A 1,153,433-nucleotide genomic window follows, 5' to 3' on the forward strand; every position below is an offset into this window, starting at 1 on the left:
CTTGGTCAACTGAGTAGAAGATGGATAAGTCACTAAGATATGCAAAAGAGATGGAGAAAAGGAAGTTTAGCTGGGGACAAGGGTGCTGCTTTGTGCCTACTGGCAGTCAGAAACTTGTAAAATTAATTAGTAAAATGTTTATAAAGGAGTTAGCCTTTCTAACCATAAAACCACGACCCTCAGGCCTGGGAGAGACTTCAGGGAGAATCCAGGCCAATATCTTCATGTCATCTGTGCAAGGCCTTGGGAGGGGAGCACATTTCCACCCACAGAGAGGAGCCAGGTTGTGGAGGGAATCGTCTGAACCAGGGTTCTAGAAAGTTTATCCTAACAGTGGTGTGCTGGATGGACTCAGGAAAAAGGCTGAAGAAAGGGACCTGAGGAAAAAGGGAATTTGAGGCTGCAACAAGAATGACGTTTTCTTTTAAGCTTTGAGAGTCAGACAAACCAGAGACCCAGTCCCTAACTGTATGGCCTTCAGCTGGTCAAATTACCACGTATTGTAAATAGAGAGACCTGAACATCTATCCCGGGGCTAAGACTGCATCTCAGTGCCTGGTGCACAGTGGGTACTTCATAAACATTTGTTTCTTTGTGTCTTCCTCAAACTCTGCCTTCCAATGACCTTCTTACTGCAACTGCAACATCAACTTCATTTTCCCAACTCTTTTTTTTGGGGGGGGTGGGGGGACAGAGTCTTGCTCCCTTGCCAGGCTAGAGTACTGTGGTGCGATCTTGGCTCACTGTAACCTCCAACTCCCCAGTTCAAGCGATTCTCCTGCCTCGGCCTCCCAAGTAGCTGGGATTACAGGCATCCGCCACCACGCCCGGCTAATTTTTGTATTTTTAGTAGAGATGAGATTTCACCATGTTGGTCAGGATGGTCTCGAACTCCTGACCTCATGATCCACCTACCTTGGCCTCCCAAAGTGCTGGGATTACAGGTGTGAGCCACCGTGCAGGCCTTTTTTTTTTTTTTTTTTTAGACAGAGTCTCACTCTGTTGCACAGGCTGGAGTACAGTGGCGCAATCTCAGCTCACTGCAACCTCTGCCTCCCCGGTTCAAGCGATTCTCCCACTTCAGCCTCCTGGGTAGCTGGGACTACAGGTGCACACCACCACGACCAGCTAATTTACGTATTTTTTTTTAGTAGAGCAGGCACACACAACCATGCCCAGCTAATTTATGCATTTTTTTTAGTAGAGATGGGATTTCACCATATTGGCCAGGCTGGTGTCGAACTCTTGACCACCTGCCTCGGCCTCCCAAAGTGCTGGGATTACAGGCGTGAGCCACCGTGCCCGGCCCCATTTCCCCAACTCTTTAAACCCACCCAGTTCAATTCCCAGTTCAGCTACTCAGAACTCTTCCTAACTCCTTTACTTTCCTCCATGGGGCTGGGTCCATCCACAAAGTATATGAATATAAGTGGCTGAGGATGGGGACTTGATTGTCTCACTGGACGTTTTGGCCCGACGTGTAGAAGCCTGTAAGGTTCTGCTTCCCATCCCATTTTTAAGAGAATACACTTGCTCAGATCTGTTAGAAAGACTCCTCTCATGTATTAATTATGCCCCCACTAATTACACAGAAGGGTTCTAGCAGCATTATTGAAAGGGACGGGCACAGAGCAACCAAGGAAAGGAGTGCTGAGCCCCACTGTTGTCTCACGCTTGAGTCCTGTCTGCATTTCGGAAAAGACTTTGACAGCTTTTGTCTTCATGCTGTACACACAAAGCGCGGAATTTTACAGCCCCTGATCTGATGGTGGGCTAGCTGGAGCTGCATGTGTGATGGGGCTGGAGGTGAAGGGGAATAAAAGAGGAACCTTTATACTCCCTAATCCTAGAACTCCCTCAGTGACACGATGCACCATCTATTTAATAACAGGCTTCAAAAAGAGCAAGGGAAATGAACACTCCCATACTCAATGCCCACTTCCCATTTCAGAAACATTAAAATGCAGAACAGGAAGGTATATGTGAAAATTGAGGAAATGTGGTATCTGTTTTGCAAGCACAAAAGGAACGGGAAAGCTAGAGGGTATGGAGGCCCAGAGACTGGGCCCAAACCAAGCTCCCATTCTGCCTGCTTCCCTCTCTTAGGAGTCCCCTCCGTCTGAACTCAGCAGCCCCTTGCACCTCAGAGACCCAGAGCCATCCAGGGACAATCCACCCGCCCCACCTCATGGTATTGGCAACTGCTGCTCCTTCCCTCAGGCAGAGGCAATGGTTCCCATCTGCAGCCCTGGATGAGATACTCCTTGGGAAGAGTAAATCTGTAAAAACTATATGTGGCCCGAAAATATGTGGTGTTTATTTACAGGGCGGTGCTGGTGAATAGCTCGTTTATCCTGAGAAAAGAATGGGCCAACTGAGTGGCTTCAGGGTTTTAGAAACAACCTAGTGGAATCTTTTAATATGATTAATAATATTTTTAATAATCTAAATAGCGCATGTTGGTTATAGAAAAGTCAGAAAAATCAAAATTAAAAACTCATACATAAATCTGTGCTTGTCACAAAGGCACCTGTACAAGGATGTTCATTGCAATATTCTTTGAGATAGCAAATAAACAGAAATTACTTAAAAGCCCAACAATGTGGAAAGGGTTAAGTAAATTAAAGTATACTCTTGCAGCACAGAAAGAGTTAACAATAAAGTATCATGAGGCCGGGCGCAGTGGCTCACGCCTGTAATCCCAACACTTTGGGAGGCCGAGGTGGGCGGATCACGAGGTCAGGAGATCGAGACCATCCTGGCTAACATTGTGAAACCCCGTCTCTACTAAAAATGCAAAACATTAGCCGGGCGTGGCATCGGGAGCCTGTAGTCTCAGCTACTCCGGAGGCTGAGACATGAGAATGGCGTGAACCCGGGGGGCGGAGCTTGCAGTAAGCCAACATGGCGCCACTGCACTGCAGACTGGATGACTGAGTGAGACTCCGTCTCAAAAAAAAAAAAAAAATCATGAAAAACACAGACACAGGAACAGACATGGTATGATTCCATGAATAAAAAATTACTTTTTGTTTTTTTTTTTTTGAGAGGGAGTCTCCCTCTGTTGTCCAGGCTGGAGTGCAGTGGCACAATCTCGGCTCACTGCAACCTCCGCCTCCCAGGCTCAAGCCATTCTCCTGCCTCAGCCTCCCAAGTAGCTGGGATTACAGGCACCCGCCACCACGCCTGGCTAATTTTTGTATTTTTAGTAGAGACTAGGTTTCACCATGTTGGCCAGGCTGGTCTTGAACTCCTAACCTCAGGTGATCCACCTGCCTTGGCCTCCCAAAGTGTTGGGATTACAGGTGTGAGCCACCTTACCCAGCCAAAAAATTACTTTTAAAGTTTGCATTTACAACCATAGAAAAGGGTCTGCAAAGAAATATACTAAATTGCTGTGTGTTGCCTCCAAGGAGGGAGTTGAGAGAGGGAAGTGGGGTAGCACCCTTTGTTTTAGCTTATATAGATCTGAATTCTTTGAAATTTTTGACGAGTATCACTTTTCAAACTTAGCATAAGGAAAATGCAGAAATCCACATTAGCATTAAATAAATAAAAGCCACTTACAAGACTAACTCCTGAAAATAAGCCTAGTTGAAGTGTACCCTTCCCCGTTTCATAATGCAAATACGATTGTATTCATAGCTTACATTTGTTTCTAAATAACATATTGTGCACATCTTTCCAAGTCAATAAGCAAACATTATGTTTTCAAGGACTACTTCCAATTTTATTGTATGGATACACTATATTTATTTAAAGAATCTCTTGTTGGTAGACATTTAGATTGTTTTTGGTTTTGTTTTTGTTTTCAAACAAAAATGATGCTGTGGTGAACATTCTTATTGCTAGATTTTTGCATGTAAAGATTTTGGGTGAAAGGGTATATGCATTATAAGATTCTTAATAAATATTGTCAAATTGCTCTCTAGAGAGGTTGACTGCCCCTTATCTACAAAACTCTGAAAACTAAAAATGCTTTCCTAAGTTTAGTATCTAAACTCACGTGATAGCAAACCCTGACCTGAATAAACACGAGGCTATTTACAGTCTTTGTTTATCCCACTTAATTTGAATATTTGTACATTTCACTGCAGACATATAAATGTATTTGATCATGAGGTATTGCCCTCGTTTCTGCAGGGAGTGTTACATAATATACAACTTACACATCACATTGCTTTTCTAAAATCTGAAAAATTCTAAATTCCAAGGGGCAAAACCTGTCAACAGGAGCATGACACTGATGCCTAGACCCATGGCCTGTAAGCTGCCCCAGGTATGCGGAGGCTGATGGCTATGTCTGTCTCATAGAGGCAGCCTTTGAAGCAGAGGCCAGCCTCTGGCTGCTATGTGTAGATCTCCCTCTTCAGCCCAGCCCCTGAGCATGTCACTGAATCTCCCACCGGCTGGGCCAAAGCATTGAGAACACAATCGTGGGGGCTGCCATCAGAGATGCTTCTCAGTGAGTGTGGCTTTGGCCTATGGGAGAGATATCTGAATCCTGATAAAACCTCTCTCTCAGACCCTAGAAGAACAATTGCAGCCACTTGTGGATAACAGCAGCCAAAAAAAAGAGTCTTGATGCAGAGTCTTCAAGAGGGTATCTGAGATCACCCATGTCCTCAAACAAACAGTGCTTCAGTTGAGGTATCTGAATGCCCAAGACCAATTAAGCAGGGAAGTGGGTCAAAGAGATTCACAGCTAATATTTCTACACATAGTACATCTCAGTGGCTCCTAATGTGAGTTACTGTTTGGTTTTGAATATCAATAAATTATTTAAATTCTTCTTATATTATTATTTTGAGACAGAGTCTTGCTTTGTCACTCAGGCTGGAGTGCAGTGGCGCCATCTCGGCTCACTGTAACCTCCGCCTCCCAGGTTCAAGCTACTTTCCTGCCTCAGCCTCCCAAGTAGCTGGGACTATAGGCATGTGCCACCACGCCGGGCTAATTTTTGTATTTTTAGTAGAGATGGGTTTTCGCCATGTTAGCCAGACTGGTCTGAACTCCTGACCTCAGGTGATCCAGCCGCCTCAGCCTCCCAAAGTGATGGGATTACAGGCATGGGCCATGGCGCCCAGCCTGAATTTTCTGTACCTAACTTTTCTCATCTGTAGAGCAGGAATTATTATTAAGGTCAAAAGTGATCATACATGTAAAATAAATCACATAAAATAATGCTTGGTATCTGGTAAGTACTTAATAAATGTATGCTATTATTGTTGTTTTTGTTTTATTATTATTTGGGGTGGTTACTTATATCAGATGAAAAATAGGTCTTTAATCATGAGCCTGGATAGTTTATTATAGAAAATAGTAGGGAAAAGAACAATAAAGAATTGTCATTGTCAAGGCTCAAGCTCTAATTGCTAGACCAAAGGGAATCTGTAATTTTTTTCTGGTTAAAAAATGTAAGAAGATATAGTGTAAGAACGTAAGAAGATATAAAAGAAGAGGTGAAGTCTCAAGACAACAAAAAAAGGAACACACAACAACTAGGGGGAGTGCAGGGAAACTCTCTAGAATATGGGTGGCTGGGCAGGTGAGCCCTTGACCTGCAGAGGCAGCCCTGCCTGCAGCTCTCAGGGTGTGCAGGGAAAAGGGGAACTGGCAGTATAAAACAAGCCATTAGAGGGCAAGCTGCTGAGAAAAGGGGGTCCAGGTCAGGCAAGGCAGGTCCATCCTTTTGTTTGTCACTGCCATTGGTGAGATGAGCAGATTAAAAAAAAAAAAAAAAAAAAGTTTGAAAAAAGAATTCCTCTCCAGAATTGTAAACATTAAAGGCATTTTTTAAGAACTCCAAAAACTGAAAAGGATTAAAAGAAGGCAGGGATTTAAGACATCTCTATTTTGAGCTAGAATAGTGTCCAGCACATGAAGTGTGTTTCCAAGAGAATATGTAGGCGGTGTGTGTCTGTCTGTGTGTAGGGTCAGGAGGGGTGGGAGGGGGTGGGCAGTGGGGAGTTAGAATAGATTCAGTGCCCAGGGCATTAACGAAGTGTCACTAGTCACCATAATTTTTGTCTCTCCATGGCCAACCCTGAGCTCCACCCAGAATTTGCCTATGTTGGGAAGGCCAGGCAGAAAGGCAGAGGTGTCCCCCACTTCAGAGAGAAGCAGTCAGACTGGAATAGCAAGGTGGGGAAGGGAAGAGGGGGCAGTAGTGAGTATGGACCAGGAGGGATGCAAGGGCTGTCCAATCGACAAGCACCCACTTGATCAGTTTCAGCTGTTCACTCTCCACTCCCAGTAGCTGGTCTGGGCACTGTGCAGACATCCTTGCCATCCATCCACGTTCCACAAAGTGGGCAGAGAAGACCCGTCGGAGGCCCACTTACCATTTTTAAGAGCTGCAGGACTTGACTTCTTGCTTCACAAATGCCAGTTATGCCTACTCTGGGTAAAATAGGTTAAAAAACATAATACTACAAGGAGGGGGCACAAATTCTGAAAAGTACCAAAAGTGACTTCAAGTCACCAATTTTAGGGAATAAAAGACCTCTTGGAGTTAATAGCATATCATCAGAGTTGTCAAGAACTATTTCAGGATAAAAAATCCCTTCAGGAACTTTCTTAGGGATAAGTCCAAGCTGGAATTCAAAAGTAATATGGTAAAAGGAAAGGAGACACACAACATGACTACTTATTTTCTGTGAGTACATGTGTACGTATGTGTACATGCATACATAAATATCAAAGAGCTAGGGGGAGCAGAGTGAGTATTTGCTGAACATTACTCCAGTCTGATTTACACAACACAAAGAGAAAAAGAACTGGGACCAACTATACCGAAAATATCAATAATGGAATTTTGTGCATGGTGCAACTGTAAGGAATCATTTTCTCTTCTGAACGATTCTCTAGTTTTGAAATTTTCAGGGCTTATGGTTTTGGTTTTGGTTTCTAAAGGATATGTTAGGTCTCAATGTCCTGCCTCTTAGGAGGCTTCTTGACTCTCCCTGTGCCCACTTTGTCCCTACCCACCTCACGTGAGGGTACATACGAGGAGACATAACAGTTAATCCCTAAAAAAGTCCTGCTTCACCTTTCTCCCACTCTGCTCACAAGACAAAACCGAATTTTTCCATGGTAACCTGCAGCCTCCTCTGTTAGACACAGCAGCTTAACAGAAACAACTTCCAAACAGCAGCTTCTAAGTGGCAGCTTCACGGCCTTCTCCTCTTCATATATAAGACTTGAGGAAAAAAGGCTGAGAAGAGCACACCAAATTGTTAGCTATGGTCATCTGGGTGGTGACAGCAAACGTAGTTGTTCTCATTTTTCTTTATACTCTTGTTATAATCTGAATTTTAAAAATAATAACATTTGCTAGTTATATAGCCATATAAAAATAAACGATTTTTTTTTTTAAGGGAGAAAAAAGTTAAACTTCATTGCCTCTCTATGCCCTCAGGTTAGCATTCAATTTCTGAATGGCTTACAAGGCTTCCCAAGATCTTGGGTCTATTTAGTGATGTTTTAAATATTTGGTTGAGATATATGCACCTGCTGTTTTTCTTAGTTAAAATGGTCAGTTATTGGCAAGTTTATATGGCTGAGCCTACCGAGGACTTCATCCTCACCCATGTGCTACTCCTTTGACCTGGAAAACATTTTCTCACCACCCCAGCTTTTCTCTACCTCCCACCCATTCCTTCCTTCTTCACTTCTTCCCTTTCTTTAAGTCGTCCAGTCTCTGTGCCATGTCTTCCAAGCAGCCTTAACTGACCCCTCAATACTGGATTAGAGACCCCTCCTATGGGCTTTCCAAACATTCTATCCATTCACTCATTCATTCACTTAACAAATAATTATTAAACAAGAAGTGCATGCCAGCATTAATCTAGGCAATAGAGACACGGTAATGAAAAGGGCAAAGTCATCTAACCTCTAGGTATAACATAATTTGTTTGGGGTTTTATTTCTATTTATTTATTTATTTTATTTTTTGTTTTAGAGCCAGGATCTTGCCATGTTGCCCAGGCTAGTCTTGAACTCCCAGCCTCAAGTAATCCTCCCACCTCACTCTCCCAAAGTGCTGGGATTATAGGTGTGAGCCACCATGCCTGGCCTGGGTTCTTATTTCTAATTTCCTCTGCTAAACTGTGAATTCCTATAGGTCAAGCTCCATGTCTCACACACCGTTAAACAGTCACAACTCAACGTACCCAGCACACAGTATTCACATGCTCATTGAATAAAAAATAAATGGGCCGGGCGCGGTGGCTCACGCCTATAATCCCAACACTTTGGGAGTCTGAGGCAGGCGGATCACCTGAGGTCGGGAGTTCAAGACCAGCCTGACCAACATGGAGAAATCCCATCTCTACTAAAAAATAGAAAATTAGCCAGGCCTGGTGGTGCACAGCTGTAATTCCAGCTATTCGGGAGGCTGAGGCAGGAGAATCACTTGAACCTGGGAGGCGGAGTTTGCAGTGAGCCGAGATCCTGCCATTGCACTCCAGCCTGAGCAACAAGAGCGAAACTCCATCTCAGATAAATAAACAAACAAACACACAAATAAATAAATAAATGCCTCCATTTCATCAAAGTATTATCTAACTTATTTTTCTTCTGTTACTTTTTTTTTTTTTTTTTTTTTTTTTTTGAGGTTATTGCTCACAATTTATCTTCTAACAGAAGGGAACAGCTGATAAAAGAAGCCCTCCTTTGTTCTACATTTCCTGCCCAGGTCGCTCAAGTTCTGTTTGCTTTGACTGCCTCTGGAGTGCTTGCTGGGTGAGGTCAGGGAAGGGAAGGAGAAAACCCGCCCGCCTGTAGCTGGAGTCACAGGAAACCAACTGCAAGGTTCCCGCTGTGTAAGGGGGTTGGGGGGATGGGCAGAGCAGCAGGATGAGTGATCAGCCTGGACAAACCTCAATCTGAGAAGAAATGTATATTTAAAGACTATACTCAGCCTCAGGACCTGCCCAGAAAAAACAGCCTACATATATATAGAGAGAGAGAGAGAGAGTCAGGTCACACAATTCTACCACTGGACAGAGGAGAAAACCAAGAAACGAAGCAGAGTCAGCACTTGCCAAGATAAAAGAGCCAAGTAACAGCATAACTGAACCTCAAACCCTAGCTTGCTACCCCAGAGTCCTTGCTTTTTCCTAGAGAGGCAGAGCTGGGAAAGTCTACAACCCATGACTGTTGGCTTCCACTCAACTTTGGGTGATTAATCCACCCACATTATTTACTGAGCACCTATTATGTTCTAGCACCTGTCTGGGTAGGCGGTAGTGGGGGAGACAATTCCCACACTTGAAAAATCCCCAGAATGAGAGTGATATGATTTGTGGCATCCATAAAGTTGTGCAACTCACCTGAGTGAATCAGAGTCTAAAGCACTGGAAGCCTCTGTGGGAGGAAGTGGCCTCTTCAGCCTGCCCCTCCCAGAGGCACAGGCTCTGCTCCTGAAGTCCTGCCTCTTGAGATGGAAGCTTTTACTTGTCCTAAGCAGGCAGGAGTCCTGAGAACCAGGCCATTACAAGAAGGAAAGGAAATACTCCTTGACTGAACACCTATGATGAGCTAGGCCCTGTACTAAAACCTATACACTACGTGCTTTGATCCTCAAAACCATTTTCTACAATTAAGAGACTGAGGCTTCAAAGAGAGGATTGTGAGAACTGATTTCTAGGGCATCTGCTGCAAAGCGCCCTCAACCCTGTATTGCTTACTTATATTCGGGGATCCGAAACCACACTTTCCACAGCAACTGGTCAATGAACACTTATAGTTTGTCCATATTGGACAGCACAGATTTTACAGAATATTTCCATCATCACAGACAGGTTCTATTAAACAACACTGAACTAAACCATGAGAGTTGGTAGCTCATAAAAGCACTTTCCACCACCCTGTATTTTTAATCCACCTTCCACTCTCACTTTCTCCAAAAGTGGCCATGCAGTAGGGGATGTTGTAGGTGCTCAAAAAATATTTCCTGAATGGATAAGAAAGATGTGGTCCGAAGATAAGAAGGAGGTGGAAGGAAGCAGAGTTGGAAGTGGGCCTGATTTATTCAAGAAATGTTCAGTAGCTGATTGAGAGCTTGGGCAGACCAAGAAGTCCTTTCTCTGATGTCACCGAACCCCACCCATGAAAACACAGAAATGAATGGTGACATAATTTATGGGAGCAATAAAAGTCATACCTACCCATTACCTCTTCAAATGACTCATGTCTGTATGTGTTCACAGTGAACGTTTTAAACAGACCAGAACAGTGGTTAGTGCCCATGAGGACAAGTGTCTTTTTAAAATAAATTTTTTTGGCCTACTCAAGTCAGAACTTGAGAACTTGGATTCCGGAGTTCCTGTAACCCATTTCCTTTATGGTTCAAGTGGGAAAACTGAGGCCCCTTCCCAGTGACTGGCCCACGGTCACACAGCCAGTTGGAAGCAGTATTGTTCTCCAGCCCACTTGCCACCTAGAATACAGACTAGGATGAGAGCAGATGATCTTTGTCAGAGTGGATGGACCAAGAAATGGGAAGCTTGGGTGCCCAGAGAGCCAAGGGTGAGATCAAGATAATGAGGAAACCAGGAACAAAATAAAACAATAGGTTGGGAACAACCTCAAAGCAATAGAGTCAACCAGGGGTACATTAAGAAGGGGGAAGATACTGTGGTCTGAATATTTGTGTCCTTCCAATATTTATATGTTGAAACCTAATGACCAAGGTAATGGTATTAGGAAGTGGGGCCTTTGGGAGGTGGTTAGTTCACAAGGACAGAGCCTTCAGGAATGAGATCAGTGCCTTTATGAAAGAGGCCTCAGAAAGCTAGCTAGCCTCTTCCACCATGTGAGAACACAACAAAAAGCCACCACCTATGAACCAGCAAGCAGGCCCTCATCAGACACCAAATTTGCCAGCACCTTGATCTTGGGCTTCCCAGCCTCCAGAACTGTGAAGAACAGCTTTTTGTTGTTTGTAAGTCACCTGGTTTATGGTATTTTGTTATAGCAGCCCAAATACACTCAGACAAAAGACAATTAGAAAAAAAAAGTCTAGTCTGGCAGCAAGAGTTGGCAAGGATGATGACAATGAGCACTCCTGTACACTACTGGTGGGACTGTGCATTGGTAGGACCCTCAGAGGGCAATTTAGCTGGTAGAATTCAAAATGTGCGTCGCTGTGACCCAGCAATCCCATTACTTCTTAGGAGAAATGCTTGCACACTTGTACACAGAGACGTGTACAGGGCTATTCATTGCAGCTTTGCCTGTGATCACGAGAAACTAAAAACAACTCAAGTGTCCAGTCATGGGGATGGATACATAAAATACATTATACCCACAAAATGGAATACTATGATGTAATGCAACAGAGTGTAAAGGATCCATCTAGGGCCACCACAGTACATAACTTTCTATGAATTAAAATAAGATGATCCCCTCTGGGTGAACCAGTTCCAGAAAGGCATCCTTTCCTCCAGGCTAATCTAGTGGAGATGGGCAGAGTTCCAGGCTTCCTCATACCCTCCTGGCTGTGCGACCAGACCAGTGCCTCTGAGTCCAGTCCCACCAACCTGAATGACCACGTCAAATGGAAAAACAAGTTGTGGAACAGTATGTAAAGTCTTTAATACATTTAAGTACATATTCTTTATGTTTTCTCTAAGGATAGCAATTCATAACATGCATGTTAATGAGTAGGAAAAGAACTGGAGGAATACACATCTTCCCTGCAATAGGTGTTACCTCTGGGGATGCCAGTGGGTAACAACTGTTGGTCAAAGAGGCCTTTAACTTGATCAGATGTGTTTTGATTTAACTTCTCACAAGAAGAATGTACTTTCCTATAATTTGTATGATTAAAGTTAAATTTTAAACTAAAAACTAAAGAATGGAAAGGTGGGCTTTGGGGACAGAAGGAGAAATTTATGCCATCCTAGGTGACACCCACCATCACTGCCACCACTGCCAGCACCAGATTTAAAGGCATGCTGCTACATGGGCCAAAATTTCACACAAGTCCATTCTGACCTCAATTCTGGGATGAGGTGGAGTGGAAAGTGACAGGGACCTCAGATTAGATGAACAAACCTTTTAGAAATCAGAGAGAAGAAGGCTTGCTGAGACCATATCTCTTCTAGGCACATCTGCTGGCAACCTTGATGACTTTAGCCCCAAGAATCCCAGCTTTGTCCCCAAGGCTGGAAAACAACAGAGAAAATAGGAAGAAGGGGATAGAGCCTCCCCACATCCATTTACTCCTGGAAAGCACTTGCAAGGAGCACCTCTATGCCCAATAGAAAGTGCTGAAAAAGTCAACACACCAACTGAAGCAAGATCAAAGGAAGCACCCAGTGACTTTTGGGGGCTTTATCACAGTGAATAGAGGGTGAGGGAAGTCGACTAGTCTTGAAATTGTCTTTTAATGGTTTGATTTCACGGTCCTCTTGTTACTTAAGTACCATTCATCTTCCTCCAAATCTCCACCAGGAGTTTCATATGGCTTGGCAGCTCAATTTCCTCTCAGCCCACTGGATAAGACAAAAGGTCCACCGGTCACTTATCTAGGGAAAGCACATTGTGAGCCATTAGGGTCTCAGCATCCCTCTCTTTTCAAGATATACAGCCCCCACGAGAATGGATTTATATCTCAAAACACTTGCTACTCTTGTCATCTTCATTCAGAAGCAACCCTTGTATTGATTGTTCATGCTTTGGATACTGTTTAATTATCTGTCAGAACAATTGGCCACTTAGTCAAGAAGATTTCACTGAATGACAATGATGTTTGACTTGAATGTGTAACTCCAAAGGAACAATAGTCCTATATCTATTTCCCCATTTCCTGCACATATCTTCTTTCCTTTTGTTTAGACCACCCACTGTCATGCCCACCCACCACAGCCATAATGTGCCGCCAGGGGGCATTTCTCTGTTGTACACTCTCTCCCAGGGTTCTCAGTAGCACGTCCCAAGGCCTACTCCACATGGAGAGAGGTTGGCTCCCATGGCAGGGGTGCTATTTCTCTTCCAATGACTCAAAGACAATAAAACTGGAATAAAAGGGCAGCATACAGAATGTTTAAAAAAAAAAAAAAAAAAAAAAAAAACCAAACTAAAAGATTAAATCAGCATCTAGAAACTACACCTGTGGAAGGAAGAAACTCTGGCTCCAGACTGATCCTCCATATGCCCATCAGCATAATCTTGCTATTATTAAACACCATGTATAGACATATCTCACAATGGACTGCAGGCTGGCCAATAGCTTTAGCTCTTGATTCAATCTCTCCATCTCCCCTCACTTGCCTGATACAGTCGAGCCCTCTGTCTTTGTTCATGTTGCTGCTGTTTTTTGGACCATGTCTGTCTTAGATGCTTCTCCCCAAAGTAGACATGAGTCAAGGATTCCAGATGCAATTGTTTGGGAGGTGATCTCAGGAAACACTGCTAGGGAAGTGGGGAGGTAAGATGTGGAAAGGAAGGGAAAAGGAGGAAGTCAGTAAAGAATGTGTTATCAAGCATGTAATGACTATGGGAGAGCAAGGCCCAAGCTCCTTGGAGACCTCAGAATTCACCTCTAAGTTGTTCCACTTGAGGGGCAAAGAAATCAGGGCATTTATCCTCCAACTCCTACCCACCATTGACTGAGGGCTCCTCCCAGGACTTTACCTCTTCAGCCCTTGCTGCCTGCCCAGCTCACTTTAGAAAGCAAACCTCAGGCTGACAGTCATATGTGCATGCAGTAGGCAGCTGTGAAATGTCCTGGATGGTGAGCCCAACAGATATGGGCAGTAACTCCACAGTAACTGCTGCAACTCTTCATTTCCTTTTTGCTTTGACAAACTCTTGTTTATCTTTTAAGATCCATGTGAAATTCAACCTCCTCTGAGATGTCACCTCCTTCCACACTCCCTCCCCACAAGGAAGAATTAATAGCTTCCTCCTCCAAGCTCTATTAACACTATGCTCACACTTCAATTAAACCAGCAGCTATGTTTTGTTCCACTTTGTTTGACTGTTCTTCTTCCCAAACAAATTGCACAATGAGTATGGAGACCAAGTCTAAGCCATCTAGGTATTTTAGCACATTCACCCAGCCTTCTAATTTGTATTAATGGAACATCTACTCTTTGATAAACATTGTTCCAGGTACTGAGGATACAGAAGTAAAAAATATATATACACACTAAGTCCCTGCTTTTTTTATTTTAACAGTTGTGTGTGTGTGTCTGTGTGTGTGTAGATGACAAATAAAAACAAATGAGTGTAAGTTGTGAGTGGTAAAAAATACAATGAAGAAAAATAGAGTCCGGTATGGAATAGTAACTAAGTATGAGTGGTTTAATCTTTTACATGGGATGCCAGGGGAAGACCTCTCTGATGAAACTGCATTAGAATGTAGATGTTGGATAAAATGAAGGGGTGATCCATAAGAATATTTAAGGGAAGAGAAATCTGGGCAAAAAGAATCATATGTGCAAAGGCCCTGTGTTGAAAGCATGAGGGTGTGCTCTGAAAATAGTAGGAAACACATAGCCCATGCCAAGCTCATGGCTGATTTAATCATGCATTGACTGTAAGATTCACCCACAAGTCCCTTATTTGGCTAAGCTGTCTCTCATCCTATGCACTTCTCTATCATTGCACTTACATATGATACTATAATTAAACGTGCAAAGATATAGGGACTGTGTCTTCTGATCCTTTTTGTGTCCCTGGTGCCAAACTCAGTACCTGTTCTGTTGTAGGTGCTCAAAAATTGTTCCTTAAACTTAAGCCCTTATTATTCCCCATATAAAACTTGGCAAAATAGAGATCAAGTCACAGAAAGGGTCCATTTGAAGTGCACACACATGCTACAGAGCATCTCTGCTTGCAAATTAAGATGAACACAGATGCTGGAAAATAGCTTCAGAATTCTTAAAGGCAGTGGCCATTCTTGGCTGAAACTAGGACTCTTTTGAGAGTTACAGCCCTAAAACGTGTAGCCCTTTCTTTCAGGGGCATTGAATTGTCTCTGGTGGCTGAACACATTTTACAGTCTGATCAGAGTGGATTTTGTGTGCTAAGAACAAGGATGTATTACAACTTTCATGAATGAACACAGCCTGCAGTCCTCCAGAAACCCCCAATGTTCAGTCTCTTCCTAGAGCAGAGGGAGTAGCTGCTCAGAACTGACTCAGAGGTGGGCCTGAGTGATTGTGTTTTAAGGTGGTAACAGATGACAGCCTGTTCCAGAAAAAAATGTCATGAGCCTTCACATTAGTAAGGACGTTTAGGGTTGCAAGGACAATAGTGTTTTGTCTATCCAGCACGCTCTGCCCTTCCTTTAGGAAATTATATCTTTCCTACTCCAAACATATGATTGGAGGGAGGGAAGAGCTGGCAATCACAGCTCCCTTGGTTACAGCATCAGTGGTCCCATGAGGTAAGTAGTCTTACTATCCCCATTTTATGAGGGAATAACCTGAGGTTCAGCAAGATGAAGTTTCTGCCCAAATTCACTAAGCTAGAAAGTAATAGGGCCAGTGGCCAAACCCGGTTCTTTGTGATTCCAAGGTTCCTGCACTTCATTGGAAATGATAGGAAACAGGGCAGCAATAGGGCAGAGGGTATACGGACAGGAACTGGAAGCTGACATCAAGGCAACATGGTGCTAGTAAGCTCAGGCCCCAGAGCTCAGGCCAGAGTCAAGGTAAAGGATCTGAGCATGTCCATACTGAAACTAGATTTAGTAACCAGCTAAAGAACAGGATTCAGAAATCCAAGTGGACTTTCAATGGTTAAAATTTCTCATAAAGACACTACCCTGGGGTCGGAGGTTAAGGTGTTATAAAGGCAAAGAGCAGTTCCAGCAAGGTCGGGAACATTTGGAGAGAGATGGGAATGCATTCTCCTTTCCCAAGAAACCAGGAGTCAGAGCATGTCCCAAGTCTGCAGAGACTTGCTTTGCATCTGGGAGGCGACTGGGGGCAATCCACAGGGCCCCATTTAAAGAGAATCTTCACATGCCAATTCTAACAGGCTCACCCTGGAAGTACTACCAATTTAAAGTCACCCTTGACCTATAATTTGAATAGCTTCAGAGAGCAGCCAAACCAGGGGGTATTGCCAAGCCTATCAGTGATGACCCTGTATCAACATAGAATCTCAAGGGGCAGAAGGCAGAGTGGGGCCTCTCAGAGGCAGGGCCCTGTATTGGTCAGGAATCATCCAATTGTAAGTGACAGACTCAATTCAAGCTAGCTTCGGCAAAAGAGGCAAATTTTACCATACGAGAACCACATCACAGGCAGGCAAGGTCACCTAGAACGAGGGACTCAACAGCAGCTCATTATCCCTTCTCTTCTCATGTCCTTGCTTTCTGCTAAGAGGCCTCATTTCCTTTCTTTTTTTTTTTTTTTTTTTTTTTTTTTTGAGACGGAGTCTCGCTGTGTCACCCAGGCTGGAGTGCAGTGAGGCGATCTCGGCTCACTGCAAGCTCCGCCTCCCGGGTTTACGCCATTCTCCTGCCTCAGCCTCCGAGTAGCTGGGACTACAGGCGCCCGCCACCACGCCCGGCTAGTTTTTTGTATTTTTTTTTAGTAGAGACGGGGTTTCACCGTGTTAGCCAGGATGGTCTCGATCTCCTGACTTCGTGATCCACCCGCCTCGGCCTCCCAAAGTACTGGGATTACAGGCTTGAGCCACCGCGCCCGGCCCTCATTTCCTTTCTTGAAGCTGAAATCATGTTTCCCAGAAGCTCTGGAAACATATTCTCTCAACTTTGTCATCCGGGAAAGAAAGCTCCAATTAGATATATCTCAGAAAAGGCCCTGATTTGCCCATTTCAAGACCAGTCACTGTTGCCAGGGAGGGAGGCACTATGATTGGTCCCATCAGGTCAAGGATGTGGGGCATCAGGAATGGTAGCCTTTACTGGAACTTCATAGAGCTGTAGGTGTCAGGTGGAGGGCGGGCAGTTCCCCAAAGAGAATGGGAGGATAGCAAGGACATGACTCCACAGGAACTGCTGAGACCTGGTCAGCTACACCAGTACTATCTACTTCAGCTCCAGGACATTTTGCCCTCCTCAGTCCAACCCCATTCCTCCCTGGTGAGAACAAAGGGAGGGAAGGGAGTCCTCAGCCTATTCATTGCAAGAAATAAAGCAGTTAGAGAGTCTGGGCTCTTTCCTAGGTGAATGGGAAAAGGGAGATGGTCTTTGCTATGGAGAAAAGGAACAGAAACAAGACTAATACTTAGTGTTTATTGGGCTCTCATCCTGAAACTCTACATGGAGCAGCTCTAATCCACACAGCAATGTCAATAGTAGTGTCCCATCTTGCAGAGGTGGAAAAAGAGGTTGAGTTCACAAAAGTCATTGCCATGGATCACACAGGGAATAAATGGGGAAAGCTGGTGAATTGAGCCTGCGTTTTCACATTGGTGGCACTTCAGCGGTGAGGGTACTTCTTCCAGCCTACAGAGTCTCTCTCCAATAACATTTGCACACTGGCCTGAAGTAAGGCACATGCCCTGAGGGTGAACATCTTATTTGGCATTTTTCAGGCTTCTCCTCCTACCCACCTGTAGATAACTGTGTAGACTGCCATAGTCTGTCTGACACCCAAACCCATCAGGAGAAATGACCTGAGCCATTGACTAATGAAATCTTCCATCATGACTTTTGGTATAGAGGTGGCAAAACACTTTACAAATCATTGTAACAGGATGTTGACCAGGCCCTACATGAAGATGAAGTAGTGCCAATAATCCCCACATTCTAAAAAGATGACAGGGCTTATTAAGAGGCAGCAGAAATGATCACTCTATAATCGATCACCAGCCCCACCCCTGGACAATACTTAAAGGAAAGCACTGGGAGAAAAAAGGAAGTGGAAATCAGTGGAGAGAGCTACGTGGCTTTATGAGGAGTACAGGGTCTCTGGAGAAAATAAATCTCTTGCCTCCCCACAAAGGATGGAAAGAGAGGGGTGCTTTCTTCTCTTCACTCCAATGGGGAACAGGGTCAGGAAAGTAACATGTAAAGATTGGGGATGTCAACAAGAAGACTTCATCGCTCTCCTAGGTTCTCTAATGCTGGCAACAGGTGGAGAGAAACATGTTCAGAGAATGCTTGGGAGAATGTGTAAATGTCTCCTGAAGGTGAGGAGCACATGTGAACAGCCTCATCTTGCCTGGGGTAGGAAGCTTAGAAGAGACTCAGATGAAGAGTGCCTGGTGAAAAGAAGAAGGGGCACCTCCACCCCAGAAGAAGGAGTGTGAAGGTTAGGAGAGGGAGCAGGAACCACCATTCCCTAAACCAACAGAGGAGATGCTCCTTCAGAAAGGACAGCAGGGACCTGAACTTCTGGTCTGGTTGATAAGAGAAGGGCCACCCCTGAAGAGTCTTCAGCAATGGAAATGGAATGAAACTGAGCACTATCCCCAAGGAAACCACATCCACTGTCTACACAGAGACAGCCACATCAGAAAAGACCTCAAGCTTCAGATAGCACCAGGTTAAACCAGAGAGAAATCAAGGCCACTGAACCACATGAGAGTCATGTAAGTTGACCCCTGCTTCTCATCTCTCTCTACTTCCCCAGTGTAGGCAAACTAGAGACAGAAGAGGGAGGAAGAAGAAGGGACAGGGAAGCGCAGGCTCTCCCTTCATCCAGTCCTTTGAGCCACAAGTCTAGACAGCAATAGCAACGAATAAGCCATGACATTGCTTAGAGGATTGGTGTTTTTACCAGGACCTGCCTGTGTTTAATCATCAGAAGTGGCCAGAAAGTTATAGAATCTGTCAAGATAATGTAAAGGTTGAGAAAGGCAGACACCACAGTGCACAGCAATGAGTGGGAAAAAAAGTCTCATGTTGGTATCTCTATTGCACTGAGTATTTCCAATGAGTCACTTACCGTTTGGATTCTCTCAATTGACCTATTTTCCCTAATCCTCTTGAGCCATTCAGAGTTCATTTTTATGTGTCCTTTTACGGATGAGAAACAAGACCAGAGCCTTCCTTCTCTTTGCTTTGCCTGTATCTTCTTGACTCATTATTTTGCAAAGCAGACAGGCTTTCTCTGGGTGGCTGAAAACAAGGCCACCACCCTCTCTAACTTCAAATTCTTCCTGATCCATCCCCCAGGTGCAGGGCCCGTCTCCAACTCCAGCTGAAAAAAAAAATCTCTCAGGGAAAGATTTGATTGGCCTTGCTTGAGTCACATTCCCCCACCAAGGGGTCAGTCTCATGACTGGCACACAGCCCCTTACCATGTGTTTGGAGTTAGGACAAAAGAGGTGCAATGCCCCCAGAACAACGGTGGGCAGCGCTAGAACAGACAAAATACTACAGATGGCCCACATGATACTAACATGCATTTTAAGCACAGTTTTCATTCTGCTGACATCTTGGAATTCTTGTTTATCTACATGGTTTTAAAAGACAGTTTAAATCATGTAGGTCTTATAAAAGCTTCTTTTAACAGAATCAAGTGATGATGAAAGAGAATAAAAGTGATTGATTACAGTTTCCATATTTTAGGTTTCTCTTCCCTAAAAGTTATAAAGGCCCTTTTATAAAAAAAACCTCTCTTTGGCCATCCTTTTTTTTCCCCTCGGGCAACAAAAAGATTAAAAAGTCATGTGGCTAGTGTCTACTGTTTGGACAGCACAGATTATAGTGCATTTCTCTCATTCCAGAAATTTCTGTTGGACGGCACCGATGTGGATGCTTAACAGAGGCCAAAAGCACAAGCAGAATGAGCCAAGAACACGTCGGCGATCAGACGGCGATCAGAGCAATGCATGTACAGAACAAGGAAGGAGCAAACGCCAGAGGGCAAGGTGAGTCAGCAGAGACCAGGGTTCCTAGGGGAATGGCTGGGGGACAAATGTGGTTCCAGGGTTGGGGATGACACCTTAGTTCTCACTGTGCTGGCTCCTTCTCTTCATGCGGGAACCAAAGCCCTTACTGCTAGTTACTAGAAGAGCCCAAGCCAGTGTCAAAACTAGCACTTGTGGACTGGGCACAGTAGCTCATCCCTATAATTCCAGCACTTTGGGTGGCCAAGGCGGGAGGATTGCTTGAGGACAGGCATTCAAGACCAGCTTGGGCAACACAGGGAGACATTGTCTCCCTGTGTCTCCTGCTTACTAGAAGGAAGGTCAGTGGAAGGAGGTAAGCAGGTACAGCTGCCTGGAGTGTGGCACATAGCATAAGGGCAAGAATAGATTTGTTCCGCGCAAGAATAGATTCCTTGCCCAGGGAGAGACCTGACATTTTGGGGTCCAGACTTGTCAGGAATGAAGCAGAAATAAAGAAAACAAAGTAACTTAAGCTATCCTTTCTGGAAAATCTTAACCTCTTTTTCTCTCTAATCCTTCTGATCAAAATGAAGCCAAGAAAATAAAGGTCTAGAAGGAGTTGGGTGGAACATCCAGCCCAGAATATTCCTTTTTATAGATGTACCAGAATTCAAACATTCCCCCATGTGAGGCACTTTTAGGATGTCCTAGTTATCTTTGCTTACCTAGTCCCTGACAGTGTCTGGCACAGAGTTGGTGTTCAGAAAATGTTGTTGAATAAATTAATTAATCCCCTTTCAGTTATATAAGGAAACAGTAGTTGCCCAGGAAAACATTCATCTATTAAATGTGGGTATGAAGGGAATAATGGATATTAAGGTATATCATTTAGGGCAGTGGCTGCTACAACACATCACAAGTGCTGGTTTGGTTTTACTTTTAGAGACAGTCTCTCTCTGTCGGCCAGGATGGAAAGCAGTGACATCATAATTCACTGTACCTTGTACTCCTGGGCTCAAGTGATACTCCCTCAACCTCCTGAGTAGCTAAAACTAGAGGGGCACACCACCATGCTTGGCTCAATTTTTTTTTTTTTTTTTTTTTTTTTAGAGAGACAATGTGTCCCTATGTTGCCCAGGCTGGTCTTGAACTCCTGGCCTTGAGCAATCTCCCTGTCTTAGCCTCTCAAAGCGCTGAAATTACAGGGATGAGCTGCTGTGCCCAGCCCACAAGTACTGGTTCTGACACTGGCTTGGGCTCTTCCAGTAACTAGCTGTATTCCTTGTGCCTCAGTTTCCTTATCTGTGAAATGGGGGTATTGCATTTGATGTGCTCCATGGCCCTGTCCAGCTCTCAAATTCTCTGCAGAGTGACACCTGACCACTCCTTCTTTGACCTAGAACGCAGGCTTTCCCCGCACCCCCACCAAAAGCGTATTAAAGAGATTTCTGCTGTCTTTTTGGTGGGGATAAAGGAGTTTACTAAGGGGGGACAGGTATTAACCCTTCCCCCATCAAATGTGAGTTTGGGAGTGTCCCCAGTCCGTCTGGCGCCATCTTACCTGCGCTTTAAATTGTAAAACTATTCATGATTATGTACCTGTCTGTCTGAGACCACAGGGCTGGGGAGAAATCCTCCCTAACCTCAGCAGAAAGCTGGAAGCCAGCTTGTGTGATTGATTTCTGAAAGCAGAGAGAAGAATGTGCAGCTCTGAGAAGAGGTTAATGCAGGAGATCATAAAATTGCAGACAAGAAATTTAAATTAAAAAAAAATTAAAAGGCCAAGGAAACAGGCACCTTCAGGCAGGTAAGCCAAAAAAAAAAAAAAGATAGGAAATAACATGTAAAACTACCTACAGACTCTGTACTTTATGCATTTCTCACTACTTATGTGCCTCTGGTTTGAGAAAAACAAAGCTAGTGAGTTCAATATCATTATCTTTACTTTACAGAGAGAAAACTGGCCAGGAGAAGTTCTCTGATTAATTTCCGTTACTGAGAGCCTATTAAGTGCCAGGCATAAGTTACACAGCAGTGCATGTGATGGACATGAAACTTACAGCTCACTGACAGTTGTCAGATATTGAAAAACTGATTAGCCAAAATAACTATTTAATCATAATGATGTGATATATAAAAGGAAAAGTCTAGGGTACTCACTGGGATGCAGACAAGTAACAGGTGCAACTATGTAACTTGTCGGAGGGGTCAGAGAAGGGCTCTGAGGAAGTAAGCAGGAATCTGAAGGATGGGTGGGAGGTCCCCAGGTGAGGGTGGAGACAGAGTGTGAACACTGTGCATCAGGCAATCTGCTAAAAATCCCCGTGTTAACTGGAGGTCAAATTGTTGCCATTATCTATTTCTCCCTTTTCTCCTGTGGTTCCAGGCCCAGAAAGCACGGCTAGTTACTGGCAGAGCTCAAACCAGTATCAGCACCAGTGCTTGTGATGCGGTGCTGCAGTGGCCGCTGCCTTAAATGATACATCTTAACGTCCGTCATCCCCTTCGTGCCCACGATTAATAGATAAATGTTCTCCTGGGCAACTACTGTTTCCTTATATAACTGAAAGGGGATTAATTAATTTATTCAACAACATTTTCTGAATACCAACTCTGTGCCAGACACTGTCAGGGACTAGGTAAGCAAAGATAACTAGGACATCCTAAAAGTGCCTCACATGGGGGAATGTTTGAATTCTGGTACATCTATAAAAAGGAATATTCTGGACTGGATGTTCCACCCAACTCCTTCCAGACCTTTATTTTCTTGGCTTCATCCTGATCGAAAAATTTATAAAGAGAGAGAGGAAAAGAAAAAAAATCAACAACCAGTATTGGTCCCAGCCAAATGGAGATCCACAGTCAATGGCCTCAGGAAAATCCTCCACCCACAGCCCCAGCTGTGCTGGGGCCACTGTTACTGCCCTTGTAGAATCTGGGTTTTCTTCCTAGCCCTTAGTTGATTTGCAATTATACATTTATTTTTGTGATTGTTAGATTAATGCCTGTCTTCTGCATTAAGCACAAGGTACGGGAGAGAAGGGACCAGTCCTGCTTTTGGTCTCCACTGCATCCTCAGCACCTAGTCCAGGACTAGGACAGAGAATAGGCCCAATAACCGTTTGTTGAGTGAGTATATGAATGAAGGTGACAAGTGAGAGAAATCTCATAACTGAAGAAAAACAGAGAAATAGTTAATAACAAGAACAACTTGACCACCAGTTAGTACAGGGATTCTTAGTATATTTCCTGACACATGGTGTTTGCGCTCTTAAGTGGCAGTTATTATTTAAGATAATTTTAAATAACCTGAAACTAGAAAAATAGCTGAAGCTTTCCTTCTAACCCTGTAATGATTATCCCTGTTTTGGGGTGACAGAAATGACGCAACTTGCCTATAGCCACAGCACTGGAACTCTCAGCCTGATGCATGTCCTAATAACCGTTATACCTTGACAAGAGTCACATAGTCAAAGAAGAGCCTGCCTTCTTCCTCCCTTTCTCCACAGCATCCCACCTATCATGAGCTCTTATCACCAAACTTTGAAAATCTCTGTAACACCTTCTCAGTTTTTTGTCTGTACCACCTAGACAATCACTTGCTTAATATTTTTCTTTAAACCAACCCAATGGGTTACTTTGAAAAGTTCAATAGAAAAAACACTATCGCTTTTTCTTAAATATTGGAGAACTGCAGTAAACACGATGAAAACAAAAACACCTTGACTAAATTCAGATATTAATGTTTGAGAAAGGATCTTGGCCTGAGAGCTGCTCTCTGCGTTAAATCAGAAGACATACTAAAGGAACTTCTTTACACAGAAGGAAAGGCTCTGAGATGGAAGGAAGGAAGTACAGGAGGAAAAGCAGCACATCTAAAAGGGTAAATATAAAAATTGTTCCCTGTTGAAAGCAAAGAATAACAATAATTTGTGTGTGTGTGTGTGTGTGTATAAAATAGATGACCACAGGACCAAAAGGGCAAGAGCAGAATAAATACATTTAAATTGTAAGGGTCTTGCATTGTTCAGGTTGTAATAAAAGTACTAATTGGAAGTAGACTGCAATAAGTTAAGGATGTATTTTATAATTTCTAGGGTACACAACCACTAGAATGATAGCACAATGCACAACAGAAATACTAACGCAAAAGTTAAAGTGGGCAGGGAAAAAAGGAATTAGCAAAGATGTGTTAATAAGGTCAAAAAGAAAAGATGCCAGTACAAACCCAAGACTTCAGTAGGTCTGAATGAAGCTTGGAAAGAAAATAAACTTCGTGCTTTTGATTCAATATTTTCTAATGCTGCACCCGTGACCCATCTGAAATTCACCTCCTCTTACCCTCAGTAAGTGGATACAGGCTTTGAAGCCTGGTTCACCCAGTGGGTATGGTGAGGAGGCCATTCATTATTAGGACTGGTGCTTGGAATCAAATGTTCACATCCTCCTCACTTTTCTCATGGGACAAATGTCACAGCAGAATTGGACTCTGCATAAGGAACCAGATACCACTTCTAACCAGAGGCCTTCCTTCAAACCAGTGGTCATCACTGGGGATGATTTGTCCACCTAGGGGCATTTGACAATGTCTGGAGACATTTTTGGTTGTCATAACTTGGGGGAGGGGGTCCGCTACTGGCATCTAGATGCCAGGGATACTGCTTAACATCCTACAATATGCAGGACAGCCCCAAACAACAAAGAAGTATGTGGCCCCAAATGCCAATAGTGCCAAGGATGAGAAACTCTGCTTTAGGGCATAACTAATCACAACACCAAACCGAAGTCTTGATTGGAAGCTAAGGGGAAGAGAGTTGGCAACATGAATGCACCTGTCCTGAATTCCCTACTGGTAGAAAAATGTTCAGCCCCACTTTCCTGCACTGGAATCAGATGCTTCATTAACACTGAGACTCTTCTTAGAGAATGTGGTGACATTCTAGAACACAGAAAAAGCCATGGTTTCACAAAGCTAAGATCCTGGAAATTAGGTAAAGGCTTCTTCTGACATCAAACTCCAGAGATAGAACATTGTGGGAAGAGAATAATACAATGGAGAGATGCTGTTTTGACATGACACGTACACAAGGCTTATGTTGAGTAAATGAGCAGCCTCCTTAAATATAGAAGAGCCCATGGTCAATCTTGTGTGCCTCAAGCCGTTTCTCAGGGAGGCCTGAGTCACTTTGCCCATCTTACTTTACTTGGTTGTACAAAACACAGCCTGGTGTATTTCTCTCTTTTCTTAGCATCTGTGTATCTCACCAGGCACAGTTGTCACCCTTGCTTCCTCTTTTGCCACAGTGGAGGCTCCTGGAGCCAATGTGCTTTCTCCATAGTAGCGCCAAGCCTCAGGGCATGTTGCCCTCTTGTCTCCTGCTGACAACTGGGGCTCTGCAGAGACTCAGAGGCAAGAAAGCAATGCTCCCTGGAGGCCTCCTGCTCTCTTGAAGGCATCCCCAGGGATTCAGGACAGGCAAAGATTTCTCTCAAGGGCAAAGACTTTACTGCACTCCAGGCTTTCCTCCCACATGATGGTGCCACGTGCAGGGGAGGGGAAGAAGGAGAGAGTGGGGCAGCCATACGCAAGGCCTGGGAAGCAGGAAGGGAGGGCTAACACTCCTCTAAGAACACTAGTCTCCCCAGCTTCTGGCACTGCACAGAATCTCCCTATGGATTCTTCTTGAAGTTCTCCAAAAGCATCAGCTCTTGGAGGTGCAGCCTAGACCCCCAAGAATCCCCAGGATGGGTAGCGCACATCCATGCTGGGATCTGATTTGTTACTCAGATGAGTTAATGTCAAAGCTGTTTCTGTGTTCATGGTAAATTTTCTTTCCCTGGGTGGCCCATCTACAGCTGGTGCTAACCACCATGGTGCAGACCTCATCTACATCCAACTGTTCACCAAACTCAGTCAATTCTATTCAAATTTCACTTATTTCCCTTCTCATCATTTCTCCCTCTTCATCTCTGTTGCCCTGTCTTGGTCTAGGAGGGTCATCTCTTACGCAAATGACTAATGAGTCTCTCTCACCTTCTGCCTTCTGTCTTTATTGCCCTATACAGACACCAGTAGAGGAGTATATACCCTCTTCCCTTGTGATTTTTCAGAAATATAATTCTGATCATCCTCCTGCTTAAAACCTTTGGAATACTTACCCTGACTTCCAGAAACTTCAAATTCCTTAGGGCTGGGCAGAAGTTCCTATTGGAATCCAGCCCTTCCTTTTCTCTTGAGCTCATCTCCGGCCAGTCAAACCCCCAGGGAGAGTGGTGGTAATTATATGAGTCAATCATAGACAGAAAGCAAAACCTTCTGGCCCTATGGCTTTGTTCATTTTAAAGGCCATCCAGGCTGAGGCAGCCATTCACACCAGGGAGGCCAGTCTGAGTTGAAAGCATGGCTCCTGACTCTGAGGGACAATAGCATCTGCTGCTGGCCCCAAACCCTAGTTTATACCCTCTGCACTCCTCAAGAGTCCATCTTTCAGGATTCTAGCCCCCTGTCAGGCTTATTTCTATCTCCTCCAGCCACATCTGAGTAATGGGGTAATGTCTGACATTCCCTGAGCTCCTACTGCACATTCCAGACACTGTGCTAAGCCCTTCACCTGTCCTGTCTTGTTTAACCTTCACAGCAACCATACGAGGCAGTATAATTATTGTGCCCATTTTGCAGATGACCAAACTGAGACCCAGAGGTCAAGTAACTTGAAGATCACACAGCCAGGAAACGGCAGAGTTGGGATTTCTAATCACAGGCATATCCTAATGTATTGGTCATACATTTCCCAGGTTGAGATGGGGGTACTGAAGCCGCTTCAAAGTTTGGAATGGGGAGGGCACTTTACAGCATGTTACTTATTCTTCTGTGTATATTTTCAGCACATGTTAGCAGCTACCAGTTTGCTATCTCTTTTGAAAAGATACTTTTGCCTTCTTTGAGGACTTCTCATACTGTTTAATAGAAAGGATTCAGAAGTGTCTTAGTGGTAAATTGCAACTTGCCCTACCATTCCTGTAAGAGTCCTGGAAAGCTTGGCCGGATTTGGGGAGAAAGAAGGAAACTCTACTTGTTCACCCTCATCTCAGAGGATGCAGGCAGGGACTCTCAGTTCAGAAAGTGACCTTCCAAAGGCCCAGAAAGGACTGAGTTGCATTGTGAGTTTAAAACAATTGCTAGGGCTCCCCTGGAGACTGGAGGGGGAGTTCTAGCATCTCAGAGACAGTAACTTAGTTATGTGTGCTCTGTTTCCCCTCCAATGTGAAGAAAGCTTCAACACCTCCTACAGAAGAGGGGCCGTGAGACCACAGCCCAAAGGAGCCTGGACAGGGAGGGTCTCAGCCGGGGTTGCATAAGAGGAGTGGCATTACACTTAAAGACCTCAACTTGGGAACACAGAGGAGCTTTCCCAGAGGCAGCTGAATGCTTAAAAAGCGAATCTCTCGGGCTGCCCTGCTTGTCTCTGCAGCTGTTCTTCATCTATTTTGTTTGGGTTTAAAGGTCAGTGAAAATGCACAGCACAGGGTTATTTAGGACCTTCCTCAGAGGACGCGGATGCCTTTTTCAGTGGCCACACGGAATTCAACATGTGTTACTCTCCCCTCCTTTTGCAATATGGGGGAGCTGTGTCTGAGGACTGGCGCTGTCAGGAGGTGAACCTGGCTGGTGGGGGACTGAACTGCATTCCTGGCATTCAGGAGAATACCTCTCCCTCAAGATTTATGGGCTTCGTTTTATGTTTAAATGGTTTCTGTCAAAATTCCAAGAGGCTTTAGTGACTCATGGGAAGCAAGGAAAGGGGAAGAATACTCCAGGTCGTAGAAACAGCACCGACAAAGGCTGTTGATAAGTGAACACACACTTGTGCAGCGAATGTTTACTGAGCATCTACCACACATCTTTGACTGATTGCCAGATAAAAGGGTTTGGGGCCACAGAACTCTGACAGACTCTCTTAAGGCTGTTGCAATCCCTGGCCTCTCAGGGGGAGTAAAGGCCTTCTGTCATTTCTTCCAACCGGGATTGGAGAGCAGCATCTTAGAGGAGCCCAGTTCATACCAACCCCTTCCCAACCAGCAGAGGAGCTTCAGAAAATGGAGCTCAGAAGCCGATCCAAGATGGAAATACAGAGACAAGGAACTGCTCTTTGCTCTTTTTTTAATTCTAAATCTGTCATGCCCTTGAGTCCCTGGCAGAGTCACACCCCATCTAGACATGATTTGGGCCGTGCTGGTGTCTGCACAAACTCACCCCTCTGAGACCAAGGCATGCTCCCCACAGGCCACCTAGAGCCTCTTGCAAAACACCAGGAAGCCCATCTTGTCTGCCGCAGCCTCTTAGCCCATTTTTACCATCTACACTCCAGCCTCTCCTTTGAAATAAATGTATTCAATGCGAAGGTACAAAATGGATGAAACTGTTGCTTTTAAATGCTGATTTCATGCCCCTCCCAAAGGCACTCTTTTGTTCTGTTTAATTTTTACATCAGATTGGTGATAAACTCTAGGGTGGATTCATCAAAGGAAACTGATCATTACCAACTAGTACATTTTATTTTGTTCATTATTTTGTTAACATCTGATTCTGAAAAATACTCTTTATAAATGGGCTGGAAGTTGGCATAAAAATTATTAGCAATAACAAGATGTTTTTGCATAGAAATGGGTTTCTTACCTGCCAGCTGCAGTTAAGTATGTGGGACTTGCTTTGTGGCAGCCAGCAATATCCAGCAAGCTCCATTCCACCTGCCTCCAGGTTAAAAAAAAAAGAAAAAAAAGTTGTGTTAGAACCCAAGAGTGGGGCTGTGTTTTCCTCTGCAGAAAGGTACCCATCTTGTTCCAGCTGGGATTCCTGGTGGGTGGAAAATAGATTACCAGGAAAGTGGAGTCAGAGAGTGAGCCTAGAATAGCACTAAAAAGGGCATCAAGGGGTCGGTGTCCTAAGGATTGGTTGGAGTGAAACACTGGGAGATCCCATAATTGCTAAGAATAGCAGAAAGTATGTGCCCCGGTTGATTCACTCCACATTCATGAACGTGCACAGTCCTCAGTAGAATTCAATGTGTATAAGCAGTGGGTATTGGTTATTTCTGGATGCCGCCCAACATCTTCCCATCTTTGGGGAAGTTCCATGGTTTATGATGCATCCCCATGGTAGAAGCTGGAATCGCTCCTGCCCATCCACTCTTGCTGCTAAGATAAAGGCAGGGGACTTAGGATCTACTGATCTGATATACTCACTTGAGGCTTTGACTGGGAAACTAACACCATGAAGTTGGTGCCACAGGGAATTCATTCTGCTGAACATAGCAGCAGATTATTCTAAGAAGCATCCAAGCCCTAGACTCAGGGGAATAAACACAATATTTGTGCCCAGGGGTGTATTCCTGGAAGCAGATCTGTGATGAAATCTGGCCACTGTTCTTGGTCACTACGCTTTCATGTGTGTACCTCTGGCCTTCTCAGAGATTCTGTGAATTATCTAATATTCTTGAACAAATTCCTTTTCCACTTAAACTGCCTAGAATGAGTTCCTGAGGTTTGCAACTGGGAACCCAGACTGTGATCATAGCTTTATGTAAGCTGCAAGTGACAGAAGCCCAAAGGAAATTTGGTGAGTTTTGTAAGCAAAAAAATCCAGTAGGAGTATTCGTGGTTTCAGGTATGGTTAAATCCAGGGGCCAGGATTGGCTATATAATTTGCAGGCCCCAATACAAAATGTAAGTGTTGGGTACCTTTTCAAAAATCATTACGAATTTCAAGATAACAATATAAAAGCATTAAACCAAGTACAGGGCCCTTCTAAGTTCAGACCCTTATGTGACTGCACATGTTGCATGCCCATAAATCTAGCCCTGCTGGGGGCTCAAGCAAAGTCACCAAGACTTCACTGTCTTTCTCTCTCTACCTCTTGGCTCTGCTTTTTTCCTGTGTTGACTTCATTCCCAATCAAGTTTTCTCCATATGGTGTTCCCAAGCAGCTCCAAGCTTTAAGTGCAACAGAAAGAGTGGGGGCCCCTTTCCTATAATTTCCAAAAAATAATCCCAGAAGTTGGTCTTATTGGTCAAGCCTGGACCACATACCTCTCACAGAAGGTAGAGTCATCCCCACTGGAGCCATGTAACTTTAGAGTAGAGGAGGGGTAACGCAGTGAACTGTACTAGCAAAAAGCAGAATAGATGGTGGGCAGGCAAAAGCAACAGAGGTGACCACTGTACAAGGTACACCTGCTCTTAAGATGCTTATAAATTAATAGGAAATATGATCTCATAAGAAAATGTAACAGAGAGAGTTAACGTTTATTAACATGTGTTCCACTCATTTCCGGTCTCCCTTCAATTAGGTTAGGACCTGTGCAAGTTCTGGATTGCAAATCAACATAGTTAAGAACTAGTGCCTCTCCTCCATCTTTCTCCTTCTTGTAGGCTACATGTTCCAGAAGCATAGTTAAAAGATAGGGGAAGGTGCTCAATAGGCATTGCATTGTATGTAAACAAGAAATAAATCCTTTTGTAATAAACCATTGACATTTCTGACTTTGATTATTATGGCAGCAAAGCATAATTTATTTTAATATAGTACAGTTGAGAAGACAGAAAATAAGACTTTCTTGACTCTTTGTGCCCTCTAACTCTATGTGCTTGCAGCCTAAAGGAGAACCATGGGTTGTTATGTTCAGAAAATGTCTTATGGTAGACGACACTGAACCAAGGTCCTGAAATATAGGTAGTATTTGAATAAACAGGGAATAGGGTCATCCTAAGTAGAGATTTGCATGAATAAGTGGTACCCCATGAGCCCCAACCCTTATGATGTTACCCTAAGTTTGATTCTTTCATTGATTTAACATGTTGTAAACTGCAGGTTTATCCATGTCTCCACTGGGATGTCCAGGGGCAGGAAAATGTGTGCAGATAACCTCTCCATGCTATTAACCGTCTAGTACATTACTCCAAAGAGTATAGCCTTCAGCTGGACTGGGAAAAAGTAAGATATAGCCAAAAGTGCACTTCCATCTCAGGTCTATGAGGTAGCATCCCCCAAAGGCCAGTCCCAGATGTTGACTGTCATAAAGAGTTTGGAAATCAATTCAGCTCTTTCTTCTGCATATTGGCGTATAAAGGGCTTTGAGAATCTTACAGCTAAGTAACCTAGTTAACTTGGTCCATGTGTTTTCCATTTGACCATCGTACCTATTTTTCCCATAACATCGTCAAGGGATGGTCATAGACACTGCTGCACTGTTGCTACACCATTTTATACACCTGACCTATCTGTTACACAAAGTGTGTGTTGTAAATTTTATAATGAACGTTATAAAATGGCTACGAGTGATAAGTTCCTGGAGTTCAGACCTATTAGTCACTACAAAGCCAGAAAGACAGTTATAGTTAATACTCAGCTAATCTCCTGTTCACAGTGAGCTCAGTCTCAAAGAAGAGAGATACAGTTTTGTTGTAGTCAAAACTCAGCTAATTTCCTGGTCATAGTGAACTCAATCTCAAAGAAAGAGAAGGAAAGAGGAGAGGAGGAGATCTGTGCGTCCATTTGGAATGCTCTTTGCTGCAAGTAGCAGGAACAATAAGAAAAAGACTAACTTATCTTAAACAAATAAAAAACATTTCTTCTCCCATAATAAATCTCAGGGGCAGTGCTTCTGAATTTCCCTTGATCTCCCCCTTGTTGCCATAATACAGCTGCCCAGGTTCCAGACCTCACGTTTGTGTTCAAGGCAGGAGAAAGGGGCAAAGGCATGATACCGACTTTCTCGGTCCCTTTAATCAAGAAAGTAAAAGCTTTTTCGGCTGTCCCCAGCAAATAGTTTCTTCCATCTCACTGGTCCCTGCCACAGCTGAAGGGCAGCTGGAAAAGTGAGTTTGGCCCATCTCAGAGTAGGTGAGGGAGGGAGGAAGGAATCCATCTAAGGTTAGTCAGCAGTGTCTGCCTCATTCTGCTTCCAAGTGTAACCAGAAAGACTCAAAATCTGCACCTTGATATTTTCTTATTTCTGTATGTTAAGATGTAGCTGATACTGCCTTTGTTTTATCTTATTGAAGTGAAACAAACATGGAGAAAAGTACATATATTATAATGTATAGCTTGCTGAATTTTCACAAGGTAAACACACCCGTGAAACAGCACCCAGTTTAAGAAACAGGACATTCCAAGCTCCAAACTTCCCCAGAAGGCCCCTCACATACTCCTCTAGGAGGCAGCCACCTTTATTACTTTCATAGCATAGAGCAGTTTCATCCTTTGTTCACTCTGCAGTTTTGAGTGATAGAGGTTTGGCAACTTCTATTGTGTTTTAGGTGTGTTTTATATCAGTATGGCAATTTTAGATGGTAGATGTTAAAAGGACATGTGTGAAATGTGAGAAATATTGTGGGCTAGATCCTAAAACACCAAATGATCTGCCTGGTCAGTACCATTGCAAATGAGAAATAATTCATCTGTACATTCACATTTGTACTAACCATGTGCCCCCAGGTGTTGGGGAAAACCATTAACTATTGTTAAACAAATAAATCCCTGATGCCACTCATCCTGGAGAGCATTACACAGTTGCCCATGCAAGAAGCAGCTCAACTGCAAATCAACTTCTACCTGTACCTCTATGAGGGGCTCGCAGTAGGAACTGTCATTTATTTTCCGCATCCTGAAATCTTTCTCCATCGGTAGTGTCTCAGACCTCTCATTGTTTCTGTTTTTCCTGCTCTAGAAAGTAATTGTCCCTCTGTATAAAGGGCCCTCGGAATCCCCAAAGTGAATTTTATTCAAGCTATGTATACTATATTTTATTTCAGAGAGAACATATGTTCTAAATTTGGTAAATCAATGAAACTTCAACCAGTTGAAAACTGATGATCATATAAATCACTGACAACCATGTACATTTTTTTAAGTAGAAGAAAACTATAGTAACTATGTACTTATTGGGTGCTTTTTATGTGTTAGATGCTGGATTAAGTGTATTATATTTATTATTTCATTTAATTCTCACAACTACTCAATGAGGTAGAGGCTTTCCTCATCTTACAGATGAGGAAGGAGAGGTTCAGAGAGGTTTGTGAATTGCCCAAGTTCTCACAGCTAATGAGTGTTGAAGGGCAAACCAAAACCTAAGCTGTCTGACTTAGGAAGGCACACTGACATGCTCAGCTGGTAAGAAACCTTACACTGGCTCTGACCATGCAAAGGCCATGAAGTACAAGAGGATATTTTCTGAAGCCAAAACAGTTAGGGTCTCCTAGGGCAGTGGCAGACTCGGGTGAAAAGAGTGAGAGGCCAGGAGGATGCTCAGGGGCCTTACCTGGGGCCCAGCTTAGAGTTCAAGTAAGAGTAAATCTTCCTTGAAACCCACACTTTCACACCCGTGCATACAGCAGACTGAATGGGGGAGGGACGGGGCGGAGTCACTTTCCTTGGGCCGGTAGGACTCAGCCGGAGTCTCCTACCCCTACTCTGGTCAAAGCTGCCCTGGAGCCACAAGCCCAGCCTGAGGAGCTGGGTTTCATAAAGGCCTTTAAGGAAATACAGGAAAAATGACAAATCCTAGCTGATCCCTTACCTGCCCAAGCATTCCAGTGCTCCAGAGAGAAAGGCCTGTCCAGATCCCCACAGCCAGCTGAGATGCACAGACCAGCTGTCCAGGCAGGAATCCTGATCACACTCAACACACTGATTGGCCAGATATGTTGAGTGTGGTCTTAGGTCGAGTTCTCTAAAAGCAGACTCTGAGATAAAGATTGGTGTTCAGATGATTTATAAAGGAAGTGCTACCAGGAAGATCTGTAAGGAAACAGGGGAGGCAAGACAGGAAAGGAGAAGCAGCCAAGCAAGGCTGTGGTCAGAGTCTCTTGCGGGGTGACTTCAGCCTGATCCTACAGGGAGCTCTGGAGTATGAGTTACGCCTCAGGGTTGTCTGGACCTGAGACAAGGGAGATGGCATTTCATCTCTCCCCATCTGCACGCCTTGGTCATCGACTAAGGACCACTCTGCATGTGGGTGGGCACATAATTTCCAGGCACTGCTAGCTCTTCGTGCATGTGGACAAAGTGGGTTCCAGTAGACCAAGGATAATCTTCTAAAAAAGAACTGAGGACCAGGCATGATGGCGCACATCTCTAGCTCCTCTAGTCTAGTCCCAGGCTGAGGCAGGAACATTACTTGAGTCTAGGAGTTTGAGGTCATGTAATGCATTCATTTCAAAACAGGGAATCTAATTTTTAGATGTGCAACAGATAGGCTAACACTAATTTTTTAAAGTTAGGTAAATAGAACCTCAGAAATACCTGTTATTGAGTAGCCACCGTATTCCAGCCTGGACAACAGAGCGAGATCTCATCTCTAATAATTAATTAATTAAAAGAGACTGAAATCAAAGAATGCACACACTGGCTTATGGAGGTGAACACCAAAGTGGGGAAGGGGTCACAGAATGGTACGGGTGATCTAAGATGTAGGCAGGACACACCCTGCATTCAGCTGCAGCATCCCTCAGAAAATGCTGAAGTATGATGTTCCACTGGGAATGTTCACATGTGATCACTCTAGCCAGTAAATCAGGAAGCACCTGGTGATGGGGAGGTAGTGACGATAAGATAATATGTATTTCTGAGGTTCTATTTACCTAACTTTTAAAAATTAGTGTTAGCCTATCTGTTGCACATCTAAAAATTAGATTCCCTGTTTTGAAATGAATGCATTACATAATAGTGTTTATAAGAACTGTATGAGCTTCTGAGTCTGTCACAGGAACAAACTTTGCACAAATTCTGCTCATATCTTTTGACACTTGTACTTAGTCACAGGTGGCCATGTACTGCTCTTGAGAGATGCATATCCCTCAGATTCATTAAGGATTGGATCCTAGAAAAATAGGATTAATTGTTAACAATAAAATATATGAATAAATTTCATAACAGCTTTATTGAGGTATAATTCACATACCATATAATTTCCCCACTTAAAGTGTACAATTCAATGGTTTTTAATATATTCACAAAGTTTTGCAATGATTCCCACAATCAATTTTACAATATTTCCATCACTCCAAAAAGAAACCTCATACCCACTGACAGTCATTCCTCATTTTCCCCTAAATCCCCAGCCCAAAGCAAAAAGTAGATAGGGCTGGGAGACAATCCCTCTTGCTCCTCATTTCTGGAACCATCCAGAAAGCCTTATGGAAAAGAACAGCTCTGGAAAGTCCCCCATTCTTCACATTTGCTTGACAGAGTCACAACTTTGGAGTGCCTTTGTGATTGCCAGGCTCAGTGACTGGCAAATCAAGAGAAAGAAAGAAAAGGAAAGCCTGTGTCAATTCAATACAGCCGAGCTAATGAATCTGGTCCCTTGTCCCAGACTAAGAGAAATGTGAGCATTTGCATGCCCTGCTATGTGGAGAGCAGCAGCCGCCTCTGGCACATGAGGCAGGGGTGTGGCCTGGTTTCTTCCTGAACACCAAGGGGATGATATCAGGCCACTCCGTCCAGAGGGCTTGATCCCCAAATTCAGACTCAGGGGAAACAGGGCACTCCTTACACAGGAAGCTGGCAGTGCTGGGCGGTACTGGTTGAACCAAGTTACAAATTTCCGTAAAAGCCTCCTTACCTTTTGGGAGAAGAAAAACGAAAGGAGCACCCAAGCCTATTAGAAAATCCTTTGGAAATATAAATTGACAATACCACTAAGGGGTTTATACGTGACCAAACATTTTTCATCTTTCCAACTGAGGAAAGAAGTCCAGAAAAAGTTCCCCATGAGACTCAAGGTTATTAAGTCAATTTAATGTAATAACCTATGCAGAATTTTGCTGTATAAATATCTTCGCTAGAGTGTAGCACCACTGGGTTGGATGCATTAGGTAAATACTTATTTGAAGACCTTTTCCACTGAAATATAAGAATAAGGCAGTGAAAAGAATACGTATTCTGAACATCACATCGGCCCCATTAGGAGGGCTCTGTGATCACATTATTATGTGCTTTGTCTTCAGAGACTTCCCCGTCTTTTTCACCCATAAGCAGAAAAAGTCCTCTCCATGCTCATTATCAGGCTTGCGGAGCCCATTCTCTCTGATGTGCCTCCCTCCCTCACTTTGGAGCTCCACTTCCTTGAGATCTGTCATTGTCACCTTTATTATAATGGTCCTTACAATCCCACAGCTAGTGACACCCAGGGGAGGAGTATTCTGATGAGGAAGGTGGGGGTGCCCGAGAGATGTCTGCGATGGAAGTTTCCACAGAGGCTACACTGAAAACTTGCAGAGAGAATGGAGAACTGACAGGGATATGGGCATTAGGCCACCCAGTTTTACTCCTCTGGTCTCATGCAAGAAAAAGTAAGGCCTTTGAAAGTATTTGGAAAAGTCGAACTTACAGTTTATTCCATTTGCAAAAGGCAGGAATATTTTCTTCCCAGGTAATGCAAGCAGAGGCTGGTGCACACAGAGGCAGTTGAGTAAACAGGTAGAGGTAGCAAGCTTTCTTTCTTTTCTTTCTTTCTTTCTTTTTCTTTTTTTTTTTTTGGAGACAGAATTTTGTTCTTGTTGCCCAGGCTGGAGTGCAATGGTGCGATCTAGGCTCACTGCAACCTCCGCCTCCCGGCTTCAAGCAATTCTCCTGCCTCAGCCCCCAGAGTAGCTGGGATTACAGGCATGCACCACCACGCCCAACTAATTTTGTATTTTTAGTAGAGACAGGGTTTCACCACGTTGGTCAGGCTGTTCTCGAACTCCTGACCTCAGGTGATCAACCCATCTCAGCCTCCCAAAGTGCTGGGATTACAGGTGTAAGCATGCTTTCTTTCTATCACATGTGGGCAAAAGGAGCTTAAAACACCCATGCAAGGAAAGAATTATGGCTGGTTTATTTGTCTCATGTTCAGTAGGGCCTCTGAGTCAATGATAAGACAGTATCAAGCAGGACAATAGAATATGATGGGCTTCTTTCCTTCTTTCTAAGAAGAAACTATGTGTCTGTGAATGCTACTCAACTAGAAAAAAAGTCAAAGATCAGTGAGTATGATTCACCCATATTTGGGGGTAGAATCCGCCCGAGATAGCATTAAAAGGTATCAGAGGCACAAAAACAGTATTTTTAAAAACCACATCTAAGGGATGGCCAAACAGGCAGCAATAAATCAGAAAAGGTTTAATCCTTTCAGTTTGTCTGCTTTGGCCAAAACGACTGAATTTAATCAAGTTCATGCGCACATGTGATTTGTGCAACAGTTTATGATACTCTAGAGATGAATAAAAGTCATGGTTGTCTATCTATCTATCATCTATTTGTATTTTCTATCATCTATCTAAATATCTATTGGTATTTTTTCTCACTAAGAGTAAACAACTATCAATTTAAACTGTACATAGCAGTGTGATAAGTTGCAAAAGCCAGATTTTAAAAACCATTAGGGCCCTCTCAATCTTTTTCATTGGTTTTTGGGCTTGCATTAAAAACATGCTGGCTGGACATGGTGGCTCATGCTTGAAATTCCAGCATTTTGGGAGGCCATGGCAAAATAATTGCTTAAGCCTAGGAGTTCAAGACCAGCCTGGGCAACATGGCAAGATCCTGCCTCTACAAAAAATAAAATAAATAAATAAACAGGCGTGGTGGCATGCTCCTGTGGTCCCAGCTGCTTGGGAGATTGAGGCAGGAGGATTGCTTGAGCCCAGGAGGTCAAGCTATGTTTGTGCCACTGCACTCCAGCCTGGGCAACGGAGCAACACTCTGTCTCAGAAGAAAAAAGAAGCAACAGCAGCTGCAACTGCAATTTTAGGAGAGATTGGATCCAATACCGTATGAAAATGGCACACAAATTGCCCTGCCATTTTGTGCAGAATGAAAGAAAAAATGAAGAGCTATGGGAAAGGAAGAAAACGTACACTTTCAGGAAAGATAAGATAAAGACTCACAAAATAAAAAGATACCGAAGAGGCTATTCCAGATAGAGAGATGCTATAGCAGGAAATCCTTCTGCTAATAAGGGTAGTAAAGGCCAGGTCAAGAGGAAAGCCAAGAGACTCATAATCATTTACAAGAGGAAATAGATTCAGGCAGTGAAATACAACATCTTGCTCAAAGTATTCCAAGGGCAGTCTTCACAGTAGTGGGTGATTCTGGGAGAGATTATAGAGCAAAAGAAAAAGAAAATCACAATGAAGATAAAAGCTGGTGACCATCTTCTAAGATAAGTTTCAAATAGATTAAAGATATAAATGTAAAAATAAAAATTAAGTGTTATTAGAAAATATGGAATTATTCTTCTGAAACTTGGAATAAGAAAAGCATTTCTAACTATAACTCAAAATACAGAAGACACAAAAGAAAAGATTGATTAATTTGCCTAGGTAAAAATAAAATCTCCTGAAAAGCAAAAAGAAAAAAGGAGAAAAAGGATGAGGAAGAGGAAGAGAAGAAAGAAGAGGAGGAGGAGATCAAAAAAACCCCATAAAAACGCCATAAACAAAAACAAACAACAAACTGAAAAAATATTTGTATCACAAAGACTGAATCTTCCTACTATAGAGATTTTGTAGAAATTGAAGAGATCAGTAGGCAAAATATATACCCATCAGTTTACAGAAATAGAAAGAACAATATTCAGATGCATGAAAATATGCTCAACCTCATCCAAAAGAGAAATGCACAAATTACACTGAGATGTCATCTATAAAATTCCAAAAGTTTGATGACAAACTAATTAGACTAGGTTCTCCCAAGTATTTTAATCTAAATAGTTAATATGGGAGATGATTTTAGGAAACCCCAGCAGGGAAGTGAGGAGGGGAGAGAGAGAGAGGAGTCCAGAAGGATGTGTTATCAGGATGTGTTACATTTAACACTATGGAGACCTGGAGCTCAGATGGGGAACTCTGGGATACAGTGTAGAACACACTTTAGTGTTACCCTCTCTAGGAATGAGAAAGCAGGGGTCTTTAGTCTTTATCCATCTACTCCCCTATCATTGCTTGATGGCTGCTTGTGGAAAATTAACTCTCAGGCTCTTCTGCCCTATCCCCACACTCACATACAGGTCAAACCTGCTTCCTAAAGCCACAAAAATAAACAAAATGCCCTGGGACAGAGGGTTGCAGCTGTAATACAGAGATGACTTGTCTAGAGGGTGTGGGTGGGGCATAGCCATATCTTCCACACACCCTCCAGTGATGAAACTGCCAGAGAATAGGCATTCTCATACGTTGCTGGTGAGAATGGAAATTGTTACAGAACTGATGATCACTGGGAGTGCCTATTAGATATTGGCAATTTGACAATGTCATACTGATTCTTCCCTCTTGGTGCATGTATTTTTTGACTCAGCAGTCCCACTTCTGGGAATTGATCCTACAGCTAAGATTTGCACATGTAGCAAATGACACATGTGCAAAATCATTATGCAGCATTGTTTGTAATGACAAATGCTTAGAAACAATCTAATGTCCATCAATCGGGAGAGGCTAAATAAATTAAGGTACCAAGGAATGCTATGCAGTTATAAAAACAATGAGGCAGCACTCTGAATACTGATGTGGCAAGATTTCCAAGATATGGTAAGTGACGAAAATGAAGTGCAAGAAAATTATACTATCTTTCATATTTTAAAAAGAGAGGGAAAGTAATACAAATTCATATTTTCATAGAGAAGTGGACAGGATACAGAAGAAATTAATAATGGCATTAATGTAAGAGTGGTGGTGGTGGTGGGAAGTGGTGGACAGGGTGAAATTATATATAGAAATATATATTTCTGAATAAATACCTGGAGGATTTTCCAAAGCAAGGACCAGGTTGCCACTTCATGGAGCTGGTGCCTTACGGTCTTTCCACAAACCCATATCTGAGTGTAAAAACAGAACGTTGAGCACGTAGAGTGGTTTAGAAATTATTTTAATAATAAAATGGATGTTCTATAAGAACGTGATATTCAGTTCTCCTGAAGACCATGGAAATTTTTATTTCTAGTGGCTGGAGATGGATATTATAGCTAAATAAAATAATTTTACTACAAAACATATATGTTACAAAAAGAAAAAGGGGAAGGCTATATAACCCAATCAAGCTGAGCTAATGAATCTGGCCTGGTATACCAGTCCAAGAGAGATACACACACAGACACACACACACACGTGAATGCATTATTTAATTTGAAAATTAAATTTAGAAATACTGATGGATATCTGGTGGCATGGCATTATGGGCACTTTTTCACTCTATCACATACATTTTTATTTATTGGAATGCTTTACATGACGCATGTATTACTTTGAAATCTGGAAAAATAGTAGAGGTATAATGACTAAATACAAACTAGGGAGACAGACAATAGTAGAAAATAAAACAGAAGGTTTATCAAACCAGGTGTTGAGTTGCAAGGAATAGAAATGACTCTGACTAATTAAAGCAGAAAAGAAATTGATTGGAAGGATATTGGATAGTTCAAAGAATCACCAGAAAGGGTAGAAGCAATGGGCTTGAAATGCAAGCAGCAACCCAATGGGGCTAGGGAGCAATAACGACAGAACCATCTTATGAGTTACCATTGTACCCACTTGCCCTGGTTGCCTCTGAATCCTTTAGGGGAACAGGATGTCAGACCAGAAGTGTCAACTGAGGCACCAAAATACAATGGTTTTAGATGTCGGAATGAAATGTAAGGTAGATTACCAGGCAGAAAGGTCAAAGCAAATGACCCGGAACTGGGAACAGTGAGCACATTAAAGGCATGTGAGACTAAGATTGGGGAACAATCCTTGAAGAGAAACTTAGAAGGACTTAGTGGAGTCCCACCATGCTCAAGGGAGAGGGAGTCAGAAGGTTTTGTAGGGGAGCTGCTGATGAACCCATAAAAATGCACACCTTTAGACACTGGCTGGACCCAAAGAGCAAAAGCCAGTTTATGACCGTAACCAGTCTGTTTAGAAATGTTGCATTCCTCTTACCTTTCCACATGGCCCCAACCCCAAAGGGAATCAAAATTGCTGCCAGCCGGTGGGGAGGAGGTGATGGTGAGAGGAAGAAGACAGCTCACCCCTCTTCACAGCCCTAGCTGGCAGAGGGAGAATTTTTACCGTTGACTAAAGATAAAAGTGTGGATTAATATACTGGGACTGTGTTTTGCAACTCAGTAACCATAGAACTTATTTGTGACAAAATAAGGGAAAGTCACTCAGAAACACTCTCATGAAGGAGGCTTAAGGGAGTGGACAAAAATAAAGTTGCTTTCAAGGTTACCCATCACAATTTCAGTAAAGTGACAGCCACATAGAAACCGAATATTATTGATGCAGTCACTGAAATAATTAAAGCTGCCTCAGCTTCTTTATGTCACCTGTACCAAAGTCCCAAACAGAACCACCTGATTGGGGGAGGGGGGACTTCATGCTCCAGCTACCATGGCTCATGTGGCCCACAATACTCTACCTGGGGAACTCCCCAAGCTTAGGAAAAGGGTTCAGGTGAGCAGGCAAAAACTGATCCATGTGCACTATAATGCGAGGCTTCGCGTTCACTTCTGATGGGTACTGTACTCTGCTAAATGCAGGGCACAGGGGTGTATGGGAGACAGAAGAGAGGACTTCAAGAAGGGTAACACAGACCCTGCTCTCAATGAAGCAGCATTTCCCTACACTCCAACATAAAAGTATTTCACTTTTATCTAGAACTGTAGAGCTCAAACAACTCTTTCATGTCTATTTCATTTGCTCTTGAACACAATGCAGTGAGATAACTCTCCAGTGGCACATGGGGTGACAGGCACATAGTTGGTATTCAGTAAATATTTGTTGAATGAACGAACAAGTAAAGGAATGAATGGGCGAGGAATAATTAAATCCAGTGAAGTACATGCTTTACAGTTGGTCAGCAGAGTTCAGTACTGTCCAGCGGAACTTACAGTGATATTATTTGTCTGTGCTGTGCAACATAGTAGCTGCATATGGCTACTGAGTGCTCAAAATGTGGAGTTTAATTTAATTTAATTTATATTTTAATAGCTACATGTGGCTAATGGCTATTGAACTGAACAGTACAGGTCCAGAGTTCAAATCCCAGCTCTGTGTTTATTTAGCTTATAACTTGAGCAAACTTTGTAATTTCTCTAAGTCTCAGTTTTCAAAATGTAAAACGGGGAAAAGAATGTTTCCCTACCTCACTAGTTGTGATGGTTAAAAGAGGCCTTATATATGAAGAGTGAAGTTCACTGGGTCATGAAGGGCAAAGCTCTTACCTGGTGGTAGGTCACTAAATGGAAGCCACCAATGGGATTATTGTGACTCACTAGCACTGCTGTTACTACTACTACAGCAGTGACGCCAAGATGCAGAGAGAAGCTAAAGAGCCTGTTCAGATCACACGGCTAATGCACATCAGAACGGGATTTGCATCTTCTGTATTCATTAAAGCAGTGGGTTTCTAACTATCAAGTTAAACAAGGCTCCAAGACCCCATTACAATCCCTAAGCAGTGTTCATGCACTGAAAAATGAGTCTTCCACATTTGTTTGCAAATAGTATTCAAATTCAGATGCCACTGAAATTAATAAAACATATATTTGTTTAAAATCAACACTGAATTTGTAGCTTTTTGTCATTATATAGATTCTCAACAAACAGCTGTTAAAAGTACAACCATTATTGAGGTCCTTAGAATCCTCCGACATTGAAAAGGCATACTTCCCTCTCTGTTAATTACTCCTTGTTAAAATAGTGTGTGTGTATGTGTATATCAAGAGAAAATGGTGATGCAAGAAACTCCACGAACCTGTATATACTTTAGGAACACGTGCTAGAAAAATGAATGGCAGTTTTTACCAAAGGGAGTTTATTGAAAGTCAGTTAATAGGAAAGATCAAGGTGTAATTCCCTAAAGGATTCTTCAATAATCAGTAACTATAATAAATCAAGCTCTGGGTTTAGTTTTTTAAAAATGAATTGCACAAATTTGGAATAGGTAAAATAATGCTTTAAAGCTAATTATGGGAAAGATTTGAGAGTTTTAGAACAGTGGTCCTGAATGGTGTGACTATAACCTAGAAGGCACACGAGGATCCACTGAAATGAGGAAATAATGACTATAACCACTATATTTATTTTTTATTTTAAAAAAAGAAATCAAGCTTCACTGATATTTAATATATGTAATTGGCATCTGTACATATATATAATTTTAGTAAATATGTGTCTGGGGGTGCACATACAAAATTATTTTACTAAGAAGACAGTACAATTAAAAATCTTTAGAAATGCTTGTGTCAGAAGATAAGCAGCTCATAACCTGCAGTATGATGTGATTATTTAAAACAAGACAAAATTTGAATTATCTCTGTTCTATTAGTTAGCTTTCCTATGTAACAAACCACCCCAAAACAAATTGGCTTACAACAACTACCCTTTTTTAAATCATTCAGAATCGGCACAATGTCACTTGTACTGACAATCCACGAATAAGGGTTCTGAAAGGTAAGTCATATGAGGAAGGGTTGAAAGAACTGGGATAGGTTTGTATGAAAAGAGAACATTAATTTTAAAGAAAAAGGAATATGTGTGTTAGACATGTACTATCTTTATTTCTTACAGCTTAGTTTCTAATACAATTTATAGTGGACAGAAAAATATCTTGAATGGACAACCCCTTGAAGCAACAGAAATTAAAGTACATTTTTCTTTTCCCAAAATGATTTTATAATTAAAGAACTATATGATTTCAGCGAGTTCCATTTGGTAGAATGACACTGTCAGCTGACATGAAAATTACTAGAAATTCCCAGTGGAGATGTATATATTTCATACTTGTCCACTTTCCTCATTTTTATCAAGGAATTGGCTATTTCTGCCCCTTCTTTTTAAAAGAAAATCACTATGACCTTTGCTTCTTTTTCTTTTTCCCCCTAACTCAAATTCTACAATTGTCAATTCAAAACATAAACAGATTTGAAAACAGATTATGAAGAAAAAGCTTTAGTACAAACAAAAGAAAGATGGAGTAAAATGCATGTCCATCGCTGCATGAGAAATGGTGTGACAAACATGCGGTACCTCTCCACAGAGAATGGTAGTGACTAAGAGCTTTGCCTGTCCAACTAAAAAGAGGATGTGAAATAAAATATATTTTAAAGAAAATCCACGTAAATGCAGTGTCCCTTCTGGGTATAGCTGGAACAGTGTTCTGTTTGAATACTTTTATACCTTCGCTTAGAACTAAAATTCCTCCAAAGTTATACCAAAATGCTGTTAAAATATATGCATTGTATAAGCAACAACTGTATTATAAGATTTAGCATTACATTTTAAGATCATCTAATATAATAAAATTTAACAACCAATAACTTTTAAAATTTGGCCATGATAAAATTTATTTCTTTTGCTTTTTAACAAACAAAAAATTAAGACTGCAATACAAACAAAAATGTCATTTCTTTGGGCAGCATTATTAGGAGAAAAATCAGAAATCACTACATCCTTACCCTAAGAATTTTTTAGACAAGTAGTTAAAAAAAAAAAATTCAATCTGTATGTTCTTCTACTTTTCTAGGTCCAAAGTTATTTTTTGCTGAATGGTACAAAATAGAAAATGGACATTTGCTTCTGGCACTGTGACCTTCTCTAGGCCCTGCCCATGTTACTCTGATACAACATATTTCTGGCACACACTTGTGATACAACCAGCAACCACTCTCCTTAAACACTCAACTTGACAGCAGGTGAAAGGGAAGAGAAAATTTTCTTTTGCATCAATAAAGAGTGCTACACTATAAACACACTTTCTTCTTTGATAAGATAGATGATTTTAAAAAATTATTAATTCAGTTAGGTAATTGCTCAACACTTATTTTTTTCCAGCTATACACATGGAAACATGTAATTTTTGTTCTGAAACCAACGAAGCTCATAAATATTATAAACTACTTATATTTTTAAAAATGAAATCTATAGCTTATCCATATGTTTTCCAACTAAGACACAGTATAAAACCTCTATGTTTTAAAATGCCATGGTCTCCATATATACCCACACATACATATACACATCGATGTAACTCCACACTTACCTATTGATGACTTAACCTTTTAGCATGGATTGGTGAGGGGCAGGGGGAAAAGAACTGGGGAGAATTTTTTTTCAATAGGTATATTTACTAAACAGGACATTTTACTCAGTATTTTGTTTTAGTGTGTGGGGGGAATCATAATTGTATTTAGACTTTATATGGCAAGGGTTACTCAGTTCACAGCAGAAGCACCTGCAGCAAATTAATTTGTTGTAGCACATTAATTATCTCATAGCTTCTACTTAGGCTGCAGCTGTTGCTATTATGTTAATAATATTTTTTATTACCACTGTATACAACAGGTTATGGCAATAATAGAAATATCTTTCTCTCTCTTTTTTTGGCTTCTCCCCCCTCCCGTTGTTTCCATTTTTCTATGTCAGAAGGGGAGAATGAAAGAAATTTAGGCAAATTAAGCCCCAAAGCGCACTATAATTTTCTATTTCTGAACTGATTTGTAAGAGAATGGGTAACTGAAATTAGCAAAGAATCACCCCACACAAAGATGGCGCGTGCAGAATTTGTGAAAGCGAAAAAGAAGACGAAGGAGAAGCAAAGAGGGACGGAATACTGCAGTGCTAGGGTGGTGAGTGTTTGGATGGGGGCGGGGAAAATGCTGCAGTTTTCATGAAATAATAAGGTGGGGGAAAAAAAGGCATACAAAGAGTAGGTTTTTCATTGTTTGTAAAATATAAACACAGATGAATTCTGTCTTTGGTTTGTTCATGCTTTTCACTCTGCACAGCAGGGATGTTCTTAAGAAGTTGCCCTCTGCGAAATTTCACTAAATGGGAACCGTGGACCCTGCATGATGGGATTATAATCACACCAGCCACTCCTTTTACATAATTTTTTGTTTAAGATCCAGTAAGACTCCCTGTTTTTAATACATATAAAGCAATAGACATGTATATGTCGATAAACTGAGGGTTTGCGTCCCTATTGCCTAGTGCAAGCTAAAACAAAAAACCGGTGATATCACATCTACAAATCTCAATGGATTCAAAAACAATATGAAAATTTTTAGCTGACAAGAACATGTCTGCTGCCTGCAGTCCCTGCAATAGCTCACCATGTTGCCTACTAACCAAAAGATCAAAAATTATCGATTTCATGGCGCTGCGAGGTCTGGAAAGAAAAGCTACTTTAAAATTTGCATTGTTTAAGAAATGACTTAAAAGAAAAGAATCATTTTTTTCTGAACACGTTGGAAGGTGAAAATGGCTTGTTTTAATCTTATCCATGATTTACTATAATTCTATTATTTTCAGCAGCTGGAGTCCAGAAATGATTTTTTTCGATGAATTTAGGATTTTGCCGCAGTATACATCTGCAGTCCCAGAATCCTCCGGTAAGTTAATCCTTCTTGCGATGGGAAACGCCTTTAACCTCCTTGTGAATGAAATATCTGCAACCATTTTGAAATTTTTAATAGTGGGTGTGTGTGTGTGTGCACGTGCGTGTGTTGCGGGTGTGTGTCTCCAAAGCATGATTTCTTAGAAATGCAGCGGTACTTGTGTGAGTTCTTAGAAACATTGAGAAACATATATACCTTTATGTTCTTTGAATATCATGGATGATGACTCCATTGCTTCTCCTTCATACTTTGTATGGTAGCCATTAAAATGTACTTCCTTAGTATGGGAAACCAATGAAGGCCTCGAGAACACATAACTTCAAGCATGTAGGGTGTTCCTGACATAACTGAAGTGACCAGGCCATAGCAACCACCATGGCCATTGCCTCCCGCCACCTTCACCGCCCCTCCCTCGCTCTGCAGTATACATCAGCTGCAAGCTTTCCACAGTGGCTTTCCGCCGAACTTGCCCAGTGGGTTCCTAGATTACTTCTGTGTGCGAGAATAGCCAACCATGTAGTCTGACAAGAGGTATTTACAACTACTTAGCCTGTTCAGCTGGAAAGAAATCAAAAGATAACACCAAACCCCGAGATGATGTATTACAAATCAAAAGTCCCAATCCATAAATAGCCCACTTGATGAACTGCTAAATGAAAAGCTGATCCTGATTGTTGTCCAGTGTTTTTACATTGTCCTAAGAAATATTTTTAACAAGCCTTCTTGGAGAGTTGGGATTGTTTTTAAATGCATGGAATATTATTCTTACCTTTCTGCTGGAAGAGGAGCCTTCCGAGGGGATTCGGATGTAGAGTCCAAGGGAGACCACACCCTAGTTTCACAGCTTGTTTTCTACCGTTTCTGCTTCTTTTTAAATAGGGTTAACAGATACAATTTTACATTAATTTAAGAGCCTTAATCACATGGAGCCAGTCATCCATTTCCCTCTCTCTAAGGGAAGCTCATTGTCCTAGGTGCTCAATAAATGTTTAATTAATGGATTTGATAGAGTTAAGTAAAAGTGAACGAACCTTCTTTACAATGCTGGCATATTTCTGTGATTTATATTTCTGTCTGAAGTGTGAAATAATCTGGGCTTTTTTTTTTTCTCTTAAAGGTAATCAAAAGCCTCTGTTTTAGGGAAGGGATGCCTTACATTCAGGTTCGATCTACCACTGCTTTATATGCCAGTGGCCTGATAGCGTGAAAAGAAATACCTTCTCTTTTAAACTAGCTGGAGACACTTTTGATTTCTAAGAACACAGCCTAAAAATTAGAACAACTTGTCTGTCGCCATTTTATAAAATTAATTTATGTCAAACCCAGGGTGACTGGCTCTAGAAGGAAAAGGCATAAAACAGATAACCAACTGTTTTTATGAAATGTATTGTCCAAAGTCAATTTAAAAAAATTATTTTACAAAATTACTTATTTTACCACACTCAGGTATTTTGATAATGTATTTTTCTTTGATTTAATGATAGTGTTTGTCTTCATTACATAGAAGTTATTCATCTCCTATTTTTGATGAGACAACTAGAACAATTTCTGCTTTATGAAACATGCAAATAAAAATTAGGAGCTATGTTAAATTTAACTTGCTTTAATGCTAGTCAACCAGTAATTCTTCAGTACACTTAATATGATGGGAAAAACAGCAAGCTGCGCTGTTGCAAATTTTACATTTTCTTTAATAATATGTATTTGTTTATGGTGCCAATTGGGATTAAAAATCATAATTCTAAATTTAAAGTATTTAAATTATAGAAAAATGATTCCATTATTTTGATAATGGAACAGAGAAATACAAATACAGAAATGTTTTTATCCTTTAGATCTTCTAATGGTGCAGATATTTCTTAACCAATTTCAAGAGTGCCTTATTCAACAACAAAAAAGCTGCACATAGAAAAAGCAAACATGTTTAAAAAAAAAAAGGCCCTGTAAAAGTGGTTAATTTGTCGTCTGATTTTTAATATATGACTTTAATCAACTGCATATTCCTTAATTCTCCAAATGACCATTAAAATTAGGAATCAGTACCTAAAAACGCCATTTATACTTTTGAGTTTGTATTAGAAACATGGCTTTGATGAAATGCCTTTTTCGGTTCCTTTTTTTTTTTGAATTGTGACCACAACCAATAGCTATACTTAATTCTACAGAATTAGTAGGAAAGATACAAATGAGAAGGTCTTTCTAGACAATGGATCTCATTGAACATCATCTTACTGTGTACACTTTTTCCACTGCAGTGGCCCACATGTGCTATGGTGACAGACAGCAGTTGGCATTACCACTTACATAGTAAAATATCTTTAAGACAAAAATAAGTTATTTAAAGAATATGCTGGCCCTGAAACATGAGCTATGCTTAAACTACACATCCCACCTCCATGAGTGAATGAATAAATGGGTTTTCTGCCTGCATCTATGTATTAAGACCTATTGTTTGCTTGTATTAATTGTAGTCCTGGGATAAAAGCATAGAGGTAACTTTCACTGTTGCTTTTTGTACTCTCTCCAATGTTTTGGAGGAAAAATAAGCACAAACAATAGGCTAGAGAAAGTGAATCGATCATAATTGTTGCAGCTTTGACAAGCGTCTATTTTGCTGGATTACAATGGGAAACATTTTTCAGTTTATTGAAATGAATTACAAAATGCTTTTAAATAGAAAATTAGTTTAAAAAATTAGAGGCTGCCTAATCGATAGCTTTCTCTATAAACATACTTGTATTTCTCAAATAAGTAATACCGTAAAAATCTTTTTCTTCAAAGAAAAATCCCCACAAATAAATCTATTGATACCTAGTGACAAGTGGAACCAGATAAAAATGGAATCTATAAGAATTAACCTAATTGACAGCGCTCTGGAGCTAATCCATTTCCATTAGTTATTTGTTCACAGTAGGTACTCATAAGGACTTGTTGAATTGAGGGCTTGGCGCCCATTCTACGAAGAGTTTACAGCCTTCGTGAGTGGGGATAGAAGGCGGCTCGGCCCGCTTATTCAGGTTGAAATTTAAGCTGAACAGCCTGCTGAGAGGTGGGATCCACCATTCGGGCAGTGGGGGGCTTTGGGGGTGCTGTGAGACTGGTCTGCGACCCAGGTCCAGCAGCGAGTGTGCGGCACAGACCGCAAGGTCGGCGAAGCCCCCTAACCCGCGCCCGGTCAGAGAGCCCGCAGGCCGGCGACCGGGCAGCGGCGGCACCCGGCAGCGCCCAAAGCCGGGCGGGCGCTGACCCCGAGCCCCTACCGCCGCCCTGGCCCCGAACTTCCGCCCTCCCAGGACCTGTCCCGTCCACCCCGTGCGGTCCCCGAAGACTAGGGCCGAGGTGCCACCTTCCGCAGGCCGCGGGAAAGGCGCGCAGAGTCCTGCAGCTGCTCTCCCGGTTCGGGAAACGCGGGGGGCGGGGGTGACGGGCTTGGGACAGGGGAGGATACCGGGGCCACGTTCCCCAACCCAGGCCGCGGGGGCCCGGCCTCCCCGACGCAGACCACGGCGCCCTCAAGAGTTGCCCTCAGGTCCCGCGCTGCGGGCAACCGCCAGCCGTCACCGCGGGGAGCGTCCGTAGCGTGCCCCAGCACCCCGCCCCGGCCCGGGGCGCTCAGACGGCGGCTGACTGCTGGGCGGCGCGGGGACTACTTTCCACCGCCCTGTCGCGCCCCGCCCCTTGTCCTCGCGCGGCGGAACGCTCCGCGCTCCGCGCTGCGTCGGCGGCGGCAGGATACGGCAGCTTTTGGGCGACTTATAAGAGCTCCTTGTGCGGCGCCATTTTAAGCCTCTTGGTCTGTGGCAGCCGTGTTGGCCCGGCCCCGAGAGCGGAGAGCGAGGGGAGGCGGAGACGGAGGAAGGTCCGAGGAGCAGCTTCAGTCCTCGCCGAGCCGCCACCGCAGGTCGAGGACGGTCGGACTCCCGCGACGGGAGGAGCCTGTTCCCCTGAGGTGCTTGGGCGCTCCTTTCCTTATCCTTCCGGGGCTGCTCCAGCTTCCTCTCGGAGCCAAACTTCGTCGTAGGCGCGCGGTCCGGGCGGCGGGCTGGGAGCCGGGCTGGGCGCAGCCGGGAGGCCTGGGGTTGGGAGTGGGGGGCTCAGGTAGGGGACGGTGGGGGCGGGCCGCGCCCGGGGCGCGGAGGGTGGCGGCCGGGCCCGGGTTCCGGTCGTGCTGCCTCTCGGGGGCCCCGGGGGCATCGCTTGCGGGGAGGGGGTGCCGCGGGGGCGCGTCCAGGAGCCCGGATGGCCGGCGGGGTGGGGGTGGGGGTCTGTGGTTTCCGTCCGGGGCTCTGGCCTTGGCCGAGTTTCGGGGAGGGACCCTGTGCCTTGGGATGCGCCGGGGCCGGGGTGGGGGGCGGGGTGGGGACGGGGGGCTCCGCCTTCTCAGCTCCTGCGGCGAGTTGGGGTTCGGGCGCTGAGGCAGGGACGCCACCCTAGGTCCCATCAGTCCTGGGGATCGGACCAGTGGACTTTCTCTTAAGATTTCTTCTTTCGTTCTTAAGAATAGAAGTGTTATTATTTTTTTTAATACCCTAGCTATGTGAGTTTGAATCGAAGCAACTTGAAACGTTAGAGTAACTAAACTCTTAGTGCAGCCGGTGCGATGCGTCAGTAGGGTGTGCACATGAAAAATCCATGTCTTGCACCTATATTTTAGTGTACTGTGCAGGTGAGTGAAAACAGTGGATAATGTACTGAGAGTCTTATGGATTTATGGTAGTGGGCATGAGACCCTGGTGAAATAAGAGGGTGGAGGAAGGCGAAGGTGATGGCTTACTGTTTTTTACCAAGTGAACTGCAGGATTCAGCCTCTGACTCAGAACGCTTCGAGAATTTTGTTCGTAGAAATAATTTAAATTTATTCAAAATTTAGTTTGATGGCAGCTAAAATTGGGTTTTAGAGGATGTTGTTTTTTCAGCGGAGTGAATTTTCCCTTCGCTCCAAAACTGGCCAAATGGAATTCAAGCACTGCAACTTCTTTGAGTGTTTTGTCTGGAGAGAGGACTTTGAACCGAGACTTTTCGAAGTTAAGTTCCTATAGCCTGCTTCTGAATCTGCCAAGCTTGAAAGCTTTGGCAGTTGGGTGTAGTTGTTGCCTTACGTTCTCTTCCCTTTTGGAGGGAGCATTGTCTCATACTTTGTATCTTCCAGACATCTGTGGTCTTCCCCCGTCCCCGGCCCCCCACCCCTCGAGTTTGTGAGTGGTGAATGAAGAGAGACTAGGCTGCTGGTATGCAGAGGTCGGCAAAAGGAAATCGAGGAGTGGTTTTAGTGAAATGGGAGCTTTGTATCTTGAATAATGGTGGCTTAGGCTAGACATCAACTTAAAGAGACGGCAGCATTTCCTTTCATAAAGTCTAGGCTAATGTTTTTCAGATCGCTAAGTTGTAGTTTGTCTGGAATTTAGGTAGCCATTTCAGTATTTGTCACATGGTGAACGAACATTCAGTACCTTCAGATGTCTTCGTATTGACTTGTATTCATCCTAAGAAATATTAAATATAGCCTCAAGTGTTATTTATGTTGTACCGCTGGTTTATCTCCTGCTTAAATTATTAACATACATTTCTACTTTGGAGGCTTTTCGTTTGAACTGAGGCTGTGCGACATTTATTTTACTTTTATATTTAGATCTTTGAAAATCTCTAATTAAAAAAAAAGTACCCTTCAGGGTTTGAGGATGTGCTTTCACACCAGACAAAATGTGGCTAATTTGCGCCCAATATTCATTACTTTGACCTAACCTTTGTTCTGAAGGCCATGTACAAGGACAAGGCCCTGAGATTATTGCAACAGTAACTTGAAAAACTTTCAGAAGTCTATTCTGTAGGATTAAAGGAATACTGAGACTATTCAAGTTTGAAGTCCTGGGGGTGGGGAAAAGTAAAAACCTGTGCTAGAAAGCTTAGTATAGCATGTAACTTTAGAGTCCTGTGGAGTCCTGAGTCTCCCACAGACCAGAACAGTCATTTAAAAGTTTTCGGGAAAAACCGACTTAAAAAAAAAAAAAAAAGGTGGCTAATAAAAAAATGAAGCATTTAACAGTGTTCAGGTTTCAGAGTATTGAAGAGGGTTTTTTTTAAACTGTTATCTGATTATTTCCTTTACTAACATGATATAGAAAAGTGTATTTCCAATATTAAAATTTATCAGACTGAGCTTACTGTTCCCGTTGATGACTGGAATAAAAATTGGCATAAGTGAAGGTCTGTATGCTTGTTTTCATAACACCACCACCAAGATAGAAAACGAGGAGACAAGTTTCTTCAAGGGTATTTTGAAATGTGTTAGCAAAACTCTTGCAGATACTCTTTTTTGTTATAGGATGAGGTGGGGAGAGGCGCATGCTAAGTATTGTTGAAACTAGGGATGTAGAGAATTAAAAGTTTGATATAATTATTTTGTAGTTATAAGTAGCAGTGAAATGAAATCTCCTGCAGTAGACTATGTAAGTATATTTAGCCAAATGAAACTTCAGTGTTATTAAAATGAAATAATACATCTGTCCTGTTATAAGATTATTTTTATTTCTCTTGTGGTTTCCTAGTTGCTGATAATCAATAATTGTAGATGAGTAGGTGGTAAGTTTTAAGTTTGTACTTTGAGCTTAGTCGGAAGCATGCTTGACTGCCAACCCAGGACACAAAGGATGAAGGCTTTTAGAACTGGACAAACTTCTAACAAAAGGTATTTGCAACTCTTTTGTAGTGTGTCATGTTGATTTGTGACATTGTTTTTGAAAATACTGTGTTGACTTAGTTTTGTTGTAGCCCTCTTTTTATTGAAACTGTGGTATCTATTGTTGAAACTGCTTGAGAACATTTTTATACCGTAAAAGTGAATAGTAAACATAGCCCAGGAGCTGCTTCTGGTTTGTCCATCGTATGTAGCCATTGCCTCCTTGTACCCTCATTGAGAAGATACTGATTTGCAGATTCAGTTGTCCTTCTTTAACAGACTATGTAATATTGCAGTTGTGATTGTGATAGGTAAGTGGGCCAATCGGTTAAAATAAATACATACTTCTCAGGTTTCACAAAAGGAATATAATATGATTTGTGTTGACTGAAATGAGTAGGAGTTAACTCCTATAGTTTTTCATCACTTAAACTCGGGGAAAGTTCTTTATTTCCTCTGTTTACTTAAGAATGCTGCTTTTGTGTTTCATGCAAGACTGAGCTTGACTCAGTTTGAAACCTAGGCTCATCTGTTGAGGCCTGAACCCTGCTGTCCTTGAGGTATGCATATAATTTGCTTTCTCCCTAAGGAAAAAGAAGCTCTTGAAAGATAAAGTCAATCACATTAGGAACCCGTTTTTAGGGTTTAGCCACTTTTTTTTTTTTTTTTTTTTTTTAACTTAGAGGCATCTCTTCTGTTAAGAGACATTCCCCAGTCTCAAAGTTTCCCTCAACTTTGTGAGTAGTGTTGGAGCATGTTTTCATTGCATGCTTGGGTCATGTTGAGTGCCCTCCAGTGGATATAGTATAATGCTTGTGATTTTTTTTTTTTTTTTAATTCCAAACAAGTTTATGTGGAATATATTTATGAATAGTTCTGATGAGGGAGAATCACCTAAGAAACCTTTGATTTTTGAAATCATATTACTGCTAATTAAAATACAGGCTTGAGAAAATGTCTTCTCAGCCAATATTTGCAGTAAAAAAGTTGGGAGGTTTTTTGAGGTCACTTTGAATAGGCAGTTCTGCTTAAATATATCGTAATGATAAACCAGAATCTCATTATAGTACTTTAGGAAGTAAAAGATCATGATGTTTAGCTATATTGATGAATTACAGCAACTGAAATTCTCAGAAAAAAATAATGAAGATGTGAATTGTCAGTTTATCTAAAATCAGTCACAGAGTAAAACATAAGTGCTCAACTTGATTATATTAGGAAATAGAAATGAAGGCAATTGAGCCAGTGTATGTGACCTAAAATATAATGCCCTTAGTTACCATAGGGTTGGTTTCATTTGTACGTAGTGGTGGGCCATGTTGAATTGTAAGTGTTTTGCCCTTTGAATTTTTTCTTAAAGAGCTTTCTCTAGGCTCCTATGTTAAAGTTCATGGTTTTTCTGTTAGTAATATTATTCTCTGAAAATCCATGTTTCAAATCAATCTAATTAGCAACAGGAATGAAGCTTATTCTAAATTGGCTTTTGGAAGTTACACGGTCAGCATATGGAAATATTTCAGGGTTTAGATTAAAAAAAAATTTTTTTTCAGAATATGTTGCTGGAATGAAAATGTTAACATAGGGAGGGAAAATGACAGTTATCAATGATTGCTTTACTTTGCCTATGGAATTCAGTGTCATTTTGTGGAAACTGGTATATGTTTTTTTTTTTTTTTTTACTACTTAAGAAATGTATTATTGCTATATTTAGGGTTTTTTTTAAGGCAAGAATGCTTCAAGTGCTTTATGTGAATGATTATTTCAGGGTGGATTAAATATTCCTCCGTCAGGGACAATACTTGTAAATTAGTGATTTCCAAGTTGGTGCTTAGTATTTCCAACATTTACTGTCTGTAAGCTTCTGTTCTGATTTTTCAAGAGTTTTCTAAGAAAATGAGAGTAGGCTTCAAAGGTCTTTGAAAAATTATGTACATACAACTTACTGAAAAAAATGGCTACTGGGGACTTAATTTTTCTCCTGAAATGGGTTACTTGCCTTCATTAATGTAGCATACTACAATTTGATGTTCAAGATACGTTACTAAGAATAAGATCGTTTTCACAAGCCTTATATAGGATTGGTCTTACTACATTATAGTGGGAATGGCTACTCAAATGTCTCCAGGGCCAGTTAGGTATTGGGTAAATGGGACCATGTGGACTATTACAAATTGAAGTGCACATGAAGCAGCCAGTCATAAGCAGCTCCAGCCATTGTGTGGGAATACAGTTTATGTTGCCAGATCATCTGATTTCTTTCCCCTAAGTGGGAAATCCAGATAAATGTACATCTCTTGATTTTCAAGTGTCAGTGAACAAAATTCATATTTTAAGATGCTGTATTCAGCACAAATTAAATACACTTATTTGCTGAATACTGCCTGTTTGTCCCTCTGCGGTAGTCCCGTTTGAAGTACAATGTTTTCATGATGATGATTCTGTGAAATAACTGGTTCTGTGAATGTACATAATTGAGCAGATAACATTGTTAAATTATTAGGTTTGTATTTATTTGGGCACTTGGGAAATGCCTTGTGTGACTTGATTATAGATTAGGAACTTAAAAGCAGGATTCATATTATTGACTTATTTTTGAAAACTGGGAAACCAACATTTTTAAAGTTAGGAGTTAAGATGGCCAGGTTCAAGGAAAAGGGGGAGAAGTAACTTTCTCATTACTCGGCCATCTTAAATAGAGTTCTTTAAGTGTATTTTTAAGAGGTCTCAAAACTTAACGTGAAGGCACTTAAAATGCTGGACAAATTCTGTGTATACAACTCACATCAGCCCTAAATTTTACTGATCTTTAAATCATGTCCTTTTTACCAGAAGTTTGCATTTCTAAGCTAAATTATTACTGTTAGACTACATCCAAAACTTAAAAAACAGTTTAGGTAATTAAAAATTAATTGAATATGTTTTACTTAAATTAATGCCTTATGGCTTTTTGGTCAGTTTATGTAGGCAGTTAAATCGATTTTGGTTAAATCTTTTGCTACTAACAAGGTATTTCCAGAATTTGAGAAGTGGGGTAGCCGGGCGCGGTGACTCACGCCTGTAATCGCAGCAGTTTGGGTGGCTAGGGAGGGTGGATCACCTGAGGTCAGAAGCCCGAGATCAGCCTGGCCGACGTGGTGAAACCCTGTGTCTACTGAAAATACAAAAATTAGCAGGTCATGGTGGCAGGTGCCTGTGATCCCAGCTACTTGGAAGGCTGAAGCATGAGAATTGCTTGAACCGGGGAAGCAGAGGTTGCAGTGAGATGAGATCACACCACTGCACTCCAGCCGGGTCAACAGAGCGAGACTCTGTCTCAAGAAAGAAAAGTGGGGTGTTTAGTCTTCAAACTCCGTGTTTAAGTGACTGGACTGAAAATGTAAATCATAGGCCGGCGTTGGTTTAGAAAGTATCTGAAAATAATGCTATAGTCTGCAATTATTTTTATTACGATATGATGGTGTAAAATACAAGCAGATCAGTGGACCTTTTATGAAACATTAATCCTAGAGGCGTCTCACCCCTGGTCTATCCCACAATCTCCATGAGACTCTTCGTAGAACCACTGTAAAGTTTCTTTTGTAATATCCCAGAAGTTTCCTACCTCTGGTATCTTTTGAGCTTGTTCAAAATGCTTCTCCCCCTCCCCCGCCCTATGATGGTTTGAAGAGTGTGAACATCTGAATGATGCTGGGGTGAAACTGCTTCATAACACTTCCATTTTCTCCCCTATTTATTTCCATCTTTTAATTTTTTCACTAATATCCCCACGGTTTTACCGTGTTTTAGTAATTCACATATTGCTGGACTAATTCTTTTTAACTGACTTGTAACAGATATGTTAAACCGTTTAAAACTTGGGGGGTATTTTTAACCTACTTTAATTTCAAGTTAGTGTACATGGCATATAAACCTTATGATTAATGCTGGTAGCTGAGTTGGAAGCCAAAGATGTACAAAAAATCTGAAGGGTTTGGTTTAGTTTGATAAACCTCTCTTACAGCGTTTTGTAATAGTAGCAATATATATATGTGCATATATATAGCATACCTTATTGGACGTCCATATAAAAATGTGTAAGAAGTTAAATTTACTGCAGAATGTCTTGGGAGTGCAATTTGAAGATGATCTTAAGTGGTGATAGTAATTTGCTACACTGAGGGATAGTTGTTGCAAACTGCTCCCAATTTTCCTTTACTGTGAAGTAAACGAAACAGCTGTAATAGGGATTACTTACTGTACTCTCTCTTTCTTTTTTAAGTATAATTAAGTGGTTTTGGGGTAAGGGTGTAGGGAGTGAGTGTCTTTGAAGTTTGGCATACACTAGATGAATGCCACATGTATAAGGGAGGAACAACGGATTCTTGGAAATATTTTTCAATCCAAGTAACTTTGGAGGCTTCCAAGTGGAGTTCAATTCCCCTGTGTAGGAAAGTGCTGAGGTAGACCCTTAAATTCCTTTCTGAGCCGTTGAATGTCCTCAAACTTCGCTTATACTTTATAGTTCCTTTAGATACAAAAGTTACAAACTAAATTCTATTTAGGAAACATAATACGCTGACATAGCGCTTTAAATAGATTATGAATTTAGTGTATCAATTTGCTGGCATTTTGCTGAATTTTGTTGTTTAGTTTTCAAGCCCAAGTATTTTGTTACTTTGTATATTGTAGTTGTCCTGCATTGATCACTGTTTCCTGCTTTAATTGTGCTGTCATTTTTCCTGGTTCCTGATTCAGAGTGCCAACCATTCTGTTCCCCATAGAATAAGAAATAAGAGGCTAGAAAGTTTAGAGATGAGATATCTAGGAATGCCTGAAGATCAAGGGTCACCCTTGAGGCAGAGTAATTATGGTTAAAATGGTATTGCTGATAAGTGGATGCTGGGAAATATTAAAATTTGATTTTTTAGAAGAATACTTATTTCTCATGCTTGAAGAGCGCCCTTACTATATGCTAAAGGGCCTCAGGTTTTTCCTTATTGCCATTATGCTGCAGATTCTATTACGTTTGTCTGGAAAGATCTAAGACAGAAGGGCCGTTTAATACCTTCCCTTTTCTCCTCAACTTCCCCTGTCTTCCCCATCAGGAGCTAAATAGGAACCCCTTCACCTTGTTACCATCAAACTTCATCAATGGTCTGTCTTTACAATGAAGGAAGTAGTACTGCATACTGGTCAGAGGCCAATCCTGAGGCATGCCTTTTCAAGGACTTGTTACTTTAGTTACACTGGCCCTTCTGTGTTAACTCTTATCCCCCAGACTCTAATCCTGTTGCTTTTTTTGGTCCCCATCTCCCACCTTTCATCATCTGAAATCCATTCATTTTAACTTCTGGAATTCAGTCGTTAGAAAATCCTTTATATTCTCAATCTGTTGTGAATGTTCGTTTCTTATTTCAGCTGTAACCTAGCCTTCTCTGCAAGAATGCTACTTCCCTTACAGCTCTCTCAAGTGATGATTTTTTCCCTTCTTGCACACCTTGTAACACTGAACTAAGGGGTGTGTGGACTAAATGTCTGCTTTTTTCCCTCATTGTCACTTCTTGACCTTTCTTTTCCAAAACTTCAAGCTTTGACTTTCATGTGATCAAATTATACCACCCATTGCCCGTCTTTATTTCAAGCACCTGCAGACCGTGCTGGGTCATTCACATCCTTCCTTGATCACTTTATTAGCTCTTGGCTCATTGTTACTCTCTCTCATTTCTGTCATAATTCTTGATGACATCACTATCCATGTAGAGCAATACTGGTAAAGATGTGGTCTCGTAACTGTTACCTGTATGAATTAAGATAAGGAGTTATGCCAGAATGTAAGTCACCTGTGTCACTAAGTTTACTGTTTAGTTTAGCTTACTTTTTTTTGTAGCAAGATTTTGATGAAGGAAGCAGTATGTTGATTTACAGTCTGGTACAAACTTTGATATAGAAGATGCTTCCAATATCCTGGTCTCTTAGTTCCTTGATTTCTTCTCCTCCAGTAATCTTACTTTCTATCCTAAGTCAACTACACATTCCCATTGTCATATTCTAGACTACTCTGTCTTTTATCAGTAACTGTGCTCTCTTCCCCCAATCTCATTTCAGGCATCTCACTTTCTAATTCCTCTAGTAAATATGTCAACTCCAACAGCCCATCAGTCCCATTGGGACCTACAGTTTATCTATCCAAGCTTTTCCCTGTTCCTCACCCTCACTTCTATACAGCTGAAGTTTCATACTGAATTATAATCACTTTCTTGTATACACGTTCAACAGTCTTGTCCCTCCCTGGCTTCATGCCCAGTGGTCTCTTGTATCTATGACCATGTCTTTTACCTTCTCCTCTGTCACTGGAAGAACTGTAGCCTTCCAATATAAGGCCACCCAGTTCATTTGCACACCAGATTCCATCCCCTCTTGCTCTCAAGAATATTACTGTAGCATCTCTCGTTTCTTGTATCAGTGGTTTTTTCTACCCTACTGGCTCTTTCCATGAGCAAACATGCTATTATCCCATTATAAAAAAAATTTTTTTTTCTCTCCATCTCTCCTTTTACTCTCCACCTCAGTCTCTGTTTCTCTTTCCAGCAAAATCACCTTGAAAAATTGCTTTATGCACTCCCTTTTTCTTTTGAACCCCTACCAGTGACCACCACGTTATAAATTTGTAGTTGTCATCTCACTTAATCTGTTAGTATTTGGCACCGTTGCTGCAGTTGCTTGAAATGCCTTTTCATTGGTTTCCAGGCCACCATGTCTGTTAGCAGGTTTTCAGACCTCTTATTTCACTGGCATTTCCGTCTTTGTTTTTTCTGGTATCTTTCTGATCTCTGTTGGAGTGGCTGAAGGTTTAGTCCTTGAATCTCTCCTTTTTTGTTGTGCATATTTACTCCAGTCTCATAGCTTTATACAGATGGTATTTACATCTGTTGCTAATGATTTACAAATTGATATCCTTAAACTGATATCCAGCTACTTTTTGGTCAGCATTTTGGATGTCTAGGAAGCGTCTCAAACTTAGTATGTCTAAAACTGACCTCCCGGTTTTCCCCAAAGCTGCAGTCTTTTCTGAAATGCAATTCTGTCTTTCCAGTTACCTAGCTTAAAACCTTGCAGTTCTTGACTCATCTTTCTCTCATACCCCATATCTAAATTCTCTCTGCAAACCTTGTCTGTTCTCCCTTCAAAATAAAGTCATATGTCATTTTATGATGGGGCTACATTCTGAGAAATGCGTCATTAGGAGATAATCATGGTTGTGTGAACATCAGAGTATACATAGACAAACCTAGATGGTATAGCCTACTCACATCTAGGCTATATGGTGTGGCCAATTACTGTAATGAATACTTTAGGTAATTGTAACATAAAGGTAAGTATTTTTATGTAAACATATCGAAACATAGAAAAAAGTACAGTAAAAATATGGTATCAAAAATAAAAAATGGTACACCTGTATAAGGCGTTTATGATGAATGGAGCTTGCAGGACTAGACATTGGTCTGGGTGAGTCAGCAAGTGACGAGTGAGGGAATGTGAAAGAGCTAGGACATTACTGTACACTACTGTAGACTTTATAAACACTGTACACTTGGGCTATACTACATTTTTTTAAAGATTTTAAAAGACTTTTTTCAATAATAAACCTTAAATTACTGTCACTTTTTTACTGTGTGAATTCTTAATTTTTTAAACGTTTTGACTCTTGTAATAACACTTAGCTTAAAACACAATTGTACAACTGTACAAAAAATTTTCTTTATATCTTTATAAACTTTTTTCTATTTTTAAAAATTTTTACCTTTTAGCTTTTTTGTTAAAAAACTCAGACATGAACACATTAGCCTAGACCTACAGAGGATCGGGATCATCAGTATCACTGTATTTCACCTCTACATCTTGGCCTTCTGGAATGTCTTCAGAGGCAGTAAACATAAATGGTACTGCCACCTCCCATGATAACAGTGCCTTCTGGAATACCTCTTGAAGGACCAACCTGTGGCTGTTTTATAGTTAACTTTTTTTTTTTTTTTTTAAAGAAGTAACAGAAGGAATGCACTCTAAAATAATGATAAAAAGTATAGTAAGTACATAAACCTGTAACAGTCATTATCATTATCAAGTCTTGCATACTGGACATAACTGTATATGCTATACTTTTTTTTTTTTTTTTTTTTTTGAGATGGCATCTCACTCTGTCACCCAGGCTGGAGTACAGTGGCGCTATCATAGCGCACTGTAACCTCAGACTCCTGGGCTCAAGTAATCTTCCTACCTCAGCCTCCTGGGTAGCTGGGACTACACCAGGCACCCCACCATGCCTGGCTAGTTAAAAAAAATTTTTTTTGTAGAGACAGGGTCTCACTCTGTTGCCAGGGCTGGCCTTGAATTCCTGGCATCAAGTAATCCTCCCACTTTGGCCTCCCAAAGTGCTAGGATTATAGGCATGAGCCACCATGTCTGGCCCACTGTACTTTTATACAACTGAAGCACAGTAAACCTACTGTGGGTTCGTTTACACCAGCGTCACCACAAACACCATGAGTAGAGCATTGTGCTGCAATATTATGATAGCTACAATATCACTAGGTGATAGGAATTTTTCAGCTCCATTATAATCTTATGAGACCACTGTTGTATGTGCAGTTCATCATCAACTGAAATGTCCTTATGAGATGCATGTCTGCATATCAGAAATCTTAATCATTTTTCACTGAAGCCATGTCATGCCATGCCATCTTTTGCCTATATTATTATTATTCAGCTTTTATTTTAGATTCAGGGTGTACATATGCAGGTTTGTTACAAGGGTATGTTGTATGATGCTGAAGTTTGGGGTACGGTTGAACCAGTCACCCAGGTAGTGAGCATAGTACTCAATAGATAACTTTCTACCATTACTCCTCCATCCCTCCCTGTTTTTGTCCCTGTCTATTGTATCTTTATGTCCGTGTGTACCAAATGTTTAGCTCACTCTTGTAAGTGAGAACATGTGGCATTTGATTTTCTGTTCCTGTGTTAATTTGCTTACAATAGTCTCCAGTTGCATCCACATTGCTACAAAGGACATGATTTTGTTCTTTTTTACAGGCTGCATCATATTCCATGGTGTATAGGTACTACATTTTTCTTTATCCAGTCTACCGTTCATGGGCATTTGGGTTGATTCTCTCTTTGCTATTATGAATGGCTTTTGCCTATATCATTGGAAAGGCCTTCTAACTGGTGTCCCTGCTTACACCTTTTTCTCCCTTAAATGTGTTTTCGACGTGGTCACCAGAGTAACCCTTTTTATAACGATAAACCATGTAACATTTTTGTTCAGAAACTTCTAGGGGCTTACCATTTCATTCAGTAAAAGCTCAAGCTCCTGTATACTCACATCCTTCATCACCTATTACTTTTCTCCTCTCACTCTTCAGCCTTTTTGTTTTTCTTCAAACTGATGAAGCCTTCGTGGCTGATGTCAGATATTTTATCCATTGAGATCTTCCTTGTTGACTCAGTTGCACTTGGTCATATTATTTTCATTTATTTGGTATATCTAATCATAGTCTGAAAGTTTGTCTACTTATTTTTCCCCCTTTGAGGGTCCTTGCCCTGTTTTTATATCCCTGATAGCTGGACAGTATCTGGAACTTACAGGTGTTCAGTAAAGTTTTGTTGAATAAATATTCTGGAATCACCCAACCGTTTTTTTTCCCTCCAGTTATTTTTCTTCTCCCTTTCACTGCCTGAAAGATGTCCTTTGTATATGGTTCCACTTATCACTGTCATCCCAGTTTGTGATATACTGTTCTAATATATTATTATTAATACATTTCCAATGAACTTGCTCTTGCTGTGAGTTCACCACTGGACCTACATGTTGGCCGATCAAATGGATACTTTATAATTTTAGTCTTGATGGACTTCTGCATTTGGCACATTTCTTACCTCTAGCACAGCACTGTCCAGTAATCCACACTTCCTGGGACAGTAGAAATGTTCAGTGTCTGTGCTGTTGAGTTGGTAGCAACTAGCTACATGTGCCTGTTAAACACTTGAAATGTGGCTGTGTGGCTAGTGGCTATTGTATTGGAGAGTGGAGTTTTAGAAACTGCTGTTTTTCTTACATGGCACTAGATTTAGTATTACAATCTAATTGTGCAAGCCCGATAGGTAGGAGTCATCTTTATTCCTCTTAATTTTTCTCATCTACTATATGCAGTTCATCACATCAACAGAACCTGCTGTTTTTACCTCCTAAATATTTCTTTAGTCTAACTACTTCTTGTCCCTAGTGCCACCACCATCTATCAGCTGGAATATTGCTATAGCTGCCTTGCAGGTTTCCCTTCTTTCCTGTTCCCTTCTAGTTTTTTGAATTACAGTTAGCATGAGCTTTTAAAAACTCAAATAAGATTGCATTATTCACCTGCTTAAAACCTTTCATGACTTTCAGTGTCACATAGAATAGAAAACACTTTTCTTACCAAAGGCTAGAGAGCTGTATGTGATCTGGCTATTTTTAATGTTTCATTGCACTCACCTTTTCCTTTATAATCAAACTACTCTGATCTCAAGGGTTCTTGAAAGATGATCATGTTCTTTAATGACTTTGGGTTTTTGCTTGTTATATTCTATTTCTAGAATGTTTCTTCCCTGTTCCTTACATGCTGGCTCTTTTGCATCCTTCTTCAGGTCTCAGCTTACATGTTACCTTCAAGAAGCCTTTGACCACGCTAAGTGGGACCTTCCTTCCACTTCTGCTGTGTAATCCCATTCCCTTCTCCCACTTGTTAATTAGTTACATGCTTTTTTGTAATTGTTTATTTGGTTGTCTGTCTCCCTCCAAAGAATGCAGGGACCATGTCTGCATTCTGCAGTAATCACTACTGCACACCCAGAATCTATTACAGATCCTGGCATATAGCTGATGCATAAATATTTGTTGAATGAAAGGCTATACATTGTATGTATGCTATTGGTAATGCTATGACCTGAAACTAAAAGGAGTTGTAGGAAAGATTTCTTATGGAACAAAAATATCCCTTTTGATTAATATCACAATCTCGTAAATTGAGAAAACAAAAAAATATATACCAGTGGAGCACTCATGTATAGTTTGAGGTTATGACTCATTTATTGGTGTATTTTTGGACTCACAATAGAACAAAGATTAGGGAATATTCCTTAAAGCTCTGTATTGAAATAATGGAAAGCAGTCACATTTTGATAATAGAAGCTTCCTAGCTTACTCTTTCTGCAGTCTTCTTTTCCTATAAGAGAGCCTCATAATTATGAGGCTTATTACTAGAGTAAGGCAGTCAAAGGCAGCAAAATGTCTTTCTGTTTTAAAGAATAACATAAACTTGACATGTATGGTGGGGGACAGAAGGTTTCAAAAGTTTAAGAATCTGTGTTGTGTTAACGAATAGATGCTTCTCAAGCAGCTTATGCTAGGGTTACTCTGTTTAGTCAGGGTTTTTTCTTCTTTAACTTGGGTTCATTTCCTAATGTCACACATGAAGTTTGGATCATATGGTTTGACTTTAGCTATAGTCCTTAGCTATGGGGAGCAGCATCAGTGACCTGTGACACATAAATTAAAAATACAATGCCAGGGCCCTTCCCCAGCCCCTCTGATAGAGAACCTCTTGGTCATCTGTATTTTTAGATGTTTCAGGTTAGTCTGATTAACACCCTTGGTTAAGAACCATTGGGAGGATCTGGTTGCGAGTTTAAGGGGACCTTCAAACCTGTAGGTCTTTATAGTTTCAAAAAAAAAAAAAAAGATTTTAAAAATCATGCAAATGTTGTGGCTGAATTCTGGTTTAGCACATACTGCTTTTAATGGCCTGAAATGTTTTTCCCAAATAAATTGTCTTGTTATAGCTTTCATGTGTGATTTGGTCCAGTTTCTTGTTTTTGAAGATACTTATGGGGAAAAAAACTTTGTAATTTCTCTTAGTAACATATTAACCCACTTAAAACCCTTTCTGTTATAGGTCTTCACATTTAGGCTTAATGTGCTTAATTAAAATGTAAAAACACATCTGCCTTTGTTCTCTGTGAAAGTATTTAATAAATAAATGAGGGATTGGCAAAGTACTGCCCGCCATCTGTTTTTATATGGCCTACGACCTAAGAATTGTTTTTAGATTGCTTAAAAAAAAAAAAACCCAAAAGGATAATATTTTGTGCCGTGAAAATTACATGAAATTCAAATTTCAGTTTCTGTGAATGAAGTTTTAATGGAACACAGCCATCCATGCTCATAAGTGTGCATATTATCTGGCTGTTTTCACTGCAATAGCAGAGTTGAGTAGTTGTGACAAAGAGTTTATGGCCCACAAAACCTAAAATACTTACTTCCTGATGCTTTACAGAAAAAGTTTCCTGAGTGTTGTTCTGGCTATACATTATTCATAAATGAATCTTTCGTGGTTCTGAAGGCATTTAAGAAATCTCTTAGGTTATAAATTGGCCTGGTGCGGTGGCTCACATCTGTAATCCCAGCACTTTGGGAGGCCGAGGCGGGTGGATCACGAGGTCAGGAGTTCAAGATCAGCCTGGCCAAGATGGTGAAACCCCATCTCTACTAAAAATACACAAAAAAAATTAGCTGGGTGTGGTGGTGGTGGGCCTACAATCCCAGCTACTCGGGAGGTTGAGGCAGAGAATTGCTTAAACCCGCGAGGTGGAGGATGCAGTGAGGCAAGATCGCGCCACCGCGCTCCAGCCTGAGCGACAGAGTGAAACTCCATCTCAAAAAAAGAAAAAAAAAAGAAAAAGCTCTTAGGTTATAAATAAGTGTTGTAAGCTCTCCAAGCCTCCATATTACATTTTGTGTGTTCTTCTGTTCACTTTTTGAGCATTTTATTTTTTATTAGCACATTCCATTCATTAAGTATTTAAGAGCTTAATATATGCCAAAGCACTTTAGAAACAGTGAGAAACTGTTTCTAAATGTACAGTCTCAGCCCTCACAGCGTTCACTTCATTGGGCTCTTTAAAATTTCTTTTTTTAAAAGGTCAACGTGCTGGTATAGTAAGGAAGGGAAAGTCTTACAACAAGTGGAGTAGAGGAAGGTTATCATTATGGGATATAATTTGGAGGTCATTGAGTACCTGCCATTAATTCTGCCTGTAGTCTGAATGTAGAGATCAACATCTAGAAACTTTTTTGAAATAAAATCTTCAATTTCTTTGGCATATCTAGTACTGTCTAGCTAGGCATATAGTCAAAGTTTGGTGTATATTTCAAATATTAACAGTTTTTTTGGGGCTGTAGTCACTGTTGAAAGGATATAGTTCTTTACTATTACATGTGATATCTGTATATAAAATTGGCTAATCCCTGTCTTTCATTTATCTGCAACACTGACTGTTACCAGTTGTCTCTAACTTTGGTATGGGGGTGGCAATATGATGAGATTGAAAGGGTACATGACTGAGCCACAGGCAGACCTGGATTTGAATTTTAACTGAACGGTTTATTAGCTAGTCTTACATAAATACTGCTAAGCAGTTTTCTTGTGATAATTTGAGGAATGATGTCTTCTTTATGAGATTCAATGAGATAACATATTAGGCTCAGAACTGAAGTTGCTAGGAATTTAATTATGCTACCTTGTTAAGTATGTCAAAGGCAGAATTCAGTGTTTAGCTGATATCACAAGGCAGTAAGTATCCTAAAATTATGCTGTAAAAGATATAAAGATGCTGTAAGTGACTCAGAAACCTGGTGACTTTGTAATGCAGTTAATTCTTAGAATACTGCCACTTTAACAGAATAGGAGCTAGGAATGGACAAATATTTATTAAATTACTAAAATAGAAAATTTATTGATACATGTAAAGTGACATTTGCTTAAATATGGAAAAATTTGCAGTACTATTTCCTTGCTTTAGAAAACATTGGTTATCACTTTTTTTATTTTTAGCAATTTGTTTTTGCCTTGAGGCAAGATGGTTGACTGAGTAGTTGCCACATTTCTTTTTGTACAAAGTCCATTTCATAGGCCACCTAGCTTTTATGCTTAGAAAATTTCCTTAACGTTATATTTAAGTATTTGGCTAACCTATATAGGGTTCAATTATACAGGCTAACCTTCTCGGACAAATATTTCTAATAATTAATATATTTGGTTCTGCAAAGGTATACAATCATATATGTAAAAAAGATGCCTTGCATACTTGATATATGTTACTTTTTTTTAGTGTATACCTTTTTCATTCTCTTTAATGACTGTATGGTATTCCACCACCCCCGTCCCCTCACTTGGACAACTGCAGTAACCTAAATGGTCTTTCTACTTTGCTGTTGCCCCTTAACTATCTTTTTTCCCCTTTATAGCTGCTGGAGTCAATTTTAGAAAGTCTAAATCATACATCACATTGCTTCACTGGCTTCCCAGTACACTTTGGATTTTATTTTACATCCTTACTGATCTGATTCTCATCTCTGTCTCTTCATGGTTCCCTGCCTTCTAGTTACACTGGTGACCTTTCGATACCTTTACCACATTAAGCTCATTCCTTCCTTTTCACTTGTTCTCTGCCTGGAGTGTTCTGCCCCATCTTTACATGGCCAGCTGCTGCTCCTCTGATGAAATGTCTCTTCCTCACAGGCCTTCCCTGACCACCCACTAGAGTAGCATACCTTCTACCTTATAAACTTGTTTATTAGCATTTCTCACTCTAAATTTTTTTTTTAATTGCTTAACTCCCTAACAGTAGAATATAAGCTTCACTGTATTTATGACCTTGACTCTCTTATTACTGTAATACCAGTAACATAAAGGGTGTTTAAAATTTGTTCAGTGGGTGAATATATATTCCATTTAATTGATAAATTATTATTTATTCCATCTCCTGTGGATGGACATTTGAATAATTTCATCTTTTTCTCTATGAATGCTTCACTTGGCATGCTTCTGACAGTATTGCCACAGAATACATTTCTGTTACAGAAGTTGAATTTTTAAGTCAAAGGGTAGTTACACTTATGTTTAATGGATAGTGCCAGCTTACTATCAAAAGTTTCTGCTAGTTTCACCATATCCTTATTAGCAGTAGATACTAATCAATCTTTTCAATCTTTGCCAATCTGAGAAGCAAAAAGTAAATGGGTTTAAATATCCTTTGTATATATTCATTGCTCACTTTATGTTTTTCCTTTGCAATGTTGTTTCTTGCTCTTTCCCTGCAGTATAATTCTTTCTTCTTTTTGACTTGTTCCCAGTTTTTCGTGTACTGTGGATATTAGCCTTTATGTTACACATGTTCTAGTATGTCATTTTTTGAATTACTTCAAACGTGGTGATTTGTTGCTCAAATTTTAAAAACTACATACACACACAAATTATCTCATGTTTCCCTTTTTGGTTTCAGTTTCAACTCATGCTTAATCAGTTCATCGATTGGGCATGGTTTTAGTCTTAATATATACCCATATTTTATCTCATTGTTCTATTTTTTACATGTAAATATTTGGTGAATATAGGTTTAATTTTAATGTAAAATAAGGATGAAAAAATGATAGTTGGAATTACAAGCCCATTTCTCCTAATACTTTTAATCAAGTAATCCACTAATTGAAATATTACCTTCTTCATTTATGAAATTGCCACATTATATCTGGGTGTTTTTCTGCCTACTACAGTCTCTTACCCATTTATTTCCTAATAATACAATACTTGAAATTGCTGTGGTTGTTGATTTATAATGTTATCTTAGTGATAACATTTATAAATGTGATGTAACTGGTTCCTTCTTATAGTTCTTCTTAAATCAAGAACAAGACATATCTTCCCATTTACTGTTGTATGTATCTCATTTTACTGTTATGAATGAAATCTCTGTCCTATTTGTGTATAGGAAAATAGTTTTAGTATGTAATTGTGGCCACTTTTATTAAAAATTCAGTTCAACTAAGAGTTGTTTTCTGTTCAGCCTTATCAGACTATAAAATCCACATAAAAGGGGTATAAAAATGTCTCAGGACACTGGGCTCAGATGATTCTCCCACCTCAGCCTCCCAAGTAGCTGGGACTACAAGGGCATGTGCCACCACACCCAGCCATTTTTAAAATAAGTTTTAAAAATACAATTAGTATTTTTAGTAGAGACAGGGTTTCACCATGTTGCCCAGGCTGGTCTTGAACTCCTGGACTCAAGCAATCCACCCGCCTTGGCCTCCCAAAGTGTTGAGATTACAGGTGTGAGCCACCACACCTGGCCGAATTGCAGCCGTCTTTAATACTTTTTTCCATCCTGTTCCCTTTGCTGCTCCCAGGCCTGCTGTATTGATAGCCCACTATAAAGAAGCTAGTGTATATTCTTTGCATACTTTTACTTCATAAACTATATGAAGCATTGTTTTGTTTTTTAACTTAATTGGTATAAAATTATATTTTGGAAATTCAGTATGTTCTGTGAAAATTACTTAGAAAATGTGCCTGTGAGGTAAAGCCTATTCAGGATGTATCTTAAAGGAGATAGCTGTGCTTTAACATATTAGTCTTTTTGGCTACTTATGTTAATGTAAGTTGGAGAAAAACAATCTGCTTTCTGTGATAATTTGTTCTTGGAGATGGAGTGAAAGATTGTTTTAAAACATTGTCTTTTTTTTCCTCCCTGGAGTACCAGTACTATTTATTTTAGGATGTTACCGATCAAAGATGCTGTGTGGAGTTACTCATTGGTGACACTAACAATAAATCACACCTGCAAAGGATGTTACCATAATCTAATGATTTTAAACAGGAAAATTATATTCTAAGACATCCAGTTGGCCTAAATGTGCTATATCAATGACTATTCAAGGGGCTTTTTATGTATAATATATACAAGTACTTCACAAAAATATAAAAGGATGGCAGTGACATCAAAAATCTGGCAAGCCAAAAGGCTACATTATACGTAGCAAATAAATAAGCATATAACTTATCGGAATTTAAAACCTTGTGGGATGGGTGGGTGATGGTATATATGTTAGATGTGTGAACGTATCTATTAAAAGTTGTGTCAGATAACAGCTGATGCTGACAAGCCCTTGGTAAGATGGCAGCATGTTCAGTACGTTCTGTGAAAATTATGTCAGTTTATGATCTGTCAGTATTTTGGAGCTATGCATGAAAGGACTTAAAATTCTTACCCTTTAACTCAGTAATACTATTTCTAGAACTTCTGGTGATATAGGAAATTAAGAGAATTATTTATATGCAAGGTGTTTATTGCGGCATTGTTGGAATAATGACAAAATAGGGAAGAACAAGCTAAGAATGGAGGAGGTAGCTTATAGTATAGACATACAATACAATCCAGATGATAATATTTTATAATAGTCTTCACAAGGGATTTTATATTTTTAAAAATACGTAGCAGTGAGTTTAATATCATTCCAAATATACCAAAATGTCATCATTTACTGTGTGGTGGAGTCATGATGGAGATGATAAATATAAATACTAATTTATACTAGGCATATATTACTTTATGGCTGAGGAAGGAAGACAGTTGTGAAGAAAAGAAGATCTCATTCTGGAAACATACTAATTTTTCCCAGCTATAAAGAGATTCCATTTCTGTTTTTTTTCCATTTACCTTGTTTCCTACCTGAGAAGATTCCATACTTCTAATAGCCATTTGTGTACCTATTTAAAGACAGTACCAAAGGCATACATTTTAGTGTTTGGAGGACGAAGGGTCGTTTGATGTTTCATGCTTATTGACCATTCTAGGATGACAAGACACCTCGAGAACACACACATACAGGCACACACACACACCCCAAAGAAAGCTGTGAAAGAAGAAAGCAGAAAGGAACCTGGAGTGGGTTGTAACTTAAAATGTTAGTGTTGCGTGAAATGTGCTAAAACAGGAAGAGTTGAGGAAACTGCATACATTTTCTAGATGGCAAAGTATTACTGGTGACAGTTAATGAAAATGCATATGCATGTGTTTTTAGATTTGCAGATTTTACTATGAACTTTTAAAAAATCCCTGAAGAGATATCAAAAGTTTATCTTGCTTATGAAATAAAGTAGCACTTTCTAACTTTAAAACAGGGAATAATTCTTTGGATCTTGATTATTGGAAAAGTGAACTATGAATTGCTAGTATAAAACTGTGATTTTAAAATATATCTGCTTTATATTTTTATGTAGCAGATTTACCCGTAGTTAATAATACTCAAACTTCCTGAAAACTAAGGTAATTAAGATAATTCTGTCCTGATGGGAAAATGAAAAATAACTTTAGTGTGAAATCTATTGTATATTATTTGTGGCAAGACTTCTCCCCTTGACTTTGACTGGAGACATTTATAGGGTTAAAATCAGAAATAGCATGGTGAATTTTGAAGTATCCTTTATAAAGTTTGTAGTTGGAAAGAGTATTATGTTCATATTGCCAAAAAAAGATGCATGGATGCATTAGACTGGATGGAAGATACATGAGAAGTTGGCCAGCTCCCCCTTTGTCAAAACATCACTTGGTGGTGATAAAGCTGTCAGAAAACACAGCATTCTAATGTAGTCTGTAGTTTAATGATAACCTGTGTCTTGAAACATTTAGTGTAGTACTTATACAAACCTAGATGGCATAGTGTACTGCATGCCTAGCCTATATGGTATAGCCTGTTGCTCCTAGGTGTAAAGCTGTATAGCATGTTACTGTAGGCAGTTGAAACAGTGGTATTTGTGTATCCTTTTTTTTTTTTTTTTCTTTCTTCTTTTAAGAGACAGGGTCTTACTCTGTTGCCCAGGCTGGATGCGGTGGTGTGATCATAGCTCACTATAACCTTGAACTCTGATCCTCCTTGCCTCAGCCTCCCCAGTGGCTAGGACTATAGGCACATACTACCACACCTGGCTAATTTTTTAAATTTTTTTGTAGAGATGGAATTTTGCTGTGCTGTCCAGGCTGGTCTTGGAACTCTTGTGCTACAGCAATCCACCCGCCTCCCGGAGTGTTAGAATTACAAGCCGCTTCTCCTGGCTTGTTTACCTAAACATAGAAAAGATCCAGTAAAAATACAGAATTATAATCTTATGGGGCCACTGTAGCGTATGTAGTCCATCTTGACTGAAATGTCATTATGCAGTGCATGATTGTACTTCATAATTTTTAAGCACTCCTCCCTCTTGATTGGTATTTAGTGGATTTTGTCATTTTTGTTTCTTCATAATTCTTTCTGAAATGCTTACTAGTTGGACCTTTGATCTCCTGAATTGATCGTGATTTCTTCTTTTGTATTTTTTGTCTTTGTCATTTATTTGTACTCTAGGAAGTTTTCTCAGTTTTAGTTTCTATTCAACTTTTTGTTTTTATTTTTTCTCTCCAGTCTTTTATGGAGATACTAAATTGAAGTGTTCTGTTTCTCTTTCCACCCTACCCCTAGTTTTAAATTTTATCTCAGTTTCTATGGAGTCAGTTTTTTTGTTGCTTTAAAAAAAATGTTCCTGAAGTGATTGGTAAGTTTTGGCTAATTGGGAGCACTAGAATTGGGCCCTTAATGGTTGGCAGGGTGTGGTGGAGGAGAGCCAGCCCTTAGCCCGTAAGGCTCAGGCCAGAAACAGAAAGAGGAAGGCTTACCTTTTCCTTTCTGGAGCAGTGTTCTGCCCTAGTTCTTGCTGGGCAGTCTATTTGATTTCTTTAGTGATTAATGCTCAGTTTTTTGGCATATTTGGATCTGCCTCCAGAGCAGGTACAAGGTGAGTGAGTCTATGCTGTTACCTAATTAGATCCCCATTTCTATCCTTCGTTTTTACTTCTCTAACTGCCGATAGATTTTTACCCTCCTTCACCTCATAGGGTTGCGGTGAAGAGCAAGATGAATTTTTATTTATGTTGCATAAATTTTAAAAGCTAAAAAATATATATGTAATGTTGGGAAGTCCTAGTGTACAAATGGCTATTGTAAATTTGGAACATGAACATGCTTTTTTCCATTATAAAAATGAAATCGTTATAAATTGCGGTAAAGTTACTAGGTCAGCCCATACAGAGTTTACCCAGTAATATGCGTAAATGTTTTGCCTTTGCATCAACAACAAAGAAAAACAGTACTATAAAAAAGATGTTCCTGGAAGCCGGATGTATCAAAGCACTTCTTAAATAGCTATATAGTCTATAGACATGACCAGTTGGTTTCTGAGTCTGTTGACATTGGCCAAAGGAGAAGCTCAGTGTAGAACATGTTTTGAGTCTCCTTTTGCAGAAATACGTGGAGGCTGGAGTGGGGAACCAATTTTTCAGAAAGGTGGTGAAGTAGTTAAATAGCCACTCTTTTAAAGACAGTCAAAAGGTAGAAACTAAGGCCAGGCATTGGCTCACATCTGAGATAGGAAAATCACTTGAACCTGGAAGGCGGAGGTTGCAGTGAGCTGAGAGTGCACCTCTGCACTCCAGCCTGGTTTGGCAATAGACCGAAACTCTTGTCTCAAAAAAAAGAAAACATAGTTCACACTTAAATATTTAATCCATATTTTTCCATACCCAATATGTTATTTATAGTTCCAGATGAACTTGTTTGGGACAGATTTTGTAATAAAGGAAATTTTGTTATTAGAAATACCTAGAGGCCATGAACTGTTCAAATTTGCAGGTAGTTCCCTGTGTGATGCAGTGTTTTTTTCTGAATATTGCACAATAAAGGCAAAATACAGACATAAATGAGATGCTAAGATTTGTATATATTAATTTTTAAAATATTGATCAAAATAATATGTATCCATATTGATATTTGTATTTATAATAAATCATTGCTATAAATTTGAACTTAGAAAAATTTTACTAATGAAGGTGCTTTTTGTGTTGCAAACTTTCATTTGAAAAGTAATTTTTCTTTGTACTAAAAAATCTAAAATTCACTATTCTAGTCACCAAAATTTGCTCTATGAAAAATAATTTTTGATGGCACTGTATTATATCAGAAAACAACTAACTTGTTAATGAAAATGTGGAGTTTTTAAAATCCCACTGTACCTCTGTTATCCAAAGGGGATCTGTGAATTTTTCCGTGAAAGGTTAAAAACACGAGAGACCTTTTGGAATTCAGAGAGCAGCTGATTTTTGAATAGTGTTTTCCCCTCCCTGGCTTTTATTATTACAACTCTTTGCTTTCTCATCACCATCCTGATTATCTGTAATTTATATTTCTACTATTAATAAAAAGATGTATTTGGTAAGGAGGAGTTTTCACTGAAGTTCAGCAGTGATGGAGCTGTGGTTGAGGTGTCTGGAGGAGACCATGAGGTCTTGTGTTTCACCAAATAACCTGGTAAAAGAGTATATGGGGTTTTTTTTGTGGGTGTAATAGTGACATTTAACAGATATCCCAGTGACTTAGGAGTATTAATCAAGCTAAATTTAAATCCTAATGACTTTTGATTAACTTTTTTTAGGGTATTTGAAGTATACCATACAACTGTTTTGAAAATCCAGCGTGGACAATGGCTACTCAAGGTTTGTGTCATAAATCTTTAGTTACTGAATTGGGGCTCTGCTTCGTTGCCATTAAGCCAGTCTGGCTGAGATTCCCCTGCTTTCCTCTCTCCCTGCTTACTTGTCAGGCTACCTTTTGCTCCATTTTCTGCTCACTCCTCCTAATGGCTTGGTGAAATAGCAAACAAGCCACCAGCAGGAATCTAGTCTGGATGACTGCTTCTGGAGCCTGGATGCAGTACCATTCTTCCACTGATTCAGTGAGTAACTGTTAGGTGGTCCCCTAAGGGATTAGGTATTTCATCACTGAGCTAACCCTGGCTATCATTCTGCTTTTCTTGGCTGTCTTTCAGATTTGACTTTATTTCTAAAAATATTTCAATGGGTCATATCACAGATTCTTTTTTTTTTTTTAATTAAAGTAACATTTCCAATCTACTAATGCTAATACTATTTCATATTTATAGCTGATTTGATGGAGTTGGACATGGCCATGGAACCAGACAGAAAAGCGGCTGTTAGTCACTGGCAGCAACAGTCTTACCTGGACTCTGGAATCCATTCTGGTGCCACTACCACAGCTCCTTCTCTGAGTGGTAAAGGCAATCCTGAGGAAGAGGATGTGGATACCTCCCAAGTCCTGTATGAGTGGGAACAGGGATTTTCTCAGTCCTTCACTCAAGAACAAGTAGCTGGTAAGAGTATTTTTCATTGCCTTACTGAAAGTCAGAATGCAGTTTTGAGAACTAAAAAGTTAGTATATAATAGTTGAAATAAAATGTTGTGGTGAAGAAAAGGGAGTAATAGCAATGCCACTTTTACCATTTAGGATAGCAAATACTTAGGTAAATGCTGAACTGTGGATAGTGAGTGTTGATTAACCTTTTCCAGATATTGATGGACAGTATGCAATGACTCGAGCTCAGAGGGTACGAGCTGCTATGTTCCCTGAGACATTAGATGAGGGCATGCAGATCCCATCTACACAGTTTGATGCTGCTCATCCCACTAATGTCCAGCGTTTGGCTGAACCATCACAGATGCTGAAACATGCAGTTGTAAACTTGATTAACTATCAAGATGATGCAGAACTTGCCACACGTGCAATCCCTGAACTGACAAAACTGCTAAATGATGAGGACCAGGTGAGCAATGACATGGCTAGCTTTTTAGTCTGCTTTGAAGTAAATGCTCAAGGGGAGTAGGTTCAGAATGTCTACCCACTACCAGGACTTGAAAACTAATGATGTTTCTGATTCTTGTATTATAGGTGGTGGTTAATAAGGCTGCAGTTATGGTCCATCAGCTTTCTAAAAAGGAAGCTTCCAGACACGCTATCATGCGTTCTCCTCAGATGGTGTCTGCTATTGTACGTACCATGCAGAATACAAATGATGTAGAAACAGCTCGTTGTACCGCTGGGACCTTGCATAACCTTTCCCATCATCGGGAGGGCTTGTTGGCCATCTTTAAGTCTGGAGGCATTCCTGCCCTGGTGAAAATGCTTGGGTAAGAAAACATTGTCAGAATGCTTGAAGCTAAAAAGTAGAAGAGTATAGTCACAATAGTTCTGATGAGGCTTTTTTCTTCTTCCCAGTTCACCAGTGGATTCTGTGTTGTTTTATGCCATTACAACTCTCCACAACCTTTTATTACATCAAGAAGGAGCTAAAATGGCAGTGCGTTTAGCTGGCGGGCTACAGAAAATGGTTGCCTTGCTCAACAAAACAAACGTTAAATTCTTGGCTATTACGACAGACTGCCTTCAAATTTTAGCATATGGCAACCAAGAAAGCAAGGTAAGAGAATTCTTCTTTATGTGGTTTTCATGGAGCATCGGACACTTCCAGTGTCATGTCATTCCATGCAGTGTTCCTAACCTTTTTGGCACCAGGGATCAGTTTCGTGGAAAACAGTTTTTCCATGAATGGGTTGTGGGAATGGTTTCTGGATGACACTGTTCCACCTCAGATAGTCAGGCATTAGATTCTCATAGGGAGCGTGCAGCCTAGATCCCTCGCATGTGCAGTCCACACTAGGGTTTCCGCTCCTATGAGGTTCTCATGCTGCAGTTGATCTGACAGGAGGTAGAGCTCAAGCCAGGTAATGCTCGCTCACCTGCCACTTACCTCCTGCTGTGCAGCCCAGTTCATTTCTGTTCTTTTAAATTTTTGAGTTTCCATATGTAAAGCACTATGCAAAGTAATAGGGATATCATAGGCAAGCTTCTCTTCACACTTTTGTAATTAGGTGGGATGTAGATGTTGGGAATAATAACCTAATATTTAATTCATGTAGTGGGAAGAAGTGGGGGCTATGAGAGCACATTACACAAGTGAAACAGACTCTTTATGAGGGTTCAAGGAGGTACCTCTTGGAGGAAGTGATAGTTGAGTTCAGTGTTCAAGGATGAGAAGGGATTCACTAGGTGAAGGTTAGGTGAGAAACAGCATCTTTGAAACGAAGGAAGGAGATGGAAAGTTTTGGGAATTTAAGAAATACTAACAGTAAAGAGGAAGAAAGGTTTGAGGTGAGGCTATTGAGATAGACTCAGCAGATCTCATAGGGCTTTGTACAGCATGTTTAAAAGCACAATGGGAAATTTCAGCAGAAGCATGAAATGATGAAATTTGTTTTTAGAAAATTGGGGCAGTGTTGAAAGGGAAGATACACAGGGGATGAAAGGACAAGAGTGAATGATCATTTTATGGTATCTCTTTTTAAGGTGGATATAATTAGGAAAATTAAAGGGCCAAGTGATAAGGAGTTTTAAGTGCCAGTTCTGGTTCAAATTTTCAGTGAATCAGTTTTGATATAACTTTCATCTTAGGGCATTAATCTTGCCTGCCAACATGGTTTCTAAATTTTTTTCTTCTGCTATGATCAGTATGGGAAGAAGGAAATTGGGCCAAAACTGATACATTCTTGGGAGGACTGGGATGTCTGAATTTGAGTGGAATGCTTTAAAAGGACAAGTTGGATAGGGCCCCAGTATGGGGGTCAGAGTGATGGGGTCCAGGGATACATTTAGGTCCAATGACAAGCTGGCTGAAATTCTTGTATAATAAAATATGTTGGTAATATGGCTCTTCTCAGACATGTGATCAAGATTCCATGACTAACAAGATATGTATATATCTTTCTAGCTGATCATACTGGCTAGTGGTGGACCCCAAGCTTTAGTAAATATAATGAGGACCTATACTTATGAGAAACTACTGTGGACCACAAGCAGAGTGCTGAAGGTGCTATCCGTCTGCTCTAGTAATAAGCCAGCTATTGTAGAAGCTGGTAAGTATATGTATCTATTCTGAGTCTTGTGTACAGCATCTGCAGTTCTAATTAGATTACTTTTCTTAGGAAAAGGTGGTAGAACTTTAACGACTGAAAATAGATGGTCCTATTCAATTTGCAGCCAAGATTACATTCAAGTACCTGTCATCTGGATTGTAGCTAAATATTTAAGGCTAGTTTAGATAGAGTTCTTATTATCCATCAATGATGGCATATATTTTGCTTAATAAAATTTGTTTGTAATTTCAGTTTTGAGTAAACCTAAGATTTGCTAACAGACCTGTGAATTTATAGGAGAAATGACAAATTCTAATACAGTACAGTTTTATGTAATAAAGTGATTGCTTTATTAGTAGATGCTCATGAGCAGTGTTTTTTGTTTTGTTTTAACTTTTAGGTACAGGGTAATGTGCAGGCTTGTTATATAGGTAAATTGCATGTCACAGGGGTTTGGTGTGCAGATTATTTTGTCACTCAGGCAGTAAGTATTGTACTCAATAGGTACTTTTTCAGTTCTTTACCTCCCACCCTTAAGTAGGCCCCAGTGTCTGTTGTTCCCTTCTTTATGCCCAGGGGTACTCAGTGTTTACCTCCCACTTATAAGTGAGAACATGTGGTATTTGGTCTTCTGTTCCTGTGTTAGTTTGCTTAGGATAATGGCCTCCAGCTCCATCCGTGTTGCTGTGGAAGACATCTTGGTCTTTTTTTTATGGCTGCATAGTATTCCATAGTATATATGTACCACATTTTCTTTATCCAGTCTACCATTGATGGGCATTTAGGTTAATTCCGTATCTTTGCTATTGTGAATAATGCTGCAGTGAACATATGCGTGCATGTGTCTTTATGGTAGAAGATTTCTTTTTCTTTGGGCATATACCTAATAATAGGATTGCTGGGTTGAATGGTAATTGTATCTTGAGTTTTTTGAGAAATCACCAAATTGCTTTCCACAATGGCTGAACTAATTTACTTTCCCACCAGCAGGGTATAAGCATTCTCTTTTCTAAGCAACCTCACCAGCATCTGTCATTTTTTTACTTTTTATTAGTAGCCATTCTGACTGGTGTGAGACGGTATCTCATTGTGGTTTTGATTTGCATTTCTCTAATGATCAGTGATGTTGAGCTTTTCTTCATATGATTCTTGGCCACTTGTAGGTCTTCTTTTGAAAAGTGTTCATGTCCTTTGCCCACTTTTAATGGAGTTGTTTGTTTTTTGCTTGTTAATTTAAGTTTATTGTAAAGTCTGGATATTAGACTTTTGTCAGATGCATAGTTTGCCAATACTTTCTCCCATTCTGTAGGTTGTCTGTTTACTCTGTTGATTTCTTTTGCTGTGCAGAAGCTCTTTATACTGTCCCATTTGTCAGTTTTTGTTTTTGTTGCAGTTTCTCTTGGCATCTTCGTCATGAAATCTTTGACAGGTCTTATGTCCTGAATGGTATTTCTTAGGTTATCTTGGCAGAGTTTTTACAGTTTTAAGTTTTATATTTAAGTCTTTAATCCATTTTGAGTTGATTTTTATACATCATGTAAGGATGGGGTGCAGTTTCGATCTTGGATGTGGCTAGCGAGTTATCTCAGCACCATTTATTGAATAGGGAGTCATTTCCCCATTGCTTGTTTTTGTTGACTTCTTAGGTGTGCAGCCTTATTTGTGAGCTCACTATTCTGTTCTATTGGTCGGTGTGTCTGTTTTTATACCAGTACCATGCTGTGACTGTAACCTTGTATTAACAGTATAGCTTGAAGTTAGGTAAAGTGATTCCTCCAGTTTTGTTCTTATTGCCTAGGATTGCCTTGGCTATTCAGGCTCTTTTTTGGGTTCATGTGAATTTTTAAATATATATATATTTTTAATTCTGTGAAGAATGCCATTGGTAGTTTGATAGGAATAGCACTGAATCTGTGAATTGCTTTGGGCAGTATGGCCATTTTAACAATATTGATTCTTCCTATCCATGAAATAGAATGTCTTTTCATTTGTTGGTGTCATCTCTGATTTCTTTGAGCAGAGTTTTGTAATTCTTATTGTAGAGATCTTTCACCTCCCTGGTTAGCTGTATTCCTAGGTATTTTATTCTTTTTGTGGCTTTTGTAAATGGGATTGCAATCTTGATTTGGCTTGTAGCTTGGATGTTGTTAGTGTACAGAAATGTTTCTGACTTCTGTACATTGATTTTTATATCCTGAAACTTTGCTGAAGTTTATTGGATCAAGGAGCTTTTGGGCAGAAATTATGGGGTTTTCTAGGTATAGAATCATATTGTTTGCAAACAGACTTCCTATTTGTATGCATTTTCTTTCTCTTGCCTGATTATGACCAGTGTTTTGCCCTGATATTCTGTATTCTCAGTGAATAGATATCATCTAAGTATGAGAAACAATTTTTTTCTATTCTGAGTATTTTTAAGGAGGCAACTTGTATGTGGTACTTTGTATCTTGTGTATGTTGGCAATTGGGGAAAAGAATAGATGGTTTGTACTAGGGCCTCTTGGAGTGTGTGTGTGTCATGAAAATACTCTTTAGCTACCTAGCATTTTTTCTCCTTTCAGTAACCCGCCTAACAACATTTACCCGGAATTTCAAAGCAAGCTTCAAATCAGTATTGAAAGAGGGAAAAATATAAAGGCATTTAATGGAAGGAAGTGTTGGGAGTAAAGTATAGGGCTGGCAACACTTATTTTTCCCACTTATTGAGAGTAATTTTACCTGGGATTTTATGAGAGAGAAAGACATTATGATTGCTCCAGGTAACTGCTGGCAGTGGAGCCATAGGCTTGGGGATAGACAAATGTGGCTGAGTTCATACAGAATGAGGGGATGTAAATTCTGTCAGCTGTTCCAGCAGTAACCTGTAATGTAGGCTAAAAATACAGATTTTGAGATTTATTTAGTCAGAATCCCTGGAGTGTTAATTTTTATATCAAGATCTCATAGTGTTTATTTGAAGTGACAGGGAGGTCTGTAGATAGCTGGACTTGTATGGGACCGGAAGCCTAGGAATTTTTTCTTCCAGGTTATTCTTATATTCATTTGTTTATTCTGAACATAGCATCTAATGTATTTTAAGAAATGGAATAGGCACATGGTATACATTGGGTAACACAACAGTGCTTGTTTTTATAGTCTTGTGAAGGTGACAAAAGTATTTAAAAATATGTGATCATAAATTAGAATGAGTGTTATGGGAGAAGTGAACAGCAAATAGTGATAAGAATTAATGGGGAGGGGAATTGTCTAATTAGATGAGAGGGAAAGGGTCTCCTTGAAAAGGGGATAAGTGGGACTGCAGGATGAGAAGGAACCTTTCTCTTGTCTGTATGAGAAGTGAGGGTTAAATGTTTTCCAGGTAGAGAAAAGGAACACCATGTGCTGTGTCTTTAGAACCAGGGGTATCCAGTCTTTTGGCTCCCCTGGGCCACATTGGAAGAAGAGTAATTGTCTTGGACTACACACCAAATACACTAATGATAGCTGATGAGCTAAAACAAACAAACAAAAAATTGCAAAAGAATCTCATAATGTTTTAAGAAAGTTTACGAATTTGTGTTGGGCTACATTCAGAGCTGTCCTGGGCCACGTGGCCCATGGGCTGCAGGTTGGACAAGCTTGCCTTAGAAGGAAAGAGATTGTGGAGATCCAGGTGCTGAAGAGAAGGTCTGTGTAAACAGAACTTAGTAAGTAATGAGGTGGATGGCCTGGTATGAGGTTGAGGTTAGGTAAGCAGAGCCATAACATGCAGGACTTTCTAGGTTCCTATAAGATGTTTACTACTCATGGAGTTTATTCATGCTTTATTCCAGCTTTGGAGCCATAGATACAGAATACTTGGTCAGTTTGGAAGGCTAGGTGGGATCCAAATTCTAAACGGTTTCTCGGGGTTATACTAAAGTATTGTCTGCTATCTTAAAAGGATGCCGAGACACTTTTGATGGTTGTTGATCAATAGCAAAGCATCACAGTGGTGTGTTTAAAATATTAATAATAGCATTGTTTAGATTAACAGTTTGAATGACCAAAAGGTAGAAGACCAGACTGCTGAGATGTTATAGGCTTTTAGGAATCAAATAGTTTGGTTTTAGAACTAAATAGCTAAGGGCAAATGTCTGAGATGTCTGAAAGAATCACAGAATGTAATAATATAGGAGCTAAGGGAGCAACCAAAAATGGTTTGTGGAGGGGACAGTATTGGTACCATGAAGATAAATGGAACCCTCAGAAGGCATCCTTAATTTTTGAACATAATAATTTAAGAAGCTGACTTAGGCCGGGCGTGGTGGCTCACGCCTGTAATCCCAGCACTTTGGGAGGCTGAGGCAGGTGGATCACCAGGTCAGCAGATCGAGGCATCCTGGCTAACACGGTGAAACCTCGTCTCTACTAAAAATACAAAAAATTAGCCATTTAGCCAGGCATGGTGGTGGGCGCCTGTAGTCCCAGCTACTGGGGAGGCTGAGGCAGGAGAAGGAGAATGGCATGAACCCGGGAGGCGGAGCTTGCAGTGAGCCAAGATCGCGCCACTGCACTCCAGCCTAAGCGACACCATCTCAAAAAAAAAAAAAACAAAAAACGAAGCTGACTTAAAGTGACTAAAAGGTCAGTAGGTAGCTGGAAATGTAAGGTACTAGAGAATGCAAGAGAGACAGGCTAGAGATTTGGAAGTTTCCCTTTTAGTATATAGGGGTAAGGGCAGCAGGGAACGGGAGATAGAGATGCCACAGAGTCATCTGCATGGGACTTTTTTTACCCTAGAACTGCTGAAACAGAATGTGTGTGTTTTAAAGTCTCTGTAGGCCATTCTGATGGACATCTGGGGTTAAAATCCATTCTCAGAGTTAATAGTTATGTAAAGGGAGGGAATGAAGTCTTAATGAGGGGAAAGAAGGTAGTCATTTCACAAATACTGAGCATCCTGAGTATCAATCTTATGCAGATCCTTCTATTAGTAGCTGGAGCTACTATGAAAAAGGAACCCAATAGAGGTGATCTTTGTCTTGTAGGGAAAGTGGACTAACTTATACTATGAAGGAGAAGTGCAGGGTACCGTAAGAATTACAGCAAATAGACTTCATCTGAGGAAATAAAACAGACCTAAAAGATGAAGGAGACAAGGAAAAGTATCTCTTACTGCATTTAGAAGTGGTTTAAGTTGAAGATGGAGGGGTGAAGTTAATCTAGTATGTGGGCATTGGGTTTCCATTTATACTCCTTTGCCAGAGTAAATGTCCCCCATTTAAGGGTCCTAAAGGATTGGAAGGTCGTGAACCTTGGAACACATGTATTGCAGTCAGTGAACTGTATAAAGTCCCTGGCAGTAAAGTGTTTTCATGCCGACTTTCTGGATTGTTCTTACCCCAGAAATTTACCTAGCTTCTTTAGGTCTTTAGTCAGATGTCACCTTCACAGTGAGGTGACCTAATTACTTAAAATTGCAGCCCCACTCCATTGTTTTTCTCCATAGCCCTTTAATATCATCTGACCTACTGTATGGTTTTAGTTTATTGTATATTTGTTGTCTGCCTCTTCCAACTAGATCATAAGTTCTGAGGGTAGGAACTTTTGAATATTTTTGCTCACTGGTCTATCTCCAGCTCAGAACAGGACCTGATAGTGAATAAATATTTTTGAAATGATTGAATGGATGAAAAGAAATTAATAAGAATATTACCGCTGGGCGTGGTGGCTCTCATGCCTGTAATCTCAGCGCTTTGGGAGGCCAAGGCAGGCGGATCACAAGGTCAGGTGATCGAGACCATCCTGGCTAACATGGTGAAACCCTGTCTCTACTAAAAAATATAAAAAATTAGCCGGGTGCCTGTAGTCCCAGTTGCTCGGGAGGCTGAGGCAGGAGAATGGCATGAACCCGGGAGGCAGAGGTTGCAGGGAGCCGAGATTGTGCCACTGCACTCCAGCCTGGGCGACAGAGCGAGACTCCGTCTCAAAAAAAAATATATTACCTAAGGGGGATAGTGGAGATAACAAAGACTTCTTCGGCTTAGGAAAGGAACAGTAGCTATTTGACAATTTGTCACTAGTGATGTGAACTGGCAAAACGAGGGAAACTGAGCAACATTCTAGAAAATGAGAGGAAAACAAATACTTAGGTAAAAGGAAGTAAACTCTGGAAATAAAGAAGGACACCTTCTAAGACTAGAAAATATATTTAGGATTGATAGCAACTTCTAGCTAATGACTAGGGTCTTACATCCTTTTTAATTTTCTAGGTGGAATGCAAGCTTTAGGACTTCACCTGACAGATCCAAGTCAACGTCTTGTTCAGAACTGTCTTTGGACTCTCAGGAATCTTTCAGATGCTGCAACTAAACAGGTAAATTCTGAGTAAATTGACGCCATGGGAATAGAGTCAAGATGAGTATGTGCTTGTACTGACCATTTGTTTTTATCTTCATAGGAAGGGATGGAAGGTCTCCTTGGGACTCTTGTTCAGCTTCTGGGTTCAGATGATATAAATGTGGTCACCTGTGCAGCTGGAATTCTTTCTAACCTCACTTGCAATAATTATAAGAATAAGATGATGGTCTGCCAAGTGGGTGGTATAGAGGCTCTTGTGCGTACTGTCCTTCGGGCTGGTGACAGGGAAGACATCACTGAGCCTGCCATCTGTGCTCTTCGTCATCTGACCAGCCGACACCAAGAAGCAGAGATGGCCCAGAATGCAGTTCGCCTTCACTATGGACTACCAGTTGTGGTTAAGCTCTTACACCCACCATCCCACTGGCCTCTGATAAAGGTAAATTGTCAAAGTAGAATTTACCTTTGTTGCAGAATTGAAAATGAAGCATCTCTAGCCGTTGGATGGCTAAGCATAGTGATCAATAAATAGGAATTGTATTCGTTAGTAAGTAGGAAGTATGGCTGCGATAGGGGTAGGATTCTGAAATGTTTGTGTAGTCAGAACTACTTTTAGTTGTTCCCAATAGATTTATTGTGGTGGGAATTTTAGGCTAAGAAAATGATTGTGTTGAGTTGTATGCCAATTCTTCCTTCTGTTTTTCAGGCTACTGTTGGATTGATTCGAAATCTTGCCCTTTGTCCAGCAAATCATGCACCTTTGCGTGAGCAGGGTGCCATTCCACGACTAGTTCAGTTGCTTGTTCGTGCACATCAGGATACCCAGCGCCGTACGTCCATGGGTGGGACACAGCAGCAATTTGTGGTGGGTAAATTCTTATAGTGATACCTGGCTGTCTAAAAGGAATGCATAGATCCAAAGATCTGAACTTCTTTGGTCATTTGTTCTCCCCGTCCCTTTTCCTGAAGAGCTGATGACAAAATATGACTGCAGAGAAGATAAGGCATAGTGTGGCCCCAGTGATATTTCCTTGGACACGTCCTTCACATGGTCAGTCTTACAAAGGTTGGGTTAGGCATTTCATGTAGTGTTCTCATTTAATTTACACAAAGGCCCACTTAGGAAGAGGTAGAGTCATAATTTGAGACCAAATCTGTGTAATTTCAGAGCTTCTTACCCTTGCCTCATCATAAATTTTGACAATAAATATTTAGCAGTCCATTTTATTATCTTTTCTGTGAGTTAAACTTTTTTCATGGACCTAAGAATATAGTATAGACATACTTCAAAAATAAGTAGTAGCATTTCTGTACTCTTAACCACAATAGTCTCAACCTGAAGCTTTGATACAAAGTTTGAGTCTTAAAAGTAGCTTCATTAAAAGTATAGTCTGAAGATACTTCTGATTTCTCAGACTTTAAGACCTTATTTAATTAGGTTAGTTTAGAAAACAAAGATGGAGCCTACCAGAACAGATTTTAGGAATCTCATTTTGCTGGTTGCTTTGTGTATGTACTCATACTGGGGCTTTGGCTTGCTTCATTTATTACTGTTGGTATTGGCCCATCTCCATGAGGTGACTTAATAGAATGTTGAGGGAATCTTTTATTTTAAATCTCTTTTCTAGGAAAAAAGGAGTTTTTGTATCCTTGCAAGAATCAAATTATTTATAAAAGCTGCTAAATGTAGCAGAATCATAACCCCTTTTAAAACTCAAATCCAGAAACAGGAGAAACAGATGGTACTTAAATATTGCAAAAGCTAACTTCTCCTATACATGAGACTGTCAGCTGAATAGTCTTGGAAGAGTGAGGAGTGGATTTTTCTGCTGGCAACTCAGTTAGTTTTAGCAGTTGGTGCTAAAACTTGGCAAAGTTTTCACCAAATACATGGAAGATGTACAAAAATAGAGGGGGCATGTAAAGGAAAAACGTTGACATAGTCTGAGCATTACTTTCTCATCTTCTCTTTTTATATACCTTTTACTCAGAATGATTGGTGCCCTTACTGTAGGAAAGTTGTCTTCGGGATTCAGTGCTATGTGGAAGCTCTGTTGCACTGTGTATGGGGAAGGGGTGCTGCCTTGAATTAGTGCTGCCAGGAGGCCTCTTTTCAGTGACATTCAAGTTAATGGAATCCTCCTTCATTCCCAAACGAATTGCAAGTTATGGGGAACTTCGGGTATATAATGTAAATAATTATAGTCTAATAATTATTCCTCAGAATGCAAAGCCTTTCAAGTTCAGAAACTTTACAGAGGAGAATGCCCTATTTGTTAACCATGTTTCTTTTGGCAGGAGGGGGTCCGCATGGAAGAAATAGTTGAAGGTTGTACTGGAGCCCTTCACATCCTAGCTCGGGATGTTCACAACCGAATTGTAATCAGAGGACTAAATACCATTCCATTGTTTGTGCAGGTATGTTGTTTTTAAGTGTTCTAGGTTTTATGTCCCTAAAATTTCCAGATTGTAATGACTAATAAAATTTCAGAAAATTAGGGACCATAATAGGGGCACCAATATTTAATTTTATGAAAATTCCCTTCAGTTTTTTGGTCAGTAGGAGAAATATTGAGACTCGAGAAGAGGGAGGAGATTTCACATTTCACTTTTACGGGTGCCTAGTTTTAGAGGGGAGAGCTGACCTGGGCTGCCAGAGGCGGGACATAGGCCCCCAACCAATTCTGGATTTTCCAAATCTTAGGTCAGTTAGAGTTGCCTCTGAAGAAAGGGTTTATAGCTAAAAAGTATTCTGGAAATCCAATGCTCTAGGGTATTAAACACCCTAGGACATAAAATTCAGAGAATATTATTTACTACAGTGTGAATGCCTCTTGCACTCTGAATTCGGAATGTTTGCACCACAGTGGGGGGCTTGTCATGTTTTAGCTTTAGATTTAATTAGGTTTTGTTTGTGTTTTCTCCCTAGCTGCTTTATTCTCCCATTGAAAACATCCAAAGAGTAGCTGCAGGGGTCCTCTGTGAACTTGCTCAGGACAAGGAAGCTGCAGAAGCGATTGAAGCTGAGGGAGCCACAGCTCCTCTGACAGAGTTACTTCACTCTAGGAATGAAGGTGTGGGTAAGTAAAAAGGAACCAAAGCCTTTAGCAGATGTGTACATTGAAGTCTCAGTTTTTCCTCAAGGGCCTTTTTTTCCTTGTCTCTTAGCGACGTATGCAGCTGCTGTTTTGTTCCGAATGTCTGAGGACAAGCCACAAGATTACAAGAAACGGCTTTCAGTTGAGCTGACCAGCTCTCTCTTCAGAACGGAGCCAATGGCTTGGAATGAGGTAGGGAAATGTGAGCAGTTATTTATCTGGTAGTTTCCTAGAGTGGATAAGGCAGCTTGTTCTTCTCTCAAAACACTTAGTATACATTCATTTGCATTGATGTTTCCCTGGCTTGAGTATTTCTTCTTTATGCTGTCCAGCAACTGCCCTAAGGAAGAACTATAACACAAACTTTAAAGCGCCTGTTCAGAATCATTACAAATAAGTTGTGCTATTTAAAATTATAATTCATAAGGGAGAAAGATGAAAAATGTTACCAGATTAAAGATGATTTTTCAAAAGGATGTAAGGAAAGAGGCAGTGTTAAACACTGTTAGAGGACAGTTTGTCAGTAGTTTTTACTAAACTTTAATAAAACTTTTCTATTTGACTTTCTGCTATGAATTTGTCTTCAGTATTTGTCCTCAGTACAGGTGTCCTTTGAAACATTGTTTCTAATAAAACTAGAACCACCCTGGAAGTTTATTTTATCCACTCTGTAGTGATCACTGATGGTACACAGTCATAACAGTGGATTATATTTGTTGAGCGAATGGAAAGAGAGATTATTAGGTTTAAAACGATGCAGCTCTTGAGGCCAGGAGTTCAAGATCAGCCTGGGCAACATAGTGAAACCCCATCTCTACAAAAAAATTTAAAAATTAGCTGGGCATGGGGATGGATGCCTATAGTCCTAGCTACTGGGGAGGCTGGGACAGGAGGATTGCTTGAACCCAGGAGTTAACAGACTGCACTCAGCAACAGAGCCAGACTCCAACTCAAAAAAAAATAAATAAATAAAGGAGAGCAAATTACCAGTGAGTGGTGTGTTACTTGGGTTTTTAATAGGCATCTTATTAACATGTTCCAACTTGAGCCCTTAACTTTCTCCACCTACCCCCTTCCACAAACCTGTTTTGACTGTCTTCTCTGTCTTGATGTCAGCTTTGTCTGTCCAGCTGCTCAGGCTAAAACTTTTCTTTCATACAACACATCCTGTCAGCAGCTCCTGTTTGGGGGTAGGCATTTTGCCTGTTTTTTTTTTTTAACTGCTATATCTCTAGCACGTAGAACAGTGCCTGGCAGCACATAGTTGGTGCTTAATATGTATTTGTTGAAAGATCAAGTCAGTGAGTATTTTTAATGTGAGGTGCAAAGAGAAAAAAAATGTATCTTTGAGGGGTGGAGTTTTGAAGAACTTCCATTTTCTAAGTATTTGTGTAATGTTGGAGTTACTTGTTTCCTTTGTAATCTGAAAGTATGCTTTAAAAAAATTAGTGTACTTTTAAGTTGAGAATTTTCATTTTGCTTTTTATTCTTTCTTGCCTTGTGCCTGTTTATCTAGACTGCGGATCTTGGACTTGATATTGGTGCCCAGGGAGAACCCCTTGGATATCGCCAGGATGGTATGCGTCTCATATTTCTCGATTAACTCCAGATCAAGCTAAAGTTCTAAAACTTGATCAGAAGAGCTGGTTTGCTCATCTGGGAAACTAGTGTTGGCAGAAAAGTAATGGCTTCAATTAAAAGCAGTTCTTAAATTCCAGTCAGCAACAGTATCTTTAACGGAGCACAGGGAATTCAGAGCCACACAATGAATAGCAGTAGGATTACACCACCAACAAATACATGCTACTACTAGGCCTCTGCAGTGTAGGATGTTACCGTTTACCTGGCTTTTTATTCTCTTTTTGGCCAGAGGACTCATAATACCTTTTGTCTACAAGCTACCCAAGGAAGACAGGAAAACTCCTGTCTCTAGGCTCAGATCTGGGGTGGGTTTTTACATAGTTGCATTATCAGGGTTTTCTTGAAAAGCGAATTCACATCTGGGTAATGAACATAGAGGATGGGGTAGACCAGTAACAATTACAACTGTCTTACATTTATAACCTCATCTGCTTCTACCTAATTATGAAACCACTAAAGCGCAGATTCTTACTGTGACAAATAACATGTCAACCCTAAGATAAAATATGTTGAGGTTTCATTGAAATAGTGCCTTAACTTTCCTTAGTACTTTTGTTGGTGTCACTTGGACTTTTTGTCAAGATAGATTACACCTGCCAGACCTCATTATTGTCTTAATCCTCCTTCCCATGAGTTCTCATTGCCTAGGTGGTCACACAGTAGATTCCTGCTTCTCCTTCTTGGGAACCCCAAGTCTGACAGGGGTAAATGCAGTGTGTTCAGGGTTACACTAATGATGTGACTAGGCCCTGCTGGTGTGCCTCTCTGATGGAAACAGACGTTATTTGTGTAGTCTCATGGGTGGTCTGGCACTGAGTAATTACTTGGCTAAAGAAAGCTAGAAGTTGAAGAGGCTAGAAAGCATTGTTTTCTGACAAGTTTGCTGCTGAACTTTGGATGCCCTAACCTCAGTGTTAATGTCTATGTCTGTTTCTCTCCTGTCTCTTTTGCCTTCCTTCTTGCCTATTTTGTTCATACCCTGACTCTTCTAGATCCTAGCTATCGTTCTTTTCACTCTGGTGGATATGGCCAGGATGCCTTGGGTATGGACCCCATGATGGAACATGAGATGGGTGGCCACCACCCTGGTGCTGACTATCCAGTTGATGGGCTGCCAGATCTGGGACATGCCCAGGACCTCATGGATGGGCTGCCTCCAGGTGATAGCAATCAGCTGGCCTGGTTTGATACTGACCTGTAAATCATCCTTTAGGTAAGAAGTTTTAAAAAGCCAGTTTGGGTAAAATACTTTTACTCTGCCTACAGAATTTCAGAAAGACTTGGTTGGTAGGGTGGGAGTGATTTAGGCTATTTGTAAATCTGCCACAAAAACAGGTATATACTTTGAAAGGAGATGTCTTGGAACATCGGAATGTTCTCAGATTTCTGGTTGTTATGTGATCATGTGTGGAAGTTATTAACTTTAATGTTTTTTGCCACAGCTTTTGCAACTTAATACTCAAATGAGTAACATTTGCTGTTTTAAACATTAATAGCAGCCTTTCTCTCTTTATACAGCTGTATTGTCTGAACTTGCATTGTGATTGGCCTGTAGAGTTGCTGAGAGGGCTCGAGGGGTGGGCTGGTATCTCAGAAAGTGCCTGACACACTAACCAAGCTGAGTTTCCTATGGGAACAATTGAAGTAAACTTTTTGTTCTGGTCCTTTTTGGTCGAGGAGTAACAATACAAATGGATTTTGGGAGTGACTCAAGAAGTGAAGAATGCACAAGAATGGATCACAAGATGGAATTTATCAAACCCTAGCCTTGCTTGTTAAATTTTTTTTTTTTTTTAATATCTGTAATGGTACTGACTTTGCTTGCTTTGAAGTAGCTCTTTAATTTTTTTTTTTTTTTTTTTTTTGCAGTAACTGTTAGTTTAAGTCTCTCGTAGTGTTAAGTTATAGTGAATACTGCTACAGCAATTTCTAATTTTTAAGAATTGAGTAATGGTGTAGAACACTAATTCATAATCACTCTAATAATTGTAATCTGAATAAAGTGTAACATTGTGTAGCCTTTTTGTATAAAATAGACAAATAGAAAATGGTCCAATTAGTTTCCTTTTTAATATGCTTAAAATAAGCAGGTGGATCTATTTCATGTTTTTGATCAAAAACTTTATTTGGGATATGTATGGGTAGGGTAAATCAGTAAGAGGTGTTATTTGGAACCTTGTTTTGGACAGTTTACCAGTTGCCTTTTATCCCAAAGTTGTTGTAACCTGCTGTGATACAATGCTTCAAGAGAAAATGCGGTTATAAAAAATGGTTCAGAATTAAACTTTTAATTCATTCGATTGTGTCACTCTTTTTTTTTCTTGTCATTAAATGGTGAGGGTGGTAAGTTTATCCAACTCAACTTTATACTGAGGAAGATACATAGTGAAGTAATTTGTTATAGCGATAGAGAGGCCCTTCTCTAGATGCAATTTGCCAAGTTTCTTCAGCATTTGGCCCTGGGTTACATTGCACCCCCAAAAACGTGTTTCAGCCTTGCACATTGTGATTAGTTCTGGGCTTTTGTGGGAGAAAGCCAAGCAGACTGTCTATCATCTATCTCTCTCTACCCCAATCTCCCCGATGGTTTGATTCCATTAAGGTAATGAAATATTAACTACCTGGATTTGGATTTGAATCACCTTCACACAAGTGTGACTCATTGGGAGAGGGGAATTCCTTCAACTCTACTTTGAACTAATAATTAAATAGGTTTAAGTGATGATGTTTATCTGAACATAATCAGAACCAGAATGAGCCTTCCACACTATCTGCCAGATGATCCTATCAGTCATCCTGGTGGTAGGTCTTACAAGCTTAGTTCATCTCTTCAGGTAGACCTGTTAAGACTTGTTTTGGTCTTCTTATAAAAAGTGAAAGTGTTTTGTCTTTAGGGAGAGCTGTTTCTGATTTACTGTTTTTATTTTGATTGATTGATAGTGACTATTATGAGAAAAACATACATTCAGTTCTTTTTCATGAAAAATCAGCTTCATCTGGGGAGGCCTTTTTGTGAATGCCCTTGCTTTGCAAAAATAAATTCTTCATTGTGGTCTAAAATGTAATTAGGGTTTGAAAAGAAACATTCACATAGCTGATGAGGTGGTAGGTCTCAGGTTCTGTCTCATGTGTGATAAACCAAACCAGCCAGTATTTCAAGAAGCCTAGGGCTATTGGTAGGTTAACACTGTGAAGATCTTCAGTGAATTCAGCTTTCAACATAAAGAGCCACCGCAGGGTGTTTCATTTACAGAACTTTTTAAAACCAGAAAACGTTTTCAGAGCTTTGCTAATTCATTGTATTTTTGAAGTTTAAAAACTTCTTTTAATGTGGAGAGTTAATCCAGTTCAGCAAGGTGGTTCTGGAAATACCAAGGGTGAATAATAGCCAAGACGCTTAGGAAAAATAGGAGTATTTGCTCTAGCAGCTGTCAAGGCCTAACTAATATAAAGCTAAAGTTAACCCTGTTACAGGAATAGGGATAGAATAACAGGCATTTGAAGATTCTTCAGAGACAGCGTTGGAGATCAGTGTTGGAGGAGAGGGACTTTTTCATAAAGGTGTGAAACAGCCATTGGAATAAAAAATATAGAAAAACATCCATGACCCAACAAAATATCAAGATTTTAAATAAAGGCAGTATTACTGATTGTTTCTTTTGCCTCAAGCATCAGTAAGGCTTGGTGGGCCACAATGTTGACATCCTATCCTGGATGCCCATGTGTCCAACAATCTCTGTTCACACAAGAGACACTGGAGTGAAAAACTACAGCTTCGGTGATGTGGGTATCAGTATAGTATGCATATACTTCACATAATACTGAACAAAAGTCACAGATGCATGCTTTAGAACTCCATTGATCTTCATTGATTCAAAAAAGGGACAAGCTATTTTAAGGAAAATATCCGCGGATGGAGCAACGAGATGATTAGTTGACTAGAAATCAGAATAATGGTTACCTGGAGAGGGAGGTGCACAGGATGCTGGCAAGGTGCCTAACCTTTCCTGTAAATGGTGGTGAAGAAAGTGAGGTCAGGTTTTCAATACCAGAAATAGTGGTGGGGAGGAAAAGGCCTAAATGAAATGCTGCCCACTTGCATTTTTGGGTACAGGAGGTGAAAATGACAAAGTGAACATGGCCGTTGAGAATAGGAGGGCTTTCCAGTGTAAGTTTTCTTTTTTCAGTTGTGCTGTAGTTAATGAGACAGCCTTGAGAGTTAAGACATTTGATTCCATTGCAGCAACCACCATTGAGCCAAAAGAAGGAAGCTTTTCTATGTTGGGGCAGATCTTACAGACATGAAGCTTTGAAATCTGATGATCTGAATCCTTAATAATGAAAGATCTTAAGATAAATACACTCTAACTCTTGGTTGCTATAATAAAAAGATGTGAATTGTGCTGTTTTGTTTGTTTATAAAGCAAAGAATGCTAAATTGATGTGCAGTTCTATTAAGTGAGAACCTGCCTTGCCTTGCCTTGAGCAGATCACCCACTGAAGTGAAATTATGATATCACGGCCTCCTGTGTGGAATTTTGTATAGTATCCATTCTACCACTTGAGACTCCAGTAAACGTAGAAGGAGGTGACAAGTTTCAGAGTTCAGGTTGTGGGGGAAGGTCATAACAGGTATAGGGGTATGCAGGAAGGCAAAGGAGAAACTCCACCCCTATGTATTTCCAAGGTAGGTTTGGGCATGAATGGGGAAAGGTCCGTGTGTCCATAAATGTTATTTCCATGTTAAGTACGACTGAGAGCCACTCTGTGACAAAGCAGTTCTACTCAGAATTATTTGAGGTATACTCCCAAGTATGTACAAGGAATTCATTGCAGCGCTATCAGAGATAGCAACCCAAATAGCTATCAAAAGGGAACCTAACTAGTTAAGCAAATTTCGATGCATCTATTTGGTGGACCACTGCAGTCAAAAGGGGGAAAAACGGCACATAAAGCTGTGTTTTGGTATAAAATGGTCTTCAAAATACATTATTAGGAGAAAAAGCAAGGAGCAGAGTTGACAGCTGCTCACGTATGGGTAAAAAGGTGGGTGCAGAATCTGTGAAGACATGCATAGACCATCCCTGGATGCACACAAAGACCCTGGTGACAGTGGGCACCTTGTAGGAGGAGATAGGGAGAGGACTAACATAGTGTGAGGGAGAGACTCTGCTGTCTATCTTTTGGGTGTTTTCACCAGGCTTCATTGGTGCCAGGCTTCTGGATTGGATGTTACCATTGAAATGTAATCATCAAAACAATGCATTTGTCCACCGCCTCAACATCAAGCCTCTGATGGGAGAGGCCAGAGGCTGGACTTTTAAGGGCCAGTTTAAAGCTCCTCATTCTAGGCCCAGCTTCTTGCTCCCACACACCACTTCTCAACCGCACTGAAGCCTGAGGCCAAGACTGCCTAGCTTTGCCTAGTCTCCCCCAACCCCACTCCAGACAGCTCTCCCAGGAGGCCAAGCCTCTTGTAGCTTTCTTGTAGCCATACCACTTGCTACCGTAGCCCCTGTATGTATAAGATTATATTCCACATTGCATTTTTCTGTTGCCAGGGGAAAGAAAAAGGGCATCTTGCTTCAGGTGGAGACAGGAGAGACCTGGTGAGGGAGATGCCTCTCCCATCACCTTGTACAAGAGCCATCACCTTGTACAAGAGCCTTAGCTACCAGAGCCCCCATTTTCTCAACTATAACACAGGGATGATGGCTGCCCTGTGTTCACAGAACCGACCTGAGAACCTCATTAGCTAACAGGAGAAACTTGAAAAGATAAACTGCAAAGAACCATAAGAGTAAATTCTGTTGCTGCATTCCACTGACTCAGGTGCCACGAGTGATTATCAGCACCTTTCAAGGCACCTGTGACCACCGTTACCCCAAACGGTGCTTCCCAGAGGGACAGCTTAATGGGGATGCACACTTGGCCTAAGTTAAGGCAAGGTCTTGGAACTTTGGGCCTGCTGTTAGTGGAGGGGGAGGAATAGTCCTGTGTGCAGCCACTCACCTGAGCCGCCTCTGTGCCCTATTGCTTGTCACCTCCTTTGCCTCTCACCTCTGTGACTTCAGTGACACCATTCATCCCTGAAGACAGCCAGTGGATTGTAGCTAAATGGCAAATAGCTGACGCTTGGGGATGGAGGGAAGGAGAGGGCTAGGAGGGGTGGGCCCCTTGCCACTGCCAGAATCCTAAGAGCTGAGGGGCCAGCTCTGCTCTCAGAATGGAGCCACTTAGGCATGCCAAATACTAAGGTACAGGCCTGGGGAGGGCAGGGAAGGGTTACTACTACAAGCTGCCCTCTGCCCAACCAGGCTGCTCATATCCCCTACCTCTGAAGTCAAAGGGACCTAGGCTGCTGCTTTCCATAGGCACCTTTCTTCCAGGACACAGCCTCACCAGGGTACAAGGCTTGGCATGGACTAACTTTAGTGACCCGGCACGTTTGGCAGGGCAGTGAGCTCTGCTTGGGACCATCATCTCCTTGTCCTTGCTGATCCAGATAAGCTTTTCCCCAGATAGGCAACACTGGGGCCCAGGGCCAGGAGTGGTCCACTGAACAAAATGGCTCTGGAATAGTAAGAGTTTCCTCTTCTCTGTTAAACAGCAAAGGCTCCTCCTTGCTCAAGTGAAAAGGGGAAAGAAGGAAGAAGAATCTTCCATTGCTCTGAAATACCTTGAGAGGACTCCAGACCCAGAACCCCACGGGCGTTCCCCCACCTAAGAACTAAAGGGAGATGGCAAAGAAAACAAACCTGAGCCTGTTCCTGTATCCAGCAGGCAAAGCCACTGGAGCTGAGAACCAAGCCTCTGGCTGCTCCATCAAGTACTCCCCACTCACTCCCAGAAATGCAGGCAAAACCAGCCAGGCCAGGGCCACATGGGCACACACAGCTGGAGATGAGCACACCGCCCAGGAGGACTTAAATAGTGAAGCCTCCCCACCATGGGCAATAAGTAGGCTATGCGAGGTCAAATGAAGCTGCCTGTTCCTGGGTCATGCTCTTAGGGGGCACACTCTCATATCCCAATTAGTCACAGCCTAAGCTTTGTGTACCCCATTAGGGGATGAACACAGGGTATGGAGCCAGAGTCCTGGGTTCAGCCAAGCTGTGGGGCCTTGGGCAAGTGAAAACGGCTCCTCTGAGTCTGTCTTCTCATCAATGAAATGAAACTAAGGCGGCTTGCTTTGCAGGTTGTGGTGGGGATTACATAAGGTAATTGACATTCCCTTTGATGCAGTTGTGCAGAGAACTGTTTTCATTGTAAAGCAGTGAAACCATATCTGAACTATAACACAGGGATGATGTCTGCCCTGTGTTCACAGAACTGACCCGAGAACCTCATTAAGTAATGAGGTGCTGATGAGGATGCTTCTGGCTGGGCTGCAATGAAATGCTTTACAATGAAAACAACAGTTCTGTGCACAAGTGCATCAAAGGTAATGTCAAATGGAAACTGTCAAACTACCCAGATTACTGTGTCAGAGGGGCTGTTGATGACAGCATGACCAGCTTCCTGAGATGCAGTAGATGGGGCCAACTGTGGGCCAACATGGCCACTGCCTGGGACAGAATCCATCTGGGCAGTGTTAGAAGGCAAATCCCCTAAGCAGCAGCACCATAGCACTGGAGCTGGGAAAAGGCTTGGCAGCCACTGATTCAGTGTAGCCTTTTCATTTTGCAGATGGGGAAAATGAGGCCCCAGAAAGGTCAAGGCATTACCTCAACTTACCCATCTGGTCGGAGCTGCCCAGGGCCCACCCCTACCTACCCAGTCCAGATTCAGGAGTAAGCCTGCCCAGTACAGCAGTCCCAACATACTTCCACAGTATCCACCAAATATTGCCATGGGCTTGACTGACTCTTACATAGGAGGTTCTAAGGCATACGTGAGAGGGAACATGAGGCAGATACGGGATCAAGTGGCAGAAGTTGGGGGAAATGATTCGACCCTGATGCCATCATCCCATCTAGATGGGAAAACCTTCAAGGAAGCCAGTGTTCTTGAGCATTTTGCATTCCTTTAGGCAAACTTTTCACTATCTGTGCTGGTCAGTGAGTGTTACCTAGTCCTCCCCAGGATTCTTGGAATCAGTTTGCTCCTGAAATGAACAAAAGCCAGGCATGTAAAAGGGGAGAAGACAAGAGGCTCAGAGATTAGCTTCCAAAGGCTTGCTCTGGAGCTGTGGCTGGGAGAGCATTCCTGCCTGGTCCGCCCTTCCGCTCTTCCCTGAGGAGAGGAGAGATGCTCACAGATGCTGGCAGGCTGAGGACTGTGCTTCGCATCCACTGCTTTACTACCACAGGCAGTGCTAACCTTAGCCCACCTGGCCCACACAGAGAGGGAAAGGACATTCCTGAGAACAGCTAACAACCCTGGGCTTCCCAGATGCATTCCACAGGAACCGAGGAAGTCCATTCTGAGTCAGTTTTCTAGGCCCTGGGGTTAGTGAGCACTTGGGCCACCAGGTTCTGCGTTCAGGTGACTTTATTAGGTCCAAATACAGCTGTGAGGGGATGTGGCAAAGATGTCTGGGAGCTGACCTCGCTTGTGCATCCGAGGGCTGGGGTCACAGGGTGGGCTTGTGCGAAGCACTTTCTTGCCTAGTGTCCAACAGCTTGGAGGATTTCCAGGGCCAAGGGAGCCACCATGCTGTCAGCAAATGAACTGTAAGAAAAACCAAAGTAGGTACACTTAATAGGCATCTTTAAGGTAAAATGCAAGGGGCCAGTCTCTTTTATACCCGCCTATCTGATGGACCAGCTGCAGCATCCTCTTGGAAAGAGCTATTTCTGAGCTCCCAGCCCCAGCCACCAGTCACTATCTGAGCCACCTCTGCCAGAAACACTGCCACTGAGCTGTAGGCAGCCAGACTCTACCAGGCCTGGGGCCCTCAGTGGGCCTGCCCGGCTCCTGCCTGGAGCTGACTCATGTGTCCCAGACCCACTCCACACACTGACCCTCCCTGCTCCATTGCCCTTTCCAGCCAATCAGCCAGGAGCTTTCTTACTCTTAGAGGTGTGAATGTGCAATTAAGAGCTTAAAATGGGAACTTTGTTACTGGAGCAAATTGTTTGAGACACATTTAAACCTATGTTTAACAACTGTTAGCAAAGAAAAGACTGAAACCAGTGACCCTTGAAGTGTAAAATTAGCTCGTGGCACACTCTTGACTGCACAGAAATAGAGCTGGTACCAAATAAATGGGTGGGGGCGCTGCATGAAAGATGTGGGTGGCAGTGGGATGGGGCTGTGACCAGGAGACCGTGCCATGCATTCCTGCTCTGCGCATCAAAGCCCCTGTGTGACAGAAGGAATGCGTTTGAACTTGGCCCGCCCCTGGCTGAGTCTAGGCTAGACTGGTGGGGCCATGCTGCCCACCCGCACACAGCAGGCCCAGTGAGGCTGGAAAGCACAGAAACGACTGGCAGGGCAGCATCGGAACTGAGAATGCCATCCATTCGTTCTTGGTTGACAAGAAAACCCTTTCTGGTTAGGCCATCTGAGCAAAGTCCAAACGAGAACCGTGCAGGAGCAACTTCCCTGCCCAACACAAGATTTGTCTGGTGTAGACGTTTGAGATGCTGGAGTGCTGGGTGTGGGTACAGGACAGACCACCAGCCTCATGGACCACTGAACGTTGTTTTGACACATTTGGTCCAAATTTGGGTCCAGCATGAGGATGTGCTATTTTTGGCTAAAAGGCAGTTGTAGGTCCCTACTATGAGGAGTCCCATAGCGCAGGTGCCTAGAGCGAAGGGGCTCTCCAGAGCTGTCTGTCAAACTCCACTCCTCTGTGGCTTTCTCTGTGCCCTCAGCATAAATCTGTGTAGCTGGCTTCATAATGGCATTTTGCACAAGGTCAGGATCCGATGGCATGTGCTCCTCAAAACGGTCTTACAAGAGGCTTATAGGCCAGTCCAGGGAGTCACTGTTCACACCTTACATGGCAGGGGCTCAGCAAGGTGTGAAGGGGCTTCTTGCAGCAAAGTCAGTCTCTCCTGCCCCTCACCTCACAGAAAACCATGAATAAGAACTTACTTCTATGGTTTATGCTGAAGACAAAAGGGGTAGGGTTAGGCTAAAAAGGATGGTGTCCTCCCCTCTCACCTATCCAGGATTAAATGCAAAAGGCTGATTGGAATTGAACCTTCTCTGCAAATTCACCTTCTTAGCAATGCTTCAGCCACTTATTTTTCTTCAGATTAGTAACAAACCCAAAGCACACCAGGAAGCAGACTTCATAGAAACATGTAGTTCTAAAAACAGAATCTACCAGGAAATGGCAGACAGCATTCCAGGTCCAGTGAAGGTCAGGCACCCCACAGGAGGCGGGTCCTTCTCCCCACGGTGGGGACATGCTCCACTGAGCATCAGCGTCTCTGTGGGGCTGGCTGGGATGCCGGCTCCTTCTGCTTCTACAGCATGTAACGTGCTCCTGGGTGATGGGCCTATCCCCTGTCTGTGGAACTCACTGCTAGGATGTTCTAGACACACTGACTGTACAGCCAAGGACTGGGAGGCTGGCCTAACCCCATGCTGTCAGCTTCTGGGTGTCAAATACGCAGTTGTATGTGGTCCCTCGGAACTTCTGGCTGAGGAAGGTAGCCTGGTGCGGCAGAGCAGACTAAGCTGTCACGTTTGCCCCAGCCCTGCCTGGGCCTTGAGTCCTCCACAAGGTGGTGATGAGGATGCCTCTGCCTGGGCTGCTGATGGGGGCACGTGTGCACAGGCCAGGGGCTGCCTTTCTCATGAGGTTCCTTATATCTCCCACTTGGTCATCCACTCAACCTCCGTGGGTGCGTCAAGGTGGGAATATTGTTTCCCCTGGCATGACTAAGACTTTCTCTCCCCCTGTGGATTCCTGTGCCCCCACCTTCCCCACCATAACTGGGGATTCCCGGTGGGTGGAGTGGTAGAGCTTCCCCTCCCACAGTGGGAAGGATCTCAGTGGACAGTGATGGGCTGGAAGGTGGTGGTCCCTGGTGTGGAGGGAGATGAGCGGGGGGAGTGAAGAAAGGAATGGCTGAGAGTGTGTGCTGATCTGGAGCAGACTCTGCTGATCCTCCCGGCCCCACTTACCTACTCCTGGGGGCCAGCTGCTCCAGAGCCTGCAGGAGGCTGCCCGCATTCTTGAGGCTCTCCAAGTGCTTCTCATTGGAGGTGATCTGCAAGGGCAGGAGGGAGAAGACAGTGGTCAGCTGACCCATCCTGATTCATGCCCTGTTAGATGGGCACCCTGAGTATCAGGCCTGCATGGTGCTGTGGCTGCCTAAGGCACTGGGGAGGGTGTCCCCTGGGCTTGTCTGTAACCCCCATGCCTAACCTCCCCCCCAGAGTACTGCTGACCAAGGGGAAAGAGGCAGGACACTGGTGGTCCTTGGGGGAGGGACAAGGCAGTCCGCTGGGGCAGGAGACGACCAGTTCAGGGCAGGATGCCTCCTGCAGCTGTCTCAGGAGGGTTTGTGTCTGGGAACCTGAACTTTCCAATTAAAGCAAAACTACGTTTTCTGTGCTGGGACTCAGGAGGCCTGGCTAGCAACTAGAAATCTGTTTTTGGGGCTCTGAGCCCAACATGATCTCTTTCATATGGACAGAAGGATGCCAAGAAGGTGCCTGGGGACCTGGGAGAGAGGCATTAATAACTAAACCCCAGGAAGTGTGCCCATGCTAATCGCCACAGTCCTGTGAGAAAAACACTTGGGCGTGCCTGACTCTGTAGCACCTATTTGCAGAATCATAAACTCTCAGGGCTAGAATAGGCTCAGGTGGGGATTTATCCAGCTCTGGCACCCAGAGACCTTACAATTCAGTCCCTCTATAAAATGAGTCCATGTCCTGAAAGGCAGAGAAGAGAAGGCTTTGATTCTACTATTAGACTTGCTTCTCTTAATTTACCATCGCCTCCTATTGTTATCTTTGTTAGTTTAAAATTTCTTGTAATAAACACTTGTATGGCACTTTACATTTCAGAAAGCTGTTTCCTATATGTTTTCTCATTTAATCTTCTCAACAGCCTACCTTACAAGGTAAGTATATATCATGTTTTATTTATGAGGTAACCAAGTGCTACAGGAGTCCACATGGAGCCAGATTCCCCACCATGAGGTTGGAACCAGGATGGCTTCAGCTGACTTTGATCACAGCAACCAAGGCTGGATTATTGTCTCCTTAGTTAAGAGGCTCAACATTTTTTAACCAATCACTCATGATAGGTCACAGGGGTAACTCAACATTAACATGAACTCTGAATTACATACGAATGCATTTGCACCTCCACTGAGATCCTCTCCCACTTCCTGAGTATGCCAGAGAACAGCTGGCAGTTCAACTGCATCAGGTGTGATTTCTGCAAAGATTTGCAACTCGGAAGAGCTGCGTGTCAATTTGTTCTGAAACTGCATCCAACTTGATGTGTTCAAAAGACTATTGCTTAAAAATGTCAGCTGTAGTTCAATTATGTCTGAAGTACGCATAAACTTACACTGAAGGTACACTCAACATCAGGGTCTTCAGTGAGGATTCCCACCTCATTTTTCTCAGAACTGCATCAAACAGGTCAGCTGACTACATCCAGACTCACTGCCCCTGAGCAGCCCTGCCATGAGATGGTGTGCAGAGGCTGTGCTCCCAGGAAATCACCCACAAGTTGCAAATAAATCAGAAGACGACTTTCATCCACAAGGCTGGTTAGAAGGTGCAAATAGAAATCTACAGTGACAGTTATGTGATCAAAGGAAGATACCAAAATAGTATCATGTGTAGCTGACATAAACGTAGACATAAACAAAGCCAATTGAAAACTATGTGGTTTGGCCATTTACGTGATTCTTATTAATAACATCAGCTGTTGTTCTGTATATAAGGATGAGTTAATTCAAAAATAAAAATTTTAAATTATATCAATCAGAGGTTCCAGTTCTGAGTAAGACAGAGAAAACACATGACACTCTTTCTCTCCCTTTGGATGCAAATCCACAGCGCAGCTATTGGAGAACACTGAAAAGCAAACAGCAACAGGTAAATAGGAGACAACACTGAATTCAAAGCACCACTGAACTGGCAGTGAGTTTACCACTTCTTTCTCAGCCTGGATGCAACAAACCCAAACCCCAAAAGCAGTAGGAGAAACCCAGCTTGAGAAGGGAAATCCCCCAAACCCTAGAGAGTAGATGAAACCCCCTCAAGATTGTTTTGCTCTTTTTTCTCCCTCCTCTTGTGTCCCAGGCCATTCTGTGATGGCAGCAGTGGTAGTGGGGACAGAGGTGGCAGCAACAGTAGCCAGCAAGAGGAGCCTGAAGCCAGAACTCTATTCTTTCTCTGTTCTCCTAGTGTTTGGCCTGGATGTTGCATAATCATGGAACTAGGCAGTTTTAGGCCAGACAGAAAATGGGAAACCCAGGGAACCAGAAAGTACTGGGGAGAGAATGAATCAAGAAGAGCTTAGTAAAGTTACTCCATAAAACTGTTTATGAACTCCTGGCCTCACGCCCAACCTGTGTATGCATGGAACCGATCCCAATAGCATGCCACAGAATTGAAGAACTGAGGTAACAAATGTATCCCTGCTCACATCCCAGACTGACCCCTGGGGAGGGACCCACCAGATAGATGCACACAGCACTGCAAAACCTGTGAAACTAATATGACACTGAAATTACAATTCCAACCTGCAGCCTGAACCTAATCAGAATGATTGCTTGCTAAAACAAAAATATCAATATTCTCTGTAGTATTTAACAAGACAGGGTCTTACAATGCAATATTTTAAATGACCAGGATACAATTCAAAATTACTTGGCAAAAGCAACCATAAAATCTCAGCTGACATGAAAAAAAACAATCAACAGAGGACAATAAATAAAATGACACATGTTGGAATTATCTGACAAAGACTTCAAAGTGCTATTATAAAAATGCTAAAAACAATCACTAACACTCTTGAAACAAGTATTACAATAGAATGTATCAGTAAAAAAGGAGAGTATATCAAAGAAGAATCAAATGAGAATTTTCTAACTAAAAACAATAACCAAAAATTTAAAGTCCTCACTGGATGGACTCAATAGCAGAATGGAGACAATAAAAGGAATGAGTCAGTGAACTTGAAGATAGATCAATAGAAATTATCCAATCTCAGCAGCAGAGATCGAAAAAAAAAAAAAAAGATTGAGAACACAAATGAATAGCACCTCAGGGACCTATGAGACAATAACAAAAGGTTTGTGTCATTGGAGTTCCACAATGAGAGGACAGAGAATAAATGAATGAAAAAGTATTTGAAGAAATCATAACTAAAACTATTCCAAAATGTGCTGAAAGAAATAAATCTACAGATTCAAGAAACAATATATCCCAAACAAGGTTAAACCTAAAGAAATCCATATCCAAACTCATCAGAATCAAACTTGCTGATGGATGTTGCATATGGGCAGGAAAAAAAATGATATATTACCTATAGGGTAAAAATAACTTGAATTATTGTGAATTTCTCATCTGAAGCTACTGAGGCCAGAAGATTTTAAGATGCTAAATGAAATGAACTACCAAACTAGAGTTACATACCTAGAAGATACCATTCAGAAATGATATCATGGTTTCAAAATATTATTTAGGAATGAAGGTGAAATAAACATATTCTCAGATGAATGAAAACTAACAGAAGCAGAGCGGCTATAAAAAATTTACTCCCTCTTCAGAGAGAAAGCAAATAATACCAGAAGGAAACCTGGAACATCAGGAATGAAGGAAGAGCAACAAAAATGGTAAATACAATAGGATGTTATCTTTCTTTAAAAGCTGTTTAATAGTAGAAAACAAAGAATACATATAATATTGTATTGATGGGGTTTTCAATGTATGTAGATGTAACATATAAGACAGCTGGAACATAAGATGGGGGACAGCAAAGGAACCTATATGGTAGTAAGGCTTTTATGTTCCATTTGAAGTGGTAAAGTATTGTCATAAGTTGATTCTGAAAGGTTAAGTATTTTATAACTCCAAAAGCAACCACTTAAAAAATTATACAAAGAGATGTGGTTAAAAAAAAAAAACCCACAATAGATAAATTAAAATTTAATATTTAAAATGTTCAAATAGCTTAAAAGAAAGCAGGAAAAGGAAGAGTGACGAAATAAAAACACTGGACCTAATCAGAAATCAAATGAAAAGGCAAACTAAATTGTAACATACCAAGAATTACATTAAATGTAAATGATCTCAATGCAGCAAGTAAGAAATCTCCTGAATGATTTTTAGAAATGGCCCAACCCTACATTGTCTGTAAGAATGTTAATTCAAATATAATGAGATAGTGGTTTAAAGTAAGAGGATGAAAAAAGATATATCATACAGACATAAATCAAAAGAAAGCTAGAGTGGCTATAGTAATGTCAGGCAAAGTAGACTTCGGAGCAAAGAAAATTAGCAGGGATATATTTTGATTAAAGGGTTTTGTAACCAAGAAGACATAACAATAAATGTGTATACATCTAACAGTAGAAATTATACATACAGAAAGCAAAAACTGATACAACTGACAAGGAAAACAGATAAATCCACAATCGTAGTTGGAGATTTCAAAATTCCTCTCATGGTAAGAAATAGGATGAGTAGACAAAAATCAGCAAGGATGTAGAAGAACTGAGGAAGCCATCAACCACATGGATCCTATTGACATTTGTAGATCACTGACCCCATCAACAACAGTATTCACATATATTGCAAGAATCCAGGAATATTTACCAATGTATACAGTATTCTGTGTCATAAAATGTATCTTAACACATTAAAAAAATTGAAACCATATATAATATATTCTCTGACCTTATGGAACTAAACTAGCAATTAATAACCAAGGTAACAGGAATATTTCCAATCACTTGGCATTAAACAGCACTCTCCTAAATAATCCAGGGGCTAGAGAGGACATTCCAAGAAAAATTAGAAAATAATCTTAGCTGAATGAAAATGACCTTGATACAACATGCCAACATCTGGAAGGGGGCTGAAGCAATGCTTAGAGGGAAATCTGTAGTACTAAATACTTATTTTAGGAAAGAAGAAATGTCCCAAATCAATAATTTAAGCTTCTACATCAAGAAACTAGGAAAAAAGGGCTGGGCATGGTGGCTCATGCCTGTAATCTCAGCAATTTGGGAGGCTGAGGAGGGCGGACAACTTGAGGTCAAGAGATAGAGATCAGCCTGGCCAACATGGTGAAACCCTGTCTCTACTAAAAATACAAAAGTTAGCCAGGCTGGTGGAGGGTGCTTGTAATCCCAGCTACTCAGGAGGTTGAGGCAGGAGAATTGCTTGAACCCAGGAGGTGCAGGTTATAGTGAGTTGAGATCCGGCCACTGCTCTCCAGCCTGGGCGACAGAGTGAGACTCCGTCTCAAAAAAAAAACAAAAACAAAAACAAAAAAAAAACTGAGAAGAAAACAAGAGCAAAAATCAAGAGGAATGTGGTAAATGTATGCCCTAAAATGTCAATACTTACATTAAATGTAGATTTACTAAATGCTCCAAGTAAAAGATTTCAAGCTGTATATAAACAAAATAAAATATATCTCATATATAGAATTATATACATCTACAATATGTAAATTATAGCTACACACACACGTATTTATATATAGTACTTATAAGAAATATATTTTAAATATAAGGGCACCAAGGCCGGGCATGGTGGCTCATGCCTGTAATCCCAGCGCTTTGGGAGGTCAAGGCAGGTGGATCACTTGAGGTCAGGAGTTCGAGACCAGCCTTGCTAATGTGGTGAAACCCCGTTTCTACTAAAAGTCAAAAAAATTAGCTAGGTATGGTGGCACAAGCCTGTAATCCCAGCTACTTGGGAGGCTGAGGCAGGAGAATCACTTGAACCCGGGAGGTGGAGGTTGCAGTGAGCTGAGATCACACCATTGCACTCCAGCTTGGGCAACAAGAATGAAACTCCATCTCAAAAAAAATGAAAAAAAAAAAAAAAAAAAAAAAAGGGCACCAAACAGTTGAAGGTTAAAGGATGAAAAAGATATGACATGCTAACAGTAACCCAAGAAAGTTGGCACAGCTAATACCAGATAAAGTAGACTTTAAGGCTATAATCATAACTAGAGGTAAGGAGGGACATTTCGTATTTATAAGAAAATAATTGGCCAGGAAGATACAGCAACTCTAAATTTGTATGCTCCTAATCACAGCCTCAAAATACATAAAACAAACAAAAAAGACAGAATCAAAGTGAGAATTAGATAAATCCACAATCATGGTGACACACTTTTCAATCTCTTGCAGCAATGTGCATACAGAAACCAGAGGGGACACAGAGGTTCTATACAACAAGAGTAACAGAATTGACCTAATTGACATATACTTAAAAATCATCTAAAAATTGCAGAATATATATTCTTTTCAAGTGCATATGGAAAATTTCCAAAATATACCATCTGCTGGGTCTTAAGGCAAGTCCTGACAAATTTCAAAGGTATAAATCTGATAAAATGTATCAGGATCTGTATGATTAAAAACTAAAATGCTGATGAAAGAAAATAAATAAATGGATACACTATATTCAAGGATTGGAAGGCTCACTATAATAAAAATGTCTTCCAAAATATAGGTTTAATGACATTCCTATCAAAATCTCAGCAGGAATCTTTGTAATATAGAATAGCTGAGTCTATTGCTTCTTGGCCTTTTGGCTAAGATCAAGTGAAGAATAACTGACTCTAAATTTGCATGGAAAGGCAAAGGAGCCAGAATAGCTAAAAAAATTTTGAAAAAGCAGAATAAAGTTTAGGCATCATGCTACCCAACTTTAAAAGGCACTACACAATTCCAGCAACCATGACAGTGTGGTATGTGCAGAAGGTCAGACACACAGATAATGCAATAGACAAGAGAGCCCAGAAATAGAACTATACAGATATTGTTAAAATTTTGACAAATGTGCAAAGTTAATTCAAGAAGGGAAGAATAGTGTTTTGAACAAGCAATGCTAGAACAAATGGATGCGCATATGCATAAACATCAATCTAGACACATATTTTACATCTTACATAAAATGCAATTTTAAATGGCTGATAGATCTAAATATAAAATGTAAAAACTATGTAACTTCTAGAAGACAATATAGAAGAAATTCTGTGACCTTGGGTTTGGTGATGAGTTTTTAACATAAAAACATAATCCCTTAAAAAATTATAAATTGGACTTTGTCAATATTAAAAACTTTACTTTTTGAAAACATAAGAGAATGAAAAGATAAGCCACAGACTTGAAGAAAATATTTGCAACTTACATATCTGATAAAGAACTTATATCAAGAACATAAAAGTAACTCTTTAAAAATATATATATTTTTTTTTTAGAAAGAGGGTCTCACTCTGTTGCCCAGGCTGGAGTGCGGTGGTGTGATCATAGCTTGCTGTAACCTCATACTCCTGGGCTCAAGCAATCTTCTTGCCTTGGCCTCTCAGTTCTCACCTTGGCTGGGATTACAGATGTAGGCCACCATGACCAGCCAAAAAGTACTCTTCAAATTCAGTAATAAGAGAACGACCAGCCTAGTTTTTAAAATGGGTAGAAAATCTGAACAGACACATCAGCCAAGAAGATATATGGGTGGCAAATAAGAAAAGATAACTCAACATTGTCACTAGGGAAATGCATATTAAAACTGCAGTGCAATACCATTGCATACCTATTAGAATGGTTAAAATTCACAAAACTGACAATAACAATGTTGGTAGGGATGCAGAATAACAGCAATTCTCATTTATTGCGGATGTGAATGCAAAATGGAACAGTGCTTTGGAAGACAATTTGGCAGTTCCTTATAAAACTAAACATACAGGCCAGGCACAGTGGCTAATATCGGTAATCCCAACACTTAGGGAGGCTAAGGCAGGTGAATCACTTGAGCCCAGGAGTTCAGGACCAGCCCCAGCAACATAGTGAGACCTTGTCTCTGCAAATAAATAAATAAATAAATAAATAAATAAATAAATAAATAAATAGCTGGGTGTGGTGGTGCACACCTGTGGTCCCAGCTACTTGGGAGGCTGAAGTAGGAGTATCGCTTGAGCCTGGGAGGTCAAGGCTTCAGTGAGCCATGATCAAGCTGCTGCACTCCAGCCTGGATGACAGGGTGAGATCATGTCTCAAAAAAAACAACAAAAACAAAACATTAAACATAGTCCTACCATAGTCCTGGCCCAACAATTGCACTCTTGGATATTTACCCGAGTGAACTGAAAACTTCTGTCCACACAAAAACCTGTATTCAAAATCCTTCACACTTTTATTCATAATCACTAAAATGTAGATGCAACCAAGCTGTCCTTCAACAGTGAAATGGAAAAACAAGGAAGCTGTGCATGCGTCACTTGGAATGCAATCAGACTTACAGAGTCTGATTTGATTTTTAGAATGAGATATTAGTAAAAATAAGTCTGAGTACTTTTTGAAAAAATAAGAGTTTGAATTTACCTTGCTAAATTATCATATACCATGATACCAAACCATTTTCTATAGCTGGTAATGCCCATGATATGAGGATTTCAAGGGGCTCTGAAATGAATGATCCTTGGGAGTGGACTGCTTCGGTCTCTCAGAGTTGAGTGTCCTCTTAGGCCACTGAAGGTTATAAATTAAGATGGGAACCAGCCCTCTTTCAGAAGCATTAGATTCCACCGTATCTGCTGGACTATGTGGCCTTTAACCTTCTATTTTCTCAGTACTTTTATTTTCCTCAAAAACCAAATTATGGGTCCACTCAAAAGTCATCCCACCTACTCCTCTTTTGAGCTACTTAGGCAGAGAATGTTCTGTGCAAACTGAAACCCACAAAGAAATCTCTTCTCCATTTTGAAGGAAGTAGGAGTAAAAATGACCCCTGTCTACTGTGATGCTGAATTCATGACTAAGAGACTATTGGTGAACTTATCCTGGCTTTGATTACAGACGTCAAGAGAGAGTACTGCAGTGACACTAAGAAAATAATGCAAGAGAACGCCAGCGAAGAGTGTAGGCACAACACCTTCTTCCCGAAGTTAACATTTTCATTACTGGCAGTCAGTTAGCCAACACAGGCTAACTCAATTTTATTTTGCAATAATGTACTATAGCAGAGGTTCCTGGACCTGTGAGTCCATGAGTGGATTTCAATATTTCAAAACATCAAATGGCAGGCATCCATTTCCTACAAACAAAGTCATGCCTGCCTCACATTTCTCTGCTTTACGATGAAAATATATCAGCCAAGCCTGGAGCGCCAGCCATTATCTCATGCTGCTAAGACATCTGCCTGGTAGCTAAATGGCTAAAATCAATCAAAATGGAAACATGAATTATACTAAATACATAAAGTTCACCTGGTAGACAGGTAATGCTCAAAACATGGGGTCTTTAAAGGAAAAATCATAAAATAATTGGGAATTTGAGCTTAGAATTAAGATAAACTTGGAAAGGCCGGGCGCAGTGGCTCACGCCTGTAATCCCAGCTCTCAGGGAGGCAGAGGTGGGAGGATAGCTTGAGCCCAGGAGTTCGAGACCTGCCTGGGTAATATAGCGAGACCCTGTTCTCCACAAAAAAAGGAAAAAAAAAAAAAAAAAAAAAAAAGATAAACTTGGAAAGACAATTCCTCTACATCTGTTGATTATATATACGCATATATATAGATATATATACACACACATATATATAAAATCAGATAACAGACTTGGGATAAACACATAATTTTCTGCAAACTCTGCTATGGTCACTTTAACATGGCACTGTGTCAATCCAGCATTCACCCAAACATTGAAAGGAGATGTTAGTGTCCTACAGAATCATCTTCAAATTCCCCACTAGGCTCATGAATGATAAGGTAGTGGTTTTATACACCACACCCTGCAGTACAGAGTTTGGCTTGGCTCTTCTCCGGATTTCAGCTTCCCCAAATGCAAACTAGCAAGTGGAGCCATCCTATGCCCCCTGAGAATGGCAGAACCCTAAAGTTGGCAGCCTCTTCAGTTTGCAGGAGAGGATGTGAGAACAGAGAAAACAATGGCTTGCCCAAGGCCAAGTGGCCATTGAGGGACAAATCCAAGCCTGGTGCCTATACTGCTCAACTAAGGCCTTAAAAAACATGCAAACCAGAACTTACTTCTATTTTCTATCCGTGGCACATCAGGAATTTATGCTGACAAATATGACTCACAGCATCCTCCTCCTCCTAAAGCTCGTAAAATGCCCCAGTGAGGCCTTCTGTGTTTGCAAATGTTTTCTGGTGTGGAGAGATGTGTGGCTGTAACTGAGTAAGGTATGGGCAGGCTGTGGTACTTTGCTTATGAGTGTGCAATAATATATGTCTGTATCTGTAGTGATCTTGAATGTGTGTGGCAAAAGGAAGTCCAGTTAACTTTTGCTTTCTAATCATGAGTTCCTCTCAACAGGCCCAGGCAACACTGACAGACTAGAAAAAAAAATATCAGGAGATGAAGCTGACACAGTGAGAGCGGCCCAGGTGCTTCTTGGTGCTTGTTATTACAGACACACACTTCACACAGGGGAGGATTATTTTAATTCTGTGGCCTTCAGATCTCATAAATACAAGTAAAAACAAGCAGGTAACTATGACAACTTTACTTCAGAGAGTCTAAGTTTCAAAAACAAACCTATCCATCCAGCCCCTTCATTTTGTTCTCTTAATGTATACTTTGTCTTCTCTTCAGCTGGGGTTTTCATGCTACTTCAAAGTCATTTCTCCCAACTGCACATGGAGACAGGCCATCCCCTTGCCACCTGACGCCAGGAAGGAATCTGGAGGAGAACCTCTCGTCGGCATGATGCAATCTGGCAGGCCCGCCTTCACTTTCTACCTGGTGTTGCAGTGTGCATTCTGGGTCCTTCCAGAAACATCCTGAGCTGCTGCCAGGGTCTCACCTTTCATATTCAGATTAAAGCAAGTCTATATTAACACATCCTGCTCTGCATCCAGGCCCATATGCTCATCACATCTTTCATGGGATGCTGAGTGCATCTGAGACTGAATGGAGGAATTTTCATTCATGGCCTCCAGCTGCCTCACAGCATCTGTGCCTTCCTTGGAGTCCATTTAGAAACTTTATGTACCTCAGCAAAAGCAAGTGAGGCCCATTCTGTCCATGATTAGTAAGGAGGGGATGATCTGAAAGAGATCTAGAGGTGTCCCTAAGGATTCCCGTCAGTGGATCTGCTGATCACCAAGGGTAAGGGGGTGACAGTTGGAGCTCAAGGGAAGAGGCAGGGTCTTACAGAAGAGGTAGGCCCAGTCACAAAGGCTTGCTCTCCTAGATTTGACCCAGGTCCTCATGAATGCAAGTTCTCTGGAGGGTGACAGAGCTATCAAAGCCAGGATAACACCATATTTTTCGCAACTTCTTTCAGGCTTGGCTACCAGAGGCTTTGCACATCTCTCCTGGCACTCTTAGATGGAGGTCTGCCTTTGCTGGTGATGAGAAGTGAATCAACAGTTTGCTGGGTAGCCCACTGTGGGCCATTATCTCATGTTCTCTTCACGGTGACCCTATGAAGAAGGTCTTCATGATCACACATTAGAGACAGGGTGAGGCAGTGATCAGTAGTAGAGCTGGGATGGAGGCCCAGATTGGGCCGGCTCTCTCCTGCAGCCCACCCCATTGCTACTCTGCCTTCCCTCCATTGCTTCCTGCCCCAGTCACCATGTTGCCCTTTGCCTCCTCCCATGAAAGCTCTGGCTGTAGGAGCACCTGGCCAGAGACAGGGCCGGTGTCCAACTGGGGAAGCCGGGAGTTGACATTTCCATGAGTAGTGAGGAGGCTGACATTCTGCCATGGGGGTAACTAGTCCCAGCTTTCAGGGGCCCAGGTCCCCAAGGAAATAGCTTGGCCTGTATTTAAGACAGAAGCCTCTCAAGCTGGGGTCAAAGTAAGGAACACTGCTCTTTTCCACTGATATTTCCAGATTTGGAGATGCAGCGTGCAAAGGAGGATGATGGTAAGCTAGCATTTGAATTATCAAAGGGCACACTTTGGTGAGAACAAAGCAGTGCTGAAGGACTTTCTTCTTTCTCTTGACCTTTATTTCCTCCTCCTGGGGTCTGTATGTTCCCTTAACCTAGCCTGACACCTCCATTCACCTCTCTCGCCCAAACACCTCTCTGTACCTGTGGGCACCTGCTAAATCTAGAGGTTACAGAAATCACATGCGGAGGATTTGAATGTTTTTCTTTTTCACCCCATAAGACATGATTATTTTCTAAAAGAAAATTATCCATAGCTGCCTCCTCCTTCATTTTAGGCCAGCCAGTTCTCTCAGTTCTCTGCAGGGCAGTAAAAATGCCCTTATTGCTTAGAAACTGTTCATAATTGCATCAGTTTCTGGCCATTAAGTCCCATAAGTCTAAAATGTTGAATATAATATAGCTGCTTTGGGAAGTCGTTTAGGCCTGATCCAACGAACTAACTACAACAGTCAGTCCCAAAATAAGTCAGGAAACAAACAGTTTTAATTGGCAAAAAATTATGATGTGGACTTTTTGTAGATATAAAAATAAACAGGAGGTTGGCCCAAAGTATGTTCTGGTGAAATACAGGATCAGGACATACCATTTTGCCCAGGAGGACCCAAACCAAGCACTTAGGAAAGCATGAGAGCATAGATTTTCAAGGCACTGGCATGAGGATGTCAACTATGGATGTGGCTGGAATTATTTCCTCACAAGAAAAAATACTTAGGGTGGTCACTAAAGTGGGAGAGCTTGGGTCACAAGAAGTGAGGAATAGCGTGAGTATATATCATGCAAACCTGATCCAAGCAAATACTAGCTAGTCCTTAGGAATACTATATGGGGTCATAGTGAGCTGTGTATTTGACAACAGAGTCACTGATTTTGTGTTGTGAGGGTGTTTGTGTGATAGGGAGGGCTCTGGGGTGGGAGAGGGGATGGAGATAAGAGGAGCTTAACAGGGCCTGTTTCCAGTCCCTTCTCTGAACCTCCCACTGGATGAAGGAGAGCAAAGTAGAGCAATGTCAAGTCAACTTGGCTAAAAAAGCCCGCAGCCGCCTTCTTTCCCCAGTTCCTCACTCTACAAGGTAAGGACACTATCAGCCACTAAACCACCCTGCAGTGATTCAGCCACTATACATAGGGACAATCAGGAAAGTTCCCGTAATATAAAGTAAAAAAACACACAGTATAAAAACATGCATGGACCATGACTGCAAGGATATGCAATAAATATCGTACATCCTGACTTTGAGACCTCCAGTGTCATAAGAAAGTGCCACCAAATCCTCACACCCAAGGCCCTCAGTCTAGTCAAAGGTGGGCAGAAAAGCAATCACAATCACACATGAGATGTGTACACATTAAAAGCTCTTTTGGCAACTGTAAAGGATCCTTCAAACATTAGCATGATTCTGTGGTCAATAAGACAGTGTGTATTGAGCACCTACTATGTGTTGGACTCTGTTTAGATTCTGGAGAAATAGCAGGGGGTGGCGGCTGTCAAGTCAGAGCTTCCACCTTGAGAAACACAATTAAAAAGTAAACAAATACAATAATTTGAGATGCTGATAGGTGTCATGGAGAAAGTAAAACAGGGGAGAGAAGAACAATGGTATGAGGTTGTTCAGGACAGTCTCCCTGAGGAGTTGACACGCAAGCCAAGGGTAGAATGATGAGAAAGAACCAGCCATGAGATTATTTGAGGGACTTATATTGTAAAAAGAGGTGATAGCAGCAACCATGAAGGCCTGGGGTAGGAACAGGCAGGGTAGAGATTTTTTAAAGGCTGCAGAAGCAGGGACGAGCTGGAAGCCGGAAGCCAGTTAGGAGGGACTTTGGGAATGGTCCAGGTGAGAGGCAACAGGATGAAGCACAACATCCAGGAACTCACATGCCAACACCAGATCCCTAACCACGCTGACACAGTGCCTCCTCCCCTGCTTTCCAATGATCCTTCAATTGAGCAGAGGTAAGATGCCGCATGGCCCTTTGTCCTCAGTGGCAGAGGCAGTGCCTTGGTGGAGGTGTGAGCCAGCAGGTGGCTGTTGGGGTGGGCATGCCAAAGAAGCCACGCATTGAAGACCCTCTCTTGTAGGGCTAAATGCTGAAACAGTCCCATTCTGAGTGAACAGGAGAAGAGTCTGCCTCACCCACCATATGGAAACAGAACCCTTGAGATTCCTACCAGAAATAAAGTAACTCAAGCACTCTTCAAAGAAGGGGAGAAAGAGTTTCCATTTGAACATGGGCAACATGATTACATATTCTCAGATTTGGAAGGAGATGGATTGACTGACAATTATAAGCAATCTCTTCAACATTATATTAGATGAGCATTTTATTTTTTGGTAAGTTTTAATACATGGTGAAATTTTTACCACTGTGCGTGAAGTCTTCAGCCTCCCTTTGAAACTCATGTTACAACTGGAGGAAAAAGGCAGTCAGTTATGGCCAGCTGTAATTTCTGCCCTTAGTAACATGCTCTACCGAGCAAAACCACCTCTGCCGCAGTGAGTCCACAGTGCGGAAGGGAGCCTTGTGACAGGGCGCAGGGCTGGGGCCTAAGACCTAATCCCCACAGGCCCTCAGAGAAACCACCATAAAGAACTCCAGAGGCATCAAGTTGGGATTTATAAGGCAGGACAGAAGGACTCCGTGACTTTGGGACACAAGAGGTCCAGGTGGCCAGGCCTGGAGAGTGGAGGCTGGGCCAGCACTGCAGCATCCTCAGCCTGGGCTGGGCACCGAGCCTCAGTTACGAGGGCAGGTGAGGGACCATCTCAGATCCATGGCCACGGGGGGCCACGGCCAGCCAAAGCGTGAACCCGAGGTGGCCAGCTCTGAGAATGATCTGCATGCTTCTTAGGACTCAGGGCAGCCACGTTCCGGAGATACACCGTCATCTCGGGCCCCTGCTGAGCATGAGTCACAGCCAGGTGGAGTGCGGCGGGGCACCCACTGGAAACGACTGGTAGGGCCACGCGAGCTCATTCATTTGCTCTGCCCTCCAAACTTCACCTCATACTTCTGTGGCTCTCTCATGAAACATAAGGGGCCGCCGCAATTCCTTCAAATCGATAAAATTGGGAGGAAAATAAAATGGAAAGGAAAATTAAAGCACACTTGGTTTACATTATTAAAGCCGTCAGGCACCAATTAATCAAAATTTAGGCCTGATATTGACTACTGGACAGCTGCAAATTCCCATATGGTGGCTGTTACTTTTGTTGAGGGACTTGATCAAATACCGACTCCATTTGGAATCATTTTATGATGACCGTTTTGAGAAAATGAGCAGCCCCATTGAGAGATCTCACCCTTCCCTCCTTAAGGCAGGTCACAGCTTTCAGGACAGTTTTTGCGAAGCCTTTGAGAGTCCGGCTGCAGAAGAAGGGAAGGGAATCGTGAAGTCTGTGGGTTTTTACCCCCAAGAGACAGGTCTACTGTCAGCTGACCTAAAAGCATCCATTCTGCACAGCCTGGTGGTGACAAGTAGCTATGCGTGTGGTAGGGGCTTGGAAGACTCCCAGGAGGCATCTGCTGGCCCACACTCCCCCTGCTCTGGGCGAATCAGAGGACCACACAGGACCCAGCAGAACGTGTATGCACAGGAAATCACTTCCTGGCTAAGTGTCAAATAGGCCTTGAGATAAAATTAACTGAAGCAAGGTCTCCCAGGCCTCCAAGGGCAACATCAAAGAGCCCGGATATTCCTCTCTAAAAGGCTTTGACAGGCTGAGCAGACCAACCTCCCCAGGCCTCTGCTCTTTATACTTGTGGACAGGCCCAGCTGGGGCAGTGGCTGGTGCAGGTGGCAGGCCAGGGTTGGGATCCTGGACTCAAAGGAGTTGTGACCACCACGTAGCCATCACTCCTTCTGGGCAACCCTGGGCACTTGAACAGGAGCAGCAGAACTTTGGTCCAACTGAGTCTCTAATGGGTGAAGCTGATTCTAGAAAAGCCTCAGGCTGGCTGCAGACTCTGTCTGCTTACACATTTTTTGCAGAGTAGAGAAGGATGCATGAAGAGAGGCCTCACAGAGTCAAGGCCCCAGAGCACTGAGACCACGGAGACCAAGAGAGACTCCCTCCCAGTCCAGGTGAGCTACCACGGGGGAATTCTCACGCACAGGCTGTGTGGCTGCAAATAGGCTGGACTTTGTCATTGTTTCTTTGCACTTTTCTTGATGGCTCATAATACAAGGTTAGGTCTCTTGGAAGCCTAAAAATATTATCCAAAAAGGCTGTTTTCAGTGGATTAGAGTATAAATAGCATACAAGTGCTTCATGAACCCCAGTTCAAATTCAAAGGTATTCTTAGAAGGTTTTCATTGAATAAAGGCAGGAAAATAAATTGAGACCAAGGAAATGATTTCAACAGAAGGGTGAAGGGGGAGCTCCTATTCTTCCTTCCCACTGAAGTGCTTCTTCCAAACAGCCTCGTTTACTTCCACGGTCCCTTAAAACCACTTTGCTAGGAGTAGACTTACGTGGAGCAAAGGCAATGCTAATGGAGGGTGCGGCTGCCTCTGTGGCTTCTAAGTGGAAAATATAACCCTCTTGCCAGCTACCTCATGTGCCAGGTGTGTGTGTGAGTAAATTTGTGTTTCTATGAGGGTGGAGGGGGGGTAGGTTAGGGCTTTTTTATTTTTAATTTTTTTTGCTTTTATTATTATTTTTTTTAATTTTAAAGTTCCGGGATACATGTGCAGTACATGCAGGTTCGTTACATAGGTATACATGTGCCATGGTGGTCTGATGCAGCTATTGACCCATCTTCTAAGCTCCCTCCCCTTCCCCCACACCCTGCAACAGGCCCGGGTGTGTGTTGTTCCCCTCTCTGTGTCCATGTGTTCTCATTGTTCAACTCCCACTTTTAAGTGAGAATATATGGTGCTTGGTTTTCTGTTCCTGTGTTAGTTTGCTGAGGATGTGGCTTCCAGCTTCATCCATGTCCCTGCAAAGGACATGATCTCATTCCTTTTTATGGCTGCAGAGTACTCCATGGCCTAGATGTACCACATTTTCTTTATCCAGTCTATCACTGGTGGGCATTTGGGTTGCTTCCAAGTCTTTGCTATTGTAAACTGTGCTGCAATAAACATACGTGTGCATGTGTCTTTATAGCAGAATGATTTATATTTCTTTGGGTATATATCCCATAATGGGATTGCTGGATCAAATGATATTTCTGGTTCTAGATCCTTTAAAACTTATCTTAGACAGACTCATTTGCCCTGAAATAGAGGACATGATGGATGCTAAAAAGGCAAAAGTTCTAAATGCCTTACCACTATAAATTCTGCATGACTCTTAGAGCCTAATTTGACATCAGCCACAGTGAAAAGTCCTTTACATGCACTCCGCCTGTCCACACCAGATCAATGAGTCCTGCTGCTACTCTCGTTTACAGATGAGGAAACTGCCACCTCAGGAGGCAAAGTGACTAGCCATGGTCTTCCTGACTTTGAATCCTTGATCTCAACCACCAAAGGACACTGAGAAAGAATGAAGGAGTCAGCAGTTGTAGCTGAGATGTCTACCAGATTGACAGAGCCCATGAAATAGGAGTCCAACTGTTGCTGTGTTTGATTCAGTGGCTTCATGGCACAGCTGACTATTTCACATTCGTGTTCCTCAACTAGGGGTGATTTTGACCCCCAGGAGATATTTGGCAATGTCTGGAAACACTTTTGGTGGTCACAACTGGGGATAAGGGGAGGTGGACTGGCATGTAATGGGTAGAGCCAGAAATGCGGCTATACACTCCATATTGCACAGGACAGTCCCCATGATAAAGAATTATCTGACTCACAACGTCAATAGTGCTGAGGTTGAGAAACCCTAGGCTAGACCATCAGATCCATGCTGAGTCAGACTGTGTTGCCTTCTCATGTTACACCAGGATGTCTTTCTTTGGAAGGTTACTAACCACCCTCCCCACTGGACTACAAACCCTTCTTTTCCTCTCTCCTGAGGTTGGAGTCTTGGACCAGCCTTTCTTCCAACACATAATACTCTTACTTCTGCAGTACTTGGATCAGTGGCTGTCACTTGGTTTATCCTGTCCCAGGGTGAACCTGTGCTTCAAGGTCCTTCTGGGCTGCCCAACGCAGAGAGATTCTGGCAGACTACCCTTAAATGCCTCACACTCGGCCGGGCATGGTGGCTTACACGTGTAATCCCAGCACTTTGGGAGGCCGAGGCAGGCAGATCATTTGTGGTCGGGAGTTTGAGACCAGTCTGGCCAACATGACAAAACCCCATCTCTGCTAAAAATACAAAAATTAGCTGGGCATGGTGGTGTGCACCTGTAGTTCCAGCTACTCGGGAGGCTGAGGCAGGAGAATTGCTTGAACCCGGGAGGCGGAGGCTGCAGTGAGCTGAGATTGCACCACTGCACTTCAGCCTGAGTGACAGAGCAAGACTTCGTCTCCAAAAAAATAAATAAATAAAAATAAAAAAGCCCCACACTCCACCATCTTCCCAGAAAGTAAAGACACAGCTCTTCAGATGAAGGCTTTCCACACGGCTGCTACAGGACCAGCAAGGAGCAGCCTTCAGATGCAGCTCCCAATGGTCAGCCCTCAGCTGCTCCCTGGACCAAGTGCTCACTGGCCACACTGACCCAACCAACTCAGAAGACAGACTGCTGTCTAACTGCCTAACTGGCACACACTTGTCGCCAGGTAGTTCTTTTCCCTATATGACCCACTTGAGTGAGAATTTGAAACAAGCTTTATTACACACCTCTGCAATTAGCTCCGCATGAGTTTTAGAACATATCAGGATTCTGACAAAAAGATGTGTGATGAGCAGGACTATTTTGTATTTAGGGTATAAAATCACTCACAAGTATCCCCTGTAAATGGATAATTCCATCCATCCCCACTAACTTCACTACTAATTTCAATGCAAATCCACGAAAGGAATAAGGTTCCCAGCTGGTAGGAATGTGACACATCACTCAGCATGTCCTTTTACAGGAAATCCTAGAAGCAGAGACCTGGCCTAGGGTAGATAAATGAGTTTCAGGAATTGATGGTCCCGTATAATAGCACAGTCTTCCAACATCTGGATGAGGTGGCAGAATGCAGCATGATCCAAAGGCTCCCTTAATTGAGGATATTAGGAGGCTACAGTCCATTTCACCCCATTACAAAATGGTGTCATGAGTCAGATGCTACTATGATGAGATACTTTGGTTCATGATAACGAAACATGAGTTAAGCTCATAAGGATTCTAAAGTTGTTTTAATGAAATACAATGTATAAAGATGCAAATTTATGAAAAGCAAATTATTATATAGATTATCTACATAAGAGAAGGACCTTCATAGCATCCCTATAAACAGTACAATCTCAATAGTACAAACTTAAAGTTATCCAAATTGTAAACATTTGGTTTTACCATTTCTTATAAAGTTAAATTACCTAATAAAGAGAAGTGTACAATAAAGTAGTTGCACATGACTAATTAAAGAGGTGCTGGGGGAAATCCTTAACTCTTTGGAGACTCATCTTTTTGCTACCCTTAGCACTCTGTGATGACTGTACCTCTGGTTTGAAGGTGCCATGAAAATACTATCATCAGTATGAACTGATACGTGTGAAAATTATAAATTAGACTGTTTTCTATATAAGTTGGAATATATATGTATCATATTAGGATAAATACATGCACACACAACACAGACATATACAGCCTAAGATAAGGATGAGCAAAGTTGTTAAAGTTGGAGGTCATGATATTACTCAGAGAAGAAAAGCAATCTGTCATATGAAATAAAAACTACCTGCTCAAACACGAGGCCCAGAGTCCAGAGAAAAGAGGTGGTGATGTGTCACAGTCAGGTGGGGGAGGATACAAACCCCTAACCAGGAGAGTCTGAGTGCTGGGGCTGGACAGTCACGCTAAGTACTCAATTCATCATTCCCAACCCAGCTGGGGAGCTGTGACCTTGAAGCAAGTCCCTGACTGGCTTCATGTATGTCCACAACTGTCCACTCTTCTCCCCATGGGCCCCAAAGAGTTGTCTTGCACATTTGTGGAATCTTGGTCCTTAGAGTCAGGAAGCAGAAACAAATATCTTAAGCCCTTTTCCTGTTTTCTCCATCCCTTTTTTAGTTTTTGTTGTTTTTCTCTGAGTATACAAGCAACAGGGAAGGAATTACCATTTTAAAGTTCAACCTTCTGGATCCAAGGTAGCCTCAGAGGCACATCCTATTAGTAAATGGTAATGGTAAGAGCTAACAAGTATTGAGTGCTTACTGTATGCCAGGTACAGTTCTGGAAATTTAGAAATGAATTAGCTCATTTAAGCTTCTGTTAAATACTACTAATGTCCTCATTTTATATGAGGAGATTGTAGCAGAAAGGTTAAGTTTCTAAAGAAATTATTAAAAACCTTACATGGAGTAATTAAAATTCAAATCCCATAAAATGACAAAGTCTGAGAGTAGAGTACATTTTTTTACTTCTATTTATTCATTCGTTCACTGGCAAAAAATTATTACAATAACTTTTTTCCTAAATATAACCATCTTTCTAAACTATTTCTTTAAAGATATACTATTTATATTGTATATTGTTTTTACCTAGTTGTTGCAGGGCTTGTAAAACTGTGTTTTCTATATTTTTCTATGTCCTTTTTCTATGTCTTTCTCACATTCTACTCTGTGTTAAGATACTAATTTTTAACAGGTTTACTGAAGTTTAACTGACATAAACTATACAATTTGCTAAGTTTGAATATACGTATACAATTGTGAAACCAACACCACATCAAGCCAGTGAATATATCCACCATTCCTCATGCCCATTTGTAATCCTTCCCTTCTTCTCCCCACACCCAACTCCACCTTGTAGGTACCCACTGATTCCCTTTCTGTCATCATATGCTACTTTGCATATCCTAAAACTTTATATAAATGGAATTATACCATATATAGTCTTCTTTGGCTTCTTTCATAAACCTAATTATTTTGAGATTTATCCACATTATAGCATGTATCAATAATTCTTTTTTTTTTTTTTTTTTTGAGACAAAGTTTCACTCTGTCGTGCAGGCTGGAGTATAGTGGCATGATCTTAGCTCACTGCAACCTCTACCTCCTGGATTCAAGCAATTCTTGTGCCTCAGCCTTCCTCTGAGTAGCTAGGATTACAGGCGCTTGCCACCACACTCAGCTAAGTTTTGTATTTTAGTAGAGACGGGGTTTCACCATGTTGGCCAGGCAGGTCTCAAACTCCTGACCTCAGGTGATCTACCTGCCTCGGCCTCCCAAAGTGCTGGGATTACACGCATGAGCCACTGGGTCCGGCCTACTTCATTCATTTTTATTGCTGAGTAGTACTCTATTGTATGGATACCTCACAGTTTGTTTGTCTGATCACCTACTGATTGACATATGGATTGTTTCCAGATTTGGGCTATTACAAATAAGGCTACTATGAACCCTCATGGTTTATATTGAGAACATCATGGCTATGTAGTTACCATTTCTGATGCTTCTCATTCCTTTGTGCAGATCCAGATTTTTTATTTTTTACTTTTTTATTTTACTTTTTGAGATGAAGTCTCCCTTTGTTGCCCAGGCTGGAGTGCAGTGGCATGATCTCGGCTCACTGCAACCTCTGCCTCCCAAGTTCAAGTGATTCTTGTGCCTAAGCCTCCGAAGTAGCTGGAATTGCAGGCATGCGCCACGACACCCAGCTAACTTTTGTATTTTTAGTAGAGATGGGGTTTCGCCATGTTGGCCAGGCTGGTCTCGAACAACTGATCTCAAGTGATCCACCCGCCTTGGCCTCCCAAAGTGCTGGGATTACAGGCATAAGCCACTGTGCCTGGCCCCAGATTTTAATTTGGTATCATTTTCCTTCTGCCTGAAGGGCTCTTTGTAGTACCAGTCTGCTGGTAATAAATTATTTTACCTTTTGTATACCTGAAACTGTCTTTTGTTGCGAAATTTTGTTTTGCTGGAAATAGAATTCTAGGTTGACAGTTCTTTTTTTCCTTTCAATAAAGACGGTGCTTCCTTGTATTCTCACTTGCATTGTTTATAAGAATGTGCCATTAATGCTTTCCTCCTCTGCATGTAATGCTTCCTTTTCCTCTGGCTGCTTTAAAGATTTTCTCTTTACTACTGGTTTTATGCAATTTGATTGTGATATGCCTTGGTGTATTTTTCTTTATGTCTACTGCTTGAGGTTCATTGAGTATATTGGATCTATGGGTTTATAGTTTTCATGAAATTTAGAAAAATTTCAAGCATTATTCCTTCAAATACATTTGCTACTCTCTTCTATCTTCCCTTTCCCATTGACTCCAATCACACGTTAGGCCACTTAAAGTTATCCAACAGTTATCTTTATTTATTTCTGTGTTTCATTTTGGATAGCTTCTATATGTTCAAACTTAGTAATTTTTCTTCTGCAATGTCTAATCTACTGTTAATGCCATCCCATGTATTTTTCCTCAGATATTATAGTTTTCATTTCTAAAAGTTTTCCTTAGGTCTTTTTTCATATCTTCCATGTCTCTGGCTAAAATTTTTGAACATATGGAATAGAGTTGTAACTTTTAATATCCTTGCCTGCCCATTCTAATGTCTGTGTCACTTCTGGATTGGCTTTGATAGACTGTATTTTTCTGCCTCTTTGCGTGTCTTATAATCTTTGATTATAAAATTATAAAAGTTTATAACATAAAATTTACCTTGTTGGGTACTTGCTATTTTTGTATTCCTAAAAATATTATTGACCTTTGCTTTGAAATACAACTGATTATTAGATTTTGTTTTTTTGAGGTCTTGCTTTTCTGATTTGCTAGGCAAGTCTGAAGTAGTGCTCAATCTAGGGCAAATTATTTCCCTTGTTGAGACAAGACCCTTCTGTGTATTCTACCCTATGCCCCAGGAACTATAAGGTTTTCTAGTTTGCCTGGTGGGAATGGGCATTATTCCTGGCCCTGTACCAGCATGGGGCATTGTTCCCTTTAATCCCTTTGGATGGCTCTTTTTCTGACCTCACATACAGGTGCTGATCAGTACTGCTGAAATACTCAAGGAAAACCATTCATACATTTTCAGGGTTCCTCTCCAGTACTGTGTACTATTGTACACCAGTTGTCTTGGTCCCTCTGGACTCAGCTCTGTCTCCTGAACTTGGAATTGATTGGGCCCTACCTCAGTTCCTCTCTCTTATAGTTTAGATATGATTTGTTTGGTCTCATCAAATCTCATGTTGAAATTTGATCGTTAGAGTGGGGGTATGGGGAGGTGGGCCTAGCGGGAGGTGTTTGGGTAATGAATGGAGTGGATCGCTCATGAATGGCTTGGGGCTATTCTAGCAGTAGTGAGTTCTTGCTTTTGCAAGACTAAATTAGTTCTCACCAGAATAGACTGGTTCCTGTGAAAGTGGGTTGTTATAAAGCCCCTCAGATTTCCCTCTCTTCACATATGTCTGCTTCCTCCTTGACCTTCTATACCATGTTGTGATGCAGCACAAAAGCCCTCACCAGAAGCCAGGCCATGTCCTTGAACTATCTTAGCCTGCAAAACCGTGGGCCAAAAAAACCTCTTTTCTTTATAAATTACCCAGTCTCAGATATTTTTTCTTACAGTAACACAAAACAAACTAAGACACCCTCCATATGCTGTGGCCTGTAAACTCTCAAGGCAGTAAGCTGAGGCAATCATAGGACTCACCTGTTTTGTGGGCCATCTCTCAGAGGTCACTATCTTTCACAGCCTGGTGTCCAGTGTCTCGAAAGCCATTGTTTTATGTATTTTTTTCCTTTTCTTTTGGCTGTTTCAAGGCAGGAGGGTAAATCTGGGCCCTATGACTCCATCTTGACCACATACAGAAATTCTCATGTATTAATTTGTGATGCGTACATGTCCAAAATGTATCTAACCATTTCTCTGTTGTTGGATACCTGCGATATTTCCAGGTTTCATTTTTGTGCATGTGCATTGGTTTGCCATATATTTTAAGGCTGCAGAGTAGCACAGACAGCCACTAATAATTGTTCCCTAATAATTCTGTGTGGGAACGTCTGAGATGTTTGTGCTGTGCGCTGCCCACTTAATTGGCTCTGATATATATCATTTCAGTCACAGTGGTAATGTTTTCTCTCAAAAAACACAAATTCATCAACTTTTGAAAAAGGTCCAGGGACCGACTCATGGACTTAAAGATGAGTGGCAACTACAGAACCTTAAATTATTCATAAGACTATTTTGTCATAGATGTAGCCCAATTATTGTAGGCCTTGGCCTAGAATACATGGTTATAACTATATTGAACCAGAGTAAAATTTTGGTGGGCTTGATTTACCAGTTCCCTTAGATTTCTGATACGCCAAACAACCAAAGCAGTCAATTCTACTCTATGGAGCTGTGTTCCAATTTGATATTGCTCCAATTTGCTGGCATTTCTCTGAGTCTCATATATCTCATGGACTCAAGTACCAAGGCCTTCTATTTATATGGTGGCAGGGAACATAAAAGGTTATGAGAAAAGATGCCGCCATGACAGCTACCCAACTCTGCTAAGCCTTTGGATGCAGTGCACTGTGTACTAATGACTCTATGTGGGAATGCCTGAGACATCTGTGCTCTACACTGCCCACTAAACTGGCTCAGAGGCTAACATTCCAATGGGGCCAAAGTACAGTGAACTGGGTTGTCCCACAATCCTCATGAGAAAGACACAGGCAATCTTGCACAGCCTGTGGTGCTTGGCAAACACCCTAGAAGAAGTGACTTATCTATTACTTCCCATAAAGAATGTTAGGACAGTGACAAAGCAGAGTTACTCATGTGTCATTGCTACTTGGGCTTTGGGGATCCTCTGGGTCAGTGATTCATTGCTATAGAGGAGGCCCAGAAGTTCTCTTTACCTTCTGCCAAGTTAGAAACAATTTGCTGGTTGCAAAGAACAGTTCTACAGCCCTTTGTTAAGGGTTACAGTAGAGCATTGGTATGGGTTTTGCTTTTGAAAGTATTTGTCTTATTTGACCTGATATTTAGGTGATTTTGAGGCAAACCATTAAGTACACAGAAACAAAACATTAGATCAAAAGATCAAACTTAAAAAGAATGCCTACAAGATCAAAGCCTCTGTTCATCCTCTCTTCCTGCAGGAGTGTCTAGCAGAGGGAGAAAACATTTCTTTTGAGAAATACCCTTTTCAAAGAAAGATTAGAATCTGGCTTTAAGAGAATGGCCAAAGGGTGGGGAGAGAGGGGGTGGGAAGAAATCAGTAATGGCATTCAGAGCAAACTTTTTCAGCTACCAGTCCTGACAAGTTGGCATATCCGTCAGATGTCTGAATGCTCATGACAGAACAGTCCAGCTGCTGGTGAACTTACTTAGAATCTTTCTAACATTTCCAGAGTTCAAGGGACACCCTCTGCCCAAGAAATGTGCAGCTCTGCCATTCCCTCCAACTAAGATTGACCCAGCTGCTGCTGCCATCAGCCTCCCAGGCAGAACAGGTGGTTAATGATCTATCCTCATTGGGCATGGGCTTTCTCTATGGCTGTATTAAAGAAGGAATATCAACACAGAATGGGACATCCATGATGCAGAAAGGATGAAGAATTAGCTCCTTTGCCAGCTAATTCCAGGATTCCACAATGACAGAATAGGTAACAGACATGACTACTGCTGATCCTCAGGAGTATGGCTTAGCATCTCAGAAGAGAAAATGAGTTAGAGAATATGTGTCTATGAACATCAGACATCTGCCAAGAAATGGCTCATCTCAAACTGTGATGGTTTCAATGCACTGACTAGTTAGTTCTTTCATTCTCCTATAGTTATCTGATGATAGCAAATATGGAACACATTTGGTACCCTTACCCCAACTCCAATTTAACAAAAGACTCCTTTATTCAGAGCTCTGAGGAATCTCTGTCTTCTGGTTACCTTTCGAGACCTTCGAGCTTCCCTCCAGGGCAAACCTTTCACTTCAGATCTTGAAAATCTGTGTTCTCAATGTGTCCCATGACTCAAAGTTTTGGGCTCTTCCTTATTCCTTGGACCAGCCAGGTGAAAGCTCCAGCCCTTGCACCCTTCACTTGGCTAGGAGGGGAGGTCAGAGGATAAAAACAGGTGATAGAAAAAGAATAAAAGCTCAAGACAGATTGACTGAAAGGAAAACCTCAGAGCTCAAATAGCTCTTTGTCTTCAGTCTTTTTAACCAAAGTATATGACAGGAATGTAATACATAAAAATCACATTCTGCAAGGAAACAACTAATTATGAACAGAACAAAAAAGGAAACAAGAAATTGGGAAAATAGTTGTAACATTGATCACAAAGGGCTTGGGTGTTTTCCTAGTAAAGAACTCCTGCAAATCAGTAAGTGTAAGGTCAACCCAAAGAAACTGGGCAAAACATGAAAAGACAGTGAACTACATGAAAGACATTCACCTGACTTTTAGATAGGAATTTGTGCTTAATTTCACAGTAACATACAAATTAAAACAATGCAAGATTAACCAAGAAAAGAAGACAGAAAATCCCAATAACCTCACTAAGAAACAAAATGGGAGATACTACAACTGACACAACTGAAATACAAAAGGCTACTATGAACACCTTTACACACATAAACTAGAAAACCTAGAAGAGACGGATAAATTCCTGGAAAAATACAACCCTCCTAAATCAGGAAGAACTAGATACCCTGAACAGACCAATAACAAGCAGCGAGACTGAAATGGTAATTTAAAAATTACCACCAAAAAATGTTCAGGACCAGATGGATTCACAGCAGACTTCTACCAGACATTCAAAGAAGAATTGGTACCAATCCTTTTGACACTATTCCACAAGATAGCAAAAGAAGGAACCCTCTCTAATTCATTCTATGAAGCCAGCATCACCCTAATACCAAAACCAGGAAAGGACATAACCAAAAAAGAAAACTACAGACCAATATCCCTGATAAACATAAATGCTAAAATCCTTAACAAAATACTAGATAACTGAATCCAACAACATATCAAAAAGATAATCCACCATGATCAAGTGGGTTTCATATTAGGGATGGAGGGAGGTTTAACATATGCAAGTCAATAAATGTCAAATACCACATAACAGAATTAAAAACAAAAATCACATGATCATCTCAATAGATGCAGAAAAAGCATTTAACAAAATGCAGCATCCCTTTATGATTAAAACTCAGCAAAATCGGCATAAAAGGGACATACCTCAATGTAATAAAAGCCATCTATGACAAGCCCACAGGTAACATAATACTGAATGGGGAAAAGTTGAAAGCATTTCCTCTGAGAACTGGAACAAGGCAAGGACGCCCACTCTCACCACTCCTCTTCAACATAGTACTGAAATAAAGGGCATCCAAATTGGTAAACAGGAAGTCAAACTGTCACTGTTTGCTGACGATATGATCATTTACCTCAAAAACCCTAGGGGTTTTTGCTTCCAAGATGGCCAAATAGAACAGCTCCGCTCTGCAGCTCCCAGCGAGATTGATGCAGAAGATGGCTGATATCTCCATTTCCAACTGAGGTACCTGGTTCATCTCACTGGGACTGGTTGGATAGTGGGTGCAGCCCATGGAGAGTGAGCCAAAGCAGGGCAGGGTGCTGCCTCACCTGGGAAGCGCAAGGGGTCGGGGGATTTTCCTTTCCTACCCAAGGGAAGCCGTAACAGTCTGCGCCTGGAAAAACGGGACACTCTCGCCCAAATACTGTGCTTTTCCCACAGTTTTAGCAACCAGCAGACCAGGAGCTTCCCTCCCGTGCCTGGCTCGGTGGGTCCCATGCCCACAGAGCCTAGCACACTGCTAGTGCAGCAGTCTGAGATCGACCTTGAGGCTGCAGCCCTGTGGGGGAGGGGCGTTCGTCATTGCTGAGGCTTGAGTAGGTAAACAAAGGGGCCAGGAAGTGTGAACTGGGTGGAGCCCACCACAGCTCAGCAAGACCTACTGCCTCTATAGATTCCACCTCTGTGGGCAGGGCATAGCTGAACAAAAGGCAGCAGACAACTTCTGTAGACTTAAATGTCCCTGTCTGACAGCTCTGAAGAGAACAGTGCTTCTCCCAGCACAGCGTTCGAGCTCTGAGAATGGAGAGACTGCCTCCTCAAGTGGGTCCCTGACCCCTGTGTAGCCTCACTGGGAGACACCTCCCAGTAGGGGCCGACAGACACCTCACACAGGCGGGTGCCCCTCTGGGACGAAGTTTCCATAGGAAGGATCAAGTGGCAATATTTACTGTTCTGCAGCCTCCACTGGTGATACCCAGGCAAACAGGATCTGGTGTGGACCTCCAACAAACCCCAACAGACCTGCAGCTGAGGGGCCTGACTGTTAGAAGGAAAACTAACCAACGGAAAAAAATAGCATCAACATCAACAAAAAGGACATCCACACCAAAACCCCATCTGTAGGTCATCAACCTCAAAAACCACAGATAGATAAAACCACAAAGATAGGGAGAAACCAGAGCAGAAAAACTGAAAATTCCAAAAACCAGAGCACCTCTTCTCATCCAAAGGATGGCAGCCCCTTGCCAGCAGTGGAAAAAAACTGGATAGAGAATGAGTTTGACGAGTTGACAGAAGTAGGCTTCAGAAGGTTGGTAATAACAAACTTCTCCGAGCTAAAGGAGCATGTTCTAACCCATTGCAAGGAAGCTAAAAACCTTGAAAAAAGGTTAGATGAATGGCTAACTGGAATAAACAGCGTAGAGAAGAACATAAATGACCTGATGGAGCTGAAAACCATGACATAAGAACTTCATGATGCATGCATGAGTTTCAATAGCCAATTCGATCAAGTGGAAGAAAGGATATCAGTGATTGAAGATCAAATTAATGAAATAAAGCATGAAGAAAAGATTAGAGAAAAAAAACTAAAAAAAAAAAAAAAAAAAAAAAATGAACAAAGCCTCCAAGAAATATGGGACTATGTGAAAAGACCAAATTTACATTTGATTGATGTACCTGAAAGTGATGGGGAGAATTGGAATCAAGTTAGAAAACACTTTTCAGGATATTATCCAGTAGAATTTCCCCAACCTAGCAAGGCAGGCCAACATTCAAATTCAGGAAATACAGAGAACACCACAAAGATACTCCTCAAGAAGAGCAACCCCAAGACACATAATCGTCAGATTCACCAAGGTTGAAATGAAGGAAAAAATGTTAAGCGCAGCCAGAGAGAAAGGTCGGGTTACCCACAAAGGGAAGCCCATCAGACTAGTAATGGATCTCTTGGCAGAAACCCTATAAGCCAGAAGAGAGTGGGGGCCAATATTCAACATTCTTAAAGAAAAGAATTTTCAATCCAGAAATTCATATCCAGCCAAACTAAGCTTCATAAGTGAAGGAGAAATAAAATCCTTTAGAGACAAGCAAATGCTGAGACGTTCTATCACCACCAGGCTACACATAACAATGTTAACCTTAAATGTAAATGGCTAAATGCCCCAATTAAAAGACACAGACTGGCAAATAGGATAAAGAATCAAGACACATCAGTGTGCTTTATTCAGGAGACCCATCTCACGTGCAGAGACATACATAGGCTCAAAATAAAGGGATGGAAGAAGATCTACCAAGCAAATGGAAAGCAAAAAAAAGCAGGGGTTGCAATCCTAGTCTCTGATAAAACAGACTTTAAACCAATAAAGATCAAGAGACAAAGAAAGGCATTGCATAATGGTAAAAGGATCAATGCAACAAGAAGAGCTAACTATCCTAAATGTATATGCACCCAATACAGAAGCACCCAGATTCATAAAGCAAGTCCTTAGAGATCTACAAAGAGACTTAGACTCCCACACAACGATAATGGGAGACTTTAATACCACACTGTCAATATTAGACAGATCAATGAGACAGAAGGTTAACAAGGATATCCAGGAGTTGAACTCAGCTCTGCACCAAGTGGACATAATAGACATCTACAGAACTCTCCACCACAAATCAACAGAATATACACTCTTCTCAGCACCACATCACACTTATTCTAAAACTGACCACATAATTGGAAGTAAAGCACTCCTCAGCAAATGTACAAGAACAGAAATTACAATAAACTGTCTCTCAGACCACAGTGCAATCAAATTAGAACTCAAGATTAAGAAACTCACTCAAAACCACACAACTACATGGAAACTGAACAACCTACTCCCAAATGACTACTGAGTACGTAACGAAATGAAGGCAGAAATAAAGATGTTCTTTGAAACCAATGAGAACAAAGCCACAAAGTACCAGAATCTCACGGACACATTTAAAGCAGTGTGTAGAGGGAAATTTATAGCACTGAATGCCCACAAGAGAAAGCAGGAGAAATCTAAAATTGACACCCTAACATCACAATTAAAAGAACTAGAGAAGCAAGAGCACACAAATTCAAAAGCTAGCAGGAGGCAAGAAATAACTAAGATCAGAGCAGAACTGAAGGAGATAGAGACACAAAGAACCCTTCAAAAAATCAATGAATCCAGGAGCTGTTTTTTTGAAAAGATCAACAAAATAGACAGACTGCTAGCAAGACTAATAAAGAAGAAAAGAGAGAAAAATCAAATAGATGCAATAAAAAATGATAAAGGGGATATCACCACCGATCCCACAGAAATACAAACTACCATCAGAGAATACATAAACACCTCTATGCAAATAAACTAAAAAATCTAGAAGAAATGGATAAATTCCTGAACACATACACCCTCCCAAGACTAAACCAGGAAGAAGTTGAATCCCTGAACAGACAAATAACAGGTTCTGAAATTGAGGCAATAATAGCCTACCAAACAAAACAAGTCCAGGACCAGATGGATTCACAGCCAAATTCTACCAGTGGTATAGAGAGGAGCCGGTACCATTCCTTCTGAAACTATTCCAATCAATAGAAAAAGAGGGAATCCTCCCTAACTCATTTTATGAGGCCAGCATCTTCCTGATACCAAAGCCTGGCAGAGACACAACAAAAAAAGAAAAATTTGGACCAATATCCCCGATGAACATCAGAAAGCTTATCCACCACGATCAATTCGACTTCATCCCTGGGATGCAAGGCTGGTTCAACATATGCAAATCAATAAACGTAGTCCATCACATAAACAGAACCAACAAGAAAAACCACATGATTATCTTAATAGATGCAGAAAAGCCCTTTGACAAAATTCAACAGCCTTCATGCTAAAAACTCTCAGTAAACTAGGTAGTGATGGAACATATCTCAAAATAGTAAGAGCTATTTATGACAAACCCACAGCCAATATCATACTGAATGGGCAAAAACTGGAAGCATTCCCTTTGAAAACTGGCACAAGACAAGGATGCCCTCTCTCCCCACTCCTATTCAATATAGTGTTGAAAGTTCTGGCCAGGGCAATCAGGCAAGAGAAAGAAATAAAGGGTATTCAATTAGGAAAAGAGGAAGTCAAATTGTCCTGTTTGCAGATGACATGATTGTATATTTAGAAAACCCCATCACCTCAACCCAAAATCTCCTTAAGCTGATAAGCAACTTCAGCAGTCTCAGGATACAAAATCTATGTGCAAAAATCACAAGCATTCCTATACACCAATAACAGACAAACAGACAGCCAAATCATGAGTGAACTCCCATTCACAATTGCTACAAATAGAACAAAATACCTAGGAATACAACTTACAAGGGATGTCAAGGACCTCTTCAAGGAAAACTACAAACCACTGCTCAACAAAATAAAAGAGGACACAAACAAATGAAAGAACATTCCATCTTCATGGATAGGAAGAATCAATATTGTGAAAATGGCCATACTGCCCAAGGTAATTTCTAGATTCAATGTCATCCCCATCAAGCTAACAATGACTTTCACAAAATTGGAAAAAACTACTTTAAAGTTCATATGGAACCAAAAAAGAGCCCGCATTGCCAAGATACTCCTAGGTAAAAAGCACAAAGCTGGAGGCATCACGCTACCTGATTTCAAAATACACTACAAGGCTACAGTAACCAAAACAGCATGGTACTGTTATCAAAACAGAGATATAAACCACTGGAACAGAACAGAGCCCTCAGAAATACCACCACACATCTACAACCATCTGATCTTTGACAAACCTGACAGAAACAAGAAATGGGGAAAGGATTCCCTATTTAATAAATGGTGCTGGGAAAACTAGCTAGTCATATGTAGAAAGCTGAAACTGGATCCCTTCCTTACACCTTATACAAAAATTAACTCAAGATGGATTAAAGACTTAAATGTAAGAACTAAAACCATAAAAACCCTTGAAGAAAACCTAGGCAATACCTTTCAGAACATAGGCATGGGCAAAGATTTCATGACTAAAACACCAAAAGCAATGGCAACAAAAGCCAAAATTGACAAATGCTGTCTAATTAAAGAGCTTCTGCACAGCAAAAGAAACTATCCTCAGAGTGAACGGGCATCCTACAGAATGCGAGAAAATTTTTGCAATCTATCTATCTGACAAAGGGCTAATATCCAGAATCTACAAAGAACTTAAATTTACAAGAAAAAACCAACAACCCCATCAAAAAGTGGGCAAAGGATATGAACAGACACTTCTCAAAAGAAGACATTTATGCAGCCAGCAGACACATGAAAAATGCTCATTATCACTGGTCATCAGAGAAATGCGAATCAAAACCACAATGAAATACCATCTCATGCCAGTTAGAATGGTGATCATTAAAAAGTCAGGAAGCAACAGATGCTGGAGAGGATGTGGAGAAATAGGAGTGCTTTTACACTGTTGATGGGAGTGTAAATTAATCAACCATTGTGGAAGACAGCGTGGTGATTCCTCAAGGATCTAGAACTAGAAATACCCAGCTATCCCATTACTGGGTATATACCCAAAGGATTATAAATCATGCTACTATAAAGACACATGCACACATATGTTTATTGCCTCAATATTCACAATAGAAAAGACTTGGAACCAACCCAAATGTCCATCAGTGATAGACTGGATTAAGAAAATGTGGTACATATACATCATGGAATATTATGCAGCCATAAAAAAGGATGAGTTCATGTCCTTTGTAGGGACATGGATGAAGTTGGAAACCATCACTCTCAACAAACTATCACAAGGACAAAACCAAATACCGCATGTTCTCACTCATAGGTGGGAACTGAACAATGAGAACACATGGACACAGGGCAAGGAACATCACAACCAGGGCCTGTTGTGGGGTAGGGGGCTTGACGAAGGATAGCATTAGGAGAAATACCTAATTTAAATGACAAGTTGATGGGTGCAGCGAACCAACATGGCACATGTATACCTACAAACCTACACGTTGTGCACATGTACCCTAGAACAAACAAACAAACAAAACAAACCCTAAAGACTCATCCAGAAAGTTCCCTGAACCGATAAAAAAAAAAAATTAGCAAAGTTTCTGGATATAAGAAATACAAAAATCATTAGCTCTTCTATACACCAACAGTGACCAAGCGGAGAATCAAAACAAGAACTCAATCCCTTTTACAATAGCGGCAAAAACAAAACAAAACAAAACAAAAAAACAAAAAACAAACCTTAAGAATATACCTAACCAAGGAGCCAAAAAGACCTCTAAAAGGAAAACTACAAAACACTGCTGAAAGAAATCACAGATAACACAAACAAATGGAAACACATCCCATGGTCATGGATGGTGAGAATCCATCCATATGTCAATTTCACAATATTGTGAAAATGACCATACTGCCAAAAGCAAGCTACAAATTCAATGCAATTCTCATCAAAATACCACCATAATTCTTCACAAAATTAGAAAAAACAATTCTAAAATTCATATGGAAACAAACAAGAGCCCGCATAGACAAAGCAAGATTAAGCAAGAAGAACAAATCTGGAAGCATCACACTATCTGATTTCACACTATCCTATAAGGCCATAGTCACCAAAACAGCATGGTACTGGCATAAAAATAGACACATAGACCAATGGAACAGAATAGAGAACCCAGAAATAAACCCAATTACTTGCAGCCAACTGATCTTCAACAAAGCAAACAAAAACATAAAGAGGAGAAAGGATACCCTTTTCAACAAATGGTGCTGGGATTACTGGCTAGCTGCAGGTAAGAGAATGAAACTGGGTCCTCATCTCTCATCTTATATAAAAATCAACTCAAGATAGATTAAGAACTTAAACCTAAGACCTGACACTATAAAAATTCTAGAAGATAACATTAGAAAAAACCCTTTTAGACATTGACTTAGGCAAGGATTTCATGACCAAGAACCCAAAAGCAAATCCAGTAAGAGCAAAGATAAGTAGCTGGGACTTAACTAAAGAGCTTTTGAATGGCAAAAGGAATGGTGTGCAGAGTAAACAGAAAATTCAGAGTGGGAGAAAATCTTCAAAACCTATACATCTGATAAAGGACCAAATATCCAGAATCTACAACATGCTCAAACAAATCAGTAGGAAAAAAAGAAACAATCCCATAAAAAGTGGGCTAAGGACATGAATAGACAATTCTCAAAAGAAGATACACAAATGGCCAACAAACATGAAAAAAAAGTTCAACATCACTAGTGATCAGGGAAACGCAAATGAAAACCACAATGCAATACCACCTTACTCCTGCAAGAATGGCCATAATCAAAAAATCAAAAAACAGTAGATGTTGGCATAGATGGAGTGATCAGGCATTTCTACCCTGCTAGTGGGAATGTAAACTAGCAGAGCCACTATGGAAAACAATGTGGAGATTCCTTAAAGAACTAAAAGTAGAACTACCATTTGATCCAGCAATCCCTACTACTGGGTATCTACCTAGAGGGAAAGAAGTCATTATATGAAAAAGATACTTGCACATGCATGTTTATAGAAGCACAATTTGCAACTGCAAAATCGTGGAACCAACCCAAATGCCCATCAATCAATGAGTGGACAAAGAAACTGTGGTGTGTGTATGTATGTGTATGTATGTGTATGTATGTGTGTGTGTGTGTGTGTGTATATATATATATATATATATATATATATATGATGGAATAAGCCATAAAAAGGAATGAATTAATGGCATTTGCAGCGACCTGGATGAGATTGGAGACTATTATTCTAAGTGAAGAAACTCAGGAAGGGAAAACCAAACACTGTATATTCTCACTGATACATGGGAGCCAAGCTATGAGGACACAAAGGCATAAGAATGATACAATGGACTTTGGGGACTTGGGGAGAAGGGTGAAGAGGGAGGCGAGTGATAAAAGACTACAAATAGGGTGCGGTGTATACTGCGAGTGATGAGTGCACCAAACTCTCACAAGTCACCACAAAAGAACTTACTAATGTAACTAAATACCACCTGTACCCCAATAACCTATGGAAAAACTAAAAACAAAACAATGGCAAAATACCACTTTTACCTAGTTGATGAGCAAAGATAAAACAACTGAGGAGGATGTGGGAAAGAAAACAAGTTGCAATATGCATAGTAGCTGCTATTTGTGTGAAGAGGGGAGGAGAATGAATAACTTTCTCGCATATGCATTAAGCATCTCTAGGGTAGTATACAAGAAAAGATAATAAAGGCTATCTCTAGGGAGGAGAATTTGGTGGCTAGAGACAGGATCGGATGAGATAGTTTTTATATTCTTTTTATTGATTGAAATTTGAACCAGAGAGTGCCTTAAAACTTTCATCAATATCTAGAGAAAGAATATCTTTTGGGGACCTCATTTTGATGCACATGCTAATAGGCCAGGCTGAATGAGGGGCTCTTTGTATCTTCAGAAATTGATATATAACAATTTCCTTTAATATTATTATGGTGCTTTCTGGTTAGTTTACGAACGTCTTTCATACATTACCTTCTTGAATCTTTGTAATCATCCTCTGAGATGGGCATTGTTTTAATCTCTATTTTTCAGAGGGAGTGAATGGGGCTGAGAGAGACAGCTATTTTTGGCCAGAGAGTAAAGTTCCAGAGCCAGGATTTGGCATTAAGTTAACCTGGTAGCTCCATGAGTTTGCATTTTTAGATATGCCCAGCCTAGGACGGATGTGACAAGCCCACCATATGCCATGGGGGAAAGCAGATGAGGGAGTGGAAGCAGCTGGAAGGCTGCGGCTAGGACAACCAGCAGACGGTGCCCGAGAACTGTCCAGGAGGCCTTCAGGAGGAGGAGGCAGGGCACATGATAAACATAGAAAGAAAAGCTTCTCTGGGGCCCAGCCAACACCCTAAACTGCAGGCACAGCCATGACTAGAGAAAAAGGGAGGTTGGTGCTGGGTGAAGACCCCAGGTTTACCCTCAGGAGTGGCACTGGAACACAGACTTTGGGCATGGCTTCCTGCCGAAACCATAGGGCACCTTCCTTCTAGTCCATGCTCAGACCTTCCCATACTTGGGGCCTCCTCTCTCCATGCACCATTCCTCCCTGCCTCTTGCTGTCAAGGTCACTCTGTAAAACCTTCAGCCTAGGAGAGACAGTTGTCCAGGAAGCAGAGGTTAAACCGTTCTCAAGGGATGTCTGTCATCTGAACAAAACTGCACTTATAGGGACCAGAAGACTACAAGACCTAGAAATTTAGACCATGTCTTTTTGGTGCCATGGTTATATGTTGTAATGTACTGTTCATGCAAACCACCCACCGATTTGACAGAGAGGTGATGCAGAAGGCTTTGAAAGATGCCTGTCAGCAATCCTGGCACATCAAACAGCCTGGCAATAACCCTAGGAGCTTATGGCAGAAACTGGTGAAAATCTCAATGGAAAATGGCAAGATCAGGGTAGGAACTTAATTTTGGGGACAATAAAAAGGTGAGCTAAGAGCAGAGATGGAGAGAGTTACTGGGCAGGCAAAGGGTTCATATAGGCTAAGTGAGTAAAGGAGTTAGGGACTTTTTTCTTCTAAGAAGGAAGAAGAAAGAAACTTTCTGTTTAACTTAGTGGAAGGAAGGAAAATAGGGCTGAGTGTGATATAATTTCCTGCTGGCTCAAGAACTGAAATGATATGAAGAGAAAAAACAACGCAGCTTCCTCTGTTTTCTGCCCCTGGGGTATGGATTTGGCTGTGAATGGAATACGATGCTTATCTTTATATTGATTTTTCTTGGTCCAAAATTCAGAAACAAAATAAGGTCAAATAGGGCCCCCATGGGGTGAAATTTGGTTGTGTAACTTTGCTTTGCAAAGAACAGGACACAGAGTTATGACTGATGGAGGATACATTCTAGTCTCCTTTCACCCCTGGGGCATTAAAACCCTCCGGGAATTTGAGCACTCTTCAAATAGAGACCTGATTTCCCAGCTAGAGATTTGGGTCTCATGGAAGCTGAGATTTCCTTTCAACCAAATACTCACAGTGAGAACTTCACACCCTCCTAGCATGATACTAACATTTGCCAGAGCCCAACACAGAAATGAGAGTCACTATGGAAAGGACCGCACTGAGGCCGAAGTCAGGTTTGTTCATAAACATTTAGCCCAGTTAGTCTTACAGTTCACCAAGGTTATACATGGGGACATTTGAGGACAGGGCGGGCATGGCCTGTTTTCATAAATTAGGTTGAAACTTCTTTGGATCTTGATCCCATGAGCCTGGGTAAATATAATCTGATTGGGTTAAATGTCTTTAGAGTTTCTTTCAGGCTGCTTGAGTCTGAGACAAGTATGAAAAGACACAAAGAGAACACAATGATTTATTTGGTGAGGATGAGAATTACACTAAAATTCAGTTCAAGTCTAGCTATTCTCTGTATATAGTTTTGTGGAAAACGAAGACTAATTTCACAAACAAAAAAATTGAAACACAACAAGTAGTAGACATCTCTGTGACCATTAAAAAAACCCATCTCCCCACTTACCCTTCCTCACAGAAATCCGATTTTAAGCATCCACTCCTCCTCCACACGGCTCGCTCCCAGGAAGATGAGCCCCACTGAGCACCAGGGCAGTTTCTGACCAGTCTGAGCTAATCCCAGTCAAGTGATTCTCAGGAAGGCACTAACCCTAATCTGGTCAAAGATACTTTAGGAAGTCTGCTGGTGCCTTCTGGACAAGATCTCTTTCTCTAAGCCTTAGGCAGGTTGTCTCAGAGAGCCCTTGGAGGTTACATCTTGGTCTGACTCTTGGTATAATATGTGGAATTGCTGAAAACATCCTGCTATAGTCCAAAAGAGCAGGACACACGAAGAGGATGAAAATTCAAGAAAGAGAAGCCAGGCAGGCTTTGAAACCCCCTGTACCACTGGATTCTTCTAGGAAATACAATTTATATTTACTCACTGCTCAAACCAATGTGACTTGGTGTTTTTGTTATTTGCTGACAATATAACTAGTAACGAATACATAACCCTAAGAATACTTTGAGGGACCTTATACTCCCAGTGTATCAGCACTTGGTGCTCTAGAGAAAGGCCCACTCAAGGACCTGCCCAGTGGCTGTGTAGAGGAAAAACCCTCCTTGAAGTAATTCTTTGAATAGCCAAGGTTTCCAACCTAGTCTAGAAACGTGATGGTCAAAGATGGTACATCTTTGGGTCTCAATCTGTTCAGGTTCAAAGTGGAGCAGGCACGCAGCAGGCCCCACCTCTGTCTGTCGGGGCTCCCCAGTATGGAGCACACAGTGGGCGTGGAAGAGCTCTCTGTCAGAGCACCGTGGGGAGCGGCAGAGCAGCCAGCAACTCCCATGGCTGTCTGCCTTTTTCCCTATTCTTTTTCTATTACAGCTGTGCCTCCCATACATTTTTAAATTTTTAGTTAACCTATTTGAATTAGTTTGCTTTGTTTGTTTTTTATGCTACTGTTATGGCAATTATAAACCACATGCTAAAAATGTTCTTAATTTTGGAATAACATACCATCATGAGAGTGTACTGTACATTTTTAAATTATAGCTATCACTTACTGAGTTTACTGGCTCAGGTGTTGGCAGGAGAGGATGCGGTGCACTGAAAGCACTGGAACACATGATTAAATCTCCAAGGGTGACTCTGTCTACTCTAAATTCTCCATCAGATTTTACAATCAACTGCACCCACTAACGATGATGAATACTGTCACACAGTTCTCTCAGAAATAGAGCATTATTGAAAATATCCACAAAATACAAGGTGGATTTAATATGATTTTGGTGCCTGATAACAAATATTTGACGTTAACAAATGGCCAAGGCTGAGGTGACCTTTCACACAATAAAAGCCTGGGCAGTATCTTAGGACACCCCACAGAACCCTGGGTTGAAGGTGGCCACAGAGCCCATGGTAGACAAAGTGGGAGGAATCTCAGGGCCTTTTCATCCAACCTGTCCTCATTGCACAGAGGACACTTAGTGCTTAGCACTAGAGGGGAGAAGCCCAAGGAAGGCAGCAAGTCAGTCTAATACCAGAAACTGACCCTAACCCTGCATCTTCTTATTAGGTGAACTTAATATTTATTTATTTATTTATGACGGAGTTTTGTTCTTGTTGCCCAGGCTGGAGCGCAATGGCATGATCTCAGCTCACTATAACCACCTCCTGTGTTCAAGAGATTCTACTGTCTCAGCCTCCCAAGTACCTGGGATTACAGGCATGTGCCACCACGCCTGGCTAATTTTGTATTTTTAGGAGAGACAGGGTTCCTCCATGTTGATCAGCCTGTTCTCGAACTCCTGACGTCAGGGGATCTGCCTGCCTCGGCCTCCCAAAGTGCTGGGATTACAGGCGTAAGCCACCATGCCCAGCCCAACTTTATTTTGCTATAAGACTGAGTAAGCTTTCTGTCATAAGATATCACAGGGATGATAATGATGGTGATGACAATGATGCCGCCAGCTAAGTTTACAGAAAGTTTGCTATAAACCAGGCACTTCATGTATATTTATAATCATGCAACAAGTAGATGCAGAAAGTATTATTATTACCTCCCTTTAACAGATGGGGAAATTGAGACACAGGTTAAAAGTCACTTCCACCAACTGGAAAGTAGGAGGAGCTGGGATTTGAACGCTCAGTCTGGCTTCAAAGCCCCTGCTCTTACTCTTTAGGTTATACTGCTTCTCTACTAGGCTTCCATCATCTTCTACTGGCTTCCACCCCTCAATGATCCCTTTTTGGCTCTGTGGTGGTCTGAGTGACTAGCGGCTAGGAGGCAACATTATAAAGTATGTGCCAGGTGTTGACCAGAATTATTTGAACTCCTCTAGGTCATGTGCTTCCTGTGGGAAAGAACTGTGGTACACATATGCTCATAAGCTGAAGATCATCTCTTGATACTCAGGACTGTTCTCACCCTTCTACGTTCCTGCCTGTATGCCGGAATCCTGAAAACTATAATTCCCTGACTCCTATGCCAGCAGTTTCCATTACATTCTGCTGGTGAAATTAATCACACGTCATTTGGAAGGCAGGCAAAGAGAAGCTGTTATTCACTGGAGACAACACAGGCAGTTGCCTGGTAATTAGTAAATGGCTGGTGTGAGGTTTGCTAATGGCTTCTAGGCCTCCTCCTGAGAATTCAGTGGCACAGGCAAATGGGATTTTTTTTTTTTTTTTTTTTGGTTTGCAGTGATCCTTGCAAGTCCCGACTCCTTGAAAACTTGCAGAAGCTTCTGATTTTCACTCTCTTCAACCTTTCAATCTCCTGTCTTCAATTCCCTCTTGACTGGAATACCTAGAATGACTTCTGTTTTCTTCACTAGACATTGCCTGATATAAAATGTATACAGGGTTATAGTGCTTTTAGTAATTGGAGAGAGAGGGAAAGAGAGAGATAAGTAAAAGAGGAAAGAAAGAGAAAGAAAGAAAGAGAGAAAGGAAGGAAGAGAAAAGAGTGAGCAAGCAAGTGGGAGGGAGGGAAGGAGGAAGGAAGGAAGGAGAAAAGGAAAGAAAAAGAAAAGAAAAGAAAGAGAAGGAAGGTGAAAGAAAAAGGGAAGGAAGGAAGGAAGGAAAGGGAAGGGAGGGGGAGGATGGAAAGGGGGGAGGGGATGGGAGGGGAGGGGGAGGTGAAGGAGAGGAGGAAAGAGGAAGAAAGGAAAGAAAAGGAAAGAAAGAAGGGAAGGAGGGAGGGAAGGAGGGAGGGAAGGAGGGAGGGAAAGAGGAAGGAAGGAAAAAAGAAAGGCAGGGAGAGATGGAGGGAGGGAGGGAGAAAAGAAATATAGCCTAATGTATCCCAAGAGAAGAATGGATAAGCAAACTATGTTATAATCATGTAATAGAACACTACTCAGCAGTTAAAATAAACTAATCTACATGAGTAAACATTGTTAAGCCTCGAAAATATGAAGGGACATGATGGGGCTCCTGGGGTGCTGCAATGCTGTTTGTCAACCTGGGTGCTGCTGGTTGCACAGCTGTATTTTGCTTATGAACATTCATCATGTGGTCACTTGTGATTTTCTCTAGGTATATTATTTATCAAAAAGTTTACAAATACATAAGAACAACAATGGCAACAACAATAACTACTTCTAAGTGGAAGGCGGAGATTAAATAATTTGTAAAGACAAGTCTTTCAACTCACAGCAACGCTTTGAGAAAGGTATTGTTTTTCCCACTTAACAGAGGCTCAGAAGGATCAAATGACTTGCCAACAATCCCCTGGACTCTTGTTCAAGCCTCTGGGTCCAGTACCTCAGCTTGTAACCATTGCCCTCTACTGAGGGTGGATCACCTGAGGTCAGGAGTTCGAGATCAGACGGGCCAACATGGCAAAACCCAGTCTCTACTAAAAATACAAAAAATTAGCCGGGTGTGGTGGTAGGCATCTGTAATTCCAGCTATTTGGGAGGCTGAGGCAGGGAGAACTGCTTGAACCAGGGAGGTACAGGTTTCAGTAAGCTGAGATCATGCCACTGCATTCCAGCCTGAGTGACAGAGGGAGACTGTCTCAAAAAAAAAAAAAAAAAAGAAAACAAAAGAAAAAGAAAAAAAGACCAGATGTGGTGGCTCACACCTGTAATCCCAGCACTTTGGGAGGCCAAGGTGGGTGGATCACAAGGTCAGGAGTTTAAGACCAGCCTGGCCAAGATGGCAAACACTGTCTCTACTAAAAATATAAAAATTAGCTGGGTGTGGTGGTGAATGCCTGTAATTCCAGCTACTCGGGAGGCTGAGGCAGGAGAATTGCTTGAACCTGGGTGGCAGAGGCTGCAGTGAACCAAGATTGCACCACTGTACTCCAGCCTGGGCAACAGAGCAAGACTCCGCCTCAAAAAAAAAAAAAATCAGTCAGGTGTAGTGGTGCGTGTCTGTAGCCCCAGTCACTTGGGAGGCTGAGGCAGGAGGATTGCTTGAACTCAGGAGGTGGAGGTTTTGGTGAGTTAGGATGATGTCACTGCACTCCAGACAGAGAGAGGGTCCATCTAAAAAAGAATAGGACTGGTAACCTAAAGAATATAAATAAGGCAGAAATGAATAAAAATAAGACAAGGAAGGTTATCATTTAGATAACCAAGCCAGGAAAAAACTTAAGATTCACAGAAAAACAATGATGGGATTATCAGAAGAAAATAAAAATATGCACACAAACATACATACAAATAAAACGTGAAAAACAAAGCTGGCAGGATTCCATGGAAAGTCAAGGTCTCAGGAGAATGAGATTAAAGTCAGGAAGTGGCAAAGAGAGAAGAATATCATGCTAGTGAAGGTCAGTCCTCCACTCACTCCATAACCCAGTGTTGGGCCAGTCACAGACCTTGAGATATATATGATACAACATTACTCTCAAAGACTTACCATCAAATGGAGAACTAAATTCCCATACAACATGTTACAGGCTATAACATCATAGAGGAATCTCTGAAAGTCATCTAGTGTTAGGAGCCTGAGCTTTGTAGTCTGATACCCTGGGTTCAAATCCTATCTCCACTGTTTCCTGGCAAGATTATTCTCAGCAACATGCAAACTAAACTATTTTTGCCTTGTTTCCTCAATGGTAAAATAATAGTAGCTCACAGAGCTGCTGTGAGGAGTAAATGAGTTAACAATTACACTTGAAACAATGTCTGGCATATAGTAACATATTATCTATTCTTAGCTATTATTCTATAAAGTGCTATGGAGACCTATGGAAATACTAATTTCATCTGCAGTAGGTGTGGAAGGCTTCATGGCAAAGGTGACATTTCATCTTGTGTCTTGAAGGATTAGAGGCAGTTTGAAAGGTGGAGAGAAAGCAAAATGACTCTCAGTAAAGAGAACAGTGTGAACCAACATATGAAGGTGTGGAAGAGTGTGTGAAGTCGGGGCCCAGCCCGGAGGGTGGATGTCACTGGTAAAGTTTGCAATGTAGGGTGCTAAGAGATGAGTGGAGAGATGCTACAGTCTGAGTGTGTCCTCCCAAATACGTGTTGGACAGAATTCTCAGTGCAATAGTGTTAGGAGATGGGGCCTAATGGTAGGCAATGTTTAGGTCATGAGGGCTTTGCCTTCATGAATGGTTTAGTGCTGCTATAAAAAGAGCCTGCAGGAGTGGGTTTGCTCTCTTCTGCCAGGTGGAGACAAAATATTCCTCCCCTCTGGAGGATGCAGCATTCAAGGTGCCATCTTGGAAGCACAGACTGGACTCTCACCAGACAATGAACCTGCTCGTGCCTTGTTCTTGGACTTCCCAGTCTACAGAATTATGATAAATTAATTTGTTATTTATAAATTACCTAGTTTGTGATATTGTTATAGAAACAAATGGACTAAAACAACAGATCATTTGAGACCAGGTGTGACAGGCTTTGTGTACCATGTTAAAGAGTTTGCACTTTTGTTAGTAGGAAAGAATCATGAGTTTTTCTGAAAAAGAAAGTAATCGTATACGTTTTATAAAGATAATGTGACTTCTGGTCAATATGGCTGGCAGTAGTGATATGAAAAGTCCCCCTTTTGTCCAAACATACTGAACCAAAACATAAAACAAATTAGGAGCAAGCCAAAAATGGCCTCTCTCGCCACTCCTTTTCAACATTGTACTAAAAAGTATTAGCTAATGCAATAACAAGAAAAGATCTATATGAGAAAAACTACAAAAATGTGATGAATGAAAAAAAAAGCCTAAATAAATGGAGAGACATTCCATGTTCTCACTGGATAGGGACACTCAATACCGTCAAGACATCAGCTCTTGTCAACTTGATCTATAGATTCAATGCCATTGCAATCAAAATCCGAGGAGGTTATTTTGTGAATGTTGACAAACTGACTCTAAAAGTTATATGCAGAGATAAAAGACCCAGAATAGCCAATGCAGTATTGAAGAAGAACAAAGTTGGAGGACCGACACTTTCCAACTTCAAGATGTACTAAAAAGTGACAGTAATCAAGACAGTGCGGTACTGGTGAAGGAACAAATAGATCAACGGAATAGAATAGACAGCCCAGAAACAGACCCACATAAATATAGTCAACTGATCTTTGACAAACAGCAAAGGCAAAACAATGGAGCAAACATAGTTTTTTCAACAAATAGTGTTGGAACAACTGGATATCCACATGCAAAACACGAATGCAGACACAGATGTTTTACTCTCACAAAAATCAACTCAAAATGGATCACAGACCTAAATGTAAAACACAAAACTATAAAACTCCTAAAAGATAACATACGAAAAAAAAAATGTAGATGACCTTGGGTATGACAATGACTTTTCAGATACAACACCAAAGGCATGATCCGTGAAAGAAATAATTGATAAGCCGGATTTTGTTAAAATTTAAAACTTCTGCCACAGACTGGGAGAAAATACTTGCAAAAGACATATCTGATAGACTGTTATAAAAAAATACAAGATTTCCTAAAACTGAACAATAAGAACACAGTTGATTAAAAAAAAATTAGCCAAAGACCTTAACAGACACCTCACCAAGGAAGACATATAGATGGCAAATAAGCACACAAAAAGATGCTCCACATCATTTGACATCAAGAAATGTAAATTAAAACAATGAGATACCACTACACACCCTTCAGAATGGCCCAGATCTGGAATACTGACACACCAAATGCTAGCAAGGATGCAGAGCAACAGGAACTCTCACTCATTGCTGGTGAGAATGCAAAATGATCCATCCACTTTGAAAGACGAAGTACGCCCTTACCATACTATCTAGCACTTGTGCTCTCTGGTATTTACTCAAAGTGAAAACTTACGTCTACACAAAAGCTTACCCCACAGAGGTTTATAGTAGCTTTACTCAAAATTGCCAAAATTCGGAAGCAAGCAACGTAGGTGCCATTCAGTAGATGAATGAATAAATAAACTGTGGTATACCCAGACAATGAATTATTACTCAGCGCTCAAAAGAAAGGAGCTATCAAGCCATGAAAAGTGTATGCAATGTACTTTGTAATTTGTCAGTGTAGGTTCACTGTGACAAATACACTGTCTGGTGGGGGATGTTGACAGTGGGGAATGCTGTGCATGTGTAGGGGCAGAAAGTATATGGGAAATCTCTGTACTTTTCTCTGAATTTTTCTGTGAACATAAAACTCCTCTAAAAAATTCAGTTTCTAATTTAAAAAAAAGAAATACATAACTCGGTTTGAAAGAAATAAAAAGGGCTCCTGGAAGGTACTGAAAAGAAGAGTTGGAAGTAGAAAACCTCTGGGGACCTTGGCCAGGGTGTTCACCCAGGGGCAGGTTTTAGCATCAGCATGGTGGGTGCTCGAGGCCACAGGCCCACCAGAGCTGAGTTTCCTGGCTGAGGCCGGGGTCAGGAAGATCTGTCCTGTCTGCAGAACAGGCAAGAAAACTCTGCTCACCAGGTGGCAACTCTGTAGAGAGGCTGCCATGGGTGGAAAAAGAATTATTCCTGAGACATCAGAGCCCTTTGGTGGGAGGTGACATTTAAGATAAGGCCTAAAGGAGAAAGGGAGGCAGCCACACCAGGGGAAGAGCAAATAAGCACAGGGAACTCCAGGCAGAAGCGCTCCAAGATAACAAACGTACTCATGGCTGGGAGCTGATGAGTGAGGTGAGGGGGTCAATGGCAGACTGCAGAGGGTCTTGAGTCCAGAGGACATCCAGTGGAGTAAGAACAAACAGAACGAGGCCACTGAAGGGAGGGTGGGAGGGAGGGAAGAAGAAACAAGTGAACCTGGAGAGGAAGGGGAGCGGGATGAAAGAAGGCAGAAGTGACAGACGGCAGGAAGAAGAAAGGGATGGAGGAGGAAGAATCATGTTGAGGAAATGGAAATCAAACACAGGGGTGAGATCTAATCCCACGTTTTCCTGTGCAGGAGCTCATCACACTTTTGCCTTCCACAAATTGAGCCTGAAACGGTAAGAGGGGCTGTGTTGTGCTGCTATGGTACTTGTCCACTGCTGGGAATGTGCTCTCTTTGCTTCACTGAAGCTCATCCATCCTTTAGGGGGCCAATTTCTCTCCCTCCTGCTGCCTGCATGAGCGCCTGCTGTGCATCAGCATCATGGAGGTCCACATCTATTTGCTGTGTATGGGCTTTGTGACCCTGGACTCCTTCTGAAACCCTAGCCCCTGCTTCTCTGCGATCACTGAGCGGGGTTGGAGGGACATGTCTTCTTCCTGCCACAAACGCTTGGAAAGTGGAACACAGGGCATGCCTCAGCCTTCTGAGTTTGAGACTGATGTTCCATGTGAGGATCCCATGAAGCATTCCAACATATTTCACTGGCAAAACAGAGGACAAACTGATGCTGATGCTGAGCCCACTTCAAAGGAGTGGCAGAACCTTTTTTCCTTACCACATGTCTGTCACAAGAGGTCTCAGCCCTGTTGTCCTGGAGAGACACCTATAACCACCATGAAACACACAGATTTCCAGGTGCCTCCAGATCCAGCAAATCAGTGTCCTTCTGGAGTTAGGAGCCAATCCTGTTTTTAAAGTCCCAGAGATTAAGAGCCACTGAATTCAACTGAGGCCAAAGCAAAATGAATACAATTAGCTGATTTGTTTCCTCCAACACCTGAGATGCTTTCTGATGGCCCACTGCTGATTTCAAAAGTGAACTGCCTTGCCAGACACAAACACTGTGTCCCCATAAGAGGCTGAGGATGGTAAGGCTGTCGGAAGTTTTTGGGTGGGTTAATGCATTATCACACTGCAGAAGAACATAAACATCAGCCCACTGTATCCAAGGTCACAAAGGATGATGCTTTCCTGGCAATGTTACACAAACACTTTAGCACTTATAGGTCAGAGACCTAACAAGTCAATAAGTCCTTAGTCAACAACTAACCAGGCAGCACTTTGCCTCACTGGTTTACAGTAGATAAAAATTGCCCATCATCACTCAGGATATTCCCTCTATCATCTGATTCTGCCAAGAAATGGAAAAATCAGATACCCAAATAATATCATATACCATATACAGAAAATAATATCCAGCTCAAAATGCAATAGATGGAAAATAGTATTTGGCTTATAAGTCTAATACATAAACTCAAACCAGAAGCCTACTGAAATACTTTTAAAAACTGGCTTTTGGTTTTTCTGTTGGATGAACTATTTCAGTTTTTCTGTCAATATGAAGAGATAACATTAGGATGCAAAGGACAAACACATTAGCTTTTTCTAAGAGTTTAAAGATAAAGAGTTTAGGGATCACTGTTCAATTTCAAACTGGTCAGTCTCCAAAAGTCAGTCCCCCAAAACTTCAACACTATTCCACTATTGCCTCTGTCTAATGTTTTCCTGTCGTTAAACTAATATGTTAACTGGAATTTGTGCTATTTGGAAACATTTAAATCTTCCTATTATTGTTTTTTCTCCCTTAAATCAAAAAGAAAATAAGATTCTGACCTAGCTGCAAGAAATACAGATCTCAGCTACCATAATCATGCCCTCTGTTGTTGAAGAGTATTAAGTCACTTAACAACTACACTCTCCAAACTGTGTATGAGGAAAGTGATAACCCTGGGAAGGTTGTGAACTTTCATGCATATTAGGGGATCCTCAAGTCATAGAGAGTCAAACAGAAGAGATACTCAAAATCTTTAAGAAGCTGGTATGGCATTGGGCTGAGCAGTCAGGATGGGCACCATGACCAACCCAAAGGGATACACACTGGCGTGTACTGGTTGAATCTCAGATGTGGGGTAAAGAATCAGATTTGCAATACCTGAGCTCTTTAAAGGGTCATTGAAGGTGAAAAGGAAACTTGACAATTCAGTGAGTCAGAACGACAAATCAGTGAGTTAGGGTTAGCCGGTGAATGCTTGAAGAAATGGCTGCAATTATTCTCCTCCCAGCATCCACGCCTCTGACAATGTGACACTGCAGCTTCCCCATCAAGACCTAGAGTCTATTTCCCATCCTTGAATCTGGGCTGGCCTTGTGATGTGTTGGCCAACAGGATGTGATGGAAGTGATGTTGTGCAGATCCAAGCCTAGAACTCAAGAGGCTTTCCACACTTCAGTTCTCTCCTTTGGGTCTCTCACTATAAGAACAAGCCTGGGCTATCCTGCTGGTGAACGAGAGGCCACATGGGGCAGAACTGGCCCAGTAGTCTCAGGTAAGATCCCAGATATGTGAGACAGGCCAGCTGAGATCAGCAGTGCCACCTGCCCGACCAGCAGCTGACCAAGGATGCATGAGGGAGCGCAGCATTCAACCCCTAACCCTAACTCACTGGACTGTCAACTTTCCTTATAACCTGCAATGATTCTTTAAAGATTCAGCTATTCCAATGCTCACGCTTTATCCCAGGGCTAGGATTCAACCAATACAATCCCATCAAGACAAGCAAAAGGTTTTGTGGCAGTGCCCAGCTTAAATGGCTGGCCTGCAGAATGATGAGCTATGTACGTGGCTCTTGTTTTAAGTCAGTAAATTTCAGGGTGATTTGTTAATGCCGCAATATTTAACTGAAAGAGTTGGGGGTCTCCTAAAAATTCAGATGAAGAGATTCTTATGTTCTATGATCCTTCTGCTAAGGAGGAATAACTTAGAATCCCAGTGAGCACATTATTTTTGTTACTTTACTTCTAACCATCATAGCTTATGTATTTTTCCACATTGCCAATTTGTATTTATTATAATAATCACTAATAGCTATAAAATATTCCACTGAAGGAATATAGTAGAGTTTACCTAACCATGCTCATGTTGGTAGACTTTTAGATTGCTTCCAATTTCTGAGAAGTATAAATAAGCTTATACATCTAACATATTCCATGTTTTGGATGATTTCTTTACGAGAGATTCTTAGGAGCAGAATGACCAAGTCAAGGTTATTAACAGCAATATGGCTCTTGAAATAGGCCATCAGATATTTTCTACAGGGACTGAACCAATTTTCACCAACACCAGCAGAAGAAGAGCACCAGTTTCATCACACACTTGCCAGCACTAGATTTATTTTTAGGAGGTACAAATTTAGTAGATGAAAAGTAGAAAAATGAGAGCATTGGTTATATTTCTTTGAATGGATAAGATCCTGGAGCAACCATTTAGCTCTCTGATTTATATATCACTGAATAAATGAGGCTGGTATACAATTTTGAAATTGCAAAGAACTAAGGAAGAGGTCAATGCTACTCAGAAACTTAATACTGGAACATTTACAGCAGCTCTAAATTGTGGAAACTGGTCGGTATTTGCTTTTCTAAAACAAGTTTTAGAGGAAGAACTCTCAGGTGAATATGTGTAAGTTTCCTCTAAATGTATGTTTATAAGGAGCAGTATTAAACATAATCATATTGAAGGGATAACAATAACTCGAAAGCAAATAAACTCTACAGGATTTTGTCTTAAGTTTTCACTGGTTTCTGTATTAAAATTATTCTATAGTTGCTAAACAATACCCAAACAATATGACCACACCTGTGTGAACCTTTATCTTAATCAAGGCCTACAATGCACGCACAAAGTCACTGCACAGCCTGGTGAGGCTCCTGTACCCTCCTATAGCACCCCCAGATGGTTGTACAAAAGCACCACACAGATCCCAGTTACGAGAACGCTCTGGGGACACCCTCCTAGCCATGATACAAGTGATTTGTGGCTCACAGTAGTTAAAGCACTGAAGTTTACAAAAGAGTTAATTTTCTCTTCTCTTTTATGATTAAATGTTGATCATTTTACAGAATACATGTATATGTTTGGTATCTTGCTGGTCTAGAATGACCAAGACCTAAAGTCACAGCAGGGAAGTAGCTGAATGCAGATTGAGAAGGAGGGTCGTAAAAGACAGTTAGGTGTGACTGAATTCCTCAGGTTCAGGGACTTGTCCAAGGCCTTGCAGCTCATGTGGATGGAGCAGGACTAGGCTCAGAAAGGGTCAAAAGGAGGCTGCTGTATTTCACTACAAAATGAAAAGGCGTGATTTCTGAATCATTTATTGCCTGGGGATCATCCACACTGCCTGCTGCCTTCATTAGTCAAGACTGAGAGCATAGCGAGATGGGGAAAAATCAATACCCTGCAGGGATGGTGCTGTTGATGCAGAGAATATTATACTAACTAGGTTTTTCCCTCTTAACCAGCTGGCATTTTACTTCATTTAAAAAAGAAATGCTATTCAATCTTTTAAGATTAGGGGAAATGTGCATTTCACTATAACGACAGAATAGAATGGACGGAATCTTCCCAGGACCCAAGATACCTTCTAATTAGCTCTAAGTTATACACTAGGAACTGATATAACACGTGAGCACTAACTTATTTAATGGCATATAGTCAGCTGAAAAGATTTCACACCAATCCTAATTTATTTAACTTTCAACCAGACAATAGCTTAAGCACTGGGTAGAAGGGTTGACCATTATTTTCTACAGAGACCGGCTTTCTGGTGTGCTATGTTTAGAGTATTACAAAGGCATACATCTGAGTAAATGCATTTACTTTAAAGAATTTTAAGTATCTTTATTTTAAATATCTATTAATGCAAATGAAGAAACATGAAAAAACCATAAAATCAACAGGTTGAATTGCTATTTAATGCACATTGCCAGATATGTCATCACTAAAGTATCTCACAATCAAGGTATTCAAGAAAAATAAGTCAGTTATTACTCTTGGGAAGGGACATTCTATTTCTAAGAGTTATTTGATGTTGACTACCTAAAGTAAAACTAACGTTTAAGGTTCTAAAACAATCTTGGCTTTCTGATTAATAAATATATTTATATCAATAAATTTAACATTTTCTACTTAGTAACAGAGGCCCAGGCCTAACTGATACTGAATGGTAAGAGTCAGAACAAGAATATGGGGAAATTACGATTATGCGAAGCACCTGAATGAGGGAGGTAAGCATTTCCCACACTCTCACAGAAAGCTACTTACATAAAAGCACTGTGAAGAATGTTTGGCAAACAAAGAATTGAACAGATATACTGAAAGATGTTGGCTATTAGTTTGAAATGTGCTTAACTTTTCTATCAAAGATAAATTTAATTTTCCTAACTTATTATTGAGTAGAAACAACCATTTGAATCAAGACTTAAGGGAATGGTTTAAGCAAGTTAGCAAGCAGGGCTTTTCGTATGTCTGGAAACCAGGAATAAGAGGGGAAAGGGATGCCAGCAGCCCTGCTTTTAAGTGCCGGCGGGAGAAAGAATACAGAAGAATGGATGGTTGATGGGAATGAGGAGTGACAGATTATTCTCTGAATAATCAAATCTGTGCTCTAAAGAGGCAATTTCATGAAAACTCAGCATGTTGTAATGAGCCATTTATTTAACTATCTGCAAAGTTCTTGAAATATTTACAATATTGCCCAGATGTGGCACAGCTTTATTTACTTTCCAATTACACCAAAAAGTTCAGATTCTAACTTGCAAAACACTGCTTATTTTAAGTGAACAATTTTAAAATAGTAATAATAAAAAGCTCTGATTCCAAATTAAAAATCCACAATGAATGTCTGTTGGGGCACTATGGATAACTGAAAGCATTTCAGTGATCTATGTTAGCAAAGTATCTATCGTTGGCTCTATATATGTCAAATTTGAGATAAACATGTTTATTTCAATGTTCAGAAATCAAAATGATCTACTCTGACTAATTCAATGTGGGGGAATTTTATAATATTAAAGAATAAGTGAAATCTTTCTAAAATATAGAATACACTAAAACAGACTATAGACAAAGACTGGAAGACAGAACTGTGCATTTATGCCAGAAGGAACAAAATACCACATTCAAGTCATGAAATGTCAAGCATTCAAATATAAATGAGCAAATGTTATAACTTTTTTAAAGTCATTTTTAAAAATTATAGCATTGCCTCTGATAATAATTATTTGCCTTTTAACTGATTTTGACTCACGCTTTTCTCAGAGTATGGACAAAAAGATTTTCCTATTTTTGAATAACACTTCAAGAACTTCAAACTCAGGAGCCTACACTGGGATATTTTACTCTGTCTAACGTAAGATTAAAATGTTGAAGCTATCATAACAAGAAGTAAAACTCTAGGGAGGCTATTAACAATTTAGTATTTCTAGTTCACGCTAGAGTATTAATGCCACTTCCCAAAGAAAGAGTGGTATTCATTAAAATTAAGATCTTGTGACTGCACACCACATTTATATTAGAGCACGTTAAGAATAACATGCAGCTGTCTCTGTGAATTCAGTGAGGTTAGTGAGGTCTCAGCTTGAGTTTTCCCTATTTCTTTGCATTGGTAAAATACAGACAACCAACTTTTGATTATTCACAAATGGAAGTGAGTTTCTGCAGCCATGTCCAGCAGTGTCCTCTGAAATAAGGGGTTTCCTGCACCAGGGAGTAGTGATGATCTTCAAGATCACAGCTGTAAATGCACTTTTTCTGCACTGTGGTTTCCTTCTGACATGCTCAAGTCTGTAATTCAGGGTCACCTTGGGTAGCATGCCCTGGGAATACACCTATGCTGGGAGGTAAGTTGTGCCGGGGGGAAGAGCAGCCTGCAGTAGTATCTGGGATTGAATTTGGGGGCAGTATGGGCGCAAGAGGTTGGCAGAGAGGGCAACCAAAAGGTGTTCAGAGCTCCCCAAGGATTCTTAGAAATATTTGGGAGGGGGCTGGATACATGCCAAGTAGGTGCTATCACTATTGTATTTGGATGCTAAAGAAACAGACAACAGGGCAGGCACGATGGCTCACGCCTGTAATCCCAGCACTTTGGGAGGCCGAGGTGGGCAGATCACTTGAGATCAGGAGTTCGAGACCAGCCATGGTCAACATAGTGAAACCCCATCTCTACTAAAAATACAGAAAATTAGCCAGATGTGGTGGTGGGCACCTGTAATCCCAGCTACTCGGAAGGCTGAGGCAGGAAAATCACTTGAGCCCGGGAGACGGAGGTTGCAATGAGCTGAGATGGCGCCATTACACTCCAGCCTGGACAATAACAGCGAAGCTCTGTCTCAAAAACAAACAAACAAACAAACAGAAAAAAGAGACAACATTTGAAGACTGGAAAATGTGGGGCAACTCAATATGATATGTAAAAGAGTGAAAAATCTGCCTAGTGTATAAGCCATTGAGTATCTCCAAGACAAACATTTAAGAGAAGGCAGTATAAAAAGAGTCTACGCATGGACAGCCCCCAACAGGGACATGTTGACTTAGGAGAAACACAGAAACTGTTAAAACATTGATAAGTGTAACACCTAGGTTCTCAGTTTTTAGATCTCTGCAAGCTGCAGAAATCAACCCTAGTTCATTCAGCAGAGGAAGCCTGGGGGCTCATGATTCTGAGCGGGGCTGGAAAACTTGAAGCTAAGCTGCCAGGTGCAAAGCCCATAACCAATCACCACTACTGCTGCAAGACACTCCAGCTGGCACTAGGCCATGAGTAGGAAGGCAGTGATCCTGCAACTATGACTGGCAACAGCCCTGTTTCTGCTCCATAATGCCAGGAAGTCAATCTGGCAAACTAAGATCCTGTCGCTTCTCCAGAGAGTGAACTCATCAACTCTTGCTTCTATTGTCACTAGCTCCTGTGTCAAAGTGTGGAATGAGACAGTCTGAAAGGGAGAGCTGAGATCTCCTGCATTTGGCCCAGCTGCAGGGTAGGGAGGAATAGTGAGAACACAGTATTATCACCAGAGGCTGTCTTTGTTTCCTGCCAAGCATTATGAGGTCGGTAACATTCTCCTAATATAGAGAAGGGTGCACATACTGGGCCACCAAAATGACACATGCTCTGCAGAAAAAAGTTACTATCTGGTTACGTTGCTTAAATGGTGGAGAGAAAAACGAGAAAAGAGACGTGAATAGGAATGAGGACAGAAGCCAGAGCTTGATGGAGATAAAAATAAATGGGTTGCTAACTTGGAAGGTGATTCAAAACTGGAATAGGGGAGTGAGTGAAGGCGCAGAAGCAGAAAAATACTGGGAAAACTCCGCACCCATGCGGCCACTCAGCCTGATTCCACAAGCCACCCGTGGGAATTCATCTCTGTGCTTTGACAGCAGAAAAAGGGCCATGCCTGGAGGAGAAAGATTTAGACCCTAGGGAGGGAAGCTCCAGCCCTTCGTGAAGGTAGGTGCTTTTCTCTTTTAAACTAAGTATGTTAATATTTTTCCTGATGATACAGATGCATTGTGAGAGACTTCCATTTCAATAATATAACATTAGAGATTGGATAGACTAAAATTTCTCACACTACAAATGTCCTGATAAAATAGAGCCTACATCCCCCTACAAATAAAGCTAAATTAGGCTGGGTGTAATAGCTCACACCTGTAATCCAAGCACTTTAGGAGCAAAGACAGGAGGATTCCATGAGCTCAGGAGTTTGAGACCAGCATGAGCAATATACAGTGAGACCCCATCTCTATAAATACGTTCAAAAAATTCAGCTGGGTGTGGTTGCAAGAGCCTGCAGTCCCAGCCACTTGGGAAGCTGATTCAGGAGGATTGCTTGAGCCTAGGAGTTTGAGGTTACAGTGAGCTATGATTGTACCACTGCACTCTAGCCTGGGTGACACAGCAAAACCCCATTCATTCACTCATAACATACATATATACACACACAGTGCTAAAGTGGTAAGGAAATAGGAAAATCTTCAGTGGGAAAACACACAGAAAAAATTAAAACCTGGAGCTGTTGTGGCTGCCTCAGAACATGCCCATTTTGCTAACCAAAAGCTTGAGTTTCCATCGCATTTAAGGGCAGATACAAGAAGAAACGTGAAAACAACACATTCATGCCCTCAGGAACAGAGTAGAGATTATTCCCGCACTGACACAGGGACAGCCGAGGAAGCTTGACTTGCAGGGCCTGAGCACTGGGTCCAAGCTAAATGTCCCTGAAATCAGTAACTATGGTTTGGCTTATATATGGTTTGGTTTACAACTACAGTAGGTCCAGAAAACGTAGTGAAAACACACACATGCATTTACATGTACACACAGGAGTGTGTCTCTGAGGGTAATACCCTGAGGGTACCTGGAAGAATAAAAAATAAAACAGCGCATGAGGGACAAACCCTCAACACAGCCTGTGCAGCATCCCTACGGACAAAAAGATAACTCTGAAGATAAGCATCTCACAGACTCAAATTACAAACACAAGGGACTTCATGTAACCAAATTATTGAATAAAAACTATAAAAAAAGAATGACTCAGTTGATTACAGGTCTAGAAGAAGGAATCAGAAAAGGAATGATCAGGACATAGATACTGGAAACAGATACTGGAAATAATTGAAAGAAAACTCCATTTAAATACAAAAATTGAAAAAATGTGGTTGCTGAAATTAAAAATTCAAAGACTGGGTTAAGCAGTAGTTAAGCAATAGAGGAAGAGAGAACAAATAAGTTGGAAAATAGATAGAGGTTGAATATTCCTAATCCAAAATCCAAAACCCAAAATGCTCCAAAATCTGAAACTTTTTGAATGCTGACATGATGTTCAAAGGAAATGCTCATTGGAGCATCTCAGATTTCTAGATTAGACATGCTCAAGCCTTACATATATGCAAATATTCTGAATCTAAAACACTTCCGGTCATTTTGGATAAGGGATACGCAACCTGTATGAAGAAGCCATTCAGAACACAAAATAGCTAAAGTGAAGGAGGGTAGAATTATAGAATCCAACATTCATTGAATAAAAGCTTAAGAAACAGCAGTTTATTGCTTTCATAACTTTCATACTTTCTAGAAAACTATCAGTTTTATTGTATGAAAATTATTTTCTAAATAAAATGTCTGAAAGTTATTTTTAAAGTATGAAAGTTGAAAGAAAGCTTACAACTATAAAGCATGAAAGTTATTGATTAATAACTTACACTTTCTAGAAAATTATCAGCTAATACCTCTTAAATATTGCTGCAGGAAGCAATATTTTGCTACAGGAATATTTTGCTACAGGAATATTGCTGCAGGGAGCAACATTTTCTAGATGTTTCATGAAACATCTAGAAACACTATTGTGAAACTGTAGAACAACAAAGATAAAGGGAATATATATGTTTTAAGAGATGGGGTCTCACTATGTTGCCCAGGCTGGAGTGCATTGGTTATTCACAGGTGTGATCATTGCATACTACAATCCCAAATTCCTGGGGTTGAGCAATCCTCCTGCCTCAGCCCTCCCAGTAACTGAGACTGCAGGGACAAGACATTGTGCCTAGCTATGAGATTTTAAAATCAGAGAAAAAAGACTGATTACCTATAAAAAATGACAATTAGACAAAGTAGACTTTTTGACATTTACAATAGAATGGCAGAAGATAGTGGGGCAATGTTCTAAAAGTACTGAAAGACCATTATAGGAAGACTAAATGTTTTAGAACAATTACTTTAGAATATTATAATTTTAGTTATACAATTATGCCAAAAGTCGGTTAAAATAAAGATACTTTTCTAAAAAAACAGGTTTTATCAGTAAAAACCCTTAATGAAAAAATTACCAAATGAGGTATTTTAGAAAGAACAGATTTGAATCCAGAAGGAAAGAAAAAGCTGCACTAAAAAATAATGAATTTTGGTAAAAACATGGGTAAATCTAACTAATGCTTTTTAGGAAAAAAATAATAAACATGATACATTTTAGAGGTATATTTACAAATGGGTTTAAGACACTAGATGACAATAACATATAGGCTGGAAAGGGGTAAACAGGACTGAAGGATTTAAAGTAATTGCATTGTTTGGGAGAAGACTAGAAACCTTAATGAACTTTAGTGCTTTTCAAACCACTGTTGTGAAGGCCCCCAGCTTTTCTTCCAGTCCCTCATGAACTGATCTTTTCTAAAACATACTACAATGAATCACTAGGAAAATGATCATATCCTTAGATACACTGGCAACATCAAATGGATCAAATGTTTCTAAATGCTTCTTCACAATCTCTATACTTCCATATTGTGAATTAATACACAACAGTCCTTAGACTGGTGCCAATCTGTGGGCCACTCTTTGTGCCACATTGTTTTTAAACTTTGTTAAATCAATTATACCAGATACGTTTTTAAGATAATTTCCAAATAAAAGAAACAGACTACCTTTCAAATCAATAGAAGAGGAAAAAAAGGTATATATTTGTTTACCTTATAATCAATTTACTAGAAGGTGGGAGGGTGGGGGAAGGCAGGGTGTGGGGAAAATTAGAAAAATATAGCAAATAAACAACACAAAATAAAACGGAAGAAAAAACTAAATATGATCACAATAAATACAAATAGGATAAACTGACCGAATAAAAAACAGAGATTGTCAGAGCACATAAAAACAACAACAAAATCTAACTTAATGCTATTTACCTGAAATGTATCAAAAGCATAAAAACAGAGAAAGGCTGAAAGTAAGAGGATGGAAAATGAAATAAGTGTAGGGCGAGGTGTGGGCAGTGGCTCACGCCTGTAATCCCAGCACTTTGGGAGGCCGAGGTGGGCAAATGGCTTGAGCCCAGGAGTCGGAGACCAGCATGGGCAACATGGCAAAACTCTGTCTCTACAAAAAATTAAAAAATTAGCCATGTGTGGTGACATGTGCCTGTAATCCCAGCTACTTGGTAGGCTGAGGTGGGAGGATCACTTGAACCTGGGAAGTTGAGGGTGCAGTGAGCCATAATCATGCCACTGCACTCCAGCCTGGGCAACAAAGGGAGACCTTGACTCAAAAAAAAAAAAAAAAAAAAAAAAGATGAAGGAAGGAAGGAAGGAAGAGAGGGAAGAACAAACAAAGTTGTGATGGTTAATTTTATGTGACAACTTGGCTAACCCATAGTACCCAGGTATTTTATCAAATGTTATTCTAGATGTTCAACAAAATAATTAACAAACTCAATTTAATGAACATTGTAATGGTTAATATTGAGTGTCAACTTGATTGGATTGAAGGATGCAAAGTACTGATTAAAGGTGTGTCTCTGAGGATGTTGCCAAAGGAGATTAACATTTGAGTCAGTGGGCTGGGAAAGGCAGACCCACCCTTAATCTGGGTAGGCACCATGTAATCAGCTATGAGCACAGCTAGAGTGTAAAGCAGGCACAAAAGCATGAAAAGACTAGACTGCTCTAGCCTTCCAGCCTACATCTTTCTCCCATGCTGGATGCTTCCTGCCCTCGAACATCGGACTCCAAGTTCTTCAGCTCTGGGACTCAGACAGGCTCTCTTTGCTCCTCAGCTTGCAGACGGCCTACTGTGGGACCTTGTAATTGTGAGAGTTAATACTTAATAACTATTTTGTTTTATTTTATTTCATATTTTTGAGACTGAGTCTCACTCTGTTGTGCAGTGGTGCAATCTCGGCTCACTGCAACCTCCACCTCCCAGGTTTAAGCAATTCTCCTGCCTCAACCTCTCAAGTAGCTGGGACTACAGGTACGTGCTGCCACACCTGGCTAATTTTTTGAACTTTTAGTAGAGATAGGGTTCACCATGTTAGTCAGGATGGTCTTGATCTCTTGACCTTGTGATCTGCCTGCCTTGGCCTCTCAAAGTCCTGGGATTACAGGTGTGAGTCACCATGCCTGGCCAAACTCTTCTTTACATATATATCTATCCTATTAGTTCTGTCCCTCTAGAGAACCCTAATACAGACATATATAGAGCATTATACCAATTAGTGGAGGGCATATTTCTTCTAACACACACATTGATTATTTGTTTATTTATTTATTTATTTAGCAGTGGGTTCTTACTCTGTTGCTCAGGCTAAAGTGTAGTGGCATGACTACAGCTCACCACAGACTCAAACTCCTGGGCTCCAGCTATCCTCCTGCCTCAGTTTCTTGAGTAGCTGAGATTACAGATGTGAGCCACCATGCTGGGCTGAATATTTATAAAAAATTATCACATACCAGGCCATAAAGCAAGTTTCTTTCTTTTTTTTTTTTTGAGACAGAGTCTTGCTTTGTCACCCAGGCTGAAGTGTAGTGGCGCGATCTCTGCTCACTGCAAGCTCCGCCTCCAGGGTTCACACCATTCTCCTGCCTCAGCCTCCCAAGTAGCTGGGACTACAGGCGCCCACCACCACGCCTGGCTAATTTTTTTTGTATTTTTATAGTAGAGATGGGGTTTCACCGTATTAGCTAGGATGGTCTTGATCTTCTGACCTCGTGATCCACCCACCTCGGCCTCCCAAAGTGCTGGGATTACAGGCTTGAGTCACTGCGCCCAGCACAAAATTTTTTAAGAATCAGAATCCATTACAGCTAATGTTCTCTGGCAACAATGCAGCTCGATTAGAAGTCAATAACAACAAGCAACCTACAGGTTTTGATATCTAAAATTACATTTTAAAATAACTCATAATTCAAACAAAAAAATTAGAACTGATAATTAAAACACTATATATCAAAACTTGTGGGCCAGGCCTGGTGTCTCAGGTCTATAATCCTAGCACTTTAGGAGTCCAAGGCCGGGGGATGCCTAATGCCAGGAGTTAGAGACCAGTCTGGGCAACATAGGGGGACCTCATCTCTACAGAAACACACACACACACACACACACACACACACACACACACAGTAGCACACCTGTAGTCCCAGCTACTTAAGAGGCTGAGGTGGAAGGATTACTTGAGCCCAGGGATTTGAGGTTACAGTGAGCTATGATCATACCACTGCACTCCAGCCTGGGCAACAGAGTGAGACCCTGTCTCAAAAACAAAAACTAATCAACCAAACAAAAAAACCTGTGGAATGCAGTGTAAGTGGCCCCAGGAGGGTTATTTGTAGCCCTAAGTGCTTATATTAGAAAAGAAGAAAGGCTGAAAAGTAATGAGCTCATCATACAAACAAATAAATTAGAAATAGAAAAGCAGAATAAATGCAAAGAAAATAGAAGAAAGGAAATAACTACTGAGCAAAGAGTAATGAAACAGAAACAAACACATGCCTAAAAGTTAACAAAGGCAAGGTTTGAGAAGACAAACCTTTGGAAAGGTTTCTTCAGTGAAAAACAGAAAAGACACAAAACACCATGAGGAATGAAAAGAGGGGAATAAATAGAGACCCAGCAGAGATGAAAAGTAGGAAGGCATTTAGTGGTGATGTGTTTTTCCATGGGCAAGTTATTTAGGGTTGTTGTGAAAATTAAACTAGTTAATGTATGTAATGCACTTAAATCAGTCCATGGCAATAAAAAGTAATAAATTTAGTGTTTACTAAATGTTAGCTCTTATTCCTATTGCTGGTGCTTATTTGTTCCTCTGCTTTTTCTTAGACAGTGGGACTATTAACATTCTCAAAGAACAGCTTTTGGTGTGGATCTTCTTCTCATTTTTCCGTTGTTTTCTATTTCATTAATTTCTGCTCTTATATTTAGCATTTTATTCCACTGTCCTCTTTGGGTTTATTCTATTATTCTTTTACAAGCTTCTTTAGTTGAACATTCAACACATTTATTTTCAACGTTCCTTGTTTTTAAAATTCATCTTTAATGATAAAAATTTATCTCTAGCTAAAGTACTAAAGTGCTGCTTTAGTTAAACCATATAATTTTATTTCTTCAGTTCTATAGTGGTTTTAAAACATACCTGGAAGTTCCTTTACACTCCTGCCATCAAAAATTGAATTTAATTTCCCTCATTTTGAATACAGACCGGGCTTAGGGACTGACCTTGAACAGACACAAGGTATGACGTCTGAAGTTGAGTGACTTCTGAAGCTAGGACATAAAAGGTGACACAGCTTCTGCAGGGCTCTAGAGCTCGTGAGATGGCTTTCCTTACAACCTAGCCACTGCGTCCTAGGGAAGCCCAGGCTACATGAGCAGGTCATGCACCAGGGTTCCAGCTTGTGCCAGCAAGTGTTGACTGCCACCTAAGAGTGAGCCTTCAGATGACTCCAACCCCCTAGTCTTTGAGATGTGCCAGCTGATGCCCTGTGGAGCAGAGGAGCACAGACAAGCCGACTTCACTGAGCCCAACCCAAACTACAGATCTGTCAGCAAGATAAATGTTACCTTTTTAGACCACTAGGTTTATTTTAAACATTTTTAAAATTTTTATATATTTAGAGGGTATAAATGTAGATTTCTTACGTGCATATATTGTGTAGTGGTAAAGTCTGGGCTTTTAGTGTAGCTATCACCTGAACAGTGAACACTATATCCAACTGGTCATTTTTCAACCTTCAATCCCTCCTTTCCACCCACCCACCTTTTGGAGTCTCCAATGTCTATTATCCCCCTCTGTATATCCATGTGTACCCATTGTTTAGCTCCCACTTATGAGTTTGAACATATGATATTTGACTTTCTGTTTCTGAGTTATTTCACTAAGGATAGTGTAGGCCACTAAGTTTTAGCATGTTTTGTTCTGTGGCAATCTAAAACCAGAACAGTTCTAAATATTTTCTATTTTAGGATTATCAGATTACCTTAATGGCATAAGAATATGTATATTCTGTAGTTTCCAAACAAACAATGGTAGTGGTAATAGTAGTGATGGGGGTGGTATATTTTATTATTCATTTTTAATTTAATTTAACTGTGGTTAGAAATACGGTCTGAGTACATAATTTATTTGAAATTTGTTTAAAAATTTGGTGATGGTCTATAAGTGTAATTGTTTTAAGTGTCCTTCTAAAGAATATATCTTCATTTGGTGCAGTGTGTGTGTGTGTGTGTGTGTGAAACCACTGATCTAAGGGAGATTATAGATGGGTCTTTATTAGATAAGTGGCTTTCAAACTTTTTGGTCTTAGACCCTTTATATTCTTAAAAATTGAGGACCTCAAGGGATTTTGTTTAGGCAGGGTGTATTTATCAGTATTTACTATATTGAAAATTAAAACCAAGACATTTAAAATTACTTATATATTCATTTAAAATAACAATAAAACCATGCAAATTAGCATATGTCTTTTTAATGTATTTTCTAAAACAAGAAAAACTGGGAACAAGAGTGACATTGTTTTACATTTTTGCAAACTCTTTAATGTCTGTCTTACTAGAAAACAGATTCTCATATCTGCTTCTACATTCGATCTGCTGGGATATATTGTTTTGGATGAAGTTTTCTAAAATTCTAAAATTTAGAATTCTCATTTTGGCTTGAAAACTCAAATTTATGGCAACAAGTGCTGTCAGCTGTTTTCCTTGAAGTCACAGACTTTGTTCATTTCTGAGAAAATGCCTGCCAGATACTCAAGCCTAATCATAGTTTGCCTGTCAGTAGTTACTCTTTTGAGTAAAATAGTGTTCCAGGTTTCTGGAATGGTGGCGTGAGGAGCTACAAAGGCCCATTCCCAGAGAAACAAGCATAACTTGTAGAAATTATTTAAAAACCAACCATTTAATGCGTCTGAAATTGTCTTAAGTGCATACAGCAAATGAAGAAATATTTATTCAAGAAAATCTACTAAAACTCAGTAAGAACAGTTGTTAGTCTGTGGCATTTCAACCACAGGCCTCTACATCCCTCTGCCTTCCCCGCTCGGCACTACAGAAACTCTGTTCTAGGCTGGTGTAGCCAAGAACACAGGGCTCAGTCTCTCATCAGTTCCCAGTGGTGGGGAAAAGATCCAAATAAACATTTCCCCAAAGAAGATGTACAAGTGGCCAATAAGCACATGAAAAGATAGATGCTTAATATTATTAGCCATCAGGACAATGCACATCAAACCACAATGAGATGCCACTTCCCACCCATTGGATGGCCACAACCAAAAAGACAAACAGTAGCAAATGTTGGAGATGATAAGGAGATCGAGAAATCAGAACTCTCATACATAGCTGGTGGGACTATAAATGGTCAGCTACTTTAGGAAAGAGTCTGGGAGTTCCCCAAATGATTAAACAGAGTTACCGAATGACCCAGGAATTCCACTCACCGGTATGAACACAAAAAAATGAAAACATATGTGTACACAAAACATGTATACAAATGTTTATGGAAGCATTATTATAACAGCAAAAGGGGGAAAAGCCCAAATGACCATCAACTGATAAATGAATAAACAAAATGTGAGCTATGTCCATACAATCGAATATTATTTGGCAAAAAAAGAGGCGCCGACACATGCTACAAAATAGATAAAATCTGAAAGCATTATACTAAGTGAAAGAGGTCAGACAAAAGAGGCTGACTTTTGGGGTGATAAAAATGTTGAAAAACTGCAGTGATGGCTGCACAACTGCTAATACACTAAAAACCACTGAGTTGTACATTTTAAATGGGTGACTTGCATGATATGTGAATTATGTCTAAATAAAGCTGTTATTTTTTTAAAAATGGAGAATGAAATCATATCCTTTACAGCAAAATGGATGAAGCTGGAGGCCATAATCCTAAGCAAATTAATACAGGAAGAGAAAATCAAATACCACATGTTCGCACTTATAAGTGAGAGTTAAACACCGAGCACACATGGGCATAAAGATGGGAACAATAGACACTGTGGATTACTAGAAGGGGGAGACAGGGAGCAGTGTGGGTTGAAAAACTACCTGCTGAGTATGATGCTCACTACCTGGGTGCAATATACTCACCATGTGACAAACCTGCACATGTACCCTCTGTATCTAAAATCAAACTTGAAATTTTAAAAATGGATATATTATTTTCCCTCTTCTCAACTACGGTGCAACTCCATGAAAGCAGCATCTTTTTAGTTGGCTCACCACCATATATGTTGGCATCTAGAACAGTGTCTGGCATATAACAGGCACTGAAATCTTTATTAAGTAAATGAGTTAACATCTTCAAATATTTCCCTCTAGACTTTTGCTCTTTGTTCATATATTTTCTATGCAATTTTAATTTAATATTAGGTATTTTCTAAAAACATTAAGACTCTCCTTATACATACTATTTAATGATTGGAAGTTTTGATGTAAAATAGGCAATTACATGTATTTTTTCAGCAATTCAAACTCATTTCTTCTGGTTTTGAAACATTGTCATTTTACTTTTTTCTTTTAGTCTGTGCACATAATAGATTATTGATAATGATATTATTGATAATGATTATTGATAACGATAAATGATCTAACACAAGGATGGGTTAAACTTCTATGAAAGAAGAGGAGATGACCCAGGCCAGTTCCAGATGCATGTTCCTCTACCCTCCCACCCATTTACCAAAATGCAACAATCATTTTTCTCTTGGGCAAATAATACATCCCTCTGAACAACAACAAATCACTGATTTTCTTAGAATAATAACTCAAGATAAATAGCTGATGCTGAACAGAATTACAATTTGGAAGGAAAAAATTACCAAAATATTCCAGAAGGTGATTTATCCTGTAGCCCAGTGCTATCCAAACCACAAACCAAGGCTCTGTCACCACCAGAATACCTTCAAGTGATTACAGACATGAAAGATATACTTTCTGGGCCTGAGGTTGGGAAAGTTGCTGCCAATTCTTCTCCTTTTATATCTTCTTACTGTTAAATCACAAGTGCTGCAGGGTATTAGTCACTTGACCTTCCTCCTCCCTACGGTGCCATTTCATTGACCCTTTAAACTAATCGCTGTATCTAGCACTGTTGTCCCAGGGGTTAAGGTAAATTATTAATGAGTTTAAAGACAAAAGTTGCTCTCAACTCTGTATCTTACTTCTTGAGAAAATCCTAATGGGGGAAATTACAGTCAAAAAATAAGATAGAAAAGAATGACTTTCTTCAGTTCTTCCATTCCATGAATGTTGTGAGAAATAAATAGTAATAGATGGGATTTTATCTAGCATAGAGAGTTAAGAAGATATTTTTTAAAATTAGAGTCTCAAAAAAAATTTCAATTTGTATGACAAGTTTGATATTTTAACTTTAAGAAGTCCACATTGGTTTGAACTGGGTTGTTAGGTTTGTTTTTAAAAACAATTGTTTGCATATTTTAGTAAAAACGTATAATTAGATTTAGTTTTCAATACTGCGCTTTACCAAGGGTCTTAGCAAACGGCACATGAGGAGATTATATCCCACACCTGGCCGGGAGGGTCCCACACCCACAGAGCCTCCCTCATTGCTAGCACAGCAGTCTGCGATCTAACTGCAAAGCAGCATCGAGGCTGGGGGAGGGGCGTCTGCCATTGCTGAGGCTTAAGTAGGTAAATAAACCTGCTGGGAAGCTCGAACTGGGTGGAGCCCACAGCAGCTCAAGGAGGTCTGCCTGTCTCTGTAGACTCCACCTCTGGGGACAGGGCACAGCTAAACAAAAAGCAGCAGAACCCTCTGCAGATGCAAACGACCCTGTCTGACAGCTTTGAAGAGAGCAGTGGATCTCCCAACATGGAGGTTGAGATCTGAGAAGGGACAGACTGCCTGCTCAAGTGGGTCCCTGACCCCTGAGTAGCCTAACTGGGAGACATCCCCCACTAGGTGCAGACCGACACCCCATACCTCACACGGCGGGGTACACCCCTGAGACGAAGCTTCCAAAGCAAGAATCAGACAGGTACACTTGCTGTTCAGCAATATTCTATCTTCTGCAGCCTCTGCTGCTGATACCCAGGCAAACAGGGTCCAGAGTGGACCTCAAGCAATCTCCAACAGACCTACAGCTGAGGGTCCTGACTGTTAGAAGGAAAACTATCAAACAGGAAGGACACCTACACCAAAACCCCATCAGTACATCACCATCATCAAAGACCAAAGGCAGATAAAACCACAAAGATAGGGAAAAAGCAGGGCAGAAAAGCTGGAAATTCAAAAAATAAGAGCGCATCTCCCCCTCCAAAGCAACGCAGCCCATCGCCAGCAACGGATTAAAGGTGGACGGAGAATGACTTTGACGAGTTGAGAGAAGAAGGCTTCAGTCCATCAAACTTCTCAGAGCTAAAGGAGGAATTACGTAGCCAGTGCAAAGAAAATAAAAATCTTGAAAAAAGAATGGAAGAATGGATAACTAGAATAATCAATGCAGAGAAGGCCATAAACGAACTGACAGAGATAAAAACCATGACATGAGAAATACGTGACAAATGCACAAGCTTCAGTAACCGACTAGATTTGGTTTTATATTCAGTAAGTAGGTATAGTTGTACCTAGTTTTTGGTTCAAAACTTTAGTTCTCTTAAGTATACTTAACACTTAATTAGTACTGAGAGTCAAAATAAAGATTTGGAAGAAATGCCACACAAAAAAGGTCTGTGTTTTGCACTGCACCTGCCATTATCCTAAAATATTTTAATGAGAATCTTCTCTATAGTTAGAATACTATGCAGAGTGCTGGTACAAAGAAATGTCTAGTGCTTGTGGTGTGTCCTGAGGGAAATCCTGATGAGCAGGGTGAGCCAGCTACCTGAGTCATCCTGGAGTGACAGCAGCAGGCGATCAGCAGTGTGTGGTCTGTGAGGTCAGAGCAAATCTAGAAAAACAACTACGATGTGGTTGATCGATATTCTGTATCCATGCAAAGAAAATAGCTGTATTTGGAATGAAGAGGACTTAATCAGTGACGCCTCTTTATAAAACCTGTAAAAGATGACAGATCCATCCAGAAACTCAAATCTATTTCCAGTGCATGTTAATTTGGTTTTAAAAACAACTATGGTATGGAAGAATCAGTAACACTGATTCTATTATGGTAGATTTGGGAAAATAAAAGATTGGGTCTGAAAAGATATAATTAGCTGTAAAACAGGTCTATGAAAATGAGTTTAGGATTTATTGCATGACTTCTAGAAATAGGGTCTTTATTTTACTTACATGTAATATTAAAGGTAGTGCAAGACATTTAAATGGCAGTGTAGAGGCTATGACAACCTTTGGAATGGACTTGCAAGCTGCATTATTCTGCCAGGTGCACCTGGGCATCTTTGTGTTGGGATACTACGAACTAGTACAATGAAGTGCTTGTGATTTGAACTCTTCAACTTATATACTCTTCAATTTACACACAAGATGGTCTCCATCTCAAGAGCTGTTAGGATGCCTTGTTTCTACTGAGTTCTCAATGGCTCAAAAAGGCTAAAAGCACTCTTCATATGTCCATGATTACCTGATTATCATAGTTCATCAATAATTAGCCAAGTGTTTAGGTACTGTCAATTTCAAGAGTCCAGATCAAAAGGGAGAACCTACAGCCCTCTGACTCTGAAAATCTAGGTTTTATTAAATAAGAGGAAGCCTTCACATTAATTGTATTACTGTACTAGACACATCTTGGTACATGGTCAAAGCAGGATGCCATCATGTCCAATCTGCCAAAGGAAAGGCTATCATATCACCATATTCATTTTTTCAACATCTAACATTTATTTGGTGTTTACCATGTGCCTGATACTTTTCTAAATACTTTGTATGTATTAATGTCATGTAATCCTCATAAGAACTACATGAGATAGGTATTACTATTGTGTCCAATTTATAGATCTGGATAATGGAGATTCAAAGAGGTTAAATAACTCTCCCAGAAACATTAAATGAATAAATGGTGGAGCCAGAGTCAGTGAATTAATAAATGGAGAGCCCAAGCCTTCTATTGGGTTATTGACAACAGCCCAATCACTATTCCACCAGCAGTAAAATCAACCGCCATTGATTCCATAGTTTCTTCACGTACAAAACTTTCTCATAACTTAAACCTCAGTAGTGATATAAATACGTTATATTTTAAATATGTTTAAGGGTTTAAACAATAATAAACTTCTGTTTTCTTCAAATTATGGAATATGCTACACATGATTGGAGAATCTGCTGCCTGAATTCTGATTCTAGCTCTGCTGTTTACTGACTATGTGACTTAAAGAAAACTCTTCTAGTGGCTTTGAGCTTCTGTTTCCCCAACTATGAAAGCATAGATTTCTCAGGAGGATGAAGGGTTGGGTATATATGAAGTACTCACCTCTTCCTGGGCACTCAACAAAGGGTAGCCATTATAATTATGAGATAATCTAGGGGAAAGTCCTGTGTAAACCATGCTCTATAACGCAGGGATGTCACTATTACTACCTTGATGGTGATGACAAATGTGATAATACAAGTCAACTGTTACAAGATCATAACCCATTTTTCAATAACAAGGAGAGTGGTTGAATCCCGGGGAGCCTAATAAGTCTAGAATAAATTCCTCCAGTTTTCATGGGGCTGAGGAAGCCACTGAACTTGCCCAGCCCAAGAACCTAGGCTGGCCACAGGGAACATCTTCTTCCTGCCACTGTCCTGTACAAGCATCCTTCTCAATTTTCAATGTTCTTCTCAAGTGATCCTGAGAGTCCTATCCTTTAAATAAGCCATCTAGGGCTTGGTGCGGTGGCTCACGCCTGTAATTCTAGCACTTTGGGAGTCTGAGGCAGGTGGATTACTTGAGGTCAGCAGTTCGAGACCAGCCTGGCCAACATGGTGAAACCCCATCTCTGCTAAAAATACAAAAATTAGCCGGGCATGGTGGTGTGCACTTGTAATCCCAGCTACTCAGAAGGCTGAGGCAGGAGAACCACTTGAACCCGGGAGGTAGAGGTTGCAGTGACCCGAGATCGTACCACTGCACTCCAGCCTGGGTGACAGAGGGACACTGTCTCAAAATAATAAAATAAAATAAAAATAAATAAGCCATGTAGGCTGCTCTGGAACAAGTTTTAAGATGTAGTAATTTAATGCAATGATATCTCACTGCCTTTTTTGTTTTGTTTTGTTTTGTTAAGCCTGGAAACTGTCCATGGATCTTAATTGCCAGGCCTCTCTGGTTCTGGTTCTTACTTTTTCCCTTTATAATGCAGCAAACTTGCACCCTGGGAAGGTGCTTCCTTCCAAGATCTCACATTTCTATTAAAGACCTCAGGGGGCTCCTTTAAAAGAAGACGAGGGGTGTTAATTAGGGTGGCAATAGCCTCAAAAAACCCTTTTCTAGTCCTCAGAAGAATCAGTGTCTGTTGGAAACTCAGCATTAGTGTGAAAAAGAGAGAGAGATATAAAATATTCAACAACTTTTCCGTGTAGAAACCTTGCTTCGCACAACCCTACTGCAATGACTACAGTACCCAGTGGCTGGGTTGTTGTTGTAGGTAAATATTCCACTGCATTCCCTTTGCTCAAAGTTCCTTACTTGTGTTGTTGTGGATGGTGTCCTTTAAAGTGATATATCTGCTATGATTGTGTTACAGTACGTAGTCAGACATGAGCAGGGCAGGAGACTCCCCCACCACCCAGGAATGTGAGGCGACCATCAGGTGATGGTCAGGCAGTTAACTGTCTCTCTAAAACAGTAACTGTTCTCAGCCAGAGCCAGGGAAAGACAGCCAGTCTCCCAATAGATAAAACCTGAAACTAGTGATCAGAAGCTTCCTGATACGATCTCAGGAGTTGGGCGAGTGGGCTCAAGCATGCGCACAAAGAGACAAAATAGTGGAGTTTAACGAGTGTATGACCTTTCTCTAGAACACTTGACTGGCAAGGGAAAAACGCCTCAAGTGAGCATGCGTACCACTTTAGTAAATATCTGCGCATGCAGCCCCTTCCAAGTGCTGGCAGGCCACTGTGCATGCGGATAGCCCACCCCAAGGGAAGAATCAGGGGAGAAGAGATGCGGACCTCCAAAGTATGCCAACCTATAAGACCTCAAGTCAAACCACACGCTTGAATCTCTCAAGTCATCCTCTTGGCCCTCTTCCAATGTACTTTACTTCCCTTCATTCCTGCTCTAAAGCTTTTATTTTATTTATTTTGAGAGAGTCTCACTCTGTCACCTAGGCTGGAGTGCAGTGGCGCAATCGCGGCCCATTGCAACCTCCACCTCCTGGGTTCAAGCAGTTCTTGTGCCTCAGCCTCCTGAGTAGGTGGGATGACAAGTGCGCACCACCACGCCCTGCTCCTTTTTGTGATTTTAGTAGAGATGGGGTTTTGCCATGTTGGCCAGGCTGGTCTGGAACTCCCGGCCTCAAGCAATCCACTTGCCTCAGCCTCCCAAAGTGCTGGGATTACAGGCATGTGCCACAGTGCCTGGCCTCTAAAACTTTTTAATAAACTTTCACTCCTGCTCTAAAACTTGCCTCAGTCTCTCCCTCTGCCTTATACCCCTCAGACAAATTCTTCTGAGGAGGCAAGAATTGAGGTTGCTGCAGACCTGTATGGATTCGCTGCTGCTAACCATTTGACCCACATAAGATAATATCTCTCAAAGTACTAACTGCAGACCACCTGCACTGCATAAAAAGCAGATTACTAGTCCCACCCTAACCTAATGAACCAGAATCTCACCAGGGATCAAGAATCTACATTTCTTCAAAGCTCCCTGGTAATACCCACAAACACTAATGCTTGAGAGCATATGGAATAAGAAATATGAATGCTTACTTCTTTCCAAGTTATTTAATGCTCAGCAGATATTGGTTGCTAGACTACATCTCAAACATATTAAACTATATCCAAGATTTTTGCTTCGCTCAAACAAAACCAGAAATAAATGTGTGCCAAAGATTTACAGGATGACATTTCAAAAATTATGGTGAGAACAAGGCATATTGTAGAAGGTTATCTTTATGACTAGGGATTAGGGAAAGTCTTAAGCAAGGCTCCATGAGTATATGTAATAGCCGTGTGTGTGTGTGTGTGTGTGTGTGTGTGTGTGTGTGTGTGTACCTTTTTTTTTTTTTTTTGAGATAGAGTTTCGCTCTTGTTGCCCAGGCTGGAGTTCAGTGGCGCAATCTCGGCTCACTGCAACCTCCGCCTCCTGGGTTCAAGCGATTCTGCTGCCTCAGCCTCCCGAGTAGCTGGGATTACAAGCGTGTGCCACCATGCCCGGCTAATTTTGTATTTTTAGTAGAGATGAGGTTTCTCCATATTGGTCAGGCTGGTCTTGAACTCCCGACCTCAGGTGATCTGCCTGCCTCGGCCTCCCAAAGTGCTGGGATTACAGGCGTGAGCCACCGTGCCTGGCCATAATTTTAAACTCCTTTCATGTTGCCATACACACATGTCAGATGCGTATTCAAGGACATATATTAAATTCATTAGAGTGGGGGTGGGGGGATGGGAGTAAATATTGAAGAGGGAGGAAAAAAATTAAATCCCGACCCCATCCTGAACAACAATCACACACACACACACACACCCCCGCCCAAAAAAAAAAAACACCACACAGAGGCATGGTACTTCTGTCTAGTAAGAAAAACTTTAAATTTAGCTATACAACAGAGAAATGACCATTTTTGCTAATTAGGGTTTATACTATTGATTAAAGGTCTTCATTGGTCTCAGCACTACTACACCATAGACAGCAAATTCTCCACCAGCTGGCCAGGAGCTGATCCAGGAAACCTACACCCATGCACGAAGCTTTGCCTTCGGTCCCCCACCCCCCTCCCAGTGTCCTGTCCAAATCTCACTCCCACAAGCACTTGCAGATGGAGTAGAAAGCAGACATAGTGTAAGGGGGTTGCATTAAGGGGGTTTTTATTGAGTCAACAAAATGTAACAAGCAAAAACTGCAATTCAGAAGCACCAAGGCATAGAGAGACTTTAGGATTTAAAAAAAAAAAAAAAAAAGAAAAATAAATAGATTTGAAATGTTTCCCCTTTTTTGTAAATGGCAAAGGTCAGTTACTTCCCTGGATTCTTAAACTGAGAAGGCAGCGAAGCTTGCACCTGGTTATCTTGAGCTTTTTCATGATCCAGCAGCATTTCTGTTATTTCACTTTAAGGGATTATGACTGTCACTGCAGGCACAGCCCAGCAGGAAGCCAGGTCAGCCCAAGCTCAGGGTTCTGAGGTCACAGTTACTTCAGTTGGAGCCTTAGCATCAAGAAGGCAGCCCATTCTCTTCCTTTCAATTCACTGAGCAGGTTCTGAGACTCTGGTGTGCCCAGCCTGTGCTCAGGACCCAAAGGGACATAGAGAAGATGTAGGCCTTGCTCCTAGGAAGGAGACATCCAGTTGTGTCACTATACACCTACTGTGCAAAGGCCATTAATCAGTTGTCTGCAAATAAGAAAGCTAAACTAACTGAGGGGGACCGTTGAACACCTGCTTCCTTTATGAGATCTTTTATCCAATTCACTGCATTTGCTGAGTGTCTACTCTGTGCATACAGTTATACAAATGTCTGTGTACTCTGTGTACACAAAGGCCTATATACTCTATGCACAGAGCTATACAAAGGCACAGAGCTATACAAAGGATCCATGCCTTATTTTGCCAGGAAAAGAAAATATGAAAAGTTAGTAAAAGCTCAAGAATCAGATAAAACTACCATCAGGTAGAGAGGATTCACTGCCAATTAGAGAAGCAAGCACTTAGAGTGCAGAGAAGGGGAGGGGGCTAGCTCAGCTATTCAGAAGGTAGGTGGAAGTGGCCATGGGCCATGAAGGATGGAGGGGGTTTGGGGAAACAAGTGGAAAGCATGATGGGGGAACAATATAAACAAAAGCAAAGGTTTGAGTGGAAGGTCACCTTCTCTCTCTGGGCCTCCACCTGCCAGCATTTTTCTCTCCTTTCATCAAAGGCAATACAATGGCATCTTCCTCCTTCATCTTATACATTGTGATCTTAGGAAAGTCTCCATTGGTTTTCTTGTTTTCCAACCACTGCCTCATGATAAACTATGCACATTTCACTCTTGAGTGGAGGCAGTATATGAAAACATTAAGTTGGAAAAACATAGGCACCACGAGAGTAAAAACAAATGACCGTCTTTCCAAAGAAGGTAACTACCCAGCCAAATGAGATCATCTACACCAGCAGGGAGATAGGGAGAACCAGTAGGGCTTGTTATGGTGGTGAGAATGTTCCCGATTCTTCACCAGTGTAACCTGCAATTTTCTGATGCTTTAAATGATATGTTTTTCATTAAAAGTACAGCTTGACATCACATGCTCAGTCTCTAGTGACTAAAAGATGGGTATAATGGCAATATTCTCCCAGAAATTATAGAGATAACCACCCCTTTTCAAAAAAAAAATGACAATATGAGAGTTTGTTCACTCAGAAAAGAAACCCAGGAGGTGGGGGTATGTGGGGAGCTTGAAAAATGAAAATGAGCTATAAGTAAACTGGAGACAGAAAAAACTTTTTAAAACCTAAATACAAATACTTCATTTGTTTCCTAAAAGAAAGATCAGAGTTGAACTCCAGTTATCAAAAGGAAATCAGATTTCATGCTATTATGTGATAAACACATACTTTTGATGCAAATACTTACTCATTCAGTAAATTCTAGAATATATGTTATTGTTTTGGTGAAAATGGTTTCAAAGAGACTAAAATTGCATGTGAGGAGAAAAGTTTGTGACACTGAAGAGGGTGTTTTTTAATAAAAGGATGGATTTTATTTTATATGAAATATATATAATAGGCAGGGTGCAGTGGCTCATGCCTGTAATCCCAGCACTTTGGGAGGCCGAGGTGGGCAGACTGCCTGAGGTCAGGAGTTCGTGAAAAGTCTGGCCAACATGGTGAAACCCTGTCTCTACTAAAAATACAAAAAAAATTAGCCAGGCGTGGTGGCGTGAGCCTGTAATCCTAGCTGCTCAGGAGGCTGAGGCAGGAGAATTGCTTGAACCAGGGAGGTGGAGGTTGCAGTGAGCTGAGATTGCGCCACTGCACTCCAGCCTGGGTGACAGAGCGAGACTCCATCTCAAAATAAATAAATAATATAATAGATATATAGATAGAAATAAATTATATGTATATGAATGCATGTATAAACAAATAGATAAGTAATGAATTTTATGTATAAAATAAAATCAGGTCTTTATCATATCCCAGGAAAAATCACTCTACACAATGTTTGGGCTCCTGAACGTCCACTGGCTGGGACCACTGGATTTAGCACAGCATGAGCATAGACGGGGGGACTCCCCAAGAACAGACTGCTGTGATCTTTCTCATTCTCTCTGCAGGCAGCAAATTTACAGCATTCCAATCACGAGTAGTACCATTATACCTCACAAATCAATACAGACAACTCTTCAAATTCGATTCTTAAATACAAGTTTGCAGCTAATTCCTGCAAGAATTTCATTATTAACTGAAGTGCAATTTAGAATCTTTGCTTGAAATACCTGCCCGCTACAATTCCCAGTTCTCTTTAACTAGATTACCCTACATATATTGAAAAATGTATTAATCTTAAGTTAAAGAGTTATATTTACATGCATATATATACACACACACATACATACAAGAAAACATACATAGAATAATAATATCTGTTACCTCCTCTGTTAACAAAGAGTAAAAAGAAAAGTAACAGGTGAAAGGCAGACTTCAGGCAAAAGAAGCTGACAGTCAATAGGGTAGAAGTCTGGGGATTTCTGAATAAAAGAAAAAAGGTTACATGAAATGTATTTTTTGGCAGTCATGTGTAAAGTACATTTTGCATAGTTTTAAGCTGTTTCTAATGATTTCTTCCTCACTCTGACTCACTTTACCTGAATTGGTGAGGACAGATGGTTTGACTATTTCAAGGCCATTGAGAAATGGTCTTCTTTGACAGTGCATGACACTTTCAGAGGGACACAGTAAAAGACACCGAAGACAGGGACACCCATGGGTCAGACTAGCAATCAGACGGACCCCCGACTCAGCAGCCAGATTCCCTTCTCATCCCATTAAGAGCTGGACTTTTAGGACACTGTGGCAATGTTTCATGTGAGGGCTCTCAACTAAATGCAATCTCTTGGTCAACTGGTTTAGGAATAACTATATAAAACAGGTCAGTATCTGGTAACATTGCATTTACATGCTAGGCTCTCTGCCCTACTGTTTCCAAGCTTTTCATAAGGTAGATCAGCATAGAATTTTTGCTCTGGGGCTATTTACTTCATTTCTTTTGGTGAAATGGTTTTTGTTTTTGTTTTTGTTTTTTAAAGAGGGTTGGAAATAAATCCCTGGCTTCTGGGAGGGGGAAAAAAGGATGATCTAGAACCTTCTCCATTTACCCTCACATCCTGAGCATTCTATTGGCAGAAGGTGTCTTGTTAGAGGAAGTCCACAGGGCACTTTCAGGAGCAAATTACACCAAATCCCTGGCCTTTTAATTTACCTTATTATATCAAATGCACTTTTAAATCATGCCAAGAAATTGCCTCCATGGTCATTTATGATTTGTCTCTCTCATTTTTTTCCTATAGAGTCTCTACTTCCTCTTATGTCCTCTTGTCCGTACTCTGGCATCTGGTCACTGGCTACCCACCTTCTCTGTAGTTTCCAGATCCCACACACTTCCAGGACCCACTAAGGGAAGCTGCTTCTGAATTCCTGATTATTAACATAATTAACACCTTTTAATTCTAGAATAGGCCAGCAGTCACCTTTCAACTGCAGCAATTATGGAAATAAGACAGCCAGATGTGTAGTAATTTCATAATAACTATACACCTATGAAGCACCAGAGGAAACTGCAGGTTTCAGACCTGCTTAAGTATGCAGTGATGCTAATTAGGATAAGTTGTATTTATGCGGCGCCATCCTGCCCCAGCAACCCAAACTATAATAGCATCAAGGCATACAATTAACAGTCACATATAAAGAGGTACAACATTCAGAAGACAAGAGGAACCTTTTCAGAAAGGAACACAAGCAGAGGGAAAGCTTAAGACATGTCGGTATTTATTTTCTTGTGGAACAGGCTGTTCCAGTGAGTCAGAGGTGAGACGGCACAAAAATGAAACTCAAACATCTCCCTTCTTCAAGTCGTTTGGAAAGAGGGACTATACTACTGACACAGATGCAGACTGACACAGATGAAGACAGAAGTCAGAGCCTGAGACTGGGAAAAATGGTGGGTATGCCAGATGTCAGACCCCTGCAGGATGCAAAATGATCTGGAGAGTGGAACAGCCAGCCCTAAAAAGATGTAACTGAATAGGATAAATGCAGAGTACAGTGAAAGACAAAAAACCTACTCCTGTTCAACATTATGGGGAGTTCTCAGCAGCATGTGCAAAAAGACAATGTCTGGGCACTGTGAATCCACAGAGTGATATGGCTTCTAGAGATGGCCCTGTGACCCTAGCACCATCAATAGAAAAACCATGTTAGGATTAGCAAGAGGGCCAACTAGCTCTGTTTCCTATTGTCAGACCACAGATGGAGAATCATGTTCACGTCTGACCAATGCATTTTCAGAGGGACGCTGACAAACCAGACAGCAGACAAAAGAGACCAGAGGAGTGGAGAGTGTAGAAACCAGGATGAGAAAAGAACCAGTTCAGAGGAGAAGTGAGAGAGGCAAGAGCAGAGAGAGATGACTGCAACATACTGAGAGTTTCTAGAGTTGTATTAATTCTACGTGATGCCAGTGAGCAAAATTAGATTTCGCTGGTAGAAGTTACAGTGAGAAATTGCAGGCTTCGTAGAAGGCAATATATGTAAATCCAATATAAAGTCTTGAAAGGTGCTGAGCTTCCTGATACGAGATTTGTTTAAATAGAAAGTGGGCAATCCCTTACAGTTTTTGGGATTGAACTGATCTCCCAGGCAGAAGTAAGGGTGAGGCTGGCTCTGGGATTTAGCCAAGGAGAGAAAGTCCCACAGAGTGGGGTGGACACGTGGTGCTGAACAACCAGAAATCCACAGCCATGTTCTTATGTGGGTTCAGACATATGATATTCTTTGGTTCCTTATTCCTTTATTTGGTTTTTTGCTTTTACATTTTTGACTAAATTAACAAACAATAAAATTGATTTTGTTTATAGTTCTATGAATTTTAACATGTTAATCTCATGTTCACCACTGCAATCAAGATAAAAAAACTTTCCATCACTGAAAAAATTCCTTTGTGCTGCTCCTTCTCCCAGACCCTAGTAACCACTGATATCTTCTCTGTCTCCATGGTTTTGTCATGTCGAGAATGTCCTATAAATTCCATTTGAATTACTTAGTATGTAAGCTTTTGATACTGGCTTGTTTCAGTCAGTATAATGCTCTTGAGATTCATTCAAGTTGCTGCAATATATCAATACTTCACATTCTTAAACAGAGTATGATGGGGAACATCAACTGGCTACTCTAACTCTCTGCTTTTTCAGGTTTTCCAAATTTGGCTCAATCTGGGGAGCAGTGACTTCAGTTTAGAGATTATTATAGCATCCACTGCCTCTAGAGATCTCTTTCTTTGTACTGGTGTTGAATTTTACAGGAACTTTAATTCTAGATAAAAAATGCATGCTCATTGAAAAAGGCCAAATGCTTTCAGTTCAATACTTATATACATGGATAAGAGAATAAAAATTTCCCTTTACAACTTACACCATTAATGGTTTGACAACAATTCCTCATAGACTCTTCTGAACTTACCTTATCACGTTTGAAATAAATTTATAAAAAATTGAATCTCACCATAGTTGTACAACCCAATATCATAAACATCTTTTCCTATCAATACATAGCTCTACTTCATTGTTTTTAAGAACTGCACAGTATTCCATTATAAAAATGGACCAAAATTTACATAATAGATATCCCATGGACGAACATTTAGATTGTTTCCAAGTTTTCACTAGTACAATGTAACAATAAATACCTTTCTTTATATATCTTAGAGGTTTTAAATCATTTGAATGAAAAAATAAAGCTCTTCATAAGAAAGGGTATTTATTAGAAGAGCATACTAGATTTGACAAATGGTATTTAGGAAATAAAAACACAAAAACATATGAGATTACTGACCCAAATTAAAATTCCCTAACTTGTACTAACACGAAGATGTTTCAGATTAATATCACATGAATTGACCTTATTCCATAGGCCTAGTGGTTCCCCTCTACACAGTGAAACTTGTTTCTCCCCTGAAGGAAAGAGCTGCTTCCTGCCACAGATTTCATAATCCTGCTGTTGTTGAGCTTTCTGCACTCAGTGGACTGCAGTCAATGCCAGAGATATTAGAATTTGCCAGCACAAGGATGCGCCCTGTCTCTCCAAACCCCTCACTCCTATTTCCTCCTTGTTTCATTCAACCAGCTTCTATCTGCTTATCTCCTCTCCCAAGCTTCTGGGGTCTCACAATACTTTCCTAAGGAAATTAACCCTATACTGACTGCCTTTTCCAAGTTTTACAAATTATCTGACAATCTGAGCACTTCTGGACATTTTCCAAGGCTGTCCTCTACTCACATCCTATCCCAATTCCTCAGGCAATGCTTACCTAGACATTTCTTATAGGCAAAACCAAAATTAGGTTATGGCTAACTACTCTCCCACTTTTCTGCAAACCTATTTGGGAATGAGGATTCAGGGACACCAAGGGAGCATGGAAATGCAGTTACAAATGCAGTTACGAAAGCCATCAATGATGCTGTAAGAAGCTGTACATCATCCTGGTGAGGGTTGACTGGGTAGTCAGAGGGTCAGAGTCAAGTCATAGGCTGAGAAGCCATGTTTACCCCTAAGTCATCTAAAAATATCCAAAGAATCCTTTGTCCCCAGCACTTTGTGGTTTAAAAGACCTTTTATTACAGTAACACTTAGGCCTCATAGTAGTTCCAGGCAGCAGAGCTAAGGCTCTGAGAATAGTCTAGCCAAGGCCATGGCAGTAGTCTGAGGTTCTGGGTTTTTACAATGTCATGCTGTCATGCTGGTTACAGAGGTCAGCAGAGGTCAGAGAGAAGCAAGGTGAGGAGGTCAAAGGAAGGTGGAAGAGGCCAGGAGAAGTGGCCAATCTCTGCCAGTCTCTACTGGGTGTCATGTGAGATCTGTAGCTTAGCAGGTTCCCAAGACTAAAGGGTCTGCTTATTTAACACATACACACCTCCTGAAAACACCAAAGCAGCTTCAAGGCCACTGCTCTTGGGCTGTTACTAAATTCCCTAGTGAACTCTTTTAGGCACAGCAGCCACTTGGGTGAAAGAAGGGAGTTACCCGCAAGCCGACTTGGATATCTGTTAGCACTAGGTCTGGCGGGCCAGCATTCATTAGGGTTCAAGATCTAGTTAGTCTGACTTGTACCAAGCAGATGTCCAGCTGGGGGCAGGGAGCACTTTGGGCCCACAACTGAGGAAATGGCACAGCAGGGATGCATGTAAGAGACATTAAGAGAGCAGAAATACTGGGCCAAGTCAATTCACACTGGGTGTGTACTCTAAGGTTCTCGACAGCTAATCTACTCCAATTATCTAAAGCAAATGGAGTGTTCTTGGGATAATAATGTGCGTAATTATAGAATAAAACCTGACTGTTTAATATTAATTCCTTGCCTTTAGATCCTTGGTAAAAAGTGAACACAGAAGAAAAATGTCCAAGGTTTTTCCAACGCTCTTTATTTCCTGTCCAATCTCCAATCTCAGGATACCAAAAGTGTCACAATGTCATTTAGGATTCCTCAGTTTTTCATTTTATTCTATATTTATTTACACATTTTCTTAAGTATTTTACAGATTCAAGGTAGAAATAAACCTTTTTTTGTGATCCTCTTCCCTCACCACTCACCACCCACCACCATCTTTGCCAAATTCACAGAATCTCTAAAGTTGTTCTGAGACAAACTTCTTAGCACTTAAGTTTTATTCATCTGGATTGTTTAATGAGTGTTCCCTGAAAATTCAATTAATCTCTGTTTGACTGGCTGTCAATTACTTCTGATTCTTCCTTGGTGTCTTATAAACAGCAGGTGATCAATGGATGTTTGTTAATATGGATTAAGTAAATATAAGATCAGAAGGAAATATACCAAAATTTAATAATTTATCTGGGACTATGGTATGATTTTTCTTTTCACCTATCTTCCAAAGGTTTCTATATGCTAAAATAAATAGTTTTTAAAATAAAATGTGAAATTATATAGGTTGTAGAAATACAAGTCATAATTAAATGAAGATCTTGGGATGTCCAGTCTTAAAAGTTCATGACTCTTTCCTTAGTACCCATTGGAAATCTGAGTGTGGCCACTGTGTAGAGTGCAGGATAGGGCTGTTTGCTCTAATAAGCAGAGATTCTCCAGTCAAGAGAAAAAAAGAAAATACAAACCAACAAACCTATGTTTCCATTTCAAAGCTTATCTATTCCAAAAGCACCAATTACAAAGCAGATCTGGGGCTACAATAACATTTGTGAATTCCAATCACACATTCAAATAACTTTAGGAAAGTTCTGGAAAATAGTCAACTCCAAGCATGAATCAACTTGATTTCATCATGGTTATGACACTTTGTGCTACAAAAGGATGGTATTTTCAGCTTCCCACCTTCCCAATGGCAGTCTTGATGGGAAGCCAGAAATCTTAACTGCTCAATGGGTTAAGTCTGTACTGCTTTGCTTGGATGAGCAGATGGCGTGGCAGGCAATGGAAAAGTCACTTGAGATCTTTTATTTAAGAAGGTGAGTACTTATCTTTAAAATCTTTAGACAACTTTAACCAACATTTAAAGAATCTCATTTTTTTGTAATAATTTCCACTTTTATTTTAGATTCAGGGGGTATATGTGCAGGTTTGTTATGTGAACATATTGTGTGATGCTGAGTTTTGGGTTATGATTGATCCTGTCACCCAGGTAGTGAGCACAGTACCCAGTGGTTAGTTTTCTTTTCTTTTTTTTTTTTTTTTTTTTTTTTTTTTTGAGAGGGAGTCTCCTCACCCAGGCTGGAGTGCAGCGGCGCGATCTCGGCTCACTGCAAGCTCTGCCTCCTGGGTTCACGCCATTCTCCTGCCTCAGCCTCCCGAGTAGCTGGGACCACAGGCACCCGCCACCACGCCCGGCTAATTTTTTGTATTTTTAGTAGAGATAGGCTGGTCTCGATCTTCTGACCTCGTGATCCGCCCACCTCGGCCTCCCAAAGTGCTGGGATTACAGGCGTGAGCCACTGCGCCCGGCCCAGTGGTTAGTTTTCAACCCTCTTCCCTGACTCCCTTCCTTCCTCCTCTGGTAGTCCTCCATGTCTATTGTTGCCATCTTTATGTTCATGAGTACCCAATGTTTTGTTCCCACTTATAGGTGAGAACATAGGGTATTTGGTGTTCTGTTTCTGCATTTAACCGACTTTTAAAAATATTTTCTAGTCATCTCATCTGAAACAAAGAACAAATGTTTTTCCAACAAAGCTTTCCACATAGATGATCTAGAGGATGGGATAATACACTTATGGTAACTTATGCAAAGTCATGAAAAACCCCAACAACATGAGAAAGAATCTTTCTTGAAGGTTCCATCTGTATCAGAAGCAGAATAAACTGAGGATTTCATCTATAGGTATTTCAGAGTAAGCACTGAATTGGATCCTGTGGACAAATGTGGCCTAGACAGTTTCAAAATGAAAACCAATGGCCAGTGGGACCGTGGAAGTTAATATTATGACAGCAAAGCCCAACTTGGCTACCACGCGCAGCCTCAACATGCCTGTCCTCACAAAGAGGACCTGGTGCTTGGCAGTCACTGCTCATTTCTATCTGTGATTGGGATACCTTTTATATTCCTTTCAACAGTAAATTGCTGAAAAATTAGTTCTGAGAAGTTGGATACAAATCAGATTTGGGGGATTTCTACTGGGCATTGGCTTGGGGAAAGAGAACCAAAATTAGCAGATGTTTCTCACCCACCCTGGCCAGCATTACTCTTTCTTTGTCTTGGTGTCTGGTACTTTTTTAGTTCTGAAATCTTGCACTTCTTACCTAAGGGTAAGCAAGGGTAGTGCCATCTTGTGACAAGTTTCATTTTTCTTAGTCTAAAACATTTCTTTTATTCTTTTGTGATCTAGGCAAGAGTTGAACAGAGCTGTTTTACTTTTCACCTGCTTGCTATGTAGGATATATAGACAGGGTTGGGATGCTGGCTGTTGGGGATGGAAATAGTAGAAAATAAACCAATTTGGAAGCACATCAGAATCGGGGGGAACATTAAGAATTCAGAATCCTAAACACCATGATTCAGTGATTCAGGTGGTCTGGACTGTGGCTCAACTGACTCCAAAGCAGCTGGGGCCATGGATTGGTACTGGGGAACTACTAATCTAGGTGAAATAGTGCCAAGTTAATAAAGCTTCCAGACTTGGTTTTCTCATTTTAATAAAGCATCTTATTTATTGTAAGATGTCAAGATTTTGAGAGGAGAATAAAAGTTCACAGGACAGGATAACTAAGAAACACACACAGATTCACATACACACACACACACACACACACACACACACCCCGGCAAAACTGAAGGTAGGACAAGGTCACATTTGCAGAATTGCTTCTTCCCGAATTATTTATTATGATATATGGTTGCTGTGGTGATGGGAAGAGGGCTGAACATGGAGGGCTTGTGACACGGGCTGCAAACTGGCAGGGCTTAACCTATAGAAACCTTGTTGAAATTATCTCTGTGAATTGGGTTGAGAGGCTGCCTCATCTACTTTCCATCAGAGGCCGTTGCATCTCTTCAGGTTCTATTAGTCACTCGTGTTGGTTGTTTCTATCATCCTGAGGGGATCCCAAGCCTCTGCTACAAAGAGAGAATGTTCCACCCGATATCCTAGGATCCTTCCAGCTCTAAATTTATGAACCTACATGATGACTCTGGAGGATTTTTTTATGGGCTATTTTTCTGCACAGGGCTTGTGGGAAAAAAATTGGTACACACACTTTAAAGCATGCCCATAAATATATATAAAAAGTGAGCCACAGGAAGCGACACTCTGGTGTGGCCTGTGCAGGTACTCCTCTCTGCTGGAGCCTGCTGCGTCTCCTCCTCCACTTCCAGGGCTCTCCAAATGGGGCAGCGGGAAGTCCACTTGTGAGGCGACATACCATTAAAACAAAGAGTTTTAGGTCTTTGAAGTGTACTGCCTAAAGAAACATGTCTGAGATGCATATTTTAATACATGAAAACATATTTGAACATTTGTGGAAAAGAATTAACCACAAATAGCAAAGTAAGTTTCATGTTTAATTAACTTCTGTTTTAATTAATCCTTTGAAGAAGTAGAGATAAGGAAAACTCAAAGAGGAAAGGAAGAAGTGAACAGGGTAGAAGCTGCCCCCAATGTCATAGCTAGAGGGGAAGGGACTGCCAAAATGATGCCCATTTACCAGGGATGATAATTTAAGGCAGGATAAAAACATATGGAGTTGAGGATGAAAGAGAGAAAGATCAACAAAAGTAAACTGCTATTTACACAAATAAGAAAAACAAAACTTTGACAATTCTACACTAATTTTTTAAAGGTGTTTTTAGTAATGACACACAATTCCTTCTTTATAATAGTGTTCTTTGCAAGACAAGTAGAATGGATAATTAAGTCATGAACCAATAGTATTAAGTATCCTCATTAACAGTGAAGGTTTAAATTAGCTTAATTTAAATGAGGCACTGAGCACAGGTCATTTAATGCTGGTTAACTTCACAGTAAAGATGATCTGCTCCTTGTAAAGAATCACATTTCATGGCCTGGAATTTAAAGACTGATGACAGAAATCATCAGCAGCTTAGAATCTCTATTTTCATGTATTTAATAAGTTCCTAACTATTTACGTAAGAATAACTCCATCTTCATATTATCATCAAGTTTAATGGGGTTGGAAATTGGTAAAATATATCTTGGTGGTAACTTATGTTTCTTGGGAACACACTAAGAAATGGAGAAATAGTGAGATAAAGACTTTTTCCCCTTGTAAAAACATCACAATCACTGATGACACAAGATATAAAAAAATTATGGCCTGTGATGTGTGTAAACAGCTATTTTGTTGAAGAACACTGCCTGATGCTAACCTATCCCATGGAAATTGGTAACTACAAAACAGCTGTGTCCTAGAGGCATAAAAAATTTATAGGAGTTAGATGTCAGCAGCATGAGGGCAAAAAAAAAAAAAAAATGTTCTTGGTTTCTGAATATCACCAAAATTCTCATCTCAAATTATTTATTATTTTAGATATTTAAAAGTATATACCCCAAGCCTCTAAGGGAATATGTAAAGGTGGAAAGGAATACATCAACATGAGGTAACCCAAATACAAATGCTCTACATTCTTTTAAAGAAATAGTTAACCTGTGAAAAACAGGAAAAACTGTGCCACAGCCACAAGCCTGTCCTAGACCAAGGCTTTCTGAAAAATATAGGGATATACAGAGGAAGGAAGGAAGGAAGGAAGGAAGGAAGGAAGGAAGGAAGGAAGAAGCTATGACAGCTGAATGCATATGTGATCTTTGCCATGAAGAACTGTGGTAAGCCTGTCCTTGACCTAAACTTACTCCACTCTGGAGACCAGGCTAGGCCAGGAGGGTAAGTGAGAAAATGAGGGCTTAACTCACCATCCCCAGCAACATGTCTGGACTCCCCAACAGGACCCCAGTTCTGCTACCAGGAAAACCATCACAACAATGAAACTATCTCTGGAGAAAAACACTTTCTGTACAAATCAATTAGCAGGAGCTCTGGGAAAATAACATGCAGCAAAGTGTCCTCTATAATCAGTTTAAAGCTTATAAGGAAATGTATCCGCAAATGATGGAGGGAGAACTTCAAGCTCCCTCTGAAACACTCTTCAATGTTACTGGGGTCCAGATTAGGGAAGAAAAAGTGTGTCAGAGGAAGGTCCTATGGACTTCTATTCTGTGTCACTTCTTCTGGACAAGCACAGAAGTCTACTTCTCCTCACCGACTCCCAGGGAGGAGTCAACACACACCTTATGGCATAAGGTGAGTACTTGCTGGTACAGGCAGGCCTGGGGCTGATTCAAAGGCGCAGAAGGAGAAACAACATCTGAAACTCTTATTTTACCCCAAAGCTCATGCCCACCTCCTTTACAAATGCCCGTGGTGTGTGTCTTTGGCCATACCACTAACTCCCTTGGGTAGGTCTCCAGCATTTCCACCCACAAAGCCTGGGATTGGATGATACCTGGAAGGACTGGGTCTCCTGGGCAGTCTGGAAGACTGGCGGTTCAAGTGAATGCTCGCTGTGTATCTGGAGCATATGGGATGCACTGATCAGGAAGCTGTGTGATTATAGCCCATTGTCAGTAACATGGAGGAGCCTAGCCAATCTGGAACCCAGCTCTTTCATCTGTAAAACCAGGGGGATATACTGCAGCTGTGAACCATTCTAAGGATGCTGATGACACTAACTTGATATGAGAAATGCTGTGCAGGTCACATTTTCTCAAATGTCATCTTACTGGATTGTCCCAAAAATACCTCTACTTGGGTCTTAGCTCCATTTTCTAGATGGGGAAACTGAAGCTCAGAAAGAATACATGCCACATCGTGAATCAACAGCAAATTCAGGTCTCAGATTCAGGTCTTATGATTTGAGGTCCTATGTTCTTCAAATTATGATGATTCCATTTTATATTGAATTTTATATTTCTGGCTACAAAGTATTACTTTATAATATATATTTATATAAAAATAATAAGTTTGATAATTTTGGTAAATTAAAATTGACATTGATTTGAAAGACTCCCTGTATGAGGTTGGGATGAGAGAGGAGTGCAGGAATAAGAACTGTCATCTCTGTCATTGCTGCTGTCTGGAAGGACCTGTGTAAGGGCGAGGCCTCCTCACCTCCTCTGTTCTGAGGGGTGAGGATGAAGGGAGGGGGATGACTGGCCGCTGACGGGCCCACCAACACCAACTACATGTGCTAGGATAGGGAAGACAGGAAAAACACATGCATGTGCGGACGTGTATGCACATACCCACATACATGTGCACACAAATGCAAGCACATGCATGCACATATACCGAATTCTGAGGCTTGGGGCCCACCAACTAAAATTTCACAGAACTTTAGAATTTATTATGCACCCTTCACACAATATGCTGAGGCACTGCTGTCCTCGTTTCATAAGATGGAATTTTCAAAGCCTTTTAGCAGCAGAACCTCAACCACAGACAGAAAATCCAAATTTGATTCCTCTCCCACTGCATGGGCCCTAAATTCAGCCCTCTAGGTTTCCTGTCCTAATAGGAATCCCGGAATCTCAGGCTGCTCTAGGTATGGCAGCCCTTGAAGTTCTGCATCAGGGGATAGGCTGGTATCCACAGACAGACGGACACTGAAAGCCTTTCTGTCTAGCCTCGTCTCTGAAAACCAGAGGGAAAGATGATGAGAGCTAATCAAGTTCCCATGGCCTCATATCCTCTCTTCTCTCAAAAGCAGAGAGTTTTCTCAAATGGAACAAAGCAATTTCTTTGCCAAGAAAGCTTTTATGTTCACCTTCAAAATAGCATTTCTGCTTTGCAAAGAAAGCCTTTCGGAGGAACAACTTCTTTGAAAGGAAATAAATAAGAAGAGAGAAAGTGCCCGCAGCTCCAATTTTTCTCCAATAGGATTGTAGTGCTTTGACATAAGAGTACCTGGCAGCTGGAATTCCAGCTTCCCATTCCCCTCTGTGAAACAGGCATGAGGAGGCTGCTGAAGATGGGGCAGGACAGCCCCTGGAGACTATCTCTTCTGTGTGATCGAGCCCTCGACATTCTAACTAAGAAAAGGGAGAAACCACTGCAGCAGTCCCAGGCTTTATACAGGAATTCTCAGATGCTGGAGCAAACAAACAAACATTAATTTCTGAATTAGGTGCGTTCCTTAGCCAGCCTTACCCATGAGTGGCTCTCTTAATCTGAACACTTTCCTCACAAGCCTTTCTACAAATTTCCTCTATTGTTAACCCCTCTGCTTTAAAATTCCTAATATGAGGTGATGGAATAAAAGCCATTATTTTAAAAATCCCATTTGCCTGGACATAATTTATCAGGAAGCTCTCCAGTCGCTAGTTAGAGTCCAGGGAAAAGATCCAGTGAACTTTGGAGGGTACAGCAGTGTGTTAGCTAGGGTTCTTCAGAGAAAACTAGTAGGATAATGTGCACATATATATGTATGTGTGTGTGTGTATAATATATATATATCGTATAATATATAAAAAACACATATCTAATTATATATTATATTATATATGATATATATGAGATATACATATCAGATGTTATAGATTCCAGTAAGATCCTGAAGGCCTGAGAACCAGGAATGCCAAGGGCAGAAGATCAAGGGCAGACTGTTATCCCAGCACAAGCAGTCAGGTAAAGAGAGTGAATCCTCCCTTCTTCCACCTTTTTGTTCTATTCAGGCCCTCAATGGATTTTTGATGCCCACCTGCTCTGGGGAGGGCCACTTGCTTTACTCAGTCTACCAATTCAATGCTCATCTCTTCCAGAAACACCCTTACACATACGCCCAGAAATCATGTTTAATCAGCTATCTGGGCATCTCCCAGCCCTGTCAGGTTGACACATAATTTAGCTACCACAAGCAGAAAGATGGGGCATGCAGCTGTGGGCAGGTGCCAGGGTGAGGCTCTAGTGGACATTGCCAGGGCTTTCCCCAATCCCCTGGGTCTTTTTTCTGTTCTTCACCCCTGTCCATGGGCCTGCACCAGCAGCTTGTGGCAGGACTGTGCTCGGTCTACCGGTTGCTCTGTCTGCACTCCCAGAGAGCTGCCACTACCTGGGGATTTACATCCCACACAATGGCCCTTGCCAATGACTGACTTGAGTGTCATGTGAAAAGCCCAGGACCCTGGCCTCAAGTGGTACAAATTCTAAGGATGAATCCAGCACTCCCTGTGGAATCAGGATGAAGCCACCATTAGCATATCCCTGCTGGGCTCCCACTGTGCTCGGTTTCCTCCCTTCCCCTGCTTCTCCCACCCCATTACAGGTTTCTCCTGGGAGCACTTCCTCAATATACAACTTACTCCCAAATCCTCATCTCAGAGTTGGCTTGTGAAGGACCGTAAGACAGAGTTCCTCGCTGGTGAGGGCCAGGTGGAACGGGGCTTTTCTGATGAGGCAGGAACAAAGCAATCTCATCTGCTTTTCAATTTTTTGCTTTGGGCCACTCTTATACAGTAAAGGTGGGAATTATATTTTAGAATTTCGAATTCTCCATGCAGCTAGAGGAAAAACATCCCTTTCTAGAGACAGCAGCTTTGCTTACCAGCATATTTAATCATATTCATAGCCCAAGACCCATCTATTACTGTTGCCTCACACTGTGGGCAGTAGGTATGGTAATGTCTGCTGTTTTCCTCAACAGTGATTAATATTATTTGCATAAATTTGTAGAGGCGCTTATTACAAAGAAATAAAGTATCCACCTAAGCACTGCATGAAAATCAGCATAATATTAACCAAAAGAGGAAATTAAAAAGGAAAATGTCACCAGAAATTTTAGCTTATCAATCTTCATTCTTCCCCTTTAACACTGTTTCCACTGCTGCTTATATCACATTTGCATAATTAAATTGCTGGAAGCATGTGTTTTAATTTGGATGGAAAGTATATATTATTTCTACTGTGTAAAAATTATTTGATGTTTGATTGGGTTTTTAATGCTCACTCTTCAAATTACTGAAGAGAGCAAAATAGTTTTATTTTTGTCCTTTTTTCCCCCAACCTATTTGACCAAGAGGTGTTCAGATATTGTTAGAAGGTAACAAGTACAAAATTAAGGCCAAACTAATGCAAATACAGGCCTCTAGGAGAGAAGGTGGGAAGCGGGAGGGAGGTGCCCAGGCAAGGTTATCCATGGTTCTGGGGTCTTGTTTTGGCTTTGCCATGCATTGGCTATGTGACCTTGGGTGGGGGTCATTTCTCTTTTGCATTCATTCATTTGTTCATTTGAGAAACATCTGCTCATGTCTACTCTGGGTCAAAAAGGAATTAACTAGATCAGCACTGTCTAATATAGTAGTTACTAGTCACATGTAGCTATTTAAATTTAAGTAAAAATTGATAAAAATTAAAATCCAGTTCCTCAACAGTATGAGACACATCTGGAGTGCTCAATAGCCATTTATGGCCAGGAGCTACTATAATGGACAGGACAGATATGTACATTTTCATCACTGTAGAAAGTTCTGGACAGTACTGAACTGGATGATCTCTAAAGGTTCTTTCATCTGATGTGCTATGATTTGAAATGATGTGAAAATAAGCCCAGGTTCATAATGGTAACCACTCTCAGTGTTAAGCTGAAGTTTCTGTCACTTTATAAACATTCTCTGACATTCTGTGGGAATCTTACATGGAAATGGATGGGGTTGGGGTGGACACACAGGGGATAAAGGAACGAAGTGTCCGGCTGAAGAGACAAACATATGTACAAACAGGACGTCTGAGGATGGGGGCAAGAGAATGATTCCTAAGCTGGATATACAGCCATCTTCCTCAAATTTCCAAATGGAAGTCCAGCTGTGTGCCATCTCACAGCTGGGAGCATCTCAGGCCAGTGACATAACTGGTATTCCACCTTGATTAAGAGGCTACAATGTTCTCCAATGTGTGAGTTCATAATTGTCCACTAAGCACTGCAGCTATACCATCAAGATGTTAAGACTCTTGCTGTTCATGTTTCAGAATAAACAGCAAGGGAGGAACACACAGATTGATTTACCTTATATAGCCAGGCCCTGTGATGGTATGATAGTTTATATTATTCTCCAACAAATATTCACTTTGGCTTGACCATGTGACTTTTTACTTCAGGGTGGATAAAGATACTTCCTACCTCCTTGATTTTACACTTGACCATGAGACTTGATGTAGCTAATGGGATGTTAGCAGATACAGTGGCAGCAGAGGCTTGGAGTGTATTCAAAGGGTTGGGTTTGGACTTTTGTGCTTCCGCTGCAGCTTTGAAAAGATCTTGCCCTGACTGGCCCACTGGTCTTGAATGATGGAGTAGTGCTAAATCCAACCTGTGGGCTGGTAGGATGCAGCCAACCTATAAAGGTAAAGACCAAGGAAAAAGAACAAGAGAAATGAAGGGCTGGGGGCTGCAGCCTGTAATCAAGAAACCAGGGCAAGTGGCTTGATGGCAGCCACATTTGGTCCTACAGGCTCCAAATCAGAAGGCCCTGCTAAACATCCCCACAGAGACCCCATTCCTACAGCTTACTTTCCTATGAAGGGTGATATTCACCCCTCAGAGAAGCAAGACAAATAGTCAGATGAATGGCAACAGAATTTAGAATTTCTAATATTAAGAAATGAAATGCAACATGAAGCATCTATAAAATGGTCTCATGAAGTCAAAAAGGAGCTTCCTGAACTACTTATAAACAAATTTTACTGTATTAAAAGCCAACGCAGCACATTTCAGCAGATGAATCAATTGAACTGATTTGGGGATGAAAAAATTTTAAATATAGTTTATAATAAGATGCATATAGGTTATGATTTTGGGTGAAAAAATTTTAAATATAGTTTATGATAAAAAGTGGAATAAACAGCCATAATGGTTTAATAAGTTTCCCTCACTCCTTTTAAGTTCTTGGCTGGTGTTGAGTACAGAAGCATATGGGGAGAGTAAATTAATGAGCTGAGGGTTTGGAATTAAACTACTCTATGAGTTTTCATGCATAGCAACAGGAAAGCACACCCAGTCACATCAGAAACGCACAGCCATGAGCCACTGCACATTTTCTGGAGAGAGATCAGAATGGAGAGGAAACGGGCTGCCTGGGAGGCTAACAGACTTGCACTACAATCTAAGGCTTCCATCTCGACACTGAGCCCAAAGTTTCTAATCTATTTTTCTTGTCTATGTTACAATCAAAGCTGATTTAGAGGCCTTTCATAATTAGGGTGTTGCTACTGTTATTAGAACTAAAGTCATATAGGAAATACACAAGCAGCTACTGCCTAAATAGACCAATAACGAGTTCTGAAATTGAGGCTGTAATAAATAGCCTGCCAACCACAAAAAGCCCAGGACCAGACAGATTTACAGCTGAATTCTACCAGATGCAAAAGGAAGAGGTGGTACTATTTCTACTGAAACTATTCCAAAAAATTGAAAAGGACAGACTCCTCCCTAACTCATTCTATGAGGCCAGCATCATCCTGATGCCAAAACCTGGCAGAGAGACACAACACAAAAAGAAAACTTTAGGACAATATCCCTGATGAACATTGATGTAAAAATCCTCAATAAAATACTGGCAAACCAAACCCAGCAGCACATCAAACAGCTTATCCACCACGATCAAGTTGGCTTTATCCCCAGGAAGCAAGGTTGGTTCAACATATGCAAATTAATAAATGTGATTCATCACATAAACAGAACTAAAGACAAAAACCACATGATTATCTCAACAGATGCAGAAAAAACCTTTGATTAAATTAAACATCCCTTCATGTTAACAACTCCCAATAAACTAAGTATTGAAGGAACATACCTCAAAATAATAGAAATCACATATGACAAACCCGCAGCCAATATCATACTGAATGGGCAAAAGCTGAAACCATTCCCTCAAAAACCAGCACAAGATAAGGATGCCCTCTCTCACCACTCCTATTCAAGATAGTATTGGAAGTTTTGGCCAGGGCAATCAGGCAAGAGAAGAAAATAAACAGTATTCAAATAGGAAGAGAGAAAGTCAAACTATCTTTGTTCACAGAAGACATGATCCTATATCTAGAAAATGCCATCGTCTCAGCCCAAAAACGTCTTTTTTTTTTTTTTTTCTTTTTTTTTTTTTGAGATGGAATCTTGCTCTGTCGCCCAGGCTGGAGTGCAGTGGCACAATCTTGGCTCACTGCAACCTCTGCCTCCTGGGTTCCAGTGATTCTCCTGCCTCAGTCTCCTGAGTAGCTGAGATTACAGGTGCACACCACCACGCCTGGCTAATTTTTGTATTTTTAGTAGAGACAGGGTTTCGCCATGTTGGCCAGGCTGGTCTTGAACTCCTGACCTCAGGCAATCCGCCCGCCTCAGCCTCCCAAAGTGCTGGGATTACAGATGTGAGCCACCATGCCTGGCCAAATGATACTCCCAAAAACCTTCTTAAGTTGATAAGCAACTTCAGCAAAATCTCCAGATACAAAATCAATGTACAAAAATCGCTAGTATTCCTATACACCAACAACAGGCAAGCCAAGAGCCAAATCATGAGTAAACTCCCATTCACAATGCTACAAAAAGAATAAAATACCCAGGAATACAGCTAACAAGGGAAGTGAAGAACCTCTTCAAGGAGAACTAAAAACCACTGCTCAAATAAATCAATGAGGACATGAACGAATGAAGAAGCATTCCATGCTCAAGTATAGGAAGAATCAATGTTGTGAAAATGGCCATACTCAATGCAATTTCCATTAAATTACCAATGACATTCTTCACAGAATTAGAAGTAACTATTTTAAAATTCAAATGGGACCAAAAAGAACCCAAATAGCCAAGACAATACTAAACCAAAAGAACAAAGCTAGAGGCATCATGCTACCTGACTTCAAACTACACTACAAGGCTGCAGTAACAAAAACAGTGTGGTACTGGTACAAGAACAGATATAGACCAATGGAACAGAATAGAGAACTCAGAAATACGACCACACACCTACAACCATTTGATCTTTGACAAATCTGACAAAAACAAGCAGTGGGGAAAGGATTTCCTATTTAATAAATGGTGCTGGGAGAACTGGCTAGCTACATATGCAGAAAATTAAAACTGGACCTTTTCCTTACACCATATACAAAAATTAACTCAAGATGGATTAAAGACTTAAATGTAAAACCCAAAACTATAAAAACCTTAGAAGAAAATCTAGGCAATACTATGTGGACATAGGCATGGGCAAAGATTTCATCATGAAAACACCAAAAGCAATTGCAACAAAAGCAAAAATTGCCTGGGTGTAGTGGCTCACACCTGTAATCCCAGCACTTTGGAAGGCTGAGGGGGGCAGATCACTTGAGGCCAGGAGTTCGAGACCAGCCTGGCCAAAATGGTGAAACTGTGTCTCTACTAAAAGTACAAAAAATTAGGCAGGTATGGTGGCACACACCTGCAGTCGCAGCTGAGGCATGAGAAATGCTTAAACCTGGGGGGTGAAGGTTGTAGTGAGCCGAGATCATGATATTGCAGTCCATCCTGGGTAACAGAGCAAGACTCTATCTCAAAAAAAAAAAAAAAAAAAAATTGATAAATGGGATCTAATTAAAAAGCTTCTGTACAATAAAAGAAACTATAATCAGAGTAAACTGACAACCTACAGAATGGGAAAAATTTTTTTCAATCTATCCATCTGACAAAGGGCTAATATCCAGAGTCTACAAGGAATTTAAGTTTACAAGAAAAAAAACAACTGCATTAAAAAGTGGGCAAAGGACAAGAACAGACACTTTTCAAAAGAACACATACATGCAGCCAAAGAATATGGAAAAAAAAGCCCAACATCATTGATCATTAGAGAAATACAAATCAAAACCACGAGACACCATCTCATGCCAGTCAGAATGGCTATTATTAAAAAGTCAAAAAATAACAGATGCTGATGAGATTGCAGAGAAAAAGGAACACTTTGACACTGTTGGTGGGAGTGTAATTTAGTTCAACCATTGTGGATGACAGCATGGCAATTCCTCAAAGACCTAGAGGCAGAAATACCATTTGACCCAGCAATCCCATTACTGGATATATACCCAAAGGAATATAAATATTCTGTTATAAAGATACATGCATGTGTATGTTCATTGCAGCATATTCATAATAGCAAAGACATGGAATTAACCTAAATATTCATCAATGATAGACTGGATAAAGAAAATGTGGTACATATAAACAATGGAATACTATGCAGCCATAAAAAAGAATGAGATCATGTCCTTTGCAAGGACATGGATGGAGTTGGAAGCCATTATCCTCAGAAAACTAATGCAGGAAGAGAAAACTAAACACCGCATGTTCTTTCTTATAAGTGGGAGCCAAATTATGAGAACATATAGACACATAGTGGGGAACCACACACAGTGGGGCCTGTTAGAGGTTGTGGGTGGGGAGAAGGACAGCATCAGGAAGAATAGCTAATGGATGCTGGGCTTAATACCTTGGTGACAAGATGATCCATTCAGCAAACCACCATGGCACATGTTTACCTATGTAAAAAAACCTATACACCCTGCACATGTACACATGAAAATACAAGTTGAAGAAAAGTAAAATCAATTTAAAGACATACATAATGAAGTCATGAATGCTACAATGGGAGTATCACAGACATTATCTGCCCCCAGTGGGTAAAGGCTATAAACCAAGACTTGCATACAGAGCAGGAATTTGTAGGGGGGAGGTGAGGACAGGGGGTGGTGTTGGGAGATAACGCTGTTTTAGGCAGAGGGAAGAGGCAAAAGGTACAGCCAAGCAGGAAGACTGATAGGGGCAGAACAAGTGGGTGCAGAGTATAAGGACAGGATGCGTGAGAGGCAACAACAGAGAGACAAGCAGAAGTCAAGAAGGACTTCATCAGCCACACTCAAGACTCCCGGCTTCATCTGAGAGCAGGCGGAACCCACTGGTTGGGCTTTAAGCGAGGCAGTACGGAGCTTTCATGAGGTACTCAGTAAACGTTGACTGAGCGGTTCACCTGGTGCACTGAGAATGTGGCAAACGCTCTATGGGGCTGTCTTTTCTTCTCACCTCTTCCACGACCCACCACTCATGCTGCATCACATTGCAACATTCAGGACTTAATTTTACCTGCTTTTTGGCAGTTCCTATTGTCTCCTTGTATTTGTCTCACAAGGAACCCTAGGTTTTCTCTTCAATAATATCAATGCTATCCTTTTTGGCATACTGCCATTCTTGCTTTCCCTTCTCTGCAGAAAGTGAGCTCGGCACTGGCTCAGTGCTCCCACCAGTGCCCAGACTGGAATGCCTGGAGGGCAAGAGGTAAGTCAGACCAAGGCAGGTATGAGGAGGAAGTGACAGAGGGAGGGAGGCTGAAAGGGGTATGGAGAAAGAATTCTGCCATTTAATTCTTTTAGACTTAGTTTAGTATTTTCAAGTTTTTGGTTTATGTTCATTTTCATTGGGAACTACTTTTCATAATAATTGCACAATCAATAAGACATACATTTGTGTGCTGTGGAACATAAGTCTGAAGTAAAAGTAATTGAAAAAGAAGACAGCAGAGATATTCTATCTTTGAGCTCTCTTTTTCTGAAATAATTCCTTTAAAAATCACTTTCCAAGTATTCTTAAGTATAAAGCATTTAACAAGACAAGAGTATGAGTCAGTCATTTGGATTTGAGTCAGTCACATATAGACTCAGTGCTTTTGCTGATGAGCTTCAAACTTTTCTAATGGCTTAAAAATAATCTACAATACATGGAGTCATTACTCAGGATTTATCTTCAAAGAACTCCAATTACAGAAGTTAGTCACTGGAATCCCCCTTTTTAGACACAGGAACAAATATTCTGGAAAAAAAACCCCACATAGGATTCACAAGTAAAGATTTATACCTTTTTCTGAATAAAGCAGGCACTAAATAAAAGTGCCGTCACTGCAGCTCTAGCTGAGTTCAAAGGCGCATTGCAGCAGCTTTAAAGTTTATTCCAATAATCAACTCAGTCCAAAGTTAGGCATGTGCTAACTAGACTTGTCATGTGTATATTGCTTTTAAGTCTTTAGCATGCAAAATGTCTCTTCATTTTTGGAAAAAACTCATAAAATAAAGAATTCTTATGTTGGAAATTAAGTTCATAGTCTAAAAAGCAAAACCAGACAGGCTACAGCATTCCAGCAAGTAAACAAGACAGATGTTTTGTGTTCCAGCTCTCAAAAATCATGAGAGAGTCAAGATTCTCCCAGATTAGGTTCAGATTTGTCTTGCCAACTTCATTTCTTCCTCCTCTTCCCTTTCATGCATGCAACACCCTATCTAACACTTCCTTTCCACTCTTATATATATATGGTTCTCCCTTTCCTGCCTCCATACTTATGCTCACGTGGTTCCTCACATCTGGAATGCTCTTCCTGCCACATCTGCATGACCAAATCATGCACACGTTTGCAAACCCATGTCGGATACCACTTTCTCTAAGGAACTCACCAGAGTGTCTCCAGACAAGAGGAGTCTCTCCTTCTGTGCATGGGCTACTTCTTATCCCACATCATGTCATCTACTCTGGGCCCACTGAGGGCAGGGTATCCCTTAATATTGCATGAGCAATAAGGTATTAGGAAGATATAAGCAGGCAGATTTCCTGATTTAATAAGCTTAAGCTTAAAAAGTACATGGACCACTGGGCACATGGCTCATGCCTGTAATCCCAGCACCTTGGGAGCCTGAGGCAGGTGGATCACCTGAGGTCAGGTGTTCGAGACCATCCTGGCCAATATGGTGAAACCCCCATCTCTACTAAAAATACAAAAATTAGGCAGGTATGGTGGCATGCATCTGTAGTCCCAGGGGCTTGGGAGGCTGAGGCAGGAGAATCGCTTGAACCTGGGGGGTGGAGGTTGCAGTGAACTGAGATTGCGCCATTGCACTCCAGCCTAGGCAAAAAAGTAAGACTCTCGTCTCCAAAACAAAACAAAACAAAACTACATGGACCAAGAGGTGGCAAAAAGAAGAATAAGATTTCAAATGTGAAAGGATGAAGTTTTCACAGAGGTGTAGCATTCACCTCCAGCAAATACAATTCAGCATTTCTGGGTGTCTAGGACAAGGTGTACTAGAGAACGGGGTAAAGGCTGTCATTTAGTGTGTGCCCACCAAGGGCAGAGTTTGTGCAAGGGCTTTATTGACACTGATTTCTTTCTCAAAACAACGCTAGAATGTCCCTATGATTATCCTGGCTTTACAGAGGAGGGATGGGGGCCAGAGAGGATGAGTGAGCTCAGAGAGGCTCAAACAGCTAAAAATTCTTCTGCCTCCAAAGTCCCACACGCTTTATGCTGCCTAAGAACTTTCCAAGAGAGATAAATAAAACCGAGTACATACACTAAACCCCAGTAAACGTGAGTAAATGTAAGACTTCTTTGAGTACAGTTAGTTTTATAGCAGGGAAAATCAAAAGAGGTTGACAGAAGTCCTTTATATCTGCATAACGCATCATCCTCCAAGGAACTTCCATATTTATGAATTTACAGACATATCAGATTTGACATAATCTGATTTAGTAAAAAATGAACAAACAGGGTTTGGCTGCACCTCGCCAGAGTGGGTCAGGATCCTTAGTTCTTAGCCTTCTGGGAGACTCAGAAAGCCCAGAGACTCCAGAGAAGTGAATGTCTTCTGTAATGTCACTTAGAACCAGGTCTCCAAGGGACCCAAGGAACCAAAGCATCCTTATAAAGCTGTGGGTTAAGTGGTTTATTCTTCCCCAAGTCAGCCTCTGAGACACTGGTTCAAACAGAAATGGGTTAGGTGAAGCCCTCCAGTCTGAAGTGATGCATTCTGAGCACACCTGGAAGACCAGAGGATCTCTAGGCTTGGGTCATACTAAAGGTCACATAAGGTAGAAGGCTGAACTCCTACTGAATTCACCATATGCCCCCATTCCCAGTTTATCATTCATAGTGCTGACTTTTCTCACATCACCAATAATCCATCTATCCTTCCATTCATATCTCGCATAACTCCTGGAAGGCAGTCATAGACTCCTGTGATTTGACCAGTAATAGACTCTTGTGATTCAGCATTTCCTGAATAACACATGCTCAGAAACAGCAGGTTTCTAGGGACATCCTTAAGGAAATCTGACAACCTAGGTTGGTTCAGGAGAGCTGGCCTCTAGGTCCATTTGACTTGGAATGACATAAGCCAAACTTCTCTACCCGCTAGTCCTATGCCTGAGTCTTCCTCAGGGACCAGCATAAAACTATTCCATGCACCAATACTCAACATTTTACGGGCAGACACATGGCAGGCACCTTTAGGAGTACAAATGGTAGCAGAACTGCTACTAGTAGTCATAATAAAAAACAGTTTCTAAATCATTGTCCCTCTTGTAGAACTGAACTCCAGAAAAGGCAAAGTAGGGCAAAAATAGTGTCTTTTCCACCCTCAGTCCATTTGTCAAATATAAACATAAAATTCTGATTTCCCCTTGGGGTTCTTGCCACACATACAAGGCATGTAAGTTCCTCTTTGGAGGGGTCTTGCTATATGAAATGCAGAATCCAAGGTATTTTATTCCTACTTTCAATGAAATAACTTAATTTTTATATAGATAATTTTTCCCCTGTAAAGGAAATATCACCATAGCACCACTATGAAGGCCGCACACATCTTTCTGAAAAATAAGATGATTATTTTGTCCATCTTGCCATTATTAATACGAATATAAATTCTCTGTGCTATTTCATTGGCATATTTTCCAGACTCAGAGTATATATTCTATAATTTAATACTACATTATGAAAAATGTGATTTGTGAAACTCATTTATTCACAAACAGACCTTTCCATATTTTATGTAAACTTGCTATTCGTTATATTTAACATTCTCATATTTAACCTAAGAAGATAATAAAAGTGTAAGTTGAAAAAATAGTCTTATAAAATCCTAACTTAACTGTCTCTGTCTTCTCAGCAGAGGGGCAGCATGTTCTTGATCTTTTGCTTTTGCTTTTGTTCTTGTTGCATTTTGAGTCATGAGCCTTTTTAAGAGTAGGACAAAAGTTATGGATCCCTTCTCCAGAAAAACATACACAAATAGAAACACAAGGTTTTCATATAACTAATTTTATTTCATTGGAAGTTTATTACCTTAACATAAACAGAAATAATCTTTATAAAGAATATCTTTTGCTATCTTTTTAATGTTTATTATGCATGTAAACCAAAAAGTAATGCTGCTTTAAAAAAACTACAATTTGAGGGCTTGCCTTAGAAGATGAAATTGTGGTTTACTGTTTGACAGCCAGGGGTGTGTGGGTGTGTTTTAATAATAACCAAAGCTACTTGTATCCAGCAACTCCAGAATCATCTAGACTTTGCAGTGAATTCACGGTTTACTCTTAACTGTCTTTCATAAGCGTCACTGTGTTTGGCAAGGTCTGACTCACTGGGGCTGCCTCTGTCAGCAGAGAAGAGATACAGAAATCCAAGTATAGGTCCTAACACAGGCACAGGAGTAGCCTTCATAGGAGTCAGCTGGTGTTGCCAGAAACGTGCAGATTTCTTTTTGGAGAGAAATTAACATGGCTTTGTTCTTCTGGAGACCAACCTTCTGGTTCTCTTCTTCCAGCACAGGGAAGTTCACAAGAAAACTGCTTCCACCAACCTCTTCTAGAATGAAAGTACAGGATGTCGCAGAAGCATCAATAAAAGGGACTATAGGACCTTGTAATAAAAGATTTCCCTCGTTCATGTGGCAGAAATTGAAACAAAACCTCTAAGCATGTCAGGTGATAAACTTCTCCCTGGCAGATTGCTCTGAGAATGGCTTTCCTTTCCACTCCACACTGGAGGACGTAGGACGGAAGATAAGTTAAGTCTTGTAAGAGCCGTTCTCTGGAAAGCCAGCAAACTTCTGGGTAGCACAGAACTTTACATTCCGCAGTATGACTTGATATATCCCTGAACAAGCTGGTGATTCAAGGCCTTGGTTCTCCTCAAAGGCAACTCACCACAGAGGGAAATACGACTTCTGTGGGATTGGTAGTGGATGGTTGAGTGTCAGAGCGTGTGAGACAGACATTAATGGTGCTTCCTTCTTCACAAAAAGTTAAACCAGGAGCTCTTTGATGGACCTGATGGACACAACCCACAGGCTGGTTTCTGAGGAATACACCAGGAATTTTACAAAAATGCTGCAGAAGGAAAGTGGCATAATGGCCAGTATCTCCAGAGTACATTTTGAAATACTGAAAATGAGAACCTCCAGGGATTCCACAGTGGTTGGTATTTGAGAGGGCACTGCTTCATCCTTTCTCTTCTCATTCAAGCTACAAATTGTAGCACTCCACCCCTGGCCTCTCCAGAATGCTCTAAGAGTCTCACTGGCTGCTTAAAGATGAGGCTTTCCCCTTGGGACGAATCCAAGTTTCTGCCTTTCCAAATGGAGCCATCTTCTCACAGAGAAGATCCATATGCCTGGTGAGTCTCCAAGCGAGATGGGAAGAAGGTGCTCCTTTTCCCATCTTGTCTGCTGTGTCCAGCATCAGACACCCAAGGGACTACTATGGTCATCCTATCCACAGGGTGGAAGATCTGACCGTCCCCCCTGTCTAGGTCACCTGCCTCTAGGACTGCATTCTCAACAGGGTGATACTGCTTCCCCAGTGGTGAAAACTGGTTCAGCAAGCGAGACTAAAGCTTACATATTACAATGGTTTGTGCCAAAGGACAATATACAAACAGACACAGTCTATATTAAAATTGCCTAGACAGAGGTAGTCAGGGAAAATAAGTCAAAAAAGGTTCCTTAGGGTGCATGTGAAAAAAAGGTTGAGCACCACTGCTATAATGTATTTGAAGGAGGGACTTGGAGTGTCTCCACCCTGTTCCTATGCTATCTGGCCATGGCCTCGTGCTCTTCACTTGGCTGCAGGCTTCCTCTGACTTGGCTCCTGGTTACCAGCTGGACTAGAGGATGACGGGTGCCCCTTCCTGCTCCTCCATAAATGCTACAACCATCATCGTAGCTACAGAGGAATGGTGAGGGCCACATACTCCTACACTGCCCTTGACAAGAGTGCCCACGGCTTTCCCTTTATCCTTAAGGCACCACTGACTAGTACTTATCACAGAATTTACTGATAGCATCAGAAGGGATTTGCAATTCATAAAAGAAAACTTAAATCTCTGCATCAAGTTCTGATGTTCTAATGGAGGAATTAGCCATATCCCACTGCTGGGGGCCTCCTGTCAACACACTGCTCTCCTTGTTCCCTTCATATTGCTGGGACCCCTCTCTTTCAGCTATGAGCTGCTTCTCCTCATGCTCTCAGTCCTGTCCCACGATCAGAACTCTGGTCACCAAGAAGCAGCCAAAAATAGCAAACACCATACTAACTTCTCCTCCCAGGACAGTCACCTTTTGATTTGCCCAGCAGAGCAGCTTAGATCCTCTTTGCTTAACTTCCTCCCTTGGACTATGTCACCAGCCTCATCTCTGCAGAGCTCAAAGTCCAAACAGGAGAGTGCTTGGCTTGCAGGAAGGCAGATGATTCAGAGGGCCTAACTAGGTTCTAGTTAACAGGGAAGCATGAACCTTCAAGGTCAAACAAGGCCAATTCACAAAAAAGCAGGGCACATGCATTTTTAAATCTTAAGCAAAAGAGAACAGTACCATTTTCCACCCAACTGGGTGTCAGAACAGTATCCATGGACCTGAGAATCTGCCTCTTGCTTTCGCCTCCCCAGCTTTTACTCTACTGGACTTGCTTTCAAGGCCAGCTGTATGTGGCAGCCTTCCTTTCTGGACTTGGGAAATCTAAGAAACAATTTGACTTTGGCCTATTCCAGGATACTGTCTCCTGCCTACTATGTAGAAATGTTAAGCTTGGTACCCATTGCTCCTGGGTCTCCCCATCTTAGAACCTTCTCTGGAATTCAGATTTCCACAGACTCTTAGAACAAGCAGGACCTGGTTCCACTAAGCATTGACCTACCTTACTGACTACAGACCAGATTAATCTCTATTCAGAGGGCCTGTGATATAGATGCAAATTTGTATTAACATATTTTAACAATCTGGAGCAGTAGAATGTTAACATAAAGCCAATAATGACTAAAGTAGGTTGGGTGTGGTGGCTCATGCCTGTAATTTCAGCATTTTGGGAAGGAAAGGGGAGAGGATTTCTCGAGCCCCGGAGTTCAAGACCAGCCTGGGCAACACAGAGAGAGCCCATTTCTACAAAAATTTTTTTAAAAATTAGCTGAGTGTGGTAGCTCATGTCTGTATTCCCAGCTCCTTGGTAGGATGAGGCAAGAGGATCACTTGAGCCCAGGGGTTCAGGGCTACAGTCAGCTATGATTATGCCACTGCACTCCAGCCTGGGTAATGGAGCAAGACCCTTTCTCTAATAATAATAGCAATAATAATTACAATTACAATTACTATTACTACTACTACTACTACTACTACTACTACTACTACTACTGGTACTACTGCTGCTGCTGCTGCTGCAAAACAAAGAAAGGTTGCTTTACAACTTTCCTGGTCTTACTTCTATAGGGTACACCTACTATACTAGTTAAAATAATGCTAGATGAAGTAACAGATACCTCCCCATCCCTTCCTTCACCCAAATCTCAATGACTAAACACCTTGGAAGTTTATTTCTTGTTTCTTCTCATAGACAATTCAATGCAAATTACAAAGGTGGCCTACTACCTGGTGCCTCAGAGACCCATGCTCCTTCCATTATGGGGCTCCACTGTCCCATGAGGATCCCAGAGCCCTCTGCATGCAGCTGGCAAATAGGCAGAGAGAGGGCTGAGAAGGCACCACTGCCTGCCAAGGAAACTCAACCCAGAAGTCACACATATGCCCTCACACATCATTAGTGGAACCTGAATGCAAGGGAGGCTGGGATGTGCAGTCCAGTGTGAGCCACGTAAGAGGATGACCATCCTTGGTTCATTGTTGGCCACTCTGTCACTCCCTGCCTTCTCCCCTCAGTTCACAGTGGCTGAGCAGGGGCCATGCTGATATCATGAACTCATGGGGAGGGGCCTTACGAGACCATGGAGTCCAATCTGCTTTTACTGAAGTCTTGAATAACGTGGCAGGGGCTTCTTTCCCAAGTGTCACTGCTCATAATTTCCATAGATTGTATCCACTATAAATCAAGCCTCTCTGGCTGTCTCAGAGATTTCCGTGGAACCTGGTTTTCAAACAGGCTAACTCATTTATGGACACGGTTGCAGAGAGTTCTCATTAAATTACAAACATTGTATGACAACAATGTAAGGTAACACATCTCTTACCTGTTAGACTGGGGATTCTTTGAGGTAAGGACACAGTAGAGAACTCTTTATTATACTTTCTGCTCTTAAGCTGGGGACAAGCAGAAGTTTGACAGTTACAAAAGGGTCCTGGAAGATCAGGAAATGAGGTCCCACTCTGAGATGGGGCAATCAAACTCTGCTAGGTTCAGGCATGCCCACTAAAGCTGTGTTTACAAGATTATAACTTGTTTTTACAAATCTGTATTCATTACAGACACATGTAATTGCAGACGAGCACTTCTGTGCAGTCTTCTCCAAGCTGAACACTTGACCTCTGTTTTATTACAGAAATCTAGAATGGCTTGCTGACCTCACCTCTACCTGTGGATACCCCCCCCTCTAGCAATGGCTATCTTTCCCTTTTCTGAATATGTGCCTCAAAGCGCTGTGAGGTTCCTGTTCATCATTTCTAAAGGGGTTGCTCTCAGCTCTCTACCACACTGGAAAGAAGCTAGAAAACTCCTGTTTGCCAGGAAAATAACTGTGCTAAGGGTAAAGACACTACCTTTTCAAGAGTGTTTGTCTATTAAGGAGTGCTTGTACCCAAAGAAAGATCTCTAGTGGTAAAATTGTAGAAACTAATGATGACTTTCAGTGAAGACCCAAAAGACAGAGATGCTTTGAGGTGGAATGGCACGCCCATACTCTTCAATTACCTTAGAATGGTAGCTTTCCGTCCACCCACATCTAAAGATATACAATCCTGGGTTGAATCTCAGCCTCCAAACTAAAAAATACTACTGGGCTTGTCAAAAGCCCTACAAAACCTAACTTCTACTTACAGATCAATTATCGTACCCACCTTGAAGACTCGGTGATCTTTTCAAAGAGTAATTCCCTGTATGGACACATTCTTAATAGAGATTTTGGGACAGAAAGTCTTCAGGGCAGTATTCATAATCAACTTTCTTATTGTAAGAGAGCTGACTGTCAAGACTGTTGCTTGAAAAAATATTTTAGAAGGTCTCAAATCAAACTGTATAATCAGCACTCATGTTTTATGCAAATTAGAAGACATATTCTTATACTGCATCATAGGAACTAATCATCCTAGCACATCACTCAGAGAAAGCATCTGCCAACTGAAATTTAGAGCGATAATTCACAGTCCATGGAATAGTGCATCACCACAGATTAGGCTTGTTATAAATTTATAATGATTTCATATAAAAACATTACATTTTAATAGTTTGAAGAAATGACAGGGTAGGGCTGGTATAAATATTTAACTAGCACTGTCTCATATTTTACACTTTGTTTATTTCATTACTGGATATGCTAAAGTGGAAGAGCTAGCTTAAAAATGTCGTCAAATTCAAAACAGAAAACTTGAGAACAAATACTCTACGCAAACCATTTTTCTAGCCTGAAGGATATCCCATAGCCTCTTTCAGATAAGCACCTGGATATCTAACTATCACAAAATTATAACTTCTTTAAATTGTTTATCATTCTGACCTTGGTGAGATGAAATAGGTCATAGCCCATGTAATTAAATTTGTTTCCGTATTTGAGGCCACCCCAGAGAAGCCCTGGCCCCTGTGTTCTCCATGCCAACTACTCTTTGGCTCTTCTGTGACTTCACGTGCTTTTCTATAAAGGAAAGAGGATCACTCAAAACATGTTGAGTCCTATTAATATGAGATTGAGATGTGGCAGTCCTTGGGATACGCCAGACACATAGACGAGACCTGAAGCTGCCTTGCAGGAGTACATTTGATTTGTCACTGTCAGGTGTACATCATCTCTTGCTCTTTCTCTTGCTAGTCTCTCCTGTCTCTAAATTCTCAGTGACTGTTCTTCTCTAATACAATCACTCACAGAGGTCTGAGGATACGGTGGCATCCCAAATCATAGTACAGTATGATTCCCTTTTCCTTTTTTTTTTTTTTTTTGAGACGGAGTCTCACTCTGTCGTCCAGGCTGGAGTGCAGTGGCCGGATCTCAGCTCACTGCAAGCTCCACCTCCCGGATTCACGCCATTCTCCAGCCTCAGCCTCCCGAGTAGCTGGGACTACAGGCGCCCACCACCTCGCCCGGCTAGTTTTTTTTTGTATTTTTTAGTAGAGATGGGGTTTCACCGTGTTAGCCAGGATGGTCATGACTCCCTTTTCTGAGATATGTTTCTTTTTAACATTTTCACTCATTGCTGTAATGCTTTGCTTTCTCTAAAGGTTATATGTTACCTGTACAATCAGAAAATTAAAATAAAGATTTAGTTTTGCTAAGAAAATGGATGTTCTTCTGGTTAGGATGTTTCACAAGGAAGACAGAATCAGAGTGGAAGTTGAAACCAGACAAAGCCCATCAGGGCCAGGTGTCTGGAGAGCAGCTTCAAGGAAGGGAGCAGGAGTGAAGGGAAGAGGGAAGCCTGAGAAGTGGGGTGCAAGGCAGAATGAGGCCTAGCAGTTTAGGCAGCAGGTTGAAAACACCTGCTCCCCACACCTGCCCGTGACATAGGTGAAATAGAGAGGTTCAGGTCCATGCTCTGAGGAAGGCAAAAGGTGTCATAGTGAGTCACAAGCAAGAATTTGGGGTGTGGAATCTAGACTCTAAGCCCCTTCCACTTTTCAGGCATCTTCTGCAACCATTGGAGGGTGTTGGACCCCAGAGTAAAGCAGATGTTTTATTTGGAGATTAAAGGAAATAATCACCCTAGAAACTTGGAATATGTGAGGACATTTGGGTAAACATTTGATCTTTACACTAATCTATGAAGCAGATGTTATAATCTCCAGTTTTTGATAAAGAAAATAAATACTTAAGGAAGTTAAGTAACTTATCCCAGGGTTCCCAGTGTAGAGTGGAGACTTCAACCTAGACTCGACATGAAAATCTTGCCTCCTCATGAAAGATATCGTAGGGAGAATAAGTGACAGCCCAAGTCAGCAGCCTCGATCCAACTGTGAGGGTGTGTCCATGGCATGTGGGGTAGAATGCTCCCCGGAGTGCTGGGCTGGCAGGAACACCCCACAGCCTCAGAGTGGGTGGGAGCCAGAAGAAGCAATTATAGATTGCATGTGGTCTGCTTCCTGCGGTGTCAGTTTCTGAGACTGGGACACCAGGATCTCACAGCTAAACAGGGTGCAGCTGAGAGATCCCTGACATTGGAGACTGTCATCTGTGTTTGCTCATTGCCATTTGTCCCATGCCCAATGCAGAGCCTAGCACAGAGTAGGGCTCAGAACATGTTTGTCGAACACATTCATAAAATGGTAACAGCTCAGGCATAGGTATAGGTCTGCTGCTTGCCAATCTGATGCTGTCCCCTCCTGCTTATGCTGTACCTCCAAAAGGAGACATGTAGATTTGATGTAAGCTCACTTAATTCAACCTACTGTGACAGGAGTCACGGAGGATCCAAAGATGAATAAAAATATTACAACTAACACTTAGCATCTACCATGTGCTGGGCACTGCTCTAACTGCTTTTACAGAAATAACTCATCTAGTCCTCACAATAGCCTCATGTATAAAAAGAGAAAACTATTAGAAGCCCATTCTACAGATGAAGAAATTGGAGGCACAGACAGGTTAAGTAACCTATCTAAGGTCAGAGTGCTAGTAAGTGCTGGAGGCAGGTTCAAACTTGGCAACTTTGGCTCCAGAACGTGTGCTGTTCACCATTACACCAAACTGCCTCTCATGTGATCTCTAGCTATAGGGCATTGGAGGGCAAACACACCACAATGGAGTGGGCTCCACAGAACAGACTGTGGCTCAAGCCCATTCCAGGGAGGAACAGGTACATAGTTTACAAAATCTATACTCATTTATTTAAACAAACCATATCCCTAGTCCAATTATAGGTGCTAGGTATACAGCAGTGAGGATAAGAATGTACGAATTCATTATCTATGTAGTGCCTGTATATCAGAGGGGCAGATAAACAAAGAAAATAAACAAGCAAATAGGCAACACACAGTAAGAAAAGACAATAAGTGTAAAGGGGATAAAGAAAGCTAAATCAGGAGGCAGAGGATGCAGAGGCAGAGAAAGGGGTGCCTGTTCCTGCAGGCTGGTCAGGGAAGGCCTCTCTGACAGGGTGACATATGAGTAAAGACCTGAAGGAAGGAAATGAGGAAGCTACGTAGTTATGTGGAAGCATCTTCCAGAAAGAGAGCAGAGCACATAAAAAGGCCTGGGGGTACAAGTATACTTGGCGTGTCTCAGAAACAGCAAGTGCATCACGATTGGAGTGAGCAGGAAGAAAAGGTGCCAGAGGGGAGGTGAGATGTGTAGGTAGTGGAGGCTGACTGCAAGGGCCTCGAAGATGAGGTAGAACTGGATTTTACTCCGAGATGGAGAGCCAGTCCGCGGCTTGCGTGCCATAAACTTACTTAGGTTTTAAGAGGATGGCTCTGGCTGCTGTGTTGAGAATGAACTGGGATGGGGGTGAGGGGCAATGGTGGAAGCAGGAAGACAATAAGCCATGTATGGGGTGACGGATCGGGTGGGAGCAGTGGAGGTGGTAAAAATGATCAGATTCTTCACATACGTTGAAAGTAGGGCCAACAAAATGGGTTGGTAAATGGGGTGGAGTGTGAGAGAGGGAAGAGTTAGAGATGACTTGTTCCCTCACTCCCTTCAGTCCTCTGCTCAGAGTTCACCCTACTGAAGAAGCATGACTTGCTGATGCAAGGTCTGACTTGGGAAACTTGAAGCTGTCATGACTAAGGCGAACAGGAGTGAGGGAGAAGCAGGCCTGGGGAGGCCATGAGAAGCCCGAGGTGCCAATGAGCCAAGTGGGTGAAGATGTGGAGCATGCGGCTAACTCTGTCAGACTCGAGTTCAGGCTCTGGGTGGGCTGAAGGTACAAATACAGAGGCCTAAGTGTAGAGATGATAGAAAAAGCTAGAAATTGGATGAGCTCCCCTAGGGAGCAAACTCAGATGGAGAGGAGTAGCAGTCTTAGAACCCAATCTTCAGGCAGGCACTGCAACGTTTAGAGACACCAGCCACGGAGACTGAGATGAATGGTCAGTGTAACGGGAGAAGCAAGAGAGTAGGGTGTCCCAGAAACCAAGGGAGAGAGTGTTCCTGAAGGAGGAGTCACCAACTGTGCCAAAGGCCAAGTCAGCCAAGGACTAATAACTGATCATTCGTTAGTCACCAGCAAAAGTAGCAGGTATAGATGCTCAGCTAGCTGGAGACAGTGAGTCTAGACAACTCTCCCAAGGAGTTTTGTTAGCGAGGCAGCTAGGGAAATGGGGGCAGAGTTAGACAGGTATGTGGATCTGGAGAGGCTTTTATTTTCTTTTTTAAAGATGGGTGATATCCATATACAAAAATCAACTCAAGATGGATTAGAGACTTAAATGTAAAACCCCAAACTATAAAAACCCTAGAAGAACATCTAGGCAATACCATTCAGGACATAGGCATGGGTGAAGATTTCATGATGAAAATACCAAAAGCATTTGCAACAAAAGCAAAAATTGACAAATAAGTTATAATTAAACAAAGAGCTTCTGCAGAGCAAAAGAAACTATCATTAGCGTCAATAGACAACTTACAGAATGGGAGAAAATGTTTTCAATCTATCCATCTGACAAAGGTCTAATACCCAACATCTACAAGGAACTTAAATATTTATAAGAAAAAAGCAACCCCATTAAAAAGTAGGCAAAGGATATGAATAGACACTTCTCAAAAGAAGGCACATATGCAGCCAACAAACATGAAAAAAAGCTCAACATCACTGATCATTAGAGAAATGCAAATCAAAACCACAATGAGATACTATCTCATGCCAGTCAGAATGGCTATTATTAAAAAGTCAAAAAACAACAACGCTGGTGAGGCTGTAGAGAAAAAGGAATGCTTTTATACTGTTGGTGAGAGTGGAAATTAGTTCAACCCATTGTGGAAGACAGTGTGGCAATTCCTCAAAGACCCAGAGGCAGAAATACCATTTGACCCAGCAATCCTATTAGTGGGTATATACCTAAAGGAATAGAAATCATTCTGTTACAAAGATACATGCACATGTATGTTCACTGCAACACCATTCACAACAGCAAAGACACTAACTCAAATTGCCTATCAATGATAGACTGGATAAAGAGAATGTATACCATGTAATACTATGCAGCCATCAAAAGGACTGAGATCATGTCCTTTGCAGGGACATGGATGGAGCTGGAAGCCATGATCCTCAGCAAACTAATGCAGGAACAGAAAACCAAATACCACATGTTCTCACTTATAAGTAGGAGGCTGAACGATGAGAACACATGTACACACGAAGGGGAACAACACACATTGGGGCCTGTCAGAGGCTGAGGGATGGAAGGAGGGAGTGCATCAGACAGAACAGCTAGAGGATGCTGGGCTTAATACCTAGGTGATGGGATGATCTGCGCTGCAGACCACCATGGCACACGTTTACTTATGTAACAAACCTGCACATCTGGCACATGTACCCCTGAACTTAAAAGTTGGAAATCAAAAAAAAAAAAAAAAAAAAAAAAAGGAAGGAAAAAAAAGATGGGTGATATATCAGCATATCATATTCTGATGGGAAAGACCCAGGAAGGGGAGCTTTGATAATGCAGGAGAGAGAAAGGGGAGATCTACTATGGGATGTCCTTGAGCAAGCGGGAAAAGCTAGATCTGGTGCAGAAGCTGAGGGCTCAGCCTCAGGGAGGAGTCAGCTCCTCCAGTAAGAGGGAACAGCAGCCTTGTGGCACAGGTGCAGGCAGCTGGCAGATATCGGGGAGAGAATCTGAGGTGTTCTCTTCTTATCTCTTCTGTTTTCTCAGTGACATATGAAGGTCATCAGCTGAGAGAGAAGATGATGGGCTTAAAAATCTTTTATAAGATTTTAAATAGAAAATGGTAAAGTTAGATCTGATTGAGAAAACTCCAATTTGGTAAGATAAAAGCCAGGAAAAAATACATAAAATTAACAAAAAAATATGAATTCCTTACCCTATTGTTTGAAAAGTGCTCTTGGACACAAATTCATCTTTTCCTAGGATCAGGCCTGACAGCGGGCCATTCTCTGGGGAGGCAGCTGACTAAATCCAGAACTTGCTGGACATACAAATGAAACTGTTTAGAACTTTGAAAGCTATACGGTTAAAAGTACATCATTATTTGGAGATGATTTTATATCACAAACTACTATGAGATAAGTTTTCATATCCTGATGTGATGGACTAGAATCTTTTTTTAAAGCAGCATTTTATTGGGTGGTGGTTACACAAGTCTTTATTATTTTGTTTTCTGCACATGTTTGCATGAGTGTGAAATATTCATAACAATAAAATGCAGCATCATACTCTAATTTTGATATGATGAATCTTCATTCAGTGTAAGTAAAGTCTTTAAAGATAGACTAGAATTTTGGTATTGTTTCTAGGGAAGTCAGCTATTTTTGTATCTATGTCATTATGAAGTAAGAGCTTCAGCAGGCTTGTAAAACAAGATAATTGAGGCTTTACTTGATGTTCTACTGTTTATAATATCATGTGGGTCACTGTATTTTCAGAAAGGCATTCTAAACAGTTGAACAAAGATTAATTTGTGCAGGGAAGAGTTTTGCTGATAAAGCTTATCTTACTGCACTCTGCTTCCTGAGAGTATCATTGGTCAAATACCTCGATTAACCAGAAGAGCCCACTTTTCAGTTGTGTCAGACAGCACAGGGTTAACTATCGTAAGACAGTCGAGTCTAGCAAGTTTATTTCAGGTGTGAAAAACTACAGGCATAGACTTGTGGCTTAAAGACACAAAAAATGCAACCCCTCCAGTGTACTGACTGGAGCGTTCATCAAGTTACTAGGTATGACAATGCTGTATTATTCTGGAATTTTTTTGAGAAAAGACAATTTTAACAGAAAAGGTAGAATTCATATTTGTGACTGAAATAGAGACTGACATATTGAAGCAATTGATAAAGCAGAGATTGGTTAAGAACATTCGAATCAGCAACACAGTCCTAAAAATAGATCCCTAGAGGATTTTGCCAACTCTTCCTTATCTAGCGTATGATACCTAGTATCATATACAGTATACATGTATCATATACAGCATATACTATGATGATGATGGTTAAACTGTTAAGCTAAAATATCTAGGTTCAAATCCTGGCTCCACCACTTACTCATCCAGCCTCTTATGCCTCAGATTTTTTCAACTCTAAAATGGGGTTAGTAATATCTCCTCTCATTAGGTTGTTCCAATATTATCCACATCAATGACTCAGTCAGTGGTCAGCCTAGAGGCAGTAAACACTCAATACATGGGTGAATTTTACATCATTATTAAGACAAAGGTCAAACAGTAACTTTGAAGAAAACTGTTTCCCAGTCGATAGAGTCATCTGATTAACAATTGTTGACAATAACCAGGACATCCCTGGGAGAAGCACTTAGCAACAGAGAACATTCCAGCTTCACAACAGCTTAGGAGCTCAGGAGATCCAGGCACCAAGAGAGCAGAGCCCTGATCTGGCTGCACTGTTCCTGGTAAGTTTCTGTGCAGTGATGCAGTCTCCAGTGTCATTTGCTGCAGCTGAAGCCTTGCCAGCAGGCTGGCTATTCTCCAGTCTTTGTAATGGTAATGGAGGCAGGAGACCTGCAACTTTGCAGTGGACTCTCTGAGCCACACTGCCTGTCCCTACAATGCCCCAGGGTCACTGAAGAGACAATACCAGAGGCTCCAGCTCTCAGTGGCCACACAATTAAGCCTAACAAGGCATAAGGAGCTCCCCGGGGGGCACATAGAGATGCCCGCAGTAATTGGCAATGGTCCTCTGGTTCCCCAGGGGCTGAGGATTATCTGTTGGCAGCAGGGAAGGGTCAAGACTTTGAGGGAGGCCAGATGGGATCACCTATCTTCATGCATAAGTCATGAGCAGCTCTGTTGACTGCTCTGTGCTCTCCTGAATTAGACACAGCAAGGCGGATGCCTGGTTTGGTGAATCAGGAAACAGAGGCTTCCTCTGTGCTGGGAGGCTCTGGCCCAGGATAGCTTCCTACATCTCTCTGTGGCTCCAATAAAGCTGACTTCACAGCTCTGGTTCTTGCTGAGGCAAGCAATAAAAATGTGTGCATTATGCAGTGTACATTCTAGTTCACCCAACACTGAACCCCTCTGCAGAAGGTGTGTACCACTGACAGGAAGGGTGTGCATGATCAAACAGAAATGGACCTTCACTGAAGAAACAGGATGAAAGCTTGTAATATAGTAGGGATAGTCCACACATTTAAGACGACAACTGCCATTACCAAAGTATATACCTGTGGGCATGGCCATGCATGTATGCATTTGTCTTTTCTTGATGGCTTTCTCTGTGCCAAGCACTATGACAAACATTTTGAATATCTATCTGCTGTAATCTTCATAAAAGGGCCCTATCAGGTAAATTACCATTCAGTTTTGAGATGTTAAGTGATGTGTCCAAGGAAGGGGCAGAGTGAAGATGTGAACCCTCCATCCAAATTCTCTCTCTTTTTTTCTGTAGATACAGGGTCTCACTCTGTTGCCCAGGCTAGAGTGCAGTGGTGTGATCTCAGCTCACTGCAGCCTTGACCTCCCCAGTTCAAGCTATCCTCCCACTTTCAGTCTCCTGCGTAGCTAGGACTACAGGCATGTGCCACCACCCTCAGCTAATTTAAAAATATATATTTTTTGTAGAGACAAGGTCTCAATATGTTGCCTAGGCTAGTCTTGAGCTCTTGGGTTCAAGTGATCTTCCTACTTTGGCCTCCCAAAGCGCTGGGATTACAGGTGTGAGCTGCTGCACCCGGCCCAAGCCTCTTCTCTTAATCCAGTCACTGGTGATTAACTATCTGGAAGGGCTCACTCAGTACTTCCCACTCTACCTCATGCCCATTTGCTGACCTTTGCTCCTGAACTGATTGATCAGCAACAACATTGGCCCACTTGCCTTCCACCAGGCCCTGTGCTGGGCCCCTTGCATGTTACTACATTATTAAGGCATCAGTATATAAATATTATCATTCTAACAGATAAGAAAACTCTTGTACTGTTTTGGCTAGCCTGTTCCACAGGTTTATTAAATCAGTATTTTTTTCCTGGTATTTCTCTTCTACTGCTGCTCAAAGTCTGTCCATTTGTGAATTCTTTACTAGATAAACGAGACTTTAGAGGCAACAGACCATAAACATATGCCAATGCTGAATGTTATCATTATCATTTAATAAAGAAAAATTAAAGAAATAGAAAGATTTTTCCCAAGTGGATGTTAGCAGGTCTTCTAGAAATAAACACACACACACAAATTGGAGGTCCAGTCCTCTTTCCAGCAAACATAACTGAAAGTATATGGAACTAGAGACAGACTAGATTTGGAAAAGTGAAACCCTCAGATGCAAATCTTTTTTACAGTTTCAATAATCACCCTTCTAGATTGTTCAGGAGCAATCTCTAGAGCAGCATTTCTAAAAAGATATGCATATGAATCATCTGGGGGATCTCATTAAAATGCAGATACTGATTCTGCAGGCAAGGGGTGGGGCCTGAGATTCTGAATTTCAAATAGGCTCCCAAGTAACGAGTTGGCTGCAAATTTTGAATAGCAAGGGGCTAGAGGTCCTGTCATCTCCATCACAAAAACTATCCCAGAGATGGCAGTATTTCAGCATTTTTACTATACTCAGGATTTTGAATCCAGAAGTTCTTTTTGCCAGATAAGCTCAATATCTGGTGTGGAAAATCTGGCTGTCTTACCAGGGCATGCCATGAATGAGTGTTTCTTCACATCACAGTAAACAGTAACACTTGCCTCATTTAAGAAAAAGAAGGGGATAAACAAAATTTGACAATATTTGGTAACCTTCACCATCTTGAAGTTTGATGAAATTTTAATGAAGCAAATTCAAAATAGTCTCAAATAACTAGCAGATAGTGTTCATGTCCTAATGTTTTGCAATTCTGTGGGCAAAAACTATTATGTATCTGGAAAATAAGACAACTAATTTTTTTGCTGCAGCCAGAAGATTAATATAACATAGGAATAAAAATGATGATAATGACAACAGCAATTAATAGTTTCAAGCACTTGTGTTCCAGGCACATGCTAAGCACTTTGCTTACACTATATCTCATTTAATCCTTGTAACAATCTTATGGTAGAAATATCATTATGTCTAGTTTTTATGATAGAAAACTGAGACTCACTGAAGATAGGTTACTTGCCCAATTATTTACCAAGTAAAACAGAGACTTGAACCCAAGGCTGCCTAACCCCCAAGCCCCTGCTCTTCACCATTACGTTAAATGAGTGTTTTCATTGCAAATACTGAAGCAGCACCTTGTGAGAATTAAATTAAAGATGAATTAAATTTCATCTACCCCAATGGAAAGACAACTATATCATAAGGCCATATCAAATAAACTACAGGTTTTAAAAAAATAAAGTTAAGATTATTGATTTTCTTGATTAAAGACATAAATCAAGTTGGTTAAAATCAAATACTCCAGATTGTAAAGTTAATTGTTCAAAAACCATTTGGACAGATTCACTATTTTCCTCAACAAAGGGTGATTTGTTAATTACACGTACTGAAAGGCTGCACAGGTTAAATGTTCCAATCCAGAAAGACAGGAAAGTCTCACAAACCAGGCTAATAATGTCACCATTTCAAAAGCTGGGGATGTCCTCAAAGCAAACAGCAAGTAGCACTCCAGGTGTCCATTCAGCTCCCGGTAGCAGAAAGCCCTGGGCAACACAGAAAGAATCCCAGCCAAATGGCCTCCTGGCTTCACCATAGGGGCAATTCACTTCTTGAGTTCCTCTAAACACTTACTTCAGTGGGAAACCAAGGCAAACACATTTGTAGTGGTTCTCACCAAAGAGGGACAACCACTTAGGTGAAACATGAGGGAAAGTAGGTAAGATGGTCTTTAATTTATATATTATGATATTGGAAATATAATTCCCTAGAAAATACATACTTCTGAGAGTAACAGCATACATTTTATGTTTTAACAGTACAATTTTATTTATTTGATCTAAGTAAATATGTAATAATATCCAGTTCAATTGATTCTACAAATGAAATGCCCCAAACACCTGTCTTTGGAAAATATGGCTACACACACACACCCACACACACACTTTATGTATATACCTATTGTGTATATATACACACATATACACTTATTGTGTGCAGATATACTTATTATATATCTGTATGTGTCTACAATTTTCTATACCACTGTATATTATACTATTGTGGATATACACATGAATATATACAATATGCAAATTGCCCTCATGTGGACAATATGGGGGAAATGTCCATACGCCACAGTTAAGTCTTCTTTCTGTCCCTTTTCTCTATGCCGGGAGGGTATTCAATTTCAGTAGATCACCAGACCTGTGGTGCTAATATACATTTCCCACAAAGGGCTTTTGAATTTGTTGGATCTACCTGCCACAGTTCTTAACATTTCTCTTACTCTGTGCTCAGAGAGAACTCTTCAAGGTACTCTTGTAAGTAAGTCACTTGACTTTTGTCAGAGTGTACTGTTATTCAATCCCTCTACCGGGATTTAAAATCTGAAAGTCATATTTTATGGAAATCTTTCAAGTTGTCATGTTTGTACAAATTAGATATTTTTAAAGACTTGTTTCTTACATTATCTTTGTTTTTCCCATGACTATTGGCCTTTGGGATCCCCTGTGGCCACTCTTTGGCTATGGACTTCCTCAAATGCCCAGCAATTCTTCCTTGTCTGTTCATGTTCATAAATGAAGGTCTATGAGTACTGGCAGCCTGATGAGATATCTCAGTAATTTTTAAGATCTCGCTTTGATTTACTTGGGGATCTCCTCCTAAGTAGATGCTGCTGAAAGCTGAAAGCTGTAGGCAGCCTCACCCTGGAGTTAGTGAGAAATGGATGAGAAAAGAATAAAGATACTGATTCAGAGGAGGAACAGTGATGGAAGGTTAAGAGTCTTCTTTGGCGGAGGGTGATGGCTCTGGGGGACCAGGACAATCCAGTCCAGAATTCACTTACTCTTGTGCCACCCACAGGGCACCTTGGGGAATATCCTGTGGTGAGCAGCACCATGGCTGGAGCTGGGGCCCACACTTCGCTCTGCCTCAAAACCCCTGTCCATGAGTCTGGAATTCCTCCAGGACTTTTCCATAAGCCTGTTTCCTGCTTATGGTGGTATGTGGTCTTCTCAATCCTGAACACTCTGTCAAAACAGCTCTGTCTTCTAGAAATTTCTCAAATTAAGGCCGGGCGCGGTGGCTCAAGCCTGTAATCCCAGCACTTTGGGAGGCCGAGACGGGCGGATCACAAGGTCAGGAGATCGAGACCATCCTGGCGAACACGGTGAAACCCCGTCTCTACTAAAAATACATAAAAAACTAGCCGAGCGAGGTGGCGGGCGCCTGTAGTCCCAGCTACTCGGGAGGCTGAGGCAGGAGAATGGCGTGAAACCGGGAGGCGGAGCTTGCAGTGAGCTGAGATCCGGCCACTGCACTCCAGCCTGGGCGACAGAGCGAGCCTCTGTCTCAAAAAAAAAAAAAAAAAAAAAAAAAGAAATTTCTCAAATTAGGCGTCTATTATTGATACCTTGCCCTGTTTACAGTGAGATTGTGCATTTTTACTTATTTTCATACTTATTTTGATTACTTCAATGGAATTTTGTGGGAGCCAGCAAAATAAACACATGAACTTTTCACCATTATAATTTATAATCCTAATTCATTTAGAAATATGTTAATATATGTATATGTTTATATGTATGAATGTATATACATATGCATACATATATGTCATGTGTGTGACAAAAAAACAACCAAAATATTGTAACTACGTTAATCTATGCATTATACGTTTAAGGAAGACATTATTTTCTTCTTTGTGCTCATGTATTTTCCAAGTTATCAACCATCACTATATACTCCATTTTGTGTTGTGATTTTTTTTTTTTTTTTTTTTTTTTTTTTTTTTGAGACAGTCTCGCTCAGTCGCCCAGGCTGGAGTGCAGTGGCGCACGATCTCGGCTCACTGCAAGCTCTGCCTCCTGGGTTCACACCGTTCTCCTGCCTCAGCCTTCCAAATAGCTGGGACTACGGGCACCCACCACTACACCTGGCTAATTTTTTTGTATGTTTTTAGTAGAGACGGGGTTTCACTGTGTTGGCCAGGGTGATCTCAATCTCCTGACCTCATGATGCGCCCGCCCCAGCCTCCCAAAGTGTTGGGATTACAGGCGTGAGCCACCGCGCCCGGCCTGTGTTGTGATTTTTTCAAATAACAAATTCACATACCGTAAAACTCATCATTTTAAAGTATACAAACTCAGTGCTTTCTAGTATATTCACAAAACGTGCAACCATCACCACAATCGATTTTAGAACACCTTCATCATTCCCAAAATAAACTCATGCTCATTAGCAGTCACACCCATTCCCCTCTCTCTCTAGCCTCTAGCAACCACAATCTTTCTGTAGATTTGTAGATTCCACATATCACTAATCTATGTGTCTATTCTGGGTATTTTACTTAAATGTAATCACACATCATGTGGTGCTTTGTGTCTGACTTATTTAACTCAGCATAATGTTTCCAAGGTCCATCCATATTGTAGCATGTATCAGTACTTCATTCCTTTTCATGGCTGAATAATACTCTATTTTATGGTATACCACATTTTATTTATTCATTCATCAATTGAATTACATTTGGGTTGTCTCTACTTTTTGGCTATTATGAACAATGTTGTTATGAAATTCATGTATAAACTGTATTGCTTTTGTAATTAAAAAAATACTGCTTAAAAAATTACAAAAACATTTTTTCAAAAATAGTACATCAAACTTTTCATTCATTTATACCTGCTTTGCTCCTACCTAGAGCATACGGTTTTCTTACACTCTTAAAATCTACCTAATACCTGCAAATAACTGGGTAGAATTAATTAAATAAGAATAAACAGACATTCTTGCATAAATTGGTGGTCAATGAATACAACTAATAAAATTTGAAAATTTTCTTTTTAAAATGATGAGAGTACTCTAATGTATGTTAACAACTGCTATGGCATTTACAACTATTATTTCAGAAGTGGGCCTTCCTTTTAAGAATATCATCTTAGAGGCCCTGCACGGTGGCCCCCACCTGTACCAGCACTTTGGGAAGCCGAGGCAGACAGCTTGCTTGAATCCAGGAGTTCGAGACCTGGAGTCAGCATGGCAAAACCTTGACTCTACTAAAAATACAAGAAATTAGCAGGGTATGGTGGCACATGCTTGTGGTACCAGCTACTCAGGAGGCTGAGGTGGGAGGATCACCGGAGCTTGGGAGGTCAAGGCTGCGGTGAGCTGAGATTGCACCACTGCACTCTAATCTGGGCAAATGGAGTGAGACCCTGTCTTTAAAAAAAAAAAAAGAAAAAGAAAAAGGGCCAGGTGTGGTGGCTCATGCCTGTAACCCCAGCACTTCGGGAAGCCAAGGAGGGTGGATCACCTGAGGTCAGGAGATCAAGACCATCCTGGCCAACATGGTGAAAACCCGTCTCTACTAAAAAAAATACAAAAATTAGCTGGGCGTGGTGACGGCCGCCGGTAAGCCTAGCTACTCGGGAGGCTGAGGCACGAGAATCCCTCAAACCCGGGAAGCAGCGGTTGCAGTGAGCCAAGACCACGCTGCTGCACTCCAGCCTGGGTGACAGAGTGAGACAAAGTCTCAAAAAAAAAAATCATTTTGAAATATATTTTACTCTGTCACATACAACAATCAGAAAACGATACTTTGTGTACTGAATTAAAACCTGTCCAGGCCACAAAAAAAGGAAAAAAAAAATCTATTTTGCCACCCACTCATAGAGTGCAACCTTTAGAAAGGGATTATTTCCATTGCATTTTCATCAGAGACTGGCAAAGAAAAGTATATCATGTTATTACAGAGCCTGGAAATGTAATGACTTCCAGGTTGCTAAGCAACACCACAACGTTAAAGGCCCCGGTATCTGCGATCTCCAGAGACACTCTCAAATTTCATTAAAACCTGCTCATAACCATTACACAAAAGATCCATGTGGAGTTTATAAACAGGCTTAGTTTCTTGACATGACAATGAAGGAATTAAAAAAAAAAAAAACAAGCAAGTAGCATCAAAACTTTTGTGGAACTTAAAACCAAATATTTTGGAGATGCAATTAATGAAATCCATAATGTTTCTAGAAGTGTTTCATAGAAAGAAACCAAGGACTATCACTTCATGGTAAATAAGTGTTATTGGGGATTACCAGGCAAGATGGCCAAAGAGGAGCAGCTCTGGTCTGCAGCTCCCAGCAAGACCAACACAGAAGGTGGGTGATTTCTACATTTCCAACTGAGGTACCCAGCTCATCTCACTGGGACTGGTTAGACAGTGGGTACAGCCCACAGAGCGTGAGCCAAAGCAGGGTGGGGCATTGGCTCACACGAGAAGTGCAAGGGGTCGGGGAACTTCCTACCCTAGCCAAGGGAAGCCATGAGGGACTATGCCATGAGGGATGGAGCTATTCGGCCCAGATACTACGCTTTTCCCACGGTCTTTGCAACTTGCAGACGAGGAAATTCCCTCAGGTGCCTACAGCACAAAAGCCCTGGGTTTCGTGCGCAAAACTGAGCAGCCAAGCTAGCTGTAGGAGGTTTTTTCCAAACCCCAGTGGTGCCTGGAATGCCAGCAAGACAGAACTGTTCACTACCCTGAAAAGGGGGCTGAAGCCAGGGAGCCAAGTGGTCTTGCTCAGTGGATCCCACCCCCATGGAGCCCAGCAAGCTAAGATCCACTGGCTTGAAATTCTCACTGACAGCACAGGAGTCTGAAGTGGATCCTGGATGCTTGAGCTTGGTGGGGGGAGGGGCATCCACTATTACTGAGGCTTTAGTAGGTGGTTTTCCCCTCACAGTGTAAACAAAGCCGCCTGGAAGTTTGAACTGGGTGGAGCCAGAGCCCACTGCAGCTTGGCAAGGCTGCTGTGGCCAGACTGCCTCTCTAGATTCCTCCACTCTGGGCAGGGCATCTCTGAAAGAAAGGCAGCAGCTCCAGTCAGGGTATTATAGATCAAACTCCCATCTCCCTGGGACAGAGCAACTCGGGGAAGGGGCAGCTGTGGGTACAGCTTCAGCAGACTTAAACATTCCTGCTTGCCGGCTCTGAAGAGAGCAGCAGTTCTCCAAAGAGAGCAGCGGTTCTCCCAGCACAGTGCTCAAGCTCTGCTAATGGACGGTCTGCCTCCTCAAGTGGGTCCCTTACCCCCATGCCTCCTGACAGGGAGATACCTCATGGCAGGAGTCAACAGACACCTCACATAGGAGAGCTCCGGCTGACATATGGCAGGTGCCCCTCTGGGAAAAAGTTTCCAGAGCAAGGAGCAGGCAGCAATCTTTGCTGTTCTGCAGCCTCTGCTGGTGATACCCAGGCAAACAGGGTCTGAAGTGAACCCCCAGCAAACTCCTGCAAATGAGCAGAAGAAGGGCCTGTTAAAAGAAAAACTAACAAACAGAAAGCAATAGCATCAACATCAACAAAAAGGATGACCACGCAAACACTCCATCTGAGGGTAATCAATAGCAAAGACCACAGGTAAATAAATCCACAAAGATGAGGAAAAATCAGTGCAAAAAGGATGAAAATTCCAAAAACCAGAATGCCTCTTCTCCAAATGATCACAACTCCTCGACAGTGAGAAAACAAAACTGGATGGAGAATGAGTTTGACGAATTGACAGAAGTAGGCTTCGGAAGGTGGGTAATAATAAACTCCTCCGAGCTAAAGAGCATCTTCTAACCCAATGCAAGGAAGGTGAGAACCTTGATAAAAGGTTGCAGGAATTGCTAACTAAAATAACCAGTTGAGAGAAGAACGTAAATGACCTGATGGAGCTGAAAAACACAGTACAAGAACTTCATGAAGCATACACAAGCATCAATAGCCAAATCAATCAAGCAGAAGAAAGGATATCAGAGACCGAAGATCAACTTAATGAAAAATAAAGCATGAAGACAAGATTAGAAAAAAAAATGAAAAGGAACAAACAAAGCCTCCAAGAAATATGGGACTATGTGAAAAGACCAAACCTACATTTGATTGGTGTACATGAAAGCGATGGAAAGAATGGAACCAAGTTGGAAAACACACTTCAGAATATTATCCAGGAGAAATTCCCCAAAGTAGCAAGACAGGACAACATTCAAATTCAGGAAATTCAAAGAACACTACAAAGATACTTCTCAAGAAGAGCAACCCCAAGAAACACAATAGTCAAATTCACCAAGGTTAAAATGAAGGAAAAAATGTTAAGGGGAGCCAGAGAGAAAGGCTGGGTTACCCACAAAAGGAAGCCCATCAGACTAACAGCGGATATCTCTGCAGAAACCTTACAAGCCAGAAAAGAGTGGGGGCCAATATTCAACATTTTCTTTTTTTTTTTTTTGAGATGGAGTCTCGCTCTGTCGCCCAGGCTGGAGTGCAGTGGCCGGATCTCAGCTCACTGCAAGCTCCGCCTCCCGGGTTTATGCCATTCTCCTGCCTCAGCCTCCCGAGCAGCTGGGACTATAGGTGCCTGCCACCTCGCCTGGCTAGTTTTTTGTATTTTTTAGTAGAGACAGGTTTCACCGGGTTAGCCAGGATGGTCTCGATCTCCTGACCTCGTGATCTGCCCGTCTCGGCCTCCCAAAGTGCTGGGATTATAGGCTTGAGCCACCACGCTCGGCCCAACATTCTTAAAGAAAAGAATTTTCAACCCAGAATTTCATATCCAGTCAAACTAAGCTTCACAAGTGAAGGAGAAATAAAACCCTTTACAGACAAGCAAATGCTGAGGGATTTTGACACCACCAGGCCTGCCTTATAAGAGCTCCTGAAGGAAGCACTAAACATGGAAAGGAAAAACCAGTACTAGCCACTGCAGAAACAAACCAAAATGTAAAGACTACTGACACTATGAAGAAACTTCATCAACTAATGGGCAAAATAATGAGCTAGCATCATAACGACAGGATCAAATTCACACATAAAAATATTAACCTTAAATGTAAACAGGCTAAATGCCCCAATTAAAAGGTGCAGACTGGCAAATTGCATAAAGAGTCAAGACCCATCGGTGTGCTGTATTCTGGAGACCCATCTCATATGCAAAGACACCCATAGGCTCAAAATAAAGGGATGAAGGAAGATTTACCAAGCAAATGGAGAGCAAACAAAAGCAGGGGTTGCAATCCTAGTCTCTGAATAAACAGACTTTAAACCAACAAACATCAAAAAAGACAAAGAAGGGCATTACATAATAGTAAAGGGATCAACACAACAAGAAGAGCTAACTATCCTAAATATATATGCACCCAACACAGAAGCACCCAGATTCATAAAGCAAGTTCTTAGAGACCTATAAGGAGACTTAGATTCCCACACAATAACAGTGGGAGACTTTAACACCCCACTGTCAATATTAGACAGATCAATGAAACAGAAAATTGATAAGGATATTCAGGACTTGAATTCAGCTAGGGACCAAGTGGACCTAATACACATCTACAGAACTTGCCACCGCAAATCAACAGAATACACATTCTTCTCAGCACCACATAGCACTTATTCTAAAATTGACCACATAATTGGAAGTAAAACACTCCTCAGCACATGCAAAAGAATGGAAATCAAGACAAACAGTCTTTCAGACCACAGTGCAATCAAATTAGAACTCAGGATTAAAGAAACTCACTCAAAACCGCACAGCTACATGGAAACTGAACAACATACTACTCAATGACTACTGGGTAAACAGCAAAATTAAGGCAGAAATAAAGAAGTTCTTTGAAACCAATGAGAAGAGAGATACAATGTACCAGAATATCTGGGACACTCCTAAAGCAGTGTTTAGAGGGAAATTAATAGCAATAAATGTCCACAGGAGAAAGCAGGAAAGATCTAAAATCAACAACCTAACATCACAATTAAAAGAAATGGAGAAGCAAGAGCAAACACATTCAAAAGCTAGCGGAAGGCAAGAAATAACTAAGATCAAAGCAAAACTGAAAAAATAGAGACACAAAAAACCTTTCAAAAAATCAATGAATCCAGGAGCTGGTTTTCTAAAAGGATTAACAAAATAGATAGACTGCTAGCCAGACTAATAAAGAAGAAAAGAGAGAAGAATCAAATAGACACAATAAAAAATGACAAAGGGGGTATCACCACGGATCCCACAGAAATACAAACTACCATCAGAGAATACTATAAACACCTCTACGCAAATAAACTAGAAAATCTAGAAGAAATGGATAAATTCCTGGACACACACACCCTCCCAAGACTAAACCAAGAAGAAGTTGAATCCCTGAATAGACCAATAACAAGTTCTGAAATTGAGGCAGTAATTAATAGCCTTCCAAGCAAAAAAAAAAAAAAAAAAAAAAAAAAAAAGCCTTGGACCAGACAGATTCACAGCTGAATTCTACCAGAGGTGCAAAGAGGAGCTGGTATTACTCCTTCTGAAACTATTCTAAACAATAGAAAAACAGGGACTCCTCCCTACCTCATTTTAAGAGGCCAGCATCATCCTGATACCAAAACCTGGTAGAGACACAACAAAAAAAGAAAATTTCAGGCCAATATCCCTGATGAACATCAATGTGAAAATCCTCAATAAAATACTGGCAAATGGAATCCAGCAGCACATCAAAAAGCTTATCCACCATGATCAAGTTGGCTTAATCCCTGGGATGCAAGCCTGCTTCAACATATGCAAGTCAATAAATGTAATCCAAAACATAAAAAGAACCCATGACAAAAACCACACGATTATCTCAATAGAGGCAGAAAAGGCCTTTGACAAAATTCAACACCACTTCACGCTAAAAACACTCAATAAACTAGGTATTGACGGAACATAACTGAAAACAATAAGAGCTATTTATGACAAACCCACAGCCAACATCATACTGAATGGGCAAAAGCTGGAAACATTCCCTTTGAAAACAGGCACAAGACAAGGATACCCTCTCTTACCACTCCTATTCAACATAATATTGGAAGTTCTGACCAGGGTAATCAGGCAAGAGAAAGAAATAAAGGGTATTCAAATGGGAAGAGAGGAAGTCAAATTATCTCTGTTTGCACATGACATGACTGTATATTTAGAAAACCCCATCGTCTCAGCCCAAAATCTCCTTAAGCTGATAAGCAACTTCAGCAAAGTCTCAGGATACAAAATCAATGTGCAAAAATCACAAGCATTCTTATACACCAGTAATAGACAAACAGAGAGCCAAATCATGAGCAAACTCCCATTCACAACAGCTATAAAGAGAATAAAATACCTAGGAATCCAACTTACAAGGGATGGGAAGGATCTCTTCAAGGAGAACTACAAACCACTGCTCAAGGAAGTAAGAGAGGACACAAACAAATGGAAAAACATTCCATGGTCATGGATAAGAAGAATCAATATTGTGAAAACGGCCATACTGCCCAAAGTAATTTATAGATTCAATGCGATTCCCATCAAGCTACCATTAACTTTCTTCACAGAATTAGAAAAAACTACTTTAAAAGTCATATGGAACCAAAAAAGAGTCTGTATAGCCAAGACAATCCTAAGCAAAAAGAACAAAGCTGGAGGCATCACACTACCTGACTTCAAACTATACAAGGCTACAGTAACCAAAACAGCACGATACTGGTACCAAAACAGATATATACACCAATGGAATAGAACAGAGGCCACAGAACTAACACCACACATCTACAACCATCTGATCTTTGACAAATCTGACAAAAACAAGAAATGGGCAAAGGATTCCCTATTTAATAAATGGTGCTGGGAAAACTGGCTAGCCATCATATGCAGAAAACTGAAACTGTACCCTTTCCCTACACATTATACAAAAATTAACTCATGATGAATTAAATATTTAAATGTGAGACCTAAACCCATAAAAACCCTAGAAGAAAACCTAGCCAATACCGTTCAGGACATAGGCATGGGCAAAGACTTCATGAGTAAAACATGAAAAGCAATAGCAACAAAAGCCAAAATTGACAAATGGGATCTAATTAAACTAAAGAGCTACTGCATTGGCAAAGGAACTAGCATCAGAGTGAACAGGCAGCCTACAGAATGGGAGAAAATTTTTGCAATCTATCCATCTGATAAAGGGCTGATATCCAGAATCTACAAGGAACTTAAACAAATTTACAAGAAAAAAAACAAACAACCCTATCAAAAAATGGGCGAAGGATATGAACAGACACTTTTCAAATGAAGACATCTATGTGGCCAACAAACATGTGAAAAAAAGCTCATCATCTCTGGTCATTAGAGAAATGCAAATTAAAACCACAATGAGATACCATCTTGTGCCAGTTAGAATGGCGATCATTAAAAAGTCAGAAAACAACAGATGCTGGAGAAGATGTGGAGAAATAGGAACATTTTTACACTGTTGATGGGAATGTAAATTAGTTCAACCATTGTGGAAGACAGTGTGGTAATTCCTCAAGGATCTGGAACTAGAAATACCATTTGACCCAGCAATCCCTTTACTGGGTATATACCCAAAGGATCATAAATCATTCTACTATAAAGACACATGCACACATATGTTTATTGTTTATTGCACCACTATTCACAATAGCAAAGACTTGGAACCAACCCAAATGCCCATCAATGATAGACTGGATAAAGAAAATGTGGCACATTTACACCATGGAATACTACATAGCCATAAAAAGAATGAGTTCAAGTCCTTTGCGGGGACATGAATGAAGCTGGAAACCATCATTCTCAGCAAACTAACGCAGGAACAGAAAACCAAACACCACATGTTCTCACTCATAAGTGGGAGTTGAACAATGAGAGCATACGGGCACAGGGAGGGGAATACCACACACCAGGGCCTGTGGAGGGATGGGAGGCAAGGGGAGGGCTGGCATTAGGAGAAATACCTAATGTAGATGACGAGTTGATGGGTACAACAAACCACCATGGCACATGTATACCTATGTAATAAACCTGCACATTCTGTACATGTATCCCAGAACTTAAAGTATTTATTTTTTAAAAAAAGTGAAACAAGAAAAAAAAAAGTGTTCAGTATCCTAAAAAATATATGTACTGTATGGAACTCTGAAACTTTCTTTGAAGAATGGATAAAAATGTTATATGTATACACTGGAAATGGAAGCAGAATAATTTGAAATGAGAGACCTAATCATTACTTGCTTCAAGGAGGGTCATGATAGCAGCATGCTTTCAACTGCAAAAGGAAATCAAGATGCCATGAGAAATAATTCTCAGGAACACTTTCAAAACATTTCCTTTAACAATGGTGTTGGAAAAGACTAATCCCTGAAACAGAAAACGTTAAACAAGCCTCAATAACAATTTCATGGCCATCACTGGGATACCAGTCTAGAAAGTCTGGCACAATTGTCTAAAATGCCAATGAGACCTGATCTGTGACATATGTGTGGTGCACCAACCCTTGCCCAGCCATCTCCTAAATGTTCTGAGCAGAAATACTGGAAGGAGACCATGTGGTTTAGCTCAACCTTACTCATCACCACTAGAAGCCAAAAATATTTTTTAAAAATCAAAGTAAGTGAGCACTGACACAGATCAAAAAGGTCATTTGCTATGATACTTGATTTTAAAGGCAAATTCTTAAATAGAAACTATGTATGCATGTGGGATCATAGGTTTGCTATGCTAAATGGGTAGTGAGAGTGGCAGAGGATACGTATTACATATTTATTTTCAATTCCTTAGTTCCCAGGAAGTCTGATTGATTAGGGAAACCCAAGTCTTTAGGGGCATAAACAAGTGCACTGATAAATTGATGAGTAGTTGGCTCTCACGTGGTCACATACCAAAGTGAAGAAAAAAATTAAAATCTTGCAAAAGATGTGAGATTTCATAAAATCAGTGCCAGTGATGATAGAAGAATTACACCAAAGTCTTTGATGAGTGAGGGTCTGACAGATAAACATAAAACTAGATGATTAACAGTTGGAGAAGAGAAAAATCTCTTCAAGGGTGAAAACAAGACAATTCAAAAGACAGGCAATTCAAAACAATGCTAGTTTGAACAGCAAGGGAAAACTGAGGAAGATCTTACATAGTTTTACAATAAGAGACTCATTTTTATGATGGGGCTGGAAAGGTTAAGTATGAAGAATGTTATAACATGCCATTATGCAATTTTGATAATGTAAAAGATGATATACAAGGAAGTTTAGAATCACTGGTAAAGCCCCAAGTGATGGAGCAAAAAGATCCATCTATAGGCCTTCTTACCATACCCTCAGAGTAAGACTGCATCTCTGCTGATTCCCAGGGGCAGGGACATAGGGAACACAGGCCTTCTGGGTGGGGGTCACCTCTGTCCTGGCTGGAGTCAGGAGTTGTCCCAGAACTATTCAGGCTCCAGCAAGGCTCACTCACAGCCTCACCCATCCAGTTGGCCTGGGACAGTCAAGGCCAATCTCATTCCTCATTGTGTCCAAGTTTATGTAGGTCGCCATGTAAAGCCCAGGCCCCCCAGGTCAGCCTTATTCCCCTGGGCTCTCATCTCTATGAGGCTCTGTATATTCTATACTCTGATTCTCATCTTCACCCCTCCTCTCGAATCCCTTCTACTCACTGTGCCTTTTGGACAGAGGCACCAGCAAGACCTCCTTTATCCTCAGTCTCTTCCTAGGATGCGCCTTTCACTTTTTTTGCTGTAACTGAAACTGGGCTTTTCCCTCGTGATAGGCTCCTCTTACATGTGTCTTTCATACTCCTGAGCTGCTGGGCCCGGAGAAACCTCCTTGGTTCTCACAGAAGCTTCCTGGTCATTCTCCACCCCTCCTCCATGCATCCCCTGCCCCTCTTCCCCCAGCTTTAAATCTTATGTCACCAGAGAACACCTTCTACTCTTACCTGTGGCAGTTATCTGTGGATTATCAGGTCGCTCACACTCCCATTCCCCAGCTCACTGGCAGTGTCTTCAACACCACCCTTATCAAGTGCTTGGTCATTTCAAAGTCCACAGAGAGGGTCCTTCCAAAACTACTCATTTCTTTGGCTTTCCCTCCAGTGATCTTGTCACTGGATTCTCCACACTTGATTCACTCCCCTTGTTTTAACCTATACCTGGTCATTACCATTAACTGGCAACCTCCGGAATCTACATTCAAGCATTCCACATTCCGATACCATTCTGCTCAAGTCCAGACCTCCCTCTGTTGGAATTCCAGGCCTGAAGAGCCAACTGCCAGCTTGCCATTTCCAGATGGATGCCCAACAGGCATCTTAAATGTAAAATGTTCAACTGAGCTCCTGGTTTTCTCTCTGCCCTCACATCAGCTCCTCCTGCAGTTTTAGCCATCTCAGTTTTGTCTTAGGCCAAAATTGGAATCATCTTTCAGTATTTCTTTCCTAGTCTCCAACTAATATGTCAGCAAATTCTATTGGTTCTGCTTTCAAGATATATCCAAAATATAACCACTTTTTACTCCCTCCAAGTCATGATCAGGACTCTCCCGATATAGCAGCCTCCTGACATATATCTCTTATCCTTCACCCTCTTCGATGACTACTCTCAATGCAGCAGCCAGACTGTCTATCCCTTCAGCTCGAAACCCTCCAAAGGCTTCCACTTCACTGAAGATAAAGGCCAGTGTTTACAAGGGTTTACAGGGCCTTTGTAACCTCTTTCCTCCATGACACCCTTCCCTGTTGTCTCCCTCACATCCTATGTGTCTCCTTCTTGCTCAGTTTGCTCTGGACACAGGGGCTTCCTTACAGTCCCTAGAACATACGAGGGATATACCTGCCTTGTGGCCTTAGCACTTGCTATTCCCCTGCTCCAAACACTCCCTGGCTGCTTTCTCTACTTCTTTCAGTCTTTACTCAGATGTCATCTCAGGGAGGCCTTCCCTAGTCACATTATCTAAAAGCTGCAAATAGCCTGCTGTCTTTCCTATTTTCCTTTCTCTCTTTATTTTTCTTCTTAGTGCTTTCCCTACGTAAAATACGACATAGTTTACTTCATAAATGTGGCTATCATGTCACTCTCTTAGCAAGCTCCATTAGAGCAGGGTTTTCTGTCTGTCTTGTTCCCTGCTGTATCCCCAACATTGAGAACTGTGGGTGCCACAGAGCAGTCACTCAATATTTACTTGTTGAGTGAGTGGTCACTCTGTCCTACTGAGGACTTTTTCTGTGTGGTACTGAAAAATGCTGAATAACTCATTAGAATGACTTCATAACATTGTTAAAAGACAAATCAAATTCACTTTGATAAATGTTAGTTTCATATTTTGAAATTAAATCCCAATGAAACCTTTTGTCATTATGTACCGTAATTGTTAGATTGCCAGTTTAAATGAATCTACATTAAGTGGTTAGTTTTCCATTATCACTTATTCTGGAACAAAAAGGAACTCCTGTGTTATCAAATAATATACCTAAACCTTGGAGTAGTTCTGTTGACTGAATTCAAGATACTAGTTTACAAAAAAACAAGAGTCATACTTTACATGATATGATTCAATTCAACTCATCTCACAGCTTGAACTTAAAATATTCTCTTGGACACACATTGTAATTATCAACTGAACTATTCTCCTTATATTTTTCTGTGATTATTTAAAACCTGATACCAAACTCTGGTTATTTGCTTTATATATAGTGTATCTACCTAGAAACAGTCTTGCTAAGGAAAGAGATATATCCCTACGAACATAATGTGGATATTAGTTATTGTTTATTTCAATTGATGGAATTCATTTCTTACAATTAATATATATTAAAGAAAAATTGTATTTAAATTATTTAAAAAACGAAATTTAAAAACATTTAGTGTAGGTATTCATAACAGAAGGTCCCTCAAAAAATTGCCATTGCTGTTTACAACCACAAGGCGGTATTTTTCTTTTTCTTTTTTTTTTCTTTTCTGAGACAGAGTTTCACTGTTGTCGCCCAGGCTGGAGCGCAATGGCGCAATCTCGGGTCACTGCAACCTCCACCTCCTTGGTTCAAGCGATTCTCCTGCCTCAGCCTCCTGAGTAGCTAGGATTACAGGCGCCTGACACCACGCCTGGCTAATTTTTATATTTTAAGCGGAGACAGGTTTTCACCATGTTGGCGAGGTTGGTCTCGAACTCCTGACCTCAGGTGATCCACCTTCCTCGGTCTCCCAAAATGCTGGGATTACAGGCGTGACCCACCATGCCTGGCCTGGAAGTATTTTTCAAACATGTTCATTCTAATACTTAACTTGCTTTAAATGCTCATTGTTCTGAGACTGGTTTTGTTAAGGGCATGACATTAAAGACATCCCAAATTACCAAAGGAATCTGTAGCATTCTGCACAGCAAAAGCTGCACAGTGAAGTTGATGATGGTCAAAATGATTACTATGCATCAGGAAAACACTGTAGGAATTTACAATTACTATTATTTGAACCAGATAATAATTCCCTTTAAATGGAAATATTCAGGGGTTGAATAAATAAATGGTCCCTCACAGTGAGCTTTCTTTTGTGTTTCTCCCACCACTTCCCTTGGTTCTCAGGAGGCTGCAGAGCGCAAAGCACCAGACACTCTTAGCTTTTTACTTACAACTTATAGTGGGTAGATTCTCAATGAATTAATATCATAGAAGGAAGCAGTATTCCCGGCAACTCTTCTCCCTTTTTGAGAGTTATTATATCTGTTACCAAGAAAAATAGATTGGTCCTTTCCACATTTTAAATATTTCCCCTCAGGCATTAAAATTAACCATTTTGCTCCATAAATATTATCAAATTTTTATAGTTTTTACCCTTTACTTTAAAAAGTCAATGTGGGAAATAGGAATATTCACACGGTTCCAATGTATCTCTCCAAGCATGCCTTAGTGATTGCAAGGGAAACACACACCTGCATAGTGGAGACATGTGGCAGGTGCCCTCTTAACCAAGCAATTAAACTTAGCATCACTAAAAGTGGAGATGACTGACATCACATGCTTCTCAATATGATACAGTATAAGGGGCCACTATCAACGGGACATTGTGACCCAAAATATCATGAGGAAACAATCATTCTACTTGCAGAGTATGGGATATTCCATAAGACAAGTGACTTAGGCTTTTCAAAAAGTCAATTTCATAAGAAAAAAAAAGAAAAATTCTTCTAGATTAAAAGAGACAAGGAAACAATAATAAATTCAGTATGTGAGCCTTGGTTGGAATGTGGCTTAAAAACAAAAGACTATAATAGTCATTTTTTGACAACTAATAATACTAGCATTTTGGCAGGCTGAGGCAGGCAATCACTTGAGCCCAGTTCAAGACCAGCCTGGACAACATAGCGAAACCCTATTTCTGTTTTTCTGAGATCAGATGAGATTGGGTGCATTCAGGGTGGTATGGCTGTAGAGCCTGTCTCTCTCTATATATATTTTTTTCAAGACAGAGTCTCACTCTGTCGCCCAGGCTGGAGTGCAGTGGCGTGATCTCGGCTGACTGCAACCTCTGCCTCCTAGGTTCAAGCAATTCTCCTGCCTCAGCCTCCTGAGCAGCTGGGAGTACAGGCATCCACCATCACGCCTGGCTACTTTTTGTATTTTCAGTAGAGATTGGGTTTCACCATGTTAGCCAGGTTGGTCTTGAACTCCCGATCTCAGGTGATCTGTCCACCTCAGCCTCCCAAAGTGCTGGGATTACAGGTGTTAGCCACTGCACCCAGCCTTTATCTTTAAAAAAAGAAAATTAGCTGGGCACAGTGGTGCATGCCTGTAGTCCCAGCTACTTGGAAGGCTGAGGTGAGATAATCAACTGAGCCCCTGAGGTCAAGGCTGTAGTCCCCATGAGGGCACCACTGCATTCCTGCCTGAACAACAGAGTGAGACCTTGTCTCAAAAAAAAAAAAAAAAAAAAAGGATTAAGTAGATATTAATGATATGAAATTGTTAATTTTCTTAGTTGTGATAATGGTATTATGGTTAGAGACCAAGTTCCATGATGTCTTCACTTTCACATGATTTAGAAAACACATACACACAACAGAAATATGGTAAAATGATAATTCTTAATTCTTGATTACACAGGTGCTCATCCTATGACTCTCATCTTTTCTTGGATTTTGAGACTTTTTATAATAAAAAGAAGAGTAAAAGTATCACCAATGGCAATAGAAATCTGAAAGAGCAGAAGACGCTATAGAGAGAGCAGGGAAAAAATTTTATGTGCTAGGATTACAGGAAGGGAGTAGGGGACCTGAATCTCTTGAGAAAAGATATCATAACAGAAGGAAAATTATGCTGCACAGGGGCTACAAATGACAGATTGGAAAAAAAATAGGAAGGGAAGGCAACTAGCCTGGGCAACAGAGTGAAATTATGTCTCTAAAATTAAAAAGAAAATTCATATCACAACTTGGTACACACAGCCACATGTGCAAACAGATGCAGAAAACGGGAAAAAAAAGTTTCACAAAGCAATATCCTATGAACAACACATTAAGATTTGTTATTCTGTTCTATTTCATTTTTATTTAAATAACAAATGCTGCACTGTGAAACTTTAAATTGCTTTCAGTGGATCATGATGTGTAGTTGGAAAAACACAAATCTCAATCAACTTGCTTGCTTTGTCAGTAGTGAAACTTAGAGAGGTTGTGTCTTGTCTATGGCAGTAAAAGTAGTTGACTGAAGAGCTGAGATTGGAACTCAGGGCTATGGGCTCCTAGGCCACATTCTGTCTATTCCACTAAGCTGACTTTCACATTGTTTTATCTTTAAAACACACATGAAACTTTTCAACCTCCTTAACTGACAATATTTTCCAAATCTCGACCCTGGATGCTTATTATTATCCTTTATACCATTTCTGGGAAGAAATATACTGTATTCAGCCATTCAGGTCATAAACTTCATGAGAGCAGAGGGGTTGCCTGTCTTGTTCTTCATGTATTATACCTTCAGCACTTCCATGTTTGGCTCATAACAGATGCTCAATATACTACTGCTGAACGAATTAATGACTCCACTCTTGTGGATTTAGCTATTATCTCAATATTGATAACTCTTATATACATATTCCTTTTTTTTACAACTAGAATCTAATTTTGCATTTCATTTTGTGGCCTTTCATATTCATCCACCCTACTTTTCAAACACCAGATCACTTTTTCAAGGTGTTATTTGTTATTTTTAACTGAACATGTGTAAAATTAAACTTACCATATTAAATGGGTTTTTCTCTACCTCTACTGAAGGTACTAATTATATTCCAGGTATTTGGATTAGGAATTCCCATGAAGTGGGGTCCACAGACTCCAGTTTTCTCAAAAGTCAGGCAGGAAACAAACTTTTGAATCACTTGAATATAAGAACAGAGGGAGAATTGGAACCACAGCCAAACCAGAGAACCCAGAACCACCTAAAACTTTTGTTGACCCTTTGTGTTCAATTTGTGGTCCACGAATCTAGAGCCACACTTAGCTCACATTCCCCTGCCTCAGAGACCTATACTCAATCAGACCTGGTTGATTTTTTCCTATTCAATGCCTCTTGCAATGGTTCTAGATCATACATCCTTATATGGAATCAAACTGCAGATACTAGGAGGAGAACCCAAGTGAGGAGGAAAGTAGAGAGCTGATGTGTGGGGAAATGAGACATGTTCAGATGGATCTTAAGGAAGCTTTCTCTGTCACATCCTGTGACATGTGATCTTGTCGATACCTATGGGAAAGATCTATATATTTCCTCAACGCTCTGGAGGTGGACTATCATTTTATCATAGTAACACTGAGGTCTGAGTCCTGAGAAGGACTGGCTATAAATGACTCTGTTCCACTAGCCATTTTCTGAATCTGCCTTGCTCAAAATCTCAGGAATATCTCTTCAGGGAATTACGTAAAAATTTTAGGCACTATATTTCTTTTTCTTTAATAGGCTTTTTTAAAAATTGGCAAATTATTAGTGTACATATTCATGAGGTACACAGTGATGTTTCAATACATATAATGTATAGTGGTCAGATCAAGGTAATTAGGATATCTATCATTTAAAACATTTATCATTTCTTTGCGTTGAAAATGTTCAGTATCTTTCTCTAGCTCTTTGAAACTGTGTTTTATTATTAACTATAGTCATCCTACAATGGTATAGAGTGCTAGGACTTATTCCTCTTATTTAGCTGTAATTTTGTATCCTTTAACAAATCTCTCCCTATCCTTCCTCCCATCCCCCTTCCCTTCCCTTCCCAGCCTCTAGAATCCTCTGTTTTACTTTTTACTTCTATGAGAGCAACTTTTTTTAGCTTCCACATATGAGTGAAAACATGCGGTGTTTATCTTTCTGTGCCTGGCTTATTTCATTTAACATAATATCATCCAGTGCCATCCATGTTTCTTTTCTTTGTTGGAAAGATACAACCAAATCATTCAAAGAGTTCCCAAATTAACTTGCAAACCCTATGGCAATCAGTGGCAGAGAATGCCTCTCCAGTGGAACTGCAAATGGGTGTGTATGGATTCAATAAAAGATCTCTTTCAGAAACGCTTAAGAGCATCCTCTCAGGGTTTTAGGAAATCTTCTAAAAAACCAGATTTCATAAAATTGATTAAATTTACGTTTAACTCATTTGGGTGCATAGTGTTTCTCTTAGAAATTTTACTGGTTTTACATCAATCCCCATTCTTTTCTCCTTTAAGAATACAAGTCAAGAATAGAAGGTCTTAACCACAAGAAAAATAGGAGGGAGAGAGGTATAATTTCACCTTTTTATTATATCTCAAGGAATATTTCTTTACTTTTCTAGGAGAAACAGTGCCTCTTCTGATTCTAAATTCTACAGCCCAACCTGGTGCTAAAATATTAAAAGAATGGCTGCAGAACTCCTAGTTTCCTCATCTGGTCTCTTTAAAAATGTAATGACTCTGTACATAAAGAAATGCTATATTACACTCATTTTCAGCAACATAACATGCATGTTCTCATGTGGAATGAGAGGGGCCGGTGACCTATATAAGAATTCAGAAGGAAAATGATAGTGAGCACAGCAAGACTTTCTGAAGACCACAGGATAAAGATTCTTCATGGAACAGGTATTTGTAACAAATCCTTAATACTATTCATCTTTAGAGAGTTATTGCAAATCACACTCCTTCCACCTCTGCTGCACCAGGTAGATGGGTGAGAAGGCAACAGGGAGTTAGTAACATCAGCATATTATAGTCACCCTCCCATGGACTATTTTTCTGCTTTCAGAGAGTAGTTGATAGCATATATTTAAGCCAATTTTAGGCACAGAACAAATCTGTGGTGGTTCGTGTGTAGTCAATATTTTGAGTGTTGGAGTAAGCTAGCTTTAATTAAGAGACAAGTAGCTAATCTACAATCATTGCCCTGGGAAAACTCCCACTGATATCCTGTTTAAGGGAAAGGTAAACTTGGGAGACACTTGAAGGATTTCCATCACATTTTTAAAGCTAAAGCAGAAAGTATAATTATAAAACCTCCCAACTTCCTCTTAAATTACAGCAGATAATTAAATCGTTAGGTTTCTTCAACATTCTCCGGATGTTCTAAATACAGACTAAATAAGAAAGAGCACCCTAGAGGCAAAACACATCCCATCTCTATTAGCAGAAATTAAACATTCTATTTCTTTAATTTGTTAGTGAAAATTATAGTTTTAGAAAGTGACTGTCACAAGATTGGGACTTTAAACAGAAAAGTCAAGAATCCAGGACCCTTGCTGTGATTCACAGGGAGGGATCTGCCACATGATTCCCCAATATGATTCTCTAACAACCATGGTTTACCAGTCACTGACATGCTCATTACCTGTAAATTATGGAGTCAAACGTATCTTGGGCTTGCCCTCTGAATCCATCCAGACTCGCTCAGCTTTGGGCACAGGAGGCCACTCTTCCATCAGGGTTTTAAAAGAGATGACCCCATCAGCTTAGAATACTCTTTTTTTTTTTTTTTTTTTTTGAGACGGAGTCTCGCTCTGTTGCCCAGGCTGGAGTGCAGTGGCCGGATCTCAGCTCACTGCAAGCTCCGCCTCCCGGGTTCCCGCCATTCTCCTGCCTCAGCCTCCCGAGTAGCTGGGACCACAGGCGCCGCCACCTCGCCCGGCTAATTTTTTGTGTTTTTAGTAGAGACGGGGTTTCGCCGTGTTAGCCAGGATGGTCTCGATCTCCTGACCTTGTGATCCGCCCGTCTCGGCCTCCCAAAGTGCTGGGATTACAGGCTTGAGCCACCGCGCCCGGCCAGAATACTCTTCTTTTTAGATGTGCTCCTGGTGGGAGTGGGTACTTAATGAATATCCTCTGACTAGGTCCTCAGGGAACTTGTCTTTTCCTCCCCAACTTCTTATGGTCAAGAAAATGCATTTGTCAGGCCTCCTTAATCCAATTACTGGCACCAGGTAATAAATCTAGAATGGCTCTGTATCTCTACGGAATCTGATTCTTCTGCTCCAGTGAGCCGAGCCTGAGAGTTGGGTCTCCCCAAAGTCACAGGAAATTTTTGCATGTGTTCCTTATATCACTCAAGTTCCTGTCCTCTATCCATATGCATATCCAATCTCATGCAGTCTTCAGAAACTTGGCAGGGCTACTGTGGAGAAGACTGAAGCTTCAGACTATGGGATAACTAAATGTATTTTATGGTCCTTCTCAGTCTGACCTAGGTGTGTCTACAAAGTACTAACACGAGCTCCCAATATGGACTGAAGACCAAAAATGAACTGCCAATAACAAAAACGCTGTATTTTATGAACATTCCTTATTCAGCTCAGTAAATGCTAAATACCTATTCTGTGACAGCTACTATGGTAAAGTTTTATTCCACAGTAAGGAAAACTAATTCAATTAAGATGCTGCCAGCAGCCTTTTCTTTCAGAGACCAGAATTTCTTAATTCCATCAACAATGTCTAAACTCTAAATTCTCCTAAAGTTAATGTTCAGTGAAGCTCTGGCTTTTCCTGGCCCATTCTTATGTCTTCCCAATCTGGCTCCATGGATTTCTGGGTCTTTGCTCAGGATGTGCTTCTTCCTGCTCAGTGTGTAGAATACCAACACATTCTTCCATACGCAGTTTAAACATCATGTCTTGCCAACTTCCTCCCCAGAATGATTGTTCCTGTGGAACTTTCTTGGCTCCTCCAGTGTAGCACTGATTGGATCCTGTTTTGTAATGAAGCTGGTTGCTTCTATGTCTCTCTGGCTAGAGATCCCTGAGGGCAGGGAGCAGCAAGATCGTGTCTGTTTCAATATCTCCAGTGCAGTGCTTTGCACACAGTCATAACTCTATCCATTACTTGTTTTTCTATGAATAAAAGAATGAATCTCTCAGGTGCTGTCTGGATCAAAGTTCAGTCAAATTCTGCCTGACAAATGCCTGAGGAATTCAGATCAGTCCTTGGCAAAGCAGCAGCCTGGGGCCAGCTACTTCGAAGGAGAATGGGCTGGGGCAATCCAACCTGGGCTTGATACCAGCTCTATCATTCCCTAGTTGGTGGCCTTGGGAACATTACTGAAGCTCCTTAAGCCTTAAGTTATAACCTATAAAATGGGAATGATCTGGGAACAATCACTGGAGCTGTTCTCCAGGGATGCTGTCAAGATTAAAGGAGATTAATCCACCAAAAATCCTAACACAGAGACTACCACACAGTAGTAACCAACAACTGATGAACATCTTTCACACGTCAGACACCATAACATTCTGAAGATACAACAAATAACAAGACCGACCACATTACCACCCGGGAACAAGGGTAATGTAAAGATAAGAACAGAAAGTAAGCCAACAATTATAAAGCAATGGCTGCCAGAGAATTAAAAACAGAGAACAGAAGGACAAAGAGGAAGGAGGACTAAAGCAGTCCAGAAGTATGAGACAGGTGGTATCACACTCCTCTTTGGGTAACCTGCTGCTATTTCTCTTCAAATGTACTAACCTCAGTACAGATGGGGTTACTTCCCAATAAACCCATTATAATGTAAGTCAAAAATGCATTTAGTATACCTAACCTGCCAAACGTCATGGCCCAGCGTACCTTAAATGTGCTCAGAACACTTACATTAGCCTGCAATTGAGCAAAATCATCTAATACAAAGCCTATTTTGTAACACAGTATTGAGTATCTCATGTAAGTTATTGAAGACCATATTGAAAGTAAAAAATAGAATGGTTGTATGGGTACCTGAAATACAGTTTCTGCTAAATGAGCATCAGTTTTGCACCAATGCAAAGTTGAGAAATCCTAATTTGAACCATGGTAAACTGGAGACCATCTGTATTCCATTTAATTAGAACTGAGCTTCAGGATGGGCAAGTTCAAGGCCATAGCTGAGCTGACTGGGGCCCCTAGAATCTCTGATTATATGTTTTATATGACTTGACCCAACATTGACTTACCCAGGGTAAATCAGAAGGTTTTCAGAAGATTTTGAGGCATTTATCACAGATGGCAGGCCTGCAAACATTATGGGCATTCTTGAAAAACTAAAGTAGAGACATCAAAGAGTTAGAGTGACCTTCACAGGTACCCTCCAGAAGAGGGTAGAAAACAGTATCTTGGGACTGTCCAGGCTATTTCTGTTATTGTTGCTAAGCAAACAAACAGTTGTTTTAATCCCAATCCAGAACGTTTTTGCATCTTACTTCCTAAATACCACACAGAAAGGCTCCATAGTTCTTTGGAGAAATGCCTGATTCCAAGGCTGGAGTAGTAATACAATATGAGCCTGGAATATCACATTATGATTGAAAGCACTCCAGAAAAAAAAAAAAAAAAAAAAGAAGAAGAAGAAGAAGATGGAGAATGTCAAAAGACATAGCAGACATCCGAAAGCCATTTCCATTAGCCAAATCTGGGGCAGCCGTGGATTGTAACCCAGGGAAAAATCCATGAGCCAATTCTGATAATAACAGAGATAAGTTTTAAAAAATCAATAAATGGGACAGAAAAGGTGGAACAACACAAATGTCCATCAATGGATCATACATTTTTAAAATGTGGTATACACATAACAATGGATTATTAGCCCTAAAAAGGGAGGAAATTCTAGCATGTGCTACATCATGAATAAACCTTGAAGCCACTATAATAAGTGAAACAAGCCAGACATAAAAGGACAAATATTGTATAATTCCACTTGTACGAGGTACCTAGAGTAGTCAAATTCATAGAAACAAAGTAGAATGGTGGTTACCAGGCACTGGGAGAAGGAGGAGTGGGAAGTTATTGTTTAATAGGCACAGAGTTTCGGTTTGGGAAGATGAAAAAGTTGTGGAGATGGATAATAGTGATGGTTGCACAACAATATGAATATGCTTAATGCCACTGAACCACATACTTAAAAATAATTCAAGTGATAAATGTTATGCTATATACATTTTACCACAATAAAAAGAAAATAGATGAGCAGCACCAGGATCAACTTCTGTTTTTGCATACAAAGGTAAAAATCACTTGGATTCAACTTTTCTTCCACAAAGCAAAATCTGCCTGGCCCTATGAGGAAGGTCAGATATTATAAAGAAGCCATTTTAAATAGTAAAGCAAACTAAAAGACGGTAGAATCTGTTTATTTCGAACAAGTTGGAGTCTTATTAATTAATCTGTATGATTAATTTGATCAGTGTTTTAGTAAATAACATAACTTACTTCCATAATATCTGCAATTCTAAAATCTAGAGAGCTCTGAAAATCCGAATCTTTTTTCATAAGTTCAAAACACATATTTCATATTGTTCAAAAACACATATGGTAGCAAAACCTGACCTGAACTCACAAGAGCCCATGTTTGGTCTTAATTTACCTCTGCCTGGTGTAAATATTCATACATTTTGCCACAGAAATATTACTGTGCTTATGGTGGCATTGCCTGAGTGCCTCCTATGGGCATCATATAATATACAGTATAAGTACCATGCCAAAAAGATGTGAAAATTCTAAGTTTCAAAAAAAAAAAAATCTGGTCCTGAATTTCAAAGAGACTATAGATCCCTACAAAATTTAACCATATCAGATATCAGACCAATATTTTCCAAGTTTTTGACATTTTCTACCAAATTCACACTTTTGCCATATCTACAGATCACTTGTATTATTATATTCTCTAGTACTTGTCTTCAGATTGACTCACCTTTTTTCTTTAAATAATTTTTTAAAGAAACATCTCCACTGTAAAAGATGAGAGCTTGAGAGGCCTGCTCTGTTAAAAGGGAAATTCTGAAGGATTAGAGAGGTGTTAAAGACACAACAACAAACTGAGGCTTTTGCCTTGAATAACCAGAAAGACCAATAGAAAATGGAAATGAAATAACTGCCTCACTACGTGATTCCACATCATCTAGTGCTAGGCTGGTGCACCGTCTCCAAAACCTACTCTCCTCAGAAGTATTCATCCCACACTTGGGGAACTGGACTAGACCATCATAATCCTGCAACTCAGGTAATGACTCTGCTGAGATTAGTAAGTCTTGTTTTGGGGTTGAGGGGAGTCACATCCACACAGCAGCACAATACAGCAGTGAGGGAGTCAATCTCCTTATCTCCCTTCTAATTCAGTCACCCATCACCTGTCACGCAGGTTCAGCTGGGTCACTCGCAACTGTCTACTTATCAAATTGGTGCAAGTCATTTTAAGTACAACTCTCTGGAACATCCACAGCTTCCACCTGCCAAAGGACACCTCAAGGTACTAGGATCTAGAAGTGAACACGGACTGACAAACCAGAAGATGACAAGTGAACAGAACCCCCATCCTTTATTAACTTCAACACTAGCTACTGTAAATAGTGGCCTTCAAAATCAGCAGAGAAAGATTTACTGTAGAAAGAGAATAGGTTTTCAAAAGTACTTTCAAATAGACCTCAGCTATATATGCATTTTTAAATAAAATAAGTGAAGCAGAAGGGAAAGTTTTTCCTTACAGTGGAATGCTGGGAATTATAAATGCTGGGGATGAGAAAACATCCATTTTGCAACTATTACAAAATAATAATAACTAACTACACATTGATTAAAACAAGTGATCAAAATTACCACCACCAGTAAGGGGCAAACAGCCACCAAGAGCCTCTGGATGTGATAGATTGAGAAGGACCAATTTACTTCTAGAGTACTCACAAATCGAATCGTGAAGACACATCAAACAGACCCAAACTCAGGGAGATGCTACAAAATACCTGGTCTACACAGGTGGCCAAATGTACCCTCCGACCAGGCCAGACAACAAAAGCTGGTGAAGACGCTGCTGCCATGCACAAGGTGGGCCCAGGAGAGGGCAGTTGGTGGCCAGGTGGGAAGAAAAGCAGAGACACTTCTAAGGAGAGGCTGGTAACTGAAGACCCCTCAGACGCACAGCCTCAACAGAGATGTAGAATGCCTGGGCTCTAGTCAGTTGCAGTGAGCCAAGATCATGCCACTGCACTCCAGCCTGGGCAACAGAGCTAGGCTCTGTCTCAAAAAATAAAAAATAAAAATAAATACATGAAAGGAGAATAGGACTGCATGCTCACTCAAGCCCCTTCCAGCGCTTCATTCCAGGGGGAGGAGGCCACGCTGACCCCCAAGGCCTCTGAGGGAGGAAAAAAAACCAACAAAACCTGGCCTATAATCTTCAAAAATATCATGAAAGACAAAGACTGAAAGACTATTCCAGATTAAAGACACATGTCTACCAAAATACATAATCCTGGACTGTATCCTATACCAGAAAAAAGCTATGAAAGTTACTGAGACAGCTGACCCAACTAGAATATGGACAGAAGACTGGTAAAGGAATTTTATCAGTGTTAAATTTCCTGATTTTGATTACTTAAGTAACAGAATATCAATTTTATTTTAGGAAATACATACTTAGATGTTAAGAGGTGCGAGGCACAATGTCTCTAACTTACTCCCAAATGGTTCAGAAAAAATATGTATATATGCAGATGAACAGTATATGACAAATGTCAACAACAGGTGATTAAGAAGAAAGGTGACCGGAGTTCTTTACCACTCTTGCAAATTTTCTGGAAATCTGAAATTAGGAACAAGAAATGGCTATTCACTGCCCTTGTGGCTGCCAGCAAAGCCACCCAGTGTCCCCAGTGTCTATGTAAACTCACCATTCTTCTGAGAATCCTTAACAGAAGCTTCTGTTCCTTTGGGTCCTCCTTGGATGTCAGCAAATGAGCAAAAATTTCCACATTTTCAGGAGAGAGGCTGTCTGGGTTTTCCCCTCCGTACAGCTGAACCAGTATAGACAGGCACTTGGAAGAAATGTCGAAAATCTCAGGATCTTCATTAGGAAGCTGAAAATTAACAGATAAGACCATTTAAATTTTGTTGAAGATGGTATTAGTACTCAAAAAAACACAGTAAAATTTGGCTTGATGGTGGTGTCAGCCTGAGTAGTCTGCTGAATACTTTTTACTTTTCTTTTCTTTCTTTTTTTTTTTTTTTTTTTGAGACAGGGTCTCACTCTGTTGCCCAGGCTAGAGTGCAGTGGTATGGTATGATCACACCTCACTCTAGCCTCAACCTCCTGGGCTCAAGTGATCCTCCTGCCTCAGTCTCCTGAGTAGCTGGGAACAAAAGCACACACCACCATCTTGCCCAGCTCATTTTTTTTTTTTTTTTTTTTTTTGGGTAGAGATATAGCCTCCCTATGTTGCCCAGGCTAGTTTTGAACTCCTGGGTTCAAGGAATTCTCCTTCCTTAGACTCCCAGAGTGCTGGGATTTCAGGCATGAGCCACTGAGCCCAGCCTAAATACTTTTTAAAATACATCTTTTTCAAAGTGTATATAGTTGCTCAAACAAAACTAACAGCACAAAATCAGAAGGTCATATATTCTTCTTTTTAAAAAAGTTTTTTTATTATTTTATTTTTATTGGCACATAATTATACATTTTTATGGGGTACAGTGTGAGGTTTCAATACACATATACAATGTATAATAAATTATGGTAATTAACATATCCTTTACCTCATACATATATCCTTTATTTGTGGTGAGAACATTCAAAATCCTCTCTTCCAGCTATTTTGAAATATACATTACATTATTATTAACTATAGTGCAGTGAAACGCTAGACCCGAACTCCTATTTAATTGTAACTGTACCCATTGACCCGCTTCATAGTAACTCTATATTTAACCTTTTGAAGAACTGCCAGACTGTTTTCCAAAGCTGCCACTTGTACCAGCAATGTATGAAAATTCCATTTTCACTAACACTTGTTATTTTCTGTCTTTTTAGTTAGAGTTATCCTAGTAGGTCTGGAGGGGTAACTCATTGTGGTTTTCCGACGTACTTCCCTGACGGCTAATGATGAGGGGTACCTTTTCATGTGCTGATTGGCCATTTGTGTATCTTCAGAGAAATGTCTGTGCAGACCCTTTGCCCGTTTTAAAAATAGGTCATTTGTCTTTATACAGTTGAGTTCTAAGAGTTCTTTATATATTTTAAATACAAGTTCCTTAACAAATATATAATTTAAAAGTTTGTTTTCCTTTCTGCAAGTTGTCTTTTCACTTTCTTGATATTGTCCGTTGAAGTAAAAAATATTTTTAATTTTGAAAACTCTAACAACAGTTTTTTTAATACTTGGGTATATGTATGATTTCAGTGACATATATCTAAGAATGTTTTCTTTTATTTTTGTTTTTTTGGGAGACAGCATCTCTCTCTGTCACCCAGGCTGGAGTGCAGTAGTACAAACATAGCTTACTGCAGCCTCAACCTCGTGGCTTCAAGCAATCCTCCCACCTCAGCCTCCTGAGTAGCTGGGACCACAGTGGTACACTGTCATACCTGGCTAATTTTTAAATTTTGTGTAGAGACAGGTCTCACCATGTTGCCAAGGCTAGTCTTGAACTCCTGGGCTCAAGCAATCCTCCTGCCTTGTCTTCCCCAAAGTGCTGAGAGTACAGGCAAGAGCCACCACACCCAATCATGCCCAAGTTTTCTTCTAAGAGCTTTATAGCTTTAGCTTTTTACATTGAGGTCTTTGATGCCTTTTGAGTTAATTTTTATATATGGTGTAAGTAGAGGTCCAATTTTATTCTTTTGCATGTGAATTAAACTTTTATTTTGAGATATTTGTAGGTTCACATGCAGTTGTAAGAACCAATACAGAGAGATTCCATATATACTTCACCCAGTTTCCCCAATGGAAACTTCTTGTATAATAACTATGGCACAGTATCACAGCTTGGACATTAGCCATCAACCTTATTCTGATTTTACTAATTTTACATGTGTGTGCATATGTGTGTTTGTACACACTGTATTTAGCTCTGTGCAACTTAACCACACGTGTAGATTTGGTGACAACCACCACTACCACCACCAAGATAAAGAAGAGTTCCATCACAAGGATTCCATTATAGTAAGAGCCCACTCTCACTCTCCTCCATCCTGAACCACTGGTGACCACAAACTGGTTTGCCATTTTGTCATTTCAAGTATGTTACATAAATGGAATCACACTGTATACATGGTTTTCTTCACTCAGCATAATTTCTTTAAAATCCATCCAAGTTTTTGTGTAACAATAGTTCATTTCTTTTTGAGTACTATTCCATGACATAGATGTACCATAGTTTAACTAACTCACCCATAAAGAAAATGTGAGTTGTTCCCAATTTGGAGCTATTCCAAATAAAACTACTGTGAACATTTGCACAAGTTTTTGTGTGAACATCAGCTTTCATTCCTCTGGGATAAATGCCCAAGAGTACAATGGCTGGGTTGTATGGGAGATTCATATTTAGTTCTTTAAGAAACTGTCAAACTGTTTTCTAAGGCAGCTGTAGCGTTTTACCATTTTACATTCCTAGCATCAATGTACAAAAGATCCAGTTTCTCAGCATCTCTACTAGCACTTAGCGTTTTTTTGTTTTGTTTTGTTTTTTGCCACTCTGATAGACAGGTGGTGGTATCTTGTTGTAGTTTAAATTCACATTTCCCTAATGGCAACTGATAGTGAACATCTTATCACCTATTCATGACTTTTGCCCTTTGTTAACTAGATGTTGGATTCTTTATTCTTGATATTTGAAAGTTCTTTAAATATTCTAGATACGCCTTTCTTAGATATATGGTTTTGCAAATATTTTCTCCCAGTCTGTAGCTTGCCTTTTCATCCATTTTACTGAGTCTTTTGAAGAGAAAAAAAGTTAATTTTGATGAAGTCCAGTTACTGGTTTTAGTTCTTAGCAATTGTGCTTGTGGTGGCAAGTACAAAAAACTCTGCCAAAACACATGTCATGAAGACTTTCTGCTATATTTTTTTCTAAAGGTTTTATAGTTTTATATTTTACATTTAATTCACTTAATTTTGGGTTAATTTTTATATAAAACATGAGGTTTAGGTAAAGGATTTTATTGTTGTTTAGTTTTGCCACTGGGTATCCAATTGCTCCAGCACCATTCTTGAAAAGGCTATTGTTGTCCTATGGTATTGCATGTTTAATGAACTGGCAACAAGAGAAAGTTGGTCTAAGAAAGGCAGAGGAACTTTGTCTTATAAGAATTAGAACCAAGGGGCTCCATAATCATCTGACATCAGTTCCATGTTGTATCTATGATGGTTAGAAATGTACATGGCAGGAACTCTAGGAATCTTATGGATTCTTCTTTTAGGGTCTCTGGTCAACCATGGCCACAATGTGACACTTAATGCTGGGTTATTCTCTGTTTTAGGCAGTCTTCTGCATAGGTTCCTCTGTGTGTGCATGGTAACTTTTCAAATCTTGGATCCTTGATGATCCTCAATACTTCCGCCCCAATTTCTCAATTTCAGCCATTATACTATCAGTTATACAAGGGATACAATTGGCATACAGACTGTCCATCACTGACTGCACTAAGTCCAGTTTGGCTTTAATGGAAAAGTTGGTATTGACAAGGATGTGGTAACGTGGGCCCAGCTGTGTGATATATTGGAAAAATAAGCGGAATGGTGTTGAGAAACTTCTCCTTTAGCACACTTTTTAGGTTTTAATCAATCTTTTCTTTAAGCCTTTGATCTGAGACTAAGCATTCACTTCATGATTGCATACTTCCTTGTTTTCTTTTGCTTCTCCATGGTCACGTCATATTCGTGTTTCTTCTGGAATCTATTAATTGTTAGTATACAGAAATGCAATTGATTTTTTACTGAGGTATAATTGATATACAAAAACTTGCACATATTTAATGTATACATTTTGATGAATTTTGTTTATTGATCTTGTATCCTGAAACCTTGTTGAACTCACTTATTAATTCTAGGAGTCTTTTTGAAGATTCTTCGGCATTTTCTACATAGATAATTGTGTCACCTGTAAATACAGATAGGTTTATTTCTTCCTTTCCAATGGGTATTCCTTTTCTTTCTTTCCGTACCCTACTACACTGGCTAGAACCTCCACAAAGACGTTAAATGAGATTAGTGTGAGTAGACACTCTTGCCTTGTACCCAATCTTAGGGAGAAAGGATTTAGTAATTCACTATTAAGTATCATGCTAGCTGTAAATTTTTCATAGATGCCCTTTACCAGGTTGAGAAGATTCCCCCTCTAATCCTAGTTTGATAACTTTTTACCATGAATAAATGCTGGTGGTTTTGTCAATTACTTTTTCTGTATCAATCCATATGATCATGTAATATTTAATATTTAACCTGTTTATATGGTAAAATACATTAATTGATGTTTCAATGTTGAACAAGCCTTGCACATCTGGAATAACTCCTGCTCTGCTCATTCTCTTTATACATTGATGTATTTGATTTGTTAATATTTTGCTGAGGAGTTTTATATCTAAGTTTACAAGAGATACTGATTGTAAGTCTTTTTTGGAGAGGACTTTCTTTGTCTTAGTTTAGTATCAGGGTAATATCACCCCTATAAAATGAGTTGGGAAATGTCCCCTCTTCTATTTATGTCTGTAATCCCAGCACTTTGGGAGGCCAAGGCGGGCAGATCATCTGAGGTCACGAGTTGGAGACCAGCCTGACCAACATGGAGAAACCCCATCTCTACTGAAAATACAAAATTAGCTGGGCGTGGTGGCACATGCCTGTAATCCCAGCTACTCGGGAGGCTGAGGCGGGAGAATCAAATGAACTTGGGAGGCAGAGGTTGTGGTGAGCCGAGATCATGCCACTGCACTCCAGCCTGGGCAACAAGAGTGAAAACTCAGTCTCAAAAAAGAGAAAGAAATTATATAAAATTGATACTTAATTCTTCTTTAACTATTTGGTAAAATTTTCCAGCGAAATCATCTGGGCCCAGAGATTGCTTTTTTAGGAGTATTAAATTATAAATTCAATTTCTTTAATGATTATAGGACTATTCAAGTGTTCGTGTTGGTTGAGTTCCAGTAGTTTTGGAAGAATTGGCTCATTTCTTCCAAGTTACAGAATTTATGAACATAAAATTGTTCACAGCTTTCCCTTATTATTCTTTAAATGGCTGATATACACTGATATCTCTTGTTTCATCCCTTATATTGATAATTTCTGTCCTCTCTCTTCTTTGTCAGTTGGATAGAGGTTTTTCAATTTTACTGATTTTTTTTCAGGGTCAGCTTTTTGTTTCATTGATTTCTCTGTATTGTTTTCCTGTTTTCAATCTCATTGATTTCTGGTTTGATCTTTATAATTCCTTCCCTTTAGCTTGTTTTGAGTTAGCTTTGCTATTCTTCCAGTTTATGGAGGTGAGAACTTAGATTATTGATTTAAAATCTTTCCCTTTTTCACCTTTTGTCTATAAGCTTTTGGTTTTTTCTCTCAGAACTGCTTTTAGCTGTAGTCTACATATTTGGATGTTTTCATTTTCATTCAGTTCTATGCATTTAAAAAGCTTCTTGTGTGACTTCCTCTTGGACCCATGAGTTATTAGTGTGTTTACTTTTTAAACGTTGGAAATTTTCCTATTGTCCTTCTCTTATTGATTTCTAGTTTGATTCCATTGTTATCAGAGAACAATGCTCTGTACTATTTCAATTCCTTTAATATTTCTTGAAATTTCTTTTATGACCTAGGATACAGTCTATTAGTGGTGAGTGTTCCATGGGCACTGGAAAAAAATGTGCATTCTGTTGTTGTGTGAAGTGCTCTCTATATATCAGTTATATTCTGTTGGTTGAGTGTATTGTTCAATTTTTCTATATTCTTGATTTGTCTAGTTGTTCTATTAATTCATAAGTGGGAAAGCCCCAACTATCATTGTTAATTTGTCTATTTATCTTTTTAGCCCTATCATTTTTTTTTTTTTTTGTATTTCATGTATTTTGAGGTCTTGTGGTTTGGAATGAATACATTTAAATTAGTTATGTCATTTCAGTGGCTAGATCTTTTAATCATGAGGTAATGTCCCTTTCTGCCTCTGGTAATTTTCCCTGAAGTTGACTTTATCTGATTTTAATATAACCACTCCTGCTTTTAAAAATACTTTCATGATATACATTTTTCTTCCTTTTACTTTCACCTGCCTATATCATTATATTTGAGGTTTCTTGTAGACAGCATGCTGTTGGATCATGTTTTGTTACTCTGCTATGGTTTGAATGTGTTCCCCAAAAAGCATATGTAGGAAATTTAATCCCCAGTGCAACAGTGTTGGGAGGTGGAACCTTTAAGAGGTGAGTAAGCCATGAGGGTTCCACCCTCATAAATGGATTAATTCTGCCACAAAGGGAGTAGAATCATTATCACAGGATTAGGTTCCTTATAAAAGGACAAGTTTGGGCTCCCTGCTGCGTATGTGCATGTGCTCATGCTCTCTCTCTTGCCCTCTTTGCACTTCCTTCATGTGATGCCTTCTGGCATATTATGACACAGCAAGAAGGCCCTTGACAGATGCCAGCCACCTGATTCAGACTTCCAAGCCTTCAGAACTGTGACTCAATACATTTCTGTTCATTATAAATTGCTTAGCCTCTGGTATTATGTTATAGCAGCACAAAATGGACTAAGAACTCTAATCATCTATATTTTTAAAAAATGATTTCAACTTTTATTTTAGATTCGGGGGTAGATGTGCAGGTTTGTTACCTGGGTATACTGCATGATGCCAAGGTTTGGGGTATAATTGATTCCGTCACCCAGGTACTGAGTATAGTATTCAATAGTTTTCCAACCTTTGCCACCCTCTCTTTCTCCCCCATCTAGCAGTCCCCAGTGTCTATTTTTGCCATCTTTATATCCATGAATACCCAGTGGTTAGCTCCAACTTGTAAGTGAGAACATGAGGCATTTGGTTTTTGTCTCTGTGTTAATTGACTTAGGATAATGGCCTCCAACTCCATCCATGTTGCTGCAAAGGACATAATTTCATTCTTTTTTATGGATGTATAGTATTTTATGCTGTATATGTATCACATTTTCTTTATCCAATCCACTGGTGATGGGCACCTATGTTGATTCCATGTCTTTGCTATTGTGAATAGTGCTGCAATGAACGTACAAGTGCATGTGTCTTTTTGGTAGAACAATTTGTTTTCTTTTGGATATGTATCCAGTAATGGGATTGCTGAGTCAAATGGTAATTCTGCTTTAAGTTGAGAATTCTCCAAATGGCTTTCCATAATGGCTGAACTAATTTACATTACCACCAACAGTGTATAAGCATCCTCTTCTCTCCACAGTCTCACCAGCGTCTGTTTTTTTAACTTTTTAATAACAGCTATTCTGAATGGTGTGAGATGGTATCTCATTGTGGTGTTGATTTGCATTTCTCTGATGACTCATTATGTGGAGCACTTTTTCATATGCTTGCTGGCCGCTTGTATGTCTTGTTTTAAGGAATGTCTGTTCAAGTCTTCTGTCCATTTTTTAATGAGTTTTTTTGTTATGTTTTGTTTTTTGCTTTTTCAATTGTTTAAGTTCTTTATAGATTCTGGATATTAGACCTTCATCAGATACATAGCACGCAAATATTTTCTCCCATTCTCTAGGTTGTCTGTTTCTTTTGCTGTACAGAAGCTCTTTAGTTTAATTAGGTCCTGTTTGTCAATTTTTTTGTGTGTTGCAATTGCTTTTGAGGATGTAGTCCCAAATTATTTTCCAGGGCCTATGTCCAGAGGGGTGTTTCCTAGGTTTTCTTCTAGGATTCTTACAGTTTGAGGTCCTACATTTAAATCTTTCATCCATTTTCAGTTAATTTTTGTATATGGTGAAAGATAGGGGTCAAGTTTCATTCTTTTGCCTATGGCTAGCCAGCTATTCCAGCACCGTTTATTAAATAGGGAATCCTTTTCCTGTTGCTTATTTTTGTTGACTTTGTTGAAGATCAGGTGGCTGTAGGTGTGCAGCTTTATTTCTGGGTTCTGTATTCTGTTTCATTGGTCTATGTGTCTGTTTCTCTAACAGTACCATGCTGTTTTGGTTACTGCAACACTATAGTATAGTTTGAAGTTGGTTAATGTGATACTTCCAGCTTTGTTCTTTTTGCTTAGAATTGCTTTAACTATTTGAGCTCTTTTTGGTTCCATACAAACTTTAGAATGGCTTTTTCTAGTTCTGTGAAAAATGTCGGTAGCTTGATAGGAATAGCATTGAATCTGAAAATTGCTTGGGCAGTTATCTCTGTCCTATAATTGGTGCATTTAGACCATTTACATTTAAGGTAAATACTGGGGGACTAGGGCTTAAGTCTAACATGCAATTTTATTATTTGTCTTCTGTTTCCTGTTTCTCATTCTGCTCATTCTCTTTTTTCTACCTTCCTGTGGGTTACTTGAACATTCTATTTTTCCAGTCATGATGATTAAATTTATTTTACTCCCTGATTTATTATTCGTTTCCCAGGGCTGCCATAGCAAAGTACCACTAACTGGGTGTCATACACAATAGAAATTTACTGTCAAGTAGTCCTGGATGATAGAAGTCTGAAATCAATCTTCCTCAGAAACCCATAGGTGAATCCTTCTTTGCTTCTTCCTAGCTTCTAGTAATTTACTGGCAATTTTTGGTATTCCCTAGCTTGCAGTTACATAATTTCAAAATCTTCCCTCATCATTTCATGGTGTTCTTGTGTGCCTGTGTCTTTACCTGGCCATATTCTTATAAGAACACCAGTCTTATAAGACTGGATTGGGGGCCTACCCTTCTCAACACTGGATTTGGGGCCTACCCTTCTCAACTCTGCCTTTATCTCAACTAGTTACATCTGGAATGACACCAGTTCCAAATAAGGTCACATTCTGAGGTACTGGGAGCTACAACTTCAAAATTATCTTTTGTGTGTGTGTGTGTGTGTGTGTGTGTGTGTGTGTGTGTGTGTGTGTGTGTGGAGGGCACAATTCAACCCATTACACTTCCTATCATCTTTGCTTCTTCTGTGTTCAGCTGTTTTCTTTATTTCCTTGGTCTTTCTGCATCTTGCTGTTAGGCTTTCCCAAATGTCTTGTGGTCTTTGGTTTTCTGTTTTATGACTGGAAGATTGGGTAGATTATTACAGGCAGCTGGCTTGAACTTCCTATTTGTCTATGCCTGTTTCTTTAAGGAATTTCCCCTTTTGCCCACCTCATTTGCATTCTGTGTTTCCCTCAAACTCCCCAATGCTTCTCCCCTAGGCCAACCCCCATGTTAGAAATCACCTCAGATAGACAGTTCACCCTCTCTACAGCGCAGTCCCACAAAGCAGAGCAACGTGTATTAGGGGAGGGGTCTGATTGGCCTGTTTTGAATGTTAACCTTCAATTAGGCTGGTAGATGCCTAGGGCCTCTACCAATGTTCTACCTCACTCTGAGGTTATAGATCTTCTGCAGCTGTTCCTACTTTCTGCTTAGTTTTATCCTGTATACGTTCTGGGTGATAGGTTTCGCCACCATTTCAATTCAGTTCCATCTGCTTTCTATCATCTAGTAATTGCACAACATTTCGTTTCCATTAACAAAACTTTTTCTGTTCTCCCAGCCCTGTAAGATACATTTAATCCTTCCCTATTTTCAAGAATTTAGATACTTGGTGAGATTGAAACCAGCTTTTATTTCAATTTATTCTAATACGTCTTTATTTCTTAGTTCAAATAACTGGAGGATGTTTATCATAATATTTTAAATGGCAGTTTATTTCCTGGATCCTTGTAGATCTGAAAATGTCTTTTTTTTTGTTTTGTTTTGCTAAAAAAAACAAATATTGTGCAGATATAACATCTTTCTATTTTCCCTGGCACAACAGGGAAGGGTACACCCAACTGCCTGAAACAACAAACTAGCATACAAATGCATGAAGCAATGGTTCTTAAGACAGTAGACATAAGATAATGAAGAACAGTGGTCCCTAAGAGATGGGACACAAATAGGGTGAGAGGTCTCCTGTGGTCCCAGATTAGAGACTTGAGAGAGTTTCCAGGCCTCTGTAAAGGAAGGACAACAGAGGTGGATCCAAGTGGATTCCTTAAGTTGAGGAGACAGAGCAAAAAGTCCTGCAAGACCAAAGCAGCTAGAGTTGATAGGACAAAGTAACAGAGACAACAAATCAGGCCGAGGCTCATTCAGGAAGAAACAGATAACCTGGATAGCACATTTTCCATTAGAGAAAATAAATTTATGGCTAAAAACCATCCTACAAAAGAACAAAAACAACAACAACAACAAACATACTCAAGAGCCAGATGACTTTACTGGTGAATTCTACCAAACATTTAAGGAAAAAGTAATACAAATTCTACCATCTTCCACAAAACTAAGAAAAGGGGAACACTTCTGAACTCATTCTCTGAGGTCAATACTACCTTGATACCCAAACCAGACAAAGATATTACAAAAAACAACAACAATAACAACAAAAACCCACTATAGGCCAATATCCCTTAAGAATATACATGCCAAAACCCTCAACAAAATAGTAGCAAACCAAATCAGCAATATGTGAAAAGTATTATAGACCATTACCAAGTGGGATTTATCCTAGGAATTCAAAATTAGTTTAACATGTGAAAATCTATCAACGTTCTATGCAATAGCAATAGAATAAAGAACAAAAACTACATGACCCTCTCAAGAGTCACACAAGAAGCATTTCACAGAATTAACTATTAAAAACATTCAACAAATTAGGAACAGAAGGTAACTGTCTTAACTGATAAAGGACATCTACGAAAAACTTATTGCTAACGTACTTACTGGCAAAAGAGTAAACTCCCTTCCCCTAAGATCATGAACAAAGAGAGATGTCCACTCTTCCCATATTCATCATTATAATGGAGGCTCTAGCTAGAAAAATAAAAACACTGAAAAAGAAGTAAAACTCTACTTGCAAAAGATATAATCTTATACATAGAAAATCCTAAGGAACCCTTTAAAGAACTTTTAGGACAAATAAACAAGTTCATCAAGGTTGCAGGGTATGAGATCGATATATAAAAATCAATTGTATTTCCATACACTAACAATTAATAACCTAAAGTTGAAATTAAGAAAATAATTTCATTTATAATAGCGTTAAAACAAATGGCATATTTACGAATAAAGGCAGCAAAAAATATAATATATACTGAAAAGTACAAAACATTGTAAAAACATTTTAAAAAATTAGGCTAGGTGCAGTGGCTCACTCCTGTAATCTCAGCACTTTGGGAGGCCAAGGAGGGCAGATCACGAGATCAGGAGATCGAGACCATCCTGGCTAACACGGTGAAACCCCGTCTCTACTAAAAATACAAAAAATTAGCTGGGCGTGGTGGCAGGCGCCTGTAGTCCTAGCTACTCGGGAGGCTGTGGCAGGAGAATGGCGTAAACCCAGGAGGCGGAGCTTGCAGTGAGCCAAGATCGTGCCACTGCACTCCAGCCTGGGTGACAGAGTAAGACTCCATCTAAAAAAAAAAAAAAAAAAAAAATTAAAGACAGTCTACATAAATGAGAAAATTTTCCATGTTCATGGATCAGAAGACTGAACACTATTAAGATGGCAACACTCAAAATTGATCTATAGATTCAAAGCATTCTCTATCAAAATTATAGTTTCCTTGTTTGGCAGAAATTGTTAAGTTGATAGTAAAATTCATACGGAAATGACAGGAACCAAGAATAGCCAAAACAACATTACAAAGGAAGAGCATGGTTGGAGGATTCCTACTTCCTAATTTTAAAATTTACTACAAAGCAACAGTAATCCAACAAATGTGGTACTGGCATAAGATAGATCTAGAGACCAATGAAATAGAATTAGGAACCCAGACAAACCTTTACATATACGTCAATTAGTTTTAACAATGGTGCCAAGACAATTCAATAGGGAGAAAATAGTATTCTCTACAAATGGTGCTGAGACAACTGGACATATAAAAAAATGAAACTGGACCCCACACCACACCATATATAAAAATTAACTTAAGATGGATCAAAACTTAATTAAGAGCTAAATGTGGCTGGGTGCTCTAGTCCCAGCACTTTGGGAGGCAAAGGCAGGTGGATTGCTTGAGCCCAGGAGTTTGACAACAGCCTGGGGAATGCAGCGAAACCCCATCTCTACAAAAAATACAAAAATTAGCCAGACATGGTGGCACACACTTATAGTCCCAACTTCTCAGGAGGCTGAGGTGAGAGGATGGATTGAGTCCAGGAGGTGGAGGCTGCAGTGAATGGAGATCACGCCACTGCACTCCAGACTGGGTAACAGAGTAAGACTCCATCTCATAAATAAATAAATAAATAAATAAATAAATAAATAAATAAATGTATAAAACATATAGATAACACAGGAGCAAGTCTTGTGAACTTAGGTTAGACAACAGTTTCTTATGTATGATGCTAATAGCACAAGCAACAAAAGGAAAAAAGAGATAAACTAGACTTCATCAAAATCTAAAACTGATTGGCTATAAAGGATATAACCAAGAAAGTAAAAAGACAGCCCACAAGAGAAATATTTTATAAATCTGATACCTAATAAGGGACTTGTATAGACATGATATATAATATTTCTTACAACTCACTAATTTAAAAAATGATCTGATTTTTTAAAGAGCAAAAGATTTTAACAGATATTTCTCCAAAGAAGGTATGAAAATAGACAAGAAGAACAGGAAAAGATGCTCAATATCATTAGCCATCAAGAAAATGCAAATTAACGGCCAGCCACAGTGGCTCGCACTTGTAATCCCAGCACTCTGGGAGGCCGAGGCGGGCAGATCACCTGAGGTCAGGAGTTTGAGACCAGCCTGGTCAACATGGTGAAACCTTATCTCTACTAAAAATACAAAAATTAGCCGGGCATGGTGGCATGCACCTGTAGTCCCAGCTACTTGGGAGGCTGAGTCAGAAGAATTGTTTGAACCCGGGAGGTGGAGGTTGCAGTGAGCAGAGATCACGCCACTATACTCCAGCCTGGGTGACAGAGCGAGACCCGGTCTCAAAAAAAAAAGAAAAGAAAAGAAAAGAAAATGCAAATTAAAACCACCATGAGATATCACTTCATACTCCATAGAAGGACTACAATCAAAAACACAGACAGTATCAAGCAGTTGGTCAGTATGTGGAGAACTGAAACCCTCATATACTGCTAGTGGAAATGTTAATGGTGCAGGCACTCTGGAAAACAGTCTGGCAGTTCCTTTAAAGGTTAGACATAGATTTACCATATGACCCAGATCCCAGGTATATACTGAACAAAAGAAAGTCTATGTTTACATAGCAATTTGTACGCAAATGTTCATAGCAATGTTATTCATAATAGCCAAAAAGTGAAAACAACTGAAATGTCCATCAACTGATGAATGGATACACAAATGCAATACACTCATATAATGGAATATTATTTAGGGATTACAAAGAATGAAGCACTGATCCATGCAACAAACATGAATGAATCCTGAAAACATAAAGCTAAAAGAACAAAAAAATCAAATTATATATTTCCATGTATATGAAATACCCAAAAAAGGCCAATTTATAGAAACAGAAAGTAAATTAGTGATTGACTAGAGTTGTAGAGGGGAGGGAATGGGGAATGACTTTTAATGAGTACGAGATTGCTGTTGGGGATGATGAAAATATTCTGGAATTAAATAATGGTTGCATGAATTAGGTACTTTTGAGAGGTTAATTTTAGGGTATGTGAATTACTGTGCAATAAAACTGTTATTTTAAAAAAATGTTAATTGTACACGAAGTCTTCAAGAAAACTGAAAAGGAAGAAACACTTTCTAATTCATTCTCTGAGTTCAATATTATCCTGATACCCAAACTGGACAGTCACCTACCACCAGGGACAGGGAAAAATGAAACAAAACTAGACAAAGACAGCATAAGTAAATGCCATTCTTCCAAGTGTCTTTGTCTCTACATGGCTGTCTTCTCAAAAGGACACCAGTCATATTGGATTGGGGTCCCACCATACCCCAGTGTAACCTCATCTTAACTAACTATACCTGCAAGAACACTGTTTACAAATAAGGATATTCTAGAGGAGTGGAGGTTAGGACTTCAACATATCTTTTCCAGAGGACACAAGTTAACCCATAACAATGTACTCCAAATCACAAGATCATCTCAATAGAAAAAGTATTTCACAATATCCAACACCTATTTACAATGTGAACTAGGGGTGGAAGGGAACTTCTTGTAAACCAAAAACAAAATCCTAAGGTCCCCCAAACATCTGAATAGTCTTCTCCTCAGCCAGGGCACTCTATAACTGAACCTGAAAGACTGGTTCAGGGAAGTGGGGGGTCTAGACATGCCTTATTATACCCTCCAGCATTAACATCAACACATACCTTTGGTCTGATAAGAAACATTTACAATCTATTCTGTGAAGTCTGCTACTTAGAGGCTTTATCTGCATGATAAAACTGTGTTCTCCACAACCTCTTTTTTTTTTTTTTTTTTTTTGAGACGGAGTCTCACGCTGTTGCCCAGGCTGGAGTGCAGTGGCGCGATCACGGCTCACCGCAAGCTCCGCCTCCCGGGTTCCCACCATTCTCCTGCCTCAGCCTCCTGAGTAGCTGGGACTACAGGCGCCCGCCACCGCGCCCGGCTAATTTTTTGTATTTTTAGTAGAGACGGGGTTTCACTGTGGTCTCGATCTCCTGACCTTGTGATCCGCCCGCCTCGGCCTCCCAAAGTGCTGGGATTACAGGCTTGAGCCACCGCGCCCGGCTCCACAACCTCTTATCATAACCCAGACATTCCTTTTTTTTTTTTTTCATTTTGAGACAGAGTCTCACTCTGTCGCCCAGGCTGGAGTGCAGTGGCGCTATCTCAGCTCACTGCAACCTCTGCCTCCCGGGTTCAAGCAATTCTCCTGCCTCAGCCTCCCGAGTAGCTGGGATTACAGAGATTACAGGTGCCACTGCGCCCACCTAATTTTTGTATTTTTAGTAGAGACAGGGTTTCACCATGTTGGCCAGGCTGGTCTCAAACTTCTGACCTCAGGTGATCCACCTGCCTCGGCCTCCCCAAGTGCTGTGATTACAGGCATGAGCCACCATGCCTGGCAAACTTTCTATTGATAATAACTCTTTCAACCAATTGCCAATCACAAAAATTTTAGATCTAGCTATAACTTGGAAGCCTCCTCCACTCCCCTTTTCGTGGACATTCCTCAACCTGATAAAGGTTGTGTAGGAGACTGAATGCTTTCCCCTGAAATTACAAAGACAGACAGCATGTCTCCTCTCACCGCTGTTTGGAAAATTCTGGCCAATGCAATCAGCACACCCCCTACCTGAGGCTCCACCAGATGCATCCAGATTGGAAAAGTAGTAGTACAGTAACTTTACTTGAGTAAGTCTGATCCTGTATGTAGAAAATCAGATGTAATTAACAGACAAGGTACCAGAGTCCATGAGTGAGTTTAACAAAGTTGCAGGATTCAAGAAAAACACACGAAATCAATTGTGATTTTCATCCAAGTAGCAATCAGAAATTGAAATTAAAACAATACCAGTATAATACCATCAAAAAATTGGAAATGCTTAGGGATAAATCTGACATAGGATGAAGGATATATATATATGAAAAATACAAAATATTGCTGAAAGTAAAAAGGATTTAAATAAATGGAAAGCTATACCGTGTTCATTAGTCAGATAACTTGATATTGTTCCCAATATTTTCCCCAAATTACTTTATAGATTTAACACAATCTCAATACCAAATCTCACAAGTTTTTTCTGTCAAACCTAACTTTATTGCAAGCATTCTTATTAGCCACCTCAAATGCTTTATTTGGAGAGATGATATATAAAAGAATACACACATACAACTTGGAAATACTTCATAGTAAACTTACATTTGAATTTTAAAACCTGTTCTACAACAATTTAAAATCACAGTTGTGTTGTATTTACTTCCCGTTATCCAATCTACACAATATAATGCATTTCAAAATCTTTCACATTTTATATTCTATTTTAAAAATAATGCCTGGTACAGTGCTTTGTCAAAAAGTATATGAAAATATTTATTTTCAGAGAAGATATTAACTAGCCAAGAAAGAAAAAAAATAATCACTTAATTCTACTTTTTTATACTACCAAAAAGCACTTGAAGAAGAGACTCGTCCATTTTGTTAGGACATCTTTAACAAAAGATTTCCCATTAGGCCATCAATACTGTTCCGCTTCACTTTCATGTATCACTCCTGCCCAAACTCAGTTGAAGAGGCAGCAGAAAATATCATTAAGCTGATGAATGGTGGTAATTCCAGATGACAGAGCTCAAGGAAACACTATTTGCCCAGGGCCTTGACACTGTCCCCTTTCTCTTCAGAAGGATACTTGGTCTCCTTCGATCCCAGGTACACCATATTTTTAAATGTGGGAATTTAGAAGGCAGAAAACCTGCCACCATTTTTTTTTTTACTAATTTAGTTTTAAGTTTACATATCACAAAATAGAGTACCAGGGTGTTAAAAAAGAAACGTAAAAACAAGTTGAAAATCACAGATAGGTAAGCTCAACCTTGCCTTCTGGGCCTCCTGCACTGCCCTAATTAACTTTCCTAAGGCTCTTTCCACGTATATCATGAACAGACAGTTTCATGTCAATAACAAAAGAAGTGGAAAGCATCACTCATTTAAAAAGTCATAACCATCAATACAGGAGATTTAAACAATTCTACTGAAGCAACCAAGTTTCAGAAACCACAGAGGATAAATGTGTTAACAGTGAATGCGAGGATGCTGAGTTCTGTGGAAAAGCTCTGGCCTGATCATGTCTTTTCTGCTCTCCCTACTTTAGACATTCAGGTGGATTCTGCCACCACTGGATGAGTGACATGGGTTTGAGACAGCCACCCAAGAAGTAACCAACGCTCTACTATGCTCCATTGTGCTCCTAAAATCCATTTTCCCCAACTCACCAGCACCCACCTCTGCCCCTTGCACATTAAGCCTAAACACTGGCCTTCCCTCACTCCTCTAAACTTACCAGGCATGGTGCCACTCAGGGTATTTGCATCTGCAATCTCCTCTGCCTGGGTGTTCACTGTCTATTTTCAGAAGGGTGCCTCCACATAAACATGACTCAGTTGAAAGGTCACCTCCTAAGAGAGTTCTTCCCTGGCTTCCTAATATAAAGATCCTCATCTTATTCCCACTCTGCCTCTCCCACCACCTAAGCCATTCTGCAATGCAGGAGCACCTCTTCCTTTTCACTATTCAGACCACTCGTCACTCCTAGAAATGACCACGTCCATTCATTTGTCTTAGCCCTTGGAAGCTGACTCTCCGCCTGTCTTGTGTACCTGGCAGACCGCAGCCAGCAAATAATGTGCCAAATTAAGCGTGCCGACGAAAACACCCCAATGGCAAGTGATCCGGAGCCAAAGAATCGTGAGAAAAGAAATACCCTCAAGTAATGCAAATAATGTGAATTTTTATATGTCAAACATTATTGTTCCAAAGACTTTCATAAAGTAACTCCCCTCTAGGAAAAAATGTGGCTTTATGATCTTTATAAAATCACACTGAAAAGTCACACATTTCTCTGAAAATGACCATTCTGATACTGCAGTAACAATAGGAACACTGTGTTAAATAAACACATAAATAAAAGGATGTGGGTCTAGGACAAGAGCTTCAAGACCTGACAGAGAAGATGTAAACTAGTAGGCCCTGGGACAAATTTGTCACCACAGACTTGTTTTACTTGGTCTGGCATATTTTAAAGATTTAATATCGGTTTCCAACATTTAAAAATTGGAATATTTCACATAAAAACTCATATTTCCTATATTTTTTCTGTAAAATCAGAAGTGACCACCACAGGTCCTCATTACTTTGTGGCAAGCGCTGAGCAGAGCTTAGCCTGGCAGGGACTCTCCTAGGTCCCCGCCCTCCCAATTTCTTCATACCTAGAATGACGCCCTCATGTAACAAAAGGCCTCTTTCAAGTGTTTGATTTTTCATCTGCTGTACCCCTCAAAACAAAACTATTTGCTTCTAGTGGCTCTTCCCTTTGAATACTTTACAACAGAAAAATGATCAAATTTCCAGAGTGACATAGGTAATACTTAGTGATACTACAGAGGTTTACTATAGTGCTGGAAGAAAAAAGAAAAGGAGAAAAGAGATCCACAATAAAATTCTTAGGAAACAGAGCCTAGTAAGGAACTAGGGATGCCTGTGGGAAAGAAAGGGCTGCAACACAGGGCCTGAAATGACCCATGTGAAACAGGGAAACACGTGACTAATGTACCTACTTTAATTACCCAGGAGGAAAAGGAGGGAGAAAGGGGGACCCAAATTTGTCCAAACGAGACAGCATTTGGGCATGAAAGAGACTAGAGTTAGAATAAGGAATTAAAGCTCTTGCTTAGCTGAAAGTGCACTAAAATGTACATGTGATAGGAACATTACTAAAAGGACGCCATGGCTACAGTCCTTGAGGAGCACCAGGTGAAGACATGGAATGCATTAGAGCTAACAGGAGGCTGCTGGGGGCCAAGGAGCGACCACCTGGAAACCCAGTCTCTTCTGCCTCTATGCACATGACAGACAGTCAAGAGTGAAGGCTACGTTGAGGCACTGAAGCATTCTGTTCTGCACAGCACTTGTTCCAGGAGAAACTCCAGAGGCATCAGACTTAGATGTGATTCTGGAAGGGAGAAAAAGCTTTCTACTAGTAACTGAGCTAAGATAAGGATGTTAGGGGTCTAGTAAGGAGAGATCATCAGTGAAACTGTCAGGGAAGAGAGCCTGGTAAAGGAATGCGAATATGTCTAGCAGCTCAGGAAAGACAAGGTGACAAAACATAGCTGAAACACCTGAAGGAGGGAGGAAAATGTGAGTCAGGTAGCTTCCTGAGGAGAGGTATGGGGTTAGAGGAGGCTGTGACTAGGTATGAAGAGCTCACAAAAGGCCAGGGTTAGCCTAGTGTAGGGGAAAACACGTCTCTGAGCAGTAAGGCTCTCCCTGGGAGAGCTCCAAGAAGGCAGATAACTGACTGTACTTAATGCAGACAGGCTGACTCTGCAAACCCTGGGTGCCTGTTACTTTTTGAGGTACACAGAGGCTTCTCCCATCTAGGCAGCAGGAAGGACAGAAAAGGCAGGTGAGCACACATGCAGTTCTTTTAAGAGCTGATACCAGAAGTGACATACACACATCACTTCTGTTCGCTTCTCACTGGCTTGACTTTGGTCAGTCATATAGTCATGTCAAGGCAAAAGGGAGGCTGGGAAATGTAGTTTTTATTCTGGCTGTTGAAAGAGTTAAAAACATACTAACTACTCTGGTATATTGTCTACTATTTAAGTTAAAGCCATTTAAAAAACAGCAGGTGCAAAAAGATCACTCTGACTTTCGTGCTGTTTTTCAAAAGCAAGAGATGAAATTCCCATGCGAAAGATAACACATTCTTATCATTGAGGATGAGCAAGTTGAGGCTAAGGGAATTCTGTTCTAACAAGCCTTGTTAAAGTAACCCTTACCTTCCTAGTTACTTCGACACCCAATAATCTACCTTAGTCGATGCTCCTTTGCCTCATCACATTTTCACAACTACAAGTTGACTCTTGAACAACACAGGGTTAGGAGCACTAACGCTGTGCTCCTAACACAGTCCAAAATCTGCATATAACTTTTGACTTCCCCCAAACTTAACTACTAATAGCCTACTGCTGATTGGAGGCCTTACTGATAACATAAACAGTCAATTTACACATAGACTAGTACTGCATGTATCTTATACATTCATGACATACTTTTTTTCTTAATGGGGTGGGTATTTCTAGGCTACACAGTTTGTAAGTTTTTTTCAAACTGTCACAAATCTGCAAAAAGTTTGTAAAAGTCCACATATAAGTGGACCTGCACAGTTCACACCCGTGTTGTTCAAGGGTCAACTATACTACTCTTTGTCCAGTTCAGTATGTAAGTGACTGCTTTAACTATTTCTTCTGGTCTTCATTTCCTAATCTAGTCTTCATTTCCTTATGAGAACTCCTATGCCATGTAAAAACCTATTCTAAAGAAATGTGTATGCTTTTAATCTATCTCATGTCAATTTAATTCTTGGGACCACTCAGGACCCTAAGAGCATGGAGGTAGAGTTTTGCAGTCCCTACAGTACTTATAGGAGAATGGATATTGATGGAGAACTGGAAGTTTCTGACAAATGCACCTACTACAAGTCAGGCATTGTCCTGATGCTAAAGGAACAGGTGGACCACACAGGTGAAGCCCCTCCCTCGTGGAGCTCTCACTCTAGAGGGGCTGGCAGACAGTGCATGAATGGGCACATTATAAAATGTCAGGCCATTTTACATAGAGTTGTTAGAAAAGGGTTCTTTGAGAAGTGTTCTTTGGACAGACAGCCGATGCAAGTGAGGGAAGGAGCCATGTGAATGTTGGAGGAAACAGCCTTAAGAGGTTAGAACACCAAGTTCAAAAGTCCTGTGGCATTACTTTAGAATGCATCAAAAAGTAAGATGGATTGATAGATAAATGGATACATGATGAAATAAATGTAGAAAACTATTAAACAATGCAGGTGGCAATTATATATGTGCTTACTGTAAGCTGGTCAGTCTGAAATTCTTTCAGCTTTTCTGTTTGAAAACTTTCATAATAAAAATGTTAGGGAGAAAAACAGCCCCGTTGACAGCAGTGTGCTTGGTGTTTCTGAGGACCAGCAGGGAGGCAGCGTGACTCACTGAATGTGCAGAGAGAGGCTAGAAAACGAGGTCAGAGAGGAGAGTAGGATAACATGGAGCCTGCAAAAAGGTCAATCAGATCACCATCCTATGGCTCACAGCACCACTGGCTCAGACACTCTCATGGAGGTATTATTTAGGCAGCAGATTTATAAGAATGGAATTCAGGGGGCAGGTCATGGCTAAAGATACAAATTTGGAAATCCTCAAAGCACAGACACCAGGGAAAGCAAGCAGCTGAATGACATCACCTGTGGTTAGAGGTGGTAACACCGCCCTGCAGTGGTGGCGGTGGAGCTTGGAAAGTTTCTCCTTAGGGAAACCTCACCATCACTTCTACCACCGGCACTCTGCAGAAAATCAGGACTACTTTACTGTGGGGTACTGTCTGATTTCTGCTCAGCTTCAACTTTGCTGGAGAAAAGTGCTGGCATCACTGTGAAGGCACAGGGGCACGTGCTGGGCTGCTTGGTCTCTGGCATGCAATAACTGAGGAAGGGCGTAAGAGGGATGAAATGGCGGGGATGTTCCTTATAGACTTCTGAAAATGCCGCTTTCCATCTCCTCCTGAGGCCAGGGGTGCTGTGGGGTTTCTGTGGGAAAGCCACTGCCCACCGCCACTGTGACCCCTCACAGGGTGTTTTGGCACTGGGCTTCCTCCGCCCTGTGCCAAAGGCTTCCATATGCCTCCTGTCTCCCAGAAGTAGGTTGAAATCTTAATCTGCCACTGACTTCCTTTTCCGCTTTCCCTTCATTAATGTCAGTTTATTCCTTTTTGAGTTCCTCTATTTTTCTCTAAAGAGGTCCTGTGAGAGACAGGAGATAAATGTAAGGAAAAAAAAAGAGTAACAAAACGAGGGCTTTCTGCTCAAAATTTTCTTGGTTAGTCTCTCATATTTATTTTGTAGGATAATTTTTACTACACTTAAAAAAAAGGTTGGTGAGATTATAATTACTTTAATTTCTATTTTAATTTTGGAAGAATTCATATTTTTAATGGTAGTCTTCCCACCATGTACCTGGCACATCTGTGATTTCATTTACATCATATTTTACATCTTCAAATTTTTCCTATAGTTACCATGTACAAGTAATTATGACTTGTATTTTCTTGTTATCTTTATTTTTGGCCATTTTATAGGACGATTTCACACTTTTATGAAAGGGATTTTCCCCCGTTTCCAGTTCTTTCTTTCTTTCCTTCCTTTCTTTCTTTTTCTTTATTTCTTTTTCTTCGTATTTTTTTTTTTGAGATGGAGTCTCACTCTGTCGCCCAGGCTGGAGTGCAGTGGCACAATCTCGGCTCACTGCAACCTCCACTTCCTGGGTTCATGCGATTCTCCCGCCTTGGCCTCCCAAGCAACTGGACTACACAGGCACCCTCCACCATGCCTGGCTAATTTTTATATTTTTAGTAGAGATATCACTTCACCATGTTGGCCAAGCTAGTCTCAAACTCCCGACCTCAGGTGATCCGCCTGCCTCGGCCTCCCAAAATGCTGGGATTACAGGTGTAAGCCACCGTGCCCGGCCTGGTTTTTTCAATTTAATGTCAGTATTTAAAAAAAAAAAAAAAAATCTGGCCAGATGTGGTGGCTTGCACCCATAATCTCAACACTTTGTGAAGCTGAGGCAGGCAAATCACTTGAGGTAAGGAGTTTGAGACCGGTCTGGCCAACAAGGCGAGAGTCTGTCTCTACTAAAGATACAAAAATTAGTTGGGCGTGGTGGTGCATGGCTGTAGTCCCAGCTACTCAAGAGGCTGAGGCAGAAGAATCGCTTGAACCTGGGAGGCAGAGGTTGCAGTGAGCTGAGACCACGCCACTGCACTCCAGCTTGGGAAACAAATAAGTGAGACTTCGTCTCAAAAAAGAGAAAGAAAGAAAAGAAAGGCTATTAATTTCTGTGTATTATATAATGCCTGCTTACTAAAATTTGCTGTTTAGGACCAATGAATTTTTTGTTGTAATTTCTTTTTTCTAGGTATAAAAATCTTATTAACTGCAAATAATGATTTCAGACTGCAGATTTATTTCTCTCATCTTACAGCATTACCTATATCATACCACCCCCACACTCCCCATCACTGTTGACTAGTAATGGCATTCTTCTTTTGCAATTTTAATGAAAATGCGTTTAGATTTTCCTTATTTAAAATGTTTACTATTGACTTTAAGAAAATAACCTTCAACATGTTTGGGAGATTCACGCTATCTTAAACGGAGTTCTAAAAAACGAAGAATTGCTAGCTGAATTTTAGCATCAATAATTATAATCATGTTTTTGTTCGCCTTCAATTTCTTAAAATATTAGATGATGTTTTTCTAGTGCTTGAACTATTCCTGAATTCCAGAATCAAATCCTATTTGGTTATATTAAGTAACGTACTGCTGGATTTAATTTGCTTTTTTCGGGGGAAGGAATTTTCTTGCCTATATTCCTAAATGAAAGTTACCTTCAATTGTTCTGTGCTGTTTTAAAGTAGGTTATGATATGAGACTTATTATAGCTTCATGAAAATGAACCAGGGAGCTTTAACTCTCTCTACACTCCAAATCATTTAGATAGCATAGGACTTGTCTACTTCTTGAAAATTTTGAATGCACATATAAAACCTTCTAAGCTTGACAACATTCTATTTAAAGATCTTGTAGATGCAAAATATCAGATCACCATGATCCACTTGCTTGTTGTTTGTTTTTTCATATTAGAAGTTTTTTTTTTCTTTTGGTAAGAACTAATAGAATTCTGGTATTTACCCTTTAAACTGGCAGCCCTTCTAACTGCTTGTGAGAGAAATCTTAGCAGAATAATAAAGAGAAAAATGTTTCCTCTTTCCCTGCAGCTACGGAAAAGCAGATTCTATTCTCTGTCATAAATAGTCCTTGAAAGTGTTATTTCTAATAAAGAAGTCTTGTAAGATACCTAGAAGGCAGAAAGGGTGATCATGTCCTGTGAAATCAACATTTATCTTTTAAAACATAAGAAATTCTGATTGGTTGTCTTACCTAACAATGTTTGCTTTGGTGATACGTAGAGTCTCATCTTTGAATTGCTACAGGCTATAAATACTTGCAAGGTTTCTTTGTTGGATCTTTTCTTTTCTACCTGCTTGTGGTGAAATTACACCTTGCAGATTCCTATTCCTATTTAAATAGAGGTTGAGATGCTTAAATCATTAGATGATCACATTTTAAGAACTCTGAAGTTTGATATTTTTATCTATTCTGATGTCAATTTTGATAATTTATAGTTTTCTGTAAAATCATCTACTTCTCTATATTTCCACATTTAATGCCTTAATGTTATACATATTCATATGCCTGTATTTCCTTTCTCTTTCTTACCGCTATAGCCACAGTCCAAGTTGAAAGTTTGTGATATGTCATTTTTACCTATCAAATGGACAAAAAATTTTTAAGACTCAGGAAATGCAGTGCTGCTGAAGATGTAGTAAAGCAGGTACATTTATACACTGTTTAATTAGAATATAAACTGTTAGAATCTTTTGAGAAGTTATATGGTAATTAGTACTTATAAAATAAAAACGTGTTTATACCTAACGATCTCACTTCTGGAGTTTATCTAATCAAAGGAAATTCAGAAGTGTCACACAAAGATGTGTTTTGTGCTACATTTGTAATAGAAAATAACTAGAAACAATCTGAATGGCCATCCATCAGAAGACATTTGAATCAAATAAACCATTGTACATTCACACTATAAAATACCATGCTATTAAAAAGAATGAGATTGACATGTAAAATAAATAAAAATAAAAGCAAGTTAAAAATATGTATACTATCTTGTTTATGGTCCTATTTTTAGAAATGAAAGTGGAAACCAAAGAAAGAAGATCACTGAGATAAGTGCTTGTGACAGTAAGCAGGGAAAAGGATGCAAGGACACATGCCAAATGTAAACAGGGGTCACACTGGGGGTGGAGTCATGACAGAGGAAGACTTCAGTTTAATTACTTCTACGTTGCTTGAATTGTTATAACATATTTATGGTAGGTTTTCTAATTCAAATGTCTGATATAAATGTCTTTCCTACCACTAAAATTTAAAAAAGGGAAAATTTGCTAGGCACCCTGTGTAATCACCCTCATTTAGTGGTCAAATCCAAGACTTGCTACAACTAATGGAAAAGATGGGAAGGGCTCAGGCTGCCTTTAACAACTCTAATAATAGAGCATCATGGTTTCTATGACCATCAAATGAGGAATAAAGAAACTTGAAAATTTGGCTTTTTGGTTATAAGATTCAAAAGTGTCTTGTGGAGGAGGGGCCAAGATGGTCGAATAGGAACAGCTGCAGTTGGAGGCTCCCACCAAGAAGAATGTAAACAGCAAGTGAACCCTGTACCAGCAACTGAGGTATACAGCTTCTCTCACTGGGACTGACTAGGCGGTTGTCTTGACCCATGGGGAGTGAGGAAAAGTGAGGTGGTACAACAGCACACCTGGGAGCCACACAGGGCAAGGGAGCTCCCATCCCCAGCTAGAGAGGCAGTGAGTGATCATGCTACCCTGCCCAGGAAACCACACTTTTTCCATGGATCTATGCAACCCACAGATCCTGTCATGAGCCCACGCCACCAGGGCCTTGGTTCCCAAGCACAGAGTTGTGCAGATTCTCAGTGGCCACTTGGTTGGAGACAACCTAAGATTACACAGTTCTTGGGGGAAGGGGTGGTCATCACCACTGTGACTGACTGTTGTCTCCGACAACTGAACTGCCTACGTATTTTATTCACTTTGAAGTAATTGTGAATGGGAGTTCACTCATGATTTGGCTGTCTGTCTGTCTGTTATTGGTATATAGGAATGCTTGTGATTTTTGCACATTGATTTTGTATCCTGAGACTTTGCTGAAGTTGCTTATCAGCTTAAGGAGATTTTGGGCTGAGACAATGGGGTTTTCTAAACATACAATCATGTCATCTGCAAACAGGGACAATTTGACTTCCTCTTTTCCTAATGAATACCCTTTATTTATTTCTCCTGCCTGATTGCCCTGGCCAGAACTTCCAACACTATGTTGAATAGGAGTGGTGAGAGAGGGCATCCCTATCTTGTGCCAGTTTTCAAAGAGAATGCTTCCAGTTTTTGCCCATTCAGTATGATATTGGCTGTGGGTCTGTCACATACAGCTCTTATTATTTTGAGATACATCCCATCAATACCGAATTTATTGAGAGTTTTTAGCATGAAGGGCTGCTGAATTTTGTCAAAGGACTTTTCTGCATCTATTGAGATAATCATGTGGTTTTTGTCTTTGGTTCTGTTTATATGCTGGATTACGTTTATTGATTTGTGTAGGTTGAACCAGTCTTGCATCCCAGGGATTAAGCCCACTTGATCATGGTGGATAAGCTTTTTGATGTGCTGCTGGATTCGGTTTGCCAGTATTTTATTGAGGATTTTTGCATTGATATTCATCAGGGATACTGGTCTAAAATTATCTTTTTTGTAGTGTCTATGCCAGGCTGGTATCAGGATGATGTTCGCCTCATAAAATGAGTTAGGGAGGATTCCTTCTTTTCTATTGACTGGAATAGTTTCAGAAGGAATGGTACCAGCTCCTCCTTGTACCTCTGGTAGAATTCGGCTGTGAATCCGTCTGGTCCTGGACTTTTTTTGGTTGGTAGGCTATTAATTATTGCCTCAATTTCAGAGCCTGCTTTGGTCTATTCAGCGATTCAACTTCTTCCTGGTTTAGTCTTGGGAGGGTGTATGTGTATGTGTCCAGGAATTTATCCATTTCTTCTAGATTTTCTAGTTTATTTGCATAGAGGTGTTTATAGTATTCTCTGATGATAGTTTGTACTTCTGTAGGGTCAGAGGTGATATCCCCTTTATCATTTTTTATTGCATCTATTTGATTCTTCTCTTTTTTTCTTTATTAGTCTTGCTAGTGGTCTATCAATTTTGTTGATCTTTTCAAGAAACCAGCTCCTGGACTCATTGATGTTTTTGAAGGGTTTTTTGTGTCTCTAGCTCCTTCGGTTCCGCTCTGATCTTAGTTATTTCTTACCTTCTGCTAGCGTTTGAATGTGTTTGCTCTTGCTTCTCTAGTTCTTTAATTGTGATGTTAGAGTGTCAATTTTAGATCTTTCCTGCTTTCTCTACTCATCTAACAAAGGGCTAATATCCAGAATCTACAAAGAACTCAAACAAATTTACAAAAAAAAAAACAAACAATCCCATCAAAAAGTGGGTGAAGGATATGAACAGACACTTCTCAAAAGAAGACATTTATGCAACCAACAGACATATGAAAAAATGCTTATCATCACTGGCCATCAGAGAAATGCAAATCAAAATCACATCAGTTAGAATGGCGATCATTAAAAAGTCAGGAAACAACAGGTGCTGGAGAGGATGTGGAGAAATAGGAACACTTTTACACTGTTGGTGGGACTGTAAACTAGTTCAACCATTGTGGAAGACACTGTGGTGATTCCTCAAGGATCTTGAACTGGAAATACCATTTGACCCAGCCATCCCAGTACTGGGTATATACCCAAAGGATTATAAATCATGCTGCTATAAAGACACATGCACATGTATGTTTATTGCAGCACTATTCACAATAGCAAAGACTTGGAACCAACGCAAATGTCCATCAATGATAGACTGGATTAAGAAAATGTGGCACATATACACCACGGAATACTATGCAGCCATAAAAAAGGATGAGTTCATGTCCTTTGTAGGGACATGAATGAAACTGGAAACCATCATTCTCAGTAAACTATCGCAAGAACAAAAAACCAAACACCGCATGTTCTCACTCATAGGTCGGAATTGAACAATGAAAACACTTGGACACAGGGAGGGGCACATCACACACCGGGGCCTGTTGTGGGGTGGGGGTCGTGGGGAGGGATAGCATTAGGAGATATAACTAATGTAAATCACGAGTTAATGGGTGCAGCACACCAACATGGCACATGTATACATATGTAACAAACCTGCACATTGTGCACATGTACCTTAGAACTTAAAGTATAATTAAAAAAAAAAAAAAAAAAGAAATGTGACTAGTACAAAATGAGATGTACTGTAAATATTAAGTACACAATGGATTTTTTTTTTTTGGAACAAAGTCTTGCTCAGTCACCCAGGCTGGAGTGTAGCAACATGATCTAGGCTCACTGTAGCCTCAATTTCCGAGGCTCAAGCCATCCATCTCAGCCTCCTGAGTAACTGGGACTACAGGTACATACCACCACACATAGCTAATTTTTTTTTTTTTTTTTGAGACAAAGTTTCACTGTGTTACCCAGTCTGCTCTCAAACTCCTAGACTCAAGCAATCCTCCCATCTCAACCTCTCAGAGTGCTGGGATTACAGGTGTGAGCCACCATGCCCAGCCCACACTGGATTTTAAGGACTTAGTATGAAAGAATGTCAATGATCTCATTAAAATGTTTTATATTGATTTCATGTTGAAATAATAATACTTTGGCTATATTAAGTCAAATAAAAATATTACTAAAATAAAAAAAGGAAAACAAATAGAAAGCAATAACTACAGCATCAACAGGAAACTCTCCAAAAAAACCCCATCCAAAGGTCAGCAGCCTCAAAGATCATAGCTAGATAATCTCACAAAGGTAAGAATTATCAAAAAAAAATGCTGAAAACTGAAAAAAACAGTGTCCCTTCTCCTCCAAATGATCACAATACCTCTCCAGCAAGGGCAGAGAACTGGGCAGAGGCTGGGATGGCAGAATTGACAGAAGTAAGCTTCAAAGGTGGGTAATAATGAACTTCACTGAACTAAAGGAGCATGTTGTAACCCAATGCAAAGAAGGTAAGAATCATGATAAAACATTACAGGAGCTGTTAACCAGAAAAACCAGTTTACAGAGGAACATAAATGAACTGATGGAGCTGAAAAACACAAGAACTTCACAATGAAACCACAAGTATCAATAACCAAATAGACCAAGCAGAGGGAAGAATTTCAGAGCTTGAAGACTACCTTACTGAAATAAGACAGGCAGACAAGATTAGAGAAAAAATTAAAAAAAAGGAATGAAAAAAAACCTCTGAGAACTATGGAATTATGTAAAAAGACCAAACCTATTACTGATTGGGGTACCTGAAAAGAGACAGGGAGAATGGAACCAAGTTGGAAAACATACTTCCAGATATCATCCAGGAGAACTTCCCCCAACCTAGCCAGATAGGCCAACATTCAAATCTGGGAAATGCAGAGAACCCCAGTAAGATATTCCATGAGATCAACCCCAAGACACATAATCATCAGATTCTCCAAGGTTGAAATGAAGAAAAAAACATTAAGGGCAGGCAGAAAGTCTAGGTCACCTACAAAGGGAAGCCCATCAGACTAACGGCATAACCTCTCAGCAGAAACCCTACAAGCCAGAAGAGATTGGGGGCCAGTATTCAACATAATTCCCAAAGAAATGAATTTCCAATCCAGAATTTCATATCCGGCCAGACTAAGTTCATAAGGTAAGGAGAAGTAAAATCCTTTTCAGACAAGCAAATGCTGAGGGAATTCATCACCACCAGGCCTGCTGTGCAAGAGCTCCTGAAGGAAGCATTCAATAGGGAAAAGAAAAACCATTCCCAGCCACTGCAAAAACATACTGAAGTACAAAGACCAATGATACTATGAAGCAACTACATTAACAAGTCTGCAAAATAACCAGCTAGCATCATGATGACAGGATCAAATTCACACATAACAGTATCAACCTTAAAAATGTAAAATAGGCTAAATGTCCCAATTAAAATGGCAAGCTGGATAGAGTCAAGATCCATCAGTGTGCTGTATTCAAGAGACCCATCTCACATACAAAGACACACGTAGGCTCAAAATAAAGGGATGGAGGAAAATTTACCAAGCAAATGGTAAGCAGAAAAAACCAAGGGTTGCAATCCTAGTTTGTGACAAAACAGACTTTAAACCAACAAAGATTAAAAAAGACAAAGAAGGGCATTACGTAATAGTAAAGGGGTCAATTCAACAAGAAGAGCTAACTATCCTAAATATATATGCAACCAATACAGGAGAACCCAGATTCATAAAACAAGTTCTTAGAGACCTACAGTGAGACTTAGACTCCCACACAATAATAGTAGGAGACGTTACCCCACTGTCAGTACCACACAGATTGAGACAGAAAATTAACAAGGATATTCAGGACTTGAATTCAGCTCTGAATCAAATGGATTCGATAAATATCTACATAATTCTCCCCAAGAAACAACAGAATATATAGTCTTCTTAGTGCCAAATGGCACTTACTCTAAAATTGATCATATAATATGAAGTAAAACACTCCTCAGCAAGTGCAAAAGAACTGAAATTACACCAATCTCTCAGACCACAGTGCAATCAAATTAGAACTTATGATTCAGAAACTCACTCAAAACCCACAACTACATAGAAATTAAACAATCTGCTCCTGAATGACTCTTGGGTGAATAATAAAAATTAAGACAGAAAACAATAAGTTCTTTCAAACCAATGAGAACAAAGAGACAATGCATCAGAATCTCTGGGATGCAGTTAAAGCAGTGTTGAGAGGAAAATTTACAGCACTAAATGCCCATGTCAAAAAACCAGAAAGATCTCAAATCAATACTCTGACATCACAATTATAAAAACTAGAGAATCTAGAGCAAACAAACCCCAAAACTAGTGGAAGACAAGAAATAACCAAGATCAGAGTGGAACTGAAGGAGATAGAGACACAAAAAACCCTTCAAAAAAATCAATGAATCCAGGAGCTGGTTTTTTGAAAAAATTAGTAGATAGACCACTAGCTAGATAAATAAAGAAGAAAATAGAGAAGAATCAAATAGACACAATAAAAAAAGGATAAAGGGGATGTCACCATGGACACCACGAAATATAACCAATCATCAAACAATACTATAAACACCTCTCTTCAAATAAACTAGAGAATCTAGAAGAAATGGATAAATTCCTGGATGCATACATCCTCCCAAGACTGAACCAGGAAGAAACTGAATCCCTGAGTAGACCAATAACAAGTTCTGAAATTGAGGCAGTAATAAATAGCCGAGCAAAGAAAAAACACCAGGACCAGATGGATTTACAGCTGAATTCTACCAGAGGTACAAAGAGAAGCTAGTACCATTTCTTCCAAACAATTGAAAAGAAGGGACTTCTCCCTAACTCATTTTATGAGGCCAGCATCATCTTGATACCAAAACCTGGCAGAGATACAACAACAATAAAAAAAAAAGGTGCAGGCCAATATCCCTGATAAACATCGATGCAAAAATCCTCAACAAAATACTGGCAAACCAAATCTAGCAGCACATCAAAAAGCTTATCCACTATAATCAAGTTGGCTTCAAAGATCCCTGGGATGTAAGGCTGGTTCCACATATGTAAATCAATAAACATCATTCATCACAGAAATAAAACTAAAGACAAAAACCACATGATTATCTCAACGGATGCAGAAAAGTCCTTTGATAAAATTCAACATCCCTCCATGCTAAAAACGCTCAATAAATCAGGTATTGTTGGAACATATCTCAAAATAATATGAGCCATTTATGACAAACCCACAGTCAACATCATACTAAATGGGCAAAAGCTGGAAGCATTCCCCTTAAAAACTGGCACAAGACAAGGATGCCCTCTCTCACCACTCCTATTCAACATAGTACTAGAAGTTCTGGCCAGGGCAATCAAGCAAGAGAAATAAAGGGTATTAAAATAGGAAGATAGGAAGTCAAACTGTCTCTGTTTACAGATGACATAATCCTATATCTAGAAAATTCCATCGTCTCAGCCCAAAAGTTTAAGCTGATAAGCAACTTCAGCAGAGCTTCAGGACACAAAAATCAATATGCAAAAATCACAAGCTTCCTATACACAAACAACAGGCAAGTAGAGAGCCAAATCATGAATGAACTCTCATTCACAATTGTTACAAAGAGAATACAACACCTAGGAATACAGTTAACAAGGGAAGTGAAGGATCTCTTCAAGGAGAACTACAAACCACTGCTCAAGGAAATCAGAGAGGACATAAACAGACGGAAAAACATACCATGCTCATGGATACGAAGACTCAATATTGTGAAAATGGCTATACTGCACAAAGTAATTTACAGATTAAATGCTATTCCCATTAAACTACCACTGACATTGTTCACAGAATTAGAAAAAAACTACTTTAAAAATCATATAAAACCAAAAAAAAAGAGCCTATATAGCCGAGATAATCCTAAGCAAAAGGAGTAAAGCCGGAAGCATCACGCTACCTGACTTCAAACAATACTACAAGGCTACAGTCACCAAAACAGCATGGTACTGTTACAAAAACAGATACATTGACCAATGTAATAGAATAGAGATCTCAGAAATAAGACCACACCTCTACAACCATCTGATCTTTGACAAACCTGACAAAAACAAGCAATAGGGAAAGAATTATCTACGTAATAAATGGTGCTGGGAAAACTGGCTAGTCATATGGAGAAAACTGAAACTGGACCGCTTCCTTACAATATATACAAAAATCAACTGAAGATAGATTAAAGACTTACATGTAAAATCCAAAACGATACAAAACCTAGGCAATACCATTCAGGACACAGTCATGGGCAAAGATTTTATGACAAAAACATCAAAAGTTATTGCAACAAAGGAAAATTGACAAATGGGATCTAATTAAACTAAAGAGCTTCTGCACAGCAAAAGAAACTCTCATCAGGGTGAAGAGACAACCTACAGAATGGGAGAAAAATTTTTCAATCTATCCATCAGACAAAGGTCTAATTTCCAGAATCTACAAGGAACTTATATTTACAAGAAAAAAAAAATCTCATTAAAAAGTGGGCAGAAGACATGAACAGACACTTCTCAAAAGAAGACATATATGCAGCCAACAAACATGAAAAAAAGGTCAACATCACTGATCATCAGAGAAATGGAAATCAAAACCACAGTGAGTTACCATCTCATGCCAGTCAGAATGGCAATTATTAAAAAGTCAAAAAACAACAGATGCTGGAGAGGCTGTAGAGAAAGAGGAATGCTTTTACACTATTGGTGGGAATGTAAATTAGTTCAACCATTGTGGAAGATGGCTTGATGATTCCTTAAAAACCTAGAATCAGAAATAAGAGTTTATTACAATAAGAGATAGATGTTTATTTGACCCATCAATCCTATTACTGGGTATATACTCAAAGGAATATAAATCATTCTGTTATAAAGATACATGCACATGTGTATTCACTGCAGCACTATTCACAATAGCAAAGACATGAAATCAACACAAATGCCCATCAGTGAGACTGGATAAAGAAAATGTGGTACATATACATACTACACAGCCATAAAAACGAATGAGATCATGTCCTTTGCAGGGACATGGATGGAGCTGGAAGCCATTATCCTCAGCAAACTATTGCAGGAACGAAAAACCAAACACTGCATGTTCTCACTTATAAGTGGGATCTGAACAATGAGAACACATGGATAATGGGAGAGTAACAACATATGCTAGGGCCTGTTGGGGGCGGGGGGCAGCACGTGGGGAGGCAGAGCATCAGGATAAATAGCCAATGCATGCTGGTTGGGTTTAATACCTAGGTGATGGGTTGATAGGTACAGCAAACCACCATGGCCAGGTCACTTACAAAGGGAAGTCCATCAGACTAATGGCATAACCTCTCAGCAGAAATCCTACAACGTTTACCTGTTAACAAACCTGCTCATCCCACACATGTATCCCAGATGTAAAATTAAATTAAATTAAAATTCTTTTTAAAAAGTTTATTACAGAATTATATGGCCTAGAAGTCTGTTAAAATTGCTATTTACTAAATCCAATATATTGAAAAATACATGAAATCCTCTTCATACTAAATTCCTTTCTGAAGAGCTCATACTTAAATAATATAAGATTAAGGTAAAGAATACATACTAAATGAAAACGAATAGGAGATAATACATTTATTCTTTAAAAGGGTTTTTCCATTAAAATAATATATACTTTCTAATAAAACTGCAAGGGTAATAAAATAAAAACTACCACTTCCTAACAGTAGAAACTTAAACTAGGCAATTTTTACAACTGAAAGAAGAAAATTCTCTATATAAAATGGCTTAGACATAGTTAAGCCTTTATTATCTAGGCATTTAGCATAAGTTCCGTAAGGTAAAGTTTCAGCTTTATAAACTAATGGTTCATTTATTCAGAGACTGATCCAAAACTAAATTGGAATGGGTTTGTCTACGGTTTTACGCTATAGAACTTGGTTGCCCCAAAGTGCCTTTACTGTGAGCTCTGCTTCGTGTGCCTTCATGATCTGCAAGGCGCCACAGGAGACTCAATCACTGGAGCTGAAGTGGCAGTTTTTGCACCAATAGAGCTGTTAGGGCAGCTAATTTTAGAGCTACAATGAAATTGTTGGAAATACCCCTGGGTACATTATTTCAGCACATTAATGAGGCTGTTCACGAAGAGTTTATTACAATAAGAGATAGATGTTTATTAGATCAGTAATATGATTATAGAACATGCTGCATGGGAAAGGCCTCTGGGAGCCATAGGCAGGATAATTTTGCAGGCATCAAACAAAACAAAAAAGCCAAACATCATTATCAAAACTGCTACATTTACTGTATCACAGTTATGGGTAAATATCCACACTATTAAATATCCACATTATTTTCCTTTCAAAAATGATGCATAGGTATGCTTTCTGAGCTTACATGCGATGAGGTTTGGGGGTGGGGGTGGCAAAAATGAAACAAATCAAACTCAGAATTTACCGTTCACCTTAAATAAGGCCCACTTCTAAAGACACCTAGGAATTGCATATTGTTGACTGTAGCCATAATAGTCTTTCGCTATATGTTATTGTACTACTGAGCAATAAAGATAACAGGCTGGGCACGGTAGCGCATGCCGGTAATCCTAGCACTTTGGGAGGCCAAGGCAGGCGGATCACGAGGTCAAGAGATGAAGACCATCCTGGCCAACATGGTGAAACTTCGACTCTACTAAAAATACAAAAATTAGCTGGGCGTGGTGAGGCACGCCTGTAATCCCAACTACTTAGTAAGCTGAGCAGGAGAATCGCTTGAACCTGGGAGGCAGAGGTTGCAGTGAACCAAGATCGGGCCACTGCACTCCGGCCTGGCAACACAGCAAGACTCAGTCACCAAAAAAAAAAAAAAAAAAAAAAAAGAAAGAAAGATAATAATACCACTACCAATAACAAGACAACAAAGCAATAAAAGCAAACATCCTGGGTTGGGGGTGTTTATCACATGGCAAGTGCTGTGCTAAGAGTTCTTCATGCATTAATCTTTTAGCCTTCTCAACAATCCTGTGAGGTGTTATAATTCCCTCCCCCCCCTCCTTTTTTTATGTGGAAACAGAGGCTTACTAACTTGCACATGGTCATTCATCTGTTAATCAGTAAAGCCTACTCAACCACAGTTAAACAAATGGGTGTTCAGAGGTGACCCAACTGAATAAGAAATGCCCCATATTTCCTGCCAAACAGCCTCATATTGAATGTCAAATTAATTAGATAACGCTGCTTCATTTTCAGTTTTTAAAGATGTGACTATTTTTTTCTTTGTTTTTGTTTTTTGAGATGGAGTCTCGCTCCGTCGCCCAGGCTGGAGTGGAGTGGCGCAACCTTGGCTCACTACAAGCTCCGCCTCCCAAGTTCACGCCATTCTCCTGCCTCAGCCTCCCAAGTATCTGGGACTACAGGTGCCTGCCACCACGCCCGGCTAATTTTTATGTATTGTTTAGTAGAGACGTGGTTTCACTGTGTTAGCCAGGATGGTCTCTATCTCCTGACCTCTCCACCTCGGCCTCCCAAAGGACTATTTCTTTTTTTTAGTGTTGTTACTTGTAAATGCACAGTTGCATGCCATTATGCGATTATCCCTGTTGACAAGGCAACAGCGGCTTCTACAGTTTACAAATGTAGTATACACACATTGGAAGAGGCTGAGATACTAAAGACCAGTAATGACAAGGTAAAATGCAATCAGTATGACCTTGAAATAGAGACTTTAAAGAAATACAAGCATAAACAATTATGTTACCCATTAGCACCTCAACTTTAAATGGAGTTTTCTTCATCACCCTCCACAAAAACGACAAAGTATGTCTTTAGTCTGTTTCTCTGGGATTAACCAATGAAGAAAAGATATATTTCCAGGGGAAAACCAGTCCTGAAAATGCTGCTTTCTCTGGAGGATCACATAATGTAAAAACAAGGCTCTTCTATGTAATCCTTGGGGATGATACCAGAACAACTTTCCCACCTGGAAGCCACTACTAACCCTCTCTTCTGTGGTATAAAAGAATCACTATCAATCATCTCCTTTTGTTTAGTTTTATTAGGAAGCAGCACATTAGGTCAAGGAAATGATATTTTCATAGAAGATGCTTTGTTATTTCCCAGGACATACACTACTCCCAATTACTTAATGATTATAGTGCAGAGAATGAATATAACCAATCACATTCAGCCAAAGAAACGATAATTTCTAAGATACACAGATGCCACTCCACTTATTTAACAACTGTGTGGCAAAGGATAACTAGAACCAATGGAACAAAATCTTATCAGTACTTGATGCTTGAAATCTTTTACCAATATACCACTACATAGATGTCTACCTATTCCTTACAATAAAATAATCCTGAACAAATCAAATAAATGTAAAAAATAAAACCATGGAAGTAGTAGAAGAAAATGTGGGTGACTGTATTTATAACCCTGGAGTGGAAAGACATTTTAAAACACAAAACTCAAAAATCTTAAAGATACCGATAAATTTGATTGAACAGAACTATCTTTATAGTGAAAATACCTATAAAAATTAAAAATGCAAGGAGAAACCAAAAAAGTATATTTGTTGTGAAAAAAAGGATGTTTATTAATATACAAAGAGTTCTTACAAATCAATAAAAGAGGTAAATTAAGTAGAAAAACATGAGAAAGGATTACACTAAAGCTTCAGTAATTGTGTAAAAAGACACACAAATGACTAACCTACAAATAATGCTAAACTTCATAAATCATGAAAGAAATGCAAAACATCAAAGACCTATCAGGTTTCATGTATCAGAATGGCAAAATGATGCAATTTCAGAAAACTCAGTATCAGCAAGGAGAAACAGGCAATCTCTTCTTTTGGTGAGAATGAAAACTGGTCCTCTAGCTTTTGAGGAGGGCAGTTTGGCTATCTATATCAAAGCTAAAAATTCACAACCTTTTACCTAGCAATTCTATTTCTAGAAATTTGTCCTATAATTATATAAGCACAAGTAAACATAGTATATTGAACAAAAATTTTCAGTGCAGCTCTCTTTGTCAGAAAAATGTACCCCCTCGACATACATACACCTAGAAGCTTAAACATCCATTAACGGGAAATCTTACTAATTTGATTACGGTATGTTCATACAGTACTACAGTCATCCAAAATAGTTACACAGATTGAGCATCTCTAATCCTAAAATCCAAAACCCCAAATGCTCCAAAATCCCAAACTTTTTGAGTGTCAATATGATACCACAAAGGGAAAATTCCACACCTGAATGTGACAGGTCACAATCAAAACACAGACACACAATACAAAGATTATAAGTATCCCTGAAGGAAAAATAAAGTTATCTTCATGCTATATGTACAAGTTGTATGTGAAACATAAATGAATTTTGTGTTTAGACTTGGTTCCCTTCCCTAAGATACTTCATTATTTACGGGTAAATATTCCAAAATTCAAAACACTTCTTGTCCCGAGCATTTTGAATAAGGAATACTCAACCTGTATTTATATGTACTGATATGGAAATTTTGTTAAAATATATTGAGAAATGGGAGAGAAAGCAAGTTGCAGACGCACATGTATACTATGATTTCATTGTATTAAAGGGGCATATATACATTTATTTATACATACACATATACATATAATTGTAAAAGAAAACACTATTTTTTGTGACTCTGGATAAGAGAGGAAGATATTTACTTTTCATTTATTAACTCTTCCAAAGAATTTGAATTATTTTTACTGGGCATATATAATTATTAGTTTTAAAAGGACACTAACACATAGAACCTATTTGTCAAACATCCAAAATATTTGGAGAAAAAAATGTAAGATACTGTAAATCATGCAGGTACATTTAAAACTCAGAAGGGGGCAAATCTTCCCATAATCAGGATGACAAATTCATTTTTCATTTATACTTTTTGGTATTTATGTGAAAAGTCCCAGCATAGAAATAAATTTTTTATTATTGTTTTACGTTACAGTATGTTTGCCTAGTGTTAATGGTAAATGTGTTTTAGTTTGAATTGACTTTTTAAAATAACCTACAGAAAAAAGTTTAGTACTTAGTCAATTTATTTTTCCCTCGGTGACAAATTAAGGGAAACTGATCACTGGGTTAAACACCGAATTTTCTGTACTTGCAGTGTTTCTGCATGATGAATTTTGTAATTATCTTAGCCTCCACATTCCAAACACCTTTGTGGTTTCATTCACATGAAATGTGAGTTTCCTTTTTTTTGCCTTAACTGAATCTTTAATTATGAGCTAAACCATAATTATTTTTAAAAAAAAGTTATGAGTTGAAAAATTTATTCTTCAAAATTCACACTGACAAACTCAAAGATAGAAATAGCTTAAGCAAACAATTTATACTTAAGTTTACTTCTCTGTAAAATGGGTGGTTATCTGCTGCATATGAAAGCATTCAGTCCAACCAGGCATGCTCCTGATGGTACAAGCATCTGAAGAAATGAGTCTCACCTCTCAAGTCTTCAGTAATATTGTTCTCAAAGATGCTTTAAGCCCAGGACAAACAGAACTGTGGGAACCTAACTACTAATGATCACAGGGTGTCCAATCAAAATGAAAATTAAAATACCTAATAGAAGATACATAAGTTAATGATCCAAAATAACTATATATCTGTTTCTAGGAAGGATGGCTAATGAGATCAAATCAATCAAGGCTGACTGGTTTTACCAGATAATATAGGTGTGGCCCAAAATAACTCAAATTGTTAAATAAGGTTCTATGTGAGAATAAATAGTAACTTTGAACTGAGTGTGCATACAACTGCTTTTGGACCCAAGTGATACTTTAATAGTAGAAAAATGGAAAATGCATGTAACCAACTACCTTAAAAAGACAAACAGCCTGGGCGCAGTGGCTCATGCCTGTAATCCTAGCACTTTGGGAGGCTGAGGCAGGTGGATCACAAGAGGTTAGGAGTTCAAGACCAGCCTGACCAACATGGTAAAACCCCCTCTCTACCAAAAATATAAAAATTAGCTTGGCGTGGTGGTGGGTGCCTGTAATCCCAGCTACTCAGGAGGCTGAGGCAGGAGAATCGCTTGAACTCCAGGAGGCAGAGGTTGCAGTGAGCCAAGATTGCACCATTGTACTCTAGCCTGGGCAGCCTGGGCAACAGAGTGAGACTCCGTCTCATTCATTCATTCATTCATAAATAAATAAATAAATAAATAAATAATAAATAAAATAAAGAATACAGACAGTCCCCAACTTACGATGGTTTTACTTAAGGTTTTTTGACTTTATGATGGTGGGAAAGTGATACGCATTCAGTGAAAACAGTACTTTGGGTACCTATACAACCACTGTCTTTTACACTTTCAGTATAGTTGTCAATAAATTGCAAGAGATGCTCAACACTTAATTATAAAATAGCTTTGTATTAATATAATTTTGACCAACTAGTGGCTAATTTAAGTGTTCAGAGCACATTTAAGGAAAGCAAGGCTAAGCTATGATGTTTGGTAGGTTAGGGGTATTAAATGTGTTTTCAACTTACAATACCTTCAACTTATGACAGGTTTACCCAAGGCATAACCACATTGCAAGTTGAGGAGCATCTGTATTTTTGGTTGATGCTCTTTAGAAACGCTATACTATATTCTAGTACATAGTTTTATTTGAAACTGAAACCAGGCATTTTTCATTATCTGTTACTATATATTCAATTTTTCATTATCTCTTGGGTGACTTTTTAAATGATTGAGTTTGAAGGGGTCAGTAGTGCTCTTCTAGTCCAACCACAGTCTTGTAGGCAGAAAATTATCATTTTAACTTCCCACATATTTCAAATGAACAGGATGAAAAAGGAGCCTTTATGCACTGTGTCAATCAGCTGTACTGGGTTATTGGACAGAAATATGTTAGGGGCCAACTGCCCAAAATGTCCTGACTCCTTGGGAAGTGGGACCAGGCAGCCATGTTCTTTCATAGTAATTTGGAAGCAGAGTCAAGGGCTGCTGCTGTTGTCAAAAATCAAGGCCCCCATGTCCTCTGCAGCAGAGGTGCACAATCCAGCTCCCTCAGGAAGGGCATCAAGAATTAATTAAGATTAGCAAATGTCACAAGTAATACTTATGAAAAAAATCTCATCTGCTTTCTTGTAAAAGAAAGTGCTATTCTTATCATTTCATGGATATAGCACAAAGTATCAAGACATGAACTTACTGAGTCTGGAAGTGTTAAAGCAATAAACCTAAATTCAAGATAAAGTTTTATGCTCTACTAAGTCATATCTAGCTGCTTATTTTGGATGCAAGAAAATAGCACTACAGATAGTCAATTTATTGCCACAGGAAAGCCAACCAAACTATACTTAGTCTCCACTCAACAGAACAGTATTCTGATCTTTTCTGGCAGAATTAAAGAGTGAACTCTGATGATAACAGCTACTATGAGAAACTCGGAGTTGCAGAGCTGGTGAATATTTATGAAGTTTTCTTACTATACTGGCCCCTTGCAGGGAGGATGGACGGGATGTGTACTTTTGAATGATCTAAGAAGCTTGGAGTTTATCTATCACACTTGACTCTAGGATTTCAAATCCTAAATTAAGAGAAAATGATAAAGTATACTAGGAAAAATGCTCAAGATTCTGAAGCTAAAATCACAATTTAGTTATTTATCTCCATCTCGTAGGGAAAATGTTGGGTATCTCTAGTGTGGAAACAGCTGGCAGCGAGCTCCCACCTTGCTCTACTTTTGTGTCTTACACACTATACTCTGGGTAGAGCAAGAGGATATCTTGGTCCCCAGAGATGCAGAGTGAGAGATGCCTCTGAGATCAGGTCCCTTGAGTAAAAGTTTCCAAGGCTGAGGCTGCATGGCACTTGCCCTGCTCCACCTCATGAACACTAAAGACCTTTCTATTTTATCACTCACACCCCAAACTAAAATAAAAGTGATCTGAATGTCATCACTGACTTGCCAGAAATGCATGCACATGAGCAGGTTAACTCGCCTAAGAAAGTAACCCAAGGCTAAGACTTTCATTTTTTAATTCTAATTAAAAGAATTTCAAGTAGCATCATAGAAAGACTTTTTGAAGGGATATAAGGGAGAGATTCTGTTTACACGTCCTTTTGGTCCTTTTAGAGCACCTGAAAATTAGAACATGGAGGAAGAGAAGGCCAGTGAGAAGGGTAACAGAAAATCATGTGCAAAAATGACTTGGTGCTCTGGGGATGGGCAATTGGTGGGAGGAGCTGTGCCTCAACTCAGGAGAGATGAAAGTCAGGACCATAGTTCATTTGTTTACTATTTTCAGAATGAAAATAACTTTATCGTATTCTGGTTTTTAAAAATACATGTTTATTGTAAAAAACAACAATAAAAAAAGCAGGGTCAGGGCAAGGACAGCAAAGAAAGGCATTTTTTAAAATAAAAAAATTATCCAGAAATACACTAGTAAGCCCTTGCTGTTTCTCCAGCCTCAGTTCTTTTTGTACATTTTATATACACATATACAAAGTGTGATATAAATCAGACCATATAATTGTTTTCGTAACCAGATTGTGGCACTTAGTACATCTTATTCATGGATCCAACAATTATTTATTGAGAGCTTGCTATGGTGAGCACTTTAAAATGTGCCAGGGGTAAAGTTGGCAATTATACAAGCACGTGACCTTCCAGTCAAGAAGGTGCGTGAGTTCAAAATGTACACCCCTGCCCCATAGTAACTATAATAATGGAAGCTTTAAAAAATACAGATAGCTGTCCCTGTGGGTCAGCAGTGGAACAAATATACACAGCAGCTTGAAGTTCAAAAATAGTCAGAAATAGCTACCAAGAAATAGGATCTTCAGGATCACTGAGACTAGCATTTTGAGACCAGCCTGGGCAAGACCTCATCTCTACAAAAATTAAAACAAAACAACAAAAAACAAACAAACAAACTTGGCCAGGCATGATGGTGCGTGCATGTAGTCCCAGCCACTTGGGAGACTGAGGTGAGGGGATCGCTTGAGCCCGGCAGTTCGAGGCTCCCATGAGCTATGATCATGCCACCACTGCTCTCTAGCCTGGGCAATGGAGTGAGACCCCGTCTCAAGAAAAGAAGAAGAAAAACCTTCCAGGGGCACATTTATTTGTAAACCATTCCAGAGGATAGAAAGGAGATGTAAAGCTCCCTAATTCATTCCATACGGTTAGCATAATCTTTATAGCAAACTGCACAAATAAAACACGAGGAAAATTAAAAAAAAAGGAAAAATAAATAGGATCTTCAATGTAATTGGACTATCAGTCCAGGTGTGGCAAGACAAAAGCCAGCCAGAGAGTGTGAAATGGGAGTTGGGATTCCTGTGAACAAAAGGAGACGGAAGAAGCTTTTCCAGCTGTGGGCCTCCTGCTAATAAATGAAGCTATTCTATTGTTGAAACAGCAGCCACAGAACCTGGGCCAAATTCACTGAAGGCTCAGTATCTGGATTTGTGATATACCAAATAATAGTTTGAGATATAAATTTGGGCCTTGCATTTGTTTCTGGATTTGGGGACCCAGGGCAAGGTAACTACAGTACCACTAGATAGGAAGCAGCTAGTTTAGAGAAAAGAAACAAGAGCATCACAAAACACAAATACCTTCCACTCTTGATGAACTTGGATAGGAAGTTAGACTGAAATGGAGAAAGAGAACCACCAAACAAAATGACCGCTAGGTGAATTCATCCAGAAAGAAATAAAAATAATAAAGCATCCAAAAAATGACTTATTTTTAAAAGCTTTCTTGAGTCACAACCGACATGCAATAAAGTATAAAGTGTACAACAATCAAGACAGTGAATATAACCATCACTACTATAATTTTATTTTCACTAATACCTCACTATTTTGATTACAGTACCTTCATAGTAAGTTTTGAAATCAGAGTGTTAGCCCTTCAACTTTATTCTTTTTCAAAGTTGTTTTGACTATTCTAAGGTCCTTTATATTTCATGTAAATTTTAAAACTAGCTGATTAATCTTTACAAAAAAAAGTCTGCTGGGATTTTGACTGGGACTACATTGAGTTAACACATCAATTTTGGGAGAACTAGCATCTTAACAATATTGAGCCTTCCCGCTCCTGAACCAGGTATATCTCTTCACATATGTAGAAGTCCTTTAAGTTCTCTAAGCAATGTTTTGTGGTGTCCATACCTTTTGTTAGATTTATCCCTAATATTTCATATTTTTATGCTATTGCAAAAAGCATTACTTTTTATTTCAATTTCAAATTGTCCATTGCCAGAAATAAAATAGATTTTTTGCATATTGATTTTGTTTACTGCAATGTGGACAGACTTATTATTTCTAGTAGCTTTTTGTTGATTCCACTGGATTTTCAACACAGACATCATGTCATCTATGGATAAAGACAGTTGTACTATTTCTTTTCCAATCTGGATGACTTTTACTTATTTTTCTTGCTTGATCACACTGGCCAGGACCTCTAATACAATGGCAAAGGGAAGCAGTGAAAGCGAACATCTGTTTGCATTTCAGATCTTACGTAGAAAGCATTAAGGCTTCCACCATTAAATATAATGCTAACTGTAGATTTCTCATAAATGAGCTTTATCAGGTTTTAGCAGAAATAAATGTTAGATTTTTACCAAGTACATTTCTGTCTCTATTGAAACAATTTAATAGTTTTCCTTTCTTAGCTTGCTAATGTAGTGTATTACTTGATTGATTTTTAAATGTTAAACCAACCCTGCATTACTGAGATAAATCCCACTTGGCCATGGTATATTCATTCTTTTAATACATGGTTAGAGTCAATTTGCTAAAATTTTGTTTAAATTTTTGCATCTATGATCATACAGGAAATTGGTAGTTTTCTTTTCTTGTAATGTCTTTCTTTGGTTTCTGGTATCAGGGTAATGCTAACCTCTAGAATGAGTTGGGAAACAGAACTTCTTCAATTTTCTGGGAAAGATTTTGTAAATTTTATATTATTTCTGAAATATTTCACTGAATTTACCACTGAAGCTATCTGGGACTGGAGGCTTCCTTATGGAAACATTTTAAACTAAAAATTTAATTTATTTAATAGACACAGGGTTATTCAGGTTGTTTTTTTCTTGAGTGAGTTTGATAGTTTGTACCTTTCAAGAAAGTTTTCCATTTCATCTAAGTTCTTTCATTGATTGGCATAAAGCTATTTATAATATTCCCTTATTCCTTTTAATATCTGTAGAATTTTTAGAGATGTCTTTCCATATTCTTCTCTCATTCCTGATACAGGCAATTAGTGTCTTCTTTTTTCCCTGATCAGTATGGCAATGGGTTTTATCAATTTTGTTGACTATCTCAAAGAATTGGGTTTTGATTTTACTTATGTTCTCTACTGTTTTCCTAGTTCCTTATCTTTGATTTGATTTCTGTCATCTTTATTATTCCCTTTCTTCTACTTACATTGAGTTTAATTTGCTCTTCTTTTTCTAGTCTTTTAAGGTAGAAACTAAGGTAATTGATTTGAGACCTTTCCCAAACCTTTCTAAAAGGGGAGTCATGTGCTATAAATCTCCCTCCCGCTAAACACTGTTTCAGGAGCATCCCACAAATTCTGATATGTAGTGCTTTCATTCATTCAGTTCGAAATACTCTTTTTGATTTTTAATTTGACCCATGACTCTTTAGAGAGTGTGTTAGTTTCAAATATTTGGGGATCTTCCAAGTATCTTTTTAAAATTGGCTTTTAATTCCATTATGGTGAGTTCTATATATTTATCAATTTATAATTTCTATATATTACAAAATATATACTTGCATATTTATAAATTGATATATACTTTATGTGACTTGAATACTCTTAAGTTTGAGGCTTTTATCATGTAAAATATGGTATATCTTGGTAAAATGTTCAGCGTGCACTTCCAATAATGTATTTCCTTCTTTTGTTGGGTGCTCTGTGAATGTCAATCAGGTCAAGTTAGGTGGTAGTGTTGCTCAAGTCTACCGTTTCCTTGCTGACGCTGACTTTCTTTCATCTCTTCTATCAATTATTAAGAAACGGGCACTGAAATCTTTTATTTAAACTGCATATTCGTCTTTTTACCCCTGTGCTTCTAACAGTTGTTTTGCTTCATGTGGTTCGTTTGGCACTGTTAGGTCTATTTGATTGACTATCGTATCATTAGAACATGACCTTCTTTATCTCTGGCAATAGCTTTGCTCTGAAATCTACTTTGTCTAATATTTTAAAATAGCCACTCCAGCTTTCTTTTGATTAGTGTTACCATGGTGCGTCTTCTTCCATTCTTTTACCTTTAACCTATGTGTGTCTTTATAGCTAAGATATGCTTCTTGTAGGCAGTATACAGTTGGGTCTTGCTTTTTTACCCCCAAAATGAGGGAAAATGGGGGGACAAAGCCCCAAAGTGGACTCTTAGCTGATGGGAAAGGGCTATCACTGATTTATTAGAGGGAGGGTATTAGGGAGCTAGGACAGAACAGAGGAGGTAGAAATTTAATGTCATTGTTTATGCTAAGGAAAAATGAGTAACATAAGATAGAAATGGGGACTTAAAATGTTTTGTGATTATAAAAGTGGTAAAATTTTAAAGGTAGCTTAAAGAAAATCTGAAATATACAGGTGATTTAAAGAAGAAAATAGAAATCACATGTAGTTCTACCACCCCGAGTAAACCACTGCAAGCATTTCAGTATGTTTGTCCTATATTACACAGAAGTAGTCCTTGCTTTACATGGTATTAAAGGACCATAAAAACAACCATGCAAAGTTAAAACATGCAAAATAATCTTAATAATGAATGCAGAAATTAGGATTGCTCCGTGATCTTTAAAGTTTCTTTTCAAAACATTTAAATCCTTATTATTATTATTACTTTTAGAGACAGAGTCTCTGTCACCCAGGCTGGAGTGTAGTGGGGTCACCACAGCTCACTGTGGCTCAAGTGATCCTCTCACCTCAGCCTCCCAAAGCACTGGGACTACAGACATGTACCCCTGCACCTGGTCCTTACTGTTGATTATAAACATGTACTTACACGTCGGGAAATAAACAACAGTAGACTTAATATTTATTTAGTACTCTTTAATGTGAAACATTAAAAACACAGAGAATTAAAGCATCTTATTTTTTTGTAAAACACTTGTCAAGAGTAGTTTGAATAGTGCTTGTCTTCTTCTCATCATATAATTTATGATATAGAAACAGCACACTTTCCATGACTTGGTGAACTGTCATCCTGCTTTCTAATATGGGTCAACTCTTGACATTTTATCCTTTGTACTTTCAGTGTCATGGATATTTCCCAGGGCTCCTTTAATGTGAAGTTTTTTGCTTGCATTACTTCCTCTGGGACATCTTCATCCTTTTCATCTAAACCACCTTTGTCATTGATGCAGATAAGTTCATTCTCACCAAGTTTCTCTGGCTACATCCCCAGAGCTTCTCAAATGGTAGTAGTTTCAATAATCCTACAGTCAGCTATTTCTTCTGTAACTCCACTTACATTCCTTTCAAATTTCACTTCCCACATTATCATTTTTAGTTTCTTTGCTGCACCTTCATCTTTGCTGGACAATTCCAATTCCTTCTTTCAATTATCAATTTTTGTAAAATGCTACACAGATTTATCACTAGGGGACCAAGAGGCAACCCAACTACATGCTTTGCTGTCTGTGCATAAAATAAATAATGGATGCAGAGTAAGTAAATGCTGACAGACTTTGAATAAATGACATGACTGGTCACTAATGGTGATGTGCAACTGTTATTTACATAGTGATTTCTTGACTGAAGAGCTAATGGCAAAGTTTATACTTTCATGTATTTACTTCCAGTTAACATACCATGGTAACTAAACTTTGGACCATGTTGTTAAGAGGACTGATGTTATTAATATTAAACTGAAATTTGTGCATATCAGAACCATGCAAAGACTGTCTCTCTGCTCTGTGTACATATATTGTGATGTATTTTATAAAATGAACCTAATTTTAAATATATATTTTAAATACATATATTTTTTCAATTATATACACATTTTTAAATACACTTTTAACTAGCATGTTAAGTGATATATTCTAATATTTTATTTAACTTATGTTACAAATATTTTCCCATATGATTAAATATGCTTAGGAAACATGATATTGTGAGTAGCACAGAATCTACCCTAAGAATGGGATTTAATTAATTTCCAATTGAACAACATATAGATTAACAAAGTTTTCAGTACTAAAAATAATGCTGTAAAGTATATCTGTTTATACAAATAATTCTGTACTTCTGATTATTTCCTATGCATACATTTCTATAAGTGGAATGACTACATTAAAATGTATAAGTAATCTTAAGGTTTTTGATACAGACCAATTAACATTTTCATTTACCAATATATAGTCCCACAGCTAGCTTCCAACTTTGAAGATTGGAAAAGTAAAAACTTGCATTTCGTTTCTTCTCACTTAATTTTCCCTTATTAACTAATGAACTTATATGTGTTTGGTGAAATTAACATTGGGCATTTGTATTTTTGCTGTTGTGAATTACCTGCCTAATTCCTTTGACCACTTTTCTCCTGGGGGTATCTATTTCTAAATGATTTAAGTGACTTCATATATATATATACGTGTGTGTGTGGGTGTGTGTGTGTGTGTGTGTGTGTGTGTGTGTATAGTCATATCCTTACAGATACTATGTCTCATAATTAATTTGTTATAAGTTGTGGAACTCCAAAACTATCAGTTATTACCACTCTGCCCAATTCTCACATAAGTGAGATGTATAAATATAATGTTATACTAAAATTCTGACGTGTTTTTACCTGGTTCTAATATTTAACCTTCAGATTTGGTTATTAGAGTCTAATTATTAAGACTCATTTTCCTCATTGATGCACATAAAAACTCAACCATTAATTATGCAAAAGTATTCTTATCCTACATTTAAAAATCAAGGCAAGAAAATAAAACGGCCAGGCACAGTGGCTCATGCCTATAATCCCATCACTTTGAAAGACCAAGGCGGATGGATCACAAGGTCAGGAGTTCGAGACCAACCTGGCCAGTAAGGTGAAACCCTGTCTCTACTTAAAAAAGGTACAAAAAAAAAATTAGCTGGGCATGGTGGCATGTGCCTGTAATCCCAGCTACTCAGGAGGCTGAGGAAGGAGAATTGCTTGAACCCGGGAGGCAGGGGGTGCAATGAGCCAAGATGGCGCCACTGCACTCCAGCTTGGGTGACAGAGTGAGACTTCGTTTCAAAAAAAAAAGAAAAGAAAAGAAAAGAAAATACACCTTTAAAAACATTTTAATTAGCTAAACTTCGCTTTTGGCATGACCCACGTTTCACAGTTCCACATTCAATTCTTCCTTCCACCCCTCTAGCTCCCATCTCTTGCCTATCTGTCTGTCCCATTGCCCTAGTCTTGTTCTTTCAGTGAAATGTATTCATATTAAAGCATTACTTCTTGAAAGAGGGCTTGAAAAGAAGACAGGAGAATGCTGGAGTATGGATCATCATGGGTGAGAATGAGTTTCTGGAGGAGCTGCTTTCTGGAATGCCTCATATCCCACCACATAAATGCATGTTTTTCTACTCAACCTAGAGCAGGCAGCTTTGGCCAATAACAAAATGCCATTAAAAAACATATTGCTACATGACAGTCACTCAAGACAAAGGCATAAAATGTAATGGGAGAAAGCTGATCTGCAGTTCCAGAGCCTTTCTTCCCTAAAGCTAGACAAATCTAAACATTGAATGTCAGGGCCCTGGGGACTTTCCTGTTAGAAAAGGGTAATGAAGCTGTGGCATCTATTTTGACTGCTCAGAGGCTTCTGTGCTCACCAATGCTGCTGGGATTCTAGGGCTAGGTTTTTATGCATTGCAGTGGCTATAAGTATAGCAATTTTCCAGAAATACATGGGTCCCTGGTTAAAATCATTTGCCCTTTTGTATCCTTTCTTGTCAATCAAAGATAGGGTTTCGGTTGCTTCAGAAATACAGGCTGCCCAATGAATGTCAGGGCAAACCCTGCTAAGAAGAGGGCAACTTCTAGAGAGAAGTCTAAATGATGCAATTTTAAAGCGAGCGAGGCAAGCCGGTGAGCCATCACCACCACCTCCTCTTACTAGAGACCAGGCAGGATAGCAAGAGTGCTGTGGACAAATTCTCTGAATAAATTTGTATTTGAATCTATGTCTTATCAGACTTAGTCTGTCGTCAGTTACAATGAGAAGATATATTACATTTGCTAGCTCTTTACTTCCTTTCCTACACAGATATAATTAAATCCCTTCTCTGTAACAGGCCCCAAAGTGAAGCAAACAGATATGGCTCCTGCCTTCCTAGGGTTTACAGTTTAGTGGGAGGGACAGAGACACAAACAAGTGTTTTTAGTACCAGGTAACAGGAAGTGTTAGGACAAGGAGGCTGGGGATGCTATGGGAGCTGGGGTCTGAGGCAAGCTAACCCAGTTTTCATGGGTGTGAGCAGCTTCCTAAAATAAGTGACACTGAAGCCAAGACCTCAAAGTCAAGGAAAAGTCAGCAAAATGAAAGGAGAATGAGCTAAGGGAAATCAAGGCATGTTTAAAGAACTGAAAAGAGCTGGTACACAGAACATAGAATATGACAAGGAAAACCTAGAGAAAGTGATAGAAGCATAAGAAAGGGTCCAATTATCTATGATTTTGTAAGCCTGTTCAGAAGTTGGAGTTTATTAAGTCGATGAATGACAGGATGAGTTTTGCATTTTGGAAAGAACACTATGCCTCTACAATGGAGAAGACAGTAGAGGGAGCAAGAACAGGCAGAGAATCCAGGTGGAAGGCTCCTGTGGTCCCGTAAGGGCAGGAGGATGGTGGTGGCCTTCATGATAGTGCTCATGGCAATAAGGAGAAAATGGCAGTCTGTAACTTGTGATGTGTTTGGGTGGCAGAACTGCCAGGGCTTGATGAGATGGGGCAGTACGGTGAAGGAAACGACAAGAATGATGCCTACCATTCTTGGCTTGGGCAATTGAGTGGAAATTAGTTTCATGTGCTGACAGACAAAGCACAAAAGGAGGAACAGTTTTATTTTTATTATTTTATTTTCTCAAGACGGAGTCTCGCTCTGTCACCCAGGCTGGAGTGCAATGGCACCATTTCGGCTCACTGCAACCTCTGTCTCCTGGTTTCAAGCAATTTTCCTGCCTCAGTCTCCCAAGTAATTGGGATTACAGGCATGTGCCACCATGCTCGGTTAATTTTTATATTTTTAGTAGAGACAGGGTTTCACCATATTGGCCAGACTGGTCTCAAACTCCTGACCTCAAATGATCTGCCCACCTCAACCTCCCAAAGTGCTGGGATTACAGCTGTAAGCCACCGTGCCTGGCCCCAAGTTTTATTTTAAAAAAATATTTTAGAGACCAGGTCTCACTATGTTGCCCAGGCTGGTCTTCAACTCCTGGGCTCAAGTGATCCTCCTGCCTTGGCCTTCTAAAGTGGAACAGTTTTGAGGAGGTACTTATTATGAGTTTGTTGAATTCAACCCTGTTGAATCTGAGGTACTTATGGTATATCCACTGGAAATGTCCAGAAGGCAGACGGGCAGTGGCTACTCAGAAAGAGGGGTATCACCTTTAAATGGAGTACTGACTCCTTAGAGGAGCTGCTTAGTACAGAACTAATAAAATCCCCAATCTCTTGGGTTTGACTTGCAAAACGACTACTACTACCCCTGGGCTCCATCACCGTAAACCGTAATCACCATAAAGCATTATCTGTATTTCATGCCACTGACCATGAGGTCAGCAGGAAAGAGAAGGAGAACAGGCAAGTACAAGTCCACCACCATTTGAAAAGAAAAATCTGCTCATATACTTTGTGAAAGGAAGAAATTTAGTAATAAAAATGGAAAACAGAAGTGGACTTTTCCTACATTGTGTTTTATTTTTAATTTATTTTTATGTTAATTTACCTATTTTTAAAACTGGCACAGTGATCTCAGAAACATGAATTGATAAGAATCATTAGATGTTCAGGTGACAGCTTGGTCTCCCAGTTACCTAGCATAGCCACGCTGATACCAGGTGAGGACTGGGTCCTAAATGGACTGTCGAGGAACATCTTTTCAGTGGCCAAAAAAGGCACACATGATTCAGGTGAAATAAACAGAATGATATAAATTAGTCTAAATACTGGCACCTTTGATATATAATAAAGAATATTTTTAAAATAATACCTCCTGTAAATTTGGAAATATCTATTTTAATTGAGGGACAAGCAGGCTGTAGCATAATTTCTTATCATAATTAACTATCTAATTTAAACACTTATCTAGAATATATAGTTTGGCTTCTCATTTTCTTTTTTCCAGTAATAAAACACTTTGGTCAAACAATAACCGTGCTTTATCTTTCCTTCAGGAGACACAGTCAACTTATTATATCCTATATTAGCCATATCTTATACTATGGTTACCAACTGAGGGTTTGAAGTTCCCCCTGAAATTGTGAACTGCGTGCAGAACGCTGCATATAAGCAAGTCTAGGCATTTTTATGGTAAGATAATCAAGAATAATCAGATTGTCAAAACAGACTTAGAATCACCGTCTTATATAAACATTTCACTATGGCTCTCCTACAGTGTATATTATAAATACAGGTCATAAATTATAGGTTGACAGGTTTCATATTCTCTTAAGGATAAGTAGGTTTACTTTCATAGGACCATATCTGGAAAAAAACCTCAAAAGCTAACAAGTTCATTCTGTTGCCTTTAGGCCAAATGCTTCCAAAATTATCCAAGTCAGATGAAAACTGAAAGTATGTTTATTTTTCCCTATGGGAAAGCAATTCCAGCACCTCATTCTGTAACCTATTACATTTTTTAACAACCACTGTAAAATTTATCTTTGGTCTGTATGTGCTCTAGTTTAGGTCCTCAATAGCCTTATTACTATTTTTCTTCACTTTATACACAGCTATAAATGTGTGTTAATCTTGCCCAGAGAAGACATATGGCAGTGTTCTTGTCACAGGCCATTTTTAAACCTAATGGTTCCAATGATAAATGTGTATATATTGTACACAATGCAGCCCACACTCATTAGGCATACGTCTAGTCAATACACTAGAACCTAACTATGATCAAGTTACAAGTGACAGGAGTTCAGTGTCACAAAGAGCTGGGAAAAACCTCTCAGAGGACAATTTTATTCCTTGGGTAATCACCTGCCCTGAACACTGGGTGGCATCACCATCGGGCTGCAGGGCTCTAAGCAGGACAGCAAAAGCTGCAGCTCCAGTAGAACTCCAGGAGAAAGGCGGGAAGACCTCAAAGCAGTGGGTAGTATTCAAGGAAACTGGACCCTCTGCTTTTATATATGTAAATATTTAAGGTAAGAAACCAGAGGACGATCTGGAAAAAAAACAGGGAACAAGAGGGGGCCTTTGGGAGGAACTTCCAAACACAAGGGAGGATGTCTATAAAGAAGGTTCCAAGAATCATCTTATAAAGAATCCTAAACTGAGCAGAGGGGTAGCATCAGAGGTTTGCTGGGTGAGAGAGACAAAAGGAGCACTTTATGAGGGCGGAAGAGACTATTCCAACAAATCACAGCAAGCAGAGGATAAGGTTAAAAATCAGATATAATATGTGATCAAAGGGGAAATTTTCGAGAAATGACACTTGATCATTTCTCCCAGGTATCATCTCATTTAATCCTCAGGCTCAGAGACAAAGAGTGCCCCATCCAAGATCACACAGCTGGGCAGCAGCAGAGCCAGACATTCACTCTTGGATTTCTGACTCAAAATCCACAGCTCCTGGTAACCTCTGGCCAGAATCGTACAATATTCCAATTCAAGTAATTAGGGGATAGTACCACGTACAAAAAAAGTGCTATATGAATATCAGGAACTATACAGACCAATAAATTGTCATATTCCTAATATAAGGTTGAATCAAATGAAACTGCTACTTTTGTAGGCCCCAAATGGTCGGATATTGGCAATTTTATGTGATTCAATGTAATATCAAGGAATTAAAAATAAAAAGGGAAGGTGTCAGCCTCAATATAGAGCCCAAGGTGGTACCCTCTTGTGTTTAAATTTTATAAAAAGCAGAAGAAGAATAGTGAGAGAAGAATACATAAAGCATGCTAATAAATATTTAAATGCAAAATCCTCAAATACCAACAAAAACCTTCACATTTTATGTTCTATACTCACCTTCCTCCCTGATTACTGGAATTCCGAAAGTCAGCCTTCTGGGGAACCTTCTGATTTTGAACTTGGTAGATACATACTGCCCTATTTAACAGACCTCTGTGGCCTACAGAGAGCCACCTATCTGTTCCAAGTTCCGGGTTCTCTGCTCTTCATCTACTTCAGAACCTCCAGAAAGCTCCCCAGGCAGCACCTAGGCCACTCCAGGGTAGATAATTAAGTCTGCATTTCAAGTTTCAACTACTGCTCCATCCAGGGATTCTTCATTATGGCCTACAGTATTTGGGTTGTTAGATTATCTGGAATAGACACCTGTTCAACAAACAATTCTGAAAGAGGCCGATTCCTCCAGGAGAGGAGATGGGAGTATCTACTCTCTTTCTACTGAGAGTTAAATCCAATCACTCAAACCCAGCAATTAAACAGTGTCATCAGGGCAGCTGTTACAAGGAATATAAGCAAACCCAGGTTCATCAGAGCCATTCTGTGTTGGTGTTCCTCGTATTTTGAAGACATAATCATTTCTATTTCCTAATTAACTCTGCTAATTAGATATAACTACATAAAATAGAAGTGTAAAATATTTTGTGCTTCCTAAACAAAAATGCTTTGTGAAGTCTACAAGCATTTTTGTCCATTTATGTGTTTGTCACAAATGGACAAAAAGGCCATCATCCTTGGGATAAAAAGGCAAAAAGTAGCCTCCATTCAGAACATCTTAAACTATGAAAAATGCATCTGGAAATGACTCCACGTTTGAGCTAGGAATATCTTCCATTCATGAAGACCTCCAAAACCTAAAAACTGCCAAAACAGAATGGCTTTTGAATCAAAACATTGTATTTCAGTGAGACTATTCCCGAATATGGAATAAAGTTAAGAGTTTAACGTGTTTGCAGTTAATCCAGAGGCCAAGGAAAATGGTGGTAGGGAAAATGTAGACATTGAGTTCAGACACCAAGCTCTCTTGTATTTTTATCCTTTCTAACTTTTGGGGTACTTATTGGGAAGGTAAAGATGGGCCTATGTCATAAGGAAAGAAGGGCTAAATAAGATCAAAGGTAAAGCACTAATAGAATCCAGCTCATTGTCAACACTGGTTAACAGTGGTGAAATTGTGTATTTTTTAAATTTTTTAAAATTTAATTTAATTTAATTTAATTTTTTTTTGAGACAGGGTCTCACTGTTTCACTCTTTTGCCCAGGCTACAGTGCAGTGGTGTCATCATTGCTGGCTGTGGCCTCACACTCCTGGGCTCAAGCAATCCTCAAGCCTCAGCCTCCCAAGTAGCTAGAACTACAGGTGTGCACCACCACACCTGGCCAAATTTTAAACATTTTTATAGAGACGGAGTCCTGCTATGTTGCCTAGGCTAGTCTCAAATACCAGGACCCAGTTGATTCTCCCATCTTGACCTCCCAAAGTGCCAAGATTACAGGCATAAGCCATCACACCTGGCCTGTATCAATTTTTATATAGCTATATTTGTTGAGCATATACTATATGCCAGGTACTGTTCATTTAATCCTCAAAATAATTTCATGATCTCATTAGCATTACTAACTTCATTTTATAGATGAAGAAACTGTGGCATCAATAAATTAAGTAACAAATATTGTTACCTAATATTTGTCCAAAGTCACACAGCTGGTAAGTGGCAGAGCTAAGCTGAGCGCATGCCCATGAACTCTGCATGCAATACTGTCTTGCATTATTACTGTTATTGTTCACTCCACTTTATTTCTCATATTTCATCTTCCATGTCGTTCCTAACTTACAATTCCATGGAACATGGATATCATAGAAAAATTCCATTTAAGAAAGGGCAACTAGATGTTCTTAACTAGAAAGATGATAAAATTAGGCTGGGCGTGGTGGCTCACACCTGTAATCCCAGCACTTTGGGAGACCAAGGCGGGCAGATCACTTGAAATCAGGAATTTGAGACCGGCCTGGACAACATGGTGAAACCCCGTCTCTACTAAAAATACAAAAATTAGCCAGGCATGGTGGTGGGTGCCTGTAATCCCAGCTGCTTGGGAGACTGAGGCAGGAGAATTGCTTGAACCTGGTAGGTGGAGGTTGCAGTGAGCTGAGATCATGCCACCTCACTCCAGCCTGGGCAAGAGAGCGAGACTTTGTCTCAAAAAAAAAAAAATGAAAAAAAATTTTTAAAGATGATAGAATTGGCAAAAATATAAAGTTAAAATTAATTAGGAACAATAATTTGATTTTAAAAGACTGGGAAGTTTTGTAGGCAGTGAAATTATATGTTTAAAACAGTTCTTTAAATTTTTTATTTTTTGAGATGGAGTCTTGCTTTTTCACCCAGGCTAGAGTGAAGTGGCATCATTTTGGCTCACTGCAACCTCTGCCTCCCAGTTTCAAGTGATTCTCCTGTCTCAGTCTCCCGAGTAGCTGGAATTACAGGTGTGCACCACCACGCTGGACTAATTTTTTTTTATTTTTAGTAGAGACGGGGTTTCACCATATTGGCCAGGTTGGACCGACTCAAATGATTCACTCACCTCGGTTTCCCAAAGTGCTAGGCTAAAACTGTTTAATACGTCCAAACTCTGAATTTCTGTTGAGCTCTTTTTGTATATTCAATGGTCTTGTATAGTCTTACCTGTTTTTATTTAATTTTGCTTATTTCATTCCATTTCTATTGAGATTGAGGGGGTGTGCCCTAGGTCTGTGTCTGTGCTTTTGCATTTCTGGGGGAGTCCTGCATGCCAAGTCAAACTCTAAAATATCTTTTTGAAAAGAAATTGATTCCCATAGCAATTTCTTCTTTCTTCTTAGAATTCATTTGTTGAATTTTTTACCTCACATTCATTAAGAAAGTAATTAGATTTGAGATTTTTGAGATTTTGCCTTACCTAAACATCTATTTAAACAAATAAGCCACCTGGTTTTAAAATAAAGTAGAGATTTAGTTTTCCAGGCCAAATAATCTTCTGAAAGTTCTTTTGGCTCTAGTTTTGAAGGGAATGAAAATAACACAGAAACTCAAGGGATCATGAAATTCAAATACAATTACTTCAACTTCAGTAATGCTCCAAAAGACATACGGGTGAGCTCTTACCAGCGGAACGAGCAGGCTCATCAGGTCTGTCAAAGGTTTGCCGAGCAGCAGCAGGTCTTCTGCAGCCTGAGTGTCCTCTCCTGAGCCAGACTTCTGGGCCTGGAACAGGGAGAAGAGAAATGAAAGACAGTCTCGGTGATTACTCAGCTTGGCTAAAGGAAACAGGACCACTCTGTCTGGCAGACACAAGGGGCTGGGGAAGCATTCTACCTCGGTTCCCAAGGATGGAATAGATGGAGGCCCCAGAAGAGATACTATGCTTTGTTATGACACAAGGAGTGTAGCTATTGCCACTGCCACCAGCTCAGGCTACAGAGGCTGACCTCTGTACAGCACATAGATAAAGCAATTACAATGGTTGCTGCTGCTCGAGGAATAATGGTGATGTCCCATACATTGCAGTGGGGAATGACTTAATCTTTTTTTTTTTTTTTTTTTTAGATGGAGTCTCGCTCTGTCACCCAGGCTGCAGTGCAGTGGCACGGTCTCAGCTCACTGCAACCCCTGCCTCCTGGGTTCAAGCGATTCTCCTGACTCAGCCTCCCAAGTAGCTAAGATTACAGGCTCTTTCTACCATGCCTCGCTAGTTTTTGTATTTTTAGTAGAGACGGGGTTTTGTCATGTTGGCCAGGCTGGTCTCTAACTCCTGACTTTACATGATCCACCCATCACAGCCTCCCAAAATGCTGGCATTACAGATGTGAACTACCGTGCGCAGCCAAAAGTGCTTTATCTTAACCATCCTGAGACCAGGTGCTGAAGAAAACTGAACTTTAGAGAAGCTGGGTCGTTTGTCTAACATCTCACAGACAATGGATGACAAAGCCAGAGGACCAAACCCAGGCTGACTCCAAGTCACAAATGCTAATCTCCTCTGAGCATATTTATGCACATTATGATACATACCAAGTGCATTCTGCTGTGCTTTCCTTCTCTATATTGCATACATGTGCTCAAATAACATCTAGAATATTTGTCCAACATATCACTGCATGAATAGGCTTCAAATACAGGTCTACATTCCTGTGAATGTGTAGACTTAAATGGCAATGAAAATAAACGAGTGAGTGGTTTTTACATTGTGTGTCTTCTCCCAGGGGTTTTATAGAATTGTCTAGTTCCAAAGGAGACTTCTATCACAGAGATGAATAATTTTATATTGAAAAATGGTACGGATTATTTTTTGCATTTGCTATAATACGTATACACTCTTCCTCTCTGTTTTCACTTTTACTCAGAAGAAACAAAACCACTTTTCAATAATGACCTTTGCCAGAGCCTACAGAGCAGGCCAGAGGCTGCCCTGCCTTGAGTCATTAACCTGGACTCCAGGGCCCTTCTCATAAATGCCTCGTTTCCTTCTGCACTTCTGGCCTATGGACGGAATTTCAGTTGCCTGTTTTCTTTGGTTCAGAAGAACTTGACTGAAAATCGGACACCTGTCTTTTAACAACCTGCACATCTCAACAGGTGAGGAGAACAAGGGTCATCATTAGCTTGGAGCTTGCCTCTCACTTCCCTGACTGACTTTATCAGAAGCGGAGAATTTCCTTTCAGGAAACAAATGTGCAGCACTATCCAAGAGGCCCGAACCTTTCCGAATCTTGGCCGTTGATCCCTTGCCCTCTGAAACACTATCTGACATGGAATATTACCACATTACCCCTTAGAGCAGATTGATTTCCTCCTGGGAGAGATAAGGCAGTCTTGCAAATCAGCAATGAGGCAGCAGTGAGGGGTCTGGTGCCTCCTTTCCAAACACATACAAGCAAGCAAATGGGGCCACAGCACAAGAAACACTGTGGGACTTTTTCCACCAGGACGTCCCAGTCCTCCAGATCCTCCAAGATCTACATAGTCACACGTCATAGTCGCCAAGAAACATCGATCCAGCCTACCGGTATTCATGTGGCCACCTCCTTGCAAAGTTGCCAAGAGTTCCAGAAGAAAGAGAATGCTACAGCTTTGCACAACAGAGAGGTGGCACAAAAGAAAGACATTAGAAATTCCACTCTCCCCACAAGAGTACTGGCCCACAAAGGAAGCTCTGTGCAACAAAAGGACATCTGCCTGGATGCAGCCATAAACACTGAAGCCCCCAGAATCAAATGCAAAGGCCTAGGCCCGTCTTGTCTCTCAGCCTCTCTCCAATTCCACAACATCACACTCCCTCATGTCGGCCTCCCAACTCCTGGATTTCCCACCCTTTGTGTGCATCCTGTACAGGGCTGGTGTCCCTGTCACCACATCGTGACTGTCTGTTCCATCCAGGTCCTCTGATTTTGCCTCTGGTCCCACTGACCCCTTTCCAGAACTCACTCCCTTTTGTCATTGCTGTGTGTGAACTTACCCCACTCCTAGCAATCCCCTAGCTGTTATAGCCCAGGCAAGAGAGGAAGCTAGCCTGGGCGAGGGTGGTAGCAACAGGGTTTGAGAGAGGCAATTGGATGGGTTGGATATGTATGGTAAAATCTACATGATTTGGTGACAGATTAGATGTGGGATATAAAAAAGAGGGAAATTTCAAGAATGCCTCCCAGGTTTCTGGTTTGCATGGCAGGGTGAGTGGGGCAGGGCTTGCTGGCAGGGAAATGGATTTGGGGGGTAGATCTTGAGTTTGGCTTTGGTCTATGGGGAATTCTAGTGGTCATATTGAGCAAGCTGCTAGGTATATGAATATTGACTTCAAAGAAGAACTTTAGGTAGAAGTATACATTTAGTAGCCTTAAACATATCAAACTGAAGAAGTGGACATTCCTTTGAAACTTGTCATCCTTTTAGTTAAACTGTGAGATCCTAGAGGGTGGGGACTGAATCATATTCACCTTTGCATCGCGAACGTGCAACATGACGGTGTTTGGGGAGCACAGTGAGTGTCAAATTGATCCGAGCCACACCACTGACAGTTATGCTCCACTGTGTGCTAAAACCTGCTGGAGATATAAGACAGGAACTGGGCTGGGTGTGGTGGCTCATGCTTGCAATTCCAGCACTTTGGGAGGCCAAGGCGGGTGGCCTGTCAATTTCTGAGTCATATTTAACATTAAATAGCAATACAGCATTACCTAAAATGAGATAACAGAAGACAGCTTCCCAGCATCAAAAAAAAAAAAAAGGCCATGTATAATACAATTCTCTTACATCTAGCATTGCTACACGGATCTAGCACACAGAAGTAGATAATCAATAGAGGTCTGCTAAATATACACAGAGGTAAGGCATCTATAAAGAACAAGAGACAGTTAATTCCTCAAGTAGTTCCTGTCTTATTTTATTTATTTTTTTGAGATGGAGTCCTGCTCTGTCGTCCAGGCTGGAGTGCAGTGGCACAATCTCGGCTTACTGCAACCTCTGCCCCCTGGGTTCAAGCAATTCTCGTGCCTCAGTCTCCCACATAGCTGGGATTACGGGTCCCCACCAGCACACCGGGCTAATGTTTGCATTTTTAGTAGAGATGGGGTTTCACCATATTGGCCAGGCTGTTCTCAAACTTCGGACCTCATGATCTGCCTGCCTCAGACTCCCACAGTGCTGGGATTACAGGTGTCAGCCATCACGCCCAGCCTTTATTTTTATTTTTTGAGATGGAGTCTCGCTCTGTCACCCAGGCTGGAGTGCAGTGGCATGATCTCAGTTCACTGAAATCTCCGCCTCCCAGGTTCATCAAGTGATTCTCCTGCTTCAGTCTCCCGAGTAGCTAGGACTACAGGTGTATGCCACCACGCTTGGCTAATTTATTTTTTTATTTTTTTATTTTTAGTAGAGACGAGGTTTCACCATGTTGGCTGGGCTAGTCTTGAACTCCTGACCTCATGTGATCTGCCCACCTGGGCCTCTCCCAAAGGGCTGGAATTATAAGCATGAGTCACCATGCCCAACCCAGTTCCTGTCTTTATATCTCCAGCAGGTTTTAGCACACAGTGGAGCATAACTATCAATGGTGTGGCTCCGATCAATTCAATTCAACACTTACTGTGCTCCCGAAATACCATCACGTTGCACGTCCGCAATGCAAAGATGAATATGATTCAGTCCCTATTCTCTAGGATCTCATGGTTTAACTACAAAGATGACAAGTTCCAAATAACTGTGCTAAGGCAGAATATGAAAACTGCTATAATAGAGGTAGAAATAAAGTTTGGGTGAAGGAGGGAAGTAGGATAATGTCACAACTGACTTCATCACTTGGATGGTGGGGACGGGGTCTACTAGGAGTCATATGGAGTGTAGATATTTCACATGTGGAAATTTCATGAGGAAAGGCACAGGAGTGACAAAGCACAGCATCCATTTACAAGATGGCAGTGCAACTAACTGTCTGGTTGGGGTATGGGCAGCATGGAGGTCAGGCAGATGGGCTGGGAAGGTACCCTGGGGCTCGATTGTATAAGCCTTTGAATGTCTTGGCAAGGAGTTGGAAAGTTATAGATAATGAGGTGTCACTGAAGTTTTCAAAGGAAGGGAGAAACTATCAGGACTATGAGCTATGACAGAAAAATCTCACCCGCATTCAACAACCAGGCAGAGGGTAGCTCATGGTGAAGGCCAACAAGGGGAAGGCCATGAAGGAATCAGATTGGATAATTATAAGAGATGCTAAAAATAGACAGCCCCCAAAATAGCCCCCAATCACGGATAGCCTTTATGTGTATGTGAGAATAAGAAAGACTCAGTAGCCACGTTACGGTCTTTCAACAATACTGATGTATCTGCAAATCAACAGCAGTTTAATGGTCCTACTATCAGGAGGATGATGTAAAAAGCTTCCCCATACCACCTCAGAAAGGATCAACAAGGCCCAGAATGGAAAGTCAGGTGACCTGAATTAGAATAATAAATATTTGTCTTCCCTAGAAAAGCCCTCCCTAATCTCAAAATTGGGCTTGGTCCCCTGCCTCATTATTCATTCTGCAGCATGTAATACCTTTCAATGGCTGCATTTTCACACTTGCAATAAGATGAAGACTTGCTTCATTATTTGTATGTTGACAGTCTTCTCTATTAACCTGTAAACTTCCTGAGAGCTAACACCCTTTCTCCCTAGATTCCCGCTGAAATTACAGGTGCCTAGCCCTATGCTAGGCTCATAAGTACAAAATAACTCATAAGCCTGCTAGGAGTTAGTCTGTAAATATGAACTGAGTGCTCTTCCATGCACCAGGATGTAGAAATGAGAAAGTCATGGCCCACAGGAGGCCCCCTGTAAACAAGAAAGGAAGAACCTTTCTTCTTGTTGCTGTTCATGATACAGTAACCACTTATTGGTCACCTTCACTGGGCCAGGTATATGTATGCCACTTTACATCTATATATAATTACATATATTTTATTCTCCCATTGAAGTCTCACAACCACCCAGCAGAGTGGTGATCACACCTACCTTCCAGATGAGGAACCTGATACTCAGGTGCAGTAACTTGCCCGAGGTCATACAGGTGGTGGTATGTCTGGGATTTGAATCTAAGGCATTCCAACCTGCATGACCCACATGTCCCCACCACACCAGTGAGTCTCAGGCACTTTGTCTCTGTCTCCATAATCTTTCACACATAACATTCAGAGGTGAACAGGGACCAGTTCTAAATCACGGGGAAGGTAGTGGGTAGGGACTGAACTTCTGATGGAGATTCTGACACATGCCTGCCTTTGCTCCCCCATACACATACTTGCATCATACCACTCTCCTCCCTGGAAAAATGCTTTTGTGAATCTAAGCATCATTATAATTTTAAACACTGGCCTCTCTCAATTCTTCTACTTTAAAGAAGCTCCTATTAGAAGTAGACATAGGTTTCAAGTGCAGAAGAATCTCCAGTGTGAGAAGTATGTCTATAAATGGAAGGGGTGACTTAGGGTTTTGGAAAGTACTTATGGCTCAGTGTTTCAAGGCAGATATGTCTTTGATTCACATTCCATTTCTTTTCTCAACTCTTTCACCTAATTCAGCCTCAAGGACGACTCCTCCTTCATATTGACACCAGGTGTCATGGAGATCAAAGTCAGTGGTCAAGGCCAAAAGCAATACATGGCAGATATTATGAGGGATGATTTAGAAAGATGATAGCAGTAAAATGTACAGTGGTGTTGAAGACTATGAAAACAATAAAAAGCAGTGATCTACTGGGAAACTAGCAAATTGGAAATAGAAAATTCAAAAATATTTTGTATTAAGGAGTTTCCTTTTAAAACATCCCTGCATATCTACCTAATCGCTTATAGTAAACAACAGAACTTCTATTGTTCTGAAGATTTTTAACTTCTGATCCTTTTTTTTCGTCTATAATTTACAAGAAAATCTTTTACAGATTATCATCAAAATATCCTGTAAGAGTAACTATCAACTACATCTCAAAGAATTACAAAAAACTACCACTATGGAAACTGAAATAAGAAACCATATTCTCTGAAGAGAAACTTACTAGAACAGAGAGGAAAAGATAGGAGAAATACACAATTAGGGATTATTTAAGTATGTAACAATTATTTACTGTTAATTTGGAGTTCTTATAAATGAGCTAATAAAAGCAGCTAGGTAATTCAAAGGCCATGGCTTTTTAATTAATCTACTGGCTTTACAGTTTGGGTTAAATACTTAGTAACTAATAATATTTGTTGAGGGGATCTTGGATTTATTAAATCACATTAGACAAGCTAAATACTTGACCAGCTTAACTGTGGATAAAAGATACCATTTATCATAATGATGAATAACAGAGGCTATCCTGGGGTCTAGGGATTCATCCTTGGCTCTGCTACTGTGACTTTGGCAAGGTATCAAAACAGTTTGGTTTCAACTTTAGCTTCTGCGTCTATCCAAGCTTGTATGCTACCATTTGATATACATCTTTTGCAATTGTATCAGGATTTTAAATGTAACAATAAATTCACATTGGCCCTGTCACTTGATCTAAATATCAGCTGACTCCATTGGCTAGAGCATTAAATAAAACAGAAATGGAAAGTACTCTATAAAACCACATCTCCTTCCTGCCTTACAGTATGATGCTAAGTAAATACAGGTTACAGTTTATGGCTAATTGGCTTTTTCCATAGCCACTGAATACACCTCTATTCCTCAAAACCATCTCACAAGCCCATGGTATCAGTCAGAAGGGAAAGCAAGTTGAGCTTATGAGTTACATATGTATATATATGTGTCTACAAACACACATATGCATGTGTATATACACAAACCCTCAATCCATTATTCCTAGAAAGTTGACCTATCCTGCTAAGGGGGAACTGGAGAGCCACCTCAGTACATGAAAGGCTGCAAACTACTTGGCCAAAATAGGATTGTGCCTAAGGCAAATGCTCTCCTTGGTCAGGAGTGGTTTCCCAGCTAATGCTTGCTAAGTCTTTGCTTAGTAGTAGGCCTCTCCTTCTTTCCCTGAAGATTTTGATCAAATTCTCTGTTCTTGACATTGGTCACCCAAAGATGACTCTTCGGAAGACACTCTCTATAGAATGACACGTTCTTTTAAATAAGTAAAGACACAATAGAGGAAGATAAGAAAGAAGAGAATGAAAGGGAAGCATGAAATGGAGTAGGGCTGCTCAAGACACAGGAAAACAGATCCTCTACCTGCAAAGCCAGCCGTACAATACCGGAGGTATAGGTCAGCATACTGTGCAAAATATCAAGCAGGGAAAAGAGCAGTGCAGCTGCCATTTCATTGTTGTTTTTACTATCCACATCCAAGCACAGTGTGGCAGTTTCAGTGAGCAGGTTACAGATGTGACTGACAAGTCCTGAGGGCAAAAAAGGAAAAGAAAAAAACCTCATCATTAAGTACACAAATGTGTCATATGAACCAAAAAGAAAGGCATTCTGGCTCGATGTTGCATAAACCCTACGCAATACTTAAACTGTACTCTTATCAGACTCACTAAGGAAAGTTGTTTAAAATGCAGGTTTCCAGGCCTTACTCCCAGAGAGTCTGCTAAGGAGTCAGGGATGGGGCTTAGGAAAATACTTGTTAAAGAAGTTCCCCAAGTGATTTTGATGCAAAGGTTCCAATCCACAGCTTGAGAAACACCATCCTACATAGGCAGGCTTCACAGGGTCTGAGGACTCCCTGACACTGAAGGAAAGCAACTGTCCCCAGATTCTTGTTTGAAGGCAGTTTTCTTTAGTGCATGATCAAGGGCCACAGTGGACCCAGTGGTCTGGTCTGTCTAGCAACTGGGTGGTTTCAATAATGCAGTCCAAAAATGTAAGATTAATTATAAGAAATTTGAAATTTAGAAATTACCAGGCGCCATCCCTTTGTCTCTGCAAACCTCACATTAACAGTGTGGTTGCTCTTTACTGATGTTTAGTTTGATACAGTCTGTTACAATAAATACATTTTCACATTTTGGGGTGTTATTGTTTACATTTAAATTGACAGTTTTATTCTATTATATAGTGTTACCCTTTGAATTCACAAAAATGAAATACAACAAAAGTGAAATTATAACATGAAATAATGTTATAAACCTAAATGATGAATGAGAAATTTGGGACTAGTAGAGCATAAATTCAGATGTTCTTAAAAAAAAAAGTGAACATTCTAAGATAAATATTTTACACACACAGATGGGGGAAAAGCATGGCAAGGAAGTTTGATGTGTATTAAAAGCTATATTTTATTGGACCTGCAATCTACTTGTCCCTAATCCAGATGATCAACTGAATGGAAACTCAACTAAGCATAACCATATAAGTTTTGGCATCTCTTCCATACAGTGCACCTTGTCACTTCCAGCAAAACAATACAGTCTTCCTGACAAATGCAAAATTATCACAAAATTATCAGATTACAAAAGTGAACTAATTTTGTCACTAAAGGCAGTGACATAGAATGATAGACGCATCATTCAAAGTTATACCTCCTGTGGCAAAAAAAAAAAAAAAAAAAAGGTATAAGTCTCACACAACTGCTAAGACGCTTATAAAAACAAAAACAAAACTGAGTTTCAAGGCTGAAAATAAACACACTTGAAAGTAGAATGAATTACTGTCAGAATTTCCTTATCAAATGACAAGGTCTGATAACCCATATCATCAATGATACATACTGCAGAAAAGCAATTATTACAGCATGTGCACTGCACCAGGAGACATTCCCCTTAGAGTTACAATGCATCATCCATGTACAGGCCATGAATCAGCACGTGGCATCTGTGAGCTGTAAACAGACTAGCAGGGCTTGAAAACACAGTATTTGGTAAATATACACTGCAAGAGAACAGGTTTTTCATTTGGGAGTTCCTGATGACTTTGTGACATGTTACATAGACGGTCAAAGGTAAAAGGGGTGAGTACTGGTGGAGTCCAGCTCTGTGAGCCACAAAGAAGGATACGGTTCTTTAGGAGGCAGAGGTGGGCCCCAGAGCACCCATCTACATACTGCTTACTTCAGAGTAAACAGCAAGTGGGCATCAATATTCTTCTTGATCTTCATTCAGTCTTCAAGGAAGGAGTGCAAAGAATGAATGCAATCAAATGCCTGCTGGGACAGAAAGTATTTCCAGTCTACTGTGTAAAAAAGAGGCAACAAATGCCAAGCTCTGATTTTACACACTGAAGTCATCAGCTCCCAAGGGAAGGTTCTCAGATAAGATTAGAAATGAAGTATGAGATAAAAATATTTCTTCACAACAGCGATAACGCCAGCAAAACCCATTAATATGATTTTAAGAAGCTGATCTCAGGCATATTTTCAGTGTTCTTCATAGCCAGAACTTTCACTTCAGGGTCAAAATGCATGTTTTTCATGTTTAAATTTTTTATTATGAAAACAAAGTCATGAGACAGTTCAGCAAAATGAACCTTCATCACCCTTTTCAACAATATCAATATTGTGTCTATTTTATCTGTCTTTTCAAAAGCATTTTAAAGCAAATACCAGAAAAAATCTTATTTCTCCTGTAAATACTTCTGTATACTATAACAGATAAAGACTTGTTTTTAACTATAATACCATTGCCACTTATAAAAGTAATGTATTTTTAATATACTCCTCAACTGTCTCTAAACTATCTTTTACAATTAGTTTCTATGAATCAGGATGCAAAGCAGCTCCACAAATTCCATTTGGTCATGGACCTTAAGTCTCCTTTAATGTCTAAAAGTCCTTCCTCTACTTACAATTTTTTATGCCACTTATTTGTCAGATAAATTAGAACAGTTTTCTTGTAGATTTTCTCATGGAATTGTTCCTATATCCCTACATGTCCTGTAAATTGGTAATTGCACCTAGAGACTTGATTTAATTCAGGTTCAATTCCTATGGCAATAATACCTGGGGCTGGGTTCTTTGGATTTCCTGTTGCATCTTATTCGGAAAGATACACCATTTGTCTTAGTGATGCTAAAACTGATCCATGGATTCAAGGGTTCTTATTTTGAAAAGGAAAGGCAAGATAAATGTTTATTCTTTCCTGTCATTTGCCACTTTCAGAACAATGATTTTGGAGTGTTAGCAACTACAAAAGATAAACAAGGTGTGAAGTGGGAAAGGTAGAGGAAGACAGAAACTACAAAAAGTTACTAATGCATTCATTTTGCAGCATTATTGTGAATATACTGAATTTTCAAATAATATATATTATGGGTTTTAATTGATTTCAGTCACTATTCATTTGTATGCTCAATATGTTCTACCTTTGGCTATGAAAAGCTCTTTGAAAGTATCCTTGCTTCTGCTATAATAATGTGCCCTGAGTTCATATTATAGAATTCCTGCCTCTGACTGCGCATTAGATGCTTCTACAAGGAGCCCTGGTTTCGTTCAATGATAATTTGTACTTAGAGACCATGGTCTGAGCACTCGGGGTGTTCATTGCTACTGAGTCACTGATTCAGTAAACAGAGATAGGAAGTATCTATCTCTTTAAGAAAAAAGAGTTCATGCAGATATTTCTAATGCCAGAGTCCAGAAACAGACCCACAATTACATGGTCAAATGAATTTCAACAAGGAATTCTTCAGAAAAAAATCCTTTTCAACAAAAGGGTAAGGAAAAGCTAAGTATCCAAACGGGGGGAAAAAGAGAGATCCTTGACCATTACCTTACACAATATACAAAACCTAATTTCAGATGAATGATAGATCTAAACATACAAGCTAAAATTATAAAGGCTCTAGGAGAAAATGTAAGAGAAGATTTTGCAGCTAGGGGATAGGCAAGATTTCTGAGGATCCCAAAATACCCGGTCTTTAAAAAATTGATAAATTAGATACAGACTGGCAAATTGGATAAAGAGTCAAGACCCATCAGTTTGCTGTATTCAGGAGATCCATCTCACATGCAGAGACACACATAGGCTCAAAATAAAGGGATGGAGGAAGATCTACCAAGCAAATGGAAAGCAAAAAAAAAGCAGTGGTTGCAATCCTAGTCTCTGATAAAACACACTTTAAACCATTAAAGATCAAAAGACACAAAGAAGGCCATTACATAAAGGTAAAGGGATTAATTCAACAGGAAGAGCTAACGATCCTAAATATATATGCACCCAGTACAAGAGCACCCAGATTCATAAAGCAAGTCCTTAGAGACTTACAAAGAGACTTAGACTCCCATAAAATAATAATGGGAGACTTGAACACCCCACTGTCAACATTAGACAGATCAACGAGACAGAAAGGTAACAAGGATATCCAGGAATTGAACTCAATTCTGCACCAAGCGGACCTAAGAGACATCTACAGAACTCTCCACCCCAAATCAACAGAATATACATTCTTCTCAGCACCACATCACACTTATTCCAAAATTGACCACATAGTTGGAAGTAAAGCACTTCTCAGTAAATGTAAAAGAACAGAAATTATAACAAACTATCTGTCAGACCACAGTACAATCAAACTAGAACTCAGGACTAAGAAAACTCAATCAAAACCATTCAACTACATGGAAACTGAACAATCTGCTCCTGAATGACTACTGGGTACATAACGAAATGAAGGCAGAAATAAAGATGTTCTTTGAAACCAATGAGAACAAAGATACAACATACCAGAATCTCTGGGACACATTTAAAGCAGTGTGTAGAGAGAAATTTATAGCACTGAATGCCCACAAGACAAAGCAGGAGAGATCTAAAATTGACACTCTAACATCACAATTAAAAGAACTAGAGAAGCAAGAGCAAACACATTCGAAAGCTAGCAGAAGGCAAGAAATAACTAAGATCAGAACAGAGCTGAAGGAGATACAGACACAAAAAACCCTCCAAAAAGTCAGTGAAACCAGGAGCTGGTTTCTTGAAAAGATCAACAAAATTGATAGACTGCTAGGAAGACTAATAAAGAAGAAGAGAGAGAAGAATCAAATCGACGCAATTAAAAATGATAAAGGGGATATCACCACCGACCCCACAGAAATACAAACTACCATCAGAGAATACTATAAACACCTCTACGCAAATAAACTAGAAAACCTAGAAGAAATGGATAATTTCCTGGACATTTACACTCTCCCAAGATTAAACCAGGAAAAAGTTGAATCCCTGAATAAACCAATAATAGGCTCTGAAATTCAGGCAATAATTAATAGCCTACCAACCAAAAAAAGTCCAGGACCAGATGGATTCACAGCTGAATTCTACCAGAGGTACAAGGAGGAGCTGGTACCATTCCTTCTGAAACTATTCCAATCAATAGAAAAAGAGGGAATCCTCCCTAACTCATTTCATGAGGCCAACATCATCCTGACACCAAAGCCTGGCAGAGACACAACAAAAAAAGAGAATTTTAGATGAATATTCCTGATGAACATCGATGCAAAAATCCTCAATAAAATACTGGCAAACCGAATCCAGAAGCACATCAAAAACTTATCCACCATGATCAAGTGGGCTTCATCCCTAGGATGTAAGGCTGGTTCAACACACGTAAATAAATAAATGTAATCCAGCATATAAACAGAATCAAAGACAAGAACCACATGATTAACTCAATAGATGCAGAAAAGGCCTTTGACAAAATTCAACAGCCCTTCATGCTAAAAACTCTCAATAAATTCGGTGCTGATGGAATGTATCTCAAAATAATAAGAGCTATTTATGACAAACCCACAGCCAATATCATACTGAATGGGCAAAAACTGGAAGCATTCCCTTTGAAAACTGGCACAAGACAGGGGATGCCCTCTCTCATCACTCCTATTCAACATAGTGTTGGAAGTTCTGGCTAGGGCAATCAGGCAAGAGAAAGAAATCAAGGGTATTCATTAGGAAAAGAAGAAATCAAATTGTCCCTGTTTGCAGATGACATGATTGTGTATTTAGAAAACCCCATCGTCTCAGCCCAAAATCTCCTTAAGCTGATAAGCAACTTCAGCAAAGTCTCAGGATACAAAATTAATGTGCAAAAATCACAAGCATTCTTATACACCAGTAACAGACAAACAGAGCCAAATCATGAATGAACTCCCATTCACAATAGCTTCAAAGAGAATACAATACCTAGGAATCCAACTTACAAGGGATGTAAAGGACTTCTTCAAGGAGAACTACAAACCACTGCTCAGTGAAATCAAAGAGGACACAAACAAATGGAAGAACATACCATGCTCATGGATAGGAAGAATCAATATTGTGGAAATGGCCATACTGCCCAAGGTAATTTATAGATTCAATGCCATCCCCATTAAGCTACCAATGACTTTCTTCACAGAATTAGAAAAAAACTGCTTTAAAATTCATATGGAACCAAAAAAGACCCCACATTGCCAAGGCAATCCTAAGTGAAAAGAACAAAGCTGGAGGCATCACGCTACCTGACTTCAAACTATACTACAAGGCTGCAGTAACCAAAACAGCATGGTACTGGTACCAAAACAGAGATATAGACCCATGGAACAAAACAGAGTCCTCAGAAATAATACCACACATCTACAGCCATCTGATCTTTGACAAACCTGACAAAAACAAGAAATGGGGAAAGGATTCCCTATTTAATAAATGGTGCTGGGAAAATTGGCTAGCCATAAGTAGAAAGCTGAAACTGGATCCTTTCCTTACTCCTTATACGAAAATTAATTCAAGATGGATTAGAGACTTAAATGTTAGACTTGATACCACAAAAACCCTAGAAGAAAACCTAGGTAATAACATTCAGGACATAGGCATGGGCAAAGACTTCATGTCTAAAACACCAAAAGCAACAGCAACAAAAGCCAAAATTCACAAATGGGATCTAATTAAACTAAAGAGCTTCTGCACAGCAAAAGAAACTACCATCAGAGTGAACAGGCAACCTACAGAATGAGAAAAAATTTTTGCAATCTACTCATCTGACCAAGGGCTAATATCCAGAACCTACAAAGAACTCAAACAAATTTACAAGAAAAAAACAAACAACCCCATCAAAAAGTGGGCAAAGGATATGAACAGACATTTCTCAAAAGAAGACATTCATACAGCCAACAGACACATGAAAAAATGCTCATCATCACTGGCCATCAGAGAAATGCAAATCAAAACCACAATGAGATAACCATCTCACACCAGCTAGAATGGCGATCATTAAAAAGTCAGGAAACAACAGGTGCTGGAGAGGATGTGGAGAAACAGGAACACTTTTACACTGTTGGTGGGACTGTAAACCAGTTCAACCATTGTGGAAAATAGTATGGCGATTCCTCAAGGATCTAGAACTAGAAATACCATTTGACCCAGCCATCCCGTTACTGGGTATATACCCAAAGGATTATAAATTATGCTGCTATAAAGACACATGCACACGTATGTTTATTGCAGCATTATTCACAATAGCAAAGACTTGGAATCAACCCAAATGTCCATCAGTGACAGACTGGATTAAGAAAATTGGCACGTATACACCATGGAATACTATGCAGCCATAAAAAAGGATGAGTTCGTGTCCTTTGTAAGGACATGGATGATGCACCTGGAAACCATCATTCTCAGCAAACTATCACAAGAACAGAAAACCAAACATCACATGTTCTCACTCATAGGTGGGAATTGAACAATGAGATCACTTGGACACGGGAAGGGGAACATCACACACCGGGGCCAAATGTGGGGAGTGGCGAGGGAGGAGGGATGGCATTGGGAGTTATACCTGATGTAAATGACGAGTTGATGGATGCTGACAAGTTAATATGTGCAGCACACCAACATGGCACATGTATACATATGTAACAAACCTGCACGTTGTACACATGTACCCTAGAACTTAAAGTATAATAAAAATTTTAAAAAATTGATAAATTAGACTTCATTAAAAATTAAAGCTTTCACAAATCAAAAGGTAGTATTAAAAAATAAATAAGGAAGCCAAAGAACAGGAGAAAACATTCTTCTCTCTCTTTCTCCACGTGTATATATGTATGTGTATATATATGTATGTGTGTGTGTATGTGTATGTCTGTGTCCAAAAACCTGTATCCAGAATATACAAACAATTCCCACAACTCGATAAAAGTACAAATAATGCAAGTTTTAAAAATGGGTAAAATATGTGAAGAGCCAGTTCCCAAAAGGTATAATAGTCAATAAGTACATGAAAAGTGTTCAATATCACTATCATCAGAGAAACGCAAATTAAAATCACAATGGGATATCACCACACATAGATATAAATAATTAAAATCTAAAAAACTAACACAAAATGTTAGTAATGATGTGCAGCAACCAGGGCTCACATATATTACTGATGAAAAAACAGTTGGCATTTTTATTTTAAATAAATTTAAATATACATTTATCATATTATCCAGAAATCCTACTCCAAGGTACTTATCCAAGTAAAATGAACACATATGTCCACATAAAGATTCATTAGAGCTTTATTCAAAACAGCCCCAAACTACAGTGGGGCACTGTGGCTTACACCTGTAATCCCAGCACTTTGGGAGGCCAAGGTGGGCAGATCACTTGAGGCAGGAATTCGAGACCAGCCTGGCCAACATGGTGAAACCCCATCTCTACCAAAAGTACAAAAAATTAGCTGGGTGTGGTGGCACATGCCTATAATCCCAGCGACTCGGGAGGCTGAGGCAGGAGAATCGTTTGAACCCAGGAGGCAGAGGCTCTAGTGAGCTGAGATTGCGCCACTGCCCTCCAGCCTGGGTGACAGAGTGCGACTCTGTCACAAACAAACAAAAAAAGCCCCAAGCTAGAAATAGCCCAGGTGTTCATCAACAGGAGACTAAACAAATTAAGATATAATCATACGATAGAATATCACTCAGCAGCTAAAAAAATCAAACACTGAACTTTACAAGAACATAGATGAATCTCAAAAAAAAAAAAAAAAAATGCTGAGAGACAGATTCCAAAAAGTAAAGAATTCTATGAAATAAGTTGTATGAACACATTTATTTAAGGTTCTAAAGAAAACTTGACTCTCTTGATTGGGGTCAGAACAGAAGTTATTTCTAGGAGAGGGGAAGATGGAACTTTCTAGGGTGATAGAAATGTTCTATATATTGATGGGTTATTGGTTATAGCAGTGCATACATTTTTCAAAACTAAATATAAGATTCGTACCTTTTACTGCATATATACTTAAATTCAAAAATGCAGGGCTAAGAAAAAACAGGTTGGGACAAACTAGAGAAATGCTTCAGGAAGATAAATGAAGCAGTATGTGCTGTCTTCACTGGGTTAATAAAATTTACTGAGCACTTGCTCTGTTCCTGGCACTATACTCTCACTAGAAGAAATGGGGAAGTGAGTTTCTGGGTAATTTTAAGTTAACTTTTAAGATATGCTGAGTTTGATATAACAAAGGGGCATTCAAAGTGCCAATGTTCAAAGGAGATTAAGTCCTAAAAACTAGGTAACAGTTAAAACTAAAAGACAACAACAACAAAAAGAAGCAAAAGATGATCAGAGAGAACAGAAAATTCCCCAAAGGAGAGTCAAATTTAGAGAGAAACAGAGTCAAAGACTGAGGGTTGAGTAAGTCCCAAACAGGGGCAAGGATTTACAGAGGAAATGAAGGCAAAGGTGCTAATATAATAGAGTAGAAATCATGACAATGTAAAGTAATGGATACCAAGGAATAACTAGAATTAAAAAGAAAATGGGTGTCAAGAATGTCTAGTTGGATGTCGGCAAAGTAGAAGAATAGGAAGTCTTAGGTTTCCCCATGTTCCACAGAAAGTTCTATCAGCAACTATCCAAAGATATGAACACTTTGGTGAAATCCTCCAAAACTGGGAATAAGCCTGAGTCACCTGGGTGGTTTATGGACCTTTTCCACATGAAAAGGTAAGATAAAGGGTCTTATTTTGACTATACCACCCTTCCTCCTCCCAGAGGTTAGCATAGTGCCACCAAGAGAGGATTCTCCAGGGACTGGGGTTTCTACAGAGGGAAAAGAGAACCAGAGATGGACAACCGTCTTCTCTAGCATCCTGTAGCACTTTCCAGAAAGCCCACTCCTGTCCTCATGGAGAAAACAGGGGAAAATGCTACCACTAGACCAACTGGGATTAGGTAGAAACAAAGCAGGTGTAGTACAAAGCAACCAGGACATAGATATGGTGTTAGCTTTGTGTACCTGTCAGCAGCAGTGCCCAATCAGTGGTACCAGCTAATAGCCCATCCAACTTGAAAAGCTCAGCTAGTCACTCCAGAAGTGATCAAAAGTTCTACCCAGCTTAAATTCCTACACAGTTAGCCTCCAAGACCAGCCTCATACCTTGCCCCAAAGCCTCACATCCAGGGAGCAAGACAATCATCACAGCAAATTTCTACAAAGAGCAGAGGCTCTATCTGACACACCCAGGAGTTTAAACAGCACTCAGTCAAGCTTCGAAGCTCACCTCAAGAGCCTGCCTAGACAGAGAGACAAACATCAACTGTGCATTTTTAATAAGCATAGCAGATGCTCCCAGCCATTCCAATCAGCATCCTGATCTCAGCCCCCTCTCAGGCAACCCTGTTCAACTATGAACTCAAATAGTAAAACTATCTGGCCAGAGAATATACTCCTGTGGCCCGGCTCAATGATGGACCAACTGTATTGCCAGAGATCAACCAGTGGTCTCACCGGATAGAACAGCCCAGCCAGCTGCCTCATCAAAATTGAGAGCAAAGGCAGCAGCCCAGCCATCTAGAGAGCCCAAAACAAGCTCTTCCTTTCCTGCCCATGGCTATTAAAGCTGGCCCATCTACAATAAAAGCTAAACGAAATAGTGAAGGTCTATCCCTGCCAAAAAAGAAAAACACCTTAAAAGCCTAAAAAGAAGGCTATCTCCTCAACTGCACAAACACCAATGCAAGAACACAAGAATTACAAAGAATCAGGAAATCATGATATCTCCAAAAGAAACTAACAAAGCTGCAAGAACAGACCCTAAAGAAACGGTCAAATTTTATAAACAGAAATACTAGAGACAATACTGAACTGAAAAATGCAAACAGGAAGCTTCAACATCAGGCTCCTTTACACTGAAGAATCAGTGAACTTGAAGATAGAACATCTGAAATTATCCAATCAGAGCTGCAAATAAATAAATATATAAGAGTGACAAAAGCCTATAAGGATTATGGAATACCATGAAGAGACCTAACCTATGCATAAGAAGAATTCAAGAAAAAATAAAAAAGAAAGAAAGAAAACCAGAAAGCATTTTTAAAGGAACTAATGGCTGAAAACCTCTTTTAATTTAGGGATAGATGCCAACATTCAGGTAGAGGAAGCACAGAGGTCTTCAATCACAGGAAACCAAAAGAAGAGTTCACCAGGACACATAATCAAATTATGAAAAATCAAAGATGAAGAAAATATGCTGAGAGCAACAAGAAACACATTACATCCAAGGGAATCCCAATACAATGTCAGTAGTATATTTCTTTACAGAATTCCTGCAGGGCAGGAAAGAGTGGGATGATATATTCAAAGGGCTGAAGGAAAAAATGCTGCCAAACAAGAATACTTTACCCTACAAAATTGTCTTTCCAAAATGAAAAAGGAAAACTTTCCCAAACAAATGCTAAGGGAATTCATCACCACTAGGCCTGCCTTACATGACTGGCTAAAGGGAGTTCTTTAAGTTAGAACAAAAAACCACTAATAACATAAAACACACAAAATCACAAAACTCAATGGTATAAGTAATATAAAGCCATATTCAGGATACTTTAGAACTCTAATGGTGAAATGTAAAGCAGTTTTACTCCTAGTATGAGGGTTCCAAGGAAAAAAACTAATAATAATAACTATAGCTAAAATAAACTGTTAAAAAATGCATATTACAAAATGATGTAAATTCTGATATCAAAAACATAAAATGAAGGGGAATAAAATTGTAAAGCTGTATACAAAGTTAAGTTAGCAGCTTGAAACAGACTGTTATAAGATGTTCTATGTAAGTCTCATGGTAATCACAAAATAAAAATGTATAGTAGCCACACAAAACAAAAATAGAAAAGAGTCAAAGCCTATCACTATAGAAAACCATCAAACTGCAAAGGAAGACAAGAGAGGAAGAAAGAAACAAAACAACCATAAAATAATAAAACAACAGAAGTCTGCTTTTTTCTGTGGCACCTCGAAGGCGTTTAGCTGCTTCAAGATGAAGCTGAACATCTCCTTCCCAGCCACTGGCTGCCAGAAACTCATTGAAGTGGACGATGAACGCAAACTTTGTACTTTTTATGAGAAGCGTATGGCCACAGAAGTTGCTGCTGACGCTCTGGGTAAAGAGTGGAAGGGTTATGTGGTCTGAATCAGTGGTAGGAACAACAAACAAGATTTCCCCATGAAGCAGGGTGTCTTGACCCATGGCCATGTCCGCCTGCTACTGAGTAAGGGGCATTTCTGTTACAGACCAAGGAGAACGGGAGAAAGAAAGAGAAAATCAGTTCATGGTTGCATGGTGGATGCCAATCTGAGTGTTCTCAACTTGGTTATTGTAAAAAAAAAATTAAAAAAAAGGAGAGAAGGATATTTCTGGAGTGACTGATACTACAGTGCCTCACCACCTGTGCCCCAAAAGAGCTAGCAGAATCCACAAACTTTTCTATCTCTCTAAAGAAGATGATGTCCGCCAGTATGTTGTAAGAAAGCCCTTAAACAAAGAAGGTAAGAAACCTAGGACCAAAGCACCCAAGATTCAGCGTCTTGTTACTCCACATGTCCTGCAGCACAAACAGCGGTGTATTGCTCTGAAGAAGCAGCGTACTAAGAAAAACAAGGAAGAGGTTGCAGAATATGCTAACTTTTGGCCAAGAGAATGAAGGAGGCTAAGGAGAAGCGCCAGGAACAAACTGCAAAGAGACGCAGACTTTCCTGTCTGTGAGCTTCTACTTCTAAGTCTGAATCCAGTCAGAAATAAGATTTTTTGAGTAACAAATAAATAAGATCAGACTCAGAAAAAAAACAAACAAACAAACAGAAGTCCTTACCTATCAATAATCACCTTGAATGTAAACGGATTAAATTCTCCAACAAAAAGACCACAAAACTAGACCTAACTATAAGCCACCTACAAGATACTCACCTCACTTTTAAGGACACACACAAACTGAAAGTGAAGGAATGGAAAAAGATATTCCATGCAAAGGGAAATGAAAAGAGGGCAGGGATTCTTCTATTTATATTAAACAAAACAGACTTTAAACCAAAACTACAGAAAGAAACAAAGAAAGATGTTATATAATGATAAAAGGGTCAATTCAACAAGAGTATATAACAACTGTAAATATATATGCACCCAACATCAGAGCACCTAAATTGTATAAAGCAAATACTAAAGGATCTAAATGGAGAGATAGACTACAATGCAAGAATAGTATGAGACTTACCCCACTTATAGCAATGGACAAATCATCCAGACAGAAATTAATAAGAAAACACTGGACTTGAACAACACTTTAGACCAATGAACTAACAGACATATGCAGAACAAACATCCAACAGCAACAAAACATACAATCTTCTCAAGCACACATGGAACATTCTTCAGGATAGATTACACATGAGGACAAGTCTTGACATGTCTTCACGAGTATTCACAAATTTAAGAAGACTGAAATAATAACATGTACCTTTACCAACTAGAATGGTATTAAACTAAAATCCAACAACAGGAGTAATTTCGGAAAACTGACAAATACATGAAAAACAACACGTTCCTGAACAACCAATGAGTTAATAAAGAAATTAAAAGGGAATTTTAAAAAAAATTGAAACAAATGAAAATGGAGACACAAAGTTCTAAAACTTATGGGATACAGCAAAAACAGTTCTGAGAAAAAAAGTTTATTGCAATAAGTGCCTACATCAAAAGAGAAAGGTCTCAAATAACAACTTAATGTTGTGCCTCTAAAAAAAAAAAAACACACTAAGCTCAATTTTAGCAGAAAAATAAAAAATATCAGAGCAGAAAACAGAGAAATAGAACTAGAAAAGCAATACTAAAATAAACTGAAACTTGTATTTTTGAAAAAATAAAAATTGAGAAACCTTTAAGGAAAAAAAGAGATGACTCAAACAAATAAAATCAGAAATGAAAGAGAAGACATTAAACAGAAATACAAAAAACCGTAAGAGACTATTGTGAACAATTAAATGCCAAAAAAATTGAATAACTGAGAAGAAAGCATGTATTCCTAAACACATATAACCTATTAAGACTAAATCATAAAGAAAAAGAAAACCTGGGCCAGGCAGTATGGCTCATGCCTGTAATCCCAGGACTTTGGGAGGCCAAGGCAGGCAGATCACCCGAGGTCAGGAGTTCAAGATCAGCCTGGCCAATATGGTGAAACCCCATTTCTAATAAAAATACAAAAATTAGCCAGGTGTGGTGGTACATGCCTGTAATGCCAGCTACTCAGGAGGCTGAGGCAAGAGAATCACTTGAACCCAGGAGGCAGAGTTTGCAGTGAGCAGAGATCACATCACAGCACTCCAGCCTGGGTGACAGAGTGAGACTCTGTCAAAAAAAAAAAAAGAAGAAGAAATAGAAAATCTGAACAGATCAACAAGGAGATTGAATAAATAGTAAAAAGTCTTCTGTCAAAGAAAAGTCCAGGACCTAATGGTTTCACTGTTGAATTCTACCAGACTTTTAAAGAAAAACTAATACCAATCCTTCACAAACTCTTCCAAAAAATCAAAGGGGAAATAATACTTCCAAATTCTTTTTATGAGCCCAGCATTACCCTCATACCAAAGCCAGACAAGGATATCACAAGAATAGAAAACTACAGGCCAATGTCTTTGATAAATACAGATGTAAAAATACTCAATAAAATGCTAATAAACTTCATTCACTATGATCAAATGAGATTTATCTCCGGCATGCAAGGATGGTCCAACATATGCAAATCAATAACATATCACATAATGAAGGAAAAAATTATATAATCAATATATGCATAGAAATAATTTGACAAAATTGAACATATTTTCATGATTTAAAAACTCTCAACAAATCAATGTACCTCAACATAATAAAGGACATAGATGATAAGCACAGCTAACATTATATTTAATGATGAAAAAATAAAACATTTTCCTCTAATATCCGGAAGAACACAAGGATGCCCACTCTTGCCACTTATATTGAACACAGTATTAGAAGACTTTACCAGAGTAATTCGGCAAGAGATAAAAAGAAAAGGCATTCATAAAGGAAGAAGTGGAATTGTTGCTGTTTATCAACAATATGATCTTGTATATGGAAAACCCTAAAGATTCTACCATATAAAACTGCTAGAACTAGTAAATACAGGCTGGGCACACTGGCGCAAGTCTGTAATCCCAGCACTTTGGGAGGCTGAGGCAGGAGGTTCACTTGCAGTCAGGAGTTCAAGACCAGCCTGGTCAACATGGTGAAACCCCGTTTCTAATAAAAATACAAAAATTAGCCAGGTGTGGTGGCACACACCTGTAATCCCAGCTACACAGGAGGCTGAGGTGGGAGAATTGCTTGAACCTGGTAGGCGGAGGTTGCAGTGAGCCAAGATTGCACCACTGCACTCCAGGCTAGGCAACAGAGGGAGATTCTGTCAAAAAAAAAAAAAAAGAAGGAGGAGGAGGAGGAGAAGGAGGAGAAAAAGAAGAGAAGAGGAAGTAATAAATACAGTTAAGTTGCAGGATACAATATCAACACACAAAAATCAGTAGCGTTTCTATACACTAACAACAAACTTTCTGGAAAATAAAAAAAAGTCATTTACAATAGTTGTAAAAAAAAATACTTGGGAATAAATTTAAGATGGTGAAAGAATTGTACCCTGAAAACTATAGAAAATTAAAAAGAAAAAGAAAAGAAATTAACAAAGACTTGGATAAATGGAAAGATATCCCATGTTCATGAATTGGAGGAATTAATATTGTTAAAATGTCTGTTCTGCCTAAAGCAATCTACAGATTCAATGCAGCAATCTCTAATAAAATTTCAATAGCATTTTTCATAAAAATAGGCAAAACAATTGTAAAATTCAAATGGTACCACAAAATAAATTCATATGGAGCCCCCAAATGGCCAAGGCAATATTGAAAAAAAAAAAAGAACAAAGCTAGAGACGTCACACTTCCTGATTTCAAACTATACTGCAAAGCTATAGTAACTTAAAAAGCATGGTACTGGCATAAAAATAGACACATTGGTCAGTAGAACAGAATAGAGAGCCCAGAAACTAAACATTTGTACCAGCTGACTTTTGACAAAGGTATCAAGAACATATAATAGGGAAAGGACTGTCTCTTTAGTATGTGGTGCTGCATAAATCAGACATCCATATGTAGAAGAATAAAACTGGACTCTTATCCTCATCCTATATATAAAAATCAGTTCAAAACTACATGACACTAGTCTGGGCAATAACTTTTTAGATTTGACCTCAAAAGTGCAGGCAACAAAAGCAAAAATAGAGTTACATCAAAATATAAAGTTTCTGCACAACACAGGGAAAAAACAACAGAGTGAAGAGATAAGCTACAGACTGATAGAAAATATGTGCAAGCCATACATCTGATAAGGGGTTAATATACAAAATACATATGGAACTCAACAGCACTACAGAAGAACAGTTTAATTTAAAAATGAACAAGGAACTTGAATAAACATTTCTCAAAAGAAGACATACAAATGGCCAACAGATACATGAAAAGATGCTCATCACCAGGGAAATAAAAATTAAAACCACAATGAGATATCACCTTACATCTATCAGAATGATTATTATAAAAAGAAAAGCAAAGAAAGAAAAGAAAAGAAAAGAAAAGAAACCTTGGCAAGAATGTGGAGGAAAGGGAACTCCTGTACACTACTGGTGAAATGTAAATTAGTATGACTATTATGGAAAAGCATATGGAGGCTCCTTAAAAAAATTAAAAACAGAATTACCACATGATCCAGAAATCCCACTTCTGGGTATTTACCCATAAGATTTGAAATCAACACAATGAAGAGATATATGCACTCTCATGTTCATTGAAGCACTATTCACAGTAGCCAAGTTATAGAATCAATCTAGGTGTCCATCAGCAGATAAAAGGATAAAGAAAATGTGGTACATACACATAATGGAATTTTATTCAACCTTAAAAAAGAAAAAAATTCTGTCATTTGTGACAGCATGGATGGACTTAGAAAGCATTATGCTATGTCAAATAAACCAGACAGAGGAAGACAAATACCGCATGTTCTCATATACATAGCATCTAAAACAATAAAATACAAAGAAGCAGAGAGTAGAATGGTGGTTACCAGAGACTGAGAAGATGGGCAGAATGGGGAGATGATAGTCAAAAAGGTACAAAATCTCAATTAGACAGAAGAAATAAGATTTTTTTCTTTGACATATAATGCACAGCATGGTGAATATAGTAAATAATAATGTATACTTCAAAATCACTAAGAGTATACATTTCAAATATTCTCACCACAAAAAAATAGGTATTTGAGATGATGAACATTTTAACTAGCTTGATTTAATTATTCCACATTATATTCATAAATTACAATATCACTTTGTACCCCATAAATATACAACTATAATTTGTCAGTTTACAATTTAAAAAATTAAAATTAAAAAAAGAATGTTAAACTGAGATAATTCAAAACCTGAGAAAAGTTCACTAATTTGGCAATTTCCAGGCCACTGATAACTATCATTAGTAAAATTTGCTAGGTACTGTGGACTGAAGTCAGACTTCAAGTTACCAGATCTTCCATGTTGCATTTTCCCACATACCATGTAAGTGGTGACATATTTGCTCCCCTACTGTTTCAGAATTTGCCCAAAGAAGAAGTTAGGAAATAGGAAGGGAGGAGAGAAGGAGGGAAGAAAAGAGGAAGGGAAGGAGGGAGGAGGGAGGAAATGAAAGAGGGAAAGAGGGTGGGAGGCATGGGAGGGCAAGAGAGGAAGAGGGAAGAAGGAAGGAAGGGAGGGAGTGAAAGAAGGAGGGAGGGAGGGCAGGCAAGAAGGCTTAAACCTGGGTTTGCATAGGGCTGACACTACCAGTGGTCCATAGCTCCTAAGGGTATGAAGAGAGAGGAAGCAAATGCTGTTAGTCTCCCACCTTACCTAGTGGACTACTAATGTTGGTGAAGTTCTGTAAACAGGCTAATACATGATGCATTTTACTAAGTGAAGAAATAAATCTAAAAAGAAGCAAAGCAAGTCAAGGTAGAAACTTTTGGTACGGAGGGGAGAAAAATTAACACTCCCCTATCTCCCTACTTTTATTCTTCTCCACATATGAGCCATGATCAAGACAAGATATTCCATCTCCAAAGAGGTAGAGTGAAGTTTAAAGATATTGCCAAGTCTGTGTTCTCCAGAGTAAGACTTTCCAAGAGATCAAAATGTCAGTGGAGATGGATGTGTGGCTCTTTCTGTCTTCATCTTCCACTAAGAAGGCTGGTGACAATATGGCATAGCCAGAGGCCTGACCCCTGGGAAACACTAAGCCATTCCTTTTTTTTTTTTTTTTTTCCTCTTTCTTTTCTCTCTCCTCTCTTTCATCTAGAGCCAGTCTACCTGTGGCTTAGATCAGCTCTGCTTTAGACTACTGGGCAAATACATAGCTCTTCATTTATTTATTTATTTATTTATGACTCTTGCCTCTTCTACTGGTTGTAGCTGATACACATCTACTTGAAAGGGTGAGGGAAGCTTTCTTACATGAAAGTATTAACATCCAAGACTGAAGTTTAAACACTGAGGTAAATATACAGGGAAAGCCAAAGCCACCTTTGTCTCCAGACTAGCAGGTAGGTATAGGAAATAGAGAAATGTATACCTCTGCATAGAGAAATGTATACCTCTGCATCTCTGTTATCTCTCTCAGAGATGCTGTTGGGATGCATCTGGGATAGTATGCTAGTACTTCCCAGTCCTCTGGTCAAATGCTACCACAATAATTTCTTAATATTCCATCCCAACATCTCTAAAAGAAGCCAACATTCATTAATTCAAAGAACCCAAGAATTATTTTGCATTAATTATAACCAACTCCTAAAAAATCCAAGACTTATTTTGTATTAATTATAAGCAAATCCCTAAAGGAGTCTCTCCATAAGTTATTTTTTTCAAGTGTTTAATGTTCTGAGAATATTAATATACATGAACGGTTCCCAACTCCAATCATTGTGTTCTTATTATTAGTTTTTCACAATGTATTAGAGAGCTAATATAAGAATATACTTTGAATTTCCAAGCTTTAGAAAGTGCTTTATATCTTATTTTTAATGATTTGAAAACACAGCACTCTAAATCAAAGGTAACTTTCCTACACAGAGGCTTTCTTCTGGCTAATTTTATATTTACATCATGCAAATATGTGGTCACTTGCACTAGGGTTCGTTAAAATCAACCTAAACACACAATCTTGAAAAGAAGTATGAAAGCATTTGTGAAATTCAATGTGGGGACATAATTTGTTCCCGAACTGATCAATGCTTAACCACTAAAATCAGAAGTCACATTAAATCAGTTAAGTTAAAAAGTCTGTTTTTAAACTGAAGAACTTGGAGGGTGAAAGTGGCAATGCCTGTCTTGGACATACTGACAGGTTATAAATGTAAGTGTCTGTGAACTGTGGGATTCTGAGCCATGGAGCACCCAAGGGCATGCAGCCTCTTCTGGCCAACGGTTAACAAGCAGCCCCTCACATACAGCATGGTCCCACATGACAATATGACCAAACATCTATGAGATTAAACATTTCTGAACCATCTCAGTGTAAGATTTGCCTCTGCTATTTTAGCCCTGCCAAGCACGGGTCTAACACGCTCACTAGGTTGGCATAAGTGCTACATACAAGACCACATAGGTGTCTACATTGTTCTTGTCACCAGGCCAATACCTTTCAAACCAAGCTCTGATCCTCCTCCTGCATTTGTTCTCCCAATTCTGCAGTCCCTTTGGCCAGGAGCTTTGGGTTTGGCTTCTTTACCTGAAATCCTCACCCTCATCCGTGGGTCCAAGATCCAGGGTCCATGGGAGTTTAGCCTTCCCTAGTCAGGGGAAGGACATCAAACACGTTTAGCTCAATGAGTACGATGAGCTAATTCACAATTCTGGGCTTTGCTGAAGTAAAGTACCCCATCAAACTCTATAATCTGAAAGAACTTGATGAATCACATGCTGAGACTTCTCAAATAAGGCAGAAGCTAATGTTTCAACAAAATGTTTTCTTTCAAAAATCTGGAGAGTCTCTGTATTCAGTATATTCATTTTGAATTACTTTCCTAAGAAAACTTAGTATATGAGAGTATCTTAAACCAGCCCAGCTCCCTTCTGAGCCCACAATGGTCTCAGGATCCTCCTTTGATTAGCAAAGATCATTGTGTTGAATTATTCCAAGCATATAATTTATTCTGGTAGCCTGTCCCAAGGGGCTGCCATGCCCTTTTCTGGTTTAGGCGGAAATCCTGAATTTTTGCAGCATGGCCAAAAAGAAGTCCAAGTTACATACTTGAGAGTGAAAAGTTTCAGACAGGATGAACTCAATTGTAAAATTCCTGAAAGGAGAAGTTTAACACTTAAGGGATTTCTGCACTGAAGATAACACTCATTTTGACTACTCAGAGATAGCTCTAGTGGCTTAGGATTAATTTAAGCAAATATGGCTGGAAGGATTTTTGTGAGAATACAGAAAGTAGGAGTGGCTGGTAATTTCATACTCAAAACTTAAGATACAATGTTATTTATGACTAATTCAAAAACTAAATTCTATTATTAACTCAAAGTTACATAAACTTACTTTCCAATTATGTCCAGGTAATAAGATGGTTAAGGAATGATTGATCATATATTCCAATGCCCAGGAAAGTGCTAGGAAGAGAGAGTAGGGTGGAGATGCAGAGAAGAAAATCCTCTTGGGGTGGGGGTGATCTCTCATCAGCAACACAGCCTGGGGTCTATCCCCAAAAGCCTCAAAGCTTTATCAATTCAATTCCAACTTTAATTCAGCACTTGCTGAATTATAAGAGATTTTTGCAAGCTGGGCAATGAACTGGAGCACATCCTGTAGAGCCCTACACCTCGGAAAATCTTCAGCCATTCTCCTTTTTCTTCCCCTGTCATCTACTTCTGAGATGGTAAGTAAACATTGAGGAGAAAATCAGCATCACTCTTTCATTCACTGGTTCATTCGCAATACACTAAGCATTTATAATGTAAATTTTACAATGCCGGACTGAAGGAATTACAAAAAAACATAACGAATAGTCCCTTCCCTTCACAGACCACATCAATATATTGGAACATGAACTGGATCACAGGATAAAGCACCAGTTGGTGCTGTTGGTCAAAGATGATGATCAACAGGAAGGCAGGGAAAGCTCTTGTGGGGAAGGAGGGACTTGAAGTGGACTTTGCAGGCCATCCGGATTTAGACAGATAGAATGGAGGAAGAAAGGCAAAATAGGCTTGGTCAGTAAACAATGAGAAAGACTCGCAGTTGGGATTTGAACATGCTGTATTTACGCAATTGTGGGAAGGCTAGGAGCCAGGGCCTATGAAAAACAGCAGTGAGAGGCAGGGCTGAAGAGTAGAGAGATGTGGCGTGCAGATTCCTAAGACTCCTAAAGGACAGGAGACCCTAGATTTTAACCTGTAGGCAATGCAATGTGGCAACAATTTCTCCCATTGCTTTCTTATTATAAAAGCAATATATATTCATTATAGACAAATTCCTATTTTTCATTTTTTCTTATCATACTCTGTAAAAATTCAAATAATACTAATGTGTATATTTGTATATAAAAGTATCTAACAGACAATGAAAAGTTCAAGGGCATCCCATCTCCTCAAAATGTACCAAATGTAAAAGTTTGCTATAGATTCTAAGTATATGAGATATTTGTAAATACAGATATATTACACATGGGATATATTCTATAGCTTACTTTTTTTTCATTGAAGAAGACAGTTGACCCCTGAACAACATGGGTTTGAACTACATCCACTTGAATGCAGATTTTCTTCTGCCTCTGCCCCTCCTGAGACAGCAAAACCAGCCTCTCCTCTTCCCTGTCCTCCTCAGTCTACTCAATGTGAAAATAAAAATGAAGGCCTTTACCGTGATACACTTCTACTTAACGAATATATCTTTTCTTCCTTATGATTTTCTTAATAATATTTTTCTCTAATATTGTATTAGAGAGTTTTATTTATTGTATTCTTTAGTTTTTGTATTCTCTAGTTTTATTGTAAGAATATAGTGTATGTATTAGTCCATTCTCACACTGCTAATAAAGACATACCCAAGACTGGGTAATTTATAAAGGAAAGAGGTTTAATTCACTCTAGTTCTACAGGGCCGGGGAGGCCTCAGGAAACGTTCAATCATGGTGGAAGGGGAAGCAAACATGTCCTTCTTCACATGGCAGCAGCAAGGAGAAGTGCAGAGTGAAGGGGGTAAGGCCTCTTATAAAGCCATCAGATCTCATGAGAACTGACTATCGTGAGAACAGTCTGGAAATAACTGCCCCCATGATTCAATTACCTTCCACCAGGTCCCTCTCACGACATGTGGGGATTATGGGAGCTACAGTTCAAGATGAGATGTGGGTAGGAACACAGCCAAACCGTATCAGTGTATAATACATAAAACATACAAAATGTATGTTAATAAACAGATTTACTTTATCAGTAAGGCTTCCAGTCAACAGTAGGCTATTAGTAGTTAGGTTTTTGGGTGGTCAAAAGTTACATGGAGGCTTTTTACCATGTTGGGGGCTGGCACACCTAACCCCCATGTTGTTCAGGGGTCAGCTATGTATAAGAGATATATTACCACATTTTAAACATATAACTCATTGTTTTAATTTAAACTGCAGTGTCCTGTTGTAAAAATACAAACCCTTAATATTATTAACAATGCCTAGGCAGAGAAACAGTGAAGTTCAGGTGTCGGAGGTGTTTGAACCAGACTGACTCCGTCTTGAATAGGGTAAGATAAGGCTGAAATCTACTGGGCTGCATTCCCAGCAACTTAGGCATCCTTAGCCTCTAGATCTTTACGGTTAAGGGAACAGATTAGTAACATTTACTAAACAGACCTAGACCCAGGAATGTCCTGATATCCCAATGTCTTGAGAACAAAAGAATTCCTAATTTTGCTTTAAAGATAATATTGATTTTTGCAAAATACAGTAATTAAGAAAATTAATCCTTTATCACAAACCCTTGTAGTAGAGCACATGATCCTATGATTTTGTTGTTGTTGTTATGCTATATATAAACAAGCATTGTACCTAGGGTGGGTGTGTTCCTCCGCTTTCTTTTGGGAATGTCCTACTCTGTCTATGGAGTAGCTATTATTTCGCTACTTTACTTAATAAATTTGTTTTCACTTGGCATTGTGGACTCATCCTGAATTCTTTTTTGTGTGAGATCCAAGAACCCTCTTTTGGGGGCTGGATCAGGACCCCTTTCCAGTAACACAGGTACCATCCAGTTACTGTGCAGCAGCCAGTCTGTACAAGGGCACTGGCTCCCAGGCCACAGCCAGCTGTTTCCTTCCCTTGGCACTTCAGAAAAGGGGCAAGGAGAGAGAAAATGGCATCCTTTTGAGAAACACATTTTAACATTTGAAAACTAGGAGTGGCAGTGATGGTGTCTTATTTCAAGGACAGGGGAGCCAGAAGCTGGGTTACAACAATATAAAAAAGAAAGCTATGGCCAGAGAGGAGAAACCTGGGGGCAAGGGGCTTCAGGGGTCAAGTTTAGGCCCTCAGTTCCAGATGTACCTGGGATATAAAAATAGTTCTTGCCTAAATGAAGACAGTCTCCTTTTCACTTGGCTATGGTGAGTTAAGTTTCTAATATGAGCAGATGAGAGTCCTAAGCAACACAATGACTGGAAGTTGTTTTGTTTTTTAAATCTTCTAGATTAGCAGTCTCCAGCTGTCAAAATTCAAGTTACTTTCTTGACCCCATACATTTTCCCTCCCTTTTCCCTTTCTTTCAATCTGTCTGTTCAGAGTCAGAAGTCTTACAGCAGTCCCGGTTACCTTCCTCTCTCTGCAGAGAAGTACTTTCAATTCCTTTTTAAAAAAAATTTAGTTCACAGAGAGCTTTACATAGTTTATTCTGTTGTTCAGATTTTTTAATTTTTTAATTTTTGTGGGTACATAATAGGTGTAAGGTGTATATATTTATAAGTTACATGAGATATTTTGGTACAGGCATCTGATGTGTAATAATCACATCAGGGTAAATGGTGTAGCCATCACCTCAAGCATTTATCCTCTGTGTTACAACTAATCTAATTATATTCTTAGTTATTTTTAAATATACAGTTAAATTAGTATTGACTATAGTCACCCTGTTGTGCTAGCAAATACCAGATCTTATTCATTTCTTCTCTTTTTTTGTACCTGTTAACCATCCCCACTTTAGCCCTACCTCCCACTACCCTTCCCAGTCTCTGGGAATAAGATCATTCCACCATATCTCCATGATTTCAATTGTTTTAATTTTTAGCCCCCACAAATAAGTGAGAACATGTGAAGTTTCACTTATTTTACTTATTTTATTTACCTCCATCTCTTTAAATAACACATTTGCTCTGCTGCTTCCAGATTTTTTGAGTTTTAAGCATTATCTACTGACTTCCTACCATGGAATATGAAGACAGAGCTCTCTTTCCCCATCCCCACCTCATATGCATACTGTTTCCACCCCCACACCCCCATTTGGTTATCTCTTACTTTTGCTCAGATTGATATTCAGGGATTACATTGCTGTGATTGTATGAACACTATTCCCAAGTAAATAATGTAGAATATAATAATTATCCTTTCCTGGGAAACTTTCTGTTTTCCCTGGAATTAATAGTTTCGAAGACTCAATTCTCACTTAAATGATGTTTTGAGAATCTGGAAAGCTGAATAATGCTCCCCCACCCCACCCAAAGACATCCACATCCTAATCCCTGGACCCTGTGAATATAATCTTACATGGCAAAAGGGACTTCGCAAATGTGATTAAGCTAAGAATCTCGAGGTGGAGGATTTTCCTGTAATATCCAAGTGTGCCCATTATAATCACAAGGATCCTCATCAAAGGGAGGCAGGCGACCAGGCTGAATACTAGGAAACGTATGATACAAGCAAGAAGTTGAAGTGATGCAAGGAAGGGACCAGGAGCCAAAGAATGCAGGGGGCCTCTGAGGCTATTCAGCTTGGTTTTTCAAGGCAAGGAAACAGAAGCCCCCAGAAGGAATGATGTCCCGACAATACCTTGACTTTGGACTTCTGACCTGCAGAAGCTTGTGGCTTTTCTACTATGTCAAAAGGAAACTCATATGAGGAGGGAGCAAACGTAATTTCTTTAGTCTGGTCCATTGTCTTTACCAAGAAGTTTTCAGCCACTGTTCCTAGTAATGAGATGCACTGCTGAGTCAGCATCAGGTGATGGACCAGGAACCTACAGAACCCAATGTGATATTGATAATATCAATAAACATAGGGTGTCTCCAATATTTATCAAATAAATTTATCAAATAAATTTTGGAGACACCCTATATTTAGTACATTGTTTTGTGGGAAAAATTTTATAAATCGGCACATTTTTGCTCTGTCAAAATGGGATGAAAACTATATTGTTTAAATTATAACAGAGAAAACCCCCTGGACTGGGCGCCTGGACATGTGCATCCTGGTCTCAGCACTATTACACCTGAGTGACTTTTTTTTGAAACTGAGTCTCGCTCTGTTGCCCAGGCTGGAGTGCAGTGGCGCAATCTCGGCTCTTTGCAAGCTCCGCCTCTCAGGTTCAAGCCATTCTCCTGCCTCAGCCTCCCGAGTAGCTGGGACTACAGGGGCCCGCCACCACGCCCGGCTAATTTTTTGTATTTTTAGTAGAGACGGGGTTTCACCGTCTTAGCCAGGATGGTCTCCATCTCCTGACCTTGTGATCCGCCCACCTCGGACTCCCAAAGTGCTGGAATTACAGGCATGAGCCACCGCGCCCAGCCTGAGTGACCTTTTTACACAGCCTTAATTTCCTCATTTGAAAATGGAGAACGAGCACCATGTGATATCTGAGGTTTCTTTCAGCTGATACTTTATGAGTCACATTGTGGTAAATGAATATTATTTATCTCTAAACCTGTTAACACTCTACATAAAATTATTTCCATAAATTTTCAGTAAAGATGTATGATAACAAACTGTAACTATCATTTATAAGTCAATATTTTAAAGCTAAAAATCAGACATTGGAATAACCTAGTGTAAAGGAAAGGTAATAACAGCAAATACCTCCATGGTTCTTTCCATGTGCCAGGTACTATTCTAAGTGCTTTACCATAGCTAATGCATATCCCCTCAACAACTCCATTTCACAAATGATGAAACTGAGACTCAGGAGGTTAGGTAACTTTCCCAATGGTCTGTGCTATTACCGATTTTGCAAGCCTGCTTTCCTGTAACTAAAATGACAGAAAAGGGGAAAAGGAAGAAAATAAGATCGTCTAGCAAGTTTAAAGTGTGACTGCAACAAACAAAAACCAACAAGACCCAGATGTGTTTAAAAAGGTGTAATTGGGAACAGAAAAGCATAAGAAAGGAAAGGGGGAATGCTTCCCATGGCAAGTTGAATCTCTCCCCCAACTACAGAAATATAAAAGGCTAAAAAATAAATAAAGAAGAAGAGACAGAAAATTGTTATGGCAGCAAGAAATTCTACCTTGAAAATAAATCTGCTTTGTTAAAATCTTATTTTGCAGAAGTTATTTTAGCATTTGTATACAGCAGGGTGTCTATTATCCCATGACAATCTTTTACATCAGTGGCATCTTTCTGCAATAGTTAATTAACAGCTGCCACTCAGAGTGAGTCCATTCTAGCTGATGTTGCAGGAGGTGCAGAGCAGTATTCGATATTCAACACCAGTGCTGTCAAGTAAATGACAACAATCAGCAGGGAGTGCATTTCATTTTCAGGTTTCTGGTGGAGAAAAAAAATATTAAGATGAATTGATATGCAGCTTTTACATATCAAATCTCTGAAAAAATTGAAGTCACACTGAAATCAATTCAAGTTATAAGGGGACTTCTAAATGCTCACTTAAATATGAATGTAAAAAATGAAGCTGGCAGAAATAGCCATAAAGGAAAATAAATAAGGAAACATGGCTAAAGGCAAAAGAACATAATATTCCTTCTTTATCTCCTTGCACTTCATCTCCAGATGGCTCTAAACGTATCTGACCTTTTGGAAACTGCCGTTCCTTAGTTTGCTGGACACTTCACTCTTCTGGGTTTCCTCCCTGAATATTCCTTTCCAGTTTCCTGGAGCTTTTTTCCCTTTACCCCACAATAAAGCAAGTGCACTTATCTCATAAATATCTGTTTTCCTATTAGGCCATAAATTCCACAGGGGCAGGAATATAAAGGGCTAAAAAATAGGTGCTGGAGAGGATGTGGAGAAATAGGAACACTTTTACACTGTTGGTGGGACGGTAAACCAGTTCAACCATTGTGGAAAACAGTATGGCCATTCCTCAAGGATCTAGAACTAGAAACACCATTTGACCCAGCCATCCCATTACTGGGTATATACCCAAAGGATTATAAATCATGCTGCTATAAAGACATATGCACATGTATGTTTATTACAGCACTATTCACAATAGCAAAGACTTGGAATCAACCCAAATGTCCATCAGTGACAGACTGGATTAAGAAAATGTGGCACATATACACCATGGAATACTATGCAGCCATAAAAAATGATGAGTTCGTGTCCTTTGTAGCGACATGGGTGCAGCTGGAAACCATCATTCTCAGCAAACTTTCGCAAGAACAGAAAACCAAACACCGCATGTTCTCACTCATAGGTGGGAACTGAACAATGAGATCACTTGGACACAGGAAGGGGAACATCACACACCAGGGCCTGTTGTGGGGAGGGGGTGGGAGGAGGGATGGCATTAGGAGATATATCTAATGTAAATGACGAGTTAATGGGTACAGCACACCAACATGGCACATGTATACATATGTAACAAACCTGTACATTGTGCACATGTACCCTAGAACTTAAAGTATAATAAAAATAAACAAATAAAAATTTTTAAAAAGGCTAAAAAATAATTGCAGTAATTGGGTTATTTATTACGACATCACCTAGCCTTGCACAGCCCTTGGCTCATAGTAGGTATTCAAGAAACATATGCGGAATAACTGACATTATAACATGAGCAAAGAAGGCTTCATTCTAGAAATTTGTTGCCTGTGAGTCATTAGAAAACCCATTAATGAACATTAAAGTGTGCAGAAATAAACAAAGGTCACCCAAATGAGAACAAGCAGAGGCTACTCAGAGCTTGTTATGGCAAGAGAGTTGACCATCATTTACATTTGACGGAGACTCAAAGGCAGGCAAGGGAGTGGGAGAGTTTTATCATGAAAAGACTGAAAGGTGTCAGGTATGCACTGAATGGATGTTGTTGGCATGGAGAGGAAGCATGGAGGTAGGTGGCCTAACTAGAAGTGGGGCAACTTGTGCTATTGGTTTGGGGAGCATTTTTGTCTTTCTATAATTGGTCCTGAGTTGGAAGTATGGGCAAAAATCAGAGAAGCTAGTAGTTATTGACCAAGTACTGACCAATTTGGGCCAATTTCTGCAGAGGTTGTGGTTTGGCCTTCTGGACTAATTGCTGCAGAGGTTGTGTATCAGTGTTCTATTTTCATATATGATCTGGCCATTGATCATTTGCATACACAATCTCAAGGGAAACACTAGAAGCATATCCATTAAATTCAGGAAACGAGGATAACTACTCTCCCAATTTTTACTCAGATTTGGTAAGGTAATCTAGCCAAAGCAATAAAGAAAGGAAATAAGCTGACAATACCAAAAACAAATAGCTAAAAGTATCGTCAATTATAGATAATGTGATTGAGAACCCAGGAGAAATGAAAAGAAATTCTTACTAATCAGTATGAAAAGTTTCCTTTAATATCAACAATATCCAGAAAAAATAAATAACTTAAAAATCTCTTCATAACTAAACCACAACTTAAGCTATTTCTTAGGAATCAATTTGATCAGAAATGTGAGACCTATGTAAAGAATAATACAACACATTATGTAAAGATATAAAAGAAAAACTGAATAAATGGAAAGGTACAAGACCTTCAATTAAAAATATCTGTGAAGATAAAATCCAAATTGGCATATAATTAATACTGGTGATCAAAATCTTATTGAGATTTTTGAGGAACATAACAAAGTTATGTTTTAAAGTTCATTTGAAAAGATAAATGCATAAGAACAATGGGATATTTGTGTAAAAAGAGAATTAAGTACTTGCCCTATCAAATATCAAAATATGTTCCAATACTATAAAAATTAAAATATTCTGATTCAAATACAGGAATTAAGAGCTATACCAATGGGACAAAACAGAGAGTCTAGATGTAGATAATAGGAATTTGGTGTATGGATATATGAATTCTTGCATAAACAGGGGTTTCAAATTCTATGAGGAGTAAGTAATTATGGCATAACTGCCTAATCATTAACAAAATTAAGGCTAAATTTCTATACTTCATATCATTCATAAAAACAAATCCCAGCCAGAATAAGGCTCTAAATATAAAAACAATCTCTCAGGTGGTAAAGGTTATCAGATGGCATAACAGAAAACATTGATACGTCTGACAATAAAAAAGTTTCTAATTGCTACATGACAAAAGACTCAATAAAGTTAACATATATTTTTAACAAAAGTTATATAACATGTGTAAATATCCCTAATATAAAAATTCTTTTGCTAGTGATTCTTACAAATCACTAAGAAAAAGACAAATACCCCAGTTACTCATGAGCAAAGAATAAGGGACAGCTATTTACCAAAGAAATACAAATGATCAATGATTCTATGAAGAGTGCTCAGCCTAACAAAGATGACTACTTGGAAGGGGAAGGAAATAAGGAGATTGGAAACCATTACAAAAGATGAAGTAGAACTACATGCAAGGTATAGAATTACATCTATGACATAAAATATCGACGACCAAGTTAGAGAACAATACATAGAGAATAATACAATTTTAGTTTCTAGCATATATATTATAGATATTTGAGAGTAACTTTTTAATTGAATATTTCCTGTTTTTCAAGCATTGCGATTTTTTACATACAGTATGTTTACACACGTTATCTCATCATTTACGGCCTCTCAGTTATTATTCCCATCACTCTGCAGAGGAGAAAGTGGAAACCATCCAGAGAGTTGGAAATGAGGCATGAACCCAGACAAGCCAACTCCAGACCTGGATTCTTCCTCATTACCTAGTTGTGCTTGGTAAGCTGTACACACACACATAACCCAGATCATCTCTGAGAATGAGTTCACTTTTAACTTCATACGTTTCTGCCTTAGTTGAATTTTTATCATGAATATGCATTACTTTTGTGATTGGAAAAGATACAGATATTTAACATCTTGCAAAGAAAAAGAAGAAGGATTGACAGTACTTCAAGCATTTTAAATTGTGGCCTGAAACTTACCAATTTGCTAACAGTGAGTAAGGCTTCTATACAGGGTTCAGTTTCTACCTCTGTAACACCAAGTGAAACTCTTGCTACATTCTGACACTTTTATAAGGTTTGTTCCACTTTGAAGAAAGTTTCAAGTGTCTTAGCTATGAGAAAGCTTGATACCGAGAAAAGTGCCACTTGGCCACTTGTGGGAAATTAAAGTGCTGGCTTTGCTTGCTTAAATGGGATGACTTTGGCACAGGGGCATGATGTGAAAATCAAGGATATAAAAAATAGAGCTGAGAAAATGACACATTCCAGCCATCCTTTCTGCAGGTCTCGGAGTAAGAGGGACTCCTTCCTTCTCAGGAGCCCCTCTTGGTGAGCACCCCTCCCGCTGAGACTCTGTCTCAGCCCCTTCTGCCTCCTCCAAACCCCCATCCCCTGACCCTCAGTTTATCCACTTTCATGTAAGTTTCCTTCAACTCTCCCTTTCATCCCTCTTTTCTCAAATATGCCAATTTCTCAATTCCTAAGGAAAGCTTCAACCAGTGCTCCCTGAAAATGCCATCCTATCCTTCTTTTACTGACAACATAGGCATGTTTTCTATTTTTCTCATTAGAGTCATGATTAGAATTTTCAGAAGATACTTTACTGACAAACACTTCAGCATAAGATCATCTATTCTCTGCACTGGCTTATTTCTCACTGCCCTGCTGGGTTTCCAGTTCCTCATCACTAGCTGACTTGTAATAGAATTCTTTATCAGGTAGAGTGGGATGGTAATGAGGTCCTCAGAAGACTGAAAGTATTCACTAGAGGGCAGGGTGTGACCTAACTCATGCTTTCATTCTCTTGCTTGGCCCCGTGCCTCACGATCCTCAAGTAAGGAAGCCAAATCCTACTAACAGTGCAATGAGTCAAAGAGCAACACCCTCCCCCACCCTGGCACAATCTTTTCTCCTCATGACCCCCACCTCGGTAGGATTAGACGCTTTCTCCCTAAGCTTCATCTGTCCAGGCACTATCTGCAAAGTCCTTTCCTGTATAGGAAATGTAGCTAACTTTGCAATTTTTTCAAGGAAGTCAGCACTAACACACTCTAACATCTAGTAAATACGAGTTCTCCTGTGGACTCAAATCATCCCACTCCAGGAAAACTGCCCCTCAGATGTCACCTCCTACCAGACTTGGCTAGTCAAACTCTAGTTACTAGATTTTATACATTATAAAGCCTAAAACATTACTGTTAATACATACAGGGTATGGCTAGGATTATTCTCACATAGGAATTCTTTCCCAACTATATTTACCTGAATCAGAGGACAGGACTCCCAAACTGACATATTTAGGAATAGTCAAAAGGCATGATGACCTTTTCTGTCCCTATGATTTGAAAACTTGGTGGCAATGATATCTTCACTCACTCAACCCATAGCTGTTGCTCAGTCCTGACTGTGCCCCTTTTGCTGTGTCTCTGAAATGATTCCATATGTTACAGTTCCTTTCCTGTTCCAGTTCTGATGTTTATCACTACATATGTAACTGGTTTAGCTTTCCAACAGTTCTCTCTGCCTCTGATCTCCATCACACGATTGGGGCAGCCAAATCATGCTTAACATCATTGACGTAATGTTCCTCCACTGACAAGGGGGCCTGAGCACCATGCTATCACTTATCTGACCCAGTCTGAGTCCAGCCCAGCACTCAAGTCCCTCCACACTCCAGCTTCAGCACAGACCCACACTTTCAGCCAGAATGTATGTTCATAGCTGACTGTGGTCTCATCATTCACTCCTGCCTCTGTGCTCTGTTCCCACTGCTCTTTTCAGCTGAAGTGGTCTTGCTTTCTTATATTACCTACAGTCTCTGCTTCCTTCAAGGTACACATTGCTCCACTCACTATTTTCTTCTTTGAGTGCTTCTGTTCATACCATTCATTTTTGCAATATCGTCACATGCTTCTTTTTATCCTTTAGCATAAAATGTTTTTCCCCAACTAGACTGCAAGCTCCTCAAAGAATGGAACTCTAATGGAAGGCAAAACACATTTTAAAAATATTGAACATACATTTGAACTAAGCAAGGTGCTTCTTGAGAGTTTTCTACAATGTCTACCATGGTTTGGGAATATTAAAGGTATTCACTGAATACTTTTTGGATGAATCAATCAACAAGTAAATTAACTGGGATAAGAGAGACTATAATATAAGACTACTGGTGCTTAAGGACATGGACTACATCTTCTGAATCATTATACCCAGAAACCCTCTCAGTAGCTGATACCAATCAATGCTCAATAAATGTCTGTGTAACGAAAACAGACAAAGATGGAACAGTATTTAGGTGCAAGTCACAAAAATCACCGAATTTGTTGCAAAAAGAAAAAAAAAAAGCTGTGAAAGAGAGTAATAACCATAAAATATGGAATAGAAGATCCCATTTACAATAGCAAGGAAAAGATGAAATCACTGAGAATACATTTAACAAGAACTGTCCAAGGTCTACGTGAAGAGATACTTAAAACACTATTGAGGGACACAGAGGCAGGCAGACTTAAACAAATAAAGAGCCATACCATATTTTTGAATAGGAAAGCTCAATTTCTAAAACATGTCAATTCTTCCTAAATTAATCTATTAATTCAAAGTAACACCATAAAATAAGTAGTTAACATGTTTTTCAATCTGTAGAAACTAATTACAAAGTTGTTTTGGAAAAAATAAAATAGTAAGAAAACTGCCAAAGAAGGTAAAGTAACTGGAAGCAAAAGCGACCACGACCAATATCTAAATATTTAGCACTGGCACATAAGTGGACAAATGACAGGGAAAAAGAAGCCTAAAATCTACACAAAAATATATAGAAATAAAGTACAAAAATATGGCATTTCAGATCAGTGGAGAAAAGATGAAATATTCAGTTAACAGCATCAGTACCACTGAGTAGCCACAAAATAAATCCTACTCCCACAACTTACAACACAATACATTCCAGGTGGCCCAATGATTTAATAATCAAACTGAATCCATAACATTAATAGGAAAAAAGAGAACTTTTAAAACTTTGAGTTGAGAAAGCATCCATAATACAACACAAAAGCCAGAAGCCATAAAAGAGTTATAAGTCATACTTAATAAAACATCATATTTCTGTAGTAAAATACAACATTAACAAAATCAAAAGTCAAACAATAAAGTAGTAAACATTTGTAAAACATATCAAACTTGTAAACATATCAAAAAGAGAAAAAGAGGATAATTTCACGTATTGGTAAAATATACTGACAAACCAATAAGAAAACACTAAAAAGAGTAGAATGAACAAAGAGAAGGAAATATAAATCACTCTTAAATAAATGAATAAATGCTCATCATAAGTAAACTTCAAATTAAAAACACAATGAGGAAGACTGATATACAATTATGGTACAACTAGTACCAAACAGGTCCTATCATAAATGTTGAGCCTAGACAAAATACACGAGGCAACTGTTTTTCAAATGTTAGACAAAAAGCAATATAAGACTCTGACTCCTGAGAGAGGAAAAACACAATGAATGAGCCCCATAACCACCCCGGTATTTTGTCTGGAGGAATTTTCTAGACTAAGGTACACGGTGACAGGGTCCAAGTACAGGGTGGTATCTTACTTTGCTGAAGAGAAGTAAGAGCTTAGAGTTAGAGTTTGCTGAGGGAGCTAGAGTTTTCCTGGGAGAGTAATGAAGAAAGTGGAGCTGCTCAGAAAGGACATCAGAAATCTGCATTATGCTGCCCTAAAGTCTTCAGCTTTAGCATGAAACTCTAGGAAGCATGATAGAGAACAGCCACCTGCAAGCTATGAGTTGAATAGAGATACTTAAGATTGCACAGATCTGGCAGTCAAGGAGTTCTGACAATCCAGAGAGAAAAGATCTCGCTAAACACTCTAGGTATTCAACTGAGATCTAAGAAAAGCAACACCTTACTAATAGACCCACGATTAGAGAAACTAAAATTAAGCATTGAATAAATCTAGCTGAAGCACCAGTAAATTAAGTAAAACCCAGAAAAACACTCAACCTTCTCTAAAGGAAGACAACAAAATTCAGATTCACAATACAGCCTCCAGAACTGCCACCATGCAATCAAAAATTATTATGCATGCAAAGAAGCAGGGAAATGTAACCCATAACCAAGAAAATATATTAAATAGAAAGAGACACTAAGATGACACAGGTTTTAAAGCAGCTAATGATAATATGTTGAAAGACATAAAAAGAAAATATGGTTATAATGAATTAACAGATCAGAACTCTTTAGGAAATAAAAAACATAAACCAAACGGAAATTTTGAAATGAAAACATACATTATCTGAAATGAAGCATTCACTTGTTAGGATGAAGAAGAGCAGACTAGAATAGCAGGAGAAAAGGTCAGTAAACCTGAAGATAGATCTATAGAAATTGCACAACTTGAAGAAGAGAGAAAAAAAGATTTGATTTTTTTAAAAAATAGAGATTTAATCTGCTGAACGACACCAAACAGACTAATACATATAATATACATATATCTATATACATAATAATTGGGGCTCCATAGGAAAAAGAAAGAATGGGAGAAAAAATATTTTTAAGATAATAGCTCATAGTTTGCCAAATTTGGCAAAAACAAAATGTATACTTGCAAATTCAGGGAGCTCAGAAAACCCCAAACAGGAAAATTATAAATATGACCACACCTAGGCAAGTTAAAAGTCAATTTTCTGAAAACCAAATATACTGTACCAGAAATAAATAAGGACATTCCAGATTGATGATATAAGAGTCAAGTCATCAAGAACACCTAACAATCTTAAATATAAGGGCACTCAGTAACAGAGCTTCAAAATACATAAAGCAGCTGAGTGCAGTAGTACACGTCTGTAGACTCAGCTACTCAAGAGGCTGAGGTGGAGGACTGCTTGAGGTCAGGAGTTCAAGACTGTAGTGTGCTATAATCATGCCTATAAATAGCCACTGCACTTCAGCCTGGGCAACATAGACTCCATCTCTAAAAAAATAATAATATGTAACAACTGATATAACTAATTAGATAGAAAAAAACCCATCATAACTGGACATTTAAACGCTTCTCTCTCAGTGACAGAAACATTGAAAAAAAAGCATATAGAAAATCAGTTATAGAAAATCTGAACAGCATTTTCAAATATCTTGATGTCAATAATTTTTATAGACTCCTATAGCTACAATTCCAGAATACACACTCTTTCCAAGTATACATGAAATCTTCTCTAAGAGAAACTACATGCCAGGTCAAAATAATAAGTTTAGGAATTTTCAAAAAACTGAAATTTTTGAGTGTGTTCATTCAACATAACTGTAAATAAATTAGAAATCAATAACAATAAAGTATCTAGAAAATCCCCAAATGTTTGGAAATTAAGGAACATGCTTCTAAAACACTCATGGGTCAAAGAAAAAAAATCGCAAGGGAAATTAGAAAATATTTCAAAATGAATGATAATGAAAATACAATAGAGCTTAAAAAGAGTTGTGTAGCTTAAATACTGGAAATGAAGAAAGTTTTAAAACCAATTCTATAAATTCTCACCTTAGGAATCCAGGGAAAAAGAACCAATTAAACTCAAAGTAAATAGAAGAAATGAATTAATAAAGTTAAGAACAGAAATCAATGAAATAGAACACAGACAAACAGAGAATTTCTTTTAAAGATTAATATAATTGATAAAATTCCTAGCAAAATTGAAGGAAAAGAAAAAAACACGTATTAAAATACAATATAATACTATTCTTCAATAAAGAGGAACTTTTAAAATACTGATATGCTACAAATGGACAAACCTCAAAAATGCTGTGGTAAGTGAAAAAAAGCCAGATGCAAACAACTATTATATTATTCCACTTAAATGAAATGTCTAGAAAAGACAAATCTATAGAGAACAAACAAGAACCACAGGTCCACTTCATTCGTTCATTCCCTTGCCAATATTTTTATTGAGCTAGGAACTCTAGAACATTGGTTTTCGAAAGTTTTTTAATTGATGGAAACTCTTTTGCCAGAAAAAGCTCATGGAGAACCCCAATAGACAACAGAGCTTCTTTAGCTCTGTTGAAATGAGTGCGGCTGAGTGCAGTAGTACACGTCTGTACAGGTCTGTAGAAGAAAAGAGTGTCTTTCTTGCTTTTGATCTCCCCTGGGCAATCAAGAGTTGACTATATTGAACAGAAAAGTATGTATTAAATATTTGCAAAACCTCCAAAATACGATAGAATCCCAATATCTCCTGGCAAAGTGGCAGCTTCTTTCCTATGTGTAGAATGTTAAGGGCAGAGCACCTTGGGCAAATTTTTATTGATCGGCACAAAATATGTGGCGAGCTCATAGCCTGGGTATAACCCACTGCAACATGAAAAGGATGGGAGATTAAACCTTCAATTCTACATAAATTAGTTAAAGATTTTTTTTGTCCAATTTTACTTTTGACTTTAACTGGTAAATAAATTAATGTAGTAAAATTTGAATTAATGTGTCAATTACACAAAGGCCTACCAACTTTAAGTTGAACAAAATGGAACATCCCCGCAGCAAAAAGATAACATGCATATGGCACATTGGGGTTAAAAATGAGGTTGTCTGTGGCTAGAAACTTTCTGCATAAAAGTCCTTCTTTAATATAAGAGTTTTGATTAGTGACATTTAATAGTGTCTAGGTTTGAATGATGAATTATATTCACCTTAGTTATAAAACAATTCAGACTTTCTACTTCTTGAATAAAGTTTGCTTAAGCTATATTTTTCTAAGTTTCTTCATTTTTCTATGTTTTCAAATTTACTGACATAATATTTCCAGAGTATTCCTTTATTCTTTCTCCAGTCACTGCTCTAGCAGTATTACTTTCTCTTTTTCATTCTTAATACTGTTTATTTGTACCTTCTCTCCTTTTTCTCTTAAGGCTTTCTTGAGTTTTTTCCATTTTATCAGTCATTTCAAAGATCTATCAGTTGGCTTTGTGGATCTTCCCAACTGTATTAATGAACTTTCAGCTTCATTAATTTCTGCTTTTTTATTATTTTCTTCCTTCTACTTCCTTCAGGTTTTTTTTTCTCCTCTTTCTAGCTTACTAAATTGCAAGGCTAGCTCATTAAATTTCATCTTATCTTGTTTTTCTTCCTACTGAAATCATTTAAGGCATTGGTTCTCAACAGCTGAAAACCCTGATATTTAAAAACTATCAATGTCAGGATCCCACTATATAAAAAATCTTTATTTCATTGGTCTAAAGTGGGGCCAGGATAGGAGTGCTTAAGTTAGTTTTTGCTTTCTGTGATGATGAAAGGGAGGAGGGGTAGAGAGGGCAAGGAGAGGCCCACCTGATTAGTGGTAGGCAACCCTTCTTCAGAAGTCAGAGCAGCAGAGTGAGAGTCCTCAAATCCCCGGTAGCCTTCTGGCCCAATCCCCTGGATCAAAGCCAAGTTGGGAATTCCCAGAAATGCTGGTGGCTATCCCAGAGACACAGCAACCTCATTTATACATTCACTGGATCCCAAAGAGGCCAAGAGATGGTACCAAGCAAAGCCAGTTCTGGAATGATTTGGAGATTACAGTTGAACCCTGCAATCTCCAAACCCTGGAACTCCGGGCCAGCAGAGAGCGTAGGCTCAAGCCGGTCATCTCATTAACAGTTCTGACCATAACAACCCCTCATTTTATGCATCTGTACTTTTTACTCCCCTTACTATGTGTGACGGCAAATTTTTATTATAAATGTGATCTTGTATGATTTCTGGGTTTTTGTGGATTTTTTACATGTCTTTATTTTTGTTTCTCCAGTAGGCCTTCATTGTTTTTGTGTTCTCCAGTAATTTGAAAGGTTTATACATTGCTTTAAGGTCTAGTTACTAACTGGCTAATTAGCACAGCTCAACATCAATAGACCTCAGGGCGATACAAATTAAGACCATAATGAGATACTAGGTATCATAATGAGCCACTAGGATGGTTAAAATTAAGTAGATTGACAATTCATAAGTGTTGGTGAGAATGCGAAACAACTGGACTTCACATACCACTGGTGAGAATGTCAAATGGCACAGCCAGTTTGGAAAAACAGGCAGTTTTTAAAAAATTAATGTTTAGGCCGGGTGTGGTGGTTCACACCTGTAATCCCATCACTTTGGGAGGCCGAGATGGGCGGCTCATGAGGTCAGGAGATCAAGACCATCTTGGCTAACACGGTGAAACCCCGTCTCTACTAAAAATACAAAAAAACATTATCCGGGCATGGTGGCAGGCACCTGTGGTCCCAGCTACTTGGGAGGCTGAGGCAGGAGAATGGCGTGAACCCAGGAGGCGGAGCTTGCAGTGAGCTGAGGTTGCACCACTGCACTCCAGCCTGGGTGACCAAGCAAGACTCCATCTCAAAAAAAAAAAAAAAAAATTAATGTTTAAAATTGACAAACAAAAATTGTATCTATTTATAAGGTACAATATTTTTATGCTTTGATACATGTATATATTATGGAATGATTAAATCAAGCTAATTCACATAACCATCACCTCACATACATTTTTATGGCCAGAATAATTACAATCTACTCTCTCGGCAACTTTCAAGTATACAATGCATTATTGTTAACAATAGTCACCATGCTATACAACAGATCTTTGAACTTACTCCTTCTGTCTCACTGAAACTTTGTGTCTTTTGACTAATATGTCCTCAATTATCCCAATTCCTGCACCTCACCCCTCCCCACTCCAAACCCTGCCAACCACCATAATACCTGGTAACCATCATTCTCCTCTTTGCTTCTATGAGTTTGACTTTTCTGGATTACACATGTAAGTGAGATCATGTGGTATTTCTCTTTCTGTGCCTGTCTTACTTCACTAAGCAGAGTGTCCTGCAGCTTCATCCATGTTGCTACAAATGATAGGATTTCCTTCTTTTTAAAAGCTGAATAGTATTCCACTGTGTACATATTCCATATTTTCTTTATTCATTCATCCATTGATGGACATTTAAATTGATTCTATATCCTAGCTACTGTGAATAATGCTGGAATAAATATGGGAATGCAGATGTATCTTTTGGCATATGAATGTCATTTCCGTTGGATATATTTCCAGAAGTAGAATTGCTGGATAATATGGTAATTCAATTTTTAAATTTTTAAGGAACCACTATACTGTTTTCCACAATGGTTGTATTAATTTACATTTCCACTAACAGTGTATAAGCGTTCTCTTTTTTCTACATCTTTGTCAGCACTTACCTTTTATCTTTTAAATAATAGAGAAAGACAGTTTCTTGTAAAGTTAAAAACACATTTACCATATAAGCCAGCAATCTCACCTCTAAGTATTTGCTCAAGAATAATGAAAACAGATGTAAACACAAAGACCTATATGTGAGTGTTCACATTATCTTTATTCACAACAACAATATATAGAAACAACTCAAAAATGTCCACCAGCTGGGAAATCAATAAACAAAATGAAATATAGTCATACAGTGGAATACTATTCAAAAGAAAAATACTATTGATACATGTGACAACATGAATGAATCTCAAAAGCATTTTGCATTGTGAAAGAAGGCAGACACAAATGTTTACATATTGTATGATTCCATTTATATAACATTTTTTTCTAAAGGCAAAACTACGTAGGCATAAAAAAATTAGTGGTTCCCAGGAAGTGGGAGGGGGTAAGGGAATTCACTTCAAGGGACACAAGGAAACTGAGATGGTAAAAATGTTTCACATCTTGATGATGGTGGTGGCTTTACAAGTATATACTCAGCAAATTAGTGCATTTTATTGTTTAAATTATCTCAACAGACCTGGTTAAACGTACAACTATCCATTAATTGCTGTTGAAAAAAGATGCAATAGCCTTTGACACAGCAATACAACTATTGATAAACTAGTCTAAGGGGGAAAAATGCACTTTAGACTGGATTATCAATAATTACAGAAATTCAAAAAGGTACTGGAATGGTAACCAATCCTCTGGTTGACAAGGAGGTCAGAGAACATATAGCCCCACACAAATGCAAAAAAGAATGCTCCATATCTAAAGGACTAAGTTAGAATTATGAGTAGATGTCAATTAACTTGAACCTCAGTCTTCTAGAAGAAAGTAAGGCTTTCTCGGCAAACCAACATTTAATTTCAAAACTCTCACAAGAAACCTAGTTACTGCACCAAAACTATCTCAGCAAGCTGGACATCACTTAAGGGCTAACTGGTGACCAGAAGGGCTGTCAGTGGAAGTGTCATGGCTACAAAGAGTGCAAAGACAAACAACAAACTCAACAAGAGACCAAGACTTAGTTGTTGACAAACTCAGGATGTGTAAAACACTTCATGTATTATTTATACAAATAAGCATGACACCAGTTTTTCCTTTATGCTATGGGCACACTACGACCTAAAGTTGACCTAGGAAACAGAAGAAGACAGAGATTTCAGTCTGCAGATGCCAGCTGTGAGCTCTAGCTCTGCAGGGTACCCTACCTTCTTCCAGAACTCCTCACTAACATGGAGAAATCAGATTAAAAGAGTCTAAAGGTCCTGTACACTCTAAATTTCTCTGAGGAAAATTCCTGCTAATGTCAAAGGATATCTAAATTTTTTAGAAATCACTTACGTAGATCAGAATATTGAAAAATATTAAAAACACTGTTCTGAACTGGCTGAAAAACTAAATAATGATGTCCTTTTATATCTTTTCAGATTATACTTAACTTAAAAGTAGAACACATACGTAATAAGCATTTAGTATGTTTTGTCTTTTAAAAAAAGAAGAAATCTGATGATTAACACTTGAAATTTCAGTGTCCTAAAATGAAATAAAACAATACTCTCTCTTTCTGAAAAAATCTGGATCTTACTCACGTATGTAAATATATTTTAATAGTAAGCAGTTACCTTGAAAAGAGCTAGAACTAGAAATGTTTAACTCTAGAACTTCAACATTTGGAACCAGTCATTTCAATCAATGCTTTGATTTTAGAAATAGAAAAGGCCATCTTGGTTGAATCAAAATACACAAAGACAAAGCAAACAAAACAAAAACAACAAAATCTCCCCATAGAAAGAGAGAAATATTAGAAATTTTTCTTTTGGGTCATTTGATTTCGAATTAAGACTCAAGTATTGAGTTGGTCAGGTAGAGAACGCTTGTCCCTACACATTGGCATGACTCTCCCTCCCTTCCTTCACTTCTCTGCTCAGATATCATCATAAAAAGAGAGGAATTCCCCAATTACCTTGCCTACAACAACCCTCACCTCCCATGTCCTATCTGCTAACTGTTCGTGTCAACATCTGACATACTTTTACCACACAGGTTATTTGCTGTCTCCCTCTCCCAAAACATAAGATAGAGGCCTTTGTTTGTTTTATACATTATTGTGACCAGACCCTAGAATAACAGCTGGAATTAGTTCTCAACAAATATTTAAATAAATGAATATGTGAATGACTAAGGAAATGGAAATAAAAGCCATTTCTGTTATTTTGGACTATAATATGACTTAGGCTTGCAGACTGACATATGCAAATATGGAAGTGTAGAGCATAATTTTGAATTTCATTTTCCATCAATGTCTGTTTACCTACTGATTATACATGACAAGCTACAAAGGGAGAAAAATCATTATTAGATCCCAACCTATCATCTATAACAACCTAAATGCAACTAATCATATGTTTAATTTTATGTAATAGCTTTCAGACAGGAAAAAAATCTATAGGCATAATGTCATAAAAAATCTCCAGTGAATTTTGTACTATACCTAAACATATCCACATCAATATATAGTTACACTTAGATCTATAAACTGTAAACATACATTTAGAAATAACATTTCATTTACAGGTAGATCATTTTCAATCTAATGAGTCGTAATTTAAAATTCACTAGAGTTATTGCTTTTTATGCATAAACACACACATTGTCCCCTAAAGGGAAAGAAACAAGCATATTCTCAATGATATCTATACACCAATATTAACTCTCAATGTAGCTAAACGAGCATAATATTATCCCCATTTTAGAGATGAGGAAGTAGTTCAGACATGTGCCTCGGCTGGGTGTGCACGGTCACACTGCTATTATGCAGTAGTGTCAAATAACAATCCAATCTGAATCTAAGGTACACATATACCAATGGTAAGCTACTATCTGCATATATAAAGAGACATTTTCAGAAAACTTTTTACTGATGTGTAGTAGATACAGGAAAAGTGTATATAAGTGTGTAACTAGATGAATTTTCACAAACTGGACAGGCCCACATAAACACCCTGTAGCTCAAAAGCAAGAACATTGCCAACACCCAGAATCCTCGTGCTCCTTCCAGACACTATCCCCTTCCCCGAAAATCATTACTGCCCTGACTGCTAACATCAAAGATCAATTTGCTGCCTGGTTTTGTACGATATATAACCAGAAGCAGATATGAGATCCATCCATACTGTATTAACAGTAGCCGTAATTCATTCATTCTATTATAAATACTGTCCTATGAACATCCTAATTTTCAATATGTTTTGTTCATTAGATTTATTCCTAAGTATTTTTATGAATGCTACTATAAATTATCTTTAAATTTTTTACTAATTTATAATTGGTAGAAACCAAGTCAATTTTTTTATATCAATTGTATAGCAATTGATTTTTTTATATTGACCTTGTGCTTGGGGACCTAGCTAAACTGCTTATTAATTTTAATAGTTCATTGATTCTTTTTAATTTTCTAGGTTCACAATCATGTCATCTGAAAATAAGGGTAGTTTCATTTCTTTCTTTCTACTTTAATGCATCTATTTCTTTTTCTTAACTTATTGTCCTGGCTAGGACCTCCAATACAACATTTAATAAAAGTGGTCATGGTGGACATCTTTGTCTTGCTCCCAATTTCAGGATGAAATTTTCAATCTTCTATTAAATATGATATTTGCTTTAGTTTCTTGGTAATCTTATTTATCAAACTAAGGTAATTCCCTTTTAATCTTAGTAAACCAAAAGTTTTAAATTATAAATATGTGTTTGTCAAATGCATTTTCTGTAGTGTTGTTCTTTTAATTGTGTATATAGCAAGAAAAACTAAACTAGAAATGTCTGTTTCACATAAATAGTACTTATATTAATGTAATCATCTTAAGAAACAGATCACAAAGTACATTAACACTTTTTATTAATCTACATTACAGCTTCTTTATTCTACTCTGCTAGCACTCAGATAAATTAGTATGGATGGATAAAGCCAGATGAGAAAACCCTAAGGCCCCAGTACACAGAGGCATAAACCAAAGAGAAGGTGCACCAGGCTATTGCATCTATCTTTCAATCCATCTTTTGGTCCTGGAGACAGTTATTCAAGTGGTCTAATCAAGCTGAAAGGATGGTTAGACAGATTTTCTAAGTGTAGAAATATAGAAATATACACTGGAGGAAGAATAGCAGTTGACAATAATTCATCTAAAATTATTTTCCAAGTTTTGAGCCACACAGTAGAAGCTGTGTAGAAATCCTGGATTGTAGTCATTTTCTTTTTTTTTTTTTTTTTTTTTTGGGAGACGGAGTCTCGCTCTGTCACCCAGGCTGGAGTGCAGTGGCCGGATCTCAGCTCACTGCAAGCTCCGCCTCCCGGGTTCATGCCATTCTCCGGCCTCAGCCTCCCGAGTAGCTGGGACTACAGGCGCCCACCACCTCGCCCGGCTAATTTTCTTGCCGTTACTGCTGCTGCTGCTGCTTCACTTCCTTTTTGGAGTCTTCTAAGATTTTTCCTTACTTTTCTACAAATTTAACATCAACTTCTCTGCTTATTTTCCTTCTCTGCTCTACATTCCTGATTTTCAACCATCAGTCCTTCACTAAAGAATCACTTTCTTGTCCTCTACTTCTTAAGCAAGTGTTTTGTAATTTTAGACCACAGTTCTCCAAAGCAATACACTGGAGTGTGATAAAATATATATATATATGAACATGTTTTATAATTATTTTTACCAAAAAGGTAATAACTGAAATTGGTCTTTTCACTGAACACATGCACCCTCCTGCCTAGCAGAATGCGCACTGGCGGGTATCCAGGAGAAAGAGTTAGGGGCGGCATGACTCAGGACAGCCAGAGTGAACATCCCATGAGTTTCTGTAAAATTTCAGTATATTGCACATATATATATACACGTACATATGTATATATTTGCCATAAAGCAGTTCATGTACACCTGGTTAAATGGATGTGCCAATTATATTATCTAGTTTCAACTAAATTAACAATAAAAAGGTAGACAAGTACCTTACAGATTCCAGCCCCCCCCCAAAAAAAAAATAGAATTATAGATAATGCAAATAACCAGGAGCAAAAAAAAAAAAGTCGGTGTGATTCTGCTCCCCAGCTTCCTCAGTCACATTATAATGTTAAAAAAAAAATGCCAAGTTAAATACATTTGAAAAACCAGCTAAAAATATTGAAATTATGAAAACTACTACTGTTAAATGAATCTTACTATGTATTTTGCTTGATATTTTAGCAAGAAATACTAGGAAGCCATCAGAATTAGCAAGAAAATTTAAAACTAAGTACCCACAAGAGAAAATTAAAATTCTTTATTTCATGTGACTCAGTTCAGTACTTCTCAACATTTAAGAAACTAAATGACAAATATTCAGAAGCCCCTGTGAGATTTCATATTTTACAGTGTCAGAAAACCACAAACCACTGGGGAAAACACTTTTTTCCCCACAGTAAAAACAGCTGAATATATTAAAACCACCACCAAAAAAAAATATGAAATTTTAATTTTATCAACAAAAGTAACACTGTCAATTTTAGACATATTGCAGAAAAGTTGAAGTAGTAAATGTTAGAACAAATACATCGTGGAGGTTGAATCCCAGTACAGTTATTTCAAAACTGACTCCACTCATGATCCAGATTCTGTTCCTATGAAGAAATATTCAAAAATAAGGTGGCAGGACCAGCTTGCAGCTCCCGCTAGAACAGACGGAAGAGCGTGTGGAGATACGTCATGAACATTTGCTCCAAGAATTACCAGGAAGGCTGAGAGTATCCAGAGACCCTTTGAAGGAACTGGATTGCCACTGCAGGCTTCCTGAGATGCCAAAAACACTGTGAGTTGGCTTGCTTTCTCAGCAGGGAGGCTGGTGGTCCAGGGCAAGTTCTCAGCACTGGTCACTGGCTCCTCTACTAGACTCAGTGCTGTTGGGGGAGCACAGTGGAATTGAGACAGCCCTTTAGGACTGCAGGCTGCATGGGAGTAGGGAGAGGCCTATGACTGCCAGCTTTCTCCCACTTCCCTGGTGACCTGTGTGACTCAGCAGATGCAGCCGTAATCCTCTGTAAACAGAACTCCACTGGACTGGGAACCACACCCCCATCCCTCACAGTGGCCACTGCAAGCCCTGCCCAAGGAGAGTGTGAGCTCAGACATGCCTATACCTGCCCCGACCTGGTAGTCTTTCTCTGCCCACCCTGGTTGCTGAAAACAAAGGACATAATCTCTTGAGAGCTCTATGGCCCTGTCCACCACCTGAGAAACCTGAATACTTAACCTGGTGACCCTAAGGCAAATTTGCATCCTCCCTATAGTACCACAGGTAATGCACTTTTGAAAGTGCCACCTCCTGGCTGGAGGTCAACCAACACAAAACCAGTACACTAAACAAAAATACAACCAAGGACCCAAGGACCAAGGCCCACTTCACTCCCCTGCTACCTCCACCAGAACAGGTGCTGGTATTCACAGCCGAAAGACCTAAAGATGGATCACATCACAGGACTCTTTGCAGAGACTCCTCAGTAGCAGCCCTGAGCCCAGTAGCTCTGCTGGGTGGCTAGACCCAGAATAGCAAAAACAATCACCACAGGTTGGCTCTCAGGAAACCCTATCCCTAGGGGAAGGGGAAGAACACCATATCAAGAGAGCACCCTGTGGGACAAAAGAATCTGAACAGCAGCCCTTGAGTCTCAGATCTTCCCTCTGACATAGTCTACCCAAAAGAGAAGGAACCAGAAAAACAATTCTGGTAATATGACAAAACAAGGTAGATTAACACCCCCAAAAGATCACCAGCTCACCAGCAATGGATCCAAACCAAGATCAAATCTCTGAATTGTCAGAAAAAGATTTCAGAAGGTTAATTATTAAGCTAATCAAGGAGGCACCAGAGAAAGGTGAACTCCAAATTAAAGAAATCAAAAACATGATAAAGGGTATGAAAGGAGAAATCTTCAATGACATAGATAGCATAAATAAAAAACAATCACAACTTCTGGAAATCAAGGACACACTTAGAGAAATGCAAAATGCACTGGAAAGTCTCAGCAATAGAATCAAACAAGCAGAAGAAAGAATTTCAGAGCTCAAAAACAAGGCTTTCAAATTAATCCAATGCATCAACGACAAAGAAAAAAGAATTTTTTAAAAATGAACAAAGTCTCCAAGAAGTTTGAGACTATGTTAAGCATCTAAATCTAAGAATAATTGGTGTTCCCAAGGAAGAAGAGACATGTAAAAGTTTGGAAAACACATTTAAGAGAATAGTCGAGGAAAATTTCCCCAGCCTTGCTAGAGATCTAGGCATCCAAATAAAAGAAGCTCAAAGAACAGTGGGTAAACTCATCACAGAAAGATCATCACCTTGGCACATAGTCTTCAGGTGATCTAAAGTCAGGACAAAGAAAAGAATCTTAACAGCTGTGAGGCAAAAGCATCAGGAAACTCACGAAGGAAAAACTATTACAGTAACAACAGATTTCTCAACAGAAACCCTACAAGCTAGACAGGATTGCGGTCCTATTTTTAGCTTCCTTAAACAAAATAATTATCAGCCAATAATTTTGTATCTGGTGAAACTAAGCTTCATAAATGAAGGAAAGACACAGTCTTTTCCAGACAAACAAATGCTGAGAGAACTTTGGCACTACCAAGCAGGCATGAGAACTGCTAAAAGGAGCTCTAAATCAAAACAAATCCTTGAAATACACCAAAATAGAACCTCTTTAATGCATAAATTTCACAGGATCTATATAACAATAACAATGAAAAAAAAAAAAACAAGGTATTCAGGCAACAAATAGCAAGATGAATAGAATAGTACCTCACATCTCAATATTAATGTTGAATGTGAAATGGCCTAAAGGCACCACTTAAAAGACACAGAATGACAGAATGAATAAATTCACCAAACAAATTTCTGCTGTCTTCAGGAGACTTACCTAACACATAAGAACTCACATAAACTTCAGATAAATAGGTAGAAAAAGATATTCCATGCAAATGGACACCAAAAGTGAGCAGGAGTAGCTATTCTTATATCAGACAAAACAAATGTTAAAGCAATAGAAGTTTAAAAAGACAAAGAGGGACATTACATAATGATGAGGACTAGTACAACAGGAAAATACCACAATCCTAAATATGTACACACCTAATACTGAAACTCCCAAATTTATAAAACAATTACTGCTAGTCCTAAGAGACAGATGCCAACACAATAACAGTGGGGGATTTTAATACTCTACTAACAGTGCTAGACAGATCTTCAAGACAGAAGGTCAACAAAGAAGCAATGGACTTAAACTACACCCTAGAAAAAATGGACGTACAAGACATTTACAGAACATTCTACCCAACTCCTGTAGAATATACATTCTATTCATCAGTATATGGAACATTCTCCAAGATGGGCCATATGATAAAGCACAAAATAAGTCTCAGTAAATTGTAAAAAATTGAAATTATATCTGGTATTCTCTCAGGCCACAGTGGAATAAAATTGGAAATCAACACCAAAAGGAACCCTCAAAACCATGCAAATACATGGTCATTAAATAACCTGCTCCTGAATGATCATTGGGTTAACAATGAAATCAAGATGGAAATTTAAAATTTCTTCGAACTGAAAAATAGTGACACAAGCTATCAAAACCTCTGGGATACAGTAAAAGTGGTGCTAAGAGGAAAGTTCATAGCATTAAATGCCTACATCAAAAAGTCTGTAAGAGCAGAAACAGACATTCTAAGGTCACACCTCATGAAACTGGAGAAACAAGAACAATTCAAACCAAAACCCAGCAGAAGAAAAGAAATAACAAAGATCAGAGCAAAACTAAACGAAATTGAAACAAACAAAAAATACAAAAGAGAAAAGAAACAAAAAGCTGGTTCTTTGAAAAGATAAATAAAATTGACAGACCATTAGCGAGATTAACCAAGAAAAGAAGAGAGAAAATCTAAATAAGCTCAACTAGAAATGAAACGGGATATATTTCTACTGATACCACAGAAACACAAAAGATTATTCAAGGCTACTATGAGCACCTTTGGGCACATAAACTAGAAACCTAGAGGAGATGGATAAGTTCCTGGAAATATAAAACCCTCCAACATTAAACCAGTAAGATACAGAAACTCTGAACAGAGAAAAGCAAACAATGAGATTGAAATGATAATTTAAATTGCCAACAACAAAAAAAGGTCCAGCAGCAGACAGATTCACAGCTGAATTGTACCAGACATTCAAAGAAGAACTGGTAACAACCCTAGTGACACTATTCCATAGAATAAAGAGGAAATCTCCCCTAAATCATTCTATAAAGCCAGTATCACCCTAATACCAAAATAGGAAAGGACATAACAAAAAAAGAAAACTACAGGCCAATATCCCTGATGAATATAGATACAAAAACCCTCAACAAAATACCCAATCCAACAGCATATCAAAAAGATAATCCACCATGATCAAGTGGGTTTCATACCAGGGACACAGATGGTTTAACATACCTGAGTCAATAAATGTGATACACCACATAAACAGAAAAAGAAAAATCAGACTATCATTTCAATAGATGCAGAAAAAGCATATGACAAAATCCAGCACACTTTATGATTAAAACCCTCAGCAAAACTGGCATAGAAGGGACATACCTTAAGGTAATAAAAGTCATCTATGAAAAACCCACAGCCGACATTACACTGAACAGGGAAAAGTTGAAAGCATTCCCCCTGAGAACTGGAACAAGACAAGGATCCTCACTTTCATCACTTCTATTCCACATAGTAGAAGTTCTAGCCAGAGCAGACAAGAGAAAGAAAGAAAGGACATCCACATTGGCAAAGAAAAAGTCGAAGTGTTGCTGTTTGCTGATGATATGATCATATACCCACCACAAAGACTCATCCAAAAAACTCCTGGAACAGTTAAATGAATTCAGCAAAGTTGCAGGATATAAAATTAATGTACACTAATCAGTAATTCTGCTATATATCTATAGCGACCAAGCTGAGAATCAAATCAAGAATTCAACCCTTTTTACAATAGCTGTAAAAAATTAAATAAAATACTTAGGAATATACTTTACCAAGGAGGTGAAAGACCTCTACAAGGAAAACTACAAAACACTACTGAAAGAAATAATAGACAACACAAGCAAGTGGAAACATATCCCATGTTCATGAATGGGTAGAATCAATATTGAGAAAATGACCATACTGCCAAAAGCAATCTATAAATTAAATGTAATTCCCACAGAAATACCACAATCACTCTTCACAGAACTAGAAAAAAACACTCCTAAAATTCATGTGGAACCAAATAAAGAACTGCATAGCCAAAGCAAGACTAAGCAAAAAGAACAAATCTGGAGGTATCATATTACCCAACTTCAAACTATACTATAAGGTAATAGTCACCAAAATAGCATGGTACTAGTATAAAAATCGGGACATAGACCAATAAAATATAATAGAGAACCCAGAAATAAAGCCAAATACTTACTGTTAGTAACTTACTAATCAGCTACCTGATTTTTGACAAAGCAAACAAAAAACATAAAATGGGGAAAGGACACCCTATTCAACAAATGATGCTGGGATCATTGGCAAGCCACATGTAGAAGAATGAAACTGAAATCTCATCTCTCATCTTATATAAAAATGAACCAAAGATGGATCAAAGACTTAAATCTAAGGCCTGAAACCATAAAGATTCTAGAAGATAACATCAGAAAAACTCTTCTAGACATTGGCTTAGGCAAAGACTTCATAACCAACAACCCAAAAGCAAATGCAACAAAAACAAAGATAAACAGGTAGGACTTAATTAAACTAAAAAGCTTCTGCACAGCAATAAAAATAATCAGCAGAGTTGGCCAGGTGCAGTGGCTCACACCTGTAATCCCAGCACTTTGGGAGGCCAAAGAGGGCAGATCACGAGGTCAAGAGATCGAGACCATTCTGGCAACAATGGTGAAGCCCCATCTCTACTAGAAATACAAAAGTTAGTTGGGCGTGGTGGCACACGCCTGTAGTCCCAGCTACTTGGGAGGCTGAGGCAAGAGAATCATTTTAACCCAGGAGGTGGAGGCTGCAGTGAGCCAAGATCCCACCACTGCACTCCAGCCTGGCAACAGAGCAAGAGTCCATCAAAAAAAAAAAAAAAAAAAAAAAAAGGGAACAAAATAATGACATTCACAGCAACCTGGATAGAATTGAAGTCTATTATTCTAAGTAAAGTAACTCAGGAATGGAAAATCAAACATTATATGTTGTGACTCATAATTGGGAGTTAAGCTATGAGGATGCAAAGGCATAAAAATGATACAATGAACTCTGGAGACTCAGGGGAAAAGGTGGGAGGGAGCTGAGGGATAAAAGACTACACACTGGGTACAGTGCACACTGGTTGGGTGATGGATGCATCACAATCTCAAAAATCACCACTAAAGAATGTATTCATGTTACCAAGCACCACTTGTTCCCTAAAAACCTATTGAAATAAAATAAATATTAAGATAAAAAAGAATGCCCTTTTCACAAAACTGGGTTCCAACTGTTTGCTTCAAGAAGTGAAAATTTCTCTTGCATTTCAACTGTAAATTTATCCTGAACTAGATATCTAATAAAATTATTTTTAATAGATTGTTTAAAAAAACTGAAAAGGAAACCATTTTGGAGGAAGAGGTAGATTTTGCCTTGAAAGAGGCAACCTACCAGTTTTAATGATCAAGAACCACATAGAGAACTGAGCCCAGTTAAAGAGTTAATAAAATAAACAGCCTTTTGGGGGGAACAACTTAAAGATTTTAAGATAAAAGTAATAATCTTACTTTTACATAAAATGCAGAGACAGATTTTCTTTTTTCAGGACCAGGTCAAACAAAAGACCTGGAGGGGCTGTGGGAAGCAAAGGACCACAGAGTTCTGAATGCCCACCCTGCTGGGAATAGGATCATGCTTGATCCAAATGACTTCAGGCCCAGCAAAGGACTCAGTTCTGATGAGACCACAGCAATTTCCTGGGTGAATTCCAAGCCACTTCATTAACAAATCAAAGCTTCACGATAGCAACGATATGAAATCGACCTAGGTGTCCATCAGTGAATAAATGGATAAAGAAAATGTGGCATATACACATAATGAAATAATGGCCATAAAAACAATGAAATCATGTCTCTTGCAGCAATGTGAATGAAAGTGGAAGCCATTATCCCGAGTGAAACAAGCCAGGCACAGAAAGACAAACACTGCATGTTCTTACTCATAAGTGGGAGCCAGAAAATGTGCTCATGTGGACGTAGAGAGTGGGATGAGAGATAATGGAGACTCAGAAGGGTGAGGGGGTGGGAGAGAGGATGAGAAATTGGTTAATGGGTGCAATGTATGTTATTCTATTGATGGATAACTTAAAAGCCCTTACTTGACCACTATACAATCTATGCATGTTTACCCCCAAAATTTGTACAAATAAAAAAAAAGAAATATTCAAATAATTATCTTTTCTGTGAGTCGTTAAAGAACAGATATGCTGGCTATGCATGGTGGCTCATGCTTGTCATCCCAGCATGTTGGGAGGCTGAGGGGGGTGGATCACTTGAGGTCAGGAGTTTTTGTGACCAGCCTGGCCAACTTGATGAAACCCTGTCTCTACTAAAAATAAAAAAATTAGCTGTGTGTGGTTGCGTACACTTGTAATCCGACCTACTTGGGAGGCTAAGGCGGGAGAATGGCTTGAACTCAGGAGGTGGAGGTGGCAGTGAGCTGAGATCGCACCACTGCCCTCCAGTCTGGGCAACAGAGCAAGCAGCCATCTCAAAAAAAGAAGAAAAAGAAAAGATATGCTGAAGAAATAAACTGTGATATAAACAGATACAGACAGATATGCTAAAGAGACAAACTGTCATATATTCATATAATAGAATACTATATAGTAATTAAAAAAAAAAACACACTGATAAAAACGACAATGTGGATGACTCACAGAAAATGCACTGTGAAAACAGCCAGACATATAAGTAGAGGTATTAGTCTGTTCTCACACTGCTATAAAAAATTGCCCAAGACTGGGTAATTTATGAAGAAAAGAGGTTTAACTGACTCACAGTTCTGCATGTGAGTCACCGCTGGGGAGGCCTCAAAAAACTTCTAATCATGACAGAAGGGGAAACACGTCCTTCTTCACATGGTGGCAGGATAGAGAAGGAGTGCCAGCAGGGGAAATGCCAGATGCTTATAAAAATGTCAGATCTCATGAGACTCACTCATTTTCAGAAGAACAGCAGGAGGGAAAGCGCTCCCATGATCCAATTACTTCCACCTAGTCCCACCCTTGATATGTGGAGATTATTACAATTCAAGGTGAGATTTGGGTGAAGACAGAGCCAAATCATATCAGTAGACATACTTTCTGATTCCTTTTATATGACATTCAAGAACAGGCAAAACTAATCAAGGGTGATAGAAATCAGAAGATCGATGAGCACTGTCTGGGAAGGGACTTGAAGTACCTTTCTAGTGTACTAGAAATTTTCTTTAAATCTATGTGTTGTGTTTACATGTGTATACATCTATATAAATTAAGTTGTATGCTTAAAATTAATGTACTGTACTGCACGCATGTTAAACCTCAATAAAAAGTAAATAAAATATAACAAAAAGATTGAAAACAATTTTCACACCTATTTAAACATTTTCTAAGTGAAACTCAATTGGTCATGAATCTATTAGAAATACAACATGTTCTGATTCGTTAGTAAGGATAGGCAACAATTCTGAGAAAATGAAATTTTACTAGACAAATTATTTTTTAAAACCCTTTGTGTAACTGGTGTACTGATTTGAAAATAAGTAAGTATTAATTTGGGAAACAGAGTCAATAGTGTACTTTCTGCACTCACTTCTATGTATTGTTTATGAAGTTTACTTTTTAGCTATTAAAACTAAGTAGCAAAATAAACAAAACTTGAAGAAAATAAAAACAAAGTCACAGACTAGGATAAAATATTTGCAAAACATATCTGATAAAGGACCTGTATCCACTATAGTACTCCACAATGGAGTACTATTCAGCCATAAAAAAGAATGAGATCCAGTCATTTGCAACAACATGGATGGAACTGAACATCATTAGGTTACGTGAAATAAGCCAGGCACAGAAAGGTAAACATCACATGTTCTCACTTATTTGTGTGATCTAAAAATCAGAACAATTGAACTCATGAACACATAGAGTAAAAGGATGATTACCAGAGGCTAGGAAGGGCAGTGAGGGGTAGGGGTGGGGGAAGGTGGAGATGGTTAATGAGTACCAAAAAGCAGAATAAATAAGACCTACTATTTGATAGCACAACAGGGTGACTATAGTCAATAATAATTGTTTATTTTTAAATAACTTAAAGTGTGTAATTGGATTGTTTATAACTGAAAGGATAAACACTTGATGGAATGAATACCCCTTCTCCATGTTGTGCTTATTTCACACCACATGCCTGTATCAAATCATCTCATGTATCCCATAAATATATACACCTACTACGTACCCATAAACAATTTTTTTAAAGGACCTGTATCCGAAGTATACAAAGAACCCTTGAAGCTCAAAAATAAGAAAACAAACCACTCAATTAAAAATGGGCAAAAGATCTGAACAGATACCATGTCAAAGAAGATATATAGATGGCAAACTAGCACAGGAAAGGATACTCAATATTATACGTCATTAGGGAATTACAAATTAAAAGAATGAGATACCACCATACACCCATCAGAATGACTAAAATCCAACACACTGATAATATCAAATGCTGGCAAAAATGTGGAGCAATGGTGCTATGATTTGAATCTATCTATCCCTCCCCCAGCACAACTCATATATTGGAACCTAAGACCCAAGTAATAGTATTAAAAGGCAGTGCCTTTAAGAGGTGATTAAGTCGGAGTTCTGCCCTCATACACAGGATCAGGACCCTTATTAAAGGGCTTGAGAGAACTAAGGTGGGCCCTTCTGTTTCCTTCTGCCATTGGGAGGGCACAGGAAAAGGCACCATCTTGGAAGCAGAGAGCAGCCCTCATCAGATACCAAATCTGCCAGTGCCTTGACCTTGAATTTCTCAGCCTCCAAAACTGTGAGAAGATAAATTTCTGTTCTTTATAAATTACTGTCTCAGCTATTTTGTTATAGCAGCAGGAACAGTCTCTAAAATATATATAGAGAGATATATAGGTAGATATACATCTATATATTTTTAGATATATCTATAGCTATAGATATAGATATATATTTTTTAAAGAAAGAATACCTAATGGTGCCGTGGCTAAGCACTCACTGTTCTGAAGAGAAAGGGAGGTAATTCAGCCCTTGGTGAGGGCATAGGTAGGAAGGGCGTCCCTGCCTCTCAGGGCCATCTCAGCCACTTTCTAGCCGGGGATCCTGGGCAAGTTTCTGCACCTCACCGGCCAAGTTTTTATTATCTGTACAGAGAGGGTTTTGAACAAATTATTTAGGTTGGTGCAAAGGTAATTGTGTAATTAAAAGCAATGGCAAAAACTGCAATTATACTTGCACCAACTTAGTATTAAGAATACTCCCATTCTAAATATTCTATGACTCAAAAAAGATTTGTTGAATGAAATTTAAGGAAACAACCCAAATCAGAACAATTATGTCTAACAGGAAAGGAAATCTTCTGGGTATAATACAGAGTAAAGCTGTTAGGAGGCAGGAGAAGACAAACTATCATATCCAGAAATAATTATGGTGGAAACTGTTAACAGAAGGGGAGGTAAATGGCCTATAATTTATTCACCTATTTATAGCTAGTAACTGGGAGACACCTAGAGAAGAAGACTGGATCAAATCCAGCGTTTGGGGTTTATATAGACTAAAGATCACTTTATTGTTTGCCAATCACTCATCTATATATCTGTAAGTAAAAAGAGTTGATAACTTACATTTCATTTAAAATGTTAATGCTGGATCACTGCTCTTTGGGGACTCATTTTTAAGTGTGCAAAATTCTGCAGGCTTTAACAATAAGATGCACATAAAGACATTTGAAATCTAAGTGATCTCTTGACATTTGACTAAAAGTCAAAGCAGTGGACCACAAGACAAATAGAACACTTCACCCATGAAGGTTGACTATTAGCTTTGTTTCATGATCTGTAAATGAGTTATTAAATGTCTCTATAAAGTTTTATTACTGTTTTAATCCCACTAATAACTGTCCTCACTTTAAATGTCCTACTGTTTGCTGAATATGGCAGTAATGTGCTTCAATAATGCTGCCCGACATTAGATTTTTTCTCTCTAAAACAAAGGATATAAAAGAGAATGCGTTAGAGATACTATGCAGTACTGGTTCTATCAGTTAAGGGAAAAAAGAGCGAGCCAGATGTTAGCTGTCTTGTCTTTGTATGGGTATAACCTGCTTGATTCCACATTTCCATCTTTAGTTCCTGAGTGTCAGCAGCCTAGACATAAGGGAATAAAAGTGAATGTATGTTTCAGCACATTATGAAAGCACTTACAGAGAAAACAATTTACATCTTAATAGCTTTCTTTCATTACATTAACTTCTCTGCTTTTCATCTTGGAGACTGCAGGAATGTTCACAAACATTGGCAAATGTGAGAAAGAATCACAGAATCTTGGAGCTAGAAGGGGCTCTAGAGGCCATAAGCCTGCCTCCCACCCGTGCTGGAATTGCTTCTCTGTTCAGTCTCCCTTTGAGGCTGCTGGGGCACTCACAGTACAGACCATTCACTCACTACGTCCAGAAGCTGGCCTCTACAAAATTCAATCTTCAACTTGTTAGAATGGTCTTTCTTATGTTGAATACAAAGTGTCTGCCCTAGAACTTTCACTAGGATTCGGGGTCCTGCCTTTCGGAGCTTGTCACAGCAAGCACCTCCTCTGTGCCTCACAGGAGAGGCAGACACATATCTGAAGACATCCCTTGGAACTCTGACTAGTCACCCCACCTACAAGCCAAACATCCTAGCATCTTCCACTACTCTTCAGAAGGAGTGGTTCCTACTTGCCTCACTACCATGGGTGCCAAATGATAAGCAGTCTCTAATTTCATTTGCAATATTTCTTTTAAAATGTTCCACTAATAATTAAACTCAACCTTCTTCCTCATACAGAAGAGACATTTGATGTACCACAGTTGGGACACCATACAGTTGTCCCTCCTGAAACACAGTGTGGTAGGGAATTTGAATTTGAAGCACACATGAACGTGTAGGGAAAACAGGGGCAGGAGAATCAAGGTCAATTAATGAAAGCCTTAAACATCAGACACAGAGCACACACGAATAAAAGAAACACTGTGTACATTTTATTCATTTTGCATTAGCAAAATGGAAACATTAATATATCTTTTACCTGACTCAAGTTTGAGAGGAACTTTTCAGGGTCTTCGGACCCTACAGTTTCAAGGAGTTGCCTCTAAATTGAATTACTATTTTGTAAGTTGCATATATATCAACTTAAATTTGGTCTTTGTAGCCAAAATAGCTGGCTGTTCACAAAATATTCATGCACTTCTTTCCAAACTGTGGAATAATTACTGGGAAATGTTGCTCAATCAAGCACTAAATTACCAAAAGTCTCTGCAAGGCTACCTCTCACCAGTGGAATGTGAACAAAAGACACGTGTCATTTTCAGCTGGGGTTCATTTTTAACTGTGGTAAAATATACATGCCATAAAAAATGTACCATTTTAACTATCGTTTAAGTATATAATTCAGTGGCATTAAGTACATTCACAGTGTTGTGTAACCCTCACCACTATCTCCAGAACATTTTCATCATCTCACACAGAAATCTCTGTACCCATTAAACTGTAACTCCCCATATTCTCCCTCCCCCCAGCCCCTGGTAACCCCTGTTCTACTTTCAGTCTCTATGAATTTGATTTTTCTAGGTACCATACACAAGTAGAATCGTAACAATATTTGTTCTTCTGTGTTTGGCTTCTTTCAGTTAATGTAATGTTTTCGAGGCTCTTCGATATTTTCTATCTCAATTTCTTTTTATGGCTGAATAATATTTCACTGTATGCATATACCACATTTGGCTTATCTTTTCATCTGCTGATGGAGACATGAGTTGTTTTCATCTTTCAGCTATTATGAATAATGCTGCAATGCATATTTGTGCATATTTGTATATGTGTTTGAGTCCCTGTTTTTAATTCTTTGGGGAATATTATAAGAGAACTGCTGAATTATATGTAATTCCTTATTTAACATTCTGAGGAACCACCATAAAATTTTCTACAGTGGTGGAACCATTTTACACTTCTACCAGCAATGTGCAAGGATTCCAATTTCTCCACATCCTCACCAACATGCTATTTTCCATTGTTTCAATAATAGTTATACTATACACTAGGTGAAGTGGTATCTCATTGTGGTTTTGATTTGCATTTCCCTAGTCACTAAAGATACTGAGTATCTTTTCAATGCTTAGCAGCCATTTGTATATTGTCTTTGGAGAAATGTCTACTCAAGATCTTTGTCCATTTCTGAACTGGGTTATTTGTTTTTCTTTTGTTGAGTTGTAGGAATTCTTTATATATTCAGGATATTAATTCCTGATCAGATATCTGATTTGCAAATATTTCTTCTAGCTAGGATTATTAAGCAGCTGTGCCTTTTCCACTATTTTAATCTTCTGCCTGATGTAGATGATTCTAACACCCTAGGGAATAAGGGAGCCATGAAATGGAAGAAGCCAGGTACCACATGAAAGAAAAACACCCACTGACCAGGAGTGCCGCACATTCTACCGTTACACTACTGATAAACCAACTTTTGTGCTGATACGCTGAAATTTTAGTTTCTTTTTTCTACCAGCTAGCATTACCCAACCTAACAGAGTCCTTTGTCAATAGGTTCCCAGTCCTTCTGATAGTATGATCTGGGAGGTCATGATTTCCATCTCCCAGATCTCATCTTCATTAATATCTCATATATGGTCTCAGGCCTTCACTGATTAGACCTTCTTTTTTTTTCAACTTTCAAAAACACAGCATCATCATTTTGTCTAGAGAGATATATGTAGTTCTCAAATTCTTCAATTCCGCTTTTTGAAAATCAGGTATTTCCCACCCTAAAACTCTTAGGCACCTCTGTTTCTTTGTAACAATGGCTCTAAAATCCTATTTGTGGATTTTTCAGTACTCTGCATAAGAATCTATTTGGGTTGGTAAAGTTGAACTCTATTTAAAACAGGTGATATGGTCTTGAAATCTAATCACTATCTTCGATTTCCCTTCAATCATTCTCAAGATCTGCTTATATGGTCCCATGTGAAGATCACCCAGCTATTTTTAGTATTTACTTTTAAATACACCAATTCAGTTATTATACATGACAGAGTTACATGCAATTATCATTTAATCTTCAACACAAACATATAAAATAGGAATCAATATCCCTGGGGAGATTAAGACACAAAGGATCTCACCAAATAAGTTGTACGTTCTAGATTCAGACGCAGCTATTTCAATTGCCATGCCATGTTACTTTCTTTCATTCACATGCTAACTTGCCAAATTTTCCTAAATAGACTAATATCTTCTTGGAAGACAACTTCAAAAAAGGATCTTTCTGTTGCTCTTTGTGGTTTTTATAAGAGGCACAATTCATTGTATGCTATTCTCTGATACTATCGTAAATTTATACATAGTGTTATATGTCCCTCCTTGCTATTTTACACGTTTTAAATCTAACATACTGGTTAAATGTCTTTCTTTTTTTTTTTTTTTTTTTTTTTTTGTTTTTGGAGACGGAGTCTCACTCTGAGACACCCAGGCACAGTCTCAGCTCACTGCAGCCCCCGCATTCTGGGGTTCAATTAATTCTCCTACCTCGGCCTCCCAAGTAGCTGGGTTTACAGGCACATGACACCACACTCAGCTACTTTTTGTGTTTTTAGAAGATACGGGGTTTCACCATGTTGGCCAGGCTGGTCTCAAACTCCTGACCTCAGGTGATCCACCGGCCTCAGCCTCCCAAAGTGCTGGGATTACAGGCATGAGCCACCGCATGCCTGGCCAAATGTCGTCTTCTTTTACATTTAAAAAAACACCTTTTCTGATCATTGATAATATGGCTTTGATATTTCAGAATATTTTAGACATTAAGAAACCTAGGCAAACACTAGGCAAAAAGCTTTTGGGATGAGCATTAACAACACAGAGGCCATTCTATCTCAACGAAATATTAAAGAAAAATGGAAAGTTCTCGTTATTAACATCTTATTCTCCATATTTCAAAACTAAGGTCAGATGATATGACAGAACTGAAAATGAAACAACTGCTTGAAAGTTTTTAGGTCACAAAATTGGTCCATTAAGTCCAAATTATGGTCTCAGTCTCTGCCGGTGATTTTCATTGTGTTCCAAAGCAAAAGGATCTGCCCCAGGGAACTCAGCCAGCTGAGTCCCGAGAGTATGCCATTATCACGAGAGGAACTGGGTAAGAACTGGTGAAAAAACAATCAGCAGATCAAGGTTTTTTTTGTTTGTATGTTTTGTTTTGTTTTGTTTTTTCAGACAGAGTCTTGCTCTGTTGCCCAGGCTGGAGTGCAGCGGCACGATCTTGGCTCACTGCAACCTCCACCTCCCAGGTTCAAGCGATTCTCCTGCCTCAGCCTCTTGAGTAGCTGGGACTCCAGGTATTCGCCACCGCGCCCACCTAATTTTTGTATTTTTAGTAGAGACGGAGTTTCACCATGTTGGCCAGGCTAGTCACGAACTCCTGGCCTCAGGTGATCCACCTGCCTCGGCCTCCCAAAGTGCTGGGATTACAGGTGTGAGCTACCGTGCCCAGCCCCAGATCAAGTTTTATTCATTTTGGTGGCCCTAAAAGAATCCAGCACATAATGTCTTAGTAGACTATAGATTATATGTAAGACATAATGTCTTACACATATTAGGTTCTCAATAAAGATACATGGAGAGAAGGAAGGTATCACTACTAATAAGGTCAAAAGTGGGACAACACATATGGTACAGGGCATCTGGGACTGAGACTGTGGGCAGAGGGCATTTCTTCTAGAATCTAGAGATGGATGGTGGTAATGGTTGCACAACAATGTGAATGCACTTAATGTCACAGAATTGTAGCATTAAAATGGTTAAAATGGTAAATTTTATATTTTATTACAATAAAAAATAAATACTTGTATAATACATTTTTATGGATTTTTTTTAAAAAATCACATGAGATATCACTTCACACCACTAGAATGGCCACAGTTAAAAAGACAGATAATAAGTTTAGGAGAAGGTATGGAGAAACTGGAGTCCGTACACATTGCTGGTGGGAATGTAAAATGATGCATCCACTTCAAAAAACAGTCTGGCAATTCTTAAAAAAAAATTAATCATAAAGTTACCATATGATCTAGCAATTCCACTCCTAGGTATATATCTAAGACAAATAAAAACATATCAACAAAAAAACTTGTACATGAATGTTTCTAACAGCATTATTCACAACAGCCAAAAAGCAGAAACAACCTATATTCTATCAACTAATGAATGAACAAAATATAGTATATTCATATAATAAAAAAAAATTCTGTAATCAAATGAAATGAAGTACCAATACATGCTACAATTTGGATGAACCCTGAAAATGTTATACAAACTGAAAGAAGCTAGCCAAAAAACCCCATGCTGCATGATTCTTTTTATATGACATGTCCAGAATATGCAAATCTATAATGACAAAGTAGCTTAGTGGTTGTCTAGGCAGAGGGGAATTAGGGGGATGCAGTGAGTGACTGCTACAAGCAGAGTTTCTTTTTGAGGCGACAAAAATGTTCTAAAATTTATTGTGTCATGAATATACTAAAAACCACCGAATTATACATTCTAAATGCATGAACTGTGTGGTATGTGACGTACATCTCACTATAGCTATTTTTAAAATTAAAGCAGTGGCTGTACGGTAGTGAAAGTGCAGAAATGAGTGATGTCATTTACTAAACTAGTCTCCCCTTTCGTACTCCTCCATCTTCTTTCTCCCACCTCTTATTCCTTTGAATGGACTTTCAAAGAGATGCACAATAGTGACCCTGGAAACAAGTCAATGGCCAACTAGGAGTTTAAAAGAAAGTACAGAGGAAACCAGTCAGTACCATAATCCTTAAAATTCGCTGTCCTTGTTCTTCTCCAGTCTTTCCTCAATTCCACAGTACTCAGGATTAGAGCTGTATTTAAAATTGTCACCAAGTACAGAGTCCTTTGGCCTGAAGTCAGACAGAGTCAGGAACACACCTAAGAAAGGAAAAAGGGCAGCCGGGCACGGTGGCTCACGCCTGTAATCCCAGCACTTTGGGAGGCCGAGGTGGGCAAATCACAGGTCAGGAGATCGAGACCATCATAGCCAACACAGGGAAACCCCGTCTCTACTAAAATACAAAAAAAATTAGCCAGGTGTGGTGGCGCATGCCTATAGCCCAAGCTCCTCGGAGGCTGAGGCAGGGGAATCGCTTGAATCCAGGAGGTGGAGGTTGCAGTGAACCAAGACCGCGCCACTGCACTCCAGTCTGGCGACAGAGCAAGACTCAAAAAAAAAAAAAAAAAAACCAAAAAACCGAGGAAGAGGGGTTAAGCCTGAGATAAAGGTGGTTAGCCAAACTAGGTGAAAGATGAGACTTGAGAGCATTGCTGGAAGCTATAACAGGGTCCAAATAAATATTTCAGTTCCTAAAATATCTTTTTCTATTCTCTGCTGTGATCCAGTCCATACGACTATCCAACTGGGGGAATCTTTGTAACTAAGCAGATGAAAGATACATGAGAGGCATCAACTCTCTCATATTTCTCACAGAGCACCTCAGTAAGGCTAAAATCCTCATGCATGGTGAGAAGGGGAAGCAGGACAGCAAGGAACACTATGACTATCAATGTCTAGCATTACCTGTTCCTAAAGAGTCTAAAACAAGTTTGAATTTCTTAACTGAATAGCAAGAAAAAAATTATTTGGATGCACATGCTCAACGTCTTCTGCTTCTCTTCCTGATCCACTCTCCACCCAACAGCTGACCTGTATGGATGGCATCAATGGACTCTCCTGTCTTCTGGTCCAGGCACAGGGAGCCATTGGCAGGAAATCAAAGGTCAGGACAAGAGTGAGGCCCGGTCCCCCTCCCAAAGGGCATAGTTCCTGTAAAACAGCCCTTTCCAGGCAGCTTTCACTCCAAATTCCATCATCGTTCCCTTACTGTGTCTTGCACATGACTAACTTTTTCTGCATGAGCATCAAATACTCCTTTCCCTGTCCTTGATGGTTAATATTGTCATTGGAATATGTTATTTTGTATCTGTATTTCCTAGGATACAATGTGCCCTTTTTATCTGCATTTATTTATGGAACATTTGCTTTTCTATTTTTAATTCTTTCATCTGTCTGGTTTCCTTTCACCTCTTCTGTAAAAACACTAATCATGCTTATGTTGTAGCTCCTTTGTCAATGACATCTCTCCATCATTGTCTCTATGCACATTTTAAATCACCGTTTCATTTCCTGTCATTTTGTGTGACTACCTAAAGCCTATCTGCCACCTCCCTGAGGACGCTTTCAGTTGTGCTTATTTGGTCTTTTGCAGCTTCTAGTGTGGCTCTCATCTCAGTGATCTATAATGTTCAGTGGTATTAACATTCCCTGCTTCCATGTCTTTCTAAGTGCCCCAGTTTGTTTCTCATCTCCTTCTCTGTCTCACACCTCCTTCGTGCTCCTGAACCTCTCATTGAACTCTTTTTTTCTAGAGTGAGTGTGTTTGCATCTCTTACAGGCTATGTATGATTCTTCTTTTCCTCTTGTATTATTTGTCCTTTCTCTGCCTTTTGTATAAGTTTCCTCCCTCCAGTTTTTATGTACAGGTTCCTTCCTGATTGTTACTCATCTTTGAAAAAGAACAGGCACCAGCTGAAGAAGTGTGGAGAGGGACAGAGCCAGAGGTGTGCATAGAATGAGATGGAGCCTCCGTTTGCGCCTGTTATTTCACCACTCAAGAGACCCATGTGGCCACAGCTAAGCCAATTCAGCCATAAGGTCCTGTCTAGTTCTGCCTAATGTGCTTCCTAAGATCACTTTCTTCTGCTTAAAAGCAAGATCAGAGATGACAGAAATGGTCCGTCGGCATGGACTCTCCTGCAGCACTCAACCTTGTCTGGCTTCCCCAATGCCCTTGCAATTCTGAAGAGTTACCACCATAGGGACATGACTGCCTGGCTGCCCTGTATCTCATTACTCTCACCAAAGACTTTTTAGATACATGTTTCAGGACTGCAGCACTTGTTTGAGGGGTGGAGGGGAGATATATACCTTGCTCGAAATCTACAGAAGCATATACTGCCCGTATTTCTAGAGAATTCACAATATTTGGCCAGTATCCTTTGAAGGCTTTGGCTCGGAGTGTTGCAGGGTTTTTAAAATATATCCTTGAAGATGGCTGCACCCATCAACTCGTCATTTACATCAGATGGAATTGTGTTTCTGTTGTTTTATGCAGGCTTGAGCATACGAGAGGAAAATAAAAGTGACACTTTTTTTTCTATTACTTTAATCAGAAACATTTGAGAAAGTCTAAAAATCAAATCTTCACTTCATCTACCAAGGAGTTATTGTTTACCAAAGAAGCTACCAAATAGTGGTAAAAATAATAGCTATTATTTGTTAGAGTCCATTACATCAAGTGCTTTACATATATTATCTCATTTAAATCTTACCAACTTTGTAAAGACTTAAGCTCTATTTTTATCGACAAGGAAACCAACTTCACAGCCCTCCTGTGAGGACAGAAGAGAAAAACATGTGCACGGCTTTGCACGTAATGCCACACACACACGACAAGCTCTACAGCTCGTTTCTCCGTCACACCTCAAGAGGGTTCGGCCGCTTGAGATTAAGAAGCAAATGCACAGAGCTGCCCAAGTACAAAGTATTACTGGGGGAAACAAGGGTAGAAATTCTGAGAATGTGAAAAATGTCACTAATACAGTAACTAATATTTCTGTGACGCTTACTATGTGTGGGACACTGGTCCAAATGCTTTATCCACGTCAACTTATTTAGCTTTCATCACAACTCTAAGACAATGGTGAGTGGGTATACTATTATTACCCTCATCATATGGGAGAAAACTGAGGGACAGACACAATAAATCCCCAGTATAGGGCTACACCGGTGGCATATGCCAGAGCCAGGATTTTCAAAGCGTGGAAGTCTGGCTCCAGACCTTTGGTATCAACCACAATGTAATGTCATCCACCTAATTCTTTAATACTAAACTCAGGTACAAACAGCTTTGGCTATTTAATAGCACCTTCCTATCTACTATTTCATTGTATCCTCACAATAATACCTTTGCATGAGCATAAAAAAATTTTCAAATGCTAAATTTATTTACTGCAGATTTGTTATACTCTTCCAACTTGGATAACCACACTTTTCTTTTAGCACACTTACATAATTAGGATTTCTAATAGCTTTTAAAGAACATATTTTATAATACCATAGTTTTGTGATATAGTTAGAACAGAATAGTTTTATAGTATTTCCTTAAAGAAGATGAAAAGATAAAGTTTGACCCTGGAAGGCCATCAGAAAAGATAAAGTTTGACCCTCGAGAATTATAAATGTATGACACAGCTATGTGGTTAACCACATGTAGGACAATTATCCACTACAGAACTGGGACTAAGAAAACAGATTATTTGAGTATGTATGAGATTCCATGTAGCCGATGGAATTTCAAATCTCTACATTTTTTGTTTTATGAAAGAAAAATTCAAATAGTATACTCTGTCATGGAGTAGGACACAGAAATAACCAGATAAGACAGGAGACTGGCCACTACCTCTAGGCAGACTCACCCTCAAGAAGCACAAACTGACAGACAATTCAAGTTGGAAATCACTTTTTACTCCTACACTGAAATATTCTCCCAATTCCTGCCTTCTCAAGTCAATATATTTTATGGTTTTCTGTTAGAACCTAAATCTAATCATATACTTGAATTTATCAATAGAAATGTATTGAAACAGACATTTATATATAAGGAATTCATTTTATAGCCTACTTGTTAGAGAATGTTTCAGTAACTATAGCATCTTTTCAGAAGGGGATCTCAAAAGTCTCAAAAAATTTATTTACCTGCCAAGTACCTAGATGAGTCAAGTAGTATTGTGGCTACTTTACAAGCAGGAAACCAAGTAAATGAAAAGTATTGGCTTTTCCAGTGATTCAATAAGCACAGTAAATTGTTGGTGAGCATTAATATGAACATTAAGACCAGAGATGAAAGATATACTTTGTAGCAATATAAGCCAAAAGAAAACCTTGCCTCCTATTACATGATTCCACTAAGGATCTCATGATTCCATTCAGAGATAACACTGTCATGTATATATCGAGTTCAATAAAGGATTTTCCAGTTACCCAGTTTTGTCTCATTCTTACCTGCAGCATTGAAAAATAAAACTGCAATCTGTTGTTGTCCAAGAAAGAAGGCATATCCTTACATAACTATTGGGTACTGGGTTTAATACCTGGGTGATGAAATAACATGTACAACAAACCCCCGTGACACATGTCTACCTATGTAACAAACCTTCACATGCACCTCCAAATCTAAAATAAAAGTTAAAAAAAAAAAAAGATTCCTTGTTGTTGCCAAGCTTTAACTCAACTTTATCTTAGCTTAGCAGATATTAGCTTAGCAGAGAAGAGTTAGCTTAGCAGAGAAGAGTTCCCAAAGCATCTTGAGAGAAAGGAAGAGCCAACTTGGCATACACTTTATACCATTCTTAAATAAAGTTTGGTAACATTACCTTAATGAGTAACTTCATGTCAAATTCAAGCAATGCCCATTTTGTATAATTAAAGTTCAATATTTTGGGGGGAGCATTCTTCCTTATATTCACACATTTCCATGATTCATTAACATAAGAAAAATTTCTAAAAGTTGGAGCAAAGCTACTAAATTAAATTTATTCTTCAGTATCATTAGAATTTGCTTCAGAGTCAAACCTTCATGTAGACATGTTTAAATACTCTGAAGCAAATAGGGGCAATTTGTTAATGCAAAGTTTTAGCAATATCAAGGTAGTAAGAAACAAGGCAAGTTCAAACACCTGATGAAAATAAGCCTGTTATCTGAACATATAAGAGCTTCTTGAGTATTGATTTGTTGTTGCTGTTGAGGCAAGGGTCTCACTCTGCCAACTAGGATGGAGTGCAGTGGCACAATCTCAGCTCACTGCAACCTCTGCCTCCCAGGTCCAAGCAATTCTTGTGCCTCAGTCTCCCACGTAGCTGGGACTACAGGTGTGCACCACCCCGCCTGGCTTTATTTTATTTTTCCATATTTTTTAGTAGAGGCAGGGTTTCGCCATGTTGGTCAGGCTGGTCTCGAACTCCTGGCCTCAAGCAATCCACCTGCCTCAGCCTCCCAAAGTGCTGGGACTGTAGGCATGAGCCACCATGCCCAGCCAGGTACTGATATTTTAAGTTAGATTATTTTTGCCTTTTCTATTAACATTGAAATGTATACATTAATGTGAAGTGAAAGAAGCCAGACACAAAGGCCAGGTATTGTATGACTCCACGTATATAAAATATCCTAAATAGGCAAATCCATAGAGATTAGTGGTTGCCAGCAACTGGGAAAGGAGTGGATGAAGAGTGCCTGGTAAGGGGGTACGTGGGTTTTTTTGCAGAGATGAAAATATTCTGGAATTACATAGTGAAAATAGTTGCACAGCCTTGTGAATATACTAAAAAATACACTGAATTATGTACTTTCAAACTGATGGATTTTATGGTATGTGAAGTATATCTCAATAACAAACTATAAGTTAAACAAATGAAATTTCACTAAATACAGAAGTGTAAAATATTTTCTCATGAAATATGTTTTTTTCTAGAATTACCTTAAAAAACTTAAAACTATGAACCCTTAAAATCACCACAACTCTAAGGAAGGAGGACACAGAAACTGCTATTAAAACACATTCAAAAAGATAGGTTTCCGAAAACTGAGGTGAAATGTCTGGGACCATCAAGGAAATTAAGTCAAGGCAGTCAGGGAGTAGCACTGGGCCCTTACGTCATGAAAGACTAAAATGATTATTTTGGTGGCATTGACTATGGCCACTGAGTGCATTTAAGGATTAGTAGGACTTCATCTAGAACCAAACAGAACTGTACTAGAACCCAACTTTATTGGTCCATTGGAGCTACCCCACCTAAACTGCCCTAACACTGGCAATTTGTTAATGTAATGTCACAGCCCAGCCTACAGCTGAGTTCTCTGCCAACCTACAGACAAGAGTCAATATAACAGATAATTTTTGCTTCATTTCACTGAGTTACAGTGGTTTGTAATTCAACAACAGCTGACACAACTTGAAAAACAACTAGAATAACTGAATACATTCTCCTCAATAATGAAGTAAAATGAATTTTTATTTATTTATTTTTTTGGAGACGGAGTCTTGCTTTGTTGCCAGGCTGGAGTGCAGTGGCATGATCTCAGCTCACTGCAACCTCCACTTCCTGGGTTCAAGTGATTCTTCTGCCTCAGCCTCCCGAGGAGATGGGACTACAGGTGCACGCCACCAAGTCCAGCTAGTTTTTGTATTTTTAGTAGAGACGGGATTTCACCATGTTGGCCAGGATGGTCTCGATCTCTTGACCTTGTGATCCACCCACCTCAGCCTCCCAAAGTGCTGGGATTACAGGCATGAGCCACCACGCCCGGCTCATTAAATGCTGGGAAGAGCAGTAAGAAAAATCAGCAGAACTTGCTGATGTGGTAGGGGTACACAGGTTCATTTTTGTCAAAACCTATTTGAAAGCATTAAAATCATTTAGGAACTTGTGACTGTCTACCTATCTCTCTACTTTGGTTGGCTAACTTGTATAGATTAGACCAGTGGTTTGGGAAACCAATTCAGCGGAGTGCCTAGAAGCTTCCCAGGTGAAGCTATAATCATAATCTAGGTTAGAAAACCATTGCAGTAGACTCAACTCCCACCAGACTGGAATCTCTTGTATTCTGTTGTCTTGAGAAATTACTGTGTGAATCTATCTGCAACCACACAGTCTACAGGCTGTTCCGCTGATATGCCAGGTGTGTTCCCACCCTGAGCTTTTGCACTTGCTGTTCTCTTCCCCTGGGTATCTGCATGGTTTGCTGCTTCACTGTCTCAAGCTTTTATTTAACAATCACCTTCACCATGAGGCTACCCAGTGTAGGACTTCAACCCCTACTCCCATCCAGATACATCATATCCCCTTTCTTCATTTTATTTCTCAGTATTTATTAACTAACATCTAGCATCATCTAACAAACTTATCATCTATTAATTTTGTTTGTTGCTTATTTTTTCCACTAAAACATAAGCTCCATGAAGGCAGGGATTTTTGTCAGTTTTATTCATTGCTGTACTCTTTGCACATAGAACAATGCCTACCATACAAATATCTGCTCAATGACTTAATGAACTAGATCTGGGGTGGCAAACCCTAGATCTGGGATAAAGTTTTACTGGAACACAGTCACACATTCATTTATATATTGTCTACAGCTGTTTTTGTGCTACAAGAGTGGATTTAAACAGTTGTACCAGAGACTATATGACCCATAAAGCTTAAAATATTTCTTGTCAAGACTTTTACAGAAGAAAATTTGCCAATCCCTGAACTAGATGCACCAATCAGAATGTCATGTAGAGTTCCAATTCCAAATGTTTAAGGAACTGTGGTAGATTAAAGATGGCCACATATTCTTTGCAGTTCCTATCATTAAGAGCTGGAGTCTCTTTCTCCACCTCTTGAACCAAGGCGGCTTAGTGATTTCCCTCAACCAATAAAATGTGATGAAAGTAACATGAGATTTCCAAGTCTAGGCAGTAAGAGGCCTTGCAGCTTCCACTCAAGCTGTCTTCAAATACTGCCACCATGTTTACAAGCCTGAGCCAGCCTCCTTGAGTATAAGAGATCATGTGGAGAGAGAGGTCCACCCCGCACACTGAGGCTCCAAGCTTGTGAGCAAGCCCAGCTGACACTGCAGAGCCCGGACCATGCTGCCAAAGCACACAACAGCAAGCAAGTAAGTGTTATTTTAAGTCGCTTAGCTTTGGATGGTTTATTGCATAGAAGTTATTTGACACAGTAAGGCTTATTATGATTTTTAGATTAAATCCTTAATTTTCCCTTTTTCCTTCATGCACCTCCATACTACTCTGGGAGCAGCAGCCTCAATCTCAAATTATTTATTTACATGTAAGGTCCCTGTTACTTCAGTTAAATCACAATTTAATAACTAAATTTTATAAATATGTTGACATGTGAAGATTTGAGAGTAGTTTGGGAAGTGTTTGAATTAGTTATTGAACAGAGGTTGGCAAGCCATGGCCTGTGGGGTAGCCACCTAATTCTGTAAATAAAATTTTATCAACACCAGTTATGGCCATTCTTTCACGGATTCTCTATGGTTCATTTTCATGCTATGTTGGCCAAATTAAGTAACAGCAACAAGGCAATATGGCCCACAGGCCTTAATTATTTACTATCTGGTCTTCTGCGGGAAAAGTTTACCAACCCCTGCTGTACAAAGTTATTTTGAATGTTATTCTTAAAAGTAAAGAAATATAAGAGAGCTATAAAGTACACTTTCTTTATTCTTAAAGACCAAACAATCCTTATAGTGATTTTCTGGTCCTTGAGTAAATACCAACTTAGACAGTTTAATAAAAAATCTAATAAGAAATGAGTAGTTTGATTTCTCACACTCCATAAACCAATGGAGACAAACATAACTTCTTTAAATGCTTCTTTAGAGGTGCCACAGTTTTTTGGTGCTGCAGTGTATCATGTAAATCCATTATTCTGACAGTGCTGCTGGTAAAACCGAAGCTGGAATTAATATCCATTATTGAAAGGTCATTGCACACGGATGAGCCAGCAGCCAGTTTAAAACTGTTAATAATGAATATTTTTCAAATATAAACAAAAGGTCTTACTTTGTTTTATAATTCTCTAAATGTTTCCTTTAAAAGAGAAAATGTTTAAGCAAAAAATAAAAAACAAAAAACTAAACTACATAATGCATTACATGCTGATAACATCAGTAAATATACTTAACAGTATTTCTACAGTTTGTGGCATGTCAACAGACACGAACTGAGGCAACAGACACTCAACTGAGGTCCTTACTGATATTACCTACCATACTTCATTGACTCTTAAGATGCCCTTCATCAGAAGGAAGATAATTATTTTATATACTGCTAAGAAAGAAAGTGTGCTAATTACAGTATGTTGGATACTTTATCACTTAGAACTACAGCTTACACTCAATGCAAGTGCTCTTTGAGACTCATACGGTTTTTCTCATATACTGCCAATAAATGAGAAAAGTTGACACAGTAAGGTTTATTATAAATTTCAGATCAAATCCTTGGAGATATTTATAATATATATTATATTTATAATATATATTATATTTATAATGTATATTATATTATATTTATAATGTATATTATATAGTTATAATGTATATTATATAGTATATTTATAATGTATTATATATTTATAATGTATATATTATATATAAAATATATATGGCAATATGTGAGAAAAAACATATCAAACTGTGTGTGTGTGTATATATATACACATATATATACACATACATATATACACACACATAAAGGGAAAACATAAGTAAAGTTAATTGATTAAGTTATTCTAAAAAGCTCTTCCCATTTGGAGCCTGCCTCTTATTTTTCAGTTAAGATTTAGCAATGCTTGCCTTTTTCCACATCCTTTGTTTCATGAGGAGTATTGGTGCATAAGAGCACTGCTAAAACATAGTCTCCTGAGGTCTCTGGGTTTTCTTCCAGGGTGTTCACACCCATTCTGTATGGTTCAACATGTATGTTCTAGCAGCAATAATTATGTCACGACTACTACACGGAGACCAGTGGCTGATGCACTGATTTCAGAAATTCCACAACATGAAGAAAAATAATGTGTACCTCAGAATTCAGACTTATAACAACCTACCACTAACTCTTGGTGTGGGCTGAGGATGAAAGTCAGTTTGACAGTGACTAACACAATGCAGTGAAGCACTTAAAGCAGAGAACAATCATTTCTACTTCTTTATGTACATTATAATAGCATCAGTATTAGAAATAGTACTGTATGTTTGAAATAGGGAATTTAATACTGTACGAAATGCAATAAATACACAAACCCATGATTGAGGCAGAATTGATCAAAAGCAAAGATTTACAGTAGACTTCATTCAGACCACATACACTCAACACCCACACAGTGGCAGGTGATCTGAGACTCCTCATGTGGCCATACTTCATGAATCTACATACACTCTGGGTTTACAAACACACATAACATCTTTAACCAATTTTGGAAAAATAAGCTCACACACTTAGCAGCCAGACCTGGGTGGTCATTTCTATAGAGTGGACTCTAGACAGTTCAAGCCACGTGGGCCTCCCCTCTGCTCTATAATCCACCAGCTGGGGCCAGGATAGAGTTTCTGACCTAAATGCACTCCTGCCTAGGAAGCCCCATACCCTTCTTTGCCCCACCAGATTCACATTCTGAACACCCTCCTCGACCTTAAGACCATCTGGGCTCATCACGTGTCTCTACTCATGCTGTAGCAAGAAGCTCAGGATTCTTAGGTCATCCCCCTCTTCTGCAGTCTAAAAAGCAAGAGGACTTGCACATCTCTTTCAGATGCCACATCCCACCCACTCCAGCTCCTGAACCCTTCTACTGTGACTTTTGGAGCTCATAGCTATCAGCAAAATCCCTCAGATTGTCAACCGCTTTTCTATATGTTCCTCTTACCTTCCCACTCTATCTGAAACTGTGTCTCTTAGGGCTTTGTATCCTCTGCAGGATACAAAGTGATGAGTGATGAGTATTTCTCCATGAGAAGTGATTAAGTATTTCTTCTCACATTCTGCTTTCATTGCTGGGCCCTGGTGACGTTGCCTTGTTTCACAATTCTGTTACTAGACTAAAAATTGACAAACATTTTCTTAAAAGGCAATATAGTAATTATAGCTGACCCTTGAAAAATGCAGGGGTGTTAAAGATGCTAACTGCCCTCCACACACCCCAGTCAAAAATCCCCTTACAACTTTTGACTCCCCCAAAACTTTACTACTAATATACTATTGTTGACTGGGAACCCTACTGATAACATAAATAGTTAACACATTGTGGGTTGATTTTGCATGTATTATGTATTATTAACTGTATTCTTACAACAAAGTAAGTTAGAGAAAAGAAAATGTTATCAAGAATATCACAAGGAAGAGAAAATACATTTACTGTTAAGTGTAAGTGGATCATCATAAAGGTCTTCATCCTCCACGCAGGATGAGGAGGAAGAAGAGGAGGAAGAAGAGGAGGAAGAAGAGGAGGAAGAAGAGGAGGAAGAAGAGGAGGAAGAAGAGGAGGGCTTGGTCTCTCTGTCTCGGGGTGGCAGAGGCTGACAAGGTGGAAGAAGTGGAAGGGCAAACAGGAGAGGCAGGCACACTCAGTGTAACTACATAAATACCTCATGATTTGTCTTGACTTTTTGCTTTTTCATTTCTCTAAAAATGTTTCTAAACAGTACCAATCCTTCTTCCACCATTTGCTTTAGTTTCAGTGCCCACATAAAAATAAATCCATGTTGTAAAAGCAGTCAAAAGCAGTCTTGAGTAACTGGAACCCTTCTGTCAGTTTGTTTAACGTCAATTTGTTTTCGGACACTGCTTCTACATCTTCTTCCTCGTCATCTGCCAATGGTTCAGAAGCACTCATCTCCATCAAGATGTCTTCTTTAAATTTCTCTGGTGTGGTGTCTATTAGCTCTTGAATTTTTCTAAGATTCATATCTTGAAACCCTTCACCTCCAATCTTTTTTTTTTTTTTTTTTTTTGCCATATCCACAATCTCATGATTTCCTTGATTGCTCTGCTATAAATCCCATGAAATCATGCACATCTGGACAGTTTTTTTCCAGCAGGAATTTATTGTTTTATGTTTGATAGCTTTTATGGCTTTTTCTACAACAGTGGCATCTTCAATGGTGTAATCCTCTCATACTTTCATGATATCCTCCGTATCAGCATTCTTCCACAGAAAAACCATTTTCTTTCCATTTTCTTCGAAAATATTGACATTTTAAAAGTCTTTTATTGAGTAAAAAGCCTGTAATGAGTCCTAAAAAGTCCTATGATCCATGATCTAGAGGCTGAATTACAGGCACTGCATTTGGGGGCAAATAGACCATGCTGATACCTTTGGTGCTTAACTCATGGGGTTCGGGGTAACCAGGACCATTGTTCAATACCAAAAGAATTGTAAAAGGCAGTCCCTTAAATGTAAGGTATTTACCATTTCCAGAAATAAAGCGTCAATGGGATCAATCCAGAAAAAGTGTTCTCATTGTCCAGGCATTCTTGTTGTATAACCGAAAGACTGGCAGCTAGTGTTTTTTCCCTTCAAGGCTTAGGTGTTAGCAGTTTTATAAATAAGCCAAGTCATTATCATAAAAGTAACAACATTTGCACAAAACAGTGGAGTTAGCCTATCCCTTCCTGCCTTAAATTCTAGCACTCACTTCTCTGCCTTACTAATAAAGAATGTCCTTTGTGGCATTTTTTTTTTTTTTTCCAAAATAGGGCATTTTCACCCACATTAAAAACCTGTTCAGGCAGATATGCTTTCTCATCAATGATTTTCTTAATAGTGCCTGGGAACTCATCTGCTGCCTCTTGGTCAGCAGTTCCTTCTCCTCTTTGTTACACTGACATTTTCAAAGCCAAATCTCTTTCTAAAAGTATCAAACCATCCTTTGCTGGCATTAAATTCTCTAGCTTTAGATCCTTCATCTTTTTTTTTTTTTTTTTGCTTTAATCTGTCATATAATTACTTTGCTTTTTCTATAATCATATTAGAGTCTACAGATACACCTTTCTTATAGTAATCTTACACCAACATAAAAGCTGCATTTTCAATGTGAGATTAAAGACTATATCACAAAAATTTTCATGTTTGCTGGCGTAGCGACAGTAGCAGTGTCATGAATTTCCCTTTTGGTTTTTTTTCTACAATGGTCCTTACATTGGATTCATTTATCTTGAAATGGCAGGTAACAGCAGCAAACTTCAATCTACAATACATATCAAACAATTCAACTTTTTTGTTATAATGTCATGACTTTTCTCTGCTTGTTGGAAGCACTTTTAGCATAACTAGTGGCATTTCATATGGGTCCCATGGTGCTATTTAAGGCTTACAATGTTACACTGAACACAATGAAAAATACACAAGAACATTGAGATCACTTTTTACCATGATATGCAACTTACTCAAGACAGAACTGCTCATGGGGAGATGATTAACATCACAAGGTATTTTAAATAGATCTCACAACACTTCAGCCCACCACAATTGCAACAGGAGGTAGCTACAAAATTATTATAGTAGTAAAGTAAGTATCACAGTTAATTTTACGCAGTTGTGATTTAATACTGCATTTTTACATTTGTTTATATTTCTCCCTATAAATGTCCTTTGTGGCATTTATGGAGAAAATGATGCCATGTATGGTCTATAAGCATGTGTATGCATGAGTTTTGATAAATTTCAACTTTTTATTTTATCTATTTAATTTTATTTTATACATTTTATTTAAGATAGATACAAATTTTAGATTTGTATATATTTTATGGTAGTCAATGATAAAATAGACTAGTATGGACATAGATTTTATGCATTCATGACATATCTTTTCCTTAGTTTTTTTTGTTGTTTTTGTTTGTTTGTTTTTTAGCAATTCTAGGCTATGTGGTTTGTCTGCAAGTTTTTACAAATTCTCATAAATCTCCTAAAATTCATCTGACATATTTAGAGAAACAAATCCACATATAAGTGGAATCATGCAGTTCAAACCATGTTGTTCAAGGGTCAACTGTATTTTAGGCTTTGTGTGCCATGCAGTCTTCATCTCAACTACTTATTACTGCCATTACAGCATAAAACCAGCCATTATCAATACACAAATGAGTAGACTTGTCTATGTTCCAAGAAAACTGTATTTGTAAAAAGAAGTAGCCGACAGCAGGCTACATTTACTGAATCTCAGATCACTACTCTGTACCATCTACTTGCTCTCCCCAAGTTGCCATGATCCTCAGATTATGAAATCTCTCCACCTTATTTTCTGAAGCTCACTGTTACCCTACTACTCTCTAATACTACCACTACCATAATCATTTGTGTGGTTTCTACTTCACTCCATAAAACCTAGAATGTGTCCAGGTTTGTGAAAACTTAAGCATATACAGCTCAGGAACAGGGATGGACCACAGGAAATAAAGTTATGATTATTAAACTGCCCCTGTGTAAACAAGGACCCTGACACTTAGGCTTCATTGGCTTCATGGTAAATCCACCTGTAGTACTTCAGAACTCTGACTCTAACCACTGAACACAAAATTTCAGTAGCTACTTACATCATATTACAGATAAATCCTTCCATGCCTCTCAACTGCTTAAGCTCCTGTCCTCTGGGACTTTTGTCATCCATCCCACCTCAGTCACACAATCCCATGCTTTCATAAGCCAGGAGATGCAAACCTCTGCCATCTCAATTTTAGGCATCTGACTCCTCATCCACTATCTCAGTCAGTCAATAGGGCTACTAAGAATCTTAAAGGCATTGTTCCACAGTATCCCAGTTGTCAGCCAAAGTTAGAGGAGAATATTTTGAAGATATTTAAGGGTAGGATTTTTGTTTAATAGAATGAAAATCAGTAATTTACAGAAAACAATGTTTTTTATTAATTATTATTATACTTTAAGTTCTAGGGTACAAGTGCAGAATGTGTAGGTTTGTTACTTGCCATGGTGGTTTGCTGCACCCATCAACCTGTCATCTACATTAGGTATTTCTCCTAATGCTATTCTTCCCCTATCCCCTTATCCCCCTATCCCCCGACATGCCCCAGTGTGTGATGTTCCCCTCCCTGTGTCCATGCGTTTTCATTGTTCAACTCCCACTTAACGAGTGAGAACACGTGGTGTTTGGTTTTCTGTTCTTGTGTTCGTTTGCAGAGAATGATGGTGTCCAGTTTAGTCCATGTCCCTGCAAAGGACATGAATTCATCCTTTTTTATGGTTGCACAGTATTCTATGGTGTGTATGTGCCACATTTTCTTTATCCAGTCTATCACTGATGGGCATTTGGGTTGATTCAAAGTCTATACTATTGTGGATAGTGCCACAATAAACATACATGTGCATGTGTCTTTATAGAAGAATGATTTATAATCCTTTGGGTATATACAGAGTAATGGGATAGCTGGGTCAAATGGTATTTCCAGTTCTAGATCCCTGAGGAATCGCCACACTGTCTTCCATAATGGTTGAACTAGTTTACACTCCCAGCAACAGTGTAAAAAAGTTGCTATTTCTCCACATCGTCTCTAGCATCTGCTGTTTCCTGACATTTTAATGATCACCATTATAACTGGTGAGATGGTATCTCTTGGTGGTTTTGATTTGCATTTCTCTAATGACCAGTAATGATGAGGGTTTTTTCCACATGTTTGTTGGCTGCATAAATGTCTTCCTTTGAGAAGTGTCTGTTCCTATCATTTGCCCATTTTTTTGATGGGGTTGTTTTTTTCTCGTAAATTTGCTAAGTTCTTTGTAGATTCTGGATATTATCCCTTTGTCAGATGGATAGAGTGCAAAAATTTTCTCCCATTCTGTAGGTTGCCTGTTCACTCTGAGGATGGTTTCTTTTGCTGTGTGCAGAAGCTCTTTAGTATGATTAGATCCCATTTGTCAATTTTGGCTTTTGTTGCCATTGCTTTTGGTGTTTTAGTCATGAAGTCTTTGCCCATGCCTATGTCCTGAATGGTATTGAACATGTTTTCTTCTAGGGTTTTTATGGATTTAGGTCTTACATTAAAGTCTTCAATCCATCTTGAATAAATTTTTGTATAAGGTGTAAGGAAGGGATCCAGTTTCAGTTTTCTGCATATGGTTAGCCAGTTTTCCCAACATTATTTATTCAGTAGGGAATCCTTTCCCTATTGTTTGTTTTTGTCAGGTTTGTCAAAGATCAGATGGTTGTAGATGTGTGGTGTTATTTCTTTGGCCTCTGTTCTGTTCCATTGGTCTATATATCTGTTTTGGTACTAACACCATGCTGTTTTTCTTATTGTAGCCTTCTAGTATACTTTGAAGACAGGTAGCATGATGCCTCCAGCTTTGTCCTTTTTGCTTAGGATTGTCTTGGCTATGTGGGCTCTTTTTTGGTTCCATACGAACTCTAAAGTAGTTTTTTTCCAATTTTGTGAAAAAAGTCAGTGGCAGCTTGATGGGGATAGCATTGAATTTATAAATTACTTTGGGCAGTATGGCCATTTTCATGATATTGATTCTTCCTATCCATGAGGATGGAATGATTTTCCATTTGTTTGTATCCTCTCTTACCTCCTTCAGCAGTGGTTTGTAGTCCTCCTTGATGAGGACCTTCACATCCCTTGTAAGCTGGATTCCTAAGTATTTTATTCTCTTTGTAGCATGTACAGGAGTTCACTTATGATTTTGGCTCTCTGTTATTGATGTATAGGAATGCTTGTAATTTTTGCACATGGATTTTGTATTCTGAGACTTTGCTGAAGTTGCTTATCAGCTTAAAGAGACTTTGGGCTGAGACGATGGGGTTTTCTTTTTTTTTTTTTTTTAAATCAAAAAAGTTTAGCTTTATTTAAAAATTACATTTTCTGATTTTTGCGTTTTCTTTTTTTTTTAATTTATTTATTATTATTATACTTTAAGTTGTAGGGTACATGTGCATAACGTGTAGGTTTGTTACATATGTATACTTGTGCCATGTTGCTGTGCTGCACCCATCAACTCGTCATTTACATCAGGTATAACTCCCAATGCAATCTCTCCCCCCTCCCCCCCCCCATGATAGGCCCCGGTGTGTGATGTTCCCCTTCCTGAGTCCGAGTGATCTCATTGTTCAGTTCCCACCTATCAGTGAGAACATGCGGTGTTTGGTTTTCTGTTCTTGTGATAGTTTGCTAAGAATGATGGATTCCAGCTGCATCCAAGTCCCTACAAAGGACACAAACTCATCCTTTTTGATGGCTGCATAGTATTCCATGGTGTGTATGTGCCACATTTTCTTAATCCAGTCTGTCACTGATGGACATTTGGGTTGATTCGAAGTCTTTGCTATTGTGAATAGTGCTGCAATAAACATACGTGTGCATGTGTCTTTATAGCAGCATAATTTATAATCCTTTGGGTATATACCCAGTAATGGGATGGCTGGGTCATATGGTACATCTAGTTCTAGATCCTTGAGGAATCGCCATACTGTTTTCCATAATGGTTGAACTAGTTTACAATCCCACCAACAGTGTAAAAGTGTTCCTATTTCTCCACATCCTCTCCAGCACCTGTTGTTTCCTGACTTTTTAATGATTGCCATTCTAACTGGTGTGAGATGGTATCTCATTGTGGTTTTGATTTGCATTTCTCTGATGGCCAGTGATGATGAGCATTTTTTCATGTGTCTGTTGGCTGTATGAATGTCTTCTTTTGAGAAATGTCTGTTCATATCCTTTGCCCACTTTTTGATGGGGTTGTTTGTTTTTTTCTTGTAAATTTGTTTGAGTTCTTTGTAGGTTCTGGATATTAGCCCTTTGTCAGATGAGTAGATGGCAAAAATTTTCTCCCATTCTGTAGGTTGCCTGTTCACTCTGATGGTAGTTTCTTTTGCTGTGCAGAAGCTCTTTAGTTTAATGAGATCCCATTTGTCAATTTTGGCTTTTGCTGCCGTTGCTTTTGGTGTTTTAGACATGAAGTCTTTGCCCATGCCTATGTCCTGAATGGTACTACCTAGGTTTTCCTCTAGGATTTTTATGGTATTAGGTCTAACATTTAAGTCTCTAATCCATCTTGAATTAATTTTCGTATAAGGAGTAAGGAAAGGATCCAGTTTCAGCTTTCTACTTATGGCTAGCCAATTTTCCCAGCACCATTTATTAAATAGGGAATCCTTTCCCCACGATGGGGTTTTCTAAATATACCATCATGTCATCTGCAAACAGAGACAGTTTGACTTCCTCTTTTCCTATTTGAATACCCTTTCTCTCTTTCTCTTGCCTGACTGCCCTGGCCAGAACTTCCAATATTATGTTGAATAGCAGTGGTGAGAGAGGGCATCCTTGTCTTGTGCCGGTTTTCAAAGGGAATGCTTCCAGTTTTTGCCCATTCAGTATGATATTGGCTGTGGGTTTGTCATAAATAGCTTTTATTATTTTGAGATACGTTCCTTCGATACTTAGTTTATTGACAGTTTTTAACATGATGGGCTGTTGAATCTTCTCAAAGGCCTTTTCTGCCTCTATTGAGATAATCATGTGGTTTTTGTCATTGGTTCTGTTTATGTGATGGATTACGTTTATTGATTTGTGTATGTTGAACCAGCCTTGCATCCTAGGGATGAAGCCAACTTGATCATGTTGGATAAGCTTTTTGATGTGCTGCTGGATTTGGTTTGCCAGGATTTTATTGAGGATTTTTGCATCGATGTTCACCTCTGGCCTGAAATTTTCTTTTTCTGTTGTGTCTCTGCCAAGCTTTGGTATCAGGATGATGCTGGCCTCATAAAATGAGTTAGGGAGGATTCTCTCTTTTTCTATTGTTTGGAATAATTTCAGAAGGAATGGTACCAGCTCCTCTTTATACCTCTCTGGTAGAATTCAGCTGTGAATCCATCCAGTCCTGGACTTTTTTTGGTTGGTAGGCTATTAACTACTGCCTCAATTTCAGAACTTGTTATTGGTCTATTTTGGGATTTGACTTCTTCCTGGTTTAGACTTGGGAGGTTGTATGTTTCCTGGAATTTATTCATTTCTTCTAGATTTTCTAGTTTATTTGCATAGAGGTATTTATAGTATTCTCTGTTGGTAGGAAAGCAAAGTTTTTAACTGAATTGTATCATCAGATGCACCTCCAGCTTGACAGGGACAATTCTTTTCAGAACGCAAAGAGGTCTCAAGGTTCTCCAATCTTCTATGACAGCAATAAAGCTGAGAAATCTACTCAACTACAATTATGAGCCATTCTTATGTAAAAGGAAGGTTCAGAGAACATAAAGAACAGCCACAGAGAAGCATTCCCAAGGAGCAGAATTTTGCCCAAAGCAAATAATATTTTTCCCCTAGAACAAAGAGAACTTGCCCATCAAGTTTTCAACGCTGCCATGCATCAGTGACTGCTAGGTGACTTCTGTTTTTCTACTTTTTAAATGAAAGTGTCTATGGTGGTGCTTCCTTCTGTGTCCCACATTATAGTATGAGAATGTGAGAGAGCAGATGATTTGTGTCCTTAGTTCACGTCATCAAGATTGAAAGGAACAATATTCAAGGAGCTGCACCTGAGGATATGTACGCAAGGAGTCTCATGTATATCTAGATTTAATTTAGATAACAAGACCCTTGATTAGGAAGCCTGAAACTAACCTTGTAAGAAGATGAGATCTGGGGGACTATTAGAACAATGTTGCATCGTATGTGGAAAAGAACACACTGTAGTACCTGATCTCCAAAGATAGTCCCTGAGTTATCTTCTTATATTTAATGAACTATGTCTGCTTGTAGTCACATCCTTTGTGGGATATTTTTAATTACTAATCCAATCTCTTTGTTATAAGTCTCTTCATTTTTTCTATTTCTTCTTCAGTCAGTTTTAACAGTTTGTCTTTCTAGAAATTTCATCTAAGTTATCCAATTTATTGGCATACATTTTTTCATAGTATGCCCTTATAATCCTTTTTATCTTTATGAGGTCAAAAGTGATGACCTATTTTCAAATTAGCTGTCTCTTTTTTCCACCAGTTCAAATCTATCCTTGACCCCCTTTAGTGAATTGTTTGTTTCAGTTATTCTACTGTTCAACTTCTGAATTTCTATTTGGTTCATTTTGATAATTTCTGTCTCTCTATATCCTCTATTTGATGTGATATCATTTTCACACTCTTCCTTTAATTCTTTAGACATAGTTTCCTGCAGTTATTTGCATATACTTATAATAATTGATTTAAAATCTGCCTAGTAAATCCAACATATTGGTCCTTTCAGAAACAGTTTGCCTTGCTTTCTTCCTGTGTATAGGCCATATTTTCCTAGTTTGGCTTTTTGACATGCTTTGTGATTTTTTGTTGAAAACTGAACACCTTGGATGATATAATGTGTCAACACTGGAAATCAGACCCTCCCACTGAGGATATTTTGTTATTGCTATTTTATTGTTGTTTGTTCAGTGACACTTTTGTGCTAATATTGTAAAGTCTATATTCTCTGTGCAGTGTGGCCACAGAATGGTCCATTCATTTAGCTCAATGGTCAGCTAACAACTGTCCAAACATTTCCTTAAATGCCTTAAATCAGTAGGTATTCCACCCTTTGTCAAGGGGCTATGTATATGTGTTGGAGCATGCCTCCAACATTTAGGCAATTTACAGTTCTGCACAGGGCCTCAGCATCAGCCAGAAGAGAGAGAATGGGTCCCCTTCAGGTCTTTCTTGGTCATATGTATAGCCCTATGCACACACACACAGCCTTTTGTATTCCTCAGGAATACATTAGGAGTTTTGCAAAGTCTCCAGTGGATATTTCCTTCCCTAGAACTTCTTTTAAGTTTCTTGACAAACTCTTCTTTGCCACAGATGGTCTCTCAACTTCAAGCAGCTATGATGTTTAAAAATTGTCAATGATTGTTTGCTATAAATGCCAGTACTATTGACTTTTCCCTCAGATGAGCTCCAAGTCAGGTCAAACAGTGACAATGACCTATGAGTAGGGTTTTTCCAGGGAAGTATGAGACAGGTCAAATTGTGGCAATGCTCTGCTAGTGAAATTTTTAGGGCGGGGTTCCAAATACAAGTGGCCCATTCCAGAAGCTTCAAGTCTGCTTGACCTCTACGGTGTTGTTGAAGTTGCTAATCTTCAAGGCTACCGTGCAGGTATGAAAGAGAGGATGGTGTCAGACTAAGTTACACTGCCACCAACTCACTGTTCTTACTGAGATTCATCAGTTTTTCTTGAATAAACACTCCTTGTATTGTTGCAAGCCTGTGGTAACTTGGTAATTTACAGAATTCTGAATGTTAACTTTCACAATTTACTCACTATTTTTGTTGGTTTTTGGTTTTATTGTGGGGCAGATTTGTGGAGGTCCTCAATCCACCTTTCTGGGAACCTTCCTAGTCCGTTTTATTTTAGGTAATAAAAAAAATTACAGAGTAACAAAAAAAAGGTATTCTTTCATAATTAACCACACTCGCATTCTCTCTTGGGCACTTCATTTCTTACTGTAAATTTGAGTTTCAGTTTTCATCTGGTATCTCTTCCTTTTAGCCTGAAAAACTTAATTTAGCATTTCTTGTAAAGCAGGCCTGCAGTGACAAATTTTCTTAGCTGTAATTTATCTCAAATGTCCTTATTTCACCTTCATTTTAAAAGATATTTTCTGGAGATATAAAAATATAGATTGGCAACTTTTTATTCTTCTGGTACTTTAAAGATGGTTTTCTGCTTCCCTGGCCTCCATTGTTTCTGTCAAGGGTCAGCCACCATTTGTATTATTCATTACCCTTTATGTAATATGTAATTTTTCTGTGAATATTTCAAGATTTTATCTCCAATTTTTAGGAGTTTGACTATCATGTGCTTAGGTGAATTTTTTTTATTTGCTTTTTAATCTTCCAAGGGTTTTCTGACCTTTCTAAACCTGTAGACAAATATGCTTTACCAACTTTGTGAAGATCTTGGCCATTACTTCTTTAAATCTTCTTCTGCCCCATTCTCTCTCTTCTGTTTCTGGGATTCCAAAGTACACATATATTAGAATGCTGGAAATTGTCCCATAGGCTTTTTTAATTTTTTAAATATTTTCTTTCTCTGTCCTTCACATGGGAAAATTTCTATTAATCTTCTATGGCTTTTAATCTGCTGAAAAGCCCAGCCAAGGAATTTTTTCGTTTTAAATATTGAACTTTTCAGTTTAAGACTTTTATATGGTTCTTCTTTATAGATTCATTACTCTGATGAGATCTTCTACCTCTTCACTTATAATCTTTACTTTTGGGCTTTGAATATATTTGTAATAGTCTTTTCAAAATTCTGGCCTGTTAATTCCAACATCTGGGTGATCTTGGGTTTTGTTTCAGCTGATATTTCATTATTATTATGGGTCACATTCTTCAAATTATTTCTGTATCCCGTAAGTTTTGGTTTATGCTAGTCACGGTGAATAATATGTTGTGGGGAATCTGGATTACGTCACCTTCATTTTAGTGGTACTGATTTTTGTTCTGGCAGGCAGTTAAATTCTTGGTAGCTCTTTTGACCCCAAAATGCTTAGTTTTATTCTATTAGGACACATCTATACTGATTTAATCCTTAGACCAAGAGGACTTAGCCCTTACTTTAGGACATGACCCATATTCTAAAGCAGGTCTATAGTAGCCCTTAATTTCAGGCTAGTTTAGCTTTACTCAGGTGCATAGCAAGGACTGCCACTGTCGTGAGGCTGGGGTTCTAACATCTTTCATTACTGCTCATCATTGTGTCAGTTCAGCCCTCAGCTTTGCAACATGTACCCCACATCTGCGAGGTCTAACATAATCTTGCTCTGTGCAGGTATAGCCCAGCCCTCACCAAAAACCTGTGGAAAACTCCGATGTAGGTTTCTGGGCCCTATTCCTCTATGAAACTCACTCCTGTCTTATACTCTGCCCTGTTAATCCTCACTAGCTCACATCCCTAAACGCTGGTCTTTTCCTTCCCACCTCAACAATAACTCTATTTCTACTTAGATTCTACTTCCTTCCCTAGGCCAAAAAAAAAAAAAAAAAAAAAAAGCCAGAGTGAACACAAGGTTCACCTCATGTGTTTCACTGCTCTCAAGGACCGCAGCCCTGTTCTATCTGTTAAAAGATGTTTTCCTGCTCTTCTGGCCTCTGTTGATTTTGACACGAGGTCAGCTATCATTTGTATTGCTTGCCCTCCTTGATATAACTAGTAGTTTTTCTATGAATACTTTCAAAACTTGATTTCCAGTTCTCAGGTTGCTTGAAAACAGTTGCTTCACATACTTTGTTGAGTTTTACTGTCACTGATAGTGGGAGGTCATGTTACTACCAGTCACTGTCACAAGAGAAAGCCAATATGCACCTTTTCGGGAGCACATTATAAATCATGAAAATTGAACACAGAGTAGGTTCAAGGTAACATTAATAAATTTTAAAAAGTAGAAATGGTACTCCCAACATTTGCTGATCATGATGCAGTAAAACTAGAAATATCTGGGAGGCTTTCAAGATGGCTGACTAAAGGCACACATGTACTCCACAAGGAAAGACCAAAACAGTAAGGAGATAAGCATGTGTTGATTAGAGCATCTAAGAGAGCACTCGAATTCAGCAGGGAAGGGACAGGGAACACCTGAGGCACAGAAAGAGAGAAAAGTGAAGCAGCCATTGCTGCCAATCCAGGATCAACTTGGAGCCCAGAGAGGCTCCCCAGTGTAGGGAAAGGCTAAGAGATCCCAGTGGTCCACATTCCCACTGTGGACCCTTGCAAACCCTAGCCATGGGAGAGTCCCTTCACTCTTACAGGCCCTGAGACTAGTAGAGTGAGCTAATTGGGTGCTGGACAATGGCACTGCTCTAGACAGAGACTTAATACTGGGTCCCACACATTCTCCCAAGACCCGAGCAGTGGCAGAATGGCATTCTGAGCACCCAGCTCCCACCATACTGCATTCTGCCCTGGGGACCAACAGCCCCTAAATCTCTACATCCTTGGAGTCCTGCTGACATCCCTCAGTATCCACCCAGAGGGATGCAGCAATGCAATGCCAGCTGGAACCATAACATGGCCAGTTTTCAGCACTCTAGCCCATGCAGTGTCCTACACCATGAAAACAAGCATTGCAGCAGGGGAGGCTGCTCCTGGGACAAAGGGAGCCGAAACATGCACTCCCCAGAGACAGAGTTGCCTGCCTGCTACCTGGGGATGCTGCCACCAACAGCAACCCTGTACCTACTCCTACCCCCACAGTAACACGGCTACTGTGTACTTTAAAGTGTCTTCAGGGGGCCTAGGGACCAGCCCTCTAGAATACCAACCCAGGGCTTGAGGATAGGCTTATCTTGCCCACTGCTGCTGCCACCTGAGCACACCACACAGAAACCTGGGGAATGCCCTGCTCCACCCGCCACAGCCTGTGCCCATGTGCACCATTAGAAAGTCTGAGGAAGGCCCTGCTTCACCTGCTGTCGCCTCTCTAGGTGTCCGAGCACACCTCCCAAGGGCCTGGGGATCATCTCAGCCTGTCTGTTGCCCCAAGCACACATACACATCAGGAGGCCTGACACAGGACCCAACCCACCCCAATCCCCAGTGCCCGTGCATTCTGCCCGGAGGCCTGCTGACTGGCCCACTCCATCTATCACCCTGAGCAAGCACATACATCACCAGAAACCCTGACAAAAGACAAAGCCTACCTGCCACCAGCACCCAAACACACTGTCTCAGGACCTGGGGATTATCCTGCCCTATCCACCCACGCATGCCACATGGGGTCCTGGAGACCGGCATGTGCAGAATGTCATTACCACTGCTAGCATCAGCATATGCCGCACGGAAGCCAAACAGTTGGCTTACCATCCCAATGCCATTGCAGATGCCATGCACACTACCCAGAGGAAAAATGACCCACCCACCCTCCCTGCCCACTACTGCCACTGCCAGGACCTGAGCAAGCCATCTTTAGGACCATAAATTAACCCACCTACAGTCATTAATACTGGTGCCCACCTATACCATCCAGGGACCCAAAGACAGGCACCCTCAGGTCACTGCCACCACCACCACCACTGGGGCCTGAATACCAGCCTGGCTAGCGTCTCCATCCCCCAGCAAAATATCACCATTGCCTCCATTAACAACCACATCCTAAGCCACAGAGGAAATCACAGATACCACTGATGCTGACTGCAGGCAAAGAAATAATACAGATACTATACTACTGCATGAACCCAGAATCAAAGCTGAAGTGTCCTACTCAACCAACACTACACATACATCTACACATAAAAAGTCTTCCCCTAAGAAATTCAATCTGAAAAATAGGAAGAAGTACCTGTTACACAAGATGCACAGATACCAACATAAGGACACAAGGAAAATGAAAAGGCAAAAAAACATGACACCACCAGAGGAATGCAATAATTCTCTAGAAACAGATCCCAACAAAAAAGAAATCAAAGGTATTTGTAAAAAAGAATTCAAACTAATGATATTAAAGAGGCTCAGTGAAATATAAGAGGATACAGATGAACAAAACAAATCAGTAAAACAACTCATGCTATCAATGAGAAATTTCAACAAAGAGATAGCTGTCATTAAGGAGGACCAAACAGAAAATCTGGAACTGAAGAATTAAATGAATGGAATAAAAATTAAATCAAGAAATTCAATAACAGACTATATAAAGAAGAAGACAGAATTTTAGAAATTGAAGAAAGGTCTTGAAATAACCCAGTCAGGTAAAAAAATAATGAAAATTAAAACCTAAAAAAAAAATGAAAAGAGTTTCTCTGATATAGCAGACACCATAAAGAGAGTAAATATTCAAATTTTGGGTGTTCCAGAAGTAGAAGAGATAGGCAACGGCATAGAAAACCTATGTAATAAAATAATAGCTGAAAAATTCCCAAGTCTTGCAAGATCTTTAGATTCCAGAAACAGGAAGCTCAAATATTCCCAATCAGATACAACCCAAAAAGGTCTTTTCTAAGGTACATTATAGTCAAACTGTCAAAAGTCAAAGAAAAACAGAGAATTCTAAAAATAGAAAGAAAAAAAGTGTCAAGTCACATATAAGGATATGACCATCAGCCTAACTGCATTTCTCAGAAGAAAGTCTACAGTCAGGAGACAACTGGATGATATATTTGAAGTGCAAAAACAAAAAAAAAAAAAGAAGAGAAAACAACAACAAAAACCCTGTGAGCTAAGAATACTATGCCCAGCAAATCTATCCTTCAAAATGTAAGATAAATAAAATCTCTAGCAGACAAACACAAACTAAGAGCTCATCACCACTAGGCCAGTCACAAAAATAAAAATAAAAAATAAAAATAAATGCTTACAGGAATCCTACATATGAAAGGGAGTGGACAATATTTACCATCACATGAGTATAAAACTTACTGTTAGACCAAACACAAAAATGAGAAGCAGAAAAAACTCAAATGTGAGTAAAACATAAAGCCTAAGTAGTTATTAACTTCAATAAACAAAAAAAGACAAAGAAACAAAAGATATGCAAAACAATCAGAAGATAAATAACAAAATGACTGAAATAAATCCTTACCTATCAATAATAACCTTGAATATAAATGGATTAAACTCCCCACTTAAAAGGTATAGACTAGCCGAATGAATTTTAAAAACCATGAACCAGGGGCGGAGCAAGATGGCCAAATAGGAACAGCTCCAGTCTCCAACTCCCAGCGCAAGCAACACAGAAGACCGGTGATTTCTGCATTTTCAACTGAGGTACTGGGTTCATCTCACTGGGGAGTGCCGGACTATCGGTGCTGGTCAGCTGCTGCAGCCCTACCAGCGACCAGCGAGAACTGAAGCAGGGCGAGGCATTGCCTCACCTGGGAAGCGCAAGGGGGAAGGGAATCCCTTTTCCTAGCCAGGGGAACTGAGACACACAACACCTGGAAAATCGGGTAACTCCCACCCCAATACTGCACTTTAAGCAAACAGGCACACCAGGAGATCATATCCCACACCTGGCCGGGAGGGTCCCACACCCACGGAGCCTCCCTCATTGCTAGCACAGCAGTCTGTGATCTACCCGCAAGGCAGCAGCGAGGCTGGGGGAGGGGCGCCCGCCATTGCTGAGGCTTAAGTAGGTAAACAAAGCTGCTGGGAAGCTCGAACTGGGTGGAGCTCACAGCAGCTCAAGGAAACCTGCCTGTCTCTGTAGACTCCACCTCTGGGGACAGGGCAATAACAAACACAGCCAAAACCTCCGCAGACCCAAACGACTCTGTCTGACAGCTTTGAAGAGAGCAGTGGATCTCCCAACATGGAGGTTGAGATCTGAGAAGGGACAGACTCCCTGCTCAAGTGGGTCCCTGACCCCTGAGTAGCCTAACTGGGAGACATCCCCCACAAGGGGCAGTCTGACACCCCACACCTCACAGGGTGGAGTACACCCCTGAGAGGAAGCTTCCAAAGCAAGAATCAGACAGGTACACTCGCTGTTCAGAAATATTCTATCTTCTGCAGCCTCTGCTGCTGATACCCAGGCAAACAGGGTCTGGAGTGGACCTCAAGCAATCTCAAACAGACCTACAGCTGAGGGTCCTGACTGTTAGAAGGAAAACTATCAAACAGGAAGGACACCTACACCAAAACCCCATCAGTACATCACCATCATCAAGACCAGAGGCAGATAAAACCACAAAGATGGGGAAAAAGCAGGGCAGAAAAGCTGGAAATTCAAAAAATAAGAGCGCATCTCCCCCGGCAAAGGAGCGCAGCTCATCGCCAGCAACGGATCAAAGCTGGACGGAGAATGACTTTGACGAGATGAGAGAAGAAGGCTTCAGTCCATCAAATTTCTCAGAGCTAAAGGAGGAATTACGTACCCAGCGCAAAGAAACTAAAAATCTTGAAAAAAAAGTGGAAGAATTGATGGCTAGAGTAATTAATGCAGAGAAGGTCACAAACGAAATGAAAGAGATGAAAACCAAGACACGAGAAATACATGACAAATGCACAAGCTTCAGTAACCGACTCGATCAACTGGAAGAAAGAGTATCTGCGATTGAGGATCAAATGAATGAAATGAAGCGAGAAGAGAAACCAAAAGAAAAAAGAAGAAAAATAAATGAACAAAGCCTGCAAGAAGTATGGGATTATGTAAAAAGACCAAATCTACGTCTGATTGGGGTGCCTGAAAGTGAGGGGGAAAATGGAACCAAGTTGGAAAACACTCTTCAGGATATCATCCAGGAGAACTTCCCCAACCTAGTAGGGCAGGCCAACATTCAAATCCAGGAAATACAGAGAACGCCACAAAGATACTCCTCGAGAAGAGCAACTCCAAGACACATAATTGCCAGATTCACCAAAGTTGAAATGAAGGAAAAAATCTTAAGGGCAGCCAGAGAGAAAGGTCGGGTTACCCACAAAGGGAAGCCCATCAGACTAACAGCAGATCTCTCGGCAGAAACTCTACAAGCCAGAAGAGAGTGGGGGCCAATATTCAACATTCTTAAAGAAAAGAATTTTAAACCCAGAATTTCATATCCAGCCAAACTAAGTTTCATAAGTGAAGGAGAAATAAAATCCTTTACAGATAAGCAAATGCTTAGAGATTTTGTCACCACTAGGCCTGCCTTACAAGAGACCCTGAAGGAAGCACTAAACATGGAAAGGAACAACCGGTACCAGCCATTGCAAAAACATGCCAAAATGTAAAGACCATCGAGGCTAGGAAGAAACTGCATCAACTAACGAGCAAAATAACCAGTTAATATCATAATGGCAGGATCAACTTCACACATAACAATCTTAACCTTAAATGTAAATGGACTAAATGCTCCAATTAAAAGACACAGACTGGCAAACTGGATCAAGAGTCAAGACCCATCAGTCTGCTGTATTCAGGAGACCCATCTCACACGCAGAGACATACATAGGCTCAAAATAAAGGGATGGAGGAAGATTTACCAAGCAAATGGAGAACAAAAAAAAGCGGGGGTTGCAATACTAGTCTCTGATAAAACAGACTTTAAACCATCAAAGATCAAAAGAGACAAAGAAGGCCATTACATAATGGTAAAGGGATCAATTCAACAGGAAGAGCTAACTATCCTAAATATATATGCACCCAATACAGGAGCACCCAGATTCATAAAGCAAGTCCTTAGAGACTTACAAAGAGACTTAGACTCCCATACAATATAATGGGAGACTTCAACACTCCACTGTCAACATTAGAGAGATCAACGAGACAGAAAGTTAACAAGGATATCCAGGAATTGAACTCATCTCTGCAGCAAGCAGACCTAATAGACATCTATAGAACTCTCCACCCCAAATCAACAGAATATACATTCTTCTCAGCACCACATCGTACTTACTCCAAAATCAACCACGTAATTGGAAGTAAAGCACTCCTCAGCAAATGTACAAGAACAGAAATTATAACAAACTGTCTCTCAGACCACAGTGCAATCAAACTAGAACTCAGGACTAAGAAACTCAATCAAAACCGCTCAACTACATGGAAACTGAACAACCTGCTCCTGAATGACTACTGGGTACATAACGAAATGAAGGCAGAAATAAAGATGTTCTTTGAAACCAATGAGAACAAAGATACAACATACCAGAATCTCTGGGACACATTTAAAGCAGTGTGTAGAGGGAAATTTATAGCACTAAATGCCCACAAGAGAAAGCAGGAAAGATCTAAAATTGACACTCTAACATCGCAATTAAAAGAACTAGAGAAGCAAGAGCAAACACATTCGAAAGCTAGCAGAAGGCAAGAAATAACTAAGATCAGAGCAGAACTGAAGGAGATAGAGACACAAAAAACCCTCCAAAAAATCAATGAATCCAGGAGTTGGTTTTTTGAAAAGATCAACAAAATTGACAGACCACTAACAAGACTAATAAAGAAGAAGAGAGAGAAGAATCAAATCGACGCAATTAAAAATGATAAAGGGGATATCACCACCGACCCCACAGAAATACAAACTACCATCAGAGAATACTATAAACACCTCTACGCAAATAAACTGGAAAATCTAGAAGAAATGGATAATTTCCTGGACACTTACACTCTTCCAAGACTAAACCAGGAAGAAGTTGAATCCCTGAATAGACCAATAGTAGGCTCTGAAATTGAGGCAATAATTAATAGCCTACCAACCAAAAAAAGTCCAGGACCAGATGGATTCACAGCTGAATTCTACCAGAGGTACAAGGAGGAGTTGGTACCATTCCTTCTGAAACTATTCCAATCAATAGAAAAAGAGGGAATCCTCCCTAACTCATTTTATGAGGCCAACATCATCCTGATACCAAAGCCTGGCAGAGACACAACAAAAAAAGAGAATTTTAGACCAATATCCCTGATGAACATCGATGCAAAAATCCTCAATAAAATACTGGCAAACCGGATTCAGCAACACATCAAAAAGCTTATCCACCATGATCAAGTGGGCTTCATCCCTGGGATGCAAGGTTGGTTCAACATTCGCAAATCAATAAACATAATCCAGCATATAAACAGAACCAAAGACAAGAACCACATGATTATCTCAATTGATGCAGAAAAGGCTTTTGACAAAATTCAACAGCCCTTCATGCTAAAAACGCTCAATAAATTCGGTATTGATGGAACGTACCTCAAAATAATAAGAGCTATTTATGACAAACCCACAGCCAATATCATACTGAATGGGCAAAAACTGGATAAATTCCCTTTGAAAACTGGCACACGACAGGGATGCCCTCTCTCACCACTCCTATTCAACATAGTGCTGGAAGTTCTGGCTAGGGCAATTAGGCAAGAGAAAGAAATCAAGGGTATTCAGTTAGGAAAAGAAGAAGTCAAATTGTCCCTCTTTGCAGATGATATGATTGTATATTTAGAAAACCCCATTGTCTCAGCCCAAAATCTCCTTAAGCTGATAAGAAACTTCAGCAAAGTCTCAGGATACAAAATTAATGTGCAAAAATCACAAGCATTCTTATACATCAGTAACAGACAAACAGAGAGCCAAATCAGGAATGAACTTCCATTCACAATTGCTTCAAAGAGAATCAAATACCTAGGAATCCAACTTACAAGGGATGTAAAGGACCTCTTCAAGGAGAACTACAAACCACTGCTCAGTGAAATAAAAGAGGACACAAACAAATGGAAGAACATACCATGCTCATGGATAGGAAGAATCAATATCGTGAAAATGGCCATACTGCCCAAGGTAATTTATAGATTCAATGCCATCCCCATCAAGCTACCAATGAGTTTCTTCACAGAATTGGAAAAAACTGCTTTAAAGTTCATATGGAACCAAAAAAGAGCCCGCATCTCCAAGACAATCCTAAGTCAAAAGAACAAAGCTGGAGGCATCATGCTACCTTTCTTCAAACTATACTACAAGGCTACAGTAACCAAAACAGCATGGTACTGGTACCAAAACAGAGATATAGACCAATGGAACAGAACAGAGTCCTCAGAAATAATACCACACATCTACAGCCATCTGATCTTTGACAAACCTGAGAGAAACAAGAAATGGGGAAAGGATTCCCTATTTAATAAATGGTGCTGGGAAAATTGGCTAGCCATAAGTAGAAAGCTGAAACTGGATCCTTTCCTTACTCCTTATACGAAAATTAATTCAAGATGGATTAGAGACTTAAATGTTAGACCTAATACCATAAAAATCCTAGAGGAAAACCTAGGTAGTACCATTCAGGACATAGGCATGGGCAAAGACTTCATGTCTAAAACACCAAAAGCAACGGCAGCAAAAGCCAAAATTGACAAATGGGATCTCATTAAACTAAAGAGCTTCTGCACAGCAAAAGAAACTACCATCAGAGTGAACAGGCAACCTACAGAATGGGAGAAAATTTTTGCAATCTACTCATCTGACAAAGGGCTAATATCCAGAACCTACAAAGAACTCAAACAAATTTACAAGAAAAAACAAACAACCCCATCAAAAAGTGGGCAAAGGATATGAACAGACATTTCTCAAAAGAAGACATTCATACAGCCAACAGACACATGAAAAAATGCTCATCATCACTGGCCATCAGAGAAATGCAAATCAAAACCACAATGAGATACCATCTCACACCAGGTAGAATGGCGATCATTAAAAAGTCAGGAAACAACAGGTGCTGGAGAGGATGTGGAGAAATAGGAACACTTTTACACTGTTGGTGGGATTGTAAACTAGTTCAACCATTATGGAAAACAGTATGGCGATTCCTCAAGGATCTAGAACTAGATGTACCATACGACCCAGCCATCCCATTACTGGGTATATACCCAAAGGATTATAAATTATGCTGCTATAAAGACACATGCACACGTATGTTTATTGCAGCACTATTCACAATAGCAAAGACTTGGAATCAACCCAAATGTCCATCAGTGACAGATTGGATTAAGAAAATGTGACACATATACACCATGGAATACTATGCAGCCATCAAAAAGGATGAGTTTGTGTCCTTTGTAGGGACATGGATGCAGCTGGAAACCATCATTCTTAGCAAACTATCACAAGAACAGAAAACCAAACACCGCATGTTCTCACTCATAGGTGGGAACTGAACAATGAGATCATTTGGACTCAGGAAGGGGAACATCACACACAGGGGCCTATCATGGGGAGGGGGGAGGGGGGAGGGATTGCACTGGGAGTTATACCTGATGTAAATGACGAGTTGATCGGTGCAGCACACCAACATGGCACAAGTATACATATGTAACAAACCTGCACGTTATGCACATGTACCCTACAACTTAAAGTATAATAATAATAAATAAATTTAAAAAAAATAAAATAAAATAAAATAAAATAAATTAACTAACTAATTAGCTGGGCATGGTGGCATGCGCCTGTAGTCTCAGCTGCTAGAGAGGCTGAGGTAGCCTCCTACCTGAGCCCAGGGAGTTCAGGCTGCAGTGGGCCGTGATCGCCTAACTGCACTCCAGCCAGGGCAACAGAGTGGGACTCTGTCTCAAAAAAACAAAACAATAAAAACAACAACAACAACAAAACAAAGCTTATAGAATAAGGACATAAAGCTATACCATGTCCTTGTGTTCCAAGCTAAGTGTTATTACAAAAGAGTCAACAAATAGAAAAGGTTTTTTAAGTTATGAAGTTTAAAAGTTATAGTAAGCTAATTTCCTATGGAACAAAGAAAAAACTTTTTAAAATGTACTTTAGATTCTAGGGTACATGTGCACAACAGGCAGGGCTGATACATAGGTATACATGTGCCATGCTGGTTTGTTGCACCCATCGACTCGTCATTTACATTAGGTATTTCTCTTAATACCATCCCTCCCCCAGCTCCCCACCCCCCAACATGCCCCAGTGCATGATGTTCCCCACCCTGTGTCCAGGTGTTCTCATTGTTCAATTCCCACCTATGAGTGAGAACATGTGGGGTTTGGTTTTCTGTTCTTGTGATAGTTTGCTAAGAATAATGGTTTCCAGCTTCATCCATGTCCCTGCAAAAGACATGAACTCATCCCTTTTTATGGCTGCACAGTATTCCATGGTGTATATGTGCCACATTTTCTTAATCCAGTCTATCATTGATGGACATTTAGGTTGGTTCCAAGTCTTTGCTATTGTGAATAATGCCGCAATAAACATACGTGTGCATGTGTCTTTATAGCAGCATGATTTATAATCCTTTGGGTATATACCCAGTAATGGGATCACTGGGTCAAATGGTATTTCTAGTTCTAGATCCTTGAGGCATTGCCACACTGTCTTCCACAATGGTTGAACTAATTTACACTCCCACCAACAGTGTAAAAGCGTTCCTATTTCTCAACATCCTCTCCAGCACCTTTTGTTTGCTGATTTTTAAATGATCACCATTCTAACTTGTATGAGATGGTACCTTATTGTGGTTTTGATTTGCATTTCTCTGATGGCCAGTGATGATGAGCATTTTTTTCATGTGTTGTTGGCTGCATAAATGTCTTCTTTTGAGAAGTGTCTGTTCATATTCTTTGCCCACTTTTTGATGGGGTTGTTTTATTTCTTGTAAATTTGTTTAACTTCTTTTGTGGATTCTGGATATTAGCCCTTTGTCAGATGGGTAGATTGCAAAGATTTTCTCCCATTCTGTACTTGCCTATTCACTCTGATGGTAGTTTCTTTTGCAGAAGCTCTTTAGTTTAATTAGATCCCATTTGTCTATCCTGGCTTTTGTTGCCATTGCTTTTGGTGTTTTAATCATGAAGTCTTTGCCCATGCCTATGTCCTGAATGGTATTGCCTAGGTTTTCTTCTAGGGTTTTTATGGTTTTAGGTCTAACATTTAAGTCTTTAATCCATCTTGAATTAGTTTTTCTATAAAGTGTAAGGAAGGGATCCAGTTTCAGCTTTCTACATATGGCTAGCCAGTTTTCCCAGCACCATTTATTAAATAGGAAACCCTTTCCCCATTGCTTTTGTCAGGTTTGTCAAAGATCAGATGGTTGTAGATGTGTGGTATTATTTCTGAAGCCTCTGTTCTGTTCCATTGGTCTATATATCTGTTTTGGTGCCAGTATCATGCTGTTTTGGTTACTGTAGCCTTGTAGTATAATTTGAAGTCAGGTAGCGTGATGCCTCCAGCTTTGTTCTTTTTGCTTTGGATTATTTTGGCAATGCGGGCTCTTTTTTGATTCCGTATGAACTTTAAAGTAGTTTTCTCCAATTTTGAGGAAGAAAGACATTGGTAGTTTGATGGGGATGGCACTGAATCTATAAATTACCTTGGATAGTAGGGCCATTTCCACAATATTGATTCTTCCTATCCATGAGCATGGAATGCTTTTCCCTTTGTGTCCTCTTTTATTTCGTTGAACAGTGGTTTGTAGTTCTCCTTGAAGAAGTCCTTCACATCCCTTGTAAGTTGGATTCCTAGGTATTTTATTCTTTTTGTAGCAACTGTGAATGGGAGTTCACTCATGATTTGGTTCTCTGTTTGTCTATCATTGGTGTATAGGAATGCTTGTGATTTTTGTACATTGATTTTGTATCCTGAGACTTTGCTGAAGTTGTTTATCAGGTTAAGGAGATTTTGGACTGAGACAACGGGGTTTTCTAAATATACAATCATGTCATCTACAAACAGGGATGATTTTATTTCCTCTTTTCCTAATGAATACCCTTTATTTTTTTCTCTTGCCTGATTGCCCTGGCTGGAACTTCAAACACTATGTTGAATAGGAGTGGTGAGAGCGGGCATCCTTGTCTTGTGCCGGTTTTCAAAGAGAATGCTTCCAGTTTTTGCCCATTCAATATGATATTGGCTGTGGGTTTGTCATAAATAGCTCTTATTATTTAGAGATACATTCCTTCAATATCTAGTTTATTGAGTTTTTAGCATAAAGGTCTGTTCAATCTTGTCGAAGGCCTTTTCTGTATCTATTGAGATAATCATGTGGTTTTTGTCATTGGTTCTATTTATGTGATGGATTACGCTTATTGATTTGTGTATGCTGAACCAGCCTTGTATCCCAGGGATGAAGCCCACTTGATCATGGTAGATAAGCTTTTTGATGTGCTGCTGGATTTGGTTTGCCAGGATTTTATTGAGGATTTTTACATCAATGTTCACCTTTGGCCTGTAATTTTCTTTTTCTGTTGTGTCTCTGCCAAGTTTTGGTATCGGGATGATGCTGGCCTCATAAAATGAGTTAGGGAGAATTCCCTCTTTTTATTGATTGGAATAGTTTCAGAAGGAATGTTACCGGCTCCTCTTTGTACCTCTCTGGTAGAATTCAGCTGTGAATTCATCTTGCCCTGGACTTTTTTTGGTTGGTAGGCTACTAATTATTGCCTCCATTTCAGAGCCTGGTATTGTTATATTCAGAGATTCAACTTCTTCCTGGTTTAGTCTTGGAAGGGTGTAGTGTCCATGAATTTATCCATTTCTTCTAGATTTTCTAGTTTATTTGCATAGAGGTGTTTATAGTATTCTCTGACGGTAGCTTGTGTTTCTGTGGGTTCAGTGGTGATATCCCCCTTTATCATTTTTATTGTGTCTATTTGATTATTCTCTCTTTTCTTCTATATTAATCTTGCTAGTTGTCTATTAAGTTGTTGATCTTTTCAAAAAACCAGCTCCTGGATTCATTCGTTTTTTGAAGTGTTTTGTGTTTCTCTATCTCTTTCAGTTCTGCTCTGCTCTTAGTTATTTCTTGCCTTCTGCTAGTTTTTGAATGTCTTTGCTCTTGCTTCTCTAGTGCTTTTAAGTGTGATGTTAGGGTGTTGATTTTAGATCTTTCCTGCTTTCTGTTGTGGGTATTTAGTGCTATAAACTTTCCTTTAAACACTGCTTTAAATGTGTCCCAGAGATTCTGGTACGTTGTGTCTTTCTTCTCACTGGTTTCAAAGAACATCTTTATGTCTGCCTCATTTGTTATTTACCCAGTAGTCATTCAGGAGCAGGTTGTTCAGTTTCAACGTAGTTGAGCAGTTCTGAGTGAGTTTCTTAATCCTGAGTTCTAGTTTGATTGCACTGTGGTCTAAGAGACAGTTTGTTGTGATTTCTGTTCTTTTACATTTGCTGAGGAGTGCTTTACTTCCAATTATGTGGTCAGTTTTAGAATAAGTGTGATGTAGTGCTGAGGAGAATGTATATTCTGTTGATTTGGGGTGGAGAGTTCTGTAGATGTCTATTAGGTCTGCTTGGTGCAGAGCTGAGTTCAAGTCCTGTATACCCTTGTTAACCTTCTGTCTCGTTGATCTGTCTAATATTGACAATGGGGTGTTAAAGTCTCCAATTATTGTGTGGGAGTCTAAGTCTCTTTGTAGGTCTCTAAGGACTTGCTTTATGAATCTGGGTGATCCTGTATTGGACGCATATATATTTACGATGGTTAGCTCTTCTTGTTGAATTGATCCCTTTGCCATTATGTAATGGCCTTGTCTCTTTTTATCTTTGTTGGTTTAAAGTCTGTTTCATCAGAGAGTAGGATTGCAATCCCTGCTTTTTTTTTGCTTTTCATTTGCTTGGTAGATTTTCCTCCATCCCTTTTTTTTTGAGCCTATGTGTGTCTCTGCATGTGAGATGGGTCTCCTGAATACAGCACACTGACGGGTCTTGATTCTTTATCCAATTTGCCAGTCTATGTCTTTTAATTGGAGCATTTAGCCCATTTACATTTAAGGTTAATATTGTGATGTGTGAATTTGATCCTGTCATTATTATGTTAGCTGGTTATTTTGCCCATTACTTGATGCAATTTCTTCATGGCATTGATGGTCTTTACAATTTGGCATGTTTTTGCAGTGGTTGGTACTAGTTGTTTGTTTCCATGTTTAGTGCTTCCTTCAGCAGCTCTTGTTGTAAGGCAGGCCTGGTAGTCACAAAATCTCTCAGCATTTGTTTGTCTGTAAAGGATTTTATTTCTCCTTCACTTATAAAACTTAGTTTAGCCGTATATGAAATTCTGGGTTGAAAATTGTTTTCTTTAAGAAGGTTGAATACTGGCCCCCACTCTCTTCTGGCTTGTAGGGTTTCTGCCAAAAGATCTGCTGTTAGTTTTATGGGCTTCTCTTTGTGGGTAACCCGACCTTTCTCTCTGGCTGCCCTTAACATTTTTTCCTTCATTTCAACATTGGTGAATCTGACAATTATGTGTCTTGGGGTTGTTCTTCTAGAGGAGTATCTTTGTGGTGTTCTCTGTATTTCCTGAATTTGAATGTTGGCCTGCCTTGCTAGGTTGGGGAAGTTCTCCTGGATAATATCCTGAAGAGTGTTTTCCAACTTGGTTCCATTCTCCCCATCACTTTTAGGTACACCAATCAAACGTAGATTTGGTCTTTTCCCATAGTCCCATATTTCTTGGAGGCTTTGTTCATTTCTTTTTACTCTTTTTTCTCTAAACTTGTCTTCTCACTTTATTTCATTAATTTGACCTTCAATCACTAATCCCCTTTCTTCCACTTGATTGAATTGGTTATTGAAGTTCGTGCATGCGTCACGAAGTTCTCGTGCCATGGTTTTCAGCTCCATCAGGTCATTTAAGGTCTTCTCTACACTGCTTATTCTAGTTAGCCATTCGTCTAACATTTTTTCAAGGTTTTTAGCTTCCTTGCAATGAGTTAGAACATGCTCCTTTAGCTCAGAGAAGTTTATTATTACCGAGTTTTTGAAGCCTACTTCAGTCAACTCATCAAAGTCATTCTCCATACAGCTTTGTTCTGTTGCTGGAGAGGAGCTGTGATCTTTTGGAGGAGAAGAGGCACTCTGGCTTTTAGAATTTTCAGCTTTTCTGCTCTGGTTTCTCCCCATCTTTGTGGTTTTATCTACTTTGTGTTTTTGATGTTGGTGACCTACAGATGGGGTTGTGGTGTAGATGTCCTTTTTGTTGATCTTGATGCTATTCCTTTCTGTTTGTTAGTTTTCCTTCTTACAGTCAGGTCCCTCAGCTGCAGGTCTGCTGGAGTTTGCTGGAGGTCCACTCCAGACCCTGTTTGCCTGGGTATCAACAGCAGAGGCTGCAGAACAGCAAATGTTGTAGAACAGCAAATATTTCTGCCTGATCCTTCCTCTGGAAGCTTCATCCCAGAGGGGCACCCGCCTGTATGAGGTGTCTGTCAGTCCCTACTGGGAGGTGTCTCCCAGTTAGGCTACACGGGGTTCAGGGACCCACTTGAGGAGGCAGTCTGTCTGTTCTCAGAGTTCAAACACCGTGCTGGGAGAACCACTGCTCTCTTCGGAGCTGTCAGACAGGGATGTTTCTTTCTTTTTTTTTTTTTTTTTTTGAGATGGAGTCTCACTCTTGTCCCCCCAGGCTGGAGTGTAGTGGTGCAATCCTGGCTCACTGCAATCTCCACCTCCCCACTTCAAGTGATTCTCTTGCCTCAGCCTCCCAAGTAGCTGGGACTACAGTTGCCCGTCACCACACCTGGCTAATTTTTGTATGTTTAGTAGAGATGGGGTTTCACCAAGTTGGCCTGGCTGGCCTCAAACTTCTGACCTCAGGTGATCTGCCAGCCTTGGCCTCCCAGAGTTCTGGGATTACAAGCATGAGCCACTGCACTCAGTCAGTAAAGTTTTTTTTTTTTTTTTTTAAATAAATCGAGTGTAGCCTAAGTGTACAGGGTTTATAAAGTCTACAGTAGTGTACAGCAACATCCTAGGCCTTCACATTCACTCACCACCCAAACACAGACTCCCTCAGGGCAACTTTCAGTCCCACAAGCTTCATCCATAGTAAGTGCCCTATATAGGTGTATCATGTTTTATCTTGTATATCATATGTTTACCACATCTCTTCTATGTTTAAATACACAATACTTATATGTTTAAATATACAAATACTTACACCTCTGTGTTACGAGTGACTACAGTATTCACTACATGTTTGTAGCCTAGGGACAACAGGCCATACATACCATACAGCCTACGTGTATAGTAGGCTATGCCATCTAGATTTGTGTAAGTACATGCTATGGTGTTCACACAATGATAAAACTGCCTAATGATGTATATCGCAGAACACACTGCTGTAGTTATGCAATGCATGACTGTACATGATTTTTAGAATTGTAACAGTACAGACGTGCATAAGATATAAAGTAAACCACTGTCAACACACCTAGTCTCATTTTCCAAGGTGCTTTTGGTCATATCTGTTTTTATTTTGATTGGCAGTCTTACTGTTCAAATGTTTGTACACTCCAAATCTCATGCTGACCCTTAATCCCCATTATAATGACATTAAGAGGATGGGAAATCCAACTATGGTATTTGAGAGGTGAGAACTCTGAGAAGTAGTTAAGATTAGATGAGATCATTAGGATGGGATATTAGTCACTTCATAAGAGGAGGAAAAGAAACCTGAGCTAGCAAGCTCAGCTCCTTCACCCTGTGATGTCCTACACTGCCTTTGGACTCTGCAAAGAGTCTCCAATAGCAAGATGGCCCTCACGACATGCAGCCCCTCAATCTTGGACTTCTCAGCATCCAGAACTGTACAAAATATATTTCTTTTTATTTTAAATTACTCAGTCTCAGTTATTCCGTTATAGCAACAGAAAACAGATGAATACAGACAGCAATCAGTCTAAATACTATGAGTACACTTCTATTTCTTGGTTTGTCATCTTTAAGCAGTGCCTATTGACTTTATGCCATTAAGAGAATGAATTATCTTAGAGAAACCATCCCACACTTCCAAATTTTGCCAGTGATATTACTTAAAAATTCTTATCTATTTTGACTCATCAACTTTAAATGGTATTTCTAGACTCCACGCTAAGATGAAAAAATGTACAAATAGGCAAAACTCAATCAGAGAGTAATTCTATGAAGCATTTACCTTGTTCATAAAGTAGTTTCATATTCGAATCTTTGCAGGCAACTAGATTGTTGAGTAACGCAATCACACTTTGCATGGTATTACCCAGAATGCTCTCCTGATGTTCCTGCAATAGATCATAATTCCCAACATAACCATACAGAAATACAATTACATCATCATAAAGACAAATGAGCAAATGATCTCCATTGCTTCATTCTTTGCACAAGGTTAAATGATAGCCTTTTTGCACTTTAATGAAGCACATCCTTCTGTGTTAAGACAAATCCCATCAGTGAGCTAAGTGAGCTGGGAGGGAAGGTAAATCACTCAGACACCAGTGCTGCAGTACGGACTCCCCTGCCCATGAGCTGAGAGACAACACATGGTCCTCCATGCTTTAGGTGGGTGACAAAGGAATTCAAATATGTAGAACTCAGAAGACCATGCCTGAAGATGAATTTGAGATCACAAAAGAGAACTACTTCAAGCAAATATTTCTGCAGTTTCAACATTATGCTGGCACTGATATTTTCCCACTTTAGTACATTTGATCTGATTTATTATATTACTGCTTCAGTGCAATAAGCTACATTTGGACCTAAAAGAGTGAATTGTGAATTTTGCTTTCCTCAACACTTAGCATCATACAGGAGGGAGTAACTTAGGTCCTAAAGAGAATGGAAAATGAGTTATTCTTTAGTCTTAATTTCTCATTTTAAAGGCAGAATCATTTCTTTGTAATTTTTAAAGGGTCTTACAAACAACTTGCTTTGCTTTTGTTCCCTTTTTCATTGCTGTGAATATTTTTTAAAATTAAGCAATTAACACAGATTATAATTGAAATTATTAAATTTCATATAATTCAAAACTAAAGAGGCAGTCTTTGCAGTCTGGAACTAGGATGAGGCAAGAGAGACACACAGGGTGCAAAATGTAAGGTAGTACTCCTCACTCTCAGGGTCCTATAAGTACCTACTGAGAGTGAGGACTCCCAGGAGTCTAGCTTGCCCCGCTCTAAGTCCTGTGCCCATTCACCATGACTATTCTGCCAACAACTAATCCAACTCTGAAAAGCAACAAGCATATTAATTAGTAGGCTTAATCTAGACCTTTTCATATTCACTTTCTCCACCCCTCACCCACAGAGAAACATATGGTTTGCTGTGGGGTTGTTTTTTAACGTATAGCTATTTTGTGCCAGGCACTATAGTAGGCACTTGAGGTATGCTAGTGAACAAAGTCCCCTATCCTCACGTAAATAGACAACAAAAAGCATAATAAATAAGTGAACTGTATAATGTATTAGAAGATAGCAGAGTACTCTGGCAAAAAAGAAAAAGGCAGAGCAGGGAAGCGAAGTTGAGAGGGCAGCAGTGGGGCTGCACATGATTTGAAATTGGGTGGTCAGGGTAAGACTCATTGAGAAGGTGTCATTTAACAGAATTTTTTTTTTTTTTTAATTTTTTGAGACGAAATCTTGCTCTGTCGCCAGGCTGGAGTGCAGTGGTGTGATCTCGGCTCACTGAACCTCCACCTCCCGGGTTCAAGCGAGTCTCCTGCCTCAGCCTCCCGAGTAGCTGGGACTACAGGTGTGTGCCATCATGCCCAGCTAATTTGTGTTTTTGTTTTTGTTTTTGTTTTTGTTTTTTGTATTTTTAGTAGAGACAGGGTTTGACTGTGTTGGCCAGGATGGTCTCGATCTCTTGACCTCGTGATCCATCCACCTCAGCCTCCCAAAGTGCTCGGATTACAGGCGTAAGCCACCGTGCCTGGCATTTAACAGAAATTTTATTTTACTTTTTAAATGCTGAAGCCTCTTGGTATCTCTTAATTCATTTTAATAAGCTTTTCTTTTTCAATAACTTAAGCTTTATAGAAGAGTTTCAAAGATAGTACAGAGAGCTTCCATATACCCATCACCCAGTTTTCCCTCATGTTAACATCTTACCCTAAACATGTTATATTCATCAAAACTAAGAAATTTACAGATATTAATAACTCAGCTACAGACTATTCAAGTGGCACCAGTTTTCCACTGATGGCCTTTTCTCTTCCGGAATCCAATCAAGGATCCTTATTTTATATTCAGGATTATTTATTTTTGCAACAAATACTAAGTGCCAACTATTCTAGGTAGTTGGCTTGTATCAGTGAACAAAACAGAAGAAAAGCCCTGCCCTTATGGTGTTTACCTTGTACCACGAGGAGAAGACGATAAATAACATAACAAACAACTACAAGATATGTTAGAAGGTGAGATACGCTATGAGAGAAAATAGGGAACAGGACAAGTTGGCTTGGAGTGCTGCAGGGGAAGCTGCAATGCTAGAGCAAGCAAAGCATAGCTCCTTCAGAAAATGACATCTGAGCAAAGATTTGAAGACGTAGACACGTGTTTATTCTCTTAATATACTTCTAGACTCTGTCAGCTAAGTTTCTTTAGGATTGTTGCATCTATGTTCATAAGTGATACTGACTGATGAGTGACACCCTCTTCTGATTTTAGTATCAATCTCATGCTAACCTTGTCCATCCATTTTATTCCAAAAATATTTATTGTGCATCTAATATGTGTTTCTAGGAGATCTGGTAGAACTCACTCATACAAGCAACTAGCCTCCATACATTTCTACCAGTTGTGTGGAAAAACACACATAAATTCAAAGTGCTTTTTCTCTTCTCTCACTCAGTAATAATCAACACAGGAGACTTCTGTGACCAAATGCGTGGGGATTTTCCCCACACATGAAGCAAACAATCGATTCTGCAGCTGACACAAGCTGAGTGTTCTCTGATTCAACTCCATACCATCTACCTGGAAATAGTATCAGACCCCATAGGGCGAGGGCTCAGTCCCACAAGGCTACGCCCTCCTCCCTTATTCTGACAGTCATCGCAAGTCTGGGGCTCTGGAACTTCTGACCCACCAGCATCAAGTTGGGGTTCCCGTGATTCCCTCTTTGGGTTCAATTAATTTACTAGAGCAGCTCACAGAATTCAGGAAAACACATTTACCATTTTACTATAAAGGATATTAAAGACATGGATGGAGAGATGCATAGTGCAAGGTATGGGAGAAGAGCTATGGAGCTTCTGTGTCTTCCCTGGGCACACCACCCTCCAGCAACCTGTACATATTCAGCTATGTGGAAGTTCTCTGAACTTTGGGGTTCTGTTATAGGTCCTTTGGGGTTTTTATGGAAGCTCTGTTACATAGGCAAGACTGATTATATCACTGGCCATAAATGATCAACCTAACCTCAGCCCCTCTCGCCTCCCCAGAGGTTGGGGATTGCGACTGAAAGTTTTCAGCCCTCTAATGTTGCCTTGGTCTTTCAGGTGACAAGCCACCATCCTGAAGCTATCGTAGGGGATGCCAGCCATCAACTCATTAGCATACAAAATGACAGCACCTGAAGACAGAGTTTCTAAGGATTTTAGGAGTTATATGCTAGGAAACAGGGGAGAAGATCAAATATATACTTCACAATATCATACCAATAGAACTTAAAAAGAAACGGAAAAACAAAACACTTCTACTCAGGCATCTACAACATCTTGAACCAATGTGGTTATTTCTATTTCCCTAGAAAACCATCTACAACATCTAGATTTTCAAACATGTTGTAATAAAATCCTACAAAGCATTCTATTACACCTTCACAAAACTTCCCTGGACCCTATTTATGATGCCTTTTACACGGCGTCCTCTCTCTTGTTGATCAGACTCACCAAAGCTTTATCTATAGATGATATCAGACTTTTCAACAAACCAGCTTTCCATTTTAATGACTACCCTACTTTTTTTTGAGTTAGTCATTACGAATGACTAACAAATTTCCCACTTATCTCTCCTAGGTATACGGTAGAATGGCATTTCCCTGCCTGCTTGGAAAATGACACTAGTGATAAAAATGATACTTGCTTTGGTCAATTAAACTCACACGGGCAGAAGCATTAAGAGCCAGTGACAGCTTCATCATTCTGTCTTTTCCTCTGCCCCATGATCTTCTAGATGGTGAGGCTTCTAATGGCCTGGGTATCAGAGAGAGAACATGAAGCAGAGAATCCAGGAATCTCTTGATTGGACAGGTGGTATCCAAGGCTTACAAAAATACCCACACTGAACCTGGCTCTGAAACTGCTTTCTCAGCAGATTTGTACCTCCCACTGATGAGAGCCACTTGATTTCATATAGGTTTTGCCATGTATGCCATTGTTTAACACAAGACAAAGTGTTTGCTTTCCAAATACTGATGACTAGAAATTTTGAACTTCAGAAACACACGCTTAAGAGCACTTTTGCAGTGAATGTTAATGTTTGAATGTTTCACTGACACCAGCTTAAGAAGATTAATGTGGAAGCGATGGTCTGCCACCAATTTCATCTAATTATTCTTACAGTTGGTTGGAAGGAAAGGGTGATTAATAAGCACCAAGATGACACTACATGTTACTCGTGATAAAATAACTAACGATACATAGAAAACCTGTTCTTGTGAAGAAAGTGAAGCTAATAAATCTTTTATTTTTGGTCCCATTTGGTAAAATGACACATACTGCTCCTTGTTGAAAGACTCATCTGTCAGCAAATATAGGTCAGTCTTACCAGAAATAAAACTATTGTTTCTTTGAGATACACATTTTTGTAACTAAATGCACATTTCCTACAATACCCTTGGCAATAACTTTGCTCATTCTGAAGCCAATACCTCAGCTTTTCCTGTACTCATGAGTGAGTGCCACTTGTTGATATAGGTACTTCCTTCAGTACAAAAGCTAACTCACCCTAGATGCTAAGAACACAGAATCAGATCCCAGTCAATCAGGTCCTGGGGCCCCCTTCCTGCAGGTCCCAGAGTCACTGCAGAATAAAGGCCTCTGCCTGCCCCACTACTCAATCTGCAGAGGGGTATAAAACTAAGGTACACTCTATCAAACTTCCCCACTAACATTATTACTAGGAGTACTTAGGAAAAAAATATCTGATGCACAGAATAAAAAAAGAGATGAATAATCCCATAACCAGCCTGGAGGAAACGGTTCCACTTCTGTTCTAGACGTTATTAAAAAACACTGTTTTCTTTATTATCTTTGTTGGTTTATAAACTATCCATAGATCATAAACTTTGCTCAGAATAAAGTAAGGGCTTTATAAAAATTATATTACAGAATTATCTTTACTTGCTCTTCCCTCTTATAGGTATATATGCCTTCTTACATAGTGCAGTGGAGGGAGACCTTGAGAGCACAGTAATTGCTTCTGCTCAAGCTGATGACACGGTTCTCTAGGTGAACTAAGAGAGCTGCTGCTCTGGTCTAGAGCATCATTTCCCCAGAAAGAATGCTAAACCCATGCAAAGGGCAGTTGAGAAGGTGTAAATGTGAATTAAGCATACTTCTATTAACTTGTATCAAACTGTGCTATTTCATTTATCTTAGCAACTTTAATAAGGTTTTTTTCTTGTTCGCAATCATATTAGCTTACGGGGGTAAACTGTGCATTGAAAAACATTACATTTGCCTCTTAAAGTCAGAGGAGAGGAATATATGAAAAGAGAAAACTTGAGAGTGAACATGTGGGGCTCAACTTCTTCTTGGGTATAACTGAAAGATTGGTGGAAAGAGACAAGGGCGCGCATGTTTCGTTCAAAGACCATAGGTCAGAGTTGGAGGGGAGGGATGATTCTGACTAAAGACTATTTCATCATTAGATGCTCCTCTGGGAGAGCCCCTCCCACTCCTCCAAATTTAAGACTGAATCCCAGGGTAAAAGAGCAATACAGGAAATTAGGTAAAATCTTGATATATATATTTTTTCAATCCTCACAGCTCATTAATAAAGCAAGGAGTCTATACTTTTGGTGCCCTGATACATGCAAGGAGAGATGAAAGCAGGTGAAGACCTGCAACAAGGCTTTTGGGACAGGGTCAGGGGCCCAGTTACAAGCAGAGTTGCCACATGGGCCCGAGCTGGGCCAAGACAGCACTGATAATGTATTGAGAACTTACTACGTGCCATGTCCGGTACTCCACTTCACCTACATCATCTCATTCAACCCTTACAAAAACATGGAAGGGGCTATCGTCCTACTGTTTTTATCACTAAGAATGGAATGTTAGTGAAGTCAAGTGTAACTTGCCAAACTCTTCATTGGTGAAGCTGGGATTTGGCCTATGGGATGGCAGAAGCCTTGCCCCTAATCACCATGAAGCATTGCCTAGTGATCAGAGGAGGGCAGAGTGCCAGGGCCACCCAGGCCGTTCAGCACACTCCAGGTTAACCAACACCACCTGTGGACCCACAGTGTTACCTGGGAGAAACTGAAAGAAGTCTAGAGTGGGGTGAAAATCTGAGAAACACTAATCTGGGGCTGTAATGGTGATGCTTATCCTCCCTTTCATTCCGCAACGTTCCCTGTCCCCTCCCCCCACCACTGCGATCTTCTGGCTTCATAAGCGCCCTCAATGTTTTTCACTACACTGTAAGATGTATAACCCACACGCCTGTAATCCCAGCACTTTGGGAGGCCAAGGCGGGCGGATCACAAGGTCAGGAGATTGAGACTACCCTGGCTAACATGGTGAAACCCCGTCTCTACTAAAAGTACAAAAAAAGAAATCAGCCAGGCATGGTGGTAGGTGCCCGTAGTCCCAGTCACTCGGGACGCTAAGGCAGGAGAACGTCATGAACCCAGGAGGTGGAGCTTGCAGTGGGCCGAGATCGCGCCACTGCACTCCAGCCTGGGCGACAGAGCAAGATTCTATCTCAAAAAAAAAAAAAAGTATAACCCAAGAAGCATGATGTGGGTATTAGGCAATTACAGGAAAGGAAAGAATGAGCACAAAATAAAAATACATACTAGGGCCACTATCAATAGTCACATTATTCAGACACTTGTGTTCACACTGACTGCTGGGGGAAAAAGGAAGTGACTCGCAGAAGATGGCATCGTTGAGAGCCCACAAAAGGCAATCCCACTACACTTTAACATGACGAAAATATTCAACTCCTTCATCCGTAATCCATAAGCCCAGCTGAGCTAATTTATGTGCCTAATACCAGTGTATGGACATTTAATAAACAAAACACTTGAGGGCTCTAATAAAACATAGCATTTGCCAGTAGAGATAATTAGAATTAAAGCAGCAAAATTCTAGTGTTTGGCAACATAGATGAAACAACTTCATTAAAATGTACAGTTTCAGCAAATGAAAGGCAGGAGAGCACTGGACCCTGAAGAATCAGCCTTCTCAAAACTAATTGCTTCAGTGCTTAAAGAGGACAGCTCTGAAATACCAAGGACACAGCAAGGAAACACTAGTAAAAAATGACCAGCCTTTCCAAAGCAGTTTCACTGTAGACAGGGCATTCTACTTTACTCTGGTATTTGACAATGTAAATGCCACTGAAAGACTTCAGATGTCTGAATTAAAAGTTTGGTGAGGATCTAAATAGTCAAGGTAGAAAATACCTTTAACAACTAAAAGTAACAGTGAACCATGGTCACTCTCTTTTGCCTTTGGTTCAGGCCAGAATTTAACAATGAATTAACAGCTAATTAAAGGACTACAACTAATCGTAGGGATGAGAAACCACAGAGAGAATGAAGAGCAAAGCACACACGTGTTGTGCACACAGCATCTACAATCTCTTAGAAACACATATGACATCCTATTCAACACATGCTTAAACTACATTTCAGAAAACAAATTTGCTGTTGCTCTAGAGAACAGCAGTCTATCGTGTACTCCATGTACAATGGCACCAAAGTGCTGTGCCAGGATGTACTGGTGCATCCAGTCACTTTCTGTCACAAACATTCTCACACCTGGCTAGATTCCTAGAGCTCTGAGACCCAAGCTCAGAAAAGTCTTCAGAGTATTCAAGTGAAATAAATATGTTTGAGGGCAAGAGGACACATTTCCATATTACTGATGACTTTTCACAAGGCTGTGTCACAGGCAGCTTAAACCAGACATGGTGAAACCCCATCTCTACTAATACAAAATTAGCCAGGTGTGGTGGCGCATGCCTATAATCCCAGCTACTTGGGAGGCTGAGGCAAGAGAACTGCTTGAACTCAAAAGGCAGAGGTTGCAGTGAGCTGAGATTGAGCCATTGCACTGCAGCCTGGGAAACAAGAGCGAAACTCCGTCTCAAAAACAAACAAACAAAAACAAAAACAAACAAACTCAATGGAATCTAAATTGAGTTCATCTCCCTTTGCTTTCACACTTTCCTTTCTTTTCCTCTTTCTATTGGAGGTCCCACAGCTTGCCCAGTCATCAGCCACAAACCTTAGAATCATCGGGACTACGGCCTCCCTAGTGTCTCCCTCATCTAGTCAGCCACAAAGTCCCCTCGAATCTCCCTTGAGCCCCTCTTGCATCTATCCTCTGCTCTCCATTCCCATTTACCTGCTTAACATCACGCAATTGGCATCCTTAGCAGGGACCACAGTCTTCTAATGGGTGTCTCAACTTCCAGCCTCACTTCCATTACTGCTACCAGACTCCTCTTTTTTTTTTTTTTTTGAGACAGAGTCTTGCTCTGTCTCCCAGGCTGGAGTGCAGTGGCGCGATCTCGGCTCACTGCAAGCTCCGCCTCCTGGGTTCACACCATTCTCCTGCCTCAGTCTCTCGAGTAGCTGCGACTACAGGCGCATGCCACCACACCCAGCTAATTTTATATATATATATATATATTTTTTTTTTTTTTTTTTAGTAGAGACGGGGCTTCACCGTGTTAGCCAGGATGATCTCGATCTCCTGACCTCGTGATCTGCCCGCGTCGGCCTCCGACAGTGTTGGGATTACAGGTGTGAGCCACTGTGCCCGGCCCCAGACTCGTCTTTCTAAAGTGGCAGAGACTCTATCTCCAGCTGTGGGGCTTAAATCTGGAAGGCTGTAGGCCAACACAGGGAATATTGGCTTACAGTAGGCCCAAGGTCATTGCTACCACAGTCCAGTTTCTGTCCACAGCCCTGGTTGGATTTAAAGCCCTGAAAGGAGGGGAGGCCACAAAACTCGTGGGACAGCAGATGCAGGGATGTTGTTACTCCCGTGCTTTCAATCCAGCATTATGATGTGGGAAACATTCTTATGAGTTTTTGAACCAAATATGGACCCCTAGGGCTAAGAAACAGGAAAGGGAACAAGTTGAGTTAAACTGAAAGGGCACAAGCCAATTTAAAATTAATTCAGTCTTTTACCTCATAAATAATGTACGTGGATTTCTTAGGCAGAAAAACCAGGATTTAGGGGTCCATGGGGGGAATGCTTGGGGTAGGGTGAAGGTGCTGGGGTAACTGCCCGTGGGCATTTGCTCTGCTAGTTGTGCATCAGGTAAACAGCCCCTCTGCCAAGGTGGTCAGGGCTTCTAGGGGTTGAGCAGGCTCTGACAGGGGCTGAGGAGGCAGAGGAAGAACACTGAAGCCTGCTTTTCTCCCCTCGGTAGCCAAAAATGTATGGTGCTGTCGCCCCAGGAGTCTGGAGATATAGAGTTAAGCCCCTTTTTTTATGTGGGGCATCATCATTTGAAGGCTTCCTCCACCTTTCTGATCAAAGACATGAGAGAAGGCAATTTAAAATTATTTTTAAATTTGACTGACAGATACTGTAGAGGCCCTCTAGCAGCAGCAAATACAAGTTATGATTAGCGATACATTCCAGCTAGCACAGAAGGGAGTATTTGGATCAACTAGTACCATTTGCCAATCAGTATGCTGAGCTTGTCTTTAGAATTCCAGTCCTCATTCAACACCAATGGCAGTGCGCTGTGAATGCCCTTCTGGCAGGTTAATTGTGTCACTTGGCCTTCCTAGCCCTACCCTTTCATGTTATTTAGGCTTCTAGCAGGAAGCTTCCATCCTCTTGGCTCTCAATGCGGCCCTATGCCTCAAGGCAGGAGCAGTGGGCCAGAGCCAATGCTGCTCAGGCAGGAGAACCCTGGCAGTGGAGCCAAAGGGAAGCTGCCAGGACCAGCTCCCTGGGGATGGACTGTGCCCCTTTTATGTATCTGCCTGTAGTGTTGAAAGAGAGGCCAATCTGCCACACAACACAATATCTGAGCTAATGACCAGCCCAAAGTAGGGAGGACAAATGAAGAACTAGAACACATCCAGACATATGACTCCTTTAGTCTTCTCCTCACATCCCTGCCACTGTTCAAAAGTAAAAATAGCAATGAAAATAGCAATAACAAAGTCCTAGCAAACTAAGGTCACTCTTAAAAATGCAGGCCAGATGTTGTTTCCTGAAGCTGGTGTCTGTGGGGAAGGCTGCCTTGGGTTGAAGACTGTTTTCCTCACTTTCTGTGCCTGCCTGCCATCACTGTGGCCATCAAGTATACAGTGACTGTCTTAATTACTTGTTAATCCCATCCCTCACCCAATGCTGAGTGTCTTGAGGGCAGGACTGGGACTTTTTTTTTTTTTTTTTTTGAGATGGAGTCTCGCTCTGTCGCCCAGGCTGGAGTACAGGGGCTGGATCTCGGCTCACTGCAAGCTCTGCCTCCCGGGTTTACGCCATTCTCCTGCCTCAGCCTCCCAAGTAGCTGGGACTACAGGCGCCCGCCACCTCGCCCAGCTAGTTTTTTTGTATTTTTTAGTAGAGACGGGGTTTCATCGTGTTAGCCAGGATGGTCTTGATCTCCTGACCTCGTCATCCACCCGTCTCGGCCTCCCAAAGTGCAGGGACTACAGGCTTGAGCCACCATGCCCGGCCAGGACTGGGACTTTTAATCGGGTCCGCAGTGCCTACGTGCAGTCCCTGGTACACAGTGGTCTCTGAAAAATTAATGAAAAAACAGTCCTGCTCAAAGTTGCTTGGGTAAATACAGCTAGAGAAGGCACAGACAGTGTGAGAGCCTCCTTCAAGAAATTAACTAGTCAGTGACTAGAAACTGCCTTCAGTTAAGCAACTGAAAAACATTTATTGAGCACCTAAAATTTGCTAAGTAATGGTGTGAAGTAGAACTACAAAAGGATAAAAAAGGCCTTTCCCAAAATGCTTTCAATCAATTTATATTCACTTTTGAATAATGTTTGCAAAAAGTGATAAATTCAGATTTTTTTACTTTAAGTAAAATACACAAAAATCTCTCACATGCACGCTAAACCCTGGTCAATCACTCATGAAGCATTTGCATTGGCATGGAAACACATTTTCATGAAACAATTTTAATAGGATTCTCTGCAAAAGATAACTGCTTACAAGGTGTCCCATCCTAAAGAAAGAAAATGTCAAGCGAAAATGAATGGAAAGATTAATTACACACAATTATCACAAGGCAATTTTCAATTTGAAATTCAATTGTCTTTTTCTGTGGGAGTGCACAAATTTTTCCTAATAGGAGTTTACCAAGTGTTGGTACTCGCAGTCCAGTTTCGAAGAGGTACTAGTAAATCCTGCAGGAAAAAATATTTCAGTGGGAATTGACTAGAAGTTTACTTAAAGCCAAAGTTTTAAAGAATGTAAAAGTGTAGTGTGGTATAGCAGAAAAAAAACTGGGCCGAGTCCAGTTCTAAGCCTTGGCCTGCCTCAAACCAGCTGGAAAGCCTAAAGCAAAGCAAGAAAATAAGCTACTAGACCTTGGAAGAATCTTACAGACCTTTGTAGTTCAATCCTTTAATTTTTTAATTTTTAATTTTTTTGAATACATAAGAGGTGTATATATTTATGGAACATACGAGACGTTTTGATACAGGCATGCAATGCATAATAATCACATCAGGGGAAATGGGGGTATCCACCACCTCAAGTATTTATCCTTTGTGTCACAAATAATCCAATTATACTTTTTTAAAAATGTACAATTATTATTGACTATATTCACCCTGTTATCAAATACTAAGTCTTATCCATTCTTGCCCCCACCCATTAACCATCCCCACCTCCCCTCCAACCTCCCACTACCCTTCCCAGTCTCTGGTAACCACCCTTCTATTCTCTAGCTCCAAGAGCTCAATTGTTTTTCAATCCTTTAATTTTAAAGACAAAGCAATTGAATCTCTGAAAGGAATATAAAGAGGAGGGTCAGGACTTAAAAGTGCATCTTCCTTTCCTATTACCTCACAATTATTTACCTAAAAATCACATCAGGGCTTATAGAGTCAAAGGTGTAATTTTATACTTGATCTCAGTCAAAAGGCCAAGAGGAGATTCAAGGATATAACTTTAAACAGATACAATGTTTGCCCACACTGGAGTAACACTGTATAAACACTGCTCCCTGGAGCTGCATATTTGGTTGCCCTTAACACCTGTGGTAGGTCAGCTCTTACTCCTGAACAGCAAGTGATGAATAGACTATTCTGGAGCAAATGGGAATACCCCAACATAATGCATGCTGACCCTCAGGCCAGCAGCACTTTTTGGATCTAATAGAATTTTTCAGTTTTTGCAGCAGAAGGCTATCTCTAAAGAGGTGATAGTCATCTTACAGTCAGGGTTGAAATTTTAGGCCAAGAGCACCGTTTTCCAATAGAATATTCTAAGCAGGTAACTTAGAACTGCAAGCATGTACATTTATGATATGCTTAAAAATCAGCAGCAAAAGGCAACCTGGATCTTTGTCACTCACCCTGGAATTTGCAGAACTTGGTATTTTATGCATGATCACACTTCTGTTCCCAATTTCCATAACTGAAGGCAATCAGCTTTCCTTTTCTTAGACTCTACTTAGAAAATAACCATTATATTTGTTTACTCACTTTGGAACATTCAATAAGCTCATTTTTGGCACATAATGACACACGCTATACCATCTTGAAGAATTAATGGTTGCAACAGGATAAAATGATTCCAGGAATATTTCACCTCTCAAATAATCTTTTTTGTCTTTACTGGCATATTTTTATTAACTAGAATTAGAAGAAACTCTAGATACAAGCATAAAGTGAGCAGTATTAATGTAGGTCAATAAATTAATAAATTTGGGTCCAAAATGTTGTGCTAAACAATCACAGGAAATGTCGATTAAGGAGTCCTGTGGTGAGAAAAGGTTTGGAAGAAGGGATTAATAAACCCACAGACCCTACACATAAGTAGGGTATGTGCTGGACAAGCAGGAATAATAAGGAAATTCTAGAAGTCAAGAGACTGGCCAACTTGATCAAGGGAGAAAGTGACCATATATTGGCCAGTCTCCATTTCCAAAGTCCAGAAGGGCACTCTTGAGAGCTTAAATTAATTTCTTCAGTCAAGCTAGGTTGAGAGTTTCCCTAAGGGCCTTGAGACATCAGGTGCAACCCAACCTTCCTCTTCAGTATCTATTCTGGGACAAATACTTATGGGGTTCTTGGCTATACGCTGAGTGTTTAAGACCCATCTGAGAAGTACTATTTGTCATGTCCACTGTTTCTGCATCAAAGCACCAGCCCTACAAGTCCACAAGAGGCCCCCTGAACAATGGAATGAGGAAATGGGAAAGAGGGAAATGGAAGGCTTGGTGTTTTCGTATTTTTAACTGCTGTATCCCAATAAATGAGCTTCAGCTTTAAGGGTTTGTATGAAAAAGTGGCTTGATTAAATTTTCCTCATGAAAATCAAAGAGAAAACCAGAAATCAAAATGAGCGCTAAGAATGAAGGGACAGAGGAAGCGTGTAAGTGAGAAAGGCTAGGGAGAAAGGGAGGATGGAAAGGAAGGAAGAAGGAACAGATGGCTTTACCCATGAAGAAAACTGAGTCCAATGAGGCTAAGCTCAGAATATAACCCCAGTTCCACAGATGCTAGCTCCAAAGGCCTCCCCATCACAAGGCAGCTATTCACTTCAATCTGGAACTGGCATTTTTTGCTAAGAGTGAGTCGAAAGACCTGCTGACCCACGTGTTGGAGAGAAGTGCACAGACAGGGTAGCTCTGTCGCTGCACTTGAGTTTTCCTGGCATGACCCACGCCATTACCCACAGACATGGAGCAGAAAAGCAAGTGCAGTCTTTCCCTTTCACTCTAACTCCAGGCACTTCAAGTTGTTTCTCGACTCACGGAGCACATGTGTGAGGACTGCTTTCTTGTTGCCATACTCCCACCTGGCCACCCACTGAGAGTACACAGAGTAACGGTGTCACAGCCTCTTTTGCATGTGAATTTCGATGAGCTGCTAATGACTAGATGTGCCATCCCCTCAGGCTGACTGGCTGGTACAAAATCCTGCTGGTGTGCATGACAATGGGTAAGCAGCTGTCACAAGTTTGTATTTATAGGGGTAGAGCACAGAGCAGGTGCTGGTCTTTAGGAGACGTCCCTGAGCTTCAGGAATATCCATATACCATTGTGCACCATTCCGATTTCATTATTAGACAATCTTATTAGATAATCTTAGAATCTTGTCTCTAGGGGCACAGATAACAAGTTAAACCAATTTTTATTTTTTTTTTAAAAGAAACCTGTTTGGGAGGCACAAGAAATCATCTATATATAGAAGTTAGGATAGTTTCACTTCTCCATACTATGTAGTTCAACACAACGTAGGCTCTACTACACCAGGGCTAGGGACACTCCCAAAGAGAAAAATGCCAACAGCAACTACTGTGAACCACGGCATCCAAATCATTGTCACCAGACCCATTAGGACAGAAAAAGAGGTAAAACTTTAGGTAGGTGGAAACATGGTGTTTAAAACCACACAGGTGAAAAGCCCCATCCTTACAGCAACTGAGAGCACCCAGTTGCATCACTGTGCATCAGCTGCCTCATCCAGGTGCCTGGCTGGGAGCCCAACCCGGAAGCAAGCAGCAGGGCAGGGCACTGCAGCTTCCAGATGCGCACATGGATGCCGAGAGAAAAGTGATCTTCTGAGGACTCAAGCTAACCTCCAAGGCCCTTTTCTGCCCTAACATTCTTTGATGCTAAACCCAATGCTCTGTTTTTCCAAATTACTCCCGGGAAAGACCACACAGGCAGAATATTTGAATCAAAGGTTAAATAATGTCAAATTTTAACAATTTCTAAGCTTTATGACTACATTCAAACAAAACAGTTCTGCACAATGTCCATTTTATTTGTGGATTAAGGCAAAGATCATTCAAATACAAGTTTTAGCACAAGACTGACATCCCCCATTCACCCTTTCCCAGAATATACACTCATCAATCCAAGAAAAATATAAAATTGTAACATATAGCAAGAAAAAAAAATTCTCAGAAGCATACCTTTCTTCAGTCCCGAAGGAATCCTATATACCAGAATCTAGCTAAGTTACCATAAAGTCCAACTTCATCACACAAATATTGGCCAGGGTAGGTGGGTGGGGAGGCAGGCAGAGAGTACGTTTACCTTCTCAATCATAGGGTTTTGCCACATAGAATGGAAAAAACAGAGGACCCATTTAGACACAATGAATGGATTATAGCTAAGCTCCAACATAAAAATAACAAGAGGTTTTAATGAGAATTTGTACACATCTAAAACACAAACATATATAAACACAGATCTACAATAAACCCTTTACAAAATAATATGTAAACAATTTGTTGGTTTTTCATCATTTTCAGTCTTCCCTGCTAACGTGTTTGTATCACAGAAAATGGACTATTTTGAAAAAAGTTTAAAAAATAATCTCGGCCGTGTGCGGTGGCTCAAGCCTGTAATCCCAGCACTTTGGGAGGCCGAGACAGGTGGATCACGAGGTCAGGAGATGAGACCATCCTGGCTAACACGGTGAAACCCCGTCTCTACTAAAAAATATAAAAAACTAGCCGGGCAAGGTGGTGGGCGCCTATAGTCCCAGCTACTCAGAAGGCTGAGGCAGGAGAATGGCGTGAACCCGGGAGGCAGAGCTTGCAGTGAGCTGAGATCCGGCCACTGCACTCCAGCCTGGGTGACAGAGTGAGACTCCATCTCAAAAAAAAAATAAATAATCTCCACTGCACACAATTGAACGTCATTTCTTTGACAATCTATATGAACAACAGGCTAGGCCAAGCCCACCCCAGGTCCTTACACCAGTCCCAAATCTACACCCAGACATGAGCCATTTGGGAGTTCCCATCCAGGGCATGATAGGTCAGACAAACACAACAGGCTAAGGAGTGGTGCCATGTGCTAATCAAGGCATACCAGGAGAGAGGCCAGAGTGAGTTGAGAGGTTTTAGGAAGGAGATGCAAATGATCTGGGCCAGAAGAACCAGCAGACTCAGAGAGGTCATGAACTTGGAGAGGAGCACAGGCTGTGGCTGCACAGATGAGATCAGACAAAGGTCTTGCAGTTGAGTGAAATGGGAAGTGACAAAGGTACACTGAGGCTGATTACTCTGAGCACCTGGCTAGAACTTTTGCAATAAACACCTAATCTTAGTGATAGGGTTTAGCTGTGTCCCCACCCAAATCTCATCATGAATTGTAGCGCCCATGGGAGGGACCCAGTGGGAGATAACTGAATCATGGGAGTAATTTCCCCCATACTGTTTTCATGGTAGTGAATACTCATAAGATCTGATGGTTTTATAAGTGGAAACCCCTTTCGTTTGGTCCTCTGATTCTCTCTTGTCTGCTGTCATGTAAGACGTGCCTTTCGCCTTCTGCCATGATTGTGAAGCCTCCCCAGCCACGTGGAACTGTGAGTTCATTAAACCTCTTTTTCTTTATAAATTACCCAGTCTTGGGTATGTGTTTATCAGCAATGTGAAAATGGACTAATACACTTGGTTAATAAGTACCTAGGATATTAATTTCTTTTGAATTCAGAGGGATTAAAAACAAACTAGAAATACGCTGTCATTATAAATCAGATATATCACCTATATTATGTCTGCATAGAGCAGACAGAAGCAGAGGTGCATCAGCCTCACGATCAGTCCCATAGAGCCTATGCTGCCGCTTCCTGGAGCTCTTCAACTCATCTCTGAGGAGGCCTTCATCACCTTGCTTTCTGCTTTCACATGGCCCTGTGGGCCTCTGTGCATTGACTTCAGACTGAACCAAAATAACGAGGCTCTACCTCTCTGGTTGGAAAGGCCAGAACCCTCTCCCTAGTTACATCAAACCAGGGGGAAATATTTTCTGGAAGTTTTTAAAGCTTGTGGATTCTTAACTACTCCTATTTCTCAAGTGCTACAAAACATAAAAGGTTAGTACTACTACTGATTCTGTTATTGTCTACAAATGTGATTTAGCTGTATCTAATGCTTGAAGGCAAAGGGATAACTAGATGCATTCTTAAGAACCCTCAGAGCCTCTGCACTTTAGAGACATTCATCAATAAGTCTTACTTTTGTTTTCAACTTTAGAATCAAACTTCTTTTTTGTGAAAGCTCTTAGATAATGATATTTATGGCTTTCAGGAGATGGGGTGGGAGAGGGAATACATGAAATTCTGAATGTGAGGCATTGATATCAAACAGCAGAAATGAAAAAACATAGAACTATTAGCTATTTTTGTTTTTTAATGGAACTCACAGGCTTCTATATGCTCCCCAGAAATGCCTCAGAGCTGCAGTGTGGCAGGAAGCCTAAATGACGTCTCAGAAAAGATAATGGAGCTTTAATGATGGAAATAGTAAGAAAATTAAATCTAATCATGTTCCATTAAACATACTCTTAGCTCCCATTTTTACTAAATTATTTTATTATGAGTTTGCCTCTGTCTATTGAAATAACCTTTTACAGCAATTTGATTTGCAAGCATAAATAAGTCTCATTTATTTTCCATTATGAATCTCTGTGGGATTAATAAGAAGAGATGGATCATCTAAAATTTTACCCATTCTGCAATCGGGAAGTAACCATTCAGAGAGATAAATTCTTTGTTTTATATTTATATTTGTGAGGAAAGCATTATACCATAATTATAGTCTCATTTAACAGTAACATATCACCTGCCAGGGAGATGATGCTAGATCAGGAAGCTCCTTTTATACCAGCCTCTTGAAAGGGCAGCCAGAATCATGCACACCTTAGGTGCGGATCTGTCCTATGCTCCCAGTTACCTCACCTCCTCAGGCCGTGGCCTCCTCATGCTCATCCTACACTCCCACTCTTCGATGGACTTTTACCATGTTTGGAGTGCTTTGTTATAATTGACCAGAACTGCTCGACTGTTTGCTTCTAACAGAATGCTCTTGCAAAGCCATCTAGATGTGGATCCTAGGTATGGCATGGTGAATTGTAAACAATCATGCAATCTGTCAAAAGGCACACAGGGATGCAGCAGAGGAAGAGAGAAATGGCTGCAGCTCTGGTCTTTGCAGAGAACAGAAGCACCTGTCATATATGCAGATGGTGTTTTAAAGAATCTTTCCAAAACCTATTTGCTTCCAAAAAGTGTCATGATGAGAGAGCTATGAAGTCTAACTGAAATCACAATTCACTAATTAAATGGTTCTCTGGGCCAAATCTTGATTGAGGCTATTAGAAACTAGAGGACTTAATGAGGAAAACCTCTGATTTAAAAAGAATGGTATCAATGGGAGAAGAGATTGGGAGATTATACAAAGACCAGACACGAATCCAACCCTGTCTTCTAACTTTGTATTAAGATCTAAAGAGAGACAAATATTATAAAGGATAAATTAATGAATCTATTCTGAACTATGGATCATAACATTTAGTGAAGATATAATAACTTTATTCTTTTGAGACGGTCTCACTCTGTCACCCAAGCTGGAGTGCGGTGGTATAAGCTCAGCTCTGTGCAACCTCCACCTCCCAGGCTCAAGTGACCCTCCCGCTTCAGCCTCCTGAGTAGCTGGTACCATAGATGCATGCCACCATGCTCAGCTAATTAATTATTTACTTATTTAGTAGAGATGAGGTCTCACTATATTGCCCAGGCTGGTCTTCAGCCCCTGGACTGAAGTGATCCTCCTTCCTTGATCTCCCAAAGTGCTGGGATTACAGACAGGAGCCACCATGCCTGGCCAAGAAATAACTATTAATATGTACATACCAAACAACACAGCAATAATTTTCATAAACCAGGAGATATGGGAAGAAATATGCAAAAAACATACTAATAATAGGGTACTTTATTTACTTCCCTCAATCTAAGGCAGATGAAGGGGAAAAATTAGTAAAGATAAGATTTGAACAACATACTCAATAAGATATATAATATAATGTCAAATTCTAACTCATATAAACAGAATAACCAAGAACAATCTTCAAGTACACACAGGGAACTTATTAAAATTAACAATAGCTAACAATAACCACTCTGAAAAAGAAATTAAGAAAACATTTCCATTTACAATAGCATCAAAAAGAATAAAATATTTAGAAATAACCCTAACCAACAAGGCAAAAGACTTGTACGCTAAAAACTATAAAACACTGCCAAAAGAAATCAAAGATACAAAGCAATGGGAAGACATCCTGTGTTCATAGATTAAAACATGCAATATTGTTCAAATGTCCACACTACTCAAAGTGATCTACCAGATTGAATGCAATCTCTATAAAAATTCGAATGGCACATTTTTGTAGAAATAGAAAAAAAGTCCTAAAATTCATATGGATTCTCAAAAGACCTAAAAAAGCCAAAATAATCTTGAAAAAGATGTACAAACTTCTCCAAGTTTTCTCACACTCGCTGATATCAAAACATACTACAAAACAACAGTAATCAAGACAGTACAGAACTAGCATAAATACAGACATACAAACCAATGGAACAAAACAGAGAGCCCAGAAATAAACCTCTGCATATATGGTCACACAATCTTTGACAAGTTGCCAAGCTTACACAATAGGAAAATGAGACATTCTTTTCAACAAATGGCTGGAGAAAACTAGATGTCCACATGCAAACAAATGAAGTTGAACTTTTACCTTATACCACATACAAAAATAAACTAAAAATGGATTAAAGACATAAATGTAAGCTCTAAAACTATAACACTTCTAGAAGAAAACATAGGGGAAAGCTTCCAGACATTGGATTTGGCAATGATTTCTGTTATATGACACCAAAAACACAAGCAACAAAATAAAAAAACAGATAAATGAGACCACATCAAATTTTAAAACTTCTATTCATCAAACGAAACAACCAACAGAGAGAAAAGACAACCTATGAAATGAGAGAAAATTTGTGCAAATCGTACATCTGATGAGGGGTTACTATCTGCACTGTATAAAAAACTCCTATATTTCAATAACAACAAAAAAATTAAAAATAGGCAAAGGACTTCAATAGACCATTCTCTAAAGATGAAATACAAATTGCCAACAAGCAGATGAAAAAATGCTCAGCATCACTAATTATAAGAGAAACGCAAATCAAAACCACAATGAGATATCAACTCATACCTATTAGGATGGCCACTATACATTAAAAAAAAAAAAAAATGGTGAGGACAGGCAGAAACTGTAACCCCTGTACACTGTTAGTGGGAATGTAAAATGGTGTAACCATTATGGAAAACAGTATGGAGGTTACTCGAAACATTTAAAGTAAAATTATCATTTGATCTAGCAATCACACTTCTGGGTATATATCCAAAAGAATTCAAAACAGGATCTCAATGAGATAATTGCCCATTCATGTTCACTTCTGCATTATTCACAGTAGCTAAGATATGGAATCAACTTGAGTGTCCATCAATGAATGGATAGGGAAAATATGTTCTATATGCACATTGAAATACTATTCTCTTTAAAAAAGAAGGAAGTGCTGTTATTTGCAACAACATGGATGAATCTCAAGGATATTATGCTAAGTGAAATAAGCCAGTCACAAAAAGAAAAATACTGTATGATTCCATTCCATGACGTCAAGTAGTCAAAATCCTAGAAGCAGAAAGTAGACAGGTGACTGCAAAGAGATTAAGGGAGGGAAGAGGGTCCAAAACAATGTTTAATGGAAACACAGTTTCAGTTTTACAAGACGAAACAAGTTCTAGAGATTCATTGTACGACAATGTGAATATACTTAATGTTAATAAACTTTACATTTAAAAATGGTTAAAATGGTAAATTTAATGTTATGTGGTTTTTGCCACAATAGAAAGCTACTAAGAAAAAAAGTGGTCACAGAATATGTTAAATGACTTATGAGAACGTAGTCTGTGAGAAGTACTGCAGGAAAAACTATTTTTGTTTCTTCAATATCAGAAAGAAAGAAAAAGAAGGAAAAGATGAAAAGAACTTTAAAAATGTACTATCAATGTGAACTTATTCAAATAAACTGTAAAAAATCATTTAAAAGACAATTGAAAATTTGAACATTGACTGGATATTTGATAGTATTAATAAATTATTAATTCTTAGGGGAAAAAAAACACGACACCACCAGCCATTTATTATCTTAGTTTCTGTAGGTCAGAATTTCAGGCAGGCTCAACTGGGTTCTTCACTTAGGGTCTCACAATACTAAAATCAAAGTGTCAGCTATAGGCAACACTCTTACCCAGAGACTCCATGGAAGAATCCTCTTCTGAGTTCATCCAGATTGCTAACAGAATTCAGTTTCTTGTGGCTGTAAGACTGAAGTGCCTGTTCTCTCACTGGCTGCTGGATGAAAACCACTCTCAACTCCTAAAAGCCACTCTCAGGTCCTTGCTCCATGGATCCTTCCATTCCAAACAGAATTCTCTGGCATTCACTCCTTCTCATATTTTGAGTATCTCTGATTTCCTATTCTGCAACCAGCTGAAGAAACTACTTTTCTTTGAAAAGCTCATGTCATGAGGTTAGGCCCACGTGCATAATCTCCCTATCCTAAGGTCAACTGATTAGTAATTTAATTAAGTCTGTAAACTCCCTTTTGGCATGTAGTGGGGATAGAGCTCCTGGGGGACATATTAGAATTCTGACAGCCACACTGATAAAATGCATTGAGGTTGAATTTGACTCCATGTAGATATATAGCTTTGAAATCCCGAGAAAGAGCTATTACCTTATAGGTAATCAGAAAAAAGCTGTGAAATATTTATTCAGTACCTTAGTTCCCTCAATTCCCAGTAGCCTTTATCTACTGGATTATAACTAGATAAAGTCACCTGAAGGCAAAGGCTAAATATTACCTATCTTGGTAGTCCTAGCCCCTACGACCTGGCACAATACCAGTGCTTAGTAATATTACTTTATGAATTGAAAACTGAAAACACCACGATGCTCTTGTAAGTGTTGTTCATGTCACAGATAAAAACTTTAAAATTAAATCCTTTAATATCAGTTAATTAGCACTTATAATTTTAGCATTTAATACAATTTCCTCCAGTTTTTCAGCTGAAGACAACTGAAAAGTGATCTTTTGTTATTTTCTTTATAACAGATGACAATATATGATGAACAAAAGATTAAAATGATTAGTTTAAATACAGCTTAAGTCAGGAGCACTAATGAGAACTGCCAAACTACACAAAGGAACTAGAAGTTCTTTTATCTAGAAGATTGCTGCTGAAATCAGGCTTTGGCCAGATCTAAGGACATCTGGGCAGACAGGCTTCAGGATGCCAGAGAAAGGTGCCACAATAGAACTGCAAACAAAAGAAGCAGGTGGTGAGGAAAAAACACACACAATGGCCTACACTAAAGGAGCAAAAAGCAGGAGAAATATACATACATAGAACATCTGACTGACAGTACATTTTATTTAACACATGATCCTTTGTAAAATGCAATTAAAATATACTTTTGGAACCTAAAAATATATACTTGCATACAAACTTGCCTATATAACTTGATTTTTCAAAATTACATTCAATTCACAGATAAAACGATTATGCTTTGATTTTTCAAATTTTCACAGAAAAATTATGACAAAAATCATAGTGTTTGAAGCTAAAAGAAACTGTGGGACTGAGTTCCCCACTCTGAACTGTTATCTGTGGGCAAGCTGAGGATCTGAGAAGAACAGGCAACCAAAGAGTGGCAAGAGACACCCAGGTGTCCTGTCTGCTACCATTCTAGCCTGGCTGTACATCACACAACCTCTGCATCTACCAAACAGCAGGGCAAGTGCACAGACCCATTCTAATAACAAGACTTTATTCTCTAATGCATAAAACATATTTTACAATGTGATTTATACCAGTAAACACAAATTATAATAATCTATGTTGATATATGAAATTTTAAAACACAAAAATTTAAGGTTACAGTTGATATATAGGGCATCCAGTCATTTAAATAAATTTAGGTATGACAGTCATATATTTTAAGCCATGGTAATAAAGAAAATATAAAATCAATGAAGTACTGAGTTCAGTATTTTTTAAGATGGTCCTAAGATCTCAATCGCTATTTCCATTTAGCAAGTTCTCATTGAGCAGTATGTGTCCAGTGCCAGCTAGTGTTGTTGATGTTCAGCCGCATGGTCCCTGCCTTGTGTTATTAACATTCTGGAAGGAGAATGAGACATGTCATAAAATGGATATTCTTGGACTTCACCTTCCAACCATGAGGGATTAAGAGGATCTGCAATTACCCTACCCCTGTCAAACACTAGAAAATTAGACAAATATTAAAAAAAAAAAAAAAAAAGAAAAAACTTAGCACAGGACTATGATCTCTAAAAGAGAAAAAAATAAGTGAGGCGAACCTACCATTGACCAGGTGTTCTACTATGCGTCAGTTTTCAAACAGAGGCATAGTGAGCAGGAACCTATACAGAATCCAGCAATCTAGATAAGTTAAGGAGAAAGGAAATAGAGTTTGGAGATGCTAGCATTTAGGTAGTAGAATTCCAGAGAGAAGAAAGTTACAAAGAGAAAAAAACTTGGGAAATCTGTACAAAGGTTCCAGTGGATTTTTGAAATCAATCTGCATATGCACAGGAAAAAACACCACAGGCCAGGCCAAAAAAAAAAAAAAAAATCCTAAGAAATGAGTTACTAGGTAAGAGTAAGAGAAACAATTCCCAGAGCTCACACAAGGCCAGGGAATCACTGCAGTTCTCACCAGCCAGACCACAGAGGCCACGTTGAATATATAGTGACTTTCGTAAAACTAATTCAGAATGGCAATGCCTTATTAACAGAACAGTCTTACTCCTAAAATAAAGGAACTTCTAAATATGCCTTTAAAGAGCTTTAAAGCAAACCCCTAAAAAGTTAAAATAATCTAAAAGTAACTTTATTGCCTACCAGAAAAAAAACCAACACTCTTTAGAAAAATCGACATGACAGACTCAATGCAAAATTTACAATGTCAGAAATGAAATATTGCTAGACAAAAGAAGAAATGCAAAAATAGGACTCATAAAAAGAAAAATCAGCCAAAAATATCAAGACCCAGAAATGACAGAAATAGTCCAAGTTCAAACAAAAAAGCTAAAATTTCTATTGTAAAGACACACGATAAGCTCAAGAGTGTAGAGAAAAATGAATATAATGGGATAAAGAGATGTTTCAAACAACCAAATTCAAGTTTTTTGTTTTTGGTTTTGAGATGGAGTCTCGCTCTGTTGCCCAGGCTGGAATGAGGTGGGCACGAACTCGGCTCACTGCAAGCTCTGCCTCCTGGATTCATACCATTCTCCTGCCTCAGCCTCCCGAGTAGCTGGGACTACAGGCGCCCACCGCCACGCCCGGCTAATTTTTTGTATTTTTAGTAGAGATGGGGTTTCACCATGTTAGCCAGGATGGTCTCGATCTCCTGACCTCGTGATCTACCCACCTCGGCCTCCCAAAGTGCTGAGATTACAGCCATGAGCCACCGCACCCAGCCCCCAAATGCAAGTTTTAAAAATAAAAAAGAAGGGCCTGGCGCGGTGGCTCACACCTGTAATCCCAGCACTTAGGGAGGGTGAGGCAGGTGGATCACCTGAGGCCAGGAGTTCAAGAGCAGCCTGACCAATATGGTAAAACCCTGTCTCTACTAAAAATACAAAAAAAAAAAAAAAAAAGTCAGGCATGGTGGCATGCGCCTGTAGTCCCAGCAACTCGGTTGGCTGAGACAGGAGAGTTGTTTAAACCTGGGAAGTGGAGGCTGCAGTGAGCCAAGATCACGCCACCGCACTCCAGCCTGGGCAACAGAGAGAAAGGGACTCTGTCTCAAATAAACAAACAAAAAAACCAAATACATCTAAAATACTAATTTCACTACATTGCATTACCAACAAATTAGACATAACAGACAAAAAGGCCAGTGAACTTGAAAACCTAGCAATAGAATATATCCACAACTAAGTACAGAAAAAAAAAAAACTCTGAAAAACAAAATAAACAGAGGCTCACTGTCTTATGGGATCATATCAAGTAGCCTAACATACATGTAATTGGAGGATAAAACAGGATAAGAGGAAAGGGGACAAAAAGCTTTTTGAAGAAATAATAGTTGAAGAATTTTTTATTTGAGGAAAATTGTAATTCCACAGATTCGAGAGCTCAATAAACCACAGATGGATAAACAGTCACACACCCTCCACACACCGAGACTAATCATAATCAGATTGCTGACAACCAGAAACAAAAGGAAAATCTTAAAAGGAAAGGGAAAAAAAGATATTAGATAGAAAAGAACAAATATAAAAATGACAGCAGACTTATTAGTAACTGTGCAAGCCAGAAGATGCTGAAAAGCATCTTTGAAATATTAAAAGAAAAACTAATGAACGAAAAATTGTACTCAGTGAATTTATCTTTCAAAGATGAAGGTGAAAAAAAAAACTTTTTCGGCAAACAAAAGTGGGAAGAATTATTTGCCAGTATTCCTGCATGGTAAAAAAAAGAAGTGGAGGGTAGGGAAAGTTTTTCAAATTTTTTTTAAAAGATAAAGATGAAAGTTGAATAGAGTCTAAATGAGATGATCAATCTTTTGGCTTCCCTGGGCCACACTGGAAGAATTGTCTTGGGCCACAAATAAAATACACTACTGATAACTGATGAGCAAAAACAAAAAAATAAAATTAAAAAATCCCATGTATAAATCTCATAATGTTTTAAGAAAGTTTACGAATTTGTGTTGGGGGCCACATTCAAAGCTGTCCTGGGCCACAGGTTGGACAAGCTGGATGTAGACAAAGGAATGAAGGTCTCCTAAGACAGTTAATAGGAGTAAATATTTTTTAAACTTATTTTTAAATTTACATTTCTTTAAAATAATTGGATAAGGTTAAAAATGATGTATGATTAGATTCATAACACATGTATAAGTAGAATGTGTTATGTGGCAACAAATATTTGGCCATAAGAATAAAGATAATTGTTCTATTTAGGCAGCCCCCATGTTGCACAGTTTATGTGAGACTATTAAAACAGCCATACCAGCTGAAACCGTGCAAAGCCATCTCACTAATAATTAATAGATAAAAAATTACAATTGCTCCGTAATCTTTAAAATTTGTTGTCAAGGGACACTGGAGGATCATGACGGATGGCAGGCAGGACTAGACTGCAGCTCCCACTTGGATGGACACAGCAGCATGTGGAGTCCCGCATCGGGAACTTTTGCTCCAGAACTACCACAGGAATAAATCAGGAGAGCCGAGAGAAGCCACAGACCCACTGAAGGAAGCAGATTGCTCCTGCAGGACCCGGGAGACACCCCAAATACTGTGAGTGCCCAAACTGTGGAAGTGGGAAGCGGGGATCATCCGTCCCTGAACACACAACCTCACTGGGGAACCTGAAGGTCTAAATCACAGACGATTCTGACTTTTACCTGGAACTGAGTCAATTTAGGGAGCTGAGTGAAATACACGTGTAGAGGAAGCAGCGGGAAAAGCCCTGTGGGCTCTCTGGGTTTCCTGGAAAACCATTTCTGCCTTGCCTCACAGGGGTCCTTGGGGCAGGCTGCCTGAAGTACTGGGAAAAGGCCACAGGGAGAAAGGGTGGGAAAGGGGTGAGGGATTCAAGACTACAAATTGGGTGCAGTGTATACTGCTCGGGTGATGGGTGCACCAAAATCTCACAAATCACAACTAAAGGACTTACTCATGTAACCAAACACTACCTGTTCCTCAATAACCTATGGAAATAAAAAAAAAATTTAAAAATAACAATAAAAATAAAATTTGTTGTCAAAACATTAAAAACTTATCAGTTATAAATATATAGAGAAGTAAAAAATAGCAAACCTAACACCATAGTACACTGTAATTTAAAACAAACATTGAGAATTAACATGTTTTATTTCTCTGCAAAACACTTATGAAGAGTAGTTAAAACGGTGTTAACCTTCTCTTTATTATATCACTTATGATACAAAGTATCTTATCTATGTTTTCGGGAATCGTCATACTCCTAACATTTTATCCTTTGTGCTTTCAATGTTTTGAAATATCTGTGTGAGTTCTCTTAATGTCGATTTTTTTTTAACTGATGTCACTTCCTCTAGGACACCCTCATGCTTTTTGTCACAACCACTTTCCTCACTAATGTCAACAAGTTCACCTTCACCAAGTTCCTCCGGCTGCATACATAGGAATTCTAGAAAGCAGCAGGTCACCATTACCACAATCAGCTATTTCTTCCCTAACTCCCCTTATATTTAATTCAAATTTCATTTCTAGTATTATTATATTTTGTTTCTTTGTTGAACTTTTACTTTTGTTGGCCAGTCTCTCAACTATCCATTTTTGTAAAAGGTCATGTGAGTTTATCACTGAGAGACAAGGAGAAAACACAACTACTCACTTTGCTATCTAAACAAGAGCTGATGCAAAGTGACAAATCACTGAAAGACTTTGAAAGAAGTGATGTGATAGGTCACTAATCATGATGTGCATCTCTTATTTAGTGACTTGTTGACTGAAGATCTACCAGGCAAGTTTGTACATTATGCAGTTACTCACCATATACCCTACACACAGACACGCATCCAGAAACACAATGAAATCTGTAACAGAAATCTGAACCATGTTGCAGGGGAACTGGAGTTATTTAACCAAACCACGGTTACTGAAATTCATGGATGCTGGAACCATGCAAAGAGATGACTGGCTATAGTTGATAGTTATATCTACATCAGTAACTACAGAGAGAGAGATACACAGAAATATATACACTAAAATAAATGCTAACTATGAATATCTCTCAGCACAGAGTCATAGCTAATTTCTATTTTCTTCTTCAGGCTTTTCTTTATATTTTAGTTTTTATACAATGATGATCTAAATGTACCACTTGTGTAAAAAGAAAAATAGCCTGGCTGGGCACAGTGGCTCACTTCTGTAATTCCAGCACTTTGAGGGGCCTGAGGAGGGCAGATCACTTGAGCTCAGGAGCTCAGACCAGCCTGGGCAACATGGTGAAACCCTGTCTCTACAAAAAACAAAACAAAACAAAACAAAACAAAAAAACCCAAAAACTTAGCCAGGTGTCACAGCATGCATCTGTAGTCCCAGCTATTGGGGTTTGGGGAGGGGGGTCTGAGGTGGGAAGATGGCTTGAGCCTGGGAGGTGGAGGTTGCAGTGAGCTGAGGCAGCACCACTGCACTCCAGCCTGGGTGATGGAGCCAGACTGTGTCAAAAGGGAGAAAAGAGAGAGAGGGGAGGAAAAGAGAAGGAGAAGAAAGGCAGGTGGGCAAGCAGAGTTTTTTTTTTTTTTTTTTGAGACGGAGTCTTGCTCTGTAGCCGGGGCTGGAGTGCAGTGGCTGGATCTCAGCTCACTGCAAGCTCCGCCTCCCGGGTTTACGCCATTCTCCTGCCTCAGCCTCCGGAGTAGCTGGGACTACAGGCGCCCGCCACCTCGCCCGGCTAGTTTTTTGTATTTTTAGTAGAGACGGGGTTTCACGGTGTTAGCCAGGATGGTCTCGATCTCCTGACCTCGTGATCCGCCCGTCTCGGCCTCCCAAAGTGCTGGGATTACAGGCTTGAGCCACCGCGCCCGGCCTACAGAGTTATTTTTAAAAGACAGTAAATTTTATAAGTTATTTCTTAGATGTTATTTTCTGGCATAGAACATATCATTTTAAATTCATGTAAACCATCAGAAAATCAAAATATGCATAGTTGCTTACTTATACACACAAGAAACAGGAAGGGCCCTGTGGGCTGGGCACAGCAGTTCATGTCTATAATCTCAGCACTTTGGGAGGCCAAGATAGGACAATGACTTGAGGACAGGAGTTTGAGGCCAGCCTAAGCAACACAGTGAGACTCCCATCTCTATAAAAACATTTTTTTAATTAGCTGGGCATGGTGGCACATGCCTACAATTCCAGCTACTTAGGAGGTAGGAGGATCTCAAGCCCAGGAGTTCAAGGCAGCAGTGAGCTATGATCACAACACTGAAGTTCAGCCTGGATGACAGAATGAGACTCTATCTAACATAACATAACATAACATAACATAACATAACATAACATATAAAATAAAATGCCACTATGGCTGAAGAATACAGGTGAAGGGGTGAATGGTATGAGATGGGGTGGAAGAGAGATGCGAGGGACAGAAGTGGTGCTTTATATCCCCAGTTATAGAGATATGGATTTTCAATTGGATGTTAAGCCATTGTAGGTTTTAAGTTGAAGAAGAATATATAATTTCCATTTGTAAGAAAATCAAATATAGCAAATCTAGCTAAATGGAACGCAAATAGCAGGGGAAATGAAAGGAGAAGCAGGGAGATGAGTCAGGCACAGAGCAGTGCAGCTGAGACAGGGTGGTGGCTTGGACTACGGTGAGAGTAATGGAGATGGAGAAAAGGAGACAAACTGAGCTATGCTTAGGTGAAGAAGAAAGGCTGATCCCAGTCTGTATTATAAGGCTAGGGAGAGATATATGTCACTGAGACAGGAAAAAACTGTGGAAGGAGCAGTTTCGGTATATGAGAGGAAGGGCAATGAGTACAGGATCAAAAGATCTATTTGGCTATCTAAAGTTTAAGACATTTTTAAGATACTTAGGATAGTTTTTTTCAGATTAGAGATGGCACGCTGATCAGAACAGATGACACACTCAAAAGGGTTTAACTGAAAATAATTTAAAGGGGCTCTACAGATGTGCAGGCCAGCTTCAGAGGACCCGCAAGGGGTGGTAAAGCACCCAGAGACCAGCCAGTAAGCCCCTTAGGCCTGAAGTGACTTGACCTCTTCCTCCTCCTGCCTGCTGATCCTGCCGGGGTCAACTTCTGGCAGCACCCAACTAGAAGCCAGCAAGCTACAGAGCGCAGGTAAGATAGCTGGTTGGCCAGGCTCTTGGGGCACTGAGCAGGGTAAAAGGTACCTAGTAATCCTACAAAAGGAGGCTAATGAAGAATTACTAATAAAAGAATATTTGAAGCTACCAGCATAGATGGATTTACTTATGGGAAACTGTGTAGGTAAAAAAGAAAAGGTGTTCCAAGACAGAGCTTTGGGGTCCTCTGAACCTTCGTGGTCAGATACAGCTTGAGGAGTCAGCAAAGGAGAATAAGAAGCTGTACTAGGGAGGTGGGAGGGAAACTGGAGGGTGTAGTGCCACAGAAGTCAACACAGAAGAATGTCTCAGCAAGTGAGGTTGTTCATTTTATTAAGAACTGTTTTCAGGCCAAGGAAGTAATAACAGAGAGGTGATTATGGGATTTGCCAATGTGATAGTCATTGGTGACATTAAAAAGAGCAATCTCAGTAAAGAAGAGAAACTAAAAAACCTACTAAGTAGCTGAGGGAATAACAAGGCAAAGAAAAGACAGCGTCCAAGACAACTCTTTCAAGAAATTTAGCTGTGAGGGTGATCAGAGAAACGAAGGAATAGCTGCAAAGGGATGTGAAGTTAAGAGTATCCCTACTATTTCCTAACAAGATCGAAAAAGAGAGTCAGAGCACCTGAAAAAATGCTCATCATCACTGGTCATCAGAGAAATGCAAATCAAAACCACAATGAAATACCATCTCACACCAGTTAGAATGGCGATCATTACAAAGTCAGGAAACAGCAGGCGCTGAAGAGCATATGGTGAAATAGGAACACTTCTACACTGTTGGTGGGACTGTAAACTAGTTCAACCATTGTGGAAGACAGTGTGGCGATTCCTCAAGGATCTTGAACTGGAAATACCATTTGACCCAGCCATCCCAGTACTGAGTATATACCCAAAGGATTATAAATCATGCTACTATAAAGACACATGCACACGTATGTTTACTGCAGCACTATTCACAATAGCAAAGATTTGGAACCAACCCAAATGTCCATCAATGATAGACTGGATTAAGAAAATGTGGCACATATACACCATGGAATACTATGCAGCCATAAAAAAGGATGAGTTCACATCCTTTGTAGGGACATGGATGAAGCTGGAAACCATCATTCTCAGCAAACTGTCACAAGGACAAAAAAACAAACACTGCATGTTCTCACTCATAGGTGGGAATTGAACAATGAGAGCACTTGGACATAGGAAGGGGAACATCACACACTGGGGCCTGTTGTGGGGTGGGGGGAGAGGGGAGGGATAGCATTAGGAGATATACCTAATGTAAATGACAAGTTAATGGATGCAGCACACCAACATGGCACATGTATACATATGTAACAAACCTGTACATTGTGCATATGTACCCTAGAACTTAAAGTAAAATAAAAAATAAAATAAAAAGAGAGTCAGAGAAGTTAACAGCAGCAGAAGACCTCACAAAGGCAAAAAGGAATGGGCCCAGGGCACAACTAGATGATTTGGTTTGGCTTTGATAGAAGCAGGGAGAGTCTAGTCATTACATCGGGGGGATGACAAAAAAGAAAGATGGGAGTGTCAGTATACTTGCCTGCAGGTTGACAGGTTTGGTGTTGAAATGGAACACTTCATGTCTCAAAAAACCTTAAGGCAGCTGCACATTGGGGGCATTTGTTTTAGAGGGTGGAAATCATACACATAAAGCAGCATGAATTTCCAGCTGAGATATAGTCAAGTTATTTAAAGAGAAACCAGTTGGTATAATTGTGTATTTTTCTCCAGGAGATTTTAATTTTTCAGGTGCTGTTGAAGAATAGGAGAGTTAGGAGTTGGGCTTAATAAAAGCTGTTGCTCTGACAGATGAGTAAGATACAGGGAAGGGCACAAGGGAATTCGGGTGTTTTCAAGGGCTTGAGATGGGCAAAATCATGGAATCTAAGCTAAGAAAGGGAAGAGAAAACATAAAGAGTTGGGAAGATAGTGAGAATGGCTGGGTCAATGGTCTGGACGTTTCTGTGAGGGTAAAGAATTCCTGAGAGAACTGTCATGGGTGAGCTGGAAGGACAGGAGGTGGCATTCGGAGTGAGATGTGTGAAATCAAGGTCATAAAGGTAGTTCAATTATGACAGATTACAAGGTCAGAGATGTGTCCATGGAATGTGTGCATGAGGTGTGTGTAGGCGGATGGAATAAAACATTAAAAGCAAGACAGTTAAGGTACTGAGTGGCCGAAGTGCGGGATGGACCATCCATATGAAAACGAAAGTCACCAAGAAAGATGACAGACGTCATTACAGAAAGGAAGAATTTCAGCCTGATTCTAGTGCAAGGTTTCTCAGTGTCAGCACTATTGACATCGTGGGCTGGATAATTGTTTTGGGGGTTGCTGAGTGCATTGTACACTATTTAGTAGTATCCCTGACTTCTTTTTTTTTTTTAAACTTAACACTTAGCACTTTGCCACATTTAATTTTCTATGGTAAAGGTTTTATTTTTTTATTTTTATTATACTTTAAGTTCTAAGGTACATGTGCATAACGTGCAGGTTTGTTACATATGTATACCTGTGCCATGTTGCTGTGCTGCACCCATCAACTCGTCAGCACCCATCAACTCGTCATTTACATCAGGTATAACTCCCAATGCAATCCCTCTCCCCTCCCGCCTCCCCATAATAGGCCCCGGTGTGCGATGTCCCCCTTGACTTCTACACTCTAGATATAGGCGCCATCCCACCCCAGGTCTCTCTGTTGCAGCTCCCTTGGGTTGGGGTTGGTGGTCAGGATGGAGAACAGGCCACCCCTCCTGCACACTCCCCTCTCAGGAGACATAAGTAAAGTCCTGTGAGGGCCCCTGTTTTCACACAGCATTGAGGTGACTGGGAGGGGTAGTCTCCTCACTCTGGTGGAGCATAATGGAAAAATCTCAAAGTAAGTCCTTATGTGTCAACCATAGACCATCCAAAGCTAACTCTTACTTGCTGTCTTGAAGCTGGACCCTGCCAAAGGATTCTCCAGGAAACAACATGGCTCAAGGAACTTCCTTTTTCTGTGTGGACCAAGGGAGATACATTGGTGGCTTTTTTCCCTTTAGGCTCAAAACCTGCAGGGCCTTGCACAGATCAAGACATGGCAAATTTTACAGCTGTCTTTTCTCTTAAGTGAAAGTTAGCTCCGTAACATAATTCCTCTCTCCACCTCCGCATGGCCCATCCCAGGTTGAATTCTTTAAGCAGATAGTCCAGGCACCTGCAGAATCAGGTCCCTGGTGAAACAAACAGTAAGTTCCACAGAGGACCACCTTGTGCTGTCTTCTGAGTTCACTGCCTAGGCCACGGAGAGTGAGTACTGATTGGCCACATAAGAAAAGCCATCAGGGAATAAGAGATTTCTGGGCACAATGAGACAGCGCTGCCCACAGGTTAATCGTTTCCCTTTGATTACTGCCCCAAGAAGGCACTGGATAATTCTTAAGGAAGACAAAAAAGAGATATGCTTCTCAAAACACAAACCTAGAGATTTTTTGGGAGGGGACAGCCCTTCGTAGTCGAGGCGAAGTCTACTTCAATTTGCAATCTGCAGTGCAACACGTGGAGAAAAGCGAAAAAACGAAACCAAACTCCTAAGCACAGCAGGTGCACTGGATTCTCTTAACACGCATTTCCCTAAAGTAAAACCAAAAATAACGTTCTCATAAAACTCATCTCTAAGCACATCTTTCAGTACTGGCAGATCCTGAGTTCCCAAAGGGCTCAAGCTAATAAGCCTCAAGAGTTCTAAGGCCCCTTGGGGATGAGTGGACCTACTGAACATTACAAGAATCCCCAACATGCAAAACTGATCAGAGATGTCCTGGTCCCACATGACCAGTTCCTCACTCCCTCCCAATCAGCCACCAGAGGGAGAGTTAGAGAGACCTACCCTTACTTCAGCCTGCCATGCCCAGTCATCTACCTAAACAGCTTTACAGCGCTGCTTACTTTGCAAACTAAACCCTCTAAAATATTAATTGTTTAAAAGTAGCTCAACTGGAGCTATAAAAAAAGCTATCAAACATCAATGAAATAAAATATAAATCCAGTGTTTCAAAAGATATGGAGCATCTCAGGAGACCCAACAGATAGAGAAACATATGTAAGCAATCTCTCAGAGCATGCGAGTAATATATTTCAAAGGAAACTCTGTCATGGAGAGCAAAATCAATCATTTTTACAATGAAACCTAGAAAATGCCACAGTTATATGGCACAGCAGGAATTCTTCACACGTGAATCATGTGGGAACAGCACTAGAAAAAAATCATAAATTTTAATATAAGAAACATCATCAAATATATGTGGCTATTTTTATGGCCCACAGAATACACATCAACACCCCCACATATACACCCCCCACCCCATACACACACACCATGTTCACATTTAATCTCAGTCTGTGCTTCTACAAAGACTGCTGTATATTGTTTTTCATGATTACTTATAAGGTAGGCTTACTATAGAAAAAACAGTAAGTGGTATTATGTAAATGTATTATTGCTGTAACAAATTACCACAAACTTTGTGGCTTAAAATAACATAAATTGACTATCTTACAGTTCTAGATGTCAGAGGTCCAACAGCGTTCACTGGAACAGAAATCAAGGTGTCCACCGAGCTGCACTTCTTTCTGGAGGCTCCAGGGGAATTTCTGTTTTATTGCCTTTTCTAGTCTTTAGGGGCCGCCTGCATTCCTTTGCCTGTGGCACCCTTCCAACATCAAAGCTAGCAATGGCCACTTGAGTCTTTCACACAGTGCATCATGTCACCCTGACACCTCCTTTTTCTATCTCCTTCTTCCACATTTGAAGAAGCCTTGTGACTGTATTGGGCTGTGGGATGAGGATAATCTAAGGTTTAGGTCAGCTGATTACAACGAGGATAATCTAATGTTTAGGTCAGCTGATTAGGATGAGGACAATTAATGTTTAGGTCAGCTGGTTAGAATGAGGATACGCTAATGTTTAGATCAGCTGATTAGGATAAGGCTAATCTAGTGTTTAGGTCAGCTGATTAACAACCTTAACTCTATCTGCAACATTAATTCCCACATGCCATGTAACCTAACATATTCACAGGTTTCAGGGATTAGGGCATGGACGTCTTGGAGGGTGGGAGCAGTATTCTGCCTGCCAAAGGTACAAACTTTGAAAACCACATCGCAGAAGAGAATGTACATAAACACAAAAAACTGCTCAGAAAAGGCGTTTTGTTTGTTTGGTTTTTTAGACGGAGTCTCGCTCTGTCGCCCAGGCTAGAGTTCAGTGGCGTGATCTGGGCTCACTGCAAGCTCCGCCTCCTGAGTGCAAACAATTCTCCCACCTCAGCCTCCTGAACAGCTGGGGTTACAGGCGCATGCACCACCATGCCCAGCTAATTTTTGTATTTTTAGTAGAGACAGGGTTTCGCCATGCTGGCCAGGCTGGTCTCAAACTCCTGGCCTCAAGTGATTTACCTGCCATGGCCTCCCAAAGTGATGGGATTACAGGTGTGGTGAGCCATTGTGCCTGGCAGTAAAGGCATTTTCAAAATGAGAAAGTTAATGAATCATAGCTATTGCTTAATATCTACAAAACAAGCATTATCTGCTAACATTGCCCTTATGTTTCAAAATGTGTTCCTCACACATATGACTCTTAGGTGGATCTTTCTAAATTCCAATCTAATGACCAAATCCTTGCTTAATAGCTTTCCAAGGCTCATCAGAGGACATGAGAGAAAGTCCAAAGTCCTTAGCACGGACTAAAAGCTTATCACAGTCTGGACCCAGTCTACATTCCATCCACCCATCCACCACCACTCGTCTTTACCTACTCACTCCCTCATGCAGGTATTTACTGAGTGTCTAATATTGCCAGTCAGTGATCTATGTGCAGGTGGTGACTAAACATGACATAGTTCCTGCTGTATGAAGTCAGGAATCTACTGGTGGGCTTTAATCAACTAATCACACAAAACAAACGTACAAATGCAAACTGTGACAACTGTTCTAAAGAAGTATGGGTTGCACCTGTGGCAAAGAACTCTGACCTGGTCAGGAGAGTCTTGAGAAGGGGAACCAACGGCAGTTAACTCTGATAGGAGAATAGAAAAAGTATTTTCCAAGCAAAGAAAGGACAGATGTATACATACTTGGGGTAAAGCAACATGGCAAGTGTACACTGTAGCTTCTGAACAGCATTGTCCATTCTGCAAATTGCAACACTTCATGCTCAACAGAGTGTCCTCTCTCTCCTGGATGGGTGTTCAGATTACCCCACATCAGAGAGGTGGCACCACCGTGTCTCTGCAATAACTTACACCATACTGGATTATAACTGTGGATTTACATCTGCCTCCACAGTAAACCGTGAGCTCACCAAAGCCAAGTCCTGTGCTCATTCTTTCCTCTAACTCCGGAAGTGGCAATGAACCAGCTGACTGAATTTAGCAATGATTGCCACAAGTCACACAGAAAACTTCCACATAACACTTCCCACTTCCTTCTCTCCCTAGCACACTCCCAAGGAAATAGAGGTAGCTCTAGTTGAGAAGACAAAAATAGATGCCTATTTTACACAAGAAAAATTGATAAAGGGATAGGCACTTGAATCAAGAGATCAGGAAAAGAACAAAACCCTTATTTAAAAAAGGAATAAGATGTTTTATAAAACAATGTAATAGACTAAAATCAGTAGAACTGATAACTATTCAAGAGCTAGTTCTTTAGGAGAAAAAAACCCATTAAGTTAAATAAAACACCAAGCTATCTTAACACAAACAAAATGGGAAAAGTCACAAGTTATCAAATTAGGAAGAAGACAGTGTAAATAATATTAAAAAATATTTTTTATATAATGCTACTCAAATAACAAAGCGATAGTATTCTAGAAAAAAAACTCAAATTTCCAAAATAAGAAAAATCACTTTAAGACACAATAGGGAAGAACTTTTAAAAGTTGTCAGAGAATAAATGGGGGAGGGAAGGCGAATCTCCCGTAGGGAAAAATTCCAAATAATTTATGTAGATACTCGGCCCCCAAGGAGGTAGACCTTCATTTCCTATTCTTCAAGTGTCAGAAGTACTTAGAAACTTGCTTCCAAAGGGTAAGTAGAAAAATTGTAGGTTGGAGGGCGAGAGGGAAACAGTGGACTAACTTTACAGTAGAGAAACCTGAAAAACCTCAGTCACAGAATCAAGGTTCACATCAATGACAGGCCATGCTAACTGTATGTACCCTCAATATGATGTGATAAGAGTGATACCTCGCTTCTTTGGTTTTCCTCCCCCAAACCCATAATGCTTATCTTACCATGACAAAAAAATATAAAGAACACACTTTAATTCAGAGATATTCTTCAAAGCACCAGTGCAACTCAAACCCACTAAGGTCATCCAAAAGAAAGAAAGTCTGAGGAACTGCCACATATCAGAGGAGATTAAGGAGATATGATGACTAAGTGTAATGTGGTATTCTGGATGGGTCTTGGAAAACAAAACAAACTACTATAAAAAAATTAGTGAAATCTGGGCTGGACATGGTGGCTTACACCTACAATCCTAGCACTTTGGGAGGTCAAGGCAGGAGGATCTCTTGAGGTCAGGAGTTCAATAGCAGCCCGGGCAACATAGTGAGACCCTATCTCTACAAAAAGTAAAATAAAATTAGCCAGGCATGGTGGTGTGTGCCTACAATCCCAGCCACTAAAGAGGCTGAGGTGGTAGGATCACTTGAGCCCAGGAATTAGAGATTACAGTGAGTTATGATCATGCTGCACCTAAAGCCTAGATGACAGAGCAAGACTCTGTCTCAAGGGAAGGGAAGGGAAAAAGGAAGGGAAGGGAAAGGAAAAGGGAAGTGGGAAGGGAAAAAGGAAGGGAAGGAGGAAGGGAAGGCAGAAGGGAAGGGGAAAGGAAGGAGAAAGAAAAGAGAAGAAGAGAAAAGAAAAGAGAAGAGAAAAGAGAAAGAGGAAGAAAGAAAACTAGTGAAAACTGAATAAAGTATTGAATCCTTAGTCACGATAAACATACCATTGAAATGTAAGAATTTAACAATGAAGAAACTAGGTAAGGGCATACAGGAACTCACTATACTACCTTTACAACCTTTCTGTGCATCTACAACTATACTAAAATAAAAAGTTACATAAAAAATTTTAATAGCAGTCCAAGGACTATAATCTCCTAAAAATGAACCATAATCATAGTTTCAGAGCTGAATTTTTAAAGGAAATTTCTGTTGAGGCAGATAAGGTTTCTATACTTTATTTAAACTGGTAAAATGATGAAACTAGTAGACTGTAACTTACATATTTCTAATATGATACGGAGAGGACTAACAAATCTATACAAAAACAAACCCTCAAAAACGCTACAAATAAAAATGAAATTCTAAAAAGTGTTCACGTAATCTACAGGAAAACAGGAAACAAAATGCAAAAGAGAAAAACAAACTAAAATAAAATGGCAGGTTTAATATGCAGAACATTAAAAATTAGATTAAATATGAAAGGTCTAAATACACACTGAAGAGACAGGTTTGTGGAAAAGATTAAGAAAACAAATGACCAAACTACGTGTTGTCCACAAGAAACTCACTTAAAATATAATAAAGGTAGGGTGAGCATGCAAAAGGAGATACCATGCAAACATTAATTAAAAGAAAGCAGGCCTGGCTATATCGATATCAGAAAAAATAAACTTCAGAGGAAAGAAATTAACAGGAACCTACAGAAACACTATGTAATGATAAAATGATAATAAAATTATCATTTTGATTCCATTCACCAAGAAGACATAATTCTAAATATGTATGAAACAAGCAACAAAGGTGTAAAACACTGAAGTACAAACTGGGAGAGAGACAAGAAAGGAGAAACAAGTAACTCCACAATTATAGTTGAAGACTCCAACACTCCTCTTTCCTCAACTGACAGAATAACCTGAAAGAAAATTGGCAAAGATACAGAAGAACTCAACAGCATCATCAAGCAACAGGATCTAATCAACTTTTATACTATACCCCAATGAATACTAGTAGAATACACATTTTTTTCAGGCATCCATAGAACATAATGATAAAACAAACCTCAACAAATCACACAAATTGAGATATGCAGACACATTGTACCAATTCAGATTTTCTGGTATTGATATTATACTATAGTTTATAAGATATAACCACTGGAAGAGGCTGGGTGAAGTACAGGGGACTTCTCTGTCCTATATGTGAAAGTATAAGTATTTTAAAATAAAAAATTTAAGAAAGCATAAGCAGATGATACAACTACAGGCCAATTTCATTTACAATTTTTTAAAAATCCTTTAAAATGTGCCTATTAAATCCAGCACTACATTGAAAATAATACTTCCCTATACTATAACTATTCAAATAGATACGTATTGAGTGACTACCTAATACCTAATATAACTGTGTGCTAGATGATAGATGAAGCTAAAGAGACAGGCACAGCCATTTATTCTCATGGGACTACTTTAGATGAAGTGGAGAAGAAAGGCCTCTATGAAAATGGAAGGTTGAGAAACAGCCATGTAAAGAGACAGGAGAAAAACATGCTGAGGAGAGGTAATTGTAAAAGCAAAGGTCCTCACGTAGGAAAAAAGTAGGCCTCTGCATAGCCTATTTAGTAAACTAAGAGGTCAATGTGGTAAAAGCATAATCAGGAAGGGAAAGAGAGAGATGACATGAGGCGAGAGGGGCAACTATGGTCAAATCATGGAGGGTGTTGCAGGAGTGGGACTTTACGATACATGTAATTGAAAGTCACTAAAAATAAAAGTATGCTGATGTAAGCTTCTTACATAAGACATGAAGTGGTATAAAGTACATTCCTGTATTACTTGAGAATATGTAGTTCTGACATAGATGAAAAAACAGAATATAGGAGGCTTATGTGTCACATATAGTTAGAGCATATGTGTGTTAAACAGAATTAGAAATGAATGAAAGGACCAAAAGATACATAACATTCATGAGTCATCAAACATACGTGAAATATCTGGGCCCTACATATTCACAATATACCAAACATACAGGAAGCCCCAAACAGGAGCATATATGAAGTTTTAATGAAGATGCCTATTGATGACATCTATTCAGGCCCTGTGTGTTCTTTGCCTGAGAAACACCAATAAAATTCATGGATGTTCAGCAAGTCCACTGTCAAACCACAGTCAGGGCCAACTCTACATGTCTCTGTGTCTGTCTTCTACAGCAAACGTGTTTTTGACACAGGATACCTTCCATCCGTGGACTGACTTTCTCAAATTTCATGTCTGAAGAAAGCTGATGCAGCAGAGAGGGGATCAATATAAACATATTATTTCCCAGGATGTATGCAGCGTGTACTTCACCCTGTTTGCATCTTACCTAAAATGTACTCACTTGCCCTACCCCTTGCTTCTCACTGTGTGTACTTAATTGATTTAATAAATCATGTGATGTGAGCTGTTAAAAGTTGATCTGTGATCCTTTATGTTCAATGAGCTCTCGGCGACTTTGTCCAGTAGTCTACATGGAGGTGACTATTACATCAACATAATTACTTACACGACAGTAAGTAGACTTGAATAAATTAAAAGTGCATATATATTGTAAACTATACCAACCATTTAAACAAGAAAATACTCAACTGAACCAAAAGAAAGCAGAAAAAGACAAAAAAAAAAAAAAAAAAAAAAACCAGAAGGTACAATAGAAAACTAGTAGCAAGATTTAAATATAACAGTATCAAAAATTGAATTAAATAAAAATGTTCTAAACCCCTTTAAAAATTAATATTAGATTGAAAAAAAGGCAAGGCCCAACTACATCTATCTTCAAGAAAACAATTTTGAATATAAAGGCATAGATAGGTCAAGAGTTAAGGAGTGGAAAAAAATATGTATCACTAACACTAACCAAAAACAGCTGCAGTGGTGATATTAACATCACATAAAATAAATTTCAGGACAAAGAGTACTACCAGGGAGAAAGGGGGTTATCTCATAATGATAAAGAGGTCGATTCATCAAGATGACATAAAATCCTGAATTTAATTTTTACATGGAATAACAGAGCTTCAAAACAGAAAACAAAACTGATCCAAGAGTGGAAATAGTCAAAGCCACATTTACACTACGAGACTCTATAGACCCTGTCACCCCTCTCTCAATGAGTGACAGAAAAGTAGATAGAAAACCAGGTAAAGATAAAGATGACTTGAACAACAATGACAACCTATTTACCTAATTGACATTCATAGAACATTCCAACGGCAGCAGAATACACATTCTTTACATGTATAAAAAGAATATTTACCAAAATAGACCATATACTCGACCATAAAACAAGTCTGAAGGAATTGTATATGCAAATAATGCAAACTATATTCTCTAACTACAAAGTAATTACATTTAAATCAATAAAAAATATATCTGACAGTTCCCCAAATACTGGGAAACTAGGTAACACTTCAAAATAACCCATGAACCAAAGATAAAATCACAAAGAAAATTGGAAATTATGTTGAACTAAGTGAAACTGAAGAGACAATACATCAAAATTTATGAGACAAAACTAAGGCAGTGCTTAGGGGGAAAGTTTAGCACTAAATGTTTATATTTGAAAAAACACAGAAGTCTCAAGCCAATCACATAAGCTTCTACATTAAAAAAAAAAAAAGTCAGAATAGGAGCAAAAAATGAAACCCAAAGGAAACAAAAGGACAAAACAAAGAGTAAAATTAATGAAATCGAAAACAAAAAGAAGAAATCAATAAAACCAAAGGCAAATGACAAGATTTCATTCTTTTTATAGCTGAATAGTAGTCCATTGTGTATACATGCCACATTTGCTTTATCCATTTATCTATTTAGGTTGCATATCTTGGCTATTGTGAACAGAGTTGCAATAAACATAGGGATGCAAGCATCCCTTCAATAAACTGATTTCCTTTCCTTTGGATAAATCCCAGCAGTGGGATTCCCGGATCATATAGCAGCTCTATTTTTAGTTCTTTAAGAAATCTTCATACCATTTTGCATAATGGCTGTACTAATTTATATCCCCACCAACCATGTATAAGAATTCCCTTTTCTCTGTATCCTTGTCAGCACTTGTTATTTTTTTTTATTTATTTATTTATTTATTTATTTATTTATTTATTTATTTTTGGTCATTTTGATAATAGCCATTCTAACAGGAGTGAGATATCTCATCACACTTTTGATTTGGATTTCCACAATGATTAGTGATGTGGAGTATTTTTCATATACTTGGCCATTTGTATATCTTCTTTTGAGAAATGAGTATTCAAAGCCTTTGCTCTTTTTATTATTATTACAATTTAGTTCTAGGGTACATGGACACAACGTGCAGGTTTGTTACAATGTATACATGTGCCGTATTGGTTTGCTGCACCTATTAACTCGTCATTTACATTAGGTATTTCTCCTAATCCTCTCCCTCCCTCATCCCCCCACCCCACGACAGGCTCCGGTGTGTGATGTTCCCGGCCTTGTCTCCAAGTGTCCTCATTGTTCAATTCCCACCTATGAGTGAGAACATGTGGTGTTTGCTTTTCTGTCCTTGCAATAGTTTGCTCAGAATGATAGTTTCCAGCTTCATCCATGTCGCTATAAAGGACATGAACTAATCCCTTTTTATGGCTGCACAGTATTCCACAGTGTATATGCGTCACATTTTCTTAATCCAGTCTATCATTGATGGACATTTGGGTTGATTCCAAGTCTTTGCTATTGTAAATAGTGCTGCAATAAACATACGTGTGCATGTGTCTTTATAGTAGCATGATTTATAATCCTTTGGGTATATACAGAATAATGGGATAGCTGGGTCAAATGGTATTTCTAGTTCTAGATCCCTGAGGAATCGCCACACTGTCCTCCACAATAGTTGAACTAGTTTACAGTCCCACCAACAGTGTAAAAACGTTCCTATTTCTCCACATCCTCTCCAGCATCTGTTGTTTCCTGACTTTTTAAAGATCGTCATTCTAACTGGTGTGAGATGGTGTCTCATTGTGGTTTTGATTTGCATTTCTCTGATGACCAGTGATGATGAGCATTTTTTCATGTGTCTGTTGGCCGCATATGTCTTCTTTTGAAAAGTGTCTGTTCATATCCTTTGCCCACTTTTTGATGGGGTTGTTTGATCTTTTTATTTATTTATTTATTTTTTTGGTAAATTTGTTTAAATTCTTTGTAGATTCTGGATATTATTAGCCCTTTGTCAGATGGATAGATTACAAAACTTTTCTCCCACTCTGTAGGCTGCCTTTCACTCTGATGGTAGCTTCTTTTGCTGTGCAGAAGCTCTTCAGTTTAATTAGATCCCATTTGTCAATTTTGGCTTTTGTTGACATTGGTTTTGGTCACAAGCATTCTTATACACCAATAACAGACAAACAGACAGACAAATCATGAAGGAACTCCCATTCACAACTGCTACAAAGAGAATAAAATACCTAGGAATCCAACTTACAAGGGATGTCAAGGACCTCTTCAAGGAGAACTACAAACCACTGCTCAGTGAAATAAAAGAGGACACAAACAAGTGGAAGAACACTCCATGCTCATGGATAAGAAGAATCAATACCATGAAAAATGGCCATACTGTCCAAGGTAATTTATAGATTCAATGTCATCCCCATCAAGCTACCAATGACTTTCTTCACAGAATTGGAGAAAACTACTTTAAAGTTCATATGGAACCAACAAAGAACCTGCATAGCCAAGACAATCCTAAGCAAAAAGAACAAAGCTAGAGGCATCATGCTGCCTGACTTCAAACTATATTACAAAGCTACAGTAACCAAAACAGCATGGTACTGGTACCAAAACAGAGATATAGATCAATGGAACAGAACAGAGGCTTCAGAAATAACACCACACATCTACAACCATCTGATCTTTGACAAACCTGACAAAAGCAATGGGGAAAGGGTTTCCTATTTAATAAATGGTGCTGGGAAAACTGGCTAGCCATATGTAGAAAGCTGAAACTGGATCCCTTCCTTACACCTTATACAAAAATTAATTCAAGCTGGATTAAAGACTTAAATGTTAGACCTAAACCCATAAAAACCCTAGAAGAAAACCTAGGCAATACCATTCAGGACATAGGCATAGGCAAGGACTTCATGCCTTTGCCCATTTTTTAATTGGATTATTTATTTCCTTGCTGTTAAACTGTTTGAGTTCCTAGTATATTCTGGACATTAGTCCCTTGCTGGATGAATAGTTTGCAAATATTTTCTCCCATTTTACAGATTGGCTCTTTGTCCTGTTTATTGTTTCTTTTGCTGTACAGAAGTTTTTTTAACTTGATATATATATAGTCCCATTTGTCTACTTTTGCTTTTGTAGTTGCACTCATAAAATCTTCGCCTAGATCAATGTCCTGAAACATTTCTCTTAAGTTTTCTTCTGGTAGTTTTACATTTTGAGGTCTTACATTTAAGTCTTTAATCCATTTTGAGTTATTTTTTGTACATGGTGAGATACTAGGGTCCCAAGTCACCATAATGATGGATTAAATCAGTAAACACTGTTGCAATATTAGCTTGATGATAGTTAAAAGGAGATGTAGGGGAAGAGATAAGTTGTATTTGTACCCATTCCTTACAACAAAATTATTTTGGAGCAAAGATTTGCAAATTAATTATGAAGCCATAAACGTATAGAATAAAAGAAGAATATTTTATAACCTTTTGAAGGAGAAGAAGTCCTTCCTAAGTATGCTAGGAAACACATACGCTTTGAGCAAAAACACTGATAAATTTAATTCTCATAATGAAAAGTAAACAGGTGAAAATACAAACAATTGACAATTTAAAAGACTAACAATATTCAATTGTGCTAAGGGTGTGGCAAAGCAGGCTGTATACCACTGTTACAAAGTTATCATCCTTTGAAGTGTAACATTAAAATATAAAGGACGCATATACTTCATGTAACAATTCAACTTTCAAAAATTTATCCTATAGAAACTCACATAGGTAGACAAAGGTATGACAAAGATATCCTGTTCATTTTTTCCACATATTATAAAGTTGGGGAGAAATTTGGAACATCCATCAGTGGAGACTGGCTAAACAAATTATACTAAATACAATAAATATTACATAGTCATTAAATAGAATAAAAAATACCCATGGGCATACACATGGGCATAGACATGTCTGCATGCACACATATGCACATGCACACTCTACCACTGCTGCTATGGACATTATAAAGTAAGACAGATACAAACTAATATTCAGTATGGTCCCATTTTTGACAAAAGACATACAATACATGGATGAAAAATAATGAGGAGAACATTCACTAGCTATAAGTCATGAAATTATGGGAGACCACCACATGCTATGTTAGACATTTCTGTGCTATTTAAACCCTTTACGAGCATGTAGTGTTTTTGTTATAAAAAAAAAAGATAAACCTAAAATTTCTATGTAATAACTTGCCCTTACTGACTTTGTATGTCTTTTTCCAATTTGGTATCTCTAATAAATCCAAAATGCAATTTCACCTGCTAGAACTATTTTTAAAGCTCTACTTTTCCCATAAATCTGTAAACTGATTTAGTACATCAGATTTCCTGGGTCCGTCTGAAAATCCTTTGCAGCTCTGGGTAAGCACATAAATTCTTCTTTTTCTTGCCCATCCAAAAAAACAAATGTGAAGAGCATCAAAAGCAAATGCTACTGGATGTTTGCTGCTTTATTTAATCAAAACTAGTAACGCTTTGCTGACATTTCTACTTTCTTAAAAAGTGGATAATCTCATTTGTTTCTGTTCACGAATAAACTTTATAGGGTCCTGTGATACTGAGTAATTTTGAGAAAAAGTAACATTCATTGGTGTCATATTGAGAATGAGTAATCACTGATTTCACAGTAGGCTTTTCCAGTAATTCTTTGCATTTACCATCAGTCATTTTACTTTGTTTCATCTATCAAAGAACTCCAAATACAAATGTTTTGGGAGTAGTGTGATTGAGCAATGCCTGACCACAGTAAGCCTTTTATTTTTTAACACAAGCCTGAAACCAAAGTTGGCCAATGTAACTGAGAGTTAGGTTATTCAGAGTTAGGGAAGAAGTTCAGTGCTATTACTTGCCATGGCCAGATTTCAGGGGAGCCACATCCACTGCCTTTTGTGAGTTCATCACACTGAAGAACACTGGCCCTTCTTACTATTTCATTTTCCAGTTCCTGAATCAATTAGAAGTAAAAACAAAAACTACAAAAGCTTCTGATCTTGGGAAGTACATTGTTCAACATCTTATCACTTATCTACTTCTCTCCTGTGTTTTTTAACTACACTCTCCTTTAGAGAGAAGGAAGAATGTATATGTACTATTTCCTCAAAGTGAGCAGAACGTAGAGCAGAACTAGAAACAAGAATGATGATGATAAAACTCAAGATTCTACTGGCTTGAAAGGAGTTACATGCAACACATTCTTAATATGTAACCTGTACCTGGTCACAGATATACTAAGCTCTATTTTAGCTTTTTTTTCATTGGGTACAATATGTGGTTTTTATCTCAATAAAATTTCTCTTTATTTGACTGATTATGCAGAAACTAGTAATGCTTTATTTAGCCCACATTTACTAATATGTTTATTGTACTTAGTTCAGCCCATTTATTCAGGTAATGTGGAGCTGATCAGATTAAAGTTATTGTTCAGTTGTCATATGAGCAACTTCACTTCATTCAATGCAGTATCAATAGATTGTATCCCAGCCCAAGAAAGTTATTTTGCAAACATGTATTTATGACATAAGTCACCAAGAAGGGATTTATACAAATCCATTTTCATTCCCAAAAGAAACACCTCACATATACTTTAATGGCGGTCTATGTTAGCAGTGTATAAAGTCACCTTTGTATACAACAAAAATTTGTTAGATGGCTCTATTCTTCAATCTTGAAAAGCCCTGAATGGGTATAGATGTAGATTTATCAACTGCATTCAACAGGTGTTAATTGTATCAATTTAAAAGTATCTTCCTAAGTCAAGCATTTTGAAATTTTAATCAAATCTTGTTCTCTGTCCAAGCACAGTGGCTTATGTCTATAATCCCAACACTTTGGGAGACCAAGGTGGGAGGTCGGCTTGAGGTCAGGAATTTAAGACCAGTCTGGTGAACACAGCAAGACCTCATCGCTACAAACGCTAAAAAAAAAAATTAGCCAGGCACAGTGGCACACCCCTGCAATCCCAGCTACTTGGGAAGCTGAGGCGGGAGGATCACTTGAGCCTAGGAGTTTGAGGCTGCAATAAGCTATGATCGTGCCACTGTACTCCAGCCTGAGTGACAGAGTGAGACCTCATCTCAAAAAAAAAAAAATAGTGAAGACAATAAAATTCAATTTTTTTTTTTTTTTTTGAAACAGAGTCTTGCTCTGTCACCTCAGCTGGAATGCAGTGGCGTGATCTCGCCTCTCTGCAACCTCTGCCCCCGGGGTTCAAGCAATTCTCTGCCTCAGCCTCCCCAGTAGCTGAGATTATAGGCACGCACCACCAGGCCTGGCTAATTTTTTTTTTTTTATACAGATGGGGTTTTGCCTGTCGGCCAGACTGGTCTCAAACTCCTGACCTCAAGTGACCCACCTGCCTCAGCCTCCCAAAGTGCTGGAATTACACCGTGCCCAGCCAATACGCATATTTTTTTAATCTTATTTTCTATTTTATTATAGAAATATTCACTCATGTGCATAGCAAAATTTTGTTAATAGTATATTTAACATAAGCATGAGATTCTTAAAATAAGAAACTTCTCTTTTTAACGTACTCTAAGAACCAACATATATTTGTTGAGTTACAAGTAGAGTGGAGCAAATCTTATAAGCCTGATGAATGCCCAGGACTGAAAACATTCCTTAAATGTAATGTGACTGTCTGTCTAGATGGCATTGGTGTCTCAATGATTATTTTGGGCCTCAAGGGTCCATAAAGAGACTCTTTTCTAAAAATACAGTTGACTTGAAAGATTTACTGAAGCTTGCTTCAATTGCTACCCTTGAGAATTGTTAAAACAATATAATTGTCAAACTAGTGTATTGCTAATCCAATTTTTATTGTTAACATTTGCCACTGAAATTGCTCTTTAATTGTTTGTTTTGAAATAGACACATAAAATATCATGACAGCAATATTTTGGCCTATATTGGAAAATCTGCCACGAATATTTTTTTCCAATAAAACAGAGATTACCTATATTACTTGGCATTAAAATGATTTACTGAAGTAGGCCAAAACATAAACCACTGAAATAAATTGAAGAAAGATTAGAGTTATAGCAAACTCCAAAGGCTGATACATCCAAATTCACACTTAAGGCACATTTAAAAGCAATTTAAACTCTTTTGAAAAAGCGGAGAGAAAATATAAGTCCTCCACAGCAATTCTGCACTCAAAAGCCAAGACAATGGACTCTTCTGAAGGCTCACATTTTTCAGGAACCCACATTTATTAAGCAAGTGCGGACTGCCTTAGTGCGGTAGACCGTGAAGACTGTATATACTATAATACGAATGCATTCAGCTTAATCCAGCATGTGCTGCCTGAGCCTCCACTCCCTGTCCAGCACAGCTGCCTTGTGTTGCCAGCGAAAATGCAGGGGTCTCACCCAGATGGGCTCTGCTTGGGGAACAACACCCAGCTCCCACAACAGCATTTTTTTGTAAGCCATCAGCTACCTGGCTTTCTCCACTGTTTGTCCTGCCAAATACCAGGAAACCTGAAGCTAGAGCTCAGCATTAAAAACATTCTGCCCACTCTCCGCCTTGAATGTGATGTTAGAACTCCTGGGACATCAGATCGGACATCTGAGACCTGTTCTGTATCTTATGTTCCCGTCCCCACAGTCCCTTTGACTGATCTCAAAAACCTCACTGATGAAAACTTGCAGAAACTCCCAGAATCTAGTTTCCGCCCTTTCAATCTTCTAGTGACTGAAGGAGCATGGACACTCAAGTTTCCAGTGCATGCCCATGACCCAAGCCTGATTCCTGCTGAGTCCCAAACCTGTAGCCAATCAGCCTGCCTCCTCATTGCACACGCCTCCTAAAGCACAGGGGTTCTAGACATTTGTTTCTTCAAGTAGAGGATACTATATGATTTTAAAGAGCATAAATTATTTGCAAAGCCAAACAAACAAGAAATAACCACAGTATAAAGCCCTGTAGGATTTCATCCCAAACTACCCTTTACCCTCATTTCCTACCATTTCTCCATGGTCCATGCTCCCTACACTTGGGCACATCTAAGAACAGTCAGCCCTGCCTATCCATGGGTTCCACATCCGTGCACCTGACCAACCACAGATCAAAAATATTCAGAAAAAAAAAATTAAAAACAACAATACAAGAAAAAGTAACACAAATTTTAAAATATAGTGTAACAACTATTTCCACAGCATTTACATTGCATTAGGTATTATAGGTAATCCAGAGATGATTTAAAGTATACAGAAGGATATGCAAAGGACTTGAGGATCTGTAGATTTTAGTATAAGGGTGGTTTCTAGAATCAATCCCACGAGGATACTGAGAGTCAAGTATACTCAGCATTGAGTACACTGACCTAGCCTTGCCATTCCCCAAGTTGAAGTCCCTCCTCTTTCCCTCAGAATACGTCCTCCTCTTCCCCGAAGGCCCTGTTCAAAGGTTACTCCTTCTGTGAGATTCCCCCACTTCTCTCATAGGTGGTCACTCCCTTCCCCGGGGTGCATAGCTTTCCACGCCTACCTTCGTTAACAGCTCCTATAACGCTCCTACCTGATCATGCATGTACACATCACTCTCTCCCTGCAGCGTGAACTTAGAGGGCCTACCCATTAGCCCTCCAGACAGGAAGCAGCACTGTGCCTTCTCAGTAGGTAGTGACAACTGGAGATAATTTTTATTTTTTTTCCAAAATAATAAAAATTAATTTCAATTGGTTATCTATTTAACCAGTTTGAATCCATACTTGGAGCTCGTAGTTTGCCACACAATTCCAGAAATGTCTGTTCTTCCTAAGATTTCCACTTGGCTATTTTGTACAGATAGAATGTCAAATTCAGAATTGCAGTTCCTCCACCTCATTTGCTTGCATAACTACAGGAAAAAACAGAGAAGCTGCCTGCAATTCCTGCCCATCAGAAAAGACAGGCTCACTTTCTTAATGGAAGACATCTAGGAGAGAAGCATATCATAGGAGAAACTCTAGAAAGGAAGAAGGAAGTTACAAAGCTCATAAGCAGGTTTTAAGTACATCAGACAGAAGCTGAAAATCAGGGATGGGCTAAGAGTAAAGAAAAAAGTCCATCAGGAGGTCACAGAAGACTACCAGCTAAAAGAATTAAATGCTGTTTCGCTGTTTTCTTAATGGGTTGCCAGAAGGCATAAGTAGCAGCCAAGCATGCAGGGCCCCATACAATCTTCTCATTATGCCTTCTTCTGATTAAATCACTGCAAAGAAGCTGCCATACATATGCTAGACACCACCAAGGCACTCAAACTTAGAAACCAAACCAAATTGAAATATATACTATGTTTCCTTGAAACTAGAAATCCATCAGTTCTAAGATGCACCATTATTTTATCAAGCACTAAGAAAGAAAAATGCTGCCAATTAAACTATGACATGGTTTCTTATTACTTAGAATTTTTATCTTCTTTTTATGAAAGAGCTCTTTTAGAGTTATTCAGACATAGATTTTTTAATATATCACTTTTAGGCATTTATAAAAAGGAAAATAAAACTGAAATAAATTGGTTAAGGCAATGACAACCAGGTCACCTGGCTGAAAGCAACTGTAAAACACCATTGATTTGGATAGTATATCTCAGCTTCAGAAATGTTAAAATCTGGGGGAAAAAAAATGTGCATCACAGAATCAAGAAAATACTGTATTATATCTAGCTTGGTGACAACAATTTTAAAAGGACAAGTAATAGTTCACAGCATAACTGCTACAAAGACATTTCATCGATTGAAAAATGTATTTCTACACAGAAAAAAGTTGAGATTATTCAACTCAAAAAAGACAAAAGTAGAATAGGAATTTAATAATGTTCTTCAAGGACATCAAACTCCTGCCTCATAAAGCAGTGATTTCCAACACTTTTCTCTTTACTTTTTAGCAGCAAGATCTCTTTTTCAGATAATGTCCTACAAGAAATCTGAGCATGGAACTATTCTGGTTAGAGAAAGAGCACCATCCCTGACATGCCTGCAAGACCACAGGGCTCAGGACTGGCTAAAATGGTGATCTGGAGGGTAGATGGCACCTTCTACCCATTCCCTATGACAGCTACACCACAATGACAAGGTTCAAATTGTGGCATTAATCAATTATTTAAACATTTATTATGGTTTGTAAAATACAAAACACTTGTTGGGTGCTCAGTACACAGAGATTAATCAAGTACGAAGGGGTTCTGGTAAACTACCAAAAGGAATTTTTTTTTTCTTTTTTTTTTTTTTAGAGACGGAGTCTCGCTCTGCCACCCAGGCTGGAGTGCAGTGGCGGGATCTCAGCTCACTGCAAGCTCCGCCTCCCGGGTTTACGCCATTCTCCTGCCTCAGCCTCCCAAGTAGCTGGGACTACAGGCACCCACCACACCAAAAGAAATTTTTTATGTTGAGATTTTAGACCTTGAGATGATTGCCAAAGGATAAGGTAACAACTTTCTGTCAGCCACAAAAGGAGTTATATTGATCTAACAGGTTAGAAGCCCTCCTGCCACAGCAAGAGAATGACTCATGTAGACCCATTAAGGCCCATTCTAGCTCCAGGATGTCTATAAAATGAGTCTCTTTCCAAATGCATTCAAATGTGGCTGAGTTCGGACAGCCTTGGCTCTTGCCCCATACCCAACCATGTGGCCAAACTTAGCAGTTTGCTAGACCACTGTCCTCCAAAACAAATCCAACTCCATAACAAATTGGCAAATAATGTGTATCTGACTGAAGGTAGAAAAATACACATATCCATATCACTGGTGAAACTTTAACATCTCCATTAGAGAGCTCTTGATCGCCACATTTCTTCATCTGCCTCTTCTCTATCCTTTCTCTAAAATCCCTTTTTACAATTCTAAGCAACTCAGTCCAGGCACTAACTTTACATGTTCCACTCATCAAGGCAGCTGTCATCTTGTCACCTGAACGTGCTCTGGGAATAGTACCCATTCCCATTTCTACTCCCCATCCAATGCAAATAGCTCAGCAAATCCACTCAGCTCTTCTGAAAATCTGTAGCTAAGAAAAATAAACTTTTCACCATACGGACATGACAGAACACAAATGATTTATAGAATACTATTTTAAGATGATTAAAGAAAGTTTATTTCCCATTTGTATGGTTATCAGACTATCAGAACTAATGCTCCCCCACTGATGACCAAGGTAAGTTAGGCTGATCTGGCTGGGGAAGTGCCCCCTCTGTTGTGCCTTGTGCTGTTACTGAGCGAGGGAGGTAAAGTACTTAGGAGAAGAGGATAATACACCCAGGCACAAGAGAACCTTTCTTTGGCAATGGGCACTTGCTTGCAAGAACCAACTCAATTTTCAACCTAATTCACAGATCTGCATTTGGCATAATTAGAGATTTATCAGAGACAAAGAAAGTTGGCCCTGCATCCCATTTTATTCTCTACACATAGGAAACACAGAGGAAAGATTTTCTTTAACAGATGGTTTTAAATTAAACTGTATTCTGTGAACAGAAAAATGGTGTATGGAAGCTAAGCTATTCTAAGTTCTGAAGAAGACAACTTTCTGACCACAGGCATAAAACTGCTTATCTGGTACCCAGTAACTGCAAAGTCAGAGGGTTTCATACTGAGCACCAGAAAATTCATATTGAAGTGTAGCAATAATTATTCTTCCCTCTCTATACAAACCAACCTCAGATAAAGTAATCTATGTCAGAAAATATACATTGTGTAATACAACAGAGCTAAAATGTAAAAGATTTGTGGAAAGAGGGCAGTCATTAACCAGTATCACTACATTAATTTCAGAGCTTGACATTCCTTTATAGATAAGGAAGCTGAAGTCCAGTGAGGTTAAGTGTGATGATGATGGACATACAATGCTTCAGGGCAGAGTCAGGGTTAGCAACACAGTCATACAACGTGGTTAAAATCTTTACAATTTCAAAATTTCATTTGAATTTCAAATGCACATTTCCGTTCTTACCAGAGTTACTTCAAAAATGAGTGGGATCAGTTTGCTTTCTTCCACAAGTCTGTTAAAAAAAAAGATAAAAAGATAGGTACACATTAGACAATTCATATTTACACTGATGGCCTGATATAAAGCACTGCAGCCCCCATGTTTTATTGCTAAAATTCCATGACTAAGAAAAAGTATGATTAAACATTCATTTCTAAGACACAACTATAGCTATTAAACAAGAAATATGAGGCTTTTTTGCAAGTGACTGCTAGCTTAGCCTTATTGATGTGTAGCAAGTAAAATCTCAAATAGACTGGTATTTTTAATGTAAGAATTAAAATTCACAATTATTATAAAGACTATCAAAATAGGTAATATCATCCGAAATAATGTAACCAACCCTCTCTGCACTGTTAAATCATAAAATGACACACTGTAATTCTTTATATGTGCCTCATTAGCTGTCTTCTCAGCATTAACGAATTAATGTATGATGAATTTTAATGATCTTTAATTTTAAAAAAATTAGACACCAATCACCTGGTAGACACTAGGCACTTTCCCTCATCAAATCTAGTTATCAATTGACATCAATTGTAATAGAAGAATTTTTTCATAAAAGAGAAAACAGCCTTGATAAAACCTAAATCATTCAAAAGTCACAGTTTTGATTAAGAACAGTATTTGTGACATCCAGGGAGGGGCCAAGATGGCCGAATAGAAACAGTTTTGGTCTGCAGCTCCTAGGGAGATCAACACAGAAGGCGGGTGATTTCTGCATTTCCAACTGAGGTACCCAGTTCATCTCACTGGGCCTGGTTAGGCAGCGGGTCCAACCCACAGAGGGGTAGCAGAAGCAGGGTGGGGCGTCGCCTCACCAGGGAAGTGCAAGGGGCTGGGGACCTCCCTCCCCCCAGCCAAGGAAAGCCGTGAGGAACTGTGCTACCCCGCCGGGTTACTACGCTTTTCCCACAGTTTTTGCAATCTGCAGAACAGGAGATTCTGTGTGTGCCTACACCACGAGGGTCCTGGGTGTCAAGAACAAAACTGGGCGGCTGTTTGGGCATTCACCAAGCTAGAGGTAGTGACAGGAGTTTTTTTTCATACCCCAGCAGCGCCTGGAACCTCATCTAGACAGAACCGAGGGGGCTGAAGCCAGGGAGTCAAGTGGTCTCGCTCGGCGGGTCCTACTCTCAGGGAGCCCGGCAAGCTAAGAACCACTGGCTTGAAATTCTCACTGCCAGCACAGCAGTCTGAAGTCGACCTGGGGCGACTGAGCTTGGTGGGGGTAGGGACCTCTGCCATTACTGAGACTAGTAGGTGGTTTTTCCCTGATAGTGCTAAGGAGGCTGGGCAGGACAAAGCAGCTGTAGCCAGAATGCTTCTCCAGATTCCTCCTCACTGGGAAGGGCATCTCTGTAGGAAAGGTAACAGCCCAACTCAGGGGCTTACAGACAAAACCCCAATCTCCCTGGGACAGACCACCTGGGGGAAGGGGCGGCTGTGGATACAGATTCAGCAGATTTAATTGTTCCTGCCTGCCAGCTCTGAAGAGAACAGCTAATGATCTTGACAAGAGGGACTCTCCCAGCACAGAGCACCAGCTCTGCTAAGGGACAGGCTGCCTTCTCATGTGGGTCCCTGACCCCCGAGCCTCCTGACTGGGAGAAACCTCCAAACAGGGGTCGACAGACACCTCATACAGGAGAGCGCTGGCTAGCATCAGGCCAGTGCCCCTCTGGGACAAAGCTTCCTGAGGAAGAAGCAGGCAGCAATCTTTGCTGTTCTGCGCCTCCACTGGTGATACCCAGACAAACAGGGTCTGGGGTGGACCTCCAGCAAACTGCAGTAGACCTGCAGAAGAGGGGCCTGATTGTTTGAAGAAAAAGTAACAAACAGAAAACAACAACATCAACATCAACATAAAAAACCCCCACACAAAAACCCCATCCAAAGGTCATCAAAGATCAAAGGTAGATAAATCCATGAAGATGAGGAAAAGCCAGCACAAAAACGCTGAAAATTCCAAAATCCAGAATGCCACTTCTCTTTCAGATGATTGCAACTCCTCTCCAGCAAAGGCACAAAACTGGATGGAGAATAAGTTTGACAAATTGACAGAAGTAGGCTTCAGAAGGCAGGTAACAACAAACTCCTCTGAGCTAAAGCAGCATGTTCTAACCCAATGCAAGGAAGTTAAGAACCTTAATAAAAGGTTACAGGATCTGCTTACTAGAACAATCAGTTTAAAGAGAAACATAAATGACCTGATGGAGCTGAAAAACACAGCACGAGAACTTTGAGAAGCATACACAACTATCAATAGCCAAATCGATCAAGTGGAAGAAAGGATATCAGAGATTGAAGATCAACTTACTGAAATAAGGCATGAAGACAAGATTAGAGAAAAAAAGAAGGAAAAGGAATGAACAAAGCCTCCAAGAAATATGGGACTATGTGAAAAGACCAAACCTATGATTGATTGGTGTACCTGAAAGTGATAGGGAGAAGGGAACAAAGTTAAAAAACATATTTCAGGATATTATCCAGGAGAACTTCCCCAACCTAGCAAGATAGGCCAACATTCAAATTCAGGAACATGACTAAGATACTCCTCAAGAAGAAACTCCAAGAAACATAATTGTCAGATACTCCAAGGTTGAAATGAAGGAAAAAAATGTTAAGGGCAGCCAGAGAGAAAGGTCAGGTATCTACAAAGGGAAGCCCATCAGACTAACAGCGGATCTCTCTGCAGAAACCCTATAAGTCACAAGAGCGTGGGGGCCAATATTCAGCATTCTTAAAGAAAAGAATTTTCAACCCAGAATTTCTTATCCAGCCAAACTAAGTTCCATACGTGAAAGAGAAATAAAATCCTTTCCAGACAAGCAAATGCTGAGGGATTTTGTCACTAACAGGCCTGCTTTACAAGAGCTCCTGAAGGAAACACTAAATATGGAAAGGAAAAACTGGTACCAGCCATGGCAAAAACACACCAAAATATAAAGACTAATGACACTATGTAGAAATTGCATCAACTAATGCGCAAAATAACCAGCTAGCATCATGATGACAGGATCAAATTCACACAGAACAATATTAACCTTAAATGTAAAAGGGCTAAATTCTCCAATTAAAAAACACTGACTGGCAAATTAGATAAAGAGTCAAGACCCACTGGGGTGCTGTATTCAGGAGAACCATCTCACATGCAAAGACACACATAGGCTCAAAATAAAGGGATGGAGAAATATTTACCAAGCAAATGGAAAGAAAAAAAAAAAGCAAGGGTTGCAATCCTAGTCTCTGACAAAATAGACTTTAAACCAACAGAGATCAAAAAAGACAAAGAAGGGCATTACATAATGGTAAAGGGATCAATGCAAGAAGAAGAGCTACCTATCCTAAATATATACACACCCAATACAGTAGCACCCAGATTCATAAAACAAGTTCTTAGAGACCTACAAAGAGACGCAGACCCCCAACAATAATAGTGGGAGATTCTAACAAGCCACTGTCAATATTAGACAGACGAACAAGACAAAAAATTAACAAGAATATTCAGGACTTGAACTCAGCTCTGGACCAAGTGGACCTAATAGACATCTATAGAACTCTCCACCACAAATCAACAGACTATACATTCTTCTCAGTGCCACATAGCATGTATTCTAAAATTGACCACATAATTAGGAGTAAACACTCCTCAGCAAATGCGAAAGAATGGGTATCATAACAAACAGTATCTCAGACCACAGTGCAATCGAATTAGAAATCAGGATTGAGAAATTTACTCAAAACCACACAACTACATCGAAACTGAACAACCTGCTCCTGAATGACTACTAGGTAAATAACGAAATGAAGGCAGAATAAAGTTATTTGAAACCAATGAAAACAAAGACATGATGTACCAGAATCTCTCGGACACAGCTAAAGCAGTGCTTAGAGGGAAATGTATAGCACTAAATGCCCACAGGAGAAAACGGGTAAGATCTAAAATCGACACCCTAACATCATAATTAAAAAGAACTAGAGAAGCATGAGCAAACAAATTCAAAAGCTAGGAGAAGACAAGAAATAACTAAGATCAGAGCAGAACTGAAGGAGATGGAGACACGAAAAACCCTTCAAAATAATCAATGAATCCAGGAGCTGGTTTTTAGAAAAGATTAACAAAACAGATGGAACACTAGCTAGACAAAGAGAAAAGATAGAAGAATCAAATAGACACAATAAAAAATGATAAAAGGGATATCACCACTGATCCCACAGAAATATAAACTACCATCGGAGAATACTACAAAAACCTCTATGCAAATAAACAAGAAAATCTAGAAAAAATGGATAAATTCCTGCACACATACACCCTCCCAAGACTAAACCATGAAGAACTCGAATCCCCGAATAGACCAATAAGAAGATTTGAAATTGAGGGAGTAATTAATAACCTACCAACCAAAAAAAGCCCAGGACCAGACAAATTCACAGTCGAATTCTACCAAATGGAGCTGCTACCATTGCTTCTGGAACTATTCCAAACAATAGAAAAAGAAGGACTCCTCCCTAACTCATTTTATGAGGCCAGCATCATCCTGATACCAAAACCTGCCAGAGATACAACAAAAACAACAAAAAAAATTTCAGGCCAATATCCCAGATGAACATCAATGTGAAAATCCTTAATAAAATACTGGCAAACTGAATCCAGCAGCACATCAAAAAACTTATCTACCACAATCAAGTTGGTTTCATCCTTGGGATGCAAGGCTGGTTCAACATACGCAAATAAATAAATGTAATCCATCATGTAAACATAACAAATGACAAAACCACATGATTATCTCAATAGATGCAGAAAAGGCCTTCAGTAAGATTCAACATCCCTTCATGCTAAAAACTCTCAATAAACTAGGTATTGACGAAACATATCTCAAAATAATAAGCGCTATTTATGACAAATCTATAGCCAATATCATATGGAATGGGCAAAAGCTGGAAGCATTCCCTCTGAAAACTGACACAAGACAAGGATGCCCTCTCTCACCACTCCTATTCAACATAGTATTGGAGTTCTGGCCAGGGCAATCAGGCAAGAGAAAGAAATAAAGGGTATTCAAATAGGAAGAGAGGAAGTCAAATTGTCTCTGTTTGCAGATGACATTTTTATATATCTAGAAAACCCCATCGTCTCAGCCCAAAAATTCCTTAAGCTGATAGCAACTTCAGCAAAGTCTCAGGATACAAAATTAATGTGCAAAAATCACAAGCATTCCTATACACCAACAATAAACAAGCAAAGAGTCAAATCATGAGTGAACTCCCATTCAAAATTGCCACAAAGAGAATAAAATACTTAGAAATACAACTTACAAGGGATGTGAAGGACCTCTTCAAAGAGAACTACAAACCACTGATCAAGGAAATAACAGAGGACACAAACAAATGGAAAATCATTCCATGCTCATGGATAGGAAGAATCAATATTGTGAAAATGGCCATACTGCCCAAAGTAACTTATAGATTCAATACTATTCCTATCAAGCTACCATTGACTTTCTTCGTGGAATTAGAAAACTATTTTAAATTTCATATGGAACCAAAAAAGAGCCTGTATAGCCAAGACAATCCTAAGCAAAAAGAACAAAGCTGGAGGCATCATGCTATCTGACTTCAAACTATACTAAAAGACTACAGTAACCAAAACAGCACGGTGCTGGTACCAAACAGATATATAGACCAATGGAACAGAACAGAGACCTCAGAAATAACATCACACATCTACGACCATCTGATCTTCAACAAACCTGACAAAAACAAAAATGGGAAAAGTGTTCTCTATTTAATAAATGGTGCTGGGAAAACTGGTTAGCCACATGCAGAAAACTGAAACTGAACCCCTTCCTTACACTTTATACAAAAATTAACTCGAGATGAACTAAATAGTTAAATGTAAAACCCAAAACCATAAAAACCCTAGAAGAAAATCTAGGCAATACCATTCAGGACATAAGTATGGACAAAGACTTAATGACTAAAACACCAAAAGCAATGGCAACAAAAGCCAAAATTGACAAATGGGATCTAATCAAACAAAAGAGCTCTGCACAGCAAAAGAAACTACCCTCAGAGTAAAAAGGCAACCAACAGAATAGGATAAAGTTTTTGCAATTTTTCTATCTGAAAGAGGTCTAACAGCCAGAATCTACAAGGAACCTAAACAAATTTACAAGAAAAAAACAAACAACCCCATCAGAAATAGGCGAAGGATATGAACAGACCCTTCTCAAAAGAAGATATTTATGTGGCCAACAAACATATGAACAAGAGCCATCATCACTGGTCATTAGAGAAATGCAATCAAAATTGCAATGAGATACCATCTCAAGCCAGTTAGAATGGTAATTATTAAAAAGTCAGGAAACAACAGATACTGGCAAGGCTGTGGAGAAATAGGAACATTTTTACACTGTTGGTGGGACTGTAAATTAGTTCAACCACTCAGAAAGACAGTGTGGCAATTCCTCAAGGATCCGGAACCAGAAATACCATTTGACCCATTTGGGTATATACCCAAATGATTATAAATAATTCTGCTATAAAGACACATGCACCCATATGTGTTTATGGCAGCACTATTTACACTAGTAAAGACTTGGAATCAACCCAAATGCCCATCAATGATAAACTGGATAAAGAAAATGTGGCACATGTACACCATGGAATGCTATGCAGCCAGGAAAAGTATGAGTTCATGTCCTTTGCAGGGACATGGATGAATCTGGAAACCATCATTCTCAGCAAACTAACACAGGAACAGAAAACCAAACGCTGCATGTTCTCACTCATAAATGGGAGTTAAACAATGAGAACACAAGGACACTGGGAGGGGAACATCACACATCAGGGCCTGTCGGGGAGTGGAGGGAAAGGGGAGGGAGAACATTAGGACAAATACCTAATGCATATGGAGCTTAAAACCTAGATGATAGGTTGATAGGTGCAGCAAACCACCATGGTGCATGTATACCTATGTAACAAACCTGCACATTCTGCACATGTACCGCCAAACTTAAATTAAAATAAAAAAAGAACAATATTTGAATCTCTAAATACTCTTTTAGTCCAGGGTTCAGCAAACATTTTTTCTATAATAGTCCAAATAGTTAATAGTCCAAATATTTCAGGCTTTGCAGGCCACACGGTCTCTATAACAACTACTCAACTCTGTCATCATAAAGTAAAAGCAGCCATAAAGAATATGGAAAGAAATAAACATGGGTATATTCCAATAAAACTTTATTTATAAACAACAGGCAGTGGGCCATGTTTAGGGGAAAGCTATAGTTTGCAGGTTTCTGCTTCAGTCCAAAAAATAAAATAAAATCATATTCCTTTCTACTATTTTACTAGAATTTTGTGTGATAAATTACAGAGCTTAAGACAAACATGTTGCATATGTTGTAGGTACGTGCAGTTTGTCTATTTTACAGAAAACACCAGATATTTAATAGTATGATTACATGCTCATGGATAGAAAGGGAATTTTAACATCTGGCCTCCCAGGAGTTTGTCTATGATAATACATTGATAAAAGAAAAGCCTATGAGACTAACCAAAAAAGATCACAGTGTTTACATATATTTGTGAAGGGAAAATGAATACAGAGATTTACCAAAGACTGAAGCACTTATAAAGTCTACCTTGATCTAGCAAAAATAAATGTGATTACTATTCATTGCAGCATTATCCACAATAGCCAAGATATGGAAACAACCTAAATGCCCATCAGTGGATGAATAGAAAAAAATGCAGCATATGTACACAATGGAATACTCGTTGGCCTTAAAGAAACAAGAAACTCTCATTTGTGACAATATGGATGAATTATCCTAAGTGAAACAAGCCAAGCACAGAAAAACAAATACTACATGATCTCACTTATATGTGGACTCTAAAAAAGTCAAACTCAGAAAAGTAGAGGGTAGAATGGTGGTTACCAGAGTGGGAAGGTGTGGACGAGAAAAGGAGAGATATAATCAAAGGGTACAAAGATAAGTTAGACAGGAGGAATAAGTTAGTTAATAATAGTGTAGTATGTATTTTAAAATTACTACAAGAGTAGCTTTTAAGTGTTCCCACCACAAAAAAATGGTAAGTACGTAAAGTGATGGACATGTTAATTAGCCTGATTTACTCATTCCACAATGTACATACATATCATAACATTACACTCTATGCCATAAATACACAATTATAATTGTCAGTTAAAAATAAAATATAATTTTAAATAAATAATGTTGATAAATTTTAAAGATAAATAAATGTGATCAGTTCTGTAGTTTCAATGAAAAAAGTTTTGGTGACAAATGTTAAGTTCATTCATATTTTCTCTCTTTCCTGGGCAATTGAATGAAGGCCCAGATGTGAGGCTGAGGCTCCTTACATCATGCCTAGGTAGGACAGGAAACGCACAGACTCAAAACCACAAACAACTTCAGGCCCAGCACATTCAGTCTTCTGCCTTGGTTTCCTTAAATTTGTCTTCTTAAATTTTTATGATATATACCATTATTAGGCCTGGGCTAAAATAGCCAAGCACATACATCTCAGAGTTGCCCTGGCAATCAAGGCCAATGAAGTCAGAAGAAATAAACGCCACGACTTCTCCAATGGTACCTGGAAGATCCAGAGCATCACTCACAACACCGGACCTTTGATGGTAGTATTTTAAACTATATTCTACTAAGGCATAACCATGCAAAACTATCTTAATTCCTTCTTAAGAATTGCAGCTAGTTCTTCTCCAGGTCTCTGCATAATGCGCAGGCTGGCCTGGATTACCTCTTAAGTCTCTTTGACTATAAATGCTAACATTCCATTCTCACATTCTTCTGAATACAATACACCATAACAATTTTTGTTCTTTGATTTGACTAATTATGTAGCTCTAAACATAATTTAGAGCTACATAAATTATTCCTGAGTAAATAAAAAGAGAATTCAAGCTAAGTAATTTTTTAGTTAAAAAAAAATCTGTATTGTTTTCTATAACTTATGAACTCACCTCAAATGTAATTTCAACAGACGTATGTTAAAGCAAGTAAGGAAGAAGGGTGGCTGCAAACATTTACAATTCTCTAAGGCAAAATTTTTCTAAATTGTGAGAAGTGATCAATAAGTGAACAATAAGATGAGTTTACTGGTTATTGACTAGCATGTTTTTAATTAAAAATAATAAAGAATATCCAAGGGCATTGCACATAGTATTGTTCTGTAATGTATTGAGTGGTAGTATAAAATGCTTTTCTTTTTTTTTAACCATGAATTGAATAACTTTTGATAAAACATCTGATATCCACAGATTTAAGGAGATTGATTTAGAGACAATATTCATTTCTCCTTCAGTATGTCCTCAAAATGTGATTTTAAAAAAATCAGTCTCCTTACTTTAAGCATCTCCTCTCACACAAGCATAGGTCCAATTGGTGGAGACAGTGGTCGAACCCCAGCACGCTCTGAGTCATAGCACCATCCACTCAGCACACCCTTCATTTGATGCAGACTTTGGAGAGCAACTCCAGTGCTCAGCCTCACAAGGGAAAGGAGGATGAGGCTTACCACTACTAAAAGTTGATGTTGTTGATTTCTAGAGAATTATCAGACAGCAAGTATTCAATAATCATAGCAGATCTTAGAAAATAATGATGCAGGGATATTGGTCTAAATTTCTCTTTTTTTGTTGTATCTCTGTCAGGCTTTGGTATCAGGATGATGTTGGCCTCGTAAATGAGTTAGGGAGGATTCCCTCTTTTCTATTGATTGGAATAGTTTCAGAAGGAATGGTGCCAACTCCTCCTTATACCTCTGGTAGAATTCGGCTGTGAATCCGTCTGGTCCTGCACTTTTTTTGGTTGGTAGGCTATTAATTATTGCCTCAATTTTAGACCTATATTGCTGATGAACATCGATGCACAAATCCTCAATAAAATACTGGCAAACCGAATCCAGCAGCACATCAAAAAGCTTATCCACCATGATCAAGAGGGCTTCATCCCTGGGATGCAAGGTTGGTTCAATGTACGCAAATCAATAAATGTAATCCAGCATATAAACAGAACCAAAGACAAAAACCACATGATTATCTCAATAGATGCAGAAAAGGCCTTTGACAAAATTCAACAGCCCTTCATGCTAAAAACTCTCAATAAATTCGGTACTGAGGAATGTACCTCAAAATAGTAAGAGCTATTTATGACAAACCCACAGCCAATATCATACTGAATGGGCAAAAACTGGAAGCATTCCCTTTGAAAACTGGCACAAGACAGGGATGCCCTCTCTCACCACTCCTATTCAACATAGTGTTGGAAGTTCTGGCTAGGGCAATCAGGCAAGAGAAAGAAATCAAGGGTATTCAGTTAGGAAAAGAAGTCAAATTGTCCCTGTTTGCAGATGACATGATTGTATATTTAGAAAACCCCACTGTCTCAGCCCAAAATCTCCTTAAGCTGATAAGAAACTTCAGCAAAGTCTCAGGATACAAAATCAATGTGCAAAAATCACAAGTATTCTTATACACCAGTAACAGACAAACAGAGAGCCAAATCATGAATGAACTCCCATTCACAACAGCTTCAAAGAGAATAAAATACCTACGAATCCAACTTACAAGGGATGTCAAGGATCTCTTCAAGGAGAACTACAAACCACTGCTCAGTGAAACAAGAGAGGACACAAACAAATGGAAAAACATACCATGCTCATGGATAGGAAGAATCAATATCGTGAAAATGGCCATACTGCCCAAGGTTATTTATAGATTCAATGCCATCCCCATTAAGCTACCAATGAGTTTCTTCACAGAATTGGAAAAAAACTGCTTTAAAGTTCATATGGAACTAAAAAAGACCCCCATTGCCAAGACAATCCTAAGCCCAAAGAACAAAGCTGGAGACATCATGCTACCTGACTTCAAACTATACTACAAGGCTACAGTAACCAAAACAGTATGGTACTGGTACCAAAACAGAAATATAGACCAATGGAACAGAACAGAGTCCTCAGAAATAATACCACACATCTACAGCCATCTGATCTTTGACAAACCTGACAAAACCAAGAAATGGGGAAAGGATTCCCTATTTAATAAATGGTGCTGGGAAAATTGGCTAGCCATAAGTAGAAAGCTGAAACTGGATCCTTTCCTTACTCCTTATACGAAAATTAATTCAAGATGGATTAGAGACTTAAATGTTAGACCTAAAACCATAAAAACCCTAGAAGAAAACCTAGGTAATACCATTCAGGACATAGGCATGGGCAAGAACTTCATGTCTAAAACACCAAAAGCAATAGCAACAAAAGCCAAAATTGACAAATGGCATCTTATTAAACTAAAGAGCTTCTGCACAGCAAAAGAAACTACCATCAGAGTGAACAGGCAACCTACAGAATGAGAGAAAATTTTTGCAATGTACTCATTTGACAAAGGGCTAATATCCACAACCTATAAAGAACTCAATCAAATTTACAAGAAAAAACCCCATCAAAAAGTGGGCAAAGGATATAAACAGACACTTCTCAAAAGAAGACATTCATACAGCCAACAGACACATGAAAAAATGCTCATCATCACTGGCCATCAGAGAAATGCAAATCAAAACCACAATGAGATACCATCTCACACCAGTTAGAATGGCAATCATTAAAAAAATCAGGAAACAACAGGTGCTGGAGAGGATGTGGAGAAATAGGAACACTTTTACACTGTTGGAGGGACTGTAAACTAGTTCAACCATTGTGGAAAACAGTGTGGCGATTCTTCAAGGATCTAGAACTAGAAATACCATTTGACCCAGCCATCCCATTACTGGGAATATACCCAAAGGATTATAAGTCATGCTGCTATAAAGACACATGCACACGTATGTTTATTGCGACACTATTCACAATAGCAAAGACTTGGAATCAACCCAAATGTCCATCAATAACAGACTGGATTAAGAAAATGTGGCACATATACACCATGGAATACTATGCAGCCATAAAAAAGGATGAGTTCGTGTCCTTTGTAGGGACATGGATGCAGCTGGAAACCATCATTCTCAGCAAACTGTCGCAAGAACAGAAAACCAAATACCGCATGTTCTCACTCGTAGGTGGGAATTGAACAATGAGATCACTTGGACACAGGAAGGGGAGCATCACACACTGGGTCCTATTGTGGGGAGTGGGTAGGGGGGAGAGATAGCATTAGGAGATACACCTAATGTAAATGACGAGTTAACGGGTGCAGCACACCAACATGGCACATATATACATATGTAACAAACCTGCACATTGTGCACATGTACCCTAGAACTTAAAGTATAATAAATAAATTTTAAAAAAAGAAAAGAATGATGCAAAATGCTCTTTTACTATTGGGCTCTGTTGTGGTTGGCCACCATGACTTAAATCATCTGTATCATTTTACTACGTGAGCTTGTTATATCCTAAATCTGAAAAGAATGAATTGTCTGTAATTTACGGACAGCCTGAAAGACAAGAAGTGAAGAGATTTACCTAAATTTTTTTAAGCCAAAACCAAACAAAATGAAGATCTTTTTGAAATGATCCCTGATCTTCAAAGGATTGTGAACATATTAACTCTGTTACAGTATACTTTTCTTCCTTTACTTTAGCCAGCTAAGCACACTGTATTTAAGTAACTCCAGATGAGCAAACTGAAATATACTTCACTTCCCAAATGCAGTTTCCAGGACCACTTTACCCTGGGGTTGGTTGGTTGGTTTCCCCTTTAATGGTGCCATTTAATGACAGATTTCATGTGGTTAAAGAGTCTCCCTTACAAAGTTTGGGTTCAGAAATGATTTTGTATATCTGTGGTTTATATTATTAACAAAGGAGGCAGTGTTTCAATTACCAAGTTTGGAATAAACTTATAAAAACTTTTAGAATACATTATTTCACATTCTAACTCCCTCCTGTGCCTAAATGCTACCCTTAATGTTGGAAAAATGTTTTTTATTTATTAATGTTCGATAGTCCAAGTGTCAATACACAGTATTTTTAAATGTCATGTATTTAAGTACTACTTAAATAAACTATGTATTTAAATTATGATAATTATTTAGTTGAGATTCATCTATGGAAGCTACAAGCACAAAGTGATCTTAAGATGATTTTGTCACAAAAGATGCTGTGATTATTAAATAATTAAAATGCATATTTTAAAGAATGAGTCAATAATTTTCACGTAAGAAAGTACACTTGCTTTTCTTTTTTTCTTTTTTTTTTTTTTTTGAGATGGAGCCTCGCTCTGTTGCCCAGGCTGGAGTGCAGTGGCACGATCTCAGCTCACCGCAAGTTCCGCCTCCTGGGTTCACGCCATTCTCCTGCCCCAGTCTCCCGAGTCGCTGGGACTACAGGCGCCCGCCACCATGCCCGGCTAATTTTTTTTTGTACTTTTAGTAGAGACAGGGTTTCACCGTGTTAGCCAGGATGGTCTCGATCTCCTGACCTCATGATCCACCCGCCTTGGCCTCCCAAAGTGCCGGGATTACAGGCGTGAGCCACCACGCCCTGCCGAAAGTACACTTGCTTTTGAGGTAAAGTCATAGCAGTGGCCTATGGAATATAGTGGCCTTGGTCTTTCTCTATTTATTGGCACAGCTGTATTTCATGTGATTGAAAACAAAGGCTAAGTATAAAGTAAATCTGATAATATTTAGATATAAATTAATAGCTGCAATTTCGGAAAAGTAGGAATAAGGAGATTAACTTCATTTATATTCAGAGAGATAAAGAAGTAGGTTGAGCTAAATCTCATACCATTATTAACATTTTCCAACTTCCCTTTAAAATTTCAAACTTCTGCCTCAAGGCCATGTAGGGATGAACCAAGAATAAAATTAGGAGGAATGAAGTCTCTCCTGTCCTACCCCACCTTAGTCCTATTTCTTCAGAGAGCAGAGGAACCAGGAGAAGGGAGAGGTCAAGAAGGGAAAGAATCTCTGCCTGTTCTGAGCTCAGTTTTGCAGGACAAAGAAATCAGCTCCCTCAAGAGTGACAGGACAGGTCCAGGGAGATCACTGGGTTGGTCCATGAAGCTGCCCTGTCTTAGGTTCACTTACTTGCCTGCAGCTTTTATCTACTCATAAAGAATAGACAAGACACATGAAGCAAGACATATGACGCAAGAGGCGTTAAGTCCAGATCCACTGTCTCTTGAGCCCCCCATCCAGCAAGGACACACTGTCATCTCCAAAGGGCTTCTCCATCTCCATCCACCTTCTCTGCCTTTCCAGCATCCACCTTGTCATACAGTTCTTACTTAGCATAGAGACTTGATTTTCTGGAAACTACCTCTGTATTTAATTTATGATTAACATTACTGAGCTCTTGGCATGGGCTAATCTTATAAACTCAAAGTCCATGCCCTCAAACTCAGAGTCAAGCAGGTTAACAGATATACAAACAAATATGAAAGTGGAATTAACTTCTATCACAGATATGCATGTATGCACAGGATGTAAGGGAACAAACATGAAGAAACCCTAGCTAGCCCAAACTGGTAAGAGGAGGCATTCGCGAGCCTTCAAAGATAGTAGGAATTGGCCAGTTATGATGCGGGGAGGGGCAGGCGTGATAGAGGAGGGTAAGGAGGACTACCAGGAGAGCAACGTAAAAGGTCAGTGTGACAACAGATGGAACAGAATGATGCAGCCTTGAATGTCATGCTAAGAAATGCTAAGAAGTTTGGGTTTTACCCCAAAGGTTATGAGTAACCTCTGAGGATTTTAAGCAAAACGACACCACAAGATTTGCTGTGCAAACTCCAATCTGATTGTAACAGGAAAAATAAACTGGAAGAAGAGCAGTCTAGAATATTGCTATTTAAAGTGTGGTTTGCAGACCAAAGATAGCCTACAAACTCTCACAAGTCTATGATAAGATAACTACAGAAATCTGAAAGATAGTTTACGTCTCTTTTCTCTAATGATAAAAAGTTTGAAGTTTGTGACAGTTTTAAAATGTAGCCCCACCAAAATATGAAAAACAGGATATTTGTACAGTACCTCCCCATAAGATATTTATAGTATCTGAGAAACCTAGCAGACACCACCAAGGGAACAAATTTCACATCGCACTAATAAGACATGTGGCCATGGTATACACTCCGATATGATGCACTGAGGAGGGGACAGCATCGCTTCCATGTTATTCTTACCAAAAATGCATGACCTCAATCTAATCACAGAAAAACATTAGACAAACTTAAATTGAGGAGCATCTTACAAAGTAACTACTCAGTACACAAAAATGTATTATGGTTACGAAAGACAAGAAAAGGCTGAGGAACTGTTCCAGACAAGGAAACTTGAAAAACAAATGTCATGTGGGATCCTAGATTAAATCCTGAACCAGAAAAAGTATATTAGTTGGAAAATGGGCAAAATTGGAATATGATCTACAGTTCAGTTAACGGTATATCAACGTTAATTTCCTGATTTTGATAACTGATAATCATTCTATGGCTATGTAACATGTTAACATTAGTGAAAGCTGGTTGAAGGGCACATGGAAATTCTTTCTACTACTTTGACTCTGTAAGGTTAAAATTATTTCAAAATTTAAAAGTTTTTAAAAATGACTTCGGATTTATTTGACTCTTCTCTGAGAAGAAGGATTTGTGTCTTCTTCCTGTGAGTCTGGGCAAGTTTAGGATTGCTTTGACCAAGAGAGTAGCATAGAAGTGACACTGTGATTTCTGCCTATATTCTGTGTGTCTTTTTTGAATTTCATCTTTATAGTGTTTTATAAAAATATTCTAGTGACCTTTTACTGCATAACTAGCTACTCGAAACTTAGTGGCATAAAGCAATAACCATTTTATGAAGTTCATGGATTCTGTGGGTCATGAATTTTGGCAGGACACAGTGGGGATGACTTCTCCTTGTTCCATGATGTTTGCAGCCTCAGCTGGGAAGACACGAAGGCTGTGGGGGATGGGAACAGCTGGGGGTTGTGATCACCTGAAGGTTTCCTCTCTCACATTTCTGGCACCTGGGCTGGGATGATTCAAGGAAGGTTCAGTTAATTCTGTTGACTGGAGCATCTATCTATAGCTGTACTCTCCATGCAGCTTGGCCTCTCTTTGCATGATAGCTGGGTGCCAAGAGGAAGCATCCAAGGAGCAGGCATTCCAAGAGAACCAGATGGCTTTTCTAACCTAGCTTTGGAGCTCACAACATCGCTTCCACTGTGTTCTAAGTGGGCATGTGCAAGTTATGAAGGCAGTCCAGCTTCAAATGGAGTGCAACTAGACCCCATCTCTTGATGGACTATGGCATAGCTACAATACAGAAGGGCATGTGGGATGGGAAATATTATTACAGACATCTTTGTAAAATATGATCTACCACAGTATGAGTCTGCAACAAATAGAAAATTTTAAACCTGCTTCTTTGGCCAGGTGTGGTGGCACATGCCTATAATCCCAGCTCTTTGGGAGGCCAAGGTGGGCAGATCACTTGAGCACCAAGAGTTTGAGACTAGCCTGGGCAACATGGAGAAAGCCGGTCTCTACAAAAAATATATAAAAATTAGCCAGGCATAGTGGTGTGTGCCTGTAATTCCAGCTACTCAGGAGGCTGAGGTAGAAGGATCACCTGAGCCCTGGGAGGTCGAAGTTGCAGTAAGTCAGTAAGTTGTGATAATGCCACTGCTCAATGTCTCAAATAAATAAATAACTGCTTCCTCACCAGTCTGAGTAGCAATAGCCTACATAACCAGAGAGACCAGTTAATAGGCCACTATAGCAATCCAAGGGGGACACCACTGGAGCCTTGTATTAGCTTTCTATTGCTGCCTAACGAATTTCCACAAACATAGCAACTTAAAGCAACACCCATTTATTACTTCAATGTCCTATAGGTCAGAAGTCCAGCTCAGCATGGCTGGTTAACCATCTCAGGATATCACAAAGCTGGAATCAGTGTGTCAGCTGGGCTTAGTTCCAGTCTGAAGGCTGGAGGTGGAGGGGATACATTTTCAAACTCATTCTTATGGTTGGCAGAATTCAGTTCCTTGCAGTTGTAGGGCTGACGTCTTCATTTCCTTGCTGCTGCCAGCTAGGGATCTCTCTCAGCTCCTAGAGCCACACATATCCCTTACTATGTGGCCCTCTCCTTCTCTAAACCAGCAAGTGAGGATCTCCTCCACGTCAAATCCTTCTCAAGCTTCAAATCTCTTGGACATCTCTGTCTCTGACCTCTAGACCACATTTAAAGGGCTCATATGATTGGTCAGGCCCACCCAGATAATCTCCATATTTTAAGGTCAATTAATTTTCGACCTTAATTACATCTGCAATATCCCTCTTAACAGCACTAAATTAGTGTTTAATTGACTGGAAGGTGCCATAGATACACCAGTGGCTGGAAATCTCCAAGGCCATCTTGCAGTTCTGCTTACCAGAGCCTGAACTTGCCCCTGATCTCAGTTCCCTTACCCCTGCGCCTCCTTTCTTAAAAGTAATTCATATTTGGTTCTCTGAATAAGCTGCTTCTGGCCTACTTGTGTACCAACCAAAATAGAAGCTGGGCTTTGTTTAGCTTTCCAACAATGCTGGTTAGGAGGTTTAGATTTCATATTTGCTCAGCAACTGACTGAGCACTAGACTACAAGCAAAGCTTTTTTGTTTACATAATTTACCAGTCTAGTGGACCAAGGACAGTCATTTTAAATTAAAAATCTCTAACATCAAGCTGAATTTCAAATTTTTGGATCAGTGAATCAACTTCAAAAAGAAACAGTTTCATAATGTTTAGCTATGGTATGATATTATGTCTACCCTGAAAGCAATAACATTTGTGACATTTCTCCTTGAAACGTTTGCCCTTGCCTGCAATTCTTGCTAATTCTGCAGACAACTGGCAGAAGTCTTACCGTTAAGGTACATATACAGGGAGTTATTTTTCACACAAAAAAAGGGAGGGCAGGGTTGAGATTTCAGCAGCATTAGTACAGATAAATTTTAGAACTGGTCATTTTACAAAGATCTACAGCATCCTCCTTATGCACAGGCATTACACTTTTTCCCTAAGGAAGTTTATACTCCAGTAGGCACAAAACATATATAAAAATAACTTAATCCAAGTTATAAGACTGACTGCTTAATTTACTGAGAAAGTCTTAGAATTAAGTTAGAATATGAAGCTATACCAGAATATCCCTCTGACTTAGGGAAATCATCCATTGCCTAACAGCACTGAAAATATGGATTTTAGCAAGAGAATTTTGGTTATGTTAAAAGTAAATATTTTCCAATAGAATGGAGATTTTAGGAAATAGAATAATTTTATGTTGCATTAACAACTTTGTAAAATGCTTTTACGCCTATTACTTCAATAGATGTCCAATACAGCCCTGTAATATTCCACACCTGTTGAACAAAATAAGGCCACAGAGTGTTTCGATCACAGAAAGTACAAAAGGAGAAATGGGAAAGCTGCAGTCATTGTATGGATCTCCATACAATGTGCAGGCCTCTTTTATGAAGCACCTCTGACTCTTCCAACCCTGGATGCTATGATGTGGTTGCAAGTCCTGTTTCGTCCAGGGCTTTACAGAAATTGTCCCTACATCATGGTCCCTAATGCTCCTGCTACCCAGCTGAGGGCTTTGGCCTCTCACTCCCACATTCTGTCCAGTGCCTTCCATTCTGCCTGGGTCCTGAGCCTTCACTCTCTCTCTGAACCTCGTCGCTCTGCAGCTGGCCACCTTTCTCTAGTGATTCTTTGAATCCTTGGCATTCTCCCCAAGACATGATTCTGTATTCAGAATCCCACAGCTTCACAGGTTGAAACCACATGTAAGAGGCATGCTCATTCTTGCATCAGAGCCGGACGAGGAGTGAACAGGAAGAGGCAATATCAGTAAGAGAAAGAATTGGCAGTGGCGGAGACCAAAGGCAAGTCCCTAAGAGGACCACAAGATTGTACCAGCATTTCTTTTCTCCTACAGATACGAACCCAATAATAAAAAAAAAAGAAATTCCATATGAGATATTTTTAAATTATTTTCCATTTAATGAACACACTTACTTCCTAAAGTCATTTTTTTGGTCCAGATAACTTAATGAAATACAAGAGATTTTTTGTTTTGGAATCTACCTGAAATCAAGCTAAGATTTCTCTCTTTTCATTCACTTGATGAATATTTGCTTGGTGTCTTTTATGTGCCATGCACTGGGCTAAATGAGAGCTGCAGCAAGTATTAAAAATGCTGGGATAGATACATAAAGATAAACATCTATAAAGGTACAGAAGAGACAACAGAATAACCTTTTCTATCTGAAGGGCATTGCGAAGGCTTGAAATTGCAACCAGTCATGACAATAGTAGCAAACATGGATTGCCCAGTTCCTATGTGGAACACACGGTAACAAATGCTGTGTATCTGCTAATTCATTGGATTCTAACAAAAAAAAACCTCATAGGTGGACATTACTATCTTTCTACTTCAGATGAGAAATTAAGGCAGAAAGAAGTTAAGTAAATCAGTTAAGTGGCAAGTAGAGGGGCTGAGATATAAACTTAGGCAGCTTAGATCAGAGTCCACATTCTACAGGGTAGGTACAGCCTGAGGTTCAGGAAAGGAGCAGGTTTCTGATAGCAGGTGGAGGAAAGTACAGGAGGGAAGGCTGGACAGATATAGATGAAGTATGTCCTGGGCAAAGGGAATAGCATGACAGCCAAAAACAGGATGGTTCATTAAAGGCAGTGAAAGATTTAAGTGAAAGAGCAAGTTTATTACACAAGTGGAAGAGGCAAAAAGAAGGTAGCAAAAGATCCAGCTAGAAGAACAAGCCATGGCGGATCACAGAAGATCATGTTAGTCATGCTGAGTTGCTTGAACATTATCCTCCAGGTCAGGGCTGGCAAACTACAGCCTGTAGGCCAACTCTGCCAGCCACCCCTATCTGTAGAGTCCACAAACCAAGAACAGTTGGCTTTTCAATGGTTGAATCAATCGAGAGAAGAATATTTCATGATATATGAAAACTGTATGAAATTCAACTTTCAGTTTCCATTAGTAAAATTGTTTTTGGAACACAACCCTGTGTATTCATTTACATACTGTCTATATTTGCTTTTATGCTATAATGGCAGAGTTAAGTAGCTGTAACAGAGACCATATGGCCTGCAAAACCTAAAATCTTTACTATCTGGCCATTTACAGAAAAGGTTTGCTGAACCTTGCTCTAGGTGGCTGGGTGCCATTAAGGGGAGGATTAGGTAAAGCAATGTCATTACCAGATTTATATTTTTTGCAAGATTATTCAGGCAACAAAAAGGAGAATGAACTGAAAACAAAAAAGGACTGGGAACAAGATCAGTTAGCAGATTATGACTAATCTCAAGGTGATCAAAGCAGGAATCCATAGGAAAAGGCAAGGATGAGGGTTATTAATGAAGTCATATCAATAGGACTTGATAGTCTACTGGATGCAGGAGGGGAGAGAGAGAGATCTAGAATGACTCCAGGTACTTGATTTGTCCTACCAGGAGGCCACCACCATGACCACCACCCAGAGCAATAAACATCACACCACGCAATGGCATTTATTGGAGCTCCCTGTGCAGTGATGCACGGTGCTTAGTGCTTTACCTCTCACTTGATCCTTACTGTGAGGTAGTAAAAATTAACCCCATTCTTCAATAGAGAAAACCAGCACTGAACCTTACCCAGATGGTCTGAAATCTCCCAGCAAAATTGGTGTTCCAATGCCAGAGTGACTAGCAACCCTGTCCTAACAGGAAATGAAAGGGAGCTGGGATGTGGGTGTTTACAGTGTGCCTTTCACGGGATCCTTCTTTTACCTGGTGGATGGCCTAGTGCCTAATTGTCTGACCCATGACAAGGGATCCTTCACACGGGGAACTTGCTTATACTGGCAGATGTCCTTGTGGCTCTTGCCTGACCCACGTCCGGTTTATGATTGCCTGGCCATTACTCTGGCTCTGAAAGCCTGACATTGTGTTCTCCCAGGCATCCTGGGGAAACCTCTGCCTGGACCATCCCCTAGTTCTTCATCTGGAAGGTACAAACTCAATATACCACCACAACAGGAAACAAGATCAAAGAGTTTTATTTACAAATCCTGGGCATAAAGAGCGTAATGAATCAGGAGGGCAGCCCTCCATCCCTGGGTCACATGAGGCAGGAATGACATCAGGCAGAGAAAAAGAAAAATGCATGGCAAGTAGCAGCATACGTAAGAGAATAGGGTGTGAGTCACTTCAAGTTAACAGGCAAATGTCTGCATGGTCCTTTAGAGGAAGCAGCAAGAAAGTGGGAGCCCACCCTGCTGGGCAGGAGAGACGCCTCTGGGTTCTCATCTCAGACCACTGGCTTGAGCGATTTGGGTATGGTGTAGAAATGCAACCGAGTCAAGGGTGACTGAGCCTTGATTTCTGTACAAAAAGTAAAATTTATGTTGAACATGGATGTCAAGGCAACATAAAATCACAAGAACTCACTACACCAAGGTAACACAGCTAATTTGTTTCAGAGTTTATAACCTTAACTGCTGCAATGTACAGAGGAGAAAGGCATGGTTGGAAAAGAAGAGCAAAGTTGGAAAATAAGAATAAGAAGAAAACTGAGGGAGGAATCTCAGGGCGTATCAACAATTAACGAGTTGGTAGGAAAAATAAAACCTGGTGATCTAAAGAACATCAATGAAGGTGAAACAAAATGGGTCAAAAAGAATGAGTTGACACTGTACTCATTCTCCTTGCTGTTTAGATTTTAGGTTCAGTACCAGTTCCTATAAATGACATGTTTATTGCATATACTGAGTAACTTTAGTATCCACAAGCCTATTTTAGGAACTATTTCTAAGATCAATCATGATACTAAAGTTACTAAGAAGCAAAAATAGAGAGATGATCAACTTGAAACCATTGAAAAGGTTATCTTGTTGGCCATGAAAACCATAAGATGGATTACGGATTGTCATTCATGTTAATGTTTCATAAGAACCAGCAGTCTGTGTTTGTGTGTGCACTTAACAAATCTATAGTTTTGTCCTGATTATAAAAAATAATTAAGAATTATAATTTTACAACTGTACATATTTATGTAAATATATAGAAGCATAAATATATTTTATTAATGTTACATTTAGAAAAAACAGAAAAGTATTACAAATAAAATATAATCCCACTATTCTAAACAAATCAATGAATTTCGATATGTTACTTGTCTTTTTTCTACTCATATAGGACACAGGATCAACCTAATCTCTAAAATAGTAACTACCATTTAGTGAGCGTGTACTGTGTTACACTGTGCTATGTGCTTGGACATCCACGCTTCAATTAATGTCTAACAACTCTATGAGGTTAAGCCCATTTTACAGAGGAAGACACTGAGCCATAGGTTGGTGAAGCAATTTGCTCACAGTCACTCAAACAGTAAGTAATGGATCTGAGATTAGAACTGATATCTACCAAAGAGCCTGTTAGATATATTACATCAGGATAGAGGGTGGGAGAAAACATTTTCCCATGTCATTAAATATTCATTAAAAATATATTAGTTCTTTTAGATACATGGTTTTCCAACCTATAATTTATTTAACTAGTCCTCCCTTGGTAGTCCCATTTTCCATTTTGTACTCCTAGACATTAGAAAACAAACTAAACCTCGTGGGGCTTAGAAATCACTTCAAATGGGTTCCAGTCCTCACTCAATTCTCTACCTTTGTATTCTTGGACAAAGTACATAAACTCTGAGTGTTACTTTCGTTGTATGTAATATCATTGCCTACTTCACTTGGTGACAGTGAGGAGGAAATAAGGTTGTGCCTGTGAAGCACCCAACACTATCTGGTCCATAAAAAGCTCTCTCTGAAAACAGCTACTAGGCTGAGTGTGGTGGCACATGCCTGTTATCTCAGCACTTTGGGAGGCTGAGGTAGGTGTGGGTGGATTACTTCAGTCCAGGAGTTCAAGACCAGCCTGGGCAACATGGCAAAACCTCATCTATACAAAAAATACAAATATTAGCTGGTACAGTGTCACACAACTGAAGTCACAGCTACTTGGGAGGCTAAGGCAAGAAGATCACTTGAGGCTGGGAGGTTGAGGCTGCAGCAAGCCATGATCATGCCACTGCACTCTAGCCTAGTCGACAGAGCAAGACTCTGTCTCAAAAGAAAAAGAAGGGAAGGGGAAGGGGAAGGGGAAGGGGAAGGGGAAAGGGAAGGGATAGTAGCTGTCTTTACTATTTTTATTGTTGTTGTTTTAAATAATGTTTTAATGGGCATTCTTTTTTATGGGCATTCTTGTATATGAACATTTGCGAATATCTTTTACTATTTTCTTAAGATATATTTCTAACAGTGGAATCAAAGGTGTTTAATGTATACCGACAGTGTGCTCATCACAAAGGACATATTAATCTGAACCTTTATTAATCTTAATTTTAAAATGTATATATTGTGTACAACATGTCAACATGTTTGGAAATACATATACATCATGGAATGGCTAAATCTAGCTCATTAATATATACATTATCTTCTTGTGGTGAGAATACTTAAAATCTACTCTCACCAATTTTCAAAAATATAACACATTGCTATTAACTATAGTCACCAGGTTGTACATTATATCCTATCTAACTGAAATTTTTTAGCTTTTGACCAGCATCTCCCCAACCTCTACTTCCTTCCCTCACCACTCAGTAACCACCACTCTCCTCTCTACTCCTGAGTCAAAATTTTTACATTCCATATATAAGTGAGACCATGCAGTATTTGCCTTTCTGTGCCTCATTTACTTGACTTAACATAACATCCTCCAGGTCCATCCATGTTGCCACAAATGACAGGATTCCTTTGTTTCTTAAAGGCTGAATAGTATTCTATTGTATATATCTACCACATTTTCTTCATTCATCTATTGACAGACATAGGTTGATTCTATATTTTGGCTATTGTGAATAATGCTGCAATGAACATGGGAATGTAATATCTCTTTGAGATAGTGATTTCAATCCCTTTAGATAAATATTCAGTAGTGGGATTGTGGGAACACATGGCAGCTATAGTTTTATTTTTTGAGGAACCTCTATACTGTTTTCCATAAAGGCTGTATCAATTTCCATTCCCATCAAAAATGTATAAGAGTTCCCTTTTCTCCATACCTTCTCCAATCCGTTTTATCTTTTATTTTTTGGATCACAGCCATTCTAACAGGTGTGAAGTGATTGTTTACTGTGGTTTTAATCTGCATTTCCCTGATGATTACTGATAGTGAGCATTTCTTCATATATCTGTTTATTATTTGCATATCTTCTTTTGAGAAACGTCCATTCAGATCCTTTGCCCATTTTATCATTGGGCTGTTTTCTTACTATTGAGTTGTTTGAGTTCCTTATATATGTTGGATATTAACCCCTTATCCGATGTATGGTTTACAAATACTTTCTCCCATTCTGTAAGTTGTCTCTTCACTCTACCGTTTCCTTGGCTGTGCAGAAGTTTTCTAGGTTGATAGAATCCCATTTGTCCATTTTTGCTTTTTGTTGCCTTTGCTTTGAGTTCAAAGATATACCAATTTAAAACGCAAACAGTGGTATATGAAAGTACGTATTTCACTAGACTCTCAATAAGTGATATTTAAAAACTCTACCAATTTGGTTTTTTTACTAGACTCTCAATAAGTGATATTTAAAAACTCTATCAATTTGTTTTTTTTAAGTATGTTATCTTAATGAAATTTTCTTTATTATTAATGAGAGTGACTCTTTTTCATGTTTATTGTTAGGAACAGCCTTTTCATGTCCTTTGTCCATTTTCCCTTTGGGCCTACTCTGTGTTGGAATTTCAAGAGATCTAATAAAACCTGTCCCTAAAAACTGACCCATTTGTTTACCGTGTAAACAATTGAGTTGAGCAGAATTTGTGACTCCAAGCAGAGAGAAGAAATGCACACCACAAAACGGTGTATCCTGAAGATACAAAGTGTCTCCGAGGCACTGACATCACTGAAGAACCATGACTTCACCTCCTGGGTTTTTTTTCCTATGTAATATGCTATGGCAAAGAATGCTAAGTGATACCACATGTTTGAGATGGTAACAAAAATGTACCAGGCAAGTCAGAGAACATTATTTGAAACTCAGACCACTGTTTAGTCTGGCAGCTCTTGTGCTCTTTAATTATATGGCTAAAGCCACATCTGTATAGCAAACACTGTAATATATTCTGGCCAATAACTGTCATCACATAAAATCAGAAGACTCTTGATATGGAAGAAGATTTGCTATTGAGACATGACAGATGAACTGAGAGTCCATGTTTTATGCCTCATGTTACATTCCTTTTAGTCGGGCTTCACTTTGTTCTACTTAGTAGACTGCCAGTGGCAGGCGTATGCAATATATTCATGATAATATATGACTTTATTAAGAGAGGATAACAACAAAAAGAATTCACAGCACAAGTACTTTGTTAATTCTAAAATGGTAAATGACCTTGGCAAATTACCAAAAGAAAGTGTAAATATTAAAGCAGAACCATGATGCCAAAACAGGTCAAATATGAATAGTATCAAGGAATTGACTCTCATACTTCAGAAGGTACACTGATCACATCAGGAGATTTTGTGTAGCTATTATTTCTACAATTAGGATATCATCAGCTGATGGTTTTACTGGCTGCAAAAATCAAGTAAAAAACAGTTCCTGAATTGGCTATATGATACACAGAGAGACCCAATAACCACATAAACAAAAAATACAAGGACACCATAGAAACTCTTCGTTGCAAGACAATGTTTCTTATTGCCACTGTCTTCAGTGCTGCATATTTTAACATCATCAGAAGCAAAATAAATTTGTTTTACAAGTTCAAAATAACTGAAAGACATTAACTGATGAAGCAAAAATCAAAGAAGCCAAAAAGAAAAGTTGTAAACTCTCATCAAGCAAAAAATAAACAAATGGCTGGGTGCGGTGTCTCACGCCTATAAGTAATGCCAGCACTTTGGGAGGCCAAGGCAGATGGATCGCCTGAGGTCAAGTGTTCGAGATCAGCCTGGATAACATGGTGAAACCCCATCTCTACTAAAAATACAAAAATTAGCCGGGTCTGGTGGTGCACGCCTGTAACCCCAGCTACTCGGGAGGCTGAGATAGGAGAATCACTTAAACCCGGGAGGCAGAGGTTGCAGTGAGCCGAGATTGCACCACTGCACTCCAGCCCGGGTGACAGAGCTAGACGTCATCTAAATAAATAAATACATGTATCTGTCAAAGTATATACTGCCCACCATTAATATTCTGGTCTAAGGCAATTGCCACTTTTATACATTATTTAATAAACCAGTAAAATTAAGATGTTAATCTGACATTTTTTCAAAAAATAAGTAATTTGAAGAATATTTCCTTTAAATCCTGAAGATAATGATACCTGTGATGGCTGGGTAAAGAAACAGAAAACTGTTTATTATGGTAAAGGATAAAGTAGATTGCTTTGAGGTCAGACCTATGTGTGTATAAGAAACTAAGCATACACTGAAGGATATCAATGATTGGATGGCTGATGGCCCATAAAAGCTTGTGACGGTTTGTGTTTTACCAGTGTTACCATAATCATCATCATCTCATGGGCAATGATGTCCTCATCCTAGCAAATACAAAAGGGAAGTCCCATTTCTATTGGCACACAGGCCACTTACAGCTCTCACCTCCCCCATTGGACCAGTTAGGAAAGCTCGCTATGCACTCATACATACAAAACTGTAGAAACTCCTTGGAAAGGTAGCTCTATACGACTGAGTCATTTCTTTAAAATGACTGGTGAATTGAGAAGACTGCCACTGCCTGATTGGAGCCTAGCTCTGGATTTCACATCACAATCTGAGAGCCCAGGCAAGACCTCCTGCAATAAAATAATTACAGTATTTGAGTGCTACTGTTTTCAGAATGCTTTCATGCCATCTCCAAAATGTAGAACGGTATCTGGTTTTTGCCTAGTGGCCCAGGAAACCTAAGGCTCTTCCTAGGGAAGAACTTAGGAGATGACCAGAGACCTGTGGGCTGCATCCACTGCCCACCCCACCAGAGTTCTGTCAAGCTTCAACAGGAAACACATGGAGGAAACACTGCCCCAAATTGTGCCTCAAAATCCTTCAGTCTGAACAAACAATGAGCAGGTAATAAAATATGGCCAAAGGCATAGTGTACCTGAGACTTAATCAACATTCTAGATACATATGTAGCAAGGAAACTGGAAGACACACACTTTAAGCAGAAGTTCAAGAAGAAAATGGAAGAATGATCCAACAATATATACAACTCTTAAATCATAAAAACCACTGTCCATAAAGCCTGGAAGACCCAGGCTAAAATTCACCTCTAGGAAGAGTTCCAAAGCAGGCTGAGACAAACAGGTGAGTCCTTCTGTCCAATGTGAAAGTAGTAAATTAAGTAGTAAATTCTGAACATGTTTAAATGATTTATGAGAGGAAATGTAACATATTTTCCCCAACAAGAATAATTATTTCCTAATAATTGTTTAAAAGGCAAGTATAAGAAAAGGAGCTCATCAAAATGACAATTAATACCTAACTTTTTTTTTTTTTTTTTTTTTTGAGACGGAGTTTCATTCTTGTTGCCCAGGCTGGAGTACAATGATGTGATTGCCTCCCGGGTTCAAGTGATTCTCGTGCCTAAGCCTCCCGAGTAGCTGAGATTACAGGCACATGCCACCATGCCCAGCTAATTTTGTATGTTACTAGAGATGGGGTTTCTTCATGTTGGTCAGGCTGGTCTCGAACTCCTGACCTCAGGTGATCTGCCTGCCTAGGTCTCCCAAAGTGCCAGGATTATAGGCGTGAGCCACTGCGCCCAGCCAATGTCTAACAGTTTTTACTGTTTATGTTAAAGTAAGAAACAAAGGATGGTACCAAATGACTACAGCTCCAAATAGAATTATGTAAACAGTAACAAGGCATTAGGACAGTGCTAGTCATTGTTGTTACGAATATTCTAAAAACAGCAATATGTAATATAGTTTCCAATTACTCAAATAAGAATTCAATACCTTGTCCACCCAACTGATAGACCTCATCAATTGCAAACTGGTTTCTTAGCCTACCCTCAATCACCTAGTCAGCACCATTTCAAAAATCTCACTTTTAAGCATCTCAAAGCCAAAACACAGCTTCTTAACTTCCCAGCTCAATTACACCTCTCCACTTGTGACACTTTTCTTCTCCTTTAGGGAATGTTGGAGGAGGAGGGTAGAAATCCACAAGAGGTGGATCAATCTAGCAGGTCACCACTTGCCCTCTGACATCACCAGTTTTACCCTTTCCAGGAGAGAAAGCATAAGAAAACTTGCAGTAAAAAGCCAGAAGTAGGCTAGGCATGATGGCTCACACCTGTAATCTCAGCAATTTGGGAGGCCAAGGCAGGCAGATCGTTTGAGCCCAGAAGACCAGCCTGGGCAACATGGTGAAACCCCATGTCTACTGAAAATACAAAAATTAGCCTGACATGGTGGCACAGGCCTGTAATCCCAGCTACTTGGGGGCTGAGGCAGGAGGGTTGTTTGAGCCTGGGATGCAGAGTTTGCAGTGAGCCGAGATTGCACCACTGCACTCCAGCCTGGATGACAGAGTGAGACCCTGTATCAAAAAAAAAAAAAAAGTCATAAGTCAATCTCCTTCACAGCTACTCAACTTTGCCACTGTGATGCAAACACAGGCACAGATGATACATAAAAGAATAGGTATGGCTGTGATGGCAGCAGCAGCCCATCTGGAGCAGCCTCTCCAAAGATGCCAGCTGTAGCAGGGGAGGCTCGGCCAAGGATGCACACTCTGTGGGGCTGGCAAGAGGCAGGAACAGGCAGGAGCCCCGCCCTCTACTGAGTCAGCAGGGCAGGGTACCTGTGCTCCCGGCTGCAGCTGCAGCCACCCAGTCACAGCTCTGGACCCTGGCATCCCTGTGTTCTCCAGGCCTGGAAAATCCCTGCACCCTCTGCCACCCCCAACCTCAGAAGTGCCTCTCCTGCTCCCTGGCCTCTCCCTGCTCCTGGCACCTGCTCTGGCTGTGGCCGAGCCTGGGCACTGTCGCAACCCAGCTGGGGGTATGCGTGCTCAGGGTGGTGCAGACACACCAGCCCCCTGCCGCCCCGGCCCCCTCCAGACTTTGGGTGCCAGTGAGCACGGGAGGAAGGCTGGGTGGGGTGTTGAGGGTGGCTTGGCACAGGCCTGCAGGTGCCCCACAGCACAAACAGCCTGGGCCACCATGGATGGCATTTTGATGGCAAAAGGCAGACAGGTTCCTGGGCAGAAGAGGAAGGATTCCCGGTGAAACTCCACCTTCAAGCCAGGGATAGCCTGAAGCCTGGGGACAAGGCTGCCAGTTCCAGGTAGAGTCCATGGCCCAGACTGAGAACTTATGGTGCCTTTTCCACTCACGGACCAATGAGCATGCACTTCCTTCTCAGCCCATGAAAACCCCAGACTCAGCCAGACTCAGACAGACATTGGGACTACCAGCTGAGGGAAGGTGTTACCCACTTCGGGTATCCTCGACTTGTCAGGACAACCTGCCTGTGGAGAGGAGCTACCCACTTTGGGTCTCCTGGGAGCTCTTCTGTCACTCAGTGAAGCTCCTCTACGTCTTGCTCAGTATACAGTTGTCCACATTCCTCATTCGTCCTGGATGCAGCACAAGAACTCAGGACCCACCAAATGCCAGGACTGAAAGAGCTATAACACAAACAGGGCTGAAACACACCTCCTGTTTGCCATGTTGCAGGAGACAAGAAGGAGAGAAGAGCTCCCATCAAGGATCCCAGACCCAGACCTAGGGGCTTCCCAAGCCAGGGCTGTGACACCCTCTTTGGGGTCCTGTGGTTGCCAGCACCTCCAAGCTTCTGGATGCTACCATGTTTCCTGGTGTCCAGAGTGGAGGCTGCTTGTGGTATGCCTGGTCCAGCCATAGTCTTGCACAGAGCTGGCACCTGTGCTGGCACCTGGAGTTGTCCGCCCTGCCACAGCTGGCACACCTGACTGTGCACAGTGGCCAGATCCCACGCTCGCTCACACACCCCATGCCACTATGTGCCTGGCTGGCCCTTGGCAGGCATGGGATCCAGGCTGATAACATAAGCTGAGCGCAGCCTGTTGGGCCGAGTGGGCAGAACGAGCCCAGCAGGCCAGAACAAAACTCGGGCAAAGGCACCAGCAGCCACAGAGATTTCCGGCTGCAAAAGCAACACCCCAAGGATACTGTGACAGCTGTGTTCCAATAATATTTTATTTACAAAAGCAGGTGGTGGTCTGGATCTGGCCAGGAAAGTCCAAATTTATCAGCCCCCTGCACTAGATTGTTCTCATTAACATAGAGACAACACTAAAATATTCATCATCTTAAAAACAAATGAAAAATCTCCTTTGACCCCCGTATCTCCTTCTAGCTCTCTATTTTCAGCTCTCCCCTTTGTAGCAGAACTCCTTTAGAGTTATTGATGTTCCCTGTCTCCACTTCTTTATCTCCTCCTCAATCCACTCCACTAGGCTTTTGCCCCACACAGCACTGAAAATTATCCTTAAAGAAGTTACACCTTCTGATGCCAAAATAATGGTAATCCTCTGTCCTTATCATACTGACCCTCTCAGCAGCCCTGGATATTGTTATTCTCTCCTTCTGAAAGTCCCTGAAAATTGGAGGCTTGCTTTTAAATACTGCAGCTAGCACTAGCACAACCAATTAGCTCCCTCACCTCAATCCTACATTTCACCTTCCCAAAGAGAGGCTGCCTCTGTCCACCCTCTCAAAAACAGCCCACTCCACCTCACAGAACTCTCCATTCTCTTTATATGCTTCAATATTCTCCACGGCACTTGTAACTAGTGGAAGGTATGTTTGTTTAAGTTGATTTCCTTGTTTATTGTCTATTGTATACCTCCATTCGATCATAAGCTCCATCTAACACCAGGACATTGTTTGTTTTGCCCACCTCAGTGAATATAACTAGTTGTGAAGTGACTCAACGAATGAATGAATGAATGAATGAATGACAACTCTTTTGCAGGCAGAAAAAATGCCAACCTGATTCTGTTCTGAAGTTCCATAATTCTATGATATAAATAGACTATAAGACCTCAAGAGACAGAAAAGTAAAAAGGAATTTTCCTGTGGGCAACTAAGGAAATACTTTGGGGGAAAGTGTTAGGTAGCATTCCATTAACAATGATGATCTCTAGATTTCTATTTAAATACAGGAGGAAGGAACTGTGAATTAGTGTTGACTGTAGCCCCCAAAATACCCAGGCAGTTCTGACCAAAGACCAACTAACTGCTAGCTTCCAACACAAGCATGCACTGGGTGACTCATGTGACCTGGGCGCCATGTGACCAAAGAGACATCACCGGGGAGAGCTCTCTGCCAGGCTCTGGTTACCCTGCCTTGAGAAAAGCTATCACGGAACCCACGAAAGCCAGAGAAGAATAACTACAATGAGCAAGCCCCCAGCCTACAGGGCTGCTATGAAAATAAGGATTCAAAAGATTAAGTTGTCCCTGACAGCAAACATGAACAGTCTCAATGGACCCAACTGAGCCTCATACAATAGAGATGGGCAATGAAATGTTTACTGAATTATCATGAAACAAGGGGAAACCTCTATGATGGGAAGCAAGATAATGGAAGAAAATAAGCAGAAATATTTACCACCTAGAGCAGCAAAACTCACATAAGTTTTTTATATCCTGAAAATACAAATAACATCAAAACAAGCTTAGATCAATTACTATTGATCTTCCTTATGAATAAGTAAGAAAAACAGAATACCTGGGACAAAACTCCTAAGAATTCAGGTCGGTGTTTTTCTACAATCCTATCAGAAAAAGAATACTGGAGTAGATGGAGATAATTAACACTTATTTCATCAGTGCTTAGTAAAGGCTTGGGTTTGTTTCTGGAGGAGATACAGTGATGAGTTATATCATAATTAACATAAAAAGGAGATATATCAACCCTATCAGTGTGGTTTAAGTCATAAACCAGAACAGGGCTCAAAACCTAGGACAGTGGGAGAAGGAAGAGGCTAAACTGAACGAGGATATAGACTCAAACTACAAATCAAACAGTTCCAAGAGCAACACAGTAATGAAAAGCAAAAAGAGGTGGGGGTCAGAACCTCATGATGATAGCAGGGGGAAACAGGAGAATCATGCTTTTGTTTTTATCCATATGACACTAAGAATGACTGTGTTGAGAAATTGGACTGTTCTTATAAGTGTGACACAGGAAACCTAAAACACTTTGACTTTAAGTTCTTTGTGATATTCATTTGGATTTTTAAAAGAAGAAAGGGACTCTGCTGAGTAGTACAAAGCACCATGAATAAACCAGGAGATGTGAACCTAAAATTTGATCTTGCTTCAAATTGATTGTGGGCCTTAGGACACACAAATTATTGCTGGGGCCTCATTTTCCTGATGTATAAAATGAAGACATTGGCACAGTATACTAACAATATCTTTTTACTCTGTATTTTTGATGCTTTGATATCCTGGGGTCTTACTAACCTAGAGGGAATGCCTGTCCCAGGCCTAGCTAATTCCTACAGACAGCAAAGAACTAGCCTTTGAGCATGTCTTTCTAATGCAAACCGACCAATCCTTAGCTCATAGCCATAACCATCTCCGTTATTGAGCTCTTAACACTGTAGGCCAATATTCCTCTGCCCTGATAACTCCAGGGTCAGGTATAGACACCCAGGGACAGCCCCTACACTCCAGAGCCCATTGAAATCATTCAAACTAGCCAATCCTAAGGCTGCTTACCCTGTTTTGCCTGTTCCTTCCCATGAAAACCACAGTAAAAGTTCTTGTCCACATTTTCCTCTGCCCCCTGACTGGCCCTGGTTCTTCCTCACATGGCACTCAGTGGCATGGTATGCCCTTGCTCTTGGATCTTTTAGTAACAAACTATTTTTTCAATGGCAATTGTCTCCTCATCTATTGGCCTCGCCATACCTGAATAATAAAATCCACATTTTAAAAGACCCAGATGATCTCCAAAGTTCCATCTAGCTCTAAAATTCCAATATTCTGTGTTCACATGAATAAAGACCAAAAATTTCTATTCCTTTAAAGCAAGAATCAGCAAACATTTTCTGAAAAGTGTCCAGAAGTAAATATTTTAGGCTTTGCCAGACACAGAATCTGTGTCACATTCATCTCTGTGAGTTTTACAACCTTTTAAAAATGTAAACACCACTCCTACCTCACAGGCCTCACACAAAAACAGGCTGCAAGCCAGTTGGCCATATGGGTCACAGTTTGCCAGTCTCCACTTTGGATGACAAGGGAAAGTTTACAGACCTTAGGAAGTCTTGCAAAACATAAAAAGCTTTACTGAATCCATAGTCAGATTTAAAACCACTCTGCAATGCACAATGGGGAATCACTATTTATAAATGTATACAATAAACCTAAGTTGTTTCCTTATAAATCTCACACCAAAAAACCATCCACTTCTGACCCAGAAATAACTGTTAAGAATTCATGTGACCGTAAACTCACATCTGTGCTAAAAGAAAACAGTGAGAAAATATCACCGTGTTGAAATAACTATCCTGGCTGGAGTCCAACAGACACAAACTCAACAGGTTCACAAATCAAGAAATCCATTGCAAGGACAACATGTATCTATTCTAAATATACTTATAAATTGTGGATTTCTCTAGAACCAGACAAGACAACACAAAACAAACATATCCAACTATCAACATTTCCTTTAGAATGAGAGGTGCTATTTTACTAACAGCTTTCAAAGATAGTTAACAACCACTGACAGCTGAATCAAGAAAAAGGATTTCCATAGGAAAAACAAAATGCTAAACTTTTCAACAGTAAAGTAAAATTTTATGCTCAAAACTGTTAAACACCAATAATACGTGCTGGGTAAGTATATAGCATTATAATCCTGAAATCAAGCAGAGAGAAAGGGGGTCTTTTAAAAGCTTTTGAATCAAGAGACTGATAAAAGGAGCGAAAACTCAAAATTTGCTCAGTGTTTTAAATATTTTATGCTTGTGTTATCCCCTGAAATTCTACTTTGACGAAAAGCATGAATGTGCACCCAATTTGAACAAATGGCTGAGAGCACTGGAACACGAGCTATAATCACAAAAAGAAGAAAGGGCAAGTTAAAAACAGGTGCTCAAGAGCTCAGTTCCCACTAGAGAAACCTTGTATTTTATTCTGCAGAGTACCAGTGAAGAATAACGAGAAACCACGTATGAGTGACCCTAAAACAGAAACAGGAGTCTTACAGACTCAGAGACTGACTTGAGTCTCATTATGAGGCTTTTCAATATACACAGGTCACTTGAGAAGCATCAAATTATTTCTGAAGAAATCAGTTCATTCTAATAAAGTTTGTGGGATGCAGTGGCTCACACCTGTAATCCCAGCACTTTGGGAGGCTGATGCGGGAGGATTACTTGAGCCTAGGAGTTTGAGACCAGCCTGGGCAACATAGCAAGATGCCATCTCTATTTAAAAAAAAAAAATTTGTTAAAATTATCTAGGTGTAGCGGCATGCCCCTGTGGTCCCAGCTACTCAGGAAGCTAAGGTAGAAGGACTGCTTGGGGTTTGGAGTTCAAGGCTGCAGTAAGTGGTGACCACATCAGTGCTCTATACCCTGGGCAACATTAGAATGAATTTATTACATAGTTACATGGTTATTTCACATATTGAGACTTCATCAAAGGAAATATTTTAGCTGTATAAATTCAGCTAATTGAGGGTAAAAAACTTAAATGGCTTATTTTAACAACATTTTAACAAATATCTCAAACATCTCTGATGATTTGGGCTTTTACTTTTACCAGACTACAAAATTTGAATTAAAATATGTAAGAATATGGCAATGCCTAACTTTATTAAGGCATATAATAAATTGAAAGGCAAACTGAAGTGGAAGCTATTTTGTGACTGGAGTATCCTCAATGGCTTGCACAACCGCTTTGCAAAGTCAATTCAAAAAGACTGTCCTGCCCATGCAAGTTTTTTCTGCCACTGAAAAACTTTTCCCCCTAATTTTTTGTAGGGTGCTGGAGCTCTGGTTTGAATCAATACCACTAGACATTTCTACCTTCTGTCAAAGGAATTACCTCTTTTAGGAATATTCATATTAATATTTCTTCCCCTAAGAATAATGAAAGGATGAAGAAAGGAAAGGAGGGGGAAGAGGGAACACTTATATGGCATTTTCTATGGACTAGGGGGTCCACAGAAATATTAATATTTATTACTCTTATTTTCCAGGGGAAGGGAATTTAGGTACAGACAAATGAAGCAACTTGGCCAAAATCACACAGCTAGTTGGGTTAAATTCCTTTAGATGCCATCATCATCAAAAGACATGGCATTAAAAAATCATTACATGTATTAAAATCATTACATTGTTTAATAAAAGCCTATTTATAAATCTAAGCACCGTCATTAAATACTAAGCACCCTTAGAGTAAGAACATATTTATTTTTGTCATCATTCAGTAGTTGCTGATTAAGATGTTTGATAAATTAATGAAAGAAGGAACAAATGAAACAAAAACTGATGAGAGAAGTAAGCTGAAGACTGGTGACTATATGGCCAGAAGTACTTTTCACTCAACACTATACCATTGATTCACTGTGAATTTCATTTAAGAGATCCCTAAAATTTCATTCTGATGAACGGGACTTTTACGAATCTTGTCATAAAACAAATAGCTCTAACAAGCAAACTAAAATAACAACAATTCTTAGACACAGAATGTAAACAATTTTTTTTTTTTTTTTGCAATTCAGGAAAACAGCTAAATTTTGCTCCAAAAGAACTGGAAGAAGTTAAAATGTAATTTGTTTGCTGAGGAAGATTTGCTGAAAGCTCATTATCTCTTAATGGAAACAAGATACTGGAGTGTTGCTTTCTCTGAGAGGAATGATTTTGGTGCAACCTACTGTAAAATTAAGGAGAGAATAGGGCAGTGCTCAGGGGAGTTAACACTTCCCTCCCAATAAAACTGCACCAACATGGCAAACAACTTACCTTTCTGCTATACACTCAATAATAAACTAGATCCACCAGGGAAGTACTTTTTTTTTTTTTTTAAATCCTGGTCATGTACAATGCAGATTTGATTATGCTCGTCCCTCACTTAAAGGGGAACAATAAATTCCCAATGGTAATATGACTAAGCTTTAACGACTTCCATCAACTAAGAATTCTATAAAATAAGAATAAACACATAAAAATCATAATGCTGTCGGATGCGGTGGCTCATGCCTGTAATCTCAGCACTTTGGGAGGCCAAGGGGGGCGGATCATGAGGTCAGGAGATTGAGACCATCTGGCTAACACGGTGAAAGTCCATCTCTACTAAAAATACAAAAAATTAGCCAGGCATGGTGGCAAATGCCTGTAGTCCCAGCTACTCAGGAGGCTGAAGCAAGAGAATGGCGTGAACCTAGGAGGTAGAGGTTGCAGTGAGGCAAGACTGTGCCACTGCACCCCAGCCTGGGCAACAGAGCGAGACTCTGTCTCAAAAAAAAAAATCACAATGCTCCACTTGATACAGGATGGTTTAATGTTCCAATAGTTATTATATGGTACTCTAAACTCATAATACATACAAACAAAATTAAAACACATATATTTCAAAGAACATGATGCTGTTGGATACAATTAATAAGCAAGTTAAATTTGTAACAAATTGTTCATGGTTATTTTTACATATTTGGAAATCTATCTGCACAAACAATTAAGGCACTCTACACTTGATGTACATCTGTAGCTGACCATTTTGCCTCAAAACCACTGACACCCTGTAATCCCAGCACTTTAGGAGGCCGACGTAGGTGGATCATGAGGTCAGGAGTTCAAGACCAGCCTCGCCAAGATGGTAAAACCTCATCTCTACTAAAAATACAAAAATTAGCCGGGTGTGGTGGCGGATGCCTGTAATCCCAGTTACTCGGGAGGCAGAGGCAGAGAATTACTTGAACCTGGGAAGTGGAGGTTGCAGTGAGCTGAGATCGCACCACTGCACCGCAGCCTGGGTGACAAAGCGAGACTCCGTTTCATTAAAAAAAAAAAAAAAAAAAAAACCACTACTGATACCAAATAACTGGGGAGGATCTCTAAGGTTAATGAGTGCCATTTTAGGCACTTGCCAAAATCAGGGGTGACATTCCCTAACACAAAGACTAATTTTTTTGGTTACAGTAAGCATATAAACGGAGCATTCATAGAAATTCACCATATATTAGGCCAAAGCAAATAATAAGACAGAAATAGAACAAAAAATATTACCTGATCACAATGCAATAAAACTAGAAATTAATATCAAAGACTTAATCGTCACAATAAGGGAATGGCAAAGATCACATATACACTAATTTGATAAAGGTTTTGAATTAATAGGCACTTGTACACAGACGGTGGAGAGAAAACTGGCACAACTTAGATTGGGGAAAATTTGGCAACATCTCTCAAAATTACAAATACTTAGACCAGTGGTTCTCAAACTTGTTTGTACATTTAACAGCTGGGGAGCGTCTAATTACTGATGCCAGTGTCTAGCCCTAGAGATTGTGATTTAATTGGCCTAGGGTATGGCCTGGACTTCAAATTTTTTAGAAGCTCCCCAAGTGATACTAATGTATAGCCAAGTTTGGAAATCGCTTGCTTAAATCTCTTTTGATAAGCAATTCCATGTCTCATTTATGGTACACATATATTCACACACATGATCAATGTCCTATTTCATTAACTGTAGCTTTGTTTTATAATACTAAAAGATTAGGAAAGAACAAATATTCACCTAAAGGAGACTTGTTAAATCAATATGTAATATTGATAAAATGAAACACTATGTATCTGTTTAAAAGAGTGGCACAGATAGTATATGAATTACATTTCAATAAAACTGTTAATTTTTAAAAGAGGTCCAGAAATGATATAGACAGCATGCTACTGTCTATGTGAAAAACAGTACACACATACACACACACACACACACACACACAAACTGGCGGCAGTGGTTCTCTCTGGAGGAAGGATTGCTTTTCTTTGTATACCCTTTCAAATACTGAAGTTCCGAACATGTTATGTATTAACTCTGAAAAATAAATTTTTTAAATTAAAATGAAATATAAAATCAATGTGGTCATGTTCCCCAAGCAAACAGAATTTTTATGAGGTAACATTCAAAGGCGCACAAGCGAACGTTTTGGAATGATAGAAACCCTCTTTATCTTAATTGTGATGGTGGTTTACATAATTGTGTACCTTCTTCAAAACTCATAGAACTATATACCTCAAATGAGTGATTTTAATCCATGTAAATTATATCTCAATAAACCTGTTTGTTTGTTTATTTATTTACTTAAAGCTTACATGACAGCCGGGGCCTCTTGAACAATGCTGATAGAAATGTAAATTGGTACAACCCACCTGGGAAACTCCTTTATGGTACAGTGTATCCGTTGGATCTGGATTACCACAAGCCCCCAGACCCAGCATTTTTACCCCTGCATAGGAATATTCATAGCTGCACTCTTCATGACAGCAAAAATATGGAACAATCCAGACTTTGTTAAAAGTAAAATGGATTGGGTGACTGTGGTGTATTTGTGCAATGGAAAGCCAAGAGAAGATGATTTGATTTGAAAAGTAGCATTGCCCAGACCAAGGAACCGTTGGCAAAGGGCATAAGAAGAAAAAGATACATACGCATTCCTTGACCATATGAAGGGGCAGTCATTCTCACTCATAAGAGAAATACATGTTAAAATTACTCTGAAATAACTCATTTCACCTGTCACAATGGCAACATTGCAAAGTTTAATGAGTTTTGATGGCAAGACTTGTAAAGAAGTAAGCATCCTCAGATATGTCCTTTGGAGGTGTAAAATGGTAAACCCAAGGGAAAAAAATTTGGCCATATAAAAAAAAGTTCAATGTATTTCTCCTTCGATACTCAATACATTTATAGGAAGTATCCAATAAGATATACATTCATGCATACAAAATTACACATTTATGAGAGTATTCATTATTTGCAATTACACAAGATTAGAAACAAGTCTATCCATTAGACACTAGAAAAGTTATATCCATGCAATGGAAGATCTTACCACTGTAAAACACAATGTAGAAGCTCTCTATGTATTGATACAGAAGCAAATCTAGAGGATAGACAGTTAAGTGAAAAAAATCAAAGGGCAGAAAAACATACATAACATGCTAGTTGTGTATAAAAGAAAGAAAAGAGGCCAAGTGTGGCAGCGAACGTCTGTAATTCCAGCAGTCTGGGAGGCCGAGGCAGGTGGATCACCTGAGGTTGGGAGTTTGAGACCAGCCTGACCAACGTGGAGAAACCCTGTCTCTACTAAAAAATACAAAACAAATTAGCCGGGTGTGGCGACTCATGCCTGTAATCCCAGCTACTCGGGAGGCTGAGGCAGGAGGATAGCTTGAACCCAGGAGGCATATACACAGGTATATACACATATGTGTGTGTATACTCATATATATATACTCATATACATACATAGAGATAGGCAGGCAGGCAGGCAGAGAGAGAGAGAGAGAGAGAGAGAGACAGACAGACAGACAGACAGACAGACAGAATTTAAGTAGCCAGAAAAAATTCAGGAGGACATACACCAAAATAGTAACAATTACTACCCCTAAGGGAGAAACCTGTGAGGCAGAGGGTGTGGGGGATGGAGAAGCCAAGAAGATCTCTTGATTTTATTGTTAGAATTTAAGGCAAAAACAGTATATTCAAATATTACTTGTTCGATCAAAACAAAAAAATACAAAACTATTCCACTAAAGTCTGCTTGTAAACTTTTTTTAAAAACTAGAGTAAATGGACTTCTAAACCTAGTCTCTAATCACTTTTAAGATAAAAAGATTCTATAGAGGCCAAAGAACTGCTTCTACTTCTCTATGGTTTTTCTCCTCAATATGAGGAAATTAAGCTGAATAGAATTGGCAAGAAGGAAAAGGAGTCTAGAAAACTTGACACGTGAATGAGCCAAAGTTACAGTTAAAAAAGTAATTGCAATCTGTTCAATCTAATGAAAGGATAAAATTAGGATACAGTATTAGCACATGATGTCAAAAGTCCAGACAAGAAATAACTATCTGAATTTTTATGCAACTTCTAATACAGATTCAGTCTTTAGAATTAAATTTCTTCTTCAGGAATGGAGAATGATCCCTTCTGAGTGATGAATTTGGAAGGCTCATTGCTCAGGCTCTCTAAAAGGCTATAGAAACAGTGAAGCAAACACTTTGCTTCCAATTGGCAAAGATAAAAAGGGTATTAGTGTAGTGCTCCCCAGATTATTTTGCAACATGGCTCAGAGAACAGAGGGTAGTATTTACATGGCATCCTTTGGAAATGGATAAGGGAAGGTAATAGGCTCGAGAACTACTACAGCCCCAGCATAACCCAAACCCAAAAGACCAAGAGCAACTTGTCTCCTGTGACTCAGTCACAGCAAATCTACGTGTCCTGACACACCCACTGGGATGAGTGTTTTGGATATGAGCACTTTCTAATAACAGCCTTTCTTGTTTGCTAGTAACAACAGTCATAGTGGCTCATAATAATGCAGTACTTTCTGTGACTGGACACCAGACCAGAGGAAATCAAGATGGTAGGGGCTATGTGATTTAGTTCTTTGTTAAAGACCAACTGGTAGCTCTGGAGATGCACTGTACCTACAGATGGTATTCAAATCCCAAAAGGTCCTCAGACACCACCTGTACAAGAAAAGTAGTTTTCTTGTTTGAAAGCAAAAAGAACCTCTTCCTTTCTCCTTTCTTTCCCTTCTGTGGACCTCTCAGACAAACTATTCTTCACAAAGCTAAAAACATCCCAGCAACTAGTTCTAAAGAAATTTGGCATCATCATATTCAATACCTTCAATAAAGATAAAAGCTCTCTACCACTTAAGAAAAAAATATATATATATACACACACACACAGACACACATATATATATATATATCAGCCAGGTGGGGTGGCTCATGCCTGTAATTCCAGCACTTTGGGAGGCCAAGGTGGGTGGATCACCTGAGGTCAGGAGTTCAAGACCAGCCTGGCCAACACGGTGAAACCCCATCTCTACTAAAAACACAAAAATTAGCTGGGCATGGTGGCGGGTGCCTGTAATCCCAGCTACTCAGGAGGCTGAGGCAGAAGAATCGCTTGAACCCAGGAGGCGGGGGTTGCAGTGAGCTGAGATGGCGCCACTGCACTCCAGCCTGGGTAACACAGAGTACGACTCCGTCTCAAAAAAAAAAAGCATGTCAACTAAATAAAATGGTAGCAAATAATAGTCGATAAATACTATTGAGATTTAATAAACTGCTCAGTACAAAATGAGGCACCAATTTTAAAGTACATATATTGTTTTATCTCTTAAGAGAAGTTACCATTTTAAAGCAGCATGCATTCCACAGTATGCCGACTCTAATAAGAACTAAAACTTCTACGAGAGTCAAAACAGCATAAATGACAGATATTACAATCCATGAAACATTAAAAAAAATGACAATTTTGACAACTCAAACATTAGTCTTTTGGAATCTCATCTTTAATAACATTTTCAGAACACATAAAATTCATTTTATAGGTGAGACACAAGAAAAAGAAATTTGAACTTCTAGTACCTTGTGAAAGTTGGGTTGTGTTCAGTCAACGCAACTAGCAGTTTCAGAGCATAGGCTGGTACCGGGTCAGGTTCTACAAGAATGTGCTCATACCTGAAATGATAAAGATATTTAAAAAGTATTCAGTAGGAAAAATTCTGTCCAACCTCGAATTCTATATCCAGCAAAACTATCAATTTAGCTTGAGACAGAAAGATATTTTACATACTAATAAAGATTTAAGTAATTTACCTCTCATGTGCCCCTTCTCAGAAAGTTACTGGCAAATATGCTCTATTGAAATAAGAGAATAAACCAAATATAGAAAGACAAAAGAAAAAACAACTCAGTAGTTGTTCTCACTTAAATGCTACTCTGGACAATAGAAATAATATACCATAAGGTACAAACATCTGAAACATATACAGACACTGAAATAAATGTATGAGTTATAGGACCTACACAGGTTACTTAACCTCATGAAGTCTGAAACAACTTCACTCTCCAATGCTGATAATGATACTCACTTACTTCAAAAAATATTGCTGTTGGGAAGATTCAGTGAGATAATCCATGTAAAACAATTAGTATTGAGCTGGGCATATAGTAAGAGATCAATAAACACTAGGCGTTTGTGTTAAAGGTCTTCAAGAACATCCTCACATTCAGAGACTCGTTAGAGAATTCACAGGACTCAGCATGGCTAAGATGTAGCACAGCAGCATTGTAAGGCCATCTCTGAATCACATGGGAAAGGATGCACGCAGAGGACTACAGGATGTCATGTGCCAGTTTCCTTATGTCCTCTGTCTTCCATGAGGGGTCACACACAGCACACTCTTCCCCCAGCAACGAAAATGCAGCACATGTGTGTGATGTTTCTGCCCAAGGAAGTCTACTGAGTACTCAATGGCCAAAGTTTTTATGAGGGGCTGGTCATGTAGGCAACCTCTATCTAAAATGTATGAAAATTCCAGATTCCCAGAAGGAAAGCAGCTGTGTTCAGCATAAACCAGACTGTCTGCTCAAACAGTTGAGGCACAGTGAGCTACCCTTATCAGCTAAGTGTTAATTGGGTGTACTCTGACAGTCAAGTTCCTAGATGTCTAGCCAATGACAATATTTTGTTTACAAAATTTTTTTTTTAAAAATCCTAAATTAAATGTATTACCAAAGAGAATAAAACTCAAAATGTTTTCATCAAAATTTCCACAACAAGTTCTCCCAAGATTGTTTTCCCATGTGATTTGCTAGGCAGAGGCTGATTTATGTACTTCATCTTACCTGTTCGAGGTTTACTCTCCAGTATGCAGCACTGTGTAGATGCTCAATAAACGAGCATCAAATGAATAAACAAACAAACTAACCGATTTTATTATTTAATTCTTTGGAATAGCCAACAACTAAAAAGGGAGAAAAATATCTCTAAAATTCCTAACTGGATATTTTAAAAATCTATGATATAAAACAGATGCCTTTCATCTAGAGAATAGGGCCCCATGCTTACTCAGAGCTTATTTACTGTCATTTTGGAAATCACTGTATAACAAGCCTAATTATATAGCCTGTAAGCCCACAACCATTAAAAAGGAGCTAAGTAAAGAGAAGAGAGGGACTATTACAGGAAGGCAACCAATGAATTATAAGAAGTAGGACTTGAAAGCATAAGAAAAACAAAAGAAATCAATCCCAAGAACCCCAAGCAAAGAATAGCCTGTGGAGCATTTAATACAGAGTAAGAAGTTGCTCAAATTCAAATGGGACCTGAAGCCCACTACACACCACAATGTCCAAAACTGGAGTAATGAGTCAAGGCAATGTTAAGTGGAATGCAGTGTTCTGTTTAAGAAGTCAGGAAATATCATATTTTAGAAAATTTGCTTAAATTTTAAAATTATAGTAGTTAAAGGATTTGCCCATGTATAAAATATATAGTATAATCAAGTGTGAGTAATTTCAAGAATGAAAAAAATCAACATTAGGAAATCAGTTAATATATTTTATCATATAAATAAAACAAATACCAAGCAAGCATCTTTAGGGATAATAAAAATGTCTGATAAAATTTAACATCGGCCGGGCGCGGTGGCTCAAGCCTGTAATCCCAGCACTTTGGGAGGCCGAGACGGGCGGATCACGAGGTCAGGAGATCGAGACCATCCTGGCTAACACGGTGAAACCCCGTCTCTACTAAAAAATACAAAAAACTAGCCGGGCGAGGTGGCGGGTGCCTGTAGTCCCAGCTACTCGGGAGGCTGAGGCAGGAGAATGGCGTAAACCCGGGAGGCGGAGCTTGCAGTGAGCTGAGATCCGGCCACTGCACTCCAGCCTGGGCGACAGAGCGAGACTCCGTCTCAAAAAAAAAAAAAAAATTTAACATCTACTTCAAATTTTGTTTAAAAAAAGACACAACTTAGCATACTAGAGAGAGATCATTAGTTCCTTTACAAATTCTTATGAAATAAAAGGTTCTTGCCATCTTGAGTAAAGAGTATGTAAGAACATTCTCAAAGTATAATAATTTGCTAGAAGGACTCACAAAACTCTTAAAACTTGTTACACTCCCAACTATGGTTTATTACAGTGAAAGGATGCAGATTAAAATCAGCAAAGAGAAGAGGCGCATAGGGCACAGACAAGGAGAGACCAGGACAAGCTTCCAGCTGTCATCTCCCAGTAGAGTTGTACAGTGTTTACTCCTCCCAGTAGCAATGTGTGCAACATTGGTGAAGTACTATCAACCAGAGAAGCTCACCTGAGCCTTGGTGTCCAGGGCTTTTACTGGAGGTTGGTCATGTAGGCATGGATCACTTGTGGAATTGACCTTAGTGTCCCAGTCTCTAGCTCCTCCAGAGGTCAAGCTGATGTGTTGTAGCCCAAGGCCACCATCATAACTCACAATGTTACTGCCATAAATTATCAGGCAAGGCTCAAGGTCTCATGAATTCAAAGGCACTCTTACCAGGGAGGATATTCCAAGGCCAGGAAGTTATCTCCCAGGCGGCAGTCAAGGATCAGTTTCTCTAGAATGTGCAAAGTTTGAACACCCTACACATGATGAGTTAACCCTTTATGGCATACATCCCTAAGAAGGAAACTGAGAGGCACTGTCATTAAAGTCAGAAATAAAATAACAATCCTCTGCCACTGCTTACCAGTATTTGGAAATTGTCTGGCCAGGCAGATTGAAGTGACAGTGAGAAACTTCTGATGAGTCCTTCATGTACCCTGGATAACCAGCTCTCCTTGTTCCCACTCCAAGACATACTTGAATCACAGAAGGAAGGAGCCACAAGCCTGTGAATTTTTATAAAGCTTCCCAAGTAATTGTCTTATTCACGTGCTTGTGTGGAAATCACAAGAGGAAATATGGACAACAACTACTTAGAAATACAACAGAAAAAAACATTCTCAACAGGGCTGGAAAATATATCTTAAAACAGACTTGAAACATATAGAATCCAAATGTAAAAAGAAAACATTGGCTAGGGATGGTGGCTCACACCTGTAATCCCAGCACTTTGGGAGGCCAAGGTGGGAGAATTACAGGAGACCAGGAGTTAGAGACCAGCCTGGGCAACATAGTAAGACCCTGTCTATAAAAAAAGAAAAAGATTCTTTTTAATTAATCGGGTGCAATGGCACACACCTATAGTACTAGCTACTCAGGAGGCTGAGGCGAGAGGATTGCTTGAGCCCAGGCATTTAAGGCTGCAGTGAGCTATGATGGTACTAGTACACTCCAGCCTAGGTGACAGAGCAAGACCCTGTCTCTTAAAAAAAAAAAAAGAGAGAGAGAGAGAGAGACAAAGAAAACACACTGCTGAAACATTACTGGCTGAAATCAAAGTGTCTTGAGGTTGTTTGAGGTTATCTAACCTTGAAACAGGAGGGAAAAATAAAGCTTGCACTAGCTTGCGTGTAAGAATTTTCCCAAAGAATATTGCTCTGTTTCCCTCCGGTTGGAAAAAATGATGGGCAAAATTCATATTGGGCACGTTTAGAATACAAATACTGAATATATTTTAGTTTAATCAAATGATAGGCTTGTAATGGTCAGCAAGATCAAGCCAAAAGTAGGCTGTGATTTATTAAGCTCATCTTTGAAAAAGCAGCTAGTAATTGAGTTTTGCACTCCTTTGAATGCAACTTAGCAGAAAAAAATATATAGTGATGAGCCCTGACTCTTGAAATGGCCTCAGTGAAGACTGACTAGTGAAGAGCTGGCCCATTTTGATGGACTAGGGGCTGGAGAGGAATACTCCAAGTGCCCTGAGGCTGGCCAGAGATTAAGATCACTGTTGACAGTGCCCTGTCCAGACGGTGCCCTGGAACCTCACACTTCTTTCTCTAGGATCTTCTCTAACCAAGATGTCTTTGCTAGAGACCAAAACAGGAAAGATGCAGGCAAGAAAGACCATTCATACTAAATTCAGATCCATTCCAAAGAAGAGAAAATCCCTTTTAAAAATCACATATTCGGGACCTAAGGCAAGAAGCTAAAGATGAGATAGTCCCCAACTCTTAATTCTTCATTACCAATCCTATAATTAATAAATTCCTATCTTGTCAAGTGCCTGGTATAGACAGTGCCCAATTAGGTCAGCTGGGAGAAAACTGAAACTGGTATATAAACAACTCTGGATTATCATAAGAAAATATTCTGAGGGATGTGACCAAACAATTGGTCAAGCGGAGAAGTGTCTCCAATTTTGTTGAGGGGAGGGAAAAGGAACTGTATAATAAAGAAGTCCATTCTGCAGGGATTAAGTCAGAGACTCAAATTTTCATCTCAATAAAGTGTGCTCTGAGAATGTGAAGGAGTGATTCCAGAATATTCAAGAAACTTCAGGGTTTGAGGAATGTTCCTACAATGAGGAAGATTCTGCTACATGAAAGGCTAGAATACATTATACAACCACAATAATTATTACATATAGGGTGGAATAAAGAATATACACATACAGTTATGTGCCACATAATGACATTTTTGGTCAACGACAGATGGCATATACAACAGTGGTCATATAAAAAATTTTTTCTGTATCTTTTCTGTTTGGATACATAAATTCTTACCATTGTATTACAGTTAGCAGCAGTATTCAGTGCAGTAATAGGCTGCATAGGTTTGCAGCCTGGGAGCAAAAGGCTATACCATAGAGCCTAGGGGTGTAGTAGGCTGTGCCACCTAGGTTTGTATAAGGTAAACTCCATGATGTCTTCACAATGATAACACTGCCTAATGATGCACCATTTCTCAGAAGGTACTCCCACATGGCGCACGACTATAAATCAAAAGAAAAGAAAGGTAACACCTAGCACTGGATAGGAAAGAGTAAATTTAGAAAGGGAGTTAGACTGGTTAGACCATATCTCAAGAAAATATATCTCTAATAAATTAACATTTTAAGGAAAAAATTTTGACTTTATTAGAATACTAAAAATGAGTAAATATTTACATATTGTTGGGCAAGAAGGCCTCTTTAGCATAACAAATGTAAAATGAATGAGAAAAATACTTATAACCTTAAAGTTTTTTTTTTTAAGATGGAGTCTCACTCTGTCCCCCAGGCTGGAGTGCAGTGGCTCTATCTCAGCTCACCGCAAGCTCCATCTCCTGGGTTCACGCCATTCTCCTTCCTCAGCCTTACGAGTAGCTGGGACTACAGGCACCCGCCACCATGCCCGGCTAATTTTTTGTATTTTTAGTAGAGACGGGGTTTCATCGTGTTAGCCAGGATGGTCTTGATCTCCTGACCTCATAATTCACCCATTTCAGCCTCCCAAAGTGCTGGGATTACAGGTGTGAGCCACCGTGCCCGGCCACCTTGAAGTTCTTAATTTAAATATTTCTCAATGGCAAAACCACCATAAACAAACCAAATGAGGAAAAGATAACTTGCAGAATGTGGGTAAAACAAAAAAGTTAATATTCTTACTATATAAAGAGCTACTGCAAATCAATAAACAAACCACAGAAAAATGGACACAATTCACAAAGAAGGAAATAAATGGCCAAGAAGCATGGGGAAGAAATGGTCTACGTCATCGACATCTGGAGGAATGCAAATTAGAGCTAACAAGGGCACAATAAAATGGGCAGTTTCATAAAGGGAAGCTGGTAATATAAACTGTTGATCCTGTTTAAAAAAATTGGCAGAATGTTTTAAATACCTTTAAAATGCATATAATTTTGAGGGTCGGGAGGAGAGACAGGGTCTTCCTTTGTTGCCCAGGCTGGAGTACATTAGTAAGATCATGGCTCATTGCAGCCTCAACCTTCTAGGATCAAAGGATCCCCCAACCTCAGCCCAGGTCCCTCCCCACTCCCACCCCAAAGTATCTGAGATCACAGGCTCATGCAACCTAATTGTTTTATTTCTTGTAGAGACAAAGTCTCACTATGTTGCCCAGGCTGGTCTCAAACTCTTAGGCTCTAAGGATCCTCCCGCCTTGGCCTCCCAAAGTGCTGGGTCTACAGGAGTGAGCCACTATGCCTGGCCAAAATGTATATGAATTTTAACACAGAAATTCTATCCCTAGAGACTCTACAAAAGGAAACAAGGATGTGTCCAAGGATGTAGCCATAAAAAATGGTTTTTGCAGCATTATATATAATGTATAATACTGGGGAACTCCTAGATATTCAGTGATTGGGAATTGTTCAAATGATTTTTAGTACATCTACAAATGTAGGTATAGATAATTTTATAAGACAGCCAATAATATAGTGTTATATAAATGTAGATACAGTCACAGACATAGATAATAACAATACAATGTCGAGGAATAGTGGGGAGAGACAGGTTCCAAACAGAGAATTTCAGAAAATGCTAAGTAAATGTCACCAGGAATGAAGAAACCATAGAATGAAGCAGGAAGATACTAACTTAAAATGGCAGGCAAGAAGCAAAACGTTGAGAGTTTTGAATAGTTGGGTAAATGCTGTTAATGTGTTCTACAATCTTTAGGTTAAAATGTTTCTAAGCAAGGGAAGGAATTGAGAAAGGTAATGTGTTAAAATACAAATCTAATAGAACGCGACATGGATCTGAGACTTAAGTTTACAGAGATGTGTGTGGAAAGAGATATTCTGGGTTTAGGTAAATAGCAGGCTGCCAAACAGCAAGGATATTGAGGTAAAATCTAACTTTTGAGAAGGTTAAGTACATTCCTCTAGACTGCTACAAGAAAGGGGTAGATGGCTGATTCTTCTTAGCATTTTCTGCACAGTGTCTTTCAAAATGTGAACTAGGTGACATCTTTAGTCCGCTTCAAAACTTTATAAAATAAAATTAGGTATAAATCAAACAATAGTTAACTTCAGGACTTCCCAGTCTTGTGAGTTTTATGTGATTGAGCTCTGTGTGATTCTCTGGTGTTTTGCATGGATACATAGATAAAAGTATATCAATAGTTAAATGGATACATAAATGAATAGTAAAATGGACAGTCAGGTGGGAAAACCTATATATACTCATATATATAGGTATGTATATATGTATATACATACACGTGTATGTATATATGTATATACATACACGTGTATGTATATATACATATACACACTTTTTTAAGTAAAAGAAACATAGGTACTTCAAAATAAATGTTAAATATAATTGTACATAGTAAGCTCTACTCTCTTCTGGGTTGTCTCTTCAATTAGATCAACAGCAAATTTTCATTATGAAAGCCTAAAATAGATAGAAGAAATCACTTAAATAACACTCAAGATTTACAAAACATATGCGAAGAACTGAAGTAGTAGAATTATCCTGACTATCCTGATTGAGAGGGAGCAAATAATATTTATCTTTATGCTCTATTACCTACCATTGACTCCCAAACTATCCCAATTTACATTTCGGTAGTTAGTAACCCAAAGAGGGAGATTACTGTACCTAAATGTGCCAATTTAGGCACAGACTCAAAACATTATACAATGATTAAGTAAAAGAAATAAGGTAGAATATGATGATGCTTTTGATGAAAATTATCTGAAGTTAAATTTTTATCTACAAAAGATTTATCAAAGGTGAAAAACACCCCTTGCTCACAGATTGGAAGAATTAACATCATTAAAATGACCATACTGCCCAAAGCAATCTACAGATACAATGAAATCTCTATGAAAATACCAAAGTCATTTTTTACAGAAATAGAAAAATAATCTAAAAATTCATATGCAATTACAAAAACAAAAAAGGCCAGAATAGCCAAAGCAATGCTGAGCAAAAAGAATAAATCTAGAAGCATCACACTACCTGACTTCAAAATATATTATAAGGCTATAGTAACTAAAACAGCATGGTATTGGTATAAAAATAGACACACAGATCAATGGAACAGAATAGAGAACTAAGAAGCAAATCAACACATTTGTAGCCAATTAATCTTCAACAAAGCCATCAACAACACACACTGAGGAAAGGACACTCTCTTCAATAAATGGTACTGAGAAAACTGGAAAACCATATCCAGAAGAATGAAACGGGACCTGTCTCTCATCATATATAATCACAATAGATTAAAGACATAAAACCTGAAACTATAAAACTGCTAAAAGAAAACATAGGGAAAACTCTTCAGGACATCGGTCTAGGGAGAGATTTTATAGCTAAGACATCAAAAGCACAAGCAACAAAAACAAAAACAGACAAATGGGACTATATTAAACTTAAAAGCTTCTACGCAGCACAATAAAGTCAACAGAGTTTGTTGTTGACTTTATTCAAAAAATAAGAGACAATCTGTTTACTGTGAGAAAATATTTGCAAACTACACAACCAAGAGGGGAACTAATATCCAGAATATATAAGGAACTCAACTCAGCAGTAAAAAACCAATAATAATAATAATAATAATCCCATTTAAAAGTGAGCAAAGGACATAAATATTTCTCAAAAGAAGACATAAAAATGGCCAACAGGTACATGAAAAAATGCTCAACATCACATCAACAGGGAAATGCAAGTGAAAACCACAATGAGATATCATCTTATACTGATTAAAATGGCTACTATGAAAAAGATGAAAAATAAGAGATATTGGCAAGAATGCTGAGAAAGGGGAATTCTTATGCATTGTTGTGAGAATGTAATATAGCCATTATGAAAAACAGTATGGAGACTTCCCAAAAAACTTAAAATAGAACTACCACATGATCCAGCAATCCCACTGTTAGGTATTTATCCAAAGGAAAAGAGATCAGTATATCAAAGAAACACATGCATTCCCATGTTTCTTGCAGCACTATTCACAATAGAAAAGATCAGGAATCAACCTAGTGTCCATCAACGAATGTGAGATACATACTCAATGGAATACTCTTCAACCACAAAAAAGAATGAAATCATGTCATTTGCAGCAATATGGATGAAATGGAGAAATGGAGGTCATTACATTAAGTGAAATAAGCCAGGCAGAGACAGACAAATACCACATTCTCTTATATGTGGGAGCCAAAAAAGTTTATCTCACAGAGTTAGAGGGTGGAATGATACATTCCAGACACTAGGGAGAATGTATAGGCAGAGTGGGGAATGAAGAAAAGGTGGTTAATGGGTACAAACATACAGTTAACTAGAAGGAATAGCTCTACTCTTTGATAGAGAAGTAGAGTGACTGTAGTTAACAACAATGTATTCTACTTTTAAAATAGCTAAAAGAGAGGACTTGAAATATACTGATGCATAGAAATACTAAACACTTGGGTAATAAGATACCCCAAATACTCTTGACTTAATCATTACACATTCCATGCATGTAACAAAATTTCACATGTGCCCATAAATATGTACAAATATAATATATCCAAAATTTTTATGTTTTAAGACAGGGTCTCATTCTGTCACCAAGGCTGGAATACAGTGGCACGATCACAGTTCCCTGCAGCCTTGACTTTCCTGAGCTTAAGTGATCCTCCTACCTCAGCCTCCCAAGTAGCTAGGACTATAGGCACACAGCACCATGCCCAGCTAATTTTTTCTAATTTTTTGTAGAGACAGTCTCACTATGTTCCCCAGGCTGGTGTCGAACTCCTGGCCTCAAGCAATCTGCCTGCCTCAGCCTATCAAAGTGCTGGGATTACATGTGTGAGCCTCCATACCCAGACAAAACTTTCTTTTTTTAATTAAAAAAAAATTAAGTAAAGAACAAAAATAAAATACTCCTTTCTATTGTGATTCCTATCAAAGATGGTCAAGTTCATACCTATTTTAACATAGAATGCTTATAGCTAAGGGAGACAAAGAAGCAATACAGAAGCATCCCAGTGTCCTTTGAGCCACAAACAGAGAAATCAGGTAGTCAAACTCAAGACTTTTGCTGGACATTATTCATAAGGCAACTAAACAACCCTACAGTGTGTTGCCACTGATAGATAAATTCCAGTTCCTAAAAGGAAATGCCATTCTAATTTGTAAGGAATATATTCCTTTCTCAGATTCTAAAAAACAAAGCCTTAATAATTTATGAAGTTATTATGGCCCTGATAATTTTACAGGTCACAAGAGAATTACAAAAAAAGAAGGGCTGTACTCATTTTCCCCAGGAGAGAAATGTTCAATGTCATACTGTTATAAAATATTGTAAGCACATTTGTATCAGCATGATCTCTTTTCAATACAAACACTCAAAGCTAAAAATATATATATATAAAACTAAAATGTATGTTGGCAAAATGGTTCCAGTCTACCAAAGGCAAATCGCACAGCATATTTTTCCCACAGCTTGCAACATCACTTAAGCCTTTTCTGACTTTGCTATCTAAAACAGCCAGCCCCTCCCTCATTCCCCTTACCAAGACACACACTCTCCCCTTACAATGTTTCATATTTTTCTTTATAGTACTCACAATTAGCTAAAGTCATCCCACATATTTATTTCTTTATTGCTTTGTCTTGACCACAGGAATGTAAGCTCACTGAGGGGCAGGAATTTAACCATTGCATCCAAAGTGCCTAGCACATGGAAGTCACTTAATATGTATTTATGGAATGAATTAATTTAAAAAAGAAAAAAAAAAGAGGCAGTGAGGAAGACTGGAAGGATCTTGAACTGCATATGCACAATCACACAATGTAGTACTAATACAAATTAGATTTACATTCATAAGAGTATGAAAATTTCCACCTCCCCAATAATAAGCAATGGTGTTTCCTGAGTGAAAAATCTAGTCCCATTTACAGATAAATACTAAAAGAGAAATGTCCTCACCTTATGTAACACATCTCAGAAAAAAATGTCCAAATAGTCAGCATAAGACTACTTTCAGTACTGACATTTCATTGATAATAACTTTGATATTAAACTTCTGAGAGGTGCTGATTTTAATTAATAAGGTCAATTTGGGCTTAAGTTCCATTAAACACTGCCTCTTCTCTTCTGCATAAACCTTTAAAATTAAATCTTGTCTCTCAGCTGAATAAAAATCATGGTGATTTTCTGAGTATATGTGGTATCTTTTCTCCCAGAAGAGAAGCAAATCTTTGCTTATTAATCACACAGATAACTGAGTTATGACACTGGCATTCCAACTATCTTGAAAAAAGGAAGAAGTGAGTGCATACACACCAAGTTATAGGCAAGGTCAAGATTCACATCCAAACAAGAACCACAAGATAAAGATTATCATGGCCAGTATCACCAACTTAGTTAGTACAGAGTTTCCTCAAGCTGGTGGCAAAATATGAAGTCAGACAGAGTCAAAGCATGACAAGGATTTGACACATCATTTTCAGCTTGAAGATGGAGGGATTCTGTAAGAAGAAATGCAGGTACCTTAAGGCACATAAGGCAGCACAGATATGGGTACTGTAATCCTATAAATGCACCATGGGTTGAGTAATTGCCCCCCAAAAAAGTATGTCTAAGTAATAACACCCAAAAAACACATCAATGTGACCTTATTTAGAAAAAGGGTTTCTGGCAGCCGGGCATGGTGGTTCACGCCTGTAATCCCAGCACTTTGGGAGGCTGAGGCAGGCTGATCACAAGGTCAAGAGATCGAGACCATCCTGGCCAACATGGTGAAACCCCGTATCTACTAAAAATACAAAAATAGCTGGGTGTGGTGGCACACACCTGTAGTCTCAGCTACTCGGGAGGCTGAGGCAGGAGAATCACTTGAACCCGGGAAGTGGAGGTTGCAGTGAGCCGAGATCGCTCCACTGCACTCCAGTCTGGTGACAGAGCACAACTCCATCTCAAAAACAAAAAAAAAGAAAAAGAAAGAGGTTTCTGAAGATGTAGTTAAGAAACTCAAGATGAGATCATCCTGGGTTAGGCTGGGCATGGTGGTTCACACCTATAATCCCAGCACTTTGCAAGGCAGAGGCGGGCAGATCACTTGAGGTCAGGAGTTGGAGACCAGCCTGGCCAACATGGGGCAACTCCGTCTCTACTAAAAATATAAAAATTAGCTGGATGTGGTAGTACATGCCTGTAGTCCCAGGTACTCAGGAGGCTGAGGCAGGAGAATCTCTTGAACCGGGGAGGCAGAGGTTGCAGTGAGCCGGGATTGCACCACTGCACTCCAGCCTGGGTGACAGAGGGAGACTCCATCTCAAACAAAACAAAACAAACAAACAACAAAGAAAAAGATCATCCTGGATTTAGGATGGGCGCTAAATCTAAATCCAGTGATGGCATACCCATAAGAGAAAGGCAGAGGAAAAACTGAGACAGAGACACAAGGGAGAAAGCCGTATGAAAGCAGAAGCACAAATTGGAGTGATACCACCACAAACCAAATATCACTTGCAGACATCAGAGGCACAGAACGGATTCTCCCTCAGGGCCACCTGAAGGAACCAACGCCACCAACGCCTTGATTTCAGACTTCTGGCTTCCTGAACTGTTAAAGAATGAATTCCTACTGTTTTAAGATAGTTGGTGTATATAAATTGTTACAGGAGCACTAAGAAACTAATACAAACACAAGAAACTAAATTCTGTCAACAATCTAAATGAGCCTGGAAACAGATTTCTCTCCAGAGCCTCTAGACTCAGCCCAGGGGATGCCTTGATTTCAGTTATATGAGAACCTGAGCAGAGAACCCAGGGACACTGTGGCAGACTTCTCACCTACGGAGCTGTGACCTAATAAATGGGCATTGATTTAAGCCACCAAGTTTGTGGTAATTCATTATGTATCAACAGAAAACTAACCAGACATTTACAGTTAAATTTTCTTGTATTATATTAATACTTAGAATCTAAAGTTATATAAAAGTTTTGATGGTAAGTATCCTTTTCTTGACCTTAGTGAAAATGTCCTTAATTAAACGGTATTTCTAAAATTGTGATAAAAGGAGCACTAGAGTTCAGAAAGATATAAATGGGTAGGTCATGGGAAATACTGTCCTAAAGGCACAGAGTGTTGAGAAACCCTGAGCTTTAGAAAATATGAATTGTAAAACTCAAAAGCAAAGCACAGTTTCAGAAACAACACATGCTCCCTCCAGATTTACTAACATTATATAGGCCCAAAGTTTAATAAAGGTGGCTTCAATATAAACTTAATATTTCAGCAAACATTTTTACATACATGACTTACAAACTTCTTCAGTTAAAAAAAAAAAACAACTTCTGAAATTCTTGGAACTGTCAGAGACTAAGCTCTGTAAAAAGGCAGAGGCTATCCCTATCTTGGTCATTAATATTTCCAACAATTAGAAACATGCCTGTGAAATAAGATACATTTAGTATTAGGTGAGTAAATGAACTGATGAAGAGAGAAAACATTGTCTCTCCAGCTTATTTCACCTGACTCTCAATGTGCAGGTTTCTGCTGGAAACAAGCTAGACTGCTTCCTCCTCTTCCATAGCTTTGCTTATCCCCCTCCTGCCTGGGGTGCCTGGCCCCTCGCCACTTTTTTTTTTGTTTGTTTTGAGACAGGGTCTCACTCTATTGCCCAGGCTGGAGTGGTAGAATCACGGTCACTGTACCCTCGACACCCCTGGGCTCAGGTGATTCTCCCACCTCACCCTCCTGAGTAGCTGGGACTACAGGCGTGCACCACCACGCCTGGATAATTTTTGTATTTTTTTTTCTAGAGATGGGGTTTCACTATGTTGCCCAGGCTAGTCTCAAACTCCTGGTCTCAGGTGATCCATCCACCTTGGCCTCCCAAAGTGCTGAGATTACAGGAGTGAGCTGGTGCGTCCAGCAGCCCCATCTGTTTTCTATCCAGTAATACTCAGGTTTCAAAGTCTAACTCAAATACTATCTCCTTATAAATGGTATTATAATCCACATGTGATAGGCACTAAACAAATACTTTAAAGTTCATTCTTTTTGTTTTGTTTTGTTTTTGTTTTTTGAGACGGAGTCTTGCTCTGTCACCCAGGCTGGAGTGCAGTGGCGCGATCTTGGCTCACTGCAAGCTCCGCCTCCTGGGTTCAGGCCATTCTCCTGCTTCAGCCTCCCAAGTAGCTGGGACTAGATGCACCTGCCACCACGACCAGTTAATTTTTTATATCTTTAGTAGAGATGGGGTTTCACCAAGTTAGCCAAGATGGTCTCGATCTCCTGACCTCGTGATCTGCCAGCCTCAGCCTCCCAAAGTGCTGGGATTACAGGCAAGAGTCACCGCGCTCGGCCCCTAAAGTTCATTGTTTAGAAAGTAAAGCATGCACATGAGAAAGGATAATGATTCTTTGATATTAATTCATCAATTTAAATAGTACGCAGTTCATTCATGGTATTATGATAGACGTTGTGATGGTTAACTTTATTTGTCAAGTTACTCAATAAGTAGGGTACCCAGACATTTGGTCAAACATTTTTCTGGGTATGGCCGTGATGGTGTTCCTGGATGAGATTAACGTTTGAATCGGTACACTGAGGGAAGCATGTGGTCCTCCCTAACATGGGTGAATCTCATCCAGTCAAAGACCTGAACAGAGCAAAAAGGCTGAGTAAGAGGAAACTCCTCCTGCCTGACTGCCTTGAACTGGGACACAGGTCTTCTTTGCCTTTTAACTGGAACAGAAACATTGGCTCTTCTTCAGTCTTTAGCCTGCCAGCTTTCAGACAGCAACTACACCACCACAGGATCTCCTGGGTCTCCAGCTTGTCAAACGCAGATCTTGGGACTTCTCAACCTCTGTAATCATGCGAGCCGATTTCTTAAAATAAATCTTTATTTCACACACACACACACACACACACACAGCTCCTACTGGCTCTGTTTCCCTGGAGAGCCCTCATACAGATATTTATTCTTACAACTGAGCTTTTGTTCATATTACACAGCAGCTCTGATAAGCACCTGGAACATGGGTATTATATGGTACTTAACAAGATTAAATTATTGTTCTTCCTGAGCATTTTTCCAGAAGTATTAGAAAAGACATCCACCCTTTCTCTAGGATTACCCTCTCTGCCAGGAACCATTTACCTACCAAGTGGATGAGAATAGGAGCCTATATGAGAACAAAGCAGAGTAGATGTAGGCAGAGCAAAAAGATGGCGAGAAAGACACAAAAACGGAGTAGCACAGACAGAAATCAAGCCCCTAAATCCAGCTGTATCCACAAGTCTTTGACTTCTCAGTCATGTGAGCAAATAAATTATTTTATAAGTTAATTTGAATTGGGTGTTACTGTTTGCAAATAAAGTCTTGAATAATACAATACTTCCCTGTGCAAACTGGAGAGCCTACCATACATGTGCATGAAAAGGCTGTCACGGTGGCTTTATCAAAAGTATTGTTTAAGGTCAAGGGAAAGCTAAAACTTTAACAAAATAAAATGTATCAACACCAATATGTCTACTTGCCAAATTGAAGTTGGTGCTACATAGTTCCCATGGACTCTAGTAACTTAATTCATAAGCTATTATATTTGTATACTCAATGGAGAGCATGAATTTTCCATTATTAATATTTCTAAACTTATAACTACCAAGAGTTATCTTCAAAGATGAAACTCCTTGCCAAGGTTCTAGTTTTCCAGAGTTAAGGAGGTTAAATGAATGTGTTACTTACATTTCATTTTTAAAAATTTTAACATTACATCTACTGAGCCCTTACTATATATGCCAGGAACGCACAAAAAGCATTATATATTTTAACGGCCAATTCATTTCTATGAAGTATGTACCATTACTATTATTGCCCTATTACAATCTTCAAAGATTAATGAGATTAAAATAATGAGCCTAATAATAACAGTCATGGTGCTAAACACTTGTCAAGAGGATACTATTTGCCACATACTGTACTAAGTGTTTCAAAAGAAGCATCCTATTTAATCTTTACGATTACCTTCTAAGGTAGGTACTATTATCCCTGTTCTACAGATGAGAAAACTAAGGCTTAGAGACTGAAATGCAGACCCAAGGCTTATACACCACAACCGAATCAGTCTGAAAGGTTTGAAAACATTCTGCATCACATCCAAATAAATTGCATACCATTATCTGAAGTGCATTTCAAGTTGTGTAATAAAAGCTTGAACTCATCTACATTTTTAATGCTCTTGAACTGCCATGCGGTTTACATTTACATTTTCCTCTTTAATTCCTCATCTCTGGAAAAAGTAAAGACTCACACTAAAGGAAATATTTATTCCAGCTCAATGAGTAACACAAGATCACTGATTTAGAGTTAGCACTTTTTATTTCACAAACTGTTCCAAAACTGGGCAGACTTCAGACATACAGAAATGTGGTTTCAGATTAACAGAGCTTTAAAAAAGCTATTAGTAAACTAAAAAGCTATTAGTGAAGTCCTGTTGGAGTAAATCTGATCCCTACTGTGTGGAGGAGACATCTCAGTCCTGAAAATGCCTCTCTACAAGTTTTTACATAGCAGATATCCAAAGCACGTATTTTCTTTTTGTTTTTGTTTTTTTCTTAAGAGACAGAGCCTTGCTATGCTGCCCAAGCTGGCCTCAAACTCCTGAGCTCAGGCAATCTTCCAGTCTCAGCTCCCCAAATACCTGGGACTACAGGCACGAGCCACTGAACCCAGCTCTCAAGACACATCCTTTAAATATCATATTTTGTACAAAAACTACATTTAAGGCATTTTCTTGTCAGAAAGATGCATATAACTATATATGAACACTTTTAGAAGCATAAAATACACCAGAAACATTAATCCCATTAAAGAAGGGTATAATCTTTAATTAAATTCACATGAGTGTAGATCACAGACATACACTCACATATAACAAACATAACTGAAAAGTTACTTATTGATACTTTATCACTGAGCAAACTCCACATGACAAAGTTTCAAATAATTGTCTTACTTTGGGCATCAAAAGTCCTCTTACAGTACATATTAATTATCAGAGCTGTCTCTGAAACCAACTGCAGAAGTGTAAAAAGGAAAAAAGAAACAAGAGACTGGCCTAGAAATCAAGCCATTACAGATCAAGCTCCAGTCAATCAAGACAGGCTCCCCCAGACAGTGGAAGGGTCGACACAGAACACCCACACACTTACTATGAGGTACCATCCTCAACCAACTGGAGTAGTTGAGTGCTTCATCTATAGCAACTGGCAATTTCAGTTATTTGGGTTTTCTTTAATGTGAACCTAATATTATATGAGAGAGTTCAAACTCTTAACATTGGCCAAAATCAGAATGTAGTTACATCTGGTTTGTTTATTATGATTTTTTTTTTTAAATGAGAACAGCAGGTCTCAAGAAGTTGAAACAGTCGAGGGAAGCATTAAGTTAGGCTGTCATTCTTATAAACCTGCCAAACCGACCCAGACTGTGGTCGAGGCCCTGAAGAAAGCCATGATCACGCAGGCATATTAATGCATGATATACAATCTAGCATTCGTTTAATTTCACAAAATCTTCTTTAATATCGACATATGGCATATACTTTTTGGAACTAGCTTTGATAAAATTGACAGTGTCCCCTCAACTATAAGGTGAGATTCTGGGGTTTCGCATGTTTGCATTAGGTGCTCTCAGTAGTCATCCTGCTGTGTGTTTGCTCTATGAGCAATGGAGTAAAAGAATACAAAACCCCTTTCTCTTGATGAATACTCATTACCTGTTCTGCCACCTCCACCCAACCCCTGAGAAAGTCCTGCTCAGAACTAAACCTCAGTTCTATTCCAAGAGTTTGGAGAAAGGCATTACCTATATCTCTATTATTTCTGAGTAGAGCCAGAAGTCTCAATTTCATGTTCCAGTAGTCTTGTAATATTGATTTCAATCATAACCCTCACCCCTTGAGCCATGAACACCTTTAAATCTGCATAACTTCAAAATCATGCTTCTGGCAGAAAACAGATTAAGCTTTAAATGGATGTCTTCAAAGATGAACTGAGATTCTTCTGGGTCTTCTGCAGTCTAACAGTTCCTGCATCTGTCTCTAAACTTTTTTTACAATGAGTACACAAGCATATGTGTATAAATATAAGGACATCAAGACCGCAACCCCATCACTGAACCTCGTTTGACAGAAGCTTCCTGGGTAGCCTACACTTCCCTGCATGAATACAACTGCATGATACTTACTGGGGAAGTAAGACATCTCGAATGAGAGCCAGAAGATTGCTGTCAGAATCGACACTGGCCTTCTCCTTGCCATCCCCAAACTCCTGGTTCACGAGTAGAGATGTGGTTTCTGAGAGCAACCGCAAGCTAAAGAGTCTCCACTCCACTTGAAAGAAAAAAAAATGCCAAGAATGTGACTCCATAGAGATAGAATGAAAACAGAATGTGTAGCTAATGGAATTCTTGCTGGTGTCATCACACTTACCATTTTGGCTTTGAACCAAGGACACCAAGGGTGGCAGGATATAATCAACAACCTAAAAGGAAACATGTAAAAGACTTAGTTCAAATCTCTATGAACACAAAACTGATATCAACCACTATCTATATTTTTTCCACAGACAGAATCCCTAATCAAAGGAGTGAAAAAAACAATGGCTAAGTTTATTCTGGATTTCAACTCTCCATGACATTTAATAAACCACCAAGCTCATTTAACTCTAAAAAAGTCCTCAGGTCAAAATGGCATTATGAAAATCAAAACAGTAATTTCTCAAAACCTTCAGGGTCTATGAAAGGAACTTAGAATATAATGCAAAATCTAGTTGGCACAGGTTGGCATTAAACCATCAGATTAGTTATGTATAAGCTGGTGATCATTACTTCAAGTTTAACCTAAACAACAATCAAAATGTTGGGGAAAAAAGAGACACATAGTCCCCACGTTTTATCAAATACATCAAATAACTATGACAAGTTGGTCTTGGTTATTTTTAGAAATAGACCCCAAAGATGTAAATCCACTAGACAAATCACCTCTGTGAGTTACCAGTTGTATCAGAGAACAATCAATATGGTTTAAAACTTAACCCCAAAAGACAAGTATTTTCCTCCAAAATACCAAAAAAGAAAGAATCCCTACGCTCATCTAATGATGAAAACTACTGTTTCATTTGATGAACTATTTTACTGACAACAAACAAAATTCCCATTGTTTGTGTACTTGTTCTCTCTATACTGATAAAAGAGCAGGAGAATCTGTGCACCGCCAAATGACATCTTGCTCTCCATACCAACAAAACAATGCCCTGCAGAGGCAAGAATCTCCATACGTGATTGGTGGCCCACTAGTATTAACCTGTTCTATCTCCACTTGACATAGGAAATTTCTATGTGATAGTATATCTCAATATTTTTACAAGGACCCTAAGAACCAGGGGTGTTTAGTTCACCCTCTTCCACTAAGTGATGTCACATCACATCACTCAAAGCACAGATATCATGCTTCACCAAGGTATTTTGAGAACTCTAAACTTATAGTTATGTCTAAAGAAAAAACTATGCAAAGGAAAGAAATATATGCTGCTATCAATACTACCAACATGATCAACAGCTATCTTAAAGGTTGAATAGTGTATATCACGAGAGGAGTAAGACTGAAACAAATGATCTAAGTGCCCAACTCAAGAAATTTAAAAACAATTAAATGGTCAAAAAAGCAAGCTTGGCCGGGCGCGGTGGCTCAAGCCTGTAATCCCAGCACTTTGGGAGGCCGAGACGGGTGGATCACGAGGTCAGGAGATCGAGACCATCCTGGTGAACACAGTGAAACCCCGTCTCTACTAAAACTACAAAAAACTAGCCGGGCGAGGTGGCGGGCACCTGTAGTCCCAGCTACTCGGGAGGCTGAGGCAGGAGAATGGCGTGAACCCGGGAGGCGGAGCTTGCAGTGAGCTGAGATCAGGCCACTGCACTCCAGCCTGGGCGACACAGCGAGACTCCGTCTCAAAAAAAAAAAAAAAAAAAAAGCAAGCTTGTCAGAAGATGAATACAGAAAAATCAACAGTATTTATGAGACAGAGTAGGAATGAGGCTTGGCTCCAGCTCAACCCTACTAGAGCATTCTTTCATACATTCCCAGTGATCACAAAACCCACACCACTACCTCATTGATGCCATACCCGCTAACCCCAAGGCTTTAGTCATGCTATATTGTTCCACTGAGCTCTCAAAATGTTTAACCATGCCTTTTACTTAAAGAATTCCAGGAACTGGCCTTAGGAGATCCAAACTATCAAACCAAGGTTGTGGAGTGTCCCACCTCAGGAAGGAATGGCAGCCTTGATGCTCCTGGCCAGACCGCCAGGTGGCCCATTACTCAAGATGACCATTGTAACCACATACACTGCCCTACACACCCTACTCATCATGTGCTTTGCCCAGTCCAGCACGCATACCCTACCCCTCGTATCAATTTCCATGCTTTGCCTAATACAAAATCCCAACCAGCTCTTTTCAGAGAGTCAGTCAGGGAATTATCTTTCTCTCTCTCTATCATGCTGCTTCCCTCATCGCTGGACATAAGCTCCAATGAAGCCTTGTCCGGGAGAACTCTGTCGGCCTTATGTCCTATTGCATTAAGAGCCCAAGAACTCATGGTCAGTAACATATTCATTCAGGGCTTATCTGGGATCACCAGACATGGGGAACTTTTTTCTCCTCTGTGGAGGGAGGCTTGTGAGCCAGCAGGACAGCGGGACGTGACCCCTTCGTGGCTGACAGGAAGTCACCTGAAGTTTTGATTCAGTGCTGCTATGACTGGTGAGTTCTTCCTCCAGCCTCCCTGAGATTCCTCACAACCCACCCCAGACAATGCTTTCCCTTCCCTCCTGGTCTTCTATTTGTTGTGTCTTTCTTTTTCTTTCTTCTTCCTTTCTCCTTCTCTTCCTTCACTTTTCATTAACTTCATTGTTTCAGCCTAAATAGACACCCGTGTGGCACTGATTCAGCCTCAGTAGACACCCACATGGCACTGGTTCAACCTCAACAGACACCCATGCAGCACAGGCCAAAACGGTCATTCAGTTCAGCTGGTAGGAAACTCTGTCTGGCACTGGGCTCTGTAATTTTCTTTAAGTACGTTCCCTCCCTTTGCCACGCCTTGTGGGAAAGGGAAGGCTGTGGACTTTGTCGTCTGTCTGTTCAAGCCTGCAACAAACCCTGGGTGCTATCTTTGTGAAGAGAGGACTGACAGCACATGGGTCCTGAGTTTGTGTCACTCCCGTCCTGATCCATTTTTCCTTCTTGTGTGTTTCATTTGACATCTGATTCCCCCATGCAGACTGTCGGGTGGCATCTTGCAAAGATAAGAGGCTTTCCTTCGGTTCCTCCATAAAATGGACAAAAGATGACTTTCTCTTGTAATGCAGCTTGGCCCCCACAGCTATGCTTCAGTGAGCAGAGTCAACAAAAGCTGCTTTGCTCTTCCAGAAGCTACACAGAAAGGGAACCCAGAAACCTGGCATGCCAGCAAAAGGTTAAGGATTTCTTACCAGCCAGACTTCTGGCCTGCTTCTCTGTGCAAACCAGTTGAGTGAAATGGTAAAGATAATTGTTTGTCTCAAGGCCTATGACTCCTATAAGCCTGCTGTTTGGCAGACTCGTCAGTTACAAACATTGCTGCAGGTCCTTGAAACAAAAACTGGATGAGGTTTCCCTTTCATTTTATTTTCTGTCTTTGGGAGCTTGACCTTATGACCATGGGGGGTTCCTTTTCTTGCTATCTAGCATCCAGAAGGTGGGAATTCCGAGGCTCATGTCAGGTAGCCAGTCTGAAAGAACCTGGAGTCTGAGACACAAGCACAAATTCTTTGTCCCAAATGTGTCAAAAGCCCTTGGAGATGAGTTCTGTCTTAAAAGGTCCCACCCCAAGGGGCTTTTGTCATCTTTTGCTATCTTAAATCTATTTCAGACAGTAAATTCTTAGAGACCATGGAGATGCCTCCTCTACCCCCTCTCTAGAAATACCACTTGCTTATATTATAAAAACCTGAAAAATTACCATCTGAGCTTTAAAGCGTTTTAGGATTGAGTCGCTATTGAAACTAAGTACATCATTAAAGGAAAAGCACTTTTCTCATTCTCAACAATTTTTAAAAGGTTTAAATTAAAAAGAAGGATGCATAAGAATGTCATGGCTAGCCTTACAAATTATCTTGAGCAGGTGAAATTCCTTGCAAGCTTGAAAATGGCTACTCGAGTTTCCTTCTGGGAAGACCAATGACAACAGCCTCATGCTGTAGTTCAGTGGCTAAGGCTGTGCCTTTTCACAATGGCTGCCTGGGTTCAATACCTGGCATAGAGAATGAGTCCTTTCTGGTTTTATATTTGTGTGACCTTTGCCATTTATTATTTTCCCCTCCATGAACAACTTCTGACTTCCTGTCTTGAATTTTCCTTTCTCTGAGCTACCTTTGAGGTGATTCTAAATCTTATAAAAACTGCTTGCCCTAAAAGGTTAGGCAAGGACAATAACTTGTTCAGCAGGAAGTAGCTTCCGAAGATGAGATCTTCGGCCCTTTCTCCTTAAGCATAAAGAAGGTGAAATTTCTCAGCAGGGAATGAGACAGCAGGAATGGGGCTTGGCTTCAGCTCACCCTCACCAGAGCATTCTTTAATACATTCCCACTGATCACAAAACCCACACCGCTACCTCACTGATGTCTTACCCACTAATCCCAAGGCTTTAGTCATACTCTGTTGTTCTTCTATGCTCCCATAAAGTTTAACCATGCCTTTTACTTAAGGAATTCCAAGAACTGGCCTTAGGAGATCCAAAATAAACCAAAGTTGTAGAGTGTTCCACCTCAGGAAGGAATGACAGCCTTGTTGTCATTGGCCAGACCACCAGGTGGCCCATTTCTCAAGATAAACATCATAAGCAGTTGTGCTGACCTATATACCCTACCCTTTACGTTCTTTCCCCAGCCTAGGCTGCATACCCTACCCTATTTATTAATTCCTATGTCTTGCCTAATAAAAATTTCCAGCCAGCTCTTCAAAGAGTTTGTCTGGGAATTCTCTCTCATGATACTTCCTTTATGCCCAGGCATAAGCTCCAATGAAGCCTTGTATGAGAAAACTCTTTTGGCCTCATGTCAATTTCTATTGCACTGAGAGCCCAAGGACCATGGTCAGTAACATTTATATGTACCTACAACAACCAACTGAATAACATAATTCAAAAAAATTCCATTTACAACAGGAATATTGTGATCTTAGCAAGAATATATATATGGATATAAATGTATGTGTGCATATATGTGTGTGTATACGCATATGAATATATTTACAGGTACTATAGTCGTTGATGGACTTCTGGGTTCTAGACCAACATGTAAAGAGTTTGGAAATCATCACAAGCAACCATACAACAAAGAAAAAGCTAAACAAACTAAAAATCAACAACTTTTCTTAGATAGGTCAAAGAATTAAAGTCATAGGGAAACCACCATCCTCAAAACTGGAGGGACAAGCAAATTCAGAAAATCACAGCTTACCAGGAGTAGGAACCACCGCTGGAGACAGCAACCACAACAACAACATAAAGGGTGATTGACTGAAACTGTTGGAGATTGAGCATGGACTAGTCTGAGAGATTAAAAACTCTCGGAGGCCCAGCCTTAGGAGAGCCCCCATGCTTCTGCAAGTGTTACCGTCAGGAACTCCCCACCAACACCACTTTTCAGGGTGAACTTGGAGAAAAAATCTCCTGGTACTTCAGTAGGGGAAGGAGAAATTTAACCATTTTGAAATATGCCCAGAGCATTGTTTAACAAAGGTCTGGACTCAGGGAAGCTATTTTACAACAGCCTAACTTAATGGGGTTTTAGTAGAACTTAACTCCCCAGGGCAATGGAAATGCCCAACTCCAGGCCCCTCTAGCCTTCTTGTCTCACCTACAGTGGGAGGTTGGGGGCGCTGAAAAGCACTTGTGAAGGTCACAGCCTAGGTACTCAGGCTCACTAAAAGAGTAAGACCTAATCACAGAACTATACAATACATCCCTTCCCCCAACACCTTACCACAGCATCAACACGGCTTCAGCATAGTAACACAGACTTACAACTGACACAGGTGGTATTTAAGACAGAGTTCTTAGGGAAACCCAAAGACAACAGGAGAGAAAACAACTCGGTTACTAGAGGAAATTTTAGTCTCTGAAACCTACAACTACCACAAACAACCAACACAGCCTACCTCCTGGCCTTTTATAAACATAAAACTTCACACTAAAGGTCCATTTACCTAAGTTCAGTTCGCCTGACACATCATGCTGGAATGAAATTTCAAAGTGCTAAGAGAAAAAAGCCACCAACCTACAATTCTGTATACAATGAAATTATCCCTCAAAATTGAAGGAGAAATGAAGACTTTCTCACAGACAAAAATTGAAGAAATTTTTCACCAGCAGACTTGCCTTGTAAGAAGTATTTAAAGAAATTCTTCAGAGATAAGGAAAATTATAGGTCAGCAACGCACATCTATATAAAGAAAGCAAGAACGTTAGAGAAGTGAATAAATGAAGGTAAAATGCAGTTTTTAATAAGAAGACTCAGAGAGGCCAATTCTCTGAAAATTAATCTATAATTCCAACACACAAAAAAAATCTAACAAGGTTTTCAGGAACTCCTCATATTGACTCTGTAATATACATGGAAAGCAGATCAAGAAGAACAGAAAACTGGCTAGGTGCAGTAGCTCACGCCTGGAAGCAACTTGGGGAGGCTGAGTTGGGCAAATCACTTGAGGTCGGGAGTTTGAGACCAGCCTGGACAACATGATGAAACCTTATCTCTACTGAAAATGCAAAACTTAGCCAGGCATGGTGGCAAGCGCCTGTAATCCCATCTACTCGGGAGGCTGAGGGGCAAGAATCACTTGAACCTGGGAGGCGGAGGTTGCAATGAGCTGAGATTGTGCCACTGCACTCCAGACTGGGCGACAGAGCAAGATTCCATCTTAACAACAACAAAAAGAATAAAAGAAAACTTCCAAGAAAGTTTGGGAAAAGGATGCCTAACTCTAACAAGTTTCCACATTTACTATGATGGAAATAAAATGCTATAAGCACAGGGCTAGATACGATCAATGGAACAGAATAGAGACTCTAGAAACAGACATATATGGGAACTCTCTATATGAGAGAGTTATTCAGAGTAGGACCTGAATCTGGCTCACTACATTCTCAAAGATGGTATAGCCAAGCATAGTGGCTCACACCTGTAGACTCAGCTACTTAGGAGGCCGAGGTGGGAGAATCGCTTGAGCTCAGGAGTTTGAGAACAGCCTGAGCAACATAGAACCCCACCCCTAAAAAATGAATAAACACACAAACAAACAGATGGTTTATCTAAGGCCCTTATAAGAATATATGAGCAAATCAAATAGCTAGAAAGTTTTCTTGGGGCCACTTTTTACATCACTGCTATAACTCTATTCATACTATTTTTTAGTATAAAAAAGGCATTTTTTAAAAGATTTGAACTTACAAAAGTATTTGTTTATGGTACAGAATGTCAATTTCTTTAGAACAAAACAAAACCTAATTTGCTTTTGTATCCTAGTTATCAGCTGAGGTCACCCTAAACTTTGAGTTTCAAATAAAACCGTCAGCCTTGTGTGCTATTAGGCAATTTAGTGTCCTTTCCAAGATTTCTGGGAATTTGCAGAGGCTTATTTACTTTCCCATGATTCACTGCCAAGTCTGAGTTTCTACCTCACTTATCTGCTTTTTACCTTCTCCTGCCTGCTATTTGCTTCTGGGAGACTGAATATACTGGTGGGAGCCAGACTATATATGACAATATATGACAATAGAACTCTAACCCACAACCTCTACAGGAACCAGTAGGGAAGCCAACACCACAACCTCCGTAGCAATTAGACTGGGATGGTTAGGATTTAGTCAATGACTGTCAGCTTCAGTATTTTTTGTACTCTTCCAACTTAGGGCCGACTAGAGAAAGCCAAAAATGTTCCCCGAACCAACCACACAGGATGTCCTGCTTCTAATGAGCCTACTTCCAGTTTTCCCTGCCAATAGCCTCCAGTCAGGGCACACCTGAAGTCTTCCCTCTCCCACTCCCCTCCTTGCCTTTAAGTCTCTGCCAAATGCTAGTGATGTTGGCCAACTTCTTTGCTATAGCAACTCTGAAAAAACAGTCTGTTTTTTCTCATTTGGTTGATCTTTGTTGATTTCTACCCACCAGTGTAAGTCATAGAACATAGCCTTTTTTAATAATTACATTTAGAAGACTCACAAATTCTTGATATGTATACCAGACTTTATTGAGAGTCTGGAGTAATGGAGGGTTTATAGCAGCAACACCAAAAATTTAAAATTGAAATATATCTGTTTTTAATCATCTTCAATCACTTGCAACTTTAACTTTTCTCACAGGCCTTCTTCCTTCACAAGCTCTGGGCTCCTGTCCTGCTGCCTAACTTTTTGGCTTCTAGGCAGCCCTCCTCGTTGTTTCTGCCTCCTTTCCTCTTTTCTTAACTCTCCCACCAACCAATACATTTTTATTTCTTATGCAGACAAATTTTAGCTATTCTGCTACCCCCATCCCCTTTCTTCATGCAGGGTTCTAGGCCACTCCCCAATCTTGCCTACAAAAGAAACAGAAACTCAATACAGACCATCCATGGCCTCATAGCTATAGAAAGGCCAGGCATGTGTTTCCAGGTAACAGCTGTGCTGTCTTCAACCAGACCACCTTTCCAGGACAGAGCACCTATATGCAAAAGGGAGGTTCTTCCCTCATAATCCAAGCTCATAGTGTTACAGCAGGTAGTCAGGCAGACATGAGCAGGGCAGGAGAGGGCCCCTGACCCCAACCAGGAACATCAGGCGACATCAGGTGATAGGCGGTTGTTAACTGTCTAAAATTACTGGTCACAGTCAGTGCTAGGCAAAGGCAGTCTCCCTAGAGAGAAACACCTGAAACTGGTGATCAGAAGCTTCCTGATAAGATCTAAGGAGTTAGGTGACTGGGCTCAAGCATGTGCACTAAGAGGCAAAATGGCAGAGTTTAACTGGTATATGACCTTCTGGGAACATTCTAGCGGTAAGGGAAGAACGGCCTCAAGTGAGCATGTGTACAACTCCAGTAAACACAGCACACATGTAGCCCCTCCCAAGTTCTGGAGGCCACTGCACATGTGGACAACCCGCCCCAAGGGAAGCATCAGGGGAGAAGAGATGCAGACCCTGGAAGCATGCCAACGTATAAAACCCCAAGTCCAAGGTCAAACCACAAACTTGAATCTCTCAAGTTGCCCACTTGGCCCTCTTCCAAGTATACTTTACTTCCTTTTGTTCCTGCTATAAAACTTTTAAATAAACTTTCACTCCTGCTCTAAAACTTGCCTTGAGTCTGCCTATGCCCATGAGTCGAATTCCTTCTTCTGAGGAGGCAAGAACTGAAACTGTTGCAGACCCATAGGGATTTGCCACCACTAACAATACCTCCCCCAAAGATGGGAAATTCTCTCTTCCAAATATCCTTTTAAACAGTATTATCTATTTATTCATTTCCTTTAACATCCATTGATTTTTAACTAAAGTTAAATTGTCTTAGGACCTGAGAAATTTCAAACCCGGTAACACATCAACACAAAGAATGAGTTAATATTACACTTATTGATTAATCATGTTACATACAGGATGTTTGGAGAGCACAGTCTGACACATGATGAACCGCAATCTGCATTTTGAGAAGTCAAATTAAAATTGTTCACTTTAATGACAACCCAACACCAAACAGCAACAATGCAGCAAGACAATAAAGAACAACAACAAAAAAAGGACAAAGCCCTAAAAATTATCTTTATCAAGTCACTTCTAATTCATAGTGAGAAAACCATGACAACAAAATCTGACACAGTATATGACAGCAAACATGTTCTAAACCTTTGAACGGGCATGGCTTTGCTCACTGGTATGGGGTCACCTTATTAAAAAGAGACTGAATCACTGAGACAATAGACAATGAGTACCTTTTTGCTGCTGTGGAGTTCGATAATATGCTCACCAATGTTCTGCCCTTCCAGAATCTTCCACAGAATTTATACATATACATATTTATATATACTACTATATGCTGCATATTTAATGACATATGTAATATATATTTAATGGTATTAAAATAAATGCCATTGCACCCTAATCAAGCTCCTCTGTACCAGCGATCTCTATTATAAAATTCCATCACTCATTATTTATTTTAGTGTAGGGATAATACACTTATATGGAATAATCCAAGGAATTTTAATAATTAATACTAGTAATATTGATTTCTTAAAGACATTCACTCGTGCTAAAGTTCATTTGACAACGTGTTCTGAAAGCAAAGACCTACTGAACTTTTTGAAAATGGAAATTCCCAAGTCTGGTAACTTTTATTTCTTTGCTCAAAAACTAAGACCCCCACCCATTTTTTAAAAAATGTGTGAATATATGTGCACATTAGCTTCTCTATATATCAGTTTCTCTGCATGTTAATGATTCTCAATGACATGTCCCAGATGAAATGAATGTCTATGACTTAGGAATGCTAAGACAGCTCTGGGACAATAGTACATGCTAAACAATAGTAAACGCATTTGAAATTCAGAAATAACACTTGCATCACTAAACCTTATTTTACTTGTTCTTAAAGTTATTGTTGCCCAAGATGATGCTTTGTTTAAATCTTCTTTCCAATATTAAATAGCTATAAAAATGTTAAGGAATTCCCACGGTTATGTTAGGTTGGTAACACACTATTGCGAAGACTGTGTCGAAACAGGCATTCTCATACATTGCTGGTGAGACAGAAAAATGGTAAAAGCCTACATAAGGGATTCTGGCAGTATCTAACAAAAGCACAAGTGCATTTACTCTTTGATCCCAAAATCACCCTTCTAGTGATTAAACGGGTAAAGCACAATTTACCCCGAAGATACACCTACAACAATACGAAACTAAATATGAACAAGGTTATTTATTGCTTATAATTACAAATATTAAGCAACTACCTAGTGGGCCAAACATTGGTGGAATACTAAACTTGTTTTAATAAAGAGTGAGAAAAATCTCTAAGAACTGATATGGAGTAATTTCTAATACTCATTATTAAAGGAAAAGGCAAAATGCAAAAGAACGTATATAGTATGTTATTTACGGTATAAGAAGGAAAAATAAGAAAACATATACTCTCTTTACAGAAAGAAATATTAAAAGGACAAATCAGAAAACAATGAAGTTGTTTATCTACAAGGGTAAGGAGAGTATGATGGAATGGCAACGGAGTAGAAGGGATATATATTTCAGGGAAGGGAGTGGCACTGCTCTGAATGCATCTTTTTCCATAGTTTTGACTTTTTTGGAAGCACATCCATGTTCTACATATTTTAAAAATAAAAGCAACAAAAGAGAAAGGAGAAAAAGAAAACCTAAAATTGAAAGCGAACAGAGACAAATCAACCATACTTCAAAATAATATTATAACCACACCAAAAGTGGGGAAGGGAGCTAATCCAAGTACCTTATGAACACAGTATTGACTATATACTCCCAGTGTTGCTTGGAGATGAGAAGAGGTTGGGAAGGCAAGGAATTCAGCAAACAAATCGTGACCTCATTTGGTTTGTTTTGGTATTGGTTTCAGTGAAGCAATTCCATAACAATTTTAAATGTATTACAGGATTAAGCAAACAAGAAAATGTGCTGATGATGCTGAAGCCAAAACTTCTACAAAGGGACACACAAACATAAAACAGGCAAAGGCAAGAAAGAACTGTGTAGGAGACTGGATACAAAGATAGCATGGTGAACTCATGATTTCAAATATATATGTGTGTACATATAGGCATGTGTATGTAAGTACGTATAGCTGTCCCTCAGTATCCACAGGGGACTGGCTCCAGGGAGAGAACAATGTGTCAACACGTAATTGAGTAGGAGCATCGTAGGGGCTGTTATGGAGGGAGGTATAGAAAGCTATGGACCCCAGAGCAGGGAGGGACATACTCTGTTGGGTGGGTAGAGGGGAGTCTCACAGAAATTACTTTTGAACAGGGCTTAGAGAGAAAAGGAGGAGGAGATAGGGCAGACAATCTGACTTGGTGGGTAAGTTTAGGTTCACACAAGGAATGCTGAGTATAGTTGGTCCTCAGTATCTGAGACAGATTGGTTCCAGGATCCCTTTCCCTATACCAAAATCCAGGAATCCTTAAGTCCTTTATATAAAATGGCATTAGTATTTGCATATAAACTACACACAACCTCCCATATACCTTCAGTCATCTCTAGGTGACTTATAATATCTAATGCAACGTAAGTGCCAGCTAATAGTTGTTATACTCTATTTTTTAAATTTGTATTATTTTTTATTGTTGTATTATCACTTTTCATTTTTTTTCAAATATGTTTTATCTGCTGTTGGTTGAATCCAAGGATGTGGAACCTGTGAATATGGAGGGCCAAACCATCTGTGACTATATGGTATGTATGTGTGTTCATATGCATATGTGTTAGTCTACTCAGGCTGCTATAACAAATGCCTTAGACTGGCTAATTTAATAATAGAAATGTGTTTCTCACAGTTTAGCAGGCTGGGAAGTCCAAGATCATGGTGCCAGCAGGTTCAATGTCTGGTGAGGGCTGCTTCCAAGAGGGCATCCTTTAGCTGTGTCTTCACATGGCAGAAGTAGTACAAAGGCCAAAACAACTCCCTCAAGTTCTTTTAAAGGACACAAATTCCATTCATGAAAGGGGAACCCTCATGATCTAATCATCTTCTGAAGGCCCCACCTCTTAATACTATGACATTGGGGATTAAGTTTCAATATATGAAGTTTGAGGACACATTCAGACCATCACAATGCATATACATGCATATATTTCCTAACTGCTTCTTGGAAGGGCTAGAAGCTAAGATGTCCCAGAAGAGAAGAGCACACTTAGTGCCCCATCTTGGTCTCTAATGCCATTTCCCAGTAAAGAAAACCAGGGCTCCTCAGAGAAATGACTAATTTCATAGCCAGGGAAGAGTAGTAACAAACTGAGGAAAAAATATTTTGTTGTAACATAAAATAAGGCAGCATTCAAAAAAGAATAGGGTATGTCACAAAGACACTTGAAAGAAGCCAACTTGAAAGGGCTTGCACTAGCCAAATCTGGAAAATATCAGGACCAAAATAATATAGTAATGAAGTCATTGATAAAAATAGGAATCTGTGGTAGACTGAATGATGCCTCCCCAAAGACAGCCATGTCCTGATTTCCAGAACCTTCAAATTTGTTATTTACATAGCAAAAAGGAACTTGCAGATGAGGTTAAGTTAAGGACTCTGAGAGGAGACAGTATCTTGGATTATTCAGGCGGGTCCAATATAACAATAAGGGTCCTTAAAGGGTGACAGGATGGTCAGAGTCAGAGAAGATGTAACAATAAACGCAGAGGTTAGAGAGAGATTTGAAGATGCTGCTCTGATGGCTTTGAAGATGGAAGAAGGGGCCACAAGCCTAAGAATCCAGGTGGCCTCGAGAAGCTGGAAAAGTCAAGGAAGCAGACCCTTCCCTTAGAGTCTCTGGAAGGAACACAGCCATGCTGACACCTTCATTGTAGCCCTAAAATTCATTTCAAGCTTCTGACTCTCCAGAACTGTAAGATAACAAATTTGTGTTGTTTTAAACCAGTAAATTTGTGGTGATTTGTTACAGCTGCAATAGAAAACTAATACAGAATATGAATCCACACCAATAAAAGATAGGTAGAGATGCTTATTCACATCAGTTAACTTTAAATATATATATACACAGTCATGCATGGCATAATGACGCTTTGGTCAGCAACAGAGCACATGTATGATGACGGTCCCATAAGATTATAATGGAGCTGAAAAATTCCTATTGCTTACTGACAACGTCTTGAAGATCCTGATCTTGTGTAATCCTAGACTAATAGTGTGTGTTTTTGTCTTCATTTTTAATAAAAAAGGTTAGAAAGGAAAAACATTTTAATTAAAAATTTCAAAAATAGAAAAAAACTTATCAAATATTTTTGTACAACAGAACAATGTGTGTTTTAAAATCAGGGTTATTACAAAAGAGTCAAAAAGTTTTAGAAGTTTATAAAGTAAAAATGTGATAGTAAGATACAAAGAATTTGATACTGAAGAAAGAAAAATACATTTTTTTTCTACAGGCATGCACCACTATGCCCAGTTAATTGTTTTTTAAATTTTTTGTAGGTATTTAGTCTCACTATGTTGCCCAGGTTGGTCTTTGAACTCCTGGCCTCAAGTGGTTTGCCTGCCTCAGTCTCCCAAAGTGCTAAGATTACAGGTGAAGGTGTGAGCCTCTGTGCCCGACCAAAAAATATTTTTTAATAAATTTAGTGTAGCTTAACTGAACAGTGTTGATAATGTCTGCAGTAGTGTATAGTAATGTCCTAGGCCTTCAGATTCACTCACTACTCACTACTGACTCACCCAAAGCAACTCTAGTCCTGCAAGCTCCATTCATAGTAAGCATCCTATAAAAGTGTAACATTTATCTTTATATGGTATCTTCACCACATCTTTTCCTGGTATACTTACTATTTGTTACAATTACCTACAATATTCAGTGCAGTAACATGCTGTACAGGTTTGTAGTCTAGGTGTGTAATGGGCTACACCACTCAGGTTGGTGTAAGTACATTCTATGATGTTTGCACAACAAAAAAAATCACCAAATAAGGCATTTTTCAGCATGCATCTCCATCTTTAAGCAAGGCGTGACTATATATACAAGTTGAGCATTCCTAATCCAAAAATCTAAAATCTGAAATGCTCTAAAATTTGAAACATTTTTTTCTCTTTTTTAGAAATGGGGTTATGGCTACATTGCCCAAGCTGGCCTTGAACTCCTAGGCTCAAGTTATTCTCCCACCTCAGCCTCCCAAGTAGCTGCGACTACAGGAGCTCACCACCATGCCCAGCTTGAAACTTTTTGAGCACCAACATGACACTCGGAGGCAATGCTCATTAGAGTATTTCAGATTTTCAGATTAGGGATGTTCAACCAATAAGGATAATGCAAATATTCCAAAAATGTAAATATTTGAAAATCCCCAAAACATCCAAAATCTAAAGCACTTCTGGTCCCAGGTGTTTCAGATAAGGGATAATCAACCTGTATATAGGCTTACCTTTACCAAGTTCTAAACCTTTTTTCATATTTATGTAAATTTTTAATTCACAAATAAGATATATACATAAAGATGTACTTATCCTAAGTATACAGTTCAGATAATTTTCACAACATGAACATACTCATGTAAGTAGCACCTAGATGAAGGTACAGGACATTATGAAGACCCCTTTGTCACCTACCAGTCACCACCCAAGGGTCACCACTATCATGACTTGGAATAGTTTTGTCTATTCTTAATTTTTTTGCAAGTGGAATCATGGTATTTTGTATTTGTTAACTTTAGCTCAACATTAAATTTGTAAGATTTATCCATGTCGTTAAGTGTAACTGAAGGTCATTTGTTTTCTCTGTGGAAGAGCATTCCATCATTTGACTATACCATAATGTAGTCATCCACAGACTGTTGATGGGAATTCAGATGGTTTCCAGTTTGGAGCTATGAGCATTCTTAGCTCGTTTCTATTGAATATATATTTAGAAGTAAAATTGCTGAGTCACAGTATATGCATATGTTCAGCTTTAGTAGCTACTGCCCAACAGTTTTTCAGAGTAGTTGTACCAACGTACACTCTGAGTATAGTGTTTCTGGGTTCCATGTGCTCTACATCACCACCAACACTAAGTATTAACTCAAATAACTGGTTTAAAGCTAGATTATTCATTATTTATTAGCCTCCAGCCTCTCTCTGAAAAATCTGCAAAAGGATAGGTTTTTCATTAAAAAGTATTAAGGCTTAGCTTACTTTCTAAAGTTAAATAGAAATATATTTTAATCAAATTATGTATATTGCAGCCAGAACTTTCTAATAAAGAAGTCATCTTTATTTTCCCTTTGCTATTAATATTTTCCAAAACCACCACGAGTGGGGAACAAATTCTCTGTACCAAACAAATCATGTGGCTTTCTCACTGTCCTATAGGCCAGATTGATGATTTCAACTCTGAGGAGCTAAATGGTCTAAAACTCTGGGAAAAAATCTGAATTAAGTGCTTGTGCTCAGCAAGAATCAAATGCATTTAGCCACTTCCATACAATATAGTATTGATCAGCAGCCTTGAATTTCATGTGTGCTAACATTTCAAACAACAGTATGCTCCCTGGGGTGTTGGATCTTCATCTTCATGTATTCTAGTCATGCTCAAAAAGAGGTAATTAGAAAATTTCTCATGAGTTATAGCATTAAAAAATATTTTTATGAAGCCAGTAAGTTGCAATAATACCTCTTCTATCATAATAGATGCTGTAGTTACAATAATTAGTATGCTTGCATTTCATGATTAGAAAATAAACTAATTTCTATTTAAATGCAAACTAGATATTTATAAATACTGGATCTTAACAAATTAGCCATAAAGTTACTGCTCATTAGGCAAAAGAATTAATAAGCAACATCTCAGCAAGTCATATCTTATCTGATGACTTGGAATTCATTGCTATGACAATGACCATGACAAACAGGTTCCTAGCTATGGTGGGTACTGTTACGTGGATTAACATTCTTACAGAAAACAATGAAAACTGCCAGATAAAATATAAAGACCCTAAACCCTAAGCTCTGAAAACAGGGGGAGCTTTCAGACTAGTTTCTGAATGAAAACCTGAGGCAGAGAGTTGAGACCATGAGAGCATGGAGCTGACTGCCCAGGAGGCACTTAGCAACAACACAAACACAGGTATCAGTGGGACCCCTGCACTCAGATCCTCCTAGCATACAGAGTTTTATGAGTCACCTTACACAGAAACGGACACCTGCAGAGAGGAGATTATATTCTCAAAGTAAGGAAAAACTAGATTCATTCACCAACCCCTCCACACACATTCACACTCCTGAAAATTGAGGAGGCTGCCCTGGGAAGGTATGATCTCAGACCTACATTGTCAGGGATTTGCACACTGGGTACAAATGATGCTGATCTGAGGTACTGTCCCAACTGGCAGAGCCCTTAGGTGCCTGGCAGAAGGAAACATGTTATGGAGGAAGGAACATCCATACTTGATTTCAGGGAATGCCCTCTAATGGATTTCAGGAACAATGACCAACAAGGATAAACAATACTCAGGCCTCCAAGAAAACAGGAAGATTTGGGCATGAACAAGATATAACAGACACCACAGACAAAAGATGACTTTCATTGTCTTCTGATATGAAAGACTGAATAACAAACATGAATAAATAAGTCACACACTAGAAAATACAGGGAACAGGACATTATAAAAAGCAATACAGATTTGGAAAAAAAAAAAAAAGACAAGCAGAATTTCTAGCAATGATAGACTTCTACAAATGAAAAATAACCAAAATTAGAAACTCAACTGCTATATGTGGCAGCAGAAGGGGCATAGTAGAAGACAGGAAAAAAAAAAGAAATAAAATTATTCAGAATATTAACTCTAAAAAAGAAAAAGCTGGAATACACAAAAAGTAAGAATTAGAAAATACAGTGAGAAAGTTTAATGAGTATGTGATCTGAATTGCTGAAGGAGATAGAACGAGAGAGAGAATAAGCAGAGATAATGGCAGAAAGTTTTCCAGACTGATGAAAAAGGAAATCCACAGATTCAAGAAGCACAGAGAATCCTCAAAAGAATAAGTAAAAAAAGAAATTTATATTTAGTTACATCATAGTGAATCTACAGAAAACCAAATCTACACCACCTCCCCGCAAAACGTTTTAGAAGGGCCGAAGGAACAAAAAGAGAGATTTCCTTCCAAGGAAAAACTTGAGATTAATCACCAACCTATCAATAGCAACAATTCAGAACGTAAGATAATGAAATAATATCTGTGCAGTGCTGAAAAATAATACCAAAAACAACTACCAAACTGAAATTTAATACTCAGGAAAACATCACTCAAGGAAGAATGACTTTATCAGATAGTTTGCCACCAGCACACGTAAGCTAAAGGAAACTATAAAGGATGTACTCCAGTCAGAAATAAGTGAAGACAGGAGTGAAAACTAAGAAGAAAAGAAGCATAAAAAAGTAGTAAATACGTGAATAAAGGTAAATGAACATTAACTATATTAAAGTAGTGATGATAAAGTCTGGTGGATATTTAAAAGAGAGAAACAAAACAAGACAGACTTGAAAATCCCAGACAACAATAATATATATATCATGAGGGGACTAAGTGGAGTTAAGTAGGCTAATGTCTGTACATTACTAATAGAAAAGAAAGTTTATTTTTAAGTTTAGCTTTTAATACATTAATATGTATGATGTAAATTTTAAAGTAACCAGTAAAAGAATAGGAGGAGAATATATAAATACCAACCTTATATAGGGAAAAAACAAAATGAAAAATAAAATGTCAATAAAACAAGAGAGTAGAAGTAGGTAAGAAGAAAATAATGTATGACAAAGTTTGAAAGAATATAGTAGAATGAATCCAAACAGACCAACAATTACAGTGTGTAAATGGAGTACATTCTGTAGTTAGAAGTAAAAAATTGGCCAAATTAATTTTTTAATTTTTTAAATATTTATTTATTTATTTTGAGACCCAGTCTCGCTCTGTCGTCCAGGCTGGAGTGCAGTGGTGTGAGCTCAGCTCACTGCAACCTCCGCCTCCCAGATTCAAGCGATCCTCCTGCCTCAGTCTGCAGACTAGCTGGGATTACAGGTACATGCCACCACATCCAGCCAATTTTCGCATTTTTAGTAGAGATGGGGTTTCATTACATTGGCCAGGCTGGTCTTGAACTCCCAACCTCATGTGATCTGCCTTCCTCAGCCTCCCAAAGTGCTGGGATTACAGGCATGAGTCACCATGCCTGGCCTGGACAAATTAATTTAAAAATATTATATGATGTTTATATTACATAGCTCTAAAACATAAAAATAGATGTTTGAAGGAAAAGAATGAAAAAACATATAGAAGGCAAATATTAATGAAAAGAAAGTTTGCATGATTATGTTAGAATGGGACAAAGAGTAAGACAAAAAACATTCCTACATATAAAGAGGGCCACTTCACAACGATACAAGGCTGACTTCATAAGACGACATAAGTTGAAATTTGCATACACCTAACAACATGGCCTCAAAATACACAAAACAAAAATTGTCAGAACTACCAGAAGAAATAAATTCATAATAGTTATAGGAGATTTATACACATCTCTTTCAGTAATTTATAGAAAAAGCAGGCCAGGCCGGGCGCGGTGGCTCAAGCCTGTAATCCCAGCACTTTGGGAGGCCGAGACGGGCGGATCATGAGGTCAGGAGATCGAGACCATCCTGGCTAACACGGTGAAACCCCGTCTCTACTAAAAAATACAAAAAACTAGCCGGGCGAGGTGGCGGGCGCCTGTAGTCCCAGCTACTCGGGAGGCTGAGGCAGGAGAATGGCGTAAATCCGGGAGGCGGAGCTTGCAGTGATCTGAGATCCGGCCACTGCACTCCAGCCCGGACGACAGAGCCAGACTCCGTCTCAAAAAAAAAAAAAAAAAAAAAAGCAGGCCAAAATTAGTAAGTTGTTTTTTTTTTTTTTTTTTTTGAGACAGAGTCTCGCTTTGTCACCAGCCTGGAGTGCAGTGGCGCAATCTCGGCTCACTGCAACCTCCGCCTCCCAGGTTCAAGCGATTCTTCTGCCTCAGCCTCCCGAGTAGCTGGGACTACAGGCATGCACCACCATGCCCAGCTAATTTTTGTATTTTTAGTAGAGATGTGGTTTCACCATGTTGGCCAGGATGGTCTTGACCTCCTGACCTCAAGTGATCTGCCCGCCTCAGCCTCCCAAAATACTGGGATTATAGGCATAAGCCACCACGCCCAGCCAAGGATAAGATCTGAATAACTAATAAACTTACTTGATGATCATATATTGAATACTGCACAGAACAGTTGCAAAATATGTATTTTTTTCAAACATACAGAGTATCTATAAAAAATAACCTCATAATGGGCTATAAACCAAGACTTTATGAATTTCAACATATTAAAGTCACCCAGACTACATTCTCTAACTTCAAAGCAGTTAAACTAGAAATCAGTATACAAAGATAAATATAATGTATCCATATGACATTTAAATACATATATATTAATAATCCATGAGTCAATGAAGATGAATATAAAATATTTTAACTAAAAGATTAAAATTATATATACCAAAACTTGTGGGATGATGCTAAAGCAGTAATTAAACATAATCTGAAATGCATAAATTAGAAAAGAAATATGAAAAATTAACAAGCTAAATATTTACCCCAAAAAGTTAGAAAAAGAATACAAAATAGACCCAAAGAAAAAGGAAATAAGAATAATTACAACAATCAAAGAACAAAGAAACAGAAGCAATTAGCAAAATGAAACAATGACATTCTAAACCATGTTTTATAAATTCAAATTTCTAAATCTGTCTATAATAAAAACCCAAAGTAGAACTGAGCTAATTCCAAGATGTTAGAAGCCACAGACTACAGTATTTAAGTGAAGGATTTAATGCACACACACACACACACAACAAGTTAACTGTGTTTGAAGGGTGCGGACAGAGGGTGGAGAAATATGTGAGGAAACAAACTGAAGAATTCAGTTCTACAATGGTATCTATGTGACCATGAAGGTGTCAAAATTAACTTTTTCTTTACTTTATAATATCTTTTTTAAGTATAGTTTTGATTTCTAACATTACTTTTATTCATCGTCATTACAGGCAATTCACAACTCATGATTGACTACCATCTAAAATTTTGCCTACAGGGTTAGTTGTTGGAAAATGTGAAAAATATTTTCACATCAAACTCTTTGCTGGGTTATGCTTCGGATGCCCACATAATCTGTTATCTAAAAGCAGTCACCATTGCTTGGGTCAAATGCTAAATGGGACAGAACACTGGAAACAGGCATGAGCTGGGGTGTAAGAAACACATCCTCCCTATACGAAATCACCAGTGCTTCAGTGAGAGGGGTAGGGGTAGGAGATGGGAAAGTTAAGGAGGGAAGGATGGAACCATGTGCCTGTTCCACAGCAGCTTCTAGGGAAAGCCACTGCCGGGCAAAACCTGATACTGCTCCTTGTACCATAAGCTAGTTGTCTTCCTAACTGGCTCCTCTTCTGGGGGCCTTTCTGCAGAAAGAAAGGGAGGGAGGATTTCCTCCTCCCAAAGTCAACATGCAGCTCACCTAAGGATCCTTCAAAGGCACAGTTTCTCAAATGGGAGCAATTTTGCCACCCAGAGGACATATGTCAATGTGTAGAGACAATTTTTGTTGTCATAACTGAAGGGAGATGGAGTGAGGCTACCAGCATCTCCTGAGTAGAGGCCAGGGTTTCTGCTAAACATCCCAGAATGCACAGGACAGCCACATAACAAAGAATTGTCCCTCCCAAAATGCCTTTAGTGCCAAGGTTGAGAAACCTTGCTCTGAAGGTTTGTACTACCAGTTAAAACAAATAATCAGGCAAGAAGAAAGTAAGCTGAGGGATAGCTGTGGACCAAGAAGGAAAGAGAATAATAAAGAAAAATGCCAAGAAAGTCAACAAAGGGAAGGGATTTCCTATGTTCATCCTGCCAAGGTAGGGGCGTTCTGAATGGTTATTTCATGTGAGGAACACATATGAGCCAAGCACCCTAAACGAGGTCTCTTTATATACAGAATTACCAAGTAAATTTAAAAGGAGCTTTTTTGAAAAGCTGTCAGAACTGACCGTGCAGCGATAGTCTTTCAGTAAAATAGGATACTGTATTATTGCTTCAAAAGCTGACAACGTGATCTTGATAAATTCTTCTGATGCTGTCAGTCCTAGAAATACAGTTAATTATTATAGGTGTTTACTTACATGTTCTAAATCACAGTATCAAAGTACCTCAAACAAAGACATAAAAATGTTCCATGGTCTGCTCACCTATGGCTCCATCTATGTTCGTTTCTCCTGAGTCTATAGATTTAATATGACTCTGAAAAAAATAAAATTTTTAATAGTTTCAAAGTAACTCTGAAATAAAATATAGGTAGTTTACATTTTGCCCAAAACTGTATCTATTGTTCTTAATAACTCAGACAGTATTTTTAATACTCTACACATATTATAAATACTATTATAGTTATAAAAGTATATTAAATAATATACATAAATTATAAACTATAATCTGTGTGTGTGTGTGTGTGTGTGACAGCGTTTTGCTCTTGTTGCCCAGGCTGGAGAGCAATGGTGCAATCTCAGCTCACCCAAACCTCTGCCTTCCAGGTTCAAGCAATTCTCCCGCCTCAGCCTCCCGAGTAGCTGGGATTAGAGGCATAAGCCACCACACCTGGCTAATTTTGTATTTTTAGTAGAGACAGGGTTTCTCCAAGTTGGTCACGCTGGTCTCAAACTCCCGACCTCAGGTGATCCACCTGCCTCGGCCTCCCAAAGAATCATTTTTAAATATACAAATCACTATCAACGAGATTTAATGTTGGAATAAAGTCAATGTTAATATAAGCACTTGCAAAAGTGAGTATAATACAACTGATATATAACTATGTCCATTAATACGCCACAATTACTCGCTCGCCATATCAGAAGTGAGTTAGAATGGCACCTAACCAGGGAAAACAGTCATCTCAAAGGAAGGTCAATCAAGCCTTAGCTACCCTGAGTACAAACTTTGTCAAAACAGCAGTTTCGCTCTCAAGGCCTGTCTTCAAATTTCACCCCTGTTTTGAGTTCCTCCTAGATACTTCTTACTCCAACCCCCTTATCTGTGCTCCCATGCACCATGCTAGTGCCTCCTTTGCAGGATGACTCCCATTGCTGTTTGAGAGGAAGGCCTTAGTAGCTCGGCTGTGAGCTCTCTGAGGCCTCAGTTCCCTGGATGAATGAGCTTCCCAGTCTCTGGCTGAATGCTCTGGACAGAAAAGGTACTCCATGACAATGAAACAATCACTGCCATGCTAGGCAGAGCACCCATGTTACTGACTGCAAGAACACTGCAACAGAGTTCTTGCCCCTAGGAAACAAAATAATACGTACATATTATTTTATATGTGGTAACAAATAGCAAATAAAATATAAGATGACCTTGAAACTAAAAAGCAACTAAGTATAAACAATTAGCCCACAGTAGAAATTGGTCTATTATGCTCAAGTGGTATGTGTCAAAAATATCTAATATAGGCCAGGTGCAGTGGCTCACGCCTGTAATCCCAGCACTTTGGGAGGTCAAGGCAGGCAGATTACTTGAGGTCAGAAATTCGAGACCAGCCTGGCCAACATGGTGAAACCCCATCTCAATTAAAAATACAAAAATTAGCCGGGCATGGTGGCACATGCCTGTAATCCCAGCTACTTGGGAGGTTGAGGCAGTAGAATGGCTTGAGCCTGGGAGGCGGAGGTTGCAGTCAGCCAAGATCATGCCACCGCACTCCAGCCAGGCCAACAGAGCAAGACTCTGTCTCCCAAAAAAAAAAAAAGAAATCTAATATAATAGAATCTATGTAACATATACAAAAGAACATAGGTATACATTTTGCATTACAAAGAAAACCCTTAAACCCACTACTCAAGTTAAGAACTAAGACATTCCCAATTGGTTGCATAAACTCCCCATCCCATCTGCCTACCTAACTTCCAGAGGTAACCACTATCATGTATTTATCATTTTCTTGGATTTCTTAAAATAGTTTTAACACATATACACGTGTCCCTAAATAGTATATTGCTTATTTTTGAGTCTTACTGAAATTTTACCAAACTATATATAGTTCATACAAACAGGATAGTAGCCATTAAAATGTTAGAAAACGTAAGACCTGAAACTGCAAAACAACTAGAGAGAAATAAAGGGGTAAACCTCCATGACATTGGTCTGGGCAATAATTTTTTTAGATCGAATCCAAAAACACAAGCAACAAAAGCAAAAACAGACAAATAGGATTACATCAACATAAAAAGCTTCTGCACAGTCAAGGAAACAGCAGAGTGAAGAGACAACTTATGGAATGGGAAAAAATATTTGTAAACCACGTATCTATAAGGGGTGAATATCCAAAATACATAAGGAACTCAACTCAACAGTAAGAAAACAGATAACCCAATGTTTTCAAATGGTCAGGCCAGGTGAAGTAGCTAAGACCTGTAACCCCAGCACTGTGAGAGGCCAAGGCAGGAGGATAATCTGAGGCCAGGAGTTTGAGACGAGCTTGGGCAACATAGCAAGACCGTCTCTACAGAAAAATAAAAAATTAGCCAGGCGTGGTGGCATGAACCTGTAGCCTTAGCTACTCGGAGGCTGAGGTGGAGGATCACTTGAGCCCAGGAGATCAAGGATGCAGTGGGCTATGATGGTATCCCTGCACTCCAGCCTGGGTGACAAGGCAAGACCTTGTCTCAAAGAAAAAAAAAAAAAAAAAAAAAGTCAAAGGATTGAATAGACATTACTTGAAAGAAAATATACAAATGATCAATAGGTACATGGAAAAAATGATCAATATCACTAACCAGGGAAAGGAAAATTAAAACTATAATGAGATATCACTTCACATCTATAAGAATGGCTATTATCAAAAAGATAAAAGATAACAAGGACTGGTGAGGATGTATAGGAAAGGGAACTCTTGCACACTGTTGATGGGAATATAAACTAGTAGAGCCATTATGAAAAATATTATGAAGATTCTTCAAAAAATTTAAAAATATAAGTACCACATGATTAAAAAATCCAACTACTGAAATAAATACATACATACATACATACACATACATATATACATATATTTCCAAAGGAAATAAAATCAGTATGTTGAAGAAATATCTGCACTCCCATGTTCACTGCAGCTTTCTTCACAATAGCCAAGATACAGAATCAACTCAACTGTCCATCAACAGATGAATGGATTTTTTAAATGTGGCAAATATACATAATGGAATTTTTTTAGAAAGGAAATCCTGTCATTTGCAGCAACATGGATAAACCTAGAGGACATTATGTTAAGTGAAATGAGCCAGGCACAGAAAGACAAACATCATGTGGTCTCACTTACAGGTGGGAATTAAAAAAGTTGAACTCAGAAGTAGAGAAGAGATGGTGGTTACCAGGGACTGGGGGTAGGGTGAAGACATTGGTCAAAGGATACAAAATTTTGATTATATAGAAGGAATAAGGTATCGAGATCTAATGTACATGGTGAGTACCGTTAATAAAAATGTAGTCTTAAAAATTGGTAATAGTAGATTTCAGGTTTTCTCACCACAAAAACAAATATGTGAGGTAATAGATATGTTTATTAGCTCAATTTAGCCATTTCACAATGTATACATATTTCAGAACAATCTGCTGTACACAATAAATGTATACAATTCTTATTCATCAATTTAAAATTAAATTTTAAAATGTTTTTAAAAAGAATGTTTTAAAGTTATGGGAAAATATTTAAATGCAACTTAAGTTTTCTAAAGGATTTGGAATACGAATCTATGGATACAGAAGGTCTCAACCATATGTATTTGTATATGTCACATATATGTTATAGATACATAAATGTTTCTACAATACAAATGCATCTATATGAATGGAAAACCTAAGAAAACAACAATATGTTAACAATGGTTGTCTCCTAGTGTAGAGTTACAGATAATTTTATTTTCTTCAAATTTCACTACACTTGTCTACATTTTCTTTAATAAGCATGAATTATAATTTAAATAAATAAGCATAAATTACCTTTAAAAAAAGAAAAACACCTTAAAGACATTTATTGTCTAGGTTATAAAGAAATCAGAAAGCCTAAAAAATGCAAGCCCTTTAAAAGGTGAAAACAGAGGATATCTTCAATTCTTTTTTTGGTCTACAATTAAACAAAATGGACCTTAAATTGGAGTTTTGTTTTGTTTTGTTTTTTGTTTTTTTGGAGACGGAGTCTTGCTCTGTCACTAGGCTGGAGTGCAGTGGCGTGATCTCGGCTCACTGCAACCCCTGCCTCCCGGGTTCAAGCGATTCGTCTGCCTCAGCCTTCCGAGAAGCTGGGACTATAGGCACATGCCACCAGCTAACTTTTGTATTTTTAGTAGAGATGGGGTTTCACCCACTTTTGTATTTTTAGTAGAGATGGGTTTTCACCATGTTGGCCAGGATGGTCTCAATCTCATGACTGAGCCCGCCCCTGGCCTCCCAAAGTGCTAGGATTACAGGCGTGAGCCACCATGCCCAGCTGAGTTAATTTTTAAAAGCAGCAATGTATGCTTTTCATGATAATTTTGTTAAAATCACTTCACATAATTCCAAAATGGGCACATAACTTTTATCGAATAAAATACAAATTTGATGTTGAATAAAAAAACTCACAGAGAGAAACCTTTTGACTTCAACAAAACTATGTAAATATCTATGGATTACTAAGTAAAGAAAGAAGACACAGAGCAGAGTATGTAACAACAATCCCTTCTGTGCAATTCTCTTAAAAATATACACATAATACACAAATGCTAGTGATGTGAACAATAATTTTTGAGGAAGAGATCACAGGAAAGGACAAGCATTGTTTCCTTTGGGAACCTGGGAAGGCAAGCTTCACTGCGTTTTCTGCCTTTCTCTTCCCTTACGATTTTCTAACCACTCGCATGTACTGGCTTTTTCGTGTGTGTGTGTGTGTGTGTGTGTGTGTGTGTGTGTGTATGAATGTGTATATATATATGAATATATATGAATGTATATATAAATAAAGCTTGTCTAAATGCTGAAATTGTTTATTAAGTAATTATTTAATATGAAGAATTATGGGCTTCTTTTAACTTATTTCCTACCTTATACTTCCCCTATTTAATTTTTTTTTTAATTCCTACTAAATATTTCATTCATTTACCAGTTTCAATATCCTTTGATATATTTCTTCCTTCTCATTCTCAGTGTAATAGGGAGTAACAAGGTGAGAGTGAGAACGGAGTAGGAGGCATTGGAGATTCAAAGAGAAGGAAAGATATAAATAGCCATCAGCTGATGTGAATTTTAAGAGAGACCTGTTATTTGCACTATTTCCCCTCTACCTGCTCCCCCAGCCATATTTAGCCACTCAAAGCAGGGTTAGGGTAGGTAGAAACTTAAATTTAACTAGCACTAAGATTTGCCAGAGAGCCAGACATGGTGGCTCACACCTGTAATCTCAGCACTTTGGGAGGTCGAGGCAGGCAGATCACTTGAGGTCAGGAGCTCAAGACCAGCCTGGCCAACAGGGTGAAACCCCATCTCTACAAAAAATACAAAAATCAGCCATGAGTGGTGGCGCACGCCTGTAATCCCAGCTACTTGGGAGGCTGAGGATTGAGAATTGCTGGAACCCACAAAACAGAGGTTGCAGTCAGCCAAGATCACTCCACAGCACCAGCCTGGGAGACAGAGGTAGACTCTGTCTCAAAAAAAAAAAAAAAAAAAAAAAAAAAAAAAAAAAAAAGATTGTGACTAATGCTGGACCAGGCACTCTAGGTGGAATAAAGAGAAAGTGAAAAAGCAGAGCCCTGGCAGGGCAGGATGGTGAGCGGAAAGCAGGTAGGAACAATTAAGTCTCAAAGAAGCTGAAGGGCTGTGGGAGTTGGGGAGGAGAGGAAATGAGCTGAAAATCACGGGTGGTGGACCAACAAGGGGATGCTGACAGTAAGGTCAAGTGTTTGACCATGGGAGCAGGCAGCTGATGGGAAGACAGACAAGGTCTTGAGGAGAGAAGCAGCCAGGGAGCCGCAAGGCTGAGGCACTGGAAGGATCCTCCAGAGGGATATCAAATTCCCCACCAATAATGCAGGAGTGGCAAGGAAAGGCTCATGGTGAGCCAAGTGCTAAAGGAACGCTGAGGAACGAGAGCCAATGACCCAGAAATCTGCAGATGACCACAACACAGGGGGTGACACAATATCTTTTCATGGCGCAAACTTCAAAAGATGGGAGTTTCAGCAAGGGCGCAAAAAAGACCACCCATCCTGAGCTAGGTCCGCTGGCTAGAGGGTGTGGAGCAGTATGTGCCAGTGCTCTCAGTATCATTCAGTGATCCCCAACAGGGGCTGCAAAAAAGCTCCTACAGCAAACTGGGATACAAATTCATGATATGTTAAAAGAAAAAAGACGAGAATATCTAGGTGGCAACAAATAAGTAAATATATACTATCATATTGTCAAAAATACAAGAGTGCACTATCTCTGGCTTTTCTGCAGCTGAAGCCAATATCCATCAATAAATCAGCATTCCTTTACATAAAAATCTACAGAGGGCAGTAAGTATAATCTTTCAGTTATTTTTTGCAGAAAATTATAACCACCACAAGCCATCATACTTTTATAAACTAATGAGGCCAGAACTTAAACATAACAAAGTCTGCTTCCTCTGCTCATTAATCAAATGCATTTTCAAAAGGACATAAGAAATACAGTGAATGTTAGGTTAATACACATCATTAGCTCTTGAAAATATTTCCTTAATCTACTACTTCCTGCTTCCCAGCCCAATTCAATGGAGGCCCAAAAGAAGCATGGTATTCACCACAGAACTTCCCCAGAGACTAGACTGCTGAAACCTGGAGAGGGAGCTGAATAAGACGACAGGCTGCTTCTGCCAATAAGAAGTGAAAATAGCAATTATCAGCTGGGTAGTTCTCTTTTTCCAGGAGTCTTTCAAAGCTTGATAATAGTTTAAAATTACTCTGCTGAATTGTTTCCAAATGCTAGTCTCTTTAAAATGTAAGACGACCAAAACTTCATTTTCCATGGGGGAAAAAATGTACAAAAAAGCAATTCTTGTATTTATGCCTCCATATATAAGAAGTATCCTGAATTTTTGTACCAAAAAAAAAAAGTCTGTAGGTCAAATATGCAAACCATGCCCTGGTGTCATTATAATACTGAAGTCAATGAGAAGCACAGTTCCAATACCCCCTTCTCCAGTCTGCTCTTTAAGAACCCCTCTAATGCATAGAGATCACACCAACCCTGGCTGCTATCTCCACACCCACCCCAAGGCAGGTCAGCAGCTCCTGAAGAGGGGAAGCCACAAAGTTCTTGGCTTGCTGCCACTGGATACAGCTTCTAAAAGTGGACTAAGCTTGAATACCTCAATTAAGTCATATCTTTAAAATATAAAAGGACAATATCCCTGCCATAAGACAATAGCTACTCCATGAGATACATTTTGAGAAATACTGAAAATAATATTTATCTCCAGATGTACCAGTAAGTCTTTCAAAACACAATGCTGGGAGAGGTGGCTCATGCCTATAATCCCAGCACTTTGGGAGGCCAAGGTGGGTGGATCACTTGAGTCCAGGAGTTCAACACCAGCTCAGGCAAGATGGTGAAACCTCATCTCTTCAAAAAATTTTTAAAAATTAACCAGGCATGGTGGCACACACCTGTAGTTCCAGCTACATCTGAGGCTGAGGAGGGAGGATTGCTTGAGCCTGGGAGGCAGAGGTTGCAGTGAGCCTGATTGTACCACTGCACTCAGCCTGAGACAGAGAAAGACCCTGTCTCAAAAAAAGAAAAAATGTGAAAAAACAAAAGAAAAAATTCCACAATGCTAAGTATGTAAATATGAATGGACTACTTCCCTATGTCACCAGAACCAAAGAAGCACTATGCTCTGGACAATTTCACATAATCGTTCTGTGGACTGGGCTGCAGAACGTTCATAAATGTGCATCCCCACCACTATCATGAAAAATAAAATAAAATTAAATTAAAAAGCCCTCTCAAATAGTTTAGAAAGGCTTTGCCTAAAAAAAATTTAAAAATTATTTTAAAGTAGAAAACTCAAAGGGTTTTAATATGCTAATTTGCAATGTAAATTTCTAAGGGTCTGTAGAAGAATGTTGGATGAGTAGACTAGACCTTATAGCATCAGTAAGGCACTGTAACTCGAGTAACATTTTTGCTATCTTCTGGAAAAATTATGAATTAATTCACAGAAGCAACATTCAATTCTCAACAGTTCACAATAACGTGCACAAGAATTATATGGATAACTAAAACCAGGTCCTGAATTTTAGTCAGTAATTCTCTCCCTTTACTAGTATTTCATCAGTGCCATCAACACTGAGTATACAAAAGGTGACCACACAGTTAAGGCCAACCAACGAACGCAATAAGAAAAATAATTCAAGAATTCTGGGACTGGCCATGATTCAAACTAGGAAAACAGACTGAAGAGAGGCAAAAGACTTTCATTTTATTTCCCTAAACTTCCTCTAATTGGGTGAGACTATCAAGAAAAAACTGCTAAATTTTTTTAATATCTTCATGATCTCTAAACCAGCCAAGTTATTTTCCATTTCCTAAAAGTGCCTGTATTGAAAAGACCCAACAGAATACCCATAGAAAAGTCTTTATGGACACACTCAGTGTGGCCTCCTCCCTTGTCTCTGAACACAGAATTACAAGGAGCAGATGAGTTCTCCCCAGTATACATAGAATTTCTGAAAGTCCATAAAGACTTTTCTGTTGGCCGGGCGCGGTGGCTCAAGCCTGTAATCCCAGCACTTTGGGAGGCTGAGACGGGCGGATCACGAGGTCAGGAGATCGAGACCATCCTGGCTAACACAATGAAACCCCGTCTCTACTAAAAATACAAAAAAATTAGCCGGGTGAGGTGGCGGGCGCCTGTAGTCCCAGCTACTCGGGAGGCTGAGGCAGGAGAATGGCGTAAACCCGGGAGGCGGAGCTTGCAGTGAGCCGAGATAGCGCCACTGCACTCCAGCCTGGGCGACAGAGCGAGACTCCGTCTCCAAAAAAAAAAAAAAAAAAAAGACTTTTCTGTTGGAAAATCTTGGTAGTTCCTTAAAAACCTAAAGCATACTCAGTTAATGTAGGCAGAAGAAAATACTACACATAAAAAAAAAGAGAGAGGGAGAAAGAACACAAGACAACTATACCTATCCCAAACAAACACTGTGCCAAAATAATCCAAGGTGGGTTACCATGACAAAATTACTAATTTCAGGCATCAATGTGCCAGTGCAATGGAATTGTAAATGAAAAAATCATAGTCATGCTAAAATGATGCCTATGTTACACTTAAAAACAGGTAAACAGATGGTGGTAAATAAAAATTCTCATAATTTGCAAATTCATAAATGTGGTAACAAAATTATAGACTTTCTGGAATTCAAGATTCAAAGTACTCAAATGATAAAAATTTGAAATTGAGCTCAAAAGGACCTTTACTGCATTGTTTCCTAAAAATCAGCAACCGCCACTCAACATTTATATTTATAAACATCATACTTCACCCTATAATGAACTTTCTAGAAAACCATATTCTCACTCGTGTGTGGCACTCTTTTTTAAAATAAAATTCCAAACTAACAATAAAATTGAGATGCTGACCTCATTTTAACTAGTTACCTCTATGGCATTTTGAAAATCTCTGTTCAGCTTATTATTAATATCAAAGTCAGACTGGAAAAGCTCTGTGACAAATGTTTTAGTTTTCTCTCTGTATGACTCACTCATTTTATCAACCATATATACTGTAACTACTACTGGCAAGGGAAAAAGATAACATAATTCACGAGCTAAACAAAAAGACAATTTTTGTGAGCAAAAACAGAAGTGAACAATAATACAATGATTTTTCATTTCTACTTGTATCCTCAAAATTAAAGAAAAAGCTAAACTGAGCTTAACATAGAGAAATACCATCATAAGAAGAGACACTGTAGGGGCTGGGGCAGAAGAATCACTTGAACCCAGGAGGCGGAGGTTGCAGTGAGCCAAGATCACACCACTGCACTCCAGCCTGGGCAACAGAGTGAGACTCTGTCTCAAAAAAAAAAAAAAAAGAGACACTGCACATGATTGGACAATATAAGCTGAAGTAGAGAGTAATGATAATATATTCCCAGCATTCCATTTTCACCAGTTTTATTATATTTTTTTCATGACATTTAATACCAAAATCTATAAAAGTGTTTCTGTTTCTGTGGGCATATTTACCCTATTTGGGCTGTCTCTGAACAAACTACATTATCAGGAGAGAATGTGTTTTCTCCAAATGTCAAATTTTATTACAGTCAACAGATAAAAATATTAAAAGGTCACTTCCCTAGAGACAAATAAATACCAATAGGATTTTTAAATTACCTCATTCTGACACCAAATTCCACAAACAGTAGAGGCAGCCACAATTTTATTAGAAACAAGGAAAATTTAGTGTTACTCACAAGAATAGTTCCGTAGCTGAAAAGAAACTCTTCTGTCACAACTTGAGGTCGAAATACCTGTGCGATGAGAGTTTCTACAGATTAAATTCTGGAAGATATGTACAATTTTAGCTCAATTTAAAAAAAGAAAATGTTTTGAGTTGAGGATTCTCAGCTCCAGTTTACAAAGAAAAGAGGCATATTTATATCCTTTTCCTCCTCAATACGATAGTACCTGTGAAGTTACAAGGTGAAGCACTATAGGCATCAGGGGGAGACACATCTTCAGCTGTTTCACTTGAACTGTTGACGGGTGTTTACGTCCAGAAACATTAGCCAAGGCGTTAAGAATGTCACCTGTGAAGCACAGCACGGAGCACACGTGGAGGTTAAAAACCACAAAACTTAGAACACAAGACAACTATACCTACCCCAAACAAACACTGTGCCAAAATAATCCAAGGTGGGTTACCATGACAAAATTACTAATTTCAGGCATCAATGTGCCAGTGCAATGGAATTGTAAATAAAAAAATTTGTTAGAAATTGTTCTATTAGAAACAAGGTCATTGCTGGTCATTGCTTGAAAACCCATGGGACTTCTAAGATAATTAATCTCCAAATAAAATAAGCAGATATACTTATTCATAAGTACTGAAATTACAGCAGACACTTATGGCCTCTGGGGACAGAATGTGATATTCTGCAAAGACACTATAAATAAACTTAACATCTCATTTGGAAATGAAAAATAAAATTTAATAAATTATAATAGAGTAACAGTTTTATAATTTTTTTTTTGTATTTTTGAAATTTCAATCATGAGCATGCGTTACTTTTGCAAACAACAAAAAAATATTTAAAATAATAAGTGGGCCAAGCACAGTGGCTCATGCCTGTAATCCCAGCACTTTGGGAGGCCGAGGAGGGCGGATCACAAGGTCAGGAGACCAAGACCATCCTGGCCAACATGGTGAAACCACATCTATACTAAAAATACAAAAATTAGCTGGGCGTGGTGGTGCATGCCTGTAGTCCCAGCTACTTGGGAGGCTGAGGCAGGAGAATCACTTGAATCCGGGAGGCGGAGGTTGCAGTGAACTGAGATGGCGCCACTGCACTCCAGCCTGGTGACAGAGCTAGACTCCGTCTCCAAAAAAAAAATAAATAAATAAATAAATAATAATAATGTGAACGAATTACAGAACATGATTTACAACTTTTAAAAAAGAGAATAGGTTGGAGGTAAAAAGAGGTAAATTCCCAAAACTTCTCATTGGATGATAAATCTAACAATAAATAAAACTTGCTTTGTGGACATCAGAATCTTATTGTCATATCCTAAAACAGAACAAGTCCGGTAATAAAGAATTTAGCTACCAACTGACCAAATTAAAGCCTTCAGGTTGGAGGTAAAAAAGCTTACAATCTGAAATAAATTTTGAGAGGCTCTATTTTCAGTCATCAACAGGCAAAAATAATCTCCTAAAGTATCAGTAAGGGGCAAAAAGTTGCTGTCAGTCAGCCTTGAAATATTTTCATTACTCTGATTTAATATTCTGAATTCCTGAATCTAAGTACCCTCTACTATAATAGCTTGGATCAAATTTAACATTCTAAACATTTCTGGTTTATAGCTACATCTGCTGGAAAAGCATGGAATGGGATTTAAGCTACATGTACATGCTCCCTAGGTTATTTTAATTTCTTCAAATAACAATGAAATAAGGTATTTCTTTAGCTGTAATAAACATCCTTTGCAGTCATTATTAGATGATTTATCTTAAGATAAATTTTTCAAACCAAAGAAAGTTTCAAACTTTAAACTTTAAACGAATATCAAAATTATTTAACATTACATTTTAATATTTAAAATTAAAATCCATGCAAATTATTCTCACTTATTGTGGGAGTTAAAAAATGATTATATGGCAGCAGAAAATGAAAAGATAAATAATACAGGTTGAGAAGGGTGAGTGGGTGTGGAGGGATGAGGAAGAAAAGTGGGTGAAAGGGTATGAACATACAGTAAAATAGAAGAAATAAATTCAATGTTTGATAGCAGAGCAAAGTGACTATAGTTAACAAAAATGTATTGTAGGTGGGTGATCAACACCCTAAATACCCTGGCATGATCACTATGCATTTTATACATATAACAAAATTTCTCATATACCCAATAAACTTGTACAAATAAAAGAAAATCTTGTTTCAGCAAGGGAAAAAAATAAAATCTAAGCATTTTTGAAGTTTTTTTTTTTTAACAATAAATAAATTCGTGCTCTAATTTCAAGAGACAATTCTTTTCCTCTGATTTAGGCAAAAAAGAAAAGTTACCCCCAAATACTAGCATAAGTCCAATTTTAAGGATTAAACCACTTTTCTTTTGTATATTTTCTAAAATCACCAGTTTCCCTCAGATCACATCTTAATGTGACATTGTCTCATCATGCCTCATCACGTCATTGATGCAAAATAATTACAGAAATAGATAAAGGAAATTTAAATCTTGAAACTACATATTCGTGAAAAATTGTCTTTGCATTTGCCCTTCAAGAACAGACAAGTAAGAATAAAAAAGAACTGATGCCTAAAAGCCAAGTCTTAGAAAGGTAAGCAGGAACGGGGCCTGAGGACGAGACTCCAATTTACCCAGGATTCGTGGCAGCTCCTGCACGATGTGACGGATGAGAAGATCCAGACATTTGGACAGGTATTCATTGCCACTTTGCTGCTCCTTGCCTGGAGTGGTCTTTCTGCTGTCTCTCTCGATGTACATCACCAGTCTACATACAGGAAAGTGCAAAGATTACCTCTCATGATAAAACACTTGATAGCATCGGTCCGAAAATGCCGCCAAGGCAAGTGTTTCCAGAGGGCACCCTCCCAATCACATTGACGTTTAGATTTGTAGCAACTTGTCAGGCACAATTTTTGCCTCAGAAAACTCAAAACATTTATGGAGAAAGAAAACAAAGCAACTTCAAATCTCTCTGCTAATGTCCTGATTTCATTTGCCTTGGCCAATGGAAACAAACAATATTCACCAGGTGATAAATGAAAGACAAAGAGATGTCTGGACAGAAGAGGGCTTTTTATGTTTCAAAGGTTCAAAGTAAAGCCACAAGTTAACTGCACATTTGTTTATCATTAGTATTCAATTTGCTTGGGACCCTAGATAATTCATATGAATTTCAATTCTCTCAGTAAATTGTGTACAGAAATCCAAAGAAAATGTTTCATTTTAACACTGGGTTATACAGATGACAGACAATATCTAAATATCTGGCTTTTACATGTCTCTTTATCTACTAGTTTTATGATACCTGCCTTTTAAAGCTAACTTATTTCTTCTTCAAACTACTGGCATTCTTTAAACATTCATTTCTGAACCAACCACTTCAACCCAGAACCAGGGAGTCTACTGGACCATCACCTTAGACATTTAAGGTGTTACTACAAACTTTTAGGGCCTCTCCACATTTTCTCCCCTTTGCTGGACCTGCTAGTCATTTTCTCAAGTTCCCAATCCCCACAACCCCCTACAGCGCAGCAAGTCCACTGATTTCACCATGCGAAAGGCCCTGTAAGGCAATCTCCCTGGTTACCACCATCCATCTATCCATTTCTGTTATTCTCACCCATCCACCCAACTTTTACTTCTCAGGAAGAACTTCCAACCAATCTCCATTGTAAATTGGAGTTTTATATATAATACACACATACACATAAGATGTATTGAAATCTTGATACTTAGCATTTATGTGGCTCTCTCAATAGATTTATTCATGCATTTGTGTTTCCATGTATTACTATTTGGACCTCATCACGTGAGGATGAACCCAAATCAGGAAGTTAGCCTTGATTCTGTATCAGTCAGTTAGCATCTTCTGTTCTAGTCACCAATTACATGGCTACAGTCATAATTACTGTTTGATCTACTTGTTCCTCAGTCGCCTTCAATCCGGCTTTCTCCGTCGTCACTATCTCTAAGGTCACATGACATCAAATCCAATGGGCCTTCATCTGCCTTCACCTATACAAGTCAACAGCATTCAACACTGTTGCCACTCCTGCTGTTCCTCTACCATAACATCATCCTTTATTAGCTTTCTTCTCCAGTTTCTCTGGTTGTTCCTTCTCTGTCTTTTGCTGGTTCATGCTCTTAAATGCTGAAGTCTGTCAAGACTGAGTTCTAGGCCCACAACTATCCTCTTTCTACCTGTTTAACCCAGACTATTTCATTCCTACCAATGATTTAAATTACCACTTATCTATACAGATATCTTCCAATTACATATCTGCAGCTCAAACCTGATCTCTAAGTTACATACCAATATATTCAACTGCTGACTTGACATCTGATTTTATCTGTCTTAAAGGGACTTCAAACTCTATATATCCAAAATAAAAATCATCATCTCACCAAACCTGGTTGTCTTCCAGAGCACAATATCCCACTGTATAGTATCACTCCCTACCTTATTAAATAAACCAGAAAACTAGGAGAGTCATCCTTAACACCTCCTTTTCTCTCACTTCTCATATTAAGTCAATCATTGAATATTCTTCCAACTCTTTCACTTCTCTACTCCAAACCAATAGCAAGCTACCATACTTCCTTCTCCTGGACTATTACAATAGCCTTCTAGCTAACTAGTCCATCTGCTTCTACTCTGCCACTCTAATCCTTGCACACTCTACATCTAAACTAATCTTGTCCATCAGGTCACTCCCCTATTTAAAATCCTTCCATGGCATCTCATTGCTCTTCACATAGGAGTTCTTAAAACTCCCTATCATGACCTTCATGGCCTGACCCCCAATTACCTCTCCAGTTTCGTCTTGCTTTCTCTCCCTCCTGTCACACTGGGTTCTCTGTCTCTTAAATACAGTACCTCCCCATGCAACAAGCTACTGCCTCTGCCTAGATGGCTCTTCTCTTCCCCCTTTGCCAATAAATTCATATGCATGTTTCATAACTCACTGTAATCTCCAATGACTTCCTTAAATTAAAGCCCTCTATGGTACTGTCTCATAGCATGAAAGGATTACCCAACTGTAATTTTATAGTATATTTTTAATTATTTCATAATGTTTGTCATCCCAGTAAACTTAAAAATACCTAAGGGCAAGGACTATATCTGATTCTTCTCACCATACCCTTCCACTTCTGTGCACAGTTCTTAACTCTAATTTAGTGTTCAATACATATTAGCTGAATAGGTAAATATTGTTGTTGAAACTGCCATAAAGTTCTATCTAGTTCTCTACAGCAATTCCTTCTCATTATTCCCAAGGCCCATTTCTTAATTCTGCTATTTAATGTGTGTTTGCTTAAAATTTATACCGCATATAAAAAGTTAAAAAAAATAAAAAACTTCCACCTAGAAAAAAATACCAGAAGCAAAAAGACCAACTGGAGAAAAATATTTCCATTTCATATCACAAAATGTTAATATTATATGTGTACACACACACATATGCCCGCAGATAATAATTAGAAAAAGACTAACAAAAGAAGAGGAACAAATGAACAAGGACTAGGAAAAGGCAGTACACATAGAAGAAAATATAAATGGTTCAAGAAAAAGACATTCCGTTTCACTCCTAATAAAATAAATATACATAAAATGACATCTATTTTTACCTCATGGGGGCAAAACTCAGAAAATCTGACAAGACTGCCATCAAGACTCTGAAGATACTGACACTCCCGTACATTGCTGCTGGAAATGTAATCGAGTATAAATACCAGGCAGAGTGAGCTGCCAATAATTTGAAAATTAATAATCTAGTAATTTCATCTCTAGGAACAAAGTATTCTATAGATATACTTGTACACATATGATACGACACATACACAGTTTGCTATTTATAACGTAAAAAAATTGGGGTGGGAAGTATTTAGCAAAAGGGGACTAGTTAAATAAAATATGGTACATAATTAGAATGCGGCTGTCAAAAAGAAGCAGCTCTTTATACACTATATGAAAAAGCTACAATATATGTTTCTAAGAAAATAAGCAAAGTTCAAAATAAGGAACTTTTGCTTATAAAGGGAGGGAAATAATCCATATTCATATTTGCTTAGATTTTTTAAAAATCCAGAGCGATAAATAAGCTAATAAGGATGCTTAATTTTGCATGGTGGTAATCTAGGGTAATGAAGTATGGATGAGAAATTTTTTGATTTTGTTTTTGTTTTTGAACCATGAGTATGCATTACCTACTCAAAGTTTTTAATGTATGTATGTACGTGTGTGTGTGTATATGTGTGTGTATATATATACACACACATATATATACACATATATACACACACACACATATATATACACACACACACACATACATATACACATATATATACACACACTTTTTTTTTTTTTTTGGAGACAGAATCTCACTCTGTTGCCCATGCTGGAGTGCATGCAGTGGCACAATCTTGGCTCACTGCAACCTCTGCCACACAGGTTCAAGTGATTCTCCTGCCTCAGCCTCCAGAGTAGCTGAGATTACACACATGTGCCACCACACACAGCTAATTTTTGTATTTTTAGTAGAGGCTAGGTTTCACCATCTTGGCCAGGCTGATCTTCAACTCCTAACCTTGTGATCCACCCGCCTCAGCCTCCCAAAGTGCTGGGATTACAGGTGTGAGCCACCATGCTCAGTCAGTGTTTTTAAATATTAAGTAATATTGTTGTCCCACAGAGCCTTTTTCAAACATGTTTTAGGAGATATAATGTTCAATTTCCCAGGATGCCCTACCAAATAATAAATGATGAATGCAAGGCAAACAGACAGCCCAATTTGTAAGATTTATGCTTTCTCACAGTGTCAAGTGTCAGGCTGACTTTACAAAAGAAGTAAACCAACAGTACTCCAGCAGTACCCCAAAACTTAATTGTGGTTTGTGTCCATTATGATTCCTAGATTCTTTCTTTCAGCAGGGTCAAATCTTTTACCTTGACAATATTGAAACAGAGATGTCAACCAAATCTGGAAGCAATTCTCACCTGTTGTACTTTCTGACAGTGTGATCTTGTACAAATTAAACTCTTACAAACTTCAGTTTTCTAATTTAAAAAATGGGACAATGCCTGCCTTATGACTGCTGTGAGGATGTAAATGAATTGGTAAATACTCAAGAAACAGTAGCTACTATTATCAACACCACCAAATCTGGGATACTGCTTTCTTGAGTACACAAGTCTTAAGAGAAAATCCCCAGAAAAGGCTAACACTCTGCTTTCCATCCCATTCTCTGAATCGCGAATCACCATGCTCAAAAGTCCTCCCCCACTTCCTCTGCATTTTGAAGAACTGCCTCAACTTATTAAAATGAAAGAGAGGCAGGGCACGGTGGCTCATGCCTGCAATCCCAGCACTCTGGGAGGCCATGGCAGGCAGATCACCTGAGGTCGGGAGTTCGAGACCAGGCTGACCAACATGGAGAAACCCCATCTCTACCAAAAAAGTACAAAAATTAGCTGGGTGTGGTGGTGCATGTCTGTAATCCCAGTTACTCGGGAGGCTGAAGCAGGAGAATCTCTAGAACCTGGGAGGCAGAGGTTGCAGTGAGCCGAGATCACGCCATTGCACCCCACCCTGAGCAATCAGAGTGAAACTTCGTCTCAAAATATAAATAAAATAAAATAAAATAGAGCCTGACATCTCTTCAGAGATGAGACAGAATTTGATGAATGGTTCTACTCCTTTTGATATAGGAAGAATAGAAACATTTTCTTTAAGGAAATAGTTTTGTCTTCATTAAACATGTGGAATATATAACCATTTATTTACCCATCATCCTACTAAAAGACATGCCGGGTGCTTTCAGCTTTTCTTCTCAAAAAGCAATGCTTGAGAAACACTGTTGCATCTGTCTCCTGGTACACGTGTGCATATAGGAATGGAAACGCAAATATGCAACTTCAGGACACTGCCAAACTGGTTTCCAAAGTGGCTGTCCCAATTTATTCCCACCAGTAGCGTATGTGTTCCCTCTAAGTTACAACCTCACCAATACCTACTGACATCAGATTTAATTTCTACTCATCTATTTATGGAGTCTAAAGTGGTACCTTTAGTCTTAATTTGAATTTTCATAACTATTAATGACATTGAGAATTTCTGAGGAAAATGAGGAAATATGAACAGTAAGTGCCTGAAAATGCCTGTTTCTGAAATGCCTGTTCAGGTCTTTTGCTCATTCTCCCATTGGGTTGTTGATCTTTTGTTATTGATTTGGAGACATTAATTATACGGTCTGGATCTTTTATCTTCTTCCTCTTTGTCCCCTTCTTTATCCTCTTTCTTCCTTCTTCTTGTTTCTCCTCCTCCCCTTGTCTTTCACAGTGAAGTCCTCAGTCCACTGGAAAGTGATTGATCATGTGGGTTGAGGTGGGAATCTAATTCCATTGCTTTTCCAAGTGGACGAGCACTTCTCTGGTACTATGTGTTGAAAAGGTACTTCTAAAACCAACAGTGAGGAAAGAGGGGTAAAAGATCAAATATTGGGCAAAATCTGATTAAAAAGCAGTTTGAACCTTAAATTATCTCCTCTGGCCAATATATGTAGGTAACTGCCACTAGGCTTGCACCCTGGCAAAAGTCTGAACATTTATTCTCTAGAGAAAATAAAAACCATCTAGACTGAGAAATAGCAGACCAAGTTGAAGACAGGACTACCAACTGCAAACAGGGAGACTAAGTGAATTTATGCACAGTAAATACTGAAACTTCAGCTCCCTTAGCCCAGTGGACTCCTGGGACTCTGGTAGCCCAGTCATTTCCTTCCAAGCATGTGACTGGAACACTCTGAATGTGCTCTTCTTTGGCAAAACTAAATAGCCCAAGAGAAATAGCCAGAGACATTCATGCTAAAGTTCACATTAAAAATGCCTGTACAGATGATCTTAGTGTAAAGCTCAAAATCAAAATTCACCGACACACTGAGAACTTCTAAAATAGGCTGTCATTCCTTCAACTCCTAATCATAAGGAGATCAAACATTACCAAATAGCTGAAAGCCTGGCTTGTCTGCTCTACATTGATGCCTGCTGGTATTCATCCACATTCTTTTTCATTGCTGTGTAGTGTTCCAGTATGTGAATATACCGTAATTTACTTACCCATTTTGTTGTGGATGAACATTTGGGCTATTTCAACTAATGAACAGGGCTAAGCATCACTTATGCTGGATGTATGTAAACATTTCTGTTGGATATATCTGTATCCTTGGAAGAAAAATTGCTGGGTCACAAAGCATGCCTCGATTCAGTTTCATACACACTGATGATCATAAAATCTAAAGTCATCATTATATCAATTTATACTCCAACAGGTACATATAAGAATTCCAGTTTTTTGGCCGGGTGCGGTAGTTCATGCCTGTAATCCCAGCATTTTGGGAGGCCGAGGCAGGCAGATCTCAAGGTCAGGAGATAGAGACCATCGTGGCTACCATGATGAAACCCCGTCTCTACTGAAAATACAAAAAATTAGCTGGGCGTGGTGGCGGGTGCCTGTAGTCCCAGCTACTCAGAAGGCTGAGGCAGGAGAATGGTGTGAACCCGGGAGGTGGAGCTTGCAAAAAAAAAAAAAAATTCCAGTTTTTCTACATCCTTGCCAAAACCGTACGTTATCAGGCTTTTTAATCACAGCCATTCTAGTGGGTATATGTTGGTAACTCATTGTGATTAAACTAAATTTTCCTGATGACTAGTCAGGTTAAGCATCTTTTCAGGTGTTAACTGGCCATCTGGAGATAACTAGTTTTGTAAAGAGTTTGTGCAAGTCCTATGCTCATTTTTCTATTGCGTTATCTGTCCTCTTTTCCTTGATGAAGTAAGTCTGTACATATTTCTGTTAAGAGACCACTATTGATTACACATGTCGATTATATATGTCTCTTACTCTATGGCTTATCTTTTTACTCTTTTAATGTCTTTGAATGAACCATAATTTTAAGGTAGCCTAATTTCATCAATATTTTCCTTTCTGACAATGCTTCTGTGTTTTGTTAAAAAAAATTCAGTCTACACAAAAGTCATGAAGATATTTTCACATGCTATCTACCAGAAGCTCTACTGCTTTACCTTTAGGAATTTAAACAGAAAATCATAAAATCTATCTGTATTGATCTTTGGTACAGCGCAGTACAGCTTAGGAGTAGAGTTTTTATTTCTTTCCTATATTGATATCCAAATTATCTATTACCATTTATTATAAAACCCACTGTTGTCTCACTGTTTTCCTCTGTACCTCTCCTACTCTTCTTCATGTCTTCTATACTTTTGTCTCTCTATACTGACCTCAGACTTCTCCCAGATAGTATTTCTCTGCTTTGTAGAGTCTAATCTGTTAACCAAATCCACTGAGTTCTTACTTTTAATTATTGTATTTTTCAGTTCTAGAATATCCATTTGGGTTTTTTTTAATAGTTCCAGTTCTCCACTGAAATCCTTAATCTTTCAAATTCCTTGACTATATTAATCACAGTTACTTTAAAGTCTGTATCTGATAACTCCATTGCCTGTATTCCCTATGGATACTGTCTCTCTTGTTGATTTTATCGCTTTTATTCATATCATCTTGTCTCCTGTAGGCCTGATTACTTTCTATTGAGTATTAGACTCTATACCTGAAAACTAGGGAGATATTCTGAGGCCTAGGGTTACGGTTAGACTTCTCCAGACAGGATTTGCATTTCCTTCTGGAAGGCAGCTAAAACACCAAACAATCTAGATCATCTTAATCCAGAGACTGAGATGATTCAAAAATGAGCTTCTCTCCTTGTTTTGGGAAATCCTCTATATCAATAACAGCTACCCCAGAAACAGAAAACAGAGAAAATAGAAATGTTTCTCTTCTGGCAGTCAGGGAATCCAAATGAAATCCTCCAAATTTACAGAGTATAATAAAAGCAAATTCACACTTGTCTATAAGGAATCAATTTTTCTCTAAAGTTTAAATTATCCATTATAAAATTTGATAATGTGTTGCTTAACTACCATGGTTTGAAATATCTTTCACTTAAGGCAAAAACTATTCAAATCATTTTCAAACACTAGTACAGACAGTTAATACATAAGAAAATATCCATTACATCTGCTGGGGGAAATAAAAGACTAATGGGATCCATAACAGTTTAAAACTAACTCTAGAATGATACTCCATTTCTTCATGTTCTCCCCAATGCCTCCCCATGACAAGATGTGTTTTCATGGCTACAGTAGAATAAATTGACTTTACTGACAAGAGAACATTATTTTCTAAAAGAATTCACATTCTATAAAGGAGATAAAATGTGGAAACATTTGAGCATAGTGTCCACAAATACTTCACAGGCGTTCTACAAAAGGCAGCAAATGATATTTCTCAGTGTTCTACAAGGGCGTATCAAGTTAAAAAGATAACACGCTAAAAAGAAATCCAAATAAACAAGATCAGATCAATTCTTCTTTGTGTCCCTTACTATCTTTTTTTTTTTTTTTTTTTTTGAGATAGAGTCTCACTCCATTGCCCAGGCTGGAATGCGTCGGCATGATCTCAGCTCACTGCAACCTCTGCCTCCTGGGTTCAAGTGATTCTCCTGGATCACCTTGTAGCTGTGATTACAAGTGTGTGCCACCATGCCAGGCTAATTTTTGTATTTTTGTTTTATTTGTTTCATTTAATTTTGGTATTTTTAATAGAAATGGGGTTTCACCATGTTGGCCAGGCTGATCTCGAACTCCTGACCTAAAATGATCTGCCCACTTCTGCCTCCCAAAGTTCTGGGATTACAGGCATGAGCCACTGCACCCAGCCAACTATCTTTAACAGTATTATTTCTCCCCAGGACATACCCATTTCCCAAACTACTGTCACTCCAACCCCTGCATTTCTCTCCATTCATCTCTCTGATTCATTCCCTCTAATCTGACCACAATTTTCTTGCTCACATCACCACAGGAATCCTATGCTCATTGCACATACATCTACCTTTAGGTAACTCTGATCAGCCTTCTATTAAGACCTCCTGCTATACCTCCGTGATTCTGAGGCCAAACTCAGCAAATCCTATACCTAATATCTATACCAGTACAATGTCTACAGCAAAATGAGTTCAATGAGTACAAGGAAGATGACATCAGTTTATTCATTCAATAAACATTTACCATGTCTACTATGTGCTAAGTATTTTTCTAGTTGATGTAGATACAACCCATGGAGTGTATATTCAAGTGCAGTGAAACAGACAGCAAATAAGCAACCAGAAAATAGCTTAGGTGGTGACACATACTATGGAGAAAATTAAAGAAGAGTAAGAAAACTAGTCACTTGCCAGAGAAAACCTCTCGACAGGATGTCATTGAAGCGGAGACCACAAGCGGTAAAGCAAGCAAGCAATGCGAACAAAACATTCCAAATAATTGTTAAGCCACATGCAACATCCCAAAGGCAAACACATGCTTGCTGTGCACTTCTGTAGCTATAGCACAGTGTAAGAAAAGATCAGAAAGGTACCCAGGCTCCGAACCATGTAAGGGATTGTATGCCAATGTAAGAAGCTTGCATTTTACTCTCAAGGAGAAAGAGTGGCATGATCTGATATGTGGCTAAAAAAATAGCATTCTGGGTACTGTGAGTAAGATAGACTGTGGAAATGTAAGAAGGAAGACCAGTTGAGAAGCAACTGTAACAGTTCAAATGAGAAGTCATGGTGGCTTTGGTTAGTGTGGTAGTGAAGAAATAGTGTGAATTGATGAGATTATGGATATCTTTTCATAGTACAAATAATTAGATTTGCTGTTGATTGGATATGAGATGTAAAAAAGAGAAGTCAAGAATAATGCTATGCAACTAAGCAATTGGAATAACAGAGCCACCATTTACTAATATAGGTAAAGACTGCTAGAATAGCAAGTCTGGAGCAGAAAAATCATTATCAGACATTAAAGTTTCAGTAGCACATGGAGAGTTGGTATACAAGTGTGAGTTCATAGAAAAGGTTTGGGTTGATGACATTAATCTGAGAGCAGGCCATGGATGGATGGTATTTAAGGCAATTGTCTTGGTCAATCTGTGTTGCTATAAAGCAATGCATAGGGTTGGGTAATTTATAAAGAAAACAATGTGCATTTGGCTCATGATTCTGATGTCTGTAAAAGTTCGAGATTCGGCAGGTGCATCTAGCGGGATCCCAGGTTGCTTCCACTCATGGTGGAAGGCAAAGGGGTGCCAGGGTGTGCAGCGATCACATGGAAAGAGAGGAAGCAAGAGAGGGGGCAGGTACAAGGCTCTTTTTAACAACCAGCTCTGGTGAGAACTAACAGAGCAAGGATAGCCCCAAGCCATTTATAAGGGATCCATCCTCCTGACCCAGACACCTGCTATAAGCACCACCTCCAACACTGCAGATCAAATTTGGAGGTCTGAGGGACAAATATCAAAACTCTAGAAGCCATCAGATTAAAGGAGATCACCTGGGGAGTGAATGTCCAAGGACTGAGTCATGGAACTACTACAAAGGCTGAGATGATGAGAGAGGAAACTAAGGAAGAGTGACTAGTGAAGGGTGGAGAAAACCCAAAAAAACTGCCCTGGGTGTCAAGTAAGAAAGCACTTCAAGAAGGAAGACAGTAGACTTCTAGTTTCTGGTAAATGTGAATTAGGTTATTCAGACAAACATTCCTATTATAAATAAAATAAAAATGAAAAGATATACATATATATATATATATCTCCACAGCATATATGTATACACATATATAATGTATATCCACTTGATATATAATCACAGCAAACTATATGGTTTATAAACCAACACACAATGCCTACAATGACTGTCTGATGTTAAATAAGAACTTGTAGTTTTACACTGATGTCACCATCTTGGCCTTCAGTCTCATGAGTATCAGGCCTGATACTCATGATCCCAACTCCCACAAAAAAAAGACCAAAACAGTGATTAAATAACTCCATTTTGACTAGAGTATCTGAAGGAGAACACTGAAGTACAGCAGGGGAGTGGCAGAGACACCGTGGAACATGAAGACTCAGGATGGCTGTATTGAGAAGGAATCCAAATACCCTGCTCTCTGCCACCCTGTCTCCCCAGTTGGGATCAACTCAGAATCATGAGGAAACTCCCCCTACAAGAAAAAGGTAAAGCAAGGAGCCCCCAGTAGCTCCTACTAATGTCATGAAAACCTGCAGTTTTTGTTGCTGAAGAATCTTGCACTCCTCATGGACCAATTGCAGTTCAGGAAGCTACCAGGAGTTCACATGGCTGCACTGTGTCAGAGAAGAAGCCAACATTGTGCCCTATTTTCCCCCTGACCCAAGCTGCTACTGCATAATGCCATCTTCACACTGGAGCCACTGCTAGAGTGTGTCCTTCCCCAGGACCCAACAGCCACTGTATCTCCCCACCCCAAAGGCTCCACCATACTCAACAGTCCTGCAGCCCCTTGGAGCAAACAGGCCTGCCAACCTGCTCCCAAAGGAACAATGCCTGATCTACCATTCATCAAGTTCCATTCCCTCTTGGCATGGCACGAGAGACAGCTTGTTACTTCCAACTCCGGAGGTGGGGAGCAGCTGAGCTGCCAGTCAACAAGCCCTGCACTCCCTTGGTATAGTGCATGAGACAGCCTGCCACCCTGCCCTCAGGGAAGCAGCCCAAGCCACTGAGGTACTCACAGGCATTGTTAATACTGACTATAGCTGAAACAACTGCACAAAGAAAGACTACACTACTGCACCTACCCAACACCAACGCCAACAAACCCAACACAACCAACGTCATAAGACAGATTTTCAAAATTATATTAAGTATCTTTTCTGACTATAATGAAATAAAACTAAAAATTAATAACAGGAGAAACTCTGCAAGCTATACAAATACATGGAAATTAAACAATATACTTTTGGGCAACAGAAGGGTCAAGGAAGAATTTTTTTTAATTTAAAAATTCTCTGATACAAATAAAAAGAGAAACACAATGTACTAAAACCTGTGGGATACAACAAAAGCACTTCTAAGAGGGAAGTTTATAGCAATAAATGCTCACATCAAAAAATAAGAAAAATCTCAAACAACCTAACATTATACACCAAGGAACTAGAAAAACTACAACAAACTAAACCCAACATTAGTAGAAGGAAAGAAGTAACATAAGTCAGAGCAGAAATCAATGAAATGGAGACTTTTTAAAAGTACAAAAGGTCAGCAAAATAGAGTTGGTTCTTTGAAAATATAACAAACCTTTAGGTAGACTAAGAAAAAAAGAGAGAACATTCAAATAAATTCAGAGATAAAAAGCAGATATTACAATGGATGTCACAGACTAAAAAGAATCATAAGACTATTATGAACAACTATACACCAAAAAGTTGAAAAATCTATCAAAAATGGACAAATGCCTCGACACATACAGTCTATCAAAATTGAATCATGAAGAAATAAAAAGTCTGGCCAGGCGTGGTGGCTCACGCCTGTAATCCCAGCACTTCGGGAGGCCGAGGCGGGTGGATCACGAGGTCAGGAGATCGAGATCATCCTGGCTAACACGGTGAAACCCCGTCTCTACTAAAAATACAAAAAAATTGGACAGGCGTGGTGGCGGGTGCCTGTAGTCCCAGCTACTTGGGAGGCTGAGGCAGGAGAATGGCGTGAACCCGGGAGGCGGAGCTTGCAGCGAGCCGAGATAGTGCCAATGCACTCCAGCCTGGGCGACAGAGTGAGACTCCATCTCAAAAAAAAAAAAAGAAAAAGTCTGAAGAGACCAATAATGAGTAATAAGTAATAAGAATGAATCAATAATAAAGTCTGCCATCAAAGAAAAGCCTAGAGCCTTATGGCTTCACTGCTGAATACTATCAAACATTTAAAGAACTAACACTAATCCTTTTCAAAGTACTTCAAAAATTGAGGACGAGTAAGTCTTTCAAATTCATTCTACAAGACCAGTATCACCATAATATGAAAACCAGAGAAGGAAACTACAGGCCAATATCCCTGATGAAAAATCATTCACCATAATCAGGTATATATAATTCATCCCAGGGATGCGAGGACGGTTCAACATATGCAAATCAATAAATGTGATCCATCACATTAACAAAATTGAGAACAAAAACCATATGATTTCAATGCATGCAGGGAAAAAACCTGATAAAAGTCAACATCCTTCAAAATAAAAACTCTCAACAAATTAGATATAGAAGGAAGGTTTGTACCTCAACACAATAATGGCCATATATGACAAACCCACAGCTAACATAATACATAAATAGGAAAAAAAATAAATGGAAAGCTTTTCCTCTAAATTTAGAACAAATCAAGGATACCCACTTTCACCACTTTTATTCAACATAGGCAAGAGAAAGAAAGGGCATCCAAACTGAAAAAAAAAAATTTAAAAAGGGGGGAGTTCAATTGTCACTGCTTGCAAATGGTATAATCTTGAAGCCATCGAAAATCCTAAAGACTCCACCAAAAAACTCTTACAAATAGTAAGTGAATTCAGTAAAGCATTTCTATATGTCAATAGCAAACTATCTGAAAAAAATCAAGAAAGCAATACCATTTATAAGAGCTATAAAACAAATTTTTGTTAATATGTTTAGTCAAGGAGGTGAAAGCCCTCTACAAGAAAAACTATGTAACAGTGATGAAAGAAATTAAAGAGGACACAAGTAAATGGAAAGATACTCCATGTTCATGGATTAGAAAAATTGACATTGTTAAAACATCTATAGTACCTGAAGTGATCTACAGATTAAATGCAATCTTATCAAATTACCAATGACATTCTTCACAGAAACAGAAAAAAAATTCTAAAATTTGCATATAACTACTAAAGACCCCAAATAGCCAAATCAATTTTGAAAAAAAAAAAAAAAGAACAAAAGCTGGTGGCATCAGACTACCAGACTTAAAAACGCACTACAAAGATTTAATAACCAAAACAGCATGGAACTAGCATAAAAACAGACACACAGACCAATGACACAGAACGGAGAACACAAAAGTAAATTCATACAATTACAGTCAGCTGATTTTCAACAAAGATACCAAGAACACACTTCGGGAGATGGCAGTCTCTTCAATAAACGAAGCTGGGAAAACAGGATATCCACATGCAGAAGAGTGTTCTAGACCCCCTCACTCTCACCATACACAAAAATGAAGTCAAAATGGACTTAAATTCAAGATCTGAAACTAGGAAACTGCTAGAAGAACACAGAGGGAAAGTGCTTCATTGGTCTGGTCCATGATTTTTTGGATAGGAACTCAAAAGTGCAGGCAACAAAAGTGAAAACAGACAAATGAGATTGCATCAAACTAAAAAGCTTCTGCACAACAAAGGAAACAAGAGCGAACAGACAGCCTACGGAATGGGAGAAAATATTCACAATCCATGCCATCTGATAAGAGGTTAATATACAGAATATATAAAGAATTCAATTCAATAGCAAAAAAAAAAAAAATCTGCTAAGAAATGGTCAAATGAGTAAACATTTCTCAAAAGACATACAAATGACCAACAGGTATATTTTAAAATGCTCAACAACATCACCAATCATCAGGGAAATGCAAACTAAAACCACAATGAGGTATCACCTCACCCCAGGCAGAGTGGCTATTAACAATAATAACAATGACAAATACTGGCATAGATGTGAAGAAAGGGGAATTTTTATACAATGTTAGAGGGAATGTAAATTAGTACGGCCATTATGAAAAACAGTATGGGGGTCCTCAAAAATTAAAAATAGAACTACCATATAATCAAGCAATCCTACTATTGGGTATTTATCCAAAGAAAAATAATTCAGTATATTAACGGCATACTTGCACTCCCATGTTTACTGCAGCACTGTTCACAATAAGCAAAGATATGGAATCAACCTAAGTGTCCATCAATGAATGGATAAAGAAAATATGGTAAGTATACACAATAATAATATTCAACCATAAAAAGAATGAAATCTTGTCATTTGCAACAACATGAATAGAACTGGAGGACATTATGTTAAGTGAAATAAGCCAAGCACAGAAAGACAAATACTGCATGATCTCGCTCAGATGTGGAATCTCAAAAAGCTGATCTCATAGAAATAGAGAACAGAATATTGGTTACCACATTCTGGGGAGGCTAAGTGGGTGGGGAGGGGGAGGACAGGGAAAGCTTGTACAAAATTACAGTTTGATAGGGAAAATAAGTTCTCATGTTCTATTGCACAGTAGGGTGACTATTACAAAATTGTATATTTCAGTATCTCAAAATAACCAGAAGAGAGGATTTTTTAATGTTCTCACCATAAGAAAATAATAAACATTTGCAGTGACATGCTATATACCCTAATTTAATCATTACACAATGTATACATATATCTAAACATCACAGTGTACCCCATAAATATGTACAATTATTATGTGTCAAGTAAAAATAAAATAAAAAGAAGAATTCTTGGTTTAGATAAAATTTACAGTGACTGCATCACACACAAGCAGAAAAGGTGTCGTCTCTGAAACCATTTAAATGGAAGAGGAGATGATCTAGTCTGGAATACTGTGTCAGATGATGCAGGAGAAACTCAAGGAACTGATGTTCAACATGCTGTGGTGACACTTCAATAAAGCAGTTTAAAAAGAGGTGTTGAATACATTTATTTTACAAAATGCAAGAATGCAATCTTCCAAACCAGTACATTATCTTATATATACACTTATAAATACATGTAACTACAATAATAAATTAAATATTTACAAAAAACAGGTAAACAGTCATCTATTTCATCAAATTCATTTAAACATTTATATAATTACCATGTTTTCCCCTAAAAATATTTCTTTCTTAGATATTCCATTGAAAAATTAGGCTTTCATATAATCAAGATTGCCTTCAATTCAACTAAACACAAGATGTTTGCCTTTTTTTTGCTTTTTTTTTTTTTTTGAGACAGAGTCTCACCCTGTCGCCCAGGCTGGAGTACAGTGGCACAATCTCGGCTCATTGTAACCTCCACCTCCCGGGTTCAAGCAATTCTCCTGCTTCAGTCTCCCAAGTAGCTGGGATTACAGGCACCCGCCACCACGCCCAGCTAATTTTTTTGTATTTTTAGTAGAGACGAGGTTTCACCATATTGGTCAGGCTGGTCTCGAACTCCTGACCTCAGGTGACCCACCTGCCTTGGCCTCCCAAAGTGCTTAGGGTTACAGGCATAAGCCACTGTGCCCAGCTAGATGTTTTTATCAAATAGTTCCAGCTTTTGTGTGGAAAACGTATTATTGGGGTGGGGGGAGCTGAACGACTAGAAGCAGGAAGATCAGTTAGGAGACCAGTGTCACAGCAAAGAAGAGATGCTATTGCCTTGGGTGGGGCAGGCTAGATGGAGTAGATAAGCAGGGGACCATCTTTTTGGAGGAAGAGCCAATATGACTTGTTTATTAATTGAATGAATAAGAAAAAAAATGGATTACTCAGACGTCTGGGTTTGAGTAACTAGATAGAGTGTTACTGAATGTATTTGACTATTACTGAGTAACTGGATCAAGTGCTACTGAATGTTTTTGACTCTCAGTCTGGGAGATGGGATGGAGTTAGAAAGCATATTTGATTTGTATATGTTAAATTTAAAACTCCTCTTGTGTATGCAATTGAATATGTTAAGATAATATAAGCCTGGAGTGGAGAAAAGTTCATCTAAGTGCATATCAGCACATAGGTAGTGTTTGAAGCCACGGGATTAGATGAAATCACCTAAGGACAGGGATGAAAGAGAAAAGAAGAAGGCTCAGTACATGAAACAGAAAAGCAGAAACCAACAAAGAAGAGACTGAGGTGGGAAGAAAGCAAGGAGTGTACATTAAGCCCCTATTATGAGCCCTAAAACTACATAGATAAACTCCAGTTTAAATTCCCAAGTTGCATTGAAGCATTTTACTTCCCTTTTTCACAAAGTCCCACTGGAAAGTCACATTAGCCCTAAAAACAGGAAATTGTACCATTCACAGTCCTTCAAAAACTTCTTAACGGTGATGGTACAGATTAAATGGATTGAGAGAGGGCCCAAGAACATGTAAATGAAAACGCTGACCGGAGAGGAGGCAGAACCTCAGCAGCACCTCAAGCCTTAAATGGCAAGGGAACAAGACAAGTTTTGGCTTTAGGGCTGATGGGACGACATGAGGTTTCTCAACCCTGTGAACAAAAGAATTGGGTGCCAGAAAACCTGGCACAAAGGTCGAACTAACTACAAAGACAGGGATCGCAGGGAGACTGAAGGAAGGAAATTGTTTAAAGGAAAGAAATGATTTGATGAAAGTGGCGTTTGGGGAATATTAATCTGATAGCGGATAAGCTAATGAATGTGAAAAGGAAGACAAGCAGGTAATTAGGAGTTACAAGTGCACAGGTGAAAAGAAGAAACAGAAACACAAGAGAAAAGAACTGATTGCCTGGAAATGGTATGAGAAGACAAGATTCCAGTAGTATATTGTGGATAGAATGGTCCATTTATATTGTGTAAAGTCAGTTATATAGGTTTTAAAAATAAAGAATTTGCACTCCTTGCTTTAACTTAATTCAGGCTTCTCCTTAAAGATGCCATCATCCCAATGCCCCTGAGTCACCCTTATTCCCTTCGAGTTCTACCGAGCTCTATGTGCTCATCAGTGAATTACTCCACTGCCTGTGTCTACTTCAGATATTCTCATGTGCAGTATACTACTGGAATAACATGTGAATTGTAGATATCCATCCATTTGAATTCATTCTGGACAATATCACAACTGGTTCCTTGCTGAGGCCATATGCTATTTACAGAGACTTAAAACACTACAGTTTTCTCCTTGCTTCACTCCACTCTAAGTCCATTTTTATCTGTTTAGTGCACATCCTTTAATTTATAACCGTTGTTCTCCCCCATGCAGAAACAATTTGTACTATAAACATGGAATGAATTTTTCCTCTCTTCCATCTCCCTGCCAGAATCCTCAGCAAACTCATCATCCAATTCAATGCCTCTGTTTGTAATTAAAGCTATTGTCTCTCAGTTTATGATGGCCAGAAGATAAATAAGTTTGGGCCCAAATTCAAATTACAGTGACCCCAGCACATCTATAGACCTACTCTGTAATTATTCTTCACTTCCTAAATATATAACTGGAATAGACAACTTAGCAACTAGCAGAACCCATACATTGGCTATCTGATCTGTGGAGGTAGGCTAGTATGGTAAGAAGAGACAAATGAAAGTCTGGAACATCCCCTCTCTAATAAGCCATATCAACATAAAACCAAATCATAAAAATTAGTATCAAGAGCAAAAAAAAATATGTAGGGGTGATAATATCTATCATACCCATTTAAACTATTTGTTCAACAGAACAGATTATACTAGAAAAAAATTAAACATAAATAGTCTATTTAGCCTATGCAACATCTTGGAATATGACTGTAGTGGATCTTGAAGAATGACAGCAGATCATCCAAAATGCAAACATGTGACTCCAACTGCAGATGCAATTTAAGATGTAATATTTCTACTGGAGCAAATCATCATAGCCCCAGCATCTTGGGTGCTATTGACTTGGCAAAGGGTTTTTTTCTCCGTGTCAATTTGGAAGAACCACCAGAATGTGTTTGCTGTTGCTCATCAGGGCAAACAGTTCATGTTCACTGCCTTGCCTCAAAGCCACGCTAGCTCTGCTACCCTTAGCCTTAAAACACTCTGCAAAGATCTGGGACATCTTGACATCTCACCAAATGTCCCATTTGTACACTATTTTGATGACATTAAGCTGGTTGGACCTGAGGAAATATCAGCAGCGAGTACTTTTTACTTGGCTTAGTAAGATACATGAGAGAGCAATAAACTCCACAAAAATTCAGGGGGCTACCACTTCAGTGAGGTTTCCGCAGCTCAGTGGTCTACAGCAGGCTGGGACATCCCTCCAGGTCAAAAACAAGTTACTGCACCTTCTATTGAATGTAACTAAAAAAAGAGGCGCAATGCTTGGTTTTTTGTGAATTAAGAGGTAATACATACCACCGTTGAATGTGTGCCTCTCATTTTCTGAAGAATTCACAAACTTACTAGTTTTTGAATGGAGTTGAAGTAAGCAAAGCTCTGCAGCAATTCTACAAGCTGCTCGGCCACTCAGGTCTTAGGACCTAGCATATCTAGTACCACTTGAGCCCCTACAACAAATGGAGCCCCAGGGAAGCATCAATAAGTGAATCACAACACACATCTGTGCAGCTTAAGAGAAAAGTCACTTTCTCACATGTGGATTACTATTCTCCTTTTGAGAGAAAGCTCCTGAGAGAGAATGAACATTACGATTGAAACCAAATGATCACGTGATCTGAGTTACTTATCATTAACCTGGCTCACCAAGCCACTAGGTTAAGTACGCAAAGCAGTAAACCATCATCAAATGAGTCAATCAATATAATAGACTGAGCTTCTACATGTCAAAAAACACAGTAGTAAATTACATGAACAGTGGCTTAGATTCCTTCAACACATACTCCTCTGTGTTGCCTTCTCTTACTTAATCCTAATTAAGAATTGTTTATGACCAGCTAACTGGCAAAGAAAAGCACTGAATCTGGTTAGTGAATGGTTCAGTACAATATGCTGACACCAAATGAAAGTGGACTGCTGCATGACAAGCCTAACCAGAAGTGTCCCTGGAAAGAACATCCTCCCAGTGAGCTTCAAACAATACATTGTGTTACACCCTATGTTTAAACTGAGATGCAACTCAGATATATGCTGATTCATGGCCACTGGGGCTAACAGCTTAGTAGGATGGTCAGGAACTCAGAAAACTGAGGAATTTGAAAACTGGTGACAAGTTGTTCTGAGAAAGAAGTATATGGGTAGACTTCTCAGAATTAGCACATACATGTTCACTATTAGGCATCTACTTCAGAGGAGGCTTTCAATAATCAAGTGGACGAGATGACATGTTCTCCAAATGGCAACAAACACTCCTTCCCCAGCCACTCAGGGCTTGCTTAATGGGCCTGTGTACAAGGGAGCAAAGTGGCAAAGATGAAGGCTCTGCAAGGGCTCAGCAAAAGTAATGTTCCTCGTAACATATTAATCTGCATTTCACTGATTACTAATGATGCTGAATATCTATTCATATCATTATGAATCTCTTTATAATACACAGATTAACTGTTATATATGATGCAAAATTTTACAGCTTTTGTTAGCATACAAATTTTATTTATGATTTCTGGAGGATATAAAAGTTTCTAATTTATATGTAGCCAAACTATCAGTATTTCCTTTTATGGTTTATTTCATTGCTCTTCTACTCAGAAAAGCTTTCTTTGCCCATATTTAAACATATTCTCTTCCAGCTGTTTATGGTTTCTTTTTGGTATATAATTCTTCAATCCATCTGGAATTGGCTTTTGTACGGTGTAAGTAGAGAAAATAATTTTTCTCCACACAGTTAACCAATTATCCAGAGTACATATTTCTTTAAAAAATACTTCTTTTAAAATCAAAGCAGTTTTTTCTTTTTTTTAATTTCACTGATTGCCACATTATTAGCAATATTATGGGGAAGGAAAAAAAAAAAAACTCTAGGAAAACCTGATCCATCAGGAGCCACTGACATTTCAGGCTCACGGCAAACCTATACAATCAACTTACAAGACTATTCATCCTCTAAAAGGATTATCATGTTGAGAGATGCATAAGGCCCTATTTTATCGCCTGTCATAGTAATATGAGTATGAAGCTATTCGGAGAAATAGGTGGACATTTGTGAGCCATCATATCATTTTTATCTGATCTTGACAGCTCAATTTCACCACCTGTCTCATGCTAGATAGATCTCAGAGCTGACATCATAGAAAATGTGCTCAAATGTAAAATGTAGTCCATAAAAGGCCAATGGTGATGATGGCATGCAGAAAAACATATTTGCATAATGGAGCAAAGGTCATCCTGGGCTACGAATATGAGGCTTCCATTCTCAGGCAGACGGGCAGCACTGTGATTTGTTAAGGGCTCCAGCTGCTAGTGCAGTTTCAAGGGACAAGTAAGGAAGGGAGAACAATTTTCTGTATAAACTCATCACAGAGAATTTTAACGTCTCTCTAGCCTGAAGGCTGGCTCTCTTTTGCATACCTTTATATTCAACCTTGCATTTTATATGCACATGAATACAATACCTGGGCTGCAAAGCACAAAGGAACAGCTACTATTTTCCGTAGTCTGCACCAGCTGCCTATTCATTTCTGACAATAATTTATATTACTACATTTAATCTAAAAGTCTAAAAAGATGTGAATTTTCACTTCCTCAAGGATCCCCTTAATCCCTTCTTAACTAACTAGTACCCATCGCTAACATTTCCTTTAGTTTTTCTTCATTTTATATATACATATATATGTTTAATTATAGGAGTGAAATATGCTTATTATAACAGCCTAAAAATACAAATGAGTAAAGATAAATAATCTCCCCATCACATCCTCCTCAGATAATCAATTTGGTATTGTTCTTTCATATCCATTTTTTTAAATTATTATTTTTTTGAGACAGAGTCTCACTCTGTTTCCCAGGCTGGAGTGCAGTGGCGCAACCTTGGCTCACTGTGAGCTCCGCCTCCCGGGTTCACGCCATTCTCCTGCCTCAGCCTCTCGAGTAGCTGGGACTACAGGCGTCCGCCACCACGCCCGGCTAATTTTTTGTATTTTTAGTACAGACAGGGTTTCACCATGTTAGCCAGGATGGTCTCGATCTCCTGACCTCGTGATCCACCCGCCTCGGCCTCCCAAAGTGCTGGGATTACAGGTGTGAGCCACCGTGCCCAGTCCCATATCCATTTTTTAATGAAACTGTATACAAATACATGCAAATAGAAGTTTTGCCATTTTGCTTTACAAACGTAACTTCATAATTAACATATAACTCTGCCCTTGCCTTTTTTCACTTATCTATATACAATGAACATCCTTCCAAGTTAATCAAATGAATCATTTATATCATAGCTATACCATTATTTATTGAAGCATTTCAATACCAATGGATATTAACTATATTTCGAGTTATTATACCACTTAGAAATAATGCTGCATTGAATAACCTCAAGCATATATCCTGAACAATTCACACTTTTATTTCTAGTGGCTAAATCAGATGCAAGCCTGTTAAAATCAAAGCAATGTATATTGTTAATAGTCATAGATGTTTCCAAATCACTTAAATCACTTTTTAAAAGGCTGCAGCAACTCACATTTCCTCACGCAGTATTTAAAAATCACTGTGAAAAGTAGCTCTGCTAACTACTATACCACCAACTCTAAAAGAGACTTTGGATTTCCAGTTCTGCCAAGATGGAGTAGGATCAAAACAAGTACAGGAAGACTCTGAAAGATAGAAAGAAGGTGGACTGGCTACAGAATGAAGGACTTGAGGAATAACATAGCAGTAAGTCTCCTTCCCTTCTTTATTGCCTCTCATGTATCCCAACAGGGTGCTAGACAAGCCTGCAGCCCAGAACTGCCCCCTAAAAAAAGCTCTAAGAAAAGCCTGTTTTCCCTGGCCAAAGGACCAATGAAAAAAGATGGCCTAACAACAGAAATTCTTTCTGGCAATACCTGTCCTACTCTGGCGACACACCAACAGAAAATCACATACAACCTTTTCCTTCCCAGTCCTCCACAGTTTTAGTGGGACCCTGGGAATTTGATCTTCTACCTTAACCCACCCCCAGGGAAGGCCCACTTCAATTCCCCAACTGAGAAGTATAGGCAAAGCAGAAAAGGGAGCTAATATTCCATCCCCTGCCAAGTGGAAGCGGTCAACAGTTACCCAATTCCCGTAAAGGGGTAGTGCCTAGAAGACTCAGTAGAGAGCTGATCGTCCATTCCCTGCCCAACAGAAGCAGGCCATTCTTTAATTTCCCTGCTGTGACAGTATTAAGGTGTCTGCTTGGGAAGCTATCTTCCATTCCCAACCAGCAGAAGCAGACAGTGATCTGATTCCCCTACAAAATTAGTGTCAGTGAGGTGCAGCAACCAGCAACAAAACCTACACTCAGCAACAATAAGACTTAATGACACAGAGCAAGTTGAGGATTCAAGACCTAGGCAAAATGTCCAGGATGTGATCTGAAATCACTCATAAAAATGAGTGGAAAATCGCATGAATCAAAAAAGACCATCAACACATACTATAGTAGTATGAATCAGATGCTAGAATGATCTAACAAAGATTTCAAAGCAGCTATCTTAAAAACTTTTCCAAAAGCATTGTAAATTCTCTTAAAACTAATGAAATTGTTTAAAATCTCAGATGAGGAAAAAGGTTATAAAAAAGAACCAATGTACAATATAGAACTGAAAAAAATACAATAACTGAAATGAAAACCTCACTGGATAAGCTCAATAGCAGAGTGTAGACAGAGAACAGAATCAGTGGACATGAGTACAAATAAATTAAACTTATGAAATCTGAAAAACAGAGAAAATAGACAAAAGAAAAAAATAGAGTCTCAGGGATCAGTAGGAGAATAACAAAATACCTTATATTCATATCATCAAAGTCCCAAAAAGGGGAAGAGAGAGAAAATGGAACTGAACAAGTATTCAAAGAAATCATGGCTGAAAAATATCCAAATCCAGCAGAAGACATAAATCTATATATTCAAGAAGGTGATCAGACTCCAAATAGGATTAAACCAAATAATCCACACCAAAGATATATCACAATTAAACTTCTAAATCCTAAAGGCAAAGAAAATATCTTCAAAATAGAGAAAAAACACATTACTTATAAAGGAATACTAACGGAAATAACAGATTTGAAACCATGATATGAAACCATGATATGAAACCATAGGGGACAGAAGAAAGTAGAAAAATTTTAAAGATTGAAAAGAAAAAAAAACTGTCAACTACAAGTTCTAAATGCAGTAATCTTCAGGCATAAAGTGGGAATAAGATTTCTCAAAGAAAAAGTAACCATTTTTTTTCAACAGCAAACATACCCTTAAAAAAATGTCTAAAGAAAGTTCTCTAATCCTAAAGAAGTGATAATAGAAGGCTAAGAATATAAAAAAAGAACAACATCAGAATGGGTAAATTAGAGGCAGATGTAACAGTCTAATTTACTTCTAATAAATTTCTTAAATATTTGATGATTAAAAGCAAAAAATATAACACCATCTGATAAACTGCTCAATGCATGCAGAGAGAACTTCCTTAAGACAATCTTTTTTTCTTTTTTTGAGAGGTAATCTTGCTTGTTGCCCAGGCTGGAGTGCAGTGGCACAATCTTGGCTCACTGCAACCTCCACCTCCCAGGTTCAAGCAACTCTCCTGCCTCAGTCTCCCAAGTAGCTGGGACTACAGGCGCCCACAACCATGCATAGCTAATCTTTGTATTTTTAGTAGAGAAGGGGTTTCACCATGTTGGCCAGGCACCGTGTCTGGCCAAGACAATTATATTTTAAAAGCAGGGATAGTAAAGGGAAAGTATGGAAAATAAAAGGAAACTAAGAGGCTATTATAAGTTATGTATGTATATTGCAACAACTAGAGCAACCACTAAGGAAACTATGCAAGGTGATATACTCAACAGTGCTATAAATAAATAAAAGAATCCCAAATGTTCAGATAACCCAAAGGAAGCTAAGTAAAGAGAAACAAAATAAAGAATAAAATGTCAGACTTAAACCTTGACATAACAGTAATCACCTTAAATGTAAATGTAAATGTAAATGTAAATGGTCCAAATATACCAACTAAAAGGCAGAAACGGCAGAGGTGAAACAAAATTATGACCCAACAATGTGCTGTCTATAAGAAACTTGCCTTATATGCAATGATATAGATAAGTTTAAAGTAAAAAAAAATGAAAGCAAGTATAAAATGCAAACATTAATTTAAAATAAAGGCAGGAGTGGCTGTATCAATAGCAAATGAAGTAAACTTCAGAGAAAAGCATTAGAAACAAAGATGGACTTACATAATGATAAAAGCATCTGTACACAAGAAAACATAATACCCTAAGTAAGTATGCAGCAAACAATGAGGCCTCCAAATACAGGAAGCAAAAATTGTTAGAGCTGAAAAGAGAAACAGACAAAGCCACAATTATAACTGCAGACTCCAACACCCTACTTTCAGAAATTGATAGAAATACTAGAAAGAAAAACAGTAAGAATAGAGAATATCTAAACAACACAATGAAAGAAATCTAATTGACATATAAAGAACATCCCCACCAAAAAGAAGCAGAATGTACATGCTTTTCAAGCACCCTGTACCATTCACCAAAATAGAGCATACATTAAACTACAAGACAAACCTCAACAAATTTAAAAGGACTGAAATCACAGAAAGTGTGTTCTCTGACCATAATAAAATCAAGTTATATATCAATAACATAATGACAACAGAAAAACCTCTAAATATGTGGAAATTAAACAAGACATCTCTAAATAATACATGGATCAATGAGGAAGTTTCAAAGGAAATTAAAAAGATACATTAAACAACATAATTTAAAAAAAAAAAAATCCGAATCTATGCAAATGCTATAAAAGCATTTGAGAAAGAGAGTTATAGGACTAAATGCTACATGAGACCTTTTACAAAAAGAAAAGGTTTCAAATCAATAATCTGTTTCTGCTTTCAGAAAGCAGAAAAAGAGCAAAACAAAGCAAGCAGAAGGAAAATATAATAAAAATCAGAGAATGAACTGAAAACAGAAAAATGATAGAGAAAACAAAAAGCTGGTCACAAAAAAAACCATGATAATTAATAAATCTCTAGCAAAACTGATAAAAATAAAAACAGAAGAGGTACACATCATCTATATCAGGAATGAAAAGGGATATCACTACAAATACTTCAGTAGTAAAAAGATAAAATGGAATACTAGAAAAAAAGTATATTTAATAACACAATAATTTAGAAAAAATGGACTAATTTCTCAAAACCCATAAACTACCAAAACTCGACCTAGTAAAATGTTAAAATATGCACGGTCTTGCAATTTAAAGAAATTGAATTTGTAATTTAAAAGTTCCTGAAGATAAATCTGCAGGCCCCAATGGATTCGCTAGAGAATTCCACAAAAAAATTTAAAGAAAAATTAACAAATTTCATACAGTCTCTTCCAGAAAACAGAAACAGAGGGCATACATCACAATTCATTTTATGAGGCTAGTATTATAGTAATACTAAGACGAAAGAAGGGAAGGAGGGAGAAAGCAAGCAAGCAAACTATAATCTAGTATCTCTCATGAACTTAAAAGTAAAAATCCTCAACAAAATATTAGCAAATCAAAACCAGCAAAATATAAAAGAATTAACACACTGTGACCACATGAGATTACTCTAGGTATGCAATTGCTGCAGAATTTGAAAAACAATTAATGTAATATAGTATAGAAACAGCTAAAAAAATCACATTGTTATATTAATTGATAGAGAAAAAGCATTTGACAAAATCCAACACCCATTCATGATGAGAGAAAAAAAGCTCTAAGAAAATTGGAGATAAAGAATAAGAATGGGGACCGGACGAGGTGGCTCAAGCCTGTAATCCCAGCAATTTGGGACGCCGAGACGGGTGGATCACGAGGTCAGGAGATCGAGACCATCCTGGCTAACACGGTGAAACCTTGTCTCTACTAAAAAATACCAAAAAAAATTAGCCGGGCGAGGTGGCGGGCGCCTGTAGTCCCAGCTACTCGGGAGGCTGAGGCAAGAGAATGGCGTGGACCCGGGAGGCGGAGCTTGCAGTGAGCTGAGATCCGGCCACTGCACTCCAGCCTGGGCTACAGAGCGAGACTCCGTCTCAAAAAAAAAAAAAAAAGAATAAGAATGAGAGTGACCTTCCTCCACTGATAAAGAATATCTACAAAAAATCTAGAGTAACTTCATACTTAACAGTGGAGGCCTAAAACTGTCTTCCCTACAAAGCCAGAAACAAGGCAAGAACATCTGCTCTCACCACTCTTATTCAACATAGTACTGGAAATTCTAAATACTATAATAAGGCAATAAAAATAAAGGGCACACAAACAAGAGAGAAAAAAATAAAACTGTCCGCATTTACAGATGACATGATTGGCTATATAGAAAATCTCCTGGAATCAGCAAGAAAAGAAAGAGGAAGGAAGGGAGGGAGGGAGGAAGGGAGGGAGGGAGGAAGGGAGGGGAAGGAAGGAGGGAGGGAGGGAAGGAACGAGAAAAAAAAAACCTAGAACTGATAAGTGAGTTTAGTAAGGTTGTAGAACATAAAATCAACAAACACATCAATTAAATGTGGAAACTGAAATTAATGATGCAATACCATTTACAATTGCTCCCCTCCAAAAAGAAATACTACGTATGTACTTAACAAAACATGCTGAAATTATAGAATGCTAATGAAAGAAGGTTAAAAAAAAAAAACTAAATAGAGACACCACATTCAAGGATCAGCAGACCATAGAGTAAATATATCAACTATCCTTGTATTGATGCATTAGTTTAATGATAGCCCAGTAAGGTTTTGGCAAATATAAACAAGCTCATTTCAAAGCTTATATGGAAAAGCATATAGGTCCCAGAACAGCTAAAACAATCTTGACAAAGAAGAATAAAAAGAGGAGATCACTCTGTCCAATATTAAGCCTTATGATGATCAAGTAATCTTAATTACAGTAATCAAGACAATGTTGTATTGATAAAGGGACAGACACACAGATCAATTGAAAAGTTTAGAGAACCCAGAAGCAGCCCCATACAAATACGCCCAAATGATGTCTGACAATGTACAAAAGCAATTTAATGCAGGAAAGATAGCCCTTTTAACAAATAACACCAGAGCAATTAAATATCCACAGGCAAAAACCAAAACCAAAACCAAAAGAAAACCTCTAACTAAGCTTTATACTTTATATAGAAATTAACTCAAAATGGATCACAAACTTAAATGTAAAGCGTATAATCATAAAAAATATTTTTTAAAACATGGGAGAAAATCTTTGGGATCTAGACAGAGTTCTTACTCTTGACATCAAAAATACAAACCACTAAAGGAAAAATTGATAAAGTGAACCCATTAAAATTCAAAACTTTGGTTCTGTAAAATATCCTGTTAAGATAAGATGACAAGTTATACACGAAGAGAAAAATTTGCAAACCATATATCTAACAGTGGACTCATATCTAAAATATATAAAGAACTCTTGAAATTCCATCTTTGGCCAGTAGAGGCTCCTTCACATTGGCTCCTGCATTCCTTTTAACATGACCTTAGAAGTCTCTGATAAATTCCTCGCTTTCAGGACTGACATGCCCCAGCCTCAATTTGTTCATTTCTGGTCTAAATGCAAAGCTGTGCCAGGGACTTGGAACCTATTTATACAAGAGACCATGATTTGAGTAGAAAATGGTATTTAGGAATTAAAACTTGAATTCAGTGTTATAAACTGAATTCTGTTCCCTCCAAAATTCATATGCTGAAGCCCTAACCCTCAATGTGACTATATTTGAAGATGTGTGTGTTTGGAGATAGGGCTGTATTTGGAGATTTAAGGGGGTAATTAAGGATAAATGAGGTCACGCTGGGGGGGCACCTGATCCAGCAGCAATGGTGTACTTAAAGGGGAAAAGACACCATGAGTGCGAAAACACAAAGCAAAGGCCATGTGAGGACACAGGAAGAAGGCAGCCCTCTATGTAAGCCAAGAAGAAAGACCTCACCAGAAACCAAACCTGCTGGCACTTTGATCTTGGATCTGTAGCTGATGAAACTGTGAGAAAATAAATGTATGTGGTTTAAGTTGCCCAATCTGTGGTACTGTTATGACAGCCTGAGCAAACTAACACAAGTAGATAAAACTATGAAATATATAATTTCTTTAAAAAGACAGAAAAATAAATGAGTTTATGCTAACACTTTAGAGTCAAATTAAAGATGAGATAATTTTACTTATATTTTTATAATTGTACATTTTACACTGATAATATTGGTTATTACTGGAATTAGCATAATTATTAGTTTTCTCTTACCATATATATAGAGACTATATATACACACACACACACACACAAACACACACACCATAGAGACATATATATACCATATATAGAGAGGTCACATACATATACACACACATAGACACACACCATATATAGAGACCATATATATACACACACACCGAAGAGAGCATATATATACACACACACACAAACAGACACACACACACCATCTATATATATGTAATAGTTTCAAATGGCAATACATATATGAACACTGACAACAAGAACACTGAATGCAGTTTAAGGTTTCTTAATGGGATTTTGATCACTAAAATATATTACGATAGAAATATTCTGCCATAATACCGTGATTTAAAAGCACTCGCTTTAAATCTCTCTTCCCTGGGGAATCATACCACAAACTTGACACACAGATTGTTTTCAATTTTTCAAGGCCACTTTATTTTTCTCATTTTTATTTTTAACATTATATAAAACATTTACATGCTTCTTAAGTCTAGACCATAAAGCAGGTACATTCAGAGAAGCATAGCTCATTCCTGCCCCTGCACCTTCCTTATTCTCTTCCTAATCCTGTAAATTGTCACTCTTGTAATTTATTTAACTTTCCATTCTGTCTTTTGTAAAATATTAGTAAAGGCACATATATTCTCTGTTTTTACCCCCTTTCTTAGACAAAAGGAATTAACAGTATGCTACGAATACTATTCTACATCTGACTTTCATCAGGATAATAATGTCTTGTAGATGATCCATGGCTGTGTACAGACATCTTCCTTGTACCTTTCCACAGCTGTGTAGCCCTCCATTCTGGGGATGGTGGTGGTTGGCAGAATGCTAAAGATCCCCCTGCCCCCAAAGCCCCACCATCCTGGCTATTCAAATACTAATCTGGATACTTCAGCTGGTACCCAACTTACAATGATTCAACTTGCAATTTTATGATATGTCAGTTTGAGAAGGTGCAAAAACAATATTCAGTAGAAACCATACATGGAATACTCATACAACTATTCTGCTTTTACTTTCAGGGTGGTATTCAATAAATTACATGAGATATTTTACACTTTATTATTAAAAAAAGGCTTTGTGGGCAGTTTGCGGTGGCTCACACCTGTAATCCCAGCACTTTAGGAGGCCAAGGCAGGTGGATCACTTGAGGTCAAGAGTTCAAGACCAGCCTGGCCAACATGGTGAAACCCCATCCCTACTAAAAATACAAAAATTAGTCAGGCATGGCAGCGCGCATCTGTAATCCCAGCTACTCAGGAGGCTGAGGCAGGAGAATCACTTGAACCTGGGAGGCAGAGACTGCAGTGAGCCGAGATCACACCACTGTACTCCAGCCTGCACAACAAAGCGAGACTCCATATCGAAAAAATAAAAAATAAATAGGCTTTGCATTAGATGATTTTGCCCAACTACAGGCCAATATAAGTGTTCTGAGCACATTTAAGGTAGGCTGGGCTAAGCTATGATGTTCAGTAGATTAGATGTATTGCATTTTTGACATGATATTTTCAACTTATGATGGATTTATTGAAATGCAACCCCCACTGTAAATCAAGGAGCATCTGTATTGGGAAGTGAGTTTGAAGACATAATTAAAGTCCCAATTCCATTAATCTTAAGATATATAGATTATCTGAGTGAGCCTAAGCTAATCAAGTGAGACATTTAAAATTCATTTTTTCTGATTGATGGCAGAGGAGGGAAGTCAAAGATGTTCGAAGTATGAGGGGGATGAGTCTCTGCTTTTCAAGGCATGAGAAGCAATCTTGCTGGCCACCAAGAGAAAGTAAACAGGTATGCAGTAAATGTCAATGAAGAAGAAGGACAGATTCCTGAAGCTGAGAGTGAACCGCAGCCAAACACCAGCAAGAAAGTGAGGATGTCAGTCCAAAGACTGCAAGAACATGAATTCTGCCAAGAATCAATGAGCCTGGAAGAGGACTCCGAGCCTCAACTGAGAATCTCAGCACCAGCCAACACCTTGACATCAAGTATGTGAGATGTGGGCAGAGGATCACTCAAGCCCAAGAGTTCAAGACCAGCCTGGACAACACAGTGAGACCCTGTCTCTATCAAAATATTTTAAAAATTATCTGGGCATGATGGCATACACCTGTAGTTCCAGCTACTCTGGAAGCTGAAGTGAGAGGATCGCTTGGGCCTGGTGTGCGGCTCAAGGCTGCAGTGAGCTGTGATTACACCACTGCACTCCAGCCTGGGCAACAGAGTAAGACTCTGTCTCCAAAAATACACATGGAAATTTGTTGTCTTGTTTGTTATATAGGTAGGTATATCATAGCCCCAATTTTGCCTCTTGACCTACAAAGCCTACTTTCTCACTGTTAACAGGAAAAAAAAAAAAAAAAAATGCCAACCCCTAAGCAATACCAGACTCTGCTCAGTACTCCAGAACAAGTAAAAACCTGGATCTAGAAACACACATTAAACCAAATTGTCAGGGCTCCTCTGGGCTTCAACATAGCACAGATCAGATGGTTCAGAAGGTGTTAATCAGAAAGCATCAGAACATGAAGCGAACTTGAGGAGCATCTAGAACAGCTCCTCCTTTTAGAGGAAAGAGTTACAAGCCCGGAGAAAGACCTGTCCTTCCTAGGACCAGTCCATAAACTCTCATCCCCTTCCCTGCTCCTCCTTCTGAGCCTTCAGCTACTTATTCCAGAATCTCACAATAAGGAAAATTACAACCAAACCACTGGTCTAATATTGACTCACAAAGGTACAAACCAGAACCATCTCAACACCCTACTTTGGACTGTTCTCAGATCTAGGGCTGTGTTAGCCCATTCTCACACTGCTGTGAAGAAATATCTGAGACTTGATAATTTATAAAGGAAAGAGGTTTAATTGATTCACATTGCTGGGGAGGCCTCAGGAAACTTACAATGATGGCAGAGGGTAAAGGAAAAACAGGCACCTTCTTTACAGCCGGCAGGATGTAGTGAGTGCCAGCATGGGAAATGCCAGATGCTTATAAAACCATCAGATGTGGTGAGACTCACTCATTATCACAAGAACAGAATGGGGGAAACCACTCCCATGATCCAATTACCCCCACTTGGTCCCACTCCTGACACATGAGGATTATAGGGATTATAATTCAAGATGAGATTTGGGTGGGGACAGAGAGCCAAACCATATCAAGGACACACAAGGCATTTCTCATCCCACCATAGTTTCAGAGGTCTTCTCTGGGTCCTCAGTACTTCCAAGCTGAGATTACAAGTGAAATATTAAACCCCTGGAAAAACCCTTAAAAAAATATACCAGATACACAGAGACCAAGAAACACCCTGCAACTACTAATACAACAGGCACTAAATTGAAGTTACTGATGAAACCATCAGAGAAAATCTTACCTTGCTTGGCAACTGAGCAGCAACATCTCACGGTTATAAATCAAAATATATAGAAGAACCAGGAAGGCTTTTGCTCTAATGTATGTTGAGGGGCTGTCGAGTAAACGGATAACTGTGGAGACAAAGTCCTGTGGAAGACATTTAAAATTTTTTTTTGAGAGAACATAACAAAATAGGGCAGTCTCAATTCTCAGAGTAAACAGACTATAATAATCAAGCAGATGGCAGAAAGTAAAATAATATCAACTACTGTTTTCGCATTCTCAATTTGTGCTAGATCCCATAACTAAATTTTAATACTATCTCATTTAAATCTGAAAATTAGTCATAAAAAGTTGATAATATTGTCCCTGCTTTAAAGAGAAAAAATGAGTATTGAAAAGTTAAGCAATTTACCCAAATTCAGAGTTGGATAAAATCCAGGCCAACTGAATGACAAAGCCTGCCTGTTAACTACTCAATCACACAACTGGAAATGTGGCAGCAAATAATACAACTGTCAGTCACAACTGCATGTAGATATAAATCTCCAAGAAGAGCTGCATATAGAGAGATCATATCTCTAGTCTACACATCCGAGGGCTTAACAGACATAAAATAAAGATAATACTCAATACATGACACAAAGAAACGTATACTCATATAACACTCTTTAATTAAAGGTATAATTCAACACAAAGGACTAAGTATTGACAAGGAATAGTGCTACTTTCCCTTTTAGAAGACAGACTATAAATAATTTCTATAAATATGCAAACAGAACACAGACACACACGCACATACATGGTTAATGAATGTAAGTAGTCAGAAATATAGAATCATAATATCAGCAAGATGGCTACAGAGAACAGGAATATATAAGTTCCCAAGAGAGCTTAAGAGGTGCCAGCACCTAACAGTAACACTGTGTGCCCAAGACAGATTTAAGAAGCTCAATTTTTTTTTTTTTTTATTTTTTGGCCACACTCCAATCCTTTTCTATTTGGTGGTATGTTTCCAGGTAGGAATAATTTACATAGTCATGTATATGCCATGTAAATTCTATACTACTTAAGGATAAAAACATATCTAAGCATCAGTCTCACCTAGTTCCTGAACCGAATTATCAAAGCCAAAGTATTTATCTCAGGTAAAAAACAAATCAATGCAGTCATCCTTGAGTAGAAGATCTGTTTTCTACCTTTGCAGCAACTAGACAGTAGAAAATCCATCCCCAGAGTCCATTCCTGATTCTAATTTATACTCTATGGTCTAAGGACCACAATCACAAGTCCGTTTCCTCTGTCAACACAACCCCCAACATATACATACATAATTCCAAAGCCATTCAAATTTCCAGCAATTATAGACTGAAAAACTCTTCCAGATTATAAGAGATTAAAAAGACATGATAACTGACTGCAATTCAAGATCTGGAAGTTCTGTAAGGTCTGTAGATTAGCTAACAACACTGAATCAATGTTAATTTCCTGATTTTGAAATTCACAGCTTGTTTCAGTGAAGTAATTAGAATTAGAAAAGCATCACGTCCATAAACTTCTCAAGTGGGTCAGAAAACACACACACACTCACACATCCGTGCACACAAAGTGAAAGAGATAAAGACAGAGAAAGATAAATTATAAAGTAAACATAGTAAAATGTTAACATTTGGTGAATGTAGGCAAAGGATCTATTGCAATCATTTACACTGTATGTCCAAAATCAAACTCAGTGCCTGAGGACCAATATACTAGCCAAACTCAGAAGTCTCAGTACTATCCTTGACCCTTCTTCTTTCCTTTCTTTCACGCCCAATTAACCCCAAGCTCTGTGAAAATGACACCCCTAATATGGCTGTCTTATTTCTATGCACCATTATATCTTTCCTGAATTACTACAACAGGCTTTATTTAATTTTCCTTTATTCCATCTACTCTATAAATTTTAGCCACAGTGGACCCTCTATTAAAAGCAAATGTAACTCACCTATAAAATATTCTCAATAGTTACACAACCATTAAAAAGAAGCTAAAACTCATTATGACATATGAGGCTCTTCATGGTCTGGCTTTTCATTATCTTTCCAAAATCATGTATCATACCATCAACTCCACTGAATACCCTCAACATTCACAATGAGGAAATTAAAAAAAAAGGAAGATGAGAATATTGAACAAAGGAAAGTGGCAAAGAGAATCTCAGGATTATTCCAAGGTGACAGCCTTCACCAGACAGAAGGCAGCCTACCTGTACAGAAGCTGGTCCAAGGCCCCCAGAGAGAACTCAGGAGAAGAAACTGACAGACTATCTGAAGCACCTGAATGTAATTTGAAATTACACAAAGTGATGTAAACAAAGAAAGGTTCACTAGATATTGATCTACACAAAATTAACAGACCGAGTACATATGCATGTTGGAGCCTGTCTCATGTCTTACTTCAAAATAAACACCAAACAAATCTAAGATTTAAAAAATAAACACAAAATGATTCAAAGATCTAGAAGAGGCCACGGGAGGTAGGCATACAAACATATATACATACATACATACATACATATTTCAATCTCAGACTGGGGAAAATGTTCATAAATAATTTATTAGAAAGAATAAAATAAGTGTGAGAAATGTAAATAAAAAATGTTAAATGCCACATAGAAATGAAATGCTATAAAGAAAAAAAACACATGAATTAGAGAAAATATTTGCAGCACATTTTTTAATAAAGGTGATTTTCTTGATATATAAATATCAATAACTAAGAAAAGAACTAAAGGACTAAGAAAGTAAGAGTACTAGAAACAACTGAAACCTCTGATCTCTTCCATGTGGAATATCACATCAACCAAGGATAATTTAAGGTATTTCAAAAAATACAGAACATAGGAGGCAAGTTTCATATAAAGCTATCCATATAAACCTATTTCATATAAAGACAACAAAAAATGAAAACAAAAAACATTTCAGCTGATAAAAACTCTTTTTTTTTTTTTTTAGAGACGGAGTCTCACTCTGTTGCCCAGGTTGGAGTGCAGTGGCGCAGTCTTGGCTCACTGCAACCTCCACTTCCCGGGTTCAAGCGATTCTCCTGCCTCAGCCTCCTGAGTGGCTGGGACTACAGGTGTGTGCCACCATGTCCAGTTAATTTTTTGTATTTTTAGTAGAGAAGGATTTTTCACCGTGTTAGCCAGGATGGTCTCGATCTCCTGACCACATGATCTGCCTGCCTTGGCCTCCCAAAGTGCTGGAATTACAGGCGTGAGCCACCGTGTCCAGCCAAAACTCTGATTTTACCTGCTATGGTCTGAATGTTTTTTCCTGCCCCCATTCATATATTAAACTTAATCCCCAATGTAACAGTGTTAAAACGTGGAGCCTTTGGGAGGTAATTAGGTCATAAGGACTACACCCTCATGAATGAAGTTAGCACCCTTATAAAAGAGACCTGAGTTTATTTACCCCTTCCAACATGTAAGGAAACAAAGAAGACACTATCTATGACAAATGGGCCCACACTAGACACCAAATCTGCTAGTGCCTTGATCTTGGACTCCCCAGCCTCCAGAACGGTGAGCAATACATTTCCATTATTTATAAATTACCCGGTCTAAGGTACCTTGTTACAGCAGCCCAAACATACTAAGATACCACTCAACCAAAACAAAAAACAAAACAAAATAAAATTGAGGGAGAGGTAAACTGTACTGTACCAGCTCAATTTGAAGGAACTATCATTAAATAAGCATTTATAGACATCAAAAAGGTCCAAGTCACTTAGTTATACAAGACAAGGAGGTATAGACAGTATACCTTAGGAACACAGATGCAAAAACTCCTCAACAAAATATAAGCACGTTGATCCAGTATATATTAAAGGAATAAAACATGATGACCAAGTGAGGTTTATCCCAGGAATCCAAAGCTGATTCAACATTTGAAAAACAGTAAGTGTAATTCATCATAATTAATTGATGAAACAAGAAATATCACATAACAATGAATTACTAATAAAAAAAATTTATAAAATTCAACATCCATTCATGATAAAAACTCTCAGCAACCTAGGAATAAAAGAGACCTCCTCAATGTGAAAAAAGGCAAGTAGAAAAAAAACCTACAGTTAACATCATAATGATGAAAGACTAGGTGTTTCCCCAGAAACTGAGAAGAAAGCAAAGATGTCCACTCTCATCACCCATGATTCAGTATTTTACTGAAAGCTGTAGCCAGCATAAGAAGAAAAATAAATAAAAGACATTTAGATTTCAATGAAAGAAATATTTGCAGATGACATGATTACCTATGTAGAAAATCCCAAGGAATTTACAAAAAAAAGCTTCTATAACTTATGAGTTTAGCAACTTATAACTTATAACTTATAACTTAAGAGTTTACCAATATCTGGTATATTTCAATATACCAATAATGAACAACTGGAAAATAAATCCTTTTTAAAGTACCACTTTTCAATAGCTCCAACCACAACAACAACAAAGAAGTATTGCTTTCACCCTAACAAAACATCTACAGAATCTGTACATTAAAAATTCTAAAATCGTGATGAAAGAAAACTTTTCAAACCTATAAATAATGAAAAGACATTCCATGTTCATGTAGTAAGACTCAAGTTAGTCATCAATTCTCCCCAAATTTACCTATAGACTTAATGCAACTTCAGTCAAAATGCCAACAGGGTATTTTGTGGCTATAAACTGAGTTTAAAATTTCTATGGAAAGGTAAAATAAAAACTAGAATATGCAAAACAATTTTGGGAGGATATGCAAGAATCGTACAATAATTTTAAGACATACAAAAAACTATGGTAATCAAAACAATGTAGTATTGACAAAATGATAGACACATAGAACAAGGAAACAAACTAGAGTTTAGAAATATAGTCCATCAGTTTACGATAAAGGTGCAAAGGCAACATTGGAAAAAGGCTAATCATATGACCAAATGATGCTGGAACAACTGAACATCCACAAGCAAAAATGTTAACTTAAACTCATTCCTCACTCCACATGCAGAAATTAACCCAAAATGTATCATACAACTGAATATAAGTCAACTTCATCAAAACGAAAATTTCTCCCGTGAAGGACCCTGTAAGAAAAGACATGCCACATACTCAGAGAAAATATTTGTACCCAGAATATATAAAGAACTCTCCAAACTCAAAATTAAGAAAAAAAAGTTAATGAACAAAATATTTAAACAGACGTTTCACCAAAGAAAATATGTATCTGTCGAATAGATGCAAGGATGCTCAATATAATAATCATTACAGTAGTGCAAATTAAAATCATACTGAGATACAACAATGAACTTATTAGAATGACTAACATGAAAAATGGTGAGTATGTAGAGCAACTGAAGTTTTTCAAACATTGCTAGTGGGAATGCAGAAATGGTACAGGAATCCTGGAAAACAGTTTGGCAGTTTCATTAAAATGTTCAATATATACCTATCATATATGCCTCAACCATCCTACTTCTAAGTATTCTAATGAAATAAAAACTTAAGTTCACAGAAAATCTTGTACAAAAAAATTGATAGCAATATTTAGTTATAATACAGATTGAGTATCCCAAATCCAAAAATCTAAAATCTGTAATGCTCCCAAATCCAAAACTTTTTGAGTACTGATAAAATGCAAGTGGAAAATTCCACACATAAGTACTTAACACAAACTTTGTTTCATGCACTGAAAATATTTAAAATATTGTATGAAATTACCTTGGCCTTATTTTATACAAGGTGTGTATGAAACACAAATAAATTTTGTGCTTAGACTTGGGTCCCATCCCCAAGATATCTCATTATGTATATACAAATATTACAAGACCCAAAAACACTGAAATCTGAAACACTTCTGGTCTCAAGCATTTTGGATAAGGGATATTTAACCTGCAGTCAAAAACCGAAAACAGTTCACATGTCCTTCGGTGTGTACATGAATAAATAAACTGTGGTACATCCACATAATGAAACAGTACTCAGCCTTAATGCACTACTGAGACATGCAGTGACATGGATGAATCTTAACTGCACTGTATTAACTGAAAGAAACCAGCTGCAAAGATTATATGCAGTGTGATTCCATTTATATGACATTCTGGAAAAGATAAAGCTATAGGGGCAGGAAGACATCAGTGATTGCCAGGGACTGGGATGGAGGGTGGTTTGCCTAAGAAAAATGCAGCACACGGTCATTCTTTGGGAAACTGGAATTGTTCTGCATCTTTCTGGTGGTGGTAACAAGAGTCTATGCATATATTAAACCTCATAGAACTGAGTCCCCACAAAGGTAAATTTCATTGAAAGTAAATTTCATTACACATAAATTTTAAAATTAAAAAATGATACATATTATACATAAAATATAAACTGTTACTTATAAGTTATATATTATAGTACATATATGTATATATTATAGTACATATATGCATATATTATATGTATATACATATACTGGATTTATTATACATATAATATATGTACATATTATATATTATATACCATTCACAATGTATAACAGCAATAATTACAGTAATGAGTGTTATGCCTTAAATAGTATAGCAACCACCTTTGTAAAGTGAAAACTACACAGGATATAAGAAGCAATAAAATATTTTATCATACTACTGTCAGTCTGAGACTCAAAAGAACAAAAATAAGTGAGGATATAGAAGACCTAAATAACATAAACAATAGGTTAGATATTATGGGTAGATATCAAATTTTATATTCAAATAATGGAACACATATCTTTTTCTTAACATAAAATGATCCTTTAAATTGATCATATAACAGATCATGAAAAAATATTAATATACTCCACAAAGTAAAAATAATTTTTATGATTACAATGCAATAAAACTAGAAATTAGGCTGGCATGGTGGCTTACATCTGTAATCCCAGCACTTTTGGATACTGAGGCAGGAGAATTGCTTGAGCTCAGGAGTTCCAGACCAGCCTGCACAACATAGCAAGACCTCTTCTCTACTTAAAAATAATAATAGTAATAATTAGCCAGGCATGATGGCACATGCCTGTAGTCCTAGCTACTTAGAAGGCGGAGGTGGATGGATTGCTTGAGCCCAGGAGATCGAGGCTACAGTGAGCTATGATCACATCACTGCACTCCAGCCTCGACAACAGAGTGAGACCTTGTCTCAGGGAAACAAACAAACAAAACTAGAAATTAATTAAAACATAAATAATCCAAAAGGCCCTTCTACCTGCAAATTTTTTAAACTCTGTGTTAAACAAACCTTAAGAGAAAATACAAACCAAAATTGCAGAACTTAAAAATACTAGGTCTTATTCATTCTAGCTAACTATATTTTTGGGCCCATTAACCACCCCCACTCTCCTTTCCACTACTCTTCTCAGTTCCTCGTAACCATCATTCTATTCTTTATTTCCATGAGTTCAACTGCTTTTTTTAGCTCTATCTACCCCCAAGTATTTAAAATGGTTTTTTAATTTATAAAAATAATAAAATAAATAAATAAAATAAAAGCTAACAGTAAAAACACTATTGTATTAGCCTGTTCTCACACTGCTATTAAGATACTACCTGAGACTGGGTAATACATAAAGGAAAGAGGTTTGATTAACCCACAGTTCCACATGGTTGGGGAGGCCTCAGGAAACTTACAGTGATGGTAGAAGTTGAAAGAGAAGCAAAGCATGTCTTACATGGTGACAGGAGAGAGAGCAAGAGAGCCAGGAAGTGTCGCTTTTTTTTTGTTTTGTTTTGTTTTTTGTTTTTTGAGACAGAGTCTCGCTCTGTCCCCCAGGTTGGAGTGCAGTGGCACGATATAGGCTCACTGCAAGCTCCGCCTCCCAAGTTCACGCCATTCTCCTGCCTCAGCCTCCAGAGCAGCTGGGACTACAGGCGCCCGCCATCACATCTGGCGAACTTTTTTTTGTATTTTTAGTAGAGACGGGGTTTCACCGTGTCAGCCAGGATGGTCTGGATCTGCTGACCTTGTGATCCACCCGCCTCGGCCTCCCAGAGTGCTGGGATTACAGGCGTGAGCACCTGCACACATAATTACTACGGAGTCTTCAATCTTTATGGTTATCTAGTTACTTTACTAGGCATCTCAAAAAGAAAAAGCATCAATTGTATTTTTACCATGTTTGTAATTACTATAATTACAGTTTAACTTTGGAAATCTCATTGATAAATAGCAACAAAAATACAAACCATACCAAAAAAAAAGTAGATCAGGCATGGTGGTTCACACCTGTAATCCAAGCACTTTGGGAGGCCAAAGCAGGAGGATTGTTCAAGACTATCCTGGGCAACACAGCAAGACCCTGTCTCTACAAAGAAAACAAAAAACTTAAAAGAGAAATGTAGGACTTAGACACAGAAAACTACCGATTTTTACTGAGTGATAATAGGGCACTTGAATAAATGGAGTGGCAGTATAATATGCTGGCAAATAATTTGAGCTTTGGAATCAGGAAGACCTGACTTCAAATGCCACATTTCTTAACAAAATAACCACTATGATTCAGTTTCTTCAACTGTAAAATAAAGTGGAGAGAATTACAATAACATTTCTCATAGTCGTGATGTAATGACTTAGGCTTTTGTCCAAATACATAATAAAAATATCATAAAGCATAAATCTGTGAGAAGTATTCATTTATGAAAACTGTTGTGGAAAAGACAATACAAAGGGGAAAACAAACAAAAGTATATTTAAGACTCTAGAAAAGATAAAGGACAGACTATTCATTAAATGATATCCTTACTTTATTTCTTATACTAGAAAGACTCCAAATTAAAAATTTAAGTAAGGAGTGGAGGAAGCAATCTTATAATACTATACATCTTTCAAAATGAATATATTACCTTGGAAAATGTATTGCAAAGAATCACTATCTTTATTATAAATAACGTTTATCAATTAAAAAGTATGTATGAACACTCCAATAAAACAACAAAATGATATGAACAAGAAACAACTGATAAAAGGACTCTACCACCAATAAGCAAATTAAAACATGGTTGTCATCACTAGTAGTCAAAGACATACAAAATTTATAAGAATAAGAATCCATTTAAGCCGGGCGCAGTGGCTCATGCCTGTAATGCCAGCACTTTGGGAGGCCGAGGCGGGTGGATCACAAGGTCAGGAGTCCAAGACCAGCCTGGCCAAGATGGTGAAACCCCATCTCTACTAGAAATACAAAAATTAGCTGGGTGTGGTCGCAGGAGCCTGTAATCCCAGTTATTCGACAGGCTGAGGCAGAGAATTGCTTGAACCCGGGAGGCAGAGGTTACAGTGAGCCGAAATCACACCACTGCACTCCAGCCTGGGTGTCAGAACGAGACTCCGTCTCAAAAAAAAAAAAAATCCTTTTAAAAATACGAAAGTATGATGAAGGAAGGAAAAATATCTACTATATGCTTACTCTGAGTCAGGCACTGTGGTAGCTGATTTAAATATATTATTTCAATTACTCCTTTAAGGAAGATATTATCGGATTTATTTTATAGATGAGGAAACAGAAGCCTCAGGGAACCAAAACATTTTTGACACCTTCCCCTCCTGGGGAGTCTTTTACCTTATACCAATCCCACAACTAGCAAGGCTTCTTCTAGGAAAAAGCACAACCAGATTACACAGGTATCCACAGAATATGACTAAGTAAAAATGTGAGTTTATGCATTGATAAAAGACAGGGGAGGTAAATATCGATGATGTCAAAGCTGGTTAGGCTTTTGTTGTTTTCTCTTTACATTTTCTTAATCTTAATGGTGTTTTAAGAGCTCGTTTGGAGGTTCTAGCAAGGGAGCGCAGCTACCTGTACACCCTTGACCAAAGTATGGTGCTCCTCAATCAAGGAAGGATCTGATCAATCACAGGGCTTTGGCTGGAACACACATGGAGCCATGAGGGAGGAAGGGGACACCTGCCTAGCCAGTCAGATCAGCTGAATGAACCCTGGTGATCAATGAGGCAACAGATGTCACAGCCAGATTGCCCTCACATCCCTTACTGGTGTTTTGAAAACTGAAAGAACTACTGGAAGCTTTTGTATAGGTCCAAGCTAAGATGTAAACACAGTGTGCTTGGCTAACTGTGAAATATGTTCATTTCCATACTAACATTGTTTCAATGGTTTAAAAAAAGGATTTGTCATCATACATACATTATTTTCTTATACTCATTAGCATGTGGATATCGATATTATTAATACTGTAAATTATTGTTTAGTGAATGATTTAAAGATATACTTTTTGTCTGGATAAGTAAAATACAGTTGTTTAAAAAGTTGAAGCATGTTAATTTTCTTCACAAAAATGTATTCATGTAAGTTATAAAAACTCTGCAAAATATAGAAAATTAGAGACAAAAGAAAAATCATCCATTTCTTACATGATCCAGAGACAGACACTGAATTTAACTGAATTTGATTTTTATTACATATTAAAATACTTTTTGCTTTTTTAATTAAAAAATCTACAATGTTTATAAAAATAGCCATCTGCTCCCCACACTTCTACTTCCCAATTTTTGTTCACCAAGTGTAATTAATCAGAATTTAGCTATTTTTCTTTTCTAATTATACCTCTGTTTCTTTCCTGCTCCTTGCCTCTCAAATATACATTTCTCCTCTCTCAGTTATCCAACAGTTATATTACAAGTCAATATGTATATTCCATATGTATGACTGTGCAAATAATATTCATAATTGAGCCATGCAAAAAAAAAAAAGAATTCACTTTATTGCAAAGTAGAGTAGCAAAGATAAAAATGGATAGCAGCCAGTGTTGGAATGGTCATAGGTAAACAGATAAATCTTACAAACGGCTAGTAGGGAAGTGAGATGTTGTTTCTCAAAAGCCTTAAAAATGTTATTTTCTTCTGATACACCTGTCACGTCTCAAGAAACTTATCTCAAAGTGATGAACAAATGAGCTTATGTACAAGAATACTCACAGTAGCACTGTTTATTGCAGGAGTCCCCAACCCCCAGACCACAGACCAATACTGGTTTGTGGCCTGTTAGAAACCCGGCTGCACAGCAGAAGGTGAGCAGTAGGCAAGCTAGCATTACCACTTGAGCTCCACCTCCTGTCAGAGCAGTGGAGCCATCAGATTCTCATAGAAGCGTGAACCCTATTGTGAACTGCACATGCAAGGGATCTAGGTAGCACACTCCTTATGAGAATGTAATGCCTGATGATCTTCTGAGTTGGAACAGTTTCATCCCAAAACCACCTCCCCAGCTCTGGTCTGCTGGAAAAAAATTGCCTTTCACGAAATTGGTCCCTGGTGCCAAAAAGGGTGGAGACCACTGGTTTATAAGACAAACATGAACCTATTTTAACATCTAAAAACAAGAGATTTGTTAGGTAAATCATAATTGTAGTAAATACTCCGTCTACACAATATCTGGACTAACCTGCTTCTTTCATGACAAACACTAACGAAGTACATGGGGAAAGGAAAAGTGGTAGAAGTGATGCTACATTACCTCCAAGGCTAGGTCTGACATGGTCATGTAGATTCTACCTGGTACTCTTGAAACACTCACTCTTGGAACTCAGCCACCACGCTGTGAGGAAGCCCAAGCAGCCTGTAGAGGCCCACATACAGTGCAACTGAGGCTCCCAACCTACAGCCTCAGCTGAGTTCTCAGCAAACAGCTTGTACCAACTTGCCAGTCACATGAATGCACCATCTGGAAAAGATATTCTCCAGTCCCACCCCAGCTAACACAGCCTTGCTCAAATTACAGAATTTGTGAGCAAAATAACCTACTGTCCTTGTCCAAATCATAACATTTTGGGTGGTTTGTTACACAGCAATAGAAAAATAAAATATAACTTAAGTATACAAAGAAAGAAAAAAAGTTTCCAGGCACAAAAAAGTTTCAAACAGCAATAGACATAATTTGAAAACACAGAAATAACCAATAAGTGATAGTGAGGTCTGTTACTGTATTCCTTCTTGATATACAGATCCTTTTCAACTTACAATAAGGTTACATCCCAATAAACTCACTGTAAATCAAAAAAATCATAAGCTGAGCAATTATAGATTAGGGACCATCTGCAGTGTTATTCAGCTATACTAATAATCTTGCAAAACTAAAATAATATGCTTATGATTTGGAGTGAAACAAGCTAGACAAACTACTACAAACATCAAAAATAAAAGAAATTACATAACTTTATTTGTAACACAATAACTCTCGGTCCTTTGAGAAGCTGCAGCACAATTTTAGATCTAAGCCTAAGAACATCTTCCGTCCTAAATAAATTATCATTTAGTCATTTCAGAAAGACTGAATGAACAGTAATGACTTTGACTCCCTACAACCAGTTGCCTAGGATTCTATATTTAATCTTAAGCAATGTGTACCACACCTCTAGAACAGTTTTAATCTTACAACACTTGAGGAGGGAAGATTACAGGCTGCAGGCAAAGACTTAGTGACAAAGATGAATAATCAAAACTACCTTTAGAGAACCAAAACTGACCTCAGGTCACTTCAGCTAGCAATCCACTATATATTCAGCTTTGATGGAAATTCACCTTGTCATATAGCTCAACATACCCAAATATTACAGTGGAGAAAAAGAGCAGAAGCCATTTAGTTCTATAACCCAAATCACAGCACAACAAGGTTATGTCCAGCATTCACAGCCAGAAGCAAATGGTATTCAGCAGTGATTTCAGAGTGGACATTTCTATTCTAACTTAAAGATGGTATAATGAAATATTCAGAATGATAGGAATCTCTCTGAAATATATAAAGCTTTCACCACAACCAAAAATATTTCACCATCAAAATTAAGCATAATAGTAAAATATTCCTCTAGTACACATCATAAAGGCAAATATGAGATGATAACGAGGTAGAGAACTTCAAAATTATCTCTTACAAATCTCAAGGGGTAAAATTGATCTGCTTCAACTGTCACAGCTAAAAATCAATATGTATGGCCTGGCCATCAACTGATAACAGCCTCAAAGAAAAACAATGAGAAATCATGTAGATAACTACACTGACACTATTTTCCTATTTAATATTGATGGAAACAAACAAGGTACTGATTAAATCTAAAATTATTTTTGGATTACAATCTTCCTTTAAAAAGTTTAGCCAAGTATCTAAGTAAAACGTCTTTCAGAGAACACATATTTATTAATACAGACTAAAAGTATCACAATATACACCCATAATCTGATTCATATGTATAGATTAATTTCATATTTTAAATGCTTGATTAAAAAGTGAGCAGGCTTATCCGAATTTTTCAAAATTTTACATGCATTAAATTTCACAGTGATCTTCCATGGTGCTTCCAAATTATACAGAGATCTGCAGCTTCAGGCTTATTATTAATCACTGTTGTGTTACAGGTTTGTATCAAAACACAAAATATGAACCACTCAGCCCTCAGTCCTTCAAGCTTTCCATGTTGACTGGGGAATTTTTCTACAGGGCAGTAACCACTTGTTACTCTTTCACATCCATAAAATAATCTTCCTAATGCTACAGAGTATAGGATTACTACCAAAAAATGTGTGACGTATATACTGATTTTATAGAAAGATACTTTTTTGTTTTGTTTTGTTTGAGACAGAGTCTCATGCTGTCGCCCAGGCTGGAGTGCAGTGGAGCAATCTTGGCTGACTGCAACCTCCAGCCTCCCGGGTGCAAGTGATCTTCCTGCCTCACCCTCCCAAGTGGCTGCAACCACAAGCATGCACTACCACGCCAGGCTAATTTTTTTGTATTTTTAGTAGAGGCAGGGTCACGCCATGTTGGCCAGGTTGGTCTTGAACTCCTGGCCTCAAGTGATCCACCCACCTCAGCCTCTCAAAGTGCTGGGATTACAGGCATGAGCCACCACGCCTAGCCAGAATGATACTTTCTGAATCATAAGTAAATAGGGTAAAGGAGAGAGCCTAGTAGACTTTTACATGAGGAATATTACGTTACTTTTGAAAGGTGAATTTCTAAAGAAGTATTTTTTTTTTTTAGTTAACTTCAGATTCTCCACAAACAAAACAACTATGGCTACAGTCATCCACGAAGACCTGTAGATTGAAAGATGACAACAAGTTTGTAAATATTAAGAGAGAACTAAAATTTTTCTTATATTTGAAACACCAAATACTCCAGCTAATAATACGGCTTACTATAATAATAGCTCACTCCATCGAGTAGTAAGTTTCCCTACTCCCTTACATGCCTAAATCACATTCTATCTTTGTCAATTATAAAATACCACATAATAATCTGTCAGAATATTTCCATTAAAATATGTGGTAAAGTTCAAAGTTAGTTTAATAATCCATACCGTTTTCAATGAGAGACGGAGTTCCTAAAATTCAGTGTTTTCTGGAACTTTCTGTAAAGTTTCAGAAGGGATGAAATAAGAAAGAATACATTGTCACAGTGTTTTTATATTCAAATACATTTCTAAAGAACAAAAGGAACCATAGAATTACAAATGATGACAAAACTCAGGAAATGTAAATTAATGATTTGTACATTCTATCATTACTAATATTATTAGTAAACACCAAAAAAGCACATAAGAATTTTTGAAATAAGAACTCTCCCTCATTTCCCACAACAACAAAAAATCATGAATATCTGTGAGATGTTACAGTGCTTTTCCTTTCCAATCATACTGCATGTGAGTAAAAGCTACCCATGTGGTAGGAAGACTATAATACCTAATACCATCACTGCCACTACGACACACACAAATCCCTCAAAGAGAAAATGACTGAAACTTCCCCAGAGGTCACTGAAAAATTCACAAGTGAAGCAAAGAAAAATGTAAAACATTATAGCAACTCAAGTACATATATAATACCAATCCTTTCATTTAAATTATGGAACACTTCAAAGATACAATAAAGTAGGGTGATTTTTTAAAATCCATTTAACTTTATCAAATCTTCATATTTGAAACTTGTAAGCCCAAATCCTTTTTAAGAAACAGTGAATTAGAGAGACACAACTGAAGCCTACCTCTCTCCAATCCTACTGCCCTCCCTCTATCCTCAGAAGCAAGCATGCTGACTCTGGTGGGTTACCACCACAGACATTTTTACTACATAACCATGTATCCATAAGAAATATAAAGATTTATATTTTTAAACAATTGTATTATACTTATCTGGACAAAAAGTGTATCCTTAAACCATTCACTAAACAAAATAATTTACAGTATTAATAATATCCATATCCACATGCTAATGAATATAAGAAAATAATATATGTATGGTGACAACTCCTTTTTTTTTTTTTTTTAATGGTGATGGGATCTTGCTCTGTCACCCAGGCTGGAGTGCAGTGGTGCCATCTGGGCTCACTGCAACCTCCTCCTCCCAGGTTTAAGTGATTCTCCTGCCTCAGCCTACTGAGTAGCTGGAATTACAGGCACGCACCACCACACCCAGCTCATTTTTGTATTTTTAGTAGAGATGGGGTTCCATCATGCTGGCCAGGCTGGTCTTGAACTCCTGACCTCAGGTGATTCACCCACCTCAGCCTCCCAAAGTGCTGGGATTACAGACGTGAGCCACTGCACTCAGATGACAACTCCTTTTTATTGAAACATTAACACAACATAAATATGGAAATGAACTACTCACGTAGTTATTATATTGCCCATATCCTTCTGCAGCTTGCCTTTTTTCACTCAAAGTTTTCTTTATGAGATTTATCCATGTTATTCTTTTCAATCTAGTTTGTTCATTTTTAATTGCTGTATAATATTCCACCACATGGATATGAGTTTAATTATGCAATCTCTTGTTGGTTAACTTTTACATTCTGCATCACCTTATGTTACTGCAAACACTACTGTGATAAACAATTTTTCCAAATTTCTTTGTATTTTTGTATTTTTTGGCTCAGGTATGTGCATCTTCAACTTCATTAGAGATTATAAAATTGCACTCCACTTTACCTAGGTGAGTTTCCACTGGCCCATATCTCTGCCAGCAATTCTGTCAGACTTACAAGTTCGCCAAACTGAAGATTATAGGATAGTCATTTTAACTTTCATTTTATCCATTAGTTTCTAGTTCAAGTATCTTTTCCCAAGTTTACTGACCATTCCAATTTCTTTTTCTATAAAGTAACTCTTCACCTCCTATGCCCATTTTGTCTTAACTTTTCCTTTTCATTATTAGGCTATTTTTCATATCCTGTATACTAATCATTAAGAAAAGTTTCCCTACAAGATCACAAAGACAGTTATGTAAATTTTCTTTTAATTTTTTTTCAAGTTTTTCTTTTCATATTTTAGTCTTATAATGTCAGGAAAAAAAGATCTAACACTCAAATGTCAATAAAAAACCAGTTGAATAAAAATGTGGTACAGTCACACTACAAAGTGCTAATTTTAAAAAAGATGAAGAACATTTCTATAAACAGATATGAAATTAACTCTGAGATAAGTTTAAAAAGGTACAAAATGGGCTGGATGCAGTGGCTCACACCTGTAATTCCCAACACTCTGGAAACACTTTGGGAGGCTGAGGCAGGTGGATCACCTGAACCCAAGAGCTTGATATCAGCCTGGGCAGCATGGCAAAACCCGGTCTCTACCGAAAATACAAAAAAATAGCCAGGTGTGGTGGCACACACCTGTGGTCCCAGCTACCCTGGAGGCTGAGGTGGGAAGACAGCTTGAGCCCAGGAGGCAGAGGTTTCAGCGAGCCAAGATCACACCACTGTACTCCAGCCTTGGTGACAGAGTTAGACCCCACCCCAGGTCAAAAATAAATAAAGTGCACAATGGTGTATGCTATTTTTTATCTTTATATTAAAAATATAAAGATATATTAAAATATAATTGTATATAAAAATATAAAACATTATATTAAAAATATAAAAGATATGCTATCTTTTAAATTTCAGGGAGAAAATACGCAGCACCCACCAAAGGCCTTTTTAGAGTCAACAAAGCACACAGATTCAAAAGACTACCCAAGATCACATTATCTGTCAGTTTGTTCAGGAACCTGAGCTTGCCAGCAGGGCTACAACTGATGCTCTTCTCCTGTGGGAGTCCTTGCAGCAGCCTGGAAAGCACAGCTCAGGTGCATTAAGAAGAGAGCCACGCTTGGTAGGCATGGGAGCCACCTTGGCTTAGGAACTTCCAACCACACAAACACCAAGTTACCTTGTAACAACTCCATAGCCATAGCTTCCAGAGTTTCCATAGAGACCAGAGTCACTGCACCCACCTAAGGGAGCCCGAAAGCTGTGACTTCCTACCAAGTATTATCATTCTCCCAGCTTAGATGCAATTTACCAATCAGGGACCATTTTTACCACAAGCAGTCCTGCTTGATAATACAAATAACAGGTTGGTCTTCTCGGGTTCACAGAGACACAGAGTTCTCTGTTAACTGAAATTCAAATTCCCATACAGAAGGGGGAAAGGTTTTGTTAACCCTTTATCCATCAATAAGCAGAGATATAAAGAAAGAGAGGTAAACACAGAGAAAGAGAAGATAGAGGCAGAGAGAGAGATTTATAGATAGAAAAATATGTATTTATACAAATACATATTTAAAAATACATTTTTCTCTCTATATATATGGACAGAGAAAGTGAGAGACAGGATAGAGAGACAGAGAGAAGATGAGACATATTTACCAATATTTGCAAACAGATACCTGATTGAAATAGATAACCTAGAAAAAATCATTTATGAGAAAGTCAAGAAAACGTGAACTCTGCAGTGAAACCCTGTCTCTACTAAAAATACAAAAAATTAGCCAGGCGTAGTGATGGGCGCCTGTAGTCCCAGCTACTTGGGAGGCTGAGGCAGGAGAACGGCGTGAACCCAGGCACTCCAGCCTGGGCGACAGAGAGAGACTCCATCTCAAAAAAAAAAAAAAAAAAAAAAAAAGTGAACTCTGACTGGATTTGTGGCTATTTTGAGAACGTATTAATTTTTTCGTCTTTAATGACATTGTGAATATATTTATTTTTTTAATTCCTTGTCTTCTACAGATACATATAAGGTAATTACAAAATGATATGATGTATAGATTTTGCTTCAAAATAATTCAGAGGAAGAACCAATGTATATAAATGAAGTGGGAATATAAATGAAACAAAACTGGCTATGGCCAGGTGCAGTGGCTCACGCCTGTAATCTCAGCACTTTGAGAGGCTGAGGTGGGTGAATCACCTGAAGTCAGGAGTTCAAGACCAGCCGGGCCAACATGGTGAAACCCCAGCTCTACTAAAAATACAAAATTTAGCCAGGCGTGGTGCCGGGCACCTGTAATCCCAGCTACTCGGGAGGCTGAGACAGGACAATCGCTTGAACCCAGGAAGTGGAGATTGCAGTGAACCAAGATCATGCCGCTGCACTCCAGCCAAAGCAAAACTCCACCAAAAAAAAAAAAAAAAAAAAACTGACCGTGAATAAAAAATTGTTGATGATGTGTATATGTAGGGCAATTATATTATTTTTCTCAACTTCTTTTAGGTTTGAAACTTTTTACTGAACACATGCACACGTCCCTTGACTACTGGGGCTGCCTCCCCATTATTCTCACGGTAGCCCTTCTGATTTTCACTTCATCTTCATTCTTAGCGATTCTGAATTTTTTCTTTTTTTGGCAAGTTCAAGTATGTCTTTGCAAGGACTATCTGGCATGTCTATTTTATGAGAGAGGGTTTGCAGAGTATCTACTCAGCCATATTATCAGAAACGGAAATATTTTCCAGATTCTGTTCTTGTCCTGTTTAGATTTTTTAAGTTCCAAGAACAGTCACCTTCTACCAGACACTCTGATGTAAGAAGACAAAGCATATTTTGTAAGTGGCATGATTTCTGCACTCAAATTTAGAACAGGGACACAGCTTTCAAGAACCCAAAAATAACTTACTGTGACTCACCAAATTTAAAAAGATGGATATTAGTAAAAAAAGAAAACCTTAATTTACTATGTGACCTCTAAGTATCTCAGCTGAAAATTTTAAAGATAGAAAGGTAAATCAAAAGATATAGAGACTGTAATCATGCACTTAATGAAGTGTTAAATCAAAATATTTTTGGCATATGTGCAAGAGTTTAATTTTATCACATTTTTTACTGGCACTATAGCTATTTGCAAGTACATACAAAACTACAGTGTTATGGTAGAGAGATCAATTCAACAAGGAGAGCTAACCATCCTAATGGTTCATGCATCCAATACAGGAGCACCCAGATTCATAAAGCAAGTCCTGAGAGACCTAAAAAGAGACTCAGATTCCCGCACAATAATAATGAGAGACTTTAACACCCCACTGTCAACATTAGACAGATCAACGAGACAGAAAGTTAACAAGGATATCCAGGAATTGAACTCAGCTCTGCATCAAGCGGACCTAATAGACATCTACAGAACTCTCCACCCCAAATCAACAGAATATACATTCTTCTCAGCACCACATCACACTTATTCCAAAATTGACCACATAGTTGGAAGTAAAGCACTCCTCAGTAAATGTAAAAGAACAGAAATTATAACAAACTGTCTCTCAGACCACAGTGCAATCAAACTAGAACTCAGGATTAAGAAACTCACTCAAAACCGCTCAACTACATGGAAACTGAACAACCTGCTCCTAAATGACTACTCGGTACATAACGAAATAAAGGCAGAAATAAGATGTTCTTTGAAACCAATGAGAACAAAGACACAACACACCAGAATCTCAGGGACACATTTAAAGCAGTGTGTAGAGGGAAATGTACAGCACGAAATGCCCACAAGAGAAAGCAGGAGAGATCTAAAATTGACAGCCTAACATCACAATTAAAAGAACTAGAGAAGCAAGAGCAAACACATTGAAAAGCTAGCAGAAGGCAAGAAATGACTAACATCAGAGAAGAACTGAAGGAGATAGAGACACAAAAAACCCTTCAAAAATCAATGAATCCAGGAGCTGATTTTTTGAAAAGATCAACAAAATTCATAGACTGCAAGCAAGACTAATAAAGAAGAAAAGAGAGAAGAATCAAACAAGACGCAATAAAAAATGACAAAGGGGATATCACCACCAATCCCACAGAAATACAAACTACCATCAGAGAATACTATAAACACCTCTACGCAGATAAACTAGAAAATCTAGAAGAAATGGATAAATTCCTGGACACATACACCCTCCCAAGACTAAACCAGGAAGAAGTTGAATCCCTGAATAGACCAATAACAGCTTCTGAAATTGAGGCAATAATTAATAGCCTAGCAACCAAAACAGTCCAGGACCAGATGGATTCACAGCTGAATTCTACCAGAGGTACAATGAGGAGCTGGTTCCATTCCTTCCGAAACTATTCCAATCAACAGAAAAAGAGGGAATCCTCCCTAACTCATTTTACGAGGTCAGCATCATCCTGATACCAAAGCGTGGCAAAGACATAACAAAGAAAGAGAATTTTAGACCAATATCCCTGATGAACATCAATGCAAAAATCCTCAGTGAAATACCGGCAAACCGAATCCAGCAGCACATCAAAAAGCTTATCTGCCACAATCAAGTTGGCTTCATCCCTGGGATGCAAGGCTGGTTCAACATATGCAAATCAATAAATATAATCCATCATACAAACAGAACCAAAGACAAAAACCACATGATTATCTCAATAGAAGCAGAAAAGGCCTTTGACAAAATTCAACAGCCCTTCAAGCTAAAAACTCTCAATAAACTAGGCACTGATGGGATGTATCTCAAAATAATAAGAGCTATTTATGACAAACCCACAGCCAATATCATACTGAATGGGCAAAAACTGGAAGCATTCCCTTTGAAAACTGGCATAAGACAGGGATGCCCTTTCTCACCGCTCCGATTCAACATAGAGCTGGAAGTTCTGGCCAGGGCAATCAGGCAAGAGAAAGAAATAAAGTATATTCAATTAGGAAAAGAGGAAGTCAAATTGTCCCTGTTTGCAGATGACATTATTGTATGTTTGGAAAAATCCATCGTCTCAATCCAAAATCTCCTTAAGCTGATAAACTACTTCAGCAAAGTCTCAGGATACAAAATCAATGTACAAAAATCACAAGCATTCCTATACACCAATAACAGACAGACGGACAGCCAAATCATGAGTGAACTCCCAATTACAACTGCTTCAAAGAGAATAAAATACCTAGGAATCCAACTTACAAGGGATGTCAAGGACCTCTTCAAGGAGAACTACAAACCACTGCTCAGCGAAATAAAAGAAGATACAAACAAACGGGAGAACATTCCATGCCCATGGATAGGAACAATCAATATTGTGAAAATGGCCATACTGCCCAAAGTAATGTGTAGATTCAATGCCATCCACATCAAGCTACCAATGACTTTCTTCACAGAATTGGAAAAAACTACTTTAAAGTTCATATGGAACCAAAAAAGAGCCCACATTGCCAAGATAATCCTAAGCCAAAAGAACAAAGCTGGAGGCATCACGCTACCTGACTTCAAACTATACTACAAGGCTACAGTAACCAAAGCAGCATGGTACTGGTACCAAAACAGAGATATAGACCAATGGAACAGAATAGGGCCCTCGGAAGTAATATCACACATCTACAACCATCTGATCTTCGACAAACATGACAAAAACAAGAAATAGGAAAAGGATTCCCTATTTAATAAATGGTGCTGGGAAAACTGGCTAGCCATAAGTAGAAAGTTGAAACTGGATCCCTTCCCTACACCTTATACAAAAATAAATTCAAGATGGATTAAAGACTTAAATGGTAGACCTAAACCCATAAAAACTGTAGAAGAAAACCTAGCCAATACCATTCAAGCCATAGGCATGGGCAAGGACTTCATGACTAAAACACCAAAAGCAATGGCAACAAAAGCCAAAATTGACAAATGGGATCTAATTAAACTAAAGAGCTTCTGCACAGCAACAGAAACTACCATCAGTGTGACCAGGCAACCTACAGAATGAGAGAAAATTTTTACAATCTACCCATCTGACAAAGGGCTAATATCCAGAATCTACAAAGAACTTAAACAAATTTACAAGAAAAAATCAAACAACCCCATCAAAAAGTGGGCAAAGGATTTATGCAGCCAACAGACACATGAAAAAATGCTCATCATCAATGGTCATCAGAGAAATGCAAATCAAAACCACAATGAGATACCATCTCACACCAGTTAGAATGGCGATCACTACAAAGTCAGGAAACAACAGGTGCTGGAGAGGATGTGGAGAAATAGGAACACTTTTACACTGTTGGTGGCACTGTAGACTAGTTCAACCATCGTGGAGGACAGTGTGGCGATTCCTCAAGGATCTAGAACTAGAAATACCATTTGACCCAGCCATCCCATTACTGGGTATATACCCAAAGGATTATAAATCATGCTACTATAAAGACACATGCACACGTATGCTTATTGTGGCACTATTCACAATAGCAAAGACTTGGAACCAACCCAAATGTCCATCAATGATAGACTAGATTAAGAAAATGTGGCACACATAAACCATGGAATACCATGCTGCCATAAAAAAGGATGAGTTCATGTACTTTGTAGGGACATGGATGAAGCTGGAAACCATCATTCTCAGCAAACTATCACAAGGACAAAAAACCAAACACCGCATGTTCTCACTCATAGATGGGTATTGAACAAGGAAAACGCGTGGCCACAGGGTGGGGAACATCACATACTGGGGCCTGCCGGGGAGTGGGGGGAGGGGGGAAGGATAGCATTAGGAGATATACCTAATGTAAATGACGAGTTAAGGGGTGCAGCACACAACATGGCACATGTATACATATGTAACAAACCTGCATGTTTACACATGTACCCTAGAACTTAAAGTAAAATAATAAAAAGAAAAAAAAACTACCATGTTACAGCCTGGCGCAGTGGCTCACGCCTGTAATCCCAGCACTTTGGGAGGCCGAGGCAGGCGGATCACAAGGTCAGGAGATCGAGACCATCCTGGCTAACACGGTGAAACCCCGTCTCTACTAAAAATACAAAAACAAAAAATTAGCCTGGTGTGGTGGCGGGTGCCTGTAGTCCCAGCTACTTGGGAGGCTGAGGCAGGAGAATGGCATAAACCCAGGAGGTGGAGCTTGCAGTGAGCCGAGATTGCGCCACTGCACTCCACGCTGGGCGACAGAGCAAGACTCCATCTCAAAAAAAAAAAAAACTTTTTAAGAAATGAGGCTAATCCAGCAACTTTATTTAAAAGTTTATCTTAAGGGAATAATTAAGGATGTCCATACAAAAGGATTTAGCCATGAGAATGTTCTCCCTGGCAAATCAATAGAAATTATTAAATGTACAAAAGGGAACTGTTGGAATAAATTGTAATATCTTCATATGATCGTATATCGTAACCTTTTAAAATGATATTGAATAGTTGCATAAATTGACTTAAACACACATTCGTAACACATCACTGAATAGGAGAAATATGTGCCAGCAAAGAACATAGAGTCGGTCCAATTTCTACAAAAAAAAAAGACTCTAATAGCATGAGAGCAGGGAAGGGGGAAATATGTCAACGTATACATGTGTATATGTATATATATGCATAGCAAGTATGAACTTGAAAGGATATATATCAAATTTTTTACAGTGATTACCTCAGAGAGATAAATGTTTAACTTTGGTCTTTGGTGTTCTGTATTCCACATATTCTGAATTTTCTTTTTTTATTTAAATAGAGATGGAATCTTAGCCAGGAGCAGTGGCTCACACCTGTAATCCCAGCACTTTGGGAGGCTGAGGAGGGCAGACTGCTTGAGGCCAGGAGTTCAAGACCAGTCTGGCCAACATGGCAAAACTCTGTCTCTATTAAAAATACAAAAATTAGCCAGATGCAGTGGCTCATGCCTATAACCCCAGCTGCTTGGGGGGCTGAGATATGAGAATTGCTTGAACCAGGAGGCGGAGGTTGCAGTGAGTTGAGATCATGCCACTGCACTCCAGCCTAGGCAACAGACCAAGACTGTCTCAAAAAAAAAAAAAAAAGAGAGAGAGAGAGAGAGAGAGAGAGAGATGGGGTCTCACCATGTTGTCCAGGCAGGCCTTGAACTCCTAGGTCCATGCAATCCTCCAGTCACAGCCTCCCAAGTAATTGGGGCTGCAGGTGCATACCACTGTGCCCAGCTTGAATTTCTATACTACTCATACGAATCCTAACATTTGTCACTATACAGTCTGATAACAATTAAAGTACATTAGCATTGACTACTTTAAGTTTTTAGATATTATAATTATAGAAAATCGTAATGAGCTCATCCAACATATTTCTCCCCAATAAACATCAGGAAACAACCATGAACTCTCAAACTCCTCCAGCCTTGAAAATGAAATATTTGCAGGAAACATTAACAGCTTGGAAGTACCAGAAAAATGACTACAAAGTAAACTAGAAAAATAAAAGAGTTTGGAGTACAAGGATTAGTAAATAAACTCATACCTAACCTACAAGGTTCTTTCTTCTACTTGATCAGGTCTTCCAGAAGCTTCTTGGTCAGTCATTCAAGCATCTCAATTATAAAAAGGTAATCAATTCCCTATATCTAGCAGTGATTCAAGAATCATATATAAAGTACCATCTGCCAATAGTTCAAAAAGTTTCCTATTGGCCAGGCATGGTGGCTCACGCCTATAATCCCAGCACTTTGGGAGGCCGAGGCAGGTAGATCATCTGAGGTTGGGAGTTCGAGACCAGCCTGACCAACATAGAGAAACCCCATCTCTACTAAAAACACAAAATCAGCTGGGCATGGTGGTGCATGCCTTTAATCCCAGCTACTCAGGAGTCTGAGGCAGGAGAATTGCTTGAACCCGGGAGGCGGAGGTTGCGATGAGCCAAGATCGCTCCATTGCACTCCAGCCTGGAAATCAAGTGAAACTCCATCTCAAAAAAAAAAAAAAAAGTTTCCTATTAAGTGTTTAGGGGAAAAAAATGGAAAAAGGTGGTTTGTCACTTTGATTTTTAATCAAAAGTCCCCTCTCATTCTGGTTATGACTGTTCACTTTTTACATCACAGTGTATGGAACTAACACTTGTTTTGGATAAAGGAACCTTCTTCTATTAAGCACATCCATGGGCAAGCAAATCATTTTAAAGATGATGACACAAAATAAATCAAGCGCTCATGATGCAAATGGCTACTCATCCAAATAGCTGCTAAATAATAACCATCTAAGGACACTGACACCCAAGTAGCTAACGCAGATGACAGTGTGAACTGAACAAGTTCCTTCAATACATAAATATCCACTCAAGAAAATGTGTATGATTCAGAAGAGAATAGACTCTACCACCTAGTTAGTTTAAGATGAAAACCTGGCTACAGTTACAAATTTCAAATGGAGAATCAGAGATTAATTATGAACTACAAATAACTATGAAAACATGAAGTATACTGATAATTAAATAACGTTAAACTCTAGGTTTTATTATAAGAAAATACAGCATGTGGCTTAAACGATTACTGGCTAAATTACAAGTAAATGGTACCCACATAATCAACTTTTCCAGAGAACAATCTAGCAACATTAATGCAGCGCCTTACAAATGTATGTAACACTTGAGGTAATCTATTAGAGGTGAACACAAAGATGTAGATAACAGGGTGTTCATCGTATCATGATGAGTAGCAACCAAAAAACAGGAGCCAAACAGTTCAATAGTGGAGGAAGAGTTAAATTATTGGTGCATCACAAAATAAATCATATAACAAGTTTTTTTAATGTCCCTGAGGAATATTTAATGACACAGTAAAACACCCATGAAAATAGCAAGAAAAATCAATACAATTTTATTTTAACTTGGTAAATGTGTGCATAAAATGCATAGACACAGACAGAAAACTAAAAAGAGATAAACCAACATGTTAACAATAATTATATCTGGGTAGTGAGATTCCAGCTGATTTTGTTTTCTTCTTTAGAGTCTTCTAAGTTTTCTGTAGCAAACAGTAATTTCTTTTATTTAAAAGGAAGGGAATGAACTCTTTTGGAGGCTGGGTTTCCATCGTAAAAGACCATAATATATGAGCATCAATCCCGCTAAAAAACAACACATAGAATTCCTTCTCCCTGTTCAACAGGAAGCAACTTTGTATTTGCTCCTGGGTCTCTCCCTCTTCCACTCATTCTAACCTATCAATAATAAGGCTGGTAAATCTGCACCTCAAACATACATGTACAGACATGTATAGACAAAGACACTCACTTTTCTTTAAGTAACATGAAGACAATGATCATTGCGCTAAAACCCCTTAGGAAGGCCAATATCATGACCCTACCTGAGCTGGGTCTTCTTCCAGCTGCCCAGATTCTTCCGTGTCCCTTCCTCCCCTGCTGGCTGTGCTCCAACCTTGCTGACCTTCTTTCTCTTCCCACATCTCCCTAAGATCTCTCACACTTCATGAAGGCTGAACCACAAAGTTCTGCCCCTAGATCTTCACATTCCTAGCTCTTTCTTATCATCCAAGGCCAGAATGCACCTTCTCAGAGAGGTCTCCCCTGACTGTTCTCCGTCCCAACCTAGGCTAATAATGTCTGGCTCCACTCTACCTGGACACTGCCCCTAACAGTCACTCTATCACATATCCTGTTCTATGTTCTTCAGCACACTAAAACCATCCCAAATTACTGTGTTTTCTTGTTTATTATCAGCCCCTCCTGTTAGGGCATAAGCACTTATATCTAGCACTTATACATTCCAAGAACTTGACAAAATTACTCAACACACTGTCTCATCTGTGAAAGACCCAGAGTTGAAAATCATTTGGCCCAAAGTAAATGTTCAGGGCTAGGCATGGTGGCTCACACCTGTAATCCCAGCACCTTGGGAGGCTGAAACGGGGGATCGCTTGAATCCAGGAGTTCAAGACCAGCCTGGGCAACATAGTAAGACCCCATGTGTATAAAAAAATACAAAAATGAGCCAGATGTGGCGGTGTACGCCTGTAATCCCAGCCACTGGGGAGGCTGAGGTGGTCACCTGAGTCCAGAAGGCCAAGGCTACAATGAGCCAAGATCACACCACTGTACTCCAGTCTGGACAACCAGAGTGAGACCCTATCTCAAGAAAAAAAAAAAACAAAAAAAAGCAAATGTTCAATATACTGTAATTTTTTTAAATTTTGTTAATATTTTTATTAAAATAGAACCTTGCATTCTAAATAAAAATTCATTGTACATTTTTGAGGGTGTCACAGATACATTTAAAAAACTACAAGATGAGAGAGAAGATGCACTTCTCCCTATTCCTACCACTAAGTACAGCCAAAAACCCTGGACAGTATATAGAAAACAAATATGACAGATACATGGAAAGAAGGCAGAAGACCACCTAGAGACCTTGAAACCTGAGGATCAATACAGCAATGCATTCATTGAGTTGTCTTTTTGCTTCTTATATCCCAGATTGGGTGTTGAAAAATCCAAGAGCCTAGAAACACCAACAGGTATACATACACAAACACACAAGAAAAAACAGCTCTCTCAAACCAAAGGACCAAGAGAGGGGCAGCCTGGCAAGACAGAAAATTTTTAGAAAATAGCTACTCTACTTCAGCCAAGCACCATGGAGAAACCACACCAGCAAAGAGCAAGTAGGGAGCCTAGACTTCCAACCTCATGTGACCATGGCAAGGTGCCCCAACATTATCCCCTGCCAGAGTGGTGTCACAAAAGACCAAGCAAGGAGCTGGGGCTTTCATCCCAACCAAACGATAGAGAGTCTTCCATCATGCTGCACAATGTTTCCCCAGTGATGAGGCATCCGTTCCACTCCACCAGTATCAGTGGAGGCAATAATGAGGATCCTTCCCCCTCAGCAGCCAGGGTAGCATCAGAGGAGTCCTGGTGGAAAGCCTGGCCTCGCACTCTCACCCAGCAGTAATGAGGAGCTCTTCTACCTCCTGAGGTGACAAAAGCAGTCCACTGGGGATCTGTGCTTCCATCCCAACCCAGCAACATCAATGTAGCACCCTTCTTCCCCCTGCCAATTCAGTGTCAGAGGTACTCTAAAACAGAAGATTCAAATAAAATCCACCACCACCCAAAATATTTCTTGTGTATAGAGTTTCAGTTTTGCAGGATAAAAAGGTTCTGGAGCTCTGTTTCACAACAATGTGAATATATTTAATAATACTGAACTGTACACTTAAAAATGGTTAAAATGATAAATTCTGTTATGTGTTATCTACCACAATAAAAACTTTTTTTAATGTACCAATAGTAATCAAAAGTAAAAGACCGCTTATCATTCCATGCAATTGCTCATTTCCTTAAGACATGTGGAATAGTGTTATATATGATTAATAATTAAAATTATATTAATATACAACCTATTTTACTGCTTTTGTGAAATACTATATTTGAAACTCAATCAATCCATGCCTGTGCTGAGGGTAAAACACACACACACACACACACACCCACACACACAAATTCTTCTAAAACTCTCAGCCTTTCTAACCATGGATTACATGGTAAAATTATTCAAGTATTACTTTTTCTGATATAATGATAAGAACATTTAATGAGTGAAAATTTAATAGCAAAAACGAGACACATAGATTTGTTAGAAAAAAATACTTTCTCTGAGGCACAAATTTCTTAGCAGAATCTAAATCAGAATAATTAAAGACAAGAAGTGGTTTACCTCTATTTGGACTTCCACAGATCAAGTTTACTATGTAAATCTGAGGGTTACTCATAATAGTTACTGAAATTTTAAGTTTTATCATAAAAACCAAAATGTGTTTCATTTAAAGCAGAAGAACCACGGTAAACAGTGTATTTAAGTGGTTCCATTCCACACTTCTAAGCAGTGTTACCTTCACACGTTTTGCAAAACTCTGAATTGAAAGGTACACCTCTCTACCTCTTATAGAAAAAAAGACCTGTAATCTCAGCACTTTGGGAGGCCAAGGCAGGCTGATCACAAGGTCAGGAGATCAAGACCATCCTGGCTAACACGGTGAAACCCCATCTCTATTAAATATACAAAAACAAAAAATTAGCCAGGCTTGGTGGCGAGCGCCTGTGGTCCCAGCTACTTGGGAGGCTGAGGCAGAAGAATGGCGTGAACCCAGGAGGCAGAGCTTGCAGTGAGCCGAGATTGCGCCACACTGCACTCCAGCCTGGGCAACAGAGCGAGACTTCACCTCAAAAAAAAAAAAAAAGAAAAAAGAATGACTGGTTGAAATAATGCTGCACACTACATTCTCCTCATGAGAATTCACAATCACAATACACATTAGCATATTAAAAACTGGGAAAAATTGTACAACTGAAAATATTTCTAAGTTACACTCATTGCTTTCCAAATTTATATATAGCCAGACCTACTTTATTTTTTACCTGTTAACACATCATCAAACACTAATATTCTCAGGCAGAACTTCTCAAACCATAAAGTTCAAACAAATCACCTAGAGATCTCACTAAAATGTAGATTCTGATTCAGCAGGTCTGCATGGGGCCTAAGAGTCTACATTTCCAACATGCTTCTAGGTGATGTCAACGCTGCTGGTCCAGGGATCACCCTTTAGCAATGAGCTAGAGAAGACACTTCGAGAAACGCTACTAGAGAGACCTGTTTATCACTATACAGTTCGGTGATATGAATTTAATACTTACAAACTCTACTGTATATACAATAAAGGCATATAAAGGACTAGAAGAGGATAGGTTAAAAACAGAATGGGGGCTCTATAATTTTGACTGGCAGGGTATTACAAGGAAAGGAATAAAAATAGGACAGCGTAAGCAGAAAACTATAAAGGGACTCCTCCCCCTAAAAAAGGCAAAGGATATGGGAGAAAGAGATGGAAGCTGGAGTTGGTGAGGCATAAGAAATGCCAGTACATAGGAAGCACTGAGACATTTTCTAGTTTAACATTACCAAAATGGGACAAGCAGACAGAAGCCACTTAAAGAATTTCTATTTTAATCACTAAAAGGCTCTTATAACATGTTCGGATGAACACTCTGTGGTACAAAGGTTTGGCAAAGTTCAAAAAGGCCTCTTGGGATGAAAAATGAATTCTACAAACACGACATTACTTGCAGAACCACTAAAATTGCAGAAGAAAACAACAATTTTTAATGTAGAGTAACAGGTAAAACCTAAGTCAAACCTTTTCTTGGATTAGTCTTTGAAGATGAATCCCACAGGACAACATGGCAGTGAATAAGGTCAACATGTACTGCTGAACTTTGCAGATGGCAGAGGCCAGGGAGTTTATTACTGAGTTCAGTCCCACCTTTTCAATAACATTCTGGAAGGCAGTAGGAGAATGGCGAGTGATTCTACACAAGGCCTACAAAGACAAGAGAACAGATCTGTCAGGCAACTCCAAGTGCATCAATCATTCCCCTGAAAGGTAACACAGGCTTCTGTGTCAAGGAGTAGAAGGTGCTTACTTGGCTCTCTTATTACATATTTTGGCACAAGAAAGTTGGAAATTTTCAACAAACTTAAAAATAAAACAATCTGGCTGCCAATAAAAGCTAAAGTTGTTTTAAAACACTAGAGACTACTGTAGCAATAACCATTAAATTGATAAATCCATAAACCTATATAGAAAAATTTCCCTTTAATTAATAAAACACATTATCAAATACCTTCAGATAATGAACTAAGTGCTGAAAAACAGTGGTAAAAGTGAATATCTGGCATTTATTGTTTACAATGTGAGGAACACTATCTGTAAATATCTGAAGATTATTTAATTCTTCTAACAAATATGAGAAAGGTAGTTTATTATCTTCATTTTATAGATGATAAAACTAAAGCATACAGTAGTTAAGTAACTTGCTGAGAGGCATATAGCTAGTAAGTAGCAAAGCAGGGAATTAAACTGATGTAATCAGACCCCAGACTGTTCCTAAATTGCTCTCAGACTATTAGACATGAAACTTAAAATCAGCTAACAGAATGTATTAAGTATTGGAATAGAAGTGGGCTCAATTAATTGTGCTTGGAAAGGAAGAAAAAGTCAATAAAAGGTATATAAATAAGATGACGCTGAGCCAGTTTTTGAAGGGTAGATGGGAAATAGGTGAACAAGTGAGTTAAAAAGAAATTCAAGCTTGAGAGAACAGAACAAGTATTCACATGGAGACATAAACATGTAAGGTGTCTGATGCAATTAGAACATTTATCAAGTGCAGAAAAAGAAGTACACAGTAGGAAAGAAGAAAACCTTATGATCTATCTAGAAAAGCAGGCTGGAGCCAGAGTTGGTCAACAAAGCTAGGAACTTAAAAATTTATGCCATAAGGAAAGGGAAGGTCTTGAAAGGTTTTAAGGAAAAGAAAGACATGATGATATTCCGTGTGTACATGAGAGACTCCAAAGAGAGAAATAAGCTTAAGCTAGGAATAGTTTTATAAAAACACTCATTATAATATCATATAAGCTCTCTCTCCCTGATTTATATTTTAAACAGATTTATAACCTTGATTAATAACAAAAAGATCAAATATAAAACAAACAAATAATGATGTCAAAAGGAGGGACAGGAGGGAGGGAGATATAAAAAAGATACAAGACTTTGAAAACTATTTCCATTTTCTTAATCATCTTAGAAAAAAATTAAAAACCTTTTTCTCTCCAAGAATAAATTTCCTTTAAATGTCATTCAGTAGAGACGGGGTTTCACCGTGTTAGCCAGGATGGTCTCAATCTCCTGACCTCAGATGATCTGCCCACCTCAGCCTCCCAAAGTACTGGGATTACAGGTGTGAGCCACTGCATCCAGCTCCAATCTTTATGAAAATGCCAAGATGACTTTATTATAGCCAGAAAGGAAAAGGTAAATATAACTCACGACAAGGAAGGACTTTTTTCCAGATGCTTCCTCTTGAGGGCAGGACTGAGAGGTGGGAGGTAGGAATGGGGCCACAAAGAACCTTCGATCTTTCACGTTTATACCATTCAAATTTTTCCAGTAAATGCATATTACTTTATAGTAATATTTAAAGTTGCACTCCAATGCCAATGACTATATTAGATACTTTTTAACTTGTATTGAAATAAACATTTATGGGAGATTTTTTAATTAATAACGTATACATTTACTGCCATTTCTGAAATAAACAAGTAAATATATACACTGAAAAAATGAGCATTTGTAGAGCACGAACTATATACTTCTCCCTAAAAACAAGTCCCTTTCCTTGTGGAACTATCATATGAAACACCTATAAAATTCTACAAACACCTATAGAATTAATAATCACTGACTCCATTTCAAACATATACCAGGGATTTTTATTCATTTAGAGATATCCATATCAGAATGACATGCAATCAAATAATTAAACTCTGCTTTGGGCATTTTTCAAATAACTTTTCAGTGTGTCCTCTTTCTTTCAAAAAAGCTACAGATGGGTAAATTAGATATGGTTTAGAAAATACGAAACTAGGGTTCTTCAAATCTAAACTCCAAATTGCATGAGTTTTGGTAGAAAAGTATTAATAGTAGTAATATCTGAAAAAAGGAATATTAAAAATGAATTCACTTTATTTTTTTATCTGTGTTCATGTAACACAATAGAAAAATGAATTCCATTCTAAAAATCTGGTTATAATTTTAAAATTTTGAGAGGTAGGGGTGTGTGTATGTGTGTGTGTATAAAAAGCATTCTTTAATTAAAAAATAAAAATTGTGAAAGTTTTAAAAATGAATCTAAAATTGCTGTTTATGAAATCAAAACAGTATTGTTTAATTATTTTCCTAATCCAAGTATTTTTTTTTAAAAAAGATCATTTGAAGTGATGTCGCTAAAGATCAGAATTTTTCTAGCAAATTAGGATTCTCTCAGCAATGACTTCAACACAGCAAAACAATAAGTCTCATTAGCACTATAACAATTCTTGGAGGAGCTGGCACTGCAAAACCGACTTTCCACTGATATAAAATCCCTACCCAGTTATGATGGGGAAATGTCTTAATAAAAGATTTTCCCAGACTACTTCTGGACAAATGGAATGGGTCTTCTTCAGAATGCCGTGCAACAGCCTAACAGACTTTCCGTTTTGAAAAGCTCATGCAGAAAATACTCTAATTCACTTCTAAATATCAAACTCGGTTGAAGGCTTCTGAGCAACTGAGAAGATGCACAGAGCCTTACCAGCACACTAGTACTTGTATTTTCTGAATCAAAAAAAAAGAAATCAAATCAAATCTGATCTTCAGTGATGTGATTTTTAAACATTTACTTATTAAAATAGAGTCTGGTCGGGCACAGAGGCTCATGCCTGCAATTCCAGAACTCAGGGAGACTGAGGCAGGCAGATCACAAGGTCAGGAGTTCGAGGCCAGCCTGGCCAACAAGGTGAAACCCCATCTCTACTAAAAATACAAAAATTAGCCTAGCCTGCTAGCGGGTGCCTGTAATCCCAATTACTCGGGAGGCTGACACAGGAGAATTACTTGAAACCGGAAGGTGGAAGTTGCAATGAGCCAAGATCATGCCACTGCACTCTAGCCTAGGCAACAAGAGTAAAACTCCATCTCAAGAAAAAAAAAAGACTCTGAGATTATATTTTTAAATTGGAAAAAAATTGTTCCAGTTCAAAATTCACTTCAAAATTTACTTCGAAAAGAACATTTAGTGTTACCTCCAGAATTTGAATTTTCTTAGTCTGTTCAATAAAAGCAGTTTCCAAGAAACACACTCACTCAAAATTGAAGGCTGCATATCTGTTAGAAACATATGAGCAGAATCGCCAAGGAAGAAAACGTTTAAGAACCATTTCTTTTTGGTATTTCAAATGATTTTTTGATGTCATATGAAATTACCCTGGGAGGTTTTTCAAACTACACACACTCTTATCTGACCCCTGAGAGATCTTAAGATATATCAGAATAGGGGCAGGGGGTGGACAGAGAAGAGGAAGTAGTCAATGTTGCTTGAAAAGCTCCCCTCCAACCCCAGTGAGAACCACTATCCTGCATACTTCTTCACTTTTTGACACCTTTTCATCTCAGCACTTCAGTAATTATGATTACTTTAGCTACCTCTCTCATAGGAGCCACTGTACTCAATCCAACTCTACAGGTTTCTCTGGTTCTCACTATGGTCCCTATAGAGATTTTCCCTATAATCCCAACAAGTCTAAGAATCACTTTTATCTATTCAACACATTCCCCAAGTCAGGTCCACTCCTTCCAACTACCAATACCTACCAATGCTGCCACTCCTGAGTGGAAAGGACAAGTTAGTTATATTTTACTCTAAGCCACACTGGTGTATTTTAAGAGCTGCAAGGACTAGGGCAGTGGTTCTTAAATATCAGCAGGCAAAATCACCTGGAAGCATGTTGAAATAGAGATTACTGGCCTCTCCCCACAGGGGACTCTTGTTCAGTAAGTCTGAGTTTGGGCCCAATAAACAACACTTCTATCAAGTTCCCAGGAAATGTTAATGTTGCTGGTGTGGAGAGAACACACTGGTGTAGAACAATCTATGGAGCCAAGAGATTGTTAGGAGAAATAGGTCAGAAAATCACTGACAGGCAGGAAATCCAGATGGTTACAAGTGGAACAACGTGTACAGGTTGCTCCCTCAGCACTAAGCCATGCTATACTCCACCTGCTCATTCATTCATCTGATTAGCAGATATCTACTCAGCACCTACCACGTGCCCAGAAAAGGAACAACAGGACTTCTGTCTTCCTAGAACTTACACTAATGAAAAAAACTGTGCATGAGGCCAGATGCGGTGGCTCACGCCTGTAATTCCAGCACTTTGGGAGGCAGAGGCAGGTGGATCACATGGTCAGGAGTTCGAAACCACCCTGACCAACATGGTGAAACCCTGTCTCTACTAAAAATACAAAAATCAGCCAAGCATGGTGGTGCACACCTGTAATCTGAGCTACTCAGGAGGCTGAGTCAGGAGAATTGCTTGAATCCAGGAGGCAGAGGTTGCAGTAAGCTGAGATCACACCACTGCACTCCAGCCTGGGTGACAGAGCGAGACTCTGTCTCCAAAAAAAAAAAAAAAAAACACTGTGTATAAATACATTAAATAAATAAAGCTGTGTTCATTAGAGGGGACAGAGCAGAGTCAGGGAGGTCCTAATTGAGGAGGTGACACTTAAGGTGAGATCTGAAATAAGGAACTGGCGATGTAAAAACCAGCAGAGAACATCCAAGCAAAGGAAACAGCAAGGGGGGAAGGTCTTGAGGCAGAAAAATGCTTGGAAATCCTAGGAAATGTCTGAAGGTAAGTTTGGAGACAGAGTGAGGGAGGGAATGAGTGTTACGAGATGGAACCGAAGAGGTAGGCAAGCACCAAATCATGCAAGATATTGAAGATCATGTTAAGAATTCTGACCTGTATCACCAAATGTATCCTCCAAGACATGCTCCTGAGAGGTAAATAGCGAAAAAGACCTTAAGAAGGAGATTCAGCTCTGTAAGCCATTCCAGAGAGGAGGCAGTTGTCATTCCTTGCCAGGAATGTGTGTGAATTATCTTCCAAATGCATATTCTCAGTTCCTATATCCTCAGTCTTTAATAAATCCTCATGTAAATCTGTTAACCATGCAGGTGCAATTTTTTTTCTTAAGATTATGATGTTAGAGTAACTGTATAACAATCTCATGCCGTTCCCCACCTGCCTTTTATTATTAGCAGGAATTTTATGGCCAATTCCTCTTTGTCTCCCAGTAAAGAGGGGAGTTTAATCTTATTAACCTCTGCCCTCTATTCACATGTAGGGCAGGATGCTCCCTCTTAATCTTTGCGAGAAAAATCTTAACTTGCTATCAACAGGCCTGGTATCAAACAGAAAGAGATAAATAAAACATAGTCTTAGATTTCAAGGAGTTTAACATGTATGACATTATAATAAAATAAACGTAACTAATTTACTAAGCAAAATTGCTGCTTTTAACATTAATATTACCTTAAAGCAGTCATCAATTTTCAACTTCTACCTAGTACTATGAATAAAGTATTATTAACCCTTCCAAAAAATTGAAAGCTTTGAAAAGTTTAAGCATGTAAGAAGAGGAGATATGATTTTATGAAGTTCATTTTGTGTGGAGAATCAAGTTGGTGGAGCCTAAAACTGGACTTCGGAAGACCATTTAGAAAGCTACTCCAGGTGAGAGATGGTCGTGGCCTGGATTATGGAAGTAGCCATACAGCTGCAGAGAGATGTGGGCAGATCTGAGAGATGCTGATGAGTTAGAATCATAGGACAGGTTGACCAGCTGGTTGTAAACAATAAAGTGGAAGAACTTAAGGGAAAGGAAAGTATCAAAGAGGACTTCTAGCCCTTTGCTTTCTTAATACTCCTTCCTAATCTTCCCACCCAGTATCCATATGGCAGTCTGAGAAAGGAGGTCAACAAGGGAAAAGAGCGTGCTGAGCTGAGGAGTGCCCAAGGAAGCAGAGTGGTAGCAGCAAGGAAGGGTGGGGTAACATGGAGGAGGCCTCCAGTGTGGAGTCAATGGGAATTGGCTACACTAAGGGGAACAAATGAACTGAATGAACAAATCAGTAAGTATACTGAGAATAATGAGAACCCAGTTTCTCTCTGAGAAGAGATTTACAAACACAGAAAGAAGGAAGACTAGACCAGGCGTGGTGGCTCACGCCTGTAATCCCAGCACTTTGGGAGGTCAAGGTGGGCAGATCACGAGGTCAGGAGTTTGAGACCAGCCTGGCCAACATGGTGAAACGGCCTCTATACTAAAACTACAAAAAAATTAGCTGGATGTGGTGATGCACACTTGTAATCCCAGCTATTCAGGAAGCAGGGTCAGGAGAATCATTTGAACCCAGGAGGTGGAGGTTGCAGTGAGCCGAGATCGCGCAATTGCACTCCAGCCTGGGCAACAGAGCAAGACTCCGTTTTGAGAAAAAAAAAAAGAAAGAGGGAAGACTAGAAAGAATTCTGAGGTATTAAAGTTAAAATATAAATTCATGAGGTTTTTTCCAAATGTGTACATTGACAGACATTTTTAAAATATAAATGTGTATGCATGGGTACATATATTTTATCCAGCTTTGAATACTGAGAAGCAACAATGACACTCCCCAGGGAATGAACACAAAGAGCACCCAGATGTTCGTTTTGAAAAACTTAGGATTTCTTGGAGAAATGACTGATTCCAAGGCTGGCACAGGAAGAGCACAAAAGGAGCCCAGAACGGTACGTAGTATCAGGAGTTAAGGAAGTGCTCAGTGACAGAAATAAGTCCAAGGACACAGAAGTCATCTTGAAAGGATCCCATTGGCCAAATCTGGGATGATTAGAGCACCCAAATAATAAGCAGTAGCAGTAATAGTATCACATTACAACCCATTGAATAAAATCTATATCCACGAGTCCATGCTGATATAAATATGTATATGCACGTTGAAGAAGGGAAAGTGCTTCCTCAAAATAGAATTCCAACTTATATATAAGACTATCAAAATCATTTGCATAGCTAATGATCAATGCAAAAAAAATGGTGTTTACATTTTTAAAGGGTTACTGAAAGCAAAAGAATATGCAACAGAGACTGTTTATGACCTGCAAAACCCAAAATATTTATTATCTGGTCCTTTACAGAAAATATTTGCCAACCTCTGATGTAAAGAGAATGATGCAAAAGGATAATCATCACATAGCAACCACCACAGAGGTATCTGGTACAGTTAACAGTCATCAATGGATGCTATGGAGGTTTACTGAGGAAACACAGACAGACCCAAGCTGGGCCTCACCCCACAAAATAAAAGCTGTGCACTCTAAAAATTGTAAATGACATGAAAAACACAAAGACTGAAGAACTCTGTCAGACTGGAGGAGACTAAAGAGCTATGAAAACAAAATACAGCCGGGTGCAGTGGCTCACGCCTGTAATCCCAGCACTTTGGGAGGCTGAGGCGGGTGGATCACCTGAGGTCAGGAGTTCAAGACCGGCCTGGCCATCATGGTGAAGCCCCGTCTCTACTAATAATACAAAAATTAGCCGGGTATGGTGGCAGGTGTCTGTAATCCCAGCTACTCGGGAGGCTGAGGCACAGGAATCGCTTGAACCCAGGAGGCAGAGGTTGTAGTGAGCCAAGATCACACCACTGCACTCCAGCCTGGGCAACAAGAGCAAAACTCTATCTCAAAAAAAAAAGAAAGAAAGAAAGAAAGAAAGAAAAGAAAATACAATCCATGCTACTGAACAGGATCTTGGCACAGAAAAGAAAAAGGAGACACTATTGGGACAACTGGCAAAATTTCAATTAAAAATTAATGATTCATATGTAACAAACCTGCACGTTATGCACATGTACCCTACAACTTAAAGTATAATAATAATAAATAAATTAAAATAAATAAATAAATAAAAAAAAAAAAGAAAAAAAAAAAATTAATGATTCAGATAAATGCTAAGTGCAAGTCATAAGAAGCCCAAGATAAAAGAGTCAAACTTGATGCATCAGATGAAAAAAGGAAGGACTAGAAGGTATGAGACTTTGGTGGGAACAACTGAAAAAACCTTTGCCAAGAAAAGAAACCATGCTGAGTATAAAGATGAAAATCTTTATAATGTAATCTTTATAACGTAAGCCCAATTAAACCAAGACAGATTTTTCTAAAGGCTCAGGATTAAAATGAATGTCTTAAAATATTATTCAAAGGCGCCTCAAGAAAGTTCACTGGTATACTTTGTAACTCTTTCTATTTACCTGTAATAATAATAATAATAATTATTATTATTATTATTATTATTATTATTATTTTTAGACGGAGTCTCGCTCTGTCACCCAGGCTGGAGTGCAGTTGCCAGATCTCAGCTCACTCCAAGCTCCGCCTCCCGGGTTCATGCCATTCTCCTGCCTCAGCCTCCCGAGTAACTGGGACTACAGGCGCCCGCCACCTCACCCAGCTAGTTTTTTGTATTTTTTAGTAGAGATGGGGTTTCACCGTGTTAGCCAGGATGGTCTCGATCTCCTGACCTCGGGATCCGCCCATCTCGGCCTCCCAAAGTGCTGGGATTACAGGCTTGAGCCACCGCGCCCGGCCGCATACCTGTAATTATTAATACCATAATTAGTTGCGGGTTTTTGTAATTTTGAAAACATGTGGCTCCTGAAACAGACGTGTGTATAATCAATGCTATATATCCTTTCTTAATGGTAATCAGGAGCAGGATTTATATCCATTGATCTTCAAGATTATACAGGTAACATAACTGAAAATTTTCCATAAATACCCACAGGATTTAGCAACACGAAAGTTACTAGTCACCTTAGCAAGATTAGCTTCAGTGGTATTTTTTGGACAGCACCAGACTGGGCTAAAAGGGTAACGTGGGCCAGAAAGGAACAACAGTCTGCAGCAATAACTCTTTAAAGAGGTATGGCTAGGAGTGGGGGGATATGCAGCCAAGATTGTGTGTGTTGTGGGGGCGGCGGGGGTGGTGAATTAAAAAACACTGAAATGCTGACTAGAAGGATCTAGTAGGAAGGAAAGATTTGAGATTCAGGAAAGGGCAAAAATAACCATTTGAGTGAGGTTCCCAAGAAGGGACCAGGAAGAAGATTTGGAGAAACATGAAGAGGTTTGTCTCTGACAAGAGAAGGAACAGCTTGTCAATGGTACCAGGAAGGACAGAATTGAGAGACGACAGATGTGCAGGTAAATAAGTCTACTTATATGGCAGAAGGCAGTTGGGATAGTTCCCATCAGATGCCTTCACTTTTCCCTGGGCAGCAAGGGGAAAGTCATGAGTGAGGATGTGTGATGAAATTGAAGGGTTGAGGGTATAAGGAAAGAAGACAAAGTAAGAAATTGCCCACAGAGAGTAGTGCAAGAGTGAGCTGAACTAGAGAAATACAACAAGGATGCCACATAGCATTTGAGAGCCCAGACAAGACTGCTAACTCAAAGGGGTATTTAAATAAATCATAGGAGAGAGGGTTATATTTGTTCAGTAGACTATTAAATTGATACAAGTGCGTTAACACATCTTTATACATAATTATCCTTTATACCAAGTTATTATAACCACATGAGTAAAGTAGTAGGCAACCAATCAAAACACAAAAACAGCAAAATCACAGATGCTTGAACATTAAAATGAATTCATCTGAACCACATGATAAACTCATTTGACACAAAATCTGAATGGGGATGCTAACAGGGAAAAGTCAGGGAACACTAAAAATATAACAAACCAAACACTGTACCCTATATACTGCCACAGTTTTCTACTATCGCCTCTAAATTGTTTTTGAGGCTGGGTGCGGTAGCTCATCCCTGTAATTCCAGCACTTTGGGAGGCCAGGACAGGCAGATCGCTTGAGGCCAGGAGTTCAAGACCAGCCTGGGCAACATGACAAGACCCCCACCTCTACAAAAATACAAAAAATTAAGCCAGGCCTGATGGTGCATGCCTGTAGTCCCAGCTACTTGGGAGGTTGAGGCAGTAGAACTGCTTGAACCCAGGAGGTGAAGGTTGCAGTGAGCCGAGATCACACCACTGCACGCCAGCCTGGACGACAGATGGACACTCTGTCTCAAAATAAATAAATTTATTAATTAGTTTTTGAAACCATAATACCATAGTCCTAACAAGGTTTTACTGAAATTCTCTCACAGTCTCAAAGTTTTCCAGCTCCAAGTTTTCAAAATTCTCTTTTAGAAGAAAATCAAGTGATTTCTCTCAATATTACTCTGAGATTTCAGTTTCCTACCTATTCAATTAAATTTATTCTTATTCTAATATTTTCTTCAAGCTTGCTGTTTAAAGATACCCAGATATATCCCCAAAAGATGCTTCATCTTACCGATACTGCTGTTATCCTAAGAGAATCGGCAGTGGAGTGTCTGAATAGGTACCATAAAATGGGTCCGATTTCTCCTGTAATAAAGCCCTGGGCCTGAGCAGAAAAGGTGGTACAGACATTTTCAATAATTTTTGCTGCCATGTGATTCACAACACGCTCTTCCTAGAAAGGATACAGATCAAGGAGATTAAAATAATATTAATTAGTGTGAGAAATAAATATATGTCATTTCTTTATAACCATTGCAAATAATGTTATGATACCAAGACAGCATCATCTGCCTCTGGATGTGTTAGGCACCTTGGGAGGAATGATAACTCTTTCAGGTCATTATGAAACTATTACAAATAATCATTTGATTATTCACTAGCAAGCTATCATAACATAGCCCTCCATATATTTTAATAAAACAAAGAATTATGAAACATATTTCACACGAAGGTTGCAGTGAGCTGTGATCACACCACTACACACCACTGCTGAAACAACCTGGAAATACCTTTCTTAAGACTCTCCTTGATGTCCCTTATTTAGGCAATCTTTCCACACTGGCTGATTGATGGACAGGTTATTCCTAGGACTGGATGACTTCTGAGATGTGACCAAATTAATCCTAGAGTAAAAGCCATTCTGGATGGTCCTAATGCTGCCAAAAAGCCTCAAAAAGATTCAGCTGTTTTCAGGTAATATAAATGAGTCCAAGGAAAAGCCCAGAAGTACTTACGGAAATTTTAAAAACTTCAGCACCCCATGATATAAAATTCACAGTGACTAACATCTAATTAAACATTGCCAAGGCCGGGCGCGGTGGCTCAAGCCTGTAATCCCAGCACTTTGGGAGGCCGAGGCGGGCGGATCACAAGGTCAGGAGATCGAGACCACAGTGAAACCCCGTCTCTACTAAAAATACAAAAAATTAGCCGGGCGCGGTGGCGGGCGCCTGTAGTCCTAGCTACTCAGGAGGCTGAGGCAGGAGAATGGCGTGAACCCAGGAGGCGGAGCTTGCAGTGAGCCGAGATCGCGCCACTGCACTCCAGCCTGGGCAACAGCGTGAGACTCCGTCTCAAAAAAAAATAATAAAAAATAAAAAAATAAAAAAAAATAAACATTGCCAAGCATGCAAAGAAGCCAAAAAATATGATTCATAATTCAATCAGTAGAAATGACTGATAGACTTAATAGAAAGGTATTAAACGGCTACAATAAATGTAGTCCAAATACTCAAGAAGGAAGAGGAAAGCAAAAATATAAGGAGATAAAAAAAATACATAAAAATGACCCGAATCAAAAGTCTAGAGATAAATAATGCAATGTCTTATATTAAAAATACACTGAATGGGATTAACAGATCAGACACTACAGACTAAATGGTTAGTGAACATGAAGATATAGCTATTAGCAATAAAAATCTATCCAAAATAAACACAGAAAGAAATTAGACTTGAAAAAAAAAAAAAAGAGCAACAGTGAACTGTGGAACACCTTCAAAAGACATCATAAATGTGTAGTTGGAAAAATGCTTGAAATATTGTCTGAGAATTTTTCAAATTCATGAAAACTGGTAATTCCAGGTCTCAGAAGCTCAACGAGCCCTATGCAGAAGAAACAAAGAAAAATGACACCAAGGTACATCATAATCAGACTGCTTTAAAAAAAGGGAGGGAATAAAGAGAAAACCTTTTGGACAGGAGCAGTGTCTTATGCCTGTAATCCCAGCGCTTTGGGAGGCCAAGATGGGAGAATCGCTTGAGGCCAAGAGTTCAAGACCAGCATGGGCAACATAGCAAGACCTTTTTTCTACAAAAAGTTTTAAAAATTAGCCAGGCATGGTAGTACATGCCTATATTCCCAGTCACCTGGGGGGCTGAGGTGGGAGGATCACTTGAGCATGGGAGTTGGAGGTTGCAGTAAGCTGTGATCACACCGCTGCACTCCAGACGGAGAAACAAAGCAAGACCCTGTCTCAAAAAGAAAAAGAAAAAGAAAAGAAAACTTTACAAGCAGCTAGAGTAAAAAGTCATATTCCATAGAGAGGAACAATGATAAGGCTGACAGGGGATTCTCATCAGAAACAATACAAATCAAAAGACAATAAAGCAATAAGTACCAAAAGAAAAAAAAAGGTAACTGTCAACCTACAAATTTAGGCACAAAAATAACTTCTTTCAAAAACAAAGGTAAAATGAATACTCTTCTGACATACAAAAGTTGAGAAAATTCATCACCAGCAGAACTGCACTACAAAAATATTAAAGGAAATTATTCCGGTAGAAAAAAAAAAATGACGAGAAGAAAATTAAATCTATACAAAAGAACAAAGAATAAAAAAAGTAAATGTGTGAATAAATATAATAGATTGTTTTCCTTAATTTTTTAGCCTATTTTAAACCTAAGCTGCTGCTGTTGTTTTTCTTTTTGAGACAGGGTCTCACTCTGTCACCCAGACTGAAGTATAGTGGCAGGATCACAGCTCACTGCAGTCTCAATTTCCCAACTCAAGCAATCTTCCCACCTCAGCCTCCCAAGCAGCTGGGACAATAGGCATGTGTCACCATGCCCAGCTAATTTTTTTTAATTTTTAATAGAGATGAGGTCTCACTATGTTGCCCAGGCTGATCTTGAACTCCTGGTCTCAAGGAATCTTCGTGCCTTGGCCTCCCAGAGTGCTGAGATTACAAGCATGAGCTACTATGCCTAGTCAAACATAGTTGTTTAAAGCAGAAACAACAGAAATGTATTGTGAGCTTCATAACATATGTAGACATAAAATGTATGACAATAGTAGGAAGGCTAGAAGGAGAATACTAGATTATTCTGGGGTAAGGTTCTTAGGAATTTGCATATCATTATATATATCATATAAATAAGGTTCTGATACAAAGTTCTAATATACATGAGGTTCATATATAAGGATTTGTATATCAGTACTTGAAGGTCAACTGTAATAAATTTGAGTTATACACTGTTAAAAAAAGATGTATAGGCCAGGCACAGTGGCTCACGCTTGTAATCCCAGCACTTTGGGAGGCCAAAGTGGGGGTGGATCACAAGGTCAGGAGTTCAAGACCAGCCTGTCCAATATGGTGAAACCCCATCTCTACTGAAAATACAAAAATTAGCTGGGCATGGTGGTGCGTGCCTGTAATCCCAGCTACTCAGGAAGCTGATGCAAGAGAATTGCTTGAACCAGGACCCAGGAGGCAGAGGTTGCAGTGAGCCGAGATTGCACCACTACACTCCAGCCTGGGCGATACAGCCAGATCTTGCTCAAAAAAAAAAAAAAAAAAAAAAATTATAACACACATACATTAAATATGAGCATTTTATATAAATGACACCGTAATTAAAATAAAAAATACATTACAGATTACATAATGCCATATTTGTTTAACAAGATAAATGCATATGCAAAGGAAGGGCAAAGAAAGGTATATAATACTCTGTTAATGATGATTATAATAGGTATGGATTGCGGGGAGAAGGAGCCCACTAATTCAACTTTAGATATTTTTACATTGTTTGGTTTGTTACAATATGCATGTATTGCTTTTTCAATCCAAATTTATGTATTTTTCATATAAAAACATTTAAAAATGAGCAGAAGATATTGAGTAATGTCTAAGTTCAAGCCGTAGTTTTTGCATTTTGCTAGTTATATATCCTTGAGTATTTCTCTTTGCCCTAGCTTCATCATCTACAAAATGAAGAAAACAAAACACAAGCAGTTTGAGAATTAATGAGACAGCATACACGAAGACTCAATCTAGAGCACGAAAAGTAGTAAATTCTCAATAAATGTTAGCTTTTATTCCCATTATTATTAATGCCATATAGTACAAACTACCAGATTGCTAGGAAAGAAATCTTAAATATCCTTCAATTTCTCAAACTTCAACACATTTTTCATTTCTCAGAATGAGTATCTGACAAAACTCTTCCTTCCCATTCCCATTTCCTTCAATGCAGCCAGAATAAATTAACCTAACACTTCTAGCCTCTCTCTGTTCCTTTATTCACTCTACTTGGGGAAATAAAATGTGACATCCATTTGACAAATTTGAAGAGAAAAAACTGGATATTCCTAAGTGCTCAGCTCGACTCTTCCCCCTCCCCGCTTGGGGACAGGCCCACCCACGCAGAGTTGTCGCATATCTCCTAGTTGTAAGCCCTAACTGGACGAGTACCCCACTTGGAGGCTGCTGCTGTGTCTGGGGAATGCTAAGCTTCCTTAATGTGGGGTTCAATATGAGGAAGCCTATTTGCCCACAGAGATAAGCTGTATCCTCTATCCTAGTTCTCACTACATACAAATGTTGATATTTTGCCCCATATGCCTTGCTCTTTGTCTTATTTCTCATGAAGTTCTAAAATCTTTTTCTTGAATATAGGGGGGAAATGAGCTATTTATAGAAGGCCTCTCAAATACACGTGCTTTACAACACAATTGTCAGTCAATTCCTAGGACTCATTCCTAGTACTAGAAAACTACAACTATTTTAGCAGCCGGGTTGGAAAAGGGTCATGTGTCATCCCAGTGCTCTGTAAACTCAGTGAGGTTGTCAGGCCAATTTGACCTGCTCCTACCTGAAATAAGTGACCCTAGTCCATCTTCAATCCCCTGTGGGATACCACACAAGCAAATAAGACTAGTGGGTACTTTCTGCTTAACTCACTCTTTGGGAAGGATAACTGAGCTAATGCCTATTGCTTAAATCAAAGACCTGTTTCTTCACATCATTAAAATAAAAGCTAAGATTATTTTTTAAATAACTAGGCTTATTAATGAAGAGCTGTACTATGTTTTTAATGGTGTTAAATAGATTTAATACACTGTAGGCAGTCTTAACAAAAAAGTTTTCTGCCAATATAATTTTGGTCTACTTAGGCAGGCCCTTAGCCTTGCCTCTCATTTTTCTTGTTTACCTTGTTGGACAAATGCCATCAGGGCAAACACCAGTTTAAGCATTCTGGGTGCCTCTCAGGGTTCTTGTCTACACAGTTGCTGGCTTAAGAACTTGGTGCTACGGACCAGGTGCGGTAGCTCACGCCTGTAAACCCAGTACTTTGGGAGGCTGAGGCAGGCAGATCACGAGGTCAGGAGTTTGAGACCAGCCTGACCAACACAGTGAAACCCCGTCTCTACAAAAAATACAAAAATTAGCCAGGCGTGGTGGTGCTTGCCTGTAATCTCAGCTACTCAGGATGCTGAGGCAGGAGAATCGCTTGAACCCAAGAGGTGGAGGTTGCAGTTAGCCAAGATCACGCCACTGCACTCCAGCCTGACTGGAGTGAGACTCTGTGTCAAAAAAAAAAAAGAATTTGGTGCTACTTTATAGATGTTTTTAAGGGTTTATTATTTGTTTTTTTTTTTTTTATATCCAGTATTTTTAGTTGCTTTCAGAGGGATAGGGTTGTCCAGGTATCTTGCCGACTATACTGCAAGAAATGAAAATCCTATATTCTTGGTTCAATGAATTACTAAAACAATAAAATAAGTCAAAAAAAAAAAAAGATTCCAGGTACTTTGAAGGAAAGATCAATCCACAAATGTGAAACAACCAATGTCAGTATTTCAGATGTTAATTTTGGTGCTGTTTATTGGAAAAGACTCAGATTATATTTGTGTGTGGTGCTATGTTTACTTCTATTTTTGATTTTAAAGGTAAATATAATCAGTTTCCGCATATCACTGAGTCAAAGCGTGTCTTCTCTCGCCTGCTCTGTAGTGTCACCTCTGTCATATGAATTGACATGTCTCTTTCTAGGTTCTATTTGGTTCTGTTGGCCTACTTATCTCTGTGCCACACTATCTAAATTAATAGTCTTTACTTTTAATATATATTTTCAATATATGCAATGTTTTGCCCTACCAATATAATCTTTTTTCAATAATGTATTTTGGCCCTTTTTCACTTGCATGTAATTTCTAAAATCAACTTTAGTTTATCTATTGGGATGCTGACTGAGAATACATCTATAAATTTGAGGAAGATTAATTGATATTAGTATACAACAGAAAACATAGTCAATGAAAACACTAACAGTAAGAGACAGACACATTTAATTTTGAAAACACTGGAATAAGATGACAGCTGACCGAAGTTCCTTTGAATTCTTGATCACATTCAGCTAATGTGTTTATTACTTAAGTTAGCTCTCCACTATAGGTCCAATTCTTTATAGTTAACATTTATGAAACTATATTTATATATCACATGCTGGCCAGGTATAGGAAAGACACTGCCCTGTCTTCATTTATTGGGAAAGAGAAATGGCTTTTTATCCCTAGTTCTGTACTCCAGCTTTTTATTGTTTTGTAACTTCATTTGCTTTATTTCTTACTTGTGTCATTATTAAATCATTTAAGGCTATGAACTTTCCTTTCAATCTAGTGTCAGCAATAGCCCATTAGTTTTGACATGCAGTGTTTCCATTATTGTTACTATATAGACAGTCCCAAGTTTCGTTTTAAAATTTTCCTTCATCTAAGGTTGTTTATGAGATGGTTTAAAACTTTCCAGGTGGGTGGGATTTTATTGCCTTTACTCCCCTTTGTTGAAATAAATTTGTATTACCTAACAGTCAAGAATGTGGTCTGTTCTATTTCTCTCTTTCTTTAACGTTGTGGCAATGGCCAGGAGTGGTGGCTCACACCTGTAATCCCAGCACTTTGGGAGGCCAATGCAGGAGGATCGCTTGAGCTTAGGAGTTCAAGACAAGCCTGGGCAACTTAAGGAGACCCAACCTCTATTTTTAAAAATTTAAGACAAAAATAAAGTTGTGGTTATATGTAAGATAAACAGATATAAAATTGACCTAAAATTTCACCTCAATAGTGTATAGTTTTGTGGCATCAGTCCATTCAAACTGTTGGGCTAGCTCTCATTTTTACATCTACCGAAATGCTAATTGGCTTATTTCCTTTTTTCCCCCCTCACATTCAAAAGTTAGTAATGTACCTTACTGAGCATGGGCCATTATTTTATTTTATTTTATTTTATTTTATTTTATTTTATTTATTTACTTGAGACAGGGTTTGCTGTTGCCCAGGCTGGAAAGCAATAGTGTGCATAGCTCACCATAGCCTCGTACTCCTGGGCTCAACCAATCCTTCTGCCTCAACCTCCAGAGCAGCTGGGACTACAGGCGTGCACCACTACACTGGGCTAATTTTAATTTTTTTTTTTTGTAGCGATGGAGCCTCACTATGTTGCCCGGGCTGGTCCCAAACTCTTAGCCTCAAGTGATCCTCCCACCTAGCCCTCCCATAGTGCTGGGATTATAGGTATAAGCCACCGCACCTGGGCTTTAGTTATTTTTAAATTTTATTTTTAGAGATGGAGTCTCACCCCGTTACCCAGGCTGGAATGCAGTAGTACACTCATAGCTCACTACAGCCTCAAACTCCTGGGCTCAAATGATTCTACTAAGTAGGTAGGACTATAGGTGTACACCCAGCTAATATTTTTAATTTTTTAGAGATGGAGTTTCATTCAAGGATCACTTGAGCCCAGCGATCCTCCTGCCTTAGCTTCTGAAATCGCTGGGATTACAGGTGTGATTGAGCCATGGCGCCTGGCCAAACATGGGCTATTGATTCTGGTTATTACTCTTTTCCTTTTCCTTCTAATCCTTGTATTAGAAAGAAAACAGTATGGAAATTTTATTTCTTCATTTTATTGACATGTAGATCTCTGCATAGAAGGCAATTTTAGTTTTAAATTATAAATGTTTTGTTCATTATTCACAGAAAACTAGATTTGCCATGGGATATTCATAAATGTTGCATGAATGAAGGGTTTTCTAGTCAAATAAGTTGGAACACATTGGGTTAAACAAACTTGGACAGTTTTCTTTCTGGTAATTTTTAGAGTTCTAAATTATGATTCTACTCAAGAGGATATTGTATGCAGCATTTTCAAAGCTACCTCATCCTGTGTCATGTTGCGGTTACGCTTTGGGAGAGGAAGCTATAATCTTATACTGAGACTGTAATGAATGTATTAAAGTAATTTTCAGTAGCTTTCTATTTTAGAGTTACCCGAGAAATTATGACAGCCTTTTCCAAACAGGCCAACCTGCTTTGTGAACATGATTTCCACAATTTTAACAATGGGGAGGCCAGGCACGGTGGCTCATACCTGTAATTCCTTCCAGCACTTTGGGAAGCCAGGGCAGAAGGATCACTTAAGCCAGTAGTTCAATACAAGCCTGGGCAACATGGCAAAACCCCATCTCTACAAAAAAATACAAACATTAGCCAGGCACGGTGGCACACACCTGTAGTCTCAGCTACTCAGAGGCTGAGGTGGGAAAATTACTTCAGCCCAGGAGGTCTAGGCTGCAATGAACGGTGATCACACCACTGCACTCCAGCCTGGGTGACAGTGCAAGACCCTGTTTCAAAAACAAACAAAACAAAACAAAACAAAACAACGCAAACAAGGGTGAGATAGATGTTCGATCTTTTTGTCCTCGTTACAGATGTAAATGCTCAGATGGAAAGAGGGAAGTATTTAGAGTGAAAAACTTTCGGTGGAACACACCCAAAAATAGGAAGATCAGGTATAACTGTTCAAAAAAAAGAGTAGGGCAGTATAGAAGAAAAGGCATCCATGATAATATGGAATAATGATTTCAGAGCTGGTGCTGGGGTTTCAGAGATCTTGAGCTGGGAATTAAAAGATGGGAATTTCAGTCTCGGATGTGCCACTCCTTAGAGGTTTCATATTGACTAAACTTTGGGGGTTCCACTTGGTGGTGTTTGCTATTAAAAAAAAAAATGTGCCAATGATCTTCCATGTGTTTCTGAGTTGAGTCCCACCCCTGAGTCTGAAGACTTACCCTTCCATTGCTTTGCCCTTCAAGTTTGTGCCCATTAGCAAAAAGAACTTTTCTCCTTGGGATCACTGCTGTGTTGATTTCAGAAATATCTGGCATTGAATTTAAATACTATATCTTTCATATGTATGTACAATAGGGAGGCTGAGAAAGTTGTCTTTTTTTTTAAGGTGTTCATTTTTGGGGGACAGGTAGCAGTCTACTCTACAATCTACACAGAAGCTGGAAATAGCCCCTAGAGAATTTCCACATGTCTAGAGAAGATTAATTTATACATTTGTATCTAATCAACATTTTTTAGCTCACATAATAGTCTGTATAATTATGGGTACTGAACCGACACCTGGCATATGCTGTATTTAAAAATGTGAGGTTCAATGAGAACACATGGACACAGGAAGGGGAACAATGCATACTGGGGCCTGTCAGGGCAGGCGGGGGAGGAGCATTAGGAAAAATAGCTAATGCATGCTGGGTTTAATACTTAGGTGATGGGTTGATAGGTGTACCAAACCACCAAGGCAGGCATTTACCTATGTAACAATCCTGCACATGTACCCTAGAACTTAAAACAAAATTATAAAAATAAAAATAAAAATTTGAAATTCAGAACATAAACTGTTGGTTTTATTATTCATATTTTCTTAATTCAGAAATTATTTTCTGAACTATAGTTTATTAGATAATTTTGATGTAAAATTTTCTAAGAGGAAATTTAATTTTTACTTTTTAATTAGGGCTCTTTGTTCTTCTTTTTAAGAAAGTCAGTGACAAATAATTTATATATTTAATTAAAAGAGACTGGATTTGAATTTTTAAAAAGTACTAGAAATGTTAGCCATTATATACGTTATCTTTGAAATGTTTTAGACACTAATTACCTAAACAAGGAGCAAATAGGTTAAATCTCTTGGATTTTAAGAAGCGTTAAAATGTACAGTTACATTTTCTGGTTTTTTAAATTGTTACGGTCTAAATTTATTTATTCTTCCTAATGAAGAAATCTGTATGTGCCATCAATATCAGGTTCTTTGTGGGCACTCACAATTCCCCTTCCCTTTTATGCAGTGAAGGTGGGCAACGTGTGTGTGGAACAGAAATGATGTCATTTTCTTTCTTTTGAATATCACTATGAATCTGATAATTCAAAGATTTCTAACTTTCTGAATGCCATTATTAGTTGGATTCACAATGGCTTACCAGGTACAGAGTTGCCCAGCGTGTCTTGGAGTGAACTATTAAGAGTGGTATGAGGGAAGCGATTCTCAGCCAGTGCTGAGCAGTGTAGACCACTGCCAAAGAGGTGATGGGGTAAGCAGCACACACAATGTGGCATTTTCACTGCAAAGGGGAGGTTTGTGCTGCCTCTCCTCCTGTGGCAGGTCTACTCACAGGGGAGGCTCTAAAGGTTGTCTTTGCTGGGTTCGGCATGTGAGAACTGATGAAATATCTGTATATAGTATCTTTCATGGATTTATATTGGTTGGATTTCTGTGTAAATTTTCATATGCCTTTGACTGCTTTACCCCATACAAGCTTTGTATGCTTAACAAAATCTATAACTTTTCTGTCACTTTCTCATTTAGTATCTGCCTTTCTGGCTTTTTACTTTATCTTTTTATTATTGTTTTTAGTTTAATGAGATTATGGTTAGAGAGAAAGATATATGAATACTCCACTTCTTCGGAATTCGTTGAGATTTTCCTTATGGCTCAGTACATATATACTTGGGGGGGCAGTGAATTTTGTCACTTTGGAGAGAGATGTTTTTTCTATACATTAGGTCAAGCTTGTTAATTTTCTAGACAGATGTAGATCTTCTCTATGCTGATTGTTTTTTGTCTGTTCTATCAGGTACTGAGATATGTGTTTAAATTGCCCTCTTAGGGTTGCAATTTTGTCATATTTTGCTTTCATGTATTTTGACTGCTAGTTATTAGATACATTAAAATTTTAGATTGCCTTTTCCCTTGGTTTATTATAATTTTCATCATTATTTTGTGACCTTAAAAAATCTCCCATATTGCTTTTTACCCAAAGCCTATTTTATCTGATAATCATATAGCTAACCACACTTCTTTGGGTTAAGTACATATGACATGTGCATCTTTTTTCATTCTCTTTCAGTCTTTCTATAAATTTATGTTTTAGATGTCTTTTCATACTGTTTATTTTCTAATTCCGGTTTTGTTTTTGTTTTTGTTTTTGTTTTGAGATGGAGTCTTGTTCTGTTGCCCAGGCTGGAGTGTAGTGGTGTGATCTCAACTCACTGCAACCTCTGCCTCCCAGGTTCAAGCGATTCTCCTGCCTCAGTCTCCTGAGTAGCTGGGATTACAGACATGCACCACCATGCCCAGCTAATATTTGTATTTTTAGCAGAGACAGGGTTTCACCATGTTGGTCAGGCTGACCTCGTGATCCACCCACCTCGGCCTCCCAAAGTGCTGGGATTACAGGCATGAGCCACCACGCCTGCCCTAATTCTGTTTTATAGTCGTCTTCTCTTAACTATTTAGTCCATTTACATTTATTGTGATTGTTGGCATAGTTTCATTTATAACTTCCATCATATTTTGTGCTATTTGTTCCATCTGTTTTGCATTTATGTCTTCTTTTTTGTTTCTTTTTTTCCTAATTCTTTTCATATTCGTGGTTATTCTATTGTTCTTGAAATATATATTTTATGTGAATACATTTGTGAGTTGACAACACTTTATTAACAAATATACTATTTCACTTTTTTTACTACAGTTGTTGCTGCTAAGAAATTAGCTGTCAGAGCAACTGTGGCTTCTTGAAGGAAATATTCTGTAAATCAAGTGAGGACCTGCTTATGCTTTTAGTTTCTTGTGGGCTTTCCCTCCTGCAACCTGCACTCCCAGCTGCAAATACATCCTCAATGCCCTCCTCAGATCAGTGAGATAGCAGGGAGATGGGGGAGTTATTGTTCACATCTTTTATACTTAGTTGTAGGCACTGGGGGCTCCTACCTTAAATTGGGTCTGGATAGGGGATTCTTCACTTGACTATTTTTATTTTTAAAAACCAAACTGGACCTACACATAGCACCATGCACCAAAGATAATTACAAATAGATTAAAGCTCTAAGTGGGAAAAGAAAAAATAAGACTTTTAGAACAAAATGTAATAGACTCTCTTAATGATGTTAGAGGAGGGAAGCATTTCGTAAGATACAAAAAGCACAAATCATAAAGGAATAGATAAACTGAGCTACACAGAGCATGGTGGCATGCATGACTATAATTCCAGCTACCTGGGAGGCTGAGACAGGAGGACTGCTTGAGTCCAGGAGTTCAAGACCAGCCTGGGCAACACAGAAAGATTGTATGCGTATACACACATACATACACACACACACACACAGAGTCTATATACATATTATATATAAAGTGGCTACATTAAAATTAAGAACTTCTGCCTATCAATAGACACTGTAAAGAAAATGAATAAATGCACATGCACGTGGATACACATATACTCACACACACATATTACAGCAAAGCAAATAGGACAAAATGTTTACTGTTTAATCTAGGTGATGGAAACAAAGGTGATTATTACAGCTTCCTTTCCTTTTCTAATGCTTGAAACATTTTATAATAATAGGTTGTAGAGGGTACAGAGTTCCTAAAAAGCAATAGGAAAAAAACAAGTTTAAGACTTGACAAGCACTTTTCAAAACAGGAAGCCCAAAAAACAAGGTAAATAGAAAAGGATGGTCATCCTCATTAGTAATCAGGGAAATACATGTTAAAACTACTATAAGAAACAATGGCTGGGCACAGTGGCTGGCGTCTGTAATCCCAACTCTCTGGGAAGCCAAGGGAAGTGGATCCCTAGAGCCTATGAGTTACAGACCAACCTGGGCGACATGGTGAAACTCTTGTCTCTACAAATACAAAAATTAGCCGAGCATAGTAGTATGCATGTGTAGTCCCAGCTACTCGGGAGGCTGAGGCAGGAGGATTACTTGATCCCAGAGGCGGAGGCTGCAGGGAGCCAGGGTGACAGTGAGATCCTGTCTCAAAAAAATAAAAATAAACCACTTAATGCCCACCAGATTGACAAAAATTTAAAGTTCACCTCTGTCAAATGTTTGGGAAGATACGGGTTAATGAGTACTTCCATACCCTGCAGGTGGGGTACAAATTGATACACACACATGCATGCACACACATGCACACAGAGTCCAGAAATAAGTAGACCGGCAGAACCAAATAGAGCCCAGAAAGAGACATGCCAATTGATGTGACAGAGGTGACACTGCAGAGCAGGGGAGAGAAGACAGACTTTCACTCAGTGATGTGGGGAAACTGTGTGTGTGTGTGTGTGTGTGTGCGTGTGTGTGTGTGTGTGTGTACTCACGCACGTGCACTGAGGCATATTTCAACAACATCTACACAGTGGTCCAAATGAGCTATAGTTTACACAATCAGCATGTAAACTAACCTAGCTTTAAAAGCAAAGGAATTAAGTCTCAAAAGAATATGGCGCCATTCCATTTATATAGAGTTCAGCATTAAGAACCGATCTATTTACTGTTTAGCTAAATAATATTTCATGGTGTATATACGCCACATTTTCCGTATCCATTCATTCACTGATGGACACTTAGGTTGATTCCATATCTTAGCTAAGAGATTAATAACCAGAATATGTGGATAAAGAAAATGTAGTACATATACATTATAAAAAACTATGCAGCCATAAAAAATTATAAAATCATGTTCTTTGCAACAACATGGATGCAGCTGGAAGCCATTATCCTAAACAGATTAAAGCAGGTACAGAAAACCAAATACCATGTGTTCTCATTTATAAGTGGGACTAACATTGGGTATAAGTGGACAGAAAGAAGAAAACGACAGACACTAGAGATTTCTAGAGGGGAGAGGGTGGACAGAGAATAAGGGCTGAAAAACTACCTACTGGATACTAGGCTCACTACCTGGGTGACAGGATCGTCATAACCCCAAACCACAGCATCACGCAATATACCCATATAGCAAACCTGCACATGTACCCCCTAAATCTAACATAACAGTGGAAATTTTTTAAAAAGTAACCAGATATATAAGGACTTCAACTCAATAGCAAAAATCAAACAAACAAACCAACAAACAACCCAATTTGAAAATGGACAAATGATCTGAAAAGACACTTCTCAAAAGAAGACATAAAAATTGCTAGCAGGTACATAACCAAAGTCTCAACAACGCTAATCATCAGGGAAATGCAAATCAAAACCACAATAAGATACCATCTCACTCCAATTAAAATGGCGGTTATCAAAAAGACAACAGATGCTGGCAAGGATGTGAAGAAAGGACAACTCTTCTACACTGTTGGTGAGAATGTAAATTAGTACAGCCATTATAGAAAACAGTATGGAGTTTCCTCAAAAAAAAAAAATAAAAGTAGAGCTACCATATGATCCAGCAGTCCCACTGCTGGGTATATATGCTAAAGAAAGAAAACCAGTATATCAAAGAGACAACTGCACTCTTGTACTCCCATCCTTATCACAGCACTATTCACAATAATGACTTTTACACTGTCAACAGGATCCCTAGAAGTCTTCTCTCTCCCTTGAGTTCCTATATTTTGTTCTTTTGCATTCATGTGTTTGACATATTCCACTTTATGTTTTTATTTTCGCTCCCACAATAGGTGAGGTCTGTGTGTGAACAGGAATTTTTTCATCCGTGTGCCTCTAAGTGCACCTACCTTGAAGCTTTCAATGCTAAACCCAAACATGTCTTTTGATGATAGCTGAGAATGACTTTAATTTTTATATCATTGACAAAGTACAATTGTTAATATACATCATATCCCATAACAACAAATGACTAGGTATTCAAACTTACAGACTGGGAAGAGCTCAAACTTTTCTTCTGGATCACTAGGGGAAAACCTTGGGGAGTTTTTCTACACTTAGAACACGATTCTGTTACCATATAAAGTAGGAAGCAATGAACTCAAAAGAAAGATGTTTATCCTGATAAATCTTTTTCATTCCTGAAGGAATGTTTTCACCCTATGGCTTTGCCTTGGGTGAAACAATGTCAAATGATTTAATGCAAACAGAAAATGCCAGCCTTTTAGGTTGGTTACTAAATCCTTTACATAGTTACACGTGGGAGCTACATATAGATGAGTTGGTTTGTTGGCCAGCTGGCTGGCTTTCAGCCATTAACAATTGCTTAAGAAATGATGTGAATAAACTGAAAAATCACATCACATAATAAATACTACTTAATATTAAAATCAATGGATATTAGAAGCTTCCCTGTTTCTAAACCTCAAAATGGCGATCTGACATGATAATCACGGGTTGTCTCGGGCTCACAGAAAATTCTCTGCACACACCTACCTTACTAAACTGGTGTATCAATAACTTTAAGGGGGGGGGGGTCATTAAGAATATGCTATTGAATGCTAGTTACATTGTTTATATAAGCTATCATTCCTTTAAAAAGCAAGACATTTGAACAAGTGAATGAGAAAGCTAGATCATTTTTACACTTGCTCCACTGTAGGTCACTTGCTCATGGTGGGTTGTCAGGATTATTTAAATTCAGGAGCAATACTTAGTTGACAAGCTCCTGCACCGCTGCAGGCTACAATCCTCATAGAGTGCCTGAAGGGTTATTACAATTGCCAGCATCTACAGAGGACAACAAAGGAGACTTACCCCTTCCCGAAGGCACCTCATTAGCACTGTGTATGCAGCCAAGGGAACAGCCCAGCACTCTCTAGGGTTCTTTTTTTTTCCTTCCTAAAATGAAGTGGGAAAAAAAAAGGCAGTGAAGCTAACAGCACAAAAGATATTAACCCATTCAAGCAAATGGCACAGCTCCAAGTACACAAACTATCTAAAACCTAATAATCTATTTAAAGTATTACTTACTACCTGACGATAATGACTAGATCAAGAATCTTTTACTGCATTGTATATACAAGGTATTTATTCTATTTCTCACTGCATTATCTATGATATGGGTAAGATCCCCTCAATAGAAGCTAGATTTAAAAACTTGAGAAATGACAATATGATCCAATATGATCTGACAGATACATCAATCTAATGATAATTGTAGATGATAATACAGATACAACTATCTTAAAAGTATTACATTATCTGGAATGATTTGAAAGCATAGAAAACACAAGTTTGAGTAATATCTTAGGATAATTCACAAGCACAAGTAAAAGGTAGTATGTTACTCAGTAAGAAAAGGAGCTAAATAAAACAAGCAAATGAGCGGGTACACTGATTTTAATGACATGAGCAACAATTCTCTCCCAGAAGATTAACCAAATTAGTGTAATAACCTCAAGCACACTCCTGCAGCCTATCAAATACAATCAGAAAATAAATCAGGTACCACACAGAAAGATGAAAAAAATTAATTTTTAAAGCAGAAAAAGTTAGGTTCTACTTACAGAACATACTCAAGATTGTCCAAATGACAGAACTAGTACGTTATTAACTTACTTCAGCTACTATGAAAAACAGTTTGGAGATAGCTCAAATAACTAAAACTAGAACTACTATTTGAACCAGTAATCTCATTACTGGTTATATACCCAAAGGAAAATACATCATTCCACCAAAAACACACACACACACTTATATGTTCGTCGTAGCACTATTCACAAGAGCAAAAACATGGAATCAACTTAGGTGCCCATCAACAGTGAACTGGATAAAGAAAATGTAGTATATATCTACCATGAAATACTACTGCAGCAACATGGATGCAGCTGGAGGCCATTATCTTAAGCTAATTGAAGCAAGAACAGAAAATTAAATACCATGTGTTCTCACTTGTGAGAACTAAACATGGTGTACACATAGAAGATAGGAACAAAAGACACTAGGGACTACTGTAAGTGGGGAGGGTGGGATAGGAGTAAGGGCTGAAAAACTGCATATTGACTACTATGTTCACTACCTGGGAGGCAGGATCAGTCATACCCCAAACCTCAGCATCATGCAATCTATTCATGTAACAAACCTACACATGTACCCCCTGAATCTAAAATAAAGTTGAAATTTTTAAAAAGAATTAGTACATTACTAATCCAAAAGGATTTTATACCCATGAGAAGAATCATGACCCATTAAAACCATACCCTTACTTGATTATAGAATTCCACATATGGTTATACCCTGGACATTATGATCAAGAGCTGCTCCAACTCAAAAATCACTAATTCACACTAAATTTAACTTGCAAACACAACTTTCTTTCCTTCCCTTATTCTTCCCTTATTTAAAATGCCTACCACGGGGGCGGAGCAAGATGGCCGAATAGGAGCAGCTCCAGTCTCCAACTCCCAGCGCGAGCGACACAGAAGACCGGTGATTTCTGCATTTTCAACTGAGGTACTGGGTTCATCTCACTGGGGAGTGCCGGACGATCGGAGCTGGTCAGCTGCTGCAGCCCGACCAGCGAGAGCTGAAGCAGGGCGAGGCATTGCCTCACCTGGGAAGCGCAAGGGGGAAGGGAGTCCCTTTTCCTAGCCAGGGGAACTGAGACACACAACACCTGGAAAATCGGGTAACTCCCACCCCAATACTGCGCTTTAGGAAACAGGCACACCAGGAGATCATATCCCACACCTGGCCGGGAGGGTCCCACACCCACGGAGCCTCCCTCGTTGCTAGCGCAGCAGTCTGTTATCTACCGGCAAGGCAGCAGCGAGGCTGGGGGAGGGGCGCCCGCCATTGCTGAGGCTTAAGTAGGTAAACAAAGCTGCTGGGAAGCTCGAACTGGGTGGAGCTCACAGCAGCTCAAGGAAACCTGCCTGTCTCTGTAGACTCCACCTCTGGGGACAGGGCACAGTAAACTAAGACACACAGACACCTCTGCACAGACGCAAACGACTCTGTCTGACAGCTTTGAAGAGAGCAGTGGATCTCCCAACACGGAGGCTGAGATCTGAGAAGGGACAGACTCCCTGCTCAAGCGGGTCCCTGACCCCTGAGTAGCCTAACTGGGAGACATCCCCCACTAGGGGCAGTCTGACACCCCACACCTCACAGGGAGGAGTATACCCCTGAGAGGAAGCTTCCAAAGCAAGAATCAGACAGGTACACTCGCTGTTCAGAAATATTCTATCTTCTGCAGCCTCTGCTGCTGATACCCAGGCAAACAGGGTCTGGAGTGGACCTCAAGCAATCTCCAACAGACCTACAGCTGAGGGTCCTGACTGTTAGAAGGAAAACTATCAAACAGGAAGGACACCTACACCAAAACCCCATCAGTACAACACCATCATCAAAGACCAGAGGCAGATAAAACCACAAAGATGGGGAAAAAGCAGGGCAGAAAAGCTGGAAATTCAAAAAATAAGAGCGCATCTCCCCCGGCAAAGGAGCGCAGCTCATCGCCAGCAACGGATCAAAGCTGGACGGAGAATGACTTTGACGAGATGAGAGAAGAAGGCTTCAGTCCATCAAATTTCTCAGAGCTAAAGGAGGAATTACGTACCCAGCGCAAAGAAACTAAAAATCTTGAAAAAAAAGTGGAAGAATTGATGGCTAGAGTAATTAATGCAGAGAAGGTCCTAAACGAAATGAAAGAGATGAAAACCATGACACGAGAAATACGTGACAAATGCACAAGCTTCAGTAACCGACTCGATCAACTGGAAGAAAGAGTATCAGCGATTGAGGATCAAATGAATGAAATGAAGCGAGAAGAGAAACCAAAAGAAAAAAGAAGAAAAAGAAATGAACAAAGCCTGCAAGAAGTATGGGATTATGTAAAAAGACCAAATCTACGTCTGATTGGGGTGCCTGAAAGTGAGGGGGAAAATGGAACCAAGTTGGAAAACACTCTTCAGGATATCATCCAGGAGAACTTCCCCAACCTAGTAGGGCAGGCCAACATTCAAATCCAAGAAATACAGAGAACGCCACAAAGATACTCCTCGAGAAGAGCAACTCCAAGACACATAATTGCCAGATTCACCAAAGTTGAAATGAAGGAAAAAATCTTAAGGGCAGCCAGAGAGAAAGGTCGGGTTACCCACAAAGGGAAGCCCATCAGACTAACAGCAGATCTCTCCGCAGAAACTCTACAAGCCAGAAGAGAGTGGGGGCCAATATTCAACATTCTTAAAGAAAAGAATTTTAATCCCAGAATTTCATATCCAGCCAAACTAAGTTTCATAAGTGAAGGAGAAATAAAATCCTTTACAGATAAGCAAATGCTTAGAGATTTTGTTACCACTAGGCCTGCCTTACAAGAGATCCTGAAGGAAGCACTAAACATGGAAAGTAACAACCGGTACCAGCCATTGCAAAAACATGCCAAAATGTAAAGACCATTGAGGCTAGGAAGAAACTGCATCAACTAATGAGCAAAATAACCAGTTAATATCATAATGGCAGGATCAAGTTCACACATAACAATATTAACCTTAAATGTAAATGGACTAAATGCTCCAATTAAAAGACACAGACTGGCAAACTGGATAAAGAGTCAAGACCCATCAGTCTGCTGTATTCAGGAGACCCATCTCACACGCAGAGACATACATAGGCTCAAAATAAAGGGATGGAGGAAGATTTACCAAGCAAATGGAGAACAAAAAAAAGCAGGGGTTGCAATACTAGTCTCTGATAAAACAGACTTTAAACCATCAAAGATCAAAAGAGACAAAGAAGGCCATTACATAATGGTAAAGGGATCAATTCAACAGGAAGAGCTAACTATCCTAAATATATATGCACCCAATACAGGAGCACCCAGATTCATCAAGCAAGTCCTTAGAGACTTACAAAGAGACTTAGACTCCCATACAATAATAATGGGAGACTTCAACACTCCACTGTCAACATTAGACAGATCAACGAGACAGAAAGTTAACAAGGATATCCAGGAATTGAACTCATCTCTGCAACAAGCAGACCTAATAGACATCTATAGAACTCTCCACCCCAAATCAACAGAATATACATTCTTCTCAGCACCACATCATACTTACTCCAAAATTGACCACGTAATTGGAAGTAAAGCACTCCTCAGCAAATGTACAAGAACAGAAATTATAACAAACTGTCTCTCAGACCACAGTGCAATCAAACTAGAACTCAGGACTAAGAAACTCAATCAAAACCGCTCAACTACATGGAAACTGAACAACCTGCTCCTGAATGACTACTGGGTACATAACGAAATGAAGGCAGAAATAAAGATGTTCTTTGAAACCAATGAGAACAAAGATACAACATACCAGAATCTCTGGGACACATTTAAAGCAGTGTGTAGAGGGAAATTTATAGCACTAAATGCCCACAAGAGAAAGCAGGAAAGATGTAAAATTGACACTCTAACATCGCAATTAAAAGAACTAGAGAAGCAAGAGCAAACACATTCGAAAGCTAGCAGAAGGCAAGAAATAACTAAGATCAGAGCAGAACTGAAGGAGATAGAGACACAAAAAACCCTCCAAAAAATCAATGAATCCAGGAGTTGGTTTTTTGAAAAGATCAACAAAATTGACAGCCCACTAGCCAGACTAATAAAGAAGAAAAGAGAGAAGAATCAAATCGACGCAATTAAAAATGATCAAGGGGATATCACCACCGACCCCACAGAAATACAAACTACCATCAGAGAATACTATAAACACCTCTACGCAAATAAACTGGAAAATCTAGAAGAAATGGATAATTTCCTGGACACTTACACTCTTCCAAGACTAAACCAGGAAGAAGTTGAATCCCTGAATAGACCAATAGCAGGCTCTGAAATTGAGGCAACAATTAATAGCCTACCAACCAAAAAAAGTCCAGGACCAGATGGATTCACAGCTGAATTCTACCAGAGGTACAAAGAGGAGTTGGTACCATTCCTTCTGAAACTATTCCAATCAATAGAAAAAGAGGGAATCCTCCCTAACTCATTTTATGAGGCCAACATCATCCTGATATCAAAGCCTGGCAGAGACACAACAAAAAAAGAGAATTTTAGACCAATATCCCTGATGAACATCGATGCAAAAATCCTCAATAAAATACTGGCAAACCGGATTCAGCAACACATCAAAAAGCTTATCCACCATGATCAAGTGGGCTTCATCCCTGGGATGCAAGGCTGGTTCAACATTCGCAAATCAATAAACATAATCCAGCATATAAACAGAACCAAAGACAAGAACCACATGATTATCTCAATTGATGCAGAAAAGGCTTTTGACAAAATTCAACAGCCCTTCATGCTAAAAACGCTCAATAAATTCGGTATTGATGGAACGTACCTCAAAATAATAAGAGCTATTTATGACAAACCCACAGCCAATATCATACTGAATGGGCAAAAACTGGAAAAATTCCCTTTGAAAACTGGCACAAGACAGGGATGCCCTCTCTCACCACTCCTATTCAACATAGTGTTGGAAGTTCTGGCTAGGGCAATCAGGCAAGAGAAAGAAATCAAGGGTATTCAGTTAGGAAAAGAAGAAGTCAAATTGTCCCTGTTTGCAGATGACATGATTGTATATTTAGAAAACCCCACTGTCTCAGCCCAAAATCTCCTTAAGCTGATAAGCAACTTCAGCAAAGTCTCAGGATACAAAATTAATGTGCAAAAATCACAAGCATTCTTATACACCAGTAACAGACAAACAGAGAGCCAAATCAGGAATGAACTTCCATTCATAATTGCTTCAAAGAGAATCAAATACCTAGGAATCCAACTTACAAGGGATGTAAAGGACCTCTTCAAGGAGAACTACAAACCACTGCTCAGTGAAATCAAAGAGGACACAAACAAATGGAAGAACATACCATGCTCATGGATAGGAAGAATCAATATTGTGAAAATGGCCATACTGCCCAAGGTAATTTATAGATTCAATGCCATCCCCATCAAGCTACCAATGAGTTTCTTCACAGAATTGGAAAAAACTGCTTTAAAGTTCATATGGAACCAAAAAAGAGCCCGCATCTCCAAGACAATCCTAAGTCAAAAGAACAAAGCTGGAGGCATCACGCTACCTGACTTCAAACTATACTACAAGGCTACAGTAACCAAAACAGCATGGTACTGGTACCAAAACAGAGATATAGACCAATGGAACAGAACAGAGTCCTCAGAAATAATACCACACATCTACAGCCATTTGATCTTTGACAAACCTGAGAGAAACAAGAAATGGGGAAAGGATTCCCTATTTAATAAATGGTGCTGGGAAAATTGGCTAGCCATAAGTAGAAAGCTGAAACTGGATCCTTTCCTTACTCCTTATACGAAAATTAATTCAAGATGGATTAGAGACTTAAATGTTAGACCTAGTACCATAAAAATCCTAGAGGAAAACCTAGGTAGTACCATTCAGGACATAGGCATGGGCAAAGATTTCATGTCTAAAACACCAAAAGCAACGGCAGCAAAAGCCAAAATTGACAAATGGGATCTCATTAAACTAAAGAGCTTCTGCACAGCAAAAGACACTACCATCAGAGTGAACAGGCAACCTACAGAATGGGAGAAAATTTTTGCAATCTACTCATCTGACAAAGGGCTAATATCCAGAACCTACAAAGAACTCAAACAAATTTACAAGAAAAAAACAAACAACCCCATCAAAAAGTGGGCAAAGGACATGAACAGACATTTCTCAAAAGAAGACATTCATACAGCCAACAGACACATGAAAAAATGCTCATCATCACTGGCCATCAGAGAAATGCAAATCAAAACCACAATGAGATACCATCTCACACCAGTTAGAATGGCAATCATTAAAAAGTCAGGAAACAACAGGTGCTGGAGAGGATGTGGAGAAATAGGAACACTTTTACACTGTTGGTGGGATTGTAAACTAGTTCAACCATTATGGAAAACAGTATGGCGATTCCTCAAGGATCTAGAACTAGATGTACCATATGACCCAGCCATCCCATTACTGGGTATATACCCAAAGGATTATAAATTATGCTGCTATAAAGACACATGCACACGTATGTTTATTGCAGCACTATTCACAATAGCAAAGACTTGGAATCAACCCAAATGTCCATCAGTGACAGATTGGATTAAGAAAATGTGGCACATATACACCATGGAATACTATGCAGCCATAAAAAAGGATGAGTTTGAGTCCTTTGTAGGGACTTGGATGCAGCTGGAATCCATCATTCTTAGCAAACTATCACAAGAACAGAAAACCAAACACCGCATGTTCTCACTCATAGGTGGGAACTGAACAATGAGATCACTCGGACTCAGGAAGGGGAACATCACACACCGGGGCCTATCATGGAGAGGGGGGAGGGGGGAGGGATTGCATTGGGAGTTATACCTGATGTAAATGACGAGTTGATGGGTGCAGCACAGCAACATGGCACAAGTATACATATGTAACAAACCTGCACGTTATGCACATGTACCCTACAACTTAAAGTATAATAATAATAAATAAATAAATAAATAAATAAATAAATAAATAAATAAATAAAAAAAAAAAGAAAAGGAAAAAAAAAAAAAAAAAAAAAAAAAAAAAATGCCTACCACAACTCTTAACATCAGTGGACTCTGTGCCCTCTCCCCTGGCCCCTCTTCTTTCCCTCAACAGATCACCTACTTCACTCCCAGCCACTTAGAATCCCTGGCCCATCATTTAATCACTCCTGCCCCAAATCTGAACTATCGGTCTCTTTAGTTGTCCCTTTACTCTTGTTTGGGAAACCTCAACCTCTGCGAAAGCCAGCCGCTTGTTTTCTCTAAGTCTGCTCTCAGGCAACTGGGCCCTTAGAGAAGGTGGCACCACAGAGCACAGAGTCCATTACTTACTTGGGATCAGCATCCTCAGGGGACCTTCAACATCAATCTCCAGCCATACTATTTCTCTTATCACCACCCTCCCTGAAAAGGCTATTTTAAACCTATGACCCTCCCACCACTTCCCCTACTTTCCTCCGACACACATAAAAAGAATGGAAGTTCTGAGAAAGGAAAGGCAAACTTTCCTCCACATAAAGCCATCTGCTACTTCTGCCCAATGGTTATGATAGGACAGGTTCCTCCATTCATCTCCCTCCACTTGGGCTCAGGATCCCATTCCCATCCTGCCCTCCTCAGGGTCATTAGCTAATGGACTATCCCTTATTGCTCCTAAATTTTCAACATCTTATCCCCTCTGGATCTTTCCTGTTTCCACCTGAATAGGGTCACTCATTTTAAAAACAAGACCTTCCTCATCCCTTGGCCCCTTTTCACAACTATCCTCACTTTACACTGACTTTCTCAGTTTCCTCACCTTCCACTATCGCCTCAACCCACTCCAATATGATTTCTTCTATCTCCCTCATTCCAGGAAAAATAAATAAATATATAAAAAGCTCTTGTTGAGTTACCAGTGACTTTCATGTCATTAAATCCAACAGATCCCTCTTAGGCCTTTAAATTGGGCCTTAAACTACATTCAGTCCTGACTTTCCCTTTCCTGAAATACCCACTTCTCTCTCCTAGTTTTGCTCCTGCGTTGCTTACTCTCATCCAGGCTCTCAGAATCTTGTCTTCAGTCTCCATTACTCTCCACATTTAAACCAGAATTATCTTTTTGGCATGCAAATCAGCTGACATAATTACTCTTCTTAAAACTCTTTAATGAGTTCCCCTTGCTCTTCGGATCAAGACCAAGACATCGGACTGGCGAGGAGCCCTTCATGATCATGTCCCTGCCAGTCTCTCCAACCCTGCCTCCTTCCTCACTTCTCTCCTGTCCCACTGGCCTTGGTGCAGTTCATGCATGAAAAAAGCACCTACTGTGCACCAGAAACTCCTCTTAATAATGGCCGTAAACCATAAAGAGGCAGATACATTTTCTTCCTTAATATTAAGTGCTCAGGGGAAGACTGAGATTTTTTTGTTTCATTTTGTTTTTGTTTTTTTCCGGTTTTTTGTTTGTTTCATTTTGTTTTTGATATGAAGTTTCGTTCTTGTTGCCCAGGCTGGAGTGCAGTGGCATGATCTCAGCTCATCACAACCTCTGCCTCCTAGGTTCAAGTGATTCTCCTGCCTCAACCTCCCAAGCTGCTGGAATTACAAGCCTGAGCCACCACGCCCGGCTAATTTTTTGTAGTTTTAGTAGAGACAGGGTTTCGCCATGTTGGCTAGGCTGGTCTCGAACTCCTGACCTCAGGTGATCTACCCACCTCAGCCTCCCAAAGTGCTGGGATTACAGGCATGAGCCACCATGCCCGGCCGAGATTTTTTTTTTTAAAGAAGTAAACAAAATAAGTAAGTCAAGATAATGACAAGTGCTATAAAGAAAAACAGCAGAGTAAGAGGTTGCAGAAAGACTGTAGACAGGCTGGCTCCATCTCAGATCACTCATAGCCAGGGAAAGGTTTTCTGAAGGGATTTTTGAGCAGAGAGAAAATACAAACAACTCAGAAGAAAATATTACAAGCAGAAGGAACAGCAAATGTCAATATGGTGAGGCAGAAGCATGGCATAGTGGGTTTAAAGAACTGTGGGGAGGTCAGTATAGCTGGAAGGAGTGAGTAGGAAGGTAGTGAGGAATTAGGTCAGATAGATTCTGAAGAGCCAGCCCATGAGGGCCTAGAAGGTAATGAGAGAGACTTTGGCTGTGACTATGAGCAAGGCAAGAAGAAAGAAATTATGCAATAAAACAAAAAAGACAAAATAAGAATACCTGAACTCAGGGTGACAGGTATCCTTGACAAAAGCAAGAAAAATACATAAACTGAAAAGGTGTTGCCTTATAATATCCTCTACAGAATAAGGTCTGGTCTTCTGTCCGTAAGCCTTAGGGTGTTACTAGAGAGCCAACAAGACTTAGGTTGGTATATTATATATACTATATATAATCACTTCAGCTCAGTCCCAACAGATCAGCACTGACCTGAGATTTTTAAGGTTTATTATAGTCAAAGTGACAATTCCACAAAGCCCTCATGTCCTGAAAAGTTATTTATTTTTGTAGATTCAGGGACTTAACTTCCTTTTCCAGTTTGCTATCAGGAGATGTAGTTAAATTTCATAGCCACATTATCATCCCTTTATTCAAATAGCCTAGCTTGTATTCAATTAAAGTATATACCAAGAGCTAGGAGTGGTAGCTAACACCTGTAATCTCCACACTTTGGGAGACTGAGGCAGGCAGATCACTTGAGGTCAGGAGTTCGAGACCAGCCTGGCCAATGTAGCAAAATCCCGTTTCTACTAAAAATACAAAAATTAGCTGGGTGTGGTAGTACACACTTAGAGTCCAAGCTACTCAGGAGGCTGAAACAGGAGAATCACTTGAACCCAGGAGGTGGAGGTTGCAATGAGCCAAGATCGTGTCACTGCACTCCAGCCTGGGTAAGAGAATGAGACCCCATCCTAAAAAAAAAAAGTATATGCCAAGAAAAATTATACTCTAGATCTACTTTTAGATCTAGTAGGAACATGATTCTGTATGATTCTATCTGCATAAAATTCTAGAAAATGCAAACAAGTCTATATAAAGAAAGCAAAACTTTATATAGTATGTATGGAGTATGGAGACAGGAAGGGATTAAAAAGGATGCTAAGGAAACTTTTGGAGGTGATAGATAGGTTCATTTTTTGTGTGTAGTGATGATTTCATAGGTGTATACATAAATAAACATTTATCAAATTGTGATCTTTAAATATGTGTTTATTTTATACCAATTATATCTCAAGCAGGGGGCAGGGAGGAAAAACTATAGGACCAAAAAAAGAAGAATTAGACTAGACTCTCATTATTGGTAAGATAGCAGACCAGGTACCTGATTACTCTTCTAATGAAAGCAACTGGTTTTATTTTGACATCCTTAAAATGCATCAAAGATCTGACAAGATAATAAAGAATAATTAAGCCAAAAAACAGACAATTGAAAGCATGGGATAAACTGAGCACTTAAGTTTTATTTTCTCTGGGGGCATACAAAACTTTGTAAGTTTGAGCCTTGATGTCAAGACCTTGAGGGTCCAAAATAGTGGTAAAGTAGAAATAAATTCTCCAGCCCTATCCCCAAAGAACTGCAAGGAAAAGTACCTTTCACAAAACTTGGCACATAATGTACATCGCACAGGGAATGTTCTCTTATTTATTTATTTATTTATTCATTTATTTATTTGACAGGATCTTGCTCTGACACCCAGACTGGAGTGCAGTGGCACAATCATGGCTGACTGCAGCCTCAACCTCCTAGGCTAAAGCAATCTTCCCACCTCAGCCTCCCAAGTAGCTGGAACTACAGGTGCACACCACTACACACAGCTAATTTTTGCAAGTTTTTTAGACAAGGTTTCACATGTTGACCAGGGTGGTCTCAAACTCCTAGGCTCAAGAGATCCTCCTGTCCCAGCCTCCAAAAGTGCTGGGATGGAAATGTTCTATTACATGAAAAGAAGAGGAAGCACGGAGCTACAAGTACTGATTGAGAAATATACCTATGTTAATTATTAAGAAATAGCTCCAGTGTACGTATCTCCATATAAGAGTCTTTTTTTTTAATGGCTAGTATCATCGCTTACCAAAGTATCTTGACCTTGATGGAGCTTATGTTGAAAAATAAAGTTTACAGTCTCGTTATGTATACATACATATATATACACATATATTTGTGTGTGCATGTGTATATATATACACATATATTTTTTTTAATTTTAGGTTCCAGTATACATGTGCAGGACATGCAGATTACATAGGTATACATGTGCCAGAGTGGTTTGCTGTACCTATCAACCCATCATCTAGGTTTTAGGCCCCACATGCATTAGGTATTTGTCCTAATGCTCTCCCTCCCCTTGCTCCCCATCCCCTGACAGGCCCTGGTGTGTGTTGTTCCCCTCCCTGTGTCTATGTGTTCTCATTGTTCAACTTCCATTTATGAGTGAGAACATGCAGTGTTGGGTTTTCTGTTCCTGTGTTAGTTTGCTGAGGATGATGGCTTCCAGATTCATCCATGGCCCTGCAAAGGATATGAGCTCATTCTTTTTTACTGCTGCATAGAATTCCATGGTGTATGTGTGCCACACTTTCTTTATCCAGTCTATCACTGATGGGCATTTGGGTTGGTTCCATGTCTCTGCTATTGTAAATAGTGCTGCAATAAACATAGGTGTGCATGTGTCTTTATAGTAGAACGATGTATATTCCTTTGGGTGTATACCCAGTAATGGGATTGCTGGGCCAAATCGTATTTCTGGTTCTAGATCCCTGAGGAATCATCCTCCACAATGGTTGAACCAATCTACAGTCCCACCAACAGTCCAAAAGTGTTCTTATTTCTCCACAGCCTCACCAGCATTTTTGTTTCTTGACTTTTTAATAATTGCCATTCTGACTGGTATGAGATGGTATCTCATTGTGGTTTTGATTTGCATTTCTCTAATGATCAGGGATGATGAGCTTTTTTTCATATGTTTGTTGGCTGCACAGATGTCTTATTTTGAGAAGTGTCTGTTCATATCCTTTGCCCACTTTTTGATGGGTTGTTTGCTTTTTTCTTGTAAATTTGTTTAAGTTACTTGTAGATTCTGGATATTAGACCTTTGTCAGATGGGTAGATTGCAAAAATTGTCTCCCATTCTGTAGGTTGTCTGTTCACTCTAATGCTAGTTTATTTTGCCATGCAGAAGCTCTTTAGTTTAATTAGATTCCATTTGTCAATTTTGGCTTTTGTTGCCATTGCTTTTGGTGTTTTTGTCATGAAGTCTTTGCCCATGCCTATGTCCTAAATGGTACTGTCTAAGTCTTCTTCTAGGGTTTTTATGGTTTTGGGCTTTACATTTAAGTCTTTAACCATCTTGAGTTAATTTTTATATAAGGTGTAAGGAATGGGTCCAGTTTCAGTTCTCTGCATATGGCTGGCCAGTTTTTCCAGCACCATTTATCAAATAGGGAACCTTTTCCCCATAGCTTGTTTTTGTCAGGTTTGTTGAAAATCAGATGGTTGTAGATGTGTGGGTTATTTCTGAGGTCTCTGTTCTGTTTCATTGGGCTATATGTCTGTTTTGTACCAGTACCATGCTGTTTTGGTTACTGCAGCCTTGCAGTCAAGTAGTGTGATGCTTTCAGCTTTGTTCTTTTTGCTTAGGATTGTCTTGGCTATACAGGCTCTCTTTGGTTCCACATGAAATTTAAAGTAGTTTTTTCTAATTCTGTGAAGAATGTCAATAGTAGTTTGATGGGAATAGCATTGAATCTATAAATTACTTTGGGCAGTATGGCTATTTTCATGATACTGATTCTTCCTATCCATGAAGATACAATGTTTTTCCATTTGTTTGTGTTCTCTCTTATTTCCTTGAGCAATGGTTTGTAGTTCTCCTTGAAGAGGTCCTTCCTGTCCCTTGTTAGCTGTATTCTTAAGTATTGTATTCTCTTTGTAGCAATTGTCAATGGCAGTTCATTCATGATTTGGATCTCTGCTTGTCTATTGTTGATGTATAGGAATGCTTGTGATTTTTGCACGCTGATTTTGTATTCTGAAACTTTGCTGAAATTGCTTATCAGCTTAAGGAGTTTTTGGGCTGAGACGAGGGGGGTTTCTAAATATAGAATCATGTCATCTGCAAACAGAGACAATTTCACTTCCTCTCTTCCTATTTAAATACCCTTTATTTCTTTCTCTTGCCTGATTGCCCTGGCCAGAACTTCCAATACTATGTTGCTCCATGTACTGTTCCTAATAGTGTATAACTATTGAGCGAAAAAAGTGAGTTTCTACCTGTTGCATAAAATGACACAAAATCTACATTTGTATTTGCTCATATGTACAAAATTCACTCTGCAAATATAAGAAATTATATTTGTATTTTATAATATTTATATTAGATTACATATAATTATAATATTTATTGGGGAACTAGACAGATGAGGTACAAAACTAGGAAAAAGATTTCTCCCCATATACCTTTCTTCACTTTCTAGTGTTCTAGGTTCGTGAATATGTTATCCCTTTGAAATACAAAATTACCTGAGAATAAATTCAACCAAAGAAAGATGTACAAAGGCATTCTGTATAGAATAAAAGAATTGTAATAAAATTTGTTAATATGTTAATATATGTAAATACTTTTTGTGCATTGGAGGACTATATAAATATCATAAAGATATAAATACTTTCCCAATCAATACACAGATTCAGTACAATTCCAAATGTGATTTGGAAGACTCAAAATCATAAATATATCAGTTCTCCTCAAATTTATCTGCATAATCAGTGTAGTTTTTAAAAATAGATGATTTGCAGAATTGGACAAGCTGATTCTAAAATTTATTCTGATATGCGAAGGGCCAGGAATAGTCAAGACACTCACAGAAAGAACAAAGAAGACAAATTTGCTGTACCAGCTATCAGTACTAATTATGAAGTTAAATAAGTCAAAATACTGATGTTTTATAACAATCATGGTAACCGCCTTAAAATTATGATTGTTCAGAAAGTCAGTTTAATTTAGATACTAAGGATATTGAAGTTATGTAACAATTGAGCAAGTGCTAGAACCAAAACTCAAGACATACAATGACAGTCACGTACAGTGGCTCACACCTGTAATCCCAGCACTTTGGGAGGCCAAGGTGGGCGAATCACTTGAGCCCAGGAATTCGAGACCAGCCTAGGCAACATGGCAAAACCCCATCTTCACAAAATATACAAAAAAATTAGCCAGGCACGGAGGTGCACAGATGTAGTCCCAGCTACCCAGGAGGCTGAGGTGGGAGGATGATCTGAGCCCAGGAGGTCGAGGCTGCCGTGAGCCATGATCATGCTACCATACTCCAACCTGGGCAACAGAGTGAGACTCTATCTCAAAACAAACAAACAAAGAAATACAATGACAGAAGTTCCTTAATTACTTATAACTTAACAGTATTTAAAACTCTCAGAGTATGACATTAAATGACTAATCCATAACTTATCACTATCTATTCCACAATATTCTTTTTTTTTAAACCACATTAATGGAATATTAAATTTTGCCTTGTTGAATTCAGTAGCACTTTCATATTGTAACTTTAGATATAAGAAGTCAAATTCTGCCTTCACAAATGTCCATAGTCATGTTTAAAGCTGTATTTGCACAAAGTTGTGTTTTACTTAAACTGAAATGGAGCTTTCTATGGAAAGAACCAATGGTCTCCTCTTGCCTAAAGGAGTCAAGGATGGCAGCAACCTTGGGAATACCTTACGGACTTCCAGTTCATTGGTTTTAAAATGTGGCCTTCAAATCGCATACATTTCAAAGCAAAAGAGGCACTGGAAGGAAGGGAGGAGGGAGACAGGGTAAGATAGAAAGAGACCGAGAAACACTGAGAAATTCTCTCCCCAAGAGGTAAAATTTATCCTAAGTTCCTTAGGCACGCTCTAAGGGGCAAAGTCAGAAAACTTTTATAGGATATTAATACTTGTCAGCCAGAGTATGTCAGAACATGTCAAACAGCAATAGAGTTAATCAGACAGTCTCACCTGGGTGGCTACAAGATAGATCAGCTCCCCAAGCGTTGGTAAAAGGCACTGTTTTAATTTGCTGTTCCTGAAGTTTTCCCTAATTAATTCAGTTAAGAGAACAATTGCCTGCAAAGAGAAAAAAAGCAAATTATTTCAAGTGTATCTCTCAGTTCTTAAACCTATATGTAAAAAGCAAGATACTCTGTAAAAGTCACCATTTCTAAGAACTATTTCCCAAATTATTTTCAAAATATGGGCCTTATATTCCTGAAAATATAGTAACTCTCCCAGATGAAGCTTAGAAATATATCCAGTAAAATAAACACATATAGCCCTTTTGAGTTTATAATTTTTTTATTTTATTTTACCCAGGCTGGAGTGCAGTGGCGTAATCTTGGTTAACTACAACCTCTGCCTCCCAGGTTCAAGAGATTCTTGTGCCTCAACCTCCCGAGTAGCTGGGATTACAAGTGCATGCCACCAAGTCCAGCTAATTTTTGTATTCTTAGTAAAGACGGGATTTTGCCATGTTGGCCAGGCTGATCTCAAACTCCTGGCCTCAAGTGATCCACCTCCACCTCCCAAAGTGCTGGGATTACAGGAGTGAGCCAGTGCACCTGACTCACTTTTCAGTTTATAAAGCACTTCCAACTGTATCACTAATCCTGAAAGGCAATTAATTGTTGCCCTATCTTTAAAGAGTAAACAGAGGCTGAGAGAGGTTCTGGCAACTGGCCCCAAGCCATCCAGTTCACTTGGACAGCCAAGATATGAAAACGAATTTTACCATGCGAGGTCCCTGGTATGCTCCAGCACACCACAGTTTAAAAAGTTCTTATATTGCATTAAACTTTTACATGATTCCTTAAAACATCAGAGCCTGGGAATGTTATACTAAAGCTGTAATATAATGTACGCTGAAACTCGGCAGCATGTTTTATCAGATCTAGTTAATTTCCTAGGAGTCATGCTAAGAAAATCACATACACTCATTGCCAGAGTTCATACACCACAACACAGATTAATCAAATCATAGTGCAACCATGATAAGGATAGAACAGTTTCAGAATGACACATACAGAATGGCTTCACTCTCAGAAGGAAAAAAAATGTATATAAAATAGTGTGGAAGCACTACTCTCAATGTGACTCAAAGTGTGGTGCACAGACAAGACTATTTCTTACCACTGACAAAGACATTAGTTTAAAAACTGAAAGTGAGTGCTTAAAAACTTCAAAGCAATTTGACAATTCCACAACCTCCAAGCATGCAATCACTGGTCTCATTTTGCAAGTAAGAGTATGAAAAAGTTGGAGATGGAGGTGGGAGAGCTGCACAGTAGTCATGCACCATAGGAGCACTTGTGAATGTGGAATTTAACAGCCTTACTGAGGTATAACTTACACAAAATAAATGAATATATTTAAAGTGTACAATTACACACATTTGGCATATGTATACACCTGTGAAATCATCACTACAATCAAGATAACAAAAGCCCTCCAGTGTTCCCTCCATGTCCTTCTGCAATCCCTCTTTCCTACTCACTTCTTTCCTCTCCTCCCCAGAAAGCCATCAATTTACTTTGTCATTAGCATGTATCTTCTAAATTTTATGTAGATCATATACTATATTAAATCATACACTAGATACTCTTTTTTGTCTGGCTTCTTTCAGCATAATGCATTTGAGATTCATCCATGTTGCTGCATGTATCAATAATTCTTTTTTTTTTTTTTTTTTTTTTTGAGACAGAGTCTCACTCTGTCACCCAGGCTGGAGTGCAGTGGTACGATCTCAGCTCACTGCAACCTCTGCCTCCTGGGCTCAAGGGATTCTCCTGCCTCAGCCTGAGTAGCTGGGATTACAGGCGCGGACGACCACATCCAGCTGATTTTTGTATTTTTAGGAGATACTGGGTTTCACCATGTTGGCGCAGGTAGTTTCGAACCCCTGACTTCAAGTGATCCACCTGCCTCAGCCTCCCAAAGTGCTGGGATTACAGGTATGAGCCACTGTGCCCAGCCAGTTCATTCCTTTTTATTGCTGAATGGTATTCCATTGTATGGATGTACCAAATGTGTAACTCTTGCCACTCACTGCCTTACACATAATGAATCATCTAGATGAAGTGGGCGAGGGAAAAAATGGAACCATGTAGCTTCACATCAGTCCTTGCAGCAGGTCACTTCTATACACAGGCTTCCTTTTCCTTTGACCTTTGCTGATCATCTACTACACTGAATCATCTGAAATTGCCAGTGTTTAGCAATTTTTTACCTACAAAAACAGCAAATTGTCACCAGCACAGCACTGTAAAAGAGAAAGAAAATGATGAAAGAAACCTTGAAATATCAGAAAGGAAGCAAGAACACAGTAGGCCAAAATATAGGTAAATACAATAGGCATTCCTACTGCTATTAAGTTTTCTAAATTATCTTTGGTCATTGAGCAAAAATTGTAAAAATGTCTAATTTGGTTCTAAAGACATTTAGAGAATACATTCAAGAGAATTATATAAAAATGAGAGAGGGTAAAGGGATGAAAAGAAGGGTAAGTTTTCTATACTTCACTTGAAGTAGTAAAAACGGTGACACCAGTAGACTGTTATGTATGTAGGCATGTATATAATACACACAGCAATCACTAAAAAGAATCCACACAAAGATATATACTTGAAAACACTATAGCAAAAGTCCAAATGGAGTGGTAAAAAAAAAAAAAAAAAAGTTCAGTAAACCACAGGAAGGTGATAAAAAGAAAATGGAAATGAAAAACACTGAGAACAAACAGAAAACAAAAATAAAATTACAGACTTCAGATCAAACACATCAATAATTACACTAAATGGAAGTCAATAAATCAAAAACTTCATACCAATCCTAAATGTGTATCGCTAAACAAAAGAGCTGCCAAATACGTGAAGCAAAAACTGATAGAACTTGCAAGATAAATAGACAAATCCACAATTATAGCTGTGAACTTCAACACCCCCCTCTCATGCACAGAAAGACAAATACTGCATCATCTTACTCATATGTGAAATCCAAAAAAGTGAAATTTATAGACGGGGAAAGTAGAACAGTGGTTACCTGAGGCTGGGGGTGGGGTGGGGAACAGGGAGACGTTGATCAAAGGGTACAAAGCTTCAGTTAGACAGGAGGAATAAGTTTTCAAGATCTACTGCACAGCATGGTGACCATAGTCCATAATTACACGTATTTCACAATTGCTAAAAGAGTAGATTTTACGGCCAGGCACGGTGGTTCATGCCTGTAATCCTAGCACTTTGAGAGGCCAAGATGGGCGGATCACGAGGTCAGGAGTTCAAGACCAGCCTGACCAACATGGCGAAACCCCATCTCTACTAAAAATACAAAAATTAGCCAGGCGTGGTGGCACATGCCTGTAATCCCAGCTACTTAGGAGGCCAAGGCAAGAGAATCGCTTGAACTCGGGAGGCGGAGGTTGCAGTGAGCCAAGACTGCGCCACTGCTCCCCAGCCTGGGCGACAGAGCGAAACTCTGTCTCAAAAAAAAGAAAAGAAAAGTAGATTTTTCATGTTCTCACTTCAAAAAATATGAAATATGTGAAGTAACAGATACCATTCCACAGTCCACAGTATACACATATATCAAAACATCACATTGTACTCAATATATACAATTATTTGCTAATGAAATATTTTTATTTCTAAATTTTAAAAAATGATAAAACAACTATATAGAAAATGAGCAGACATTAGAAGAATAATAAAGGAATACTACGAACAGCTGTATATATATAAATTTTACCATACAGAAAATAAGGACCAACTCCTCAAAAAATACAAACTATCACAACTCACCCAATATGAAACAGATAATTATTTGCAAATGACATGATTGTCAACATAGAAAGACCCAGGGAGTCTAAAGAAAAAAGCTCCCTAGAACTAGTAAGTGAATTCAGCAAGGTCACAGGACACAATGTTAACGTTCAAAAAACAACTGTACTTCCATATATTAGCAATAAACACATTGAAACTGAAATTTAAAACACCATTTACAATCCCCCCCAAAAAACAATACTCAGGTATAAATCTAGCAAAACAGGTACAGGATTTGTATGCTGAAAGTACACAATGCTATTTAAAGAAATTAAAGAACACCTAAATAAATGGAATAATGGACTATGTTCATAGATAGGAAGACTCAACATAGTGGAAAATGTCAATTCTCCCCATATTAATGGACAGATCTAATCAAATTCCTATCAAAATCCTGAAACAATTCTTTATAGATATCAAAATTATTCTAACATTTATATGGAAAGGCAAAAGAATTAGACCAGCCAAAACAATTTTGAAAAAGGAAGAAAATGTGGGCCAGGCATAGTGACTCAGGCCTGTAATACCAACACATTGGGAGGCCAATACGGGAGGATGGCTTGAGCTCAGGTGTTTGAGACCAACCTGAGCAACAAAGCGAGACCCTGTCTCTACAAAAATAATTTTAAAAAAGAATTAGCCAGGCACAGTGGTGCATGCTTAGAGTCCTAACTACTCAAGAGACTAAGGTGGGAGAATTGCTTGAGCCCTGAAGTTCAAGGTTGCAGCGAGCTATGATCAAGCCACTGCACTCCAGCCTGGGCAACCAAGTGAAACACCCATCTAAAAAGAGAAAAGAGAAAAAAATGGTTGCAATTATTCTACCTGGTTTCAAGACTTATATAGCTACAGTAATGAAGACTGTTTGGCATTGATACAGTTTGGAATTGATATAGTTTGGATATTCATCCCCTCCAATTCTCATGTTTAAATCCGATCCCCAGTGTTGGATGTGGGGCCTTGTGGGAGGTGTTTGTATGATGGGGAAGATCCCTCATGAACAGCTTAATGCCATTCCTGTCGGATTGAGTTCTCACTCTTAGTTCTCAGGAGATCTGGCTGTTAAAAAGAATCTGGCACCTCCCTCCTCTCTCTTTCGTCCTCTCCCACCATGTGATGTCTATTCCCCTTCACCTTCTGTCATGAGTGGAAGCAGCCTGAAGCCCTCACCAGAAGCAGATGCTGACACCATGCTTCTATAGCCTGCAGAATTGTGAGCCAAATAAACCTCTTTTCTTTTTAAATTACCCTGCCTCAGGTATTACTTTATAACAAAGCAAAACAGGCTAACACAGGCATTACTGGTGGGGTAGGCACATAGATCAATGGAACCAAACAGAATTCAAAAATAGCTCCACACAAGAATAGCCAAGTGATTTTTTACAAAGGTGCAAAGGCAGTCAACGGAGAAAAGTCAACTTTTTCAATAAATAGTGCTGAAGCAACCAGGCATCCATAGGAAAGCAAAAAGTGAATCTTGACCTAAATGTGGCACTTGACACAAAAAATTAACTCAAAATGGATCATAGTCTTAAATTTAAAACATAAAACTATAAAGCTTCCAGAAGAAAATACAGGATAACGTCTTCAGGTTCTAGTACTAGGTTAAAAAGCACACTTGATACCAAAAGCACAGAGACATTGTACCAAAGAGGATATGCAGCCACCAAATAAGCACATAAAAAGATGTTCAACATTGTTGGCAACTAGGGAAATATAAATTAAAACCAAAATAAGATATCACTACACATTCATCAGAATGGTAAAAATAAAAAATAGTGACAACACCAAAAGCTGCCAAGGATGATGAGAAACAGAATCACTTATACGTTGCTGGTGAGAATGTAAAACAGTACAGTCACTCGGGAAACTCTGGCCGTTTTTCTAAAAAAAAAAAAAAAAAAAAAAAAAAAAACAGCAACTAAATATGCAACTACCACAGGACCCGGCCACTGCACTCCTGAGCATTTATCCAAGAGAAAGGAAGGCTTTTGTCCACACAAACATCTGTAAATGGATGTTTATAGTAGTTTTATTTGTAATTGTCAAAACTGGAAATGACCCAGATATCTTTCAATGGGTAAGTGGTTAAACAAACTGTGATTCAACCATACCACAGAATACTTCACACCAATAAAAATGAACAAACAACTGATACATCCAACAACCTAGATGAATCTCCAGAAAATTATGCCAAATGAAAAAAGTCAACCGCCAACCACAAAAGGTTAGAAACCATATGACTATTTATACAACATTCTCAAAATGACAAAAATATATGAATGGAAAACAGATTGGCTTCAGGGGTAGAGGGCAGCACATGCAGTAGGGTAAGAGGATAGGATCATAAAAAGGGAATATGAGGGACGCTTGCAGTGACGAAACTCTTCTTTTCCTTAACTGTTTCAATGTCAATATTCTGGTTGTAATATTGTACTACACTTTTTTAAAACATTACCATTGGGGAAAACTGGATGAAGTATACACAGGATCTATTATTTCTTACAGAGAGAAACTATTATTATTCTGTATTATTTCTTATATAGTTTTGATATTTGTCCCCTACAAATCTCAAGTTGAAATTTGATCCCCAATGTTGGATCACAACTGGGCATGAATCCAGAATTATCTCAAAATAAAAAGTTTAATTTAAAAAACTGTCAACCTCATATTAAATTCAAAACCCAGATCTGGCTTTCTGCTTTACAAAGTTAGTAGCAGGGATTTACAGCATTTCTCCATTTTATAATCCACTGGTATTTTGTGTCAGCAAGCGTCACTGGAAATTTAAAACATTTTAATGCTACAGTCCCTTAAAGTGATAAAACTGTCTGGACTGCCTCCAGCATAATAGAAATTGCTTTGGAACTCAGTGTCTTGTAAATAGACACACATCATATAATTTATTCCAGTAATGCCACAGCAACCTCACATCTCACTTGCAAAAGTTAACTTTGGATAGCATTAAAAAGTACTCAACAGATAATGGTTCTCCTCAAGGTTATTTGTACAGATTTTCCATTTGTTGCATTAAAATTTAAAGAAATAATAATAAAAAGTAAAATATAAGAATAAGGAAAAAATATGACACAAAAATAACAAATACCAAGGGTAAAAAATGTATCTGTTGACCTAGGTACAATGGCAGTTGAAAATGCCAATACTAAATGAATAAGGTAAAATAGATTTAGTTCTTCAAACTCAGAAGTCCAAGGAACATGTGTATATCATTATTATGCATGTTTTCCTCTAGTCTAAAAATCCTCCTGGACTTCTAACATTAAAATTACTGTTAAAAATCCTAACATTGAGGCCAGGTGTGGTGGCTCACACCTGTAATCCCAACACCCTGGGAGGCTGAGGCGGGCAGATCGCCTGAGGTCAGAAGTTCAAAAGCAGCCTGGCCAACCTGGTGAGACCTTGTCTCCACCAAAAATACAAAAATTACCCAGGCATGGTGGCACACACCTGTAGTCCCAGCTACTCGGGAGGCTGAGACCAGAGTATCAATTGAACCTGTGAGGAAGAGGTTGCAGCAAGCCAAGATCATGCCACTGCACTCCAGCCTGAGCAACAGAGCAAGACTTCGTCTCAAAAAAAAAAAAAAAAAAAAATTTTACCATTGAAACTAAAAGATAAAAATAGGATATTCAAGTATCATGCTATTATTGTGTGAATTTTTTGAAAACCATACAAGAAGGAAAATGAGTTTTTTGGTCTTATTTCTAATACCATTATGCTTTGAGGCATATCTATATCATCACTGGTTCTATTAACCTAACGGAAACTATTCTTGGGCAGCCACAGGCATGACTGGTTGGCTGAATACTGCAAATAGTAATTTAAGACTGTGCTGCCATTTTCCAAACTACTTCTTTGAAATCAAAACCTATTTTATAACAAATATGACTGGGAGGAGCCAGGCCTTTTTGGCTTTGTCTGAAGTCATCTGACAGATGTGAAAAGGTCAAATGTGCTTCAATCTCATATGCCCTGGACTGCATCTCTTACGTCAAAGACAGGAAGATGATGAATTAGAAAGCTAATTCTAATAAATGTGGAAGTTCTGCAGTTATACAACTAATATTCTGACACTTGCAAAGACATATTTGCTTGCTCTTGACTCTCAAAATATAGTTGTTAAACTTCCATGTTAGTGGATATACATTTAACAGCTACAAAAAGAAACGGAATTAAGCTCCAGATTCAGAATATATCAGGCATTTCCTATTATGGTTAGTGTTTTACTAGGTCAAAGGGACATTTTAAAACCCTACTTAACTACTACCAATGGGAGATATAGTAGTAATTACACCAACAACACAATTTTTAAAATAATTCGGTATTCTTCTCTAACCTCTGAAATAAGAGGCATTCCACAATTCCGAATGAAGACGGAATTCTATTTGATACCACTTTGCCCTTTGTTCTAAGTGGTTTCTTAGTACACTACTTTCAACGTCCCAAACATAGCTAGTGCACATAAAATAAGAACACTGTAAACCTCATAATCCCCACTCCTTTTTTAATCCATGTTCTATTTTATTTCTATTAAATCTTAGAATCCTTTGGATGCTGTATATTTTATTAAGCCTTGGCAAGAAAAATCACATCTGTCAGCTTGAAACTTCAAACTCTCGGTTTCACAAGTGTTGGTTAAAAAAGAAAATGGACATACTGAACAGATAAGGAAAGGCCGATAATGCCAGGGGAGACAGATAATGAAACTGAAGAGAATAAAATTCTGTTCTGTAATTAATAACTCTGAAAATGTCCTTGCAAGGTTGTCTATAAGATCTCTTTGGTGACATCTGGACCAAAATCAAAATTTCAACATTATCGCTAATTCTCTGCATAATTGGCTAAATGCATTCAAACTGGCATCTGTAAGTGACATCTAATTCCTAAAGCTAAATCAAGGAGAAGCAAGGACTGCTATCTTGTCACTTCCCTGTTGAGGCCTAAATGTAAACAAACAACCTGTAACTGGTAGATTCCTTCTCTTAAAGATAATGAACTGTCAGGAAAAGCAAGAAAAACGCATAAGTAGATTTCTCATAGTCTTTCACAGTCATTTAAAAAGTCTGCAGATACTAGGTATACAAACTTTATATACTTCTCCGATTTTTTTAATTAGACATCAACAAATGTCAACTACAAAAGAAATCTGCCATTTTTTGGTCACCAGTCATCCAGTCCCTCTTCCTAACACCACTCACCTTCCTTCCGAGGAAATACCTTTCCTGCACTGTGCCTGGTCTGTAGAACAGTAAATCAGACATTCCGCCCTTCAAATACAAAACCTGAAAGGGTCCCTGGCTCTCTTCAGAAACACCTTTCGTCCTACAGTCTGGTACAGTCAAGGGCAGAACCACAGCCTAAGTTTCAGCCAGCAAGGCTCTTGCTCAGGAATCTGAACCTGGAATGGAGTGACACAGAGTGAAGGAATAGCTGAAGTTCACTTTTTCCTTCTAGCAGTATCCCCAAACAGGACTCCAGGGGAGTCCAGGTCCAGAAACCCTCGGGAGCTGCCAGGTCTAGCTGCCAGGAATAGCTGACTATTCCAATCTTCTCTTGGAGCCTTTGACCTTGCTCATTTTCTTCTAATAAATATCCTTTATGCCTAAGTTAGGCAGAATCAACCTTAAAAAGTAATAGATAGTGCTGTCCAGTTTCCCGCCCTTCCTGGACACAAAAACATTTCCCAGCCCCCTTAGAGTCAGGTAGGGCCATGTGACTAGTTCTAGCCAATTAACTGAAAGTGGAAATGATGTATGTACTCCTATGTGCAATTTTCCATACTCTCTTCCTCTGTCTCTTCCTCTGGAAACTCTTAAGGCACTATGCTGGATAGAAGTGCCACATAAGATGAAAGCAGCCTGGAGTGCTGAGGTCAGCTGCCCACAAGAACCAGTTAGGCCTGCAGCAACCCTCTGAGATTTTGATGGTTTTTGTTACCATAACATAAGCTAGCCTATCCTGACTGAGAGATAACCCTAATCATTCAATTCAAAAACATCACTCTAGCTAGAGGTAGTCATGAAGGAGTTCTACTACTTTAAAAGAATTGTTAATAAAACAGTAAACTATTGCATCCATATCTTAGGGTAGAGGAGCATTTGTATAGCAGCTAAGATCTGTACCAACATTTATGTCATGGATCTGACACCAGGGTTGCAAAGCACCAATCACCAGAAAAGCAGCACATGAACAGTAGACTGTATACAACATTCTGGAAAAGTCAACACCATGAAGACGGTAAAAACGTCAATGACTGCCAGGGGTTAGGGGAAAGGAAAAATAAAAAATAGGCAGAGCACAGGGGATTTGTAGGATAGTGAAAATACTCTGTATTATACTATAATGGTAGATACATGTTTTCATACATTCTTCTCAACCCAAAGAAATGTATAACACCAAGAGCAAAGCACAATGTAAACTATAGACTTTGGGTGACAATAATGTGTCAATGTAGGTTTATTGACTAGAACAAATGCACCGCTTTGGTGCAGGATATTAATAGGAGAGGCTGTACATGTGTGAGGGCAGGGGTATATGAGATGTCTTTGTGCCTTTCTCTCAATTTTGATGTAAACCTAAAACTACTCTTTTAAAAAACTGTTTTCATTTTAAAAAGTATACTGATCAATCTGCCATGCAGACTAAGTCAAGAAATTGGGTCAAATTGCAATAAATCTGTAATTAATCTATAGTTCAAAAGCAGATTACTCAAATAAAATTACTTTTTCCATTTCTGGTAAAGCAGACAAAATCTTCTGAATATTACTCCCACTGAAAGAAACAAAAAATGCTAGATAAAATATCTTTATAAAATGCATACCTAAATTTGTAAGAAATTAAGAAAACCTCAAAGATCAAAAATAGACAGAAAAGAAGAAAACTGACAGAAAAGGGGAAACAGAGAGAAACCAGGACAATAGAGAGATAGAGAACAACAGGGAACAAATAGAGGCAACAGAAAATCAGGATACTTTAACCCCGGGTGGGGGTGAGGGGAGATATGCTAAACTCTTGGTGACCTTGAAATGACCTTCTGAAATGGAACAAGAGACAACCCTCAGCTCCTGCCCATAGTGTAGCATCAAATAGGAGACCATTAATATTAAATTGGTACCTCAAGGATATATGAATAAGAAATGAACCAGCCTGCAAGAGAGGCTGGCAAGAAATGTTGAGACCTTGATACTAAATGAAACAGTGGTGAAAAAAATCTCCCCTGAGAATCAAACCAAGTCTCAAAAGCAGGTGGGCAGCTCACATTCACAATGCCTCACCTGGGAGACCAGAGATTCAAACACCTGGGAGTCTGCTAGGCTGAACAACTGAAACACGGCCTCTAATTAATGAAGTCAAAATGCTACAATTTCCCCAGCATACTCTAGAGCAGTGGTTCTCAAATTTTAGTGTGCATCAGAATCACTGAAGAGTCTGTAAAAACGTAGATCGCAAAACCCCTTCCTTGAGTTTCTCATTTAGCAGATTTGGGGTAAGATCTGAGAATTTGCATTTCTAACAGGTTGCCAAGTAATGCTTATGCTGCTGGTCTAGGAGCATACTTTAAGAATCACTACTGTGGTACTCAATATTGCCTACACATTAGCACCACCCTTGTAGCTTTAAAGACTACAGACACTTCCATCCACCCCCAGAGATACGGATTACATGATATGGGGTACAGCCTGGGCATAAGAACTTATTTAAATGTTAAAATAGAGAGCATAAGACTGACAGAACAGATTCGTCATGGCAATAAGATGCTAAATTATAAACAAGACCTAAGGCCATGCTAGGCAAGGGTTAGACCACACACCCTACACTTAAAGAATAAAAACTATGTTCTAACTGCCACGGGGTTTTTTGTTTTTCTCTAGCAGCTAAATAAGCACTGGCCTCAAGACAAGCACTACTGAAACAACTGCAGCCCAACATCTGACAGCCAGATGACTAACTGACAACCTCCCCTATTCACAAGCCAAAATAACAGTTTTGATTGGACGAGAGACTGATTTCAGTAACTTTCTCCTGATAAGAGGTCACCGACCACGGACTGGTTCTGGCCGGTTTACAGAGGCTATGTACTGAGTGCCTTCCCGTCTTCTGCTTCACCTAGGGCCTAATTGTTATGAACTTAAATGTTAAGTCTCCACCCCAAAGTGAACATGGACTGCATGTAACATGCATGTTTACTTTCTACACATGTGTGTGACCCCTCTCATGAATATTCACAGCTTCTCCTATAACTATTAAACATGTATACTTAGCCAATTCATTTGGCATAAATTCCTATTCCATTCTTCCCTCCCTCGAAGTGCCTGCTTTCAGTTTCTGCCAGAAGCCACACTTTCTAGCCTGTCAGGAGAGCCAACCTGCAGGCTGCAACCCCTTATAAGAAATCAAGCTTTCCTCTTCAAATTTAGGGGCCTTGGGATTCTTCAGTTAACACCAACATGCCGTCAAGGTTGACAACCACTGCCAAAGAGGACAGAATCTAAAAGCTCTGGAAATTGGAAACGCTGGAATGACTCAACAAAGTACAGCCTGCTCAGCCACCCCTTAAACCATCCTCTTACATGACCCTGGGAGACCGTTTTAGTGAACGGGGCACCAGCATCTTTGAAGAGCTCTAAGGTAGCTATCCTTTATAGGCCAGAGATAACAGTGAGAAATCCTAACAATGGAATTTGGTTCTCTGATCACAGTGGAAACCATGAGATTTGGGATTAGTAAAGGCCAGTAGCAGCCCTTACCTGCAGATAAGGTGGGCACAACTGCCACAGTGAGTCAAAGGGCAATGTGGTGACCAGAATATCTGACCCACAAGAATCAATGGTAAACTGACCATCAGGTCTGTCTCCTAAGTTGATACTTGACATTTAATAAGAAAATTTCTAGATTTACTAAGCAGAAACCTGACTCAAGTCCCATAAAGAATTCACAGCTTCTTACCCAGATCCCAGATTTAACCAAAAGAAAAGAAAAAAAAAACTATCGGGATCACTATAGATAACAGTCCATACATCATCTCAGAGATGTATCAGAATCAGCCTCTGAATTCCCCCTTTTAATCTACCCACCAAGCAACTGCATGGCAGTGGCTAAAAGAGGAAGGTGCAAAAAAAAGACCAGCAGTCAGCAGAGGCCTTCCCATTCTGAAACCTACCTATGATGATAACAGTAATAGTGCTCTGTGTCTTCTCACCAATATAGGGTATCTTAACCACGACTCTTAGCAGCTATACTGGAAAGAGAAGTATACCCTTTTTCTAATCTCACAGCTGCCCTCTGGAAACCACACACAAAACCTGATGAACATGGAGGGAGAAACCATTCCAGGCAGAGAAAACCGAGCCAGAGGCATACAATCCAGGTACTGCCACACTGTTGTGGCAGGTCCCCACTTCTGTATCTAATGTAAGCATCTACTGCAGTGTGGATGATACATACATTTATCAAGGGTTATATGACACACATTTTGAAACAGAACCACAACTATACCTCCTATATGAATGTTTTCTTAAGAAGCCAAGTTATACTGTCCTATAATTAAAATTGGGTCTTTTAGATGCTGTAATAATTTAAAAGTTATGGCATAGAGAATTCCAATATTACAATTTTGAGCTTGCTAAATATAACTAGTATTATTTACTTGTTACTATACTATTAAAAGTCATATCTTCAACACTCCCCAAATAGTAGAAATACAAAGGAAGCTCACTTTAAATTGCATTTTTCTGCTTCAGGGATCAGCTCTGATTAGTTGTGTTTTGTGCAGTTCTTTCCATCTCCAATTCGGTTTCCATGTTTCTTTCATATAATAGAAAATTAAATGTGATACTTTGCTGGGTTCCCGAGGATTACTAACTTACACTACATTCGAATATGTTAGTCTCACAACTGCAGCCCTAAAAAATACAGCAAAGGTACATTCATAGCCCAGGTAAAACGAGCACCAAAATTAGTCATAGCAGCAAACATAGAAGCTAAAAATTGTTCTATGAGATGTCAGATAAGAAATTAAATGAATTCCATCATTTTAAGAAATTAGAAAGCATGTCTTTTAAGAATTCTTTGATGTGAGATGTTTAATTTGTATGCAAAAGTGATTCAAATATGGCAATTCCCCAAATGACATGTACTTCAGCATCACAGCTTAATATAAGAAACAAATCCAGAATGTTTCACTTCATTCTACACAAAAATGTGATTATTATTCAACTCTTGCTTTATTATTTTCAACAAATTTGCCTCTCCTACTGTCCAAAAAGTAACTAAAAAAGAAGTCTATTTAGCTGTGAGATACAAGGGTAAATTCACTGAAATTAACAATGTGGAGGATTTAAATGACATGTCTAAGCTCAGGGCTACAAAGAAGCAAGAAATAATCACATACTGTGTCTGATGTAAAATATGGCATCCTATGGCCCCTCCAAATATACAGTGTACAAAACAACTGAGAAAACTACACCAAAGCAGGAATGGGATACAAAGTACTCCACGAGGACACATTAATAAAATAAAAAATAAACAAATACATAAGCTCAACTTCAGCTTCAAATCCAACAGGATAGTTTTTCCAGAAAAGTATCTAAGAGTTCAAGACCAGCCTCAGCAACATGGTGAAACCCCATTTCTACAAAAAATACAAAAATTAGCCAGGCGTGGTGGCGCACCCCTGGGGTCCCAGCTACTTGGGAGGCTGTGATGGGTAGACTGTTTGAGCCCTGGAGGCAGAAGTTGCAGTGAGCCCAGACTGCACAACTGTACTCCAGCCTGGATGACACAGTGAGACCCTGTAGAAAAACAAAACAAAACAAAACAAGACTAAGCCAATTAGTCTTCTAATTGCTCTTCCTCACTTCTCACAGCTTTTCTTCCTTTCGTTTCCTATTAGACTGGATAAACTAGGTCCTGGGGTAAAAGACTCCAAAACACAGGGCTTTGTGGAAGAGAGTTTGGAAGTGGCCACTCTCCCTCCAAAGAGATCCAACCCCTCTCTTGACTGAAACTCAGCTATCTTCTGGAAAACAGCATAAACTAGGCTGACTAACTTCTTTTACCACGAATTCTCCCGCACAAACCTGGTTTCTGTAGAGCCCTATTCTCTTTCCCTAGAGGGCCAGCTTTCCCCTTCTCTGAGATGATGCTTCATATCATCTCCTCTACTCAAATCCCTTGGGTACTCATTATTCTCTTTCTAATGAATGATATTTCCAATGTAGTGCTGAATTCAGTTTGCTAGTATTTTGTTGAGGATTTCTGCATCAATATTCATCAGAGATACTAACCCATGGTTTTCTTTTCTTGATATGTCTTTGTCAGATTTTGGTATACGGTAATACTGGCCTCGTAGAGTAATTCTGAAAGTATTCTCTCCTCGTCTTATTTTTTTTATTTTTTTATTTTTTTATTTACTTATTTATTTGAGTAGTTTGAGTAGGATTGGTATTAGTTGGTTCTGCTTTAAATGTCTGGAAGAATTCAGCAGTGAAGCCATCAGGTCCCTGGCTTTTCTTTACTGGGAGACTATTTATTATGATTTTGATCTCGTTGTTTGTTATTAGTCTGTTCAGATTTTGGATTTCTGCATGGTTCAATCTTGGTAGATTGTATGTATCTAGGAATTTGTCCACTTCTTTTAGATTTTCCAATTTATTGGCATATAATTGGCATAGTAGCCACTAATGACCCTTTAAATTTCTGCAGTATTAGTTGTAATGTGTCCTTTTTCATTTCTGACTTTATTTATTTGGATCTTCTTTTTTTATTAGTCTGGCTAAAGGTTTGTCATTTTGTTTTAACTCTTCGGAAAAACTATTTTTTGTTTCATTGATCTTTCATATTGTTTCTCCATTTCAATTTCATTTATTTCTGCTCTGATCTTTATTATTTCTTTTCTTCTAATTTTAGATTTGGGTTTCCCTTGCTTTTCTAATTCTTTAAGATGTATTATTAGATTGTTCATTTGAAGTTTTTCCTCTTTTTGACATAGGCGCTTATAGCTATAAGATTACCTCTGAGTACTGCTTTTACTGTATCCCATAAGGGTTTTTTTGTTTTGCTTTGTTTTTGGCAGAATCTCACTTTGTCGCCCAGGCCAGAGTACAGTGGAGCGATCTCGGCTTACTGCAAACCTCCACCACCCAGGTTCAAGAAATTCTTGTGCCTCAGTCTCCCAGGGAGCTGGAATTACAGGCACCTGCCACCATGCCTGGCTACTTTTTGTATTTTTAGTAGGGACGGGGTTTCACCATGTTGGCCAGGTGGTCTCGAACTCCTGACCTCAAGTGATTCGCCTGCCTCGGCCTCCCAGAGTGCTGGGATTACAGGCATGAGGCACCATGCCCAGCCTCCCAAAGGTTTTGGTAGGTTGTATTTACATTATCATTTGTTTCCAGAAATTTTTCAATTTTTTTTTTTAAAACCAGGCTGGAGTACAGTGGCATGACCTCAGGTCACTGCAACCTCCACCTCCTGGACTCAAGCGATCCTCCCACCTCAGCCTCCCAAGTAATGGGGACTACAGGGACATGCCACCATGCTTGGCTAATTTTTGTTTTTGTTTTGTTTTGTTTTGTTTTTGTAGAGACAAGGTTTCACCATGCTGCCTAGGATGGTCTGGAACTCCTGGCCTCATGTGACCTACCTCGGTCTCCCAAAGTGTCGGGATTATAGGCATGAGCCACAGTTCCTGGCCCAAATTCCTTTTTTTTTCCCCATAGAAAGCAGAAAAATAATTTATTCCAAAAAGATGGCAGAAATACTAAATTTATCCTGAAAATACAGTAAGGTGTAATTCTGTTGAGATAGCTCTTCCCTCTGAAAATGCTTTCCTACTGACTGCCCCACTGGAGTCTTATTTGTCTTGCAGCAGTTTCTAAACACTTCATTGATTCTCAAGTGAGAAGGCAGGAGCCATCTTCAAGTGCCAGATTCCAAGAAGAGAATAACGTATCTCTCAGAAGAAGAGCATCTTGTATCTCAGAAGAGTACGTAATCATTTTGTGGAGTCAGCACAGTTCAGTTTAAGTAGGCACATAATTCATTAAAGTGTAAAAAAGTGAAGGAAAAAACACTACATTGTAGAATAAGACATTTAAATGTGGTGCTAATGTTTGAGGCAACTGATGGCCAAAATGGGCAAGTCAAGAAAGGCAGTCTGGTTTGGAGGTGATTTTGCATCTAGAAGGCATTCTCTCCTCGTGACCTCAAAGACTGAGCACTGTAGAGCACATCTTCTTCCTCAAGGCCAACGATGCTTCAGACACCAGATGGCTTCATTTTTCAACTGTGGTCCACAGAGAGGGTTGAGTTGGGCCAGAACTGAAATCAGCCAAAAGAGACAGCAGAAAACCGGACAGGTCACCAATGTGGTAATGATAACTCCCCAGTAAGGACCCGTAGGGATAAGCCAAGGCACCAAGAAGCCAACGAAGCCCCAGAACATGCTCATCACAGTGAGAGGCACCATGAGGCCATGATACGCCATGGTCACTGCCTGAGCTGCCAGCCTCTGCCCTGCCACCTCATTTCCCAAATTCCTTCTTCTTCTTTGTGTTGTTTTGTTTGTTTTTTGAGACGGAGTCTCACTCTTTCACCCAGGCTGGAGTGCAGTGGCGCAATCTCAGCTCACTGCAACCTCTGACTCCCAGGTTCAAGCAATTCTCCTGCCTCGGCCTCCTGAGTAGCTAGGATTACAGGCGCATGCCACCATGCCCGGCTAATTTTTGTTTGTTTTTTGTTTGTTTTTTAGTAGAGACAGGATTTCACCATGTCGGTCAGACTGCTCTCGAACTCCTGACCTTGTGATCCACCCACCTTGGCATCCCAAAGTGCTGGGATTACAGGCGTGAGCCACCACGCCTGGCCCCCAAATTCCTTTGTAATTTCTTCACTGACCCACTCTTCAGGAGCATATTGTTTACTTTCCATGTATTTATAAAGTTTCCAAAATTCTTATTAATTTCTAGTTTTACTCCGTAGCGGTCAGAAAAGAGGCTTGATATTATTTCAATTTTTTTAATGCTTTAAGACTTGTTTTGTGATCTAAAATGTGTTCTAACCTTGAGAATAATTCATGTCTGAGAAAAAGAATGTGTATTCTGCAGCTCTTGGACGAAATGTTCTGTAAATATTAGATCCTTTTTGTCTATAATGCAGATTAAGTCTGATGCTTCTTTGTTGATTTCTGTCTGGGAGATCTGTCCAATGCTGAAAATGGCTTTTGAAGTCTCCAGCCATTATTGTATCATGGCCTCTCTCTTTAGCTCTAATAATATTCCCTTTATATATCTAGGTGCTCCAGTGTTGGGTACATACATATTTTACATTGTTATATCACCTTGCTGAACTGACCCCTTTATCATTATGTAGTGACCTTCTTTGGCTCTTCTTGCAGATTCTGTTTTGAAATCTATTTTATCTAATGTAAATATAACTACTCCCGCTCTTTTTTGGTTTCCACTGGCATGCAATATTTTTTTCCATCCCTTTATTTTCAGCCTATGTGTGTCTATATAGGTAAAGTGTGTTTCTTATAGGCAACAATCAATGGGTCTTGTTTTTTCATCGGCCAGTCTCTGTCTTTTGATGGGAAAGTTTAGTCCATTTACATCCAATGTTATTGTTGATAAGTAAGGACTTACTCCTGCCATTTTGTTATTTGTTTTCTGGTTGTTTTGTGATCTTCTCTTCCTTCTTTCTTTCCCATTATTTTAACCTGATAACTTCACACTATTTACAAAAACCAACAAAGAAAAAGAAAAGTAATAAAAACTCTATGCCTTAATTTCATGCCCCTGCTTTTAAACGTTTTGCTGTTTCTATTTATATCTTATTTTATTGACCATCTTGAAAAATTGATGTAATTATTACTTTTGATTGGCTCATATTTTAGTCTTTCTACTTATGGTAGAAGTAGTTTACACACCACAATTACAGTGTTACAATATTCTGTGTTTTTCTGTGTACTTACAATTACCAGTGAGATTTCTAACTTTAGATGATTATTTCTCATCACTGTCCTTTTCTTTCTGACGGAAGTATTCCCTTTAGCATTTCTTGTAGGACAGGTCTGGTATTAATGAAATCCCTCAGGTTTTGTTTATCTGGGAAAGTTTTTATTTCTCCATCACATTTTAAGGATATTTTCACCAGATATATTCTTCTAGGATAAAAGTTATTTTCCTTCAGTACTTTAAATATGACATGCCACTCTCTCCTGGCCTTTAAGGTTTACACTGAAAAGTGTGCTGCCAGATGTACTGGAGCTCCATTTTATGTTATTTCTTTCTTTTCTCTTGCTGCTTGTAGGATCCTTTCTTTATTCTTGACCTTTGGGAGTTTGATTATTGAATGCTTTGAGGTTGTCTTCTTTGGGTTAAATCTGCTTGGTGTTCTATAACCTTCTCGTACTTGGATACTGACATCTTTCTCTAGGTTCAGGAAATTTTCTGTTATTATCCTTTTGAATAAACTTTTTACCTCTATCTTTCTCTACCTCCTCTTTAAGGCCAATAACATTTAGACTTTCTCTTTTGAGGCTATTTTCTAGATCTTGTAGGCATGCTTCTTGTTTTTCCTTTTTTGCGACAGGGTCTCAGTCTGTCACCTAGGCTGGAATGCAGTGGCATGATCTCAACTCACTGCAACCTCCACCTCCAGGGCTCAAGCAATCCTCCCACCTCAGCTTCCAGAGTAGCTAAGACCACAGGCTCACACCATCAGACCCAGCTAATTTTTGTATTTTTTGTAGAGACAGGATTTCACCATGTTGCCTAGGCTGGTCTCAAACTCCTGAGCTCAAGCAGCCGAGTCTCAGCCTCCCTAAGGGCTGGGATTACAAGTATGATACTGCGCCCAGCCTGTGTTTTCAATTAGCCAGTCTTCAACCTCACTAATTCTTTCTTCTGCCTAATAAATTCTGCTATTAAAGGACTCTGATATATTTTTCAGGGTGCCAACTGTATTTTTCAGCTTCAGAATTTCTGCTTGATTCTTTTTAATTATTTCAATCTCTTTGTTAAATTTATCTGATAGAATTCTAAATTACTTGTGTTATCTTTAATTTCTTTGAGTTTCCTCAACATAGCTGTTTTGAATTCTCTCTCTGAAAGGTCATATATCTCTGTTTCTCCAGGATTGGTCCCTCGTGCCTTATTTATAAAGTTCATTGGTGAGGTCATGTTTTCCTGGATGGTGTTGATAGCAGATATTCTTCAGTGTCTGGGCATTGAAGAGTTAGGTATTTATTATAGTCTTCACTGTTTCAGCTTATTTGTAGTCATCCTTCTTGGGAAGGCTTTTCAGATATTTGAAAGGACTTGGGTGTTGTGATCTAAGCTGTATCTGCTTTAGGGGCACCCCATGCCCAACAACACTGTAGTTCTTGCAGACTCATACATGTACTGCCTTGATGGTCTTAGATAAGATCTGGAAGAATTCTCTAGATCACCAGGCATACACTCTTATTCCCTTCCCTTACTTTCTCCCAAACATACAGAGTCAGTCTCTCTGTCTCTTTCTTTCTCCCCTGCTCCCTCTTCCCCCTTCCCCCACGTTTCTTTCTCTCTCTCTCTGTTCTGAGCCACCTAAAGACCTAAAGCTTGGGGTGGAGTGACACAAGCATCCCTGTGGCCACCACCACTGTGACAGCACTGGGTCAGACCTGAACCCAGAGAAGTGCTAGGTCTTACCCAAGGCCTGCTATAACCACTCCCTAGCTACTGCTTATGTTCATTCAAGGCCCTGGGGCTGTACAATCAGATATGGCAAAGCCAGCCAGGCCTGTCCTTCCCTTCAGGGGCAAGGTCCCCCAAGTCCCAGGTGGGTCCAGAAGTGCCATCCAGGAGTCAGGGACTAGAGTCAAAAACCTTAGAAGTCTACCTGGTGTGCATACTGCAGCTGAACTGGTACTGAAACTACACAAAGCAGTCCTTCCCTTCCTCCTTCCCCTTTCCAAAGGGAGAGGATCCTCACCGGTAGCCACCACCAGGCAATGAGGACTCCTGCCAGACAACCAATGATGTTCCCTTGAGGCCCAAGATCTCTTAAGTCAGCTTGTCATAAATGCTGCCTGACCTGGGCCTCACCCTTCAGGACAGTGGGCTCCCTGTCTGGCCCAGGAGGTGCAGAAATGCCATCCAAGAGTCAAGTCCTGAAATTGGGGATCCCAAGAGCCCTTTTGGTGCTCTATCCTCTTTGGTCATGCTGGTACCTAAGGTGCAAGACAAAGTCCCCTTTAGTTTTCCCTCTGCTTTTCTCAAGCAGGAAGAGTTTTGCCCCATACACCACAACTGGTCATGTGGTAAGTCTCACCTGAAGCCAGCAAGTCATACAGACACACCAAGGCCCTCAAAATGTAATATGGGGGTATCACTGCTGGTTATTCAGGGTCCAAAGGCTTTTCAGTTCACAGGTAATGAATGCTGACAGCACTGGGTCCTTTCCCTCAAGGCAACAGGTTCCCTTCCGGCCCAGGTTGTTCTAGAAATACCGTCTGGGAGCCAGGGCTGAAACAGGGGCCTCATGACTTTAACTGGTGCCCTATCTTGCTGTGGCTGGGCTGGTATCCTACGTGCAAGACAAAGTCCTCCCCGCTCTTCCCTCTTGTCTCCTCAAGCAGGAAGGGTCTTTTTTGGAGCCGCGAGCTGTGCAGCCTGGGGTTGGGGGAGGAATGAAGCCAGCACGTCCCAGCTGCCCCAGCTGGCATCTCAGTATGTCTCATGCCCCCTCAGTCTCTTGTCTCTGGGCCTAATTCAGCACTAAGACTCACTTACAAGTTGCAGTCCTTATAGCCTAGACTGCCTTTCAACATTACTTGTACACACAGAGTGCTGCAGCACTCAGTGGTAAGATTTGCAGGAACTCAAGCTCCCACCACTGGGATGAGTGACTCCCCTTTGGCTAAGGCTGGATTACATGCCCTCTCCATGGGCAGGCGTCAGCTGAGTTTGGTCTCGGTTTCCTTTCTGCTCTAACAGGACACCACTGAGTTCAGTGTCTCACAATTGCTATGTTCTCCCTCCCCCGGTGCCCAGAGATGTTCTCCACACCAGGCTGCTGCTAGGGCAGGGATCGGGGAGTGGTACTGGCAATTCAGAAGTGTTTTTTTGGTTTTTTTTTTATGCCTCTTTCAGCGATATGAGGTTAAAACCAGGTACTGAGTGCTCACCCGATTTTTGGTACTATGAGTGCTCACCTGATTTTTGGTTCTTATAAAGGTGCTTTTACCATGTAGATATTTGTTAACTTGGTGTCCTTGCAGGAGGGATGACAGATGGAATCCTCTATTCCACCATCTTGCTCTGCCTCATTATTCTCTTTCTCACGGTGACCCTGCTGTACCCCAGAGTCAGAAGCCACTATATATTAGATAGCTCATTCAAGGCTGGGCATGGTGGCTCACGCCTGTAATCCCAGCACTTTGGGAGGCCAAGGCCAAGCCGATTGTTTGAGTCCAGGAGCTCAAGAAGATAACTCATCATCCAACACCAAATCTTACCCACTTCATTTACATGTATTCATCTTTTCTTCCTGTTACAGTGGATAAAGTGTCCCTTCCTTCTCTGATCTAAGGTCAATTACCCTGGGTCATTCCCTTCCACCCACTTTAAGAATTATCTACCTTCAAACAATTTTAGACATGATTTCCCTAAACTGATTTGGTCCACACCCATTCAGCCTCATCTACCACCACATGCAAGCTGTATCTACATCATAAGACCTCCACTATGCTGTTATCGTTCATGCTGTGTTGCTTGTGTTGTACCTTCTCATAAAGCTAAGTAGACCTGATGTTGAGTGAATATAATTAAGTATCAATATATATTAATGCAGCAGTCCCCAACCTTTTTGGAACCAGAGATCAGTTTTGTGGAAGACAATTTTTGAATGGACCAGGGTTAGGGGGATGGTTTTGGGATGAAACTGTACTGCCTCAGATCATCAGGCATCAGTTAGATTTTCATACAGTGTGCACAACCTACATCCCTCACATGAGGAGTTCACAGTAGGGTTCACACTCCTATGAGAATGGAATGCCACTGCTGATCTGACAGGAGGCAGAACTCAGGCAATAATGCTCACTGGCCCGCTGCTCACCTCGTGCTGTGCAGCCCGGTTCCTAACGGGCCATAAACCAGTCCTGGTCCACAGCCCAGTTTGGGGACCCCTGTATTAATATATCTACTGTAATATGCACTTGTATATGTGTTTGTGTGCATTCACAGTATATGTGTGTTGAATTCATCAGTGAAGTCATCTAAACCTGGAACTGTTATTGTGGGAAGGTTTTTAATAATGTACGAACAGATACAGGGCTCCCAAAATTTTTCTATCAGTTCCAGAAAGTTCTGTTATTCAAGCACTTTTTCCACTTAGGTTGTCAAGTATGAAGTTATTCAGACTATCCCCTTAGTATCCTTTAACATACATTGGATTCATACTGCTATCTCCTAGTCTTGACGTTGGTAATTTGTATTTTCTCTTTATTTTCTTTTGCTCAATCTAGCTAGAGATTTAAGAAATTTATGCAATTTATCAATATGAACTATTGGCTTGGTTTCATCTCTTTTTTTATTCTTTTCTACCTCTGGGAACACATGACATCATAATTTTTTATCTATTGTTACTTATCGAGTTCATTGAGTTCAGCTCTTATTTTTATTATTGCCTTTATTTGAATTGCATTGGGTTTAATTTGCTCTCCTTTTTCTAGCTTCTTAAACTGGAACTTAAAACATTCTTGATTTCTAATATAGTAGCTCCCAAAGTATAGTCCCTAAACCAGCAGCATCAAAAGCCACAAGGGCACTTACTGGAAATGCAAATTATTGTGCCCCACTCAAAATCTATAGAATGAGAAACTTTGGAGGTAGGGTCTGACAATCTGTTTTGTTGTTTTAAGAGGGCAAGGTGTCACCTAGGCTGGAGTGCAGTGATGACATCCTGGCTCACTGCTAACTCCACCTCACAGGTTCAAGTGATTCTCATGCCTCAGCCTCCCAAGTAGCTGGGATTACCAGTGTGTACTACCACGCCCAGATAATTTTTGTACTTTTAGTAGACAGGGTTTCTATTAAACCATCCTTGACTAGGCTGGTCTCAAGCTCCTGGCCTCAAGTGATCTGTCCACCTCAGCCTCCCAAAGTGCTGGGATTACAGGCATGAATCACCACGCCCAGCCTGACAATCTGTGTTTTAACAAACCTTCCGGGCAACTGTGATGCACAGAGTTTTCAGAACTATTGCTCTAATCTGAGGATTTCAGCTATGAATTATTTCACTCTTACCCCAACTTCAGCAGCATCACAAACATGGTGATGCGTTGGGTTCCCCTTATTACTCACTTTTAAATATTTTCTAAAAATTTGTGAGATTTTATTGACCCATGAGTTACAAGTATTTTTCTTAATTTCCCAACATTTGGGGGATTTTCTAGATTTCCTCTTGTTAGACATTTCTAATTTAATTCCAACATGGTCAGAGAACATATTCTAAATACTTTCAATACTTTGTTATAAAGATATGTTTTATGGCCAAGAATGTGGTCTGTTTTAGTGACTATTCAGTGTGCTTTCAAAATAAAGGTATTGTACAATTGTGGGAATTAGCATTCCATAAATGTTAATTATTTCAATATCATTAATATCATTCAAATCTTCCATGTTCTTACATAATTTTTATCTACTTATTTTAAAGATATCCAACAATAATGAATTTGTCATTATCAAGTTCTCCTTTTAGTTCTGTCAATTTTCTTTCATATATTTTAAAGTAGTCTCATTTTACACAGACAAATTAAGGATTGTTAATGTTTCCTAATGAACTGAAATTTTCATTATTATGAACTGTTTTTATCTCTAGTAATACTCCCTTAATTTCTACTGTGTTACTAATATAGCTACTTAAGCTTTCTTGTTACTAGTGTTTCCATGGTATATCTTCTTCTGTTTTTTAAGTCTAACCTCCTATTTAAAGTATGTCTTATATGAACTATATATAGCTAGGTTTTTGTTTTTGTTTTTATTTTGAGATGGAGTCTCACTCTGTCACCCAGGCTGGAGTGCAGTAGTGGGATCTCGGCTCACTGTAACCTAGGCCTCCAGGTTTCAAGCCATTCTCCTGCCTCAGCCTCCCAAGTAGCTGGGATTACAGAGGCATGCACCACCACACCCACCTAATTTTTTTGTATTTTTTTTTAGTAGAGACAGGTTTCACCACGTTGGTCAGGGTGGTCTTGAACTCCTGACCTCAAGTGATCCACCTGCCTTGGCCTCCCAAAGTGCTGGGATTACAGCTGTAAGCCACTGCACCAGCGTAGGTCTTTTTTTTTTTTCCAACCTAATATAACAATCTCTGCTTTTTGACAGGAATATTTAGGCTACTCATATTTAATCCCAGCTGCTGCTTTCTGCTGGGTTCCGTTCAGCACATGCACAGCTTCAAAGTTAGCCAATGACTGTAGAGGAACTTGTACACATATTTTATGACTCTGCCCTTACTATGATTTTTCCCTACTCATTTTCCACCACCCTATCACTGCAGGGCCAAATTCCAACCTCAGTTCCTTGACCCAGGAAGAAGTCACTTTCTGCCTAAACTCTATTCCCTTGGTGTGAACTTAGCACATCTGCAGAAGGATAAACTAGTTAAACGTCCAGCTCAGCCAGGTCACTTCCCTTCTTTCAAGTAGTGTGTTGCCTCCAGTTTCTGCCTACTTTTGTTTTTATATTCTGTCCAGATGTATTATTATTATTACTGGCAAGATGGTAAGCCCAATACAACTCCTTGACCATTATCAGAACCAGGAGCCCAGGTGTGGTTTTGATGTTAATTTCCCAGTTTGGGAGAAGTATAAATTCATACCCCAAAACATGAATAAAATTGGAAAAAAAAAAACTGCAGTTGAAAAATTATATGGAAGACTTTTTTTCTCCCTCTTTCTAGAGCTGAAGATAAAAATCAAAAACTCCGGCCAGATGCGGTGGCTCACGCCTGTAATCCCAGCACTTCGGGAGGCCAAGGCAGGTGGATCACGAAGTCAGGAGTTCAAGACCAGCCTGGCCGAGATGGTGAAACCCCATCTCTACTAAAAATACAAAATTAGCCAGGCGTGGTGTTAGGCGCCTGTAATCCCAGCTACTCGGGAGGCTGAGGCAGAGAACTGCTTGAACCTGGGAGGCAGAAGTTGCAGTGAGCCAAGATCGCGCCACTGCACTCCAGCCTGGGTGACAGGGTGAGACTCTATCTCAAATAAATAAATAAATAAACAGACGTATTTGTTATCTCTCTATGTAGGTAAGTGAGTTGCTTTTTTTTTTTTTTTTTTTTTCCAAATTCCCCATTTTATTAAAAGGATAGCTCTCCAAGGCTCTTAGCTCCATCTAACTGCTTCAGGCAAACCTCAAGCCTCATCTTTTATTCTTAAATTGTATCAAACCTCAAAAGTATTATACAACAGCAATAACCACCATCTCATCTTGTCCCAGACAGCCTTAAAGTGTTACCATTTCAGGATTTTAGTTGTCCCCATTTCTGACTTTTGAAAATTTCCCTCACTTTCTTGTTCATTCATATGTGTATTCCAAAGTCTTTTTGTTACATTTTACCCCACATTTTTAGGTTTGTTTGTTTCGTGTTTGTTTTGTTTTTTGTTTTTGAGATGGAGTCTCACTCTGTCGCCCATGCTGGAGTGCAGTGGCGTGATCTCGGCTCACTGCAACCTCTGCCTCCCAGGTTCAAGCAATTCTGTCTCAGCCTCCCAAGTGGCTGGGATTACAGGCGCCCACCACCACACCCGACTAATTTTTGCATTTTTAGTAGAGACAGGGTTTCACCATATTGGTCAGGCTGGTCTCAAACTCCTGACCTCAGGTGATCCACCCACCTCGGCCTCCCAATGTGCTGGGATTACAGGTGTGAGCCACTGCACCCGCCCTCTAGGTTTGTTTTTGTGTTGCTTTTTTTTTTTTTTTGATGTGGGAGGATCACTCATAATTTACAAGATTATCTCAATAGCTAAATTGCTATAATTAGAAGACCACATGTTATTTTAATAAGAATATTTACAAAACCATAATAAATGCTACATGGAAAAACTATAGGGAAAAATAAGTCCATATATATATAACTGATACATCTCAGAAAGTGCTACAAGTGCTGTTTGTTCTTGATAAAAGTTATACATTGAAAATGAGGGCTATGGAAAATAAGGACAATGACAGAACTATGTGCAGTTGTTCTAGTAATGAAAAGCAATACTACTCAAGCTAGGAGAGAGAGAAGAGGAAGTGGTGCAATCGTGCATCTTAACACAGAGCAAGAGCCCAAAGAGGAGCACACAATACCACAGCGTTTGAAATAGATTCATCATACACTATGTTTAGAGTTTCCAAAAGCACACAATTTTCAGAAAGAACTAAGTTAAATAATGCTTCAAATCACCATATAACCACTTTTAACATAAAATTCAATTCTATAACCAATTCAGTAGAAAGCTAAAGAACATACTGTCAATATTCTTAAGTCAGTCACTCTTTTAAAGAACTGAATCATAAAATGTGATTATCCCACAAAAAAACATGAGGACATAGAACGTAAAATAAATTTTTCAAATTAAATTAGAGGCCAGCATTATTCTAAGTGAAGTAACTCAGGAAGAGAAATCCAAATATCGTATGTTCCCAATTATAAGTGGAAGCTAAGCTATGGGTATGCAAAGGCATACAGAGTAGTATAATGGACACTGGATACTCACAAGTGGGGGAGGGGGAGAGGGATTTTAAAAACTACATATTGAGTACAATGTACACTACCCAGGTGACCAGTGTACTAAAATGTCAGACTTCACCATTATACAACTCATCCATGTAATCAAAAACCATTTGTTTTTCAAAAGCTATCAAAATAAAAAATATATATTAAAAATAAATTAATTAATTAGAGGTCAGGTACAGTGGCTCATGCCTGTAATCCCAGCACTTTGGAAGGCAGAGGCAGGTGGATTGCTTGTCACCATAAGTTAGAGACCAGCCTGGGAAATAATACCACACACCATCTCTACTGAAAGTAAAAATTAAAAGATTAGCTAGGCATGGTGACATGTACCTGTAGTCCCAGTTACTGCGGAGGCTGAGGTGGGAGGATCAGCTGAGCCCAGGAGTATGAAGTTGCAGTAAGCCATGATCATGTTACTGCACTCCAACCTGGGCAACAGAGCAAGACCCTGCCTCAAAAAACAAAAATTAAATTAGATTAATTTCAAAAACAATAATGGTGATAATAACGTTACACAGCATGATGAACTTAGTGAATTCACAATCTGTTGAGGCCACGTGTGATGGCTCATGCCTGTAATCCCAACACTTTGGGAGGCTGAGGTGGATGGATCACTTGAGCCCAGGAGTTTAGGACCAGCCTGGCACATGGTACACAGTAAGCATTCAATAAAGGTTGGCTAAAATTATTTTTAAAAATTCGAAAAAGACCAGCCTGGTCCACATAGGGAGACTACGTCTCTACAAAAAATAAAAAATATAAAAATAGCTGGCCATGGTGACATGCACCTCTAGTACTAGCTACTTAGGAGGCTGAGGTGGGAAGATGGCTTAAGCCCAAGGTAGTGAGCTATGATTGTGCCACTGCAGTCCAGCCTCAACAACACAATGAAAGTCCATCTCAAAAATAAAAATAGTAATAATCTGTTGAAAATAAAGAGAAAATACAATGTCAATTAATGACAATTAATACAATAACATTTCTTGAACTAAAATTGTATGTTTTATTTTAGAAAAATGTTAAAACAGCAGTTATAATCTACATAAGTTTTAATATTATGTTCTTATTGCATACATCACATGAGAGCGAAAGTGGCACTGCAAAGGAAAAGATGTACCTTTACAGTGGAGCTCTCTGGCAGCACTACTTTAATCAAATGATCAAAGTAGGCGCAACTAATAAAACCTGACACTGCATGCTTCCTGATGAGTTGAAATACGAAGTACTCAATATCACCTATTATGTTCTTACCAAAAAAAATGGTTTAACCTGAATCTAATGAAGCTTCCAGACCTAACCTACAGTTTATAGGAAATGTGTGAACTAGAGGAATAAGTTAGCAATACCGAGAAAAAGTATATATGCGTATCTTCTGATGCCATACCAAACTCAGTAACCATTAACGTTAAAATAAAAGGAAACTGGTAAATACTTACGTAACATGATTTTATGCCAACACCAAGTATTAATGAGAATACAGAGCACTGACCATTCTTTTCAGAGGTCAGATCTAGGTACTATTGTTTCTTAAAAAGAGAAAAATTCCCAGTTTATTTATAGCTTTTCAATTCAGAGAAATACCCAGAAAAAGCAAACAGACAAATCTGGAATGTGGAACATTCTACAGGACAAACAGCCTGGACTCTCCAAGAATCAATACAATGTGGCAAGAAAAAATAGAGGAACAATTCTAGAAAAACCATTAGGAAAGAGACTCCTACAGTGAATTATAGAGAGCACCAAGTTGTTTCTTCTAAAGATGCAAAGGTGATTTATTTTTAGGAATTCCATTAATATAATCCACCTATTAATAGAGATAGGAAGAAAAAAAAAATCCTAGAGAACCCAGACTGCATTCTCTAACTACATCTTCTAACAAAAACTAAACAAGATTCCTTATAGAAGTGGTTTCAAAACTAGGGGTTGACTATTCCCGAAACAAGCCTGTGAAAGCTCACTGCCAAGAAGCCAGCAAGCTATCAGAGACAGGAGTAGGCTCGTGTCAAAGGGAGAAAGGAGCAAACTTGAAAGAGCTCCCACTGGATGGAGATGAAACAATGTAAGCATTGAAAAGACTAACAACTGCAAAGGACTAGATGATCTACATACATACATCTGTAAGTTCTTAAGAATATAAAATCAATCTCACTGCATACTTAAGGAGATTTCTAAGGTACCAACTCTTTATTCTGAAAACTGACCTATGAAGAGGAACAATCAAGCATTTTTCTTGCCTTGCAAAACAAACTCTATTTTAGAATAACCAAATAGTTGATCAGGGAAAGATCTTCTACAAGAAGACTTCCAACTACAAATAGAAAGGAAATTACAGAATAAGAAAATTATCATTTTGCAACTCTAAAGGATGACTACATGTAGACAATAATCGATTGATGTTAAAACTATGAAATAAAAGAGTGATGAGTTCCTGACTCACAGATGAGGGTATGAAGAAAACAAAGAGTGATGGCAATGTTTATAATAAGGCTGGCAACATCTGACTCTAGTGATCAACTGTAACCCCTCTAATAGAGGCATTTAATGTTTAGTTGTCTCACTTTCTATGAAGCAATAGGAAAAATACAGCACCAACTATGACAAATTCCTATTTCCCCAAGCTATCCCCCCCCATAAAAGTACTGAATCAAGGGTCCACATCTAAGCAGCTGTGTGCAAGAAAGGAAAGGCAGGTGATAAAGGACTATGTTAAATAATACCAAAAGGGTGCAATAAAGCTTCTGGTATTCCAATTTGGGCCAAGACAAGGGAAAATTTGTCTGTAACAAATAAATGACACTAAAAAATAAGAGACCAGGAATTAAGAGACTTAAGGGTCACATTATCTAAACAACCCTCCTAACGCTAACTGCCTGACTCCTACCTCTCATGATTATAGCGAGCCAATATCACCTATGCAACAAACCTTCCTCACAAAAGAAACTTTACCTTTCCATAATAATTTTTCTACAAATCACTTTAATTCTGACATTCATGGCTACAGAACTAATTATATTCTATATCCTATTTGAAACTACCCTCATTCCTACCCTAATTATCATCACCAAATGAGGCAACCAAGCAGAACGTCTCAACGCAAGCACATATTTTCTATTCTACACGCTAACCGGCTCTCTACCCCTACTCATTATACTAAACCACACCTACAACAACACAGGTTCATTAAATATTATACTACTAACACTCACAAACCAAAAACTAACAACCACCTGATCTCATGGCTTTACCTGACTAGCATGCATAATAGCCTTTATGACAAAAATACCCCTATATGGTCTACACCTATGGCTCCCTAAAGCTCATGTTGAAGCCCCTATTGCAGGATCAATAGTTCTTGCCGCAGTACTCCTAAAACTAGGTGGCTACGGCATAATACGACTTACTTCCATTCTTAACCCCTTAACAGAATACATAGCCTATCCATTCCTTATGTTATCCCTATGAGGCATAATCATAACAAGCTCAACATGTCTCCGACAAACAGATCTAAAATCACTCATCGCATACTCTTCTGTAAGTCACATAGCTCTAGTAATTGTAGCCTCCCTTATTCAAACCCCCTGAAGCTTCTCTGGCGCAACTACTCTTATAGTTGCCCACGGACTCACCTCCTCCATATATTTCTGCTTAGCTAATTCAAACTATGAGCGTACCCACAGCTGTATCATACTACTATCCCGAGGACTCCAAATCCTACTCCCACTAATAGCCTTTTGATGATTCACAGCAAATCTTACCAATCTTGCCCTACCCCCCACTATTAATCTACTAGGCGAGCTCTTTGTAATCGCAACCTCATTTTCCTGATCCCATATTACCATTATACTAACAGGACTTAACATACTAATCACAGCCCTCTACTCTCTCCACATATTCATTACAATGCAACGAGGAACACTTACACACCACATAATTAACATAAAACCCCCCTTCACACGAGAAAAATATTAATATTTATACACCTCGCCCCAATTATTCTTCTATCCCTCAACCCCAACATCATTCTAGGGTTTACTTCCTGTAAATATAGTTTAATCAAAACATTAGATTGTGAATCTAACTATAGAAGCTTACCACTTCTTATTTACCGAGAAAACTCGCAAGGACTGCTAATCCACGTCTCCGTACTTAAAACTACGGTTTTCTTAACTTTTAAAGGATAACAGCTATCCATTGGCCTTAGGAGCCAAAAATATTGGTGCAACTCCAAATAAAAGTAATAATTATGTACACTCCTATTATAATAACAACCCTTATCTCCCTAACTCTTCCAATTTTTGCCACCCTCATCAACCAACAAAAAATGCTCATACCCAAACTATGTAAAAATAACCGTAATATATGCTTTTATTACTAGTCTTCCTTCAACAACTTTATACATCTTCTTAAACCAAGAAACAACCATTTGGAGTTGACATTGGGTAATAACCCAAACATTAAATCTAACATTAAGCTTTAAACTAGATTACTTCTCCATAATATTCATTCCAATCGCACTATTCATTACCTGGTCCATTATAGAATTCTCGCTATGGTACATAAGCTCAGACTCAAACATCAACCAATTCTTCAAATACCTCCTTATTTTCCTCACTGCCATACTAATTCTAGTCACTGCTAATAACCTTTTCCAACTCTTCATCGGCTGAGAAGGCGTAGGAATTATATCTTTCCTCCTAATTAGCTGATGACACGCTCGAACGGATGCCAATACGGCAGCCATCCAAGCAATCCTATACAACCGCATTGGTGACATTGGTCTTATCCTAGCTATAACATGATTTCTCCTACATTACAACTCACGAGACTTTCAACAAATATTAGCCCTAAATTCCAACTTAAACCTCCTTCCACTGACAGGCGTTCTCCTAGCAGCAGCAGGAAAATCAGCTCAATTTGGCCTTCACCCCTGACTACCCTCTGCCATAGAAGGCCCAACTCCGGTCTCAGCTCTACTTCATTCTAGCACCATAGTCGTTGCCGGAGTATTCTTGCTCATTCGCTTCCATCCTTTAATAGAAAACAATACATTAATTCAAAATCTTACATTATGCCTGGGGGCTATTACCACCCTATTTACAGCCATCTGTGCCCTCACACAAAACGACATTAAAAAAATTGTAGCCTTCTCTACCTCAAGCCAACTAGGTCTAATAATAGTCACCATTGGCATTAACCAACCATACCTAGCATTCCTACACATCTGTACTCATGCCTTCTTTAAAGCCATACTTTTTATATGCTCCGGATGCATTATCCACAACCTAAACAACGAACAAGACATTCGAAAAATAGGAGGCCTATTTAAAACAATACCCCTCACTTCAACTTCCCTAATCATTGGCAACCTGGCACTCACAGGAATACCCTTCCTCACAGGCTTCTATTCCAAAGACCTCATTATCGAAACCACAAATACGTCGTATACCAACGCCTGAGCCCTATTTATTACTCTCATCGCTACCTCCCTAACAAGTGCCTACAGTACTCGAACCATTCTCCTCACCCTAACGGGACAACCCCGCTTCCCAACTCTAACAAACATTAACGAAAATAACCCCGCTCTACTAAACCCAATTAAACGCCTCACAATAGGCAGCATAATCACAGGATTTCTTATCACCAATAACATCTCCCCTACTTCGCTCCCTCAGCCAACAATACCCCTCTATTTAAAACTCTCAGCCCTATACGCAACTGCCTTAGGTTTCCTAGCAGCCCTGGACCTCGCCCTTATAACAAACAAACTAAAAGTAAAAAACCCATCACAAATATTTAAATTTTCCAACATACTAGGGTATTTTCCCACCACAATTCACCGTACAATCCCCTATCAAAATCTACTTATAAGTCAAAACTTAGCCCTTCTCCTATTAGACTCAACATGATTAGAAAAATCCATACCCAAAATAATCTCACAAACACACATCACTGCTTCCATAACTGTAACCACCCAAAAAGGCATAATCAAACTCTACTCCCTCTCTTTCCTTATCCCCCTCATCCTAACCCTACTTCTAATGATATAATCTATTGCCCCGAGCAATCTCAATCACAATGTATACACCAACAAATAGCGTTCAACCAGCAACTACTACCAATCAACGCCCGTAATCATATAAGGCACCCGCACCAATAGAATCACCTCGAATTAACCCCGATCCCTCCCCCTCAAAAATCACCCAATCACCCATATCACTAAAACTAACCACTACTACTACCACTTCATCCAAACTTAAGACCCATAAAACTAACACCACTTCCATCATCAATCCTACTAAAAGACCCCCTGGAACCTCAAATCCTGAACCTCATGTCTCAGGATATTCTTCAATAGCCATTGCTATAGTATAACCAAAAACAACTATCATACCCCCCAGATAAACCAAAAACATTATTAAGCCCATATAAGCCCCCCCACAACTTAAAATGATCACACAACCAACTACACCACTAACAATTAACGCTAAACCCCCGTAAATAGGAGAAGGCTTAGAAGAAAAACCCACAAACCCCATAACTAACAATACACTTAATGTAAATAAAATATACGTCATTGCTTCCATATGGACTCCAACCATAACCAATGATATGAAAAACCATCGTTGTACTTCAACTATAAAAGCACCAATGATTTCAATACGCAAATCCAACCCAATCATAAAAATAATCAACCGTTCCCTCATTGATTTACCCACCCCATCTAACCTTTCCATATGGTGAAACTTCGGCTCACTTCTTGCAGGCTGCCTAATTCTACAAATCATTACAGGCCTATTCTTAGCAATACACTACTCACCGGACATCTCCTCTGCTTTCTCCTCAATCGCACATATCACCCGAGATGTAAACTACGGCTGAACCATCCGCTACCTCCACGCTAATGGTGCCTCTATGCTCTTCATTTGTCTTTTCCTACACATGGGTCGAGGCCTCTACTACGGCTCATACCTCCTCCTAGAAACCTGAAACATTGGTATTGTACTCCTTCTTATAACCATAACAACAGCTTTCATAGGCTACGTCCTCCCATGGGGCCAAATATCATTCTGAGGGGCAACGGTAATCACAAATTTACTATCAGCAATCCCATATATCGGAACCAATCTCGTTCAGTGAATCTGAGGTGGATACGCCATTGATAGCCCCACTCTCACACGATTCTTCACCTTACACTTTATCTTACCCTTCATCATCGTCACCCTCACAACCGTACACTTACTATTCCTACACGAAACAGGATCAAACAACCCCTGCGGAATCTCCTCCAACTCAGATAAAATCGCCTTTCACCCCTACTACACAGTTAAAGACATCCTAGGTCTAGTTCTTCTTCTCTTCATCCTAGCAATACTAGTACTATTCTCACCTAATCTCCTAAACAACCCAGACAACTATATTCCAGCCGACCCACTAAACACCCCTCCACACATTAAGCCAGAATGATATTTCCTATTCGCATACGCAATCCTACGATCTGTCCCCAACAAACTGGGAGGCGTATTAGCACTTTTCCTATCAATCCTCATCCTAGCAGTCATCCCCACACTTCACAAATCCAAACAACAAAGCATAATATTCCACCCCTCAGCCAGTTCCTATTCTGACTCCTAATCACAATCCTATTAACTCTCACCTGAATTGGAAGCGAACCAGTAACCCAACCCCTCATCATTATTGGCCAAATAGCACCCGTAATATACTTTACCACAATTCTAATCCTAATACCACTGGTCTCCCTAATCGAAAACAACCTACTCAAGTGAACTTGCCCTCGTAGTATAAATTAATACACTGGCCTTGTAAACCAGAAATGAAACATCCTTCCTAGGGCAATCAGAAAGAAAGTACCTAACTCCACCACCAACACCAAAGCTGGCATTCTAACTTAAACTACTTTCTGTATTCTTATGTCGTATAAGCCTTACAATGTAACTCTAGCATTACTATGTAATTCGTGCATTACTGCTAGCCAACATGTATAATATTTAGTACTATATATGCTTAACTGTACATAACACATACCATTACATATCAACCCAATATCCTTGAAAAACATGCTTACAAGCAGGAACTCTAATGGACACCTCAACAATAATACATAATACGGCCTTTCCAAAGTTCAACCCACCCCCCCACGAATATCAACTAAACCAGCTCATGCCAGCCGTCCACAGTACATCAAATTGTTCATTGGACATAGCACATATTCATTAAATAATCCTCCTCACCACGGATGCCCCCCCTCACTTAGGAGTCCCTTGCTCACCATCCTCTGTGAAATCAATATCCCGCACAAGAGTGCTACTCTCCTCGCTCCGGGCCCGTAACTCGTGGGGGTAGCTATACTTGAGCTGTATCCGGCATCTGGTTCTTACCTCAGGGCCATAACAACCAAGATCGCCCACACGTTCCCCTTAAATAAGACATCTCGATGGATCACGGGTCTATCACCCTATTAACCAGTCACGGGAGCTCTCCATGCATTTGGTATCTTTTATCTCTGGTCCGCACGCAACCCCATCGCAGAATGCTGACTCCCACCACATCTCGTCCTGAATGCGCCTGTCTTTGATTCCTAGTACGTGCAGTTGTTGATTGCACCTACGTTCAATATTCTAGCCCCACACAAGTTCCAACAAGGTGTTATTTAATTCATGCTTGTAGGACATACCAATAACCAGTTCCGCAACACCACTCCCACCATACCACAAAACCACAATAAAATTTCACCAAACCCCCCGACCCCCATCTCCAACCTTCATCCAAAACCCACTTTTGCCAAACCCCAAAAACAAAAGTCTTAATATGTCCGGTCAGAGCTTGTATTTTCATCTTTTAGGTGTGCACGACTCTAACTGCCATCCCCTCAACTAATAAATATTTACTTCACTAAACACTCTTAACACCAACCCACAACAGGCTTTTTCTCCACAACCCCAAAGAAACTACCCCACAATTATGCTCATACCTCCGTTTATGTAGCTTAAACCCGCCTAAAGCAAGACACTGAAAATGCCTAGATGGGTTTGCACACCCCATAAACAAATAGGCTTGGTCCTGGCCTTTCTATTGGCTCTTGGCAAGATTACACATGCAAGCATCCCCATCCCGGTGAAGACGCCCTATAAATCATCATGACCAAGAGGAGCAAGCATCAAGCATACATATGCAGCTCAAAATGCTTTGCCTAGCCACACCCCCACGGGAGACAGCAGTGACAAATATTTAGCAATAAACGAAAGTTTAACTAAGCTATGCTATATTAAGGGTTGGTTAATTTCGTGCCAGCCACCGCAGTCACACGATTAACCCTAGCTAATAGAGATCGGTGTAGAGGGTGTTTAAGATCTGACATAATAAAGCTAAACTCCATCTAAACTGTAAAACCCTAGCTGATGTAAAATAAACTACGAAAGTGGCTTTAAAACTTCTGAGCACACAATAGCCAGGACCCAAACTGGGATTAGACACCCCACTATGCTTGGCCCTAAACCTCAATAGTTAAATAACAAAACTACTCGCCAGAATACTACAAGCACCAACAGCTTGAAACTCAAAGGACTTGACGGTGCTTTACATCCCCCTAGAGGAGCCTGTTCCATAATCGATAAACCCCGATCCACCCCATCCTCTCTTGCTCAGCCTATATACCGCCATCTTCAGCAAACCCTGATGAAGGTTACAAAGTGAGCGCAAATGCCCTCCACCGCAAAAACGTTAAGTCAAGGTGTAGCCCATGAGACGGTAAAAAATGGGCTACATTTTCTATCTCAGAAAACTCCACGAAAGCTCTTATGAAATCTAAGAGTCCAAGGAGGATTTAGCAGTAAATTAAGAATAGAGTGCTTAATTGAACCAGGCCATAAAGCGCGCACACACCGCCCGTCACTCCCCTCAAATATACTTAAGGAACATCTTAACTAAACGCCCTAATATTTATATAGACGGGATAAGTCGTAACACGGTAAGTGTACTGGAAGGTGCACTTGGATAAATCAAGGCATAGCTTAATATAAAGCACCTGGCTTACACCCAGAAAATCTCAATATTATTTGATTGCCTTGAGCTAATACTAGCCCTAAGCATAACCAACACTAATACCAAGCCAACATACACTAAATCATTCACCTACACAAAGTATAGGCGATAGAAATTTTAATCTGGCGCTATAGATACAGTACCGTAAGGGAAAGATAGAAAACCACCCAAGCACAAAATAGCAAGGATTAACTCCTGTACCTTTCGCATAATGGATTAGCTAGAAACAATTTCACAAAGAGAACTACAAGCCAAATTCCCCGAAACCAGACGAGCTACCCAAAAACAGCTAAAAGAGCGCACCCATCTATGTGGCAAAATAGTGGGAAGATTTCTGGGTAGAGGTGACAAGCCTACCGAGCCTGGTGATAGCTGGTTATCCAAGACAGAATCTTAGTTCGACCTTAAGCTTACCTGCAGAACCACCTAATCCCCCTGTAAGCTTAATTGCTAGTCTAAAGAGGGACAGCTCTTTAGACACTAGGAAAAAACCTTACAGAGAGAGTAAAAACCCCAATTACTATAGTTGGCCTAAAGGCAGCCATCAATTAAGAAAGCGTTCAAGCTCAACATCAACTATCCCAAAAATACCAAACACATAACTGAACTCCTCACACCACATTGGATTAATCTATCACCCTATAGAAGCAATAATGCTAGTATAAGTAACATGAATATTTTCTCCACTGCATAAGCCTAAATCAGACCAAAAGCCTCACCGATACTTAACAGCCCGGCATAGCAAGCACAAACAAGCCCATGCTACCTTCACTGTTAACCCAACACAGGCATGCTTTAAGGAAAGATTAAAAAAAGTAAAAGGAACTCGGCAAACTCAAACCCCGCCTGTTTACCAAAAACATCACCTCTAGCATTACTAGTATTAGAGGCACTGCCTGCCCAGTGACACACGTTTAACGGCCGCGGTACCCTGACCATGCAAAGGTAGCATAATCACTTGTTCTTTAAATAGGGACTCGCATGAATGGCACAACGAGGGTTTAACTGTCTCTTACTTTTAACCAGTGAAATTGACCTGTCCGTGAAGAGACGGACATAAAATAATAAGACAAGAAGACCCTATGGAGCTTTAATTTATTAATGCAATCAAAAACCATATAAACCCACGGACCTTTAAACTACTACACCTGCATTAAAAATTTTGGTTGGGGTGACCTCGGAGCACAACCAAACCTCCGAACAATACATGCTAAGACTACACAAGTCAAAGCGAACTAATATTCACAATTGATCCAATAATTTGATCAACGGAACAAGTTACCCTAGGGATAACAGCGCAATTCTATTCTAGAGTCCATATCGACAATAGAGCTTACGACCTCGATGTTGGATCAGGACATCCTAATGGTGCAGCAGCTATCAAGGGTTCGTTTGTTCAACGATTAAAGTCCTACGTGATCTGAGTTCAGACCGGAGCAATCCAGGTCGGTTTCTATCTATTATATATTTCTCCCTGTACGAAAGGACAAGAGAAATAAGGCCCACTTCATAAAGCGCCTTCATTACATAAATGACCTAATCTCAATTTAGCAAAATATCACATATTCTACCCAAAAACAGGGTTTGTTAAGATGGCAGAGCCCGGTAATTGCATAAAACTTAAAACTTTACAACCAGAGGTTCAACTCCTCTTCTTAACACCATGGCCATGATAAACCTTTTACACTCCTAATTATATCTACATTAGCTGCCATAGCATTCCTCACACTCGTTGAACGAAAGTTACTAGGCTACATACAGCTACGAAAAGGACCCAATATTGTAGGCCCATATGGACTATTACAACCCTTTGCTGATGCAATAAAACTTTTCACTAAAGAACCCCTAAAACCCTCAACATCTACCACTACCCTCTATATTACCGCACCTGCTCTAGCCTTCTTCATTGCTCTTCTCCTATGAACTCCCCTCCCCATACCTAATGCCCTAATCAACTTCAATCTAGGACTCCTATTCATCCTAGCCATATCTAGCCTAATTGTCTACTCCATCCTATGATCAGGATGAGCATCAAATTCAAACTACGCCCTAATTGGAGCCCTACGAGCCGTCGCTCAAACAATTTCATACGAAGTTACCCTCGCCATTATCCTACTATCAGTCCTACTAACAAGTGGCTCAATTAACCTCAATATACTCATTACAACGCAAGAACACCTATGACTTCTCCTACCATCATGACCCTTAGCTATAATATGATTTACTTCCACACTAGCAGAAACAAATCGAACCCCCTTTGATCTCATAGAAGGCGAATCAGAATTAGTATCAGGTGTTAACATTGAATACGCTGCAGGTCCATTTGCCCTATTCTTCATAGCCGAATACATAAACATCATCATAATAAACGCCCTAACAACCACAATTTTCCTAGGCACATTCTACCCCATCCATTCACCAGAACTATTCACAATATGCTTCACCATCAAAACACTCCTCCTAACTTCCTTATTCCTATGAATCCGAGCAGCATACCCCCGATTCCGTTACGACCAACTCATACACCTACTATGAAAAAGTTTCCTCCCACTCACACTAGCACTACTCATATGAAACACCTCAATACCCGTCGCAATTTCTAGCATTCCCCCTCAAACCTAGAAATATGTCTGACAAAAGAGTTACTCTGATAGAGTAAATAATAGAGGCCCCAACCCTCTTATTTCTAGGATTATAGGTATCGAACCTACCCCTGAGAATCCAAACTTCTCCGTGCTACCTCATACACTCTATCCTAAAGTAAGGTCAGCTAAACAAGCTATCGGGCCCATACCCCGAAAATGTTGGTCACATCCTTCCCGTACTAATCAACCCACTAGCTCAACTTATCATCTACACCACAATAATCACAGGTACACTCACCACAACACTAAGCTCACACTGATTTCTCGCCTGAGCAGGCCTAGAAATAAACATACTAGCCTTTGTCCCAATTCTAATAAAAAAAACAAATCTCCGCTCTACAGAAGCTGCTACCAAATATTTCCTAATACAATCTACCGCATCTATAATCCTCATAATAGCAATTATCTCTAACAATCTATTATCAGGGTGCTGAACAATAACAAGTTACATTAACCAACTTCCGTCTCTAATAATAACAATCGCTCTTGCCATAAAACTAGGAATAGCCCCCTTTCACTTCTGAGTTCCAGAAGTCACCCAAGGAACACCCCTAACTTCCGGCCTACTCCTCCTTACATGGCAAAAACTAGCCCCCATCTCAATCATATACCAAATTCATCCATCAATCAACATCTACACCCTCCTAACTCTTTCTACCCTATCCATTGTAATGGGCAGTTGAGGAGGTCTTAACCAAACACAATTACGCAAAATCCTAGGATACTCTTCAATCACTCACATGGGCTGAATAATGATAGCACTGGTATACAATCCAACTATTACAATTCTTTATTTAACCATATATATCATCCTAACAACTACCATATTCCTGATCCTTAACCTGAACTCAAGCACCACAACTCTCATACTATCCCGCACCTGAAACAAATCGATCCACCTAGCACCACTAACAGCATCCATCCTCATATCTCTAGGGGACTTACCCCCTTTCACTGGCTTCCTACCCAAGTGAATTATTATTCAAGAACTCACAATGAACAACAACTTTCTCATTCCCTCTATTATAATTACCATAACTCTACTTAACCTATACTTCTACATACGCCTAATCTACACCATCTCCCTAACACTATTCCCCACATCCAACAACACAAAAATAATATGACAGTTCGAAAATACAAAACCCATACTCCTTATTCCCCCACTCATCATCACCTCTACTCTTTTACTACCAATCTCCCCCCTAATCTCAGCTACCCACTAGAAATTTAGGTTAAATAAGACCAAGAGCCTTCAAAGCCCATAGTAAGTAAAAATACTTAATTTCTGAAACACATAAGGACTGCAAACACCTACTCTGCATCAATTGAACGCAAATCAACTACTTTAATTAAGCTAAGCCCTTACTAGATCAATGGGATTCGAACCCACAAAAATTTAGTTAACAGCTAAACACCCTAATCGACTGGCTTTGATCCACTTCTCCCGCCGCAGGAAAAAAAGGCGGGAGAAGCCCCGGCAGAAACTCTGAAACTGCTCCTTTGAATTTGCAATTCAACATGAAAATCACCTCGGGGCTGGTAAAAGGAGGACTAGACCCCCATCTTTAGGTTTACAGCCTAATACTTACTCAGCCATTTTACCACTTTTTTTCCTTTTTTCCACCCCACTTATGCTCATCAACCGTTGACTCTTTTCAACAAACCATAAAGACATTGGAACTCTATATTTACTATTTGGTGCATGAGCTGGGGTCATAGGTACAGCCCTAAGCCTTCTCATTCGAGCTGAACTAGGTCAACCTGGCAATCTACTAGGTAACGACCATATCTACAACGTTATTGTAACAGCCCATGCATTCATTATAATTTTCTTTACAGTCATACCTATCATAATTGGAGGCTTCGGGAACTGACTAGTGCCCTTAATAATCGGCGCACCCGACATAGCATTTCCCCGCCTAAATAATATAAGCTTCTGACTCCTCCCCCCTTCTTTCCTACTACTAATAGCGTCAACCGTAGTAGAAGCTGGCGCCGGAACAGGTTGGACAGTATACCCCCCTTTAGCAGGAAACTTCTCTCACCCAGGAGCTTCCGTAGATTTAACCATCTTCTCCCTCCACCTAGCAGGTATTTCCTCTATCTTAGGGGCCATCAACTTTATTACCACCATCATCAACATAAAACCCCCTGCAATATCCCAATACCAAACCCCCTTATTTGTCTGATCAATCTTAATCACAGCAATCCTTCTACTCCTCTCTCTACCAGTCTTAGCCGCCGGTATTACTATACTACTAACAGATCGCAACCTCAACACCACTTTCTTCGATCCTGTTGGGGTAGGAGACCCTATCCTATATCAACACCTATTTTGATTCTTTGGTCACCCTGAAGTCTACATCCTCATTCTCCCCGGTTTTGGGATAATTTCCCACATTGTAACTCACTACTCCGGAAAAAAAGAACCGTTTGGGTATATGGGTATAGTTTGAGCCATAATATCAATTGGATTTTTAGGTTTCATTGTATGAGCTCACCATATATTTACAGCTGGCATAGATGTAGATACACGAGCCTATTTCACTTCCGCCACTATAATCATTGCAATCCCTACCGGTGTGAAAGTTTTTAGCTGACTTGCTACACTTCATGGAGGCAATATTAAGTGATCTCCGGCAATACTTTGAGCCCTAGGCTTTATCTTCCTATTTACTGTAGGGGGTTTAACCGGCATTATCTTGGCAAACTCATCCCTAGATATCATACTACACGACACATACTACGTTGTCGCCCATTTTCATTATGTTTTATCAATAGGGGCTGTATTCGCCATTATAGGAGGCTTTATACATTGATTTCCTTTATTCTCAGGCTATACATTAGACCAAACCTGCGCCAAAGCCCATTTTATCATTATATTCGTGGGCGTAAATTTAACCTTCTTTCCACAACACTTCCTTGGCCTGTCCGGAACACCCCGACGCTACTCTGATTACCCCGATGCCTACACTACATGAAATATCCTGTCATCTATAGGCTCCTTCATCTCACTAGTAGCAGTAATCTTAATAATCTACATGATCTGAGAAGCCTTTGCCTCAAAACGTAAAGTACTACTAACCGAACAACCCTTCACTAGTCTAGAATGACTAACTGGCTGTCCTCCACCCTACCATACATTCGAAGAACCAACCTATATTAAACTAAATGAAAAAGGAGAGAGTCGAACCCCCTAGAACTGGTTTCAAGCCAATCTTATAGCCCCTATAACTTTTTCAACAAGATATTAGATAAACCATTTCATAGCTTTGTCAAAGCTAAATTATAGGTCAAACCCTATATATCTTACATGGCTCATCCAGTTCAACTAGGCCTACAAGATGCCACATCCCCTGTTATAGAGGAACTAATCACTTTTCATGACCATGCTTTTATAGCCATATCTTTAATCAGCTTCCTAGTATTATATGCCTTGCTCTCAACACTCACAACAAAACTAACCAATACTAACATCACAAACGCTCAAGAAATAGAAACTATCTGAACCATCTTACCCGCAATTATCTTAATCCTGATTGCCCTCCCATCCCTGTGCATCCTATACTTGACGGATGAAGTCAACGACCCATCCTTCACTATCAAATCAATTGGACACCAGTGATACTGAACCTATGAATATACGGACTATGGGGGCCTAATCTTTAATTCTTACATATTACCCCCACTATTATTAAACCCAGGAGACCTTCGGCTTCTAGAAGTTGACAATCGAGTAGTCCTCCCAATTGAAGCCCCCGTACGTATAATAATCACATCTCAAGATGTCTTGCATTCATGAACTATCCCTACATTAGGCCTAAAAACAGATGCAGTACCTGGACGCTTAAACCAAACTGTATTCACGGCCACACGACCAGGTGTCTATTATGGACAATGCTCAGAAATCTGTGGCGCAAATCATAGCTTCATACCAATCGTCGCAGAACTAATCCCACTAAAAATCTTTGAAATAGGACCTGTATTTACCCTATAAATAACCCTACTCCCTTTTCTCTCCCCTCAGCATTCCCACCCCATAAATCCTCAAAATACTTTACAAGTCCACTGTACAGCTATCCTAGCATTAACCTTTTAAGTTAAAGACTGGGGGACACACCCTCTGCAGTGAAATGCCCCAGTTAGATACATCGACACAATTCACTATTATTATGACGATGCTCCCTACACTATATCTTATCATACAATTAAAACTACTAAACACAAATTACTATCAACCCCCTCTTACAAAAAACTCCAATCTACAAACCCACAATAATCACTGACAACCAAAATGAACGAAAACCTGTTTACCTCATTCTCTTTTTTTTTTTTTTTTTTTTTTTTGAGACGGGGTCTCGCTCTGTCACCCAGGCTGGAGTGCAGTGGCCAGATCTCAGCTCACTGCAAGCTCCGCCTCCCGGGTTCACGCCATTCTCCTGCCTCAGCCTCCCGAGTAGCTGGGACTACAGGCGCCCGCCACCTCGCCTGGCTAGTTTTTTGTATTTTTTAGTAGAGACGGGGTTTCACCGGGTTAGCCAGGATGGTCTCGATCTCCTGACCTTGTGATCCACCCGTCTCGGCCTCCCAAAGTGCTGGGATTACAGGCTTGAGCCACCGCGCCCGGCCTACCTCATTCTCGACTCCAACAATCCTAAGCCAACCAGCCACAATCCCTATCATCCTATTCCCCACCCTACTAATCCCAACCTCTAAATACCCCATTAACAATCGACTAATTACCATTCAACAAAACCTAACTCAATTTGCCCTAAAACAAATAATAATAATTCACAATGCTAAAGGACAGACCTGATCTTTAATACTAATGTCTCTAATTACCTTTATTACCATAACGAATCTTTTGGGACTTCTACCTCACTCATTTACACCAACCACCCAACTTTCCATAAACCTAGCCATAGCAATTCCCCTATGAGCAGGCACAGTAATCATAGGACTTCGCTTTAAAACCAAAAATTCCCTAGCTCACCTTCTACCACAAGGTACACCCACACCACTTATCCCTATGCTGGTAATAATCGAAACTATTAGTCTACTTATCCAACCAGTAGCCCTAGCCGTACGACTGACCGCAAACATCACAGCTGGCCACCTACTAATGCACCTGATTGGAAACGCTGTACTAGCACTATCAACTATCAGCTTCTTCGCAACCCTGCTAACCTCCATACTCCTAGCACTACTAACCATTCTAGAAATCGCAGTAGCCCTAATCCAAGCCTATGTCTTCACACTCTTAGTTAGCCTCTATCTACATAACAACACCTAATGACTCACCAATCCCATGCCTATCACATAGTTAAACCCAGTCCCTGGCCACTGACAGGAGCTCTGTCAGCTTTCCTGATAACATCCGCTTTAATCATATGGTTCCACTTTTACTCTACCACCCTACTAATACTAGGCCTACTAACCAACATACTAACCTTATATCAATGGTGACGTGACATTGTACGAGAAAGCACATACCAAGGCCACCACACAACATCCGTCCAAAAAAGCCTTCGATACGGAATAACACTATTCATCATCTCAGAAGTATTCTTCTTTATCGGCTTTTTCTGAGCATTTTACCACTCAAGTCTCGCCCCAACACTCTGCTTGGGGGGTCATTGACCACCAACAGGCATTATCCCCTTAAACCCCCTAGAAGTACCCCTCCTAAATACCTCTGTACTACTCACGTCTGGGGTTACAATCACCTGAGCTCATCACAGCCTCATAAGCAGTAACCGAAAAAAAACAATCCAAGCTCTACTTATTACAATCCTACTAGGCACCTACTTCACCCTGCTACAAACCTCAGAGTACTTTGAAGCACCTTTTACTATCTCTGATGGTATTTACGGTTCAACATTTTTCGTTGCCACAGGCTTCCACGGACTTCACGTTATTATTGGGTCCACATTCCTTTTTATTTGCCTCATCCGCCAACTACTTTATCACTTCACATCGAACCATCATTTTGGCTTCAAAGAGAAATTACAAAATGACATGTATGAAACCACCAAGAAATCTGAACACTAACTGGGTATTAGATGATACTCAGAGACTACTGTTGAATGTATTGGGTGTGATAATGAAATCACGGTTATATATTTTTCTAATCCTTGTCTGCTAGAAAAATATATTTACTAGCAAAATGATACTATTTTATTTAAAATACTCCAGCAAGAAAGAGAGAGGGAGAGAAAAAGGGAAAGGGGGAATGAAAGCAGGAGACAAGATGAAACAAGATTAGTCAGTGTTGATTGCTGGAAGGGAATGATGCTACCTCATTATTCTATTCTCTCTACTTCTATATATGTTGAAATTTTCCATAATAAAAAAAAAATTTTTTTTTGAGACAGGGTCTTGCTCTGTTGCACAGGCTGGAGTGCAATAGCATAGTAGCCCAAGCCCACTGCAGCCTCAACCTCCCCGGGTCATGTCTCAGCCTCCTGAGTAGCTGGGATCACAGATGCGCACCACCACGCCAAACTGTTTCTATTTTTCCTAGAGACAGGGTCTCCTTATGTTGGCCAGGCTGGTCTGAAACTCCTAGGCTCAAGTTATCCTCCCATCTCAGCCTCCCAAAGTACGGGGATTACAGCCATGAGTCACCATGCCCAGCTGATAATAAAGAAATTTAATGAATGGGTTAACCTAAAATGTCTATTAACATTCCTTTTGACCAGGAGTGGTGGTTCACGCCTGTCATCCCAGCACTTTGGGAGGCTGAGGCGGGTGGATTATTTGAGATCAAGAGTTCGAGATCAGCCTGGCCAATGTGGTGAAACCCTGTCTCTACTAAAAATACAAAATAAATTAGCTGGGTGTGGTGGTGCATGCCTGTAATCCCAGCTACTCAGGAGGCTGAGGCAGGAGAATCGCTTGAACCTCAGTGACAGAGGTTACAGTGAGCCAAGATCGCGCCACTGAACTCCAGCCTGGGCGGCAGAGTAAGACTCGGTCACAAAAAAAATTCCTTTCAGCTCTAGAATTTGATGGGTCTACATTAAATTTCCTAAAATAGATCCACTGCATGCTTCAGACTAAATATGTTGGCTTAATATCAGAAATATTTTTTAAAATTATTACACATAGAAACCACAATGATTACAGAGTGGTAAATGTGTTATCTAGGAAAATAAGCTTCAGATGGTTATATTTTTCTGTGAAAAAGATACAAATGTCAATAAATGCTTCTAAATGCATAAAGGAGATCATGACTGTTATTTTCTGTAGCTGTTGATGAGAGAATAAGATGAAAGAGATTTAAATTATATTACAGGGATAGTAAAATAGATTTTTGCTCCATTTTCTCTGTCTCTTTGTAACAAATTATACCATCATACTCTTCTGACATTCTTTTAATCATTCATTAAACTCTTCAGCATTGACTGAGTGCCTAAAATACACATTACTTTGCTGGCTCGGCACGGTGGGGTACAAAGATGAGTAACAAAATGAGGTTCTATGCCTTTAAAATGCTTATATGGGCCAGGTGCAGTGGCTCACGCCTGTAATCCCAGCACTTTGGGAAGCCAAGGCAAGTGGATCACTTGAGGCCAGGAGTTCAAGACCAGCCTGGCCAATATGATGAAACCATGTTTCTACTAAAAATACAAAAATTAGAAGGAGTGTGGCGGCATGAACCTGCGGTCCCAGCTACTCGTGAGGCAGAGGCTGAGAATCCCTTGAACCCGGGAGGCAGAGGTTGCAGTGAGCCGAGATCATATCACTACACTACAGCCTGGGCAACAAAGCAAGACTCTGTCTCAAAAAATAAATAAATAAATAAAGTAAAAAATAAAATGCTAATAGGATCTACAACCACAATTTTTCTTGTTCACTAAGAGTAACCCTAATAGAGAACTCAGGATTCGTCTCACACTTGAAATTTTGTTACTGATTATTGAAAAATTATCTACAAGCACCCAATTGTGAGTTATACAGAAACCTGGTCTCAAGAGTTATGAACCAAAGGTTCACTCCACAGGGTTCCCAGATCCCCTAAAATCATGTGCTAAGTGTTGATGGTATTTTTCTGGAGAGACTATAATGGTTTTCATTTATCTTATTCATCTCAAATGGTAAAAAATCACCAGTGGAATGGAGCCACACATCCTGTAGCAGAAACTTAAAAAAAAAAACAAAAAAAAAAAAAAAAGAAAAAGATGAAACATGGTACCATGTACTCGCTCAGCTTCCACAGATCCTGCTTCTGGAAACTGAAATATAAATTCTTCAAACTTGCACAATTTTTTTCCTAGTGCTTGAATGACCTCTAGTGGCTACTTAAATTATCACAGCCAACTGCTCACAGCAGGAATTAGGTTCGTGGAACAGTGATTACAATTTTTGCCATTGAAAGTAATGAAATAACTAAAAAGTGTTGAGAAATAACAAAAATTAAGATGGCATCACAAAGGAGCACCTCGCTCAATTTCAAGTTATTATACAAGCTATTATCCAACCAAATGTAGTTCACAATACAGTATGTGTAATTCAAAACAGTTCACCAGATAGTTCAGTATATGCCATTTTTTTAATGAAATAAGTATGATTTTCCCTAAGTTCTTGCATTTCAAACTAATAAAGCATCAGCAAACACCCATGAAGAGAACAGTACTGGAATAAAAGATACAAGAACCTCGGGAGTTAACACCCACCCTTTCCTCTCAGTTGAGGCAGCACCAGGAATACAATGTCAACAAAGTACAACTGGAGTAGGAGAAATACTTTGAGAATAAAAACTGGCCAAAGAACTCAACCCTAGTGAGAACAGGTAACAAATATGGTTCAGGAACTGCTGGGCCAAACTCTCCAAGTGGGAGTGCAGCAGCAGCAACAGCAAGAATGAGGGCATCACATCACCCAGGGTGACCAGCAGGTCCCAGGTTACTTCACATGCCCTCTGCCCAGTCCCTTGAAAATTCCTGCAACAACAAAACACACCATCTTCCAGGCACTGCTACAGGGAGTTCCAAGAATACTGATAGAGTTTTATTCATTTATTTTGAAATATTTGTCAGTATCTATATATACACAAGGCACTGTCTAGGCACTGGGGTGGAGTGTTGAACAAGACAGTTCAAAATCCCTTTTCCAATGGAGCTTGTAGTCTAGTGTGGAAAGAGAAATAAATACATAAAATGCCAGGTGGTGATATATAGTGTGAAAAAGATAAAGTAATAAAGTAGAACAATGGGGTTTGGAAATCACAGGGTGGCCATACTATTCTTTTCTATAAGTTGGTCATCTCAATGCAGACTAGCTTTTCTTCAAGCACTCAATAGCCATAGTGGCTGGTGGCTACTACACTGGATAGTTCAACAAAACTGAAACTATCATCCATGACTTTTTAGTTCATAATCTTTATCCTCTTTCTTTATGAATCCTAAGAGAATTCATCCAATTGATCTTCAAATTCACTAACTCAGCTTCCTAAAGTATCCATCCTACTTATTACTGCAACTACTGAATAATTTAATTCAACAGTCATATTTTACATATTCAGAGGCTCTTTCTTCACAGCTCCTGAGAAACAAATGCCTGCTCTGATAATGCAGGGATATCCTCTAAAATGCTGGGACTTTGTCTTGGACTTTAAGTTCTCTCCCTTCTCCTACAGCTACTCCATCTCACTGGAGACCTTTTGCTCTGAGCCCTCAGAAGGAACTCCCATTTTTGAGATCCTAAGCCTTCTCATCTTCCTGGTGATACTGCCCTATATGCTCAATCTTTTAGATAAAAATCTACTCGTCACATCTCTGAGAACCAAGCTGGGTACCATTGGTAATTATATAGGTCACAATTCATTTATTTTAGTCCCCCCCGCCCCACCACAAAAAAAGGAAAAATTTAGACTTAGTAGCATTTTACTAGCAGCTCAGAGATCCAACAGTTTGCAGGAAATAGAGATGGAATTGCAAGCAAGGGAAATACAGTGAAATTAAATTAATCTCCACCCAGACACTATAAGGCCAGCTAGGAAACTATCCCAGCAATTGGCTACTGCAGTGAACGGCACAGAGAGGAAATTTTCCAGTTCTTCTTAAGGCTCCAAATACCAATTGGCTACTATAGTGGACAAGACAGAAATTTTTCCAATTCCTCTCAAAGCCCCAAATACCACACAACCCCAGCTTCAACTCTACAAAATCCCCTCTCCTTACCCCTTTACTTCCTTCAGGAGCTCTTGCTGTTGCCCCTAAAAGCCTTGGTTCTTTTCACCTACGCTGACTCTTGAGCCTCTTCCCAGATCAAGTGATAAAACTCCATTACCAATTAAGTGTAACATACATTAACAGAATAGGTAGAAAGTAATCTTTCATATGAGAACACTAAATTCAAGGTGAAAGGCCAGAAGAATTTGAATTTTGAATTGTAAGCTATGCTTTAACTAGGAAATACATTAGTCTATTAGACAGACTACAAGAAAACTAGCAATGAAAAAAGGCTTATTCAAAAACAAATGAAAGAATGATGAGCAGAGTTCACAAGCCTTGTTAACTCTGCTGTGCCATTTTAATGATGGACTACGTTGTAAATGTGCTGCTACGTTTAAGCCTAAACGTCTGTTGAGGTGACAGTTTTAGAACGATTGCCACAATCCCACAGAGAAAAGTCAAGTGAAGATCAGTGAAAGCTGCATGTTCTAAATTACAGAATCAAGAACAGTATTTCTTGTCATTCATCACATTTAAGTAATAAAAGACTTTACCTCAACAACAGGAGTATTTTCCTGGAGCTCAGTTGTGTGCGAAGCCAGTAAACCAATCACCCGAGCAACCTTGGCCCGTCTGTAAATGGAGAGAAAACAGGCTCTGAAGATTCGGGGACCAAGGAAACTAATCCCAGCTAGTTACATTATGCAATGATGAGCATTAGATATAAGACTATAAATTAAAAATTGAATGTGACAGGTCAGGCCCACACTCGTACATGTACACAGCCCAGAGAAACATATACATAGGGAGACACGAACTGTAATGTCCGCTGCAATACTGCAATAGTGACAAAATTTAAACAAGTTGTGGTTTAATAGCAAAAGGAAAATAAGATTTTTTAAAATCTTTAACCAGAAAAGAGCAAAACAGTAATTAATCCTTTTATTGCTGAGTACAGAGGCATTTGGCTAAAGGTCTCTTTTCTACTTGTTAGAAGATCAGTGAGTTTCTATGCAAGTAGTAAATAATATCTGAACAGTAACATATCTGTATGTATTCAGTGTAACAGAAATTTTTACAATCAAAAGTTTTTAAAAATTGTACTATTTGCATAAACACTAGTTTTAATGAGGTGTTCTTTTAGCATCCAGCAGAAAACTGAAGTTGATAAATTACTATTAATAAATCACATTCAGTGTGATTTGAAAAGACATTTCATGCAGAAAAATTAGTTTTGATTAGTTTTTTTCTAATTGAAACAAATAGTGAGTTGAAGAGAACTGCACTCTTATTTAGTGATGTCGGCATGTTGTCTGGGATAATCAGTATGTACCTTAGTCAGCTTTCATTTTTTACCACCTTAAAATAAACCTATGTGGTACCCATGGAGGAAAACAAATCAGACTCAGAAAAGTACTACAGGGAAAATGTCTGCATTATCACAACTCTAACATACAGAAATGATTCTTATAAATTTCAACACTTCTTAAATTGACCATTAAAATATCTTAACATATACAAATTAAAGAAGTCCTGGGCAATTGTAGAATTAGCATCCCACCTCTGAATAAAAAGATTATACTTTAAAAGTAGTCATTTTGAAAAATATCTGTAGGACAATTGGAAAAGCCCTCCTCCCACCTCAACCCCCTAAGGAGCTGGGACTGTAGGCGTGCACCACCACACCCAGCTAAATTTTTTTACTTTTTGTAGAGATGGGGTCTCGCTATGATGCCCAGGCTGGCCTTGAACTCCTGAAAAACAATCCTTCCATCTCAGCCTCCCAAAGTTCTGGGATTGCAGGCTTGAGCCACTGCATCTGTCTATCTCTTTTCAAAGACAAGCTCAAAATACTTATGAAACACTTAACCATTTTTGAATTTATAAAAGTAAATACTGGCGACCAGATTTATTTAACTAAAATAAAAATGTATCAACATGCCAATTATTTTCCCTAATATGACCAAAAACAATTCCTATTAGAACAAGAGAAAACACACTACCTAAAAATCCTATACTTTTAAAACAGAAACTTTAAATCGCTTATGAATAGTCACTTTTTACCAAAATCCTAAATACAAGTATCACATACCCTATATACAACACCCTCACAATACAGGTTCCTTCTCAAAATTCAGGTTTTCTCAGGTCACCACTCCAGGTGCCCCCAGTGACTTGACACTGTACCTCAGAACCAACCCATCTCCATGACAGCATCTAAGGCAGCACTGTCTAACAAACCTTCGTGCCCTGACAGAAGTGTCCCACATCTGCACTGCTCCATACAGTATCCACTAGACATATGACTATCAAGCACATAAAATACGACACATGCAAGTAAGGAACAAAACATTTAATTTTTTTTTTTTTTGGAGACAGGTTCTCACCCTGTCACCCAAGCTAGAGTGCAATGGCACAACCTCCGCTCACTGCAATGCCTCCCAGGCTCAAGCAATCCTCCCAACTCAGCCTCCCAAGTAGCAGGGACTATAGGTGTGCGACGTCACCCCTGCTAATTTTTGTATTTTTAGTAGAAACAGGGTTTCGCCATGTTGTCCAGGATGGTCTTGAACTCCTGAGCTCAAGTGATCTGCCCACCTCAGCCTCCCAAAGTGCTGGGATTACAGGCGTAAGCTATGGAATCTCGCCTTAATTTTTAATGTAAAAATTACCCCCACAGTTGAGGGTGAGGGAGACAGTATCCTGGGGTCATTACTCATCTTTCACGTGCCTGGTCCTGGTTACCTCATACGCAGGACCAATAACAATATGTACCTCATGTTGTTCTAAGAATCAAAGGAGATAATCCATGTGCAGAAAGTACCACTGTATCTGACAATATGTGCTGAATGAGTAAGCTACTATCCATTTTTAATTTAAATAACCCGTATGAAGTTAATGGCTACCACATTAGAGCAAAACTAAACTTCTGTAGTTACTTATTCATTCATTTACTTGTTTATTATCTGTCTCCCCAATCAGCCCAGGAGATCCATGAAGGCAGGGTTGTATCCCCATCGCCACTGTAACACCGAGACAGTCTGTTGAATAAATATATCAACACGAAAAGCAAAATAACTAAACACATTAGTAGGAAAAAAGTGCATAAAAGTATGGCTGTACAAGGCAAACAAAAGGCAAAGAGGATTTCCAATGTAAATCTCAGTAGAATTCAAGGCTAAACTCATGAGAAAAAGATTCCCTTTAAACTAAAAACCATCGCCAGGCACGGTGGCTCAGGCCTGTAATCCCAGCACTTTGGGAGGCTGAGGGGGGCAGATCACTTGAGTTCAGTAGTTTGAGACCAGTCTGACCAACATGGAGAAACCCCGTCTCTACTAAAAATACAAAATTAGCCAGGCGTGGTGATATGTGCCTATAATCCCAGCTACTCGGGAGGCTGAGGCAGGAGAATTGCTTGAACCTGGGAGGCAAAGGTTGCGGTGAGCCAAGATCGCGTCATTGCACACCAGCCTGGGCTACAATAGCAATCTGTCTCAAAATAAAAATAAAAATAAAAATAAAAATAAAAATAAAATAAAATAAAGAACTAAAAAGCGTATGACCTACAGAAGAAATAAAATGTGATTTTTTTTTTTTTGAGAGAGAGCCTTGCTCTGTTACCCAGGCTGGAGTGTACTGAGTAGCACGATCTCGGCTCACTGCACCCTCTGCTTCCTGGGTTCAAGTCATTCTCCTGCCTCAGCCTCCCCAGTAGCTGGGATTACAGGTGCGCACCACCATGCCCAGCTAATTTTCGTATTTTTAGTAGAGACAGGGTTTCACCATGTTGGCCAGGCTGGTCTTGAACTCCTGACCTCGTGATCCACCCGCCTCAGCCTCCCAAAATGCTGAGATATAGGCATGAGCCACGGCGCCCAGCCTGGTGTGAATCTTTATACACCAAATAACAAAGCATGAAAAGTAAACCCATAGTAGTGGTATACTTCAATTTTTTTCTCTTCCAAGCAGAGAGAGAAGGCAACAATGAATACATTCATCAATACATTCACACATTCGAGCATCCTAAATAAAACTACAAAGTCAAACTAACAGATGTATCTATCAAAGTCTACACCCTACAGAGACTACTCTTACTCAGTGGGAGGCTGTATAGGATGTTGTCTAAGACTCTGGAATTCAAAGTCTTGGACCTGGTCCTGACCCCACCATTGGGGGCAAGGCAGACAGCACCCTGGGATAATTACTCATCTTTCATGTGCCTGGTAGGCACAACAAGCAGGAAATAATATGTACCTCATGCTGTTCTAAGAATCAGGAGATAATCCACATGTCATGACACAGAAATTACCATTGTGTCATGACAATTTGTGCTGAATGAGCAAGTCACTATTACTACATTATTCTTAATAGTTGACTACATTCATGGCATACATTAAAAATGATTTTATATTAGACCACAAAGATAAATTATTAGAATTCCCTAAAGCAGAAATTATAAAGGACTCATTTTGATGTAGTAAAAGGAGAAAAGTAAAAATAACAAATATAAAACAAAAAGCCTAAACACTTGGGAAGTTAGAAGCACTTCTGCTGGGCACGGTGGCTCACGCCTGTAATCCCAGCACTTTGGGAGGCCGAGGTGGGCAGATCACTTGAGGTCAGAAGTTCGAGGCCAGCCTAGCCAACATGGTGAAACCCCATCTCTCCTAAAAAATACAAAAATTAGCTGGGCGTGGTGGTGGGTGCCTGCAATCCCAGCTACTCGGGAGGCTGAGGCAGGAGAATCGCTTGAACCCGGGAGGTGGAGGTTGCAGTGAGCCGAGATCGTGCCACTGCACTCCAGCCTGGGTGACGGAGTGAGACTCTGTCTCAAAAGAAAAAAAAGCACTTCTATATACCTTATACATCATATTAAAAAATGAAAACTTTGGCCGGGTAAAGTGGCTCACATCTGTAATCTCCAGCACTTTAGGAGGATGAGATGGAAGGATCACTAAGGCCAAGAGTTCAAGACCAGCCTGGCCAACAAAGTGAGACCCTGTCTCTACCAAAAAAAAAAAAAAAAGTTTTTAATTTAGCCAGGCATGGTGACATGCACCAGTAGTTCCATTCCAGCCTCAGGGACACAGTGAGATCCTATTTTTTTAGAGTGAGTCTCTGAAAATAATAATAAAATAACTAAATAAGGAAAAGAACAAATAAAAGGGAAAGGGAAAGAAAGTGTCCATAAATCATAATCAGGTAAGTAACACAGATCTAAACTTATGAGATATTCTCTGTCTTTAATGATTGCAGACTAAACACTTGACACTCACTTTTCTGATCCCTCTACAGTCTCTAAAATACAAGTTCTTTTTATTAAATGATAACTGGAAACAAAAAGGAGGGCTAAAATTGAACTAGAAAGTTTGAGAAAATCTCAGATGACATGCATAGATAGAATTAAGACTGACAGAGAACCAACAAAGGAATCCCCTGTCTAAGAACTACAGGTAGACAGATGTTCCCAAGGAAGCCTCAGGGACTTGGAACAAACTAAGACAGAAAGCAAGAATCAGCCACAGGACAATCATCAGATTATAACTGCACAAGGAACAATTGTGTCCTTGTACAAGAAACAGATGAGTCAATCAGGTCCTGCCTCTTTTCCATCACCCTTCCCTGGTACACAGAATAAACCCTGCAGACCTGGCCTCCTGGGTAAATGTGGAAATTGTTCCTACAGTGAGCAATCCACCTTGGGGTGGGACATAGGTATGGAAGTGGGAAGCAGAGACAGTGGTCTTTGAGATACTGAAACAGGGAAGGGGTTAAGTGAGGAAAGCCAACTCCACTCCAAATAAAAACCTACCCTGGCAATTGCAGAGGCCTCCAGCCTGCCTACCTGATCTTCGGTCAGCTAGAATTCCAAATTAAAGCCAACCAGTCAATAGGCCTCACCTACCCACATACCAACCCTTTATTTAAAGGAGAGGCTATTGGAGAAAGAGACTTAGGCAAGCATAAAGGAAACTCATATTGCCAACTTCTATACCAATCAATTTAATCATTTATTCATAATATAAACTAAGAACCAGAGATCACCAGGCATTTGAGAAATAAACAGCATTAAAAAGCAGGACCAAGGGCACGCCCAAGATGGCCGAATAGGAACAGCTCCAGCCTCCAGCTCCCAGTGTGAGTGACACAGAAGACGGGTGATTTCTGCATTTTCAACTGAGGTACCAGGTTCATCTCACTGGGGAGTGCCGGACAATCAGTGCTGGTCAGCTGCTGCAGCCCGACCAGCGAGAGCTGAAGCAGGGTGAGGCATTGCCTCACCTGGGAAGTGCAAGGGGGAAAGCAATCCCTTTTCCTAGCCAAGGGAAACTGAGACCCACAACACCTGGAAAATTGGGTAACTCCCACCCTAATACTGCACTTTACCAAGGGTCTTAGCAAACGGCACACTAGGAGATTATATTCCATACGCAGCCCTGAGGGTCCCACGCCCACGGAGCCTCCCTCATTGCTAGCACAGCAGTCTGCGATCTAAGTGCAAGGCAGCAGCGAAGCCGGGGGAGGGACACCCGCCATTGCTGAGGCTTAAGTAGGTAAACAAAGCCACCTGGAAGCTCGAATTGGGTGGAGCCCACTGCAGCTCATGGAGGCCAGCCTACCTCTGTAGGCTCCTCCTCTGGGGACAGGGCATAGCTAAACAAAAAGCAGCAGAAACCTCGGCAGAGGTAAATGCCCCTGTCTGATAGCTTTGAAGACAGCAGTGGATCTCCCAGCATGGAGGTTGAGATCTAAGAACGGACAGACTGCCTGCTCAAGTGGGTCCCTGACCCCTGAGTAGCCTAACTGGGAGACATCCTCCACTAGGTACAGACGGACACCTCACACCTCACACGGTGGGGTACACCCCTGAGACAAAGCTTCCAGAGCAAGAATTAGACAGCAACACTCGCTGTTCAGCAATATTCTATCTTCTGCAGCCTCTGCTGCTGATACCCAGGCAAGCAGGGTCTGGAGTGGACCTCAAGCAAACTCCAACAGACCTACAGCTGAGGGTCCTGACTGTTAGAAGGAAAACTAACAAACAGAAAGGACACCCACACCAAAACCCCATCAGTACGTCACCATCATCAAAGACCAAAGGCAGATAAAACCACAAAGATGGGGAGAAAGCAGGGCAGAAAAGCTGGAAATTCAAAAAATAAGAGCGCATCTCCCCCTCCAAAGGAACGCAGCTCATCGCCAGCAGCGGAACAAAGCTGGATGGAGAATGACTTTGACGAGTTGAGACAAGAAGGCTTCAGTCGGTCAAACTTCTCAGAGTTAAAAGAGGAGCTACGTAACCAGTGCAAAGAAACTAAAAACCTTGAAAAAAGAACGGATGAATGGATAACTAGAATAATCAATGCAGAAAAGACCTTAAAAGAACTGATAAGAGATGAAAACCATCACATGAGAAATACGTGACAAGTGCACAAGCTTCAGTAACTGACTCAATCAACTGGAAGAAAGAGTATCAGCGATTGAAGATCATATGAATGAAATGAAGCAAGAAGAGAAGTATGGAGAAAAAAGAGTAAAAAGAAATGAACAAAGCCTCCAAGAAGTATGGGATTACGTGAAAAGACCAAATCTACGTCTGAGTGGTGTACCTGAAAGTGAGGGGGAAAAAGGAACCAAGTTGGAAAACACTCTGCAGGATATCATCCAGGAGAACTTCCCCGACCTAGTAAGGCAGGCCAACATTCAAATTCAGGAAATACAGAGAACGCCACAAAGATACTCCTCGAGAAGAGCAACTCCAAGATACATAATTGTCAGATTCACCAAAGTTGAAATGAAGGAAAAAATGTTAAGGGCAGCCAGAGAGAAAGGTCAGGTTACACACAAAGGGAAGCCCATCAGACTAACAGCAGATCTCTCGGCAGAAACTTTCCAAGCCAGAAGAGAGTGGGAGCCAATATTCAACATTCTTAAAGAAAAGAATTTTCAACCAAGAATTTCATAGTCAGCCAAATTAAGTTTCATAAGTGAAGGAGAAATAAAATCCTTGACAGACAAGCAAATGCTTAGAGATTTTGTCACCACCAGGCCTGCCCTACAAGAGATCCTGAAGGAAGCACTAAACATGGAAAGCAACAACAGGTACTAGCCATTGCAAAAACATGTCAAAATGTAAAGTTCATCGATGCTAGGAAGAAACTGCATCAACTAGCGAGCAAAATAACCAGCTAATATCATAATGACAGGATCAAGTTCACATATAACAATATTAACCTTAAATGTAAATGGACTAAATGGTCTAATTAAAAGACACAGACTGGCAAATTGGATAGAGTCAAGACTCATCAGTTTGCTGTATTCAGGAGACCCATCTCACATGCAGAGACACACATAGGCTCAAAATAAAGGGATGGAGGAAGATCTACCAAGCAAATGGAAAACAAAAAAAAGCAGGGGTTGCAATCCTAGTCTCTGATAAAACAGACTTTAAACCATCAAAGATCAAAAGAGACATAGAAGGCCATTACATAATGGTAAAGGGATCAATTCATCAGGAAGAGCTACCTTTCCTACATATATATGCACCCAATACAGGAGCACCCAGATTGACAAAGCAAGTCCTTAGAGACTTACAAAGAGACTTAGACTCCCATACAATAATAATGGGAGACTTTAACAGCCCACTGTCAACATTAGACAGATCAACGAGACAGAAAATCAACAAGGATATCCAGGAATTAAACTCAACTCTGCACCAAGTGGACCTAATAGACATCTACAGAACTCTCCACCCCAAATCAACAGAATATACATTCTTCTCAGCACCACATCGCACTTATTCCAAAACTGACCACATAGTTGGAAGTAAAGCACTCCTCAGCAAATGTAAAAGAACAGAAATTATAACAAACTGTCTCTCAGACCACAGTGCACTCAAACTAGAACTCAGGACTAAGAAAATCAAAACCACTCAACTACATGGAAACTGAATCAGACCAATTGTCCTATAGAACTGATGTTTACGGTCTGTTAAAATAAACATAGAAATTGACCCTCCTAGTCTTAAACCTCGAGAAAGTTACATTTGTCTTATCTGAGTTCCTTTCTTGGGAAACCAACCATCAGGCCTCCCAGATAGTTATCAAGGAACTGAAACTTAACAGATCACCACATCTGGACCATAAGATACCAGACCCCCTCACTCATCACAATTGCCCAATCAACTACCTGCTTCCTGTCAACCAACTCCTCTTCCTCACCCTTCCTAATTCCTGTTTTCCCATACATGGTTACATTCCTTCCCTGCTAAATAAACCCCTGGTTTTAGTCAGTTGAGGAGACAAATTTGAGACTGATCTCCCATCTCCTTAGCTGCAGCACCCAATTGAAGCCTTCTTCCCTAGCAATACTCATTGTCTCCGTGATTGGCTTTCTGTGCTGTAAGCAACAGGACCTAGACCAAACCCCTTGATGTTTCAGTAGCAATATGAGGCACTCACTACAAGCAAATTCACAAAGACAGAATAAGTAGAGTATAGGTTACCAGGACTGGGGAAGGGAAAAGGGAAGTTACTGTTTAATGGGTAAGGAGCTTCTGTTTAAGATGATAAAAAAGTTCTGGAAATGAATAGTGGTGAGGGTTATACAAAAATGAGAATGAACTAAATGCCACTGTACACATAAAAATGGCTAAAATGGTATGTTTTAAATTATGCATAATTTACAATTAACAAATTTTTTTAATTATAGTATTACTGTATGTGAATTATACCTCAAAGTTGACTGGCAAGGATAAAAGGATATACAATTTGATAAATACTCAATGTTGGAAGTTCTAACAAAAGGTATTTTAAACACACCGACTGGGATTATGTATTGATACAATTTTAATTTTTAAGAGTATTTCAGCAATTTTTCAGAAGTCACAAAAATATTTACTGCCTTCTATCGATTTGTTCTAATTCTATGAATCTTCCCTAAAGAGAAAAAGAAAAAGCAGACACAAAGATTTAATCTCAAAAATGTTCATCAAAATGTTGTTTACAACATTATAATACTATCCAAAAATAGTAAACCAAATGATCAGATATTCACAACATATAAAAAGTTTATCTTAAGTATTATGTATTTTATTTTTAAATGTTAATAACATTTAAAATACATAATACATATGTTACAGGGAAAACAAACATAAAATTATATCATGTGATTCTAATTTTTTACATGCAAAACAAAACTAAGGAATAAATATATCTACTTCAATAATAATTATCTCCCAGACTAAGTTAAGGACCCTTTACCATATGCTGTCAAGGTAATATAACCTGAGGTCAGAGAAAACCTCGCTGGAAGTGGCTTTGAATGGAGAAAGAGAATAAAAGAGGATTCCTACCAGACAACTTGTCTACCTCAGTATCATTTTATTCAAATTAAAACTGTTTTACAATCAAACTTTAATTTTTAAAAGTGGGGGAAAAAAACAGTACGTGTGAATTTTGGTATCCAAGCAGATACTAAAACCAATCTCTGGGCTGATACAGAGGGATGACTTACTTGGAAATGATCTGGAATGTCTGTTTTAAAATGTCAGCAGGGGGCACCCCGTTCAAGGATATAACATGTTTTAAATAAAAGTGCTTAAATAAATATCTCAGTGATTCATTTTTAATGAGCATACCATTAGCCTTCTCTAAGTATTAAATACTCAGCCATTACCTAAAAATCCTAGTTTCTATTACCAGATTTTACTTTGGGAGAGTAACATCAGAAGATGTATAGTAAGAATTACCCTTATTATTAAGCATTTTTTAAACTCCTATTGGTTCACCCATATTTCACCAGTATAGAAGAATAATTATTATCATACCACTGCCACAATTCACAAAATTCTTTCACCTCCATTTTTTCATGTGCCTGTCCTAACAATCATGAGATAAGCAAGCTTGATGATAATAACTACAACTTCTACAGCCCCAACCCCATTATAAATGAAATACCCACTAAGAATCAGGCACTGCACAAGGTATCTCATATATTTACCTCATTCAAAGTTGAACAATTACCAAAAATCTATGAAGTAGTTATCCCATCCCAATTTTACAGATGAGGAAACTGAGGCTCAGCAATTAAAAGTACTTGGTCCAGAAAGCAGATCTTTGATCCACACCCAGGTCTGTCTGAATCCTAAACCTATGCCATTTCCTTGTCCCAGCCACACTCCCCAGGAAGCAGAGATAGAGAAAAAGATAATCATTTGGCCAAGTCTTATTGGCAACCAGAACCGAGGGCCTTCTAACACTTGATTTACTATGCTTTTCACCTGGTATGTTGCTTCTATAAAAAGCAAGGACACTTCCTTCCATCAGGAGTTTATAAATCATAATCCCATTAGATTGTAAATAACATCTAGGGAAGCTATGTGCTACAAGAGGGAAAGATAAGGGTGGCCAAGGGAAACTTCGAGAAAGTATAACTAAATTAATACACAGGGATCAGGGTTTAAGTATTTTATAACCAATACTCGAAACAGTAACAGTGAGCCAGGCACAGTGGCTCACATCTGTAATCCTAACACTTTGGGAGTCAGAGATGGGAGAATCACTTGAGTCCAGGAGTTCAAAACCAGCCTGGGCAACATAGTGAGAGACCTTGTTTCTACGAAAATAAAAAAACAATAACAGTTAATAAAGTTTCCAGGAGTACCTGAGATAATCCCAGAATTGTATTTATAATATTAGGAGAAGGGCCATTTTTATTATTCTAAAATTTATAATTGGAATGCCCATAAAAATTGCCTATGAGTAGAGTCATCATTACATCAGAACAATTTAATAATTACTTAGGACTCTGTTTTTGATAAATATGTACACTGTAACTACTTAATAAAGTCATGAAAAATAATTTTTAAAATATAAATGTTACTTACATATCCCAGTTTGGAGCTATCCGCAAATGCTGGATTAGCAATTGGAACTAGAATAAAAAATTTAAATGTAAAAAAAAGAAAAAATTAAAATGTAAAGTCACAAAACACAGAAAATGACAGCAAAGTTAACAGCCCAGGACTTTATAAAAAGGAAGTTTACATTGTACACCAAAAATGATATTTACTAAATTACAAAGGCACTAGTATATAAGATTAAAATAAAAACTAAGAACAGTACTTTTAGTTTCTCCTACCACTTTATATTCGCTAAATTACTGCCCTTACCTGACAGACACACACCAGCTATCAAAAAGAGTAACCTTAATACTATCCTGGAAACAAATGAACTTAAATTTTTTCAAGCCAATTCCCAAATGAGGGACCACTATGGAAAACATCTCCGAACCACTGTAATTCCTTTCTGAGGATGACTTCAAAAACTCTGCCAATCGATGCTCAAACATGAGCCAAAAGAAACAAAAACCAAAAAAACTCTGACAAATTCCCTTGAGCTTACCAATAGACCAAGATAGTCCAAAAAGTAATATTCCCAGGGGAAGAGGAAAAAAAATGTCTTAGAGGATTGATGTCTTCCTTCAATGTTACATCAGAAACCTTGCAGTTTACCAGAGGACCCAGTAAAGGAACCAACACCCCCAACCCATTCCACGTGGGGAGTTCATTCCAGTCACTAATGAGAAGGTAAAAGGTCTTATGACATCACTTTTTTTTTTTTTTTTTTTTTTTTTTTGAGATGGAGTTTCACTCTTTTTGCCCAGGCTGGAGTTCAGTGGTGCGATCTCAGCTCACTGCAACCTCTGCCTCCCAGGTTCAAGTGATTCTCCTGCCTCAGCCTCCCAAGTAGCTGGGATTACAGGGGTGCACCACCACACCCAGCTAATTTTGTACTTTTAGTAGAGACAGGGTTTTGCCAGGTTGACCAGGCTGGTTTCAAACTCCTGACCTCAGGTGATACACCCACCTTGGCCTCCCAAAGTGCTGGAATTACAGGTATGAGCCACCACGCCCAGCCTGATTTCAGGTATTTTTTTAAAATCTTACAAGTTAACATAAAATGGAAACCTGAGTATTACAAACAAACACAGTTCAAAATCACCATCTACTCTCATCTACTTTAGGATCTAAGGATTAAACAGAGGATAATTTTCATAAACCTAAAATCGTGATAAATCAGTTTTTTCATGGTAGTTAAATCAAACTGATATTTCAGCACTTGTTTGAGTCTCTATAGAAACACAAATTAAAACGCATAAGGCATGTCACAAAGGCCTACCAGGGGGGAATGGAGGAGCCTGGTGGCCACCTCCTGCTGACCAGCCACCACGCACAAATAGCAAAGGAGATTCAGTTTGGCTCGGGAGGCCCCCATGCTCTTCTCAGTGGAGTCAATCTGCGAGCACACTTGTTGTAAAAAGTCATTCCAATCTTGGTCTTTCAGAAATAATAACTTATCCACTGCCATGGAAAGAAAATAATAAAAGTATGTATGATGAGAAAAAGAACTGCTGGAAACATTACATGAGAAATAAACACAGAATTACGACAGCTAAGATGAGGACAAACATTACACTGTCAAAACCAAAAATACTCCAAAGATGACACTACTTTTATTTGTCCTTCCATATTCCTAATCTCTGTATCTATCCATGGAAACTTTTTAACCACTTCAATGGAAAGCTATACTTTCAAAAAAAGCAGATGTCCTAAGCAGAACTGTCCCACAACCTACACCACAACAAAATGCAAACTTCAACACAACTGGAGTAAAAGACAAAAGAGCCTTGGTATAAATAAATCAACTCTCAAATATTGAGAAAAGCACAAATCCTACGGTTCTTAAAAAGTTCCAATAAAATTATTGTAAAAAAATAATGAGAATAACATGATAGCTAAAAATCACCTGAAATCCCTACCTCCAAATCCCTATACAAAAAAATGGCAAAATCTAGGAAATGTGATACCCCCTAAAATTAACATATTTTTGGCTGATCTCTATCTTTAGACAAAATAAATTATAAATATAATTTCCTAAATAACTCAAAGAAGAAAAGGGAAATAGTATTTCCATGTAATAATTCTCTAGGTTTGTGTAAATAGTCCTACTTGGCTCTGAAAGCACTATTAATAATACTTAGCTTCAAAAACATCCTTCTGCACAGTTTCTTTTTTGTTTTTATCAGTAATTAAGTTGATCGATATAAACCCTTAGCTGGTTTATTTAAACCTAAATATATTTTAAATTTACTTCAAATCATAGATTCTACTCTAGCCACAATGAATAATTTTCCCAAAATCAAGTTTAACAGCTTAAAATATAATTTGTTAAACAAAAAAAACCAGTTTAAAGTATGTAAAAATTTCTGATGGTCACCCTAAGTAAGACTTTCGTTAGCTCAACAGAAATGTGATAATTATCCCTTAAGTATCTCCACTCCCATACCACCTCCACAGTCATGAACCACCTAGTCCCATTCTCAAATGTCCTGGTCCCTCCAATAGAATCCCAATCCTTCATTGTTGTCCCCAAACCTGTACACCTACACCAGCCATAAATGGTGGAAATTCAACCAGCTCTAAGAAGTAAAGGGAAGAGAAGACCTCCTACCCACTCTACAGGAAAACCAGTCCAGATCTACAGGAACCTCCCTACCCAGAAGAGAACAGGGCAGCCCAGACTCAGCTAAGAAATGTCAACAGATGGCACAAATGAATTAAAGATTGTTTACAATTCGTATAACACTGCCCCAAGAATATAGGCAATTGTCAAGACAAAATAAATTTAGTTATTCACATACAAATATTCTATTTGCAAATAAATTTCATATTTGTATCTGTATACAAATAGTGTACATGTTTGATAAGTCCTTTATGATCCTACCTGAATATGCTGGTAGATGCAATATTTTTGTATCAAATTTAACTGGTGGCTGTTTCATTATCTGTGGTTAAAAAAAAAAAAAAAAAAGCTTTTGAGACAATTTTTAAGATGGATATCTATCTCCTTATATGTCCCTTGTGTCAGATAATAAATCAATGAGGACAAAAAAGAATGTGTAAAATTTGTTACCAAAAAGAATAAAAACAATGACTTTTCAGATTAAAAACATACAAATAGAGATAATAAGTTATTTTTTTTAAATCATTTCAATTGATATCTGTAATAAAAAAAAGCTTCACAGAAAACATTCACCCCATCTTGGCTTACTTTTTAGCTAACTTACCTCTAATTAGAAATTCAGTCATTCAACAAATATCTATTGGGTTCCTGCCAAGGTAAGGCTCTATGCCAAGTGCTAATGGGGATACAAAGATATAAAAGACACAATCCTATTTTCAGAGAGCTGACATCCTAGTTGGGAAGATGAGACAAACACTTGATAAACAACGAAATATTTCACAATTCAAAACATGCAGGACATAACTACAGACAAAACACTGGTCAGAAAGAATTTTTTTGTAAACAGCAGTTTAGAGAATACAGCAAGCACTTTAGTTGATATAGTTAGGACCAGGTTTACAGAAGAGGTAGAAGGTGAGTTGAGGTCTTGAAGGATGGTTAGAACTTTATGGTTATATCAGAGAAGACAGCATTCCAGGAAGCCATAATAGCATGAATTGGAAAGTGTACAACTTATTTGAGAAATGGGAAGAAATCATGTAGTTGGATCCATGAGTTTAGGACAGCCAGATACTTCATCTTGAGAATTTTAATCAAAAATTCAACCATCATTTCCGTACCTAACTTCTGCAACACTTCTATCTGCAATATTTTTAGACCCTTTACTAATTAAGTAATCAGCATTACTGTATTTACTGTAGTAATCTTACTAAAATGCATATTCTCATTCTAATCTCATAATCCAATTTCATAATCTCGTTCTAATCATGAGAAACCCTCAGACAAACCTAAATTAAGGGACATTCTACAAAACACCCAACCAGTTACTCTTCAAAGTGTCAAGGACTTGAGTCATACGTTTCATAACATGTATTACAAAAAAATACAAAGGCCAGGCACGGTGGCTCATGCCTGTAATCCCAACACTTTGGGAGTCCTATGCAGGTGGATCATGAGGTCAGGAGTTCAAGACCAGCCTGGCCAACATGGTGAAACTTCATCTCTACTAAAACTACAAAAATTAGCCAGGCATGGTGGCAGGTGCCTATAATCCCAGCAACTCAGGAGGCTGAGGCAGGAAAATAGCTTGAACCCGGGTGGCAGAGGTTGCAGTGAGCCGAGATCACGCCACGCCACTGCACTCCAGCCTTGGTGACACAGTGAGACTCCATCTCAAAAAAAAAAAAAAAGACAAAGTGTCAAGGTCACAAAAGACAAGAAAGGTCTGAGAAATTCTGACAAGGCCATGAAAGACTAGGACAGACTATACAAGACTAAGGAGGCATAACAACTAACTGTAAGGTGGGATCCTGGAACAAAAAAAAAAAAAAAAAAGAACATTAGAGGCAACTGGTAAAATTCAAATAAGTTTGGTAGTTTAGTTAACAGCACTATACTCATGTTTGGTTTTTTTTTTTCTTTTCTTTTTCAGGAAGAATTAGAAAGGAGCAATCAGGGTATTGCAAGCCCTCATTACACAGAGATATTAATCAAGTATTATGCAACTCCAATTACCACATTCTACTGCCCTCCACAAGGAGGAACAGATAAGGATTATCCCGCCTGACTAACGATATACTAATGTTAATTCCCAGGTTTTGCAACCTATACTAAAGACCTATGAGATGTGAACATTAAGAGCAGCTGGGCGAAAGGTATATAGGAACTCTCAATTATTTTTGAACTTTTTCTCTAAGACTAAAAGTAGTTTAAAATTAAAAGTTAAACACAAAAATTTCTATTGATTAAGGCTTCCCAGAAACTATCAGATATGGTTATAAGAGGGAAAAAAAACACAGAATATTGTCTAAAGCAAGCTTGTCCAACCCGCAGCCCATGGGCTGTATGCAGCCCAAGACAGCTTTGAATACGGCCCAACACAAATTCATAAACTTTCTTAAAACATTGTAAGTTTTTTTGCAATTTTTTTTGTTTTTTAGTTCATCAGTTATCATTAGTGTATTTCATGTGTGGTCCAGGGAAGCCAAAAGATTGGACACCCCTGATAAAGATAACACAAATTGTTCTAGAAAGTCCAATTTGAAAATGCCCCAATGCACACCAAACTTAGCATAATAAAGTTACTCTGCCAGACATACGAACTCACAAAAAGAATTAGCTCCATTATGAAAAATAGCTAAATAATCTATATGAAATGCTGTCTATCTAGAAAATAAAAATGAATCCAAGAACCCTTATGGTCTAAACCACAGTAATGTTCCCAATGTGATAAGAAAAAACAGTCATGAATTAATACAGAAAAAGACATTTAAAAAGAAAAAGAAGCAGGAAAATTAAAATAGAGAATAAGTAGTGGAATGTGAGTATGCTGGGGAGCTGGAAGTCAAGACAAAACAGAGGGACTTAGAAATGAATTTGTTTTTTAAAGTAGATACTCATTATCCCCTAGCAATAAAGTATTATATTCCAAAAGACAAGAAGCAAAAAAACTCACACTGGTTTAGAAGTACATTGTGAACTATGATTTCTCAAGCTCCCATAATGTCTCCCCACCGTCTCCCCTGCAGTCTTAACAACCTGTGAGAGGGTAGGGCTTCTGTGTGATATGCCTGCCCAGCCCAGCCTGGTGAGCAGTGCCCTCTGACTGCTTCTGCCTTCAAAATACATCAGAGACTAGAATATTTAGAGTGATTCACATTAGTGCGTATGGAGAAACAAAGGGACCGAGAGCTAAGGTCTGAGGTCAAGAGGCTGGCAACCCCTCCATGGCATGTGGAAGAAAGCAGTGGTGAGAGGCAGAGCTGACTGATTCAAAACAGAGGGGAGAAAACTTAGAACTCCAGTGAAGTGGAAGTGAAGGCAGAGGAAAGGGTTGCAGACAGAGCAGGAGCGGGAAATGCAGACATGCAGCACAAATGAAACAGAAGCAGACAAGAGAAACAGGAAAGATTAGACAGCAAATAATATTCTGAATGAAAATCTCATGCAGATTTCAGATCTCAGTAAAGTCTACAACTCAGTTGTTAGAGTATCTTTCCACACCTTTGGATTGTCGATAATGGGGGTGACAACAAGATCTGAGTCTGTGTAGATAAGCTCTCTCATCTGGGATTCCAGGTCCTGCTGACTCAGGTGTCCAGTTGCAATCTGAAATGAGAACAAAAATTAGACTTTGTTTCTGTGACTAATGTAGATCTTTAAAACACAGAACTAATAAGATGCCGAGGAAGACAACACTGTAAAATATCACCTATATCAATGGACTTCAACTGCTATTCAAGACACTTGTAGTCTTATTTGATTTTCACAAAAATCCTAAACTGTAGGCACCATCATTCCCATTTTACAGATAAAAATATAAAACTCTGAGAAAGTAACTGAATTGCTCATGTTACCACTAAGGCTGGCTAGGACTAGAAAAAAGATCTTTACAATTCAATGTTCTAAACTGTGATGAGGCAAACTGGTTTTTCCCTTAACACCATGGCTTTTTTTTTTTTTTTTTTGAGATAGAGTCTCACTCTGTCATACAGGCTGGAGTGCGGTGGCACAATCTCGGCTCACTGCAACCTCTGCCTCCTGGGTTCAAGCGATTCTCCTGCTTCAGCCTCCCAAGTAGTGAAACTACTGGTGCATGCCACCACGCCCAGCTAATTTTTATATTTTTAGTAGAGTCGGGGTTTCACCATGTTGGTCAGGCTGGTCTCGAACTCCTGATCTCAGGAGTTCTCAGGAGATCTGCCCACCTTGGCTTCCCAAAGTGCTGGAATTACAGGCGTGAGCCACGTGCCTGACCCACAGCTTTATTTTTCATTCACAGAATGCTAATCAATTTACTTCTGCTTTACAGAATATTCAATGTGAAGTTGAAGCTGTAACATAAAACAATTTTCAAACTTAACTACAGACCTGTTACCTAAGTGTTAAACCTCAATTATTTATTAAGCCTAGTTAGAGTTGATACATAATGAAATGAATCAGCAGACATTCACCATCAGTTATTCCTCTGAGATGGTTCTTTGTGCTCTATTTAAACATAATTTGTATTCCTAGTGTTACACCTCAGTATTTCCCATCAGGAAAAAAAAAAGAGAGGGAGAGAGAGAGAGAGAGAGAATTTATGCTTAAGAACCTTAAAAGAAACAATGACTAGCAAACTAAATAAAATAGAAAAGTAAATCAGTGAAGTAAGGAATAAGGAAAATAAAGTATCCAAAACTGAATGAGGAAGGGGCGTGGATAAAGGAACAGAGGAGTTAGCTAAGAAAGTTCCTGGAAACCCAAGCTGCCCCTTTCAACTCAGACGAAAGACATAAGAAAACACACAAAGAGGCCAGGCGTGGTGTCTCACCCCTGTAATCCCAGCACTTTGGGAGGCCGAGGTGGGCAGATCATGAGGTCAGGAGTTTGAGACCAGCCTGACCAACATGGGAAACACCATCTCTACTAAAAATACAAAGATTAGCCAGGAGTGGTAGCATGCACCTGTACTCCCAGCTACTCAGGGGGCTGAGGCAGGAGAATCGCTTGAACCTGGGAGGCGGAGGTTGCAGTGAGCCGAGATAGCACCACCACACTCCAGCCTAGGTGACAGAGCGAGACTACTTTAAAAAAAAAAAAAAAAAACCCACAAAGAATGAAGAGGAAGTTTGTTTAAAACAAGAAAATCTAAGTTTAAAAACACAGACTTTCAATTAAAGAAAAAAAAAAAAAAGAAAGAAAGAAAGATGGACTTTCATGGCAAAAAGACAGGGATAAACTCACATTGCCAAAAGAAAGATGGACTTCCAAGGCAAAAAGACAGGGGTAAACTTTCATTGCCGCTTGTTAATTATGTGCTCTTTGGGAAGTTAAAGAAAAAAGCTTTGTTTTCTTCATCTATAACAAAGATTAAAACGAACAAGCTTTCAGGTTTGTGAAGAATAAACATAAAGCATTTAAAACAATGCCTGGCACTGCTTGAGAGAAGACAGTGATAGTTTATCAAGACATTTAAATATATACATCATACTTGCTTCAGTGGAGAACGGATAGAGGGGAGCAATGGAGAACTGAGGGGACCAGTTAGCAGGTTACTGCAAAGCCTGGATGGAAAAGATGGTGTCTTGAGCGAGGAAGGTGGCAAAAGGAAAGGAAAGAAGTCAATGATAGAGCAAAGGGCTGGATATCCCTGCTGATTTAACACTGAGGAGGAACCACTAGTAAATTATATTAGTCCGTAAAGCAAGACATCAATATTTGAAAGAGGTGGCCAAATTATCTTTACATATAGATGACATAACTGAACATCCAAAAAGCCAAAATTAATCAATGGGAAAACTATTAGAAATAATGTAAGAATTAGGCCAGGCGTGGTGGCTCACGCCTGTAATCCCAGCACTTTAGGAGGTCGAGGTGGGTGGATCACCCGTGGCCAGGAATTCGAGACCAGTCTGGCCAAAATGGTGAAACCTCATCTCTCCTAAAAATACAAAAATTAGCTGGGTTTGGTGGCAGGTGCCTGTGGTCCCAGCTACTCAGGAGGCTGAGGCAGGACAATCACTTGAACCTGGGAGGCAGAGGCTGCAATGAGCCAAGATCATGCCACTGCACTCCAGCCTGGGCAACAGAGCAAGACTCTGTCTCAAAGGAGAAAAAAAAAAAAAAGAACGTAAGATTAGTAAGGTGGACCAATTAAAAAATTGTATGCAAAAATTAATTTCCTATAGGTAAATTGAATGTATGCACAAATGCCAAGTTATAACAAATATCCCACTCACAATAGCAAAAATATATAAAATAAAATGCTCAGGAATAAACTAAATGATCAATAATTGCAATCAGATCATAATCATTAAATGAAAATAATTGTTATAAAATTATACTCCGTTGTTTCAAAATGAACACATATGTATAAAACCAGAAGTAGTAGTATCAAAATGTATGAGATGTATGAGGTTACAGTGAACTACAATCCTACGATCACGCCACTGCACTCCAGCCTGGGCAACAGGCACTCAAAAAAAACAAAAATGTAATCAGTGTTTACTCAGGAATTATATAGTAAATAATTTTTCTATTTTATTTGTCCTTTTTTACATTTTACAAGTTTTCTACAATTATATATGTTTTGTAATTGAATAAAAAGTATCACTTAAAAATTATAAAACATAAGGCCAAGCACAGTGGCTCACAACTGTAATCCCAGCTCTTTGAGAGGCCGAGGCCGGCAGATCACTTGAGTCCAGGAGTTTGAGACCAGCCCGGGCAACATGGGGGAACCTCTACCAAAATTACAAAAAATTAGCCAGGCATGGCGGCGCACACTTGTAGTTGCAGCTACTCAGGAGGCTGAGACAAGAGAATCACCTAAGCCTGAGAAGTTGAGGCTGCAATGAGCCACAATCATGCCACTCCACTCCAGTCTGGGTGATAGGAGTGAGGCCCTGTCTCAAAAATAAATAAATAAATAAATAAATATAGAGATACATATGTAAAATAAACTACCTTAGGTATTCACATTATTGATTATATTTCCTCAATACAATGATTATATACTCTTCTTTATAACCATCTGCCAGAAGAGCTTCAACATCTATCACATTTCAGAATGAATTTTTTAATTTACATTGATTTTCTATTTCACATAACCAAAAAATTAGCACAGTGAGATTTTATTATAATCCATTTATACTAAATTTCAAAGCAGAAATAAGCTTCACATGGTCCAAATACACTTCACATTACATCAAAACCACAGTAAAAACTAAAAGCAATTATATTTGTCAAGCAATAAGTAGCATAAAAATAACTTAGAATTAATTCAAAGTAGTTCCGCATTCAACACAACTATGATTGAAAGAAATTAAAGAAGGCCTAAATAAGTACAAATACATCCTGTGTTCGTGGAGGAAAACTTAACATTGTTAAAATGGCAGTACTTCCTAAATTAATCTACACATTCAATGCAACTGTGATTAAAATCCCAGCAGGCTCCTTTGCAGAAACTGACAAGCCGATCTTAAAATTCATATGGAAATGCAAGTGACGCAGAACAGCCAAAACCACCTTAAAAATTTTTTTGGAGGATTCATACTTTCTGATTTCAAAGCTTACTAAACAGCTACAGTAATCAAGAGTGTGCCACTAGTATAAGAACAGATGAATAGATAACAGAATAGAATCCAGAAATAAACCTTTACCTATACAATCAATCGATCTTCAGTAAGAGTTCCAAGACAATTCAATGGGGAAAGAAAAAGCTTTTCAACAGATAGTGCTGAGACAGCTGGATGTTTAGACGAAAAACAATGAAGTATATCCCCCTACTTCATGCCACATGCAAAAATTAACTCAAACGGATAAAATAGCTAAATCTAAGAGATACTAATAAAACTATAAAACTCTTAAGAGAAAACAGGCAGAAACCTTTGTGACCTTGGAGTAGCAATGGTGAAAGATATTACACCAAAAGCACAAGCAGCCAAAAAACACAAACGAAAAAAGATAAATAGGACTATATCAAAATTTAAAACTTTTGTGCTTCAAAGGATACCATCAAGAAAGAAAAAAGACAATCCAGAAAAAGGGAGAAAATTGTTATAACTCCTATCTAGAATATGTAAAAAATTCTTAACAACTAAATAATAAAGAGATAAATAACACAATTAAAAATAGGTTAAATTTTTGAATAAATGTTTCTCCAAAGAAAATAGACAAATGGCCAATAAACACATAAAAAGATACGCAACATCATTAGCCATCAGGTAAATGCAAATAAAAACCACTAAGACATAGAAATTCACACCTATTAGCCGGGCGCGGTGACTCACGCCTGTAATCCAAACACTTTGGGAGGCGGAGACAGGTGGATCATTTGAGGTCAGGAGTTCGAGACTAGTCTGGCCAACATGGTGAAACCTCGTCTCTACAAAATACAAAAATTAGCCAGGTGGGTCGGGCCCAGTAGCTCACGCCTGTAATCATAGCACTTTGGGAGTTTGAGGCAGGCGGATCACAAGGTCAGGAGATCGAGACCATCCTGGCTAACATGGTGAAACCCCATCTCTACTAAAAATACAAAAAATTAGCCATGCATGGTGGCGGGCACCTGTAGTCCCAGCTACTCGGGAGGCTGAGGCAGGAGAATGGCATGAACCCGGGAGGCGGAGCTTGCAGTTAGCCAAGATTGTACCACTGCACTCTAGCCTGGGCGATAGAGCAAGACTCCATCTCAAAAAAAAAAAAAAAAAAATTAGCCAGGTGGTAGTGGCGTGTACCCGTAATTCCAGCTACTTGGGAGGCTGAGGCAGAAGAATCGCTTGAGCCTGGGAGACAGAGGTTGCAGTGAGCCAAGATCATGCCACTGCACTCCAGACTGGGCGACAGAGTGAGACCCTGTCTCAATCAATCAATCAATCAATGGAATTTCACACCTGCTAGATGTGAAATAGAATGGCTATCACAAGAAAGACAGGCAATGCAGCACCATTCACAATAGCCAATAGGTGGATGCAACCCAAGAAATCATCAATAGATGAAAAGATAACAAAGCATATTAAATACACACAAGGGAATATTATTCAGCCTTTAAAAAATGAAATTCTGGCACATGCTACAACATGGATGACATTATGCTGAGTGAAATAAGCCAGGCACAAAAGTACAAATACTATATGAGACTACTTTTTTTTTTTTTTTTTTTTTTGAGACTGAGTCTTGCTGTCACCAGGCTGGAGTGCAGTGGCACAATCTCAGATCACTGTAACCTCCGCCTCCTGGTTCAAGCAATTCTCCTGCCTCAGGCTCCTGAGTAGCTGGGACTACAGGCACACGCCACCATGTCCAGCTAATTTTTGTATTTTTAGCAGAGACACAGTTTCACCATGTTGGGCAGGATGGCCTCGATCTCTTGACTTTGTGATCCACCTGCCTCAGCCTCCCAAAGTGCTGGGATTACAGGCGTGAGTCACTGCGCCCAGCCTATATGAGACCACTTATGCCAGCGGTCCCCAAATTTTTTGGCATCAGGAACCAGTTTTGCAGAAGACAATTTTTCCACAGACAAGGTTGGGGGAGATGATTTTGAGATGATTCAAGTGAATTACATTTATTGTGCACTTTATTTCTATCATTATTACATTGTAATATATAATGAAATAATTATACAACTCACTATAATATAGAATCAGTGGGAGCCCTGAGCTTGTTTTCCCACAACTAGACAGTCCCATCTGTGGGTGATGGGAGACAGTGACAGATCATCAGGCATTAGATTCTCATAAGGAGCATGCAACCTAGATCCCTCGCGTGCACAGTTCACAGCAGGATTCATGCTCCTATGAGAATCTAATGCAACCGCTCATCTGACCGGGGGCAGAGCTCAGACAATAATACAGGTGTAGATTGAGAGCAGCTGTAAATACAGATGATGTGTCACTCACTTGCCCGCCACTCACTTCCTGCTCTGTGGCTTGGTTCCTAAGAGGCCACAGACTAGCAGCAGTCCATGGCCAGGGGGTTGAAGACCCCTGACTTATGCAATGGACCTAGAATAGGCACATTCGTAGAGGCAGAAGGTATAATAGTGGTTACCAGGGGCTAACGGTAATAGGAAATGGGCAGTTATTATTTAATGGGTACAGAGTTTCAATTTGGGATGATTAAAATTTTCTGGAGATAGATGGTAGAAATAGTTGTGCAACAATATGAATGTACTTTTTTTTTTTTTTTTTTTTTTTTTGAGACGGAGTCTCGCTCTGTCGCCTAGCCCAGGCTGGAGTACAGTGGCGCGATCTCGGCTCACTGCAAGCTCCGCCTCCCGGGTTCACGCCATTCTCCTGCCTCAGCCTCCCGAGTAGCTGGGACTACAGGCGCCCACAACCGCGCCCGGCTAATTTTTTGTATTTTTAGTAGAGACGGGGTTTCACCGTGGTCTCGATCTCCTGACCTTGTGATCCGCCCGCCTCGGCCTCCCAAAGTGCTGGGATTACAGGCGTGAGCCACCGCGCCCGGCCAATATGAATGTACTTAATGCCACTTGAACTATATACTTAGAAATGATTTAAAATAGTACATTTTATGTAATGCATTTTTTACCACATTTTTTAAGACAATACCAAATGTTAGTGAGAATGTGTAAAAATTGATAACCTCATACACTGCTGGTTAGAATGTAAAATGGTGCAGATGCTTTGAAAAACAGTTTGACAATTCTTCAAAAAGGCCAGGTGCAGTGGCTCACTCTATAACACCAGCACTTTGGGAGGCTGACACAGGAGCATCGCTTGAGCTCAGAAGTTTGAGCTTAGGCAAAATAGAGGGACCCTGTCTTTACAAGCAATTTTTTGTAAACTTAGCCAGGTGTGGTGGCATATGCCTGTAGTTCCAGGTACTTGGCAGACTGAGGCAGGACAACCACTGGAGCCAAGGAGGTCCAGACTGCAGTGAGCTATGATTGTACCACTGTACTCCAGCCTGGGTGACAGAGGGAAACATTATCTCAAAAACAAAAAGTTAAACAAGGAGTTAACACATGACACAGCAATTCTACTCCCAAATATTCACCAACTGATGACTGGAAAAAAAAAAGATGTTGTATACACAACAAATTATTTGACAATAAAAAGGACTCTAGTACTGATGCATGCTACAACTTGGATGAACCTTGAACATATATGTTAAACAGGCCGGGCACGGTGTCTCACGCCTGTAATCCCAGCACTAGGGAAGGCCGAGGTGGGCAGATCATGAGGTCAAGAGATCGAGACCATCCTGATCAACATGGTGAAACTCCGTCTCTACTAAAAATACAAAAATTAACTGGACATGGTGACACACACCTGTAGTCCCAGCTACTCGGTAGGCTAAGGCAGGAGAATTGCTTGAATCCGGTAGGCACAGGTTGCAGTGAGCCGAGGTTGTGCCACTGCACTCCAGCCTGGCGACAGAGCGAGACTCTGGTGACAGAGCGAGACTCCATCTCAAAAAAAAAAAAAAAAACAAAGAAGACATATGCTAAGTGGAAAAAGCTAGTAACAAAAGACCACATATTGTTGATTCCATTTATAGAAAATGCACAGAACAAGTAAAATAATAAAGACAAAACGTATACTAGGGGTTGCCTAGTACAAGCATGGAAAAGAACTGGAGAAACATGCAGTGGCAGGGGGCAGTGACTGCTAATGGTAGTTTCTTTGTTGGGTGATGGAAGAATTCTAAAACTGTGGTGATGGTTGCACACCTCTGAAAATGTTACAGCTCCCTGAATTGTACCTTTTTTTTTTTCTTTTAAAGAGGTGGGTCTCACTCTGTCACCCAGGGTGGAGTACAGTGGTGCCGTCATAGCTCACTGCAGCATCAAACTCCAGGGCTCAAGAAACCCTCCCACTTCAGCTTCCCATGTGGCTAGGGCTACAGGTGTGCACCACCAAACCCAGCTCATGTTTTTTATTTTTTGTGAGGACAGGGTCTCGCTATGTTGGCCAGGCTGGTCTCGAACTCCTGGCCTCAAGTGATCCTCCTGCCTCAGCCTCCCAAAGTGCAAGATTTACAATTCACACCCAGCCTGAATTGTTCACCTCAAATAGGTGAATTGTATGGTATGTCAACTGTATCTCAAGGAAAGTCCTACCAAAAAGAACTATGAAGCAACTAACTGGGATATCTCTCTCAGAGTACCTACAAGAAAAATCCATAATGATCAGGAAAGATGACCTTATTGTAAATTTTGTATTTATAAACATAATTCATTTACCAACTTACAATTATTCTTTTGAGCTTCTACATCTTATGTAGAAAGAAAATTTCCCAAGTCTGCTCACCTTGGTCAGAGAAGTCTTCTGTGGTGAACAATGAGTCATATCCTCACCAGGACTTACTTCCACTGCAGTGCTAGTTCTGGGAGTAGGACGAGAACTGAAAAAATACATACCAGTTAACATTATTCAGATTCCAGAAAGTTTATTCTGTTTACTGTTTTCTGGAAGAAAACATCTCATGAAAAATGGTAGAGTATGATGATTCCATATGCTCTCACTAAAAAAGTCTAGATCTAATTTGTGTTTATATAATTTTTATAACTGCTATTAATTTCCTGGCTAATGTATTATTTCTTTTATTTATACTTTCCATGCCATACACAGTATCTTCTTTTTTAACTAGAAACCTTCAAGCATTAATTTTTATAAATGTCTTCCGGTATAGGCAGGATTAACATAAATAAAATAGATCAGATATTCTACAAAGAATGAAAAATATTTGTAGCTGTATATCAGAAAATACTTGAAAAGGAAATTACCCTGGCACCTATTTAAAATAAGTAACAAGGAAGTTACAATCCTTATCTATTTGTAATGATTCCTCCTACACGTATAAATGCCTGCCATACCGTATGGGCCACTGTACTTTTCCTGGATCCACGGTTTTGAGCTTTTCACTTTGTTTTTTTTTTTTTTTTTGAGATGGAGTCTTGCTCTGTTGCCCAGGCTGGAGTGCAGTGGCACAATCTCGGCTCACCGCGACCTCCACCTCCCGGGTACAAGCGATTCTCGTGCCTTAGCCTCCCAAGTAGCTGGGATTACAGGCGCCCGCCACTGCACCTGGCTAATCTTTGTATTTTTAGTAGAGACAGGGTTTCACCATCTTGGCCAGGCTGGTCTAGAACTCCTTACCTCACGATCCACCTGCCTCAGCCTCCCAAAATGCAGGGATTACAGGCATGAGCCACCGCACCCGGCCTGAGCTTCTCACATTTTAAGAAATCTTTCCCATCAGATCATTAATATTTTTTAATTATTTCCTTCAGGGTCAAGTGCAGTGGCTCGCTCCCGTAATCCCAGCACTTTGGGAGGCTGAGGCACTCAGATCACTTGAGGTCAGGAGTTTGAGACCAGTCTGGCCAATATGGCAAAACCCTGTTTCTACTAAAAATACAAAAATTAGCCAGGCATAGTAGCAGGCACCTGTAATCCCAGCTACTAGGGAGGCTGAGACAGGAGGATCACTTTAACTCAGGAGGCAGAGATTGCAGTGAGCCAAGTTCAAGCCACTGCACTCCAGCCTGGGTGACAAAGTGACACTCCATCTCGGGGAAAAAAAAAAAAAAAGCCCAGCATGGTGGTGTATGCCTGTAGTCCCAACTACTTGGGAGGCTGGGGCAGGAGAATAGCTTAAACAGGGGAGGTGAAGGTTGCAGTGAGCCAAGACCGAACCACTGCACTCCAGCCTGGACAACAGAGCAAGACTCCATCTCAAGGGAAAAAAAAAAAAAATTATCATCTTCAAATTCCCAAGTATCAGGATCCTCAACTCTCATTCACTTATCTGTTGATCCCTTCATTAAACATATACTTACATAGTACATAAAATACGAATACCAGAAATTGTAGGAGGTTCTAAAAAGTTAAATTTAAAGTGTATAAAATGGGCCAGGTGCTGTGGTTCACACCTATAATCTCAGCACTTTGAGAGGCCAAGGCGGGCAGATCACCTGAGCTCAGGAGTTTGAGACCAGCTGGGCAACTTGGGGAAACCCCGTCTCTACTAAAAACACAAAAAAAATTAGCCAAGCATGGTGGTGCATGCCTGTAATCCCAGCCACTTGGGAGGCTGAGGCATGAGAATCACTTGAACCAGGGAGGCAGAAGCTGCAGTGAGCCGAGATCACGCCACTGCACTCTAGCCTGGGCAACAGAGCAAGAGTCTGTCTCAAAATAAATAAATAAATAAATAAATAAATAAATAAATAAATAATAAAATGTGTAAAATGTATATACATAAACATACATTACATTTAAATATGGGTAAAACATATCAGGAATTTTAATTTATAATTATAACCCCTATTTCATGAAACAAAACTATTTCTCTACGTTACAAAATATATTAAATACTTTTAATATTTACATACTACTAATTTTTTTTTCTTTTTTTTTTTTTTTTTTTTTTTTGAGACAGCGTTGCACTCTTGTTGCCCAGGCTGGAGTGCAATGGTGCAATCTCAGCTCATTGCAACCTCCACCTCCTGGGTTCAAGTAATTCTCTTGCCTCAGCCTCCCAAGTAGCTGGAATTACAGACACCCACCAGCACACCCGGCTAATTTTTTTTTTCTTTAGTAGAGACAGGGTTTCACCATGTTGGCCAGGCTTGTCTCGATCTCCTGACCTCAGGTAATCTGCCTGCCTCGGCCTCCCAAAGTGCTGGGATTACAGGCATCAGCCACCGAGCCCGGCCCATACTACTAAATTTTTTAATGCATTGGTCCTAATCACTTTAAGATATCACTCTGACTTTAATTATTTCAGTGATTACAAACATTATTTAAGCCTCACATATAGAAAAGTAAAAGAAAGGCTGGGCACAATGGCCCATGCCTGTAATAGCAGCACTCTAGGAGGCCTAGGTGGGTGGATCATCTGAGATCAGGAGTTCAAGACCAGGCTGGCCAACATGGCGAAATCCCGTCTCTACTAAAAATACAAAAATTAGCCAGGCGAGGTGGTGGGCCCCTGTAGTCCCAGCTACTTGGGAGACTGAGGCAGGAGAATCACCTGAACTTGGGAGGTGGAGGCTGTAGTGAGCCAAGATCACGCCACTGTACTCTAGCCTGGACAGTAGAACAAGACTCCATCTCAAAAAAATAAAATAAAATAAAAATAAAGAATAAAAAAAGGATTTAAAGAAAAACAGAACCTCTTCTTTTCTGTAAGTATTTACCCAAATAGAAAAGATTTTGCCTTCAAAGCATTAACAACAACAACAACAACAAAAACTGGGTGCATTGGCAGGCAGACGGCTCAAGCCCAGGAGTTCGAGATCAGCCTGAGCAACATGGCAAAACACCGTCTCTACAAAAAAAGTAGCCAGGCTTGGTGGCACACACCTGTAGTCACAGCTACTCGGGAGGCTGAAGTGGCAAGATCACTTGAATCCAGGAGGCAGAGGTTACAATAAACCAAGATCACGCCACTGCACTCCAGCCTCGGCAACAGAGGGAGATCTTGTCTCAAAAACAAAACAAACCAAACAACCTGGACTTCTGAAATTTTAAGTTCAATTCTATTTTAAGTTAAAGAACAAAATGAAGAGGCATTAATTCTTACAAATGGAAATAATGAGTTGCTTTGGTAAAAAATAAGTTGGTTTGGTTAAAAATTTTCAAAAATCCTATATATAGCAAAATCTACATTTCACTGGCTACCACCTAACTGCAACTTTGAAATTGGAGAGTGAAACTGGAATTTGGCACTAAAATCCCTGTTCTTTATCTCTGTGTAACATGGTTTGCACCAAGATAGCAGACGCTTTAAGAAAATTTAACTTTTGTCTCACATTGATCCCTCTTTTTTCATTTTACCTACCTGAGAAGAAACATGGATTCATTCAACTGACCCTCAAGAGTACTCTTAGGCCGAAACTCAGTTGGATTTTCTGTAGCAGGAAAGTAATATGTTACACAGAAAAGAACAAAAATATCACATGCAAGGCATAACATATACAAAGATTTAAAGGGACATAACATTGAAATTAGGAACTCTCTCAAACTTTTTTTTTTTTTTTTTTTTTTTTTTTTTTTTTTGAGACGGAGTCTCGCTGTGTCGCCCAGGCTGGAGTGCAGTGGCCGGATCTCAGCTCACTGCAAGCTCTGCCTCCCGGGTTTTTACGCCATTCTCCTGCCTCAGCCTCCCGAGTAGCCGGGACTACAGGCGCCCGCCACCTCGCCCGGCTAGTTTTTTGTATTCTTTAGTAGAGACGGGGTTTCACCGTGTTAGCCAGGATGGTCTCAAACTCCTGACCTCGTGATCCGCCCGTCTCGGCCTCCCAAAGTGCTGGGATTACAGGCTTGAGCCACCGCGCCCGGCCTCAAACATTATATGAATGTGCTCAAATAAAAGCTTACCTAGTCTGAAAGAGTGACCTAGTGGTTGACCGCTCTTGTGCCCTTTTGCTTGTCTACTCTGAGCATTCTGCAAAAGCTCCTTGGAATCTTGTGGCCCAGAACACTCCATTGTGTTTCTGCTATTATTGGAGAAAACCAACACAATCAAACTTACTTTGGAGTTCTCTATAGTTTTGTGTTAGAAGAAGAGGTTGGAGAAGATAATTAAACTACACATGACATTTAGCAAAGTTACAGAATCTCTTAACTTTATGCCTCCCTCATCCATATAGCCATCAAAGACTGGCAGGAAAGCTATGTCACTGTAGTCCCTCAAGATCCAGGCTAAGGCCAGGCGTGGTGGTGCACACCTGTAATCCCAGCACTTTGGGAGGCTGAGGCAGACGGACCGCTTGAACTCCGAAGTTCGAGATCAGCCTGGGCAACATAGTGAGAACTTGTCTCCTCTTTTTTGTTTTTAACAAATTAAAAAAAAAAAAAAAAAAAGATCCAGGCTGACAGACCAGGCATGGTGCTCACGCCTATAATCCTAGCACTTTGAGAGGCCATGGCAGGCAAATCACTTGAAGCCAGGAGTTTGAAACCAGCCTGGGCAAAATGGTGAAATCCTGTCTCTACTAAAAATACAATAATTAGCTGAGTGTAGTGGCGCACAACTATAGTCTCAGCTACTCAGGATGCTGAGGTGGGAGGATCATCTGAGCCCAGGGAGGTCAAGGCTGCAATGCGCCATCATTGTACCACTACACTCCTGCCTAGATGACAGAGTGAGACGTTGTCTCAAAAAAAAAAAAAAAAAAAAAAAAAAAAATCCAGGCTAGAACTCCATTTTGACATTTTTCTTCCCAATTACCTCATCATGTGGTAAATTACTGCTGCTCTTCAACTTTGGATCTGGGAATAACACATATTACTTTTGCTAACATTTTGTTACCCAAAACAAGTCACATGACCACACCTAACTTAAAGGGGAGAAAAAAGATCCTACCATATACTTGGGAGGTGGGAAGCCAGATGTATTTGGTAACAGAACTAATGATTATCATATTATATCAATGACTAAAGAATAACAACAGAAAATATGCAAAATTAAGAACACAAAAATATCACGAGTAAACTCCTTAAGCAACCCTTAATTAAACAAATGCTGGATTTTCTCCTACTACAAAAGCAGAGAAATTCAGGTCATAGATGTTGTATAATTAGAATAGTAATGGGCTTAAGTGTCCAGTAACTATGTCTTATACACGAAGGTAAGTGTATACTACCTGAGACTGAGATCTTCCATGCTTGATTCCTGATCTGGTCCAGCGAAAGCTTTCTTCCAAAATGAATGCTGCAGTAGCCTTGTCCAAGTTAATCTTTAAAAAACATAAATGTTAAAACTCTACTTTAACATGATTTACCATGAAAAACTCCCAAGACATGTCCCAATTACACATATCGGATTTTACAATTTGTATCTCCTAAAGGTACATATGTACCTTTGAAATTATTTTATATTTTATTATTTCATTTTTGTATGCAATTAACCTCTTTTAGACAGCAAGATAAAAAGAAACAATTCAGAAGCCTTAAATGGTACAGAATGAAACAGTCTGATAAGTAAGGATTAGAAGTTTCAGGGTTCAAATTCCATAGAGTCTGGGTTCTTCAACCAGCGTGGGAAAAAGGGAATTGATAAATAATTTGAAATTCTAAAGTAAATATATCAGATATCTATAATCCTGTCATCCTTTATTTCACAACAGAGGCAAGATTATTTTACTTACCCTGACTGACACATTTAAGTTTTGGAACTATTCTGTTAGAACTTCATTCGGGAATAAATAAGAATATCAGCCCAGGCGCGGTGGTTCACACCTGTAATCCCAGCACTTTGGGAGGCCAAGGTGGGCAGATTGCTTGAGTCCAGGATTTCAAGATCAGCCTGGACAATGTGGCAAAACCCCATCTCTACAAAAAATACAAAATTAGTTGGGTGTGCTGGCCCACACCTATAATCCCAGCTACTTGGGAGGCTGAGGTGGAAGAATCTCTTGAGCCTGGGAAGCAGAGGTTGCAGCGAGCCAAGATCACACCACTGCACTTCAGCCTGGGTGACAGAGTGAGACCCCATCTCAGGAGGGGGTGCCGGGGCAGAGAAAGAATATCAGCTTCATAATCATATACATTCACACCTTGTTTAGGAATCAAAATAATATTACCTAGCTAGTTCACTTGCATTAAAATGACTTTAGGCTGTATTTAAAACTCAGGCTCATTTTCAAAAGATTAAGTTTCACTACTAATACAGTATACCTGTAGGCATACTCACCAGAGTGGGAAAATTAAGCCTGACTGAAACTTTAAAACAAAAAAGAAAAGAATTTATAGTTGACTAATCACTCAAAACTTCTGTATTGAATAAAATTACTCCAATCAAAAGTAAAGCACAAATAATAGAATTTGCAACCACATATAATATTCCTTTACACAAAAAGCTCTTATGGTTCACTAAAAGAGAAATAAAAATAGCCAACGAAGTAAAATTTATTTTCACCCATCAAACTGACAAAAATGTAGATCAACAAGGCACACTATAGATGAGTGGGAGGGAAGGAGCTTTCTAACATATTGTTGCTGGGAGTGTAAATCAGCACATGTTCCTAGAATGTAGGAAATGTATCAAACTGTTTAAATGCTCTCAGCCTTTAGCAAGCCATTCCACTTTAAGAAACTCACATGAAAGAGATAATTACCCAAGTAAACCCAAAAACATTTTAAAAAGTCACAAAAGGATATTTACCGTAACAACATATATAATATTACAAATCAAGAGGCATTCTAAACGTTTACTTTTTTATAGGTAATTGTATGTACATTCTACAGCCATTTAAAATGACCAAGCAGCCAGGTACAGTGGCTCACACATGTAATCCCAGCATTTTGGGAGGCCGAGGCAGGTGGAACTGCTTGAGGTCAGGAGTTCGAGACCAGCATGGCCAACATGGTGAAACCCCATTTCCACTAAAAACACAAAAATGAGCTGGGGATGGTGGCATGCACCTGAAATCCCAGTTACTCAGGAGGCTGAGGCATGAGAAACACTTGAACCCAGGAGGTGGAGGATGCAGTGAGCCAAGATTGCATCACTGCACTCCAGCCTGGGTGACAAAGCAAGACTCAGAAATGGAAATGGAAAAATATGCATAATGTACCATGAGAGAAAAAAATAGGTTATGGAGTGGTCCTGTGTAAGCAAGAAAATTATATAGCATAGGGTTATAAATGTAGGGATATGTAGATACACTCTCTTAAGTAAATTAGGTATAGTTACATCCTATCAAAAGATGTCTGAAAAACTATCCACCAAAATAACACTAATGTTGAAAGCATTCTAATGTAAGTAAAGGATGTTTGTCCTACAGCTTATACAAAAATCAGCATTTCCTTCTGCAGTTTTTAAAACATATTTAATAAAAGAGTGGACTCTTATATATGCTACACTAAATTTATTCTCCATTTTATAAACAGAACCCTCCTCCCATCCCTGCATCCCAGTTATCTAGTGACAGAACCAGAGCCAGAAATTAGTTGCCTGGGCCTCTTTCCCACTCTGGTCCACCTCCTAGCCTCCCCTACCCTGTGCCTCAACAATGATTTCTAACACTGCCATCACTGACAGAAAATTCACAAGGTGCCTATTATCCTATCACTTAATATCCCCATTATGACAGGCTTGTCATAAAAACAGGTCACATTAAATATCACTCAGTTAACAGCAACTTAACTTGACAATATCATCCCTAGGTCAATAGTCAAACAGTTTTAGCCTGAAATACAAAATACAAGAAATGGTACTTCTTGGATTCGGGAATTATAAGAAAATTTGTCAACTACTTAATACTTGAAAAGAGAAACTGACCTCAAAAATTCCTCATGATTAAAAACACCTGCAAACTGAGAGAAGCACTTTTAATCAAAAGTCAGACTTCTTTAAAAAATAATAATTTGAATAACAATTTGTATATTAAGAACAGCACCATTTTAGAAGTGCATAAAAGGGGGAAAATATTCCACTATTTATTCCCATTAAAATACTGTCCCTTACTCCATTTACAGAAGTCAAAAGAAAAAGAAAAAAAAATCAAAATACTGTCCCAACCTTTTTTGAGGATCTCTTTGAAGTAACCCATCAAGCAAATTAATAAAATCTGAAGAAGCTTTAGGACGAGAAGAATCTATAAACAAATTAATTTCCAAGAAAAAATGGTAAGTAGTAAATACATATCAATTTTATTTTTATCTCTTACATCAACATTTAAAGTAATAGTATTTTAAACACATAAATTATTATTAAGAGAACTCTAAATCCATTAACAACAATTATATCCTCCATTTAATGGGGCAGAATGGGGAGGTACAGAACACAAAGATTAAAAACATATTTTCCTAGATCACAAAAAGGAAATGTAAATCTCAAAAACTAAGTCTTAACAAACCTCTAAGCCTTCTCTTCACTGAACAATCCCAATAAGAATCACCAGCTTAACAAACTCAAACACTTGTCTTCAACTATTTTGGGGGGGTTTTTTGAGATAGAGTCTCGCTCTGTCACCCAGGCTGGAGTGCAGCGGCACGATCATGGTTCACTCCAGCCTCTACCTCTCAGGCTCAAGTGATCCTCTCACTCCAGCCTCCAGAGTAGCTGGGACTACAGGCATGCACCACCATGCCTAACTTTTGTTTATTTTTTGTAGAGATGGGGTCTCACTATGCTGCCTAAGTTAGTCTCAAACTCCTGGGCTTCAGTGATCCACCTGCCTTGGATCTCCTAAAGTGCTGGGATTACAAGTGTGAACCACTAAGCTCAGCTCCAAATTTTTTTTCTTTTTGAGAAGGAGTTTCACTCTTGTTGCCCAGGCTGGAGTGCAATGGTGTGATCTCGGTTCACTGCAACCTCTGCTTCCCAGGTACATGCGATTCTCCTGTCTCAGCCTCCCAAGTAGCTCGGATTACAGGCATGTGCCACCATGCCTGGCTAATTTTTTTATATTTAGTAGAGACGGGGTTTCACCATGATAGCCAGGCTGGTCATGAACTCGTGACCTCAGGCGATCCACCCACCTCGGCCTCCCAAAGTGCTAGGATTACAGGTGTGTGCCACCATGTTCAGCCCTAATTAACTATTAATTATACCTTATTCTTTGAAGTATTCCTAACTTGAACAACTTTGCATTACAAAGTACTATGATTAGAATATTTGCAATCCCTCTTTTAAGATTTTTAACAGAAATAAGAAGCATTATATTATGACACTGTCCAATACCACTAATCTCATAATGTTTTGTCTTTTTAAATTAGTTATATACCATATCCAGGTCATCAGTCTATGGTTAAAAGTAGTAGTAATGGCCACACATTGTGGCTCATACTTGAAATCCCAGCACTCTGGGAGGCCAAGGCAGGCGGCTCAATCAAGGCCAGGAGTTCAGGACAAGCTAGGCAATATAGCAAGATCCTGTCTCCACAAAAAAATTTTAAAATTAGCCATTCCCAGTGGTGTGCGCCTGCAGTCCCAGCTACTCGGGAGGCTGACTGCACCACTGCACTCCAGCCTGAGTGACACAGCAGAACCCTGTTCTCTTAAAAAAAATAATAATAATAATAAAATAATAATAATAATAAATATATACATATATACACAGCACTAATTTTTGCAGAATCCTGTTTTCATTTATGTGTCGTAAGATAAACTTTAACAATGTATAGCAAAATGTTTTACTGCATTTGTGCCTTCTTTTTTCTTTCCTTAAAAATTATTGCTGATAGATCATTACATTAACCACAATTTATATGATTAAAGTTCCAACACTTTAAAAATACTACAACTGTATCTAATTTTAAAGATTTTTAGGCCGGGTGCAATGGCTCATGCCTGTAATCCCAGCACTTTGGGAGGCTGAGGTGGGTGGATCATGAGGTCGGGAGTTCGAGACCAGCCTGACCAAGATGGTGAAACCCCGTCTCTACTAAAAAACAAAACCAAAAAATTAGCCGGGTGCCGTGGCGGGCACCTGTAATCCCAGCTACTCGGAAGGCTGAGGCAGGAGAATGGCTTGAACCCAGGAGGCAGAGGTTGCAGTGAGCCAAGATCACGCCACTGCATTCCAGCCTGGGCAACAGAGTGAGACTCTGTCTCAAAAATAAATAAATATATATATATATATATAAAATAAAGATTTTTAAAACTCATAAGGGTAGCATTCTGATTGATCAGGATAAGGAAACGGCGGATTTGTTCCAACAGGAGATAGAAATAACCACATGGGATATGACTACAAAGTAAATGATACATACAAAAAGTAATGTCACATGAGTGTTTAAGTTTCTTAAGTCTTTAAGCCATACTTTTTGTGATATAGATGTACAAAATAATTTGTTTTTAAATGAGGGAAATCTATTAGTACTTTGTTCTCTGTTTCAGCATCTTTAAAAAATGTCAAAGGAAATACTAACATTTCTAAAAATATCAACTTGGGATCATTTGTAAAAGGTAACTTTGGGGAGTTACGAATCAATAAAAGCAAACTTTGGATAAAGGTACACCTTTAATCAGTGGAAAATGTAAATTAATTTCATTTTTATCATAAGAAATCTTACCTTTTGGAATAGGTGGCAAAGGATCTTCACATAAGATCTTTTCAGTTAATTCTGAAATACTTTCTGAGAAGAATGGAGGTTTTCCTGAAATCATATGAAAACTTGAAAAATTAAAGAAGTCTGCTATCACCAATAATTCTCATCTCCACTACAGATATTTCAAGATTATACAACTTCTAGAAAAAATATACAGGAATAGCTAATGCCTAGTACGTACCAGGCACTGCCTATATAATTTATATTTCTCTTAATTCAAAACGTATTATCATCCTAACAAATACACAAACACACATATGGACCACTACTATGAACCAATGGGTGTATAGGCCATTCAACGCATCTGAATAATACACAGTTGCAAGGCATCTTTACAAAAATTTCTAATCATCACAGTTTTTGAGTTAAGCACATTTCAGCATTCCAGATTATCATGAAAAACTACCTATTTGTCAAGAAGTTTCTAGGAATCTGCATATGCCTAGATACCAAGCAACTCAGCCAAAATCAGTATATATAAAAATTTAATAAGGTCGGCCGGGCGCGGTGGCTCAAGCCTGTAATCCCAGCACTTTGGGAGGCCGAGACGGGCGGATCACGAGGTCAGGAGATCGAGACCAGCCTGGCTAACACGGTGAAACCCCGTCTCTACTAAAAAAAATACAAAAAACTAGCCGGGCGAGGTGGCGGGCGCCTGTAGTCCCAGCTACTCGGGAGGCTGAGGCAGGAGAATGGCGTAAACCCGGGAGGCGGAGCTTGCAGTGAGCTGAGATCCGGCCACTATGCTCCAGCCTGGGGGACAGAGCTGAGACTCCGTCTCAAAAAAAAAAAAAAAAAATTTAATAAGGTCACAGGTTTTTTGCCCAGGCATAGTGGCTCATGCCTATAATCCCAGAGCTTTGGGAGGCCTAAGTAGGCAGATCACTTGAGGTCAGGCATTCAAGACCAGCCTGGTCAACATGGTGAGATCCTGTCTCTACTAAAAATACAAAACATTGCCTGGCATAGTGGTGGGCACCTGTAAGCCCAGCTACTCAGGAAGCTGAGGCACGAGAATGGCTTGAACCCAAGAGGCAGAGGCTGCAGTGAGCTGAGATCGTGTCACTGCACTCCAGACTGGGTGACAGTGCGAGACTGTCTCAAAATTTTTAAAAATCAAGTTTTTTAACATCTTGTAAGTAAAACATCTGCAAACTACAGACTTAACCTGGTTTTATTTTAGTCATATCTGATTTTATACCTATTCAGGAAACAATTACCTGAAAACATTTCATAAAGCAGACAGCCCAAAGACCAGAGGTCACTGGAGATGGAAAAGTCAGCACCCCTCACAACTTCTGGTGCTGTATATATAGGAGATCCTAAAAGCAAAGTATGGAGAACAGCTCTGTTAGGCATTTGTATTGCTGCCAATGTGAACCTACCTAGGAAAGATCTGGTGAGATGAAAAAGGGCAGGAGAAAAACATACGCATGAATAAAACTTCATGTGCATTTCACATTTTTAAGTGTTTTCTAATTTTAAGGTTACATTTTGCAAAGGATGTGTGTGAATATAAAAAGGTATTTAAAATCTACCTGAGAGGTATGGCACATTCAGCTACATTCTTCTTTTAAATTTCAATTAGAATAGTTCAAGTTAAACCTTAAATGTAACAACCCCAACATCCCACTGGCTTAACAGCAAAGGTTTATCTATCACTAAATATGCCCATAACAAATCTACCAAGAAGCTCTGATCCTCATAGTCACTCAAAGACCCTGGCTGATAGAGGTTCCAACTCCACTCATGCTTCCTCAATTGGAGGCAGGGACAAAGAATATAGCTAACTGAACACTGGCTCCTAAAATTCCCATCTCAAAGTTACTCACATCACTTCTGCTCACACTTAGTTGGCTTTGACCAGGGGGAGGATGCAATCCTACCATCTATCCAGGAGAATAGGAAATATTTAGTGAAAAGCACTCATGTGTGCCACATATACTTTATACAAAGTTTAATATTACATAGAAATCCCATATTTTAGAGCCAGAAAGTTCCCTTATTCACTTACAAGAGAAATGGAAGCTTTGGAGGGATACTTAACCTCCAGTAAATCACACAGCTAGGCAGTTGCAGAGCACCCACCAAGACCCAGGGGCCTTGTCTCTCCCTGGTGCACAGTCTGTGCATTCCATCTAACAAACTCCCACCTCCCAGTGAGAATCTCTTCCCCAGGAAGTAAGTAACCTCCAATGATTTGGAAACAAAATTCCACTGAGGTAAGCCTTCCAGCAAATCCTATCTCCAGAGCCCATCACAGCCAGATCAGCAGCTTTGTGTGCCCTAATGCGTGACTACAAAGTTCTCCCATGGAGCATTTTTGCTATGCTATCACATTTCGCACACATCGATGGAAGGTATATTTGCCTGCACTAGCTGCTGAGGAAACACAAATAACACCCATGGAATGCCCTTGCACTCTGCCCAACACTTAATAGATGTTTAATTAATATTTGTTGAATATGAATGTTTGTCTTCCCATCCTTATTTCCAGTACCTAGAACGTGGGTAAACTAGTCAAATTAAGAAATAAATGTGGATCAGGCTCACACCTGTAATCCCAGCACTTTGGGAGGCTGAGGCGGGCAGATTACTTGAGGCCAGAAGTTCAAGACCAGCCTGACCAACCTGGTGAAACCCCATCTCTACTAAAACTACAAAAATTAGCTGGATGTGGTGGAGGGCACCTGTAATCCCAGCTACACGGGAGGCTGAGGCCATTCAAAAATCACTTGAATCTAGCAGGCAAAGGTTGCAGTGAGCCAAGATCATGCCACTGCTCTCCAGCTTGTGTAACAAAGCAAGACTCTGTCTCAAAAAAATAAACAAATGAGGGCCGGGGGCAGTGGCTCACGCCTGTAATCCCAGCACTTTGGAAGGCCGAGGTGGGCGGATCATGAGGTCAGGAGATTGAGTCTTGGCTAACACAGTAAAATCCCGTCTCTACTAAAAAAAAATACAAAAAATTAGCCAGGTGTGGTGGCAGTCACCTGTTGTCCCAGCTACTCGGGAGGCTGAGGCAGGAGAATGGCGTGAAACCAGGAGGCGGAGCTTGCAGTGAGCTGAGATCACGCCACTGCACTCCAGCCTGGGCAACAGAGCGAGACTCCGTCTCAAAAAATAAATAAATAAATGTGGAATTAACAAATCAATGCACTAATAAACAACGGAATTAAAGTCCCTGGGTTCACACTCAAATGGATAGAAAACAAATACACAAAAGAGTATATTATTACATGGTAAGTTAAATGGTTTATGCACAAAATATTATGAAAGTTATAAAAGAAAACACTTAAGTATTCAGTCTGATAAAATCCTGCCATCCAGACAGACAAAGAAGGAAGTCTTTCTCAAGAAAGCTGAAGCCGTCCAGGTGTGGTGGCTCATGCCTGTAATCCCAGCATTTTCGGGGACTGAGGCAGGCAGATCACCTGAAGTCGGGAGTCCAAGACCAGCCTGACCAACAAGGAGAAACCCCGTCTCTACTAAAAACACAAAATTAGGCCGGGCGTGGTGGCTCAAGCCTGTAATCCCAGCACTTTGGGAGGCCGAGACGGGTGGATCACGAGGTCAGGAGATCGAGATCATCCTGGCTAACACAGTGAAACCCCGTCTCTACTAAAAAATACAAAAAAAACACTAGCCGGGAGAGGTGGCGGGCGCCTGTAGTCCCAGCTACTCGGGAGGCTGAGGGAGGCAGGAGAATGGCGTAAACCCAGGAGACGGAGCTTGCAGTGAGCTGAGATCCGGCCAATGCACTCCAGCCTGGGTGACAGAGCGAGACTCCGTCTCAAAAAAAAAAACAAAAAAACACACACACACACAAAATTAGCTGGGCATTGTGGTACATGCCTGTAATCCCAGCTACTTGGGAGGCTGAGGCAGGAGAATCACTTGAACCCGGGAGGCAGAGGTTGCAGTGGCTCACCCTTGTAATGCTAGCACTTTGTAATGCTAGCACTTTGGGAGGCCGAGGCAGGTGAATCACCCAAGGTCAGGAGTTCGAGACCAGCCTGGCCAAGATAGTGAAACCCCGTCTCTATGAAAAATACAAAAAAAATTAGCCAGCCATGGTGCCTGTAACCCCAGCTACTCAGGAGGCTGAGGCAGGAGAACTGTTTGAACCTGGGAGGCAGAGGTTGCATTGAGCCAAGATCACACCATTGCACTCCAGCCTGTAATCCCAGTTACTTGGGAGGCTGAGGCCAGAGAATTGCTTGAATCCAGAGGCAGAGGTTGCAGTGAGCTGACATCACACCACTGCACTCCAGCTTGGGCAACAGATCAAGACTCCATCTCAAAACAAACAAAATAAACAAACAAAAAGAATCCCTGAACCAATGTCGACCACTAGAGTGTTCTCAGGAATAGGCCTGCCTTAGTGTCCCCTCCAAGCTTAGTCACTAGCTAGGTACAGTCATGAGAACTGTGGCCTCAGAGCAAAAGCACTGATGGATTTCTTCAAGTAGTTGGAGGCCTTGGTCAGTTGTACCTGCAACTGAAGGACAGTGAAGCACAATCTTGTGGGCACCACAAGAACAGAGAGGAAATCCTGGACCAGATCGTGGAACTTGAACCCTAACCTGTAGGTAGGGGATTCTAAATTTGAAACTGTTTTCATAAATCAGCCCAGATTTCTAATTTCTCTCAATCAATCAACAAGACTGGGCCAAAATTGAGCCGAGTTCGACATAACCCCCATCAATCCCTCTTAAACTGGGCCTTATTGATTTATATAACTTTTCTGTCCCTGAATTTGGGAACTATGATCCAGACAACCCCTATCTTTACACAGGAAATTAAAACTCCTAGCACCTATGTGATACTACTCTGAAGGTTACAAAGAAGCAAAGACAGAACTAGAATCCAGATGTCCTTATGAGAAGCTCTTTTCAATATTACTTTTATGCAGCCTAACCAAACTGTTTGCCCTAACATCAGCATCAATGTTAACATGGCTGTACACCACCACTGACCAATCACCAACCCCATCACAGTACCCAACTAGTCAAATATGTCAAAAGGTAGCATGATTTTTTCATGTGCCTTGTTCACCACCACACTTAGACCGTGAATTCTCCAAGTCTCCAGAAAAACAGAAGTGGTTTTACACTCTATTTTCATCTTAATGCCACAGGGATGTGAAGGTTAACTGCCTGTGAAGTACCTGATCCCCAAAGGTCAGGACTGATTCTGCCCTGCTGGTTACAAAAGTGTCCTCTACCCTTGGCCAAACAGACTAACCTGCCCCATCATAGAAATTGTTCTTAGATTAAGTTCAGAAGTACGCATCACTGCTAGAACGTCTGACCTATTTCTCCACAACACAGCTCTCTTCCCCTTACTAAATATGCATTTATACTAAAATATACCATTGACCTTGTTTTCTATAATAAAATTATACACAATAATTCAGAACTTCATATCCTACTAACATAGACCACAATAGTCATTTTCATAGAATACTGATAATTCTATGGAATGCAATTTGAGGACATTAAAAGCCTTCTTCTTGGGCATGAAATCTTACCACATGCAAGCCTGGCCCTGAAAGTATAATTTCCTTTAGTCCTATTTACGGGGCCTATGATTAACCTGCTGCTCCCCATCCTCTTCCCTCATCCCTGGGTCACATGACTACCAAGTCCAAGGATGTCTGCCACCTTCTCGCATCATGCCCTTTCCTACAACTGCCACCAAACTCAGCTGACAGCACTATGAGTATCACAGAGCTTCAATGGCCCAAAGTCTCAAGTACCTGAACACGGAACCTGAGGAGGAAAGATCTTTAGCACTTCCCCCAAAAGGTATAAGAAACATTACTTCAGACTCCCCCCCCAAGTATAGCAATGTTAACACCCCCAGCCCCATCTCACATGCCAAGAATACACCCTAGAAATTTGCTTCAGGGGTGCTGGCAAGATAGCTGAATAGGAACAGCTCCAGTCTGCAGCTCTCAGTGAGATCAATGCAGAAGGCAGGTGATTAATGCATTTCCAACTGAGGTACCCAGTTCATCTCATTAGGACTGGTTGGACAGTGGGTGCAGCCCACAGAGGGCAAGGCGAAGCAGGGTGGGGCGTCGCCTCACCCGGGAAGCGCTAGGGGTCAGGGAACTCCCTCTTCTAGCCAAGGGAAGCTATGAGGGATTGTGCCGTGACGAACAGTGCACTCCGGCCCACATACTGTACTTTTCCAATGGTCTTCCCAACCCACAGACCAGGAGATTCCCTCTGGTGCCTATGCCACCAGGGACCTGGGTTTCAAGTACAAAACTGGGTGGCCATTTGGGCAGACACCAACTAGGTGCAGGAGTTTTTTTTTTTCATACCCCAGTGATACCTGGAAGGCCAGAGAGACACAGGACCAATCACTCCTCTGAAAAGAGGGCTGAAGCCAGGGAGTCACGCGGTCTGGCTCAGCAGGTCCCACCCCCACAGAGCCCAACAAGCTAAGATCCACTGGCTTGAAATTCTCACTGCCAGCGCAGCAGTCTGAAGTCGACCTGCGATGCTCGAGCTTGGTGCAGGGAAGGGCATCCACATTGCTGAGGCTTAAGTAGGCAGTTTTACCCTCACAGTGTAAACAAAGCCACATGGAAGTTCGAACTAGGTGGAGTCCGCTGTGGCCGGACTGCCTCTCTAGATTCCTCCTCTTTGGGCAGTGCATCTGCAGCAGCCCCAATCAGATGCATATACATAAAACTCCCATCTCCCTGGGACAGAGCACCTGGGGCAAGGGGAGGTTGTGGGAGCAGGCTCAGTAGACTTAAACGCCCCTGTCTAATGGCTCTGAAGAAAGCAGCGGATCTCCCAGCACAGCGTTCAAGCTCTGCTAAAGGTCAGACTGCCTCCTCAAGTGGGTCCCTGACCCTTGTGTCTCCTAACTGGGAGATACTTCCCAGTAGGGGCCCGCAGACACCTCATACAGGAGAGCTCCAGCTAGCATCTGGCAGGTGCCCCTCCGGGACGAAGCTCCCAGAGGAAGGAACAGGCAGCAATCTTTGCTGTTCTGCAGCCTTTGCTGGTGATACCCAGGCAAACAGGGTCTAGAGTGGACCTCCAGCAAACTCCAGCAGACCTGAAGCAGAGGGGCCTGACAGTTAGAAGGAAAACTAACAAACAGAAAGGAATAGCATCAATATCAACAAAAAGGATGTCCACTCAGAGACCCCATCCAAAAGTCACCAACATCAAACACCAAAGGTAGATAAAAGGTAGATAGATAAAGATGGAGAGAAACCAGGGCAAAAAGGCTGAAAATTCCAAAAACCAGAACACCTCTTCTCCTCCAAAGGATCACAACTCCTCACCAGCAAGGGAACAAAACTGGATAGAGAATGAGTTTGACAAATGGACAGAAGTAGGCTACAGAAGGTGGGTAATAACAAACTCCTCCAAGCTAAAGGAGCATGTTCTAACCTAATGCAAGGAAGATAAGAACCTTGAAAAAAGGTTAGAGGAATTGCTAACTAAAATAACCAGTTTAGAGAAGAACATAAATGACCTGATGGAGCTGAAAAACACAGTACAAGAACTTCGTGAAGCACACACAAGTATCAATAGCCAAATCGATCAAGTGGAAGAAAGGATATCAGAAATTGAAGATCAACTTAATGAAATAAAGTGAAAAGACAAGGTTAGAGAAGAAAGAGTGAAAAGGAACAAAGCATCCAAGAAATATGGGACTATGTGAAAGACCAAATCTACGTTTGATTGATGTACCTGAAAGTGACGGAGAGAATGGAACCAAGTTGGAAAACACAGGAGATACTATCCAGGAGAACTTCCCCAACCTAGTAAGACAGGCAAACACTCAAATTCAGGAAATACAGAGAACACTACAAATATACTCCTCAAGAAGAGCAACCCCAAGACACATAATTGTCAGATTCACCAAGGTTAAAATGATGGAAAAGGCCGGGCGCGGTGGCTCACGCCTGTAGTCCCAGCACTTTGGGAGGCCGAGGCAGGTGGATCATAAGGTTAGGAGATCAAGACCATCGTGGCTAACACGGTGAAACCCCATCTCTACTAAAAATACAAAAAATTAGCCGGGCATGGTGGCAGGTGCCTGTAGTCCCAGCTACTCTGGAGGCTAAGGCAGGAGAATGGCGTGAACCCAGGAGGCGAAGCTTACAGTGAGCCGAGATCGCGCCACTGCACTCCAGCCTGGGCGACAGAGCAAGACTCCGTCTCAAAGAAAAAAAAAAAAAAGATGGAAAAAATGTTAAGAGCAGCCAGAGAGAAACATTGGGTTACCCATGAAGGGAAGCTCATCAGACTAACAGCGGATCTCTCAGAAGAAACCCCACAAGCCAGAAGAGAGTGAGGGCAAATATTCAACATTCTTAAAGAAAAGAATTTTAAACCCAGAATTTCATATCCAGCCAAACTAAGCTTCACAAGCAAAGGAGAAATAAAATCCTTTACAGACAAATAAATGCTGAGAGATCTTCTCACAACCAGGCCTGCCTTACAAGAGCTCCTGAAGGAAGAACTAAACATGGAAAGGAAAAACTGGTACCAGCCACTGCAAAAACATACCAAATTGTAAAGACCATCGACCCTATTAATAAACTGCACCAACTAACGGGCAAAATAACCAGCTAGCATCATAATGACAGGATCAAATTCACACATAACAATATTAACCTTAAATGTAAACAAGCTAAATGCCCCAATTAAAAAGACACAGACTTACAAATTGAATAAAGAGTCAAGACCTATCAGTGTGCTATATTCAGAAGATCCATCTCACATGCAGAGACACACATAAGCTCAAAATAAAGGGATGGAGGAATATTTACCATGCAAATGGAAAGCGAAAAAAAAAAAAAGCAGGGGTTGCAATCCTGGTCTCTGATAAAACAGACTTTAAACCAACAAAGATCAAAAGAGACAAAGAGGGCCATTACATAATTGTAAAGGGATCAATGCAACAAGAAGAGCTGACTCTCCTAAATATATATGCACCCAATACAGGAGTATCCATTCATAAAGCAAGTTCTTAGAGACCTACAAAGAGACGTAGACTCCCACACAATAATAATGGGAGACTTTAACACCCTATTGTCAATATTAGATCAACAAGACAGAAAATTACAAGGATATTCAGGACTTGAACTCAGCTCCAAGGGGACCTAATAGACACCTATAGAACTCTCCACCCCAAATCAACAGAATATACATTCTTCTCAGCACCACATAACACTTACTCTAAAATCAACCAGATAATTGGAAGTAAAACACTCCTCAGCAAATGCAAAAGAATGGAAATCATAACAAACAGTCTCTCAGACCACAGTGCAATAAATAGGAACTCAGGATTAAGAGACTCACTTAAAACCACACAACTACATGGAAACTGAATAACCTGCTCCTGAATGACTACTGGGTACATAACGAAATGAAGGCAGAAATAAAGAACTTCTTTGAAATCAATGAGAACAAAGACACAATGTACCAGAATCTCTGGGACACATTTAAAGCTGTGTCTAGAGGAAAATTTACTGCACTAAATGCCCACAAGAGAAAGTAGGAAAGATCTAAAATTGACACCCTAACATCACAATTAAAAGAACTAGAGAAGAACAAATTCAAAACCTAGCAGAAGACAGGAAATAACTAATTTCAGAGCAGAACTGAAGGAGATAAAGACACAAAAAACCCTTCAAAAAAAAAATCAATGAATCTAGGAGCTGTTTTCTTTTTAAATGATCAACAAAATAGATCGCTAGCAAAACTAATAAAGAAGAAAAGAGAAAAGAAACAAATAGATGCAATAAAAAATGATAAAGGAGATATTACCACTGATCCCACAGAAATACAAACTACCATCAGAGAATACTATGGACACCTCTACACCAATAAACTGGAAAATCTAGAAGAAATGGATAAATTCCTGGACATATACACGCTCCCACATCTAAACCAGGAAGAAGTCGAATCATTGAATAGACCAATAACAAGTTCTGAAATTGAGGCAGTAATTAATAGCCTACCAATCAAAAAAAGTCCAGGACCAGATGGATTCACAGCCGAATCCTACCAGAGGTACAAAGAAAGGCTGATAACATTCCTTCTGAAACTATTCCAAACAACAGAAAAAGAGGGAATCCTCCCTAACTCATCTTATGAGGCCAGCATCATCCTGATACCAAAGCCTGGCAGAGATACACCAACAACAACAACAAAAAATTTCTGGCCAATATCCCTGATAAACATCAATGCGAAAATCCTTAATAAAATACTGGCAAACCGAATCCAGCAGCACATCAAAAAGCTTATCCATCATGATCAAGTCAGCTTTATCCCTGGGATGCAGGGCTGGTTCAACATACACAAATCAATAAACGTAATCCATCACATAAACAAAACCAATGACAAAAACCACATGATTATCTCAATAGATGCAGAAAAGGTCTTCGACAAAATTCAACACCCCTTCATGCTAAAAACTCTCAATAAACTAGGTATCGATGGAATGTATCTCAAAATAATAAGAGTTATTTATGACAAACCCACAGCCAATATCATACTGAATGGACAAAAACGGGAAGCATTCTCTTTGAAATCCGGCACAAGACAAGGATGCCCTCTCTCACCACTCCTATTCAATGTAGTATCTGAAGCTCTGGCCAGGGCAATCAGGCAAGAGAAAGAAATAAAGGTATTCAAATAGGTAGAGAGGAAGTCAAATTGTCTCTGTTTGCAGATGACATGATGGTATATTTAGAAAATTCCATCGTCTCAGCCCAAAACCTCCTAAAGCTGATAAGCAACTTCAGCAAAGTCTCAGGATACAAAATCAATGTGCAAAAATCACAAGCATTCCTATACCAATAATAAACAAACGGAGAGCCAAATTATGAGTGAACTCCCATTCACAATTGCTACAAAGAGAATAAAATACCTTGGAATATTACTTACAAGGGATGTGAAGGACCTCTTCAAGGAGAACTACAAATCTCTGCTCAAGGAAATAAGAGAGGACACAAACAACTGGAAAAACATTCCATCCTCATGGATAGGAAGAATCAATATCATGAAAATGGCCATATTTTCCAAAGTAATTTATAGATTCAGAGCTATCCCCACCAAGCTACCATTGACTTTCTTCACAGAATTGGAAAAAACTACTTTAAATTTCATATGGAAACAAAAAAGAGTCCACATAGCCAAGAAAATCCTAAGCAAAAAGAACAAAACTGGAGACATCACACTACCTAACCTCAAACTATACTACAAGGCCACAGTAACCAAAACAGCATGGTACTGATACAAAAACAGATCAATGGAACAGAACAGAGACCTCAAAATAGATATCTACAACCGTCTGATCTTTGACAAACCTGACAAAAACAATCAACGGGGAAAGGATTCCCTATTTAATAAATAGTGTTGGGAAAACTGGCTAGCCATATGCAGAAAAATGAAACTGGACCCCTTCCTTTTACCTTATACAAAAATTAACTCAAGATGGATTAAAGACTTAAATGTAAGACCTAAAACCATAAAAACTCTAGAAGAAAACCTAGGCAATACCATTCAGGATACAGGCATGGGCAAAGACTTCATGACAAAAACACCAAAAGTAATGGCAGCAAAAGTCAAAATTGACAAATGGGATCTAATTAAACGAAAGAGCTTCTGCACAGCAAAATAAACTAGCATCAGAATGAACAGGCAACCTACAGAATGGTAGAAAATGTCTGCAATCTACCCATCTGACAAAGATCTAATATCCAGAATCTACAAAAAACTTAAATTTACAAAAAAGCAAATAACCCCATCAAAAAGTGGGCAAAGGATATGAACAGACACTTCTCTAAAGAAGACATTTATGCAGCCAACAAACATATGAAAAAAAACTCAACATCACTGATCATTAGAGAAATGCAAATCAAAACCACAATGAGATACCATCTCACATCAGTCAGAATGGCAATTATTAAAAAGTCAAGAAACAAAAATGCTGGCAAGGCTATAGAGAAATAGAACGGTTTTGGACTGTTGGTGGGAATGTAGATTGATTCAACCATTGTGGAGGACAATTCCTCAGGGATCTAGAACCAGAAATACCATTTGACCCAGCAATCCCATTACTGGGTATACACCCAAAGGAATATAAATCATTCTACTATAAAGACACATGCACACGTATGTTTATTGCAGCACTATTCACAATAGCAAAGACGTGGAACCAACCCAAATGCCCATCAATGATAGACTGGATAAAGAAAATGTGGCACATATACACGATGGAATACTATGCAGCCATAAAAAAGGATGAGTTCATGTCCTTTGCAGGGACATGGATGAAGCTGGAAACCATCATTCTCAGCAAACTAACACAAGAACAGAAAACCAAACACTCTCATTCGTAAGTGGGAGTTGAACAATGAGAACACATGGACACAGGGAGGGGAACATCACACACCGGGGCCTGTCAGGGGGTGGGGGGGGCTAAAGGAGGGATAGTATTAGGAGAAATACCTAATGTAGATGACGGCTTGATGGGTGCAGCAAACCACCATGGCGTGTGTATACTTATGTAACAAACCTGCACATTCTGCACATGTATCCCAGAACTTAAATTTAAAAAAAAAAAAAAGAAAGAAATATGTTTCAACTACAGAATATCATTCACTCAACTAATTTCTATTGAACCACTAATGTTCCAGGCACCATTCCCCTCCTATGTGCTAATGAGTGCTTAGTAAAACATAAAGCTGAGGACAAAATGCAGGCTTTGTTAAGGTTCCCCAGGCCTTACAGAGTAGATCCACATTGAATACTTTAGGCCATGGATAAAGCCATTCCTATGTCCAGACTATGTCTGCTGGTCATTACCATTTTCAATATGTCATGTGAGTGGCAAAACAAAAGACTGACATTGTCTCCTAAATACAAGACTTGCATGGTCCACAACTAGAGTTACAATCTTTAAGTATTCCAGGTCCACATACCTTTGACTCTACTTTTCATGCTTTTCTTCAGGACATTTTCCCCGCTATCACCTCCTCCTTCCTCTGCTGCCACCAAAGCAAAGAACTCTTCCAAATTTTCACCTTCCACTTTTGCCAAGCAAAAGTTGCTAAACTTCAGTGTGCCAGGCCCTTCCAAGAGTATCTATGAAGATCAAATGTTTTCAGAAGAAAAATCAACTTAATTTGTACATATATCAGTACCTCTTATAATTGCACTAAAGAACTTTTGAGCATTGCTATTCTTTCTCCATCAGAACTCAGAAAACTAAATGCTTATAATTTTTTTAAAAAGCTAAAGAAAAATAAATCCAACTTTTTAATAATCAAATACAAAATTAAATTGTTCATTCTCAGATCTATATAATGAACTCATCATATAACCAAAGTGGAAAACTTCAGGTTTGGGGAAAGATAAACAATGATGAAAATAAAACAATCTGCACTTGCCAAGCCTCAGTGTCAGCTCTAACAGGATTTGAAAACCCAGCTGCCTGAGGTGTTGTTTATTCAAGTGAGGAAGCATAATGTAGAGTTAAGATTAAAGTTGAAGATCTGGATTTTACACCCAGGTCCACCATTTACTTGCTGTCTGACCTTGAAGAACATATTTAACCTTGCTAATCCCCAATCTCTTCACCTATAAAATGGGAAAAATAATACCAAACTCTTCAGACTGTTGTAAGGATTAATCGAAGTTATACAAGTAAAGGGTTTGTAACAGTCGCTGGCATGTGACAAATGCTCAAGTCTGCTAATATAATTTGTGATTAGAATCTATGGATTGCTGAAAACATGCCAGGAACTACTGTTCTGTTACTTTTACCATTTCCTCTATTAAAAGTATTTCTAGATAGGTACAATGGGTCAGGTGGCTTTGTGGTTTTTCAAGGCTATGTAGGGTCAAGTGCGGTGGCTCACACCTGTAATCCCAGCACTTTGGAAGGCTGAGGCGGGCAGATCACTTGGGGCCACGAGTTCGAGACCAGCCTGGCCAACATGGTGAAACCCCATCTCTACTCAAAATACAAAAATTAGCTGCGCGTGGTGGCGGGCGCCTATAATCCCAGCTACTCAGGAGGCTGAGGCATGAGAATCACTTCAACCTGGGAAGCGGAGGTTGCAGTGAGCCAAGGTTGTGCCACTGCACTCCATTCTGCATGACAGCGAGACCCTATCTCAAAAATATAAAATTAAAATAAAGGCAAAGTGAAGTTAACTCTTAACTTCTAGTCACAAATACATACTAAGGATGTCTGCTGGTCTACAATAGTGGCTTGTAAACTTATGTGAGCATCAGAATCCCCTGGAAGACTTGTTAAAGCACAGACTACCAGTCACTACCCCCAGAGTTTCTGCTTCAACAGGTCTGGGATGGGGCCCATTTCTACCAAGTGCCAGGTCAACCTAATGCTGCTGGTCCAGAGGACCACTAGCAGGGATCAGCAAATTTTTTTGTGGTCGGTAAAGAGCCAGCTAATAAATATTGTAGACTTTATGAGCCATACAGTCTTTTATACTTCAATGTCATTTCATTTCAATGGAATCTCATACTTCAATTCTGTTGTTGCACAACGGTAGCCACTGACATTACATAAACCAAAGGTCGTGGCTGTGTTCCAGTGAAAGTGTACTTACAAAAATAGGAATCCTGCCTAACCTTTGCTAACCCCTGTTCCAGAACACAGGTTTGGGTTACAAAGCAGCCTGAGTTTTTCAGATCATAACAGCTGATAATAAATCTCATTAAACAACTCCCGTATAGATATCAGCAAACTACAGTCTCTGGGACAAACCCTGGCCACTGCCTTGTACAGCTATGAACCAAGAGTGTCAGATTTAAAAAAAAAAAAAAAAAACCATCTGAAAACTGCCACACCAAAAAAAGTAAGTAAAAAAGGGGGGGGTGGGGATTTGGCCAGGCATGGTAGCTCACACCTGTAATCCCAGCACTTTGGGAAGCCAAGGCAGTAGGATCACCTGAGGTCAGGAGTTTAAGACCAGCCTGGCCAACACAGTGAAACCCTGTCTCTACTAAAAATACAAAAATTTGCCACACGCCTGCCATCCCAGCTACTCGGGAGACCGAGGCAGGAGAATCACTTGAACCCAGGATGCAGAGTTTGCAGTGAGTTGAGATCACACCACTGCACTCCAGCCTGGACAACAGAGTGAAACTGTGTCTCAAAAAAATAAAAATAAAATAATTTTTTAAATGTGGTTTTTATATTTCTAAATGGTTAGGGAAAAAATCAAAATAATATTTCTAGACATGTAACAATGAATTACATGAAATTCAAATTTTCATATCCACAAATGAAGTTATTGAAATGCAGCCACAGCCAGGTGTTTACAAATTAATCTACAGCTGCTTTCAGCACTACAATGACAGTTGAGTAGCTGCAGACTTGAGGCACATATGTGAATATTTCAAACAAGAACTACTATTCATTATACAGGACTTTATGGAGTTTTCTTTTTTAGGTTTAATTATCTTCTCATACAGATGGCCTGTAAAAATAAAATTCTTAAATGAAATAGTCAGCTTTTTATTTCCTTGGCATATATTAAAGAAAAAGTAAAAACTCAGACCAGTAATATGTACAATTCCTCAGGGTATGTACTTATAAAGACAATAATTGACATCACCGTGAGTACACTACTTACCAAAAAGTATCCTAGAAACTTAACCTAAATATAATAGGTAATCCTCACAAATATCTTGAAAAATCTATCTCCATGTGACAAAGAAACTGAGGCAAAGAGAAGCAGGGTAACGTGTCCGGGTTCACACAGCTTCTAAGTGTTAGTGTTGATTGCAACTCAGAAACCAAGTAGGTTTCATGACTCTACTATACTGGACATTTAGTTGTGGATAATTAATTTTACCAAAAAGAAAATATTTGATCCATAATATCAGGAATCATACATATATAGCCAAGAATGCCACTATCAACTAAAACAATGGTTCATAAATGTGTACGATGACTTAAGAGCTAAGAGGGCCTTATCTTACAGACATATTGGGTTCAACATTTACAATGTAGGTTAGTAGAATTAAGTGATTACTCAAAGAGCTCTGAAAAGGAGACTTCACATTCAAAAAGCAACTTATACAGGTAGCTAAAATACAGTACCATATATTTCCTCTCATTATTTCTTTTTTTTTTTTTTTCTGAAATGGAATCTCACTGGAATCCCAGGCTGGAATGCAGTGGTGTGACCTCAGCTCACTGCAACCTGCGCCTCCCGGGTTCAAGCAATTCTCCTGCCTCAGCCTCTCAAATAGTTGGGACTACAGGAGTGTGCCATCACGCCCAGCTAATTTTTGTTTTTTTTGTTTTTTGTTTTTTGTTTTAGTTGAGATGGGGTTTCACCATCTTGGCCAGGATAGTCTCGATCTCTTGACCTCGTGATCCACCCACCTCAGCCTCCCAATGTGCTGGGATTACAGGCAAGAGACACCGCACCCAGCCTTTTGTGTTTTTAGAAGAGATGAGGTTTCGCTATGTTGGCCAGGCTGGTCTCGAACTTCTGACCTCAAGTGATCTGCCCGCCTCGGCCTCCCAAAGTGTTGGGATTACAGGCATGAGCCACCTGTGCCCTGCGTCCTTTTATTTTAAAAAAAAGATTAACTAAAATTTCAAGATGTTCTATACCAAAATGTTATCTAAAAATAAAAACATCTTTGCGAAAGCACTCTAAATTGAGACAGAAGCAGTTAGAAAATAAAAAACTTTCATGAATTACCTTCCCAGGAGAAATGTCACAAAAGAGAATGCCAAGTTTATGAAGATGATGTAATCCAGTAACCAGGTCAATCCCAAATTCTCTCACAACATCTTCTGGGAGGTTTTCATCTTGAGCAATAACTGTTTTTAAGGAACCACCTGCAAGAAGTTGATTAAAATCACCCATTTTGACCCCCTACCATCACAGAGTACCCGAGACGTTCCATGCTGACAGATACGAACATTGAAAAATGATCAAGACAGTAAACCCTGACAGTCTGGTCGAGGAACACACATGTGAGTGAATACAGTGGCCCAAGCGCTGCAACAGAAGTCTATGCCCAAGCACCAGAGACAGATTCAGGAAAGTGCCTGCTCCCTCTGGATGAATGGTGAGAGGCAAGCAGGTAAGATGAAAGGATACTAACCCTAACAGCTGCAAATACTAATGGTAAATACCCCAAAACTGTGCACTTAAATCATATTATACTCTTGTTTACTGTTGTGCTGTCAAGTCACATTCTGCAAAGTACTGCATGGCAAAAAAGACTATGCCTTTCCTTAACAGATAATCACAACCCTTAGCATGTGCCATTAATGAAATAAAAGGCCAAAGTCAGGCACATTGAGAATCCCATTGCTATATTCTTCCAAGGTCCCAGTTACTCCTCTACCATCTAAGTGCCAGAAACAAATTTTTTTTTTAAGGGTCAAGATTACAACAGCCAATCCATCAACAGATGAATGGATAAAGAAAATATGGTACATATATACAAGGGAGTACTATTCAGCCATAAAAGAGAGATTTTGTCATCTGCAACAACATGGTTGGAACTGGAGGTCATTATGTTAAGTAAAATAAGCCAGACACAGAAAGGCAAACATTGCATGTCCTCACTCATTTGTGGGAGCTGAAAATTAAAACAATTGAAATCATGGAGATAGAGAACAGAAGAATGGCTACCAAAGGTTGGGAAGAGTAGTGGGGAGGTGGCGGGGAGTGGGGATGGTTAATGGGTGAAAATAAATAGTAAGAATGAATAAGAACTAGTACTTGATAATACAACAGGTAGCTAAAGTCAATAATAATTGAACTGTACATTTTAAAATAACTAAAAGAATATAATTGGATTGTAACACAAAGGATAAATGCTTGAGGAAATGGACACCCCATTTACCCTGATGTGCTTATTACACACTGCATGCCTGTACCAACTATGTCATGTTCCCCATAAATATTAATATACATACCTACTATATACCTACACAAATGGAATATTAATACAACAGCCAAATTCAGAAAACGTAAAGTCTCTGCTGGCATTGGAAAGTTGAGTATGAATTACTATGATGAAGGGAAGAGGTATTTGGGGTTTTATTTTGTTTTGGTGGGTGAGGGGCTGTTACAGACGTAGGCATGTTTTACAGTTAGGATACTACATCTGGTCAGCTGAAGCAAAAAACTAATTCTAGGACTATCTCTTGATAACTTTGTCAATGTGTACATCTATGGAAGTAATTCAACCATAATTCTGTCCTATTGATTCAGAAAAATAAAATCAAGTAAGTTATTAATCCAAATTACTTAAGTTTTGTAAATTCTGTGTCAATATGATAAGTTAGATTCACAAAGCTAGTAATAATTATATCAATATTCAATTATCCTTTATTGTTACTCAATGTATAAACAGAAGTACACTAACAGTAGTACTTCATAGTAGTTAATAGTAGTACTTAGTAGTGGTTATTACATTTTTTCCCTGTTAAACTCTTAAAATTTTGAAACTAAAAGCCCAGATAATATGTATTTAGTCACCTTTCTCCCTGTATATAGTCCTAGAAAGCTGTATGAAGGAATGGCTATAATTTGTTATCTCTAATTATTTGTTGGTTCATCTTTGTACTTTTTCACATTGCTTAAAATTTTAGGAGGTACAGTATGCTTTTCACAAAAACAAAAAGATACTTTATAAATGTATTAGCTAATTAATAGCTAGTCAACTTAAAATGTTCGTTTTTATTCCTTGGGAAAATATTTTTGATAAATTAATCACCACTTTAAAACATTTCTAAATTTTTATGTATGTAATGTAATAATACACCAAAGTAAACCCAACCCAGAATTGAATTTACATAATTCTTTTTCCCAAACATCTTTGCTCTTCACCCTTCCCTAATATCCACAGAGCAATAGATTTTCAAGTTAACATAGTAAATAACATCAAAAGTAACAAAACTTACAGCATGTTTTTTTTCAATACTATATTCATAGCACTTTTTACATACTCTTTCTTACCTGTGCAGAGTTCCACCACTAGCCAGAGGTGATTGCTGGTTTCATACCATTCATGAAAAGTTACAATATTCTTGTGTTTAATTTCATGGGTGAGACGGACCTATAAAAACACAGAGCATTCACTCTAAAAAGAAATACCTAAAACTCTTACAACCACTGAGAAAAACCTAAATATACAATTGGTAAGTGGATAAGAAAATGGTGACATTTATTTGGTGGAATTCGATACAGATATTAGAAATCATGATTATGAGGGCTAGTCACACAGAAAAACACTACCTTAAAAATAAACTTTTTTGGCCATGCACGGTGACTCACACCTCTAACAATCCCGGCACTTTGGGAGACAGAAGTGGGCGGATGACTTGAAGTCAGGAGTTCAAGAGCAGCCTGACCAACATGGTGAAACCCCGTCTCTACTAAAAATACAAAAATCAGTTGGGTATGACGGCACACGCCGTTCAGTAGCCTGAAATTCAAGCTACTGGGAGACTAAGGCAGGAAAATTGCTTGAACTCAGAAGGCAGAAGTTGCAGTGTGCTGAGATGGTGCCACTGCACTCCAGCCTGGGTGACAGAGCAAGACTCTATTTCTAAATAAATAAATAAATAAATTTTTTAAAACTTGTGTAATACTGTTTTGCATGTCTCTGTAAATATAAATTTGCAAAAGAATTATTTATAGAAAAATGACCAGAAGATATTCACCAACATAGCTACTGTTATTAGTGAAACTGCTGGTGTTTTTTAATTCTACTTTTCTCTCATTTTCTATTGGCTATACTAATACACACTACTTTCATAGCCAAGAAAGAAAAAATAATTTTAAAGGGAAAAAATTTCTCCTAAGTAAACATAACCTACCTACTCAATAATACAATAGTTAACTAAGTTGTATTATCAACTGACAAAATATTGTCAACATTAAAATGTATACTTAATTTTAATACATAGAGGAATGAGTGTTATAATGTTAATTGAGAAGGGCAAAAAACAAAATTATACCACGACTAAACCATTAAAGAACAAACTCAGAAACTAGAAGGAAACAAACCAAGACATGAGCAATGATTATCTTCTTTTTTTTTTTTTTTTTGAAGGAGTCTTACTCTGTCATCCAGGCTGGAGTATAGTGGTGCAATCTCGGCTCACTGCAACCTCTGCCTCCCGGGTTCAAGCAATTCTCTGCCTCAGCCTCCCAAGTAGCTGGGATTACAGGTACACACCACCATGCCCAGCCAATTTTTGTACTTTTAGTAGAGATGGGGTTTCACCATGTTGGTCAGGCTGGTCATGAACTCCCGACCTCAAGTGATGCACCCGCCTTGGCCTCCCACAGTGCTGGGATTACAGGTGTGAGCCACTGTGCCCGGTTAAGCAATGATTATCTTTAGGTGACAGGACAATTGCCCTTTTTTCTTCTATTCATTTTTCCCTATTGTCCAAGTTTCTACAGTGAAGTTGTATTTTTTTTTTTTAATTTTTAAAAGAACTCTCAGGATTCTACAATCTACTTTTAAACATATTCCTGGTCTGGACACCCCACACTTCACACGGTGGAGTACACCCCTGAGAGGAAGCTTCCAAAGCAAGAATCAGACAGGTACACTCGTTGTTCACCAGTATTCTATCTTCTGCAGCCTCTGCTGCTGACACCCAGGCAAACAGGGTCTGGAGTGGACCTCAAGCAATCTCCAACAGACCTACAGCTGAGGGTCCTGACTGTTAGAAGGAAAACTAACAAAGAGGAAGGACAGCCACACTAAAACCCCATCAGTACATCACCATCATCAAAGACCAGAGGCAGACAAAACCACAAAGATGGGGAAAAAGCAGGGCAGAAAAGCTGGAAATTCAAAAAATAACAGTGCATCGCCCCCTCCAAAGGAACGCAGCTCATCGCCAGCAACGGATCAAAGCTGGACGGAGAATGACTTTGACGAGATGAGAAAAGAAGGCTTCAGTCCATCAAACTTCTCAGAGCTAAAGGAGGAATTACGAACCCAGCGCAAAGAAACTAAAAATCTTGAAAAAAGAGTGGAAGAATTGATAACCAGAATAATTAATGCAGAGAAGGCCATAAACGAACGGGCAGAGATGAAAACCATGACATGAGAAATACATGACAAATGCACAAGCTTCAGTAACCGACTCGATCAACTGGAAGAAAGAGTATCAGCGATTGAGGATCAAATGAATGAAATGAAGCGAGAAGAGAAATCTAAAGAAAAAAGAAGAAAAAGAAATGAACAAAGCCTCCAAGAAGTATGGGATTATGTAAAAAGACCAAATCTACGTCTGTTTGGGGTGCCTGAAAGTGAGGGGGAAAATGGAACCAAGTTGGAAAACACTCTTCAGGATATCATCCAGGAGAACTTCCCCAACCTAGTAGGGCTGCCCAACATTCAAATTCAGGAAATACAGAGAACGCCACAAAGATACTCCTCGAGAAGAGCAACTCCAAGATACATAATTGCCAGATTCACCAAAGTTGAAATGAAGGAAAAAATCTTAAGGGCAGCCAGAGAGAAAGGTCGGGTTACCCACAAAGGGAAGCCCATCAGACTAACAGCAGATCTCTCGGCAGAAACTCTACAAGCCAGAAGAGAGTGGGGGCCAATATTCAGCATTCTTAAAGAAAAGAATTTTAAACCCAGAATTTCATATCCAGCCAAACTAAGTTTCATAAGTGAAGGAGAAATAAAATCCTTTACAGACAAGCAAATGCTTAGAGATTTTGTCACCACCAGGCCTGCCTTACAAGAGGCCCTGAAGGAAGCACTAAACATGGAAAGGAACAACCGGTACCAGCCATTGCAAAAACATGCCAAAATGTAAAAACCATCGAGGCTAGGAAGAAACTGCATCAACTAACAAGCAAAATAACCAGTTAATATCATAATGGCAGGATCAAGTTCACACATAACAATATTAACCTTAAATGTAAATGGACTAAATGCTCCAATTAAAAGACACAGACTGGCAAACTGGATAAAGAGTCAAGACCCATCAGTCTGCTGTATTCAGGAGACCCATCTCACATGCAGAGACACACATAGGCTCAAAATAAAGGGATGGAGGAAGATCTACCAAGCCAATGGAAAACAAAAAAAAGCAGGGGTTGCAATACTAGTCTCTGATAAAACAGACTTTAAACCATCAAAGATCAAAAGAGACATAGAAGGCCATTACAGGCCGGGCGCGGTGGCTCAAGCCTGTAATCCCAGCACTTTGGGAGGCCGAGACGGGCGGATAACGAGGTCAGGAGATCGAGACCATCCTGGCTAACACAATGAAACCCCGTCTCCACTAAAAATACAAAAAAATTAGCCGGGCGTGGTGGCGGCGCCTGTAGTCCCAGCTACTCGGGAGGCTGAGGCAGGAGAATGGCGGGAACCCGGGAGGCGGAGCTTGCAGTGAGCCGAGATCGCGCCACTGCACTCCAGCCTGGGCGACAGAGCGAGACTCCGCCTCAAAAAAAAAAAAAAAAAAAAAAGAAGGCCATTACATAATGGTAAAGGGATCAATTCAACAGGAAGAGCTAACTATCCTAAATATATATGCACCCAATACAGGAGCACCCAGATTCATAAAGCAAGTCCTTAGAGACTTACAAAGAGACTTAGACTCCCATACAATAATAATGGGAGACTTCAACACCCCACTGTCAACATTAGACAGATCTATGAGACAGAAAGTTAACAAGGATATCCAGGAATTGAACTCATCTCTACAGCAAGCAGACCTAATAGACATCTACAGAACTCTCCATCCCAAATCAACAGAATATACATTCTTCTCAGCACCACATCGCACTTATTCCAAAATTGACCACATAATTGGAAGTAAAGCACTCCTCGGCAAATGTACAAGAACAGAAATTATAACAAACTGTCTCTCAGACCACAGTGCAATCAAACTAGAACTCAGGACTAAGAAACTCAATCAAAACTGCTCAACTACATGGAAACTGAATAACCTGCTCCTGAATGACTACTGGGTACATAACGAAATGAAGGCAGAAATAAAGATGTTCTTTGACACCAATGAGAACAAAGATACAACATACCAGAATCTCTGGGACACAATTAAAGCAGTGTGTAGAGGGAAATTTATAGCACTAAATGCCCACAAGAGAAAGCTGGAAAGATCTAAAATTGACACTCTAACATCACAATTAAAAGAACTAGAGAAGCAAGAGCAAACACATTCGAAAGCTAGCAGAAGGCAAGAAATAACTAAGATCAGAGCAGAACTGAAGGAGATAGAGACACAAAAAACTCTCCAAAAAATCAATGAATCCAGGAGTTGGTTTTTTGAAAAGATCAACAAAATTGATAGACCGCTAGCAAGACTAATAAAGAAAAGAGAGAAGAATCAAATAGACGCAATAAAAAATGATAAAGGGGATATCACCACCGACCCCACAGAAATACAAACTACCATCAGAGAATACTATAAACACCTCTACGCAAATAAACTAGAAAATCTAGAAGAAATGGATAATTTCCTGGACACTTACACTCTCCCAAGACTAAACCAGGAAGAAGCTGAATCCCTGAATAGACCAATAGCAGGCTCTGAAATTGAGGCAATAATTAATAGCCTACCAACGAAAAAAAGTCCAGGACCAGATGGATTCACAGCTGAATTCTACCAGAGGTACAAGGAGGAGCTGGTAACATTCCTTCTGAAACTATTCCAATCAATAGAAAAAGAGGGAATCCTCCCTAACTCATTTCATGAGGCCAACATCATCCTGATACCAAAGCCTGGCAGAGACACAACAAAAAAAGAGAATTTTAGACCAATATCCCTGATGAACATCGACGCAAAAATCCTCAATAAAATACTGGCAAACCGGATCCAGCAGCACATCAAAAAGCTTATCCACCATGATCAAGTAGGCTTCATCCCTGGGATGCAAGGCTGGTTCAACATACGCAAATCAATAAACGTAATCCAGCATATAAACAGAACCAAAGACAAGAACCACATGATTATCTCAATAGATGCTGAAAAGGCCTTTGACAAAATTCAACAGCCCTTCATGCTAAAAACTCTCAATAAATTCGGTATTGATGGAACGTATCTCAAAATCATAAGAGCTATTTATGACAAACCCACAGCCAATATCATACTGAATGGGCAAAATCTGGAAAAATTCTCTTTGAAAACTGGCACAAGACAGGGATGCCCTCTCTCACCACTCCTATTCAACATAGTGTTGGAAGTTCTGGCTAGGGCAATCAGGCAAGAGAAAGAAATAAAGGGTATTCAGTTAGGAAAAGAAGAAATCAAATTGTCCCTCTTTGCAGATGACATGATTGTTTATTTAGAAAACCCCATTGTCTCAGCCCAAAATCTCCTTAAGCTGATAAGAAACTTCAGCAAAGTCTCAGGATACAAAATTAATGTGCAAAAATCACAAGCATTCTTATACACCAGTAACAGACAAACAGAGAGCCATTTCATGAATGAACTTCCATTCACAATTGCTTCAAAGAGAATAAAATACCTAGGAATCCAACTTACAAGGGATGTAAAGGACCTCTTCAAGGAGAACTACAAACCACTGCTCAGTGAAATAAAAGAGGACATAAACAAATGGAAGAACATACCATGCTCATGGATAGGAAGAATCAATATCGTGAAAATGGCCATACTGCCCAAGGTAATTTATAGATTCAATGCCATCCCCATCAAGCTACCAATGAGTTTCTTCACAGAATTGGAAAAAACTGCTTTAAAGTTCATATGGAACCAAAAAACAGCCCGCATCTCCAAGACAATCCTAAGTCAAAAGAATGAAGCTGGAGGCATCACGCTACCTGACTTCAAACTATACTACAAGGCTACAGTAACCAAAACAGCATGGTACTGGTACCAAAACAGAGATATAGACCAATGGAACAGAACAGAGTCCTCAGAAATAATACCACACATCTGCAGCCATCTGATCTTTGATAAACCTGAGAAAAACAAGAACTGGGGAAAGGATTCCCTATTTAATAAATGGTGCTGGGAAAATTGGCTAGCCATAAGTAGAAAGCTGAAACTGGATCCTTTCCTTACTCCTTATACGAAAATTAATTCAAGATGGATTAGAGACTTAAATGTTAGACCTAATACCATAAAAACCCTAGAAGAAAACCTAGGTAATACCATTCAGGACATAGGCATGGGCAAGGACTTCATGTCTAAAACACCAAAAGCAACGGCAACAAAAGCCAAAATTGACAAATGGGATCTCATTAAACTAAAGAGCTTCTGCACAGCAAAAGAAACTACCATCAGAGTGAAAAGGCAACCTACAGAATGGGAGAAAATTTTTGCAATCTACTCATCAGACAAAGGGCTAATATCCAGAACCTACAAAGAACTCAAACAAATTTACAAGAAAAAAAACAAACAACCCCATCAAAAAGTGGGCAAAGGATATGAACAGACAGTTCTCAAAAGAGGACATTCATACAGCCAACAGACACATGAAAAAATGTTCATCATCACTGGCCATCAGAGAAATGCAAATCAAAACCACAATGAGATACCATCTCACACCAGTTAGAATGGCAGTCATTAAAAAGTCAGGAAACAACAGGTGCTGGAGAGGATGTGGAGAAACAGGAACACTTTTACACTGTTGGTGGGATTGTAAACTAGTTCAACTATTATGGAAAACAGTATGGCGATTCCTCAAGGATCTAGAACTAGATGTACCATATGACCCAGCCATCCCATTACTGGGTATATACCCAAGGGATTATAAATCATGCTGCTATAAAGACACACGCACACGTATGTTTATTGCAGCACTATTCACAATAGCAAAGATTTGGAATCAACCCAAATGTCCATCAGTGACAGACTGGATTAAGAAAATGTGGCACATATACACCATGGAATACTATGCAGCCATAAAAAAGGATGAGTTTGTGTCCTTTGTAGGGACATGGATGCAACTGGAAACCATCATTCTTAGCAAACTATCGCAAGAACAGAAAACCAAACACCGCATGTTCTCACTCATAGGTGGGAACTCAACGATGAGATCACTTGGACTTGGGAAGGGGAACATTACACACTGGGGCCTATCACGGGGAGGGGGGAGGGGGGAGGGATTGCATTGGGAGTTATACCTGATGTAAATGACGAGTTGATGGGTGCTGACGAGTTGATGGGTGCAGCACACCAACATGGCACAAGTATACATATGTAACAAACCTGCACATTATGCACATGTACCCTAGAACTTAAAGTATAATAAAAATATATATATATATTCCTGGTCTGGCCAGGTGTGGTGGTTCACGCCTGTAATTCCAGCACTTTGGGAGGCCAAGGCGGGCAGATCACAAGGTCAGGAGATTGAGACCATCCTGGCTAACATGGTGAAACCCTGTCTCTACTAAAAATAAAAAAATTAGCCTGGCATGGTGGCAGGCACATGCAGTCCCGCTCCTCAGGAGGCTGAAGCAGGAGAATGGCGTGAACCCAGGAGGCAGAGCTTGCAGTGAGCCAAGATTGTGCCACTGCACCCCAGTCTGGGCAACAGAGCAAGACTCTGTCTCAAAAAAAAAAAAAAAAAAAAGCAATTCCTGGTCAATGGCAGTGGCTCATGCCTGTAATCCCAACACTTTAGGAGGCCAAGGCAGGAGGATCACTTGAGCCAGGGGTCCCCAACTCCTGGGCCGTGGACCGGTCCAGGTCCATGGCCTGTTAGGAACCAGGCCAGACAGCAGCAGGTGAACAGTCAGCAAGCAAGCATTACTTCTTGAGCTTGCCTCCTGTCAGATCAGTAGCAGCATTAGATTCTCACAGAAGTGCAAACGCTATTGTGAACTGTGCATGGGAGGGATCCAGGCTGCCCACTCCTTATGAGAATCTAATGCCTGATGATCTGAGGTGGAACAGTTTCATCCCGAAACAATCCCCACCCCATGAAAAAACTGTCTTCCACAAAACCAGTCCCTGGTGTCAAAAAAAAAGTTGGGGACCAGTGCCACAGTTTTATATATATAAACATATATATAAACATAGAAATTGACCCTTCTAGTCTTAAAGCTTGAAACTTACATCTGTTTTATTTGAACTGCTTCCTCAGGAAAAGACCCCCCCCCAAACCTCTCAAAAAGTATCAAGGAACTGAAGCTCACCAGATCACCATACCCAGACATGAGGCGCCAGGCCCCTGATTCATCATGATTGCTTCCTTTCACCTCCAAAGGTCTGTTTTCTCACACATTGCTATGTTTCTTTCCTGTTATATGAACCCCTAATTTTAGTCAGTCAAGGAGATTGGTTTTTGAGACTGAGCTCCCATCTCCTTGGCAGCAGCACCTGATTAAAGCCTTCTTCCCTGGCAATAGGTGTCATCTCAGTGATTGGTTTTCTGTGTGGAAAACAGCAGGACCTAGACCAAACCCCTGGTGTTTCAGTAACAGTTTTAACACAAGCCTGAGCCATATAGCAAGACCTCATCTCCACTAAAAATTTTTTTTTAATTAGCCAGGCATGGTGATGCATACCTGTAGTCCCAGCTACTCAGGACACTGAGGCAGGATAGCTGGAGCCCAGGAGTTCAAGGCTGCAGTGAACTGTGTTGCACCACTGCACTCCAGCCTGGGCAAGACAGCAAGACCCCAACTCCAAAAAAAAAAAAAAAAAAGAAACATTCTTATTTTCTGTTCGATAAGTATTTAAAAAAAAAAAGAAAGAAAGAAAAGAAACATCCTAGATGAATCCTAGTGTCATCAATTCACCCTATTGTAAAAGGTATCTTTAAGGCCGGGCGCAGTGGCTCAAGCCTGTAATCCCAGCACTTTGGGAGGCCGAGACGGGCGGATCATGAGGTCAGGAGATCGAGACCATCCTGGCGAACACGGTGAAACCCCGTCTCTACTAAAAAAATACAAAAAACTAGCCGGGCGAGGTGGCGGGCGCCTGTAGTCCCAGCTACACAGGAGGCTGAGGCAGGAGAATGGCGTAAACCCGGGAGGCGGAGCTTGCAGTGAGCTGAGATCCGGCCACTGCACTCCAGCCCCGGCGACAGAGCGAGACTCCGTCTCAAAAAAAAAAAAAAAAAAAGGTATCTTTACAATAAGCACACTGATCTTAAAAATGTACATTTCTGTCAGATCATAAGAATACTCGTGCATAAAAAACAAATAATAAACATGCAAAAGCCTATCTGTTAAAAAATACTAAGTTGTTCTGGAGGTTTTGCTTTCTCCTTTTAAAATTCCACTAAATACAAAAAATAAAACCACAAAAATGTGTGCATTACTAGCAAACCATCAAGATCCAAAATTGCTGACAACTAACAAAGTGCTTTCAATCCTGTCCTTTTTTTTTTTTTTTTTTTTGAAACAAGGTCTCACTCTATACCCAGGCTGGAGCACAGTGGCACAATCATGGCTCACTGTAGCCTTCATCTATTGGGCTCAAGGGATCCTCCTCCTCCCTCAGCCTCCAGAGTAGTGGGGACCATAGTTGCACCACTACATTCGGTTGACTTTTTTGATTTTTTGCATACACAAGGTCTCACTTTGTTGCCCCAGTTGGTCTTGAACTCCTGGATTCAACCAATCCTCCCACCTCAGCCTCCCAGAGTGCTGGGATTACAGGTATGAGTCACTGTGCTCAGCTTTAAAAAATAAATAAATAAATAAACTTTTTTTTAAAGTTACATCCAAACTCTACTACCACTTAACACAAACAGATGAGCCCATATATACAGAGCTCCCCATTTTAAAAATGAAACACTCTGTGAACAACTAGGTGGGCTCATACCGTAGCACAATTAGAGGAAAATGGATCCACATAACTTAGAAGACAGAGGAGTTAAAAAACAGAAAGCAGAGTGACCAAGAGAAAATTTAAGGAGCAACTTGCAAGAAACTACAAAACTAAAATGAAAAACTTAGCCAGGCATGGTGGCACATGCTTGTGGTCTCAGCTACTAGAGAGGCTGAGGCAGGAGGATCCCTTGAGCCCGGAAGTCAAGGCTCAGTGAGCCGTGATCACATCACTGCACCCAGCCTGAGTGACAGAAAAAGAAAGAAGAAAGGAGGAAGGAAGGAAGGAAGGGAGGGAGGGAGGGAGGGAGGGAGGGAGGGAGGGAAAGAAACTGCAAAACTAATAAGGCCACCAAAGAATAAGGAAGACCACCTGGTGTCCATGTTTAAGGACTCCCACTGATTCAGGCACAGGAAGGGGGAGGTCCTGATGAAAAATAAAGGGGACATGGCAATTACAACAGAATCACCAACAGAATCTGGGCCCCAGCACTTCCTTCCAGCACTCCTCATCATTCAACATACGCCCCATGCCCACTCTTCTAAATGCTGGACCAAACTGCCTCTCAAAGTCTTGCCCTCCACCTTCACCTCAACCACCTATCTATCCATGGTTACTCCACAGACCTACAGTGTTCAATGTGGGAGCGATGTGCCACACAGGGCTACTCAGAACTCAAAAAGTGGCTTGTCTGAACTGGGATGTGCTACAGATGTGAAATACACACAGTATTCTGAAGACTTCATACCAAAAAATAATAAACAATATCTCAATAATAGTTTTTACCGGCCAGGTGCAGTGGCTCACGACTGTAAACCCAACACTTTGGGAGGCCGAGGCGGGCAGATCACTTGAGGTCAGGAGTTTGAGACCAGCCTGGCCAACATGGTGAAATCCTATCTCTACAAAAAATACAAAAATTAGGCGGGCATGGTGGTACATGTCTGAAGTTCCAGGAACTTAGGAGGCTGAGGCAGGAGAATCACTTGAACCCAGAAGGCAGAGGTTGCAGAAAGCCTAGATCGCACCACTGCACTCCAGCCTGGGTGGGAGAGCAAGACTTCATCTCAAATAAATAAAAAAATAAATAGTTTTTACCAATTATATGTTGAAATGATCGTACATTGTGTACACTGGTTTTAGAAATATATTACCAAAGTTAGGCTGGGCGCGATGGCTCACGCCTGTAATCTGAGCACTTTGGGAGGCTGAGGTGGGTGGATCACAAGGTCAGGAGATCAAGACCATCCTGGCTAACACAGTGAAACTCCATCTCTACTAAAAATACAAAAAATTAGCCGGGCGTGGTGGCGGGCGCCTATAGTCCCAGCTACTCAGGAGGCTGAGGCAGGAGAATGGCGTGAACCCGGGAGGCGGAGCTTGCAGTGAGCCGAGATGGTACCGCTGCAAGACTCTGTCTCAAAAAGAAAGAAAAGAAAGAAAGAAGAGAGAGAGAGAGAGAGAGAGAGAGAGAGAGAGAGAGAGAGAGAGAAAGAAAGAAAGAAAGAAAGAAAGAAAGAAAGAAAGAAAGAAAGAAAGAAAGAAAGAAAGAAAGAAAGAAAGAAAGAAAGAAAGACATTACCAAAGTTAATTTCACCCATTTGTTTTTCATTTTTCAATGTGGCTACTAAAAAATTCAAAATTAGATTTGTGGCCCCCATTATATTTTTATTAGATGGTGTTGCTAGACTTTTACTAAAAACTGCATTACCAACAAAATCTCTTTCACACATCCTAGCCTGTGACAATATACACACACTTTCCAGCTTGCTCCCACGAGCATTCCAATTCTGGTTAAACTCAACCAACCCTCCACATACTCTGCAGCTACTCAAGCAGGTAAAGCAGAAGCTCCTCAAGCATGTAAAGCAGAAACAAACGGTGCTGCCTGATTTACTTTAAATGTATGATCACAAATCTCAAATGGCCCAAGACAATCTGCTCTTCAAGTGACCATTCACACCTCTTCTTTCCTCTCCTTCCTACCTCCTAACTGATGACTTTGCTTATTTCAGGGAAGGTAGAACCAAACAGAAGAAAACTTTCTCAGGCTCCTGGCGTGGAATCTACCAACTTGCATCTTGTACCATACCCTGCCTCCCCTCAGTTACCCATGCTCCTTCCAAAAGTCAAAGCCTCCCCTTGTATATATGATCCCAACCCCCCTCAAACTTCACTTATATTACTTTCTGCTCTCCACATTATGCTGAGTATTTTTCCATTGCTAATAGACCATTTCCATCAGCATACAAACATGTTGCAATTATTATCTTTACGGAAAAGCTGCTAGTTGCTTACCTAAATCTTTAATAACAGAATTCCTATATGACAAAAACAGCCTTGTGCCTGTCCAGAAAAAGATTTCTCCCACTCCTGCCCAGACAGGGGACACCAACAAGATGTTAACAGGGTCAGTAGCTCAGGTTTCCTGGAAAACACTTAATGGGGTTTATTCAAGGTAACCCCGTGGCACCTCCTTTCTTCCCCTTCCTCCCTGGAAAGCTGACATGGTAACTAAAGCGACATGGCCATCCAGCAACTGTGAAATGGCCTTGCACATAAGCCAAGTTAAATAAGGATAGGAGAGAAGAATGACAGGGAATTGATGACATGGTAGAATCAGTTTGCAAGTGCAGTTTCCTTTACATGAGAGAAAATAAACCACCTGTTTTAATACATGTAATTTCACAGGAGGATGAGGCAGGAGAATTGCCTGAACCCAGGAGGTGGAGGTTGCAGTGAGCTGAAAGCATGCCACTATACTCCAGTCTGGATGACAGAGTGAGATCCTGTCTCAAAAAAAAAAGGAAAAAAAAAAAAAAAACATGTCATTTCAGATCTCAGGAGTCAGAGGTAACTCCTGATAACTCTTTCCATCTCAACCTCCTGTCTCCATCCAGTTATCATCCCATTTCTCTGCTCCTTGATACAGCAAAACTCCTTAAGGATGGTCTCTACCTTCAGTCCCTCTTTTTATAAGAAGTGTACTTATTTATTTTTGTAGAGATAGGGTCTTGCTATGTTGCCCCGGCTGGTCTCAAACTCCTGGCCTCAAGCAATCCTCCCACCTCAGCTTCCCAAAACACCAGGATTACAGGAACGAGCCACTAAGCCCAGCTTGCTCCCCCATAAACATATTCTAATTCCAGCTTTCATCCCCACCACTTTCTGAAACCACTCTCTTCAAGGTTATCAGTGGCCTTTCCATTGCCAAATCCTCAGTTCTCACCTTATTAGCAGCATCTCACACAAGTGGTTTATCTCATCACCGTATACTACTGTCTTTATTTGACCTCTATAACATCCCATGATTTGGCCAATATTTTTAGTTACAGAGAACAGAATCTATTCTGGCTAACAAAAGGACTTATAAGGGGCCTAGATAATTCCAGAATTAATGATGGAAAGTTCCTGAAACAGAATCTAGGCTCAATTTCTGGAAAGAGTTCCCAAACCACACCATAAAACTGAGCCACCAGAGGAGCTCCTATCTCCATCAGAACATTAAGGAATCAAGACTCTGCCATCACAGCTATCACAGCTGTCAGCACCAAAGTGCTGCCTCTGCCACCAGTAGGAAGCCACCACATCCAAACCATACTGCCTCTGCCTCAAGATGTGCTGGCAAATGGATGCCTTGGGGCCTTTACCACTTACATCAGTTTGGAATCCAAGTGTCCTTCTACTGCATCTAATTAATTTAATCACAATCCCACCTAGAACTCTGGCTGCAAAGAGTCAGGGAATTGCAGTTTGTAGCTCCCCAGAGCCTGCAGAACAGGAGAACATGCCAGAATGGGTGATAAGCAAACCAATCCACAGTTACCCACACTCTCCAGCTCCCCTCCTCTCTCACTGGATGCTCCCTTTCACTCTCCTTTGCTGGGTCCTCCTTCTCCTTACACTTGCTAAATGTTACAGTGAAGGTCCTGAGTCCTCTTCTATCTTCCCTCACATTGGCCTAATGTCTTATGCTGATGACATATAATTTTGACACATAAAGATACACAGCATTTCCATCCCTCCAGAAAGTACTTTGTGCCCATTTCCAGATGTCTTCCTTAAATTTACATCTCCACCCTGATCAACCCCCTAAACTGCAGACTCAAATACCCAATGTCTTCCAATGGGCACCCAAAATTAAAATGCCCGAATCCATTGTTTTCCTAGTCTTTTTTCCCTCAGTGTTATCACCATCCTTCCAGTCATGTAGGCCAAAACCCTAGGATAATCATTGACTTCTCTTTCACACCTCACACCCAATCCATGACCAAAAACAATCATCTGTACTCTACACATGTATTCAGACTCTTCATTCATAGAAAGTCAAAACCAGCAAAATTAATCAGTGGAGTTAGAAGTCAAGATCATGATTACCCTTGGGTGGGAAGAAAGAGACTGGCGGGGGCAGGAAGGGCATCTAAAATACTGCTCATGTTATTTCTTGATTATGTGCTGGTTTCACTGGTGTATTTGTTTTATGAAAATTTAAGCATACAATTATGCTTTCCTGTATGTATATACTTCAGTAAAAAGATTCACTCAAAATGGAATACATTTTAGTAATAAAGGAATAACTATAATACTTGCAGTAACACAGGTGAATCTCAATAACATCTTAAGGAAAAGAAGTGTGACACAAAAAAGTACACACCACAGGAACCCATTTACTTGAGGTTCAAGAATAGGCAAAATAATCTACAATGATAGAAGTAAGAACAGTGCTGGGGGCAGTGTTGAAGATGACATCTGGAGAGGTCAGGAAGCACTTTCTGGAGGAATAGACAGACTATTTCTTGATTTGGATGTTACATGACTTGCATACATTTGTTAAAAGTCATTGAACTATACACTACACTATTCAGGTGTGCCTAAGACCTCAAAGATCCCAGAATTACACTAATGCCTGTACTAGATATTCCTCATTCTCTTGGAATCCAGTACATTTCCCAATAGTACTTGTTCTACTTGGAAAGGCATCAGTTTACCATGGTAGCGAAATTTTCCCTGGGGTTGTGCTATCCACCCTTATGGCCAGCATTTGTAGTGTGTGTCACAAGTTGTATTCTCATGGTGAGATAGTTTCTCTGCTGTGATCAGGTTTCCCTGTTGCAGTCAAAGGAACAAGTGATTTAATCGGGATAAGTTTTACAGAAGATGGTGGCATTTGTTCCGGATCCTGATAAGCCTAAAAAGTATCACAAAGCTTCTTGTCTGAAAATTTCTCCCACAGTGGCCCTACTGCAGTCTTTGAAAATTCCCTATTATCCATTCCCCTGAATTAAGCCTTTGACAGATTCCAAAATGCTATCAAAATGTGATCACAGAAGGGGATGATACTTCAAGGAAAATGAATTTGTTACATTAGCTAGACACATCATCCAGCAGGGTCCTAAAATGAAGGAACAAGAGACAGGTAAATTATGACACCTGAAAGTGTGGTTATGAAAAGGTCCAAAGCAAGGGAAAGTACTGAGGAGGACTGTCAATGTGACAACTGAGAACAGCCAGTGGGAAGCATGATGGTAAATGCTATATGGAGAAGAGGAGAAAAAAGGCCATGAAGTCAAACTCTTCGTTACATGTAATTTTTTTCTTGGCCTACCCTGCTGGCCTCCTCAACTGGAGAAGGGGCATAGGTACCATGATCCGACAGATCTGAACCAACTGTAGATCAGGATAATACTGACATCATAGGCAATTGTGAGAAGTGAATGCACCCAGCATAGTGGCTGGAACATATTAGATATACTCAATAAATGGTAGCATATGATGAACTTCTGCAAAGGAAAAGAGTAGAAATGCTTCTGCAAGGTATGGGACACAGGAGTTTCCAAGAGCTAAGACCCCTAAAAAGCAGCGACTTGGACAACCATTTGAATGGAGTGTTCATACATGCCTTGATTCCTCTATCTCACCTATCTAGCTGAGCTACTATCTAGCTCAGAAGTACAGGATCTGCCTCTGACCGATCATTTCGCCCTCTAACACAGCAGACACTCAACAATACGCTTTTGTTGTTGAAGTGAGTGAATGGATCTTGGGAAAGAGAGAGGCTTCCCCAGCCTCTATAAATCAGGAATAAGGCAGACAGAAAACAGTGGCCTTTCTATATCCATTAAAACTCTTGCACATGCTGAAACTGCCCTCATCCTTCTTTCCCACACATGACCCCACATCCCTCTTCTCAACTCTCTTCCAGTTCTGGGTATTTCCCTCTCCATCTACACATTCTCTATGTATTTCTTGTTCCAGTGGTAACTATGACATAACAGACATCATGAAAGAATATTTAAGCCGGGCACAGTGGCTCCCACCTATCATCCCAGCATTCAGGAGGCTGAGGTGGGCAGATCACTTGAGGTCAGGAGTTTGATGGCAGCCTGACCAACATAGTGAAACCCCGTCTCTAATAAAAATACAAAGATTCACTGGGCATGGTAGTGTGCACCTGTAATCCCAGCTACTCAGGAGGCTGGGGCAGGAGAATCGCTTGCACAGGGGAGGCAGAGGTTGCAGTGAGCCAAGATCACACCACTGCACTCCTGCCTGGACAACAGAGTCTGGACTCTGTCTCAAAAAAAAAAAAGAAAGAGTGTTTATTAAGTGGCAGGCACTATACTAAATATCCTACTATCTTAGTGAAAGCTAGATATGTCAACAAAATACAAGCAAATTGAATTCAGCAGTATATTAAAAAGATTATGCACTGGCCGGGCGCGGTGGCTCAAGCCTGTAATCCCAGCACTTTGGGAGGCCGAGACGGGTGGATCACGAGGTCAGGAGATCGAGACCATCCTGGCTAACACAGTGAAACCCCGTCTCTACTAAAAAATACAAAAAAACTAGCCGGGCGAGGTGGCGGGCGCCTGTAGTCCCAGCTACTCGGGAGGCTGAGGCAGGAGAATGGCCTGAACTCGGGAGGCGGAGCTTGCAGTGAGCTGAGATCCGGCCACTGCACTCCAGCAAGGGGGACAGAGTGAGACTCCGTCTCAAAAAAAAAAAAAAAAAAAAAAAAAAAAAAAAGATTATGCACTGTAACCAAGTGGGTTTATTCCTGGAAAACAAAGATGGTCGAACATATGAAAATGTAATATACCACATTATGAAGGGGGGAAAAAAGTATGATCATCTCAATTAATACAGAAAATGCACTTGGCAAAATTCAACAACCTTTAAAAAAAAAAAAAAAAAAAAAAAAAAAAACTCCACAAGCTAGAATAGAAGGAAACTATCTCAACATAATAAAAGTCATATATGCCGGGCGCGGTGGCTCAAGCCTGTAATCCCAGCACTTTGGGAGGCCGAGGCGGGCGGATCACAAGGTCAGGAGATCGAGACCACAGTGAAACCCCGTCTCTACTAAAAATACAAAAAATTAGCCGGGCGCGGTGGCGGGCGCCTGTAGCCCCAGCTACTCAGGAGGCTGAGGCAGGAGAATGGCGGGAACCCGGGAGGCGGAGCTTGCAGTGAGCCGAGATCGCGCCACTGCACTCCAGCCTGGGCAACAGCGTGAGACTCCGTCTCAAAAAAAAATAAAAAATAAAAAATAAAAATAAAAATAAAAAAAATAAAAAATAAAAGTCATATATGAAAAAGCCAAAGTAAACAACATAGTCAATGGTGAAAGAGTAAAGCTTTTCCTCTAACATAAAGAAGTAGGCAAGAATGTCTGCTTTCTCCACTTCTAGTCAAAATGGTATAAAAAGTCCTAGCCAGAGCAATTACACAAGAAAAAAAAAAAGGCATCCAAATTGGAAAGGAAAAAGTAAAATCAACTCTGTTTGCAGACGGTATGATTGATTTTATATGTAAAAAACCCTAAGGCCAGGTGTGGCGGCTCATGCCTGTAATCCCAGCACTTTGGGAGGCCGAGGCGGGCAAATCACCTGAGGTCAGGAGTTCGAGAGCAGCCTGGCCAACACAGTGAAATCCCATCTCTACTAAAAATACAAAAAAATTAGCCAGGCGTGGTGGCAGGCACCTGAAATCGCAGCTACTTGGGAGGCTGAGGCAGGAGAATCGTTTGAACCTGGGAGGCAGAGGTTGCAGTGTGCCAAGATCACGCCACTGAACTCCTGCCTGGGTGACAGACTGAGACTTTGTCTCAAAAAAAAGAAAAAAAAAAAACCCTGAAGTTTCCATAAAATAAACTGCCAAAACAAAAACAAATTTTGCAAAGTAAAATACAAAGTCCAGGTCCAACACTCAAAAGATTAGCGGAATTTCTCTTTTTTTTTTTTTTTTTGAGACGGCGTTTCACTCTTGTTGCCCAGGCTGGAGCACAATGGCATGATCTCAGCTCACTGCAACCTCTGCCTTCCAGGTTCACACGATTCTCCTGCCTCAGCCTTCCAAGTAGCTGAGATTACAGATGCCCACCACCATACCCAGCTATTTTTTGTATTTTTAGTAGAGACGGGGTCTCACCTTGTTGGCCAGGCTGGTCTCAAACTCCTGACCTCAGGTGATCTGCCCCCCTCGGCTTCCCAAAGTGATGGGATTACAGGCATGAGCCACCACATCTGCCTTTTTTTTTGAGACAGTGTCTCTGTCGCCCAGGCGAGAGTGCAGTGGCATGATCGCGACTCACTGCAACCTCCACCTCCAGGGCTGAAGCAATCCTCCTGTCTCAGTCTCCCAAGTAGGTGAGACTACAGGCACGTACCACAATGCCTGGCTAATTTTTCTATTTTTTCTAGAGACAAGGTTTCACCATGTTGCCCAGGCTGGTCCTGAACTTCTGGGCTCAAGTGATCTACCCACCTTGATCTCTCAAAGTGGCGGGATTATAGGCAGGAGCCACCACACCTGGCACAGTCTGATGAGGTTTGATTGATGCAGGTACTGGCAAAACTCTCTTTATTTATTTATTTATTTATTTATTTATTTATTATTTATTTTTTTTTTTTTTTTGGAGACAGGGTCTCAATCCGTCACTCAGGTTGGAGTGCAGTGGCACAATCATGGCTCACTGTGACCCCTGCCACCCAGGCTCAAGCAATCCTCCCACTTCAGCTTCCCAAGTAGCTGGGACCTCAGGTGCATGCCACCATCCCCGGCTAATTTTTGAGACGGAGTCTCGCCCTGTTGCCCAGGCTGGAGTGCAGTGGTGCAATCTTGGCTCACTGCAACCCCCACCTCCTGAATTCAAGTGATTCTCCTGCCTCAGCCTCACAAGTAGCTGCGACTACAGACATGTGCCACCACGCCCGGCTGATTTTTTTGTATTTTTAATAGAGACAGGGTTTCACCATGTTGGCCAGGCTGGTCTTGAACTCCTGGCCTCAAGTGATCCGCCCACCTCGGCCTCCAAAAGTGCTGGGCTTACAGGTGGGACCCACCGCGCCTGGCCCACTCCTGGCTAATTTTTGTATCTTTTGCAGAGACACATTTTCACCATGTTGCCTAGGCTGGTCTGGAACTCCTGAGCTCAAGCAATCCACCTGCCTCAGTCTCTCAAAATGCTGGGATTACAGATGTGAGCCACCATGCCCAGGGGGAATTTCTATACATTAACAAATGTACAATCGAAAAAGGAAATTAAGAAAACAACTCCATTTATAATAGCAGCAAAAAGAATAAGACACATAGGAATTAACCAAACAGGTAGAAAGGCTTACACAACAAAAACTATAAAACACTTCTGAAAGAAAATTTTAAAAGACATAAATAGGCCGGGCATGGTGGCTCACGCCTGTAATCCCAGCACTTTGGGAGGCTGAGGCGGGCGGATCATGAGGTCAGGAGATTGAGACCATCCTGGCTAACACGGTGAAACCCCGTCTCTACTAAAAATACAAAAAATTGGCTGGGCGTGGTGGCGGGCACTTGTAGTCCCAGCTTCTCGGGAGGCTGAGGCAGGAGAATGACGTGAATCCGGGAGGCGGAGCTTGCAGTAAGCTGAGACTGTGCCGCTGCATTGCAGCCTATGGGATAGAGGGAGACTCCATCTCAAAAAAAAAAAAAAAAAAAAAAAGACATAAATAAGTGGGAAAATATCACGTGTTTATGAATTAGAAGGCAATATTCAGATATTAATAATTGACATTCAAATACTACCCAAAATCAATCTACCCAAAGCAATCTATGCATTCAATGCAATTCTTATCAAAATCCCAACAACTTTTTTTGTGGCACTAGAAAAAATCTATTCAAAAATTAATATAGAATCTCAAGGTATGTCAAATGGCCAAAACAATCTTAAAAGAAAAAAAAAAACAAACCTGGAGAACACACACTTCCTGATTCCAAAACGTACTACAAAGCTACAATAATAAAAACAGTATAGTACTGGCATAAAGACGGACATATAGACCAACAGTATAGAATAAGAAGCCAGAAATAAACCCTCACACACATGGTCAAATGACTTTCAACAAGTATTCCAAAACTATTCAATGGAGAAAGCGCAGTCTTTTCAACAAATGGTACCCGGAAAACTGGATATCCACACGTAAAAGAGAGAAGTTGGACCTTTACTGTTGTGGCCTGAATGTGTCCCTCTAAAATTCACATTGAAACCTAATGCCCATTGTGGTGGTATATTAGGAGGTGGAACCTTTAGGAGATGATTAGGTCATGAGGGCTCTGCCCTCATAAATAAAATTAGTGCCCTTAGAATAGAACCTTAAGGGGGCCTGTTTTCCTCTTCTGCCATGTGGGAACACATAGAAGGCACCATCTTTGAGAAAGAGAGCAAGCCCTTACCAGACACCAAAACTGCTGGCACCTTAATCCTGGACTTCCCAGTCCCAAGAACTGTGACCAATAAATTTCTGTTATTTAAAAGCTATCCAGTCCAAGGTATTTTGTTTTAGCAGGCCAAACAAACTGAGACATTTACGGAACACCACATACAAAACTTAACTCAAAATGAGTCAAATATCACTGAGGTAAAAATACATAACTCTCAGAACAACAAATAGGACAAAAGCTTCATGACACTGGGCTTGGCGATGATTTTTGGATATTTGGATAAGACATCAAAGACACAGATAACAAAAAAAAGACAAATGTGACTGCAAAAATTTTAAACTTTAGTACAACAAAAGGCACTATCAACAAAGTGAAAAGGCAACTTATGGAATAAGAAAATATATTTGCATATCATATATCTGATAACAGATTAATATCTAGAATATATAGAGAAGTCATAAAACTTAGCAAGAAAATAAACAACCAGATTAGAGAATGGGCAAAGGACTTGTGGAAATGGACAAAAAGAATAGACATTTCTCCAAAGAAGATATAAAATTGTCAACAAGCACATGAAAAGATGCTGCTGAGCATCACTAGTCATTAGGGAAATGCAAATCACAAGAATAATGAGATACCACCTCACACCCATTAGGATGGTTACTGTCAAAAAAAGAAAAAAAAGTACTGAGAAGGATGCAGAGAAACTGAACCCTTGTACACTGATGGGCTGGAAGGTAAAGATGGCAGAGCTGCTGAGGAAAACAGTATGGCAAGTCTTCAAATAATTAAAAATAGAATTACCATAGCACCAGCAATTCCACTTCTGAGTATACACACAAAAGAAAGAAAGATATCAAAAAGATATTTGTATCCACATTTCATAGCACCATTGTTCACAATAATTAAAACATGGAAGCAACTTGTGTCCACTGTTACATAAATAGATAAGCAAAATGAACTTCATATATGTACAATGAAATATGATTCAGCCTTAAAAAGGAGGAAATTCTGACACATGCTTCAACGTGGATAAACCTTGAGGACATTACACTAAGTGAAATAAGTCAGACACAAAAAAGAAAAATGCTGTATGATACCATTTACATAGAGTAGTCAAAACCACAGAAACAAAAAGTAGAATGATAGTTGCCAAAAGCTGGAGAAGGAGAAATGAAGAATTACAGTTTAATGGGTACAGAGCTTCAGTTTTACAAGATGAAAAGAGTTATGGGGATAGATGGAGGTGATAGTTGCACAGCAATATGAATGTACTTATTATCCCTAAACTGTACAATTAAAAATCACTAAGGTACAAACTTTGTTATATTGTATTTTACCAATATATTGGTAAAAATAATACCAATTATTATTTTATTTATATATGTCATGTATATAATATATAACATATTATAATATATAAATAAAATAATATAGATTATATATTATAACATAAATATTTATGTTATATATTATATATATTTATATAGATTATATATAAATATATATAGATTTTTTTTTTTTTGAGATGGAGTCTAACTCTGTCGCCCAGGTTGGAGTGCAATGGCGTGATCTCGCCACCTCCCGGGTTCAAGCAATTCTCCTGCCTCAGCTTCCTGAGTAGCTGGAATTACAGGCGCGTACTACCACGCCCGGCTAATTTTTGTATTTTTAGTAGAAACGGGGTTTCACCATGTTGGTCAGGTTGGTATTGAACTACTGACCTCGTGATCCGCCCGCCTCGGCCTCTCAAAGTGTGGCCACCGCGCCCAGCCCACAATATTTTTTTTTAAGTTAGGTATGGTCCAAGAAGCCTAGGCTATAAAGTGACACAGCTATTTCCAACCCAAGTCACTCTCACCCAGTGTCCTTCCTTGACAGTAAATTGCAGAGGTAGGGGGGAACCTGCTTGTTTCCTAAATACACCAAATTCAAAAAGTAAATTACCTAATATACAATATCGTTTCCAGGCTGGGCTCATTGGCTCCTGCCTGAAATCCCAACACTTTGGGAGGCTGAGGCAGGCAGATTACTTGAGCTCAGGAGTTCAAGACCAGCCTGGGCAACATAGCCAAACCCCGACTCTATGAAAAATACAAAAAATTAGCCAGGTGTGGTGGTATGTGCCTGTAGTCCCAGATACTCTGGAGGCTGAGGTGGGAGGATCATTTGAGCCCAGGAGATGGAGGCTGCAGTAAGCCCAGTGCACTCCAGTCTGGGCAACAGAGTCAGACAGACCCTGTTTCTAAGGGAAGGAAAAAAAAAAAAAAAAAGAGTACAGTTTCCCTGATTTATACCCCCCACCAAAAAAAAGAAACAAAAAAGAAAATTAAGTTAGTCATTACTTGGATATGTTTATTACTCATTATTCAGGACTGGTGGCCCTGAATAGATAGAAGGTCACCCATTCCGGACTGAAAATGTGGTGTTTGATATATCAAATTTAATGACTACTGTGAAAATGCTATCCCCTTCTACCCATCATAGCTATTTCCCCATGCCAATGTAAATACACTGACTTACCCAGTTGGTTATTTCAGGCCTTTTGCACTTATCAGTACAAAGAATGGCTACAAAATTGATTGTTCCCTTCCGTCGCCCTTTATAGACAACAGTCTTGCTTCCTCTTCCAATCTCCTCATACAGAATAAAGTTTTCCATCTCTGGGCCGATTTCTCACATACAGTAGAATAATAGCATCTCTAGCTCCTAAAAAGTAAACAAAAATGACATTGATAAATGCAAGCTAGTTGCATAATAATTACGCTAGGATAATTAGCCCAGGATATTTTATGTGTAAAAAAATCTAGCAATTCGACAAATTCAGAAAATTCACCTACAAATGTTAAATACTAGTGCTAATGTTTTTGCAGGATGAACGAAGCTACGGAGCAAATAAATAAAATTTCACAGCTGGCGCAGTGGCTCACGCCTGTAATCCCAGCACTTTGGGAGGCCGCGGCAGGGGGATCACCTGAGGTCAGTTCGAGACCAGCCTGGCCAACATGGTGAAACCTTGTCTCTACTAAAAACACAAAACTTGGCCAGGCGTGGTGATGCGCGCCTGTAATCCCAGCTACGCGGGAGGCTGAGGCAGGAGAATCGCTTGAACCCAGGACTGCACTCCAACCACGCCTAAGTAACAAAAGGACCACAGGCTATTCCCTTTGCAAAAAAAAAAAAAAAATTCACAAACCAATATTCAAGTTCCCATCAACAAGATCTTTTTAAAACACAGTGGCCGCCCATGCCTCTAGGGTGGGTTGATTTCCCGACATTCCATGCGGCCGGCCCTTCCGCCACGGCCACCATTGGAGAGCGGCAGCCATGGCTCTGAGCTACCCTGTGGCCGTGGGCCTCGATGAGGGCTACAGGGTGACCAAAAATGGGAGCAAGCCTAGCCCAGCCACCGCCAAAGTGGGCAACAGACTAAGCACACCAAGTTTGTGTGGGACATCATCCCAAAGGTATATGGCTTTGCTCCCTACGAGCCGGCGTGCCATGGAGTTGCTCAAGGTCTCCAAGGCCAAATGGCCCTCAAGTTCATCAAGAAAAGAGTGGGGGACACATCCGCACCAAGATGAATAGATAAGAGCTAAGCAACGTCCTGCCCGCCAAGAGGAAAGTGGCCGCCAAGAAGGACTGAGGCCCCCTACCCTCTGTCAATAAAACCTTCACAGAAAAAAAAAAAAATGTGAAAATAACAGCTATTTCGAACAAGAGTAACAAAATCCAGGTATGAATTAGATTTTACCCAACATCTCGTATCTTACTTTCTCAGTTACAATGGAAACCTGGTACAATGGAAAACAACATCTGCACAATGGGATAATATGTGAGGCAGAATAGGGTCTAGAGGCAGGGAACCTAAGGCTGTTTCACACTGACTTCTTATAACAAAATTGAAAGGAAAACCCTAACTTTCCACGCCTAAGTAACAAAAGGACCACAGGCTATTCCCTTTGCAAACCCCCTACCTTTTCTAGGCAGCAGATGGGAAATTAACTGATCGCAACCAATCAGAGTGATTGGGGCGGAGTCTTGGTTTGCAACTTTGTAACTTCACCTTAGCATCTAACTGGCTGCAGAGAATGGAATCAATGAATGAAATGTAATCAGTGAAATTGGCTGATGGCAACCAATCAGACCGATTGCAGGCCACCACTGATTTACGGGAGGTGAGCATGAAAAGGCCAATGGGAAACTTCTAGGGAGTATTTGGACTGGGTATCCGTATCCCGGACTTCCAGTGCTGCTCAGGCAGGTCCCACACTGTGGAGTGTACTTTCCTTTTTAATAAATCCCTGTTTTCATTCTTTTGTTGCTTCATTCTTTCTTTGCTTTGCTGGGCATTTTGTTCAATTCTTTGTTCAAAACGCCAAGAACCTGGACAACCTGCAGTCAAGACCCTCTGCCAGTCTTGACTGGTATGCCCCACCTAAACCTTATAAATTATGAGAAGCAAAAGAGAAAACAAGTGAAAATACAGTATAAACAAATATGGAATGATAAGTCCATGTAATCACTAGAGGCTGAAGGAGTCAATCCAAATACCATTAATACTACTGGCTCGTAGGCCAAATTGGGCATGCTGCCTACTTTTGTAAATAAAGTTTAATTGGAACATAGCCACACCCATTCATTTATATATTGCTTATGGCTGCTTTCAAACTGCTATATATTGCCTATGACAGAGTTGAGTGGTTGTGACAGAGACTCTACAGCCTGCACAAGCCCTAAAATATTTACTATTTGTCTCTTCATTAAAAAAAAGTTTGCCAACCCCTGCTCTAAATCAAGATGTTTGTTGTTGTTGGTTTAACCAAGGACTTCAACCTTCACCTAAGGTATAAGAAGTTAAATGAGTTCGTTTTCTTGGCCAACATAACCCTTTAATTTTCATAAGTAAATAAGGACTTGATGTAATCGCTTATCAGACATCTTATTTAGAATTTCAGTTAAAGTGGAATTAGAGTATTAAACAATATATGAGAAGTTAATCTAAGTAACTCATTAAAATCATTCTTTCAGTCTGAATACAGTGGCTCACGCCTGTAATCCCAGCACTTTGGGAGGCTGAGGTGAGCTGATCACCTGAGGTCAGGAGTTTGAGACCAGCCTGACCAACATGGCAAAACCCTATCTCTACTAAAAATATAAAAATTAGCCAGGCATGGTGGCACACGCTTGTAATCCCAGCTACTCAGGAGGCTGAGGTAGGAGAATCGCTTGAACCCAGGAGGCAGAGGTGGCAGTGAGCTGAGATGGTGCCACTGCACTCCAACCTGGAAGACAGAGCACCACTCAAAAAAAACAAATCCATCTTTCATAACCTGGCATCTCTTTGGAAAGATATGTTAGACTATATTAAACTTTCCAGAAACTCACAATATATCTACATATCAAAACAGCACATTGGCCAGGCACGGTGGCTTGCACCTATAATCTCACCCCTTTGGGAGGTCAAGGCAGAAGAATTGCTTGAGCCCAGGAGATTGAGGCTGCAGTGAGCCACAATTGCATCATGGTACTCCAGCCTAGGCAACAGAGTGAGACCATGTCTCAGAGAAAAAAAAAAAGAAAGAAAAAAATGTAAAAAGCACATTGGGCTGAACTCAATGGCTCATGCCTGTAATTCCACCACTTTGGCCAAGGAGGGAGGTTCAGTTGAGGCCAGGAGTTTGAGACCAACCTGGGAAACATGGCGACACATCATCTCTACACAATATTTTAAAATTTTAAAAAATTAGCCAGCAGTGGTAGCCTGTGCATGTAGTCCCAGTTATTTGGGAGGCTAAGGCAGGAGGATAGCTTGAAGAGGCAGAGGATGCAGTGAGCCAAGATCTCACCACTGCACTCCAGCCTGGGCAACAAAGTGAGCCCCTGTCTCAAAAAAAAAAAAACTTTGTATACCTCAAATACATACAATTACTGGTAGATCATACCTCAATATGGGTATATTAAAGAATTAAAAGCAGGGTCTCAGAGATATTTGTACCCCACATATTCACAGCTGCATTATTCACAGTAGTTAAAACATGGAAGCAACTTGTGTCCACTGAAACATGGATAAGCAAAATGTAATATATTTTGCTTTTGCAAAAACAAAGTTTTAGAGACTGGTGCACAACAATGTAACTGTTCTTAACCTCTACTAAACTTGTACCCTTAAAAAGGGTTAAGATGGTAAATTTTATGTGTATTTTACCACAATTAAAAATTTTTTAAGACTTCAAAAAATTAATAACAAAACTGGTGAATATATTGGCTGGATGTGGTGGCTCAAGCCTGTAATCCCAGCACTTTAGGAAGTCGAGTCAGGCAGATCACCTGAGGTCACAAGTTCGGGACCCGGCTGGCCAACATGGTGAAACCCCATCTCTACTAAAAATATAAAAAAAAAAAAATTATCCAGGAATGGTTGCACACACCTGTAATCCCAGCTACTCAAGAGGGTGAGGCAAGAGAATTGCTTGAACCCGGAAGGCGGAGGGAGGTTGCAGTGAACTGAGATTGCACCATTGCACTCCAGCCTGGGCAACAAGAGTGAAACTCTGTCTCAAAAAAAAAAAAAATTAAGAAAACTCATTTTACAGATCAAAAAAAAATCCAAGATTGTTCTATCCTAGGAGAGGAAAATTTTTTTCTATAAAATGTTAGGGGGAAAAATTTTAGGTTTTACACTTTATGGTTTCTGTCACAGCTACTCACCTTTGCTCTTGAACTAGAAAAGCAACCAGAGACAATAAGCAAATGGATGGATATGGCTGAGTTCCATTAAAACTTTTATTTATGGGCGGGGTGCGATGGCTCACACCTGTAATCCCAGCACTTTGGGAGGCCAAGGCAGGTAGATCACCTGAAGTCAGGAGTTCAAGACTAGCCTGGGCAACATGACGAAACACCATCTCTACTAAAAATAGAAAAATTAGGCCAGGCGCAGTGGCTCACACCTGTAATCACAGCACTTTGGGAGGCCGAGGCGGGTGGATCACCTGAGGTCAGGAGATCAAGACCATCCTGGCTAACACAGTGAAACCCCATCTCTACTAAAAATACAGGAAATTAGCCAGGCATGGTGGCGTGCACCTGCAGTCCCAGCTACTCGGGAGGCTGAGGCAAGGGAATGGCTCGAACCCAGGAGGCGGAGGTTGCAATGAGCCAACTGCGCCACTGCACTTCAGCCTGGGTGACAGAGACACCATCTCAAAAAAAAAAAAAAAAATTAATTAGTTAAAAACAAAAAGGCACTGGTTAGTATCTTTCTTTTCATGACAGTTTCCGTAAGTCCTTTTTATATTCCTCTTCGTTCTAAAACGCATTCATTAAAAAGAATGAAATCCTACCACACCCAGCTAATTTTTTGTTTTTGGTAGATATGGGGTCCTGCTATGTTGCCCAGGCTGGTCTAGAACTCTTGGCCTAAAGTGATCCACCTGTCTCGGCCTTCCAAAGTGCTAGGATTATAGGTATGAGCCACCGCGCCTGCCAGTAAGTTATTTTTCAATGTAATCCCAACACTTTTGGAGGTGGAGGCAGGATTGTCTGAGGCCAAGAGTTCAAGACCAGCCTGGGCAACATGATGAGATCCGGACTCTACACAAATACAAAAAGCCTGGCATGGTGGTGCACGCCTGTGAGGCCTCAGCCTCCCAAGTAGCTGGGACTACAGGTGTGTGCCACCAGCAGCTACATGGTATGTATTATAACCAAAATAAGATTAAACTGACAGTATGCTAAGATGGGAAGTTATTAAGACAGAAAAAATATAATCAGAAACATTAAGTGTTCAGAAATTGTCTACATTAGGATATATCAGGATAAGATGATAAAATAAGTTTTCATAAGGTATGTATAACTGAGTTCTTGAAAATAAGGTTTGAGGCTACAGGTGAAAAAATGAAGTACAATCTTGGGTTTTTTTGTGTTTGTTTGTTTGTTTGTTTTAAGGAAGGCTAAGTCTTGACCCCCTGGGCTCAAGCAATCCTCCTGCCTCAGACTCCCAAAATTCTGGAATTACAGGTGCAAGCCACCGCCCAGCCAATCCTGAAATTTTGAATTTGATTTAGGCCAAATTCATTTCCTTAACCTTTACTTTAGTCACATCTGACCATCAAGTCATATCTGGACAATTTCCATCTGAAATTAACAAAACACATTAGCTATAAATCTGCTTAGGGTGGTTTGTTACTTTCAAACATTTCTCCTCTCTAGGGCTTAGTTTCCTTAGAGTAAAATAAGAATTGGATCAGGTGATTTTCTATCTTTTTTTTTTGGACAGGGTCTCACTCCGTGGCCCAGGCTGGAGTGCAGGAGCAAGATCTAGGCTCACTGCAACCTCCACCTCCAGGGTTCAAATGATTCTCGTGCCTCAGCCTCCAGAGTAGCTACCTCAGCCTCTGGCACGCCACCACACCCAGCTAATTTTTTGTGTTTCTGGTAGATATGGGGTTTCGCTATGTTGCCCAGGCTGGCCTCAAGTGATCCGCCTGTCCCTGGCTTCCAAAGTGCTAGGATTACAGGTATGAGCCACCGCTCCTGGCACGAAGTTATTTTTCAATAACTTATTAATCGTTGAAATTCCATGACTTTAAGATTCTTTAACTCAGTCCAAAGACGTTCCCCATTACAGACTTCCTAATATTCATTTTTAAATCTGTAACCTCTTAGTTGTAAAATAAAACACAAATACAGAAAACTCCACAAAATATAGTTTAATGAATTACGAAAGAGGGACACCCTTCTAATCACCATCCAGGATCAGGAAATAGGACTTTGCCAGCCACATAAGAAGCCCCTCCGTGAGCCTATCTCAATCACCAACCCTCCTGATACCCACAAGTAACCACTCCCTGACTTTCGTAGTCATCACTTCCTTACGTTTCTTCATGGTTTTCTCACCCGAGTATGCTTTCTGAGAAACCACAGTTTAGTCTCTTAACCTATAGTGCTCCTAGGGAAGTCTCTCTTAATTCACAAGTTCACCTAAGCATCTAAGAAGCCAGAAGGCAGGCCGGGCGCGGTGGCTCAAGCCTGTAATCCCAGCACTTTGGGAGGCCGAGGTGGGCGGATCACAAGGTCAGGAGATCGAGACCACAGTGAAACCCCGTCTCTACTAAAAATACAAAAAATTAGCCGGGCGCGGTGGCGGGCGCCTGTAGTCCCAGCTACTCAGGAGGCTGAGGCAGGAGAATGGCGGGAACCCGGGAGGCGGAGCTTGCAGTGAGCCAAGATCGCGCCACTGCACTCCAGCCTGGGCAACAGCGTGAGACTCCGTCTCAAAAAAAAAAAAAAAAAAAAAAAAAAAAAAAAAAGAAGCCAGAAGGCAGAGGTGCAAATGAGGCATTTAAGAGTCAGGGGGCAGGTCCTACATTCAAGGAACGCTGAGAGCGACCAGGTGATAAGAGCGCACAAGTGCCCACCTTCAGCACAATCATGACTCCCGCACCAGAAGCATGAGCATCACCTGGGACTTAATAGAAATGAAAAAGTTATCGGCCCTGCCCCAGATTTACAGAATCATACACTCCGGCGGTAGGGCCTGGCCTTCTGTGTTACTACACGCCCTGGGGTGACTGGGATGCGCTCAAGTGTGCGAACTGCCGGCCAAATCAACCTTCGCCTGAGATGTAACGGATGGCGAGCGCCACGCTAAGCACTCCATAGGTGTTCCTCCTCGCTGCACTTCACAGACTCAATTATCACAGACTCAGGGTCGCTACGTAGTCACTCGCACCCCACTCCCCAGGCAGCTCGCGGCGGGCGAATCGGCGGCTTTCGCGGCCTCGCCACGTCCGTAGGCATCAGTTCGCGAGGCCGGCTGGGAGCCTAGGAAGCGCTGCAGGGCGGTGAAAACGCGGTCCGCTCTGGGGAGTTAAGAGGTGGCGTCCATAAAGCACCATCTCCCAAGCCGAAAAACACGAGCCCTCTCTCCCCGCTGCACCCAGCTACTAGAAAAGGCGTCCTGTGTGCCCTTAACTAAAGCCCGGATAAAAACGGGCGGTTTTTCGTTTAACAAGAGCGCAAAGCAGGGGAGTGAAGGGGGCACGGGGTCTACGGCCAGAAGGAGAGAGGGCGGACAGGCGCCCCCACCCTCCCCTCCCCCGCCCCCGCAGGCCTGCGCTCTCTTCTGCGACCGCTTAGGCAGACACGAACCCAGACTCGTGGCTACTAAAACCGCCACAGCCACGCACCTGGTATGTAAGTCAAGAAAAGACTCGAGTCCACTTGGCTGCTCCCGCGGTTGCGCGCATCTCGGCCTCTGCCTCAGGACAGGTCCACATTCCCAAGAATAGGGGAGAAAGCAGTGAAGCAAAGCGGAACGCGCGGAAGCGCCGACCAGCCTTACGGAGGCGGAGCCCCTCCAGGTTTGGATTCGTCCATACGGTTTCCAGGGCAGCACACAGAACGCCGGAAGAAGCTCACGAAGCTGACTGGCTGTACAGTTTCCGTTCCTGTTGGCGGGGACCCGGAAGTGAGTGACCACGAGAGCCCCTCCCTCCACCCAAAGGGCTTCACGCCCGGCCTTTGGACGAGCCCACAGGCTAGAGACTGGGAGTAACCACCACCCCTCTATGTTTGGATTTGCTCATTCCATCTCCATGGCTGCACGCAGAACGCCGGAAAAACGCAAAGCGCTGATTGGCTAAGAGTCTCAGTTCCTATTGGCTAGAGCCTGAAGCCAGTGAGGGACTATTCTTCAATCTTAAGTGGGTGCTGAGGCTGGAGTATGAAGTCCTGGGCTGTCGTCGTTTCTTCTCTTCCCTTCCCCACTGTACTGTTTCCTTCCCTTCTCTTCTTTCTGGCGTCTTCTGGGAGCCCAGGTGGACGTGGTGGCATAGTCTGGATAACCAACAGCGGCGCAGAAGCAGGGGTCCCGGAGTCCTCACCATTTAGAAAAGAGAAGGCTGTGAATTACCTTCCTTTTTGGAGATGGAGGAAACAGATGAGACACTCTGATCCCAAGTTGATTGTGTAAACTAAAAATAAAAGTTCCGGCCGGGCGCGGTGGCTCAAGCCTGTAATTCCAGCACTTTGGGAGGCTGAGACGGGCGGATCACGAGGTCAGGAGATCGAGATCATCCTGGCTAACACGGTGAAACCCCGTCTCTACTAAAAAATACAAAAAACTAGCCGGGCGAGGTGGCGGCGCCTGTAGTCCCAGCTACTCGGGAGGCTGAGGCAGGAGAATGGCGTGAACCCAGGAGGCGGAGCTTGCAGTGAGCTGAGATCCGGTCACTGCACTCCAGCCTGGGCGACAGAGCGAGACTCCGTCTCAAAAAAAAAAAAAAAAAAAAAAAGTTCCAAGCCCCCCTACCAACTGAGTGGACCCCTCCTCTGGGCCAAAGGCATGCCAAAGTTAACCTGAAGAACTAACACAGGCCATGATGGGAAGATGGGGTGGGACAGGCTTCGTTATACCCTCCTCCCTTTGGAATACAGGCACAGCTGACCAGCATTAACATTAATCAGAGACCATAAGACTGACGAAACAGACTTTTTGCAGCAATAAGATACCAACATGGCAGCAAGCCCCGAAAGACATTGAAGTATTTTATCCATATATGTATATATGCACACACATATATACATATATATTCTTAAATGAAATATATATACATATATACTCATATATATTTTGAGACGGAGTCTCACTCCGTCACACAGGCTAGAGGGCAGTGGCGCAGTCTCGGCTCACTGCAACCTCCGCCTCCTGGGTTCAAGTGATTCTCCTGCCTCAGCCTCCCAAGTAGCTGGGATTACAGGCGTGTGCGACTACACTGACTAATTTTTAGTAGAGACGGGGTTTCACCCTGTTGGCCAAGCTGGTCTTGAACTCCTGACCTCAGTTGATCCACCCGCCTTGGTCTCCCAAAGTGCTGGGATTACAGGTGTGAACCATTGTGCCCAGTCAAATATATTTCTTTGACGTATTTTGAAATGGCTTTGCAGCGCTATTTCTTCTCGGGGGAAAATCGACATTCTGTGACGAATCCCCTTGTCTTTCCAGGTCTTTTCCCTGATGCTGGAGAGAATTAACTAAGAACCTGACACCTGTTTTAAGTCTGATAAGAAACATTTACGATCTATTCTCTCTGAAACCTGCTACATAGAGGCTTCATCTGCATAACAAGAACCCTGGTCTCTGCAACCTTTTATCTAAACCCAGACACTGCTTTCTGTTGGTTCCAGGTCTTTATATAATAACTCTTTTAACCAATTGCCAATTGTAAGGTATATGGATGTGCTTTGGTCAAGGAATACGCCAAGGTGGATATCGGGGCCAGAGCGACTCAGCGAGTTTAGGATACAGGCGCGTATTCCACTTGTTATATAACTTGTTTACGTAAGTTCATATTTGAATCTGAGCCACTGTTACCTGTTGAAGGTATAACTGCCCTACTGACACTGTGCACAGGGCTGAGTTCAGCACAGCATGACCTGGTTCGTGCACTGGTGCCCAGAGTAATGCTACTAACCCCTCTAAGGGAGAGCGGTTGCCCTTAAGGTGGACAGAGGGGAGCTGAGCCAGGAACCAGCTTTTGCCCAGAGGGAGAGTTAAGCTGCTGACCCTGACAGACCTGGCTTTGCAGGCCAGGGAGTGCAGCTGCAGGCATGGGGGCAACAGGAGCCACAGAGCCAGAGCAGACAGTCGAGATAAAGCTGGACAGTGTGGGAGGGCTCATGCGATTAAGCTGCTGATGAGAGAGCTGCTGAATAAAACTACATTTCACTTGCCTACACGCCCCCCACCCCCACTAGTGTTCTTTCAGCTATTCACCCATCCATCCACTCCCCTTGGACCTCAGCTGGGGTTGGAACTTGACAATTGGCATAGTCGTGGCATAACACCAATCACCTATTAAATCCACCCTGATGTAGAAGCTCTTTCCAGCTTTCCTGACCCAACCATTACCTTATGTTATGTATTGATTGGTATCTTATTTCTCCGTAAAACATGTGAAACCAAGCTGCAGCTCGGTCACATTAGCTGTCAGGCCTCTGAGCCCGAGCTAAGCCATCATATCCCCTGTGACCTGCACGTATACATCCAGCTAGGCTGAAGCAACTGAAGATCCACAAAGGAAGTGAAAATAGCCTTAACTGATGACATTCCACCATTGTGATTTGTTTCTGCCCCACCCTACCTGATCAATGTACTTTGTAATCTCCCCCACCCTTAAGAAGGTTCTTTGTAATTCTCCCCACACTTGAGAATGTACTTTGTGAGATCCACCCCCTGCCCGCAAATATTGCTCCTAACTCCACTGCCTATCCCAAAACCTATAAGAACTAATGATAATCCCACCACCCTTTGCTGACTCTCTTTTCAGACTCAGCCCGCCTGCACCCAGGTGAAATAAACAGCCTTGTTGCTCACGCAAAGCCTGTTTGGTGATCTCTTCACACGGAGGCGTGAGACATTAGCCACATGTTCTTAGGGCCTCTTGAGACTGCCTCGAGCCATGGTCACTCAGATTTGGCTCAGAATAAATCTCTTTAAATATTTTACAGAGTTTAACTCTTTTTGTCAACTATCACTTAAGGCTTTCAAAGCTCCACACTTGCAAATTTCAACCACCAGACACATTGGAACCTGTACTCCAGCCTCAGTAACACAGCAAAACCCTCTCTCTAAAAAGGAAATATAAAAAGAAATTTTATTTTTTGCTAATTTTACAAGCATTGCTATTATTTAATGCCTCTTTGTATGAAGTAACAAATAAATTTCTTTTCTGCAGCATTTAATGCAATCCTTTGCCTAAAGAAGGAAATTTCTATGTGCTTGAATGACTCTTTTTTTTTTTTTTGAGACAGAGTTTCACTCTTGTTGCCCAGGCTGGAGTGCAATGGCGCAATCTCACCTCACCACAACCTCCGCCTCCCGAGTTCAAGCAATTCTCCTGCCTCAGCCTCCTGAGTAGCTGAGATTACAGGAATGCGCCGCCACCTCGCCCGGCTAAGTTTATGTACTTTCAGTAGAGACGGAGTTTCTTCATTTTGGTCAGGCTGGTCTGGAACTCCCGACCTCAGGTGATCCGCCCACCTGGGCCTCCCAAAGTGCTGGGATTATAGGCGTAAGCCACCATGCCCGGTCGAGAGATTCTTTATGATCATCCAGAGGTGAGAAAATGAACCAGCTCCCCACTTCAGCATCCTTCAATGCAAAAGTGGTTTGCAAACTTTACCATCAGAATCACCTGGAGCTCTTGTTAAAACGTAGATTTCTGGCCCCACCTATAAAACTTCTGGTTCTGTATCTCAATGGGGCCTAAAATTTTGCATTTCTATCAAGTTACCAGGTGATGTCAATGTTGCAAGTTGAGCACCACACTTTTCAAACAAACATCTAGAAAAAATGTTCTGATCTCAGGTAAATCACATCTCCTTTTACTTCTAACCCTTCCTGCCTTCTCAAGAATCCCAGTATCCATTATTGTCAGGTGGGTGTATTTAACAGCTTTGGTAGGGAAAACGTTTCCTCATGGACTACTGCCAAATTAATGAAGATTAAAACTTTGAAATTTTTTTTTTTTCTGAGTTCTGATAAATAACCTAAAAGTTCATGTCAGAAGCAATATCAGATCCTGGGTCTTCTTAGCCTAAGTTCCTTGGATGCTTCTGTCAGAGGCATGCCAACCAGAGTGACTCCATCTTGAATAGGGGCTGGGTAAAATAAGGGTGAGGCCTTCTGGGCTGCATTCCCAGGTGGTTAGGCATTCTTAGTCACGGGATGAGAGAGGAGGTTGGCACAAGCTACAGGTCAGAAGACCTTGCTGATAAAACAGGTTGCAGTAAAGAAGCCAGCCAAAACTCACCAAAACCAAGATGGTGACAAAAGTGGCCTCTGGTCACCCTCACTGTGCATTATACACTAATTAAATGCATTAGCATGATAAAAGACACTCCCACCAGTGCCATGACAATTTACAAATGCCATGGCAACATCAGGAAGTTACTCTATTTGGTCTAGAAGTGGGAGGTACCCTCAGTTCTGGGAACTGCCCACGCTTTTTGCGGAAAACTTACGAATAATCCACCCGTTGTATAGCATATATCAAGATATAGACTGGGCATGGTGGCTGACGCCTGTAATCCCAGCACTTTGAGAGGCCAAGGTGGGCAGATCACTTGAGATCAGAATTTTAAGACCAGCCTGGCCAAAATGGTGAAACCCCATCTCGACTAAAAATACAAAAATTAGCCGGGCATGGTGGCACGCACCTGTAATCCCAGCTACTCAGGAGGCTGAGGTGGGATAATTGCTTGAACCCGGACAGGGTCGGGGGCTGAGGTTGCAGTGAGCCAAGATGGCACCACTGCACTCCATCCTGGGCGACAGAGTGAGACTCTGCCAAAGAAATGAAGGCAGGAGGGAGGGAGGGAAGGAAGGAAGAAAGGAAGGAAGGGAGGGAGGGAGGCATGCAGGCAGGTAGGCAGGTTGGAAGGAAGGAACTATAACAATTATCAGTCCAGCAGCCCAAGCTGCTGCCCTGCCTGTGGAGTAGCCATTCTTTTATTCCTTCACTTTATTAATGAACTTACTTTCGCTTTCTTGTATGGATTCCCCTCGAATTCTTTCTTGCTTGAGATCCAAGGACCCTCTTTTGGGGTCTGAATCGGGACCCCTTTCTGGTAACACTTCCAGGCAACACATGAACCTACAAAGACAATTAAATTTTTGTATGCATGTGCATTTGTTTCTGGCTAGAGGGTCTGTGGGTTTGGTCAGATTCTCAAAGGTGCCAATGACTCAGAAAAGTTTAAGAACTCCTGCTATAGATAATTTTAAGACAATATCACAAAAGACAAACTAGAGAAAGCATGGACCATTTTAAGACAGTATCACAAAAGACAAACCAGAGAGGCCAGGCGCAGTGGCTCACGCCTGTAATCCCAACACTTTGGGAGGCCGAGGCAGGCGGATCATGAGGTCAGGAGATGGAGACCATCCTGGCTAACATGGTGAAACCCCATCTCTACTAAAACTACAAAAAATTAGCTGGGCATCGTGGCGAGCGCCTGTAGACCCAGCTCCTCAGGAGGCTGAAGCAGAAGAATGGCGTGAACCCGGGAGGCGGAGCTTGCAGTCAACTGAGATGGCACCACTGCCCTCCAGCCTGGGCGACAGAGTGAGACTCTGTCTCAAAAAAAAAAAAAAAAGACAAACCAGAGAAAGCATGGACTCTACTCAGTGACCACTACTGGTCCAAAGATTAGACCTGGACAGACATTAGTTCAATTTCAAAAAGTATAAAACAGTCGAGTGCTATTTAGATTCTTAAGTAGGACTGAGAGCTGAAATGCCATGTTTTGAATTGCTTAAATTCCCAACTGCTTTCAGAGTGACCTTTGCTTTCATCTCAGTTTTAGATTTTCATTCTCATTATAATTGGTAAGAGTGGATCTGACATGGAGAATATCAATGTGGAGTTTATTCAGGCAAATTCTTCTTTCCAGAAACAACTAATGTCTCATCTTCCTCACTTCTAGATGATCATGAAGAACCTCTTGCCAGACTCAGTGGCTCACAGCTGTAATCCCAGTACTTTGGGAGGCTGAGGTGAGAGGATCACCTGAGCCTAGAAGATCAAGGCTGCAGTAAGTCATGATCGCACCACTGCCCTCCAGTCTGGATGATAGAGTGTGACTTTGTCTCAAAAAAATTAAAAACAAAAACCTCTTAATTCGAGCACATAGAAACTTCCTTTTTTAAGGCCGGGTGCAGTGGCTCACGCCTGTAATGCCAGCACTTTGTGAAGCCAAGGCAGGCAAATTACCTGAGGTCAGAAGTTGAAGATCAACCTGGCCAACATAGTGAAACCCCGTCTCTACTAAAAATACAAAAAGTAGCCAGGAGTGGTGGTGAGTGCTTATAAAACCAGCTACTCAGGAGGCTGAGGCAGGTGAATCTCTTGAACCCAGGAGGCAGAGGTTACAGTGAGCAGAGATTATGCCACTGCACTCCAACCTGGGCAACAGAACAAGACTCTCAAAAAAAAAAAAAGAAAAAGAAAGAAACTTTCTTTTTTAGGCAAAGCATTGCATTAGATATTGCAGAAGAGAAAAAATATTCATACAAAGAAGTATATGAATAATAATAACAATAATAATGCATGTAAAGTTAGCAAAATATAAAATTCGTTTTTAAATTTCTTTTCTTTTTTTTTTTTTTTTTTTTTTTTTTGAGACGGAGTCTCCCTCTGTCTCCCAGGCTGGAGTACAGTGGCATGATCTTGGCTCACTGCAACCTCCACCTCCCGTGTTCAAGCGATTATCCTGTCTCAGCCTCCCCAGTAGCTTGGATTATAGGCATCTGCCACCACACCCAGCTAATTTTTGTATTTTTTAGTAGAGACGGGGTTTCACCATGTCAACCAGGCTGGTCTTGAACTCCTGACCTCAGGTGAACTACCTGCCACGGCCTCCCGAAATGCTGGGATTACAGGCATGAGCCATCACACCTGGCCTAAATATCTTTTTTAGAGACAGGGCCTCCCTCTGTTGCCTAGGCTGCAGTGCAGTGGCATGATAATAGCTCACCGTAGCCTCAAACTCCTGGGCTCAAGAGAGTCTCCCATGTCAGCCTCCCTAGTAGCTAGGACTCCAGATGCACACCACCGTGCCTGGCTACGCGCGCGCGCGCGCGTGTGTGTGTGTGTGTGTGTGTAGATGGGGCCTGGGGTCTCGCTATGTTGCCCAACCTGGTCTCAAGCAATCCTACCGTCTCAGACTCCCAAAGGGCTAGGATTACAGGCATGAGCCACCACACCCAAAAATGTTTATTATCTGATGTATGCTTTACCCTCAAGTTCTAAAGGCACCTAAAAAGGAGAAAAAAAATGTTTTATCATGTTTGTTTTTAAATTATTTTATTTCTACAAATTCATGGGGTAAGTGTGAAATTTTGTTACATGCATGTAATTCATAGTGATCAAGTCAGGGTTTTTAGAGTGCCCATCACTCAAGTTCCATATCTTTTTGTAAAGTATTGTCACTCTACTCTGCTATCAAACATTGAATTTCTTCCTTCTAACTATATTTTTGTACACTTTAACACACTTTACTTCATTATCCCCTCTCTCCGCACTCACCTTTCCCAGTCTCTGTAATTTATCTTTCACTTCGTACCTCCATGTGATCAATGTCTTTAGCTTCCACATATAAGTAAGAGAATGAAATATTTGTCTTTTTGTGCCTGGCTTATTTCACACAAAATAATGGCCTCCAGTTCCATCCATGTGGCTACAAATGACATTGTTTCATTATAGAAAAAATAAATGAAGGAAAAGGAAAACAAATTAAGAAAATCCACTTGAATACTGGAGAGCAGTTAGAACAAAGAATACTTATTTCGAAGGCTCTGAAGGACTTCACGGGTGCTCAGGGTGGCCCCTAAGACAGACTCTCCACCTCTACTTAGAAAGGAACAAAAATAAGACACTTGGGAAAGGCTACAATTGTCCTCATGAAATAATGTAGACTTAAGATTCAAGGTGAAGAACTGAACACGTGAATTTACCGCAAATACTCCTAAAAGCTCACTGCAATGACTGAATTGGGATTGAAACCATAAGGGCACTTAAGAACAAGCAAGGGAACCATCATTAGGTGGAAGTCCTGAAGCATTTTTTGGAACACAGAAAAGTACTTGACTTTAGGCAAACAGAGGATTCATAGCAACTGCACCTCAGCCACTAACATGTTAGTCCTGGAGCACTTATCCTCATCTTGTTAATGAATGAAAAGAATTCCACCTTTAATACCAGCAGATCTCATCACCCAAGGCAAGTTTCTCCACGTAGTAACATTTACCTTCAAGGTAAAACATGGAAATACTTTCTAGGCCTGGCGCGGTGGCTCAAGCCTGTAATCCCAGCACTTTGGGAGGCCGAGGCGGGCGGATCACAAGGTCAGGAGATCGAGACCACAGTGAAACCCCGTCTCTACTAAAAATACAAAAAATTAGCCGGGCGCGGTGGCGGGTGCCTGTAGTCCCAGCTACTCAGGAGGCTGAGGCAGGAGAATGGCGTGAACCCGGGAGGCGGAGCTTGCAGTGAGCCGAGATCGCGCCACTGCACTCCAGCCTGGGCAACAGCGTGAGACTCCGTCTCAAAAAAAAAAAAAAAAAAAAAAAAAAAAAAAAGAAATACTTTCTAAACAATATGAACAAAAGGCTTTGGACAGTGGAGAATGAGTGAAAATCTGCTTTTTGAACCACAAAGCCTTTCCTTAAGCCCCTTTCCTGCAAACATAATGGCAATTAGTCTTCTAATCTTCAATTAAAAAATTGGAATGTTATTTATTGGGAAAGAGATTTGTACAAGAAATACTGACATCTGGCAAAAGAGAGTATTTCCTATTTTTTGTTTTGTTTTGTTTTTTTGAGACAAGGTCTGGCACTATCGACCAGGCTGGAGTACATGGCGTGATCTCGACTGGCTGCAACCTCTGCCTCCTGGGCTCAAGCAATTCTTCCATCTCAGCATCCCAAATAGCTGGGACTACCGGTATATGCCATGATGCCCAGATAATTTTTCTATTTTTTGGAGAGATGGATTTTTGCGTGTTGCCCAGTCTGTTCTTGAACTCATGAGCTCAAGCAATTCACTGGCCTACACCTCCCAAAGTCCTGGGATTACAGGCTTGAGCCTCCACAGCATCCGGGCCACATTTCCTAATTTAAAAATAAAAACAAACAAACAAGAAAACCAGGACAGGGCACGGCGGCTCATGCCTGTAATCCCAGCACTTTGGGAGGCCAAGGCAGGCTGATCACCTGAGATCGGGAGTTCAAGACCAGCCTGACAAACATGGATAAACCCCGTCTCTACAGAAAATACAAAATTAGCCAGGCGTTGTGGCGCATGCCCATAATCTCAGCTACTTGGGAGGCTAAGGCAGGAGAATGGCGTAAACACGAGAGGCAGAGGTTGCAGTGAGCCGAGATCGCACCATTGCACTCCAGCCTGGGCAACAAGAGCGAAACTCCATTTCAAAAAAAAAAAACAAAAAACAAAAAACAGAAACAAAACTATGCTTTTAGATGTCATTTTTTAAAAAAAAATTCACTACCTCATCACCATAAAACGAAGTTTACCAATCAATAAACCCCCCAATGTGCAGCAAACACTGAATGAGCCTTTTAGTGCCTTACTATTACATATGTGAGCACACAGTCAGAAATATCAAGATATGTGGCCGGGCACAGTGGCTCACGTCTGTAATCCCACCACTTTGGGAGGTGAAGGTGGGCAGGTCACCTGAGGTCAGGAGTTCAAGGCCAATCTGGCCAGCATGGTGAAACCCTGTGTCTACTAAAAATGCAAAATTAGCAGGGAGTGATGGCGCATGCCTGTAATCCCAGCTACTCAGGAGGCTGAGGCAGGAGAATCGCTTGAACCCGGGAGGCAGAGGCTGCAGTGAGCCAAGATCTCGCCATTGCACTACAGCCTGGGCAACAAGAGTGAAACTCCATCCCAAGAAAAAATAAAAAAAGAGAAATATCAAGATATTTGAGGAAAGACTCTAACATGAAAGCCATTAAAATAAGCAAACCAATAAATCAGATGACTAAAAAAATCAATGCAGAAAGCAAGTGAAAAACTTTAACAATTATAATTAATATCACCAAAAGCAAGTGAAAAGGTATAGTACCCATAGTTTGCATATTTTTCTTTTACTTTTTACCAAATTCTTGTTCACCAGAGCTTGCATTTTATTTTATTTTATTTTATTTTATTTTATTTTAGATGGAGTTTCACTCTTGTTGCCCAGGTGGGAGTGCGATAGCTCAATCTCGGCTCACCACAACCTCCGCCTCCTGGGTTCAAGCGATTCTCCTGCCTCAGCCTCCCAAATAGCTGGGATTACAAGCGCCCACCACCACACCCAGCTAATTTTTGTATTTTTAGTAGAGACAGGGCTTCACCACGTTGGCCAGGATGTGCTCAAACTCTTGACCTCGCTATCTGCCCGCCTTGGCCTCCCAAAGTGCTGGGATTACAGGTGTGAGCCACTGCACCCGGCCACATTTTATTTTTGATCAAGACATTTAAAAGTCTTTTTTTTTTTTTTAAAATTAGCAGTCAAATAGATTTTATTAGCCTATATGTTATTTGGGTTTTGGAATTTATTGAAATTCTCTTTGTGGTCTAACGAATGGCTACTGTTTTTTTAATGTACCACAAAAGTCTGGAAAGAAGACGTATCTTATTTGTTGAGTTCCAAATATCATATACATATTTTCTTTTTTTTTTTTTTTTTTTTTTTTTTGACGCGGAGTCTTGCTCTGTGCCCCAGGCTGGAGTGCAGTGGCGCGATCTCGGCTCACTGCAAGCTCCGCTCCCCCGGGTTCACGCCATTCTCCTGCCTCAGCCTCCCGAGTAGCTGGGACTACAGGTGCCCGCCACCTCGCCCGGCTAATTTTTCTTGTATTTTTAGTAGAGACGGGGTTTCACCATGTTAGCCAGGATGGTCTCGATCTCCTGACCTCATGATCCGCCCGTCTCGGCCTCCCAAAGTGCTGGGATTACAGGCTTGAGCCACCGCGCCCGGCCCATATGCATATTTTCAAACTTATTAACTGACATGTACAAATCTTCTAAACCCTCTTTTTATGTGGCATTGTCCTACTTACTCTGTCAGTTCCTGAGAAAGGTGTTTTGAAGTTGCTCATTATGGTTATGAATTTGCCAATTACATGTTGGATTTAGTTTCAAGACAATGAACTTAGAAAAATAACAACAAAGCTGGACGTACTCACTCACGCCTGTAATCCCAACACTTCGGAAGGCTGAGGTGGCAGATCACTTGAGGTCAGGAGTTAGAGACCAGGCTGGACAACATGCTGAAACAATGTCTCTACTAAAAATATAAAAATTAGCCAAGTGTGATTGCAGGTGCCTGTGATCCCAGCTACTCTGGAGGCTGAGGCATCACTTGAATCCAGGAGGCGGAGGTTGCAGTGAGCTGAGATCATGCCACTGCCCTCCAGCCTAGGCAACAGAGCGAGACTCCATCTCAAAAACAAAAATAGAAAAAAAAGAAAAGAAAAGCAAAAGAGAAAAAGAAAAATAACAACAAAAATGATCACAGTGGAAACAGAAGAAAAGCGTTACTAAAGATAAAAAGCAGAAATTAATGAAAGAGAAGGGAAAAATCCACTAGCCAGGGGCATAAATTTAGAAGGCAGGAGATGGTTTCCATGGTGCTCTTCCAGGTTGTAAAGCTGGCCATGATGTTGTGGGGTCTCGAGTCCTCTTTAGGATATAGTGTGCTCCACTCTCAGATTACCAATTGAGGGAATAGATTATCCTAGAGACAGAAACTGGAGCCTGCGAGCTTCAAGACTGATGCTCCCCTTTACTCTGGGAGACCTGGGAAGTAGCATGATAATTCTTCCAGCACTAGTGTATTAGTGAATACACTGGAAGAGCTAGACACCCTCTCCCTCTTGGATGGGAGATTTTCACCCTTATAATAACAACCTAAGAGTCCTTAAAATTTGTGGCCTTCTGGGATGTCTTTTTCCTTTAATAACCATATTAATGACTCTAGCATCCATTGCACATACTTGGCAACTGCAGACTAGACCAGATTTTCTGGGAAATAATATTTTTTGGTCTTTTCTCACAACAAATTCCTTAAGTCTTGCTTCCTTCTCAGCATCTTATCTCTAGTACATGCTAGTCTCATCTGACCCTGCTTCCCCTCACACATTTGATAGTGTAGAAGGGGGCCTTTTTTTCCTCTATTCTTATAAGTTCTGTGACCTGTGACTTTCACTGACAAAAGACAGATTAACAGGAGAAAAGCATACACATTTTATTTGATAATATTCTAAATTTTATGTGCACATGGAGGCCTTTGTAGAAAAGAAAGGAAGACTCAAATAAATGACTAGACCCAGGGGCTTATATATCATTTTAACAAAGAGCAATAAATTGTAGAAACATGAAGAGGCAATGGAAAAAGAGATTTGAGCTAGGGGGCAGTAAATTACAGGAAAGTGACTAGGAAACATATGGGGGAAATTAATGGAAGTTTTTAAATGTTTTTTTAAGATGGAGTCTCTGTTACACAGGCTGGAGTGCAGTGGTGTAATCTGAGCTCCCTGCAACCTCTGCCTCCTGGGTTCAAGCGATTCTCCTGCCTCAGCTTCTTGAGTAGCTGGGCCTGCACGTGTGTGCCACCACACCTGAATAATTTCTGTATTTTTGGTAGAGATAGGGTTTCACCATGTTGACCAGGGTGGTCCTGAACTCCTAGCCTCAAGTGATCAACCCATCTCAGCCCCTCAAAGTGTTGGGATTACAGGTGTGAGCCACTGCACCCAGCCAGATGTATTATTTTTGTAAGGTTTGTTTCTGTAGATTCATGTTGGTGTCAATTCCCCACCTCCGTTGATAAGAATGTTCTCCTTTTCCTGGTGCAGGGGGGGTACTATCTTTTTTTTTTTTTTTTTTTTTGGAGACGAAGTCTGGCTCTGTCGCCCAGGCTGGAGTGCAGTGGCCAGATCTCAGCTCACTGCAAGCTCCGCCTCCCAGGTTTACACCATTCTCCTGCCTCAGCCTCCCGAGTAGCTGGGACTACAGGCGCCCGCCACCTCGCCTGGCTAGTTTTTTTGTATTTTTTAGTAGAGACGGGGTTTCACTGTGTTAGCCAGGATGGTCTCGATCTCCTGACCTAGTGATCCACCCGTCTCGGCCTCCCAAAGTGTTGGGATTACAGGCTTGAGCCACCGTGCCCGGCCAAGGGAGGGTACTTTCTGGCAGGAAATTTATGCCCTCCTTTTAGGTAGAAAGAGGAGATTAGGGAATCCTTCCTGCATCTGCTGTTTCTGTCATCCAAGTATTAACAGGCCTGACCCTGAAATCAGCTGTCTCTCAATTGCCTTCAGTTCAAAATAGTCAATATGTCTAAGTGGCATGGTTTGGGATGGCATGTTCTGATCTTCTTCAATAGTACCTTTAAAAGTACTTTCCTTCTCCTTCTTCATTCCCCAAAGCCCACGTTACTCTGTGACACATACTTTTACTGAACGTGTGGCAATAACAGAGAGAAGTTCCAGCATAGAAAGAAAACAACTTAAAATTGAGTATTAAATATGGTGATGTTAAGGGTGTTAGAAAGCAGGCACTTGCACATTGCTGATGGGAGAGCAATTTGGCAGTATTCATGAAAATGGAAAATGCACATCCCCATTCGATCCAGCAATTCCACTTCTAGGAAGTGGCATGATCTTGGCTCACTGCAACCTCCACCTGCTGGGTTCAAGCAATTCTCCTGCTGCAGCCTCCCAAGTAGTTGGGACTACAAGCACGCATGACCCACATCTGGCTAATTTTTGTATTTTTTAGTAGATATGGGGTTTCACCGTGTTAGTCAGGCTTGCCTCCAACTCCTGACCTCAAGTGATCTGCCTGCCTCGGTCTCCCGAAGTGCTGGGATTACAGGTGTAAGCCACCGCACCCGGCCTGTACATCATATGATTTAAATGAATATTTTAAAATTATATATATGTGCATACAATTATATGTGTGCATATACACGTATGTAATATATAAAATATCTATAATGTATATATGTGTATATATGCACATATACCTATACATTAAAGATATGTAAATGTGTATTTGTATTATACACATATGAATGCATAATACACATATAAATGCATATATTCTGATTTTCTTCAACAGGTTCTTTTAAAAGAACTGTTTGCATATACATTTGTATATGTATATACATATATATGTATATATACATGTGAGCGTGATGCCTCACACTCACAGGCAACCTAGGGCTCTGCCTGAAGCTTTCTCTATTTTCCCTTCTCACCTCTTCTACCCCCTCTTTCTTCCTTGGCTTCAGGGAAAAATTTATAAGTCCTACTATGTTATCTGGGGCAGCATTTGAAATCTCTATTAATTACTTCCCTCTAGAGGAAACTGACCTAATCTGTTATCTGCAAACATCATTAAAGAATCTTCCTAAACAAATGTCTCCCATCCCTGATTTTTACCTTTAGCAATTCAAATAATTTGCAGATTATTATAATTTAAAGTTTTCTCTTACAAATTCAGGTCAAACTATTAGGTCAGCCTCCCTGAACAATCTCCGATAGAACAAGGGAGAGGTGCTCTCTCCTTGTCCAGAATAAAAGCTAGTTTCCTTTCCTCTTTCCTGGTACAGAATTAACACTGAAAAGAATATTCTTATACATCAATTTTGGCAAGCATGTCAGGTTTTTTGTCTGAGGATAAATTCCTATGTGATAGGGTGGTGTCAACAGTTTAATATTTCCTCTGTGACTTTATTTATTTATTTATTTATTTATTTATTTATTATAATTTTTTTTTAGACAGGGCCTTGCTCTGTCACCAGGTTGGAGTGCAGTGGTGCAATCTCGGCTCACTGCGACCTCCACCTCCGGGTTCCAGTGATTCTCCTGCCTCAGGCTCCTAAGTAGCTGGGATTACAGATGCCCACAACCATGCCAGGCTAATTTTTGTATTTTTAGTAGAGACAGGGTTTCACCAAGTTGGCTAGGATGGTCTCTATCTCTTGACCTCATGATCCACCCACCTCAGCCTCCCAAAGTGCTGGGATTACAGGCGTGAGCCACTGTGCCCGGCCCCCTCTGTGGCTTTAAAAACATTATTTGTCAGGCACAGTGGCTTGCACCTCTAATCCCAGCACTTTGAGAGGCTGAGGTGGGCAGATCGCTTGAGCTCAGGAGTTGAAGACCAGCCTGAGCAATAGAGTGAAAGCCCATCTCTACCGAAAATACAAAAAAATAACCCGGGTGTGTTGGTGCAAGCCTATAGTTGAGTTACTCATGAGGCTGAGGCAGGAGGATGTTGAGCCCGGGAGACAGAGGTTGCAGTGGGCTGAGATTGTGCCACTGCACTCCAGCCTGGGCAACAGAGCAAGACACTGTCTCAAAAAAAAAAAAGTATTATTAAGCTTAGAAAGACATTTATCATTTGGAGAGTAGATATTTGCATATTTTTCTACTTTCATTCTTTCAATTTTTACATAAAATTATTTAATCCATCTGGAATTTATTTTGGTGAACATTGGGAAATTAGGACATAACTTTATTACCCCTCAGAATACTTTAGCCAATTATCCCAGCACTAAAATTCTCCCTTTCCTCAGGAACTTGTGATGCCTTCCTCATTATAGACCAACTTTTTGATATATGCATTAAGGTCTGTTTCTAGCTTATTAATTTTGCTCCATGGGGCTCTATTTTTGCACTAGTTGGAGGCAGTTCTTAATAATTTTGTTTTAAATTTTTATAACAAGGAAGAAAAATTATCTGCAAAGAATGAGGGACAGAGATGATAATGAAGACATAAAAGGGGGAAATGGTTAAGACAAGACTGTGTAGTGTGTGTAATGAGGAGTCATTTAGAGTTGAATAACTAAGGCACTGAGCTGCTCTAATGGCCTGGCTATGGGTGGAGAAAATCAGGTTATGATTAGAGAAAAAGTCTTCCATCAGTACTCTCTGGAACCCGCATCAATTTAAAAGCAGAATCTGGCTGGGCACAGTGGCTCACGCCTGTAATCCCAGAACTTTGGGAGGCTGAAGTGGGCTGGTCACCTGAGGTCAGCAATTCAAGACCAGCCTTGTCAGCATGGTGAAACCCAAGCTCTACAAAAAAAATTCAAAAATTAGCCGGGCGTGGTGGCGCATGCCTGTAATCCCAGCTACTCGGGAGGCTGAGGCAGGAGAATCATTTGAACTCAGGAGGCAGAGGTCGCAACGAACTGAGATCGCGCCACTGCACTCCGGCCTGAGCGACAGAGCCAGACTCTGTCTCAAAAAAATCAAAAGTAGAATCTAAGGATTCCTATGTATTCTCCATTCCTTTATTCAACAAATATATATTGAGGACCTACTATGTGTTGGACACTATATTATCCTGAATCTAAATCAGTGATCAAAAAGATAGGATCGGGTCATTTGAAAACCATGGTTCGGGTACCAGCAGAGTCTGCAATGGAAGAGTTGACGCCTCAGCTATTGTCAGCAGAGCTCTGCAACTTGATGGAAGGTTTTGATCCCTTGGTTCCCCTGAGGACACCTCAGGAATGCCTGAGGCGGGTCCAGATCAAAGCAGCGCAATGTCCAGATGTTGTGGTAGCACAAATTGACCCAAAGAAGTTGAAAAGGAAGGCCGGGAGCAGTGGCTCATCCCTGTGATCCCAGCACTTTGGGAGGCCAAGGCAGGCAGATCATGAGGTCAGTAGTTCGAGAGCAGCCTGGCCAGCATGATGAAACCCTGTCTCTACCAAAAATACAAAAAATTAGCCTGGCATGGTGGTACACACCTGTAATCCCAGATTCTTGGGAGGCTGAGGCAGGAGAATTGCTTGAACCCGGGAGGTGGAGGTTGCAGTGAGGTGAGATCGCACCATTGCACTCCAGCCTGGGCAACAGGAGCAAAACTCCGTCTCAAAAACAGAAAAGAAGTTGAAAAGGAAGCAAAGTGTGAATATTTTTCTTTCAGGATGCCAACCGGCCCCTGAAGGTTATTCCCCCACACTTCAGTGGCAACAGCAACAAGTGGCACTGTTTCCAACTGTTGGACAGAATGTGAACAAACATAGAAGTCACTGGAAATCACAACAGTTGGATAGTAATGTGACGATGGCAAAATCTGAAGATGAAAAAGGCTGGAAGAAATTTTCTCTGGGTGAAAAGTTATGTGCTGATGGGGCTGTTGGACAAGCCACAGTCGAAAGTCCCAGAGTAGATTCTGCACAAGAAAGATGGCTTTATGCTTTATGGACTTGTCTGGAAAAGTGTTTATTATCTCAGGCTCATTCACTGATTTGGCAGCTTGCAAGGTGCTGTGAAGTGAGGCTCTTAGTGGAGAGCAAACATGATGAGAAGGTTCCTGCTTTGAATTTATTAGTCTGCTTGGTTAGCAGGTATCTTGACCAATGTGATTTAGCTGATGAGCTATCTTGATATAGCTGATCTTTCAGTGATAGAAGATATCTCTCACAAAGGCAGCTTAACTCTGAGGAAATGCAATGCCAATTCAACTACAGATTGCAACACATCTTCAACACTATGTGAGGAGTTCACATCTTACCGTGTGCCGTTCAGGTTGATACTCAGAATATAGGTTGTATTGATTTGAATGTCTGAAATATCAACGAAAAATCACCCCGCAGTTTTTGATGAACAGTTTGAACCGTTTTCTGTAATCAAGCAGCTTGCATAGAAATTGTATGATGAAATTTTACATAGGTTCTTGGTCCTGTTTTGTTGTTTATCTACATATATACATATACAATTTTATTGAAAATATGTTTTGGTTACTAAAATTTTGTTTGACTCCTAACAAAAGACAATGGATGGCCTTAGCATCAGAATTAAAATATTCTAGAGTACATGACAAATGCATTCACAGCAAAAAAATTAATCTACTATTTAAAAATATATATATATAGTATCGGCTGGGTGTTGTGGCTCATACCCGTAATCTCAGCACTCTGGGAGGCTGGGCAGGAGGATTGCCCAAGCTCAGGAGTTTGAGACCAGCCTGAGCAACATAGCAAGACCCTGTCCCAAAAATTATAAATAAATAAATAGATAGATAGATAGATAGATAGATAGATAGATAGATAGATAGATAGGATCCACCCTCTTGGAACTTCCTGAAAATAGAGAAACAGTCCTTGGAATAGGATATGTCATCATTGGGGATATGCATTCTGTTTTCTGTTTTTCTTTTTTTTTTTTTGAGACAGAGTCTCACTCTGTCACCCAGGTTGGAGTGCAGTGGCATGATCTTGACTCACTGCAAGCTCCGCCTCCTGGGGTTCATGCTATTCTCCTGCCTCAGCCTCTCGAGTAGCTGGGACTACAGGCACCTGCCACCACGCCCGGCTAATTTTTTGTATTTTTTAGTAGTGACGAGGTTTCACCATGTTAGCCAGGATGGCCTCGATCTCCCGACCTCGTGATCCACCCGCCTTGGCCTCCCAAAGTGCTGGGATTACAGGCATGAGCCACCACGCCCAGTCACATTCTGTTTTCTTTTATAATAAAGATAGGCATTCCAAACGTTTCTCAATTTGGGCAGTCAGAACATAAATCTTCTTTTAATAAATTTTTTTTTGTGCTGGAGTTTTGCTCTGTCACCCAGACTGGAGTGCAGTAGCAAGGTTTTGGTTCACTGCAACTTCTGCCTCCTGGGTTCAAGCGATTCTCCTGCCTCAGCCTCCAGAGTAGCTGGGATTACAGGTGCTCACCACCACACCCAGCTAATTTTTTCTTTTTTTAGTAAAGATGGGGGATTTCACCATGTTGGCCAGGCTGGTCTCAAATTCCTGGTCTCAAGTAATCTACCCGCCTTGGCCTCCCAAAGTTCTGGGATTACAGGTGTGAGCCACTGTGCCTGGTTGAATCTTCTTATATTTGGACTATTACTCACTGTGTTAGGCCGGTCTTGCATTACTAAAAATAAATATCTGAGGCTGCATAATATACCAGAAATAGGCTTAATTGCCTTACAGTTCTGCAGGCTGTACAGGAAGCATAGTGCCAGCATCTGCTTCTGGGAAGGCCTCAGGAAGCTTACAAGTGTGATAAAAGATGAAGGGGGAGCAGGTATCTCACATGGCAGAGCAGGAGCAAGGGAAACAGAGTTGAGGAGGAGGTGCCACATGCTTTTACTAAACCAGATCTCACAAAAACTCACTCACTCATCACCAAGGGAATGGGGCTAAGTTATTCATGAGGGATAGGTCCCCATGATTCAAGCACCTCCCACCAGGCCCCACCTTCAACACTAGGGATTACATTTCTTTTTTTTTTTTTTTTTTTTCCTGTTTTCTTGTTTTATGTCTCCTCATGGTTAAGCAGGTATTAGATTTTAACATGAGATTTGTTGGGGACACAGATCCAAACCCTATTATTGTCTTAGGTTGAATTGCCTAAAACTAGAACCTGAGAGAAGGATTCTTGTGCATGTGATTTACAGAGGAAGTGTTTTAGGAGGAGGAGAGTAAAGGAAGCAAAATTCAAGCCCAGCTTATAACCGGGGATGGAGTCTTGCTCTGTCGCCCAGGCTGGAGTGCAGTGGTGCAATCTTGGATCACTGCAACCTCTGCCTGCCAGGTTCAAGCGATTCTCCTGCCTCACCCTCCTAAGAGGCTGGGATTAAAAGTGCCTGTCACCATGGCCAGATATTTTTTGTATTTTTAGTAAAGATGGGATTTCACCATGTTTGGCCAGCTGGTCTTGAATTTCTGACCTCAGATGATCAACCCACCTTGGCCTCCCAAAATGCTGGGCTTACAAGCACACTCTGTGTCTTTTAATTGGAAAGTTTATTTTATTTTATTTTATTTTATTTTATTTTATTTATTTTGAGACAGAGTTTTGCTCTTGTTGCCCAGGCTAGAGTGCAACGGCTCAATCTCAGCTTACTGCAACCTCCACCTCCTGGGTTCAAGCGATTTTTCTGCCTCAGCCTCCCGAGTAGCTGGGATTACAGGCATGTGCCACAACACCCAGCTAATTTTGTATTTTTAGTAGGGATGGGGTTTCTCCATGTTGGTCAGGCTGGTCTCAAACTCCCGACGTCAGGTGATCCACCCACCTTAGCCACCCTGCCCAGCCTGGAAAGTTTAGTTTATTTACATTTAATGTTATTATTGATAAGTAAGGACTTATTCCTGCCATGTTGTTACTTGTTTTCTGATTGTCTTATGGGCTTCTCCTCCTTTTTCCCATCCTTCCTGTCTTCCTTTCAGTGAAGGTGATTTTCTCTGGTGGCATGTTTTAATATCTTCCTTCTCTATATTTTGAGTATCCATTGTATGTTTTTTATATTTCAGTTACCACGAGACTTGCAAATAATATCTTACAACCCATTATTTCAAACTGATGCCAATTTCACACTTATTTCACAAACTAACAAACAAGCAAAAAGAAAACTAATAAAAACTCTACAGTTTAACTTTGTTCTCCTGCTTTTAAACTTTTTGTTGTTTCTATTTATATATTATTGTACTGTCTGTGTCTTAAAAAGTTGTCACCGTTGTTGTTTTTGATCAGTTCATCTTTTTATCTTTCTACTCAAGATGAGTAGTTTACACATCACAGTCACAGTATTATAATATTCTGTGTTTTTCTGTGTACTTACTATTACCAGTAAGTCTTGTCTTCACGTGATTTCTTATTGCTCATAAACGTTGTTTACTTTCAGATTGAAGAACACCCTTTAGCGGTTTTTTGTAGGACAGGTCTGGTATTGATGTAATCCCTCAGTTTTTGTCTTGGAAAGTCTGTCTCTTTCCTTCCTTCCTTCCTTCCTTCCTTCCTTCCTTCCTTCCTTCCTTCCTTCCTTCCTTCCTTCCTTCCTTCCTTCTTTGTTGTTGTTGTTGTGACAGAGTCTTACTCTATGGCCCAGGCTGAAGTGCAGCGGTACAATCTCAGCTCACTGCAACCTCCGCTTCCTGGGTTCAAGCGATTCTCTTGCCTCAGTCTCCGGAGTAGCTGGGACTACAGCTGCGTGCCACCATGCCTGGCTAATCTTTGTATTTTTAGTAGAGATGGAGTTTCACCACGTTGGCCAGGCTGGTCTCGAACTCCTGACCTCAGATGATCTGCCCGCTTCAGCCTCCCAAAGTGCTGGGATTACAGGCATGAGCCACTGCACCCAGCCGGAAAGTCTTTATTTCTTCATCATATTTGAAGGATAGTTTCACCAGATATGTTATTCTAGGGTAAGAGTTTTTTTCCCTCAGCACTTTAAATATGTTATGCCATTCTCTCCAGGTTTGTAAGGTTTCCACTGAAAAGTCCGCTGTTGGAACTCTATTGTATTATTTGTTTCTTTTCTCTTGCCTTTAGAATCCTTTCTTTATCCTTGACCTTTGGAAGTTTGATTATTCAATGCCTTGAGGTAGTCTTCTTTGGGTTAAATCTGCTTGGTTTTCTATAACCTTCTTGTACTTGGACATTGATATCTTTCATTAGATATGGGAAGTTCTCTGTTATTATCCCTTTAAATAAACTTTCTACCCCTATCTCTTTCTCTACCTTCTCTTTAAGGCAAATAGCCCTTAGAATTGCCCTTTGGAATTTATTTTCTGGATTGTGTAGGCATTCTTCATTCTTTTTTATTCTTTTTTCTTTTGCCTCCTCTGTGTTTTTTTTTTTTTTCAATTTTTAAAAAATTAAAAAAATTTTTTAGACCAATTCTCACTCTGTTGCTCAGGCTGGAATGCAGTGGTACAAACATGGCTCACTGCAGCCTTGACCTCCCAGGATCAAGCAATCTTCCTACCTCAGCCTTCTGTGTGGCTGGGACCACAGGTGCACGTCACCACACTCAGCTAATTTTTAAATTTTTTGTAGAGACAGAGTCTCACAACTACTTGTCTCAAACTACTGGGCTGGTTTTGAACTACTGGGCTCAAGTGATCCTCCCACCTTGGCCTCCAAAAATACTGGGATTACAGGCATGAGCCAGCACACCTAACTGACTGTGTATTTTCAATTAGCCTGTCTTCAGGCTCAGTAGTTCTTTCTTCTGCTTGATGAATTCTGGTATTAAGAGATTCTAATGCATTCTTCAATGTGTCATTGCATTTTTTCCATTCCAGAATTTCTGCCTGGCGTGAAATTGAAATTATTTTTAAAAATTATTTCAGTGTCTCTGTTAAGTTTATCTGATGGAATTCTGAATTATTTATCTGTGTTATCTTGAATTTCTTTAAGTTTCCTCAAAACAGCTATTTTGAACTCTCTGTCTGACAGGTCTCATATCTCTGACTCTCTGGGATTTGTCCCTGGTGCCTTACTTAGTTCATTTGGTGAGATCATGTTTTCCTGGATAGTCTTCATTCTTGTGGATGTTCATCAGTGTGTGGGCATTGAAGAGTTAGGTATTTATTGTAATCTTCACAGTCTGGGCTTGTTTGTACCCATCCTTCTTGGGAAGGCTTTCTGGGTATTTGAAGGGAGTTGGGTGTTGTGATCTAAGTTTTTGGTCATTGTCATGGTACCTGCATTAGGAGATATCCCAAACTCCGTAACACTGTGGTTGTTGAAGACTCATAGAGGTACTACCTTGGTGGACTTGGGTAAGATCCAGAAGAATTCTCTGGATTACCAGGTAGAAACTCTTATTTTCCTCCCTTTGTCCTAAACAAACGGAATCTCTCTTTCTGTGCTGAGTTGCCTGGAGCTGAAGGAAGGGTGACACAAGTAACCCTGTAGCCACTACCACTTGGACTGTACTGGGTCAGACCTGAAGCCATCACAGCGCTGGGTCTTGCCCAAGGCCTGGTGTAATCTCTTCCTGGCTATTGCCTATGTTTACTCAAGGCCCTAGGACGCTATAATCAGCATGTGGTGAAGCCAGCCAGTCTTGTGTCCTTCTCATCAGGGTGGGAATTTTCCCCAGAGCCCAGGTGGGTCCAGAGATGTCATCCAGAAGCCAGAGCCTAGAGTCAGGAACCTTGGAAATCTACCTGGTGCTGTATTCTACTGTGTCTGAGCTGGCACTCAAACCACAAGACAAAGTCCTTCCCACTCTTCCCTCCCCTTTCCCTAGGTAGAGGGGTTTTTCTCTGTATCCACCACCACTATAGGCCTGTGGGGAGTATTACCTGGAGATTGCTAATGTTCACTCAGGGCCCTTGCAAGGGCACTTCAGGCAGCTTATGATGAATGCTGCCAGGTCTGGGACTCACCTTTTAGTGAAGTTGTCTCTTCCTTGGCCCAGAGTAGGTCCAGAAATGCAGTCCAAGAGCCCAGACCTGGAATCAGGGTCTCCGAGTACACTCTGGTTGCTCTACCTGACCGTGGCTGAGCTGGTACCTAAGCTGCAAGTCAAAGTCAAAGTCCCCTTTACTCTTCCCTCTGTTGTTCTCAAGCAGAAGGAGTCTCTCTCTGTAGCCACCACAGCTGGGAATGTGCTGGTTCATACCTAATGCCAGCTCGTCTCAGAGTCTCACCCAAGGTCCACAGTGAGTACTTTCTAGTTACTGCTGCTGATTATTCAGACCCTAAGGGCTCTAAGGTCAGAAGGTGATGAATCCTGCCAGGACTGGGTCCTTCCCTTCAAGGCAGCAGGTTCCCTTCTGGCCCAGAATGGGTTTAGATATGTTGTCTGGAAGCTTGAAATGAGAGCCTCATGATGCTGCCTGGTGCCCTATGGTACTCAGGCTATGATGGTATCCATGTTGCGAGACAAAGTGGTCTTTACTCTTGCCTTGCCTTTCCTCAAGTGGAAGGAAAGGGTCTCTTTTGGACCCGTGACTGTGCTGTCTGGGGTTAGGGGAGGGGTGACACAAGCACTCTCTTAGCCACAATGGCTGGTGTGTCACTGGGTCATGTGCCCCCACAAGTCCTCTGGCTCTGAGCCCAGCACAGCAGTAGGACTTGCCTAGGAGCTGCAGTCCTAGCGGCCTAGACTGCCTTTCAAGTTTCTTTAGAATACCAGAGCACTTTAGCCCGCAGTGGCAAGGCTTGCTGAAACTCAAGTTCTGACTACAGGAGTGGGCAATTTTCCTCTGGCTAGGGCTTATCTAAATGCTCCCTCCATGATCATCGATTGAGTTCTGCTCAGTGTTGGCAGCATTGAGTTCCACTGCAAAGTCCCGCAATCACTGTGCCCTCCCTCCCCCAAGTGCACAGATTCTTTCTCCATGCCACCTGACAGTTTCTAGGGGATGGAGAGGAATGGCACTGGCAATTCAAGACTGTCTTTCCTATCCTTTTCAGTGCCTCTTTCAATGGTATGAAGTTAAAACCAATTACTGTGATTGGTCAGCTGATTTTTGGTTCTTATAAAGGGGTGTGTGTGTGTGTGTGTGTGTGTGTGCGTAGATGGTTGTGGAATTTGGTGTTCCTGCAAGGAGAACATTGGTGGAGGCTTCTATTTGGCCATCTTGCTCTGACTCCAGCTTCAATTACATATTTAATTAAAAAAAAACTGTATTTTCCAAAATAATTTAAAATCAGTAAGCAGAGTAGCATATTTAGGAAAGAGCTGGATTCTCCTATCTGCTTCTATATTCACTCTCTTGAGATGACATGTCATGTAGTCTCTGGAAAACTTCACTGTACATTCATGAGAGAATAAGAGTTAAAAGCAAATAATGAGGCTGGGCACAGTGGCTCATACCTGTAAATCCCAGCACTTTGGGAGGCTGAGATGGTAGGATCATTTGAGCCTGGGATTTTGAGACCTGCTTGGACAACACAGCAAGACCCCATCTCTACAAGACATTGTAAATTTTTTACTCAAAGAAAAAGAAAAGCAAATACATCATAGTACTATGAAAACGGTTTTGAGATCATACCGCCCCTGAAAGGATCTCAAACATGGCCAGGGTTCCCTGGGCCACACTTTGAGAGCTATAAATATAGAGAAAGGGCTCCAGAGACTTTGGAGAGGACCTAACTACCTTTAGATAAGTACTAGAAGACTCTTCCTTTATCAGGGTCTTGAAAAATATATTGGGAGAGAGGTGTAAGCATCTCTTAAGTAGGAAATATTAAGTTGGAATGGGCCTTCTCATTTCAATGGGAATGGTGCAATCCCAGGGAGATCTGATCATACAACAGCGAAATCCAGGGAGATCTGATCATATAACTTGTTTTTCACTGTGAAAAACAAGATGCACATTGTTATCATAATAGCAGGGATGGAGAGATAAAAAGAATGTTATCTCCCACAGGGATGTTTAAGAGTGGCTATTTGATCATGTAATTGCTATTACTAAATAGATTTGTAAAAAAAAAAAAAAAAAAAAAAAAATCAAGGCCGAGTGCAGTGCCTCACACCTGTAATCCCAGCACTTTGGGAGGCCGGGGTGGGCAGATCACCTGAGGTCTGGAGTCCAAGACCAGACTGGCCAACATGGAGGAACTTCATCTCTACTAAAAATACAAAATTAGCTGAGCCTGGTGGCACATGCCTGTAATCCCAGCTATTTGGGAGGAGAACTGCTTGAACCCGGGAGGTGGAGGTTGCGGTGAGCCAAGATGGCGCCATTGCACTCCAGCCTGGGAAACAAGAGCAAAACTCCATCTCAAAAATAATCAAATTATTAAAACAGATAGTAGTACAATTTGATTTGTATGACCCATCAAAAAAAATCAGGTCTGAAAAACAAAGGCGTAATTTGAGATATTATGATAGAGAATCATGGCTCCTCACCCACATGCCAGACCTAAGACATATCAGAATATAGAGTCCTTGAATGAAAGGAAGGTCCAAATGCTCATGAGAGACATATGGTAATGGCATATACAGAAACTTACTGTGGATCTTCTTCCTAGCATTTCCCAACAAGACTTAAAGCCATAGACCATAGTAACAGTACATCAGGAAAAGGGAAATATTTGGATTGCTAGGGCACTATTGAGCACTACGGGACCCCTGATTAACAGTACTTTCAGGAGTCACATAACCCATGTAATCCATAGATCAGAGCGGAATCTTGGGGTGTTAAGTGATTAATGGGGTTTCCTCCCTGGCTATCTCACAGTAGGCCCAGAAGAACTCCAAACATATTCTAGGATTTTTTTTTTCCCCAGCTCTGAGTGTGATTTGGAATATATACATTCAACAATTCCACAATATGTATTCCTTGACTTGTGAAATGAAGGTTATCATGGTTTAAAGGACTGAGTAAACACTTTTGTAGCTACTCCTAGCCACTGAAATGGCAAATACTATATCCACATGAGATTTCCCACCATCAAAAGTTGAAAGAGGCATGGGTAATAAGAGTGACCTTATGGATTACCATAGGGTTCTTCAATTGGTGACTTAAATGACAGTCACTTTTCTAGAAGTGGTCTTCTTACTGGAGTAAATCAACTTTCCTAGCATCCTATTTCTTTATTTTTTAGTTTTTTGAGACAGGGTCTCTCTCTGTCACCCAGACTGGAGTGCAGTGGCATAATCACGGCTCACTCCAGCCTCAACCTCCTGGGTTCAAGCAATTCTTCTACCTCAGCCTCCTAGTAGCTGAGACTATAAGCATGTGCCACCACACCCAGCTAATTTTTGTATTTTTTGTAGAAATGGGGCTCCCTCATGTTTCCCAGGCTGATCTTAAACTCCTGCACTCATGTGATCCACCTGTCTTGACCCCCCAAAGTGCTGGGATTACAGGCACGAGCCATCACACCAGACCACACATTCCTATTTAATTGGCAAAATTGACCAGGACAAAAGTTCTTGAAAAATGACAATGGATTACCATAAGGCTCATCAGTTGGTGACTTAAATGGCAGTCACTCTGCCAGACATGGTTTTCTTACTGGAGTAAATCAACCTTCCTAGCATCTGATATGTAATTTGTTATTTGGCAAATGTATTTTTCTTTATCTTTGTATGCAAGAACATAGGAGGGCATTTGCTTTTGCCTGACAGCGTAAGTAGTATACTTTTACATTTTGCACAGAGTTATGTCCACTCTGGCTCTGTGCCATAGTTGAGGCCACAGAGACAGTGACCATCTCATCATCCTGCAAAACATCACATGGCTTCACTATATTGAGGCCAGTATGCCGACAGAATCAGGAAAGATGGAAGCTGCAGGTCTCCTAGAGTTCCTGATAATATGCATACTTATTCTCTGAGGGTAGGAAATAAATCCTATAAAATTCAGAAGACTTTTTATCTGGTTGAATTTTCTGACTACCCACTGGTTCATATACATAGGGATATTCCCTTCAAAGCAAAGAAGAAATTGCCACATCTTACATTTCTACCACTAAGAAAAATGGACAATGTTTGGTAGACCTCTTTGTTTTTGTGAAACAACATATACCACATTTGGGTGCTACCCTGAATTTACTAATTGATGTGAAAAGAATGCCAAATTTGGCTGGGTGTGGTGGTTCATGTTTGTAATCCCAGCACTTTGGGAGGCCGAGACAGGTGGATCACTTGAGATTAGGAGTTCAAGACCAGCTTGACCAACGTGATGAAACCCCATCTCTACGAAAAATACAAAAAAATTTAGCTGAGCGTGGTGGTGGGCACCTGTAATCCCAGATAGTCCAGAGGCTGAGGCAGGAGAATTGCTTGAACCCAGGAGGTGGAGGTTGCAGTGAGCCGAGATTGTGCCACGGCACTCCAGTCTGGGCGACAGAGCGAGACTCCATCTCAAAAAAAAAAGAAAAAAAAAAGAAAAAAGAAAGAAAGAAAGAAAGCCAGCCAAATGTTTGTAGGTCCCTGAACCAGAGAGATTCTCCTGTTTTTCCAGACTAATGAGCAAATAGCTCTGTGATTTGGTCCACATACTCCAGTGGAGGCTCTGGTAATTAGGTGTCCATATCAGATCCATGTAGATCCTGTGGCCTACCCTGATGGCACTATCACAGGAGTGGCCTCTGTGATTTTGAATGGAGAAGGCTGTCTTCATCAAGTAACTCCCTTTGAGAAACAGTTTTGTTGTTGTTATAATTGTTCTATTTTATTATTCATTATTGTTGTTAATCTCTTACTGTGCCTAATTTATAAAATTAAACTTTTCATAGGTATGTATGTATAGGAAAAAACATAGTATATATGGAGTTCAGTACTATCTGTAGTTTCAAGTATCCCCTGGGGGTCTTGGAACATATTCCTGGTGGATAAGAGGGGGACTACAATACATTGTTATTAACTATTCTTACCATGTTGTACAAAGATCTTTTAACTTATTCCCCCTGCCTAACTGAAATTTTGTATCCTTTGGCTATGTCACCAACCTCCCATTCCAGCACCCCAGCTCCTAGTAACTACCATTCTACTCTCTGCTTCTATATTCAACTTGAGAAACAGTGCTTGCCTTGTTAGAGGGGCCTGGTAGATAACATACTCACCAAGTGCCTTTGGTATATGAGCTGCTTATCATGAACTGAGTTAAAAGAGCCACCAAGCCATAAAGATGGGTGAGCCCAACGTTACCACATCATTAATTGCAGGCCCTACAGGTACTGGTAAGTTGCCAAGCAGGTTGTTTACATTTCCAGCATGCCTACTCTTGATGCACATCCACCCCTTCCTAACCCACAGCTTTTCCCTCATGGGGAGTTCCCTTTGACCACTTGACTAAAGGAAGAAAAATTTAAGCTTGGCTTGTAACTTGCTCTGCAATGTTTCTTGGAACCAACCAGAAGTGTACTGCATTACCATTACAAGCACAGAAGACAAAGAGAAAACCTGGGCAACATGATGAAACCCCGTCTCTACAAAAAATACGAAAAATTAGCCGGGCATGGTAGCCTGCACCTGTAGTCCCAGCTATTCGGGAGGCTGAGGTGGGAGGATCACTTGAGTCCAGGAGGTAGAGGTTGCAGTGAGCTGAGATCAATCACACCAGTGCACTTCAGCCTGGGTGACCCAGTGACATCCTGTCTCAAAAAAAAAAAAAAAAAGAGAGAGAGAGAGATGGCCATTGAAGACTAAAGGAAAGAAAATCCTTCCAGTGAGGGGATTTTGAATAGCAAATCTACTTTCCTGGATGAAGAGAAGGTCTGAGGTTTAGCAGCACGATTCATAGGCAGGGACTAACATCCACAAGAAACGGAAGCCTCTGGGCCATTATTCCTCTCTTGTATTCCTAACCTGAAACAGTCTGTACAGCACTCTCCCACATACCCTTCTGCTGTGTCTCCCGTCCGCCATGCCCTCTGGACTTAGTCTGTCATGAGAGAAATCTACTGGCCATTCACTGAAGACACTGCTTCTCCTACAACTCTCTCATGCCATGGCTATTTTTTCACCTACACCACAAATGATTTTTTTCACTGTTCATCACTCCCTTCTTGTTTTCACCTCCCCAAAGCACTAAAATCACTCTCCTCTGTATACTCTAAACTACCCTCCCCTTCTCATTCCTCATTAAACTCATCTGATCAAACACAATGTTGGTTAAACTCAACTCCTCTTCTCCCTTCTGTGCCAACATAGGAGCAGAAGATGGTGGCCGGAGGAAAACACACAGCCCCGCCGACCTAGGCCTGCCTTAGATTTGTAACCCACAGCTCGCAAACGGCTTCTCATGCCTCCACATTTTCTTAAACAATTTACTTTCTTCTGGTCTGAGCTATTTCACAACTTCTCTCCTTTAACCTCTGATAGTCTCATCCCTTCCCCCACTCTCCCCAGGATTACTAAGTCAATCCATTTACATGCATCTGAACACACAAACTGTCTTCCCTCCGATACGGATACGGATACGGATACGGATACGGATACGGATACGGATACGGATACGATGGATGGTCTGCTCCTATTTAAGGGCAACCCCTCCACTTGTTCCCTGGATCCATCCCTTTTCATCTGCATGTGACCTTTGTTCCTCCAATGCCCCTCCTGAATCATCAATGGTTCCTTTGGCATTAACTTGCTGAATCTTAAATTGTTTTTTTTGCTACATGTAATTTCATAAAAATAAATTAGAAAATTTGATGAAATGGATCTATTTTTAGCAAAATTGAAATTAACAAAATGGACACAAAAATAGATAGGACATCAAAATAAAACAATATCCATAGAAGAAATTGAAAAATTTGTGAAAGATCTCCAGCCCCACAAAAAAGCCGTGTCAAGATAAAAAGCCATGTCAGGGTGAGTTTTGTCAACACAGTTTCATTAATAGTATGTACATTTTCGGTAACTTATCATAAAAGTCTTCTTATCTTTTGGAGATACACATTGAAATATTTATGTTATTTGTTTATTTTTGGAAGCAAAGTCTCACTCTATTGCCCAGGCTGGAGCACCATGGCATGATCTGGGCTCACTGCAACCTCCCCCTCCCAGGTTCAAGTGATTCTCCTGCCTCAGCCTCCCAAGTAGCTGGGATTATAGGCATGCGCCACAGCGCCCGGCTGCACTGAAATATTTATGAATAAAATGATATGATGTCTGGCATTGGGATTTACTTCGAAACAATTCAAGGGATGAGGGAATTGAGTGAGGATTGAGATAGACTGACTTGCCGGGCGCGGTGGCTCACGCCTGTAATCCCAGCACTTTGGGAGGCCGAGGCGGGCGGATCACGAGGTCAGGAGATCGAGACCATCCTGGCGAACACGGTGAAACCCCGTCTCTACTAAAAAATACAAAAAACTAGCCAGGCGAGGTGGCGGGTGCCTGTAGTCCCAGCTACTCGGGAGGCTGAGGCAGGAGAATGGTGTGAACCCGGGAGGCGGAGCTTGCAGTGAGCTGAGATCCGGCCACTGCACTCCAGCCTGGGCGACAGAGCGAGACTCCGTCTCAAAAAAAAAAAAGAGATAGACTGACTTTGTGTTGATAGTTCTTGAAGCTAGTGATGAATACATGAGGGCTCCTTATATAATCTGTTTTTGGTTTTTGAGAGAGTCTCACTCTGTCACCCAGGCTAAGAGTGCAGTGGTGTGACCTCCCAGGGTCAGGTGATCCTCCCACCTCAGCCTCTGAGTATCTGGGTAGCTGGGACTACAGGCTATGCTACCAAACCTGGCTAATTTTTTTTTTTTTTGTATTCTTTGTAGCGACGAAGTTTCCCCATGTTGCCTAGGCTGGTCTAGAACTCCTAGATTCAGGTGATTCTCCCACCTTGCCCCCAAAGTGTTGGGATTGTAGATGTGAGCTACTGCACCCAGACTTTTTTTTTTTTCCCCGAAAGGGAGTTTCGCTCTTGTTGCCCAGGCTGGAGTGCAATGGGGCGATCTCAGCTCACTACAACCTCTGCCTCCCGGGTGCAGGCGATTCTCCTGCCTCAGCCTCCTAAGTAGCTGGGATTACAGACGCACACCACCACGCCTGGCTAATTTTGTATTTTTAGTAGAGACAGGATTTCTCCATATTGGTCAGGCTGGTCTTGAACTCCCGACCTCAGGTGGTTCACCTGCCTCAGCCTCCCAAAGTGCTGGGATTACAGGTGTGAGCCACCGCATCTGGCCCTTTTTTAAAGAAATTTAGAGAAGAGATCTTGTTACATTGCCCAGGGTAGAGTGCAGTAGCTATTCACAAGCACAATCATAGCGACTACAGCCTGGAACACCTGAGCTCAAGCGATCCTCTTGCTTTAGCCTTCTGAGTAACTGGAACTACAGGCACAGACCACCGTGTCTAGCTATGTAATTATATATAATATATATTTACATTTAATTTAATACAATAATTTATATAATATATAAATTATATTATATATTATATACGAATGCATAAATATATAATGTATAGAAGTATTATATGTAATGTATATATATTAAATATATACATAATATATGTATTATATATAATGTATATATAATATACAAACATATATACACATATATGTGTGTGTTTGTGTGTGTGTGTGTGTGTGTGTGTATATATATATATATATTTTTTTTTTTTTTTCTCCTGAGATGGAGGTCTTGGTCTGTTGCCCAGGCTGTAGTGCTAGTGCAGTGGCATGATCTCTGCACTCCTCCAAGCCCCGGGTTAAAGGAATTCTTCTATTCAGTCTCCTGGAGGAGCTGCGACTGTGTGCACCATCATGCCTGGTTAATTTGTTTGTTTGCTCTTTCTTTCTTGCTTGTTTGCTTTCTTGCTTTCTTCTCTTTCTTTTTTCTTCTTTCTTTTTTTTCTTTTTCTTTTTTTTGTAGAGATGGGGGTCTTGCCATGTTGACCAAGTTGTCTTGAACTCCTGGCCTCAAGCAATCCTCCCACCTCAGCCTCCCAAAGTGCTGGGATTACAGGTGTGAGCCACCATGCTTGACTGTGATTCTGTTTTTAAGTTTGAAATTTTTTTCATAGTAAAAAGCTTTTTAAAAAACTGCCGAATGTATTGGTGGTGTTGTTAATCTTGGAAAATCAAAGGATGAGATAAGGACCCTAGAGATACAAGATCAGGATCATTTCTTTAAAAAGAGGAAGAAGGCTGGGCATGGTGGCTCATGCCTGTTATCCTAGTACTTTGGGAGGTTGAGGCAGGTGGATCCCTTGAGTTCACCAGTTCGAGAGCAGCCTACGCAACATGGGAAAACCCCATCTCTACTAAAAATACAAAAATTAGCCAGACATGGTGGCACATACCTGCAGTCCCAGCTACTCAGAGGCTGAGGTGGGAGGATACTTTGAGCCCAGGAGGCAGAAGTTGGAGTGAGCTGAGATTGGGCCACTGCACTTTAGCCTGAGCAACAGAGTGAGACTCTGTCAATAAAAAAAAAGGAAGAAGGTCAGGCACAGTGGCTCACTCACTTTGGGAATCCAAGGCAGGCGGATCACTTGGGGCCAGGAGTTTAAGACCAGCCCAGCCAACATGATTAAACTCCATCTCTACTAAAAATACAAAAATTGGCCGGGCGCGGTGGCTCAAGCCTGTAATCCCAGCACTTTGGGAGGCCGAGACGGGCGGATCACGAGGTCAGGAGATCGAGACCATCCTGGCTAACACGGTGAAACCCCGTCTCTACTAAAAATACAAGAAAATTAGCCGGGCGAGGTGGTGGGCGCCTGTAGTCCCAGCTACTCGGGAGGCTGAGGCAGGAGAATGGCGTGAACCCGGGGGGGCGGAGCTTGTAGTGAGCCGAGATCGCGCCACTGCACTCCAGCCTGGGGCACAGAGCAAGACTCTGTCTCAAAAAAAAAAAAATAAATAAAATAAAAAATAAAAATAAAAATAAAAATACAAAAATTAGCTGGGTGTGGTGGCGCTCATCTTTAGTCTTGGCTATTCGGATGGCTGAGGCACGAGAATCGCTTGAATCCAGGAGGCGTGGCTGCAGTGAGCAGAGATCTCACCATGGCATTCAAGTCTGGGAGACAGAGCAAGACTGTTCCCACACCCCCAACCAAAAGAAAAAAAAAGGAACACAGAGAATCTTTTTGAAAGTATTTTCTGTGACTACATACTTCTCAGGATTTTCCCCAGAATCCATGTTACGGTAGACACCATATGATTAATACAACTTCTTAAGGTTTTCTTCCAGTAAAACAGTTTCTATTTGAATTATTCAGGAACCCAAAGAATCTGGACTGCTAAGAGGGAGAGAAAATAGTGCCCTGCTAGATATAAAACTAAATTCTCACAGGTATATTATTCTGTTTTCAACTATCAGTTCTGTGTGATGGATGTATTTGTCTATTCCTATGACAGAAATAATCCCTTGATTACTGTGACTTTATGTTACATTTTACTTTCTGGTCAGGAGTGGTACCAATTGATTTTTTAAAATAGTCTTAGGTATTCGTATGTATGCATTCTTCCATAGCAGTTTTAGAATACATTGTCATTTCCTAAAACACAATTTCTTTTTCATTTGGTTGGAATTACATAAAATTCACTGATTAATTTGGGGGTAAATGACATATCACAACATCGAGTCTTTCCATCTGGTTAACTTGTAATTACTATCCTCAGGTCTTAGTCAATTCTAATTAAACGTGACAGCCTGATATTAGCTGTGCTTGGGTAGACAGTGGGGCCTCGAAGTGGCATAGATTGAAAAGATGTGCAGAGGCAAGAGACCTGCAATGAGTCATTTAGTGGCCTGGGGCAAGAGGTGACAAGAATAAGGGAATGGATTTTCGGAAAATGTAAACATATTTCAAAATCCTCAGATTTACTGGGGAAAAGGGTGGAATGAACTGCAATCAGGCCTGATGAGGACCCAGGTTGTGTGTGAGCTGACTGAGAAACACAAGAATAGAGATGTTAAGGATACCATGCTTTAGTAATAAAGTCACCTATGCTTTCTTTTTCTTTTTTGCCTTTATTTACTGTGCATTCTTTTGTTATATTTTTGCCCTTCCCACTATTTTCAAATTTCCAAAAATCATGTTCTTTCTCATGTGTTTTTGTCAATTAATTCTACGGAATGGCCAGGTGCAGTGGCTCATGCCTGTAATCCCAGCATTTTGGGAGGCCAAGGCAGGTGGATGACCTAAGGGCAGAAGCTCAAGACCAGCCTGGCCAAGATGGTGAAACCCCGTCTCCACTAAAAATACAAAAAAATTAGCTGAGGATGGTGGCAGACGCCTGTAATCCCAGCTACTTGGGAGGCTGAGGCAGAGAATTGCTTAAGCCTGGGAGGCTGAGGTTGCAGAGAGCCAATATCACGCCACTGTACTCCAGCCCGGGCGACAGAGCAAGACTCGGTCTCAAAAAAAAAAAAAAAAAAATTCGATGGAGCTAGATTTTCTTTCTTAACTCCTCCACCCACCCACTCTGAGAGCCTTCTCTCTCTCTCTCTCTCTCTCTCTTTTAATTTTGAGAAAGGGTCTCACTCTGTCACCCAGAGTGGCTGGAGTGGCATGATCACAGCTCACCTGCAGCCTCTAATGCCTGGGCTCGAGCAATTCTTCCACCTCAGGCTCCTGAGTGGCCGGGACCACAGGCAATTACCACAACGCCTGGCTCATTTTTGTATTTTTTGTAGAGACGAGGGTCTCACCATGTTGTTTAGGCCGGTCTTGAACTCCTGAGCTCCAGAGATCCATGCACCTCAGCCTGCCAGACTGCTGGGATTACAGGCATGTGCCACAGTGCCCAGTGAAGCCTTCTCTTTCTTTATTTTATTTATTTATTTATTTATCTATTTTTTGAGATGGAGTTTCGGAGTTTCGCTCTGTCACCCAGGCTGGAGTGCAGTGGTGCGATCTCCACTCACTGCAAGCTCCACCTCCTGGGTTCATGCCATTCTCCTGCCTCAACCTCCCAAATAGCTGGGACTACAGGCACCCGCCACCACGCCTGGCTAATTGTTTTGTATTTTTAGTAGAGATGGGGTTTCACTGTGTTAGCCAGGATGGTCTCAATCTCCTGACCTCGTGATCCGCCTGCCTCGGCCTCCCAAAATGCTGGGATTACAGATGTGAGCCACCGCGCCTGGCCTCAAGCCTTCTCTTTCTAAAGGAGAATTTAACCTTTTAATATTTACTGTAACCATTGATAACTCATTGGCTTTATTCTTGTCATATTTCATGTTTTGACTATATTATGCTTTATCAGTTTCTCCTCTATTGATTTAGGTGTCCTATTACGATTTCAGTTAACACCTAACATCTAAAAAAATTATTTTTCTCCATAAAAACTATACACTACACAGGATGAAACCTACATTGATTTATTTATTTAGTTAGTTAGTTACTTAGTTAGTTAGTTAGTTAGTTATAGAGGTTCTCGCTCTGTTACCCAGGCTAGAGTTCAGAGGCACAATCATAGCTCACTGTAGCCTTGATCTCCAGGCCTCAATCAATCCTCCCATCTCGGCCTCCCGAGTAGCTGGGACTATAGGTATGCGCCCCCACACCTGGCTAATTTTTGTATTTTTGGTAGAGACAGGGTTTTGCCATGTTGCCCAGGCCGGTCTCAAACTCCTGGCCACAAGTGATCTGTCCGCCTTGGCCTCCCAAAGTGCGGGATTGCAAGCATGAGCCTCCATGCCCGGCTGAAACCTCTCAATTTATTTCGTTTCTCCATCTTCTTCCTTCTCTGATGACTTCCCAGATTTTGTAGAAATAGTATATTTTAACTTTAAATTATATTTACTTTTTATACTTAAATATTTCTTTAGTAACCAATTCATTAAATATCTAAATTATATTACAAATTATTTAAACTATCTTTTTCTGTTAAAAATATTTAACCACTACACTATGAGGAACAAATTGTTTAAACTTTATTTATTTATTTTTTTGAGATGGAGTCTCATTCTGTCACCGAGGCTGGAGTACAATGGCGTGATTGTGGCTCACTGCAACCTCTGCCTCCCAGGTTCAGGTGATTCTCTCACCTCTGCCTCCTGAGCAGCTGGTACTACAGGCACGCACCACCATGCCTGGCTAAGTTTTATGTTTTTAGTAGAGACACAGTTTCACCATGTTGGTCAGGCTGGTCTCAAACCTCTGACCTCAAGTGATCCATCCGCCTTGACCTCCCAAAGTGCTGGGATTATAGGTGTGAGCCACCATGCCTGGCCAAATTATTTAAACTTTAAATCATACTGGTTCCAATGTTTATCACTATTTTTGAAATAAACCTTTTATATTAGAATAATTTTAGATTCACAGAAAAGTTATAAAGATAATACAAATTGTCTCCATATGCCCCACACCCAGTTTCCCCTATTATTAACCTCTTACATTAGTATGGTACATTTATCATAATTAATGAACATATACTGATGCTTGTTATTAATGATAGTCCTCTTTTTGTTCATATTTACTTAGTTGTTAACTGAATGTCCTTTTGCTATTTCAGGATCCCATCCAGGATACCCCATTACATTTAATCATCTTGTCTCTTTGGGTTCTGCCTGTGACAGTCTTTCATACTTTCGTAGTTTCTGATGACCTTTCCATTTCGAGTATTACTGATCAGGTATTTGTAGACTGTCACTTAATTGGGATTTGTCTGATTTTTTTCTCATAATCAGACTGAGCCACCCCATGCTCCTCCTGGGGAGGAGGAGCATGGAGATAAAGTGCCATTCCCATCACATACTACTAAGGGAACATACTGTCGGCATGACTTGTTACTGTTGAGTCAATTTCGATCACCTCACTGCCTGAGGTAGTGTTTGTCAGCTGTCTCCACTGTGAAGGTACCCTTTTTTTTTTTTTTTTTTTTGAGACAGAGTCTCACTCTGGAGTGCAGTGGCATGATCCCAGCTCACTGCAACCTTTGTCTCCCAGGTTCAAGCGATTCTCTTGTCTTCTGCCTCAGCCTCCCGAGTAGCTGGGACTACAGGCGTGCACCACCACACCTGGCTAATTTTTGTATTTTTAGTAGAGACAGGGTTTTGCGATGTTGTCCAGGCTGGTCTCGAATGCCTGACCTCAGGTGATCTGCCCACCTTGGCCTCCCAAAGTGCTGGGATTATAGGCACGAGCCACGATGCCCAAGCCATTCTGCACTCTTTTGAAGGAAGTCACTAAGCACAGCCCACACAGACAGAGTGGGAGTTATGCCCCATCTGTTGGAAGTGCAGTTCTACATACTTTATTTGGAATTCTTCTGTATGGGAGATTTTTTTCCCCATGTATTTATTCATTTATGTATTTGTGTCAACATGGATTCATGGATATTTATTTTGTACTTTGAGTTATAATCCAATACGACTTTATTTATTTTGTTGCTCAAATTTTTCCAGCTTTAGCCACTGGAAACTTTTTCAGTTGACTCCTGTGCCCCTTTGACATAAACCCCATGATTGTGCGGTTAGTTTTTGTTTCAGTATTTCTTTACTTCCTGGCACTACAAGATACTCCAGGTTCATCTTGCATCACTGTGTTTTGCATGTGGTCTTTTAGCCTCTTTATTTGGACTATTATTATTATTTTTTTTTTTTTGAGACAGAGTCTCACTTGGTCACCCAGGCTGGAGTGCAGTGGCACGATCTTGGCTCATTACAACCTCCGTCTCCCGAGTTCAAGTAATTCTCCTGTCTCAGCCTCCTGAGTAGCTGGGACTACAGGCGCATGCCACCACGCCCAGCTAATTTTCATATTTTTAGTAGAGACGGGTTTCACCATGTTGACCAGGATGGTCTCCATCTCTTGACCTTGTGATCTGCCCATCTCAGCCTCCCAAAGTGCTGGGATTACAGGTGTGAGCTACCGTGCCCCGCCCTATTATTATTTTGAGACAGGGTCTCGCACTGTCACCCGGGCTGGAGTGCAGTGGTGCTATCTCGGCTCACTGCAACCTCTGCCTCCCAGGTGCAAGCGATTCTCCTGCCTCAGCCTCCCGAGTAGCTGGGATTACAGGCGCCCGCCTCCACGCCTGGCTTTTTTTTTTTTTTTTTGTATTTTTAGTAGAGACAGGGTTTTACCATGTTGGCCAGGTTGGTCTCAAACTCCTGACCTCATGATTTGCCCACCTGGGCTTTCCAAAGTGCTAGAATTGCAGGCGTGAGCCACCGTGCCAGTCTATTTTTTTTTTTTTTAAGATAGAGTTTCCCTCTTGTTGCCCAGGCTGCAGTGCAGTGGTGTGATCTCAACTCATTGCAACCTCAGCCTTCTGGGTTCGAGCGATTCTCCTGCCTCAGCCTCCTGAGTATCTGGGATTACAGGCATGTGCCACCACACCCGGCTAATGTTGTATTTTGTTGTTGTTGTGATTTTAGTAGAGATGGGGTTTCTCCATGGTGGTCAGGCTAGTCTCGAACTACCGATCTCAGGTGATCCGCTCACCTTGGCCTCCCAAAGTGCTGGGATTACAGGTGTGAACCACCGCGCCCGGCCTTTTGTTTGTTTTTGAGACAGGGTCTCACTCTGTCACCCAAGCCCGAGTGCAGTGCCACGATCACTACTCACTGCAGCCCTGATCTCCCACCTGCCTAACCCTCGTGAGTAGATGGGACCACAGGCATGCACCACCATGCCCAGCTAATTTTTTATTGTTATTTGTAGAGACAGGGGGTCTCCCTATGTTGCACAGGCAGGCTGGTCTTGAACTCCTGGACTCAAGTGATCCTTCCCCCTTGGCCTCCCAGAGTGTTGGGATTATAGGTGTGAGCCACCACACCTGGCCCCTACTGTGTATTCTTAAGTAAGATTAACGTCTCAAAGCATGATGTAATGTAGGCTGATGCAAGAAAAAAATTAATGTTATATTTTGATAAATATAAAATTGTTAAACATTTAAAAATAAATATATTAAAGAAATAGAAACACGTTGTAAAACTTTCAAAACAGTTGCGATGGGCAGAAAAAGAACCAATAAAATGTGCTGTATCCAACAGAGTTTTGAAATGGAAGGAGGGTGGTAAAGGAAACAATGACTTCATCAAGTTTCTTCAAATTGTGTGTTATTTCTTCTGCTTGCCACTGGGATGTGCAACGTTGAAGGATGCTTTGGACAAGGCTTCTAAATGGAAGCAAACACAAGTTTGAGTTCTTGTCAAGAGAAATACCCACCCTCTCTGCAGCAGTGTCCAAGATGATCAGCCACAGATGTTCCTGCACTTTGGTCTTGGCTTTGTGCTTCTGTTGCAAAAACCACTTTGTGCTTCTGTTGCAAAAACCATCCCACGTGGGATGGGGTCGTTTTTGTGTCCTGTTACATTCAGTGATTCAAATAAAATGAAAGGCATAGACACTCCTCGTTAGTATTCCTGAAAGTCCTTCTTTGTCAATTAAACTGACAAGCCTGCTACCTTCCTTTAAGAGACTGCTGATGCTGAGTCCTCAATTTAATTGGTCTATGTGGCATGAGTTTTGGAAGAATAAACATATTCTCCCTGATACTTTCCCTCAGCTAAGTTAGCTTCATCTTTGCCAAGTTCTTAAAATCTACTTGGAGGTCATTTCTTTGGGGTTTATTTATATCTAAGGCCCAGTCAGAGCAACAGGAATCTATTCATATGTGTCAACTGCATGATTTTGTTAAATGTGTTAAATTCAGTAACACCAGGAGGAAAACATTCTACTAGCTAGTGCTGAGCAGTGCATGGTTGTTACTTTTGTTTTCTTCTCACAGTCCTTGCAGCACAGAAACAGCTGACCCTGCCACTCCTCACCTCATCGCCCAATGTGGCATCATCACAGTGTCTAAGAAGTTTCCTTGGATGATCTGTGCTTTACTTGGACAGTTGCCAACATATAGGCCTTGTGCTAAACTCTGACCAAATGCAAAGCAGCAACAGTAAGAGAAGTGTCTTAGTTTGGGTTCCCCCTAAAGTAGCTCCTGAGATATGCAATTTATCTGGAAGTGATCCCAGGAAACACCAGCAGGGGACAGAGAATTGAGACAGGAAAGGAAGGTAGCTGCTGATGAAGAGTGCTTTATCAAGCAAAAATAACTGGAGCCTAATCACATGAAGGAAGTCTGGGAGCCAGCAGAGAATATGCACTGCCCGAAGGGACAAAGGAACAGGGACTTCTGGAAGACCTTCAATTCCCCATAACTTCCAGCCCACTGCATTAAGCAGAGCAGGCTTCAGGAGCCAGAGGATTAGGACAGCATGCTGGCAGCTGGTGCTGGCTCCACCACAGCTGCAAGGCTGTGGGGGATATGGGCAGAGTTCCAGCACTGTCCCCCACAATAGATTTTTCATACTTCTTATCAAGTAATTATTTCAGATGTCATAACATGGTATGATAATGCTTGTAACTTGCCTGACCATATGTAGTGGCATCTTCTCTTGGTAACAGGCCCTAAACTTTAGTCCCAACAGCCATGACCCAGCTGGGCCAATCATAAAATCTCATGATTCCTAGTGACACGTAAAGTGAGTTAAAACCATAATCTTGCAATTTGAACTGATAAAGCAGTTTTCATTACAAAACATTTTCAGAATAACATAAAATAAATTGAATAAAAATAGATATTTTGGCCAGGTGCGGTGGCTTACGCCTGTCATTCCAATACTTTGGGAGGCTGAGGCGGGTGGATCACCTGAGGTCAGGAGTTCGAGCCAGACTGACCAACATAGTGAAACCCCATCTCTACTAAAAATACAAAAAATTAGCTGGGTGTGGTGGCAGACGCCTGTAATCCCAGCTGCTCAGGAGGCTGAGGCATGAGAATTGCTTGAACCCGGAGGCAGAAGTTGCAGTGAGCCGAGATTGCACCACTGCACACCAGCCTGGGCGACAGAGTGAGACTCCATCTCAAAAAAAAAAAAAAAAAAAAAATATATATATATATATATACACACACACAGTGAGTGTGTGTGTGTGTGTGTTTGCCCGTGTCTCAGACCCCCTATGGTAGAAAACGCTAGCTGAGTACCAAAATCTATTCTCCCTTTCTCCTTGGTTGCTCAGCTAGACTACATATCCCAGCTTCCCTTCTGGTTAAGTGTGGCCATGTGACTAATACCTCTAGCCATTGAAATCTGAGCAGAAGTGAAGTGTACCCCTGTCAATCCTGGCTCGTCAAACCTCTCACATACACTCTGCCATGCTCTCTCCTTCATCCCCTAATTAGGATGACCATATCAGAGTGGCCTAAGACAGCACAACTGTGATTTACCCAAGTCCTTGAATGAGTACGTGGAACAGAGCTCCTCCTCCAACCTAGGGTCACTCTAGACTGTTATTTGAGTTAAAAACAAACAAACAAACAAACAAAAACAGGCCGGGCGCGGTGGCTCAAGCCTGTAATCCCAGCACTTTGGGAGGCCGAGGCGGGCGGATCACAAGGTCAGGAGATCGAGACCACAGTGAAACCCCGTCTCTACTAAAAATACAAAAAATTAGCCGGGCGCGGTGGCGGGCGCCTGTAGTCCCAGCTACTCAGGAGGCTGAGGCAGGAGAATGGCGGGAACCCGGGAGGCGGAGCTTGCAGTGAGCCGAGATCGCGCCACTGCACTCCAGCCTGGGCAACAGCATGAGACTCCGTCTCAAAAAAAAAAAAAAAAAAAAAAAAAAAAAAAAAAAACAAACAAACAAAAACAGCCAGGTGCGGTGGCTCACACCTGTAATCCCAACACTTTGGGATGCCGAGACGGGTGGATCGCCTGATGTCAGGAGTTCAAGACCAGCCTGGCCAAACTGGTGAAACCCCATCTCTACTAAAAATACAAAAATTAGCTGGGCTTGATGGTGGGTGCCTGTAATCCCAGCTACTCGGGAGGCTGAGGCAGGAGAATCACTTGAACCCTGGAGGCAGAGGTTGCAGTGAGCCAAGATGGCACCATTGCAGTCCAGCCTGGGCAACAGACTGAGACTCTGTCTCAACAAACAAACAAACAAACAAACAAAACTGCTGTGTTGTGGCATGACATTTTAGGTTTTATTTATTTATTTATTTATTTTTTAAGACAGAGTCTTACTCTGTCACCCAAGCCGGAGTGCGGTATCACATGTTGGCTCACTGCAACTTCTGCCTCCCAGCAACCTCTGCCTCTCAGGTTCAAGCAATTCTTATGCTTCAGTCTCCTGAATAACTGGGATTACAGGGACTCACCGCTGCACCTGGCTAATTGTTGTATTTTTAGTGCAGACTGGGTTTCACCATGTTGCCCAGGCTGGTCTTGAGCTCCTGGCCTCAAGTGATCCGCCCGCCTCTTCCTCCCAAAGAGCTGGGATTACAGGCGTGAGCCACTGCGCCCGGCAGGTTTACTCATTTTTTATTTCAGTTTTGTCCACCCTAACAAATATACTCCCTGATGCCCACCCTTGAACTTTCATGGACCCTGGGCTTGGGTCAAGACGGCTCAGGGGAAAACAAAACAAAACATGGAAAGAGAGAGCTAGAAGCATGTTGCTACACTTAAAATATCAGTTACCAAAAACTCAGAAAGGCATACAAATTTGGAAAGATTTAAATAAGAGCAACTAAAGAATTAAAATAGCAGAGGTATTTTTCCATGAGGATAAACTGTGACTAATTCTCTTTAGCTTGGGGCTGAGCATGGTGGCTCATGCCTGTAATCCCAACACTTTGGGAGGCCAAGGTGGGAGGATCCCTTGGGTCCAAGAGTTCAAGACCAGCTTGGACAACATAGTGAGACCCCCGTCTCTACAAAAATTTATTTTAATTAGCCAGATGTGGTGGCGCACACCTGTAGTCCCAGTTACTCAGGAGGTTCAAGTGGGAGGACTGCTTGAGTCCAGGTGTTCTAGGTTACAGTGGACTATGATTGTGCTTCTGCATACCAACTTGGATGACAGGGCAAGACCCAGTCTCAAAAAAAAAAAAAATAAATAAATAAAAATACTCTTTAGCTTAGGAAGAAGATTAGATGAGCTCAAAGTCACTAAAAGCCTGAGATTTAGCTGGGGTCAACATATCATAATCAGAAAGTAATATAGGATACTCATTATCCCAAGAATATTATTGTATAACTTGAATACAAATAGGATCTAGCAAGGTTTTGATAGGTGGTCACTTTATAATGTGTTGTGAAAGGGAAGTTAAGGAGGTTCAGGACATATTCTCAAGATCTTTTAACCTTGATATGAGAAATGAGAATTACAACACTCTCCACACCCAACAAAACAATACAATATTAATCAATGAATGTACTCCAAGTCATATGGATCTTTGGTTAGAACCTGAAGGTTTGATCCAATCAACAAATATTTATTGAGCAACTACTATGTTCTAGACGTTGTGCTGAGAATACATCTGAAAATAAGACTACCTTGTGAATTAAGAGGGTTTAAGAAAATAAATAATATATTAAAATGTGCTAAATGTTTAAAAAGACAGAGCAGGGTAAGGGGCATTGAGAGTGCCAGGGGAAAATAAGTGGCAGTATTAACGAGATGGTTCAAGGAGGTCTCATTGGTGAGCCACGTGGCTCATGCCTATCATCCCAGCACTTTGGGGGGCCAGAAGGGAGGATCACTTGAGGCCAGGAGTTTCAGACCATCCTAGGCAATATAGCAAGACCCTGTCTCTACAAAAATGAAAATAAAAAATTAGCCAGAACGATGATGCGCACCTATAGTCCCAGCTACTCAGGAGGTTGAGGCGGGAGAATTGCTTGAGTGCAGGAGTTCGAGGCTGCAGAGAGCTATGATCGTCCCACTACATTCCAGCCTGGGTGACAGAGCAAGATCCCTGTCTTAAAAAAACTAAGTCTTATTGAGATAAGGAGAAGAGCCATAAGGATAAGCGGAGGAAGAGCATTCCAGGCAAAGGAAACGGCCAGTGCAAAAGTTCTGAGTGACAGTGTCTCTGGCATGTTCAAGGAACAGTAAAGAGACTATCGTTCCTGTGAAGTTAGTGAGTTGCAGAGAAGAGGAAAATGAAGTCAGTGAGATGAGAGGAGTAGACAGTGTAGGTCTTGTGGGCCATGATAAAGACTTTTTTTTTCTTGAGACAGGGTTTCACTCTGTTGCCCAGGCTGGAGTGCAGTGTAACAAACACGGTTCAATGCAGCCTCAACCTCCTGAGCTCAAGCAGCCTCCTGAGTAGCTGGAATTACAGGTGTGCACCACCACGCCTGGCCCTGTAAAGACTTTTGCTTATATTCTGGGAGGAATGGGGAACAATTGGAGGGTTTTGAACAGAGGAGAGTCACGATGTGACTCACATTTTACAAGATAATTGGCTCCTGTATTGAAAAATGGACTGAGGTAGGGCAGGGGCAGAGTGAACAAGTAAGAATTTAGGAGGTTCTTGCAGGAATGCAGGAGAAATGATGGTGGTTTGGACCAGGATGGAGGCAGTGAAGGTGGTAAGAAGTAAGTTCTGGATTATATTTTGAAGGTAGAACTAACAGGTTTTCCTGATAGATTAGATGTGGGGTGAAAAAAAAAAAGGGAGAAGTCAGAGATAAATATAAGGTTTTTGTCTGGACAATTGAAATCTAGGAAACTGGAATAGTAGAATTTGGTAGAAGTCCAGCAGTTCAGTTTTGGGCATAATAAGGTTGAGATGCCTATTAGGCATCCAAATGCCAGTGTCAAGTAGGAAGTTTGTTTACATGAGTCTGGAGTTCAGGGGAAAAGTCTGGGCTGGAAGTATAAACTTGGAGTTATCTATGTGTAGATGGTGTTTAAAGCCTTGAGGTTAGATGAGATCACTAAGGAGTGAGTATAGACTGCAGTTTCCTAGAGTCCAAGTATAGAAGGTGTTTCAAGAAGAAAGATGACAACAGTTGTGTCAAATGTGGCTGAGAGGTCAAGTAAAAGGAGAACTGAAAATGGACCCTCAATGTAGCAATGTGGAGGTCAATGGTGACCTTGTAATAGGCTGTCTGGGTGGAGTAGTCTGAGTGTAATGGGTTTCAGGAAAAAATGGACAAGAATTGAGACAATGACAATACGCAACTCTTTCAAATACCTTTGTTATGAAGGATGACAAAAAACAGGGTGGCATCTGGAGGTGGAAGTAAAGTCAAGAGAGTTTTTTTCTTCTATTCAAGATGGAAGAAATATAGGCCAGGCACGGTGGCTCAAGGCTGCAATCCGAGCACTTTGGGAGGCCGAGGCTGGTGGATCACTTGAGGTCGGAAGTTCAAGACCAGCCTGGCCAACACAGTGAAACCCCATCTCTACCAAAAAATACAAAAAGTTGCCTGGTGTGGTGGCAGGCACCAACTACTCGGGAGGCTGAGGCAGGCGAACCACTTGAACCCAGGAGGTGGAGGTTGCAGTGTCATGCTGCTACATTCCAGCCTGCATGACAGTGTGAGACTCCGTCTCAAAAAAAAAAAAAAAAAAAAAAAGACAGAAGAAATAACTATGTTTGTATGCTGGTGAGAATGCCCCAGTAGAGAGGAAAACAATTGATGATGGAGGAGGGAGGGGAGAACAATTGTAATGATATACCCAAGCAGGTGTATTAGTTTCCTAGGGTCACTATAACAGATTGCCACAAATTTGGTGGCTTAAAACAACAAAAACTTACTCTCTCAGAATTCTAGAAGCCAGAAATCTGAACTTGAGATGTTGGCAGAGATGCACTCCCGCTGGGAGCTCTAGGGGAAAATTTGTTTCTTGCCTCTTCTGGCTTTCTGGCAGCTGCTGGCATTCCTTGGCTTGTGGCCGCATCTCTCTCTTTTCTGCCTTCACATAGTCTTCTCCTCTGTGTACCTTCTACTATTCTGTCTGTCTTAAATCTCCTTCTGCTTTTCTCTTATTAAGAGACTGTCATTGGAGTTAGGGCCTCCCCAGGTAACCTAGGATGATCTCATCTCAAGATCATTAACTTAATGACAGGTGTGTTGGCTCACACCTGTAATCTCAGCACTTTGGAGGCTAAGGTGGGCAAGTCACCTGAGGTCAGGAGTTTGAGACTAGACTGGCCAACATGGTGAAACCCCATCTCTACTACTAAAAATACAAAAATTAGCCAGTCATGGTGGTGGGCACCTGTAATTCCAGCTACTCTGGAGGCTGAGGCAGGAGAATCGCTTGAACCTGGGAGGCAGAGGTTGCAGTGAGCCAAGATCGTGCCACTGCATTCCAGCTTGGGTGGCACAGTGAGACTTCATCTCAAAAAAACAACAAAAAGAACTTAATGACATCTGCAAAGTCCCTTTCCCCAAAATAAGGCCACATTCATAGGTTCTGGATATTAGGACCTGAAATACATTTTGGGGGACCACCATTCACCCTAATGTAGTAGGTGAGAAGGAATGGGGTCTACTTCACATGGGAGGAGTCAGCTTTTAATGGGAGCAGGGATAATTCATTACTAATTTCAGTAGGGTCAGTAGATGATTTGGTCCCAGTCACAACTAGGTGGGTAGACACAGTGGTAGGAGCTTGTAAAAGTTTTTTTGGGCTGGGCACAGTGGCTCACACCTGTAATCCCAGCACTGTGGGAGGATGAGGAGGGCGGATCACCTGAGGTCGGGAGTTCAAGACCAGCCTGACCAACGTGGAGACACCCTGTCTCTACTGAAAAAACAAACAAAAAAATTAGCTGGGCGTGGTGGCGCATGCCTGTAATCCTAGCTACTCGGGAGGCCGAGGCAGGAGAATCGCTTGAACTTGGGAGGTGGAGGTTGCAGTGAGCTAAGATCACGCCATTGCACTCCAGCCTGGGCAACAGGAGCAAAACTCCGGTAAAACAACAACAACAACAACAAAAACAAGTTCATTTGATTCCTTCTATTTCCTCAGTGAGATGAGAAACAAAGTCATCATCTGACAGTGAAGATGGTGAAGGAGTCGTCAGAACTTGGATATGAAAAGAAAAAATGTGTTGTAGTTTTCATGGAGAGTGGGAGAATGACTGGATTAGAGAATTATTAATTGTTCAGCAGCAGTAAAGCTCACCTGAGATTCAAGGTCATAATTTTTTTTTTTTGAGACAGAGTCTCACTCTGTTGCCCAGGCTAGAGTGCAGTGGTGTGATCTCAGCTCACTACAACCTCCATCTCCTGGGTTCAAGTGATTCTCCTGCCTCAGCTTCCCGAGTAGCTGGGACTACAGGCATGCACCACCAAGCCCAGCTAATTTTTGTATTTTTAGTAGAGACGGGGTTTCACCATGTTGACCAGGCTGGTTTTGAACTCTTGACCTAAAGCAATCCACCTGCCTCGGCCTCCCAAAGTGCTGGGATTATAGGTGTGAGCCACTGCGCCTGGCCTAAAACAGGTAGATTTTATTTGCAATCCAGATTTCTGACTTCTTTTGAAAATCTAGGCGATAAGACAACATTGGGTTTGCATTTAGACATTGGAACAACTGCTAGAGCTCAGAGGTGGCTACCCAATAAAGACAGAGAAGGCTGGGTGCGGTGGCTCTCGCCTGTAATCCCAGCACTTTGGGAGGCCAAGCTGGGCGGATCACGAGGTCAGGAGATGGAGACCATTCTGGCTAACACGGTGAAACTCTGTCTCCATTAAAAATACAAAAAATCAGAAGGTCAGGAGATCGAGACCATCCTGGTTAACACGGTGAAACCCCGTCTCTACTAAAAAATACAAAAAGCTAGCCGGGCGAGGTGGCGGGCGCCTGTAGTCCCAGCTACTCGGGAGGCTGAGGCAGGAGAATGGCGTGAACCCGGGAGGCGGAGCTTGCAGTGAGCTGAGATCCGGCCACTGCACTCCAGCCCGGGTGACAGAGCGAGACTCCGTCTCAAAAAAAAAAAAAAAAAAAATTAGCCTGTAGTCCCAGCTACTTGGGAGGCTGAGGCAGGAGAATGGTGTGAACCCGGGAGGCAGAGCTTGCAGTGAGCCAAGGTCGCACCACTGCACTACGGCCTGGGCGACAGAGTGAGACTCCACCTCAAAAAAAAAAAAAAAGAGAGAAGATAAGACTTCATGTTGCCTTTTCCCTACCTGTTTCTCCTTACACACTACTGATGCTACCTGCCTGGCCTCTGTAGACATTTGAGCTCTAGGCCCCTGAGTGAGGGCATTCCAGTAATTCAGTATGGCTGGAGAAAAGGGTGGTGGAGCAGATGGCTAAAGAGATGGATGAGGGCCAGTGAAGAATACTGTTCCCTGAGTGAAAGTTTGGGCTATACCCCTAAGTCACTAGGGAGTTATTGAAGAGTTTACAGCATAAGAATGATAGTATCTGGTTTATCTAAGGAAGGCAGATGGATTCAAGGCAAAAGACCAGATGCTGTAAAGAAGTTATTGTTATTAATCCATGTTTTTTCTTACGTCTAAAAAAATCGACAAACAATAAGTCTGGTTTATAAACACAAGTCTTCATGTCTTTTTTTTTTTTTTTTTTTTTTGAGACAGAGTCTGGCTCTGTCATCCAGGCTGGAGTGTAGTGGTGAGATCTTGGCTCACTGCAACCTCTGCCTCCCAGGCTCAAGCTATCCTCCCATCTCAGCTTCCTGAGTAGCTGGGACTAAAGGTGCATGCCACCATGCCCAACTAATTTTTTTGTATTTTTTATAGAGATGGGGTTTCACTCTGTTGCTCAGGCTGGTCTTGAGCTCCTGAGCTCAAGCAATCCACCTGCCACAGCCTCCCAAAGTGGTGGGATTACAGGCTTGAGCCACCATGCCCAGCCTCTCATGTCTTAATCCTAGAATTCTTTTCCAATGCCAGGCCTCTCCTCTTCATTCTTCCCATTACCCAAGACTGAGGTTGACTCTTTTACTTCGCAGAGACAAAAGCAAAGTGTTTAATCAGTCTTATGGGCCTAGCAGCCTGACTTTTTCAAGAGTTTATGACTGTATATGTTAATTCACTTATCCAAGGGTCAATTTCCTTATCTATAAGTTGCAGATAATAGCTGTCTCATAGAGTTGCTGTGAGAATGAAGGAACTGATGTTACTAAAGCACTTAACACATGGCTGGGTGCAGTGGCTCACACCTTTAATCCTAGCACTTTGGGAGGCCAAGGCAAGAGTATCACCTGAGGTCAGGAGTTCTAGACCAGCCTGGCTAACATGGTGAAACTCCATTTCTACCAAAAATACAAAAAATAGCTGGGCATAGTGGCGCACGCCTGTAGTCCCAGTTACTCAGGAGGCTGAGGCAAGAGGATTGCTTGAACCCTGGAGGCCGAGGTTGCAGTAAGCTGAGATCTTGCCACTGCACTCCAGCCTGGGCAATAGAGTAAGACTCTGTCTCAAAAATAAATGAATAATAAAATAAAAATTTAAAAATACAGCACTTAGCACAGTGCTACTTAGCACAGTGCTTGGTGCAAACTGTGCTCAATAAATATGAGATTAAAATCTGGCATAAAACATTCTATGCTGGCACGGTGGCTCCCACCTGCAATCCCAGCACTTTGGGAGGCCAAGGTGTAGGATCACATGAGGTCAGGAGTTCAAAACCAGCCTGTGTAACATAGTGAGACATGTGCCCCCCAATCTCTACCAAAAAATAAAAATAAATAAATAACTGGGCTTGGTGGCATGAACCTGTAGTCTCAGCTACCTGGGAGGCTGAGGCACTATGATCGCTTGAGCCCAGGAGTTTGAAGCTGCAGTGAGTGATCACAGCACCACCGCACTCCAGCCTGGGGGCCAGCGCGAGACACCATCTATAAGAAAAAAGAAAAATGGGGGGGCCGGCGCAGTGAGCGAGACACCGTCTCTAAGAAAAAAAAGGTGGGGGGGGGGGCCGGCGTGGTGGCTCATGCCTGTAATCCCAGCACTTTGGAAGGCTGAGGTGGGCAGATCACTTGAGGCCAGTAGTTCGAGACTAGCCTGGCCAACGTGGTAAGACCCCATCGCTACTAAAAATACAAAAATTAGCTGGATGTGGTGGCATATGCCTGTAATCCCAGCTACTCAGGAGGCTGAGGCAGGAGAATTGCTTGAACCCAGGAGATGGGGGTTGCAGTGAACCAAGATAGCACTAATACACTCCAGCCTGGGCAATAGAGAAATTTTCTATTTTTAGTAGAAACGGGGTTTCACCGTGTTGGCCAGGCTGGTCTTCAACAGAAGTTGAAGTGATCCATCTCAAGTGATCTGCCTGCCTTGGCCTCCCAAAATGCTGGGATTACAGGCATGAGCCACCGCACCCAGACATCATTCTTTCTGTGTCTATTGACTGGGCATCTATGAGTCAGGCACTGTTGTTGGTGTTGGGACTGCAGCAGTGAATAAAGCTGGTGTCAGGTGTCTTTTATATATGTCCCATGTTGTATCTTAGTTCGCTTTTTTTGCTTAGCATCTACTTTTTTTTTTTTTTTTTTTTTTGAGACAGAGTCTTGCTCTGTTGCCCAGGCTGCAGTGCCATGGTTCAGTTATAGGTCACTGCAGTCTTGCGTTCAGGGGTTCATGCAATCCTCCCGCTTCAGCCTCTTGAGTAACTGGAACTACAGGCAAATACCTTCATACCTTCATAGCCAATTTTTAAATTTTTCTTTTGTAGAGATGGGGTCTTGCCATGGTGCCTAGGCTGGCCTTGAACTCCTAGGCTCAAGCGATCCACCCACCTTGGCCTCCCAAAATGCTGAGATTACAGGTGTGAGCCACCACTCCTGGCCTCAGCATCAAGTTGACCAATGGGAGATAGGAACTGGTGGCTAAATATTTCCTCTGTCTTACATTTTTTTTGTGCAGTTCCTTAGGCGGCCTCAGTGGGACTAAGCTCCAGTTGTTTACAGAAATTTTTGTTTTTGTTTTTGTTTTTGTTTTGAGACGGAGTCTGGCTCTGTCGCCCGGGCTGGAGTGCAGTGTCTGGATCTCAGCTCACTGCAAGCTCCGCCCCCCGGGTTTACGCCATTCTCCTGCCTCAGCCTCCCGAGTAGCTGGGACTACAGGCGCCCGCCGCCTCGCCCGGCTAGTTTTTTGTATTTTTTTAGTAGAGACGGGGTTTCACCGTGTTAGCCAGGATGGTCTCGATCTCCTGACCTCGTGATCCGCCCGTCTCGGCCTCCCAAAGTGCTGGGATTACAGGCTTGAGCCACTGCGCCCGGCCTGTTTACAGAAATTTTATATCCTTGGATAGGCTTTCTTTCCTTCCTGTTTCATTCTTTCTGGTCTCAATTTCTTTTTCTACCATATCCTATGGGATCATTTCCCAAAAGAAAGTATCCGCCCATGAGTCCTTCTCCAGTGCTGCTTTTGGGGGGCACCCCAGCTAATATAGCTAGCCTTTTAATTGCTTTTGTTGGGTCACTTTCAACATTTCCACCTTGGGTCCCTGGATGCATTTTGGGTTCCTAATGGATAGGGATCAGATATTCTATTTTGTATTTTCCCACAGTTACTAACGAGGGCCTGGCAAATACAAGTAAACATAGATTAATTTCAATTTGATTCAACGAAAGGAAAGAATACAGTGGCTATCTGTGGCTCAAGGGGAGCCAGTTGCCTCTGTTGCAGCTACTTCTGCCTGATGCTGGATAAAGGGAGGACTTGCCAGGGCAATTACTGTTTTCCTTTGTTGTATCCATCCTGCTTCCCTCCCAGGTTCCTGTTCCACTGACTTCCAGCAGCAGCAGGTCAGCAGCTGCTCCAAGTAGCTCATCAGCTCAGTCAGGCCCAGAAATGGGGCTGTCACTGGGGCCCCGCCTGCCATCTGCTTCCTCCAAGCTGGGAGTAGGAGAGGAAAACTGGTCTCTACTCCTCAGGGGCAGAATCAACATGCCTGTCATCTGGCACTACAGAACAAGTCAGGGACTCCAAAGAATGAATGACTTCAAAATTCTTTACCAGCCTTAACTGAATCTCGTAGATATAGGGAGTGACAGACAGCTGGTAAAGGTGCAAAGAAAGTAGAACATATTTGGCAGACAAGCACTAGTTGCGGGTCTACCGCTAATTTGATGCTCCTGTGGACATGCACGACTTTTCTGCCCACAGTTTCCAGAAAATGAGTAGGTTGGACTAGATGATCTCAAAGAACCCCCAGCTCTAGGATTCTTAAATTACAGAACTGGAAGGAATCTGATCTGTCAGTTATACTTCAAATAGTCTAATTTTTTTTTTCTTGAAAGCCTTCACTGTTGGTAACAGCACCATGTCTATTCTAGATCCACTATGAGAGCTCCAGCATATCTGCTCTGGCAGGCTCCCAGATGGGCATGCCCATTTACATACAGGTTTTTTTGTAATTAAACATGATTTCTTTTGTAATTAACCATTGTATTGAGATAATGGTAGATTCACATTCAGTTCTAAGAAATAATATATTTGGGCCGGGCGCAGTGGCTCACACCTGTAATCCCAGCACTTTGGGAGGCTGGGGCAGGTGGATCACCTGAGGTCAGGAGCTTGAGACCAGCCTGACCAACATAGTGAAACCCCATGCCTACTAAAAATGCAAAAATTAGCCAAGCATGGTGGTGTGTGCCTGTAATCCCAGCTACTCAGGAGGCTGAGGCAGGAGAATTGCCTGAACCTGGGAGGCAGAGGTTGCAGTGAACCGAGATTGCACCATTGCACTCCAGGCTGGGCAACAAGAGCAAAATTCTGTCTTGGGGAAAAAAAAAAAAAGAATACACACACACACACACACACACACACACACACGGCCTAGTTTCCCCCAATGACATTTGCAAATGCTTAATATGATATCATAACTAGGATACTGACGTTGATACAATTTACCTATCTTATTCAGATTTTCCCAGTTTTACTTGTACTCATTTGTGTGTGTGTGTTAAGTTCTAGACAATTTTATCACTGTACTACCATACTCAAGATGTTTAACAGTTCCAAAGTCACAAGGAACCCTTGTGTTGCCCTTTTATATCATACCTGCCTTCTTCCCACCTTATTTCATCCCCTAACTTGATGGATTTTCCAAATCCTTTTATTTGGAAATAAGTTCAAACTTACAGAAATGTTCAAGTACACCCTATATGCAGATTCACTGATAATATGCAGCTTACCTTTATTGCCCACTCAGCTTTATCATTTTTTCCTATCAAGATTTTTTTTCCCCTGAATCATTTGAAGGTAGGCTGCATACATTATGACCTTTACCCTTTTAAGATACTTCAGTGTGTATTTCCTAAGAATTAGATATTCTTGTACATAATTATAGTAGAAGTTATCAACATCGGTACATTTAACATTGATCCAATACTTTAATCTCTTACATGGAGTCTGATTTTGTCAGCTGGAATGTCCGTGATGTATTTCCCCTCCTCTAGCACAGGATGAAGTCTAGGATCAGGCATGGCATTTAGTTGCCCTGACTCTTTTGCACCTTTTTATCTGGAACATTTCCCAAGCTTTCTTTTGATTTTAATGACATTGACAGTTTTGAATAATACAGACCCTTCCTCTTTTTAATAGATGTTCCTCATTCTGGGTTTGTCTGATGTTTCATCATCATGATTCAGGCTATGCATTGTCCCCAGGAATACTGCATAGCTGATGTGGACATGATATCCATCTGCTTCTGGCGATGTAAATTTTGATCACCGGGTTAAGATGCTGTCTGCCTGCCTCTTTGTATAGTTACTATTTCCGCTCTTGCTACTAACAGATCTAAACCATCTATGGGGAGACACATCAACCCAGACAAATATCTGTCAGCCAGTAACAGCCCCCTAGAGTAAGCATCCATGGATGATTCTTGCCTGAGCCAATCTTCACTATACACTTGATGATCTCTTCAAGTCGTCTATGCCAGTATGAGAAATCAGCTTTTGTAGGGTTTAGTTTCCTTACACCTTTGGTTCTGGTCTGAGTCTTCTTCAAGTCTTCCCAATGTCCTCTATGACCCCTGGGTAGAAAAGAAGAAGTAGACTCAGTAGCCTCAAATGGAAATGAGATCATGTGGGTTGTTCCCTGTGAAACCGTCCACAAGTGATTTGCATAACAGAATGGCTTGTAAGCTCTTACTTCCCGGATCGGATCGGTTCCTAATGCCCGCTCTGCTGTCCACCACACCCCCGCCTGTCATCCTTTGGTGGCATCTTACTCCAAACGCCAGTTCCATCCCCTCCAGCCTTCTCCCCGTCCCCGGCTCCATCCTCTCTCCATTTAAGCCTAAGGGCAGCTTTGCTAGAAGACAGCACGCCCTGCAGGAACAGAACGCCTGCACTTCCACTGTGTTCACCACAATCAGCGCCCCGGGCCGCGGGGGTCCCATCCTTCCCTTAGACCGACTCTGGAAGGACCCCGAGAAGTGCTAGAAGAAAATAAGCGCTCGAGGAGGGGTGTGATCAGCTTTTCCGGATCCAGGTCTTTACTGGATACTTCTCTGTGCTCCACGGCGTGGGTAAAAGTGCAGGGGCGGCCACGGGCGAGGAAGGCGGGGCGCGGCTCCAGACAACTAGGACGTGGCCGGCGGGAATCCTGGAGGGCGGCCCGCAGGTGGCGGCGCGGGGCGGCGGGCGGGGCTGGGAAGGGGGAGGGCTCGGCGCGCGTCGGGCGGTGACGGCAGCGCGGAGGGGAGGTGCGAGCCGCCCGCTCGCCGGGGAGCCATGGCGAGAGGCCGCGCCGCGGCGCCCGCATCAGTGCCCGCGTCCGCAGCAGCGCCCCTGCCCGCCGCCCCGGGGCCCACCCGGCCGCCGCCCCCGCGCGCCCCGAGCCTTTGACGCCCGCGCGCCTCGAGCGAGGCGTCCCCCGGCGCGGGGCCGCGCGCGGGAGAGCCCGAGTGCAGCCTTAGCGTCCCCGAGAGTCTCGAACGCCCCGACGACCCCCGCGTCTCCGAACCCCGGACTCCGAGCCCAGGAGCGCCAGGGCGGCAGGCGGGCAGTAGGAGGCGGCGGCGCCGGAGCGGAACCACCGCGAGTGCCCCCGTGCCGCCCGGCCGGCTGCAGCGGAGGGAACCGGAGCAGCCGGGCGGCCGGGGCCGGGCCGAGAACAACGCGGAGGAAGCCCCCACCGAGGCCCCCGGGGACCGCGCCTGCTGCCGGGTTGCGCTCCGCGCCCCTCTTGCGGGTAAGCCAGGGTTCCGCTCACCCGCGCCCCCTGCGCCTCGGGCCCGGGGGATGGGGAAGGACACGGGTGTTCCGGGAGTGTCCGCTTGAGATAGTGGCGGCGGGGAGGCCGGGCGCCGGGACCCTGCGGGGACAGCCCTCCTAATGCGCCGGCCGCACCTGCAGGAGGACCTCGGAGCCCGGAAAAGTGCCCCTAGGGCATCGTGTCGGCCACGCCGCGTGGCCTGGATTCCGCGCTCCGGCACTCCGAGGTGACAGTGAGGCGACCTTCAAAGAGCCTGGAGCTGAGCCAGGCCAGAGCGCGGGCAGCACCCCGATTCCCACTCACCCGCAAAACTTGATGAAAATGACATCATCTGAGCGTGTCAGAGAGCAGAAAGATGCCTTTTAGAGCCCTCCTTTGCATCCTCAGAGTTAACAAGTTTACTTTGTCACTTTCTTGACTTGATTTTTAAAGTTCTTTTCTAGTCTCCAAGGTCAACCTCTTGCAGGTAAAAACAGATATAATGAACTGTATCGTTTCTTCTTTTGCAAAGTTGTTTTAGGAAAGATGTTAAAAGTTGACCCGCTCTTGAGGCTGACGCTGGGTGCCCCCTCCCCGTTAAGCTTCCCTGTTTTAGAACCCTTGGCTGCACTTGTTCAGACACTGAAATTAGCGTCCGCTTTGACAGCCTTCAAAGTATTCGTCGTTGGACCGCTGATATATATTTTTTCTGATACGCTTCACTATAACTTTATTTGCTTCAAATGTGTAAACGTTGTCAGTACTATCTGTGAGTGTGTATTGGGGACTGGTAATCTTTTCTGGAGGGTCTTTTGTTTATCTGGAAGCGCAGTGGAGGTTACCATAGGGAAGCAGTCTAGTTCCAGGGTCCTTTCCAATTTCCAACTACAAGAGCAGCAAAGAGGAAGGTGCTCAGACTGAGCTCTGATTAGCCTTGGAGCCAGTCTGCACTGGGGAGGGTCTCCCCAGATTGAGTGAAGGGACAACGGGCTGGGAGCTTGACTGGTAGGTTTGGAGAGTTGGACCTGGAGTGACAGATGGCGCCTTCCCTTTTGTCTCTCGGTTTGGAATGGTCATACTCGGTTGCTCTTTGATCTTTGACCTCAGCTTTGTCGTAGAGGTTCCCAGGCCAGTGTAGTCTAAGCCAGCTGGAGAGCTGAGCCGGGCCCGGGGGATGCTGAATCGGGTTAAAGCCCTTGGCTCAGGGCTGCGAGTTTGCCAACAGTTGGGTTTCAGCTTGGCCCCAGCACCAGCCGTTTCCTGTTTGATGCCCCAGGGACCAGTTTCCCATCCCCAGCGCTCGGTTGAGGGTGTCTCCACTCTGGCTGTGTTGCTTCTCCTCTTTGGTCTTGGAGTGGGAAACTTGGACTGAAATTCCAACTCCTCTCTCTTTATTGGCTGTGTGACCTTACTTAACCTCTCTGTCCTGCTCTTCCCCTCTCTGGGAGACAACGTTTTAAATGGAAGTGTCTGTCTGTAAAAGTTTGACTGAATAACATGGGAGAGTTTTCAGGTCTCATTCCAACATGATTGGGTTTGTAATTTGGTAACCTTTTTGAGCCCCAACAGGGATAATAAAGCATATAATAGTAATTGTTGTTTTATAGGTTTATTGTGAGGGTTAAATCAGGTAATATAGAAGAGCTTTGGGCCGGGCGTGGTGACTCACGCATGTATTCCCAGCACTTTGGGAGGCTGAGGCAGGTGGATCGCTTAAGGTCAGGAGTTCGAGACCAGCCAGGCCAACATGGTGAAACCCCCGTCTCTACTGAAAATACAAAAATTAGCTGGGCATGATGATGGGCACCTGTAATCCCAGCTACTCAGGAGAGTGAGGCAGGAGAATAGCTTGAATCCGGGAGGCAGAGGTTTCATTGAGCCAAGATCGCATCACTGCACTTCAGCCAGGGCGACAGACCAAGACCCTATCTCAAAAACAAAAACAAAAAACGTAAAAATAAAAGGGCTTTCAAAATAATAGAGCACTATTCACATTGAATGGAGTTCTTAAACTTTCACTTTCCAAATTAACAACACCTTAAGTTTTGCTGTCTTAAGTGGACTTTGTTCCTGTCATGCATTCTATTGCATTCTGGTTTTTTTTGTTTTTTATTCTTTGAGGCGGAGTGTTGCTCTGTCACCCAGGCTAGAGTGCAGTGGTGTGATCTTGGCTCACTGTGGCCTCCACCTCCCCGGTTCAAGCGATTCTCTAGCCTCAGCCTCTCGAGTAGCTGGGATTACAGGCACCTGCCACCACGCCCAGCTAATTTTTGTATTTTTAGTAGAGACGGGGTTTCACCATGTTGGCCAGGCTGGTCTCAAACTCTTGGCCTCGAGGGATCTGCTGGCCATGACCTCCCAAAGTGCTGGGATTACAGGCGCGAGCCACCACTTCTGGTCCCTGTCGTTGCATTCTGAGTCCCTGCCTCTGACCTTGTATATAGTAGGCCTCTGTAATTGTTTGATGATTCTTGAATTAACCATCTGGGTTCCCCATCTTGACTTCATGCTCCCAAGGTAGAAAACAGACCTTGGGCGGTCTCCTCTTCATCAGCTGTCGGAGTTTTTATAGATGTGATTGTTCTGTTGCACCATATAGCTCATAAGAGAGCCAAGGAGAGTAAGCAGATAGGTGGCCAGTTTTTCTACAAGGGGCAGTTCTTTTTTTACCCTTTGGGGCTTAAGCAAGAAAGGCGTTGGAGGGCGAACAGTCATTTAAACTCACTGAGGGTTGCAGATTTTCAGTAAAGCCTTTTGTGCATGCCAGAGTTTAACACTGTATGGTTGGGAAGTTTGATAAACTTGAAAATAAAGTTACCATGAAAAAATGGACTCTGATCACCGGCTGTGGTGGCTCACGCCTGTAATTCTAGCACTTTGGGAGGCCTAGGCAGGTGGATTGCCTGAGCTCAGGAGTTCAAGACCAGCCTGGGCAACACGATGAAGCCCTGTCTCTACTAAAATACAAAAAATTAGCCAGGCATGGCGGCATGTGTCTGTAATCCCAGCTACATGGGAGGCAGAGGCAGGAGAATTGCTCGAACCTGGGAGGTGGAGGTTGCAGTGGGCCGAGATTGCGCCATTGCACTCCAGCCTGGGCGACAGAGTAAGACTCTTGTCTCAAAAACAAAACAACGGGCCGGGCGCGGTGGCTCACGCCTGTAATCCCAGCACTTTGGGAGGCCGAGGCGGGCGGATCACAAGGTCAGGAGATCGAGACCGTGGTGAAACCCCGTCTCTACTAAAAATAGAAAAAATTAGCCGGGCACAGTGGCGGGCGCCTGTAGTCCCAGCTAATCGGGAGGCTGAGGCCGGAGAATGGCGTGAACCCGGGAGTCGGAGCTTGCAGTGAGCCGAGATTGTGCCACTGCACTCTAGCCTGGGGGACAGAGCGAGACTCCGTCTCAAAAAAAAAAAAAAAAAAAAAACAACAAAAAAAGAGAAAATGGACTCAGATTTATTTAACTTATCTATATTTGGCATGCACTGTGATTTTTGTAGGGGAAGACAAGAGGATGCTGTTTTTAAAAGATGGAGATAGAACCCAAGGGCTTATGTGGGTTCTTAGGTTTTATTTTATTCTTGGATAGAGATACACTGTTGTTAGACAGATACACTGTTGAATGAATGGGTCTTCTGGCTTCTCACCTCCTTTTCCCCCCTTCTTTTCAAACAAATATTCCCTATTCTGACTTGTCTTCTTAGATGTATCTAAATGGAGGCCACTTGCAGTGTTGAAAAGTGCAGTTTTAGTGAAGAGACAGTAAATAATTACATATGCATAAAACTAGATGTCTCCTGAGTTACTTAGAATACCAATGATGTTTAGCTGCTTAAAGGCTTTGATAGGCATTTTATGAAAGGCTGTGTAGTATTATTCATTATAGTGAGAAATTTATTTAATTATTATTGTTAATAGCGCACCTGAGGTGGAACAGGGTGGAATGGGATGGGAGGGGAGCTCTTGAAATCCTTGTTTGGACTTCTTCTTTTGTTTTCAAAATTTATTATTTTTATTTTACAGTACTGTTCCTTTCAGAGCAGGGCTAACTCATAGGCAGTGTGCTTATAGACAGCCTGTTTGGACTTCCTTAAACTTTTTTTTTTTTTTTTAATAGAGACAGGTTCTTGCTATGTAACAGGTGTGAATCTGGGAATAGCCCTTCCTAGAATGCTGAGGTGGGAGGATCACTTGAGCCCAGGAGTTTGAGACCAGCCTGGGCAACATAGTGAGACCTCATGGTTACAAAAAAAAAAAAAAAAAAAAAAGAAAAAGGAAAGAAAAAAAAAAGAAAAAATTAGCCAGGTGTGGTGATGTGCACCTGTAGTTCCAGCTACTAGGGAGGCTGCGGTGGGAGAATCTTGAGCCCAGGAGGTTGAGGCTGCAGTGAGCCATTATTGCACCATTGTACTCTAGCCTAGGTGACAGTGAGACCCCACCAAAAAAAAAAAAAAAAAAGCTGTCTGAGTCAAAAAGTGCTCTTAAGGAAAATGTACCTTGTTTTCCCTGAGGTTCTGGGGACTCCCCAGCATAATCCCAGTTTGGGAATTGTGGAGCTGGATTATTTCTAGGGTCTCTTCTAGTTCCAGGACATTCAGAAGCAGAGGATAATCTATCTAGAGGAAATGGATTTTTGTACTAACATCGACAAGGATGCTCCATCACAGTATAAGTTATCCACATTTGAATGTTAAATAAGACCATGCTGTGGGTACTCAGGTGACTTTAAAAATCTTTTTTTTTTTCTTTTAAGAAGTAAGTGAAAATAACTGAACTTGTGGACTAAGTGGTTTAACATTTTCTGAAAAGTATCTCTTTAGCATACTATTCAGAGCACTTACTGCATTCCTCCTTAATGACTAGAATTAGTTACTAGATAACATGATTATGTTGATTAAAAGATGTCACTGTCTACTAATTTATGTCAATACAGATGAACTATTAGCAAATCCTATCTTCCATTACATAGATGCAGGTTGATTTATGTCACTTAAAAAAATGCATATTAATGGCCGAGCATGGTGGCTCATGCCTATAATCCCAACACTTTGGGAGGCTGAAGTGGGTGGATCGCGAGGTCAGGAGATCAAGACCATCCTGGTCAACATGGTGAAACCCTATCTCTATTAAAAATACAAAAATTAGCCAGGCATGGTGGCGGACGCCTGTAATCCCAGCTACTCGGGAGGCTGAGGAAGGAGAATCGCTTGAACCTGGGAAGGGGAGGTTGCATTGAGCCAAGATTGCACCACTGCACTCCAGCCTGGCAACAGAGTATTAAAAAAAAAAAGAAAGAAAGAAAGAAAGAAAAAAGCATATTAATTAGAATAGGAATATAGGATCTCACTTTTTTTTTGTCTCTCTCCAGGATTACAGGGATAAAACATTTATGCATATGGAGAACCATGGGATTTTAGAAGTTGTCCATCAGTTCCTCTGGTTGTTTTGGTCCAATAAAAAAATTCTTTTATTAGGGATAGAATCTCCGTTTGTTGCCTGGGCTGAAGTGCAGTGGCATGATCATAGCTCACTGTAACCTTGAACTCCTGGACTCAAGCCATCTTTCTGCTTTGGCTTCCCAAGTAGCATGCGTGCTGCCACACCTGGCTGATTTTCTTTTCTTTCCTTAAATTTTTTTGTAAAGATGAGGTCTTGCTATGTTGCCCAGGCTGCCTTAACCTCAAGCGATCTTTCTGCCTGGCCTCCCAAAGTATGGGGATTACAAGCATGAACCACTGTACCTGGCCAGGCAGTTCTTTAACATAAACAACATGTGCTGTGGGTCTGGATTTTTTTAATGCTAACATTCTGTAAGCTCTCAGTTTTTAAGTTTTGCAAAATGTGGAACAGATATGATACAACCTACTCTAGATACACAGCCTCTAGTGTAGGCTGCCTCCTTTTCTTATAGGTTTCTATCAAATAATTTCCAGCTTGAGATTCGAGATGTGACCAAAGATAAAATGTCTCCCTATAATGTTAGAAGTGGTTTGGCCTCACCTGTATTATTGAGTAAGGAATTTGGACCTTGGGGAGCAGGTAAACAATGAGAGCAGAAACTACCCTTGAATTTATGTTTGTCTGAGGTCCATTGGGAAATATTTCTTGAAGAGTGGGGAAGACAAATTCCTTTGACCTCCAGAAGAATTGATTGTCCTCAGTGTGATGAGAAAGTCAGGGAGAGAGTGACTGAAGACAGCTCAGCTGTTCATGGCAAAGGGACTGATGGTCCAGATTCATGGTAGAACCAGGTGGCCCTGTTCTGGCTGGAGAACAGCAGTGGGAAGAGGACAGTGCTCACGAGAGGGAGATCCTGTCTGTCTCGGTTTCTGCCTGACTTTTGGTTGCTGCTGTGTTCTGTGGAACAAATATTTTATATCATGTTGCATTACCATCTAAGGTTGACAAGTTAACTAGAACCTTTAATTTTTTACACATTGAACCTTTAATTATCTTAGCTCCATTAATTTTACTTCCATATACCACTTGTACTGCCAGTAACTCCTCGTAGATAACCACTCTTGTGACCACTATTACCATAGGATGATTGTGCCTGTTTTGGACTTCATGTAAATGGAGTCATATAATGTGTACTTCTGTGTCTGGTCTTGCTCAATGTTTTGTCTGCAATGTTCATCTGTTTGTTGCATGTACTAGTGCTTCATTCCTTTTTAGTGTGGAATAGGATTCCATTTTATGGTTATATCATGATTTGTTCATGCATTTATCTGTTGATGGACATTTGGTTTTTTTCCAGTGGGGACTATCATGGATAAAACTGCTATGAACTAAGTATATAAGTACTCGTTTCTCTCGGGGATATGCTCAGGAGTAGATCATTGGGTCATAAGACATATGTTCGGCTTTAATAAAAGTTAAGTTTTCCAAGTGTTCATTCTTCTTTGGATTTGGTATATGAGACTTCCGGAAGAACAAGGATAACTCAGTAAAACAGTATGCTACATCTTGTGATTCTGAATATGGGGCCCCCACAGTAAACTTGATTTGCCTGTTGGACTTCCAGTTAGGGAGTTTGGTAATCTGATATCTTAAGAGATCTAGTTGCCGGGCGAGGTGGCTCACGCCTGTAATCCCAGCGCTTTGGGAGGCCGAGGCGGGCGGATCACAAGGTCAGGAGATCGAGACCACGGTGAAACCCCGTCTCTACTAAAAATACAAAAAAAATTAGCCGGGCACGGTTGTGGGCGCCTGTAGTCCCAGCTACTCGGGAGGCTGAGGCAGGAGAATGGCGTGAACCCGGGAGGCGGAGCCTGCAGTGAGCCGAGATCGCGCCACTGCACTCCAGCCTGGGCGACAGAGCGAGACTCTGTCTCAAAAAAAAAAAAAAAAAAAAAAAAAAAGAGATCTAGCAAGACAGTTATAGTATCAAGGAGCAGTTTTTATTTAGTGGGAGATCCAGAGGTGTGGACCTTGCCTGCACTGCAGAATTTCAAACCTGGGAAGAAAATTGGAGGTTTACTTAAACTAACAGGACAGATTCTTGTCATGTTACAAAGTTGGAATTGGCAAGCTTTATACTGGAGAATTAAAAATGCAAAACAAACAAAAAACCAAACCTATGATTCAGGAGTAGCATTATAATGATTTAGAGGAAAGGTGGGGAGGAAGAAAATGAGCAATTTGTTATGTGTATGACTCACTGGTGCTGTGTCTCTGAGTGTTACATTTGGGTGCAGCATTTCCGAGACAATTGGTTTACTGGCTTTCATAGTGGAGAATAAAAGTGTTACCTAGACCGTGAGCATTTCATTTCAACCTTTGCATCTAGAATATGTTTTAAATAAAATGCAGAATACTATGGGAATTGTACAGTTGTACAATTGATTTATGTACCTGAGTGGGATGTAGCTTTGTTTTCATTCATTAGTTAAAAAGTAAAAACCTTCAGATTTAACAGTGTAGATACAATGTAGCACACCATTGATGTGTTTGAAGCCATGTCTTTTTTTTCTGTGTAAGATTGGTGCTTAGGTGTGTGGAACCCAGCGACTCCTGTTTGACAGGCAGCTTTGGAATCATTACCTTATATGATAACTTCATACAGTTATTATTTGTTTGAAATGGAGTCTTGCTCTGTTGCCCAGGCTGAAGTGCAGTGGCACGATCTTGGCTCACTGCAGCCTCCGTATCCCGGATTCAAGCAGTTCTCCTGCCTCAGCCTCCTAAGTAGCTGGGATTACAGGCGTGTGCCACTACACCTGGCTAAGTGTTGTATTTTTAGTAGAGGCGGAGTTTCACCATGTTGGCCAGGCTGTTCTTGAACCCCTGACGTCAGGTTATCCACCCACCTTGGCCTCACAAACTGCTGGGATTACAGGTGTGAGCCACTGTGCCTGGCCCTCATACAGTTATTAAGAGGATTATGTGAACTTATACATATGTTTGGCTGAGAGGAAGCATTTGTGTTAGCCATAATTATTGTTTTTACTGAACTCCTTATGATCCATTCATCCAAAAATAGTTTGGAACGGGTGTTCTGTGCCACACCTCAAGGGTGGGGTGTGCGCTGGACTTCATCTGTATGACAGTAACAGGAATAGCCCCCATGGCCTAAAGCATTGATGTGAGCTATGGTTTTTGCTCACTTGACAACTACCTTCCCTGCTTTGACTTTGAGGAGAAAGGGTTAATTTTGCAGTGGTCCCAAGGCATTAGAAGAATCCCTTTGGATTTGAATATCAAGACATTCCAAAGATCTCTTGTGGGAGAAACATAGTTTGGTGTTATATATTTGGGAAAACATCTTTCTATTTGAGAAGACAAGCAGATTGTTATTATTACAGCAGCGGATAAAAGGTGTAACAGGCAAATCATTGGCAAAATAGACTAAAATATTGACCGGTGCAGTAGATGTTTTATACTGTATTTGAAAGATAGGAAAGTAGTTAGTCTTGTTAAATTACTGACCGGGTGTAGCAGCTCACGCCTGTAATGCCAGCACTTTGGGAGGCCAGGGTGGGTGGATTGCTTGAGCCCAGGAATTGGAGACCAGCCTGGGCAATATGGTGAAACCCCATCTCTACAAAAAGTACTAAAATTATCTGGGCATGGTGGTGTTCCCCAGTAGTCCCAGCTATCTGGGAAGTTGAAACAGAAGGATCGCTTGAGCCCGGGAGGCAGAGGTTGCAGTGAGCCGTGATTACACCATTGCACTCCAGCCTAGGCAACGGAAGGAGACCCTGTCAAAAAAAAAAAAAAAAAAGCTTTAGTACAAGATGAATGTTTTCACAACAATTGAGTGTTAACTTGCAAAACTTTTAGCTGGGCTAAGTCTCTTGATGTTATAGTAGAAGTGATACTCATGGAAAGGAATAAAGAAAATAAATATTGCTGGCTGGGTGTGGTGGCTCACGCCTGTAATCCTAGCACTTTGGGAGGCTGAGGTGGGCAGATCACGAGGTCAGGAGATCGAGACCATCCTGACTAACACGGTGAAACCCCGACTCCACTAAAAAGACAAAAAATTAGCCGGGCATGGTGGCGGGCGCCTCTAGTCCCAGCTACTCGGGAGGCTGAGGCAGAAGAATGGGTGAATCCAGGAGGCAGAGCTTGCAGTGGGCCGAGATTGTGCCATTGTACTCCAGCCTGGGCAACAGAGCGAGACTCCATCTCAAAAAAAAAAAAAAAGTAACAAACCTGCATGTTGTGCACATGTACCCTAGAACTTAAAGTATAATAAAAAATAAATAAATAAATAAATAAAATAAAATAAAAAAATAAAAAGAAAGTATTCCTGGGAGTTTGGCTATCTTATAATCCAGTTTTTGTTCTTTACAGTGTACTGAATTCTCTGTTTGGCAGAAGGCAGCATGGCAGATTGATCATCACAAGCAAGTTTGAGAATTTCCCTCGCAAATTCAAGTTGCATCCACATTTGGTCACTAGGGTGGAAAGGGAAGCAGTTTGTAGATTTTCCAAAGAGAAGACCCATGGCAGGGTTGGGTGGCATTAGGAGTGGCAGCTGGCTTTACCTTGGTAAATGTGTCCTAGACCATGTGATCCTAGGCCTTATCTTACCTCCATGATGACTGAGACCCAAATGGAAGCTCTGGCTGTACTGAAGGTGAGAGAGGGTGGGGGTTAGTGAGTGATAGTGTGGGTGGATGTTTAGGAGGTAAGCCTTGCTTGTTGAAGAGAGAGTGGTAGGGTGAGGGTTAGTGAGTGATAGCGTGAGTATATGTTTAGGAGGTAAGCCTTGCTTGTTGAAGAGAGAGTGGTAGGGTGAGGGTTAGTGAGTGATAGCGTGGGTATATGTTTAGGAGGTAAGCCTTGCTTGTTGAAGAGAGAGTGGTAGGGTGAGGGTTAGTGAGTGATAGTGTGGGTGGATGTTTAGGAGGTAAGCCTTGCTTGTTGAAGAGAGAGTGGTAGGGTGAGGGTTAGTGAGTGATAGTGTGGGTGGATGTTTAGGAGGTAAGCCTTGCTTGTTGAAGAGAGAGTGGTAGGGTGAGGGTTAGTGAGTGATAGTGTGGGTGGATGTTTAGGAGGTAAGCCTTGCTTGTTGAAGAGAGAGTGGTAGGGTGAGGGTTAGTGAGTGATAGCGTGAGTATATGTTTAGGAGGTAAGCCTTGCTTGTTGAAGAGAGAGTGGTAGGGTGAGGGTTAGTGAGTGATAGCGTGGGTATATGTTTAGGAGGTAAGCCTTGCTTGTTGAAGAGAGAGTGGTAGGGTGAGGGTTAGTGAGTGATAGTGTGGGTGGATGTTTAGGAGGTAAGCCTTGCTTGTTGAAGAGAGAGTGGTAGGGTGAGGGTTAGTGAGTGATAATGTGGGTGGATGTTTAGGAGGTAAGCCTTGCTTGTTGAAGAGAGAGTGGTAGGGTGAGGGTTAGTGAGTGATAGCGTGGGTATATGTTTAGGAGGTAAGCCTTGCTTGTTGAAGAGAGAGTGGTAGGGTGAGGGTTAGTGAGTGATAGTGTGGGTGGATGTTTAGGAGGTAGGCCTTGCTTGTTGAAGAGAGAGTGGTAGGGTGAGGGTTAGTGAGTGATAGTGTGGGTGGATGTTTAGGAGGTAAGCCTTGCTTGTTGAAGAGAGAGTGGTAGGGTGAGGGTTAGTGAGTGATAGCGTGGGTATATGTTTAGGAGGTAAGCCTTGCTTGTTGAAGAGAGGGTGGTAGGGTAAGGGGGCGGGCAGAGTGAAGGATAAGGCTGAGGTTCCCGAGTTGGACTACCATTAATCAGTTGTTCCAGTGGTAAGGACTTGGAGGGTCTTGTTTTGAATGTGCAGAGTTTGATGTGCTTGTGAGGTTTGGTTTTTTTTTGAGATGGAATCTCGCTCTGTCACCCAGGCTGGAGTGCAGTGGCACAATCTCAGCTCATTGCAACTTCTGTCTCCCGAGTTCAAGCAATTCTCCTGTCTCAGCCTCCCAAGTATCTGGGGATTACAGGTGACCGCCACCACGCCTGGCTAATTTTTGTATTTTTAGTAGAGATGGGGTTTTACCATGTTGGCCAGGCTGGTCTCGAATTCCTGACCTCAGGTGATTCGCCCACCTTGGCTCCCCAAAGTGCTGGGATTATAGGTGTGAGCCACCGTGACCGGCCACTCCTGAGATTTCTAAGTGGAGATGTTTAGGGCAGTGGGACATCTGGGCCTGACACTTCGAAGAGGGATAGGAGTTTGAGGCAAGGGTTTGGGGACCATTCTTGTGTAGACAGTAGTGATATCCATGTGTTGGAGAACTCACAGAGGGGTAGTGACTAGAGATTGGGAGAAGACCGGAAGTGCTGCGGGAGGGAGCGTTCTTTTGGTGAAGGGTAGGGTTCACAGGGTCACTGTGCTGTGAGAGGCCAAGTGAGATAAAAGCTAAAATGTCTTTTGGGGTTGTTTATACATAGTAGGTATGCAGATATTTCTAGTTGTATCATTTGGTTCTTTTTCAGAAGAGATGCTGGCTTAGCCTTGTAAACATCGCAGTTGTATAAAAGTATTCATGATAGTCCTTAAAATACCGTAATTATCTTCGAAGTTTTGAAATTTTGCTGCGTTTAACTTATGGCAGCAATAGCATTGGTATTTTATTTTATTTTATTTTATTTTATTTTATTTTTTTTTTGAGACGGAGTCTCGCTCTGTCACCCAGGCTGGAGTGCAGTGGCCGGATCTCAGCTCACTGCAAGCTCCGCCTCCCGGGTTCACGCCCGTTCTCCTGCCTCAGCCTCCCGAGTAGCTGGGACTACAGGCGCCCGCCACCTCGCCCAGCTAGTTTTTTGTATTTTTTAGTAGAGACGGGGTTTCACCGTGTTAACCAGGATGGTCTCGATCTCCCGACCTCGTGATCCGCCCGTCTCGGCCTCCCAAAGTGCTGGGATTACAGGCTTGAGCCACTGCGCCCGGCCTCAGCATTGGTATTTTAAATCAAAACAGAACACTGTCAAGGGTTACACAACTTATTCATGATACTAACAAGATATAAAGCACCATGTTTTTGTGTGTAACTATTTAACAGCAGATGAAGTTAATGATTGCCCACTTTCAGCTAATCATATGATTGCTATTGCAATAAATACTTGCTAGACAGGGATAGAATCTAGTAATTTGTTAGCTTCAGTACTTCATGCTTGCATACACACCCATGCTATTGTGTTACCAAGCCTGAGTTTTGAAATGCGGCGTTCTTTGTCTTTTTCAGGTGAATAAACCCCATGTGTCTTACTGTAGCCATTTGACTCTTCCTTGCTGTCAGGATGTGTTGCCCTGGACTGAGAGTGAGAGATCCCAGATTTTTCAGCTTCTTTTCCAATTGCTGTGGATACCACATCAGTGCCAACATGAGTCTCCTCTTGTTACTTTCTGCTAGGCTTCCCCTTAGAAGCTGAAATTCTTTCTCTTCTTGATGCTAAGGTGCCGTTTCTTAAAATGCTAGAGAGCTTTTAAAAGTATATTGTGATGGGAATTAGTTTCAAAAGATTATACCAGAGGGGGTTAAAACTTCCCAACCTTGTAAAAACCTCACTTCTTTGTTTACATCCTCCCTACCCCGCTTTCTGCTGTGCTTGGTTTCCTCCTAGCAATATGCCTTGGACAGTCTTCCTGTCAGGCATAACTTCCCAGATCAGGGCTCCTGGAGGCGCCTGTACCTCGGACCTGGCAACGAGGCACGCTGGGGCACGCTGGCCTTTTGTTGTGGTGTAGAAAGTTTTTCATTTGGAATTCCATTTTAAAAATAGATATAGTGTGATTTTTATCTTCTTACACTAATTTTGATAAGTTGTGTATTTTAGGGCTTTATCCACTTTAAGCTGCTCAATTAATTGGCCCAATTATTACTCTTTCAGTGTCCATAAGATCTGTAGTGATGTCCCCATCTTTTATTTCTGGCATTTGCCTTTCATGTTAAGAATGTGTCTGTTCAAAGGGAGAGGGAAAGGAAAAAAGAAGAATGTGTGTGTTCAAAGGAACTGCTGGAACAGAGTAACTTAGCTCAAGAAAATGGGAGGGGGTGGTTTCTGGAAGGGGAGAATGAACGCAGTGGAGGAAATAAAGCATGAATGTGGGGGAGGGCGGGGGCGAGGACTGCTTCTCTTGCTGGCCGCCTTCTCTCTCTGGAGAAGCTGCTGGAGAAGGAGCAGTCACGTGGGTGGTGAGCTCATTAGGCTGGGGACACCAGCTGTGCTATTATTAGGGCTTTTAAAGTCTGTGGCAGATGTTCTTAGGCGGAGTTCCAGCCTTGTTCACTTCCCACATATGGCATGATACAGTACACAGAAAAAAGAGGGACTCTTTAACAAATAGCTTTTCCATGAAGCACATCACTATTTTTTTCCCGTGAGCTTTTTTCTTTTCTTTCTTCCTGTCTCTGTTTCTCTCTCTGCTGTTTGTTCTTTCTTTCTCTTCTTTCTCCCTTTCTTTCTCTTTCTCCCTCTGTCTCTTTCTTGCTCTCCTCTTTCTATTTTTCTGTATTCTCATTCTCCCTGTCTCTCCCTCTGTCCCTCCCTCCTCCTTTTATCCTTTGAGGCCCTTTTTATTTAATCCTTTGTGGAACTAGAAGAGGACTCAGAGGCACATGAAGAAAGTTTGCCAATTTTAGATTAAAAGTGAGCCTTAGCATTGCATGGAAGGTAGAAGAAATGTGGGCAAGTCTCAGGGTAATCATATACTAGAGATTTTTTTTGACAAGAGCCTGTTCTGAATTGCGTGGTTAGCTTGCTGTCCTCTTCACTCTTCTGGCACAGTGGTTGTTTTTATACAGGACCACTTTTACCCCAGTTGACTGATAAGCTAGCCAGGGCACTGATTATTTTTACATACCAATTTGTGTGTTGTTTGTTTGGCTAATCACTTCTTCTGCAGCTGTTGTCCTGGGTCTCAGTGATCAAGTGATCAAAGAGATCAGTGATCCAGTGATCTATCTTTTTTTTCTTTTTCTTTTCTTTGAGACAGAGTCTAACTGTGTTGCCCAGGCTGGAGTGCAGTGGTGTGATCTCAGCTCACTGCACCCTCTGCCTCCCAAGGTCAAGCGATTCTCCTGCCTCAGCCTCCTGAGTTGCTGGGACTACAGGCACGTGCCACCATGCCCGGCTAATTTTTGTATTTTTAGTAGAGATGGAGTTTCACCATGTTGGCCAGGCTAGTCTCGAACTCCCAACCTCAGGTGATCTGCCTGCCTTGACCTCCCAAAGTGCTGGGATTACAAGTGTGAGCCACCGCTCCTGGCCAGTGATCAACTTTTGTCAGTAAGCTTCCACGTGTAGACCCTCTGTCTCCCCTTGTGTTTATAGTAACCCATGTCTTGGCTTGGAGTTACAGGGTATACTCATTATAAAATTTACTTAAATAACTGCTCTGGTAGACTGACTTTCTACAGGAAATGGGCCCTGATGTGAATATAACCTCAATGTATACTCTTCAATAAAATCTCAGAATGGTGCAACCTTCATTATAGATGTTTCCTACTGTTTCTTTCAAATTTCTGATATTTTGATATATTTACACTAATTTTATAGCTAAGCACAAAATTAATTACCTCATCATATTTTTATTTCAAAAATAATGAGATAATATGTGCATACATTTGTGGCATATCTTACTCTAATAATGGCCACAACTGTCAGAAGTACATTTTTAGAAAAGCTTTTATAATCCAGGCATTTTTCTTCAAAATAAAGTAAATATATCTATTTTAGAAAAGTACTTTTGTATTTTAAACATTATTTAGTTGTAGAAAATATTTTTTATAAAACCCCAAACCTAAACTATACAGTGAGGCCAGTATGAGAATAGAGGTACTGATATGGGTAACTAATTATTTATTAATATGTTTATTTCCCTGCAAATTCAGAGACTGGGAAAGAAAACCAGGAACAACCATTTTTCATTTCTCTAATTTTATGTTAAGGGGAATCATCAAGTAGGAAGCCTTTTCTCTCAATGGCAGACTCTGTTGTTGTTTTTTTTCTTTTTGAGATGGGAGTTTTGCTCTCGTTGCCCAGGTTGGAGTGCAGTGGTACGATCTCGGCTCACTGTAACCTCTGCCTCCCGAGTTCAAGCGATTCTCCTGCCTTAGCCTCCTGAGTAGCTGGGATTATAGATGCCTGCTATCACGCCCAGCTGATTTTTTGTATTTTTAGTAGAGACGGGGTTTCATCATGTTGGCCAGGCTGGTCTCGAACTCCTGACCTCAGGTGATCCACCTGCCTCAGCCTCCCAAAGTGCTGGGATTATAGGGGTGAGCCACCGCCCCCGGCCACAGCCTCTGTTCTTACAAACTAGCCGATGCAGGTGCTGGAACACCAGGCGGTGGGCCGCGTGTTTACATGCTGCTCCCACTCAGTTGCTGAGTGGTTTATGTTTATTCCAGAAATATATGGTTTGCTCTGATTTCACAGGTCTTCAGCAGGTAAGAATCACCTTTGATTAGAGTCAGGGGATTCCTGGCAGAACGGGGAGCTGGAGACCCACTTAGATCAATGATTGCTAAGTGTGAGCTGTGTGGTTTCCCTAGGCCAGGCGTTGAGTTATGACAGGAAATGAGACAGTCCCGGTCTGGGGGCAGACCAAAGATTCCCAATGTAGTAATAGATGTAGGATATGATACCAGGTAGTGACTAGGGGAGAGAATGAGGTGGCAGCAGACATGTCTTTAGGGAGGTTATAGGTGAGCAGAGATTGACTGGGGATTGTGCCATGGGAACATATGGAGGAAAAGCTTCCCAGGCAGAGCAAACAGCAAGTGCAGAGGCCTTGGTGAGAAGGCCAGTGTGGCTGCAGTGCAGGGGCCCCTGGGGAAAGTGGACGGGGATGAAGCCAGGAGATAGTCAGGGGAGGGCTGCATCCACTGGCCTGCTGGCTGCTGTAAGGAGTGTATTTTAATCTGCATATGATTGGGAACTACTGGAGGATTCTGAATATGGAGGAAGCTGCAGGGGAGTGACAAGAATTGATTGATTTTTAGATTATTTATTTATGAGACGGTATATTAGTCTGTTCTCACATGGCTATAAAGAAATACCTGAGATTGGGTAATTTATAAAGAAAAGAGGTTTGATTGGCTCATGGTTCTGCAGGCTGCACAGGAAGCATGATGTTGGCATCTACTTGGCTTCTGGGGAGGCCTCAGGAAACTTACAATCATGGTGGAAGGCAAGAGGGGAGCCAGCACTTCACTTGGCTGGAGCGGGAGGAAGAGAAAAGGTAGAGGTGCTACACACTTTTAAACAGTACCAAGGGGGATGGTGTTAAACCATAAGAAACCACCCCCATGATCCAGTCACCTCCCACCAGGCCCACCTCCAGCATTGGGGATTACAATTCACATGAGATTTGGGCGGGGACAGAGATCCAAAGCATATCACAGTGTCTTGCTGTGTCACTCAGGCTGGCATGCAGTGGTGCAGTCTCAGCTCATGGGAGCATCAACCTCCTGGGCTCAAGTGATCCTCCCACCTCAGCCCTTCCCACAGCTGGGACTGCAGGTGCATGCCACCATGCCTGGCTAATTTTGTTTGGTTTTTGGTAGATATGGGGTCTCACTATGTTGCCCAGGCTAGTCTCGAACTCCTGGGCTCAAGCCATCCTCCCTCCTTGTCTTCCCTAAGTGCTGGGATTACAGGTATGAGCCAATGTGCCCAGCCTGATACACTTTTTTTTTTTTTTTTTTTTTTTTTTTTGAGATAGAGTCTCACTCTGTTGGCCAGGCTGGAGTGCTGTGGTGTGATCTTAGCTCACTGCAACCTCTGCCTCTCTGGTTCAAGTGATTCTCATGTTTCAGCCTCCTTAGTAGCTGGGATTACAGGTGCGCACCACCATGCCTGGCTAATTTTTGTATTTTTAGTAGAGATGAGGTTTTGCCATGTTGGCCAGGCTGGTCTCAAACTCCTGGCCTCAAGTGATCCACCTGCCTCGGCCTCCCAAAGTGCTGTGATTACAGGTGTAAGCCACTGCAACTGGCCCTGATTGATTTTTTAAATGAAACCACAGCTGCTACGTGGAGAGCCAGAGTATGGGAGGCAGGATTGGAAGCAGGGATGGTAGAGAGGGTTTTCACTGGGATAGGTGGGAAGAGGAGGATGGTAGAAGGTGGCATTTCAAGGGAGTGGAAGGATGTGATGTGCTCTGAGGGATAGAGGGACAGGAGGAGCCAGGGGAGAGAAGAGGCGAGGGTGATGCTGAGATCTCACAGACATCTAAACGGAATTTTTTAAGTCAGAAAACATATACATAATTTTAAAATCCTGGGGTTAAAAATTATTGTTGGCTGGGTGTGGTGGTTCACACCTATAATCCCAGCACTTTGGGAGGCTGAGACAGGAGGATAGCTTGAGGCCAGAAGTTCCAGACCAGCATGGGCAACATTGGGAGACTGAGGTGGTAGGATCCCTTTTGAGTCCAGGAGCGCAAGGCAGCAGTGAGCTGTGATCTCACCGCTGTACTCCAGCCTGTGAAACAAAGCGAGACCCTATCTCTAAAAAAAAAAAAAAGTGTATATATATGTGTGTGTATATATACACACACACACACACACACACACACATATGGCCGGGCGTGGTAACTCACGTCTGTAATCCCAACACTTTGGGAGGCCGAGGTGGGTGGATCACTTGAGGTCAGGAGTTCAAGACCAGCCTGCCCAACATGATGAAACCCCATCACTACTAAAAATACAAAGATGGGCCGGGTTTGGTGACGTGTGCCTGTAATCCCAGCTACTTGGGAGGCTGAGGCAGGAGAATTGCTTGAACCTGGGAGATGGAAGTTGCATTAAGCCAAGATTGCACCACTGCACTGCAGCCTGGTGACAGAGGGAGACTCCATCTCAAAAAAAAAGGAAGTATATATATATATGTAACTTGGTCAGGCAGTTAGTAGGGACTGCTTGGGTTAAAGTTTTGCCCTTTAACTAGGTGGAAGCATCTTCATCTCAAGCTAGAAGTAGTGGATGAAGAAGAATGAGAATGTTCTGTTCTTTTGTAGCTGAGAAATTACTTTAATCGGCAGAAGTAAGAAGGCAAACCTCAAACTTCATCCCAAATCAATGAGCATGGTGTAACTATTGAACAGAGTACAAAGAGAAAAAGGAACGATGTGTTCAGAGCACAGTGTCAGTGATACTTAGTGATTGTTAACCTCAGCTATTTGCATTTTTTTTTTTTTGAGACGGAGTCTTGCTCTGTCACCCAGGTTGGAGTGCAGTGGCGTGATCTCGGCTCACTGCAACCTCCGCCTCCCGGATTCAAGCAGTTCTCCTGCCTCAGCCTCCCAAGTAGGTGGGATTACAGGCGTGTGCCACCATGCCCGGCTAACTTTTTTTGATTTTTAGTAGAGATGGGGTTTCACCATATTGGCCAGGCTGGTCTTGAACTCCTCATCTTGTGATCCGCCCGCCTTGACCTCCCAAAGTGCTGGAATTACAGGCGTGAGCCTCCGGCCTGGCCTTGAATTTTCAAAATTGAAAGTTTTCTGAAGATTCTTGACTGGGCATGGTGGCTCATGCCTATAATCCCAGCACTTCGGGAGGCTGAGGCAGGAGGATAGCTTGATAGCAACATAGCGAGACCCCCATCTCCACAAAAAATAAAAAGTTAGCCAGGCATGGTGGTGTGCGCCTGTAGTCCTAGCTACTCTGGAGGCTGAGGGAGGAGAATCACTTGAGCCCAGGAGTTTGAGGTTACGGTGAGCCATGATTGTGCTACTGCCTTCCAGCTCAGGGGATAGAGCGAGACCTTGTCTCAAAAAAATAGTTTTCTGAACATTCTTCAGGTGATTTGATAACACTTCCTCAGTGTATGTGTTGTAAATTTGCTTAGGCTGTGTCTGGATGCAGTGCCTCATTTGAATTTTACTGTTTTAAGAATGATCCTTTTTAGAGTGGGTCTATCTGAGGCGCGTTTCTGGTTTCCTCACGACATGGATAATAACATGTCCCCAGAGTAAAGATCAGAATTTCAGAGACCAGGGAGAGTATAAAAAGATTAAACAGCTGATCTAAGGCTCATCATTATCACTCTTGCTCACCTCAACAATCTGAGATTAGTTCCCTCCCTGCAAAGCTGCTGGCCCTGAGCACAGCATGGATTGGGGAGGGGAGGGAGAAGGGAGGGGGGTGAAGTCTGAATTCTTCCCGTCTTCTGAAAAGTGAGGGGAATAAGCTCCTTCACCCTCAGGCCTGGAGAGACTGAGTCAGGAATACTTAGCAGGTTTCCTTTTTAAGTGTGTGCTAATGCTTCAAGTGGATAAGTGGCTGAGGTTATCAGTAGAGACTCTAGAAGGTGCAGTTCTCTTGGAATCTGAAGTATTTGAGGACAGAAAATCATGCTGCTTTCTGGTGGAGTATGGTAAGAATAATCAACACGGAGAGTAGGGCTTGTTTGGGGGTTACAGTGAGTGAGGCATGCCTGGTTAATGCAGAATTCTCAGGCAGTGGCTGCAAGATTTCTTTCCTTTCCTCTGCGCAGTGCAGCGAGGACTGCCCATTGTCCCGTGTTGTTCGTAGCCAGGCGCGTCTTGCCAAGTACTGTGGGAAGCCCCACAATTTTGCTCAAATACACCCAGAGTGGGTCAACCCAGAAAAAAAAAAAAAATCTTTGCAACCACGAGCCTCTTCTCAGGCTTTTCCACTATGTCTAATTGACATCCAAATAAATAAATATCACACAAATCAAGAGCCACATGAATACCATTGGCTATCTTGTGTATTAATATTGGCAACAAGACTATTGTCATATCTTGTATTTCCTCAGCATTTCTTTTTGCTCTAAGTCTGTGGCAGCAAACATTTTGTAACCCCATAAAACAAGTGTGGTAGGCTGCTTTTCTCCTTATAATGAAACTTCGTTGTCATTGGAATTAAAACACTGGCTGCCAGGCATAGCGGTGCGTGCCCATACTGAGTAGTAGTGCCAGCTCCTCAGAGGCTGAGGTGGGAGGATCTCTTGAGCCTGAGAGTTCAAGGCTGCGATGAGCCATGATTGCGCACTCCAGCGTGGACAACAGAGTGAGACCTACCCCCGAAACAAAACAAACCAACCACTGACTGGCTTGTTTGGAAATATGGGAAGGAATTTTTCCTGTGGAGTTATGATCAAGTCAGCTTTTTTAGAAATATAAATTCTAGGCCAGTGTTTCCTTAACCAATATTTTGATGTGTTTGTTCTAGAAGTATTAGCACATTACATTCCCAGTGCTTTTTAATGGGCTCTGGGTAATTACCGCGGCCTCCCATCTCAGCCAGTACAGTAAGCCATTCAGGAGGACAGCCGGTGCTTATTACCCAGCAGCCTGGCAGTCCCTGACCCCTCCTCCTTGGAAATGGTGTGAGGCGCAATTAGAGAGCTCTGGTGTGGGGATAAGGGATTGCTGGGGCATAAATAATGCAATCTATCCTGTCTCTCTGTGAATGTGGTGGGGCGGAGCGGCTTTGGTGTTTGGAAGCCTGAACCTCAAGTTCTGGATTCAGCATGTTTAAGATCTGTGATCTTGGCATCCTGGGTAATGTAGTGAGACCTCATCTCTACAAAAAAATTTAAAATTAGCCAGGCCTGGTGGCACATGCCTGTGGTCGCAGCTATTGAAGGATTGAGGCAGGAGGATCACTTGACCCCAGGAATTTGAGGCTGCAGTGAGCTGTGACTGGGCCACTGCATTCTAGCCCAAGCAACAGAGCAAGACCCTGTCTCAGTCAGTCAGTCAGTCAGTCAATCAATCATCTGTGATTTGGGGCAAGTCTTTAGCCTGTGAGCCACAGTTTTTCCATCTATGGAATAAGACTGTGTAGTATGGTTGTGGGGATTAGATAAGGCGGTATATGTAAAGTTCTGCCTTGCTCTTGCTTGTTGACAGCATATAAGATGCATTTGGTGAAGGAGATCTCTGCGCTTCATTCCTTTGGGACAGGTGGTGTGTTGATATTTTCTCTTTTTCCTCCCTCTACTCCCATACTCTTTGCCTTATTCCTTGAAGACTGGGGGATTTGGCTCAAGATCATCTTCCCCTGACATACCACTGCATCATTCTGGGTTCCGATGACTCACTCAATATCTTGATCCATCTCCTGTCCAGTGGTGGCTTCTCCACCGTGCTTCACCCACTGCCCAGGTCACAGCCTGGACTGTGTCATCTCCTGGAGTTACCTGTTCACCTGAAATCCTGAGTACAATCACCTTGTTCTCTGAATGCCAGTCCTCCCATCCCTCTGTACACATTCCTTGCCCCATCCAGGTTCTTGGCTTTTCTCCTACCCTCCATTCTTTCATCAGTGAGCACCCATTGTCCTTCCTTTGTGTAGCTGGCAGGACTCTGCCCCTGCCTTCTGAGAGCTGCTGGAGAAATCACATAGTCACCTACCAATCCAGCATGGTGACCCTGTAAACCAGCATCGGCTGGGTCATAGGGTCCTTTTTTAAAAAATTTGAAACAGAGTCTCACTGTGTCACCCAGGCTGGAATGCAGTGGCATGATCATGGCTCACTGTAGCCTTGACTTCCCTGGGCTCAGGTGATTCTCCCACCTCAACCTCATGAGTAGCTGGGACCACAGGCATGCACCACTACACCTGTCTAATTTTTGTATTTCTTATAGAGATGAGGTTTCTCCATGTTGTCCCGGCTGGTCTAACTCCTGGGCTCAAGTGATCTGCCTGCCTCAGTCTCCTGAAGGGCTGGGATGATAGACATGAGCCGCTGCATCCGGCTCCTTTTGTGTTTCCTTAGTCTTCTCTCTGCCTTTTGCCATGATTACTGTTCTAGACTTCCCTTGTCTTTCTCAGACACTGTACCTCATGCTTGCCCTTGGCCTTTAGAAGCTGTTCTTAACAGCGTGAGCAGGAGCCACCAGGTGTTGTGCCTCCAGCCCTCATGCCCAGCCCTATAAGGGCTGTTCTTCTGGTCTGCCTCCTGTTAGGTGAAGGAGGGGCCCTCTTCCTACCAGAGCTAGTTTGTGCCACTGACATAGATCCCATCTCACCTCCTCAGGAGCAGTACGTGGTCCATTAGCCCATCTCTGTCTCTTCAGCCTCATCCTGCCTGTGGCCTCCATCTCACCATCCTATAACATGCTCAGTTCTCTACCAGTTTTCTAGACCACATCCCCCGCAGCCATTGCTCTTCCCTCACTTCATTTCTGGTCTCACTAAAGTGTCTTCTTTCTCCTTTCCCTGACCCTCTTGCCATCAGACACCTGAGCCTGTTATTCCAGCACCAATAACCCAGTGAATATGGTGCTAAGTCCATAAAACACCTTCTAGTTCTGGCATTCTTTGACCTTTGACAGCATGGTCTATAATACCCTCATTCTTTCCTTCTTAAAATGCTATTTCCCTTGGCTTCTGGGAAGCTACGCCCTCTTGGCTTTCCTCCTACTTTTCCAACCAGCTCGCCTTAATTTCCTTGTAGACTGCAGGCTCCTTTGCCTACATTCAACCTTTGAATATTGGTGTCCTTAGGGTGTGTCCTGGTGCCTTACCTGGCACACTGCTCCTGGTGATGTTGCCAGGCCAGTGCCTTGGTTGCCATCACTACCCAAATCTTGGTCCAGACCTGTCTCCTGTTCATCCACCTGCCTGCTCATTCCTCACCTCCATTGTAGCCTGTACAAATGCTGCCCGGCTGACCACCACTGCCATTACCTGCTCCCTGCCACCCCCAAAGAAAAGGATCTGCCTGTGAGCAGTGACATGGAGGGCGCCGCTGTCCTCAGCTGCTCAGGCAGGAACCAGGACCTTTTCCTGATACTCTCTTTTTGCTCTAGCCCCTTCTGGTCAGCCACCTCCCGGATCTCCCTGATTGCCCTGTTGGGCTTGGCTACTCTAATGTTTTCTCTACTCTGGTGTTAGGTGACCTTCCTAAAGTGCAAATTGAATCCCATCACTCCCCTGCTTAAAATAGTTCAGGAGCTCCCCGTGGGGCAAAAGAGGCTGCTGCCTCTCCTCCCCTTGCTAAAGCCATTCAGAGCGTTTTCAGTTTTCTAATGGGCCGAGCTTCTCCCTTCTCCAGGACTTTGCTTCTACAGTTACCTCTGCCTATATAGAGAACCGTGACCACCCCCAACCCCCACCTGCTTCTCTGCATAGCCTGTTCTGGCAGCTCCAGCTTGTTCTGGCAGTCTAGGTATTTCCTGCTCACCTTTTAAGTCAGACCTACGGTTGGCGGTTGGCGTGGGAAGCCTTCCCTAACCCCAAGGGACCCATCTGTATCAGCAGTTTTGACAGTGCCCTGGCACTGCTGATATTTTGGTCTGCGGCCCCTTGAAAGTAAAGGGCATCTGTGAGAGGCTTCATTTGGACAGTAGGGGACACACAGATGGCTGACCTGGCGTCTGGCACTTGACCCAAAGGGCAGTTCTTGTCTGTGTGTTACAGGGGCCAGAGGTTGTTGAGATCATTGCTCCCAAAAGATTGTAGGTTCCATGAGGGCAGGGATTTTTGTTGGATTCATTTTCTGCTATATTCTTGGCATTAGCAATCCCTCATAGTAGTGCCTCGTACATAGTAGGTACTCAGTAAATATTTGTTGAATGACTAAAAAGTGAACTTTTCAATCTTCACTTGGTGGGTTTTCATGATACCCAATGTGTGTTCCTCTTACACCTCTTAGAAGTTGCTCTGTCTTTCTGCCAGGGTAGATAGATGGGCATGGATTTGGAAATGGGGACTGGCTCATTGGAGCAGGCTTTCTCTGCAGCCTTTCTGCTCTTTCCCCACACATTTTTGAACCTCTTGAAATCACAAGCTGTAATCACCAGAGCAGTGTAACAGAATTCCTGGGTCATGAGATAGCCGTGACTGTTCTGACTCATGTCACACAAGGGGAAAATTAGCGTGTTTCTAGTCCTAAGCGTTAGAGACTACCTAGACTTGACTCTGTAACAGTCAGATGCCTTTTAACCTTCTAGGGAGTTTATTTTACTTTTTATTTTCTATCTTTTTGAGACAGAGTCGCTCTGTTGAGGCTGGAGTGCAGTGGTGCAATCATAGCTCACTGTAGCCTCGAACTTTGGGGCTCAAGCAGTCCTCCTACCTCAGCTTCCTGAGTAGCTAGGATTACAGGTGCATACCACCACACCTGGCTAATTTTTATTTATTCATTTATTCTATTTTTGTAAATTTTATTATTATTATTATTTTTCTGCTGCTTGAATCAGCCTAATTTTTTATTATTTTGTGTAGAGACGAATCTCGCTATGTTGTCCATGCTGATCTCAGACTCTTAGCCTCTAGCTATCTTCCCACCTTGACCTCCCAAAGCATTGGGATTACAGGCATGAGCCATCATGCTTTGAATTTAACCTGGCCGAGTGCAGTAGATAATGCTGTGGTACCACAGGGCAGAAATGTGCTATTGTTGTAGTGTGATACCATAGAAGCTGCTTTTAGAGTTTTAGGATTCAAGTAACTGATTAGGTAAGGTTCATTATCATTATTTTATTGGACAAATATTCATGGTATGTCGATTTTAGACCCATTTTCTTTAATGATCTTATTCACTGGCTTATGGATTTTGTTTTTGGCCTTCCCTCTTAGTAGACCAGAAGCTGCCAGAGGTCAGGGGCCTCATCTGATGTTTCCTGCAGATATTCAGGACCTAGAGAGGTGCCTGGCAAGTGTTGAGTCAATGGCAGGTAGGGTACCGGGGATGGTGAGCAGGCATGCGATGCATAAACCCTCGTGGAGTTTACAGTCTGGTAGTGTAGACAGACATTAATGCAATTTCGCAAACAAATGTCAAGTTGTAATAGTGACAGTTTCTGTGGTAGAAACCATTGTTCTCAGAGGACTAACATAAGAGCTTTGGCTTAGCCAGGAGTTTGGGAAACTTTGCCAAGGGCTAAAGGAAAGGTGCCCAGGTGCAGGGAGTCTCATGACCCGTGTCTGGAGAGTATGTGTTAGAGGAAACAACTGGAGTGAAATTGGAATCACGTCTTTCTGTCTCTAAGAGCGGATTCAATCAAATGCCTCTCTTTTCTTAATGATGACAACAAACAACATTTAGTGAGTGTTTGTGTGGATGATAGCAGTATAGCGTTCCATCCTTCCAGTGATCCCGGAGTGGAGCCTGGGAAATCCATTAGAGGTCAGGTGGCTGGGTGAGGGGTTTGAGTCCAGATGGCCTCTCCTTCTTCCTGATGTGAATTGTGTGTGGTGTGAGGTGTAAAAGATACCATCCGTCCTAGATTCTTGAGAGGTCATTCAAAGGGATGCTACCCTGAAGCTGCTGGACCGTGTTTAAGTGAAAGACAGGATTATAACATTGTCAGCCACTTGCCTGGCAGAGATTTGCCTCAGAGAGGTCAGTTGCCTTTTCTAATGCAGGACCTCAAATGGAAAGGGAGGCAGAGGGTCAGAGACCTCTCAGAGGTTTACAGCATGGTGGTGGCTTTACAATCTTTTAAATTCATCTCTTTTCTAGGTGTGGTGCAAGGGTGTTGGGATAGGGTCAGGAATACTGAATTGAATTGAATTTCTCTAGCTCAAAATACCAAGGAGATATTGGTGTTTTTTTGAGGCAGGTTCTCACTCCGTCGTCCAGATTGGAGTATAGTGGTGTGATCACAGCTCACTGTAACCTCAACCTCTGGCTCAAGTGATCCTCCCACCTCAGTTGGGACCACAGGCATGCGCCACAACATCTGGCTAATTATTTTTTAAAATTTTTTGTAGAGGCCGGGCATGGTGGCTCTTGCCTGTAATCACAGCACTTTGGGAGGCTGAGGCGGGTGGATCTCTTGAGGTTAGGAGTTCAAGACCAGCCTGGCCAACATGGTGAAACCCTGTTTCTACTAAAAATACAAAAAAATTAGCTGGGCGTGGTGGCGGGCGCCTGTAATCCCAGCTACTTGGGAGGCTGAGGCAGAATAATTGCTTGAATCTGGGAGGCGGAGCTTGCAGTGAGCCGAGATTGGGCCATTGTACTCCTGCCTGGATGACAGAGTGAGACTTCATCTCAAAAAAAAAAAAAAATAAAATAAAATAAAATAAAGGGTTTTTTTTATTTTTTATTTTTTTGTAGAGACAGTCTCCCTAATAAAAAGGGTTTTTTTTTTTTTTTTTTTTTTTTTGTAGAGACAGTCTCCCTGTGTTGCCCAGGTTGGTCTCAAACTCTTGGGCTCAAGCAATCTTCCTGCCTTGGCCTCCCAAAGTGCTGGGATTGATTTTTTAAAATCAGCTTTGAGATTAATTCATATACCTTACAATTCATCCAATTAGTGATTTTTAATATATCATAGGATTGTGCAACTGTGATCACAGTATTATTTTAGAACATTTTATCCCACATAAAAGATAATCCCATACTCATTAGCAGTGAATAGTCAATCCTCCCTCCCTCCATTCCCCAGCCCTAAGCAATCTCTAATCTATTTTCTGTCCCTGGATATGCCTATTCTGAACATTTCATGTAAATGAAATCATATATCATGTGGTCTTTTGTGTTTGGCTTCTTTCACTTAGCATAGTGTTTTTAAGGGTTACCCTTGTAGCATATAGCATTTCTGTTTATTTCCAAATATTAATCTGTCATATGGATATACCACATTTTATTTTCCACTCATCAGTTAGTTGATAGACATTTGGGTTGTTTCCACTTATTATTTATTTATTTCTTGATATGATGTCTAGCTCTGTCACCCAGGCTGGAGTGCAATGGCGTGATCTCAGCTAACTGCAACTTCCCCTCGTAGGATCCAGCAATTCTCCTGCCTCAGCCTCCTGAGTAGCTGGGACTGCAGGCGCGCACCAACATGCCCAGCTAATTTTTGTATTTTCAGTAGAGACAGGGTTTTGCCATGTTGGCCAGGCTGGTCTCAAACTCCTGACCTCAAGTGATCCTCCCACCTCGGCCTCCCTAAGTGTTGGGATTACAGGCATGAGCCACCATGCCAGCTGTCAACTTATTATTTATTATCTTATAAATAATGCTGTGAACATTGTGTACAAGTTTTTGTGTGGATGGATGACATGTTTTCATTTTGCTGGAGTATATATCTAGGACTAAATTGTTGGTCATAGAGGACTGCCAGACTGTTTTCCCATGTGTCTGCACCATTTTACATTTCCACCAGCAGTGTATTATGGTTTCATTCTCCCTAGATCCTTACCAAATTTGTTATTGTTCATATGTTTGATTATAGGCATCCTAGTGGGTATGAAGTGCTATCTCATTGTGGGTTTGCATTTCGGGATGACTGATGATGTTGAGCATCTTTTGATGTGCTTATCGGCTATTTGTATATCTTTGGAGAAATGTCTATTCAGGTCCTTTGCCTTTTTTTTTTTTTTTTTTTGAGTTGTGAGAGTTGTTTATATATTCTGGATACAAGTCCTTTATCAGATACAGGATTTGCATATATTTTCTTCTATGGATTGTCTTTCACTTTTTTGATGGTATCATTTACAGCACAATATTTTTAATTTTAATGAAATCTTATTTATTTTTGGTCACATGTGCTTTTGGTGTCATATCTAAGAAATCATTGCCTACCTTAAGGTCACCAAGAGCTGCTACTATTTATTTATTAATTAATTTGTTAATTATATAACTGCTCCTTGCAGAGCAAGGCATTGTGCCCAGAGTTGGTCTATTAATCTTTTCTAAGAATGTTATAGTTTTAGCTCTTATATTCAGGTTTGTGATCCATTTTGAGTTAATTTTTGTGAGGGAGGAGTCCAGCTTTGTTCTGTGAGGTGAAGGTCCAACTTTATTGTTTTACATGCGGATATCTGATTGTCCTCGTACCATTCGTTGGAAAGACTATTCTTTCCATTTTGAATTGTCTTATTGAAAATCAAATGAGCATAAATGTAAGGGTTTATTTCTGGGCTTTTATTTCTGGGCCCTTGGTTCTAGTTCATTTATCTGTATATCCTATGCCAGTACCACACTGTCTTTTTTTTTTTTTTTTTGAGATGGAGTCTCACTCTGTCACCCAGGCTAGAGTGTAGTGGCACGATCTTGGCTCACTGCAACTTCCACCTCCCAGGTTCAAACAATTCTCCTGCCTCAGCCTCCTGGGTAGCTAGGACTACAGGTGTGCACCACGACGCCTGGCTAATTTTTGGGTTTTTAGTAGAGATGGGGTTTCACCATGTTGGCTAGGCTGATCTTGAGCTCCTGACCTCAAGTGATCTGCCCGCCTTGGCCTCCCAAAGTGCTAGGATTACAGGTGTGAGCCACTGCGCCCGGCCACACTGTGTTGATTACTGTAACTGTGCAGTAGGTTTTGCAATTAGACAGTGTGAGTCCTCCAACTTTGTTGTTGTTGTTGTTGTTGTTTTTCCCAAGATTATTTTGGCTATTTTAGTTTCCTTACATTTCCATATGAATTTTAAGACCAGCTAGTTAATTTATGCTAAAAAAACCAAACCAAAACAAAACAAAAAAACCTGCTGGGATTTTCGTAGGAGTTGTGTTGAATCTGTAGATCAATTTCAGGAGTATTGACATCTTAACAGTATTAAGTCTTCCAATACCTGATCATGGGATGTTTTCCCATTTATTTAGACATTTTTTCATTTCTTTCCACATTGATTGTAGTTTTAGGTGTACAAATCTTTTACTTCTTTTTGTTGAATTTATACCTAAGTATTTTATTCTTTTTGATGTTATAAATAGAATAATTTTCTTAATTTTATTTTTGGTATGTTTATTGCTAGTGTATAAAAATGCAGCTGATTTGGTATGTTGATCTTATGTCCTTCAACCTTGCTGAATTTGCGTATTTGTTCTAATAGTTTTTTAGTGGGTTCCTTAGGATTTTCTGTATGTAAGATAATGTCATGTACAAATGGTGATAGCTTTAATTTTTCCTTCTCAATGTGAGGGCCCTTTTTTTCCCCCTAATTGCTCTAGCTAGAACCTCTAGTACGATGTTGGATAGGAGTCGTAATAGTGGATGCCCTCCTGGTCATAGCGGCAAAATATTGAATCTTTCACTGTTAAGTTTGATATTAGTGGTGGGTCTTTGATAGATATACTGTATTGGGTTGAGGAAGTTCCCTTCTATTTCTAGTGGTTTTTTTTTTTTTTTTTTTCCTTTTTGAGACGGAGTCTCACTCTGTCGCCCAGGCTGGAGTTGAGTGGCGCGATCTTGGCTCACTGCAGCCTCCGCCTCCCGGGTTCAAGTGATTCTCCTGCCTTAGCCTCCTGAGTCTGGGATTACAGGCACGTGCCACCACACCCAGCTAATTTTGTATTTTTAGTAGAGACAAGGTTTCTCCCATGTTGGTCAGGCTGGTCTTGAACTCCCAACCTCAGGTGATCCACTCGCGTCGGCCTCCAAAAGTGCTGGGATTACAGGCATGAGCCACTGTGCTTGGGTAATTTTTGTATTTTCAGTAGTGACGGGGTTTTGCCATAGTTGGCCAGGCTGGCCTCAAACTCCTGACTTCAGGTGATCCTCCCGCCTTGGCCTCCCAAAGTGCTGGGATTACAGATGTGAGCCATCGAGCCCGGCCTGTTTCTAGTGTGTTGAATGTTTTTATCATGAAAGGGTGTTGAATTTTGTCAAATCCTTTTTCTGCATCTATTGAGACGGTCATATATGTTGTGTCCTTTATTTTATTAATATGGTATATCATAAATGATTTTTAGATTATTATTATTGTCTTGAGACAGGGTCTCACTTTGTTGCCCAGGCTGGAGTGCAGTGGTGCAGTCTCAGTTCACTGTGGCCTTTGCCTCCTGGGTTCAAGCGATTCTCATGCCTTAACTTCTAGAGAGTAGCTAAAATTACAGGCACGCACCACCACACCCAGCTAATTTTTGTATTTTTGTAGAGATGGGGTTTCACCATGTTGACCAGGTTGGTCTTGAACTCTTGGTCTCAAGTGATCTCCCCGCCTGGGCCTCCCAAAGTGCTGGGATTACAGATGTGAGCCACTGCACCCAGATAGATTGTTACATTACTTTAAAAAATAATTGTTTAAACTTCCATTAACGGAACTTTTTTTCTTTTCAATAACATAGAGACTTCTGAGTAGAAATTTCTTGTGCTTGCAAACTGTTTTCCAGTGAACCCGTGAAAATGATTGCTTCACAGTGTATGCTCCAGGATGGAATACAGTTCTTAATGTGGAGGGTGCACTAGCTCTTCCTCTCTCTGGGACGGGTCATCTATTGTACTCACTATTCTGATTACTTTCTCTAATATTTAAGTAGACCGTGACCTGTCATGGTCTGGACGTGTGGCTAATTATACTTATCTCCTCGTCTCATCTTCAAAAAAGAATGATCTCAGATTCTTATTACCGAAGGGTGTTGGCCTCCTTTGTAAAGAATACTTTGGGAAGGATCCTTCTGTGGAGTTTGATCCTGGGGACTCTGACTTTGGAGTTCTTGCTGATCTTCCTCTCCCTTTAGGGGTAAGGATTAGTATATCTGCAGACATCTCCAAGCTTAAGCTTTGTTGTTGTGGGCTTATGAGCGGCAGCTAAGCAACCATTTCAAGGCACTCAGCTGTCCCATGGGTCTGTCTCTGCTTGTCACTGTCTCCTCTTGTCCTCCTTCTCCCATTGCATTCCCCTTCTTTCTTCCCTTGCCCTCTTACCCGTCTCCTCCTTTCTATCCCCCATTCCTCTTTCTCCTATCCCCTCACCGACTCCCACTACCTCTCGCTGCTTTCCTCATCCTCTTCTTTCCCTCCTCCTTGCCCCTTTGCCTTTTCTCCTCCTAGTCCCCTCCTCCTGACCCCTGCCCTCCCTCTCTGCTTTTGTCTTGGGAATCCTTTGTCCCTGCTCTGACCCCATCTCCTCCACCCCTACCCCCAGCTCTGTGAGCAGACCTCTCCAGCTTCTGATGGATGTTGTCTTTGGCTTTTCGCCTGTGTGTTTTTCCAGCTCCAGACCCTGTGTCTTGTTTTCTCCATGGAGGTGGGGAGTAAAGGGGATCCTGGTTTTCATGGTCCCAGGCAGGCTGTGTCTGCAGCATTTGGCCATTTCTTAGCCAGTCCCTGGCTTTGTTTCTTGGTATGCCCCGTTCTCCCAGTGGCCTGTTAGGATGACAGGATCCACCCCCTCCCCCTGCAACCCCAACTCCCCAGAGGGGGCACAGGTTTGAAAGAGGACCATGCTTTGGTCTCTTAAGAGCACTTGATTACTTGACAAACAGCCTTCTACACCTTATAGTTGGCAGGAGGCCAACTTTTTTTTAAAAAATTACTTTTAAATTTATTATAAATAAAACAAAATTATTTCTGTGGTCAAGTTTGCTATTTTGAAAATTGGAACTCATGTGTTTGTCATCTGCTGGTGGGCCCTGGGCCTGGGCAGAAGCCCAGCTTTCAGGTGGCCCAAGGCACTGAATTGTTTGATTTTGGATCTTAAAACTGATTTTGGAATTTTAAACCCATTTTCCGGTTCTGCCTCAGTGCCCAGTCTGTCCTTTTCATCCCTATCTGCTTTTCATTTATTTATTTTTTGAAACAAGGTCTTGCTCTATCGCCCAGACTGGAGTGCAGTGGCACAATCACAGCTCACTGCAACCTCTGCCTCTCAGACTCAAGCAGTCCTCCCACCTCAACCTCCCTAGTAGCTGGGACCACAGGTGCACACCACCACAGTTGGCTAATTTTTTGTATTCTTGGTAGAGACAGGGTTTCACCATATTATCTGGGCTGGTCTCGAACTCCTGAGCTCAAGAGATCCACCTGCCTCGGCCTCCCAAAGTGCTGGGAATACAGAAGTGAGCCATTGTACCTAGCCCATTTTATTTTCTTGAAGGCCATTTGAATATTAGTTGTGTTAAATGAAAGGAATTTTCTGTGTTTAAGAGGACAACTTTCCTAGAAAGTAGAGTCAACAAACCGGATTTGCAGAGGTTGGGCTCTGGAGCCAGAAGGCTCAAGTTCAAGGCTATCTGTGCCACTTGCCAGCTGTGTGTGGTTGTTTCTTGAGGTCCCTGGTAGAGCCGATGTGGGAGCCTCCTCCATTTGCATGGGGAGAAGGGGAGGTGCTACAGGTTAAATGCTTATTAATAAATGCTCTGTTTGTTATTAAGACGCTTTCATGGCAAAGATCAACCACTGAAACAGCCACGAGTCTGCTGCCAATTTTCTCTATTTTCTTTCCTGTGCTCTGTTTTTTTCACTTTAATTACACGATTTCTCTGGATTTTTATGTTAGCTTAGTTTTGGAAGTTAGAGCTACAAAACCAGTGTACTTAAGAAAATAAACTCTGTACCAGCTGATGTTTGTGTGTTTTTTTAAAGAATTTTTTTTTTTCCTAATCAGGAAATTGGATGTGGCAATTTTGAAATGTGGTGATTAAAATTTTTCAAAGGAGAAATCTATTGTTACCATAAATGTATGCACTTGAGGATGCATTTCATAGTGCATTACTTCTCTACAAACATTTTTTTTTTTTTAAACCCTATTTAGAAGCTGGACTCATGCTACTGTTAAAGGAAACCTACTGTGGGAGCTATTTGAGGGTAAAAATTTTGAAGGAAGAATCACATTGTTACTCATTTAAGCCATAAAGCCAGGCCGGGCACGGTGGCTTACGCCTATAATCCCAGCACTTTGGGAGGCTGAGGTGGGCAGATCACCTGAGGTCAGGAGTTTGAGACCAGCCTGGCCAACATGATGAAACCCTGTCTCTACTAAAAATACAAAAATTAGCCAGGCATGGTGGCGCGTGCCTGTAATCCTAGCTATTAGGGAGGCTGAGGCAGGAGAATCTCTTGAACCTGGGAGGCAGAGGTTGCAGTGAGCCCAGATCATGCCACTACACTCTAGCCTGGGCGACAGAGCAAGACTCAGCCTCAAAAAACCCAAAAAACATAAACCCAGTGTGCTCTGTGAGGTGGTGGGTCAGCATGGATCTGATCCTAGGTGGTGGGAAAATACCCTTTGCCTAATGCTAATGCTTAAGGTCTGGCTGCTGAGCGCACCTTGTGCGGGCTTTGGAGAGATGGGAGTAGGTGGCATTTGCTGGACTTGAATTTACACCTGTGGTTGGGACCCAGGACCCAGACTGGCTATTTGGGGACTGGGAGTCCAGTTCTTACCCCCACCAGCAGTTATTCTGTGATTCTGAGGCAGTGCCGTCTGGCTACCACCCTTAGCAAGACTCTTTCGCCTGGGATGGTTAGATATCAGGTTGCTGTTTTAGTAAATTGAAATACTTTATAACGTGCTTTATTCTCCGAATCAGGGCTATACTCCAGGGCCATTGCTATAATTGCTTATTAGCATATACAGACAGTTTGAAAAATCTGTTTATTTGAGCTTTTTGCTTATGTGGACTTTGGATAATTGAGCGATTCAGTATATTATATAGTGGGAGTCCTTGTGCCTACAGCATCTCTAATCCTGTAAAGAATGACCCTCTTCACCCTACTGCCCTTTGTCTTATGTCAAGCTGGTATCTAAGCCAGTAGTGTGTGTTCTGGGCCAGTGGTCCCTAAAGTGAGGGGCAACCAGATAAAAACTGGAATCTTACATGGGTAGCAGATGACCAAATTTGGAACTGGAAGCTTTGCTTCCTTGATAATCATGGTTTTTGTCTGAGCAATTTTTGCAATTTTGAATCTTTTTGTTGATCTAAATCTTCTGTAGAGCACATTTGGAAAAAACAAAGATCACACATAAGTTTTACACCATTCAGGAACTCCTAAGACACCCTTATAAGGCCATAGCCTGGGAAGGGTGGGAATGGGGCCACGTCTCTACGGCAGGGTAGAGTTAGAGGAATGAGGGTTTCTGTGGATTTTGGTGGCCCTTTGGCCATCTCGCCTGGCTGCCTGGGCTTCCCCTCTGGAGGGATTTATTGGTTCATCTAACAAGCCAGAGGATAAATGAGCTGGTGCCTAGAGTTCTTCTGACTTTAGTATCCCCACTGCTGGGAAGATGGAATGAAGAGGTTGTCTCCAGAGTGCTTGGAGCCTTTCTGAAGGGAGAAGATTAATCACTATGTTTACCGTTGTCAAGTCTGATGTAGACTAGAAGGCACAGTGTCTGCTAGAATTTATAGTACTTGTTTTAGGTGGAAGAAGTATAAATTTTCCCCCCTAAAACTAACTCCCCATCATAACCCCTAAGTACTAATGGTGCTAATTGAGTAGTTTTCTCTTCCTTTTCAATATGTACATGCTTTTTGTTTATTGATTCTGGATTTCATGAGCTTTGGTATTTATTTCCTGAGTGCCCTGAACTAACTGTATTTTTTTTAAATTAAGATGGCCTCAATTTCGTTTATTTTTAAAGGGGGTATGGAAACGAATTAAAATGGAAGATACTCATAGGTATATCTTACCTAATTTAGGGTAACATTTTAATACTTACTACTTAAATTCATTCTTTAAGTTAAATATGGCCAAGGTATTAGCTTGTACTTTTAAAAAGGAAAAGCTGTTCTGCGTAATTATGTACCTGAATTGTCTTCATATGTTTAAAGGAGACAAGAGGAGTATAAATACTCTCACAAAAGCTGGTCTTTTTTTTTTTTTTTTTTTTTTTTAATCTGTCACCCAGGCTGGAGTGCAGTGGCATGATCATAGCTCACTGTAGCCTTGAACTCCTGGGCTCAAGTGCTCCTCCCACCTCAGCCTTCCAAGAAGCTGGGACTATAGGTACACACCACTGTGCCTGGGTGATTTTTTTTTTTTTAACTTTTTGTAGAGATGGGGTCTTGCTTTGTTTCCCAGGCTGGTCTTGAACTCCTGGCTTTAAGCCACATTCCTGCCTTAGCCTCCCAGTGTTGGGATTACAGGCATGAGCCACCACATCTGGCCATAAAAGCTGATCTTTAGCAGATCTGAAAGGTAGAAAAATTGACTTATTTAAGATTTACTTTTTCTAATTTCTGTCCCACACTTCTAGGTTTGGCATTCATTGGGTAAAGTCAGGACAAAAGAAGGAAGATGGAAACTCTGGCACTCATAGATGTGAAAAATTAGCCCACAGATACCTATAAACTTTAATGTAAAATAATGACTATTTTTGTGTTCCAACCTATTTTAAAGGTTCCAATTATTTAGGAAAGAGATGAAAGTAGGAAACCATCCCAAATCATACTACCCAGAAATACTTAATGTTGGTAACAGGGAATATCTTGCCAGGGAATCTTCTGTGTGTGTTACATCTGCCTGACTTTACTTTTAAATAATTCCTGTTTATCAAGGCAATCATATGCACGTAGCTTTTTAAAACACTCGCTCTCCCACCTTTTTTTTTTTTTTGGGTAAAATCACATACAGATACAGAAAGCCACACAAAACAGTAATAGGATGGGGAATTATAAGATAAATTCTTGTATAATAAACATCCAGGTCAGAAAGTAGAACTTTGTCAGTTTCCTTAGCAACTCCCCTCTCCCCTCCAAGAGTAATTGCCATCTTTTTATCATAATCTCTAGGCAAAATTTTGCCTGTTCTTAAGAGCTTGATATGTATGTTGTCTTTCTCAATCTGCAGGTCCCTCTCCAGGCCTTTCTTTTCCTTACGTTTTATCTACTGAGAGATAGGCCGTTGGACCTGTAGAGTTTACCATGGGTCTGAAATAACTTTACTTTTGTGCATATTCAAAGTGCACAAAAGTAAAGTTTTGGGATTGCAGGCATGAGCCACCACAGTGCACAAGAGTAATGTCAGCATAGCTCTCAGTTCAATGTATTTCCTGCTAATTCCATGTATGTGGTTTTAAAAAAGTCAAATGCTACTCATTGGTCACTGAAAACCACCGTGGATTCCATTCTGTGTTTCACCTGCTCTGCCTTTAGTCTTGTTCCTGAAAAGTCGTTGGTTACTGTTTCTAACTTGTAGCTTTTTCTTTTTCTTCAGTTACAGTTCTTTTTTTCCTCTCCAGTTTTTTTTTTTTTTTTTTTTTTTTTTTTTTTTTTTTTTGTAGACAGGGTCTTCTCTGTCACCCAGGCTGCAGTGCAGTGGTGCAATCTCAGCTCACTGCAACCTCCACCCCGGGCTCAAGGGATCCTCCCGTCTCAGCTTCCTGAGTAGCTGGGACCACAGGCGCACACCAGCACACCCCACAACAATTTTTATATTTTTAGTAGAGATGGGGTTTCCCCATGTTGCCCAGGCTGGCCTTGAGCTCATGAGCTCAAAGCAGTCCACTTGCTTCAGCCTCCCAAAGTGCTGGGATTACAGACGTGAGCTACTGCACCTGGCCTGCCTCTGTAGTTCTAAATAATATCCTTGTATATGGGACATTATTATTTTTATTTTTTGAGACAGGGTGTCACTCTGTTCCCCGCTCTGTTGAGCTCACTGCAGTCTCAACCTCGTGGCCTCAAGCAATCCTTCTGCATCAACCTTTTGAATAGCTGGGATTACAGGCACCCACCATCAAGCTCAGGTATTTTGGGGGGTTTTTAGTAGAAACGGAGTTTCACCATGTTGCCCAGGCTGGTCTTGAACTCCTGGACTCAGGTGATCCACTCATCTTGGCCTCGCAGGCCTGAGCCACTGCCCCCAGCAGGGATGTTATTTTTATTCTGCTCTCATGCTTGACTGCTAGTTGGAATGGATGTGGAATTCTAGGTTGAAATAATTTTCCCTCATAGTTCTTTTAACCCCCTTTTGCTGAGAAGTCTTTTACCATCTTGGTTCCTGTTCTTTTTTTATGTCATTCATTTTTATTTCTCTGAAAGCTTTTACAAATATCTAAATTTTGGGGTGCTGAGTGGGCCTTTTAAAATTCATTATGCCAGGCGTTCACTCAGTGGGCCCTTTCCATCTATTTTTAAAAATTAATTTAAAGGGACTTCCCCTTTATCTGCAGCTTTCTCTAAATCCTGGGCCAACGTCTACAGCTTATTTTCTTGCTTTGGCTCTCCTTTCTCCACATGGCCAGCTTAAACAGCTGAGTGGCTGTTCGAGGGCCCACAACCTGAGTAAACTGGCCTTCAAAGGCTCAGAGGAGATGGCTAGCCCTTTGCTTCTTACACTTGAATGAGCCATTATGAGAAAGAAGGGATGGGGAATTCTCAGTGATCTGGGAGACTGAGAGACCTTTATCTTTTAAGACATGAAAGACAATGGAGGTCTGGCTGCTTCACCCCCAGTTCCCAGAATACAGTCCTGGTGGCTATCCAGATGTGTGTGGCTGAGATTTTTTTCCTTCTTAAACTTATTCCCCTTTGAGCCCTATCTTCTCTACTATCTAGTGACGTGACTCATTTGGAAGCCACCCTGTGCCCTTGTGATATGACAGCTTAGCATGTGACCAGCTTTTGAATGATTAAATCTGCAGACTCCATCAGAAACAAGGAGTAATCCGTGAAGTCCAAACTCACAAAGTAGTTAAAGATGATTGTAAATTCAAGAAACGCCACCTGGGCGAGTCTCTAAGGGACATGGCATCAGCCCTGTGCTCAACAGTCCATTGTGTCATATCTTAGGGATTATGTGGCTTGACATTAGTTGCTCTTTCAGTGGTAGCCCTCAGTATAGCCCCCAACCAGTACCATCAGCGTCACTGGGAACTTGTCAGAAATGCAAATTCTTGGGCCTTACTTCAGACCTCAGAAACTCAGGCATGGAGGCCCAGCAATCTGTGTTCTAACAAGCCCTTCAGGAGGTTCTGTTGCTCTTTACTGGTTTAGATGATCTTGTAGACTGGTGCAAAAGTCAGTCCTTCTGAGTTTGGGGGTTGCTCCCACATAGCCTGGAAAGGGAACAGTAATCTCATCTGAGGCTTCCTCAGGGAAATAACCCTCCAGCTTAAGGCCCCTTATGCTGTTGTTGAGCGGATTCAGCCTCTGATTTAGGAAAGCAGTCAATTGGAGCAGAAAGCATGATTCAGTCTTGAAGGAAAAAAATAACTTGGGTTACTCTGCGTCATGTGAAGAAGTAACTGGGTCTGTGTGTGGATGCCAGTGATAACAGTTGGCGTGCTAGGGATTTCTTTCTAATCTTTATTCTGTGTGCATGCAGGATGTGCGTTTAACCTAGTTGGGATCCCATTGTATGCATTGTTCTGTATTGCCCCCTCCCCCATTATGAAAGAGTCCCTGACACCACAGTGTTAAGGACTGGGGTGGTAAGGGCCCCAGGATGTCAGTGGCTGTCAGAGGTCCTCAACTCAGAGAAAATTGGTGGCTGAATGCATAGGCCCCGAAGAAGTCATTTTCCCAAGGCATTTGGAGTTGTTGGTGCTACTGGCACATTTTGGACCTCTGTTAAGGGGAAAGACAGGGGGAACTGACTGACTGGGCTACTCCATTGCCATTTAGATTTCCTGACTCTGCAAGCTGGCTGAATGTTGCTTTTTCATGTGCTGCCTGGACTAAAGCTGTCTGATTCTTTCCTCCTGAACAATGGCTGTTTTTATGAGATCTTGCTTCTCCCAGGCAGTGGCCCACACAGTGAAGTCTTTTCTTTCCCATTTGCGTAAGCTAGTGGACCTTATGGACTCTGTCTGGCTGACTTTTCTCTAATGTTTACAGTTCGTGTAGTATGGTAGCCGAGCTCATTTTTTGTGTGAAGAAAAAGAAAAGGTAGATGATGGACCTCCTCCCCCTCCCTGCCTCCAGCAAAAAAGGCACTCAGTGAGAGAGAAAAGACTGCAGTCCCATTCAGAATCTCCACTGGGGGATGGCAAAGGGGGAGGGTAAAAGAGGACCCTTCGGGCAAGTGACTGTTCTGGGGATGGGGTGGGGAGTCACCCCTCTTGGGGGAGCTGGGGATACTTTGTGTAGGGCCCCATTCTGTGGTAATGGGCTTCTTTCCTCCTGGACCCTGGTGAAGGCTGGAGAAATCTGTATTACAGAAGCCACTGCCTCCTCACCCCGCCCCCAGGATCTAGGCCCAGAGGAGTTGGCAAAAGCTGGGTTGGCACCCACACCCAGGGCCTGCCCGAGCCAAGTCCACGCTGCCCCTGCCTGACCTGGGCTGGTCAAGTAGAGTAGGCCTGAACTGCCTGGGTAAAGGAGTATCCCAAGTCCATCATACTGCCTTTCCCCTCCCTCACCAAGGGAAAATGAAACCCCATGCGCCGAGGGGTTACCTTTGATGAATTGACTGCTCATCCCACACAATTGGGACCAAAATCTCTGGCCCTGCAATCAGTCTCCCCTACTCTGATACTTGCTTAAGCTGTGACAAAAGATACTTGGATGCACAGAGGTCTCTTTTGAGTTTAATTGGAATTTCTTTAAACACTCTGGCTCTCTCTGAATCTTCCCTGTTCCCTAAGACCGATATCGTGGAGTCAGTAGATTTAGTGAGCACCTGCTAATGTTACCATTGGGGTGTTGAGGATTCAGGATAGACAGCGACCTGTCCTTATAAAGCAGGCTAACATTTGAGTATGTATCCATGCATGGGCTCTCATAGAACTGTGTCCATCTATAGCAGTAATAACAGCTACCATTTATTCAGGTAAATAATGAATTATTTCATTATTTCATTATTAAATAATTTCAAATTAAATAATTTCATTATTTACCTGAATAACGAATTTCGTTATTTGCCTGAATAACGAAATATTCAGAGCTCCTTGTGTGCTAAGTACTGTGCTAAGCACTTTGTCAACATAATCAATAAACACTTGTGAAGTGAATGTCCTCCTTCAGTCCCCCCTTTGACTGGAGAGTCAGGCCTGGCTGGTTTCATGGTCCAACCTGCTGTCCTTCCTCATCTGGTGCCCCAGCCCAGTAGGCAAAGGCAAGGAGAGGCAAGTACAGGGTGCACCTCAAGAGCCTTGCAAGCCAGAATCAGGAGATGGGAAGCCGTAGGTGAGTTTAAGCAGGAGAATCGTAAAGAACTCACCCCAGGTCACCTCACCAGCAAATCAGTTACATAGCCAGACCAGGAACCAAGGACTTCACATTTCTACCTAGCCTGGTGCCTGGAAGAAGAAGCATTCATTCCATTGGAAGACTCAGTTGTTTTCTATAAAAACAGCCTTCTCCTCTTTTACCACCATCATACTTGTTCCCAGCATGGTAGAAATATTTTCATGTTATTTTATATATGGTAGAAATTGTATGTATGGTGAAGAGTGGAAATAACTTTTTTATTCTGTGAAGCAAATATAACTAAGTCAGCAAAAGTTAAATCATTCTCCATTTTACAAACTAACCATTGCCATGATTATCTCTGAACTTTTGTTAATAATATATCAGCTGCGTATGCCCAAAGCTGTAGATTTAAATTTTTTTTTTTTTTTTTTTTGAGACAGAATCTCACTCTGTCACCCAGGCTGGAGTACAGTGGCGCGATCTTGGCTCACTGCAATCTCTGCCTCCCAGGTTCAGGAAATTCTCCCGTCTCAGCCTCCGTAGTAGCTGGATTTACAGGCATGCGCCACCACACGCAGCTAATTTTCGTATTTTTAGTAGAGACGGGGTTTTGCCATGTTGGCCAGTTGGTCTCAAACTCCTGACCTCAAGTGGTCTGTCCTCCTTGGCCTCCCAAAGTTCTGGGATTACAAGAGTGAGCCACTGCACCCAACCTGAATTTTAACACATGTATAGAGTCATGTAACCACCACAAGGATACAAAATAGTTCTAATACCCCAAAGAAACTGCCGTCAAACTCTCTCTCTTTATGAAACTCTCTCCCATAGGCTTTAAAAAAAGCTTTGTTCAAATAATGGCTTTATTGAGATATGATTAACATACCATTCAGTTGTCACATCTAAAGTATGAAATTCACTGGTTTTCAGTGTATACAGAGTTGTGCAATATCACCACAGCAAATCTTATTTTATTTTTTGAGACAGGTTCTCCTGCTCTGTTGCCCAAGCTGGAGTGCAGTGGTATGATCATGGCTCACTGCAGCCTTGACCTCCTGGGCTCAGGCAGTCCTCCCATATCAGCTTCCTGAGTAGCTGAGATCACAGGTGTGTGCCACCATGCCCTGCTACTTTTCTAATTTTTTGTAAAGATGGATTCTCCTTATGTTACCAAGGCTGATCTTGAACTCCTGGCCTCAAGCGATCCTCCTTCCTCAGCTGCCAAAGTGCTGAAATTATAGATGTGAGCCACTGTGCCCGGCCATCCACAATAATTTTTTTTTTTTTTGAGACGGAATCTTGCTCTGTCACCCAGGCTGGAGTACAGTGGCGCAATCTCGGCTCACTGCAACCTCCGCCTCCCAGGTTCAAGTGATTCTCTTGCCTTAGCCTCCCGAGTAGCTGGGACTACAGGCGCATGCTACTATGCCTGGCTAATTTTTTGTATTTTTAGTAGAGACGGGGTTTCACCCTGTTAGCCAGGATGATCTCGCTCTCCTGACCTCGTGATCTGCCCGCCTTGGCCTCCCAAAGTGCTGGGATTACAGGCATGAGCCACTGCGCCTGGCCCATAACAAATTTTAAAACACTTTCCTCACCCCCAAAAGAAACCTTGTATCCATTAGCAGTTACTCCCCATTTCCCCCAGTCCTCTAGCCCCAGGCAACTACTAACCTACTTTATGTTTGTATAGACTTTCCACTTTTGGACATTTGTTAAAAATGGAATCATACAATATGTAGTCCTTTGTGACTGACTTTTTTCACTTAGCATAATGTTTTCAGGGTTCACCCATGTTGTAGTAGGTATCAGTACTTCATTCCTTTTTATTGCTGTATAATATTCCATTGTTATGTATTTTTAATATTTATTCATTCATTTGTTGGTAAACTTTTGGATTATTTCCACTTTTTGGCTGTTGTGAATAATGTTGTTATGAACATCTGTAGACTTTTTTGTTGTGGACATTTGTTTTCATTTCTTTATTTTGATACCTGTGAGAGGAATTGCTAGATCATATGGTAACTCTGTTTTTAACATTTTGAGGAATTGCCAGACTGTTTTCTAAAGTGGCTGCACTATTTTACATTCCCACCAGCAGTGTGTGAGAGCTCCAGTTTGTCCATGTCCTTACCAATGCTTGTTATTGTCTGTCTTTTTGGTTGTGGACATCCTTGTGGGTATGAAGTGGTATCCCATTGTGGTTTTGATTTGCATTTTCCTGATGGTTACCTCCTTTACTGCTTCATGTGCTTGTTGACTTTTGAAATTATTATTGAAATAATTCTTGGATAACAGATGTTGAAAATACTTCAACATAAGCAAATATTTTCTTTTATATAATTGATTTTAAAATTATATTAAGCAAAGTTATTAAATAGATTATTTTACCTTGGAGAATTATTAGAAAATTTGAAATTAAAAGCATTCTTTTGTTCACTCAGAAATCTAGAAAAAAGGTTAAGATTCCCACTTTTTATTGTCCCAAGTGCAACATTAAAGTATGCATTTTTCATATCTTAACCTTTAAATGTATGCCATGTTAGGATACAATATTGTGTGCTTGTAAATTTCTGAATTCACAGTCCTTTTTTCTGGCCCTGATTGTAATAATAGACTGTTCTACATCCTTCTTAATAGCTTTTAGCTCAACATTTCTATTTCCAATATTAGGATTTTAAAAATAAAAATCTTTTGTAAGAGACAAAGCAAAGTACCAAGATTGCCTCAGCTAGAGGAGCCAGTTTTCTGTGGATTTGAACCAACCTGTAACCTGAGCCGTGCACAGCTGCCATGAATAGAACAGGGGCCTGGTGAAGGGCACCTTCTGCCACTTTGGCCGATTCAGATCCAGCAATCTCCTGGCTGGCAGTGATCATGAAGATGGGAACTAGGGCACTGGTGCATTTTAAGGTACAGTCATTAAAGGCACTCTGAATTACTCTTTGCTGTTTAGACCACCTGGGCTGTCCAGTGCTACTTTGGATACCAAGGAGAATGGAATATTCTTATGTAAATACGGATGGACCATGAGCTCCTGGAGGGCTGGAATCCAGTTTTGTGCAATTGTTTTCTCCACAAAGAACCTACTGACAGTAGGTTCATGGTGCTGCTTCTTGAATGAAGGAAGGAAGGGGGGAAGGAGTGAATGGTGAATGATGGGAGTAACAGAAATTGATTGCCAGTTCACATCCATCTCTGCCACACTTTCTTCTTTCCTAATAGAAGCCAGATTTCGTTCCATTCTTAAGCCTCCTTTGCAGCATGCTGGAGTAGGGGTTGAGGAGGCGTCCGGTGGGTATTGATTGGTCCAAGCCAGTCACAGTGGTCCTGTTCCCTCTGCTGTAGTTTTGACTGGGCCGATTGGGATCAGAACAAGTCGGCTGCAGTTTCCTGGGGAGGGTTTTGTCATGTTTGCCGGCGATGCTGTATCTGCTGCCCTCATCTTGTGATCTGAGGAGAACCTGCCGGAAGGCGAGCGCTGACCTGCTGCTGTGTGTGGCCAAGCAGAAAGGGAGCGGACCAACTTAGATTCTGGGGTTGGCTCCGTCTCATTTGCATCTTGGGCAGGCCACATGTCTCTCCTCCATCAAGTGTCCTGTAACCTGGAGAACTCACCCTGGTTCACCTGACATGTAGCCCACACCATGTTAATCAGTTTGTGCTTTTATTCTTAAGTATTTGAAGAAACCAGAAAATACAACCAACTGAAAGGCGTTTTCATTTTAAATGCCTGTAAACCTGAACATGTCATTCAGTGAGCTTCCTTGTAAAGCTGAACTCAAACATCATTTCCTCCTTTACTGCTTCCCAGGTTTGCCCTTCGCCCTTGGTTGCGTTAGTTTTACCACCTTTGAGCTCTTCTGGTTTGGCTACTGCTTCTCTTACTGCTCTGCCACAGTGGCCTTTTCGTTGGGAAGTCAGACCTGTGGCCAGCTTTTGGGTAAAATACTCCTTGGAGCCTCCTCATCTTTAAGATATAGATAATACTCTTGTGCCCTGGAAGTTGTGGAGATTGACGAAGATAAGATTTGTTTGTAAGTATGCTTTTGCCCTTAAATTTCATTTTATCATGTTCATCTTTATTTTGATAACTGAGGACTGAAGGGAACCTTTATTTATTAATTTAATTTAATTAATTTATTTTTTGAGACAGAGTCTCGCTCTTGTTGCCAGGCTGAAGTGCAGTGGTGTGATCTTGGCTCACTGCAACCTCTGCCTCACGGGTTCAAGCAATTCTCCTGCGTCAGCCTCCCTGGTAGCTGGGATTACAGGCTCCCGCCATAACGCTCAGCTTATTTTTTATGTATTTTTGGTAGAGATGAGGTTTCACCACGTTGGCCAGGCTGGTCTCGAACACCTGACCTCAGATGATCTGCCCGCCTCAGCCTCCCAAAGTGCTGGAATTACAGGCAAGAGCCACCACGCCTGGCCTGGAGGGAACCTTTAAAGTCAACCTGTCCTATCTCCTGGCTGATGCAGGGATCTCCCTTTAATGTCCATTGTGGCCTTACCCATTGTTTGGTGGCCCATTTGAATTGTTGCGCTGAACTCCCACCCCCACACACAACAGATCGTAAGATACAGTGTTGCTTTATGTACCTCTAAGAAAGCAAAAAGTGCTACAAAGTAAGCATAATAAGAGACAATTGGCTATAAGACAAAATTCAATTTTAGAGATATTAAAATGTGAAAAACTGTGTATCTTAAGAGATTCACTCTTTACCATCTGCTCTGTGCTGCAATTTTTTAAAAGATAAAGTGCTCATTTACTGAATTTAAAATAAATCCATGTGCGTATGCATGCGTGTATATGTGTACGTGTATGTGTATGTATATACACATACATACATACATATGATATAAGTAGGCTTGGACTTCAGGGAACTTTTTTTTTTTTTCTTTTGAGACAGGATCTTGTTCTGTTGCCCAGGCTGGAGTGCAGTGGTGCGATCATGGCTTGCTGTAGCCTCAACCTCCCAGGCTCAAGTGACTCTCCCCCTCAGCTTCCCGAGTAGCTGGGACTATAGGCATGCACCACTATGTCCGGCTAATTAAAAAAAAATTTTATTAGAGACAAGGCCTCTTTCTGTTGCCCAGGCTGGGACTTCAGGGCCCTGTCAAGTGTGCTTCTGTGTGTATACAGATTTTCAGATTCCCATCCCTGCTGTCCACTCCAGGATAGGACCTGAGTTAACCGTATTTTAGAAAGATAATGACTTGTCTTCATCAGTTATCTTTCTGCTAGTCTTTATGCATTCTAATAAAATTTTCAAAACAGTGGCTGAAAGAGAACTGTGGCCTGTTTCTCCCTGTGCCTATCAGCAGGCCTCAGGTGTTTCCTTTCTCCCTTGTGGACATTTCTGTGCATTTTCCTACAAGAATATATGTGATGAGTCATATATAGTTTTCCTTCATATTTGGCTTCTATTAAAAAAATCATCCAACTCAGAAAGCTTTTTATTTCCTAGAAAAAAGTTTAAAAGTGACTGATTTCAGAGTATTTTTATTCCACGGAGAGACAGCCAGCTGTGATGGAGGCTCTTCTAGGCAGCAAGATACAGGGTAACTTAGATTCTTGTGCTGGCTTCACCGCTTGCTTATGGTACTTCAGTTTCCTCCTCTGTGCAATGGGCATAATAACACCTGCTCCTTTGACTTCACAGATCATTTAGGAATGAGTGAGATTATATAAAGTAACATATACTTAGTATGCATAATAATACAATATTTAAAGCATGGAGGACAGTGTTACAGGTACATAGTAATTCTGAAAGTGCTTGTTGATATTAATCACTTCTTTCTTTCCCCCTGCATAAGAAATGTCTTTTCTTTTTAAAAAACATTCTGTTCTTTTCTCAATGATTCCAGAGAACCATGTCAATAAAACTCATAGGGAAAGCCCATAGAAGGTTTTCAAGAAATCCTGTTAGCAATGAACAACACACACAAAAGCTCCGTCCACATGGAGCTTACATTCTGTTTGGGAGAGAGGGGAAATAAACAAATGAGTATATTGTAGTATATTAGAAGGAATAGCTTCTAAGAAGAAAAATAAAGGAAGGGGATGCCAGGGGGTTGAGGTGTCAGCTAAGATATGAAAAAAGACAGAGACGGCTACTGCACCACGTTGGGCGGGGTGGTGGTGGTGGTGGGTAAGGGCGGGTGGTAAAGGTAGATTACAGGTAGAGGGAATAGCAAATACCAAGACCCACGGGTTCTGAGGAGCAGGGAGGAGAGACGGGGTAGCTTTGAAACTGTGGGACAGGTAAGTAATGTAATGGTAGAGGAGTGCCTCTTTTCCAGGTGTGGTCCCTTAGCAATCTCACTGGTTTTTTATTTTATTTCATTTTATGTTATGTTATGTTATGTTATGTTATTTTTTGAAACGGAGTCTCGCTCTGTCGTTCAGGCTGGAGCGCAGTGGCGCAATCTCGGCTCACTGCAAGCTCCGCCTCCCAGGTTCACGTCACTCTCCTGCCTCAGACTCCCGAGTAGCTGGGACTACAGGTGCCCGCCGCCACACCCGGCTAATTTTTTTGTATTTTTAGTAGAGATGGAGTTTCACCGTGTTAGCTAGGATGGTCTCGATCTCCTGACCTCGTGATCCGCCCGCCTTGGCCTCCCAAAGTGCTGGGATTACAGGCGTGAACCACCGCGCCCGGCCTAATCTCACTGGTTTATAGTCTCAGTCTGTCATTGGAATCAAGCCTTAATGTGAATGTTGTCATATTAATATCACACCTGTTTGTCAGGTCATTTTTGGCTGCTTTTTTTTTTTTTTTTTTTTTTTCTTCGAGACGGAGTTTTGCTCTTGTTGTCTAGGCTGGAGTGCAGTGGCCTGTTCTCTACACACTGCAACCTCTGCCTCCCGGGTTCAAGCCATTCTCCTGCCTCAGCCTCCTGAGTAGCTGGGATTACAGGCACCCGCCACCACACCCGGCTAATTTTTTTGTATTTTTAGTAGAGACGGAGTTTCGCCATGTTGGCCAGGCTGGTCGCGAACTCCTGACCTCAGGTGATCCACTTACCTTGGCCTCTCAAAATCCTGGGATTACAGGCATGAGTCACCACGCCCGGCCTGTTTTTTTGTTTGTTTGTTTGTTTGTTTGTTTTGCAGTCTTTTGGGGATCTCATCAGGTTCATTTAGGGCTAAATAAACTGACCCTCCAAGGGACTTAATGACTTATGCTGAAGGACCCTGTGAAAACCTAAATGGTATGCTTCAGGCCTCGAAGCTGACGTGAAAGTGTGTTTTTAAAAGCCCTTTGTTATGGTATAATTTTAGATTGGTTGAAAAGTTACAAAACATGTGCAAAGAGTTCCCATACACCCTTGACCCAGCTTCCTCTAATGTTAACATCTTATGTAACAATTGACCTTAAGTTTTAAAGAGTGATGGGTATGTGTACATCTGTGCATGCGTGCACGCACACACGCACACCCACACGCACCCCCCACGCACACCCCTGCACGCTCACACCCACACATGCACCCAACACACACCCCATGCATACCCCCCACACACGCACACCCACACATGCACCCCCCCACGCACACACCCCCATACACCCCCACACCCACACACGCACCCCCCAGCACACCCCCACACACACGCCCCCCACACGCCCCCCCACACGCACCCCCTCATACACGCATACCCACACACATACCCACACATGCACACCATCCCACACACACACCCACACACGCATCCCCCCACATGCACACCCACACATGCACCACTGCCCCCCACGCACAGTGCCAGGGAGGCAGCCCTGTTGTCTATCAGCCTTTTTATAGCTCATCATATTTACACCTCCTGGGTACAGAGTGAACTCTGGCCATGGCAAAAGCAGGCAAGGAGCTACTTTGAAGCTGAAGTTCCAAAGCAGGAGATACGGGGAAAATAATCAGCTGCTACAGAGCTCTGAATATCATGTGAACCCAGTGCCACTTGAACTTTATTTAGTAGAAGATTGGCCCAAGATACTTAATATAGAAATCCCAGCCATCACGTGAGAATTCCATTCTATGCAAGTATAAATATGAGAGAATTTGGGAGTGTTCACTCTGGCTTGTGTTATACCAAGTCGTCTCACTTCTTTCCTGTCTAATTTATGGATCAGAACACCAACAATATATACCAGTTTATTAACTAATGAATCAGGAGCAGCAAGCCCATCGTCTACTCATCTGCATGGATTTGAACTTTATTCGGTAGTACTTTGCCTTGGAAGTGGTCCAGGTTATTTTGGAAGCGGATATTCAATTCAAATGATGACAGCCATTGGCACTCACTCTGGGGCTCAGGAGGGAAACCACGCCCTTCTAGGCTATTGCTGACGCCATCCCTCTAGAATGCAGCTGTCTTGGGTGGAGGCTCTGGGACAGCTGCTTCTGGCTAAGTCTGCCCAGTTGGGAGAAGGGGACATTGAAATTGCAAGAGCCATGGCTGAGAGAGATCCTGCTCATATGTGTGGCAGGAATCCTGCAGCAGACAAGGTTTTGACAATGGACAAGTCACTCACCTTCTAACATGTCCACTTTCCTGTGGATGAAGTGGAATTTTCCAAAAGCGGGAGTACAATGCTGCCTGTTACTCTTGTGGAACTCTCAATCTCTTGGTGAACTACTGGTATTATAAAGGGGTGCCGTACAAGTGGAGGTGCAAACAAAATGCTTCAGTGCTTCTGATTCCTTTGGCTAAGGATAGATCTTAATTTTGAATGATTTTTTTTCTACTAGGGCCAATTTCAAAAAAAATAAAGTTTGCATCTACATGTTTAAAAATTCCAGTTATACTTTTAGCATTAAAAAATATGCTTGTCTTGGAGACTATTTTTTAACATTTCAGAATCTACAAAACCAGCTTAAATACAGCATGATTATACTGCTATGCCTCTGAAAAACTTTGTATTTGAGTAATGACATCTCTGAGGCTTCTTCATATTAGTGGTTTTTATTTTCCTTTTCACTGACCATGCGTGCTACTTTGTGTGAAATAGGGTTTGTGAAATAGGTTGTGTCAGTGCTATCTGTATGCCTTAAAACAAAGTATTTTGCTGTTGAGAAAAAGGAAAACAATGATAGGTCTTTAGCAAAGACTATTTAGGTTGCTGCTGCCTAATATAATTCTCATCAATGAAGTCTTCACTTGGTTGGAAAATAGTGCCTAACACTCGCTTGTGTCCTGCCTGATGGGACTTCCCGACAGCCCCCTTGAGCTGTTCTCCAGGCTCTGCACTGCAGCAAAGGCATGTTTGCCTTATGAGGGGATGTGCACTGCACTTTTCACCTGTATTATCTCACTCCCCAGAACCACCTTAGCAGATGGATGACATTATCCCGTTTTTGAGATGTGGAGGACACACTTCAGAAATTTTAAGAAACTCAAACAAGGTCACACTAGTAGTGAGTAGTAAAGTCAGAATTCCAGGCCTGGTTTTCCAGTACCAAATCTAGTGCTTATTCTCCCAGACCACGGGTCAGCAAATTGACTTCTGGGTCAAATCAATCCCACTGCCTGCTGTTATAAATAAAGTTTTATTGGAACACAGCCACACCTATTCATTTCCATATTTTCTGTGACTGCCTTCCTGCTACAACTGCGGAGTAGCAATGGAGACTATATTGCCCTCAAAGTCTGAAATTATTATTTTCTGCTTTACAGGAAAAATTTGCCAAACCCTGCCCTAGGCCATAGCTGAAGGAGCATCCAGGTTATGTCTGTCAGTACATTCCCACCCGCCCTACCCAACCAGGAATGCCTTTGTGATGGAGTTCTTGCTCTTTTGTAAAGGTGTGGCTGGGTGTGGTGGCTTGTGCCTGTAATCCTAGCACTTTGGGAGGCTGAGGCGGGCAAATCACTTGAGATCAGGAGTTTGAGACCAGCCTGGGCAACATGGCAAAACCCTGTCTCTACAACAATTACAAAAACTAGCCAGGTCTGGTGGGACACGTCTGTAACCCCATCTACTTGGGAGGCTGAGGTGGGATGATTAAGCGCTTGAGCCTGGGAAGCAGAGGTTGCAGTGAGCTGAGATTATGCCACTGCATTCCAGCCTTGGTGACAGAGTAACACTCTGTCTCAAAAAAAAAAAAAAAAAAAAAAAAGGTGGTGGGAGCCACACAGTGAAAAAGAGCATAGGTGCCGGGGCAGCCCAACTGTGCCTTATTGTCTGCTTTCTGGCCCTGTGGTGGGCTGAAAATTCTTACCATACTCCCATCCAGATGTAGAGTCTGTAACCATTCCCCTTGAATCTGGGCTGGCCTTGTGACGTATTTTGACCAATAGTTTGTGGTAGAAGTGACACTGTGTAACTTTTAAAATTGAGTCTAAAGAGATCTGTAATTTCTGTCTCATACGTTGAACACCCCTTCTTGGGATCCAGCCACCATATGAGAAGCCGTGGTGGTTGTGTGGAAATTGTATCCACTTGAGAGAGAGGCCCAGCCATCCCTTTCAGAGCACCAGATATGGGAGGGAACCCATTTTACATGTCCGGCCCTCGTTACTATCTGACCTGAGGGAGACCACAAATGCCTTCTGTATTGGGTGGTAATGACACATCACAAAAATGCAAATACTTGCAGCCAGGCACAGTGGCTCACGCCTGTAATCCCAGCACATTTCGAGGCCTAGGTGGGTGGATCCCTTAAGCCCAGGGGTTCAAGACCAGCCTGGGCAACATAGCAAGACCCTGTCTCTACCAAAAATACAAAAATTAGCCAGTCGTACAACCTGGTCTCAAATGAATAAATAAATAGAAGGATACAAATTTAAAAAAAAAAACTTAAGAAGAATTCTCTCACAGTCTGATGTCAATGTTGAAAGATTAAGAAATAAAATACATTTTTGACCTTGCTGTTTGAGTTACCCAAATATAATTTCTAAGAACTCTAAAATGTTATCACCTAGAATCTGGGAAGGTACCATGTGATCCTAGACTAATAGCATAGAATGAATGTTGCTTCATTATGAACTTATTATGGAAATATAAGTACATAATAAACACTTCAAGCAGATTATAGAATGTTTCCTAAAATACTGAAGTTAAAATATTTGTGCTAAACTTCCTGGAATGAAAAAGTTTTCTCATGATGATTTATGAATTAATTTTACCATAGAATAGTAAGGGTATATTTTTAGTGGGTTAAGTAGCTATACTTAAAGAAAAAAAAATACAGGCTGGGCATGGTGGCTCACACCTGTAATTCCAGCACTTTGGGAGGCCAAGGCGGGCGGATCACCTGAGGTCCTTGGTCAACATAGTGAAACCCTGTCTCTACTAAAAACGAAAACAAAAACAAAAAAAAATTAGCTGAGCGTGGGTGTACACACCTGTAACCCCAGCTACTCAGAAATCTGAGGCACGAGAACTGCTTGAACCTGGGAGGTGGAGGTTGCAGTGAGCTGAGATTGTGCCACTGCACTCCATCCTGGGCCACAGAATGAGATTCCCATCTCAAATAAATAAAATAAGATAAATAAAAATACAGATTGAGTGTTTTTTCCAAAATGCTTGGAATCAGAAGTGTTTTAGATTTCAGATTCTTTTGGAATGTAGAATATTTGCATTATACTTGCTGATTGAACATCCCAAGTTTGAAAATCTGAAATCCGATATACTTCAGTGAATATTTCGTTTCAACATCATGCCAGTGCTCAAAAGTTTTTGATTTTGGAGCATTTTGGATTTTGAATTTTCAGATTTGGGGTGCTCAACCTGTGGTTATGTTGGGTAAAGGCTATTCAGTTTGATATTAATCAGACAATATCAAACTGAATAGCCTTTACCTAACATAATTGGGCCACAGAATTGTGGAAGTACTGGAATAGTTTTATTTATTTTTTAAGAAACAGGGTCTCATTTTGTTGCACAGGCTGGAGTGTGGTGGCGCAATCATGACTCACTGCAGCCTTGACCTCCTGGGCTCAAGCCATCCTCTCACCTCAGCCTCCCAAGTATCTGGTACTATAGGCGTGGGCCACCACACCTGTCTCATTTTTAATTTTTTTATAGAGATCGTGTCCCCCTATGTTTCCCAGGTTGGTCTCCAACTCCTAGGCTCAAGTGATCCACTCGCCTCAACCTCCCAAAGTGCTGGGATTATAGGCATGAGCCACCGTACCTGGCTACCTCTTGAATCTTAACTCCATGTTGAGCTTTTAAAGGGTTTTCTTATTCCTTCTGCCAAAAATTCCTTTTCTACCCTTCCAATAGAACAAACCCCTGTTAAAGTTTTAGTTGTGGAGGCTGGACCCAGTGGCTCACGCCTGTGATCTGAGCATTTTGGGAGACTGAGGCAAGCAGATCACTTGAGGCCAGGAGTTCAAGACTGGCCTGGCCAACATGGCAAAACCCTGTCTCTACTAAAATTCCAAAGATTAGCCAGGTGTGGTGGCGCACACCTGTAGTCCCAGCTATTTGGGAGGCTGAGACACGAGAATCTCTTGATTCTGGGAGGCAAAGGTTACAGTGAGCTGAGATCGTGCCACTGCACTCCAGCCTAGGCAATAGAGTGAGACTCTGTCTCAAAAAAAAGAAAAGTTTAAGTTGTGAAGGGTAAGCTCTGAGGTGTGTTAGACCTCCTAAGGCCATGGAGGGATTCACTTGCTCTGAAATGGGATGGTCATGGAGAGGGAGAGAGCCCAGCGTGGGAAGGCTGGGTGTGGACATTGACCCCCCACCCCCACCCCGAGCAGCAAGGTCATGAGCCATGCAGAAGTGGGACCTCCCACCATTGGTGCTCCTGGAGTACTGCCCAGCAAGGACCAGTGAGGAACCAGTATTCCTTAGCTTGGACATGGCTCAGTCCTACCATGCATGCAGTTCCTAGCCTCTGTGTTTCCTCTTTTCATTTCCTATCTTGCTATTACTTTTATGCGTTGTGCTTATCACCGCCAACTCACTGTAAGGCCATCTTGCCATCCCATGACATGGTGACTGAAGGCCCAGCTGTCACTATTTATTCATTTGGTGTGTACATGACTGTTTGGACCCGTTTCCTAGTAACGGCCCTGTTAATTTCAATGAGAAAGGCTAATGGAGTGCCTTTTTCAGGGGCTGCGGGGGAGGGATGACATGCTCCCTTTAGCCCCTCTGTGGCTTTGGCCCTTGACCTCGCTATTTCCTGGGGGATTCTTATACAGAGGCTCTTGGCTTCTTCCCTCAATACCACACATTCCTAATTATTTGTGCTACTTCTTGAGTAATCCCGAGGTCTGCTTTGGATTACTTATCAAAAGTGGCTGATAAAATTTGAGCTGTCGTTTCCCAGATGTGTGCGTTAGTGCTTTGTAGAGAATTTCTTCTTTGTAGTCAAGTTGATTGAAGTCTAGAATCTGACTTTTAATTGTGGACCAAGCAAAACTCCCTTGCCTCTCTAGGGATTATTTAGAATTAGTAAAATCAGGTACTTTTTCACACGTGCCTGAAGGAATTATTAACTGAAGGGACTTTTATGTGGTACACTTTGTTCTGAAAATTAGGTATTTAAGGACTTTGTCAATTACGGTTAAGCACGTTTTTTTATTAAAAAGAAAAAGATATGTGGCTAAGTGGCTGTGCCCAGGCTGAGATGTTTCTTCTCATTCGATCCTACAGTGAAGTCAAAATATAGTGACAGATTCAGTTTCCATAGCTGCAGAATCTGTTTTCAAAAACACAAGACTGTGATTTCACTGTAGTCCAGTGCACATTGAGAAGCTAATATGGAAATAGAAATGAAACTTTTCAAAATACACGCCTTAAAACAAAAACTTCCAGTTCCCCTTTGGTGCTTAGATGAGAGTTTTTTTTGCTTTTCAGGCTTTGTAAGTTTTGCGAATTAATTTCAGAAGTTGACGGCAACGTGATCCTGGTGGATTGTCATTCTGTACTGTTAGTCAGGAAGCCCCTCACACACTTTCTTCTAATTTCCTAATATGACAGATGGTTCAGTGAATATCCATTGTGCTTTATAGGTTGGTATGTTTGTAATTGGCCTATTACGTAGTTAATTTTTTTTTCTTCTTTGGCAATCAGCTTTTTCCATGTGAATTTTCAAAAAATGTATTTATTTATTTAGAAACAGGGTCCTATGGCCGGGGCGCGGTGGGTCAGTCCAGTAATCCCGGCACTTTGGGAGGCTGAGGAGGGCAGATCATCTGAGGTCAGGAGTTCGAGACCAGCCTGGCCAACACGGTGAAACCCCGTCTCTACAAAAGTACAAAAATTAGCCGGGCGTGATGGCGGGTGCCTGTAATGGGAGGCTGAGGCGGAAGAGTCACTTGAATCTGGCAGGTGGAGGTTGCAGTGAGCTGAGATTGTGTCATCGCACTCCAGTCTGGGCAAGAGCGCGAGACTCCATCTAAAAAAAAAAGAAAAAAGAAAGAAGAAACAGAGTCTTACTCTGCCACCCAGGCTGGAGAGCAGCAGTAGTGTGATCATAGTTCACTGCAGCCTTGAACTCCTAGGCTCAAGCAATCCTTCTACTTTAGCCTCCCAAGTAGCTGGGACTACAGGCGTGCCACCATGTCCAGCCAACTTTTTTCTTTTTTAATTTTTTGTAGAGACCGAGTTTCCCTATGTTGCCCAGGCTGGTCTCGATCTCTTGGCCTCAAACGATCCTCCCCCCTTGGCCTCCCGAAGCACTGTGATTACAGGCATGCCACTGCATGTGGTCTGTGTAGTTTGTAGTTAAGAGAAAAGAGTTGGGTTGGTTATTTTCAGTGTCTTGGGGATAAAGGGTGAATCATTAAGTTCATTCTGCACTCATTGAGTTTTACCATGTTTCAGGCACTGAGGACATAACACTGTAGTAAAACAGGTAGAAGTGAGTCTTTAAGGAATGAAATATAATTTGTCACTACTTGAAATTTTCACGTAGTCTGTTTGTAGGACAATACCTATTGAAATAGGGTCTCCATTTCACCAACAAGTTAACCCTTACTGCTTACGGGAAATTACCTCAGCAGTAACTGTAGAGCAGTCATTTATTGAACTTTTACTGTATTCTTAGAGTGCATTTTTCTTTACATTATTGTACTAGATCATTTAATCCTTATAACAGCTTCCCATTTTATAGATGAGAAAACTGAGGGTTGTAAGAGTTAACTGATTTTAAGTTGGCCAGCATCATACAGTGACCTATTTTGACTGCGTCTTTCTGTCCCTACAGGATTTGAACTTATAGTGGAAGTGCTTTAGGAAATGCATTTGTATCTGTGTGGTCATGGTTAGGAAATGTGCTCATGTTGGGCTGTTTAAAAGTTGTGGAGGCCAGGCGTGGTGGCTTATGCCTGTAATCCCAGCACTTTGGAGGCTGAGGTGGGTGCATTACTTGAGCACAGGAGTTTGAACAACATGGTGAGACCCCAACTCTACATACACGCACAAACAAAATTAGCTGGGCGTGGTGGTGCAGGCCTATAGTCGCAGCTAGAGGTGGGAGGATCGCTTTAGCCTGGGAGGTCAAGGCTGCAGTGAGACTTGATTGTGCCAGTTTACTCCAGCCTGGGTGACACAGCAAGACCCTGTCTCAAAAAAAAAAAATGTTGTGGGTGGGTCGGATGGTGCAGTGCTGCTAAGCTCACTTAGCTGTCAACAGGGGAGGGCTGGGCTTGTCATGTTGGAGGTCAGACAAGTACCTAATAAGGAGGGTAACTGAGGACTGTTGGGTGTATTTCTCTGGGTGGGGATGGGCTGCCTGTGAAGATGAAATTCTACTGGAAATATTCTTTAATTATATTTGTACATGTCTCACTTTTGTTTAAACAGAGGTACTATATTCTGCACTTTGTTTTGTGACCTGCTGTTTTCCCACTTAATCTATCTCTAGAGCGTCTTTTCTTGGCCACCATGTGATTCTCTGCAGTGTCACTGGAAATGGCGTTGTGAAAAATGTGCAGACATGATATGTGGGAGGACCATGCCTTATTTAATCGAAATCTGTTAGACATTTTCATTTTCCAATTTTTAATGGTTGTATAAATGCTGAGAACAGTTACATCTTTGTACGCAGTTATTATTTTTCTTAGAAAATAACTGAAGAAGTGGAATTGCTTTTTTTTTTGAGGCAGAATTTCGTTCTGTCGCCCAGGCTGGAGTGCAATGGCGTAGTCTCCCCTCACTGCAACCGCTGCCTCCTGGGATCAAGTGATTCTCCAGCCTCAGCCTTGCCAGTAGCTGGGATTACAGGTGCCCGCCACCACATCTGGCTAATTTCTGCATTTTGGTAGAGACAGGGTTTCACCATGTTGGCCAGGCTGGTCTCGAACTCCGGACCTCAAGTGATCTGCCCGCCTTGGCCCCACAAAGGCCGGGATTACAGGTTTGAGCCACCATGCCCAGCCTGGAATTGCTTTTGATTCGTGTTCCTGGGTGTGAGTGAGCTTGTTACCTGTACCCTTGTCAGCAGCACAGGTTATCATTATAATTAATGCCAATTTGACAGATAACATGATAGTATCTCATACTTGTTTTATTTTTTCATTTCTTTGATTACTAGTGATATTTTTTTCCTGAAAACTTTTATTACTGAATTTTATTGTTGTTGCTGTTGTTTTGAGACAGGGTTTTGCTCTGCCACCCAGGCAGGAGTGTGGTGGCACCATCATGGCTCACTGCAGCCTTGAACTCCTGGGCTCAAGCAATACTCCCATCTCAGCCTCTCAAGTAGCAGGGACCACAGGTGTGCACCACCATACCTGGCTAATTTTGTTTATTTTTTGTAGAGATGAGGCCTCACTATGTTGCCCAGGCTGGTCTCCAACTCCTGGGCTCAAGCAGTCCTCCTGACTTGGTCTTCCAAAGTATTGGGATTACAGGCATGAGCCACCATGCCCAGCACTGAATTTTCTTTAGTAAAGATACAGGAGGTGTGGCACAGTGGCTCCCACCTGCTGGTTGTTCTTTTTATGTACCAACTCTTTGTTCTGATAAATTTTAAATCTGTAAGTAAATAAGAATACACTGAAGTACATTGATGTTTATCTTATGTATTTATTAGCATATTTGCCGGGAGCTATTGTAATCAACAGGCTTGGGTTGAACACCAGTTTCACCTGTTGGTTCTTAGTCCTGTGGGCAAATTGCTTCCAGCCCTACTTTCCCCATTGGTGACTTGAGGAGGGTGATGATGTGGGCCCCATGGGCTGCTGTGAGTTTTGGACAAATGACTCCTTGGAGTAATGCACCCAGGCCTGGCTAGGCACACAGTCACTGTGTGGTAAGCAGCAGCCAATATTGCTCTTTTCCTTGTTGGAGTCATGATTTATTAAAAGCCAAGTTCCTCCGAGGGAGTGAGTGCAGTGAAAGCCAGTACCTAAGGAGGAATCACAAACAGAACTGTTCTCTTCCTCTCCTAACCCATATCCCATATTCCCGGACCTCTTTCTCACTCTAGTTATTTTGTTAACTCTATTCTAGGCTGTGATAGCTTGGCAGCCGCTGTTTTTGGCTGGGTAAGGTTCATTCCTAATCCAGGGGAGGCATGAGGCCCCATGTGCTTGCCTTCCCATAGAGACGCACTCTCGGTGGGGCGTGGTGGCTCATGTCTGTAATCCCAGCACTTTGGGAAACTGAGGCAGGCTGATCACCCAAGAGCAAGAGTTTGAGACCAGCCTGGCCAACATGGTGAAACCCCATCTTTACTAAAAATATAAAAATTAGCTGGTTTTGGTGGTGGGTGCCTGTAATCCCAGCTACGCAGGAGGCTGAGGCAGGAGAATCACTTGATCTTGGGAAATGGAGGTTACAGTGAGCTGAGATCGCACTATTGCACTCTAGTCTGGATGACGAGTGAAATTCTGTCTCAAAAAAAAAAAAAAAAAAAAAAAACCACAAAAAAAGATACCCACTCTCTCTCCCCCTTTTCTTTCTCCCCCAGACACCCTGCCATTCAGAGTGATGACACACACAGTGTGGGCTGCAGGCCATCCTGCTTCAGGACATCTACCCCTTCTCAGGCAAAGTTTTCCTCTTCAAAGCAATAGCTTTTCAGCCTGGAGTCTCAGATTTCCAACAAGCCACCCCACAGGGATTTGGGATGAGGTTACCCCTCCTACCACCCTTCCTGGCTTTGGCCAGCCTCCAAAATTCCTCCTGATGTCTTGAGAATGCAGAGAGAACCCTGCTTCAGGTTCTGATTTTCTGATTGGACGTTACAGTGGGGCATGTAATATCCTGCTGGGATGCTTCTCTGAGAACTGCCTCCATCCTGCCGGCTGCCTGTCAGACTGGCCTCGTGCCCCATGGCTGGCAGTATTAAGCATCCAGAGGCCACTATGTACCCAAAACAGCAACCCCGTTGGCCTGGTTTGCTGGAGAAGCCCCTTTGCAGAGCAATGTCCTATGGTTACCATTTCTACACTGGCCTGGGAGTGCTGTCTCTCTCGGGAGTCGACAGCCAAGTTTTGAATGTCTGACTCAGCTTTGTGGGTCTTTCAGGTGGTGCGTCTTCACCGGACCTGGGCCAGCTGGTTTCACGGAACTTGCTTTGTGCTAGAAAGCTCTGCTCGTAAAGGTTCCATTGTAAACGAAAGAGGAGCCCGGCTGTACGAGGCTCTGCAGCTCAGCCTCTTAGCCTGGTTTCCTGTGGCAGGAGAGGGAGCTATTTATGGCATTTTATAAATCTGCTGCCGTCAGCCAGGGAGAGATGCAGACTGTTATGTAAGGCTGTCAGTGTGCAGCTTTTTTTTTTTTTTTTTTCTCTCTCTCTTTTTCTTCCTCATTTTGGGAGATAGGAGTGAGCTTACAGAAGGCAGCGTGGTTTGGGATTTCTTTTCTCTCAGTTGCAGCAGAATCATTTTTGGAAACGGGGATTTGGTCACATGACAGCAGTTTTCATTCATGAGATGTGGATCGATTAAACGGATTTCTCCTTACCTCATAGGTGTTTACTGAGGGCAGTGCATGTGTTGGGGTGTTTGCTTCTGTCCTAAACAAGGTTTAGAGAAGAGAGAGGGCTGGATTCTGGAACTAAACTGGGTCAGAGTTATTTTTCTCCAGTTGCCTTGAGTTGTGGAAATTTTCTTTGCGTGACCGTTGATTTATTATTTGGGGGGATTCACTTTTTCCAGGGCCAGAGAAAGGTTTAGTCTTAAAAGTGGCGTTTATTTTATGTGTATGTGTGTGCATATGTGTATTTGTGTGTTCATGGGCTTGTGTGAAATGAGAGCAAGAGAGGACAGACACGCATGACGGCACGCACGTGCAGCCCTCAGTCCACATACAAGTCTGCCCTGAAGTCATTCCAGCAGAATCTGTGACAGGGACTGCCTGGGCTCCCTAGCTGTTCTGGCCTGTGCTGTTCAGGAGGCCCTGGGGGCTCTCCCAGGAGCTCACAAGAGGCCCTGGCAGTTGTCCTTGACCCTTTGTTATCTCCTTTCCTGTGCCTTTGGTTACCCTGACGCTGCTCCGACTTTCTGACTATAGTTGCTGCTGTCGGCTCATCTAAATCTTTCTCTTTCTATGGGTGGTCACACACACCCTCTTCCAAGATGCTGCTTCCCTTCACAGCATAGTGTAGCAGTAGTTGCAGTTTTCCAGTGATCAGAAATGCTTGCCAGTCCTACATCTACAATTATTTGGGATAAACTTTGATTAAGTCACTTAATCTTTCCCCGAGCCTTTTCCCCAACCCCTGCCTCACAAAAGGGGGATGATTCTACGAAGCTGTAGCATATGATTGTTGTACGGGCAGGAGCCGTGGCCTAGGGCATGTGAAAGCCCATCCTGAGCTGTGTAGCATAAGGGTCCTGTGAGGCTGATAACGGCTTCTTGACAGCCTTGCTTTTTCACCCCCCTGGCACCGTTGCTGTAAACCTGCAACTCATCTCCTCATCTTCCACCTGTTCAACTTTTACATGGTATTTTCCACTGCGCAGCCACTTGTCCAGTTATTTAAGGAGCTGACCCGGACTGATGAGAGTGCCAGAAAGGTCACATGAGGTAGGAGAGTGGTAAGATGAAAGACGGGAGGAACAGACCTCTTGCATGGTTGCCCATCAGCTGCCGCCAACCCAACTTGACCCCGGAGTTCAGACCCCATCTTTAGCCTAGCTAGAGTATGCATATTTCATATATGGACTTCAGCAGTCCCAGCGGGTCTTTGCTTTGAGTTCCTTTGCCCCTGTTACAAGAGGGTTGTTTTAAGAGAGAGTGGACAGATGTAGGAGAATGATCAGTGGTCAAGGATCACATGGAATGTCTGATTCTCCACTGGACCATGAGCTGCTTTAAGAACAGTGTTACTCAGAGCCATCATAGGGCAAGCAGTGTCTTTGGATCCATTCAAAGCTAGGCTCACATCCTAGGCAATGTTTAGTCTCTGTGTTTCCTCTCTTGTAAAAAGTGGGTGCTGATATTACTTTATAGGTTGTGAGCCTTAAACAGGGTCATGCATGTAAATTACCAAGTATAGTGCCAGACCACTGGCTTGTTTTACAATAACAAGAGTGCTGGGGCTGTTGGCACTTTGAAAGAGCACATGTTGGTCTCATCACCTTCTACACAGGCATCAGTTTGATCAAAAAAGGAGCAGTAAAATGGCAAGAAAAAGAATTGCCTGGCTAGAGAACAGGGAGACTCTAGGGCTGGTTGCAGCTTAGGCAAGCCTCTTCATGAGCAAGCTGGCCACAGATGAGAGCCAAGCTCTTGGAGTGCCCACCCTGATTCCAAGTGACGGTCTGCAAGTTAGTTAGCCTTCCAGGGCGATTGTTCCTCAGATAGAAACGAAGTGTTGAAAACATGCCTTCATTTAATGTTCAGCAGCAAAATGCTTATGATCCCAAGGGTGAGTCTCATACTAGTTTTTTTTTTTTTTCTTTCCAACTTTTATTTTAGGTTCAGGTAGTACATGTGTAAGTTTATTACATGGGTAAATGGCCTGTCACAGGGGATTGGTGTACAGATAATTTCATCAACTAGGTAATTAGCACTGTACCTAACGGAAGAGGTAGTTTTTCAGTCCTCACCCTCCTCCTACCCTCCAGCTTCAAGTAGGCCCCGTTGTCTGGTGTCTGTTGTTCCCTTCTTTGTGTCCATGTGTATTCAGTGTTTAACTTCCACTTACAAATCAGAAAATGTGGTATTTGGTTTTCTGTTCCTGCATTAAATCACTTAGGATAATGGCCTTCAGCTCCATCCATGTTGCTGCAAAGGACATTATTTTGTTCTTTTTTTTTAATGGCTGTATAGTATTCCGTGATATATGTCCACATTTTCTTTGTCCAGTCCACCACTGATAGCCATCTAGGTTGATTCCATGTCTTTGCTATAGTTTATTATTATTTTAAAAATTTAAAAAAATGTTTGATTAAGGGATGAGGTCTGGCTGGGCATGGTGGCTCATGCCTATAATCCCAGCTACTCTGGAGGCTGAGATATGAAAATTGCTTAAACATGGGAAGGGGATGTTGCAGGGAGCTGAGATAGCACCACCGCATTCCAGCCTGGGTGACAGAGTTAGACTCAGTCTCAAAAAAAAAAAAAAAAAAAAAAAAAAAAAAGATGAAGTATTGCTATGTTGCCCAGGCTGGTCTTGAGCTCCAGGGCTCCAGTGCTGTTGTGAAGAGTGCTGCGATGAAGATGCATGTGCATATATATGTGTTTATGGTAGAATGATTTCTGTTCCTTTAGGTATATGCCCAATAATGGGATTATTGGGTTGAATGGTAGTTCTATTTTAAATTCTTTTTTTTTTTTTTTTTTTTTTTTTTTTTTTTTTTTTGAGACGGAGTCTCGCTCTGTCACCCAGGCTGGAGTACAGTGGCCGGATCTCAGCTCACTGCAAGCTCCACCTCCCGGGTTCACACCATTCTCCTGCCTCAGCCTCCCGAGTAGCTGGGACTACAGGCGCCTGCCACCTCGCCCAGCTAAGTTTTTGTATTTTTAGTAGAGACGGGGTTTCACTGTGTTAGCCAGGATGGTCTCGATCTCCTGACCTCGTGATCCGCCCGTCTCGGCCTCCCAAAGTGCTGGGATTACAGGCTTGAGCCACCGTTCGAGAAATCTCCAGACTGCTTTCCACCGAGGCTGAACTAACTTATAATACATTTCTGCCAGCAGTGGATAAGCATACTGTTTTCTCCTCAACCTCACCAGCATCTGTTATTTTTTGACTTTTTAATAGCCATTCTGACTGGTGTGAGATGGTGTCTTATTGTGGTTTTGCTTTGCATTTCTCTAATAATGGTTGGTGATGCTGAGCCTTTTTTTCATATCCTTTTTGGCCATGTGTATGTCTTCCTTTGAGAAGTGTCTGTTTGTGGCCTTTGCCCATATTTAAAATTTTATTTTATTTTATTTTATTTTTTGAAACAGAGTCTTGCTCTGGTGCCCAGGCTGGAGTGCAGTGGCGCGATCTCGGCTCATGGCCACCTCCGCCTCCCTGGTTCAAGCAATTCTCTTGCCTCAGCCTCCCGAGTAGCTGGGATTACAGGTGCCTTGGTTGCCACACCCAGCTAATTTTTTATATTTTAAGTAAAGATAGGGTTTCATGATGTTGGCTAGGCTGGTCTCAAACTCCCGACCTCAGGTGATCCACCCGCCTCGGCCTCCCAAAGTGCTGAGATTACAAGCGTGTGACCGCACCTGGCCTCCTTTGCCCATTTTTAAATGTTTTTGTTTCTTGTAAATTTGTTTAAGTTCCTCATAGATTCAGGATATTAGACTTTTTTTTTTTGAGATGGAGTTTCCCTCTTGTTTCTCAGGCTGGAGTGCAATGGCGCAATCTTGGCTCATGGCAACGTCTGCCTTCCAGGTTCATGTGATTCTCCTGTCTCAGCCTCCCGAGTAGCTGGGATTACAGGTGCTCACCACCACGCCCAGCTAATTTTTGTATTTTTGGTAGAGATGGGGTTTCACCATGTTGGCCAGGCTGGTCTTGAACTCCTGACCTCAGGGTATCCACCCGTTTTGGCTTCCCAAAGTGCTGGGATTACAGGCGAGAGCCACCAGGCCTGGCCAGATATTAGACTTTTATCAGAGGTATAGTTTGCAAAAATTTTCTCCCATTCTGTGGGTTGTCTGTTTATTGATAGTTTCTTTTGCTGTGCAGAAGCTCTTTAGTTTAATTAGATCCCACTTATTAATTTTTGTTTTTTGTTGTAATTGGTTTTAGAGTCTTTGTCATGAAATCTCTGCCAGGGCTCATGTCTAGAATGACATTTCCTAGGTTTTCTTCTTAAATTTTTAAGTTTTAGGTTTTACATTTTATTCCTTAGTCCATTTTGAGTTGATTTTTATATGTGGCGGAGGGAAGGGGTCTAGTTCCAATCTCCTGTATACGGATAGCCAGTTATCCCAGCACCATTTATTAATAGGGAGTCCTTTCCCTATTGCTTTTTTATTGTCGGCTTTGTGAAAGATCAGATAGTTGTAGATATGTGGCTTTATTTCTGGGCTCTCTAACCTGTTCCATTGGTTTATGTGTTTGCTTTTGTACCAGTACCATGCTGTTTTAGTTACGGTAGCCTTGTAGCTGTACGGTAGCCTGGTTAGCTGTATTCCTAGGTATTTTGTTCTTTTTGTGGCTATTGTGAATGGGATTGAGTTCTTAATTTGGCTCTCAACTTGGACATTATTGGTGTATAGAAATGATACTAATTTTTGTACATTGATTTTGTATCCTGAAACTTTACTGAAGGTATTTGTCAGAACTAGGAGCCTTTGGACAGAGACTGTGGGGTGTTCTAGATATAGAATAATACTATCTGTGAAGAGAGAGAGACTTTGATCCAGTTTCAGACCTACCATCCCAGACCTGGGAGTCACCCACTTTCGTTGTGTCTACTTCTTCCGCAGCTTGACAATCAGGTGATGGCACCACTTTTTGTAGACAAAAGAAATTTCAGAACCTGGCCAGAGGCTGCTGTCAGTAGGTGATGATTGAGGTGGGACTAAATCCAGGCCTGTCTGGTGTGTCAGATCTAAATCTGCCCTTCTGGGGCAAAGGGTTTGGGTGGCTGTGGGGTGACTCTGGTTTGCCTTCCCACTAGGCTGGGGCAACATGGGGGCTCCGGAGGCAGTTTATGCCTTCAGAATCAAAAGCCCCTGTGGGAGGTAAATCTAAACTCATCCCCTCAAGATTTCCACCCACTAGTTATTCAGTCAAGCACGGATCTAGATACTTCTGTAAAGGGACTGTGCTGTGCAGATGGAATTAGGGCTATTAATCACTTGACCTTAAGATAGGGAGATTGTCCTGGATGATCTAAGTGAGCACCGTGTAATCACCTGAGCCCTTAAAAACAGAAAAGGAAGGCAGAAGAGGAGGCTGGAAAGATGGGGCAGAGGTGGGCGCAGTGGCTCACGCCTGTAATCCCAGCACTTTGGGAGGCCGAGGCGGCGGATCATGAGGTCCGGAGATCGAGACCATCCTGGCTAACACAGTGAAACCCCATCTCTACTAAAACTACAAAAAATTAGCTGGGAATGGTAGCGGGTGCTTGTAGTCCCAGCTACTCTGGAGGCTGAGGCAGGAGAATGGTGTGAACCCAGGAGGCGGAGCTTGCAGTGAACGGAGATCAGGCCCCTGCACTCCAGCCTGGGCGACAGAGGGAGATTCCATCTCAAAATAAAAAAAAAAGAAAGAAAGATGAGGCAGAAGGGGAAGTCATGGAAATTCCACGCTTGAAAAGGATTCCATGTGCTGTCGCTGGCTCTGGGATGTGGGAGCCACTTGCAAAATCTGGAGAGAGGCCTCCAGGAGCTCATGGAAAGCATAAGGAACACAGGAACAAAGGCTGGTGCCCAACTGACGGCCAGCAGGAAACAGGGACTTCAGTCCTACAACCACAAGGAACTGAATTAGACTGACAGCCTGAATAAGTGTGGATATCAGTTCTTTCCCAGAGCCCCCAGTAATGGACTCACCCCTGTGACACCTTGATTGGAAACTGTTGAGATGCACGATGGATTTCCAATATATGGAACTGTGATCTGATAAATGGGTATTATTTCAAGCCACTCAATTTGTGGTAATTTGTTACGGTAGTAATAGAATACTGACATAATACTGGAGAACAATTAGTCCCTTTTTGAAAACTTTTGCCATACTTGGACCTGCTTGTTTAGAATTGCTGAGTAAAATCCCTTGGTGTATCAGATGCCTCTGCCCAGAAAGAGGAAACCTTGAAAGCTCAGGTACCTGACTGGCCATGGAGGGGATCACCCAGAACTAGCTTCTCCTTGTCACCTTTTAAGCTTCAACCTGGTGCTCTGGTTCTAATTTTCTCCTTACAATCTCTGTGTTTGTCCTGAAGGAAGCTCCTTCTTTTTTTTTTTTTTTTTTTGAAGTAGAGTCTTGCTGTCTTGACCCAGGCTAGAGTGCAGTGGTGCGGTCTCGGCTGACTGCAACCTCTGCCTTCCGGGTTCAAGCAATTCTCCTGCCTCAACCTCCTAAGTAGCTGGGATTACAGGTGCCTACCACCACGCCTGGCTATTTTTTTTTATATCTTTAGTAGAGACGGGGTTTTGCCATGTTGGTCAGGCTGGTCTCAAACTCCTGACTTCAGGTGATCCGCCCTCCTTGGCCTCCCAAAGTGCTAGGATTACAGGCGTAAGCCACCGTGCCCTGCTGGAAGCTCCTTTTTTTTTTTTTTTTTTTTTTTTTTTAACCTCTCAATTTATTGTTTACAAAGGGCAGCTCTGTCTGCTCGTGATGTCCTATTGGAAGTTACCTGTCTGTCGGTGAGAATAGTTTCACAGTCATTGCAACAGTGAGTGGAGAAGGACTGACCAGGGTGCCCAAATCCTTCTGCAATTTCACCTGCCCTCTTTTGTAGCTCCTGGAGTGGTATAGTTGGAAGGCAGTATGTTGAAGGTCGCTTGATCCCTTCCTTGTCCAGGTGAGGGGTCTGAGGCCCAGGGACAAAACACAGTTTCCTTAATGTCACACAGTTCTTTGAGTTTTAGTTCAGGTTCTGAGTCACAAAAATTACATAGGTTGAGGATAGCGGGGAGAAAATATTAGGAACTTGCACACATGTATTTTGTCAGCAAATCTGAGTTCAGTAGCAAACTGGCATGACGTTGAATAACAGTGTGTTAAGTACTCTTGACAAACGGGGGCATGGAATTGTTGATCATTGAGTTGAGAAGAGTGGGGTAGGGGACCTGGGCCACCCACCCCAGGCTCAGCTTCCATGTATACTTTACCCTGCTTCTTTTCCTGGTACCTCTTTTGCTGAAAAATTGACCAGGTTGCAGAATTTCTCACTCCTCTGCTAAGAAAAATCCTGCCTTCCTGCAGCTCTCTAGGCAGAATTCAGTAAACTAAACAGAGGCGCTTTCATCTCTCAGGGCCATGCCATCCACTCTCACTTTTCTTAGGCCTTGTTTGTTTCCTCTGCCTGAAAGAAGCCTTTTGCCTGATGTGCCAGGGTTTGCTGGAGCCAGAGAACGTCCAGGGCAGTGGATGCTTTGTTCCTGAGCCCCTGTGAAACCTCAGAAATGCCTGTTTACTTTAGACTGAAGTTAGGCTGGCACCGTGGGGAAAGGTCGTCACCTTTGCCCTACAAATTCCTGGGTGTCCCCAGAGGGCACAGGCTATGACTCATTCTTCAAGCTAGAAAATGGGTGGAGGCCTTACAGACCAGCTTTTGAGTGGTCTATAAATGACGTCTCCTGATCCTTGAATTGTTGTATCTGGGTCATTTTATGTGTTTGACTGTTAAAGTACTATTTTTTTTGAGATAGGATCTCACTGTGTCACCCAGGCTGGAGTGGAGTGGCACACTCATGGCTCTCTGCAGCCTCAACTTCCCGGGCTCAGGTGATTCTCCCACCTCAGCCTCCCTAGTAGCAGGGACCACAGACACAGGTCACCATTCCTGGTCAATTTTTTGTATTTTTTTGTAGAGACAGGGTTCCACCATGTTGCCCAGGCTGGTCTTGAACTCCTGGGCTCAAGCCATCCACCCGCCTGGGCCTCCCAGAGTGCTAGGATTATGGTGTGAACCACTGGGCCTGGCCCCTGTAAGCCACATTTGATGTGTAATGGTCTGTATTGAGAACGATGAAGTAAGGTTAAACTCAGGACAGCCTAGAGAGCCCATGGGCTGTGGTCTGCATACTTGGAACACTTAGGAGTCCCTCAGGTGGTTTTCATTGATTTCTGTTAGTCCTCAAAGTTAGCAGTGTGAAATTTGGGAGTTTAGACCCTTTGGTTCAGTGTAAATGATAGAACCTGAGCTTTAAAGCTTCAGGGAATCTTCAGAGTCATTTGCACCAAACCCCATCTTTCATTTGTTGTTATTTATTCTGTAAACATTGACTTAGTACCTAATATGTGCCAGCACCAGTCCATGCTTTCAAGGAGCTCACAATTTCTGGGGGGGAGATTGGCCCTGGACACATGGTGGTGGATGGACAATGCATGAAGCTTGTGCCTGAGATAGAGGCTTTCCCCAAAATGTACTCCAGGAAACAAATGCCATGTAGATAGGTATGTGGAGAAAGGATCCATGGTAAAGTAGGTTTGGAAATGCTGGCATATGAATACTATAGTAGAACCAAGAAAGGTGCCTGATTCTGAGAATCTGGAAATTATAATGTTAATGACAGTAATTATTTTGAGAATCTAATTTGTACTAGACACAGAGGCAAGTGCCTTATATGGATAAGTGCCTTACATTTTACAGAATTCAGTAGTTTGGATGAGCCATAATTTATAACTGTTTTTCATGAATAGAAATTTAGGTTGTTTTCCAATTGAATTTAATGGGTAAAAGCTTAGTCTTGTCATTTCAAGAGGGGCCTCTCAGGCTTCTGAATAGCTTTGCCAGTTGCTGCACATGTAAAGTTTCTTTGGATTTCGGAACTGTGGCTTGTGTTTTGCCTTTTGAGTCTTGAGTGAGGTGAGCATTTGCTGATGTCTCCAAATTTTTTTTTCAGAAAGTGCTTATACTTAAAATATTTATTTCGTAGCAGTATGTTTCTGGGTTAAGTGTCTGGCTGCTGTAAGTGGAAACATAGATACTAGGAAGAGAAACAGTAGTGATTTAGGGCTATTGATCATGATTTAGGCCATCTCCCTCATTTTATAGGTAAGTTATAAAAAGCTTGTTATAAAGTTATAAAGGTATATGTAACTTTATAGCATGTTATATATATGTGTTATATGTTATTTATAAACATGTTATATATACCTATATGTTATAAAGGTAAGTTATAAAAAGCTTGTTTATAGGTAAGTTATAAAAAGCTTGTTATAATAAAAAGTTATGAAAGCGAAAGTTATATAAAGCTTGACTGTAAAACCTCTTTAAGAAATCTTTACACATTAGGGCCAGGCCCTGCGGCTCATGCCTGTAATCCCAGCACTTCGGGAGGCTGAGGTGGGTGGATCACTTGAGGCCAAGGGTTTGAGACCAGCCTGGCCAACGTGGTGAAACCCCATCTTCTCTACTAAAAATACAAAAAATTAGCCGGGCGTGGTGGTGCATGCCTGTAGTCACAGCTACTTGGGAGACTGAGGCAGGAGAATTGCTTGAACCTAGGAGGCCGAGGCTTCAGTGAGCTGAGATTGCGCCACTGCACTCCAGCCTGGGAGACAGAGCACAAAACCTGTCTCAAAAAAAAAAAAAAAAAAAAAAAAAAAAAGAAAAGAAAAGAGAGAGAGAGAGAGAGAAATCTTGACATATTAGAGCCTTTGTAAAAACAAAACCAAACCATATTGATTTAAATGAAACTGTCTTAGTTTTCAGAAGAACAATTGTATTTTGCAAAGGGAGAAAGTATTTCAAACTTTTGTGTATGGATCAGATAGAATATGTCTAAATACAGGTTAAAGAAGGCTTGAACGAGGGTTCAATTTGTTAATGCATTTTAAAACCTTTCCAAGACCACATTCACTATCTACTGTTTTTCTGCCTACCGCATCTTTCTGTGTTGATAAATTAATATGTGCTCTGACACTTCCTCTTCATGACAGCATGGTTGACTTCTTGATAGCTGTCCCATAATTAATGACTCGATCCTCTGCTGTGGCTTGTTAGGTTGTTTGTAGCATTTCACTGTGCCATACATCTCTGACCTATATGTACTTGAGCCGGAGAACCACAGTAAATTTTTTCGGGCTGTTCTTCTAAATTTATACTCCTCACCTTACTCCAATAATACATAAGTCTATAAGTTTCCTAAATCAGTTGTGAACTTGAGCGTCATTATATTTTTTAAGTCTTTGTTGTTGTTTTTTTAAATCACTGTTAAGTTTCCTTAAACTGTGTGTGTGTGTTATGTTTTGGCAGGGGGAGGGAATTTTTATATCCTTCGCCCATTTTTTTTTGAGCTGTGTCTGCTTTAGGTCTGTGAATGAAGTGCATTATTTACATGTTGATTTTAAGTGTTCCTGGTTTAATTTCCCCGCCAGTTTTACTTTACCATGTGTTCCTCACCTTTTGAGTTCTTTATGGTGACCTGTGTTAGTGAGAGCCCATGAGGTGTCATCAGCAGACTCGGAGCCCCTCAGGAACGTCAGGGTCTTTGAGTTTCTAAACATCTGCCAATTGTTTTTGTGTATAACAGTAGCTTAATTGGGTATAAAAGTCTTATGTGACCATCTTTCTCTTAAGTTTCTGAGGAACTGGCCGGGTGCTATGGCTCACACCTGTAATCCTGGCACTTTGGGAGGCCAAGGCAGGTGGATCACTTGAGTCCGTAGTTCCAGACCAGCATGGGCAACATGACGAAACCTCATCTCTACTAAAAATACAAAAATTAGCCGGGTGTGGTGGTGCGTGCCTCTAGTCTCAGCTACAGGCTAAGGTGGGAGGACCACCTGAGCCCAGGAGGTCAAGGCTGCCGTGAGCTGTGATTGTGCCACTGCACGCCAGCCTGGGTGATGGGAATGAGACCCTGTCTTTAAAATAAATAAATAAATAAATAAATAAATAAATAAATAAATAAATTCTGAGGAATTATCCCACTGGTATGGCATGTGGGGATACTTTTTTAATGTTTGTCATATTTTTATCTAAATCTTTGGAATTTAAAATTTGTACTAGATTATATCCAGGAGTTTATTATTAGTTTTTCATTGATTTTGTCTGGGTCTTGGTGTAGAACCTTTTGATTTAAAGGTGTACATCTTCACCTCTAGAAAAGCATTTTAAAGTTGGTGTTTTTATATACTTTACTCTTTTTGTCTTAAGCTTTTTTCGGTTTTTCTGGAACTCTCATCAATATGCCTTTGTATCTTCTTGGTTTAGGGATGACTTCTCAAGCTGATTTTTAGATTCGGTATCTGCATTCACTAACCTTTTTATCACTTAATTGAGATAGACATACAAAGAAAGTGTATGAGAGCTGGGCTTGGTGGTATACACCTGTAATCCCGGCTACTTGGGAGGCTCAGGCAGGAGGATCACTTAAACCCAGGAGAACAACCTGGGCAACATAGTAAGACTCCTCCATATTTTTAAAAAAGTGTAAAAATAGCATATGAATTGTAAAGAGTGCAGCTTGGTGGAGTTTCATGCACTGATTGTAGTCTGCAAGTCAGTCTCCAGACCAAGAATCACAACTTGGCCAGCATGGAGAAGCCCCCTTGGGACCCACTGGGGGTGGGTTGTGGCAGTGCCCAGCTTCCCTTAGCTTCAGCCAGTGAAATCCCATCCTGGACCCTTGACCACCATTGGTGACTCTTGGGGGTCTTCTAGTCCACCCTGCTCAGCCCTCTGCTGTCTAGAATGTTCTGGGTTCTGCTTGAGGATTATAGACTTTTCTAGTGAGGCAGCTTATCTGTTCATCTGTGTTTGAGTCACTGACTAGGCGTGACAATCCAGTGTTCTTTTTCTTTTTTTTTCTTCATGCCAATCCAGTTTTATGTACATGTTGTTTTGCAGAAATTCCTAAATAATTCTTTTTAACTTTCTTTTCTTACCAGGGATATATAGACTCTCCTACCCATCCTTCCCATTTTCATATTTATTTTTTCATGTTAATGAGGGCAGGAAGTTTATTGCCTGGGCTGAGTTCATTTATACAGGCTGAGTATGTCTAATGTGAAAATCTGAAATTTGAAACTTTTTGAGTGTTTACATGACACTCAAAGGAAATGCTCATTGGAGCATTTCAGATTTCAGATTTTTGGATTTTGGATGTTCACTTGGTAAGTATAAGGCAAGTATCCCAAAATCCGAAAGAAATCAAAATTTTTTTTTCTTTCTTTTTTTTTTTTTTTTTTTTTTTTTTGAGATGGAGTCTCGCTCTGTCGCCCAAGCTGGAGTGCAGTGGCCAGATCTCAGCTCACTGCAAGCTCCGCCTCCCGGGTTTATGCCATTCTCCTGCCTCAGCCTCCCGAGTAGCTGGGACTACAGGCACCTGCCACGTCACCTGGCTAGTTTTTTTGTACTTTTTAATAGAGACGGGGTTTCACCGTGTTAGCCAGGATGGTCTCGATCTTCTGACCTCGTGATCCGCCCGTCTCGGCCTTCCAAAGTGCTGGGATTACAGGCTTCAGCCACCGCGCCCGGCCCCAAATTTTTTTTTCTTTTTGAGACAGAGTCTTGCTCTGTTGCCCAGGCTGGAGTGCAGTGATGTGATCTTGGCTCACTGCAAGCTCTGCCTCCCGGTTTCAAGTGATTCTCCTGCCTCAGCCTTCCAAGTAGCTGGGTTTGCAGGCGTGTGCCATGATGACCAGCTACTTTTTGTATTTTTTAGCAGAGATGGGGTTTCATGATGTTTTCCAGGCTGGCCTCAAACTCCTGACCTCAAGTGATCTGCTCGCCTTGGCCTCCCAAAGTGCTGGGATTACAGGTGTGAGCCACCACGCCCAGCCAAAAATCCAAAATTTGAAACACTTCTGTTCCCAAGCATTTCAGATAAGGGATACTCAGCCTGTAATAGGAATTCCTGGTGTATTTTGGTAAATAAACTTGTTGGGAAAAATGTCACAGATTCAGGGCTGTAGTTTTCTCTCAGAACTGACTGTACATGTTGAGTGAAATGTCTATTAACTTTCTCTTTTTGTGTGTATGTGTTTTTTAAACAAACGATAATGCATCATTTATTAGAGCAGTGGTTCTCACACTTTTTTTGTGTGTGGTCTCAGGATACCTCAAAGTTATTGGGCCTCCTAAAGCATTTTTATTTAAATGGTTCTATTGATTCATATGTATTGTGTTAGAAACATAAGATGTAAAACCACAGGGATATGAAAGTTCCGTTAATTAGCTTTCAGAGCAGTGGCGTCATCACACATAATGTAGTCTCTGGAAAATTCCACTGCACCTCCACGAAAAAGTGAGAGACCCTCTGAACCAGTCTCAGGAAACTCCAGCAATTCTCAGACCACAATTTGAGATCTCTTGTCCTAAGGAATGTTTTGTAAGTTTCCTTTTTCATTAAGCTCCTGTTTGACATTTTGTGTGTACACATGTGGTGTGTGTGCAGGTGCGCTGGGAGGTGAGGCAGCGGCGCTCCTGAAATGTGTGGGAAGTGGCCTGCATGTAGGTGTGCTGTTGCCGGAACAGAGCAGAGTGTTTAGCAGCCTGTGTCATGTGCCATATTTTCTCAGCAGTTATCTTTAGTCCCAGTCAGATTTTAAATGGGGACGAGTCTATAGTTTTCATCAGATTCTTCTTTTTCATTTCTTTTCTTTTTTTTTTATTTATTCATTTTTTTGAGACAGAGTCTCACTGTGTTGCCCAGGCTGGAACGCAGTGGCGTGATCTCGGCTCACTGCAACCTCTGCCTTCCGGGTTCAAGCAATTCTCCTGCCTCAACCTCTTGAGTAACTGGGATTACAGGTGCCTGCTACCATACCTCTTTTTATTTTATTTTTTTTTTTGTATTTTTAGTGGAGATGAGATTTCACCATATTGGCCAGGTTGGTCTCAAACTCCTGACCTCAAATGAGCCGCCCACCTCAGCCTCTCTAGGTGCTGGGATTACAGGAGTGAGCCACCGTGTCCGGCCGTTTTCATCAGGTTCTTAAAGGAGTCCCCTAATTTCTCACTGTAGGTTAAGGTAGGGGCATACCTTAAAGTTCTTAGAGAGTTGAGAAGTTACTGTGGTTGAAAGAATTTATACAAATAAAAATGTTACCTCTCTTTGTGTGTATAAATCCTGTAGGAATACAGGTTTTAGCTGTGCTCCAGTGTGTTTATTTGCTTAGAGCTGCTTCAAGGCAGGTTTCAATAAGCAGATGAAGCCATGTGCTCCACATTTTGGTCAGTATTGATTAGTTGAGTGGAACTTTGCTGCATTTATTTTATTGAAACTAAGCAGTGTGATTGGAGATGCCATGACTTGAGGGAAACACTTCTCAGAATTCGCAGTCTGAATGCACGTCATTCCCGGGCCCTTATTTTCTAAAGATTTGTCCAGGTTTATCGATAGACTCTAACTGTGCCCCTCTCTCTCAATTGTCCCATAGATTCCCTGTAAGGAGCCCCTGCTGGTGCACCAGAACTACCGGGGGCCATCTGCCCAACTGCCCCAGACTCTGGCAGTGGGGCCCCCGATGGCAGTGGGCACCTCCCTGTGAAACCTGCCAAGCTGGACGCCACAGCTCTGCACGACGACACTTTGGCCAACTCCGTGCCCCCTTCGGAGGCATGCAACCATGCAGTCCTAGCCTGCAGCCCGGGCATCCCTGAGGAACACTACATAAGCGAGGCTGTGGAAGATGCTCCCAGCTACAGAGGGTACCGGGATGCCTGCACCATTACTGGTATGGGGGTCCTTTCCCTGCCAGGGAGGAAGGGAGGGAGGTTTCAGTCACTGAGGACTAGGGAAGGAATGCAGCCACATGGGAGGGTCTCGGGGAGGTATGCAGAGAGGAACCACTAAAGTGCAAAAGACTCTGAGCTTTGGGATTGTGAGACCTCCCATCCAGAACCTGTTCTGCCAGTGAACCATTTTGTAACTTGGGTCAGTTGTTGACCTGCTATCCTGACTGAGATGTAGATAGCATTTCACTGAATTGTCATGAAGGTTAAAGATGGTAACATTGAAACCTGAGCAGCAAGCATGGCTCATCACAGGCGCTCAGTGTAGATTGAACCCTTCCTTCTCTCTTTGGACTCAGGTTCTTCAGATATAAAACAGATATACTGGGAATAACATGCACTGTCATTGTGGGATGCAAAAACAGAAAACTTCATGGAGTGCCCTTTGTACACCATCAGGATTTGCACAGACATGGATTTTTACAGATACCTGTGTCAGTCATAACTCTCAGTGTCCCAGGTGGTAATCACCTCCCAGTGGGAACATCTGCTGTGCGGGCACTTAATACTAGAGCTATTGCTTTTTTATTTTCCCCAAGGAAACACCGAGACAAGTGGTTGGAGCTAGCACAAGAGAGGGCTCTCAGTGGAAATGGTGTAGCATGGTGTGCATAACAGCAGCAAGTAGCAAAATTATAGTTCAGTCCAGTTGCATTCATATAGAAGTTTGTTCAGTTTCTCATTTTTGTCTGCAGTGTTTGCTTTTGTTTGTCTGTTTGAAGTAATGCCTGTTGACAGCTTAATATATGCCAGTTGGCTTCCAGTAGCTTCTCTTGGTTCTGTGTTACCAGTTAAGCCTTGAGGACCTCCTGTGTGTCAGGGGTTCCCTGGATACAGAAAGGCACAGAGAAGGCTGGGGGTCCCAGCCTGGTGCCTAGCTCCTCCTGTGTTAGGCCCTGAAACACCTCCTCTCCCTTTTTGTCAAGTGGCCCACATGAGTTGTCCTCCACTTGTGACTGAGTCCCTCTCCCGCTTGCCTGCCCCCTGAAAGACACAGTTCCTATATTTCCCTTTCCTCTACTGCATCATTCTTTCCCCCTTGCGCTTGGATCTTTCTTTTTAGTGCGGAAACATGCTATGATCTCCCTCTTCGGAAATAGAATCCTTCTCAGTCCCATGTTTCCCGCAGGCCAGTGTCTCTGCTCTACGTTTTGCTTACTCTAGTTTTTCCTTTGTTCTCTCTGGAGTCCACTGCAGGCAGGCTTATGCCCCACCACACAGACAGCCTGGTTCAGTCCAGCCTGTCCTCTGCCTTCACCTTACCTCACTTTTCAGGGGTAGTTCACACTGTTGCCAAGTCCTGTCTCCTGGAAGTACAGTCTTTACTTTGCTTCTGGGTCCCCACACTCTCCCTGTTCTTCTGCCTCAGTGGCTGCGTTTCCTCTTCTCCCAAGCCTGGGAACGTTGAAGGGCCCAGGGCCCAACCTTTCCGCCTCTTTGCTCTTATGTGCGCACCCATGCAGCACATGATCTCACCCAGCACGTAGGTTTTAAAATCGCCTTCTGTACTGGCCACTCGCTGGTTTCTGTACTCAACCTGGACCTTTCTCCTTAAGGCCAGACGTCTCAGACTGACTCCACATGAGTTTCCAGTTAGATGTCCAACAGGCATGTCCAACTCAAGTGACCAAAAATGAGCTCCTGGTTTCCACCTCCACCTGCTTTTCTTAGGGTTTTCCCCATCCTTGTTAATGGTGCTTTCATTATTCTAGTGGCTCAGGCCAAGACCCTTGGAGGCATTTGTGATTCTGCCTTTCTGGGTTTCATACCCCAGGTTGTCAGGAATTCTGTTGGCTCTATCTTCAGAGTGTGTCCAGAATCTACTCAGCATTTACCGTGTCCCAGCCACCCCCATCTCACACCTGGGTGACTACACTGGCCTCCCAGTGGGGCCTCCTACTGTTACCCTTGCCTCCGTAAAATTCTTTCTCCGCCCAGCCATGAGAGTTGGCTTTTAATGCAGTCAGATGGTTTAACTCTCCTCCAAACTTACAGTGAGCTCCCCTCCTATAGAGACCTGTAGGGAAGGGGCTGAATGATGGGAATCCCTCTTTGCCCCACTGACCTGCCTCCTCTGTGCCCTCTGTGCTCCAGACACACTGGCCGCCTCACTTAACCTTGAACTCACCAAGCACATCCAGCCTCAGGGTCTTTGGACTGCCTCAACTCCAGATATCCTTATGACCCCCCTCTTCCTTCTCCAAGTGACATTTTATTTGATGCTTTTTGTGACCCTCCCCCCAACATAAAGAGTGATCTACCCCACCTTTCCCCATCTCCTTTTCCTGCTTAATTTTTTTCCCCAGACTTAACCATCCTCTGAGCTACTATATTTGTGTTTTGTCTTCCAGACTTGCAGTAGACTGTAAACTTGCAGAGGGCAAACTCTGTGTCTGCTTTGCGCATTCCTGAATCCAGTGACTACCATAGTGCCTGCCTGTGGCCAGTGCTCAGTGAACATTTGTTGGGTATATCAATTTTGTCGATTTGTGCAGTGGGTATTATTATCCTCTTTGTGTAGGTGAAGAGTCTAGATCTCGCAGTGTTCAGCGCCTTGGCGGAACTCCTGAGTGGCAGGAGTTGCATCCAGTGAAGAGTCTAGATCTCGCAGTGTTCAGCACATTGGCGGAACTCCTGAGTGGCAGGAGTTGCATCTGGGTCTGCAGGACCCCAGGGCAGGGGTTCTTTGCTGCCTAAGAATGCGGTCTAGCGGGGGAGACAGATGAGTGAGTAGAAATTGACTGTACACCGAGGTTAGCACAGTGATAAGCACAGCACAGGAGGGCACCAAGGAGGGTGCCAGGCTGAACCTTGGAGGGGAAAGGACAGGAGAAGACCACGAGGGCTTTGTGGAGGAGGCAATGACCCAACTGCATCTACATTTGTGCAAACACATGAATTGATCCATGGGATTCTAGTGGCGTCTGTACCAGTGAAATCCAGGAAGTATCCAGCCTGTTAAAGTGGTTTCACTTTCTCCGAACGTGACAACGGAGGGTAAAGAAATGGCAGGATGTAGTGCTGAAACTTCATGGCCTGGTGTGGTGGCTCATGTCTTAATCACAGCACTTTGGGAGGCCGAGGTGGGCCGATCACCTGAGGTCAGGAGTTCAAGACCAGCCTGGCCAACATTGTGAAACCCCATCTCTACTAAAAATATAAAAACTAGCCACACGTGGTGGTGGACACCTGTGATCCCAGCTACTCGGGAGGCTGAGGCAGGAGAATTGCTTGAACCCGGGAGACAGAGGTTGCAGTGAGCCGACACAGTACCACTGCACTCTAGCCTCAGTGACAGAGTGAGACTCTGTCTCAAGAAAACAAAGCAAAACAAACAAAACAAAACAAAACAAAACAAAAAAACCCAAAAACAAAGAAATGGCAGAATGTAGTGCTGAAACTTCAAACCCTATAGGATGTGGTGACTTGAGGGTTCTTTGTTGGGACCAGAGGAAAGCTGAGAAATAGCTCAGTGCTGTTGTGTTTCGCACTGGCTTGGTAAACAGGAGTGTAAACACAGACACTCTTCTGCGTTTAAGGGATGGGCTGTCAGGTGACGGAGAACTGCTCAGATTAAAGTTTTATTAGGCAGTCATTGAAAGGAAGACATTAAATGGAAAAAAGTTCTCCGAGAGACCTAGACTATCCCCAAGAATGCATCTGTGGCCTCCCAGGGCTTTGCCAAGTGCAGTCTCAGGACACCACTTGGCATTCAGCCCTTGATAAATTCACTCCTCCCCCAGTTCCCAGCAAGCCCTGAGATGAACAGCAGACTTTTTGTTCCACTTTAATTTTTAGGCAAAACGGAATGCCCGTCACAAAGCCCCGTTCTCCCCTACCCCCAACCTAGAGGTATCACATTTTTGGGTGCGTCATTTTCTGTTTGGGGTGGCTTAACAAGATGAGCTGATAGGGTTCCCAGGCTGCCTGGAGTTACGTAACCCATTGTGCTTCCAGGGCAACTCACAATCTTAGGATTTGCCCTAACAAGCAAACTCAGAAAACTGCTGAGGAAGGCACGGGAGGACGGCTGTGCGAGGTACTGCCGGGGCTGGGCTCTCATGGAGGCTCTCTCTGTTCTCTGAAGTGCCTTTGGAGTTTATGTCTGCACATGGCATTGGTTTTTCAATTCGGGCAGCCCGTCAGGGCTCAGCCTCTGCCAGGACTCTGCCAAGGCAAGCTCTTTCGGACAAACTCCTGTGGTAAGTATGTTTGCCAGGTCTGTCTGCTGTCTGTTTTCTTTGTGGTATGGTCGGAAAGGAGAAAAGACCTCAGGAGAAGCTGTCTGTCTCTTGCTCTGTGCTGCTTGGGAGATCGCTCATGGTCATGTGGTAGAGAAATTGCCATGTTGAATGATAGGCAGAGCGAAGGGGCTTTAGAGACACAACCACTGCCCTCACCCCCCCCATCTCCCGTTCCCAGGTCCCCTTGTCCCCTTGCCCAGGCTCAGTAGGTGCAAGTGATACTTGCAGGGCGTAAGCACAGGGCTGAGTTGAGTCGAGACTCCCTGGGCACTCCCACTCCCTTTCCCTTCACAGTTCTCTGCAGTGGGTCAACAGGGTTTCTAAGGCGTCCTCTGCCTCTGCATCTGTGATTTCTCTAATCCTATGTCTTGTCTTTATCCTGGTTTCTTAGACACTAACCTGGTATCTTGGGTCAGCAAGGAATTTTTCGGAAGGTGAAGCACAGAGTTAGACTGTCTCCCTCCCTCTCTCCCCTTTCCCTCTTCTTCCACCTTCCCTTTCTTTTTTGTCCTTTACTAAATGCTTGGGCCTGGGACTCGGATCCACACCCCAGTGATGGAGGCTTGCTAATCAGATCTGCTGTGGCTTGTCTCTCTTGCTGTGGGGCTGACACCTCTCACTTCCTCTAAGCTGGTCGGAGTCTGGTGGTTGATGACCCATCTGGTTTCTGTCCTGTCTACACGCTGCTTCCGGAGAGCTGTCTGAGCCAGAAAACAGTTAATTCCTGAGAGAAGTGAGCTCCTGTTCCATTCCAGTCAGTTTTAGGCTTTAAAATGTGTAAATCTTATTGAATAAGCCTCAAGACACTTTAAACATGCATCTTACTGAGGCAATCGTATTGATTTTTGCGTGTTGAACCAGCATGCATCCAGGGCCAGCTTTTTACTGGGGTTTATGTTAATTCCTGGGGTCAGTGAAGACTGGTCCTGCCCTCAGAGCACAGAGGTGGGCCAGGGTGTAAAGGAGAAGCTGTAAACCAAGTGAGAGTTGCCTAGGACAAATCTGCTAACAGGAGCAGTCCTGCCTGGGAGGACTCTTCATCAAAGGGCCATGGCCTAGAATTTGTTCCTTTTATTTATTTTATTTTACTGTTTTATTTTATCTCATTTTATTTTATTTTATGATTTACTGTGTTGCCCAGGCTGGTCTTGAATTCCTGGGCTCAAGTGATCCCCCTGACTTGGCCTCCCCAAGTGCTGGGATCATAGGCGTGAGCCACCATGCCTGACCCGGAAGCTGTTCCTTTTTTATCACTGATTTAAGCCATAAAACTTGATGTCTTATCCTCTGAAAACATGCTCAAATAAAACATTATGGAATTCTTACACATTTTATTAATTAAATTTAAGGCCTTGTCAATTTCTCTCTAGTATAATTTTTATATGTGTTTTCTATTGAAAATTTATAATCTAAATGGGTCTTTTATTTGGCTATATTAATGAAACAGAAAAGAATGGACAGTGAAATATCCCTTTTACAACAGAGTGAGAAAATGTAAATTACAATCTAGGGAATAACACATATTTTCTAAATGTGTAATTTAGAAGTTTTCTTTTCTCCTCTCAGTGGAATCTCCTTTATTTCACAGTTGATTTGTTTTTGCAAATGGAATGCAGAAAGGGGCCCTGCTATGCTAATTTCTAGAGGGAGCATTTGATCTTTGCAAAACCATGGAAACATTCACCTCTGCCTTTTAAATATGCTATAAATGATTTGGGGGCCACCAGCTAATCTTCCTACCCTTCAGTTTCCCTTATGACTAGGTGAGTAGGTAGAATTTTTATCACAAGGTTTTTGCCTCAACTTTCCGAATAGCTGGGATTTCAGGCGTGCGCCACCACGTCCAGCTAATTTTTTGTATTTTTAGTAGAGACAGGATTTCGCCATGTTGCCGAGGCTGATCGCGAACTCCTGAGCTCAGGCCCACCTAGGCCTCCCAAAGTGTTAGGATTACAGGCATGAGCCACTGCGCCTGGCCAAAACAAGCTTTTCATGTATATAATATATATAATGTATCAATCTTTGTTCACTGCAAACTATTTTTGGAAGCTGGCAAATAATAAATTATAATAGGAAAAAAATGACAATTGTTGGCAGAGTGGCCAGGTGTGGGCCTGGGCACCCTGTTCTTCCTGCTTAGCCAAGGGCTGTTGTAGGAACATTGACTGGGAGTGACTGAGAGGATTCAGGGTGCACCAGTGCCAGGCTCAGGCTGAGCAGCTGGGTTGGCGTGTGAGTCTGGGACCCACGGCCCCAGGAGGAACTTTGGAGTCAGAAACTTCTCTGTTTTCACTGACTCCTGATCTCTCATAAACATTGAAAAACTTGAGCAAGTCAGGCTGAAACTATCAGGAGCTGAAACTTTATTTTACTTTTAGAGTCAGAGTCTTACTGTGTCACATAGGCTGGAGTGCAGTGGTGCAATGCCATCATGGTTTATTGCAATCTTGAATTCCTGGGATCAAGTGATTCTCCCACCTCCACCTCCCAAGTAGCTGCGACTACAGGCTGGAGCCACCATGCCTGGCTTTTTTTTTTTTTGGGGGGGGGTAGAGATGGGATCTTGCTACATTGACCAGGCTGGTCTTGAACTTCTGGCCTCAAGTGATCCTACCACCTTGGCTTCCCAAAGTGTTGGGATTATAGGTGTGAGCCCCAGTGCCCAGCAAAGGTGTAACTTTATAACTAGATCTGGAAGAAATACAATTTTATAAATCCTGTTCTAGGTTTCTCCAGAGAAACAGAGCCAATAGGAGAAACATATATAGAGATTTATTACAAGGAATTGTGTTACTTGATGGTGGAAGCTGACAAGTCCAAGATGTGCAGTTGGCAAGCTGGAGCCGTGGGAGACCCAGTGGTGTAGTTGCAGTCCAAGGGCTTGACAGGATTGAGGCCCAGGAACTGGTGTTCCAGTCCTGAAGACCCTGGAGGAGGGGGGGGGTCCGCCTGTTTGCTCTATTCAGACCCCAGCTGATTGGATGAGGTCCACTTCACTCACAGTAAGGAGGCATCTGTTTTACTCAGCCTACTCATTCATGCTCATCTCACCCGGAAACACTACCACAGACACATTTACAATCATTCTCGACCAAATTTCTGGCCACCCCATGGCGCAGTGAGGGAGACACATATTATACAGTTAGCCTTCACAGATCCTAATGGTGGCTGCCATTTACTGAGGAGGAGCTCTGTGCCTGTCAGGTTTCCAGGTGCGGCTCCTGGAACTCATGTTGTCCTCAGCACAGTTCTGAGGTGGGTGCTGTTACCTCCCCCACCTCTGAGGAGGCGCAGAGTAGGCAGCTTAACCTCTTGTATAAAATAGGGATCCCTGAGGTTTAGACACGGCAGCATTATTTTCTGACCCCTTCTTCATTTTTTTTTCTTTTGTATTAATTTCATTTACTGTTAAATGGGGTTTTAAATTATGAAAATAATAACACATGCAAGTGGTAAAACTTGAAAGTGTACCAAAATACAGTCAGTGCAGAGCAGTTCTCACTCCACCATCAGTGCAGTTTAATGGGTAAAAAATTCATTCCAAGAAGTTTTTATGCACATACTCGTTTTCTAAAAAACACAGATGGGACCATATCCTATTCCTTGATCTGCATTTTAAGATGATTAACCATATTATTTAAAATGAATTCACATGGTATTACCTTATTCTTTAAAATAGTGACATAATATCCCATTGTTTGGCTGTATCATCATCATCATCATCATTATCATCATCATCAGTCAGTTAATTAAACCAGGCTGTGGTCTGAATATTTGTCTCCCCAAAATATGTATGTTGAAACCTAATCAGCAGTGCAGTGGTATTAGGAGGTGGGGCCTCTGGGAGGTGGTTAGGTCACAGGGGCAGAGCCCTGATGAGTGGATTAGTCCTTATAAAAGAGGTTTTGGAGAGCTGGCCTGTTCTACCCTGTGAGGACAGAGTGAGAAGGTGCCATCAGTGAACCAGGCACCAAGCCCTTACCAGATGTCTGCTGGTGTCTTTATCTTGGACTTGTCAGTCCTCAAAGCTGGGAGAAATAAACGTTTAATTGTTTACAAACCACCAGTTTATGGTATTTTGCTCTAGCAGCCCGAACAAGCTAGGAAACCCCGGAGTTCTCAGTCCTGGAAAACCTAATATTTCTTTTTAGAAGAAGCATTTTGTAATTCCTTTTTTTTATTACCCTTAAATGAAATTCATAATGAATCCTCTTAAAAACATAATTTTATTTTTATTTCTATCTTTTTTTGAGACAGAGTCTTGCTCTGTTGCTCAGGCTGGAGTACGATAGTGTGATCTCAGCTCACTGCAACCTCTGCCTCCCAGGTTCAAGTGATTCTGCCTCAGCCTCCCAAGTAGCTGGGATTCTAGGCATGTGCCACTAAACCCGGCTAATTTTTTTTGTATTTTTAGTAGAGACGGGGTTTTGCCATGTTGGCCAGGCTGGTCTTGAACTGTCCTCAAGTGATATGCCTGCCTCAACCTCCCAAAGTGCTGGGATTACAGACGTGAGCCACCGCGCCTGGCCAAACACATAATTTTAAAAGAATCAGCGTAATACTTTACCGTACTATAAAGGAAAAACTAAAGAAAAATGACATAGCCTATATTTCAAATGTCACTGAGGGGACGTAGCCTCATTAGAACACGTAATGAGCAGTTAGGCCCTGCCCCTGCAGGTAGAATTGCTGTGAAGGGGGCAGCCACAAAGGCAGTGAAGCATGCTGACTACTCAAGGGTCGGAGACAGAACCACTGCAGCAGCCCCCTATTGATGGGTGCTGTAAGTTGTTTTCAGTTCTTGCATTTTAAATTGTGCCTCAAGCGCCATTCCTACTCACCCTTAGGAGCATTGGCTTAAAAAGTGTGCAACAGGAAAAATGCATACAGTTTAAAGAATACACTTTGAGGTTTTCCACCTTCATCACATTCCCAGCCCTCTGCCTTTCCTTCCAAGGGAATGACTTGCTTGTGTATCTTTCCAAAAATGTTCTGTGCTTGCGTTTGTATGATATCTATGTCCCCTGCCCTGCTTTGAAAGCTTTCTACACATAGGAACATACACTAAACGTATTGTTGCCTTTTCTCCTGAGTGTTGGAGACCTTTCCACTTAGCATCCATCCATCATATTCTTTTTGCTGGCTGCCTATTTTTCGTTGTCTATAAATCCCATGATTGATTTAATTAATTCCCTATTGTAAGACATGTAGATTGTTTCCAGTATTTTGCAAATACCACTGGCTAGGGGATAGCCATGTTCCCACATATTTAAACAAACAGGTGATGAAAGTACTTGTGCAAATTCCTAGGCTGGAGACTGTAATTTGATGGAGCGAGTCATAGAGGTTGTGTGGTATGTGTTGTTCAGACGACGTGGGAGAGTGTGTGGGCGCCCACTGTCTGCACCCCTGGTATGAGCACATTTGCTTTTTGCCAGCTGAGGTGTATAAACGGCAGCAGCCCTTGATCTTGATTTACATTCCTCATTGTGTGGAAGCCAAGCGTTTTCAGTATTTCCTGGAGGAATTTTTATTGTCTTTTCTGTGATCTGAGATAAATGCTTAACAGTTTCTACTTTTAGCTCATGGAGTGATTGCCTCCAAAATTCTAATTACTATTTATATCCTATTTATATACTTCCCTTTCCATCCCTCGTGTAGCACGTCACTGCCTGGTAGGCTTGGATTTTGAATACCACGCGGCACCTACTGGGCGTACGTGAACCTTATATCAGGGACTCATCACATAGTTTATGATTTGAGTTTTTAAATTTCCCAGACATGTGTCTTAGAAAACGGACCAATCACATACTGATAGGTGGTCCATCAGAGTGTGCTCTGGGAAGGGCTATAGAGGTCTCATCTTTTAAACTGCTGTGATATTGGCAACTGTGTCAACACCAGGGTCCAGTGGTGTTTCTATTTCCAGAGGAGTATCTTGAAGGACCTTTATTTTAAGTTTTCCTTTCCTCCCTTCTTTTCGTTTTTCTTCTTCTCACCCTCTTCTCTCCCCCATCTCTCCTTCCCACTTTCTGTTTCCTCTCCTCCTCTTCCCCCGCATATCTCTCCTTCCCCTTGCTCCCTCCTTCCTTCTTCTCTTCTTCCATCCCCACTCCCCTCCTTTCTCCTTCTCTCCTCCTCCTCTTCCTTGCAGAAACAATGACTTTCTTTTTTTTCTTTTTAATATTTATACAACTGAGGTGGATCTAGTTTGGTGATGCCTTTGGAAGCTTTGCAGCATTCAGTAGAGCGTCTTAGGTACAGGCAGCAGGCAGGTCACAGGCCGTACTGGGTTAATGTTCTTTGGTGCTTTTCCAGCACATGGAGGAAGGGAAGTTGGGCCTGTGGTCAACTGGCCCTTTCCCAGTTGAGTCTGCAGGTCATGAGTGTGCAGTAAGTCTTTTGAATTATTAGCTGGAGTTAAATGAGAAGGAAGAGGTGAGGATATCAATAACGTGAAGCGGGAAGGCTGGAGACTGTGAGTTCTGTGGAGGGAACCTGACCTGCGGGAGAGAGGGAGGAGAGAGAGAGAACACAGAGCTCCAGCCAGCTCACCCTTTGGGGTGACTGGAAGCTGCCTAGAAAGTGGTTTTACCCTAATTTACAAATTTACTGCTCTATTGAGGCCTTATCTGGTCCAGGCTCACTTCCTACTCTGCCACCCTCTATCACGGTGTTGGAAAAGAAGGAGCGCCTAGCAGGGTGGGCCTTTTGAGCATGGGAATCCACAGTGTACCCCTTGGAGCCCAGCTGCAGGGAGAGCAAGGTGGACAGGTGGTTTCATCCGGAATTGGGTTTTGCTGTATGGGTGCCATGAAAGTCCCACGGGAGTGAGGGAGGCTGAGCCTTAGGCACCAGTGTTGCTGGAGCAAAGGGCTGGGGGATTCCAGCTGGACGGGAAAGGGGCGGTAGAGGCCATGCAGAGGGATCGAGGGTCTGGGGGTCTCCAGATGGAATAGTGGGGATAAGTGAGGGAGAGCTGTGAGGGTCGGGGGGTTGCAGTCAGGGAGGGGAGCATCTGAATTCCAGATTTCAGAGGTGGTCCGGGTGTGGCTGGCAGAAGTGGCATGTGAAAGGAGGGCCATGGAGGTCCCAGACTTGAGAGCCAGGCAGTCAGGTGGTGTCAGGTGTGGGAGTGGCAGCGGCAGCCTGGATGAGTGACTGCACTCGGTGGAGAGGACGGCCACCAACCTCTACCGGGGCGGAGTTGCTGATGGGTGGACGAGTGGGCATAGGCAGGGGGTGACCTGCTGATGGTGACCATCAGACCCTGCTGATGGCCTGAGTCTCAAGTGAGCAAGGATTTTTAAAGGCAGATGGGAGAAAATGAGGGGGAGGTGGCCCAAGGAGCCAGAGGATGCCAGCATCAACTCCAGACCTGAGTGTGCCAGCTCAGAGCAAGACCCTAATCTTGACTTTCCAGGGAGTTTAAATCCTAGTTTGATTTTGACCTAGATGATGGAACATTTGCGTGGTACAAACTGAACCTTCTTAGTGGGAGAGGTGGAAATGGTTGGAAAGACAATGTTGAGCTAAGCCTGTGGTCAGGGCCCCTCCTTCATACCCCAGCCATGCAGAGAGGGAGAGCCATGCTGAGGGACCCTGATGTTCTTCTCTTAGTAGGAATTCTGTTCTCTTTCCCAAACCAACATGTTTGGTTTCATCTTATCTGATAAATATAATTATGCTCTTTTGTTCAGCTTTGAAAAATCCTGACCGTAGACCTTTCAGGTGGTCATACCTGCAGATTTGAACTCGTTGTCCAGTGCTATTTTAACTGTTGTTTCTCCCTATTTATGTGAGTAGAAATGAGAAGGGGCAAAGCTGACTTTGTGACAGGTCCTGGAAGTTTTCTGTGCCCAACCTCTCTTCCTTTGCCTTTAATCTGAGTTCAGGCTGCCTGGGATGTGTGGCAGAATGGGCCTGTCCAGGTGAGGATAAAGCACCACCTAGTGGGCCAGAGACGCACTAGCAACAGGAGCCAGGAGCCTTCACTGGGTTTTGCAACTTTTGGAACGGATTGAAGGAAATGGGAGTTAATCGTAGGAAGAGACTGCCAGGGTTAAGGCCAGTGGCTCACGCCTGTAATTCCAGCACTTTGGGAGGCCGAGGCAGGAGAATCACTTGAGCCAAGAAGTTTGAAGCCAGCCTAGGCAACATAGTGAGACCCCCATCTCTACAAAAAATATAAAGATTAGCCGGTGTGGTGGTGCATGCCCTGTAGTCCCAGCTACTTGGGAGGCTGAGGTGGGAGGATCACTTGAGCCCAGGGTGTAGAGGCCAGTGCACCATGATTGTGCCACTGCACTCCAGCCTGGACGACAGAGCAAGAGACCTTGTCTGTCTTAAAAAATAAATGGTGACAGGTAAGGCAGGCAACTTTAATTGTGTAGAAGGAAAGAAATCTTCTCTCATCTCATCTTTTCTCCTGCCTTGTTCCATCTGCCTTTATTCTCTTCCCATCCACTCTGTTTACTGGAACTAATTCCAGAAGTAGTTTTTGTGAGGGATGGTTTCATTATAGTCAAGCGTGGCTGTGTTTTTCTTGCTTAGACTCATGTAAGGAGATTCTGATGGAGGTGTAATTTCAGTCCCATGTGGTGAACTTTATTCAAGCTGTCAGTGATTGTACTTTACAAGACTTTATTTATTTGTTTATTTTGAGACAGAATTTTGTTCTTGTTGCCCAGGCTGGAGTGCAATGGCACAGTCTCGGCTCACTGCAACCTCTGTCTACTGGGTTCAAGTGATTCTCCTGCCTCAGCCTTCCAAGTGGCTGGGACTACAGGCATGTGCCACCACACTCAGCTAGTTTTTTTGTATTTTTAGTAGAGACAGGGTTTCACCATATTGGCCAGGCTGGTCTTGAACTCCTGACTACAGGTGATCCACCCCCCGCTTAGGCTCCCAAAGTGCAGGGATTACAGGTGAGAGCCGCCGTGCCTGGCCAACTTCACAGGACTTTAAATTAGCTGTGCATTAGTCAGTTGTTGCTGTAGAAGTGCTAACAGCCTCCAAATCCTAGTGGTTCCTACAGCATTTATTTCTTGCTCACAGACATGGGTCACGTGAGGATTGGCTTTGTTTGTCTCTTGTTTGGAGATTTGGGCCACAAAGTTGGGACCTACCTAGGGACGTGTTCTCCTCTGGGCAGAAGCCGAGAGCTCAGGTAGACAGACCCAACCATGCCACACAGGCCTGCTTAGAGCCTCCCACTGGACATGGAGTTATGTCGGCCACAACGAGTCATGTGGCCCAGCCCGAAGTCACAGAGTTGTGAAATATTTTGCGCATATTGAGCAAATAGTGAACCATAGCAAGGGTGATTCAGGAAGGATGCAGGAAGAATTGTGGACGAAGTGAACAGCTTAGACTTTAGAATATTCTTAGGTGACAGGAGTGGCACTCAATGGCTGAGGTACACTGGTGGCCTTCATGAAAGCCTCGTGGTGCCAGTCACCTCTGAATTATTGGCTTCTTCTATTAGCCCTGCTTGAGGAGGGGGAGGACATGACTCTTATGGCCTCGAGCGGAAGTTGGCAAACTCCTGTAAAGGGCCGGGGAATAAATCTTTTAGGTTTGCAGGTCAGAAGGTCTCTGTCTCAATGCTTGTCTCTGCTCTTGCAGCACATAAAGCAGCCATAGACTCTCCCGGGAGGAACGGGTGTGGCTGTGTTTCAGTAACACTTTTCTTTATAAAAATAGCAGGGGGTTGGGTTTCCCCTTGAGCCATAGTTTGCAGACTCCTGGCCTAGACCTTCAAGGAATGACCTCTATTATGACACCAACTTAGTGGTAAGAGAGAACCACCTCTTTTTTGTTGGGAAGCCAAATAGCATTCAAAGAGCTGTTGGTGAGTCCTGCAATCCTCCACCTATTTACTCAGCATTGTTAAGCTGTAAACAGTCGTTTCATGTCATTGAAAATCTAGGTAACCAAAGCTTATTGTTCTTAAGTGTGAAATGTCATGTATTTATTTATTTATTTATTTTTTGAGATGGAGTCTCACTCTGTCACCTAGGCTGCAGTGTAGTGGCGCGATCTGGCTCACTGCAACTTCCACCTCCCAGGTTCAAGCAATTCTCCTGCTTCAACCTCCCAAGTAGCTGGGATTACAGGCACACGCCACCACACCCGGCTAATTTTTGTATTTTTAGTAGAGATATGGTTTTGTCATGTTGGCCAGGCTGGTCGCGATCTCCTGACCTCCAGTGATCCGCCTGCCTTGGCCTCCCAAGGTGCTGGGATTACAGGTGTGAACCACCGCGCCCAGCCAAAATCTCATTTTACCTGTCTTACCCTATCTTCAGAAGAAATGTCTGTTAAAGGTATTAGAAGCTCCTTTTACCTTGGGCTTTCCAAACAGTTGATGTGGAAGGCAATTTAATCTTTCTCATGGATTCAGAGTTATCTTTTGTGATATCTTCTGTTTTCCAGAGATTTGCTGATGTGTTAGGGGTACTGATGCAGGATATTTTGCTCATTAGCCGAGCAAGGTCAAGGTTCTTGTCTCATGACCAGGGAGAAGTAGGCACACGGACACTCAAAGAGAAGGGTCCTGAAAGCAGGTTGCTGCTTCTCCCTTCACAGTTGAATACAAGGGCTTCTCTATCTGCTGATGGGGCTGTCTTCCCTATTTGTATAAGGTATGAGTTTCTGGCGACTCTACCCTGACCTTCCAGTGTGCATGCGGGCCACTAGTCTGAGCCATTCCACCTTGATTTATTTCCCTTACTGCGCATGTGTTAAGGGACTGAATTTTTCGCTGCTGGCATGTTTAGGCAAGCCCCCTGTGCACAGTGACCCCGGCAGGTGGGAAGTTCTCCAGGGACCCTCCCGTGTCTGCCTCGGAGAGTTTTCTGCTTCCTGCCTCTGTCAGTGTGTGTGCTCAGCAGCCCTCCTTTCACATTCCTTGTGGTTATAGTTTTTTCCTGTCACAGCTTCATTGAGATAGAATTCATGCTTCATACAGTTCATCCATATAAAGTGTATAATTCAGTGGTTTTTAGTATGTTCATGGGGTTGTGCAATCATCACCAGCTCAGTTGGTGAATCTGTTCAATTTCAGAACATTTTCATCCACCCCCAAAAAGCTCCTTTCCCTTTAGCTGTCATGCCTCATCCCTCAGTCTCCTCGCATCTCCCACAGTGTGGCTGTATTCTTTTTTCTCTTTTTTGAGATGAAGTCTGCCCCTGTCCCCCAGGCTGAAGTGCAGTGGTGTAATCTTGGCTCACTGCAATCTCTGCCTCCCAGGTTCAAGAGATTCTCCTGCCTCAGCCTCCTGAGTAGTTGGGATTACAGGCATGCGCCACCACGCTCAGCTAATTTTTGTATTTTTTTTTCTTAGTAGAGATGGGGTTTTGCTGGGTTGCCCAGGCTGGTCTCAAACTCCTGACCTCAAGTGATGTGCCTGCCTCAGCCTCCCAAAGTGCTGGGATTACAAGCGTGAGCCACTGTGCCTGGCCATGCATTCTTAATAAGCTTTCAAAACTCTCTTGATTTCTGCTGTCATTGTTCCTGATTCTGACAGGCTTGCCCCTAACCTTAGAGAGTGGTGGTGGGGGATCCTTCTTGAGTGGTCATCAATGCTATTCGAGTGTACACTTAACAGATATTTTATGGCCGAGCTCGCGTCTGTGATCCCAGCACTTTGGGAGGCTGAGGTGGGAGGATCACTTGAGCTCAAGAGTTTGAGACCAGCCTGGGCAACATAGTGAGGCCTCTTCTTTATTTAAAAATAAAAAATAAAAATATAATAATAACAAAATAGACACTTTATGTGCACTGGAGTCTTGTGTATAGTGACTCTATCACCTGAATAATTACTTTTTAAGGTTATAATGTTACATTTATTTATTTGTATTCTGCTTTGTAGGTTGCCCTTTGGAATTTTCCACATTTTGAATTTATGTTTGTGTTCATTGGAAAATTGGTTCAAGTAAATGTGGAATCATTTTACTGTCAGAGTTTATTTGTTTTCCTTAACTGCATATTGTCAGACTAATATTTTTTGGATGAGTTTGAAATCTTTTAATATCCAGATGATCTCATTTAATGTTTTGAAAAAGTAACCATTGTTCATTTTTAAACAGAATTTCCTGTTCAGGAAATAATTTAGATTAACAGTAATACAGATGAATGCATTGAATGGTAGAAGCACAGTTGGCATTGTGATTTCATAAGATTTTGTACTATTAATAAAATAAGTTTTCCTAACGTAGCACTTAACTTTTCCAGAATTTACCCCTTCATTGCTAACTGACTTCGCTTGTCCCCTAGTTAGAGCCACCTTTGAAGGGGAACATAGGACAGGCAGGACAAGGGAAGGGATGTGGGCCTTGAACTCTGGAAGCTGCTCAGGCTACCTTGAAAGCCTTAGAGAGTCTAATCATAAATATTGGGTAAAAATGTTTTTGGACAACAGAAAACAAGTCTAAGAAATTAATTATTTGGGCCTGGCGCAGTGTCTCATGCCTGTAATCCCAGCACTTTGGGAGGCCGAGGTGGGCAGATCATGAGGTCAGGAGATTGAGATAATCCTGGCCAACACGATGAAACCCTGTCTCTACTAAAATACAAAAATTAGCCTGGTGTGGTGCTGCGCGCCTGTAGTCCCAGGTACTTGGGAGGCTGAGGCAGGGGAATCGCTGGAACCTGGGAGGCAGAGGTTGCAGTGAGCCGAGATCACGCCACTGCACTCCAGCCTGGCGACAGACAAAGCAAGACTCCGTTTCAAAAAAAAAAAAAAGAAATTAATTATTTAAAAACAGGAAATTTCATCTGAACTCCCAGATTAGAACAGTAAAACCCGAGGTTGGAGGGAGATGGGTGAGATTAAGTGCAAATAGATTATTCTATTTTTGCTGTGGATAATTAGGAAAATACAGGTTAACCTCTTAGCCTGTAACCTCTTGGCCTGTTAACCTCTTAGCCTGTACAGATAGTACCTTTAAAGGTAACTATATCAGTAAGGATTAAGTTTGGCTATATAGAACAGTGGCTTCACATTATAGGATTTATTTTTCTCTGAAATATAAGAAGTTCAGAGGGAGACTGCGCAGGACTGGTGCAGCCCTGCTGTCCCCAGGGTCCCATGCTCTTCCTGTCCTTCAGTTCTACCATACTAGATGTGGTTTCCATCCTTAAGGTCACCTCACATCTAAGAAGGCTGCTGAAGCTCCAGCCATCATGTCCGAATTCCAGGATGTAGGGAAGGCAGCCTTTGAGAGAGGCTCACACACCACTGCTTTTATCTCATTGGCCAACACTTAGCCCTGTAGTCTCATTTTGCTGCAGGGGAGGCTAAGAAATGTGGTTTTTCCTTAGAGCCCAGAGCTTTGATACTAAGAAGAGTATGGATAGTGGATGGCCACTAGTAGTGTCTACCATGCCTGCTTGACCATAATTTAAAATATGATGCATGCTAGGGGCAGTGGCTCAAGCCTGTAATCCCAGCACGTTGGGAGGCCAAGCGAAGTGAATCCTTTGAGCTAGGAGTTCAAGACCAGCCTGGGCAAGATGGGGAAACCCCATGTTTACTACAAATACAAAAAATTAGCCAAGTGTGGTGCTGCCTGCCTGTAGTCCTAGCTACTTGGGAAGCTGAGATGGGAAAATCACTGAGCCCGGGAAGTTGAGGCTGCAGTGAGCTGTGATCGTACCACTGCACTCCAGCGTGGGTGACAGGAGTGAGACCCTGCCTTTAAAAAAAAAAAAAAAAAGATTCGAACATTCAACATTAGCATTCCTGAACCTTTCACATAATGACCCTGACAGGAAAACAATGGTATTTGCATAGCATGATGGGTAAATGGTGGAAGTAGTTCTTAGCTGATGGTCACCCTGAACACTGCCTGGCACCCTCCGTTCCCAGCACTGCTTGTGGAAGCTCTCTTCTAAATCACTAGAAGAAGAAAGAATCTGGTAGCACGTACTCTGCAACGCAAAAGACAGCAAAGTGATGAAACCTCCCGACGCTGAACCACCAAGAGGCTTGACAGTAGTAAGATGAGTCTTATCCAATTTGACCATAATGCTCCTGTTTGAAGGCAAAGTTTCAGAATGGGTCAAAAAGTGAAGCTTTATCTATGTGCTTTGCTTAAGAAATTCTCAAAGTATGCAAAAGACCGGAAGTTGGGCTAGGAGAAAATTCAGAGAAAGAAGAGTTATAAGGAGAGATTATTTAATCAGTGAGGTCAGGATCTTTGGGGCCAGAGGCAGGTGTGGGTGGTGGTTAGGATTGTGATCTCCGAGTTCAGGCTCTGTTAGAAAACCAGCTCACTGTTTACAAGCTGTGTGATGTGGGTCTAGGTATTCAACTTCTCAGTGCTTTAGTGTATTCATTCTTCTGTCAAATGGGAGTAAATGTTAGGACTGTTAGGAGGATTAAATGAGTTAATGGATGTAAATGCTTGTAAGTGCTTATGGTAGCATTCCATAAATGTTTACTATTATTACTGATGTGTTTGTTATCATTATAAGAAAGTGCAGTGAATCCCTACATAACTCCATCAAACCCAGTAAAATCCAGATGGTTCAAAAGGTGATTGAAAGATGTAATGTTGGCTGCTACCCTGCGCACACTGCCTGTGAATTAGCCCTGCTCAGCAAACAGCAGTTAAAAAAAAAATAGTAAGAAAGAAAAGATATAATGTTAAAAATTCAACCGTAAAAGTGCTAGAGGAAAATATTACTGGATATTTTACTAATCTTGAGATGGTAAAGGCCATCCTAAGCATGGTGTAAAGGCTAGAACTGTAAAGAAAATGACTGATTGCTTTGAGTGTGCAAAATTAAACTTTATACAGGCATTCTTACTGTAACTATATATTTGTTCCTGACAACCTTGTGTGTGTTGCAAAATTGGACACTAAAAATACCAGGAGTAATGCAACTGTGTAACCAGAACACTTATACGAGCTGTCCATGTGGGGATAACTTGAATAGCCCAGACAGGCAGTTCCCGGCTGTGGCTGGAGCCACACAAACAATAGAGGGAAAGGCCATGGGGTGGGTGGGTGTGTGTGTGTGTGTGTGTGTGTGTGTGTGTGTGTGTGTGTGTTGGGGGGTGGGGGTTGGTAGATCTGGGCTTCTGGGGCTTCTGCTAAGGTGGGCACAGGAGAAAGTACAGCCCTCTGCAGGTTGAGAGCCATGCAAGGCTGGGGTGCTCCTCTGTGGGAATGGAGTCCTACACACAGAGCTTTTTAAGTTCCTGTGAAGTAGTCCTGAAAGTGTTCCTCCTGCCTTTGCAGCATAAGGGCTGAAGGGCTTTTTCCTGTTGAGGGTTGTAAACATTCTCACTATTCTGACTTCCCTTGCCCAATTCAGCTTCATGTGTTGAATTTTGTCGTCCTGGCTCAGCCCCTCGCCTTTTGTAGGTGGGGTGTGAGCTTTGCCATTTGACAACCAGGCTTTTTGTGGCCCAGGAAGGTGTCGAGGAGTAGAAGACAGAAAAGCAAGTCTTGCCTTGTGCAATTTTGTGACCAGGAGAAAGGCATCATTTTGACGAAAGCCCCAGGTCTCCCACAGGTGTACAGTGAAGGTCCTGGCTGCTCTGCTCTGTGTTTGTGAAGGTTGATTTTCCCAGTGCAAGGCACTGCAGGTGCTTGTGAAGAACCAAACTGGCTGCTCATTCCATTCTGCAGCATTTATTGAGTGTCTGCTCTGGCCCTGAGCAGACCCTGTTCTTGCCCTCTTGGAGCTGTGTATTCCAATGACAGAGACTGCTGGTAATCAATCACTAAATCAGTGACTACAAATTGTGATCAGTGGAAAATGCCAGGTGCCAAGGGGGTAACTTAGCCCACCTATCTAGGGAGGTGGCCCTGAAGAAGTCACTCCATCTGAGATCAGAGGGCAAAGGGGTGGTTGGCAGGGAAGGGAAAGGTGTTCCAGACAGAAGGCCCAGAAGCAGCTGTGAACTCAGAAAATCTGAGACAGTGAAAAAAGATTTGACCTAACTGACTCCATCTTGCTGTCATCCTCCAAGCTCTCCTTATTCATTCCTGGACACAGGTCAAACTAACTTTAGGAGGAGCTTATAGTTTAGCTTTGAAACAAAGAGGATACCAGTCCTTTCCCAAAACAAACCTCCTTATTGTCCGTGGGCTAGACTGCCTAAAGCCACAGGATTAGAAGTTATGGTATTCTTTGAGATGGAGTCTTGCTCTGTCGCCCAAGCTGAAGTGCAGTGATGCGATCTCGGCTCACTGCAAGCTCCGCCTCCTGGGTTCCCGCCATTCTCCTGTCTCAGCCTCCTGAGTAGCTGGGACTACAGGCGCCCACTACCACGCCAGGCTAATTTTTTGTATGTTTAGTGGAGACGGGGTATCACCGTGTTAGCCAGGATGGTCTCGATCTCCTGAGCTCGTGATCCGCCCGCCTCGGCCTCCCAAAGTGCTGGGATTACAGGTGTGAGCCACCGTGCCCAATACTAGTTATGGTAATCTTATTAAATTCAAAATGCATCCATTTTGATTAAACCCATATGAATGTGTTATTTATTAAAAATTACATGAAGATCATTCTGTTTTGGACTGGGTTTATGCCAAATTTTGACGTCTTATATTGTGTTTGACAAGGATAAGTATGAAATTTGCCAACATTTTTGTTTTGAAAGATACTGTGGGCCGGCGTCTTCTTTTTTTTTTTTTTTTTCATACCTAGAAAAGAGTTTTCACACTTCCGGAGCCTCTCCCCTTTTCAGGAGACTGGTTTTCAAAGCACTTTTCTATACCAGGTGTGTGTCTTCTGTGGTCAAAAGCTAGCCCCTACTCCAGAGTGTACTAAGACTCCAAGGAAAGCCTGGGAAGAGGAATTCCATGAACCTAATGGTAATCTAATCCTTCTCCTCACTTCTTACTTTGTGTTTTTTTTTTTTTTTTCTTTTAAGACAGAGTCTTACTCTGTTGCCCAGGCTGGAGTGTAATGGTGAGACCTCGGCTCACTGCAACCTCCATCTCCTAGGTTCAAGAGTTCAGGACCAGCCTGGCCAACATGGCAAAACCCCATCTCTACTATAAATACAAAAATTAGCTAGGTCAACTTGGGAGGCTAAGGCCCAAAAATTACTTGAACCTGGGAGGTGGAGGTTGCAGTGAGCCGAGATCGCACCACTGCACTCCAGCCTGGGTGACAGAGTGAGACTCTGTCTCAAAAAAAAAAGAAAAAAAAAAAAGAAAAAATTAAAAAGGTCAGGTGCAGTGTCTCACACCTGTAATCCCATCACTTTGGGAGGCAAAGGCGAGTAGATCACTTGAGCTCAGGAGTTCAAGACCAGCCTGGACAACATAGCAAAACTGTGTCTCTACTAAAAATACAAAAATTAGCTGGGCATGTTCACATGTGCCTATAATCCCAGCTACTTGGGAGGCTGAGGCACGAGAACCTCTTGAGCCTGGGAGATGGAGGTTGCAGTTAGCCAAGATCATGCCACTGCACTCTAGCCTGGGTGACAGAGTGAGAGATGGGGTCTGGCTGTCTCCTAGGCTGGAGGGTGGTGGTATGGTCACAGCTCACTACATGCTCTAACTGCTGTGCTCAAGGGATCCTTTTGTCTCAGCCTCCCCGGTAGCTGATGCTATAGGTGTGTGCCACCACACCTGGATTTTTAATTTTTTCTTTGTAGAGATGAGGTCTTACCATCTTTCCCAGGCTGGTCTTGAACTCCTAGGCTCAAAGGATCCTCCTGCCTTGGCCTCCCAAAGCGCTGGGATTACAAGCATAGACCAGCTCACTCAGCCTAACAATGTCATTTTAAAAAGTATTATAGGCCAGGCGCTGTGGCTCATGCCTGTGATCCCAGCACTTTGGGAGGCTGAGGTGGGTGGATCAGTTGAGCCCAGTTCAAGGATGTAGTGAGCCATAATTGCACTACTGCACTCCAGCCTGGGTGACAGAATGAGACACTGTCTCTTCAAAACAAAACAAACATAATATATGCCATTTAACCATTTAAAAAAATTAATTTTCTTTTTTTTAAAATTATACCTTAAGTTCTAGGGTACATGTGTGCAACGTGCAGGTTTGTTACATATGTATACATGTGCCCTGTTGGTGTGCTGCACCCGTTAACTTGTCATTTACATTACGCATATCTTCTAATGCTATCCCTCCTCACTCCGCCCACCCCATGACAGGCCCTGGTTTGTGATGTTGCCCACCCTGTGTCCAGGTGTTCTCATTGTTCAGTTCCCACCTGTGAGTGAGAACATGCGGTGTTTGGTTTTCTGTCCTTGCGATAGTTTGCTGAGAATGATGGTTTCCAGCTGCATCCATGTCCCTGCAAAGAACATGAACCCATCCTTTTTTATGACTGCATAGTATTCCATGGTGTATACGTGCCACATTTTCTTAATGCAATCTATCATTGATGGACATTTGGGTTGGTTCCAAGTCTTTGCTATTGTGAATAGTGCTGCAGTAAACATATGTGTGCATGTGTCTTTATAGCAGCATGATTTATAATCTTTTGGGTATATGCCCAGTGATGGGATGGCTGGGTCAAATGGTATTTCTAGTTCTAGATCCTTGAGGAATCGCCACACTGTCTTCCACAATGGTGTTCCTATTTCTCCACATCCTCTCCAGCACCTGTTGTTTCCTGACTTTTTAATGATCACCATTCTAACTGGTGTGAGATGGTATCTCATTGTGGTTTTGATTTGCATTTCTCTGATGGCCAGTGATGATGAGCAAAAAAAATTAATTTTCTTAAAAGCATTGTTTTTCTTTTCTTTTCTTTCTTTTTTTTTTTTTTTGAGGCGGAGTTTCACTCTTGCTGCCCAGGCTGGAGTGCAATGGCATGATCTTGGCTCACTGCAACCTCTGCTTCCTGGGTTCAAGTGATTCTCCTGCCTCAGCCTCCCAAGTAGCTGGAACTACAGGTGTGTGCCACCACACCTGGCTAATTTTTGTATTTTCCAGTAGAGACGGGGTTTCACTATGTTGGCTAGGTTGGTCTTGACCTCCTGACCTTAGGTGATCCGCCCACCTCAGCCTCCCAAAGTGCTGTGATTACAGGTATGAGCCACTGCACCCGGCCAAAAGCACTGTTTTTCTTTTATAGAGACGGGATCTCACTGTGTTGCCCACGCTGGTTTCAAACTGCAGGGCTCAAGTGATCGTCCTGCCTTGGCCTCCCAAAGTGTTGGGATTACATACGTGAGCCGCTGGGCTGGGCCCGTTTAAACATTTTAAAGGGTATAGTTCAGTAGCATTTAGTACACTCAAAATGTGCACCCATAACTGTTTAGTTCCAGAACATTTTCGTTACCCCAAAAGGAAACCATCTACCCATTAGTAGTCGCTCCACATTGTCCCGTTCCCTTAGCCTCTGCCAGCCACTAATCTGCTTTCTGTCTCTGTGGACTTACCTGTTCTGGGCATTTCATATGAATGGAATCATTCAATATGTGGTCTTTTGAGGCCAGCTTTTTTCACTTAGCATAATGTTTTCAAGGTTCACCATGTTGCAGCATGTATCAGTACGTCATTGCTTATTATGGCTGAATAGCACTCCAATGTATCTACACATTTTGTTTATCTATTCATCTGCTGATAGGTGTTAGGATTGTTTTTATCTATGCTACGAAGAACACGGGTGTATAAATATCTGTTTGAGTTCCCACTTTTCACTTCTTTTGAGATAGAAGCAGTGGCAGGAATTTGCTAAAGTGAAATTGCTGCAACATATGGTAATTGTGTTTGAGTTTTTGAGGAACCTGGTTATGTATGTTTTTAACTTTGTCACGTGTACCATAAACAAGCTTATGAATTTTACACTTTAGATTGTTTTTATTCCTTTCTTAGATTTAATCCCAGGTGCAATTACTGGTTTAAGGATCTTGGACACATTTTTGGTTCTCTGAACATACTGTCAAACTGTTTACTGCAAATGTTGTTCCAATTTACACTGGCTCCATCTGTCTAAACACTAGATCAGTTGTGAGCACTTTAATTACATTTATACGGCACTGGATATTTTCATGTAAAATAATCTTCTCTTGGTTATTTAATAATTGTATCATGTAACATACTTAAAATTTTTTTTTTTTTTTTTTTTTTTTTTTGAGACAGTTTCCCTCTGTTGCCCAGGCTGGAGTGCAATTGTGTGATCTCAGTTCACTGCAACTTTTGTCTTCTGGGTTCAAGCGATTTTCATACCTCAGCCTCCCAAGTAGCTGGGATTACTGGTGTGCGCCACCACGCTGGGCTAATTTTTGTATTTTTTGTAAAGACGGGGTTTTGCCATGTTGGCCAGGTTGATCTCGAACTCTTAAGTGATCTGCCGGCCTCTGCTTACCAAAGTGCTAGGAGTACAGGCGTGAGCCACTGTGCCCGGCCAACATATGCTTTTAAGAGAAGTTATCAATACTATTGGAGATCAAAAGTATTTTGTCTTTTTATTTCCTATTAAAACAAATTCAAATAGACAGTAACAGTCCATTTATTGAGTATTTTCCTGCAGATTTAACTCTGGGCTGAACTTATACATGTTAACTTTTACGTTTAAAATAAATTTCTGTACAATTTTTGCTTTGTGTTTTAGTATTAGAATCAATCTAACACTAATAACCTGTAATGTAATTCTTGCCTGTTTTTTTTTTTAGTTGTGGCATTTTGGGGCCTCCATAACAGGATTCTTCCTCCCTTTCCTTTGCCCTGCCCTTCTTGTCCTTTCTTGTTGCGCAACAAACTGGCATGCCCGAGTGGAATGTGCCACATTCAGTTGCCCCTTAGCTTCACGTCGGACACCCTGTTTCCAAACACGACTGAGTTGGCTGGATTGGCCGTCTCTGTGCTACTGCTTCTTTGGGGGTATGTGTCACCGGGGCTGGTGTGTGTATGTGTGAGTAGATGGTAGCTCAGTACTTGACACCAGGCTATGTGGAATTCAACTGTGTAATTTTTTTTGTCCGTTTTCTTAGAAAGTGTTTCTTCTGTTGCTAATTAAGGCCACGGCATTCTAGAGAACTCCCCAGTGTTGGTTTTTGTTCCTGTCTCTGAAGCATAGTTAGTCTTTCCTTTCTGATTCTACGAGGGTTTCTCTGCTTGTCCTTCTCTCTTCTGGAGATCCCCTTTGCTGTTCACAGCAAGTGGGCTGTCCCTCAGTGGAGAGAGAGGCAGAAAAGGAAGACTTGGACCTGTCCCTTGTCCCTTTGTGGCTACGGTGTGAGCCAGGGTGTGCACCTTTGTTCTACAGAGGAAGAAACTGAGTCCCAGGCATATGAAGATGTGATTTGCCAGAGTGACAGGACGAAGGAGGTCCTGCTTCCATTTCTGCCACTGCTTAGCCTTGAGACTTCCCCCATGTCTCTGAACCTTGCAGGGCCTCAGTATCCCCTTCTGTCTTTTAGATGTGGGTCTCCTCCTTTATGAAATGTGTTCCCAATCCTCATCCTGCACAGCCTGCTGGTTTGTGAGAGTAAATGAAAGGCAGTCATAGATACAAGTGCTTTGCGTTGTTCAGCAAACGTTTATTGAACACTTACTGGTTACCGGGCAGGGTTCTGGGTGCTGGGCAAACAATGAAAAATGAATCAGCATCTGGAGGTGCTCTTGCTACATTCCGAGTCCCCTTGCGTGGTGGGACCTGCAGCAGGCCAAGCACCACCCATCTCTAGTCTGGTACTGGTTTGCTCTGTGACATTTGGCCACTTCCTCAGCTTGAACACAGTGTCCTTTTCCATTCAATGAGGAGGTTGTGCCAGTAGTTTTTAGCCCTAGTGTCCTCTTTGTAATTTATGGAATCACAACTTTTGTGGTATGGAAAGTAATTACTAAGACTGAATCTCTGAAGATGTTCAGGTAAAGCTCTAAACTGCATGGTCCCTTAATAGAGAGGAATTTTCTAGAAGGTTGTCTGTCAGATACCACTTACAAAGTATCACATACATCTCCAGCACCAGTGTGGCCCGAGTATGAGTCTTTATTCCTGCCCTTTAATCCTTATAATTTTAAGAAAGTGGAATTGTTTCCAAGTCTGTACAGAATGGTTTCCAAGTGGCTGAGTAGGTGAGGAGTGTTGTCTCGTGAAGTCATTAAAACGTTGCTGTGGGTTTGCAGTCACTGCCATGGGTAATGTGTCATGAGAGAGGGTTATTGCCTCTAGCCAGAACACCTCCCCAAGCATAGCCAGGGGTCATGCTCTGCGCCCGGCTCTCTGATGGCCAAGTGGAAGGTTGGTGGGTAAAGAAATGGAGTGGGAGAGGGACAGGGAAGAAAAAAATGAAAAAGATGGACCTCTGTAAGGTGGTCATTATTTGATGAGTGAAGGTCCCTTTTCTTGTTCTTTGTCACCTTTAATGTGGTCTGCAGCATTCTCTGAAGTCCCAGAGTGCAGCACCAGGATGGAAGTCCCAGTTTGCAGACCGGAGGCATGCATGCTTAATCTGGCCCTCAGTATTCAACATTTAGAAATCAGGGATTCTCATAAAAATATAGATCCCTGGTCTCTAGGATGAAGTCAGCATGTCGAGGTCCAAGGGACGTCACCGGGAAGTGCTGCGAGTGGTGGCTGCCCCCAGACACAGCTCTCAGAATGTGCAACTCTTACTCGCACCACTCGGAGAAATTTAGGATATGAAGAAAGCTTTTCTGCAGCCACGCACCTTTGTTCTACAGAGGAGGAAACTGAGTCCCAGGCATATGAAGATATGATTTGCCAGAGTGACAGGACGAAGCTGTGAGGGCGGAACCAAGGCTGGGTGTCCTTTCTCCAAACTTGAAACCGTGCTCCTGGCCGGCACCCAGGCCTCTCGGCTTCTTCCAGCAGGTGGCAGTTGTGGTGCTGGTTTCCTGCCATTGTCTCTTTCTGGTATTCCTTTCCCCCTTCTCCTGTTCCTCTCTCTTCCTTTGCTTTTGCTTGAGCTTTCTCTCACCAGGTTTTCCCTCTTTCTCTCTCCTGTCTTTTATTCTTTTCCCCTTGCTGTTTTCTCAGATCTCCTGCCAACCGGGCGAGTGTCTAGGTCTACTTTCCTTCTAGACAGCTCTTCTGCAGACTCTGCTCACCTTTTAGCTACTCAGGTCTCTGTTCTTCTGGGCTTAGAGGCCTTAAGCTCCAGCGTGCAGGCACGAGGCCCAGAAACCCTGTTGGAATGATCGCACTCCCTCTCTGGGGGTGGCCACCACTCAGAGCATTTAACTCCTCTGTGGAGGAGGAGGTCCCTTGATCCTAGATAGGCTGACTTCTTCTGAGAGCCAGAGATCTGTATTTCTTCTTTTCTTTTTTTTGTTTTTTTGAGACCGAGTCTGGCTCTGTCACCAGGCTGGAGTGCAGTGGCCTGATCTCAGCTCACTGCCCAACCTCTGTCTCCTGGGTTCAAGCGATTCTCCTGCCTCAGCCTCCCGAGTAGCTGGGATTACAGGCACGCGCTGCCACGCCCAGCTAATTTTTGTATTTTTAGTAGAGATGGGGTTTCACCATGTTGGCCAGGATGGTCTCAATCTCCTGACCTTGTGATCCACTCACCTCGGCCTCCCAAAGTGCTGTATTTTCATTGTTTTTAGACAGAGTTTCGCTCTGTCGCCCAGGCTGGAGTGCAGTGGTGTGATCTTGGCTCACTGCAACCTCTGCCTCCCGGGTTCAAGCAGTTCTTCCTGCTTCAGTCTCCCAAGTAGCTGGGATTACAGGTGTCCACCATCACGCTTGGCTAATTTTTTTTTTTTTTTTTTTTTTTTGTATTTTTAGTAGAAATGGAGTTTCACCATGTTGGCCAGGCTGGTTTTGAACTCCTGACCTCAAAGTGATCCTCCCGCCTTGGCCTCCCAAAGTGCTGGGATTACAGGTGTGAGCCACCGCACCCCTCCGAGATCTGTATTTTTATACGAGGTTCTCTGAGTGTTGAATGTTGGACACTAATGTAGAGCTATTGCTTTTGCTGTAAAATGTAAGCATTGTCTCAGGCACCTGGCAGGTTTTGTGAAGCTGGCATGTCACCTGAGCATCCGTGCAAATCCCTAGACGGAGGAGGCTCCTTCTAGCCGGCCTCCTCCTAGCTGCTCTCTGCAGGTGAGGATCTAGCCCCAGTCAGGTGGAGAATGGACACAGCTGCTTCTACCACTCCACACCTTCCAGGTGCCAAGCGGGCTCCAGCACTCTTTCCTCACTCCCAGGCGGCCCTAACTGAAACCCACATCCTGGGTAGGAAGGTCCATTCCAAATCTTACGCCTTGAAAAAAACCTAGGAAGGGTTATACCTCTGAAGAGGTAAAGAGTCCTTTTAGGTTATTTTACTTTCAAAGTGGTGCCGTAAGAATGGTGGGGATGGGACTGACATCTGCTGAGCAATTGAGGGGACATTTACTATCCCATGGGACTTTCCTGTATGCTGGATAAAGACCTAGGGGCATACTTAGGTGGGTTTGAAAAGACCTTGACACTAGATGGCTCCACCTGCCTCATGCTGCAGGCTGGGCGTGTGTCTGTCCTGGGTAGGCAGGGGATTCACAGACTAGATCTGCCACCGGCTGCTGTTCTCTGCTTCCGTTGTTCCGTCACTCATCTCACGCTTACTGTTGCCTGGCAAAGTAGTAAGGGCTGGGCTGAAGGTAAGGTGGATAATTCAAAGCCTTTTCTTTTGAGAGGCTCACAATTAGTAGGGAAGAGCCACAGAGAATACACTTCGAACATCGTAGTGAAGTCATTTATGTACTGAGTACTGTGGAAGCCAGAGAAGAGAGGTTAAGGGAAGCTTTGCAATACAGAGTGACATTTGAATGATATTTTAAGATGAAGTTTGCTAGGCAGTGAAGGGCATTCTAGGGAGCCAAAACAGCTGGTGTAGAAACTTAGATTTGTGAAAAAAATGTGTTTGGAAAATGGTGAGAAGTTGGTATGCCTTAAGTGAAGGGAAATTGGAGAAAATAGCAGAGGCTGGGCTTGGTAAGAAAGGCTATTCTGGTGTTGAGTTAGCTGCTTTAACAGAGACCAGAGTAATTGGAATTGTGGCCTCAATAAGGTAGCCGTTTATTCTTTTGCTTTTTTTTTTTTTTTTTTTTTGAGAGGGAGTCTCGCTCTGTAGCCCAGGCTGGAGTACAGTGGCCCAATCTCGGCTCACTGCAAGCTCCGCCTCCCGGGTTCATGCCATTCTCCTGCCTCAGCCTCCTGAGTAGCTGGGACTACAGGTGCACGCCACCTCGCCCAGCTAATTTTTTGTATTTTCAGTAGAGACGGGGTTTCACCGTGTTAGCCAGGATAGTCTCGATCTCCTAACCTCGTGATCTGCCCACCTTGGCCTCCCAAAGTGCTGGGATTACAGGCGTAAGCCACCATGCCCGGCCATTTCTTTGGCTTTTAAAAGTCCAAGTGGAAGGAGATCCAGGACCTGTCTCTCCACCAGGGTGTTTCAGGCAGCTGAGGTAGCTCTGGTCATTTCCTGGGCATTGCCTTTACTAATTCAGCTGAGCATGGCTCCAGTACCAGCCCAACTCTGCAACTGCGGAAAGGGCATGACTTGGAAGTTCTGTTACATCCTGTTAACCAGGCATGTGGACACACCTTACTACAGGAAAAGCTGGGAAACAGTTTCTAGATGGGTGGCCGTGGGCCCAGCCACATCTTGGGGATTGCATGACCAAAAGGAAGAAGCGGAGAGTGCGTACTGGGAAACAGTAGCCTCTCCCGTAGAAACGTGGAGGCAAAATGATGAAGCACTTTGTAGGGAGCTGGGAGGTTTTAAGGAAGAGCAATAGCATGATTTAAAAAGCTCTTTGGGAGGCTAAGATGGGAGGGTTATTTGAGGGCAGGAGTTTGAGACTGGCCTGGTCAGCATAGTGAGATTCCATCTCTACTTAAAACAGAAAAAGAATTAAATAAATAAATAAAAAGCTATTTTCCACAAATGACACCAGCCGCCATGTGACTGGCCACCATGGGGCTGTTACAGTAACTGGGCAAGGAGGGGATGCCGAGGGGTAAATCTGCCCTGATGGTTGAGCCTGGCCTTTTGATGGTTTGTCAGGCTGGAGGTTGGTGGGATTCGGGGCTGTTGTTAGTGCATATCTACCTGAAGCCATGGACTTTTGGGCTTTGGGATTGGTCAGGAAATGGATGCCCTTCTTTTGAGACTTATTTGAGAACACATTTTTACAGCTTGTTACCAAAGTGAATTGCAACTGTGGGGAAATGATGTCCACAGAGAGCATAAAGGGTTCCTTTCCTCCAGGGTGGGCCGGCAGTGTCCATTCACAGCAGGAACTTGAATAAGCTCCCGTCCTACGCAGGCCCCTGACCCTCTGTGGTTCTGCAGACAAGTTACTAAATTCTTGCCTCTGCTTCATGTGCTTTAAAGGAGAAAATTATTCCAACACCTCCCTAATTTGTGAGTGTGTTTCATTTTACATGCCTGCCGCATGTATGAAGTCTTCCATCTATTTAGAACAAAAACTTCCTGATGATGACATCCTGGGAATTCCCCAGCATTTCAAGTGCATCCTCCTAGGAACTGGCTAGCAGGTGTTGGAGGGAAGAGCACAACTTTCAGTGGGACAGCTGAGGCTGCTCCTGCCTGATCTGCTGCTTAGTTAGCTGGATCAACTTGACCAACAAGATATCCCACAGCCCTTGTGCATCCCAGCTTACTGATCTGTAATAACAGGCAAATCTCTGTGTCCCAGGTTGCTGGGAGGGTGAGACAATGCTCTGGAGTGATGTTCGCCATGCTGAAAGCATTCCTGGGGAATTCTTGAAGACTATTCTGGGATTACAGGTGTGAGCCACTGCGCCTGGGCCAGAGTTTTTTAAAAAGGCATTTTGTCATAGCCTTACCTTTTGATACGTTATCTCACTGGTCATATGCTTTAAGGAAAAAGATATCACATGGGCACAAGGACCCACGCTGTAAATAGGTTGACCTTCAGCCCTGGAAACATGGACCGTCAGCCCTGGCAAATTTTCAGATGCTTTAAAGGCCCAAAGAACGAGGACATGGGGTAGGATTATGGAGATGGCCTGTGCAGCTCTCCTTGACTTTGGCCACAAGGGGTCACCTTATTCTTAGATTTCTTAGAAGGGACCTTTTTTTTTTTCTTTCTGGAGTCTATTGCTTTCCCCACCACCAAACAGCATTGACACCAGATGATTCTAGCCTGTTGTGTGGGTGTGTCAGGCGGGAATGTGTTGGTTCCCTGCCTGTTCTACTAGGGATAGGCTGGCACTGCCTTTTGTGGAGCTGCTGTGGAGACAGTTCGACCAGATCCATGTTTAGCCAAGAGATGCTACCGACTAGGTGTCAACCTTGTTTGGCCCCATGTTCCATCAGTTACATTGCCAAGACCAGCTCGGTCGGGGAGACCCTAACCCAGCGGCGCTAGAGGAATTAAAGACACACACACAGAAATACAGAGGTGTGAAGTGGGAAATCAGGGGTCTCACAGCCTTCAGAGCTGAGACCCCCAAACAGAGATTTACCCACATATTTATTAACAGCAAACCAGTCATTAGCATTGTTTCTATAGATATTAAGTTAACTAAAAGTATCCCTTATGGGAAACGAAGGGATGGGCCGAATGAAAGGATTAGGTTGGGCTAGTTAACTGCAGCGGGACTTGCCCTTAAGGCATAAATGGCTCATGCTATTGTTTGTGGCTTAAGAATGCCTTTAAGTAGTTTTCTGCCCTGGGTGGGCCAGGTATTCCTTGCCCTCATTCCCGTAAACCCACAGCCTTTAAGCTTGGGCGTTAGGGCCATTATGAACCTGTCACAATGCTGCAGAGATTTTGTTTACGGCCAGTTTTGGGGCCAGTTTATGGCCAGATTTTGGAGGCTTGCTCCCAACACACATGGTGGCGTTTTATGACTGTGAGGTCTTTCCCAGAGATGAACTTCATGGGAACTCACTCTTTACTTGATAGTGAGAAGAGGAAATATTTGCCTATTACGGGCCCATCTTGAGCCTTTGAATGGTGGTTTATTGCTAGTGGGAGATGGGAAGAAATATGAGAAATCTTCCGCCTTGAGGTTGGGCTATTGCTCTACCCGGGGGAGGACGTAACTTCTGTTCCCAGCAGAGCTTTGCAAAGTGACGGAGCAGGTCTGGTCTTGTTTTTGGCTGGCTGAAATACCAAGTGTACTTGCTGTGACATTTCCCTCATGAGGCAGAGAAGTCCCAGCAGTGAGATGTAGTCCCCCCTCCAGGACTGAACTGCTTTCCTAAAGCACCAAGTAAAATTCTAAATGTTCTCACTTTCTCATTTTTAACCCTTTTCTTGGCATTTTGGAAAACCATGCCAACTTCCTAAGTGGAAATGCTCTATGGTGAAGCTTTGCATATTGAATTGAGGGAGAGCGGTTAGTATGGAATGGTAGGAAGCTGCAGGAGGTAGGTGGGTGCTGACAGGTGTTTTCAGTGGGCTCCTGCCCAAAGGGTCATGAGTCATTACGCTCTTTTCTCACAAATCCATAATTTTTTCACCTGTTGAATGGCCTTCTTATTTGACACAAAGTCTCTGGCATTGCTCTTCTTCCAGGCAGAGGTGTTCCATGTTCTACCTGAGTGTGTACAGCCCCCACAGTTACTGCCTTGCTGCCTTCCTGGCCTTGGCTCAAGCAGGGGGAACAGGGAAGGGACTGGTCCTCTCTGCTGTTCCTGCTTTGGTTCTGCAGTGAATCCCTGCCCCTGGCCCTTCCTGCTCCTTCTGACAGTAGCCTCCTGTGTGGAGCACCCCAGGATCTACTCCCACCGACTGCACCAGTCATTTCCTGTGCGTGTGTAGACATGTATGTATGTGTGAATGAATGCTCATGTGTAAGACTGGGCCTTTCTCCTTTAATTTGATCTTACCATATTTAGGAATACCTCATACTTTTGGTTCGTCCTCAGCATCTCGTCTTTATTTTCCCATGCTGTTGTGTGGTTTTATTTGTCACAAGTAATTTTTTTCCCCCTCTTCTCTGCCCCTTCTAACATCTTGGAGAGGGATGGAGACCGAAGAGTGAGTTTGGTCCTCCACTTGATCCAGGTTCTCATTTTTGTTTTCTATTTCAAAGCAACAACATGGTACTGTGACTTTGATAAGAATTGACCTCAGGCCCAGCAAGATTTCTCATGCCTGTAATCCCAGCACTTTGGGGGGCCAAGGCAGGAGGATTGCGTGAGCCCAGGAGTTCAAGACCCACCTGGACAACATAGGGAGACCTTGTCTCTACAAAAAATAAAATTAGCTGGGCTTGGTGGTGCACATCAATGGTCCTGGCTACTCGGGAGGCCAAAGTGGGAGGAATGCTTGAGGCTAGGAGGTCAAGGCTGCAGTGAGCCAAGATTGTGCCACTGCATTCCAGCCTGGGCAACAGAGTGAGACACTGTCTTAAAAAAAAATAAGAAACAACCTCAGTAATATTCTTATTTTTTGAATAATTTTTCTTTGTTGAAGACTCATTCCTAGAACAAAATACCAAGTTAAGTCTCCTGTCCTGTCTAGTTGTGTGCACCACAAGCACTTGGTTTGTTTATGGGTTGACGGGACCACTGCTGCTCCCATGGGCCGTTTCCCATCATAGGTGTCAAATGCCTTATGCACAATGGGCTGATACAGTGGATGATGCCAGAATTAGTTGATAGATAATGATCACTCACCCATTAGCACTTATTTAATTCAGTGTCTGTGTTCTCCTTCGATGAGTAAGCGCTGGGATAGAGAAGTAAGGTACATGTCCTGGTTATGTTTGCCATGTTGTCATGTTTGCAGTTTAAAGGCCTGCATTAATGTGCTTTGTGTGAATTGGTTCTCCATCACAGGCATTAGTATGCACCCCCTGAGCACAGCCTGGGCCAAGAGCTATGGCGTACAGGTGGTGGATCAAGGGTAGCTGTGTATGGAAGTTTGCCCTCTCCTAACTAGATGAGTCAGATACTGAAATACCCACAAGACACTTAATAAGTCTAGTAACTGAAGTTCTGACAAAATGGCATGTCAGTGTAGAAAGGGTAAGAGAGACTAATTCTGCTTGGTGTGCTCAAAACACTAGTATGTCAGGTGGTATTCAAGGTATTCCTTAAAGGATGGGCGCCTATCGGTATAATCGCTGGATGCCCCATAAGGATATAAGTGTTTCAAGGCAGGACCATGACTCTTATGTTCACCACTGTGTCTCCTATGCCCCTGGTACTCAGGATACAAATGGATGCATGGATGGAAGGAAGGAAGTGTGGATGAATGAACAGATGAATGAATAAATTAAATGAAGGCAAAATTCTAGATGGGAGGATAGTTTGAATGGTAAAAGAGTGGCAAGAAGAAGTTAGGCATATTGGTGAAATTAATACCAGTTCGGCAGACATGTAGAACACTTGAAGGAGAATGGCCAGAGAAAGGGTTGGAGGAAAGACTTAACTCAGATGATAAAAGCTCAAAAACTTTGGCTTTTCTTCCTAAATAGTGGAAAGACTTAACTCAGATGATAAAAGCTCAAAACCTTTGGCTTTTCTTCCTAAATAGTGGACACCAAACAGCAGGAAACATTTGGGTAGGTCTTGGCCGTAAGCATGCACAATTAATTCAAAGTTTTGAGAATATAATTTAAATTGGAAAAAGACTCCTGACATAGGCTTGTCTGGCTTCTTTGTGCTGTAGATAAATAACCAAAGATGGCTGCTGCAGGCTACAAGTTTAGTTAACTAGCAGCAAGGCCATAACCATTTCTGGGCTCTCATTTCTTGGTTGTCTTGTCTTTAGATGTGTGCAACAGCACCGATCTTCCGGAAGTCGAGATCATTAGCCTGCTGGAGGAGCAGCTGCCCCATTATAAGTTAAGAGCCGACACCATCTACGGTTATGACCACGACGACTGGCTCCATACACCTCTCATTTCTCCAGATGCCAACATTGACCTCACAACCGAGCAAATTGAAGAGACCCTAAAATACTTCCGTAAGTAGTTGCCCATGTGTGTTGTGATGGCAGTATCATGACCAGTTCTTCTTGGCCATGGCCCCAAATAAGATCTTGTACTGGCTACCCTGTGCTGTGGCTTGCCACCTTTGGAAAGGTGGTCAAAGAAATGCGACTGTAGGGGTTAACCACATAAAATGTCCCAATTTTAAATGTTCTGAATAGAAATTTTAGAGGAGTGAGGATCAAGTTAAGATTTTCATTTGAACCAACTTTTTATTTGTTTATTTTTTGTGATGGAGTCTGGCTCTCTTGCCCAGGCTGGAGTGCAATGGTGCTATCTCGGCTCTCTGCAACCTCTGCCTCCTGGGTTCAAATGATTCTCCTGCCTCAGCCTCCCGAGTAGCTGGGGCTACAGGCACACACCACCATGCCCGGCCAATTTTTGTATTTTTAGTAGAGATGGGGCTTTACCATGTTGTCCACACTGACCAAGCTGGCCACTCCTGACCTTAAGCCACCCACCTTGGCCTCCCAAAGTGCTGGGATTATAGGTGGGAGCCAACTTTTTTTTTTTTTTTTTGACTGTACAGAAGAATTTGAAAATGTTCCTATTTCTGTTTCTTAGCAAAAGTACCACAAGTCCTTAGAAACTCACTGGGAAGGAGTTTGTCTAAATTTAAAACCAAAGATATTGGGAACATCCAGGCAGCTCATTTATGTGACATAGCAAAACATGTATACCAAGGTTGATAACTCTCATGTGAAAGCTCACTAAGCTGGTTATTTGGAGAGTCCAAATACCGCTGCAGCAGCAAACCGGTCTGCTGATGGGCTGCAGACCGGATACCTGGTAGGGTGAGCAGTAAACTAGGTGAGTGTTTTCAGTGTGGTCATGATGGCCAGGGTGTGAAACTTGATATTGCACACTTGTAAAAAAAAGGATAATTTAAAAAATGAATACTTTATGATTCTGATGTTTATTCAAAATGTGCCCTTTTAGAAGTAATTTCACTCTTTAAAAGCTTATGGCAGCCAATAATTTATATATCTATCACTGTATCACTTAAAAAAAAGGATACCAGTCCTTCTACCTGCAGATAACTTGGTTCAAAACCAGCTTATGTCTCATCTCTAAAAATTTCTTATCATTATTTTCACTAATACAGGCTGATCTCTCCAATATTCTTGAATTTGTGAGATTATTTATAATAAACAAGTTGGTTTGGTACTACAAGTTTATCCTTTAGGGCGTGTCTAGGGATGTTTTCAGGTTCTCTTTATTAGATATTAATAAGAAAAAAGTGTTGCTTACATTGACCCATAAACCCTACAGAGTCTTTGTGAATACTGCAGATAATCAATTTCAGTAGGGGTGATAATAGAATAATCCACACCAGGGTAGTTGTGAAGCATGTTAGACTTGTACTCATATTGAAGTTGAAGCTTTAGAATTTCTAGTGTGTCTTGTAGCATATAGGAGGCTTCTGGCAAGTCATTTTGTTGATTCATGACGTCTGTACCACCAAGGAGATATGTGGTATCGTGTGGAAAACCGAGTCTGCAGTAACCTCCTTGGTAGATTTTGTATTTGCTTTTTTCAGACTGTAGATGTCTGCAAAAAAAAAAAAAAAAAAAATTCACAAGAGAACAGTAGAGTTTGTAACAGAATTATTTTTTGGGCCTCTCTGTGTTACTTACCTTTCCTTAGGAGACCCTCTTGTGATCCTGCAGTACCTATCATGGCCATTTCTGTCACAGGAGGCTCCTGGGTCCCACTCATACAGTTTTTTTTTCTTTTTTTTCTTTTTTGAGATGGAGTCTTGCTCTGTCGCCCAGGCTGGAGGGCAGTGGCGCGATCTCTGCTCACTGCAAGCTCCGCCTCCTGGGTTCAGGCCATTCTTCTGCCTCAGCCTCCCAAGTAGCTGGGATTACAGGCGCCTGCCACCACACCCGGCTAATTTTTTTTTTTTTTGTATTTTTAGTAGAGACGGGGTTTCACCATGTGAGCCAGGATGGTCTTGATCTCCTGACCTCGTGATCCACCTGCCTTGGCCTCCCAAAGTGCTGGGATTACAGGCATGAGCCACCGTGCCCGGCAACTTTTTTTTTTTTTTGGAGGCAGGGTTTTGCTCTGTTGCCCAGGCTGGGGTGCAGTGGTACACATATGGCTTACTGCAGCTTTGACTTCCTGGCCTCAAGCAACCTTCCCACCTCAGCTTCCTGAGTAGCTAGGACCATATGTATGTACCACCAAGCCCAGCTAATTTTTAATTTTTTTTTTTTTTTTTTTTTGGAGAGATAGGGTCCCCCTATGTTGCCCAGGCTGGTGTCAAACTCCAGGCCTCAAACAATCCTCCTGCTTCAGCCTCCCAAAGTGCTAGGAAATCAGGTATGAGCCACTGCACTTGGCACCATTCACACTTTGATTAATCACTGACATTTACAGTGTAATTGGAAGACCATCCATGGGCAACACTACACAATTTTCAGAGAACATTGGCACAAATTGCCTCATTTCATTCCTGTAAAATGCCTGCAGTTGGGTAGGGCTGGTTTTATTATAGGTGAAATGGATGTGTGGAAGGCTCAGTGTTCACTCCATGACACTGAGCCACAGTTTCTAAAATCTGTTTAACAGGAGACTTGAGGCTGGGCGCTGTAGTTCACGCCTGTAATCCCAGCTCTTTGGGAGGCCCAGGTGGGCGAGTCACCTGAGGTTGGGAGTTTGATACCAGCCTGACCAACATGGAGAAACCATGGTGGCACGTGCCTGTAATCCCAGTTACTTGGGAGGCTGAGGCAGGAGAATCACTTAAACCTGAGAGGCGGAGGTTGCAGTGAGCCGAGATCGCAACATTGCACTCTAGCCTGGGCAACAAGAGTGAAACTCCATCTCAAAACAAGCAAGCAAACAAACAAACAAACAAATAGTAGATTTGAACAGAGAGAGAGTATCTTTTTTGTTTATTTGCTTTGTTTTTAATTATACAGTTAGGAAAAAAGAAGAAATCCTGGTGAGTTTGGCAGTAGATAACACAACTTATAATAAAACTGGAAGAACTAAAATAAACATTGAGCAGAGATTCTGAAAGTTCTTAGAGCATGCTTACGTCAAAGCCTTAACTTAATTCTGTATCTTCTTCTGTGGTTCCTGTAGTTAGAGCAACATAGCTATTTCCTAAATGTCTGTCAGTTGAATGATCAGGTGTTAACTCTTAAATACAGGACCCTGTAGAGCGGAGCTCTCTCACTGAGGTCCTGTGACCCCTAAAGGGTCTGTAGAGAGAATTTAGGGGTTCCATGCACTTATAAAGGGGAAAAAAAATCGCACTTTTATTTTTATTAACTTCTAACTGAAATGCAGCATTTCCTTTAATTATGAACATAGACACACATAGGCACAGTGGTGTTAGCAGGACCTGTGATATTGTCACCAGTAGAAATCACAGATATTTTCATGTCATGCTTCAGTGGAAGCAGATACTTTGAGTTACTGCCTTTGCTCATCACTGCCATGAAATTACATTTGTTGTTAAATGTGCTAATAGATCTTTTATTTCATGTTACAGTTGGGTAGAGCTGTTTTTATTATAGGTGAAATGGACGTGTAGAAGGATCAATGTTGTAGAATACTGTGTTATGGAATATGTCTTATTTATTTAGATCTTTTATTTCTTTTATTCTTTAATAAAGAAGCACTTATCAGATATCACAGACTTTTTTGTTGTCGTTCATATCCCAGAGTTTTTCAAGTTTTGGATGCAATCATTTTCCTTTGCAGTCCTTTGTATTTTATGTCTTCAAAGCTTTCTTCTGAGGAGGTGTCTGTGAGCCTTGCCAAATTGGCAGAAGGGTCACCAGAAGGCACTGGTTCAGAGTCCTGCTGTGTGCATGGTATCCTTTTTGGGTTTCGTGTGTTTGTTTACAAGTGTGTAACCCAGGAGATGCTGTGACTCACCAGCGTGTTGAATCAGTTTTGAGGCGTGTGAGAAGACAAGGCAGCCTGCATTGATTAGGGCAGAGGTTCTCGGTTGTGGGTGGGCATGGGGATAAGGAGCGCTGGGATTCTGATATGCTCCCCTGGATGAGAAATCCTACAGAAGAGGGCCAGCTACACATTGCTACACAGATCAGAGCAGACACAGCCCCTTCCTTCACGTCCTCCCCCTGAGTGGAGAAACGCGGCTTTACCTTTTAAATTTGGTCCTCACTTGGCTTCCTAAGAAGAGGCGAGAAAGCTTTGGGCATCCACCTTTGCCAGGTGGTAGAATGACATTTTCAGAGAAGTTTTAGTGCTTCTCGTAGTCAGGTGGGTTTATAACTCCTGAGTCTGAGAAACACAGAAAATTAAAATGACCCACAAAACAGATATACCCACAACGATGGGACATTTGGGAGAAAGCATAGTCAACATATGGTACTTGCAGTGTGCTGGGTAATCCTCAGAGTGGCCTGAATTTAATGCTCTTGCATTCTGCAGATGAGGACGACGAGGCTCAGGGAAGTTAAGGAAAAGTCACGTACCTAGCAAGGTGAGTCAGACCTAGTTTGTCTGGTTTGACTCCATCTCTTACCCAGTATCTCAGATTAGCTACAAAGGGGACAAGAAAACTTCTTGTTTAAGAATGAAACCCATCAGGTGAAATACAAGAAAACCAAAAACCCCATCAAAACCTTAGTTTCAAAATCTGTCAATAGCTTATTTATTTATAAAATATATGTCTAACATATTGAAAATTCATTTTTTTTCATGGTTTGGGCCATTGTCCCAAGTGACCCTTAGCTTGATACAGCTTAATTTGAAGATGAGGTTTCTTTCTTCCCTGTGATTTTCACCTCCATCCTGTGACGTGTAGGTCACACTTCCCTAATCCCTGGTGGAAATGACAGTGTGTGCTATAGACTTTGTAGTCACATAACACACAGCAGACACCAGACATGAAAGCTGCTGCATTGGTCTTTGGGTGGCTATGGAACTCTTTTTGGTCCCTTCTTCCAGGGACTCCTGTATGTAACTTTTTGATTAAGAAACATTGATTGAGGAAAAAAAAAAAAATCCGTATCTCACCTGCATATGATCTGCTGACCACCCTCCCTGAGTTTACCTGGAGCAGCCTTTTTCCTAAGAAGAGAAGGTTATGAAGCAGATAAGAGTTTTATAATATTGTTCCATCATTTGTTTTTACTGTAAAGTAATATTAAGGAATAAGCCAACAGTATTTACTGAGTGACTGGTATTCACCTCTAACCCTTTGAGGACTTGTTTGCATTCCAGCTCAGGTTTTCTGACTAAGGAGATAAAAACATCTCCTAGACTATTTATTTTTTTCCAAGACCTAACCCAAGGACTTTGCACTGGGTTGGACCAATGCAGGCAGCTCTTGAGGCCTTCAGTGCCATCCTACCCTGAGTTACTTACCTTGCTTATGTCGGGGGAGGGGGGGTGGTCTGGAACCTGCATATTAAACCAGCTCCCCTTGCCATTTTAACTTTTAAAAATTGAATTTAACATTAAACAACAACAACAAGACCTTTAATCTAGTCCAACCATCGTTGTTCACGTGGGGCCTCTGAGGTGCGGAGTGCATTGACTTGCCAAGCCTTGCATAGCCAGGGTATGTGGGGCCAGGAATTGTGTGCAGGTCTCCCCACGACTCTAGAATTGTGTCCATAAAGTAGAACCTACAGTAATATTATTATACCTCCATTTTCACCTTTGCTCATTCACTTGTGTCCACACGGTCACAGGCGTAGCAAGCGTTTATACAGTTGGTTTTATGGATGTGCACAACAAACCTCATGTGTTTTACTTATGCAGGGCTCATCCGAGGAGAGTGGGAATTTACTCAAGGTAAAGCATGAGGAGCCAGAGTATCTGGCATGGGGTTTAATTGGAATCCCTCTACCTCCACCACTGTACCTGGAGGCTCCTGTCTCCCCTCATCCTGTTTGACCCTTGAGCTGGGCCGACACAGTGGTCACTCCCTGCTGGACACTCTCCTGGCTTGACTCCCAGTGCCTCACTTGCTCCCATAGTTCCCTTTTGTCTCTCTGGATAGTCTTTCCAGCCTCTTTCACCAGTTCTTTCTTTTTCTTCTTCCTCTGAACTTCTAAATCAGTGGCTGTCAACCCTGATGCACCTAGAACTTAAAAAAATATAGTCCGACAGACGCTGTGGCTCATGCCTGTAATCCCAGCACTTTGGGTGGCCGAGGTGGATGGATCACCTGAGATCAGGAGTTTGAGACCAGCCTGGTCAACATGATGAAACTCCGTCTCTACTAAAAATACAAAAATTAGCCAGGCATGGTGGCGTGCACCTGTAATCCTAGCTACTCAGGAGGCTGAGGCAGGAGAATCTCTTGAACCCGGGAGGCAGAGGTTGCAGTGAGCCGAGATTTGTGCCACTGGCACTTCGGCCTAGGTGACAGAGCAGGACTCCATCTCAAAAATAAATAAATAAATAAACAAATAAAAATAAATAAAATTAAAAAAAAAATACAGTCCTAGGCCAGGCGTGGTGGCCCACACCTGGAATCCCATCACTTTAGGAGGCCAAGGCAGGCAGATCATATGAGCCCGGAAGTTTGAGACCAGCCTAGGCAACATGACGAAACCCCGTCTCTACAAAAAGTAATTATAATAAAAAAAAAACCTCTGTGCGATGGTATGCGTCTTGTAGTCCCAGCTATCGGGAGGCTGAGGTGGTAGGATTGCTTGAGCCTAGGAAGCAGAGGTTGCAGTGAGCCAAGATCATACCATTGCACTCCAGCCTGGGCAACAGAGCAAGACTCTGCCTCAAAAAAAGAAAAAGACAAAAACCAACCCTGGAACCAGTCCCCTGCAGATACCAAAATCCATGGATGCTCAAGTCCCTGATATGAATTGGCAAAGTATTTGCATTTAACCTGTACACATCTTTCCATATACTTTAAGTCTAGATTACTTGTATTACTTGTAAATGCTATTTTTTTTTTTTTTTGAGACAGTCTCCTGTCGCCCAGGATGGAGTGCCTTGCTATCTTGGTTCACTGCATTCTCAACCTTCCAGACTCAAGCCATCCTCCCACCTCAGCCCCCTAGTAGTTGGGACTACAGGCACATGCCACCATGCCCAGCCTAAAGTTTTGTATTGTTATTTTACATTGTTTTTTTCCTCCTGAACATTTTTGATCCATGGTAGATACAGAAGGCTGACTATATATCCTCCCTAGGCCCCAACCTCAGGCATAGTCATTCTAATTGATTCTCAGGCGACTGTGATGTACTGCTCTGAATGTTGGCGTGCCCAGCCTGCGTCTGTCTATATCCTCTCTCCCAAGGCTGTAATACCAGCCACATGCTGGTGACTGCCAAATGTATACCCACCCTGACCTTCCCTTCCTCCCCCAGCCTCATGTACCCACATACTGAGGTTATTAACTCATCCACTGCAGAAAGTAGATTGTTCCCCCCTCCACACACATTTGTCTTAATAAATACAACATGGTTTACCCTATTTCCATATCCTCCTGGCCATCTACTGGCCCTGTTAATTCTTCCTCCAGATATATCCTAGACCCATTCTCCGACCTGGCTGCTGCCACCCTGGATGAAGTCACTGCTATCTCATCCCTGGACAGCTGTAACTGCTCTCCCAGCTTCCACTCTTGCTTCTCTGCTGTCCTCTTTGGACCCAGCAGCCTGGCTGGTCTTTTTTTGAAATCCAACTGGATTATGCTGCTTCTTTGTTTCCCATTGCCCTTTGGATAAAATGCAGAGTCTTCCAAGACTCTGTGACCTGGCTCTTGGGTCTGTATCCAGCCAGCCTCGTTCCACCCTGTCCTTACCCTATAGCAGCCCCACCAGTGCTTCCAGACCCTCGAACACACCAAACTCCCATGACCTTGGGTCATACCGCTCCCTCGCTACCCCTCTTCCTTTTCTTTTTTTGTTTTGTTTTTAATGTTTTTATTTATTTCTCTTTCTTTTTTCCTTGAGACTGGGTCTTGATATGTTGCCTAGGCTGCCCTCGAACTCCTGGGCTCCAGCACTCCTCCTGCCTCACCCTTCTGAGTAGGCTGGGATTACAGGTGCATGCTGCTGTGCCCAGCTTCTTTTCTGTTCTTTGGTTCTCAGCAGAAGTGTGCTGTCCATGACAAGCCTTCCTTGAGCACCCCATCTGTGGCATACCCCATCTCTGTTGCCTTTTCTTGCCTTCATAGCTTTCATCACTCTTTATTTGCTTATGTAATGATAGCCAATAATGGTAATAATGACTCACATCTACTGAGTGCTTACCACTTGTCAGGGTGGTGCTAAATGCCTTACCTTTATGAGCACTGCAGGACATAGACACTAGATTTGTTGTAGTACATAATCCTCTCTTGGATTAAATGATTTTTTAAATATATTACAATTGTTTTATCTAAATTGAATTGGCCTTTTAATCCCTAATTGTTTTTCAAGATATTAAAGTTAGTTTACATAGATTTAACACTCTTTTATAGCAATGTAAATGGACTTAAAAAATTTTATAAAGAACACTTTTAATGCTATACATGAAATAATAAACACAATGATATAATTACATTAATCAGCAAAACAGGCGTGAACAAACAGGTTGGGAACACACACACGACCATTTTTCCATTGGGAAAAGGCTCAATTCACAAGAGCCCAGATGCCGAGGCACATAAGACAGTGGTCAGCTGGCTGGCAGTATCAGCAGGCTGTGGGCCTGCCCTTCCTTCCTTCCTTCCTTCCTTCTTTCCTTCCTTCCTTCTTTCCTTCCTTCCTTCCTTCCTTCCTTCCTTCCTTCCTTCCTTCCTTCCTTCCTTCCTTCCTTCCTCCCTCCCTCCCTCCCTTCCTCCCTTCCTCCCTTCCCCTTCCCCTTCCCCTTCCCTTTCCCCTCATCTCCCCTCATCTCCTCTCATCTCCCCTCCCCTGCCTCCTTCCTTACCTTTCCTTTTACCTTTCCTTTCCTTTTTCCTTTTACCTTACCTTACCCTACCTTAATCTTGCTCTGTTGCCCAGGCTGGAGTGCAGTGGTGGTGATCATGGCTCACTGCAGCCTCAACCCCTTGGCCTCAAGTGATCCTTCTGCCTCTGCCTCCCGAGTAGCTGGGACTACAGGTGCATGCCACCACACCCAGCTGGTTTTTAAATGTTTTGTAGAGACAGGGTTTTGCCATGTTGCCTCGGCTGTCTCATGCTCCTGGCCTCAAGTGATCCACCTGCCTTGGCCTCCCAAAGTGCTGGGATTACAGGTGTTAGCCACCTCGCCTGGTCTTTTTTTTTTTTTTTTCTTTAGAGACAGTCTTTCTCCAACAGCCAGGCTGGAGTGTAGTGGCGTAATTATAGCTTACTGCAGCCTCGAACTCCTGGCCTCAGGCAGTCTTCCTGCTTTCCCTCCCAAAGCTATGGAACTGCAGACAGGAGCCACCATGCCCGGCTGGTCTTTGGGGGCCATGGCAAGTGCAGGCTTGTCAGAGGAATTAGTGGAGAAGCAGGGATTAGTTAGGAAAACCTCTCCACTTCTTGTGTTTCATGCCAGGCAGTGTTTGTAACTTCAGAACCTGCCCTTACCTCACCTACCTGCCATGTTATGCTCATTTCACCTACTGTCCCCTGCTGTATAGGGAGTGCCTTGAGGGCAGAGATCATGTTAGTTTTGTTCCCCCTTCTGTACAGAGGGTGGAGCCCAGCTGAAGGAGGAATGTGCTGCTGCTGTCTCTGTATTTCCAGGTACTCCTTGTTGATCTCTAGCCAAGACGAGGAGCCTCCTTATGAGATGTCATCTTTTGAGCTCTTTTGATGGAGGGAATACCACAGTGATGCTTGAACATGAAAAGTCTTGGCACAGTGGCTCACACCCGTAATCCCAACACTTTGGGTGACTGAGATGGGAGGATTGCTTGAACACAGGCATTTGAGACCATCCTTGGCCGCCAAACGAGACCCCATTTCTACAAAAAAAGAAAAACAAAACAAAAACAAAAAAAAACATGAAAAGCCTCATCCAGAGTATTTCCCACTGAGAGTTTTACTTTCAGCCTGTATTTATGTGGAATTGGACTGTGTGGGAACATTCTAGCTCTCCTCCTCCTCTGACTAGTCATCGCTGGCTTTTTGTCTTTGTTTTTGGCTAAGTCCCCTTTTGTTTTTGGTGTGCTTAGATGTGGACATCTCTCAGTGCTCTGGCTTGGGGTCTCCTCTTGCCTACATCTTCTTTGCTTTGGCTGTTGCCTCTCTGCAGGTGATGGCTATGTTCCTCTCTACTGCCTGGATATGTTGCCGGAATCTCATAGAAACTGAACGTGTGCTTGTCATCCTCACACTAGCTCTTCTTACCACCTGCCTGACTTCCATAGAAGCCCGGCATGGACATGCGCCAGGCCCTCACCAATGACCCTGTCCATTCTCAGAGGTGCCTTCCCCTGCTCTCCTAAATCCATAGATGCTAAATTTGTACCTCAATCCTGGTTCTGAAACCTGTTTCTCTGTCATCGTAAAGAAATCATGGAGCCTCTCTGTACTTTGGTTTCCTTTTTTGTGGGTTTAAGGAAGATTCTGTGACTTTGTTGGTGATGACATGGCATTGGGAGATAGGGTCCATTTCTGATTTTCAGAGAGAGGAAGTAAGCATGTGTGTCACTGTTGTAGAGAATTGTGGCACCTACCCTGTTCTTCAGCTCTTGGTGCCTGGCCTTGTAATGAGCACAAATGATCTTTAGAAGAAGTTAGATTTTAAAAATAATATTTTTATGGCTCACACTTACAATCCCAGTGCTTTGGGAGGCCGAGGCAGGAGGATTGCTTGAGACAAGGCATTTGAGACCAAGCTGGGCAACATAGGGAAACCCCCATCTCTATAAAAAAATGTTTAAAAACTACTCAGGTGGTGCATACCTGTAGTCCTAGCTACTCAGGAGGCTAAGGTGGGTGGGTCACTTAAGCCCAGGAGTTCGAGGCTGTAGTGAGCTATGATCGTGCCACTACATTCCAGCCTGGGCAACTGAGTGAGACTCTGTTTCAGTAAAAAAGAAAAATAAATAAATAAATAAATAAGATAATATTTCTTTCCTTTTTTTTTTTTTTTGAGATGAAGTCTGGCTCTGTTGCCCAGACTGGAGTGCAGTGGCATGATCTTGGCTCACTGCAACCTCTGCCTCCTGGGTTTTTTCTGCCTCAGCCTCCTGAGTAGCTGGGATTACAGACACATGACACCACACCAGGCTAATTTTTCTATTTTCAGTAAAGACATGGTTTCACCCTGTTGGCCAGGCTGATCTCAAACTCCTGACCTCAGGTGATCCACCTGCCTCAGCCTCCCAAAGTGCTGGGATTATAGGTATGAGCTACCATGCCCGGACAAAATAATATTTCTTTCTATCACAAAAGTATGCTGATTTTAGGTGATTTTGAAAATAAAAACAAAAAGATGACTAACATAGCAACCACCACTCACTTTTTGTGAGATTTTTCTAGATTTTTTTTTTTTTCTGCAACACATATATTTAGGGACATAATGCATTTTAAATAAATAGTATATGTTGATTATTTCCCCTGGCATTAAATTTCTTGAAAAACACAATTTTCAGCATTGCTTAATATTCTGTCATTTATATTTGACCATTCATCTATTATTGGGAATCCAAGCCATTTCTACTTCTTCCCCAAACAACACATGGGTGAATACCCTTTTACTTCCAGATATCAAGCCAGATAGTACAAGCAATTTGCCTGAAAACACTGAATTTGGTCTTTAAGAAGCCTAAACACATCCTAAAGATTTTTTTATTCGATACCCGAGGAGGGATGTCTTACCTCTTCTTTAGTTTGTGCAGGTTGTTATTCATTAGTGAATGTTTGGAAAATAACCAACAGGTAATTGTCAGGAAGGCAGTGACTAAAGTTTTTGTGAATATGGCATATAATTTCAAGAAAGATGGGGTTTTTTCCCTTAAACTCAAAGTTATCAAGAGATCAACTTCTCAAACTTTGTACCAAGGGCAGTTTTGTGGGGGAGAGCAGGAGTGTATGTTATTTGTGGAGTTTAGCTAGAATTGAGAGATGCACCTGATCACTGTGGAGTAGTTGATATCTCTGTTTGGGTTGGGTAACGTTGTTTTATAGTGAAGGTTTTCTTCTTCCAAGTGACTCTGAGAGGAGAGAAAGTGGTTGGAGACCCACCAGTGCTGCGTGAGAGGGCCATTTCTCCATCATCCACCGACTAAATGTGTGACCTTGGGCAAATCACTTATCACTGCATTGAGACTCGGTTTCTTATCTGGAAATTAATTAGCATTAAATATTTTATGGTTCTCTGAATGTTTCTTTGAGAGATTTTCACTCTCTAGTTAATGGTATCCCATGATGAAGTTTTTTAAAATTGTTTTTTGTTTTATGGCCGTTTCTTCTTCTTCTTTTTTTTTTTTTTGTCAATTTATTATTTATTAATTAATTTATTTTTTAACTTTTTTTTATTATACTTTAAGTTCTAGGGTACATGTGCATAACGTGCAGGTATTATGGTCATTTCTTAATTTGAGTTTTTCTGTATTGCAAAATAGGAATTAAGAGAATAGGGACCTTTTTGTTTTATAGAAATTGTAGTGTTGTTTTCTTTTTCAAATGCAAGTGCTATTAAATTGCGTTCAGGTGATAATCTAGGGAACCTCTTACAAGTATTCTCAGACAGAGCACTGTAGACATACACACTGAACTCTCTAAGCATGTTTTAAATTACCCAGGATTTTTCTTGTTAAGATTTAGATATGTACGAGGCTTAAATTCCAGAAGATTACAAATTGTCGAAAGTAATTTTCATCTTCAGAGAGTAAATTAATGGAGCAGAGTCCATGTCTGCTTGAATGGGCCAATATCCTCTTCCCAGGCCTTTTGTTGAATAGGTGCCTAATGAATGCTTCTTAAATAAGTGAAAATGCAAAGCCATGTTTTTAAATTTAAAAAATAAGCTTTCTCCTTCCTTATCTTTTTTCATAAAAACAAGATTTAAAACCCATATATAGAATAACAAGATCGTTTTATTTGTTGCCACCTTCTAAAGATTGCCTTCATTTTAATTAAAATCCTAAGTGAAACAAAAATAGAGACACTGGCCAGATGTGGTGGCTCACACCTATAATCCCAGCACTCCGGAGGGGTGAGGCTGGAGGATTGCCTGAATCCAGGAGTTCAAGACCAACCTGGGGAACACGGTGAGGCTCCGTCTCTATTTAAAAAAAAAAAAAGTACAGACACCACAAAATGCAAGTACGCCTATACAAATTAAATGAATAAATAGCACACAGTGCTGACCTTCTGAAGGGGAGTGCGGTCAATAATTTTATTATTTTATGAGGTGATGACCTAAAAGAAAGCATAGGGTGTGTGTGTGTGTGTGTGTGTGTGTGTGTGCGCGCGCGCGTGTGTGTGTGTGTTTGGAGGAGGGGTATCTTTTGGAACATCAAGGAGTCTGTTGTCACCTAGACGTGTGTGGTGAGGCAGGGTTGAATGAAGGGAGGAAGGATAAATTATCGGGGTGGAGTAGAGGTTGTACTGAGTTGGAAAGGGGATCTAATTGCCAGGAACTTTTCATTATCATCTGCTAACAAAGCTAATGCAAGATATATACATTATAATATATTTATAAGTAGTTACCAAGAATTTCTGTTGTGTAAATGCCCAAGTACTCTGGGTATGTCCTTTCTGCCATCCCCAAGCTCTGGGGCCATTTTGTTTACAGGCAAGGACCTAGGTGAGCCCTGAGAATTGTGCCTTCTCTCTTCTCTTACTGCTCACATATGCGGACTCTTCCTTGGGCCCATTTTCCACCACTGTTGGCTGACACAGACGGCTGCAAGATCAAAGGCAGAAGCAGAGACACCCTGGAGCACAATCACTTCCTCTCTATTAGTCAAATGTAGTCACGATGTCTCCACCCAGGTGTGGGCCTGGGCGCCAGATGCTGAGTGGAATTGAAGGCGCCTGTCTTGGGGAGGTAATCAAAGGCAGCCTTGTACCAGGGTGCTTGACAGCACCAGGAGCCTTTCACAGTGTCTGGTGAGCACCGTGGCCAGGTACTCATACTGGTCAGCAGACCTACCCTCATGGTCCCTGGGATTACTTTGTCACCTGCCACCTGCCAGGTTTCATTTTTTCTCATCAAACCAGATTCCAAGGTTGAGTATTTATTTTTTTCTTTTTAAGAAGAAAAATGCCTGGCAAGCAATTCTGTACAGATTGACAATTTTTCTTTTTCGTGTTATTTCAGCATATCTAAGACAAAACTGGAACGGACTCAGGTGGGAAATTGACATGACAGCTCAGCTCACACTCCACCCCCCGTGATGGGCCCAGGCTACTGTGGTTCAGCTGAATTTTGGCATGAATGGAATATGGGGCCGTTTGAGCTTCTGGTTTACTTGTGTTTTGAGGCCTGTGGCGCCTGCTACCTGACCTGCTGGACATAGGAGTGAGATTTCCCATACAGCCTCCCAGGCTGGCAGGAGGCAGACTCAGAACCATGCAGGCTGTGTACTGATGCCACCACACACCCAAGCTCTTTTTCTTCTCTCTCTCCTTCTCAGAGGTAGGGTTGATTTTAATGAGAACTACATCGAGGCCAGGATGCATGTTGGCTCCTCAGTGCTCTGCCAAACGCCATCTCCCTGCTTTTAGATATGTTCTGTAAAAGCCAAGCTTTGTTCCCCCACCTTCCCCTGGAGGTGGGTTGGTGCCTGTGCCTGAAATGAGGAGGAGATGTTTTCGGAGGGGGTAGTTGACAGCAAGCTGTTCATTAGCAGCCTGCCTTCTGCCGTGGGTGCTCAGTGACTGGCAGTGGCAACATTTTAAAAAATAAAGATCAGGCTGGATGTGGTGGCTCACGCCTGTAATCCCAGTATTTTGGGAGGCTGAGGCAGGCGGATCATGAGGTCAGGAGATTGAGACCATCCTGGCTCAATGGTGAAACCCCGTCTCTACTGAAAATACAAAAATTAGCTGGGCTTGGTGGCTCCTCGGGAGGCTGAGGCAGGAGAATTGGTTGAACCCCGGAGGTGGAGGTTGCAGTGAGCCAAGATCGCATCACTGCACTCCAGCCTGGGCGACTGAGTGAGACTCCATCTATAAATAAATAAGTAAGTAAACAAATAAATAAGTAAACAAATAAATAAAATAAAGATCAGAAGGATAACTCTGCAGAAAGAAGCACCTGCTCAGTTAATTTTCTGAAGCAAGTGGAAGGAAGGCCTGCTTGTAAGGCTGTCTTTCATGTGAGCCCCATGGCCCCCTCAAGGACGGAAGGTTAGAAGGCCTCTTCCGGGTCTTCCTCTCTTCTGCTATAGGCTTCTTGGCTGGCCTGGCATACAGGTGCCCTGACCAACAGGGAGGAAAGCTTTGGAGTCTGAGGGCAGGTTCCAGAGGGGAATTGGGACCTCTGAGGGCTCTGTGTGCTAGCAGGAAGGAGGAGCACTGGGGACGCATAGGAATTGGGAAGTTATTTTGTTCAGACGGCCACATCAGGGCCTGGGCATGCCTGTGCTGATCACCTGTGAGGCCTGGGGGAAGGTGGGGTGCAGCAAGATCTGTGAGGTCTGAGACACTCGGGCAAACTCATAACTGCATCATTTATATATACTTTATCGCTCAATTGTTAGTGTTCATTCATCTTTTTAGTGTCTTGCATAAATTGAAATATTCATATACTCACACAACTAGTAAGTACAGACTTAGAAATTTTATTAAATTCTTTTAAACATTTAAATTTGATTAGAAATATATTTAATTAGATCTGCCTTAACATCACAGACCAAATCTATTAGATTCTCTTAAATGCTCACAAAAGAACATGTAGGTCTTCTAGCAATGACAGCAAAACTCCTGATACTCACACTTAACATAAGCATTGGTACTGTGGGTTTAATTAATTTCTTTGTGATTTCTGAATCTGTTTTATATTTTTCCAGTGATCTAGTAATCTTTATAGATATTAAAGAAAATACGATCTCAGCAGCTCTGTTAGATTCCTAGGGCTGCCATAACAAATTACCACAAACTTGGTGGCTTAAGACAATAGAAATTTATTCTCTCACAGTTCTGGAGGCCAGAGGTCCAAAGTCAAGGTGTTGATACTGCTGGTTCCTTCTGGACACTCTGAGGGAGAATCCGTTCCCTGCCCCTCTTGCAGTTTCTGGTGGCTGCCGGCCATCCTCAATGTTCCTAGGCTTGTGGCCGCATCCCTCCAGGTTCTGCTCTGTCTTCACGCTGCCCTCTCCTCTGTGGGCCTTTTCTCCTCTTCTCTTCTGAGGACACTTGCCATTGGATTGAGGGCCCACCTCAATCAAGGATGGTGTCATCTCAAGACTTTTAACTGAATGACACCAGCAGGGCCAGGCACGGTGGCTCACGCCTGTGATCCCAGTACTTAGGGAGACCGAGGCAGGCGGATCACTTGAGGTCAGGAGTTTGAGACCAGCCTGGCTAACATGGCAAAACCCTGTCTCTACCAAAAATACAAAAAGTTAGCCAGGCATGGTGGCGCATGCCTCCCAGCTACTCAGGAGACTAAGGCAGGGGAATCACTTGAACCTGGGAGGTGGAGGTTGCAGTGAGCCATGACTGCGCCACTGTACGCCAGCCTGGGTGACAGAGCGAGACTCTGTCTTAAAAAACAAAATAAAACAAAAAAAGAAGAAAATGAATTACACCCGCAAAGACCATTTTTACACCTCCACAGCTTCCAGGTGGACATTATCTTTGGAGGGGCCACCTTCGACCTGATGTCTTTTCCTGAAATGACAAATTCTTTATATTTGGCCACTTGTGGTTGTGACCCAGTGTCCCATCCAAATGACACACTCATCTGGAACATGTTTGAACACACGTACAAGGTTTCTTAGTGTCTTACTGTTATCATTAGCAGCTTTTATTGAGCTTTTATCTTCCAGGAATTTGGGGCCCCAGTGTGGGCAGTCAGTTCTCCTCTGGAGCCCTCTGGCTGATCAGCCCTGAGGGTGATCCTGTTCCTACCTGAGTGTAGTCTGTGCCCACAGCGTCAGGCCTTTCTGTTCTTGATACTTGCTTCCTCCTTCCATGTAGGGTAGGCTTATTCAGAGCCATCCTACTTAGAGACGTATTTGTACACTGTTTTATAAAAGGCATTAGTGGCAGAAACAGAGCAGTCATACATACCCACCTCTGCTGCTTCCTAAAATGGATTAAAAATAACTTCCTAATATATTCTCCCTTCCTTTATATATCAGTTGCCCTGTCACTTGGTTACCCTTTTCATTTTGATATTGAAGATTCATGGCCTTTACAGGCTCACCTTGTCTCTTTTAACTGTTATTGACTGTGTTCTCTTTTGGATATTCAAATTGTCACAACACAGTGCATGGTTGTCCTTTTAAGATGGCTTTTGTATACCTTATCACTTCTACCCCAGACCTTTTGACATGGTCTTTGCTTTCTTGAAAGCTGGTGTTGCAGGTCCCTCTTGATTTTCCCTGCCCCAAGACATGGGATCAGCAGCTCTACAAGGAGCCCCGTTAAGGTCTAACCTAAATCTGGGCATCAGAATGTTGACTTGCTGCTGATGGATTGGAGGGGTATCTTTGTTTAGCCACTTATGTGACAGAGCTGGAAAGAGTTGTTTTGTTTGTTTGTTTTTAATATCACGAAGTTACATAGATATTTTCAGTTTAACTCTTACTTTCCTGGTCATTTATTTTGTTCTTTTTTTAAAAAAAAAAAAAGAAAAAAACTTCTCAATTTGTTTTCTCTCTGAGGTGCTAACTTGAGTCTTTATCTTCTTTAATTGTACCTCTTCTTTTTTTTTTCTTTCAAATTCCATTAGCAAATAATCCTTGGATGCTTTTTCATTCACTTATTGAGAAGTGGAAAAGGCTTAGGACGGGGATCATTTCTGGTTTATATCCAGATGCTGTTGGTATTCTCTGTGCAATCCTGGGCAAGTGACTTAAACCACTTAAGACCCCTTTCCTTGTATCCACAATGAGGGAGCCATTAGGTCGAGGGGTCTGAGGAGTAAGTGAGATATAAAGTACTAAATGCCAGGTATACAGTCAGCACTTTCTAAATGGGGCAGCTGAAGATGTGACTAAGGAATGGCTGACCAGGTGGCTGTGAGGCTTACCTGAGACTGCTCCTGGGACCTGTTCTTATTCCTGACTTTCTGGTGGCAGTGATGGAGGAGAGTAGGGTCATGGTTGGGAGGAGTCTGCTTTTCAGCCGCAGTAAACCTGGGCCGAGGGAGAGCCGTAACCCTCAGGAGTGTTGGGACTCCTGGCGTGAAGGAAAGTGGATTTGATGTCAGATAGACTTGGATTTTAATTGTGAAACTCTTTGCAGAACTGTGGACAGATTACTTTGTCTTTCTGAGCATATGAAAGAGTTTTGGTGTAGTTCACTTTGAAATTGCTTGAAGCTCACAAAAATCACCCCTAAATGATGCTGTTTCTTTTGTGCTTATTTATGCATTGTTTTGTTTCTTTCCCATTTGCTTAAAAAGTGAATTGGGGCCGGGCGCGGTGGCTCAAGCCTGTAATCCCAGCACTTTGGGAGGCCGAGACGGGCGGATCACGAGGTCAGGAGATAGAGACCATCCTGGCTAACACAATGAAACCCCGTCTCCACTAAAAATACAAAAAAATGGGCCGGGCGCGGTGGCTCAAGCCTGTAATCCCAGCACTTTGGGAGGCCGAGACGGGCGGATCACGAGGTCAGGAGATCGAGACCATCCTGGCTAACACAGTGAAACCCCGTCTCTACTAAAAAATACAAAAAACTAGCCGGGCGAGGTGGCGGGCGCCTGTAGTCCCAGCTACTCGGGAGGCTGAGGCAGGAGAATGGCGTAGACCCGGGAGGCGGAGCTTGCAGTGAGCTGAGATCCGGCCACTGCACTCCAGCCTGGGCGACAGAGCGAGACTCCGTCTCCAAAAAAAAAAAAAAAAAAAAAAAATACAAAAAAATTAGCCGGGCGTGGTGGCGGCGCCTGTAGTCCCAGCTACTCGGGAGGCTGAGGCAGGAGAATGGCGGGAACCCGGGAGGCGGAGCTTGCAGTGAGCCAAGATCACGCCACTGCACTCCAGCCTGGGCGACAGAGCGAGACTCCGCCTCAAAAAAAAAAAAAAAAAAAAAAAAGTGAATTGGATATGTGCAGCCTTTGGACTTAATGTAAGCTGTGCTCAGTAATGTATTGTCATTGATGTAGGGTCCCTCACTCCCTACCTCACCCCACCTGTCACTCCTGCTCATTACTGTGAACTCAGTGCCTTTGAATCAGTTATGCTGGAAAAAGCTTACAAATGGCATTTCTACCTCATTTCCCTAATTATAGCTTAGGAATTTGTACCCTCTTTTTAATTGTTCATTTCCTGGCGTATTTCCCTTTAAAAAAAAAAAGATTAGAGTGATGAAGATGACCACAACTAACATTTATTGCAGACTTATTTTGTCCTAGGCACTGTGTTAAGTGCTCTGCCATACACTAATTGATTATAGCTTCCCCTGTCTCTGTGCATTATAATCACCCCCATTTAGCAGATGAGACTGATGTATCTAATAAAGTCATAGACGTGGAAAACAAAGAGCCCGTACCAAACCTCAGACCATCTGACTCCAAAAGCCCATGCTCTTAACTATGAAATCTGTTATTTTTTACTTGTTTTATGGTAATGGGGTAGGAATACAAATGTTAAACAAATTCATAGTGCCATAAGGTAAATGTGCCACGTTTTATTTAAGGGGTTTCTATCAAAACAAAAAAGCAAGCAAATAAGGGATTTGTATCTTTGTATTTTTTTTTAACTTTAACAAAATTTATTCTTATAATTTGAGAATACATTGTTCCATATAGATTGGATTATTTCATTAAAATGTATTTGTTTCTTGATTCTGTTACATATAAAATTGTATGTGGAGAAAACATGTGCAAAGAGATGGCTAGGATTTCAGTAAAAGACAAAGGTTTATCGTGAAAGCTAATCTTTCATATAACTCTTAGGATCAGTTGAACCCTGCTGAAGTATTACATTTCTTCAATTCTAAATTTCATAGAATGTCAGTTTTTCTATGTCTATTGTATTTAAGTAACATTCATTGCATTTTTCTTTTATTTTTTAATTATACAAGTAATGCATGCTGATTGATTGGTAAAAAGTCTTGCAGTCTGTAAGACACATAGTCATAATCTTCCATCTCCTCTCCTCCCCAAAGGAGCTACTTTAACATTTTAGTATGTATTTTCTTCTAAAAAGATATATGCAGTTTTGAAAATTTAACAACTGCCTAATTAAGAATGAGCAAAGAGAGCCGACCATCGTGGCTCATGTCTGTAATTCCAGCATTCTGGGAGGCTGAGGTGGGCAGATCACTTGAGGTCAGGAGTTTGAGACCAGTCTGGCTAACATGGTGAAACCCCGTCTCTACTAAAAATACAGAAAATTAGCTGGGCGTGGTGGCGCACACATTTAATGCCAGCTACTCGGGAGGCCGAGGCATGAGAATCACTTGAACCTGGGGTCAGAGGTTGCAGTGAGCCAGGATCGTGCCACTGCACTCCAGCTTGGACAACAGAGCGAGACTCCGTCTCAAAAAAAAAAAAAAAAAAAAAAAAAGTTATGTGCATTTTTGAACAAAGATATTTGATATGATTCGTAAACAATAAAAAATTTATGCATTACATTTTCACACCTTAGCATAATTTTCAGTTGCCGAAACTCAAAAGCATGTCGATGTTACTCGATTTTGTATACATCTCATTTACTTTTCTGTAAGTAGATATAACTTTTCAAAAATGTAGTCAATTCCCCAACTTTCATGTTGTTCTTCAAAAGCATCAATCTTCTCAAGACAATGAATATTGCATATTGTACTGAACAACCTTTCAATTTCAGCATGTGGAACATAAGACAGTGGGCCTGCATGTTTAGTTGGGTCACAAGAAAGAACAGACTGGAGGTACTGAAACCCTTTTCCCAGGAGAGACAACATTGTATCTGCATAATGTTCGAAATCTCCTAGATGAATGGCAACCAGTGCTCCTCTGTCCCAAATTCTATCAAATTTGTCGATATGTGTTTGGGGAAGATAAAAAATGCTGCAACAGTACAATGAAATGTTCTCTGAAGAACTCTTAAATACTTTGGCTTCAGGAACTTCGCTGATTGGTTCTTCTGAGTAAGAAAGATTCCGCTCTGTAAAAAATTCTCATATCCCAAGTGTGCTGATTTATACACCAACTATACTGTGTCCTTGGTCTGCAAACCATTTCATCTCAACAAGGAGGAAAAAATACCTTCAGTCTACTCTCGCCTTTAAGAAAAGTATCCAAATGCTTATTAAATAGCTGATGTCCTTGTTCTCGATGAAAAGCAGTATTGCTGTTCACCCACTTGTCTTGCCATTCTTCCAGAGTTTGTACTTGGTTTTCCTGACCTCAGTATTGGGATACTCTTCCATATCAAGTGAAGCTCTTGTATCATTCATAGTTTCATAGATACCATTGTCTCATAAGCGTATGTTTTTAATGCCTTTACTGGTTTATTACAAAGGATACTGTGAAGGATACAGATGAAGAGCTACATAGCTCCAGGAACTTCTATGTGTTCAGCTATTAGGAAGCTTGTCTGACTTTCATGTGATGCTTTGAGGAGTTTATATTTCCTGTTCCTTTATTTTATTTTATTTTTTAGTTTTTGAGGTTAGGGTCTCACTCTGTCAACCAGGCTGCAGTGCAGTGGCATGATCACGTCTCACTGCAACTTTGAACTCCTGGGCTCAAGTGATCCTCCAGCCTCAGCCTCCCAAGTAGCTGGGACTACAGGCATGTGCCACCACACCTAGCTGGTTTAAACTTTTTTTTTTTTTTTTTTGTAGAGATGAGGTTTGGCCATGTTGCCCAGGTTGGTCTTGAACTCCTGGCCTCAAACTGTCCTTCCTTCCCGGCCTTCCAAAGTGGTAGAAGTAGAGGCATGAGCCAATGCAACCAGCCCTCCGGTTCCTTTATTAAATCATTTTGCAAATTCTTGTTGGGCCTCCCCCACCCTGATTGGATTGAACTGGTGAACATTGCTGATTTTTTAGGAGTTCGTTGTTAACTATTTGCCTGTTTATAAGGCCCATCATCATCTTTTTAGAAAGACCTTATGGAACTTTAAACAAAACCTCAGAAAACCTCGGGACACCAGCCTCCATTCATCTGTCTTGAGGTGAACGTCTGAGGGGGCTGTTTGGTGGCTTGCAGTGGGGCTCTTGAGAGGCACCATCAAGGCCAGAGATAGGATGATATAAAAGACTAGAGGGAGAGATGAGACGTGTCAGGTAGCAGGGGCAATTTTAAGAAAGGAATTAAAATCATTGTCTGCTGACTTCAGTCACAAATCCTAGAAAACTTAAAATGCATATTCAAGTTGGAATCAGGGAGAGGGAATAAAGTAAGTGAGGGAGGCTATGGGATCTGATGTCTACTTTGACCATAAAGAATGTGCAGTTGGGTTGGGGATGCCTTGGAGGAGGAAGAGATGATGACAGAGGGACACAGGTCCTCCACGGTATAAGTGGTAGCCAGGAGACAGCATGGCCAGGGATGGTGTCATTCCCTTGTCTCCTACATTTTCTGAACTTTTCTGGAATCCTGTTAACAATTTTAGCCAAAATTCATCATCAACATCAGTGGTTCCACTGCCCCATGCAGGGATGGTTTCTTTGTCTGCTTGTGGTTTGGGCCCCTGCCTTTAACTTCTCTTTTCCCCCCGAGACTTGAGGCTCTGTTATCCATAGTGCCAAAGGATTGGATCCCTGCAGTCCACAAGGGGACAGGACCTGCTGTCACTAAAGGCTGGGCCAAATGGGGTCAGCCAGCCACCTGGCAAGTGGGAAGGTCTGATGTGGTATCCTGCCCAGATGTGCAAGCAAGGCCTAATGGTGAGGGCCAGAGATGGCTGTAACATGAGGAGAGGGTACCCCAGAGCAGAGAGAGATTTCTTTGAGGACCTCACAACACAGCATTACAGGCTCTTCAGCTTCCAGTGATTTAGGAAGATTGAGATAGATCAGTACAAAGTATAGATTCCATCTAAGATTCTCTATATAAGATGTGTGTGTCTATGTGATTTTCCTTTAAATTTTCTATTTTATACACAGAAGCAGACATACACATGTATAGAAACACACAGACATTATTATCTGTATATATGCTGCTGTTAACACCAACAGATACTTACGGTACCTGGCCAAGAGGTCAATGAAGTAAGTAAGTAGTTTTGGTTTAGGGCAAGGTTCTCAACCAGGCAATTTTGCATCCAGGGGACATTTGGCAATGTCTGGAGACATTTTTGGTTGTCACATCTTGGGGGTAGAGAGTAGTGCTACCTGCGTTTAGTGGGTAGGCACCAGGGTTGCTGCTAAACATCCTACAATGCCCAGAATAGCCTTCCACAACAAGAATTATCTAACTTCAAATGTCATTAGTGCTGAGGTTGAGAGACCCTGTTTTAGGGAATGAAATTCAACCTATAGGATAGTCTAAAATCTGTCTTATTATCCACTACCTTGTTTTATTATGAATATTTCAAACATATCAAACATTTAGAACTAATATTAACTGTATTTTTTAAGGAAATAAAACACATGGGTGCATTTCTAAGGAAAGTTTTGAAACCCCATTTCCTCACTCCTTCCCCAGAGGCAACTAACTTCCTACAAATGGACTGTTTTCTTCTAGTGTGTGCATTTTTGCGCCTTGATTACACATGTAAGTGTCCATGAAACAGCATATTGTACTGCACAAGCCCTTTGTGATGGTGCCCTCTTCTATTTGTATGTGACAGGCTATTTTTCTAGAAGTTTGAGCAAAGGCATGAGCAGAGAATAGTAGTGCATCTAAATGAAAATGTTTCCATTTTCTAAGTCATTTACATTTCCTTTAAGTGGTGGTCAAACATTATACAAGATGTTTAATGTGTTAAATCAGGTTGAAGAAAGGAAACCAAAAGTAATGATTTGCAGATTTTAAAAGGTAGCAGTTTTCAAATCCAGAGTCTTCTTTCTGTCGTGACCCAGAGTAGGGTGAATAAGCTTGTCCTTACATTTATTGAAGGTGATGATGGTGCTGACCCCCCTGTCTCTTCCTTGCCTGTACCCTCTCTTTTCCCTGCCTGGCATCTCTCAACCTCTGCTGCCAGCATCCTTGGAAGACATTTCCTCCATCTCTGCATCATTTTTCAGAGCCGGCCAGTTTCTATGGCAACGGTTAGATTGAAAGATGAGCGGCGAGCAGGAGACGAGGCTTGAGTGAGACAGCCGGTGGTGGTGTGTGTCCCTGACGTCACCCTCTGGGCGTCTGGATAGGATGATCCTGGCTACTCCCATTCAGGGCTGCTGTCCAGTGCCGCTTTATTGGCAGTGCTGCCAGGGTCTCCAGTAGCTCTGCAAATTGCCTTCCTTTCTGCTCCTCCTACTCCCTCCCTCCCCCATATAATTTTTCTTTTCATTGCCCACATTCCTGTTTTGGCTCCAGACTGTCGTTAAGAATGTACAGCCTAATTCTGGTGTGTTTCGGGATGTTCTTCTGCCCAATATTCTGGAAGGGCGGGGAGGCATGGCAGCGTTTTACTTGATGTTGATGGCGCTGTGAAGTCCATTCTTTCCTCTGCAAGACTACTGACTATGCAGAAATTTATCGAAGCGGATTACTATGAACTAGACTGGTATTATGAAGAATGCTCAGATGGTAATTATGGCCCCTGCAAAATACAGCTGGGATGTGTATAGGGGCATTGTCTCCTTCTGGGTGGCAGGGGGGTCCTGAAACCTTTAGGGGAGACAGGCGGCTGGCGGGTGGAGGGTACCAGAACTAGCACCACTGGCTCCGACAATTCCAAAGGCATGGTGGAGGAGGTGGCAGGTGGGCAGGGCTCTTTACCGTGAAAGACTCCTGCAGTATGTATGGTCATTTGCTTAGAAGGGGAGATGGTTTTTGGTATGCTGGGCTTGTAAGTGTTATACTTCTATTGGATTGAATTCTCTCTGGGGTGAGACGTGAGTGTGTTGTTGATGCATGTATGTGTGCAAGTGGAAATGTGTTCCCTGCGCTCTTGCTGTTGGAGGGGTTAGGAAACTGGGGCTTGGAACAGTGTGTGCAAGAGGTGGCTTCCTGGACTGTCAGCAGCAGGCCTTGAAGACTCTGCCCTTTTCTGAGCCCAGACCTGGGAACTATCGGAGGCTGGAGAAAAGGCAGAAGCAGCTTACCACTTAGCGGGTGATTCAAATGAAGTTTGCGGGTTGGATCCAACAGAGGTGGGGGTGGGGCGGTGATGGGAAGGGCAGGGAAAGAATGTGTCCTTCTGTCACTACCTTGGTTTGTGCAGGGAGGGTGTGGCACATTCCAGGGGAGACTGGGTGGAAGCCAAGTGTGTGGCTGGACAGGTCTCAGGAGGTTTCAAGCACATGGAAAACAGCACTGAGGTGCGTTCTCAGAGAGATCACAGTGGGTGGGGTCTCAGGTTCCTGGGGTGTTGGACATCAAAATTGTGTATTACACAGTTAATCTAATCTGTCTTCTTCAATTTCTTCTTGAAAATGACCCTCATATCACATGCCTTCACAAAAGAAGGGCACAATTAATATATGCACTTTGAGGGTCTGTTCCCCAGTGATGATATGTTCCCAGCCCTATATGAGCCATTAATAGATAAGGTAAGTGCTTTTTAATTGAGTCGGGAGTTTCAGAATGCTCTATTCCTGACTACATTTGATTAACCTGAATGATGTAACAGGCTGGGACCTGGCCTAGTTAGTAAACTGAAAAACTGCATAATTTTCTCTTATCCACTGATTTTTGCCTCGACTGTGGGTTAAGGCTTTCTCAGGGGGTGGTATTTAAATATGCAGAAAAACTATGCCAGTTCAACTTCACTGTCCCCCGGCTTTAGATGCAGACATTGTCATGTTGGTTCTGTGTACATCTTTAACTGTCTTGAGTAACAAGGATTGGAGGCAGCTCCCAGGGTCATGAGGGCAAAGGACGAATGAGTTCTTTTTTCTTTGGAATCTATTCATTCTTAAAGCAAGTTCCCATTCTGTTACCTAACTCCAAAAGGAAATTCTAGAGATGCTCCTTTTTGGAAACCATCATTGACCTCCTTCTAGTTTCCTTGGTGATTTGTGACTCATTGAACCCTCTCTAACTTTTTTAAGTAAGTGATTGAATACATCCTCACTGTACCATTGGATTAGGGAGCACTGGTTACAGCAGGGTGCTGTCAGAGGCCTGTGGATGAGTCAGGTGTGGCCATAGCTCTGTGGATGCCATCCTAGAAGTGGGGGAAGAAGGTTTCCTAATACCATGACCCAATTGCCACACCATCCAGTTCCCTTTACACCCTGAAATAAAGCCGTCACTTGCCATGGTCAATCTGGAGGGTGAGTGGAGGCCTGCTCTTATCTGGGTGTCCATCAGAAGGATTTTCTTACCCAGCATTTCCTCAGTTGAGTCTTTTGGCCCTGAGAGACCCTGATCTGTCTTCCTCTAAGAGCAAAGGAAAATGGAAGAGGAGATGGCTCATCTGTTCAAGGGTAAATATATTAATTGCTGTTATTGTCTGAATGTATGTTGAGCAAAATACTTGTCTTTTATCCTCCTGTTTTGGATGAAGGGAAGAAGGTTTTTGAGGCAGAATTTACTGGGACCACTGGCATTTTCATAATCCCATTTAAAGAGGCAGTAAAGTAGGGAATAAAAGGAACAGAAGTCCAGAAATTGGTTTAGGAAACGTACAAAAAGGAGATTTCTATTATGCGCTACTTTTGTGGTTACTTGCTTACACATTTCTCACTAGTTGGGTTCCTTCCTAGCGTCAGGCAGGTTAGTCTGGAAATGAAATTTGCCCCTGTTTATAAGTACCTGTCTTTTATTTGCCTCTGTCTTTTTTATTGCAAGTCAATAGACACGCACCATTGCTTTGTCTCTGATTATTTGGCATTTGAATTGCCAATGAGGGAAGCTTTTAGGGAACTTTTGATACGAATAAAAGGTGAGTCAAATGTTTTGAAAAAGATGCAGAATCATCATTTATGTCAGAGTTACTGACTCACACTTAAATTGCAGTGTTAGCACTGAAAAAGAAGTGTATATGGATGGGAATATAGATTGCAGGCCAATTAGGACCCTTCTTTTGAAGTTGGAATTAAGGGATAGCTACTGTTCTCTTATATCTTTGAGGGTTAGGAGAACTTTATTCAGTGTTGAGTAACTGTATTCCTCCCATTTATTAATGTTTGTTGTGGTGGTTTTCTATTCAGCACTCATCTCTGCCTGCCCTGCTCTCCCGCCCCCAGAGGAGAATATATCAAGAGGCATGGGACAGGGGCTTATAAGGATAAGACATTGGAGGGGTTGATTACCCAGTGTCTTCAAGTAACTTTTATAAGAGATTTGAAATAGCCAGCAATCAATACAAAATAGCAGTAGTCTTGGCAGAATTTGCACATACATACTCAATGTTTACAGTTTAAACTCTAGTGTCAGACAGGGTCATGGTTACTCAGATTGGATGCATCCCATCTCTGGTGCAGAACCTCTAAAACTTGGGAAATCATTGAAAATAGTCTGCCTATTAAAAAAGCAGATTCTCAGACTCACATCAGACTAGGATAAGTCCTGAGAAATCTAAATTTTTTAGCACATACTTTGGGGGATTCTTTACATTACGTGTGTTTGGGAAACTGTGCTCATGTCGGTGGAAAGCAGCCCTAGGCATGGGGAGGGGCTGGAAAAGAATTATTTAGGTCAGTTTCAGGATCTTAGATTGTTTCTTGGCTACACTGGTCACTTTTTCAAGTGTGCTTAGAAAGAGTATGACACCTTTTTAATTTTCAAAAGGGCTTGAGTTCAGTGTATGTCCTTATGTTAAAGAAACAGCCCTCTTTGTAGTTACTCTAGAAATAGGTAGAATGGCAGAAAGAGCACTGACTGACTGTGTTTGAGGGCTGTTTTGTACTTCGTGTGGCCACCTGGTATGGGAACATCCTGGGATTTCTGTGAGCCTCTGTGAACCCAGATTCCCCATCTGGAAAACAGGAGTAACAACACTGGTTGGAGCCTTTGTGGAGTGTAAATAAAGTAATAGCTCTTTGTAATCGACGAAGAGCCAGGTCAGTGTTTAATTTTATTTTCTCAGAAACAGTACTAGTTATTAAGTCCTTTAACAAAAAAACTCTTTGAAAAGGCTGATGGGGGCCTGGCATAGTGGGTCACGCCTGTAATCCTAACATTTTGGCAGGCTGAGGCGGAAGGATCTCTTGAGGCCAGGAGTTTGAGAGCAGCCTGGGTAACATGGTGAAACCCTGTCTACAAAAAATCAAAACATTAACTGGATGTGGTGGCATATGCCTATAGTCCCAGCTACTTAGAAGCTGAGGTGGGAAGATTGTTTGAGCGCAGGAAGGTGAGGTAAGCTATAATTATGCCACTGTACTCCAGCCTGGGCAATCGAGTGAGATCTTGTCTTAAAAAAAAAAAAAAAAAAAAAAAAAAAAGGTAATTTGAACAAGGTACAGCATTTTGACCACCTGTTCGTGGCATCAGTTTCTTTTGTAATCAGACTTGCTCTCCATCCCCGCTCACCTCCCCCTTTTATAACCTGATAGATTTGAATGTCAGGGCAGGAGGTGGTCTAGTTCATACTGATTTCACAAATGAAGAAACTCAGGCAGATTGTCGCAGAAGTTATTCTTATAGCTTCTGACTCCATAATGAAGATTTATGGTATACGCAAGGCCAGTCTGGTGTGCTCTGTCCTCACCTGATTTCAGTGATCTCTAAAGTGTCACCCAAGATGGCGGTGGCTGGTTCGTGATTTTTTTTTTTTTTTTTTTTTGTGCATGAGTGAAGTTGTGTTTTATTGTGTGATGCACCCGTGAAGGTAGAGGTTGACTTCTCTCTTTCCACACACAGCACTCTTCTCTATGGTTATTAAGGGGATTAAAAAAAGAAAAAGAATGAAATGTAAACAGTTTTGTAATGTAAATGTTTTAGAATTAAGTTTTTATTAATATAACTGGCTGTAGTACAATAGAGATAACGCCCTCTCTGACATAGGAGCTGAGGACTAGAGACTTGGCAAGAAAGCCAAAGCAAGCCCAGTACCCAAGTTTTTGGAGCTTTGTGGTGCTCTTGTTTATTTATTTAATTAATTTTTTCTTTCTTTTTTTTGAGATGGAGTCTTGCTATGTCATCCAGGCTAGAGTGCAGTGGCCCGATCTCGGCTCACTGCAACCTCCGCCTCCCATGTTCAAGCAGTTCTCCTGCCTCAACCTCCTGAGTAGCTAGGATTACAGGTGCCGGCCACATGTCTGGCTAATTTTTGTGTTTTTAGTAGAGATGGAGTTTCACCATGTTGGCCAGGCCAAGGCCTGCCTTGGCCTCCCAAAGTGCTGGCATTACAGGCGTGAACCACTGCACCCAGCGTTATTTATTTATTTTGAGGCAAGGTCTTCTTCTTGTCACCCAGGCGGGAGTGCAGTGGCATGATCACGACTCACTGCAGCATTGACCTCCTGGGCTCAAGCGATCCTCCTGCCTCATTTTTAAATTTTTTTGTAGAGATGGGGTCTCACTGTGTTGCCCAGGCTGGTCTCGAACTCCTAGGCTTAAGTGGTCCTCCTGTCTCAGCCTCCCAAAGTGCTGGGATTATAGGTGTGAGCCTCTTTGCCCAACCTTATTTATTTATTTAAATCGTATGAGCAAGGTCTTTGGGGACATGACCCTCAGTAGGGCCAACCCTGCTCTCTAGGAGCAGAGAAGTGAAATGTGAGTGAGGAGCATTGAGCATCAATGGGACAGATGAAGTGGAGAGAAAGTCAGACCTGAAGGAGATGGGGAGCAGTGCTGAACCAGACCTTGAAAGATAGGAGGAGTTAGGCCTTGGGAGTTGGGGATGTTGAGGTATAGCAGAGGAAAAACTTCATGCCTCTACCCTGCTTGATTCAGTAGCTAGGTGCCCTGAGAATCAAACTGATAAAAGACATTAACAAGAGAAAAATCAGTTTTAATTATGTAAGTAGGCACTGGCAATCACAAAGAAATAAGAGTCAAAGAGGCAGTTAAAATTTGGAGGGTTCTGTATCATCCCAAAGGGCAACAAAGTATGGAGAAAAGGTGAGACAAAGGAAAAGGGGTTTGGGGTTCCTGCTGGGGAGTAAGTTATGGGAAGGCAACTTGGAAATGTGGGATATGCAAGGCTTGTTTAATAAGGTATGTGGAGATTCAAGTGGGTGCCTTGTCCGTTGATAAGAGATTGTACAGGAGACAGAGACTCCAAATGTAAATTTCCTTTATAAAAGGGAAATTTATGCTCTGTTTTTAGAGCTTTCCCGGCATCTGCTGTTCCTCAGTTGCTTGTGCTCAAAATAAACCTTATGCCAAAGGGGCATATTTTGTTTGGGGGTGGCAGTCTGGTCCCCTTCACAGGTGAGCTAAGGCCGTAGCATTATGTGGGCAGAAGTTAACAGCTTGTTTTGTCTGTTTGAGGTGTGGTGGGAAGCCAGGCTGGGAGCAGAGGCTGCAGGGGAGATGCAGGGTGTGGAAGCCAAGAAAACATAGAGTTCCCATCTTGAAAATAAGGGGCACCCTTTAGATCAGTGCTATCCAGTGGAGCTTTTTGTAATGCTGTAAATGTTCTTTTCTCTGCAGTCAAATATGGTAGCCACTGGTCACATATGGCTGTGGAGCACTTGAGATGTGGCTAGTGTGACCAGATTTTAAACTTTATTTAATTTTAATCCATTTAAATGTAAACATAAATAGCCCCAGTGGCTCGTGGCCACTCTTTGGACAACACAGGGTAGAGCTTTGGGAAGATGACTTCTATGGAGTATGTCAAGTAGATGTGAGCGGGAGACAGAGAACGATGTGCCTCCGCCCTGAAAGAGGTGATTGACCCTCCCCTCCACTGGTCTTCTGTCCAGTGTTCCTGGAGATGGATCAGGCACTCACTCTCTGCTTCCCTGCTGTGGGTCCCAGTGTCTAGTGTACGCCTTTGATACAGCACACACATCTGTTACTTAACTGTCTTTCACACCTCCAGCTCCAGGCTCCATGTCCAGCCTGGCCCAGCTCTCTTCATCCCTCAGTTGGCACAGGGATTCCCAGGTTTTCTTGCCAGTCTTTGGGGTCCTATTTTGCTTTGACTTTTGGAGAAACTACACTCTCAGGGAAGATGCCCTTTGGCCCATGTCTGCCTTCAACCGTGAAGTGAAGGCAGATGTGCATGAGTTTGGAGAATTCTGTCACACCCTTGCAGCAGGAGGGGAGGAAAGAAGAGATTGGGAGAGGCATATCCTGAAGAGTGTCTAAACCCAGAGAAATGGGGTGACATGAAGCATCTAGGGGTTGGTCCTGTGTTCAAAATTTCATGTCTTACACAGCAGCCAGCCTGAAGGGGCTTCCACTGGCCTAATATGGGGCAATTTGAACATCAAAATAAATAATAATAGTCAAGGATTATGACTTAGAGAATAAAGGAAGAATCCATGAGTCTATACTGATATAAATAAATGAATGACTAAATAATGAGAGGGAAGAAAAAGTTATTACTAACAATAGAAAGCCAACTAATAAGTGTTGGAATGATGGAATTAGAAATTAGAAATTCACCACTTTCCATCCACATAAATGACGAAGACAAGACTTATTCAAACTAGTGGTCTCAAAGTATATCACCGTGAAACGCTGTTGAATAACAAAGGGAAAAATAATAGCTTCGCAGTGGGGAAACCAAATGATCAAAGTTGACATTGGGCTTTAAAAACTGGAGCTTTAAAAATTACTGATGGGGGCCGGGCGCAGTGGCTCATGCCCGTCTGTAATCCCAACACTTTGGGAGGCCGAGGTGAGTGGATCACTTGAGGTCAGGAGTTTGAGACTAGCTTGACTAACATGGTGAAACCCCATCTTTACTAAAAATACAGAATTAGCCAGGTGTAGTGGCGGGTGCCTGTAATCCCAGTTACTTGGGGGACTGAGGCAGGAGAATAGCTTGAACCCAGGAGGCGGAGGTTGCAGTAAGCAGAGATTGCACCACTGCACTCCAGCCTGGGAGACAGAGTGAGACTCTGTCTCAAAAAAACAAAACAAAACAAAACAATCATTACTGATGGATGGGACCAGGCATGGTGGCTAACACCTGTAATCCCAGCACTTTGGGAGGCTGAAGCAGGTGGATTGCTTGAGCCCAGGAGTTTGAGACCAGCCTGGACAACATAGGGATGAGACCCTCTCTCTACAAAAAGTAAAAAAATTAGCGAGGCATGGTGGTATGTGCCTAACTACTTTGGAGGCTGAGGTGGGAAGATCGCTTGAGCCTGGAGGTCAAGGCTGTAGTGAGCCATGATCACACCACTGCACTCCAGCCTGGGCAACAGAATGAGACCCTGTCTCCAAAAAAAAAAAAAAAAGTTAACATTGGCAGTAGTGGGACCGCTCCACAGCAGACGCCCCCTGAGAAGATACACTAAAGAGAAAGTAACACCACTTCTGTGTTTTCTTGCCGAAAGTTCATAAACAAAATCTAATCATAAGAAAACACCAGGAATACCCAAAGTGAGGGACCTTCTACAAAATAATTGACCTGTATTGTTTAAAAGATCTATGTCTTGAAATACGAAGACTCAGAAATTGTTTCAGATTAAAGAAAACTTAAGAGACCTGACTGTTGAATGAAACACATGATCTTGGGTTTCTTTTGCCATAAAGGATGTTATTGGGACAACTGAAGGGAATCTCAATAAGGTCTATGGGTTACAAAATAGTATTGTTTCAGTGTTGAGAAAGAGAAAGTAAATGTAGTAAATGTTACCATTTGGGGAATCTTTTTGTACTATTCAGGAGTTTTCTGTTCTATCCTTGTAACTTTTCTGTAAATCTTAACTATGTACCCCCAAAAAACAAAATATTCATTGTTCATTTCCGATGGAGGGATACCAGTGTTTACTGTAGTGTTCTTTAAACTATTCTGCATATTTTAAATATTTTTATAATTAAAAGTTGGGGGAAAAGTAATAAAGTCATGTTCTAAATATTATGTAATATATAGAGACTTGGACATCATTTAGAATATCTAAGTCTCTGTATATTTCATAATAGGGACACTCTAGATTTGAATTAAAAGATGAGTATAAATGAATTTATTATGAGTAAAGTCACTTGATAGTATTTTTGAATCGGTGAAGTTAGCTTTTGTTTTCCTTTATGTACACTGTGGCCAGCACAATATCCTACTCATCTTATTGTCAATCTGATACTTGCTGAATGAATCGTGCACAAGGTGGAGCTTCTTCCTCTCCCTTGCGTTCTTGGGGGTTCAGAAAAACCATTTGTGTCATTCACAACACTTTATAGATGTGCCCACTGTCATCTGAATTGAATTAGTCTGATCCGATAAAGCTTATTGATATTAAAGAAACATTTTTTGAGTGTGTTTATATTTAAAGCTTATGCAGTACTTCAATATAGAATTTTGAACTCCCTGCCTGAATTTCTACATTTTTTTTTTTTTTCCAAATAACACGTCTTTAACATGGTAAAATACAGCTCTCATTTTCAAGTTCTAAAAAATAAACTAGAGGGCCGCACATGGTGGCTCATGCCTGTAATGCCAGCACTTTGGGAGGCTGAGGCATGCGGATCATGAGGTCAGGAGATTGAGACCATCCTGGCTAACACGGTGAAACCCCGTCTCTACTAAAAGTACAAAAAAAAAAAATTAGCCAGGCATGGTGGCGGGCACCTGTAGTCCCAGCTACTCGGGAGGCTGAGGCAGAAGAATGGTGTGAACCTGGGAGGTGGAGCTTGCAGTGAGCCGAGATTGCGCCACTGCACTCCAGCCTGGGCGACAGAGTGAGACTCTGTCTCAAAAAAAAAAAAAAAAGAAAAAAAATTAACTAGAGGATGCATATGTCCTTAGACTTTTAAATAAAATCTTTATTACTCTGGTTTTCTATTTAGAGGCACTTGTATATGATCTCATATTAGTCTTTATGGAGGTAGTAATTCAATTTAGCTGATATTTTTAGCCACCTGAGCAGAATTTTTGGCCCTAAGGATTCAAAGATGAATGAGATGTAGTTCCCGAACTTGTGCAAAAAATTGTTTTATGAAGACCTTGCCTCGGCTAAAATCTTCTCTCTTGGCTACCTGGGGGAGGCAGCTGGTCAGAGAGGTTGGAATAGGTGTCCTGGTGTAGCTGTTAGGAGCAGGAGACCTGCACATTGTAGCTGGGAGATGGCTGAAGCACAGAGATTACAGAATGAACTGTGATTCTCTGAGATGCTAGTACCCGGGGCTGCCTTTCACTGGGTTTGACAGAAGAACCTGCCATTCTCACTGTTACAGGCAAAATCAAACAGTACGGAGGGATTGATATCAAGGTATGCAATTAAACTGTGGCTTCTTTCTGCAGGCAGCTTTGCAGGCTATTAGGCTTTAGATTTTTTTCTTACCTTGTTCTGGTAATTAGAGAGATCTTTATAAATTTGGCTATGGAAACACAAATTTAGGGTAAGAGCAGGATTTTATGAAATGCCGATTGATAAAGAGAAAATGTAGGTTATTATCAAAGAAGGACTGGGATGAATTACGTTTAATGTGGTAATGGTCACTGCATGTTTTTTCCCCTTTTGCTAGAAATCAGAATGACCCCTTCCTTCCCCTGCTCAGCACTGTCAGGCAGTTGTCACAGTTAGATTGGTCTCCACATCTTAAGCCCGCCCACAGGAAGTCTCTCATCTGAGGGCGTTGGGCAATGCTTCGGCAGGACAACTCCTCCGCCAGTGCCCCACCTTTCGACAGGTGTGCCTGCTCAAGGCTTAGCTGGTGTTGCCCCATGCAGTTGCTGTGAGACTTCTAGGAAGCTACCATTCCTCATTGCTGCTGGGGGAGGAAAGGTGGAGAGAGTCTGGAGGCCGAGAGCTTGCAGAGATCCTGTACCTGCCTGCAGGGCTTTCCTCTGAATCTCCTGCGCCTGGCAGGGCATTCCCACTCCGCCAAGTGCTTCACCCCGCCCCGCCCCTCCCCTCCTCCAGGCTCATAGGAGCCACCCCCTTCCGGGTCCTGCCCGGGTGATGCTGGGCCAGGAGCTTTGTGTACACCCCTCCACTTCAGCTGAGCCAGGGCATGTCTGCAGCCCGGGCCAGGGTGCAGCGTGTGCCCTGGGGGCCCGGGCCTGCATGGCTCCTCTGGGTAGGGGAGTTGGAGGCACCCCCAAGGATGGTCTCTTAGGGTGATGTTTTGGCTTTGGGGTGACTTCAGCAATGTCCCTGAGAGACAAGGGCGGGGAAGAAGAATGTTTTGAATACGACTGCCAGGATGAAGAGAGGAAGCCCACCCACAGGCAGCATGACACTCAGGACCTCTTGGAAGAGGGTAAATTCTGTACTTGGCTCAGATTTGATCCTTTCCTTGTTAGTGTCTAAATAGGCTTCAGTGTTTTGCTGATTTCCTAGCACTCTTTTTTTTTTTTTTAATTGAGGTATAAGTTAGAGATCTTATGCAAATGACTTAAAGGTGTCCTCGTAAGAGCCCCCGCCCCCTCACCCATAGAACAGCATTTCCAGCTCCTCAGGAAGTCCTTTGGTCCCTTTCTAGTTTACATCTACCTTCCCAGAAACAATTATTGTGACTTCTGTCACCTTAGATTTGTTTTGCCACTTCCCGATCTTTGTAATGGAATCAAACAGGGTGTATTCCTTTGTGTCTGGCTTCTGTTGCTTAACTAAGGTCTTTGAAATTCATCCTTGTTGTTGCAGATATCACTAATTGTGTGTGTTTTGTTTTTGTTTTTTGTTTTTAAAATTTGTGGCATTCCAGCACTCTGTTTTAAGAGATTCAGTTGTTATCTTGTGACTGTTTGGGTTTTGATAAGTTAAGGGACAAGAGACCAGTCTTATTAAATGAAGCATGTTTTTGTTCTGGCAGTGTTTATTTTTTAAAACATTATTAATCACTTACCTGAAATAAGGATGTATTAAATCTTAGAAATATTTCAAAATGAATAGCCCAAGGCTGACATTGAAATCCAGGAGGCCCACTGCTGGCTGTCTTAAAGAGATGCTCCTTTGCAGGGAAAAGGGAGGATGTTAGGTAAAGATAAGCCCAGATGCTGGTGGGAGCTTTCTAGTTGGCCTTCCAGGGCTTTCAGCCACAGCCCAGAGAAAGGGGCTTTGGGGGCTGGTCAGGATGTGTAAACAGTGACTACGTGGATGTTCTTTAGGTCCCTTGAGTAAAAACATTCAGAATACGTTTCAAACTTCTGCTTTAGGATGGTCTATTTTCCTGTCTCGGGATAACTTTTCTCTTTCCTTTCCTTTTCTTTTTTTTTTGAGACCGGGTCTCATTCTGTTGCCCAAGCTGCAGTGCAGCAGTGTGATCCTGGCTCACTGCAGCCTTGACCTTCAGGGCTCAAGAGATCCTCCCACTTTAGCCTCCCTAGTAGTGAGTAGCTGGGCCCACAGGCACACACCAACTTGCCCAGCTAATTTTTAAAATTTTTTGGTAGAGACAGGATCTCACGAAGTTGCCCAGGCTGGAACTTCTGTTTTCAACATTATTTATAATCGACCATATACTGAAAATATTTTTCTTTTGAAGTTACTGTTCTAAAAATATTGTTAACACTTCCCCTCCAGGACATCTGCAAATATTTTATTGCAGGAAGGGAAGAAACTGGGAGAAGCCAGGAGAGGGTGAGGGACTCAATGCTGAGGCCTGCATTCTGGCTGGTGCCCTTCTGGCCTTGTCTTGAAGGAGATGGGGGAGGGGAGAGGGAGTGACAGGATTGAGGATTTGTTAGGTCCCTGGAAGGGATCAGGAGAAAGGTGTCCATCTGCCCTTGTAGAACTAGGGCTCCCCCAGATTTAGCTGGATTAGCTTCCTGCCCCTTTAATCTCTGCTGCTTCAAGTGCAGCCAGGGCCCTCATCACCTGGGAGCTTGCTAGAAATGCAGAATCTTAGGCCCCAGCCCAGACCCAATGAGTCAGCATCTGCCTTGTAACAAGATATCCAGGTGATGGGCATGCATGTTAAAGTATGAGATGAGCTGCTGCCTTAAAGCCTAGCAAGATTTTTTAAAAAACCAGTCATTGAACTGTATGATTCTAGATTAAAGGCTATAAAATATTCTGGAGAAGTATCATATATCCTAGTCAAGAGAGGAAAAAAATTTGTGTTGTGCCCATTTCATGTATATAATATATATAAATATGTGATGATATACAATATATATAAAAAAGATTATAAATATATATTATATATAAATATATGAAGAGCGACAGAGACTGTCTCTCTCTCTCTCTCCATATATTTTGTCAACTAAGTGAAATAACAGGCACTGGAACTTAGAGAAATCACAGCTTATTCTGAGCCAGGCTTGAGGACTTGAGCCCAGGAACACAGGCTCAATATAGACCGAGACTGTGTCCTGAAGTAGACGGCTTGAGGCACAGTAGATATGCATTTTCTAATAGGGGGAGACACGTTTTCTAATAGGGGGAGATGTGTGACACAGAAGGTGGGGGAAAAGGATAGTGAAGCAACAGTTCCTTTCCTGTAATTCTGTTTGGTGCACAGCGATGCTGTACATAAGATAAGGTAAATATACAGTTGAGCAGTAGGGAGAAAGTTTAGGTATCTTAAGGGTCTAGTGGAGGGTGACTGATTTCGTCAATCCTGTCTTTTGTTCTACATCTGATAAACAAGTTTCTGACCAGTTCCTGTCAGCAAAATATTTGACAAACTCCATTTACCCAGGCAAGAGGTCAGCTTTAGTTTATAGGCCTAGGTCTTATTACCCTCGTGCTCATCTGCAGCCATCAGGGGCCACTGTTAAATTTTTCGTTAGAAATTTTCTTTTCCTGAAAATTTATGTAGATGCATGTATTAAATTTTTAAAAACCAAGAGCTAGATGATAATGATAGTGAATGTGCACTTCCTAAGTACTTGGCACCATTTTAAGTACTTTATGTGGATTAATGCATTGAACTTTTAAAACATTTGAGGTCAAATACTGTTATTATTTTATAGGTTTAGGAGGAAATGTAAACAACTTGTGTAAAGTCAACAGTGAGTTAAGTGGTCCCAGCCTATTTAGAATGACTGTGGAACTCTCTGCTCTTAACTATGATGCTAGCAGTTCTCAAAGTGGAGTCCCTGACCAGCAGCATCAGGATCACCTAGGAACTTGTTAGAAATGCACCTTCTTGGAGGCCATTTGTGGTGGCTCACGCCTGTAATCCCAGTACTTTGGGATGCTGAGGTGGGTGGCTCACGAGGTCAGGAGTTCAAGACCAGCTTGGCCAAGATGGTAAAACCCTGTCTCTACTAAAGATACAAAAATTAGCCAGGCGTGATGGCAGTGCCTGTAATCCCAGCTACTGTGAAAGCTGAGGCAGGGAATTGCTTGAACCCGGGAGGCAGAGGTTTCAGTGAGCCGAGATCGCGCCACTGCATTCCAGTCTGGGTGATAGAGCAAGACTCCATCTCAAAAAAGAAAAAAAAAGAAATGTACCTTCTTGGGTCCTACTCCAGACCTACTGAATCAGAAACTGGGGTGGGACCAAGCAAGCTGGGTTTCAACATGCCCTCTGGGTGATTCCAATGTACATTGTCCTGTGCTAATCCACATCTCATAGATAACAATATATCTGCCTTATAATTGGATTCAAGGGAAGAGATTTTGCCTTGTATTTGTCATCTTATGATAGATAATTACTGTATATTCTCTCCTTCACTTGTTTGTTTCTATCCAGTTTTCCTTCATACTCCAAGAAGTCATTTTTAGCAGTCCTGTAGGTGAGGTGTTAACAGTATTTTTAGAACAGTAACCTCAAAAGAAAAACACTGTTGCCAGCATGCTTCCTTTACTTTGTAAAATGAAACAAACTCACTTTCAAGGTTTGCTCCTGACATGAAAGAAGCAAGGCTGTGGTGCAGATCAGAAGGATAGCAACTTAGAAAGTTTGGTGTCATGGCCAGTTTTGCTGGAAACGTGTATCTTAGAGCAAGCTGGGCAGGACCCCATTTTTCTCTGTCATGGTCACACCACCCTTGTCTTGAGTTCACAGGAAGCCAGCCCCACATGTGGAGCAGAAATACTCTGTGAGTAGTGAAAATATGTGTGTGGATTTGGATCTGTGTTACGTGGATTTCGAGATGTTTCTACATTGTGAAAAAGAGGTGCTTTTGGTTGAAATCTGTAAGATACAATTAGTATTTCAGTTGCTCTGATAGTTATAGATACAGGATACATTTGTTGTTCTCTCCAGGTCACCTTGTGGGATACTAGGCACTTTTTCATGTCACTCATTTAATCTTTAAAACAGACTTTCAGGGAAACATTCTCATTCTGCAAGCAAAGCACCCGAGGCTCAGATAGTTTGCACTTGTGCAGAGTCTCCCAGCTGGAAGCACAGAGCTGGGTCTTCGCCCTGCCTTGTGGGTTTCTGTGTTTCACCATGCACAGGCTCTAAGCTGACAGAGTTCTAGGCCCTTCCCTTGTATTATCTCATTTAATCCTCTTACCCCATGAGGTGGGTGCTCCTGGGAGACCAGGCAGCAGGAGAGGGCTTGGCGTTCACTGTCTTCCCAGGGAGAGGAAATATCCAGGTCCTGTGTCTTCAGGCTACTGAAAACTTGCACAATGAGAAAGCAAAATTGATGTCAGTTGCTTAGTGGCATATTTAGAGGAAGGCTCTGCCTGCTTTTTGCAATCCCTCTCCTCGCTATGAGACTGAGAGGACTGAACTGCATGAATGAAATAGTGAGTCCCGCCCTGTCTCAGTGCCTGGGCAGCTGCATGAGGAAAACACTGGTGTAAAGGGAAGTTTCATGGTCACTTCCTTGTGGCCTGTTACCTGGCAAATTCCCAGTGCTCTTTTTCTTTTTCTTTTTCTTTCTTTTTTTTTTTGAGACGGAGTCTTGCTCTGTCACCCAGGCTGGAGTGCAGTGGCCGGATCTCAGCTCACTGCAAGCTCCTCCTCTCGGGTTCACGCCATTCTCCTGCCTCAGCCTCCCGAGTAGCTGGGACTACAGGCACCCGCCACTTCGCCCGGCTAGTTTTTTGTATTTTTTAGTAGAGACGGGGGTTTCACCATGTTAGCCAGGATGGTCTCGATCTCCTGACCTCATGATCCGCCCGTCTCGGCCTCCCAAAGTGCTGGGATTACAGGCTTGAGCCACCGCGCCCGGCCCTCTTTTTCTTTTTCTTAAATGAAATGCATCAAGGAGCCGGACTTACTAATTTCTTCTCATCGGGGTACTTCCAAATCTATTACCCATTTGCAAAGTGAATCACTAAATTTCTGGCAAATGGTATTCAGGATTGCTCAGAAGGCATGATTTGGATAGAGATGCACAATGATCTGGAGTTTGCTGGGTGTTCTCATGACCAGGTTTAGGTTCCCCTAGAACACGGGCTGCAGGAGAGAGAATGCATCCCTCTTTCCTTAGGGATGGCTGCTAAGAGTATGTGAGTGGGCAGAGTCAGTCTCCTGCACAAAGGGCAGTTTTCAGGTGTTGAACACTAACCAGACGTGATCATCTGGAAAAACAGGGGTGAAAAAAATGCCAGTCAGTGGTGGGAACCCAGAGCCTCCCGTGTCTATGTCCAGTGGCTGCACCTGCTGGTCTTTCAAATTCTCCATCTGGTTCCCAGGCGAAGCTGGAGATTCAGCACAGATAGAGCACATTTCTCCAGCTTGGGAGAGCATTCCTGGGCTGCAGAGAAAAGACTGGGCACCGTGGGGAATAACTGGATCCAGGAGTGCTGTGTCCCGCAGGTGGTTGTGATGTGTCAGGCTTTTGTGGGCTGTGGGGTTGGGAATGTCAGCCCCAGAGAAGGGGCCCGAGTCCTGGGCCTTTGTTAATGTAGTGTCACCAGCAGCACTTGAGGGTGCTGTGCACAACTTTCCCGATGTGTCAGCGTTGAACGAGGAACTGACCTGGCGCATTAGTACCTACTGCAGCACTGTTACAAAGGTCTCTTGGTTCATGGTTTTCATTGTCCTTGTCTCCACTTGGAGTTTGGTTCTCAGTATCCATGGCTGCCCCACGGAGGCCTCCTTTGGGGTCACTCTGGGTGGCTCTCCTAATAGAGGGGTACCAGCCCTCACTCTTGGCGCCTCTTCGGCCTTGGCATCCACTCTGGCGACACTTGAGGAGCCCTTCAGCCCGCCACTGCATTGCGGGAGCCCCTCTCTGGGCTGGCAGAGGCCGGAGCCGGCTCCCTCTGCTTGCGGGGAGGTGTGGAGGGAGAGGCGCGGGCAGGAACGGGGTGGGGGTGCTCACAGACCAGCGCGAGTTCTGGTGGGTGCAGGCGCCGGCTTGGCGGGCCCCACACTTGGAGTGGCCGGCTGGCGCTGCCGGCCCAGGGCAGTGAGGGGCTTAGCACCCGTGCCCGCAGCTGTGGAGGTTGTGCTGGGTCCCCCTAGCACTGCCGGCCGGCCGGCATGCACCACACTCGAATTCTCGCAGGGCCTCAGCTGCCTCCCCACGGGGGAGGGCTTGGGACCTGCAGCCCGCCATGTCCGAGCCCCGCGACTCACGGTGGGCTTCTGCGAGGCCCGAGCCTCCTGGATGAGCGCCGCCCTGCGCCACGGCACCTGGCCCCATTGACCGCCCAAGGGCTGAGGAGTGTGGGTGCACTGCGGGGGACTGGCGGGCAGCTCCGCTTGCAGCCCCTGTGCGGGATACAGTAGGTGAAGCCAGCTGGGCTCCTAGGTCTAGTAGGGACTTGGAGAACCTTTATGTCTAGATAAGGGATTGTAAATACATCAATCAGCACTCTGTGTCTAGCTCAGGGTTTGTAAATACACCAGTCAGTACTCTGTATCTAGCTAACCTAGTGGGGACTTGGAGAACTTTTCTGTCTAGCACTCTGTGTCTAGCTAAAGGGATTGTAAAGGCACCAATCAGCACTTTGTCAAAATGGACCAATCAGCAGGATGTGGGTGGGGTCAGATAAGGGAATAAAAGCAGGCTGCCTGAGCCAGCCAGTGGCAACCCCCTGCGGTCCCCTTCCACACTGTGGAAGCTTTGTTCTTTTCGCTCTTTGCAATAAATCTTGCTGCTGCTGACTCTTTGGGTCCACACTGCCTTTATGAGCTGTAACACTCACCAGGAAGGTCTGCAGCTTCACTCTTGAGGCCAGCGAGACTACGAACCCACCGGGAGAAATGAACAACTCCAGACACGCCACCTTAAGAGCTGTACACTCACCTCGAAGGTCTGCAGCTTCACTCCTGAAGCCCGCGAGACCACGAACCCACCAGAAGGAAGAAGCTCCAGACACATCTGAACATCTGAAGGAACAAACTCCGGACACACCGTCTTTAAGAACTGTTACAGTCTCCGCGAGGGTCCGTGGCTTCATTCTTGAAGTCAGTGAGACCAAGAACCCACCAATTCCGGACACACCAGCATCACCCTAAGGCTGACCATGAACAAAGAGCCTACTCACGACCTCTGTATTTTGGGGTTCTTTTGCAGCTCTGCCCACTTCTGGGGCCTGTCCCGTGTCCCTCTGCCATCCTCAGCTTTCTTTTATCATCTGAGCTGCCTAGCAGCATCTCTCACCTGACACTTCCTGCTTGCTCCTCTGTGTTATGCCAGTTTATGCACGTGCCCTACCTTCTCAACTAGGTCAGGAATTCTTTGAGAGTAGGATTCATTTATTTACTCAGCAGATATTGAGAGCTCCAACTTGGGGGTTAGACAGATCAGGCCCTTCCATAATAGCTCTGTGATCTTGGGCAGTTTCTTTATGTCTAAAATGGGACAATTGTAATACTTTACTCATAGGATGGATGTAAACGTTAAAGGAGGTTACATACAGACAACTCTTAACAGAGTGCCAGGCTCATGGTGAGGGTGCCAGAGCAAGCCATTTGGTTATTGCCTCATTAAATATCTCATTGATAAATGGCCACTGTAGATCAACACTGGCTGTTCCAGTCTGTGGCAGGGTGGATGATTACAGCATCTAGCAAACCTGCTCCAAGTCCATGGTTGTGTCTTTCTCGACCTTGGACAAGCCACTGGCCTTTCTGCCTGGTTAAATGAGGCTCATATGTATGTTGTGGGCTGCTTCTGAGTTTTAAGTGAAATAATACTTGTAAAATGTCTAGGAAAGCAGTTGGCACATTGTAGATACTCAGTAGTTGTATACTCATTTCATTTATTCTTCTCTGCTTCTTAAATAACTTGTATTGGTGTCCTGCTCTTAGCCTACAAGGCGAGGGAAAGTGAGCCAGTAGAATTGTCACACTTCAACTTCAGTTAATACTGATACTGATAAGCAATAAAAGGAAGCCAGAGCTGTGCTGTTTTGGTCTCTGTCCTTGGCAAGTGACACCATGCTCTTGCCTCCCAGTGCAGAGACCAGGCACTACACAGACATGCGTAATGGCTGTACAGACCATTGTTCGTACAGCTCTGGGTTGGTCTCTGCCCCCACTACTGTCCTGGCCACAAAGCTCCCTGCAAAAACGAAGTGACTCAAAGAGACAAGGAGATGGGGAGTTGCTAAGACAGATGCATTAAAAGGATGGCATCAATTAAGTGGCTGTGGTCCTAGGCCAAAAGCAAATGAGCAAACTGCTACTGCTTCTCCCAAGTAAGAGGTGCTGGCTTACCACACCCCCTCAGGCCTGTCTGGTGTTCAGATGACTTGTGGCCGGGACAGACCCACCAGGACTCATGCTCATCTTGAGGGCATGCGCTGTGCACCAGGGCTTTGTTTGCACCCCTCTCTGGGGTGTCGGTTAGAAATGAGCTGTTCTTTGCAAGTAGAACAGCGTTTGGTTCTGTTTTGTTTTTTTTTCTTTGAGTATCAACTGTGTGTCTGGCCCAAAATGAGAAAGACTCAGCTGCCTTCGTGTGACCTAAACAGCCCAGGTGGGAAGGGACATTTGTAAGCATTTGTTGGGTTTGTTCTGCCTGCCCTGCTGTAACCATTTTTGACATGAGGACACTGAGATAAGAATAAAAAGCAATGGTTCTTTTTTTTATTGTAACTGCTGAAAAATGAGCATTGTTTTTCATTACCAAGTACTGTGGGCCCTTACCCTGTTCCAGTGGCCACTTCAAAGTCTTCATCAAAATAGCTACATTTTGTTTTGTTTTTAAAAGCAAGTAATGGGCCGGGTGCGGTGGCTCACGCCTGTAATCCCAGCACTTTGGGAGGCCGAGGCGGGCAGATCAAGAGGTCAGGAGATAGAGACCATCCTGGCTAACAAGGTGAAACCCCGTCTCTACTAAAAATACAAAAAATTAGCCAGGCATGGTGACGAGCACCTCTGGTTCCAGCTACTTGGGAGGCTGAGGCAGGAGAATGGCATGAACCCGGGAGGCAGAGCTTGCAGTGAGCTGAGATTGTGCCACTGCACTCCAGCCTGAGCAACAGAGCGAGACTCTGTCTCAAAAAAAAAAAAAAAAAAAAACCCAGAAAGCAAAACCTAGTAATGTGTGTCTTAGGGCTTAGTAGTTAATTCACTAGGACTATTTGGTCAAGTCTAAATTATTTTGAAGATAAGTATTGAGGGTCAACAGGAGGCAAGTGAGGGACTTGGCCAAGCCTTCAAGGAGGTGGCTATAACTTGGGAGAGGATAGAAGAGGTTTGTGCCTAGGAAAAGGGTTCAAAGTCAAATTCTTCTCAGTTATGGCTGTATCATGAAATTATTTCTGCAATCTGACTAAATTTTATTTAATAACAATTTTCTAATTTTAAAATAGTCTAGTCTAAGTGGGGCAGATTAGTACCTTTATGTGCTGTTTATCAGTGCTAGTTTCTTAGTGGGTGATTTGCTATTTCTAAACAATTTTGTTATCTGACAACATCCATTGTGACCCAAGGAAGTCCAAGTCAAGGGTTGAGACAATACAATAATGTTTTTACATGGTCATGTAACAGGGAAGTGGCTGAAATATGGCATGGTTCGGGGATGCTTGCTTGAGTGTTATTTATTTGATAACTTAAATATCACCCATTTTAACCAGACAATTCAAAGATTTTCATTAAATTCACTGAGTTGTGCAACCATCACCATAATTCAGTTTTAGAACTTTGCATTCCCCCAGCAAAGATCCTTTGTGCCTGTTTACAGTTAGCTCCCGTTTCCCACTTGCAATCCTAGACAACCACTAATCTGCTTTCTTTTTTTTTTTTTTTTTTTGAGACAGAGTCTTCACTCTGTTACCCAGGCTGGAGTGCAGTGGCACAATCTCAGCTCACTGCAACCTCCACCTCCACCTCCAGGGCTCAGGTGATCCTCCCACCTCAGCCTCCCGAGTAGCTAGGACTATAGGCATGCCACCACGTCTGGCTAATGTTTTTGTTTTTTTGTAGAGATGGTGTTTTGCTATATTGTCCGGGCTGGTCTCAAACTCCTGGGCTCAAATGATCTACTTTTTTCTATTACTGTTATTTTTTTGAGATGGAGTCTCACTCTGTCATCTAGGCTGGAGTGCAGTGGCAAGATCTCAGCTCACTGCAACCTCTGCCTCCCAGGTTCAAGTGATTCTCCTGCATCAGCCTCCTGAGTAGCTGCAATTACAGTCACGTGCCACCATGCCTGGCTAATTTTTGTATTTTTAGTAGAGACGAGGTTTCACCATGTTGGCCAGGCTGATCTCGAACTCCTGACCTCAGGTGATCTACCCACTTTGGCCTCCCAAAGTGCTGGGATTACAGGCATGAGCCACGGTGCCCGGCAAAGTGATCTACTTTTTATCTCTGTAATTTGCCTTTTCCTATACATTATATGAATGGAATCATACAATATGTGGTGGTATTTTTTTCTGAGCATAAAGATTTTGGGGTTCATGCTATAGCATGTACGAACTTCATTCCTTTTTATGGCTCAATAATATTCCATTGTATGGACATACCTGTTGTGTTACTCATTCACCAGTTGATGGATATATAATGACGCTATAATGAATGATGCTGTATGAATGACGTCATTTTTTTTTGGCTATAATGAATGACGCTGCTATGAATGCTTACATTCATATGTTTATGTGTACATGTATGGTTCCATTTATCTTGAGTAGATACTTCGGAGACTTTAAAAAGTCTTCGTGACCTTAGGCAATTCACCTGACTTCTCAGCCTCAGTTTCCCTGTCATATAAGATCTGGGGATATGGCTACTAGGGAGGCTGAGGCAGGAGAATCACTTGAACCTGGGAGGCGGAGGTTGCAGTGAGCCGAGATTGCGCCATTGCACTCCAGCCTGGGCAACAGGAGTAAAACTCCATCTCAAAAAGAAAAAGAAAAAAAAAAAAAAGTGGGGATAAAAGTATAAGTTACTCAGCACTGTATCTGGCAGAGATAAGAGGGCATCGCTGCTGTAAGCTGAGTCACAACAGCCATTTGAAGATGTTCCTCTCATCAGAAGTGCTTTGCCAAATCAGCCTGGTCTAGGTGTCTGGGCAAACTGTAAAAACTACAGATTTTACAAAAGTGGGCAGAAGAACTGACACTTGGATAGAGTGTCAGCTACAGGGAGGCACCTTCTTTTTGAAAAGCTTGTGGGAAGAGCAGGAAATTCCTAGATGGAGAAGTGAGAGAAAGACAGTCCTTACAAGAAGGAAATGGCAGGCACACAAGTGCCAGGCCAGACATCTGAGAGTGGCATCACTGGGTGTAGAGGAGCTATGGTGAAGAGTGAGCTTGGGTGGCAGGGGAGGAGGCGGGAGGGTTGAGCTGGGCCAGGTAGGGATGGTTCCTGTATGTCCTGTGTGTTGAGGCTGCTGCTTGTAAGAGCTGGGGAAGATTATTAAGCAGAGCAGGGACTAATTAAGTTCAAAAGCTACAAACTTTTAACAAACCTTTAAAGGACATCTATTTTGTAATGCCTGGAAACGTGGATGACTGGTGACTCATTAAGAATTTTATGGAAAGCTTTTTTGCTCCCAGGTTCTGGGACCCCAGGTTGGCTCCCAGGTTCTGAAGCTCCATCCCCTGCCCCTGTGAACAGTACAGACAGTAAATGCTTATTAAGTTTACTTCCTGGGGCATCAGGGGCCAGATGTAGTGTTGCTTTTTCATCCTGACAACTGCTGCTGCTATCAAAAGCAAGAGGTAATCAACTGGTTTGTGGACCATTCTTTTCTTTGACACTTAAGTGCCAGCTCTGTTTCAACTGGGTATATGAGAATTGCTAGGGGTATGTGTCTACTTTGAATGTTTATTCAGTCCCTTTGCAGGTTTTGTAATGAAAATTGTAGAAAATTGACTTTTAAAAACACTGATGCTTAAGTATAGAAGATAGGAGGAAAAATTATTGAGGGGAGGATGGAGCTCAGTTTCTTAATAAAACTTTGGGAAACACTGTTTTAATTAAAGAAATGACCTGTAAGTACGGCAGAAGGCAGACAGCCCAAAATGCAAATATATCAGGCAGTCTTGAATATCTTTTCTACTTGTGGCTACTTGGTCTTTGAGTTATAAGTGTCTTCTTGAGGGTTTGGGAGGTTTTTCTTTTTATAGACATACACACGCGTACACACATATGTACATGTGTGTGTAAAATATTTATTCACGCCAGAGATATGTAGAGCTGACATCAGAGGGAGGAATGTTACCAGAATTAGGTTCTGGGTTCTGGGGTTTTGCTATATTGTATAATATAGCAATATAGCTATATATTGCTATATATAGCCATACGTGTGTGTGTGTGTGTGTGTGTGTATATATATATATTTTTTTTTTATTCTAAAATCATTATGAGAGCCTTTTCCTCCAAAATACATGAATGGGAAGTGAGGATTTCTAACTATATTTTCTTAAAGAAGACTGATAAGACCAAAATGTCAAGAAAGCTTTTATCAAGCCTGTTAATTTGACACACAACATAGAGACACGGGGTCCCTTGGGGAGGGCAGGTTGCTGTGATGGAACTGTAGCGATTCTCCCCACCCACCCCTCGGCTTAGGCCTCTGGGTTCTGCCTTGTGCCTGGGTCTCAGATCTTACCTGCTGCAGCCCCACCACTCCCTGAGCTCGGCTCCTCCAGACTTCTCCCGGCTCATTCGGAAGCCGTGGACAGTGTCAAGATAGAAACGTCAGTGCCACACCACCTTTGTTTTCTTCCCATGGGGTTTTCCTTGGGATCTTTAATTCCGGTCACTCCTGAGCTTCCCACTGGGCAGATCTCCTTGGCAGCAGGCAGGGACTTGTTTCCTTTCTCTTCTGGGCCTGCACACTCTATGTTTGGGGTTTCTCTTCTGGGCCTGCACACTGTATGTTCGGGGTTTCTCTTCTGGGCCTGCACACTGTATGTTTGGGGTTTCTCTTCTGGGCCTGCACACTGTATGTTTGGGGTTTTTGGCTGGCATCTCCTGGATGCTGGAAGATGGGTGCCAACATTTATTCTTAAAATTGTTTTGAGCATGGTTTAATTTAGCGTAAAAGCTGCTTTACTGGTTTTCAGACTAAGGCACTCCATGGAGCTCACCCCACCTCCATCCCCTCTCTCCGTCCCCATTAGCTGTGACAGCCCAATCATGTGTCTCCCTCCCTCTGATCAGCCAGCCCAGGGCTCCTTGTTTGAAGTTGGCTTCATAATTCCTTACTTTACTTGCCATCCCAAGAAGAAGGACTTGATTCTCCTCTTATCTCAAAGTGGATTCTCCCAAACCAAAATCTCCCTCCTTCATCTCCTAGGAGGGTGTTTCTGTCAGGCGGGCCTCCTGCCAGTGTGGGTTGTGGGCAGCCCTCTGCCTGGCACATTATTACACAGTGACATCAACTACTGTCCCAGTGCCAGTGGTTTCTCGGGGATGCCCCATCTTGCCTCTGACTTTCCATCTCGTGCCCATCTCCAAAGGGGACATCACTCATGTCCTTGTTGTCCCAGTGAGAAGCCCTGATCCAGTGCTTTTTGATTTACCTCTCACTCAGTTTTATCTCTTAAATCTCAGGGAAAGAGCCCACTTCTTCCCATCTACAATATTCTTGCATTAATCCAACAGCCTTGATGCTGGTCGATCTAAATTGCCTTGCACCCCCTCCCCCATTGCTGCACACTGGAGCCAAAATGCTTCTGAAATATAAACTTCATTGCATAACCCCCCTTCAAAAACTCTCTAGTGGCTTTCCATTTAATTCCACACTCCTTAAAGGGACTTGTCTGGCTTTGAACCCCCTGAGCCCCATCCCCCAGGCTGCCCTGTTTTCTATGTGCCCCAGGAAGGCAGGTGTCCTGCCTTGTTCAGTGCAGAGCTTGGTGCGTGGTAATGGTGGTTTGGCGTTAGTCAGAGGTGAGGCATGTGTATTTTACTATGATGAGTAGGCAGCAAGTTACATTTAACTTCTTTTTCTAGGAGATGGACCATAATTTTCTTCTATTAAAGTGCTGTAGAGACTGAGCACGGTGGCTCATGCCTGTAATCCCAGCACTTTGGGAGGCCGAGGCAGGTGGATCACCTGAGGTCAGGAGTTCGAGACCAGCCTGGCCAACCTGGTGAAACCCTGTCTCTACTAAAAATACAAAAATTAGCTGGGCATAGTGGCAGGCACCTGTAATCCCAGCTACTCAGGAAGCTGAAGTGGGAGAATCGCTTGAACCAGTGAGGTGGAGGTTGCAGTGAGCCAAGACTGCACCATTGTACTCCAGCCTGGGTGACAGAGCGAGACTCTGTCTCAAAAAAAAGAAAAAAAAAAGTTATTGTAGAGGTTTATGGTGGCTCTTTTATTTTACTTTTCTTCCTTTTTTGAAACATCTTTTGGGTGGAAGTGGATTTATTTGGTAGTACTCCGTGGGTCAGAAATGGGACTTCTCTTTGAAATACATTCTTACAGAGAGAGAAACTTGACCACGGTTGATTGTAGATTTAGTGCCTAGGAAGTTGGTATTTGAAAAGCATAACCTGTGGTTATGCTGTCTGAAGGCATGGTTTATTATTTTTTCACTTTCATTGGTCTCACTCCCGCTTCCTTATTTCTTGGAACAGGAAATCCTAAAACATAGAAGTTAATTGGTGGCTGCTCAGAGCCCCTTGGCCTGGATAGAGTCTCCTGTGAACACCTAAGCCTGTGAACCCAAGGTCAGAGCTCTTTCTTTCCCCTAGGCCCAAATGCTGCTCGCTCTGTTTACACACTTCCTACACATCGATGGTCTGTGCCTTGTTCTCGTGTCCTTTATGGTCTTTGTTTTAGTCCAGGAGCCATACTGGCCTCGGTGCAGTCCCTGCAATGCAGTCTCATTCTCTGTGACCTCAGTTGGGTCCTTAACATCCAGATTCTTAAATGTCTCAGAGCCTCAGTTTTCTTATCTGTGGAATGGTCATCACGACAGTGCCTACAGGGTTGTTGTAAAGATTAATTGAGAAAGCATGTTAAATCCCTTGACATAATAGGGGAACCATCAGTGTTAACTGCTGCCTCTACCGATTGTCTTTTATTTTGACATTTGCCACCTGCTAGTTGTGTGACATTGGGTGAGTTATTCAGCCTCTCTGGGCCTTAGTTTTCTGTTGTAAAATGGTGTTAATGTAAGTGCTTACCCCTCACAGTATTGCTCTGAAGATTACATAGAATAATCCATATAGAAGGCTATGAATGGTGCCTGGCCATAGTCACTGTGCTTAGTAAACGTCAGCTCACTGCAGCCTCCAACTCCCGGGTCCAAGCAATTCTCCTCCCTCAGCCTCCCGAGTTCAGATTATAGGTGTCTACCACCACGGCTGGCTAATTTTTGTGTTTTTAGTAGAGACAGGCGTGTCTTTTTATTGGGTTCAATTTTTAAAATATTTTAAAGCTTTATAAAAGGGCAGCACAAGGGGTCCTTATAAGTGGTAGATACATGCACCAATACAGGTAATAAAATTACACAGAGCTTAATACACACATGTGCACACAAATAAGTGCAAGTAAAATGGGAACTCTGAGGAAAAGTTATGGATTGTATCCGTGCTAATATCCTGGGTGGGATATTATGATCTTGCAAAATGTTACCATCGGGGGAACTGGATAAAGGGTATACAGGATCCCTCTATATTATTTCTTCTTCTTCTTTTTTTTTTTTTTTTTTTTGAGATGGAGTTTTGCTCTTCTGCCCAGGCTGGAGTGCAGTGGCACGACTTCTGCCTCCCGGGTTCAAACTGTTCTCCTACCTCAGTGTCCCGAGTAGCTGGGACTACAGGTGTGTGCCACCATGCCTGACTAATTTTTGTATATATATATATATATATATATATATATTTTTTTTTTTTTTTTGAGACGGAGTCTCGCTCTGCTGCCCAGGCTGGAGTGCAATGGCCGGATCTCAGCTCACTGCAAGCTCCGCCTCCCAGGTTCACGCCATTCTCCTGCCTCAGCCTCCCAAGTAGCTGGGACTACAGGCACCCGCCACCACGCCCGGCTAGTTTTTTGTATTTTTTAGTAGAGACGGGGTTTCACCGTGTTAGCCAGGATGGTCTCGATCTCCTGACCTCGTGATCCGCCCGTCTCGGCCTCCCAAAGTGCTGGGGTTACAGGCTTGAGCCACCGCGCCCGGCCAGATATATATTTTTTTTAGTGGAGACAGGGTTTCGCCATGTTGGCCAGGCTGGTCTCGAACTCCTAACTTCAAATGATCCATCTGCCTTGGCCTCCCAAAGTGCTGGGATAATAAGGCGTTAGCCACCGCTCCCGGCTCCCTCTGTATTATTTCTTCTGTCTGCTTGTGGTTGTCTACACATGACTGACTATATGAGTAATTACAGTTATCTTAATTCAAAAACTTAGCCTTAAAAATTTGAATGTTATCTCTAAATATAGTGTTAGAGAAATAGCAGCTCTGAATCTTTTTTTTTTTTTTTTTTTTTTTGAGACGGAGCCTTGCTCTGTCACCCAGGCTGGAGTGCAGTGGCCGGATCTCAGCTCACTGCAAGCTCCTCCTCTCGGGTTCACGCCATTCTCCTGCCTCAGCCTCCCGAGTAGCTGGGACTACAGGCACCCGCCACTTCGCCCGGCTAGTTTTTTGTATTTTTTAGTAGAGACGGGGTTTCACCGTGTTAGCCAGGATGGTCTCGATCTCCTGACCTCGTGATCCGCCCGTCTCGGCCTCCCAAAGTGCTGGGATTACAGGCTTGAGCCACCGTGCCCGGCCTGCAGCTCTGAATCTTATTGTACAGAGAATAGAACCAGGTTAGTTAAAATGTAGCCCAGCTTTCTCTTTCCAGGAAAGCGGTGGACTCAGATTTTTGAGGAGAGTGGGCGCCGGTGAGCGGGTGTAAGCAGGCCCTCAAGTGACAACAGAAATTTAAACACAGAGGCCACTTAGTTGCTGTGATTAGTCCTGGTGTATAAAGGGTGCTGCAGATGCTTTGGCATGCTGGCTGGGGGGCCCCAGGGTTTTTATCTGCACGCTTGCAGACCATCATAGCTGTGCGTGAAGAAAATTAACTCGGGTTGGTAGCATAGCAGTCTTCACTTAAGAGCTTGTGTGACCTCGAGCTGATGGACTATCTAGAGCAATTTGAGCTGGACTTCATCTACATCAAATTAGATCCAGGTTTAAAACTACCCTTATAAATCTCCCTTGCTTCTGTCTCCCTGGCAGCTCTGTCTGAGGCAGCATATCCCTGCCCCACCGCTTGGACAGGAGGGATCTCATGAAAGTGTTGGGTGGAGGGGTCTCGTCTGCTGGCTCTGATGGCACTGTCTTGGTAGGGTTTCAGATTTAGAACCAGATTTCAGGTCTCCTCCCTAAGCTAGAAAATCATTCCAACAGATCCGATTTCTCTGAGCTAATTTACTAGGATGATCTCTACTTGCATTTAATAAAATATTCAGAGACCTATTGAATTTCAGTTGTAATGCTACTGAGTTTGACTTAGTAATACGCTTCAATTCCCAAATGCGTCGCATGGGCTGTTACTGAATGTGGGTCACTAGGAAAGCTTTGACTCCTAACAGAATTATTCACTGAAGTCTTAGTTATAAAGCATTACTAAGAAGTTATTTATTTAGTCCCAAAGTGACAGGTTTCAAAAAATTTTGCACGTTGGCTGGCCATAAATCCATTTATATTTACTCCTCCCCCCATAGAATAAAACTTATGCTACCTTCTTGGTGTTTGTTGAACTGCAAATCAGTTCCTTGTCATTGATTTCAAATAAAACAACCCTGATGTATCTTTAGCAGACAAGAGCCTTCTTTTGTTTCACAACCGATTTCTCCAACGGACGGAGAACAAAGACCCATAGTCCTAAAGTGCTTGTGTGCAGCCTCGTATGACCACAGTAAATTGTACATGTAATGAAATATTACTCTGTGTGTGTGTGTGTGCGCACGCGCGCACGCACAATCGTAGTAGTCTTTTAAATGTATATTTAAAAAATAACAACCTAGTTTTCATGGTATGGAGCTGGTTGCATAACCTTAGAATGTGGGCCACTTGGGGGGAGGGGGCTGTGCCATTTTGAAATTATCAGTTTAAGACTCTTGTTTAATAATTATGACAGCAGCTGTTTTCTGAAGGATTCCAGTCTGTTCATATGGTTGGGTCTGTATGGTTAGTGGAGTCTAGATGCTACAGGCCTTTCTCATCATTCACACATGGGTGGCTGTGCTGCTGGCCCCCACCCCACCTACTTCAGTTTACTGAATATCTGTGAGGCCAGACTGCCTTCCACTCCATTGCTTCGCCCTCAGCACATGCTCACACACACAGACACACAATGTCAAGGTTTCACAGGGGTTACAAGTCCCCCTGCTCATCCTCCAGTCACTGGAACTGGCAAGTGAAATCTGGTGGTGGTGAGTACATTGCGGGTTGAACCCAGCAGAGCCAGTGACCCTCCATGCCTAATGTGCAGGCACAATGTTAGGGATGCTTTTTTACATGAGTCATTTGTTTGGCAGGTCTGTGACATCGGGAGTCTCATTGTCATTTTTATTTCTTACAGTTTTATGTGCTGAAAGAGTTGGCCAGATGACTAAGACATATAATGACATAGATGCTGTCACTCGGCTTCTTGAGGAGGTAAGTGCTCCAGGGGAAGGCAAAAGAGTTGTTTATAATCGACTGGTTTTCATTGATACTGATTAAAGCATGCCTTATCACCTGTTTCAGTGAGGAATCTTGGAAATTGGTCTCTTTCAAGGTATAATGTAATGGCTTTACTTTATGAACTAGTAGCTACGTAGGCCTTTATAGCTATAATTTTGTGCAGATATTTTATGTTTTTAAAGGAATATATTAATGGCACCAAATGTGGTGCGTTTAAATACTTGGTAGAATATCCAGTTGTAAGTGTAAAAAATCCTGAAACATTGACTAATGATATATTTTCAGTGCATCCAAAAAATGTCAGAAAAATGTATCATCGTCTGTGTCTTCCTAATGTATTTTAAGTTTTGACTTAGGCTAGTGGAATATTATGCAGTGTCAGCATAGAAATAAGCAAAATAAGCATGGCAAGAAAAATTTAAGTAAGTTGCTTAAGATTAGATGAGCTGCCTATATTTTAGAGACTGGTTTTCTGAATTTCTTCTGAGTATTCTGTTGCAGTTGAGAATTAAGTATGACAAAGGTCTCTAGAAACAGATGGGTATAAGTGTATCTGCATGCCTGGAACAGGCCAGAACATGGTAGGTTCTTAGTATTTGTTGAATAAATCTCCATCATTAATACACTGCCCCCTTCACTGAATCAGGCCTTAAATGAACAGGTGCTGCCTTCTAGCCCCTTGCTTCTGCTCTAGAAACTGGAATGATTTTGGGGTATGTGATTATTATGTGGAGGACACAGAAATCATTGTCATTGTTTTCAACCAGTGGGAGGTCAGGGTTGAAGCTCAGACAGAAACTGGGCCAGACTGGTTTCCCAGAGGTTTTTTTTTGGGGTGTGTGGCATTCTTTCACCGTTTTTATGTCTCTCTATTCCCGTGTTTCTACCTCTGCACATCCAGCATTCTCTTCCTAGTCCTGCAGTCCACTCCTGTTTGAAGTCACAAACTCATCAGCTCCCCAGAAGTGATGTCAGGGTTTTTGGCTATGTGACAGGGTGTCAAGGGCGGTATTTTGGGGCACCGGCCTCCAGCCTTCGGGTGTCACTCCAGTTGCGGCTGTCTCTGGTGTTAGCCACGTGGCAGGCTGCCTTGGTTGGCACCACCGACTTTTGAAAATGGTTGATTGCTGACCCCTTTCTACTGCAGCCGTTTCCCCCAGCAGTGCTCTCCAGATCTTACAGACTGCTTCTGGTGCCCGCTCATCAGCCCCTGTTCAGGTCATTGAGTCTTCTGAGAGGGGTCCTAAATCTGTACCTTCCAAGGCCACCACTCAAACTCTTGGGGCCTCAGCAGTGAGATTTTAGCTTCTCTCTGCTTTACTCTTCCTTGCAGCTGCCACCGACCATGCCCTCTGTGACCCTCTCACCCTTTCTCTAAGGCTCCTCGCTGTGTAGTCAAGGCCACCCATTGCTCATGGTCCTGAATCCTCCTCTAGCCCTTCACTGTCACTGGGGACATGGCTCCTGCTCTCCCACCCTTGGCCCTCTATGGCATTTAACTGCGTCGGTTCTTTCCTGCTTCTCAGTCTTGTGCTGCAGGGCCTGCCAGGGACCTTTGAAGCTAGCCCCAACCCCATCCCCAAGTAGTCTGTGCCCTTGCTGAGCCCCAGGCTTGGGAGTCACCCCACAGTCCTGTTTGTTTTGTTCATCCAGCTGGATGAACAATGTATTTTTTTATTTTTCTGTAGAGGTGGGGTCTCCTTATATCGCCCAGGCTGATCTTAAACTCCAGGCTGATCTTAAACTCTGAGGCTCAAACGGTCCTCCTGGTCTGGTGCAGTGCCTTATGCCTGTAAATCCCAGCACTTTGGGGGGTCAAGACAGGTGGATCACTTGAGCCCAGGAGTTTGAGACCAGTCTTGCCAAAATGGCCAAACCCCGTGTCTACAAAAAATACAAAAATTAGCCAGGCGTGGTGTGTGCCTGTAACCCCAGCTACTCGGGAGGCTGAGGTGGGAGGATCGCTTGAGCTCGGGAGATGGAGATTCCAGCGCACCGAGATCATGCCACTGCACTTCTCCTGGGCACCAGAGTGAGACTCTGTCTCAAAAAACAAAACAAAACAAAACAAAATTAGAACCAAACTACAGCCACTGTTTATTTGAATCTCTCACATTTTTAAATTAAAAAATGCTCTCACCTTGGCCTCTCAAAGTGCTTGGATTACAGGCGTGAGCCACCAGAGCCAGCCTGTTTTATTTTTAAAGGGTCATCATGGCAACAGCGTCTGTTTGTGTCTATGTGTTCCATATCTGATGCCATTCTGTTCCTGTCCTGATAAGATTCACGCCTGAGTTACTGCCTTTCCTTGGAACTAGGAGGGTGTCCTGGTTAAAGTCTAACTGTCCCAGTCATGTAGCTATTGCCCTGTGCCATGCTTTTCCTGGGCTTTGGCTCTGTTTCTTCTGTTCTCGTGCTGTGGTTTGTATACCTGCTGTAGGCAGGCAAGTGGGGTACTGGCGGATTTGCACAGGATCCCAAAGCCTGCTGTAGGCAGGCAAGTGGGGTACTGGCGGATTTGCACAGGATCCCAAAGCACAGCCTTCCACCAGCGTGGAGAGTTCACTTCTGGTTTTAAGGGGAACAAGATGCTGTGGCTCGCCTGGGCTTGCTGCTGTCTGGAATGCACCTTTGGGCAGAGCTTGCCTCCTCAGTTACAGAGAGGGTGATTCCACTGGCCCCTTAGTCATGCTTTTTGTCCTGAAATTGGTGAATGAGATGAGTCAGTTGCTAAGTGTACGCAGCAAGCTGTTCGGAATCTCTAGTAGGTGTGTCAGTCAGCGCTAGAGTTCATTGGTAAAAGGGGGCTGAGACTCAAGTTACAGTCTTTTTTAAGTCTATGCTTTGAAAGCATAGTGAGGAGAGGAAGGAGGCAGTTAGAATGAGCGCTACCTTGCCTCATTTCTTGGGGGAATAAAGGAACTAGTTCTTTTAATAGCTTATTTCCAAGGGCCTAAATTACTTGTTTGTGGTCTCTGTTTCTCATTGTAGTTTAATCCAGTGACCATCTTCTAGCTATTTTCTGGTTTTTATCCTTTTTTTTTTTTTTGGTAGACATGGGGTCTCACTGTGTTGCCCAGGCGGGTCTCAAACTCCTGGCCTCCTCAAACTCCTGATTCTCCCACCTTGGGCTCCCAAAGTGTTGGGATTACAGACATAAGCTGCCATGCCCAACCTGTTTTCTTGTTTTTAGAAGTAAACATTAATCATTTTTGGCTAGAGAAATGGGAGGTTTTTTTCATTCTTGTAATTCTCAAAGAAAAACCCAACCAGCCTGTTGCCTCAGTAATATTAAAGAGAAAAAACTGGAGACTCTACAATAACATTTCTGTTTAAATTTCCATTTTATCTATAACTATTTTTAATATAACTTGTTATTTTCGATGTTTTGAGTACATAGTAGGTGTATGTATTTATGGGGTACATGAGATACTTTGGTAAAGGCATATGCTGCATCATAATCACATCAGAGTAAATGGGGTATCAGGCTGAGCAACATGGCTCACACCTGTAATCCAGACAGGTGGGAGAATTGCCTGAGGCCAGAAGTTTGAGACCAGCCTGGGTAACATAGTGAGACCCTGTTTCTACAAAAAGTTAGACGCTGTAACTGAGGAGGAGGCAAACTTTGCCCAAATGTGCATTCCGAAAATGAGATAGGCATGGCGGTGCATGCCTGTGGTCCCAGCTACTCAGAAAGTGAAGTGGGAGGGTTGCTTGAGTCCAGGAGTTGGTGGCTATGGTGAGCTGTACTTGCACCAGCGCACTCCAGCCTAGGCAATAGAGTGAGACCTGTCTCAAAGAAAAAAAAAAATGGTGGAGCGGGGAGAAAGAAAGGGGTATCATCACCTCAAGCAAGCATTTATCATTCCTTTGTGTTACAAATATTCCAATTATACTTTTAGTTATTTTTAAATGTGCCATAAATTATTGTTAACTGTAACCACCCTATTGTGCTGTCAGATACTAGATCTTATTCTAACTCTATTTTTTTTTTTTTTTGAGACGGAGTCTCGCTCTGTAGCCCGGGCTGGAGTGCAGTGGCCGGATCTCAGCTCACTGCAAGCTCCGCCTCCCGGGTTTATGCCATTCTCCTGCCTCAGCCTCCCAAGTAACTGGGACTACAGGCGCCCGCCATCTCGCCCGGCTAGTTTTTTGTATTTTTTAGTAGAGACGGGGTTTCACCGTGTTCGCCAGGATGGTCTCGATCTCCTGACCTCGTGATCCACCCGTCTCGGCCTCCCAAAGTGCTGGGATTACAGGCTTGAGCCACCGCGCCCGGCTCTAACTCTATTTTTATACCCATTTGCTACGACTTCTTGCTTCTTCTGGCAGAGAGTGTTCTTTAAAATTACCCTAAAGATTACATTTCTGGTGTAGACCAGGGAAGTGTTTGTCCTTAGTGGGGCACAAAGAGGCGAGGCAGCCCTTAGGTGCAGGGTTTGAGGTGTAACGAGTAGGACAAAGGACTTCATTGTTGAGCTCACCGCTCTACTTGTTTTTCTTCCCCTTCCTGTCTCCCAATTCATTCCTGTTGGTTTCTGGCTGTTTGTGTGCTGGAAGTCTTCTGCATTCTTCAGGCGCCCTGGCAGTCCCTTGCCTTGCCTGAGCCATCTTCATTATTATGCTGTGTGCTTGATTTGTTTGCATTGAAATGCATACAAAATGTGGCTAAAGGCTGGGCGCAGTGGCTCACGCCTGTAATCCCAGCACTTGTGGGAAGCTGAGGTGGGCAGATTGCTTGAGGTCAGGAGTCCGATACCAGCCTGGCCAACATGGTGAAGTGCCATTTCTACCAAAAATATAAAAATTAGCTGGGCAAGGTAGCGTGTGCCTGTAGTCTTAGCTACTTGGGAGGCTGAGGCAGGACAATCACTAGAACCTAGGTAGCAGAGGTTGCAGTGAGCTGAGATCATGCCACTGCACTCCAGCCTGGGTGACAAAGCGAGACTCCATCAAAAACAAACAAAAAATGTGACTAAGGCATGCAAAATATCAGTGCTTGTTGGAACTTGACAGCCTGGATGCATGAAGGCAATGCAGATCAGGCAAGCACTGATGAAGCACCTGCTGAGTGTTCAGTCTGAGAACTAGTTCTAGTAGAGACATTTGATAGACTTGAGTTAGATTTTTGGAGACTATACTTCCAAAGAGAAGTGAACATTGGTGTTGCAGTTTTAACTAAATCCAGCTGAAACCACCTGGACTAGGTGCTAATTTTGAGTCAGCCCCTGGAGACTTTAATTCTGTGCAGTCTCCCTCACACAGTTCTTTGAATCCTTTCCTCTAGGTACCTAATAAGCACAACTGTTGAGTCTCAGGCCCATGAAATAAGGGACCCTTTTTTTTTTTTTCAATTTTGTATTTTGAGATGGGGTCTCCTGTGTTGCCCGGGCTGGTCTTGAACTCCTGTGCTCAGGAAATCCTCCTGCCTTGGCCTTCCAAAGTGCTGGGATTATAGGCATGAGCCACTGCACTCAGCCAAGGGAACTTCTTGGTAGACACTGGGCCAGTGTGCAGAGATGAGCATCTCGGTTAGTTGGGCAGATTCACCGAGTCCCCTTTGCCCCATAACAGGACTGTCTCCACATGGACTGTGTTTCTAGAAAGGCAAGGTCTTGATGGGGAGGCACAAATTGTGAGAATGAGTTGGGGAATTTGCAACTCTTTTTTTTTTTTTTTTTTTTTTTTTGAGACAGAGTCTTGCTCTGTCACCTAGACCAGAGTGCAGTGGGGTGATGTTGGCTCATTGCGAGCCCTGCCTCCTGGGTTCAAGTGATTCTCCTGCCTCAGCCTCCCGAGTGCCTGGGATTACTGGCTCCCACCACCACGCCCAGCTAATTTTTGTGTTTTAGTAGAGACAGGGTTTTGCCATGTTGGCCAGGCTGGTCTCAAACTCCTGACCTCAAGTGATCCCAAAGTGCTGGAATTACAGGTGAGAGCCACTGTGCCTGGCCTATCTATAGCTCATTTTTGATACTTTGATACCTGGCTGGCTTCTGGGACTGTGGTGACAGCATTGCCAGTTTGGGGATTGTGGAAGGCCTGGAGGAGAGAGACCATCATCCTGCAAGAGGGAGCCAAAGTGCTGTTGAATCCAGTCTTCTCAAACTGTACTTGACCTCAAGTGCTGCGCTCATACCGCAGTGAAGTTCCTGTGGTTAGCAAAGGGAGATGTCTGCGGTTGCATGGAATCATTGGGTGGATATCTAAGGCGTTAGAAATAAAAGCTGATTATTCTCTTTATTCTAAAACTCAGTGAATCATAGAGTTAGAAGAGTTTTTCTAGAATATCTCAGCTAGCCTGCCCCTTTACTCTACCTCCATTTAACAGTTGAGGGAACCCATGTTCAAATAGAGAACCCATATTCTCCCAGTTTACAGCAGGATAGGTCACCTGGAGCAGTTCAATTTGTGACCAGTACCTGCTGTAAGAAACATAGCTTAGGTTGTGACCCAGTACTCACATAGGTAAATATGTGACAAGCAACAGTTTAAACATGAAATAATACTCTTATTACATATAATGCACTTTGGTGTTTTCAATTCTGTGCCATTGTATTTAAGTTAAAACAAAATGTCGGTTGCTGTTACTAAAATGGTTCTCAACCCACCAATGGGTTTGAAACCTGTGGCCTGAAAAATGAATCTGTTGGCCCGGCACAGTGGCTTACACCTGTAATCCCAGCATTTTGGGAGGCCGAGGAGGGCGAATCACCCGAGGTCAGGAGTTTGAGACCAGTCTGGCCAACATGGTGAAACTCCGTCTCTACTAAAAATACAAAAATTAGCTGGGTGTGGTGGTGCGTGCTTGTAATCCCAGCTACTCAAGGGGCTGAGGCAGGAGAATTGGTTGAACCTGAGAGGCAGAGTTTACAGTGAGCTGAGATTGTGCTACTGCATTCCAGCCTGGGTGACAGAGTAAGACTCTGTCTCAAAAAAGAAAAAAAAATCAATCTCTAGTGTACTTGATCCCTGTGAAGCAAAAGCCGTTTGCCTGGGACCTTGTGGGTAGTTAATAGCAGGTGTTGGATCAGAACCTAGGACTCCTCCCCAGTGTTTTTCCTACCCCAGATGACATGTTTCCATTCTTTCTTTCAAACCACATGAACAGAGTAATTAGCATATACTTCTAAAATGATTTAATTTTTCTGACTTCTCCCCTTGCCAGCACCCAAGTTGAATCTGACTGTGGTAGCAAATCGCTAAGTCTGCATTTGCTGATGGCATCTGTCCACTATCAGGGGACGTCTTTCTCCCCGCAGAGGCTACCCTGCCTTTATATGCCACTCCGAATTTTCCTCTGTGTACTGGCTCTGCCTAATTGATGCCATCAGCTGAGCTAACAGAAAATTCTGTGCCCTTAAGAGTGTTTTTGTCTCTGAATATGGCAATTTTATGCATAACATCTCCATTTTGAAAGTTGTTTCTTTCTTAAATGAAGCCTAAGTAGCCTTTTCTAAGTAAAAAAACAAAAAAGCATGTAATTGTTTTTGAGAGTAACTTTAAACATTTTTGTTTCACATAAGGCAAAAATAAGGAATTCAATGCATTCCTGCCTAATGTATGCTGAAGAGGCTGCCTCCCTGTGTCAGCTCTTGGCTTCATTGTAAGAGCGTTTTATAATTTCCATATTTATTCATTCATTCACTTAACAAATAGCTACTGTTTCCCTGTGCCCTGCCCTGGCCATACAATAGCCCAGCCTGCAGGTGGAGAGACAGGTTATCAAGTGATTCCACAAATAACAAAAGCAGTTGCAAACAACTGTTTTTAGAAGCATTTTTTTCTTCCCCATAGGAACAAAGATTTGTTTTCATTACATTTTCAGACTTCCCTTTCCTTGCGTGATGTCGATGTAGCTCTCACATACTATATGGGCAGAGGTTATGCCTGTTTTAACGGGCATCAAATGCCAACACAGATGGTGAATTATTAATTCCTTTGTTATTTCTAGATGCTCATGTTTTCCTCATTTGACACTGAGCACCTGTTGACTCCTTCAGGAAACACAGGTCTTTTGAATCCCTATTCTCCCTCTTTCATAGAAAGAGCGGGATTTAGAATTGGCCGCTCGCATCGGCCAGTCGTTGTTGAAGAAAAACAAGACCCTAACCGAGAGGAACGAGCTGCTGGAGGAGCAGGTGGAACACATCAGGGAGGAGGTAAGACACTGGAGGCCGAGGCTTCCAGAGGGCCCCGCCACAGGCCTGGGAGCCGTGGGCATGGCTGAGGGAGATGATAGAATGGGGTTCTAGTTGGAAGGGCCCTCCTGAGGGCACAACCGCGGCCTGAGCCCAGAATTGTCTGTTCTGAAACGGTCACCTGGGGACTGAAAGCCACCTTCCTGCAGCTCCTGCTGCTGCTTGTGTCCCTTTCTTTCCTCAGGCCCTGTGGATGGGATGGCTCAGGGCGGGCACGGTCCTTACTCAGTCGTTCGTCTGTGTGTCATGTTGGGCCAGCCACAGTCCTTGTCCTCAGAGAGTCTAGACTGTAACCATGCAGGCTGATTAAGATACTCCACGCTTGGCAGAAGGGCACCCAGGCTAACACGACAACGAGCAGGGGTTCCTGAGTCTGGCTGGGCTTGGGCCGCTGGAGAAGGAGCCCTGTTAGGAGGCCAGCTCGTGTACACAGAGGAAAGTGGTGACTCATATTCATCGTTACAGTATAATTTTGTGTGTGTAAAACAAAACAAAAATAACCTATTGTTTTCATGATAGAAACCCTCTTATTTCCATGATATCGATCTTGGCTAATGGACATCAGTGGTGAGAGGAAGGGCATGGAGCTTTTCGGTTTATCTTAGGGTACCTAGGTTTAGAAGGAATGATACTGATTTTCTGGAAGGGACGTGGTGTGGACAGAGGAGAGCGGCTGTGGAGTCAGGTGGGGTTGCTAGGGCAAGGATAAGAAGCTTAGAGCCAGGCCCTACTTAGTAGCTTCTTTTCTATCACCCTGTTCTTCTAACAATAAATTTTAACTGTGACAACACTGCTTGTTTCTTTTCCACTTTTCTTTTTCCTTTTTCTTTTCATTTTTTTTTTGAGATGGAGTTTTGTCCTTGTCACTCAGACTGGAGTGCAGTGTTGCGATCCCAGCTCACTGCAACCTCCACCCCCCGGGTTCAAGCTATTCTCCTGCCTCAGCCTCCCAAGTAGCTGGGATTACAGGTGCCCACCACCACACCCAGCTAATTTTTTACATTTTTGGTAGAGACGGGGTTTCACCATGTTGGCCAGGTTGGTCTGGAACTCCTGACTTCAGGTGATCCTCCCACCTCAGCCTCCCAAAGTGCTGGGATTACAGGCGTGAGCCACCATGCCCAGCCTTTTTTTTTTTTTTTTTTGAGATAAGGTCTCACTGTGTCACTCAGGCTGGAGTGCAGTCGTGAGATCACAGCTCACTGTGGCCTTGACCTCCTGGATTCAAGCGATCCTCCCACCTCAGCCTCCCAAGTAGCTGGGACTACAGACATGTGCCACCATGCCTGGCTAATTTTTGTGTTTTTTATAGAGAAAAGTTTCACCATGTCGCCCAGGCTGATCTCAAACTCCTGGGCTCCAGTGATCCACCTGCCTTGGTCTCCCGAAGTGCTGGGATTACAGGCGTTAGGCCCTGTGCCTGGCTTCTTCTCCCTTATTTTCTATCAGAAACTTTCTTAGTGGGAGTGGATGCCCTTGTTCACGTTCCTAAGATGTATTCACCCTTTTTCCTTGTTAGAACTATTCCCAGTACATTGTTGTCTGGGTTTAACAGTAGTTTTCATATGATGAAGCATAGTTGCCACTATATAAGAAAAGTTTTAATCGTGGGCTTTCTTTAAGATGTAAGAAGAGAGAATGCTATTGTATTTTAGGAGAAATAAAGTGATTCCTGCATTCCCTGCCCCCAGCATCATGACCTGGATTCCCTCTCATGTGACTGGTGGGAAAGCATGCTGGGTTAGCCTGGCCCCCTACCAGCCACTTGTGAGCAGTGGGATGTGCCACCCAGTAACTCACAAATGGTCACCCGTCAGCTTCTTTACTATACTGTTCTTGCTTGGGACAAGCCTCACCTTACGCAAAGAGGATCCAACTCTCTGGGAGTGGAAATGCCTTTTTTCCCCCTCAGAAGAACTTTGAATTTGAAAGCTATAACATGTTTCCCTTTGGCATATTATTAAATTATCAGTCTAGGTGTCGAAGTTAAAACTTCTATGCACATAAAATTGTCTTCTCCATGGAAGACATAATAATTCACTCTGTTATATAGAAAAGTTGCAATAAACCATAGACCCTAAGTCAAATTATAAACAAAGAGTTAAAACATAACTGCAGTTCTTCTTATAGCACTGGTTCCCTGTTCATCAGTACTGCAGAGTGAAAGGGCAAGTGAAAAATTGTACAGTACAACTTTATTTAAAAACCTTAAGTACAAATCAGGGTGATTTGCAAAGCCATCTCAGCAGGAGTCAATATAGCCTGATGGTTGCCTCTTTTCTTCCTGTGTCTGAAATTCCTATCCAGTGAGCATTGCGCATGGAACGAGGTCCGGCTGGGCTTGCCAGGAGCCTTATGAGGGTGCATCCCAGAATGGGGCTGTGTGGTCATCCAAGTGTGAGAGCAAGGGTCGGTGAGCTGCCTGTATTGGCCCGTGCAGAGCTGGCATCTCTAGGATCCTATTTGGAGTTGGGATTTGGTTCTGGCAGAAGTGAATGAATGGCCTTTTCTTTCATTTAGTAACATGATCAGTTTTTCTGGCTATTTGACCAGCTGGTCATCTGGCTACTTCCAAAGCCCCTGAACAGTCGCATCCCCACAAGCATCATTCTTTTTTTTTTGAGACCAAGTCTCGCTCTGTCGCCCAGGCTGGAGTGCAGTGGCGTGATCTCGGCTCACTGCAAGCTCTGCCTCCTGGGTTCACGCCATTCTTCTGCCTCAGTCTCCTGAATAGCTGGGACTACAGACGCCTGCCACCATACCCAGCTAATTTTTTGTATTTTTAGTAGAGACGGGGTTTCACCATGTTAGCCAGGATGGTCTCGATCTCCTGACCTTGCGATCTGCCCGCCTCGGCCTCCCAAAGTGCTGGGATTACATACATGAGCCACCGCGCCAGGCGCATCATTCTTTTTTTGAGATGGAGTTTCTCTCTGTTGCCCAGGCTGGAGTGCAGTGGCATGATCTCAGCTCACTACAACCTCCGCCTCCCAGGTTCAAGCGATTTTCCTGCCTCAGCCTCCCGAGTAGCTGGGATTACAGGCATACGCCACCACACCCGGCTAATTTTGTATTTTCAGTAGAAACAGGGTTTCACCATGTTGGTCAGACTGGTCTTGAATTCCTGACGTCAGATGATCTGCCCGCCTCGGCCTCCCAAAGTGCTGGGATTACAGGCGCCAGCCACCGTGCCTGGCCCCCAAGCATCATTCTAGTCCCCTCTCTGCTATTCCCTGTACCAAAGTAAAAATGATGAATTTAGACAGCTTTCTATCAAAAAGTAATTGTATTTCTTTTAAACAGATCAAATGAAAGCCTATTTTTTTGAATAGCACAAAATCAGTTTAAATGCTTTCATTTTCAATGGTGAATTTTAAGAAAAATATTGTCACTAAGTGGTAAGTATTAGAATGTGAGTCGGGACGATAATCACCTTTTGGGAAGCAAATGATGGGCCCCCGCTCTGCTTGTGCAGGTGTCTCAGCTCCGGCATGAGCTGTCCATGAAGGATGAGCTGCTTCAGTTCTACACCAGCGCTGCGGAGGAGAGCGAGCCCGAGTCCGTTTGCTCAACCCCGTAAGTCACCAGAGGGCTGTATTTCTGGAGGCCAGAGCACAGGCTGACCGCTGTTGATGTCCTTGGAGTCACCTAGACAGGGTCACCTTCAGCAGCAATGGAGGTCAGCTGCTCTTAGCCGTCTCTGGACCAAGCATCTCCAAGTGCCTCAAACAGATTGATTTTACTATTTTAGCGGGACATGGATGGACAGGTTTTTAGTTTTCCTTTTCCTGGGTCTTACTGCTTATTTGTCAATTTAGATTGATTTGCCCTTGCACATGAGTGGATAATGGGTTAGGCTTTGCTGTTGGAGGCAATTCAGGGTTCTGGAGCCAGAGGTGCTGTGGCAGGTCCTTGGGACAGAAGGCGTGGTGTCTTCTCTGAGAGTCAGCAGATCCTCATGTTGGGCGTGTGAACTCTAGAGCCCAGTGGGCTGCTTGCAGATCTTGGCTCTGGGACTTACTAGCTGCACGCTGTTGGCTAGGTTACTTAACCTTTGTACTTGTTTTGTCATTTGTAAAATGGAGATAACAGTAGAACTTAGGTCACAGAGTTATAAGCATTAATTGAGTTAAAACATACAGAGTACTTAGAGTTGTTGGCACATACCAATGCATTATGAGTATTAAATGAACTCCCAGACATCCTGAAATTGTGTAGGCTTTAAACAGAGTTGGTCCCCTGAATTCTGAGGTGATGTGGCAAGTTGTGGATAAAGGGTTGAGATGTGGGTTCTGAATTGGTGGTGAGCCTGTGCACTGGGAGCTCTGTCTTCCTGGGGCTGGGAGAAGGGTCTGGTGGGTCATTGTCCTTCCTGCAAGCCCTTCTTTGTGTCTCTAACGTGGTTTGCCAGGTGGTGGGAGGAAACGCGTCTCCCTAGGTTGTGAGCGTACTTTCTCCCCCAGGTTGAAGAGGAATGAGTCGTCCTCCTCAGTCCAGAATTACTTTCATTTGGATTCTCTTCAAAAGAAGCTGAAAGACCTTGAAGAGGAGAATGTTGTACTTCGATCCGAGGTGATTTGCCCTCCCTGCTCCTGCCCCTGCTGGAAGGGAGGTGCCCCCATTCACCTTATCCGGCGAGGACAACCGTGGTTAAGTGCCCTCCTCAAAGGTGGCAGTCCGTGAAGAGCTGTACCAGGCGCTCGGCAGACGTGCCTCCTCTGTGCTCTGGGCACTGCCTTCCAGCCCAACACATGCCTCCCTGGCTGGGGCAGGCGAACCTGGTGAATGACATGGTGTGTGGACCGGGAAGAGTCGGAGATCCCCTCCTTCACAGTCATTCCTGCAGTGAGGTCTCCCCTGGTGTTCTCCAGGTCTGACCACAGCACCTGTGGAGAAACCCAGCCTTGTTTTCATGCTGCCACAGATCAGATGCTCAAGGAAGTAGTCCATGGGTCCTCAGAGAGAGCCATTTTCTTTTTTTTTTTTTTTGAGATGGAATCTTGCTGTGTCACCCAGGCTGGAGTACAGTGGCGCGATCTCAGCTCACTGCAACCTTCGCCTCCCGGGTTCAAGCTATTCTCCTGTCTGAGCCTCCTGAGTAGCTGGGACTACAGGTGCCCGCCACCATGCCCGGATAATTTTTGTATTTTTAGTAAGAGATGGGGTTTCATTATATTGGTCAGGCTGGTCTTGAACTCCTGACCTCAGGTAATCCACCTGCCTCGGCCTCTCAAAGTGCTGGGGTTACAGGCATGAGCCACTGCGCCTGGCAGAGCCATGTTTCTTAAACAATTAGCTCAAAAAGGTTGAGCTGAGGCAACTTGGGGACTCATGCTTTTGAGTTTTTTTTTTAATTGGCAAGGCATTGTGCCTAGCATTTTGCCCACGTTATTTATTTATTTCTTTTTGGAGTTCGCAACAGGGCTGAAAGCTGGTTACTTTGATTCTCATTGGAACAGGGGGCCCCAGGCTGCTAGGTGTTTTGATAACCCAAGGTCATTCGAGTGAGTAAATGACAAAGCTAGGATTTGCAAGTCTGTGACTCTAAGCCCCTTGTTTTTCACCTTCATGCACTGCCCCTCTCTAGAAACACCGATGCGTGCAAATTTAGTACTGTTTGTCTTAATTAGTGGTGAGTTTCTGTCCTCTAGCCAAGGTATGGTGTGGTACAGTATGGCCCTGTTTATCAGGCCCCTCAGGTTGGAGCTGTGTGCCCACCTAGGCTGGCCCGGGGTTCCTGAGAGCCCCTTAATAGTGCAGACCGTCAGTCAACTTGAACTTGCCCACACCTTAGTAAGATCTTCATGTCCCATCTGAACAAGATGCTCTTCTGCACATCTTGTTCTCTTAGACCTCACCTCTTTCAGCCCCTTGTTCACTGATGGGTCATGTAAACCCAGATTGACCAACGAGGCTGCCCAGGTTTCCTCTGCCAGCCAGTAGCTGAGCAAGGCAACAGGCCTGTGCTGCCCATTCTGAGTCCAGTGCTGCCTCTTCCAGTGCCTGCCTCAGGTAAATGCTCCAGCCCCGGGCACCCAGCAACTCATCCAAAGCCAGCCAAGGGAATCTGATCCCAGCTACAGATTCCTGCTACCCCAAATGCATTTTCTGAAGTGTAATGTTTTTATGGGGCCAGGACTGAGGGCTCAGAGACACTTCTGTCTAACTGGGGCTCTTGCTTGCTTGCTTGCTTGCTTGCTTGCTTTCTCTCCCTCTTTCTCTCTACCTCTCTCTCTCTCTCTCTCTCTCTCCCCCCCGACCTCCTTCCCCTCTCCTCCCCTGCTCCTTCATTCCCTTCCTTCCTTCCCTCCCTCCCTTCCCTCCCTCCCTCCCTCCCTCCCTCCCTCCCTCCCTCCCTCCCTCCCTCCCTTCCTTCCTTCCTTCCTTCCTTCCTTCCTTCCTTCCTTCCTTCCTTCCTTCCTTCTTCCATGGGGGTCTTGCTCTGTCACCCACGCTGGAGTGCAGTGGTGTGATCTTGGCTCAAGCAGCCCTCCCACCTTGGCCTCCCAAAGTGCTGGGATTATAGGTGTGAGCCACTGTGCCTGGTCTCAGGGCTTTTTCTTAGGGCCTTCAGATCTCTATCATCCCACCCTTTTCAGCCAGGGCAAGTTGTCCAGAGTCCTGGGATGGCTCTTGTGCCTCTGCATTTTAATGCTTTTGTGTTAGACCTTGTTCTTACTAAGCTTGAACACAACAAGTTTAACTCCAACTTGGGACCTCATGGTTCAGTGCCTGGCACATAGTAGGTGTTAGGCATTCCTGTGTGGTTATCCTTAGGATACTTGCTGTGGGCAGGGTAGGGTCCTAGGTACTGTGCAGGTCACAAAGCATCCATATTTATGAGCCAGGACAGCCACAGATAACAGATACAATGATAGGGTGGTGGTGTTCACAGTGTTTTTAACAGACCAAGCTGTAGAGCGCCTGTGCCCATAGCTTTGTGTGGCGCCCTCTAGTGTTGTGCATTTTTCAGGTTTTCAGCTTTGAGAGTGCACATCCATTAAGCTGGGAATTCAGATGGACTTTCTGTATTTGAGGGTATGATGGGTGACAGGTGGGGGAATGCTGAGGGCAGCTTCCCAGACCCCGGTTAGCCCTTGCTGTATGCCTCAGCCCTTGCCTGCACCACCAGGCCAGGTGAGAATGTGGGGCCTCTGACCTGGGTCTTGCCCACAGGCCAGCCAGCTGAAGACAGAGACCATCACCTATGAGGAGAAGGAGCAGCAGCTGGTCAACGACTGCGTGAAGGAGCTGAGTATGTCCCCGCACCGCTGTCTTCTTACTTCCTTGCATCTACTGTCATGACTAGACAGATTTGTGTCAGCCTTGCTAAAGTGCAGTCTCCTGCCAGCCTATGGCTCAGCAGCATTTTTCTTAAAACTAGAGGCCTCCCCAACCTCGCGTGGCACCCCCTCTCTATTATTTAGTGCTAAGTTGTCAGCTATGTATTATCTCAGTTTATCACTGAGGTGGAGATTTAAATTTAATTTTGGCTTTATACTGAAATATTGGATTTTTTTTAATGCCTAAGTTAGGCCCAGCTACAGAAACCTGTGTTGAAAATGTGGAAGAACAGGTTACTACCAGTAATTTGATTTGTGAAAGTTGAAGCCAGGGTTCTCACCTTTGCAAATAAATATTTCTCTCCTCTTCTTCATTTTAAGTTTACAAGTTAAGACAAAAGGTCAAAACACTAAGTATTTTGCATTTTAGCAAAATACTAAGTAACGAAACACACCTCATGTTCAAATCTAGTCAAATGAGTTATGGCTCTGAATATGGGTTGAAAACTCCAAGGGAATTGCGCTGTGCAGTCGGTAGTTCCTTTCTAGAACTGGGTGCAGCAGCGGGTTCCTGTTTAGTCACAGGGGGTGCTCATGTGTGGAATGTGAGGATCTGGCCAGATGCACTCATGTTTTGTTTGTCACTTTCTCTCTGACCCCCGGAGCCTCCCTGATTTGTTCTGGGGAGACAGCCTCGGTTGGTGGGCTTGGGGCCCTACACTGAGCTCAAGAGTGCTATCTAATGGGGTGAGGTTCTTTTTCATAACTGATTGAGCCTTGAAGAAGCTGCTTTGCTTTTCCATGTGGGAAAATGGTCACTATGAGTTCCTTCCTGCACCCTCCCCACTCCATGCTATCTTTTAATAAGGATGGTTTTTCTTGTGCAAACCACAAAGAAACCATTCTCTCTGGGTCTGCATGTGTAGTTGTCTGACTTCCTCTTGTGATTGTTGTTTGTCAAAGGGGATGCCAATGTCCAGATTGCTAGTATCTCAGAGGAATTGGCCAAGAAGACGGAAGACGCTGCCCGCCAGCAAGAGGAGATCACACACCTGCTATCGCAAATCGTTGATTTGCAGAAAAAGGCGAAAGCTGTAAGGCTTCTCTGTATATCTGGCTGATATGGCAGTGGCCGTGCTGAGATGGGGAAGGGACATTTACTCCGGAAGACAGTGCCCTTTAGTTTCAAATCTTAGTAGTTTGTGTTACCCTTTTGCAGAAAAAGCTTCGTGGACTCAGTGGTATAAAACTGATTACCGTGAATTGGTGATGAGTCTTATTTGTGACCTGTTGTCTCCTAAAACTATATTGAATTCATTAAAAAGATGTTGTAAATATGGACTTTTGCAGTTTAACTTATGGATCATCTAGTCTGGTATTTGTTTTTACACAGTGCACCAGCTATGTGCTGCAGTAGAGCAGTATCCTCTTCAGATTTAAGAAGAGGCAGCAAAATGGACTTTGCTAGTAGTGTGGGGTAAAATGCTTCCAGAGAGCTTTGGAAGTGGGGGGTGGGGTGGTGGGCTATAGAGAATGAATGGGGATATAGGAAAGACTTTACCTTCAAAATTATATAAAAAACAGAACTTGAGTATAAAATGAGCATATCCTTGTAGAAAGTGATGATGAGTTCATAATGGATTAGGTTAATAAGAGGGAAAAAATTGGACTTATCTAAGTATCTTAGAAAGTGATCTATCTTTGCCATGCTTTAGTGTGCAGTTGAAAATGAAGAACTCGTCCAGCATCTGGGGGCTGCTAAGGATGCCCAGCGGCAGCTCACGGCCGAGGTGAGCACCTCTAGCACTTCTCCCTCATTCCTTCAGTGCCTCTGATTGCAGCGAGGGTGGATTCACCTTCCCGGACAGCTTTAGTCACGTCCGTTGCAACTACCATTTTTATTTTGAATTTCATTTCATTTTTATTCTTGGGATAGTAAACTCAGTTGCACCTTGATTCTGTGCCCACTGACACTGTTATTGGTTATGGGCACCTGTGGAGCAGGGCTGTATACCAGCTGAGCCTGGCACGCGCAGGTGCCCGAAAATTGTTCAAAGAAATGAAACAATACAACACAGAGCACTCTGGGAGAGGAATCTCACAGGTGTGGCTTGAAACATGAGTGTGACGATTTTCTTTTTCTTTCTCTCTTTTCCTTTTTTTGAGATGGGGTCTCATTCTGTCACCCAGGCTGGAGTACAGTGGCATCAGTGTGGCTCACCGCAGCCTCAGCTTCTCCAGGCTCAGATGATCCTCCTGAGTATCTGGGACTACAGATGTGGCTACCACGCCCACCTAAGTTTTGTGTTTTTTTTCTTGGAAAGATGAGGTTTTGCCATGTTGCCCAGGCTAATCTCAACTTCTGTGCCCAAGCAAACCGCCTGCCTTGCTGTCCCAAAGTGCTGAGATTACAGGTGTAAGCCATCATTCGTAGCCTGATTTTTCTTTTGCGTGAAGTTGGTTTTGTTTCATTTGCCCATTGTTAGTATTTTAGAAGATTTCTGAGTCTGTAAGCTTGCCTCAAGTCAAAGAAGAAGCAAGCCTTTGAAAATTCTGTTATTTGGCCACAGACCCACAGGGCAGCTGGTTCCACATGTGCTGGGAACTCCGTTAGATTGCTGTGTCTTTCTGGCCCTCTGATGGGCAGATGTGTGTACACCTGGGTACTCAGGAGATCCTGACCCTCTGTGTCTTTCCTGCCTGCAGCTGCGTGAGCTGGAGGACAAGTATGCAGAGTGCATGGAGATGCTACATGAGGCGCAGGAGGAGCTGAAGAACCTCCGGAACAAAACCATGCCCAATACCACGTCTCGGCGCTACCACTCGCTGGGCCTGTTTCCCATGGTGAGCTGTGCTTTCTTCCCAGCCAGAGGACACCAGGGGTCCTGGTGATAGGAGGGAGCACAGTGTCTGACATTCTGGCCACTGGAGTTAGGTGTTTACAGTTCGGTTCTCATTTTACAGTTCAGAAATCAAGGACACTTGAGTCTGACTGGTGGTTTCTTAACTACGTAGGACAAATTGGTTCTTTATTTTCTGTTCCTCTAAATCTGTTGTCTTTTCTACTCCTGCCATTAAAAGATAAATTTAGTAGGAACTTTCTTTGGTGGGAACCTCAGGTATTTGGAAGATCTGACTCATACAGGTTGAGGATCTCTAATCCAAAATGCTTCACAATCCAAAACTTCCTGAGCATTGACATGGTGCTCAAAGGAAATGGCCATTGGAGCATTTTGGATTTCAGATTTTTCAGATTGGTGTGTTCAGCTGGCATGTATTCTGGAACTGTCCCGAAATCTGAAGCACTACTGGTCCCAGGTATTTTGGATAAGGGATATTCAACCTGTTCCTGATTTTTTTTTTTTTTTTTTTTTCTGACCTTACTGGACTGTGCGGCTATTTTGGCCTCACAAAATTCTGGAAGTACATTTCAGAATTTTTAAAATGCCATTACAGTTCTGCTGATTCTTTGTACGCTTATTAATCATTCTCTTGGTGACTTTCAGTATCTGTGATCTGAAAAAAAGAATTCTCTCTGTACTTAGGCTGGTAATTTTCTTGCTCTCTCTCACTCACTCTCCTTTGTTTTCTCTCAAAAATGGAGCTAAGGTCTCACTCTGTTATCCAGCCTGGTCTTGAACTCCTGGCCTCAAGTAATCCTCTCACCTCAGTCTCCCAAAATGCTAGGGGTACAGGAGTGAGCCACCGTGCCCAGCCACGTTATTCATATTATTTTACTGCAGTCGAATTTTTTAGCCCTGGCCTTATTTGCTTCATGTGCTTTGTGGGAACATGATTGAGAAGGGGATTTTCCAGGAGGTTAATCTCCTTGTGGAAGTTGGGCAACCCAGGGCTGAACCCCTTGGCTGATCATTACGCTGTGAGGAAGCGTTATCGGGGATTGAGCTTCCTCATGTTATCTTCTGTCAGACTGAAGCCCCTGAAAGGTGGGGACCCTGTCTTCTTTGTAACGTTTCCCCCTTCCCCTTTTAATACTCTGTACCTAGCACGGCGCTTGGTATGTTGTAGAATTGTAGACATTTAATAGGCATTATGTTTAGATGGATAGATTGACAGATAGACAATGGCCTAAAGAGCAAACTCAAGAACTCCTGTATATTCTGGCTCTATTTCCATGGTTTGATGAAATGCTAAATGCTCTCTGAGGAGAGAAGAGCTTTTGAGAGAAACTCCCCCAAGTGAGATAGGAGTGGATGGCTGCATACATGCTTGTGAAATTCTGTCCCTTCTGAAATTGCCCTTTTCCTTGGAGCTCTTTCCCTTCAGCCCCCATTGCTGACCCCCAGCAGATACTGTCCCCATCCCCCACTCCATATTGTCTGGCCCACTTTCCCTAAATCATGATTTCTTTTCTTCTTTGCTCTCATGCATCAAAGTCAAAGTCAGGCTAGAACAGCCAGCACTCCCTCTCCCCCGCAAGAAGCTTCACTGAAATCTGAGGGAAACAAAAAGACATATAACATAGTCAGCTTTCTAAGACACAGATGGGTGATCCAGTGATTCCAGGAATCTCAGTAAAAGCAGCAAAGAATATTCAGTCCCCCAGGTTCCTTGATCTAGTGCTAACCACACTTGGCTCGCACGCTGGCCTGTGTAGCTTTGCAGTCTCCTTGCCTGAGTTCCCTCCTTCCTGGCTTCTCATCTTGGTGCAGTAAGCTCCTGGTGCCATCTTGTTTCCTGGGCACCCAGGATCCACTCCACTGCCTTCCCCACTCTCAAGGACAGACCTGTCTTTAAAAACTAAACTATTGCATGAAAAAAGTCGAATCGAAATTTGCATTTCAGTTTCTTCTGGAGGGATTCTCAGCTTTCATATTTGCTGAGGTAAAGTTTTTGTTTGCCTTTTTCTGTAGCTCTTGGCACAGCCCAGTTTTTGAAGATGGCTAATTTTAAAGTGTATTATGCATTAAAGGTATTTAAAGCAGTCTAAAGATTGCACCATGCAGAACACCCAGATCTGCCTCTTTTGCTCCTAGCCATTCTAATCGCTGAATAAAACAGTGAGTAGCAGTTTTTGCATAACTATGTTCCCAGTTCTCTTGCCTTATGGCAGGAGTTCATCTGGGATCCACAGACCAAATTTGGGGGGCTTGTGAAATTAGTTCCTAATTGTACTCAGTATTTCCTTCCTTTATGAAGGTCACCACATCACAGTAATACTAACACTGCTTGTGACTTTGTCATCATTAGAAATCACAGGTATTTTATGGCACATGTCTTTTTTTTTTTTTGAGATGGAGTCTTGCTCTGTCATCCAGGCTGGAATGCAGTGGCACGATCTCGGCTCACTGCAACCTCCCTCTCCTGAGTTCAAGCGATTCTTCTGCCTCAGCCTCCCGAGTAGCTGGGACTACAGGCATGTGCCACCACGCCCGGCTAATTTTTTTTTTTTTTTTTTTTTTTGTATTTTTAGTAGAGATGGGGTTTCACCGTGTTGGCCAGGCTGGTCTTGAACTCCTGACCTCAGGTGATCCACCCATCTTGGTCTCCCAAATTGCTAGGATTACAGGCGTGAGCCACAGCGCCTGGCCCTATGGCACATTTCAGTTGTTACAGATGCCTCACAACACCACAGATGCTGATCTCCACTTCAAAATGACAGCAGCAACCAGTCCTGAACTCATTTTTCTCCTCTCTCTCTCAATCTCTCTCTCTCCTGACAGCAGTAACTAGTCCTGAACTCATTTCTCTCTCCTCTCTCTCTCTCATTCTCACTTTCTCTCTCTCTCTCTCTCTCACACACACACACACACGTTGTTACATTGATATGTATCTACCTTCTTTTGTAATCCTCATAATTTTATTTGCCTAAAAATATTACTCTGAGAAGGGGTCCACAGACTTGCCTGGATTGCCAGAGGATAGAGGGTCATGGCCAAAAACAAATCACAGAGCCTACATGTGACTTTATCTCAGTATGGCTTTGAAATTACAGTCATCCCTCAGTATCTGAGGGGGATTGGTTCCAGGACCCCCTGCAGATACCAAATCCTCCAGTGCCTAAGTCCCTGATATGAAAGAGCTTAGTGTTTGCTTATAACCTATGCATGCCCTTCCACATACAAAAAAAATCATCTCTAGATTACTGGTAATACCTCATACAATGTAAACGCTATATAAGTAGTTGTTATACTGTACTGATTTTTAAATCTGTATTTTTTTTTTGTTTTCTTCCCCAAATTTTCTATCCAAGATTAGTTGAATCTGAGGAAGTGGAGCCCACAGATACGGAGGGCCGACTGTAGTAATTTGACACTTCATTTTTCTTAAGGTGTATGAAGGTCCTTTCCTCTCTATTTGTAAATTATATGGTGAATAACAGTATTAAAAAATAAGCTGACTTAAAAGATGTCAGACTCATCTAGGGAAGCCCTTATTAGACATAACGTTTAATGGCAATCTGTGGGTAATAATTACAAAATAAAATGCATATTTGTGAATAAGGATTGAAAAAAGTCTGCTAGCCCTTTATTCATCCAGCTTCGTGCTGACTCCTGTGGAGTCCCCCACTTGGTTCCAGCCTCCAGACTGAAGCATCCCCATCGACCATGAAGCCGCTGTGGTGGATGCCCTGGAGTCCCCAGGTGCTATCTGCTGAGAAGCCACTGGCCACATGTGGCTCTGCAAATTTAAATCAATTCAATTAAAATATAATTGCAAATTCAGGTCCTCAGTCACAAGCCACAATTCATGTGCTCATTAGTCAGCCCTGGCTGGTGGTTTCCACATGTACATATGTCCCAGCACAAATTCTGTTGTTTAACATGAATTTAGCTTTTCCCTTCAGTTTGTCCTCCATGGATGTCCTCCTCTGGTGCTGAACCGGTGCTTTTCTGCACACACCTGGTCCTGTGGGTATCTACCATGTGTAAGGGATTGTGTGTTAGGCTCCACCTCCTACAGTGCTGAGTGATGAGCAGTACAGGACAGGGGACATCCATCTGGCAGCCTTTATTGTTGAGTCTCAGCTTGAGGCTTGCATTGGTGAAGTGAGAAGCGATCAGTGACTAGCCTTCCCCTGACCCACAAAGCTGGAGAGAGAGATATGTGAGCTGTTGAGAAAAGTGGCAAGGACTTAACTGTATTTGGTGTCTGCTTCAGAAAAAAAACCAAGATTCCTAGTGGAAACAGGAATCTTACATTTCCTGGGCAGGTTGTTTAAAGGTGGGTGGGCCATGGATAGTTGGCAGCAAGAGGAACTTCCCTTGCAGGAGTCCAGGGAGGATGAGAGCAGAAACCTAGAGATGGCAGTGTGCGTGACTCACGTCTTGTATGTAGAGACCCTCTCGCTAGCACAGAACCAGAGTGCCCTTTGGAGGTGGGAAAGGCTTCCCTAAGAGCCAAAGTTGGAGGCCCTTGGTCTGTTCTCAGTGTCAAAATCTTAGACACAGAGGGCATGTGACAGAAGCTGTAGACTAGGGGGACAATAGCTTTGTGTGGCCTGTGTGGGTTCTGGTGCCATATCTCACTGTAAGCTCAGAGGTATTTGGAAATCCACCTGTCTCCATCATTCTGAACACATCACCCCTCCGTCATAAGTTCTGCATCCCACCTTGTAGCCATGGTTGCAGCTCCATGGTTTGGCCAATGGAGCATAGGGTTTGCTTTTAGACACCTAATGGCATGTGAGTCAGCAGCTTTACACTCAGTGCCCAATGGCACTGCCATACTCAGAACCTACTTGGGCAACTGCTCAGCCAGGGTCTCTGATAACAGAGACTTTGTATTGTTCACTTTGTATTGTGGGAAGACTGTGAGCTTCTGATGCCTTGGTTTACTCTCCATGGCCCACCTGGGTGCATACCTCTTTTAGAGACAGAGCATTTGAATTGGTGCTCACTTGACATTTGTCTTTCTGGCTTTTCCCAGGACTCCTTGGCAGCAGAGATTGAGGGAACAATGCGCAAGGAGCTGCAGTTGGAAGAGGCCGAGTCTCCAGACATCACGTATGGCCACAGTTTTTACAGTTCTGAGCTTCCCAAAGACCACCTTGTGACCTGTGGTGTTCAAAACCTGGCAATGTTGAGGCTCTGGGTACCAACAGTGATTGACTATTGTCCTTCCCAGTCCAGATTAAGGGAAATAATAAATAATAGAACACAGCTGACAGCATCCCTTAGCTCCTCTTATTAGCTTTTGTTAGTGTTAATTTTTATTTATTTGCTTTTTAGCGATGGGGTGTCTCACTTTATTGGCCACGCCAGAGTGCAGTGATGTGATCAAAGCTCACTGCAGCCTCGAACTCCTGGGCTCAAGTAATCCTGTTGCCTCAGCCTCTTGAGTAGCTGGGGCTACAGGTGCATGCCACCATTTCCAGCTAATTTTAAAAAATCTTTTGTAGACATGGGGCTTTGCCATATTGCTTAGGCTGATCTCAAACTCCTGGCTTCAAGTGATCCTCCTGCCTTGGCCTCCCCGGAGCGTTGGGATTATAGGCATGAGCCACTGGCCTATGAGCCACTGTGCTCCTCTTCTTCTTAGGTTTTATAGACAAATTGTGAACTTCCAGAAAGTCCTAGAAAAGGAGATATATGTTTCCCATCTGTCTTAACATAAGCTTTGTCTTGATATAGCTACACATTTTTATCTTTCATTTCAGTGGAAAACGTTTAAAAAATTTAAAATCAACGCTCTTCAAAGGTCTTGTGCAAGGCTTCCATCTCCTTCTGAATACACCTAAGGATATGAGCTTCTCCATCTCTCTTCCTAACTCAACTCTTGTACTTAGCCTGTCCCAAGGTGTTTGTAAGGAACCTGTGAACCAGGTTTCATTGTGTTTTCTCTGTACCCAGACTCCATAGACAGAACTAAAATGAGATCCTGGGAGTGACAAGTGTCCAAGAGAGGTTCGGTATATGTGTGACACCCTTTGCAGCCCAGAAGGAAGTGGCCATTGTAAAAACATGCCTACCCTTTTTAAAAGGGAACAAATGAGCATCAAAGTGTGGTTCTGTTCCTGAAATAACACTTTCCAAAACATAGACAAATCTAGTATTTATCATCTAATTACGGAAGTGTAAGACTAACTTTAAGTCTTGCTTTTTTAATATGAATATTCATTCTACAAGTGTTCGTTGATCTCTGCTATGTGCTAAGCAGTGAACACTGCTCTGCTGCAGCATGTATTCTAGTGAATATTATGAAAAAAGAAAACTAGGAGACAAAAGTCAACTTAAGTATTTTTATTTATAGGTTAAGCTTTAGGGATGTAAAACACAGTTTCACTCTTGCTAGCATCTTTAGCACAACCATGGTTCGAGTTCTGGATTTAGTGGGTATTGAAGCTCTCAAATTTCGCATTGTGAAGGAGGCAGCCAATACCCTAAGAAACAGGTGGCAGGCACAGGATAGTGGGCTGTCTGGGGACTCGTCACAGGCCAGGTGCCCTTTTGGCTCCTCAGTTGGTCATTTTTGGAGGGTTAAACTCCAGGGTCGTGCCCGCATTTGCTCACTCACGGATGCCGTGCATTCTCCCTAGTCACCAGAAGCGTGTCTTTGAGACAGTAAGAAACATCAACCAAGTCGTCAAGCAGAGATCTCTGACCCCTTCTCCTATGAACATTCCTGGCTCCAACCAGTCCTCGGCCATGAACTCCCTCCTGTCCAGCTGTGTCAGCACGCCCCGGTCCAGCTTCTACGGCAGCGACATAGGTAACGTCGTCCTCGACAACAAGACCAACAGCATCATTCTGGAAACAGAGGCAGCCGACCTGGGGTGAGCAAGCTGGAAGTTTTCACTTCTCTGTTTTGGGGTGAGGAATGGTAGTATGGATTGCCTGCAGGCTTAGTAATTGTTAAGAGGGGGGTAGATGAGAGTCGCCTGAAAAATACAGACCTGGCCAGGTGTGGTGGCTCATGCTTGTAATCCTAGCACTTTGGGAGGCTGAGGCAGGAGGATTGCCTGAGCTCAGGAGTTTGAGACCAGCCTGGGCAACACTGCAAAACCCCATTTCTAGTAAACGTACAAAAAATTAGCTGGGCGGGGTGGCGCTCGCCTGTAATCTCAGCTACTCAGGAGACTGAGGCAGGAGAATCACTTGAACCCAGGAGGTGGAGGTTGCAGCAAGCTGATAATCGCACCACTGCACTCCAGCCTGGGTGACAGAGTGAGACTCTGTCTCAAAAAAAGAGAAAAAAAAAAAGCAGACCTTAACAGTTCTCCAAATCTGTTTTACCTACCCACCAAGCCTACGCCTATCCTTGATATGATATTTTAATCAGCTTAAAGATGTATAACAAGATGATACCAGAAAGTCTGCTTTCCTGTGAAATGCTTGCGGGGGAGGATTAATGAATATTTTTTTGTTGTTGTTAGTTTTCATGGTAAGGCTACAGAATAGACATTTGTTTTGTGACCCTTTTGTAGTTTGATGTTGGAAAGGCTGAGGACTCAGGCTCTCTGTCTTGTGACCCGAATGTGGTCAGAGGGTAGGGTGCAGGGGGGGCCAAGGTGCCCAGGACTGGGTTTTCCTCAGGAGTGGTCAGTTCCTCCTTGAAGCCCTGCAGAACCTACACACACACACACACACACACACACACACACACACACACACACACTTGTCCACTTTGTGCATCCTTTTCCTCTGACTTAATAAAATTGATTCTTCTGGACCAGTTGGATCAGACAGACAGGAAGCTCCTTGATCAGAGCAGGTTTTGTTCAGAGTTGGGGTCTGGGCTCCTTTCCTTCAAGAGGAGAGAGAAGCATCCCTGAAACCAGTTGCCCTTCTGGTAGCCAGGAACGGTAACCTACAGGTTTCTTCCTAAAGATTCTTGAGGGAGATATTTAGAGGGACTGAATTTACCTAGTCTGTGTGCAAAATATTCATCCCACCTTAGTCCTCACCCCACCTCAACCCCACTAAAAAAGACCCCTGGCGGGAGTAGTTCTGGACACGCATTTGTTTCCCCCTTTTGCCTAAATGTCAACTGCTTGCCTTGGCTCCCGTGGAGAATCCTGCAGCCCCAGGGAACGTCCTCCCCTGTGCATTGAGCAGTCGGGCCTCTGTGCCGTTGGAGACTGGCTAGCGTTCCACCCTCACACCCCTTTCTTCTTCCAGAAATGATGAGCGGAGTAAGAAGCTGGGGACGCCGGGCACCCCAGGCTCCCACGACCTGGAGACAGCGCTGAGGCGGCTGTCCCTGCGCCGGGAGAACTACCTCTCCGAGAGGAGGTTCTTTGAGGAGGAGCAAGAGAGGAAGCTCCAGGAGCTCGCAGAGAAGGGCGAGCTGCGCAGCGGCTCCCTCACACCCACTGAGAGCATCATGTCCCTGGGCACGCACTCCCGCTTCTCCGAGTTCACCGGCTTCTCCGGCATGTCCTTCAGCAGCCGCTCCTACCTGCCCGAGAAGCTCCAGATCGTGAAGCCGCTGGAAGGTGATCGCGCGGGGCCTCGGCCTCTCTCTGTCCTCCTGGGGGACTCCCTGTGGTCCCTGATCCACCTGCGGAAGGCGGGGCACCTCTGTCACGCCTACTCCTTTTTCTTCCGAGATAGCCATCCGCGCTGCTGGTTTGAGTTCCTCTGACGGTGGCGCTCAGCCTAGGCCTCCATCCCTCCCCTCTGGCTGGCAGGTGTGACAGTGCACACATAGGCCACCAAACTCGCCAAGGAAAGACAAGCATGTGCACTGTGGTCTTCTAGTTATTTCCTTTGCCTTTAGAACCTTAGAAATAAAAACCTTTTGTGGCAGTAGAGGCATTGCTAACAGATTCAAAAATTGATTAGGTTTTGCCTGCGGGTGTGAGGAATGCAGAGAATTAATGCTTTAGCTTCTCCGAAGTTTTGGTGTCAGGGAGAGGTTCCAAGCAAACTCTATTAAATGGGGATTTTTTTCCCCCCATAACCACCCGAATGTGATTTGGGGGCTTATGTGTTTTGATTTGAACTTCATATAACAAGGTTGTGGCTTTTGGCAGATGCATTATGTTGTGAGCTCGGCTCCTAGAGTCTACAGTTTGGAGCCCAGGAAGGGCGGTGGCTGTGGAGACAGTGAGTTTTGTGCCTCCTTAAGCCACCCTTTTCCAGGGGCAGTTCATATTTTAGTATCAGGGGCACCTCAGATGATTAAACTCATGGAAAAACTTCTTCCTCCCTCCCTCCCTCTCTCGCTCTTTCCCTCCCTCTTTTTTTTTTTTAGGCACTTAAAAATGTTTTCCCTCTACATACCACCACCCTGCCAAGAGCCACCAAGTGTTTATATTTTTCATTTTTTACTCCTTTAGTTTTGAAAGCCATATAAGTTTGAGAAGCTATTTTAAAACTATGTTACACTTACGATGCAAAGCCAAATCAGAACTTCTGTAAAGCAGAACCTACCCAACTTTTAAAAATTATTGTCCCTTCTAAGGAGCCTTCTAAGACGTTTTTTCCTGATCACCCCAATGACATTTTAATACCACAGATGTATTGTTTATGTACTATATGTATATCCATATACAGTATACATAAACAATACATAAACAATATATCTATGGTATTAAAATAAAAATAATCCAATTATGTTCACCTCAAAAGAACCTGTTTTTGCCCCTCGGGAGCAATATTGCCCCTGTGAGAATGCATGCTATAAGGTAAGGTTGTGCTTGTTAAAGACCCAAGACATGACTGGGTTCCATAGTCTCCAAAGGAAGAGGGCGGGCTAGTTTGTTTTTATTATGATTTTAAAATTGTATAATTGGGGTCCTTCTTAGAGTTCCGAAAAGGTATGGCTTACTCTTTTTTGATTATTTATTTAGTTGTAAGCTTGGTGATTGTTTTCTGATCTACATTGTGTCTGTTCTTTCAATAAAATCTTTCATTTCTGCAATTTTACTTTCTGCCTTACTTTTCTTTTTTCTCCTTTGTCACTCAAAATCATTGGAATTTATCATCTCTGTCTTGTCTGCTTTCTATATTTGACTCTGTGTTTCATTAGATCATTTAAGAATATGTTTTTGAATTTATTTTCAAAGCACACGTTTTAGCCAGTTCATCTTTCTTTCTTTTAATTTTGTGACTTGGCAGTATTTTTGTGATCAGTTAATAGGATAATAGGAAATCCTGTTAGATTAGCAAGGTGAATTTCATCTGTAGTGCTTTGCTACCCAGGAGGCTAAATCAATACCATTAAAAAGTTATTTGTCTTATCACAGTGGCCTGTAACACAACCTCATGATATAGATCCTTTAGGCTCCATTTTGTAGTTCTCTGACTTCTTAGCTGTTTATGTATTTAGTTTTTGAGACAGGGTCTCGCTTTGTCACGCAGGCTGCAGTACAGTGGTGTGATCACAGCTCACTACAAGCTTGAATTCCTGGGCTCAAGCAATCCTCCCGCCTCAGCTTCCCAAGTAGCTAGGACTACAGGAGTGTACCACCACACCTGGCTAATTTATTTATTTGTAGAGACAGGGTCTTACTATGTTGCCCAGGCTGGTCTTGAACCTCTGCCCTCAAGTTACCCTTCCACCTCAGCCTCCCAAAGTGCTAAGATTACAGGCGTGATTCACCACACCTGGCTCAGACTTCTTAGCTGTTACAACCAATATTTTCTTTTTTCCCCTCTACAGTTATTTTTTTATGTTACCATGTTTAATATGATAAGATGGGATGCTGACACAGAAGTCAGCCTGGGCCAGGTTCAGTACATCTCTGACTCTGACATTAGATAAATCACCCCACTTTTTGAGCCCTGTTTCCTATTTAATTGTGGTTATGACATAGGCTGATAGCTATCAAACCAGATTCCAGTGAGGAGTAAATGAGAAGCATTTTATATTGTACCTGGCATCTAATAGGTGCTTATTAAAATGTTGGCTTCCCAAGCTTGCTCCAGTCCAGGTCTGTTACTAGGGCTAAGTTACTAGTGTTGAGATCTGGACCAGCACTAGGGTCATGTTCTTAAATTATCTTTTTCTGTTGGCCCACTGAGAAGCTAGTAAGACTCCCATGATCGCCATCGGCCCAGGTAAATGGACCTGGGGGGAGGTCCCGAGAGACTGTTGGCTGAGATCACAGCAGATAGCCAATCAGTGTCTTCCATCTGGCTCCCTTACCTGTTAATTAATCTTGCCATCTGCTTATTGTGAAAGCCAAAATAGCTAAGTGTTTAAGAGTGCTAGCAATCTCTTGTCTCTTCATCTTACCTTACCAGTTTTAAGCAGGTGAACAACAAACAAAACATTCAAACTAGAAAGATATCCGCCTTAAAAAGACCAAGGCAGGCAGTATTTTTTTCCTGTAATTTGCACTTCCTTTCTGCTTAATCATAACCAAGGTAGCATTTCCAAATAAATAATATGTAAATAAGGGAAAGGATACATTTCGAAGCTGTGCATTATCCAGCAGGTTTCGTTCTAGTGTCTAAACCCTAATGCTCCTCTGACATCAGTGGATTTTGGAGTTTCCTCTCCTTTGATGACTTGAAAATGTTTTAGCTGGAACACTGGGGTATGGAAGGAAAGCAGAGGGGGAAAGACACCATGACCGTAGTTAAGTTTTCACCACTGTCCATGCCCTTTTCCCATAGAACTTTATCTTGGGGCCAACCAGGAACATGAAGCTTCCTCTCTTTCCTTGCCCTGTTTGCCCAACTCCTGCCTGGTTTTAATGTGGGTGAGAGGAGTGAGCAGGTCTTGAGTTGGTAATGAGAGGTAGCTCATAGTACAGTGTTTGGCAAGTAAAGAAGCCAGGCTGGGGAATGAGCTGGAGAAATGGAAAGAGGCAACTTGGGCTCTGAATAAGATGCAATTCATATTTATTTTTTAATTCGTATACCTTCTTGTGTCAAAGGAAGGACTCCAGGCAGCCAGGAGATTGGTAGAATTCCCACATGGTGGTTTAGGCAGCAGCAGGGAGGTGAGGCATGAGGTGTTCTGCCCAGTTGACGGGCTTGGCAAACCCCACTGGGACCTTGGAACCAGCCAGGAGTGGAGATAGTCCATGAGCCCCACAGCATGACATAACTGAAATAGCACAGTCAGGTTTGAGAAGGCACCTGCATGGGAGTCTAGAAAGCCATTCAGATGTGTTATTGACTAGGTTTCGGAGACTCTCGTTTGTGAGGCCTCTCACTGCTGAGGGTTAGGAGAATGGACACTGGAGCCAGCCTTGGTTTCAGTCCCAGATAAGTCAAGCCACTTGCCAGCTATGCAGCCTCTAGCAAGTTACTTTCCCTTCCTGTACTCAAGTTTCCTCATCTGCAGAATGCAGACAGCAGGGATAACGTGAAGATTAAGTGAATTATAAATGTAAATGTAGACCTCAGAAAAGTGCCTGGCGCTTAGTAAAAGGCCAGTAAAAGTTGGCTGTTCTTACATGAGTAAAGGATGCGCAAGGCATGGGATAAAAATCTGAGCATGATGCATCTTTCCCCATAATGTTTTAGTTGTAATTTCACTAAATTTCCTTGGCTGTGGAGTGTCAGAGAATGGAAGTAACCCCATGCATCTCTGTGACCTCCTTAACTCCAAACAGCAGACCCTTTGTAGCCTCATTTCTCTGTCTTCAGCTCATCCTTGGGAGCAGGTGAGGAGAGGGAGTGATGGGGCAGCCGGTTGAACAGTTGGAGGGGACAGGCCTGTGAGACTCTTGTCACAGGGCCCAGACCTCCAGCCTCCCTGGGTTCTTTCCCAGTGAATTGTAAACATCTCAGACCCCCTTCAGAAGGATGACGAGGTTTGGCATTTCCTTACCAAAGTTCTTCACTTTCCAGAGTCTACTGGGAAGTATATCCTCCTTTTCCCTTCCAAAAGTAGAGGTGACGTGGCCATATTGTACCTGGGGTTTTCTCATCCTTCTCAGACTCCGGTGTACAGTCCCGAGCTGAACATGACAGTACAGTGGCTTCTTTAAGACTTCTCGTGGTGCTGTTTTGTTATCGGGAATGTGCCTGCACGGTCAGTGAGCATTTATACCAGGGCCCATTAGGTAGTGTGAATGCGAGTCCCCAGGGACAGCAGAGAACTCCTATCAGCAGGAATGTCTTCTGGCAGGCCCTGCACAGCCATCTGGAAATTCTGCTGCTGACCGTTTGTGCAGCTGGGACACCGATGTCCTTCTTGTTCTCAGACCTGTGGGTTTTGATGGGTGGGCAGTGTGAAAACTTGGTCTTTAGTTCTGAACCCCGGCTATGCCACCGCTAATTAAGTGGCTTTGGAAAGTTATCTAACTTCAGGCAGCCACCATTCCCCTGTCTGTAAAGTGTTTAATCATACTTAGTTCCTAGGATGGTTTTGAGGAGTGAGTTGGTATAATACATGTAAAACAAACTGCCACGCAGGCCTGCCTCAATATAGGGAAGCTTAATTTAAAAGAAATCACAGCGATGCTGTGGCGTCTGGGACTCGGGAGCCCATGCACTGGTCTCCGCAGGTCTGCGAAGCCCCGGCCTTGTTTGCACGGTGTTGCTAGCATGCGCCCTTCCTTTAGGAAGTGGATCCACAGCTTCCTTCAGATTCTCAAAACATCTGAGAGTTAAGAACCACAGCTCTAGGGCAAGGTTTCTCAACCCCAGCCCTGTTGACATTTGGGACCAGTTCATTCTTTGTTGTGGGGGCTGTCCTGTACATTGTGGGATGTTTCGCAGCATCTCTGGCTTTTACCCCCTAGATGCCATTAGCACTAGATGCCGTTCCTCCACAGCTGTGACAACCAAATGTGTCTCCAGACATTACCAAATGTCCCTGGGCGGGGCGGGGGGGGAGCGTGTGGGGCGCAAAATCGCCCCTAGTTGAGAACACCGCTCTAGATGCATCTTAGTACCTAGTGAGGGAACAGATATGTGATACCTTCTTTCATTATATGTCATTCTTTCCTATTTCTTTTTTTCTTGAATTTAGAGTATTTTCTATTTATATTTAATAGATCCAGATTAAGTAGGTTGCTCTTGTACCTGTGAACTCTTAAAACTGGGATAAACCTTCATGTGGGTGTCTAGGAACTCGTTAAACATGTATTGGCAGTGTGCACCTTTTTTTTCCTTTTAAGCGGATTTGAAATTGCTCATTTATAAATCCCTTTCAAGCCTCCCTGGCTAAGATTGACCCATGAGAAGTTATTTCCAAGGGGTGTTTGGAAATGGCAGACTCTCTGCACACACCACGGGGCCTCTCCCTCACCCCACCACCTCCCACCTTGGCCTGCCTGCCTTCCCTTGTCTTTTGTCTTGACTTCCTGAGCTGCTGGCTCCTGGCATCCTTGACTCCCTTTCCTTCGCTCCCCAGGGCAGCCTGGTATCCTGGAGGGCTTCTTGCCTACCCAGGAAATATACCCTTGGTAAACCAGTGGTGACTGCCCGAGCATCCATTTGTGCAGGAAGGCTCCTGCCTTCCAGTGCCTAAGAACCTCTTCAGAAGTCTCTCCTTTGAGCATGGAATATTTATTTGTGTGACCATGCACATTTGAGTGCCTTCTGCATCTGTAGAATGGGGCTAGCCGTGCGAGCCTCACGGCCCATGCACTAGCATGGTGTCATGTGAGGCATTAATAAGTGTTCCAAGGTAAAAAGGGTTGCTCTGTCAAGTAAGTTGGGCAAAAACACTGTAACACACTGAAGGTTCTGTGATGCCCCTCAGTAAAAACACTTAGGTTTCCTGAGCATTCTTGGCCTAGGAACACTTCTCTTTCTAGAGCACCTGTGACACCTTGAGGTCTTCAGGGACACACTCCGGTGTTATTACAGACCTTGCATGATGTCATCTGAGTCCTGGGGTTTGGTGTCATCGAGAAGATGGGCTCCCCTACTTTAGACCTCCATGTGGACTTACTGTGTTCTTAAATCACACCTCTTTAACCCGATTCCTTCTCCCTAACCCGGCAGCCTCTCAGAGTTGCTGGCAAAATACCGAAAACCTAAGTAAAGGAGGTGATGGTCACATCTACCACATATCTCTGTGCTACTTTCATTTCTTTTTGCTTTCCTCTTGCTGAGGGTCCTGGGCTTGGCTTGGCATAGTCTTATTCTGCCTGAGCTTATGTCTTCCCTGTTCCCAGGAGTGTGTGTTTGGCGTAGAATCAGTACATGTGGCCCTCGTTTTGTGCTTATCTTGCCATTTTACCCCTTCCATTTTGTAAAATGAGAAGGTGTTGAGTTCTGGGGCGGACATCGGTTGATTAAAATAAAGACCTCGCCACCAAACCTCTTTTGCACATACTATGGTGTGGATTTTACTGAAAAAAACCAAAAAATTGTTAATTTCTTAACTTGGTACCCCTTCTGATCATGGTAGGGTTTGGCTACTGTTTGATGGCAGGAAGGGCTAAGGCAGCTCCACTGAAGTTCCCACTGCAGTCCACCTGGAGGCCCAGACCCTGCTGGGGCTCACGCTGAGCACTTTGAGGGTGGTAAACAGCCATTGTCTTGGACTTCCATCCTAACCCTCTCTTCTCCTTGTCCCCTTCTTCCATTCCCTTTCTCCTGCAAGGTTCTGCCACCCTTCACCACTGGCAGCAGTTGGCCCAGCCTCACCTTGGGGGCATCCTGGACCCCCGGCCTGGTGTGGTCACCAAGGGCTTCCGGACACTGGATGTTGACCTGGACGAAGTGTACTGCCTTAACGACTTTGAAGAAGATGACACAGGTGACCACATTTCTCTCCCGCGCCTAGCTACCTCCACGCCAGTTCAGCACCCAGAGGCCTCAGGTGAGAGGTCCCGAGCCCGTGTGACTGTCTCAGGCAGCAGAAGTTACCCGAGCCGGCCTCAGGCTTCCCCAGAGGAGATGCAGGAGCCAGCGGCCACGGAGGAGGAGGAGGAGGAGGAGGAGGAGGAGGAGGAGGAGGAGGGGTCTGGTGAGGGCACCATGATAAGTCCTGTAAACTTGGCACCTTTCCCGGAGGCAGAGTTTTGGGCCATTCTCACCTCTATTCCAGGCACCATCCGTAGTGGCTCTCTGTCTGTAGCTTCCGCTCGTCTGTGTGGGTGATGATTAAAGCATTCTCATTGCACAGTACTGTTTTTAAATACAGAGTCTGATGACTCCTATTTGTAACAATGGATGTGGCTCCCCTGCCCATCTTGGAGGTGCATGGCCCAGCAGGGATCGTAAAGTGGGAGCAGGAAAGGCTGCTAAAAAAAAAAAAAAAAAAAAAAGGTGGGCTTTGGGGCCCCTGAAAAACATCAGTGCCCTTCTTCCTGGTCTGGGTGTCTCCCTGAGTCTAAGGGGAAGATTCTCAAGTCCCCTGGTGATTTCCAAGTGGAGCTGAGCAATTTTAGGGAAATTGAGTGCTGGGTCGTTCAGAAGGCAAATGAGATCATCTGTTACCTGTATGCTGTATTAAAATAGAAAGAACCAGGAAAGGTTCAGGATTTCAGACACTTCATCAGCCTTTTCACTTTCCCAACTTCAATGGAGGTGTATATGTTGTTTTCTTTTCAGCTTACACATGTGTTCAAAGTGGATTTTTATAAAGTGTTTTAGCAATACTCCTTAACCAAATAAACCTTTGGAGAATGTCACTGAGCTTTTCCAGAGAGAAGACCCTAGATGAAGCTGGAAAAGAGCTCTGGCTGACTCCACCCACTGCACCCAAGCATTAAAGGTGTGGCCATGAGTTTACAGAATTACCCACATCCCAGCTGCCACTGGGATGAAAAGCTTTGTGCTCAGAGCCCTGGGAATCATGGGATCACATGGTTACTGTTTATCCCAACAGCATGCTCTGCCTAGACTGGACCTCCCAGCCCCTTGTGTTGGGAAGACAAAGCTTTTGTGGAGTCAGGGGAGAGACTGAGAAAAAAATGAATTAACCCTGTGTTGTCATCCTCATGACATTCCCAAGGATTCACCAGGTTTGAAGCGAGGACATTCATCTTTGTGATTCTTAATTTTCATTTTTGAAGGCCACAACACTCCCCTTGAAATACAGGGCAGGAAAGAGCTGAGGTTCTTCCATTCCCCTGGCGAATTTCAAACAGCTGTGGTCAAGGGATTTTATTTGGGATCAACTTTTCCTTTTTTCCTTGATGTTAATTTTAGAAAAGTCATCAAGTCGTGTGATTTGTTTAGTACCTAGGTTTGTTTATGGTTTGGTTTTTTTTTAAAGCAGTTAAATTACTAGATTAAGCTTGTGAGGGAATGAAAATGTTTTTTTATTTCGTATCTACACACTTGAAAAAGGAAAACCAGCTGCGGTACTGTCCCAGTTTTGTCATCAGCACCCGTGGCCATCAGGAAGGCAGGTGGTGGTGCAGGAACATGACGCCTGGCTGGTTTTTGTGGCTGCAGGGGTAGGCCCCATGCCGATTGCCGATTGGGATACTCCCCTACAACCTTACAGGTAGAATAGAAGGTGAGTTCTGGGAGTGCAAAGAAGCACCTTTAGGTGTACCTTCTAGAAGTTGTACAGAAGGACTAAAGCTTATCAAGTCGACAAAGAACTTATCTTGGAGCACAGAGAGAGAGAAGGGACCAATAATGAGGACTGGGGACATCCTGACCACTCTCCTTAACATAAACACTGACATTTTTCTTGCTTGTTCCTTCTGTACTCAAACCTGTAGCAAATTCATCCTAGAAACACTATTTGAGGAGGGGCATGAACATTTATAGTTGAAACTGTAGAAAGGGTCAGGTTGGAGGTGTGTAATAAAAAATAATTACCTGGGTTGCCAAAGGTAATTTAGGAAGGGTCTGATCATTTAGATGAGAATTCTTTGGGGCTTATTTTCTGGGTGAGGTTCATCTTTAAAAACTGGCTTCAGAGGGGAGAGGGGTGAACAATGAATTGGCTCTGTTTTCTCTATTGGGAATTACAGGACCATTTTGATTCTCAGAATTTAAAAAGCATATCATCATCCTGGAGGTCCCAGTTAGCTCTCTGCCTGCCATCATGGAGACACAGGCAGACAGATAAGCTTTATGGGGAAGGCTTGGGGCATCCTTTGTCTTGGGACGTGTATCCATGGTGTCTCGTCCCTGCCTTTTAATCTGTCCTGTATGCTTGGGCTTTTCTGTTGCCAAACAGCACTGTCCCAGGAGCTGCTGTCTGCCTGGGGAAACTCAGTGGGGAGGCACTTTGGGGACAGAAGGTGATGAACCTTTTTATGTGCAGCTGGTGTGATAGAAGGAAACTGGGAAGACTTGTACGCTAGGCAGTTTTGTCCAGAGCCTGCTGTCCCATGGAGAAAAACTTTTAAGCACTGAAAAAATTTGATTAATGTATTTAAATGTATTATTTGAAGCATCATTCACTTGTTGATTTTTATAATCCCATGTCTTAAAAAGGATGATTCCATGTTATTGTGTTGTAAATAATTTAGATGATTAAAATGGATTGTTTAAAAAGTTTTAGATTATAGTTTTACTTTATTTCAGTGATATGTTTTATGTTTTAATTTATATAGAAAGTATACCTTATCAGAACTAGTCATCATCTTGTTCTGTCAGTACTCTGTATTTTAGGTATTTGTGTGGGGAAGAGCCTGCATGTGGCAAAGGACTAAGAGTTAAAGGCACACAGTTAAATCAGTAGTTGGCTAGTGGATGAGCAGTTCAGTTGAATTATCTGGAATGCCTTGATCCTTAAAGGTGAGAAAGAAGTGGGATTAAAGCCACATGGATAGAGAAAATTGATGGTCAGTTTATTTTAATGCTTTTATGCATCGAAGACTGATTCATATTGAGGGGAGGTATCCTCAGAAACTTACACGAATCATGGCATCTTGACATCTTACCTGGCAGTGACCCGGCAGTAGAACCTTATCCTAATTGGAGCTGAGATTTTTTTTTTTTTTTTTTTTTTTTGAGACAGAGTCTCACTCTGTTGCCTAGGCTGGAGTGCAGTGGCATAGTCTCAGCTCACTGCAACCTCCACCTCCTGGGTTCAAGTGATTTTCCTGCCTCAGCCTCCCAAGTAGCTGGGACTATAGGCACACGTCACCACACCCAGCTAATTTTTGTATTTTTGTAGAGACGGGCTTTCACCCTGTTAACCAGGCTGGTCTCAGACTCCTGGCTTCAAGTGATCTGCCCGCCTTGGCCTCCCAAAGTACTGGGATTACTGGTGTGAGCCACCACACCTGACCTGGAGCTTAGATCTTAAAGTCAGAGTGGAAGACAAAAAGCACAGTTGGCTAAAATTGCCCTTGAAAAATTCCCTAAATCTTCAGCAACTGGGCCACCAAGGCAAAAGCCAAGAATCAGCTGCTTTTGTTGCCTCCTTGTTTGATACATAGGCCCAAGGTCAGGAGCAGTGACTGGGTGAAAGGGCCGAGAAGGGCTGGTGGTAGGAAGGAGCCAGGCGGAGTCAGGCCAGCAGGGTGTTCCTGCAGCTTTGCCCAGGCGAGGCAGCTAGAGCAAAGCTGAGCCAGCTCATATCCTGTCCCCACTTCAGTCCACCACAGACCACAGAAGTGGGGTTCAGACAGGCTTGTGAGAAGTTGGTTTGGGGGCTTGATGGGTCTGGAAGGAAAAGTCTGGTATGCTGGATTCACAGACCCTTGGGTACAGGGAAGTTCCTTCCCATTGTCTACATTGAGAGAGTTGATGTGAGTTCCCATGCTGTTGGGAACACTTTTCGATTCAGCCTGGTTCTGTGGCAGTTATGAGGGAGTTTGGTTGTTAGGGACAGAGTGGATGGTTGGCTCACACCCACCTGTATTAGGAGATGCTAAGGAAAGCCCTGTGCTCTTCCATCAGAATATATAGTAAGCCAGAGTAAAACAGGCCAACTGCCACCTGCAAGTGGAAAAATGAATGAAGAATGAAAGAATTGATTCCTTCAAAACAAACAGCATAGAGTCAGCTCTGCTTAAAATATCCAGAACAAAGCCCACTTGTTGAGCATTTTCTCTCTGGTGTCCTCACCTCTGAACACTACAGAGGGCCCCCTGGTGCTCCTGGAGGCACGTGGGTTGCTGAGGAGTAGGTGTCTGAACCTGACACCCTTCTAATATGGAGGGCTCTTGAGGGAGCACCCAGTGTTGAGGGGAGGAGCTGTGCAACCGCACTGCCTAGTGAAGCACAGGTGAAGTGCTCTCTTGTGCTGGCCTTGAACGCACCAGCGGGGAAAGGTCTTGATGCAGCTCAGCCAGGCTACCTCCCTTCACCTGTTGGTGTTTGCCACAGAAGGAAGGACAAGAGGACAAAAGGGCGTGGGGTCCAGCTTTGTTGGTGTCTGAAGACTACAAAGGGATTTCTGCATTTGCCCTTTTGACATTTTAACAGCATTCTAAAAATCCCCCTTTCTCTAGAAGATACCCCAGGGGCACTTGAGAGAATTTGTGACCCTCTGCACAATGCTGTGAAATTGTTTATCTCTTAAATCACATCCTTTTTAGGTGAAACAGGGTAGGCAACTTGGCGTAGTGGGAAGAAGAGTCGACTTTTAATTTTGCAGAAACCAAAAATAAGTTGTGCAGAAACCAGAAAAAGATCTTGTGATGTGTGGTTCGAAATCTCTGTGATAGAAACCTCCCAGCTTCCTGCTGGCCAGATGTCTGATCACCGAGGAGCTCAGGGATCTCTACGGAGCTGCAGGAGCAGTCGAGGGCTCTGTTGAAGAAATGCTTAAGCAGAGAAAAAATAAATACCAAGCCTCTGTGAAGCCCAGAACTAAGGCCTTTAAAAGTGTCATCTTGTACCACATGTTACAGTTTAAAATCACTTTTGTATTTTTTAAAACAAGCTGCACTGCTGCATCTGAAACTGCTCTTAAATTCCCCCACTCCCCACCTCCAGAGAAAACACTTGTTAAAGCCACACGAATCCCTAGAATAGTACTTACATTAATGATGACTTGTAGGGCAAACTATGCAACTTTTCGCACGTGAACGCATCATAGAACTTTTTTCCCCCTGAAAATATCATGGGCAGAGTTACAGAATGAAGAGACGGGAAAGTCTGGAGAGCACCTTCCATGCCCTGATATTTTAGTCTTTTAGGAAGAGATAAAGCATTGCTTCTTCCCTATCTGTTTAATGGAAAGGGAACTAATTTCTCATACAGGTGACAGTAAAGACACGTCTTCCTCTCCCCTTTCCACCCCTCAAGCAAAAGGCAACAAAGTCATTGGAAGCTGGGCATTAAACAACTAAAATATATTGATATTCCTAGGGGATAGCTCAAGACATACCCTTAATCTGGATGGACAGTGGCTTTTATTTTCAATAGATTTGTTTTTACTTGGATAGAACAGGCTGGCCTGTGGGTGCCACTGTTGGGGGGTGTGTGTGTGTATTGGTTGAGGAGTTTATAGAACTTGAAAAGCAGATCCAAGTCATGTGACAGCAGCATCCCACTACATGCTCAAGAGAAGGAAAGAAAGGTCAGGGCATAGGGTTTATTTTATACAAGTTGGCCATTTCCCAAGAGTGACGAAAAGAACGTGGAAGGTCCTCAGTGCATCACAAAGGTGGAGTCCCTTTTCCAAGATTTTGAGATGCTTTTGTAAATTTACGTTTATAGAAGTTATTTGTGTGAGTTTTTAAAAATAGCTTGGGTATGCAGCATGGCCAGTGTTTCTCCGTTCTCAGAGGCTTCCTCAGAAGTAGCTGTGTCTGGGTGTGTATTGCACCCTGAATTTCCCCATAGCAACATACCAAGTATGGTTGCATTTTCCACTGTCTCTGTGTGGGCTCATGTGAGGGTTCTTTTAAGGACTAGGTTTTATGGCAGCCTTTAGAGAGAAGAAAGCTGCTGTTGTCCCCAGCACTTCCCAGGGATGGGGGAAGGAGAGTGCCATTAGAAGGGAAGGAAATGCATGAGCAGGTGTGTACTAATTGTATTATGGGTGGCCAGACGGGCAGAGTTCCAATCATCCTGCAAATCCCTGTGGAACCTCTGGGCCCCACCGGAGTGTCCCAGCCTCTTCTGTGCTCCCTTCTCACCATGAAAGCACTGGGCCATGGGAAGCAGTGGGCTTCCTACCTATCTTCCCTGGGAGGCCCGAGGAGTCCACAGAGCAGCAGCCATCCTGCTCTATATTGTGCAGTCTGAGGGGCATCCAGGGAGTGGGGGCCGTGTCAGGGCTCCCCCGTCACCGGCTGCAGCAGAAGGATCCCAGCCACCCAGTTTTCCAGTCAGTCCCAGGCATCACGGGCCCCTGAGAGCATGGGCAGTCAGTGCCACTGATCAAGTATACCTGCTCCAGGCAGAAGGCTCACCTGAGTCCAACCAGAGAGAGCAGGTGAGCTCTCACTCGGTATACAGAGTGAAAGTAAGAGTGGCTCTCACTCTCGCAGAGTCCTCTGATGTGTCCACCTGTAGCTAGCTGAAGGATGTGTGCTTGCATGTTGTATGTTTTCAGAACAAAACATCTGCACGACAGCCACGGGCAGTTCATCAACATAGGAGATCTTGAATAATAATCAAGGATTGATTAAGTTTAGAGCGTATGTCACATTTTGTGCCAGTGTCAGAATCTGGGGGAAGAAGAACAATTTAAAAAGAATTAGGGTTTTTATTGGTAAATCCAAATTCATTCCTAAATCAAATGATGAAAATATTTGTTGTTGTTAATACTCTAACCCATTTAACCTATACCTGTCTCTTCACAACACTAGGAAGCCCTCCACTCAGGTTGAGAGAAAGAATAAGAATTTAAATAGGGAGTTAAAGCCTTAAATCGAAGAAACTCTATCCTTTGAGCTCCCAAATGAGCAGCATGGGATGAACACATAATACCATCTTCTGCAGAGAACTTTCCATTTAGATAAAGAAGGGGGCTTTGATGTGTGGCATGGGCTTGGTGACTTCACAGTGAGCCCTCACCCCAAGCTCCCATTTCCTGCCAAGAAGGATGTTTTATGTTTCTTTTCTTTCTTCCTTTTTTTTTTTTTAGAACTTGCTCTCTTCCTGCACCCAGGGCTTTAGGAATCAGCCCGTTGCTTCTCTGTAGCAAGCATGAGGAGCCTCTGATGATCCCAGTCTTGGGTGACTCACTGTCTCTCTGTTGTGTCTCAAGGAAGGGAGGTGCAGCAGCGGCCTGGCAGTCAGTGGTGACATGCGGAGAGCCCACGGGTCCAGGCGTCCTGGTGGTATTTTGGAGGGGCCGAATCTCTGGCTTTAGCACTTTGGAAACTTGTTGATCTTCCTTGGTCTTCTATGGCTATTCATTGCTTCTGGGGAATGGTGACTTGCGAATTTTTAGCAGCCTTTTCCTATCCCCAAAACCCATTTGTATAAGATGGGTTTGCTTCTGCTGATGCAACTATGTCTCTAAAATGTCCATCTCACACTCCCTATTGCAATTGAAGATCCAATATGTAAGAGGGTGGAGGAGGAAGTGAACATTTGTGACCTTTTGATTTGATATTCTGGCCATGTGTTTAAATGGGGGTATGCTTCTAATTTTAAATCTAGCCTTCCTTTGTTTGATTTCTTTTAAATGTTATCTCTCTTTCAACTGTGTTGTCTTATTTCCCCCTCTCCTCCTTCCCAAATAACCCCTCATGCCTGTTATTTGGGGTACGCTTCCCAGGCTTTCTGTTATTTTTGTTTCTAGACCTTATTGCAGTAAGAGAGTCGTGATTGTTTGGTTGCCTTCTCTTCATAGCTTACTCCATTTTTGTTTTGCTTGTGGCAGTTTCTTACTTATTGGAGTTCCTGAGCCATTGTGTTCACTGATTAAGAAAGATTCATAAAGGCTATTTTTATGTGTTTTTTTTCCTTCCCTCCTGCTTTGCTTGGAGCTCCCTGTGGCTGAGGGTTTTCTCCTGTGGCCGTGGTGCTGGCTGTCATGCCAGGTGCCGTGGGAGCCTGCTTTGACACACAGACCCGAGTCAGACCTTAAAAATCAGGGCAAACCGTCTTGCCTTGTTCTTCTAATCACCGTCACTTTTGTATTCTGGATTTGTCCTGCCTGCCTTTAATTTGCGTCTCCAGCATTTTTTTTGTTTGTTTGTTTCATCGGGTTCCTGGTTTTCTTTTAAGACATAGTCAATTGTGTGGACCTGTAGGTTTGGGGCAGCAGCCAATTCCATTGTTTTCCTTTTTGTCAAATCCAAGAGAAAATATACCATTAGGAGCTAGAAGATTCTAGTTCACAGCCTTTTGAATCTTCATGGCCTTTGAATCCTCACGGCCTCTGATATCTGAATCAGTTTTCTCCCAGGAGGTCTCTGGGGGCTGAGCTGCTACAGGGGCAGAGGGTGGGGTGGGCTTGGGTGGGAGAATCATCCCGGCACTTCATCGTGCATGCTATTTGGGGCAGTATCTTTTTTCTTTTTTTTTTTTTTTTTCCCCTGATGCTCGAGTTATGAATGAGGATGACCTCTGCAATCATGATGTCTCCCATAGACTCTGTTGCTTGTTCCTTTGCCAGCTTTCTCATGCATGGTCCTAACACTTCCATGATTTACTTTGCTCCAGACCCATCGTCTTCAGCCGCCTCAGCAATAACTTGTTTGAGCATTAAAAGGAAGTAAATCAGGAACAACTTGTTGCCATCTCATTTTCATTAGAAATCAGACATCTCAGAGATGTCAAGAAAGCAGCTGGCAACTAGAGGGTAGGGGGACCTGTACTCTCACACTGCGGTGTGTCAGACCAGACCTGATCCTGGAGCTTAAGACCCTGGAGAGCCCTGATCTCTGTAACTCTTGCCACGTTGTTGCTGAGGCAGCTGAAGTCCCCATCTCCCACCGTAACAATCACAAATAGACAGTAGTGGAGCCAGCATCCCCAAGCCCCTTTTTGTGTAAGCAGAAAGGGAGCTAGGAGCCTTGCCCTGTTTCCAGGTGCCAAGTGCCTCTCCCTGCCTGTACCTCTGCCCTTCCTCTGAGCAGAGCTTTGGTACCTGTTGCCAATGCAAAGAAATGTAAAGCAGCAAAAGAAGATAGCAGGTTCTGACCTGAGGAGGGAAACCAAATTTATCCCACAAAGGCCCATTACCCCGCCCCCCTCGCCTCCCACCCCCAGACTGGATCCACTACTGGCCCAAGAATACTGATGAGAAACCTTGTCTGGATTGGGTCGGAAGCTGGAATTCGGTGCTGTGCAGACCAGTGCTCAAAATTGTGGTTATTTTTGAGGACTCGCCTTCAATCCAGAACATTTGCGTTTCACCTTCCTCGCCCAGATCCAGTTAACAAGGTAGCTCATCACTTCTTGCATCTGTTGAGTGACATGCTGGATTTTAATTTTTATTGTGGTTGTACTTGGATGCAAGGAATATGTTTTGTTCCTCCCAATTTAGCGCACCATCCTGGGAAGTGCATGTCTCAGACCAACTCCACCTTCACCTTCACCACCTGTCGCATTCTGCATCCTTCAGATGAGCTCACTCGGGTCACACCAAGGTAAGGGACCCTGGCTCTGGGATGGACAGGGGTGGGGTGAGGTCGGGGCACTCCCTTCCCTGCAAAGCTTAATATTGAGGAAAGCCAAGTAGAGAGGCTCATAGAAAAACCAACTCAAGCCAGTTTAAGCATCTCAGCATTTGCAGGCACTTGTTCTGGGTCCCATCTTTCCTTTCGTTGTTGTTTTTGTGTGTGTGTGTATGTGTGTGTGTGTGTGTGTGTGTGTGTGTGTGTGTGTATGTGTGGTTCTTTTTTTTTTTTTTTTCCCTTGCAGCAGAGTTTTGCTCTGTTGCCCAGGCTGGAGTGCCGTGGCATGATCTTGGCTCACTGCAACCTCCACCTCCTGGGTTCGAGCCCATCTTTCCTTTTGAATTGAGGCTATTATTTATTTGGATCCGGCTCAGATAAAGAGACCTGGACCCACCTTCAGTTGCCCTTTTAGTTGCCCATTTAGTTGGCCATGGAATGGATTCTTAGGCCCCTCCTTAACCAGCTGAAGTTGACACTACCACAGGCCCTGCGGCTAAAGTCTGTTGGATTTTTTGCCCCAAAGTTTGTCAATAGAACACAGAGTTCTTTTATTTATGGATGGAGTTACTGAGCCCTGTGGAACCCCTTGTGCCTCTGCAATAGGCCACAGGAACCATGCACTACGGCCAAACTGTAATGACCAAAATGAGAAGACTCCAAGACTAAGCCACATGCCCAGCATGGTCCTTTTCTCTCTGGAGCACCATCTATGGGGAGGACTTGTCTGCTATGAGTTGGTCTGTTTGGCCTGATTTCAGGCCTTTCACTGGTGCCAGCAAAAGAGAAAATGCTCTCCCCTAACAGAGTGGAGCGACCCCCTCAGCCGTTTCCTCTGTGGTGCAAGATGCTGGGTTGCTGGAAGAGAAAGCCGAAGGGGCGGGAGCAGTCAGCCAGGGAGCACCTTAAACTATGAATAATTCTCCACAGGTCATGTGAGGAGGACGACGAAGCAGCCATATACCCCGTTGAGCTGAGAGGAGATATAGGGCAGAGAGTCTGAGCCCACGGGTGAGGCAGGGGGTGAGCACACCGCCAGCAGTGCCTGCCCTGGCAGGGCCCTGTGGAAGGAGCTGTGTGTGCACGCATGGCCGCCACTAACCCGGGGACTTAGGCGTGGATGTGTCTCTGTGGTTGTGCCTGGCTAACTCGGCCTTGATGGTCGATGCCCCTAACCCATCTAAACACCCCCAGTCAAGCCGAGTGCCAGCACTAATAAAGGCCTAACCCTAAGTTCTCACCAGACGGGGATCATAAATATTAGCTTTGTCTTCTCCGTCTCCCTGCCCCTGGAGAACTTGGCTTCCCCGTCCTGTGGCTTTATGTTGGGAAGGGATTGTTTTCAAAACCATGGAACCAAGCTTCCCACTATGAGAGGCTGGTGCCCTGGATAACTAGATGGCACTCCTGACTGTAGCCATAGGACTTAAACCACACGTGGGTCTTCATGTGGCTGTGTCAGGGCTGAACGAAGCCTGGGAAGAAAGTAGCAAGAAAAGGCTTTTTCTTTTTTTTTCTTTTTTTGCCTAAGTTTGAAAGAAAGGCTGCTTGAAATAGAATGGAAACAAATCAACTGAAACAAACCAAATGGAAACAAAATCTCCCTAGGGATGGCCATGTCAACATGATTATAAGTTTAGAGCTTTTTTGCCCTTTATTGAAGGTGCATCAACATTTGTAAAACTTCACACATGCCTTTTGAAAAAATCCACGTTTAACCTTAGGAATCTGTTGTGGTTTCTAATCATGCTTTTCTGTGTCCCCCAGCCCACCAGCATCCCCACCCTTGAGCTTGTGTGAGATGGGCCTGTTCTAGTATCCCCACCCTGTGCTGACCTCCAAGGGCTGAGGTCACCTGAGTGTGGAGCCAGATGGTGCCCCTAGCTTGTACGTTGCTTTGAACCTCATGCTCCCCATGAGGGAGGGGGCCCCTTCTCTGGTCTTTCCAAAGACCTGCTCCAGAATGGGCCCTTTTCTTTCCCATTCCCTCCTTTGGTGCCTTTCCCAGAGTACATGGACTTCCTTCTGCCAGACTGGGGAGAGAAGCCTCCATCCCCACCTCCTGGGGACCATGCAGCTGACCTGCTCCAAAGCACACTGGCAGCCCCGGCAAAATCCTGGAGCTGACACCAGGGCATGTCCCATGAGACTGTTAGGAGGGCTGTGCATCTTTGCTCCTTGGTTGCTCGTTGAGAAGCAGTATAGGGTTTCCATGCCTGTTTGGCCTCCCCCGGATCCCTGTAGCAGCTGTTAAAAGAGAACCTTTCCAAGCTTTGCACAGTGACAGTGTCATAGCCAATGAGGTTTATTACTAGTTGAAAAATTTCCCCAATACCCTGCCGTGATGACTTGAAATATAGGCAGCATTGGCAATTTTTGACAGTCTCTAGGGATACTGAATTATTAGGTTGGTGCAAAAGTAATTACAATTATTAAAAAAAAAAAAAAAGAACCTTTCCTGCTTTTTAAGCAGACAACAATGCATTTCCCTCTGCTGCCCTTCTGGAAGCTTTTCTGTCCTAATGGACTCCATGACTGGATCCCAACTGCTGGAACCTAGTGAGTCCCTAGTGAGCACAACACAAGTGAATAAACAAATCTGTCTCCTTTCCTTGGGTAACTCAGGCTCCACACATTTCAGTGGACCTTTCCCTGGGTAGTGCCGTTGATGTAGATCTCTTCATATGAGACATGTCTCCCCCCGACCCTCTAACTCCACTGGTTAGAATGGATTTGGGCAAGGATATAAGAAGGCTTAAGGGCAGCACGGTGCAGAGGAAAGGGCTCTGCACCGGGGATTCAGGAGCTCACGGCCACAACTGACTGGATGGGCACAGCCTGGCCTCAGTCCACACGCTGTGGCCATCCTTTCCCTTCCTAAGATAAGGAATATCTCATCTCCCAGAGTCCTGGTTCACGTCTTGCTTCAGGGAGAAGTAGGTACTAGGAAGGAACACTGGAATCTGGGTAAATTTGATGGGGAAAGAATGCCTTTTTGCCAAAGGGCTTCCTTTCCTGTTCTCTAACAGATTTAGAGTCCCTCAACTTGGGTTGTCCACTTAACAGCCAGATGTGACACCAAGTAAACCCCTAACTCTGAGCCTGTTTCTTCATCTGCAAAGGGGACAACTGTACCCACCAACCAGGGATGGGCAAAGGGGATCATGTGCAGCTTCCTGTTAACTTAAACCATGCTTCTCTTGAAGGGTGAGAGGGAGGAGCAGACGTGGACAGAGCCTTTGGGGGCCTCAGCTGGGGAACCCTCTCATCGTGTCCTGGGTCGTCCCTATACCCCCTGCAGGAGACTGGCCACTGACCCTTTCTATGGAGCTCGTGGGTATTTCTGGTGAATAACCTGTCATCTGTTCTTTCAGCCTTAACTCAGCCCCAACTCCAGCTTGTGGCAGCTCCAGCCACTTGAAATCCACGCCGGTGGCCACACCATGCACTCCACGGAGACTGAGCCTGGCTGAGTCCTTCACTAACACCCGTGAGTCCACGACCACCATGAGCACATCCCTAGGGCTCGTGTGGCTGTTGAAGGAGCGGGGCATTTCTGCGGCTGTGTACGACCCCCAGAGCTGGGACAGGGCCGGCCGGGGCTCTCTCCTGCACTCCTACACACCCAAGATGGCTGTGATCCCCTCTACTCCGCCGAACTCGCCTATGCAGACACCCGCATCCTCCCCACCCTCCTTTGAGTTCAAGTGCACGAGCCCTCCCTACGACAACTTCCTGGCTTCCAAGCCGGCCAGCTCCATCCTGAGGGAAGTGAGAGAAAAGAACGTCCGCAGCAGTGAGAGCCAGACCGACGTGTCCGTCTCCAACCTCAACCTCGTGGACAAAGTCAGGAGGTTTGGGGTGGCCAAAGTGGTGAACTCAGGGCGAGCCCATGTCCCCACCTTGACTGAGGAGCAGGGACCTCTCCTCTGTGGGCCCCCGGGGCCAGCACCAGCCCTTGTCCCCAGAGGCCTGGTACCTGAGGGCCTGCCCCTCGGATGCCCCACTGTCACCAGTGCCATCGGTGGGCTGCAGCTGAATAGTGGCATCCGGCGGAATCGCAGCTTCCCCACCATGGTGGGATCTAGCATGCAGATGAAGGCCCCCGTGACTCTCACCTCGGGCATCTTGATGGGTGCTAAGCTCTCCAAACAAACTAGCTTACGGTGAGGACTGGAGGGGGGCCGGTTGCCCTGGAGGAGACCCACGTTCTCCTCTCTCGCTCCCACCTCCCTCTCTTCCCCCTACAGTGCACTTCCTCCCTCTGCCCTTCTCCGTCCACCCCCTCCTGAGCTAGACAAATCAACCTCGTGCCTAATGGAGGAAGAGTGGAACCTTTGTAAAATGTGTACATAGGACCTGGAGACCTCGTGTCCGCCCTGCTCTTTCTTCCGATCCCACAGGAAGTGCCCCTGCACTGTCATCACTCTCACGAGGACGTCACCTGTGCTAACCTGGGGGAAGGTGGGGTCCTTTCTTCTTTCCTTTTGAGAAGCACTGAAACTCCCAAGTGTGTTCTTATCCCATGGATAGGAAACCAGTGAATTCCGTGGCTGGCACACCACGAGCTGTCAACGCGGCACGGGTCATAACATATCTGGGTGTCATCGGACACCTCGCCTCACCCACCCTGTAGGAGCGTAAGGAGCCTCCATCCTCAGCCACGTGCCACTGACGTGGCTTTCCTGATCGGGGGGCTTTTCTTTCTTTTATGGGTGGCCCAGCTTCTTCAAGACCTTCACTACTCTGCCTCAGTGGACAGTCGTTTCCTTTCTGAGATGTGACCTTTTGTTTTCATGCCTTCCCCTTGAAGTCATCCTGTGTTTTGTAATCAGCTGTCAGGCCAAATGTCTGACCCGAAAGAGAATGTATTTACACTCGTGCTGCGTTCAGCAGCCCCTCTGTGTTCTGTGTGATTTGTTTTACTTTTCCTTTTTTTAAAAAATATATATGCAGGGAAGTAATGGTACTGGTAGTGTATGTTTTCTATGTGGTTCAAATATGAATTTCAAACACACCAAGCCGCTAATGAGATAGCAGCTTTTTTCTGGGACCCAGAGTCACAACCAAATTGATTTAAGACCAGACCCAAGACACCTTTAACAATAAGACTGAAAGGAAAAAGGATAGGGAAAAAGCTTATTTAAAGAAATTGTCAACACCAAACGTAGAGGGGAAGAACCACAACCAGGCATAATACCAAACTGGTTCCGGGGGAAACAAGGCTTTGGCATTCCACTCGCTCCAGCGCTTCCTCCAAAACCCAAGACTGGCCAGGGTGCTGTCACCGTGCAGTCTTTGATTGCAGCCATTCAGTGCCCACGTTTTGCCTTCTTGTTTCAGAAGAGCACGTGGTCACAACAAAGTATTTTCTTTCCCTCCAAAGCCTTTTGTCTCCTTGTGCCACTTTTTATCATTAGGAAAAGATCCAGGTGCTTGTGAAAAGAACCATGAATGCAACAAGGGAGGCTGGTCCTGTTGCTGTCGCCGATTAAATTTTTAACTTTTATTTATTATTTATGTCTGCCGTATTTTAAATAAACATTCTCGTTCCTTCCAGTTCCAGTCATAGTGTGTCTGTGGCATTCCAGTCCAACCACGTAACTTATTTATTCTAATTTGAGGGCTGCACTCTACATCATGGTGTCCCGTGACACTGTGTTCCAGACATTTATGGAAGGAAAACATCCCATGTAAATGAAACTGTCGTTCTGTGTCCTCCCTCGCAGCAGAAGATGTGTCCTTCCATTGAGTGAGGGTGACCTTATGTCCAGCAGGGATACTTTGAGAAAGCCCCTAAGGAGCAAGCCTCAGTCCCACGGTTTCAGACTATTTATTCTCTGAACACAAGAGTATTGGTTAATTACGTTCTCAGCTCTCCTTGCTGTTACATGTGTGCACTCACTGCAAGTAACTTATATCTTTTTATTTGAATGTATTTTAAAGCGGTAGATAGAATAACAAAGGAATATGAAAACCATGGACTGAATGGACCATTTTATGTATTCAGAGAGAGGAGCCACTCATCGTTGCCAGATATACCATGTAAAAATTGGCAGTTCAGAGGTTGCAATATTTAGTATAGTAAATAAATAAACGATCAACATTGTGCAACCACTACCAAAAAGTGTGTTGTAATGCATCAAAAATCAACAAAATTTTATTCACTAATGAGTATCAATAAAATAAGTTCAAATGATGGAAACCACACCGGTATTCTGATTTGTATTTTGTTTTTATCTTTTCATCGAGGAGACGATCTCTTTATGTAAGACTTGAAAGTGTTTAGCTCTTTGCAAAATTAAATGAAAGGCATATACTTCACATACTGTTATATGCCTTCTTTCTTTCAACATGATATCATACGTTAGACAACTTTCCAATCAGACTCTGAAGATGTCCCTCACTTTTCAGGGCTGTGTACTATTCCAGTGTGTGCATACACCTGCTGTGAATATATACATGCCTTTATGAACCATCCCTTACAGATGGTCACTGGGATAATTCTTTTTTCTTTCCTTTTCTTTTTCTTTCTTTTTTTTTTTTTTTTTTTTTGAGACAGGATCTCACTCCATTGCCCAGGCTGCAGTGCAGTGGTACAAACATGGCTTACTGCAGCCTTGACCTCCTGGGCTCAAGTAATCCTCCTGTCTCAGCCTCCCAAGTAGCTGGGATCACAGGTGTGTGCCACCATGCACAGCTAATTTTTATTTATTTTCTATTTTTTGTAGCGATGGGGGTCTCACCATGTTGCCCACGCTGTTCTTGAAGTCCTGGGCTCAAGTGGTCCTCCTGCCTCAGCCTCCCAAAGCACCGAGATTATAGGTGTGAGCCACTGTGCCTGGTGTCACTGGGTTCTTATCTTTTGCTATCAAGGTACTGTAATGTAAAAACCTTACATGTATGCAATTGTCCACATATGTGAATACATCTATGAAATAAATTCCTAGATGGTTATTGCGAAATTGCCTTTCATAGAGCTGTGTTAAGAGACAACCAAGGACAGTGGAGGTCCACCAGATGGAGAATTGTGAGTAGAACAAAAGAAAATAAATATTCTGCCACCTCAATATTTGAAAGCAGTGAGATTATGCAAACACTGTGGTGGGATGTGGCATCATGGATTTTAAGTCAGGTGCTAACCATTTGGCAGTGGTGTGACCTTGGGCAAGCCACTTACCATCTTTAGGTCCTCCATTTTTTCTTTTTTTTAACCTGTGACATGAGAACAGTAATGCATCTTAGAGTTAACTGTTGAGTAAATGTATTTTGAGCACCTACCATGTGCCAGGCATTGTAGGTACTGGGGATGAGCAAGTGAGCCAGTTTCTGCTGTCACGGAGTGTACAATCTAGAGAGAACAACACCAAGTGTAGAATAACAAGGGCTGTGCAGAGAATTAAAATAGGGTGGTGTGAAGGAGTGAGTGGCTGCTTTGGATTGAACAGTAAGAGAAAGCCACTCCAGGGAGGGGCACTTGAGTGAAGCATGTGAGATCTGGCACAAGAGCATTTCGGCAGAGAGAGCAGCTAGTGTAAAAGCCCAGAGGCAGAAAAGCACTTCGGTGCATTCGAAGAACTAAGAGAAGGCCTGTGTGGTAGTGGGCTGGTAGGATCAAGGGAGTGCGGTGGTAGCAGAAATGATGGTGCTCACCAAATGATTTGTCTGATCCCCATTTCCCAGCCATTGCTGTTGGGCAGGTCACGTGATTAGTGGCTGGCCAGTGGGCAATAAGCAGAGAAAAATCAGTGCATGACTTTGTGCACCTCTCTTCCTGTGTGTTAAACCCTCAGGTCACGTATTGAAGTACTGGAGTCTCCATCATCCTGAGTCCCCAAATATGTGGACCAGAGCTTCCTGCCAACATATTTGACATGTAACCTGATGGAGAAATAAACTTTGTTGTTAAGCCAGTAAGATTTTTTGATAGTGCATTAGAACCCCGGGTATAGGACCTAGGTATCTGTGTTTTAACGAGCCCTCAAGATGATTCTGGTGTGCACCAAAGTTTGAGACCCACTGCACTAGACCAGGTGAGTTTGGGTGGGAGTTCTGCTGTGGGAGGCAAATTCTCCTTTCCAGCCTCTCTTTGTCTCAGGGCTCTAAGAAGGCCAGATAACCACAGCCCATCTTACTTGAAGGGAAGGGAGAGAGAGAGTGGGTGGGCTTAACTGCCCAGCAGGGGCAGGGAAAGCTTTGAGGTAAGATGACCCTGTATCTGGGTTTCCAGGATTTGCCAAGTGGGGGAGGCATTCTAAGCAGAGGAAGGATGGAAAGGGGATCCTAGAATGCATTCCTCTATGCCCTTCCTTACAGTAGAAGGAAGGTGAATGACAAATACAGAAGGGACAATAGAATTAGAAAAACAACCATTTGGCCGGGTGCAGTGGCTCATGCCGGTAATCCCAGCACTTTGGGAGGCCAAGATGGGTGGATCACCTGAGGTTGGGAGTTCGAGACCAGCCTGACCAACATGGAGAAACCCTGTCTCTACTAAAAATACAAAATTAGCTGGGCGTGGTGGTGCATGCCTGTAATCCCAGCTACACAGGAGGCTGAGGCAGGAGAATCCCTTGAACCTGGGAGGCAGAGGTTGCGATGAGCTGAGATCGTGCCATTGCACTCCAGAACAAGAGCGAAACTCTGTCTCAAAAAACAAACAAAAACCCAACCATTTTGAAACCACAATACTAACTAATTCAGACAACAATGGATGTTAAAACCATTGGGTAAAAATTCCTTAGGCAGCAGAATATTTACACCCATTGTATCTTCCCACAAAATGCTTATTAATTTACAAAGGAGGGAGGATATATTTGCAGTGGATAACTCTGTGGTACACCACTTCAAACAAGTCGTAAAATGTAATGTTACCCAAAATGGGACAAACTGCTATAAGACATCACCTGTTATGAGATGTACTGGGAGGGACACGCATCCTGCTGTGCTGTTCCTGCCACAAACACAAAACCTGAACCATGTGGTTGACAAATTGGGGGACATTTATCATTTTGTAAAACAACGTACCTGTCCCTTTAAACATTGTCAGTATCATGACAAAGACTGAGGAACTGTTCCAGATTAAAGGAGGATGAAGAGACAAGGCAACAAATGTAATTCATGATCTGAATGGGATACTGGAGTGGGAAAAAATGCTATAAAAGACAGTGTTGGGACAATCAGAAATTTGAATATAGAGCATGTATTTTTAAAATTGTATCAATATGAAATTTACTGAGTTTGATAATTGCACTGTGGATATGTAAGGGCATGTCCTATTTCCTAGGAGCTAAAGGATTAAGATAAAGGGGCTTGGTGTCTGCAAGTCACTTTGAAGTGTTTTCAGAAAAAGTAAGGAATAAACTTAAAAAATAATAAAAAGGTGTAGGAGCAAAAAGAGTTCATTTCAAACGGCAGGAAGCCTTCTACTGATAGATGTTTTGTAAACCCTAGAAGGCATTCTTCTGTCTCGTGTGTGATGGGAGGATGTTCAAGGTGGTTTGGTGCATCTTCCCTGTTCTATGCCAAATTTCTTCTTGTGTACCCCAAGCCGTTCTCCCAGCCCAGGAAGTTCAAAAGAGGACGTCATGGCCTAAGGGAGAAGTTGTCAAAGAGGCATTTGGTGAGACCAGAAAACAAAGATAATAAAATTCCTGGTTTTCAAATATGAGGAAGGATGAAGCTGAGTATGTGTTTTGGTGTGAGACCAGAAAACAAAGATAATAAAATTCCTGGTTTTCAAATATGAGGAAGGACGAAGCTGAGTATGTGTTTTGGTGTGAGACCAAAAGATTTAGAAGGAAACTTGTGGAGCCAGTTTTTCTCTCTCGCTTAAAAAAAAAAACATATTTAAAAATTTTTAAAGCATCAAGTTGGTGAAATAGTTTCTCTTTTTACTGCTTACTCCTCCTCTGCTACTCCTGCTTGCCAAACACAAAGGACAAGGACTTCATGCAGATTCTCCAGGCCATGGGTGTTGGAGAGGGATGCCAGCGTTCAACCCGCGTGGAAGCCTTTCTCCTTTCCGTCTAGGTCACATCCAAGGTTATAGGAGAAGCCCCTGATGAGTTTGGGACTCCAAGGGCAGATGAGCTCATTTGGCAGGGGTCCTGGGGAAGTAAGGATGTTCCAGAGCCCCTCCCCAGCAACTCACCCCATCACAGGGCAGGGACCACATGGGGCAGTGAGGAAGTACAAGTGCCAGCAGACGCGTCTCAGTGGAGAAGTCCCAGGAGATCCTGAAGTACCTGGCCTCAGACAGATGTGGGAATCATTCCACACATTGCCTGGGAGCAGAGAGGCAGGTACGTCCTGAAGAGCCTTGCCAACAGGACAAAGGAAGTGGACACCAGCCTCCCCCGCAGCTCTAGCCAGGGCCAGCACCCAGAACCTAGATGCCACCTGGGGAGAAGTTGGCGGAGGAGGAAAGTCATGCTGAATTGCCTGAGTCGATTGAGAGCTTATAATAGGGATTAAGTCGAGATTTAGAAAAAAATGAAATTGTTTGTACATCTGAGCTCATGGCTTGAAGACATCATATCCTAAAAGGATTTCTTCTTCCGTAGCCAGCAGAGGGCGCTTGGAGACTGCAAAAGACGCTTGGAGACTGCAAAAGACTTGCCCTAATCCAATCACAAGATCAGATAGGTTTGCTTTTCCCCCGGAAAGTAGTTCAGGGCGGGCAACTCTGCCTCCTGGAGCCCCCAACACCCTCACTGTAAATAGAGTGCTTGTTTCTGCGGGTGTAAGTTGAGAGGAAATGACCAGGAAGAAGGCCTGGCCCCTCACATTCCAGAGCCCCTCCCTGGGGCCAGGAGTCTGGCATCCCGTCTGGAGCTTCAGTGGATTCTCGGGGCTGCTGTGGTTGGCAGGGGGGTGGGGGGCGGGTAGGGGTGCCATGCCAGATCCCCAAGGACTCCTAAGGTGGACGAGTCTTCCCTCCTGAGCCTGGGTTCCTCCGTTCCACTCTTCCTCTCAAGATGTCCTGAGTCCTCGCTCAGTCCGACTCAGTTCCATGCTGCTCTGTGGATCCACAGAGGAACGGACACAGTCCCAGCCCTTGAGAGGGGCTGCCTCTGCGCGGGCAGCAGAAGTGGTCATGACAGTGGAGGGAGTCCCTCTGCTTGGGGGCTCAGGAACCACTTGAGGGAAGGCATGAGCATGGTCTCAGTTCTCCAGGGGAACTGGAGGGAGGCATTCCAGAACAAGAGGACAGCATGTGAAAAAATTAATCATAGAATGAGGAGGAAGCCCCCTTGCCTATCATGCTGCCACACCCAGGAAGTAGAAAGGCATTTTTAAAAAGAGTTCACAAAACCTATTCTGTATTAGAGTGCTTCCCACTTTGTGAAATCAACCCACTCCTTTCTAATGCATCTTTTTAGAAAATGTTTTATTTGCTTTTTTTTTTTTCTGAAAACATCTGAAAATGGGAGCCTTTTCTCCTTACTACTTTAGCCTGTAGTTCCTAAGTTCTGTAAAGTCACAGCGCAATGACTGAATCCAGAGTTAAAGGAAATGTTTGCTCAGCAGTACTTGGTCATTCACCATGCTAAATGCCCGAAGTTCAGGCTGATCCTGCTCTGAAGTCCCAAAGAATTGAAAACCAGTGAGAGAAATCCAGGCCTTTAGCTTAGACCGGCAGCCTCGGGGACCAGCAGCGCTGAGGCTCAGCAATGCCTGTACATCGATGTGACAAGATTCAGGGGAAAAAAGTAAGAGGGGGAACCCAGGGACCCCTAAAAGCAGGGAAGGGCAGAATCCACAGGGTTTCCAAGGGCCAGGCAGCTGGTAGCAGTGGGGACCATTCATAGAGGAGATTCTCAAGTCACGGGCAAAGGCTTAGGTATGTCTTTTCAGAAAAAAAAGAACAGAACAGTGATGTGTTGTTCTCCCACACCTCAATTGCATAAACTCATAGTCTTCCCTGGGGCCTCTATTAAGTCACCTGTAACACTAACTTCCAGAGTAGGAGCAGTAGCCTTGGACCCCGACTCTCCTGGTTGCATGATTTCCAGCCAGTGGTGGCCTTTGCCACCCTTGGGCCACTAGCCTGTGATTGGAGAAGAAATTGTACTGTGTGTTTAGCTGTTCCAGAGTTCTGCAGAAACTGTGGAAGTGACCCACCAAAGAAAGTGGAGTTGCCTGGCTCAGGAACCCAGTATGTAAGCACCCCCAACCCCACCAGCTGTAGTCCTGGCTCTGATCCCCCTCTACCACTCCCCTCTCAAGGCTTCAGTCCTGACCCAGAGTGACTGTTCACAGGCGTGAAGGGCAGTTAATTTGGTGTAAATAGCCAGCCACATCTCTGGGACTTTATGGACGCACAGAATCATACTTCTCAAATCTTAGTGGTGAAAGACTGGTGTGTTGTTTTTTAAAATTTGTATCATTTGTCCATCATGGGCCGATATTTTTTTAAAACACAATAATAAAGAATTTCAGGAAAAATAAAATACAATACAAAGTAGTATAAAATGCAAGCCAAATTTTTAAAATATTAGTTTCAACAGACATTAAATTACCTTTCAAGACTGGGCGTGGTGGCTCACACCTGTAATCCCAGCACTTTTGGGAGGCTGAGGCTGGTGGATCACCTAAGATCAAGAGTTTGAGACCAGCCTGACCAATATAGAAACCTCATCTCTACTAAAAATACAAAATTAGCTGGGCCTGGTGGCACATGCCTGTAATCTCAGCTACTTGGAAGGCTGAGGCAGGAGAATCACTTGAACTTGGGAGGCAGAGGTTGCAGTGAGCTGAGATTGCACCATTGTGCTCCAGTCTGGGCAACAAGAGCGAAACTCTGTCTCAAAAAATAATAATAATAATAAATTATCTTTTAAAAATATGAGAACAAACGGGGAAACATAAAAAAGAATTATGAGGATAGTACATATTATTCATTGAAAGTGTATATAGAGCATTTAATACAGAGATTCACGATTATACTCAATGTCTGTCATTCTGCAGTTATAACTAAACAAAAAGTTACAAGTGAAGCAGTAATTTTTTTATATTACATACATAATCTCACTTTGAATATATATCAATATTGAAGTTTTATTTTTCTTTTTTAATTATAGCAAACATTGCTTGATACAATATTAAAGTTTTTAATGTGATAAATGAGGATTGGATTCTTTTAATTTATCTCTGCTAGTTCAGATTAATAATAGTTTTATTTGCAGGGGATAACATACAAGCTTGTGTTTTCTTTTAATAACACTCACAATAGAGAAACCAGCCTCAGAGAGAGATGTTGGTTGGAAAGGAAGATGAGACATTTAAAGTAATTTTTTGACCAACATTTTTCTATGAGGCTTTGTTTTACAATCTGTAAATTCTGGCTAACAAATGAACAATACAAATTTTCTATCTCCAACTTAGATAATAATATTAAACTATAAATTTTTAAAAACATGATTAGAATTAACCTGATGGTAAACGTGACAAGTTAGAAAAATAAAGAAATGCTTGGGCAGGCACAGTAGCTCACGTCTGTAGTCCCAGCACTTTGGGAGGCCAAGGTGGGCGGATGACCTGAGGTCAGGAGTTCGAGACCAGCCTGGCCAAAATGGTGAAACCCCATCTCTACTAAAAATACAAAAATTAGCCAGGTCTGGTGGTGGGCACCTGTAATCCTAGCTACTCAGGAGGCTGAGGCAGGAGAATCGCTTGAACCCAGGAGGCGGAGGTTGCAGTGAACAGAGATCGTGCCATTGCACTCCTGCCTGGGAAACAGGGAGAGACTCAGTCTCAAAAAAAAAAAAAAAAAAAAAGAAAGAAAGAAAGAAAAAGAAAATAAAACAAAAGAAATGCTTACATTTGCTCAGATTTTTATATACTTTTGACTTATGGTTGACCAACTAACCTTAAAATCTCATGGATTATAATGTGGTCCTCCTGCCCATGGTCAGTTTGCTGCCTGTCCACCCAAAACTCACCATTAGAGTGCAGTGACACTCAAATGGTCCACACCATCGGCATGTATTTGGACAATGTGGTAATGCAATTGCTTGAAAAGTAACCATTTACTCTCAGTTTCTGTTCTTATTTCATCAGGGACAGTTTGTGGACTGGCATGAGCCATAGGCCACCCTTTAAGGAGTTCTATGGTAAAAAGCTCATTTTCACTAGACCTAATAAACGTTCAGTTGCTAAATGAGGAAGTTTTTACTTGTTTGATTGTTTGTTTTTTGACAGAATCTTGCTTCGTTGCCCAGGCTGGAGTGCAGTAGAGATCTCAGCTCACTGCAACCTCCGCCTCCTGGGTTCAAGTGATTCTCTTGCCTCAGCCTCCTGAGTAGCTAGGACTACAGGTGCACACCACCACACATGCCTAATTTTTGTATTATTTTTAGTAGAGATGGGGTTTCACCATGGTGGCCATGCTGGTCTCAAACTCCTGACCTCAAATGATCTGCCCATCTTGGCCTCCCAAAGTGCTGGGATTACAGGCATGAGCCACCGTGCCCAGCCCAATGAGGAAATAACTTGTCATTTTTGCTTTCAGCAAATCACCCTCATGGCACAGAGGAATGGGAAGAAGCTGATGCCTTGGAATGGGCCCCTTGGGCTCCTGTCTTCCTCAGAACCGTGCCCTTTCAGCTGTTTCCTGTTACCTGGTACCCAGTTCCAGGTAAAGAGATTCCTTCACGTCTGTGACCTCCACCAACAAGAATCCTCTACCTCATGTCTGACCAAACCTGGCTGGTCCCTAAGAACCCTGCTGCAGGATAGATTCTCCCTCCACATGTTCCTGAGGGCTCTGGTCCTCTTTGCTATTACAGCCTTTGGCGTGCTCCTCTTCCGTTATCCTCTTTCAAAACCCCTGCCCTGTTGAAGTTCATGTTTCCCAACTGCTACCCTCAACCTCCCTCCCCCAGCTTCTTGGAGGTTCCCTTAATTCTTTGACCATGTCAACTCTGAACTCTTTGTCCTTTTCACCATCTTAAGTCTTTCTGTCACCTGGACAACTTCAGCCACCCATGAAGGATGACCCATTTGGCTCTGGGCTCCCAGTTCCTCTACTTCCTCATCTCTTTTGGCCTTTACCATCCTTCCATTTCTGATGAGCTCTCCCAAAGCCATATCCTTGAACTTACCATCTGAAATCACTCAACTTCTGAAATTTAAAAATCAGTTACCCCACTCTTTCACCACAACCTCTTGGCACATGGATCTCTCAGTCAGAACATTCCCATGTATTCTTAGACCTCACAGAAACATCTAGTCCCCTGCCTCTTCTGCTTTTCTAATTTGCCATCAACTGTGCGCCCCCCCCCATCCCCACAATCTTCTTATTTTTCCTTCCATCCAGCCTAGATTGCGCCCTATAATTTCAATACTTTAGTTCCTAAGTTTTACGGTCCAGTGTTGCACTCAATTCTGAATCATTCACCTGTTCACCTTCTTTTTTCCAGACCAAACCAGGACTGCTGGCTTCCAGTGAAAACAGTAAGTCTGAGTGCCACAAACAGGAGTGCCAAATTTATAGTCTCCCACCTCATCCAGGCCTTCAATGAAGCCAGGTGATCCTATGTTTCTCCAGTCAGCTCTCTCTCTTGTTCTTTATAGGCACTTCCTCGTTCCTCGCTTTCTGTGCTCTCTCTCTCACTCTCAAAAGATATTTGCCCTCTTTCCTAAAGAAAGCAGAAGCATCACATAGGAATTCTTCCAACTTTCTGGGATCAAGCCTGTAAGCTTGATGGGCTCACTTGTTGCTTTCTCTGTCCTGTCTGCTATAAAGGAGGTTGGGTTCTTCATCCTAATTCTGGCCCATTTCTCCAGCAATAACATAGATCTCAGCCCCTCCCTCCTCTTGTGGGGCCTTATTTCATCCATTATGCCCTCACTCACCTGTATTTTAAAAACATTCTTTAGGAGGAATTTCAAGAACAATATCACTGATGAATATTGATGCAAAAATCCTCAAGAAAATACTAGCAAACTGAATTCAACAACACATTAAAAAGATCACTCATCATGACCAAGTGGGATTTATCCCTGGGATGCAAGGATGGTTAAATATATGCAAATCAATTAATGTGATACATCATATCAACAGAATGAAGAATAAAAATCATATGATCATTCCAATTGATACTGCAAAAGCATTTGATAAAGTTCAACATTTCTTCATGATAAAAACCCTCAAAAACCCAGGTATTGAAGGAACATAGCTCAACATAATAAAACTCACATATGACAGACCCACAGCTAGTATTATGCTGAGTGGGGGAAAACTGAAAGCCTTTCCTCTTAGATCTGGAACACAACAAGGATGCCCACTGTCACCACTGTTATTCAACATAGTACTGGAAGTCCTAGCTAGAGCAATCAGAAAAGAGAAAGAAATAAATAAATGGAAAGCAAGAAGTCAAATTATCCTTGTTTGCAGATAATATGATTTTATATTTGGAAACACATAAGGATGCCACCAAAAACTATTAGAACTGATAAACAAATTCAGTAAAGTTTCAGGACACAAAATTAACATACAAAAATCAGTAGCATTTTTCTGTGCCAACAGTGAACAATCTGAAATAGAAATTGAGAAAGTAATCCCATTTACAATAGCCACAAATAAAGTAAGACACCTAGGAATTAACTTAACCAAATAATTGAAAGATTTCTACAATAAAAACTATAAAACACTGATTTAAGTAATTGAAGAGGACACAAAAAATTGAAGTATATTTCATGTTCATAGATCGGAAGAGTCAATATTGTTAAAATGTCCATACTATCTGAAGCAATCTACAGATTCAATGCAATTCCTACCAAAATACCAGTGACATTCTTCACAGAAATAGAAAAAACAATTCTAAAATTTATATGGAACCACAAAAGACCCAGAATAGCCAAACCTATTCTAAGAACAAAACTGGAGGAATCACATTACCTGACTTCAAATTATACTATAGTGGCCAAAACAGCATGGTGCTGGCATAAAATCAGACACATAAACCAAACAGAATAGAGAATCCAGAATCAAATCCATACATCTACAGTGAGTTCATTTTCAACAAATATGCTGAGAATGTACCTTGGGGAAAGGGCAGTCTCTTCAATAAGTGGTGCTTGGGAGATTAGATATCCACATGCAGAAGAATGAAACCAGACCCCTATCTCTCTCTATATAGAGAAACAAAATCAAAATAGATTAAAAACTTAAATCTAAGACCTCAAACTATGAAACTCCTACAAGAAAACATGAAGGAAACTCTCTAGGATACTGGGCTGGGCAAAGATTTCTTGAGTAATACTTCACAAACACATGCAACCAAAGCAAAACTGGAAAATGGCATCACACCAAGTTAAACAGCTTCTGCAAAGCAAAGGAAACAATCAATAAAGTGAAGAGACAATCTACAGGGTGGATTTTCAAACTACCCATCTGACAAGGAATTAATAACCAAAATATATAAGGAGCTCATACACTCTATAGGAAAACATCTAATAATCCATTTTAAAAATGGGGAAAAGATCTGAACAGACATTTCTCAAAAGAAGAGATACAACTGGCAAACAGGTGTATTAAAAGGTACTCAATATCATTGATCATCAGAGAAATGCAAATCAAAACCACAATGAAATATCATCTCACCCCAATTAAAATGACTTTTATCCAAAAGTCAGGCAATAACAAACTCTGGCGGGGATGTGGAGAAAAGATAACCTTTGTACACTGCTGCTGATAATGTAAATTAGTACAATCACTATGGAGAACAATTTGGAGGTTCCTCTAAAAACCAAAAATAGGCCAGGCATGGTGGCTGATTCCTGTAATCCCAGCACTTTGGGAGGCTGAGGTGGGTGGATCACCTGAGGTCAGGAGTTCGAGAGCAGCCTGGCCAACATACTGAAACCCTGACTCTACTGAAAATACAAAAAATTAGCTGGGCATAGTGGTGGGCGCCTGTAATCCCAGCTACTTAGGAAGTTGAGGCAGGAGGATCACTTGAACTTGGGAGGCAGAGGTTGTAGTGAGCCGAGATCGCACCACTGCACTCCAGCCTGGGGGACAAGTGTGAGACTCTGTCTCAAAACAACAACAACAACAAAAAAAAAACCCTGAAAATAGTGCTACCATATGATCCAACAGTCCTACCCCTAGATATATACTCAAAAGAAAGGAAATCAGTATATTGAAGAAATCAGTATATTTGTACTCCCATGTTTATTGCAGCATTATTCACAATAGCCAAGATTTGGAAGCAACAGAAGCGTCCATCAACAAACAAATGGATGAGGAAAATGTGGTACATATACACAATAGAGTACTATTTAGCCATGAAAAGAATGAGAACTTGTCATTTGCAACAACATAGACGGAACCAGAGGTCATTATGTTAAGTGAAATAAGCCAGGCACAGAAAGACAAACTTTACATGTTCTCACTTATTTGTGGGATCTAAAAATTAAAACAATTGAACTCATAGAGATAGAGAATAGAAGGATGGTTACCAGAGGCTGGGAAGGGTAGTGGCAGGTTGGGAGTGGAAAATGGGGATGGTTAATGGGTACAAAAGGTAATTAGGAAGAATAAGTAAGACCTAATATTTGAAAGCACAGCAGAATGGCTATAGTCAAAAATAACTTAATTGTGTATTTTAAAATAACTAAAAGAGTATAATTGGACTGTAACACAAAGGATAAATGCTTGAGGTAATGGATACCCCATTTACCCTGACGTGATTATTACACGTGATATTGCATGCCTGTATCAAAATATCTCATGTACTCCATAAATATACCTGCTATATACCCACAAAAATTTAAAAAGTTCAAACTTAGAGATATGAGTAATCAAATAAGCAGGGTATTCTTACCATATGCATCAGTTAAGCCTCTTAGTTATATACAGGAGAAACCTAGATGGCTTAAGGAGAAAAAGAGTTTATTATGGAAAAAAAATTCGATAATACAATCTCCCTAAAGACAGAGAAACAGGCTTCAAAGCCAGGGAGGTAAGAACATGCCCAAATCATATGACCAGCCCACTCCAGGAGAACACTGACACTGCAGCCCACATTACCGGTGGGGCCAGCTTCACAAGCCTGTGGGCCAGCTTCATAAGCCTGTGGCCCAGCTGCAAAAGAGGCTTAGGAAAAAGTTTCTGGTTCCTACTTTGGGGAGGTAGAAAATTCTCAAACAAAAGAAGGGTGTTTAAAAGTGCCGAATAGACAAGAAGAATGTTGAATGTCCACTACAATCCACTCCTTGGCTGTTTAACACCTAATTATACTCTTCTTCCTTACCTAACTTCAAAACGTAAATATCATCAACCACCACAAACACTTTCATTTAACACAATACAGCTATCCATCACACAAACAAAATTAAATTCATGATAGTCTCTGAAAGGAAGTTCAGGATCTATAGAAGAAAGAGGTTCAGACCTCATTTTGATCCATCATGATCCTGTCTTGATGTACTGAAACCTGTGGAGGCATTGGCATGGTAACCAAGATAACACAATCTGGGTTAAAAAGTAAGGGGAAATCAATTGTGCCTATTATTATGTTATTGTCTCTTATCTCCAAATTCACCATTTTATGTCCTCCTGGGGCTGGGACTGTACCTCGCTTCCACATCAGATGCTGCCAATAGGGACATCACTGGGGACTGGAGGAGGGAGAGGAGACGTGTTTCTTCCTGTCTGTGTGCTGTTTTAGTCAGTGTCCTCCCAGAAACTTCTTCGCCCAACAACAGCATTTGGTTTCAGTCTGTAGTTTTCCCTTCATTCCTAGAATGTGCCTTATCACACCTTTCCCCTGTCCTGCTCAGTGACAACAGCCAGGTAACACACTAGCCTCATAGCTTTGGGTTCCATCTGCTCAGTACCACTCCTCTAAGCTTCTCAATGTATTAATCCCGACCTATTCTCTTTGTTCCTCCAGCCCTAGAGAGGCAAGGGCTCTGATTCCTGCCACTGTGAGTACTATGTTATCTCAATGTTTGTTGCGGGAAGTCAGGGACCCCGAGCGGAGGGACCAGCTGAAGCTGTGGCAGAAGAATGTAAATTGTGAAGATTTCATGGACATTTATTAGTTCCCCAAATTAATACTTTTATAATTTCTTACGCCTGTCTTACTTTAATCTCTTAATCCTGTCATCTTCATAAGCTGAGAATGTATGTCGCCTCAGGACCCCATGATGATTGCTTTAACTGTACAAATTGTTTGTAAAACATGTTTTTGAACAATATGAAATCTGATTGTAAAACATGAGTGTTTGAACAATATTAAATCAGGGCACCCTGAAAAAGAACAGCATAACAGCGATTTTCAGGGAATGAGGGAGGATAACCATAAGGTCTGACTGCCTGCAGGGTCGGGCAGAATAGAGCCATATTTTTCTTCTTGAAGAGAGCCTATAGATGACGTGCTAGTAAGAGAATATCGCTGAATTCTTTTCCCACCAAGGAATATTAATAACTAGTACCCTGGGAAAGGAATGCATTCCCAGGGATAGTTCTATAGACGGCCACTCTGGGAGTGTCTGTCTTATGTGGTTGAGAAAATGACTGAAATATGCCTTGGTCTTCTGCAGTGCCCTCAGGCTTACTAGGATTGGGAAATTCTAGCCTGGTGAAATCTAGTCAGACTGGTTGTCTGCCTTCGAACCCTGTTTCCTGTTAAGATGTTTACCAAGACAATGTGTGCCCAGCAGGACGTGGACCCTCATCAGTAATTCTAATTTTGCCCTTGCCTTGTGATCTTGCTCTGCCCTTTGCCTTGTGAACTTTTATTGCCCTTTGAAGCATGTGATCTCTGTGACCTGCTCCCTGTTCGTACACCCCCACCCCTTTCAAAATCCCTAATAAAAACTTGCTGGATTTGCGGCTCGAGGTCACCATCGTGGTCCTACCAGCATGTGATGGCACCCCTGGAGGCCCAGCTGTAAAATTTCTCTCTTTGTACTCTTTCTCTTTATTTCTCAGACCGGCTGACACTTAGGGAAAATAGAAAAGAACCTATGTTGAAATATTGGGGGCTGGTTCCTCCGATAAATGTTCCTTTTTGCTTTTTCGGTCTTCCAATACCAGTTTAAATAATTCTCTGTATTCCCTAGGTTGAACAAAAGCCAGCATGGTAGTCCTTGTTACTGATTAGTAATTGTGACTTCACTCCTCTACTACCTATTTCATGTTCCCTTTGTCCTCAGCTGCTCAGAATTCTATACTCAGTGGGAGAAATACAAATTTTCATTTCAGAAAGATCCGAACCACAGGTGGCCAAGCATATGTGAACTTGCAGGGAATATGCAAGGCATAGTGAAGCAAGGAAATAATGATTACCAAGTATGGCCTCATGACCTGTTCAGAAACAGGGACTATAGTGGATTACTGTGAATGTATAAACTGTAGGGTGGAAGTGGGAAGACTAGTTAAGAGGCTTTTACGATAATCCAGGGGGAGGGAGAGTAATGGCCCAGACCAAGGTGGCAACAGCAGAAGTGGTGAAAAGTGAATGGATTCTAAATACATTTTGAAGCCAACAAGATATGCTAATGGATTAGATGAAAGGTGTAAAGGGAAGGAGGAGTCAAAGATTGTTCCAAGGATTTGGGCCTGAGCAATGGGAAGGAGGGAGCTGCCATCAACTGAGTTGGGAAAGGCATTAGGTAGAGGAAATTTGAAGGGAAAGTCAAGAGTTCATTTAGATATATTGAGATTGAGATGCCTATTAGCCATCTAAGTGAAAATGATCCCTACGTCTTTGCCTTTGGATCAGATCTGTCACCTCCCACTAGAATGAGAAAGCCTTGACGTCAGTCTCTTTGTCTCTCATTTCAGCATCTTTAGTGCTTAGCACAGTGCCTGGACCATGATCATTTCAATAAATAGCTTTTGAATGAATGAATGAGTAAATGAAAGAATGAATGAAAAAAATAAGTGAAAAACTTTGGGGGTTCTCATATAGGCCAAAGTTTGTCTTACCTAGGTTCCAACTCCACCATTCTTTTCCACGGAGAATGAGATAACCATTTTATTCTGCACACTGTGGCCAGTGTTCATTGGACACCTGTCTTGTTAGTTTACTAATTGTAGATGAAATCTTTCTCCCTTGAAGTGGAGAAATCTCTCAGAGAGACAAGAGCCTTCCTCCCTCCTGTTATAAGCATGTTTTAGTCTGGATTCAGCTGGAGACTTATTCAGACTAGAAGATAGGGCTTTGACAATGGTCTCAGGTCTCGGAGAGTCTGAGGGCATGGTATGTGCAGTAGGATCCTCTTCTTCTCTTCTTCCCTGTACATGGGTGTGTTTTTTTGTGTTGTGGCTTCTTCTCATAGGAAACCTGAGGTGGACCCAGAACAGTTTCCCTTGGAGCTTCTCTCTCTGCCCAAGTTCAAATCCCAGTAATTACGAGCCCCAATTCAGTACTTCTGACAGGAAGCAAAAGTAAGGTTCGCCCTCTCCCCAGTGTCCAGTATATAACAGGAGGCATTCATTTGGATAGTTTCACCCTAATTCAGCCACAGTTAGGACTCCCATGTCAGGCTGCCTCTATGGTGCGCTGCCTGTCTCCCTGCACCCTGACCTCTGGTGTCCCCTTCTTCGAGACTTTCTTAACTCCCAATTTTGGTTTATGAGTCGTTGCTATGCAGGGAGAAACACAGGAGGTGAAGGTGAAGGCAGGGAGTTGATTTGCTATTAACAAACTTCTATATCTTGATTTTATATTCAAAATACATGATTACATATACTTGATGGAACTTAACATTTTTGCTTATTTGGAATTGTTTTTTTCTTTCTGTTTTTCTTCACTCAAATCTGGAAAGCATAAGGTGCTCACTAATTAGAGGTAACCATAGTTACCAAGTTGTCTTCAAAATACCCCTAAGAGTTCCTTTTTATTTTTTGAGTTCTTGTTCTACAAAAAGCATTTCACTCATCAGTCTTCTTTGTTCTCTTTTCAGTTTCATGGGGTGATGTTCCAAACCTGGGAGCCTTTTGATAGCTCTATTAAAAGTTCAAAAGTAAAATAATGAAATAAACTACCTATTCTTAGAAAATAGTCCCATGCCCAAAATTATCTGGTTTTAAAATTTCAGCTGACTGGGTGGCAATGAGAAATAGACCAGAATCCTACAAATTTCAATGTGTATACAGTAGCTTCCCATTATCTGCAATTTCACTTTCTGTGATTTCAGTGACCCATGGTCAACCGTGGTCTGAAGACATTAAATGGAGAATCAAAGAAATAAACAATTCATAAGTTTTAAATTGAGTAATGTTTCGAGTAGTGTGATGAAATCTTGTGCCTGCCTGCTCCACCCTGCCTGGGAAATGAATCTTCCCTTTGCCCAGCAAGTTGCATGCTGTGTATGCTGTCCACTCATTAGTTACTTAGTAGCTGTTTCGGTTATCAGATCTAAAAAACATAAGATGTATAAGGTTTAGTACCATCCGCAGTTTCAGACATCCACCTGCGTATTCCCCATGGATAAGGGTGAAATACTGCACAGCTAAAATCCTCAACAGAGAGAAGCTGGCACCCCGAGGAGTGTTTTCTAAAATTTCCACTTGAGAGCGCTGTCGTCTTCTGTAAGGGTAGAACCGATGTATTTTTTCCAGTTAGGGTAGTTACCGCATATGAAAAACCTCACTGACACCCAGGTTTCGGTTTACTGTAGTGGTGATTAGAGGTCTTTTAGAGACTGGCACACTAGGCAGACACCTGGTTGGCCTCCCCTTAATTCAGTCAGCTCTGCCATTCAGTTTTCTTCCAGCCTCTGCACATTACCCGTCCTTGTTCTTGTGTTATTGTACTGCCACTCAACTTTTCTGAATCTCACACTTGGCTGGGTCTCTGTACCTGCTAAATCAACACAATGCCTGGCATATAGGTGCATTTCAGTGCATGCTGGTGAGAGAGCGAAGGGCTTGAAACAGTCCACACAAGCTGATGCAGGACAGCAGTATAATCCTTTCTGGAGTGAGACTCAGAGAAAGATCTTGCATGTTGAAGTCATTCTGGCAGCAGTCTAGAGGCGTTGGGGCAGGTAAGGCTTGAACAACTGCTAATTGTTCCTGTTTCTATTTGCCCAGACTGGCATGTGAGCCACGGGAAGGAAAAGATAGAAAGATGCTAGCCTTAGAGCTCGATTAGATGTGACTCTTTCCACTTGTCAGTAACTCTTATTCCTTCTGGAGATTTTCCAAACCAGAAGCATCTTGGGAAACACATACACAAAAGAATCCAAAATTAAGATAAAATAAATCACCCATTCTTAGAGAAGAGCCTGAGGCCATGCGTTACTGGGTCTTAACATTTCAGTACCTCTTGACCTAAAATTTCATCAAGATATTAGAGTTCCAGCAGAAATTGCCAGGCCCTGGCAGGCTGAGAAAAGGCAGGGGAGGCCCTGAAGGCTATGGCTGGTGCCTTTCTCAAAGACAGGTGGCAGGTGGACGGACGGAGAAGGAGTCTAGGTGGGCACAGCTGGACCCAATTGCTCAGATTGGCTGAGGTCTTGGGTGAATGGCAGGAGGGAGAGAAGCCAAGGAAAAGGGAAAGGAGGCAAGTTGACAGAAGATCAAAGCAAGGACCACAAGAGGGGGTGGATCAGGGCAGAAGAGGCTTCAGCCAGGGCTTGGAGAGATGAACCTGGACCAGAGACTGGGGAGGCAGGAGACAGCTGGCCACAGAAAGACCTAATGAACCAAGAGGCAGCTACATGGCTGAAGCTGAGTGGTACCCACGTGGTTACCTTTTGGAAGTGGTTGGTTTCAATCTATCCCGAAGCTGGGGTTGCAAATATAACACAAATGTGTGAGACTGGCCTGTGAGAGAGGGCATGCCTGTCTAGAGGGGCAGCCAAGTGTTGGCCTCCACATTGTCACCATGCAGAAATGCAGGCTCATCATTGCCAGATTTTCAGATAAAGATGGGATTTCACTGTGAAATTTCTGTATTTAAAGACACTGTTGTTCTGATTCCAGGTAAGATGGAATAAGTGCACTCCAACCATCGTTTCTGTTGGTCATAACTCCAGGAGAGAAAGTTTAAAACAGCTATTTGAGGACAGTGAAGAGAAGACAGCAGAAGGAACACTGGTGAAGAACACAGAATTTGAAGTACATCAAACCAGTAGTGAGTTCATCACTTTCCCCACTCTTGTATCTCTTGGTTTCAACTTAACAGAGTTTAGAAACTGGAAGTGGGCTCTGGGGCACAGACAGCTACAGGAGAAGTTCTTTAGTTCTGGCCCAAGGAGTGAAAAGGGGAACTCCTAATGTCCAGAGAGATCATGACCATTCTCTCTCTCTCTCTCTCTTTTTTTTTTTTTTTTAATTATTCTCTTTCTCTGTTTGTCATGCCACAGGCCCTGGGCAAACCCACACCTACAGGGTCAGCAGTCAGTAACGGGACTGATAGAAGCCAAAACTCTGAGGCAGGGTAAACTTGTTCTTTTTTCAGAAGAACTGTGATCCCACGGCAGGTGAGAGGGTAAATTTGTTCTTTGTTCAGGAGAACTGTGATCCCACGGCAGGTGAGACTAGCTTCCACTGATATTTTTCTCTCCCTCTGTTCTCCTGCCACTTGGACATGAACATGGGCTACAAACATAGACACGTGTAGAACAGAGTAACCAGAACCCCAATTTGGGGTGGAGGATCAAAAAGGGGAGCCTCGGGGAACTGAGAGTACCAGGGAGATTACAGAGCGGGTGGAGCTCAGGGAAGTGACTCCATACAGTTGTTTATGAATTCCAGGGCTCACTTCCAAGCCATACATGTTTGGATCTGGTTTAAGAGGATACCAAGGCCTTTGAGAACTGAAGCAATGGAGAGGTCATTACCTAGTTCTCAGACTGGCTTCTGGGTTGTGCACACCTGAAATGGAGACAAAAAGCAGTTTGAAAACTGAGTGGATGTTGCCATCACACTGCACAGAAGGAGAGCTGGAACTTGCAAACTGAACCTAACCATCTCCATCACCTGCTAAAACAAAATATGAACATTTTTCATAATATTTAAATAAGATCCAGAGTCTTACAATATAATGTCTAAATTGTTCAGGATAAAATAAAAAAAATACTGAGCATACAAAGAACCATAACAATGGAGATCACCTTCCCCTTTATCCCCTGCTGTGCATTGCAGGTTCTGTGTCATTTTCCAGCTGCTCCCCATTCCACCCCAGTTTTCTTTGGAAAAGACAATCCACAGACACAAATGATGAGATTTCACTGATGTTGGAATTAGAAGACAAAGGCTTTAAAGCAGTTGTTATAAAAGTGCTCAAATGAGCAATTGTGAATATTCTTGAAACAAATATTAATATACAAAATCGTAGAAAATAAATAGAAGATATAAGTGGAAATTTGAGAACTTAGAAATACCAGAACCAAACCAAGAAATTCACTGGTGGACTCATTAGCAGAATGGAAATGGTAGAAGAAAGAGTCAGTGAACTTAAAAGTAGATAAATAGAAATTATTCACTGTAAATCATAGAGACAAAAAATAGAATATGAAAAAAAGAACAGAGCCTCTCTGACATATGCAACAACAGCAAAAGGTCTACCATTTATGTCATCAAGATCCCAGAAAGGGAGAAGAAAGACAGTGATACTGAAAAACATTTAAATAATGTTTTAAAATGTCCCAAGTTTGTGAAAGATATGAACTTATACATTCAAGACTCGAATAAACCCCAAACAGGGTAAGCACAAAGAAATCTACATCCAGACACATCAAAGTCAAACCACTGAAAGCTAAAGACAAAAGAAAAATCTTGAAAGTAGCCAGAGAAAAATGACTCATTATCTGTAGGGGCGCAATGATAGGAATGACTGCAGATTTCTCATCAGAAACCATGAAGGCCATAGGTAGTGATACAGTATTTTATATTTATTTATTTTTTTATTTTTTAAGAAAGGGTCTCACTCTGCTGCCCAGGCTGGAGTGCAGTGGTACAAACATGGCTCACTATAGCCTCAACCTGCCAGGTTCAAGTGATCCTCTTGTCTCAGCACCCCAAGTAGCTGGGACTAAGGCACATGCACCACCATCCCCAGCTACTTTTGGTATTTTCTATAGAGACTGAGTTTCACTATGTTGCCCAGGGTGGTCTCAAACTCCTGAGCTCAAGCAATCCATCCACCTTGGCTTCCCAACGTACTGGGATTACAGGCGTGAGCCACCAATCCAAACCTGTGATACGGTATTTATAAAGTGCTGAAAGAAACTAACTGTTAACCTAGAATTCAAAATCCAGCAAAAATATCCTTTGGGGATGAAGGCAAAATAAAGACATTCTCAGATGAAGGAAAACTAAAAGAATTCATAGAAGCAAGCCTGTTCTAAAGGAACTGATACAGTTCTTCTGATAGAGGGTATGCCCTGGTTCCATCCTAGCAACCAAACTTGTGGCCCTTCTGTATTATCCCTACCTTGTTGAACCTAAAGATTGCCACCTGGTGTAAAGAATGGACTGCCCATGTGACTGAATCTATCATTTTCTATTTATTAGGTAAATGCAGAGATTTCAGACATACAAAGTGACCTTCATAGGCCAATGGTGTTTCTGGAAACCTGTGAGCAGAAAAAGGACTTCCGCTCTGAGGGTTGGCAGCATAGTCATGTGGCTGGGGCAACTGGTCTCTTTGGCAATAACTGCTTATCAGAGAGGTTCCCATGGCATCCAGGCCCTGCAGGGTGCTGTTGAGACCCTGTCAGGTGAGAACAACATGGGAGTAATGTGGCCTAGGCTCCCCTACCGAGGACGGAAGGCACCAGAAGACAGTAGACACTGGTCCAAAACCTGCAGGTGTGCACAGCAGATAGAATACTCATTTCTGCCAGCAGAGGTGATATTTTTGGGGGCCTTCATGGCTTTAGTGAGAGAGAACCAAGGAACTGGAAAGGACAGACACTGTGGGTGGCCGCACACACAAACCTCGGTGATTGGCAAAATCATCTGAGGAGAATTGGGTTGCTTCCTTGGCAAAGGAAGTGGTTGAAGAACTATTTTTGTGGCTGTTCTTATGATTCTGTGTCTCACTGTAGACTGGCACAGCCTAGAGAACATGGGCCATGGTTGTTATAAGGACGAGCTACACATATTTTGTTTTTTGAGACGGAGTCTCGCTCTGTCGCCCAGGCTGGAGTGTAGTGGCCGGATCTCAGCTCACTGCAAGCTCTGCCTCCCGGGTTCACGCCATTCTCCTGCCTCAGCCTCCCGAGTAGCTGGGACTACAGGCACCCGCCACCTCGCCCGGCTAGTTTTTTGTATTTTTTAGTAGAGACGGGGTTTCACTGTGTTAGCCAGGATGGTCTCGATCTCCTGACCTCGTGATCCATCCGTTTCGGCCTCCCAAAGTGCTGGGATTACAAGCTTGAGCCACCGCGCCCGGCCGAGCTACAAATATCACAAGTAATTTGGAGAAGAGAAAGAAAAACACCTGTGATCCTGTAACCCTAGCATGACTATCATCATTTTCACATAATCTCATTCATTGGAAAATAAACTTAATATGATCAGTGGACCTTTTCACTTTACGTGGATCATGATTATTTTCAATGTTTCTACATTGTCCTCATACTCATCGCTTAAAACAACTGCTTGATTAAGTGGATGCACGTTAACTTAACTAATTCGATGTACATTAATTTCTTTAACAGCTACCCCTCTCTGTGGAACACTGAGGTTGTTTCCACTTCTCTAATATTCTGAGTAAGTGCAATGAACATCATCAATGCTCCTCTTTTTCCTTCTTTGAGATTGCCAAGGCTTTCTGGATTTTTTTTTTTTTTTTCAGATGGAGTTTCACTCTTGTTGACCAGGCTAGAGTGCAATGGTGCGATCTCAGCTCACTGCAACCTCCACCTCCCAGGTTCAAGCAATTCTCCTGCCTCAGCTGCAACCTCCACCTCCCAGGTTCAAACGATTCTCCTGCCTCAGCCTCCCGCATAGCTGGGATTACAGGCATGTGCCACCAAGCCCGGCTAATTTTGTATTTTTAGTAGAGATGGGCTTTCTCCATGTTGGTCAGGCTGGTTTCAAACTCCTGACCTCAGGTGATCCGCCCACCTCGGCCTCCCGAAATGCTGGGGTTACAGGCATGAGCCACCGTGCCGGCTGCCATTCTGGATTTTAACTGCAGCAAAAGAAATAGGGCTGGATGTGCATGCGTGTGAGTGTGCGCGTGTGTTTGGTGTGGGTGTACTTTGGCGCATACCACCACTCTCCACGGATGCTGTGCACACTGCCAGCCACCTTTTTGTGTGAGTGATCTGTTTTCCAATTTATGCCTATCTTGGGGGGACTTGGCCGTGTCAGTGGGGCAGCTTTACTTCTCTGATTTTTAAAACAAATGGTCTGATGAAACTGCTTCTAAAACCAATCTGTGACCTGAGTAGCAGGGACCCTGATAGATTTTTCCCTAATTGATTAATTAATGAACTAATTAATTAAGTGAATAGTTGCTGAGTATCTGCTATGTGCCAACCCTGTATTAGGAGTCAGGAATATAGCAATAAACACAGCAGACAAAAATCCCTTCCCTAATAGAGTTGACAGAACTTTGGTATTCTGTATTCATTGGTGAGACAGAATCAATGAATAAATACATATACAATGTAATTCCAAGAGATGATAAACATGTGAAGAAAAGTAAAGCAGGGAAGGGGAGAGAGGGTAATGGAGGACTTTTTTTTCTGAAAATAATTTTTTTTTTTTTAGAAATAATGTCTCGTTATGTTGCCCAGGCTGGACTTCAACTTCTCGGCTCAGGTGATCCTCCCACCTCAGTCTCCCGAATAGCTGGGACTATAGGCATGGGCCATTGTGCCCAGTTCAGAGGAACCTTTTTAGAGAGGGTGGTCAGGACAGCCTCTATGAGCAGGTAATTTTGGGGTTGAATGAGCTGAGAGGTCCAGCCATGCTTTTGGAAGTGAGAGTGAGCCGGGCAGAGGGAACAGCGGTGCAAAGGCTGTGAGTCAGGAGTGAGTTTAGTGTTTTCAAGGAATAGCAAAGAATGCAGTGAGGCTGGAGTGAAATGAGTGAAGAGGGCAGTGATGAGATGAAGTCAGAGAGGTGGGGGTGATGATGAGGCTGTCTGGGGGAGGTCTGTCCAGTGTGGGCCTTGGGGATGGTGGGGAGTCCAGGGCAGGTGCTGTCTCATCTGGGATCCCCGATCCTGATTCTGTGGGAAGATACAGATTAGAGCAGGAGACAGACACAGACAGATCATTTTAATATCTGGTGAGAGATGTTTTCAGAACCTAGAACCCAGGGGAAATTAGTGAGGCAACGATTTTCTCTCTTTCTGCTTGACTTCTGCTTTATTTATCTTCAGGACTAGCCATAATTTGAAGATGCTGGAAAAAAATATTCACAGTCCTGGAAATCTAGCAAAGTGATCAGGATTCTTTCCTTTGGCTCTTCAAAGCAGAGTCAACAAAAAGAGTTGGGGGTGAGTTTTTTTTGGTTATATGTTAAAAGAAAGAATGAACATATACTGTCTTTCTTCCATTTTCCTTTCCTTATACCTGGGTTTGACTGAGCCTGAGAGCAAAGATTGTCATTTGGGTTCAGTAGGTTGCTGACAAATTAAGTAGATTCCCTAATTTGAGGGTCAGATGTCTTACAGCTTGGTTTTGGTGAAGCAAATCTTGGGAGAGTGAATCCTGTCCACCCTCTGGCTGCTGGTCATATGGAGATATTAGTAATTGCAGGTGAGAGCAGGTCAGATATCCCAAGCCAAAGGTCCAGAGGTATCAGCAAATGCAGGGACTACCAGGCAATTCTTTATGTCTCAGGCTGGCACGGAGTTAATTCCAGAGAGAGCTGCAGGTTCCATCACTAATTCATTGTGTGATCTTGGGCAAGTCTATTATTTGTAAAATGGGAGTTGAGGTAGGGTAGGGTGTGGGTTGAGCTAGAGTGATAGCCATTGCTCTCTTCAGCTTTTAAATTCCAGTGGGTCAACAAAAAGGAAGCTTCTGAGCAGCCTTAATTGGCAGAGCTGAGGACACAAACAGCAGGAATAGCTGTAGAAGGATATGGCCTGGGTGGAGTTCCTGCAAGCCCAAGGGATTCCAGGACAGCTAGCAGGAAAAGAAGGGTTAGCGAGGGGAGGAGGGATGGAGGGGGAAAAGGTTGGGCATGATCTTGCCCAGGATCACACAGCTGGGTAGACGAGGAGGAGGAGGAGGAGGGCAGGGCAGTGGGCATGGCTTTGTGGTTGTGTGAGTTCAGGTCTCTTTAAAGTGGAGTTTAGGAGCAGCTGGCTTCTCTGCAAGAGTTGCTCAGCTTAGTTGCAGGAGCCTGATGTGATCCCCTGAGAAAGGACTTAGGAAGGCCTGAGTTGCATGTTCTGGGTCCAGGGACCCTGCAAGAACAGGTGGCATAGAGATAAGAGCAGGGCCTCTGCAGTCAGAAGGTGCTGTCCTCAGCCCAGCATGGTACTGAAAGCATAGGGGAACAGGTCTTTAGGCTCTCTGCCTCCCGTGCCCAGGGAGCTCCATCAGGCCCCCTCCAAGACTCCACACATGATCACATATGCTGATTCCATGCCTTCATTGTGTAGGTGCAGCTTCCAGACAAGGTTCAGAGGCCCTTCTCTGCCAGACGGTGGCCCTAAGTCCTTTCATAGAGAAGTTCCAGAGCCAGCTGCTTACACCCTGGCACTGCCATTTGTGGACAGCATGTGCACCTCCAAGCCACTTAACCTCTCCGAGCTCCTGTTTCCTCTTGGAGGAGTGGAATCATGATTACCTTGCAGGACTGGGACTGTTACCTAGGTTGATGCTTGTGAGACTCTTTCTATGGCACCCAAGAGGAGGCCAGGAATGTTCTTTCCTTTCCCTTTCCTGCGTTAGAAAAAGTTGTGAAAGGCTTGGAAGTGGGCAGAGCGGGTGACTGAATGTCCTTTCAGTGGAATGCTGGGCATTTATCTGATGCTGCTGGGGTCTGTGTCTTTGATTGAGTGACTTATAATCCCTGGAAAACTGATACAAATGCAAACAATTCTTGCCTATCAAAACATAAATGCGGTGACTCACGCCTGTAATCCCAGCACTTTGGAAAGCAGAGGCAGGTGGATTGCTTGAGCTCAGGAGTCTGAGACCAGCCTGAGCAACATGACAAAAACCCCCATCCCTCTTAAAAAGTACAAAAATTAGCTGGGAGTGGTGCACACACCTGTAGTGTCAGCTACTCGGGAGGCTGAGGTGGGAGGATTGCTTGAGACTGGGAGGTTGAGGCTGCAGTGAGCTGTGATTGTGCTATTGCACTCTAGCCTGGGCAACAGAGCTGAGACCCTGTCTCAAAAAACAAAACAAAACATAAAGAAACATAAGTGAATATTGTCCTCTAATGATACAAGTAACTTCTGTTGTGGATTATTCCAAACAGTATGTTTTCTTGACCTATGGATATGAACCAGTTTTCTCTCTGTTATTATTCCCGGCTGTCTATACCTGACTATCCTTCAGATTCTGCTTTGAAATGATTGTGACATCTTACTGGTTCCTTTATTAATTGATGAGTTAAATGATATCTTTGACATATGTTCATTTTGTGTTGTATGAGTCATGACTTTACCTTTGAAAATGGTATTTTAACACCCACTTCCTTGATGATTCATAAATCAGTAATTTAGATCAGACTTTCACCATCCATTCCCCACTGCTGATTCTATATTAAATTCCAAGTCCTTCATTCATCCTCCATCCCCAATACACAAACAGTACACACACACACGCACACACACACGGGCACATAACCCCTACACACCCAAAAAACTAGTGATTTTTGCAAGGGGAGGGGGCACTAAATACACAGGCATCTGGATATTCTAGACTGAATGGGGGTTGGATACCTAAGATATGAGGCTGTCTTGGAGACTAATTGTAGGGACTGAATGAGGTGGTACCTTGGAAGGGACTAATATAGTGTCCCCTATTTGGAGTAAGTTTTACACTGAATCCCAACTTCAGCTCAAGTGAAAGAATTGTACTGACCAAGTCTTCCTGGGGCTCCCTCCCAGTGTCCTGTCCCCAACACTAAGGAAGGTGGCACTGAGTGCCAGTAGTGAGTGGTGCCGGTCTGGGTAAGGTTTTAGATTTGCCAGTCTTGTTTTCAACATATTGCTCTTGGGGGCTGCCAGGTTCTGTTGCACTGGACACCTGGGGCCTCTGCTGGACAAGGATTGGAGGGTCTTGGAGGCCTCAGCAGGAGGCATGGAAAGGTTGCACTGTGGATGGTGGGTACCGGATCATCTCCGGGTGTCGCCTTGGACTAGTTCCCCTCACTGATTTCTACAGAGAGCCAACAGACAGATTGGCTTCTGCTCTGTATAACTACCAGAGTCTCCCCAGCACTTTGGAGTCCCACCAACTCCAAAACATGGTGGGGCTCAAGGAAAAGCAATTATAGGCTCTTCTCTGCACCATTGCAGCTCCAAGTACAGTCTGCAAACAGCAGCATTGACATCACCTGGGAACTTGCTCGGGCTTCCGCCCAGATGTGCTGAATCAGAACATGCAGTTTAACAAGATTCCCCAGGTGATTCCTGTGCACTCAGTTGGAGAAATGCTAGAGTGATGAAGGTCCCGCTAGCCTCAGAACATTAAGACCTCCAGTGTGTGAATCTCCTTAGCTGGGGCATAAGGGCCGTCACTTTCACTCTTCAGAGCCTGTTTCCTCATCTGTAAAGAAAGGATGATAACCTCTGTGCCACAGAGCCATGGAGTGATCAAATGTACGCAAAACCATGGCCAGTTACTGCCTGTAACTTGTTGAAAGGCCAAGAGAACCCCAAGGAAACCCTGGTGGGAGTAGGATTGGCAAATAAGATTGGGGATCAGGGTGGCCAGGGCTGGGCTCTGGAGTTGCCCACAGATGACCCTTTCACTGTCCAGCTGGCCTGTAGCAAAGTTAGCTTCAGGCCTGAGCTGCATTTCCCAAGCCCTTTCTGGGGACATCTACTACAAGGATTTGTCCTGGTATAGCATCTATCAGGCTTCCCTCCTTGCATATTCTAAGGATCAAATGGAGCCCTTTGCCCTCAGTAGACGCAGGGAATGACAGGGCAGAATGAAATCACTTTAATCGCATAACAACATTTTCAGACCAGGAGTCACAGATGAGGAAAACATTTTGTCTTCCGTTTGTACAATTCTGGTGAGGTGTGTGGTTGCACTGGACAATTTTTACAGACACATTTTTCACATTGAGAACTTAATAAATAGATACATACAATGTCAAACTCCACAGACAATGAGATATGGTGTGATTGTTTTCTTATTCTGCCTCCTCTGGGTTGGGAGGTTGCTTCTCGTTGGGCCGATGGAGGCTAGGTCCTCTAGGAGGGGTACTCATACTCCTCGGCACTGCGACGGCCAAAATCCATCCAGCCCATGTAGTCCCGGTCACTTATCCTGTGGCTGGGGTCCAGGTTCTGCAGGTTCTTAATGATGGACATTCGTCCAGAAGGAGCTACAAAGGACAGGGAGGAAGGAAACAGGGACATTACATCTAAAAGCATCTCTAGTTCAATTTGTGAAGGATAGCAATGGAAAAAGCCAGACACAATATAATAGACACCACCTTAAAGGTATCAAAGAGCTGTCAAAGTAGTGGAATTGATAGACCAAAATCTAAGAGAGGAGAAGGACCAATGTCTGTGTAACTGGAGAGAGGACAATATTTACAAGTTAGGGGTGTGCTTTGCGTTCTGCAAGTATTTAGGTGGATTCATTTTCTCCAGCCTTGCAGGCTGGGGACTTGCCTAGATTTTCCTTAGTCTCCCTACCTTTTGCTTTCTTTTGGTAGGCGGGTGTTTTCCTTTTGTACATGGCCTCAGCAGAAACCAACCAAAGATTTTTCCAGTACTTATTTATTCCTAAATTCATCCCTTAATATCCATCAACATTCCTGACTCCTGGAGAGCTCTTGTTGTTAAGGTAGCACAATTATAATATCTTGATGTTGGAATGGTTAAAAAAATAAAATCGTTGGTGGGAATGTAAGTTAGTTCAACCATTGTGGAAGACAGTGTGGCATTCCTCAAGGATATAGAACCAGAAATACCATTTGACCCAGCCTTCCCATTACTGGGTATATACCCAAAGGATTATAAACCATTCTCCTATAAAGACACATGCACACATATGTTTACTGCAGCACTATTCACAATAGCAAAGACTTGGAACCAATCCAAATGCCCATCAGTGATAGACTGGATAAAGAAAATGTGGCGATTTACACCACGGAGTACTATGCAGCCATAAAAAGAATGCATTCATGTCCTTTGCAGTGACGTGGATGAAGTTGGAAACCATCATTCTCAGCAAACTAACACAGGAACAGAAAACCAAACACCACATGTTCTCACGCATAAGTGGAAGTTGAACAATGAGAATACATGGACGCAGGGAGGGGAACATCACACACCAGGCCCTATTGGGGGGCAGGGGGTTAGGGGAGGGATAGCATTAGGAGAAATACCTAATGTAGATGACGGGTTGATGGGTGCAGCAAACCACCATGGCACAGGAATACTTATGTAACAAACCTGCATGTTCTGCACATGTATCCCAGAACTTAAAGTATAATAAAGAAAAAAATAAATAAAGCCCCTTTGCTATATAAATACTCTTTTAAAAATATGAATTTGAAAGTTACATTCAGAAAGTGTTTTTCATTTATCAGTAAGTGTTTTGAATTGATGATCATTTTATTTTCAATGATAAATCAATATCAATTAAAAATGATATTCAGAAAAAGACTGTCAGATTAAAATCTTGGCACCTCAGTAATACTCAAAGAAGGGCGGGAGAGAGGTGATAACAAAGGTGATTTAAATCAGCCATTTTGACCAAAATGCAGTAACTGAACCTGAAATGGTCCCATTGGGATGGAAGTTAAGTCTTCAGGAACAGTGTGATCCTTTTGTAGAGCTCACACTGAGTGAGTAGGGACATGAAGAGGCAGTTTATTTGGAGGCATGGGACATAGTCCTAGCTCAAAGTTCATAGACAGTAGCCTCCTGGAGTACGAAATCAGTAGGACACCTTCTCCTGTGCAAGCTCAGTCTTAAGAAAGGCTCTTCAGGGACCTCAGTGAACAAAGCCCAGACCAATTCAAGGGTAGAGGAGTGGGGGACCACTCAATGGTTCCCACTGTGTTGGGGGCCACTGTGTCCCCACCTCCTGTGAGGCTGGTCTATATCCCTTCTGCATGAAGCTGCCCTTGCCAGCTCCTGCCCATAGGCTGAGTAGAGTCAGACTATGGCTTATTTATTGATAAATGAAAATGCAAAGGCAGTTACCCAGGGTAATAAAATTAAGCAAGTTTAATTAAAAACAGAAACAACACAGAACAACGTCCCCACTCTTTCTCTCCCCAACCGCAACCCTTCCCTGTTTTGGAACCAAGAGTCAATTCAGCACATTTCAAGCCTTTTTGCAGATATCCTCAGCCTATGTAGAAGAAAAATAGCCCCTGCTGTTTAATTGTTCATTGTTCAGGTGAAATATTAGTCTTTGAATTCAGGAAAACCTATAGACCCAGTTACCTGTACATAGTCACGTGGAAACATGACCCATCCTCCTGCCTGCTGTGATGATGAGTGCCCACTAAGGCCTGGGCACACCCAAATTTCCATCTAATGGAAGCGAAGTGACAGCTTCAATACGAGCAAGCAGCCTCAGTTAACGGTGGGGGCACCATGTTCAGTTGTGGAAGCTGCATTTATCACACACCCTGACTTCCCTGTTCCACCTACAGTTCTGTCCTAATGTCATGTGTATTTACCAGGGTCCTCACTCACTTTCCCAGTGCTGACATAGAGTAGAGGCTTACATCTGATGTATGGAATTGATCAAAGTCTAATTCCTACGGGCCACAAGAGATGGACGGGCCTCCCTCTGAATCACACAAAGAATTTGAAGGGGCTCAGGGGAAAGCGAGCCTCAGGACAGGATTGTCTGCATGTTACTCAGCTACTGAGCTGCTGAATCACCTTATTCGTGGAGAAAGGCTTTGGTGCTGAGAAAACAGTGACATTCTGGGCTCTTGCTACAACTGAAGGGTTTAGCTCTTTTAAACTTTAAAATGTGGATTAGGTAGTACAGCTAGGAAGCTGAATGGCTTCCAGGCCCTCCTGGGAGGAGCAGGACTAGATAGAGTCTCAGCCCTGCTGTTGCGTAGATACGGAACAACATGTAGGTTACTCAGGCTTCTAGAGCCCCAGCTTCCACGCTGGCAAAATGGGTATAATAATACTTACTGTGCAGGGCTGTTGTACTGAGAGAGACAATATAGATGTAGCATTGAAGCTTTGCTGGGCATGGGGGAGGTGTCCACTAAATGCCTCTAGGTATCTTTACCCACTGCCCTCCAATAGAATTGTTTCTTCTTGGGCCATTGAAAGTGCTGCAGATATTTCCTAATGATAAACTCTTAAGCACTGCTCAAAGAATGCATTGTCTTGTTTAGAACATTTAAGCATAATATATACTATAGTGGAGCAAAAATCTGATGTGATTTCGAAATATGTAAAATATTCAAAGAAACCGTGCAGTTTCTATAGTGTGAGTATTTATTCCTAGTTCATGTTTGTCACATAGAAGAGTTTGGTTGTTTTTTAGCTAGCGTTGATCCTAGGTGTTGGCATCTAAATTTCCAAGTGATTGCTATTTTCTCCTGGGTTTGTTTGGCACAATTGGCTGAAGGCAAAGGGAGAGGGGGGCTGAGAAGAAGGACTAGAAAAACTTTCCAGCTAAGGTTTATGCTTTAAGAGCCATTGTCTAGTATTGGTTCTAGGAAATAATGTGGTAATGAGTTGTTTTTTTTTTTTTTTCCTAGAACAATTTTGGAACCAAGAGTCAATTCAGCACATTTCAGGCCTTTTTGCAGATATCCTCAGCCTACATAGAAGAAAAACAGGGTCTTTCCCAAATTGGGGGAGGGGAGTTCCAGATCCACAGATCAATGAAAAGCCTAGGATATTTCAGACTTGTCTGGCTGAAATTCAGCCTGTATCTGGGGACAGACACTAAATTATTTTCAGGCAGAAAATCAGCAGGAACTCAAAAGCTTTCAGACTTTCTCTCTCCATGTGATAAGTATTTCTATCTTCTTCAATTTAATTAGTAGGAAAGCAAAACAGAAGGTAGTGGGTGGGGCAATTTCCCAAAGACAGGAAGAAATACAACAAATCACTGATTTGTTCTTTCCTTCTGAAGCCTCTGGGTCAAAGAGTTCCAGTCTTCCCTTCATGTGAGCCCACAGGAGAACTCTGCAGAGCCAAAGCTCTTCATCTTATCCCTTTCTGGTCAAGCCAGGGGTTAAGGTTCAAATCCAGGCCCTGGAACACCTGTTGGGTAAGAGTGCAATGGTGCAATCTCGGCTCACTGCAACCTCCACCTCCCAGGTTCAAGCTACTCTCCCGCCTCAGCCTCCCATGTAGCTGGGATTGCAAACATGTGCCATCATAACCAGCTAATTTTGTATTTTTAGTAGAGATGGGGTTTCATCATGTTGATCAGGCTGGTCTCGAACTCCTGACCTCATGTGATCCACCTGCCTCGGCCTCCCAAAGTGCTGGGATTACAAGCGTGAGCCACTGCTCCTGGCCTGCTGAATTATTTTAATGTCCAGCTGTGTTTGTACTGTTCAGCACACTCCTCCACAGCCAGTGTTCATTATTAGTGCCACTGGGGATAAAGTTGGCAGAAAAAAGCTGCCGCAATCCAAAGCATGATTCCTATGGGTCACAAGAGATGAATGGGCCTCCCTCTGAATCACACAAAGAATTGGAAGGAGCTTAGGGGAAAGCTAGCCTCAGGTCAGGACTGCCTGCATGCCACTCAGCTAGTGAGGGGCTGAATCACCTTATTCCTGGAGAAAGACTTTGATGCTGAGAAAAATGACTTGCTCAGCTCTTGCTATAACTGTGACCATCTCTGCGACAGTAAAGTAAAAACAAATACCTCTCTTGTTGGGTAATCATGTGTAAGTCATTGCAAGGAGAACACAAAACTGCTGCTGATTCTTTCCTTCTGTTACATGGTTTGGTGGAGATGGACACATTGTCACTGCTTTCTTAAACTGTTGTAGCCAGATCTCAGGCATTCTCAGCATTGACGCCTTCCTGCTAGAGGATTTCCAAGGGTTGGTATCTGGGTGGCTCCCAGGTTCTTTGCGTTTTTAGTAGAGGGTATTTAGTGTATCTAGGAACCCTTTCCTAGGGTTCAATAATTATCTTTTAATGGCTTGGTAAAATGGTGTTGAACTTAATCAGCAACATTGCTAAAAATTAGTTCAAAGAAAGCTTTTCAAGAAGGGTCCCCTTACTTATAAATTAAGTCCTCCATACCCCTTCTCAGATTGCTACAAAGGACGGCCAGAAACCATGTTGCTTGTTTCCTACCGAGAGAGGTCATCTTCATTAGGCCGGCGCTAGAGAAGAGGGTCAGCATCCAGAGCCTGGGAACAAGGGCAGAAGTGAGGGATGGGGAGGCAGCATTCTTACCTTTCCTGGCCTGCTGGATGTATCTTGCCAGCAGCGCGCCCAGGTGCGCTCGGGACTCCCCGTCCGTTCTCTGCACTGCCCTCAGCTGCCTACGGGGCGCCTCCTCTGCCCGCTGCAGCCCGGAGCCCGCGGGCTCTGCGGGAGGCACCGGCTGCGTCAGGGCGCCAGCCGCCAGTACCGCCATCAGTACGCACAGGCGCACGCCGCTGTTCATGGCTGTAGGGAGCAAAGGAGGAAGGGGCGTTAACGGAAAGGCTGGGCATCCGAGAGCTCCTGCGGCGGGCAGGGCACCCAGAAACCGGCTTAGGACAAACACAGGTGCTCCAGACTCCCCAGGCCGCCACAAGCACGAGGGCTCAAGTCGAGTGCCATGGCGCGCGCCCCCGGGCGCACACGGCTGGTCTTTGGGAACTCCACACCCAGTGCCGAGGGGCAGACAGAGACCCTGTTTTTTGCCGTGTTGAGCAGAAGGAATGTTTTCTGCTTCCCTAAAGTTTGAGGAAGTGTTTGCAGAGTGCCTCTCTTCTAACTGAAAGAAGAAAAATAAAACCCCACGAGATTAAAAATAGTGTGAAAAAAATATCCTAAAGGGAAGACTCCGTGGGAGAAATGAGAACCCTAGGGAAAGCACCTTTCCAGATAGCTAACAAGCTTTCAATATGGAAATACAGTAAATGACGAAAAAGAGAAGCACAGTTTAAAATGTAGGAGCAATAAATAAAGCCGTATTTATAAAGTTTTCTCAAAGTGTAGGTGGGAAATGGCAATAAGCCACTACGCAAAACATAGGCAGGTTTTAAAATCAGAAATAGGTGCCCAGCACTCAGGCTTCCAAAGCCCCGTGCATTTTAGATCGCTAGTGGATAAAACACCCTCACATTTCTATCCGTAAAGCCTCGAAATTTTCTGCAGTATTTAGAAAATGAATTTGAATCTTAAAACCCTCTGGTATTTTATTAGAAAATATTGCAACGTCCCCAGCACCGCTGTGTAACAGCTAGCAAATCTCAATCTGCATGCGAATCTTAGCGAATGGGTATGCCGGCGCGTGAAAGCCTCTAAAGCAGCTCTACCTACCCAGACCTCACTTTTAGACCCGGAACCGTTGTTTCTGACTTCAAGAAATGTCTTTCGAGCTCTCGGAGGAAAGACACAGAAAATAGAAAAGCAAAATGGAAATGGGCACAAAGCTGACGACAGCATTCTTCAAAGACACACGACACTTGGATCCCCCGCTGACGAACCGAGGGACCTACCTTTTGGATTAGAACGCAGCTGGCTTGGCGTTTCCAACCGGAGCAGCCCGGCAGCTGAGCCAAGTTCAGGGAGGACCAGAGGGCGGCTGCCTCTTAAATAGCCCCGCCCGGCGGCGTCGCCCAGTCATGTATTTACCCAGCGCTGACGCAGACTGGCAGCAACACGTGCTCAGAGGGTGGCCACTGGGACGACAACCGGTTGAAGTGGCTCCTGGGGGAGAGGGGGAGGTGGTCCAGTGGGGCGGATTTAACCCCTCCCTGGCTGGGCCCGGTGTCTGTCCCCCTCTGGGTCCGAGAAGCTTCCTTCCAACCCTTTCCAGCTGCCGCTCCCCTGCGCATTCCAGAGCAGTGCTCTCCAAGGTGGGAAACCTAGGAGTTTGGAGTCTTCCCTGGGATGGAGAAGCTGCCGCTAGCTTAGTTCGCTTTGGGGACCGGAGGGTCCAGAAAGGAAACTGGGGCGGGGGTGGGGGGTGGACACTGGGCGGGACTGAGCGTCAGTAAGGCGCGATTCTGAGAGGGATGGGGCGTGGGCCCCCCTACCCCGGAGCGTCCGAGGCACTGGTCTTCATACTTGTGTGGGCTCTTTCGAAGGAGAGGAGTCGGGGTCTTTACTTTCTTCTCAGCCGCATTAAAAGCCCTCGCAGTTCTCCAGGTTTCTGAGAGCTAGTGTTCCGGGTCAGTGAAAGGGCTCCGGCCACAGCTGGCTGTTGGTGTTCTGGGACTTTCTTTACGCAGCTGTAAAATGGGGATGACACCATCTGGCTTTGCTCAGAGGAATCCGGCTTGGGAAAGCGATGTGTTTCCTTCCCTGGCCAACTTACCGCCACCCGCGGCGCCCACTGTTCCCAGCTGCCGACAAGCGGCGCCAGCGAGGGTCCTGGGGAACTTGCCCACCGCACCCCTGCAAGCTTGGGTAGACCACGGCATTCGCCCCTCCCACCTTTCCGGAGGGCCCACACACTCACACCCCTAGGACCGTACCTGCCAGAACTCAGCTGCGCAGCCAGGAGATGAGGACCTCGCCCGTCGTCACTCACCCGTCCGGTGGAGGGAAGGGAGGCACCAAGGCTGCAGTGCGCCTTTCCCTGCGCGCGGTTACTCTCCTGGCTCCGGAGCGGGCCGACCCGTAGTCCCTCAGTGCGCGGTGGTCGTCTACACCCTGAAGCCCTTTGAGTTCGAATCGGCTTGCTGGCGCTTGAGTTCGCGACGTCCCCGCAAAGGCACTGCGAAACCCATTTCACAGACCGCAAACCGAGGATCGAGGAAGAGCAGCGCTTGCCAAGGCTCCACAATGCGCCCCTCGCCCTCTCCGTGCACCGAGGCAGCCCAGCCTGGGACCTGGAGATCACCAGGCATCCCTGAACCTTGGGACCTCAACTCCTCTCCCTTTCTTTCCCTCATTCGTCTTAGAGGGAAGGAGAAAGATTTAGAAGCGCTTATTTTAAAATCGGAATCCGTATTCCGCTCTGGAATTCCCTCTGGAGTGGAGGGACTGTGGCGATGACAGTGTGGGGGTCGAGTGGGTGAGGCGGGGGTAGGGAAGGTGGGGCGGGGGGCGGCCCGGAGACACCTCCGGTTGCTGCTCCACCTTCTAATCCTGAGAGGCAGCTGCGTTTCTGCAACTTATGGGCAATATGTTTGAAAGAGCTGATTAAATGATTTCCAGTGGTTTCCCCACGAGCCTGCTAAGGTTTTCGTAGTTCAGTTGGGAAAACTAGTCTTATTTGTGACTGTGGCAAGACATATTTGAAAACATAACCTTGTTATCAAAATATCCCCAGAACTTCTAATTCAGCGGGCTTGAGGAAGGGCCCAATAATCTGAATTCGTTTCTTCTTTCCTTCCTTCCTTCCTTCCTTCCTTCCTTCCTTCCTTCCTTCCTTCCTTCCTTCCTTCCTTCCTTCCTCCTTTCCTCCCTCCCTCCCTCCTTCCCTCCCTTCCTCTCTCTCTTTCCCTCTTTTCCTCTATCCCTCTTTCCCTCTTTTCCTCTCTCTCTCTTTCTTTCTCTTTCTTTCTTTCTCCTTCCTTCCTTCCTTCCTTCCTTTCTTTCTTTCTTTCTTTCTTTCTTTCTTTCTTTCTTTCTTTCTTTCTTTCTTTCTTTCTTTCTTTCTCTCTCTCTCTCTCTCTCTCTCTCTCTCTCTTTCTTTCTTTCTTTCTTTCTTTTCCTTCCTTCATTCAGACAGAGTCTCATTCTGTCACCCAGGCTGGAGTACAGTGGCATCATCTCGGCTCACTGCAACCTCTGCCTCCTGGGTTCAAAAGATTCTCCTGCCTCAGCCTCCCCAGTGGCCAGGTTGGTCTCGAACTTCTGAACTCAGGTGATCCACCCACCTCAGCCTCCCAAAATGCTGGGATTATAGGTGTGAGCCACTGCGCCCCACCAAGAATCCACATTTCTAACAAGTTCCCTGGCCATACTGAAAATGCTGGTCCACCAAGCACACTTTGAGACCATTTCTATAGAAATTCCCTACCTTATACCAGTTACTCAACTCCCGGCCCTTGGTCCATGTAATTCATGTTTATTCAACACTTACTTTGTGTTGGGTCCCAGGGATTCAGTATGAACAAGAGCTGACAATACAATAGGGGAGCAGAAGCAAACAAGTGGACAAACACCTCCCAACAATTCTGATATTTGGGGACTATGGAGTGGAGATGGTAGGAGGAAATCTTGGAGAAATGTTTTGGTCAGGCGAGCTAGGTGGTGATATGGAAACTGCCCAAAAGGCAGATGGACTGGAAGGGGAAGGCTGGTTAGGAGGGCCTCGGGGATGCACAAGCAGGAGCAATCAAGGTAGATTCATGTTTAGGATAATAAGCCATTATGAAACCTATTACTTATTAGGAAACATAATAAACATTGTGCAAGTCATAAGTGTTCACCAGAGAACATTCAGAAAACAAAAGTAGAGAAAATAAGAAAGATTCCAGCCTCCCAGGGACCAACCTCTTGCTGCTCAGGAAACTGGTAGAGGGAACCAGACTTGGTGACTGAGACTGTCCTTGAGTTTCCAGGCTGGGAGACAAGGGTGGGTGGTGGAGTATTACCCAAGACAGGGAATTCAGAAGGAAAAGCAGGCTTGGAGTGTGGCCGTGGGGACATGAGTCCAGTATGGGATTGGTTGATCGTTTGTGCATTGACAGTCCAGGAGGAGTTTGGGAGCCTTTGTCCTGAGCAGAGAGAAACTGGAGGGGTGAACCCAGAGTCTCGCACATGGGTGGTGGCTGCCGGCCTGGGAGTTATAGGGAGAATTGATGAAGGCAGCTAGCAATAGGTGGCAGGGTGCCTCTAGACAGACCCCTGAGGAGTGACAGCGTGAAGGAGTGGGTGGAGGAAAAGGAGCTGGTACAGAACCAGACAAGTGGGCCAAGAGGCCAGCATGGAAATGCCAGTGCAGAGCCAGAGGTGACAAGGATCATCAGAAGCTGAAGAAGGGCTTGTGCAGTGGGCCTTTCTAATTTATGATAAAGAGAGCTGCTTGCTTCTTTATTGTAAAATAAAGCAGTCGTAGCTGCTTGCCTCTCAGGTGTGGAAATTCTGAGCAGGAATGTGTGATAGAAGAGCTGCTAGGAAAATAAAAAGACATAAGGGATCTGAACTCCTTGGCCATGGTCATGATTTTTCCTTCTTACAGGGTCAACGGGTACTAATTATTCTGACTATCGTTCCCAAGCAAGTTAGGCCTGGAGCCCACACTATTCCTGTAATCCAGATGCATATCCACATTAAAGATAATCCATTTGTTCACTTAAAAAAAATGGGCTTGATGTCTCCTGAGGCAGATGACTTTGGTGCTCCTCACCACAGTTCCACATTCTCCCTCTGGCACCGGCTGCAGCCTAGCCAGGCTGGGCAGTTTTCAGCAGACAGCATTCCCACTTCAAGCTTTCAAAGCACCCTTCTCTGCTTATCTCCTTCAAAGTTCAGCCCCTGCAGAGGTTCAGCCTGTAAGTATGGGTGTAATCTCCCCAAAAGACAATCTTCAGCCAGTGGGGAATGGGAACCCCAGTCTCTCTGTATGAACCCTTCCGGAAGCATCTAAAAACTTCTCAACGGTCCTTTGCCTGTAGCGGTGAACTTGATAACAGTTCTCTTTCTCTCTCTCTCTCTCTTTCTCTCTCTCTCTCTCTCTCCCTCCCTCCCTATCCTTAGATGGGGTTTTACTGTGTCACCCAGGCTGGAGTGCAGTGGCACAAACCCAGCCTCCTGGCTTAAACAATCTTCCCACCTCAGCCTCCCAAGTAGCTGGGAACACAGGTGCACACCACCATACTCTGCTAATATTTTAATTTTTTGTAGAGACAGGTTCTCACCATGTTGCCTAGGCTGATCTCAAATTCCTAGGCTCAAGTGATCCTCCCTCCTCAGTCTCCCAAAGTGTTGGGATTACAAGCGTGAGCCACCGAGCCCAGTCGATAACATCTCTTTAGTTGTTTTTTCCTCCTTCTTCATCTTATTCTTCTCATCTCTTCCTCCTCTCCCAAATAAATGACATGTGCTCAAGTCTGTCTAATTTCAGTATAGCCCTAACAAAGACGCCAACTGTCTTTCAGGCACTGTTGGGATTCAGTGGTGAGCAAGACAGACAAAATCCCTGTGCTTGTGATGCTTCCATTCTAGTGGAGGAGACAGACAATTTAAAAAATACACAGCAGGCCAGGGGCGGTGGCTCACGCCTGTAATCCCAGCACTTTGGGAGGCCGAGGTGGGCAGATCACGAGGTCAGGAGATCGATACTATCCTGGCTAACACGGTGAAATCCTGTCTCTACTAAAAATACAAAAAAATTAGCCGGGCATGGTGGTAGGTGCCTGTAGTCCCAGCTACTCGGTAGACTGAAGCAGGAGAATGGTGTGAACCCAAGAGGCGGAGCTTGCAGTGAGCCGAGATCACACCACTGCACTCCAGCCTGGGCAACAAAGTGAGACTCCGTCTCAAAAAAAAAAAAAAAAAAAAAAAATACATAGCAGGCATGGAAGGTGCACACATGTTTTCAAGAAAAGTAGAGCGGGGGAGGATCTGGGGAGGACTGGGCACCCGCATGAACGTATGCAAACCACTGCTGGAGGATGCCCTGTTAGGCTCTTTGCTGTGTAGACCTTGCTATGTATGTACATTATGGAGAAATGGTTTTGCTGTTCAGTCCAAATAGAGAAAAAGGAAGTTGTATGGGAGTTCGCACTGTTTGGAGATTGTTTTGTATTTCATCAAATGTGAGATGGTAATTAACTTTTCTCCCAAGCCCATTCTCTTGTCTCAGAAAAGGAATGGAAAAGTCAATGCCCTCTGTGTTCTTCCCACCACCACTACTCTCCCCCATCACGGAGTGAGACACACCAGCTGGTCCCTGCCTTTATCCGGAGGACTAGGAGTGGAGGGCGCCATATCCAGATGCTGCATTGGAAAGGGAATAGTGGAGAGAGGAAACCTGTGACTGCTGACTGGTTTGGAGTCTAGAAATTCCCATCTGATTGTGGTGAAATGAATTTAAGTGAGATCTTGTTCAGAGTTGGGGAGGCATCCCTGAAGATTAGTCCCTGAAACAGATATATTTTCAATACAGGATTTTTTAATCGTGGGACCTAACTCAAAGACATATGTCCATTTTGTATCTGTAGAAAACTTAGTGGAATTTCCAGGGACAAGCTAGAGCCTCCTGATTTGTTATTCATAGAATTTAAGCTTGTTGCGAGCAAGCCCCACTTACCAGAGGGCAGGAGGCTATTTGCTGTGATCAGAAATGTGATGGTTAGAAGGCTTCTCTTTTGGGTCTTTTTTTTTTCTCCTGAACATGTATTAAAATGCTATTATTTGTCCTGGAATATTTCAAAGGTCCACATAGCCAATATCACCTGCCAATATCTGGAATGATTAGACTGAAAAGAGAGAAGTAACTATGGTCATTATGAAGTGTTTCCTTTTTCTCATGATGACTTTCTTTAGAATAGCTTCTCATAGTTTGGGCTCCACAAAAGTAGAGCCTGGGACAGCACCTGGGTGCAGGTAATTTATCTGGGAGTGATTCCAAGGAAGCAAGAGTAAGGAAGAAGGGAAGAGAGAAGACAGTGAAGTAATGAGTAGAGTGGATGACTGCTGTAGACCCAGTCCCCTGGGGACTCTCTGAGATACCTCTTGGAACATGGCTCATAGCCAGCCTACCTGAGGCCAGGAGGAGAGCCTGGAGCACCAACTCCCATTTCTTATCAGTTGAGGGCTGTTCCAGCAGGTGTTAGCTCCCTCTCACTTCCAAATAGACTTACCTGCTCCTGCAGAGCCAGAGAAAGCCCTCAGGCAGAGGAGAGAGAAGCAGATGGCTGAGGTGGGAATAGCTACACGAAAGGGAACATGAAGGGGAAATAAACAGTGACTGTGTTACCGTCAACTCAGGGTGCTATAACAAGTACCATGGACTGGTGACTTAAACAATGGACATTTATTTTTCACAGTTCTGAAGACTGGAATATTTGAGATTAGGGTGCCAGCGTGGCGGGGTCCTGGTGAGGGCTCTTTTCCTGGCTTACAGATGGACTACTTCTTGCTGTATCCTTGAGTGGCAGAGAGAAGGAGGTTGGGGGGTGGGAAGAGAGAGTGAGAGAGAGAGAGCAAGAGTGCTAGCTCTCCAGTGTCTCTTCTTACAAAGACATTAATCCTATCATGAGGGTCCTCCCCCATCTGACCTCATCTAAAGCTAATCACCATCACCTTCCAAAGTCCCCACCTCCTAATACCATCACACTGGGGGTTAGGGCTTTGTACGAGAAAATCAAATCTCAGGAAATCTCAAGACCCCCAAACTCATTATGTCAAGGGGAGAGTTAAGCCTAGAGACTGAGCCATGCAACATTGCCTTTCTTTTTCCTGAAACAAATAGCTATAGAGAACCAGATGGCTGAGGTGGGAATAGTTACAGGTTAGGGAACATAAAGGGAACATTAACAGTGACTGTGTCACTGTCAACTCAGGGTGCTATAACAAAATACCACAGAATAGGTGGCTTAAACAAGGGACACAACCCTGTGTTTTCATAGCTTTATACATAAGCCAGGTTCCCACAATGGTAAAAGGCCTTCCACCTCTCTGGATGGTCACCCCCACAAATTCCTCACAAGGAAATTCCTTGCAGGTCCCTAAATCGTTTGAGATACATATCCTCCTATAAAACAAGCACACACCAGTTGTAACTTTAGGTCTGTAAGCCAAGTTTAACTCCTAAAACTGAGTTCTGTTCAATTTCATACTGACAATGCCATTTACAAGCTTATCTTCCCAGGTACAGATCAATATGAAATGGCTTGGCTGTGTCGCCATCCAAATCTCATCTTGAATTCCTACATGTTGTGGGAGGGATCCAGTGGGGAGTAATTGAATTATGGGGGCAGGTCTTTCTTATGCCGTTCTTGCGATTGTGAATAAGTCTCACGAGATCTAATGGTTTTATAAGGTGGACTTTCCCTGCACAAGCTCTCTCTTTGCTTGCTGCCATCCATGTAAGATGTGACTTGCTCCTCCTTGCCTTCTGCCATGATTGTGAGACCTCCCCAGCTATATGTAAGGGCATTAAACCCTTTTTCCTGTATAAATTACCTAATCTCAGGTATGTCTTTATCAGTAGCTTGAAAACAGACTAATACACAAGGACAAGATAAGTTCAATCACTCTTCTGCCTGCTCTGAGATGGCTGCATCATCTTTTCTCCATACTCCCTCTTTTCAGATGTTTACCTTATCTTATGTAGAGTGTAGATTTGTTGAGCATGAATCAGAGCCTCACAAGTAGATAGCTGTTTGCCTCACTGCCTACACCCTTCCCTTTTTTTCTCCTGCTTGCTCTTTCCCTTTAAATACTGAGTTTCCTGGAAAGGACAGGTTGCAAATGCTTCTGTGGCTTGTGTTTTTCCCAGGTGCCTCCTCACAATTTGGCTCAATAAACCTGTACTGGGATTTAGACACTTGCCTCAGTCACTCACTTTTTGGTTAAGTTTCAACATATGAATTTGGTGGGACACAAACATTTGGCCCATAACAGAGTAAAACATCCCTGTAAATTAACATTTTATTTGTTCACTGGCATTTCTATAAGGTTGGTGGAATAAAGGAATCCTAAATCTGGGGTGGATCTTGAGGACCCTCTTGTTCAAGGGTCATGAATTCCAACACCACCCAAGGGAGTGAAGAGGTCTGTGGGTGAGAAGAGCAAGAGAAAAAGCAAAGATCATGGGCAAGTGAAGTTATGGGTGGTGGTTAACCTCCTGGGGCACTCTAGGGGCCAGAGTAGAACATGGGCCTCAGAGCCATCTCACCCTAGGGTGCGAAGGTGCGTGCGTGTCTATACATCAACTCCATTCACTCACTGGCTAAGGGCAGCTCCTGGGGTATTCATTCTCTAGCACTTCTGGCCCACTGAGGGTCCAGTCCCCAGTGGAAGCCTTCAGAGAAGAGCTGCGGATGCTGGCGACTGGAAGCTGGGCCTGAAAGCACCATAATAGTGAGGTCTGAGGGGATTTGAGTGGGGCAGCCATGGAGCCGCTACACTCTCCTAACACTTTCCGTGTATTCAATGTTAGAGCTTACCGTATTGTATCTTAATTTCCTACAACATGGCTTGGGACATAGCTGCTCAATGAATATTTGTTGAATGAACTCTTCATCTGCATGAACATCTCATCTGCCATCTGACATGCCGGAAATCAGGAACTGTGATTTATCCACCCAATGCAAGGATTGTGCTGGACACATGCTAAGTGACCAATAAACGTCCACCAAATTGGGCTGTTAGTTTCATCAGTTTAGTTGACTGGACTTACAAGATGGATAGCCGTGAATGAAAAGCCATTTGCTGACCCTTGGCTGGATCGTGGACTCCCAATTAACCACAGGAATTGTTCTTAGCACATTTCATTTAGCCAGGGTTAGAAAAGCCACCAGAAATGGGAGATCACCTTGTGAATGGATGACAGGAATGTGAGGTCAGCTCCCAGCCGATTGAGCTCTCTGCAGAAGAAGCTTTCCTTTCGCTTTTCAAACTAATATTGAAAAGCCAAAAGAGGAACCGTAGTTGCCAGGGAAACCAGCCACCAGTGTCCTCGGGCCTGTTGCCTGGCTCACTTTCTTTTGAGGAAGGTTTAGAAGAGGCCTCCATAGCTCTACTTGGGAAGTGTTAGCAAACAGTGAGACTTGAATTACTTGAAGAGCAGTCTGGGAGTCTTGTGGTCCTGCTGATCTAGCTCCTCTCTGAAGCTGAGGTCCCCTCACAGCAGAGGGCAAGTCTATGTCCTCTGGAATGGTCCCAGCCCCCAGCAGAGACATCTCCTACCTTACCAACCTGCCTGGTGCCTGCATGGTGGTCATGGGACCTCCTTTGAACTAAGGCTTTTGGACACAGCTGTTCCAGGACAACTTTATCAGAAAAGGCTCATAGATTTAAAATTTAAAATAAAATGGTTTGAATAAGTATTAAGTGCACATAATTCAAAACTTAAAAGGTGCAAAGGGGTATACCGTGAAAACCAATTTTTCCCCTCACTCTTCTTCCTCCACTATGCAGAGGCAAGGAGTGCTTTAGTGTTTGGTAAATTCTTCTGGATAAAGTCAATGCACGTACAAGCAAATCAACATGTATCAAAGAAACACACACACACACACATGTACACACACACAGTCTCCAAATGGAAGCATATAATACAAAATGTTCTCTATGTTGCTTTTTTCACTTAAAATATGTATTTGAGGTAGGTCACTTTATACTGTTAGCATAATTCTACCTCAATATCTGTAAAATATTCCATTATGAATTCAGGGTATACCTGAATTCATCTAGCCAGGGCCCTATTCATAGAAATTTAAGTAGATTCCAATATTTTCCAATTATAACCGACGCTTCTTGAATATAAATCATTCTGCACATGCACAAGTTTACCTATGGGATGAGTTCCTAGAAGTGGAACTGCTGAGTTAAAGCATATGTACATTTAACATGTTGGTGAATATTGCCAAGTTGCTCTCTGTAGCAGCCGTTACCAACTGTCAAAGAGAGCATCTTTATCTTTTTTTTTTCTCAGTCCTTTTATTATAGAATGTATTTTATATTTGTATTAGTCCATTTTCACGCTGCTGATAAAGACGTACCCAAGACTGGGGAATTTACAAAAGAAAGAGGTTTAATTGGATTTACAGTTCCAAGAGGCTGGGGAAGCCCCACAATCATGGCAGAAGGCAAGGAGGAGCAAGTCACATCTTACATGAATGGCAGCAGGCAAAGAGAGAGCTTGTGCAGGCAAACTCCCGTTTTTTAAACCCATCAGATATCGTGCGACTCATTCACTATCACAAGAACAGTGCAGGAAAGAGCTGGCCCCATAATTCAGTCACCTCCCACTGGGCTCCTTCCTCGACATGTGGGAATTACGGGAGTTACAATTCAAGATGTGATTTGAGTAGGGACACAGAGCCAAACCATATCAATATTTATATTATATTTGGGCATTATATTGATTTTTAAAAATATCATGGGTATGGCATCAAAGATAAACAAAACTGGACAGTAATTAAAGTGATAAGGACAGGTTTTAATCAGTAATATATTATTGCAATATTACAATAGGGAAAAGAGTCAAGCATGAACTGAATGCAACTTCAATTTGTACAGAGGTGACCGGATGTTTTAAAGGGAGAAGAGGGAATAGGAAGGAGGGTAAGCAGGGTTTCAGTAGAGTCAGAGGAGTGAAAAATTACAAACAGTGGGACACAGGTGATGATGGGGGGTGCAATGGCCCATTTGAAACCCATCTGGGCTTGTTAACTGTTACTTCTCAATGTCAGGCTCTTACAGTAAACTCTTTTAGCAACCTTGAGTTTTCTCGGGGAGGCACTTTAAGAGGGAAGGAAAATAGAGTTATCTTAAGAATGTGGCCTTGACCTGTTAGGAACTATGTTAGTCCTTGTTCAAGTCTTTATAGGCCAAGGTTGGGGCCTAGTTGAGAAAGGGCTCAGAGGAGCCTGGCTAGCGTTTAGTCAAGGAGACAACCTTTGTTAGTAGGTATATTATAACCATTATAAATGTCATTTTAGGATGATAAAGGAAGAGTGTGAAATATCTGTTGTCAAAAGGGGTTGTAGAGTCTGATGGGGCTAGGAATCCATATCTTAAAAATATGGACATCGCACTCCACCTGTTTCCTGCCATCATAACTCAACATGGGGAAAGTAGAAGAGCAAAAGTTTGGATCAGGGATTGAAGTCAGGGGCTCCAGCAAAATGGGATGCAGTGTGGGGGTCTAGGGGAACAGGGTCAGAGCATGGTCACCAAGACAGAGAAGTAGTGTAGAAAGATCACTGAACACATCTCTTCCTCCTCCTCACCATACTAATTATTGACCACTGGGCCAGACCACACCAATCAATCTGTGCTTAGCTTCTCCTAGACAAGCCTAAAATCCAAGGGTAGAAAGCAACGTCTCAGATTTCAGCAGGGAGGTGGACAGTGCCAACGCAGGAAGTTCTCTGGAGGTCCAGCGTTTTAGGAAAAGCAAGTCTGGGGCTACTTCGCATAAGGATAATACTGAGCAGTGCCCAAAGGGCATGTTGGTGGAGAAAATCACCACAAGAAAAAGAGAAAAAAATGTCATGCTAAAGAGCAATGGTATTTGGATGGCAGGAATTTTACCATGAAAGTAAAAGTTCTATTTAGATTTTAAAAACATCCATTCCTTAAGGAATAGCATGAACCTGCAGCATGTGCAAGGAAATGCTAAAAGTTGGCAGCTTGGAAATGAGGGGTCTGTGCACATATTTTCCTAGCACCCAGAATGATGAGCAAAGGAAGGAGATTGTTTACCATCTTCCTCAACATCCCTGGAGATGGCTGGTAACAGACGGGCCTCCAGATGAATGAAGGGCTTCTGAGTGCTGGGCCCAGGGTCTACTGAGAACTTGAAGAGGAGTGAGAATGTGATTTTTATCTGCCAGATTGCATTTCTTATGTAAGTTGCTGGAGCTTGAAGCTGAGAGGAAAGAGACTCAGTCTTCAAACAAGAATCTTAGTTTATATTTTGGGTCTCTGTCTTGCTTTGCCTACCTCCCCACAACCCCACAAGAAAACCAGACCCTGAGATGAAGACCTAGATGCAGGTGGTATACTTGGGACAGCACCCCAGAGAGCTGAACTGAGGAGGTAGAAAGTTAGACGGGACAGGAAAGCGAGAAAAGTCAATAATTTGTGAGTCAACAAGCAGGTGACTGCTGGTGACAACTGGGGCTCAGTCTTGCCAGGGCTCCTTTCAGAAGATGAACACCCTAGAATTGTCCAACTAGAGCATTTATCCATGGCCCCCATCTCCTATTGTTTGAGGGTTACTCCAGCAGTCAGGGTTGGTAGGGGCCTGCTAGTGCTAAGACGGGTAGAAGAGAAAGGTGCTGCTACTCAGTGTGGGAAGCCAACAGCCTGTCTTGGAACAGTCTCCTGCAGCTGCAGGTGAACCAGGGTGGGTGGAGGTGCCCTGGGGTGCAGAATCAACAGTGTCTCCCACAGCCCCTAAACACAAACCTCAGGAAAGACCCTATTACATTCCCAAACTGCAAACATACACAAGCGTAACTCTTTTGTTCTTGGTTTTGGGGAAATATATGCACCAAGGCATACAAATATTTAGCCTTGGAGAAATGCTCAAGAAATGTGTTCTTTTTTCCATGCCAGACACTGCTCTCTTTCCTCCCTGACCCTGGGAATTTCATAGTGAAAATGATACTAGATTTGAGTCCTAGGTCTCCCGTCCAATCTGTGTAACTCATAGCAAGTAACTGTGGTTTTGTGGCCCTGCATTTGCACAACTGTCAAATGAGGTGGATAGGAACCACTCCCTAGAACACCGTGAGGTCTGAAGGGGCTGAACTATAGCCATGTGAGGTGAGGCCTTAGGATCAAGAACATTTGCATTTTCAGTCATTTTCCACATTCAGCTCTTAGAACAAAAGGCTGGTCTCTGAATAAGACATTGAGGAAGAAACAGCTCATGGGAGGGTGGTATAGAGGTGACAGGCATCCTGGGACTGTCTCGGTTATGTAAATCCATCTCAAGGCTCCAGAGCACTATCACTCACTCTCTTTTCTGAGAACAGTGGCTTCTTGAGGTAAAAGCAGAGGGAAAACAACACTAAAAGCTCAAGTCCACTAAAACAATAAAGTTGCAGGAGGTTTATTCTGGGATCCCTGTGGACGACCCCTTGTATAATGAGATGCTAATTTTAAAGATACATTATGGTTGCAGAGAGCAGGAGAGAAAGTGCAGCTATTTCTTGGCGGCCCTAATTGCTGCGAGAGGTGCCAGGCTGCTAAAGGCATACGCATGTACTGTGCACACAGCCGAGAAAATCAGAAGCCAGCAGTGGGGTTTGTTATCAGCCAAAGCCCTGGAACTTACAAAGCAATCTGTTTTCCTTGAGGAGACACAGATGGGCCTACAGGGTTGGTTTAGAGAAGATGCTGCCGGTTTCATGGATGTGTTATGTTTCTTTTTCTTCTACTCATAACTATTTTCTTTCTTGCTTTAAAAAGGACCATACCATAGGCGGTGTGATTGGGAAGAGCTTGCCTTTACACAGCAGGCCTGCAAATATTAACATTGATCCTTTAGCAGATGCTGGGTGCCCTGCCCACATCTATTCTCCGAGGTTGGCCTGACTTCCAGCTCCCTGACCCTGTGACTCTTTGCTCCAGTGTTCTTTCTGGAGGGGGGAGCCAGGTTTCAAGTGTTGGAGGATTATTGCCCCCGCTGGGAGCAGCCCTCAACCAGTAACTAATGGGAATTGGTGGACAGTTACCTCAGCTCTCCGAAGCTTCCAGAAGATCACAGGCCATGTTCTATGCTGGCTCCTGGAGTTCCCCAGCAGGATTCAGTTCCAGTGGCCCTTTGTGGTAGCATGTGCAGAAATGTGCCCTTTATTGGTGGAAATTCTCTGCTCTGTCTCACTTCCTCATTTTCATACCTGTGTTTCCTGGGATCACCTCCCAAGCAAATCACTGGCCCTCAAAGCTTTTGCTCAGCATCTACTTCTGGGAAAATGCAAACTACAATGGTTGAACTTTCAGCTTCCATTAACCTGAGTCATGTTCCAGAGTTTAAAATATTCTTCACCTGTATTACCCCTGTCCACAGGCAATGAATTTCCTTCTGGCCACTTGGCTAAGAGACTTGCACAGTCCTAGGATCCTTGATAAATGGCGCAGTGCTGCTCCCTCTTTGGCCAGGGGCCAGGGCCTGATGTGTGGATGTGAACACTAGGACTTATCTTGGCAGGTTGAGAAGGTTGCTTTTACACAAGTTGATAAATCATTTGCTGAATGTTTCATGGGCCCTAATGATCCCTCAGGGGTGGCCTCACACCAATATCCAGACCCTCAATCTTTCTTTAGCAGCCCCTAAAGAAATGATAGCCCCCAAGTGTACATTTCCTTGAATCAGAGTGATATGGTTTGGCTCTGTGTCCCCACCCCAATCTCATCTCAAATTGTAATCCCCACATGTTGAGGGAGGGACCTGCAATCCCCACCTGTCAAAGGAGGGAGGTGATTGGATCATGGGGGCAGTGTCCCCCATTTTGTTCTTGTGGTAGTGAGTGAATCCTCAGATGATCTGGTTTTAAAAGTGGCATTTTTTTTCCTGTATTCTCACTTCTCTCTCTTGTCACCATGTGAAGAAGGTTCTTGCTTCTCTTTTGTCTTCTGCCATGATTGTAAGTTTCCTGAGGCCTCCCCAGCCATGTGGAACTGTAAGTCAATTAAACTTCCTTTTTTTTCATAAATTACCCAGTCTCAGGTAGTGTCTTTATAGCAGTATCAGAATGGACTAATATAGTAAATTGGTGCCAGGAGGAGAGTACTGCTATAAAGATACTAAAAAACATGGACACAACTTTGGAACTGGGTAACAGGCAGAGGTTGGAACAGTATGGAGGGCTTAGAAGAAGACAGGAAGATGTGGGAAAGTTTGGAACTTCCTAGAGACTTGTTGAATGGTTTTGACCAAAATGCTGATAGTGATGTGAAAAATGAAGTCCAGGCTGAGGTGGTCTCAGATGGAGATGAGGAGCTTATTGGAAACTAGAGTAAAAGTTACTCATGCTCTGCTTTAGCAAAGAGACTAGTGGCATTTTGCCACTGCCCTAGAGATCTGTGGAACTTTGAACTTGAGAGAGATGATTTAGGATATCTGGTGGAATAAATTTCTAAGCAGCAAGGCATTCAAGATGTGGCCCGGATTATTCTGAAAGCATTTGGATTTACGTGTTCACAAAGAGATGTGTTGAAATGGTAACTTAGGTTTAAAACAGAAGCAGAGCATAAAAGTTTGGAAAGTTTGCACCCTGATGATGCAATAGAAAAGAAAAGCCCATTTTCTGGGCAGAAATTGAGTTTGGCTATAGAAATTTGCATATGTAATGAGGAATCAAATGTTAATAGCCAAGACAATGGGGAAAATGTCTCCAGGGCATGTCAGAGATCTTGGGGGCAGCCCCTCCTATCACAGGCCTGGAAGCTTAGGAGGGAAAAAATGGTCTTGTGGGCTGGACTTAGGGCCCTGTTGCTCTGTGCAGCCTCAGAACTTGGCACCCTGCATCCCAGCTGCTGCCATTCCAGCTCCAGCTGGTGTTAAAAAGGGCCAAGGTACAGCTCAGGCCATGACTTCAGAAGGTACAAGCCCCAGGCCTTGGCATTTTCCATGTGGTGTTGGGCCTGGGGATGCGCAGAAGTCAAGAATTGAGGTTTGGGAACCTTTGCCTAGATCTCAGAGGATGTATGGAAATGCCTGGATGTCCAGGCAGAAGTTTGCTGCAGGAGTGGAATCCTCATGGAGAACTTCTGCTAGGGTAGTGTGGAAGAGAATGTGAGGTTGGAGCCCTCACACTGAGTCCCCATTGGGGCACTGATTAGTGGAGCTGAGGGAAGAGGGCCACTGTCATCCAGCTCCCAGAATGGTAGACCCACTGACAGCTTGCACTGTGTACCTGGAAAAGCTGCAGATACTCAACACCAGCCCATGAAAGCAGCTGGAGCAGGGGTTGTACCCTGCAAAGCCACAAGGGTGGAGCTTCCCAAGACCATGGGAGTCCACCCCTTTCATCAGTGTGCCCCAAATGTGAGACAGGAAGTCAAAAGAGATTATTTTAGAGCTTTAAGATTTAATGACTGCCCTGCTGGAATTTGGACTTATATGGGGCCTGTAGCCCCTTTGTTTTGGTCAATTTCTTCCATTTGGAATGGGAGCATTTATCCAACTCCTGTATCCTCATTGTATCTAGGAAGTAACTAACTTGCTTTTGATTTTACAGGCTCCCAGGTAGAAGGGACTTGCCTTGTCTCAGATGAGACTTTGCACTCGGACTTTTCGGTTAATGCTGGAATGAGTTAAGACTTTGGGGGACTGTTGGGAAGGCATGATTGGTTTTGAAATGTGAAAAGACATGAGATTTGGGAAGGGGCAGGAGTGTAATGATATGGTTTGGCTCTGCGTCCCCACCCAAATTTCATCTCGAATTGTAATCCCCAGCTGTCGAGGGAGGGAGGTGACTGGATCATGGGGGCAGTTTCCCCCATGCTGTTCTCATGATAGTGGGTGAATCCTCACAAGATCTGGTGGTTTTAAAAGTGGCAGTTTTTTTTCCTGCATTCTCACTTCTCTCCCCTTTCTCCATATGAAGAATGTGCTTGCTTCTCCTTCACCTTCTGCCATGATTGTAAGTTTCCTGAGGACTCCCAAGCCATGTGAAACTGTGAGTCAAATAAACCCCCTCTGTTTATAAATTACCCAGTCTCTAGTAGTATCTTTATAGCAGCATGAGAATGGATTAATACAAAGAGTCACTTGTTTTGGATTGTAAACTAAAAATAAAATCCTAAGTTCCCCACCTGACTGAATGGACCCCCTGTTGGCCAAGAGGACCCCAGAGAAACCTTAAAAACTGAGTTCTTAGTCATGATGGGATGGGAAGTCAGACACGCCTCATTATGTCCCCTCCCTATTGTGGTTAGATGCAACTTAACAATATTAATGTTAAAATAACCATAAGGCTGACAGAACAGACTCTTTACAGCAGTAGGATACAAAGCTATAAACAGGATCTGAGGCCATTCCAGGCAAGGCTCAAGTCACTCCCTGCCCCTACACTTAAAGAATAAACTATGTTTTAACTGCCACAAGGTTTTTCCTTTTCCCTAGCAGCTAAAGAACTGACCTTGACATAAGCAATGGTGAAACAATTTACAGCTCATCCACTGCCAAATGCTGGCTAACTGACTCCCTGTTCCACCAGCCTTGATGAGACAAGAGACTGATTTCAGTAACTTTCTCCTGATAAGAAGACCACTGACCATGGACTGGTTCTGGCTGGACACAGTGGCTACACACTTGAGTACCTTTGTGTTCTGAAAAAAGCCTTTTGATATATGGGGCCTAATTGTAGTATATTTAAATGTTAATTCTCCACCCCAATGCTTGCATCTGGATCCCCTCAGTGAATATTCATACCTTCTTCTTTAAACTGATGAATATGTATGTTGAGCTAACCTATTCAGCATAAAGCTCCTGCCCAACCCCTCCTTCTCCCAAGTGCCTGCTTCTGGGCTTTTACCAGAGGCTATGCTTCCTAGTTCGTCAAAATGACCATCTTTCAGGGCATAATCCTTTATAAGAAATAAAGCTCTCCTTTCCCAATTTACAAAGACCATGGGATTTTTTAGTTAACAGGACCAATCATTCTCAGTGTGGATCCACTGATCCTTTATTTCAGAATCATTGAGATTGCTTGTTAAACAGGCAGAGCCTACTGCATCAGAATCTCTGGAGGTAGGGCCAGGATCTGCTTTTTAACTGGCTACTGGAACGCCTTAGGCTGGGCTCCCCAGAAGCCTACCTGGGGACAGGCACAGGATGCCAAGGAAGGGTGTGGTCTCTGATAAAGTCTCATCCGGTCAAAGTCCCAGCCCGATGCTGCAGGGGAGCTCTGCAGGAGCTTGAGGCAATGGGGCTGGACTCTCCTACTCCTGAACTTGTCAGTCATTGGCTAAGGGCTTGACTTGAGGTACTTCTGGTTCTCTATAGGTTCAGGCAGAGAGATTCTCATAGCCTGAGCACAGCCCTACACACTGAGTCACAAGTGGAAGGCATTGGAAGTTAGTGAAGTAAGAGGGAAGGACAGAAGCAGCAAAGGGATCAGTAAGAGGGAAGGACAGAAGCAGCAAAGGGATCCCAGGGCCTCTAAGCAGAACACAGTGCCCACTACAGCAGGTGATTAGACATCAGGATACTGGACCCTCATCTCCCTTCCCCATCATGGAGTGGGGATGGGGTGGGGTGGGCTTTAGTTTAGCGATTCCAGATGGACTGGCTCCTAGCCAGCTCTTTTTGAGATCTTCCCACCACTGAGATGTGCATTATCATTTTTTGTAGTTGTGTGGTGGGTAATGTTTAGTGTACACAACCCACACATGCACGCCGGCGCACACACACACACACACACACACATATACATGCCCAGCATCAGAGAAAGCATAATTGAGTGAAACCATCAAAGCTTCTCTCTGCTGGAAGGGAATGGAAGCCCCAGGGCATATTGCCAAGTTCCTCCTCTCCCTACAGATGCTGTAAAGGACATCCCAATCCCCTACAGGTTTCCAAATGGAGAGGCTGCTTGTAATTATTTGAATGCTGAGAGAGAGACACTTCACAGGCTTTTATTTCTAAGCAGTTGTCTTGATGTCAAGCAGCAGGACTGTTCTGGGAAAACTAGGCTTAAAATATTTCTTTTTTTGGTGGAAGAGAGATTTTGTCCACATAAAATAAACGAATTGCTTGGAAGCATAAGGGAATGGGAGGGGGTGTGGATGATGAGATTACTTAAGGGGTGCAATGTATGTTATTTGGGTGATAGATACCCTAAAAGCCCTTACTTTACCACTACATAATCTATGCATGTAACAAAATTACACTGTAGTCCATAAATTTATACAAATAAGAAAAGAAGAAATGAATTGCCAGCCAGGTGTGGTGGCTCACGCTTGTAATCCCAGTACTTTGGGAGGCCGAGGCAGGCAGATCACCTGAGGTCAAGGTTCTAAACCAGCCTGGCCAACAAGGCAAAACCTGTCTCTACTAAAAATACAAAAATTAGCTGGGCACAGTGGTGAACACCTGTAATCCCAGATACATGGGAGGCTGAGGCAGGAGAATCGCTTGAACTTGGGAAGCAGAGGTTACAATGAGCTGAGATCTCGCCACTGCACTCCAGCCTGGGCCACAGAGAGAGACTCCCTCTCAAAAAAAAAAAAAAAAAAAAAAAAGAAAGAAAGAAAGAAAAGAAAAGGAAAGAATGAAATGAATTGCCGAATTGTTATGGAAAAACAAAAAAGAGTGGATACACTTAGGAAAGGGAAGGAGGGATGTCAGGTACCACAGGCCTCGTAACACATCCTCCCCTCACTCACATTTTCATCTGTGTCTGAGGGCAACTACCTCTCAAAAACACTCCTTTGAAGGACTTGTCAATGAGGTCAACGGAGTCTATGCGGCTAGCACCTGATCACCTCTGTAAATGAAAGCACGCTTTTCCTTTCAGGGAAAATACACAAATAGACCCTTTTCTGGGGCAGCTTCCAAAATGTCTGATGCTTTATTGTTCAATTTTGAAGGCTTTGACAATGGAAATTGTGACTGCTGGACTATTTGAGTATCTGTCAGGGCTTAGAGGCTCTCAGCTTTCTGGGTCAAATCAGAGGTGGGCTTACCTCTCCTCTCAATTCATATAGTTCAGGTCCTCATTGTCTCTTACCTGGGCTCTTATTGTAGTCTCTTAAATCCAGCCCTCTTTCTCCTTTCCTTCTTTTACTTCTTTCCCTCCCTCCTTTCTTCTTTTACTTAAATATTTATTGCTACATTACTAATCACCCCAACATGAACCTGTTCAGGAACTTTTTCTGGTAGTGACCTCTGCATTCTCCTGACTACAGTTTCCCCACCTGCATCTGTCCTTTCTGTGGGCCTGAGATTTGGGGCCAAGCCCAAGTAAGTGCATCTAAGGAAGAATATTTCTGGGACCAGGTGCCTCTCCCTCTCCCTGCTCACTGTTAGCTAATTTCAGCCCTGGAGCCTCCACCTGGAGCCTAAATTTTTAGCCCTGGAGCCTCTCCCTAATTTTCAGCCCTGGAACCTCTCCCTCTCCCTACTCACTGTGAGCTAAATTTTCCAATTTGCCTTTTGCACTTGGCCAAATATGGCCAAGAACACCTGAGGGCATATTCTCACATCCCTTCTTCAGGCAAAAATTAGTTTAAGGGATTGAGTGAGTTCTGGAAAGCTAGGAACTCATTGTTTATGATGCTGAGGATGAGGAATCAGGTGAGGACCAAGACTTGAAAAATGGGGTACCAGCTGAGCTTCCCCCAACTTTTCTAGGATAGGACACTTGCAGCCAATTGTTAGTTCACTCTGCACTTCGAGGTATGAGCTTAGCATTTATTTCTCACCTTCTCAGACAGTCCTTTGGGTGGAAAAGTTTTTGTTTTTGTTTTTGTTTTTTGAGACAGAGTCTTGCTTTGTCACCCAGGCTGGAGTGCGGTGGCTCTTTCATGACTAACAGAAACTTCAACCTCCCTGGCTCAAGCAATCCTCCTGCTGCAGCCTCCTGAGTAGCTGGGACTACAGGTGTGTGTCACCACGCTTGGCTAATTTTTGTATTTTTTTTAGAGAGACACGGTTTGCCATGTTGCTTGGGCTGGTCTCAAACTCATGGGTTCAACCTGGAAAAGTATTTTTAATTGAAATGGCAGATTATACTTGAAAAGGATTTGGATGAGGAAGCATGTGCATTGGGGGAGAACATTCTTTTAGCCATAAGTGCATGGACTTTGGTGACAGATAAGCTAAAGTTTAAACACTTGCTTTGTCCCTATTGGCTGTGTGGACTTGCCTGTGGTATTCTGTCTTTCTGATGCTGTTTTTCATCTGCAAAATGAGCATTATGATGACACCTACTTTTCTTGGTAGCTCTCAGGGTTAGATCATGTACATGAAGTTCCAACATATAACCACACATCATATATACCAACTATTACCATAATCATTGAAAATTAAAGCTTGCATTTTGCTGGTTGGGATATCCTGAGTCTTTTGAACAAATTTTCTGGAAACTTGAAAAGTCAAAAACCACTTTTAGGGTTGTCTCAAGGAAATAAACTTTCAGCTTGCCTAGATGGTTTCCAATTTTAGAAAAGTTAAATGCACTTAAAGCCAGTTTTAAGAGGCCTGGATCATTCACGTATGTTTCCAGGGTTGAAGGTTGGAGAGAAGGTGTGGTATTGTGGTCACCTGCAGTGTCTCACCCATGGGACTCAGTCTACAGCTGGAAAGTGCCTTGGTCTTGCTTCCAAGAGAGACTACAAGTCCAAGAGAAGCATCTTTGCCCCTTATCTTAGGGCAGGGACATTCACAGCAATCACTTAGTTTGAGAAAGCAACCCTTAGCTAAAGTCAGTCCTTACAGCAAAGGACATACATTTAGGATGATTTACACTTTCCCCGCTGGGTATGTGTGGTGAGTACAAGGAATGCCCTTCAGAATGGCCACACAGTAATTATTTTCATTTTATGAGAAGTGTGCTTAAATTGTAGTCCAGTTTACAAAAACTAAGCTAACTAGCAGGTCAATGGTGATGCAATTTTGAAGGGTGCTTGAAGTTGTCAAAATGGGAACAGCAATTAGAGGGCCTTTTTGTGAGTACATTATTTCCTTTGGATACAGCTTTATGTCATATAAACATATATGACATAAAGTACATATATATAAAAATTATGTTTACCATATTTTGTCAATTCTAAGTCATAGATTTTGTTTTCACATTGTAAGATTACTGAAATCAGGATATGTGTCACAATCTACGGCATCTTACGATCATCGGAACAAGATGGTCTGTCATTGTCATGGCCTGAAGATACACAAATTTAACTTTGCTTGTTCATACTGATATCACTTCACCTGAGCGTTATCTTGGTCATTCATACTGACATCACTTCGTCGGCGTGGGTTACTGGTATTATGTGTGCTAACTTTTTTTTTTTGAGACAGAGTCTGTCTCTGTCACATAGGCTGGAGTACAGTTGCAAAATCTAGGCTCACTGCAACCTCTGCCTCCAAGTTCAAGTGATTCTCCTGCCTCAGCCTCCTGAGCAGAGGGGACCACAGGCGTGCACCTGGCTAATTTTTTGTATTTTTAGTAGAGACGAGGTTTCATCATGTTTCCCAGGCTGGTCTTGGTGATCCGCCTGCCTCAGCATCCCAAAGCACTGGGATTACAGGTGTGAGTCATTGCACCGGCCAATGTGTGTTAACTTTAAATGCTATTTGAAATGCCTTCAGAAAGGTTACACTACAATCTGGCATTGAATGAAAGGTTTTTGTGGCCTAGAAAGGCACAAAAATAGCAGTAAATCCTAGAGATGTTGTTAGCGAAATAAATGTTCATTATTGGAGAAATGACTGCAATTCCAGAAAGCAATAACCAAATGCTTTATATACAGCATAAAAAGCAGATACTCACTGTGTTAGTCCATTTGTGTTGCTATAAAAAAATACCTGAGACTGAGTGATATGGTCTGGCTGTATCCCCACCCAAATCTCATCTTGAATTGTAGCTCCCATAATTCCCATGTGTTGTAGGAGGGACCTGGTGGGAGATTTTTGAATAATGGGGGCGTTTCCCCCATACTGTTCTCATATAAGTGAATAAGTCTTATGATATCTGATGTTTTTATAAAGGATTTCATCTTTCACTTGGCTCTCATTTTTCTCTCTTGCCTGCTGCCATGTAAGACATGCCTTTTGCCTTCCACCATGATTGTGAGGCCTCTCTAGCCACATTGAACTGTGAGCCCATTAAACCTCTTTTTCTTTACAAGTTGCCCAGTCTTGGATACGTCTTTATCAGCAATGTGAAAACGGACTAACACACTAGGTAATTTATAAAAAAAAGAAGGTTTATTTGGCTTATGGTTTTGCAGGCTGCACATGAAGCATAGAGTTGGCATCTGCTTCTGGCGAGGGCCTTAGAAAGCTTCCAGTCATATTGGAAAACAAAGAAGAGCCAGTGTGTCACATAGCAAGACAGGGAGCAAGAGACAGAGGGAGGAGGTGCCAGGGTCTTCCTGACAATCCAATCTCACATTAACTCATAGAGTGAGAACTCAGTCATTACTGGGAGAACTGCACCAAGACATTCATGAAAGACTGGCCGCCGTGACTGAAATACTTCCTGCTAGGCCTGCCTCCAACACTGGAGGTCACATTTCAACATGAGATTTGGAGGGAACAAAACATCCAAACCGTATCATCCACAAGTAGATGGAACTGTGCTGTGTTTTGTATTGAGATACTTGCAAAAGAATTGTTCAGTACACATCAAGCCATGTACCTACAGGCAGGAGAAATTGCCAAATTCCTTGGATTAGATCAAAGAAACTTCAAGGCAACAAGAGGTAGGTGTGACTGATTTATGCATTATGCAGGATGATTCTCAAGGAATTGTGTTTAACAGCGACACTTTTTCCTTTAGTGTTTTTATTTATTTATTATTTATATATTTATTGAGATGGAGTTTCACTCTGTCACCTAGGCTGGAGTGCAGTGGTGCAATCTTGGCTCACTGTAACCTCTGCCTCCTGGGTTCAAGTGATTCTCCCACCTCAGCCTCCCGAATAGCTGGGACTACAGGCAGATGCCACCACACCAAGATAATTTTTAGTAGAGATGGGGTTTCACCATGTTGGCCAGGCTGGTCTCAAACCCCTGACCTCAATTAATCTGCCTGCCTCAGCCTCTCAAATTGCTGGGATTACAGGCATGAACCATGGTGCCCAGCACATTTAGTGTTTTTAAAATAATGGTATATCTTATAATCAATTGAGTCTTAGAGTCCATGAAATATAGTACATTGAAAATGACACATACATATTCATTAGCAGCAAATGCTGTCATCACCTAGAAAATACATTTAGCAATTGTACACAAAACGGGCTCCCCTGCCCCCACAAAACTCTCATGCTTCCTTTGTTTTTTGGTCCCTCCTGTAAACAATTCTACAACTAGACAAAACCTATGAGGCAAATGTTTTCAGCACAATACAGCAGACAATGCAAGTCTCTGATTCTTGAAAGAAGAGAAATTTGATATTCCTTGGCTGGCCAGACAAAGTGAAGGCTGTCAGGGCTCTTAATCCCCCACTGATGAACTCACAGCCAACATTTATTTGAGTCTCTACTGTGAACCCTCATGTCTGGTTCTGAAAACCGAAGTGAATCAAAGAGTCATAACCCCTGCCCTGTGAACCTTACGGTAAGAAAGACCATCCAGGCAAGATGGCTGAATAGGAACAGCTCCAGTCTACAGCTCCCAGCATGAGCAACACAGAAGACAGGAGATTTCCGTGTTTCCAACTGAGGTACTGGGTTCATCTCACTGGGGCGTGTTGGACAGTGGGTGCAGCCCACTGAGCGAGAGCCAAAGCAGGGCAAGGCATCGCCTCACCCAGGAAGTGCAAGGGGGAAGGAAATTCCCTTTCCTAGCCAAGGGAAGCTGTGACAGACAGCACCTGGAAAATCAGGTCGCTCCCACCCTTATACTGCGCTCTTCCAAGGGTCTTAGCAAACAGCACATCAGGAGATTATATCCTGCTCCTGGCTCCGAGGGTCACACGCCCACGGAGTCTCACTCATTGCTAGCACAGCAGACTGAGATCTAACTGCAAGGCAGCAGCGAGGCTGGGGGAGGGGCGCCCGCCATTGCTGAGACTTGAGTAGGTAAGCAAAGCGGCCGGGAAGCTTGAACTGGGTGGAGCCCACTGCAGCTCAAAGAGGCCTGCCTGCCTCTGTAGACTTCACTTCTAGGGGCAGGGCGTAGCCAAACAAAAGGCAGCAGAAACCTCTGCAGATTTAAACGTCCCTGTCTGACAGCTTTGAAGAGAGTAGTTGTTCTCCCAGCACAGAGTGTGAGATCTGAGAATGGACAGATTGCCTCCTCAAGTGGGTCCTTGTCCCCCAAATAGCCTAACTGGGGAGGCATCTCCCAGTAGGGGCTGACTGACACCTCACACGGCCGGGTACCCCTCTGAGACGAAGCTTCCAGAGGAATGATCAGGCAACAACATTTGCTATTCAGCAATATTTGCTGTTCTGCAGCCTCCACTGCTGATACCCAGGCAAACAGGGTCTGGAGTGGATCTCCAGCAAACTCCAACAGATCTGCAGCTGAGGGTCCTGACTGTTAGAGGGAAAACTAACAAACAGAAAGGACATCCACACTGAAACCCCATCTGTACATCACCATCTTCAAAGACCAAAAGTAGATAAAACCACACAGATGGGGAAAAAACAGAGCAGAAAAACTGAAAATTCTAAGAATCAGAGCACCTCTCCCCCTCCAAAGGAACGCAGCTCCTTGCCAGCAATGGAACAAAGCTGGGCAGAGAATGATTTTGACGGGTTGAGAGAAGAAGGCTTCAGACAATCAACCTTCTCCAAGCTAAAGGAGGAAGTTCGAACCCATTGCAAAGAAGCTAAAAACCTTGAAAAAAGATTAGACAAATGGCTAGCTAGAATAACCAGTGTAGAGAAGTCCTTAAATGACCTGATGGAGCTGAAAACCATGACACGAGAACTACGTGATGAATGCATAAGCTTTGGTAACTGATTCAATCAACTGGAAGAAAGGGTATCAGTGATTGAAGATCAAATAAATGAAATGAAGCAAGAGGAGACATTTAGAGAAAAAAAAAATAAAAATAAATGAACAAAGCCTCCAAGAAATATGGGAGTGAAAAGACCAAATCTACGTCTGACTGGTGTACCTGAAAGTGACAGGGAGAATGGAACCAAGTCGGAAAACACTCTGCAGGATGTAATCCAGGAGAACTTCCCCAACCTAGCAAGGCAGGCCAACATTCAAACTCAGGAAATACAGAGAACACCACAAAGATATTCCTCAAGAAGGGTAACTCCAAGACACATAATTGTCAGATTCACCAAAGTTGAAATGAAGGAAAAAATGTTAAGGGCAGCCAGGGAGAAAGGTCAGGTTACCCACAAAGGGAAGCCCATCAGACTAACAGCAGATCTCTTGGCAGAAACTCTACAAGCCAGAAGAGAGTGGGGGCCAATATTCAACATTCTTAAAGAAAAGAATCTTCAACCCAGAATTTCATATCCAGCCAAACTAAGCTTCATAAGTGAAGGAGAAATAAAATCCTTTACAGACAAGCAAAAGCTGAGGGATTTTGTCACCACTAGGCCTGCCTAACAAGAACTCCTGGAGGAAGCACTAAACATGGAAAGGAACAACTGGTACCAGCCACTGCAAAAACATGCAAATATATAAAGACCATCAATGCTAGGAAGAAACTGCATCAACTAATGAGCAAAATAACCAGCTAACATCATAATGATAGGATCAAATTCACACATAACAATATTAACCTTAAATGTAAATGGGCTAAATGCTCCAATTAAAAGACACAGACTGGCAAATTGGATAAAGAGTCAAGATCCATCAGTGTGCTGTATTCAGAAGACCCATCTCACATGCAGAAACACACATAAGCTCAAAATAAAGGGATGGTGGAAGATCTACCAAGCAAATGGAAAACAAAAAAAGGCAGGGGTTGCAATGCTAGTCTCTGATAAAACAGACTTTAGACCAACAAAGATCAAAAGAGACAAAGAAGGCCATTACATAATGGTAGAGGGATCAATTCAACAAGAAGAGCTAACTCTCCTAAATATATATGCACCCAACACAGGAGCACCCAGATTCATAAAGCAAGTCCTTAGAGACTTACAAAGAGACCTAGACTCCCACACAATAATAATGGGAGACTTTAACAGCCCACTGTCAACATTAGACACATCAATGAGACAGAAAGCTAACAAGGATACCCAGGAAATGAACTCAGCTCTGCACCAAGTGGACTTAATAGACATCTACAGAACTCTCCATCCCAAATCAATAGAATATACATTCTTCTCAGCACCACATCGCACTTATTCCAAAATTGACCACACAGTCAGAAGTAAAGCACTCTTCAGCAAATGTAAAAGAACAGAAATTATAACAAACTGCCTCAGACCACAGTGCAAACAAAGTAGAACTCAGGATTAAGAAACTCACTCAAAACCACTCAACTACATGGAAACTGAACAACCTGCTCCTGATTGACTACTGGGTACATAATGAAATGAAGGCAGAAATAAAGATGTTCTTCGAAACCAATGGGAACAAAGACACAACATACCACAACCTCTGGGACACATTTAAAGCAGTGTGTAGAGGGAAATTTATAGCACTTAATGCCCACAAGAGAAAGCAGGAAAGATCTAAAACTGACACCCTAACATCACAATTAAAAGAACTAGAGAAGCAAGAGCAAACACATTCAAAAGCTAGCAGAAGGTAAGAAATAACAGATCAGAGCAGAACTGAAGGAGATAGAGACACAAAAAACGCTTCAAAAAATCAATGAATCCGGGAGCTGGTTTTTTGAGAAGATCAACAAAATTGATAGACCGCTAGCAAGACTAATAAAGAAGAAAAGAGAGAAGAATCAAAGAGACTCAATAAAAAATGATAAAGGGGATATCACCACTGATCCCACAGAAATACAAACTATCATCAGAGAATACTATAAACACCTCTATGCAAATAAACTAGAAAATCTAGAAGAAATGGATAAATTCCTAGACACATACACCCTCCCAAGACTGCCTGGCAGAGACACACACAAAAAGAGAATTTTAGACCAATATCCCTGATGAACATCAATGCAAAAATCCTCAATAAAATACTGGCAAACTGAATCCAGTAGCACATCAAAAAGCTTATCCACCATGATCAAGTGGGCTTCATCCCTGGGATGCAAGGCTGGTTCAACATATGCAAATCAATAAATGTAATCCATCACATAAACAGAACCAAAGACAAAAACCACATGATTATCTCAATAGATGCAGAAAAGGCCTTTGACAAAATTCAACAGCCCTTCATGTTAAAAAACTCTCAATAAATTAGGTATTGATGGGACGTATCTCAAAATAATAAGAGCTGTTTATGACAAACCCACAGCCAATATCATACTGAATGGGCAAAAACTGGAAGCATTCCCTTTGAAAACTGGCACAAGACAGGGATGCCCTCTCTCATCACTCCTATTCAACATAGTGTTGGAAGTTCTGGCCAGGGCAATCAGGCAGGAGAAAGAAATAAAGGGTATTCAATTAGGAAAACAGGAAGTCAAATTGTTCCTGTTTGCAGATGACATGATTATATATTTAGAAAACCCCATCGTCTCAGCCCAAAATCTCCTTAAGCTGATAAGCAACTTCAGCAAAGTCTCAGGATACAAAATCAAAGTGCAAAAATCACAAGCATTCATATACACCAATAACAGACAAACAGAGAGCCAAATCATGAGTGAACTCCCATTCACAATTGCTTCAAAGAGAATAAAATACCTAGGAATCAAATTTACAAGAGATGTAAAGGACCTCTTCAAGGAGAACTACAAACCACTGCTCCATGAAATAAAAGAGGACACAAACAAATGGAAGAACATTCCATGCTCATGGATAGGAAGAATCAATATCGTGAAAATGCCCATACTGCCCTTCGTAATTTATAGATTCAGTGCCATCCCTATCAAGCTACCAATGACTTTCTTCACAGAATTGGAAAAAAATACTTAAAGTTCATATGGAACAAAAAACCACTTTCAACATTGGACAGGTCGAGACAGAAAGTTAACAAGGATACCCAGGAATTGAATTCAGCTCTGCACCAAGTGGACCTAATAGACATCTACAGAACTCTCCACCCCAAATCAATAGAACATACATTCTTCTCAGCACCACATCGCACTTATTCCAAAATTGACCACATAGTCAGAAGTAAAGCACTCTTCAGCAAATGTAAAAGAACAGAAATTATAACAAACTGTCTCAGACCACATTGAGAGCCCGCATTGCCAAGACAATCCTAAGCAAAAAGAACAAAGCTGGAGGCATCACGCTACATGACTTCAAACTATACTACAAGGCTACAGTAACCAAAACAGCATGGTACTGGTACCAAAACAGAGATATAGACCAATGGAACAGAACAGAGCCCTCAGAAATAATACCACAAATCTACAACCATCTGATCTTTGACAAACCCGACAAAAACAAGAAATGGGGAAAGGATTCCCTATTTAATAAATGGTGCTGGGAAAACTAGCTAGCCATATGTAGAAAGCTGAAACTGGATCCCTTCCTTACAGCTTATACAAAAGTTAATTCAAGACGGATTAAAGACTTAACTGTTAGACCTAAAACCATAAATACCCTAGAAGAAAACCTAGGCAATACCATTCAGGACATAGGCATGGACAAGAACTTCACGACTAAAACACCAAAAGCAATGGCAACAAAAGCCAAAATTGACAAATGGGATCTCATTAAACTAAAGAGCTTCTGTACAGCAAAAGAAACTACCATCAGAGTGAACAGGCAACCTACAGAATGGGAGAAAATTTTTGCAATCTACTCATCTGACAAAGAGCTAATATCCAGAATCTGCAAAGAACTCAAACAAATTTACAAGAAAACAACAATCCCATCAAAAAGTGGGCAAAGGATATGAACAGACATTTCTCAAAAGAAGACATTTATGCAGCCAACAGACACATGAAAAAAATGCTCATCATTACTGGTCATCAGAGAAATGCAAATCAAAACCACAATGAGATACCATCTCACACCAGTTAGAATGGTGATCATTAAAAAGTCAGGAAACAGCAGGTGCTGGGAAGGATGTGGAGAAATAGGAACACTTTTACACTGTTGGTGGCACTGTAAACTAGTTCAACCATTGTGGAAGACAGTGTAGCGATTCCTCAAGGATCTAGAATTAGAAATACCATTTGACCCAGCCATTCCATTACTGGATATATACCCAAAAGATTATAAATCATGCTGCTATAAAGACACATGCACACATATGTTTATTGCGGCACTATTCACAATAGCAAAGACTTGGAACCAACCCAAATGTCCATCAATGATAGACTGGATTAAGAAAATGTGGCACATATACACCATGGAATACTATGCAGCCATAAAAAAGGATGAGTTCATGTCCTTTGTAGGGACATGGATGCAGCTGGAAACCATCATTCTCAGCAAACTATCGCAGGGACAGAAAACCAAACCCCGCATGTTCTCACTCATAGGTGGGAATTGAACAATGAGAACACTTGGACACAGGAAGGGGAACATCGCACACCGGGGCCTATTGTGGAGTGGGGGAGGGGGGAGGGATAGCATTAGGAGATATACCTAATGTAAACGATGAGTTAATGGTTGCAGCACACCAACATGGCACATGTATACATATGTAACAAACCTGCACGTTGTGCACATGTACCCTAGAACTTAAAGTATAATTAAAAAACAAAAAGACAAAAAAGAAAAAAGAGAAATTCACATTTGCTTTGCTCCTGCAGGCCATTCCTAGGCTGGAGCAGAAAAGTTGAGCCCTAGTGGAACACAGGGGTCTTGCTGGGTGGAGAAGGCAGAGAATGAAGTTTGGGGTGTTTGGAATTAGTAGAGAAGGGTGCTAAAGAGGAGAGAGTGCACAACGGGTAGCATTCTGGGCTGTCTGTGTGCAGAGCAAGGCTGTACTGGAATGCAGAGAACTAAGTCAAGACCACAGAAGTAGTGAAGTCCTGGGAAATTTTTGAGTTCCCACACAGTCAGTGTTCAGAGACCTTGCTGAGCACCTCAAGCATTCAGTTGAGATGTCAGAAAAGCCATAATTTAGGAGTAAGGACCACATTCTGGATTGAAAGCCATGCTTCTAGGACTATGGACAAAACTTGAAATAGATTGGCCCTAACAAAGCCTACTAAATTCTGACTGCATCAAGAGAATCTACCAGTAATTTAACCACTGGTCAGAAAAACTTAGCGTGTTTTTTTTTTTTTTTTTTTTTTTTTTTTTAAGGGAAGACAACATAGTTCAGACTTTGTACAAGGTATCATTTACAATGTCCATCATATGATCAAAAATTATCAGACATGTGAAGCAGGAAAACAGAACCATAAGCAATAGAAAAAGCACTAAATAGACACTCTGAAATAACCTAGGTGTTGAAGTTAGCAAAGGACTTTAAAGTTATTATTATAAGTATGTTCAAGGGTTTAAAAAAAAAAAGGATTGGCAAACGAGAGAATAGAAGGATAAGAAGATAAAAATTTTAAAAGAGTTATTAAAAATCTGTCTAAAGTTTTAAGAAAAGATGGATAGAATGAGTGAATAGATCAGTAGACTAGAAATGGAAATAATAAAACAAAAAAATGGCCAGGCACAATGGCTCATGCCTATGATCCCAGAACGTTGGGAGGCCTACCACTTTGGGAGCCTGAAGCAAGAGGACCATTTGAGGCCAGGAGTTTGAGACCAGTCTGGGCAACATAATGAGACATTGTCTCTATTTTTTAAAAAAAGACTGGATTTGATGGCTCACATTTGTAATTCTGGCACTTTGGGAGGCAGACTACTTTAGCTCAGGAGTTTCTGAGCATCTGGGGCAACATAGGGAGACCACATATGTACAGAAAACGTAAAAATTAGCTGGACATGGTGGCACACACCTGTAGTCACAGCTACTTGGGAGGCTGAGGTGGGAGGATTGCCTGAGCACTGGAGGTCGAGGCTGCAGTGAGCCATGATTGAGCCATTGCATTGGAGCCTGGATGACAGAGTTAGATCCTGTCTCACAAAACAAAACAAAACAAGGCAAAAAACAAAAACCAAATGGACAAACAAAAAAATCCCCAAGAAACACAACACCACCACCAAAAAAAAAAAAAAAAAAAAAAAAACAGCTCTGGGTTACTCAGTTTACTAGGGTAGTGCTCTGCGGTGGTTAAGAGCACAGACTCTGGATCCAGACTGCCTGGGATCAAATGCTAATCTTTCTCCTTAGCTGTGAAAATTACTTATACTTTCAGAGCTTTCATTTTGTCATCAGCAAAATGAGGACAAAAACAATAGTGTCTTCCTTTTGGAGCTATTGTGATAATTAAAGGAGATAAATATAAAGTGCCTCTCTCAGTGCCTGACACAGACTAAGTATTACTTTTTAAATTATTTCAACTTTTCTAGGGTTCATCTCAGAACTCCAGTGTAACACTCTCGTTTTTGTGGCCTTCAGAAGGACCCCCATGTCTCACGAGTGGGCTTAGACCATACTTTGACAAATAGTTGACTTAGATAACTAAGGTAACTTAGGTAGTAATGGCTACATGCCTATGGGACATTTACCAGGATTTTTGAATTTGTTCAACCTCTCATTTTCCTCCAAGCAGGAAAAATGTGAGATAGTGATTAGACATGTGTGTGGTGGGGGTGGGGGAAATAAGTAAGAGAGAGAAAAAAAGAAAAACTCCACAATCAAAATATGGCCTTATTCCGTCAATTGCTTTTAAATTAAAAACATTTAAAATCAATTTCAATTTTGAGGGGGACTTATTTAAAATGTAGATTCAAATCCTTTTCTTTTTCCCTGCTGTCAGGAAAATATGTGTGTGTGTGTGTGTGTGTGTGTGTGTGTGTGTGTGTTTCTGGGTGAATGTTTCAATTTTTACTGACTTCCATATAACTTGGGTGGCCAAGATGCTCCTTGAAATTAAAGTTAGTCACATTGTTTATGCTGTTCATGATTTAAAGATGCTATCTGAGACTCTATTCTGGCTTTGGGAGTTAATAAAATAATTTTAGTCTGCTTTATCACATCTTCATAAAGTTAGTGACTGTTGAGCCAGGCAGAAATATTAATGTAACGAAAAAACAACAGTGCTACAGTATTTCTCAGTTGAAGCAGGGATTTTCCAATACGAATAAATAAAATAAACCATGCAGGTAGGTGTGGCGGTACCATTTTCTTAAAACTTTGTCTTAACGTTCATCTAGTCAGTGCAGCCTCTCTAATCATCTTAGACCATGATGCATCTCTCCTTGTTTCCTTTTGATTATCTTTTAATGTATTATATGTGTTTTTTGTTTGTTTGTTTGTTTGTTTTAACAGAGTCTTGCTCTGTTGCCCAGGTTGGAGTGTGGTGGCACAATGTTGACTCACTGCAGCCTCCACCTCCTGGTTCAAGCAATTCTTGTGCCTCAGCCCCCTGAGTAGCTGGGACTACAGATGTGCACCATCACGCCTGGCTAATTTCTGTATTTTTAGTAGAGACGGAGTTTTGCCATGTTGGCCAGGCTGGTCTCAAAATCCTGACCTTAGGTGATCTGCCCACCTAGGTCTCAGATTCCACAAAGTGCTGGGATTATAGGTGTGAGCCACTGCATCCAGCCTGTATGCACTTTTTAATTTAGAAACTTCTGTCCAATTACTGACGGCAGGGAGCGTATTTTATATTCCTTTCCTATCTCAGTGCCTACAACATACAACAGTGCCTGGCATACAGATGTTTGGCACTGTTGGTGCATTTAACTTTATCTTTATTAATAGTATCATTATTAATTACAATTAGTATCATTTATTCAAGTATTAATGAGATCAATTGTGACCTGCAAAAGGTACTTATTGTGGCAATTTAGATTCCCAGTTGGCTAATACCCTAACTGTTAAATTCATTTAAGAAATATTAAGCTATCTATAATAAATGAGTCATTTAATAATTTGTCCATATTTGTGTGGAATTCACTTTGGAGTCATACAGGCTGGAAGCCAACATCGGGCCATGGTTCTTAGCTGTGTGGCCTTGGGGGAGTAAGTTTCCTCTTTTCTTTTTGTAAAGTTTTTGCTTCAAGGGCTTCCTTTTGCTCCAAAGGGTGATAGGTAAAATGTAAAACATGTAAATTAGGAAGATATAGCTACCATTACAACCAAAATCTGTAGATACATGGACTGGAAACATAATAGATACATATGGTGGTGAGCTGGGGCTAAAGGTACAGGCTTGGGGCCTCCAGGTGCAGAGACAGGCAACAGCAGGACTTCACATTACTCAAGGAAGTACAAGCTAAAATAGCTCCATACAAGGCAAGGCTTCAGATCCAGGGTCACCCATGCAAGCCACAAGCTGGTCTGGGGTTTCCTTGCCTAAGAAACAATGTGAGGAAGGAAAATCATTCCCCATCAATTCCAGGAATTATGTCTTACTTCATCTACCTTCCCAGGGTGGGCAGAGGAAGGAGACAGAACTTCACAGCCAGGACCTAGACCAAGCCTGGGTAAATGGATATGCAGAATCTCTAATATCGTCACAAGGCAGCTGGATGTCCCGGATGAGCAGAGGCAACAGCAAACCAGTTAGTAGGAAGTAATGTACTTGAGGGGTAGGGTGAAACAGGGAGAAAAGAGAGTGAAGAGGGACATCACTTCAAGATAGGCTAAAAAATAAATTTGAAAACACCCGAGGAAAAACAAAAACCAAAAAAAGAAAAACAGCAATAAAAATCAACAATCAAGCGATGAATTCATACCAGATAAAATGAAAATACAGTTGATCCTTGAACATCATGGGGTTAGGTACACTGACCACCCCACCCCCATGCAGTCAAAAATCCACATATAACTTCTGGCTCTCCAAAAACCTACCTACTAATAGCCAATGTTGACTGGAAGCCTTATTAATAACATCAACAGTTGATAAACATATATTTTGTATGTCATATGTATTATATACTATATTCTTACAATAAAATAAGCTGGAGAAAGAAAAATGCTATAAAAATTATAAAGAAGAGGAAATATATTTACTATTCGTTAAGTGGAATTGGATCATCATAAATGTCTTCATCCTTGTCATTTTCACTTTGAATAGGCTGAGAAGGAGGAGTAAGAGGAGGGGTTGGTCTTGCTGCATCAGGAGTGGTGGAGGCGGAAGAAAATAATAAATGGACCTGAGCAGTTCAAACCTGTGTTGTCCGAGAGTCAACAGCTACAGAGCAATCTGAAAACCATATACGCTAAGAATTCTCAAGAGATGAATAAATAGCTGTAGAATGAGAAATTACTGAACACAAACAAACAGAAGCGAGACCAGGTAAATATGCTAAGAACCAAATAGAAATCTTAGAAATTGAAAAATAAGGTCACTGACATAAAGGTCCGATAGACAAGACAAACTCTAATATTATACTAAGCAATTGGAAAATTAGTCCTAAAGGATGGAATCCAGAATGTAGCACAGAAAGAGGGAAGGATAAAACACATACACAAAAATAGAGTAGTTTGACAGTCTTTAGCAAACATCTAAAAGGAGTTCCAGGCCAGGTGCAGAGGCTCCTGCTTGTAATTCTGGCACGTTGGGAGGCAAAAGTGGGATGATTTCTTGAGGCCAGGAGTTTGAGACCAGCCTGGGAAACATAGCAAGACTCCATCTCCACAAAAAGGAGGAAAAAACAGCTAGGCATGATGGTGCACCTACGCACTTACTCAGGAAGCTGAGGCAAGGGGATTCCTTGAGTTCAGGAGTTCAAGGCTGCAACGTGTGTTATCACACCACTGAACTCCATCCTGAGTGACACAGCAAGACCCTGTCTCTGAAAAATAAATAAATAAGTAAAAGGAGTCCAAGAAGTGGATTAGAAGAATGCAGAAAATTAATATTCTAAGAAAATGCTTAGAATTTTCTAGAATTAAAGAAAGACATAAATCCCTGAATTCATAGTATGTACTAAAAATTATGCAGATAAAAATAGATCCATATGTACACACATTTGATGAAAACTGCAGAACATTAAGGATGAAGAAATTAAAAAAAAATTCAAAGAAAAAAATAAAAATCATGCAAAATAACTATAATGAGCTTGACAATCAGTTTCTCAACAGTAAAAATATTAATAAATTTCAGGAAACAATAGATTAATGTCCTCAAGGTACTGAGGAAAAATAAATGCCAATTTAGAATTGTGCCCCTAGCTAGCCCCCTGATCCTGATGAGGGTCTCCAGGAAAATATCAAGCCATTCATCCCTTCCCCAGCCCACATCAGGCTAACCGTCCAAAGATTTACTAGTGGTCTGGGAACCCAATCATTTAAATCCAAGAAAAGGATGACAAGACATCTCTCTCTGCCTAAACCCAGGACAGTGGAACCATCTTATGTACCCTTGTTTGGCAACCAAGGGGAAGAAATTATTATGGTTCTAGTGCCAAATGGACTGGAGGGGAACAGAAGACTTCTCAAACTCAGTGACCATCTGAACTCAAATAACCAAACTTGGAATCCACCAGTAAAATTAAATCTGGCAATCTTTCTAGGACTTTCATCGCTTCAAGTTATTCTCATATAACTTTTCTTCAAACTTTTGTCCTTGCTGTGTCTGATCTATAGGAATAATAGTAGGACAAGAGAATAATTAACTTTCTTCACTAAAACCCTTTGAGACTACCCTCTGTTTCTTGCTGGAAACTGGCAGATCCTCCTCTAAACCAAGGGAAAGTTAGGAGTGTTCCGTGACAAGAGGAATGCCTGGAACCAGGATTGAATACCACCAGCAGTTTGTCTGTCTCTGTCTCTGCCTCTTATATCTCACTCTAGACCTGTTTTTGCCACTTGGCCAGAGACACAGGGACATGGATAGCACAGGAATAGAGCATTTGAAACTGGATTCCCTTGGCTTGTCTAGTTTCAGCACTGTGGTGGAGGACAGTTGCCTGCTGTGACCGGCTTCCACACAAAACCTCAGGCTTTCCTATCAGAGGCAGGAGATTACTTAGCCAGGTGCAGGCACATCCCAGAAGTACAAGGGAGTTACCATTCCCAATCCTCGATCAATAGTTGATGAGATCGGGTCCCTGGTCCTTTTCTGGGGGAAAATTGGAGGCACATTTTATATAGTTCCTCAGAGGGTATGCAATGGATTGAGCTCCAGTTGCCCAGAAGTTCACTAATGCCATCTGTCTTAGTCCATTTTGTGCTGCTATAACAGAATACCTGGGACTGAGTTATTTATTTACAAAAACCCAGAAATTTATTTCTTACAATCCAAGATCAAGACACCAGCATCTGATTAGGGCCTTCTTGCTGTGTCCTTAGATGGCAGAAGGCAGAAGAGGGGAAGCAGGAAGAATTCCTGCCATCAAGCTCCTTTATAAAGGCCCCTAATCCCATTCATGAGGGAGAGGCCCTCACGGGCCTAATCACTTCTTAAAGGCACTGCCTCTTAATACTGTCATGTAACTGGCAACATCTGAATTTTGGAGGGGACACATTCAAACCTTAGCACCATTTGTTGACTTGTCTCCTTTACCTGTCTTACTTTCCCTTTTTCCTCACATCTGTTTCCTGGGATCACCTCACAAATAAACCTCCTCACCCAAATTCTTGTTTGAGGATCTGCTTTTGGTGAAACCCAAACCAGATAGAAAAGCTTTCATCTTTCTAGTACAGCGTATGGTGTGTCATCTTCTGAGAGGAAGGGAGAAAGGTCACAGTAGGGTGACTCAAGGGAGATAAGAAACATCAGTGGGGTAGTCATGAAGGGGTCGATTGAGATTGGAATTCATCCTCTTGAGGAGAGTTTAGCCATGCAATGCTACAACTGTGTCCACACGGCCCAAGCCAGGAGAGAGCAGGAGGTGACTGAAGGACGGGAAGACATGCAATGGGAAGGACCTCCAGACACTGCTTCAGGCTGTGGGTTGAGTTTAATTTTCTCCATGTTACTTATTTTGGGACCCAGGCTGGATGGGAGGTAGCTTCCTGGGGAATGCTGTTCTGATGACAGATGGCAGGAGCCCAAGAAAGCAAACCAAACCATGCAAGTACATTTAATGCCTGTGGTTGAATGGACATATGGTACCTCTACTCACATTCCAAGTCACAGATCAAACCCAAAACCAGTGGAGCAAGGGTGTACACACGGCCAACAAGAGAGCCTTGGCGAGGACAACAAAGGATGATGAACAAGTAACACCATCTACCTGTCCAGTCTACAAAAAGTATGCAGCTGGCTTCTCCCTTTTTCCATAGAGGCACAGGGACACCAAGTGGTGCTCTCTGATGACTGGCAGTATCAACCACATCCCAGCCCCCCAAAAGTCACTTAACACCCAGTTTTCCATGAGTCACTCAAAAATGAATTCCTGAAGTGGTCTTTAAATCTGTGTTCTCACATCCTGTTCCAATCAAGCCTAAACTATGTATTTCTCTACTTGGCAGTCAGGATGTAAAACAGGGCAGAGAGAATGACATCAGGGTGCAGGGTTTCCTTCTTTTCTGCTCTTCTTTGAGTAGGATAATTTTGCAGAAGGCGTCTCCTCCTTTAGGTGTGAGGTTAGAACTTGTTGAATTCCCCCTGACACTATGGAGTCACTAGACTCCCACGAAGGGTCCTGATGGGAGTGGAACCCAGATGGGGAATGTGCCAAAATACTTTCTTCATGACAAAGAATGCACGGGTCAAATAATAATCATGGTGCCTACATTACCAGATAATGTATGTCCCCACACACACATGCACACAGCACACACGCACACACACGCACGCACACACTGTTCTTTTCCCCTCTTTTCTCCCATTTTTGCCTCAGTAGTTGATAAGTTTTGGATCTGTGTTCCCACTCAAATCTCATGTCAAATTATGATTCCCATGGTTGGAGGTGGGGCCTGATGGGAGGTGATTGGATTGGGGAGGTCTCTAATGGTTTAGCATCATCTCCCAGTGCTGTTCCTGTAACAGAGTTCTCACGAGATCTGGTTGTTTAAAAGTATATAGCACCTGCTTGCTCTCTCTCTTCCTCCTGCTCCAGCCATGTAAGACATGCCTGTTTTTCCTTCACCTTCCGCCATGATTGAAAGTTTCCTGAGGCTTCCCCAGAAGCTCCTATGCTTCCGGGACAGCCTGCAGAACCAAGAGCCAATTAAACCTCTTTTCTTTATAAATTGCCCAGTCTCAGGTATTTATAGCAATGTGAGAATGGACTAACACAGTGATACTAATGAGGAAGTAGGCTGGCTGTGCATCAGAGTCAGGAGAAATGGGATGCAATTGTACATGGACTTGAGAAAAGCATTCGATAAAAACACAATTCTCAGCATAGCACGGATTACGTAGAATGTGTATTAATTAACATTTTAGGAGTTGTGGATGTTAACTTTCATTGGTATATAGTATATGTTTCATAATACTAATGCAGTCTGTTAAAAATGAGGTTCCAACAACTGTGTTAGGTTTTCAGGAAATAAAGGAATTACAGAAACTTTTTCAGGTGTGTCTTCCTGCAAAAGTAGGTCTCATTATTTCCACTGACCTTGAGAGAACAGACTTGGTGAGATCAGAATACTTGCCAAAGGCCACACAGTAAAATGGTAGACTGGGGACCAGGGAGGTGTGAGGTTCAATGGTAAAAGAAAGGCCCTAGCATTAAGCTAGACCTGTTTTTGAGTCACAGGGAGTTTTAGCTAGTGTCCCTGTGACTCAAAAGCAGGTCTAGCATGTCTCCTTCTTTCTCTCGGGTAGAATAGTGCTAAGTAAGGAAGGAGGAGAAAGAATCTCAAGTTGTGGACATTCAGAGAGACCAAACCTCAAACTCGTCACAGAAGGTGACTATATAATAGGTTCCACCACTCTGTCATGAATATCTGTTATCGTATATCCAAGTCTCACAGGTCAAGGCAAGAATGGTGATATTTCATTCATCAGTACTTCCCTCACCCTCAGAGTGGTTTTCCTCTCTGTGAAGGTCGAGTTTCTCTCCACTCTGAATAAATTAAAAGCTGGCATTGTGATTTTCCTGTGAATGGAGAGGGCAGGCCCATGGCCTTTCCTCCTGCTGCAGAAGCAAGATAGCAGAGGCAGAGGCAGGGCATTCACCTTTCCACCAAAGCTGAATCTTTTCCCCCAGATGAATGAGAACTGTGGAGGTTCGCAACAGAGAAAAGCTCTGTGACCCTCCAGGTGGCAGGAAGTGGAAGAGGGGTTTTTTCTTCAGACAACAGCCTTTCTGATTGGGGGTGCCAGCTCTTTCTGTTCCTCTTTTTAGTGGACTGCGACAGCTTCCCAGCATGCTCTTCTGTCCTTGTTCTGCCAACAGAACTCTTCTTTACTTTGGGAAAACCAGTCCATATAGTTTAGATGGACCTATGATTCCCTTCCTCCCACCCTCTCAGTCCTAGTCACAGGATGAACAGTGACCACTGATGTAGCCAATCAGAGCACCTCATTCTCTTCGTTGCAGTGATTGGTCCACAAATGAGCACCTAATTCAAGCAGACAATCAAAGTTCTTCCACAAGATTCGTTATATTAACAATGAGGCAGCTGCCCCGTCTTTATCTTGGATAAAGTAGGATGAGTGAGTCCGCTTTATAATGCAGCCAGCACAGAGGATTGACACGGGTGAGAGAAAAGGAAAGGGACAGAGGTTGGACAGCATCCTTTAACACCTGAATCCATCTATGCCTGAATGGAGACCAATAACTGGATTTCCTATGTATAGTAGTTAATAAATTCCAATTTTGTGCAAGCTCATTTGAGCCACGTTCATGTTACATTCAATTACATTTGAACCTTGACTTCTATAAATTCTATACTGCATTATCCAGGTGAATGGTGGAAGAAATTTTTTTTTCTTGGTGTGGGAAGGATATTTGTGACTAAATCAAAGAGTCACACTCCTCCTTGGAAAAGGCCATTTAAATGTGCATATATTGTGTTGATTATTGTCTTTTCCTGCCGTCTTCTGCCTTGTGCTGGAGCTAAATGCAATTTGAGCCCTCAGTCTGGAAGGCTCTGGAGTTGTAAAATGCTCAAGGTTCTCACAGTCTCTCTTCTCTCCTCCTCCATGCTGACGGAGTAGATGTGGAGGAGAGAGTTTTAGATCTCTTCCCCTTAACACACAGCTGGGATGCTGCTGGGAAGGAAACAGTTCGTGAACCCCATTTCATTTCAGCAAAGGTTTAGAATGCGTAAGACTTAGCCGTGGCCTTGAGAATGTTTTGGTGAGGGTAGGGGGGATGATCATCCATATGTATGATGTTGAATGTCCTCTTCAGAATAGTCACCTATGAAATGTCCCTTGTACTGAGCCAGGTCTGCCTCTCCAACGTCACCGGGTGGCCCACACACAGCTGAACTGCAAGTGTGGTGCTCTCCGGTAGGAACAAACTGCAGTCTGCTTAATTTCTCTGAGCCCCATTGACAGTGAAGTGGCTATATGATTACAGGGAACTAAGGCTGATTTACAAAGTAGGGCTTGTGCAAAGATGTTATTGCTGTGCTTTCAAGCTCTGAGGACTGCGGAGACAAACTATTGGCTTTCCAAATTAGTAAAACAAGCCTTCTGAAATTAGGCTAGGTCTGAAATAAGTTGAATTAAGAGCTAATAAGAATTTTTAAAACAATTACACCTTCATTAACATATAATTAAAGTACAATAAACTACACATATTTAGAATGTACACCTGTCTACACCCTTGAAGCCATCATCACAATCAAGGAAACAAACATTTCCATCTCCCCTCAAAGTTTTCCAGTGTCTCTTCCCTCCTTTAACCCCCTCCCCATGCAACCCCTGATCTCTTTTCCATTACTATAGATTAGTTTCCAGTTTTTAGAATTACTAATAACAATGTCAGAGTAAGTTTAAAACAGTGTCTAAATAAGACAGGGCTACCTCCTCTGAACAGGTGGGGAAAGCTCCCCTGAATTTGTCCAGTTGAGGGCAGAGGCACTCTGCCCGCTCTAAATTCCTAGTTTTCCTCTCACTGTCCCTTGAGAAACAAGCCATATGCTAGCTGGGATGGTGGTGTGTGATATGGAAACTTTGCAATAGGAGCTAGCGAGGACGAGCCAAGCATATTAGGGGGATGGAGTGGAAGATGAGAGGAAAAATGTGAAAGGAGGGTGAGAGGTAGACAGGGACTGATCCTGGGCACTACACCTTTGTCAAGGTTAAAATCAAAGAAATGAACTTTAAACTCAAGCACAAGGAATGTAGGAGGATTGCCTGTAAATGCCAATGTCTCTAAACAATGAAGCAAGTTACTGGCAGAAATGGTGAAGTTGCTCCTTGTGGCATTCCATTTTATTTTAAAAAGATACATTCTTATCTTTATGACTCCAAGTAGCCATGGTCCAGTCTAAAGGCAGAGGAATGGACTAAAGATATTCTAAAATCTCATCCAGGTCTGACTGTCATAAAGTATGTTTTACACAGACATACTTTAAGAGTAGCTGGCCGGGCATGCTGGCTCACGCCTGAATTCCAGCACTTTGGGAGGTTGAGGCAGGTGGATCACCTGAGATCAGGAGTTCGAGACCAGCCTGGCCAACATGGTGAAATCCCCGTCTCTACTAAAAATACAAAAATTATCTGAGCGTGGTGGTGCACGCCTGTGATCTCAGCTACTCGGGAGGCTGAGGTGGGAGAATTGTTTGAACCTGGTAGGCAGAGGTTGCAGTAAGCGGAGATTGAGCCACTGCACTGCACTCCAGTCTGGGTGACAGAGCGAGACTCGGTCTAAAAAAAAAGTAGTTAATTGAGTGAATATTATTTATTTAATTTGTTTATGTGACAGTCTTGCTCTGTCACCCAGATTGGAATGCTATGGCACGATCTCAACTCACTGCAACTTGAGTGAACATTTAAAAGTACCTGAACTTAACTTGACAAGGTCCATTTTGAGACTGAGTGGTAAAACCTTTGTGTCAAGATCAGCAGTGATGTGGGACACGGGTCTGTTCCGCATGCCAGCTGCAGTGTGCACACTCGGCTGCTGTCCTGGGACTAGAGACAGGGCAAACATGACCCACCATTGCTGTCAATAAACTGCCTTTGAAACATAATTTTAGGCTCAGTAAGTAGCATCATTAAAACTGTAAGAAGGCATCATTAAAACTGATATTATTTACATGTACAAATAAATCATGCTCAGACTTCCCCCATACATTCTCTCTCAAGCAATAAAAAAAATTGATGGATACAATTCTATTGTTGAACAAATATCAACTCTGATATCTTGGCTCTCTTCAGTGTTTCAGGGCTACAGGTGGTCACTATTTGCTACCTGAAATATCATTTTGTTTATCTTTTATAAAACCACATTGCAATTACGTTAGAAATTAATGTCAAATGAATTGGTAATCAATCCTTGAGTGTCTCCTCATCTGGGGAGGAGGTGGAGTACTGGGGGAAGTACTCTGAAGTCATTAAAGGTGGAAAATTCTCCCCTTTGTGGTTTTCCTCACTTTGTGGTGTCAGTGTCTGTGTGCTTGCTTGCTCCCCGAGCTGATCCCCAAGGCAGAGGCCGTGCCATATTTGTCTTTAAATTCTTAGTAGCTAACCCAGTGTTAATACATAGCAAGAACTAAATAAACATGCATTGAATAAAGGAATGAATGAACCAGAGTTACTACTGTCAAAAATATTCATATTTTTTCTAGCTTTTTCATAAAATAGGTGTTTAAAATATTCATGAATAGATTTCCCCGCCCCCCCCCATGGGTTCATTATTTCCTTAAAGTGTGATTCCATGAATTTGATTTTTGGATTAAGGAATATATATTTTATCTTTTTAATGTATTTAATATTGCTTTTAAAGCTGATTTTAAAATCAATTTATAATTGTAACATCAGCAATAATGGGACAACGATTATTATAGCACATAGACTTTATGTGTGTCCTAATATAATGCAGTTTGAAATTCACAGTGCTATGACATATTTTTTCCCAATATTTTAACCTTAATTTAGAAATAACTTTTAGTCTCGGAAGATGGGTTGTTCTATAAGACATCTGTCTGATCAGGTCTCTTCAACCGGTCAGTGTCATGAAACACTAAAAAGGGGGTAAAGAGGATATTCTAGATGAAAAGAGATTTGAAAGACGCAACAACAAAGGCAATCTGTGGACCTTGATTGGATGTTTGTTCAAACCAATTAGCTAAAAAGTCATTTGGAGGACAATTGGGAACATATAAATACAAAATGAATATTAGATAATATAAAGGATTTTTTTTGTTTGTTTGTTTGAGACTGAGTCTGTTGCCCAGGCTGGAGTGCAGTGGTATGATCTCAGCTCACTGGAACCTCCTCCTCCTGGATTCCAGTGATTTTCTTGCCTCAACCTCCTGAGTATCTGGGACTACAGGCGTACACCACAACACCTGGCTAATTTTTTGTGTTTTTAGTAGAGACAGGGTTTCATCATGTTGGCCAAGCTGGTCTCAAACTCCTAACCTCAAGTGATCTGCCTGCCTTGGCCTCCCAAGGTGCTGGGATTACAGGTGTTAGCCACCACGCCCGGCCAATGCTTTTCTTTTAGGTTGAAGAAATCCCTTTAGCATTTCTTGTGGGACAGGTCTGGTGTTGAAATCCCTCAGCTTTTGTTTGTCTGGGAAAGTCTTTTTTTCTCCCTTCATGCTTAAGGGATATTTTCACCAGATATATTACTCTAGGGTAAAAGTTTTTCCTTCAGCACTTTAAACGTGTCATGCCACTCTCTCCTGGCCTATAAGGTTTCACTGAAAAGTCTGCTGCCAGTCATTTTGGACCTCCATTGTATGTTACATGTTTCTTTTCTCTTGCTGCTTTTAGAATTTTTTATCTTTGACCTTTGGGAGTTTGATTATAAAATGCCTCGAAGTAGTCTTCTTTGGGTTAAATCTGCCTGGTGTTCTATAACCTTCTTGTACTTGAATGTTGATATATTCTCTAAGTGTGAGAAATTCTCTGTTATTACCCCTTTTAGTAAACTTTCTACCCCTATCTCTTTTGCTACCTTCTCCTTAAAGCCAATAACTCTCAGAGTGGTCCATTTGAGGCTATTGACTATCTTCTAGATCTTGTAGGCATGCTTCATTGTTTTTTAATCCTTTTTCTTTTGTCTCCTCTGACTGTGTATATTCAAAAAGTCTGTCTTCAAGTTCACTAATTCTTTTTTCTGCTTGATCAATTCTGCTATTAAGAGACTCTCATGCATTCTTCAATGTGTCAGTTGCATTTTCAACTCTAGAATTTCTGCTTGATCCTTTTTAATTATTATAATCCCTTTGTTACATTTATCTGATAGAATTCTAAATTCCTTCTCTGCATTTTATTTGAGTTTCCTCAAAAAAACTATTTTGATTTCTTTGTCTGAATGGTCATATATCTCTGTTTCTCCAGGGTTGGTCCCTGATAACGTATTGAATTCATTTGGTGAGATCATGTTTTCCTGGATGGTATTGATACTTGAAGATGTTCTTCAGTGTCTGGACATTGAAGAGTTAGGTATTTGTTGTAGTCTTCACAGCCTGGGCTTGTTTGTACCTGTCTTTCTTGGGAAGGCTTTCTATGTATTCAAAGGGACTTGGGATTCAAGCCCAATAACACTGTGGTTTTTATAGACTCAGAGGTACCACCTTTGTGGTCTTGGATAAGAACCAGAAGACTTCTCTAGATTATCAAGCAAGAGTCTCTTTTTTTTCCCCCTTACTTTCCCCCAAACAAACAGAGTCTCTCTCTGTGTGCTGAGCTACCTGTAACTGGGGGTGTGATGATGTAAGCACATCTGTGGCCATCACCACAGGGACTGCTCTGAAGCCAGCACAACACTGGACCTTGCCTAAGGCCCTTCCCTTCAGGGTGGTGAGTTTCACCAGGTCTTAGGCATATCTGGAGGCGCTGTTTGGGAGCCAGGAATTGGAGTCAAAAACTCCAATCTGATGTTCTATTCTCCATAGCTAAGCTGGTGCTCAAACCACAACACAAAGTCCTTCCTGCTCTTCCCTCCCATTTCCACAGACAGAGAAGTCTCTCCCTGTGGCCACCACCACCACTGGTCCATGGCGGGGTTCTGTCAGGCCACCACTAATGTCCACCTAAAGCCCAAAGTTTCTTCCATCAGCTTGTGGTGAATGCTGCCAGGCCTGGGGCTCACCCTTCAGGGCAGTGGGCTTCTCTCTAGCCCAGAGCAGGTCCAGAAATGCTGTCTAAGAGTAGGCCTAGGGGCCTGAACTTGGGACCTCTAAGAGCTCTGTCCCACTGTGGTTGAGCTGGCACTTAAAGTGGAACACAAAGTCCCCTTTACTTTTCCCTCTGCTTTTCTCAAACAGATGGAGTCTTTCCCTATAGCCATTATAGCTGGGAATGTACTGGATCACCCCAAAGCCAACACATGTCAGAGCCCAAGGCCCATGGCATACTCCCTGGGTATCACTGGTAGTTACTCAGGCCCCCCGGGCTCTTTAATCAACAGGTGATAAATCCTGCCAAGAGTGGGTCCTTCCCTTTGAGGTAGCAGGTTCTGTTTAAGTCCAGAGTGTGTCTAGAAATGTCCAGGTGTCAGGGCTTGAATGGAGGCCTTACATCTCTGTCCAATTACCTATCCTACTGTGGCTAAGCTGGTACCCAAGGTGCAAGACAAAGTCCTCTTCACTCTTTGCTCTCCTCTCTTTCAACAGAAGGAAAGAATCACTTTCATTGCTGCAAGCTGCACTGCCTGGGATGGAAGGAGGGATGGCACAAATATTCCTTTAGCCACATCAGCTGGTGTCTCCCTAGGTCACTACTCACCCTAGTTTACTGGCTCTAAGTCCAGCCTAGCACTAGGAGTTGCCTAAGGATTGCAGTCCTTGTGTCCTAGACTGTCTTTCAAGTTCACCTACGACTCCAGAGCACTTCAGCCCACAGTAGTGAGGCTTGCTGAGAAACTCAAGTTCTGACCACTGGGATGGGCTATTCCCCTCTGGCTCAGTCTGGTCCATTCACAGGCACTTGCTGAGCCCAGCATGGCTTTATTCTCCTCTATGGCAGGGCAGTACAGAGTTCAATGTAATGTCCCCCAGTGAATGCACTCTCCTGGCGATTCAAGACTCTCTCCTGCCTTCCTCAATGCCTCTTTTGGTGATACAAAGTTAAATCCAGGTACTGTGATTGCTTACCTGATTTTTGTTTCCTATGATGGTGCTTTTCTCTGTGGAGATAGTTGTTAAAGCCTGGTGTTCCAGCAGGGAGGACAAATGGTGAAGGCTTCCATTCTGCCATGTTGCTCCACCCTCCTGATTGTGAAATTTCAATTAGCACATTATCCTGCCAAGTGAAAAAGAGTCTCATTATGATACGCAGTCTTGTGCCGACATCTTGGGATAAGCTGCCCACAGCATGAAGTTGTCAACTTCTTGACCTAGTTTGCAGTCTGAATGTCTCTGGTTATGCTATAGGGTGGCTTGTTGAACTTTCAGAGTGGCCTATACATCAGGCATGAGACTTGTTTCTTAAAATTATCTAGTTTCTGCTTGTAGGGCTTCAGGAATAGACCAGTTCCCAGTTTTCATAATTTTATAGAAGCTGGATTGAAGAAACCTAGAAGAATTTAGAATCTAGTCTAGTCTACAGGTACATAACAAGTACTCAAAATAATGCATAGGACTACAATCTAATAACAAGTGTATTATAGCTTTTCTTTAGAAATATAACTTTTTCTGTCTATATTGATCACATAATAATCTCATATTTGAAATCTTTAGGCTAAGAAGCCAAACCAAAGTAGAATTTAGATTTTACTTCCAGTCTTAAAGTTCCTGAGCCTGTCAGGAAATGACAGTTTTTACTTACTCTCTGTAAGACTGGGAACCCTTGAAACCAGGCATTCTGTACACATTCTCAAATGTAATATTCCAGTCAGAGCTTTGGTAATATAACAAATGTTTCCTGTTGTATGCTGTTACAAAGAGAGCAAATTTTTATTGAACTCATGCAAATAACTATATTGCCTATATCACACACAACTATATAACTATATTATGCAGAAAACTAAATGAATATTCACAGATAGTTTCCACCTTTTGGAGAATTCAAGTAGGGAGAAAGAAGTAAATGCTTCTACCTTTGTTCATAAAAATATACTTTACCACATTTCTAAAAATGCAGACAGCTTAAGACAGAATATTTTCTTTTTTCTTTTTTTTTTTTTTTGAGACAGGGTCTTGCTCTGTTGCTGAGGCTGGACTGCAGTGGTGTGATTTCAACTCACTTAAACCCCTGCCTCCCAGGCTTAGAAGATCCTCCCACCTCAATCTCCTAAGTAGCTATGACTACAGGCGGGTGCCACCATGTCTGGCTAATGTTTTTGTATTTTTAGTACAGACTGGGTTTCGCCATGTTTCCCAGGCTGGTCTCGAATTCCTGGTCTCAAGGGATCTACCTGCCTTGGCCTCCCAAAGTGCTGGGATTACAGGCATGAGCCACTGCACCCGGCTGAGAGAACATTTTCTTAAATCTGGAAAACAAAACATTTAAGTGAAGAACCAATAATGTTTCAAATAAAAGTCATAAAAACATTATCTTCATCAGTTATTTAATCTCCTGTAATTAATTTTTGTTGTGCTTGACCTTGATTTGTTGTCTCACAAATTCACCAGTTTCTGAGTTCTGAAGTTTTTTATTTAGTCAATTGTTCTTAAAGTTATTTAAAACAAAAAAACAAAACAAAAAAAAACCTCCGGCCGGGCGCTGTGGCTCATGCCTGTAATCCCAGCACTTTGGGAGGCCTAGGCAATCAGATCTCTTGAAGTCGGGAGTTTGAAACAAGCCTGGCCAACATGGTAAAACCCTGTCTCTATAAAAAATACAAAAATTAGCTGGGTGTTGTGGTGCACACCTGTAATCCCAGCTACTCACGAGGCTGAGGTGGGAGGATCACTTGAACCCAGAAGGCAGAGGCTGCAGTGAACCGAGATTTCCCCACTGCACTCCAGCCTGGCAAGAGTCCATCTCAAAACAAAAAACAAGAAACAAACAAACAAACAAACCCAAACCTCTATTGAAGAGTACTTGTCAGAGTCTTTTTCACTAATCTGATTGCAAATACTGTTAGAGAAAAATCAAAACAATAACTACAGATGACAAAAACTTAGAAGAACCATGGTTAAAAATCTGATAGAAGTTCATTATAATCAGCAATTGATAAGGAAATTGATTATTTCTGTGACATACAACATAATAAGCAGAATTATGACTGATGATATATTGGATTTTAAGAGTTTTATACACTTTGGAACATTCATATCAATAACACATAGATGCAACTGAAAGAAGATCTAGTGTCATTTATTTGACAATGCTTCCCGTGTAACTTACTAAATAAGGCTAATCATTTAATATCTCTAAAGATGAGAGATACATCCTTTGATGCTCTCCAGGGATCTGGCTGTAATATCCCAAAGTTGATTATAGGTCAAAAAGACTTAATTTAGAATTTTGATAATGGGGAGGCCTGTTAAAGATGACAAAATGTTTAAAACCCTTGATTAAGACAGGATAACAGGCTGAGTACAGTGGCTCATGCCTGTAATTTTAGCACTCTTGGGAGGCCAAGGCAGACAGATCACTTGAGCCCAGGAGTTCGAGACAAGGCTGTGCAACATAGCGAGAGCCTGTCAGTATAAAAAATACAAAAATTAGCTGGGCATGGTGGTGTGCCCCTGCAGTCACAGCTATTTAGGAGGCTCAGGTGGGAGAATCACCTGAGCCCAGGAAGTCAAGGCTGCAGTAAACCGTGATGGTGCCACTGCACTTCAGCCTGGGGGACAGAGTGAAACCCTGTCTCAAAAAAAAAAAAAAAAAAAAAAAAAGAAAGACAGGATAACAGGTCACTGTTAATTAAGTAATAAAATTGAATAATAGTAATTCATTTAACCAGAGTGATAATCAGAATTCAAACACAAAACAGAAACTTACACTGATGTAAAAGAAAAAAATGCTTTAACCCTTTCAAAGCCTGGTTTTCCCAGGTAATCAGAAAACCTAATAAAGACAACACAGGAAAGTGTCTTCATAAAGCATAAACATTTTGTTCTTAGGCTAGTTACCAAAAAGATAAAGAAAAACCTCCTTCAATGTGTTTATCTCTTCTCATAGGAAGCCCATTCAGGTACCTGGAAGTTGAACCTGATGAAAAGGTACTTGCATTTTATCAGATATAGTAAGAGTGTGGGCCCAAAGGTGATGAGCATTGTATCATATTATAGAGAAATGTAAACAAGAAAACTAGTACCTTGTACAGGGAAATGCATGGCTCTTAGGAAAAGCATGAGATGTCTCCTTGTTACATGGAGCAATTAGGACACATCAAGAAATTGTTATGCAGAAGGAAAACATTGCTTTCCCAGGCCTTCAAAATAGAGCATTTCAGTGTCAGGTCATAACAGCAGAGTTAGTACTGAAGAAAAAAGTTACAGGAGCTGACAAGAAAGTTAAAAGAGTTATCACCCCAGCCAAACCAGAAGATGTGTGTGTGTGACCTGCAAATCACGTGCAGCAAAATACAGTAAAAGTTGAATTTCTGAGACATGAATTTGAGAAGCCTTAAGAGCCTTAGAGAACTTCTCTACCTTGAGAAATTAAATAATCACTCTAAACAAAGAAGATGGCATTTCCAACCTGAAACTAGATAAATTAAATGCATCTCAGAAAGAAACTCAGCAGAAATAGAAACTGTAAAACAGGAAGAAGCTGCAGTTTGTAATACACCTGTTAAACAGCTTTCAGAATTAAAAATCAAAACTCCTTGCAGTGTTACTAAGAGCAGATCAATACTTCAAGAAAATTTTGTTGTTTTAACATAGGAGAGCAGATTATTTTGTTTTCTATCATTGTATTTTTTTTTTCTTGAGATGGAGTCTCGCTCTGTCTCACAGGCTGGAGTGCAGTGGCACAATCTCGGCTCACTGCAAGCTCCGCCTCCCAGGTTCACGCCATTCTCCTGCCTCAGCCTTCCGAGTAGCTGGGACTACAGGCGCCTGCCACTACGCCTGGCTAATTTAAAAAAAATTTTTTTTAGTAGAGATGGGGTTTCATCATGTTAGCCAGGATGGTCTTGATCTCCTAACCTTGTGATTTGCCCACCTTGGCCTCCCAAAGTGCTGGGATTACAGGCATGTGCCACCGCACCCAGCCCTATCATTGTATTTTTAATATCACAGCTAAATTTTTAGAAGGACTTATAATTTCCTTCTAATTATAGCCAACTTGATCACACACAAAAATGTCTTTCATAAATTCATGCTTCACAAACATTTTGTGATGTACACATACCTTCCACGACATGCTTAGACTTTCTGCTTTGAATTATACTTCCTCTTTCTTAAATAACCAGTCATTTGACTTTCAGACAAAAATTTACCACACATAATTCTTTCCCATACAAAATTATTCTTTTTTCTTTTTAACTCTTTACCAAAACTATATCCTCATACTTACAACTTTCTTTACATCTCTCTCTGTCCTACTTACTGGTTTATTTCTATCTTGTTTATATTTCCTTCCCAAATTCATATTTTGAAATAACCTTTAATAACCTCTGAACTTAGAACACGTGTTTTTTTTATTCTAAATGAAGAACACATTTTTATGCCTTTCTTACATTTTATCTCGTAAAAATCTTTGGCATGCTTTATATACAGAATTTTATATATTAATTAGAATTTTCAATTCTTAGTAACCTTAATTTCTAGTGAAAACCTAGGAAGCAAGAAATTTTTAAAAATGTTATGACAACATGCTTATTTTTGAAGTGTTTTTATTTTTATAGATTTTGGAGATGCAAGTGCAGTTTAAAAAACAGATTTAGGAGGTACAAGTACAGTTTTGTTAAATGAATATATTGCATAGCACTGAAGTCCAAGCTTTTAGTGTAGCCATCACC

The 1,153,433-nt window shown here is 41.1% G+C and overlaps 5 protein-coding genes, 2 long non-coding RNA genes, 1 other non-coding gene and 6 pseudogenes across 72 annotated transcripts; 8 read left to right on the plus strand and 6 right to left on the minus strand.

Moving 5' to 3' along the window:
• Positions 1–49,971: 49,971 nt before the first annotated feature.
• On the plus strand, positions 49,972–90,929 carry CTNNB1 (catenin beta 1). 7 transcript variants are annotated; one of them, XM_065540414.2, is made up of 17 exons: positions 49,972–50,137; positions 74,239–74,299; positions 74,407–74,538; positions 74,746–74,973; positions 75,170–75,423; positions 75,549–75,787; positions 75,876–76,077; positions 77,425–77,569; positions 83,803–83,906; positions 83,991–84,329; positions 84,597–84,755; positions 86,189–86,308; positions 86,820–86,970; positions 87,059–87,180; positions 88,505–88,565; positions 89,622–89,842; positions 90,148–90,929. In XM_065540414.2, exons 4-16 carry the CDS (start codon positions 74,754–74,756, stop codon positions 89,828–89,830), a joined length of 2,325 nt encoding a protein of 774 aa, XP_065396486.1. In that variant the 5' UTR covers positions 49,972–50,137; positions 74,239–74,299; positions 74,407–74,538; positions 74,746–74,753; the 3' UTR covers positions 89,831–89,842; positions 90,148–90,929. The 7 variants fall into 7 exon arrangements, with proteins under 7 accessions (XP_065396486.1, XP_073887890.1, XP_073887888.1 ...); XM_074031789.1 differs by having other exon boundaries at positions 90,307–90,929; XM_074031787.1 differs by having other exon boundaries at positions 89,622–90,929.
• Positions 90,930–97,104: 6,175 nt separating this feature from the next.
• ULK4 (unc-51 like kinase 4) lies at positions 97,105–798,833 on the minus strand. Of its 16 annotated transcripts, XM_065540407.2 has the most exons (38): positions 798,754–798,833; positions 794,992–795,114; positions 791,084–791,269; positions 768,066–768,165; positions 765,789–765,928; positions 762,021–762,183; positions 750,268–750,369; positions 749,012–749,095; positions 746,514–746,589; positions 743,635–743,727; positions 742,367–742,485; positions 741,828–741,897; positions 738,290–738,383; positions 729,531–729,635; positions 726,288–726,348; positions 724,683–724,864; positions 723,389–723,435; positions 712,053–712,131; positions 660,967–661,074; positions 645,187–645,270; positions 629,631–629,792; positions 618,968–619,150; positions 588,809–588,936; positions 556,027–556,160; positions 553,610–553,731; positions 553,396–553,452; positions 543,124–543,175; positions 542,926–543,020; positions 521,504–521,555; positions 521,260–521,404; positions 502,787–502,879; positions 461,013–461,061; positions 407,804–407,909; positions 305,835–306,001; positions 298,250–298,348; positions 241,635–241,820; positions 99,718–99,803; positions 97,105–97,302 (listed from the first exon to the last, which is right to left on the minus strand). In XM_065540407.2, the coding sequence occupies exons 3-38, from the start codon at positions 791,219–791,221 to the stop codon at positions 97,239–97,241; spliced, it is 3,825 nt and encodes a 1,274-aa protein (XP_065396479.1). In that variant the 5' UTR covers positions 791,222–791,269; positions 794,992–795,114; positions 798,754–798,833; the 3' UTR covers positions 97,105–97,238. The 16 variants fall into 16 exon arrangements, 15 of the variants coding, with proteins under 15 accessions (XP_065396479.1, XP_045240937.2, XP_065396481.1 ...); XM_045385002.3 differs by lacking the exon at positions 794,992–795,114 and having other exon boundaries at positions 742,367–742,482; XM_065540409.2 differs by lacking the exon at positions 794,992–795,114 and having other exon boundaries at positions 619,094–619,150.
• LOC141409668 (uncharacterized) lies at positions 110,079–110,606 on the plus strand. Its single transcript, XR_012431022.1, has 2 exons — positions 110,079–110,252; positions 110,358–110,606. It is a non-coding gene; the product is annotated as an uncharacterized lncRNA (long non-coding RNA).
• On the plus strand, positions 153,894–179,542 carry LOC141409667 (uncharacterized). Its single transcript, XR_012431021.1, has 2 exons — positions 153,894–154,061; positions 175,490–179,542. It is a non-coding gene; the product is annotated as an uncharacterized lncRNA (long non-coding RNA).
• Positions 244,942–245,851, minus strand: LOC107128918 (rRNA-processing protein FCF1 homolog pseudogene; annotated as a pseudogene).
• LOC102117557 (small ribosomal subunit protein eS6-like) lies at positions 317,792–318,618 on the plus strand (annotated as a pseudogene).
• Positions 677,931–678,424, minus strand: LOC123571659 (V-type proton ATPase subunit e 1 pseudogene; annotated as a pseudogene).
• On the minus strand, positions 727,965–728,097 carry LOC123572052 (U8 small nucleolar RNA). The gene has a single exon (XR_006696392.1). It is a non-coding gene; the product is annotated as a U8 small nucleolar RNA (small nucleolar RNA).
• On the plus strand, positions 791,810–792,206 carry LOC135969703 (large ribosomal subunit protein eL36 pseudogene; annotated as a pseudogene).
• Positions 798,834–815,549: 16,716 nt separating the features above from the next.
• Positions 815,550–816,551, plus strand: LOC102126349 (gem-associated protein 2-like). The gene is made up of 2 exons (XM_045385257.2): positions 815,550–815,753; positions 816,063–816,551. Exons 1-2 carry the CDS (start codon positions 815,550–815,552, stop codon positions 816,549–816,551), a joined length of 693 nt encoding a protein of 230 aa, XP_045241192.2.
• A 37,183-nt stretch (positions 816,552–853,734) lies between these two features.
• On the plus strand, positions 853,735–1,067,164 carry TRAK1 (trafficking kinesin protein 1). 43 transcript variants are annotated; one of them, XR_012431024.1, is made up of 18 exons: positions 932,074–932,277; positions 962,993–963,187; positions 1,017,102–1,017,178; positions 1,025,254–1,025,370; positions 1,028,885–1,028,985; positions 1,029,873–1,029,981; positions 1,032,586–1,032,664; positions 1,033,656–1,033,786; positions 1,034,408–1,034,482; positions 1,035,399–1,035,536; positions 1,040,583–1,040,659; positions 1,042,192–1,042,428; positions 1,043,774–1,044,090; positions 1,051,116–1,051,334; positions 1,060,550–1,060,723; positions 1,060,827–1,060,929; positions 1,061,887–1,061,979; positions 1,064,331–1,067,164. XR_012431024.1 is itself a non-coding variant. In XM_074031798.1 (18 exons), the coding sequence occupies exons 1-17, from the start codon at positions 932,187–932,189 to the stop codon at positions 1,061,931–1,061,933; spliced, it is 2,226 nt and encodes a 741-aa protein (XP_073887899.1). In that variant the 5' UTR covers positions 932,074–932,186; the 3' UTR covers positions 1,061,934–1,061,979; positions 1,064,331–1,067,164. The 43 variants fall into 43 exon arrangements, 30 of the variants coding, with proteins under 30 accessions (XP_073887892.1, XP_073887894.1, XP_073887895.1 ...); XM_074031798.1 differs by having other exon boundaries at positions 1,060,611–1,060,723; XM_074031799.1 differs by having other exon boundaries at positions 1,060,611–1,060,723; positions 1,061,887–1,061,967.
• LOC102120186 (thiopurine S-methyltransferase-like) lies at positions 983,918–984,643 on the minus strand (annotated as a pseudogene).
• On the plus strand, positions 1,063,226–1,063,349 carry LOC123571944 (U4 spliceosomal RNA; annotated as a pseudogene).
• A 27,840-nt stretch (positions 1,067,165–1,095,004) lies between the features above and the next one.
• On the minus strand, positions 1,095,005–1,101,782 carry CCK (cholecystokinin). 2 transcript variants are annotated; one of them, XM_005546760.4, is made up of 4 exons: positions 1,101,716–1,101,782; positions 1,101,537–1,101,597; positions 1,100,460–1,100,675; positions 1,095,005–1,095,418 (listed from the first exon to the last, which is right to left on the minus strand). In XM_005546760.4, exons 3-4 carry the CDS (start codon positions 1,100,671–1,100,673, stop codon positions 1,095,285–1,095,287), a joined length of 348 nt encoding a protein of 115 aa, XP_005546817.3. In that variant the 5' UTR covers positions 1,100,674–1,100,675; positions 1,101,537–1,101,597; positions 1,101,716–1,101,782; the 3' UTR covers positions 1,095,005–1,095,284. The 2 variants fall into 2 exon arrangements, with proteins under 2 accessions (XP_005546817.3, XP_045242373.2); XM_045386438.2 differs by lacking the exon at positions 1,101,537–1,101,597.
• Between the last annotated feature and the right edge of the window lie 51,651 nt (positions 1,101,783–1,153,433).

The sequence above is a fragment of the Macaca fascicularis genome, chromosome 2, assembly GCF_037993035.2.
Source record: "Macaca fascicularis isolate 582-1 chromosome 2, T2T-MFA8v1.1".
Classification (NCBI taxonomy): Eukaryota; Metazoa; Chordata; class Mammalia; order Primates; family Cercopithecidae; genus Macaca; species Macaca fascicularis.

What these genes read in the sequence shown, in the direction of transcription:
- CTNNB1 (XM_015445703.4), top strand. An exon ending in CACTCAAGAACAAGTAGCTG is followed by an intron (nt 74,974 to 75,169) that starts GTAAGAGTATTT and finishes AACCTTTTCCAG; the next exon opens with ATATTGATGGACAGTATGCA. An exon ending in CCTTGGATATCGCCAGGATG is followed by an intron (nt 88,566 to 89,621) that starts GTATGCGTCTCA and finishes TGACTCTTCTAG; the next exon opens with ATCCTAGCTATCGTTCTTTT.
- LOC102126349 (XM_045385257.2), top strand. Translation starts at nt 815,550, where the DNA reads ATGGTTCGGGTACCAGCAGAGTCTGCAATGGAAGAGTTGACGCCTCAG. An exon ending in CAAAGAAGTTGAAAAGGAAG is followed by an intron (nt 815,754 to 816,062) that starts GCCGGGAGCAGT and finishes TTGAAAAGGAAG; the next exon opens with CAAAGTGTGAATATTTTTCT.
- CCK (XM_045386438.2), bottom strand. Translation starts at nt 1,100,673, where the DNA reads ATGAACAGCGGCGTGCGCCTGTGCGTACTGATGGCGGTACTGGCGGCT. An exon ending in CATCCAGCAGGCCAGGAAAG is followed by an intron (nt 1,095,419 to 1,100,459) that starts GTAAGAATGCTG and finishes TGTCCTTTGTAG; the next exon opens with CTCCTTCTGGACGAATGTCC.
- ULK4 (XM_005546753.5), bottom strand. Translation starts at nt 791,221, where the DNA reads ATGGAAAACTTTATTCTGTATGAGGAGATTGGAAGAGGAAGCAAGACT. An exon ending in GAACATAGATGGAGCCATAG is followed by an intron (nt 543,021 to 543,123) that starts GTGAGCAGACCA and finishes CTGTATTTCTAG; the next exon opens with GACTGACAGCATCAGAAGAA. An exon ending in CACAACCCAACTTTCACAAG is followed by an intron (nt 461,062 to 502,786) that starts GTACTAGAAGTT and finishes TTTTTTTAACAG; the next exon opens with ACTTGTGGAAGAAAGCAAAC.
- TRAK1 (XM_045386439.3), top strand. Translation starts at nt 932,187, where the DNA reads ATGGCATTGGTTTTTCAATTCGGGCAGCCCGTCAGGGCTCAGCCTCTG. An exon ending in TGGAACACATCAGGGAGGAG is followed by an intron (nt 1,025,371 to 1,028,884) that starts GTAAGACACTGG and finishes CTGCTTGTGCAG; the next exon opens with GTGTCTCAGCTCCGGCATGA. An exon ending in CGCTGGGCCTGTTTCCCATG is followed by an intron (nt 1,035,537 to 1,040,582) that starts GTGAGCTGTGCT and finishes GGCTTTTCCCAG; the next exon opens with GACTCCTTGGCAGCAGAGAT.